The 1,114,254-nt window shown below is 51.3% G+C and overlaps 8 protein-coding genes, 2 long non-coding RNA genes and 1 other non-coding gene across 40 annotated transcripts; 5 read left to right on the top strand and 6 right to left on the bottom strand.

The window, feature by feature from the left end:
- Positions 1-117,602: 117,602 nt before the first annotated feature.
- Positions 117,603-160,441, bottom strand: C7H1orf94 (chromosome 7 C1orf94 homolog). Its single transcript, XM_002720699.6, has 7 exons — positions 160,113-160,441; positions 138,060-138,748; positions 134,161-134,421; positions 132,815-132,990; positions 128,278-128,355; positions 123,626-123,822; positions 117,603-117,979 (listed from the first exon to the last, which is right to left on the bottom strand). The coding sequence occupies exons 1-7, from the start codon at positions 160,439-160,441 to the stop codon at positions 117,904-117,906; spliced, it is 1,806 nt and encodes a 601-aa protein (XP_002720745.1). The 3' UTR covers positions 117,603-117,903.
- Positions 160,442-176,182: 15,741 nt separating this feature from the next.
- Positions 176,183-800,961, top strand: CSMD2 (CUB and Sushi multiple domains 2). 7 transcript variants are annotated; one of them, XM_051832047.3, is made up of 72 exons: positions 176,185-176,577; positions 238,095-238,311; positions 292,034-292,146; positions 391,241-391,435; positions 408,231-408,438; positions 477,531-477,643; positions 491,931-492,008; positions 496,838-496,925; positions 497,601-497,725; positions 507,194-507,315; positions 524,324-524,427; positions 527,455-527,567; positions 541,493-541,618; positions 542,961-543,143; positions 570,138-570,464; positions 574,690-574,884; positions 586,302-586,440; positions 587,425-587,612; positions 588,187-588,375; positions 588,566-588,682; positions 595,902-596,117; positions 597,427-597,615; positions 603,117-603,286; positions 613,351-613,507; positions 615,085-615,276; positions 619,864-619,990; positions 642,333-642,535; positions 647,912-648,103; positions 651,831-651,969; positions 654,736-654,863; positions 664,646-664,840; positions 665,699-665,815; positions 668,567-668,680; positions 676,109-676,204; positions 677,342-677,545; positions 677,973-678,097; positions 678,961-679,057; positions 680,092-680,196; positions 684,669-684,787; positions 685,290-685,359; positions 686,746-686,862; positions 689,642-689,851; positions 692,884-693,072; positions 696,070-696,247; positions 697,826-697,971; positions 709,506-709,586; positions 709,958-710,071; positions 719,304-719,492; positions 721,782-721,928; positions 725,169-725,357; positions 730,037-730,222; positions 730,976-731,170; positions 732,719-732,892; positions 734,137-734,310; positions 743,695-743,868; positions 745,527-745,715; positions 753,122-753,295; positions 758,638-758,820; positions 765,124-765,300; positions 766,375-766,554; positions 766,890-767,063; positions 769,985-770,158; positions 770,460-770,533; positions 773,197-773,308; positions 773,620-773,799; positions 776,094-776,159; positions 783,691-783,852; positions 785,798-785,910; positions 787,865-787,952; positions 788,327-788,465; positions 788,626-788,840; positions 789,530-800,961. In XM_051832047.3, the coding sequence occupies exons 1-71, from the start codon at positions 176,385-176,387 to the stop codon at positions 788,783-788,785; spliced, it is 10,896 nt and encodes a 3,631-aa protein (XP_051688007.3). In that variant the 5' UTR covers positions 176,185-176,384; the 3' UTR covers positions 788,786-788,840; positions 789,530-800,961. The 7 variants fall into 7 exon arrangements, with proteins under 7 accessions (XP_051688012.3, XP_051688007.3, XP_051688005.3 ...); XM_051832045.3 differs by having other exon boundaries at positions 176,186-176,577; positions 654,676-654,863; XM_051832046.3 differs by having other exon boundaries at positions 176,186-176,577; positions 654,676-654,863; positions 776,097-776,159.
- Positions 421,341-428,615, top strand: LOC149125758 (uncharacterized). The gene is made up of 2 exons (XR_016210201.1): positions 421,341-422,506; positions 428,408-428,615. It is a non-coding gene; the product is annotated as an uncharacterized LOC149125758 (long non-coding RNA).
- HMGB4 (high mobility group box 4) lies at positions 458,254-460,062 on the bottom strand. The gene has a single exon (XM_008273717.5). It carries the CDS (start codon positions 458,853-458,855, stop codon positions 458,292-458,294), a length of 564 nt encoding a protein of 187 aa, XP_008271939.1. The 5' UTR covers positions 458,856-460,062; the 3' UTR covers positions 458,254-458,291.
- A 4,193-nt stretch (positions 800,962-805,154) lies between the features above and the next one.
- On the bottom strand, positions 805,155-843,038 carry ZSCAN20 (zinc finger and SCAN domain containing 20). Of its 9 annotated transcripts, none has more exons than XM_008273722.5 (8): positions 842,898-843,038; positions 832,810-833,330; positions 812,229-812,415; positions 811,682-811,758; positions 810,971-811,055; positions 808,983-809,669; positions 807,141-807,536; positions 805,155-806,591 (listed from the first exon to the last, which is right to left on the bottom strand). In XM_008273722.5, the coding sequence occupies exons 2-8, from the start codon at positions 833,224-833,226 to the stop codon at positions 805,336-805,338; spliced, it is 3,105 nt and encodes a 1,034-aa protein (XP_008271944.3). In that variant the 5' UTR covers positions 833,227-833,330; positions 842,898-843,038; the 3' UTR covers positions 805,155-805,335. The 9 variants fall into 9 exon arrangements, with proteins under 9 accessions (XP_008271944.3, XP_008271941.3, XP_051688015.3 ...); XM_008273719.5 differs by having other exon boundaries at positions 807,141-807,539; XM_051832055.3 differs by having other exon boundaries at positions 807,141-807,539; positions 842,914-843,036.
- A 3,054-nt stretch (positions 843,039-846,092) lies between these two features.
- LOC100338778 (toll-like receptor 12) lies at positions 846,093-849,344 on the bottom strand. 2 transcript variants are annotated; one of them, XM_002720664.6, is made up of 2 exons: positions 849,204-849,344; positions 846,093-849,106 (listed from the first exon to the last, which is right to left on the bottom strand). In XM_002720664.6, the coding sequence occupies exon 2, from the start codon at positions 849,091-849,093 to the stop codon at positions 846,358-846,360; it is 2,736 nt and encodes a 911-aa protein (XP_002720710.3). In that variant the 5' UTR covers positions 849,094-849,106; positions 849,204-849,344; the 3' UTR covers positions 846,093-846,357.
- A 1,285-nt stretch (positions 849,345-850,629) lies between these two features.
- Positions 850,630-884,528, bottom strand: LOC149125759 (uncharacterized). The gene is made up of 2 exons (XR_016210202.1): positions 884,211-884,528; positions 850,630-850,855 (listed from the first exon to the last, which is right to left on the bottom strand). It is a non-coding gene; the product is annotated as an uncharacterized LOC149125759 (long non-coding RNA).
- A 170-nt stretch (positions 884,529-884,698) lies between these two features.
- PHC2 (polyhomeotic homolog 2) lies at positions 884,699-1,003,645 on the top strand. Of its 5 annotated transcripts, none has more exons than XR_016210204.1 (15): positions 884,699-884,812; positions 953,706-953,938; positions 956,047-956,205; positions 957,172-957,249; positions 957,902-958,066; positions 959,523-959,675; positions 960,744-961,086; positions 971,924-972,342; positions 972,564-972,729; positions 993,481-993,588; positions 995,136-995,265; positions 995,918-996,032; positions 997,085-997,226; positions 998,965-999,241; positions 1,002,304-1,003,645. XR_016210204.1 is itself a non-coding variant. In XM_017350218.4 (15 exons), the coding sequence occupies exons 2-15, from the start codon at positions 953,756-953,758 to the stop codon at positions 1,002,456-1,002,458; spliced, it is 2,688 nt and encodes an 895-aa protein (XP_017205707.3). In that variant the 5' UTR covers positions 884,699-884,812; positions 953,706-953,755; the 3' UTR covers positions 1,002,459-1,003,645. The 5 variants fall into 5 exon arrangements, 4 of the variants coding, with proteins under 4 accessions (XP_017205707.3, XP_008271946.3, XP_089155258.1 ...); XM_017350218.4 differs by having other exon boundaries at positions 993,481-993,683; XM_008273724.5 differs by having other exon boundaries at positions 959,589-959,675; positions 993,481-993,683.
- Positions 1,003,646-1,007,996: 4,351 nt separating this feature from the next.
- A3GALT2 (alpha 1,3-galactosyltransferase 2) lies at positions 1,007,997-1,015,928 on the top strand. 3 transcript variants are annotated; one of them, XM_070078794.2, is made up of 5 exons: positions 1,007,997-1,008,153; positions 1,013,438-1,013,521; positions 1,013,671-1,013,760; positions 1,013,931-1,014,158; positions 1,014,726-1,015,928. In XM_070078794.2, the coding sequence occupies exons 1-5, from the start codon at positions 1,008,131-1,008,133 to the stop codon at positions 1,015,411-1,015,413; spliced, it is 1,113 nt and encodes a 370-aa protein (XP_069934895.2). In that variant the 5' UTR covers positions 1,007,997-1,008,130; the 3' UTR covers positions 1,015,414-1,015,928. The 3 variants fall into 3 exon arrangements, with proteins under 3 accessions (XP_069934895.2, XP_017205709.4, XP_051688024.3); XM_017350220.4 differs by having other exon boundaries at positions 1,014,021-1,014,158; XM_051832064.3 differs by lacking the exon at positions 1,013,671-1,013,760 and having other exon boundaries at positions 1,014,021-1,014,158.
- Positions 1,015,929-1,018,876: 2,948 nt separating this feature from the next.
- Positions 1,018,877-1,055,166, bottom strand: ZNF362 (zinc finger protein 362). 9 transcript variants are annotated; one of them, XM_051832061.3, is made up of 10 exons: positions 1,054,003-1,054,821; positions 1,043,328-1,043,517; positions 1,039,943-1,040,061; positions 1,035,353-1,035,416; positions 1,034,951-1,035,197; positions 1,031,699-1,032,038; positions 1,030,941-1,031,165; positions 1,023,331-1,023,409; positions 1,023,054-1,023,212; positions 1,018,877-1,020,580 (listed from the first exon to the last, which is right to left on the bottom strand). In XM_051832061.3, the coding sequence occupies exons 3-10, from the start codon at positions 1,039,978-1,039,980 to the stop codon at positions 1,020,464-1,020,466; spliced, it is 1,269 nt and encodes a 422-aa protein (XP_051688021.1). In that variant the 5' UTR covers positions 1,039,981-1,040,061; positions 1,043,328-1,043,517; positions 1,054,003-1,054,821; the 3' UTR covers positions 1,018,877-1,020,463. The 9 variants fall into 9 exon arrangements, with proteins under 9 accessions (XP_051688021.1, XP_089155260.1, XP_051688020.1 ...); XM_089299134.1 differs by lacking the exons at positions 1,043,328-1,043,517; positions 1,054,003-1,054,821 and adding an exon at positions 1,055,119-1,055,166; XM_051832060.3 differs by lacking the exon at positions 1,043,328-1,043,517 and having other exon boundaries at positions 1,054,003-1,054,820.
- A 34,848-nt stretch (positions 1,055,167-1,090,014) lies between these two features.
- LOC127487246 (small nucleolar RNA SNORD30) lies at positions 1,090,015-1,090,083 on the top strand. Its single transcript, XR_007913884.1, has one exon. It is a non-coding gene; the product is annotated as a small nucleolar RNA SNORD30 (small nucleolar RNA).
- The last annotated feature ends 24,171 nt before the right edge of the window (positions 1,090,084-1,114,254 follow it).

A 1,114,254-nucleotide genomic window follows, 5' to 3' on the forward strand; every position in this document is an offset into this window, starting at 1 on the left:
CAAGATGCGAAGTAACCTACAAAAGTCAATTGATTTCTTATATACCAGTAATGAATAATTGGAATTTGAAGTAAAAAGCACAATACCACATAAGTTAGCACAAAAATGAAATACATAGGTACAAATGTCACAGAATACGAATAAGATCTATATGAGGAAAACTGTGAACCCTGAAAAAGAAAAGAAATACATTGAAATCTAAGTAAATGGGGAGACATTCCATGGACATGAATATGAAGACTCAATATTGTGAAGATGTCAGTTCTTCTCCGTTTGATCAATAGATTCAGTGAAATTCCAATCAAGGTCTTAGCAAATTACTTTGTGTATACTGACAAACTAATTCTAAAGATTTTATGGAGAGGTTGTGTGTGGCATAGTGGGTTAAGATACTGCCTGCATCATGTAAGACTAAGGTGATGCCAGCATCCCATATGGCCACTGGTTCAAGACTCGGCTGCTCCACTTCTGATCCACCTCCTTACTAATGTGCCTGGGAAAGCAGTGGAAGATGGCCCAAGTGCTTGGGCCCCTGCACCAACATGGGAAGCCTAGAAGGATTTCCAGGCTCCTGGCTTAGTCCTGGCTCATCCCTGCCCATTGTGGCCATTTGTAGAGTGAACCAGCAGATGGAAGATTGTGTGTGTGTGTCCCTCTCTGTAAGTTTTCTATTCAAATAAATAAAAATAAAGGTTTTTAAAAAAGTTCTTACATAGAGAAAAAAGATCTAGAGCAAGCAACCCAGCCTAGAGGATGAAGAACAAAGTTGGCAGGTTGACATTCCACATTTTCAACACTTACTGTAAAGCTACGATAATCATGACAGTGTACTATTGATGAAAGAATGGAAAAGTAGAACAATGAGACAGATCAGTGAGTCCAAAAATGGACTCACAGAAATAAAATCAACTGCTCTTTGACAAAGGAGCAAAGGCAATAAAGCAAAGATACTCTCTTCAGCAAATGGCTCTGGTGTGATTGAACATCCACATGCAAAAAACTGATCTGGACACTGCCAACGTTGCACCTTTCACAAGAACTGATTCCAGGTGGGTCAGAGGCCTACATGTAAAACTCAGAGCTATAGAATTCCTAGAAAATATCATGGGAGCTTGAGACAAGTAAAAGATGTGTGTTAGAATCCCCAAGGCAACTAAAACACAGGGCAAAGACACATAGATAAAAAGCCACAAAAGGAATCAAAATGGAATAACGTATGTGTCCAGCTAATCCAAGAAAAGACAGAAAAAGTAACAGAGGGACAAAAACAGACCAGTAAGAGACATTTAGCTTAACTTCTGGCATAGTTAAGGTGATGCGTTTCCCCATCCTCCTCTGGAAACACAGTAGAAACCCTGGAAGTGGTATAAGAGACCACCACAGGGGAGCTCTGGTTAGAAGCAGTGAGAGAGCAGTGGGGCAGGAAGAAGCAGGTGATCTGTGCTACCCCAGGACCGGAGGAACAGTGCAGTGACAGCTGCTGTGTGTCCTCCCACCCGACAGAGGAAACCCACCCAGTCTACATTTTCTGACTTCCACTCTGGGAACAGAGGGCAGCCCAGGAGTGCATCTTTTTCCTCCCCTGAACTGAACCCGAATATGTTGAATAAAATGAAGGGAGCACAGCATCTCCAATGAGAGAGACTGGCCAGTGGAGTTATGCACCTTCTCCACTGTGCCCGGGACTCCTCATTTCCGCCACCAGATACCAAGGGCAGAGGGTAGTCTCTGGAGGAGGGACCAAGACCCAGCAAGCTGGAAGCCTGTCTGTCCTTGTGAACTGGATACTTCTCCAGGCAAAGAGGCAATGCTGGAGAAAGAGACATGGGAAGTGGCATGGTCCGGGGAAATTAATTGTCCTCACAGGCCTGAAACTCTTCTTATCTTTTCCAAGAAGACACGTAGTATGGAGACAACTAGTGGGGGACCCACTACAGTGACCCCAGCAAGGGACCTTAGGAAGTCTGCCTTATCCTCAAGCAGCAGGGACAAGTGGGAGCCCCAGTGACACCAAATAAACCAAGAAGAACAAAATACCCCAGAAGGTTCTACAAATTAAATTGACATTGGAACCACTACCCAACTGTATAAGCTCATGTGAATCTAGATTCAGTTTCTGTTTGCTAAAAGAAAAGATTTAAACAGGGTCTAGAGAGTCCTAACATAATAGAAAAAAATCAAGAATACAATGGAAAATCACACATCTAAAAAAACACACAAGAAATTCACAACTTGAATGAAAAAAAATAATCAACCAATGTAACGGAAACAATGGGCTGTAATTTTTGCAGATACCAGCCCTGAGCTTCAGCAATGTTAAGCTGGCCTTTGAGATAGTTCTCAAAGATGAGAGCCCTACCTTCATCAGCACCTCTCTTCCATCCCAATGGTTTCTGTGGACAGTAGCAGGAATGCAGAGCCACAGGCAAAGGATGCCGTCCTGTGATGAGCCAAATGTTGGAATTACATAACAGATATTTTTAAGCATCCATCATGAGAATGCTTTAACAGTGAATTGTAAATTTTCCTAAAAGAAAGAAAGAAACAGAAAATGTCAACAAAGAGACAGAAGTTATAAAAATAGCCACATTAAAACTACAGAACTGAAAGATACAATAACAGGTGAAAAGCTCTCTTGGTGGGCTCAGTAATGAAGTGAAGACGTCAGAATATAGAGTCATCAAACTTGAGGACAGGATAATAGACTTCACACAATCTGAAAAACAGAGAGAAAACAGACTGGAAAAAAAGTAAACATAGCCTTATGAATCTGTGAGATAATAAGATCTAACATCTGTGTCACTATAATTCCAAAAAGAGAGAAGAAAATAGTGTTGAATGAGTGAAGAAATATAGGCTGACAACTTGCCAAATTTGGCTACAGACACAAATCTACAGATTCAACAAGCTGTGCAAACCAAAACCAGAGTAAATTCAAAGAAATCCGTGACAAGACACATTAAAATTAAACTTTTACAAACTAGTCATCTGATAAAGGATTAATATCCAGCATATACAAGGAACTGAAAAAATCTCAACCACAAAATACCAAGTAATCCAGTTAAGAAATCACCAAAGTATCTGAATAGGCCTTTCTTAAAAGAAGAAATACAAATGGCCAACAAATATCTTTAAAAATGTTCAATTTTGGCCAGCGCCGTGGCTCAATAGGCTAATCTCTGCCTGTGGTGCCGGCACCCCGGGTTCTAGTCCCGGTTGGGGCACCGGTTCTGTCCCAGTTGCTCCTCTTCCAGTCCAGCTCTCTGCTGTGGCCCGGGAAGGCAGTGTAGGATGGCCCAAGTCCTTGGGCCCTGCACCCTCATGGGAAACCAGGAGAAGCACCTGGCTCCTGGCTTCGGATCAGCGCGGTGCGCCGGCCACAGTGCGCTGGCCACAGTGGCCATTGTGGGGTGAACCAATGGAAAAGGAAGATCTTTCTCTCTCTCACTGTCCACTCTGACTGTCAAAAAAAAAAAAAAAGCTCAGTTTTTCTAATCATTAAGGAAAAGCAAATCAAAACCACAATAGCATATCATGTCACTCCAGTAAGAATGGCTATCATCGAAAAAGACAAATAGCAAATGCTGGTGAGGATGTAGAAGAAAGGGAACCATTATACTCTGTGAGAGGAAATGCAAATGAGTAAGCCATTGTGGAGAACAGTACTACAGAAGTTCCTCACAAGACCTAAAATATACCTACCATATCATCCAGCTGTCCCACTTCTCGGTACACATCCAAAAGGAATGAAATCACCATGGAGGGAAGACACCTGCACTTCCATGTTCCTTGCAGCACTAATCACAATAGTCAAGCTATGGAATCAACCTAAACATCCACTGATAGGTGACTGCATCAAGAACATGTGGTATATATACACAGTGGAAGGTTGTGCTGCCATGGGAAAGAATGAAACCCTGCCATTTGTGGAAAAGTGGATGGAACTGAAGGTCATTATGTTGAGTGAAATAGGCCAGACACAGAAAATAAAGACCACATGTTCTCTCTCATACATGCAAGTTAGAAAAAATAGTAGATCTAAACTTAGAATAGTAGTTACTAGGGGTTTGGAAGGATGGGTGGGTGGCACTGAGGGGGGTTGGATAACAGGCACCAAAACACAGTAGTCAGGCAGAAATTATCAGTTCCAGCTTGCCACAGCACAGTGGGGTGATTGTAGTGCACAGTGGTGTAATATATGCTAGATAAAGCACTGGAAGAGAGGGTTTGGTAAGGCTCCAAATGCAGAGAAGAGATAAAGAAATAAAAAAGCTAGTTGCCCAGCTTGATCAGCTTATGTGGGGAACATGTGTGAAATATTGCACTGCACTGCGTAAAAATGTACAAGCATTACACATTAATCAAATTCTTTAAATAACAACTAATAAAATATTTTTTAAAAATTCAGCTTTTAAAGACTTTAACAAGTCTTGAAAGAAGACAGAAAGGACCTATTAACTGCAAAGAAATGAATGTTACGAATGACGGCAGATTTTTCACCTGAAATCATGGAGTCCAAGAGGAGGTAGCATGGTATTTTTCATGTGATAAACAAGTGAAACTATCAACTGTGAATTCTATGACTCACAGAGCTATCCTTTGGGAATGAAGGAGAGAAAAGAAATATTTTCAGACTTAAGAAAATGAGAATAATTTGTCACTAACAGGCTTACACTTATAGATTAGAAAAATGAAGTTCATCAGAGTGAATGCACTAACAAAGGAATCTTGGAGTATCAGAAAGGAGGAAGACACAAGGAGAGACCACACACAGTAGACTACACATTTCCTCATCCATTTTTATAAATCAGACTTGATCATTGACATAAAACCCCCAACATTGTCTGATATTCAAGAGAGAGATAACGATGGGCATGGTAAAGGGACCTGAAGGGGAGCTGGTTTTCCAAACTTTGCTCAGCACCAGCAGACTGAGCTACACTTGCACATTAAATTACATAGAGAAATTAGGAAGAAAACTAGAGGGGGACTCACTTAACAGTTCTACAAATGATCAAGAGGGAATCCTAAGAAAAGCTCAAGGGCAAGAAGGAAGGCAAGAATAACAATGGGAATGAGAACTAGAGGAAACAAATAGATAACAAAAAAGAAGATTTGGGCACTAAAATCATCAATATTTACCTTAAATTTGTAAGCTCTAAATATACCTGTTAGCAGAAAGAGATTGGCAGAGTAGGTAAATGGATGACCCAACTATGCGCTGCTTACAAGAAACTCCCTTCAAATTCAATGGCGTGGATAGCTTTAAAGCAAAGCATGGGAATAAAAGATAAATGAAACATTAAATTTTAAAAGTCAGGAATGGCAATATTAATACCTGATGAAGAGGACTTTTCAGAAAAGAAAGCTACTAGAGACAAATACATGTTACATAATGATAAAAATGCTAATCCCCCAAGAAAACATAACTATCCTAAAGGATCTACACTGAACAACAGATCTTCATGGGGGGAAAAATACCCAGTAGATATGAAAGGATAAATAACAAAATCACAATTGTAAGTGGGGACTTCAAGTCTTCAGCAGCAAAGAGAATAACTACAAAGAAAATCATCCAGGACAGATCAGAACAATTGACATAAAAAGATCGCTCCACTGAGGGACAAAACACATGCTTTTCAAGCACCTGTGAAACATTCATCCAGAGGGATCACATCCCAAGCCAATGAGACAAGTCACAGCCAACTGAAAACAGGTGAAATTATACCAAGTGCATCCTGAGACCCAAATGGGATCAAACTGGAGACCTCCACCAGAAAGGTAATAGGAGAAAATTCAGAGGAAACCTCTTAATATGTGGAAATTAAACAGCACTGCTCTAAATTACCCATAGATCAAGAGGAAGTCTCAAAGGAAAACTTTTTTGAAATGAATAGAAATGAATGAAAATTAAAACACAACACATCAAAACATGTGAGATGCAATTAAACCAATGATGAGAATGAAATGTATAGCACTAAATGCTCACAGTAGGCATGAAGAATAACCCAGAAAAAGCAAACCAACATAAGCTGAGAGAGAGAACGAAGGTATTGACAACTGCAGAGAAGGAAGCAACAATATTGAAAGCAAGAAAACCATAGAGAAAAGTAATGAAACTTAAAACAACAACAACAACAAAGTTGACAAAGTTCTAGCAAGAATGAGAAAAATTAAAACAGAGAAGAAGCAATAACCAACACATAAATAAAATAGAAGATGTCACCAAAAATCCTTCAGATAATAAAAAGATAATGGTAGTGGGCAGACGAAAGGCCCGGAATACCAAACGCAATAATGAAGGAGAAAAAATGAATCCAGAAGACCGACACTACCCAAATTTAAGACTTCCTAGAAAGCTACAGTAATCAAGACCATGGTATTTGTGAAATAATGAATGAATAGGTCTATGGAACAGAATAGAGAGACCCAAAATAGAATCATAAAGATATCAACTCATCTTTGACAAAGAAGCAAACTCAATGCCCTGGAGAAAAGATTTTTGTTTTCAACAAATGAACAAAAGAGGGTATCCACATTCCAAAATAGTGTATTTAGACACAGATCTCATAACTCTCACAAAAATTAATTCAAAAGGGATTATAGATCGAAATGTGAAGTGTAAAACTACAAGCCATCCAGAATAAGAAGGAGAATCTAGATAACCAAGTATTTGGCAATGACTTTTTATATACAGCACCAAAGACTTCATCCATGAAAGAAATAATTGATAAGTTAGACTTCATTAAAATTAAAACCCTCTGCTCTACAAAACATACTGTGAAAGGAATAAAAAGAGAAGGCACAGACTGAGAAAAATATTTGCAAAAGACATATCTAATAAAGTACTGTTGTGCAAAATACATAAAGAACTCTTAAAACTCAACAATAAGCATGTAAGTAATCCTATTAAAAGATGACTAAAAGACTTAAAAAGACACTTCTTCAAAGAATATATACAGGTGGCAAACAAACACATAGATAGATACTCCTGATATGGATGTAGTGGCATGGTGGGTGGAGCCACTTGGGACACTGGCATCCCATACAAGAGTGCGGAGGATCAAGTCCCACTCAACACCCAATTTAGCTTCCTGCTAATGCTCCTGGGTGGCAGCAGATGTTGGCCCAAATATTTGGGTTCCATCCAATCCCATGGGAAACCTGGATGGGATTCCTGGCTCAGCCTGGCCATTGCAGGCATTTGGGGAAATAAACCAGCAGATGGAAGCGCTCTCTCTCTCTCTCTCTCTCTCTCTCTGTGTGTGTGTGTGTGTGTGTGTGTATGTCACGCTGCCTTTCAAATAAATAAACTTTTAAAAGAGGTATTCCAAATCATATGTCACCAGGGAAATGCAAATTAAAACAAGAGTGGGATACCACTACACACCGTTGAGAATATCTGCAAGCCAGACATTGGCAACACCAAATGCTAGTGAAGACGTGGAGCAGCAGGAACTCTCAGTAACTGCTGATGGGAATGTAACATGGAACTCTCTGGAAGAGAGTTTGACAGTTCCTTAGAAAACTAAACTCACCCTTAACCCTATGATCCAGAGATCACTCTTCTTATTCTCTATCCAAAGGAATTAAAAGCTTAGGTCCACACATAGATGCTTATAGAAGCTTTATTCATAATTGCTAAAACTTGGAAGCAGCCAAAATGCCTTTCACTGGGTGAGTGGATAACAGTAGTTCGCTCCAACAGGGGAGTTTTCAGTGCTAAAGATCAGTGAGCTATGAACCCATGAAAAGGCATGGGGTAGAATGAAGTGCACATTAAGTGAAAGAAGTTAGTTTGAAAAAGCCTACATACTCTTTGATTCCAATTATATGACATTCAGGGAAAGGCAAAACTATGGAGACAGTAGAAGGCTCGGTGATTGACAGGATTTGGGAGTGGGGCTGGATGAGCAGGTAGAGCACAGAGGATGTTTATGGCAGTGGAATTGCTCTGTGTTATGTCAAATATGGATGCATGCCATAAAGTTTCTCAAACCCACAGAATGCCCAGCACCAGCCATGAAGCCCAATAGCAAGTATGAAATTTGAGTGATAACTATCAATTTAGATTCATCAACTGGAAAATACCTGCTGCTCTGTTTGATGATGCCTGTATTGGAGAGACAATGTGTGTGTGGGGTGGGGACAGGCGCTGTGTGGGAATTCTCTGTACCTTCTGTTCAGTTTTGCTGTGAACCCCAAAATAAAAGTATTTTGTTAACATTACTTGTGCAGATTTATGGGATACAGTGGCATTTCAATACATGAAACAGTGAGTACTGGTCAAATCAAGGTGATTGGCATCTCCCTTTCTTTGACATCACTTTAGGATTGAAGACTTGGAGCTCCTATTCGCTCATAAAATACATACTAGCTTTTCGTGAACCATATTCACCCAGCTGTGCTGTGTAACACTGGGAACTTACTCCTTCCAACTAACTGTGATTTGCTACTTATCCGAACTCCCTCCGTTCACCTCCACCTATCCCAGTCTCTAGTAATTACTATTCTATGTTCAGATTAAGTGTTTTTTAATCTTCCACACATGAGGGAGAACATGTGGTATTTGTCTCTGTCTGGCTTATTTCATTAAACGTGAAGACCTCTAGCTCCATCCATTTTGCTGCAAAAATGACATTTCATTCTTTTTCATGGCTGAATAATAGTCCATCATTTATTCCTTTTATAGGATGAAAATATTACTCCATTTCTCTTGCTGTAACAAATATTTTGAGATGACATCTCAAAAATAAAGGAATCCTGGCTGGCGCCGTGGCTCACTAGGCTAATCCTCTGCCTGTGGCACTGGCACACAGGGTTCTAGTCCCAGCTGGGCACCGGATTCTGTCCCAGTCACTCCTCTTCCAGTCCATCTCTCCGCTATGGCCCAGGAATGCAGTGGAGGATGGCCCAAGTGCTTGGGCCCTGCACCCCATGGGAGACCAGGAGAAGTACCTGGCTCCTGGCTTCGGATCATCGCGGTGCATCAGCCGCAGTGCACCAGCCGCAGCGGCCATTAGGGGGTGAACCAACAGAAAAAGAAGACCTTTCTCGCGCGCTCTCTCTCTCACTGTCCACTCTGCCTGTCAAAAAAATAAAATAAAACAAAATAAAATAAAATAAAAGTAAAGGAATCCTGTACAAAAGAGATCACATGGATCTAATTGCATTCCACTAAGAACCATTCTTGATCTGTCTCTAGAAGGTATCACGCCCTCCCGACACCACCACATTGGGGACCAAGCTTCCATCACGTGGACCTTTGAGAGACAAACCAATAGCTCATTAATTTAGACAAAAATGTTCAAAAATATTAACAAACTGAATTCCCAATGTATAAAAATAATTACGCCACCTATGATATCACCAACATATAACATGACCAAATGAGCCTTATTTCAGGAATACTAGACTGCTTCACTACTCAAAACTCAATCAATGTAATACATCATACAAACTTTAACAAAGAAACCCACGGGAATTTACACATAAAAAGCACTTGACAAAAATCAACATTCACTCATGACAAAAAGTTGAAGAAAAACAGGAATTCAGGGAAATTACTTCAACTCAATTAAATCATCTGCAAAAAACCTACAGTTGGCATCGATTTAATAGTGAAAGACCAACATCAGGAACAACACACAAATGTCCATTTACAACTCTTCTTGAACATAATTGGAAATGCTAGCTACTGCAATTCAGAAAGGGGAAAAAATAAAGGCATGTATACAGATTTGAAAGGAAGAAATAAAATGAAGGTATTTACAGATGACATTTGTGGATGCATTTAAAAAGTCCAGAAAAATCTACAAAGAAACCCTCTATCATTGATTAGTGGGTTCAACAAAGTTGTAGGATACAAGATCAACACCCAAAAAGTAAAAGTATACACACACACACACACACACATACCAGCATATCCAGCTGTAACATGCAGAAACCAATCTTAAAAACACAGTATGGAGGGGTAGGCACTTGATGCAATCTTTAGGATGTTGCTTGAAATGCCCACATACCATATTAGAGTGCCTGATTTCAAGTCTTGTTTCTGCTTTTAAATCCAGCTTCCCACTGGTACACATCCTGGGAGACCACAGGTGATGGCTTTGGTCACTGGATCCTTGCCACCCATTTGGGCTACCTGGGTTGAATTGAGCTCCTGGATTTTACCTGTCACATTCTTAACTGTTGCAGGCACATGGGGAGTGAATTGAGGGATGGAACATCTCTCTCTGTCTCTCTCTGCCTCTCAAACAAAATAAATGAAACATATTAAAAATACAGTCACTTTTGCTTGAATAATTTACACACACACACACTACCTTTTACAATTATTCCAAGGAAAATAAATTCTGAGCTATGAAATCAACAAACTAGATTCTGTATGTTGAAGATTAGAAAATGCTGGCCGGCACCGCGGCTCACTAGGCCAATCCTCCGCCTTGCGGCGCCAGCACACTGGGTTCTAGTCCCGGTCGGGGCGCCGGATTCTGTCCCGGTTGCCCCTCTTCCAGGCCAGCTCTCTGCTGTGGCCAGGGAGTTCAGTGGAGGATGGCCCAAGTGCTTGGGCCCTGCACCCCATGGGAGGCCAGGATAAGTACCTGGCTCCTGCCATCAGATCAGCGCGGTGCGCTGCCTGCAGCGCACCAGCCGCGGCGGCCATTGGAAGGTGAACCAATGGCAAAAGGAAGACCTTTCTCTCTGTCTCTCTCTCTCTCACTGTCCACTCTGCCTGTCAAAAAATAAAAAAATAAAATAAAAGAGTAGAAAAGCTGATGAAAGAAATAGAAAGCCTAGGCCAGCGCTGTGGCTCAATAGGCTAATCCTCCACCTGCAGCTCTGGCACACCGGGTTCTAGTCCAAGTTGGGGCACCGGATTCTGTCCCGGTTGCCCCTCTTCCAGGCCACCTCTCTGCTGTGGCCCGGGAATGCAGTGTAGGATGGCCCAAGTGCTTGGGCCCTGCACCCGCATGGGAGACCAGGAGAAGCACCTGGCTCTTGGCTTCAGATCAATGTGTTACACCAGCTGCAGCACGCTGGCTGCAGTGGCCATTGGAGGGTGAACCAACGGTAAAGGAAGACCTTTCTCTCTGTCTCTCTCTCTCTCTCTCACTGTCCACTCTGCCTGTCAAAAGAAAGAAAGAAAGAAAGAAAGAAAGAAAGAAAGAAAGAAAGAAAGAAAGAAAGAAAAAGAAATAGAGAGCCTAAATAAATGAAGAGAAAGACCATGTTCATGGATTGCAAGATTCAGAACAATAGATATAAATTCTTCCAAAATGGATGTATAGGTTTAATGGAATACCTATAAAAATTCCTACAAGGTGTTTTAGAAACTAAAACAGGCCTATTTGAAATTTATATGGACACAGGCATCAGAATAGCTAAACAATCTAGAATATGAAGAACGAAGTGGGAGAAATTACCCAAAATCAAATGCTTGTTATATAGCCACGACAGTGAAAACAGTGTAGTACTGGTGAAAAAATAGACAATTAGGTCAATGGAAAAGAATAAAGAGCACAGAATTAGACTTACACAAATATGACCAACTAGTTTTTGACCAAGAGGCTAAAGCAATTCAATGGAAGAGAATAAGCTTTTAAACAAATAGTGCTGGAACTATTGAATATTCATGGGCAAAAAAAAAAAAAGAACGTAAACTTAAGCCTCACATCTTAAAAAAAAATCCACTTGAAGATGAACCATGGACATAATTTTAAAATACAAAATTTTAGTAAAAATATATGAGAAAATATTCAGCATCTAAGGCTAAGCAGAGTTCTTACACTGAATGCCAAAAGCATGATCCATAAAAGAAAAATTTGATGCTTTGAATCTCTTTTATCTTTGAAATAAAAATTTAAAATTTTTGCTGTGTGAGAGATCATGTCAAAAAATGAAAATATAATACTCAAAGAAAATATTTGCCAACCACATATCCAGCACATGAAAAATATAAAGAATAGGCATATAAAAGAACTTTTCAAACTCAACAGTAGAAAGATAATCCACTTAGCAAAAAAATATGAACTGATATATCACCATAAAAGATGTAAGATGGAACATAAACAGGTGAAAAATAATCACCACTTGCCATTTGGAAAATGCAAATTAAAATCCCGGGAGACATTACTAGACACTTACCAGAATGGCTGCTAGTGGCAAGAAAATTCTGGCAAGGAAGCAGAGAAACTGGAGCACACACATATTGCTATGAGGAATGTAAAATGGTGTAGCCACTCTGAAAAGCAGTCTGGCAGATTCTTTGGAAATTAAACATGCAATTATCACAGAATCCAGCGATTGCACTGTTGGGCATCTATCCCAGAGAAATGAAAATTTATGTTCACACAAATACATAAACATGCATGTTCCTAGAACCTTTATTTGTAGTAGCCAGAAATTGGAATCAGCTCAGAGATTCTTCAGCAAATGCTTGGTTCAGCACCTGTGGTCCATACATTCCATGGACTACACATGGTGCTCGAATCAGAGCAATGGAAGATCAAGTTTCTTGTACTTTCAGGCACTTGGATGAAGTTCCAGAGAACTGTGATGCGTGAAGAAAGCCTTTCACTAAGTTACACACTGGACGATTCCACTTACAGAACAGTTCTGAAATGACAAACTTTTAGAAATGCTGGCGTTTGGAGAGTGAACCAAGGGATGGCAGATTTCTCTCCCTCTGTCTCTATAAGCCCCCTCCCATCTCTCTCTCTCTCTCTCTCTCTCTCTCTCTCTCTTCCTTTTAAGTAAATAAATAAAAACATACACAAAGAAACAGAGAAGGGATCAATGATGTCCAGGGGTGAGAAGGGTGAGAGGGAGGCAAGTGTGGACATAAAAGGGCAACGGAGGGGCTTGTGGTGTTGAAAGGATTCCGTGTCTGCACCGTGATTATGGACGCGGGAACTTACACATGGGCAGACTTCCACAGAAGTTATGCAAACACACACACAAATGAGTACAAGCAAAAATGGGGAAAGGATTGATGGCTTGCATCAGTGTCACAATCCTGGTTGTGATACTATAGTATAGTTTTTGCAAAATATCACTGGGAAAAATTGGGCAAAACATATAAGGTTTCATCCTTTTAGTATTGTAAAACAAATTACTTAAGTCTGATTGAATTGAGCATATTTAATGGATACAAATTCAGTCTGAAGAGTATACACCCATGAAATCATCAACACCATCAAGGCCATGACATAGCCATCACCTTCTGAAGTTGCTTCCTACCTTCTGATCACTTTTTAAAAAATTTTATTTAAGGAATGATGCAAGTTTCAGATAGATAGATAGATGATAGATAGATGATAGATAGATAGATAGATACAGGAACATAGTGGTACTTCCTACCTTACCCTCCCTGCAGCCATGCCCCAATTCTTCCTCTTCCCTCTCCTATTCCCAAAGAAATTATGATACATATGCACTATGAAGTACCACTCAACTGTAAAAAAAAAAAAAAAAAGAAAGAAATCTGTCTTTTGCAACAAAATGGATGCAACTAAAAACCATTGTACTTAGTGAAATAAGCCAGTCCCTAAAAAACAGTTTTCTCTGATCTGGGGTAACTAATAGAGTACCTAAATTGTAATGTATTGGGGTATCACATTTAATTTTGAGTGGTAAGAGTACTTAACACAGGGGCTGGCGCTGTAACATAGTAGGTTAAGCCTCTGCCTGCAACACCAGCATCTCTTATAGCTGCTGGTTTGTATCCCAGCTGCCTCTCTTCCAACCCAGCATATACTAATGGCCTGGGAAAGCAGTAGAAGATGTCCCAAGTGCTTGGGCCCCTGCACCAGCATGGGAGATCCGGAGGAAGCTCTTGGCTCCCAGCTTCGGATCAGTGCAGCTCTGGCTGTTGCAGCCAGTTGGGGAGTGAACCAACGGACAGAAGACCTCTCTCTCCTTTTCTCTCTCTCCCTCTCCCTCTTTCTCTGTCTTTTCTGTATCTCCATCTCTCTCTGTCACTCTGTCTTTAAATAAATAAATAATTTTTAAAATATCAGTTAACAAAAAGCAAAACCAAAGCCAATTCTTTCAAAAATTATGTTAAATGTATCTATGGATGTCAGTTAAAAAACAGATACGTTCAGAATAGAAAAACAATCTTTGAGGTGAGCGATGTGGTGCAATGGGTTACGGTGCCCTTGGGATGTCAGCCTCCCATGTCAGAGTACCTGGGCTGGAGTTCCCACTTCTGTTTCTGATTCAGCTTCCTGCCAAGGTGTACCCCGGGAGGCAGCACACGGTGACTAAAGTACTTAGGTTCGTGTCAACCATATGGGAGACCTCAGTGGGATTCCTGGCTCCTGGCTTCAGACTGCTGCAGTCCCTGCTGTTGCCAATCTTTGGAGAGAGAACCAGCAGATGAAAGATGCCCCCCACCTCCAGGTGCTGTCACTCAAATAAAAAATTAGAACCTGGTTATGTGCTAGCTATAAGATTATGTATGTACATATGTACTGTATTTTTTAAAAGATTTATTTATGTACTTGAAAGACAGAGATATGGAGAAAAAGGAGAGAGAGAGAGGAAAATCTTGCACCTGCTGGTTCACTCCCCTAATGGCTGCAATGGCTGGGGCTGGGCCAAAGACAGGAGCCAGGAGCTTGTCTCCCACGTGGGTGGCAGGGGCCCAAGGACTTGGAACATCTGCTGCTTTTTCAGGCAGGTTAACAGGGAGCTGGATCAGAAATGGAGTAGCCAGGACTTGAACCAGTGCCCATATGAGATGCCAGCACCACAGGCAGTGGCTTAATCTTCTACACCGCAGTGCCAGCTCCAATATATATACTTTAAATACAAAAAAATAGCAATTTTAAAGTATTTTTCAAAAGAAAAAATATTTCTCATGCATAAACATTTTCATCAAGTGAAATGACAGTATAAATCTCAGACAAGATAGACTGTCAAACAAAGCGCATTATCAGAGATTAAGAAGTATTATGGGATTAAGGTGCCATTGCTTTAGGAAAACATAATAAACAGGAATTGCTATGGTTTGCATGTGCTCCCAGTGTGTTGGAGTCTTAATCCTCCAAAAAACACTGACTGGGAGGTGGGACCAGGTAAGAGGCTCTGCCTTCACAACCAAGCTAATGCTATCATGCAGGAATGTGTTAGAAGTCGCGAGCGTGGGTTTGCTGTGAAAGCTTCTGACTCTCACGCAGGCCTGCACGCCCTTCAACCTTGTCAGCACCCAGAGTGCAGGTCTTCACCAGATGCTGAGCTCTTGACCTTCCCAGCCTTCAGAACTGGGAACTAAATAAACTTCCATCGTTTACAAATTGCCCAGTCGGTGGTATTCTGTTATAGCCGCAGAAGATGGATTAAAACACGCACACACATATGCACCCCATAATAGAGCTTCCCCAGGGTGACAGGCACCCAACCATTTGAACCACTGTCACTATCTCCCAGAGTCGGCACTAGCAGAAAGTGAGAATTAAGAGCTGGAGCCAGGGTTCAAACTCCAGTACTGAGAGACATGGGCATTGTAACCATTGGTCGAATGCCCACCCCAAGCATTCTTGAAACAAATGGAAAAATAAAACTTCACAGTAAATAATGGCTGAAAACTTAAAAAATTTATTTAAAGACATCTCTGTTGATCTGAGAAATTCTGTGAATCTTAACTACAATCAACTTCAAAAATTCATGCTTTTTATACATCTTAATCAAAATTTCTGGAAAATAAAACAAGGAAGAAATATTGGAAGCACCTAGAGAAATTATTATAAAGAAACAATGAATTGAATGACTGCATATTTCTCACCAGAAACTATGGAGGACAGAAGGAAATCTCACAACATATTTTAAATTCTGGGGGAAGGGGCCGGTACTGTGGCGTAGCAGTTAAAGCCGCCGCCTGCAGTGCCAGCATCTTATATGAGCACCAGTTTGAGACCCGCCTGCTCCACTTCTGATCCAGTGCTGTGCTGTGGCCTGGGAAAGCAGTAGAAGGTCACCCAAGTCCTTGGGCCCTTACACCCACGGGAGAGACCTGGAGGAAGCTCCAGGCTCCTGGCTTTGGATCGGCACAGCTCTGACCATTGTGACCAATTGGGGAGTGAACCAGTGGACGGAAGACCTCTCCTGCTCTCTCTGCTTCTCCTTCTCACTCTGTGTAACTCTGACTTTCAAATAAATAAATAAATCTTTAAAAAAAAATTCTGGGGGAAAAAAGTCAACCCAGGGAGCCGCTACTATGGCATAGTAGGCTAAGCCTCCCCCTGCAGTGCCAGCATCTCATACGTGTGCTGGTTGGAAACCAGCTGCTCTTCTTCTGATCCAGTTCTCTGCTATGGCATGGGAAAGCAGTAGAAGATGGCCCAAGTCCTTGGGCCCCTGCACCTGCATGGGAGACCTGGAAGAAGTTCCTGGCTCCTGGCCTTGAATGGGCCCAGCTCTGGTGGCTGTTGCAGCCATTTGGGGAGCCCTATCTCTCTCTCTCTCTCTCTCTCTCTCTGTAATTCTACCTCTCAAATAAATAAATAAAATCTTTTTAAAAATGTTGACCCAGAAACCTCCTCAAATGCACACCACAGCCAGGACTAAGCCAGGCTGAAGCCAGGAGCCTGGAGCTCTGTCTGGGTCTCCCACATGAGTGGCAGGGATCCAAGTAACTGAGTCATAATATGCTGCTTTCCCAGGCTCATTAGCAGGAAGCTGGTTCTGAAGTGGAATAGGCAAGACTTGAACCCACACTCCAATAAGCGCTGCAACACCAGACCAGGTTGCTTGATTTATTTTTTCAGAGAAGTGGAATAAGCAAAACAGCAAAGTAGGCATTTCCTAGCTCTCATACCTCCTACAGAAATGTTGAAAAATAAGCAGTATACTTGAATTTTCTGAGGAACAGAAAAAAAAGTTAGACCCTGAGGAATGCATGGGACCCCATCAAGTAAACCATATGCATACGTCATTAGAGTTTGAGACAGACGAGAGAGAGAAAGTTTGAAGAAATAATAGCTGCAAACTTCCCAAATTTGATGAAAGACATGAATGTACAAATCTAAGAAGACTTCAAGTACCATAAAATATGAAAGGCCCACATGAGCCGTATTGTGATCAATCTGTAAAAATCTAATGAAAGAACCTTGAAAGCAACAAGAGAGAAGCTACTCAAAAAAGATGCTCAACATGATTAATAGCTAATTTCTTATCAGAAACTATGTAGGTCATAAAAGAGTGGAAAGGCATATTTAAATTGCTGAATGGAAAATCCATCAATCAAGAACTCTATACCTGAAAACAGCATCCTTCAAAAATGAAGAAGAAATGAAGCTAATCCCAAACATTAAGATCCCTCTTTCAATAATGGGTGTTATGTCTAGACAGAAGATTAATAAGGAAGTAGAGGACTTGAACAAAATTATTAACAGTTCAATTTAACAGGTACATTAGAACATCTCACAATAGTAAAATACATCTTCTTATGTGCACACAGAACATTCTCCAGGATATGTCATACATCAAGCCATAAAACAAGTCTCAGTAAACTTAAAAATACTGAAGTCAAATAAAATATATTCTCTGTCTACAATGGAAGGAAGCTCAAATCAATAACAAAGAAAATTGGAACATTCACAAATATACAGAAATAAAACAGCACATTTTAAAATGAGCAATGGTTCAAAGAGAAATTAGAAAGTACTGAATGATAAATGGAAATAAGAACAAAATATGCCAAAACTTATGAAATGTGGCAAAGGCAGTGCTTAGCCAGAAATGTGCAGCTATGAATGGCTACATTAAGAAAGAGGAAAGAGCTCTAACCAACAACATGAAGAACAAATGAACTCTAAAGCTAGCAGGGGAAAGAAAATGATAAAGACTAAAGCAGAGATAAATAAAGCAGAGGATAGGAAAACAGCAGAACGAATCACTGAAACCACAAGTTGGCTTTTAAAAAGAGCACTTTACATTTTTATTTATTTATTTTCATTTTATTTGAAGGCAGAGAGAGAGACAGAGAGATTTTCTACCCCCTGGTTCACTCCCCAAATGTCAACAACAGGGGCTGATGTTGTTGTGCAAGGGCTTAAGCCACTGCCTCCAACTCTGGCATCCTATATGGGAGATGGTTCACTTCTTGGCTACTCCACTTCCATCCAGCTCCCTGCTAATGTGCCTGGGAAGGCAGGGGAAAATGACCGAAGTGCATGAGTCTCTGCCACCTTTGTGGGAGACCCAGATGGAATTCCAGGTTCCAGGATTCAGCCTGGCCCAGCCCTGGCCATTGAGGTCATTTGGAGAAAGTGAACAAGCAGATAGAAGATCTCTGTTTCTGTCTATCCTTCTCTCTGTGTAACTCTGCTTTTCAAATTAAAAAAAAAAAAAAGGTGCTTGGACCTCCAAGTACCAGCAACAGCCAGGCCTGGGAAGTTGAAACCAAGACCCTGGAACTCAATCTGGGTCTCTCACATGGTCAGCAGGGATCTAAGTACATGAGCCATCATCTGCTGCTCCCCGGAGTATGTATTAACAGGAGGCTGGATTGCAAGTGGAGCTCAAACACAAACCCAGGTATTACAATATGGGATATGTGCATGTTGAGAGGAAACTTCACCTCTGTGCCACAGTCTTGCCCCTATAAGATGATTTTTTGAAAAAAGATCAATGAAAATGGACAAACCTTTCGTTAGACTGAAAAGAAAAAAAAAACACACAGAGAAGTCAGACATGAAAGTGAGATGATTGCTTCCAATCTTACACAGAGAAGAAAGATTATAAGAGAACACAGATGCTTGCACATCCATCAGTATTCATGGCAGCATTATTCACAATAGCCAAGAGGTGGAAACAGCTCAAGTGTCTATCGACAGAAAAATGGATAGACAGACATGGGACAGATGTGCAATGGAATATTATGCAGCTACAGAAAGAAAATTCTGATACATATTAAGTGAAATAAGCCCGGCACAAAAGATAAATTGTGTATGATTTCACTTTTACAAGACATCTGGAATGGGCTAATTCATAGACACAGAACATAGATTATAAGTTACATGGGTCTGGGCAGGGGGAGGGCAGGTAATTGGGAGTTATTGCTCAATGGTTGTAGAGTTTCTGTTTGGGGTGATGAAAAAGTTTTGGAATTAGCAGTGATGGCTGCACAGCACAGTAAATGTAGTTAATGCCACTGAATTGTGCACTTAAAATGGCAAATTTTATGTCATATATATTTTGCCACAATAAAAAAGCCAGTTTGTTCAACAACTGGATATCCACATAGAAAAAGCAAAATTCAAGCCTGTCTATCACTGTATACAAAAATCAATTCAAGATGTAGAGACAGACCTAAGTGTAAAACCTGAAACTATGAAACTTTTAGGGAAAAAAAATCATAAAATGCTATTGTGATATTAGGGTCATTAAAGATCTCTTAAGCATGGCATAGAAAGTAATAACTATAAAATAAGAGATTGGTAAATTAGACTTCATCAAGATTTAAATGATCTGCTCATGAAAGACACTCTTAAGAAAATGAACAGAAAATCCAGTCTATTGGAAAACACCCATAAACACATTTCTTACAAAGGACTTGCATCCAGAAAAAATAAAGAACTACAATCCAAAAATAAAAAGAACAAACAATGTAATAAGTACATGGATGGCCTTTGTATACACAGACAATGCCATGGCTGAGAAAGAACTTCTGAGATCAGCCCCTCTCACAATAGCTACGGAAAATTTAAATACCTTGGAATAAATTTAACCAAGGATGTGAAAGATCTCTACAATGAAAATTACAAAACATTAGAGAAACAAGTAGAAGAACACACACAAAAAAGGAAGAATTAATATAGTCAAAATGTCCATACTACTGAAAAAAATTTACAGATTCAATGCAACCCCACTCAATATACCAACAACATTCTTCTCTGATCTAGAAAAAACAATGCTAAAATTTATTTGGTAACACAAGAGACCCCAAATAGCTACAGCAATTTTAAATAGCAAAAACAAAGCTAAAAGCATCATGATACCAGACTTCAAGATATGTTACAGGGGAGTTACAATCAAAATATCCTAATACTGGCACAAAAATAGACATGTAGACCAAAGGAACAGAATAGAAATCCCAGAAATTAACCCACACATCTACAACCAACTAATCTTTGACAAATAAACCGAAATATATCCCTGAAGAAAGGACCGTTGCTCCAACAAATATGCTGGGAAAATTGGATCTACCCACGCAGAAGTATGAAACAAGACTCCTACCTTACACCTTATGCAAAAACCAACTCAGAATGGATCAAGTACCCAATCTATGACCTGATACCATCAAATTACTACAGGAAAGCATCAGGAAAACTCGGAAAGACATTGGCATAGGCAAATACTTCTTGGAAAAGACCCCAGAAGCACAGGCAATAAAGACAAAAATAGACAAACAGAACTACACCAAGCTAAGGAACTGCTGCACTGCAAAAGAAACTCTCAAGAAACAGAAGAAGCAACCAACAGAACGGGAGAAAATATTTGCCAACTAGGCAACTGATAAAGGATTAATATCAAGGATTCATAAAGAGCTCAAGAAACTCAACAATAGCAAAACAATGAATCCAGTTAAGAAATGGGCAAAGGACATAAACAGGCAATTTTCAAAGGAGGAAATAAAAATGGCCAACAGATGCATGAAAAAATGTTTGGGATCACTAGCTATCAGAGAAAGATAAATAAAAACACAGTGAGCTATCACCTCACCCCAGTTATGATGATTATCATCCAAAAATCAAAAAACAATAAATGCTGGCAAGGATGGAGGGAATAGTACCCTAATCCATTGTTGGTGGGAATGTAAACTAGTACAACCATTACGGAAGACAGTATGGAGATTACTCAGAGATCTGAAAATAGATCTACAGTATGACTCAGCCACCCCACTCCTGGGAATTTACCCAAACAAAATGAAATCAGCATATGAAAGAGTTGTTTGTCCACCCATGTTTACTGCAGTTCAATTCACAATAGCAAGATATGGAATCAACCCAAATTTTCATCAACTGATATCTAGATAAAGAAAATGTGGTATATATACACTACGGAATATTACTAAGCCATAAAAAAGAATGGAGTCCTGTCTTTTGCAACAAAATGGATGCAACTGGCAATAATTATGATTAATGGAATAAGCCAGTCTCAAACAGACAAATATATGTTTTCTATGATATATGGTGGTTAATACAGAATACCAAAACACGTATAGGAATGAAATGGCCATTTTGAGATGTGATTGTTGTTTTTATCCCTTGTTTGTACTCCTGTAGTACTGTGTTCTTCCTACCTTTTACTTGTTGAGTATTATGATTATGATTAGTGGCAAAGTAAGCCCATAAATATAGAAAGGATTAAAATTATGGCTTTGCAAAAACTGCTTGGGCCCCTGTACTCACGTTGGAGACTCAGATGAAGCTCTTGGCTCCTGGTTTTGACCTGGCCCCGCTGCAGCTGTTGTGGCCATTTGAGGAGCAAACCAGTGGATGGAAGATTCTCTCCCCACCCACCGTCTCTTCCTCTCTATGTGTAACTCTGACTTTCGAATAAATAACTACATCTTTTAAAAAAAAGAAGCCAACACACAAAAGTTTTCATACTATATTAACCTATGTCTAGGAAATTCTAAAATGGATAAAAACAACAAGAAAAATCAAAACTGGAGTTTGTGGGCTGGGGATGAAGAAACATAAAGGAAATCTCATGATGTGGATGCGGGCTACATAGATGTGTTCGTTTGTCAAAATTGTACAGCTTGCATTTCTTCATTCACACATGTAAATTTCATTTTAAAATTTTCTTCATTCACACATGTAAATTTCATTTTAAAATTAAGAACTATTTTTAAGAATATAAAATAAGAGAGAGCCAGACATATATAGTGGGGAAAGAGGATCAGAGTCAGAGTCTGTGAAGCCTGATGATAGAGAAAAGCTTGTTCTGTGTGAGAAGCTTGAAGAGCAGTAGGGCTGGAATAGAGTCGATGAATGGAATGAGAAAAGCAAGGCGTTAGACATGGTCCACATCACAGAGGCCCAGTAAAGACAGGATAAGCACTGTGTATTTTTTTTTCCAAAAAGTGCAATGGAAAACCTTTGGAGGGTTTTAAGCAAGGACACACCATGGTCCAATTCATGTTCTTAAAAGATCGCTGAAGCCTCTGTATGAGGAATACATTGGAGAAGCCAGGAGCCAAATGAGGGAAGCAAGAGAAGAGGTGGGTGCACTTGTCTTGGTGAGAACTGGAAGTCGGACTTGTGGTAAGGCCACAGCATCAGCAAGAAGAGAGTCCATCATTTCCAGACACATTCAGGAGGAGGTGGAGAGAATTGGACTTGACGATTTATGTGGGAGGAGGGAATGGAAGAGAGGCAGAACCAGGCTTCTGAGCTGAGAAACTGAAGAGAGGGTGCTGCCATTTGCAAAGGGGAAAGACACTGGGAGAATTTGGATGTGAAGGAAAGATGTCCCTAAGACGCTTGGGCGTGGTAAGTCCAAGAACCAAGTGCTGAGGTCAGCAGTGGAGTCAGGTATCCATACGTGGAAATTGGAGGAGAGTCTGGTCTGCAGGTGGGAAGCAGTGAGTCACCAGTGTCTCATGCTAGGGAGAGAATGGGAGAGGAGGAGAGTGCAGAGAGCCACAGTCCCCAGGGGAGTCTCAGGAAATGCGCGGAAGACACAGAAAAGACGGTGGGGGGGGGGGCATAAGAAGACGGAGGTGTAGCGTCAGAGGGGAAGAGGCAAGCAGAAAAGAGGGTCCCCTGGAGAGTGCTGGAGGAAGGAGGGAAAATCCTCTGTGTTAAATGAAGCTGAGAGGTTGAGAAAGAGCAGAATGAGCCCATAAAGTGTCCACAGGATTTAGCAACAGGGAAGTTGCCGGTCATGAAACTGAGCCCCTGTACAGTGCCTGGGCTGCAGACGCTAGAGCACGTCAGGTCCTGGTCTCCCACAGTCTCCCACAGTCTCCCAGCCTCCCTCCCTTGGCTTCAAGTTACCTTGACTTGCTTTTATGATTGCCAATTGACATCTTACTAAAATTACCTCACTGCGATACCACTGACCCCACACAACACTCCTGAGTCATTTATGTCCCGTACAGATAACCTACACTGATGTCACCTACACTCAGTTATGTCACCTACAGATAATATCTTTTTTTTTTTTTTTTTGACAGGCAGAGTGGACAGTGAAAGAGAGAGACAGAGAGAAAGGTCTTCCTTTGCCGTTGGTTCACCCTCCAATGGCCGCCGCGGCTGGCGCGCTGCGGCCGGCGCACCGCGCTGATCCGATGGCAGGAGCCAGGAGCCAGGTGCTTTTCCTGGTCTCCCATGGGGTGCAGGGCCCAAGCACCTGGGCCATCCTCCACTGCACTCCCTGGCCACAGCAGAGGGCTGGCCTGGAAGAGGGGCAACCGGGACAGAATCCGGCGCCCCGACCGGGACTAGAACCCGGTGTGCCGGCGCCGCAAGGCGGAGGATTAGCCTAGTGAGCCGCGGCGCCGGCCCAGATAACATCTTGATGTTCCTTCTTGTTTTGAGAGGTTTCTTTTCCAGGAACCCCAGGCCCTGAGCAAAAAGTAACCACCACCTTATATGTAGCCTCCAGAGAGACTGACGTCCACTTGGCCATCATCAAAATTCCCTAAAGAACATCCTGTGGTTGACCAACAAAGGAAAGCCCAGGGACAATGCCAACCAACCAGGGACCTGGACATGCAGAGAGCACCCACCTCTCCACCTGCCAGAACCTTCACCCCAACCCCCTCAGCAAGCCGGAAACTAAGCAAAAGCTTCCCAGCTACTTGCTCTGTTTTGCAATTGACATCCAGTTTCTTCCACCACCCAGGTGTTAGTCATTGGCTTACTGCACATGAACAAGCAGACTCAGGTTGGGGCTTCTATAGTAATTCCTCCAACCTGTTTTGGTGGCATCCCATAACAGTTATCTTGACCAAAACAGTCATAGTTGGCATACTGGTAGCTGAATCCAGGTTGCCCCAAGAAAAGGAGTAACTGGGAGATGAGAAAGTATGGAGTGTATAGGGCCAGCTCTGTCCAGAGCCTTCATTACAAAGGGATCCCAGGAAATAGGAGCTTTGCAGCAGGGAAAGCCTGAAGCAGGAGAGTAAGGAATGAGATACCTGGACAACTGTGAGATTTTTTGGTTTTTTTTGCCAATGAGTGCTCATAAATGTAACCCTCACTAAAGTGAATGCATTTTTAATTTCTCCTTTCACATTCTATTAACAAAAGCTAATTGCTGACTTTGTGACTAATCAGACCGACATTTAACTCAACAGAGAAAAATGCTTGCTTAAGAAGTCCAGGGACCAACTTCAGGGAAATAGGTAGAATTTCCAGCTGCCAGAGAAGGAATGAATTTGCAGCCACCAGGCCCAGCCCAAGGGGACCACCACCTAACCGGTTCCCAGCTGATCTCCTTGAACAATCGACCATGCCCCTTATCCTCCCTAACCTTCTCCAACTTCCAGTTCTCCTTTAAACGCATTTGAGACCGAAATGTCTGCTTTCTCCCCTCAGATTGCTAGCCTCTTGGAGAAACCTGATTCCCTGCATTAGCTCTCGCCTCTGGGATACGGGCCTCCGAGCCACCAGCAGCAGAAGCCTTTGCTTTTTCCACATTGTGAAGACAAGCTGATGTTCATGGGAGGAGCGGGATAGTGTTTCCTGAGGAAAGTCTCGGTGAAGGAAGGGGTCAAATGAAAACTTACAGAGGCCAGTCTTCTTGGATCTGTGAGGGGTTTAACCCCCTTGGATGAAGGCATGGAGAGAAGTGTTTGTCCATAGTTGGAGTTCTTCTGAAGACTGTGCTAAATAAACGGATGAGCTAGGAGCTGAGGTTCTTGGTAAGGGGCTGGGTTACAGCAACGGTCACCAAATCTGTGTGGTAAAAGCGAACCCAGGCCGGCGCTGCAGCTCAGTAGGCTAATCCTCCACCTGTGGCACCAGCACACCAGGTTCTAGTCCCGGTTGGGGCACCGGATTCTGTCCTGGCTGCCCCTCTTCCAGTCCAACTCTCTGCTGTAGCCCGGGAGTGCAGTGGAGGATGGCCCAAGTCCTTGGGCCCTGCACCCGCATGGGAGAGCAGGAGAAGCACCTGGCTCCTGGCTTTGGATCAGTGTGGTGCGCCGGCCGCAGTGTACCAGCCGCAGCAGCCATTGGAGGGTGAACCAACGAAAAAAGGAAGACCTTTCTCTCTGTCTCTCTCTCTCACTGTCCACTCTGCCTGTCCAAAAAAAAAAAAAAAAAAAAAATGAACACAAGGATGGACCACGGCAGGAGGGCAGAGCATTGGAACAATCATTTGGGTGGAATGTTGAGAGTCAAGAGGGAAGCATTGCATATCAGTAACAGAAGAAAGTGTCTTGGGAGGATGAGGAGCTGTACAAACCCACAGGACAGCATGCTGGCTTGCTGGAGGTGCCAAAATACAGCCGAATACATGCCTGAACAGCAGAAAGGTGTTTTCTCCACACTCTGGAGGCGTGAGGTCCAAGATCAAAGTTCCAGTAGATTTTCTTTCTTCTGAGACCTCTCTCCTCGGCTTTCAGATGGCTTCTCCCTGTGCCCACGCGTGGCCATCCCTCGGCCCATGTATCCTAATCTAGTCTTCTTATAAACACAGCAGTCGTGTTGGACTGGGATCACTTATATGACTTCATTTCCCCTTAGTGGCCTCTTTTAAAGACCTTATTTCCAAACGTAGCCACATTCTGAGGTACAGTGGGTAGGTCAACACCATATGAACTGTTATCAGTCCATAACAGGGGATATTAGATGGGCCCTTCATGGGGACTTTCGGGTACTCAGTAGCTAGAACCTACGAGGAGACAAAGAACCAGACTATGTGTGCATCTGTGAAGGGGCCTGGCAAACAACTGAGAAGTGCAGTGGTTGTGTGTCATGATGTATGGTGTGTCTCGATGCACAAGTCTTAAAGGAATGGTGCCTTTTACAAAGAGAGCAGGGATGAATCGGAAACAGGCATGAGAGTAAGGAGAACAACCAGTCCCCCTCCCTACTCCTGAGGAACTGGGATATACAATCTTGAACATGCAGGCTTCTGCTTTTTGACTTTTTTTTTTTTTTTTTTTTGACAGGCAGAGTGGACAGTGAGAGAGAGAGACAGAGAGAAAGGTCTTCTTTTTGCCGTTGGTTCACCCTCCAATGGCCGCCATGGCTGGCGCGCTGCAGCCGGTGCACCGTGCTGATCCGAAGCCAGGATCCAGGTGCTTCTCCTGGTCTCCCATGGGGTGCAGGGCCCAAGTACTTGGGCCATCCTCCACTGCACTCCCTGGCCACAGCAGAGAGCTGGCCTGGAAGGGGGGCAACCGGGACAGAATCCGGCGCCCCGACCAGGACTAGAACCTGGTGTGCTGGCGCCGCAAGGCGGAGGATTAGCCTAGTGAGCCGCGGCACCAGCAGGCTTCTGCTTTTTGTGTGCTGATTTTGTGTCCTAAAACTTTAATGTATTTTCATTTATCCTAACAGTTTGCTGGTGGACGTTTTAGGGTTCTGTTTACACAAGATGATGTCATTAGCAAACAGCAACAATTTCACTCCTTCCTTTTCTATTTGGATGTGTATTTTTTTTTTTCCTTTTTCTGGTTTTATTGCTCTGGTAAGGACTTCCAATACTATGTTGAATAGAAGCAGTGAGAGTGGCCATCTTTGTCTTGATCCAGTTCTTAGAGGAAGGTGTTTCAATTTTTCACCATTGAGTATAATGCCAGTTGTGGGTTTATCTATGTGGCTTCTGTTGTGTTGAGGTACATTCTCCTATAACCAATTTATTGAATGTTTTATCATGACATTTTAATTTTCTATATGGTGTGAAATAAGTGCCCAATTTTGCGTGGTAAAGGTTGGATTTTGTCAAATGCTTTGTCTGCATGTAATTAGGTATCAAATGGTGTGTGTCTTCTATTCTATTAATGTGATTTATCACATTTATTGACTTGTATATGTTGATCACAGGAATAAGTCCCACGTGATCATAGTGAATGATTCTTCAAATGTGTAGTTGAATTTGGCCTGCTAGGATTTTACTGATGATTTTTGCTTCTATGTTCATCAAGGATATTGAAACCAAGCCCCTGCCCTACTGCCTTCATCTACTTTATCAGGCCCAAGTGCCTCTTCCTCAGTTTGCAGTTCCCCCATCTTCTCTTTGATGACTACAAATCAACTCCTTGTTAAAGATGAACTCATTAAATTAAGGGAGCGGCCCAAGGGTAAGGCCAGGCACCAAGACCCTGAATCACAAAGACTCGGAATTCAATTTTCATCTCTATAGCAACATCTCAATGCCAGGCAAAAACTCACAGACCCTGATCAGATAAATACCCAATCTACCCATCGACCCTGGACAGCCTGAAGTCCACTTTCCTGTTGGAAAAGAAACACATTGGCTCCCATGACTAAGCAATCAAAGGAAGGCCAGGGACCCATTCACAAGCTGACTGTGATTATTCAACCCTGGGTTGTTGTTTTTTGTTTTTTGTTTGTTTGTTTGTTTGTTTTGACAGGTAGAGTTGTAGACAGACAGAGAGAGACAGAGAGAAAGGTCTTCCCTCCGTTGGTTCACCCCCAAATTGGCCACTACAGCCAGAGCTATGCCGATTCGAAGCCAGGAGCCAGGAGCTTCTTCCTGGTCTCCCATGAGGGTGCAGGGGTCCAAGCACTTGGGCCATCCTCCACAGCCCTCCCGGGCCACAGCAGAGAGCTGGGCTGGAAGAGGAGCAACCAGGACTAGAATCCGGCGCCCATATGGGATGCCGGTGCCACAGAGGATTAACCAAGTGAACCACGGTGCCAGCCCCCAACCCTGATTTTAATGTACAGGATTCACCCCCTTAATCCCTTGGAAGTTGAGTAACTGAGGGATAGCTCCCTGACTCCTTGAACTACATCTTGCAAAATAAACTACTTTCTTACACACCAATGTCGGGGATTGGCTCATCACACTTTAAGTGAGCACAGATAGGTTTGGGAGTTCTATAAAATAAAATCCCCCAACTGGCTTAGGGCTATTCTGTAACAATATTGGCCATAGAGTTCTCTGCTTGTAAGAGTGTTGCCTAGCTTAAAGATCAGGGGATTGCTGGCCTCATAAAAAGAGTTTAGAAGTATGCCCTCCTCTATAATTTTTGGAAAAGCTTGTGAAGGCTTGGTATCGATTCTTCCAACGTGAGGTAGAATTCAGCAGTGAAGCCATCAGGTCCCGGGTTTTCTTTGATGGCAGACTCTTTATTACTGATCCAATTTCCTTACTGGCTATGGGTCTGTTCAGATTTTCTGTTTCTTCATGATTCAGTCTTGGTAGGTTGTATGTGTCTAGGAATTTATCCGTTTCTTCTAGGCTATCCAATTTCTTGGTATATAACAGTCCCTAACAGTCTCTCAGAGTCCATTGTGCTGCTGTGGGTTCAGTCGTAATGTCTCCTCTTTCATTTCTGATTTTATTTATTTGATTCTTCTCATTTTTTTCTTAGTCTAGCAAAAGGTTTATCTATTTTATCGTTTCAAAAAACCAACTCTAATTTCATTGGTCTTTTGTGTTGCTTTTCTGGTCTCAATTTCATTTCTTTCTGCTTTGATGTTTGTTATTCTTTCCTTCTGCTGACATTGGGCTTAGTTTTTTGTTTTTTTTTTTCTAGTTCCTTGAGGCACAGCGATAAGTTGTTTATTTGAGATCCTTCTTTTTTGATGTAGATGTTTGCTGCTATAAACTTTTCTCTTAGAATGCCTTTTGCTGCATCATGTACATTTTAGGATGTTATATTTCCACTTTTGTTGGCCTCTGATATTTTTAGCTTCTTCAACATTCTGAAAAAGAAATGGAGTGAATAACCCGACTCATAATAGCTACAAGAATGTTAAAGTACTTAGGAATAAATTTAACCAGGGAGATAAAATACCTGTACAATGAAAAGTAGAAAATGTTGGTGAAAGAAATTGAAGAAGACACAAATAAATGGAAAGATATGCTACATTCATGAATTGCAAGAATTAATATGGTTAAAATGTCTGTACCACTCAGAGATCTACAGAGTCAATGTAATTCCTATCAAAGTTCCAAAGCTCTTTGTCTTAGAAATAGAAAAAGCAAGCCAAAAATTCATAGGAACTACACAAAACCCTGGATAGCCAAGGAAATCATGAGCAAAAAGAATAAAACTGGAGGCACCACACTACCTGATTTCAAACTATACTACAAAGCTATAGTAATTAAAACAGTATAATACTGGCATAAAAATAAATTCACTGACCAATGTAACAGAATACAGAGCCCAGAAATGAACCCATGCATGCAAATAAGGTCAACAGATTTTTCAACAAAGGTGCTGAGTATACGCACTGGGAAAAGGACAGTCTCCTCAATAAACGGAGTTGGAAAAACTGGATACATGAATGTAGAAGAATGAAATTGGTTCCCTATCACATGTCATATATAAAGATCAACTCAAAATAGACTAACCTAAACACAAGACATGAAGCTGTAAAACTACCAGAAGAAAACGTAGGGGTAAAACTGCATGACCTCCATTATCACTGTTTTTTTAGATTTGACCTCCAAAACACAGAAAAAATAGGTAGATGGGTTACCTCAAAATAAAAAGCATATGCACAACAAAGGAAACAAATAACAGTGAAGAGGCAACCTATGTTGGGAGACAAACTTTGTAAGCAGTTTATCTGATCAGGGGTTAATATCCAAATTATAAAAGAAAAGCAAACCTGGAATCAACCCAAATGCCCAACAACAGTAGACTGGATAAAGAAATTATGGGACATGTACTCTATAGAATACTATATAGCAGTAAAAAAAAATTAAATCCGGTCATTTGCAACAAAATGGAGGAATCTGGAAAATATCCTGCTGAGTGAAATAAGCCAGTCCCAAAGGGACAAATATCATATGTTCTCCCTGATTGATGACAACTAACCGAGCACAAAAAGGAAACCTGTTGAAATGAAATGGACACTATAGGAAAGAGTGACTTGATTGGCCCTTCTCCTGACTTTTGATGTACAACTTAATACCTTATCCCTTTTAGTATTTTTTTTGTTCTACTTAATACTATTGATTGAACTCTGTAATTAACACACAATTATTCTTAGGTGTTTAAATTTAACTGAAAAGTGATCCCTGTTAAATATAAGAATTGGAATAAGAGAGGGAGGAGATGTACAATTGGGGACATGCTCAATCAGACTTGCCCCAAATGGTAGAGTTAGAAACATGCCAGGGGATTCTAATTCAATCCCATCTAGATGGCATGTACCAGTGCCATCTCACTAGTCAAAGTGATCAGTTTCAGTTCACAATTGATCATACTGATAGATCTAAGAGTCAAAGGGATCACATAAACAAGACTAGTGTCTGATAATACTAACTGATAGAATAAAAAAGGGAGAGAACAATCCAACATGGGAAGCAGGATACACAGCAGACTCATGGAATGGCAGATGTCCTAAACAGCAGGCTGACCTCAGAATCAGCCCTTAAGGCATTTGGATCTGGCTGAAGAGCCCATGAGAGTATTTTAGGCATGGAAAGCCAAGACACTCTGGCAAAACAAAACAAAACAAAAACAAAAAAAAACCAAAAAACAAAACCTAATTGAAAGATCTCTGCAAGTGAGATCCCAGTAGAAAGAACGGCCATCAAAGAAGGAGGTACCTTTCTCTGAAGGGAGGAGTGAACCTCCACTTTGACTGTGACCTTGTCTAAATAAGATCAAAGTTAACAAACTCAAAAGGCTTCCATAGCCTTGGCAACTCATGACAAGAGCCTAGGGAGGCCGGTGCCACGGCTCAATAGGCTAATTCTCCGCCTGTGGCACCGGCAAACCGGGTTCTGGTCCTAGTCGGGGAGCCAGATTCTGTCCTGGTTGCCCCTCTTCCAGGCCAGCTCTCTGCTGTGGCCAGGGAGTGCAGTGGAGGATGGCCCAAGTCCTTGGGCCCTGCACCCCATGGGAGACCAGGATAAGTACCTGGCTCCTGGCTTCAGATCAGCATGGTGCGCTGGCCGCAGCATGCTGGCCGTGGCGCCCATTGGAGGGTGAACCAATGGCAAAGGAAGACCTTTCTCTCTGTCTCTCTCTCTAGCACTGTCTACTCTGCCTGTCAGAAAAAAAAAAAGAGCCTAGGGAGGTTACTGACACCAGAAAACAAGAGTGTCAATTTGTTAAGTCAACAACAGGAGTTACTGTACACTTACTCCTCATATAGGATCTCTGTCCTTAATGTGTTGTTCAATGTGAATTAATTATACAACTAGTAATCAAACAGTATTTTACACTTTATGTTCTGTGTGGGTGCAAACTGTTGAATTTTTACTTAATGTATACTAAATTGATCTTCTGTATATAAAGATAATTGAAAATGAATCTTGATGTGAATGGAATGGGAGAGGGAGCGGGAGTTTGGAGGATTGCGGGCGGGAGAGAAGTTATGGGGGAGAAAAAAGCCATTGTAATCCATAAGCTGTACTTTGGAAATTTATATTTGCTAAATAAAAGGTAAAAAAAAAAAAAAGAAAATTGGGCAGGGGACATGAATAGACATTTTTCCAAAGAAGACTTACAAGTGTCCAACAGGTAAATGAAAAAATGTTTAGCATCACTGATCATTAGTGAAATGCAAATTAAAACTATAATGTGCTATCACCTCACACCTGTCATAATGGCTATTGTCAAAAAATCATAATAAAAGATAAATTTTGGCAAGAAAGTGGAGAAAAGGAAACCTTTGTGTTATAAACCTTATATGTTCTTGGTGGGAATGTAAACTAGTACAGACACTATCAAAATCTGTATGATTTAAAAAAAAACACCATTATAATATGATGCAGCAGCTCCACTCCTGGGACTCATCAGGAGTCAGAAAGTACAAGAGACGTCTGCACTCCCACGGTCATTGCAGCACTATTTGCAAGAGCCAAGTTACAGAATCGACCAAGGGTCCAAATGAATAAAGAAAATGTACTATATATACACACAACAGAAGACTTATTTTTTCTAAAGATGTATTTATTTCTTTGAAAGGCAGAGTTTCAGAGAGGCAGAGGCAGAAATAGATAGAGAGAAAGGTTTTCCATCCACTGGTTTACTCCCCAAACAGCCACAATGGCCAGAGTTGAGCTGATCCGAAGCCAGGAGCCAGGAGCTTCTTCCAGGTCTCCCACACTGGTGCAGGAGCCCAAGGACTTGAGCCATCTTCTACTGCCTTCCCAGGCCATAGCAGAGAGCTGGAGCAGCCGGGACTCAAACTGGCTCCCCTATGGGTCTCAGGCACTGCAGGTAGCAGCTTTACCTGTTACACCATAGCACTGGCCCCCAGAAGACTTATTTAGCCCCCAAGAAAGAAAAGAGTTGGGGCCAGCATTGTGACGAAGCAGGTAAAGCTTCTGGCTGCAATGCCAGCATCTCATGTGGGTGCCAGCTTGAGACCTGGCTGCTCCACTTCTAATCCAGCTCCCTGCTGGTGCACCTGAGAGGGCAGCAGAGGGTGGTCCAAGTGCTTAGGCCCCCGCACCCATGTGGGAGACCCAGAAGAAGCTCCTGGCTCCTGCCTTAAACCTGGCCCATTCCCAGCTGTTGGGGACATTTGGGGAATGAACCAGCAGATTTAGGATCTCTCTCTCTCCCTCTCTCTCTCTCTCTCTCTGTCTCCCCTCCTGTCTCTGTAACTCTGCCTTTCAAATGAATAAAAAAATAAATCTTTTTAAAAAAAAAGAGTTGTAATTTGTGAACATGGATGACATTGAAGGGCATTATGCTAAGTGAAATAAACCAGACACACACAGACAAATGTGCAGGCTTAGACATAAACTCTGCAGCAAATGAACTCCATGAAGGAGAGGGCAGAACAGTGGCTCCCAAGGCCAGGGGGTGGAGAGAATGGGAAATGGGGCACAAGGTCTCTGTTTGACCGGAGGGATCAGGGTTTTTCTATGAGATGTTTTGCACAGCATGGTGAATATAGTCAGTAGTAATGTGTTTTATGTTTTTCAAAATCACTAGGAGAATACATTTCAAATGCTCTTACCACAACAAATGAGAAGTATTTGAGGTAACGGGTATATTAATGAGCTTGATTCAATTATTCCACATTTTATTCATAAATCATGACATAAAATTTTATCCTATAAATAAATGCAACCATATTTTGTCAATTTACAATGAAAAAGTAAAAAAATTATTAAGAAATTAAAATGAAAACACAAGTTTTGCTTGAGAGGGCTTCCAGCAGGGGTGGTCTCACGCCAGCAGCCATGTTTCAAAAAAGGTCGCAGGTGCATGGGACGCTGAGAGGAGAGGTAGAGGGTGGAGGGCAGTTTGTGATCAGAGCAGGAGGCCACATATGCCACATCTGGGCCCCCGCCCTACAGCACTGTGTGTGTCTACATATCTATTTCAAGGCCATTCTTCATCCTGTCCCGTAACTCCTATTGTCTACTGCCTACCACTTGAAATTGGTGTCCGGAAGAACCACACTTACTCAATGGTGAGATTGAGCCACCTGTGAAACGGCAGCTGACTCCCCTGCTGCACTTTCAAATCCGCTTGTCAATGTGTTCCTGGTGCATCGTGCCACTAAGAGCTCACAGCCAGGTCTCTGCATTATTCCAAGGATGGCCTGAAGTTAAAGAATCACACCCTGGGATTTGGTGTCTCCATTGGCCTTTCCCATCAAAAAGCTCCAATTCAAGTTCCACGGGCAGAAACGACTCTTTATTTCATTCATGAAGGCCAGGTGGTTCCTCCCTTCAGATTTGCACATTGATGTTCAAAATAAAAAGTCGGCTGTGTGCAGTGGCTTAAACTAATCCTACAAGCCACATTTAGCCAAATAAGCATGTGCAAATGCAGAGACTTGTGTCTGGAGCCGAGGCTTCCAAAGGACAGGATGTGCTTGCACATTCAGTACATTTTACTGGGTGGAATGAGCCAGCCACTTTGCTAAGATGATGCATTGCGAAAGACTGTCTAGAAACAGGAAAATGAACCTGCGCCAGGGCAGGCTCCCTCGGCTTCAATAGATAAGCACCTTGAGAGAAATGAGTTGAAGTGGAATTATCCTAATCACTAGGAGGAAGGAAAGCCAGAAATTTTGTTTTAAGATACTGACTCTGCGTGACTATCTGGACATTGCAAGTTAAGTAATAATAAAATGATCGTGTAAACCATTCTGTGTTCTTTCACTGTACCAGAATGTTTATAAACCTGTTTTGTCTGGTGCCCCACACTGAGTGCTGTAGATATGAGAAAGGCACAGCTCATCTCCCTAAAGATCTCCAGTCTCCGAGAAAGCAGACTTTCCCAGATGGGATCAATTCCTATTAGAAGTTGGGACGGACTCTGTACTGACTCCCAACCTAGACGCTCAGGAGCCTGGAGCAGAGGGCACCCAGATTTGCAAAGTTTAACTGCAAGAGACATTTTCCAGGGTAAAACATTCCCCATATGCATGTTCTATTTTAAATGAGACTGGATAGAAGTGTGATTAACAAAAAGGAAATTCATTTCAAACTTGTTCAGAATTCATAAGCTTCTCACCACAGTGTATTTTCTCCATTGAGGGATAGCAAAGGTCTAGCTACATTCGGGTGTCCAGGAAATATTTTGAAGCTCTAAAAGAGTTCCATACTAGCAACCATTGGTCACCAGCGTGAGATCACTGCTCTAGGTGCAACCCTGGTGCAGGACATGATGATCCTCTGACCCAAGGCCAGCCCCTCCACCGGCGCTCCAGACGCCTGCCCCTGGCCTCTTTGGGAAGCTCAGCCCAGCAATTCCTTCGTCTTTCAGATATCTTCAACCTCTCCTTTTGACCAGAGCTTTCCCCCTTAGTCCACAGGTGAGAGGTCTTCAAAAAGTTCATGGAAAATGTACTTTATGAAAAAGCTATGCATGAGTCTAAAAAAAATTGTACCACAATAAACTTATCTTTTAATTTCATCCCCCCCCCCCAAATGTTGAACTGCCTGCTAATGCACACCTTGGGAGGCACCCAGTGATGACTCAAGTACTCATGTACATATGGGAGGCTTGGACTGAGCTCCATGCTCCCGGTTTCAGCCGGCCCTGCCTGTTTCAGGCATTTCAGGAGTGAGAGTGAGTCAGCAGATGAAATTCTCTCTCTCTCTCTCTCTCTCCCTCTCTCTCTCTCTCTCTCTGCCTTTCAAACAAAATAACACATTTTTTAAAATTAAGGATGCCCTTGAACATGATCAATTATCTTCCATCTTTCCAAGATGGAAGATACCATGTCAGTTTACTCGGCTTCTGTGTAACCCAGTCTGAAATGTCAGGAAAAGACTTCCGGGGAAGGAAGAGGTTGACCTCAGAGTAGTAAGGGCGTTATCAAGAAAATACTGGAGGAGGGCTAGAGATGTCTTCCAAACCTTCCATTTTATGAGAATATCTTGCAAGTTCTTTGCTTCCCTCCACCTCCAACACCAACAAGTCCAAGCTGCCACCCACTCCTGCTTAAACCATTACCGTGTCCTAGTCACTCCTGCTTCCTCTCTGGGTGGTATCCACACTGCAGTTAGAGGGGTCTTTGCAAAATGTGGCTCTCCCTGACCCCTTGCCGTGACCTCCTCCGAGGCCCCATGGTCCAGGCCAGGACTGACTGCTCCGCCTCACCGGTCACCCCCATGCCCCCTCACACGTTCCCACTCTGGTCTTTCACTCTCTTTCTTGTGCTGGTCCCTCCTACCAAGCCATCATTTTATATGATTCCTTGGCCTGAACTCAATGGTATGAAATGAGATTTTATATTAAAAGCAATGGAAACTCTGAAGTATTTTAAGCAGAAGGGTGACTATATGTGGTCTGAGTTATATGCCTACAGAGCACCTGATTCCCAGGTGAAGGGTAAATTGTAGGCATAGGGGGTGAAGCAGGGACAGCATAAGGTCTCTCCACATTTGGTACCAGATTTGGTGAGAATGGGGAGGCTGAGGAAGGCTATCAAGATCTGGGCTTGAGCAATTGAGAAGGGTGCTGGTTTTCATTTACTGAATGTCTGTGGAAGGGACGGATTTGGGGGCTTGCTGTCTTAGCTCTGTGATTACCTGGCCCTTCCAACTCCTTAGAGGCCATGCGTTGTGAAGACAATGGAGTGTGGAGTGCTGTATAGGAAGTAAACTGTGGAAGATAACAAACATGCAAAAGCTTAAGGAGCATTCGCTATGCGAACCTTTATGCAAGTTCACACCTTGGAGATGAACTTGAGAAGCTGCCTTGCTGGTCCCTGACACCAGCACTCACTTCTCCCTGTCAGCCTCTCTTGTCTTGTCTTTCTTCCCAATCCAGGTCAAATCCCGTTTCTTATCATTTCAAGCTCACTCTTTGCCCCAGTTCGATTTCTGGCAAAACACCAACTTTGGATGAAACCAATTATCACTCATCTCTGGTTGCTAAGCACTGCTGGGAATTCACACCGATTGGTGTCACTATAAATCATTGGTGCCACTCTAAATTTATGATTTCCAACTTCAAATGGACCCTCAGTGCTGCCCAGCAATCCTCCTCTCTTTCCCTCATCTGCTCTCTCCTTCTCTGCAGTGGGTACTGTAGATGTTTAACCCTCTCTTAAACCTCCCTTCCCCTTTCTAGGAGTAGACGAATTCAATCCTATTTCACAGAGAACACAGAAGCCACCAGGAAGAGGAACTAGCTCAGCCCTTCCTCCATCAGCCTATAAACTTATTCAAGTCTGAAGCTACCTGTCTTACCTATGTCCAGTTACCTGTCTCCTTCTGTGTAGACACAATGCTTTGTGTGGGCAGAAAGTTAGTCTAGTGATTAGGACATGGGTTAAGATGCCTGAAACCCACATTGGAGAGCTTGGGTTGGACCCCTGGCTCTGGCTCCTGACTGCAGCTTCCTGTTAACCTAGACCCTGGGAGACAGTGATGAGAGCCCAAGTAATTGGGTTCTTACCGCCCACGTGAGAGATCAGGACTGTGATCCCAGCTCCCGGCTTCAGCCTGGCTACGTCCTAACTGTTACAGTGGCCGGGCAGAGAGGAGCAATCTGTCTCTCTCAAACAAACAAACAGAAAGATGCTACAGCCTGCATCCCGTTCCTTCCGACGTTTTGCAATATTTTACTTATTCCTTCTCTTCCCTCAGCCACTCGATAACTACAAGATCTATCTCCTTTCTTCTTATCAAAACTTTCTGAAAACAGTGTTAACCCTATTTCTGTCTCCAATTTTTAGTGCTTGCTGTCTCTGCACACCACTGTAGCCTTGCTTTCTCCATGAATCTGCCCTCACCATTGTCACCAACAGCCTTCAACTGGAATTCAGTGGTCACCCGTTCACCCCTGAGTCAGCAGCCTGGATGCTGTTCCCACTTTTCTTTTCCAGAATTTATCCTTTCCCCTTGACATCTGTGACATGACACCTTCCTGGTTTTCCCATCATCTTTTAGACTACCACTCAGTCTTCCCTTTCGTGACCTTGAATGACAAGAGTTGTATGCTGGGCTTTCCTTTCTTTCCTTTCTATACCCTGATCTTGGATAGATTCTATAGTAGGTTATTTACAAAAATGGTCCCGATTCTCTACCTCTCCCCATTTCTGTGTTCTTTGTCATGTAAATTTGCAACTCTTCTATCAAGAGTTGGAGTCTATTTATCTACTTCTTGAACCTGAACTGGCTTTGACTTACTGTGGCCAATAGGATATGGCATAGAAGCATTGAGGCAGCTCCCACTGCCATGTGAGCAAGCCTGGCCTAGCCTTCTGGGTGATCAGAGTCTATGGCCCAGTCACTCCAGTCAATAACCAACCAAGCGGCTGGAGAGTAAGGCCATTTGAGACCAGCAAGCCTCAGCTAACCTACCCGCTGACCACAGACACATGAGCAAGCCCATCTAATATCAGTAAAGCCTGGCCCAGATCATGAAATTTACCAGCTCATGGATAATAATATGTGGCCGGTTTTAGCCATTAAGTTTTGGGATGATTTACTGTGTAGCAAAAGCTGACTGCTTTAGTTTTGTTCCCTCTCGTGCCTTTAGTGGTTATCTTCACACTGATGACTTCTCAACCTTTCTAGCACTGCCTTCTTCAGGCCAGACCCACCCTTGTGCTTGCCTACTGGACAATGGCATTTATTCATCCTTACCTGGGGTCTGGATGCATGCTTCTCTTCATCTTCACAACCACCCTGCGTGGTGGGCTTTTTCCATTACTCCAGCTTACTCCTGAGGGACTGGGGCAGAGAGAGCTTAATGGCTTAAAGATGTGACTGCAATCACACAGCTGAAACTGGTGGATCTGGGATTTCAACCAGGTCTGTCGAACCCCAAGGCCAGCTTTGTCTCCACTAAGTTGTCCTTCCTGACTTTCTGTTATTCTCAGTATGTGTTATGTTCTTTTGTCTCTCACTTCACTCACACTGACTTTTCTTCCCTCACTACCACTATGGGATCTCCTAAACATTATACTCTATGCCCAATGCCTTGTGTGGAGATCCTGTCTCCATGCTACATGGTGAGCCTCTTGAAGAAAAGGAGTCTGGGGGCTGGCTCTGTGGCATAGCAGGTCAGGTCACCACCTGTAGCACTGGTGTCCCATATGGGCACAGGTTCAAGTCCTGGCTTCTCCACTTCCTAACCAGCTCCCTGCTAATGCACCTGGGAAAGCAGCAGAAGATGGCTCAAGTCCTTGGGCTCCTGAAGCCACTTGGGAGACCCGGAAGAAGCTCCTGGATCCTGGCTTCAGACCATTGTGGCCATTTTGGGAATGCACCAGAGGATAGACATTCTCTGTCTCGGCCTCTTCCTCCCTCTTTTGTAACTCCATCTTACAAATAAAGAAATAACTATTAAGAGAAAGGAGTGTGGTCACCCAGAGTTGGGTCACACATCCATATCTATATATCTATATATATGTTGGCCTAACATATACCTAAGAATGGGGTCTAGGCTATGACTTTGGCACAGTCCATAGTCAAACAAGTAGAGTCTGAGGACCCAGAATGCTCACAACACCAGCTCCTCATGCAGGAATAAAAATTTCAGTCCATTTGATAACTTCCAAGGCAGCAGGTCTTCAAATGACCTTTTCACAGACGGAGAATTTGCAGAGGAACTCGCCCTCAACTCAAATACGCGGATGTGAAGAGAAACTGCAAGAGGTCATGGGTTCCTACTCCTTCTTCTTTGTTGCCTCTACAGACACTTTCTCATGAAAACAGACTCTAAAACGTGTTAGAAATGAGAGATTTAAGGATCGGCGCTGGTCACCCTGGCCATATCTCAGGCAATGTAGGATTCAAATGGCCCCCAAAGGGCACCTGCCTTAGACAATGAAAGCCAGCCCTGTCTGGGAGGGCGGGGTTTCCCCAGAGCCCCCGTCTCAGAAGTTGCTGTCATCCAAATGGGAAGAGAAGATGTCACCTCGTGCAGAGCCTTCAATTCCACTTCAGCCATCTTTGATGTGATGAGACAGTGATGCAGGAAGCAGACTCTGGGGAGGCAGAGTCTTTAAAGAAGAAAATCCCGGGTTCTAGCAAGTGCCTCAAGCGATTTTAGGAAATTGTCGCAAAGCACACAGGGAGCAAACCCCATATTGTTATTTGGACACGTGTCACACCCAGCATACATTTTGCAAAGCTTCTCAGAGAAGCATCAGGGAATCTTTAGTCCTCTCCCATCCATGAGATTAGTATTTTACTCTAAGATTAAAATCACACCAGCGAGGCAATGTGGAGTCAGCGTAGTCGTGGTAGACTCTTTTGTCCCTTGAGTTATCAGTGTTTTCATTGATAAAATGGTTTACTATTGTTTTGGAATGTAGATATAGCAGTACATATGCATGACAAAGAATAATAGCTTTGCAATAAACATTCGTCTTTTCCTCTTCTTGTTGGGTACATAGCTAAACAATATTTCCCAGTCTTCCTCACGGTTAGGTGTGACTATAAGACTAAGTTTTAGCCTCTGAGATATGAGAGGAAGTAACACTGAACACTTCCAGCCTCGGCCCTTAATAATTCCCATATATCAGTTTTGCAAGATGAGAAAAGTGCTTGAGACAGATGGCAGTGTTGGTTGTCTGCCCATGTGAAGGTACCGGATGCCACTGAACTGTGCACCTAAAAATGGTCAGGAGAGCGAATTTTATGTTGCGTATATTTTACCTCAATCTTAAACACTGTAAAGAATCATTAAGAACTTCTCAGATCTATTCAATCTTACTTCTGTTCCCTTCCAATGGATTGAAATGGAAGCAACTTTAGGGCCATCCAAAAAGCCTTGGAAAGGTTAAAAAGCAAAGTCTCTGTAAATGTGGTTAGAAGCACAACAAATAAGTTTTTAATTGTATCTGAGTCTTAACATGTATTGAAATCTGTATTAATGATCTATGGCTATGTAATAAATTGCCTCAAATTTGAGTAGTCTCAACAACATTTATTATCTCATGGTTTCTGTGGGTCAGGAGTCCATGTGCAAATCCAATCAAGTGTCAGCCAGGGCTACAATCACCCAAGGCTTGGCTGGGGCAGCTAGTGTCTTCTTCCAAGCTCAATCATGGGATTGTTGGCAGGATTTGGTTTCTCATGGGCTGTTGGCCACTGGCAGCCCTCAGTTCCTGGCTCTGCAAGACCTTTCCCACAGCGCAGCTTGCAACATGGCCACTGCTTCACCATGGCAAGCAAGCGCCGGAGTGAGTGAGCAGGAAGTTGGAACTCGTGGTCTTTGCTCGCCTGTCTCAGAAGAGACATCCCCTCTTTTTGCCACAGTCTATTCAATGGAGACAAGTCAGTAGGTTGAGCCTATGCCTAACAGAGGGTAGTGAAAGAGAATTGGACAAGAGTATGGAAGCAGGAGGAGGGTCTATTTGCTACAGCATTGAGCCCACCCTAACCCTGGCAATAGGTCTGATGGAGCAGTTTTCAGCTTTGCTATGATCAGAGTTTTTGAAGGCTGTTTTAACGTTTTCCCCATGCATCCTTCCTAGTCTGGGGAACAGAGATACAAGTGCCCAGTTTCAGGTTCCTCATAACTGAAGAGAAGAGTGACGTCATCTCATAGAGGACTGAATGTTTTCTGCATGATCCTTTTTAGCACCATGACCTCAGCTGACCACATCCAAGACCAAATGGAGATTTCATTTCCTCTTTGCCACCAATGCTCCTGCTCCTCTTCCCCAGTACCTGAAAACCGTGATGCAGTGGAAGCTTGGCTTCTCTGTTCTCTGCCGGGTCTGACCAGTTCCTGGTATCACGGAAGGTACAGACAGATGCATATTGCTCTGGCTTCCAGAAAGCCTGAATGAGGGAGAGGCTGGCCAGACAGCTGTCAGATGCAAATACCTTTTCTATGTGTGGAATTCAACTTAATTGTTCATCTGGCTGAGCCCTATTCCTCTCCAGATGTTGTACCATGGCACTGCTGGAATTGCTGCTTTCAGTCCCCCTCTCATCACCCTAATTAAGCCAAAATAATAAGGCAACATGTTAGACATGATGATCAAGTTTTAATTAGACTTTGATAAACCCAGTGTGAGTTTGGTCTCATCAGGTGCAACACATTTGATGAGCAGCAAGGCTGGTGAATCACGAGATGGTTTGGGTATAAATAGTAACCACGGTCTCCATTTAATCTGTGTGTACAAAGGCCAGAGATGGAGTGTGTGAGTAACCAAATAACCCTTTAGATTTGAGGATCACTTTATAGCTTGCACAGTTCTTGCAGGCCCTGTGACTGTGTAAGCTCAGGCTCATTTGGCACAAAGCATATAAGCCCAGATGGGAAAAAGAGAGAGAAGCTAACATTGAGTGAATTCTAAGACATGCAGGCACTGTGCTAAGTGCTTCCTATATGGGATAGAAGTCAAATGCTTCACCAGAAGTTGCAATACTCAAGCGTCAGAGCGGGAACTCCCAGGCAGGTCTGGTCATTTCCATTGTTGGGCCTTCTTCACCACCTCCTGAAAGCCACTCTCAGAGATGACTGCTCAGAGCCACAGAACCAAAGTGCAAAGTGCCCTTAGAGATAGAGCCAGGCTGCTCACTGTACACTGGGGAAGCTGAGTCACAGAAAGGTGAAGGCACATACCCAGGTCACACAAGGATTGGTCTGAAGACTCACACGGTCACTCTCTGCACTTCGTTCCCGCAAACTTGTGTAACTGTCCGTTAGGCACCCATCATGGGTTCAGCACAGTGGTAGGGATGTATCAGTGGATTAAAACAGACAAAGACGCTTGCTCTAGTGGATTTTCTTTCTGAGGGGCTGAGAAGAGATAGTGCACAGTGAATAGGAGAATTGTATAATATGTTAAGAGAGAACGCATGCTAGGGCAGAGGGGATAGGATTGAGAGCAGCAGAAAGGACTGAGATTACCTCTAAAGCAGGATAATCAGAGCATGTCTTACTGTGACAGAGAAAACTCCCTAAAGGCAAAGGTCCCCATCCACTCCTTCACAATCCACTCCTTGGGAGTTTGCCAAACATTCACTGGGTCCAGATTTTGAAGAAGGTGGGTGGTGAGGTCAGCAGAACCCAGCCACCGTGGCTCTCCAGGGTCTCTGTTGCATTCCCCAGAACACTGGGGGCTGAGCTACTTTTCCCTAACCCATGGCATTCCTCATGTGTTACACGACCAACCTAATGGCTCCAAAGCTGGCTGACAATGCCCACAGGGCACAGCCCTGAGATGCCCCAGTCCCACGGGGAGCAGGCAGTTGATCTGCAGGAACTTCCCTCTCTCCTCCTCCCATTCATTCATCGCCCCTGGGAAACACCCATCAAATTTTTACCCACCTTTCCCCTTGGTAAATTCCCCAGGCTGGAGCTGACCCCACGATCAAAGCCCCTGTTTGAATCCCCCAGGCATCAGCCAGTTACTCCTGTAAGCTAAATGACTCTGTGGATTCCCGTGTCTATGCCAGTGTGCTAATTGGAGTCTGCTGACCCCAGACCATTCATTTTCTCCCTCCTAATTTGTTGAAGTGGCATTCTAGAGAGAAGAGGTCTCTGTCAGAGGGCTTCGTACTGCGCTGTGAGGAGCACTAATTCTTTGCATTTGGGTAGAATTTTACAATTGACAAGGCTCTTTCACATCCATCATGTCATCATTTGAACCCCACAAAAGTGCCGGGCCATTATTCCTTTTGTCTCCCCCTCAATTAGAAACCTGCTCTAGAAGGAGTGAAAGATTTGTCCAATATTGCATGGCCACTGAAGCACCACTGAGTGCCCATGGCTCTTTCTAGAAGCCTAGGGTGGCTGGCCCTGTGCATATTTGGTGACAGGCCACATGGACGAAGTAGAGGTGGCCCAATCTCACACTGAGCTGCAAAGTAATAAAGATGACAGTGTGAAGGGCTAGCTAGCATGATGGTACAGCAGGATAAACCACCACCTGTGACACCAGCATCCCATGTGATCGACAGTTCAAGTCCTGGCTGCTCCACTTCTGATCCAGTTCCCTGCTGATGTGCCTGGGAAAGCAGTGGAGGATGACTTAACACGGGTTCCTGCTACCCATGTGGGAGACCCCAATGGAGTTCTGGGCTCCTTGCCTCAGCCTGGCCCATCCCTGGTAGCTTGTGGCTGTTAGGGGAGTGAACCAGAAGATGGATGATCTCTCTCTCTCTCTCCCTCTCTCCCTCTCTCCCCCTCTCCCTCTCTCCCCCTCTCCCTCTCTCCCTCTCTCTCCCTCTCTCCCTCTCTCTCTCTCCCACTCTCTCTTTCCCCCTCTCTCTCTCCCCTCTCTTTCTCCCCCCCTCTGCATTTCAAATAAGTAAATCAATCTCTTTTTAATTTTTTTAAAATAAAGGACAACATGAAAGCCAGCAACAGTAGAGTGCAGTATTTCTGAAATGTCATCGTGCATTGGGGACCTCACCAAATTGCAAACTCTAAGTAAGTAGTTCTGGGTCACAGACTGAAATTCTGCCTTTCAGGAAACTCCAAGGTGGCGCCGACACAGCTGACCCCAGGCTGCACGCTGAATAGCAAGCAGGATGCAAGTGTGAGAGCAGAGGTGCCCATGAGATGGAGCTCAGATCCCAGCTCTGCCTTTCGATAGCCTCAGCTCTTCACCCAGCTGAAGGTCAGCGCGATCATCACGTGTTATCCTAAACTGGGCCACAGAGAGATGTCATGGTAGACACTTAGATCTGCCCCAACAAGGCCTTGATCAAGCTATCCCCTGAGACTGTCACATAGGAACATGCAAGGTTTGCCCTGCACAAAGGCAGCCACTCACCCGCCCACCACGGATAGCAGCTGACATGCATCTCCCTATCCACTCAGCAAGCCAGGCTCCCTGCACATGGCTGTTACAGTAACCACTTTGGCAAAATTAACAGAAGGAGATGCTCAGGAAGAAAGAGTTTATTTCAGCTTGCAATTTGGAGGTTCTCAGTCTAAGATCAGGCGGCCACATGGGTCCAGCATGTGACGGAGGCTGGTGACAACAGAGCATTGATTGAGCACATGGCAAGTCAGCAAGCAGAGCCAGGCTTAGGAAGCCCCCTCCTCCTCCATGCCCCGTGCCCTTCCTTACAAAGCCAACCAGGTTCAATCATGGGACTCCACCCAATCATGTCCCACAGGCCCCACCATCAGATGCCATCACGGGATCAAGCCTCCACCCTTATCCATCTACTATCGGCATTAATCCAATAACCATCGACATAGACATTGGGGTTTAAACACCTGCATGAGTTTGGGGACCAATCCCTGGTTAACCCACAATACCTTGTCCACTTAGAGAAGAGCACCATTTTTCTCCTTCACACACCAGGAACCTGCACCGGCCAGCAAAGGTCCTTCTTCCTTCCTCTCGTCCCCGATGACCACTCGCGGTCAGATTGATCTGCCTCTCTCAGGCTCGCTCTAGCTGCTGATCCCCAACCTCTGCTGCATCTCCTCCCTGATGACACTTGTTTCCCAGAGCTGTTTTGCTGATGACCTCTGCCCCTGGGGCCTCTGCACTGCCACAACCCCACCGAGAACCTTGTGGTAGATCCATCATCACTCATTCCCATTCATTCATTCAACAGCCAATATTGATGAGATGGTCTCTGTGTGCCAGGCATGCTTCCAGGCTTGGGAAATACCATAGTGGGCTGAGAAGGCAAAGCCCCTGCTCTGGGGAGTTCCATGCTCCAAGGGAAGGCACACAATGGTATGACAAGGGCAGATCCTGTTCTCCGGGGAGAAAAGGAAACGGGATGGCAGGCTTGTATTTGGCTTGTACTTGGCTTGTACTTCTCATGCACGTCCATGAACCCCTGCCCAAATTGTGCCTTCCCTTCAGGACCCAGCTCCCAAAGTGGCTCCTTTGCACCATCACCCCTAAAAGTCTTGATCACCCCTTTCTTTCACCAGATGTCTGACCCTGCCCCTGGCTTGGGGCTTCCTGTGTCTGTCACGGAACGGGGCTCTCAGCAGGCACTCTGTCAGAAGACATTTGCTGGGTGAGTTGGATGGCTGTGTGGATGAGGTGACGCCCATCTGGGTACCGGTTCATCTTGCACTGGCCGGGAAAGGTGGGGATGGGGAAGCCCGTGAGAAAAATCCACACCTGATTAATTGATCTCTTTTTTCCCTCTTACAGCACCTAGATCATGGTCTTGTACATAATAACAATTCAATAAATGTGTGCTGAATGAGAGAGGATAAGCTTCGGCCAGAAATATGAGTCCACGGGTTCGGTTTTTCCCATGAAACTTTAATGCCAGAAAGGGCTCCTGCATATGAAATTCACCCTCCTCTGCTCACCTTTGCATAATTCAAGCAGCGTGTGGTTCTTTGGGGACTTCTTGGACATTAAGTTCTCTCTCAACAGTCTGAGGATTGAACAGCTGCACTTAAGCAATTACCATCGATTTGTCATTACGAGGGGCGACGGGCCTCAGTGGGAGGCAGGGCACAGAGACAAGTGACAGAGGTTCAGAGAACCCCAGGGACAGAGGGGCCCCGGGACCAATAGGGGCAGGGTTTGCCTGGAGCTTGGAGAAGTCAGCATGTGGGGTGCAGCCATTAATGCACCCCAGAGGCCGAGGAGGGTGGGGGCCGGCCGGCAGAGCTATGTCCTGGTGTGCTCCTTCCTCTCACCGTGAGCAGCATCTAGCTCTCGCGACCCTGCACATCAGCCTGACAAGCGCATCTCAACAGGGAAAGCTGGAAAGGGAAGAGGTCGGAGAGGCTGGCTTTGTTTGCAGAGAAAACCCCGGAGATGATGAGGAAAAGCATCGCGGTGCTCTTGGAAGACGGGGCTCCCTCAGGAGCTGTCAGAGGGGTGTGAAATGGCTCAGGCAAGACAGGCTGCACCCTCCTCCACCCTGCATGCACGTACACACACACACACACACACACACACAGTTATCTCCAGAAACATCCGGGCTGATGACTTGGGAAAGATGCATCTAGGTTCCAGAGGACCAAGGCTGCAGAGGGGCAGCTGGCAAAGACCCCTTAGGGGAAAAAGAACAAATGTAGGGACCCAGAGCTTGGAAGGAGGAAGAGGATGGACAATGGGCAATGTCCCTTCCTGTGTCCTTTTTATTTGAAAGGGGTAGGGAGAGAGAGAGAGAGAGCGAGAGAGGTATCCCATCTGCTGGTTCCTGCCCAAACTCCATTTGGATCTCCCATGTGAGCAGCAGGGACCCTCCCAGGCTGCACATTTGCAGGAAGCTGGAATTAGGAACCAGAATCAAGACTTGAACCTGGGTACCCTTACCCAGGGATGCAGGCATCTCAAGTGGTGTCTTAATTGCCATGCGAAAGCCCACCTCTGGATTCCTTCTTTCAAATGGAACTCTCTCCTGGGGAGGTAGGGTGGGAGAAGAACTGATTCAGCCCCTTTCACTTCATTGTGGATTAGAGCTAAACCCTGCAGAGGATGGAGATACCTGGGGAGAGATACAGGTGCAGAAGCCAGCACTCACCCACTGGCTTAGAAGCAGGTGGCCTCACACACCTTGCTTCACCAAACCCACACAGGAACTTTCTTACTCAAGTTCCCATCTGCAGTGGGTTCAATCGTTGCTCCCCTCCACACCTGCAAAAGATAATGTCCCAGCAGCTGTCAAGGCATTGCTATTTGGAGAAAGGGTCTTTGCAGATGTATTAAATTGTTGTGGGATAGATTGGGCCAAAATTAATATCCCAGGCTTTTGTATTTTACTTAGAGAAAAGTGAGAGGGGTCGATGCTGTGGCTCATTAGGCTAATCCTCCGCCTGCAGCACCGGCACCCCGGGGTTCTAGTCCCGGTTGCTCCTCTTCCAGTCCGGCTCTCTGCTGTGGCCCGGGAGGGCAGCTGAGGATGGCCCAAGTGCTTGGGTCCCTGCACCTGCATGGAAGACCAGGAGAAAGCACCCGGCTCCTGGCTTCAGATCGGCGCAGCGCTGGCCATAGCAGCCATTAGGGGAGTGAGCCAATGGAAGGAAGACCTTTCTCTCTGTCTTTCTCTCTCTCTCTCTCTCTCTCTCACTGTCTAACTCTGCCTGGCAAAAATAATAATAATAAGAAGAAGAATGTGAGAGGAACACACAGGCACAGGAGGGCTTCATTTAGGGAGAGTGAGCCAGGCAAGGTAAAGGGGGAATTTCATATCCCTCTCTGCTTCTCCTGAGTCCACGAGGTGGAGAGAGAGGAAAAGGGATCCCCTTCCCTTCCCGGGTTTGTTATTAGCTCTGAAAAGGGGAGTGTTTACACAGTACCACCCCCAGGTCCCCAGTAAGGGGAGATGCCTCTTGGGGAGGGGTCATCTGATTGATGATAGGATTACCAGGGTGGGGAGGTGTGGCCTCCATCTCCCTAACTTTTCCCACATCAAAGTGAAGGATCTCTCATGCTCCTCAATCAGATGACAAATGTCAAGTGTCCTTGTAAAAGACAGAAGAGGAAGGGAAGAGGAGGAGGGAGGGAAGAGGAGGAGGCCATAGGAGGAGAGAGCCAGAGATTGGGGTGACGCGGCCGCAAGCCCAGGGATGGCTGTGCCCTTAGAAGCTGGAAGAAAGGGAAGAGTTCTTCCCTGCACTCTGCAGTGGGAGTGTGGCCCTGCTGGCACTTTGACTTTGGACCTCTGGTTCAAGTTTATTGTGACCTGCTACAAAAACTCTTGAAACCAGTACCCTTGGCCGGTGCTGCAACTCACTAGGCTAATCCTCCGCCTGTGGTGCTGGCACCCTGGGTACTAGTCCCAGTTGGGGCACCAGATTCTGTCCCAGTTGCTCCTCTTCCAGTCCAGCTGTCTGCTGTGGCCCAGGAAGGCAGTGGAGGATGGCCCAAGTGCTTGGGCCCTGCACCCACATGGGAGACCAGGAGGAAGCACCTGGCTCCTGGCTTCGGATCTGCACAGCACTGGGCCATAACGGCCATTAGGGGAGTGAACCAATGGAAGGAAGACCTTTCTCTCTGTCTCTCTCTCTCACACACTGTCTACATCTGCCTGTCAAAAACAAACAAACAAACAAACAAAAAACACAGTACCCTGTCTCACAGATTCAGAGCATGAGCTCAGAGAGGTCTAGCATCTTCTCTGAAGACAGCTGAGGGGCTGGCATTGCAGGGCAGTGGGTTCAGCCACCCCTCGGGATGCCACGTTCTCCATCAGAGTGCCTGGGATTAAGCGCCACCTCCACTTGTGATCCAGCTGTCTGCTGATGTGCCTGGGAGGTGATGACCCAAGATCCTGGGTCCCTGCCACCTATGCGAGAGACCCAGATAGAGTTCCAGGTTCCCGCCGTGGGTCTAGTCCTAGCTACTGCAGGCATTTGGGGGAGTAAATCAGTAAGTGGAAGACCTCTCCCTCTCTTGTCCCCCTCTCTGTCTCCCTCTCCTTCTCTTTCTCTGTCACTCTGCTTTTCAAGTAAATAAATTAAAAAGTAAGTAAATAAATCAACAAAAATCACATAGATAACATTCTTTCACAAAAGAAGCAAAGACAGTGGAATTGTTTGAGACAGAGCCAGGTTACACAGCCTCAGGTGGGAGCAAAATGTTAACATTTTCTAAAGAGCATAAAGGAGGCTGGAACAATTCTGCAGCCCCAAAGCTCAGGAAGTGCAGTGCCTTGAGGGGTGGGCTGGGCGTGTACCTGTCGGAGTTCATTGGCTCAGCCAGTCCTTCCCTCACCCTACAGAAGACGAGGGCTTTATCCCAGCTCTTCCTTCCCATCGCACCTTCCCTGAGCGTGTCTCCTTGGCACTGAGAGTCACAAGCCCAAGTCGATGCACACTGGGATTTGGTTTCATATCTTCCTGATTAGACCAAGTGCCCCATGAGAGCCAGGGCCACAGCTGATATCCTCCCAAGGAATTCCTGGTGCTGTACACAATACTTGGTACATGGCAGGAACCTGTTACTATCTGCTGAGTGGATGATCAAGAAAAATTTGACTTTTTTGAACTCAAAATTTTCCAAACTTGCTTCACTGTCAAGCCCTTTCCCCATCACACCGTAGAACATCAGACTTGAGGGGATCCTGGGGTGTCTCTGCCAAGAAGTTAGGCTAACCACACTGTTTTCCAAACTGGAGCGCCTATCTCTAACCAGAGGGCTTTATTGCCTGAGGAGACTCTGCTTTCTTTCTCTTTGGAAAGAGAGATGTTCATGGGGACAATGAAATCCCGGCAGACGAACCTGCAGGATTGAGGCCGGGGAGGAACAGACGGAACAGCAAACGTGCAACCCTAGCTGGAAAATCCTGCAACTACATAAGCAAACAGTAAGGAAAAGGCTCAAGCCTTGTCAGAGAACAGTACCCAACAAACATCCACGTTTCTGAAAACTGCTGGGTACTGGGCCAGCAGCGTGGCGCCACTGGTTAAGCCATCCCTTGCATACTGGCAACCCATATCAGGGCACTAGTTTGAGTCCTGGCTTCCCTGCTAATGTGCCTGGGAAAGCAGCAGAAGATGGTCCAGATGGAACTCCAGGTCCCTTGGGCCAGTCTAGAACATCCCCAGCCTTTGCAGTCATTCAGTGGAGTGAACCAGTAGGTGGAAATTTATCTCTCTTTCTCTCTCTCTCCCTCTCCCCCCTCCATCTGTCTCTCCCTCTCTTTGTCACTCTGCCTTTCAAATAAATAAAACAAATATTTTTTTTTTTAAAAAAAGGGAGCCCTGCTGGGTACTGAGATAGACCCAAATGAATAAAGGAAACCAGAATCCCGGGAGGGAGGCAGGAGCTCAGGGGGATAGTGCAGCTCATGGCTGTGGTCTTTCACATCAGTCAGGCACAAAGGATTCTTCGAGAGCGGGCTCGAGACAGCCAGCTTGCCATCTGGAAGCGTGAATCTGGACTTAGTCTTCACTCCTCACACCAAAGCAAGTTCCAGATGGAGCAAGGATTTCACGTAAAAAATTGAGCCATAAAAGTACTAGAACGAAACGTGGACCAGTTCTTTTTATGACCACGGAGTGGAGGCAGCCTTTCTAAAAATGACCCAAACTCAGAATGGAAAAACTAAAGAATTGATTCATTTGAGCTGAAAAATTAAGTTTTCTGAAATTTAGAAAGTGCTATAAATAAACTCAAAAGTTAACAAACACACTGGGAAAAATATCTGTAACTCATGTGACCAAGGCCTGGATTGCTTAATGTAGAAAAAGCTCTCATAGATGGGTAAGGAAGTAACAAATCACCCAACAGAAAAAAGAATGAGGCAAAAAACAAAAACATTTACAGACAACTCAGAGGATGAGATTTACAAATAGTTACTAATATATGTGAAAAACATCTAAACCACTCTCCATAATTAAAGAAACACACATTTCAAGTGAGATATTTTTGTCTGAGATTGGCAGAATTCACAACTTAGAGAAGACACAGCAATAGCAGGGGGCTTGGGGATTGTCACTCATGTGTATTCTTGCTAGTAGGAGCAAAAATTGGGGCAGGCTCTTTGCTGGGGAATTTGGTGACATCTGTCAAAATGAAGAGCGGGCCAGGTGCTCAGAAGGTGCAGTTCCTGCTCAGCCAGGCCAGGCCCTCATGGTCCCGAGTACACCCCTCAGCCACATGCCAGGACCCCACAGATCCCTTGAACAACTTCCAGCCCCAGAGACCTCCCTCAATTCCAGGTCAGCCCGGAGCTCTGTGCCACACTCTACCCACTGTTTCCTTCTCAAATGCCATCAAGAGGGGACATCAGCACAACCTAGGGAAAGCTGTGGAACCTACAAGGTGGCCGATCTCCTGTGGCAAATGAGAAGGGAGTGACATGGTGCAGCACGCACTGTGCTTGGACAAGAGCGAGACCCAGTCGTAACAGACAGCACACAGACTGGCGGCCCACACAAGTGGCGCCCAATTTGTGAATTCACCAAGACCCATCACCTGAATAAGCAGATGCAGTCTGTCAAAGAATGGGGTGACCAAGCAAGGGATGTGGGCCCAGGAGTGTGGCCTGGTGGACTACCTTTTTTGACAAGCACATCCTGGGAAGACGGCAGTGAGAGCTAAGCCCCAGACTGGCTTTTTTGTCCTGTTGGGAGTGGTTTCTCAATGCTGCACATGCACCCTTGGGTTTCCATGTCAAAATGTTTATCACAATTTCTTTGTCTATATTCAACCATTTCTACCATCGAGGAAAGCCCCTCTCCAAATATTAAAACAGCAATCTATCTCTTAGGAATGTGTCTTTCAGACACATGCATCCACATGCCAAAGACATGTACAATTATGGGATTGGTAGGGACATAATAAAGCAGGAAACAATTTATATGTCAATCAATCAAGAACTAGTTAGGTAAATTATAAGGCATCATGCAATGGAAAGATACGAGGCTATGAAAAAGGATGTGGCAGCTGCATTACTTTTTTCAAAGGCAAGGTATTGAATATTTTATCCTTTGTGAAACAGGGAATTACAAATGCAGAGAATATTTTAGAAGGAAAACCATCAACACAGAAGGCACACTGTGATGATGACATCTCCATCCCATGGCAGATCTTCTCCACTCTGACTCTGAAGGAGACGAGATGCACACCCTGAGGACGAGGCTCATCAGGTGTGGCCCTCCTCCCTGCCCAGTGACCCGGAGCAGAGATTCAGGTTCTTGTCCAAGATCTGTCTGACCAACCAGGCTCCCAGCAAGGATGGGGTGGAGCTGCTCTGTTTTGGCTGGGGTCTTGATGGTTATCTGCAGACTCACAGCCCGGAGGGCCAGAAACCCACTCCTGAGGTGCACATCTCCATTAGCAGTCACCCATCGGAGGGTGGTGTCCAACCTGTAGGGAATACCCAGCACCCTCTCCTGGAGCCCTAACTCATTCCCACACGAGCACTGCTCCCAAGAGTGCTTTGGATCACACGTGGAGTGGTGGGCATTGCCTCCCGAGTCCTGGGCTCAGGGCTCTTGATTTGGAGTTCACAGCACTACTTGCCTGCAGTTCAGAACACTCCAATCCTGAGCACTTGCTGCCTGCCAGAGAACCCAGCAGGACTGTGAGAGCTGAAGACCACACACGCAGACGGTGGGGTTGAGCACATGGAGGATTTTCAACCCTGTCTCTTGAAACTATGACCCTGTGCCTGGCTGACTGGGAGGGACCCCACTACCACCACACCGGTGCCACCTCCTCGTGACCCCTCTAGCTTACTGTCTCAGTACATTTGGTTCTCTCTGGTATCAGACCAGGAGCAGATGTATTTACTGAATACCTACTATATGCTGGGCACAGTGCTAACTTTGATACCTACTGTGTGCTGAGCATGGTGGTAACATTGATACCTACTATGTGCTGAGCTTGGCAGCAGTCTTGGCTCCTACTATGTGTTGAGTCTGGTGACAGCCTTACTGTCTGACAAGGATATAGTGGTGTCACAGGACCGACGGTAACAGCAGGGTAGTAACAGATGATATTCTCATAGGACTGGTAGTAATAACGACAGACAGAACCTGCTCCCTTGACCCAGGTCTTGCTTTGACACACGCAAGGTGGTCTGGCAGTTTTCTGAGCTATTCGGAGTGAGCTGAGCAGTCAGCAGATAGATCTTGGTTGGCCAAGCTCCCAGAAAGCTGAGGGCTGGAAAGATGGATTGACTTCATTTCAGGGGAGGCCAGAGACCTGAGATTGCTTGTGAATGCTGATGGATTGAAGCCTGAGTTACCTTGAGTCAGTCTCCTTGTGGATCAGGGAAACCCACAAGATTCTTATGGGTCAAAGGCTAGGCCAGAGGGACTCAGGCTATGGCATGGTGTCCAAGACCCTGTCTTCCTCCTATCTTGGCCCCTGTACCACCTACCTCTCCCCTGAACACCGATCTAGTACGCCATTACAGTGAAACCACTCCAAGTCCTGACAGCATGTTCCCTGCAGGTGCTGCCCGGGCGACAAGGTCAGCAGGTGTTTGTTCCTGGGTTGCAAACCCGGTCATGTGGTCAGTGGTTAGACTGTGGTCAGTGGTTAGGGTGTGGTTGGTGGTTAGAGTGTGGTCAGTGGTTAGGGAATATGGTCAGTGGTTAGAATGTGGTTAGTGGTTAGGGTGTGGTCAGTGGTCAGAGTGTGGTCAGTGGTTACAGTGTAGTCAGTGGTTAGAGTGTGGTCAGAGGTTAGGGTGTGGTTGGTGGTTAGGGTGAGGTCAGTGGTTAGGCTGTGGTCAGTGGTCAGAGTGTGGTCAGTGGTTACAGTATGGTCAGTGGTTAGGGTATAGTCAGTAGTTAGAGTGTGGTCAGAGGTTAGGGTGTGGTTGGTGGTTAGGGTGAGGTCAGTGGTTAGGCTATGGTCAGTGGTCAGAGTGTGGTCAGTTTTGTTACAGTGTGGTTGGTGGTTAGAGGGTGGTCAGTGGTCAGTGGTTAGGCTGTGGTCAGTGGTTAGGGTGTGGTCAGTGGTTACAGTGTGTTCGGTGGTTACAGTGTGGTCAGTGGTTAGGGTGTGGTCAGTGATTACAGTGTGGTCAATGGTTAGGGTGTGGTCAGTGGTTAGGGTGTGGTCGGTGGTTACAGTGTGTTCGGTGGTTACAGTGTGGTCGGTGGTTAGAGTGTGGTCAGTGATTACGGTGTGGTCAATGGTTGGGTGTGGTCAGTGGTCAGTGGCTAGGGTGAGGTCAGTGGTTAAGGTGTGGTTAGTGGCTAGAGCATGAACAGGGGTTAGGGTGTAGTCAATTTAGCAGCATGTTCTGCCAGGGGCACTCCTGCTCTGGCCTGGTGCTAACCTGGATCTTCAGTGTGGGCAGCCTCATGCCTGCTTGAGAGCCAATGAGAAAGCTTCTGCGGCCACCAGGAAGGTGTGACGCCCCCACAGAGTCCGAGGGTGAATAACGTGAGCACCAGGCTGCAAATCTCAGCCTCTATCAAGTGGCTTCACTCCTCCCGGCCTCAGCTTTTTCACTGGCAAAAGAAGATAAAAATGGTATTCTTTCCTAAGGTTGCTGTGAAGATTAAATGAATTAATATATCTCAGAGCACTTGAAACAGTGCCTGGCACACATGGAGTGCTCAGTAAATATTAACTAACAGCTCTCCTAACAATGATACACTGAGCGTCAGACGCCATCTTTCACTTGTGTTATTTAATTCTCACACAGCGCCCAGGTGCGCTCAGCTCCTCTGCTGAGAAGGAAGGAAGTCTAGGAGAGGCAAAGGAGTTCAACGTCTCCCAAGTGGCTGAGCTGAGATGTGAATCCCGGGAGTCTGGCCCCGAGACCACCGTGACTATAACCATTGCACCACCCTGCCCAGCAGGAGCAAGCTTCCCGGATGGGTCTGTTTCAAGTATGGTTGGACACTGAGTTTCCTCAGAAGCAGGGAACTCTGCTAAGCCCCCCTCACATACCCTAGGGGCCATCCTACAGCACGGATTTTCCCGTGGGGGTGGTCCTCAGTGCAGGTGAGCTGCCTTCAGCTGGTGAAGAGAAACTCGGATGGGAGTGGGCAGTCACTGTGGCTGGCACTCACCTAGCACTGAGTGACCCCCCTGCACCTTCACTGAAGCTCCAGGCATCCCCAAGACCTCTGGACGATTTTACCTCGTTTTATAGATTGTGACACTGAGGGACAGACAAGTAATTTGCCCCAATTCCCCCAGCACAGAAGTGGCAAAACCAGGATTTCAACCACAGGTAGTCTGACTCCAGGCCCCAGGCCCTAAATGACATGAGAAGTCAGCACATCTGACACACCGCCAGCCCAGAGACAGCGCCCTGGCCTCCGGGCGGGAGGAGCCCCCATCACTGGGAGGTGTGGGGAAGGCTGACACTGAGGGGCATGTCTGTTGGGATCCCGACAGCAGGTGCAGGAGCTCGGCCCCACAGGAGGACCACGGGGCTGAGAGCCCAGGAGCTGGGTTCTGTTCCAGATGTGGACCTGCAGAGCACCATCTCCCCGCTCTGGACGTAGGCACACTGAGGCACTCAGCAGGCTCAAAAGCTCTCTGTGGTTCTGATCCCCTTCATTTTGTCAAGACAAGTATGGTCCATTCTGGGAACAGAGAGCACGTCATGGCTGGGTCCATCCCAGGCATGAGGGTACTGCCCCCTAACCTGCTTTGGGAGGGACCTGGCCGGGCACAGCAAACGTCTCTGATGTTGGCAGATGCTGAGAAGGTGATCCCTGCGTCTGATGTGAGCAGTCCATCCAAGGGCCCAACAGTTGGAGTGAATCGTGGGCAGAGGGTAGAGACCGCAGGACAGACCTCAGCTCTGTGTGGGAGGATGGGCACAGTGATTCGTGGAGAGAAACAAGAGCCTCCCCCATTGGCTGTCTATGTGCACGGATGTATGTCCGTGTCTCAGGGGACATGGAGGGGCAGTTGCTTCCTTCCCGTTGGATTCAGGATGCATCACCTCTTAGTCTATTCGTTCATAGGTCATCTATTCACCCAATGCATATTTAATGAGCACCTACTGTGTGTCAGACACTGGACTACGAATAATTGATACAAATATGAACAAGGGGACAGGCATTTGGTGCAGTGGTTAAGACATTGCTTGGGGCACTGGCGCTGTGGTGTAGTGGATAAAGCCGCCGCCTGCAGTGCTGCCATCCCATTTGGGAGCCAGTTTGAGACCTGGCTGCTCCATTTCTGATCCAGCTCTCTGCTATGGCCAGGGAAAGCAGCAGAAGATGGTCCAAGTGCTTGGGCCCCTGCATCCACGTGGGAGACCTGGAGGAAGCTCCAGGCTCCTGGCTTCAGATCAGCCCAGCTCCAGCCATTGTCTCCATCTGGGGAGTGAACCAGCGGATGGAAGACACCTATCTCTCTCTCTCTCTCTCTCTCTCTCTCTCTCTCTCTCTCTGCCTCTCTGTAACTCTCCCTTTCAAATAAATAAGTAAGTCTGAAAAAAAAAATTGTGCGGGATTCCCACATCCCCTGTAGAGGGTGCCTGGTTCACGTTCTGCCTCCAATGCTGATCCAGCTTCCTGCTGATGTACACTCTGGGAGGCAGAAGGGGGTAATTTAAGTAGTTGGGCCCCTGATAACCAGGTGGGAGACTCGGATGGAGTCTGGATTCCCTGATGCAGCCTGGTCTGGCACTGACTGTTTTAGGCATTTGGAGAATGCCTTTCTCTCTACCTTCCAAAGCAAGTGAAAAATAAATAAACATTTTAAAAAATTTAAAACCAGTGACCAAGACAATGACCAAAAGCCACAAAGCGCATGTATCATCAGTGATGTTGAGAAGCTGTCTCATCCTCTGGGAAGTTGCATTTTGATGGGTTTGTGCAACTGAAAGAAAGCTTTGGACATGCACATTTATGCAATATTTTATATCCGAACTCAGAGTCCTCATGGAGGAGAGGCGATGTCCCTGCTTCCAATCTGTGAGCGCCCATGCCCGAAGCTGAACAGAGATTGGCTGGTTGCCGGCTATGCTCGGGAAAGAGGGGACATATCCAGGGCCGTGGAGGTGGAGCTAGCAGGGCTGTGGGGAGACTGCACCCAGAACTAGTAGTGTCAGGGGAAGCCAGCCACGGCGACAGAATCCAAGCTCTACGCGGGCTTGGACAGAGCCAGCCCATCGGTTCCTGGCCCAAGAGCCATCTGCGTCGCTGGCTGGGGCAGCAGGGAAAGAAGTTTCTACAGTGCAGGGGAGGGAGGTGGTGGATGCTGGGAGACCCAGAGCCAGGAATTTCCTGGAGATCCAGGAGGAAATCAAAACTGAGTCCACTTGGGAGGAGGGCCCAGAAAACAGCACACCCCAGCCCCTTGGAGGATTGCACGGAGCTGGTGGGTAAGAAAACACCACGGAGCAGGGGCGCCAGCCAGCACAGAGCCAGGCAGCTCCCCCATGTCCAACAGGGCGTTCTCCATGCTGGCTCTTCCAAGAGCGATCCAGATCGTTCCAGCCCACCGCTGTCTGCAGGAATCAGCCTTTTGCTCTGGAGCTCTGGGCAAGGTCAGGTACGACAAGAGGGGCCGCCAAGACCTTTTGGAGACCTCACTGGAATCCAAGGCCCAGAGTCAGCACAGGGCATGTGGGCAGCAGGAGCAGGGCCTCACAGCGCCCCTCTGTGGGGTGAGTCTGGGAACCAGGGGCCACGTGTTGCCCAAAGAGGCCCAGCAGACGGCGGAGAACTGGATGAAGAAGATTCGGGATGAGAGGGCTGGGCTCCAAGACTAAGCTGCCGGTTGAAGCATCCGCCATCAAGGAGGGCTTCAAAGCCCTTCTCCCAGGGCAGGTGCCTCCCAGCGCCGGGCTTTCATCACAAAGGCCCCGGGGGAGGGCCTGTGGGACAGAGGCAGCTGTCTGCATCCCCTCTCTGGTGAAGGCTCTCCCTCCTGCGCTGTGCAGACCGCTTGGGCCCTCGGCACGGACATCTGTAATCCTTGACCAGCGGCCTTGTTTTCGGTAACCATGCCGGGAAACAAACAAGATCCTCATGCAGGCACTGTCCAAGGTCACTTGTTAGTCGCGGTGGGGCTGCGTCATGGGGTCACCCCGCCCCCTCGCCGCTTGTCCTGAGGCAGCTCCTCCAGGTGACATCACAGGGTCGTCTTCTCGATGGCCTTGCACGTGGCGCTTCCACAATGGCCACAGCCACCACCCCCTCCTTGGTGAGGACTGGACTGCACCCCCGGTGGTGCTTGTACTGGCTTTCTCCCTCCGGTGGCAGCATGAGCTCCGGGCACCTGCCACACATTCCCACCTCCACTCTGGCTTCCGCCACAAGCTAACTGGTGAATCCAGGCTGCTGGGTTTTTGTTTCTTAATATTTATTTATTTGAAAGTCAGAATTACAGAGAGAGGGAAAGAGAGAAAGAAAGATAGAGATCTCTGGTTCATTTCCCAATTGGCTGCTGGTTCACTCCCCAGATGGCCACAACAGCCATTGGTGGACCAGGAGCCAGAAGCTTCATCCGGTTCTCCCATGTGGGCGCAGGGGCCCAAGCACTTGGGCCATCTTCTGCTGCTTTCCCAGGCTATGCCAGAGAGCTAGATTGGAAGAGGAACAGCCGGGACTCAAACCAGTGCCCATATGGGATGCCAGTGTCGCAGGCGGAGGCTCAGCCTACTCAGCCACAATGCCAGCCTCAGGCCATTGGTTATTCATGCCAGCGCGCCTCCTTTGCTCATAGTTTTCCAGCTTTGCAAGTTATCTTTCTGCTCAGTTCTCACTTGGGTACCAGCCCACCCATCGCTTTGCCAGCTGAGACACTGGAGGCCGCCGGACCAGACAGCACACACTTGCTCTCTCCTCACCACCCTCTCTCCTTAAATATCTTCTGATGAGGCCCAGGGCTGAATCCTGAGCCACATCCACATCGACTCCAGCTCTCCCCGGCCGCAGCAAATCGTCTCGCTCCAAAATTGCCTCTGCCAGCTGAGGTTTTTCTGTCCTCAAATGGTCTAGGCCAGGATGTCCAAAAACCTGTCTCCTAGCTAACGGGAATCTGCTCGCCTGCATCTCAGCCCGGGATGGATGTGGAAGTTCAGCAGATTGGCCGTCATGATCGACAGGAGAAGCTGGCCCCGCTGCTCCATCTGGCACCTCTCTGAACAAGCCCAGGCACTTGGCCCTTAGACAAATGCCACTGTGAGTCGTGACTTAACTCCTTCATATCTTCTCTCCCCAACTAGTGTCTTAAGGTTACTCTCAAACCAGAGTAAACCAACTGAATCAATCACCGTGGGAAGAGGAGAGGGGGACTCTCACATACCAGGCACCTGCTTTGCACCAGGCACGGCACCCGGGGGCTGGGTGACTGACCTGTGACACCCTCCCCATGCAAATGGAGCTGCTCTAAGTCCCAATGAGGTGGTGTCTGGGGGCGGGTCCTTTGGGAGGTGATTAGGGTTAGGTGAGGTCCCTGATGGTGGGGTTAGTGCCTTTATAAGAAGAGATTTAGGGAGTTGAGTTTGGGTTCAACTTCCCTCTCTCCCCTCCCTCTTTACAAAGAAGAGGTGACATAAGCGCACTGAGCGATGTCAGCCACCTACGAGCCGAGAACATGATTCCCTCCGAATGACTCCCACCTTGCCAGAACCTTGGTCCTGGGCTTCCAGGCTCCAGAGCTATGGGACACACATTTCTGCCGTCTGGCTCAGCTGGTCTTTGGCATCCTGTTAAGCAGCCTTACAGCAACCGTGTGCAGTAAGGGGGCAGTCACCAGACTGCACGTCAAGCCGCTCCCTCTTCTCCGGCTACAGAATCCCAATTTGGCTCCTGTATTAGGAAGTCTAATGTACTTAGGAAGGCAAGCCGCTGCTCCAGCCGGGCTCAGCTGTCACCAGCCATGGTCCAAGCCTGGGCATGTGAGCGCGACCATTGCTCAAATTCCAGTTCTCAAACTATGCTACCTGGCTGCAGATCTCAGCTCTGAAAGTGACGCGGTGACCAGCTTGGGCAGGACTTGTTAAAGTGCTCTGCATCTCAGCAACAACACCTGTTTCCTAAGGATTGCTCTCTCCCCTTAACCCATTAACCCCCAAAAGGTAATACAGAAAGATGCCTGTCATGTAGAACGTGCTCATTAAACATTGTGGTTGCTGGGAAGGCACAGTCTCTCTCTGGTTGCTGTTTGACATGATGATGCTCCTTGGTAAACAGAGTGGGACCAGGAAATCCACCTTCTTTTCTTGGCCTTGAGGTTGGTCGTGCTGTGATTTGATGCCCAGAGCTGCCACTTGGAGATCTTGAACTGGTAACCTAAGGACAAAACAGCACTTAGATGAAAACTCGAAGCAGCCCGCCTGGATTCCTCTCCTCGTGTGTGATAATGACGAGCCATCAGAGGCTATTATTAGCCTCACTCTGCCATTGAGGAGACTGAGGCTGCTGGGGGTGGGAGGGAGTGGTGAAGTCATTAGCTCAGGATGACGCAGGGAAATAGGCAGAGCTTGGATTCAAACCCACAGCCCCGGCTCTTTCCTTGGAGCCCCGGGGGCTGGAGGCTCGGCGAGAAGAGCCTGTCTCTCCAGGAGGCGGTGCGGGAAGGCCGCGCATCGCCCGACTGCGCGCTGCCTTGGGAAGCGGTGCACCCGAGCAGGTGCCTCTGCCTGCCTCCAGCGCCTCAGCTGTCAATAAAACCCCCAGCCTGGCTGTGGCAAGCTGCAGATTCATGCAAATTCGGGGCCTATATTTAGCAGTAATTTAGCTGTCATCAGTCAGGAGGAGAAGAAAAAGCCCTCCCCGATGTAATGGTTATTCATATCGACTACCTACTCCTCCTGTGCCTTGTAAATCCAGCGGAATCTCACACCAAGAAGCGGTGGCACACAGGGGGCTGGCGTGGACTACTGGACGCCCCCCCAGAGCAGAGGTGATGGGGCCATGGCCTGAGTACAAAGAGAAGGGGGGTGCACGTTCCATGGAGGGCGACAATAAGGGAGAGAGATGGAGACGGATGAGTCAGTTGTGGAAATCTAATAAAAAAACCCAAACAAGAAGGAGGCTAATGAGTCAGAGGATGTTGGAGCGGCAAGGGCCCTCGGAAATCAAGCAATCCAACCCCGAGGAAAACCGAGGCCCGCAAGGGGAGGAATCCGAACAAGAGGATCATAATTACCATTAATTGAATTTGAGCTCTCTGGGCCAGGAATCGTGCTAAGTGCTTTCCTGGCTCATAGTCATCTGGTTCTCCCGGCTACCCCGGAAGATCAGAATCAGGTCCCCGTTTCACAGGTCAAGGACCAGAAATACAAAGCAGATCGTGTCCCTTGCCTAGGTCCCAAAGTGGCCGTGCCAGGATTTGAGCCCTAGTCTGCGTGATGCCCCCGCCATCGTTCACAGCCACTAATGATACTGCAGGTTTTGTCAACAGCTTTCTGTTTAATAAATGTCAGAACTGGGCCAGACCTCAGCTCCACCAACTCCTGGCCCATTTGTTTTGCCTCCTGCATCCCCCAGTGGAGAAGTGGGAGAGGAAGGGGAGAGTGCTGGGCAGAGGGGGAGGAGGCTTGTGCCTGCAGCAGCTGGAGGAGCCGGAAAAACAAACAGAAGTGTGGTTTCCTCGCGATGGGGAGGCAGGAACTCGAATCCTTAGAGGGTGGTTGCGGGGCACCCGTGGCTGCTCTAGGAATGAGCATGATGACATAGGGGGAGCTGTGGCCACCCGTGAGGGCTCCCAGAGAGTGGAGACCGGGGCACAGGAAGGAAGACCCTAAAGGTAACTCTGCCTATACTGCAAGAGCTGCCCTCTTGCCCAAGAGAGAGAACAGGTCCCACTTTGCAGAAGTTTTGGGTCAGAAACAACCCCAGAAGGAGTGAGTGGTATTCGGACAACACCCTTGACCTATAACGGCTGGGCCAGAGGCAAACCATGCCCACCTCTCAGCCCACAGAACCTCTCCGCAGACCAGGAGAAACTCCATGTGCCGAGCTGGTGCCAGAATCCTCCAAGAGCTGCCCCTCCAGCACTCAGCATGTGGACTCTGGGCACAATCAAAGTGCCTGGTGCATTCTTAGCCATGTGACCTTGAGCAAGTCCTTTAACCTACCGGGGCCTCACTTTACCCAACTGTACAATGGGAATAATAATAGCTGCACAGGGTTGATGTAAGGATGAGAGTTAGCACAGGCGAGGTGCTTAGTCCTGTGCCTGCACAGACTCACGCTGTGTGGGAGCCACCACTATGCTTTTGTTGTTCATTCTGAGACACTTTTGTCCCCGTAGCAGAAGCTCTGTGGGACCAAGCATTCCCCTCCGCGAACTCACAGTGACTCTATCGCACCCTTGCTACATCCCAGACTGCACTCGCCAATCGTTTGGATGAGATGCAAATGCATCATCTCTCCATCCCATCCTTTCCCCGGCCCTTCCTCAGAACCACAGTTACCTGGGAGATCACCCAGGAAAGAATGTGCTCCTCTGGCCTCCCATTGCCCAGGTATCTCAAGGCAACTCTGGCCAGCTCTCTCTGCCCAGACAACCAGCCCCCACCGCCGGCTGCCCCCCAACCCCCACACACCCCCTGCAGCCTCCTACAGCTCTGCTCGCCTGAGTCAGAGAGCGTCAAAGCCCTCCTTTCTGTTCTGGAAGTTTTGGACATCACGTGCACACTTCACAGTCAGCACTCTGGAGCCTGAACAGCCGGGAAGAGGAATGGCCACAAATAACTGCACTAATGGAGGTAATGGAAGGAGGGAGACTAATGTCTCCCGCTCACTCTCGGGAGGGCTGGTGCACGGGCTCGCTGAGCCAAGCCGAGCCCAGGATGGGAGCGCCAGCCGGCCGCCGGCTCCTAAAAGGAAAAGAGTGAGCAAGGCTGTAGCCCAGCCTGTCCTGGGAGGCGCAGCCTGGAGCGAGAGCATGTCCAGAGAGACTCCGGCCGTCTCCAGGCCAGCGGCAGAGCGGAGCAGAAGGCACAACCCTTCTCCTGCCTCCGAAAGGTCTGCTCCTCTTCCCCACTTGGAAAACCGACCCAGGAGGGCAGGCGAGGTCACCCCTCCTCCGCGTGAGAGCTCTGGGCCAGCAGCAGTGGCAGCAGCACCAGGGGGTATGCTAGAAATGCAAATTCCCAGGCCCCACCCAGCATCTGCTGAGCACTAAATCAGCAGCTCCGGGGGTGGCTCCTGCAGTGGGGAGCAGGCAGCAGGCCCTCCAAGCCCTCCAGGGCAGGGGGCCTGCAGCACAATCAGGTTTGAGAACCGCTGGGATCCCCAACAGTTCTTAAACTCTGCTGAAGATGAGAATCATTTGGGGAGCTCCAGAGCCCCCACCGGCCAGCCCAATTAAATCAGGGCCCCTTGGGCCGAGAGTCTGGCTTCCATATGGTTAAGTGCCCCCAGGAGATTCTAATACACGCCAAGGGTTGTAAACCACTGATCTAAATATTTTATAGTCAAATCCACAAACATCCTCTTCTCCGATATGACCACACTTAGCGAAAGCCTCACTGCAAGAGGAGAGACTTCAGGCTTACACTGCAGGTATTAGATGCCAACATTAGATCCTGTGCTCAAGAAATCAATTGAAAGCATGAAAGTGTTGAGTAGCTGTCCAAAGTCAGAAGCAACACTACTGGAAGGCAAACCGCACACTTAGACCATGAGACCACATGCCACCTGAGATAGCTTTCAGAGGTGGTGCTGTGGCACAGTAGGTTAAGCCATTGCCAGCAATGCTGGCATCTCCCATGAGCGCAGGTTCGAGTCCCGGTTGCTCCATTTCTGATCCAGCTCCCTGATAATCCACCTGAGAAAGCAGCGGAAGATGGCCAAAGTTCTCCGGCCCCTGCCACCCAGATAGAGTTCCAGGAACCTGGCTCCAGTTTTGCCTGGTCTTGGCTGTTGCAGCCATTTGGGATGGATGATCTCCTCTCTCTCTCTCTCTCTCTCTCTCTCTCTCTGTAACTCCACCTTTCAAATAAATAAATAAATCTTCAGCATGGAAAGAAATGTGCACACCACTACTGCTGCAGACAAAGCAGCTGTTGGACTTTGCCTCAGCTGTTGGGGCTGAGGACGTCACCAGCTGACAGACCTCCAGTGCACGCAGCCCACGGAAACACAGCAAGGCCAAGATCACATCCTCGCCAGACATAGAGAGTGGTCTGTCCAAGTCAGCATTGGAGGAGATGAAACGTGGTTGTCAAGGACATGGCACACTAAGAGAAACTTTAACAATTTGCTACCCGGGGGCGGAGCTGTGACGCACTGGGTTAAAACCCCAAGCTGCAGCGCCAGCATCCCAAATGGGCACTGATTTGAATCCAGCCACTCCACTTCTGATCCAGTTCCCTGCTAATGTGCCTGGGAAAACAGTGGAAAATGGCCCAAGTCCTTGGGTCCCACACCCGCATGGGAGACCCTGAAGAAGCTCCTGGCTCCTGATTTCAGATCAACCCAGCTCCAGCCATTACAGCCATTTGGGGAGTGAACCAGTAGGTGGAAGACTTCTCTCTCTCTACCTCTCTCTGTAACTCTGTCTTTCAAATAAATAAAATGATTCTTAAAAAAAAAAAAAAAGTTGCAGGGCCAGTGCTGTGGTATAGCAGGTAAAGCCACAGCCTACAGTGCAGGCATCCCATGGGGGCACCAGTTTGGGTCCTGGCTGTTCCACTTCAGATCTAGCTCTTTGCTATGGCCTGGGAAAGCAGTACAAGATGGCCCAAGTGCTTGGGCCCCTGTACCTGTGTGGGAGACCTGGAAGAGGCTCCTGCTCCTGGCTCCTGGCTCCAGCCGTTTTGGCCATTTGGGGAGTGAACCAGCAGATGGAAGACCTCTATGCCTCTACCTCTGCCTCTTTGTAACTCTATCTTTCAAATAACTAAAATAAATCTTAAAAAAAATCGCTACCTCTGGTTAGTGCCTATAATTATCAATTAGACGTTTTAATCACTGCAAATATACCCTCGGGCCCTGGCTCCTTATCCAGTAAGTTTGTTTTTTCCAATGAGCAAGACTGTGAGTCCTCCTGTGTCTGAACCCAAAGCTTGGGCGTTTAATTCTACCCTTGAAGATTAATCCTTAGGAAACTGTAGAAGCAAAAATTTCCATACAACTTCATGCATGAACACACTGCCTATTATAGCCAAAAAAGAACTCAGTAACAGAAGTACTAGGAGTGACTTGATACTTTCTGCCTTTTGCTGTGTGCTCCCTGTGTTCCTGGGGCATGGCGCTAAGAACGTTATGCGGTACTATGTACCTTGAACACATTGAGAATATTACACGGTGCTGTGCCATAGCGGCTTAAACTGTCACTCGCGATGCTGGCATCCCACATTGTATCACTGGGTCCAATCCTGGTTGCTCCACTTCCCATCCAGCTTCCTACTAATCTGCCTGGGAAGATGGCAGAGGATGGCCCCAGTGCTTAGGCAACTGCCACCCGTGTGGGAGACCTGGATGGGGTTCCTGGCTCCTGGCTCCTGGCTTTGAACTGGCCCAGCCTTAGCTATTGCAGCTATTGGGAAGTGACGCAGAGGATGGGAGTCTGTCTGTCTGTCTCTTCCTCATCTATCTGTCCATCTCTGTCATTCTGCCTTTCAACTAAATAAGTAACTCTTTTTAAAAAACATCTCTATGTGGATGATTGCATTTTGATCACTGCAAGCCTTCTGGGTGTCTGGATTTCACATCTGCAGAGTCAATCAATCTAGGCTGGAAAAAAAATTGCCTCTGTACTGAGCATGCACAGACTTCCTTCCTGGTCATTATCCCCTAAACAAAATAGCCTAACAGCTATGTCCACCGATTTACATTGTGTCGGGCGTTATAATAAACCAGGGATGATGTAAAGGACATAGGGGACGGTACATGGGTTGTGTGGAAATAACACCCCAGTTTATAGGAAGGAATTGAGAATCCACCAGGGTCCTGGCGCCCAGGGACAACTGTATGATGTGGGGAAATACTGATAATGATATGCAGCTCCACGCGTCTAGGCTGCGGAGATCATCAGATGTCTCTGGTTGCCCCTCCTCAGGATAGCAGGTGGATCTGTACTTTGGTCCCTCCTGTGGCTTGGTGGAGCCATGTAATTCTTCCAAGTGAGCTGCAAACAGAAGGTGACACATGGTTGCTTTGCCAGCCTAAGACCCTGAGCAACTACAAGGAGAAGGGTTACACACACACCCTGTCAACCTATGGTGCACACACTACACAAGCAAGAACCCAACCTGGGTTTTATAAACCACTGAGACCAGGACTTATTCTCATCACATCGCAGCCTATCCTGACTGAGTCACAGGTAGCATCATCTCATTTTAATCCTGACGGTAACACAGTGCGTGACTATTATTGATTCCACTGGATAGATGCTTGAACTAAGGCTCAGGGGGACTTAATTACTCCCTTGTCTGAGTTCGCAGAGCTGTGAGGTTTTGAATGAGGCCAATCAAAACGAAGCACAGCACTCCTGGTCCTGCACAGGAAGTGGCAGACCCCTGTCCCCAGACAATGAGAAGTCAGCAAGGACAGAAAGTTCAATGACAATGTGGGAACAGAGAGTGAATTTGCTGCTGAAATGATACATGAAAGCAGATGGCGAAGTGGTGGAGACACAGTGTTTGCAGATATTTGCTGTGGTTCAGATGTGGCTTGACCTCTCCTAAGCTCGGGTTACAATTTGGTCCCTGAGTAACCATGTTCCAAGGTGGCTGGACCTTAAACATGACTGGGGGACAAGTGTTTGCAACAGTGATTAACCTGCCAGTTGGGGATCCCTCATCCCATTTCTGGACAAGTGGGTGCGAGTTCCAGCTTGCTCCTGATTCCAGCTTCTCGCTCACATCCACCCTGGGAAGCACGGTGGTTGGATTCTTGCCACCAAGTGGGAGACTTGGGTTGAGTTCCCATCTCCTGGCTTAAGCCCCAGCTGGGGACCATTGCAGGCATTTGTGGATGAAACATCTCTCTCTCTGTCTCTCTCTCAAAATAAAAATGAATAAAATGATTTTTTAAAAAAACAGAGAGGTAACTGGACTGTTATGATTGACTCAAGGCAGTTCCTGTGGGCCTGGATCAGTTACTCTGAGCGCAGGTTGTTATCCAGCAAGTCCGCCCTGGTGTCTTTCTCTTCCACACGCACCCGCCTGACCTTCCCCCTTCTGCACGGTGTGACTCCACAGAGGCCTTCATCCGGGACCAAGCACACACCAGCACTGCGCTCTCGGACTTCCAACCGCCAGAACTCCACGTCAAAATAAGCTCGTTTTCTTAATAAATTACCCAGTCTCAGGGATCCATGTAGAGCAACAGAAAATGGAATGAGACAGTGCCTAGGATGAACAAAATCAGGCAGGAAATATGCAAACGCGGAAACGGCTGTTCTATTAGAACAGTGGCTCGTGTGGGACCTGTCAGATGTTTCTCCAGTGTTATTTCATCACTTTTTCATTAATAAAACAGATCTATCTTCCTTCCCGAATGCCTGCATCCGCACAATGGGAGGCGCGTGAGTGGAAGGTAAAGCAGCGCCATCGGCCGCAGCGTGCCTCTCTCGCCCGGCGTCAGGCACCTGCGCCGTCTGAATGAGCCCGACGAGTGAATTTTTCATGCTTCGCTGAAGACTCTGAGGAGTGGGGAAGGCAGAAGACTCGGCATAGCGGTGAACTTGGTGGAGAAGCCGAGGTAGGTGAGATGCCGTGCAGCGCGATGACCCGCGGAGCAAGAGGCAGGGAGGCAGCAGACGCATCTCGCAGACAGAGCGGCGGGAAAGACGCTCCCTGGGTGTTGCAGCCGCCTCCACCCAGGCCCTGGTAGGAACCGTGGGCGCCGGGGAGTCGTCAGTTAGCTGATGACGGAAGTTGGAGCTCAGGGGGTGGGCAGGTGCTGTCTAGCAAGCCCTAGTGACCCCAACGTCTGAATATGGAAAGCACTGAGAAATGTTTCAGCCAACCCAAAGGGAACCGTGTCCGCGTCAGTGTCCACCCAGCCAGGGCAGAGACCCAGCCTCAGAACACGGGCAGCCCCCTCCTCCCTCACTGTCACACCCTTCCGCGGACGGCGCCCTGCTGGTGTCCCCGGCCACCGGCACCAAGATCCAGGCCGACGCACCCCAGGAGAGCACCGGAGCTGAGGGCTGCGCAAGCCGCACCTTTGCCTGTAACTCTGACCTGCTCTAGCCAGCAAGTTCTACTCAGAAGGACCATGCACTCTCCCACAGACCAAGCACTCTCTCTCTCTTGTCCGGGCATGAACATGAGATAGAGGGCGGGCAGCCGAGGACAGCAGTAGAAGCAAAAGGGTACCAGGGGAGGAACCAAGGTGAGACGGGCACTCTTGCTTCTGGGGGTGGTGGGCACCACTGAAATGACTCTGTGGGGATGGTCCAAGTGCTTGGGCACCTGCACCCACGTGGGAGATCAGGAGGAAGCACCTGGCTCCTAGCTCCAGCCATAGCTGCCATTTGGGGGGTGAACAGACGGAAGGAAGACCTTTCTCTCTGTCTTTCTCTCTCTCTCTCTCTCACTGTCTAACTCTACCTGTCAAATAAATTTAAAAAAAAAGAAATGACTTTGTGGCTAAACAGTGCTGCATTTTGGGGGTGGGGCGGACTTCCAGTTTCCAAACCATCTTCCAGTCTCAAGGTCATCTGACCACGGGGTTGTCCCTAGGATACATTTCTCAGGGTTTTTCCTTGTTCAGGGTTTGTCCCTACAGCCTGGGGTCTGCAGAAAGGACAAGTGGCTTTGCCCAGGGAGCTGGTCTGGGACACGGATGCCAAAGTGACCATAGACAGAGGTGACCACAGAATCCTGCAGGCAAATCCCTAACTGCTTGGGCCAGGGGACAGCGAACTGCTGCTAGGAAGGCCCACACAACCCCTTCCTCGTGGGAGAGCCAAACAGCCCAGCTCTGCTATCGTGACTTACAAGCAGTCATAGATGACAGGTAAACAAACAGGCCTGGCTGCATGTAAGAAAGGTTTGCTGAGAGAATAGACAGACAGCAGGTGGATCTGGCCCTTCCGTGAGCTGCAGTCTGCTGGCCCCTTGGCTTGGCCACCAGGTCCCTCAACCTCACCAGGTCCCCCTTGCTGCCCACCTGTCCCTTGCTGCCCACTGCTGGCCCAGTGTTCTTCCTACACATGCAGGGCCGAGAACAGCAGTGGATTGAGCTCCCGGAAGCCACAGCTTTAGTCTCCAGCTAATGCATTTCTCCTACTCCGGGGTCTGGAAGTCTCGCCCATCCTGGACTCCAGGGCCAGCCTGAGGAGGAGGAGATGTAGGGATGCCAGAGGGTCTGGCTCCAGAGCCTGACTCCCCTCCTAACCCCTCTGCCCTCTGGGGAAAAGCAGGTTCCAAAGGTGTGGGAAGACGGCGACTATTTCATGCCAACACTATCTGCAACAATAATAACGTAGTTCTTTCCCCACCCATCCTTATACAAATCCTCCTGCCCATGGAAGAGTAGGTTCCTAGTGACCATTTCTGTACCCATGAATCACCCAAACTGCCACGCCAATCCCGAAGCCTCCACACTGAGCTCCAGGTGCAGGCAGACAACTGTCCCCACTCGGAGTCTGGTGGACGTCTCGTGCTTCCCACTGCCCGTGGGCCCCCTCTCTGGTCGTCCCCTGACTCGTCCGTGTCATCACAGCATCACCTTCAGTTCCTCGGTTGCTCAGGTCTGAGGCCGGGCCATCCTCGCTCTCCCTACCTATCACACGCTCCTATCGGTCCCACCTCCAAACAGACCCCAGGCCTTTCCTCCTGCCTTTACCTCCATGGCCACTTCCTCCCTGTGAGCCCAGTCACCATCCAACCAACAACTCCCTAAGTGGGCTTTGTGCCTCTCGCTAGGGTCCCTTCTCCATCCTCCTGCTGGAATGTCGGTTTTGAAAACGAAAGTCGGTGGGTGCATGTTTTATCCTTGCTCCCTGCTTACAATCCCTGCTTACAATCCCTGCTTACAGCACTCCCCATCGCTCTCAGGATAAAGTGCAAAGTGCTTCTGTGACAAGATCTGGAGTTAGCGGACCCCTGGGCAGCCCCCAGCCCCATCCTCCAGCACTCTCCTCGCTCACTGGGCTCCCACTACCCTGGGCTCCTCTCTGCTCTCTGAATACAAGGCCTCTGTTACCTGCAAGCTTTTGTGCTCACCCCCCCCTCCCCATCTCTGCATGGTGTATTCTCACCCCTCATGTCTCAGTTCAAATTCATTCTCTCCTAGAGGCCGCCACACATAAAGCCCAGCCCCAAGGGGTGATCTCAGGCCATGTATTTTCTTTAGAGCTGTTGTTTAGTCCCAAGTGACTTTTTGGATGTCCGTTGTTTACTGATGCCTGCCTCTCCCCAGAATCCGTTCTGCACAAGGGCATCAATCATGTCTGTTTTCATTGCTGTTGCCTATTTATTTGAGAGGTAGAGTTGCAAGCAGAGAGAGACAGAGGCAAAGAGGGAGGTCTTCCATCCACTGGTTCACTCCCCAAATGGCTGCAACAGCTGGAGCTGGCTCAATCTAAAGCCAAGAGCCAGGAGTTTCTTCCAGGTCTTCCACGCAGGTGCAGGGGCCCAAGCACTTGGGCCATCAGCAGGGAGCTGGATCGAAAGTGGAGCAGCCTGGACTTGAACCAGCATCCATGTGGGATGCTGGCACCACTGGCAGAGGCTTAACCTACTGTGCCACAGCACCAGCCCAGGAAGTACTTCTTGACTAAACATGGACAATCTTACCCCCGCAAGACCTGGGGGGAGAATCCCAGGTGGTCCCTCCTTCTCCTCCTTCTCCCCACTCGCTCACTTGGCCCAATCCCCAGCTCCTAGGAGAAAAGAAGGAACTGACTTTTATTATTCTAACATAGATCTGCCCTCCTGACAACTTTGCGAGTACTGATCCTGTAGCACAGAACTGTTCTGATCTCACGGATGTTCTGCACAGCATTTGTGCTCCTGTGATGGGCTGATTTCATTTGGCAACAGGTTCTCCAAGTTCATGCATGCTGCTGCATTAGCAAGGTTTAAGAAGGACCCACACAGACTCTGCCTCTCAGCCGAGGGAGTTAGACATGTGTGAGGGGCAAGGGCTTGGGGTGGCAGTGCCCCACCACTGGCCTCAGCCCCTTTGCTCCAAGGAGTTCCCTGGACTCTGTGTCTCAGTGTCCTTGCTGTAAGATGCATTCAGCCACGTTGGCACACGGGGTTATTGACAGGGTCCACTGAGGGGATGCACACATGCACACTTGGTACAGAGGTACCCCGGAAACCCTGGGCAGGGTAGGACTTTGGGGTCCTGTCTTGGGTGTGTTGGGTATATTTTAGAAGGGCATGGGCACTGGTGCTGTGGCATAGCGTTAAGCTGCTGTCTGCAGTACCTGCATCCCATATGGGCGCCGGTTCAGGTCCTGGCTGCTCCACTTCCAATCCAGCTCCCTGCTAATGCGCCAGGGAAAGCAGCAAAAGATGGCCCAAGTGCTTGGGCCTCTGCATCCATGTGAGAGACCCAGAAGAACTCCTGGATCCTGGCTTCAGATCGGCTCGGTTCTAGCCATTGCAGTCATTTGGGGAGTGAACCAGCAGATGGAAGATCACTCTGTCTCTTTCTCTGTAACTTTTCCTTCTGAATAAATAAATAAATATTTTTTAAAGAATAAAGATATAAGCCCTCTAAAGCAGGAACTTTGCTTTATCTATTACTGGTGCCTCCCCAGAGCTGGAACAGTAACCTGGTGCCCATTTGCAGCAAGGACTCAAGACTCAAGGTGAAAACTTCAGTGGAAGCTTCGTGTTCTTACTTGTGGTTAGTCAAGGCCGAGAGAGACAGGAATTAGGCAAATTGGTTTGGGTTAACACAGCTGAAATCCTTTGCTCTTAATTTATAGCCAAGAGATAGAGATAGAGAGATAGAGAGAGATAGAGACAGAGAGATGGAGAAGTGAAACTGGGTATGATCAGGACTGTAATGAAATGTACTTTATTTTTTATTTATTAGTTTTCAGGTGAATAAATTTCCTGTGTTTCACATATACAGATTTAGGAGCACAGTGATAACTCCCACCCTACTCTCCCTCCTGCCCATGCACCCACCCTCCCTCCTCCTTCCTTTCTTATTCTTTTAATTTTTACAATGATGCACTTTCATTGTATTTGATACTCCTAAGTTTAACAGCACTCTAAGTAAAGAGCACAGCAAATGGTAGGATGAAAAGAACACTGTTCCTCGACAGCAGAGACAAGGGCTGTACACAATCATCGAATCTCGAAACGTCAGTCAGGTACTGAAGCCTCACGAACGAGTTTGGGGCTTAACCACGGGGTTTAGCACCTGGGCACCTTGCTCTTTGGGGCTGTTTCACCCCTTTCTCATCTCTTCCCTCTTTGGACTTAATAGATTCCCCCGTCGCAAGCTTCCATATTACTTTTCCATCATGCTTCACTTACCCCAGATACACTCTGGGATTAACTCGGGCAATCCATTCTGTTCAGATGAGGGAACTCTTCATTTGGTCTGATGAATGTGGAAACACAAGTCAATTATTCACTCAGAATCAGTCCGTTTCTGTAGCAGCAGCCTGGGCTGGAGCTTCTCCTGGCCCCTGCAGAACCGTCCAGTCCCAAGGGCTGCTGATTTCCTGCTAGGTCAGTTCATTCCCAAGACAAAGCTATTCACCGAAGTCATCTGGGAGTCTAGACAGAGCCTTAGACACAAAGCCAGTGACTCCTGCTGACTTGGGGTGGGCAGTCTAAGCTTTCTTCACCAGGTGCCGGGTATGGACGGAGTTGAGCAGGGAGGCAGCTAGATCTCAGAGGCCATTGGGTGTCAGTGCTGTCCTATGCAGCCATCAGTTGGAATGCCATCTGAACTTCTACCCATGCAATGTCCTCTGCAAGAAAAACTATTCCCTTCCCCCTTTCTCTGGCTTATATATCCCTCAGGATTCAGCATGAAAGGAGTCATGCTAAAGATCTCCGGGCAGTCTTCCTCAGTCCCACTGACTGAGCCACGGTCCTGCTCCTTGACCCATGTGCTGTCCGCTATTGGCACAGTCACTATGTCCCCCACTGTGCTGAGAGGTCCCCTACAGCACGACACAGTCTTTGCCCTCTTTGGTCACCTGTTTCTAGACAGCACCTGTCACACGGTAAACATCAGTGAATGTTGGTGTTCAGTCAATGAAACAAATTTCTTTGAAGCTGACTCAGCTCAGCCCAGAACGGGTAAAGCCAGGTAGATTAATCTGTGTTGAAATATAACAACTCCCCAATCCCAAGACTTCAAACAACGTGCGTGTACTTTGTGCACAGCTGACCTGTGTCTTCTCCACGGAGCTTCTAAGTCTAGGACCCACTTGGCAGGAGCCTCCTTTGCCCAGTCTTGGAGAAGAGGTGAAGAACAAGAGATGGACACAAATCATGCATTGACCGCTCTTGGCTCAGATGTAGTGCATATCAAGCCCACTCACCTTCCATTGGCCATAGCAAGTAACATGGCCAAGTCGAAAGCCAGTGGTCTGGGGAGGTACTCTCTTCCTACAGGGGCTGTTGTGCGGTGGGATTGTCTCCTTCTGAAGCTGCCTATCTTTCCTTCACATCTGTCATCCATCTTGGAAGCTCCCTCTTTAGAGCTGGAAGTTCAGGAGCTAAGAAAAGAGGAAGGGGCGGGTGCCGCGGCTCAATAGGCTAATCCTCCGCCTAGCGGCGCCGGCACACCAGGTTCTAGTCCCGGTTGGGGCGCCAGATTCTGTCCCGGTTGCCCCTCTTCCAGGCCAGCTCTCTGCTGTGGCCCGGGAAGGCAGTGGAGGATGGCCCAAGTGCTTGGGCCCTGCACCCCATGGGATACCAAGAGAAGCACCTGGCTCCTGGCTTCAGATTGGCGCAGCGCACCGGCCACAGCGCACCAGCCACGGTGGCCATTGGAGGGTGAACCAACGGCAAAAGGAAGACCTTTCTCTCTGTCTCTCTCTCTCACTATCTACTCTGCCTGTCAAAAAAAAAAAAAAAAAGAAAAGAAAAGAAAGAAAGAAAGAAAAGAGGAAGGATCCAGATGTAGAGAGGGAGTCTGATGGTGAAGACTCACTGGGCCACCTTCCTGAAAAAGCTGTGTTTATTTTCCATCTTGATGAAAAATTTGCAATGTTTACCCTCTCGCAGCACAAGCAGAGCCAGGACTTAAGTTTTACAACTTTGGTGACTGATTTCAAGCATTTTTGGCAGTCCTATCACGTTTCAAAGAATCATAAATTTTTCTCTCCGCTCTGGGAACCGTGCCTTCAAAATACAATGCCTTTAGACAGAACCATGGGAAATGTGCACAACATCAGCTCAATCTTCTTCCCAAGTCTACACTGGGGACCCAAAAATAACAGGTGACATCAGAAAGAACTGCACTGAGCCAGCACCTGCAGCTGAGGCACAGAGCACAGTCAACTCCCCTGGGAGAGAGATGACATTGTCCCCCCAGGAACAGAGGTCTCGGTATGGGCCCTCCTCAATTCCCAGAGCAGAGGTCAGTAAAGCCTCAGGGGGAGTATCTACAGTAGGGTCCCCCATGTGGCCTCACGTTCCCAGCAGCAGGACAAGAACCTCAGACTCCAGGAGAACATCCTAACCTTGGCCATGAGTCAGCTCTGAGTTCAAAGGACATGGGGTAGAGTCAGGTGGTGGTCACAGCAACTATTACAAGTCAAGTCATCAGAGAGGAGAGATGAGGCCATGAGACTGGTATTGTGGTTTGAATATATTCCCCAAAAAGCTTGTGTTGGAAACATCATGCCTAGTGCCACACTAACACTGGGAGGTGACACTGGGAGGTGATCAGGTTCGAGGGTTCTGCCCTCCTGAACAGGCTGAGGTTGTTCTCATGGGAGTGGGCAAGTCATGGCAACAGTGGGCTTGTTATGGAAGTGACTTCAGTCTCTCTTGTTCATTTTGTGCTCTCTCACTCTTGTCCTTCTCTCCTGAGATAAGGAAGCAGGGAGGCCCTTGCTAAATGTAAGCTCCTCGATCCTGAACTTGTAAGCCTCCAGAGCTATTAAGAAATCAATCTCTGTTCCTCATAAAGTACCCAGTCTCAGGTGTTCTGTTATAGCAGCACAAGGCAGAGACGGCTGCTGAGAGCAGAAGCAGTGTGGGCACCCAACCTGCCATCTTCTTTCCGCGTGAGGCTCAGGTGTATCTGGTGCCAACCTTGTACGTTCATTGGGTTGCCCAACCAGAGGTAGCCCAAGGGGCTTTCAGTGGCAGCCTAGTGTCCTGACCTGCATATCTGAGCTCTACTTTCTGTATAAGTAAGATGGGACATTTAGCCAAATTCATGAAGCAAAGTGCAACGGTGAGAACCCAAAATACAAACAATCCATAAATATGAAAACACATTCCCAGCCTCAGACAGAACTTAGCCCATCCACAGGAAGTCATGTCATAGGGTTTGGTGCTTGTGGACAATAACAGATTGCTTTTTTTAAAGAAATTCACTTTAGTACTCACTTCTCCACTACACCTTTGGGATATTTACCTTCTTTCCCACTCACGTTGCTCTGAGGGAAGGCCATTGAACAAGGAGGACAGGTGGCTTCGCAAACATAGCAGGCGGCTGAAAATGACAGGTGTGCACAAGCGCTAATGGTACCCTCAGTGGGGAACCAGTCCAGATGCAAGTGCATTGTCTACGTAGGGTGGTTGTGAGAGCCCAGGCCCAGTTCGCAGGAGCAACCGTGTCTCAGCTGTGGAACTCAGCTCTCCACCAACTGTTGTCATGTGGGGGAAGCAGGCTAACCTTGCTTCATCTTCCAGTCTCTCCAGGGTCCTGAACTCTGGACTGGGGAGTGCTATCTCCAGGTCGTTTTTCTCATGGCCTGTCAGTAGGCACAAGGCCAGTTTGTAAAAGGCATTCCTTCCACTCTTACCACCATCTGCTCTCTAGCTCCTCAGGGAGCCAAAATGGGGCTCAGATGCCACATAGGCTACACACAGATTGAGAAAATTCTAAGAGTTGGTAGCATAATATTTTTCTTTCTTTTTTTATTTTTTGACAGGCAGAGTGGACAGTGAGAGAGAGAGACAGAGAGAAAGGTCTTCCTTTGCCGTTGGTTCACCCTCCAATGGCCGCCGTGGCCGGCGCGCTGCGGCCGGCGCACCATGCTGATCCGATGGCAGGAGCCAGGAGCCAGGTGCTTTTCCTGGTCTCCCATGGGGTGCAGGGCCCAAGCACCTGGGCCATCCTCCACTGCACTCCCTGGCCACAGCAGAGAGCTGGCCTGGAAGAGGGGCAATCGGGACAGAATCCAGCGCCCCAACCGGGACTAGAACCCGGTGTGCTGGCGCCGCTAGGTGGAGGATTAGCCTAGTGAGCCGCGGCGCCGGCCAGCATAATATTTTTCATAATTGATAAAGGAAGCTAGTTATATGTGGATAAATTCAAATATATGTAGCCTGTACAAATAGCAATAATAATGTCTAATCTGGGATATTAAAAATACTGAATGATAAATAGACTTTGGAAGAGGATAAGTGTAGTTAAAGTCCTAAATTCCTTGAATTGCTTGGGAGAAAAGTGTATTTATTTTATTTATTCTGTTAAATATACATAATAGGAGTGTGCATTTAGCCTAGCAGTTAACACCATTTAAAGTGCCACATCCTGTATCAGAGAACCTCGGATTGACACCTGATTCCGGCTCCTGACTCCCGCTTCCTGTCAGTGCAGATCCTGGGAGGCAGTGTTGATGGCTCAAGTAATTGAGTTCCTGCCACCCACATGGGAACTTGGACTGAGTTCCTGACTCCTGGCTTCAGCCCTAGTTAGGGATTGTTGTGGGCATTCGGGGAGTGAACCAGAAGATGGAATTTTTCTCTCTCTCTCTCTCTCTCTTTCTCTCTGTGTGTATGTATGTGTGTGTGTCTTTCACTGTCTCTCTGCCTCATAAATAAATAAGAAGAATTTTTAAAAATGCATAGGAAGATTTCTAGGGTAACACTAAAAGAACTAAAATAGGATGCATACTGTTCATACTATTTAGGCATACGGAATAAGCATGGAGAAGAAATTCAAAAGAAAGCAAAAATATAACAAAGTGAAGAGCAATAAAATCAATGGCAAGACCAATAGAAGCACAAAGTCAAATGGTAGAATAAAGTCCAGTAAATGCAAAGCGACCAAATTCTCCTGTTAAAATAAAAAGGTTTTCAGAATACAAAATTTGATTCCATGACAAAGTAATCATAAGTGAACAGAAAGATTAAAGCATAAAAATGAAAAATGATCTGTCAGATATTAAACAAAAGAAAGCTGACGCATCTCTGTCATTATTATCTGATCAAATAAACCGCAAAGCTAAAAGCATTCCCAGAGATAAGAGTCACTACTTACTGATAGAAGTTCAACTCACTAGGAAGACTTAACAACTCAAAATTTGGGCAGGCGCTGTGGCACAGTGAGTAAAGCCGCTGCCTGCATATGGGCGCCAGTTCGAGTCCTGGCTGCTCTGTTTCCAACCCAGCTCCCTACTATTACAACCTAAGAAAGCAGCAGAAGACAGCCCAAGTGCTTGGGCCCTTCACCTACATGGGAGACCTGGAAGAAGCTCCTGGCTCCTGACTTCGTACTGGGCCAGCTCTGGCCGTTGTGGCCATCTGGGGAGTGAACCAGCAGATGGAAGATCTCTCTCTCTCTCTCTCTCTCTCTGCCTTTCAAATAAATAAATTAATCTTTAAAAAAATTTAAAACTTTCATGCACATAAAGCTACTTCATTGAAAGAAATAAAATAAGAACAGATAGAACCTCAAGGAGAAACTGATACATCTGCCCTCATAATGAGAAGTTTTAAGACATTCTCAGAGTGCAATGATAGATACATAAGCAAGAAACCAGTCAGTGTGCATATAGAAGATGTAAACACAAACCTAAAATGCTTGACTAATTGTGCTCTGTTGCAGGAGTTGGAAAACAACTATTTTTTTCCTCATACAAATAAGGAGCATTAAACAAATCGCAAATCCTTTGCCTTAACTACACTGTATTTAATGACTGGAATGCAATTAAGTTAGATAATAATGAATGAATAACTAGATAAATCTTCATTTAAAAATAATATGTAGAGCACCAAAATACCAAAAAACCTAATATATACGGAGCTCGACTGACATCTCTTGATTTGCTTGCTGTGTCCAACCCTTGCCAACACCCCAGCCCTTCAGTGGTCTCTCTACCTTTGACTTGGACAGCTCTTTGTTTAAAGGAGCATTGAGCCTGTGATTAGAAAGTACATTGAAAATATGTTATCACAGGAGTCCAGCAAGATGGCAGAATAGGAAGGGAGCACACTGATAGTCTGGGAAGAGACAGTTTAATAAAAGTGGAGATACTGCAGGTCCAAGGAAGAGTTGGGGAAGAAACAGCAGAGGAAACTTCTGGAACTAGTGATTCATGGTGGACCTGCGTGGAGGGCACGGGCGCCCATGGCTCGGGACACCAGCCGTGGAATCTACGCACCAGAGCCAGAACGTGAGGTGAGCCAAACCTCAGTAGCCCGAGACACCGGCGGGAAAGTGGAAGGAGGAGCCTAGAGGGAACAAGGCTTGAAGCCCCGCGGGGGAGAGTTCACCAGGCTAACTAGAGGAGAGAGGAAAAAAAAGGGACCAGTACAGACACGACTCTCTCTCTCTCTGCTCACCTCTCAAAGGCGAGCAAGACAAAGAGCAGGTGCTATTTTGGACATACATAAAAGCTATGCAACCTCAGGGCTGTGCCCGCCCTCAGCCAAGCAGAAAAACCTGACTCTGGGGAGGGGAGGTGAAATAACAGGAGGTCAGGACCTAGTGAATGTGTGGAGCTAATGAACTGAAACTGTGAAAAAAGAGACAGTGGGGGAGAGGACTCACAGAATTCACGTAAGGACTCTCCAGAGATGTTACAATTCGGTAACCTTGGCAATCCGGTGGAGACTGCAGGGGAATTTGAGCCCACACTGAGGGCAGAACAGATTCTTTGTGTGGTCCTTGGGAAAGAGCAGATGAATGTTATACCCACAGGAGCCAGAGATTGGAAGCTGACTACCTTCAATTCCGCTCAGCTATGCGGAATTACTTCCCTTCTGAATCAAAGAGAGAGAGAGAGAGAGAGCGTGCGATTGATTTACCATGCCTAACCTGGGTGTATCACCTTTGGCACACCCTTAATCCTGAAGAACCAAACAGTGCTCTCTGGCCACACCCATCTCAAGCCTCTAAGGCTCCATCAAAAGCAGACAGTCCACTTAATACAGTCGTAGTGTAACAAGAAAAAACACCACAGCGAGGGAAGAAGAATCCAAAGAATATCTCCACAATGCCAAAAAACAAACACAGAAACCGAGGAAATAAGAACAAGGAAGACATTATGACACCCCCAAATGAACAAGACACCCCAAGCCAAGATTATGAAGATGATGAGATAGAAGAAATGCAAGATATGGATTTCAAAAAAATTATGATAAGAACATTTAGAAGTTTTCAAAAACAAGTGCTTGAACTACAGAAATCCTAACTGGATGGGATAGAAAATCTCTCTCATGAAAATGAAATCTTAAGGAGGAATCAAAATGAAATGCAGAAACTAGTAGAACAGGAAAGTGTGATAGTGAAGAGAAATCAAAATGAAATGAAGAACTCAATAGATCAAATGACAAACACATTAGAGAGCCTTAAAAACAGAATCAGTGAAGCAGAAGAGAGAATATCGGACTTAGAAGACAGAGCACAGGAAAGTATACAATCAAACCAAAGAAAGAAGAGGAAATTAGAAATCTAAAAAATATTGTTGGGAATCTACAGGATGCTATTAAAAAAAAACCCAACACCCGGGTTCTAGGAGTTCCTGAAGGCATGGAGAGAAAGAAAGGATTAGAAAGCCTTTTTAGTGAGATACTAGCAGAGAACTTCCCGGGTTTGGAGAAGGACAGAGACATCCTAGTACAGGAAGCTCATAGAACCCCCAGTAACCAGGACCAAAAGAGATCCTCACCACGACACGTTGTAATCAAACTCACCACAGTGAAACATAAAGAAAAGATTCTAAAATGTGCAAGAGAGAAACGTGATTACTCTCAGAGGATCTCCAATTAGACTCACAGAGACTTCTCATCAGAAACCCTACAGGCTAGGAGGGAATGACAAGACATAGCCCAGGTACTAAGAGAGAAAAACTGCCAGCCCAGAATATTATATCCTGCAAAGCTCTCATTTGTGAATGAAGGTGAAATAAAGACCTTTCATAGCAAACAGAAATTGAAAGAATTTGTCGCCACTCATCCAGCCCTGCAAAAGATGCTTAAAGATGTGCTACACACAGAAACACGGTCATCAATATGAAAGAAGGTAAAGGAAGGAAACCTCACAGCAAAAGGTCACAGGAAGTTCAAAGCATATATTAGAAAATATCTTTGGCAAATGGCAGGGCAAAGTTACTGCTTATCAATGCTCACCTTGAACATTAATGGCCTCAACTCTCCAGTTAAAAGACACAGATTGGCTGAATGGGTTAAGGAACAAAACCCATCTATTTGCTGCTTACAAGAAACACATCTTTCCAACAAAGATGCATGCAGACTGAAAGTGAAAGGCTGGAAAAAGATACACCATGCCAACAGAAATGAAAAAAGAGTGGGTGTAGCCATCTTAATATCAGACGAAATAAACTTTAACACAAAAACTGTTAAGAGATACAAAGAGGGGCACTATATAATGATTAAGGGATCAATTCAACAAGAAGATATAATGATTATCAATGTATATGCACCTAATTACAGGGCACCAGTTTCTTTAGAAGATATGTTAAGGAACTTAAAGGGAGACTTAGACTCCAATACAATAGTACTGGGGGACTTCAATACTCCACTCTCAGAAATAGACAGATCAACTGGACAGAAGATCAACAAGGAAACAGTAGATTTAAACAACACTATAGCCCAAATGGATCTAACAGATATCTACAGAACTTTTCATCCTACACTTAAAGAATTTACATTCTTCTCAGCAATGCATGGAACCTACTCTAGGATTGACCACATACTAGGCCATAAAGCAAGTCTCAGCAAATTCAAAAGAATTAGAATCATACGATGCAGCTACTCAGACCATAGTGGAATGAAGTTGGAAATTAGCAATTCAGGAATCCCTAGAGCATATGCAAACACATGGAGATTGAACAACATGCTCCTGAATGAACACTGGGTCATAGAAGAAATCAAAAGAGAAATCAAAAACTTTCTAGAAGTAAATGAGGATAATAGCACAACATATCAAAACTTATGGGATACAGCAAAAGCAGTGTTAAGAGGAAAGTTTATAGCAATAGGTGCCTACATCAAAAAATTAGAAAGGCACCAAATAATGAGCTTTCAATGCATCTCAAGGATCTAGAAAACCTACAGCAAACCAGACCCAAATCTAGTAGGAGAAGAGAAATAATTAAAATCAGAGAAGAAATCAATAGGATTGAATAAAAAAATTACAAAAAATCAGCCAAATGAGGAGCTGGTTTTTTGAAAAAATAAACAAAATTGACACCCCATTGGCCCAACTAACTAAAAAAAGAAGAGAAAAGACCCAAATCAATAAAATCAGAGATGAAAAAGGAAACGTAACAACAGACACCACAGAAATAAAAAGAATCATCAGAAAATACTACAAGGACTTGTATGCCAGCAAACAGGGAAATCTATCAGAAATGGATAGATTCCTAGACACATGCAACCTACCTAAGTTGAATCAGGAAGACATAGAAAACCTAAACAGATCCATAACTGAGACAGACATTGAAACAGTAATAAAAGCCCTCCCAACAAAGAAAAGCCCAGGACCAGATGGATTCACTGCTGAATTCTACCAGACATTTAAAGAAGAACTAACTCCAATTCTTCTCAAACTATTCAGAACATTGAAAAAGAGGGAATCCTCCCAAATTTTTCCTATGAAGCCAGCATCACCTTAACTCCTAAGCCAGAAAAAGATGCAGCATTGAAAGAAAATTACAGACCAATATCCCTGATGAACATAGATGCAAAAATCCTCAATAAAATTCTGGCCAATAGAATGCAACAACACATCAGAAAGATCATCCACCCAGACCAAGCCCTGGTATGCAGGGTTGGTTCAGTGTTCACAAATCAATCAATGTGATGCACCACATTAACAGACTGCAGAAGAAAAACCATATGATTATCTCAATAGACGCAGAGAAAGCATTTGATAAAATAAAACACCCTTTCATGATGAAAACACTAAGCAAGCTGGGTATAGAAGGAACACTCCTCAATACAATCAAAGCAATTTATGAAAAACCAATGGCCAGCATCCTATTGAATGGGGAAAAGTTGGAAGCATTTCCATTGAGATCTGGTACCAGACAGGGATGCCTACTCTCACGACTGCTATTCAATATAGTTCTGGAAGTTTTAGCCAGAGCCATCAGGCAAGAAAGGGATACAAATTGGGAAGGAAGAACTCAAACTATCCCTCTTTGCAGATGATATGATTCTTTACTTAGGGGATCCAAAGATCTCTACTAAGAGACTGTTGGAACTCATAGAAGAGTTTGGCAAAGTAGCAGGATATAAAATCAATGCACAAAAATCAACAGCCTTTGTATACACAGGCAATGCCATGGCTGAGAAAGAACTTCTAAGATCAATCCCATTCACAATAGCCACAAAAACAATCAAATACCTTGGAATAAACTTAAGCAAGGACGTTAAAGATCTCTACGATGAGAATTACAAAATCTTAAAAAAGAAATAGAAGAGGATACCAAAAAATGGAAAAATCTTCCATGCTCACAGATTGGAAGAATCAGTATCATCAAAATGTCCAGTCTCCCAAAAGCAATTTATAGATTCAGTGTGATACCAATCAAAATACCAAAGACATTCCTCTCAGATATGGAAAAAATGGTGCTGAAATTCATGTGGAGACACAGGAGACCTCAAATAGCTAAAGCAATCTTGTACAACAAAAACAAAGCCGGAGGCATCACAATACCAGATTTCAGGACATACTACAGGGCAGTTGTAATCAAAACAGCATGGCACTGGTACAGAAACAGATTGATAGACCAATGGAACAGAATAGAAACACCAGAAATCAATCCAAACATCTACAGCCAACTTATATTTGATCAAGAATCCAAAACCAATCCCTGGAATAAGGACAGTCTATTCAATAGATGGTGCTAAGAAAATTGGATTTCCATGTGCAGAAGCATGAAGCAAGACCCATACCTTTCACCTTACACAAAAATCCACACAACATGGATTAAAGACCTAAATCTATGACCCGACACCATCAAATTATTAGAGAACATTGGAGAAACACTACAAGATATAGGTACCGGCAAAGAATTATTGGAAAAGACCCCGGAAGTACAGGCAGTCAAAGGCAAAATTAACATTTGGGATTGCATCAAATTGAGAAGTTTCTGTACTATAAAAGAAACAGTCAGGTAAGTGAAGAGGCAACCGACAGAATGGGAGAAAATATTTGCAAACTATGCAACAGATAAAGGATTAATAACCAGAATCTACAAAGAGATCAAGAAACTCCACAACATCAAAACAAACAACCCACTTAAGAGATGGGCCAAGGACCTCAACAGACATTTTTCAAAAGAGGAAATCCAAATGGCCAACATACACATGAAAAAAATGTTCAGGATCACTAGCCATCAGGGAAATGCAAATCAAAACCACAGGGAGGTTTCACCTCACCCCAGTTAGAATGGCTCACATTCAGAAATCTACCAACAACAGATGCTGGCAAGGATGTGGGGAAAAAGGGACACTAACCCACTGTTGGTGGAAATGCAAACTGGTTAAGCCTCTATGGAAGTCAGTCTGGAGATTCCTCAGAAACCTGAATATAACCCTACCATACAACCCAGCCATCCCACTCCTTGAAATTTACCCAAAGGAAATTAAATTGGCAAACAAAAAGCTGTCTGCACCTTAATGTTTATTGCAACTCAATTCACAATAGCTAAAACCTGGAATGAACCCAAATGCCCATCAACAGTAGACTGGATAAAGAAATTATGGGACATGTACTCTATAGAATACTATACAGCAGTAAAAAAAAAACAATGAAATCCAGTCATTTGCAACAAAATGGAGGAATATGGAAAACATCATACTGAGTGAATTAAGCCAGTCCCAAAGGGACAAATATCATATGTTCTCCCTGATCTGTGACAACTAACCGAGCACTAAAAAGGAAACCTGTTGAAGTGAAAAGGACACTATGAGAAACAGTGACTTGATTAGCCCTTATCCCGAATGTTGATGTACAATTTAATACTTTATCCCTTTTAGTATTTTTTGTTCTACTTAATACTATTGGTTGAACTATGTAATTAACACACAATTATTCTTAGGTGTTTAAATTTAACTGAACAGTGATCTCTGTTAAATATAAGAGTGGGAATAAGAGAGGGAGGAGATGTACAATTGGGGATATGCTCAATCAGACTTGCCCCAAATGGTGGAGTTAGAAATGTGACAGAGGATTCCAATACAATCCCATCAAGGTGGCATGTACCAATGCCATCTCACTAATCAAAGTAATCAATTTCAGTTCACAATTGATCATACTGATAAGTCTAAGAGTCAAAGGAATCACATAAACAAGACTATTGTCTGCTAATACTAACTGATAGAATAAAAAAGGGAGAGAACAATCCAACATGGGAAGCGGGATACACAGCAGACTCATGGAATGGCAGATGTCGTAAATAGCACTCTGACCTCAGAATCAGCCCTTAAGGCATTCGGATCTGGCTGAAGAGCCCATGAGAGTATTTTAGGCATGGAAATCCAAGACACGCTGGCAAAAAAAAAAAAAAAAAAAAAAAAAAAAAAAAAAAAAAAAAAAAAAAAAAAAACGCCTAAATGAAAGATCTCTGTGAGTGACATCCCAGTAGAAAGAACAGGGTCATCAAAGAAGGAGGTACCTTTCTCTGAAGGCAGGAGAGAACTTGCACTTTGACTATGGCCTTGTCTAAATAAGATCGAAGTTGGCGAACTCAAAAGGCTTCCATAGCCTTGGCAACTCATGACTAGAGCCTAGGGAGATTACTGATGCCATAAACAAGAGCGTCAATTTGTTAAGTCAACAACAGGAGTCACTGTGCACTTACTCCTCATATAGGATCTCTGTCCTTAATGTGTTGTTCAATGTGAATTAACGCTATAACTAGTACTCAAACAGTATTTTACACTTTATGTTCTATGTGGGTGAAAACTGATGAAATCTTTACTTAATATATACTAAATTGATCTTCTGTATATAAAGATAATTGAAAATGAATCTTGATGTGAATGGAATGGGAGAGGGAGTGGGAGATGGGAGGGTTGCAGGTGGGAGGGAAGTTATGGGGGGAAAAAGCCATTATAATTGATAAACTGTACTTTGGAAATTTATATTTACAAAATAAAAGTTAAAAAAAAGGAAAACATGTTATAACAAAATTTTTTATTTCATTTTATTTAAGTTATAAAAGTTTCATACATTTCATATATACAGATTTAAAGAACATAATGGGATTCTCCACTTCCCTCCCTCTCTCCCCACACTCCAACTCTTCCTCCCCCTCCCTCTTGGGTTCCCATTCTTAATTTTTTTTTTTTGACAGGCAGAGTTAGACAGTGAGAGAGAGAGAGAGAGAGAGAGAGAAAGGTCTTCCTTTTTCCGTTGGTTCACCCCCTAAATGGTTGCTACAGCTGGCTCACTGCACCAATCTGAAACCAGGAGCCAGGCGCTTCTTTTTGGTCTCCCATGCGGCTGCAGGGCCCAAGCACTTGGGCCATCCTCCACTGCTTTCCCGGTCCACAGCAGAGAGCTGGACTGGAAGAGGAGCAACCGGGACAGAATCCGGCGCCCAAACCAGGACTAGAACCTGGGGTGCCGACACTGCAGGCGGAGGACTAGCCAAGTAAGCTGTGGCGCCAGCCCCCATTCTTAATTTTTATCATGATCTATTTTCTTTATACTTAATGATTGTATAGTTAACCCTACTCTAAGTAAGGGAGTTCAACAAATAGCATGAAGAGAAAGAAAACAAAACATATTCCTCAATGGAAGAGACAAGAGCGACACACATCATCAAATCTCAAAATGTCTGTTTCGGTCCAACACATTCCATGTCAGGAATCCAATGAGTTAAGGAAAGAAAGGAAGGAGGAGTGAGGGAGGAAAGTATCATTGCATTCAGAATAGCATCTATGAAATTCATGAAATCTGTTCTCACTATACTAATAAATGTAAAATGTTTAAAAAAGACATCACTCATGTGTCAAAAAGGAGACTACATTGGAAATTAGGAAATACTGAAAACTAAACAATATTGAAAAGACTGTAAGTGTATATCAAACTGTGGAAGGTAGCTAAAATATACTTGTAGGGAAATTTATAGGCTGAAATGTTTATACTTATAAAGATTATAAATTAATAAACTAAGCTCATTCCAACACTAATTAGAAACATGAAACAATGAGTAAACCAATGACAACAAAAGGAAGGAGATGAGAATAAGAACAAAGTTATTAAAATTAGAACTATGTACATTAAAATTAGCAAAGTCACAAGCGAGTGCTTCAAACAGGCCAGAATAACTGCCATCTCCGGTAAGACTGTGAAGAAATTTTCAAATGTTATATAGACAGGTCCTTCAAAAAGTCCTTGGTGAAGTGAAATTAAAAGATAAGCTTGGTGCTGAAGCTGTGGCATAGCAGGTAAAACCTCTGCCTGCAGTGATGGCATCCCATACGGGCATCGGTTCTAGTCCTGGCTGCTCCACTTCTGATCCAGCTCTCTGCTATGGCCTGGGAAAGCAGTAGAAGATGGCCCAAGTGCTTGAGCCCCTGCACCCACGTGGGAGACCCAGAAGAATCTCCTGGCTCCTGGCTTCTGATCAGCCCATCTCCAGCCACTGCGGCAATTTGGGGAGTGAACCAGTGGATGAAAGATTTCTCTCTCTCTCTCTCTCTCTCTCTCTGCCCCTGACTCTACTTCTCTGTAACTCTTTCAGATAAATAAATAAATATTAAAAAGAAAAAGATAAGCTTTTTTTTTTATTTTTTAAGATTTAATTATTTATTTGAAAGAGAGTTATGGAGAAAGAGAGAGAGAGAAAGAAAGAGAGAGAGAGAGAGAGAAAGAAAGAGAGAGAGAGAGAGAGAGAGAGAGAAGGAGAAATCTCACATTCACTGATTCCTTCCCCAAATGGCTGCAACAGCCAGGGCTGGGTCAGGTCAAATCCAGGAGCCTGGAATTTTTTACTGGTCTCCCACATGGGTGCAGGTACATGGGTTCAGGGGCCGAAGCACTTGGGCCATCCTCTGCTGCTTTCCCAGGTGCGTCAGCAAGGAGCTGGATTGGAAGTGGAGCAGCCAGGACTCAAACCAACATCTCTATGGGATGCTGGCATCAAAGGTGCTTCTTCACCTGCTGCTCCACAACCCTGACCCAAAGATAAGTTTATTTTGGTGACAACAAATTTTGGGATATATGCATAGTTTTTCATAACACACATGTTCATAAACATGTTCATGAAGATTCTTGGATGCATGGATTTCAGGCTTTTTTATAGCAAAATAAACTCACTTCCAAATTCCATTTTCTAGAATTTTTTCAAGTGCCCTGGTAGATAAAATGAGAGACAATACAGATATAACAGAATAAAAATATAGTAAGAAATGATCAATCAGTTTAAGGCAGACTTTAAAAATTCCTAGAGAAATAACGGTTCTATAATACTTAAACTGAATCAAAAGTTTAAAAATCATCCATACCAAAAATAAAGGGTCCAAAAGATTGTGCTTATAGGTTCCACCAACATTAAATAAACAGGTCATTCCGATATTACACAAATTCTTTTATGAGACTAGGAAATATTAATACTTAAACCTAATAGAGAACAAAATAAAAGAAAATCACAGTCCAATCTCATTCATAAACATTGATATAAAAAGTTGAATAAAATATTATCAAACGACTATTGAAATATTACATCAATCAGTGTAATTTATCTCAATAACAGATTGAAAGGGATACAGCATATGATGATCCAGAAAAGCACTCAGTAAAACTTAGCATCTATTGATGATTTTACTTAAAATATAGTACAAGCCAAGACTAGAAGGAAACTTCCTTAAAATGACATAGGGCCTCTCTGTCATAGCAAACAACATAGTGAAGAGTTTAAAATTCTCTTTATTATTAGAGAATTTTAAATCAAGGATGGTTGCTGCCATTGCTAATATTCAATGTTATACTCTAATCTTAACTGATTGAGTAATACAAGAAAAATGTTGGAAGTCATAACAATTCCAGAAGAACCCTTAACATAATTATTATATATTATTAAATATTATTTATGAGTATTATGATTATCTATGAGGAACATTCAAATAGACTTACAGATAACTTGAATTAGGATAACAATAAAGTTTCTGGATATAAAATCAATGTACATTGACAATTTTGAATCTATACATCAGAGAATCAAAACCAAGGAGAAGGTCAACCAAACCTAACGAAAGATACACAAGGCATGGAAGAAATCACACAATTGTATTAAAAGATACGAAAGAAGACCTAAACAAATGGAGAAATGCATATACCTTATTCATGGATAGGAGTCAAAACTATAACAATATCAACGCAATTCTGATGGCAGTCCCTGCCGGATTGTTAGTGGAACTTGACAGGTTGACTATAAAATTCAAGTGGAAAATCAAAGGACACCCCTAAGAAGAATATTAATGTGGGAACTTACACCAGACTTAAGGAAAATTATTACAGAATTGTAACGATTTTGATGGTATTCTTTTGTCACAGAAGCATATAAATGGAACAGTCCAATGGAACAAATTGGAGAAGCCAGAAACAGACCCACAACTATTTTGAAACTTGACATATAGGAGTTATTTTTGCCAATGAGTAGGGGAAATGATCACCTTCTTTAATATTCCTTGGAGAATGAGTAGTCTTACAAAGAAATAGTCAGTTGTAATCTCATCTCAAATCATATGCAAAAGTAATTCCAGACATATTAAATATTTCATGTGAAAGGAGAAACTATAAAACTATTAGAAAAAATAGAAAATCATATCTGTAAGACCTCAGGGTTGGAAAGGACTTCTTGAATAAAATTCCAAAGTGCAAATCACAAAGAAAAATAATAGTGTCGGCATCTCATATGGGCATCTCATATGGGCGCTGGTTCAAGACCCAGCTGCTCCTCTTCTGCTATGGCCTGGGAAAGCAGTAGAACATGGCCCAAGTCCTTGGGCCCCTGCACCCACATGGGAGACTCTGAAGAAGCTTCTGGCTCCTGGCTTTGGATCAGCGCAGCTCCAGCCGTTGCAGCCAACTGGGGAATGAACCATCAGATGGAAGACCTCTCTCTCCTCTCTCTGCTTCTCCTCTCTCTGTGTAACTCTGACTTTCAAACAAATAAATATATAAATCTTTTTTAAAAAAAAAAAAGAAAAACAAATGCACAGCTTCATAAGGAATCAGAAAAAATGCTTGTTAAAGCCATGATGAGCATGATGAGATATCTTGCATCTACAAGACTGTCAAAAATTGAAGCTCAGTTCATTAAAAGATAACTAGCAATGTAAAGCAAAATTGATAAAATATGTTGAGTTTTTAAGATATGTAGACATCAAATGTACAAGAAAAGTGGCACAAGGATGGGAGAGGATAAGTAAAAGCATTGGGCTGCTATCAGTGTGCCAGGGCTGGCAGGACAGAGTACCCCAAACTGAGTGGCTTCCACAACAGCATTGCACTGTCTGGTAGTTCTGGAGGAGGGATCCCAGTTAGGGGCCAAGTGCTGGCAGGTTTCCTCCCTCCCCAGGGCTCTGAGCAAAAAGCCATTCCATTCTCTTCTCCCAGCTTCCGGGGCTTCACTGGTGATCTGTGGCTTTCTTTGACTTCTGCAACAGCAGCCCATCTTCATCATCATCTTCACATGCTGCTCTCCCCGTGTGCAGGCTTGTGTCCAAATTTGCCATGCTTATAGGGACAAGAGTCTGTTGTATTAGAGTACGCCCCTCATCCAGTGGAACTTAACTAATTACATCCTCAAACTCTCAATTTCCAAGTCAGTTCACAAGCTAAGGAATCAGAGTGTAGGATCTCAACACATGAAAGGGAAGGCGAGGGTACAATTTAAGTCATGGCGGTCCATCCTCTTACTCTCCAAAAATCATGTCTTTCTCACACGCAAATCCTAACCTCTCCAAGACACTTAATCAATTCTGCATCTGCTCTAAATCCAAAAATCCCATCTAAACCAGATACAGCTGAGACTTGGGCTATAATTTATCCTGGGGAATGTTTCCTCTCCATTTATGAGCCAACTACCAAAATCCAATGGTAGGAAAGGCATAAGCAAGCTATTCCATTCCAAATCAGAGAAATTGGAAAGAAAAAAGAAGTCACAGATTTCAAACAAATCCAAAACCCAGAAGGGAAAATCCTACTCTGTGGGGATAACTCAAGAATAGCCCTCTTTGGTTGGGTCTTTGTCTTTGATGACCCCTGCAGTTAAGGTCTGTTTCCCTTCATTCTGCACAGGAATCAGTTGCCTTGGGTCTCTCTCATCTGGGTTTGTGGAAATGGCAATCCTACTGGTCTCTGTACCTGTGGCTCTGCCCTCAATATCATTCTTCCTTATTTATTTACTTATTTACTTATTTATTTGAAAGTCAGGGCAAGAGAGAGAGAGACAGAGAGACAGAGAGAGAGAATCTTCCATCTGCTGGTTCACTCCCCAGATAAGCACAACAGCCAAGAGTGAATCAGCCTAAAGCCAGGAGCATAGGCATCAGGGACCCAGGTACTTGGGCCATAATCTGCTGCCCTCCCAGGCACTTTAGTAGGAAGCTGGGTTAGAAGCAGAGGAGCTGAGAATTCATCTGGCTCTCCAGTAGGATGCAGGTAGGCTAAAGTAGAATAAGAGGAAAAGATGTAACATAAAAACACTAGTGATGGGGTCAGCACTGTGGCTAAGCCTCTGCCTGTGGTGCTGGCATCCCATTTGGGTACCCATTCGTGTCCCGGCTGCTGCATTTCTGATCTAGCTCCCCACTAATGGCCTGGGAAGGCAGTGGAAGATGACCCAAGTTCTTGGGCCCCTGTACCCGTGTGAGAAACCCTGAAGAAGCTCCTGGCTCCTGGCTTAGGATCAGTTCAGTTCGAGCAATTGCAGCCATCTGGGGAGTGGACCAGTGAATGGAAGACCTTTTTTCTCTCGCTCTATGCCTCTCAAATAAATAAATAAATAAATCTTAAAAAAAAGTACTAGTCATAGGAAATTTGATATAATTATCTTGTACTAACAAGATAACAAAAAAGGCCTACACACACACACACACACACCCCTAAAGAATAAAGAAAATAAAGAAAAACCTCATTAGTCAAAGAGATACGACAATCTTAAATGTGTACAAGAATTTGAAAATACCTGTATGGGGCCGGTGCCATGGCACTAGATTAATCCTCCGCCTGCGGCACCGGCATCCCATATAGGTGCCGGTTCTAGTCCTGGTTGCTCCTCTTTCAGTCCAGCTCTCTGCTGTGGCCTGGGATAGCAGTAGAAGATGGCCCAAGTGCTTGGGCCCCTGCACCCACACGGGAGACCAGGAAGAAGCACCTGGCTCCCAGCTTTGGATTGGCGCAACTCCAGCCGTAGAGGCCATTTGGGGAGTGAACCAACAGAAGGAAGACCTTTCTCTCTGTCTCTCTCTCTCTCACTGTCTGTAACTCTACCTGTCAAATAAATAAATAAAATCTTTTTAAAAAATTTGAAAAAAAGAAAATATCTGGAAAATAAATCAGATAGAACAGTGAAGGGGAATAGACAAATTGACTATTAAGAGGTTGAATCTGTCCTATCTTAGTCATCAATGCAAGTGGAAAGCCAGTGGGGATATAGAATATTTGAACTACCACAAAGCTTTAAATAACTGTGATTTATGGGACAATATTCCCACAATGGCAGGCATCACTGTCTTTTTCAAAAGAGTCTACAACATTGATTCAATTGAGAGACAGAGAGAGTTAGACAGAGAGCAAGTGGGAGACAAATAGTTCCCACTCATTGGTTCCCTGGCCGAATGCCCACTATGGCCTGGGAAGAGGGGCAAAGCTGAGAGCTGGGAACTCAAACCAGGTCTCTCACAAGGGTGGCAATGGTGCAGTCACTTAACTGAGCCGTTGCCACTGGGTCCCACCATCCACATTAGCAAGAAGCTTGAGTCGGGAGCCAGAGCCTGGCATCAGATATAGGCACTCTGCTGTAGGATATAGCACCCTCACTTGCAGCTCACCCACTTGGACAAATGTCACCCCACACAAATTCTTTTAATTTGAGTGTTCAACATTCACTCAAATAAACCATAAGCTGAGTCATGAAACAAATCTTCACAAACTGAATACAAGTGAAATCATGCAGAATATGTTTCCTGAATACAAAAGGATTAAATTAGAAATTAGTAACCAAAAATCACCTGGAAAATCCCTAGACATATGGAGGCTGTCTAACTCAGACAGGAAATTGGACAGAAAATTAGAAAACATTTTTTGAATGAAATGGAAACAGAAACAGAACAAATCGAAATCTTTCTCAAGTGCTTTGAGGAAAATGTAGACTTCAGAAGCTTCTGTTAAAAGATGAAAAATATCTAAAGTCAGTTATCTAAGCTTCCACCTTAAAAAGATATGAAAAAGGATGGCCATTTAGCCTGGCAGTTAAGAGTCTTCTGGAGATGCCCTGGTCCCATGGCCAAATGCCAGGGTTCCTGCTGAGGCACACCCTGGGAGGCAGCAGGTGATGGCTCAAGTGTTTGGGTTCCTGCCACCCAGGGGGAAGACCTGGATGGAGTTCTCAGCTCCCAAGTCAGCCTGGCCCATTGTGTGCATCGCAGAGTGAACCAGTGAATGGGAGCTCTCTCTCTCTCAAATAGATATGAAAAGAAGATTATGTAAGACCAAAGGAAGTAGAAGGCAACAAAAAGGAATTAACAAAATAAATAAAAATAAAACCATGGATAAAACTTTAAAATTCTAATTTAAAAACATAACTTTTTTGATAACTCTATGGTGAGTGAGCTAGAGCAAGAAATAGAGAAGCCTCAAAATCAATAACATAATGAAAGAGGGACCATTACTTCGTATTGGGTGGGGTTTATTATGAGCAACTTTGTGCAATAAATTCAAAACCTCAGATAAAATGGGAAAATTTCTTGAAAGATAAAATCTACAATTGCTCACTTAAAAAGAAAGAATCTGAGTAGCCCTATATCACAGTGAGATGGAACTCTTACTTTAAAAGCTTCCCTAACCATGTGGTCCCAATGACTTTGCTCATTATTTTTATAAAACATTTAAGAAAAAAATAATGGCAAATAGCACCAGTTTTACACAAAATATTTCAGGGTGAACATTTGATGTAACAGTTAAGATGCCACTTGGAATATTTGCGTCCCATATCAGAGAGCCTGTGTCCAAATCCTGACTCTGCTCCCAATTCTAGCTTCCAGCTAATGTGCACCCTGGGAGGCAGCAGGGAATGGCTCAAGGAATTGTGTCTCTGCCTTAATGTGGAAGATCTGAACTGTGCTCCCAGCTTCTGGCTCCAGCCTGACACAGCCCTGGCTATTGTAGGCATTCGGAGAGTGAATCAGTAGATGGGATTTCAAATTCTCCCTCTCCCTCTGTGTCTTTCTCTCCCTCTCCTTCTTCCTCTTCTTCTCCCTCTCCCTCTTCCCTTCCCCCTAACTCTCCCTCTCCCTTTCAAAAAATAAATAAATACATAAATAATTTTTTAAATCTTTCAGAGAATTTAGGGGGAAAACAGTCTCTAAATAATTGCATGAGACCAGAAAACCCTTGATGATGAAACTGAACAAAATTCAAGAAAAGCAAAAACTAGGTTAACATCCTTTGTGAACATGGGCACAAAATAGTTAACAAAATATTAACAAGTTGAACCCCACAATATATAAAAAGATAGTGCATCTTGACTAATTGGGATGGCGATATTAGTTTAACATTCAAAAAATCAATGTAACTCAGCATGTTAACAGAATAAAAGAGAAAACCCTTAAGATCATTTCAAAAGATACTAAAAGAGCATTTGAAAATTTCAAAACCTATTCATGATATAATCTCTCAGCAAACTAAGAATAAAATGGAACTTGCTCCACCTGATAATGGGCATGTATGAAAGAAATCTCACTGTCAAGAGACTAGATGCTTTGCTCCTTAAATTCAGGGCAAGACAAAAATACATCTACGCTCCCCCCTTCTTTTCAACATTTTGCTGTTGGTTCCAGGCAGTACCAAACAACACAAAAATATTATGAAAGGCAGAAGTTGACACCATCTCTAAGTAGAAAATCCTAAGCAATCTACCAAAAAAAAAAAAAAGCCACTAGTAGTACTAAAGGGGTTTAGGAAGGTCAGAATAAAAAATAGATTAGTATTACTTGTTTTTTTAAAAAAAGATTTATTAATTTATTTGGAAGCCAGAGTTACACACAGAGAGAAGGAGAGGCAGAGAGAGAGAGAGGTCTTCCATCCAACGGCTCACTCCCCAGCTGGCCGCAACGGCCGGAGCGGCACCAATCCAAAACCAGGAACCAGGAGCTTCTTCCAGGTCTCCCATACAGGTGCAGGGGCCCAAGGACTTGGGCCTTCTTCTACTGCTTTCCCAGGCCACAGCACAGTGCTAGATCAGAAGTGGGGAAGCCAGGACTTGAACTGGTGCCCATATAGGTTGCTGGCTCCACAGGTAGAATTTTACACACTATGCCACAGCACTGGCCCCTAGTACTACTTCTATAAACTGCCTATATTTAGTTAAAATAAGAAAAGCATACAATTTACAACAGTACAATAAGCAAACTACTTAAGGATAGATTTAATAAACTATGTTACAGAATTGCAAGCTAAAAACTGCAAAATAGAAAGTGAAGAACTAAAAAATGGAGAGATACACAAAAGAAACAACTATGAAAGAAGAAACTAGTCCATATCAACATTAAAAATCATTGAAACACTATTAAAGAAATGAAAAAGTATTAGACTGGGAGAAAACATTTGCATGCTGTATCTAATAAAGGATTTGCATCCAGAATATAGGAGGACTTCTTATAACTCAATAATAAGACAAAAACTCAGTAAAAATGTTGGATGCTTTCTCAAAGACAGATAATGGACAACAGAGATGAAAGGATGCTGGCATTATTATTTACAATGAAAACATAAATCACAAGGAGACACCTCTGCATATCCACAAGAATAGCTAAAATTATCAAGACCGATAACACCAAGTGTTGACAAGGATATGGAAGAATTGCAGCTTTATAGATTATATGAGAAGGTACAACTACTGTGAAAAATACTTTGGTCTCGTGGTTGAGAGGCTAGTTGGGACGCTGTGCCCCATCTCAGAGCACCTGGGTTCCATGTCTGCCTTTGGCTCCTGACTCCAGTTTCTGCCAGTGCAGCTGCTGGGAGGCATCAGTGATGGTGCAATAGTTGAATCCTACCACGTGCATACATGGAGACCTGAGTTGAGTTGCCAGCTCCTGGCTCCAGTCCTGGCTATTGTGGGCATTTGGGGAATAAATCAACAGAGTAGTTCATTCTCTCTTTCTCTCTCTCCCCCCTCCCCATTAATTAATTAATGTATTTTAAAAGAAAATAGTTTGGAAATTCCTTATAATGTAAAACCTCTCGTACCATATGACTTAGCAACTCCACTTCTAGGTGTTTACCTAAGAGACATGAGTGCATTTGTCCATTCAAAGACTTGTACTTAAATGTTCATAACAGCTTTATTCATATGAGCCATTAATTAGAAACAACCCAAATATCCAATTTCAGGAAAATTGCATACTCATACAGTTATGAAAATGATTGAATGACTACTAAACACAGTATGAATGAATATTGATTGAAACTTCTCACAGAAGAATGCACACAGATTGGAGTGATTTCAGTCCACATAAAAAGTGTATGAACATATACATCGTTTATGTATCCATGGGTGTGGGAGAACGATAAAGAAAATCATGAGAACACAGCACAGTGGTTCCCTGCGAGAGGGTAAGGAGGGAATATGGCCCTGTAGTGAGGCACACAGGAGGAGTCAAAATATTGGCACTAGTTATTTCCTTTGTATGAATATGATATGTACATTTAAACATTTTTAATTATATAACACTTCCATGATGGACCTGGAACTTGAACCGATCCTCTTGGCCTCTGAGACCCTTGAGTTTATAGATCCTGGGCACAGAGAGAGAAACAGGCTTTACCACTCTGCCTCCAGGTGGGAGCTGAATGGGGATGCAGAGAGTGCAGCAGGCTGGGGAGACCTCACCCTCCTATCTCCCTTATCTGTGCATATGGTTGACGTCCTCTGTCTCTCCTCTCCATACCAGGACATCAGACTGCAGATTAGAGTCTACACCAGTTTACAAAAAGGTTTTTTCTCTCTTGTAGCAAAAGTAAGAGATAGTGAGGGTTGTGACTATTCCAGATCATGATCAAACTACATGGCTGGATGTAGGCAGTGGGAATCTATTAGTCAGCTTACTGTTACTACAATGAAATACCTATGGCCAGCTGCTTGTGAAGGAAAGAGGTTGGTTTCAGTGTGTGGTTTTGGAGAGTCACAGTCCAAGGTCAGGGGCCCCACTGGTTTGGCATCTGGTGATGGTGTTCTTGCTGGAACAATCTGAAAACAGCACAGAACATTGCATGGCAAGAGGGAGCACACAGAGGAGCAACCACATAGAAAGCCAGGAAGCAGACACAGCGGCCAGGTCCAGCTCAGCTTCTGCAGCCAGTGCTCTCAAGAGAGCTGCCTTGGGAGGGCACGCCCCCAGTGACCCAAGGACCTCCCACAAAGCTCACCTCTTAAACACCACAATGCTTTTCCACTCTCTGAGTACTGTTTGTACTCAGAGAGGGACTAAACTTCTACATGAGTTTGGGAGCCAGATTCCTTTCAAACCATAGCAGGATCTCAAGGGTAATCAGTCTGTGATATGAACAGTATTTTGGGGCCCCTTCCCTAAACTCGGGCAGGTGGAAAACCACTCTGAAACGAAGTGAGGTCTTGAAATTTTCCATGGAAAAGATAATTTCCATGCCACTAGCCTTCCTGGTTGGCATGAGGGGTCTGTCATTTATTTCTCCCCCAGGACTGTATTAAAATGCATATTCTGTGCCTTGAACAACCTAGTGGTCCTCTCCTATTAGCACATCTGTAAGGACATCTATAAGGATGACCTCCAATCTCTTTTAGAGACTCTTCTGTTATCCATTTGTTAGTCCTACAAACTGCAGGATCTGTCTCAGTGGATGAGGAACAAAGATGATCAGAGTATCTTGGCATAATGATCTTTTAAAGAGGAAAAAAAAAACCAGATGGACATGTAATGGCGACACATTGACTTTTTTGCAAAGTGAATTTTGTAGCAAAATTGGACCTAGCAAACTGTTGAACTCCTGGGGAGTGAGGAGGTGACATTTGAGACGGGACTCAAAAGCAGGGTAGAAATTTGCCAGTGAGAGAGGTGGAGGCAGAGAAGGTGTGGGGTGTTCTGGTGTTCTCTACAAAACAAAAAGATACCCGCAATGGGAGCCTAGATCCATGTGGGAAGATTGTGCGCACAGAGAGCCATTAAGAGTGTTTGAAGGGGCATGAAGTTCAGAGTTTAAGTATCAGGCACTTATTCCCAGCCCAAGAATCCCTAGAGACTTTCTCAGAGCCATGAAGTTATCTGAAAGTACACCTCAAATTCTGTGCGTTGAGCATTTCCCCTTGAATAGACAAATACTGAAAATACCTCCACAACTATTTTTAAATTTAAATAAATATTGCAGTGCTTTTTAGAGCTTGGATGCATTTACAAGTCATAGGGGATGGCCATTCAGCCTAGTGGTTAAAATGCATATAAAGATGTCTGTGTCCCAAACTGAAGTACCGGGGTTCAGTACTGATGCAGCTCCTGACTGCAGCTCCCCACTCTTGCAGACCCTAGGAGGCAGAGCTGATGGCTCAAATCATTGTCTTCCTACCACTTCCGTGGGAGATTTGCACTGAGTTCTCAGCTCCCACCTTTAACTTGGACCAGCTCTGGTTGTTGCAGACATTTGGGGAATGAACCAACACATGGAGAGTTCACTCTCTGCCTCTCTTTCTCTGTGTCTCTTTCTTCCTCTCTCTAATGAATAAATAAATAAAATCATTGGTTTTTTGGGGCACCATGTGTTTTCCCAACTGATAGTCGCTAAGAGCACTTGTCCTGCTGCCATCTTGGACTGAGACGTGGGGAGATGTCTAGGAACATTTTCAATCTCAAAGGTCAGGGGGGATTGTCTTCCTAATTGAAGTCTGGGCATTCTCTAAAGCAATGAGGAAAAATGAGACAATTTTGGGCAGGGTCAGGACATAATCATGTTTCTGTTTCAGAAAGGTCACATTAGCCGCCAGGGAGGCAAGATGGATCACAGTGCAGGAACCACCAGTCTGTGGACTTGTGCGGTGACGGGGAAGGGAGGGGCGGGGCCCCGAGTCAGACAGATGGCAGCAAGGGTGAAGAGAGAGAGGCGGAGAAAGGTACAGTCGGTGGAGCCTAATGACGGACTGGATTCAGGAGGGGGAAAGCGAGGGCTCAGCCTTTTGACTCCAAGGTTCTCACTGACAGTGCGGATGCCACCCATCAAGGCTGCCTGCACTGCCTCCTGTCACCCTCGCAGACCCCCGGTACAGGGGTCCCATCGTCAACCCATTCTTAGCTGCTAAGTTCTCAATTTAAAAAAAGAAAAAAAGCCTTGGAAGTTTGACTAAACATTTGAGACATACAGAGGCATAGGGAGTAGAGTGTGAAGGTGTGGCTGTGGGTGGGTCTCTAAGGAGGAGTGCAGGTTCCCCAGTGCAGGTGAGTGGGGCTGAGCCATTGCCCAATGGGCACATACCTGCAGGTCCCCTGGCTTCTCTGTTGACTGTTCCCATTGGTCAGCTGCAGGCTGACCGAGGGTTCTGAAGCCAGGGCTTTGACTGGAGAACTTGCACACGGCTTCACAGCTTGCAAATGGCAGGGAAAGGATTCTAATACCATTACTACTAATAAGAAACACTTACGGTGTGCCTACGAAGTGTCAAAAACTGTTCTCAGGGCCGGCGCCGCGGCTCACTAGGCTAATCCTCCGCCTAGCGGCGCCGGCACACTGGGTTCTAGTCCCGGTCGGGGTGCCGGATTCTGTCCCGGTTGCCCCTCTTCCAGGCCAGCCCTCTGCTGTGGCCAGGGAGTGCAGTGGAGGATGGCCCAGGTGCTTGGGCCCTGCACCCCATGGGAGACCAGGAAAAGCACCTGGCTCCTGGCTCCTGCCATCGGATCAGCGCGGTGCACCGGCCGCAGCGCGCCAGCCGCGGCGGCCATTGGAGGGTAAAACAACGGCAAAGGAAGACCTTTCTCTCTGTCTCTCTCTCTCACTGTCCACACTGCCTGTCAAAAAAAAAAAAAAAAAACTGTTCTCAGTTCATAGCATGCATGAATTCATTTAGTAAACCTCCTAGCCCAATGAGGTAGGTGGTATCACCATACCCTTTTTGCAGATGTGAAAACTGAGGCCCACGGAGGTTAAATACCTTATCCAAGATGCACCATGGCAAGTGAGGAAACCAGGAGTTAGATTCCAGCCATCGGGCACTAAAGCCTGCTTGCTCAGCCACTGCTCAAGTACCCCTGCATGTCCAGGTCTGGAGACTGAGCGTGTTTAACTCCTGAACCATCCTCCCCCGACCCAGGAGGGAGCCCAGGCATACCGGGAGATGCTGAAGCCATGCAAGTTCAAGGCGCTGGGCAGGTGCCTGTGGGCTGGGTGGGCCTCTGGATGCAGGGGCCCTGGCAGGGGGAGGGGTGGCTCCACTGGCTCTGGATGGAGGCAGACAAGGGGTGGAGAGATTGCAAAATTCCACAGGGGCTGGAGCAAAGGCGCGGTGGTGGGAGGGGCTCAGAGACTGCAACGGTGGTGGGATGGGGAGCACGAAACTTGTTGGGATTCTGTGGGGACACTTCACAGGAAGAGTCAGACTTTCTGGTTCTTGTGAAATTGATTTCATTCCTATGTCTTAAGTTTGTGCCAGGATGTTATTTCTCAGTTGAATTCCTTTGACTACTTCTATCTCCAAATTACACTCTCATCTTCCTCCTGTAGCTGCACATTCATTCCCACTGCAAACAGGGACTGTAAGCAGCCGAGCCTTGTTTCCTGTAGGCTAAACACGCTGTCTGCCTGTTGCCTGTGACCCAGAAAAGGCGCCTCCTCTGACACCGGCAACCCGTGTTAAGTCAGACCTGCTCCCTCCACCAGGCACCGGCTGTGCTCTCTTTAAAATTTCCATTTGCCTTATTAACTCTTCACTCTAGAGTCCTGGGTTTTTGTTGAGTGGTAGGAATCCAGGGATACTAAAGTTTAGAAGTTCTGGCAGCACTAACCTGTGCTTTCTGCCTTTGCCCTCAGCCACCAGCCCTGGGGCAAGGCTGCGTCCTACTTCAGCCTACTTTCCCCAGAGGCTCCGAGAAGCAACTTCTGATAGAATCAGCCTCTGGAAGGAGCAGAAGGGAAGGGTAGAGGGGGTGCATGCTTCGGGAGCCCCAGTCTGTAGCTTGCAAATAATCAGTGTTCTCCCATTTAATATTCACTTTACTACCAGATTCTGGACTCCATGCCAGGGTCTTTCTATACCATAGCAGACTTTTTTTTTTTAAGATTTATTTATTTATTTGAAAGTCAGAGTTATACAGAGAGTGGAGAGGCAGAGAGAGAGAGAGAGGAGAGAGGTCTTCCATCAGCTGGCTCACCCCCCCCCCCCAATTGGCAGCAATGGCCGGAGCTGTGCCGATCCGAAGCCAGGAGCTTCTTCCAGGTCTCCCACATGGGTGCAGAGGCCCAAGGACTTGGGCCATCTTCTTACTGTTTTCCCAGGCCATAGCAGAGAGCTGGATCAGAAGTGAAGCAGCCGGGTCTCGAACGGGCGCCCATATGAGATGCTGGCACTTCAGGCCAGGGCATTAACCTGCTGCACCACAGTGTCAGCCCCCCGACCATAGAGGTCTTTAAAAATACAAGTCTGGGCCACTCACTGCCCTGCTGAAAACCAGGCAAGAGTTTCCAGTTGTTCTTGGGATGAAGTTCCAATTAGGGTTCTTAGCATGGTTTATAAGCCTAAAGGTGGTGCGGTCCCTGACTACGAATATAGCCTCATTGCAGCCCTTCCTCCTTCTAACTTCCCTCTGATGTTCGACCTTCAGATCTCAGTTAAGGATCCACAGCACGTGGGAGGACAGAGAGTGCAGTGATTTCCCTTGTGACCTCCAAGGACAAACTGCGTGCACATCCCAGCTCAGAACTTCATTGGCCCAGCGTGGAGCAGGTGCCTATTCATAAACCAATCACTAGTCGGGGTGATGGGGTATGCTAATTGGCTAAGCCAAGCTCCCAGTGCTGCCTTCTAGGGTCCAGGAGAGAAATCAAGTTTATTCTGGCAGCACTCTGGCCTCAGAATCAGCCCTTAAGGCATGTGGATCCGGCTGAAAAGCCCATGAGAGTATTTCAGGCATGGAAATCCAAGACACTCTGGCAAAAACAAACAAACAAACAAACACCTAAATGAAAGATCTCTGCGATGAGATCCCAGTGGAAAGAACAGGCCATCAAAGAAGGAGGTACCTTTTTCTGAAGGGAGGAGAGAACTTCCATTCTGACTACGACCTTGTCTAAATATGATCAGAGTCGGTGAACTCAAAAGGCTTCCATAGCCTTGGCAACTCATGACTAGAGCCTAGGGTGATTACTGATGCCATAAACAAGAGTGTCAATTTGTTAAGTCAACAACAGGAGTCACTGTGCACTTATCCCTCATGTAGGATCTCTGACCTTAATGTGCTGTACATTGTGATTTAATGCTATAACTAGTACTCAAACAGTATTTTTCACTTTGTGCTTCTATGTGGGTGCAAACTGTTGAAATCTTTACTTAATATATGCTAAACTGATCTTCTGTATATAAAGAGAATTGAAAATGAATCTTGATGTGAATGGCAGGGGAGAGGGAGTGGGAAAGGGGAGGGTTGCGGGTAGGAGGGAAGTTATGGGGGGAAAGCCATTGTAATCCATAAGCTGTACTTTGGAAATTTATATTCATTAAATAAAAGTTAAAAAAAAAAAGGAAATCAAGTTTATTCTGGGCTAAGCAGGTGGGAGAGGTGGTTCACCCAAGCAGATCAGGGAATGCTGCCCCAAGAAGGGAGAGCACCTGCGGGAGTCACAAATGACCACTTCAGTGTCACGCTGTGTCTTCCAGACTCTGACCTTCCGTTTTCCCTCGTCCACGGTGCTTGCCTGTTCATGTACCAAGTGCACTATTATTTAATCAGCATTTTTCACAGTTCCTTCCTTACTTAGAACTTCATTTTTAAGTAAATTTATTTCCATCACTGCTGTAAATGGGAAGGCAGTATCACTTGCCATAAATAGGAGATAATCTTACTTTTTTTTTTTTACAGAGAAAACAAAACCACGTTATTAAATTCCTGCTGGAGGCTGTGGCCTGCTAAAAACACCCGGAGCCTGTGGCCTTGTTCTTTGTTAAGAAGAGAGATTATCAAGTGTTAGAGAGGTGTAAAGACATACTAACACCAAACTGAGCCTTTCTCCCTGATGTAATCAGAAGGCCTAAGAAAGAATTGAAAAGGAAATTACTTTCTCACCGTGTGATTCGATGTGACGTGATGCCATACCCACATAGCATCCAGGAGTCATTTTCCGTGCCACTCGCAATCATCCGGTCTCCCCTCCTGCTACCTGCTCAGCACTTTAAACAGCACTGTCCTGGAGCGCTGGAACCCGCTCGCAATTTCTGAATGAACGGCTGAAGGCAGTGACACTGAGGACCACTTGGTCACTAGCAAGGATGGGGTATAGCTGCCTCTCCACTTGATCACCAAAACGAGCCCTCTTTGTCCCAAGTCACCGTGGGACCCTCCCTGCCTTCTTCCTCTACGCCAGGGGCTGTTCTACCAAGCTGGCCCCTGCACACTCCCGCCCATGAATGACCCCTCCTTCTACCCAGCCAGCAGCCTTCCCTCCATCCCTGACACTGTCCATGTCATGGCAATCTCCCCAGCGGAGGCAGCCATGCCCACTTCCTGGATGTTTTCTCTGATCTGCGCGTTTCTGTTCCTCTCCCCTGTAATTGCTGTACATCCCTCCACCACCATCTCCAGCCTGACCCATGCACCTGCCTCTGCACTGTCATCCTGCCTCCCCTTCACCCTGATTTCCCAGGTCACCTTCACCTACCACTCAGAGATCTTCCAGAAAGCACGTTGGAACTCTGTCTCCCCCGCACTAAGACTTCAGTGGTGGCCGGCACCACCGTAGCTTCCTAGGCTAATCCTCCGCCTTGCGGTGCCAGCAACACCGGATTCTAGTCCCAGTCGGGGCACCGGATTCTGTCCCGGTTGCCCCTCTTCCAGGCCAGCTCTCTGCTATGGCCCAGGAGTGCAGTGGAGGATGGCCCAAGTGCTTGGGCCTTGCACCCGCATGGGAGACCAGGAGAAGCACCTGGCCCCTGGCTTCAGATCAGTGCGATGCGCCAGCCACAGCGGCCATTGGAGGGTGAACCAACGAAAAAGGAAGACCTTTCTGTCTCTCTCACTGTTCACTCTGCCTGTCAAAAAAATAAATAAAAATAAAAAGACTTCAGTGGTACACTGAGGTTAGAATAAAAGCTATGGCAAGGCCTACCTGTCTATGCCATCCGGACCTACCCCAGTTTCACACCTAGCCTCATGGCACCTACATCCTCTGTCCCTATTGTAGAGAGAGCTCTCTACGTAGTCCTAGGCTGGAGCATAGTGGCTCTCCAGTCCCTGGAGCCCTCTTGCCTACACTCTGATTCTGCTCCTTTTCTGGTTTGTTCCATCTCAACCCTCAGTAATGCCTTTCCTGGCCCCCAATTACGAGGTAAACCCATTCATCATAGGACTCACCGATTCTGTTCCATTATTGTGCTTTTCGTCATTTTAAATATATGTATTTGTACATTTGCTTAATGCCATTCTCCCCAATCACAGAAAGTTTTTTGTGTGTGTGTGAGAAGGGAACATATCTTTTATTCACTGACACATCCACAACCGTTAGCCCAGAGCTGGTACTCACTCATGTTTGTTGAAAAGCATAAATACATATTTTCTATAAAGCAAAGAATGGCCTTAATGTCTGAAACAGGCTTAGCGGGAAATGTGTCGCATCAGAAGAGAATTTGTGGGTGAAGCACTACCTGCACTCAGTAAATGTGTTGGTCGTGGCAAGGTTTAATTACGTGACTTACACATGTTTAAGGATGACTCGTGCTTTAGGCTCACTTGGTGGAAATAAAATCAATAAAATCTGTTCAGTTGGGGAATTCAAGGAAACACGAAGAGTTCATTCAGACTTTGAGAGAAACGGGCAGGCTAACTCCGAGGATGCAGGGCGTCCGCCTGCTTGAGACCACAGGAGTGAGGTGGGCATAGGGAATGGCCAGAGTCCACTCGGTGGTGCAGAGGGCCCTGCACAGCCGAAACCACGGGGCCCTGCCTCTTGCTAATCACACCATCCCTTACCAGCACGCGGGGCTGGCTGCGCCAAAATGGACTCCCCCTGCCTCCAACTCAACAGGGGATTGCCTGGAGGCAGGGGTTGCTGAGGAAACTAAAACCTGCCATCAAACGGGGAGGTACTGGGGTGAGCGGTGCACGCATACACTAAGCCTGCACACCGAGAATGCCTGGAGCGCCTTGCCTGCTTCTCCCTCCTGCAAGCATGTGACAATCAGCGGATTTCAAGTAAGGATTCATGAGTCCATACATCCTCCGCCAACCAGCCCACCAGCGCCCCACCCCTGCTACCAGGGAGAGAACCACAGGGAGCAGGGCGAGGAAAAGGCATTCGTCTCCAGCAGATTGGGAAAAGCAGGCGTCTTCTTCCCTTTAGACTAATAAGGCCCATAGGATCAGGAGACGTGTGTAGACAGAAGGCGCTGGATCAGTACATGAGCACGCCGCGGGTGTAGGCAGTTCAGAGTCCCTGGAAGATCCAGGTGGAATAACTCCGTGACTGCATCTGTGACAAGGGTCACCGAGGAGTCAGCGTGCCCCCCAGCACAAGGGTCCCTCGTGGGCAAACCCACGGCGTGCTGGAGCCGGCTCCCCCTGGCTTGCAAGAATCAGCTGTTAAACTTTCCTGAGTTCCGTGAACTGCTTGTTAAGCAGAGACATTATTACAAGTCAAATTCTCTAAACCTAGAATTAAATAAATTTTATTAAAAATGAAGGTACTGCTAAGAACTCATCACCTCCTAATTGTTTTACAGTTGACCACGATCCATGCTGTTGACAAGGTTTATATCTGTTCTATCCACGTGGGAGAAATACTACATCACGGTGTGTCTCCCCAGCTCAGGGTTCAATGGCATCTTGTTGCTAGCCTGCAATCGGCCAGACTGGGAGTGTTCATATCATGGAATCAGACATGGAAATGCTACAAACCAGGGCTTGTTTTATTGTGTTGTTGATTGTCTAGACCTAATAAGGGGATGGAGGAATGTTAATCATGTGCATTAAATTGAAAAGCCTGTCGTGTCTCTAAATGGGACAGAAATTGAGGAAATATCCTTCCTGTATTTGAAAAGCATTATCTAGTCCAGCAAAGCAGTTACTCACATCGTTGATGAACGGGTGGCGTTCTGGCTGGCCTTCATGCCTTCCCTCTCATCTCACTCATCACTGTATCAGCCAATGTTCCTGGCAGAACCACACGCAGCCCCCAGATGCTTCACACGTTGGCCATACGTACCAGAACTCAGCAAAAATCAAGGGAAGTGTTCTATGAGAACCAACCGGCTGGGTGGGACTGACAGTCAACAGTGTGGTGTACTTTATCATGTAAAAATTACATGCTGTACACCTCTATACCAGTGACAACTTCATCAACTTGTATGCACAGGTGCCTTATATGTGCATCTTGTTGAGAGCCAGTTTTTAACTACTGACCCACACACTTCTTGGTACCTCCCACACCCAAACCAGGAACTTAGTGTAAGAGGTCACTGGGTTCAGATTGGTGACCTTGATAATTTTACAGGAAAAAGTGCCAATGAAAGAAAACAGGAATTCATGAAACCCTAAGAGGATCTGGCAGAGAGGAAGTCACTGTTGATCTAGCCCGGCCCAGGTGCTGCAAGCATCAACCAGTTGTTCTGTGTGGGCCAGAAGAGCGGTGTCATTGGGTCTCACCATTGTCGAGATCATCATTTCTCCATTGGTGCTGCTCTGGACCAGGAGCCCCTTTGCTGGGAGGCACTGCCCTGCACACTGCAGGATGTATGCCAGCATCCCAGGCCTCTGCCCACCCGATACCGGGAGCACCTCCCCAGTCGTGGCTACCAAAACCGTCTGAAGGCGTTGCCCCTGGGAGTGGTTGAAAAAAATCACAGGCTCAGATGAAACGTCACTTTAATTCCATTCAGCTCGAACAGCGCTGTCACCTGCCACGTGGAGGGACTCCCCCCACCCCCAGCCAGAGCCCCATTGCTTTCGCGGGAGTAGCTTTCTCCAGGCCTTCATTTATCCACTGAGTTGATTCTTCCCCCTACAGGGCGTAAGCGTCTTCAGTGCAGAGATTGGATCTTATCTATCTATGGGCCTGGCCCCAGGACCTCAGTAAATGCATTCAGCTGGATCCACCTGCCCACCCTGCCTGGGCGAACGCTGCCTGCTCCACACGCCTCCCGCTCACCCCTGTGCTTCAGCCCGGCTGAACAGCCTCACGCCTGCTCTCACTCCGGCACCTTTCTGAATGCTGTTCCCTGGTGGGTGTTCACTCTACCGATGCCTGATGAAGTACAACAGACGCAGCAGCTTCAGACAACACCCATGTATTATCTCACAACTTGCAGAAATCACAAGCCTAGCGTGCGGGGACAGGATCTCAGAGTCTGAAATCAAGGTGTCAGCAGATTCGGCTAGGAGCTAGGGGTCCTCTTCCAAGCTCATTCAGGCCGGCAGAATTCAGCTCCTCACTGACTGTCCACTGGGGATTGTGTTCAACTCCAAGAGGCCGCCTTCCCACTCTTGTCACAAGAGCAACTCTGTGCAAAGCCGGCAACAGAGAAATTCCCATGCATGGAACCCTCCTGGCGCACCAGCTCTCTGCCTTGGAATCACAGGAAGGGCCGTTTCCCTTGTAAGGGCTCCTGTGATGAGGTGAGAAGCCACATGAATAACTTCTAAGGTTTGTCTCCTCCCAAATTTCTTTCCCACCATGAACCATCAGGAACTGGGACCAGGTGGGACCTTCCAATCCAGCTCCCTGCTAATGGCCTAGGAAAAGCAGTGGAAGATGGCCCAAGTGCTTAGGCCTCTGTCACCCACATGGAAGACCCAATAAAGCTACTGGCTCCTGGCTTTGGCCTGGCTGTTTTGGCCACCTAGGGAGTGAAACTGCAGATGTCTCTCTCCCTCTCTCTCTCTCTCTCTCTCTCTCTCAGTAACTTCCAAATAAATGAATTCTTTAAAAAAGGAGGGAGTTAGGTCTCTTCTCTCATGAATGAATCCATTCATACAATTAACGGATTAATGAACTATTAGGTCATCTCAAGAGGGAGGCTACCAGTGGCAGCTTCGTTAGCGTGCTCGCTGTCTTTCAGCGTGAGATGTCCTGTGCCACCTCAAGACTCTGCCAGCAAGAAGCCGTAGCCAGGTGCAGCTCCACGACTTTGGGCCAGAACTGTGAGCCAGGATGAACCTCTCTTCTTTATGACTCATGCTGTCTATGGCATTGTGTTGTTAGCAACTGACAATGGACTCAAACTAACTGAATCACACAGTGAGCTTTGTGTCATATTCAGGGTCCTCCCCTCTGAAGGAGAGGATCATGCAAGGATGTGGGCTTAGGGGACCCTCTTGGAATTATGCTTCCTACACCTGGACTCCCCTTCAAGTTCACTGCCCTGTTCTCTTGCCTTGTAGACCTCAGCTTAGACTCCCTTATTTAACAACCGCTGCAACTGAGGGCTTTGTAAAAACTTGCAGGATGTTTTGCACAGAGTATCATATTCACTCTCTTCCAAGCACCGTATAAAGTGGACATTAATTTTACTCTCTACACTCCAAGTTGCTAATCCCTAGCTCTCTTCCCCCAGATAATCTCCATGTTAATTCTCATTCCTTTCTACTCTCCATCCAAATGTCACTTCCTCTGAGAAACCTTCCTTGATGGCCTTGGGTAAAAATAGCTCATAGTAGAATATCAACCAATAAATGCAGCAAGGATGATGATGATGGAATTAGAAAATTACTATTGAGCAACCACTGTAATAGTAATTGATTCACGAATCATCAGTGATTGCTGAAACTAGTGGGTAAAATTGGATAAGGAACAGGATAATTACATAAGTTCAAAGTATCTCTCACTCCTCAAATAATTATTACTTATAATGGAAGAAGTGATGCTTTCTGTTGGAGAAAGCTGGCAACCAGCACCTTGACGAGGTGAGCAGCAGTGGGATAGAGCTACGTCGTGTGCCTCCTGACACAGGGTACTGAGGACACATCACCTTCAGCAGTTTTCCTGTTGTATCAGATAAGCCCAAATTGAGGGGTCACGTGAAAAAACTAACTAGTCTTACTTTCAAAAATTTCAAGGTTATGAAAGCAAAGAAGAGCTACGGTGCTCTTCTAGATTATAGGAGATTAAAGAGATATGACAACTCAATCGAATGTACGATCCTGAGTCCTGGACCAGAGAAAAGGGGGGGGAGGGGCTTTCTTACAGCTGTCAAAATTTTAATCACGTCTATAAATGAGATAATGCTATCATTGTTCATTTCCTGAGTTTCATAACCATATGTGGTTATATAAAGAAAACGTCCTTGATCTTAGAAAATACACATGAAAGTGTCTAAGCAGGGGGGTGGCGGATCGGGTCAGCAACCCACTGTTGTATCGGCAAGAAAATAAGACGACACCACAGCCAAATGGTAACGGTTAGGGACCTTGAGTGGGAGGAGGGGTGGCTCTTTATAACTTATGTATATTTGAGAATATTTCAAAATAAAATTTACCAAAAGCAGCAAAGAATATCTGAGAGTAGCTCCCATCCCGCTCTTCATCCCTAAGTGTGTTTTACTTTTCTGCGTGGTTTCTTATCATCACTGGCTACTGCATGTACTGTGTTTTGCATTCACAACCACCACAGAAAGCAGGCACTGCGATCCTCCCCTGCCTCCCAGTTCTTCCTGCCCGGAATATGTGGCTGTGACTCCCTCACATCTTTCTGCTCTACGCTGACACCCCTGGTACCAGCAGCAGTGTTCGTGCCTTCCTTGACTGGGCCTCACCCGCTGTGAGACGGGGACTTTGCTGGGTTCGCTGCTGATTCCTCAGCATCTTCCACAGTACCTGGGATGTAGTAGATACGAAATAATATGTGTTGAATGAAGCATCTTCACTTTAGAGAGGTAGTATGACTAGGATTTGCATGCAGGCAGGATGATTTTAGAACCAGGAACGGCTGTGCTCTATTGGCCCTGCTTTTTCAGAAAGCCCCTTGACTCGCCTTCGATTACAACAAGACTACTGGGATAGCTTCTGAATTGGCCCCTAATACCCTCACCTTTGGGGATTTATGCCTTTAGGTGCTCCCCTCCCCTTGAGCATGGGCTAGATCCTAGATCCTGCAATTCACCTTTAATAAATGCACTATGGCAGAAGTGTGGGTTGTTGCTTCCACGAGCAGCCTGGTCCCAAGAAGACTGTGACTTCCCTGGCACAGCAAACTCTCACTGGCACTGCTTCTTGCCTTTTGCTTGTTGACTGCTATGTCCTAAGATGCTCTATGGAGAGGCCCATGTGACAAGAATCCAAGCACGGCCTCCGTTCAGTGGTGTGAAGGAATCTGGTCCTGCCAACAAATACAGGGGCAGTCACTTTGGAAGAAGATCCTCCCCAACCAAGCCTTCTGATAAGACAACAACCATGCTAAAACCATGAAACAGCTGGCACCACGACTCACTTGGCTAATCCTCCACCTGCGGTGCCAGCACCCCGGGTTCTAGTCCCAGTTGGGGCACCAGATTCTGTCCTGGTTGCTCCTCTTCCAGTCCAGCTCTCTGCTGTGGCCCGGGAAGGCAGAGGAGGATGGCCCAAGTGCTTGGGCCCCTGCACCCGCATGGGAGACCAGGAGGAAGTACCTGGCTCCTGGCTTCAGATCAGCGGAGCGCGCCAATCGCAGTGCACAAGCCATGGCGGCCATTTGGGGGAGCTGAACCAACGGAAAAAGGAAGACCTTTATCTCTGTCTCTCTCTCACACTGTCTAACTCTGCCTGTCAAAACAAAAACAAAAACAAAAACAAAAACAAAACACCCTGAAACAGAGGACCCAGCTAAGCCATGCCCAAGTTCCTGACCCACGGAAGCCTTAAGACCACAAATGCTGCTGTCTTGAGCCACTATGTGTCGCAATAATTTGTTACATAACAAGAAGTCACTTCTATTCCAACCCTCTGTGCCTGTACTACTACACAATTTTGTGTGGTATTTGCCTATGTCTCACTCCTCCTCATTGACTGTAATGTAGATTCTAATGGGCACAGAGTATCATTTGTTTACCATTTTATCCGTGGGTCTTAGCACAGTCCCTATCTTGTAGCTGAAGCTCATTAAGTGTTTAATGAGTCTGTCATTAGAAATAAATCATAGGGGCTGGTGTTCTGGTGCAGTGGGTTAAGCTGCTGCTCAGGGTGCTGATGTCCCTTATAGGTGCTGGTTTGGGTGCCAGCTGCTCCATTTATGATCCAGCTCCCTGCTGACGTGTCTGAGAAGGCAACAGAAGATGGCCTAAGTGCCTGGGCCCTTGACACCCATGTGGGAGACCCAGAGGAAGCTCCTGGCTCGGGGCTCACAGCCATTTGGGGAATGAACCAGCAGATGGAAGATCTTTGTCTTTCCTCGCTCTCTTTCTCTCTGTAACTCTTTCAAATAAATGAATAAATCTTTAAAAAAGAAAGAAATTATAGAAGAGTTTATACATTAACCCATGAATTTGGTCAATTCTAAGGTCCTGGTGAAGTTCTTGGATTTGCAAAGTTCAGAGCTCCCTTCCCCACGGCTGTGCCCTCTGTGAACCCCACCTGGGTGGCGAGCTGGTCCCTAGACAAGAACTCAGCTTCTCGAATGCCATGATTCGGGAAACTAGCGCTTGTAACATGAAACCACATGAGAGGGCAAAGTGACCTGTCTATCACCTGTTCTAATTGATAGACCTCTAAACCTTTCAAGGAAAACCAGTTCTTCTCCTTCCTTTAAACTACGCAAAGATTCAGCCATAAAATGTTGGCTTAGAGTAATCACACCCTGGATCAATGACTTCTTTTTTGAGTTTTTTTTTTTTTTTAAATCCCCTCTAACATGTTCATTTTAATTTTAAAAATGCTATTTTAAATGGTAGGGAGCCTTTTAATTCTCCACTCTGGGTTATAAAAAAATAATAGATAGGCAGAAATGTGTTATTAAAGCTATTTTTCTTGGTGTTCTGGTAATTTAATAAACTGCTGAAGCTGAGCCTCGCGACTTTATGATGCAGCAAGTGGAGGGCTTGTCCGTTGATGAATAGTTTCTGACCGTCTCCCACCCAGCCCCCTGCTCGCTGGAGGGAGTTTTGAAGGACGACGGGTGCTGTCTGAAGATTGAGGATAATCTGGAGCAGCATCCAGCGGCAGTGCCTTGTCCGAGAACATGAACATCCAGGAGTGCACACGTTCTCCTCTCTAAGGCTGAGGGTGCCCGTGTGCTGGTTGAGGTGAGTCTCAGAAGGCAGCTTTCAAAGTGGCCGCTTCCACATTTGACAACCTCATAGCATTTCACCAGCCCCAAGAAGTTTCTTTATCAAGGTTGCTGGGCTGCCACAGCAGAGTACCAGAGACTGGGTGGCTCCAACAACAGACATCCTTTTCCAGTAGTTCTAAGGGCTGGGAAAATCAAGAACCAGAGGCTAGCAAACGGCTCCACTGAGGCCTCTGCTCAGCGTGTTGGTGACCACCATCCACTCTTTGTGTACACACCCTTTTAGAGAGAGCAAGCTCTCTGGCAATTCCTCATATAAAGACGCTAACACAATCTTGAGAGCCCCACCTTCTTGACCTCACACAATCCTAATTATCTCCCAAGGAATCCATCTGCAGATAACAGCACGCTGAGATGCAGGACCTCACCAGACGGGGAAGGACACAGATGTGCAGCCCCCAACAGAGGTGTGCCCAACAGCAGCAGCTGCCTCGAGTTTTCCATTTTCCCAACACTTGCAAAACCCAGCCTCACGGTGCCTCCATAGCACACCAACCCCAGTAGGCTGGTGCCACTCCCTGCCTCAGAGACGTGGGTCCCTACCCCCACAGCACCTCCTCTGAGTCCAGAGACTCTAGCACCAGTCAGACAGCCCCTGCTCCCAGGATCCACACATCCAAGTTTGGGCCCCTCAACACACCTCCTCGGGCTTCCTAAGTGTGCAGGAGTCTGCATTCTTCCCTCTGAGAGCTAGCTGCTTCTGGAAGTTGCCACTTCTATGCTACTCAAATTTTTATGCTTTCAGTTCTCCAGTGAAAAATTAGCATTTATCATAAATTCTTTCTGTTAAAATAACTGAAGTCACTTCTGTCTTCAGCCTACATGGTTGGTAGTGGGGACTTGCCCCTATTCATTTGACAGACAGATACAATCCTGGAAATATATACACAGGCCACTTTTAGCCCTGTCTGGGACCTTTTCCCCCCTGGGGAAGTGAAGCAAACAGTAAATATGCTTTATTTATGCGACTGACCCCATTAAGCCAATTCTCTCCTTCTCCTTTTGTAAACATCTGGGCAGTATGGTTGTGGAAAGAAAAATCTTCCTTGTTGAGAAGTCTTTCTTCTTTCTTGTTAATTAGCTCTGTGAGGGCAGAGAATCTGATGGCCCATCTGTGTAACTCAGCACTTAGCCAACGCCTGGTGCAAGGGAGGCATTCAATTAATGTCTATTAAGTAATTGAATGAATAAACAGAAGGATGAATGGAGGACTAGACAAATGTGTGGGTGGGTGGATGGATGGATGGATGGATGGATGATATTACCTGATCTCAAGAACAACTAGTACTAGAAAGAAGAAAGCCTTCTTGACAGAATGGTCTTTTCTTTTTTGGATATGTTAATTTGGATTAGGATTGGATATGTATAAAAAAATCCGAAATAACAATGGCATTTTAAAGAAGTTCACTTTCCACTCATGTAAACAAAGCCCAGGGACAGGCAGTCCTGGCTTTGTCTGGGCACCTCCACACTCCGCAAGGCTTGGCTCCTCCTTCTCATCACTCTATCAAACTTAGAATCACATATAACAGTTCTGCCTACAGCCAGTTTGACCAGAACTAAGTGACACATTCTGCATCATCATGGGTTGATGTGAGAGCAGTTTCTATTGCTAAGGAGAAAAGGGGTACTGCATATTTGGTACTTGCTGGCATCCCCTACCATACCCATGAGCCAGTGGCACAGAGCTGAAGATGCCCTCGCAGGGGGCGGAGCCATGCTGGAGGACCTGAGGTTCCCAGAGGAGGAGCACAAAGGCTGCGCGTGCACCAACTTCTGCACTTCCACCCTGCCTCTCTGCCTGCGGAAGGATCCAGTGCTGTCCCTCCCAGCCTCAGCCTCTGCTTCTCAACTCTCTTGACAGTGGCTTAATACTGGAAAATGTCATATAAGTCTTAGCTGTCTGAAAACTTAATAGCCATTAACCATAAGATAAAATTTCAATAAAGTTCATTCACTCTGGGCTGTGTCACTAGAGACAGAAACAGGAGGTCAAGAGAATGAAAATGTGTGCTTGAGTCACTCACCACGCGACCTTCAATAAGAAGCTTAATCCTTTCAAGCCTCAGTTTCTGCATAGGTAATAAATTCATATATATCTTGTAGGGTTATTATCAACACTAGATAAGAAAGGTGACATTAAGCATCCATCCCTGGAATGTTGATTGGAAGCTTAGTCCATCTTGTTGCCATAGCGAAATACCCAACAGCGGGTCATGTGTCAACAAAAGAGGTGTATGTAGTTTATGATTCTGGTGGATAGAAAGTTCAGATAGCATGACACCACCATCTGATTGTGTCCCAACTTGGTAAAGAAGCAGGAATGGAACTGGCTGCAGGCAGAAGGGGTCCAAGTGCAAGCAAGGACGCAGAAGACCTGAGAGGAGCCAGCTCACCCTTGGACAGCAACCCACTCTCTCAGCAACTAATCCTGTACCATGAGACCCAAGCCACTCCAGCAGACAGCATTTTTCATCCACGATGGGGGAGCCCCCAAAGCCTAGTCACCTTCCACTGGGCCCCATCTCTAATAGGTCTTATGGCCTCAACCCTATCATATTGGGGACCAAGCTTCCAGCACATAAATCCTTCTGGAGCATCCAAACCATAGCAGCAGTCTTGTAAGAGGGCACTCATCAGGGGCAGGCACTTAGTGCAATGGTTAAAGTCATCACTTTGGACACCTGTATCCTGTATCAGAGTGCATGGTTTGCAGCACAGCTCCCTCTGCTTCCAATTCAGCTTCCTGCCAATGCACATCTGGGAAGGCAGCAGCTGATGGCTCAAGGACTTGAGCTCCTGTCACCTACATGGGAGACCCTTATGGAGTTTCAAGCTCCTGGCTTGGGCCTTGCCAAGCCCTAGAGGTTGTGGGTATTTGGGGGAGTGAGCCAATAGACACTCTCTCCCTTCCAGGAAAAAGAAAAGAGAGAAATGAATACAATTTTAAAGGAGGGTATTAATTATGCAGTAATTTTCATTGGTATCTCAAAATGCCTTTGGGGCAATTCATTTTCTTCAGAGGAGCCTCCAAACTCATCCCTCTTGGGTAAAGTCTCTGCTGGCATTGGGTGTGTGTGTGCACTTCACTTAGACCCTCTGTGCTAGCTAGGCCCTCTTCTCCACACTCCTTAGACATGGCCCATAAAATTCTCTAAAAAAAGAAAAAAGAAAAAAAAAAAAGTCCCCTGGCTCCTACTGAACTGTCCATGGTCCTTGGCTTTGTGGGGCTGGGAATAGGAGCTCATTCTTACATCGACCTCATGTTTCCGTTTCTCTCCAGCCCAGGTTCCATGGTGTCCAGCACCTGCCCTGCACCTCAAGTTCCTAAAACTTTCAGGGCTCTTTGGAGAAAGCAACTCTCTTGTTTGTATGTCCTGCAGCAGGCATTTCAATGTGATCTTCCCCTCTACGTGAAGGCAGTGACCTTTCCTCCCTGCATTCTCTGCCTTGGTTTATAGGATGGTTTTGAGGACATCCAGTTTCACTGAGAATGCAGCGTATGGAAGACCATACGCCTACATTAATCCTCACTGCCATTAACAGCCTGAAGTTGGGGGAAGTTTGCTTCTTCTTCAAACATCAAGTTGGAAAATGGCCAAGGAACCAGATTTGGCCAAGAAAAAACCTAGGATCTTTCTTCTTTTTTAGAGATTTATTTATTTTGAAAGAGTTACAGAGAGAGAAGGAAGAGACAAGAGAAAGATGGAGATCTCCTATCCACTGGTTTACTCCCCAAATGACTGCAATGGCCAGTGCTGGGCCAGATCTAAGCCAGAAGCCAGGAGCTTCATTTGCGTCTCCCATATAGGTGACAGGGGCCAAACATTTGCACCATCTTCTGCTGCTTTTCCTGGGTATGTTAGCAGGGAGCTGGATCAGAAGTGGAGTAACTGGGATACAAACCAGTGTCCACATGGGATGTCAGCATTGCAAGTGGCAGCTTTACCCGCTATGCCACAGCACCAGCCCCTAGGTTCTTTGTGTTATCCTCTGCTGCCTCAAACATGTTAAGACTAAGGGAGAGTGTCCAACTATAATGCAACCTGGATCAAAAGCTAGAAGTACAGCTTGAGGAAGCAGCAAAGGATTCTTGCATTTGTGAGGACTTCTAGGTGCCCATTGTCTCTCAAAGTCCATGGAGAATCTAGGCAATTAGCCCAATGCACTGAGCAGAAATAAACCCTGAACCAGGGCCCGGCACTGGGGTGAGGAGCTGAAGAATTCAGGGGGAGTCCCAGACTCAGGCTATGGAGAAAGGGAGATGGCAGTCAGTCTTAAGGGCACTCGAGAGAGAAATTGGTTTCCAAGGACCTAGAAGGAAAGGTCAGTGAGGCCAAAGGTTTCCCAGAGTGAGGGCAAGAGAAAGGCTCTTGTGGGCACTGGGCTTCTGCCCTTCCTGACACACTGCTGATTCTAGGCCCCACGCCTCTCACTGCTGCAGTCAGGGCTCCTCATGCTCCCCCAGACCCAGCTTTCACTGGCCTCATCCAGGTGGGGTTCTGGTTCTAAGTGTCTAATAGTGTTGGTAAGGAGCAGGTTAGAACTGACCATGGTGGCTGGCGTTGTGGTGTAGCTGGTAAAGCCACAGCCTATGACACTGGCATCCCATATGGGCTCCAGTTTGAGTTGCCTATTCTACTTCAGATCCAGCTACCTGCTAATGTGCCTGTGAAAGCAGTGGAGGATGGCCCAAGTGCTTAGGCTCCTGCACCCATGTAAGAGACCTGGAACAAACTCCTGGCTCCTGGCTTCAGCTTGGCCCAGCTCAGGCCATTGTGACCATTTGGGGAATGAAATGATAGATGTAAGATTCTCTCTCTCTCTCTCTCTCTCTCTCTCTCTCCCTCTCCCAATCTCCCAATCTTCCAATCTCCCTCTCTGTAACTCTGCCTTTCTAATAAATAAAACAAACCTCTTTAAAAAATAGAACTGATTGCGTTGATCTAGCCTGTATGTGGATAGTTCATTGGTTTTTGTTTTGCTTTGTTTAAGACTGAAAAGTGTGCCCTCATATGAACCCCTGCTTGACCTCCTCTTGTTGGAGTTTTCCAGAGGGTGGCACATAGGTTTCATTTCACAGAGTAACTCCCATCAGTGATGACTGCCTGGGGCACCAGAGAGAGAATGACTCTGTAGCCATGTCTAGGCTCAGGGGAATAGAGTGCTGTTGTCGACTAGTGATGCCTGCCATGAATGTAGAGTGGAATTGAAGGATGTTTGCTGTCATGGATTCAGGCTCTCCCTTCTTCCTAGATTCATGTCCCCCAGAAATATGATGAGGATGCCCTCCTTATTCAAGCCATGGATAAAAGTTGAACAGGCTAGATCCCAGGACAGTGGCACTGGTGCAGCTCTGAGAGTGATCTTATTGGACACAGTCGACCACGTTGGGGATCAGTTTTGAAGCTGTTTCTATACCGCATCCTCCCATGCTCTGTCCCAGAGGAATTTTTTTTTCTGCAAAACTTCCACTTGGGATAAAACAGAGGAGGATGCATTCCTTCCAGTGTCCCCTCCTAAGATGTGCAAGCTGGGACATTGAGCAGTGGCTAGACTGCAGGAGAAAAGACAGGCCCTTGTGCTTAGAGCAGCTCTCTGAGGACTCTGGCCCATGGTCTCTTCTAACATCCTGAGTAAACCTCAAGTCCCAGGGGGCAAACAAGCTGCAAAGATGACACAGAGCATAGCAAGAATAAACAGGCACACACCGTGTCAAACAGCTCATACTTTTATCATAAGATACAAACTTTCTAAAATTAAATATCTTACCTCTATGTTTACCAACAACAAAAACAAAAATCACTCATGTTAGCTAAATACAGGAGCACATGTGGTTGAACAAGCGAGTATGAGAACAAGGGTGCATGCGTGTGGTCTGTGCTGTGTCAGAGAGGCTGTGTGTGGTGTGTGTATGTGTGTTGGTGCATCGATGGATCTGGTCTTGCTGTTTTCTGTCTGTCACCTGGTCAGAACCTTGGCATTCCAAACTTCGTACCAAGCTGTTGCAGAATCCAGAATTCCAGAGCCCTTAGCCCTGATCCAAGGGCTAAGGGAGGAGGAGGGGAAAAGAAGGAGAGCTAAAAATTTATGCCATTTCCACTGGACGAGAAATAAGGGCTGTTCATCAGGGGCCCACCAGACGTTGAGCCAAACCTGAAAGAAAGGAGGGAGGCCAGGATGAAATTCCCGATATCATCAGGGAGATTAGAAAAGAATAATATATTAATTTTGTGGCTGTCAAGGACTGCAACGACCATGACAGGCTTGGAGCCTGCAAGCTTTAGCATAATCAAAGAGCTCTGGCTCTGGGAAAATAAAATATTAAAATGGTGCAATTAGAGGACCATAAAGAGCTTCTTCTGCCACTAACTTGGATCAGGAAGGTCCAGGAAGCCTTTGAGGATTATGTCCATGTCCACAGGACTGTGGAGCAGGGAATTTCTCGGAATCTGAGCACCTTACCTGCACACCTCTGACCTTACCATACCTGTTTGCCTGTGACCTTACTACACACCTGACCTTACCTGTACACCTGTGACCTTATGTTACCTGCATGCCTATGACCACTCTACCTGCCTTGGAGGACCAGGTGTGCTTCTCAGCAAAGTTCACGGCATCAGAGAATCCAGCATCCAGAGAGTGGCAGGGCTCATTCCCCCTTCGTCAGCACCAGGCTATCTCAGACCCTTTGTTTCAACACCAGTCCGTGGAGTAAGCCCTGAGACATCACGGATTGCCTGCAGCTCAGCTAGATCCCCAGGGAAGGAAGAGCTGGGATGGTGTGAGCTTCACCCACTAAGCCACAAATGCACACACTTCTGCTCTTTCTCTCTGGTACTCTTCTTCACACTTTAGAGTTGAAAAGCCACCTCCTCGGAGGAGCCTTCCTGGACCTCTCCAGATGGGATGATTTGTTTATCCTCCTGGATCTTATTGCAATTTCTTCATCCGTCTGCTAGGGCACATTGACTGAATGGGAACAGGGCTCCATACAAATCACAGCAGAGCAACTGGCTGGATTTCATCTAATCCAGGGTTTCTCAGTTGTTTTTCAGCCAGGCAGAGGAGCTTCATCTTCCTGGGAGTTTAACGGGACAACGAGGAGGGGGGAGGGGAAGGAAGCCACTGTGGCAGCAGGCACTGCATCCACCCGCGGCGCCTCAGCTGGCCAAGGTCCCCATGCTCCCTGTGGGCCTCAGCGGGTCAGCAGGGCCCCGGGGTTTCTGTCCTCCCCTTCTCGCTAACACGAGTGCAGTGAGAGCTGGGACACCATCGGGCTGCTCCCTGCTTTTGTTTGTTTGTATGTTTGGATTTTTTTATTATTTGTTTTTATTGACACACAATTGTACGTATTTATGGGGTACGATGTAATATTTCAATACATGCATACATTTTAATGATCAAATTAGGATAATTAGCATCCGTTACTTTATATATTCAAGATTTCTTTGTAGCGTGAACATTAAAAGTCTTTCTTCTGGCTCTTTAGAAATATACACTATGTTATTGTTAACTATTGTCACCCTACTGTGCAATAGAACACCATAAGGGTTATTTTTACAGTAAGGAAAAAATACTTTTTAATTCAGTAAAAGTAAGCCTTTCTGAGGTTTAATTTATATTTTTTTATTTTTAAGCTTTTTTTTGAGAAACTTAATCAATCCCTGGAGTAAGGACCATCTCTTCAACAAATGGTGCTGGGAAAACTAGATTTCCACATGCAGAAGTATGAAGCAAGACCCCTACCTTAAACCTTACACAAAAATCCACTCAAAATGGATTAAAGACCTGACTCTATGACCTGATACCATCAAATTATTAGAGAACATTGGGAAAACCCTGTAAAGCATTGGCATTGGCAAAGAGTTCTTGGAAAAGACCCCAGAGGCAGGGCACTCAAAGCCAAAATTGACAAATGGGATTACATCAAATTGAGAAGCTTCTGTGCTGCAAAAGCAACACTCAGGAAAGTGAAGAAGCAACTGACAGAACAGGAGAAACTATTTGCAAACTCTGTAACTGATAAAGGATTAATAACCAGAATATATAAAGAGATCAAGAAACTCAACAACAACAAGACAAACTACCCAGCTATTAAATGGGCAAAGGTCTTAAAAGGCATTTTTCAAAAGAGGAAATCCAAATGGCTGCTCCCTGTTTTACCAGGAGCAGGTGGGCGCCGAACGAGCAATGTACACCAGTGGAAACCCTGCTTCTTTTTCTTTCAAAAATCATCTTGGAATATGAGTGATTGGAAGTGATTATATCATTATAGGATAATCTGGATCCCACTCTGATGAATCACATTAAGGCTGCAACCCATGCTTCAGTATTTAACAATTCTCAATACCCAATCACTCATGACACACCTTGAATCTGCCTGCCACACCCACACATCTAGAACCTCTGGGGTGAGAATGTCTGATCAGATCCACTGGGCAGGACGTGTTCTAGATGGCCATCAGGAGAAGCAATCCTTGGGGACTCGAGTGATCAAAGAGTGCTTCATGGAGGAGGAAGGGGAGGAGGGGTTTGAGCTGCCTGAGCGTGGGGAGCACACCAGCCGGTCCTCCAGGTGTGGTCTCTCTGCTGATATCACCTTGTGCTCCTTTCAACTCTCAGACTTATTATTGCTTGGCAGGTGAGTTGTGTGGCTCTGTCTCCCTGCTGCATGGATGCACATGGACATGGCAGAGGGAAGGAAGGGCTGTCTTCCTCCTCCTCCCCTGAGAGCACGGCACCTGCCCAGCTCCTTCCTCGCCTCGCCTCTCCTCTCCTCTCCTCTCCTCTCCTCTCCTCTCCTCTCCTCTCCTCTCCACGCAGCTCGGTCCTTGAGGCCTCCTTTGTTCCCTTGTGCCTTCCCAGCCTCTCCACCTGCGGGGTGTCCCAGACCTCAGTCCTGAGCCTCCCATCCCCCAACCCCCCACACCTTTCACTGTCATCTGAGTGCTCATGACACCCAGATTTGTCTCCAGCCCTGCCCTTCCTCTGAGCTCCAAACCCCAGCCTATCCACAGCACCACTCACCTAACATGCATCTCAAATATCATGTGTGCAGCACTCAGCTCTGGAGACACAGAGCCTTGGCCTTGGTATTTGGGCATTGCCACTCATCCAGTTGCAAGAAGTCAAAACCCTCAGAATTGTGCTTTTTGTCAACTGATTCTTCTTCCACATCCAAGCATTGTCAAGTCCCATCAGTTCTACCAGGAAAACGAGCACCCCGGGCTTTCTACATGTCTGCCTCCCCCATGGCCACCGCCCTTGTCCACGCCACCAGCATCTCTTGTTCACACAGCACCAAAGGTCCCTGCCTGGCTGCCTGCACCAGCCCTTGCCTCCAGGGTTCATTCTTCTTACTTTGGCCAACACAATCTATTTCCTTCAGAAAATTACAGCCCATCCTCACCAGCTGCAACACCTCAGTGTCTTGTGTTCAGCTCATCAAAGAAAACTCCTCCCTAGGCCTCCCAGGCCCCACCTCACCTGCCCAGCCCTGGCTAGCTCTCCAAGGTCACCTCCACCCACCCTGGCCCTCACTCGGTGCCTCAGCCACATGCTCCCCAGGTCTGAGCCCTTTGCCCAGAGTGCCAGAGACGGGGCAGGGCCTCAAGTACTTGAGCCGTCTCTACTGCCTCCCAGAGGCTGCATTAGCAAGAAGCTGGGGTCCGGAATTGGACCTGGGAACTGAACCCAGGAACTCAAACATGAACGTGGGCTTCTCAGTTGGTACCTTAAATGCTGAGTAAAGCCCACCCCAGGATTCTTTGAATGAATCCACCTTCCCCTCTGGGCCACCAGCCTGCAGCCCTGACCCTCTGGCCCTGGTCTCCTCAGTCCTGCCTGTCCCCCACAACTGCACTCCCCTCTCCTCTGCCTCGAGGGTGCTGCTCTAACCAGGCTCCCGCCTGTTCTCATGTTGCTGCCTCCTTGGTCTCCTGCCTGTCTTCCTCCCCTCCCTGCAGGTGTGCAGAGCCCAGGTCTCACCCCTGCTGCTACAGCTCCCAGTCAGTGTGTGCCAGCTGAGCAGGGAGGCTGTGGGCACACCTGCATCCCAAGGCCACTCATCTCCAGTCCTGACAGCGGGGTCCCCTGATTCCAGCGTCTCTGTCTCTGCACAGCACAAGGACGCCCACCGCAAGCAGAGAGGTACCCAGATCGCTCTGCAGCCGCACCCACTCTCATACCTCCAAGAAGACGAAAGGCTCACCTCCAGACCCCCTCCAACCACCTGCAGGCCACTCTCCGCTGCTCCCTGTTCCTCTCCATTCCAGTCCCTTGGGTCACTCTCCTGGGCACCAGTCTTCACTGGATCCCCAGGCCTAGCAGTCTAGAGTGTTTACCAAGCCAACCCCAGCCTCGCTTTTCCACTTCTGCTTTGCTGCCTGTGCAGGGACGAACCTCATCCTCTAAGCAGACACCCCCCGCTCACTGGCGCTCCAGCGTGATGCTCACCTTCCCACCCAAGGGCCTCACTGCTCCTGCCTGGGTGCCCCGTCCAGCACCCCCTCCAGCCGCTGCTCACTGGGACTGGGTGGGTCCCACCCTGCAGGGCACTCACATGGCTGTGCCCACACTCATCTGCCTTCTGCTCACAGAGGGAGGGAGTCCCAGTCATCTGCGGTAACCACATGAACCAGCACAGCGCTCCCCAGGGTGTGTTGGAGGATATGCTCCACAAGGGGTGGGGAGCAGGCAGAGAAGAGAGACCGAAAGACATCAAAGGGGTTACAGTTGCATGTTCAGCTAAGGCTATTGGCTGCCTTCTGGAGCATTCTCCGTGCACTCTGGATTACAAGATCTGAGAATTCCAATAGTTAAGTGATCTGTTTATCTTTGTTTCTGGGCTTGCTCTATGCAGATGTCACTGCAGACACCTCCCTCCAGCATGGAGCACTTTAAAGGAGGTATTCGGGGAAACCCTGGTGCAGGGACACAGGGTTGGCTCCATGTGAAGGGGCTGTGATGGGAAGGGGGCAGGCGTGAAGCCAGGTCAGGTTGCGGAGTTTGGCCCTTGTCCTATTCACCAAATTTCTCAACCTGGGGTGCACATTGGCCAGAGTGCTGCAACCCTCAGATCCACAGGGCGGCACAGCACCACCTATCTCTTGAAGCATCCGTTGAAGGTTGGGTGCGTGGGAAGGAGAGGCCATTTACTGTCTTGTTAAGAGAAACATGATCTCATTACTCCACAGCATGCAAAATCTGGGTGAAATTCTCCAGCCCAAGTGTTGCCTTTACATCCGCTGCTGGCCGCTAAGCCCTCAGACCATCCCAGGAAGCGGTCCCTCTCCTCTGCTCACTGGGGTCCCTCGGTGGAGGATGTGAGCAGCTCTGATAAGCAGGTGGAAGCCCTTCCACAGGGCCCGCTGCACAGGCAATGGGGTGTTGGGGAGATTAGCCTGGCGAGGAGCTCAGGGTGCCGTGCGTGGGGACAGAGCCATAAGAAGATTACCCGGCCAGGTCCCATCGGAAACCAGGCAGCGGGTGAAGGCAGCGCAATGTCATGCTCTGCCACTTGCCACTGCCAACTGAGTGGGGCGTCCATCGGCCCCTGACTGCTTTTGCCATTCTGCCACCAGCCTGGAGCACTCCAGCCCCTGAACAGACCCAGCAGAGGGGTCCCCAGCCACCAGACCCTGCTCACTCCTACTGCAGCTCTCTCTCGGACTGACACAGCCACTGGCCACTGGCACAGGACCCTCCGTTCCCCATGGCCAGGACACAACCGCAGCCTGGGAAGCCCACTGGCCCAGCCCTCCCCTCTCCCCTCCAGCAGCTCCGTGGCTGCAGACTCACCCGTATGCCTGGGGGAGGAGGTACTGTGGCCCGTCTCCCGCCATGGGGGAAGGGTCTCGGGGATTGGTGGACAGCTTGGGAGGTGTCCTCTGCGAGTATGGATAGTTGGGCTGGACGAAGGGGATGTAGCTCAGCAGCGGGGTGTAGGAAGAGCGGAAAATCTGCTGTCCCATCTGCTGTGGGTTGTACGGGGTCACCTGAGAGGCAGAGAGGAGAAAGGGGTGAGGTCACTGCTCCCAGCCTAACCCTGAGCCCAGCCACTACCCCAGGGCCCCTGTGTCTCTCTTCACTGAAGGCAACATTTGGAATGGAAAAAGCTCAGGGATCAACCATGAGCCTGGCAGTCTTCTTCATTTATCTGAGACTCACTTTCCACATCTGTAAAATGGGCAAACGCTATGTACATGGAGTGGTGATGGAGTCCGTGGCTATGAAGAGATAGGCCATAATAGGAAGCAAGTGCATCTTCTTTCTGTTCTCTTGCCTGCCTCACTACTTGTAACCATCTGGGTAACCATTCCCAAAGCGCCCTGTCTGCTGTCACAGGTTTTATCAGCCCCAGGCAGCAGTCGTCATTGACAAATCTCTAGCTTCTGTCTCGGGGATCTCCACGGGTTCCACAGCCCAGGGGGAGCTCCTGTGCTGGGGGCAGTGGTCTCTGCACTGCTCCCCTTGGCAGCCACCAGTGCCCCACGACCCCGGAACACAGCTTCTGTGAACAGCCAACGGCATTTCCAACGCTCCTTCCTCTTTATTAATTTAAATGCACGTAGCCGCGAATGGCTAGTGAGCAGCACAGCCCCCTGTGCAATGGGGCAAAGGGGCTCCAAGGCTCAGCTCCAACCCCAGAGAAACACAGCAGGGCCAGGTTTTGGGGAGGGGTGTCCTCAGAACAAAGTCCCATTGGGGCCGGGGCTCCCTCCTTGCTCCAGACAGGGCAGGGACCTTTCGTCTTGTTCACTGATACGGCCCCAGTGCTAACTCACAGCAACTGTCAACAAGCACGTGTTAAATGAATGCAGCAATAAAGAGGCATGCATTACATGAATGAATGCCAGAAGGAAAGAGAGGGGAAGGGGAAGAAGCAAAGAGGCGGGGAACCGCCACTAAGCGTCTGCTTGAATACCTAAAACGATGGGGAGCTCATTACATCACAAGCACCATGTTCCACTACCGACAGCTCCAAACATCAGGGAACTGTTTTTGGCACAGAGCTGATTGCTCTCCCATGTGTGCAGAGGGGAGAAAGTGGGGAGCTTCCGGATTCCTGCTTTGCAGCCAGAGAAGTGTCTGGATCTCTGCTTTGTAGCCGGTGTCTGGAAGCCATGAGCTCAGCGATTCAGCACTCTGCATCCCTCTCTGGCCCTGCTCGCTGTACCTGATAAAGCCCCCACAAGGCCGGCGTCTGAGTGCCTTGCTATGCCCCGCCCTTCCTATGTGGAACTCCACACAGCCCTGTTATTCCCATCTCAGAGATGAGAAAACTGAGGTTCAGAGACGTTGAGAGGCTCGCTTATGCTCCCAGGGTCTGCACTGTGTTAGAATCCCCAGAAGCGGGTGCTAAGAGCCTGTGCCCCTGCTTCAGCGTCTCTCCATTGTGCCTTCTGGGAGCCTGAGCCCCACCTCAGGTCCTTCCCACCAGCCGCCCAGTGGGGATGCAAGACCTGGAGATACTGCACAAGGAAACCAAAGGCATGAGACTAGCTGGTGGGGAAGACCAGGAAGGCAGCTCCCAGAGCCGGGCCCTGTAGGCAGCAAGGCACACATAGTGGGAGGAAGCGCTGGGATGCAAGAGGCAGGTGTTTGGGCTCATACAAGCCCTGTTCAAAAACCTGCTGTTGGGGGTGGGCGCTTCACCCGTGGGTAAGATGCCGGTTAAGACACTGCGTCTCCTATCTGAGTATGTGGTTATGGCTCTGGATTCCAGCTTCCTGCTGGGAGGCAGCAGGGGACAGTTTAAGAAGCTGGGTCTCTGCTACCCACATGGGAGACCTGGATTGAGTTTGCAGCTCCTGGCTTCAGCCTGGTCTAGCCTCAGTCTTTGCAGACATCAGGGGAGTGAGCCAATGGATGGGGGCTTTCTTTATCTGTCGCTCTTTCACTCTTCCTGTCTCTCACATAAGAAATGCAAACATATCCTTGAGTCTATGGAATTCATAAAAGCCATGAAATAGAGCTTAGTATACTGCTCAAAGCATCTCCAAATTTCCTCTTCCCTGACAAGCAGCGTAACAGCATGCTTGGAGTGCTACGTTTGTATGAAAACAACAACAACACGCTTCTATAAACCAGGGTGGACAGCGTCCAGCCCACGGGCCGTACATAAGGCTTGCAAAATCATTTGGTCTGCTCCTGCTAGGGCAACCTCAGGCAGGACTCAAAATTCAAAAAGTCTGTAGATGGTTATTTTATAAATCTCCACGTGACCTTTAGCAGAAAAGCACTTCCCATCCCAACAGATATCATTAGAAGGGTACGTAAGAAACCAGGAAACAGTGACTGCCTTTAAGTTTTTAAACTTGTTTCTTACCATACCTTCCTCAAACACACACACATGACCCTCTGGGCCAGGACCCTACCACTGGTTGCCTGGTGGAGGGGACGTGACCAAGCCCCATGAGCCAGATGCTTCATCTCAGGGTGCAAGGGGCTCAGACCTGGCCCACACAATCGAGTAACCTTCACTCTTGCGTTCTTCCTCTGCCTCCGGGACGTTCTGATATGTTTCAGATCGGAGTGATGTTGGCGGAGGAGAGTTGGGGCTCCCAGTGCTGTCTATGGGTTGGGGCACCGGGGTGCACACCTGTTGGGGGCCATGCACAGCCATCCTGGGAGTGAGGCAACTCAGTCTCTGGTGCCTCTGTGCTCCTGTTTCTAGCTCCTTTCCTCACCCCCCAGCTGTGCCCTGAGACTCGATGCCTCTGCCCAGGCTTCTAGGCCCATTCGTGGCTGGGCGTGGCTGTGTGCTTGGGCCGCTTGGTGGCTAACTGTACCCATATTTCTATCCACCTCTGTGTGTGTGTGTGTTTCTGTCTCCTCAGCTTTATTTTTATCCTGCATTTTGCACTTTTGTGTCTCCATGTCCCAGAGGCAATAAAGCATGGGTTGAGAGTGCCAGGCCACCCAAGGCCAGAACCCAGCTCTGCCACTTTGCCTTTGTGTTGCTGTTCAGCAAAGAGTCATCCCCAACCACGCTATAGAAGTAACTTAGCAGGCTGGCGCCGTGGCTCACTAGGCTAATTCTCTGCCTGCGGCGCCGGTACTCCGGGTTCGTGTCCCAGTTGGGGTACCAGTTCTTTCCCGGTTGCTCCTCTTCCAGTCCAGCTCTCTGCTGTGGCCCGGGAGTACAGTGTAGGATGGCCCAAGTGCTTGGGCCCTGCACTCGCATGGGGGACCAGGAGGAAGCACCTGGCTCCTGGCTTTGGATCAGCGCAGCACACTGGCCGTAATGGCCATTTGGGGGGTGAACGAACAGAAGGAAGACCTTTCTCTCTGTCTCTCTCTCTCTCACTGTCTAACTCTGCCTGTCCAAAAAAAAAAAAAAAAAGAAGAAGAAGAAGAAGAAAAAGAAGAAGAAGTAACTCAGCAAGTAAAAATACAGAAGTGTGGGGTCGGCATCCTGGTATAGTGGGTAAAGCCACCAGCTGCAATGCCAGTATCCTGTGGCACCAGTTCGAGCCCTGACTGCTCCATTTCCCTATCCAGCTCCCTGCTAATGCATCTGGGAAAGCAGCGGAGGATGGCCTAGGTGCCTGGGCCCCTGCACCCACATGGGAGACCTGGATGAAGCGACTGACTCCTGGCTTCAGCCTGGCCCAGCCTTGGCCTTTGTGGCCATTTGGAGAAAGAACCAGAAGATAGAAGATTTCTCTTTCTCTCCTTCTCTCTCTCTCTCTGTAACTCTGCCTTTCAAACAAATAAATAAATCTAGAAAGACGCCACTTAGTTAAATTGGAATTTCAGATAAATAACGGTTATTTTTTAGCCTAAGTATTTCCCAGGCCTCAGTTTCCTAACTTGTCACCTGACTCATGTCAGGTGGTTACAAAGGTTAGGTTAGGGGCTGGCGCTGTGGCTCAGAAGGTTAATCCTCTGCCTGCAGTGCCAGCATCCCACATGGGCACCGGTTCTAGTCCCGGCTGCTCCTCTTCCAATCCAGCTCTCTGCTATGGCATGGGAAAGCAGTAGAAGCACTTGGGCCCCTGCATCTACATGGGAGACCTGGAAGAAGTTCCTGGCTCCTGGCTTCAGATCGGCACAGCTCCAGCTGTTGCAGCCGTTTGGGGAGTGAACTGACGAAAGGAAGATCTTTCTCTCTGTCTCTCCCTCTCACTGTCTGTAACTCCACCACTTAAATAAATAAATAAATAAAATTTTTTTAAAAAAAAAAAAGGTTAGGTTAGTGCAGGTGACCCTCAGAGAAGGCCCTGGCACCCAGGCAGGGCTCCGCTAAGTGCCAGTGGCTATTGTCGCATGGGGACACTGGTTTGTTTCTACCCTCTTATCGGGATGTGTGTGTGTCCCCCGGAGACAACAGCAAGCCAGAAAGCATAGCAGGTCACCAGCAGGGCAGCACCACAGGAGCTGATGGCCTCAGACCCAGAGACCTCGGTGGAGTTGGGGCGGGGGCGAGGGGTGGGTGGGCTACTCACCGGCCGGGAGTAACAGCCCAGCTGGGGGTGCACAGCCTGCTGGTACGGCATCCTCGCAGCCCGCTGCGGGTACAGGCCCTGTGGAGAGAGGAAGAGGGTGGGCGTTGCTGGACAAGGCCTCCCAGCAGCTGCAGCAGCAGCCGCTCAGCTCAGCCTGAGGCTCCCACGCCTGGGTCTCCAGGCAGGGCCGAGCTTGGGCCGCGTGGGAGCAGGCCAGGGCAAGCAGAATGCATGCCTCCCGGGAAGCCCATGGTTAGCAGACTTCACAGTCTTTTTGGTGAGCGTTTAAGATGAAAGCTCCAAGAATCTGACTGCTGCTTGAATCCTAGATCTGCCCCTCACTGGCCCTGTGGCCTTGGGACAGGGACTCCAGCTCTCTGGGCTCCCCCTGAATGTGTGCTCACGCCTGCAAAGCTTGTGAGGGAAACTGTGCTGTCTTTGTCACTGTCCACACATCTTTTCCAAAGGTCTTTCCCTGAACCCCAGTCCTGCCCTTGAACTTGAAGTATCTGTGTGTGTTGGGGGGTTTGCACCCATGTATACTTGAGTACATCTGCACGTGTGTTTGCATCGGCATCCATGGGCTATGTACCCGTGTGCTACTGGGAATCCAGATATGTGAGTTTGAATGTCTGCTGCACACGCACGCGCCTGTGTCTCTCAGCGGAACACGAGTGTTGGTATGAGGATGAGTGAGTTAATTATCTAAAGCGTTCACTGGTGTCCGGCACATGTTCAGAGTCTGCAGTGGCCAGGGCTGCGGCTCATCTCTCACGCCTCCCCCTTTGCAATGGCTCTCTGGCAACTCAGCCAAATGGAGAATGGAAATGTTGTCCACAACTCTCTGTGGGGCCACACTGGGGGTGTCCATGTGTCCACGCAGAGACACATCACACACACACACACACACATACACACACACACATGCAGGGGCCCCTCCAGCCTCTGACTATGCCCCCAGCTGCCAATCCAGAGCTACCCCCTAGGTAAAGGTCAAATGTCAAAGCCAAAGCTCCTCTCAGCCAAGGACGTCAGCCCAGAGGCCCCAAACCGGCCTCCACTCTGGGCATAGCTTGTGCCAATTCTCAAAGTGTTAACGGCTAACGCCATGCTCTTGATGTCCTCACAGCCCACAAGCTCCTCGTAAAAGGCTCTGGAACCCTGAGGTATGGGAAAATCTCCCAGAAATCCTGCTGCCCCACTTTCCAGGCCCCTAGGAGTGCACATCTCCCAAGTGCTCCTCCCTGCTCTCTGTTCCCAAGCATGGGGCCTCAGGGCATCCTACACCCAGGCACCTCCCACTTCCACCTGACACCAGCTCCCAGCCCTGTAGCCCAAGGCAGCCTGACTCACCATTCTGACCACAATGTGCTCCCTGCAAACACAGCCTTGGCCTGATCTTGGACAGAAAAGTCAGAGAAGCAGGGCAGCCTTGCCCATGGCCAGCCCTCAGGGAGCTCCAGGGCCACTAAGCTGTTTATTAAATGCACCTCCTCCATTCCCCACCCCCTTCCCCTTTCAGCCTCGGCAGGAGTTAACACCACCAACTTCTTCAGACCCGAGGATGCGAACAGCAGGCCTCCACCATCCCCACCCTGCCCGCACTAGGCCACCTTGGGATCCATGCAGCTGCCCTGGCTTGGTTCCACCCTGGGGCGGGGTTTGAGGAGATGGCGCCACATTCATCAGTACAAGCCAGGCCATGTGACTTTAAGGACATCACTGGTTGTTAGAATTGCAATTTCGTAAAATCACAAGTGAGGGTAAATAAACACTCCTTCTTTGCTTGAGGTCAAGGCCTTTCCCCATCCACCTCCCCCCTCCTTAATTGGGAGCAGAGTTCCTTTATGCCAAGTGGCCCAGGAACCTCTGAAGCTGCTCGGGGTCGGGGACCCTGTCTCCCATGCCTCCGAGTCCCTCCACTGCCGAGCTCTGGGTAAATTGGATCTGGGACCTCATGTCTACTCCCAGTGCCAAGCAGGGGAGAGACCAGGATAAGCCAGTCCCCATTTCCCCTCTCTGTCCTCTCAGGGCCTGCAGAGCTCCTGACCCCATTCCCTCGGACGACCAGGGCTGCATAATAATAAAAGCCAACATCTGCATCACACGTGAGATTTGCAGCGCCCTTCGCCAGCCACGGACTCCAGGACTCCGTGCACCCATATCCGTGCTGTGCTGGTGCTGCTGTTACTGCCGTGATGATGATGATGATGAACCCATTTCACAAGCAGGGAAACCCGGACTCAGAGTGGCCAACCAGCTTGTCCAAGGCCACAGAGCTTAGATGCAGCAGAACCTTGAATCTCAAGGTTACTGATTTCCAAACCTGCCTTCTTGCTATTATTTCAGGCCCTGAGCAGCTGTCTCGCAGCTAGATAAGCATGACGAGACCGTGAGAAGCTGGGAGGAGGTAAATGATGCTGCCTTTTGTTCCCTCCTGGAAGGGTCACCTCCTTCTCCCATGACTTCAGCTGGGCCTGCTCAGCCCCAGCAGGCCCTTCCACCACCTTGCCCAGAAGTGGGGGAACCTCAGGGGAACTGGCCCTGCCCTATGAACGCCAGTATCTCTGAAGACAGAGGAAATCTCAGGCACTCAAAAAGTCAAGTGCAATGAAATTAACATAACAAAGAGACACTACCCCACTTAATAAAGCAAACCGTGGCAAATTAGCTTTACGTGGTGAGCTCTGGGAGTGCATTTTAGAGCGAATTCGTTTACACTAAATAAAATTATGGGATTGTCTGTCTAGTGGAAGCAGAGGGGCCCGGCTGCTCTGCGGTGGAGCCCCAAACTTGGGTTAGACTCTGAGCCTCATAGCCCTCTCTGCATCCTCTCCCCTAGCCCCACAGCCGGCCCATAGGGACTGTGGAAGGAAGGCTTTCAAAATCAGTGAAATGAATGAGGAAATGAAGAAAGAGGAATGAGCAGGTCAGGGAGTAGGGGAGTGAGTGACCAGGGAGTGAACAAGCCCCAGGATGCAAGGGGAGAAGTGGCAAGAGTGAAGGAGTCGCTGCACTAAGGACCGGAACCCGAGTGCTATTTAGTCCCCAGACCTATGTGGGCAGACTGCATTAGCAACATGAAACGGATACTTAGTTTCCCCTGAGATTGCTTTTATCTACAACCTCTCCTTCCCATGGTGGGCCTGAGGCTTTTCCCAAGGGCAAAAGTGGGCACTTGTTTCCTTCAGCAAACAAATAAATGAAAGGCTTGGAAGGGAGGGAAGAGAAGGAGAGAGATAGAGATAGAGATAGAGATAGAGAGAGAGAGAGAGAGAGAGAGAGGCTTTGCTAAATTCTTGAATATTCCATGGCTAAGCCTGGTAGACCAGCTCCGAGCATCATGATGGAGTAGACGGTCCCCTTCTGCCTAGCACATGGAAGCCATAGGCTCATCTGCTCTGTGACAGAGGAGGAGGAAATGACACTGGGCTCGGGGAGGGGTTCAGATGGGACCCAGAGGAAGGCAGGCAGCTGCAGGTGTATTTCCTTCTCCCCTTGCCCTTTCCAGGCTTTGCCGGACCAGACTGGGGCTGCAGATGGCCAAGGTCATGGACCGTGGACATACAAACTAAGGTCCTGGATGCATTGGGCAAGCAGCCAGGCTGGGGAAGGGGGATGGGACAGAAGGTTGAGAAATCTTAGATGCTGAGCAGCTTTCCTGAAAAAAAAAAACACGGAGCACTACCTAAAGGGACTGCTTAAGTTATTGGATTGGACAAAGGTTGAAACCAGAGTGGACGTTTATTTGATTTTTCCCTCCTTCTACCAAGTGGGCGGCAGCTCTTAAGGGATATTAAGTTAAATGGACAAAATAAAGAAACTACATTTTCCCTGCATAAATGAGTTCTGTGAGTAGAATTTCCAATGCTGCTACAAGTGTTTCACCACCTCTGTGTGTCTGGCCACTAATTCTCTTCTTGCTATGAGCCCAAGATCGAGAGTGTGTGCCAAGCCACCTCAGCTGGTACAAAGTTCAGACAGCTTGCATGTGGTCAAATAGTTTGTCATCCAAACCAGAGCATGTGAGAGTGAAAGGGGATGGCTTTAATCACTATTCTCTGGCCAAAGACCCAGACTGTCCCAAATAATCCAGGCTGCCCCTTACCTAACTTTAAAGAAAGTCACAGAAGCTGATGGACAGGACTATGACACCATCTTACCCTGGGGACCCAAGCACTTACCCAGCCACGACCAGCAAAGCACCTCTGGAACAAATGGCACAGTGAAGCAGATTCCAGGCAGTGGAAAAGAACTCTGTGTGTATGTGTGTGTGCGTGTGCGTGTGTGTGTGTTTACCAAGCGGTAGGTCTGATGCAGCCATAAAAAGCAAATATAACTAATAAGTTGACAAGTTGATAGTGCCCTGCTGTAGACCCCATGGAGTCTCACGATTGGAGGGATGGCCTTTAAGGGAAGTCCAAGGGCTCTTTGTGAAACAGGGTCCCAGCAAGCCCTACCCACCCACTCCCCCGCCCCTGGCATGGCCAGAGCCACTGTGGATGGCCACAGTGAGTGTCACGGCCTGCCCACTCACCTGGTACTGTGAGAAGGTAGAGTGATTGGGGAACACTGGTGGAGGTGGGTAGTTCAGGTTGAGCCAGAGTGGCTGGTTCAGGGTGGCTGAGGTCAAGGCTGTGGCGAAGCGTGGGTTGAAAACGTTCCCTGTGTACTTGATGTTGTTCTTGTCGGCAGCCGTGACAGGTGGGTTCACTGTAAGTCACAGGAAGGGGAGAGCATGTCAGTGGTGGAGGCAGAGGCCTGCAGCACCAGGACGGCCCCAGGGCCAGGCCTGTGAAGCCTGGAGAGGGCTCTTCAAAGCCCTGCTGAGTTTCCAACTCTAGGAAGACTCCCCTGGGTCATGCCTTACGCATTTGGAAGAGAGAGAAATCCCGGAAGGTCTAGATTGGAGTTTCCATCATTCATTAGTGAAGGAGAAAGTTTAGCAAGGGAATAAAATGGATGTCATTTCTAGAGCTATGTTTCACTTACAAAACCAAATCCTTTCAAAAGCTTCAGAAAAAGCCAGCATTTTATAAACAACTGCTACGCCATTGGAATTCATTCTTATCGCATCATGAAAGCAGCCCCTCCATGGGACATATACTTTGTAAAACTGAGAATCTTGCACACATTGTTATCCATAGGGGAATAATTTTTAAAATATTTTAAGACACTAATTTAGGGCAGAGTGACTCAAAGTCAGTCTAGATGAATGGGATAAGGTTGAGTTGTTTCAGGATGTGAATCCAGAATTCTCCCTCTCTAAAAGCTATTCTGCAGGCTGATCGGATCAGAAAAGGATCTTTGGTTTCCCCAGTCTTGGCATCACTTTTGGGAAGGGAAATTTGACTGAAATAGTTGGACAAAGGCTAGGAAGAAGGAGAGATATGAATAATCTGATTACATAGAAATAATATAAAGCATGGGTTTTTTTCATCTTGGGCAATTTGAGAGTGTATGGTCTATGTTGAGTTGGGGCTATATTTAAAATTCATCACTACTAATGTTCATGTGACCCCTGAAAGCCAACTATAGTCATCTGGTCGCTGGGGTAGGGAACAGGCAGCCCAGGGGCTGTATAAGATCTGGCTCTGCCAAGGCAACCACAGTCGGAACTCAACATTCAACAAATCTACAACAGGTTAGTTTTTAAGTTGATACTTTTTATGGCCCACAAATGATGTTATACATATCGAAATGGCTCTTGGCAGTAAACAGGTTCCCACTCCTGCTAGTGGTCACGTTTCTGATAAGGATATGAAGAGCAGTGACTTGCCCATGGATAGCATAGCCTCTTGGTGACCCAACCACTCTCCAGAGCCTAAGCAGGGTGTCTGGAATCCCTTCCTTCCTCTGCAGCCCCACCGTAGGCCAGCTTACATTTCAGCTCCAGCCCATCCACATCCACTTTGTTGCGAAGCTTCAACTGCCCACTTGGGTTTTTGGTGGCTCCGAGGAACTCATACAGCAGATTCTTCTCGGCTGGCCATGCAGGCTTCTTGGGCGGCAGGGCCATGGACGGGGTGCCCACTGGGTCGTTGCAACCCTCCTCACCACAGGTATCCTTCCGACTCTGGGGCCACTGGCTAACAAAGAGGCTGTCTTGACACTTGGTTGAGTCTTTGTTGCTAGGGTTTTGTTCTACAGTAGGAGGGAAATTAAGTCAGAGTCAGGGAAGGCACCATCCTGTGGCTGCATGATGGATCCTCCACAGCACACATCTGAGGCCCAGACCACTCAAGAGGACACTCTCAGATACATACAGCCCCAGTCTGTCCCTCGGCACTCCCCTGACCACTGTCCAGTCTAGTCTTCCTGCCTCAAGCATCTACCTATTTATGCACCCATCCTTCCTTCTTTCTCTCCCTCCATCCATCTACTCATGCATCCATTAACTCACACACCCATCCACCCATATATGCTTCCATGCACACATCCATCACTCAGCCATCCACCCATCCATTCATCCATCTACCCACCCATTCACCCACACATCCATTCATACATCCACCCATGTGTCTCTCCACCCATCCATCTATAGACACATCCATCCACCCATGTGTCTCTCCATCCGCCCATCCATCTATAGACACATCCATCCACACATGTGTCTCTCCATCCACCCATGTATCCATTTACCCATCCACCCATGTGTCTCTCCATCCACCCAACCACCCATGTATCCATCCATCCATCCACCCTTCTACCCATCCATTGTTAGTTTCCCTTTCCCCTTTCACCCATTCACTCATCCTTCCTTACATTATTCCTTTCTTCAACTACTTTTCTTTTCTCTGCTCCTCTCTCCCTCTTCCTTTCCTTCCTTCCACATTTCGACTTCCTTCCCTTCTTTTCTTCTCTCCTAACTCCCTCCTTTCTTCCTTCCAGCCATCCATAGTGCCAGGAAGATGACTTGGACACAGTCTTCCTTGAAGGAGCGTGCAACTGAGAGCTAAGGGTGGTCTCGCATTTCCACGGAACACAGCCTGGACCCCACAGTTTGGCACCATATCACGCCTCTACTTCTGTCTGTGGCTCACAGGTGATTCAGCTGGCTTGTCAGCTCCAGACCCTGCCCTGAGCACTGGGGACACAGTGATGAGTCAGAGCCATTCTGCCCTGCAGTAGCTCATCACATGGAAGGCGAGAGAGACATGCTCAGAAATAGCTCTGGGACAAGGCAGGTGGGACCCAGGAGGTGACAGGGGACACAATGGGAGAAGAAGATGGCTGAGACTGCTCTCTGTCTGAATGGGGCTTTGTGTTCCAAAACGAGGTGGGGTTTCAGCAAGGCAAGACATGCTGGGATGTCTGGGAGGAAGGCAAGACAGGCGTGGGAACTGGGCCAGAGGCTGCAAGCTCAGAGCTGTGGGGATTCAACAGAGACGGCTGGGATGTGGGGTGGGGGCCCAGCCATTGCCAACTTTGGCCCGGCAGTCACCCCAGAACAAGGACAGTGTCTGCACCACCATGGGGTCCTCCACAGCAGTGGCTCTCACTCACCTGAGTGCCAAAATTTTCCTGGAAAAGGTGTATTACCAACAACAAATGCATGGGTTTCCATTTTTTTTTTCCCCACCAAAACAAGCATATGTTTTAACTCCACTTTTCCAGGAACTTGTTAAGGGACTCTTGCTTGTGATTAAGCATGGGGAGGAAATCTATTGGCAGAAAGAACTCCATACACACAGTTGGTTTGTTCCTTTCCTTTTTTTAAGGCATTGTCCTGGTTGAAGGAGGGAAGAGAGCTTTGTGCACCCGCCCGGCCCCATCCACTCCTCTTCTGGGCCTGGGATCTCAAAACTTCTCCCTGGAGCTTGGCTAGGAGACCCGGTCACCTGCTGGATGACTGCCCCCATGCTGGACATAATACAGGCCTCTGGGCTCCCTCTGGGAGTGGCCCCATCTGAAGACCTGTGCCTCATCTGCCCATTAGGAGTGTACCCCATCCTCCCAGCTCTTTGACCCCAGCACTGCAGGCTCAGTGGCTACGATGGGACTAGGCCTGCCCTCCTAACACCATCCTAGCACAGGAAAGAGCTGTGCTAGCCTGAGCCGATTTAGGAGAAAGCAACATTTTTAGCAAAAACACATCCCTAGAGTCTCTTCCAAGAGTTCATCTGGTTGCTGAGTTTAGCCCCCAGCCAGCGTGCGGAAATACCAGCACTCACTAATAATATCCCTCTCCCCAGAGACCTCAGTACCTGCAGCCTCGCGCGCACACCTACAGTTGCCTGAAACATCTACAGAGCTCCTTCCTCCAAGAGCTGGGCCCACACTTTCCTGCCTGCCATTCCTTTGTCTGCACTGACACGTGTGCAAGCACACACCTGCCACACATGCACAAGAATGTACAGAGACTCACTCAACTGCACCACAGCTGCATTTTCTCTGACACACACACACATTCATATCTGCAAAGCTCCCTTTAGAACCTCTTGGCTCATGCATCTGTACACACACACACACACACACACACACAGTGGGACCAGTGATTGGGGCTTAGCACCCCTATCTAACAGGGAGGTTTCCTGGGCGGGACTCAATCCTCTCACAACCCCATTCCATGGTCCCAAAGCCCTTGGGCTGCTCCAACCTGTCCAACACCCAGATTCTAGCTCTCTGGCCACAGCTCGATTCCCTGGCCTGTCCACAATGCCACACAACACACAGTGTTCTCATGGGGGACCTTGCTCCTGTTTTCTCAGGGAGATGGGTTCAGGCCCTCTTGATACCCCCCACCCGCAGTGGTCCACCCCTGTTCCTCACAGCCTGGGGTCCTTTTCCCCTCTGGGTGACATGAGTATGACCTGCTCTCCAAGTGACTGCTGACTGTGCATAAATGCCACTGCAATCGGTCTGAGCGGCTAGATCAGGGGGAAAAAAAGGCCAAATCACTGGAGAGGAGGTGGGGGTAATTTAGGAGGTGGCTGGGTTTCCTTGGAAAGGAAATCCCCCATTAGCTAATGGGAGTGCTCTTTTGTGAACCCCTAGAGCCCAGGGAACAAACCCAGGGCCAACAGCCTCAACTGTCCCCTGGGGAAATGTGCACATCTGCTCACTGCCCAAGGAGGATCAGGCCTTGTGGCCAGAAGAGGCACCTCCTTTGGAAGCCACATCCCTGAAGCTGCCAGTCAAACTCCTTCCTAAGCACTTCCTTCCATGTGCCTGGATTCCTGCAGGTGTTGATACATGGCACCAGCGGCAGGCTATTAGGACAGCACTTGGGAAGCCCAATCCCATCTGGAGTTCTAGCACTGGACTCCTGGCTCCTCCACTTGTGATCCAGCTTCTCCTAATGCCCACCCTGGGAGGGAGCAGGGGATGACACAGGCACTACGGTCCCTGTCACTCATGTGGGACACCCACACTGAGTTCCAGGCTCCTGGCTTCAGCCTTGCCCAGCCCCAGGTGTTGTGGGCATTTGGGAGAGGGGACCAGCAACTGGAAGCTCTCTTTCTTTCTTCTGAATACAAAGAAAATGAAATTTTAGAAATAAAACTAAAAACATGGGCCAGTTACTCCTGGAACCTATCTCTTTTCTTAAAGCATGCTGGGACTAGGGCCTCTGGGTTTGCTTGCACATGCTGTGCTCTGCCCAGGGGCATCAGCAGGGCAGGGCTGCCCCTGGAGGCTGTGCTCACCAGAGGCTGCTTTGCCCTGTTTTGCACAAGGAGGCTTCTTGTGCGTGCTGTAGTAACAACTGGCTCCCCAGAAAAGCTCTCTTTCCTCCATGCAGGCCCCCTCCTGCCACTGCACAGAGCCCCAGCCCCACTCACCCTGCAGCAAAGGGTGCCCTTCGGAGTCAGGCTCAGGCTTGGAGCAGATCTTTGCAAACACAGGGAGCTGCCTCTTCTGAGCAGGGAGCTCGGGGAGCTTGCCGGGGGCTGTGAGAGGAGGTGCAGGTGGCAGCAGCAGGAAGGGACCCAGCCCCGGGGGCTCACTGGGTCCAGAGCTGCTGAACATGCTGTTCTGCAGGAAGTCCTTGATGACCCTGGTCTCCTCCAGGACCATCTTGTTGTCGGGGGCCTTGGACGTCTCCGTGGACTTCAGCGGGAACTGGGCCAGCAGCTTGCTGATTTCTGAGTTGCAGGCGCCTGGGCTGTGGCCCCCGTTCTCCATGCCCGTGGCACTCTTGCCCTTGGCGGCACGCAGGATGCCGGTGACCGTAGACACAGCAGAATCGCAGTCCTGTCGGCTGCCGATGGCAGACCCGGCCACCTTCTGCTCCAGAAGCTCATCTCCAGCAGTGACAGAGACTCCTGGCTGCTCAGAGCCACCTGCCACTGGAGGAGGTGCAGATGTGCAGGGAGCTGGCTGGTCCCTGGCCTCCTCAGGGGAGCTACCTGGGGCCTCTGGTTTCCCCGAGTTCTCTTTGACCAGGATGAGGTGCTCTTTGGTGAGGCTGAGGAACTCCTGCTCCACCAACAGGGAGATCTCATCTTTGCCACTGCTGATCTCCAGAGTTCTGCAAAGAGGTCAGAGAGACAGCCGGGGTTAGTGCCAGCTCACCGACTGCGGCTGTGCAGGACCCAGGGAGAGACCTAATGCTTTCTTGAGAGAGAAAAGGTTGTCACTGCTTACAACTCCGGCATCCCATATGGAAGTACAGTTTCAAGTCCAGGCTACTCCACCTCCGATCCAGTTTCTTGCTAATGCACCTGGGAAAGCAGTGGATGATGGCCCAAGCGCTTGGGCCCCTGCACCCACGTGGAAGAGCTGGATGAAGTTCCAGGCTCCTGGCTTCAGCCTGGCCCAGCCCTGGACATTGCAGCCATTTGGAGAGTAAACCAGTGGATGGAAGGTCTCTGTCTCTGTATCTCTCTATCACTCTGCCTTTCAAATAGATAAATAAATCTTTAGAAGAAAGAGAAGAGAAATAAAGAGCAAAAACAGACATGCAGTGGATCCCCAAGAAGGTTCTACATGACCCTAAGGGATGCAGTACCAAGAGCATGGAGCTGAAGTTCAGCCCCTCTCTCCCATTCATGGTGCCTAAGACCTGAGCCAACAAAAGACCAGAGACATGGTTCACAGGGGAGTTCTGCCCAGCAGCAGAGGGACAAAGGCGGGGGGGGGGGGGAGGGCAACAGCTCTAAGTGTGGGGTCCAGAGAAGCACTGTGCAGGTCCTGTCCCCTCACTGCAGAGTGGTGCAGTGGGTGGCCCAAGCTCACCCTGACTGTCATTTTCCCTCCATGCGACCCTGGGCAAGCTGATCAGCATCTGGGTGCACTGGCCTCTTTGTCTGATTAATAGTGACATCACAGAGATTCCAAGCACTGTCAGGCAGTGTCTGGCATGGAGTCTTAGGGCAGTACCAGTGCCAGCTATTCTTGTTCACAGCCTGTTAGCCTGGCCAGACCTCCGGACCCTGCACTGGGGGCCCATGTACATCTGTGTCGACCTGCCTGGAATGGCACCTGACCAGGTCACAGCCTCTGGGCTGGGCCTCATTTGATGGTGGCACCCACAGTTAGCTGATCCCTGCACCACCTCAGAGGGATCCCCCTGTGCTCAAACACTGGCCTCTGCTGAACCTCAGAGCCTACACACCCAGCTAGACCCTGGCTGGCTGGCACATGCTTGCTGGGATCTGATGGTTCTATGGACGCTAAGCTGGCTTTCTCCAGTGGTGATCCTGGGCCGGCTGATGGCCCCGCCTACCTACCAGCATTCCCGGCAAGGGGTAGGAGGGGGGACTTCCTCTTGGTGCTCCCAGGGGAACCAGGGCCACCCAGCTTAGCACCCACTGCTTCCTGTCCTTGGTGAGCTCCTGTGAGGGCCAGACAAGGTGGCCTACACCTCGAGCATTCTGGAAACTGCCCAGCACCCTGCTCCTGGCAGCTCAGAAGGAGAAACCAGTATAGAGGGACTGAGGGGGAAGAACAGAGCCCCATGAGCAGAGCTCAGCTGCCAAAGCTTGGGCTTTTCCAGTCGGGAGACCCAGCACCCACTCTGGGGACACACTGACATGCCGCAGCCAGCTAACGCCGCAGCAGGGACCAGGCCTTCCCCATATTATTCTTTGGGTATGCACACACATGCATGTGCACATGGACATCTACACACATGTCTTTGATGCACACACACACACACATAGAGGAATAAGAGGTACATAACTCACACATCACCACACACATATCCCTAGCAGGCCGCCCTGTGCACCACAACCCAGAACTTCCAGCTGTGCCGGGCATGAACACATTAGCAGCTGGGTCCTCCTGAGGCCCAGAGGTCCTGGAGCAGCAGCTGGGTGGCCAGGGTACTGGGGGAGCTCGGGAGAGAGATGTGTGCCAAAGACATGGGGGTTTGTCGGTATTCTAACAGCCACAACAAGAGCCCCAGATGAACACCAGCCCTGCATGTAATGAGATGCTGGGAGTGACACCAGGAATAAGCAGACTCCCCCCAAATGCACCTGGTGTGAATCTACTCCCGTCAGCCCTGGGTCTCTGGGCCCTCCCTGTAAGGTGATCCTGAACGCGCAGCTGCCTTGGGTGAAAGCTGGCTGTGCATATCCGCCAGCTATGTGGGAGCTCCTTCTCAGGACGTCCCTTTTCCTCCAGTCCTCTCCTCTCCTTCTTCCCTGCTCTCCCACCCATTCCTGTCTTCTCACCTCCCTCCTGTGTCTAGACTTAGGGCTATAAATAGGCCCCTCTGGGAACAAGCAGAATAAAGAGGTTGCCAATCTCTGGCCCCAAGTTTCAGATCTGCCTCCTCTTCCTCCCCACCACCTACTACCAAGGAGCAAGTCCCAGGAATCAGAGGCCAGCGGGACAAGTTTTTGCCTCCCCTCCCCGCCCTCTAACCCCTTGCAGAGCGAGCTGTGTACCGAGAGTGGTTCTGAATAAGAAAGGTTCACTAGGGTTATGATAATGTTTAAAATTAGGATAGTGGTATTGTGGCTATACCTAAACAACAACAAAGAAAGAGTCCTTATCCCTGAGAGACACAGACTGAAGTATTTACAAATAAAATTACACAGGGATTCTCTTTAAAGTGAACCCTGTGTCAGGGGAAGGGAAGGAGGGCATAAGATAACAGACGTGTTAGCCATTGCTAAAGCCGGGGGGAATGTTTCCTGCGGTCATCACACACTGCTCACTCTGTTCTTGTCTGTATTTCACTTCTGCTTTGTTTCTTAATAATCATACACACACACACACACACACATACACACAGCTCATCATTGAATCCTGCAAAGCACCAGCTCCGAGGATCACTCACAACAGTTTCCAAAAGACCCACAGCACCCTGAGGTCCCTGGGCCAAAAATAAAGCCCAGAGAAGATCCCTTCTGAACACTCCTACCCCACCCCCACCCCTAGCACCCCAGGAGGCTGACTGGTGGACAGGAAAGAGCAGGCAACCAGAGCACAAGTCTCTGGACTGCCCCTCGCTGGCTGCCTGCTAAGCCTTGCAATTCCCATCTGTCAAGTGGGATAACACCTACCCTTCAAGGTCAGACTGCGGCTGTTAGGAGATAAATTGTGCAAAATGCTGACCACAAACTGGTGCCTAGCAACCCCATCACAATCCCAAAGTGATCTGTTACGATGCAAGCCTATGGGACAGGTGCATGGCATTGAGATCCCAACGTGATCAGTGGTCAGAACTCAGCAATGATGGAGACACATGCATGGTGTCCTGATCATTATGTGGTGGTCACAGGTTATGGTCAGCAATGATGCAAGACCATGCAACAGGTGCACGACATCATGATTGCCCCATGGCGGCCAGTGGCTAGGTTTTGGTTATGGCACACCAAAATATGTTCTCTGCACTGCTTCCTCTCTCAAGCTTTGCTGTTGACATCTGGAGCAATGGGGAGCAACTGTTGCCATTCCCACCCTGCAGCCTTTGTGGGAGCAGAGGCACAAACACTCACGTCCCTCCCAGGTGTGATCCCTCCTTCTCTCTACTCCAGATTCATGGTGGCTCTTGGCAGATGCAGCTTCCCTAGTACTCCTGGTCATTCTCCTCTGGAAATACAGCAGGGGCTAATGGGGCCCTTGGAATGCTGGCAAGCACAGAAAGGATGCTACTGTGTCCCCTCCCCTGGCTATGAGCCCTCCATCTGCCCCTGAGAGCTGCCTCAAAGTGTTGTCATGTGCCACGAATCCACCATGGGCTGGATGGAAAGCCAGGCTCCCACACACAACCCTTGTCAACAGCAACACAGGCCCCACCCGACAGATGGCAAGAGGGACCCTGAAGAGCTAAGAACCTCGTCACGGAGAAGAGGAGGAGGCCCCTGTGGGGACGTGGCTGAGCCGGCGGCCTGCACTGTCCCCTGCCCACCCCAGCTGGGGCTTGGTGAGCCAGCGAGGCTCCCCTGGCTCCGGAGCTGGGCTTTGTTCCCCAGACTGAATGCAATCAGGGATCTTGCTGGTCTCCTCCCGTCACTCCCGCCTGTGCAGGATCATCACCGTGAATCTTGAGCCTGTCATCCGTGGCATTAGCTGTCCCTGACAGCTCTGTGCCAGCCGCATGTCTGATGAGCGTGTCTTCTGTGTCTTCCGCCAACGTACGGAAAGAAGTGGTGAAGGGAGGAGAGTCCAGGGCAGAGTCTTGGGGACACTGCCAGAGACCCTCCCCCCAGCCTGACAGTAATCCCGGATCAACACTTGGGGGGAACAAATCCATCCAGTTGCTATCATCTCATCTCCTCTCCTCCACAAGTGCCTTTATCAGGCCCCTCGATGCAATCTGAAGTCCCGTGTAGCCAGGAGTCTCTGATCCGGCACCTTTCCCACCCTGTCCCCTCCACCCCTGAGCAAACAAGATTTGCTTGTGTTTATTTGGTCTGCAGACTGCACGCCAGGCAGGTAGCACTTTCTCAGAACTCAGATCAAACCGTTCCTTGCTTAAAACCCTCGCGTGGATTCTCATTACACACAGAGTAAAATCCAAGCTCCTTTGCAATGTGGCCAGAACCACACAGATTGGCCCCGGCTCCCTCTTCTTTCAGCCACTGTGGCCCTGCATCTATTCCTAGGAATGCCAAGTTCATTCCAGACCCAGGGCCTTTGCATTTCCTACAGAATGCTTTCTCCCCACAGGGGGTCCCTTGCCTGTGCCCTCATCATCCAGGTGGGCTCAGGAGTCATTTCCCACAGTGGCCTTTCTTTCCCTTTAAAAACCAAGTCCTTTTTCCTCTTACCAGGCACCTGCTCTCCATCCATCTGGCTGTTCCTAGGACGTGTCACTACCATACAGCGTCAGTCTCGGCTCCAGGGAAGGGACTCCCTTGTTCACCACATAGAGGCCTCCGAGCCTAGAACCCCAGCTCCATAAGTGTTTGTTGAGTGAATGAATGAATAAACATGCTCCCCCTGCCTTTACCCTATCCAGTCTCTCAGAGCTCTTGAATTCCAGGGTGCACACTCCTGTTCCTCCCCCAGGCCAAGGACGGCCCAGCTCCTCCCTTGGGTCGCAGCCTGTCTGGCTTTGGTTCCATTGCCCTGCCTTCCCTCTCACATGGCACCTCCAGCCCGGCATCCCGGGAGCTCTCAGAACCACAATGATAACAGTAACCACCCTGCTTGGCCAGGGCCTTAAGGTAGCCCTGTGGCAGATTCCACCTAGGGGGAACCTGCCCTGACTCCAAGCCATCACCATGGGGCTCCCAGACAGATATTTCACACACACCACGACTGTGCTGGGTTCAATGTCCAGCTGCACTCCTCTGCATTTCCTGGAATCTACCTTAATTTTTTTCCCCCTGAGAATTTTTGCCAGTCCTGGCACCTCTCCCATGTTGTTTGCTTTCTCCTGCGGGTTGAGAAAAACCATAAAATCCACCCCAGACTCAGTCTCTGTGAATCACTTGGGAAGGTAATGCAACCTCCAGGAGGCTGGCAGGGGAGGCAGTTAGAAGCCGGGCTGCGGCTTCAAGGGCTGCCTGTGCCTCGCCCTCTCCCAGAAATGACAGGTGTCTGACGGTGTCTCTACCCTCGGCCGCTACGCGTGATTTCCACATTTGCAGAGCATGCAGTCGTGTAAAAATCAAGGCTATTGAGTGGCTGGCACCCCTTCCCAGAATAATGACTAAGCAAGCATGTTGTTAGCTCCCAACAGCAGCTCTGTGTACACCATAACCCAGAGCAAAGACGAAAACTGCTATTCATCCGAGCCAAACAACAGAAAAATGCAAGCAGAAAATTGTTGGTGCTAGAGGAGGACACCAAAACAAATATTTCCTCCCAGCTATGGTGCTTCAGGCTGACAGCAAACACCGTGCCCAGGGCCGGCTCCCTGGCTGCCAGGCTGAGCCAAGAAGGCAGCAAGTCGTACAACTGGGCTCCAACTGGGCTCCAACTGCTGTCCATCCGAAGGCCGACCTCCAAACTCAGAGTGCGATTCAGCCTGTGTGTGTGCGTGGGTGGAGCAGCACAGCCAAGTAGTTGAGACAAGCAGGCAGACACCAGATTCAAATCCCCACCATTTATCAGAGGTCAGACCTTCAGCAAGTGGCCTAATCTGTCTAAGCCCCAAGTCCTATTTCACAAAACAATCGGAGAAGCTGGCACATATCGCTGGCTAACTGGCAGGCCAGGCACTATGCCAAACACTTTCCATTTTAATTCCCACTACAACCCCAGTGACATGTTAGGGTAGACTGGCTCTTGCAACGGCCCCCATTTCATCACACTTTCCTGAATCCACACCCTTGGATAACTCCCTCTCATCTGGATTCAGTAAGAAGCAGAAATTTGGAAGTGCTTGGGCATGACAACTCAACCCCCATTGGGACCAGGTAACTTCCAGGTGAACTAGGCTAGGCTAGCCTGCTGCAGGATAGCACATCACAACTCCACATCCCCAAGGCACCTCCATCCGCAATTGGCCAGACCCAGATAACAATGGCATGTGTCAGAGTGAGCAGGAGCCAAGCTCCACCAAGCCCCACCCATGCCAGAAGAACCACCCAGCTGAACTCAGCCGAAATTGCTAAACTGTAGACATAGGAGCTCAGTAAATAGTTGCTTTGAGTCACTAAGCTTTAGGGTAGTTTGTTGCATTTAAAGGTAACAGACACAAATATATACAAATACCCCAGTTTTTAAAAATGACAAAGCCAAGGGACAGAGAAATGAGGTAATTTTTCCCAAGCATGCATAATTACGATGGCACTGTCTTAAGCACCAGGCTACATTGCTCTGGAACTCAAAAATGAAAGGCTAGGTGTGAGAACACCAGGGATCTAGGGATAAACACCTAACACAGGACAGCAAGAAAGGTTTAAAAGAGAATAGGTGTTTAGCCAGGTAGCTAATGCAAGGAAGGGCTTTCCAGATGCAAGGTCCAGCATGTGCAAAGATCACCAGACAGACAAGAGCTGAGTACACTGGTGGGAATAATGCTCAACTGGATGAGGACATAAAATCAGAAATAAAGGGGAGAGTCAGGATCTTCCAGGCCTTGGAGGTGCTGGATGTTAGCATAAAGGCACAGAGGAGCATAGGAGAGAGTTTAGCAAGGAGGTGTCCAGCACTGGGTCCCTTGGGTGAGGAGAGTTTGTTCCCAGGAAGCAGGAAGAGGAGAGACAGCACAGGCCTAAGGCCTGAACCATTGTCTAGAATGAGCCTAGTAGGTGGCTAGTATTATACTTGCCAGCTGTCCCCACAGCAACCATGAGAGATAGATAGTGTCCTCATTCCCAATTCAGATGGGGCTGGTGCTATCGCACAGCAGGCTAAGCTGCTGCCTGAGACACTGGCATCCCATATGGGCACCAGTTCAAGGCTCAGTTGCTCTACTTCTGATCCAGTTCTCTGATAATGAACCTCAGAAGGCAGCAGAAGATGGCCCAAGTACTGCCACCTGTGTGGGAAACCCAGATTGAGTTCCAGGATCCTGGCTTCAGCCTGGCCCAGACCCAGCTGTTGTGGCCATTTGGGGAGTGGACAGTACATAGAAGGTATCTCTGTGTGTAACTTTGCCTTTAAAATAAATATATCTTGAAGAAGGATGAGGAGGAGGAAGAAGAAGAAGAAAGAGGAGGAGGAGGAAGAAGAGGAGGAAGGGGAGGGGAGGGGAAGGTAAGGAGGAAGAAGAAGGAGAAGAAAGGGGAAAGGGGCTCAGGAGGGGTAAAGGTTTGTAAAAGTTCACTCAAGAGAGGAAGTGTTGGAAGAGGATCAGATTCCAGCTCCACGTGGTTCCCAAACCCCTACTGCTGACCAAAGCAGAAGAGGGAGAAAGCGCAGGGCTTTGCTCACAGAAGAGCAGGAGTCCTTCCTGATGGATGACCACCTGCATTCCCTTCCCTTCCCTGAGACCCAGGGGCAAGGAGAGCAGAGGTCTCTCAGGGCCCAGAAGGAAGAGGCAGCAGAAGGCAGAACTCAGGAGACAGGCAGGAGCCTTGGCAGCTTGTGGGGGAGGGGGCACCAGGGCTGCAGACAAGGAAGAGACCCTCCTCAAAGGAGTCCAGCCCGGCGTCTTCCTGGCTACTCTGGCTCCTGGACACTGCTGTGCACACATAGCCCACATGCACACACATGTATACACCTGTGCATACTCACCCATGCACACACAGCCCACATGCACACACATGTATACACCTGTGCATACTCACCCATGCATACACAGCCCACATGCACACACATGTATACACCTGTGCACACTCCTGCATGGGGGGTAGGGGCTCAGCATCCTCAGTATGCATGGGATGGCCTTGCCCAGTGTGGAGGGAAGGCAGGCGGTGCCCCCATCAGAGCTGCCTGTGTCTTCACATCTCCTCTCCTCCAGACCTGGAGTTCAATGAGCTGCCCAGGGCCTCTCTCCCTTATACAATCATGTGCATATACACACATGTGCACGCACACAGGGACTTCCACAAGGCTGTGCAAATAGAAAATTAAAAGTATGAGTTTATTTTAGTGCAAAAACATTTTTCCATAATTTGTAGGAAATGCACAGATTTAAAAAACTGTTTGCACTCAAATAAACTCACACTTTTTTTAAAAAAGATTTATTTTTATTTATTTGAAAGACAGAGTTACAGAGAGAGGTAGACACAGAGAGAGGTGTCTTCCATGTGCTTGTTCACTCCCCAGATGGCCTCAATGGCCAGAGCTGAGCCTATCTGAAGCCAGGAGCTTCTTCAGAGTCTCCCACGTGGGTGCAGGGGCCCAAGGACTTGGGCTATCTTCTATTGCTTTCCCAGGCCATAACAGAGAGCTGGATCAGAAGAGGAGCAGCTGGGACTAGAATCAGCACCCATATGGGATGCCGGTGCTTCAGGCTGGGGCTTTAACCTGCTGCGCCACAGCATTGACCCCTAAATTCACACTTTTAAATTCCACTTTTCCACATTTTGAAGTATTCCACACATACTGCAGACACACACCAACCACAATAATGCTTGCACGTGCTACATACATGTGCACATGCACACACTCCACAATCATGCATGTACACTCACATGTATGCACACACACCACAGCCATACATACACCACAGCTATCACTCACACTCAAACACCTATGCACATTAAACCCACATGCACACATTTATACACCAATGCACACTCACACACCTATGCACACGCAATTCACATGCACACACATGTATACACCAGTGCATACTCACATGACCATGCACACACAGCACACATGCACCTACATGTACACACCTATGCACACTCTTACCCATGCGCACACACACACACACACACACCACCACCACCACCACAGCCTTCTTTCCTGGACAACCAGCAATAAGGAATGAAACCAGGGAAGGAAGGTAGAGCCCCACCGTCTGTTTGGGGCTGGCGGGGACAGGTGAGAAAAGCTGGAAACTCAGTTGCCACCCCACGGCCTGTGCGCTTGGGTCCCAAAGGTTTCTGGGAACCTGCAGAGCTCCGTCCCCTGGGACCTCCCTGGCTGGGGCTGGGGGTGATCAGAGGGCATCGGGAAAGCTCTCGACGCCCCACTCCCAGCCCTCCCGCACTCCCCCGTTGCAGTGAGGATTAAGCAAGATGATGAATGCGAAAGCGCTGGGTAAATTGTACAAAGCGCTATGCAAATGTTAGCAGCTCTGACCCAGAGGCAGTGAGGGCAGGAGAGCCACGCTCGGCCCAGGCTTTGAGGTCCCACTGGCCCCATTCACAGCCCAGAGCCCTGCTCACTAGAGGTGTAAAGTCAGGCAGGTGGCTGAGACCTGGGTCCCTCCACCTGCAAAGTGAGGCTGGGACGGTGATGCCCAGCCAGGGTGAAAGCAGGCAACACAGTGCAAGCTCTCCGCTCCCCGAGCGCCACACCTGGACCTCATGTTCACCTCCTTTCCTAGCAAAGGAATTCACACACGGTAGCTGCAATGTTGTGAACTGCCCGTGACTTACACTCCGAGAACTCAGTGAGAGTGGGTCGCCCTCCTTCCTCCCACACTCCTTTCAGACATCTCCCTCTCAAAGCCATGCCCCAACTTGCACTTGAAACCTCAGGTTCAGGGGTCTTTGACCCTCAGAGTATCAGAGAGCATGCAATGCAGACTCTTGAGTCCCTGTGCGCTTGTTGCACGCGCAGATCCTGGGCATCCTGGGAGAAACGATAATTTAGCTGGTCTCGGATGGAGCCCAAGTATCTGCATTTTAAGCAGGCATCTATCTCTATTCCCTCCCCCTGACCCTGTTTCCCATCTCCTTGTGGTTTTGAAGCAATACTGCCCTTGGAGACACCCACCCAGGTATGGAAATCCCTGTGGGTGCTTGGCAGCCATCCCTTGCCTTCAGCAGGGCACCCCAGAACATGGAAGGGAAACACCCGCATCCCTATCATGTCCCTGTGACGGTCCCTCCAGGGAGCAGGCGTCAGCTGGGTCAAGGACTGGAGGATCTGGGCGTAGATGAGGGATTCAGTGAGCTGGGGAATGAGACAGGAAATACTGGGGAATAAATACAGCAATAAAGGGAGCTTCGGCTGGAAGCTACCGAGTGATTCTTATTGTTCAAATTATCTCTAAAACTTTTCATTTGAATCTGTTTAATAAGGGAAGGCTTACCCTAAGGAAGAGGTATTTTTTTAATGTGACTTGGGAGCTGAATTGGAAAGAACGTTGCAACAAAGATATTAAAAAGGGGATTAAACCAAACCACTGGTGGCCCATCTCTGCAGGCTCCCACAACCTGCGACACAGCTCCCGAAACCATAAAATTAAATTACAAAGGGGGACACGGGAAGCGGCATGTTAATCAGGGCTCATCTTCCTTCACAGCGCGTGGTTCCTGGTGCCAAGCAGACACCAAAGGGCTCTGCTGAGGGCTTCTGGTGTCCAGGCGGAGCTCAGGTGGCAAAGCCCCCTGGGACTCTCATCCTCGCTCTGCTCCCTTTGAGCCAGATGATTCTGGTCAAGCTGCCTCACCAACCTCATCTATACAATGGGAGCAATATTGGCCGTCTACTGGGAAGAGTTGCTGAGATAATGAAATAAAACACAAAATTAAAAGACAAGGCCTATCAAAGGAGGTACCTTTCTCTGAAGGGACGAGAGAACTTCCACTTTGATTATGGCCCTGTCTAAATAATGTCAGAGTTTGTGGACTCAAAAGGCTTCCATAGCCTTGGCAGGTCATGACAAGAGCCTCGGGTGATCACTGACATCATAAATAAGAGTGTCAATTGTTAAATCAACAATAGGAGTCACTGTGCACTTGCTCCCCATGTAGGACCTCTGTCCTTAATGTGTTGTACTATGAGAATTAACAGTAAAACTAGTCTTCAAACTGTACTTTATACTTTGTGTGTCTGAGTGGGTGCAAACTGTTGAAATTTTTACTTAGTATAGAGTTGATCTGTATATGAAGATAATTAAAAATGAATCTTAATGAAGAACGGGATAGGAGAGGGAGTAGGAGGTGGGACAGTTTGGGGGTGGGAGGGCAGGTATGGGAGGAAGAACTGCTAAAATCCAAAAGTTATACCTATGAAATTTATATTTATTAAATAAAAGCTTTCTACAATAAAAAAAAAAAGCAAAGGAAAAAAAGACAGGGCCTGGCACATACAAGGTGCTCCAAAAAGCATTTGCACCTCTCTCTGCAGGAGAATACAGCCTGCAACGTCTTGACGTATTCATAGCCTGTCTCCATGTCCTCCAAGGCTTCCTGAGGACTGTGACTCCATGCTTGGATCTCAGCCACCCCTGGGCCTTGCCTTCCTTGAGCTGGCACTTTTACGGCTCATCTGTCTTTCACTTCCTCCTTCATTCAATCACCTGGCAGTCACCGAGTGCCAGGAACTTGTCTGGGCACTGGGGAGACAAAGCTGAGTAAGGCCCAGCTCCTGCCCTTACCCAGACCCCGCTCAAGTCAGGGAGGAGGAGGTTATGTGCCTGCTGACCATCCTCGCATCAGAAACGCCACCCCAGCACTGCACTATCAGATCCAGTTGGACTCGCCACTGACCAATGCTACAAGGACTGGTTGTAAACTGACTCCCATCCCATTGCCCTCACATAAACTCCTGTACCATGCATTGCTCAGAACTGGGGAAATATGTCTCTGTTGTCTTCTGCTTTCTCTTATGGGATGAGTTTGGAAAACCAACCCTGATCTTGTCCCTTTTTGCCATGGCTGCCAAGAATCTCAAAGCAAAACGTGGTCGTGAGCAGAGTATTTTTCCTTAACCTGACTCATTCCCCAGTTCACTGAATCCCTCATCTACGCCCAGATCCTCCAGTCCTTGACCCAGCTGACGCCTGCTCCCTGGAGGGACCGTCACAGGGACATGGTAGGGAAGGGGGTGTCTCCCTTCCACGTTCTGGGTGCCCCTGCTGACAGGCAAGGGATGGCTGCCAAGCACCCACAGGGATTTCTGCACCTGGTTGGGCATCTCCAGGAGCAGTATTGCTTCAAAACCTCAAGGAGATGGGAAACAGGGTTTGTGGGGTGGGGGGTGGAGTGGATGGAGACAGATGTCTGCTCAGAATGCATGTCCTCTGGCATGCAAGTCTCCTGTCCCCATGCCCTGCCTGTCCTGTCATTTTACCCTTGAAAACCGCAACACGAATGATGGTGATGAGGACGACAGTGATAAGCACGGATTCCTTAACTCATTGCAGGTGCTGCGAGAGTGAGCATGCGTTGTTTCATTAGCCTCCACTTTTTTTTTTTTTTTTTTTTAGGATAGTTGCTGTAACTTCTCATTTTGCAGACGAGGAAATTAGGGCACAGAAAATTGGAGGAACTTGGGAGGAACTTAGTTACAGTTAGGAAGGATTTGAATCGACTTGTGGTGGGATTCGAATCGACTTGTTTCCTTGTTTTATGTTATCTGAACAACCTTAAAAACCTTAGGGTGGCAGGATGTAATTGTTTATTTAAATTAAAAAGAGGGGGGCTGGCACTGTGGCTTAGTGGGTAAAGCCACCGCCTGCAGTGCCGGCATCCCATATGGGCACCAGTTTGAGTCCTGGCTGCTCCACTTCCAATCCAGCTCTCTGCTATGGCCTGATAAGGCAGTAGAAGATGGCCCAAGTCCTTAGGCTCCATCACCCACGTGGGAGACCTGGAAGAAGCTCCTGGCTTCGGATCGGCGCAGCTCCGGCCATTATGGCATCACCTGGGGAGTGAACCAGCAGATGGAAGATCTTTCTCGGCCAGCACTGTGGCTCAATAGGCTAATCCTCCACCTGCAGCACCGGCACCCTGGGTTCTAGTCCCGGTTGGGGCGCCAGATTCTGTCCCAGTCGCTCCTCTTCCTCTCTGGCTCTCTGCTGTGGCCCGGGAAGACAGTGGAGGATGGCCCAAGTCCTTGGGCCCTGCACCTGCATGGGAGACCAGGAGAAGCACCTGGCTCCTGGCTTCGGATAAGCATGGCACGCCAGCCACAGCACGCCTGCCGCAGCAGCCATTGCGGGGTGAACCAACGGAAAAGGAAGACCTTTCTCTCTGTCTCTCTCTCTCACTGTCCACTCTGCCTGTAAAAAAAAAAAAAAAAAAAAAAAAAAAAAAGACCTTTCTCTCTCACTCTCTCTGCCTCTCAAATAAATAAATATTAAAAAATAAAATAAAAAGAGGAAAATGGAGGCTGGTGTTTGGTCTAGCTGCAAAACCACTGTTCACCTGGGTTTGAGTCCCAGCTCTACTCCTAATTCCAGCTTCCTGCTAATGCAAACCTGGGGAGGCAGAGGATGATAGCTCAAGTAGTGGGGTCCCCTCCACACCTGCAGGAGACCCAAGCTGAATTCCCAGCACCCAGCTTTAGCCTGGCCTAGCCCTGTTGTGGACGTCTGGGGAGTAAACTAGCAAATGGAAGTGCTCTCTCTTTCTCTCCTCTCTCTCCCTTTCAAATAAATACATAATTTTTAAGAGAAGAGGAAGTGGAAGAAGGAGAGAAAAATGGTAGAGTTAAAAACATACCAGGGGATTCCAATTCAATCCCATCAAGGTGGCATGTACCAATGCCATCTCACTAGTCCAAGTGATCAATTTCAGTTCACAATTGATCATAATGAAAGGACTAAGAGTCAAAGGGAGCACATAAACAAGTCTAGTACCTGCTAACACTAACCGATGGAATAAATAAAGGGGAGAGTGATCCAACATGGGAAGTGAGATACTCAGCAGACTCATAGAATGGCAGATGTCCTAAATAGCACTCTGGCCTCAGAATCAGCCCTAAAGGCATTCGGATCTGGCTGAAAAGCCCATGAGAGTATTTCAGGCATGGAAAGCCAAGACACTCTGGCAAAAGATCTCTGCAAGTGAGATCCCAGTGGAAAGAACAGGTCTTTAAAGAAGGAGGTACCTTTCTCTGAAGGGAGGAGAGAACCTCCACTTTGACTATGACCTTGTCTAAACAAGATAAGAGTCGGAGAACTCAGAGGGCTTCCATAGCCTTGGAAACTCATGACTGGAGCATAGGGAGACTACTGATGCCATAGACAGGAGTGTCAATTGGTAAAGTCAACAACAGGAGTCACTGTGCACTTACTCCTCATGTAGGATCTCTGTCCTTAATGTGCTGTGTATTGAGATTTAATGCTATAACGAGTACCCAAACAATATATTTCACTTTGTGTTTCTATGGGGGTGCAAACTGTTGAAATCTTTACTTAATGTATACTAAACTGATCCTCTGTAAAAAAAAAAAAAATTATCAACTCCCAACTTAACTCTCACTGGGATTAAACATGACAATAGGTCTGATCTGATTTCATCATCATTTAAAAAAAATCATCTATTATTTTTCACTTTATGTTTCTGTGTGGGAGCAAACTGTTGAAATCCTTACTTAATGTATACTAAGCTGATCTTCTGTATATTGAGATAATCGAAAATGAATCTTGATGTGAATGGAAGGGGAGAGGGAGTGGGAAAGGGGAGGGTAGTGGGTGGGAGGGACGGTATGTGGGGCAAGCCATTGTAATCCATAAATCGTACTTTGGAAATTTATATTCATTAAATAAAAGTTAAAAAAAATTCTTGAATTGAATGAGCAGTGAAAAATTCAGAGGATGACACACTTGTTCTAGGTCTTAAAGGATGGCTTGATAGGATTTTGATAACAATAAGCAAGAAAAGCATCCCCAGTAGCGGAGAAACCAGAGCAGTGGCACCTGCCAGGAGTTCATCCTGGCTTACAGAGCATGTACAGGAGAACAGCAAGACGTGCATTGAGGGATACAGAAGTGACCACTACAGAGACCCTTGAGGCCAGGCCAAGGGGCCAGAGGACCATGGGGAGCCATGAAAGATGCCTGAGCAGAGCCATTGATGTGGTTCAGGAAGATGAAGCTGGCAAAGGATGGAGGACATCCTGGAAGGAAAGGAACCAAATGCAATGAGACGAGATGTCATAAAAGTGGCAGAGAAGAGATGAGCAGTAGGCTAGAGGCAAAGGCCACCAGGAAGGCGGACTGACAGGACGTGTGCCAAGAATGGAGGAGGGGAGGCCAGGGCATCCTCAAGCCCCAGCCATCACTGGCCCACACACAGGTTCACCTGACCAACCAGGATGGGAGTGCACTGATGCCAGGGAGTGCCTGCAGAGACCCCAGGGCTGCACCTTGGAAATCTTTGCCCTGAGACCAGCACTTAGGCAAGTGTCTCCCTCCTTGGAACTCCCCTTGCTGTGTTTCAGCATTGTGATCCCATTGACAGCAATGTACCCACAGCACAATGTACAGTGTGCTGTGTTCTGCCTTCTCCAAGATACTGATGTCCCACAAGGGTCAGAGACTGTTCCTATCTTGACCACCATGGAGGGTTTCTCAGATATCGCCTGGAACATAGCAGGTGCACAACAAATATTCATTGAAAGTCTTCATTGTCTGATGCACCTGCATCTGTCACACGGCATGGGCTGGAGCTCTTTGAGAGGAAGGTTTTTGCCCTGCTTGTCTCTAACCTTGGGACCCGGCACAGGGCCCAGCACTGAGAAGGCAGTCAGTGTGCATTGAGTGAATCCTTACATGCAGGTCAGGGCAATGGAGTTGACAGCAAATCCAAGGCCCCCATCCTGAGGCTGCAAAGTTTCAGCAACGCAAGGAACGAATGAGTAAGTAATCCTTGAATATGAGTCAGTAAGTGGCATGCCACAATTCTCTGAACCCAAATTTAAGACTAATTAAAAGATAACTGAACAAGATGCTTGAGTTTAATCGACTCTAGACAGAACTATTGATTTCTCCCCAAAAGCCCATTTCTCCCCATTTCTTCCCCACTTAGCAAATGGCACCACTGTCCAACCATACGCTCCAGCCAGAAACCTCTATTCAGGTTTGGTGTCCTTGTGTGCCCTAAACCATCAGCCGCTCTGTTGGCACCTCTCAGAATACACACAGAATGTCCTGCTTCCTCCCTCTCCACAGCAATGCCCTGGTTCAGCCGCCAGCACCACCAGGCTCCCCGGGACTGTGGCAGCATCTTCCCAACACCCTCCCTCACACATCTACAAACCACCTCCACACACAAGAAGGGTAGATCTTCAGACAACAGTAAGTCTGGTCATGTTATGTTCCTTCCTCCAAAGGTGTCACATGGAAGGGCAACTCTGAGGCCCTGGAGTGATGACCCAGGTCTTCTGCAACCTTGCCTGGCCCCCTGCAACATCACTTGGTACCATGGGCCGTGCTTCATGCATGCCAGCTGAGCTCACTCCTGCCTCAGATCTTTACACTGGCACTTCCTTGTGCCTGGATAGCCTCCCCCAATCTTCACCCAGCTGACTCCTTCTTGGCATCCAGCACTCAGCTCAGGTGATTGGTCTTCCCTGACACTCATCCGAAGGTTCCTTTACTCCCTTTTGTTTCCATCACTGCATTTGTTACCATCTGAAATTATCTTGTTTACCTTTTTGCATTTGTTATTGGTCTCCTCCAACTAGAAGACCAATTCTTTTCACATTGAGAAGGTATCATAGCTTTCTCATTTTTAGAGATCCCTTGGTATCCAGGGGGAATTGGTTCCAGGACCCCTTAGGAGACCAAAACCCACAGAAGTCCAAGTCTTTTACATAAAATGGCAGAATATTTGCATAGAATCTAGGCACAACTTTCATTATCCTTTAAGTTTTAGAAAAAATTTGAGAGGCACAGAGAGAGAGAGAGACAGAGAGATCCCATCTATTGGTTCACTCTCCAAATGCCCACAAATGACTGGAGCCAGGATAGAAACCAGAAGCTGGGAATGTTATCCAGGTCTCCCACATGGATGGCAGGAACCCAATTACTTGAGCCATTATTGCTGCATTAGTAGGGTTTGCATTAGCAGGAAGCTGAAGTCAGGGGCTGGAGATGGGCATCACACCAAGCACCTGGATATGGGACACAGACTGCTAGGCCAAATACCTGCCTCACTTCCACCATATACTTTTAATCACCTCTAGATTACATATAATGCCTAAACCTATATAAATGCTACATAAATAATTGTTATATTGTATTGCTTAGAGAAGAATTACAAGAAACAAAAGTCTACATGTTCTGTCCAGATGCATTTTTTCCCAAGATATTTTCAATCCATGGTTGTTTGAATCCAAGGATATGGAAGCTATAGATGCACAGCCCATGGATAAGGAAGGAAAACTTTTTCCCTTTCTCTCCCTCCCCTATTAGAATGTGAACTCCAGGAAGATAGTACTTTGAACTGGTTCACAGCTCTATCTGATTTTTAGCACGATGCCTGGCACATAGCAGATGCTTAATAATTTGATGAGTGAATGAATAAATGAACTCAATAAGTGTCAACAGTGCAGGGTTTGTTTGGAGATGAAAGTGAATATGATATTAGTTTCCATTAACAGGAATACAAGGTGTAGATAGAGAGGAACATATCTACATTAACTGGATCATGCCTGGATTAATGTTCTTGTTCTTGGCCACAAGGACCTGTGGTGTGGACAAGAAACAAACCAGGTAGACACAGAGGAGAATCTTAGAAAGCCACAGCAGTTTTGCTTGTGGAGACAAAAAAATCCCAGGAGGAGTATTGCTGCTGTATTTTATTACCTAGACAAAGGGCTGTTGAGCAAAAGAGATGGTAGACTTGGTGTGGAACCCTAAGGGTAGAATCCAGATAAGTGGGTGTTGATTTTGTAGTCAGATTTCAGTTACAGGAAGCCAATGGTGTTTTGAAAGAGTTGATTGCAGAGGAAGGAGCTGCTTAGCAAGTAGTTAGCTCCCCATCTAAGACAGCACACAAGCAGGTGATCACTCAGCGAAGACACTGAGTGAGGAAGGGGCTCCTGCGCAGAAATGGCTTCTAAATCAAACTGGAGAAGTCTGAGTTTCTGTGATGTGTACAGATGGAATCAAGGGGGAAAAATCTGGCTTAGAGTTCTAGAACTTACCTAGCTAACCCAGTAGAAGAAACACTGGCAAAACCAGGTCGACAAATTAAGCAGTGGAAAGGCTAAGCAGCATGGTGTCTCTCCCAGAAACAGTACAAACACCCTCCTAGACTTCAGGCCTATGTGTGATCAGTCATGCAGAACACGAAACTCCCAAATATGTTGATTACCCAAGGGTGCCTCGCATTCCAGGGGAAGACAGCCACTGCTTTTTTTTTTCCTAAGAGCTAAGGTAGTGCCTTGTTTCACTTCTAAAACTCTGGCACTTCCTAAGTAGAGGGAATTGGGCAATGAAATTAACCCCTCCTTAGAGCTGATGCTGTAGTGTAATATGCTAAGCCTCCACCTGCAGCCTGGCATCCCATATGGGTGCTGCTTAGAGTCCCAGCTGCTCCACTTCTGATCCAGTTCTCTGATCCAGTTCTCTGATGATGGCTTGGGAAGGCAGTGGAGGATGGCCCCTGCACCCACATGGGAGACCTGAAAGAAGCTCCTGGCTCCTGGCTTCAGAGGGGTCAGCCCAGCTCCAGCCGTTGCTGCCATTTGTGCTGCTAGTCACAGTCTGTGCTTGTGACTCTGCCTCGCAAATAAACAAATTTTTAAAAATAAAAAAGAAGAAATTAACCCCTCCAAACCTCTGTGGCCCTATCTGTACAAAAATAATTTATTTCAAAATGGAGATGGGAGCAATTGAAACCAGAACCACACCATTTGATAATCACTAGAACACAATGATACACATATAGTGATAAGCATATGCATTATATTATTCTATTTTCTACATTTGAAATTTTGCATAATAAAATGTGAAAAATGTGGGGAGTTTAAACTAGTATCAACCTCATGAAATAATTATAGGCCTTAAAGAAATGGTGATCATCATTACAAGGAATTCTTGCAAGTCCTATTTATTAGCTGGCATATTTAAATATCTCACTGAATCTTCTCAACAACCCTGTGAAATGCACATAACCCACCTTCACGTGGCAGATGAGGAAACCAAAGCTCAGATAAATTAAACAGTAACAAACCCTGCTGCTGGCACAGGGTGGAAGTGCAATCTGAAACTGGAGTTATCTGACTCTGCCAGAACAGCTGCCTTTATTTCAAGAACAGCTCATCGTGTTCCACTTGGTTGATATCTACACGATTGCTGTATCGTTTGTTCATCTAAGTCAGTGGTTTCCTAGCTCTTTTTCTCAGTAGCAGAACTCTTTCAAACATAGCCTTAGAACTCCAGTAAGTAAAACTGATAAAAGCTCAACAGCTCTGGCTGAAGTGGGGAAGGGGCCCTAGAAACCAGCCCACTTTACCCAGGGTGGCTGCTGAGGCATCCTGGGCTGCACAGAGCACAGCATGCAAACCCCAGACAGAAGCCAACAGCGACTACAGAGCCAGAACCCCAGGAATGACACCTTGAGGGTAGTCTCATTTGTGTAATGCATCTTTCACTTCCCTGCTTACCATCACATTCCATTCTCGTGATCAGCTCTGAGGTGGACAAGGCAGGGCAAATCATCCTCAATTTGCAGATGAGGAAATCAAGGCCAAAGGGAGTTAAGCAACTGGCCAAAGGTGTGCCAGTTCAATTTGCAGCCAAGTGCAGGCTGGAAGTAGAGTCTGTCTCCATTAACTCAGTGTGACCTGGCAGAGAGGGTGCCATCTACTGGAAATTGCTACTGACCCTTGGTCCACAAAGTGGACAATCAGCTCTTTGGCCATGAGGACTGACCGTGGCCCCAAGGGACCCTGCCAAGGCCCGGTCCCAAAGCAGATGGCAATGGGCAGAGGAAAAGGGCTCTGTGCCTCCGAAGGGCCTGACAGCAAGGTTTTGGCTGTAGCCACACTATTCCTGTCTGAGCCATCCTGTGCTGAGCATAGGGAAGTGGAGGCAGGAACAGCCAAAGTGCCTTCTACCTTCATCTGCAGCAAGCAGAGAGGCCTGCAAAGCGACAGCAGAGAGTGCACACTTGGGTATCCCTCCATTGACTATGGCTTTCGTCCTCAGCTCTTGCTTAGACATCCCTGAAACCAGAGGCGGCTGATAAATGCCTGAGTATTCTCCCACTTCAGAGCAATCTCTGAACTGAACGTGAGCATGTGTTGGAGCAGGCAACACTTAATTATCACTTAGTATTTAATTAGCACTTAATTATTAACACTTAATCCATCTGTAAAATGGGGACACTAATACCTGCCTCATAGGAACTCTGGGAGGATTAATTAATGTTTGCAGCACACTTTGAAGATGCAAAGCATTGAAGAAGTGATTGACAGTGACATTAATAACCACAGCAGATTTACTTCCTTTCCCTAATGAGGTCTCTTCCTCCTGTCTGCTTCTCCTGCTCCTCGTGAATATCCATGCCCAACAATCTCTGCCCAACGTTGCCCTGGTAGAGAAACACTTAGCTCTGTGTCTCCCAGGCACAGGATTCCCCATCCAGAAAGCTGGCTATTTACAGCCATCTTCCCGCACTTTAATTTTCTATTATGTCCTCTGAATATGTCAATGCCTTCCCAGTAAATATTTTGATATGCGCTCTTGCAGCAGCCTCTGTGTAGGCTGAATGGGACAGCTGCTCCCTGTATTAGGGAATTCCAGATGTGGCTTGAAACCACCAGGCTCATCTGTGCAAATGCCTGGCCTTTGCATGGGAAGGGGAAGCTTCTTCAAGTTGCCTCTGGGGAAGGACATGAATCACCTAACCCTTGGCCTTTGCTGTGATGGAGGGGCTTTCAAGGACCCCAGAGCCACATCTGGGTTGCCTGCACCTTCAGGATGAGAAATGTCCCCCTTGGAGGGCCAATGAAGGGGAGCCTGGAAGGCAGCTCTGGCCTGGCCTTTCAACCAGGTGATTTCAGCACCTTGGTCAGCTCTTTCTCCAGCTTGCCAATGAAGGGCGCACGGTGGAGAGAATGTCTGCAGAATGCAGGGTTTAACCAGACCGAACACGGCCCGAACAGTCCCCTAGAAGTTCAGACTGCACTGGACCTTGCCACAGCCCTTGCTGCCCACCAAGCGAGGGGATACTCACTCGTCTATGAAGCTGAGCCTGTGGTCCCTTGGCATTCCTGCCCCGGTGGCAGAGAGCTGCTCTGTGGAGGTTCTGGACTGCAAGTCCTCGGGCAGGCCCTGAACTCTCTTCCAGATTTCATGGCAAGCCTTATCCAGGCTGTCTTGGGGCGTGTCCTGGTGGATCCAGATGTATCGGGGGAATGGGCCCAGGGCCGAGGGGCGCTTGGCCACCAGGGCCAAGGACGAAGGCAGCCCGTTTCCACTGGCCATCTTCCTCCTCTCTCTCCAGAAGCCCCTTTGTCCACCCAGGGCTCGGAGACAGGGGGACCGTGCACCCCCACCTCTCATTCACCAGTGAGGAGGTGGAGGGCGGGGCCTGGCAGAAGCTGCTCAGTCCGGTCCAGCTGCTGCTCCAGGGAAGGGCCTGGGCTTAGAGGCCTCTGGCTTGCGTGTGGGCAGTGGGTTGGGGGCTGCTCTCTTTGGGGGAGGAGGAGCTTGTTTCGATTCGTTCTTATTTGCTCTCGCCTGACCTTTGTCCCCCTCCCCGTCTCCCTTAGAAGAAAATATTTAAAAGTCAACAAAAACCAGTAGCTTAGTAACCGTGGAATCCCCCGGAGCTCAGCAACCAGGCGCCTGGGCGGGCAGAATGACATCTGGGAACCGCTGGAGGGGGAGGCTGGCTCTCCCCAGAGACCTGGCAGTCACCCCTTGGTACACCCCGCGACGCCCTGGCCCGGCTCAGCCCATTCTCGCCCTCCTAGCTGCGTGGACGACAGAGTAGGGGCCTGGCACCTCGCAAGGCGCTGCGGGCAGCGGCTAGCCCGCGGGGCTCTGGGCTAGGGTGTTCCTGGGAGCCCCGCTCAGGCCAGGCTAACGTCCAGCCTAGGCTCCGCTCCGCCCGCTCCGGTTCCCCTGGCCAGCAGGGTCAGGGGCCGCACCCGCCGGCCTAGCGTCGCAGCAAGACACCTGCCGCGCCCGTGCTGGGTTGTGGGGCCACCCCCAGGGGAGAGTCTCAACCGCGAGAAGGGCGTGGTCTGGGCAGGGCCGGGCAGGCTGGCCGCCTGGGCCAATGTGCGAGTCGGTGGCTCCCACACCCTTGCCGTCGAGCGCTGGAGTTCTTTCCGGGAGTTCAAACGCAACGGCTCGGTGCGCGGGGCTCCTGGCTTGGCGCCCAAGGCCCTCCGCGATGCAGGTGCGGGTGCGGGTGCGGGTGCGGGTGCGGGTGGGGGTGGGGTGGGCGTGCACCGCAAACCCCGGGCGCTGTCGCCGCTCAGGAGGCGGAGCCGGCAGCCCGGCTGCCGGGCTCTGCAGGGCTCGCATGCCTTGGCGGACCTGCCCCATCTCTGCCTGGCTTTGGCCAGCACAGCAAGGATCCTGCAGACCCTGCGCTGGGCTCAGTAGGTCCCAGGCCTGGTTGGGGGTGGGGTGGGAGATACAGAAAGGGTCAAGGTAGGCTATTGGCCAATTCATAGAATCCTGCCCTCCCTGCAGCGGCTTTCTTAAACCTGGGACTGACGCGGCACCTTTGGCCCCAGGAATTCAAGGTGGTGACTGGAGGGCTCCCCTGGAAAGGAAGCACAAGAGGCAGAGGAAGAAGACGGAAGGGAAGCCAGGAAAACAGCAGCCTAGAGAAGGGGGACTCGGGTAATGGTTGCCACTGCTGTGTGACCTCAACCACCCCTTCCTTCTCTCTGCCTCTTCCCTCCCTCCCCCTAGGAGGGATGGAGCCCTTCCTGTGTGCCAAGGGAGCTGCTGGACACAGAGGGAGCATCGGGATGATCCTCCTGGACACGGTCCCTGCTCCTGTGGAGGCCTCAGTTCTGCTGGGGGGAGCTGGATTGCAACCCCCCAGAGCACGTGAAGGAGCGATAATTACAGAGAAGGCGAGGGCTCAGGTGGAAAATAACAACAGGAGGAGGTGGTCCAGGAAGGTCTGTTGGTGGAGGTGACATTTGAGAAGTGGAAGGATGAGAGGGAATCTTTTCTGTAGAACATTCCTGGCACACAGTAAGCACTCAATAAATGTGTTGGATGAATTAATGATGTACTGTATGTAAAGTGCCTGGCATACAGTAGGTGCCAAATATACAACCTTGCTCTTTACAGAAGTTCCTGGAAATGTTGACTCTAAATTTTGAAATCTGAGCTTCATTCCCTTTTGATTTTCATTATAAAATTGAAGATGTGTTCCTTTGGGGAAAATTCCAAGGACCCAGACTGAATAAAATTATAGTTAAGAATGTAGAAAACCTTTTAAGATAGTGTATTTAAAGGGAAAGTGATCATTTGTGATGAAATATTAATACTTCCGAAAATGTCACTCAGTGTTTGTGCTGCTTGGCATTTGGTTGGCTAACACCTCTGTGTAGAGCAGACTACTGGGGACCTGGTACTGCCCAGGCCATGGGGTTCCAGAAGGATACCCAGTTCACTCATCCTTTCAGCTCTCCCTTCTTCTCCACAGGGGACCAGGCAACAGGGGTTATATAGAAAGGATTGCAAAAAAAATAAGTAAGTAAGTAAAACACAGTGGGACTTGGGAACAAAGATGGAGCACAAATGGGAGTTCTAGAGGATTCTACAGAAAACTTAAATGATGCACTTAGAAAAAGCATAAAGCCCACTCTTATATTTAACAGAGATCACTTCTCAGTTAAATTTAAACACCTAAGAATAATTGTGTGTTAATTACAGAGTTCAACCAATAGTACTCAGTAGGACAAGAAAAAAATACTAAAAGGGATAAAGTATTAAGTTGTTCATCAACAGTCAGGACAAGGGCTGATCAAGTCACTGTTTCTCATAGTGTTTGCTAAATATGACTGGGAATAAGAGAGGGAAGAGATGTACAATTTGGGACATGCTCAATTGGACTTGCCCCAAATGGTAGAGTTAGAAATGTGCCAGGGGATTCCAATTCAATCCCATCAAGGTGGCATGTACCAATGCCATCTCTCTAGTCCAAGTGATCAGTTTCAGTTCACGATTGATCATAATAAACAAGACTAGTGTCTGCTAACACTATCTGATAGAATTAAGAAGGAGAGAATGATCCAACATGGGAAGCAGGATACACAGACTCATAGAATGGCAGATGTCCTAAACAGCACTCTGGCCTCAGAATTAGCCCTTAAGGCATTCGGATCTGGCTGAAGAGCCCATGAGAGTATTTTAGGCATGGAAAGCCAAGACATGCTGGCAAAACAACAACAACAACAACAACAACAACAAAAACCACCTAAATGAAAGATCTCTGCAAGTGAGATCAATCCCAGTGGAAAGAACGGGCCATCAAAGAAGGAGGTACCTTTCTCTGAAGGGAGGAGAGAACTTCCACTTTGACTATGACCTTGTCTAAATAAGATCAGTGTCAAAGAACTCAAAATGCTTTCATAGCCTTGGCAGCTCATGACAAGAGCCTAGGGTGATTACTGACGCCATAAACAAGAGTGTCAATTTGTTAACTCAACAACAGGAGTCACTGTGCACTTACGCCTCATGTAGGATCACTGTCCTTAATGTGTTGTACATTGTGATTTAATGCTATAACTAGTACTCAAACAATATTTTACATTTTGTGTTTCGGTATGGGTGAAAACTGTTGAAATCTTTACTTAATTTATACTAAATTGATCTTCTGTATATAAAGATAATTGAAAATGAATCTTGATGTGAATGGAATGGGAGAGGGAGCGGGAGATGGGAGGGTTGTGGGTGGGAGAGAAGTTATGGTGGGGGGGAGCCATTGTAATCCAAAAGCTGTATTTTGGAAATTTATATTTGCTAAATAAAAGTTAAAAAAAGAAAAAGCATAAAGCTATGTCCAATATGGCAGTCAATAGCCACCAGGGGTGATTTTAATTTTAGTGTAAATTAAATTAAAAATTCGGTTGCTCAGTTGTGCTAGCCACATCTCAAGTGCTCAGCACACATGGTTGGTGGCTACCTTCTTGGACAGCACTGAAAACACTCCCATTGGGGCCATAATTGCGTTACAGTGGGTTAAGGCACCATCCCATATCAGAGCTCTTTTTCCTGTCCTGGCTGCCCTGCTTCTAGTCCAGGTGCCTCATAGTGTGCCTGGGAAGGCAGCAGAAGATGGTCCAAGTACTTAGTCCCTACTGCCCACATGGAGACCAGGATAGAGTTGTAGGCTCCTGGCTTTCACTTGGCCTAGCCCTGGCTGTTGCAGTCATCTGGGGAGTGAACCAATGAATAGAAGATTCTCATTCTCCCTCTCCTTCTCTCTGTCTCTCTCTCTGTCTCTGTTTCTGTCTCTCTCTCTATCTCTCTTTCTCATATTCTGCTTTCCAAATACATGAATAATAAATCTTTTCTAAAAAAAAAAAAAAAAAAAACAGAAAACATTTCCATGACCACAAAACTCATTGACTCACTGGACAAGCCTCCTGGGCCACAATGCTTGTTTGCTGGGGCTGCCCTAAAAAAGTACCACCAACGGCAGGACTTACGTACCAGACATTGACATTGCCACAGTTCTACAGACTGAAGGATGCAGTTCCAATGTCAGCAGGGTTGGTTTCATTCCCTTTGGCTGTCTTCTCCCTGTGTCCTCACCTGGTATTCCATCTGTACATCCCCAAGTCCACTTTGCTTCTTGTAAAGAAGAGGGCCTGTCTTAATGGTCATACCTCCAAGTGTAGCCCCATTCTGAAGTCCTAGGGGTAGGATTTCAACATGGGAATCTGGAGAGGACACAATTTGTCCTATTAGCTGTGATTCCTCTTCTGTAAAGGAGGGTGATCATAAAGAACATTGGCTTTGTAGAATCGCTGTAGATGTTCTATTACTAAGCAATTTCTTAACACATGGAAAGTCCCTGGAACCACACCTGGCAGATAAGAGGCACATTAACGTGTGGTACATTAGCTTGCTGTTGATTACATTGAAATGGATGTCTTTGGAGTCTCTGAATACCAGTGTTTGTGCTATGTGTGGGAAGGGAGAACTGTAGCTAGACTGGAGACATTGTTCTGCGAAGGGCTCAGATGATCACCTAAGCCTTTCCAGGCATGGTTTGCTTTTGAGCACCTTTTTTTTTTTTTTTTTTTTTGACAGGCAGAGTGGACAGTGAGAGAGAGAGACAGAGAGAAAGGTCTTCCTTTGCCGTTGGTTCACCCTCCAATGGCCGCCGCGGCCGGCGCGCTGCGACCCGCGCACCGCGCTGATCCGATGGCAGGAGCCAGGAGCCAGGTGCTTTTCCTGGTCTCCCATGGGGTGCAGGGCCCAAGCACCTGGGCCATCCTCCACTGCACTCCCTGGCCACAGCAGAGAGCTGGCCTGGAAGAGGGGCAACCGGGACAGAATCCGGCGCCCCAACCGGGACTATTGAGCACCTTTTATGGGCCATGATTATACAAGTCACAGGGGTCAGTAAGACCTCTATCCTAGGCTGAGCCACAGCCTAGAGAAAGCAGCATCATATTTCATGAATGCTTGTGTTAGAGCAGGGGTGGCATAAACTGAGTTTGTCCCAGTCTCTATGCAACATGTAGCTATGTTCATCTAGCACATGAAGGTGGGTGCCCAGGCAGAACAGTTAAGACAATGGGCCCGGGTCTTGCTTTTTTGTCATTTCATCTGTAATTCCCTTTAGCTTGGAAAAATTCTTAAATTCCCCTTATTAGCCATATTAGTCAAAGCAGGTTATGCCTTGTTTTGCTTGTCTATGAGATAGACAAAATATAATGCTGACTTCACAGAGTTTTCTGCGACAGTTGAGATGATATGTGCCAAACGTGTAGAAGTTAGTTTGGCAATACTCTATACCCAGTGAATGTTAGCTATCCTCACTCTATGATTCTGAGATGCATGCTTTCCTGCTGTTCGCCTGGCTGCCATCTCTGGTACAACATGGCCAGGTGGAAAACTCAAGGAAGGTGGGTGTGGCCAGGGCTCTTTACGATCATCGTAAGACCCGATACTTTCCTTCTCTTGCAGGCGCTATCCCCCCTCTGACATTTTCAAGCACACCCACCTCCCACACCCAGTATCACTTTTTGGCTATAAAAGAAAATCGAAAGGATTTTTGACATTTTACTTGGTTTTTGGTCATGAGGAATTTATTTAATATGCTTGACTGTGATTTCTCACCAATCTTGGGAAATATGGAACAGAGAAAAGACTCCAACCTACAAATTGTTATCAGAATGAAATGAAATTTTTATGGCTACTAAATTCCACAGTTAATGAAGTTGACATAATGTTAGACTTTGCATTTAATAAAATATTTACTGATTTCAATGCTGCTGGTGACTCTCTGTTGTGCAGCTAATACAGCAATAAACATTTGCAAGCCTCAAAATAATTTTTGTGGGTCCCTAAACACCCTAGAGACCTTTGTTGCCATGCTGATAATCTCTAACGGGTCAGAATGCCCAGTGGTGAGGTTCAGGTATAAGGATATCCCAGGGGCTGGCACTGTGGTGCAGTAGGTTAATCCTCTGCCTGTGGCACCGGCATCCCATTTGGCTGCCTGTTCTAGTCCTGGCTGCTACTCTTCCAATCCAGCTCTCTGCTATGGCCTGGGAAAGCAGTGGAGGATGGCTCAAGTCCTTGGGCCCCTGCACCCGTGTGGGAGACTGGAGGAAGCTCCTGGCTCCTGGCTTCAGATCAGCGCAGCTCCGGCCGTTTCAGCCATTTGGGGAGTGAACCAATAGACAGAAGACCTTTCTCTCTGTCTCTGCTTCTCACTGTCTGTAATTCTAACTCTCTAATGAATAAATAAAAATCTTTAAAAAAAGGATATCCCATACAATTTTATTATTTAATTGAAACATAAAAACTATACCTATTTATAGGGTACTATGTAATATCTTGATCCATGTAGACATCGTATAATGTTCAAATCAGGGTCAACATGCAAGGGTACTTTTCAAAGTTTGCAGAAAATTGAATTACAAGGTAAGTTTATTTTGGTGCAAAAATTTTGAAATCCACGTGTACAATGAGTCTTCAAAAAGCTCATGAAAATGCATACCATGAAGAAACAATGCTCAATTTTCAAACTTTTTTTGGCACTAAAATATTTTAATTCCATTTTCCAAGAACTTTCTGTAGTACCCTTGTATCAATCTCCTCAAACACTGATGATTTCTCTATCCTGAAAACATTCAAAATCACCCCTGCTAGCTTTATAATAAAGCATGTATACATCCCCGTTGTGTATACTCCCTCCCTCTGCCCTGGGACATCAGCACTTCTTTCTACCTATAACTGAGGGCCCACAATCAAACCTTTCCCACTCCTCTCTACTCCTATCCTGTCCTGCCTTTGTACTAGTGAGTCTTCCACTCTCAACTCCCATGAAATCAACTTTTTAAAGATTCCAGATATGAGAGAGATCATTTTCCTGTGTCTGGCATGTTTCACTTAACATAAAGATTTCTGGCTCCATCCTGTTGTCACCTTTTTCTGGCTGAATTGTATTCCACTGTGCACAAAAGTACTTCCAGAAGTTCATGGAACATGGACTTTAAAGATGAGTTTATCTTGGTGCAGACTTTTTTTTGGAAACCCATGCATGGTCTCTTCAAAATACACATTTTTCCATGAACATTTTGAGGTACTCTCATTTTTGTACCATGTCTTCTCTCTCCACTCATCAGTTGATGGACACATGCTTTTATTTCTTGGTTATGGTGACTGGTGCCACATTAGGCAAAGTCATTGAGGGACAAACCATCAGAGCTGGAGGAAGAGGAAACGGTAGCCATGTTTCATGGAAATGGGCCTCCTCTGGGTATTGTCTTAGCAACAGAACAGGACTGCCAAACACTAAGACATTTCCAGGACTTTGAAAAGGCAACTGCAGTGTTCTGGACCCAAATATGAGACACTGGCTTCTCTCTCCTGGCAACACCATCAGCAATCTTTGCAATTTTCCAAGGGGTTTTATCCCTTATCATTGCCTCCTTCCTTGCCTACACAGAAGGAGATGGTGAGGAGCTGGGGCAATGGCAGTCTACCCACTCGAATTTGAATTCCTGCTCTGCTACTTGCTAAAGTGTGGCTTTGCACCTGCTTAAATGTCTCTGGCATTTCTTCATTTGTGAGTGGTAGAAGCTATAGACATGGAACAGACACTTAGTCTAGTGGATTAGATGCTCAAGTCCCACAGCAGAGTGCCTGGGTTTGATTCCTGGCCCAGGCTCCTGATTCTAGCTTCCTGCTTATGCAGATTCTGGAAGACTGTGGCACTTCTCAAGTAATATCGATGCTGATGCAGATTCTTGGAGGCTGTGGGATGGCTCAAGTAATAGGGTTCCTGCTGCATAGGTGGGAGACATAGATGGAGTTCCCAGCCCTTGGCTCCTGGCCCTGACCCAGCCTTAGTCGTTGCCAGCATTTGGAAAGTGAACCAGCAGAAAGGAGCTTTGTCTGTCTGTCTGTCTTTCTGCTTCTCAAATAAATGGAGAGTAATTTGAAATTAAACAGAAGCAAAGGTTTGGAGAGTGGTGCAAGTTTCAAATAAGGAAATGAATATAAAGCTCTTAGCACAGTACACGGCTCCTGTGTCTCCAATAAAAGAAATTGTTATTATTGTCAACTGTTACTTTAAAAATGTATTTGTTTATTTGGAAGGCAGAGAGACAGAGATACAGGAGACAGAAAGAAAGCTCCCAGCTGCTGGTTCACTCTCTCAAGTGCCTGTAACAGCTGCGGTTGGGCCTGGGTGAAGCCAGGAGCTAGGAATTCAATCTAGGTCTCCCACACATGGATGGCCAACTACTTAGCCCAGGAAGATGGGATCAGTCATGGAGTCGAGACACAAACGCAGGTGCTCCCACAGAAAAAGTGAGTGTCCCTGGCAGCATCTTAACTGCTATGTTAAACACCTGCCCTTGTTAGCTATCATTATTAATATCCTTGTAATGTCAACATGGCAGCCTATGCAATCTCCTTCTAAAATTAGGAAAAAGGCAGGCCACAGCTGACAGAGGAAGAGAATATGACTTGGCAGTGGTGGCCCTGAAAGGTGGCACCAAAGCCAGAATGCAGGTGCCCTTCTGTCTCTGGCTTTGGTCTTTGTGCCAGCCCCTGGTCTGGATGAATGCTCCGAGGATTCCTGGAGAGCCCCTTCACGTAATCCCACTCCCCTGGAAGCTTGGGGCTCTGCCTTTCCGTCCATGGTTTCCACACCAGGTCATTGATCATTAATACACATTCATTGAGGTATTCTACTAGCTTACTGCTGAGATGATTTGAGGCAACTCTCAGATTAAAAAGTACAAAATATGGCACTGAAGAATAGTGCAAGAACTGACTTCATCTTAAGAAAGCAGAAAGAGTTGCTACTTTCAGGCCCCGGAATCGGTCAGCCCGCAGAGAGGTAATAAGGTAATAAAACTGGGTATTCATATTTGTCAGCTAAAGCAAAAATGGAAACACGTCGCGTGGCAGAGTTTTTATTTTCTGACAGCAGAAAATACACATCTTCATCTGCAGAGACAAAATGTTTCCTGGAAATAACCCCAAGCATGAATTTATCATGAATCCTTGTATAAAGGACACTGAGTGACATAGTGGGCAATATATTCAATTCTGTTTTCATGAAAGTCAGCAATGCCATTAAGTTGGTCAGTTTCTCACATCAGGGTTCTCTGAAGACTGAGAATACAACATTAAATCATAAGTCAGTAAAGGCATTTCTTTAAGGAACTCAGATAAGGAAGTCTAGGACAGGTGCTTTTGAGTCTGTTCACAAATATTACTGAGCACCACCTCAGATGTCCATCCATCCATCCATCCATCCATCCATCCATCCATCCATCCATCCTACAATGATCCACTGAATGTCCACCAGGTACCAGGCACTTTAAATGGCACTGGTGAAGACTGCTTGTAAGAGCTAACACCTGAACTGAATTTTGAAGGGCAAAAAGGAGAGCAGGGGGAGGAGAACATTGCAGGCAGAAGAAGCAACACACACAAGGGTCCCGAGAGAGGAACAGAGAAACCACGGGTCATTGTAGGGGTCCCCGGGGTCTCAGAATGGCTGAAGCCGAGGGGCTCGAGAGAAGGAAACTCCAGGCTAGACAGGCAGGCAGGGCATGATAATGGGGTCTCTTGCATGAGGATCTGGAAGGGAGCTTGGATGTCACTCTGGAAGCCATGGGGAAAAGGCCAGGCAAGGCAGTGAGCTGTGAAATCAGCTTAGTGTTTTCAAAAGAGATCTGGGCACAAAGAGGAAGCTATGTGGGGTGGGATGGGGCAAGAGCAGCTTCTCAGCTGCTGTAACTGAGCTGACACACACACAGGGGGACCCTGGCTAGGACATGGGATGCATTCAGGAGGCAGAGTCTGAAAGGCTTGGGGTCACTGCCTGAGTGTGGGGGCTGAGCAGAAAGGGCTCCAAGCTTCATGGGGCTCAGGAACTGCATGGATGTGGTAAGCAGGCAGAGATGACAAGTGGGCTGGTTGCATTCCGAGCATGTGGGATGGAGTGGCTGTGGGTCACCCAAGGGGAGAGGACTGCAGACACAAAACTACTGGGGACTCAGGAGGCAAGAGGGTTTTGCTGTAAGGAGCTGCCAGCCCACAGGGGAGGGGACAAATGACAGAGCCCTCAACATGAGACTGGAGAGCCAGCGACAGAGGTCTCATTCCCCTCATGCACCCTGGGCCACTAAGAGCGCTGCAGATTCTCTGCGCGTGTCCTGCTCCGCATTGGCCCACTCCATTTGCTTCCTGGAAAGTGTCACTTCTCACCTGCCCCTCCCTGGGCTGAGCTGCCAGCTCTGCACCTTGTTTCTAGCACACGCTGTATCTCACCTGGAGTAATTAATCCTGCCTTGGTGCCTAACTCACTTCTCCATAAACCATCAGCACCCTGAGAGCAGGGACCCCCGGGTAATGCCTCCTTTTTCTTTCCATTTGTTTCCTCAGCACCCAGCACACAGACTGGCATGCAGATCATTATTTTTGCCATGGACAGATGCATGAATGAGTGAGGAGTAAGAGAATGACTTTGCAGGATACCACAGGAAAACCAGGGAAGGACGCATGAGGGCATTGCCAGCTGCTGTAACAAATCCCAATATTCCAACAGCTCAACGCTGTGCAAGGTCACTGCTCCTGTAATGCAGGTATTCTTGGGTAGTGGATGACTTCCTGCCGTGTGGTGACTTCGAAGCCCAGGCTTCCTCCATCTTGTGACTCTTCCATCCCCTAGGGACCCTAATGCACTGCACCCTGTCAGCAGACGGACTCACAGTGGGAAGATGTCACAGGGTACACCCTGAAGTGACACACATGCTTTTGCTTGTAGTCCTTTGGCTGGCTGGAATCCCATCTCACGAAGGCACCCAGCTTCAATGGGGGCTACAGCGGGGCTCTGGTGGGGCAGCCACTCCTCCGTGAGAATGTGGTACTGCTGACATTTTGAGTGTTTGGCCTCATCTCTGGCCTCTGCCCCCTAGATGCCAGCACCACCCTCCAGCTTGGACGGCTGAAAATGTGTGCCCCATTGCTGAGTGTCCCCTGGTGGACAATCACTCTCAATTGCGTGTCCTGTTCTGGGGACAGGAAGAAGAAATTGTTGGGGTCCCCTAGCTGTCCATGCTGAGAGAGGCGTCCAGCTCATTAGGAGGAGCCAGCGGGGGAATTTAAGAAAGGCGCCCCTGGGAACCTGATGCTCGAGGCGAGTGCCTATAGGGAATTAGATGAGAGAGGGAACGGCACTGCAGGCAGAGGGAACAGCATGAGTACAGGAATGGAGGCACGACGGCACAGCTGAGTGGAGGAGCTGTCAGTACAGCCGATGGCCTGCCACAGCTCCTGTCCTGCAGGTATGGCCTCCAGCGCCCCAAGGGGAGCCCTGACCTGTGCTTTGCCTGCTCTGTCCCCTTCTTTGCTTCCAGAGAGGTTTCTGCAAAGAGGTCAGACTCCAGTGGCCCCAGCATTTGGAAGCCCTGGAAAAACGGCCCAAATGGGAAGGGTGCGGGTGGGGGGAGTCCCTTACCCCCTCTGCCTCCTGGTTGTGCAGGCCCCACAGCCCCACTGCAGATCCTCCTGGTTTTCCTTTCTGAGTGTCTCCTGCCACCTTTCCTTGGGAGGCAGATCTCTGCCATCTCTACAGCGACAGCCTCGCCCCGGGGAAATCCTCCCTTCTGTCTGATCATGCGTGGGAGTGCAGAGTCTCTGCCCCCAGCCCAGGACTCCAGCTTTCCCTCCAAGCCCCCCACCTTGCCTTCACCCTGGAGCTCTGCGCTGCAGACCAACTCGCCCATCCGCTTCCATTTCCGCTCGCACAGTGCTGGAGTACCCCCATTTGTGTGCGTGCTCCCTCTCTCTCTCCCTCTTTCAGCTTTAGAAAGCTCTTTGATTTTCTTCTTGGGTCAGAATGAAAATTTCAGGGCATCAAGTCTGCAGTTCCTCCTCCAAGCAGGCTGAGTTCTTCAGAGCATCAGGCCTTGTTTTCTTTCTAAAACGAACTCTGATCTTATCTGGATATTAGGCTTATCTGGGCAAGTCACTACACTGCATTGGGCTTTTTATTTATTTTTTTGCAATGTGATATGGTAAAGAGACCTCGACCCGAGGCTGCCTATTGCTCATCAAGAGGACTGAACGGGGCAGGGAGCTCACTCTGGGGGCTGGGCTGAGATCCACACTCTCTCAGGCTGGACAGGGAGGGCCATCAGCACGCTTCCTGCCTATTGCCTTGCTAGTGTTTCCATGCCTGCGTCTCTGCCTCTGTCCGCATCACTCAGACTACTCCAGTAGCCCCCTAAGTGACCACTCTTTTCCCACCCACCCCTTCCTTCCCATTCCCCATAGAGAAGCAAGTACCCGCCAGGCTGTGCCAATTGGCTCCCATTTCCTAGAAATGGAAACCCACCTCTGGCATCTGGAGCTGTCCATCATTTCCAGAGTGTGTGTTGCCGGAGCAGCACGCTGCACACAGTCGGGCTGGCCATCCCCTTCCTGTCATGCACCTGGCTCTCACGTATCTGCTCCCTGTCTCCTACCTCCCGCTCCTTAAGGGCTGAATTGTGCCTCCTCCCCAACTCATATATGGAAGCCCTGACCCCCTGTGCCTCGGAAGGAGACTTTATTTTATTTGTGAGAGGTAACTAAGTGAAGCTATGGGCATTTAGGCTGTACTCCGATAGAGGTGGTGTCCCTGTCGGAGGCACCTGCAGCCGAGCAGAGAGGCCTCAGAAGGAACCCTCCCTGCTAACACTCCAATTTTGGACTTGTAGCACCCAGACCTGCTAGGAGAACATACTCTGCTGCTGTTTAAGTTACCCAGTCTGCACAGGCCCAGCTGACGAGCACCCCACCTGGGAATAAAACCCCAAGTCCTCGCCACCCCCTCGGAGACCCCACATGATCTGGTTCCTGCCTTTGGCCTTGACCTCACCTCCCCTTGACCCAGTCCCCTCCCCTGCTCTCTGGACCAAAACCCCTTCTTCCAACTCTGCATGGCTGCGTAGCTTAATTTTAGACCCTGCCTTCATGTTCATCGGGTCCACCAGTTTAGAGCAAGCCTCCCTGTTCATTCTCACAGTGCTGTGAACTTTTCCTTCATAGCGTCCTTAATTAGAAACTTTCTGCATATTTGTTTATTTATGGCCTGCCTTCAAGTCAGGGACTGTTCACTCTGGGCTGGATTCATTATCTAGCACAGAGCTCGGACACATAATGATGCTCAGTAGATATCTGTTGAGTGAATAAATTTTCACCTTGTTAGTCTTGGTCCAGGCCTCCAAGTCCAGCCAATATCCTCCCCCTGCCCCCTTAAATTAGCCTTCTGACCCCCCAGGCCTGAGAAAAGCTGTCTGGATGTGGCTCTCCGCCCTCGGGCAGCCATGGTGATGATAGTGGCCCAGCTCTGTACTGCCCACAGCACAGGAGGCCCTCAGTACACACATGTGGACCCAAATAGATCAGAGAGCACCGACACCGATGACAGAGGATGTTAGAAACTGGGCCATTTGCAGGGGTGGAAAGGGTGTCCCTGCCCTCCCCGGCCCCCAGAGAGAAGGATGACACACGCTGTTTTGGCCAGGGGGATTTGGTGATAAACCTTACCAGCCAGGCACAGCCACACAGCAAAGTTGGGGGGCTGGGAAGGAGCTGGGCACAAGTCCACTGGCTAGGGCCCCAGAAATAGGGGCTGCCTGGACACTGTTTCTCTTCTGCCCAGCTGTGGGCTGCAGAAGAGGCCTGGACAACTCTGCCAGTTCCTCTCTCCGAGGAGAATGCTGCCCCCAAGAGAAGGCCCAAGGTCAAGAGCTGAGAGCCCATTCCAGGCCAGGCCCAGTGAACAGCCCCGAAGGCCTCGGCCCACTCAGCTCCCAGCCAGCGCCTCCCTCCTCCGCAGGGCTGGCGGCAGGGCCTGGGCATTCGTTGCTGGTTGGGCTCTCGCTTTCAGGGGCAGGGTCTGGACAATGGGAAGCTAGAAGCCCCCTCCCTGCTGCCCAGGGACATAAAGCAGGCCTTTCACTGAGGAGTTCTGGCTGCTTCGGCTGGTTCTTGGCACTCAGAGCCGCGGTGGGCGGCTTGGGGAGGGGCGGCAAAGCCGGCGTGTTGGGGGCGGGGATGTGCTGCGATCCTGAGGAGGAGGAGGAGATGGAGGAGGAGGAGGCTGGCCCGCCCAGGGCCACCGGGCAGGGCCCCCAGCTGCGGGATGAGCTCATGCAGGGAAACCGGAATAACTTGGGCTGCGGGTATGGGGGTGGGGAAGAAGACCCGCACCAAGGAGGCTGTGAAAGTATGCTGGGCAGCAAGTTTTTTCCTGGGGAGTAAGGACAAGCACCCACCCCCTAGCCCTGCCCCCCCGTCCCCCACCCCCAAACTCCCTGGTAACTCCGCATCCGCTTTCCCGGAAATCCATCCTCAGGCTCGGCGGGCGGCCTGCAGACCAACCTGGGTCGCCAAACCCCAAATCCCTCTCTAGGCCCCTTCCCCTGAAAGCCAAAGGCCTCGCCGCTGGCCAGCCCATGGATGCCGCCTGGGCCACGCAAAAGATGCCAGAGTCGCCGGCCGCCTGGCCAAATCGCTAGGGTCTCCCAAACCGGGAGCACAACCCCTCGGCAGGTGCCTCTGGGCTGCGTGCGCGTCGGCCGCGGCCTCCTACTTCCTCCCCCGGCCGGGCCTTGCCCGGTCCGCTCCGGCTGCCCCCGCCCCCGGCGTCTCTTCCTTCTCGCGGAGAGTTTGGCGTAGACAGCTGGGGAGCCATCGTGACTGGCGGAGGAGCTTCGGGTAGACGGCGCCCGAGTCGGCGTGGGGGGATGGGGTGGGGACCGACGCCGAGCCCTTGGGGCTGTCGGCAGCGGTTACCGGGGAGAGGTGTGGAGCGGCTCACGCCATTGGGAGAAACTCGTCTCGTCTGAGGCCGAGGTGGGGAGGAGGAGGAGGAGGAAGGGTCGGGTTATTGGAATGGGAGGATAAATTGTACAAGTAACTCTGGCCCCGTCCATCCACCAACCTCACTCCCCCCTCTTTTCCCCCTTCCCCGCAAGGCACTCCCTCTTCGGTGCCGGGACCGCACGGGTGGAAGAACAGGTTACCCCCCCAACACACACTGCACTCCCTCCCCCCAGTTCTTAACCCGGCCTCTGTTTACGTACACGGCGCCCCCCGCCCCCCGTGTGGGATGGACCGTGTGGGTAGAGGGCCGTGGCGGAAGGGGCGCGTCAGCATCGCCCCCCGGCCCCAGCTTGCAAGTTCAAAGCCACCACCCAAGAGCATCAGCTCTCCAGAGCCAGGACTTGGGCAGCCGGGTCCTGCTTGGGTTACCTTTGCCCATTTCCGAACGCGGAAGAGGCGTGTGTGCGCGCGCGGGAGGTGTGTTCATGCGGGATCTTATAAATGAGAACGGCTGGACCGAACTTAAAAAGAAAACTGGTCAATTGTAAAACAAACAGGAATAAACAGCCCTTTGGACGCGTTCTGTGGTTTATCTGGAGGTGGAGGTGGCGCTGACGAGGAGCCCCCACCCCCCCAATATTCTTCCCTGGGCTGAGCCTCCACCCCCAGCGCTGGAGCGGCGGGGAAGCGGCTCCGGAGTGATTAATCCGGGGATAATTCACCCCCCGCCCCCCGGCGCGAACCCCGCGAAGCGGGATTGGAGCGAGTCATTTCCGAGAGCGCAGCGCGCCTCTCCCCGGCCGGGCGGACACTTGGTTCATTCCAGCCGCAGAAGCTCAGGGCTCCCGCGTACCGGGATTTTTTCCGAGCAGAAAAAAGCTCCAGAGCTCCCCTGACCTCCTTTCTCCTCGGCGGCGAGCGGAGCCTCTCCCTCGGCGCTGCCGGCCGCGCCATGCCGCGCTCGCGGGCACGGGAGCTGGGGCGCTGCGGCTGCCCCGCGGGGAGGGCTCGCGGCGAAGCCGGGATCTCGGCGCTCGTACCGGGCGCGAGGAGCCGCTGGGGCCGCCCGCCGCCGCCGCCGCTGTCGCCGCCGCCGCTGCTGCTGCTGCTGGGCTGGGGGCTGCTCAGCGCCTCGGCCGCCGCGGGTAAGTCCTGCCACGCCGGGGAGCCGGCGGCCGCCGCGCGCCTCGCCCCAGCCCGGAGCCCACCCCTCGCCACCCGGGTCGCGGTCCGGGTCCCTCCCCCGCCCCCACCTCTGCCTTCACCTCCCACCCTCGCCCCTTTCGGCCCCCCAGTCCTCCGCCCCACCCTCCACCACGTCCTCACCTCCGCCCTCACCCTCGCCGCTACCCCCAGCCCCAGCCGCAACTTGGCCAGATCCGGCTGGCGTGGGGGCCTGAGAGACAGACATCCCCGCCCCGGGTTGCGGGGTGCCTGGACCCGGGCTCCAGTTTCTCCAGCCTCCCAGCCCCCAGGGTACCAGGGCTTCTCCCGGATAAACTTTCCCGGAGCCCTACTCCCCCCGCTCCCGATTCCGCCTGGCACGCGGGTCCTGGGGCTGGAGGAGAGCCGCGCGCGCCCCCTCCCCATTTCCGCGTTGGCAGGGTCTGCCCTTCCCCGCCCCCGCCCATGTTCTCGGTCGGAAGCTCCAGCTAGCCCCCGCCGGAGCCGCCCGGAGCCTGCGGCCGCCCCCCCACCCCACCCCGCACTCGGACCTAGGAAGTGGAGGGTGGGGGTGTCCAGGTGGACGCGCTTCCCGGGCAGGGGGTCCCGCGCCTTCACTGCCAGAGGACTAAGGTGGGGGCTGGGGGTGTCCTATGGCGGGGAGGCGGGGGCGGGGACTATGCCCGGGGCGGGGGAGGGAGTGTCGCCGCCAGGCCGCGCGCCGCCACGTTCCCCTCGGCTCCCACTCCGCGCCAAAGTGCCCTTTCCCGCGCCCTGCTGCAGCCGAGCGAGCGCCCGGGCTGCGGCAGCGGCGGCGCAGGCGGCGGGACCCGCTCCCCGGGACCGCGGCCGGGAGGGAGGCAGACCCGGCGGGCGCCGAGAGTCCCGGAACTTCGGCGGGTGCGCGTGGCTGCAGTTAGCAGCTCGCAGGGGGCGGCACGCGGATCTTCCAGGGAACCCTGTCCCCTATGGACGCCACTGGCCTCGACTGGCCCCCTCCCTAATCTCCTACTGCACGCCGCCGAAGCACAGCTCCAGCCGCCACCTGCTAAGTTCCTTGTGCTCGGTGGGGACGGGTCCAGACGCCGACGCCTGGAGCCGCATTTTTCTTGAGCCCGCAGGCTGACCCAAACCCGAAACACCTGCTGCCCAGGCCTGAACTCGACACACCTGCAGCCCGGAGCCATGCCTGTTAGTGTCGATTTTTTATTTTTATGTTTGTAAGCTATGGATTGGACCTCCAAAGGCCTGGCCTCGGCCACCCCAACACCCTGGGGCCCCCTACTGCTGACCCGGTACGCGCCCATGAGTGGGGAGCGCGAGCGCCCAAGGCGGCTTCCAGCATCTTGGAAGCTTACACCCGCAGGCGGCGTCGCCCACCCCTTAGCCGCCGGATGTTGGGGCTCTTGGTCTGGAAGGGCGCCTGCAGCCAACCCTGGCTCGCTCTCCTCCCTACTTGACCGGACTTTGTCGGCTTCTCCTAAGAGTCATAGCCGCCGACACCCAGAGAGGGGCGCCCGCGGCGCGCGCGCCTGGGAGCTCTGGCCTGGCGCACACCCACACCCACCCTGAGGCCGTTCACACCGGCGCCGCCGGTCACCCAGACTTGCCACAGCGGCGGGTGCCGGCCAGGCCTCTCGGAGGACACTTGTCGGTGCGAGACCCCCGCTGTGACGTAGCCAACTGGAGAATTGCTCTGGGTCTGAACCGTTTTTTCTGGCTGGGTTTGTCCCTGCCCCTGGGGCATGCCATGTCGCTGGGGAAATAAAAAGGCCGACCCAGACCCAGGGGAGCTTGCGCGCTGCTCCTCCGTGATGGATTCCTGCCTCGCCGAGATGCGTGTACTCGGAGGGCTTGGGTCAGCAGAGAAGTTGGGGGTGGTGGCTGCGGTAGGCAGACCCTGCTCTGCCTTCCGGAGCTCCCAGTGCCTTTCCTCTCAAACCCCGCCTGCCCCGAGCTGCCTCATTTGGCCTTTACGGGGGCGGCAGTAATTTGCAAATGGACTTGGTGACCGAAGATCCCAGGACCCGGCCCGCTCCAGGGGGAAGCACTTAGGTTTTGTGTTCCCTGCAGGCTGTTGACTTTCAAAGATGCTTAGGACTGAACCGGCGCCCTTTCTTGGTTCAGTGATCACTGGATACGGAGAAGATAAGGATTTGAAAAGGGGACCCCTCCTCATCTACCTCTCCTTTCTTCCCTCACCCCCTTCCCAGGTGCCCCTGCCTCACTGCCATCCTCAGCCTCCTTAGGGACCCCTGCCAGTCACCTCCTCTCCTCGCAGTCCCTCGGTCACTCTCCCTTCTTCGAATACCTTTCCCTTTGGCCTATAAACAGGTGCATCTGTAATGGGAAACAAGCCCAGTCCTGTCTTTGTTTTTCACAATCAGTCCCATCTACACCACCAGGCACCCACTGAGGTCTGACCTCTGTCCCCAGGACTCCGCTGGAACATGCTAGGAGGGACCCATGATGCCCCCCTGAATTGCCAGACCCACTATACTCTCTCCGGCAGGTCTTCCTTTACCTCTCTGTGGCTTCAGGCACTTTGGGCCCCTTCTTTCTCTATTTCTCTTCCTTGGGCTTCTGGAGTGCCATGTTTTGCTGAGTTTTCTCCTGCCTCTGGGTGTTCCCAGTCTCTGATGTTAGCATTCACTTCCTAAAGTCTGGTTTCTTGTTTGATTCCCCTTTTGCCACTCCCTAGGTGAGCTCACCCATGCCCACGACATCCACCATCACACCCTGAAGCTTCCAGACGGATCTGTCCTGCCAAGACATCTCTCGTGATGTATGTCTTTTGGCTTCCTAGTCCATGGAGACTCTGGGTCGAGACAGCCCATATATCCCTACATGGTTCCCTTCCAAAGCAAACTCATTTGCTTCTCTCCCATGCTCCCTGTGTAGCCTGCTGGCACCTGTCGCCCCCCAGTTACCCACCCTGGAAACCTTAGATCACCCTCAGCTCCTTTCTGATCTGGGGCCGTCAGGTTTGTCAGTTTTATGCCTGCAGTGTAGCAATTCTCACACCTGGCTACTTTTCTCTGGAGCAAGGCTTTCTGAGCATGGAAACAGTGTAATGCTCCCATGCCCCTTAATAAGTAATGAAGAATAAACACAACATTAAACTCACAACACTTACAACACTCGGATTTTTTCCCTATGCTATCTACTTCATGGCTTACAAAACATCAAATACTCTGTTATTATTATTTTTTTTTTAATTCCTCCTGCTTTGCTTTATGACCCGAGTGCCTGCCTTTAGCCTGCCTCTTGCAGACGGGAGCGTGGACTGCACCCAGCATTCTGTCATGGCAGTTTGGGTTGCGTGAAAAGTGCACGTCAGCCTTATGGGCTGCGGATACCATGAGCTTCCTGAAGGCAGAAACAGTGCTTGCTTTGGGTGTCCACTTTGGGTAGCGTAGAATTGGTACTTGAGAGATGTCTGAAATCAACAAATGATTTTTTATGATTGTTTTTTCAGACGGTCCTCCAGGGACTGATGAGGCTAAATCATGAGTTCTAGGGGTCAAGGCTACCAGCTGGTTTGCAGAGGTAGTGAGATGACAAAGCCACCTGGACCTCAGTTGCTTCTCTTACCACCCCCCCAAAAGTAAACATCACAGGTTGGTGAACCAGCTCCCTAGATTCTAGAACCAGTGCAGCAACAGGTCCTTGGCATCCCTCCCTCCTCTCCTCCCCTTCCCCAGTGCACCAAGGAAAGACACTTAACTGCTTAGTCACCAATGTGTGTATGGATTTGAATTTCCATTTGCAATCGAGCTGTGGATTTATGCTGTATAAAAAAGCTGACTACAGTACAGCAAACAGGGCTGGTCAGATCTCGGGCTGGTGAGTGTGTGGCTTTGCTGAAGGTAAGGCCAGCTTCGACTGCAACGGGACCCGTGGACCAGGTTGCAGGGCCTTGCGTTTGTCCAGAAGAGTCCAGCAGGTGGCTTCAGCAGCCTGGCCTTGACTCCTGGTCCCCGGCCTGCCTGCTTCAGCCTCACTGTCACACCAGCAGCGCAAAGAAATCTCAGTGCTCAGGGGACCCAGATGTCCTCAGACCTCTCAAAGGCTCAGGTTCCCCACCTGCAGACGGCACCAGAAATCCCTGTGGGACAGGAAGGAGTAGAGATCAGAGATGCAACAGGCCAGTGCTGTTCCTGCCTCAGCCAGTGTGAGCATTCAGTGGAAGCTGGGGCCAGGAAGTCCCTGTGCCTTCACCACATCCTTCCCCGCCCCTGGGGCTCAGAAAGCTGTCTGGGCATCTAGGGGGGTCAAGGCAATAGCTGAAGCTCACTGATGGCTCACCAGCTCTGTCTGTGGCACTCGCGTGTGTTAAGTTGTTCCTAACCCATGAGGCCGGCGCTGCTCTCATCCCCATTTTACACGTGGAGGAGCAGGTGCAGAGAGTTCACGGAAGTCTTCCACACAGGAAGTGAATGTCCAAGCTGGGCTTTGCACCTCGGTGTCCCTGACTCCAGATCCCTTGCTGGTAACCTCACTGCTCTTCAGCTTAGACTCGGCTGGTGCCACACTCTCGAGCCTCCTGTCCAGGCTGACCTCCCTGGCCTCCCCCGGGCCACTAGGTAGCACCCATCCGTTAAGCTCTGCTGCTTTTGGCATTTGATGGATGCCTGGGCCCCACAATTCCATCATCAAGCAGCCATCATCTGTCGGTCCCCACCATCAGCTCCCTGGGGCTTACTGCAAAGTCATCATGGCTTCCTAGCCCCAAAGCCCATGTGGATGGGGCTCTGCTCTTACAGGACTTACTGGGAGTTCTTGCTCAATGAGTCCTGTAAAGGAGCGTAAGCCCAGCTCACAGTGCACGGTAGAGGCTACGGGGCCATTGGGACAGATTATCTGGAGCCCAGGGCCGTCTTTCCTTCACACCATCTTCTTGGACGTCCCAAAGTAGTTGGGGGCTGGGGGGAGGGGGGAGAGGCAGGAGGAAGGGGGCAGTTCCAAGTAGGAGGCAGCCCTGGAGCCACCTGCATGGCGATTGTAGCTCTCCTCCATCAGTGCTGGTTACCATTCAGTTCTCACAGCTGCCCAGGTGTTGTAACATCAGAGATTAAACAAATTGGCTACAGTTATAGAGCGGATTGGTGAAGGAGGCAGGGTTGAGTCTCAGGGCTGCCTGACTGTAGGGCCAGATCCAATGGTGGCGTTCAATTCTCAGGTACGTTAGATGCTGTTACTACAGCTACATTCAGCTTACTTTCTGCAGCAACCCCTTAGGCTTGTCAGGGAAGCAATGCATGCCCCGTACCACTGTAAGGTGCCACTCTGAGCACCCAGGAGAGTCTTGCCTTTGCTGCTCCCCCTGGAGCCCTGCTCTTCAACCCCGGGGCCAGCGCTCCTCTTCTGCAGGGATAGAGAGGAAGGACTCTCCTGCTCCCCCTCAGGCTTGGAGAACGCCACTGTGCTGCCCTCCCTGGCTTTCTCTCCTGGTGAGATCCGGCCTCCCCACCCCCACCCCCCGCCACACCATCTGAGGGGTTTGTCAACAACAGGGGAACATCCAGGTGAATGTGCAGATGAGGATTATTTTAGAATCTCTCTAGGGTTCCCTACTTTTAAATCGAACTGATTCTCCCTTTGACCCACAGAAAGCAGAGCAGTGGGGTATGTAGCGTGAGAGTTTCTCAGCATGACAATGATGGTGAGGTTCTTAGGGCTCTTTCCTTACTCTGGTGAGTTACGAGAAAAAAGAAAACTGATTTTCTGGGTGGACCATGCATCTTTTTTTTCTGCCTTTCAAGTGGAGACTCTCTATCTTCTCTCTCACCCGAAGAACACTCAGTTTTTACATCTGTGGGGGAAGGGGAGACCCTTTTCCTTCTCAGGTAGCTTAGTGCAGCTTGAAGGATGGCCCTGACCCCATACATTCACAGATGAGAACTTTGATCCAGCCCCAGGGATGAGAGGGGAGGGGGTGGAGTGGAGCAGGCCAGGGAGGGAGGGTGAGCTTGGAGAGGTAAGAGGTGTGGAGTGGTCTGAGGCCGAGGAGGAAGGAGTGAGTGGGGTGGAATCGAGAGCGGATCTTGAGGTTTAAGGGAATGTGATGGAAAGAGTGATACAGGTGGCAGAGTGGAATAGGATAAGGTTGAGGCATGCGGTTAGGGATGGGCTTGAAAAGGAAGGATATGGCGGCTGCAGGGGGATGACCAGGGTTCGGGGAGGTGGGTGGAAGTGTGTTAGAATAGATTGGCACAGGATGGGGTACATGGACTTGGGATAGGTGGAATGGAGTGAGATGGAGCTGAGTAGGGACGTATGGCAATGTGTTGGGCTGGTTTGGGTCGGCTGTGTTGGGATAGAGAACTGGGAGATGTGCTGGGGTTGTGTACTTGTAGCCGATGGGAAGTGGGCAAAGGTAGCAGAAGCAGCTTAACCCACTTTACATTTTTGTGGCATCTTCAGCTTCCTCTCCAGAACTCCTTGAACGTTGGTCTGTTTCTTTCTGCCTGAACTGGGAGATTTCCAGCCAATAGAAAGCCCCTACCAGCCCTTGCTCCCACATGGCACAAATCCTCCAATACTGGAGGCTCCACTCTCCTGCTGCTAGAGCTCATCTCTGCAGGGAGAAGCTGGGCACCCATGTGGCCTCCACCAGGCACCCTATCCGAGAAACATGCCCGGCACCAGCCAGGAGCACCAGGATGGCTCGTGTGGAATCCAACATTAGAGAACAGTGCCGAGCTTCCCTCGGACTCCTGCGTGGCTGCACCCGTAGACAGCGAAGCCCTTGCTGGAGAGGTCTTCACCTCCATGCCCCCCTAATTCTGCAGAGTCTCCCCCACTGGGATCTTCCTTTTACTTTTTACTTATTTATTTCTGTGTCAGAAAACTTTATACTAAGTGTGACTCCAGGGGCTGGCGGTCCTATCCTTGTTATAAGGGACTTTCGTGATGCAGAAAATAATGTCAGTCTCCCTAAATTAGTGCCAGCGCCGAATAACCCTGAGAAATGCATTTGAGACTCTCCTGTGTGGTCTGGAGCAGAAAACAAGGGCTCCTATCGCAGCACAAAGTCGCCTCCCTCCCTGCCAACGACTCATCTATTCTCAATTAAGGGCAGTTGTCATCCAGAAACCTCAAAACGTGATGTGTCCATCCTCAGGTTTTCCCAGGGAAAGCGGAGTAAGTTGTTATTAAACAGCTACATCTGTGTATTGATTGAGAGTAAGTGAGTGTGATGGTTGTAACTTTTAAGGCAGAAAGCAGAGACTTTGAAATGGAGACCGTTTGAGATACAGGTATCGGAAAGGAGACTGCGCAGGCGTTCTGTGTGTAATGATTGATGGCCTGCCCCAAGACGAGCCAGTGTGGCAGCTCCTACTCAGGCCCCATCAGGTTCCACTTCCGGTGGCTGCCCCACTCCCACTCCTCCCCTGCACCAGCCTTTAGCTCGCTTCCCACCCACTCACCATTCCAGAGGGCAGGGGTGGAGGGTGAGGGGAAGCGCCAGGAAGGAGTGGGGCTGGGCGATGGTGTGTGGGTGTCTGGCACAGTACTTGGCAGAAAGCTGGAGGTGAAAGTTTAATGGTTTATTTTCAGTGTGTGTTGAGGCGTTCCTCGTGTGGGAAACAGCCCTCTGCACGATGGCATCCCTTCCTCCTGGGGACCTCAGCGCTCCTGCCCTTCTGGCTCTCGTCACGTGTGCAGGCCCGGGGGGTTGACCCCCAGCACAGGGGCCAGGAGGAAGGTGCCATTCTGTTCAGGAGTCAGGAAGCCCAGGTCAAGCCCCTGACAACCTGGGACCACGATTGAATCATTTCAGCTTCCGGGGCCTCTGCTTCTTGATCTGTAAAATGGGAACAATAATATTCACCTTGTCTGGGTAACCGTGGCCTTGGAAACTGTTTAATCCACAAAACATAAAGGACACAGAGTCACTAGAACAGGCCTGGAGAGGTGACTTCTGCCAAGCCCTGCCCTGTGGGAGGCAGGCCGGCTGCACTTCCCCCAGGTGGGGAGCTCCCTGCCTCTGCCCGCAGCTGCCTGGCTGTACTCTAGGGACTGGGGTGGTGGCAGAAGGAGGGCCCCTGCCATGGCTGTGTGGTTGCTCCTGAGAACTGGATAAGGAGGAACCGTGCCATTCCCATTTTCGGCTTATCAGACATCCTGGCCACCACCTCCCTCCTGCACCCCCAGCCCTGGGCCAGAGCGCGATGGGCTCAGTCTGGGCCCAGTGGCTGCTTGGGATTTCCTAAGAGCCATCCAGGGGATAGGATCTGATTTTAGACCTTTGTCTTTAGCAGAATGGAAATTCCTTACATTCCTCTTTTAAAATATTTATTTATTTATTTGAAAGGCAGAGTTAGAGAGAGAGAGAGAGACAGAGAGATGGGGTTGGGGGGAGAGTGAGTGAGCTTCCATCTGCTGGTTCACTCCTCAGAAGGCTACCATGACCAGGACTGGGCCAGGCTGAAGCCAGGAGCCAGGAGCTTCTTCCGGGTCTCAGGGTGGCAGGGGCCCAAACACCTGGGCCATCTTCTACTGCTTTCCCAGGCCATCAGCAAGACGGGAAGTGGAGCAGCCAGGATGTATTCTAGGACCACTGGGACTCGTGTGGAAAGAGGAAAACGTTCCCGGGGTGGTTTTTCTGAGTCACACGGGAGGCACTGATGCCCCTTCCCTCCTTCCTTCCTCCCTTCCTCCCTCCCTCCCTTCCTTCCTTCCTTTCTCTCTCTCTCTCTCTCTTTCTCTCTCTCTCTTTCTTAAGATTTATTTCATTTATTTGAAAGATAGATTTACAGAGAGAGGTTGAGCCAGAGAGAGAGAGAGAGAGGTTTTCCATCTGCTGGTTCACTTCCTGATTGTCCACAATGACTGGAGCTGTGCCGATCCAAGGCCAGGAGCCAGGAGCTTCTTCTAGGTCTCCCATGTGGGTGCACGGGCCCAAGAACTAGGGCCATCCTCTACTGCTTTCCCAGGCTATAACAGAGAGCTGGATTGGGAGTGGAGCAGCCGGAACTTGAACCGGCGCCCATATGGGATGCTGGCACTGCAGACCAGGGCGTTAACCTGCTACACCACCGCACCTGCCCCAGGTGCGGCTTTCTGTTTTCTGCTGCTCCCTGTCACTCCCACACCAGTCTCAGGTGGATAACGCAAGTGCCTCTGCCTTCAGTCCGCAGGGCTCTAAGGTGCTTTCCTGTGCAGGACCCTCTTTATTCAAAATGTTTCCTTGCCTTTATGCCCACACTCAAGGCTGCTGTTGCTTTCCCCTAATAGACACCCATTTTGAGATATCTGATCTATGGCTTGAAGGGTGCATGCAGCCTTATAGAACATGGAGGGCTGCGCACATGTGTGTATATGCACTTTTAGTTTCCACAAATGCTGTGGAGCTATGCATTCATCTGGTTTCTTATGCAGTCTGCAATGTGTTTTAAAGATCTAGCCTTTAATCTTCTGCCTTGCGGCGCTGGCACACCGGGTTCTAGTCCCAGTCGGGGCGCCGGATTCTGTCCCGGTTGCCCCTCTTCCAGGCCAGCTCTCTGCTGTGGCCCGGGAGTGCAGTGGAGGATGGCCCAAGTGCTTGGGCCCTGCACCCCATGGGAGACCAGGAGAAGCACCTGGCTCCTGCCTTTGGATCAGCACGATGCACTGGCCATAGCGCACCGGCCGTGGCGGCCATTGGAGGGTGAACCAACGGCAAAAAGGAAGACCTTTCTCTCTGTCTCTCTCTCTCACTGTCCACTCTGCCTGTCAAAAAAAAAAAAAAAAAAAAAAAGAAAAAAAGATCTAGCCTTACTCCTTAGATAGATCTAATGTGTTGTCTCCAACTGCTGTGTTACATTCTGAGTTACATGTCAGTTTACAAACACACACACACACACACACACACACACACATCATAGAGAAAGACACCTGGCTCTCCTGCAGCTCCTACCCAGAGTGCACTAAGTTCTGAAGGACATCCTTGGACCTGCCGCCTTGGGGCTCGGTGTCCTTGGGGCTCTGGACGGTACACATGGGGAATTGGGACCCCTGACTTAGTATGTGGATTTTCTGCTTTCTGCCAGTGCATTTTCCAGTCCCATTTTCTGTGTTCCTGTGTCCTCTCTGATACCTGACATCATCTACCTTTCTACTTTTGCCATTCTTGTGAGTTTAATGCAACATTTCTTTGTTTTAATTTGCATTTCTGCTATTACAACTAAGGTTGGATATCTTACTTGTTTGCTATCTGTTTGGTCTTCTCTCTGTGAATTAGCTCTTCCTGTTCTTTGTCCATATTTACATTAGATTGCTCTTCTTAATAGGTGTGCATATAGAAATTCCTTTTATATTTCGGATACTGCCCAATATTAATTTTAGAGGCTAGCAATGTCTTCCATTGCACAGAAATGCTTTGTTTTGATGTGGGCAGCTCCATCGGTGTTGTGGGGCAGGGGGCAGAAGTTGAGACATTTGAGGTCTCTGAGGAGCTAGGGAGCAGGGCAGGCTCCCAGGCCCCCTACCTACTGCTGCCCAGGCCTTCTCTCCTGCAAGATCTGCTCTGTGAATGGAGGGCTTTGCAGAGAGCCACAGCCTTCCTGTCCATACTGGCTCCCAGCTCTGCAGGTTCAGTGCAGGTGCCAAGCTGACACCCGTGCTCACCTTCTGGTGCACGCGCATCCAGGCTCTGCCTGCACCTGTCAGCTCACTCCCCTCACCCTGCCCCATCCGTGATTTTCAGCTCCAGCACTGGCAGCACCAGGGCTGTGTCCAGAGGCTATAGCACTGCAGAGGTGGTCACCGGGGGCCCCGATGTGCCTTGATGAGTTGGACAGCCCACAGAGGAGCCTGGGAAAGCCAGAGTCCTGTGGACCTGGCATTAGCAATCCTAAAATGCTTGGCTCTGCAGGAAAGAGGCCCGTTGGTGAGGCTTGGTCCGAAGCAAGTGGGGCTCCTGAACTACCAGGTCCATCCTCCAGCCCCGGATTTGTTAGGTGGGAAATCAGGACACTCAGGGGAGTCTTATCCTCAACTTCCTCTGTGTACTGACTTCCATTACTGTAGATTTAACACTCACTGAGGAGCAGGCACTAAGCACCGCCATGCCATTTTCCAGGGGCCTGCTGGTGGGAGGCAGCTAGCATTTTGGGACTGAGGCATGCTGGGCAGCTAGGACACGGTCAGCTGGGGAGGGAGGCTGAGGGGAGACTGGGGTGGCAGCTCGGGAGGGTGGGGCTGAGGTCTCCAGGTTCAAAGTTTGATTTTGCTCTAGGCTGCAGCAGAACCCAGGCCCCAGAGGAGGGAGCCACCGGGGGGGGGGGGGGGCAGGCAGCCAGCCAGGTGGGAAGAGTCTGCAGTCCCAGTGAGGAGCCAATGGCTCATCAGGGAAACTGAGGCACGTGGCCAGTTATACAAACAAGGAAGCTAAGGCGGGAAGTACAGAAACACTGGGAGGCACCGTGTTTGGTGCATAATTAGTTTATCAACTCATTCACCCATTCTTGGGTTTCATTCATTCCTCAAGTTTTAGGTGACAAGACAGGAACTTTTAAATGAGCACCCTTGGGGAGAAGGGTTTGTTTAATGAACAGAGGAGTTTGGGAAACCCTAGACTCTTGGTTTCCAGTGAGTGGTCCAAGCCCTAGCCATGAGCTTTATAGAAAAACAAGCTCACTCCCACCTATGGAATCAACCACTCTCTCTATCTATCTATCTATCTATCTATCTATCTATCTATCTTTTTTATTTATGTGAAAGGCAGAGTTTTAGAGAGGGAGACACACACACAGAGGGAGAGAGAGATAGAAAGATATTCCATCCCTGGTTCATTCCCCAAATGGTCGCTACAGGTTAGTAAAGGCTGAAGCCAGGAGCCTTGAACTTCATCCAGATCTCCTATGTGGGTGCAGGGCCCAAGCACTTGGCCATCTTCCGCTGCTTTCCCAGGCCCATTAGCAGGGACCTGGATCAGAAGTGGAACAGCTGGGTCTTGAACCAATCCTGATATTTTAACAAGGCCCCTGGGGATTCTGAGATGCCTCAGATGATGCATGCTCTGAGCACAAGCTTTGGGCCAGTAAAGCCAACGGGTGGCAAGTTTCAGCGCAAGTCCATCGTGGGCCTCAGTTGTTGCGTTCATCAGATGGGGCCAACGTCCTGACCCCGCAGCAATGCCTGCAAAGTGCCTGGCTCACTACGCATGTTCCCACGCCTTGGTTGCATCAGGCTCCTGCCCCAGTAAGGGCAGGGCTTTGCCTTCTGGTTCATAGCTGTGTCCCCAGCACCTGGGACAGTGCTGGCAGCCTGGGAGACTCTGAATAATGAGGTGGAGGAATGCTCCCCAGCTGGCTGCCAGGTGAGAGGGAGCTCCTGGGGGCTGCTTTCTGGAGGTGCACAGACACAGAGAGCTTTTCCTGTCCAGTTGTGGCAGGTGTCCCAAGACAAAGGACTGCTGAGAGGCCAGCCCAGGGTGTGACAGAAGCAGCGAGATGTCTGCTTTTTGTCAGCCTGTGCTTCAGGAAGATTCGCTTAGTGCTGAAGGCCTTGGTTTGCAAGACACAATGACAAATGGGATGGGAGATGTTAGCCATTAACACCTTAGTAAGAATGAGCTCATGGGGCTGGCGCTGTGGCATAGTGGGTAAAGCCACTGCCTGCAGTGCTGGCATCCCATGTAGGCACGGGTTCGAGTTCTGGCTGCTCCACTTCCGATCAAGCTCTCTGCTATGGCCTGGGAAGGCAGTAGAAGATGGCCTAAGTCCTTGAGCCCCTACACATGTGTGGGAGACCCAGAAGAAGGTCCTGGCTCTTGGCTTCAGATCAGCACAGCTCCAGCCATTGCGGCCATTTGGGGAGTGAACCAGCAGATGGAAGACCTCTCTCTCTCTCTCTCTCTCTCTGCCTCTCTGTAACTCTGCCTTTCAAATAAATAAATAAATAAATCTCTCTTTTTTTAAAGAATGAACTAATTGGTCCAGAAAGAATAGGGTCAGACAGAGTGGATAAAAGGTAGATGTGGTTGATCTGAACCCAGGCAGTGTCTCTGGGTCTGAGAAATGAATCTGACCCAACTGACTCTGTGCACCTGTTCCCTTATGTGCACCCCTTGTGGGCCCCTCTGTTCCAGCTCAGACCACTGTGTGTCCTGCCCTGCCTCTTGACCCACCTGGGGCCACTCTTGTCTCTGGAGCAGCCTCGCTCACGCAACTCTCCTGGACAACCCTGTCCCCTGCTTCACAGAAAAGTGGACACTCAATAAAACACTGCGTAGACTCTGCTGCAGGGTTTGTGTAGGCCAGTGCTGAGGTCCCCGTTCCCTGGCTGCCTCAGGGGCCTCACTCCTGTCCCTGACATCCTTGCCCTGTTCCTCTGGCCCTCTCTCCCCTCTGCTTTGTCCTCATGAGCCCATGCACAGGCCCAGCTTGCCTCCAAAACACCCTGAACCCACTGCTTCCTTCCCCGACTGCATTAGCTGAGAGTGTGTCTGCAAAGTCAGATCTCAGCACCTGTCATCTGCCTCCCACCCCCACCCCGCTCCACGCTAGGGAGGTTCCCCAGCTTCTAGACCTTCCACAGTCTGGCCACAGCCTGCCCCTTGACCTTCCTCCGACTGTCTTCTCGCCTCCCCTCTTTGGCGTCTGACATTGCCGCCCACTCCTCCCCGCCTGAAAACTGGCCTGAATGCTGATGGTTCCAGTCTCTATTGCTCCTTCCCGTCCCTCCTCTGAGTTTCACAGTGGTGCTGTCCAAATGCTCCCGAACTCCAGGCCTGCCTACCACACGATGTTCCACGGGCCATCACTCTGCGTGCCATAGGCAGAGCTCTTCTTCTGCGCCTCTCTTGCACTCCCAGCAAGTGTGGTCTCCCTAAGTTTCCCCCCACCCCCGATTCACTTTGGCTACTGTGTACCTTCCTGAGCTGGGAATCATTCTGGAATATTCCACCCCTAGCCAAATCCTGTGGCTTCCGCCTCCCAACTCTTTGCCAATCCTCCTTCTGCGTCCTTGTGGTTGCTGCTGTGGCTCAGAGCCCGTCTCTCTCCTCCTGGCCAGCAGAGCCCACACTCCTGCCTCTGCAGTGGCACCAGTGTGGTCTCTCAGGTCTCCTTTGGCTGCCACACATCAGTCAGAGAAACGCGGGGATGGAAGATGAGGAGCAAGACACGAGAGCCGAGAGGAAATGAGGAAGTGGCAGAGAACCTGAAGCTGTTGGGATGGGAGTGTCCTTGGCAGGTGTGAACACTGCTGGCCTTAGAGGTACCCCCCACCCCTGCCCCGCCGGTGGGGGCCAGGACAAGGAACAGGAGCCAGGACGTTGGGAAGACACCGGTTCTGTGATTAGTAACCAGGCACAGGCCTGACCCGCCTCAGCTCATGGGTCTTCTCTTGTATCCTTCTCTGACTCTGCACCCTGGAACCGAAAGCTGGGAGCACCTGCAGGATTTTACCTGGGACCGAGTGTCCAGGGCACACTCAGCACCCACTTCCCCGGCCAGCTCTGGACATGAGAAGGATGGGCTTGGTCTGCCCACCAGTTTCAGGTAGAACACGGGTTGTCTGGTGGGAGAAAGACACTGAGCTGCCTTCTGGACCCCTCTCCCAAGCTGGGTCAGAATAGAGGTTGCCCTGTCCTCTGCATCAGAGACTGCCTTGGGGACACTGTGTCCCCATGCTGGACATAGCCCAGCTCTGTGACGTGGTGGGGACCCTGCACTTGGAGGCACTCTTTCCAGCAGACTGCGTGTGTTAAAGGGTGTTGGGGTCTGACTTGATGCAGAGACCTTTTTGCTTTCCTAAGCTGCGTGGGGCTCTGTTCTTTGGCAATGGGAAAAGGCCTGTTCTTGGAACCTCATTCTTCTTCCTTTTATCTAAGACCGAGAAGCCCCCCAGCACCCCCCCCAGTGTACCCCCATTTCAGTTTCCCTTCAGATCAGCAGGCAGCCTTGCCAAGGGTTTAGATTTCTCATTGTAGTCGAGCAGATGGGCCTGAGACCCCAGCAGCTCCTCCTTGTCAAGTCTCTGAGGTCCCTGATGGGCCAGGGAAGGGTCCTTATCACTCACAGTGGACAAAGGGCAGTGTGACCTCATGGATGAGGAAGCGTTCCAGCCCCAGGCAGACTCTTGGTGTTTATCTCGTCTGTGCATCTTGATTGCGGGTACATGCAGTTTCTGTGAAGCTCTTTGAAATCTCGGCAAACCCTCCTGACTGCCTTTGAAGAGCCAGCCGTAGGGGGCTGGGAACCTCAGGCAGGGAGCGTCGATCACGTCTCCTTGCTCCTGTGCACCCTCTCAAGTTTGGAATGGGGTGAGTGAAAAACACGAGTCAATGGAGAAATCAAAATGCCAGCCTTGTTACAATAAGGTTGATTGGACAGTGTGGCTTCGGATTTGCAGCCTGATTGGCTTGCTGACACATCACTCTGAAGTTGGAGACATTGGCCAGCCCTCTCTGTAGCCAAGGGGACAACCTCAGGCTTCTGGAACTCACAGGGACAAGGACTGCAGGATGAGTTAGGGAGCTGCAAGGCAGGTGGGGGTTGAGCTAAACATGCCAGGTTTTTTGTTTCTTTTTTTCCACTCAAAATATTTGCATAAAAAGTCACTCCTTTTCCAGGATGGGGAGAGGGTGAGGGCTCAAGTGTGTGCCATTGGTATTTATTTCCTCTCTGGGACCTGGAGTGGGAATTCTGTCCTCTGTATGGAGGCAGGAGCTGGGTGAGAGTTCTCCCTAATGTTGCACAGTGGATCTGGGCCTGAGCAGGTGTGCACCACCTGCAGCTGAGGGTGGCTAGGGCAGGCAGGACCTGGCCCCCTGCATGGTAGAGGCCCCACCAACCCTGGGCTCGGCCACAGGTGCCAGGAAGCCTTGGGGGTTTCTCCAAGCCCTTCTGTAGACTGAGAGGAGGTGCGAGATGTTGACTGAGACATTGATCATCTGGCTCGCGTATCTTGGTGACATATTTCAATAAGAGAATAAATTGTTTATTTTTCTCTCCCCTTCACTGTCCCCTGGAAGAGTGGATGGAGGATGTGCCGCCTCCCTGTGAATTGTTAGGAAATGGGATCACTCTTTAAAATGCATCTACTCTGGAGTCAGACCCGATTCTCCTTGGTTAACTCCTTGATAGAAACTGATGTTGGAGGAGAGGTAGGCATCACACGTTTGCTTTGCAGATGATGGAGCAAAATTGAGTGGAAAATAGGAGGAGGCCCAAGGCCAGAGGAACCTGCTAGGGATGGCAGAGGAGCTTTGCGGCACGTGGCACAGCAGTGCCAAGATGCTTTCCTCCTGCCTCCCTCCTTCCCTCCTTCCATCCTTCCTTCTGTCCATGTAGCCAGCCTTCCATGTTCCCACTGAACCAAGTTGTACCAAGTTCCCACTCGGTGCCGGGTTCTGGAATATGAGCCAGTGAGTGACATGCCTGGTAGCTGTCCCTGGCACCTCTACCCTCCTCAGTTTCTCTTCCTCCCAATGGGCCACCTCTGGGGTGTTTCTTTCTTTTTTTTTTTTTAAGATTTATTTGTTTACATGAGAAGCAGATTTACAGAGAGAAAGGGAGAGAGACAGAGAGATCTTCCATCCACTGATTCACCCCCCAAATGGCCACAATGGCCGGAGGTGGGACAGTCTGAAGTCAGGAGCCCAGAGTTTCTAGGAGCCAGGAGCTTCTTCCGGTTCTCTCTTGTGGGTGCAGGGGCCCAAGCACTTGGCCATATTTTGTTGCTTTTCTATGCCATAGCAGAGAGCTGAATTGGAAGTGGAACAGCTGGGACTTGAGCCAGTGCCCATATGGGATTCCAGCACTGCAGACTGAGGCTTAACCTACTAGGCCACAGTGCTGGCCCCACCCCGGTGTTTCTCAGTCACAAAACACACTGGGCAAGCTCCCAGATGGGCTTGGGTGCGGGGTGCCTACCGTCCCCCAGGGAGTCCCAGGGCTCGAGTTCTGCTTTGTGAGGCCACCCCACCTCCCTTGCCCCAGTAAGGCCCTCCTTGTGCCCCTGCACCAGGTTTCTCATAGTCATTGTAACCGCCTGGCCTATCATGCATGCGTTCTCTTCTGCCACTGGGCTCCTCAAGTCAGGCCCAGGAGGCCAAGGATCTGCTCTGTGCTATCTCTGTGGTACCCAGCTCCCATCCTGCACCTGGCAGAAGCTCAGCACCTCCTTTGGGCCTTGTGAATGAACAAATGAATAACAAGACGATAGGAACCCAGAAGATGTGGCTGAGAGCTCCCAAGTGTGCGTGGGTGGGCGTTGGAGGGGGGACATAGAGAGGAGCGGCAGGTACCCTGGAAGGAGCTGCCACACCTTGGAGGGCTCACGATAGACGGAATAGGCCAGGAGTCCCTTGTGTGCCCTGTGGCTGGACTGCAGGGAGAGCGGTTGAAGTGGGAGGCAGACAGAAGAGCAGGGAGAGTGGGGTGCTCACTGAGAAGGGAGTATGAGCCTGGACTCCTGGCCTGGCCCTGCATGGAAGCTGGAGCCACTGTTTGAAGAGGCAGCGAAGTCATTGCTTAGGATCTCAGAACGGTATTGGGTCCGAGAGTCAGAGAGAAAGACCCTGGTGTACATCCTGGCCCTGCCCGGCATCAGCCTGTGGAAAAGACATAATCCTTTCTCCAGGTCTTGGTCCCACCCACCTACCCCCCCCCCCAAACCGTAATCCCACACTCAGAGTCTTTATAGTGACACAAGGGAAGATGCACATGAAGTGCTTGTCTGGGCCTGGCCTGGTACTTGGTCGTGGTTGCCAAGGTGACCGAGCCTGCTGAATCCAATGGCATCAGTGACACGGGAGAAAACTTGCTGTTTAAGCTCCTGGAGGGGTCGCAGGTGCTCTTGGTCCTTGCCTGGGAGGGGCTGTGCCTTTGCTCAGAAAGCCTGCACTCCAGGCTGCTACCTTCTCACAGGCCCCCAGAGGGTCGTGAGCCTTGCTGCCTCCAGGCCTTTGCACATGTCCCATGGCTCTGTTTTGCCTTCTTCATGAACCATGACTCCAGTGTCAGGTCTCAAAGCAGCCTTCCTGGACCCCCACTCCCAACCCCCAGTCTAGAACCTTCTTGGAGAATTGTGTTCCTTACCCTCTGATGGTTATCTCGGTAGAAGATTGTGCGTTGTTCAGAATCGTTCCTTTATTGTTATCCATCTCCCTCCCTAGACTACAGTCTTCAGGAGGGCAGGGCCTGTGTCTGGCTTTGCCTGTCGCCCTATATCTTGACCATGGCCAGTGCCTTGAAAACTAGTAGTTCCTTGGTGACCATGAAGAGTGACTCAGGGAAGATGGGTGTGACACACGATTGTGGTGACCTTGCCTTGTCCTGGTCCCTCCTGGAGATGGGAGGGACTGAGGGAGCCTCCGTAAACCTTCCAGCTGTAGCAGAGACACCAGGGTTTTTTTGTTGTTGTTGTTACAATAACAACACCAACAATAAATAACAGGTACTCAGCGCTCCGGTCGCTATGCTAAGTACTCTTTAGACAGACATGACTTCATTGAATTGGAACATCATTGAGTAAGCAAGATGCCCAGATGTAGGTGTCATATGATCCAATTTTGCAAAGACCAACAATGCCAGCCTCTGCTATACACATCAGTGTGTATATGATGATATATAACTTTATGTTCCCATATGCTCTTTTATTTTTAAAGATTTATTTATTTATTTGAGAGGTAGGATTACAGAGAGGAAAGGAGAGACAGAAAGATCTGCCATCTGCTGGTTCACTCCCCAGATGGCTGCAACGGCTGGAGCTGAGCCGATCTGAAGCCAGGAGCCAGGAGCTTCTTCCAGGTCTCCCACATGGCTACAGGGGCCCAAGGACTTGGGCCATCTTCTACTGCTTTCCCAGACCATCTGCAGGGAGCTGGATTGGAAGTGGAGAAGCTGGGACTTGAACCAGTGACCATATGGGATGCCAGAGCTTCAGGTGGGAGGCTTAGCCTACTACGCCACAGTGCCGGGCCCTCCTATATGGTGTTATAGCAAGAATTAAGCAAAGATAAAGAGGCAAACAAGATTTTCCTGTGAGTTGTCTAGGGTGCAGGTTAGCGTGATGTGGATAGTAAGGGGAGCAGTGAGGGGAGGAAGCCTAGTGTGAACAGGAAAAGTAAAAAGCAAAATTGCACTAAAATCCCAGTGCACACAAGGTCATACTTATGCATTCAGTGCACACAAGATCATACTTATGTATTCATACAAGATGGTGGATGTGTCTGTGTGCAAATCCATGCAGATCATTCCAGAAAGTACTGTATGCTGGCCAGCATGTAGTGTGATGAGCACTTTCATAAACTGCCTGCAGGAGCGTAAATTGTTCCAGACTTTCTGGAAAGCAACTTGGCAATGTGTTATCAACAACCTTTGGAATATTCATGTATTTGGACTCAGTATTCCATTTCAAAGAATTTACCCTCAAGAAATAACCAGAGGTGCAGGCAACAATTTATGGGTGAGATGCATACTATTATGTATAATAGAGGGAAAAATGGAAATCAACGAAGTAGCCAACCGTAAGAGAAAGGTGAAGCAAACTGTTACATCAAACAGTGACTGGAAGTCTCATGATGGTGCTGTGAATTGGAGTACTCTTATGGTGTCCATTTCACAGATAGAGGGAACAGAATCAGAGAGGTGAGGGAAGTTGGTCCAGTAACAGAACAAGTAAGTGCAGCAGAGTTTGATACATTTGCAAAGACATGAGAGAATCCCTACCTTACTGATAAGCTTGTGTTATGGCTTAATCAGACTTCCAAACTCACGGAGATGCTTAAACTCCAAAGTCATCAGTTGGTAGTGCTAGGAGGATGGAGGCTTGAGCCAATGATGGTGTTCAGGAGGTGGGCCTGCTAGAAGTTCCTTGGGTCTCCTGGCAGGTGGGCTTGGGAGGTGGTTCTTACAAAAGGGTTTGTTGCAAAAGCCAAGTTGGTCCTAGCCACTCTCTGCTTCCTGGCTTGCCATGTGATCCTCCTCCACGTACATCCTGCCCTTGCCATCCTGTGGCCTCACCAGACAGCCAAACTTGTGGGGGCTACATGCTCTTGGACTGTGAACCTCCAAAACTGTAAGCCGAAATCGACCTCCTTTCTCCATCAGTGTCAGATAGTTGTGTGGATGAAAAGCTGACGGATGCCCTGTATGGTCAAGGTAGAATTTGCTGTTCAACTGTGTCTCTTGCAAGACGTTTCTGTACAGTCCCAAACCTGTGCCCCAAACCCTCACAACCTTCACCTGGGGCCTGCTCTACTGTAGTTTTCAGAGAAATCCCCCCCCCCCAAGGCCATCAGAGTGACTTCACCTCCTTTTAAGTGAAATAATATGAAGAGCCTTGAGCCAGCACCTGGCACAGACATAGAATTCGTTCACTATTATAATTCATATGACAAGTTTTCCTTGGTTAGAGAATCAGTCAGGAAATAAGACTTCTTCTTGCTTATCATTCTGAGTTCTCCTTCCTGAGTTGGCTTAGAAATTGTTCTTTCGATGGCAGCTTTTGGAGTGGGAAGAGCCAGATCTTTGGCATCAGAGCTGGTGTGAATTTTGTACTGACTGTCTGCAGCTGTGTGATTCTAGACAAACTACTTACCCTCTCTGAGCCTCAGCATCTCCTCTGAGCTTCCTTGCCCGATGCAGAGACTTGCAGTGAAGACAACATTGTGAAAGAGGAAGCACTTAAAATAGTCCCTGCGTTATAGCAGGTGTTTATTACGTGTTGGGTGGCTTTGCTTCCCAGTGGAAGAAGCATTCTTCAGTGGAAGGCTTGCTGAGTGGCACTGGATTGAGAGTAGTTGTAGGCCAAAGCCTGGATGTTACCTGGGCTGGGGGCAGAGACACCATGGCTGGAACTTAACTCCAGACTGGCATTCAAAGTGAGAGGAGGGTCCGGGGAGCAGTCGGGTAACTGGGCTCAGGGTGCACTCTGGAGGTTACTAGTTTTGAGCCTGAATTTTTTTCTCTTGTGAAATATGAAGCTTGTTTCTCTTCTTGAGAGACATGAAACTTGGATAAAGACTTACTGGTTTTTTTTTTAAGATTTATTTATTTGAAAGAGTTACACACAGAAAGAAGGATATTGAGAGCGAGAGGGAGAGGGAGAGGGAGAGAGAGAGGGAGAGGGAAAGAGAGAGAGAGAGAGAGAGAGAGAGAGGTCTTCCATCTGTTGGTTCATTCCCCAATTGGCTGCAATGGCTGGAGCTACGCTGATCCGAAAGCCAGGAGCTTCTTCCAGGTCTCCCATGCAGGTGCAGAGGCCCAAGAACTTGGGCCATTTTCCACTGCTTTCTCAGGCCATAGCAGAGAGCTGGATTGGAAGTGGAGCAGCCGGGACTCAAACCGGTGCCCATATGGGATGCTGGCACTGCAGGCAGTGGCTTTACCTGTTAAGCAACAGCGCCGGCCCCAAGACTTACTGTTGAGGTGTTCAGATACATCCTGGGTGAAAAGAGCTTAGTGGGCCTTTAGGAAAGTGCTAGTTTCAATCACTTTTGTTTTTCTTATAAAATCATATGACCTTGGCTGTTCCAGTCTCTTCATCTGCAGATGCACTGTCAGGTGCAGATCATGGGGTGGGGTGAAGTGATGCACTATTGAATGGTTGGTTAGATGGATGATGGATGGATGGATGGATAGGATGGATGGTTGGATAGGATGGTTAGTCAGTGATAGAAGAGTGGCTAGTGGATGTGATGGACAGCTGGACAGGATTGATAGATATTTGGGTTGGATGAATGGATGGCTGGACTGTTATATGTGGGGATGGATACATGCATGGATGACATAGTGGGAGATGTGGTTGATGAGTTGGTAATGGGGAAGAATGGATAGGACAGACAGACAGAGTGGATGGAATGAGTGAGTGGAGTGGTGACTCTGTAGACGGAAGGATTGTCTTGATAGAGGTTATAGGGATGAAATGGAGTGGCTGGGTGAAAGGATTGATGTTATGAACAATGAAAAGATTCATGGGATGGATAGATTTATGAATGTTTGGACAGATAAATGGATAAAAAAAGGACTGGTGAGTGGGTGAATGGATGGATGATTGAATAATGATTGACCAAGCTTTTTATAATTTATTACTCAAGTAAACCCACTTGGGGACTGACTGGCCAAAAGTGGTGATAAAAGCTGAACAGGAGAATACAATATCTCACCGTCTTAGAGGGACTGCCTGGAGACGGGAAGCTGGGCTCCTCTGTATCATTTTCTTATCCAGTCCCGTGAACTCCGGAATGAAAACTCATGGCCCATCAGACCTGGAACAGCCACCGCAGACCATGTTCAGTGCTCTGTGCAGACCGACTGTGTCTGCTGAAGCACAACACAGCCTTTAGGACGCAGACTTGCAAATACGGTAGTGCCACTCACGTGTGATACGCACAGCCGGCCACCTGTGGGTATGGTGCTTGGAAGCCAGTGAGACCCAGCCTTTAGGACGCAGACTTGCAAATACGGTAGTGCCACTCACGTATGATACGCACAGCCGGCCACCTGTAGGTATGCTGCTTGGAAGCCAGTGAGATCCAGCGGCTTAGTGCTTACAGCATACTCAGCCGGCTGGGAAGAACCACTGGGGAGCCGAAGCAGGTGACTCAGGAGCCCTGGCCTTGCTTACTGGGTGTGCCGTGTTTCCCTTTGCTAGGCGCACCACGGAGTTTGAATGCCACCGGTTCAGGGAAGCAGAGTTTGCAGTTTTCCTTTACCAAAGCAACCTGTGTGACTGAAGATAAGCACAGAGCAATCTCCTTGGTTCTCTGCCTGGGCCCGAATCCTCTGCAGGCTCCTGCTTCCCGGATGACCTGATTTCCCTGTCCTCCCTGCCAGCCCCACTTCTCTCCCGCGCTCACTCACTCACTCGCTTTCCCTTACGTTTAATTAGTTATAACTTCCTTTTAATTACTCTAACAGGAATGCATGCCTGGGGCAAAAATTCAGACCTCATAGAAGAGCATCTGGTGACAAACAGCCCTTCTCTTTCTACCCGCCCTCGGCCCCATATATTAACAGGCTCCTCTGAATCCTTCCAGAAGACTCCACAGCGTGTAAGAACATTAGAATGTAACACAGTTTCTTTACGGTGCACAACAGAAACGGATCCTATTCTGTAATGTGTGTGTGTGTTTTGCTAGTCATGTCTTTCCTACATTTCTCTGGGGAGGCATTTATAATTCATCTCATTCTTCCTAGTGGCTACAAAATAGTCCATGAATTAGTCAATCAGCTACTAATTGCCTTGGCTTTTTTCAGTTTGGGGCTACCCCAAACCATGCCGTGACAAAATAGTTGTGCATATGTGTGTGCATGAGTGTGTGTGAGTGTGTGAAAGTGTGTGTTTATGGGTGTATGTTTATGAAGGTATATGTGTGTGCACGAGTGATTTCAGCATGAGCAAATGTGCCTAGAGAATGCAGGGCGCATGCGTTTAGCTGATAAAATGCCAATCCCACTAATTTGAATGCTGCCAGTAGTGTTTGAGAGTTCTTGATTACTGCATGCTTCAAGTGATATCTTTATTTTTTATATCTATTTATTGATTCAAGGATTTATTTTATTTATTTGAAAGGCTGAATGACACAGAGAGATCTTTTGTTCTTTGGTTCACTTCTCAAATGACCACAATGATCAAGGCTGAGCCAGGTCGAAGCCAGGAGCCTGGAATTCCATCCTGGTCTCCCACGCGGCTTCGGGGGCCTAAGCATTTGGACCATCTTCCCCTACTTTCCCAGGTGCATTAGAGGGAGCCGGATCAGAAGCAGAGCAGCTGGGACTTGAACTCGCACTTTGATGTGGATGCTGGTGTTGCAGGTGGCGGCCTAACGCACTATGTCCCAGTACTGGCCCCTGTCTTTATCTTTTTACAGTGTAGCTTCTACCTGTTTGTTTCTACATACAGTCAAACTTGCCAGTGTTTAGGATTTCCAGTTTTGTGTCCTACTCAGAGAAAGCTCTTTGTCACTTTACCATTCTTTAAAAGTTCACAAGGGCTGTGTCTTCATGCTGCCTTTGTGTTTCTAATCTACAACAGGGCAGCAAATGTTGCTAGGGTGATATCGTAATTACTTAATTGAAAATGAAAACGTGAAGTTTTCCCAGTTCTGAATTAACCCGAAGGGATCTTTGCAGCCTCTTTCTCCTGTGGGCCTGCAAGAGAGAAAGGAAACTCCCATTTGATGATTTCCCCTCTTCAGGCAATGGCTGTGATGAGCTGAGATGAAAAAGAGTTTGAAGTTTGAGGTTTGAGGGCAAAGTGTGTGGCTGTATTCAGGCAAGCCCATTTCTAAGGGGAGGGAGACACAGAACCGTGGCGGCTACGAGCGCAAGGCAGTGTGTGGACGAGAGCGGGTTCCCCTTTCTGCTGGCTTCTTCACCGCACCTGCGCCTGTGCACGCCCGCCTTCACCACACTGGGAAAACGCGGGACCCTAGGAGAGGAGGACCGGGCGTGGAAAATCACCACACTTCTTCCTGCAGAACCCATACCGATGGCTGACAACGAGTGCGATCTTCGTAGTTTCACAAGGCTTGGTTGACAGTTACTGCCACAGCTCAGGTACTGAGCCCTTGACAAGCCACTGCACTGGCAGCCTAGTGGACCACTCCACAGGCAACTGCCAATCTTGACTTTTCTTTGAAAAGATTCATTTCCTTGAAAGGCAGTTACAGAGAGAGAGAGAGAGAGAGAGAGAGAGAGAGAGAGAAAGGGGATATCTTCCATCTGCTGGTTTACTCCTCAAATGGCTACAATAGTTGGGGCTGGGCCAGCCTGAAGCTAGGAGCCTAGAACTCCATCCGGGTCTCCCATATGGGTACAGAGGCCCAAGTACTTGGGCCATCTTCTGCTGCTTTGTCAGGTGCTTTAGCAGCGTGTTGGGTTAGAAGTAGAGCAGCTGGGACTTGAACAGGCACTCACATGGGATGCTGGCATTGTAGGTGGTAGCTTCAAGTGGCCACAGTGCCACCCCTCCAGGTGGCATTTTAAAAAAAGGGAGAGAGGTGCTTGTAGAAGGTCCTAGACTGACAAGGGTAGAGCCGGGTCTCGTCCTTTGTCAGGTCTTGGGACCTCACTCAGGGACTGACATGGAGTGCCCAGCTAGCATTTATGGTTGAATGAATGAACTTAAGAACTGAGCTGGTCCAGGTCCCACCGACAAACAGACCCAATCGGTTCTACAGTGTAGACATGTCCATAAGAGGAGTTTTATTATGGGAACTGGCTCATGAGAGTATGAAGCCTGAGAAGTGCGCCACCTGCCGTCTGTGAGCTAGAGACCCAGGACAGCTGATGGGGGTTCTCTGGAAGTGTGAGGGGGAGGGGGGGGAGTGGGTGTGGGGAGCTTGGTGTAAGTGCCGGCATCTGAGGGCTCAACAACTAGGAGCCGTGATGCCCAATATGTGGGGGCAGGAGACTGTCCCTGTTCCAAGACAGGGAGAGGGGATGAGAAGGAGTGGACTGGATGAAGCCCGCAGGGGTGAGTGTGCACCTGGTTGCTCAGGCTGCTGATTCAGAGGCTAGTGCCTTCTGAAGCAGACACACACACGTGTGCACACACACATGCACACACACCAATGCTCTTTGACCAGCTGTGGGACATCCTGGACCCCGGTCAGGTTGGTTTATAAAATTAACCATGGCCAGAGCCCAGAGTAGGGAGCACATAGCTCTGTGTGGGGAGGGAGGGCAGCAGGGGATGTCCCAGTCGAGTCCTAATGGGAAGAGGAACATGGTCGCTAGCAGGTGGTGCTAAGTGGAGAGGGGGAGGGGAGGTCTCTGTGGCTTCCCAGGGCTCAGATGAATTCTGCTTCTGCAAGAGTGAAGGGAACACCCACAGTCATACTATCTGCCAGCGAAGCCTGGGTTAGGCCTGTGTGTGTGGATGGGTGGGGAGGGAGTCTGTGGCTTCTACCTGCCCCCACTACTTCCCATGATTCCTAGTGGTAGGCAAACTCCGTCAAGCTGGGTGCCTGGAGAGGAGTGGAGGAAGAAGGGGCAGGATGTTGGAATTGAGCCAAATGAACACCAGGGTCTAGTCTGTGCACTTCTTAGAGGGTGCAGGACAGAGTCACACACACACCCCCTCCCCCAGGCCAGCCTGCACAAATAAGTTGCAAGATACATTCACTTACTTGTTTATTGGATAAACAAATTTTATTTATTTATTTGAAAGGCAAAGCTACAGAGAGGCAGAGGCGGGGTGGGGGTGGGGAGAGAGAGAGAGAGAGGGAGAGGTCGTCCATCCTCTGGTTCACTCACCAGATGGCTTCAGCAGTCAGAGCTGAGCCTATCTGAAGCCAGGAGCCAGGAGCTTCTTCTGGGTCTCCTATGTTGGTGCAGGGGCCCAAGAACTTGGGCCATCTTCCACTGCTTTCCTAGGCCATAGCAGAGAGCTGGATCAGAAGTAGAGCAGCCGGGACTTGAACTAGCACCCATACGGGATGCTGGCACTGCAGGTGGCGGCTTTACCTGCTACACCACAGCACCAGCCCCAGGATAAAAAATTGACACAAATCCACCCCACCTTCCAACAGGGCAGACAAAGAGCTTTGACTTGGGGTCATTGTCCCCTAAACCAGGGAGCTGAGTGTGTGCAGAGGGGTGGCAGGGAGGGTCTCGGGGAGAGGCAGCCTTTGAGGATGTGCTCTGGTGTAGGGAAGTGGCCTCTGTTCTCTGTAGCCCTCAGCGAGGGGCTCAGGAGGGCTGTGGGCAGGAGTGGGGCCTGCAGGACAGCTGGCCCCTGGCTGGTTCGCCTGCTTTCCTTGGCCTCACCTGCAGTGCAGTCTTCACCCGGCAGGCGGGAGAGCCTCAAGCATACGGTTCTGGCTCAGTCAGCCCCTCTTGGTCCCACCTCTGCCTCTGCCTACCATGAAAACCATCCAGGTTGGACCTGCAGAATCTGCCCGGATTCTTTCTCTCTCACCATCCCTGCCCGGTCTCTGCAAGGGTGCTGACTTTGGTCTTGTTCCCTCGCTCTGCCTCCAGCCCTTTCTGCCCGCCTGCCGGTGGCTCTGCCTGGAATGCTCTCCCTGCAGATCCTGACGTGGCTCACGCATGCTCACCCTGCAGGTCCGTGCTTACCTGAGACTTCCTCAGAGGTGACTGCCCCAGGGAAGCAGGTGCCTCCTCATCCCTGTAGCTGGGATTCTCATCACTGTGTTGTTTGCTGGTTGCTTCCTGTCTGTCTCCCCCACTGGCTGACAAACAGCGTGAGGAGGAGGATGGGGACTTTGCATGCCCAGTGCCCGTGGCACCCACGACTCACAGCATTTGATAAATATTCATCAGTTGCATGAATGAAAAGCGTGGGGATGGGCAAAGGGGAGAGAGTGAGTGGTGATTCATGTTTAGTGAGCCTCCCCGGGCCTGGGGCTTCCCATCTATAATCTTATTTAATCTTCCCAGTATGCCTGTGAGGGAAGCATTATGCTTTCCTTATAGCTGAGGGAGCCGAGGCTCAGACAGGGCGAGCACAGTGCCCAAGGCCACACAGCTCACAAGCGGCTGAGTGGCATTGTGAATTCAGCTCTGCCCAAGTCTGTAGGCTGTGCCTAAGTTTCCCTGCGTGCTGCTCCCTTTGGCGTATGTGAGTTTGCAGTAGGGAGCTGGCCAGGACGGTTGATGCCCTGGGGCACGTGTGTGCCCGTGGTAGCAGGAGGTGCTGATGTGAAACCCCAGCTGCCATGGGTTCTTCCTGATTTCCCCATACTTACACGGGGCCTTCCCTGTATCATGAACTGTTCTCGCAAGCACACATATGCACGCATTCATGCTTCTGTGAGGGCACTTGAAGGTGTGCATGGAAAAATGGAATTAAGAGACAAGCTTATTTTGGGGCAGAAAACTTGGAAGTCATGCATACTAGAAATCTTCAAAAAGTTCATGGAGAATGCATATTGTGAAAAAACTATGGATCTCTAGACTTTTTGCACCAAAATAAACATGTATTTTAATTCCATTTTCCCACACACCTTTGGAAGTCCCTTTGTATATACAAGGTGTGTTCGTTCACACACTTACGATCTGCTATACCACTCACAAACACAGTTCCCATGGGGCACCCAGAGCTTTGCATAGATCCTTCCAGAAGGTCTCTGAGGTCTTGAAGGAGGAAGGAAATCAGCCCCATGAAGCCTTCCAGCCGGCCTGGAGGTGTGGGGTGTGCAGCTGTGTCCTGAGGATGTGCCCGGGTAGAGCTGTGTGTGCAAGGTGTATGTGTGTCTGGATGTGTGTGTGTGCGTGTAGGCGGTACACACAGACTTCCATGTCTGCAGCTGGTGATGCACGCATATGCGTGTGAATCCTGTCCACTGGCAGTTGGCTTCGTGAACATCTTGCTCAGCCAGGTCCCTGCCCCCAGCTCCTAGCTCTCCAGTCCTATTGGCAGGTCTGACCGTGACTTGGGGCCTATCCTGCCCCCAGTCACTGACCTGAGCTGGCAGTTTAGGGGCCAGGCCCTCCCAGACCTCACTCTGAAATCTGTGTGGAGTCCAGGGCGTGGCTTTCCTGGGAACAAGAGCCTGGGCAACCTGCTCCCCTCTGCTCCTCCACCAGGGGCTGTTTTGCCTGTCTCCAGGCAGCTTTCTGATGCCCCAGAATGTGAGTCTGTGTTTGGCAGCCATGCCTGGCAACAGCCAGGGCCCGGAAATACCAGGGTTGAGTCTGGAGGAGAGAAGCCCCTCAGAGCAGGTCTAGACTGAACGCGGAGATTAAGAGGAAGGGGGGAGGGGGTGCCTGCGGCCCTAGGTATGGAGCAGAAGCGAACTGGGGAGCAGCAGAGACCCACTGCTGGGGAATGCCTCTTCCCAAGAGCAATGAGCCAGGAATCATAGCTAACAAAAGTGGAGGTCATTGCCGGCCCTAATTCCTGGGCAGAAAGGGGCTGGCCTGATGGGCTGGACAGCGCTCAGTGTGCAAGGCCTATCCAGAGGCCAGACGCCCCCTTGTTAACAGCTCTTCTCCAGAGCAGCCCCTCCCAGCTCCCTTCCTTTCCCCAGGCTGCCCTCCACAGTCCACCCCCCAGCGGCGGTCCCACTGTGGCCTCCAGCCCCGGGTCCTTCTGCTGCCCCTCCCTGTGCACTGCGGACTGGGTCAGTCCCATAGCTCAGAGCTGGGCCTGCCCCCTAGGCTGCGAATCGTGCCACAGGCACTGCCTGCCCACCTCCCTGACCTAAGCCCCACACAGCTTAGCTGTCTTGTTGTCGGCTTGCTGGTCAGCTTCCCGTCTGAATCCTCGGCTGTGGCCATTCCAAGATACAAACGCCTAGCACCTCACCCACACCTCTCTGAGGACGTCCCAACCATCAGGAATGGAGTCTCCCACATCCTGTCCTCACCGCAGCCACCTGCACCTGTGGCCACTCCCTTTTCTCCCACCACCACTAGAGGAAGAGCGGGGGTCTTTCCTGTGCCTCTGTTCCCCGTCCCTCCTTGTCTCCCTCCCTACCTTCTTTCTTTCTCCCTTCTCTGAGACTTGCCTTTTCTCTCCCTCCACCCTGGCATTTTATTTGTCTTCTTCACCAACTTGATTCCTAGAATTTAGAACAAGTTCAGGATGGGGGGCCTCTCTCTGGCTTTGGCTCTGTTCCGCTGTTGGAGCCAGCGTCCCCTGTCTAGATGCCATCTCCGCTTCTTCACAGGTGACCCGCGTGGGGCTCGGGGTGTCACCTCTGCCATGAGGCTGTGCAGGAGATTGGGGCTTCTCTCGTCTCATGCGGCGGGCCTCTCACTGTTGACCGGCTCTTGTGCACATCTGCCTCCTTCCTGAGTCTCTGTGGCTTTTCTGTGTCTCCCAGTCTCTTCTGCCTTGCAGTATCCCTCTTCTCTGTCCTCGTGTCTGTCTCTCTACACATCTCACTGCGTGGCTTTTCCTGAGTCTCCGATTTCTCTGCTTGCCTGTCTCCACATGTCCTTGTTTTTCTGTCTCCTTCCTCTGTCCACCTTCTTCCACAGCCTCCATTCTTCCCCTGTATCTTTCTCCTGCAGCCCTGGCTAGAGCTTTCTACCTTTTGCCTGGCCATGAGGACAGCAGTCTTGTGGCTGTGATGCCTGGCACAGCCGGGACCGTCATCCTTCTCCGCTGTCTTTGCCTCCAAGCCTCCCCCTCTGCCTTGTCTGGTGTCTGGCTGCTGCTACAAGGGAGGGAGGGCTCAGGGCTCTCAGGAACCCCACAGGGTGTCAACTTGGAAGCAGGGTGGGAGTTTAGCACTTCCGAGTCCCAGAGATGATACGTGGCGAATGGGCAGTGGCTTCACGCTGCGCTCCTGCGCGACTCCCAGTGCCACCCTCAAGTAACCGTGGCCTTAGAGGGTCCCAGAGGCTGCGTTTGTAGCCCAGGATCCTGGGGTTCTGCCTACCCCAGTTTATGACATGTAGTTCGGTTCAGGGCTCAACCAACAGCAGGAAGCCTGCACTGTGTAGACCCAGCCTGAGCTGCCTGGGTCATGGTCATTTCTAATGCTGCATTCACCCCTCTCCCTTGCTGGAAGGCTGTGTGGGATGAGCTCCCTTTAGCTGCTGGAAGCTGCTGGAAGACTCTAAGCAGAGGAAATGTCTTAGGTTGGGCTCCCCTGTGCCAAATCTCAGAGCAGGGTGCTGGTGGGCGTAGCTAGTTTGGAGGTAGTTCAGCCAGCAGGAGTTGCGGGCTGGGGAAGGAGGAAGTGTCTAAGAAGTGTTTGTTGCCACTCTGGCTACCTCTGTGGACCCTGGAGTAAGTCAGAGCCAGGGCACAGGTGGAGTGGCCTCTTGGCCTTCCCGGGCCTCTGCAGTGGTGACTGCTGGTGTAACATGGAGTGAGAGAAGGGGGCTGGTGGGGGCCTTAAGCCGTCTCCTCTCTGACCATCACTGTGCTGTTAGCCATGGGTCATGACATCAACGAGTCCTGGAGGTCCCCTCTTGAAGGCCCCTCCTGGGGCCGGGCACAGGGCCCCCTCCCCTGCCCTCCAGGTGCCCGTGGGGCTGGGGCAGAATCCACCTTTGCACGGCTCTGCCGAGGTGTGCGGGCGGCAGGGGCCCGGCTTGCCTGCAGTTTGTGTAATTACATTCCTCCTGCTGACAATTCCCACCACGGTCTCAATTGGATGTGACATTCTTATTAAATAACTTCACCAGTAACTAGTAATAATAACACAGTCCTTGCTTCCTGACCCAAATTGCTCGATGCTATTTTGGGGAGCAGCCGTAGCGCCGCAGGGCTTTCGCAGGAGGGCCAGCACATGTACGACTCAGGCTGATAGGAAACGTGTCCGCCATGTCTGTGCACAGCCTACTGTGTGCAGCCCGGCGCACACGTGAGGCCTGCACCTGCTCCCCACCTCGGGCAGTGCTGCCTGCCTGCCTTCCTGCCTGATGGCAATCAAGCCCTGGAAGCTGCCCTAGCCGGGACTGGCCTGCTGCTTGCTTGCTGCCTGGAGTGGAGGCTTCGCTTCCAAAGTCCCTTCCTCTTCCCGGCGCAGCTTTTCTGCCTGTGCCTCCGCCTTCCCCTGTCTCCAGAGCTTCCTTCTTTTCTGTTTCGAGGGGTGAAATTTAGTTCCTCCTCCATGGCCCAGTGCAGGTGTTCCTTCTGCCAAGTGTCCGCCTCTCATTCTGCCCTGGTGGGGCCCCTCGATTCCTGGGTCGGCCTCCTGCTTCTTTTGGTCTGGTCTCGCTCCAGGTTCTGATTTTGTTAGCTGGGTAAAGGATGGTCAAGGGCAGGGATCAGGTGCCTGCCGTATGACTCCCTGGCTCCTTGGGTGTTCACCATGTGGGGAAGCAGGTGTAGATTTGTGGGGAGAGGTCACTACTCGAGAAGGAGACCTGGTGGTGCCGTGGTGGTGGTGCTGAGTGGGGAGGGGTCTCTGCAGAGAGACGCAGCACTTGCGAGGCCCCTGCACTGGCTTTGTTTTTCTTTTCCGTCTTGACAAAAAAAAAAAAAAAAAAAAATGTGCGATGCTCACTCTCGCGGAACAAATAGAACTGTGACTTCGGTTTCACAATTTACGTGGCTGATTTTGTCTGCTTTTGACAGTTCTGTCGTGTTCCTGACAGTTACAATTTGGTTTGTCTCTGGGACCTTGGGATGATAAGTTGGGATGCCAAGCTGGCATTGATCTGCTGGGGGAGCACACGGCCCCTTCTGCTTTCTCCCCACACTGTGCTTATGAACGGGGACCTCTGAACCAGCCGGGAGAAGACAGATGGGGACGAAACGAGGCGGCACGAGGGTGTGCAGGTGAGTGTGTGCCAGGGGGATGGGCAGCGGATTTCCATCTGCCAAGCCGAGATCAGAATCCAGGGCTGCCTGGGTTGCTGTCGGCGTGAGTTACACGAGGGACACCTGGTGGAACTGTTTGTCTCATCGCCGCTGGACCCAGACTGCCTGGGTTCTTGGCCTCACTTGGACAGCTGGTTCATCTCTGTGCCTCAGTCTGCTCATCTGTGTATGGGGGAAATGGAGGTGCTTACGTCACAGGGCTGTCAGGAGTGTTCCGTGAGGATAAACCAGGACACGTGTGGCAGGGCGTCTTGGCTGAGGCCCTGCTGAGATTCAGACACAAAGATCTTTATGAATCAGGCTACAGGCGCTCTGTCCGCTCGTCAGATGTCTTCTTACCTCTCACAAACCAGGGCAACTGGCCTCACCCACGGTTGGCATAGGAATTGGGAATTTCATGAGGAAGTGTGGGAATCCTGAACACAGAGTAGTTTGGAAATACGCAGACCTGTCTCATGGGCGGGTGGCATCTCCCTGATAATTGCAATGTCCATGACATAAAGCCTGGTCAGGGAGGAGATGCACCTGCTCTGGGGGTTGGGGCCCTGCCCCAGGGTCACATGAAGGCAGAGGCTCTGGACGCAGCGGAAGCTGCTCTTGGACCCACTGCAACCCGTTCAGTCCCCTGGACCTGCATAACCTCATGGCCTAAAGAAGCAGAGGGCAGCTTGGTAAAATGAGAAAGAGACCCAGATCCCGCAGCTGTGGGACTCTCTTCTGTTGCGGTGTTTCTCGGCCTTGGCCATTTGGAGTTGGACTCTTCATCTTCCAGTGCTGCCCTGGGCACTGTGGAACGTGTGGCAGCCACTTCCGCCTCTGTCCATGAGATGCTTGGAGCACATGCCATCCTGTCTCAAGTCGTGGCCATCCTCAAAGATTCTAGTCATTGCCAGTTACTCCCCCCCAACCCCCACTGCAACTGGGAACTGTCATGCTACTAGACTGGGAGAGGCTGACTTCGTCCCTGGTGGGCTGAGACGTGAGAAGTGGAAATCAGGAGGTGGATAAAACAGCAAAGTTCCTTCTAGCTGCCTAAGGGTTAACCTAACTCTTGGGTATCTGAGGTCGAGGGGGGCATCCTCAGCAGGAGCAGTGACATTTTGGCAGCACTGGGCTGTTGAGGAAGGATGTGGCAGCTGGACAAGAAGAACTACAAAGTGGAAAACAGGGAGTTAGCGCCCTCTGTGAGAGCCCCTGGGACGCCGGTTCTCAACCTTAGTTACAACACTGCCAGGGTCTCCCTTGAAGAGGCTCTGCTTAAAGGGGTCTGGGGTGGGAACCTTGGGTGCAATGATTTTACAGAACCTTCTGGGTGCCACCAGGTGGAGGACTCGCCACAATAGGCCAGGATTTGTACCAGTGTCACCTGGAAGCTCCATGCTCAGGTGACTTGTATCCACGCTACACTGAAAAGCGGGAGAACTGAACCGTGGCATCTGCTGACTGGGTAACCTGAAGGAAATGTGGTGGGAACACACTGGCAACATCTGCTGGACCCCATCCCCCTTCTGCCACTGAACCGGAAGGGGCCGGGGACAGAGGCTGAATGGTCGATGGGGCCTCTGCATCCTTGGCACTTGAGAAGAGGCATCTGCTCTTGGTCGTGTGTGTGTCCTGGAGACTTCCGATTCCCCACCAGCTCTCCCACGTCCGCTTTCATTCATTCATTATCAAATATTCAGTGTGTACCTGCTGGAGGCCACACACTGTTGTGATTCAGGAATAAATAAGAAAGGAATAAAGCAAATTCTTGTCCTCAGGGATTTTGTGTATCTGGTTATTTGCAGACAATAAACAGATAAAGAAGGAAATATATAATATAATGTTTGGTAGTGATAAGTGCTCTGAAAAGAGTATAAAGCAGAGAAAACATAGTTGGAAAGGCTCCCTGAGTGTGTGGAAGGAACATGATGTGTTTTTATTGCTTCTCATTGGAACTGGGGAAAGTAGAATTACCAATCGATTTTTGTCCTATTTTTGCTCCTTGTAGGCTGTTTGTATAAATCCTAGGCAAATTCATAAGCCCCTTCCCGATTTTCCTTATTGTGGTTAAAAAAATTAACATGCAGTTTGCTATCTTAGCCGTTAAGTATGCCAGGCAGCAGTGTCCGTCACCTATGCCCTATTGCACAACAGATCTCTAGAACTTTTTCATCTTGTAAGACTGAAATGCTGTGCCCATTGAACAACTTCTCTGAGTCATTTTAAGCATTCATATAAGTGGAATCATGCAAAATGGTCTTTTGTGGTTGGTTTGGCACACTTAGTAGAATGTTCTCAAGGCATATTCATGTGGAAGCAAGTGGCAGGATGTCCTTTTTAAAAGACTGATTTGTAGCCCATTGAACATACATACCACATCTCCTCTGTCCATTCGTCCATCCGTGGACATTTAGGTTGCTTCCACTTCTTGGCTCTTGTGACTAAAACTGCAGCGAACATTGATGTGCAAATATCTTTTACAGATCCTACTTTAAATTCTTTTTATCCAGAAATAGGATCACTGAATCCTAAGACATTTCTATCTTTAATTCCTTCAGGGAAGTCCCTGCTGTTGCCCAGAGCAGGTACACCATAAAACACCCCACCGACAGTCTCTACGGTTTCTACTTTCTCCACACCCTCACCGACACTTGTTATTTTCCACGTTTTGGGTGCTGGCCATCCTATAGGAGTGAGGTGATATCTCACTGAGATTTGGACTGGTAGTCCCTTGATCATTAGTGATGTTGAATTTATTTTCATTAACTTATTGGCCACTTTTGTGTCTTCTTTGGAGAAATGTCTATTCAAGTCCTTCGTCTACTTTTAATCAGGTTATTTTTGCTGTTGTTGGCTTATAGGAACTCTTTATATATAATGGATATTAGCCCCTTTCTTTTTTTTTTTTTCTTTTTTTTTTTGACAGGCAGAGTGGACAGTGAGAGAGAGAGACAGAGAGAAAGGTCTTCCTTTGCCGTTGGTTCACCCTCCAATGGCCGCCGCGGCCAGCGCGCTGCGGCCGGCGCACTGCGCTGATCCGATGGCAGGAGCCAGGAGCCAGCTGCTTTTCCTGGTCTCCCATGGGGTGCAGGGCCCAAGCACCTGGGCCATCCTCCACTGCACTCCCTGGCCACAGCAGAGAGCTGGCCTGGAAGAGGGGCAACCGGGACAGAATCCAGCGCCCCGACCGGGACTAGAACCCGGTGTGCCGGCGCCGCTAGGTGGAGGATTAGCCTAGTGAGCCGCGGCGCCGGCGATATTAGCCCCTTTCAAAAGCAGCACCTCCCATTCTGTAGGTTGGTTCTTCATTCTGTCGATTATTTCCTTTGTGGTGCAGGAGTTTGATATAATCCCATTTGTCTCTTTTTGACTTTGTTACCTCTGCTTGTGTTGTCCCATCCATGAAATCATTGCTAAATCCAATGTGGTCAGAATTCCCCCCTGATTTTCTTCTAGGAATTTTATTGTGTCAGGTCTTATATACACTGATTTTATAGTGACTTGCTTGGCAAATGTCGTTTGTCTGTCTAGGCAGGGGTTTATTTCTGGGCTCTCTGTTCTGTTCCGGTGGTCTAAATATCTAGTATCATGATTATTTTAGTTTTAGTATCTATTTATTCTAGTATCTTGATTAATTTAGTTTTTGGAATCAGTTTTGAAATCAGGAGTGGGAGGCCTACAGTTTTATATTTATTTCTCAAAATTATTTTGGCTATTTGGGGTCCTTTGAGAGTTAATTGCATTATTAGGACTTTTCTTTCTATTTCTGCAAAATATAGCATTGGGATTTTGGTAGGTATTTCTGTGAATCTGTAGATTGCCTTGGGCAGTATGGATGCTATCACAATGCTAAGCCTTCCATGCCACGAGTATGGGATGTCTTTCCATGTGGTTGGGTTTTCTTTCATTTCTTTCAGCATGTCATGCAGTTTTCAGTGTATAAATCTTATGCCTTCTTGGTTAAGTTTATTTCTATGTTTTACTCCTCATGATGCCTTTGTAAATGAGATTGTTTTCTAACTCCCTTTTCAGATGTTCGTTATTAGTATGTATAGACATTCAGTTGATCGTTGTATGTTGATTTTATATCCAGGCTTTGCTGAATTTTCTAATTAGTTTTTTTTTCTTTTTTTTAATTAATTTTTTTTTGACAGGCAGAATGGACAGTGAGAGAGAGAGAGACAGAGAGAAAGGTCTTCCTTTTGCCATTGGTTCACCCTCCAATGGCCAGCGCGGCCGGCACGCTGCGGATGGCAGGAGCCAGGTACCTAGCCTGGTCTCCCATGGGGTGCGGGGCCCAAGGACTTGGGCCATCCTCCACTGCACTCCCGGGCCACAGCAGAGAGCTGGCCTGGAAGGGGGGCAACCTGGACAGAATCTGGTGCCCCGACCGGGACTAGAACCTGGTGTGCCGGCGCTGCAAGGCAGAGGATTAGCCTAATGAGCCGCGGCGCCTGCCTCTAATTAGTTTTAACGTGTGTGTATGTGTGTATAATCTTTAGGGTTTTCTACATATAAGATCATGTTGTCTTTGAACAGAAATAAGGCTGCTTTTTCCTTTTCCCAGTTTCTTTTTCTTGTCCTCTTACTAGGACTTCCTGTATTATATAGAATAGAAGTGAGAGAGGGCATATATGTCTTATTCTTGATCTCAGAGGGGACTTTAAGGATTTATTTATTTATTTATTTGAAAGGTAAAATTGCAGAGAGAGGGCAAGACTGGGAGAATTTTTCTCTTCATTTCCTCCCTAAATGGCTGCAATAGCCAGTGCTGAGCCAATCCAGGGCCAGGAGGAGCCAGAAGCTTCTTCCGGGTGCAGATGAGTGCATGCAGATGCAGGGGCCCAAGCACTCAGGCCATATGGGGTGCCCGCACTGTGGGTGGAGGTTTAACCCACCACAACACAACACCAGCCCCAAGTTTTTAGTTTAGTTTTTTTTTTTTTTAAACCATAGAGTATAATGTTAGCTGTAGGCCTTTTGTAGGTGGTCTTTATTATATTGACTGATATATTATGGTGTAATTGATTTTTCATATGTCAAACCATCCTTGCATTCAGATTTGCTAGTATTTTGTTGAAGATTTTGACATCAGTATTCATTAGGAATATTGGTCTGCAGTTTCTTGCAGTAACTTTGTCTGCTTTTGGTATCAGGAAAATGCTGGCCTCAGAAAATGATTTTGGAAGTGTTCCATCCTCTCCACTTTTTTGGCAGAGTTTGAAAAGCATTAGTGTTAATTCTTCTTTAAATGTTTGGTATAATTCTCCAGTGAAGCCATCTGGTCCTGGGCCTCTCTTTGTTGAGAGGTTTAAGATTGCTGATTCAATCTCCTTACTAGTTATAAGTCTGTTCAGACTTTTTATTTCTTCATAATTCAGTCTTGGCAGATTTTGTGTTTCTAGAAATTTATTCAATTCTTCTAGGTTATCCAGTTTATTAGCTTACACTTATTCACAGTGATCTCTTAATTTTTTTAAATTTATTTTTAAAAAAGGTTATATTTATTTATTTGGAAGAATTAGGGAGGGAGGAAGGAGAGAGAGAGAGTGAGAGCGAGAGACAGAGAGAGAGAGAGAGAGAGATCTTCTGTCTGTTGGTTCACTCTCCAGATGGTCCCAATGGCTGAGTCTTCTAGGCTAAGGCTAGGAGGCTGGAGCTCCATCCATGTGGGTGTCTGGGGTCCAAACACTTAGTCCATCTTCTGCTTTCCCAGGCACATTATCAGGGAGCTAGATTGACAGTGGAGTGTTTGGAACTCCATCCACCGCTCCTATGGGAAGCTGGCAACATAGGCAGCAGCTTAACTAACCCACTGTGCCACAACATGGGTCCCCATAGTGGTCTCTTAAGATCCTTTTTATTTATGTGGCTTCAGTCCTAATGTCTCTTCTTTTAATTCTGGCTTTATTTGAGTCTTCACTTTTTATTAGCTAATCTAGCTAAGACTTTGTCAATTTTAATTTTGTTTTAAATTGAATTTTGTTATTCTTTTTCTGTATTCTTTTTCCTATTCTCTATTGGCTTGTTTCTGTTCTAATCCTTGTTAGATTCTTTATTATGCTAACTTTGGGTTTTGTTTGTTCTTCCTTTTCTAGTTCTATGAGATGTAAAGGTAGGTGGTTGATTTGAAATCTTTCATTGATCAGTCAGTCTTATCTATTGATTTCTTTGAAAGGCAGAGAGAGAGTGTGAGTCCATCTTCTGCTTCTCCCTCCAGATGCCCACAATGGCTGAGGCTGGGCCAGGCCAAAGCCAGGAGCTGGGAACTAAATCCAGGTCTTGGGTGTGAGTGGCAGGTGACTAACTTGAGCCATCAGCTGATGTCTCCCAGGGTGCATATTAGCAGAAAGCTGGGATGAGGAGCTGAACTGACCTCAAACCCAGGCACTCTAATATGGGCATCCCATGTGGCATCTTAACCACAGCGCCAAGTGCCTACCTCTATTTCTCCTTTTTTAATATGTGTGTAATATACTACTATAAACTTCTTGGTCACATTTTTGTTGCATACCATATTTTTGCTCTGTTGTATTTTCATTTATCTTAACATATTTTCTAATTTCCCTTGCAGTTTCTTCTTCGAACTATTGATTCTTTAAGAGTAGAATGTTCAATTTCCATATATTTTTTAATTTTCCAGTTTTCCATTTACTGTTGGTTTCTCGTTTCGTTTCGTTTCGTTTCTTTTCTTTTCCTTTTCTTTTTTCTTTTCTTTTTTTTTTTTGACAGAGTGGATAGTGAGAGAGAGACAAAGGTCTTCCTTTTGCCGTTGATTCACCCTCCAATGGCCGCCGCGGCTGGTGTGTTGCAGCCGGCGCACCGCGCTGATCCGAAGGCAGGAGCCAGGTGCTTCTCCTGGTCTCCCATGGGGTGCAGGGCCCTAGCACTTGGGCCATCCTCCACTGCCTTCCTGGGCCACAGCAGAGAGCTGGCCTGGAAGGGGGGCAACTGGGAAAGAATCCGGTGCCCCGACCGGGACTAGAACCCGGTGTGCCGGCGCCACTAGGTGGAGGATTAGCCTATTGAGCCGTGACACCAGCCAGTTTCTGGTTTCTTTTCATTACAGTTGGAAAAGATATAAATCCAGTCTTCTTTAAGACATAGTTTGTGGCCTAACACGTGACATGTTCACTTGAAAAAAATACATACTCTGCTGTTGTTGAGTGGAGGGTCTGGTGTAGGTCTCTATGGCTAATTGGTTTGTAGTGTTGTTCAGGTTCTTGGTTTCCTTATTGATCTTCTGTCTGGTTGATCGATCCATTATTGAAAGTTGCCATTCAAATTTCCTCTCACTATTATGTTACTGTCTGTTTATCCGTTCAATTTTGCTGATGCTTGCTTCATATATTTGAGTGCTCTGCTGTTAGGTGCATATATATTTGTAATTGTTATACCTTCCTGGTTGAATTGATCCTTTTTTCATTATTCAATTCTCTCTTTGTCCCTTATGACAGTTTTTGACTTACTATCTGTTTTGTCCAATATAGGCATGGCCACCCTGCTCTCCTGGTTACCATTGGCATGGAATGTCATTTTCTGTCCTTTACTCTCAGCCTATCTATGAACATTTATCTAAAGTGATTATAGTCAGTAAATAGTTGGACTTTGTTTTATCTTATCCACTTAACTACTTTATGTCTTTTGATTGCTGAGTTTAATCCATTTACATTGAAAGTAATTACTGATAACAAAGGGCTCAATGTTCCCATTATGTGTGTTGTCTTCTGTGTCCTGCAGTGATCCTGTCCCTCTCTCCCTCTCTTGCTGCCTTCCTTTCTGTTTTGTTGTGACACGCTTTGATTCCTGTCTTAGTTTCTTTCATGCATCTTCTATAGGTATTTACTTTGTGGTTGCAATGGGGATTACATAAAACATCCAATAATTATCACAACACGATAACAACTAAATGTCAGTTGCATATAAAAACACTACTCCTTCACACCCCCTCCACTTTGCTATTGATGTTATTATTTATATGCTCTTTTATTTGTATTGTTTTATTTTACTTATTTATTTGAGAGTCAGAGACAGAGATAGACAGACAGTGCTTATCTGCTGGTTCATATCCCCAGATGCCTGAAGTGGCTGGGATTGGGCCAAGGCCAAAACTGGGAGCCAGGAACACCATCCAGGTTTCCTACAAGGGTGGCAGGAACTCAGTTATTTGTGCCATCACTGCTGTCTCCCAGGATCTGCATTGACAGGAAGCTGGAGCCAAGAGCTGGAGTGGGAATCAAACTAAAGCTCTCTTACATGAAACACAGCCATCGTAACTGCCAGGCTAAATGCCCACTCCTATGTTCTGATCTTTTAAATTCCACACCAGAATTAAAAGTGATTTATGCACCATCCTTACAGCATTACAGGATTCTGTATCTTTCTATATTTATCTTTGCCAGAGAGCTCTCTATTTTTGTATTTTTTCATGCTGCTGTCTGATGTGTTCTTTCATTTTAACTTGAAGGACTCTTCCATGATTCTTGTAAGGCAGGTCTAGTAGTGATGAACTCCCTCAGCTTTTATTTATTGATGAAGGTCTTTATCTCTTCTTCCTTTTTTGAAGGACAGCTTTGCCAGAAAACTGTATTCTGGAGTGTCAATTTTTTTTTGTTTATAGCACTTTAAATATATCATGTGCTTTCCTTAGTACCTGTAACATATTTTCTGAGAAATCTGTTAATATTATAGGCGCTCCCTTGTACATGATGAGTTAGTCCTTGTCTTTGACATTTAGTTATTTAGTTAGTTAATTAACTAATTATTTTCATTTGAAAGGGCAAGAGAGAAATAAAGAGGTGAGTTGGGGGCCGGCGCCGCGGCTCACTAGGCTAATCCTCCGCCTAGCGGCGCTGGCACACCGGGTTCTAGTCCCGGTCGGGGCGCTGGATTCTGTCCCGGTTGTCCCTCTTCCAGGCCAGCCCTCTGCTGTGGCCAGGGAGTGCAGTGGAGGATGGCCCAGGTGCTTGGGCCCTGCACCCCGTGGGAGACCAGGAAAAGCAGCTGGCTCCTGGCTCCTGCCATCGGATCAGCGCGGTGCGCCGGCCGCAGCGCGCTGGCCGCGGCGGCCATTGGAGGGTGAACCAATGGCAAAGGAAGACCTTTCTCTCTGTCTCTCTCTCTCACTGTCCACTCTGCCTGTCAAAAAAAAAAAAAAAAAAAAAAAAGAGGTGAGTTGGGGCAGAGAGTGTGCTTCCATTGGCTGGTTCACTCCTAATGCACACAATAGCTAGGGCTGGCCAAGCTGAAGCCAGGAGTCAGGAGCTGAATTTGGGTCTCCTACGTGGGAGGCAGGGCCTCAATTACCTGGGCTGTCACCTGCTGCCTCCCAAGGTGTGCACTGGCAGGAAGCTGGAATCAAAATCAGAGCTGAAACTCAAACCCAGGCACACTGACGCAAGCATTCCATGGGGCATCTCATCCACTATACTCCATCTCTGACTTTTGATTATTGTGTGTCTTAGTGCAGACCTCATTGGCTTTAGCTTACTTAGAGTCTTTTCAGCTGCATGAATTTGAATTTTGATTTCCCCCTTTAGGTTTGGAAAGTTTTCAGCCATTATTTCTTCAAATAAGCTCTGTAGCTCTTCTGTTCTCTCTTTTCCTTCTAAGACTTTCATAATATTTGTGTTAGTTCATTTGATGGTGTCTTTAAGTACATAGACTCTATTCACTTTTATTCATTCTTTTTTAATTTGCTCCTCTGACTTGATAATTGCCAGTGACCTATCTTGGGGTTCACTGATTCTTCATCTCCAGAATTTCTGTAAGTTCCTTTTTCATAGTTCAGTTTTATTTTTTATGAAATACTTTCATTGTACACTTTTATGGGGCACGGTATAATAATTCAATATACATACTTAATGGAGTAAATCAGATTAGTTAGTATTTACATCTCTGTAAACATTTTTGATTAACAATAACAATTGCGTCTTTTGTGGGGTGCAGTGTGACACAACGGAAGTGCACAACATGTACCTATCAGATCAAGACAATTGGCATTTCCTCTTCCCATGACCACTGTGTGGTTGGAGCCTTGCATCTCCTCTCCTATCCACTCATCAGTCGAATAATAGCTCATTGTGCACTTTGCATAGTGTCTATGTTTTGTGGATGTTCTCCATTTGTTCACACATCATTTTCCTGATGTCATTCAGGTATGTTGCTGCCGCCTTGTAGCACCTGAGCCTCTTTAGCAATGCAATTGTTCTGAATTCTTTGTCAGGTAATTCATGCATCTCTGTTTCTCTGGGGGCCAGTTTCTGGGGATTTATTTCCTTCCTTTAATTGAGTCATGTTGCCTTATTTTTTTGTGTCTTCTTATTTTTGGTGTGATTTGTTCATTAGAGAAACCAGCCATCTCTCACAGTCCTTACAGATTGATTTTATGCAAGAGAAGGTAGTGCCCAGGCAGCCTGGCTGGAAGTTCTGGTGGCTTCTCAGGCCTTCCCTGGTGCCGCATCTTCTCTGTGCTTGAGTGTTTATAATTTCCCAATCAGAGGGACTTGCTGTGGGTTGGGTTTTTTTTCCCTTTGCATTTTTTCTCCCCAGGAGTTTATAATCTCTTGCTCCCTCTGGTGTTTGACTGTGGTACTCAGGTTCTCTGGTGTGGCCACAGACCACTGAGCTCTCTTGTTTTCTGTGATCCCCAGGCTGGTTCCCTGTCAGCACTCTGAGTTAGGAGAAACAGAAACCAGACCCTTGTCCATCCTGGAAAAGCTGGAACCTGGGACATCCATACATGCTTCTCTTTCCTTCCCAGGGGAAGAGTTGCAAGTTGCGTCCCAGGCTTGTTGAGCTGAGCCAGCTTGGGGGAAGGGTCATCACAGTTGACAGGAAATAGCTTTCCTGACGCAGTCCATGTGGCTGTGGTTGACTTCGAGGTTGCCTGGGCCACCATGACTTCTTCACCGATTTCTGGAGTTCTCATGAAGGCTTTTGTGAGCCGTGCATTGTTCGTAAGTCAGTGTCTGTGCAGGGAGAGGCTGGCGCTTCCTTTCTGCCATCTTGCTGAAGTCACTCCCAAGTCCCTTTTGAATGGCAGCCTCTCCAGGTGCCTTTCTCCACTACCCCTCAGCAGGGGTCACTGGACTTCAGGGGTGTGAGGGCAACAGGGCCTTACACTTGTGAAGTAGACCGTACTGAACTCCCTGTGGCTCACCACCTGTGGGCTGGGGCTGTGATGGTTGCAACGGCCCAAGTATGTTCCTGCCCTGCGCATCCAGGTACAGTCTGCACTGCATCCATGCTGCAGGTGGCCTTGTGCTCCTGGACACTTCTGGGACAGAGGTGCTTTGAAATGATGATGCATCAGTGGGAGCTGGCAGGAGCCAAGGTCATGGGTTCTGGCTTTTCCCCCCACACCTGTGTGGCACTTCTGGCTCTCCCAATGCCTTGTGCATAACGAGACCCATACTTCCCCTTTGGGGGTTGAAAGGAGATGTGTTCTTCTTAACCCCATAAGTTCAGATGGGAACTGTCACTGGGGGCTTTGGGGACACTCAGGGACAGAAGATATTTCCTAGCCTACGTTAAAGGGTCTGAGCCATGAGGTGTCTCAGGCAGGAGCAGAGCTTAACTCACAGTGAGAGGGGTGAAGCTGGGTCCCACTACCTTCATGCCATTCTGGTTCTGCTTTCTGTAAATTCCTTGTTCTTCCCTGCCTTGCACCTGCCCACCAGCTGTCCCTCAGGCCTGAGGACTGTCAGGACAGCAGCCTGCCCTGTGAGGGGCCCTGGAAACATCACTGGCTTGGTTGCACTCTCTTCTTTCCATAGCCCAGTGAGTTTCTTGCCAGAGCTTTCCAGCAATGGAACCAGCTGGCTCTCAGAGGCTCTCCTAGATTTCTTCCTGACAGTCTCCAGCAGGAAGGCCCATTCATTTATACCATGTGTGTTTTGATTTTTTCCAAGGCCAGTGGGTGGTCCCAGGAATCCCTGCCCCAGTCTGCGAATGGTGGCGCCATTATTGGAAGGACTTCTGGAGGCCTTGAAGGGTCTTTGGTACCCTCCTCCATAGAACTTTGTAGAGAAGTCCACTGGGAACCCCGTGTATTACCTCATGCCTGGAGTACCTGCAGGTGGAGCTCTTTGCTGGTGCCAGGGCCCTGCTGGGGTAGCAGGTGGGTGTACAGCTGGAGCTGCATTGACCACACTGATTGAGGTCCAGGGCCTGTCTGGTCACTAAGGGCAACTGGGCATCTGGACAAATGATCATGGAGATGTCTTCTAGGAAGAAGCCTGGGGTCCCTGAGGTAGGTTCTGAATCAGATGTGCCTCCCATGCCCAGCTGTGGTCCATGGCTCTATGGGCAAGGGGCAAGGATGGTGCTCTTGGGATTTCCTTTTATAGAGATTTTATGAGGAAGTGAATTGTTCAACTTCTCTATGACACAACTTTTAGATTATCTATCCAGCCACTCAGAAGTATTTTTTCTTCATTCAAACTGTGTGTGTGTGTGTGTGTGTGTGTGTGTATTGAGGGGGGGTTTCAAAATAATTAATTAAACTGGAGTCTCCTCCAGGCCAAGAAGCACTGCCTGTGTCCTTCCTCTGGGGGAATGGATGAGGGGTAGTGCTGTTGTGGAGCCTTGTCCAGCCAACAGGAAAGTCTTCTTAACTCTGGTCAGCTCTTTTCATTTTTATGTATTATTTCATGTCAGGTATTATTTAAAAGACAGTGAGAGAATGAGAGAGAGAGAGATCTCATCCATTGATTTACTCCCCAAATGCCCGCAACAGCCAGGGCTGTGCTGGGCCGAAGCCAGGATCCAAGAACTCAATCCTGGTCTCCCACATGGGTGGCAGGGACCCAACTTTTTAAGCCAGTCACCATCCCCCCTTTTTCTTCCTCCCCTTCTCCCTGTTCCTCCCTCTCTCCCTCCCTCCCTCCCTCCCTCCCTTCCTTCCTTCCTTCCTTCCTCTCTCTTTCTCTCTCTCTCTCTCTCTCTCTCTTTCTTTCTATTTGACAGGTAGAGTTATAGACAGTGAGAGAGAGAGAGAGAGAGAGAGAGAGAAAGGTCTTCCTTCTGTTGGTTCATTCCCCAAATGGCCGCTACAGCCAGTGCTGCACCAATCCAAAGCCAGGAGCCAGGTGCTTCTTCCTGGTCTCCCATGGGGGTGCAGGGGCTCAAGCACTTGGGCCATCCTCCACTTCCCCCACCCTGGCCACAGCAGAGAGCTGGAGTGGAAGAGGAGCAACCGGGACTAGAACTCAGCGCTCATGTGGGATGCCGGCGCCGCAGGCAGAGGATTAACCACGTGAGCCATGATGCCGGCCCCTCCCTGTTTCTTTCTCTTCCTCCTTACCTTCCTCCCCTTCTCCCTCCCAGCTTAAGGCAGTGGCAGAGCATCCGTGTTAAGATCTCAATCTCTAGACTCAGACAAGCCCATGTTTGAACCTCAGCTTTGCCAGCTGTTACTGTATGTCTGAACGTGTGTGAGTTGCTTACCCTAAACCTCATTTGTTAAACAAGGTCAGAGATAATCCCTACCTCTGGGACATTGTTAGCTTTGAAGGAAATAATGCAAGACAGGAGCTCGGCATTGTATGGGGCTGGTATTCAGTGCTTGAAAAATGATGGTTGAGATTCCTTCCCCCTCTTGCTTGCTTGCTGAGATGTGCATCCAGTGGAAACCCTGTGCTGGGCCCTCAAAGACGTAGTGGTGAGAAAGGCAGGCAGTGCTCACTGACCTCAAGGAGCTCAGTCTGATGGGGAGCAGTGGGCAAGTGGCATCCAGTACCTCTTATTTCCAGCTCTGATTCCACTGTGGACAGATTCCATTGCAAGCAGAGCCACACCAACCAGTTTGGCTCCCTAGGCCTTTAGGGAGTTGAGTTCCCTTGAGTTCTACTTTTGTAAGTATACTGGGTTGTAGTTTGTTCATCCATTAGATAAATATTTATTGAGTACCTTCTATGTGTCAGGCACTATTCCAGGCACTATTCTAGGTACTTGGGATGCATTACTGAATAAAGCAAAGACTTCTGCTCTTGTGAAGCGCATGTTCCAGCAGGAGGAGATAAGCATTGATAAAACATGTAAGTCAATTACATAGGGTGCTATGGGGATGATGATACCTGCTATTGAAGAAAGAAAGACTGGAGCAAATAGGGGAGATTGAAGGTGCCAGGGATGGAAGGGGGAGGGTTGGTATTCTATAGAGGAGAGTCACAGTAGACCTCACTGGGAAGACAGTGCTGAGCAAAGACTTAAAGGAAAAGAAAGAGATAGCCTCATGAGGAGGAGATAACTTTGAGAGAAGAAAGGAAAGCAGGTGCAGAGACCCTGAGGAAAGAGCATGGCCAATATGTTGGAGGAACGAGAAGGAGGCAGACATGGCTCAGGAGGGATAGGCAAAGAGAAGGAAGTCCTGGAAGAGCAGAGTGTTCTGTCTTTGCCTGGCATGTGGTGGAAGTGTGGTGAATGTCAGTGGAATGGTGATGAAGCTTTGCTGGCATCCAGGTTGGGCTGAGCTGAGCTGGGCCAGGGCTGACCCCATCACTAATTTGCTAGAGCTCTTCCTTTTGATAGGAACAATTTTCAGATCACCAACGGAGCTCATATAAAATTCAAATGTGCAGTTGGGGGCATGGAGACACAAAGCCCTTTCTTTTGCATGTAAAAAGAGCAACACATCTGCTGAAGATTGGGAAAAACAAAGTGAAATTGCAAACGACCTTTGAATGCCTTCATTTAAAGAAAGGTCTGGACTGAGCCTGCCCTGCAGCCGCTAAGAGCATCTCCGTGAGTGGACTCCTGCAGGCATCCAGTCCGAAGCTGCTGGACAGCTGAGGGGGTGAGGCTGCTGTGGAGGTGGAATGGACTGTACCCAACAGTTGGTGACCACACGTCGTGCCCTTCTTGATGCTGGCCTTCATGCTGCCTAATTTTTTCCCACTGTCATCTCTAGACTGTAGCCTTCTGCTTATCGTCCCCCTCAATGACTGCTAAGGAATAAGTGCCAGGGACATCTCAAGTACACCTCTGAGGGATCCCCCTCAACCACAGGCCTCCTGTGGCAAACCATCAGAAGCCTCTGATTCTGTCTGCCCTGAGGCTGGAGGACGTTGTCCCAGGCACTCAGGATCCTGAGGGGAGCTCCACGCTCTCTGCCTCCTCCTCCATCTCATCAGCCTCTTTCTCTGCCCACTTCATATCCCTTTCTGATTCTTTCTCTCCCTGTTTCTTTTTAATTTCTCACTTGCTGCACAAATCCTAGCAGAGATGGGACAGGCATCCTCAGAAGCCAAGAGTCAGGAGAAATTAACACCCCCAAAGACGGCCATAGTTGAGTTCAGCACCATGGACAGAGTTCTTGCTCTAGGCAGGCCTGGAGCCAACCGCTCACAAGGGTGAGCTATCTCAGAGCAGCTGTGTGAAGGTGGCTTTGAAACTGCACCTCATAGGTGGAGGGGCAGGGTCCCTAAATGACTAAGGGACTTGATGGTGTCCCTTACTATTAAATGGCAGAGCAGGGTTGAGAACCCAGGCTTTCTGATTCTTTAAGGTTTTTATTTCGCCTTTTTTCCCTGCATTTTTGTTGTTCTTTTTTGAACTATTAATTTTCAAATGTGTTTCTTATGAGGACAAAGCTTTTGAAGATGCCCATTTTCCTTAAAGATGAGGCCAATTCCACTATGTGTGTATCAGGCAAAACAACAATCATGAATTTTTCATGGATAAAGAATTGAAAAGCAACAATAAATAAATAAAGTAAAGGCACAGGTTTCAACTGCACATAGGAATTTATTTACTCAGCAAATATTGATTGAGTGTCTATGAAATGCGAACCCAGAGGTGGGGACTCCATAGGGAATTGGGTGTGGGCTTTGCCACCATGAGTTGCTAAGACTGGTGAGAGAGACAGACATAGCTTGCTTTCGCACACTTTTGACAATCCACTCCTGCTTCCCAAGTTATTCTTGTTATGATTATGTTCTCCTGCGACACTCAGTGTGCACAGCTTCCCCTTCTGATGCTGTGCTGTGCCTCACTGTGTGGGCTCCTCCCACTATGACCAGGCAGCCAGGTACAAACCTAGACATTTGACTCAAGATGTTTGCCACTGCGGAAAGGACTCCCTTAGGCAGAGGTTTATTTTTGCCTCTTGAGAGTGTTCTAGAAACAGATAAGGCTTACTACATTGGCCAAAATAAGCATTCGCGCATTTATCTACTTGTCTGCCCGGCCATGAACACTGGTTAAGAATACAGAATTTGGCACCAAATTGCCTGTAGTTGATTCCTGTTTCCACCATTATCAGCTTTCGACCTTTAGCAGATTAATTAACCTTCCTGGACCTCAGTTGCCTTGTCTGTAAAATGGGAAGAATAATACAATTGTAAGGATGGACTGGATTACTGACAGTGGCACTTGGCACAGAAAACTCCTTTAATTATATATTCTTATTATTAGACTGTGTGTAAACTTCATGAAGGCAGGGTTATTGCCTGGGACACAGGGGTGATTCATACCATTTTTCAAATGAGTAAATGAATGGAGCAAGCTTTTGTTAAACTACTGTCTCCTGGGCCAAAGCCACAGCTCCAGCGTCTTCTCAGCTGGGGACACCTGAATGACAGTTGCCCGTTTTTGCTCTGAAAGACCCAGCCAGGAACAGCACCAGCCTGGCAGACACACTGGGGCCCTTCTCTTGGTGCCGGTCCAGGGACGTGGCGCAACTTGATGAATGAGAGTCCCGTCTTTAGTAAAGCAAGATACCTCTGCTGGTCCAGGTTTCCCCAACAACATAATAAACAACCTCTGGCTGGTGTGGGCTTGAGAGGATGAAAAATGAGCTGCATCTGTATTGCTAGGCAGGGAAAATCATATTTGGTCCACAGTGGTGGCCTCTGTGTTAAGCATGTCCAGGAGAATCAGGGAGCCTGGAGTTAGAATTAGAAAGCTGAGTGGCATGGGATTATTCCCATGGAGCAGTTGGATGAGGTACAGCGCCAGGCTCCATGCCTCACTCACCCCACCTGCCATGCTTTGCTTTGTATCTTTGTTGTATGCATCCCCCAACTTGCGAGCAGGAGGGAGTCCCTGTTTTGTTTCTACATCCCTGAGGCACAGCAACTGTGGCAAGCTCTTTCCAGTAAATCCCAGGCTCTGGCCCCCTGGCACTAGGAGCACAATGGAACCAGGACTGTAGTTTTGGGAGTGTGTCCCCAGATGGGGTACGGAGTCCTTGCAGCCTGGTGGAGGGAGGTGTGATGGGATTTTAGAGAGCCTGAGCTTAGCTTTTGCACAGCTCTGAGTCTGAATCCCAGTTCTTCCACTGCTACATGCTTGTCCTTGAATGTATTTTATTTTTTTAAGATTTATTGATTTATTTGAGAGCCAAAATTACATAGAAAGAGAGGGAGAAACAGGGAGAGGTCTTCCACTCCCTGGTTCACTCCCTAAATGGCCACAATGGCTGGAGCTGGGCCAATCTGAAGTTAGGAGCCAGGAGTTTCTTCTGAGTCTCCTACATGGGTGCAGTGGCCCAAGCACTTGGGCCATCTTCTACTCCTTTCTCAGGCCACAGCAGAGAGCTGGATTGGAAGTGGAGCAGCTGGGACTAGAACCAGCACCCATAAGGGAAGCCGGTGCCACAGGCAGAGGCTTACATAACCTACTAGGCACAGCACCTGCCTTGGAAACTTAGCATTTGTTGCCATCATAAATATGAGCAACAAAGCGCAGCTGTGTGAGCAGGTCCTGTGCATTCATCACTGATGAGATCATGGGTTGTTTCTGAAGCACATCACTGTTATTACAGCCATCTCGAAGTCAAGTTCATGCCTTGTACTGTGATATTTATCGGACCCACTACTAGGTCTGGTTAGTAATGTAATGCAGTAATAGAGGAGTACCTATATTGCTGAATGATACAATTTCAAAATGTTTTGAATACTGCATTTTAATATAATCGATTTCCTTTGCAATTCTGTGTATTTGTTTTACACATTGAATGATGTCCTTGGATGAGGCAGCACCAAGCTGTCAAAGGGACCCTCGGTGTAACAAAGATGAAGAGCCTCTTGTCTAGGGGGTTCATGGATAGGCCTCTTGGGCTCAAATCCCCAGAATGGAATGAAATGATGGGAAGGTCAGTCAATCCTATGGATGTTATTACAGAGAACAAGCCCATCCACTCATTAGGGACTCCAAACTGGCTAAGAGTTAGATCAGTAGTGCTCAGCTAAGGGTGATTCACCTACACCTCCCAGAGTAGTTAGCAGTGGCTACAAAGAATTCTGGTTGTCAAAACTGGGAGGTACCATCGGCATCCGGTGTGTCCAAGCCCAAGACACTACCAAGCATCCTATGTGTATTAGATGGCACCACACAACAAGGAACCACTCCACCAAATGCCAATAGTCTGAGGTTGAGAAACCTTGTACTAGACTGTTACACATTCATGGAAATCTTACTGATTGTTAAGAACTCCAGGGAAAACAAACTAGTGCCTGGTTTCATAGAAACTCCCATGGAAATTCTCCCACTCGACACCTGCCTTACACCTCCAGTCTATTCCAGGCCTTGGGCTTGGGGCCAGGATTGCACGCTGGTGTAGGGCTCTTGAGTAGCTCTGGTTCTGCATATGTGACCTAATGGAGTTACCTGCAAGGTACAGTGATGACTCCACCTCTAATGTGCCTGGTGCTGGCTGTGGTATTTTCCTCTGGTTTGGTCTGGAGGTCTTGCTTAGGAGGGTGGCTGTCACCTCTAGGCCTGCCTGGTCAGGACTCCAGGGCATGTGGTTGTGGGTGTGTCCAGTGTGCCTTTCACAGCATACTCCCTATCCTGGTGGAGGCTAATGCCCAAGCATCTGACCTGTGTCCAGGTGTCCCTCCCAGAGGAAGATTTGTTGATGCTGGCCTCTGTGCTGTGGCTCTTGTCTGAACTGTGTCCAGTGCTTTCCTATCAAGACACCTGTGACCAGGAGGACAGGCAGTTTCTGGTGTGTTGGTCAGAGGAGACACACAGGAGGCCGCTCAATGAAACCCATGAAGTACTGGAAGGGGTCTTTATTGCTTACAGATCCCACAGAGAAGAGAGCAGCACATCTTGCAGGCCCAGTGGGAAGGGGGTTACCGTTGAGAGAGAGAGCGCCAGCCCTTGGTGTTTTCTAGGGTCTAGGCTGTCACTCAGGAAGGCTTCCCAAGGGGAGCTCTCCCTGGAGACTGCAGAGCAAGAGGACATGCATTCTGTGGTCACACTGTCGTGACTGAGAGCGGATTGCCGTGGCTTGTCTGTGTGTCCGCTCAGGGTGTGGGTGTCAGTGGGACAAGTCCAGCAGGCTGTGTCTAGCTGTCCCATAGGGAGGTGGTCACCAGGAGCTGGGTTACAGAAGGCAGATTCCTGGAAGGGTCAATTGAGAACTGGGCGAAGAATTGGAGATTGTGTCAATGGTGACTGAGCCCTGCTTCTGCTGTGAGAGTCACCCCAATATCCTGTATTCAAATGGAAGCAAAGGCAACACAAACTGGGACAGCACTGGCCTTCATGTGAACTTGGCAGAGCATGGTCTCCACCTCCCTGGTCCCCACGTCTCTCAGCGAAGGCAGCCCTGGAACAGTGCTATGATGTGTGTCCCATGTGACAGGGGAGGTGCAGGACTGCGTGTGAACATGCAGCAAGGTGCGTGTTGGGAGGAGGGGAACACAGCTCAGTGCAGGGGTCATCGAGTCCAGTGGGGCAGTGCACTGTGGGCTAACGAATGAGTAGGGTTGACCAGGGCAGGCCGTGTGGAAAGCATGCTTCAGCCAGAGGCATCTGAGACTCAAGACTGAGCCACAGGATGTGGAGAGGCAGGGGAACCGAAGGGTGTGGCCTGGGTTGGGGTCTAAGGAGAGGCAGCAGGACAGGGAGCCTGGGGGAGAATCAGAGGCTGGCTCATGGGGAGACTTCACATCATATTTAGGATTTGAGGCTTCATTCAGAGTGTCACCAAAGAGTTTTAAAGATTTATTATTTGAAAAGCAGAGTGTCAGAGAGGGGAGACGGGGATGGGAGAGAGATCTTTTATCTACTGGTTCACTCCCCAGATATCTGCAACAGCCAGGTCTAGGACTCCAGGATCCAGGAACTCCATCCGGGTCTCCCACGAGGGTGGCAGGGGCCCCAATGCTTGAGCGCCATCATCTGCTGCTGCCTCCCCAGGCACGTCAGCAGGAAGCTGAATGAGCGTCAGAGCAGCCAGGACTTGAATTGGTGCTCTGATGCAGGATGTTAGCATCACAAGCGGTGGCTTAGCCCTCTGTGCCACAACGCACCCTTCATTGGTGAGTTTTAAGCAGGCATGGTCCCTCATCTCTGTTTTTGAAGGGCCTATGCCTCGGAAAGTGTTCTTGGGTTGGGGAGATTGGAGTTGCAGTGGAGAGGGAGGAGGAAGAGTGAGTCTACCTGGGAACCGAAGGAGGCTCCTTTGAGAAGGTGCCATGCACACTGAATCTGGACAGCGAGTTCCACTTGCTAGGCAGGGATAGCAGGAGAGGGGTGTTCCAGGCACAGGACCAAGTGCTGTCAAGGCCACGAAGGGCCTGGGGTGTGTGTAGATGATGAGCCACTTGGTATGACGGAAGCACACGCTGTGCAGGGAAGAGGGGCTGAGATGGTGCCTGACGCCAGCGTCTGCAATGACAGAAGTCTTGTGTCGCTCCCCCTCTTCATGGAGGAACGACACTAAACCCTGCCTAGGCTTCATATCCGAGTCACGGCACCATTATGTCGCTCCCCCTCTTCGTGGAGGAACGACACAGGACCCTGCGCTGTTCTTTTGTCTGCTCGGCCCTTCCCGGGTTTGCTGCTGGTTCTTCCCGGGTTGGCTACCATCCCTTCCACCTCCGTGGAAGGGCGGTTCCCCCTAGCCACTTTCCCCACTTCCACGGGGGAGCGGCACACCGCCGGCCGGCTCTCTCGGGGGCTGCACAGGTGTTCCTTCAGATAGATGTTCCCCTTAGATGTTCCTGATGCATGTTGTCTCTCTCCTCCTTTATAGTCCTCTTCCGCCAATCCCAACTCTGCTACCCACACGCCGAGTACGCTGCTCTCCTCCAATCAGGAGTAGGTCCTACAGTTTATTGGTTGAACTGGAGGCAGCTGTGTAGAAGCTGTTTCTCCCTTCTCAGCGCCATATTGTGGGAGAGCAGGTGCATAGAATAAGTCTTAATTCCAGTAACTTAGTCTAGTCCGAGTTGCTCCCCACAGTCTTGGTCCTCCTCTAAAGGGTTAGTGGGGGGGCAGAGATGCTGTTTGACCCTTGTATCCCCTGTCTTCAGACAAGGTGTCCCTGCTCGGGGGGGCACATATAGTGATGGGCCAGAGGCTGTCCGTAGCCTTGAGGTGTCCAGGTGGCTCTCCCTGCCACAGGTGAGACTCGTCCATGAGTGTGGTGATTTCTCCTGCCTCCATAGCTTCCTCTAGGTTCCCTCTTAGGGCAGTTTCATTAATTGCATCACTTCCACAAATCCATATCTCCAGCCCAGATTGCTCTCCCAAATACTGTTGTACAGCCCTAATTGCCTTCTGGCCATTCCTGCCTGGATGTCCCACTGGCATCTCCAACTAAATTTGTCCAAAATTGACCTTATCAGTCAATAAATATTTGCAGAATTGAATTGAATTTTCCTGCCAAACTTCTCAAAAGAGTTATCTGCTCAAAATTATCATTATTTATAGACAACATGATTGTATACTTAAAACACCTAAGGGAATCACCCGAGAAATCTTTAGAATTAATAAGAGTTCAGAAACCCAGTTGGATGCAAGTTGAATATATAAAAATCAATAGGTTTTCTGCATAGCAGTAATAACTAGTTAGAAAAAAGTAATGGGGGAAAAATGCCATTCATTGGAGCAACAAAAAGTGCATAAAATGTCTGGGAATAGCATTAACTTGATGTGACTGGGGCACATAAGGAAAATAGAGCTCTTTACTGAAAGATTAGCTGGTATTTATTGATCATTTATAGTGTGCCAGGTACTGTCCTAGCATTTAGTAATTTAGCAGATGTTATCGCATTCACCATACAGCTATCTCAGAAGCGGTGTTAATTTTGAAAATGTTGAAACTCAAGTTTAAAGAGTTTCAGCAAATAGACCACAAGGTATTAAGTGGGAAATCTGAAATTCGAACGCAAGCCTTTTGCTTCTAAAACCCATGCTTTTAATCTTTTTACTAATTAAGCCACTTCCAGAGTAATCCATAAATACACAGGCCAATGAAGTTAGTGAGTGTTGTCTGGATGTTGTAAAAAGATTAATATGTTTCACTCAACCATGCCTTCAAAAAATACATACAGAGTGTCAGAGTGTCGACAGTGGGCAAGTACTGAGTTGCTGGAGAAGAAATGTGAGTAAAATCTCAAGGAGTCTGCTGGTAGAAGCAGCCACATAAACATATCATTATCACCACTGGTGAAGGCAATGATATTCATAGTGAATGATGAACCAGCAATGGAAGAATACTTGATGTTGTCTTGAGAATTCTGATAAGACTTTCTGGAGGAGGTAATGAGTCTTAAAGTGCCTGGTGTTAGCTGGATGGAGGAGCAATCCATGCACAGACAGCGGAGTGGGTATCTAATATTCATTCATGCATGCATGCATTCATGCAACCAGCCACGATTCAGGGACTATCTACCATGTGCCAGGTCCAGGCTTGTGAGCTGGGCTCTGCTCTCATGGAGACTGCATTCTCCTGGGGTAGAGGGGCAGAAGGCAAACAAGAAGAAAATGTAGGTCAGAGGTGCTAGTGCTGTGGACTAAAAGCAGGCACTTGGAGCACCTGGGTTGAGAGGAGGGAAACCTGAACTGTATTTAGGGACCCTCTGAGGTTGATACTTGCCTCGACACCTGAAAGGAGTGGAGGATTGGGTCACACAGGTGTTGAAGGACCGGTACGTTCAGAGGTCCCCAGGTCAGCGTGCAAGGTCTGAGGGGATATCTGGGATGCAGGGTGGCCAGAGCACAAGGATTTTGGGTGAGAGGCGGGGGAGGAAGATGAGGGGCAGTGGGGCGCCTTCTCATGTAGGGCTTTGGGCCCATAGTGAGGACTTTGGATTTCATGTTGAGCGAGATAGAAGGGCAAATGACCTTTAGTTGAAAGAAGCCTTTCTCTAGGTAAATACAGGACAAATATTACCAAGAAAAAGAGAAATGTGACTGCCTATAAAATCCAAACATGTGAATCTCTCTAAGAAATCTAAAAACAGAAAGCCTGATTCTATAATGAGTAAAAATTGACAAAAAAACTAGCAATATTTAAAGAGTTAAATGTATGAAATTTAGAAACTTTCGTATGTTAAACACAATACAAGTAAAAAGCCAAAATGACCATAAACCATACATGTAGCACATATGATACATAGATGGCTTAGATATTGTATATGATTGCACATAAAATATAAAGATATGTCAGTCAACGAGAAAAAGCAAACACTACAATGAAAAACAAGCCAAAGATTTCACGGGATAGTTCGCAAAAGGAGGAACTAAACTTGTAGGAAAAATTGAAAAGATGTTGAATCTGTGATAGAGAAATGCTAATTAAGACACAATAGCACTTTTGGCACCTGTGAAGCAGGCACAAACTTCCCATGAAGGTGATACACAGCGTTGTTGCAGAGATACTTTGAGATGGGCATTCCCAGACTGGCTGTTGAGAATGAAATTGGTGCATGTATTCAAGAAAGCACTTTGGCCGTGCAGAGCCAAAGCCTCAGAGATGTTTGCACCCTTTGACCCAGCAACCTGCACTTTTGGGGGCCTGTTTTACAGGGACGTCTCCCAGACAGTGAATGACTAGCAACTGAAAGGTCAAGTTCTCCGAGATTGCTCTTGAGCCTTGGCCTTGTTGGGTAGCTTCACTGACCAGGTTGACCAAGGCAAGAGTGTGGGAAGGACCATCCTGGCTCCTGGGACAAAAATGCAAGGTGCTGTGGGGGATGAAAGCCAGTAGCAGTGTTTGTATGTACAAGGCAGAATGCTGGTCCAGAGAAGTGAAGAACAGGTAGCCTTTGTCTTGAAAGAAATTCACAGTTCATGGGCATGTGAGGACACTTAGCCATTTGGGCGTGGGCTCCTACTCCATTAGTGTTTCAGCCTGGAGTGGCTGCTCTGGGCTACAACTTCCTCACCTTACTACCATCCATCCGATTTCAGGGGCATTCCGAACAAGTCGGGCCTCTAGCCCTTCCCAGTCATCCCAACAGTGCCTGCTGCAGGGGTCAGCCACCCTGATGTGCACCATACCTCCCAGGAGCCAGAGCTGGAAGCCGTGCTCCACTGCAGAAGAGAGCATTCCTCCTGGGAGTCTGGCCGTGGAAATGCTTTTTCTACTGCACCCACCACGTCCTGCCCTCAACCCTTACTGAGGACCCAGGTCTTATTTATAACTGGGTGGAGGAAGATCTAGAAAGAAATTTAAATATTTAACAACAGGAGAATAGCTGAGTCAATTCCAGTGTAGCTGTATATTGGAATGTTGGGCTTCCACTTAAAATGCTGTTTATGAGCAGATTCAATATGCTGGGGAAAGCTCATGGTATAGCTAATGTTTACTGAATTGTTACAAAAGAAAACCAAGAGAAATGACCCGAACAGCTACCAACAGGGGGTGGTTGAGTAAGTGGAGACATATCCATGCTGTGGAATATTGTACATTTATGTAAAAAATAAGTTAGATCTGTATCTGCTGACCCAGAAGGTGTCCCTAATGGATTGTTAAGGGAGAAAGCAAGTTGCAGAGAAATGAGCTCAACTGCGATCTCATTTTTAAAACAAAGCAATACAAATCCTCCCTGAATGTGTCCATATGTTTGCACGAGCAAGGGGAAGGCAGGGAAGGGCCGCGGACCTGTCTGTCACCTTCCATAACTTTGCACTGGGGGAAGGGGAGGGAGCTGGAATAAATCTTTCTGCTTGCCTTGTGCACATGCATATCTGTGGATATTACAAGTGTGTGTTGCCTTTTGCAATTTAGGACTGAAGCATAGCTGAGAAAAGAGCACACACAAAATTTATACAGGGTGCGTTATTATTTCTACAGTGGGAAATGCGCATGGAAAAATCAAGAAAAAATAAATGAAAATATTAACAGCCGTTGCCTCTGGAAGCAAAGGGAGATGAACACAGCATCCTCTCTCTAAATCTTGCCTGTCTTTTCTATGTTGTCTGCAATGTGTCAGATGTGCGTTATTACTGTGCAAACCACAGCGGCCTTCCACCTTCTCACCAGCCAAGCCTGCATCTCCCTTGCCCCTCCCCACCTGCCCATGCTCAAATTGATGTGTCCGCTCAGCAAATACTTATTGAATTCTAGATGCTGGGGATGTGGCCAGGCCAGGACGAAGCTCTCGTTCTCCACCTTCTTGCTTCAAGAGAGAACAGTTAGACACTACACCGAGTGACCTCATCTACGACCCCTATCTGAGGCTCTCTCTTGTGTCAGCTTCTCTTGTGTGCACTGTTTTCTGGGTCTCCTCCCACCACTGGGCCTGGCCTCCTGCTCCTTACTCTCTCACCTTTACTGTCTGTTTAGTGAAAAATCTTCCCTGGGGCTCTCTTCTGAGACCCCTTCACTTCTCTCTGTAGAGCGAGAGGTACTGTTCATGACCAGACTGTGAATCACAATCCCAGATAGCAGAGGCCAGAATCTGGGAAGCTGGGGATGGTGGCAATGTTGGGGTCTATGACTGTCCAGAATGTGAACGAAGGTGGCCATTGAGATGTAGCCCCAGAACGTCTGTGTGTACCCCTTTAGCACAACACTGCCCCCAGGATGTGTTTACTTAAGGCTGGTCTATGATCCGAGCCCCACGCCTTACCATAGTGTCTGAGAGGACTGAATTGTTGGGTGACGTGATGCAGTAGTGCCACCAGGCAAGTTTGTAGGGATGTGAACCCAGTAGACCTGGCGCCTGTGCCACTGTGGAGTAATAGCCCTTTCTATATAGAAGCCATTACTTTTGTAACATTTTTGTATGCATTTTGATTTTGTTTGTAATTTTGGTGTACATATGGTTTTTATTTAAAAACCATCAGTCTTGTAGTATCTCCCATAGGCTTTATATTCACAAAGTCATAGATACTTGCTTACCTATATTTTCTTCTAATTGTTTTATGTCTTGATTTTTTTAACATTCAACTCTTGACTGCATTTGGAATTTATTTTAGCCTGTGGTGTGAGTTGAGACGATAACTTAATTTCTTTCCCACACAGTTAATTAGTTGACCTGTAAAAATCTTTTTTCTTCTCTCATTGATTTTTTAAAAAATGTTCCCTTATGTATGTTTTAATTTTTAGTGAAATAAGGCCATTGCAATACCTGCCAACTCCCAGGCCTCTCCCACGCTGTTTTCGTGGGTGTCATTTGTGTCTCGTAGGAGGAGACTATTCACTTCACTGCTTTTTCCTTTTGAATGCATTGTCTGAGCTAATCTATTTCTCCAGTTCAACTTAGGTATCATTTTACCAACTTTAAAACAGGTTCATTGGGCTTCTGATCAGAATTGCATTAAACTTATAAATTAACTTTTCAATGACTTTCCAAGAGGTTAATATTATAAATTAACCTTCCGGTAGTTAGTCTTCCTGCTCAAGATGGTGCTGTGTCTATCCAGTTATTCAGAATTCTTAATCCCCCTGTAAAATTCATCTTCATGTAATGCCTGCAGATTTCTTAATAAGTTTACTTCTGTGTGTTATGTGCATTTTGTAGTGACTGTAAACAAGACTTTTTTCTTTTATGTTTTATCTGTTATAGGCACACAGGAATGTTACTGGTTTTTGTAAATTATTTTACATTTGACTACTTGGCTGAAATTTCTTATTAGTGCTAATAGCTTTATAATGGATTCTCCTGGGTTTACTAGATACATTAATATATCATCTGCAAATCATATTTTTGTTTCCTACTTTCTCACTTCTTTTTTCTGTGTCATAGGGTCTAGCCTTTGCAGTAAGACTTGGAATCTCAGAGGTGATGGGGCCTCTCTGTCTTGGTTTTGATCTTAATCAGGTTTTTTTGCCAAAAGGACGATGTTGGATATTGTCCTAAATCTATGCTTTATTATGACTAGGGAATATTCTTTTTCTCTAGCACTGAATGCTTATTTTAATCAGCATTGCATGGCTAATTTTATTAAATACTTATTTAGCAATTCGAAAGATTTTAACTTTTTTTTTCTCCTTTAAGGGGATACTTTGTTAAGAGATTTCTTAATATTAAAATCATTTCCGGGCTTAACTGTCTTTTGTTAGTTAATCCCTACAGTGGCTTTTTCAAACATTAGTGTCAAGTCCATTTCTCAGCATCGTGGGGGAAGAGAATGGGTCCAAAATGGACTGTGCCTGTTTAAATTCCACCTCTGAGTGATGGTGCCTTGGACCTCGTTCCTTAGTTTCTCTTCACCTTCATGCTTTGTCTATGAAACAGAAATGAGATTGATGGTGTCAGCAGGGCTGTTGTGAGGATAAAACCAGGCAACATAGGCAAAGTGGCCAGAAGCGTGTCTGAACAAAGATCAGATAAATACAGGAACTAGATTATTGAGAACTTGCCCTGTGCCTGGTACAGAGCTTGGGGCTTGGGTTTAAACTTGGGGGGACTCACCATGGTCTCTGTGCTCCAGGAGATAACGCTGTGAAAAGACACCCCTGAAACAACTGTGAAGAACTCTTCAAGTTGCTTCTGTACTAAGTGCTACCAGCAAGAGGTCTGGGGTTGCAACAGCGCATGGCAGAGGGCTTGGCCCAGTCCAAGAGGTGACTGGTGTGGGTCTGAGGGACAGGAAGGACAAGGGTTTTAGGCAGAGAGAACCAAGAGGTGTTGAGGTGTAGGACTGATGACAGCAGGGTTTTGCTGGAAAGTGCAGAGTCCCTTGTAGACCTTACTTCCCCCCCACTCTTTATTGAAGGTCAATGAGGAGCCATTGAGGGTTTGAGGGAGATGGGAGGTGGGGTGATCTGATAAGATTTCAGTCTTGCAAGGATACACCTAGCTGAAGTGTGAAGAATGGGTTTGCAAAGGCCAGAAAGAGCTTGGAGTGTGTGTGTGTGTGTGTGTGTGTGTGTGTGTGTGTGGTGGGGATGTGACAGAGGTGTCTTGTCAGCATCTATCTGGGCCTCACTCAGACACAGAGGTGGAGAGAGGGAACAGCGGAAGGGGCACAGTAGGTGGAGGACATCGGGAGCCTGTGAGTCCCAAGGAGAGGCTGGACCTGGCCTTTGCCATTGCAGGTCATCAGGGCACACAGGGAGAGGGTGGGGAGACACTGACCCCAAGCCAGAAGAGGAGACAGAAGAAGAGCAAAGGGAAGGAAGGAGAGTGTGAGGGTGTGGTTGCTCAGAGGGTGGTTCCCAGACATCAGCTGCATTGCAGGCTCCTCTCCTCCTCCATACACACCTGTCTCCCAGAATCTCCTGTGAGCATGGTTCCACACCCCTACCCCTACCCCTACTCCGGGAGATAGAGTGCAGTGAGGCCTGGGGTGCTGTGGCTACTCTGGGGGATAGAGCGCAGTGAGGCCTGGGGTGCTGTGGCTACTCTGGGGGATAGAGCGCAGTGAGCCCTGGGGTGCTGTGGCTACTCCGGGGGATACAGTGCAGTGAGGCCTGGGGTGCTGTGGCTACTACGGGGGATACAGTGCAGTGAGGCCTGGGGTGCTGTGGCTGGGGCATTTCTGGGGTGTGGGAGCCTCATCATCGAAGGCAGTGGGCAGGTGGTCAGTTAACACCAAGACAAACACATCCCTTTGGTGGCCTTCCCAGACCTGTGGTTGATCCGCAGGACCCGTGGCAGAGCTGATGGTGGGAGAGCTCCTGGAAAGTAAGGGGATGGAGACAAAGTGTGGACAGCTTGTGTTCGCAGCACATTTGGCTGTGAAGCAGAGGACAGGGCAGAGACTGGAGGCAGGGGGGGAGTAGAGTAGGGAGCTGGTTTCTTAGTAAGGGAGTCTGGAGTGTGGAAGGGGCGGTTCCTCTGTGGGAGGCTGGAGACAGCATGGGGCCAGCTGCGAGGGCTTGGAACTAGGAACACATGGGGATCCCTGTACTTGGAGAGTGGAGGGAGGGACCATGGTGGGAAGCAGGGGGCTGCAGGGAGTTTGAAACGCTCATTCTGGCATTTCATGCCACAAAGGGGAAGTCCACGTTCAGCCTGGTTTGGGTTGCCTTTGAGTTCACAGTCGCTGAGCCTCTACGAGGGCTGACCCCAGGGGAGCAGGTGGAACTTGGGTTAATGAGTCCCTAACACGGTGCTCCCATCCTTCTGTAAGCTTCTAGGAGTTCTTGTGGCCTACACTGAAGTCCGCCCTTTCTCTCTCCCAGGCCAGAACTGCACGTTCCAGCTGCAAGGTCCCAACGGGACGGTGGAGAGCCCAGGATTCCCGTATGGCTACCCCAACTATGCCAACTGCACATGGACCATCACCGCACAGGCCCAGCACAGGATCCAGCTCGTGTTCCAGTCCTTTGCCCTGGAAGAGGACTTCGATGTTCTGTCAGTGTTTGATGGCCCGCCCCAGCCGGAGAACCTGCGGACAAGGTACCCCCTCCCTAGTGCACACCCGGGGCCCCGAGAAGAGAAGCTTGCTTGGGAGGAAGGTTTATGGTCCCCGAGAAGACCACCTTCTTTTAATTTCCCCATTCCTTTTGATGTGCATAAGTATCTAATAAGTAGGATTGATGAGTAGGGCATTTGGGGGAACTAGATGGAAAACCTCCATATGGAAATGCTTGTGTGTTGTGGTGGATTCGTTCTGAGAGGAGGAGCGTGGTGGAGGCAAGAGGTCCGGAGTCACCACACAGACCCTGGGAGTCAGGTGAAAGCGAGCCAGAAGCGAGCAGCCCGCAGATAATTTATTTCAGTTGGTATAACAGCTTATATAGCCAAGGCTGCCAATCTGGTCAAGGGGCGGTCTATGCCCTAACCAATCATAGCCTGTTGCCAGGCAGTATCCGAAGCCATCCCATCATAGCCTGTTGCCAGGCAGGCTCCGTTGCCAGGTAGGTTTCAAAGCCATTCCTGAGTAACTGATGCTCGCTTGCCAGCGACCATCTTGGCATGGCCTTCTCATTCCACCATGTTTCCCCCTTTTCATTTATTTTTGAGCAATGGGAGGCATAATTCTTGGCCATACCATTGTTGACCCCATTTCCTTGTGGTCTCTGTACGCAGCTATGCCTGTCTTAGGTTGTCCCCCAGGGGATCTTACCCGTCGTTGACTAACCAGAGCTCAAAACAGGAGACCACAGGAGTGCTTGCTCAGATGGGGGTAGGAATGAGGAACAGTGGTAATCAGGAATGGCATGACCACACGCAGGCTGTGGGCCGTTCGAGTGGCTGACCAAAGCTAGTGGAGTATAAAACAGTTGTGGATGTGGCTATGGGTAGATTCTCAGGGTAGGATGATAGGGCAGGTGCATCTGCTAACAAGGCAGACTCTCACTCTTGTTCAGCTGGTTCTGGTTGGCTGTCAGTTGCAGGCTTGACGTTTCTGGCTGGTACCCAAATGGGCTGTCCTGCATTCTCTGGAAAGACACAAGCATATCCTCAACCCTTGGTTAGCAGAAGCCTTTCTAAGGGCGTTGGAATCCAGGGCCTGAATTCTGTGTCCACTCCTATATTAACGGCAAACATGCAGGTGGGATGGGGTCTAGCGGCTGCCCTGAGAGCCTGGGGTGCCTGGGGGCTGCCACAAATGTGGGGATCCTCACTGGGTGCAGATGGAATGACCTCACATGAGTTATTGTCTGGAGGTCCTCTAAGTTCATCCCTCGGGTATGTGGGGGATGGTTGACTAGGCATTGCTACATTGTTTGCTGCCTTGTTTGCTACCTTGTTTGCTACATTGTCATTTTCACTGTTGGAGGTCTCTCTCCCTAAGTCATCAACTGTTGTCTGTGAGGCAGACACCTGGAGTGACAGGCTCTTATCACTCACAGATTCACTGTGTTTGGTAATCTGCGTGGGATTCTGAGAGGGGGGTGTTTTTCCCATGTTTGAGTGTTTAAGAGCGGTGCGCCACACCAACTCTAGCCAAAGGAAAGATACCCACAGTACTGCTGCCATAACAAAACAAATTCCTAGCACCTCAGCAGCTAATGGCATTCTGCCGGGGGTTCCCTACGTTAGACAAACAGACAATGGTGCATCAGATCGTACGTATGTCCTCTGCTTAGTGGGGCACTTCCTTGATTAGTTAGGTCAAGGCCATATGCCCACACGGTGTCTCCGGAGCGTCACCTCTCTTGAGTGAGGGAAGATGACTTGGTTCTGAATTCTAGGATGATCAGTCCCTTATGTGAATTCGCCAGGTGAACTGAAAGTAAAAGGAAGAGCCAAGAAGCGGTGTATGCTTCTGGGCGGTGTGTGCCTAACCTGGGGTCACTTAGACCGAGGACAAGGACAAGGAAAGGGGCGTAGGAGGGGGTTCTGTGCTCATCCTCACAGAACCGAACAGCACACAAAACACCGAGGGGCCTACTTGCCGAAATCCAGGGGGGACCTTGCTGAGTCCCACATGCTATCTCTTTCTCAGTCACGTTGGCGCGCCAGATGTTGAGGTTGACTTGTTCTGAGAGGAGGAGCGTGGTGGGGGCAAGAGGCACAGAGTCACCACACAGACCCCAGGAGTCGGGTAAAAGTGGGCCAGAGGTGAGCAGCCCGCAGACTCATTTATTTCAGTTGGTACAACAGCTTATATAGTCAAGACCAGTCAATCTGGTCAAGGGGCGGTCTATGCCCCAACGGATCATAACCTGTTGCCAGGCGGTATCAGAAGCCATCCAATCACAGCCTGTTGCCAGGCAGGCTCCGGTTTTTTTTTTTTTTTTTTTTTTTTTTTTTTTTTTTACAGGCAGAGTGGACAGGGGGAGAGAGAGAGAGAGAGAGAGAGAGAGAGAGAGAGAGAGAAAGGTCTTCCTTTTGCTGTTGGTTCACCCTCCAATGGCCGCCGCGGCCGGCGCGCTGCGGCGGGCGCACTGCGCTGATCCAAAGGCAGGAGCCAGGTGCTTCTCCTGGTCTCCCATGGGGTGCAGGGCCCAAGCACTTGGGCCAACCTCCACTGCACTCCCGGGCCACAGCAGAGAGCTGGCCTGGAAGAGGGGCAACCGGTACAGAATCTGGTGCCCTGACCGGGACTAGAACCCGGTGTGCCGGCGCCGCAAGGCAGAGGATTAGCCTAGTGAGCCGCGGCGCCGGCCATCAGATGGGTTTCAAAGCCATTCCTGAGTAACTGATGCTCACTTGCCAGCGGCCATCTTGGCATGGCCTTCTCATTCCACCATACTCATGTCTTTCTATTGATCCTGCATGCCGGGGTGTGTACATGTGTCTGTCTGTTGGTGTGTATTTGCACATGCAGCCATAGTCATTTTTCTCCTTGAACCCAGCAGATCAGAGGTTGAAGGATGGTGGTGATCAGAACGCATATGCCTTGCAACGTGGATTTTAAACTGTCTTTACTCTGCTGGGATTTGCCTGGCACTTGGGTGGCCTTTCACCATGGCTGTAGAATCTGGAGTTTGGGGAAGTTCCCATGCTCCCAAACCTGTACCCCGGAGTGTCCCCCAAGGGGGAGTGTCCACATGTGAGGAAGAAGACAGGAAGGCTTGCTTCACGTTTCTGGGTTATGGGGCAAAGAGTGAAGGCCACAATATCATAGCTCCTTGGGTTTTGATGACTCTGAGGCCTGCATCCGCCCACACAAGCCTTGTTCCTGTCCCTGTCCCCTCCGCCCAGGCTTCTGGGTGCCTCAGGAAGCCAAAGGGTTAATGGTGTGGCCAAGCTCCAGGGAGTCCCAGTGCTAATTGCTTCTGAAGATCTGGTACACTCTGAGCATCCCCTGCCTGGTGCTTAACCTCAAGGCTTTGTTTAAGAAGCACTGGTGCTCTCTGCTTCCCAGTTCCTGGAGCAGGGTCACCCCATGTTTATAGGAGCCCAGGGTTCCTAGGCCATGTCTCTTTTCTCTCCCCTCTACCTGTCCTCTGCAGGCAATGAAGTCTGGGAAAGCTGCAACCCCTAGGCCATGTCAGGACTTGGTGTCCAAGGAACCAGGAAATCTTTGGAGGGCTTTGAGCCAGGGAGACCCATTCTTTGATCTACCTTTGACTGCCATGGGGAGAGCAGAGTGACAGGGGTGAGGCAGGAGCTGGTCAGCCAGAGGCTGCTGTGATGGGGAGGAACGGTCAGGCTGGGCCCTCTTCCAAACCCAGCGTGGACAGGATTTGCTGCTGGATTGGGGATGAGGTATGAGACTCAGAAGAAGGGCTAGGATGATTCCATTCTTTTTGGCCAGCATGCGTGGCAGCAAGAGGTAGCTGTCTCCTGACATGGGGACGGCTTCGAGGCCCACAGCCCTCTGAATCCATGGGAGCTGTGGCAAAAATGTCAGGAGAAAAAAAAATGCCTCTGTGCTTGCTGTTTTCCATCATTGTTCCCTAAACAATAGCCACACAGTGTACTGACTATTTTTGCATAGCTCTTCCCTTGCATTAGGTATGATAAGTTATCCAGAGATGGTTTAAAGGGTATGGGAGGATGTATGTAGGTTGCTATTTTTTTTTTCCTGCAAAAAGCCGTATTTCCGTTTGGTCCATTGGCTCTGGGGTGGTTACAAAGCTGCAAAATGGCTGGAAAGGGAGGCCTGTGGAGAAGCCATTATACAGGAGCTGCTGAGGCGCCTCTAGGCTCTGAGGGTGAAGCGCCTAGGCATCCTGGAGGGGGAGCTTTTCTGAGAGATGCTGGGGTTGGTACGTGATCGCCCATCTGCTTGACGAATCTCACTTCCTTATCTTCTGGGAAGTGGCTTCCCAGGACATCACAGATATGGGGGCTGGTGAGGGCAGAACTGAAGGCATGGCAATCCAATGGCCTGGCTCAGCTTCTCCAGGGCCAAGGTGGCTCCTGTGGCATCTGGGGCTCATCCTGGGTGTCTAGAGTAGGCTCCTGGGTGGCCTGGAAAAGGGCATGACCCCAGGTGTAGGTTTTGCATGTGAAAGAGGTGCTGGGCAGCTTTGTGCTTCTCAGCCAGTGAGCAGAAGAAGCAGCCTGACCCTTCCCACCCTTGTGGTTGGGTGGAAATAGAAGCCCAGAGAGAGGAAGGTGTAGGAGGCCTGAGGATGCAAATGGACCAGGTGCTGGACAGCAGCCTTTTCCCCGGAGGAATAATTTTGGCCAACGTGGGAGCCCATGTTTGGATGGAAACAGGGAAAAACACACAAAAGTATTGGCTGGTCCTGGAAGCAGAAGATGGCTGGGAAGTGGCCCTGGAGGTTGTGAATGCAGAGGAGACTGTGGGGTGGTGGATGCTGGAAGAGGGGGAGTCCCCGCTCTGTTTCGACAAACACAGCTGAAGCCAGGGACAGGTCTGCAGGCCCCGGGGCATGCTGCCCGTGAGAAGGCTGCATGCAAACGCAGCGCCGCTGTACATGGGAGACTTGAGCATCATTGGACGTTGGTGCCCACTGGGGGGTCCTGGCACTGATCCCCTGTGGATACCGAGGGAGGACTGCTTTTCCAAGAGGAGTGGTTTTTTTTTGGGGGGGGGGGGGAGGAAGTGAAGGCTTTAGTTTTGCAGTCTACAGTGTGAGGTGCCTCGTGGATACCCAGACGGAGCTGTGAACACGCACGGAGGATGTGAGTTTAGCATTCAAGGACATGGAGCTGGAGACGTAAACTTGGGATACCGGGACCACGTGGTGCTTAAAAGCCGTGAGACTGGGTGAGTTCCAGGGGAGCTGGTCCTGGCCTTCAGACTTTGAAGCTCAGGTGACACCACCCTTGGGGCACCTGCAAAGACTTTGGGTGAATGTCTAGTAAAAGTTGGGTGGGGCCAGCCAGGCACTTGGCTGAGGTGTGGCCGCAGGCAGCCAGATTTACAATTCTGTGCCCTGGCGTTCTTCAGGCTTCCCTGGATCTCCAGGCTGGGACCTACAGGGTGTGGTCGAGCCTGTGTTTCTGATGCTTAGTTTTTTTGGATTCTGAGGGAAAGAAGACTCACCAGAGTGGGAGCTGCTTTGGCCCATGTTCCAAGGTATGGAGGGCTGGGCTTTCCATTATCTAGGGAAATAAGTGGTCCTGGCCAGGGCAGCTGCCAGTCATCCTAGGAGGCACACAGGAACCTGATGGGTTCCCAGCTGCAGCACAGCAGTCTGGCCTCCAGCTCTGTGGGAGGAGGCGGCACTGGGTGTGGTGCCTTCGGTTGGGTGCCCCTGCTTGGGCTCCTCGTCTCTGTCTTCCTGGTCTGCTCATTTCACAAGTAGCCAAGGGCTGCAGCCTCAGCCCGGGGAAGGGCTGGAAGGATCTCATGCCTCTTAGCACACATGGAACCAGAGGAGCTCGCTCACACTAGAAAGGGAACTGACCCCAGAGGCCATCTGGTGACATTGGAACGTGATGTCCTCGGAGGTATTGAAGTAGGTATGGAAGAGGGGCCCCAAGGATGTGTTTGGTGGGGACCTTGAGTCTTTGTGAACTGTTTTCATGTTCTTCCAAGATTGTTAGTATACACAGGTTTTCTTCAAATGCCCATAACAGCTGGGGATTGGCCAGGCTGAAACAAGGAGCCCAAACTCAATCTGTGTCTCCCATGTGAGTGGCAGGGACTCAAGTCCTGGAGCCGCCATTACTGCATCCCAGGGTACAAATTAGCAGGAAGCTGGATTCAGAAGCAGAGTAGGGACTCAAATCAAGACACTCAGTTATGGGAGGTGGGCGTCTCAGTTATGGGAGGTGGGCGTCTCAGTTATGGGAGGTGGGCATCTCAGTTATGGGAGGCAGGCGTCTCAGTTATGGGAGGCAGGCGTCTCAGTTTTGGGAGGTGGGTGTCTCAGTTATAGGAAATGAGTGTCTCAGTTATGGGAGGTAGGTGTCCCAAGTGCTTCTTCATTGCTGCCAGGTTTTCTTCTGTGTGTTTGTCTAGGAAATCACGTCTTGTCTTGAGGTTTTCAAGTGTGTTAGCCTAGGACTCTGTAACTTTCCCACTCCATCTTCCGACCCCCGCAGTAGGGGTACTACGTCCCACTTCTGGCATCTGCCCTGGTGCATTTGCACTCTCTCTCTCTCTTTTTTTTTTTTTTTTTTTTTACTTGTTGAGTCCTGCCAGAAGTTTGCCTGTTTTATTGGTCTTTTTAAGGTTCCAATGCGAGGGCTATCAATTTTATTCTTTCTCTGTTATCTAACCTATTGATTTCTGCTTTTATCTGTATCCATTCTTTTCCCCCCACTTACCTTAGGTTGATGTTGCTCTTTTGCTGATTTTGTGAATTGAATCAGTTCCATTATTTCTTGTTTGATAATAAAAACATTAAGAGACATTTTCCCCTAAGTACAACTTTGACCATTTCCCATAAATTTTGATGGGTAGTTGTTAGTTTAGAGAGAGTTCCTAATTGCAGTTTTGTTTTTTCTTTGGCTCTAGGGCTTTTTCCTCAAAATTTCAAATAATATTTGTTTGTACTTAAGAAATTATTATCCCATTTTATTGCATTATGATCAGATTATGATTTCTGCTTTGGAGAATTTGTTGACATTTTCCCTCTGCATGAGATCAATTTTTATAAACGTTCTATAAGTATTTGAAAAGAACAGATATTCTGTCATCGAAGGGTGAAAAAATCCCATTATTCATATAAGTGAATTTTTTCTAATTTCTTATTTATTGCCTAATTAATATTTTTCAAGAAAGAGTGTTTTGGTCTCACATTTTCACTGTGGCTTTTGCTAGTTCTCCTTTTATTTCTGTTTTAATTTTGTGTATTTGTTGCTGTATGCTTCAGCATGCAATATTCTTCAACATTTTTAAACATTAAATCTTCAAAAGGAATGTTATGCTTTTCTAATATAAATTATTTTTATCTCCCACATTTTTAGGGGCCCTTAAATTCTGCTTTGGCACCAATATTGCCACTGTCTTCTCTTTTTAGGTCTGCATTTATTGGGTCCGTCTTTGTTAGTCCCTCATTTTTGATACATCTACATGATTGTATCTATGTAATCATTTTAGGGGGATTTCTTAGTAAAGCATTTCCTTGGTTATTTTTATTAAGTCCTGGTGGTCTGTATTCTTTAATAAGAGAGTTTAGTCCACTCTCATTTTTTGGTGATAACTAGTATGTCTGCTCCTCTTTGGTATTTAATGCTTTCTATTTCTTTTTAAGATTGATTTATTTATTCTTTTGAAAGCCAGGGTGACAGAGAGAGGGAGAGAAAGGGAGTGGGAGAGGAAGAGAGAGAGAGAGAGAGAGAGATCTTCCATGTGTGGTTTCACTTCCCAAATGGCCACAAGTGAGGTCTGGGCTAGGCAGAAGCCAGGAGCCAGGAACTCTATCCTGGACTCCCATATTGGTGACAGGGACCCAAGCACTTGGGTCATCTGCTGCCTTTTGAGACATCATCAGGGAGCTGGATGGGAAGTGGAGCAGCTGGGACTCAAACTGGCACCAATGTGGGAAGTTGACACTACAGCAGTGGCTTTTTCCACTACACCACAGCACCGGCCCCCATCTGCTGCCTTTCAAGACATTATCAGGGGCCGGCGCTGTGGCTCAGTAGGCTAATCCTCCGCCTTGCGGCGCCGGCACACCGGGTTCTAGTCCCGGTCGGGGCGCCGGATTCTGTCCCAGTTGCCCCTCTTCCAGGCCAGCTCTCTGCTGTGGCCTGGGAGTGCAGTGGAGGTTGGCCCAAGTCCTTGGGCCCTGCACCCCACGGGAGACCAGGATAAGTACGTGGCTCCTGCCATCGGATCAGCACGGTGCGCTGGCCATAGCGCACCGGCCGCGGCGGCCATTGGAGGGTGAACCAACGGCAAAGGAAGACCTTTCTCTCTGCTCTCTCTCTCACTGTCGTCTCTGCCTGTCCAAAAAAAGATATCATCAGGGAGCTGGATAGGAAGCTGAGCAGCTGGACTTGAGCAGGAGCTTGGAGATGTGGGATTCTGGTATTACAGTCGGCAGCTCAACCTGCTGTGCCACAACACTGGCTCCAGTGCTTTCTGTTTTTAAGCCTCTTTACTGTCACTTCTTTTTCTGTCTACAAATGCATGTTTGCTTTGCTTCCTCTCTGATTTTTGTTCTACTCCTGGTAAAATTTCCTTCTTTAGAGCACATTTTAAGCTGTTCCTCTCTGTCAACATCCCGCCTGGCTAACCTTTTCCCTAATCAGGTCTGGTTGGCTCTGCATCTTGGAAACCTTCCTCAGTTTTTTTTTTTTTTTTTTTTTTTTTTTTTTTTTTTTTGACAGGCAGAGTGGACAGTGAGAGAGAGAGACAGAGAGAAAGGTCTTCCTTTGCCATTGGTTCACCCCCTACCAAATGGCCGCCGCGGCTGGCGCGCTGCGGCCGGCGCACCACGCTGATCTGAAGGTAGGAGCCAGGTGCTTCTCCTGGTCTCCCATGGGGGCAGGGCCCAAGCACTTGGGCCATCCTCCACTGCACTCCTGGGCCATAGCAAAGAGCTGGTCTGGAAGAAGGGCAACTGGGACAGAATCCGGTGCCCTGACCAGGACTAGAACCTGGTGTGCCGGCGCCGCTAGGCGGAGGATTAGCCTATTGAGCCATGGCGCCAGCCCCTTCCTCAGTTTTGGTAGAAAGTGGCAGCTGTCTGGTTTTCCCAGCCACCAATGCAGGTATTCCATCTATTCTCGGACCTCAGATAACTTCCTTGAGAGTTCCTGGGCGTTTAACATGGCATCCTGGCTCTGCATCTTGAACTGGGAATTCCTCTCATAAACGTTGTTAATCTTGCTCATGCCAGTGTGACTCAAATTGGGTTTTTAATTTTTATGTTTATCTTTGGACAGGTTGTTGCTAATTCATGGAAATTCAGTGATATCCATACATAGGTCTTATAGGCGGGACCTTGCTGAGTTCAAATAGTTTTGTTGCTATCTGTGAATCAAAACATTTTGTTTCTCCCTTCCCAATCTGGATGCCTTTTATTTCTTTTCTTGCTTGATTGCATTGGCTAGAAGTGCCAGTGTAATGCTGAAAGGACGGGATGAGTATGGACATCCTGATCTGATGGGGATGGGGGAAGCCACTGTTCAGTATGATGTTCACAGTAGGTGCTCTGTAGACACCTTTTTTTTTTTTTTTAAAGATTTATCTATTTATTTGAAAGGCAGAGTGATAGAAGGAGAGGGAGAAAGATTTCTGTCCACTGGTTCACTCCTCAAATGGCTGTAATGGCTGGAGCTGGTCCAGACCAAAGCCAGAAGCCAGGGTGGCAGGGACCCAACTACTGAAGTCATCATCTGCTGCTTTCCCAGTTGCATTAGCAGGAAGGGGGTCTGAAGCAGAGCAGCTGGGACTTGAACTGCCTCTGGGATATGGGGTGCTGGGATTGTAAGTGGTGGCCTCTTCTGCTGCGCCCGGGCACCGACCCTGTCTGCAGAGGATTCGGCACGATCTGGCTGCAATGTGGAAATACTCTGGGATAGGGGTCAGACTGGCGACTGTGGTGGCCTGCATGGGAACGATGAGCAGAGAAGGTGATGTGGATTTGGATGCTGTTGGGAAGGAGTTGTCCTGAGAGTTGTTGGTGGATTTATAGGGACTCTGCAGTGGGAACAAGAGAAAGAAAGGAGTGGGGGATGACCCTGCAGTATCTGGCTTGGAAACAGAAAGCAAACCAGATGGGCCTGCAATGGATTCCAGTCTCCACTCGTCTGATAGAGCAGGGGACTCCCTGCACGCAGGGTTGTCCTGGGATGCTCAGGTGCTGCAGGTGCAGACCAGGATCTACAGCTCACTGGGCTCTGCGGCTCTGCGTTGATGAACACCACGACCTCATACAAGGCCTGGCTTCTCTGAGCCTCCTTCATGAAGTGGGTGTGGGGGACCCGCCTTCCATGGCTGTTGTCTTGGAAGGGAGCCCCCCTGCTGCAGATCCTTAAGCAGTCTGTAAACACGGTTGGCATCTGCGTCCTTTCCTGTTCTTTGGGCTTAGTAACTTAGACCTGTCTCGGGGGCTTTGCTGCCTGTCCTGACTTCATCCCAGCCTACCCATTGGACTTTTTAGATTGGGGGAATGGCTGATGTGGAGGAAAGATGCTGAAAAAGGCATTGGGCTGAGGGAGTGCCCATTGTGTATGTGCTATGTTATGTGTCTGTGTGTAGTGTGCATGCATGCAATGTATCGTGTGTCCATATGCATGTCATATATTGGGTACGTGCACATATTATATCATGGACATCATGTGACATGTATGTGAGTAATGCAGCATTTGTAATTACATAATGTCGCTCCCCGTCTTCGTGGAGGAACGACACAGGACCCTGCGCTGTTCTTTTGTCTGCTCGGCCCTCCCCGGGTTTGCTGCTGGTTCTTCCCGGGTTGGCTACCGACCCTTCCACCTCCGTGGAAGGGCGGTTCCCCCTGGCCACTTTCCCCACTTCCGCGGGGGAGCAGCACACCGCCGGCCGGCTCTCTCGGGGGCTGCACAGGTGTTCCTTCAGATAGATGTTCCTCTTAGATGTTCCTGGTGCATGTTGTCTCTCTCCTCCTTTATAGTCCTCTTCCACCAATCCCAACTCTGCTACCCACACGCCGAGTACGCTGCTCTCCTCCAATCAGGAGCAGGTCCTACAGTTTATTGGTTGAACTGGAGGCAGCTGTGTAGAAGCTGTTACCTCCTCTCCCAGCTCCATATTGTGGGAGAGCAGATGCATAGAATAAGTCTTAATTCCAGTAACTTAGTCTAGTCCGAGTTGCTCCCCACAACATAATGTGTATGTGTGTTATGTATTGTGTATGCATGCAATGCGTATGCATATTATGCGTCATATCTTTGCTGATCCCATAGTAATCCTCTCTCCCACCCCATTCCCAATGCAGACAGTGTGGAGAGGGGCAGACAGCAGGTCTCTCTCTACTTGCCCCACCTGGGGGCTTGCTGTGTTTATTGTCTGAAGCTTGATGGGCACAAGTCTTGCAGTGCGTGGCATTGCTGCCTTTTGAATGCAGCTCCCTGTTCTCTCCTTCCACCCCTTTCGTATTATGGATATGCGCCAACAAAAGGCTGAAGGGTCCCCTTCCCACCCAAGGCCCCAGGTCCCTTTAAAATCAGCTTTATCCACCTTGTCCTGGGTTTTGCCATGGCAGTGAGCTTCCCTCATGGTAGATTCCGGTTCCTTGAGCCTGAGAGCCATGCCTTCTACCACATTTTTGCTGAGGGAGAGCCCAGCAGTGAAACATGCCCTAGTCTTATGAGTGATTGATGTGAGCCTGAGTTCCAGCTCCTCCCTCACTGTGTGGCACTGGCAAACTGGACCCTTACCCTTAGTATCCTTATCTATGAAGTAGGTATATCAAGATATGCCACCCAGGTTGGTCAGTGAGGATTAAATCAAATGAGGTACATAAACTACTTTGGATTGTGACACAAAAGGATTGCTTGTATACATGTCGAAAAATGAGAAAACACCATTAAACAAAAAGATGAAGCAATTCAATAAATGTTTTTTTAGGTCTCAACCGAAGGCAGTTTGCCCCACCCTGACCCCAGCTTCCTCCCAGGCCACTTGGCAATGTCTGGAGACATTTTGATTGCCACAGCAAAAAGCGTGCTCCTGGCATCTAGCAGGTCAAGGCCAGGAATGTTGCTGAACATCTGTCAAAGCACAGGACGGCTGCTCTCAACAGAGAATCACCTGGCTCCAAATGCCAGTGGTGCCGAGGCTGAGAGGCCCAGAGGCACCAGATAGTGAGTTACGGCCCTTTGGCACCAGATAGACTTGGGTCTGAGCCTCTTGCTATGCCAGTGACCTGAGGGCAAGTGAGTCAGCCCAGCTGAGCCTCGGTTTGCTCCTCTCCGCTATGCTGCGACAGCTGCACCTGGCTTTGCTCAGGAGACGGTGCCAGCGGGCACCTTGCACATAGCTGGTTCCATGTGCAGACGCCATGCCTCTCCCAGCCATTCCCTTTCTCCACCAGGAGCTCCGAGCCATCTCCCCGAAAACATCTCACATTTCATCTGGAGCTATTCACATGCAGCAGCAGCCTGGGGTGCCAGAAGGCAGCTTCTGGCTGCTCGAAATTAAATTTACAATGGAAGCTGATCAGAGCCTTCTCATAATGGGTCAGGGTGGGAAACTGGAGTCGGAGCCCATCCTGAGGCCGGGGAGGCTGTAGGAGTTTGGAAATTAGCGAGAGAAGAACAAAGAGCCTTCCAGAGAATGCAGTGTCAGCCCTGGCTGGATGAATTATTGAAACAATTCCCATGTCTCTGCTCCTGCACAATTAGGGTTGCCTCTCCGTGCTGGCACACAGCCCCATGGCTTTGCAGTTGCACGTGGAATGAAGTTTTGCAGTAGGACACAAACGGACATCATCCATGGAGTCGCTGGTAATCAGTGGCCTCCCTCTGTAGGGTAGGGCTTATAGGGAGCTGGTGGCCACTGCATCAGTTAAGCACTGGGAAGCCACCCTCAGTGCAGACATCTGGGCTCGAGTGAGGGGTCGTGCCACAGCTTGACCCCCCACCCCCGCACTTACTGGCAATGCGCATTCTGTCTTGATCCCAAGGTGGATGCAGTTGGAGATCTCTGGTGTGAGTTCCAGATGTCACTTGACTGCTATCGGACATCTGTTTGGAAGCTGTAAAACCCCACATGTTTGCCAGGTTTATTGTCTTCTTATAAATAAATGTCACAGCAGAGGCCCTCAAAGGACTTGTCTGTTGGATTAAAAAATGTGCCTTGCATATCAGTAGGGTGTCCTGGGAGGGTCCTCTCCCCGGAGTCCTTCTGGAGGGTGCTCTAGTGGGTAGGGGGTGGTTGGTTGTGGGGGGAGGATCCAATGGGATGAAGGAAAAAGCTTTGTTTAGGATGGGACCAGTGAGGGTGCTGAACAGGGGACAGAAGAAACGAACACAGAATGCCTGCTGTGTGCCAGCCAACATGCTAGACCTATTTGTTCACTTACAACACGTTTATGGAAAGTCTACAGGAACACCAAGTGTTGGAGGTGCAGTGGTTCACAAGGCAGCTCCGGCCTGCAAGGACCTTGCTCTATCACGAGGAAGGCAGAAAACTGAGCAGCAGGGGGTCCAGGATGCTACAGGGATGGGGAGCCTGACCGGGTCTTGGAGGATGCTCATCTGCAAGCTTGGGGACCCTCGCTTCCTCTGCCCCTTGGCTCAGTTCTCTCTTCACATCACGACCCAGTGGTCGCTTCCTCACCCAGGCGTGTGACATCCCTACTGCCCATCCTGGTCAACCCTTTCTGCGGTACTTGCTCAGATCACTGTGCAGCCATGCTGCATAATTTTTCGTGTGTGTGTGTGTGAGAGAGAGAGAGAGAGAGAGAAGAGAGGAGAGAGGAGAGAGGAGAGAGGAGAGGCAACTTCTTTGATTTATCCCATTTTCACAAGACTGTAAGCTCCACAATTAGCCACTTTCATTACATTCTGTTGTAGTTCCAAGACCCCACACAGTGCCTGGCATATAGAAAATGCTCAACAAGTATTTCTGAAGTGAATGAGTGGATGCTGTCTGGAGGAAGGGCTCCCTGACAGAGATGGAGGGAGGAGATGGGGAGGGTCTTTTAAGCCAAGAGAAAAATGTGCGTAGGTCCAGGCCAGGGTGAGGGGAGACAAGGCACAGACTGTCACCAGTTTTGTTCGTCATGGCTGCAGTGTCAGGGAGAGCGAGAATGGCTGTGGCCAGATCGTCAGGGGCCTGTGTACTTTGCTGGGAAGCTTAACACATGTCCCTAGGGAAGTGGGGACGCAGGGAAATGTTCTAAACAGGCATTAGAAACACAAGCCAATAATTCAGAAACCATCCGCACCACCCCCACCGCCAGCACCCAGAGGCGGGCAGGAGCCATTCTGCTTGTAGGGGTGAAGTAAGCAGCCAAGCCCTCTGAGCTGCCCAGTGGCTACAGGAGGAGTGGACGGGAGAAGCCCAGAGCCAGAAGCCAGGCTTTCCTCTGACCTGAGATGCTGTGTCCCTTTGCACGCACTCCATAGCCTTTAAAAAAACTATTTCATTTCCTTTTTAAGCAGTTTCTCCAAAAAAAGTGAAAGCATCAGGTGTGCACTGTTTACAAAGTCAAGCAGTGCAGCACAGAGAGTGAAGTCCCAGTGCCTCCTTCCCCAGGCGCTCGTCCCGGCCATGTTCCCTGGGGGTACGCGCTGTTAACAGTTTGGTGTGTGGCCAATTTATTTTTAAATAAAGATTCATTAAACTGCCCATGAGGCTTATTGGGACATCCATCAGCCCTTTAAAAATTGTTCTGATGAATTAAGTGTAAACTAATTAGAAACATGGATTCAATTACCCTTGAAACACACAAGGGTTTAATAATTAATAGGAAGAGGGCTTGAGGCCAAAGGCATTATGGATTTTATCAAACCCCTAATATCTGAAAAGTAAATATGTTTGATTCACCCTAAATGCTGGCAAATTTGCATCCCGCAGCAAACCTGTTGGTGGGAGCCATGTGTTTAATTGGGGAAGTTATTCTGTGATGAATGAGTCAGCAGAAGTCAGGTGGAGAGGCCAGAGCCCACTGGGAGTTGCCGGTCAGAGCTGCCTGGGACAGCAGTCCTGGCTGACTGTACTCAGTGTTCTATGCAGTCCTTGAACAGACAGTCCTGAGGGGGATGGATACTGCTGAGGTCCCCGGTGTGACCACCAACCCCGGCTTTGGGCCCCGAGCATCTAGGGCTCAGAGTTGGGCCAAGGAAATGCTGTAGGACTTTTGGAGGAAAATACTCAGTTTATCGCCTTGAACTATGAACTATATGAACTGTGATGATGTAGATGGCTGTAGGGAGGGTCCAGGGGTGGAATCCTATTTACCTGCTGTGTGCAAGATGCTGGATGTGCTCAAATGCACGCATCTCAACTTTTTTGTGCCCCTCTCTCCAATTTATCTTTTGGTTCCATTTCCCATTAACTTTCTTGTGTCCTTGAACCTTATCTCACTTCATCTTTGCAGGCTTCTGACGCCTAAGAATCGGTGTCTCAGAGGCGACATGCCTCGGGAAGCCGTTCCCAGACTTGTAGCTCTCTGACACCCAAGTTCACATCAGGGCCAAAGTGGGCTTTGAAATGGGAGGCATGGAGGTCCTCCAGGACTGGGGCTCTGGAAACCAATGGCAGTGACCCTTGGGGCAAGCAGCCACGTGCGCATCGCCCAGTGCCAAAGGGAAGATCTGGGCAGCAGTGGGAAGAGGGTTTGGCAGCAGGTGGTGCACAAAGCCAGGTGGGCCGCAGTGTCAGAGTCCTGGGCAATCACTCCGTGCACAGCAGAACCCTGCGGCTCAAGGTCAAAATCATTTTTTGTGACAAAGTCTCACCTTGCATATTTGCCAAGTCTGCCGTGTAATAGCGGCCAAAATTGAAGGCCCTGCAGAGACTGAGGCTTGAGCCAAAAGGCTGTGCTGGCTACTGCCTCTCCTCACCCTCGGTCCTGCCCGCCGTGCCCTGAGATGTGGGTCCAAGAGTCAACAGGACCCCAGAATGGAGCTGGCCACCCCTTGACTGTCATCTGCCTCTTGGTTGCAAGTGGCTGCCGACAGGGCTGTTGCCAAGATGCGAACGTGGCCCTTCTTCATCCTCGATTCTTAGTCCCCAAGTCTATGGGTGCAGGCATTCTCGTCCTCCTTCTGATAGCAGAAATGGGACACAAATCACCACCTCCCAGATACAGTTTCCCATTCTGCTGGAATTAAAACAAATATAAAAACAAACCTATGTGTCGGTTTTTAAGGGGACAAACAGCTGAATTGTTGAACCAGCAGGTGAGTCTGAACTGCCACCAAGTGCAGTGTGGCACCCAGCGCCAGGACTGGGGTGGGTTCCATCCCACCCCGGCCATTGGTTTGCTTGCATCTTTACCCAGTCCTGTCCCTGCTCAGGGCCCGCTCTGTTTTCCTAACTTACAACATGCAGACTGAAGTCTAGAGGAAATCCAGCATTCCCTCCAGCTCTGAAATTGCCTTCCACTGATGCTGGGGATGCACGTAGGACTCAGAGATAACCCGGATCTTGTGAGATTATTTCTGCCCTAGCCGGGTATTGCTCTTGGCTCTTTTAACAAGTCCAGCATTTGTCTTTGGCATAAGGGTTTTTTTCCAATCTGTGTTAAGCAGTGTGGCAGAGAAGGCCGACTGTCTACCAGAGGCCCTGTGCCTCTTCCCATGGCAGGGAGCTGCCAGCAGAAAGCAGTGCGCAGCCAGGGCTGATGTGTCCCAGCCCCCGTGCATCTAGGTGGGGCCATGGGACTCAGTGGTGAGCACACAGAGCACAGGAGTGATGTGCGTGCCTTGCAGGCCTGCCCCACAGACGCTCCCTGCAACCCTCTACTCTCTCGTTCCCTGGGCACAGGAGCTGGAGGAAGCCTGGGTGACTCACATAGAATAGAAGCTGCCCTTCCCAGATGCATTTTACCCAAGTAAATAAGCTTGTAAGTAAATTTAGATTTCTGCGAGTCTAGGACTAATTATTACTGCGACTAGCATTCCCTTTGTCATTGAAGGCTCTGAGTCTTGGCATTTAAGAACTTATTTTAGAGCCCAGAGGTAGGCAAGGATTCAGCCCAGCAGAGGCCATTTGTTTTCTGGAACTGCTTGCCTCTGGGCAGATACAGTTTCTGGATGGTCGGGCCACCAGTTAGGCCACTGGACCACAAGATGTGATCATCTTAAAGCAATTGCTGGTGCTACTGACTTTGGGTGGATTCTCGGCCCCCAGCTGTGACTCTTATTGTAGTCACTGCCTCCCGCCCCATCCCTTGCAGCCCTGGCAGAGCACCCACTGGGTGTGTGATTAAGAGAGAGGGTTTATCTGGGTCCATGTCCTTGCACAGCCTCCTACTTGCTGTGTGACTTTGAGAAAGCCACTCCTTGCTGAGTCTCTGTTTCCAAACCACAGAACCGGGATTCCAGTAGAATCTACATCATGGAGCGGTTTTAAAGAGTTGCCTACCCGAACAAGTGTAAAATACAGTGCTGGACACATGGCAGGAGCCCACCCAGCAAGGGCTGGTCTTGTTATTTTCCAGTCCACAAGTTCATCACTTCCAGCAGCCTCCCCTGCCACCATGGGTGAAGTTCCACATCACCATCGTCTTCTACCTCGATGATCACAATAGCCTTCCACCTGGTCTCCCTGCTGTTGCTTTGCTCCCTTCAGTCCATCTGTAATACCAGCCTTAGGGAACTCTTCTATAAAAAAGAGAAAAATAAAAAAGAGTAAAGATCTATTAATTAAAACAAATAAAATCGATTTAGCTTTACAGAAGAGTTGTGAAGTCAGTGTGGGGAGTTCTCGTGTACCCCCACACCATTTCCCGTCTTCAGCATCTCACATTCGTATGGTATATTTGTTGCCGTCCATCAACCCATACTGATCTGATGTAAGATTATTTACGGCATTCAGATCCCCTCCGTTTTTATGGGGTTTCCTTTTCAGTTCCCGAACCCTGTCCAGCATTCCATGTTACATCTGTCAGGTTGTCTTGTGGCTGTGACGGTTTCCCAGGCTTTCCTCTATAGAGCGTTCTTCAGTTGGGATATTTCTGATTTCTTCTGGTTGTGTTTGGAAGGAAGGCCTCATTCTCATCACATCACATCAAACGCACGTGCTATCCACGACTTACCTCTGTTGGCCCTGACCACCTGGCTAGGGTGGGGTGTGTCAAGTTGCTCTGTGGCAGAGTCGCTCCCTTGGCCCCACTGCGGTAGCCTTTGTAAGGAAGCTGTAAGTGCAGCCCCCACTTGAGGAGTGGAGTGTTCATCTCCTTGAATGCAGAGCGTCTATGTAAGTTATTTGGGATTCTTCTGGTTGAGAGAGCTATCTGTTCTCCTCCATATATTATTTTTTTTTTATTTTTTTTTATTTTTTTATTTTTTGACAGGCAGAGTGGACAGTGAGAGAGAGAGACAGAGAGAAAGGTCTTCCTTTGCCGTTGGTTCACCCTCCAATGGCCGCCGCGGCCGGCGCGCTGCGGCCGGCGCACTGCGCTGATCCGATGGCAGGAGCCAGGAGCCAGGTGCTTTTCCTGGTCTCCCATGGGGTGCAGGGCCCAAGCACCTGGGCCATCCTCCACTGCACTCCCGGGCCACAGCAGAGGGCTGGCCTGGAAGAGGGGCAACCGGGACAGAATCCGGCGCCCCAACCGGGACTAGAACCCGGTGTGCCGGCGCCGCTAGGCGGAGGATTAGCCTAGTGAGCTGCGGCGCCGGCCTCCATATATTAATTTATTCAATTACTTATTTATATCAGTAGGCTCTCATGCATGTTTGATTCTTGTGTTGTAATCCAACGCTACTTTATTTTGTTGCTTGACTTGTTGGATGCTGGTTCAGTTGGCAGTTGGCTCCTCTGTCCTTTGATGTTTCCCATCACTGTGAGTTTTTGTCATGAAGTTGTCACCACTTAGTGCTTTGCTGCTTTTATTTCTGGGACTACAAGACCCTCCACATTTGTCTTATGTATTTTTCACCCCAGTCCTAGAATCAACCATGGATCCCAAGAGCTCAATTTCTTTGATCAGAGAAGGGTATTAGAAACCAAGATCTGGGTGCTGGGTGTGTTGGCTGCTGTTGTGGTATTGTCACATTGATACCTTCTCAGCTGTCAAAGCAAAGGCACTTAGACACATGTGTATCATGCACATCTATAAATGTTTCTGTATGCATCCATCTGTGGCTCTATGTTCAGTTAAGCCTTAGTTCACAGTGGAATCTTTCACTCCAGCCCATTACCACATACATCACTCTAACCTCTCCCCAGCTTTGTCTGCAACCTTCCATTGCAACGAGAAGAAACCTGGCTCCCACCATCAGCCATCCGTGTGCTTAATTGTTCAGTTGCAGTATTCTTGTAGAGTTGCTTGAGAATTGCCAACTGGTGCTCCCATGGGAAACCATTTTCTCAGCCAGATGCAGTACTGAGGTCTGGTTCTTTCCCCTCTCGTCCTATAGACTCCACTGATTTCCAAAGCCACCTTTGCCCCTACTGCCTCTTACATCCAGAACCTGGGACAAGCCATGAAGGAAGTTGTTGCTTGTGAAATTGGTTGTGGAATGAGTGAACACAAGGCTGTTTCTCACGCATTCCAAAAACATGATCACCACCCCTTGTGCTGGCTGTGGAGGCCACAGATGCAGGTCTTCCCTCCAGTTGCTTGTGGGCAGCAGCAGCCACTGCCACTGCCCAGGACACTCCCAGCACCCCAGCCTCTCCGGTGCCTTTCAGAATACTCAGAAACTCCCTGTCTCAGGGCCGCACAGCAGGGGATTCTGCAGAGTGTGAACCCTTGGCTGCCTCAAGCATCTCACTGAGCTTCAGTGCCCACTTTCCATGGCCCTCACGCTCTGCCTGCATGGACTGTGTGCCCTTCAGCTTCTCAGCCACTGCCAGCCCTTGCCTGGTCTTTGCCCTGTTGCCTTCCCTCCCTTCCTCCTTCTTCTCCTGGATGAAATGTCATTGTCCCCTAGGGACCTCCTGGAACTCCTGATCTGAATCAGAATCTCTTTTTATTCTCCCCTGCATCACCATATTCATTTCTTTCAGGGTACAGTTACCTCTCCTCTCTCTCTCTCCCCCCTTATATGTTTAATGTATCTGATGGTTTCCTGTCTTTCCCAGTTAGAGCAGAAACATTAGGAGGCAGGCACCCACATCTGTGGGTTTGGCACTGTGTCTCTAGCACGAGGCACATGCCTGGCACACACAGGGCCTCAGGTACTCACTGGGTTTGCCTGAGCTGTTTTGGAGATGAGGAGGGGGCAGAGTGGGTTCCTCCCCTCCTCATACCCTTTACCTCCTTTCCTTCCTGCCTGGCCCTTCCTCTGCTCCCAGACCTGGGGACCTGAGTCTCAGGCCTTACCCACCACTCCTGGCCCCTCTGTCTCAGTCACTGAGCAGATTTCACCCCATGGAGAGTGACTCAGCCTCCACCATGCACAAAGCTCTTTCCTAGGCAGGGAGAATAGGGAAGGGAAGAAAAGACAGCCGTGTGCGCCCTTGCTTACATTCTAGTATGTGGAGGACAGAGCAGAAAATGTGAGGTCAGCCCTGTGCGGAGATTGACATGTGGGCCTTCTCACCAAGGCAGCCCAAGGCCAAGAAGGAAGCTCCCGCCCCTCCCAAAGACAAAGGCTAAGAACTGGCTTTAAAGACCAAGAAGGCAGTGCTGAAGGAGTCCACGGCCACACATCACCCACCTTCCTGGGCCCAAGACACTGCTTCTCTGGGGGCAGCCCAAATACCCCTGAAAGACCACCCCCAGGAGAAACCAGCTTGACCAATGTGCCAGCATCAGCTTCCCCCGACCAGTGAGTCTGCCGTGAAGAGGATAGAAGACAACACTCGCTTGTGCCCAGTGTGGCTGTTGAGGCCAAGGAGCAGCAGATCAGACAGGCTGTGAAGAAGCTCTGTGACACTGACGTGTCACCCTGAGCTCATCACCCCGAGCACGCCTGTTGGCTCACAGGAGGGCTGTGCTGCATTGGCTCCTGGTTATGACGCTTTCTTTGGATGCTGCTCACAAAATCAGGATCACTTACGCTGAGTCCAGCTGGCTAATTCTACATATATGGTTTTTTTTTTTCACTATGAAAAAAACTGAAAATTTTTACCTGGGAGAAGGTGTGAAGTTACAAAGGGCGAGATCTTAATGAGTGACCAAGGAAGCTGCCACCAGGAAGGAGACTCTTGAATAAACGACCTGAGTAGGGTGTTCTCACCTACCTTCAGGTGTCCAGAGGCACCTGTGTTTCCTTTCTCAGGAGGGCCCAGCAGGTTTTATGAGGGACATTTAAGAGGGAAGTAACTATATTCATCTGGAAACATGAGGGACACACAGGTGCACCTTGCACGCCAGGACTGCCAGCAGCTGCAGGTGACTGGAGTTTCCAGGGTGATGTGGTGAAGGCAGTGTAGACAGTGTAGACTAGTCTGGCTGCTAGCGAAATCCTCAAAGCGATTTCTGACCCCCTGACATCTTAGGGACCGGCAGTGTCTTCAGTCTTTCTCCCAAGGAGAAAGTGTGTTCACGAGGTTAGTATTGGGAAGCTCTTCACATCTAACAACACTGTTCATTGTACCCTGTTGGCTCAAGGTCCCCCATCATCCTGGTCACCTTTGTCCCTTAGTAAGCAGCCTTACCAAGCATCAGATAGAAGGAAGCCTGGACCTGTGCCACCACCTGTCCTAGCTGATTCTTTTTTTTTTTTTTTTCCCCAGAGGGCTCTCAGTTAGTGAACTGGGGATTTTCATGAAGCCTTGGCCAGTTGGTTAGAAGCACAGCCAGCCTCTCCCATCTGCAACAGACAGGGTGGACCTTAGATATCCACTGACCCTACAAAGCAGAGGGGAACAGTCACAGGTCCCAGCTCCCTCAGTCCAGCTGGGTTTCATTCCTGAGCAGCAGAAGTCAGCACTGTCCAGAGATGAAAACAACTAGAATACCGTCAACTGGGTACTCAGGGAATAAGAGCCAAGGAGTTAAAGGCAGGGGCCCGTGGTTCAAGTCCTGGCTGCTGCACTTCCAATCAACCTCCCTGCTAAGGCACCTGGGAAAGCGGTGAAGATAGCCCAAGTCCTTGGACCCCTGCACCCACATGGGAGACCTGGAAGAAGCTCCTGGTTCCTGGCTTCAGATTGGCCCAGCTCCGATTGTTGTGACCCTTTGGGGAGTGAACCAGCAGATGGAAGATTCTTTCTCTGTCTGCTTCTGCCTCTGTCTCTGTCTCTGTCTCTTTCTCTGTAACTCTGCCTTTCAAATAAATAAATCTTTAGGGAATGAAAAGCAGTTAAAGGCAGCTTAGAAAACAGCCACTAACAAACTTCAAGACTGTACCCTTTAAGTGCCTGCTCTTGCTTCTCCCACTTGTGCCTGATTGTTGCTTCCCAGATGGGTTGGTTGATTTCCATCTCTCAGCAAGCCAGGAAGAGCTGTACTCATTCCACCTTTCAGAGGAGAAAGCTGGGGGTCAGAATGGTCATAAACCCAATGCTAATTAGGCATAGCTGAGTTCTCAGCATTTTCCTGCTTGCTCTGAATTGGTGCCCAACAGCAGGTAGGCACCTGGTCTTGCACTGGGCAGGAGAAAGGCCCATGGGAGCTGGCAGCCCAAACACCTGTGTACCTGTAGGGTGGCAGCGGGTCAGTGAGAAGCTACCCGAGATGGGGCTCTCCCTCACCGCTCATCCCTGCCCATGTTGGAACGTGTCTGCACGTGGACAAGAGGAATAGAATTGCGGTCTTTGTCTTCTGTGCTCCTCCTGCGATGGAAGCACGTGAAGGTGAGGTCCCGACATGGCAGATTACTTGTAGAACCCCGAAGGAGTGGGCTCCTTCTATTTTGGAGTATGTAGAAGAGTAAAGATTTTCTTTAATTAGATAGTGCCGGATAGATTTAATTAAAGCTTCAAACCTGCAATTTTCTTTGTTTGATTGATCAGTTGGTGCTGATTGCCTGGAGTAATTATGAGGAGGGAGGTGGCGTTTTCAGGTCTGCTGGCGATAAGAAGCGCGGCTGCGTCGACGTGTGGATACTCAGTTGTCACCGTGATTCTGAAACGGCTTAAATTGCGCACACGTCTGTTCGCTGGCCACAGGAAAGCCAAGGTGTCTAAATTACACTTCTGTCTAAATCACGCTCCCGGCTGATGCGCTTCCGTAGAAAAAGTCCCCCTTTCTCTCCTTTCTCCAACTCTAATCACGCCCAGGAGACCAAGCGGTCTTCTGTTATTTTTGTCTTTCTTTTATGAAATAATTGAAGCGCATTGCTGGGAGTGTCTCATAAGATGGCCTTTTGAAATTGCTGGAGCCTCCTGAAGGGTCAGAAAGCAAGCCTCTCGTAATCTCGGTGTGAATTTAGGGAACTCAATAGGCAGAATGTGAAGTCAGGAGGTGCTGGGTTGAGTTCCCTCCCTGTCCTGCACCGGCTCTTTGAACTTAGGTAAACATCCTGGAGCTGCTTCCTCTGCAAAGCAGGGGGTCTGTGGGTTTGATAAGCTGAGGCACAAGTGCATGGAATTCATTATTTTTTGCACCAAAATAAGCATCTTTTTGAAATTCCAGTTTCCCATGAACATTCTGAAGCACCCATGTTTGTACGTCAGCCACCCCTGCTGAGCCTATCCCTTCCCTGTCCTGTTGGCCAAGATCACCACCACCATGACGGCTCCATGGGACCAGCGCCCTTGCACACCGCTGGGTACACAGTGGTCCCTGCAGAGACTCTCCAGTGAGTGAATGAATGCGTGAGTGCCTTGTGCTTTCAGGCCTCCCCAAGAGTGGATGATGCCAGTCTGGGGTGGAAACCTTGCTGCTTTCCTGGAGCCCTGAGGGCTTTGGCCTGAACAGTGTGGCGAGGGCTGTCCTTTGGGAGCACTGGGGGAGAAACTGTCCTCGTCTTCTCGGCTGATCAGACCCTGTCAGGGCGTGAAGTCAGCTCTCTCACACACGCTGGGGGAGGCGGCCGAGGATGATGACCAAGACTTCTGTAACACGGGAAATATTTCTGTTAAATAAAAAAGACTGCAGAATGATCTGTCTATAAGTGATACACGGGGGACTCCCCAAAACTTTGTGAAATGTGGAATGAAAAGGTTAGTTTGGAGGCGGCTGGGATACCTGCCTCCCACATCAGAGTACCTGGGTTCTAGTTCTGGCTTTGGCTCTCGATTCCTGCTTCCTGTTAATGCACACCCCAGGAGGTAGCAGGTGAAGGCTCAAGTAGTTCAGAGCTGGCCACCCTTGTGGGAGACCGCAACTGAATGAGTTCCTGGCTCTTGGCTTTGACCTAGCCTAGTCCCAGCTGCTGTAAGGCATTTGGGGGAGTGACCCAGTGGATGGGGGTGCTCTCTCTCTCTCTATCTCTCCAAATAATAAATAAAAACTTTAAAAACTAATATATTTCGATGCAAAAAATTTTTGAAATTCACACATAGATTTTTCACATGCGCCTTCCATGAGCTTGTTGATGACCCGTGGTCTGTGTAAAAAGATACACACAGCAAGAGTGCAAAGAAACCCAGCCATGTGTTAAAAATATGGGTATGAGGGTGGCTCAGTTATAAATGACTTGTCTTACATGTTGAAAGTTTTGTTGTAACGTAGACATGTTCCTTTTAAAATAAGAACGCACTTGCAGTTAGTACAAAGTTAAGTGTCAAAGGGGGGGGGTAATTCAGTGTATTCCTGGCCACCTGTACCCAAAGAGGGACATCAGTAGACTCAGTGGGTCCAGAGGAGAATGGCCGGGGCTGGGAAGGGTCTGCAGTCAGAGAGGAATGGTGTAGGAAGGCAGCGCCCCTGACCCAGGTGCGGCTCAGGAGCTGCCTCTCAGCAGTGGCAGACCCAGGCGTTCCTTCTCAGATTTACATCTTCCGTGCGGGTTTGGATTTGTGCCCTTGTCTGTTTATCACTGGCAAATCACGCTCTGCTGTCTGCATCTTCCTCTTGCGGCTAATGATGTGCACTTTATACCCATCAAGCGTGGAATTGGAGCAAGCATCTACTTCTCCGCATGTCTCCCTCTCATCACGACTCAGGGCTGTGAGAACTGAAAGAAACCACACGGGGTGGAGGAGCAGGGCTGTTCTCAGGGCCCAGCCTCTCATGCCAGCCCAGGCACAGGCCGTGTGTTCAGCCATCAGGGTGCTGGCCCTGCAGAGGCCTGGCTGGGGCCCTGGAGCTGGGCCTGAGTGGAGGAAGAGAAGCATTTTGAGGAATGGTTTCTAATGGATGCTGCTGGACTTGTTTATTGCCCAACCGTTTGAAGATTTGGACCCCAGCCCGGGCCCGATGGAGTCCTTGTTTAACATCATGGATTCTAAGCAGTTCCAGCAGCTGGGCCCGTTTTGAGGGCAGGAAGACAGAGATGCGCGAAGAGGCAGGGCTTCGTGGACCTGCAGGCAGAACTACGCACGAGAGGGCAGGGAGGGTGTGGTGTGAGCTGGGCAATCTGGAAGACACTCTCAGAGCAAAGAGACCACCACAGTGAAGGAGAGAGGGGGCCCCGGGAGAAGGAGGGGCCTTGGGGAGGCTCCTGTAGCAGACAAGGGTTTGGGCATTGGGTTCCATTGTCAGTGTTTGGACTTTGCTTCTCTGGGGATGGTCAGGTCTTTGGGGGTGGGGGAGGGGTGTCAGAAAGCAGAGGCTTATTAAAGTGTAGCAGAAACACAATGGGGTAGGGGGGCTGCCGAGCAGGCCAGGCCGGAGGGGAGCAGGCCCAGAGGCAGACCTCACAGGCTTCCCTTGGTGTCTGCCTGGCTGCCTGCCCACAGGGATGGGCCCTCCCGCTCCTGGCGCTGCCTCCCCCACCCCCACCCCTGCTCTACTCCCTCTGCCTTCTCCCTGTCCCCCAGGCTGCAGTTCAGCCAGCTCAAATGCATGACCTGAAATGTGGCCACAGCGGGACTTCCTGGCTGGGCCCCTTTAAAGCACCCACATGAAAGTGACTGTCAGAATGTACAGCTTCTCTTTTGTTACCAGATGTGTGTGCCGTGGACACCCTTGATGGATGTCAACGACATGGGTTGCTTGGCAATAAAAATAGCTGCTGAAGGCTTAAGGGTTATTTTTAGCCTGGGTCCAAATGTTCTTGCCTCAAAATACTCACTGCAGAGCCCCCGAGGGCCTGGCGGGAGCTTGCTCAGCCCCTCTCCGAGCTCTTGCCCATGTCTGGGTCAACTTCGAGGTCAAGGGCTGTGGTAGGATGCGCTCTTATTGAGTTCAGATTCATCCCAGCCAGGAGGGTGAGGGTGCAAGCAGACACTTCCACCCTGCTGGAGGGGAAGCCAGCAGGTGCCCTGCCCTGGGGTCTATTCTGTCGCAGCATCCTGCACTGCCCCACGCATGGACCTGGAGAGTCAGAGAGCCGAGTACTTCTATCTTCTTGGGCTGAGTGCATCAATGACAATCGCAGTAGCAGGTGGTAGGCCTCCTCCAGGTCTTGTGGGAGCCAGAACTGAATGTGTGTGTGTGTGTGTGTTTTAGGGGACAGGCCTTGTTTGCAGTGGTGGCCACAGTATTGCTGACTACTGTTTATTGAGCATGTACTGTGTGCCAAAACTGCTTCAAGCACTGTGCCTGTGTTAACGCTTGTAAGTCTCACTGGAACCCTGTGAAATAGGTTGCCCCCATTTTATACACAAGTTAAGCTGAGGCTCGGTGAGATGAAGTGCCATGTAAGTGGTGGTGCTGGGATTTGAACTCAGGCAGCTGAGCCCTTGACTCCTGCTTTCCACACAGAGATGGCGTGCTGCAGGAGCAGTAAGTAGTGGCCCTGATGGCTTCTGTGGTGAGGCAGCTTGCTGAGTGTTTGGGTGACCCATGATGGGCAGCTGTCAATGCCATGGGCCCTTGGCTGTCGGAGCAAGCTTGTGCCTGTCAACAGGCCTGGCCCCGGCCAGGCACACTGCCAGCAGGGTTTTCCCCATGCTGGTGGGGCTGTCCTCTGCATTGTAGGACCGTGCACAGTGTCCCTGGCCTGCCTCGGGCACCCCTTCTCCCACTGTGAAGGCTTAAAACGTCTCCAGGCATTGGCAGATGTCTCAGGGCATTGAGGGGCCAAACGGCTTCAGGGGTGAGGCTGCCCGAGCTTCCCTCTGTCCCAGGGTCTCTGGCTCACCCACAGGTACCTCCAGAGCCACCGGCTGCCTGCAGTTGAGGCCAGAAGCTGACTTTCTCAGCTCCTGGGATGCAGGTGGGTGGGCCCTATGCGCATCTCAGCTTCAGGGTAGAAGTGAGGAGGGGTCAGACTGGGGGCGGCCGAAGGGAGGCCTGGCTGAGAGGGGACTGGACGCTGACCACTTTCCAAGCCTTCACTGCCTTTTTATCCTTTTTCCGTGAAACCGATGCACGGCGCGTCTGTTACTCCATTTCCGCAGAGAATCAATTGAAAAGCTCAAAAACGTGGCATCTGGAGGGTTTAAAATTAGATCCATACGAAACACAAAGTGGGAACGAGAGAGGGGGAAAAAAAATAGAAACAGGGAGCCCCATGACTTGCACAAATCCCACATTTGCTGCCTGGGAGTGAGCAGTGTGGCTCCAGCTGAGGAGGAATTCCAGGATGCAGGGGCTGGGCGTGGGGGCGGGGCCCAGCATCCTCCTGGCCTGCCCGGCCAGCGCTCCTCATCCCTGGGCCCCTCAGCTTTCTCCTTGCCTTCCTGTGGCACTGAGGTTTCCATTGTGTAAATATTCCCCGATTGCAGAAAACTTGGAAAACACAGACTGGGACTGTGGAGAATTTTTAAGAATCAGCAGCAGGGTTGCCACCCCACTGATGACACCTCTCCCTCTTCCCTTTCCACCCCTCAATCCTTATACCAGGGGACTTCAAAAAGTCCATGGAAAAAATGGAATGCAAAGATGAGTTTGTTTCTGGTGCAAAAATTTGTGAAAGCCATGCATACCAGGGGGCCTCCAAGAGTTCATGGAAAATGTGTGTTGTGAAAAAAATGGTGCACGGATTTCAAAACGTTTTTTGTACCAAAATGAACCTAGCTTTGAATACCATTTTCCATGAACTTTTTTTTTTTTCATTTTATTTTGAAAGGCAGAGAGACAGAACGAGACAGAGAGACAGACCATCTGCTGCCTTATGCCCCAAATGCCAACAACAGCTGAGGTTGGGCCAAGTGAAAGCCAGGAGCCAGCAGCTGAATCCAGGTCTGCCATGTGGGTGGCAGGGACCCAAGCACTTGAGCCGTTGCCCGTTGCCTCCCAGGGTGCCCATCAGCAGGAGGCTGGACCTGAACCCAGAACTCCCATATAGGACATGGACTCCTAAGGGCCATCCCAAATGCCCACTCCTCCATGAACTTTTTGAAGTGCCCCGGCACACTGATTTTACCAAAGTGGGATGAGCCCCTGAATCTAGTCAGAGCCCCCTCGCCTGCAGATCCTCGTCCCAGGGTAGTCACTCCCCGACCCCTCCTGTCCCAGTCCTCACCCTCAGCCCCTGGATTTCTTGTGCTGTCCTGGCTTTCTTCTACCCTACTTTCCTGGATCTCATCAGTGTGGGAGCTCCAAAGGGTAAATTTATTTATTTATGTTTTTTAAAGATTTATGTGAAAGGCAGAGTTACAGAGAGAGAGGGAGAGACAGATAGAGAGATCATCCATCTGCTAGTTTATGCCCCACATGGCCGCAACCGCCAGGGCTGGGCCAGGCCAAAGCCAGGAGCCAGGAGCTTCTTCCAGGTCTCGCATGTGGGTGCAGGGGCCCAGGGGCTTGGGCCATCTTCTACTGCTTTCCCAGGCTATTAGCAGGGAGCTGGACCAGAAGTGGAGCCGCCAGGACTTGAACTGGTGTCCATATGGGATGCCAGTACTGCAGGCAGAAGCTTACCCTTCTGTGTCCCCCAAAGAGACAGTTTCAGGCACAGCTGAGCCTGTGGCAGCACCAAGGTGAGGTGGCCCAGCACACAGGAGGGCTGGATGGGTGGGCGTTTGACTAGTGGTGAGATGGGAGCAGCCTGGTGGATGGATTCCAGGGTATGGCTGATGAGGACTCTGACCAGGGGATGTGGAGTGGGGGACAGGAAAGCAGGAGGGACCCACCCACTGGATCGCAGGCCTGCTGCTGTGTTCGCTGCTGGAGCGTAGTCACCTGTTCTCCAGTCACTGCGCACCTCTCGCGAGGGCCTGGCCCTGAAAGTAGCCACGTCATGTGTTGGTTACACTGGGCTGGGATGTCACCCCACAGGGGTGCTGGGAAACAGAACACTTGGCTCTTCCACCATCCCAGACTCAGCCTCCAGCAAGAGACTCAGAAGCACACACACAAAGACCCAGACAGAATGGCTGCAGCTCTAGGTGAGCTTTCTGCAGGAAATGAGAGGAGCTAAGGAGAGCCGGCCTGGGGCCCGACTGAGAGGCAGAGGGACAGGTAGGGGAGTGGGCCAAGGGCCCAGGGAAGCAGATGCCAGGCAGAAGCACCCCTGGCAAGAAGCAGTGAGCCAGGGAGGTGGTGACTTTCCCATGAGTCCCCCCACCCCAGCCACTGGGGTCACTGGAGACACCTTGACTCCTGGGGACACCGACAGTTCCAACCTTTTTCAAGGCAGCAGTGATCTGGTGGTCACAATGTCACCAAGTACCCGGGGCCATGATTTGGGGAACCCTTGAGCCCAGAAGGGCCCCGTCAGGCACATATCTGAGGCTCCTGCTCCTTGCTTGTGTCCTTCGTGCTTCCGTCCCGTGGGATGGAGCAAGTAGCTCAGCCCCCAGGCTGGCAGGGGCCTGCTGCGTGGGAAGGGAAGGGGTTGAGTAGCTGGGGCTCACCGCCTGGGTGTTCCCTGGCCAGTGCCCCAGAGGCAGGGCTCGAAGCCTTGCTTTAGGCTGAGATGCCACTCAAGGCTGGAGGCAGCCAGGGCAGCAGAGACCAGAGCACCCAGGGTTTCCAGATTGTCAGAAGGCTTCCCAGCCCATGGGACACGAGTGCAACTCAGGGCTGAGGCGTGGAGAGCAGAGTCCAGGGGTGTGGGGGAGGGAGGTGCTGTCCACTGAGGCTGGGAGAGCAGGGGCCCAGTCCAGGGCTGTGCTGGGGGCCAGGCGGGCAGCCCAGCAGACCCTGGACCCTCAGAGCTGATGTCCACTTCAACGCCTCCTGACCCCTGACGGACCCAGCCTGGCTCTCCATCTTGGGGGCTGTAGATTTCCCATGCTCCTGTGGGTCTTTCATGCCAAGGGGTCTTCAGAAAGTTCATGGAAAATGCATGTAATGAAAAAGCAGATTTCAAAATTGTTTGCACTGAAATAATCTTATCTTTTGGTTCCGTTTTGTGTGAACGTTTTGAAGTCCCCTCGTATTTCTATTCCGATGCGCCAGCCTGGCACTCTGGCCTGTTGGCTTCTCTTTCTCTACAGTAGGCCTTGGTCTATTTTTCTTCAGGAATTTTGCTTGACAGCTATAGGAATGTGGGTTTTTTTTCCTTTTTCATATCCTCCTCACCACTGCCATCCTCCTCCTCCTCCTCCTCCTCTCTCCCCCTTGCTATATGCCAGGTAGTGTGCTAAGCATGGCCTGAGGTCAGTGCTTCCATTAGCTACATTCTGTGCTTAAGGAAGCAGGCATCAGAGAGGGCAAATGATCTGCCCAGGGTCACACAGCGAGAAACTAACAGAGCTGGGGTCTGAATGAAGTGTGCGAGTGCTGTGCTCTGGCCAGCTCCTAGGTGATGCAGGAGCCTGGAGAAGGGTGCCCACCTGTAGTCCCATCTCAGAAGCCATCCTCTGCAAAGGGACAACCAGGAGTTATCATGCCCCCCTCCATGGCTGTGCCCACTTGTGCCCTGAACAGGTGACTATGTGTGGCTTTCCCTCGGCCCATACCCCCACCCAGCCCTGGTTCCCTCTCTGTTTTCAGGGCTGGGGAAGTCACGCCTGCTGGGCACCAGCTTCAAGGAAGTGGGAAGCAGCTCTGGCCCAGGGCACCGCTCACCTCCCTGCCCCAGCGCCCAAGCACTGCCTGCCAGTGCTCAGATGTGTGGTGCTGTAAAAAGCCCAATAGTAATATGCAAATCGCCGGGATTATTTATGGCCAAGTTAGTAAATAAGCCCGAGAGACAAGGTGGGTTGCTGTGTTTACGATCTCTGCAGTTCTCGCTGGGAAATCTATGGGAAGCAGAATCTGAGTGAGCAGAGCCGGAGCCCAGGGTTTAATAAACACAGCCTAATTATCAGGCTCTGAGGACAAGCTAGCGAGGGGGTGTGGAAGGGAGTGATGATTAGCGGGTGGCGGCTGGGAGGAGGCGGCAGAAGGGGCAGAGGGCAGGAATCGGCGGCTGGATCCTGTCTCTGCCCTGCTCTGTCTGGCACAGCCTCTGAGCTGCCTGCAGAGAGGGAGCTGGAGTGGGAGCGGGCGGCACGTGGCTGTAGTGGGCTGTCCTTGCTGCTGTGGGTCCTGCCGGTGTGCCAGGGCACCGCTCCACCAGGAGCCTCCCACCGTGAGAGCTGCCGAAACCGACGTCGCAGAGGCAGTGGGGGAGACGGGCTCAAGTTGGGGGTGCCTGAGAATGAGCACAGGACACTTGCTGCCGGCCGTCAGCCTGCTGCTCAGGACAGAGTGGCCCCCGTGCTTGGCACCTGCAGTCCATTTTCAGCTCGGTGGAGTCTTTATCATGCCAGCCTTGGGGAGGAGGTGATCAGGATGGAGTCAGTGGTGGGGAGAGCAGGGCCGGAGTAGGATGACTTGTTGGCCATTTGCCCCTGACCATCTCCTGCACTGAGGAATGAAATGGGAGTGCAGTACCCGGCAGATGCCTTGGTTCATCCGTGTCTCACGCCCGTCCGTGGCTCCCTGATTGGAGCTGATACTCTGAGGAGCCATCAGCAGCCAGCCAGGGACGGGAGATGAAGGTCGACCACTGTAGCCCCCTCTCCTTTTGCTCAGGTGACTCTGAGCTGCGCATGCTGCCCTTACCGTACCCTGCTTTGCCCAATAGGCCTCAGCCCCGTTTACTCCCAACGGTGCCCAGTGTGACGGGGGCCCCTTTGCTAGCTGCCTCCTCTTTCCTGTTTCATCTCCTCCTCTCTCTGTGCCTTGTGGAGTCAATTCCCAAACAGTCTCACTTGCACCCAGACCCTCAGCCCAGGTCCTGTTGGGGGCCCAGCCCTGGTGACTGTAGCTACTGATTGCAAACGCTTTGGGAGAGCTGAATCGTAGCAGCTCTTGAGCACTTGCCCTCTGCCAGGAACTGTTCTAAATATCTTATTTCTACTGAGTCCTGGAAGGAGCTCAGCACTTCAAGTTGGAATGCTGTTATTAATCCCCCATTTGATAAAGGGGAAAGTGGGCACAGAGGTGTTAGGGAACTTGCCCGAGATCACACAGCTGAGCCAGGAGGCCAACCCAAGCACTGTGAGTTTTTGAGACAATTTGCTCAGCCAATGCTCTCACCTGCTGGTGTCGCAAATATGCCTCCAACACCTCTTCATTCCAGGCCTCGTGCTTGGCCCTTGGGATCCAGAGATGAAGCCGACTTGACCCCTGACCTCAGTGAGCTGGAGGTCTGGGCAGAAGCCTGGCAGGTGCACAGGTGTGCCCAGAGCAAGGCGAGCTCAGAAGCAGCAGCTGGAGGAATCAAGGGAGGTCCTGCTAAGGGGATGCTGCTTGAGGAGCCTAAAAGGGCGAGTCAGAGGTGGGGAGACACAGTCCAGGCAGAGGGAAGGGTGGTATGACGAGGCTGGAGAGGGTGCACCGTGGTGACGTTCGGGGACTTGCACAGCCTTCTCTGAGGCGGGCTGGCTTTCTGCTTATTTGTTTTGTTGTTATTGTTGTTGGAGGTGAGAGCCTATGAGTGCTGGGAGAAGTAGAGGCCAGGTTAGGGAGGGGCTGGCTGGGAACTCTGTGTCTGCAGTGTTTCACTTTCTGTCTGATGTCACAGACACGGGTGATCATTATATTGCCCTTGATCCTTTCTGGTGTTTCTGGGAGATTTTCACGAAAAAAAATCCACAACAATTTGGAAAAGTGAAAGCATTCAGGAGGTAAACAAATGCACAAGGAGAGCTAGAGTCATCACCCTGTCCTTTTGGACATGCTGGACCTGGGAAAGTCCTCTGAGGTCGTGTGGGCTTTCTTAGGGCACAGGTCACACTCAGGGTCTACCACAAGCCCCAAGAATGTTTAACAACAGCAGCTTGGAAACTGCTTTTCCATTTGTGTCTAGAACCCACAGACAAAAGTTTTGTCTGTCTCTTCAGGGCAAGTCCACTACATTAAGCCTGGGAGGATCTTTGGAGCTGGGCCTGGGTCATGCAGGCTATTGCCAGCCATAAGCTGACCAAGGTGCTTCCTCTGGTCCCAGACAAGACAGACACACGGATGACACTGCAACACCGAATCTGGGATTGGGTCTTGGAACAGAAAAAGAACGTTTGGGGAAAAAAACCTGGTGAAATCCAGATAAAATATTTAGTGAATAGTAAAATACCAATATTAATCTCTTAGTTTTGAAATACCAGTAGTAAGCTGTTTGTGCCATGGTTATGTAAGTTGTTAACGTCAGGAGAAATTGGATGAAGAGTGTGTTCAAACTCTCTGCATTGTCTTTACAGGTTTTCTGTGAATCTAAAATTATCCCAAAATTCAGATTTTATTTATAAATTATAATGCATGTGGCAGGTGTTATGACACAGCAGGTTAACCCCCTTGGTGTGCTATGCTAGCATCTTCCATCAGAGATAGAAGCTGGTTCAAGTCCCAGCTACTCCACTTCCATTCTAGCTTCCTGCTGATGCTCCTGGGCAGGAAGCGGAGGGTGGCCCAAGTGTTTAGCCCTTGTCACCCATGTGGGAGACTGGGATGGAGTTCTTGGCTCCTGGCTTTGACCTGGCCCAGATTTGCCTGGTGCAGGCGTTTTGGGAGTGAACCAGTAGCTGTGGATTCTCACTTGCTCTCTCATTTCTTTTTTCTTTTTCTTTTTCTTTTTTTTTTTTTTTTTTTTTGACAGGCAGAGTGGACAGTGAGAGAGAGAGACAGAGAGAAAGGTCTTCCTTTTTGCCGTTGGTTCATCCTCCAGTGGCCGCCGCAGCCAGCACACCATGCTGATCCGATGGCAGGAGCCAGGTACTTATCCTGGTCTCCCATGGGGTGCAGGGCCCAAGGACTTGGGCCATCCTCCACTGCACTCCCGGGCCACAGCAGAGAGCTGGACTGGAAGAGGGGCAACCGGGACAGAATCCGGCCCCCCGACCGGGACTAGAACCCAGTGTGCTGGTGCCGCAAGGTGGAGGATTAGCCTAGTGAGCCGCGGTGCCAGCCTGCTCTCTCATTTCACACCAAGCTCCCCAGCCCCCACCACCATGCTCTACTTTTCAAATAAATAAACAAATGTTTTACAACTTATAATGAGCAGGGCAGGACTGAGCACTTAGCTCTGTTGCATGGCACTTTTTAGAACCCTATTCCTGGGACCAGCACTGTGGCATAGCAGGTAATACTGCCACCTGCAGTGCTGGCATCCCATATGGGCCCCGGTTCTAGTCCCAGCTGCTCCACTTCCAATCCCGCTCTCTACTATGGCCTGGGAAAGCAGGCGAAGATGGCCTAAGTCCTTGGGCCCCTGCACCCACATGGGAGACCTGGAAGAAGCTCCTGTCTTCGGATTGTTACAGCTCTGGCCGTTGTGGCCAACTGGGGAGTGAACCAGCAGATGGAAGACCTCTCTCTCTCTCTCTCTCTGCCTCTGCCTCTCTGTAACTCTGCTGTTCAAATAAATAAAATCAATCTTTAATAATAAAAAAAGAACTCTATAGACAGTTATTGAGCCAGGAACAAATCTGTCTTAGAGTGATCCGGCTCACTGGCCCCTCCTCTTTATAAATGTCTTGTTGAAGCCAGGCTATTGCATACCTGTCGCGTTTTCCAAGTTTTCCACCAAGTAACTCTTTTCAAGGGAATGCAGGTGATGATAATGCGCTCTGCAGAGAGCATGCCACTTGATCAAATGATTTATCAGAGGTTGCCTTGAAACAGCGTGCCTGCTCACCACGCTTTCAGAAGTTCATCTGCTAATGCTGGGTTTCCATTGGCCTTTTCCGAAGTCTGCAGAGCGAGGCAGGCCTGGTTTCCCCAAGGAGTGAAGGCAGAAAGAGGGTGTCAGGGGTGGCAGAGCCTTGTAACAAAAATGAACCTGCACTGAGCCTCTGTGTGCCACTAAATTTCCACTTTTCCTTGGAGCGTTTTTGTCTCCAGTTTGCTTGGGGGACCCACACAGGTGGACTAATGAGGAGTTGGTGACCCATGCACGTGTCCTGTCTTGACCCAGAGAGGTGGTGACCTTTCAGTCTTTCCCAATTGGCTCTGCGGCCGGTTGTCCTCCACTCCCGTCCTCCTAATTGTCCCTGCTGATTAATGAGGTCACTCATAGTATCAATTATTATCCTGCCAGGAGAATGAATATCAAACTGGAATCAACACCCGTGAACTTGCTTGTTCTATTAAAAAATAAAGTAACAAGAGGTGATTAATGGCGTGTACCCTGGGAGAAGCCACAGGAAGGGACGAGCAGGGGAGGAAGGTAGAACCGAGCGTGTGCTGGGCAGGGGGCGGAAGGGCTTCTGTTCGGAAGGAGTTCGCCGTTGACTGTCCTCTTCCAAGGCACACCTGCGAGGTGCCTAAGCTCAGTGTCTGCCTGCCCAGTTCAGTCCCACGGCCCCCTGACCCTGCTGCAGAGGAGAGCTCTCCATCCTGCCTTACTTGTCCCCACTGAGTATTGGCTGTGGCTGATCTCACTCTTCTTAGATGCTTTCTTCTTTCTGGGATCTCTGATATCATCAATTCCCCATTCATTCATTCATTCACTCACTCATTCATTCAACTTCAGTGTGTAGATTATCTGCTGTGCACCAGTGACTGTGCTAAGCATTGAGCATGCCAGGGTCAACAAGATGGACAGTTCCTGTTCTAGATGGAGTTTGCATTCAGAGCTGTCTGAGTTCTCCAGAGAAATGAAGCCAATAGGATAAATAGACACCACCCCCACACCCACACACACATATACGAACACACACAGAGTACTTCAAATAGTACATGTAAAAATGGGATGAGAAGATAATGCACATTTGCATGCACCTTTTTAAAAATGTTTAAAAGATGTTATTTATTTGTTTGAGAGGCAGAGTTACAAACAGAGAGGTCTTCCACCCGCTGGTTCACTCTCCAAATTGCTGCAATGGCTGGAGGCGGGCTGATTCAAAGCCAGGAGCTGGATAGGAAGAGGAGCAGCCAGGACATGAACCAGCACTCATATGAGGTGCTGGTGCCACAGGCAGAGGGTTAGCCTGCTACGCCACAGTGTCCGCCCCTCCATAAACCTTTTTAAGACCCTTTCTGTGTTTATCATGTATCTAAAGACAAATGTGCAGGCATAGATGAGCATGCACATACTTGTGCGATTTATGATGCATAATTGGCTCCCATGGTTGTGGAGGATGAGAACTGCTGAGACCTGCAACTGCAGGCTGGAGGCCAGGAGGGCTGTTCCCGAGTCCAGACCGGAAGACAGCAGAGAAGAGTGATGTCCAGGCTGGAGCGCAGTCAGAGGGAGAGAACAAACTCTTCCTATCCTAGCCCTTTGTTCCATGGGGGCCTTTAGTGGAGTGCATGAGGCGTACCCCCTTTTGAAAGGCGAACTGCTTTGCTCTGCACCCTGGCTGCAGGCTGTGCATCCTTCCAGACTCAGAATCACTGTTAGCCAAGTGGCTGGGCACTCCAGGCCCCGCAGAGTTAGTGCCCACAACCAACCATCCTGAGTCCACTCCTTGTCAGTGTGGCACGCAAACACTTCTCCTTAAAACACACTAAATAGCCAAATGGAGACCATGGGCGGTTTACAATTCCACCTAACATGATTTAGCCATTCTGTGCACAACCAAAAATGCACCAGTCCCTTCCTTATCCTTGGGTCAAGTTCACTCCTCACTTTGGTGTCCATACCTGAAGTGTTGTCATGTGAAATCAACAGTACATCTGCACTTCATGGTAAGAGAATAAGAGAGAGAACTAAACAAGTATATTTACTCACTAGACTTGTACACGTGTGTGTCTCTGTGTATATCCATGTACATATATATAGATATGTACATGTTTATATACAAAGTAGGAAGGGATGCAGATAACAACTATGGTCATCATTTCTGGAACCACTCTGTGGTCATAACAGGTGCTGATAACTCCTTCTGCTTCCCACTCTATAGTTCCTTTGCCTTCAGGCAGCATCTCAGCTGCTCATGGTTCTAACTGGCAGGGACCCAGACCTTAATTCCTAAAGGATCGGTGCCCGTAGCAGTTCTCCCTGGATGGGGCTCTCATGGTTTTCTGTGGACCTCAACTGCAGGGTGTGGTGACGCTAAGCGAGGCCCTAGGGGTCTCCTTTACATTAGACATGCGTGTCTTTATCTCCACCAGGGAGTAGCTGTCCCTCTGGTCATCAGGACCAGTCACCCTGACCACTCTTCTTTGCCTGTTGGTTGATTCAGAGGCAGAGGGAGTGCAGAGTGGCTGTGTGGCAGCCTTAGCTTCCATTTCCAGGGAATCCTCCTCCAGGCCAGCATCGCCCGAGGTTGTGGGGACAGGAAACAAAAATGTTTGCTAGTAGATCACCAGAAGTAGCCAGGGTGAGTGGAACACTCCTATCCTTGACTTGACTCCTGACTATGGGTGAAATAGCACCTTATATTGGGCACTATACAGTCTTCTGGAGCACCTCCTGCCAGCCCTGCACAATATCACCACCTATTTGGCACAGTGATGGAGTCTTTAAAAGGCTGTTCCATTATTCTACCAAGCCTTCTGCTTCAGGTTGGCAGAGAGCATGGCAAGACCAGTGATTCCATGAGTACAGGCCCATCGCCTCATGGTTTAGGCTGTGAACTGTGTTCCTTGGTCAGAGCAGTGCACCATGATGATGGATGATGTGTTCAAGTCCATGGACGGCAGTGTTGGTAGAAGCATTGCATTTTGGGAATACGAATTCCTATCCAGAATAAGTGTCCATTTCATTAAGAGCAAAATGTTACCCCTTCCATGATGGAAGTGGGCGTAGGTAATCAGAGTGCCCTGAGATAGCTGGCTGATCCTACTGACCAGTGGGGCCATGTTGGAGACCCCGACCCTGACATCAAATACTGTCTTGGTCTGCTTGGGTTGCTATAACCAAATACCATAGACAGGGTGTCTTAAATATTATAATATCATCTCACAGTTCTGGACTCTGGAAGTCAAGATCAACGTGTCAGCACAGTTGAGTCCTGGTGAGGCCTTGCTTGCTGCTTACAAGTAAGCCTTCTGCTAGTGTGCTCACACAGGAGAAAGAGAGCCAGAAAGATCTCTAGTGTCTCTTCTTTTTTATTTGTTAAGAAAGTTTATCTATTTATTTGAAAGGTAGAGTTACAGATAGAGAGAAATCCTCCATCTGCAAGTTCACTTCCCAAATGGCCACCATGGCTGGAGCCGGACAGATCTGAAGCCAGGGGCCAGGAGCTGCTTCTGTGTTTCCCATGTGGGTTCAGGGACCCAAGCATGTGGGCCATCTTCCACTGCTTTTCCAGGCCATCAGCAAAGATGCTGAGCCCGAAGTGGATCAGCTGAGACGTGGACCAGTGCCCATATGGGATGTCGGCACTGCAGGCGGAAGCTTGGCCCACTGCGCCACAGCACCAGTTCCTGGTATCTCTTCCTGGAAAGAAACTAATCCCATCATGAGGGCTCTACCTTTGTGATTTTTTCTAGCCCTAATTACACCACCAAGATCTGCCCTCTAAATGCCATCAGGAGTTGGGGCTATGACACATACATTTTGGGGGCACAGAAATACTCAGTCCATAACTCAAGCCATTCAGAAGGGGCAAGCATTAGGAGAAAAATCAAAGAGAGGAACGAATGTGGTTCGACCAAGGGCAGCATTAGGAGGTCTGATCAGTGGGCCCTCTCTGCAGAAGTGTTGCCCTGTTGCTCTCTCGTGCCAGCCCCTTAAATCTTGCCACAGTCTCCAGGGTTTCATGTCTTCCATTGTGGCTTCTTTCTCTCGACTTGGGCATGTTTTTGGGAACTGGCCAAGTCCCTGCTTTGCAGATAGTGGCCTCCAAAATGATCCCAAAAGATGGCAATGAGGGAGTGAAACCCAGTTCCAACTTCCATTTGGCAGTTACTTTATCCTAAGAGCCCAGGCAGAAAGGCAGAATTCAGGGCTAGGCCAATAGTTCAGACTCTGTGGCCATGTGCTGTAATATGAAAGGCGCCCGTTGGAGTTGTGCAACGTGGTGGCCCTAGAAATCAGATAGAAAATCAGAGCGGACACTGGGCAGCAGAGCCTGAGAGAGGCCCTGGAACACCTGCAGAAACTGAGTGACCAGAGTCTCTCCCTGCCCCTGTGGTCCCTCCTTCTCATGTCTACAGGTAAGGCCCACAGGTAAAGCCTCTTCATGATAAGCTCAAATGTCTTTGGTTTGGATATAATTCATCTTGAACCTCTGCGGTCGGGAGCCGTGGTCTCCTGAGACCTTGCCATCCTCACACCTCCCAGCTCTTCGCTCAGCCTATCCTGGAAACCCAGCCTGAGCAGCCCCCCAGGAACCCCTACCACTCAGGGGAGGGGGGTCTCCGCAGTAGGCCCTAAGGCTGGTGTTTGGAAACCTGTTTTTCCTGGCTCCCTGGAGTGTGGGAAAGGAGCAGACCTGGTGCCCTGAGTATCCTGGGGCCTGGCTCCACCTTCTCAGCATGTCCAAGAGTCATTTCTGTCCTGTTCACGGAGATAGGACCTGGGCTTCTCCTCCTGGGGGTGGCCGTGTGGCACCTGGAAGTAGTGATGTGTGGCTCGAAGCTGGACATAGCTGCCGCACGCAGCACACCACATAGTGCCGTCTCTAACTTGAGAGCCAACCTTTTCAGACCAGGCTGTAGTGGCCAATGGGCAGAACACCGAGGTGACAGGAGCAGGTAAGGGGTAGCCCACCCATTCTCTGTCCCCGCCCTCTTGCAGATATGTCAACATCTTGCGTCTCCCTCCCTAGGATTCTCAGAGGCTCCACCTGCTGCCTCCCTGGGTGGCCTCAGCATCCTTCAGAGGGGCTCAGTGGCACCAGCTGCTCAGCATGGATAACCCATGGAGACAGACACCACTGTCTGTTCATTGACATTTGGGCAGTGCTTGCTGTTTTTGTCTCCCTGGCACACGAGGCACAAAAATGCAGAATTCTGCATGGCACCAACCACAGACTAGCAGCAGCATGTGAGGGTCTTCGTGGTCTCAGCTGTTCTGTGGATCCCCAGAGCTGGTGCAAGCCTTACGGGCGGTCTCAACTGACCACAGCTCCCATTCCCAGTGGCTGGTATCCGGGAGCCAGGACTGAGGGAGGCTGCTACAGCAGCAGCTCCTGGAACAGGACAGCCATTCTTCCTCGAAATCCCTTCCCCACTCCCACCCTCCCGAGCTACGGTGCTGGAAGCTTCCGTCTCCCCCGTGGAAGACCAACCTGGGTCAGGTTTTCCAGGCTCCTATGGAAGAAAACAACATCTGTGCTTGCTGCAAGGCTGAGCAGACTCCAGATTCTTCCCCCACCCTATCCCTCGGGGAGATTGGTAATTAAGCAGTCACGGCAAACAAGTGGAGGATGAACAGCTGGTTATATCCATTTGTTCTCCTGTCATTGGCTTGGGAACAGTTTTATAAATTACATGTAAGGTTGGGTTGTGTCTTTCCTCCACTCACGCCACCCCCTTTACTTGAAATGACCCTCCTGTCCTATCACAGCGCTCCATGTCCTATGGGTGACCAGCTAACAATGCATCCTTTGGATCAGCTCAGGCTGGTGATGTCAGAGTCCGTGGGTACATTGCTATCCTTGCACTAACTGGGTTGCATTATAATTGTGTCTTCAACAATAAAAAAATAATTGCTGACTCCAACGGTGCACCTGGCACTGTTCTCCATGTTGGGGTCAGATCCATAATCCCTGTCCTTGTAGATCGGGTGTGCTTGATGGGGAAGGATGGACTTAGAAATGAGGGTGAACGAAGTATAGAGTACATTGCATGGTGATAAGTGTCTGAAGAAAGTGCGGCCCAGAATGGTGGTGGGAGTGGGGAGAAGGGCTGCCACTTTAAATAAGAGTGACCATCAAAGACCTCGATATCATGACTGGTGCATAGGGAGATTACTGATGCCATAAGCAGGGTGTCAATTTGTAAAGTCAACAACAGGAGTCACTGTGCACTTACTCCTCATGTAGGATCTCTGTCCTTAATGTGCTGTACACTGAGGCTTAATGCTATAACGAGTACTCAAACAGTATATTTCACTTTGTGTTTCTATGGGGGTGCAAACTGTTGAAATCTTTACTTAATGTACACTAAACTGATCTTCTGTTAAAAAAAAAAAAAAAAAAAAAAAAGAAAAGAAACTATCAATTCCCAACTTGACTCTCACTGGGATTAAACATGACAATAGGTCTGATCTGATTTCATCATCATTTAAAAAAAAATCATCTATTATTTTTCACTTTATGTTTCTGTGTGGGAAGAAACTGTTGAAATCCTTACTTAAGGTATACTAAGCTGATCTTCTGTATACTAAGATAATCGAAAATGAATCTTGATGTGAATGGAAGGGGAGAGGGAGTGGGAAAGGGGAGGGTGGTGGGTGGGAGGGACGGTATGGGGGGGAAAGCCATTGTAACCCATGAGACGTACTTTGGAAATTTATATTCATTAAATAAAAGATAAAAAAAAAAAAAAAAAGGACATGTAAACACAGGCCAGAAAAAAAGCAGACATTCATGGGGATATTATCTATTTAAATATTAATTTTCCCACAAATATTCCTAGCGACGACACAACCAGCCATATACACATGGGAGAAGAGATGAGGTAGCTGGAGACGGGGGAATAGCAGGTACAAAGTCCCAGAGGCGGAAACTTGCCAGAGATGTTTGAGGAACAGCAAGGGACTGTCGTGGCGAGAGCAAGTGAGCAGGGAAGACTTGTTGGTGGCCAGGAGAGAGGTGGTGGAGCGGGTGGCAGGGGCAGAAGACGGTCCAGGGACTTCCAGCCTTTGTAATGACTTTGGTTTTTATTTCATTCCTGTGCGATGCGTGGGAGGAGTCTGAGGAGTCTGAGCTGGTCGTAAACTGATCGCACCGGCTGCTGTGCTGAGGGTGGTCTGTGAGTGGACGCGGGAGCGAGGAGGGAGACCGGTTGGGAGATTGTTACTGGAATCATCAAGGCAGGAGCTAGAGGCAGCCTGGTGCGGGGGAGAGGGGTAGGCACAAAGGTGATAAGAAGTTTCTGGGCTTTGGGATAAATCCATGTAAATGCCTCCTTTTGAGGATGAATCCTTGCGGCTAAATCCATGTCTTGTGAATTTCTATCCTCAGAACAAAGTGCAGTATGTGACATTTAAGCCGGCACACAATTAATATTTGTTGCATGAATGATTGGTGAGAGAAACTGGCTAAATGTTACCCATGGGAGAAAACCAGCCTCTGGTCTCTTTTTTGAACCTATCAGAGCATAGAGCAAGTCATGGGAAGCATCCACCTGATTTCCCAAGCTGATGTCCTAAGTGGGGCTGTACCAAGGCGTGCTGAACTCAGGGGTGGTAGGGAGCGTGCTGGCTTCTGCTGGGCTGGTCTCTTCGTCTTGCTGCAGGACTTCTCAGAGCCATTTGCACACTGCTGCCTAGATTCCTGGTTTCTTAATTTAAGGTGCCATGAATGTCTCAGTCATTTTCCTATGGTGCTGAGTGGGTTTAAAAGAATGCCTTTCAACTCCCTTAATTAAGTAGTTGGGTCCAAATAACTCAATCAAAAGGTATATCCTGACAATGCCGTAGCTGTTTGGAAAAAAAAAATCACAAATTTAATTTTTCTGAAGATTTATTTATTTATTTGAAAGGCAGAGTTACAGAGAGGCAGAGGCAGAGAGAGGTCTTCCACTCGCTGGTTCACTCCCTAAATGGCCACAACGGCCAGAGCTGAGCTGATCTGAAGCCAGGAGCCAGGAGCTTCTTCAGGGTCTCCCACGTCGGTGCAGGGGACCAAGGACTTTGGCCATCTTCTGCTGCTTTCCCAGGCTCATTAGCAGTGAGCTGGATCAGAAGTGGAAGACATATGGGATGCCAGTACTGTAGGTGGCAGCTTTACCTGCTAGGCCACAGCACCAATTCCCACAAATCTAATTCTAAAGAAAAAAATATTTATGCTTCATCCTTAAATAGCCACAATTACTTACTCTTGCTGTGTGTGTACTTACTGGGCACTCTGCAGATTCTCAAAGCCTGGAATCAGATTGGACACTGGCACGCTCACATCCTGTTCCACGCTGGTTTTCATATGCACCTGCTTCTTATCACACCAACCACCCATGCCCCAGCTTTGCAAAGATACAGTGTCATTGAATGCAATGTTGCCTTAGGTTGAGCTACTAGTTTCTGTGTCCAGCGGATAGTGTCATCGTGTCCTTGATCACTTAGATCAGTCCACAGTGTCCGTCTGAGTCCAATGACGCACCCTGGGACATCTTAGCACACAGTTTGGGAGTTTTGTTTGTAGCATTTCCCAAAAGCATGTGTCCATTCTCCCCAGCCAGGCTGCTTACATCCATCAGATGGGTTTTGGTGCTACACGGTCTGGGGGCTGGGGGGCAGAGTGTGTGGAGGGGACGCCCAGGACTCTGAGCTGCTGCAAAGTGAGAAGCTGCAGTCCGTGGGAAGTGCCCCCAGGCAGAGTGGGTGTGCTTAGAGGATTTGCATTCTGCACCTACAGTGCTGCTCTCCTATTTTTAGACCACAACGGGGGGTGCTCCTATGTTAACCAAGGACACATCCTAGGAGGTGGTGTAGAGATTTGGGAAGCAGGCCTTGGCCCCATCCCACCACAGTTACGGACAGGTCCCCTGGCCTCCAGCCATCGATGTATGCCTGCAGCTGAAAGCAGGGGTTAGTGGAGCCTGCAGGTGTCTTCTGGACACATTGGGATGGAAGTTGGATGTAACTGGATATCTGCTGGGGTCTGGATGATGCCAGATGACCTCCGAAAGGAGGCTTCTTTATTGCAAGACCTCCAGTTCTGGGCGCAGGACAAGGGTGCTCTCTTCATTCTTTCAGTCGCTCTGGTTTCCAAGGTTTCCAAGACTGAGGGTGTCCGTGGTCTCTTGGCCGACTCAGCAGCAGCCTGAGCCTGTGACGTGCCTTCTCTGAGTGTGCCATTTCCCTGAGAGGGTTCCTCAGAACCCCAGCGCCCAGGATGCTCTCACAATAAAAGGATCTATGAAACATAATGAGGTTACTCCACAAAGTCTGTGCAAAGTAGATGAAGAGGTAGCTTTATTTTGGTGCAAAAATGTTTTGAAATCCATGCATAGTTTTTTTTTTTCATCATTTGCCATATCCTTGAGCTTTTGGTGGTACTCCTATGTACCAACAGGCAGAGAAAGCCCAATTTTTCTAAGTTCCCCAGTTTTAGAAGCTCGTGATGAAATACAGATGAGACTCACAAGAGAGGGCATGTATCTCGAGGGTGTGTGTGTGTGTGTGTGTGTGTTTGTGTATTGTGTGTGATTATGACTAATGTCCATCAATTATTTGCAAATTACTAGATGATGCCTATAATGATAGTTCTGTTTTTAGCTTAATGGTTTATGTACCTAACTAGTGGCTGCTGCCTGGAGGAAGGTTGCTGGCAAATCAAAACACTATTTGCCTAGCCTGTCAGTGTGACGAATGTTGCCTACCGTTACTCTTTTCTTTCTTTCCAAGGTCAATTGATGTGGCTTTTTTTTATATCCCTGCTTGATGTGCTAAGAGCCATAAATGACAACCATTCAATAAAAGCCCCATTTACTCTATTACTGTTGATTCCAGGATTATGTTATATTAGTAGGGTTCTTTAAGATGTGAAGAAGTGACATCCGTGGCTCACCCTCAGAAATGGGGCTTTATCACCAGGATCTGCAGGCCTTAGGGCAGTACTAGAACCATCAGTTGCTCTGGGTTCTGGGACTTCTGGGATCTGGAGCATGGACAGCCCCACGGCCAAGGAAGCAACAGCCCGTGCTCCAGGACCTGCCTTCCCGGGGCCTTTCATCTCCCAGAGAGGGTTCCACGCTGTCTCAGCCCCAGAACACACTAAGAATAGGAGGGGCCATGGCCATGTGGGTTTGAGAGCCAGCTGTCAGTCAGGATGGGTCAGGTTGTGCTGTGTGTATGAGTCATGCATTTATTTTCTGTATTTTCTGATGCTTTGACATCTTGGGACTTTGCTGACCCGAGATAGCAAACAACCCATCCAGCTGTGTGCCCAGCCAATCCAGAGCCCACATAGTTCCTGTGCTGGGTGATCATGTGTTCTTCTACCAATCCCTGTAGAGCCAGGTGCCAGAGAGCTATGGGCAGGCCCTGCACCCTGGAGCCCTCTGACATCATCTGAACTTTGCCATTCTGTAACTAAGCTGTATCCCCTGCCTCTTCCATTTCTTCCCTGGAAAAACATAACAAAGGCTTTTCCCACCCTTGCTCCTTCTGCCCCCCTACTCACCCTGCTGCTTCCCCGTGTGGCCCTGCCTGTCTTGGTGTGCTTCTCCTCTTGGGAACTGTGAGTGATGAGCTCTCTTTTCAGTGGCCAGCATCTCCTGCGTGTTCAGAGAGGGTTTGCAGGGGCTCTCTGCCTAGAGAAGTCCCTCAGGGACCCTTCTTGGTAGAGGCCCAGGGTCATTGCGTTATGGGGAAGGGAAGGAATTGGATTTCAGCAACAGGTGCACACCTGGTTCCCTCCCTGGAACAGCATGCTTTAGTCCTACCCACACCTCCCCAGCTAGAGCAGGTGTCATGGCCAGGCCTGACCTCAGCAAGGGTAGGGAGGTGCCACTTACCCCATATCCAGAAGGAAGACTGGACACCAGAGAACAGTGCCCGAGGCTTCCACGAGGACCTGTGAGACTGTAGGATACGCTGGTCTGGGAGGTCAGGAATGCATCTTTCCAGAAATAGCAGGAGACATTTGCAGTGAGGTCTGGGTGCAGGGAAGGAGTTAACAGATAACTCCTGAGAGTTATGGAGGAGACGTGAGAACGTATTCTGGAGTGGAAACAGCATGTGCTGAGATCCTGAGGGTGGGGCATGGAAAATTGGAGGAGCTGAAACCAGCAGTGCACCAAGGACAGGGGCAGGGAGAGAGGAGGGGAAGAGTTTTTATCACTGACAATATCTGGAGTGTACATGCATTGTGATAGTAACAACTCTTTTTTTAAAAAAATAATGTTTATCAGGGCGGCATTGTAGCCGGTTAAGCCACTGCTTGTGACACCAGCATCCTATATGGGCACCTGTTTTGAGTCCCGGCTGCTCCACTTCCTATCCAGATCCTTGCTAATGGTCTGGGAAAAGCAGCAGAAGATGGCCCAAGTGCTTGGTCCCTAATACCTGTGTTAGAGACCGGAAGAAGCTCCTTGTTCCTGGCTTTGGCCTGGCCAGGCACTGGCTGTTGCAGCCATCTGGGGAGTGAACCAATGGATGGAAAATTCTCTCTCTGTCTTTCCCTCTCTCTATGAATCTTTCAAAAATAAATAAATCTTTAAAAATTAGGTTTATTTATTTGAGAGAGAGAGAGAGAGAGAGAGAGAGAGAGAGAGAGGAATCTCCCATCTGCTGATTCTCTTCTCAAATGCCCACAACAGAACTGCTGGTCCAGAACTTAATCCCACGTGGGTGGCAGGGACCCAGGTATTTATGTCATCACCTGCTGTCTTCCAGGATGCTCATTAGCAGGAAGTAGCTGGATATATAACCCAGACACTTCAGCATGGATGTGGGCATTCCAAGTGGTGGCTTAACTGCTGTGCCATGTACACACCCCAGGAAGAAGTGAAAATCAGTTGTATTGTCTTCAAAGCTGCAGCAGGAAATGTGCCCCATTATTGCCTGCACTCTGGGCTGACCTCTCTCCCTGCCTGTGGGATGCTCCTGACCAAAGGAGACTTGGAGGGGCCGGAGCCAGGCAGGAGACAGAGCAGAGCATCCTTCAGGACTGAGTTACATGGGCTTCGTGGGCCTCCTTAGGGATTCTGGCCTTGATCCTGACAACAATGGTAGGCTATTGCTGGGTTCTGAACTGAGAGTGAGGGCTTGGGGCTGTGGGCATCCCCAGTTTTCAAGACTAGATTTTTTTGTTAACTCCTACCAGCAGTGTATGAGAGACCCAGTTGTTCTGCATTGTCACCAGCATGTGGTGTTGTCACTTTTATTTTAGCTGTGCTCCTGGGGTGGGGGGTGCTAGTCTCTCACTTAAACTGTGCACGCCAAACAGGAAGGCAGAGGCAGAGCGGGGTGGGGGGGTGGGTGTTTTCCTGCACGTGGATGGCCACACTGCGTGATTGCAAGATGCACTTCTCAGGCAAACGTTTGGAGGCAACAGGGGAGATAGCCAGGGGCAGTGCAGCCTCTCGCCTTCCTTGCCATGACTTCACCCTGCTTCTCTTCTAAGTCTGCATTGCGCTATCGAAAGGCAGGGCGCCCCTCCCATGGTGGCATTCAGAGTTGTCAGATAAAAGATGGGCACGTCTGAGTGTCATCTGCTAATCTGACAAGCAGCGTGGTCATCCCTGCAGGCTGCAGCTTCACCAGCCAAAGTCAACCTCAGAGAGCAGGAGTGGGTGGGGAGAGTGGGAAGGATGGTCCGAGGATCCAGATGGGGAGATTCCAGCTTTCACACACACCCGCCCCCTGGCGCTAGTGCCTGTCTCCTCCGTGCCAGAATTTACCTAAAGAGCCTGGGAAACAGCAGAGCAGCGGTAAATATCAGATTGGAGAAAACGCCTCAGCAGCTGCAATCCCATATATTGCGAGTGATAAAACTGTAATTGTTTGTTGACAGTGTATATTAGCTATTCACAGCTTGTGTCAATAGAGCACCAAGAAACTAGGATCTAGGAATCTTTAATGGCGGTGCAAAAAATATCGTGGAGCTAACTTGGGGAATCAAAGCAACAGTTTCTACTCGGTGGGAGACATGCTGTTCCCAGAGCCAACTTCATGGGAGGTTCTTTGAGATTCTTCTGTGATGCCGTACGTTGCTGAAGGAAAAGGCTCTCCCCAGCTGAGGATACTGGAAGTGCACCCAGGAGCACAGTTCTGGTGGGCATGGGGTGAGGCACGTTTCAGCTGCTCTGTGTTGGGTCCAGGAGGAGGTAGAACCTCTGGGGATGGGACCTGGGGGATCAGATCCTTGTGGAGGTCTGGCCTGACTGGAGACAACTTGGTATTTTAATGCCTAGGATCCAAAGGGAGGCAGTGATCCATCATCCACAGACAGGAATATTTAAGGGGCAGATGGGCGCCTGGTGCATGGACGAATCAAGCCATAGGTAGCTGGTGGCCTGGGGGCCTAGCTTATGGTTCTTATGGTCAATCCATTTCCAGCAAGGCCCTGGCTGGTTCTGTAGATGGCCATGGGGAAGGAGTGGGATGGACAGAAAGCAGCTACAGTAAGAGGACCCAGCAAGGACCAGATAGGAGGTGGAGACCCAACCCGGGGTGTCCGAGTATAGTTCAGATCTAACAGTGAACTGGTACACGGTCTGGTGGAAATACAACATGACTGACATACGGAATTCTTTGAACTTTTTATTTTGAAGTCATTACAGAGTCACAGGAAATTGCAAAAATAGTACAGAGAGGTCCCCTGTGCCCTTCATCCAGTTTCCCCCTGTGGCTACATCTTCTGTGACCTTAGCACCATGTGACAACCAGGAAGTTGATGTCACTGCCATGTATGTGTATCCTTATATGTCATTTTGTTACCTGTACAGGTTCAGGTAGCTGCTACTGCAGTCTGCAGGTAGGACTGTTGCCTCCCTACAAGACCTCCTTGGGCTACCCCTGTGTAGCCACATCTACTTCCCTGCCTCTTACCACCCCAACCCCTGACCAGCACAAATCTACTTCCAATCTCTTTACTTTTTTTTAAACTTATTTTTGATTCACACCCATATGTGTTTTAAAGTATCTGATAGGCAGAGATAGAACACAAACACCCCTATTGAATGGTTCACTTCCCAACTGCCCACAATGGCTAGGACTGGGCAGGGGCTGAAGCCAGGAGTTTTGAATGGTATCCAGGTGTCCCACACGGGTGACAGGAACTGAATTATTTGAAGCATAACTACTGCTTCCTAGGGTCTGCATTAGCAGGAAGAGGAAGTCAGGAGCTGGGTATCCAACCAGGTATTCTGGTGGTGGATGTAGGTACCTTCACCAGCATCTTAACCACTAGCCCAGTGGCCTGCCCCTGTCTCTTTAATTTTGTCGTTTCAAAAATGTTGTATAGACAGACTCACACAGCTTGTGATCAGCTCCTCACCACCCCCCACCGCCCCTCTGTGTGATGGCCTTGATGTCCACCCAATGTCCTTTGATCAGTTGTCCATCTCTTCTTATTGCTGAGTGGAGTCCCTCGTGTGGATACACCACAGTTTATTGAATCAGTCACCTCTTGTGGTTGTTTCCAGTTGGGGCCTATTATGAATAGAGCTGCCATGAACAACACACACAGGTTTTTGTGCAGTTGTAAATTCTCTTTTCTCTGGGATGAATGTACAGGGGGTAGTTGCTAAGTGTTATCCTTTGCATGTGTGTGTGTCTGTGTGTGTGTGATGTGTGTAAGAAGCTACCAAACTGTCTCCAGAAGGACTAGATTTTTTGTTAACTCCTACCAGCAGTGTATGAGAGACCCAGTTGTTCTGTATTGTCACCAGCATGTGATATTGTCACTTTTATTTTAGCTGTGCTCCTGGGGTGGGGGGTGCTAGTCTCTCACTTAAACTGTGCACGCCTGATGGCAGTGATGTTGAACATTTTTTCTTGTGCACATTCGCCACACATCTGTTCTCCTCTTTGGTAAGAGGCTTCTTCATGTGCTTTGCTGGTTTTCTAATGGGGTGGTTGGGTTGTTCTCCACCTTAGGGGAAGAGCACTCAGCCTTTCACCCTGAAGTGTGGTGCTGGATGTAGGTTTCTCTAGATGTTCTCTATCAAATTGAGAAAGCCGCCCTTCGTTCTGAGTTTCCTGAAAGTCTTTGGTTATGACTAAGTGTTAAATGTCATCAAGTACTCTTTCTGCATCAGTTAATCTGGCCATGCAATTTTTCTACTTTTAGCCTCTTCATATGGTGGATTATACTGATTGGTTTTCAAATATTGAACCAGTTTTGCATCTTCAGAATCAACCTCCACTCAATCAGAGGGTACAATTACCTTTGTAGATTGCAGAATTATCTTTGCCAATATTGTGTTAAGGATTTTTGTGTTTCAGGTAGGATATTGGTCTTTAGTTTTCTTTATTTGTCTTATCTCTGGCTTCAGTATCGGTGTATACCTGGCCTCCTATGAGTTTGGAAGTGTTCTTTCCCTATCTTTCCTGGATGAGGTTCTGTAGTGTTGATGTTAATTTTGGTTTATACATTTGACAGAATTCTACAGTGAAACCATCTGAGCCTGGATATTTCTTACTGGGAAGTTTTTAAATTACAAATTCAATTTCCATTATTGGTATAAGACAATACATATAATCTGTTTCACATGGGAATGTTAGGATAGTTTGTGCTTTGCAAGTCTCTGGACATCTCATTGGATTTAATGTATATGTCTAACCTGTAGCATTTTCCTGTTATGCTGTTGATGACTATAGGCTCTGTTTTCCTTAACTCTGGCCAACTCACAGTGTTTGCCAATCTATAGGTGAGGGATGAATCTTGCAGGTTAGTTTTCACATTTTGGTGTCAGCTAAATGGAGCACCTTTCTGTTTCTGTTCGCTCATGCCTTTTCCCTTCTCCTGTTTGGCTGTTTATTTTTGTTATTGATTTGTCAGGGCTTGTTCTGGTTATAAATACTAACCCTCTTCCTGTCATATATATTATAAATAATCTGGGTCTCATTTTTCTCTTTATCTTTTTTACTGATTCTTTTGTCACGCATGCATACTTTTAATTTTCATGTAGTTAAATCAATCAATATTTTTGTTAGGCCTCTGGGGCTTCATGTTGCATTCATCAGTACTGAATCAAGTTCACCAAATAGAAACCCACATCAGACTAGCTCGGGAAGAACTAAAAGAAAGGAAAGAAAGAATATTGGCTATGGCACTGGGCATTGCAGAGAGGGGTCTGTGTGCGTGGCCAGATCAGCAATCTCAGAAATAGCATCATCAGAGCTTTGCTTCTCTTCTCTTTCACTGCTGAGCTTTCAAAACATGTCTATGTGGTGTTAAGGACCCCAAATAACAGACTTTCAGCATGTGTTTATCCCATGGAAAGACTCAGAATGACCTTGCTCAGGTGGTGTGCCCTCTTCCCTCGTTTCCATACCTTGAACAGGTTGTCAGAAGGAGGCACAGTGTGCACAATTGGCCGTTGGAGCCACTGCAGTGGGAAGTGGGCTGCCTTTCAGAACCCATGCTGTGGACAGCTCCCTTGAAGCATGAGGGTAGGTGGACGCCAGAGCAGTCCTGTCCACATGTCACACTTGGGAAGGCCGAGCCCATTCCCAGCAGAGGACTGTCTTTTTAAAGTCAGTGTTCTTGTAATTTGTATGGATTCGTGATTTTACATATAGGTTTTAGACGAGAGAGAGAGAAAGGGACAGGAGAATCAATAGATATGGGGAGAGGTAGGGATCCTTTTGCTGGATGTTTTTATATTTGAAGACAAGTTGACCTTGAAAATTATTTGCTCAGATTCACCATAATTTGATCATCTTTTCTTCTTTCTGAGCTGAATTTGAGTCGCTGTGAATCCCACAAAGTTAGGATGGTGGTGAAGACAAGTCCGCAGGGCTAAAAAAATCAGTACTAACATCTAACAGATATTTTAGATATCAACTTTATTCACTTTAACTTGTCTGAGCCCAATATCCACTCTCCTCAGGGACATTCTAGGCATCAAGATGTCATATAGCAGTGGGAGGTAGACAATGGGTTCTAGAAGCACCACACTCAGTCAAAAACACCTAAAAATTGTAGTAAATGTAAACCTGGATTCCCTTCCAGGGCCTGGGGATAAAGGACAAAGTTGAGCAGGAGACTGGCTGCTTCCCTGCCACTTGTGTGTGCACAGGAATCCCTCGGGCCACCCTATATGGACCCCAGTGGTGGGCAAGTCTTCACTAAACGTGTCCCTGAGTGCCCATTGTTGTCTTTTGTTAAAGATTTTATTGATTTATTTGAGAGGTAGAGTTACGGAAAGAGAGAGGAAGGGAGGGAGGGAGGGAGGGAAAGAGAGGGAGAGGGAGAGGGAGAGGGAGAGGGAGAGGGAGGGAGGGAGGGAGGGAGAGAGAGAAAGAGAAAGAGAAAGAGAAAGAGAAAGAGAAAGAGAAAGAGAAAGAGAAAGAGAAAGAGAAAGAGAAAGAGAAAGAGAAAGAGAAAGAGAAAGAGATCTTCCATCTGTTGGTTCACTTTCCAGATGGCCACAACAGCCAGAGCTGGGCTGATCTGAAGCCAGGAGCTTCTTCACCCATGTGGGTGCAGGGACTCAAGTACTTGGGCTGTCTTCTTTCCCAGGCCATAGCAGAGAGCTGCATAGAAGTAGAGCAGCCAGGACACGAACCAGTGCCCATATGGAATATCAGCACCGCAGAATGAGGCTTAGCCTACTGTGCCACAGCGCTGGCCTCCAGTGTTGTCTTTTTAACCTTAGAAGACTTACAAATGACTCTCCTGGGGCAAGCATTGAGCCTAGCAGTTAAGATGCCATCATTGCACATCATTACCCAGGCTTGGTGCTGGGCTCCTGACTCCAGCTTCCTGGAATGCAGACCCTAGGATGCAGTGGTGATAGCTCAGGTAGTTGAGTTCCTACCACCCTTTGCAGAGTCCTGGATAGTGTTCTTGGCTCCCAATTTCTGCCCTGGCCCAGCCCCAGCCATTGTAGGCGTTTGGAAAGTAAATCAGTGGTTTAGAGCTGTCTCTCTGGCTCGCAAATAAACACTTTTTTAAATGACTGTCTTGTACAAAAAACTTATTACCATAAGTTCAGCAGTTCCTTTAGATTCACCCATTTCTTTTTCCTCACTTGAATTCCAGAAAGAAAATTTAAGCATTTTAATTTTAAAAGCATGCACAGCGTGATCCCATTTGTATGAAATTATTTGGTTGAATATGATCCCACCTATTGATCTGTTCATTTTGGTGCGTGTCAGCTGTCAGCAGTGAGTGTTTCTGGATTGTATTGGGGTTTTGTTTTTTGCATTCTTCTTTTCAACTAATAAGCACTTATTTCTATAAAAAGCGGTAGACATCCCTTTTAAAGAATAGAGTCTGTGATAAGAAGCACTCACACATTGTTACTTAGATTTTGAATTTTTTTCTCAATATGTGAATAAATATTGTCTGATAGCAATTATTACCTGTCAATTTCTGGTGAATTCTACCCAAAGCCTCAAAGAACCTTGGCCAGAGAGGAAAGAGATAAGAGGGAAAAGAAAAAAAAAAAAAAAAACAGAAGAGGGAACAAAGGATGAAAGGCAAAGGAACAGGCTGGCCTCTGGGTCGGGCATCGGGCCATGGCTTTGGGGCAGGCAACCCTCATATTTCTGGGGCAGAAGACTGCTGATTTTCATCCTCTCTGTCGTTTGTCTTTGAACGTCTTCCAAATGTCCTCTCTATGCCTTTAGTTATGCTGTCTTCCTGTTTCTCCCTAGCTTTGATCAGTACTGTGCATCCAACAGGTGCTCAATAAATGCCTCAAGGATGTGTAGATTCCCAGGAGGGTCCTCTCCCTAATTGCATCTCTTTGTCTTTCAGACTCACCGGCTTCCAGCTGCCTGCCACCATCGTTAGTGCGGCCACCACCCTTACTCTGCGCCTCATCAGTGACTATGCAGTCAGCGCCCAGGGCTTCCACGCCAGCTATGAAGGTAGGTGCTCCCGCTCACCCCCAGAGCCTGGGATGTGAGGGCTGCGTGCTCTCAGCTCTGCAGGGCAGGTTTCTTCAGCCTCAGAGCTTGCACCTGTCTTAACCCAGCTGCTTGGTAACCTAACTCAGTTACCTGCACGGTTCCTTCCACCTGCTCAGGAAGCTGAACATTGAAACCAGAGCTTAGCTGCAGTAGTTCATCCTTAGGGCCTGGCGATGGTACTTCTCCACCTTTAACTGGATTGTGTTGTGTTTTTATTTTGTGGATTCTGTTTCCTATGAAGCTTAATTGCATAAGGTACCTCAGGTTGTTTTTGAAAGTAAAAGCGATATAAGCTCTCGGAGAAACAAACAGCTGAAAACTCCATACAGGGACTACAAAGAGTTAGTTTATATCATTCAGAAAAGAACAATCGGCGTTTGCTTAATAGCAGGGATCAGGGTTTTCTGGTTTGAGCTATGCAGGTAATTTCACTTCTCTTAGTCTGTTTAAGTATGGAGTTAGAATTCAAATTAACACTAATGTCTTAAGATTATACACTATTATTATTAACTTTATTATGTTAGTTCAGAAGGTGGTACTTCTAGATCTCTGTCATTTCCCTAGGAAATTTACATCTCATTAATAGGTAATTATGCTGTTCTTGGCTAAGACCTGCACTGCTATTTTGTGTTGAGATCATTAATAGGCACGTTTTAAGACTGTTAATGATAATTAATAACATCCCTGTAAAGCAGTTATTTGAAAGCTTTCTTTCCCTTGCCTTTGTTTGAGAACTTGAAGGCTAAATGATGCTTTCTTGAATGAACTTATAGCAATTTAGAAATAGATAAGCATCTTCGTCCAGGCTGGGAGTCTCCCATGTGAAGAGGATCATTCTACCTCCTTGGCAGAATGGGCAGGCAGTTGGAGACTTGAACCTGAGCAACTGAGTGCTCCTTCAAAAATCTCAGTTGTTAAAGATTGCTGAGAAGGCCCCAAGAAAGTTGTGCATGCCTTTAACTGAGGGCTGCTGACATGACTGCTCTTCACTTCAACTGGGGCTCCTGACAACTCTGCTTTACTTTAACTGAGGGCTCCTGATGTAAGCCTGCTTCATTTTAACTGAGGGCTCCTGACATGGCTCCACTTCACTTTAACTGAGGGCTCCTGACAAAAGCCCAGTTGTCTTTAAAGTAAGGACTACTGAGATGGCCTGGCTTCTTTTTTTAAATGATCAGCTCTTCCCAATATCAAGTCTCTGGTCTTAAGTCATCCTGTTTCTGCCTTCACTCCAGCCCTGAATCCAAACTCATTCTCTTCAAGTTTTAGCTACAAGCTCCTTAGTAAGAGAGACCTCTTCGGAAGCATGTGAAAGTCTCCATGGCCATTAGCTCCTTCTACAGTGTATTTCCCTCAGGGAGAGTCTCTGTGTTTGGGGGTGGGGGATCTGAGCCAGGGACTGTACAGGAAGTACCCCCTGGAGATTCTAGAAGTGACTGGCATGTATGGGGCCCAGCTGTGTGTGCTGGGCCTTCTTAGTGTCCTCATTCAACCATCCTCATGGATCTCTCTTTGTCTGAGGCCCGAGGTTTCAGAAGACTTGAGGAGAAAAGTGTCCTGTGGCTCCCTGGCCACACCTTGTTGTCTGTAGGACAAGGTCAAGTACTTCTCCATCGGACTCAGCAGGTCTGAGTGTTCACGGAGCCTTTGGAAACCAAGGTCCTAGCCCAGAGTTTAAGGGCAAAGTCTGTAGTCACAGAGGTCTCTGAACCTCTGCGTTGCAGACAGAATTCTGAGAGCTTGTGTGCAGCAGAGGTTGGCCAGCCAAGGCCCGCTGACCAGATTGTCCAGCTGGCAGGGGGGTTGTGCTGCAGCAGTATTCACCATAGCCTGGTTGTGGAATCAGTCTAAGTATGCACCAGTGGATGAGTGGATAAAGAAGACATGCAATGCACACCGAGCATACTATTTGGCTTTAAAAAGGAGGGAAATTCTGCCATGTGTGACAACATGGATGAATCTGGAGGACACATGCTATGTGACTAAGCCAGGCACAGAAAGCAAACATGGCCATGCCCCATAGAGTGCCCTTTTTGTTCAACGACGGATCCTGTACAGTGGTCTGCACCACACAGCTTGGGTGTGCAGTGGACCAGACCTCTAGGTTTGTGTAAGCACACTTTATATGGTGGCACAAAGATGAGATGGTCAAACAGCATGTTTCTCAGAGCAATGCAGGATTGCTACGGATATATGCATTTACTGTGTGTCAATAAAGTTTTATCGGGATATGGCCATGCCCATTTGTTTATAGGTAGAGTAAGGGTGCTTGTGTGCTCTACAGCCACAAAGGGGAGCTCTTGCAGCGGAGCCTTTGTGACCTGCAAGCCCTATAAAATACTCTCTCGCCCTTTGGAACGGAAGTGTGCTAAGCCTCAGTCTAGAGCTGTGCTGTCCACCGTGAGGCTCTTGTGTCTGTCTACATCCAAGTTCGTTGACCTTAAATGTAATTTAAAATTCAGGGTCCCAGTTGCCCTGGCCTCAGGTCAAGTGCTCAGTTACCACATGCAGCTTTTAGCTGCGAAGACAGAGAACGTTTCCATCATGGCAGGAAGTTCTATGGGACAAAGCTGAGCTACAGCTTCTGCAAGGTTCACGAAAGGGCCTGTGATTCCAAAGAGGTTACAGAACATTCGGGATGACTTAGGAAGCCAGGAGTGGCAGCCCAGCTCGGGGGTCAGGGGGCTGCTCAGCATTCACAGCAGGGACACCAGAGTGAGGAACCTGAGCCAGGTGATGGTGTTGGGTCTCTAAGTCACTGGCACCAGGACCACAAAGCCTCCCAGGGGAGCCCTAGCAAGCCTACGTCCAGTGCACACAGCTGCTGTGGCAGAGTGAGGGCCTAAGCAGTCACGGGTGCAGGGATTATGCAGACTTCCCAGGTCATGTGGTTAGCTGTCCCTGCAGCGGGTCACGGAGGCCTGTGCTAACAGGGGCATCAGGCTCCGATGAGCCAAGGCTGTGGTTGTCACCACACTGTTGAGCTTGGGACTGGACCATGGGGTAATTTGTGCGTCTGGACCGAGTGAGTTGCACCCACTTGTGAAATACCCCAAGTGGCAGGGCGAGGAGGGAAGTTGGGGGGAATAGACAAGGGCAGCTCCTGCTGTGAATATACCCCTGGGTTCAATTTCTCCCTGGGACTATTCATCAACAGTCCTGGTAATTCCATATCTGGGGATTTGCTGATAAATAATTGCTTCTCGGGCGTAAAACCTGGCTGATTGGCAGATTTTTAAACTTTCTGAAGCTCACTGGGATGGAGGAAGGGAAGTTTCTATAGCCACAAGGGCTGTGTGTCAATCTGGCATGCAGGGGTGGGGCTCAACCCCTCCCTGTGTGGCAGAGCCCATCTTAGGGTTTGTGCTGTGTAGCAGGCAGAGGAGCAGAACCTGCGGCCAGCCTGGGCTGTCCCGAGGCAGAACAGCCACCTGCATTCTTTGTTCACCACATCGCCCTCTCCATTTCCATATGGCACCCAGGCCCTGCCCTTGGTGGCCACCCTTGACCCGAGTCCCCGACTGTCTGCCCTGCAAGCGAGTTTGGTCCTCATGCACCCACACCCCGAGTGTGAGAAGTGCAGATAAGGGCCTGAGCCGCTGTGAGGGCTTCAGTGGGAGCTGAAGCCAGGGGCAGGGTGTCAGCCCGCCCTGCACAGAGGGGAAGATCAGAAAAGCCAGGGGTCAAGCACTGAGATGACACAGGATGCTTAGTTTGTGATCCCTTGGGGGAAAGAGTGTGGGCCGCAGCCGCTGGACTAGAGGGAAGGGGATCGGCTTGTATGCCAGGCACTTTACGAACCTTATCTCATTTAGTCCCCCTCGGCTCACCCGTGCACCGATGTTGCTATCTCTACCTTACAGACGTAGCAGCTGGGCCTCGTGGGAGGTTTGTGTGCCACGCAATGGCTACTTGCTGGCCAGGAGCCCGAGTGTGGCTTTTTCTGGCACAAAAGACTGTGCTGTAATCCTGCGAGAGGCTCCCTGCAAAACCCCTTCGGTAAGGCCGAGGCTGGAGACTTCACAACACAGGCAGGTCAGAAGCAAGGGTGGGCGCAGGAAGTCTGCGTGGCCTCCGTGTCCCTCCAGGCTGGCGTGCGTCATCCCATGGAGACAACCAGAAATGCATTCCTGAGCTTCGCGGCTAGGAGTTGCAGATAAAGGAGTGGATGCCCAGTTGATCTGAATTCACTCAAATTTCTCATATGTCCCAAATATTGCATGGCATACGTCCATACTGAAAAGCTTCTCTAGGGGCTGGCGTTGTGGTGCGGTGGGTGAAGCCGCCACTTGCGACTCTGGCATCCCACATCGAAATGGTACTCTGCTGCCGATCCGGCTCCCTTCTGATGCACCTGGGAAAGCGGCAGAAAACCGCCCAGGTGCTTGGGCTGCTGCACCCATGTGGAAGATGTGGATGGAATTCCTGGCTCCTGGCTCCTGGCTTCAGCTTGGCCCAGCCCCAGCTGTTTCGGCCATTTGGGGAGTGAACCACTAGATGGAAGATACCTCTCTCTCTCTCTCTCTCGCTCTCTCTCTCTCCACCTCCCTCACCCCCACCCTGCTTTTCTCTCAGATGTTCTGCCTTTCAAATAAATAAGTCTTTAAAAAATAACATTTGTTCTTCTAGAGTTCAAATTTAACTAATCAACCTGGCTTTTTATTTGCTGAATTCAGCAACCCAGCTTTCAACACCGAGTCTGAAAGTAGGCCCAGGAGCCCTCCCCTCACTCACTTTCTCCTCCTGCTCACAGGCCTGCCCCCATCCTGTTCTGCGTGGGGAAGGCCAGCTATCCAGCTGCGTCCTAGCAAGTGCACATTTCAACAGCTCTCTGCGCACTCCCAGTGCGTGCACAGCCGCAGACCCACCCTGTGGGCAGCCGGGATTACTCCATCTTGCGACTCTATCATCTGTGTTGATGAGGTCAGTGGTTTTCTGTGTTAACAGGAGAAGCCCCGGTTTGTTCTCTGGAATGGATACCAGTGAAGCAGTGCCGTGGTCTGAACATCTTCTGATTATTTAACAGTCATCTTCTGTAGACGTTTGGTGGAGAACATTCTTGTAAATACAGCATGAGCCCTCATCTAATTAGCTGCTTAGAACAAATTCTTGGCAGTGCAGTGGCTGGGTCAAAGACCATATAGATTTTACATTTGGATACAGAATCCCAGAGTGTCTTTAGAAAGGTTATGCTAATGCACACATCTGTCTTCAGCCTGTGAGCAGGCCAGGCCTCCCCCACCCTCACCTTCCTCCCCTGCATGTTGGTGAGTTTTAATTCAGTTTCGCTGATTAAAACGAGTGAACAGTAAAAACCTCATTTGTTGTGATAATTTGCATCTCTTTGATTATAGGTGAGGCTGAGCACCTGTCATCACTTGCCGGCCATTTGTAGATCTTTTGTAAATTGCCTCTCCCCAGCCTCTGTCTAGTGTTCCACTGGGGCATTAGTACTTCCCTTATCTTCTTTGGACGTGGCTTTTGCATATTAAGGATATTAATATGATCAGTTTCCTTTTGATGTTCTGCAGTTTTAATTTCTACGCCACTAATTTTAAATTTAAATGTTTGTAATTTTTCTTTTTATGAGATCTACTTCAGGTGCCCTGCTTGGAAAGGCCCTTTTCCATGCCAGAATCAGATAAATATTCCTTTGAAGGTTCATCTCGTTTTTTGAGTTTGATTTGTACCTTGCTGTTTCAAGTCCCTTTGGAATCCGGTGGCATTTGCGTTGGTGTCTGTGAATCCCGTTCTGTCCCTGGCTCCCGCATGGTTGCTCACTGTGGGTCACTCTGGGTGGGTGGGGAAGGTCTGCCTCTTTTCCACTTGCCCCTGGTGCCATTTGGGTGTCATCTGTCCCACCCTCGCCGTCCGACTTCCCACCCCCCACCCCCCCCAGCTCTCACGGGTTGCATGGCATTGTTTCTGTCTACTCCAGAATGAGATCATCACGTGAACCAGAATCCCGAGCAGACCAGAAGTGCCCACGAGGCGAGAGTCTCTGCAGCCTTTTAACACCTGATCCTGGCCACACCTTTGGGTTTTAGCAGTGTGAATCTTAAGTGGGTCTCGGTCTATTCGGTCTACCTAACAGTCTCCAGCTCAGGTATTTCTGTGTTTGGCCAAGTCTAAGTATGACCTTGTTAGCTCACCATCAGAATACAAGAGGCTTCCTTAAGAGTCAGGCCCGTTCTGCCCACTGATTACATCTGCATAGGATCTGTAAGGATGGGGCGCCTTTACTTTGGCAAACTCCCTGATAACCTTCAGTTGAGAGGTAGCACAGTACAAGGATTAAGACCTCAGCTTCAGGGCCTGTGATGTGGCCTAGTGGGTAAAGCCACCACCTGTAGTCAGCATCCCATATGAGCACCAGTTCGATTCCTGGCTTCACCTCAGAGCCAGCTTCCTGCTAATGTGCCTGGGAAATCAGGAGAAGATGGCCCAAATTCTTGAGCTGCTGCACCCAGGTGGGAGATCTGGAGGAAGCTCCTGGCTTCATAATGGCCCAGCTGGGCCCTGGCTGTTGTAGCCATTTGGGAAGTGAACCAGTGGATAGAAGATCGATCTCTCTCTCTCTCTCTCTCTTTCTCTATCTCTCTCTCTCTCTCTCCCCCTCTCCCTCTCTCCCTCTCCCTCTCCCTCCCTCCTTCCCTGCCTCCCTCCCTCTTTGCCTCTGCCTTCTGCTTTTCAAATAAATAAGTAAATATTTCAAAAATATAACCTCAGCCTCTGGGGTCGGTCATCTGGAACCAAACCCCGTCTTGCTGCTCTACCGCCATGTGACCTTGGACAAGTTGTTTCCTTTCTCTGAGCCCCAGCCTCTGTGCCTGTGCAACCAGAATACTGATAGCACAGGTTAAGCATCCCTGGTCCAAAATTTTCTCAGAGCCAATGTGCTGCCATGAGTAGAAAATTCCACACCTGACCTTTATGAGGGGTCACAGTCCAAACACAGAGGTGCTTAACTCATTGCATGAAAGCGCCTTCATCTATGAATTTTGTGTTCAGACTTGTGACCCATCCCCAAGAGATTGTCTATACAAATATTCCCCAATCCCGAACATTCCCTGGAACACTTGAAGTCTCAGGCAGTGCAAATAAGAGACACCCAGGCTGCACTTAGTGCATGGAGCTGTTGTAGGATTAGGGAAGAGGGCACACAGGTCACGTGATGTGCTCAGCACGGGCCCTGGCGGATCCTCAGCTCAGTATTTAGTTCTCATCCTAACCTGACTTGACTGGGAATCTTTCAAGAGACCAGAGAAATATGTAAAATCCATAGGCCACAGTCCCAGCCCTATTCCAATTCCCTGGCTCCTGAGTTTGCACAAAATCCTCAGGGCTGCTGTTCTTAGTGTGGCTTGTCGTGCAACCAGTCTGTTGCTTCTTGGCAAAAGGATCTGAGAGTTTTTTGCGTCTGTGAGCTTCCAGCTGATGGGGAACCTGCCCCATCAGCTCCCGGTGAGGGCTCAGGCCCTGTCACCTGGGGCATTCACGCTAATGAGGCCAAGGCCAAGGCCTCTTCTCTTTGTATTGGAGATGCTGGCATTAGAACTGAGGGTCTTGTTATAAGCCCAGTAAGTAGGCTTTAGACTTTTGAAGTTGTGAACTTGAAAGTGCTCTCTCTGTCTGTCTCTCTCAAACACACATACACATACACACACAAGCCACTTTTCTGTGTAATTCAGGGATTTCACAGGTACCCTGGAACCTATCCAGTTGCCCCCAGTCTCCCTGAAAAACAACCCAGAGAGGCTAACAGCACCTGTGAAGTTGGTGGTAGGGATTCTGTCATCCATCCTGGTACTATTTATTGAGCGCTGACTGTGTACAGCCCCTGATTTTTTAAATCCTCACTTTCACAGTCTTCAGATGTGTCCTTGCAACCCTTCTCCATGACCCCTCAAAAACGGGAACTGGGAAGAAGAAACAGTGCTCAATTTAGTGTCACTTCTGGAAAAAAAAAGGGCTTGGATGGGCCTTGGCTACCACGAGGAGGTCAGCCGTGTCATCGCTGCCTGTGGACCACAAAGCATTGCAACATGGGTAGACAGACATGTCTGTGGGTGGGGGATGGACAGATGAGCGTGGCGCTCCTTGTCTTCTTGCGCCTGGAGAGGTAGATTATGAGATGGTTTTGGGACAGAGTGTGCGCTTGGGGCTCTTGGAAGATTTGGTTGGGTTACAGGTGACCGTGTTACCATGCACACTGGGAAATTGATGCCCAGAGATGGAGTTGGAGCCGTGGGTGCTGGCCACCCGGCCCCTCCTGGTTTTCTGCCTCACTGTAATTACATCTGATTCTCCTCTCCTGGCCTCGGCCTCTCAGACCATTTCCTCATTCTGACAAAGTTCCCCCATTCAGGGACGTTATGCAGACATCTCAAAATTGGGCTAATGGAAGCTATTTGAACATCTGTGTGTGCATACTCACAGGCAATTTTCAGCACTCAGGCCACTCCGGGCCGGAAGTGCAGGCCTGCCCAGGCCTCCTCTGGGATGGGAGGGGGTTGTGGGTGTCCACCCCCTCGACTCGGGAGGCCCAGCGTGGCCTTCCTGAGTGCTCCTGCTCCTCTCCTCCGGGCCCTGCCTCGGGAGCTGGAGAACATCCGTTCTAATCAATACCGTGGAGTCACAAATTAATACACAGAGATGTGGCATTTGAGACAAATTGGGCAGCGCTTCTCATTACATGAAGAACGAGGATGATTTTCCTAGCACATCCTCCATAATCCCACAGAGTTCACTGCGCATGGTGCTGTTCCCCCGCCCCGCCCCCACTTTAGGAGGAGTGTTACCATGGCTCTAGGATGCTATCATGCAAGCTGTGGTGTCCAGGGCGCCCTCCAGGGAGGGTGCAGGAAGAAGCAGTGACAAGGGGGAAAAGGGCGTTTGCAGGCGGCTGGGTTGGTCGCCTACATAAAAGGTGCACCTCGGCTGTACTTCTGTGTCCCTGTTCATTCATTCAGCAACAGGTACCTGCTGTCCGCAGGCCCCAGGGGAGGCCTGGAGGAGACTAAGATGACTAAGCCATGTCCTCCAGCTTCAACGAGCTCTGAGGCTTCAGCACGCTCAGAGAGGAGCAAGAGCACAGGCCTCAGAGTCAGAGGTGTGGGTTCAAAGCTTGGCTTCTCTTCCCATGAGCTATGGGACCCTGGGTGAGTGTCTCCCAGCTTCCCGGAACTGAAATTTTGCAACGCAGGAACCGTAGCGCCCAGTGAGTTCCCCCATAGGAAAGAGGATGACCCTTTCATCCCCTCAAGGGTATGGTGAGATGTGATATGGTAGAGAAAGCATCTAAGGTGATGCTTGGTGCATAGTAGGCACTCCATAAAAGAAAGCTATTTTAACAGATCATGGTGTGTTTTGTGGGAGCCAAGACATGTTTCTTTCACCTGACAAAACCTTTGGTCAAGGTTTATGGGTCTTCAAGGGCAATGACTGTCACCTGTTTTTTGTTTGTTCTGCCATCGCAGCACCTTAGTCCAGGGCTGGCATGCAGCGGGACCCAGGAGTAGTAGCTAGTGCTTGCCTCTCTTGGTCTGAGTCTTTGCTTGTCTGGACAGCTTTTGTGCAAACTAGCACTACTGGCCATCCTTAGAGGTCACAGTCCCTGAACTCAAGGCCTAGTGGCACTAGTGGCCACCCTTGGAGGCCACATCCCCGTGAACTCCTGGCTTAGTGGATAAATGGTAGCCTTCATTGTAGTCATCATCTCTCCTCTGTCTGGGCACACTTTTTTGGTGCTCAACCTGTACAACTGTGCATGGCAGGTTTCCTTCAGAGCCACTCTTGCCCTCCGTAGGACTCCACAGTCACTCGCTGTCCAAACAGAGATTCAGGGAATCACTAGATATTTTGGAGCTTTCGCGTCAAGCCCCAGGGTGGAGTCTGAAGTCCTTGCTCAGCCATCAAAGCCCTGGACATCAGCCCTGCCTGCACACCCTTCCTCCTCCAGGCACACTGGACTTGGTCCAGCCCTGAGACACACACAGCCTCCCTGCTCGTCCCTCCAGCACTCCAAGTCCCTCTCCGGAACCTCCCTGCTACCCAACCTTGGCTCTTCCAGTCTCTTCTTCAGTTCAACCCAGGAGGCCGCCCCAGCGCACCATGCCTCATTTGGTTCTTTCTTGGCTCCCTATACTTCTCTGCATCATGTGTGTTACTGTGGTATTCCTGTCCTGCTTCCCTTCTCGGCTCCTATGTGCTTCCAGAGAGTAGACGCCTGGCTGCAGCTCAGGGCAGGGGGAGGATCAACTCCCACGCTGCCGGTGAGTGGCCAGCCTGTGACTTTGAGCAAGTCACTTAACCACCTCTGACCACGCTTGTCACGGAGGACAAGGATAATAATACACACCACTCCACCGGATGGCTGCAGAGGAGAAATGAGACAACATGTGTCATGTGTTCTAACCTCTAACCGTGCCCAGCAGAGAATCAAGATGCAGAAGCAGATGCGAGAGCTGTTGTCTTCACGGCTCATGGCTTTGTCCAGCCATGGGCTCTGACACGGCAGATATCTAGTAAATACTGATGGGGGCTGGCATTGGTGGCACAGTGGGCTGAACTGATGCTTGCAATGCCTGCATCCCATATTGGCATGCTGGCTCCAGTCCTAGCTGTTACACTTCCGATGCAGCGTCCTGCTAATGCACCTGGGAGGCAGTGAATGATAGCCAAAGTGCTTTGGCTCCAGCCGCCCATGTGGGAGACCTGGATGGAGTTCTGAGCTCCTGGCTTCAGCCTGGCTCAGCCCTGGCCATGGTAACCATTTGGGGAGTGAACCAGCAGATGAAAAATCTACCTACCTGCCTATCTACCTCTCTCTCTCTCTTCCTCCCTCCCTCTCTCCCTCCCTCTCTCTTTCTTTCTCTCTGTCTGCCTTTCCCTCTGTCTCTGTTGCTCTGCCTTTCAAATAAATGAATCCATAAATCTTAAAAAAAAAAAAAAGCTCAGTAAATAAATGCAAGAGTAAATGATTGTCTGGTCCCCTGTGGATGACCCAGACCAGGGAAGCGATTTGCTCATTGTGGCTGGTTCTATCTTTCACTGACCCCGGGATGCCCTCAGTTAGAAGGTGCAGCTTTAATTGCTGTACTGCTAAGGAAGAGAAACTGCTGCAAATTAAAGAATGCCATGCTGTCATTTATGAGATGCATGCCCCAGTGCAGGAGACGAGGGAGTCTGGAAGAGCAGGTGCCCTAGAGCCATTGAAATATGGTAACTGCTTGATTGTGTGAGCCCCATGGCCTCCGTCTGGGGCAGGTGCATCCTGCTCGCCTCCCCTCTGACCCACCACACTCTTGATGCTCAGGCCGCCTGCTTTTCAGCATTCAGGTAGGGACTTCTGGCCACGTGACCACCTCTGAATGTATTCTCTTGGTTCCAAGTCTCATTACTTCTCAATTTTCTGCGTTGAACTCTATTTAACACCTATTAGCACGAGTCTTCTGTTGATAAACGCCCTTTTCATGGGAGGCAGTGGGCTGCTCCGGCCCAGATCCCCCTCTCCTAATCTGCCTGAGACATGGGGGTCTTGGGAACCCCAAACATGACATGCTCAGGACCCCTCCGGCTTGATCCCTGTTCCTCCCATAATGGCCCCTGTGGCTCTGAGAGATCGCTGGGCTTGGCTGTGATGACAGGTGCAACGTCAGCTGCAGGACACACACATGTGCCTCCCTCTTGTGGACTTGGGTCAGGTGACCCAGTCGGAGCTTCCTCCAGGAATGCTGGCCCTGGAGGCTCAGGGCCACACATGCCTTTCTACCACTTCTTCCTTGTCTCCCAAGCCATGAGCCTCGCACTGGTGAGGAGAGCATTCTCAACAGAAGTGTCCAACCAAGTATTTTAATCCCACTCCTCCCATTAATTGGCAGTTCAGGGATGATTAGCCGCTGTGTTGTGTTCTTCTTCCCGACCCTTGTCTGCATTAGTGTGGGTAATGGAGGGTTGAACTCATTGACATTTCATTCTAACAGCAGGAGAGGAGAGAGTACTTAGTGTGTTAGGTGGGGGCTTTGGATTTGGAGATTTGGCGGTGGACAGATGCCATCTCAGTCCTTCCCCCTTGAGCAGCAATAGCCATGGTTTCCCAGTCCTCATACAAGCCCAGGGCCTCTGAGATGAGGAAAACCGAGCCCAGGGAGCTTGTTGGCTGCCTCTTGCATGCCCAGCGATGCAGGAGGGCCTTGCAAACATGGGCACGCCCCCACCTGGTGTGCAAAGTCGTAGGAGCCCCAATTCACAGCTCAGAAAGTCAGGGCACAGAGAAGCTTTGTCAACAGCTCACAGGGCCATGCGTCGTTGGAAATCCATCAGGATCTGAAGCCCACACTCTCCCCACCACGTGTTGCCTCTCAGACTCGCCCCATGCAGCTGTCAGGCCTGTGCATGCCACGTGTCCTGACCTCGCAGAAGGATGGGGGTAGGAGCAGCAGGGGGGCCAGCAGCACGATGCCACACCCCTCTTGGGGCCTGAGGACCCCAGTCCTGGCCTTGCTGCCTGAGACTTTGTTCTTCTGGACAACATCTCTGCTTCCCTGTCCCACAACGCTTACTCCAAGCTCTCCATTCATGCTTCTCCCTGGTATCCAGCCGTATCGTAGGAGTAACACACATTAGGCTTGGTAATGAATGCTTTCACTGGGAGTTACTCTGTTTTTAAATATATTTACATAAATATGTAAGTATTATATATATTTAAAGATTTATTTTTATATTTGAAAGGCAGAGTTACAGAGAGGCAGAGGCCGAGTTACAGAGAGAGAGGTCTTCTATCCGCTGGTTCACTCCCTAAATGGCCACAATGGCCGGAGCCAGGAGCCAGGAGCTTCTTCTGGGTCTCCCACATGGGTTCAGGGGCCCAAATACTTGGGCCATCTTCCACTGCTTTCCCAGGCCACAGCAGAGAGCTAGATGGGAAGTGGAGCAGCCAGGACTTGAACCAGTGCCCATATGGGATGCCTGCACTGCAGGCAGTGGCTTTACCTGCTAAGCCACAGCCACTGTCCCCAGGAGTTACATTTGAAAATTGGAGGTCACAGAGGAATGAGCCAGATAGGCAGGTGTCAGCTTCAGAGCCTCTGCACATTCTGTTCCTTTTGTCCATCCTGCTTTGCCCAGTAGCCCCATAGCTTTATTTCTCCTCTCACTCATGTTTCTGGCCAAACATCTCCTAGCTGAGTGGTCTTTCCTGTCCATACTATGGCCCCCCCACCTCATCACTCCCTATGGCCCTGTAGGTTTGATGCAACAATTTCTTTGCCTGTTGTCTATATCCTTGGTCAGAAGGGAGCCTTCCTGGAGTCAAGGGCTTTTGTGCTTTTTGCATTGTTATTGTTGTTCTCTACTGAATCCACAGCTCCCAGGTCAGGTCCTGGTGTGTGGCAAGGTTCCCAGCCACTATTTGGTGAATGGATGAAGTCAAAGGGTGGAGAAAGCAGGCACAGGTATTCTAGCAGCTGGAAGAAGTCCCATTGGGCAGAGGTGTGGTGTGGGAGAAAGGAACATGGCAGGGGCTGAGCTGGAGTGAGGGGCAGGGCCTGGGAGGCCACGGGAGGGATTTGGGCTCTATTCTCCCTGGTGGGGAGTGGGGGAGGGGCAGGGTAGTCACCCATGGGTCTTGCTTGGGCAGGGAGGTGGCACTGTGAGATCTGTGCTTTAGGGACCATGAGGAGGGCAAGGGCAGACTGGAGGCAGTGGGACCTGCGCAGGGATGGGGCCGGGGAGTGCTGTCCAGCCCACCATGTGCCTGGCCCTGCACCTGCATTGTGAGCCAGGCTAGACCAAGGGACCATCTATCCCAGGGCGCGCTCCCCAGGTTCCTTTTGTGGCTGGGTGGAGCAGAGGCAAAGGCCGATGACCTGCGGCAGCGTCGCTTTCACCGTCGCTTAGCCCAGACGTTTATGTATTCTCGCCTGTTCGTGGGGTGCCTGCAGCTGATTGAGCAGACTCACCTGGAGGGTCCTGATGCATGCAGGGGTCTCAGTTCCAAGTGGTGTGGGTGGAGCCCTGAAGACAATCCTTGGGAAGCGTGCTGAGCACTCGAAACGAGGAGGAAGAAAGCCGCACGAGACAGTGGTGACTGTGAGGACGGTGATGAAAGCTGGTGTTGCTTAAATTCTTCCCAAGCACCAGGCGCTCTCCTAAGCACGCGACTATTTAACATCGAATCCTCACAACAGCTTGGTGAGGTAGGCACTGTTATTATCTCTGCTTTTTAGACAAGGCTCACCCAGCGAGGTTAAGTCACTTGCCAGAGGACACACAGCTGGAGACAGAGTGTGGGACTGCGAGGCTGGCGTTGTGTAGAGGGTAGAGTCTGCAATACCAGCATCCCACACAGGAGCCAGTTCAAGTCCCAGCTGGTCCACTTCCAATCCAGCTCCCTGCCAATGGCCTGGGAAAAGCAGCGGAAAGTGGCCCAAGTATTTGGGCCCCTGCTACCCACATGGGAGACCCAGATGAAGCTCCTGGCTCCTGGCTTTGGCCTGGCTCAGCACTGGCCATTGCAGCCATCTGGGAAGTGAACTAGTAGATAGAAGATGTCTCTCCCTCTCCCTCTCCCTCTCCCTCTCCCTGTCCCTCTCCCTCTCCCTCTCCCTCTCCCTCTCCCCTCGCTCTCTCTGTAACTCTTTGAAAATAAATAAATAAGTCTTTTTTTAAAAAAAAAAAAGAAGCATGTGGGTTTGAACCCAGGCTTTGTTAGAGAAAAGGATACAGTCATTCCATGCAGCTGGACCAAATGATAAAAAGAACATATTCAGCTATCATAGGGAGCAATGTCAGGCTTTGTACTTTCTAGAAGGTCACAAAAGGAAAGATGTCGTAATCTGGCCGTATTCAGATGTAGAAGTCCTGTACCAGGGAAGCCATTTGAAATGGATAGGGAGACACCTGACAGTTGAGCATGGTGTACCAGGGGTGGCAGCGACAGGTGCGTCCCTGCGTTAGATAATAGGCAGCAACACGGTGAGAAGAAAGCTCCAGGAGTTCATCCTGGAGGAAATAGAGGCACCGAGCAAACACGCAGGGAAGCCAGAGTAATCCGGAGTAGCACAGCCACATGGCACTCATCCCTACTCGGTTAGCCTGGAGGACTTCGCTGACGGTGCACGGTACTGGGGCAGTTGTGGGGGATGGACACACTGACACATTGCTGGTGGCAACGTTAATTAGTCCTCTGGGAATCCGACGTGACAGCATGTATCAAGAGTCATAAATGTTCCTGTCGTTTGACCCAGTAATGCCCCTCCTGGGAATCCATCCTGCGGAAATAACTCAACAGAAGAAGAAAGTTATATGCGGGAAAGTGTTGATTTCAGCATTATTTATAATGATGAAAAATTGGAAACTGTAAAAATGTCCAACAATAGGGGGATGGCTGGGAAAATTATAGTACATCTAACTAATGGATTTATGCAGTCATTTAAAATTATAATGGCCTTACTTAGTAATAGAGAGAGATGCTTGTATTATTTTCAAGAGGAAAGAACAGAAAGCAAAATTGTTTCCTAATATTTGTTGCATCCATGGAAAAAGTAGGTCTTCTGTGGACTGAGACTGGATAGAAAGAGAAGCAGTTGACAAGGGAGGGCAGCGAGATTGGGAGTTTTTTTTTTTTTTTTTTAAGGATTCCTCTTTAATGATTACTCTGGTGTATGTGTGATAAGTAGCCAAGGGGCAGGAATCCAAAATCAAAGACTGAACGAATATCGAAACCAACAGCGATGACATTCTGGCTTGCGTGGAAACTCCGTGGAAGTGTCAGTCGGCTCTGAACTTCAACGTGTGTCAGGTGCACAGAGCTCTGGCCCCAGGAGGTTGCGTTCTGGATCTTGGGAGGTGGGTGCACGCAGAGGAAGGACATCACAGAATAAAGCGTTCCGCAGCAGCACACAACCCCGATCCCATAGTGAGGCGCACGGCCCCAGCCCCAGAGTGCTGGGAAGGAATGAATGAGAGAAGTGGCAAAGGACAGTTAAAGAGAAGACACAGGGGTGACGTGAGGGTTTGTCATGGACAAGAGAAATCAGTCCATTGGAGGTTGCCCAGAGAGCGCAGCCCTGTCCAGGGGGAAGATGTTAGGGGTGGGTGGATTACAGCGAGGAATCAAAAGTCTGCCTGGCCAGGTAATGAGTTTCCACCCTTGGAGGTTCCCCAGTAGGGCTTGGATCGACCCAGGTCTGCCAGGACTGCTGTGACCAGTCTTTCCCCAGTCTGCAGGGTGCACTGGCTCCATCAAAGACAATGTTGTATTGAAGGATGTGCCATTATGTTGTGCACCACCAAAAAGAAAAACTCTGCCAACTGAGCTATGTATGACATACACTTAAATGGCAGACTCATCTCAAAGTCTAAGCTATTTAGATTTTGGAAAGAAACCAATGAAATACTATGCAGCCCTGGGGGATACAAGGTGAGTGTACAGACTGAACATGGCTCATCTTGCAAGAAGCAAATATACTCTCTCTGTCTCTGTCTCTCTCTCTTACACAGACAGCACATGCACACACTCACCGGGTCTTCAACAAGTTCATGCAAAATATACGTTATCTTTTTCTTTCGTCTTCTATGAATTTTGGAAGTGCCCTCTGTATGTTTGTATGTATGTGTAAAGTCTCTCTCTTTCTGTCTGTATACATAAATTAAATATTTTAGCAAAATACATATTCATAAATATATATTTAAAAATGCATTTATATCTGATGAGGAGTAAACTGCATATATCTATTTTAACTAAATAAATATACATTTTAACTAAATTTATAGCTAAATATTTTAACTAATATGCATTTTTACTAAATATGAAATGTTAACACTACATATATTTACAAATATATGCTTAAAATGTATTTTTAAAGGTCAAAAAGTAAACTAAATATGTATATTTAGCTAAATGTGAAATATTTTAACTGATTATTAACTAAATATTTTAACATTTAGGAATCAAATATTAACTATTGAACCTATTTTACTTAAACCTTAGTTCAATATTTTAGCTAATTTTTAACTAAACATTTTAATTATTGAACCTCTTTTACCTACATGTTCAATATTTTAGCTCAATATATACTTGTATATTTGTAAAACACACTTATATACATCCATTAATATATGAATGTGTTACATAAATAAATACTACATCACATTCCATTAAGTGTACATGGACAGAGAAAGGTGTGGAATGTGAGTGGGCAGCCAGGCAGGCGTCCATGGAGCCATGCCCTGCCCTCCCACCAAGAATCTCTTCTTGTGAGAAGCTTGCCTGAGCCGGGTAGGGGGTTGCTGTAGATGCCTTCTAAAATCCATGGCAAATTAAGAGTCACTAATTAGAAGAATCTGTGAGACTCTTAACACTGCTTTACATCATCAACTCCCCATTCATTAGTTGATTGCCTTTGATTCCAGCACACTTTCTAATCTCTAGAATTGGTCCAGGCCCTGCCAATCAGTCCTCATCAACAATAAGACTGCAGGGGTGCAGGCACATGGCCAGTTCCCCACCCACGACCCTCCTCCTGTCCTGTGTTCCCGGCGTCTTCTGTAACCTCTGCAGTCCTTGGCAATCCAGGGAGCTGCGAGGGCCTGGGAAGGCCTGGCAGCCTCCCCTGGGGCACCAGGTCTCAATGCCCATGGTGCCCCTTCATGCCTTTCCCTGAGCTGGTCTCCCACCTGCTCCTGGAGGCAGCAGGAAAGCAGGGAGCACCTAGGACAGTTGGATGACCTTGCAGTTGTTGGATTAGCCTACCACTCACTGAGTGTTACCCTAGGAATGCTCTAGAATACTTTGGAGACTTGTTTCAGCTGTGAAATAGGGCGTGGTGTGTGCACAGTGAGCCGACAGCAGGGATCATCCACAGCTGTGTCCAAAGAGGCTGAGTGTGTTTCCTTCGCCAAGATACCTTCTTGCCCCAGGGCCACATGGGACTCTCCTCTCCTTGTCCATCTCCAAGGGAGGTGGACGTGTGGCTTGATTTGCCTCCCTTCTTGGGAAATGTGTCTGCAAGGCTCTCCACCCTTCACAAGGGAGAGGATTCTCCCGTGCTGCACACCCAGCTGCCTTGGAGAACAGCACAAGCCCTGCTGAGAGGCAGCACTTGCACCAGTTGGCTTCTGGCTGGGGCTTCTTGAGACACAAAGTATCTTTCAGAGAAAAATGTCCCCAACACAGTAAAGGTTATGAAAATTTAGTACTTTGGTCATTCTCCCCATCATCCATCATCCCTCCCTCCCTCCATCCACATGCCTTGAATACCTACTCTGTACAGAGTCTGGGAAAACTCAGGGCTGGGATAATCCGTTGGTCCTTGCCCTTGGATAATCGTGGTCTGTCTGGTTGGGCAGGCAGATAAGGCATCAGATAGCTGAAATGCAGAGCAACAACTACTTGAGAGAGGAGGGCGTGTGACACAGCGGTCCCTGCTTAGGTCCCAGGAAACGAGCTCCCCAGAAGGGCTGGATTGCACGCCACCACCTCCTGGGAATCCCCAGGCTCTGTGTGAGCATTAGCCTGGCACTGTTGGAGGATGGAGATGCAGCTGTCCCGTGCAGCTGGAGCAGAATGAATGAGGGGAGATTGGGAGGCTGTGATGAAGTCAGAGAAGGGGCCAGCTCATACACAGCCTCTGTGCTACAGGGAAAGACTTGGTCTCTGCTCTAAGCAGGAGGGATGCATTGTTGGGTTCTGAGCAGAGGGTGACTTGCTCGGACCAACCTGTGAGCAGGTGCTGTGTAGAGGATATGCTTACGGAGAGCAGGGTGGGGGCAGGGAGGCTGCAGGGGTGCAGGTGAGAGACAAGGGGGCCCAGGCAAGAGCAGCAGTGGAGGGGTGAGAAGTGGGTGCATTCCAGGTGGACCTTGAAGGTGGAGGGAGCAGAACTAGCTGCCTTAATGGGTGTGAGTGTGAGGCTGAGTGTTGCTCTGCAGTAATCTGGAGGTTGAATGTCCATCAAAGCCCGATGCATCAAAGGCTTGGTCTCCAGCATGACAGTTCTCTGGTGAGGTGAGGCCCAGGGGGAGGTCCCTAGGTCGCTGGGGGCGTGCCCTCAGGAGAGGCTTGCTATAAAAGCCTGAGTTTGCACCCAGCCTCTCTCCTTGCTTCCTGGCTCACCATGGAACTACACCTGCTCCAACTTTGCCACCCACCACCCTCACCAAAGCCCAAGCCAATGGGATGGCTCAATCTTGGACTTGAACGTCAGCATTATGTGAGCCAGCATAAACCTTTTTTCTTTGTAAAGCTAAGCTGCCTCTGATATCTCCTTATAGTAACAAGCTGACTAATGTTGTCTCCAAGGCTTTGGGCCAGAGCAATTGATGGCATAAAGTTGTTATTAACAGAGATGGAGGAGCTCGTGGACTGAAGTGGGCTTGGAGCATAGAGATGGGGTGCTCCATTGAGAGACCTCCTGGGGACCCAGGAGGGGCTGGTGGGCAACCGAAGGAGGGGGAAGGCATGTCCATAGGTTCATGTTGAAGCAGCCTCAACGTGTGGATAGTCCTCACAGCCATGCAGTCAGCTGTGATGTCCTCAAGAGGGAGGAGAGAGAGAAGAGAGATTCTCTTTACTCCTCAAAGCTGCCTTTGCCTGTGGCATTCACAACCCACCCCCTGCTCTATGTCCTAGGTTTGTATGTTGCAGGGGGTGGTAGAGACCATTGTGTCTCCTTCCTCATTCTTGCAGCGGCTGTAGCTTCAGTTCCTCCCAGGGGTCTAAGAAAGGGCAGGTCAGCCTGCAGGGAGGCAGGGAGCTGACCCCTGCCCTGAGAGGCCTCCCTACTCCCTTCTCATCCTCCCACAGCCGTCACCCTGCCCCTAGCAGGAGCTCAGCCAATGTTGACAGGGTCAGGGTGAGGTGGGGGGATGCAGGGTCTTAGGGGAGCTCCTGGGTTCCCAATAGAAGCAAGAGAAGGGCCTTGTTGCTAAGGGGGTTCCCCACTGAGCAGAGCCAGGCCTCTGGGGTGTGTGGAGGTTGTTGGGGAGCTGGGATGGCACAGACCCAGGATGGCCTGCAGCATGGGGTGCTGGGCTGCGTCTCTGCCTGGCGGGCACCTGTGGCCCTGGGGATGATGGGTTGAAAGCTCCACGACGAGAACAACAGTGAGTGATGATACTTGAAAGGAAATCACCGCATGTGTTTTCAAAGCCACACTCCCGAAGGCCAGTGGGCGCACGGTTCCCTTCGCTGTACCTTTGGACACTGCCAGAAGGCTGAGGCAGCTTGTTGCTGCTAGCACGCAGAGAATGACAAGTGGATCCATGGCTTGAGCTTGGCATTGGACTTCTTTGTAAAGGCTGGGGACGCCTCCCAGGTGGAGGCCTCTGGACTGGTTATGGCTACATGCAGACGAGCTCTGAGGAGGGAAATGGGTCCCCTCTGTCCCTGAGCCCAGGCAGCTGTAATGAAAGGAGCTGGGATTTGGCAATACTTCACTGGCTTCATCTGCATAGCTGTGTTCTCAGAGAATCATTCATTCACCCAACCGATATTTACTGAGCACTTACTCGTAAATGCCGGGTCCCCAGTTTGAAATTCCAGGCTTAAAGCAGTGAACACAGCAGGTGCCGATGGGGAGCCTGCATTTGGGGATATGGAGAGACACTAGAGCAGCTCAGTGAGTGAAATCCACAGTCTCGAGATGTGGAAGAGTTCAGAGCAAATTAGAAAGCAGAAAGGATGCTTGGAGCTGCGGTGGGGAGATCACCGTTTTGCATTGCCCAGCCAGGGAAGGCCTCTTGGAGAAGCATCTGTGGGAGAATGTTGCAGGCAGCAGACACAGCAAATGCAAAGGCCTTGAGGCAGGGCTGGCAGGGCTCAGGAGCGGAAAGGAGTCCAGGATGAGTGGAAGGGAGACTCCCAAAGGGATTGTTCGGTGTTGGGGTTGGGGCCAGTGCCGTGGTGCGATGCTGACATCCCTTATCAGAGCACTGGTTTGAGCTCTGGCTGCTCTGCTTCCAATCCAGCTTCCTGCTGTTGTGCCTAGAAAGGCACAGGATGATGGCCCAAGTACTTAGGCCCCTGCCACTCATGTCAGAGACCAGGATGGAGTTTCTGGACTCCTAGCTTTGGTCTGGTCTACCCCTGGCTATTGCGGCCATTTGAGGATGAACCAATGGATAGAAGACCTCTCTCTCTCTCTCTCTCTCTCTCTGTCTCTCACATTTCAAATAAATGAAATAAGTCTGGGGGAAAATAGAGTCAAGGTGGCAGCCCTGGCAAATACCAACCTGGGTTCTGACTCCAGCTGTCTGGGCCGTGACCTTGGGGAGGCTGTCAAACCTCTCTTAGTCCCTGTCTCCTCGTGTAGAGAACAGAGCTAACAGCAGACCTGGGCCCAGCGAGTTCTTCTCGGGACAAAACAGGAGACTGCAGGGAAACTACTGAGCACCTTCCAAATGCTCTGTAGGGGGTGTAGACCATCAGTGTAGACCGATGTGGCAGAGTGGTATGGACCAAGACTCCCAGCCAAGGCTGTGCCTCCTGGAGGTGCTTCTGAGTCCAAAGGAAGATGGACAGTGCCCGAGGGAAGGGGAAGAAGTGGAGGGGATCTCCAGGAAAAAGCAGCAGCCTGAGCAAGACTTGGAGGCCAAGAGCAGCAGGCTGAGTGCAGAAGTCTGCATGTGGCTCAGTATTAGGAGGTGACACTCCGAGGCAGGAAAGGGGCAAGATGGCGCTGTACAAACAGGCAGGGTCTGAGTGCACAGGTGCGACTTTTGCAAGTGAAGGACCTGTACTGTGTCCTGCGGACGGACAAGAGCACCATGCCATGGAAGGGCTCTTTGAGCAAGTGAGTGGCGGCAGAAGACATTCAAGAGATCGTTCTGGCTGCTGCGGGGAGGGTGGATGGCAAAGGTTTAAGGCAAGGGTTCAAGGTGAGAGGCTGGGAAGCATCGCCTTGGTCCAGGTGCGAGGAGCTGAGGCCTGGGCCAGGGTGATGGCGGTGAGGATGGCGAGCTGTTCCACTGAAGCAGAAGCCGTAGGGCTGAATACTGTATTTTATATGGGGGAGGGGTGAGGAAGGCAAAGTTGGGTCCAGGAGGTCCCGGGAGGTCCAGCGGGTTCAGGAGTGAAAGCCCTGTATGCCTCTTGACACTGGGAAAAGGGAAAAGGCTTGGGAGCCCCCAGGGAGCCCTGGCCAAGGTCCTGGAAGCTGACGCTGGGCTATGCAGATACCGGGTGTCAGAGCTACTGGGAGAACAGGGGTCAGCCATGGACAATGAAGCACAGGCCTCCAGAAAGACCAAGACTGCACAGTGGCTACCACATTCCACTCTCCATGCCACCCCAGGGCTGCCCCATCACCAGGAAAGGGAGCTGAGGCCTGAATTGGAGTCCAGTGTGAAGCAAGGCCTAGACCTTTTACTGGGAGATGTTTGCAGAGTAAGGGGAGGGGAGGGGCCAAGTGTCTTTCCAGGTTCCTTTGGCTGTGTTTCTGAGAGGCAAGGGTGGGTTTTAAAACTGAGGAGGATGGGGCCAGAGCTGTGGAGTAGTGGGTAAAGCCACCACTTGCAGATGCCGGCATCCCACACAGTTCAAGTCTGGGCTGCTCCACTTCTGAGTGGAAGATGGTCCAAGTCCTTGGGCCCCTGCACCTTCGTGGGAGACATGGAAGAAGTTCCTGGCTCCTGGCTTCAGATCAGTGTAGCTCTGGCCATTGTAGCCATCTAGGGAGTGAACCAGCGTGTAGAAGACCTCTCTCTCTCTCTCTCTGCCTGTCCTTCTCTCTCTGCCTTTCTAAATAAATAAATAAATCTTAAAAAAAAAAAAAAACTGAAGAGGAGGAGCTTGCTGGGAAGGAGAGAGAGAGAGAGATGACAGAGTCCTGGGGCAGGGACAGAGGAGGAGCCCTAGGTCTCTGAAACCATCCCTGAGTTGGGCAAGATGGGGACAGATGCTGCCACATATAAAAGTGTGTGTCATGTGAGTGTTGGGGGCAGGTGGGGAAGCCAGGGAGACCCCAGGAACCCCACACCCCAGAGCCTCAGCTTCCTCAGTAGCAGGCTACCAAGGATAGTGAGGTCTTCGGATCATTCCTTCATTCGTTCACTCATTCATTAATACAGCAAATAGTTATGCAGCCACTGTATGCAGGGCCTTTTGAACAGCACAGAGCCTGTTCTTGTGAAACTTCGAATCCACACTAAATAAATGTGTTGACAGATAAATGGACATCTTCATCGCCAGCTATCTGAAGACCTCACGAGTATGCCTGTGAAACTCCGACTGCCTTGGGAGCTGCCCACCTGTGTACAGAGGTGGGAGAGTTTCTGAACAGAGCAGGAGATAATAGCACACTGTGGCAGAGCACTAGGGACTGCCTCGAGGTGGACAGCAGCCCAGTGACCTAACCCAGGCCATTTTCTTAGCACTCAGGCCTTGCGTTGGTCCATCTCCACTCACAGTTGCTCCTGCCTGTCCTCAGGGATCCAGAAGGTGAGGGACAATAGGGGGCTTTCAAGAGCTGGGCTTTAGAATCCAGAAAGCTGCATTCAGGTCCCATCCAGTTCCCCACGGGGCAGGGGCCGGGGGAGACAACATGAGGGTTAACACTGATGCCCACTCTGCCTTCTTCCAGAGGTGTCTGGGGAATGGGTAGTGCAGGCCAAAGTACCAAGCGCAGCCGTGGTGGTCACTCCCACCTGTACCCACCTGGAGCTGGAGCCATGGGTGGACGAGTGCAGAGACCTGGCAGCATGTGTTAGGGTCCCGGTTTGGGGGGGGGGGGTTTGCCTGCTTTATAAAGCATCATCAGGTGTTGCTTTAAGTGAGATCTCCAAGCTGTTCCAGAGAGCCAAACAATTTCTACTCCCACTGCAGGCTGACAGCCCGGCTCAGATATGCCCTTCTGGTTGCCAGAGCACATGTCTCACTGTTACAGATCATGCTACGTGTTCATGGGAGAGAATGGGGGACTCCAGCACAAAGGAGAGATGAAAATCCACTGCTGCTCGACTCCCTTGACATAACCACAATGGATATGTTGTTTCTTCTTCCAGCCATATGTGTGTATTTGTGTGCATAGAATTGGGAAAAAATATGTAACCTACATTCATGTATTTGTATTATTTATATTGGTGTAATCATTACACCAGTCCCTTGTGTTTAAAATTTAGATTGTTTCCACTTTTCCCCTATGGTACATAATGCTGCAGTGAGAATCCCCGTGCGTAAATCACTGGGTTGCATCTGATTATTTCCTGAGAATAAATCCATAAGGGTATGGCCATTTCAGAGATGGTGCTGTGTGGTTGCAAATCGCCTTCCCCCAAGATTTATGTTGCTACCAGCAATGCAGCTCCCTCTCCTCACCCCTTCCCCCAACACTGAATATTAGCATCTTTTTAAAAAGATTTATCTGTTTATTTGAAAGGCAGAGTGACAGAGAGAGAGAGAATCTTTTACTTGCTGGTTCATTACCCAAATGGCTGCAATAGCCAGAGCTAGAACAAGCTGAAGCCAGGAGCCAGTAGCCAGGAGCCAGGAGCTTCTTCTGGGTCTTCCACGTGGTTGGCAGGGGTCAAAACACTTGTGCCATCTTCCACTTCTTTTCCAGGTGCATCAACAGGGAACTGGATGGGAAGTGGAGCAGCCTGGACTCAAACTAGCATCCATATGGATGCTGGTGCTATAGGCGTGGCTTAATGCATTACACCACAATGCTGGCCCAAACACCTTAAACAGTGGTTCACCAGTCTAACAGGTAAAAGAGGGTTCACCAGTGGCGGTCAGGGAAGGCCGACTGCAAGTGCCTCCACATCCCAGCAGCCATAGGAACCTCAGGAGAACCCCAGTTTCTCAGAAGCCTGGTGTTCCATGGCTGGGCCCTGGTCTGCCCCTCCTTCCCTGAGGCCGGGTGCAGGCTCCTTGGCTGCTTGCTCATGGAGGCTGAGGTCTATTTGATGCTCAGGAGCTGTAAGCCCTGGAGCAAGGCTTCAGCTGCAGGCCCCACCCATCACTGGGAACGTGCTTCTGGCCTAGACTTGGGGGTGCTGTGTTAGACTCCTCCAGAACGGGGTTGTTCCTGGGACCTGCCTGTATCCAGGAGATGCACACGCTCCGGGGGCCTCAACCCAGGGAGAGGACATTTTATGTCTTCCCCGCCAGCACTTGCCTGTCCTTGGGCACTTTCCATCTGCAGACCAGGTGCACCTCAGGGCAGTGAGGATTCTGCCCTGGACGTGGCAGCAGGCCGCAAGTGCCAGCTTTCTGAGTTGGTGTCCAGAATGGACTATGGCTCCTCCATTGATTCATCCGCTCTTTTACGAGGCCAGATATTAGGAGAAGGATGAAGGTAAACAGGACCAGGCCCTTGGGTGCCCTCTAGAAGCTTACGAGTAAGATGGACAAGCCCATAAGCCAGTACTTTCAAAATGAGGGGGTGAATGACAAGCTCAGGAGAGTTTTTCCTGAGGCTTTGCAAGCCCAGCTTGCTCACCTGTCATCATATGTTATTGACAGTTTAGGAAAGAATTCCTGGGCTGGCATTTGGCCTCGTGGTTACCACATGGGTTCAGTTGCCTGCATCCCACGTTGGAGTACTTTGGTTCAATGCCAGGCTCTGGCTCCTGACCCCAGCTTCCTGACAACGCAGCAGTGATGGCTCAAGTTATTGGGCTCCTGCCGCCCTCCTGGGAGACCTAGTTCCTGGCTCCTGGCTTTAGCCCAATCCAGCACTGGCCATTACAGGTATATGGGTAGTAGATGAGCGTATGGTAGAGTGTCTGTCTGTCTGTCTGTCTGTCTTTCTCTCTCATAGTATATAAAAATACCGTAATTCCTCTGGAAACAGTGTGAGAATGTGAGCTGGAGGTGAGAGGAGCAGGTAATGAGCTCTGGGGTAGGGTAGAGTGGGATTGGAGCCAGGGCTCTATTGGCAGTCCTTGGTTGAAGCTACTGGGATAATCAGAGCAGGTGTGGGTGGAGTCTAGAGACCACCGGATTCTCCAGGAGTAATATGCAGTGTCGCCCTGCTATGAGGCAGGATCTAAGCCTCTGAATTAGGGACCCAGGGGCTCAGGTGAAACCTGGGAGAACTGTTCCTAAGGCAATCCTGGACTGAGACATCTGTGGGATCTGATTTGGCTGGGAATCAGGGTGGGACTAGTGATAAACCGAGATGGGTTGGAGTCCTGGAAGGCAGGGGCCAGGTGTGTACTGACAGAAGGATCTGGAGGATAGGGCCGAAGGATTTCGTGCTCAGCATCCATCAATTGGTTGTGACTGACAAAAGCCATGCATTGAGTCTACAGGTAGATTCACTGAGAAGAATGCAGAGATCAGTTAGTGATGTCTGCCTGGGAGTGGATGAGAGGGGTGGTGACATGTGTGCCATTTTTATCAGCCCTGGTCTCAGGGATCACAGAAGTTGTTGCAGGAGGACAGAGAAGAGAGTGCCGGATGGTGTGCATGACTTGGGTGCATCTCTGTGGGTGGGGGTGGGGAGGCTCCCCTGGGTTACAAGCCAGATGTGCCATAGGGATAGGAGCCGTCATGGTGCAAACCTTGGTGAGCAGTTCCAGATAACATTCCAGTGCTAGGGGATCTGCAACACCAGTTAGGGAAACTGAGGCAGGACCTAAGTCATATATATGAGGGTACTTTAAAAATTCATGGGAAAATGAAATTAAGAGAGACTTTTTAAGGTGCAAAACATGTTGAAATCCATAGTTTTTTTTCTTTTTTTTTAACTTTTATTTAATGAACATAAACTTCCAAAGTACAGCTTATGGATTACAATGGCTTTTCCCCCCCATAACTTCCCTCCCACCCGCAACCCTCCCATCTCCCGATCCCTCTCCCATTCCAGTCACATCAAGATTCATTTTCAATTATCTTTATATACAGAAGATCAATTTAGTATATATTAAGTAAAGATTTCAACAGTTTTTTTCATAATGTGCATTTTCTATGAACTTTTTGAAGTTTTCAGCTCAGTGTGTCTTCCAGCTCAGGGTTTTGGAACTGTGGCCACATCACTAATTTGGAGTACAGCTTCTAATGACCTGTTTGTCTTGGCTGGGACCACACCAGGGCCTGGGCATGATAGGACATGCAAAGTATGCATGGGTCCCACCTATTCATGAGAACGTTGTGGATAAGCCAGAGATAGGGGAGCAGGAGGGCCCCTGGCCAGTGAAGTGTCAGGAACATTTATAATCTCCATTCTTCCTCCCAACCAAATCCTCTCCCATAGCCCAGGCTCTGCCTGTATTTCCATCATCAAAGGTGGTGCCATATAATGTCTTAGCCAGAAAGAGCACCTGACCCGTCGCTGTGCAGGAGGTGGATCTGTCACCCTCCACCTGCCTCTTGGCCAAAGCAGAGAAGGCCTCTCCTTGCTGAGCTGCTTAGACTTGGGCTGGTTCTTCTCTGGGAAGATTTCTCCATCACAGATCTAATTAGCCTCCCAATTGAGAGATGGTTTTCCCCCAAACGGGGACTCTGTTCATGGCTTTCCCATGCCAGAGTGAAGAGCCATTGACTGCAAGTGACTGGGCCCCTGCTGCAGCCTTCCCACATCCACCATCATCAGTGGTAGTTGGCAAAGGACCAATAGCAGCAGACAGGATCTGGACTGCCTGACCGGGCCAAGCCCAGAGAGGACGGTGGAGAGGTGATTGCTTGGGCAGAGAGAGAGAGAGAGAGAGAGTGAGGAGAGCCAGACAGAGGACCCTCTCTTGGAAAAACGTTAAACTCCCAGTTGCAGGAGGGAGCTGCCAGCAACAGACTGAGTGAAATTGAGAGGGTATTTGGCCAGGTGCAGCAGGAGCTCCTGGACCCTGCCTCAGACCATTGCCTTCTGAGACACCCCCAGGTCAGACTCCAGGGGTTTCTGTCATCCTGCACCTCTCTAGTAGTTTACCCATTTTAAAAGTAAAACAGATCTTACAATAAACCAATACAATTTGCTGCATTTTTTCTCTCATTGAATTGGCAGCAGGTATCATTATTGATGGCTTGTGGAATCCTGGAAATATGGTATCTACACATGGCACCTATGCAGAAAATGAGGCTGGCAAAGGATCCTTGGGTACAGGATAAAGCTGTGGCTCCAAATGCTCGTAGAAGCTGGCTGGAGTCCAAAGAAAATGTCTTAGCCTACTTCAATGTCTTCTATATATATATATATATTTTTTTTTTGGTGCTACCTGCAAGAAAGTCAGCTCAAACTTGAACTTGAAAGGCCTCTGTTGGCCTAGTTCAAAGGAAGTGAGCGGATGGAGACAGCAGAATTCAGTATTCCTGGGATCTTGTTCATTTCTCAGATCAACTGAATTGTTTATGTGGCAGAAAGTGGCTTCTGGGAGTTGTGGGCTTATGTGATATGAGAGAGAGAGAGAATGAATATGTCAATTTCTCCCGACACCCTTGTATCAGAAATCATAGGAAAGCTGTCAGTGTCCATCACAGTGGGCTTGGGGATGGAATCTCGGCAAAGCTGGTCACACGTGACTACCAGGCAGCTCGCGCATCATGACTGACAGACTGCCCAGAACCGCATGGGGTTGGGGCAGGGAGACTTTGCCCTGGGAAGAGACGTGCTTGGAAAGCAAATCCGTTCTGCCGTGAACGTCCGCTCTGAGACTCGCTCTTAGGACCCCTGTTTGAGGAAAGGCCAGTGTGGAATAGACCACTGGAGTGACAGAGGACGGGGAGAGGAGGCAGCAGAGTGTGGCGCTGCACCAGTGCCCAGGTGGCACCGGGGAATGCCGTCCAGGGCAAAGGAGCGAAAGAGCTGGAGATGCTCAGGGCAGCCTAAGCCACTCCGGCAAGCAAGGAGGAGGCAGAGGAGAAGATGCGTGGGGGTTCTGAGCTCATGCCTGGTGCTCAGTGCCTGACCAGTGACCTGTTGCCCACTAGGGAGCATCCTTCCATGCCTGCAGCCTGGGCCTGATGGCTGCTGACTGCTTCTCTGTGCTGGGGGTTAGTTATTAGTCATCTTGGAAAAAGCAATGAGAGCAAGACACAGAACAAAGTTGGCGCAGAGGGAGCTCAGCTCATGAAATCACAAGTTGCTGTTCTCCACCAGGAAACAAGAGCACACAGGGCAGGGGTTCATCCAGCCGCTGGGAAGACCTCCAGGGGAAGGAGGACCTGTGATTTGCACGATCCCAGCCGGACTTCAGGGTCTTTTTTCCTTCCGTCATTAAGTGCCCTGGCCCGGGATGTTGGGGAGGGGTGTGGGAATCGGACGAGGCAGGGGGAGTTGGTGTGGAGAGGTAGGGGTGTCCTCATGGAGGCCTTGCCCCAACTCCTGCACCTTCACTGACTTCAGGCCAAGCCCCAGCAGTGACGTTCATGCACATCAGCTTCTAGGAGGGTACTCCTGAAGGTGCTGCAAACATGGAATTAAAAGGTAAATTTACTTTCATGCAAAAAAAATTGAAATCCATTTTATTCATGATATGCATTTTTCATCCACTCTTTGAAGACTCCTTTTATTATATGCATGGATTTCACAGTACTGCACCACAATAAACTTATCTTTTAATTCCATTTTCCATGATCTTTTAAAAAACATTATTTTTAAAATTTATGAGAGAGAGAGAGAGAGAGAGAGAGAGACCACTCCTATTTGCGGGTTCCCTCCCTGAATACATGCAGTGGTTAAGGCTGGGCCAGGGCCATCACTGCACCTGGGAACTCAGGCCAGGTCTCTGATGTGGGTGGTAGGAATCCAATTACTTGAACCATCACTGCTGCCTTCCAGAGCCTAACAGGAAGCTGGAGTCAGGAGCTAGGAATTGAACCTGGGTCCTCTGATGTGAGGCTCAGCTGTCTTAACCATTAGGCTAAATACCTGCCTGTGTTTGTGAAGAGCCTTTGTATTGTGTGGGGGAGGCAGGTCCTCCCTGACCACCCCTCCCCCCATACCCACTTCCAGCTTCCTCACCTTGCCGGCTCCCAGTGTATACACCTGCCGAATCACTGAATTCTTTAGCATTTCATTGTTCGAGTTAACAGGTGTAGCAGGAGTATATTCACGTGACAAAACTCAGACAGCAATTGAGAGTGGCCACAGTTGCTGCAGACATGAGGTTAGGTCTTTTGTTAATTATTTGTTTAGTAACAGCTCTGCCTAACAACAGTTGAAGACCCAAAGACAAAATCAGCAAGAGTTCCCCTAAGAACATGGGGAATTTAAAATGTGTGTGTTGACCAGAAGGCAGCATACAAATCACTTATCATCAGCATGCTCTGAGACTTTGTGGCCACTCCTAATATTAACATTTATTTCGTCTCCTCCTATCGCCAGAACTATTTGACTTCCTCTCACAACAAATCTCAGACACAGGTGCTATAAACAATTTGTGTTCCCATTTTGCAGGCGGGACAGCTGAGGCACAGAGTGCTGAACAGACCAGGCGAGTGTTGAACCCCAAACTTCAGAACTGGTGCCTGCTGTTAGCACCAGAGGAGGCCTCCTGGGAAGGAGCCACCTCCTGAGCATGTAAAAAGGAACCCTTTTAGTCTTTGTAAACATTCAAGCAACACAGAAAGAAAATGTAAATACAAGATGTTCTGTAATCACACACACAAAATTCCAGCAGTCCAAAAAGAAAGCCTTGTTAACACTTAGAGAGCATCACGCTGCCCTCCCAGCTACCAGGGAGATTCTGAGCTCATGAGCGAGCTGAGGAGGATTTTAGGAAGAAAGTGGGGTTGCTGCCTGGTCTCCATTTTATTTTTACTTTTGACTAAATTCAACAGGTGGTGAAAAAGTAGAGAAAAGTGAAGATTTCATTAAACGTTGCTAAATAGACATTGGTTTCTGAAATAGTGCTTCCAAAGCTAAGGACACTGTTGAAAGAACTTGTGAAGGTACAGCCCTTCTTAATCTTTGAATTATCATTATTTTTGTAACATTTATTAACCCTTGGGATCGGCATTGTGGTGCAGTGGGTTAAGCCATGGCCTATGACTTTGGCATTCCATATGAGCGCTGGTTCAAGTCCTGGCTGCTCCACTTCTCAAACAGGTCCCTACTAATGCACCTGGGAAAGCAGCAAAAGATGACCTGAGTGCTTGGGCCCCTGCTACCCATGTGAGAGACCCTGATGGAGTTCTAGGCTCCTGGCTTCCATCTGGCCCAGCCCTGGCTACTGCAGCCATTTGGGAACAAAACAGCAGATGGAAGATTTCTCCTTCTCTCTCTCCTTCTCTCTCTCTCTGCCTTTCAAATAAATAAATAAATCTTAAAAACATTATTAACCCTCTGCCTTGAAAGGTGGAGGTTAGCACATGTATACTTATCATTTTCTTGACCTCTTTTGCATTTTTTCAAGTTGTCATGATGCATAACATTCCCAGTCATGTATTTCCAGCTCCATATTTGGTAGGAGTTAACGCTTACCTCTGACCTACCTGCTGCAGACTTTACGTTCCAGAGTTCTGTATTTTGATAGACTTTTCTCTCTGCTGAAGTCCACTGTCAAGTTATTGTAGGAGAAGGGCTCGTGGGTGCTGCATTCTCTGAATTCTGACACACTCCAGTACGTCTGTCTGTTGTCTGAATACTTCAATGACAACTTTGCAGGTGTTCGATTCATAAGCCGTGGTTCTCTTCAGTGCTTGGACGCATTGGTTGGGAGCCAACCAGACTCACTGTCTCTGCTTGGCTTGCTTTTCTGCCTGGCTGCCCGCGTGATGCGTGCTTCTCCCCTGAGGTTGAGTAACCTCACCGTAGCAGGTCTTGAAGATGATTGTTACGTAGACCATTTGGGAGGCCTCCTGTGCCCTTGGGTCTTGAGATTCAGCTTTCTCTATTTCAGGGCTGTTTTCATCAAACATATCTTTATGTATTTTTCTCTGTGCATATGTTGTCAATATTCCATGACTATGATCTCTACAATTGTGTTTATAGAGTTGATCTTTTCCGTTTGTTTAGTGTTCTCGTTTGGGTTTTCAGGTATGGTTTGTTTTTGTTTTTGTTTTTGACAGGCAGAGTGGACAGTGAGAGAGAGAGACAGAGAGAAAGGTATTCCTTTGTTGTAGGTTCACCCTCCAATGGCCGCCACGGCTGGTGCGCTGCAGCTGGCACACCGCGCTGATCCAATGGCAGGAGCCAGGTGCTTCTCCTGGTCTCCCATGGGGTGCAGGGCCCAAGCACCTGGGCCATCCTCCACTGCACTCCCTGGCCACAGCAGAGAGCTGGCCTGGAAGAGGGGCAACAGGATAGAATCCGGTGCCCCGACCGGGACTAGAACCCGGTGTGCCGGCGCCGCAAGGTGGAGGATTAGCCTAGTGAGCCGCGGCACCGGCCCAGGTATGTTTAATTTATCCCTCCTCCCCCTCTGTACCCCTGTTTTTCCTCCTTCATCTTCTGTCTCCTCCTCACATGACTTTGCTGCCATCAACACAATTGTTTCTCCCCTTCTACCAGCTCGCCCTTCACACCTCTTGTGTATCTTCTAATTTCTCTATTAGATCCTTGGCACTCTTTTCATTCCTTTAAAATGGAAACCCTCTCATTTCTTTGACACTAGAGAATGATGTGTTTTCTTTATTTTTTTAAGATTTATTTATTTGAAAGACAGAGTTATACAGAGAGAGAAGGAGAGGCTGAGAGAGAGAGAGAGAGAGAGAGGTCTTCCATCCCGCTGGTTCACTCTCCAGTTGGCCACAACAGTTGGAGTTGTGCCTATCTGAAGCCAGGAGCCAGGAGCTTCTTCCAGGTCTCCCACGTGGGTGCAGGGGCCCAAGGACTTGGGCCATCTTCTACTGCTTTCCCAGGCCACAGCAGAGAGCTGGATGGGAAGTGGAGCAGCTGGGACTCGAATTGGCACCCACATGGGATGCTGGCACTGCAGGTGGCAGCTTTATCTGCTATGCCACAGCACCTGCCCCACCATGTTTTCTGAATTCATCTTGCTTCCTTTGCATAGGCCATTCTGAGGTCGATGTGTTCTGTAGCTCTTTCTTTTACTCACAGGTTCCTGATTTTGTTTATTTTTGTCATTGCTACTGGCCCTTCTCTAACTATTTCCTTATTAATGATCTTAAAAAAAAAAAAGATTTAGGGGCTAGCACTGTGGTACAGCAGGTTAAAGCCCCAGTCTGCAGTGCCAGCTTCCCATATGGGTACTGTATTGAGTCCTGGCTGCTCCACTTCTGATCCAGCTCTCTGCTATGGCTGGGGAAAGCAGTGGAAGGTGACCCAAATGCTTGGGCCCTGTACCTGCATAGGAGATCTAGAAGAAGCTCCTGGCTCCTGGTTTTGGATCAGCTCAGCTATGGCCATTGTGGTCATTTGGGAGTGAACCAGTGGATAGAAGACCTCTTTCTCTGCCTCTGCCTCTCTGTAACTCTGCCTTTCAAATAAATAAATATTTAAAATTATTTATTTATTTATTTGAAAGGCAGAGTTACAGAAAGAGAGAAAGAGAAATCCTCTATTCGCTGGTTTACTCCCCAAATGACCACAACAGCCAGGGCTGGGCCAGACTGAAACTAGAAGCTTCAACTTGGTCTCCCATGTGGACACAAAGGCTTCTGCTGCATTCCTGGCTGCATTAGCAGGGAGCTGGATCAAAGGTTGTGCCGCTGAGACTTGAACCGGCACCCAATATGGGATGCTGGCATTGCAGGCATCGTCTGAACCCACGATGCCACCATGCCAGCCCCTGACGTCTTTGTTTCAAATGAAGCCCAATATTTCCTAAAGGATGATGCACAGGCCAGCGCCGCGGCTCAATAGGCTAATCCTCCACCTGTGGCGCTGGCACACCGGGTTCTAGTCCTGGTTGGGGCGCCAAATTCTGTCCTGGTTGCTCCTCTTCCAGGCCAGCTCTCTGCTGTGGCCCAGGAGTGCAGTGGAGGATGGCCCAAGTGCTTGGGCCCTGCACCCCATGGGAGACCAGGATAAGCACCTGGCTCCTGGCTTCGGATCAGCGCGATGCGCCAGCCGCAGCACGCTAGCCACGGTGGCCATTGGAGGGTGAACCAAGAGCAAAAGGAAGACCTTTCTCTCTGTGTGTGTCTCTCTCTCACTATCCACTCTGCCTGTCAAAAAAAAAAAAAAAATGATGTGCAAAACTCTGGGGCCTGGGAAGGCAGGGATCATGAGCAGTGCAGGTGTGAGTGTGAGCCAGGCCTACGCCCAGGAGATCCTATCACTCCAGCCGGTATTGGTCTTTGCTCGGTGCCAAAGCTGCGCTGTGTGGTGCCTCTCCTGTCCACTGCTCCCCTTACAGCTTCCCTAGGACAGAGGCGGGGCCACAGCGAGGCCTCTCCTGCTTCCTCCCCCCTTGCCTGCCTTCGTGCTGATCTTTTTCTGCCGGACCTCCTCTGTTCTCCCCAGGCTGCTCCACGTCCCTGTATCTTGTCCTTCTTATGAGACAGAGACCTGAGATGCTTTGTCTTAGGGGAAGCTGCTTCCTGGTGGACGCTCACCAAGGAGCACATTGTGTGCTGTTGGACAGATGTCCCTGATGGTTTGTGGTTGGGGCCATTTCCTTCTCTCACTTTTACTCCCTATAGGTTTGTTCTGATTGTTGTTGTTGGCTTTAGGCTTTAGAAAAAACAGAGCATATTTGTCTTGCTTTGACATCTTTAAAAAGAAATCTCCCACATGATCCTTGGTTATGTAGGATCCCACTGTGCAAATGTGGCGACGTTTCATTTACTACAAATCTTTCTTGGAGGACGTTGGTCTTGTCCCCTTGTCCTCCTCCTCCTCCTCCTCCACTTCCTCCTTCTCTCCTTCCCTTTGGCTTTCTTCTCCTTTGGTGACAGTCTCTGCTGGGCTGGCAGCCGTTGGTTTTTGCCCAGATGCCCTCCTAGGAGATGCTCAGGAAGGTTGAGGGATTAGCCCCGGGTCGGGCGTCCAGCATGCCATAGACCTGGGAGTGCCAGCCCAGCCTCGAGGTGCCCGTTTCGTGGCTGCCCAGCCTGCCGCCCGTCTGCTTCTCTGTCCCTCCCAGGAAAGCCCCTTCCCAATGCCTGCCCTCTCCCGTCCGACTGCTGCCTCCTCTGGCTCCACATTCTTGTAGAGTTAGCCCCTGTTCTCCGAGGGATTAGCTGTAAGAGGATTTCTGTGCAGCTTTGCTCCTGGATTCACACAAAAGGACTTAGATAAGTCTTGGCTTATGGTGCCTTAATGGGCCATTAGGGGCAAGAGGAACATCTGGGGCCAGCTCTGGCCAGAGGGAGGTGTTGGGGAGGCTGGTCCTGCCCAGAGAAGGCCTTTCAGAAGCTCATCTCCAAAGTCCTCATTAAAGGCAGAGTCTGGACGTCTGGCTATCTCTGTAACTCAGATATCTGGCTCTCCTTAAATTGAGGATCAGTCCTTTGGAAGTATTCACACATAAAGGACAAACCATTGAGTACCTAGCATGTACCGGGGCTGGCAGTCATGTAAGGCCTTGCACTTGACTTAATGCTCTCCTGCTGCCCTCTGGAAAACCGACTCATGTCTGGACACAGGGCCTTGTGTTTTTGCTTTTACTGGATGCCCACTCTGCAGCTGGTCTTCCATGTGTCAGCCACCATCCTGAGCTCTTTTGCCCGGCTGCCACAGGGAGAAGCAGAGAGCTGAATCCCAGGGCTGCAGCTCTGGAGCCCACAGCTCCATGGTCTGTAGGCTGGGCAGGTTGGGGTGGGCAACAGCAGCAAGGCTGGTGCGGCTGTGCAGATGGAGAGACTCCCTTGGATAAGGTGACTGCCTTCCAGGCTCATAGCTACAGCTGGTTGCCTGGCCACCTGCTCATTCTGCATGCCAGTGACCTGGAGATCCCCAGCCTGCACCTCAGGGTAGACAAGATGCCCAGCTTTCCTACCTGTTCTGATGATGGAGGTTGCTAGAAAGAGGGCGTGCCTTCGCTCTCCCTCCACGTCTCTCCCGTCACTGATGTGAAGGAGCCTAGTACACATCCCTTTGCAGCTGGAGCCCAGCGTTCCGTTGTCACCATGGCTGGGAGACAGCCTCTTTCTCCCCCTCCAATTTCTCCCTTTCTCTTGTTTCTTTCTCCTGTTTTATTATCTGCACAAAAAAGATTTTTATTACTCAAATGAGCTCTCAGCACGTCTGCTAATACACTTCTAATGGGTTTTAAGACTTAAAAGCAACAGCACGGATCACCATTTGCCTGCTCAGCAAGAATTTGCCTGGTGGGAAGGCAGGATGGAGGGAGGAGAGGAAGGCAGGGAGCAGGAGGTACCTTGTTGGCCAGACCCGCCATGCAAATGAGCTGGGATGTGGTCCCAACATATTAAATGGATCAGAGCAGCTTCTCGTTCACATGTGCAGATTAGATTAATCAGATCAGACGTGGCAAGAGGAGAATAATAATGCCATGACTGAGGACATCTGGGCACCCGTGGGGACACATGGGAGCCACATCTGTACTGGGAGCCATCTTGGGGCCACAGGTCATCGCCTGGCTTCTCTCATCCAACTGTGCCTCTGTGCCCAAGGCTGCCTGCTGATCTCTACCTCTGCAGCCTCTAGGCCCTTCCTGTCAGGCCCTGCCAGCCTGGGCAGCTTCCACGACATTGATGAGAAAGAAAACCAGCTCTGGTCTCATCACTGCCCCGTTGCAAAAGGCTGAACTTGGCAGTGTGATCTGAGCATAGAACCCAGCGTCTGATGAACTGTCACGGTCACTCATCCACTGTATGGCCTTGGGAAAATGACTTGAACTTCAGTTTCTGCAGGTACTAGTGATAACTCTAACAAAGGGGTGTTCTGTGGATTGAGATGACAAGATACAGTGCTGACGCAATAAATAGTACCTGTTGATCCCTCACTCCTCTCAGCCGCCCACCTGCCTGCCTTCCTCTCCCCATCCCCATCTATTCCTCCCTTCTGTTCCTCCTTCCCTCACTCCCTTCCTTTAATCTCTTCTGGAATCAGTTCCAGTTCCCCATAAGCTGATGCACAGATGAGATCCCATTTCTCTAGTTTGATCTTGGAGGAGAGGCACACCAACCCATCCCATGCAGACCTGGTGCCCTGTGCACACTCCTGGAGGAGTGGGCCCCGTGCGTGGGCAGCCCTTTCCTCTTACCTTTCCTTTGCAAGCCAGGCTCAGCCCTCTGGGACCTGCTGCCAGGACGTTCTGTCTGTTCCCTGCACGTTGTGTCCTGAGAGCTGAGCAGCACGGAGTCTGCACACCTGTGCCAGGACCTTCAGGCAAAGGAGTTTCCATGGTGAAGCCTGGACAGAGGGACCCAAAGCTTGCCAGAGTGTGGCTTCTCGTCCCCTTTCACGGCTTGTTCATCCCTCTGAGTTTTATCTTGGCAGGCCATGTGTGTCCTGCTATGGGGAAGGTGGAAGGGGTGGCAGAGACAGCCAGAGGGTGTGGTCATTGCATCCTGCTCTGAAGACCAGTGAGACTGGCCATGTTTTGGTGTTTATTGATCCTTGCATTTCCCTTCCTTTAAATTGCCTGTTGATATCCTTTGCCTGTTTCCTCGGGTCATTCACATTTCTTTTCCTTCTTCTGTAATTTGCAGGGGCTCTGAATGATGGCCAGGCATCCCTCCTCTGTTTACTATGTCTCTTGTGCATGTTTCCCTCCGGTTGGCTGCTTGTCAGTGTGGTTTTCACCATGCCTGCCAGCTGACCTCAGGGAGACAGGCACCAGCCTCAGGGTGTGCACATCTGTAACCGTGGCCGACCTCACACCTGGGCTGAATACCTGGCAGATGTGCTCCCAGCCACCGAATATGACCGTATCTGGATTTGGGAAAATTTTAAAGAGTATTTATTTATTTATTTGTGTATTTGAAAGGGAGGAGGGGGAGAGAGAGGGAGAGAGAGAGAGAGAGAGAGAGAGAGAGAGAGAGAGAGAGAGAAATCTTCCATCTGCTGCTTTGTTCTCAAATGACTACAACAGCCAGGGCTGGGCTAAGACCAGAGGCAGGAGCCTGGAACTCCATCAGGGTCTCCCACATGAGTGGCAGGGACCCAGGTACTTCGGCCGTGTTGTGCTGCCTTCTAACTTGGGAATTTCTAAAGCAATACTTTTCTATTTACAATAAGGTTTCTGGCAAAAGAGAAAGCGGACGTGATAAACTCTTACAGCCCTGCTGTAGCTAGGAACTGAAAATGAACAAAATCTTCAGAGAATGATCCAGGAGTGGCGACTGGTGAGGCAACCATTATGTTTTTCTGTTTCCTGGAGGCCTTGAAGGTTCTGCACAGGCTCTTGGTCTTAGTCTTGTTCTGGGGTCAGTAAGGGAATCCCACAGGCAGGAGCCCAGGCAAGGCTTTGGTCCTAGATCCCTAGGCTGTTAGGAAGTTGGAAGGGTCTGGGTCTGAGGTTCCTGAGCAGTGCCCTGGGCAGCCTCACATGGGGACCTTAGCATTTCTGCCATTGAGATCTCAAGTGGATGAGTCCAACCTGGGTAAAGCCGGAGTTCCACAAGTAGATGTGACTTGGGGCGGTCACTCTGCGGGAAACCCACACAGCACAGAGGGTCCACAGCTGAACTTGTGGGCGTCCACCTGGAACCACCCCTGGAGACTTTACACTCTGGTGGTCCTTTTCTTCCTCTTCATCACTGAGAAGCACAGCTTCCCCATGTCTCTTGTGTTGGGGACCGATGGGGGCTCGTGGACATATTTCTTAGCTGCAAAACCCAGCTGTTCAATGGCGAGGCAGCTGAGGTCAGATCCCTGGGCCCACCAGAGTTTTGAGAGGTGAAAGTGGCATCGGGGAGGGACTCCAGGGTGGAGGGCACTTTAACTACCAAGTCACTGAATCCCTTCCTTCCGACGACTATTCATGGCATAGCGGCCATGTGTTGGGCACTGGGTTGGGCTCTAGAAATAAAATGAAAAACAAGAACAGGTGCAGTCCTTCCCTTCATGGATATTAAAGGAGAGAGCAGGAAACAGACACTAATCCAGGAAGCTAGAAACCTGTGTAAATCACGATGATGAGACGGCCCCACATAGGGGCAGCCCACAGTGCTGTGAACGTAACTCATGGTTGGCGGTGGTGACTGAGCCCGGCTCTTCAGGGACAAGGACTTCACAAGGGAGCAAGATGAGCATCCCCAGCTCAGTGACGTGCACCCTCGCATCACTCATTCTCCTTCCGTCCATCTGCAGGCTCACCTGCCCCACTCCCTTAACCAAAGGCAGCACTCAGGTCCAGTTCTTCACTGTGCCCTATTTATTCTACTCCAGAAAAGCCCTTTGACACCAACCCTGCTTCTCAGATTCCCCCACTGTCTCAGTCCTCTAAGTCTCCTCCAGGGCATCCCTTCATTAATTCACACATCCTGGTGTCAGAAAATTGCCGCTATCCCTTGAAGAAAGCCTTGCAAGCAGAACTTGATCCTATCCGTTTGCCCATCCTGCCAGTGACAGGCAGTTAGGAGCTAGACACTGAAGAGGACCCGGGGCTTAGTAGGGAGAGGGTGTTGGGGTTCTGGGAGGGGGAAGCCTAGAAGCTGCACGTGGAAGAGTGGATAGAACTTGGATACAAGTGAAAGAGTTAAAGATTGCCAGGGGGCTCCAGAAGCAAGGAGCTTAGGAGGAGGAGATGGGCTGTGGCCGACAGGAGGGGAGCAATAAGAGATGCGTTTATTTCACGTGGCAGCAGTGGGTACAAACCAGATGGCATGGATATGTGGGTCGCGAGAGGCACAGGTAAGGGGATGGAATGTCTTTGGAGATGTTTGGGCAGTCAGAAGTATGAAGTGAGATGGTGGTGGCTGGCGGAAGCAGAAGTAGGGAAGGAAAGAAGAAATGAAGAGAGAGGGGCTGGCTGGGTTTGCGGGAAGGCGTGGGCTAATGTGGGGACCAGACAGGAGAGAGCATGAACATGGTGACAGGGAGGGGGTAGAGGGCGCAAGCCCAGGGGTTCACATGCTTTCTGAGCGAGCAGGCCAGCAAAGTCAGCGCCACTCCAGGAGGCAGTAAGAGATGCAGAAGGGGAGTGGAGGAGCCAGCGTGGCCCCATCACAGTTCTGTAAGCTGACCTCCACGGTGCTAATGTGTCAGTGTTATACTTCGCTCTATCATTGTCAAACAATGCAGATGTCTTCATGGTGCAACCTGACCGTGTCCCATCGCTAGCCCTCTCCCCCATGCACTCCTCAGAGACTTGCAGAGTTCTTTGGGTCCTTCTGCATATCTTAGTGCCATTATACCTGCATTTGGAGAGAGTTGTGTACACCAATACACAGACACAGGTGCACACAGTATACAGACGCTTGCACACACCCACGAACGCAGATGCAAGTGCAATGTTTTACATAAATGGGATCATACAAAATGGACTCTTCCGGAACTTGCTTTTCTTATTCACGTCATATGCCTTTGGAGCACTCTGCATTTTTGTCTTCATTCTTTGTGGCACTATAGATTTCCGTGCTGCGAGTTATCTAACTGTGTTATTGATGGCTTCTGGTGGTTTCTGTTAAAAGCCATTTGTCGGCCAGTGCCGTGGCTCAATAGGCTAATCCTCTGCCTGCAGCGCCGGCACCCCAGGTTCTAGTCCCGGTTGGGGCGCCAGATTCTGTCCCGGTTGCCCCTCTTCCAGTCCAGCTCTCTGCTGTGGCCTGGGAGTGCAGCGGAGGATGGCCCAAGTGCTTGGGCCCTGCACCCCATGGGAGACCAGGAAAAGCACCTGGCTCCTGGCTTCGATCAGCATGGTGCGCCAGCTGCAGCGGCCACTGGGGGGTGAACCAACGGCAAAGGAAGACCTTTCTCTCTCTCTCACTGTCTAACTCTGCCTGTCAAAAAAAAAAAAAAAAAAAAAAAAAGGCATTTGTCACAGGTGCCGCTGTCCATGCATGTTTTTGAGCTTCTGTAAGGAGGTCTGTCAGATGACAAGCAAGGAGCAGAATGCTTGGGCCACGGTACACTCGGCTCTAACTTTGACATTGTAGAATTGTCATCCTCCAAAGCCATCATTGCTTACATTTCCACCAGCGACCTAGATTGATGCCCAACTCAGTCCCAATGCTAGATTTTATCATTCTCCTTCACTGCTGCCAATTTGATTGTCAAATAATGTTCTCTCATGGTTGTTTGATTTTCATGTTCTTGATTATTAATGAAGTGCCTCTTTTCATATCCTTATCTTTTTTTTTTTCAAGTGAATTACTTGTTCATATCCCCTGAGTACTTTTTTTTTCTGTTGGACTATTTGCCTGTTTCTTATTGACTTGGAGCTGTTAATGTGTCGTAAGCATTGCAACAATGTGTATTTTACATACATATGTGGCTCTGTTCTCTGGCTTGTACTTTTTACTTTCTTTGAGGCCCATTTTAGAGATAAAGGAACGAAGTCAGAAGTTTTAAGCTTTTATTTATGTTTATTTGAGGGGGAGAGAAACAGAGACAGATGCCATGGTTATATATAGAGAGATCTTCCAGCTGCTGCTTCACTCCCCAAGTGCCCACAATAGACAGTGCGAGACCAGGTCAAAACCAGGAATCAGGAAACCAATCTTGGTCTCCCACATGGTGGCAGGGACCCAAGTACTTCAGTCATCACCTTCTGTTTCCCGGGGTGCATTAGCAGGAAGCTGGAATGGCAAGGGGATCCAGGACTCAAACCCAGGGACTGGAATATGGGATGTGGCATGTATCACTGTCCACTTGGCAGGTGAATATGGCAGGTGGGATCCAGACAGCCCAAAGTAACAGAGTAGCAGGTGGTGGAGCCAGGATCCTAACCCATGCTATGTAGATACACAGCCCTGTTTGTAATATAACCCATAGAACCCTAACCCCTAATCGGGCCTAATGCCCCTTATAATATCCTGGTATTTCCAACCTGCCCCACATCCTAGTTACTTCGGGAATCTTTACCCGTGTTTGAATGTGGGATGGAGGAATCCCAAGTGGCAGCTTAACTGTTACACCAAATGCTCACCCCAGAGAGAGATTTTAGATGACTTTCCCGGAGTCCCTCTGGCTAGAGCTGTTGCCTGGCCCCAGTGTTCCTGTGCAGGACAGAAAGCCCTGCTCCCGCACCCCCATCGCCCCCTGTGGCTGTTACTCAGGGAGGTCTGTAACATTGCACACTTAGCTAGGTGTGAGTTCTCTCAGGCTGCACAGCTGGCCAAGGCAGAGAAACCTACCGCAGTGGCCCCTGCTAGGTCCCAGTCCACAGTCCGTGCTCTCTTCTATGGTCCAGTGGGTGAATTTCAAGTTTTTTCCAGTCCAGAGTCCCAGTTCCTTTAGGACATGCTGCTGTAAACGTAAGAGTCTCAAATTGCATGTTCTCTGAGATCTTACTGGTTCAAGGAAGGCCTGTAGGGGCTGTCTGGGTTAGCATTGCCAGATTTTGCAACCAGAAATATAGGACCCCAGTGAAGTTTGAATTTCTTGTAAATAAGTAAGCCCAATACAATATTCTAGGATGCAACTCTTACTGATACTGGAAAATCATTCTTTGAGGTTAGCTTTAACTGGGATCAGGGTTTTTTCCCCTCACTTTCCTAAGCTAGAGATGATGGAAAAAGACACAGGTCAACCATGTGGGCTCAGATGGGCCCACCCTTGGCCTCACCCACTGGGTGACACTTTGCAGTGCCTTGGATTTTTAGATAAGAATTTAAGCCGCAGAGCGACCCAGTGGTTCGGCAGAGCTAGGATGTGGATCACAATGTTTCTGGTAGAAGAGCTCATGATTTTTCCCAAGTGTCCTGAATTTAGGGAGGCCAATTCTCCTCTTTCTTTAAATGATTTTGTTTTTAACAGTTTTGGGATTCATACGTAGCACTTGTACCTTTTTTATAGAGCACAGTGCAGTATCTCAACACAGAGACAGATGCACAGCTTTAGCCCGTGAAGCCAGGCAAGCCGTCTTCCCGTTGCCTCACCTTTTCCTTGTCTCTGGAGCCTTGCAGCTCCTCTCTTGCCAGCCCTGCCCCACTGGGGAGGAGGTGGCAGAGCTGCAGCAAAGGGTGTGGGCAGCCAGCCCTCCTCACCTGGGCTCACCCTGTGGAGAAAGCTTCAGGAGAGAGGACCAGCGGAGAGAGTAATGTCTGTTTCCTGCAAGACTCTCATCACCTTAAATGGAGTGAATCCACATTAATTCAAATTAAATAACTATTTAATTGGCTCCAACTCCATTTCCAGGAGTGAGTCACAGTTCATGAGTGGTTCTCTAGGCCTCTGATTGCTACATATCTGATATTACTGCATATCTTGTCTTTTTCTCTGATACCTCTGATGTTTTATGTACAATCAAATGCACCCATCTTATGGTGTACAAGTGAATGTTTTGACAAGTCCATGCACCTGTTCCACCACTTCCACAATGAAGACCAACATTTTCTTCACCTCCAAAACTTCCTTTGTGTCCCTTCTTAGCTCATCCCTTCTCACTCAGAACCCTGGTAACTTTGGGTTAGATCTGTCTTTCCCAGGGGTTCACGTAATGGGATAGCGCAGGGTATATTCTCTTTGGTATCTGGCTTTTTTGCAATAGAACTATTTTGAGATTCTTCTGCGTTGTTATTTGTATCAGTCGTTCATTCCTCTTTTCTGGTATGGAATTCAGCAATGTGGACATACCATAACCTGTTTATCCCTTCACCCAGGAATTGGGTTATTTCAAGTTCGGGATCATTATAAATAATGCTGCCAAGAATAAACATGAATATATAAGCTTCTGTAAGGTCATAGTTTTTCATTTCTCTTGGGTAAATACCTGGAAGTGAAATTACTGAAGCCTGTGGAATGTCACAAAGCACTGCTCGGCTGCCTCCCACTGTGCTTAGATCACCTGACCTTCCTGTCAGCACCCTTTGTACCTTGCTGGCCCTAGGTGGCGCTGGTCTTCTGAGCGTTCATCCATTCTCACGGGTGTGTTGCGGTAAGTCCTGGTGCCTTTCATTTGCATTTCCCTGATGACCAGTGATGAGGGACATCTTTTCATGTGTGTTTTGCCTATTTCAATATTGTCCAAGTTTTGGGATCATTTTTAAAATATTTGTCTTCTTAGTTGGGGACCATAAAATCGTGTGTGTGTGTGTGTGTGTGAGAGAGAGAGAGAGAGAGAGAGGGAGAGGGAGATGTGAACTTTTCCCAGTCCCACCACCATGACGGTTTTTTCCTACTTGTGTCTAGAAGTGCTGCAGCGGTAGCTGTGCGTGCACTTAGGCGCATGCTCCAGTTTGTTACACTCTTGGTGGGCTGAAGGTTCATTCTTCCACACGTTTTGTGAGCTGCTCCAGCAGCATTGCTTGTGAAGATCCTTTTTATCTGAATTAAGATGCAACAGGCTTGATTTTCAATCAGCCCTTCCCCTCGCCCCCAGCTTCTAAAACTAATCAACAGGTATTTATTTGTTGAGTTTGTACTACAAGTCAGGTGTTGTTTTTCATGAAATGAACCAGGCACAGAGAGACAAATACTGCATGATCTGACTCATATGTGGAATCTAAAACAGGTTGAGCTTGTAGAAGCAAGAGTAGAATGGTGGTTACCTGGGGGTAGGAAGGGATTTAAAACAACAACAATTAAAAAAAAACAATCTTATAAAAAAGGAACCAGACATTTGGAAGAAAAATAAGATAGAGTTAGGAAACAGAAAGTGCTGGGGTGCGCTGGAGTGAGATGGGGCGACGACAGTTCTGAGAAGGCAGCGTCTCAGCAGAGACCTTCAGGGTAGGACAGCAGGGACTTGCTGTCTGCAGGTGGGCGTCCAGGGGAAAAGCCTCATGTCCAGCACCTCTCGTTGCCTGCCCAGCTTCTCAGAAACACCCTCGGGGCCTCTGCAGAGCCCACGTCCCGTCAGATGTCAAGTCAGGTCTCTCCCCTGCCTTCCCTGGCCATTGCTCACAAATCTATGGATTTTACAGCAGAGATTGTGCCACAAGTTGTTGGGAACGACCTTAGCACATTTGAGTCCATTCATTCCCTCCATCAAAGGCCGTGTATTAAGCACACTGAGTGTGCTCCGTGCTGCGCTAGACCCTGGGGAGACAGAAATGAATGAATGAATGAATGGGCCTGACTTACTGCTGCAGCAGGAGCCAGAACAAGATGAGTCCTAAATGCACTGAGCACACGAGGCCTTTGCTCCGCAGGCCGGGAGCTCCAGGAAATGACCGAGGCAATGACTGCCCTTGCTGTTGTACGGTCACTGGGTTGTGGTTTATTCTAGAGCGTGGGGGGGGCGGGGCAGAGTAGATGGAAGACAGTGGGGTTGAGCCTATGGGAGTCTTGCAATAGGCCAGCCAAGATGGGATGCAGGAATGAAGGCAAGCAGCAGAGATAGAGGGAGTGGGAGACTCAAGGCTGTGGACCTGAACACAGGCTGGTGGTGGTGTCCTTGATTGTCGTGGGGGCCACCTGAGGAAGAGCAGGCTTAGGGTAGGTGGGTGGCTGAGTAGGAGGACGAGGAGTTCATTTAGGGGTATATTAGGGGTGGAGTGCTCCTGGCCAGGGCTTAATTGCACTTGGAGGTCTGGAGCTCATGTGGAGGCCTGCTGGAGGCCAGGCCTTGGGAGCCATCTCGAGAGAGATCTCAGATAACACTGCAGGTGGATGAGGCACTCCTGGGTGGTATCCAGGCAGTTCTTTCTCTGTGTCTGGTTTTGTGCCCTCCTTGTTGCTAAGTGCACGGTGTACTGGTTAGGACACTGGGTTGTGACACCCCATTTCCTGGGTGCTGACCTCAGCACTGCCGCTTACTGGCAGGGTACCCTTGGGGGAGTCCCTTTGCCCTTCTGTGCCTCCACTTCTCACCAGTGGCACAATGATGCCAACCTACCTTGTGGGAGGATTATGAGGAATAAGTAGTTGTACATACACAGAACGTAGAAGAATATTCTGTGTAATCCATGAAGGCCAGTTAATTAAAATGTCCTTTAGTTCTCATAACACATCCAGCAAGCCAGGGATCATCATCACCCGTTCTGCAAATAAGGGAATTGCTCAAGGTCTTGGAATTAGCTAGTAAAAGAACGAGGTTTTGAATTCAGGCCTGTGTGTCCCCAGAATTTACCACGCAAGACTATCCCCATTGGAGCAAAAGGCCTGGGCACTCACTGGCAACTTGAGTAAATTTGTCCCCCTGGGCAGGTGGGTTCCGATGCTTGGCTGAGCCCTCGTCACAGCTGTGCCATCAGCCATGCCCAGCTTCTTCCGGCTTCTAGCTTGGGGCTGGCAGAGCCAGCAGACCAGCCTGTAGGCCTGAAGCATGTGTGAACAGGACACTGCCTGTCTGCCTTCTCCACATGCCCCTGGTCTTTAGGATCCAGATCCTTCCCCACCTCCCAGGAAGCCTGCTCTGGAGCCCCACTCTATCCTCCTTGCAGTGACCTTACTCTGATGCCCATGCGCTGTCATGAGATCACCGTGTGGTGTTTCATGGCACTGTGTTCTTTCTGTACCTTCTGTGCCACATCAGAATCAGGCATGTGCTGTGTGCCCCCTGCCTCGGTGTCAGGGCAGAGGGAGAAGGAGCGTGGGCCTCGTTCAGCTGGGAGCCGAGAGAGGCCGTCACCATGCCTGGCGCCTTGCGGCATGCTCCAGGCTCCCCACTGGGAGGAGAGCTGGTCAGCAGCCCTGGCTGAGAGCACATGGCAGCTTGAGGCTAAAGCCAGGGGAGCAGTAGGCTGGCAAGGACTTAGGGCTATTAGCAAAGGATGCCCAGACTGAGGCCGGGCACTCTGACAGAAGCTGTGGTTAAGGAGCTCGGTGAATCACAGCCCAGCGGGGAAGCAGGAAGGCAGCCAGCCCTGGGGAGGGCAGTGAAAGCAAGTTTGCCTCTACTCACCTGCCACGCTCCAGCCTCAGTGTCCTCACCTGTCAAATGGGTATGACGGTAATGCATGCCTGACAAGGTAGAGGGATGACAGTGCTGGGCCAAGGACATTGCACATTAGCTCCCCTGCCCTTGCGCCTGCCCCACACGGAGGGCGGCTTCCCTGCCAAGGACAGGCCTTCACAGTATTTGGGGATTAGGGAGGGTGTGGATTGAGAGAGTAGGGGTGTGAGCCTTGTAGCCCCAGACATTGTGGCTGCGAGGAGGGCTCTAGGGCAGAAGGACTCATGGGCACCGGAAGATGAAGATTTCCAATGTTCTGGAAACACTGGCCACAGCCAGCTTTGCACCAGGCTCTGGGCTGGACTTGGGTGTGGCCACAGCAGGTGAGATGCTGCCTCTACCCACAAGGAGCTGTTCTGGGTGAGGGCAGTCAGACTCATTAATAGAGCATTTCTGTTGGTGGCGTCAAGTGATGCTCAAGGGATGAACCAGGGACACAGTTCAGATGAGAAAGAGACTGCTTTTGCCTGGTCCTCCTACAGCCGCATCCACTGCTTTGCCTCGGCAACCTGTGTGGGTCCCTCTTGGGATGCAGGGATCAGAGAGGCTCCAGGTCTCCATGGTATGGACTGGACGCCTGATGGGAAGCGAAGGTTTGAACCCACAGGACTAAGCCGAGCAGTGCCCGGAGAACACTGACCTCCAGCTAGCGAAAAAGCAGCAGATGTATAGGGGAGCAGGGACTTCTACGTACATGATCGCACTCAAACCCCCTTCAAGTGCAGACTATACCTTTTTTATAAAAGCCCAGAGTGGTCAGTCAAAGCACAGAGAGCCACACAGCGAGCGAGGGGTACCCCTTGGTCCTGCTCGCTCCACTGGCCTTGTCTGCCCTGCACGCCCCCCCCCCCTGCTAGCCCCCTCTCTGACTTCCCAACAGCCTGGCCACTCGCCCCTGTCCACCAAGCCCTGCAGCTGCAGCTGCGTCCTGCCTCCTCCGGCTGAGCCTGGGCAGCCCTGGGCCCTGGAGTGCTGCAGTTCCTGCCACCCCTCCTGCTGGCAATCCTCTAATTAGTGTGCCTGGCAGCGTGGGCTCCAGTGTGCACAAGCAATTGTTCCTCACAGCTTCCCTCTCGCTCTTGCATCCCCTAGAAAGCTTTGGCTCCAGGCTATATTTAGCTGTGGCTACTTCCCAGGGAGGAGCCGGGTAGATGGGGAAGGCAGGCTAAGTCTGGAGCTTTGAGTCTGCACCATGAGAGGGAGGCAAGTGGGGCGCCGGCCCTCCTGCCTGGGTGCCTGTAGGGCAGCCTCTCCTGCACGTGCCACCCCAGGAAGCCTTGATCCTGTGGCACTGGGGCTGCTGCACGGATGTGGTTTGAACACGATGGATTCTGAGGCCCGTGTCCACCGACAGCAATAGAAATCTTGAACCTCAGACTCTGGCCTTCATCAGAGCAGCCTTGTTTCTACTGATGGCTTTTATAATAGGCAGAAAATACACGTTGGGATGAGTACGATGCTTTTATATCGATGCCATCTGTTGTACACACTGGGGCTCTGTGCAGGGTTTCTTTGAGAGTAGTTTATTTCCTTCAAGTCTGTGGGGTTGGCCTTGTGGCACAGTGGGTTAAAGCTGCAGCTTGGGACTCTGGCATCCCACAACGGAGTGCCTGGAATTGAGTCCCACCCTACCTCTGCTTCCATTCCAGCCTCCTTCTGATGTGCCCGGGAGGCAGCAGATGATGGTCAAGTACTTGGCTCCCTGCCTCTCGCATGGGAGACCCAGATGGAATTGCAAGCTCCTGGCTTTGGCCTGGTCCAGCCCTGGCCATCGCAGCCATTTGGGGAGAATGTCACTGTATCTCTCTCTTTGTTCCTCTGTCAAATAATTAAAATGAATAAATAAATACAAAAAAATAAAATTTGGAAATCAGAACTTCACATTCTCATGCCCAGCTGGCACCATGGCTCACTATGATAATCCTCTGCCTGCGGCACCAGCACCCTGGGTTCTAGTCCCAGTTGGGGCACCAGATTCTGTCCCGGTTGCTCCTCTTCTAGTCCAGCTCTGTGCTGTGGCCCGGGAAGGCAGTGGAGGATGGCCCAAGTGCTTGGGCCCTGTACCCGCATGGGAGACCAGGAGGAAGCACCTGGCTCCTGGCTTCAGATTGGCTCAGCATGCTGGCTGCAGCGCACCAGCCGCAGCAGCCATTTGGGGGGTGAACCAACGGAAGGAAGACCTTTCTCTCTGTCTCTCTCTCACTGTCTAACTCTGCCTGTGAAAAAAATTTTTTTTCATGCCCTGTTACTCCTCAGAGTGTGGCCCAAGGACCAGCACCATGGGTCTCTCCAGGAGCTGGTGAGAAGCACGGAGCCTACATCGTACAAGAGCCACAGTGGTCCCCAAGCACTGCCTTAGTCTAAGCACATTCCCTGGCCATGCTCCATGGGCTCCCCTGAGACAACGTGATGTCTGGGGACTTGGGGGTGCCACCCCCACATGGGCCTCGCTGCCTGTGCACCTGCCCTGCCCTCTGCCTGGGATACTCTTCATCTCCACCCACAGGCAGGTCTCCTAGAACCCGCCCCCAGGAGCCATGCCATCCGTCCATCATTCATCCAATTATTCCGCAAGAATTCAGTGAGCCAGAGTCTGGGGCTGTAAGCTGTGGTGGTCCATACGGTCAAGGCTGGGAAGTACTTAGACTCACCAGCTCCCAGATCACCTCTCCCCCCTACCCCCACCCCCATCCCTCCACCCCTGCCTTTGCTAATGAGGGAATCCAGGCACAGTAGAGCTAAGTGACCAGCACAAGGACAAACAGCTGGAGAAGGTGGGGCGGCCAGGATTCGAAGGTACCATCAAGGATCACACTCTGGGCCACGCCATCAACAGCCTGATTGCAAAGTCTCCTTCTCAGTGTCACCCAGTGCTTCCCACCCTCCAGCCCCGGCCCCTGCCTCCCGCAGCCCCAGCCCGCCTGCCTGCTCCCATCGAGAGAAGTCCCCTGGTCCCTGCTGTCTGAATTCCCGGGTCCTGTTGCCTCCCACTTTCTCTCCTGATAGCCTTCTGCCTGCACTGTCCCCAGCCACCTCCTGCAGGATCCTCTTCGTGTGGTCACTGCTTTCCCTCTTGCCCCCGACCACTGGTCCTTCACAGAAGCTGACAGATGTGTAGCCTGCCTCACCAGGTCACCCTGCCATGGCCCCTGTTGGCCTCACGTGCTGCCCTCACTGCCCCTCTGCCTGCCTCTTGGCCATTCCCAGCCCTCCCTTCGAGGCATCTGCACAGCAGGCCCCCTCTGCCTGGACACACCCTGACCTCAGCCAAACCTAACTCGCCCCTTCCTCACCCTCAGCTCAGGTTCCTCAGCCCAGGGCTGCCGCTCTGCTCCCCTGTCCAGCTCAGATACCTCCGTCTCTACAAAGCCGCCTCATGGTATGATTGTATGCTTAGTTATGTCATTCTTTTACCAGTACTTGTCTCGTGCACGAGAACAGAGCAGCCAGGAGAGCAGGAACATGTCTCCTTCTGGTCTTTACTGTCAACCCAGCTCCTGGCCTGGGGCTTGATGGAGAGCAGGCAGGCTAGAATTATGATAGACAAATGAGAGAGTTTGCGGAAAAGCACTTAGTACAGTCTCCGGCCTACAACAGACACTTGATGATTAGCTGATAGAATCAATCTTTTTTTTTTAAGATTTATTTATTTATTTGAAAGGCAGAGTTACAGAGAGGCAGAGGCAGAGAGGTGTCTTCCATCTGCTGGTTCACTCCCCAGTTGGCTGCAACTGCACTGATCTTAAGCCAGGAGCCAGGAGCTTCTTCTTGGTCTCCCACATGGGTGCAGTGGCCCAAGGACTTGGGCCATCTTCTACTGCTTTCCCAGGCCATAGCAGAGAGCTGGATCGGAAGTGGAACAGCTGGGACTCAAACCAGCACCCATATGGGATGCTGGCACTGCAGGTGGCAGCTTTGCCTGCTATGCCACAGTGCCAGCCCCAGTCTTTTAATTTTGACACAGATTTTTCAAGATTTATTTATTTATTTGAAAATCAGAGTTACACAGAGGGAAGGAGAGTCAGAGAGAGAGAGAGAGAGAGAGAGAGAGAGACATCGACATCTTCCATCGATGGTTCATTCCCCAATTGACTACAATAGCCGGAGCTGTGCTGATCCAGAGCTAGAAGCTTCTTCCATGTCTCCCAGGCTGGTGCAGGGGCCCAAGGACTTGGGCCATCTTCTACAGCTTTCCCGGGCCATAGGAAAGAGCTGGATGGAAATTGAGCAGCCGGGACTTGAACTGGCACCCACAATGGGATGCTGGCACTGCAGGCGGTGGTTTTACTCACTATGCCACAGTGCTGGCCCCGAGTTACGTTTTTTTTTTTTTTTTTTGAAGATTTTATTTATTTATTTGAGAGGTAGAGTTACAGACAGTGAGAGGGGGAGACAGAGAGAAAGGTCTTCTGTCTGCTGGTTCACTTCCCAAATGGCCACAACAGCCGGAGTTGCACCGATCCAAATCCAGGAGCCAGGAACCAGGTGCCTCCTCCGGTCTCCCATGTGGATGCAGGGGCCCAAGGACTTGGGCCATCTTCTACTGCTTTCTCAGGACACAGCAAAGAGCTGGATTGGAAGAGGAGCAGTTGGGACTAGAACCGGCACCCATAAGGGATGTCGGTGCCACAGGCGGAGGATTAACCTACTGCGCCATGATGCCAGCCCCGAGTTACAGTTTTTATTAAAAAAAAAATGCTTATTTTTGTCTACTTGAAAGGGAGAAAGAGGGAGGGAGGGAGGGAGGATCTTCCTGCTGGATCACTTCCTAAAAATTCCTGCAGCAGCCAGTTTTGGGCCGGGCCTAAGCCAGGACCCCAGAACTCCATCTGGGTCTCACGTGGGTGGCAGGGGCCCAAGCACTTGAACCATCATCATCTTTGGTCTCCCAGGGTGTGTTACCAGGAAAATGGATGGGCAGTGGAGTAGCCAGGACTCCAACCTGCACTCTGATACAGGATGTGGGCATCCCAATTGGCAGCTTCACCCATTATGCCATATGGGATGCTGACACTTAGGCAGTGCTTTACCCGCTCCGCCACAGCGCCGACTCCTGGAATCAATCTTGAGCAAGCCTCACCTGATGCCCAGAGGGGTAGGGGGTGGAAATTGCCCATAACTGGGGTGGTAACTGCAGGCAGCTGGAGGGGGACTGTGCAGAGCACAAGGTGGCAGCTGCCAGCATTTGGGAAGGTGACGGAACAGCTGGGGTGGTGACTGCAGTTATCTGCGGGACGGCTGGAACAGCTGGGGTGGTGATGGCGCATTCCCGAGGACAAGGCTTGCAAATAACGGGTGCTGAACTGCAGGCAGCAGCAGAGGAGACTGCAAGCTGCTGGAGACACAGGCACCCTCAGCACTCACACAGGCTGTGGATGCGGCCGCTCCCACGCCAGCCCCGGAAGCCACCAGCTACCGAGGTACCCTGGTCCCTGCACTTCCTCCTCCCTCCTGACGGTGCCATGGGACCCCGGAGGCTGTCTTGCGAGCCCTCACGCAAGCCCCACCTGTGTCTGAGTCTGACCCCCTCCAGCCTTGCCACCTTCTCTCAGTCCCTCAGATGGGCTGGGCTTCCTCCCGCTGCCAGCCCCTCCCTTCACCCTCCTGTCTTCCTGTCTCCGTCCTCAGCCGGGACGGTTATTGCCCGTCCCATGTTTACACTGTGCTTGTCAGGTGTTCCTGTGAACGCCCACCTCCCCTAGCCCCTGTGAGCTTCTAGGGCCGTGACCCCATCACCTCTGTGTGCTCCGCACCCAGGCTCAGACCTGCTGTGTGGCAGGCGCTCCGAAGCATGCAATGGACACAGGGATGGATGGGGGAACCAAAGCAATGGGGCTGAGGCAGCCATCACTTATTGAGTGCCTGCTGTGTACCTGGTCCTGTGATCTGTTACCCCTCTTGTTCACACCCAGGGTGCACAAGCTGGAAGCCTTCTTCCCACAGTCAGATTTCCATGCTCACCCTTGTTCACTATCAGGAAACTTCTAGAGAAAAAAATAGAATATTTCTGCCAGTGCTCCTGCCCCCTGCTGGAAACAACAGCCATGGGGCATCCCAAGGCCTGCAGGCCTCAGTTTACCCATATTTAAGAGGAAGACTTGGGCTCTCAGATGGCTCCTGAGGTCTAACTTTGCTGGGCTTGGCGTCTCAGGGAGCTCCCCACCTGCTCACTCCTCCCCAAGGGTCCTAGCCCCCAGCCCGATGAAGATTTGGGCAGGACAGCGTCCATTTCCTGAGTGGCCTACAATTGTCTCACAAATCCAAAAAGCAAGCACAGAAGAAAGACTACAGGCCCGTGAGCCATAGAGAGACCCCAAGTGATAAGAAGCATCAGCCTTGTATAAGCTCTGGCTTGACGCCATGCCTGACACCATGACCCCATGACACCATGCCTGGCTCAGAGGGAAAGTCCCACAGTGCCACGGTGGCAGAGCTGAGACTAACTCCAGAGTCCCTGCTCTTAACCCCTGCGGCATGGTCTGAGACCCCCGGGCACAGCCACCACAGGCATGTGGATGCGGATGTGCGCGCACACACACACACAGGGATGCCGATGGCACGGCTCCCTGCCTCTTCCTCTCCCCTCTCCTGACGTGCTCTCGGGCTGGGCTGGCCGAAAGCCCCATGCAAAACCAGGAAAGATCTCTTGTTTCTCTCTCCTGTGGTTGGGCAGTGCCAGCCTCTCGCCAGCCAGGCTGGAGATGAGGCTCTAGAAACCCGTGAACCGGCAGTTCCCTTGGAGACAGGGACCCGTGGTGGGGGCGGGGTTCTCTCCAGGCAGGCCCCAGGCCTGGCTTCACAGCTGCTGTGGCTGATAGGCCAAGTGCCTCCTTTATCGCTGTCCTATTAATTCAGAGATTCCATAGGAGCCTGTTAGCACAAAGTGTTATAGGCTGGCTGGCCCTCTGCACTGACACCTGCCCCTCCCCTACCTGCTCAGCAGTGGCAGGGAAGGACCCAGGGCGTCTCTCCAGCAGGACCGGGCGCATGGGTGGATGAGGGGAGCCCCAGGAGATCCAAGCAGGGAAACAGGCAACAAGCAGGAGAGATGGAGGCATATGGGGTGGGTGCAAAGAGCAACCCGAGTGTGGGTGGAGTCTCGGAGATGCTGGACAGCACTGGGAGGGAGGGTGGAGATGGCTGAGGCAGGCCCTGGCTCTGGGACTCCCCAGCTGTGTGGCTTTGGGCAGCTGATTTAATGCTCCATGTTTGAGTTCCTTCTTCTGTAAGAGGCTTCTTTGCAAAAGTTCGTGGGCCATGGAATAGAGAAGGTACATTTATTTTTGGTGCAAGAGATCTTTGAAATCCATGCATATAAATTTTTCTTGAAATCCATAAACTTCAAAAAGTTCATGAAAAATGCATGTTAGGAAAAAGAAGGCGAAATTTGTTTGCACCAAAATAGATTTATCTTTTAATTCCGTTCTCCACGAACCTTTGGAAATGCTGTCTTGGAGATGGCAATGGTTCTTACTTCCTGGGGATGATCAGAAAACCTAATGACATAGTCTTGCCAAGACCTCAGGACAGTGCCAGAAATGTTAGAAGCGTGTGATGCATATTGGCTCATCGTATTGGTAATACAGAGGATGATGAGGACTTAGTTAGAGGAGGAGAGGTGGAAGGGCCTATGCCAGGGGCAAGGCGGGGGACCTCAGGAGACCCAAGGGGCAAGGCTGGCTCCCCCCTTGCCTCCCTCCAGCCACCCCAGGTTTCTTCTGTTTCCTGCAGGTCTGTCCTCCTGCCTTCGCATCAGCTGCTCCCTCTGCCTGGAGCACCCTCCCCGGCTTCTCTGGTTCAACCCTTCCTTCGCCTCCTGCTGCATACCTGGGCCTCACTGTTTGGAGACATGTCCTGATCGCTTGGCTCAGATGCCACTTGGTGGGACCCACAGAGCCACCTACAGGAGGGTACTCTCAAAAGTTCTTGGAAAATGATATTTAAAGATAAGGTTATGTTGGTATACAATATTTTTTAAATCCATGCATGGTTTTTTCATATGTGTTTTCCATGAACTTTTTGAAAAGATCACATATGCATTGGTTCCAAAATTTTTTCCATCAACATAAATTTATCTTCTAATTCCATTTTTCATGAACTTTTAAAAGTGCCCTTCTATCAGTGCCCTGTCCTGATATTTCTGCTTGGGTGTGTGTGTGGTCTCCCCGTCCACCCCCTGTGGAGGCAGGAGCCACACGTGTCTTGCATGGCACAGAATCCCCAGACACTCATAGCGCGTGAGACACCAAGGGGTGCAGGCAAGAAGCCCTCCCACGGCAGATGTTAGAATATGCCCCATCACCTCTGGGTGCTTCTTTCATTTTTGCTTTTTTATTTGCAAGAGAAAAACACAGACAGATCTTCCATTTGCTGGGCTACTTCCCAAATGCCCACAACAGCCAGTGCCGGACCAGCTCAAGGCCAGGGACCCAAGCACTTGAGCCATCATCTGCTGCCTCCCCAGATGCACGTTAGTAGGAAGCTGGATTGGGAGCAGAGTAGCTGGGACTGACACCAGACACTTCAAGGTGCTGACTTAACCGCTGCACAGATGTCTGTCTCCCAGGTGCAACTTGAAGACTGAACTTGGTGCCTATGTCAGCACCTTGAAGACCACGGTGCTGATGGCACTGTGGCCAAGAGCGGCGGCTGTGGAGTCAGACTTCCTGGTTCTGTGAGATCTTGGAAAAGTCTCCTGACACTTCCCTTCCTGAATTTCCTCATCCGTAAAATGGGAGTAAAGTCTCCAGTTCGCACAGTGCTCTTGAAGTCCTTAGAACGGGGTGCCCAGACCGAGTGCTCAGCACCCCTCAGCTGTCGCGAGGGGAGATGTTGCCCCAGTGCCTGCCCTCTCCTGTTGTGGATCACGTTGGCCCCTTCTGGGCCTTTTTGCTCTCCTGTTGACTTTTTTTTGACAGGCAGAGTGGACAGTGAGAGAGAGAGAGACAGAGAGAAAGGTCTTCCTTTGCCATTGGTTCACCCTCCAGTGGCCGCCACGGCCGGCGCGCTGCAGCCGGTGCACTTGCGCTGATCCGGTGGCAGGAGCCAGGTACTTATCCTGGTCTCCCATGGGGTGTAGGGCCCAAACACTTGGGCCATCTTCCACTGCACTCCCGGGCCACAGCAGAGAGCTGGCCTGGAATAGGGGCAACAGGGACAGAATCCGGCACCCCGACCGGGACTAGAACCCGGTGTGCCGGCGCCGCAAGGTGGAAGATTAGCCTAGTGAGCTGCGGCGCCAGCCTCCTGTTGACTCTTGTAGCGAATTGGGGAACTGAGTTTTCCTAATTTAGTGTTGATATCCTTTATATCAAGTACTATATATGATGCAAAAAGAGGAGACAGGGAAGCCGTCTCAGTTAGGATGGGGTCAGGGTCTCAGACTGAAGTCCTTGTCAGTAGGGCGAGGCTTGCCATTGTTCATCTGGTCGCTAGGTTTGCAGCGTCTGGTGAAGCCCCCAGCACCCCTGGTCAGCTGTGTAGGCCCATGGTCAACAGATCCCAGACTGGCCGGAGTGCTCTCAGCCAGATGCCCTGTGAAAGAATGCTGTTGTGCTTTTAGGTGTGTGCATATGTGCATGTATGCATATGTGTGTGAATGTATGTATGCGTACATGTGTGAGAATGTGCATGTGTGTGCACGTATGTGTGTGTCTTTTGGGGAGCCAGGCCATCCGTTGCCCGATTTCATAGCTCTCCATCCCAGTCTCTTTGGACTTCCTGATTGGTCTTTTGTCTAGACTCAGCTTTCCTTGTTTCAGGGCCAGAGCCAGCCAATGCTCCTTAGCATTTCACTTGGGCACCCACTGGGTGCCAGGCATCGTATTGGATATAGCAGGCTCAGTGGCAAGTGAGAAGTGGCCTGGGCGTGTGGCCCACAGCACGATAAGTGAGGTGATTTGGGGTGCTTTGGGGGGCACAGCAGAGGGAGAAGCCCCGGCCCAGTCTGATGAAGGCTCGGAGAGGAGGGATGTATGCGCTGGGACTTCCCGCCCTGCAGGCAGCAGTTCTGCCTCCTGAGCTCTGAATCCACAGGGGCAGGTGCAAGGGAGGGGCTGGGGAAGGGTCTCTGGGGCAGGGCTGGGCAAGGCTGAGCAGGACACTCTGGAGCGCCAGGGCCCAGGTCTTGTCTCACGGAGGAGAGGCAGGTGCAGCTGTTGGCTCAGCCATGGGTGGGGATGGTGGTCCCAGGGAGTGCTTTGGAATCTAGCCTGAAAGCAGGGAGGTGACACTGCCAGTTCTGAGCAGGGGAGACTTGAGACCACCCTGGTGGAGGACTGGAAACAGGAGTATTGCTGGGTGATGGATATGGGGGGCTGTCTTTGAACATTCCCTGGGATCGAGTCTCCCGTTTCCACAGGGTCCTGTTCTTACTCAGCCACTGGGCACTCCCACCCACCCGAGCTGGCACCTGGGACTTCTGTGGGCAGCATCGTCCCTGGTTATCTCTTGCTCCCCCAGCACCTGCACAGGCCCCGGCCCAATGTGTGTGGAAGTTCGTCCCATCTTGCCTCCTTTCTACCTTTCCTACTTCCCAGCTCACCTCCATTTTTTTTAAAAAAATGATTTATTTATTTATTTGAAAATCAGAATTACAGAGAGAGAGGGAGAGGCAAAGAGAGAGCTCTTGCTTCCAATGCCAGGGGCTGGGCAAGGCCAAAGCCAGGAGCCAGGAGTTCTTCCGGGTCTCCCACGTGGGTGCAGGGGCCCAAGGACTTGGGCCATCTTCCACTGCTTTCCCAGGTGCATTAGCAGGGAGCTGCATTGGAAGTGGAGTAGCTGGGATTCAAATCCTATGGGATGCCGAGGCTGCAGGCGGAGGCTTAACCTGTGCCATAGCACTGGCCCCACAACTTACCTCCTCCTAACTAACTTCCTTAGCTACTGTCCTCCCTGTCTACCTCTTCCCTGGAATAAACGTTCAGATTATGAATCAGCCTCCCTTGTCCATTTCCCCTGGCCTTGCCACCACCTTCCACCATCTGCCTCTTCTTTGCTGCAAGGGCTGTGAACTTGGTGCTGGGAAGAGGGAGGAGACCCAATTCCAAATGAACACATTGGATATGCCCCGAACTACACCAGGAACTTCCCATGGTTCCTATGTTTAATTCTCTCTTTCTTTTAGTGTGTGTGTGTGTTATTTTTAAAAAAGATTTATTTATTTATTTGAAAGTTGGAGTTACACAGAGAGAGAAGGAGAGGCAGAGAGAGGTCTTCCATCTATTGGTTTACTCCCCAAATGCTGCAATGGCCGGTGCTGTGTTATCTGAAGCCAGGAGCCAGGAGCTTCCTCCAGGTCTCCCACACAGGTGCAGGTGCCCAAGGACTTGGGCCATCCTCTACTGCTTTCCCAGGCCATAGCAGAGAGCTGGATCAGAAATGGAGCAGCTGGGACTCGAACCAATGCCCATATGGGATGCCAGCACTGCAGACGGTGGCTTTACCTGCTATGCCACAGCACTGGCCCCAATTCTTTCTCTTTTTAAAGATGACTTACATATGTATTTGAAAGGCAGAGTGAATGAATGAGTGAGTGAGATCTTCCATTCACTGGTTCACTCCCTAAATGGCTGCAATGGCTAGGGCTGGTCCAGGCTGAAGCCAAGAGCCAGGAACTCCATCCTGGTCTCCCACATGGGTGGCAGAGGTGCAAGCACTTGGGCCATCTTCCACTGCTTTCCCAGGCACATTAGCAGGGAGGTAGATCAGAAGTAGAGCACCTAGAACCTGAACTAGCACTCCAACGTGGGAGGCCGGCATTGCAGGGGGCAGCTTAGCTCACTGCTCCACAATGCTGGCCCATTTGTTTACTCTTAAATCTGCCCCAGGAGGTAGGTGTTTGTGTCCTGACCCTATAAATAAGAGCCGTAGCCTTTCAGTGGCTGGAGAAGAGGCTCATCTGGAGAGTGAAATCACAGGGACTCTGAGGGGCAGCGGGAGCCCTGCCCAGCCCAGCCACAGCACTGCCCAGTGGTGATGCCTCGGCCACTGCAGCCTTGGGTCAGGGATGATCAATCTGCAGCCTTCGTCTGAGCCTGGTGTAGACCCCACGAGCTCCCCTGAGTCAGACGGGGTCCCAGGGGCAGCGAGAGCATTGGCTTCCTTGGGGCTGGGAGGGCAGTAGAGCCAGGGTGAAGAGGAGGCCAGAGGCCAGATCCTCAGGGCTGTGCTGAAGGCCAAGGGGAGTCCCAGGTGGGTCCTTGATTGCTTCACCAGCCCCTACGCTGGGCTCCATCAGCCTCGGCTCATGTCCCCACATCCTCAGCTGTCTCCTGCCCCTGCCGCTGTGTGCGAGTCTGTACCCGAGTCACAGCCCTTGGCCAAGTCAGAGAAGCATCTGCTCTGGGCCTCATCACAGCTCGCAGAGACTCTGAGCTGGTTGCATCGTATGCTTCCTCTGCAGGTGGAGCCCGCACACTCTGCTCGGGTACAGCGGTGCCCCCCGGTCCCTCGGATCAGCATCAGAGGGCCCAGAATTACCAGCCAATTGCTTTAGAAAGAGTAGAGAAACGAAACGTGTGGGGCCGTAGCTTTTAATTGAAAACGTGGTGCCCTGTGTATTTGGGTGTCAGGAGGGATCTTGAGTGACATTTGTGGAGCTGCGGGGGTGAGTGTGTGAGGTCAGGTTCGCTCATCAGCCGTGCTCAGAGGCCACCGAGGGGCAGTGGAGAAGATACCCCACCCGTTGGCTGCGATTCTCCCTGGGGAGGGGGCGTGGAGCTCAAATTGAGCTTGGCAGCCCCAGGCAGGACCACAGCCAAGCGTGGGGACAGCATCCGCTGGCACCTCAACTGGAGGTCCAAAGGGGCCCTGCTGACTTTCAGATGTCCCATCTCCCTGGCCAGATCTCACAGGTGGCAGCTGTGTGGCACTGGCCCTGTTAGAGAAAGGCGGGTTTCAGCTGCCAGAAATTTCATCACGGAAGGAATCTAGATGGCCACGGTGTGGAGTTCCGTAACCTGTGTACCTCACAAATCTGTGCAGTAGAGTGTGTGTGTGTGTGCATGTGTGTGTATGAATATGTGTGCATGTGTGCCTGAATGTGTGCATAGGCATGCATGAATGTGTGTGTGCACGAACATATGTGTGAATGTGTGCATGCTTAAATGTGTGTGCACAAATGTGCATGTATGTATGAATGTGTGTGCACGTGAATGTGTCATGGATGTTTGTGTGCATGGATGTGTATGTATGCATGTGTGTGCATGAATGTGTATGTGTGTGTGTGTACATGAGTGTGTATGTGTGTACATGGGAGCTTGCCCACCTGGGGCCATCCTTATCTCTTCCCGGGGATGCTGAGCCCTTGTTCCCAGGACGCTTGCCATCCCGTGGAGGATACAACGGCAGCAGAGAGGCACCGCCACTTGCCAGTGCTGGGACAGACATGAAGACACTTGTCGCTCCCCCTCTTCGTGGAGGAACGACACAAGACCCTGCGCTGTTCTTTTGTCTGCTCGGCCCTCCCCGGGTTTGCTGCTGGTTCTTCCCGGGTTGGCTACTATCCCTTCCACCTCCGTGGAAGGGCAGTTCCCCCTGGCCACATTCCCCACTTCCGCAGGGGAGCGGCACACCGCCGGCCGGCTCTCTCGGGGGCTGCACGGGTTCCCTTAGATGTTCCCCATAGATGTTCCTGGTGCATGCCGTCTCTCTCCTCCTTTATAGTCCTCCTCCGCCAATCCCAACTCGGCTGAGTACGCTGCTCTCCAATCAGGAGCAAGTCCTACAGTTAATTGGTTGAACTGGAGGCAGCTGTGCGGAAGCTGTTTACTTCTCTCCCAGCGCCATATTGTGGGAGAGCAGATGCATAGAATAAGTCCTAATTCGAGCAACTCAGTCTAGTCCGGATTGCTCCCCACAGACACTGACATTTCTCAGGGTCTCAGTTTCTTTGCCTGTGAAAGGGGGCCAGTCAGAGTCCCGCCCAGGGCTTCTGCCAGGATTAAAGGAATTACAGTGTGCAACACTCACCAAGGGTACATGCTGCCCGCCTTGCTCACCACAGTCACAGTGGTCCTAAGGCAGCCCGGAGGCTGGCTGGGGAGATGTCCCGGGAGGAAGGCAGAGGGGACAGCGGGTGGGAGGCAGCTCTTCCTGCGTGCTGGGTGACCAGTCTCCGGGGCCACGGGAGACTTGTGTGAGCCACGTGACCACAGACTGTTCTCACTGGCGGCTGCAGTGCTTGTGCCAACACCTGTCCCTGTGAGCTCCTGCTTGTGTGCTGGAGCCTTTGATATACAAGGATGTTTGCCAAGGGAGAGAAATGTTATTGGACACTTTTCGTGGTTGTAAAGATTACTTCTTGATGGAAACACACACAAAGAAAGACTTACAAGCTGCCCTTAAGGTAGGCAAATGAATGAAGTGTGTTTACCGATTCTGAGCCATCGCTCAGGGCTGTCAGCTCAGTGGACTGCTTGCGGGGGCTGAGACCGACACGGGGAGCAGCAGGTGCCACATGCCCAAGCACAGGGCAGGTGCACACACAGCCCAGTATTTTGCTGCCTTCTTCCTACTCTGCTCAGCTTGCCTGTGCTGATCTGATGAGAGCCGGCCTGTTCCCTGTAGTCTGCCCTGGTTCCTTTCCCCAAACTATTGTTCTATCTGCCTGGACACTGCACCTCCACAGGCACCCTGAGGGCTCAGGCCCTTCCCATGTGGGAGTCTTGTTTCCCAGCCAGTCCTTAGACCTGAAGGGTGGGATGCACGGCCGGCCATTCTACTCAGCTCCTGCCGCCCAGCCCAGCCGCTGGCTCCAAGCAGAATGCCTTGCCTGTAACAGGTGGGCAGCCTCAGAAGCGAAGCGGAGACTCAACTTCTGGCAGCCACACGTGCTTCACTTCCCCATTGCACTCATCACACCTGCCGCCTCCTCCACAGGTGTGGGAGCCCCTGGGTGGGACCCTTGCCTGATCCCGCCCGGGACCCCTCCTCTGTGCCTGCAGAGCCTGGGGTGGTTCTGAGAGAATAAGTTCCTGCCTGGGTGGGGGAATCAGGGAACACAGCTTTTTGTTTTTTGTGTTTTGTGTGTGTGTGTGTGGTTTTTTTTTTTTTTTTTTTTTTTTTCAGAGTTAGACAGTGAGAAAGAGAGAGACAGAGTGAAAGGTCTTCACTCCCCAAATGGCCGCTACGGCCACCGTATTATGCTGATCCGAAGCCAGGAGCCAGGTGCTTCCTCCTGGTCTCCCATGCGGGTGCAGGGCCCAAGCACTTGGGCCATCCTCCACTGCCCTCCTGGGCCACAGCAGAAAGCTGGACTGGAAGAGGAGCAACCAGGACAGAATCCAGCACCCCAGCTGGGACTAGAACCTGGGGTGCTGGTGCCACAGACGGAGGATTAGCCTAGTGAGCTGCAGCACCGGCCATGGGAACACAGTTTTGACCTTGTGGGCCTTCCTCCCTGAGCCCCATCAGAGTCCAGCTCCTGCCTGGCTGTGCTGCTCCCTACTCGGGTCTTTCCACTGGCATCGCAGGTTCTTCCTGCAGCAGAGGCACTGGGGGGCCGTGTCAGGGCCAGGCAAGGGGCCCAGGGTATCCCAGGGCCAACGGTGTGGGCAGGGCTGGATGCTGCAGGACCGTGCCGAGGCAGGCAGAGCCTGGGTCAGAAGGGGCAGCTGGGGGCTGAGACTCAGTGTCCGAGGCTGAGACTGCCATCCTGCTGTGCAACCTTGTACCGTGGCTTGCCCTCTCTGAACCTCAGCTTTCTCTCTGTCTGCAAAGGAGAAGCCTGAATGCTGACTCCTGGTCTTCTCGTGGTGGGTCTTATCCTGCTGCCCCCGGTCCTGAGCCAGGCCATGGACCAAAATCCCAGACAAGTCAGCAGCCCCTGTGCAGTGCAGGCCGTGTGTGTGGCTGTCCCATCGCTGCTGTCACAAATCTCTGCAGCCTCAATGGCTTCGGCACCACAGATGAATCCTGCTATAGCTGTGGAGGCCCTTAAGTCAAGTCCAAAATCAGGTTCCTGAGCTGAGGTCAGGGAGGTGGTGGGGCTGAGTCTTAAGGGAGCTGGGGGGAACCCATTTCCCTCCCTTCTGCAGCTTCCAAAATGGCCTGCATTCCTGGATTTCTGGCCCCTCCTCCCGTTGTTTGACCTCCTCCTCCTCCTGTGGTCACATCTCCCACTACCGTCTCCAACCCTCCTGCTCCCTGTGACAAGGACCCTTGCGATGACATTGGGCCCACACCGATATTCCAAGATCCTTAACTTAATCAAACCTGCAAAATCTATTTTGCCAGGTAAGGTAACCTCTTTAGAGCTCCTGGGAATTAGGGCATGGGTGTCTTGGTGGGGTGGTTTGGAGGGAGGGGGATATTATTAAACATACCAGTGTAGTAAAACATAAAAGTGTTAATATAATAATCACCAAATAAGTGTCTGACTCTGAGCTGCAGTGGCAGTAGCCACAGCACAGCACCGCATGATGACAACTTTGCCAGGTGCCTGGCTTAGTTGGGAGCAGCCAGGACTGGACCACGTTCCCCCATTGTCTCCCACCCTGTGCATCCACCTCACCTGCTGTCCAGATGTCCCCAGGGAGTCCCTCTCTATAGCCACCTGCTGTTCTTGGGAGGTCACCAAACACACAGGTGGCTGTTGGGACCTTGAACCTGCTTTTCTTTCTTTCTTTCTTTTTCTTTTCTTTTTTTTTTTTTTTTTTTTTTTTTTTGACAGGCAGAGTGGGCAGTGAGAGAGAGAGAGAGACAGAGAGAAAGGTCTTCCTTTTGCCGTTGGTTCACCCTCCAGTGGCCGCCGTGGCCAGCGCGCTGTGGCTGGCGCACCGCGCTGATCCGATGGCAGGAGCCAGGTACTCATCCTGGTCTCCCATGGGGTGCAGGGCCCAAGTACTTGGGCCATCCTCCACTGCACTCCCAGGCCACAGCAGAGAGCTGGCCTGGAAGAGGGGCAACCAGGACAAAATCTGGCGCCCTGACCGGGACTAGAACCCGGTGTGCCGGTGCCGCAAGGTGGAGGATTAGCCTAGTGAGCCACAGTGCAGGCCTGAACTTGCTTTTCTATCCCATGCAGGGGGCTTTGAGGACTGACTGCCCTAGGAGCATCTGGAGGCAGAAATGTCAATGTGGACTGGACACAAGTCTCTCGGGCAGATGAAGGCTCAGGCTGAGGTTCACTTAGCTGCTTCCCCAGCCCACCCAGAGCCTCCTGTGCCTCCTGGGACTCTTACAGGAATAGACCTTCCCTCCTGAAACTCCCAGGGACCCTCATAGGAGCCGAGCAGGAAGGAGAGGACAGGTGGAGTGCCAGGGAACCCCCTTCCTCACCCACCTTCTCAAAGACATGCCCACCACTTGCATCAGTCCCGTTGTGACATCCAAAGCTTCTAATAAAGACAAGAGAGCCATCAGCCTCCTTGGCACTGGGATCTGTAGGCCACACGGATTGTACTGGGGTGTGACTCCTGGAGCCACTGACTGGAAGCTGGTGGCTTTTCACCTGCCCACACATAACACAGAAAAGACATGGGGCTGCATCCGGCTTCACACAGGGCTGAAGTGCTGGGCATCAGGAGAAAGGCCCAGGATAGGCCCCGCAGATCCTCCAGCCTCTGTGCTGGGCTGGCCTGGAGGAAGATGGGCGGTGGCCGTCTATTTCCCCAGGGCCACCTGGGCTGACTGCCCGACCTGCACAGGTGCTGGAGATCACCAGCAGCGTGGCGTGGATGGGGCCTCCATGGAGGATAAGAGCCGCTGTGCATCTCCTACACATTAGTCATGAGTCCTGCACTCTGGGAGGGTGTCCTTGAGATGGCCTGGGTGCCAGAGACTTCGGAACTGTCCCCTCAGATGCCACAAGGGCCGCCGGAAGAACCACGGTGATCACTCTGATAGCAGTCCCTGGAGGGTGTGTCTGTGCAGGGCTGGGCCCCACGCTGAGCCTTGCACGTGTGTGCTTTGCGCTGATCCATCCTCCCAGCAGCCCCGGTGTCACTGAGGAAAACAAATGAATGATGTGCCCAGCTGGTGCAGGGCGGGGGGAGCACGGGTTCTGGTAAACAGAGTATGTGTCTGGGCGTTCCACAGGTCTGATTTGGAATCCTGAGTTTGTCCCTTAACACGTAAGTGACCTGGGGAGTTACTCCCCTGCTCTCAGTCTCAAGGAAGCTGGAGAGAGTCGGCAGGCACAGGTGGAGACATTGACACCTGCACATGTGGGCTCCGACAGTCCCTGCAAGCCGGGGAAGGGCCTCCGAAGCCACCTTCCATCTTTCTGTGGAAGGCCCAAGACGGCAGGCAGAGCTGCTCTGTCCAGTGGGTATCTCTCCTTCCCCTCTGGGAAGGGCAGCAGGTAGGGATGTGCTGGGTGAGCTCCTGTGTGCCCAGGCCTGAGCTCAGTCTAGAAGCCTTTGGACTTGGCCTTGTGGTTCTGCAAAGTTGGCCTCACCTTAGGGGAGCAGGGGCCATGGGCAAGATCTGAAATGATGGGGACCTCTGTGATTGTGAACACAAGGGTTCCCAGGGGAGGGCGTGGCAGCCTCCCAAGGGGCAGGACACGGCAGGGAGAGGGATGACCCCAGATACTGCCCCACAACCACAGTGCCTTTGCCTGGAGCTGAAATCATTCCAACTTCCATCTGCATCTGACACACACACACATAGTCACTACAGGACCCGGCACTGCCTAGTGGTTATGAGCGCAAGCTCTGGGCTCAGACCTGGCTTTGAATGCCTGCCTTTACCTGAGGTCATAGTGTGATTTGGGGAAGGGTACTTGCCTCTTAGACCCTCAACTTTCTTGGGGATAAAATGGAAATTATAGCAGGGCTATGAGGAAGATCAGCTGAGGGAGTGTTACAAGTCAGCCCACTGTGCCTGGGACCAGTGAATGCCCAACAAGGAACTTCAGATCTCTGTCATCTATCTGCTTACCTGTGTCTCTATGTGTCTTTCTGTCTACCTACCATCCATCTAACTATCTATCTATACCTACCATCTATCCAACCTTAGCTAACATTATCTACTTGTGCATCTACCTATCTATATCATCTAACATTATCTAGCCACCTGTATATCAATCTATGTATCTAGTAGAAATATGATATAACCTCAAATGTAGGCCATAGATGAAATTTTAAATTTCTAGTAAAAAAGTAAGAAGAAATAGGTGGATTAAATTGAATAATATGCTTTCACCCAATATACTTTAAACATGAATCGATATAAAACATACCACTGAGACTTCTTTATTTCTTTCCATCTATATTTGTCTACCTACCTGTCTAGTGCTTATTGGTGTCTACACTAAGTCTTCGAGATTGGGTGCACCTGTTCCTCCCAGCACTTCTCAGTCTGGAGCAGCCACCCATATGTGTGACAATATCCCAATATCCCCTGAGTTTCTTCCTGTCCTGTTGTCCTCTCGCCATGCTCTTTCTCCTGTGGTCTTATTGGCTTCCACAGTTTCAGTCATTACCTCTGAGTGGACAATGTTGGGATGACTTACAGGACTTGGTCCAGGGAGCTGGGAGCCGAGAGGCCGTGCAGAGAACGTGCCAGGAGGGGGCGTGACTAAGAAGGCCAGGGCAGTTACAGCCTCAGACAGTGGCATCAGGATGGTCAAGCCCCAGAAGCTGGCTCTATTAGTTCCCTATTGTTCCATAGTAAATTGTCACAATTATCAATGGTCACAATTATAGATGATCACAATTATAAAATTATCCTGAAACAACACACACTCATTATCTCAGCTTCTGTGGTCAGCAATCTGTGGGCATAGTCTGGCTAGATCCTCTGTTTAGGGTCTCACAAGGCTGCAGTCAAGTGCTTATGGGGGCTGTGTTCTCATCTGGAGAAGGCACAGCCTCCAAGCTCAACCAGGTTGCTGCAAAGTGGGTGCAACCTTCAGGCTCTGGAGGAAGTCCTTGGGTCACTGGGGCTTCTCCCTTGTGGCCACTTAGCTCCTGAAGCCTGCAAGGAGGGTGTCTGACTGCAGTCTGCTGAGCTGGAGTCTTATTTAAGTTGTCCTGATGGTGAGAGTGACAGCCCATCAGCTCGGCCATATTCTGTTGGTTAGAAGCAATTCCGAGTCCACTCACACTTCAAGGCATGTGATTACACAGAGGAACGAAGACCAGCAAGCAGAGAATTGCTGAGGGCCACCTCTGCCACCTGGGGGTTGTCTGTGAAGATGAACACCAAGAAGTCAGCAGGTTTACCCACCCCCACTTCCCACCCCTGCCAGTGAGTTCTCAGTCAAGGGAAGAAGGGATGCAAAGATTACTCACCAAAGAGGAATCACAGAACCAACCTGACTCATTTCTAGCTATGTTTCCCACAGTGTGGGGCCCACGATAGGCTGGAAGGAAGATGAGTGACACTCCCTCCCAAAGACAAGACAGCAGGTGCGTGGGCAATGATTAGATTTGCTCACCTGGACAAGGAGGGCTAGGAGAGAATGGGCGCATTGCCTCTGAAAGGTAGACTCAATCAGAGCAAAAAGGACGGCTCCTTTTGTTGCATGTGCAGTGACCTTGCTCCTAGTAAAATATGGCCCATGATTCTCAGGCTCCAAGTAGGTCATCATTAACACAAAGGTAGGGGATTGTTGGGGGTTACCTTGGGGTCCATCTGCCACCTGGGGTTTGTGCTCTGTGAGTCACTCCTCTTTTCTTGAGGAAGAACAAAGAAGGGTAGCAGAGGGGGCAAAGAATCCAGGAATGTCTTCTCCTCTATGGAGGGGAGGTAAGGATCCTCTGTTCAACCCACATAAAAGCAATGCTTGATTCTGCTGGAGAAGGAAGAAGTGACAGGCCCACTGTGGGGTACTAAGTAACCACATGCATGTGTTCTGGAATGTGTAGACTCACCTCCCTGTCCACTGACCCATTGGGTCTTCCTACCAGCAGCGCACAGGACAGGGAGTGGCAGACGAGAAGGCTGAGACTCCAAGCCAGCGAGTGACCTTGCTGCCTTAGCCGCACGGCTGCATGCTGCATCCAGGGGCCCATCATGTTCTTCTTTCTCTCTGTATCTTGCTGGCTCCAGAAGGAAGAGAAAATGTACAACTACTGACCCTTGCCCTCACTTCTCTCTGCTCTTCTCCTGTCAGGGAAAGCAGCAAAGACTGTTCAGTTAACAGCTGGAGGGAGGCTAGGGATGGAGTCAGCCTGGGCACTCCAAGCATGAGTTCTCCCAGGTTGCCCTTGCTTGATTTACTGGGGTGTTGAAGTCATACTCAACCTATGTGGGTGGTTCCCATGTGAGAGCATCAAAGAGTGCTCCAACAAGGACGGTCTCTGACCTCCGTGCACAGAACTCTCCCAGGAAGATTCTCTCCTTTGTGGGAATCCCGGACCCTAGAAGAGGGAGCTCAACCAAAGCAGCCCTTCTTCTTCCATGTTAAGGTCTGTGTAACTCCATGTAGATCCTTCTTCTCAGACCAGCATCTGTGAAACAGGGGTGAGGCAGAGTGTGCACTGGGTCTTCTCAGGGACCCTTTGTCCCAAGGAAGGCATTGACACTGGGGGAGCCCCAGTCCCATCAGCCTGATCTCACTGGCATTTCTTCCCATCATGGAAGCCCCAATGCACTGGTTAGTACCTGAACAGTCACGAAGAGTTCATTTGTTTTCCTCATGGTCCTTCCAGAACCTCCGCTGAGTGGCTCTTAGGGATGTTTGATGGGAATTTGACCTGGGGAGTTCAGAGAGCAGGAAGCAGGGTGGCCATGAAAAGACACAGAAGCTAGCAAGGATCACTGTGTCCACATTTGAACCTCAGTTCACCTGTGGAAGCAGGTGTCTGGGTGATTAAGCAGGATCGTGTATGTGTGTGTTCACACCAGGCAATGTGTGTCTACCTATGCATGCCAAGCCTTAAAATTCAAGCAGGACATACCTTGGCAACTTGACATTCCCCAATTCTCAGGTATCTTTCTGGGCTGTTTCCCCTATTAAGAAGTCAGTCAGGTGTGTACTTGAGAAGCGACATCCCCATGACCTCTTCAAACCTTTAATGATTCCATAACTGGAAGTCCAAAGCCACTTATAAGCTATTAAAATCCATCCTCCGCTCAGCTAACTGCCCTTCTGTGTGCCCCACGCCATTATGATGCCGTTCCCATGGAGTTTAAGTAGGACTTCAGCACTGAAATGGGATTCAGAATCAAGACGCCGTGCCCTTGTGACCTACCATGGCCAGGAAGAGCGCTTGGCCAAATGCAGTCTTTGCTGGTGCCCGAAGGTGAGTCGGCTGCCTCGGGGCTGTCTCCACCACCTGCTGCTTTCTGAGCCTGTTCCTGTAGCTCCCAGCTGTACCCCAAAGCATCTCCACAGACAGTCATAGGCTCCTTGGACAAATTCTCGCAACACTCTCAACCGGCTTTTTAGCTGTCACCCACGGATTCATTCCCACTCAATGAGCAATTTTTGCCCTGGCTGAAGCACTTGCTGAAATGATTTCATAAATCATCTTTTTCTTGTTTTCAAACACTCGCAAATCAGTGCCACCATCCAACTCGACATCCACTCCTTAATTTACCCACAGCTTCTATTTTCCAGCTAAAAACCTTTACTTTCTTAGACTCCCGCATTTACTTTTCACTTCCATTACCACTCCAGGCAGTTGGTTCTATTGGGGGAAATGATTTTTCACAATAAAATAAAGATATTCATCCTTTTACAGAAATTGCCACATAAGCCCAAGAACAAAACCCCCAAGAACCAGAGAAGCCAGGATTTCAGCTAGATTTACTCCGTAGCCTGGTGTCCCCCTCTCATATCAACCTCCTGCACAGGGGACTCACATGTAAGCCTCAGCATAACTGGAAATTGTGGCCCAAGCCCAAGGTTCACTCCATGTGGAATGCACCTGCAAGGATTTGCCACGGTAGGGTCAGGAGGTTTCTGTGGCTACTACTCAGGATGTGACTCAGGATGTGCAGGTGTGGCCTAGGATGGTTGAGAATCATGGTCAAGAAGATGTCACAGCTAGATGGCTGCCTGGAATCTGGGGTCAAGGCATGGAGCAAGGAACCCCCTAGAAGTCCAGGAAGCCCCATCAGTTTCCTGTCCCAGAAAATTCAGATCTTGGACCATTTCTTCCTGGAAACCATCTCTGACCTTCCCAGAGCAGGTGTGTGACTTGTACTAAGTTCACGTTGCTCCCTGTCATGCCTTGGCCGTTCTGTTTGCTATCCTGCACTCAGCTTACCTGCTGACCTCTCTCCTCTCTGCGTCCACCAGGAGACTCGGGCAGGCACTCTCCACCCTGTCCCATTTGTTCATTCTGTTGCCACGTGGTTGTGGGGCAGGATGTGCCCTCATGTTGCCATCTGCATTTGGGGCCAGCATCACAGGGCACCAAGGCCCCCATGCGTGGTTTTCTGACCTGCTGCTGCCCTCTTGAAATTTGTAACTGTTCTTTGAATGAGGAGCCCTGCTTTTTTTTTTTTTTTTTTTTTTTTTGGACAGGCAGAGTTAGTGAGAAAGAGAGAGACAGAGATAAAGGTCTTCCTTCCTTTTTCCCGTTGGTTCATCCCCCAAGTGGCCACTACGGCTGGTGCGTTGCGGCCAGTGCACTCTGCCAATCCGAAGCCAGGAGCCAGGTGCTTCCTCCTGGTCTCCCATGTGGGTGCAGGGCCCAAGCACTTGGGCCATCCTCCACTGCACTCCCAGGCCACAGCAGAGAGCTGGACTGGAAGAGGAAGAACCGGGACAGAATCCGGTGCCCCAACTGGGACTAGGACCCGGGGTGCCGGCGCCAGAGGCAGAGGATTAGCCTAGTGAGCTGCAGTGCTGGCCATGGAGCCCTGCATTTTCAACTCAGCACTGGGTCCTATAGATTATGTAGGCACTGGGACCTGTGTGTAATGAATCTGGAGACGGGAGGTGTTTGGGAGGCGTTGTGATTCTGCGTCTGTTGTGGGTGTAGTAGGAGACGATGAGAATCCCTGCAGGTAAGAACTACAGGTGTGTGGCCTCTTCTGACCATGTCCAGCAGCAGCTCAGGTGCTCAGGTGCAAGGGCATCCTTCCCCATCACTCTCTCACCCCTGGGCCTTGGCTGGTGCACATCGGAAACATCGAGAGAGTTGCCTACCCCTAAGAGGCCCCTTCAACAAGAGCCATGAGCCTGCATCTGGAGGTTGTGTGCTGATGGCGTTGTGTTTGTCACCTTTTCATTGCCACCATGAAACACCTGAGGCAACTCAATATAGAGAAGAGGTTTACATAGCCCACAGTTTTGGAGTTCTAAGTCCAAGATCAAGTGGCCCCAACGTTCTGGCCTCTGATGAGGGAAGCAGATGGCACTGGTGGAACATGTGTAGAGGAGGGGTCACGAGGTGAGCCGAGAAGTACAGAGACAGGTGGGGCCCAGCTCGGGCTCCCAACAGCAATCCCAGTGTGAGAACCACCTTCCAAGGGCACACACTCCCCCGTGACCCAAGGACTTCCCCCCAAAGCCTGCCTCTCACACACCCCGATTGGATTAAATGTCCATCCTCTTTGTGCACAAAGGCACAGTAGCCCCATCACACCCAAGCCTCAGAAGGCACAAAGCATGCTTGCTGTTGGCTTCTGGCATAATTTCAGAGCCATACAGAGAGAAGGCCAGGAAATGCCAGGCTCTGATGAGACTTCACACATCAGGAGGACATGGCTTCACGAGCCATGCTGTGCCTCATCCCACGTGGGCCTCCGTGGGAAGCAGGAAGCAGGAGGGCCTTTGCTCCATAGCCAAGGGGGAGGCAGTGAGTGCCAGCACTTCTCCCTCCATCCTAGTGTCCTTGAACCAAGCGCATGAGTTTTACCAAGGGGAGCTTGCTGAATAAAGGCAGCAGAGAGGGACAGAGGCGGCACGGGGTCCTCTGCCTCTTGTCTTCTAGGTATGAAGAATCATCCTGAGCGTCTTCCGGGTGCTGCTTGTCCCAGTGCAAAATGGTGTCTGTGCAAGTTCTGGTTGGGTGCTCAGTCCTGTGGGGGAGGTGCCCTCCGTGTCCCCGAGCACTGAGATGCTCTGAAGCCTGGGTCCTGTCACCAGCGTCTCTGGGGCCACCCGAGGATGTGAGCCCAGATATACCTGGTGCAGAACCCTGCATCCACAGTGCCGCAGCCCACCCTGCCCCTCTCCCTTTGTGGCCAGGAAGCCCCCTGCGACTGAGGGTCTGGGATCTGGGAAGAGGAGCTTTCCTATGGAGGAAGTGGTCTTGCCTCCATCCCACTGCGGAGGCCATAAGGAGAGGAGGTTCGCGGTCTCCATCCTCAGGAATAAAAGCAGAAAAGCAGAAGGCTCGGTAGGACTGGGAAGGTGGGTCCTGGAATTACCCCAGAGGCTGTCAGGAGGCTGGGATGTAGGATCCTTCGGGATTCTGGGACACTGACCAGGCTCCACTTGACCTGCTTATTTCTTATACCACAGTTGCTCCCGGGGAGCCCCCATGTGCTAGGCAGATTTTCCTGCATCCTGGGGTTGCAGAGGTTAGAAGGTAATTACAAACATAGGTGAGAAGCTGGCCATGCCCCAGGGCCTGTTTTAAGCACCTGGCATGCCCTTCTTTCCAGGAGCCCCAGGAGAGGCAGGTGCGTTTTGGAAGTTTACTTACTGTATCATCATCCCCATGCAGCTGAGCAGGCTGGGGCAGAGGGGGTCGTCCCACACCCAGTGAGTGGCAGATCGGGGATCTGAGCTAAGACAGGCAGTCCTGTTACTGTCACTCCAGGGCTCTACCTCTGTTAGGATCTTAAGCCTGAGGCTAGCCCCTGACCAGCAGGGGCAGTGCAAACACTCCCCGACAAGGAGAACGGGAAAGGTAAGGTCGACGGGTCAAGAACACAGCAAGCACCCGTGAGTCTGTCAAAGCAGAAACTACTTTATTGAGGAAGTGTACAGGCTTATAAAGCTTACAAAAAGACATACACAGCAGGGGAGCCAATCAGCGAAAAGGTCATGCAGGTGTGGGTGGACCACGCACAGGGGGCATATAGGGATCACACAGTGTCCACGTGTCTGGAACTTAAGCAGACCTATCTCTGCAGGTGGTCCGATCTCGCGTGGCTTAACCGCAGCAGCTGCAGACACGCCCCTCGAACATCCGCCAGATGCCATGTTGTAATGGAGGTTTTAGGCAATGCCCAACACACCTCCGTCTCAGACACCTTGCCCTTCAGGGCATTGCTCTAAACCCCGACTGCCCGCTGAATCACCTGGGGAGTTGTGGCCGACCGTGTGCTTGCTGAGATTCACACGATGCTGGTGAGAAGTCAAGGTGGTGCAGTCCTCTTGGAGAAAGAGTCTGATAAGTTCTTTAAAAGTTATCCACACATCTGCTGGATGGCCCAGGCATTCCACGCCCAAGAAAAATAAACAGCCATAGCCACACAAAGGCTTGTACCCAAGTCGTTATCACAAATGGATATAACTTGACTTGTAAGAACCAACCTCTGGAAATTATGCAGCTGTCTACAGACCACAGGTGGAGGCATCAACAGATGGGTTTGCATCCTACGGGGTCTTCGTGGGCTACACACACGAACCATGGACACGGGTAACAACGCACACTGGATGAGCCTCTGATGAAATACCCAGGGTGAAAGCCAGCCAGGAGCGAGTGCATGCTGCGTGAGCCTAGGTGGGAACAATCTAGAAATTGTGAGACTAAGGGGAAGCAAAGTCCATCAGTGGTTACCTGGAGCAGGGAAGGGGGTGGTAGTGGTGAAGGGAATGGGGACAGAGGCTGCAGGTTCTCGGCGCGGCCGGCACCTTCATTGTGATCATGGCTTGAGAGAGGTATTTTTGTGTTATAATTTATCAGTGTATACTTTACATATATACTATGTAAGTACACTCAAGTGTGTATAGTCCACAGTGCCAATGACAAAGCCAACAAAGCTGTCAAACAAAAATTCTCCATGCGTATCACAAGCTACATCTGGCAGTCTCTGGGCATAGCACCCAGACACCAGGATTTTTCAGCCTCCTCAGAGATTCTAGAAGGCTGCCATGGAGTAGAAGCACCTGAGCTGTGTGGAGGCTGAGGCATAAATGGGTGGTGGGTTTTTGGATTGGGTGAGGGGCTCCCTAAGGAGGGAGCCTAAGGAGGAGCTGTAAGGAGGAGAATGGCATGGCCGGTGCTGTGACGTAGCAGGTAAAGCCGCTGCCTGCAGCGCTGGCATCCCATATGGGCGCTGATTCGAGTCCCAGCTGCTCCTCTTCCGATCCATCTCTCTGCTATGGCCTGGAGATGGCCCAAGTCCTTGGGTCCCTGCACCCACAAGGGTGACCCAGAAGGGGCTCCTGGCTCCTGGCTTTGGCCTGGCCCAGCCCTGGCTCTTGAAGCCATTCGGGAAGTGAACCAGCAGATGGAAAGATATTTTCTCTCCCCCCACCCCACTCTGCCTTTGAATTAAAAAATAAGAGCCAGGGTGAGGAAAGCAGGTTTTCAGCTCTCTGCTTTCTGTCAGCAGCATCTGTGTTCTTAGGGTTGGTCTTCAGTCTCCATTCCTTCCTCCCTTATCCATGCCATCAACAGGTAGTGACTGAGGGCCTACTATGTGCCTGCTCTAAGCTCTAAGGGTGGGGATGAACAAAACCTACAGAAACGTCTTCCCTCCTGGAAAAGTCTAGAGAACCATTCTAGAAATTTCCCTAGAAAATTCTAGAGAAAACAAGCCTGTGATTCCACGCACTGTAGGATACAGTGGATGCTTATAGAGACTCTGAAGGTAAAAAGAAAGCAAGAAGAGAGCTGGTGAGAGGTGGGGCTGGGGCTGGACTTGGTGATTTTAAGAAGGGCAGTCAGGAGCCATCTCACCACAAAGCTAACATTGGAAGAAATACCTGAAGGAAGGAAGGTTGTCCCAGGCAGAGGAACCCACAAGTGCAAAGGCCCGGAGGCAGGAGCCAGGGGAAGAGGGGAAGAGGAAAGGGCGGAGGGAGACCTCCGGTAGCCACTGACGGGCCCTGAGCTAGAAGGGAAGCTGTGGGATCGTCAGTGCAGAGAAGCGGGGCTGCATCTAGTCCACAGGGCTGTTTGCAGATCTGTTGCTGAGCGAATGTTACTTAAAATATTCCCGATCCGAGGCTGACCTGGTGGCTCTTGCATGGATCCCACTGGAGGGCAGGTGCATGTGCACAGATGCTGCACACTCGTGCCCCAAATTAAGTCTTCCTGTGACCCCTGAACCCCAAGTTCTCTAGGCAAAAGAGCAAGCCCCTCAAGTAGCAGCACCGTCCATGCCCAGAGCTCATGCCCACACCTGGGGCTGCTTCCACTTGGATCCCCTCCCCCTCATGAAAAGTGGGTGAAGCCAGCTGGGACGGACGGAGACACACAAAGAACCAGGCAGGCTGCCCAGCCCCGCAGGCGGGGTCCCGCACCGAGGAGTCTGTGCCACCCAGCCAGGTAGAGAGCCTCCTCCAGGCACCAGGCTGTGGTAAGCGGACAGGCGTCTTCTTCGGGATCTGTCTCCCGGAATCCTCCCAGCTCCCATTTCCCAGAGGCAGCACCTGAGGATCGGAGAGGTGCTCTGTGTCCCGAGGTCACAGCAGGTCTGTCCAACCCGAGCTGTGCTGCGTGACTCTGCCAGCCTCTCCCAGCTGTCGCTGAGACACTGACATCTGCTGTCTTCCAAGCAGGACAGGGGGTGCTGGGCCAGGAGACCCCATTCTGAGTGAGCACCGCTGTCCGACAGTACAGGGCACGATGGGGCATGGGTGGTGGGCTGCGTGTAGGCGGTGGGGTTTGGGGCCAGGTTGGATTTGAGGACGGTGCCTCCGCTGCAGATCCAAGGAGGATGCCCCCAGCTCTAGCTACAGTGCCCCACACATCCCCTGATAGTGCTGCGGGGCTCCAATGCCAGGGGCGAGACCAGGAGGGGCTTCTGGAGCTGAGGTTGTGGGTGCCGTGTCTGTGAGAGCAGGATCCTGGCTGGTGAGTGAGGGGCCGCAGGGCGTGCTGTGCAGGGCAGCACACGGCTAGGTCTAACCTGGGCTAGGAATAGGAGAAGAGAGGAGTCAGAAACCCTAACCCAGGCTTGTGCGGCCAACACAGGGATCCCGACAAGGACTCGAGACCTGGGCTACATCAGGCCCCACCCAGCGTGGGCACACTCCCCAGGCTGCCCTCAAACCCGATGCATCCCCACTCACGGGGCACAGAGGGGAGCGCTGGTCCTCTCTGCGTGCTGGGGGTGGGGCGGCTGGCAAGGGGGAGTTTCTGTTTCCAGGGGGAGGCCTGCCCCCGCCCCGCCCCAGCCCCTGCCCTTGTTCCCTCTGCTTGCTCACTTAGCTGCGTCCCCCACAAGACCGGGAGCCCCTTGAAGGCAGAGCCTGTGTCTGACCCGCGGCCCTGTTTCCATGCTTGGCTCTGGCCGCTCCATAGAATTATAGAATAAATGAATGACTGATGAGGAGAAGCCGCTTCTGGGGAGCGTGGCGATGCCCAGCCAGTGGTCTGACGCTGTCTTCCTGAGTGACTCCGGCTCCCGTGGATATTTTTATTGTGTTGAATAATTGAGTGAGAGCACACGGGCCGTCTCCCTGACCTCTGACAAATGAAAGAGGTTCCCAACACAGAGCAGGGGGCCGTGGGCGTGGCTTCTGTGGATCCCCGAGTTCCCAGGAGGCCAGCCTATGGCAGGGGACTGGAGAGAGGGGCGAGGTGCACAGCTGAGGTGGGGGAAGGCGGCAGCTCTGCCCACTGGGCTGGAGGTGTGGAGCTGGCAGGGCCACCTCTGAGTTCCCTGGAGCTTCTCTCCTGTGGGGACCAGGAGTTGGAAAGGGAGTGTATGTCAGCTTAAAAGATGAGGCTTCATTTATTCATTTGACCGGTATAAGACCACCGGGGTGTATCCGTGAGCGAGAGACAGCGCTGCTGCCCTGGCATGGGTTGAATTCTCCTGTGGGACGGCCAGCAGTCAAGTTAACCAAAAATCAATCTGACTTCAGGTGGGCCTCAGTGGAATGCAAGGAGCCCCAGGAGAAGCCAGGGAGATGAACGATGTGGGACAGGGCAATCCAGGAGGGCTTCCTAGTGGAGCTGGCCCTTGAGTGGGGCAGACAAAGGTACTACAGAGGTGGCTCTGAGTTTGCCATGTGTGAGCAGCCACCTGAAGGCATGAACAGAAGGTGGCAAGGACACAGGAGGGAGAGAGCAGAGGAACCAAGCACACTGCTTTGGTCTCCTGGCACATGAGACTTTCAGTGCAAAACCTAGCCATGTCCCAGGCTGACAGGTACAGTGTTGTTCACTCAGGAGTAGGGCATGAGGACAGGGAGAGCGCGGGGCAGACACGCAGGGTCACCTCTGAAGTCACGGGAGGACTTTGGGTCTTGCTCAGCATTTGATGGCAATGGAAAATAGTAGCTCAGTTTTTTTGAAAAAGACTTCTGGATTTGAAACACAGTGACAGAAAGAAGGAGAAGCAACGAAAGTGGGAGAGAGAGAGAGAGAGATCGTCCATCCAGCTGGATCCAGCCACTCTTCAGATGGCCACAGTGGCCTGGGCGGAGCCAGGTGGAAGTCAGGAGCCTGGAACCCCATCCAGGTCTCCCATGTGGGTGCAGGGGCCCAAGCACTGGGGCCATCTTCCGCTGCTTTCCTAGGCGCATTAGCAGGGAGCTGGGTTGGAAGTAGAGCCGCTGCGACACAAACCGGTGCTTTGATATGGGATGCTGGATTCCAAGCAGAGGCTTTACCTGCTGCGCCACCGCACGGCCCCCGATGGCTCATTTTTGACTTAACAAGTACCTGTGAGTGTCCACATGGGGCCCTGCACTAGGCGGGAGAGCAGAGACAAGGTGCATGCAATCCTACCTTCACAGAGTTCAGGGCTTCTGTGTTCTCGCCCGCTGGCAGTTAGGCTGGCAGTGGCCACGCCTTCTCTGTGGCGTCTCCCACCCAGGCTCAGGGCACACAGAGAAGAGCGTCCACAGCCATCACAGCAGATGCTTCGCTTTTGCATTCGCTCCCCAGGATGCTCTTCCTAGACATCACTTCTGTGCCGCCACCTGCCGTGAGGACGCACACATTCTCTCCTCTGATGTCACCCTGCCATCCGCACCGACCACGCACACGCGTGTGCTGATCGGAACAGTCCTATGCGATAGGCGCTGTTGTCATCCTCATTTTGCAAGCAAGGAAACTGAGGCAGAGAGCAGGCGTGTGATGAGCCCCTGGGACCCAGCGCTTTGTCGAAGCACCGTCTCGTGGAGCCAGGTTCCTGTGGCAGTCGGGGAGGGAAGCCCACCAGAGTTCTCACTGCTGTTTCATAAGGCGTTGCCATGGAAACCCTGCATGAAGCATCACTTAAAAAGCTGTTTGATTATGTTTTCAGGGTGGCTTCTGCGGGCACAGAGCAGCAGCGCAGTGTGGCTGAGTTGGTGGGTCTCGCGGAGGGTGCGTGGCGGGGGTCCGGAAGCTCTGTGGATGAAAGAGAATGTGCTGTGAGGGGCACCGCCTCTGGCCCGAGTCCTTGCTTCAGGGAATGGAGGCCCAGGAAGCGTTCAGGTCCTGATGTTCACGGTGGTGCTGTCAGCGTTCTGCTGCTGTGGGTCCAGGAGGCGTGGTCTGCCTCCTCCGCCTGGCCTGCACTCCTGCCCTGGCCCTGCCTTGGGCCTTCTCCCATCAGCCATCTTGGTGCCTTTGCCTATCCAGGCTGTGATATAGGACGGGGCAGGATTCAGAGAAGTGTGAGGCCCCACAGCTGCTCTCTCCCAGCCTCTCTGATGAGTTCCGGTTCCCATGGCGACACAGAAACTCCTGGACACGCAGGGATCTTGCCCCAAGTCTTAAAGTGGGGCTGCTGTCCTTGCTGATCAAAGAGGCAGGAGGGGCAGGGCAGTGCTGAGGACCGCAGTGGTTGGGTGCAACTTCTCGTCCGGCCCTCACAAAGGGCGCTGAGTACATGGCGTGCGATTGCCGCTCTGTCAGCTCACTTGGCAGATTTTGTTTAAGGTTTATGTACTTATTTTAAAGAGTTACAGAGACAGGGAGAGACAGAGAGAGAAAGAAAGAAAGAGAGAGAGGTCGGTTTTCCATCTGCTGGCTCACTCCCCAGATGGCCGCAAAGCCGGGGCTGTGCCAGGCTGGAACCAGGAGCTTCAGCCGGATCTTCCACATGGGTGGCAGGGGCCCAAACACCTGGGCCATCTTCTGCTGCTTTTCCCAGGCCATCAGCAGGAAGCCAGACCAGAAGTGGAGTAGCCGGGACTCAAACCGCTGCCCATGTGGGATACCAGCATCACAGGTGGCGGCTTAACCCACTACGCCGCGACCCTGGCCCCACTCAACAGGAGTGTATTGAGCAATGACTCTGCGCCAGGTTCTGGGCAGATGCTAATGAATGGCTCAGACGGGGCCCCTGCTCTTGGGGGGATCCCATTTTAGGGAGGTGGGGCAGAAAAGGCAGGGTGGGGCAGTGGCCAATTACATCCCACAAGAGAATTCAAATAAAATGGCCTAGTAGAGGAGGCCTGTGGGGCTTCCTTGGTTTATGTGTTGAGGGGAGGCCTCCCTGATAGGAAAGTGGACATTTGAATAAAAGCTGTGCCAGGCACCGGGTCCTGGGGCAGGAACTGGCTTGGTGAGGCTGAGGCATGGACAGGAAGAGCACAGAGCACTGGAATGTGGCGAGGAAGGAATTGAAGGCGCTGGCACAGGTTGTCCAGGGAGACCCAGGCTAGAGGTGAAGGCAGAGGAGAGGCCTTTCAGGGAAGAGGGTCATGCTCTCACACGCTTGCTGGGGTGAGAATAGGCTCAGGGAGCCCCGTTAACAGAGTCTTGTAGATAGCAGGTGGAGGACATAGGAGCCTGCGACCACGAGGTGGCGTGGGAGTGAGGAGGGGTGCACGAGTTCAGATAGGGCCCAAAAGGCGGGCTGATGGAGTGGACATGGGAGTAGAGGAAAGTGGATGCTGGAGTGTTCCTAGGTTCCTGCTCTGAGTAGCAGGGTAGACAGAGCTTGTACCCTGCCAGCAACCCTAGGGTATGTTGTGGTCGGCATTGTGCAGCCCATGATGGCGTGACACCTGCTACCACATGGACGGACCTCAGAGACACTGTGCCAGATGGAAGAAGCAGTCACAAGACACGTACTGTGTGATCACACACTTACATGAGGGACTTAAAGCAGTCAGATCCAAACAGGCAGAAAGCTGATTGGTGGTTGGCAGGGGTGGGAGGGGCAGAGGGCGGGGCGTTCTGGCCTAGTGGGTGCGCAGTTTCAGTTCTGCAGGTTGAGCACAGTTTTGTGGGTGGATGATGGTGCTGGTGGAATGGGTGTGATGCCACTGAATGGCACCCTCAACAGTGGCTGGGAAGCCAAGTTCTACTTTTCATCCATTTTACCACAGTGAAAACCAGGAGGCCCGGGCTCCCCTGGGGATAGCAGGCCACGCCAGTCTGAACTGGGCCCAGCCATGCCAGTCTGAACCGGGCTCAGACAACTGAGCTCTGGAGCCTTTGTTTCCAAGAACACAGGGCCCACCCGAGTGTGAGCTCACCTGGGTACCAGTGCTGGGGAGTGGGGATCAGAACACAGCCACCAGGCCCAGGCATGGCTGCTTTGACACCTGCAAGGGACATGGTTGAGTAGAGCAAGAAACAATGAACGTAGGCTGGCGCCGCGGCTCAATAAGCTAATCCTCTGCCTAGCGGCGCCGGCACACCAGGTTCTAGTCCCGGTCAGGGCGCCGGATTCTGTCCCGATTGCCCCTCTTCCAGGCCAGCTCTCTGCTGTGGCCCAGGAGTGCAGTGGAGGATGGCCCAAGTGCTTGGGCCCTGCACCCCATGGGAGACCAGGAGAAGCACCTGGCTCCTGCCTTCAGATCAGTGTGGTGCACCGGCCACGGTGGCCATTGGAGGGTGAACCAACGGCAAAAAGGAAGACCTTTCTCTCTCTCACTGTCCACGCTGCCTGTCAAAAAAAAAAAAAAAATGAACGTAGTCGGAGAGGCCTCCCCTCTCCACACAAACCAAGGAAGCCCCACAGGTGTCCTCTACTAGGATGTTTTATGAATTCTCTTGTGGGATGTAATTGACCACTGCCCCACCCCTTTAGAGAAACAAAGGATGTTCACCTTGCCTAGTGGTGCCCTCCTAGGCACAGCCACCCTTTTAGAAAGCATAGTGATGATGATGATGATGACAATGACAGCACTGTGATGGCAGTGTCTCCTCCCACACTGGCACGTGTGTGCCAAGCCCTGTACCCATAGCCTTTCATCAGCCCTCCAAGGTAGGCATGTCCATCATCTCCATTCTGCAGATGGGAAGACTGAGGCCCTGTAGCTGAGTCACAGGTAAGCAGGAGTGAAGACACAGAGCTTCATTTGTTTGCCTCCAGCGTCTCGGTGCCTGGCTGGCCAAGGCTGCGGGTCAGTGTGGAGACGGATTAAGAGGGTCTAACGGCACCTGCTCCTCGGGCTAACTTGAAGGGATGTCATACAATGATTTCCTGGAGGGAGCACGCCATGTGCAGGCCCCAGGGTGCTGCGCACTCAGCCTCTGCGTGGGGGCTGGTACCACCTTTGCCTGGCAACAAGTCGCCCCACCCGCTCAGGCAGCAGCCCCTCCCCCTGGAGGGGAGGGGATGAGATAAAATCAGGCTGCTCTCCTCATTCACATTCCATCTCCTGCAGCTCCTTGATGAGAAGTCATTCTGGAACAGGAAATGAGGCCGGAAGGCAGGTGGAAGTGCCAGGGGCCTGGCAGCCCCGTTTTTCTGGTCCTCTCTTGGGCGAGTGAATTGGGCCCTGGAGTTGTGAGCGAGCACCTCGGCCACCCTCACTGCCCCTGCTCACATCCTGGTGAGATGTGCACCACATAGGGGACTGCCTCAGCCGTGTCTCAGGGTCGAGCGGCACCCAGAGCCTTCACCCTGCGGGGCCACCCTCAGCACCGTCCATCCCTGGGACTTCCCACCTTGCCTGGCTGCAGCCTGTGCCCACTGAGTGCCCTCGCTCCCTCGCCCAGTCGTGGCATGGATCAGAATCCCCTTCCTCTTTAAGGCCGTGTCTTGTACCCCTGTCCACCGGTCCATGACACCTGTGGCAGCTGGGCGTCACGCTGCTCGTGCACACTCCCCTCTGCTTGTCTTGACCCTGATGGCGTAGCCTGGGGCGTTCAGGGGGCCGGGGGCAAGTCAGCACCCCCCCCACAGGACTGCACCTGCACCCTGCCCTCAGTCCCCCTCTCCTGACCTCGCCACATCTTACCATGGCCTCTGCATGTTTCCATAGCAACTTTGTATCAATCAGCTGTGAAAGGCAGCCAAGGGCAGTGGTCTGGGTTATGTTCCGGCTGTATCAATTATGAGGCCTAAGACTGGGACAAGCTAATTCCAGTCTCTGGTCCCAGTCTCCTCGTTTGTAGAACCGGGATCACTGTAGTCTCTACTGCAGAGCTCAGGAGGGTTTGCAGCACCAGCACGTGCCCTTGGTCTGAGCTGGGTATCCTGCCTGCCGGGAGCCATGTCTGGCTAATCTAACTCGGTCCTCACATCTGCCCTAAGAGGTGGCTAGATCATCGCCCTCCTGATAGACAAGTAACTGGGTTTCAGGGACTTGCCTGAGGTTCCACACCGGGAAGCAGTGATGCTGGGACTCTGAGCCCTGGGCTTGTGCACTTACCTGAGGGTGAACCCTGCAAACAAGGCCCGGTCCCAGACATTTTGGACAGGGTCATAGCTGGCTCCTGGGGTTGAGAAAATCAACCCTTTTCCCTTGGGGAGCACTGTCAGCTTTAGCAGCCAAGGCCCTCGTTTGGCCTGGACATTTGGGTCTTGGCATGGGGCTGACAGCTTTGCTACTCTGGGCAAAAGCCCCAGGGAGGTGTTCCTGGCCTTGGCAGTCTGCACGCCATATCATCGTGGGATGAGGATCCACGTGTTTTATTTTTTTTAAAAGATCCTGGACTCCAAAATGATGAAGATGTACTTGGATCCCAGAATGATCCACCGTCTTGCTAAGACCTCTGAGCAGCCGAGCAGTGCTGTGCAGAGGCTCACAGGCAGCCAAGCCCCTGGGCACCTGCCAGTCCACACAGGCTGTGGCTGCAGCACCAGCAGACCCAGTGAGGACTCGGGGGCAGTGGAGGCATGCTGGTCCTGCCGGGGGGGGGTGCAGACAGTGGTAGGCTAGGCCTTCATAACCATAAGACCCCATGTGCCCGTGGCTTAGTGAGTATGAACTCGTTTCTAGCTCCTATGTCTCGTGAGCAGGTGCAGCTCTGGGGCAGCTCCTCCACAAGGCGATTCTTGATTCTTGATTCTTGGGTGAAGCCTCTGTACACCTTGGAGACCACACTTCCTTGGGTCTGGTCACCCATATCCTGCCATTGTAGAAAGAATGTGGGGGACTCTGCATGGAGGTTTTCTCTTTCTTTAAAAAAGTAGATTTATTTATTTATTTGAAAGAATTGCAGAGAGAGAGGGAAAGATAGAGCAAGAGAAGGGTCTTTCTGGTTCACTACCAAGATGGCCCTGATGGCCAGGGCTAGGCCAAGCTGAAACCAGGAGCCAGGAGCTTCATCCAGGTCTCCCACATGGGTGGCAGGAGCCCAAGCACTTGGCCCATCTTCTGTTGCTTTCCCAGGCTCATTAGAAGGAAGCTAGAATGGAAGTGGGGCAGCTGGGACTTGAACCAGTGCCCAAATGGGATGCCAGGGTTGCAGGCAGCAGCCGCCCGTGGAACACAAGCCAGCTCCCCACGAGTCCATTCTTCCCTTTTTGGGTCTGTGGTCACAGTTGGTATTTCCCAGACTTCCTTGAGCTTTGGTTCTGTCCAGTAGAATGTGGGCAACAGTGACATAGGCCACTGTCAGGTGTGGCCTCTAAAAACTTCCATACAGAGGCTGGCACTGTGGCATAGCAAGAATAATGCCAGAACACACGCCCAGTGTGGCAAGGCCAGTGGAGGGGCTGGTAATAAATAAACCATGGGCAGTCTCACCGCAATCCTGTCCCCTCTTCTATTCATCCACTCAGTGACATGGTCCTTCATTCAACAGATAGGTCGCCAAGGCCTCCTGTGGGTTGGCCGCTGGGTTGTAAGCTGGTGTGCAAAGGTGCAGAAAGTCAGACTAGATCTGTGCTGTAACAGAGTTTAAATGTGTGGGAGAGAGAGCGAGAGAACCACAAAAATAATTCATGAAGTGAATGACACATGAAGTGATTACACATTGCCAGAAATGCTCCAAGGTAAAACAGAATGGTGACACAGGAGATAAGGGAAACTTGACTAGGTCTCAGGATGGGCTTCTCTGAGGAGATGACATCTGGGCTGAGCTGAAGGAGGAGCATGAGTATCCCATGCAAAGCATAGAGGCCAGAAAATGCTTCTGGGTCAAGGAAAGTCATGCAAAGGCCCTGGGGCAGAGAAGAGCTTGATGCTCTTATGGATTGGTCACTATCATGACCACCATCCTTACTCAGATCTCAAACCACTTCCGCTCTGTCTCATGCCACTGGTTCCATAACTGGACCACCAAGCTCAATGGCTCTGTTTGATCCTCTCCCGTTACTTCCCAAAGCATGTCCCACTCTGGGAGAAAGAAAAAACTGTGTGTTGGGGAGTGGGAGCTTCTACACATGTGAGCGCCCAGTGGTATTTCCCGCCTTGCTGGCCCGGCTGTCCTCTCCTAGATCCTTGTGAGCACTGTGGCCCCTTGGTCCACCCATTCCTGTTCTGCAGTTTCCTGGGCCTCAGCGCTTGCCTCTGCTTTTCCTGTTGTCTCTGCCTTTGCCAGTGTGGCCTCTGCTGCAGCTTCGGGTGCTAGGGTGTGTGTGCAGTACCAGGAGGGTTTGACTCACTGCGGGGAAAGGAGTACAGCTGCCTAGAAGGGCATTTGAGCAGAAGTTGCGGTGGGATAGTCCCTGGCTAGGTTTGGTCCAGGTTCATGTCTCCAGGTGAGAGAGGATTTAAGGAGATGTAGCTAAGGATGAGCAGAGAAGTGGTTTATTTACAATGAAATGTACACACTCAGGAATGAGCATGGGCCAGCTCCAGAGAGAATGAACTGCAAGCGACAAGGCTTGGGGCTGCCCTTTTATAGGATCTGGAGGTGTAGGGGGTGGGGTCTGGCTTAATTGAATATTCAAAGAGGGTGGAGTTTGGGACAGGGCTTGAGTACCGCCCATTTCTGTGTCATACTTTGGAACTCTTGGAAGTGTCATGACGTCAGTTGCATGATGGCAGTGGGAGTGCCGGCCGTGGTCATTGCCGGGACACGGCCTGCAGCCACATTGGAGATCTCTAGCCGACGCTGATTTTAAGTTGCAGCATCGCAGAGGTTGGGGTTACCCCTGCACTGAGGTCAGGGAGTGCTGGGCGGTGCCTGGAAGGGAGGTTTGGCATTGCACAGAGGAGGGTTTGCATGGTGCGGGCCGGGCTGTTGGGCAGGTTGGCCTGGGCAGTCTCACCGCAGGCTGTGCAGGACTCAGCCCCTCCTCCCTCACTGCCTCCTCGCCTACGGCAAAGTGACGTGGGAACCGCGTCTTGCAAGGTTGAGTAGGACGTGGCCTGACATGGAGGAGCAGATGGGCCTTGCAGAGAGAGGGGACGGCGAGTGCCCACAGACAGAGGCCAAGGAGCACGCACGGAGCTGGGGAGAGGCCAGCGAAGGAGCCTGGGCAGTGCCACGGGAGTGGGAGCACGCATGGCTGAGGGAAGGGGAAGGACATGGGTCCACGGGAAAGCCTGGACAGATGATGGAGTCCAGACTGTGAAGATCTCGGACGCCTTGTGCAGGGAGCCCCGGGGCCCACAGGAAGCTGGGATGGTTTTATGGGCAGCGGAGTATGGGGTACAGTGTAGAGGAGGGAGGAAGGGCGGCAGGGAAGCTGAGGGGTGGCTGAGAGGATAGGTGGGAGAAGGCTGGGCCGCGATCTGGTTTTTCTCAGCAGGCGGCTGTGCACGTGGCTGGCATCAGGCCTGGCCCAGAGCAGGCCCTCGGCCACCGCTGCCTCCCCTCCTCGTGGGGGTGGGCTCGGCTAGGTTCTTCTCTGGAGTAAAGGTGACGAGAGCAGAGAGGGTGCTCACAGTAGGACCCCAGCACGCTGTGGTGTGAGAGGGGACGAGCACCTGGGACACGGGACGCTGCAGCAGGGAACTGTGCCAGCCCCTGTACCTGGAATGTCCTCCCTTCTCCACCAAGCCCATACCAAGCGCCAGTGCCAGGAAACCTCTCTGAATCCTTCCTTCCCACCCCGAGACTGTGAGCCACAGGCACTGAGCAGAGAGGCAGAGAGCAGCAGGTGTGGGCCCGGGACCCCCGGGTCACCTCCTGGCCGCTGTGGTCCTGCTTGGGGCCAGGTGGGACCATTCACAGATGAGTCTTGTTAGGGTCTCAAGGGAGCTTTTCAGACTCGAAGCAGCAGGTTCCTGCCTGGCTCCAGGAAGGTAGCGCAGGTCCAAGTGATGCCAGCTGCCTGGCAGAGCCGGACACGGCTTCCGGCACTCAGCTCCTGGGCCGTGTGCTCTCCCCGGCTCCTGTCCAGGCGTCACTCTGTTTTCTGCCCAGCCTTGCTCACACAGCCCTGGTGTCTGGCTCTGGGATGCACCCTTTGCCTGGCTTCCCTATCTTCGTCCTTTCAACAACTCTGAGCTGGGCTGAGCGACTCCTGCCTCCCTTCATCTTACTGGGGGGAAAACCAGCAAGCAGGGATGGGGTGCAGGGCCTCAGTTGTTAGCAGAGTGGCTATTTGTGTAACAGAGGTGGGATTTGGGCAGCTGCGCTGCCTGCAGGGACAGTGTCCTCACGTGGACACTCTGCTGCCTGTGTCCAGGAACCAGCAACCCACAGCAAGGAGGGGCAGACGAATTCAGGCCCAGGTCTGTGGGCCAGCAGGGCCATTCTTGCAAACATAACCCTGATGTTCCAGGCCTTCCTGCCCTGCCCTCGTAGCCCTCGCTGCTCACTCCAGGTATCACAGACTGGGCCCTCAGCTTCCCAGGGCATCTCCAAGGTCAGGCGTGTACCGCACCCCTATTCCGGCAGTCCCACAGAGCCTGGGTGACCAGATCTTACATCCCAGTGCCTGCCAGGCCCTGTGAGTGTGGACACCAGGACACTGGCCTGCAGGGGAGAAAGGGCTGTTAACCCCTAGGGGCCACACAGAAAAGCACCTGCGCTTTGCGTGGTACACACAGGGTGTAGCTTCCATGCATGGGGGCATGTGTGTGCTGTTTGTGTGGTCATGAGTGTACACACAAGGGCTGCGGGCGATGCATTGTGCACTTGCCCATTTCTCCCACGTGTGTGAGGATGGATGGGAGTGTGTGGGGGGGTGAGGGGTAGGGTCTGGGTTCTGCACATGGAGCGTGACAGGGGTCAGCAGGCTATGTAAGATGTTGTTGGGTCTCTCTAGTCTCGAGTCAGGAGCTTCTGCAGGGCTCAGCTTCTACCTCCTGCTTCTGTGACCCTGCAATCCCCAAATAGGCAGCGTCCACCTGCGTGGGAGGGGCCCCCGAGCATACCGAGAAGGAGCGGGACTCCAGAGATGAGTGACAGCAAAAAGACAACCCGAAGACAGGGCTTTTCCTTCCCCCACTGCCCCGATTCTCAAGCCACCAGCTGTTCCTCAGGCACCACCCTTAACCCAGCAGGGAAATGGTGCCTCCACACAGACTTCTAAACGGGCAGCCCTGCCTGCTCCAGCCCTGTGATGCTGTGGCTTAGAAAGGAGGTGTGGATGCCGGGCCAACGGGGCTTGCCCCCAGCTCCCCCAGTTCCCAGCTGACTGAGGTGCACAGGCCAACCTCTCTGACCTTCACTGTCCTCCCTGTAGGATGGGCGTCATACCCGCCCCGGTGCTGCGCGGAGCATTAAATGAGGTGGGGCGAAGTGGCAGGGTCCTCTGTGTTAGGGGTCAGAGGGCGATGGCGCTGATGACAAAGAGGAAAGTGAGGACAATGAGGATACGCAGGCGCTCCGTGGGGCCACAGATGCATCCAGTGTTTTACTGTTGTCTTCGCCATTGCTGTGTCTGCTCTCATTTGCAGAAGGTACAGGAAGGAGTGCCTGGTGGTGGTGGGCAGCCTCGCTCTTCCATTCCCTTGGGGCCCTCCTGTCTGCCTCTTCATGAAGCCAAGGGTCCCAGTGCCTTTGGGATGTTGGGAGTCTTGCAGTGGGCTGTGAGGCTGGCTGGCTGTGGTCCTAAGAATAGAGATAGCTTGGGAGCCTAAGGGGAAGAAACAGGGACTCTGGGTTCTGTTGTCCAAGGGATTGGCACTGGCAGGTGGGGTACAGCTTTGGGCAACCCAGATGGTCTGGTCGCAGAGGCAGTACCTCCCAGTTAGGCAGCAGGATTTGTGGGACCAGGACCCAGCCCCGGGAAGGAGCTGCATGGCCTGGGCCAGAGCGGGGCTGGCAGTGTGGGAGGTTAATGAGCCTGGATTCAGCGTGGCAAGGCCCAGATGGCCTCCCATGTGGGCAGCCACCCTGACCGTCACAAGTCCCAGCCTCAAGGCAAGACCCTCCTGCTACACCAGGTCCACAGCCTCCTCCTCTTCTAGCTCCTTTGCCGGGACTGTTTCAGAACGCAGGCTGCAGGTGATGGCATCCAGGCAGGGTGAGGGCCATTGGTGACTGGCCCTGGCCTTACCTCTAGGCTCACCAGGCCTGGGGGTCATCTTGTCCCAGCCTAACAGGTGAAATGAAAGACCCTTCCCACCTGCCCTCCTGTAACATGCTCCGCATTCAGCCACAAGTGCTGAGTGTGCCTCTTCGGCTAGAACTGGCCCTGCCACCAGCAGTCACTGGCCAGTGAGGTGGGCCTCCCTGCCCCCAGGGAAACACAGTCCTGCATGTCCAGAGAGGGAGCATATTTGTAAAATATGTTCATCTGGAAAGGTTCACATGGATGGACATCACTGCTCTTGTTACTTTAGGATGAGGATGGTCAATCAGGAAAACAAAACAACTCAGGTCTATCTTATCCCAGGTTCCTGCACTTCCCAAAGTATGTCCCACATTGGAAGGAAAAAAAAAGTGTGCACGTTGGGGAGTGCAGGCTTCTGCAGGCACAGTCTGAGAAATTCTGGCTCAGGCCAGGTGGGCAGATGTGTCCCGTGCAGAGACTCTCAGCTCAAGCTGTGAGCGCTGATTGCTTTTGGGGTGTTGGTGGGGGGATTTCTGCAGGCGTTCGGATCCACTGGATGTTTTTCTCTTGAAACAATGTGGAGTGCACCTTGGGAAGCATCCCTAGGCTCTGCTGGCTGTTAGTCTGCTCTAACCCCAGATTGCAGATTCTGCTATTCCAAGCTTGACTTGAGCAGTACTTTGTGTTGTCTCCCCCTAGGGTCCCACTGGTTTCCCCTGTGGCTTTCTGTCTAGACAGGATGGAGACTCCCTGTGCATGGGCAGGGAGGGCTGAGCTTGGGGCTGTGGAGCAGGGACAGGAGATACTAACCAGTGCTGCCTGGGGAAGCCCCTGGCCCTGGCCCTGGCCCCAAGCTCCTCATCCAGCGGCCAAGGGCTTGCCGCAGTCTCCTGAAACGTGCTGTCAGTCTAGAAAATCTGAGCTCCTGACCAAGTGCCAGGAGGGAGAAGGAGGCCGCCTAGCTGATGGCTGCCCTGGAATCCAGCTGTAGCCCAGATTGCCCAGCCCCTGCCCCAGGAGGCTCTGTGGCTTCCCCGTGTGCTCCCACTCGTCCAACTCAAGGTCAGTTCCTTCCAGGCTACCTCTTCTCCTAATCCCTGTGTCCCCAGCTTCTTAAAGCCTGAAATCTTTGATGCCTAGGAGATGTGTCTGAGGCAGGGTTGCCAATATTGGCCACTTAAAATTTAGGATGCCTGGTTAACGTCAGGTTTGAACAACAAATAATTTTTTTGCATTTGCATAAGTATATCCCAATTATTCCAAGAGATATACTTATCTTTAATATGTGTTTCTCCTAAATCCAAATGTAACGGGGCAGCCTGTAGTTTGTATGGCGACTCTGTTCTGGAGCCCATGGTGTTTCCTTTTCTGGCATTGGTTCTGAAGAATGGCAGGTGACAAGGAGGAAGTCGTGGGGCGCTGGGGTTAGGAAACATGGAGAATTCTCAGGCAGCTTCTCCGTGGTCCCACTAGGGGGAGGATGGGTGCCTTCGCAGCCCGGGCTAGTCCCAGGTCCGTGCCAAGGGGCCAAGGGGATTACGTGTGGGCTGGGTGTGCTCTCAGCCTGGATGGAAGATGGACTCCAGAGGTACCCAGAGTGCTGACTTCATACCCAGAGAGCGGTGAAGCCAACAGTGGCCCTGAATCCTGGGAGTTCAAGGTTAGCCCTGGTAAAGGACACAGTCAGCCCCTGTTCTGATCGCAGCCTGCTGTATAGCTGTGGGTTCAAGCCAGGCTCACGTCCCTCAGTCCTCACCCCTGTGCAGAGGGGCTGGGCTGTCCCTGTGCAGTGCAACAGAGGTGTCCATGTCGTGGGCTGAGCAAAAAGCCCGGTTCAGCTTGGACCCTCACGGTGGTCGTTGTTGTGACTCTTCTTGTTCCTACCACTGCCGCTGACAGGCAGTCCTCTGCCTGCTGGCTGGTAAAACTGGCAGGAAGAACAGCTCCCTGGGGTCTCGCATGAGTCCTATTCTAGTGGAAAAGCATTGGGGCTAAAAACACACAAGCCCTTCCCTCCAGCCAGCCCTGTATTCCCCAGGGCCACACTAGGCTGGGAGTGGGGGCGGAGAAATTGGATTTGGGGCTCAATCCTCAGGCACCGCTGCCTGGGCCAGCCCCCCTCCAGGCCCCTCCCCTGTGCAGCCCCTCCAGGGCCCTCCCCTGTGCAGCCCCCCACTACAGGCCCCTCACCTGTGTAGCTCCCCCGCCCCTCCCCTGTGCAGCCCCCCAGGCCCCTCCCCTGTGTAGCCCCCCACTCCAGGCCCCTCCGCTGTGCAGCCCCCCACTCCAGGCCCCTCACCTGTGCAACCCCCCCCCGCCCCTCCCCTGTGCAGCCCTCCTCCAGGCCCCTCACCTTTGCAGCCCGGCCTCCCTCCCATACTTGGCCTGCACTGGAATTGACCTTCCCTTGCTTGTCTTTCTCCATTGTGGGAGGGGCAGATCTGGAGATATAAACCACAACGGAGATAAGGACATAACCCAGTGGTGTAACACCGCTCAGCAGTCTGTGGCTTGAGGACCCCTGCCTGGTGTCATAGATAAAGTCTGATGGGAGCCTGTGTGGCCTGTGGCTGCTTTTCTACTCTAAGCAAAGATTGAGTCATTGCGGCAAAGACCACATGGCGCACAAGGGCACAAACAGAAAGTTAGTGGTGTGTTGCTCTGTGTGTGTGTACATACAAACACGTATGTGTCTATATATGTCTTTATTAGATAAATACACGTACAGTTGGTGCTCTTTATCCACAGGTTCTGCATCCATGAATGCAACTGATCATGGATTGAAAATATTTGTTTAAAAATAATTGCCTGTATACTAAGCATTTCTTGCCATTGTTCCCCAAATGATACAATGTAACAACTATTTACATAGAATTTACATTGTATTAGGTATTTTAAGTGCTCTAGAGATGGTTTAAGTCTAAGGCAGAATGTGTGTAGGTTATCTGCAAATATTTACACCATTATCTATAAGGGATTGAAGCGTCTGCAGGTTTGGGGGTCCATGGGGAAGCTGGAACCCCTCCCCCATGGCTACTGGGGGACAACTATCTATATTTAATTCACTCACCACATTGCAGCTGCAAGTAGTCACTTTCCTCCTGCCAGGCATTAAATCAAACACTGGATATATAAAAACTACAACACCGTTCCCGCCCCTTGAGGAGGCCAGAGACGAAAATAAACACCTAAGGAAGCAATTACAGGCAGGCTCAGCTGCTGTGGAGAAGCCAGCGCGTTACGAATGAGTGAATGCATGAATGAATGAATTACAAGGTTGTATGACCAGTGTGGACGCTAAAGTGCAAGGGAAGCCCCACATAGCTCCATAAATGGGGTCCACAATGTCCACTTGCATAAGCCGAGGGATTGAGAGGGAGCTTGTGGAATTAACAGCATGGCCACAGCGAGCCGCCTGGCGACCAGGCAGGGACCGCACTCCAGGATTCTGGGAGGCACCTGCCCATGCCACCGCAACCTTGTTTGTATTCTGCCCAGGTACGCTCTTGCGAGTTATTACGGTATATAAAGACACCCAGGGTGTGCAGGGAGCAGCCTTGCCAAAGCAGCTGACGCTGAAGTGTGGCCTTGGAGGGTCGTGGGAGTTTACCTGATGGGGAATTTGTGACACCAGCAAGGTGTGCTTGGGGAACCTGAGGATTAAAGCAACAGTGGGGGTGGGGACACGGAAAGGGGAGGGAAGAAGGCAGGGTCTGGGCTGCCTGCGCCAAAGCTTTGATTTGTCCTCGCAACAATGCAGAAGAGCCCGGGGTTTTCTCTCCACTTCCTTTGCTTGATTTTTTTTCAATTAATATTTCAAACTCTTAAACACGGGGCTCCTGGGAGTCACCCAAAAGGCCAGAACCCTAGATTTGCCTGTGTCCCCTCTGTTTTCAGGGGGGCACCTGCTGGGGTCCCGAGGGAAGGGCCGTGCTGGTGATGCTCACCCCGGCATGAGGGGGGACAATGCCATAACGGATCGCAAAGCCCGCAGTGGGGACATCAGAGTCCCAGAGAGCAGTGACAAGGGTGTTTGCATGTGACAAAGAAGAACAGAGCCAGGGTGGCTTCTGGAAGACAGGGAACTTCAAGGGCCAGGCCAGCGTGCTGCTTTCAGAAGTCAAAGCTATGACAAGAAAAGCCCCAGAGATTGAACAGTCTGGAGCTGAGAGAGACAGACTGGCACAATGGATTAGCTGACATGAATAGGTTACTGTGGGTTGGTCTCCAGCCCAGCCCGGCTTTGCAGTCTCATGAAGCAACCAGCTTCTTTGCCATTCTGATTCAGTAGATTTAGCACAGGCTCTAGGCATTGGTGTCTTTAGAAAACTCCCCACGTGCCCCAGATGCTAAAGCTTGCAGAATCACAAACACAAGCCAGGGAATAGGGTTAGGGTTAGGGTTAGGGTTAGGGTTAGGGTTAGGGTTAGGGTTAGGGAATAGGCTCAGGCTGGAAGGCTCAAGCCTGGCCTGAAGCCTGGCACCCTTGCCTTGGAGTGATGGACAGGTCACCAGAAGTGTGCAGGACCAAGCTGGAGGTTAGCTTGCCTAATTGTCACTCCAAATCCCCCTATGGAGAGGATGAGCGACTCTTGTGAGTTTGTTTCAAGATACAAGAGTCACTGCAAGGTGCGATGATCCATGCAAGCACAGCTTAGTACAGGTGCAAAGGCCATGGACCCAGCAGTTGGGCACTGATGGGGAGACCCAGCTCTGTACCTGACCCCCTCTGCCTCCTCAAGGAGCTGTATGCCCTGGGTCAATGTCCCCAGCTCTCTTATGTCCACGCCCACTTCCACAGCAGTAGATGATAATAGCACCTCACTCAATAGGCTGTTGGGAGAGTAAAATAAGGTCATTAAGTCCTTCATATTAACTTTAAAATATTGCATTAATTTGAAAGGCACTATGACATAGTGGGGGGCATCTAGAAAGAGATCTTCCATCCACTGGTTCACTCCCCAAATGCCAGGTCAAAGCCAGAAGCCAGGAATTCCATCTGTGTCTTGCATGTGAGTAGAATGGGGCCAAACACGTGGGCCATCCTCTGCTGCTTTCCCAGGTGCATCAGCAGGGAGCTGGATGGGAAGTGGAGCAGCTGGGACTTGAACTGCTAACTCCAACATAGGATGCCGGCCGTCACAGCAGATAGCCTAACCCACAGCACCACAACCAGTCCCTTCGATGAACTTTTATTAAGGAATTATTATACACCCTGGGAACTGAGACACAACAGTGAACAAAACAGATCAAAAGTTGCCTGTTCTCATGGAGTTTGCCGTGTAACAGTGTGAGACAAACAATAAACAAATAAATGTCTCAAACCCATAATATATCATATACTGTATATGATCCCTGTTCATTACATATAATACATGGGATATTAAAATTTAAATACATGATGTGCACACTTAAGATATAGAATATAAATGCATGTAATATATGAATATATCATAGGTGTTACATAGATGTACATAATACATATTACCTATAACTGTATAGATATAGATTATCATAGATCAAACATATTATAGAATGTAAATGTATGTCAGCAGAGTGCAGAAGTGGAAACAGCCAGGACAAGGAACACTTTGGGGATGGAAATAAATGCAAAGCACTTGACACTGAGGATGGCCCAGAGTAAGTATGCAATAAATTATGTTTAAAAGGCCAAACAGCTAAAGAGAAAGAAGCCATAAAGAGGGAGTGAGATAGTGTGTGATGCCTTAGTGCCTCTCCCGGAGCTGGCAATCAGAAGACGATGGATATTATTCCTCCCTCCCCTGACCCTGCCCACTGCCCCCAGGCACACCCACAGGTGCACACCTTTCCCTGGTGAGGGCTGAATCCTCCCCCACCCCACCCCCCGGCTCTCCTGCCACTTAGTGTCAACGGTATGGCCACAGAGATGGAATGAGGAACTTGAGGGAAGATAAGAAATCAAAACATACGGAGGGTGCTTGTCCAGAGAGCATAAACGACTCTTCATGATAATACGGGAACCAAAGTCTCAAATTAAAAATAGAGAAAGGCATGATGTGGCTCTTACTGCACTCCCACCGCAGAGGAGAGTCATTGTCATACAATCACGGAGAACATTATGCTGATTGGCAAGAGCCGGGCTTTGTGGAAGGGACCAACTTCCCCACAGCTAATCTGCAGTGGAATTGTTCAGTGTCAGGCACAGCTTTAATAATATTGTTCTGGGCTGCGCTGGATGTAAATATCGCCCTCTTCATTTTGTAAGCAATCAAAGAGAAGCTTTATGGACAGGAGAACATGAATGGTTATAATATCTGTGCGGGAAAAACACATGAACAAAATCGGGGAGATCAAAGACGGCTGAGCTTTAAAAACCCTTTGCTTTCTGGCTTATCTCCAATCTGTGTCTTTCCAGCATTGCACATTAGACATGTAACAAAAGACCACACTCTAAAAGTGGCCCTTGACATTGTTAAAAAGTGTAGGATTTGCAATCAGACTCAGGGGGAAAAACTCAAAATATTAAATCTAGACAGTTGGACTTTTGTCATGGTCCCTTCTCAGTTAGGAAGCACCTACTGTGTGTTTGGGTGCTGTGTTTCCTTCAGAAGCTATATCCAGTGCTGATTCAGAGTACTAATAGGTGGAGCCACAGGAGCCACGTGCAGGGCCTGTGTGGCTCTACCAGTTTTGAGCTGTGTGGCCTTGGATAGCAAGTTCTGTAAGCTCTCTCTGTTTCCGTTTTGTTTTGTTTCGTTTTGACCTGTTGGACAAGGACAATGCATATCCCCCAGCATTGTTTTGAGAATTAGATCTTTGCAGCCCCAAAGTCCAAGCAGACCTCCCTAATCTGCGCAGGAGCCCTGTGACGGGTGCAGCTGTGTCCCCTAAAATGATAGGCGGATGCCCCTTCGCGTCTATGAGCGTGGTCTTCTTTTGAAAACAGGGCCTTTGCAGATGATCAGGTGGGGACGAGATGACCAGGCCATGGCGACAGTGACTGGTGTCCTTTGGAGAAGCGGGGCATTTGGGCCCAGAGACATGGTCGGAGAGCGTCATGTGGGCATGGAAGCTTGGGGTGCTGCATCTACAAGGCAAGGAGTGCCAGCAACCTCGAGAAGCTAGGACGACAAGAGCAGAGCTTCCTCTGGGTTTCAGAGGGCCCTCAGCTCTGCCACCCTTGGTTTTGGGCTTCTCGCTTGCGTAATTGTGATCAAGGGGTTCGGGTTGCCTTCAGTTACCCAGTTTGTAGAGCGGTCCTGACAAACTAATACAGGAAGAAAAGTATGCCCATTTTCAAAAGAAAAATTCAAGCTCAGAGGTGCAATTTTCTGGCTCAAGACTTGGGTGAGCTGGGATTTGAACCTAGGCCCTTCTGAACCCAAGGTCTGCCTGCTTCCCGTTCACTGCGTGGCCTCTCAGGATCAGAACTGGGGGTGTCAAGGCCAGTGGGGGTGGCCGGCAGTGCCCTCTGATTAGCCTGCGTCTCATGGGGACACCAGGTCCGAGTCCTCTGATTGTGAACAGCTCATTAAGTAAAGAGCAGCGAGCATTTGAGAGTGACTTTTTAAAAAGAATCGACTTTTATTTATAGTGACGTTCCAGTCATTAATTTCAAAGGAAGAAAGCCCAAAGCAGAAGCAGGTTCATTAAAAATTTGACATTAGTAATTTAATTAAATTGGGTCTTTGCGTCTCATTGCGGAAAATGAGCGTTAGTTCTACACCGGTTCTCAGCCCATTTCCCCTGGTTGGCTCCCTCCCCTCACCTTAGCTTGCTTTCCTCTCCAAATGTTTACCTGGCCCACACCTCCCACCCGCAACACTAAAACACACGTGCACACACTCATGCACACACACAGTCACTGCCTCCACTCTAAGCCAGCACCACAGGATCCTGGGGAACTCCAGGAAAGCCAGTCACAGGGGGCCATGGGAAACACCAAGTGAGCCAGCAGCAGGGGACCATGGGAAACACCAAGTGAACCAGCAGCAGAGGATCATGGGAAACACCAAGTGAGCCAGCAGCAGGGGACCATGGGAAACACCAAGTGAGCCAGCAGCAGAGGATCATGAGAAATACCAACTGAACCAGCAGCAGAGGATCATGGGAAATGCCAACTAAACCAGCAGCAGAGGATCATGGGAAATGCCAACTGAACCAGCAGCAGGGGATCATGGGAAACATCAAATGAGCCAGCAGCGGAGGATTATGGGAAATACCAAGTGAGCCAGCAGCAGGAGATTCTGGGAAACTAAGTGATCTGGCAACACAGGATCCTGGGAAACTCGACGGGCTTATGGGGAATGTCAAGCTGGTTCAGCAGAGTGAGGGAGATGATTCTCATCTCTTGAGTCATCTCGCTTGTCGAAGGTAAAGACTGGATGAGGAAGAGAGGTGCTCTCAATCCTCAATAGTAGCTGTCCCACATGGGCCCCGAGGGCCGGGGCCACCCTCCCTGGGCCTCTGCTGCGTCCCCACTGCTAAGCACGGTCGGCCCCTAGTAGATGCTCGTTGCACAGAGGACTCTTTAAACAGCTAGTTAATGAGCACACAAATACGGGTCTCCAAAAAGTTCAGGGAAAAGGCATATCATCTTTTAATTCCATTTCCCATGACCTTTTTGATCTGCCCTTATAGACCCCTACATGTCCTGGTGGCTGTGTTCATCTCCCAGGATGCACCTGTGAAATGTCCGAGGGGCCTGCCCTCGTGGCCCCGTGGCCCTGTGGCCCTGTGGATGGAGAGCAGCTGTGTATTTTCCGTAATGACAACTATATCTGAGCAGCAGAGGTCTTCCACCTGCTAGTTTACTCTCCAGCTGCCCGCGATGGCTAGGTGTGGGCAGACGGGACCCAGGAGCCAGGAACTCGACCTGGGTCTCCCGTGTGGATGGCGCGGACCCAACTGCTTGAGCTGCCACCTGCTGCTGCGTTAGCAGGAAGCTGCAGTGAGACATGGGACACGGGTGACCCCACTGGCACCTTAACTGCCAGGCCGGAAGCCCGCCCCAGCCTGCCTGTGCTGGGCACCTGCTCTGTGCTGGGTACTGGGCTGCCCTGAAGCCTGGGTTTTCAGCGTCTGTGCAGCTGTGGCACACTGTTGTCCTCCACAGCTGATGCTCTCTGAGTTTGCTTGACTCAAGGTTATGCAGAGTGAGGCAGGGATGGCGACTGGTCTTAGACCAGATCAGGCTGGTTCCGAAGTCTGTCGTTTCCCTCCTCAGCGACCTGTTTCCTCCCAGAAAGGGGGGAGGAGGGGAGTGGAAAGGGAAAGCCTTCTTCAGGAGGGTTTGGAGATGATCAGAGCTGATGGAAAGAGACCAGGAGGGCAGGCACCAGCAGGAACATGGGCAGTGAGAGGGTATCGTACGGGCCTGGGCAGCCTGTGGAGTCCACTCTGCCCTTGTCCACGTCTTCATCATTGCCACCCTGCCCTCTCACTGCAGGCTCCCTGAGATTCTTGTGTGTGTGTGTGTGAGATGTGGAACAAATTTCTTGAGTTTCATATATACAATTTTAAGAGCATAATGATACTTCCCACCCTCCCTCACTTCTACTCGCCCTGAAATTCTTGATTGTCTCTGACCCCAGGGCCTTTGCACATGTTCTTTTCACTGCCTGAAACATCTTTCTGTCCTTGCTGACCCTTACTAATGTCTCAGCGTACTGCAGAGATGTCACCTCCTCTGTGAAGGCATCTCTGATCTCTCCCCTACCCCCAGGACATGGTTTGGTCCCCTGCCTGGTCCCTGCCCAACCATAATGCAAAACATAGCTTTAATCGTGCCTGCCTCCTTCATAGTCCCTCGGGAAGTTAAATTCATGGCATTGTGCTCACCATACTCCAGGCCCTATGCTAAGCACTTTGACCACCTTACTTTATTTAGTTCTCATTATAACCCCACGGGAATAGTGCTGTTGCGATCCGTATCTTACAAATGTGCCTCATTACCGAGGGAGGGAGAGGTTAATTAAGAGATGCCCGAGGGCCCAGGGCTGCTCGGTAAGGCTTCAGGCTGGGAGGTGGGGCAGCAGCGTGGCGCCTGGGGTCTGCACTGCCAACCCTGCTGCCTGGCCTTGCAGAGATGGCTGAGAGCCCAGTGCTTGCCTGGAATGGCCGGGACGGGTAGCCTGTGGGGCTTGGACAGCCCCAAGGCAGGGGAGCTGGGTCAGGTGGAACAGGTGGCTCGTGGGCCCCGAGCAGCCGCATACTGCCTCCCTCCTGGCGGGCGGGCTGTGGGGCTCTGGCACCCTCACCAGGGCTGTTTCTTCTGGATAATGAGGCGCTCCTGCTGTGGCCATGGTTGCCTTGGCTCTGGCCACGTGTGGAGCACCGTGCTCCCACGTTCCCCCTGGTAAACAGGTCAGGCTGATGAGGACCCCCCTTCTTCTCCCACCACCTCACTGCTTCATCCAGCGTGAACCTTCAACCCGTGACCCCTTGGGTCAGAAAACCAGGTGTGATGGACAGGACACAGGATTTAGCAAGTATCTGCTCTCTGCCGTGTTCTGTGTCCACATGGAGAAGGAGCGTGGACTCCATGACCATGCTCCAGACACAAGAGTGAGCTCCAGGGCCACAACTCACAGGCAGGGCTATGCACTAGAAGAAACGGGGACCCTGGATGCCACATGTGGCTCCCCTTGCAGGTCACCTATTCTTGGGGACCTGGCGGCTGTAAGAGGTGGACCAGGGAGGTGTTGCTGGGGACCGGGAGTGGGGCAGAACCAGGCTCACTGGCTGTGCATCTCTGTCCTCACAGTGCTGCCCAGCCACACGTGCGGGAACCCGGGGAGGCTGCCCAACGGCGTCCAGCAAGGCTCCACCTTCACCCTCGGTGACAAAGTCCGCTACAGCTGCAACCCAGGCTTCTTCCTGGAGGGCCACGCGGTGCTCACCTGCCAGGCGGGCTCGGAGAACAGCGCCACGTGGGACTTCCCCCTGCCCTCCTGCAGAGGTAGGTGGCCACAGGGGGTCCCAGGGAGCCAGTGGGCAGCAGCCGGAGAGGAGGCGGAGCTTCCAGTGGGATCCTGTCTTGGGTTGGGGAGGGGAGGGGCTGCACCACAGCCTGGTGTGGGGTTCCCACCAGGGGGAGCCACGTCTGGGGCCCAGAGGGTCCTCCAGGCTGTGGGTTTTGCAGGCGCCTCGGGAGCACAGGCGTCTCCTGCTCTGGCCTGTCCCTCTGCCCCGGGAGAGCCGCGGTGTCACTTTCTGCCCCCAGTCACTCCTGCACGCCTTACCTGGTGATGCTGCTTCTCTCTCCTACCCACTCTGCCTCCCACCTTACCTCATGGTTCCTTCCAAACATGCCAGAGACTTGTGTACCCCAAAAACTCCACGCCCACCTCTCCCCAAACCCCACTATTCCGTGCCAGGTCGACCTCAGCCCCCAGCAAGGGCAACCACCTCATCTGCCTTCTCCCAAGACAGCCCCAGCTTCAGTCCTGGAAGCCTGTGCCCTAGAAACCAGCACCTGGGGCCCAAGCAAAGCCGAACCTTGGTGCCCTCCTCCCAGCCTGTTCCTTTCTGCTGCCCCTACTCCTAACAGCCCAGCTGAGTTCTAAAATGATGTCCAGTGGGAGTATCTGGCACAATACTTCAGACATATGGCTTGGGACACCCGGATCCCATGTCTGAGTCCCCAGGTTCGAGTCCCGGATCCATTCACAATTCCAGCTTCCTACTGCCGCAGACCCTGGGAGGCAGCAGTGATGTCTCAAGTAATCAGGTCCCTGCCACCCTCATGGGAGACCTGGATTGAGTGCCAGGCTCCTGGCTTCAACCAGACCCAGCCCTGACTGTTCCAGGCATTTGGGAAGCAAACCAGTGTGTAGGCAATCTTTCTCCCCCCTCCTTCTCTCTCTCTCTCTTCCTACTCCTAGCCCTTTCCTCTGCCTTTCATATAAAGTAAATAAATAAAAATAATAATTTTGAATGACTTCTCTCTCATAGCAAAAATAATGTATGATCAATTTTAGAGTTAGCACACAGAGAAAATATAAATGGAGGAACAAAATGACTCTATCTTAGGCAAAATCTTCATGTACAGGTTGAGCATCCCTAATGTGAAAATTCAAAATCTGAAATGCTCCAAGTCCTGAAACTTTTCAAGGGTCAAGATGATATCACAAGTGAAAAATTCCACACCATGAACCCTTGTTTTGTGTGCGAAGTTAGTATGAATATTGTATGGAGTTATCCTCAGGCTACGTGTCTAAGATGCGCATTCGACGTAAGTGAGGTTCGTGTTTAGAATCAGGTCCCATGCCAAGGATAACTAGTTATGCATCTGCAAATATTCCCAAGCCTGGGAAACTCTGAAATCCCAAAAACTGCGGTCCCAGACCTTCCGGAGATGGAATCCTGAGTTCATATTTCCCGCCCATCTTTGCCAGTTCTGCACAGTTGTGTGTGTGACAAATCGCTGGGATTGCGTTGTGGATGGAGCACATTTAACCACCCTGGAGAAACTCCCCAGCACATGTGGATGTCCCCACACTGCCCTCGTGGCCCAGCGTCCTGGAGGTGCCCTTCAGCCTGGTGCCCCTCCCTCCTCTCCTTTACCCCTGGGTCCCCAGTGTTCTGCCTCACATCACCAATTCCCATGGCGACTGTCTTGGACTTTGCGTGCCGGACCTTTCTGCAGCCTGTTGCGCTATTGGCGTCCTGAAGCTCTCATGGTCCCTATCATGTGCCCTGGATCCCAGGACAGCCAGCTGTGGGCCTGGGAAGAGCATTCCAAGGCCCTGAGGAATAACTGGAACAGGTACCTCCGCCTCGCGCGCAGGCTTTGCTTTTCTCTTGGAGTGTGTTTTTCTGTAACGACTATCGGAAGACTAATTCCCGGGATACGTCACCCCTCCTCCTGCCATATGCCCTCACTTTCTGGAATCGACAGCAGGGATGGAAATTACTTGGCACGTGCATCTAAGCTCCTTCCCACTCCTGTGGCAGACATAATTAATTGATCATAGCACCCTTTCTGCTGGAGCCCAGACATTGCTGTGAATTCTCTCCCAACAGGCAAGCCACCGCCAATCGATCCCTTTGAGTTGCCACTTGACTTCCCCTTGCTTTATCCTCCTCAGCCAACAGAGTTGGCTTCGGCCGTGTTGCTCCTTCTTGGTGGTGCCCAAGGAGATGAGAGGCCCACCCCCCCCCCCCCGGTCTCATTTCTAGCTCAGGGTTTGCCTCTCGGGGGAGACCACAGCCAGAAGCTGCTGCACCTGCCATCACTCACAGCATCCCTCCCCACTTGCCTGGGGATGTCACTGGTAATATTCTGACCCTGCCGGGAGGGTGTCCCAGGTTGTGACGTGGCAGCAGAACAGGAACTAGGACAGCGAACGAAATCACAACTTTAAATGGGGAAATATAAGAGCACTATTTATAGCACGTCCTTTTGTTCTAGACAGAAACCAAACTTAAATATCCTCCAAGTGTCAGAGGCAGAGGGGTGCAGCTCACCTCGGGTCCTGGGCTAACGCAGTGAGCCGCATTCCCCGGGGTCTTTGGCAGCCCGTCAGCTTTTGCCCCCTCTGAACCCTGAACTCACCACCTTGCCTCGCTTCCCCCAGGTCTGCTCTGCCAACTGAGGTAGGGAATTTGGCCCATTTTTCTTGGCCACTTCTCTCCAGAAGCCAAACACAGAACCTGAGAAAGGTGTCTCCCCCCGCCAAGGCTCAGTGGCCATGCAGGGAGCTCACATCTCAACAGCGCCAGAGGCTGCAGGCAAAGGCTGAGCCATCAGCCCTTCTCCCAGGAAGCTGCTCCCAGGCGTCTGTCTCGGAGGCTCCTGCACCCCCGTGGCGAGCGCTGGGTCCTCTCTTCTGCCACCTGGAGGCTTCCTGCGCCTTGGTCCCACGTCAGGATTTGCAGCCCCTTCTCAGAGGCTGCTTTCTGCTGGTGTGGCCGCCTCCAGAGGTGGGGCGGGGCAGGGAAGGCCTGCATGAGCCCCTGCCAAGGTGACTACAGGCGGGAGTGGAAATGCAGTGGATCCAGGTTGCAAATGATGTTCTAAGTCTCCAGGGTCTCAGGTGCCCGCGCCACCAGGCAGAGCTGAGGCACGAGGCTGCCTCCTCAGCCAGGTCAGATCCTGGCTGTGTGTCCAGCCCTGGGGGCCACTGGGAGGGGCGAGGCTGCTCCGCCTGCCTCAGGTCCCACACCAGGGCCCGGGGTCGCGGGTGTAGGGGGCCCTGAGTGCCCTCTGAGGTGTCCCCGGTTCCCACGTGGCCTCCCCATTGGAGACAGTGCCACCCCCACTCGTCTCCCACTTCTCACCCCACTCCTCCCCCTGCTCAGCCTCCCGGCCACTTCTAGGACCTCGGGGTGTTTTTACCTCCTGTTCTCCTGATGGTTGCCTGCCTGGGCTCCCTGCCTCCTGCCCCACCTCTGCCTGAGCTCCAGGCCCCTGTGGGTATGGAGCAAACTGCTTTGCACTGAAACACCACTGTTGTGTTTGCCTCTACAATGTCCCTTTCGTCACCTGCCCCTGTTCGGTGGAAAGTGTCCCCACCCAGAGGGACACCGGTCACACAGCAGGGACGTCATTCATGCACCCTGCCCCTCAGCAGCAGCCCACCCCTTGGAGGGCCCTGGGGACACCCCCTCCCCTTCTTGCTCTTGCTAGTACTACCCCACCCCCTGCAAACGTGAGCTTTCTAAGTTGCAGATCTGACAAAACCCACCCGTGGCTTAACATCTCGGCAGCGGGCCCTCGTCACTGATGGGGTCAGGGACAGATTCCTCAGCGTGGAGCATGAGGCCCTTCCAGACTTCCCTAGTCTGTCTGTTCAGCTTCTCTTAAGTGGCTTCTAACAGAGCGCTGTCTTCAGAACACCCCAGGGGAGCCTGCCAGGGCAGTCAGACCTGGGGGCTCCCTGCAGATGCTTCTTTGTCTCTGAGTCTGGGGGAGAGCAGCATGGCTTTGCCAGAGCCCCCCAAGGCCTTGGCCTGCCTCCCACACTCCAGGCCCACGGCCCCCTTCTCATTCTCCATGAGCCGCCTGACTTTCCCGAGAAGCGTCCCCAGGATGGCCAGTGCTGTTTTGAAGGTGATTTTCTGGACTGTTCTTCCTTGGGATGCCAAGCTAAACAGGAGTGAAGGGCACTCACGGAGCGCACACCCGCCGTGCCAGGAGCTGCAGTCATGCCCAAGTTAAGGGCTCTGGGCTCAGCAAGGACTAAAAGGCTTTTGGCCTGTCTTCCTCTCGTGTGGAGCTCTCGAGCGCTGGCATCTGTGACCGAATAAACCTCATCCACTGGGCAGTGGTCTGGAAATATTGGTTGAATGAGCGGCTGGCTGGCGGCAGCTGACTTGCCCCCAGGATCATGCAGCCATTGGACCCGGAAGGGAAGCCTGGCCATGACACCTGCCCATCAGCTCTGGGAGACAGGATCACTTCCAGCCCAGAGCTTCTCAGAGCAGACTAGAGAGTCGTGTGCCTCTGCTCCTTCCAGGAAACGCATGTGCTTGGCTGGAAGGTAGGTCTACTCTGGGAGCATGGCACAGCCTAAGGACCAACTGGGAGCCACCAGGATTGGAAGCAGAACAGGTGGGAGGCTGCACTGCAGGGAGACCCGTCCCAAGGCTCCAGGCCCCCACCCCCCGGAAGGTCAGTGCAGCTGACAGCTGGCAGGAGACAAAGCCTGTGACCCCCCGTCCCTTTGTGTCACTCCGGGCACCTTTTCAAAGGCAGAGGTCCCTGGGAAGAGCTGACTTCGTGGCGTCTCTTTGATGCACAGGAAAGCAGATGGTGTGGATGGTGTGGATTTCCACAGCTGGCCTCTGACTTGCGAGGGGCACTGGCCCTGGGACAAGGAAGGAAAGCAGCAAGCAGACTCGCTGGGGGCCGAGAGGCAGGTGGCAGAGAGAGTGAGCTGGCCTGAGTGCCGACTGCTTGGCCGTGGCCGGCCACTGCAGCCCCCTGCAGCCTCCACCAGGCAAGGGGAAAGGGGCATTTGGCCGGCAGAGAGGCTCAACCTGCACCTGCCAAGTTGCATCCAGTTTTGCTGCAGAACGGGAAACAGAGGCAGCGGTGTGGAGCATGGGCAATGCGTAGTCACCCGGGTCTGCTTTCGGCCTCAGCTGGGCCAGCTCTGTGCCGTGTGGTTGCCAGCACGCGGGTAGACTTCTGCGAGCTTTAAAGTGGAAACAGAGCCGATTGCTCACTCGTCGATTCCCTCAGCAACCCAGCAGCTTGCTGCTGAGCGCCTACCATGCGCCAGTCAGTCATGGATCCAATCGTTATTTATTGACGGCCTGGCAAGTGCCAGCTGCTGTTCCAAATACGGAAACTCGCGATGCCAACCGAGTCAGGCCCAGTGCCGGGATCTCACGGAGCTCACATTCCAGCGGCTGGGAGACAGCACAGCAACAATAACGGAATGACCGCTTGGCCGGTGGTGACAGGAGCCAGTGATGAGGAAGGCTGTGTGACAAGGGCCGGTCAGGGGAATCTCTGAAGAGGTGAATTGGAATGGAGCCCTAGGTGGTAAGAAGCAACCTGTTATGTGAAGACCTAGGGGACTCCTCTCCTGGCAAAAGGAGCAAGTGCAAAGGCCCTGGGGTGGGAAAGAGTCTGCTAAGTTAGAGCAATGGAGAATGGGCCTATGTGGCGGATATGGAATGAGGGGGAGGAGAACCCAGGGCTATAGGGAAGTGGGAAACTTGCCAAGAAGTTTAGGTTTGCTTTTTTTTTTTTTTACTGAAAAGGTTTTCTTCATAATTTTATTTCTAAAGATTTATTTATTTATTTGAAACGCAGAGTTATAGAGGTGCAGAGAGAGAGGTCTTCTATCTGCTGGTTCACTCCCCAGATGGCCACAATGGCCAGAGGTGGGCCAATTCAAAACCAGGAGCCAGGAGCTTCTTCCAGGTCTCCCACGTGGGTGCAGGGGCTCAAGGACTTGGGCCATCTTCTACTGCTTTCCCAGGCCATTAGCAGAGAGCTCGATGGGAAGTGGAGCAGCTGTGACTCAAACTGGCATCCATACGGGATGCCGGTGCTGCAGGCGATGGCCTTACCTGCTATGCCACAGCACTAGCCCCTGTAATTTTATTTTATTTAACATTTTTGATTACCAGGTATTGCTTGTTACTTTTTATGGGGAACGATGCAGTATCTCAGTTCTCTCTCTCTCTCTCTCTCTCTCTCTCTCACTCACACACACACACACACACACACACACACGATGCAGTATTTCAGTGCACACACACACACAGGAGCCCTCCCTTCTCCTCTCCCAGTGTTTAGAGTCTGCCGGCTCCTCCTCCAGTTCTTTATGCCGCATGGAATACAGCGCTGTGGACCCTCATCACCCCCTGGGCCGCGGAGCCCCAGAAACCATTACTGTGTCTGATTGTGTTTTAGAGCCCATAATCTGACCTCCCTCTGCCCCCTGTCCCCACCCTTCCCGGCCTGTAGTACTCACTATTCCAAATTCAGATCTGCTGTATTTTAACTTCCACATGTACGGGAAAAAACCTGATTTTCGTCTGTCTGTGTCTGGCTTCTTTCACTCAATATAATGCTTTCCAGCTCCATCCATTTCACTGCGAGTCAGGATTTCGTTCTTTTTTATGGCTGAATAATACCCGTGTGTGTGTGTGTGTGTGTGTGTGTGTGTGTGTGTGTGTCTGTGATGTTTTCTTTATGTGTTCATCGCCGATGGAAGTCTGGGTTGCTTCCACATTGTGGCTACTGTGACTCGTGCTGCAGTAAGCATGGGAGTACAGCTACGTCTTGGAGAGGCTGACTTCAATTCCTCTGGATATTTTCCCAGAAGTGGGACAGCTGGGTCAAGGGTAGACTCCGTGTCCAAGTTCAGGAGGCATATGGGGGAGAGGTTTAAAGCAGAGGTTTGGTTCCACTGAACTTGATGTTTCAGGAAGATGGCTCTAGGTGCGGTGAGGGAGAGGGATTGTAGCTGGGCAAGAGGCTCAAGGGGAGGCCATCGGGAGGCAGCTCCTGCAGGTGCCCAGGCTGGAGACGATGCGTGTCGGCCATGGTGGTGGCCGTAGCAGAGACAGAGGCACGTGGGCGGATCGGGGCTGGGGTTAAGAGGTGTGGCTGACAGGTCTTTGCCATGGATTGGATGTGGGTGCTGATGGAGCCAGGGCTCAAGGCGATGCCCAGGTGTGAGGTGCTGGCTGGGTAGGGATGCTGACGGGCAAGATGGTGGAGGCAGGATGGGGGCAGGAAGTGTGCATCCTAAAGAGAATCCAGAGTTTTCCAGGTAAAGTTTGAGGTGCTTGGGAGACTCCAAGCCGAGAGAAGAGTTCACCAGCTGGGAGGAGCCCTGAGGGGGAAATGGTCTGGGAGAGTGACAAGGGACAGCAGGCAGCCACCAGACAGCAAAGAGACAGAAGGCACCAGACATGGTGCCGGGCACAGCGTGGACCCTGAGTGACTCTGAGCACAGAGGCCTCGGCACAGGCCCTGGCTGCCAAAGCCACTCCTATGGCAAGGCTCCTCTGCTACTCCTGGGGTCACTGATGCTACTCCTCCCCTCCCCCCATTACCACAGCAGAATGATTGACAGCAGAGGGTGTGCAGTCCCATCTCACATCCACTGGCTGAGTGGCTTTGGGCCACGTACTCAATCTCTCTGTGCCTGGGTTTTCCTACCTCTAAATAGGAACCACAGCCCAACTTCATCCTTGTTCCTAGCACCCACCAGAAGAGAGTTCACTCTCAGTGTGTCTTCCTGCCATGGCTACTGCTGGCCAGCATGTACTCAGCCCTGATTGTGCTCCAGGCCCTGTTGTCTAACGTGATCCTCACCAGCACCTTGGGAGGGTAAGGTATTGTCATTGCCTGTGATGGTCTAGGGCACCAGGGCCTGGAGGGGCTGCAGCCAGAAGGAGGAGCCAGGATTCAGCCCTCATGTGTGTGCATACCTGCCATGATTTTTCTTAAATATATTATTTATTTGAAAGTCAGAATAACAGAGAGTGAGAAAGCTTCCATTTGCTGGTTCACTCCCCAGATGGCTGCAACAGCCAGGGCTGGGCCAGGCCGAAGCCAGGAGCTTCCTCCAGGTCTCCCACGTGGGTGCAGGGGCCCAAGCACTTGATGCATCTTCTGCTTTTTCTGAGGCCATTAGCAGGGATCTGGGTGGGAAGTGGAGCAGCCACATGGGATGCTGGCACCGTAGGAGACCACTTAATCCACTATGCCCCAGCGCTGGCCCCAGCCATGATCTGAACATCACTGTTTACTGCAGGCAGGGACGGTGGCCTGTGATCTGTAGCAGGAACCTGACTCACAATGGCCCTGTGACTCCCAGAGCCTGTCCACGTGGTCCAGGATACAGGAGCTCAATCCGCAGGTGCACACAGGGGCTTCTCGGTCTCCTGTGGTTCACCTTGACCTTCCTCTTTCACTTGCTCCTTGAAAGGGCCTGAAGTGACTCTGATGGGCAGAGGCTGCTGTGCCTCCTCACCCAAGGAGCCTAAGTGGAGGCCCAACCCCTCCCTTTCCCCCTCGGTCGAGTGGTGCCTGGGTCAGGCATTGCATTGGCCAAAACCTGAAGAGCAGGCAAGCACCAGAGAGCTGCAAAAGGCTCATGAGAAATGGAGTTAAAAGATAAGCATATGTTGTTGGTGAAAAATACTGTGAAATCTGTACATAGCTTTCTTATTAAAAAGTTCATGATAAATGTACCTTACAGGGAAAAAAAGCTATTCATGGATTTAGAAATTGTTCTGCATGAAAATAAGCTTTATCTTTTATTGACATTTTTATGGTTATTTCATTTTTCTTATTTAAGGTAAACAAATTTCATGTAATTCATATATACAGATTTAGGAACATAGCAATACTTCCCACTCTACCTCCTCCTTCTTCTCTTATTCCCTCTCTTAATTTTTACATTGATCTACTCTTAGTTTACTTTATACTCATAAGATCAGCTCTTTAGTAAGTAAAGAGTTCAGCAAGTAGTAAGAAGGAAAAAACACTGCTCCTCAACAGTAGAGACAGGGCTGTAAACAATCATCCAGTCTCAAAAATTCCACCCCTATGCATTACGTTTTAGATACTCTTACCAGTTACCACAGACCAGGGAAAAGACACAGTATTTGTCTTTTGGGGACTGGCTTGTTTCACTCAGTATCATGATGAACAACTCCCTCGTAGGTGGGCTGTGGCACGAGTGTCCTGGCTGGAATCCTGGCGCCAGCATTGCATAGCTTTGTGGTCATGGGACAGTTCTGGAAGCTCCCTGAGCTCCTCTGTCCTCCTCTGTAGAGTGCGAGTGACCCTACCTTCCCACCCAAGTGGGTGCAGAGGTGCAGGTGCAGCAGGTGCATCACCTGGGCCAGGAGGACAGCTCCACAAAGGAGCGCTATGTAATTGTATGCCTCCCCTCAGTAGGAGACCCTGGGGGGGCCGTATCCAGGAAAGGCTTCTGGGGGCAGAGGTGCTGCTGTCTAGAGCTAGGATCTCCTACATGGGAGAAGGAAGGTCCTTGATAAAGCCAAGGATCCAGGGGCAGAGTCCAGAGCCCCCTAGAAAGGGCCCCCAGTAGGGACAGAGACGCTGAGCTACGCAGGGCCAGAAAAGGGGTGGGGGGACTACAGCTTTGGGCACCCATAGCCCAGCTCTCCCAGGCCTGGCCTTGCATGGCAAGATGGTGACTTCTCCCCCAGGGTGAGGGGGCCTGTTGGCATTTTCATCTTCTTGGCAGCTGAGGGACCTGGGGGAGGGAAGGCCATGGACAGATGCCCAACGCCGAGAATCCTCAGGGTCCCAGGCCTCCGAGATGGTGCACAGGAGTTGGCCTTAAGCAGCCCCGCCATCCTTAGTGGACATCTGGGAGTGACCGTAGAGTTCACAGCCATCATGGAGGATTGCAGGATCGTTCTCCAAAACGATCGTTAATTGAAGCAATTTCAGGAGCACTTAAAGCCAGTCGTAAATAAAGCCATAAGCTTGGGAAGGCACCGTCAGCACCACGCACCCCGCCTCGGAACATGCGTGACTTCGCGGTGGGCCACACTCACTGCCAGGGAAGGGGAGAGAATAAATGAATATCTCAGGCCTGCGGTGGCGGCTGAAGGTTGTATTTTATGACTCTGAAGTTGTAACCATGAAATATGGTGCCTTGTTTAAAGGGGGAGAGAATCTCCAAACAGCTTTTATCGCATCTTCAATCACAGCAGCACGGGGCGAGAGCCCCGGTGGCAGAGGCGCCCCCGGGACGAGCCGCAGCTTCGGAGTCCATTGCTGGCCCCAGCCGGAGGGTCTCAGGCTCCCGAGTCTTCGCTTCTGAGCATAGCACAGAGGTCCTGGGGTGAAGTTGGGGAGTTTGAAACTCCCAGGATAGCCCACTAACCTGCCTTTGAACAGTGTGTTAGAGGGCAGGAGACTCCCGTAGAATCCTGACCCAGCCTCTTCCTGGGCGATCTGGGGAAAGTTAACCTCTTGAAGCTTCAGTTCCTCGTTTCATTTAGATGCTCAGCAGATGTTGATGGAGCGCCTGATTTATGCCAGGAAATGGGCTAGGTGCTAGCAACAGAACCAACACACACCCAGCCTCCGTGCAGTTTCCTGTCTAGACAGGGAGTCAGGACGAAACCAATCAGAGAACAGTGGTACGCCAGACAGCGTCTGGTGAGGAGAGGGGTGCCCTGTCCCTGTAAAGATTCATAAAAAAAATGACACTTAGACGGAGGAGGGATTAGCCAGATCTAATGAAGTCGAGAAGAAGGTTCGATGATGGGCAAACAGAACTTTGCACAGTTCGGAGCCCCTCTTTCTGATCTGTAGAGTGTGGGTGAGGTGAGGACTGGGTGAGGAGGTGCAGGTGCAGCAGGTACCACACCTGGCCCAGAACCACAGCTCCACAAAGGAGTGCCATGTAATTGCCTATCTACATTCATCCCCTCAGTAGGAGACCCTGGGGGGCCGTGTCCAAGTGCATTGACGCACTTGTGGAGGTCCTTCACGAGGAAGATGCTTGGTGCATGAGCAGAGCTGGGCAGAGGGCAGTTGGGAGGGTAAGGCTCCTGTAAGCCCCCATGTGGCCTCCTGTATCCTATGTGACAGTGGGAGCTGTGGAAAGTTCTCAGAGAGAGTGGCATCACCAGGTCTGTGCTTCCCAGTGGTACCCTGGCCTGGACCAGGAGGCTTCACAGCTGTAGGTGACTTGAAGCTCAGCATGGCTCACAGTCCCCCAGGAGCAGGGACCAGGGCCAGGATGGAGAGCACTGGGCAGGAGGGACAGGATGCGGTCACCTGCTGGGTGTGAAGAGGTGGGAGGGGCTGAGGATGTCCCCAGAGCAGGAGGCACCAGACCCATGGTGCTGCTGCTGTCCAGGATAGGGAACTCCAGGAGAGGAACAGGAGAGGATGAGGATGGTCTGGGTTGGGTTGCGCTGCTTCTCTCCAGGGCTCCCTGGGTCCCCTCCTCCTGGCCAGCCCTCTGCCTGTTGGAGCCCACCCCCATTCGCTCCTCCCTGGCTGTTCCCCCAGTCCCTCCCTGGGCCACTGCCTGCTCCGTGCTTTGATGATTCAAACACCCTTTCGCTGTTCTCCACGTCTCCAATCTCCCCACCCCCAGCCCTCCAAGCCCCCTACACCGCAGAAGAAGGATCTGCCTGCATAGACAGGACTGGTGACAGGGCTGTTGGGGACTGGTGGACTAGGGCCTGCTGGGGATGCCGGTGACAAATCTCCCACTCACGGAGTGGCTCCTGTAACTTACCTCCCTGGTAATGTTTACGGTGAATTTATTTACATCAGAAGAAGACAGACTTGGCCTCAGATGTCAGACTTCGTAGTCTCCTGCCAGAGAGATACCCAGGGTGGAAATAGCATCAACCTGATGAAACAAACAAACAGCACCACTAAGCCGAGCACCATTGGCCTTGCCCGTCTTCCCTCCCTGCCTCTCTCCCGAGGCCTGGGCACCTGCACTTGGGGTAGCACAGGAAGAAGAGAGGAGAACAGAGCTTCAGCTCCTCCACGTGGCACCAAAGGTCCTCCCAGGACACCCTCACCTTCCCGCCCAGTCCAGCGCTGTCACCTCTTCCTGCCCCACAGTCCCGGCCTGACACAATACACTCACTACCGTCAGCCTCCAGGCTGCTACCCTCGCCTTGTGCTGCGGCCGCCCAGGCAAACAGACCTCATATCCTGCCATCTCAGCTCCATACGCAGTCCTGCTCCAACCACATCTCCCTGTTACCGCGGGGTCCCAGCCACCCACTTCTCCGCCCTGGATTATCCTGGTTCCGTGCTCTGTGGTCCGTATGGCAGCCCAGAAGTCCTGTGTATTCCCGGCTCAGGTCACGTCACCTGCTGTGCTCAGAGTCTTCCACTGCTTCTCACCTCACCCGGGGTCGAACCTGCGTCCTGACGGTAGCCTCCCTGCTGACTTGGGCCCCTCTGCTCTCCTTGTTCTATTGCTCCAGTGCCTTTGGGCCCTTGACGCTCCTCCTGTCTTTAAAAAAGATTTATTCGGCCGGCGCCGCGGCTCACTAGGCTAATCCTCTGCCTTGCGGCGCCGGCACACTGGGTTCTAGTCCCGGTCGGGGCGCCGGATTCTGTCCCAGTTGCTCGTCTTCCAGGCCAGCTGTCTGCTGTGGCCAGGGAGTACAGTGGAGGAAGGCCCAAGTGCTTGGGCCCTGCACCCCATGGGAGACCAGGAGAAGTACCTGGCTCCTGCCATCGGATCAGCGCGGTGCGCCGGTCACAACGTGCTGGCCGCGGCGGCCATTGGAGGGTGAACCAACGGCAAAGGAAGACCTTTCTCTCTGTCTCTCTCTCTCACTGTCCACTCTGCCTGTCACACACACAAAAAAAGATTTATTTATTGTATATTTGAAAGGCAGAGTTAGAGAGAGAGAGACTCTTCCATCCTCTGGTTCACTCCTCAATGGCCGCAACAGCCGGGGCTAGGCCAGGCCAAAGCAGGAGCCAAGGGTTTCTTCTGAGTCTCCCACATGGGGGCAGGAGCCCAAGGACTTGGGCCATCTTCTACTGCTTTCCCAGGCCACAGCAGAAAGCTGGATTGAAAATGGAGCAGTTGGGACTCGAGCTGATGCATAGGGGGTTGCTGGCATCCCAGGAGGCTTCTTAACCCTCTTTGCCACAATGCTGCCTCCCTCTGACGCCCTTCAAAGATGCCAGACCCCTGCACACCCTCGCACTTGCTGTTCCATCTGCCCAGAATGCTCTTCCCACAGATAACCACGTGGCTCCCTCTCATCCTCCCCAGGCCTTGGCTGAAGGGTCACCATGCCAATGAGGCTTGCTCTGAGCCCCCTTTCTGGAATGTGCATGCCTCACACCCCACCTGAGATACCCCAGGCCTCTCTGCACCTCGTTTTCCATCTCTTCGTTGCTCGCGGAGTCATCTTTATCCCTCTGAGCAGAAGGCAAGCTCCATGGGGGTACCAATCATTTCTGTATTCACAGCTGAATTGCCCAATGCCTAGAACCATGCCTGACAAATGGCAGCATTCATAAAGCATTTTGTCAGGTGAGTTCTGTGGTGTAGTGGGCTAAGTCTCTGCCTGCATTGCCAGCATCCCATATAGATACCAGTTCATGTCCTGGCCGCTCCTCTTCTGATCCAGCTCTCTGCTGTGGCCTGGGAAGGCAATGGAAGATGGCCCAAGTGCTTGGGTCTCTACACCCATGTGGGAGACTCACAAGAAATTCCTGGCTTTGGTTCTGCCCAGCTCTGGCCATTAACAGCCATTTGAGGAGTGAACCAGAAGATGGAAGACCTTTCTCTCTGTCTCTCCTTCTCTCTGTCAATTTGTCTCTCAAATAAATACATGAATTTTGTTTTTTGACAGGCAGAGTGGACAGTGAGAGAGAGACAGAGAGAAAGGTCTTCCTTTGCCGTTGGTTCACCCTCCAATGGCCGCCGCGGCCAGCGCGCTGCGGCCGGCGTACCGCGCTGATCCGATGGCAGGAGCCAGGTGCTTCTCCTGGTCTTCCATGAGGTGCAGGGTCCAAGGACTTGGGCCATCCTCCACTGCACTCCCTGGCCACAGCAGAGAGCTGGCCTGGAAGAGGGGCAACCGGGACAGAATCTGGCGCCCCGACCGGGACTAGAACCTGGTGTGCCGGCGCCGCAAGGCGGAGACATGAATTTTTTTTTAAAGATTTTAGTTACTTATTTGAGAGGTAGAGTTACAGACAGTGAGAAAGAGAAACAGAGAAAAAGGTCTTCCATCCAATGGTTCACTCCCCAAATGGCTGGAACAGCCGAAGCTGGGCCTATCCGAAACCAGGAGTCAGGAGCTTATTCCAGGTCTCTCATGCAGGTGCAGGGGGCCCAAGGACTTGGGCCATCTTCTGCTGCTTTCCCAGACCACAGCAGAGAGCTGGATCAGAAAGAGGAGCAACCAGGACTAGAACCAGCACCCATATGGGATGCCAGTGCTGCAAGTGAACAATTAACCTATCGCACCACTGTACCAGCCCCTAAATACATAAATCTTAAGAGAGAGAGAGAGAAAGCAAGCGAGCATTTGCCAAATGCACCCATGAACCATCTACCAAGCCACATCCTCCCCAGACCCTCTGACCCCTGAGCCTCGGGGCCTCAGCCAGGACAAGTCTGTGCTGCCCTTGCCCTTCCGCTGAGTCAAGCCCCGGGGTTGGGCTCACAGAAGGGGCTCAGTTCACATGCACAGGAACAGAACGCTCATGTGCACCCACTGTAGGGAAGGTCCTTTCATTTGTGTATCCACAGCACCCTGAGGAATGGCCCCTTTCTCTTGACCCTGGACAGTGACAGTACCCAGGATACTCCACAGCCACTAAACAGAATCCCTTCTCTCTCCAGCCCAGATTGCACCTGTACGTCCAGTGGTCATCCTTTTCTGTCCACCAGATGCCCCACAGACATGCTCAGCTCTGTGTCTCCAACACTGAACTCTAGTGGCAGACACTGTGATACATCAGGTTAGGCCACCTCTTGGCAACACCCACATCCTATATCAGGGTCTTGGGTACTCCACTTCCGATCCGGATTCATGCCAATGCACACCCTGGGAGGCAGCAGTGATGGCTCAAGTGCTTGGGACCCTGCCTCCCATGTGGGAGACCCAGATGCAATTCTTGGCTCCTGGCTTTGAGCCGGCCTAGCTCTGACTGTTGCAAGTGTTGGAGGAATGAGCCAGCGGATGGAAACACTCCGTCTCTCTGTCTTTCTCTGTATCTCTGTCCCTCCCCTCCCCTCTCCTGGCCTCTCTCCCTTCCCTTCCCTCCCCTGCCACCTCTCTGCCATTCAAGTATATTAAAAATAGACAACATGAAAACAAACCTGAACTCTCAGTTGACCTGCACACCACAAGGCGCTGTGTGCCTGGGCTCCCCGCCCTAGGAAATGGCACCTTTTTGTCTGCCTAGGTGCTCATGCCAGAGACCCAGATTCCATCCCTCCTGGGTCCAAGTGCTGTAGACTCTCTAAATATCTCAGTAATTCCCCTGCCCCCAAATCTGGGCTCCCCTGGACTTCGGCGCCTGTGCCTTGCCTGGAGTGTTCTGCTTGCTTCCTCAACTCAAACCCCCTCCATGCCACAGCCTGAGTGATCTATCGCAGGTGCGAGCAGACTCACTCCTTCACTGCCTCTGATCCTCAAGATGAAGTGGAAGGAAAAGAAGCTCTTGGTTTTAGTTGGGCATCTACTGCGGTCAGTCACTAGTGTGTGCCAGGAACCGTGACATTAATGATCCCCTTTGGTTATCACAGTAAACCATTGTAGAAAGAAGTCAATTGAGACCTAGAAAGATAAATTGCCTGAGGTTGCACACGTGGCTGGGGAGTTGTGGAGACCTTCCTGAAGTTTTCTTTCTAGCACACTTGGCTGCCTGCTGATCTGTGGACCCCATCCTGTGTGCCCCCTTCTGCGTCTCCATTGCCATCACCCATCATCAGCCACTCTACTCTCTGAGAAGTCATCTGTTTATCTTAGACATGCCTTGCACTTCCAGACGTCTGTGTGCATAGCCATTTGGGTATTTGGGCCCCTCTTCCTTGAAATACTCCTATCCGTCCTTCAAAACCTGGCTCCAGTGGCCCTTCTCCTGTTCAGCCTTCCCAAACTGACCCCCTCCCCGTAATGATGGTTACTTGCTGCTTTGTGTATCTCCACAACGTGTGAGCCATGCTCTCAGAAGACAGAAGAGCACGCCAGTCAATGGAGGAGGGTTGTAGGGCTTTAGAATTTAGAATTAAGTCTCAGTGAGCTGTGTCACCTTCGGCCAGTGACTGATCTCTTTGTGCTTTGGCTTCCTACCTATGAAACGGGAACGGCACTCCCTAGAAGGGACTAAATGAATGTGGCAGGGGCTGGAGAATAGTACCTGGAGTATCCTAAGTACTCAACAAATATGACTGTTCGTTATTAGCACCTGACGCCTCTGAGACTCAGACAGACACTGGTTGCATGGTTCCTTTCTTTACACTAAGACAACGTGTGCCCCGGTGCAGTATAATTACTTGCCTACCGGGCCCAGGGTGGGCAGGCTTTGAAGGTCTGGGTAGCTGGCTCTGGGTCACCAGGCGCATGGCTTGGCCGCCTTGAGCCTTAGTTTTCTGGACGCACTAAGCAAGCATAGCAATATCTAAAATGCTCAGCGCGGTGGTTGGCGCATGGCAGGGGCTACACGGATGCACGAGACCAGGTTCTTGTCAGACTGTGGTGCAGGTGTCATAGTCCAGGGCTCTTTCTGCCTCTCCTGGGTGAGAGCCACTCACGCGAGTCCCTCGTCTCTGTGCCCACAGCGGATGACGCCTGCGGTGGAACCCTGCGGGGCCAGAGTGGCATCATCTCCAGCCCCCACTTCCCCTCCGAGTACCACAACAACGCCGACTGCACATGGACCATCCTGGCCGAGCTGGGGGACACCATCGCCCTGGTCTTCAGTGACTTCCAGCTGGAGGACGGTTACGACTTCCTGGAGGTCACGGGCACCGAGGGCTCCTCTCTGTGGTAAGTGCGCGCTCCAGCCCCCCTGCCCTCTGCCCATGCAGCTGTGAATTCCCGGTGTACACACACATTGTCTCCTTAGCGCCTGGGGCTGCTTCCTTCCCCCTGCCATTGGAGCCCTTGGTCCAATCACAGTGAGAATCCATGGGCTCTTTCCAACACCATGGTAAACAGTGATGGTCATTTTGCTCTCTGATTCAATGCGTGTCTCTGCTGAAGACTGCCCTGGGGGGTCTCGGTTGAGTGACTGGCATTGGGACTAAAAACCTTTTGGTCTCAACGTGGATGTGGTCATGGTAAAACCATCTGTACAGGTGTTCTGCTTCTGGAAGACACAAGGCGTCCAACAAAGGGATTGAGCGTTTGGGGGGATCTGGCCCTGTGATCCCAGCCAGGCACTGTGCAAAGGGCAAGGCCGACCTCTTGCCTTGTGGCCTCGTCAGAAAGTGCCAGCTCTCTGGTGGTGTGTTCCATACCCATTCTCCTACTGTGGATGGGATAGGGAGTGATGGAGGACTTGGCAACTTTCCTCTCTTGTTGTCTGCAGACCTTGGGAAGTGGCCAGCTTCCTGTGTGCCCGGTGGTGTGCGGCATGTGGAACCCTCTCGTGTGTTGCACTGTAGCTGCGTGAGCAGGCTGCGAGCCTCAAGGGGACCTTGGGGAGCGCATCGGGGGCCAGTAGGAGGGTGTGTCCAGATGTGCTTCAGGAGAGGAGGGGCAGGGCTGCAGCGCTCGCTGCTGTGTGCCCGGGAGCAGCAGGGCTCCGTGTGTGGGGGTGGAGGGTGCAGGTGGTGTCGCCGAGGGCTCTGAGTGCAGCAGAAAGTGGAGGCTGCGAGAGTCACACAAGCCAGAGACAGGGAGCTGTGGGAGGAAGGGAGGCGCCATGGTCAGGCTGGAGAGGAAGAGAGCAGGGCGAGCGGTACATTTATTGCATGCCTGCTGCATGCAAGGCTTGATGGTGGCAGAAACGGCAGGTGAGAAAGACATGCACCTTGGAAGAGCTCCCCGTCTGCTGGGTGGTGAAATCGGACAAGCTCCTGGTAGGAGCCACGTGTGGCCACTGCAGAGGCAGGAGGGGGAATGGACTCTGCCCAGATACGGGCTCAGATCTGGGGGCCAGCATAACAGTGAGAATGCAGGCTTGCTGGTGCCATGGCTGTTGCCAGCGTGCCTTGTGGGTGTGGCTGGGGTCATTCCCCATCCTGCACAGAACACAGAGGAGTCCAGGGCAGCCCAGGGCTGGAACTGCTCTGCGGAGGTGGAGGCCATGTGAGTGAGTCTGGGACCACGGCTGCAGTTTCCCACTGGGAGTGGGGTTGAGCATCTAGATGAGCCCTCCCTGGCCTGGAAGCCCCAGAGGCTGCCCAGCCCTCACACCCTCAGACCCCTGTCTCTCTCTCTCTCTCTCTCTCTCTCTCTCTCTCTTTAAAGATTTATTTTATTTATTTGAAAGAGTTACAGAGAGAGGTAGAGACAGAGAGAGAGGCCTTCCATCCGCTGGTTCACTCCCCAGATGAATGCAACAGCTGGAGCTGCGCCGATCCGAAGCCAGGAGTCAGGAGCTTCTTCTGGGTCTCTCATGTGGGTGCAGGGGCCCAGGCACTTGGGCCGTCCTCCACTGCTTTCTCAGGCCACAGCAGAGAGCCAGATCGGAAGAGGAACAGCGGGGACTAGAACCAGCGCCCATATGTGATGCCGGCGCCTCAGGCCAGGGCTTTAACCTGCTGCGCCACAGCGCCAGCCCTAACCCCTGTCTCTTTTTGTAAAAGACCTCTTCCTCTGACTGTAAACCTAACACACTTGCTCCTTGTAGAAAATATACAAAGTTATATAGAAATGAACAACAATGGTTATCATTTTTTCTATCTTCCCCTTCGGCCTTTTTTCCCTGGCCTAGATCCAGTTAGCTAGTTCCTTAGCTGTATTTTAATATGAGAGTTAGGATCATAAGATGCCTGTAGTCATTTTTTCACTTAACATCGTATCATGGAAATTGTTCTATCACCGCAGAGGTCTCCACAATAGAATAGGCGTGGTAATAGTATTATTTATTGAGCATTTACTCCCAATATATGCCAACCAGTGCCAGACTCTTTAAGCTAACATTTCATTTCATCTCTCTAAAAACTCTAGGAAGGCCATAACTCCTGGAAGAGGGCAATGAGGCCCAGGGAGATTAGGCTACTTGCTTGATATCACACAGCAAGGAGCAGTGCTGGGATCCAACCCTGAAGTCTGTCTTCTTAGCCATAGTGCCACATCCGGGGCAGGGCGGGGGTGGATTCATGGCTGCCTGGCTTCTCCTTGTAAGCCTGTGGCCCAGTTACTCACCAGCTCTCTGCCTAGGATGTCCCCCAGTTTTCACTGCCATAACCAGATGCCAGGATGAAAGATCTTTCCGGTTCTGTCTCTCTCAGCACCCCCGTCTCTCACTCACTTGTTTGGGAGCCACAAGGCCTCCTCCAGCTTCTGCCCACCAAGGGTGAGTCAATGCCTTGCTGTCCGAACTTCTGGAGGGAAACGAATCGGAGTGAGGATCCCTTTTCCTATTAATTCCCTCAGTGGGGAAGGAATGAAGCAGAGGAAAAGGGTAGGGGAGTCATTCTCACTTGTTGCTGTAAGATTAAATTATACTTATTTACAAGGCGAGGGTCCCCATTGTGCTCTAATTTATACCTGCATAGCAGTTACGGATAAACACACTCCGAGGCTCGGGACGGATGTGTGCGAAGAATCCCCGCTCTCCCTTGCCCCTCGCCTTGATGCATCCCGGGATTCCTGTGAAAATCCGCTGCTGCGGGTTTATGAGGATCCTGCTTTTATTAGCATCCATTAAGATTTCAGGCTGTTCTCCTGGTTCTGTGCCAAGGCGTCGAAAGACAACAGATCCTGTTAGAAAAGATGGATTGGACTAGCTGGGCATTGGTTTACCTGCAGAGAAGACAGGGACTCCCATCGGAGGGAAAAACAAACAGCCACCTCCATGGTGGGGATCAGGTGCCCACTGCTTCCCAAGGGAGCGTGGCCCTCGGCACCCCTGCCTCAGTTTCCACACTCTTCTCCCCGAGGGGGACACTGGCAGGAGGGTTTTAATCAGGGCCTTCGCTTGTTCGGGATTTGTGGACTGGTACTAAAACAACTCCAGCAACATAGGATTGATCTTTTTTTTTTTTTTTATTTCTCTAAGTCAGGCTATTAGAAGAAAACCTGCCAAGTCCTCAGCCCATTATTTCATAAAACAAAGGACACGTCAAAGCCAAGAATGTGGCAGGGAATAATCATGTGGTAACCTTGCACTGACATCATGCAGGCTGGGGTGGGGACAGCCACGGTCGGTGGCAGAGTGTGCCCGTCACTGAGGGGTCCAGCGGCACTGACACGTCCGTCAGTGGCCTTCTCCTCCCTGTGGTGCTGGCCCACGGCCAGCCTTGGGAGTCCAGCAGGCACTGTTTTGTGCAGCAAAGGGCTGTTACTATGGTGAGCGTTGAACCCTGTAGCTCTGACATGCTGCAAGAATTCCCTAGCATGTTAGACTCACTCTCCCTAAAGTTAATTGCTTTTTTTGTGTGGGTGATTGTCCGTGAGCAAAAACTAGGCTTGAACCAGCTGAGAGTTACAGTCCAGATAGTGGATTTGGTATTGCTCTTCAACTATGCACACACACATGCTCTACCCCACATCCCCCCCGCCCAACACCTCCAAGTCACCACCATATGCTCATCACCAAGTCCAGCCCCATGACCATCACTCACATACACACACTCACATATATGCATGCACACACATATACTCACGCATACTCACACATGAAAACACACACGCTTGCACACACACATTCACACATATACTTGCACTCTCACACATGAAAACATGCACAAATACTCGCACGCACATTCTTGCGCACACATACATACTCACACATGAAAACACACATGTACACTCACACATACATTCACTCTCAGGCACACTTATGCACATGCACACTCACACTCAGATGCACACACACACTTACATGCACACTGTGATCTCCAGGTCCCCAAGCTCAATTTGGGAGCCATATCTTTTACACAGAGAGAAGGAGAGGCAGAGGCAGAGAGAGAGAGAGAGAAAGAGAGAGGTCTTCCATCCACTGGTTCACTCCCCAGTTGGCCGCAATGGCTGGAGCTGTGCCAATCTGGAGCCAGGAGCTTCTTCTGGGTATCCCACGTGGGTGCAGGAGCCCAAGGACTCAGCCATCTTCTGCTGCTTTCCCAGGCCACAGCAGAGAGCCAGATTGGAAGAGGAGCAGCCGGGACTAGAACCAACACCCATATGGGATGCCGGCGCCTCAGGCCAGGGCTTTAACCCACTGTGCCACAGTGCTGGCCCCAGCCATGCCTTCTTCACTGACCCTTCTTGGGGTGGAGGATCTCTCTTTGCCTTGCTCTGATCCCATCCATTGGCTGTGACCATGGCAGGGCCCTGCCTCCCCCCCAGATTCTAGGAAAATACTCTGGCCATTGCCCAAGTTCCTCTGGTGGTCCTGGACTTTTGCAGAAGGCAAGGAATGGAGGATGCAGAAGATCCTTTGCATCCACAGGGACCCGGGTTCCTGGAGGCTATCAGGCTCAGGTTGCAAGGAGCACAGTGATCATCGGCGTCTTACAGAGCCAGCCTCACTATTGGAGAACATGAGCAAGGTGAAGACCACTGGGAAGCCCTAGGCATGGACCCTCCCCTTCCTCTGTGCCTCATGGTCAGCACCCTCCCCCCGAGTCTCTGGAACCCTGCCCCAGGATGCAAGAAAGGAGAGAAAGCTTACCTCCTCCTGGGGGCTTTGTAGAGCCCTCTGGAATCCGGCATGGAGCCTGCATCTGTGATATCTGGCTGGGGAGAAGGCAGGCTTGGGAGTCACAGAGACTCGGGCGCAAAACCCAGATCTGCCTCTCAGTAGCGGTGTCATCTTAGAGTGTTTCCTTACCTCTCTGAGCCTCAGTCTCCACATCCGGAAAATGGGGTTTGTATGCCAATTTACAGAGCATGTTGAGAGGGCGAACATGTCAGCCACTGCTGGCTGTGGAGGTACAGTCCTCATGGGACAGAGACCACAGTCAGGGGCCCACTCTTTGAGGGTAGAAGGAGAGCAGCTCAGAGCCTCATGGGCCCAATGCTTGGTGGCCCCACTGAGGCCATCAGCCACACCTTCCCCTGCAGTGACATCTCACCAGGCACAAAGGCGGAGCTCAGCTTCCCTGGCTGATCCAGTCCCCAGGCAGATGCCTGAGAGCCAAGCGGTGACAGTGCTGGGGAGGCCCTGGGCCAGACTGCTGGGGGCCCTGCAAAGGTCAGATGGGGGGCAGTAGTTCTGCCGCAGATGTCTCCCCTGGCACATTGTCGTCCCTGGCAGCGTGGTCATCTCTGTGTGGGCTCAGCCCCTGACTGGTCTGTTAGGAAAGCAGAAGAGAGGGCCCCTAGGTCAGCTTCCACCTCTGCTCTGTGCAGGCCCAGCCCAAGCAGGAGGAGGGGACAGGGACAGAGGCATGGAGGCACTAACTTCAATAGACAGAGGGGGGCGTGGCACCTCTGCCAGGTTCCCTGGGGCGGGGCCTAGGTCTGTGAGCCTGCAGGGCTCCTTTGACCTTCCTCCCACTCCCACCTGCATCTCCCCCCACTTCCTACCCCCAGCGGCACCGTCTTCCTCCTCTGCCGGTCAGGGCCTGACCTGCACTCAGAATTGCAGCCACTCGTGTCCTGAGGGCAGTGCCCGTCTCCAGAGTGTGCTTGTGGGGTGCGGGCAGTGGGGGCTCCAAAACTCCGGCCCACACGTGGGGGTCCTGGGTGGACCCCAACTCCAGCCCCGCCTCTGCCTGTCCCCGCCTGTGACTCAGTGGACCCGTCGGGGCCAGTGATTTCCTGGCCGCCTTCAGGAGACTCCGATTCTCCTTCTTCCTTTGCTTTGCCCTGATCATCCCGGTTCTGGTATCGGATCTCTACGGCCCCACGCCTTTCAACCCCACAGAGCTGGGGGGTGGGGGGGCCACCTACCTCAAGCAACCATTCCCAGTCGGCAAAGAAAGGAGAGCCCATTCCAGGGTCTCAGGCGAGGACGTTGTCCAGTGGTGGGGACCACAGCCTCAAGTGGAGGCTATGTGTGCCCCGGGTCTCCTGCAGCAGCACCTGGGAGTGCGAATGTGAACTCCACGTGGAGACCAGGGGACCGGGAAGGCAGCTTCTGGGGCTGCTGTGGACCCTCCTGGCCAAGCCGTCCCGCCCCACCAAGGGATGTGGCCAGAGCAGATGGCCTCAGTGTTTTCTAGGGAGTGTGTTCCTCGCTGTGCCCCCAGCAGGACTCTGGGAGTCTGGCAGCTGGCTGCACCTGGGAACAGAGCCCAGTCTACTGCGACCGTGAGGACCGCCCTGCCCTGCTCCTGCAGCTTCTGGGGAGACTTGGGCTGCTTCAAGACGTGTTCCAGAAAGTTCAGTCGCCCTGCACTCGGAGTCCAGAGGCCGGCCCTCCGCGTTTCATCCCTGAAGGTCCCCATCCCGCACGCATCAGAGGTTGGAGGCAGTGTGTTCGACCTTGCCTGGCTGCGTCTGTTCACCTTGATTGTGGCAGGTGGGGGACACAGTGGGTCTCCCCAGCCTCCAGGATCTTCAGTCTGCAGGTTTTGCTGGCAACACTGTCTGTCCTGGGGGAAGACCTTAGTGCAGGTATCCGTGAATCTGAGCCAACTAGAACCTGTTGATCACAGCAACTTCCTTTTTTAAAAAAGGGATTTCTTTCTTTTTTTCTTTTAAGATTTTATTTATTTATTTGAGAGGTAGAGTTACAGACAGTGAGAGGGAGAGGCAGAGAGAGAGGTCTTCCATCCATTGGTTCACTCCCTAGTGGCTGCAACAGTCAGAGCTTTACCAATCCAAAGCCAGGAGCCAGGTGCTTCTTCTTGGTCTCCCATGTGGGTGCAGGGGCCCAAGGACTTGGGCCATCTTCTACTGCTTTCCTGGGCCACAGCAGAGAGCTGGATTGGAAGAGGAGCAGCCAGGACTAGAACCAGCGCCCATAAGAGATGCCAGCACCGCAGGCAGAGGATTAACCTACTGCGCCATGGGGCTGGCCCCGGGATTTCTTTCTTTCTTTTGAAAGTCAGAGAGAGGAGGAGATAGGGAGAAAGGGGTGGGGGAAGAGCAAGAGAGAATGTCTTCCATCCACTGGGCCAGTCCCCAAATGGCTGCAACAACTAGCACTGGGCCAGGCTGAAGCCAGGAGCCTGGATCTTCATCTGGGTCTCCCATGTGGGTGCAGGGGCCCAAGCACTTGGGCCATCCTCCACTGCTTTGCCCAGGCAGGGAGCTGGGTCAGAAGTCAGGCAGCCGGGATGTGGACCGGCGCCCGTAGGGGTTGCCACATCAGAGGCTGCAGCTTTATCCACTATGCCACAGCGCCAGCCCCAATCTGGGCACCAGCTCACGAGGTGTTTTATCCAGGAACCCTGAGATTGATGTGTGCTGGGGATGAGGGCAGCCCACCAGATGCATTGGTTGGTAGAAGCTTCACGCACTGGCTCGTTCACACATGCGTGACCTAGCCATCAGGTTGGCCTCTCTGCTTGTCCACCTTTCCCCTGTTTGTTTTCAGTAATCATTTCTTGAGATGCTTCCCAAGCCCCACTTGGTGTTGGAGGGACAGAGGCTCAGGCTAGGTTCCCAGGGAGTCATTTCTTCACTACACAGATGTTTCTGTAATAGCTACACACCATGTGGGACCCTTTGATCAGTGAGGCAGTCTTCGGGGCACTGGCGAGGGTGGCTGGATACCATGGTTGGCTGCACCTGGGAAGTTTGGTGTTAGTGTTAACTGCTGGCAGGAGCCGGGGGAATCATCTCCATGCTGAGCACCGTCCTCTCGGACAGCCTCTCTGCTTCATTCTCACGGCAGCCTTGCCAGCCCCATCACTGAGACCAATCTCTTCCCATCACCCAGCAGACTACTTAGGTCTGTCTCTTGTGCAGGATGAAGCCAGGAGCTTCTTCCGGGTCTCCCACATGGGTGCAGGGTCCCAGGCACTTGAGGCATCTTCTGTTGCTTTCTTTGGCACATTAGCAGGAAGCTGGATGGAAAGTGGAGCAACCGGGTCTAGAAGTGCCCATATGAAATGCTGCAGTTCCAGGCGTAGGCTTAACCCGCTGCTCCAGGGTGCCAGCACCACCCCTAATGCCCTATTTGCCCTTAAACTTGAGACATGGAAGTGGCAGAGGACTGGTACCTGTCCTCTGGGCTTCTGTCCTGTTTTACTATCAGGAGCAAGGCAGAGCCAAGATCTAAAGCTGGCGGGTGTGTCAGAAAACAGCTGAGATGGTGCGTGCTGGAGGATGCCACGGAGCTGGTGAGCAAGCAGGCTGGTGCTCACAACCTGCTGACTTGCTGGGGGCTGGGATGCCCTTGCTTTCCTTCCCATCTCAGCCACCTCCCAGTGCTTTACGCCACACCAGGAAACTGTTCTCTTCTGATGGAGCCCATGAAATTGCATCTGTTGGATCCATCAGGAGCCTGGCCATAAATAACCAGCCTTTTAAAATCCCATCTTCGTATCTCTCCGAGTTGGAAATAGCATCACACACTCCGCAGCCCAGCCACAGGAAGGGATCCGTGCCCTTGCGTGCTGCTGTCAGGATCACGTCTGATGGGGCGAGGGCCGGCCTCCTGCACTCTCCGCAGAGTGTCAGCGTGACTCCCTTGCTCCCGTGCGTGAGAACTTGCTCTCGGAAACAGAACAAAAGCCGCAGCTGGGAGGAGCAGGACTCGAGCTGGTAGTGGCCACGATGGGCACCACAGCTCTGCTAAAGCTTGTGACTTGGCAAAGTTCTGTGCGTGGGAAGCTGGGGTTGGGCAGCTGGCCTGCCCCCTGGAGGCCAGATTGCAGGCAACAGGTTGGCACTAACTATCTCGCCTAAGTGGCTACATGGCCAAGGGCACCAGACAAGACGCTGTCCTCCACTCCCTGGAAGGGCGGCCAGGCACCTGCTGGTGCTGCTAAGACAGATGGAAGGAGTTGTTCTGGGTGCTTTTACAGGCCCCTCGTGCTGGCAAGACCTGTCTCCCAAAATGGTGTCGTTCATTCAGAATGTTCAAGGGTGCCCTCTTGGTCTCTGTTTTCATGTTTGGCTATAAGCATTGGCCTCATTCACTCTTGGCAACATACCGGTATTGCTCCTCTCTTTTGCTCCAGCACAAAGTGGACTGGGACAGGGGAGGGAAGGCCGAGTGAGGAAGATGCAGCAGGGACTTTGCTGTCTTCAATGGCTGATGCCCAGCCTCTGGGAGCACCCAGGGCAGTCCCAGGGGTGCAGTCCCAGGACACCAACAGCGACACCTGGGAATCTCCATGCTCACCCTCTTCCCAGATTCCTAAGACTGACCCCCTGTGGGGAGCAACTCGGACTAGACTGTTACTGGAATTAAGACTTATTCTATGCATCTGCTCTCCCACAATATGGCGCTGAGAAGGGAGAAACAGCTTCTACACAGCTGCCTCCAGTTCAACCAATAAACTGTAGGACTTACTCCTGATTGGAGGAGAGCAGCGTACTCGGCGTGTGGGTAGCAGAGTTGGGATTGGTGGAAGAGGACTATAAAGGAGGAGAGAGACAACATGCACCAGGAACATCTAAGGGGAACATCTATCTGAAGGAACACCTGTGCAGCCCCCGAGAGAGCCGGCCGGCGGTGTGCCACTCTCCTGCGGAAGTGGGGAAAGTGGCTAGGGGGAACCGCCCTTCCACGGAGGTGGAAGGGACGGTAGCCAACCCGGGAAGAACCAGCAGCAAACCTGGGAGGGCCGAGCAGACAAAAGAACAGCGCAGGGTCCTGTGTCGTTCCTCCACAAAGACGGGGAGCGACAACCCCCGTCCTTGGTTCTCTCCAAGCTTCTCCTCTTCCAGGGGCTGGCGTGTGATGCCCACAGTCTCAGCAGGGAAGCTAGTGTTTCACACCAAGCATGAGCACTGGACAATCTGATGAAACAGTAGAAATGATCCCTTTGCACTCAACCATTGGGCAGGGTTGATCTGAACGCACAGGGAGACTTCACCAGGGAGGTGGACCCCTACTGTGTCTGGAGACTTTCTCCCCCTCTCTTGGAAGGTGGTCTGTACTGCCTGCTCCTATCTTTGCATTCACTCCTTGCCTACCCCACCCTTCTGTCTTCTCCTTCCCAGCCATCAGCCTGAACTCGTTGTCAGAGAGACACTGCCACACCCCAAACACTGCCCCTTCCAGTTGCCAAGTCCTGAAGATGCCGTTCAGGTCTCGTCTTCCTAGAAGCATCTACATTGCTTTATGCTGCAGATCTCTCCTCTCTCCCTGCCTTTGTGCTACCTGTCCCGATTCCTCTTCAGCCTCTCTGGCCATTCTTTCTCTGTCTCCTTGGATGCCCCCATGGCCCTCTCTGCTCACGCCACATAGTCTCCCTGGGTAACTTTTCCTGACATCATGGTTTCGGGTGCCACCTGCTGGGTGTGACTCCCCAGTCTGGCTCAGCCTCACCACTGAGCATCCAACCATAAAGCCAGCCACATCTTGAGCATCTCCACCTCGATGCACCTGCAATATCACCAGCTCAGCTTGTCCCATCTTTGCTCATAACCGACTCTTCAAATTTACACAGTTTATTTCTTTTCTCAATTTATGGCACCACCCTCTACCCAGTTTTCCCAGATGCCGGGAATTATCCTGTTTGACTAATTGCTCAGTTAATTGCTAAGTTCTCCCAATGTATCTCCTCTGACATATCTTCCCATCCTTGCTACCATTTCCTGAATTCTGCCATCGTTGCTTCTTTGCGGGTTGCAAGGGCCTCCTTCCAATCTCCCAGCATCTTGGCATTCTCCAGTTCACCCTCACCACTGCTGCCAGAATGGCTTAATTAAAATGCAGGTCTAACATGCTAAGCCCCAGGCAAAAGCTTTCAATCATCTGCTGCTGCCTACAGAGTACGATTCAAGCACTTGACAAGACACGAAAGGCCTTTCTGGATCTACCTCAGCTTCAGCTCTCGCCACCTCTTCCTCTGATATCCATAAACCCTAAAACTTGGCAGGGTGACACCACAAAGGTTTATTTCTTGCTCATGTTCCCTGTCTCGTAGGTCAGTGGGTGTGGCTCTGAGCCACCTGCTCACACAGGTGGCTGTCCAGGCTCACGGGGGCCGGGGCGGGGGGGGGGGTGAGATTGGTGGGTGTCCCAGCATCTGGAATGCATGGCTTTCTCCAGTGACATGGCAGGGAAAGTGAGTGGAGAATCCAACATGGGCTTTCCACTGCCCTGGCCCAGGTATGATACATGTCACTGCTAACTCATATTCCATTGGCCAGAAACAGTGACATGGTCCAGCCTAGCTGCAAAGGAGCCGGGAACTGTGGATGAGCAGATGAAGTGCTTGGTGAGCCAACCTCTTGTGGCACTTCATTCTTCAGCAGACAAGGTGGCTAGGACCCTTTGAGAGGCGGGCCTCTCCCCTCTGCTCCAGACCTCATCTTCCCCAAAACTTCCCCACTAAATTCCTCTCTTCGTTCTCGTTCTTGAACTTTTCCCTCTCTATTGAACACTCTCAGAAGCCCAGAGGCATGTTCTAAAATCTGCCATCTAAAACCAAAACCGTAACAGCACTCAGCCAAACCCTGGTCACTCCAGCCCATCCAGCTACTGACCCATTGCTCAGCCACCAAGTACGGAGACAGTTATCGGTTTCTGCTCCACCTTGCCTCTGAAACTGACCTTGCTAAGACCTCCAGTGACCTCCTGGTCACCAAATCCAAAGTCGCACCTCCATCCTCATCTGACTTGGTCCCTTGGCAATGCATGCCACTGGCCATCTGTTGGTCTCTCAGCTAACCTGCCATTGCACAGCGGCCACCATGGCCATTCCTTCTCAGTTCCCTTTGCTCCTCCGCTGTCCTCCTCTGTCCAGTCTTTATATCTGCGATGCCCCAAGGCATCCTGGGACCCTCCCCTTCTCCATTGGTAACCTCATCCATTCACAGGTTGCCTCTTGTCATGTATATGCCAATAGCTCTCAACTTAAATATTCAGCACTAATGAATCTTCCATGTATATGAATGGGAATCTCAAAATGAACATGTCGAAAGCAAACTTTTTTGTAATATGGTAAAATATATATAACCTAAAATTCATCATTTAACCATTTTTAAGTATACAATTTTGTGCATTAAGGATATTGGACACTTACTGGTAAATAACACCGCTATCCATCTGTTCATCTCTAAGTACTTTTTTCACTTCCAAACTGCAACTCTCTACCCACTAAATAATAACTCCCACCCCACTCCCACTCCACTGTTTCTCTGTGAATCTGACTGCTATGGGTATCTCATATGAGTGAGATCATTCAGTTTGTGCCTTTGTGTTTGGCTTATTTCACTTAGCATATGTTTCTAGGGTCATAGCATGTGTTGGAATTTTACTCCTGTTTTGGTTTTTTTTTTTTTTGTTTTTTTTGTTTTTTTTGACAGGCAGAGTGGACAGTGAGAGAGAGAGAGACAGAGAGAAAGGTCTTCCTTTGCCGTTGGTTCACCCTCCAATGGCCGCCGCGGCCAGCGCGCTGATCCGATGGCAGGAGCCAGGAGCCAGGTGCTTTTCCTGGTTTCCCATGGGGTGCAGGGCCCAAGCACCTGGGCCATCCTCCACTGCACTCCCTGGCCACAGCAGAGAGCTGGCCTGGAAGAGGGGCAACCGGGACAGAATCCGGCGCCCCAACCGGGACTAGAACCCGGTGTGCCGGCGCCGCTAGGCGGAGGATTAGCCTAGTGAGCCGCGGCGCCGGCCTGGAATTTTACTCCTTTTTAAGGCTGAATAATATTCCATCAGCTGTGTACACCACATTTTGCTTATCCACTTGGGTTGTCTCCAGTTAGCCTTCTCCATACTCCCCACATGGACCTTCTCCCTAGAGGAAGCTGTTCCTGTGCTGCCAGCAGCTTTGGGGTGCTCAGTGTCTGCCTGCCCTATGTCTTCTCACATCCCTTCTCCATACAGCAACCAGAGCGACTGGTGTAATAAATCAAACCGTGTCTCTGCCCTGCCGAAGGCTTCCCCTCAGATTGAGAACAAACTCCTGCAATAAGACCACCTTGTCCAGCCACTGGGTCCCTCCCAGACCCTCCTCCTGTCACCAGCCTGCACCCACCCGCTCTGCCCCAGCCTCACGTGCCTCCCTCCTGCTCCTTGGATGGCTGAAGCAGGCTGCCTCTTAAGGCATCCACAGTGGCCTAAGATCTTCCTCCTTCAAAGTCTTCACATCTGCTTCCTTCAAAGTTAGAAAAAAAGAAAGAAAAGAAAAGAAAAGGGAAGAAAGAGAGCTGGCTTTTGTGAAATATAGAGTTCAGTTTGAATTTGCCCTCTTCTAGCAAGGCCTCCCCACCCTGTTGTCTCACAGAACCCTTCGCTGTCCGTCACACTGTCTTGCTTTATTTTAGGCATTTGGTCAGTACTTTATCTTTTCTTGCTTCCTTCTATAGTGTCTTCTAGATGTTCGTAGAAAAATGTATATTCTGGGGGAAAAAAACAACTATGCATGACTTTCAAAAATGTCTGCCCCAAAATAAGAACTTGCCTTTGCATTCCATTTTCCACAGACTTTTTGAAGTCTTCTCTTGTTAGTCCTTTTTCTGTGCCCCTCCCCTCCCCCACCAGTGCCAGAAGAAGGCTGACAAGCCCCGGTTGGAGGTCTTGGTGCAGGTTTGTGTGCAGGGAAGAGACCTGCTGCTAGCTCGCCAGCGCTGGCCGTGTCCTGTGGCTGGTCACAGAAGCCTCTCCCCCAAGTATTTTAAGTAATAACCTTCCTGGGGGACACTTGCAAATTAGCCCTGCCTCATGCTGATTACTCATCTGAAACTCAGTCTGATTAATAATTAATCAGCAAACGGCATAGCCAGAGCGGCTGATCTGTGCTGGAAAAGATCTTAAATTATGCAAGTCACTTGGCCAGTCTGGAAAAAAAAAAAAAGAAAAGAAAAGAAACCCGCAGGAGCCCAGCAGTCGGCAGACCTGGAGAGGGTTGATTGCACCATGAGTGAGGTGAGGCTTCTCAGCTGTTTGTTTTTCTTTTCTGTCTTTTTTTTTTTTTTTTTGCTCTGCTTTTGACTAAGAAATCAATTAGGCTCAAACTCACTACCGCAGAGACAGACCGTGTAGCCCAGAAATGGGAATGTGTTAAACATCACTCTCCTTTTCATTCTTTCCCGTAAGAGGGGTTTGGGTCTGGGAGGCAGAGGTTAAAATTAACCAGTTTGCTTAGCAAATGCCTATCTGGCTCCTCTGGTCAATGTCTATAGCCACGTGGATTTCAGCTCTGCACTCACTTCCTCCGCTCCCTGTGCCTGCCAATAAGGGCAGGGGAGATGTGGGGGGCTCCCCTCCCGCCATCTGCCCTGGGGTTGGAGCAGAATCAATTTGCCAACAATTCCCATTGGGAATCCTGATAGTGCTGCTTGCCTCCTGCCTACAAACCCCAGGGAGACAGGAGAAAAGGCAATCAGAGGGTGATGAACAGCCTCCCCACCCCCAGAAGCCGTGAACTTGGTGGTTGCATCTTTGAACCCTCAGTCTGCAGCCACCATCTTCAAAGTCAGGCCTGCGTGTGGCTTTATCTTTTTCCTCTAGATTCTTCTTTTCACTGGAGATAAAGCAGAGAGGGGCAGACACAGAGAAGCCAGCCTCCCTCGGAGGGCTCTGTGGATGCTGAGCTCGGGGCCGGAGGAGAGGGTTGGGTGTGGGCAGCACTGCCCTGAGCCCCTCCGAAAGCTGCCGGGTGACAGAGCAGCTCCCCAGGCCACTGACGATGCCCTGGCAGGGACCCCCAGCCTCAGTCTTTTTTTTTTTTTTTTTTTTTTTGACAGGCAGAGTGGACAGTGAGAGAGAGAGAGAGACAGAGAGAAAGGTCTTCCTTTTGCCGTTGGTTCACCCTCCAATGGCCGCTGCGGCCGGCGCGCTGCAGCCGGCGCACCACGCTGATCCGAAGGCAAGAGCCAGGTGCTTCTCCTGGTCTCCCATGGGGTGCAGGGCCCAAGCACTTGGGCCATCCTCCACTGCACTCCCTGGTCATAGCAGAGAGCTGGCCTGGAAGAGGGGCAACTGGGAAAGAATCCGGCGCCCCGACCGGGACTAGAACCCGGTGTGCCGGCGCCACAAGGCGGAGGATTAGCCTAGTGAGCCGCGGCACCGGCCTTAGTCTTTCTTAAAGCTGCCCCTGGAATCCCAGCGTGCATCAGATTGGGGAACATGCAGGAGGCCATGGGCAAGAGATCATGAAAAACACCCAAGGGTGGAGCAGCAAACAGGCTTTTCAGGAACCAAGGGCCATCTGTCTGTCTTGTGACCTGTGGTCCCAGGGCTCCTGTTCCGTCTCTGTCCTCCTTCCTGGGTGATACCCTCTAGGGGCTGGCATGGGGCACAGCGGGTTAAGCAGCTATTTGCGATGCCCTCATCCCATGTGGGTGCAGAGTCCAGTTCCAGCTGCTCCACTTCTGATCCAGCTCCCTGCACTTGGGAAAGCTGTGGAAGATGGCCCAAACGCTTGGGCCCCTGTACCCACGTGGGGGACCCAGATGGAAATCCGAGCTTCTGGCTTTTGCCTAGCCTAGCCTGCACCATTACGCTATCTGGGGAGTGATCCAGTAGATGGAAAGTCTCTTTCTCTCTCTGTCATTCTGTCTTTCAAATAAATATGCAAAATCGATCTTTAAAAAAAATCCCTTCTAGAACTTACCCAATGTTTCTCACTTGGGGATGCCAGACCAGCTCTCTGCTCAGAAGACTGGCAGGAAGGGTGTTTCCGAATGCAGACTCCTGGGTCCTGCCTGAAGCCCCAAGGATAGCTTAGTCTCTTCAGCCATTCTCCTGGGCGTGCTGAAGCGGATGGACAACTGAGTGGCATACACGGTGCCTAAACAGAACTCATGCCACTGCAGTGACTTAGAAGCTGGGTCCCCCCAGTTACAAAGTGATCTGGCTTCTGGTGCATGAATTCTTTATAGTATTTCTCAGCGTGGAAAGCCCCTAGTTGCCTTTAACACACATGGAGTTAGGGTTCATGTACAGGTTTGGGTGAGCACTCTTATTACATAAAACAAAGCCCACCATTCTAATGCACATGACTTCTTTCACTAATATGGGTGGCTGCTTGTGCTTTGTTGCTGTCTGTGACAGGCCCTGAGACTGTGACCAGAAACTAGAAATTCTTAGTGTTCCAGAAGCCATGGGAGCCTGCACAGCCTCACCTGCTCACGTGGTCTGCTTAGGCCCATGCAAAGGAATGCTCCCTCCTGAGATCTGCAGACCTGCAGACCAGGGCTTGGCTCATCATCTCTGAACACCCAGTGCTCAGTCCAAGTACTGGCAGAGACGGATACAAAGATTTGCTGACACTTCATTGAATAAAAATAGTCTCCGCAATCTTAGAGTCTCAGTGTCCCTCCTCGCAGCCTCATCTGACTGCCACCAGACTCCTCTCCCCTTCCTGGTCTCAGAGCCCTTTGGCAACAGGACTGACATCAGAATAAACAGTGTTGTTAATTACAGTCCTGCAGGGCTATAGATCTTCCCACCTGCTCAGCCTACAGAACTGCTACTTTGTATCCTTTGACATACAATTCTCCACTCCCACCACCCCAAACCTGGCCACCACTGCTGTATTCTCTGTCTCTAAGTATTTGACCTCTAAAAAGAATCCAATCGACATATAAACGAGATTATGCAATATTTCTCTTCCTGAGTTCGATTTGTGCTGTGGGGCTGGGGGCTGGGGAATACAATAAATAACAATATGAGGTGATGGATATATTAATTTGTTCTTCTGTAATAACCACTTTCCTGTATATGCAGGTGCTTTTAAAAATGGGATTAAAAGATAAGAAAAGATATTAAAAAGATAGAAAAAGGTATAAAAAAGATATTAAAAGAAAATGGGATTAAAAGATAAGTCAATTTTGGTGCAAAAATTTTTTAAATCTATGAATACTGAGAGAGATCTTCAAAAAATTGCTACAAAATACATATTATGAAAAAGTTGCATGGATTTTAAAGGTTTTGCACCAAAAAAAACCTCACCTTTTCATTTCGGTGTTTCATACCTTTGTATGTGTCTTAACAACATCATGTTGTGTGCCCTAAGTATGTACACCAGAAAGTATTTTCTAGAAAGAGCCATACAAAGGCAAGTATGTGTTGGTTGCTATTGGATAGAGGCCGTCACCCAGCTGGCCACATGGCTTCCCCACCGTGTGAGTCGGGGGTTGCTGTACCCACCCTGCTGGAAAGACACTGAACCTTGGACACTTAGCTCCCTCCTCACACACACCCTGCTCTCGTACTGGGTTTTGCCAGGGTCTTCCCTCAGCAGATGCTGGCCCAGCCCCTCCTAGGCCACTCTTTGCCCTTAGAGCAGGTTGGTGTGGCCTGTCAGGCCCCTGGGAGTCTCAGGTCCCTGCCTTCCTCCTGCTTCCAATAGCCTCAAGAGTATGATCGTCTTGCTTTGAGCATTTCATGTGCAGCGTCTCACTGGTTCCTTACCAACGTTTCTGGAAGACTATCAGTGTCCCTATTTCTCACGTGCGCAAGCTAAAACTCCCAGGCAATTCAGAAACCTGCGCCAGGCGTGCAGCCTGCACGTGTCTGAGCCGGGTGTTGGTCCCCTGTCCTCTGGCCTCTGCATCCTGCTCTTCCCCAGCCCCTCTTCTGAGCCCCCGCCCGGCCCTGACGCGTCTTCTGGCCTGACACCGTGGAAGGAGATGTGGAGTCTGGCTTTCCGTGTCTTTGTCAGGTTCAAGTGCTGATTCTGCTGCCCTCTGTTTACTTATGCTCCCAGGGCCTGTCAGAGAGTTACAGGAAGTAACACTGAACAGGCCCAGCTCCCTACCTTTTACAGCCTGCGTATGTCCTTCCTCTGTCCTTGCATGGCTACAGCAGGAGGAAGGGGCTGTCCCCCGCCACCCTCCCACAGCACGCCAGAGCCTACCAGCATGTGCTCGGCACATGCGGCTACATACCACTCAGCTCCCTCCTGCGGGTCCTGGCCTCCACGGCTGCTGAGGCATGGAGGCAGCTTCTGGCTGGCCCAGGGGGAGAGGCCACAGCAGGAGGTTGTCATGCCCTGCTGGGCCAGACAGCTCTGAAATCCCAGGGCCACTGGACAGACCCCTGGAGAAAGTCGGGGGCGAGCAGTCGTGGCTGTGTCTCTTCCCTCTGTGTAAGTCACTCAGCTTTCGGAACTTCAGCTGCCCTAGTTTACTCAGGCAGGGGCTGGGTCCTCCCCACTGGAGCCCCACCTGTCGGGAACTTGAGGCTTAGTGCCCAGAGACGCCGAACCTTTTTCCTTCAAAGCACAGCACAGTGGGGTCCCTTCCCACAGAAACTGCCCCCTCCACTGACTTTTTTGGAACCAGGAGGAGGGTTTGAGGAAGAAAAGACCCCATGTATAGAGAACCAACTGCACGCCAGACATCCACACTGATGGCTCTCTTTGCATCTTCAAGCAACTGTAAGAAACGGAGTCTCAGCCAAGTCACGTGCCCAAGGTCACGCTCACAGCAGCTGCAAGCTGAAGCCAGGGCCGTTTGCTTCCCAGCCTCTTGCTCTTTCTGCCCCTCTGGCTCTTGGAGGTGGGAGGAGCCTGGGCATATTGCGGGGGTGCTCCGGGGCCTGGACCCTGGGCATCCGCTGCTTCCCCTTGCTGCTGCTTTTGGCCCTTGAGGTTGCTTGCAGCTTCAAGCTGGTTTCATAAACACCCGGGCTGCCGGAGGCCTCGTCTGCCACATGCTGCCAGCCCCCTAAAGCTGGCAGGGCCTGGTGAGCATGGGACGGACTGCCGCCAGCCATCCTCTTCCATGACAGCTCTGTCACTGCAGACAAATGGCCCGGGTCATCCAGCCATGAGCCCCGCATCCTCCTCATTGCTGCTGGTGTCCTGAGTGCTCCAGATAAGCCTTTGCATTTAGTGTTGCTGTTGGCGGTGCCCCCAGAGTCCCCAGGCACCGACAGCCCGGCCTTTGCCCAACCAAGATGAGCTATAGGCAAGGCTCACTCCTAGCTTCTGTTTGCTGCCCCCTCTGCTCGCAGCAGTTACTGGACTCCATCAGACCCCGCCAAGTGATGTTCCTCACAGGAGGGCAGGTGTCTCCTAGGCCTCACTCTGGGCTGGATGTGACATCCCAGATGCTGCCGCAGCTTCTGTCCTTCCAACAGTCATGGCTGCTTCTAACCCTGGCCCAACAGTGGCCTCCCAAGCTCCCCCCAGCCCCGAGGGCTGCCCTGTCCCACTGCTTGATGTTGCCCCTGCCCCAAGCCCCTTCCCCATCTCCACCTCCCCCGCGGTGCCCTGGCAGAGTGAGTCCCTTCCCAGGGAAGTTGACAAGTGTCTGGCGATGGCTAGCCCAGCTGGGAAAGATTTAGTATTCTGTATCTGGAAATACTCAGCCGCATCAGCTCAGGGCCTGCGATAACACCAGTGTAAAAGTTCTCCATTCAGGGGAATTAATTAGGATTCCTTATTAAAGATCCAATTAGGCAAAAGGGCATTTTTATCTGTGATAGTCAGCTGCTCCTCCTTTTTCCAAAGCTATAACTCCAAGTTATTTTTTTTTTAAGGGAGAAAAGCAGGGGCTGTGTTTTTCTAGAACAATTCACTCTTTCAGTGTCAGTTATGTCTTCATCAGGATGTGAAAATAGATTTTCTCTTTCAATTTGCAATGCTTTATCTCTTCGGAGTGCGGTAATGACTATGCTGTGTTCCCCCAGGGAGAGCCGCAGCCCAGATGGGGTGTTTGGGCGGTGGGCCGTTGGGTTAGGACGAATGCAGTCAGACATGGTGCATTTTGAGCAACCTGATTGCACATGCAAGCTCTGCCGCGTGCTGTCCGTGTGACCTTGGGCTAGTCCTTCACCTCTCGGACCTTCCACTTCTTCTCTGCTGTTCTCTCCCAGAGTCGAGCTTGGGTAAGAGCAAGCTGGTGCAATGACGGAAGCAAGAGACTCAGAACGCAGGACACCAGCACCTGCAAGCCGTGTGGCCAAGTTCACTTCTGAGCCTTAGCTACCTCATCTGCAAGATGGAAGGGAAACCCCCACTCTGTAGCGCCCCCTGGGAGGTGGTGGTGGGGTGGGGATTTCCAATGAAACCACTAATGTGAAAGAACCAGGCGTCCATGGCCCTCACTCCCTCACCTCCTGCAGGTGCCCCTCTGAGGTCGCAGCCTCAACAAGGCCTTCCCTCCTCACCGAGTCAGCATCATGGGAGTGGCTGTGCCCACATCATCTTAGAATGACCGGAAGGGAGGTTGTCCTCATGGGATTGCTCGTGTCTCTCTTTGCCTTGGGCCTCCCGGTGGGACCCTACTAAGCTTCGCCGAGGCCTGCAGGATGTGGCCATGTGCAGGACCCACATCACAGACAAACTGCTTTAATAGAAAAGCCATTGCTGGAAGAGAACAACACAGCCTGGGCCAAGAACCAAGAAATCTTCCCCACCCCACCCCCGCCTCTCCTCACCCCGGTTACCCCCCTGCCAATTCCCCCATCAAATAATTCCTGATAATGAAGTTAGGATGATTCATTGGTTTTCTGATGAGTGTGAACTCATCATCAAAATCTACATATTTCAATCCCCTGATATGTGGTCTCAGATTCCTAACCTGATTAATATGTAAAGTGCTTCATCCTGTGACTTAACAAGGGAAAACCCAGCTTGGTTTTTGGGACCTGCGGGGCTCCCAGCCTCTGGGGTTCTGGGCAGTGCAGGAGATGCTGCTGCCTCTGTATCAGGGGTTAGAAAGAGCCCACTGCGGGTGGTCACGGTGCCAGCAGGTGCCACAGCCCAGAGGGGACTTGGTTCTCAGAGTCAGGCTTTCGTTCGCCCAAGCACTGCAGCTACAGACCCTCCACCTCCAAACCCAGGAAGACGTGGCTGCAAAGATGTCCAATCTGCTCCATCCCACAGACCCTGGGGCTCGGAACAGCCCCTTCCGTGCTCTGGGTGGAGACCTCTAGACTCGGAAGCCCCTTTGTATTAATCAGCAGTCCATAGCTATAACGAAACAGCAGAGCAGGCTGGTAAAGAAGACAAGGGAGTTGGTTATCTCACAGTCCTAGAAGTTCAAGGACATGGTGCTGACGTGGGCTCAGCACTGCCGAGGGCCCTCTGGAATCAACTGTGTGACGTCATAGCAGGTAGCAATTGCAGAGCTGAAGTCAGAGTAAGGGGGTCACATCTCAAACTGGAAGCCAGAGCAACTGAGTAGGGGCCAGACTCAGGCTTCTGTTGCAGTCAGTCCTCTCCGGAAAACTCAATACCCGAACCCATCTGAGGGCATGCCTCCCACGGGTCCATCCCACCTCCCATACTGCCATCCTTGGAACAAGCTCCTGCCACCTGGACCCTGGCAGGGACACAGACTACATCTGGACCATGGCATCCCCTCTGAGCCTGTCTGGAGGGGCCGCCCGCAAGGCTGCTTACTGCTATGGCCATTGAAGCCCGATGCCTGCATCCCTATCCCCAACCCTCAGACCTGGCCCTGACACTGCTAACCTCGTGTTGGATCGAAGATCCCCTCAACTTCAGATCCAGCCCCCCAAAGCTCTTGTCACCACCATACAAGCCCACTCCCTCCATCCAGAAGTCTGCTGTTCTCCCAGAAGGGACCAATTTCTTCTTCTTCTTCTTCTTTTTTTTTTTTTTTTGAAGACAAATATCACATTTGTCACTGATAAAAGTATTAGATAACATAGGGTACGTGTGGGAGCCAAATGAGCTTGCTAGCAATTCTTGCCTTCCTCTCCTGGAGATTTTGAGACAGAAATTCCAGGTTAAGTCTCGCTGGAATAATTGCCAGGCTGGGCAGAGAAGAGACTGAATTACCTTGCTCATAGTGTTTCTTTTTGTTTTGTTTTTGTAGAAAGCTTTTATTTGATAAATATAAATTTCTTAATTACAACTTTTGGATTATAGTGGTTCTTCCCCCTATACCTGCCCTTTCACCCCTAAACTGCCCCACCTCCTGCTCCCTCTCCAATCCCATTCTTCATTAAGTTTCATTTTTAATTATCTTTATATATAGAAGATCAACTCTATACTAAGTAAAGATTTCAACAGTTTGCACACACTCAGACACACAAAGTATAAAGTACAGTTTGAAGACTAGTTTTACCGTTAATTCTCATAGTACAATACATTAAGGATAGAGATCCTACATGGGGAGCAAGTGCACAGTGACTCCTGTTGTTAACAATTGCCACTCTTATTTATGATGTCAGTAATCACCCGAGGCTCTTGTCATGAGCTTCCAAGGCTATGGAAGCCTCTTGAGTCCACAAACTCCGACATTATTTAGACAAGGCCATAATCAAAGTGGAAGTTCTCTCTTCCCTTCAGAGAAAGGTACCTCCTTCTTTGATGGCCCCTTCTTTCCACCGGGATCTCACTCACAGAGATCTTTTTTTTAAGTGATCATTTTCATTCTTTAAAAAAGATTTATTTATTTATTGAAAGTCAGAGTTACACAGAGAGAGGAGAGGCAGAGAGAGAGGTCTTCCATCTGATGGTTTACTCACCAATTGGCCGCAACAGCCAAAGCTGTGCCGATTCAAAGCCAGGAGCCAGGAACTTCTTCCAGGTCTCCCACTCAGGTGCAGGGCCCCAAGGACTTGGGCCATCCTCTACTGCTTTCCCAGGCCATAGCAGAGAGCTGGATTGGAAGTAGAGCAGCTGGGTCTCGAACCAGCGCCCATATAGGATACTGGTGCTTCAGGCCAGGGCGTTAACCCGCTGAGCCACAGTGCCAGCCCCCAGAGATCTTTCCTGTAGGTCATTTTTTGCCACAATGTCTTGGCTTTCCATGGACGGGACCAATTCAACCCATACCTGCTTGAACTCAGACTGTTGCCCAGGACCCCTATGCTGGGCCAATCCCTGCCTCTCTCATCCTCAACCCACAAACCCATCCACACAGCCACACCCCCTGCAGGCACTGCCTCCAACTGCTGTGGCTGCCAGCAACACAAGAGGCTACAGCCAGGGGCCTACAGTCAGACATGGGCTCAGAACTCAGCTCCAGGGTTTGCACCAAATAGTTCACCCCTCTGGGTCTCTCTTTCGTTAGGTCTAATATCAGGAATAATTGTTGATATGGGTTAGGGCTGTTGTGAATTTAACATTTTCACCAAGCAGAGATTCTAGCATATAGGGGTCTAGCTTAACGCCATAGCCATTTATTGTAGCTACTGGTTGAAACGGACAGGTATTGTTCCCATTTTTCTGAAGTTCAAAGATGCTGGGATTGGGATATGGTGGACGAGTCCAGCAGCACCTCCTTTCTGCAGAAGTACCTGAGAGAAAAGGACTTGGCACCTGCAGAAGACAGGGGTGGCTAAGAGGAGACTTCCCACAGGGAAGGACCTGCAGGTCCCAGGGGAGGGCTGCTTCTTGGCACTCACTGTCTGCTGCTGGAGCACTTGCCCCCAGCACCAGGTGGTACCCTGGCTCAGGTTTCCCAAAGCACACCTGAGACAAGGGTTCAAGGACAAGCAGTTTGTTGGGAGGTGCAGGTCAGGCCGGTAGAGAAAGGAGGACCTGATAGGGGAGGAGCAGCAGCCGAGGCAGCGTGTGTGGGATCACCCAGGTGCCACAGTGAGGGCCTGGGACAGCATCCCACGTGCAGAACTCAGGTGTCAGAATTATCCCACTCAGGGAGGGAGGGAGCTGGGATATTCACACACAGCAGTTCCTGAAGGCCACTGGATAAGGGCTGCTTCTGGGGTGGGCTGTAGTAATTCCTCAGCCCTTCCAGTCTGCTGCATGCATGGACAAAGTGGCCTGCAACGGGGTTAGATCGCCCTCAGGCACAGAGACGGGGACCCTGGCAGCTGGCAGTCACTGGGCCCACTCGGGAAGATCCAGGGTTCCAAGCATGGCACTAGTAGCACCTGCTACAGGCATGAATCTGAAAGGGCAGCGTGCAGGTGCACTGGCAGGTGTAACACGGGCGCTCAGTAGACATGACCCTGCAAAGCAGCATCTTTGCTTCAGCCCTGGGGAAACGCTGAGACTGGGGCAAATCCAAAGACTCCTGCACAGGGGGGAAGGTGGCTCTGGGAAGCAGGTGCAGAGGACAAGAATCAGTTATTCAGGCTGCCCCAGGACTGTGGTGCCACGGGCCCCTTCCCCATCACCATTGTAAGGCTACAGCCCTGGAGATAGCCCAGGGCAGGAGGAGGAGTGGCCCCCTGCCCTTCCAGCAGGCCGCAGTGGCCAGCAAGCAGCAGGGCTGCTTCAAGGACCAGGACCCCCTGTCCCTGTAGTCCTGGGAAAAGGCCGTGCTGCTTGCTAACTCGGCCACCAGCCATTGAGATTCAGAAAATCAGGGCTGTGGTATGTTTTCTGGATTTAGGTCACACACACACACACACACACACACACACACCAATTATCCACCGAAATACAAGACAGACTGCTGTCAACATTCACATATTTTTGGAAGGTTGGTGTCTCTGAGCGTTGAGTGCGGTCGTGCTATTTCTCTGAGTCGCAGGCACTGGGGGTACAGTCAGCAAGAGCCCCTGCAGGGTTGAGCAGGGACGCCCACGGGGGTGCTGTATTTAGACATCCCCACGTTCCCTTCATCGCTTTCTGAAGCCGCCCAGAGAAGTTTCAGACCTCGGCCTGGGGAGGAGGAACGGGCTCGGCGATCAGACTCATTCTCTCGAAAGCTGCGTGGGTGCAAGCTCCCCAAGGCGTCACTTCCTCTTCCTCCCTCTTCTCTCGCCCTCTTTGGGAGGCTCCTGGAAAGGGCCAGAGAAACCCATCCAGCTGGGCGACTCACCCCTCACGGTGCCCCTCAAGTGGTGCCCGAGAGCCCAGCGGCACCCGGCCAGTGCTGGCTCCGAGCCACTCGCCCTTGCTTTCTTCCGAGCCCTTTTCATTCTCTGTCTTCATGCCGTCCCCATCCTCAGCCGTCCGGCTCGTACCAGGCAGAGATGTGCCCGGGGTGTTGATCCTGGTGTGAGGATTGGATGGATGGACAGCGTGATGATCCATTCACAGTCATCATAAAGCATCGTCAATTTTTTACACACATGCTATTATGCTGGGAACATCCCATTAATCACTTTTAATGAGTTATCGTGGGCCCTTTCACCAAACCCATTTGCTCTCACTCCCATCCGCACTGGGTCATTCACCTACTACTAATGTATTCTTATCAGTGCTTTGGGCCCACAAATGCCCACCCCCCACTTTCTGCTGCAGAATCATCCAACCAGCCCCAGTGGAGAAGGGAGGAAGAGTGCCTGTTTTACAGAATTGGTTTCCAGCAAAAAAGCAAGCAGAACTTATGAAGAAAAAAGGGCATGCATTTTTTATTTCCATTATAAATGAAAAGCGTGGTCATCAAAGACAATTTAAAAAATAGAGGAAAATGTAGATAAACTCTCACAGGGGAAAGTTCTTATGCATTTCCTTCTGTGTTGTTTTAAAGCATGGCTTTGTTTGGTTTTTAATAAAGAACTTTGTTCGTACAGTATTTATGAATGTGTGTGTATATATAGTGTATGTGTGTGTATATACATATGAATGTGTGTGTGTATATATAGTGTATTGTGTGTATATGTAGACATACATATCTCCATCTACGTTTGTTATTTACAAAAGCAATTCAAGCTCATGGTGAAAAATTCTGAACACACCCAAGAACATGGAGTTAAATGTTAGAGTCTTCTGTGTGTCTGCCCCATCCTAATCGCACTGTCTCCCCAGAGGCACACATCATTAATGAGCTGATAAATAGCCTTGTAGACCTGCATCTCCAGGTGTTCTCACACTCACAGGACAAGAGCTTGAACATAAACATAATATCCTGCAGCTTGTTTTTGGTATCTTATTAGAGATTTTTCTTTTTTGTCAGTGTGTGTGTGTGTGCGTGTGTGTGTGCGTCATCACTTTTTAACACTTGTTTAATATTACATTTTTTCGGCCGGTGCTGTGGCTCACTAGGCTACTCCTCTGCCTGCGGCACCAGCACGCCGGGTTCTAGTCCCGGTTGGGGCGCCGGATTCTGTCCCGGTTGCTCCTCTTCCAGTCCAGCTCTCTGCTGTGGCCTGGGAAGGCAGTGGAGGATGGCCCAGGTCCTGGGGCCCTGCACCTGCATGGGAGACCAGGAGGAAGCACCTGGTTCCTGACTTCGGATCGGCGCAGCGCACCGGCCGGTAGCAGCCACTTGTGGGGTAAACCAACGGAAAAAGGAAGACCTTTCTCTCTGTCTCTCTCTCTCTCTCTCACTGTCTAACTCTGCCTGTCAAAAAAAAATTACATTTTTTCACTCTTTCAAACAGTGTAAGGTTGACGTCACCGTGGGTCTATCTTTATGCACGCTTGTGCATTCATAGGCTGGCTTCCGTAGGCTTCCTCAAAGTGGGATTTCTGGGTCAGAGTATACATTATTTTTAAATTTAGATCCTGCCAAAGTGTCATGCAAAAAGGCTGCCAATTCAACGCCACCATCAATCTTGTATGAAACCGGATGCTTCCCTATGTCCTTCCTGAGTTAAAGTTCTGTTGGTTTATCCATTGAAATGGGTGAAAAATAGCACCTTGTTCTTTTGATTACCCTTCCTGCAGTTATCAGTGTCGTTGATCATCTCGTGGTGTGTTCGTGATCTCTCTGATGTTGTTCTCTGAATTGCCTATTTTAACTCCTCCCCTGTTCTTCTGTTGGGTTATAAGGGTTTTCCTATTGACTTGTGGGAGCTCTTTGTATATTGCAAACATTAATATGTGTGCTGTAAAAAGAATTCTATCAATCAGTGACTTCTTGCTTTGCTTTATTCTCCTTCATAGCCGAAACTTAGACTTCGATGTGATCAAATCGGCTGATCTCATGATTCGATCGCATAAAATGCCTGACTATTGTGTCATAGCTGCAAATACCTCCTCACTTGGAGATGATAAAAATAGTTTTCTCTATTTCTTCTAGAACTCTGAGTTTTATATTTCGCACTTAGCTTTTTAATCTGAGTTATGCTTTTGTACCAAGTTTGAGCTCTAGGTCTAGCTTTATTTTAGCTCCCAATGAATAATGAATTTTCCCCCAAATCTGTCGTTTCTGATTTGAAATAGTCCTTTTCTCATAAACTCAAGCTTATGTCGATGCATGGTCTGTGTCTGGACATTGTCCTCTTCTCAATCTGCCTGTTCTATTTCTGTATCAATTGTAGCAACTCAACTTACCCACAGTTTTATACGAATTTTTGTCTTTGAGTGGGAGAAACTTCCCTCATTATTTTCACTTTTAAACCATTTTTTTTGGTGATTCTAAGTTTGTTTGAAAAGATTTATTTATTTATTTGAAAAGCAGAGTAACAGAGAGAGATGTGGGGAGAGAGGAGAGAGAGATCTTCCATCTGCTAGTTCACTCCCCAAATGCCTGCAACAGCCAGGGCTGGGCCAGGCCAAAGCCAGGAGCCAGGAACTTCATCCACATCTCCCGTGAGGGTGGCAAGAAACCAAGTATTTGGGCGTGATTTGGTGCCTCCCAGGCACACTAGCAGCAAGCTGCATCCCACGCAGTGACTTACCCTGTTCCAGACTGCCTACCCCAGTATTGTCAATTCTTTTTTTTTTTTCTTTTATGATTTACTGATCTATTTGAAAGGCAAAGCCACAGAGAGACAGAGACAGAATGAGGCAGAGAGAGACACAGAAAGAGAAATCTTCCATCCGCTGGTTCATTCTCCAAGTGGCCACAATGGCCAGGGCTGTATCAGGCCGAAGCCGGGAGCCGGGAGCTTCTTCTGGGTCTCCCATGTAAGTGGCAGGGGCCCAGACATTTGGGCCATCTTCTGGTGCTTTCCCAGGAGCATTGGCAGGGAGCTGGTGTGGAAGTGGAGCAGGCAGGACTTGAACTGGTGCTCATGTGGGATGCTGGTGTCATGGGCAGCAAGTTAACCCGCTGTGTGTTGGCAGTCCTTGTGCACTTAACTTTTCCAGATGAAAATTAGAGGAAGTTCCTCAGAGTTGCTTCCCAGAGAGAGCCCACTGTGACTTTGTCTGCCATTTCTCTGACTTTGTAGCTGAATTCTGAGCGCTCGTGTTTCTCCAGCAGTGCTTCTTCCTCTGCAGGACTGTGCCAGGCCTGCATTTTTCAGGTCCTGTTTATGGTGTTTAATAGATTGTTAGAGTCTTCATCCTGGGGGCCTGGTAAGTTCCTTGTGAAGTTTATTCGTAGGTATCTTGACAGTTTTGTTTTTTCCCTTGCATTTATGAATAGGGTCATTTTCCCATTGTATTTTCTTTTTTTTTAATATATTTATTTATTTATTTATTTTTTAATCTTTTATTTAATGAATATAAATTTCCAAAGTACGACTCATGGGTTACAATGGCTTCCCCCCCCATACCGTCCCTCCCACCCACAACCCTCCCCTTTCCCACTCCCTCTCCCCTTCCATTCACATCGATTCATTTTCGATTATCTTAATATACAGAAGATCAGCTTAGTATACCTTAAGTAAGGATTTCAACAGTTTGCTCCCACACAGAAACATAAAGTGAAAAATAATAGATGATTTTTTTTAAAATGATGATGAAATCAGATCAGACCTATTGTCATGTTTAATCCCAGTGAGAGTCAAGTTGGGAATTGATAATTTCTTTTTTTTTTTTTTTTTTTTTTTTTTTTACAGAAGATCAGTATAGTGTACATTAAGTAAGGATTTCAATCGTTTGCACCCCCATAGAAACACAAAGTGAAATATACTGTTTGAGTACTCGTTATAGCATTAAGCCTCAGTGTTGAGAATGCAAACTGGTCAAGCCACTATGGAAATCAGTCTGGAGATTCCTCAGAAACCTGAATATAACCCTACCATTCGACCCAGCCATCCCACTCCTTGGAATTTACCCAAAGGAGTTTAAATTGATAAAGAAAAAAGTGGTCTGCACCCTAATGTTTATTGCAGCACAATTCACAATAGCCAAGACCTGGAACCAACCTAAATGCCCATCAATGGTAGACTGGATAAAGAAATTATGGGATATGTATTCTTTAGAATACTATACCGCAGTAAGAAACAACGAAATCCAGTCATTTGCAACAAAATGGAGGAATCTGGAACACATCATGCTGAGTGAAGTAAGCCAGTCCCAAAGGGACAAATACCATATGTTCTCCCTGATCGGTGACAACTGACTGAACACCAAAAAGGAAACCTCCTGAAATGAAATGGACACTATGAGAAATGGTGACTTGATCAGCATAGCCCTGACTGCTAATGGACAACTTAATACATTATCCCTCATAGTATTTTTTTTTTGTCTGTTCTACTTAATATGACTGGTTTAATTCTGTAATTATCACACAGTTATTCTTAAGTGTTGAAAATTAACTGAAATGTGATCCCTGTTAAACATAAGAGTGGGAATAAGAGAGGGAAGAGATGTATAATTTGGGGCATGCTCGGGCTGACTTGCCCCAATTGGTAGAGTTGGAAACATACCAGGGGATTCCAATTCAATCCCATCAAGGTGGCATGTGCCAATGCCATCTCACTATTCCAAGTGATCAATTTCAGTTCACAATTGATCATAATGAAAGGACTAAGAGTCAAAGGGAGCACATAAACAAGTCTAGTATCTGCTAACACTAACCGATAGAATAAATAAAGGGGAGAGTGATCCAACATGGGAAGTGAGATACTCAGCAGACTCATAGAATGGCGGATGTCCGAAATAGCACTCTGGCCTCAGAATCAGCCCTAAAGGCACTCGGATCTGGCTGAAAAGCCCATGAGAGTATTTCAGGCATGGAAAGCCAAGACACTCTGGCAAAAAGATCTCTGTGAGTGAGATCCCAGTGGAAAGAACAGGTCTTCAAAGAGGGAGGTGCCTTTCTCTGAAGGGAGGAGAGAACCTCCACTTTGACTATGACCGTGTCTAAACAAGATAAGAGTCGGAGAACTCAAGGGGCTTCCATAGCCTTGGAAACTCATGATTGGTGCATAGGGAGATTACTGATGCCATAAACAGGAGTGTCAATTTGTAAAGTCAACAACAGGAGTCACTGTGCACTTACTCCTCATGTAGGATCTCTGTCCCATTGTATTTTCTATTGCTTATTGTTGGTAAATAAGAAACTTGATTTTTGGGGGCTGGTGCTGTGGTGCAGCAGGTTAACGCCCTGGCCTGAAGCACCAGCATCCCATATGGGTGCCGATTCTAGTCCTGGCTGCTCCTCTTCCAATCCAGCTCTCTGCTGTAGCCTGGGAAAGCAGTAGAAGATGGCCCAAGTCTTTGGGCCCCTGCACCCACATGGGAGACCCAGAAGAAGCACCTGGCTCCTGGCTTTGTATTGGCACAGCTCCGAACATTGCGGCCAACTGGGGAGTGAACCATCAGATGGAAGACCTTTCTCTCTCTGTGTGTGTAACTCTTTCAAATAAATAAATAAATCTGTAAAAAAAAAAAAAGAAACTTGATTTTTGTACATTTCTTTTGTAACCAGACATCTGACTGGATGAACTCTCTCTTTAGCTCTAATAGTTTTAAAGTTGATTATTTTAGATTTTCTGGGGTAGACAATCAGATTAGCTACAAGTAAAATAATTCTCTTTCTTCCTTTCCAATATATATAGGATTTTTTTTTCTTTTCTTTTTTTAAGCTTCTTATAAGGCAAGTGCCTGCAGGGCTGTATTAAAGAGAAGTGGCAGGGGCCAGCATTGTGGCTCATTGGGCTAAGCTACTACCTGCAACACCAGCATCCCCTGTCAGAGCACTGGCTTAAGTCGCAGCTGCCCTGCTTCCAGTCCAGCCCCTACTAATGTGCCTTGGAAAGCAGTGGAAGATGGCTCAAGTGCTCGGGCCCCTGCACTCACGTGGGAGGTCCAGAAGAAGCTCCTGGCTCCTGGTTTCGGATTGGCCCAGTTCTGGCCGTTGCAGCAATTTGGGGAGTGAACCAGTAGATTGAAGATCTTTCTCTCTGTCTCTCCCTCTCACTGTCTAATTCTACCTCTCAAATAAATAAAATCTTTAAACAAAAAAGATTTATTTATTTATTTATCTGAAAAGCAGACATACACAGAGAGAGAGGGAATCCATCGTCTATCTACTGACTTACTCTGCTGCACCACAACACATGCCCCAAATAATGCTATTTTTAAAAATCGGGAGTGACCAGAAAGGGGCAGATGGAGATTGGAAGGGCAGTGCCCCAGTGGACCCCTAGTGGCTCTGGGGCACCACCACCAGGTGGCGCTGTGTACACCTCTGTCCTGATGAACTTGAGTGTATGCCATTGGGGTATCTTCTATTTGACACCCTTGGCCTCACGATATTCCATTATATGGATGTATCACAATTTACTTAACCATTCCTGTTTCTTCTCTGGTTGTCCATGTTATAAATCTCACTGCGAGGAACACATAACAGTGTAAAGCATTTTTTCCCCTGAATTTATGATTATTTCTTTAGGAGCAATTCCCAGAATGAATTTTTTTTAAGACTCTGGATTCATATTGCCAAATTACTTTCTAAAAGCATTACATCATTTTACACCGCCACTGGCTGTGTGTGTGTGTCTGGAGCACTGAGACTTAAAAATGAAAGATTGTGAAATATGCTGTAGCGAAAAGAGCATGGACGTTGGAGCTGGGGGAGGGATGGGTTTGAATCCTCCACTGAAGAGCTGGGTGGTAGTCAACATAAAAGAGCCAGCCCAGCCTCAGTTTGCTTATCTGTAAAATGTGCAGCTACTTCTCTGCAGTCATGTTGAAGGCTGTATGAGAGTGAATGGATGATGGCATTCGGCACAAAGTAGCTCTGAACCAGTAGGTGTCGTTGACCTGGCTGGTGGCTCGAGGGAATTTTCCCGAACCAACTCTGGAGGTGTCCTTACAAGGAGCGACCTTCGAAGAAACCCATCCGCCAAGGGGGAAACGCTTTCTCGTAGCTGCCGACTGGCCCCAGCTATAGTCCCTGAGGCCGGTTGCGTGGCTGCCCACCATGCCCTGCTCTGTCTGCAGTCAGGGCTGAGGGAGGAGCAGCAAGCCCAGCCTCCATGGAGGCCACCACCTCCCCCTAGCCAGGCCCTCAGCTGGAGCCTCTCCTGCGTGGACACGTCCCCAGGCTGGCACTTATCACCTGCTGCCTGCCCTTGCTTGCCCAGCCCTGCCAGTTTGACCTGAGCATCTTTCCAGCTTGTTTCTCTGCACCACCAGGGCCCCAGCCTTGTGCAGGTGCTGTCATGCCCACAACATGGATGTGGCCTCCTGCAGGTCTCCAGAATTTCTCCCTGCCGCCCACACTCCATCCTGGCTCCTGGGATCCTTCCCAATGTCTCCCTTCCTGGCCACTCCCCCCATGGGGTAGAGTCCAGGCCCTTGGCTAAGCACCCAGGGACTTGCACTGGGCTGTCACTGCTGCACTGTGCCTTGCTCTTCTACATTTCCTTATTCAATTTGGGATTGGAATTCTGAAGGTGATTTTTTTTTCCAAAGTTCAGAATAAGAAGGGTATTAGCAGACTCTCTCTCTCTCTCTCTCTCTCTCTCTCTCTCTCTCTGCCCTTGGGCTGTACTGAACACTGATATGCCTGTTCTGTGTGCACCCTTTCAGTAACTCTGAGATGGGCGTTGGTTTCATTCCCCTTTTATAGATGAGAACACTGAGGCTCATAAAGTCAACATAGCCTATTCAGTGAGCTCTGCTGGGGCGCAGCAAAGCCATCTTCTCTGTTGCTAGAGTCCCTGCCCTCAATCACATATCAAATCCCAATTCCTGTCATACGTTTCGTGCCAGAGAACCCCTACTAAACCGATGGTATCTTCCTCTGTCTGCATAGCTTATGAGAAACACAGGCATGGAATGCACACTTCTAATTAGCCACTAATTACAAAACTTGCTGCCGGCCGGGGACCAGTGTAGGAACTCAGCAAATTCTCCTCCTACATACTCCAGGGCCACGCACAAGACTCCCACCCTGAACCCCAGTTCCCAGCACCCCCATTCTTACATGGGTTCATGATGAATTCCCCAAAGAGCCCTGTGCATCTCCCTGGGCCTTCTGCAGCCGGTCATTACGTGGCACACGGTGGACACCCGATAACCGCACTGACTTAAATTGGATTGAATTGAGCCAAATTGAATTCAGAAGCAGATACTCTCCAGCAGCGGCTGAGATTTAAGTTCATTGTTGTCCTAATCATCTTGGGGCAGATAACACTGCTTCCTTCCTCCATAAGCCAGGATAAGCACTCGGGGTTTGGAGGACAGATGTCTTAAGGGGCGTCTGTCTGGGCAGGGCAGCTTTTTCTGCCTGGACCACTGGCAGCAAATCTGCTCTGTGCATGTTCTTTGATGTCGTTCCCTGATATGTCTTAGAAGTCAAGCAATCTGATCCACTTATGTCACTGTACAACCTTGGGCAAGTTGCTTAACCTCCCTGGGCCTCCAGGGCTTCATCTGTCTTTGTCCCAAGGGGCCGCCGAGTTGCGAGATTGAATGTCAAGGTCTTACTATGTGCGTTGCAGAGGAAGAGTGCACGTGTCTGGGCAGTGATTACAACACATAGCTCAGTGGGGACACATCCCAATTCTCTCCTGGGAGTGAGCCTAAGAGTGAGATGTCTCAGAAAGGGGGCACCTGCTGTCCAGGTTAGGGCTGTGGGTCCCAGAGATGAGGGGGTGTCCCGGATGGTGGACCCCTTCCCCGCGACCTGGGAGAGTTCTGCCTGTTCGAGGTCTGCCGACTCCTTGGTGCCATGGATGCTCCCTGAACTTGACCAGAGAACGTTTCCGGATCCCATTCTTCCCTGGAGTGGGGCGGGGGCGGTGCCTGAGTAGATGAAGCCAGGACCCAGTCACCATTTCCGATACTGAGCCCAGGTCATCTAGAAGTCGTGGATCAAAGACCACCTTTGAGAAAGACTGACCGAGATAGGACAAGTGTGAGGCACCTGCATCTCACAGTGCTCCACCATTGGCCGCACTGTTGGCATTTGCTTTGTCCTCTTCACCCTCCACTTATGGTCCAGGAAACCATCCAGGCCTTGGAGATTCTGAGAAACTTGCCTAAGGACACACAGCTGGGCGCCAGCAGTCAGCACTGAGTCCCCAGGTCTGCCTGGCACTTACAGGCTAGCACGGCACCTGCCGAGCAGAACTTGGCACCTGCTTCGGGGCCAGGGAAGGGCCCGTCCTATGGAAGAAGGCCCAGGTAATTGGCGGAAGCTGACTCACTGGGTAGCTGCAGGAATCAAACCTTGACTCTGTACCAGGTAGAATCTAATTGAATAGGACAGCTTCGGGGCGGGGGATCCCCATGACGGTGTTAGGTGGGGGCAGGGCAGTGCCAGAGGGAGCATTGCAGAGGGGTTGATGAAGTGGGCTGGTGTGCCTGGGCCTGTGGTGCCTGAGATAGGGAGCATTGATGGGTCTCCTCCCCTACTGGGGGCCTCATGTTCCACCCAGGTGTCCGTCACTGCGTTGTGGCCATGGAGAGAAGGGAGGTGGGGGAGGGAGTAGTTGGGTCGCCGTTCAGGGTGAGGATTGACAGGGCCACACATCTTGAGGCTTCTCTCCTTCACTGTCTTAATCATGAGGCGACAGAAGGCACGGGCGACCCCCGGAGGGGCAAGAGCCCCCGGGCTCCTGTATGGCTGATCACACCAAGTGCTGACTCTGCAGGGAACCCACGCTTTAGTGGGGAGTCCCCCTCAAACTGACTTCCAGAAGAACTGGTGAGTTTTCACATGTGGCCCGCCCATGAAGGCCAGCCCCGTGCCGGGAAAAGCCATGCCCCGAGCAGAGGGTATGAAATCACATGGGGTGTGCAGGGTGACCAGTCCTTCCATGCCCACTCAACCACCCGTCTTCCCAGAGTCCGTCTCACCCTGCAGACTGGGTCACCTCGGGCCACGCCCCCATCGCCAGCCAAGTTCTCCAGCAGCCGGTGGTTGAGTCGCAGCCTCCGCCCACAGGCTGTCTCATCTGAGGCTGCTTGTTTCGCCTGCTTGCCTTGGGCTTATAATTGGCATCATCTTTGTGGAAGGTTATTTCACAGCCATGACTACGATAGAACATGTGCATATGGCTTCTAGGAACATGTATTGAGGAAAGAGAGACATCAGATATGTAAAGGATGTTCACTGCAGTGTTATTTATCATAGTCAGGAAGAGGAAACAGTTTATGTCCAACATAAATGGTTCCATAAACTGAGGTGCCTGGGGCTAATAAAACATGTGGCAATTAAAATTACAATCTTGCAGAATTTCAAAGAAACTGGAAAATGCTTAATCTGTGATATTAAATGGAAAAATCAACACACAAAACTAAATGTACACTATAAACTAAAAATTTTGCACACACACATATTTACTCGCCATTAAAGCAAAACATGTTAACACCCTCAGCTCGGAATGGGGTATTAATGTACTTTTTTTTTACGTTCTTGTGTATTTTCTGAAAATTTTACGACTAGCATAAATTACCTCCTGGGTACAACAGAGAGCACTCAGTACCAGTTAAAATATTTTCACAGCTCCCACCGCCACCTCCACGGCGCAGAGCATTCGTCCTCGTGGAGACTGCTAGAGTCGGACACATCCTACCCCAGGCTCTTCTCCCCACCCTCCCCACACCTGGCCTGTGCACCAGGCTGCAGCTGCCACCCGCCCGCCTCTCCACGTCACAGCCACCCGTGCTGCCGTGTCTCGGTCCCTCCTGCTCTGCCCGCCTGCCAGGACCTTCAATTCAGGCATCTCCGCCCCTTGCTGATGCCTAGTTGCTTCCTGCCCTCTTCCACTGCAGAACATTCGTTAGAGATCCATACCATCACCTGGTGTGGTGCTCGGCATTCCCGCCTGATGTTTCTCTAAGGTTTTTGGGGGAACCCCTAGGAAGGAAGATTAACTCTGTCTTGGAGAGGCAGGAAGGATTGAGGAGGAGAGTTCTTGAGGACCGGGTAAGAGTTTATCAGGCAGACAGTTGTAGAACGTGTTCCCAGCTAGCAGGCTCTTGTACCTACTTCTCTCTTAGCCCTTATCTCACTGCGTAGTGCATTGCATGTGGGTCTGCATCTCTCCCCCACCAGCCAGGGAGGGGGCCACCAAGGGCAGAGCAAGCGCTTGTGTGCCTTGCAGCGTTCAGTTCGTGCCGGGCATCAAAAAGGCAGTTTTTTTCCCCAAGCGTGCAGGTCTGAAAGGACCAATAAAGTAGTTACCTTCCTCCTTGTCCTGGTGTGAATGGGGGAAAGAGCGCATGCTTATTATCAGCTATCAGGTTTCAAGTATGCACGCAGAGATACCGAGAATGCTTTATCAAGAGCCTGTTGATGTGAACCAAATGGAAGAAGTTGTTCACCTGGCAGACATTAAGGGTATATTCTGCTGCATTTGGGCTTTATTGGAATACAGGAATTCCACCAATATGAGCTTTGCTTCCCCTTTAAACAACAAACGCCAGCTTCAGAGCGATTCCTTTGAAATAAATCCAGTTTGAGGAATGTTTCTCTTGGAGTCATAAAATCTTTATGGCAAACTTTCTCATCACACAGACTATATGAGAAGGGAGAGAGAGCCAGAACCGCTGAGCTGGAAGTGGAGACTGCAATATTTTCTCATATACGGGCCACACATTTAATGTAAATAGTGTTTAAATGCAAATCCAATACTGCCTGCGCATTAGCTCCGAAATCCTAGCTCTGTCCAAAGTTCTGAATCTGTGAGTTAAGACGGCTAAATCTTTGGTTAAAGAATAGGCTGTATGGAAAGATATCCATTTGAGAGAAAATGTCTGAATGTATTAAAAGATCCAGTAATAGATCTTAGATATTAGAGATAAGAACACAACTGGCAGAAATAAAACAACTAGTGCTCTTGTCCTCTTAAAAACACACACACACACACACACAGAGAAAGAGAAACAATAATTTGATAGAGCTGAGCTCTCCACCCAGTTATGCAAAGGGTCACTGACTTTGGAGCCACGTAAGCATTCAGCACACATCATCGAACGCCTCCCATAGATTGAGCACTGTACTAAGACATCAAATTAGATAAAGCATAATCGCTGGTGTCTGTGAGGTCGTAATCAGTGCTGCCTCCAGCACTAAGCAGCTGTTGATCCTGCGCAATTCACTTACCCTTTTAAGCCTCAGATTTCTCATTTAAAAATCCAGGATCATAGGAGCTCACAAGATTATTGTGCAGATTAAATAACGTAATACTGGCACAAAGTGCTGTGCACAGAACTTAAAATATGGTAAGCTCTCGGTGACTCTACCGTATTAGCACTGGGTAGGATGCACTGTGCTAAGTTCTTTTTATCCATCATCTCATTCGTTCTCTCATTTGTTCTACACCAGTCATGTCAAATACATTTGAATAACTCCTTTACATGGGAGAGGAAAATGCATCTCAGAAGAATGGGGTTGGATACCTTGCCCAGGTTTATCATTTGCTAGTCGTTGTGAGCCGACTACATAGCCAGTCCTCTCCTCCTCTAACGCCAGTGCCCACGGTCATGGTGTTAGAGGGAGTGAGGTGAACTCCACTGCCATCGGGGCTGGCATTTTTCAAAAGGCAAAAGTCTAAAGGAATGACATGAGCACAGGTCTCAGGTGCTAGTGTGAATTTCAGGTCAGGAATGCCTGTGAGTTACTAGCAATGAGGAGGATAAATCTGAATTCTTAGGGGGATGATCTCCATACCCAGACTCCCAGGAGGTGTTCCACCAAGGTCCCCAGCCCACAGCAGAGCAAGAAGGGGGACCCGAGCCTGGAGAAGAGCAGCCAGGCAGATGGGCCACGCTTGGGTGAGTGGTTAACCAACCAGGCTCCAGGGACTCAAATTCCATGCCCCATGGCATCGGAGATAGAGGAAGTGGAGTCCAGAATCGGTTTGACGAGAGGGAGTGGTATTCATGATGAATTGCTTGCTGGAGACTCTGGCCCCAGCTGTGTGATTAAACCAAGGCTGAACCAAAGCTAGCATCTGCAAAGCCACCCCAGTCCCACACGGTCCTTTCGGGGGAGCCCCCACCGAGCTGGCTCTGCATGGTTCCGGTCCGCATCCACTGGAACAAGGACAGTGGGGGCTCTGAACCCGAGACAGCGCCTTGCTACCTTGGTAGTGAGAATGACCCTTTCCTTGCAGCCCAAGAACTTGTGTTTCAGCCCTGCAGACTTGCGGGAAGATCTTTGCTTTCCTCCCTGTGGGGATCAAAGGGCTGCAAAACACAGCAAGACCCCTTTCCCTCCCCGCGGCTGCCCTGCAAGCAGTGGGAGCTCCTTGGAGTCCTGGGATGGAAATTGGAAGGGTGAGCCTTCAGGACTGTGTTGGAGGCTTGCTTTTCTCGTTTGTGGCAATCCTGTTCTGTCCTGGGGCCTCCCTGAGGTGCCCCTTCCAGGCCTGCCCTTCCATGGGTGTCTTTCTCACGCAGACTGGGGCCAGCGCTGGGGCAGGCAGACAGATCAGCATGGGTTGTTCATGGAGCCGTGCTCCCTGTCCGTGGCCTTGATCAACGCGGGGAGCAGGTGGCTGTGCTGTGTCACCACAATGACTCCTCGGCAGGGCCTTTGGTCCCTGTTTCTCCTTCCAGCTGCAGAGGTCAGGGCAGCTGGCCCCACGCCGCAGCAGCTCCAGGGAGGCCCATGTTGGCGTCTGATGAAAGTCAGCAGGGGTCTCCGGAATGGACCAGGCACTCGCTGGTCCCTTGCTCACCTGTGATGCTGGCTGTCCCCGTTAGATGGCCAGGGTGGTTGATCCCATTTCGTGTACAAGGATCCCCAGGAGCTGCTGGCCTTGTGTTCTACCGAAGCTGAAGGGAAGTTGTGACATATCTGAGAAGACAAAGCAGGAGTCTCAGGCGATTTCCAGTGCTTCAGTTGCATGCGGTAATGGCCTCATGGGATGACTCCTGGCTTTACTCCTCTTCTCTCTGTTCGTCAAAATGCATGGCCCCCCCAGGGGGAGGGGGGGCACTCCAGCCCCAGGAGTCTACCTGACCTTGCGGTTCCAGAGGCCCAACTGACTGCCTCTTTTCCTACATCTCTTAAGTCCAGTTGTCAAGGAGCGATTCTCATTGGCTCTGCTCATTAGTCACGTGTTCTCTCCTTGTCCAATCAGCTGCTGCTCAGAAGGGGCACATTCAGGGGGGGTGTCCAAGCACAGTGCGGGGAGCCCACCCCTTCAGCAGCCAGGCCAGAGGGGCAGAGTGCAGGGCAGGCCCCGAGAAGGGAGCGCGGATGAGCGAGCTCACCCAGGCCTCCCCTCCACTTGGAGCCTCGCTGTCTTCTCTCTGGCCTCGCTCAGGAGGTAATGGAAAAAGCAGCTCTTTACGTTCCTGTCCTCGAGCCCGGCAAAATCCTAGGGAGGAAGGGCCCGAGAGTTCGGGAGCAGTCTCAGGCCGTTCTCACCCCTGCGGTGTTGTGTCCCCGGCGCTCCCCGTCTGCCAAGGGGAGCTCTGTAAACACCAGGGCTTGTGGAGACTGCTGGGAAGCCCCTGAGCAGCTCCGTCTCCCAGAGTCGCCAAGTCATAAGGCCCTGGGATTTAGAGGTATAATTAAGAACAGATGAGCCTCAGCCACGTGGATGGCGAGGATCGAGACCGGACCCAAACAGCAGGGAGAGGCTGGATGTGCGTGCCAGGCCTCCGCCTCCCCCAAGTACAGCAGGGGCACTGACTGGCCGGATCAGCAGCGTAGGGACCTTGGTCACTGGTGTCGCCGGAGCTGGGAATCCCAGCCTCCCATTCTCCCAAAACGTGTGACGCGGCCTGTAAACCCACTCCGCAGGAGCGGGAGAGGCGAAGTGAACGCTTAGGCTTGCACCATGCATCAGTCTTCTGCTGTGATGGATCGGGGGACCTAGAGTGGCCTGTCCCCTCCCTCCCGGGCAGCCATTTGCCTTCAGCCCACGCGTCCATCTTGCCCAGAGGGCGCTGGTGCTACAGCCCTGGGTTGGTGCTCCCAGCCTCTTCCGTTTTGACTCCTTTCGCAGCGTTTTGTCTGACTTCGGTTCTTCCTGGAAGGTGTGGAAATACCAATAAGGCAATACTCTATTTTATTTGATCTATTGACTACGGCGACCTGAATCTGTGTTTCCGTCATGCCAAGAATGTTCTGACCTTCTACAGGAAAATGAATGCTGTCTGAACCAGAGCCAAAGCGAGTAACTTAGAGGGAAGCAAGCAGAAGCCGGGGGCCTGGGGACTTTCCTGGCCTTCCATCGCCGGGGAAACGCGGCCAGGGTCTTGCAGGTCTGGACTTGGCGCAGCACGGGAAGGGGTGGCACCTGCAGCTGCTATGGGAGAGGCTATGGGGTGAGGGAGCTGCAGCCAGAGTGAGTGCCTGAGTTGCACGAGCTGATGGCTGTGTGACCTCAGACATGCGGTTTAAGCTCTCTGTGCCTCCATCTTCTCCCCTGCAAGCCAGTGGTTAGAAAAGAATCTGCCTGCTGGGGTTGCCATGAGCACAGAAGAGTTAGTCCACGGGAGGAGCCACACCTGGCATGCAGTAAGGGCTCGGAGTGGTCCCGGTTTCCTGGGCATCGCCTTGCTTTCTGCTCCATGTCTTCTGGGATTATTCTCACGCTAACCCCAGGAAATAGATTTTTGTGTTCCTATCGAGCCATCAGTGCAATGTCTGAGGCTCAGCAAATTGCCGAGGCCACATAGCTAAGTAGCAGGGACAGATTCGGCCTCCACGCCCTGTGTTCGTTCTGTCTCACCCTGCGGTCAGCCTGGCTTCCTGTCATCTCAGACTCTCCTGTCCCATCTCACTGTCGAGTGTCTGGGTTCCCCCCAAGTGTCAATGACCCTGGAACCCGGGCACTACTTCCTAGCTGTGACAACCTGGACCAGTTACTCAACCCCTCTGAGCCTGTTGCTGGGAATTGGAACTGGAAACTGAAAAAGAGAACAGTAGCCCCTGGTGATCCCAAACAAGCCTGGCCTCTGCACCCAGGCCTTGGGGCTTTCCTTTGTCCATAAATAATCTTACAAAATGTCAACAGCAGACAAGGCCACTCTGTGCACTTGATGGATGAAGTTGAAAAGAAGACGACTTCAAAATCATGTCTGACCTCAGACAAAAATAAGAACATTGCCCACTATCCAAAACGACCTCATGGCGCCCTCGCTCCCCATCTTGCCGAATTGCAACGCTAGTCTTGCTTCTTGCCTCCAACCTTCCAGGTAAAACGTTGGGAGTAGCCAGCCTGAACATGACAGCTCCTTCTTAGCAGCAACCAATGGGGCCAAAGCTCTACTCCCTTGAACCCTCCCCCTACATGGTCACCTAACACAGCACAAAATCCTGCCATGAGTTCCTTCCAGTACCTTCTTACAGAGGCACCCTGCGGTTCTTGGAGGCACTCGTTCTCCCCCATTGCCACTGGTCCACAAACCCAACTTTGGGCAGCTGTGAGTGGATTCCTGGCTGAAGTCAGCCTGGGGGGTGGGGCGGGGGAACAACGTTGACACTGCCTTTGCAATTCAGCATGATGAGGCCTGGAAGGAGAGTCTGGTGCCTAGCTCGTGTGCAATGTATGCTGGTTGGTCGATTCCATTTCTTGCAGACAAGAGCCAAGGGGCACCCAGAGTTCTCCCTACCCAGCCACTTCTTTTTATATTTTAAAAGATTTATTTATTTACTTGAAAGGCAGAGCTACAGACAGAAAGAGGGAGAGGGAGGCTGGCGCTGTGGTGCAGCGGATTAAAGCCCTGGCCTGAGGCACTGGCATCCCATATGGGTGCGGGTTCTAGTCCTCACTGCTCCTCACCTGATCCAGCTCTCTGCTATGGCCTGGGAAAGCAGTGGAAGATGGCACAAGTCCTTGGGCCCCTGCACCCACATGGGAGACCCGGAAGAAGCACCTGGCTCCTGGCTTCGGATCAGCGCAGCTCTGGCTGTTGTGGCTATCTGGGGAGTAAACCAGAGGATGGAAGACCTCTCTATCTGTCTCTACCTCTCTCTGTAGCTCTTTCAAATAAATAAAAATAAACCTAGAAAGAAAGAAAGAAAGAAAGAAAGAAAGAAAGAAAGAAAGAAAGAAAGAAAGAAAGAAAGAAAGAAAGAAACAGAGAGAGATATCTCCACCTGCTGATTCATTCCCCAGTTGATTGCAATGGCTGGAGCTGTGCTGCTCCGAAACCAGGAGCCAGAAACTTCTTCTGGGTCTCCCACTTGGGTCATCTTCCAAGCACTTGGGCCATCTTCCATTGCTTTCCCAGGCCTTTAGCAGGGAGCTGGATCGAAAGTGGAGCAGCTGGGACATGAACTGGCACCTTTATAGGATGCCAGGGCCACGTGCAGATGCTTAACCTACTGTGGCACAGCACTGGCCCCAAGCAGCTTCTTTTCTAAAAAGTCCACATAAACCCCTGCCATGGTGGCCCTGGGCACTGAACCTCCCCTTTCTGCATCTCACACCTCTTCCTTCTGCACTGCAAACCTCAACCCCATGATAACCGTGTCTGCCTCTGACATTCGGCCCTGTGGTCTGCCTCCCCACCCCCCACCATGGGGCATCCTCGAGGTGTTCCATACAGCACAGAGAGGAGGCAGGGGTGCCAGGTGACCCGTGGAGTAACCATCAGGCCTCTGCGGTCCCCTTCCTGCCCCCTGGCAGAGTGGGTCCTCTGCAGGTGGGAGTTCCCTCTTGCACACCGGTCAGGGCAGAGGGGATCAGAGGAGCCTGTCCAGCTTCCCTGAGCCCAGAGATTTCCCGAGGCCACGGAGATCTTCTGTTCCCGCTGCTGCTGATTGCAGATGATGCTTTAGAACACAGGGCTGCACCTGCTCGTTTCAGCGTGGGCTTCGAGGAATCTGGTGGTTCCTGACCACAGGGTGTGGAGGGTGGGAAATGCTCGTTCAGCCTGCAAGCCCAACTGTGAGCCTGGCATGTTGGGGTGGGGTGGGAGGGGAGTGGCTACGGGTGCCCATCCAAGTCTGGGCACCAGCCAGGCCCTTCCTCAGAGGGGAGATCCAGGTGTTTCTCTGTGTGAACAGCCGAGCACAAGCACAGGGTGTGTGTGTGTGTGTGTGTGTGTGTGTTTATGTGTCCAGTTCTGTCAACTCTGGTATTTGCAGAGTTCCTAAGAGGAGCGGGATGGGCCACCGACAGGCACAGGACCAGAGGGACTGTGTGCCCCTCCTGAGTCAATCCCTCATTTCCCCACCAGCCTGCACTGAGCTTCTCACTGTGTGCAGGTTCCTGGTGTATAAAATGAGGCGTGGCAATTACCTACCTCACTGGAATTGGTTTAAGTGAGATAATTACATGGAATCGTTTCAAGGCGTCCCAGGCATGGCAGATGCATTCAATGAAAGTTGGCTATGATGGCTTTGCTCCGTGGGAAACTTGGTGCTCTGTTTTAGGGCTCTGTGATGCTACAGCAAGGTCCCTGCCCTCCTCGGTCAGTTACAAAGACAAGCAATAGCCAGAAGGAACTGTGCGTGGTGGTGGTGATGTGTGAACTTACGCAAGCTGTTATGGGAACACAGAGGAGGGTGGGAGAGTCAAGGAGGGCTTCCTGAAGGAAGGGGCACCTGACCTGGGTCCTGCAGCATGGGTCCAAGTTCTGCAGACCTAAAGGTGGGAAAGATGACCCCAGCCTGGAGTAGCATGTGAAGAGGTCCTGGGGACACAGAGTAGTGTTTCTGGGGAAATCCAGTGTAGCAGGACTTTGGAGTGGGTGTGTTAGGAATCTATTGCTGTGTCACAGGTAGCCCACAAATTTAGTGGCTTAAAACATTTATTGTCTCATAGCTTCTGTGTGTGGTGGCTGTTGGTGGTGTGCAGCCAGTTAAGCTGCCCCAGGCCCACGTCAGAGAGCCAGTCCGGTCCTAGCTGCTCTGCTTCCAGTCCAGCTCCCTGCTTTTGTTCTGTTTTTTTAAAGACATATTTGAAAGGCAGAGTTACAGAGAGGCAGAGGCTGAGCACCAGCCCCTCCAGCTTCCTGCTAATGTGCAGCAGGTGATGGCCCAAGTACCTGGGCGCCGACACCCATGTGGGAGAGGAGGAAAGAGTTCTGGGCTAACAGCTGTCGCAGGCATTTGTGGAGTGAACCAGTGAACGGAAAATCTCTCACTTGCTCTCTTCTGCCTCATTTCCCTGCCCTCTTCTTGGCTCTCTGTCACTCTGCCTTTTAAATAAATACATAAGTATTTAAGAAATAAGGGCCTCACGTGTGGCTGGGCTCGGTTCTCTGGCTTAGGGTTTCCAGGTGTTCACAAGGCTGCTTGCAGGGCTCAGTTCTCCGGTGATGTGAGCCAGGGACAGCCCTCACTCCTTTCCATAGGGCTGCTGTCTCATGGCCACTGTCTTCATCAGAGCAAGCCAGAGAGAGAGTGAGTGAGAGAGAGAAAGCCAGAAGTCACCGTGTTTTGTAACCCAGTGTCAGAAGTGCCGTCCCCATCACTCCCTCTGCATTCTCTTCATCAGTATCCAGTCACTAGGCTCAGCCCCCCCACAGGGGTGGGGGTCGCACCAGGGGTCATTTCCGTAGTTGCCCACCACAGTCTGCCCTTTGACCCGCAACGATTCACCTTCCTTCCACATGCGAGAGACAGCGTGTGCCCTGCTGTATTCATTTCAAGCAAGTCACTAAGGCCAGACACATTCAAGGGGATGGGCTGGCACAAGGGTGTGGATCTCAGGAGGTGGGGCTCACAGGGAGCATTTCTGAAGCTGCCACCATCATGAATGTCAGGGACAATGCCACTGGTGAGGCCCCATTGCCCTGATTATGCTGTGCCAGCCTCCCTCCCATAGGCGATGGGCAACGCCACTCAGCAGAGACAGGATTGGAAATGGAGCAATGCATGGGGGTGCAGTGACAAGGTGACTGCAGCAAAGGGATGGCCTCAAAACAGGGTGCTCATTGTGCCCTTGGCAATCTAACCCAGAGGTCAAGGCCAGCCCCGAGAGGCACCTGGCCCTCTGGGGGCTCTGGTCAGTTGCCTCTCCCACGTGGAACTGTTTCTAATGCTGCTCCTGCATCCTTTAAACTGAACTTCAGAGACCGGGACCGGAGGTGCTTCTTACACACCTGCCTCTGTTTGCAGCAGTGGCCCAGGCATTCCATCTCTTCCCCAGGATACTGCGGACAGCTGTCATTTGGGATAAGAGGTCATGGGACAGGACAGAGTGGGCACCAATGCCTTTGTGACCTCATCCTGTTGACCCCAGCCTGTCCACAGACCTGACCTCCAGCCTTTCAGGCCTAGGACCTGGACGCTTCTGCCCCGAGATGTCAGTGTCTCCATGGAGGCTGAACGCAGGCCCAAGATCCCTGTGCTGCCTGTGGGCCCGGATGCCAAGTCATTGTTTTGCCACTGGGCTCAGCTTCTCTGATTCACTGGATTTGAGGGAAAGCCAGTAAATAAATATAGCTCTTCCCCTCTCAAGAGTGGAATCAGTGGGCAGATGCGAGAGAAAGACAAGGATCAGAATGGCACCTGTGTTGCTGGTGAACTGATCAGAGAGTGGAGAGTGAGGCAGAGGAGCAGAAGAGAGGATGGAGAGGAGAGGGAGGGAGGCTGCAGTGAGCGTGGTCCACTCCTCCCAGACCCACCGGTCAAATGTGTCTGGCCCCTCTGCAGAGTGAATTAGAGGCTGCAAGAAGGAGAATTCTGTGGTTCTGGGGTCCCAGAATCAGTGCCACCTGGGGGTTTTCAGAAATGCAATTTGTGGGTCCAAGGTCCAGAAATACCGAGTCGTACCCTGGGGTTGTGGTGAGCCCCGCAGGTGGTCTCAGACAGGCCCTGATTGCCCTATTGGAAGTTGTTCCAGTGGAAACTTGAGACCCAGGAAGAAGTGTGTCCCTGGAATATTCTGCCATCCATGCCCAGGCACTGCCCCCACGCTGGGAGAGTGAATCACAGAGAGAGATGTCGCCACAGTTGGAGTTGAGCTTGCAGCTGCCCCAAGGGATACCAACTGGAAGCTTCTTGTCCTCCCAGATCCAGAAGGGAAAGCATTATGGGTCTGGGGTTTTCCAGCCTTGCCTGCTTCTCTTACAGTCCTCGGAGGGGCTGGCATACCCTCGTCGGCACGTCCTAGCCTCTGAAGACCCTGTGATGACCGATAACTAGGCATCAAGCACACGGCTCCCCACTGTTGAAAACTTCCTGTGGCTGCTTGTATTGATCAGCTTTTCGCCGCTATAATGAAAGACCTCTTCGTTCTATGAACAAGACTTTGGGGACTAACTTCCTGAGTTCAGCTGGACGAATGTTCCAAACGTAGCACTCCCACTACACTTTGGTTTCAAAACAAACTCCTTGCCAAGGCTCACACTCCAACTGCATCTCCCCCGCTTGCTCTCACTTCTGCCACTCTCGTCTTGCTTCTGTCCCACTAACATTCTAAGCTCTCTCCTGCCTCAGGCCTTGTACCTGCTGCCTGGCAAGCTGAACTCTCCCCTTAAACCTCAGCATGCCTGGCCCCCTCCTGCCCTTTAAACCTGACCTCAAATCTGATCTCTCCAGAGAGCCTCTAACCACCCGGGTCCGTGTCCTCATTTGTCTCACACCCCTGCCTCATTTCCTCTGCCACATTTGACAGTAGTGCAAAGTGATCTGGCTTTATGTGCTGACTTCCTTGTGGTCTGTCTCCTCCTCACTGGAATGTAGCTGTGTGTCCCAGTACCAGAACCATTCCTGGGATGGGGCAGGCACTGGATTTACATGAATATGTGTTGAATGAATGAATGAATAAATAAGTGACTTGGTGAGCACAGGAGAAAGGGTCAGGGTGGAGCCATTCCTTCACCAAGACGTGTTCCCCAAGGACAGAGCACCAGAGCCCAGTGGAGCAGGCCTGGGATACTGGCAGCACAAGGGGTTTCCCTCTCACCTGTTAGCTTAGGTCCAGGCTCCCCCCGCTTCTCGCCACCCCCACCATCATTGTGTTCCAGTCCTTAGCAGTCACATGCACCTATTGTCTTTGTCATAAAGGGCTGTCAGGGAAGTTTGTGATTGGCAGGGGCACAGCAGACTGTTGTCTAAACTTGGATTTGGCCACCCACATTCATGAAATTGATCACTTGGGAAACCAGAAAGGGGTGGCGTGAGGGCCCAGGGCCAGCTCTGTGGGCTACCTGTTCCCAGGGAGTGGTATGGTTCATCACACGGCTGCTCCCACCATGAGCCCACCATCCACACTGGAAACCAGGCAGCACAGCCTTCCAGAGCCTGGTCTCAAAGGAAGGGAAATTAACCGGGTAGAGGGTAGAGGCTGGAGGCAGACACCAGGAGAAGAAATAGCCTCTTCCAAAATTAGGAGGAAGCCGGCAGTCAGGGAGTAACACGCTAGGTTATCTGTTTTGGTGGAACAGATGACCACAAATGAAAAGCATTTCAATGGTTCACTGGTTCTGTTGAGACATGCATTTATACGCTTAGGGGCCAGGAGCCCAGTAACAGCTTAGTAGGATCCATAGCTTGAGGTCTCACAATCTGGGTGGCGGCCAGGGCTGCATCCTCATCTGGTGGCTTATCACTTCCTGCGGCGGTGACACTGCAAGCTCCCGCGTTTGGGGGCTGTGGGCCTGAGGGCTCCCTCAGTGGCCAGAGGTTTCCTCCAGGTCCTGGCCACATGGGCTTCCCAAACGTGCTTGCGTAGCTCATCAGTCAGTAAGGGAATCTCCAGAGCAAACCAGCCAACAAAGGGGAGTGTGACATCTCGTTTCTTAACCACAGAAACGAAGCCCGCCCCCTCTGCCATTGTCCACCTGTTAGATGCTAGTCAGGGGCCCTGCTCCCACTTACCGGGAAGGCATTACCTGAGGGTGTGAGCACTGGGAACAGCTGTCCAAGAGGGGGTGTACCTCTAGGTACCCATCGGTGTCCAGGTGTGTGCCAGACGCTGTTGCATGTGCCACCCCCATTGAAAGCAACCAAGAACACAGCAGCACCCCCATTGTGCAGGTGAGAAGTCTGAAGCTCAGAGGGACAAGATTGGAGCCACCGTATCCTGGCATCATGTTAACCTGCGCAGGTGCAGACACTGAAGGGGCCAAGTCCTTACAGTGAGAAGCAAGGGGTGGGGGGAGGCAGGGGTGGGGGTAGCCAGAGGAGCAGGGGTGCAGCTCCCTAGGAGATGCGCAGCCAGGAGGAAAGGCTAGGCTGAGCATTACACTACGAAAACTGAGAGCACTTAGGTCTGGTGATCTCTACTGTCTCAATGAAGCAGCAAATGAGGGCGTCTCCGGAGAGGGTGGGGGGTGGGCCGGAGGGAAGCAGAGCCAGGCTGGTGGAGAATGCGGGCCAGGACTTTTGCCAACACTAGGATGAGTTTGTTGAGTTGAATATGGCTTTTTCCTCTATGGAGACCTGAGATTGTCTTGGTAGGGCCCCCTCTCTGCTCCCCCATCATCATTGCCTGTGATTCGTGCCCAAGTCCGCCTGTCTCATCAGAAGGGGAGCACTGGCAGGACGAGAGCCTAACGGTGTTCTGTGTTGTGTCCCCCGTGTCCAGCCCAGGGGACCCCGTCCTTAGCAGCCTGCCTGAGTCTATGTGGCCTCTGGCCTCCGAAGACTCAGGCGGGTCTTGAAGACTTTTCAAAACTGTGTTTTGGCTTTTGTTCTGCAAAATTTCAATGGCGCAGTAGAGCAGAGCGGGGGTGGACTGGAGTTAGGGAAGCGCGTCGCACGAGTAAGGTCACCGGAAAGGCGGGCTGGGCCCAGTCGTTCTGAGATCCACAGAACCACAAGAGATCCACAGCACCATTCGCCAAGTGTCCCCTCCCGGTCTCGGCCAGCTGGCATGCAGCACTGCCTGCGGTACTTGGTGCCTGGAAGACTCCAGCTATACACAGACAGCCCAGTCCGTGTGTGTGAAGCGACCTGCACATGGCAGGAAACCCAGCCCAAACCATCTTAGGCAGAAGGCGAAGAAGTGTGTAAGCTCATTGTCACGACACGTCCTAGAGATCACCCTGGTATCAAGGGGCCTGGTCCTCAGGCCCTGAGAGACTGTCAGCAGCCCCCAGCTGCACCCACCCCCCCACCCACCCACAAGGCCTGAGATCCACTCTGATTGGGCCAGCATGGGTCACATGCCCATCATTCAACCAATCGCTCTGTCCAGGGAGGTTCTGTCCTCTGAGCAAGCCTTGACCACAAACGAGAGTCAGATGTGCTTTATGGCCGAGAGGAAGAGGCAGGGACGCCAGGTGGTCATTTGTTCCATTGTGTATGTCCCAGAACGAGCGGCTGGGTGCTCCAGGCCTCGTTTTGTTCCTTTTGGGAAAATAGCTCCTGGCCTCATCCTGACTAGGGTACAGCACTGCGGTGTCACACAGCCCAACAAGGTGTCCTACAGGGGACTCGGGATCTGGAATGGCTGAGGGAGCATGCCCCCCACCGCCTCCCAGGCCCACCCACACGCAGCTTCCCAGCCTCCCCTGGCTTGATCCCACACTTGAGTGGGGTCCAACCTGGGGCCATGGGATAGTTCCCACATGGGGGCCTGACGTGGAAGCCTGCATTGAGCTCTAGGCACCTCTGACCCTGGCAGCCACCCAGTCCTCACCAACACTGGGCCTGCAATTCCTGAACCTGACCCTGAGTGAGGGTCCTCCACCCAGGATGCACCTCCTGTGTGACTTCCGGCTTCTTTATCCATGGAATCTGCCCCGCCCCCCCTGCCCAAGCCCCACTCCGTCGGATGTGGCTGCCCTCCCTTCTCAATGCCCAGGGTTCCGTCTCCCAGCCCCATCCTCTTCTCCTCCACCCAGCCCCTCCCTTCCGCGGCTGTTCCCATGCCACACACAAGACCAGGGATGGTTGAATGGCATTTTTATTTTCTCATATCGGATCCATCATCTCTGCCTGCCTGTTCGCCCTCGGCGCCGTTTCTTGGCCATCACCCGGAGGCTCTTCTTCCTGGCGTGGCGCTGCTTCTGGTAGTCTTCCAGTTCCTCAAAATACTTAGCTCTCAGGTAAGCTGCTCTCTCTTCATACGGCTGCTTCTCCGCGTCCGACTTCGCGGCCCACATCTTCCCCGTGGCCTTGGCCACCTGCACCACTGACCACTTGGGGTTCTCCCGCTTCAGGTGGGCATAGTGGTCTTGGCAGAAAAGGACGAAGGACGAGGGAGGTCTTCGGGGCGCCTGGGGGTCCCGCTTTCTCCGTTTCTTCCTCTTGCCAACATAATTCATCATTTCTTCCTGGTACCTGGCTTTGTCGAGCTTAGCCAGGGCTTCGTATTTGGCCTTTTCGTGCTTCGAGATGGACCTCCATTTTTCTGAACACTTCCTAGAGAACTCTTTAAACCCAAGGTAGGTGTTTGGCTGTTGCTCCTTGCACTTGTTTCGATAATTCAGCAAAAAGTGGATGTAAGAAGAGACATTTGCCTTTGGCCTCGGCTGGACTTCTTTTCCCATAATTCATAAGATCATTTTTTTTCTGGGCTCAATAACTTGGACAGCAGAGACCACTGCCCTTGCACTCCAGGAGCAACTGAGAAGGTTCTCTGCTTGTGGTGAATTTTCCTCTCTGCAAGAGCTGGAGGAGGTGTCCGCCTTTTCAGTGCTGCTGACATTGTTGGGTCAGAGGAGGGAGATTGTGACGTCACCCACAAGCTAGCCAATCCCAGCCGACACCTGTGGCTATTTGCATCTGGCACTCTCATTGGCTGGCTACCGGAGGGTCCATTTTTTTGCCACTCACACAGGATGATGGTTCTTGTGAGCAAAACTCCTGAACAGCTAACTGCTCCTGGAGATATTTCTCCTTGACTCAGCTCTGGGGGCGTCCAGTCCCTGAGACGTAGGAACAAGCCACAGGGCCCGCCTTCCTCGCGGTGGGAGTGTCAGGACGCTACACCGTCCGGGGAGGCAGATGGCTGCAGAGCTGTCACGATGAAACAGAGCAGCTTTCTGTCCGCCCTGAACGGTGGCAGCTCATCCCCGTGCGAAGGCTGTAGTAGTAACTCTAAAAATAATCAGCTCTGACAGCTGTGACTCGGTTCCTGTCAGGACAAAGTTGGCTAATTTAAACCCTGAGCACTTGGGTGACGAGTCTCAGCTCTTCGTGTGTCTGAAGAGATGGGAGGCGAAGGAGGGAGGGGGAACTTGAGTGATGCTGGAGCCCATGAACTTGAGAGAAAGCTGAGCGCTCCAGGAGGCCTCACACTCTCAGGCGAGGAGGGGGTCCCCGTCCTTAGGGTCGCAGCATAAAGGGTGAGCTTCACTCAAACTCATGGGCCCCTGTCTTTATGAAAAAGTGTTTGCAAAGATGTCCCTGGCCTTCCACTGGAGAATGAAGAAAAGGAAAGCGTTGTGTGTTGGCCACTGCAGGGCATTTGCTAGTGTGGTGTTGGGGTTCATACAACTCAGAGCCTGATGGCAGCACCAGACAAAGAGGACTAGAAAACTGAGCTTCACTGACGCGTGCTGAATGTCCAATGGCCACTGGAGGGTGGGTGTGGCATTTCAGGGCCTGTGCCCTCACCCAGCCCACACAGAACTGTTTTCTGGAGCTAGGCAAACATCCAGGGGCTGGTCTAGACACAGAAACGTGCCTAAGACTAGACCACACTTTGCATTTTTGCCAAGTCTGTTCCCAGGGCTGCAAGATTGACTTCAACTTTTATCTTCTGTAAGAGAGAGGGAAACCCCTGATAATCCCCGGTCCTGAATTCCAGCCCCAGCTCTGCTGCAAGGCGGCTGGCCTGCCTCACCCATGCCTTCCTCTCTGTGAGTTCTCACCAGCTGAGCCTTTGGAACTAGCCACAGTAGCCCCTCTGGGTAAGGTGCTACAGTTTTCTGGCTGCGTTTAGAGCTTATGAGATATCAGATGGCAGCTAAGGAAGTCTGGGCCAGCAGAGGGGATCTGGCCACTGGAGTGGATTACTCTGGGGACACCCTTCAGCTCTTCACGCTGGCTCTTACTCCCAGAGGGCCAGAGGTGGGCTCACCTGTTTGTGGACTTGAGCTGCACCGCAGAGATGAATGGGACATGGCTCCTTCCTGAGATCAAAAGACAGGACATAGAGAAGTGTAAGAATCTACAGCCTGTGACTCATGCTTTGCTCAGGCTCACCAAAGCCCACAAAACAGCAGCTTATCTCTGTTTCTCCTAACCTTCCACCCCCTGATGATGATAAGAGCCAGGAAGATTAACCCCATGATAGCCATCTGGAGGCCAGCAGGTACAGGAAGAAGAAAGGCGAAAGTTGTGGCCACCTTTCAGTGTTCAGGTGAAACTCCCGACCTGCAGGGGTGAAGGGGGGTGGAAGTGGGGGGGGGCATGTGAAGGGGGCTTGGGGATGGATGGTGAATCAGCCTGGCCCTTTAAATCAGTGCACTGAATACTGGGGCGGGGGCTTTGCCCTTCAGGTGCCCTTTCCAGCCTCTCTACCTGGCTCTCTGCCCTGGGACACTGGGCCCCACTGGGCCCCTAGACCTTAGAGCCTCCTGCCTCTGGCTTCCGTTGCAGTTGGGCCGGTGGGGAACCCTCCACAGGAGATCAAGGCATTTGGTGTCCTGGCTCCCACTCTGGGGGTTCCCTGGAGCTGGCTCCCCACTGTTCCTAAACAAGGGGTCCCCCTTCTATGTGACCCTGTCCTTCCAAGTTCAGGAATAGCTCTCTGCCCTGTCTGCTCGCTCAGCCTACGGTGCCAACAGCTGTCGCTCCCCCTCTTCGTGGAGGAACGACACTAAACCCTGCCTAGGCTTCATATCCGAGTCACGGCACCATTATGTCGCTCCCCCACTTCACGGAGGAACGACACAGGACCCTGCGCTGTTCTTTTGTCTGCTCGGCCCTTCCCGGGTTTGCTGCTGGTTCTTCCCGGGTTGGCTACCATCCCTTCCACCTCCGTGGAAGGGCGGTTCCCCCTGTCACTTTCCCCACTTTCCGCGGGGGAGCGGCACACCGCCGGCCGGCTCTCTCGGGGGCTGCTCAGGTGTTCCTTCAGATAAATGTTCCCGGTGCATGTTGTCTCTCTCCTCCTTTATAGTCCTCTTCCACCAATCCCAACTCTGCTACCCACACGCCGAGTACGCTGCTCTCCTCCAATCAGGAGCAGGATCAGCTCCTGCAGGTCATCACTCAAGTTGGTGAGAGGCAGCTGCGTAGAAGTTGTTACTCCCTTCTCAGCGCCATATTGTGGGAGAGCAGATGCATAGAATAAGTCTTAATTCCAGTAACTTAGTCTAGTCCGAGTTGCTCCCCACAAACAGCTCTGTTTTTCCCAGCCTGAGTGCTCTGCTTCCTGCCTACCACTTGGGACTTCCCTACCCTTGGCCCTCACCTGTGTAGACTGTCTCCTTATTAAACACTCCTTGGATTATTCTAATGTGAGTCACCATCTGTTTCCTGCTGGCATCTTGACCAGAGTCCCAGGTCTCCAGCCCTGCACTAGGCAGACACCAGTGCAAAGTGTTTGGGTATGGAGCTTCTGGACCCCCAGGGGCCTGGCCGCCTCACAGGCCCAGAGCAGTTGGCTGAGGCAGTGCCTGCGCGGGTGGGGTGCCACTCTGTAGGAGGGCCTAAGGTGAGGCCTCAATATCCCTTGTGTGATGGGATGAACTCCAGGCAGGGACATTGGTCTAGAGAGACAGATAGTACATAGTGTAGTTTCTATGGGCCACCAAGGTCCTGCCACAATTTCTCAGCCATGCCGTTATCGCCCAGCATCACCACAGACGATGTATGAATGAAGGATCATGGTTATGTCCTTTAAAGATTTATTTATTTGAAAGTCAGAGTTATACAGAGAGAAAAGAGAGACACAGAGAGAGAGAGGTCTTCCATCTGATGGTTCACACCCCAATCAGCTGCAGTGGCCGGAGCTGCACTGATCCGAAGTCAGGAGCCAGGAGCTTCCTGCAGGTCTCCCACGCGGGTGCAGGGGTCCAAGGGCCCGGGCCATCTTCGACTGCTTTCCCAGGCCACAGCAGAGAGGTGGATCGGAAGAGGAGCAGGCAGGACTAGAACCGGCGCCCATATGGGATGCCGGCGCTTCAGGCCAGGGTGTTAACCCACTGCTCCACAGCACTGGCCCCATGGCTATGTTCTAATAAAACTTTATTTACAAAAGTAGGCTGCGGGCTGGGAGCTCTGAATGCTGCCAGCCCCTGCTCTAGAGATGTGAATTCAGTCTTTTTGAGATTCTGATTGCAGTTTGCAGTAAGAAGTGCATTGTACATCACACTCATTTACACAGGTGCATCCTGAATATTCGTGTAAGTCTCAGTATGCGCCAGCCTTTGCATCCGTCATCCCCTTCCCTCACAGCAACCCCGTGGGGAAGGAGCGGTCATTTTCGTCCCTCTTGTATGGACAAAGGTGGCTCTGCACAGAGGGCTCTCGGAAACAAGAGTCTGAGAAAACTCTGCTTCCTCCTGTGATGTACTCCTTATGTCCTGGGCTGTTACAGCCCTGCCTTTAATGTGACCCACAGACCGAGCTCATGATCCACGCGAGGCTGGGGCACCTTGGTCCCGCCAGGGACCGGGCCATACAAAATGATTGACTTAAAAATGAGCCTGCTCATGGAAAGCCAAGACACTGTGGGAAAAAAAAAAAAAAGCCTACATGAAAGATCTCTGTGAGTGAGATCCCAGTGGAAAGAACAGGCCATCAAAGAAGGAGGTACCTTTCTCTGAAGGGAGGAGAGAACTTCCACTTAGATTATGGCCTTGTCTAAATAAGGTTGGAGTTTGTGAACTCAAGAGGCTTCCATAGCCTTGGCAGCTCATGACAAGAGCCTCAGGTGATTACTGATGTCATAAATAAGAGTGTCAATTGTTACATCAACCACAGGAGTCACTGTGCACTTGCTCCCCATGTAGGACCTCTGTCCTCAACGTGCTGTACTATGTGAATTAGTGGTAAAACTAGTCTTCAAACAGTACTTTATACTTTGTGTGTCTGTGTGGGTGCAAACTGTTGAAATCTTTACTTAGTATATACTAAGTTGATCTCCTGTATATAAAGATAATTAAAAATTAATGAAGAATTATATGGGAGAGGGAGTGGGAGATGGGATGGTTGCGGGTGGAGGGAGGTTATAGGGGGGAAAGCTGCTATAATCCAAAAGTTGTATTTTCAAAATTAATATTAAATAAAAGTTTTAAAAAAATCTATAAATGAAATACATGAAACTTGTATAACCTAAGTAAAGTTTAAAAACTACTAAAAATCATTCTAAAAAAGAAAAAAATAAAACAAGCCTGCTGTAGATGTTTTGAATGCTGAGTCTCATCTGTGGTGGCCCTGGCAGGGCCAGACCACATGGTTTCATGGCCCTGTGCGGCCTGCGGGCTGGACGTTCCCCACCCCAACACCCAGGGTCACACTCCATGGGCTGATGTGGAAAGCAGCGTCCAGGCCAGCTGGCAAGAGCGTGAGGTGGGACTAAGTTGGTCTTTGGGACCAAGCAGGTGTGAGTTTTGTCTGCTACTGAGTAACGGTGGGCTTGTCTAGCTCATGGCAACTATGTAAAAAGTGGGGAGGGGATGATGAGGCCAGGAGGATCCATCAAAGGAGAGGACGGGGGTGAAAGCAGCTGCCGCTCCCCTGCCCTGCTGTGGGGACTGGACATGGGGACTCCGCCTCCACGAACAGAGCGTGGACAAGGACACGCAGTACCTTTACGGTGGAGGGAGCTGACCGACCCCACCTCAACCAAGCAATCAGCACAGGCATCCCTTTGGTGATGTCATAAAAACAGCATCCAAACCCAGACAAAGGGACAGTCTACAAAGAGTTTATTGGGGGCAGGTGCTGTGGTATAATCGGTTAAGCCACTGCTTAGGAAACGTGCATTCGGTATCAGAGTGCCTGGGATCAAGTCCCGCCTCTGTTTCAATCCAGCTTCCTGCTAATGCACACCTGGGAGGCAGCAGACGATGGCCCAAGTACCTGGGCTCTTGCCACCCTATTAGAGACCCAAATGGAGTTCCTGGCTCCTGGCTTCGGCTGGCCCAGCCCTGGTTCTTGTGGCCTTTTGGGGAGTGAAGCAGCAGATGGAAGATCTGGCTCTCACTGTTGTTCTGCCTTTTAAATAAATAAAAACTAATCAAAACAAACAAAAAAAAAGGAAAAGCCTACTTTGATCAGTACTCTTGCAAAGTATCAGTATCTTGGGCAAACGAGAAGAGCCTGGGAATATGACACAGCCCAGACTGCAGGAGACAAGGGAAGTAACAGCAAAGCAGTGGGGGACGCTGGGACGGGCCCTAGAACATCAACAACAAAGGGGCACCGTGGAGAGCTGGGGGCATCTGAGCAAAGCGCTCCGTGCAGGCAGTAGTACTGCAGCAAGGTTGGTTTCTTAGTTTTGATGTGGATAGCCTGGTTACATAAGAGGCTAACACCAGAGAAACTGGGTGAGGGGAACACAGGACATTTCTGTGCTGCCTTTGCAACTCTATTCTTGTTTCTGAACAAAACACTTTTTCAGAATCTCCCCAGCTGATATTAATGCGCATCCAGGGTTGAGACACCTGGCTCCCAGTCCATCACCTCCTGGAAGCCTAGGGCCACAGTTCGCAAGGATTGTGGCACCAGATGCTCTCAGCATGTCTCTGTCGCAGTGTTTCTCAAATCCGTGGGCATGCTTAAGACTCGCCTAAGCTCTGAGCAACCTCAGGGCTCGGGCCACAGCAACAGCAAGAGAGGAAGCAGCTGGCACGGGCGTGTGAGGTGTGCCTTGAAGCTTCCTCGTCCCCCTCCTGCCCCTCCCTCTGGGGAGGGGGTGTTGTTGGTTGCATCACCTTCTCAGCCAGGTGTCTGCCGCTGGCAGGCTGGTGGCTTTCCAGTGATGCTTCCTTTCCAAGCCCGAAACCTGTGAACGTTAGCTCACCTGGCAAAGGTGAGTTACAGAGGAGGGTGCCCGGAAGATTTTTGAGATGGAATAATTGTCCTGGGATATCCAGGTGGGCCTTCCATAATCACATGGTCCTCACGAGAGGAAGGCGTAGTCTTGGATGTGATGACAGAAGCAGAGGGTGAGAGCCAGACATCTGAGGATGCAGAGATCCTAAGCCAAGAAATGCCGGCGGCCACTCGAAGCTGGGAAAGGCTGGCCAAAGATTCCCCCCAGGGCCAGCAGAGGGGGTGCTGCCCTGCCCACACCTTGACCCAGGCCCACTGAAAGCTGTGTTGGACTTCTAACCTCCAGGATTGTAAGACAATAGTCTTGTGTTGTTTAAGCCACTATATCTGCAGCAATTGGCGTAGCAGCAATGGGAAAGTAACACAGTATCCTTCTCACCCAGCTGGTGGTCTGTGATTTTTTTTTCTCCAGTGCTATTCTTTAAGCCCTGCTTGTGTTCTTAAAGATTAAAAATTTACAAAGCCACAGCTGATTGGATTAGTTGAGGGGCCAAGAGCCTGGTCTATTCGATTTTACACACTCTTTTCCCCTCACTTGCTGACTCATTAAGTCACTAATTCACTCATTCTCTTACTAATTAATTCACTCTTGCATTCTTTCTGTTCATCCAGTCACTCATGGACGTACACACTCGCATCCCAGTAAATAGCAGGCAAGCTGCCACAGCACTGCGGTTGCTGCTTTGATGGCCAGTGCTGAGCGGGGTTGGAGGAACGGATGTGTCTCAGGAAAGAGGGTGGGAGCAGAGGCAAGCATTGAGTGCTTCCGGAAATCTGCACCTAGGAAGCCAGGCTGGTGAGGAGAGGCAAGGCCAGCAGCAGCCAGATCTGGGCTCCGGGGCACTGGCCTCATGCCAGGAACTGATGCGCCATCAGAAGACACCATGATACTTCAAACAAAAGTGATGATCACAGTTGAGGTTCATCTTCTCTGCAAGCCAGGGCAGAGATGAATGTGTCCAAGGCCACACGCTACCTAGCCGCACGTGTAGCCTTGGTTAGTCATGTAGGAACTCCCTCGGCTGAGACCTGGGAGAGAACAAGGCCGGGCGATTCAGGAGAAGAGAAGTGGGTGAAGGAGAGCGAGTTGTCTGCGTCTCATCCCTTACCTGGATTCAGGTGCGTCTCATCTCCTCTGCGCTCATTCTCATTCCGCGTGGATCCAGTCGAGTTCTCTGCAGGCTGTGGGAGGCTCTGTGTGCAGCAGGCAGACTGGCTGGGGCAACCCACAGAACTTCACCAGCACCTGCAGGTTCACAAGGAGCCTGGGTCCACTGCCAAGGGCAAAGGCTACCAGAAGCTGAGCTGGGTGTCAGCACTTAGCACCCAGTGCAGCAGTCTTGTGGACAGGGGCAAGATGTGGAACAGTCTAGAAGCAGGTGGACTCTGGGATGACACCCCCCACAGTGACCTGTGGATACCCCTTACAGGCTTTGGCAAACTCACACCTTAAGCCACAGAGTAGGGCAGACAGTGGCCCTGGCCTTGCAGTCCAGCTGCAGCGGACATCTGTGAGCTGCCTAGCACCCTCCCTTCTTGTGAGTGTGTTCCTCTTTGTGGACAGCTGTCTGCAAACCAGTGCTGGGGTTCTCCCAAGGAACATGCCCTTGGTCCCAGGAGTGGGCACATCATCCCGCTGAACCCGTCAGAAGCCTGGGAGGTGGTCTTCAGTGATGAAGGGAGGGGCTGAGTACAGGAGCTGGGCACAACGGCCACGGCCCCGGGCTCCACCAGCCGCCATTTGCAATGTGGCAGATGGAGCACAGCACAGACGGGGGCCTGGAAAGAGGCGTCTGGTAGTGTTGGAGTTCCTGACTCTGGGCATCTCTGGACCAGCTACAGCCCGGCTCTCCCATGCATTACAGCAGGTGCTCATTCCTCCTCTGTTCCAGGTGGACTTGATGTGGATTTCTGCCATTGGAGAGTGAGAATGTAAAATATTAACCAGATATGAGGGGAGCGAGGGCTGTGAGAAGGCAGGAACTCCCGTCCCCTGGTTCCCTGTTTCCTCCTTCCCCTCCCTCTGCTTGACTTAGCCGCACCATACTGAGACCTGGCCCCCCAGGTTTCTTGTCGTGGACCCTTGATACTGAATGTTTGGCAGGGGATGGGCTGGGTGGTTCCAGGCACCACACCGAAGGCTTTTCTGTGCATCCTCTCACCTAAAGCTCTGAACAGCTCCAGGAACTGGGGGCCTTGTTGTCTTAGTAGATAGGTGGAGAAATGGGGCCCCCGCAGGTCACTTCCTTGCCCAAAGTGAGACAGTAGTAAGTGGGAGCTGAGACTTCAACGTGGGCAGAGTCCCTCCAGGCTCTCTACCCTAGGCTGTTCTCCACTCAGCACATGGCCATGCCGTTGCCCGCCTGTCTTCCTGGCTGCAAAGACGTGGCAGGACCTAGAACTGTCACTGCTGTGCTCCAGGGGCCTCAGGGGCAGCTCCGTGAGCTCCCCTGCTCTCCTGCAGTCCTCACAGCGACGCTGTGAGATGTGAAGTGCTCAGCCCTCTCTGCACCAGGAAACCACTTTTCTGATAGAGACTCCGGCAGTGGATTGGCCACAGCTTGGGTCACACAGCCACCCCCATCCAATCAGCTGTGGCCATATATGCACATAGTAGGCCACTTTTAGGAGCTGTGGGCTGAGGCAGGGAACCCTCAGAGGCTTTTAGTGCTCAGGGGACAGTGGCACTGACTGTTTTAGACCTGGACACAGAACAGGAGAAGTTGGGTAAACCCTGGAGGGCTGTTGGGGATCCACCCAAGCCCCTTTGCCCAAAGTGTGGTACCTGACACCAGTTCTCACCTTCAGACCTTACCGTGTCCTGTCCCTGCGGCATCAAGTGTGCACCTGCACGGAGGCAGGAAGGTCCTCACCCCTCAGCCAAGTGCAGCAGCTGCTCTGGGTGCTGTGCAGGCATCCCTACTTCCTCGGGGGAACCTAGGGCAGGGCTGCTGTCGGGTCATGCCCAGATTTTCCCAGTATGTCCCTGCCCAGCACACGCGACCCAGGAGGCTGGCGATGCAGCCTCATCCCAGCAGCAAACATGGCCAGGAGCCTTGTCCGTCATCACGCCCAGACTCAGACGCCTCCTCCAGAGAGCTGGGCATCTGGAGGAAAAACATTTACCTGACGTGGTTTGTGTGGCTTCCCTGGAGCTAGCAATTAGGGAACAGGAAAGAGCTCTGATAATTGGAATTTATTGAATTGCTTCTGAGGAAGGAGGAGTATTCACCCACACTGTTCACCACCCTCCATGGCGGCTGCTCTGCATAATAAGAGGACTTCAGGAAGGTTCCAGCAGCTGCTGAGTGAACGGGGGTGCAGCCAGGGCTTGGGGACTAGAGGACGTGTGATGCCAGGAAACCAAGATGAGCTCAGCATAGTATTCAAGGCTCTCTGAGCTGTCCCCTGGCTCACTTGCTCCATGCTCTGTGTTTTCTCCAGCAGGGAGTCATTCACTCGTTCAATCATTCCTTCTTCCACTGAGTAGTACTAACCAAGCCTTCTTCCAGCATCAGACACTCTGCAGGTACCGAGGAAAGAACTGGGAACATAAAGGGAAACTTGGGGCCAGTGCTGTGGTGCAGCACGTTAAGCTGCCACCTGCAACACTGGCGTCCCATATAGGAGCACCAGTTCCACTCCTGGCTATTCTACTTCTCATCCAGCTCCCTGCTAATGAACCTGGAAAGGCACTGGAAGGTGGTCCAAGTGCTTGAGGCCCTGCCATCCACGTGGGAGTCACAGCTGGAGTTCCAGGCTCCTGATCCAGCCCTAGGGAGTAAATCAGCAGATGTCCTCTCTCTCTCTCTCTCTCTCTCTCTCTCTCTCTCTCTCTCTGTGTGTGTGTGTGTGTGTGTGAGAGAGAGAGACCCCCCCCTTTTTTTTTGAAAGAGTAGACAGTGAGAGAGAGAGAGAGACAGAGAGAAAGATCTTCCTTTTCCGTTGGTTCACCCCTCAATGGCCGCTGCCGCCGGTGCACTGATCCAAAGCCAGGAGCCAGGTGCTTCCTCCTGGTCTCCCATGTGGGTGCAGGGCCCAAGGACTTGAGCCATCCTCCACTGCACTCCCCGGCCACAGCAGAGAGCTGGGCTGGAAGAGGAGCAACTGGGACAGAATCCGGCGCCCTAACCAGGACTAGAACATGGTGTGCCGGCGCCGCAGGCTGAGGATTAGCTTATTGAGCTGTGGTGCCTGCCTCTGACCCTTTGAAATAAATAAGTAATCTTTTTTTTAAAAAAGGAAAAACTCTAGTCTTCAGGAAGCTCACAGTGCCGTGGGTAGGGCAGACCCCAGAACAATGCATGGTGAGACAAGAACTGAGGCAGAGAGAATGCACAGATCCCAGGGTCCATGGCAGAAGCAAAGCAGAATGAGCAGTTAAGGACAGGTGTCCTGGAGCCAGTGGCTGGACATCTGGCATATGAGAAGGAAGGAGCTAGAAAAAGGGTGGGGAAGGATCCAGGTGGCCAGGAGGTGAGTTTTTGATTGTGGACAGTGGTCAAAACAGATTGTGATTGACCAACATCAAGATTGCTGTGGTGGAGGCTGGCATTGTGGTACAGTAGGTTAAGCCATCACCTGCAACACTGGCATCCTGTATGGTTGGTTTTTGTGTCCTGGCTGCTCCACTTCTGATCCAGCTCCCTACTAATCCACCCAAGAAAGTAGAAGTGTGGCCCCTGCACCCATGTGGGAGACCCTGATGGAGTTCCAGGCTCCTGGCTTCAATCTGGCCCGGTCTGCTGCCTTTGTAGCCATGAGGGGAGTGAACCAGTAGATAGAAAACTCTCTCTCTCCTCTATTCCTCCCTCCCTGCCTCCTCCCTTTCTCTCCAACTCTGCCTTTCAAGTAATCATAAAAAAAAGAGTGCTGTGGCTGAGGTTAGACCTAGATGATGTCTGGAGTCCTTTTCAGTGATTCTGAGATGGGCTGGCCGGCTGGACCCCACTCCTGATAGCGGAAGGGACGTAACTGACAAAGCTGCCTCATCACTGAAAGCCAGTGGCGCCATTGGTTTTTTCATTCATTTATTCATTCGTTCCCAAACACATATGATAAAAGTGTGTGAGCCCATCTCCTGCCAAGCGACCTCTTGGGTTCACTGGGGCTCCCATGGCATCAGCAGATCTCCCTGTCTGGTGCCCACGGCACCCTGAGTACCCGCTGCCAGCAAGCTGTCTCCCACCCCCATCCTCTACGCCTATGCGCTCCTGCTCCCCCCAGCTGAGTCTTGCACTTTCTGAGAATCAATTGGGTTTGTTGCCAGCTCTCTCAGTGCCAGTCATACTTGTTATTGTAATTATGTGATTTAAATTAAACATCACATAAACTGATGAAATATGAGTGTGAAAGGAAATATAGTCTCAGCTATGGCAACGAAATTGAATGCTTTGGAATGACTCCATAAAGGAGAGTCTCTTCAAAAGAACTGCTTCCTAAAGAGGAGGTGTGTATGTGAGTGAGACCACTGTACCCACCCACTGGGCAATTCCATGGAGGTGGGAGTAGGGCAGAAGCATCTCCAGTGCCCCGCACAAAGACGGGCGCACAGTGGGTGCCTCATATGTATCTTTTGGCTGGATGAGCTGCAGACAACAATGATGCATTGGGGTTGTAGTTTATCTGAGACAGACCATGTGGCCACCAGACCTATGGTCCAAGGAAGGGCCCTGGCCTGGTTTTGCCTTAAATTGAGCGGCAAACAAATGGTCACTGATGTATTTTACATTCTACTGCAATGTTTAACCTATGCATATGCCCTTTCATGATTCGGTACTTGGAAATTAAATTTTAATTTCCAATCTAACTGCATCATCTGTGAGGTTTCTATGGTAGAGGGTCAACCAACTTTTTTTTTTTTTTGTAAAAGGCCAGGAAATAAATATTTTTAGCTTTGCAAGCTGTTATTCCCTGGCACCACTACTCAGCTGTGCTAGTGTAGTGTGGAAGCAGTCGCGGACAGTTGGAAATGGATGGATGGGGATGGCTGTGACTCAGTGAGCTGTTATCGGCACCACAGGCAGGCTTGTGCTATGGAGCTTTGAGTGCTCGGCACTGTGCTGTGTCATTGGAGACACCGAGACAGAGCCCTGGTCGGGCTCTCGTGGGGCTTGCTTTCCATGAGATGGGAAGATGGTCAAGTCCATCTTGATATGTCCATCATGGTGGAAGGAGACAGGAAGAGTGGGAGGAAAGGGGACACTGAGTTGGACTTCTGGCCTCAGTGATACTTCCCCTGGCAGCCAGGTGGGGCAACAGTGAAGGGCACTCCAGATAGAGGGGACAGCCTATGCAAAAGCATGGACACGTGTGAATGCTTGTGAGGCTCCGGTAGGCATCAGCCACTCTGTTGCTGGTGTTCAAAGTCAATGTCACCGGAGTGGGAAGGCATTAAAAAGTTTGAACTTGATTTTGGGGTCACTGGACTCACCCTTGGCTGCTGGGTTTCCAGCATGGCAGGAACTTAATCAATACCCATGCTGAGTACGGGAGATAGATTGGAGGCAGAGGGCAGGTCAGGGGCTGTGGCTGCAGTTCACATGGAAGATGATGAGGTCTTGGCCAAAACTGGCCATGGGGGCCCAGGGAGGATGTGAGCTGAGATGTGACAGATTGTGAGGAGAAGGTGCCTTAAGGTACAGGAATGATTAGGGAGAAGCATAGTTTGTTCAGAGCCCCAGTAAGCAACCCCAACACATGGCAGGTGACCGAGAGTGGAATCTGTGTAGTGTGGCTCACAGCTGCCTGCACGAATGGAGTGGACAGACACCTCCATGAGACAGAGCTGGGGAAGGCCAGGGGGCCACTTTGCAAAGACAAAGTGGGGATGGCAGGGGTGCCCATGTCCAGCAGAGACTTGCATTTTCCAGGCACGTACCCAGTTCCTGGAAAATGTGTAACTCATGGAATTGTCTTCAGAAAAGGGTTTATCTTAATATAACAAGAGTCCTAGGAATTTGACTAATGAGAAACAGATTATGGGAAGCATCTGTGATGAGACTGGGCATCAGGGCTGTCAGTAAAGTTTCACTTCTAAGATAGCAGGAGCTTGGGTAGGGCTGGAGCACCCAACAGTGGCCTTGGTACCCTTAGCCAGCCGCTGGCCAAGACATCTCCAAAAGTGGATTCCCTGGTCACATTCTAGTATCCTCTTTGCCAGGAGGGAGAGCAGGTGGCAGGTGACAAGGGAAGAGAGCTTGGGAGGGGATAAGACAGTGGACCCCACCCCTACTCCACATTCTCCCAGGCCAGCCTTGGTGGTGGTGGGATGCTTTATGTTGGGAACTGGGATTCAGAAGGGCTTCACCCCTGGATCAGACCTGGGCCATGGACACGGCTTTGTTAAGAGAGAACCCTCTGGGGCTGGTGCTGTGGTGTAGTGGACTAAGCCTCCATGTGCAGTGCTGGCATACCACATGGGTGTCGGTTCAAGTCCCGGCTGCTCCTCTTCCAATCCAGCTCTCTGCTATGGCCTGGGAAATCAGCAGCAGAAGGCCCAAGTGCTTAGGCCCCTGCCACCCATGTGGGAGACCAGGAAGAAGCTCCTGGCTTCTGGCTTCAGATTGACCCAGCTCCTGCCGTTGCGGCCATCTGGGGAGTGAACCAGCAGATGGAAGACCTCTCTGTCTGAGACTCTGCCTCTCAAATAAATAAGTAAAAATTTTCTAAAAATATAGCACCCTCTCAGGAGGTGCTCTGAGAGCTTGGGAGCCAGATGCTGTTAACCGAGAAGGAGCGGGGGCTACGTGGAGGAGACGGTGCAGCAGCATGGGACAGTTTACAGGCTGTGTGGGACTGCCCACTTTGGGGACACCACAGTGGGAGCGGCCCCCGCAGTGCTTTGTAAACACCATGAGCTTGGTGAGCAGATGAATGAAAATTCTCCTGAGGACGTCGGATTTTAGGGACTCTGGGATTTACTAACCAAGCTCTCCTGACACTCCTCCCCCTCCTCGGCTTACCATTGGGGAGATCCCTCAAGAGTCACTACTGTCCAGTTGTGGGGGCTGCCTGTGGACGCCCCAGTGTCCTGACCACACAAGCAACCTCTAGGAAGCAGTGCTCTCCGCGAAGTCTGCCCCGAGCTCTCCTGTGACCAAGGGCAGGCTCCAGAGCCTGCTGCAGAGGACCTCAAAGCCACTTTTTCCATCATCAGCCACATGCATTAAAGGCAGTGATGTTTTTATTCTAAGTCAGATTCCATTAATGAAGCCCCATTTAACGGAAGTCAATTTACCAAAAAGAAGGAGGAAAAAAGAGTAATTGCTTAAACACATTTTATGTTGTACTGCAATAGCAATTTACCGGGCGAACTTGGAATTCCCCAAGCCCCCCAGAGTGAAGTTAATGTGGACAGAAAGGTTCAGAGGGGAGCCTCTCTCTTTGTGTTTCTCTCCTTTAATTATGATTGTAAGAGGAAGCAAAATTAAAGAGGATGCTGGGGGGTGGAAGCAGGGGGAGGGAGACGAGCAGGATCAGAATGGGAGCCGGCCGCAGCTGCTGCCTTCCTTCAGCCTGCATGTTCAGTGCAGTGGCTCAGAGCATGGGCTGTGAACGGGGTGGACCGGGTTTGAATCCCACCTCTGCCCTTCAAGTGCTGTGTGACCCTGAGCGAGGTTCTTTGCTTCTCTGTGCAGCCTCAGGGTGCGACCACAAAGGGCATAAAGAGCGGAAGTGAAATAGGCAGGGAGCCACCGAAGAGCTGTGTTCCAGGACACGGTTGCTCTCCTGTTTGACAGAACATCAGTGTGTATGTGTGTGTGTGTACTGGGGGCCAGCGGGGGTACACTCAGGATGGACAGGCAGCAGACTCAGACTAGGAAGGTTTTGATGAGCAAGTGACAGTTGATCAAAGGGGCGAGCCAGGCAGAGGTCTGGGAGAAGAGCCAGCCTAGCAGGCAGTGGGAGTGTCATGTGCAAAGGCCCTGAGGCAGGAGCAGACCTGGCCAGCTTTGAACAAGGAGACCCATGTGGCTGGAGTGCGAAGCACCTGGAGGTGAGAAGAGGAGGGGGTGGAGCAGGCGACGTGCACTGTTTCTGAAGGCGTCCTAGGTCACAATGAAGTCTTGCCCTCTAAGGGCCGGGACCATTGGGGGTCGGGTTTTGTAAGGCATAATGTAGATAAAATGAGAATCTGTGTTTCACATGGACAGTTCGTTGCTTTGACAAAGGAACCCATCCCACGTGGTCAACAGTTCGTGCGAGACCCAGAGCACGTCCACCAGCCCCAAGGTCCCCGCGTTCGCCTGGGACCCTGCCGCCTCAGAGCCCCCCACCTGCTCTGCAGTGCGCATGCCCACAGGGGCAGGGCCGGAGCCCCGCAGAGAAGCCCAGAGACCCAGCAACTGGGCGTTGAGCAAAGCTCGAAGCTCCTGCCGCTGGAAGCCTTGGGCGCAGGGTGGTGACGCGCCCCCCAGAGGCCTCGGCGGCAAGGCCAACCCGGAAGTCCCGCCCAGGGGCTCTCAGCGACTTCCGGGCTCAGCCCTGAGCCCTCACCCCGTCCTGCTCCTGGGACTTCGAGCCCTTCGGTCCATCCATGTTGGGATGGAGAGCCCTAGTTCTGAATTATTCAGGTAAATTCTCCCGGTGTCCACTTCTCTTATGTAAATAGCCTCCAGGTTTTGTCAATGAGATAGAATTGAATTTGGCCTGGGGGATAAGAAGTCCACAATACAATTTGTGGCTCCTTGGAACACTTAAATGACTCACCTTATAATAAACTATTTTAAATGGGACCTGGCGAAATACAGTAATTGGTTTTTATAATAGTTTTTACCATACGAGTATGGCTTATATTCCTGGAGTTTGGTGTGTGTCAGCATTTTTATTATAGGAAAAATTCAGTTTCCTAGGGTGTGACTCCTCCTCGGCTGCTTCCCGTGTTTAATGCATATTTATGGAGACGTTTTCTGCCTGGTCTCCTCCGTGGGGGCCTCCAGGTCTCCCTGCCCCGGCCTGGGGAGACTCACCCTTCGGGGCAGCACCAGGATGCTCCCATGCCTTCTGGCTCAGAGTGGGGCTGGATCAGCGGGAGCATGGGCAGGAGACTGGAGGAGGGGAGCGAGGGGAGTGAGTTCTGGATCGTCATTGCTCGTTCCCTGCCTTGGGATTCTCACAGACGGCTACAGACCCTGGAGGCTGGCCGTCTGTTTACAGATAACCACTGCCTCGCCTTGCCACCCCACAGTGGAGCATGGCAGTGAGCTAAGGAGCCCCACCCCCATTCCCCAGTCCCAGGCTGCTGCCCCCTCCCTGGAGTTCTCCCTACAGCCTGCCTTGCCGTTGCTTGATGTCACACACAACACTGGGGTTCCTCCTGTTATGGCTGTGCCTGCTGTCTCCTGCTGGAACCCTGACACGCCCACTCTGCATGAGTGTTGGGGGTTGGGAGCCAGGATCCGGAATAAAGCAGCGGCTGCCATTGCCCGGGATGCGGCTGAGGGCTTCTGGGTGGATTATCTCACCTAGCCCTTGCAGCCCTCTACGGGAGCCGTTAGCATCGTCCCCATTTCACAGACAGGGTCACCTGCATGGCGCAGGCTTCCTTACCACTGGCCTCCCTTGCCCACTCTAGGGAGACACACACCAGGAGAAATGATTCATAATCTGAATAAAATGCTATAGCATCACTGTGAAAGAGGAAGGGAAACTATGTTTGCTGAGCTAGTAGGGGTCAGTATTGGGCTGGAGCTGTGCCCACCGGGGTTCCCATTGACTCCCACAGACTCTCAGGAACAGTATTGTTCTCTGGTAAGTCTGGGTCTGACCCCAGATCTGTGTGGCTTCAAAGCCAAGAAGGGGGGCCGGTGTCGTGACTCAGCAGGTCAAGCCGCCATCTGCAATGCCAGCATCCGGTATGAGTGCCGGTCCGAGTCCCTGCTGTTCCTCTTCCAATCAGCTCCCTGCAAATGTGCCTGGGAAGGCAGCAGAAAAGGCACAAGTGCTTGGGCTCCTTGTTACCCACGTGGGAGGCCCAGATGGAGTACCAGGCTCTTGGCTTTAGCCTGGCCCCGGTCTGGCTGTTGGGCCATTTGGGGAGTGAACCAGCAGATGGAAGACCTCTCTCTGTCTCTGTCTCTCCTTGTCCCTGTCTCTAAGAGTAGGAAGGGCTTTCACAGTGATGTGATATCATAGGGGTCTCTTAGTCCATTTTCTGTTGCAGTTAATATATAGATGAGATGAGTCATAGGAAAAGTTTCTTTTGGCTTACGGTCCTGCTCAAGGGACCACCTTCTTGCTGGCACAATCCAGGTGGGGTGTGTGAATGTGAGAGAGAGAGAGGTATGTGTGTGTGTGTGTCCTCTGGTCTCTGTCTCTCCCTTCTTATAAAGCCATCAACATCCAATCACGGCGGCCCCACCCCAACAACCTAATTCTCTAAGCCGAATCACAGCCCTAAGGCTCCACCTCCAAAGCCAAGAGTCTCCTTACCGTTCCACCCTCTTCATACCTTGTAGTGGAAATTAAACTCTAGGGTGAGTGCTAAGGGGGACACATCACAGTGTAATCCTAGAAAGGAGCTTCCAGAAGATGTCTTAGGTGGCATGGATGGTGCAGGAGAAGGGGTGCAGGTGGATCTCTTCTGAACAGAAAAGGCGAAGACCAGGGCTGGCATTGTGGCACAGTGGGTTAAGCCACCACTTGCCATGCCAGCGTTGGTTTGAGTCCCGGCTGCTCTACTTCCATTCCAGCTCCCTGCTGATGTACCTGGGAAAGCAGCGGAAGATTGCCCAAGTGATTGGGCTCCTGCCACCCATATAGCAGGCGGTGGGCATTTCTGGCTTCAGCCTGGCCCTGACCCAGACCCAGCCATTACAGCCATTTGGGGAATGCAAATGGAAGCTCTCTCTCTGTGTCTCCCTTTTTCTGTTACTCTGCTCTTTAAATAAATCTTAATTAAAAAAAAAAAAAAAGCCAAAGACCTAGGAAGTAGAAAAGGAGCGTAATGAGTAGGGGGTGTTTCACCTCTGCTCCAGGCTAAAGACTCAGACCCCTCCTCACAGCATCTCAGAGAAACCCAGCAGTGGGATGAGGCCCTGGGTGTGCATCCAGGCAGCTCAGACCCCAGACCACTGGAGGTGGCAGGAGCAGCAGAGCCCTCCCACCCTGCTCCAGGGCTGAACTGGGTGGGAGGTGGAGAGCCTTCTGGGTGCCTGGGCCCCTTCTTCCCTGGCTCTGGGCCCTGACTCCACTGTTTTCTGTCCCCACAGGTTCACTGGAGCCAGCCTCCCAGCCCCAGTCATCAGCAGCAAGAACTGGCTGCGGCTGCATTTCACATCGGATGGCAACCACCGGCAGCGCGGCTTCAGCGCCCAGTACCAAGGTAGGTGGCACCCTGGACTGCTGGGCTGCCTCGGGGGACGGCAGACACAACCCTGGAGCATGCATCCTGGCCCAGGCTGGCTCTGGTGCAGTTCACGGCTCCCTTGCCTTTGTTGTCTGTTCCTCTCTGCTTCTCTGCATCTGCCTTTTGTGGACTTTTGCACCAGTAAATGACTTCTTAACAAGATTTACTTATTTATTTGAAAGGCAGAGTGACAGAGAAGAAGAGAGAGAAAGACAGAGAGAAAGAGCAATCTTCCATCTTCTGGTTCACTCTTCAAATGGCCACAATGGCTGGAGCTGAGCCAGGTGGAAGCCAGGAGCCTGGAACTCCATCTGGGTCTCCCACGTGGGTGGCAGAAGCACAGCATTTGAGTCATCTGCCACCTTCTCAGTTGCATTAGGGAGGTGGATCAGAAGCAGAGCAGCTGGGACTCAAACCGTTACTCCAGTATAGGGTGCTGGTGTTGCTGGCAGTGGCTTAACCCACTGCACCACAATGCCGGCCTCGGGAAGTGACATTTCTTGGGTCATGCATCCTGCACTGCCTTCTGAGAGCCAGGAACAGTGCGAGGCGCTGGATGAGCATCATCTCATTTGATCTTCACTGTCACCTTGCAAGGTCAATAGTGTCACCACCCCCATTTTATGGACAAGGAAGCTGAGGCTCAGAGAAATGAGGCCAGTTTCCCAAGGCCATCCAGACTACTGTCCTTTTTTTTTTTTTTAATTATTTATTTATTTGAAAGGCAGAGTTACAGAGAGGCAGAAGGGGAGAGAGAGAGAGAGAGACAGAGACAGAGATCAATCTTCCATCTGCTAGTTTACTCCCCAAATGGCTGCAACATCTGGAGCTGGACCTATCCGAAGCCAGGAGCCAGGAGCTTCCTCCGGGTCTCCCACGTGGATGCAGGGGCCCAAACACTTAGGCCATCTTCCACTGCTTTCCTAGGCCATAGCAGGGAGCTGGGTCAGAAGTGGAGCATCCAGGACTCAAATTGGTGCCCATATGGGATGTTGGCACTGCAGGCAGCGGCTTTACCAGCTATACCACAACGCCAGTCCCCCAGGCTGCCTTTTGAAGCCAGAGCCCACCATTCTTTTTTTTTTTTTTTTTTTTTTTGACAGGCAGAGTTAGACAATGAGAGAGAGAGAAGAGAGAAAGGTCTTCCTTCTGTTGGTTCACCCCCCAAATGACTGCTACGGCCGGCGCGCTGCGCCCATCCGAAGCCAGGAGCCAGGTGCTTTTTCCTGGTCTCCCATGCAGGTGCAGGGCCCAAGCACTTGGGCCATCCTCCACTGCACTCCCAGGCTACAGCAGAGAGCTTGACTGGAAGAGGAGCAACCGGGACAGAACCAGCACCCCAACTGGGACTAGAACCTGGAGTGCCAGCGCCACAGGCGGAGGATTAGCCTAGTGAGCCGCGGCGCTGGCCAAGAGCCCACCTTCTTAACTGCACAAAGTGGAAGAGCAGCCCACACGTCAGCTCTTTCCATTTCATCTGGACCCCAAAGGCATTACAGACATAGGCAGAGGCACTTCAGGGTGCCTCAGAGCTTAGATGCTGCAGTGGGGGAGAGCTGGCTGGTGGGAAGGGTGCAGACCAGGCGTGGCAGGTGGGACTCGCAGGTGAGCAATTTCTGCTCCTGTGATGAACGCTTGCCTCAGCAGGGAGCCATCCGTTACTGGGAGTGGGCTCGCCATAAGGGCGGAGCTGTCTGCAGCTGGAGGAGATCCCCAAAATCCAGGGATGCGTGGGAGTGGAGGAGGATGTTCCTTCTCAACCTGGAGCTCATTCAAAGTACTCAACATTTACCAACACCAAGGATTGCCTCCTAATGTGCTCATTAAGCCTTTGACCATTACAGAGCTCAGATCCGTGTGGGTTTTAAGGGACTGACCATGAACTTGTGTTGTGCACTTAATAAGTCTAAGACTCTATGTATATGAGGCACTGGGCTCTGAGGCCAAGCGTCAGCTGGTCAAAGAGTCCCCTCTTTGAGTTGCCTGGGCCAGGCTCTCTGGGTGGAGCCCGGGGTGAAAGCAGTTCTAGGGGCAGAGGCAGTAACCTCCTAGGTCTGAACCGTCTATAAACAGCCTCAGTTACTTAGCCTTGGGTAGCAGCAAACGTGCGGAATGTCTACGAAATAAACAAAGAGACCGACTTGCCCAAGGTTCTCACGCTGAGAACTTTCCTGGAGATGGTTTCTGGTCATTGAGGTTGGGCCTCCTTCGTGTGAGTGAAGCACCTGTCTGTTGTGTTTTCCGAAATAGAAGTGCACAGCTGAGTGTGTCAGTCTCACCTGATTAAATAAGTGCTGGGTGTTTCGAGCCCAGTTGTTCCCACCCTAGGTTGAGGTATGGAGCCAAACAGGAGGTAGCAGCTCACGCAGTCCTTAAATCACACATGGACTGCATGCCTGCTGTGCACCAGGCCCTAGGCTGGGTGTGTCTACTGCTCCATGCATCCCTCTCCGTAGTGCAGTGCGTGCATATGTGTTCCTGTTTTTTCCATCTGCAGCTCAGAAAGGTTGTGTACTAGCCCAAGATCACACAGCCTGTAAATGTTGATGCCAGAACTGCCTCACAGGCTAGCGTGAGATCTGCAGTATCGCAGGCCTCCTGTTACTGGGCTTTGAGTATCTGCCTTTCCCTGCTTGACCAGTGGCTTATACACTTTGTTTTGTTCATCTCAGCCCAGTGTGGAGAGAAGACTTACATTTTCCATCAGAACCCCATACACACCTGCATCTATAGAATGAAAACGAAATGTCACCAAGTGGTGTCAGCCCTGACTCACTCAGCGATGCACCCTGAAAACATCTTTTTCCTTTTGCTTTAACGCCAGTTTCCACCTTTACATTAATTTCACAGACCCGTAGCAGGGAACAGCCTGCAGTCACGGGTTTGGTTGTGTGCACCGGTCTCCTTTCGCACAGCCTGGGCAGGCTTCTATGGGTCAGTGCGTGCCAGCGTTTCAGGGGGCCTTTCTGAGGGGCAGACACTCAGCCCTGGTGGCTTTGTTCAATCCTGACTGTGATTGTGTGAAGCGAGTACAGTTAGGAGCCCATTTCGCAGATGGGAGAAGGGAGTCAGAGTTCCGAGCAGGCTCGCAGTCTCGTTCAGAGCATGATGAAGCCAGGATTTGAATCTCAGAAGCGTTCATCTGGGCAGCTTCATTACCGTGATGGTGTTAATAAGTGATTCTCCCCACCCCACCCCCCGGAACCTCCTTTTTCTAGTGTTTTCCAGATAAAGGGCGCGTGGGCAAGGATAGAATGTGGGTCATTTAGTGACTTGGTTGGTGGCCGCATGAAATGGGGGTCCTCAGCCCCAGCACTATGGACCTGGTGGCCTGGATGCCTCATGGCTTGAACCAAAGGGGCTTTAGTGAAGGGACCGTTTACGGAGGTGAGGCTGGGCTTCAAGGAACCCACGGGGATGGCCAGGGCCACAGGCGCGAAAGGGCAGCTTGGTCTTTACCAGCACGAGGCTTTAAATCTCCAGGGGTGGAGGAGCAAGAGCTGAGCCATGGAAGAGGGGCACCCAGGCAGTCCTAAAGGGCTCCTGCCAACCCACAGAGCAGGAGAAAGGGGCTAAGGAGGCAGCAGCCAGAGCAGGAGGAGGAGGCCCCGAGGGTCAGAAGCTGGGCTCTCCCTCTAGTCCCTGTGTGCCTGCCCAGCCAGAAGCGGGGCGGGGGGGGAAGAGAGGCCCTGCTTTGCTGTTCTGTGCTCAGCAAGGCTGCCTGGCGTTACCCACAGGTCTCCTCACTCTTGAGCAACCCACAGAGGTCAGCCTTCTGGGGCACAGAGTAGGGCACAGAAGCTCGGAGCATGACCTGGAAGGGCAGGTGGGGAATCATCCCCGTGGCATCTGTTTCACGCATGCTCAGGTTGGAGGCCTTCGGGACTTGAGTGATTTATGTGGCTTCAGAGCTAATAATTGCCAGTGCCTCATTGCATTGATGGGCGTTTTTCCCCAGGGGAACAGAAAAACAAATTAAAAAAGAAAGAACAACATGCAACATAGCACATTCTACCCTGTCTCATTCCAGTTGGAATTTAGGGGTGTTCTTGGCCAGACACGGTTTGATGGACAGGAAGTCAGCGCTCTGGCCGGGCTCCGCCTCCAACTTAAGCTGGAAGGCCAGCATTTGAATTCCATCGAAAGAGCATCTTTGGTGTGGCGTTACTGTGGGACAGCATAGAAGGGTGAACACTCCCAGGCCAATCTCTGCTGTCAGGGAGAACCAGTTAAAGAGGCACACACATAAATTTATAACTTCTATACAGCATGAGAAGAGCTGTAGTTGGGGCCTGAGTAAGAGTTCTAGGACTAGAGATAAAGGAGCCATTAGTTTTGCTGGAAGGACTTAAGGAAAGCCAAAGAGGGAAAGAACTAGCGTGGGAGAAGCTGTGACTCGAGTGTGGGTCTCAGAGGTGCCAGACAGATAACAGGACCAAGCCTCCCGGGCCGAGCAAAGTCAAGAAAGTGTGAAATGATTAAGTCTAAGGAACCACAAATATTTACGCGCATCAAGAGCACGACTCCCAGGCCAGTTCCAGCCCTCCCCCTCCCAAACGAAGGATGGGTTTTCCTCTTAAAAGGCTTGAAGAAAAAGAAATCTAGCAATAATATTTCGCGACACAGGAAAATTGTATGAAATTCACCTTTCAGTGTCCATAAATAAAGGTTTATTAGAACACACGCATGCTCATTCACCTGTGCCTCATCTACGGCAGCGTTAGCACTGCCGGGACAGGGTTGAGTCCCTTGATAGCTCAGTGAGGACAGGCCTGGTTCTGTGGGTCACCCATGGGCAGTGACCAGCAGTGTTGAGCAAGAGGAGAGACACGACCACATTTTATTTCAGAAAGGGCTGTGCTCAAGAATGACAATAGGGTGCTCAGTTAGGAAGCTTTGAGAATTCAGTGGCCATCACCAGGGAGGAGAACTAGAGAAGAGGAGACAGCCAAGAGGAGAGACTTGCAAGGTGAACCCCACCAGACTCAGGATTGCTTAGATGTGGTGGGAGTGGGAGGGGCTTGGGGTGAGGAGAGGGAGGAGTCCAGGAGGAAGTTTAGACTTCTAGCTTGACTGAGAAGAAGAGGGATACTATGGACATACTAGCCAGGATGGACTGGGCACAGAGCGAGATGGACTCTGGGGCACTGGGGGGCCCCTCCAGCAGGCAGTTGACTACTCTGTGGGCCTGTAGCTCAGGGCAGAAGAGTCTAGGCTAGAGACAGGTGTCAAAGGTTCAGGCCAGAGTAGAAGCTGAAACCACCATTCCCCCCTCCCATGTTTAGCATGAGATGATGGAACCAAAGAGTGGTTTTCCAAGTGAGTTCCTTGGAGACCAGGTGATTCCGGGGCTGAGTGATTTATGTGGCTTCAGAGCTAATAATTGCCAGTGCCTCATTGTATTGATGGGCATTTTCCCCAGGGGAACAGAAAAACAAATTAAAAAAGAAAAAACAACATGCAGCATAGCACATTCTACCCTGTCTCATTCCAGTTGGAATTTAGGGGTTTTAGTTGGAATTATGGCAAACAGCCTCCAGTTTCCACCTCCACGTGTGCCGGAGCAGTCCCTCTTTGCCTGAATTTGTGCAGTGGGTATTGACCTAAGAGTTGGTTGAAATGTGAGATTCCTGAAGCTGAAGTGTTTGTCTGACACAGGCCTGAAGTTTCTTAAGCTAGACCTTTTTTTCTGCCAAGCGCCATTTGGATACTTACGACACGATTCGCAGACCACACAACATGATCACTTAGCAAATGAGCTGCGGTTGTCTCACTGAGTTTCCAGTCCCACCTGCCATTGCCAAATGAGTCTGTGGTCCTTAAATGGCCTGCGGGCTGGCTGTTCCCTAACCCTGAGCTACAGCCATGGAGGTTGTATAATCCGTCCCTTTGCCTCTAGTCGAGGAATATCTTCATCCTTCTCAGGGTGTTACTTGCTTTTTGGGGTTGTCAAGCCTACCAGGAATGATGGGCAGAAGCGCCTCCCTGATGCACCCAATGGTTAACAATCATCACAGCTGCTGAGGGGCCTTCTGGGCGGGGAGGACAGCCCCCACCCACTGTTAACCTTCTCATCATCATTGTTGGAAAGTCACGGAGATCCTGATAAAAATACCTGGTGCAAGGTCGGTGCTCGGGAAATGGAACCCTCGACCCTGTAGCCCACCAATGTCCGTGACTCCCTGTTAAATGGTGAAACCTTAAGCAATGAGAGGGAGAGGGCTGTGACTCTGGCTCCTGCTCGGACACCTGCCTTTGCCCCCTGCTCAAATCTCATGATCATCATCTGGTGGCTGCCTGCCCTTCAGCCAAATCCCAGCAAGGCCCTGCTGTTCCTCTCACTGCCTGTCTTGCCAAGTCAGTCCTAGGGCCTGAGATCTGGAAGCTACACCACCGTGAAAAGCACAGTCTTCCCTGGCTCTCTAGACGTCCTGCTCTGAGTCTCGATGTTCTGCTGAATGACTTACCCATTTGAAGACACTTTGCATGTACACTATGCTCAAGGCTTTTTATAGCATCAACAGAGGCTTCTGTTTTCTGCAGGAACATGTTGTGTTCTTTCTTGCTTGTGCCTTCCCCACCAGCACAGGCCACAGTGAAAATGCCTCTGGCGTCCCATGGCCCAAGCTCTGACTCTTTTGTCCTATTCTTGTTGGCCTGCTGAGCTGCCAAGCTCTTTCCAGCCTCATTTACAGGTTCCAGGCCTCCAGGGGCCTTTGCACCAATTACAGGGTTGCTGCTACCTGGCTCAGGAGCCCAGGGCCAGGTGCCCACAAAGCTGAGCTCTTACCGATGCCTGACACAAAATACAACATCCCTTCCCCAACAAGGTCTCCAGTGTAACTCACTCCTTTTGCCAGGAAGCAGATTTAAAGCGTGCATTCTTCTGATGGTTGGCCATTCACTCATTCAGTCATCAGACTGTTGTTAAGAACCCTCGGGCTGTATGACTCTGTCTGTCCCAGGATGCACGTGGAGGAGATCACAGAGCGATAGCTGGGAGAACAGAATTGCAGAGTAATAAGGGTAGCAGCAGCAGAGGTCCAAGTCTTGAGAGAGCCGTGAATTCTTCCTGAGAGATGCAGAGACAGCCAGAGAGAGGCAGTGACATTCGAGTGAGGCCCTAGCTAGCTGTTATCACCAGTTAGCAAGGCAGAGAAGCGGGGGGGGGGGGGGGGGGGGATTTCCAGGAAGAGAAAACAGCACTGCACAGGCACCTGAAACCAATAAGTGACGGATGTAGCGCTCCCTTAAGCATCTTCCGCCAGGCATTTCCTGCAGCTGAACTCTCTGAAACCATTAAGGAAGCCGTTCATTAGCAAGGGCCACACACCATTCTGGGATACAGAACACGCCCCCACTCCCCCTACCACACACACACACTCCCTCCCCTCCACCATGCAAGAGCCTGGTGGAGAGGCCACCAGTTCTGCTAGGGTTGACCAGGAAGCCACACCAACACCAGCAGCCAACAAAGTACTTTTGACTGTTAGGCTGATTTTTTTTTTTTTTTTTTTTTTTGGCCTGCCATATTCAAAAACTCCCTGGGCTTGGTGCATAACCAGCTCTGCATAATTTTCTCAACCCTCAGTGATCCTTCAGTACCTGCACCCTTAGCAGTGACTATTGCCAGAATTTTGAGTATGCTTTTAATTACTTCTGTGCCGATTGTTAGCTCTCCAGGAGCTGGGGCTGTGAATCCGAGGCTGAGAGGGGCCAAAGCAGAGCACGCGGGTGCTATCTGTGTTCCCCAGCAGATCCCACGGCTCTCAGCCCAGCAGTGACGGTTTCTCTGCTTTCCCTTCTCTGTCGCTTGCCCCATCAGTCTCCAGCACAGCTACTCTATCTGAAGTTTGGCCAGATGTTTGCTTTGCTTTTTCCTAGACACTAGCAGTAGGACCTAACTGCTCAAAGGATTCCTTGCATGTGTTGAAGTCTTTCACCTATTCCTTGAAAGAACATGATGTCATCTTTAGTCCCAGTGACCTCTCCACCTTGTCCTAAGGAATAAAGTGGAATATCTTCAGGATTTAGGGCCCAGCTCTCTTTTCCAGATGTCTGATCGACCGTCAGCAGCAGTAGGTTTTGTTGCTTCTTTCTATGTCACTGAAACCTGGGGCTTTGACTGCTGTAATCTGAATACCAGCTCTTATCCTACTCAAAATGAGCACAGTGAGAGCGTCTTCAGCAATTATGACCACACACCTGTGGGTACTGGTGGTTTCAAGAGTGGGTGCAATAGAGTGGACACCAGAAATCCTATGCATCCTACATACTATACATACAGAAATCCTATGCATCCTTCTGAACTTGATGTGTTCAAGTAGTGAGAGACCTAAGCCCGGTCAGTCGCTGTGCCTTCCAGTTCTAATTCATCATTCAGTGTCTCTCTGTCCTTGACTGTGATGCTGCCTTCCAGCCTCAGTGATTACATCAGAAATGATGTTGCTGATTTCTGTCTCCGTTTGCAGGTGTGTGGCAAATTGAGCCATCTCTTCAGGGATTGTCATGGATTTAGGCTGCTTCCTGAGTTCAGTGATTATAGCAGCAACATGCAACATTGCACCTTTCCTGGTTTCCCTGGATTAACATCTTGGTTAATCCTCACTAAGCCTTCCATGCTGATTGAGCATTGCCAGTCCTGGAGCAGTGGTGGTGCCACCCCATCCTCTTCATTTCTGTATTGGCAACATCCTGACCGAGTCTGGTGCCAATACTTTTATATTATCCTGTAAGTCTCTTGAGCATGCAACACACACATCATCTGCTGTTACTCTGAGGCTCCCCCCATCTGTCCAGGAGTCGCTGTTCTTCCCTTTGACTGCAGAGACCTGACTGTAGTATTTACAAGAAGCATTAGGCCTTAGGCATCTGCACCAAACTTTATATCTTTGTCACAAATCTGAGTGAGGTTAGGAGCCAGTGTGCCTGCCACACACCAGCCTCGTCGGGCAAAGGACTGTGGATAGTTGAAGCAAGCCTGCAAAGTAGGTGACCAGGTGGTCTGGGAGGGGCAGAATATAAGATGCACACCCAAGAATTTGTCAAGTAGGAAAGAGGGGAGGTCAGTTTCAGTTTTAAAACATGACCCAATGTAACTTTTTAAAGGATGGACTGGAGTAGGATGGATCCATGAACAAAATCCAAACAAGAGGCAGAGCTGAGGCAGCAGTGGCCTCTGACATTGAAAGGAGGAGCAGACTGGAGAAAACTTCTGAGACTGGACGCTTTGGATCTGGTGAAGGAGTGGGTGTCGTGTGGTTCAGCCAGCAGGACAGCCAGTTTGGCAGGGAGAGAGAAGGGAGAGACCGAAATTAACGGAAGAGCTCACCCTTCAGGAGGGAAGTCTGCATCTATTGGGGTGGAAAGAATCTGCGTAACCCATCCCCTTTTTGACTCCTGGAGCCTTCAAGACACTGCCCTAACAGGTCCTTGTCTCCCGCTAGCTCAGTCCCATAACTCATGCTGCAGTCTAGAGAACCATTTGTATTGCCAGATTCTTCTAGCTAAATGCGTACCATGTGTCCCGCTAACCTTTACAACAGCGGGGAAATGTCTTGTAATTAACCAGAATATAAAGGATGAATGGAGCAGACTGGCAGTCTCCTGTAGTCATTATCATTTGGAGGAGATGAATGTACCTAGTAAGATTTTCATCAGCCAGTTAGAGGCAGCACTTGTCTCTTGGGAATCTTGCCTTTGTTCTTATAAGTAAAAAAAAAAAAAAAAAAAAAGGCATGTGCATGTGTGTGACATGTACGTGACTGGCTGTGTGTTCACATGTGCATGAATGTGCACGTGCACCTGGATGGGTGCACATGTGTGTGCACTGGGGTAGGAGCAAGCACTCATATGTGGCAGGAACCACGGGGTCAGCCCCAGGCACTGTTTATCTCTACTGTATTGATTACTACAGTCTCCTCTGTTTAAAAGCGCGTCAGTGTAGTATTATTGGCACAAGTCTAGCAGACACTCCATAGATGAATGAGTATACAAACAACACAAACAAACATCGAAGTTCTCTAGGTTCTTGTGATTCCATCCATCTGCTTCGTGTGACCGTCCTTTCTGACGGGGGCTGTTGCTGGTACACTCTGGGGATGCACTGGGAGCACTGCCCTTGTTCTCTGAGCCTTCATGCCCAGGTCTGTCCAAGTCTATCATGCTAGCTCCTCCATGAGCTCATTTGCTGGCTGGTGTCCCATAGTGTGCCCTAGTTCATGGTCCCTCTCCACCTCCCTGGACAGACTGTTTAAAAACCCAGTTAGGTTGTGTCCACCTCCCTGGGGTTGCCCAAAAGCTGAGGCCCTAGCATCTGCAGGTGGTTTCTGGAAGCTGACATGTGGCTCTGGCCTAGAACTTAGCCCCATCCAAGGAAGTCTCATGACCCGTTTATCAGCTTCTGCTCGTTGTGGGCCAAGCACAGGCTCCACCTTCCCCAGGCCTGAGTCAGGGTCAGACGGATCAAGATGTGCCAAAAGATCTCAAAAAAAACTCATGGAAAGCAGAATTAAAAAAGAAGTTTATTTGGGTGCAAAAATTTGGAAATTTTTGCATCTGAGGGGTCTTCAGAAAGTTTAGGGGAAATGTATATTATAGAAAAATTATAATATTGTATGGGGATTTTCATCTTTTTTTTTTTTTTTTTTTTTTGCACCACAATAAACTCTTTTATGCATGTTCTATGGACTTTGGAAGAAGTCCCCTCCCACATCTTTTAAAGACTGTGTTGTTGGTAGGAGGACCCCCGTCCCAACAGCTGCGAGCCCTGTATTTCTCAGCCTGGGGACATCATTTCTGTGTGGATTCCATTGTGCAGCTGATGGCCATGTGGTGCCTTCGTGGGTGATGCAGCCTCTCAGAGACAGCTCGAAGGAGCCAGCAGTCACAAGGGCTACATGTAAATTAAGGGGCCCCAGGAGTTTTGCAGGCTGCTTCTCATTCCATTCCCATCACCGTGATCAGCCGCTGCCCGTGTCAGTTGCAGAAAGTGGAAGAGGAAGAAGGGAAGTTAGTTCTGCTTGGGAAGAGCAAGGACACATCCCCTGCTGAAAGCATCCCCGTGAGTACTGAGTGCTGCCCCATCAGTGAGACCTTTCTTCCCAGGAGGAAGGAGTGAAAGGCTGGACAGAGAAGCCAGGGGCTTCCTTCTGAGGCCATGAGGGGAGAGAAGCCAGAAGACGTTTTTCCAATGCCTCCTGCAGAAGAGGAAGCAGGGCTCCCTCTTAATAACCCTCCTTATGCCCAGGGGCATCTCACTGTCCCCCAACAGCAGCTACAGAGCAAACCCCAGCAGCAGGTGCCCCTGGCAGTGGCATTGGTGCTCTGGTCCCCATCTACATCCCCTTCCTCCGACCTCTGAAGACTCTGGCTTCACCGCTACAGCTTGGCCAGTTGCCCTGAGCCATTTCTGCAGAGCCAACCTCAAAAGAGTGGTCACAGATAGCCCTCCCCTGCCCCCTACTCCAGTACTGGGACCCCAGGAGGAAGAGTTCAGTGAGGGATGGCTGAATCTGAAGGATGAAGCAATGGATAAACACCTCAGCCTCCCTAGAGCTCGCATTACATGGGTGGGGGTGGCAAAAATCAGGAAATATTGGGAAGTTGGGAGATGAAGGAGGGAAAGGGGCAGGGAGAGTGGGGCTAGGGGTGTGGACTTAACAGAGTAGTCAGGGGAGGCCTCAGTGAGGAAGTGACACAGATACTTCGAGAGAAAAATGGGTGAGATGTCTGGGCACGGCATTCCTGGTTGCTTGCAGGCTGAAGCAATATGCCTGGCACATTGTAGGAGCATCAGGAGGTGTATGAGGCTGGAGAGGATGATGGAGGTCAAAGACAGGGCCAGAGGGGTCGTGGACAAGGCAGGCTGCTCCTTGCGGGCCCTTTAAAGACGGCTGTTACAACAGGAGAACCTGGCTACCGCTAAGAGCTCTGAGCAGAGGTGGAGCACGGTGCGGTTTATGTCCTAATGGCACCCCTCCGGCTCTCGCACTGAGAACAATCTACACCAGAGCATGGGGTGCAGGCCAGAGGTCACAGCAACAAGGGCAGATGTACTGGAGGTGTAGACCAGATCGTGGACCACATGGACGCTGTGGGAAGAGACTGCCCTGGAGATATATTTGGGAGGATTTGTTAATGGGTTGTGTGTGGATGTGACAGAGAGGAGTCAAGGGTGCTGGCTGAATAAAGAGCTCGCCAAGCACCCGGGCCTGGCACACGGGAAGTGCCTGGTCACGCTTGTGATTGCTACTGCTGGGTGTCACTCTGACTAGGGGTCAGCTGGAAGATAGCATAGCACATCTGGAATTGCACAGACACACCAAGGCATAGACCCTGAGATGGGGTGAAGTCTCCGGAATCCAGGAGCATGGTTTGGGGAACAGAGGAAGTCAGACCAAAGGACATTGACAGGTAGGGAGGGAAGGCCATGGAGATTGTACAGTTCTGGCACTGGCACATTTTTGTGCTTTTGGGTGAACTGATGAATTACGGACACAGTAAACATTGTCTTTAATCCCCCAGGGTCCCACTTGAGACAGGCACCGGCCCACCTGGTGACCCTTAAGACTCAGCTTCCCCGCCCATACAGTAGGTTGGCAGACATGGGCTGTGTTCGCTGGGCCAACTGGCTTGGCCCCACATGTGTTTCCTCCTCCCGGGACCGAGTGAATCTTCTCACTTGTGAAGCTGGGGATGCAAGAGGGCAAGCCCCATCCAGAAGGTGTTTTTCAAGCCTTTGGCATGACAGGGCCTGTGTGTTTTCAAAGACACATGGCCAAATCCAAATGTTCCAGGTCTGTAATGGGAGGTGTGGGGAGCAACCCGGACTAGACTAAGTTACTGGAATTAAGACTTATTCTATGCATCTGCTCTCCCACAATATGGCGCTGGGAGAGAAGAAAACAGCTTCTACACAGCTGCCTCCAGTTCAGCCAATAAGCTGTAGGACTTGCTCCTGATTGGAGGAGAGCAGCGTACTCGGCGTATGGGCAGCCGAGTTGGGATTGGCAGAGGAGGACTATAAAGGAGGAGAGAGACGGCATGCACCAGGAACATCTAAGGGGAACACCTGTGCAGCCCCCGAGAGAGCCGGCCGGCGGTGTGCCGCTCCCCTGCGGAAGTGGGGAATGTGGCCGGGGGGAACTGCCCTTCCACGGAGGTGGAAGGGACAGTAGCCAACCCGGGAAGAACCAGCAGCAAACCCGGGGAGGGCCGAGCAGATGAAAGAACAGCGCAGGGTCCAGTGTCGTTCCTCCACGAAGAGGGGGAGCGACATAATGGTGCCGTGACTCGGATATGAAGCCTAGGCAGGGTTTAGTGTCGTTCCTCCACGAAGAGGGGGAGCGACATAATGGTGCCGTGACTCGGATATGAAGCCTAGGCAGGGTTTAGTGTCGTTCCTCCACGAAGAGGGGGAGCGACAGGAGGAACTACCCGATCACGTTTTGTAAGGTGTGGCTAGTGGAAAGTGTGACAGCTTGGGCCCATAACCCAATCTACCCTCCCCGGTCATGGCTGGTTCAGAAACTGGGCAGGGCATGGAGTGAGCTTTCGGCCTAGTGGCTAAGATGTACCTGGTTTTGATCCCAAGCTCCAGCTCCCGATTCCAGTGTACCTGGTGATGCAAACCCTGGGAGGCAGCAGGTGACTGCTCAAGTAGTTATGTTCCCATGTCCCACACGGGAGACCTGGGTTGGGTCCCTGGCTCCTGGTTCTAGCCCCTCACAAAGCCACCCAAGCATTTGGGAAGTTCAAGTAGGAAAATGGGAATGGCCTTTCTCTCTCTCTCTTTCTCTCTGTCCCTCAAATAAATGTTTCTGTTTAAAAAAAAGAAATGAGGGATGGGTCAGGCAAGAACCCATAAAAAGGCAGGTGGAAAGGGCAGTACACAGCTTCGTGCATAGATGCTCGTGAGGTCAGCTGGGAGCTGACTGAAGTCGGTCCTAGTGATGAATCTCAGACATCTGGAGAAGCCACTCGGAGAATCGCAGACCCCTTCAGCAGCCACCGGGCGGGAGACCTGCCACTTTTTCTGCCTCCCCCCTGGTGGCCAGCCCTGATAGCAGCTTTCTCCATGTCTGAGACCCTCTTGTACTTGAACACTATGCCTCGTGTGTCCCTGTCCCTGAGCAGAGGAGCTCCTGGCTTTGACCCACCTTGCAGTGTCCCAAGCTTCTGTTAAGAGGGGGGTCCTTCTGGAGGGACTCCTGTCCCTGCCCACAGCAGACAGCTTACACCATTGTCCTTCCTTCCTCTGTAGTCAAGAAGCAGATCGAGCTGAAGTCCCGAGGCGTGAAGCTGATGCCGAGCAAAGACAACAACCAGAAGACATCTGTGTGTAAGTGTCCGCCCGCGCGGGCCCCTTGCTCGTGGTCACACTGCAAAGCAGTGACAGCGGGAAGCCAGACGGTGCTGGAGTGACTTCCCTGCACCCCAGCCTCTGCACGTGGATGCACGGTGGCAGCCAGCCAGCAGCCCGGGACCTGCCCTTCCCCTCTCCTCCGCCCATCTCCCTGCCGTTTCCTCTTCCTCCCTCACTTCCCATTCGAACTGCACTCCAGGGAGTCATTACTGCTACATTTCTCTCTTTATTTTTCCTTTTGAGTCACTTCCACCTGCTAAGTCGGGCCTCTTTCTGGCTCCTCTCCTTGGAGTCAATAACCTCGGCCTGGGATCTGACGGGCTCTTGGGCCCAGTTCCGGCTCCCAAGGCCAGATTGGGAAGGGGAGGGTGGGGAATGCCTAGAACCTGCTCCAGGGGTCCCTTTCCTGTCTCTCGGGCTGGTGGGGACGTGCCGGGTGGCTCCTGCTCGGGCACTGGGAAGACGGCGCCTTTGAGAACGTTGCTCCTGCCGTGTGTGTTTGGAAGATGACAAGGGGTCTGATGCGGGGGTGTGGCTGCGGAGTGTCACCTGAGGAGCACCTGATCATGGCTGTGCTGGGGGGCTTTTGAGTAAGAGCGTGGGAAGGGCCTGGGAAGGTCCTGGGTCACCCTTGGAAGCTGGACTGGCAAGCAGGGAGCCTTTTCCATCCCCCACCTGCAGGCGAATGAGGGAGGCTGCCCCTGTGCCCAGGGACCGACCCTGCGGTCTTCCTTCTCCCCTTCCTTTGCCCTGGCTCCCTCTCTGGCCCTCTCTCCGCCTCCACGTTGTCTCCTTTCTTTCCCTTTCCTCCCCGTCTCGTACTCTGCCCCCCAACCCCTGTCAGTGCCTGCCTCGCCCCTCACCCTTTCACTCTCCCTCCGCATGCTCACTTGCCTTGAGATGCCAAAAGCACTTGTTGAGGGGAGATCCCTTGTAGTCCCAGAGCTCCGTGCTGGTGGCTGTGGCCAGGAGAAGGGAGGGTGTGAGGCTGTTGGATCCTGGGCCCCAGGTGAACAGAGCCTGGGTGTGGGGATTTGCACCAGCCTCATGAGTCTTCCAAGTGGAGAGGGGACCACAGACAGGCTCTTGGGTGCAGCTGGAGACCTGCATCTCTGATGGTCCAGCCTGAGGAACTGGATGGCAGGGGTGGCCAGGAGGCCCTGCTTCTGTGCTTGACCACGAGGTCAAGGGAAGGGGCAGCACCCTGGAGAGTCCAGAGTCAGGCTAGGAATCTGCTGAGAAGGCTCAAGCTCTGACCAGGACCCTCACAGACTCTTGCTGTAGCCACAGGAAACCAGGTGACCCAAGGCAGGCATGACTTCATTTCTGATTTTATCCTGGAGGCACCAGTAAACTTAAGGAGATAGCCTGGATTTACGAGTGCAAGTGTTTATCTCAGATGCATCCCCAGGTAGTTGTGTTGTCCCAGTGGCTACATCTGGAGACTAGGAAGGCAAAATCTTACCCTGCCTTCTTCCCAAGGGTGGGTTGGATCTCAGCTGGGTCTTTGTAACCTAGGACTTCAACAACCCATGAACCAGCTGTTGCACATGGATTTTTCTGGCGAATCCATGGTTTTCATTCGCTATGTAGAGATGCCCATGCTCCCTCGAAAAGATGAAAAAACCCAATTCTAATGAAATAATGCAAATACTCTTTGCAAAAAAAATGTGCGTCTCTCCACTAAAAAGGCATTAGTTTTCCTTCCTAAGATTCCTGTGAAGGGCCAGGGATGGGATTCCAACAGCTTGGAGGCAGGGAGCAAATGTGTGCAGGTGGTGTCTGGCCATTGTGTTCTGCCTGGATTCCCCAAGGACAACTGCTCTGGACTTCGGCGGAGCAGTGGGCCCCACTTACTACCCTTACCAGACAGTGGGCACCACAGACCCTGGCCACTGGTCCTGGCCACCCAGCTGTCTATGGCTCTCTTCACTTTGGGCAGAAACCATGGCCTTTCCCACACCATAGGGACCCTGCTGGGGCCTAATGCTGGAAGCACACGGGCTGGTTTTGAATAGGCAGTGAAGGCTGGGATTAAACAGAGAATCGGGGGGTGGGGGAATGTAATTCATACAAGAAACCATTCACTGGGGTTTGAGGTTGCTTGTTTCCTAGGGGCCTTGAACTTCCTCTTGGGACTGCCATCGCCTGCTCAGCCCTCTGCAGAGGGGGGTACCGGCCGGGTGTGAGCTGCGTCACCGCTGGGTCTGTAACTCCGTGGCTGGTTCCTGAGCCTCACGACTGAAGGGGAGGCCGTGGGGTCTGCTGTGTAGGTCAAGGGCTGTTGTCCAAGAGGGTTTTGCAGTAGTCTCTCCTCACTGGTCCAGCCCCATTCTTGTCTCTCAGCCTGCTGCTCTGTCTGCCTCCCAGGGCAGGAGCTGGGGGCTGAGTCGCCCAGGCATTCTTACCATGCTCCGAGGGGGCTGGGTGATTCCCTGTGGTGGTCAACGGGGACTTCGGGATGGGTGTGGTCTGTGGGCAGGGTTGAGCAGGCAGCAACTCAAGAAGGTGGGCAGTTAGTCTGGAAGCCCACGGTAGGGACTGATCCTGCGAGGCTGTAGGGGGTGGCTGGTGGTAAACCAGGTAGAGCAGCAAGTGTGTCTTCCTCACCTTCTGAAAACAGAGCCTCCTCTCTCCTTCCTACCCACTGGGGTTCTCTGGCCCCAGTTATCTTCTTCCTTCTATCCATCACTTGGGTTCCCAAGAGGCAGGAGCTTGCCCTGCCTCGGCACCGGTGCTTCAGTCTTCCTCTCCCGGCCTGAGGTTTCTGCACTGGTGGGGACAAGAGCTTTGTTAAGTTGAGGATGTGAAATCTGTAGAGGTAGAGGCTTGGCAAGGAAAGGGAGGGGGTTGGGAACAAGGGCCCAGGTCCCATGGGAACGACTGGCACTCACCTGGCGAGGTGGAAAGTTGGAGAAACGCAGCGTGGGGGGACTCGCGCTCATTGCCTGGCCTGAGCCACCTGCTCTGCCTGGGGCCTGCATCTCCCTGGGCTGGCCCCACCCGGGGCTCGCCCGCAGGTTTGAACTCGGTGTTCAGGAGGCCTCTGTCTGCAGAAACGAGTTCTGGACTGAGCAAGTGGGGGATGGGACTCCCCCGGCCCTGCTGCCTTCTGCCACCTGCATCCTCATGTGTCTCCAGGCCTGGGAACCCATTTCCCGCATCGTGCCCTGGTCCTTCGTGGAGCCTGCTGATTCTTTCTTTGCCAGCCAACTCCACCATCTCTTTCTACCCCACGGTTGGCCTCTCATTGTCCTTGACTTGGACAATCATGGGCCTCTCTAACTCGTCTCGAGATATCCAGCCTATGCCTGAGCAATCCGCGCCTCCCGGGGTGTTGACCCCACTCAGGATTCTTCCGTGGGTCCCCTTCTTTAAAAGTCTGACCTCTAGACCCCGTCACCCCGTTGTTCACCACTGTCTCTCGTTCGGTCACACTGAGAGACCCCCAGCTCTGTGTCCATGTGCCTCTGCCTGCCGCAGTCACCTCTGTCACCACCATTCCAAATCCTACCTCCTCGGAAGTGTGTGCAAGACACAGTCCCAGACAGGCATCCGCACTTCTCCCAGCAGTGAGGTTGGGCCTCCCCTCTGGCACTCCTGTACTTGCTGTCTCTCCCCATCGTGACCCTGTGGTTTGTTTCTATGTGTCGTGTCTTCACCCGACTGGCTGTTCCTAGAGGACAGTGGTCATATCTCGTGGTATCCAGAAGGCCTTGTGCACAGTAGGTGCTTTATGAATGCTTGTTGTGTACCCATATGGGGGAATGACTGAGTGGGTGGTCGGGTGATGGGGTGCTTGCTCTGAGACATGGAAGGGGAGGGGAAGGGATTGGGCAAACTTGGGAAGGGGCTTGCTCCAGTCACCCCATACTCCCTTGACCAGATGTTACTGTTGGAATTGGGGCTGGGGGTTGGCGAGTCCTTGAATGGGGCTGCTCTGGCCAGAGCTCCTGGTCAGCCTCAAAGCCAGGAATGCAGAGGTGTGAGGGCTTCCAGCCTCAGCAGTCTGACCATAGCGTTGGAGAAAAACCAAAAGGCAGGGCCGGGGCCTCTCGCCCTCCCCTCCGCGTCTGTGTCCGCCGCCCCTGGACCGCGTTCCTTCTCTAGCCCAGACGGCTGTGCATATGGTTCTTGTAAACAGGACTCTGGCGTCGGCAGGTGTCAGAGCATCTCACCGCCTGCCAGAAGCGTCACAGGTGCTATCTCTGCTCAGTGCCCTTGGCCGTGGCGTTGGAATAGCTGGGGGAGGGTACTCTGGTGACTGCTTACTGTGGTTTGAGAAGTGTCTGATGGGAAGAAAATACCTGTATTTGAGCTCAAGTCCTTGCTTTGAACTCCAGACTGCAGCTTTCTCTTACATTCTTTACCGTTTCTGACCATGCATCCACCTTTTATTTCACTTTCTTTGAGTCATTTCTCCATTTGGGGCTGGGGTCGGGGGGCTCATCCCATGTAGAGTCTCCACTCCCGGGGTCTGAAGCACAGAGTGGGGAGGTCACCAGGAGCTGGCCACTGGGATGAACAAAGGAACGGAGTGGCTGTTGGTATGGGGGCGGGGCCTGTCTCTGAGCCACAAGCTCCTGGATGAATTTCACTTGGACTTGCAAAGGCATTTGTCAAAGCAGCTCCCCACCTTACACACTCAGGAAACCCCAGTCCGATAGACCTCAGCCACCCAACATGGTCCCCGCAGAGCAGGGCCTCATTCTGTCTCTGCCTCCACCACCCACCCTGAGACGTTGCCCCGACGGGTGCCTCCCTGTGACTCTGCATCTCTGTATGTGCTGTTTTTTGCCTTGTAGTAACTCAGGTTGGTGTTTCCCAAGGACATAATATGTGTCCAGACCCTGGCATACCCGAAAGGGGCAAAAGACTAGGCTCAGATTTCAGGTAAGATCGATTGGGGAACCTTCTGGTCACAAGCGTGTGCTGGCCTGGGGGTGGGGGGTGCAAGATGAGGGCCTTCCTGGGGGAGAGGGAGGGAGTGGAGGTGATGGCATGGAGACAGAGACCTTTCTGGAGTAGACTGTGGCCTTGGGTGTTCTGTCCTGGTCCAGCCCTTGGTACGGAGTCCATGTCTTATGGGGGGCGGGGAAGGGATAGACTGCCTGTGTAGCCAGCATATAGAGGCTGTCATTCTCAGTAATGACACGCTAGCAGACCCGTGATCATCTAGAAGATTCCAGGTCCCTGAGGTGGCGCATTTTGCAGAGTTTCTGACTCTCAAGGCATTTTTCCATAACCCTCCATTTTCAATAGAGTTATGGGCATTATCCGCCCACTCTTAGCTGCCCTAATTGATACTTATCTCAGAGGATCCCCATTTTGCTCACAAAGTCACCTTTTAACTCAATCCTAAAACCATTAAATGGTCCAAAAAAGGAAGTGGAAGAGCAGATGTTCCTTCAAATGGAGATTTTTAAGTAATTGAGCAGTGGAGGAGAGGTTAAGGTCGGGAGCAGTGAGAGTGGTCCATCCATGTGGATTTCCTCATGGAACAGGAAGGACTCGGGGCAGGACTGGCAGGCCTGGGGATCGAGCTCACGGACACATCTTGTCTCCCAGGTTAGGATCCAGTGTCCAGTTCACCTGCAACGAGGGCTATGACCTGCAAGGGTCCAAGCGGATCACCTGCATGAGAGTGAGCGACATGTTTGCAGCCTGGAGCGACCACAGGCCAGTGTGCCGAGGTGAGGGTGCCCCGGGGAAGGGCGTGGACCAGAAAGCCAGACTGGGCATGGAAAGTGGAGCTTAGATCCCGGGACCCAGGCTGCCACCCAGACCACCTCACCTGACTCCCTTGCTGCTCCCTGGGCCTGGAGTCCTGTGTTTGTTTACTAATCATCATACTCACTTAGCATCTTCTTTGTGTCAAAGCCCATACTGGGATCAAGAGATACAGGGGTGAGAAAGAGAGGAGTCCCTTCCCTGTCTGGACCTCACAGTCTAATGGAGGATGTTGCTAGCTCACTACACAAAGATAGCCCGGCCCTACCTTGGTAGGAAAGGGAGTCACCTTCTCTGCCATCACCTCGATTCCTCCATTGTCACACATGTGCATCCCGACCCCTCTCCCCAGTGCCCTTGTTTCTTTTCCCACACTGCAGACCATGGAGCTGTCACTTCTGAAGAAATGCTCCTAGCTGTGCAGTGACATAGACCAAAGCATCACAAGGCTTCTCTGCAAGATTCTTCTCACCCCACCCCGGGCATCTTGTCCTCAAGGTCCTGTCACGCGCACTCCCCGATGTCACATGGCTGGGCTGGCCCAGCCCCCACCCCTCTCCCCACCAAAAACCTGGAAATACCAGACCTGGGAGTGTGCCTTCACTGGGGCAAGGACAACAGGTGCTTCTCCTGCGCTCGCTCTGGACACCAGCAAGGAGAGCCCTTGGGCACGGGGCTCTCGGGTGTCCTTTCAAAAGCCCCCAGATGCTCTTTTGAGTGCCCTTTTGGAAGAGAAGGCCCATTTCCCCCTAAAGTTTCATTCTGGATTCTTCTGATCTAAGAATTTCACCTCTCACTAGGCATAGGCATCTGGCTGAGATCCATGCAGTATGAGAGGGGCCCAGGATAAAGAACCTAGATCATTATCACACATAAGATGGCAAAGTTAGAAACGAAGCCCACTCCTTGTTCATTAATGTGTCCATAAATAACCTGGAAGAAGGTCATGGAAATATCTTTCAAATAAGCCTACAATTTATTCATCTCTATTCAACCTTGAGGTGGCCGTGATCCACGGTTCATAATGCACTTTGCATTTTTACTGATTTTCACTTAATTATTTCAAGAATTCGACATAGCTGCTTTTTTTTTATCATTCCCTTAAAAGGTGAGGTCTTGGTACAACTCACGATTGGCAGTTGGGCAAACTGCCTGTTTTTCCTGGGCCTCTTCTCTTACCTGTTAAACATAGCTAATAGTGTCCACTACCCATGTGTCTAATGTGAGGATGAAATGGAATTCTGGATGTGTGAACATTTCATGAACTGGGAAGCGCTAGCAAGGGCACAGTGGAAGAGCAGCCCTTTAGGACGAGAACTTTGTTGTGTTCACCACCTAGAACTGGGCCTGGCACCTGGAAGGTGTCAAGTAACGTGTGTTGAATGAGAGAGTCAAGACACCAGCTGTGTGGAAAGGCCTGGTTTATCCAGCCTGAGGACCGAGGGTGCCCTGGCCGATCTGTCCTTCCAGGATTCCTTTCTAGAAGCCTACACAGCAATGCCTGTAGGCGGTGGTGGGATCTGATTTTTGTCCAAGACTTGCCATTGCTTTCTAGTGGTGGTGATTGTTTTCATGAACACCTGCGGGGGGGGGGGGGGGGGGGGGAGCTCTGGTGCTTTGAAAGGAAGTCCACAGTTGAATAATGGACTCTTCTTTTCCCCAAATGTGTTGTGGGCCTCGTTTGAGCACTTGCAGTGATTCTGGCCCACTGGGCTCTGCATTTGCTGCTGCACCCTCACTGAGCACTGGGCTCAGCTTTCTCCATCCGCTGCCACTGAGGAGGAAGAGGAAGGGGACCACGGTTCAAGTCCAGCCATCATTACAGTTTAGCTGTGTGCCCTTGGGCCAGTTTCTTCACCCCTCTAAATTTCTTTTATCTTTTTCCTGCTAAAAAGAGGTAATAATAGAACATTGCTTCATGGCATGACTTTGAAGAAGAGGTGAGGCAGTGACCTTGAACGTGCTTGTTGAGAAGTGATGCTGGGGGTCTTTGAGATTTCTTTGCACACATGTGTGGGCTGAGCACTGTGCATATACAGCTTCCTCAAGTCCCAGAGCAAGCCTCGGCCTCTGGCGGCCCTGGAGGCCTGCAGAGTTGGTTTCCTCACCATCCTCACCAGTCACATGGCAGGGCTACTGCTTGGGAGCCCTACAAACTTTGATCTAGATCACAGTCCTGCCACCTGGTCACTTACTAACCCTGCACAGGACCAATAAAACCTGCCCTGCCCCCTGATTATCAGACTGAATTAGGTCATTGTGTGGACAGCCACCAGCCCCAAGTGTGGCGGGGCATGGATTTCCAACAGAGGTGCACCCTCATGCCATTCTGTCTCCCTCTAAATTTTTTGTTTATTTATTTTATTTTGAGAGGCAGAGAGAGAGAGAGATTTCCCATCCACTGGTTCACTCTCCAAGTGCTCATGGTAGCCAGGGCTGGCCACACCAAGTAAGGAGCCTAGAATTCCATCCAGGTCTTCCACAGGGGTGGCAAGGACCCAAGTTTTTGGGTCATCAGCTGCAGCCCCCCAGGATATGAATTAGCCAGAGGCTGGAAATAGGATGGGACCTGGGACTGAAGCCCAGGGACTCCATGAGGGATGCAGGCATCTCAGCTGCTGAGTCACACACCCAGCCCCAGTCTCTCTCTCTCTGGCTCCCCTCACAAAGACCACTGTGAGGGAGAGAGGGAGAGGCGGAAGGCTCCTGGTTTGGAGTTTGGACTTCATGATTTGTCCTGGGCTTATCTGAAGGCCCAGGGCTGAGACGGATATTAGATTCAAGGGTCTCTTTATGTTGGCAGTTTTCAAGGTTTTTCTTTTAAAATCTTTTGGTTTTAATTAATTGGAGTTCCTATTATAATTGTGATTCTTTTAGTTTAAGTGAACCCCACTCTAAGAACAAAAAGAGACAAAATTCTTTGAATTCTAAGAAGCTCTAACTCCGAAACAAGTTCCTAAAAAATTACATTCTAGAAAGGACTGCCATCATCCACACTGGTATTATTTTTCCTCTAATGCATTTAAAATATGATTTGATTTTAAATACTCATTTTTCCACACAATTGATTCCACTAAAACACAGAGCCTGGCACATGCAAGGGTCTCAACAGGCGTTTGAGGACCACCTGAGTGCGTCAGGGATTGAAGCAGATGAACCGGCTGGGGCTGTGCCCTCACTTTGGAATTTGAGATCAGACCTATTCAGGGGATTTCTTTCCTTTGCCTCCCACCAGAGGACCAGAAGACGTGCTTCAAATTGGATTCCTAGAGACGGTGGTCAGTGTGAAAGAAACACTCTTAAACCAAGGGTGCACAGACCCAGGGAGAGGCAGAGTGGTATAATATGGGGCTTGCCATGATGGAGCCCAACATTTAAAAATAAGGTTTTGCAGAAAGTAAGTAAGACAGGTGCAAGAGGAGCTTCTCTGATGAGAGCAGGGGCAGGAGGTTTGCACTCACCTCTCCCTCGGCCGCTCTCAGTAGCCTCTAAGCAGAGATATCGGGGCTCCAGAGAATGCTGTTCATACACCACTAGCATAGCAAGAGGACCCACTGACATCTGGGAGACCTGGTCTGTTGTGACCACAGGTTGGTGTTGGTGGAGGGCAGGGACTGTCCAGCCCCAAGTAAATCATTAACAGAAAACCATGTATTTTTTCCTTTTGGGCTAAATCTGCACACACACATACACACACACCTCATGAAGTTTGTATAAAAATGGAATTAAGAGAGAACTCTATTTTGGTGATTTCAAATACATACAGGTTTTCGTAATGCACACGTCCCATGAACTTTTCAGATATTTATACACACAAATATAAGCATAATTCTTTGGTGGGGATAGAATTTCAGATTTGGAACTCAGAGACCTAAATTCAAGTTCTTATTTTACTACTGATCAACCATGTGGCACAGGAGAAAACCACCCTGAAATGCTATGAATCTTTCCCCTCATCTGTGAAATGGGAGAGAAACATGGCAAATACAGCACCAGCCAGGCTGAAGTCAAGGCCGTGATACTCAGAGGCGGCTGTTTTCCTTCTTGGTGCCCTGCATGGGATCAGTTTCCTGGCCCACCCTTTAAACAGTATGGTTGCCCAGAGTTCTATTTTCATCTCTCTCCCCTGCTCTCCTTTCTCTCCTCACTCCTCTCCGTTGGTGTCCCTAGGTGATGCACACTGACTGCGCTAGACTACATGCCCCATTGCTCCAACCCTGAGAATGTCCCTGAATCCCTTATCTATGTGTACTAATGATAACACTCCCATTGGTTAAGCTCTTTATACTTGTCGAAAGCATTGCACCAGGCATTTTTCATAATTTCTGGATAGAGGAGCATGGTAATAACCATATTTTATGTTTAGCTAAAGCTTAGAATGACCAACTTCCCCAAGGGCACAAAGCCAATCAGTGGAGCCGAGCTTCAGACGCTGACTCCAAGGCTCAGTCCTTGCGCCTGCACATCCTTGAGTCTGCATGTTGGATGGATCCGTGCAGAACAACTCCCCCTCCACCCTTTCTGTTCTTTGGTAACTCTTTATTTTGATATAATTCAAAATTTACAGGAGGGTTGCAATAATGTGCAAAGAACATATAACCTTTATCTAGATTTTTAAAACTACTTGTAAGGCATTAGTATAGAAGAAAGACACTGAAGAGGGCCAGAGAGAAAATCCAACAGGCTCACTGAAGCCAAAGAAAGTGAGTTTCACAAAGGGAGAAGGGTCAGCAGGGTCAGATCTCCAGAGAAGTTCAAGGATAATAATGACTCAAAAGTAATTATTGAGGTTACACGGCTCAGCCCAGGGCCCAAGATTTGAAGTTGTCTCTGCAAAGAATCAGTGAGGGAGCTGAAGGAAGAGAGGACTGACTTGGGCTGAGACTTCCATCATGATGACAGACCGTCAATCAATCTGTGGCTCTCCTGGCGGCCCCTAGGCACCAAGGATGAAGAATAGAAAAGGTGGACGGTACAGCCGCTCAAAGGCGGCCGTTTTGCCAAGCAGATATGAAGGTGTGGAGAGAGCGAATGGTTTCAGTGAGGAGCCCTGAGGTCCAGGCAGAGGGATGAGAGAGGAAGGGTCAGGAGATCAAGAGACGGGAAGAGATGCAGGAGCCAGAGGACTGGAGGGACAATGACGCCAGACTCACTCTGCTGGAGGCACAGGTGGTAGGGAAGGAATGGAAGGAATGGAATGATCAGTTTAAGACCTGAGAGTCGGACCTCCCAGGGTCTCAGGACAGCAGGGCCCCGGGGCCAGCTGTGAACAGGGCTGATCTTGGGATGGAAAGAAGGCAGGGGTGCCAGATCTCGTGAGAAGAGGTTGGGCTCCAAAAAGAGAGGATGTGCTGTGTTGCTACAGGAGGAAGACAAAGAGCACGTAAGCAGGCAGGATTGCACACTTAGGGAGGGGAAGGAAGGATGTGCCTGCCAGATGGCTTCTCAGATCACCAGCCCAGAGGAAGGGAGGTGAGAAGAAGCGGGGGAGGTCCGAGAGAGGCGTGCGGAAGGTGTGAGAATGCAGGAGAGCGAGAGCTGGCAGGGCGAGATGGTAGGGTCGCCAGGCAGTGTCTAGGATTCTTCTGAGATAGGTCATTGTGATCTTGCAGGGTCATCAGTCTTCCTATTCCTATGAGTGGTCTTTCTCCCAGCTAAGCTCATCTGTGTGGGAGCAGGGATGGAGAATGGAGGCGAAGAGCTTCCTCCATAATTGATGTTGTCCAGGGAGCAAAGGAAACAAGGGTTTGTGGAGGATTTGCAGGAGAAAACTCGTAACGGTGGCCAAGGATGTGTCAGTTGGGCACTGCGAGGAGAAAAGGCAGCAGGGGGCTGATGAGCAGAGGGAAAATGTGTCCTCAGAATGGAGGTCTGGAGCGGGCAAGAATGAGTTTTTCTCGAGGCCCAGCAAACATCTGTAGAAAGAAATACAGAAGGCGGGGCATGGGCACTGGGCTTCAGTCATGGTAGGAATTGGAGCAGGAGGTCTGAAAGCCATTGCAGCTCTAAGTAGGGCTTAGGGCACCTTAGAATTGGTCGGCGGGGTGGTGGGTCCAGAGGACTGAGGACAGGGCGAGAGGGGAGGTCTGTAGTAGGAGAAGCCAGGAGGATAGCACAGAACGGAGAGGGGGAGGAGATTTGGGGAGAAGCTAGAAGAGCACAGGTGTTTACGTGAGGAGCACTTGGCTTGTTGTTTTAGTGCCACACCTGGCAGTGGATCCGGGTTGGGGGGTATCTCCTCACAGTGCCCTGGACTGTGATACGTCCCTCATCAGGTCAGTGGTGCTCAGAGGAAGACTCAGGCTTAGAAGGTCTCAGTCACCTTAGACACCTTAGAAGTGTCACTGTCACCTGTCTAGAGGAGCCCTGGGTGGGAAGAGGCAAGTGGAGGCACTGCAAGATCCACTCATTCATTTATTCAGTGGACACCAACGGTGAGCTCCCTGTCTGGTGGTGGGTCCCAGGGGGACATCTGTCTGCCCACAGAACCCCTGGTCTTGCCCAGATATTGGAGGCAAAAAGGAGCTGATGCTGTATTCAGAGTGTATTTTAAGGTGCTCCATGCTATCTGCAGATCGTAATATTTTAATTAAACCCCTCTGTACTGTAAGTGGGAAATGCCTTTTTGCCCTGTCTCTCTAATTACCTTCAGCATGTGTCAACAGACTGCAAATACCGTCTGATTCTTGGAAACAAGTGCAGGATAAATGGAGTCAGAAGCTAAGGGTTCTGGCAGCAGACTCTGACTTTCCAGAAAAGGTGGAGGAGGTGTGTGGGCTTCTTGGCTGGCCTGCAGTTCTGAAGGCACGGGTCCCCTGGCAAAGGTGGGCTGGTTTGTGGCCGCGGTTTTGATGATCTTGTTCTAATTTGTTTAGTGATTCTGTGAGTCTCAAGCATGACCAGAAAGAAACCAGGGAAGGCAGAAAACAGATCCTCAGCCTTGGGCACAATTTTGGGCATAGAGAAAGGAATGGATGTGGCAGGTAGAGTCCCGGGCCGCTTTGTTGAATATTGACCACATCCAGGCCTGGCTGGATGCACATGCCTCGTCTCATATCATTTCAACCTCCCTGGGGCTCCATGAAGTGATATCTTGGCCACATTTAAAATGAATAATTAGTTATTTGTAGGGGAGAGTGATGGGGGTAGGGGAGATCTTCCATCTGCTGGTTCACTGCTCAAATGGCGATGGCTGGTCCAGGTCTCCCATGTAGGTAGCAGGGCCCACGCCCTTGGGCCATCTTCCACTGCTTTAGCCGGGAGCTGGATCAGACTCAAACTGGCACTCTGAAATGGGGTGCTGGTGTCACAAGTGGCAGCTTAGCTCATTGCTGCACAATGCTGTCTTTTTTTTTTTTTTTTTTTTTTTTTTTTTTTTTTTTGACAGGCAGAGTGGACAGTGAGAGAGAGACAGAGAGAAAGGTCTTCCTTTGCCATTGGTTCACTCTCCAATGGCCGCTGCGGCCGGTGCACCGCGGCTGGGCGCCACACTGATCCGATGGCAGGAGCCAGGTCTCCCATGGGGTGCAGGGCCCAAGGACTTGGGCCATCCTCCACTGCACTCCTGGGCCACAGCAGAGAGCTGGCCTGGAAGAGGGGCAACAGGGACAGAATCCGGCGCCCTGACCGGGACTAGAACCCCGTGTGCCGGCGCCGTAAGGCGGAGGATTAGCCTAGTGAGCCGCGGTGCCGGCCTACAATGCTGTCTTATCACCTCCACCACATTGTAAAGACAAGGAAGCAGAACCAGAGAGGTTTTCTAATGTACTCAGACTTCAACACCCAGTAAAGGGATTTAGATGCGGGAGGCTGAGATGGCACACCTGGCAGCCTGCCCGCTGTTCAACCAGCGCCCCCCTTAGGGCCCACCTGTATCCAATGCAAAAATCTGTGCATTTAAGTGGTTCTCAGCATAGAGCTAAAGGCACACGTGAGGGGAGGAGCTTCCTCTTGAGACGTGTCCAAACTCATTTTGGGAGGGGGAGACGCAGCCAGATGCAGAGAGGAGGGAGCAATCCTGACCCAAAAGCCCCTTGCAGAGACCCCTCTAACCACACCTGCTCTGCTGGATCATAATCGTTTTCCCACCTGCTGCCTACACTGGCCAGGACCCTTCAGGGAGGAGCATCGGGTCAGATGTTTCTCCCTGCCCGCCACCTGGGCAGCAACAGGCACTTAATGAACTCTGGAATGAATGGGCACAGGATGAGTTCATGAAATGGGAAGAGTTTCATTATGTTCGGGAGCACAGAGCTTACTTTCTAGACCCTCCTAGGTAGGCTGTCCACAGAAGGTTTGTCATGATGCTGGCCCCATGTGGACAGGTGCACTAGTATACTCGTGCCCATCAGCAGAAACCAGGTTTGATATGACTTTGATTTTATATACTCGGGCGTGTTGCGTTTGCTCACAGCTCCGTACTGTTAGGCGCTTTGCCTACAATTAGGATGAACTGCCGAGTGGGCAGTCCTGGAATGGGCTCATAGAATCCTTGATGAAAATAGCTGAGCGCTAACATTGAAGAATGAAGTGGCCTGGACTGCAGCAGGCGTCTGGAAGGAAAGCAAACAGCTAGGTACAAGGTGGTACCTTAACCGTTATCAATCACTGCTTAATCTAATTAGTTTAGAAGCTATTTTAAAGAGCTTAATTAGATTAAGCTGTGATTGATACCACTTTATATCTACTTGAGTAGAGCACTTCTTCTAATTCACCTTGAATCTTTATGCTTCCAGTTGGAAGCCCTGATGCAGGCAGGAGCTGAGTGCGGGGAACAGTGAGGGAAGGGCTTGATGGGACTGAGCTTGCCCTGTGTGCCTGGCACCTGAGACCTGCTGGGGTGGCCTGGACAAGGACATCCTGAGATGCCACTCTGGGAGGCCAGTGAGGTGGACAAGGGAGAAAGGGGTGGCTGGCAGGACCTGGAATGAGATCAGCCTCCTGACTGAGCAGATTTGGGTTAAGAGCAGCATTGGCTGGTTTGGAGAATTGGAGAGAAATAGGCAAACACAGGCAGATCTGCGGAGTGAGGACTGGGCTGCTTAGCAGGCCCATAGGTACCGGGGGTCCACCTAGCTTTAGGGCAACAGGTTTTTAGCCCATTCCCACGGTGGAGTCAGGGTGATGGGTGTGGGCAGGGGCTGCAGGGAGGTTCCCGGCTTGCCTTGGAAGCCCACCGTGGCCTGCATTGCAGCAGGACAGGACAAGGCACACGAAGACTGCCCCTACACCAAGGCTCCAGGCCTTGTGACCTCCCGGTGAACCTGCTGAGGACTGTGCAAGAAGGATGCCAGAGGCCAAAGGTTATGTCTGGGGTCTGGGTCTCTCCAGAGTCCATCTGTTCTGTGCAGGCAGGACGTGGGAGGCAGGAAGGGGGACTGGACCGAGTCTAATCTGAAAGGCCTGTTTCTCCTCTCCTCTCCTCTTGGCAGCCCGCATGTGCGATGCCCACCTCCGAGGTCCCTCGGGCATCATCACCTCCCCAAATTTCCCCATTCAGTACGACAACAATGCACACTGCGTGTGGATCATCACAGCGCTCAATCCTGCCAAGGTAAGGCTCTGGGGGCGGGGGGCAGTGTGCCCTGAGTAGGGCCAGGTCGGGGCAGTTGGTATGCAAGGGTTTTACAAACCCACAACTTGGTTGGTGGTGGAGTCTCTGCAGATAATTCTTTGACATGGCTTTGATTAAGTGCTGCATAGATAAAAAATATATTTATTACGTATAAGTAAGATAGAAAGAACACCAACTACAACAAACACCTGTGTAGCCATCATCCAACCTAAGGAAAAGTCATCACAGCTGCATTAGTGATGTGTGTCCCTCATCCACCCCATTTCATTGCCTTAACCCTCAGAGATGACTGTTAACTTCTGTGTGTTTAGTACATTTTCAGCTCTGTTGGCCTTCGGACTTCATGTCAATGTAAGCATGTCATATGTGCAGGTGTTCTTAATTGATGTCAGAATTAAGTCCCTAACATTGATCTATGTTATTGAGATTAGTTTTGCATTGCTAAGACATCTTTTTCATGTTTATCTTTCATTTAGTTTTTTTTTTTCTTTGCCATGCCCTTTATTCTCTGTCATGAGTTGTATAAGTATCTTGCCCAGATCCACAGATTATCCTGTTGGAATCAGGATATTCTGCTGCAGATCAACTGCAGCAGAACTGGTGTCTTTTGATTCCAAATCTTTGAGTCCATGAACATTGTAAATCTCTGTTTGCATAGGCTTCTTTTTTTAAAAAAAATTTTTTTTCTTTATTTATTTGAAAAGTAGAGTTACAGACAATGAGAGGGAGAGACAGAGAAAAAGGGCTTTCTTCTGTTGGTTCATTCCCCAAATGGCCGCAACGGCCAGGGCTGCACCCATCCGAAGCCAGGAGCCAGGTGCTTCTTCCCGGTCTCCCATGTGGGTGCAGGGGCCCAAGAATTTGGGCTATCTTCTGCTTTTCCAGGCCACAGCAGAAAGCTGGATTGGAAGGGGAGCAGCTGGGACTCGAACCGGCGCCCATATGGGATGCCGGTGCTGCAGGCAGAGGATTAACTGGCTGTGCCACGGCACTGGCCCCTCGCAGGCTCTTTTAAGGCTTTCCATAAACTTGTGTAATGTTTCCATGGCAGATCTTAAACATGTGTTAATATCTGAAAAAGTTCATGGAAAATGCATATTGTGAAACAATGCTGCATGATTTCAGAACTTTTTTTGCACCAAACTAAACTTACCTTTTAATACATTTTGCCACATACTTTTTGGAGTACTCTCATAATTACTCTTAAATGTCTTGTATTTTGTCACTGTAAATCACATCTTTTAAAATTGCATTTTTCTACCTGTCTCTCAGCTGGTGTTTAGAAAGGCAACCAATTTTTAAACTTTGGTTTTTGTATAAAGCAACTACCTTATAATAGTCGACCTGTGAATTCTGTGAAGTTTTCTGCATGGACAGCATGCCTCTGCAAGGAGGGACTTGTTTTGTTTCTTCCTTTCTGATCCTTATACCTTTTCTTTCTTCAGCTTCCCTCACTGTCTGGCCAGAACCTCCCATATGAGGTCACTCTGTTGTGATGGTCGGGGGGAGGGGGTGCTCTTGTCACTGCTGTTTGATGGAATGTGTTCTATTTCTTCACCGCTAAATCTGGTGTTTGCTGAAGTCTGTTTAAAATTTCAATATACTCCTTTGTGGGTTAGGGAAGTTTCTTTCTAATCCTAGTTTGTTCGTAGCTTTTATCAAGAATGGATGTTGAATTTTATCTAGCACTTTTCTGCATCTGTTGATATGCTCATATTATTTTTCTCATTGATTCTTAGTGTAGTGAATTAAATTGTTTGACTTTTATAATCTTAAAACCACCTTGCACTGGATAAAGCTGATTTGTTATTTAGCATTGTTATTTTCATACATGCCTATATTTGATTCGCTAACATTTTGTTGGATCATTCACTCTTATGTCCTCGGTTAGATCAGTCTGTTCTTTGGGGTTTGGGTTTTTGTGTGTTTGTTGTTGTTTACATATTTCCCTTGCCAAGTGTTTTGTATCAAGATAATGCTAGCATCACAGAGTGATTTGAGGATGTTTTCTCTCTTTCTGTCTTTTAGGGTTATTAATGGAAGGTGAAATAACATTTGCTTTCAGTGTTCAGTGAAGTTTTTCAGCAAAACTCTCTGGATCTGGCATTTCCTTTGTTGAAAGATTTTAGACTTATAGATTTAATGTCTATGATGACTGAATGATTATTTAGGCCATCCGTTTTTTCTGGAGTCCATTTTGTTAAGTTTTCAAATTTGTTGCATATGAAGTTGTGCATACTGCCTCTTACATTTATAGTTCTTGCTATTATTGTTTCTGTTTTCTTTTGCATATTTATTGACATATTGTAGTCAGTATGGTCAGAAGTTTCACATTTATTTGTCTTTTCAAAGAACAAATTTTGGTTTTGTTAATACTCCTGCTAATATATTTATGTTCTATTTCAACTGTTTCTGCTCTCATCTTTATAATCTCCTTTCTTCTATGGTATCTGGGCTTATTCTGTTGTTCTCTTTCTAGCATCTAATTTTCGTCCTTAGTCCATTATTTTCAATCTTACGCATCCAAGACTATAAATTTCCCTCCATGGACCACTTTGGCTGTATTCCTATTCCTACTGATTTTTATACGCAGTTTTTCTGTTATAGCTGAGTTCTGAATATTTCCTAATTCCATTATTGTTGTTGAACAACAGCAGTGCTTCTAATAACCCTGATTTATTCCCAAGTATTTCTAAATTTCCAAATAAAGGATTTTCTAGCTGTCTTTTGGTTACTGTTTCTTAAGCTTTTGGTTAGAGAACATTGTCTGTTTTGAAGCATTTGAAATTTGTTGTAGTACTTTCTGGACTAATGTTGTCAGTTTCACATCTATTCCATTTGTGTTCGAAAAAAATAGAGGCAGCTTTTACAATTTTTGTCTTCTAATATGCCCATTACATCAAGCTTGTTAATTGTATTTATATCTTCATTGATTTTTTTTTTGTTTTCTTGATCAATCAACTGAAGAGGGAGGAATATTAAAATTTCCCACTCTGATGATCAGTTTGTCTATTACTCTTTAAATGTTCTGTCAATTTTTTTGCTTTATATATTTGGAAGCTGTTTTATTACAACATTCAAACTGCATGTTATACATCTTCCTAGTGAATTGAGCTGTTTGTTTCAAAACCAATTATGGACCAATTATGAGACTGTCTTTATCTGTAGTAATATCTTTGACCTTAAAGCTTTTTTTCCCCACTAGCTATTATATCAGCTTTCTTTGGGTCTTTGTCTAATCTTTTCTGTTCTCTTACTATTAACTTTTCTACTTCCTTATGCTTTATATGTGTTTTGTGTATTGCTGGATTTTTAAAAATCCAGTCTGACAGTCTACCTTTGACAAGAGATTTTAAATCATTTAAATTACGCAACCATTTCTATTCTTCTAGGATTACCCCAAAGTACCCCAGCAATATTAATATGGTTACCTAATGATGTCTCACATTAAATAGTAATTTCATGTTCCTCTTGAAAAGCCAGTAATCTTAGAGGACAACGGTGCTAATTACCCCCTCCTGATTCATGCTCTGTGGTGTGTGTACTTTCATGGTATCTTACTTTTTCTCCTGAGCCACTCTTAGTTATTGTTGCATAGAGTCAGTATCCATTAAGAGTGCATTGCGTAGCTACTGCTTTTCCCTTCTTGCACATCAGTCCTTCTCTTTGGAATCACTTTCTTTCTGTCCAGAGTGCCTGCTTTGGAATTTGTTTTCCAGTTGATGGCAGACTTTCCCACTTCTCGTTTGTCTTTAAATGGCTGTCTCCTCTGAGTTTTGAAAGAGCACTGCTATGCACCGGACATTTGATTCTCAGTTGACAGTGACATTCTCTGTGCCCATGGAGGTGTTTCCCAGTGTCTTCTACACGCCACACTGTTGCTGTCAGCTTCTCGCCGCTCCTTCCTGCGACACGTGTCCAGCTCCCTGTGTGGTCTTGTCCTTGCCTCCGGTCTCTGGCAGGTTCACCATCACGTGCCTAGGTGTGATATGGCTGTTGCCTTCTTCATAAGCTTCTTGGATCCATGGAGCACGTCTCTCCTCAGCTCTGGAGGCTGTGTAGCCGCTACCCCTCCTTTCTTCTTCCCTCCTTCCAGAAGTCTGACAGGACGTGTCTGTCTTCCTCACTGTCGCGTCTTGATTCCTAAGCCGTCTCCTGTGGTGTCCCTCTCAGCCTGCTAACTTAATCTTTGTTCAGTGATTTCTAGCCTCTGTTAGAGTCATTTATTGAAGATTTTTTGTAACTTTAAATACTAATCATTTTTTATTTTATAAGGCCCTGGTTGGTTCTGTGTCAAATGTTGTTGGTCATATTTTACGGTCTCTTACTCCTTGCTCATGTGTGGGATCCTATGATCCTGCTCAAGTTCTTTCACTGTGTTTAACATGCCGTTTTATATTCTGTGTCTGATACGGCTAGCATCTGAAGTCTCAGCAAACTGGGGTCAGTCTTTGGTTGTTTCTCACTTCCTGCTCCCAGAGCCAGGTTTCCTTCTTTGTTGTATAATTTTTGGCTACGCCACCAGAATCCTAAACGTTGTTTCTGAGAGTTCTTTGAGACCTAGGTAGAAGGTGGTGTCCTCCAGGAAGGGTTTGCATCCGCTGCTGCCGGTGCTGAGGGCATTGCCTGCCAGAAACCTCTGCAGACAAAAGCTCAGCGTGCAAGTTTCACAGCACCCGCGCCGTGGAGGCTGCAGGTCCACGGGAAGGCGCACTTAGAGCTGTGCATCCTCGCGGGCCTTTCTGTTTCCTGGGCACACAGGACTAAGGTCGGAGAGAAGCAGTCAGCCCCGAGGTCTACCCAGAGGCTGGCGGGACAGGGGGAGGAAGCCCAACTTCTGGTTCATCTCCGTGCCACAGGTCCAGCTGTCACGAGCCCAGCTCTGTGCAGGGTGTTGTATCAAGGGCTCCACCACAGGGGGCCCAGACCTTGGTCTCCTGTCCCCACTTCACGAGGTCCTGACAGCTGGAGCTGTTCTCGACCAGATCCTTTCTGTGCACCGAAGTTCTGTGGTTTGGGCTCTGAGAATTCCTTGTTACGTGGTCCGCTCAGGCTGCTGCAGCAAAATACTGTGACCTGTGCGGGTACTTTAGACAACAGACATTTGTTCTCTAATGGGTCTGGAGGCTGGGAGTTCACGGCGAGCATGGTGCGGGCAGATCTGGTGTCTGGTGAGGACTCTTTTCCAGGCTCATGGGCAGCCACCTCCTCACTGTGTCCTCACGTGACCTCACCGCGGTGCAGGTGCAGGAGCAGGAGCAGGAGCAGGAGAGAGCCCTGAAGATTCCTGCTCCCCTCCAGGGACAGCAGTGCCCTCTGATTAGAGCCAGGCCCCCGTGACCTTGTTTAACTTAATGGCCCCCATAAAGGAGTCCTTTCCTCTCCAGATGCAGTCCCATTGAGGATTAGACTCCCCACATATGAATTTTAGGAGAATATAATTTAGTCCTTAATACTTCCTAATTTGTAAAAAGCTTTTTCGTCTTAAATTTCATCCAACACTTGAGAACTCTTGGGTCCAAGTGCCTGGGGCTGCAGCACTGGGACCGGTGGAAGCAGGCTTTGCACAGCATTTCACAAAAAGAGATTCCCATTTTCTTTTTTTTTATTTTTATTTATTTTATTTATTTTTTTGACAGGCACAGTGGACAGTGAGAGAGAGAGAGACAGAGAGAAAGGTCCTCCCTTACTGTTGGTTCACCCTCCAATGGCCGCTGTGGCCGGCACACTGCGCTGATCCGAAGCCAGGAGCCAGGTGCCTCTCCTGGTCTCCCATGGGGTGCAGGGCCCAAGCACTTGGGCCATCCTCCACTACCTTCCCGGGCCACAGCAGAGAGCTGGCCTGGAAGAGGGGCAACCGGGACAGAATCCGGCGCCCCGACCGGGACTAGAACCCAGTGTGCCGGCGCCGCAGGCGGAGGACCAGCCTATTGAGCCATGGCACCAGCCTCCCATTTTCTTTACCTGGTCAAGGGAGGAGGGTGCTCAGCCCCTTGGGGCGAGGACAGAGGCTAGACCGGCAGAGGGACCTGATAGCACGATGGTATGAAGTGAGGGGTTGAGGGTTCTGCCTTGGGCTTTGTTAGAGTTACTTACATTTTCTTTTGAACTTGAAAATAGGGTATGGAGGAAAGTCTAGGTGAGGCCTGGGGATTTTCTGAGAAGCGATTGGATGTGCCCCCAGAAGGCCTAGTCCTGGCCAGTGTGGCAGCTCAGTGGCCAGTACTGGTCACTCTCCCGTGTGTCCTGCCAGAGGCCACTGAAGGACACTCCCATGGGTTGTGCCTTCCTGGCATCTCTATGCACTCTTGCTGGGCTTCCCAGCCTGACACCTGGTAGGAGGAAAGCCAGGGACATACAGCGCAATGCAGGCTTAAGTGTGGACACTCAAGGCCTAAGACTGAGAATAGACGTTGCTTTCATGCCAACACCAGGGAATTTGGTGCCGTGTTGCTAACCCTATTCATGGGTCTGGTACACAGGTGAGGTATAGGTGTCCAAGAACTTCCTGTCCACTCACCTCTGGGTGTCCCCTTCAGCCAGAATTGCAGAACTCTCTTAAGTTCATGGTGTTTTATGAGGTGAGCATTCATCCATTCAAGGACTCTAGGTACAACCTCTGCCCTTGAAGGACATGATCATGGCAATCAGGACAGACATAGAAATATAAAACTACAGTAGAGACAGAAAAGTGCTGATGGAGATGACTCCAGGGTGCTACAAAAACCCCAGGATGGAGCTGCTAGCCAGAAGTTCTGGGAAGTTCTCACAGAGAAAGCAACATAGTGACATTTAAGAGGGTCTGGAAGGCTGGGTGGGCTTGGAAATCAGTATTCCGAGTGGATGTATGTGCAAAGGCACTGAGGTCTGGTATAGTCTATTAGAACTGAAAGTAACCCAGTGTACCTAGGTCAACGTGAGGATGGGAAGGTAAGCAGGTTCTAGATCATAGCCAAGAGGTCTGGGTCTTATTCTGAAACAGAGCTCTGCAAGGCTAGCAGTGTAGATTGTTGTTAATAACAACGGTACTGGCCGGCGCCACGGCTCACAAGGCTAATCCTCTGCCTGTGGCGCCAGCACCCCAGGTTCTAGTCCTATTTGGGGAACCAGATTCTGTCCCGGTTGCTCCTCTTCCAGTCCAGCTCTCTGCTGTGGCCCGGGAAGGTAGTGGAGGATGGCCCAATTGTTTGGGCCCTGCACCCGCATGGGAGACCAGGAGGAAGCATCTGGCTCCTGGCTTTGGATTGGTACAGCACACCAGCCGTGGTGGCCATTTGGGGGGTGAACCAACGGAAGGAAGACCTTTCTCTGTGTCTCTCTCTCTCTCACTGTCTAACTCTGCCTGTCAAAAAATAAATAAATAACAATGGTAATTCTTACTGCTGGGGTGCCTACATTGTACCAAACAGTGAGCTGATCCCTCTGAATTTATGATTTTATATGATTCTCTGAACAGCACAGTGAACTAAGTTTTAATAGACCCATCTGATGGACAAAGAAACTGAGCCATGTGCAGATTAAAGGGTAGGAAATAGCTAGTAAATAGCTGTCGCCCGTAGCTTGGAAGTGGCAGAGCTGGGATTTAAACCCAGTCTTTGTGGTTCCAGCATCCATGCACTTCTCTAGCTGTGCTGAGCTGCTGGGTGAAACACGGTCTCAGTGTGGGTGTGAGGGCCTGGGATGGCTCCAGGGAAGATGAGGTCCACACGTCCTTCAGGGTCAGAGCAATAGCGGGAATGCCTGAGGTTTTGAAAGATGGCCCTGGTAGCAGTGAGAGTCCTGGAGGGGGCCAGTGGAGGGAGAGAGACCAGTCAGGAGGTTGAATCCATTACCTACATAGGGAAAAGGAGGCATCAACCAAGGCTTTGGAGGGGAAATGGATGAGAGAGTGTTGGGAGATGGAACAGGACTTGGCGGCTGGTTGGATTGGGGGATCCAAGTAGAGTTTATTCAACATTTTATCCCAAGTGGCATCAAGGGTACTCATGAGGTATTCATGTATTTATTTGCTTTCTGACTTGGGCCAATGTGAGCTGTAAAAATAAAATGCATGAGGGATAACAGGCCTTGCGGGGTCTCACAGGGAAATACGATACATGTGAAGTGCCTGTGGTTCATCTGATGTCATTTGGATGCACTGGGTGGGAACTCTGCACAGATCTGGCTCAAGGGAGAGATTTGGGTGTTACCACCACCAGGGCAGGAACAGACGCCTGAGGAAAGGGCCCTCTTTCTTGAAAAGGGAGCAGAGAATGAGATTTGGAGCGGATCTGAGAACACCATCCTTGCAGGAGGAAGAATGGGATCCAGTGAAAGAGACAAAGGAGGAACAGTCTGAGAGGCAGGAGCAGGCTCCTGGCGCCAGGGCAGGGAGACTTCCAACTCGGACATGTCTGGGGGTGTGAATGCTGGGAAAGTCTTGTCGGGAAAGAACTGGATGAGCCCTTGGCTTTGCCTTTGGAGGAAGACCTTGCAGAGGAGCTCTGGGGGAGCAGCAGAGAGCAGAGTGGGATGAGAAGTGAGTGGATGGAAGTGAGACTGGAGGCCGGTGGTGTAGACAGCCCTCGTGGTAAGTTTGATGGTGCAGAGAAGAAAGGAGAATGGGCAGTAGCATGTGAGGGAGGCAGGATGGAGAGCAAGCTGGAGTATTTGCTTATTTAGAATATTGAGAACTGGAATCTGTTTATAGGCTGAGAGCAGAGCTAACAAAGGGAAGGAGAGTGAAGATACAGGAGAAAGATGATGGTGAGACAAGAAAGCTCCGGGAATGGGATTGGGAATGCCACGCCCCTCTTGCAAGGAGCCAATGGAGGAAGCTGCTGTTACTCGAAGGGGCTGAGAGGTTTCCCTGCAGGAGTGTGGAATGGGGTGCTTGCCTCTTGGTCTTCTCCTAACTGTGGAACGATGGCACCTGCCAGGCGCTTCTTGCCTGGAGTTCCACACCCGCCATGAGAGGACTTCCGCCCGCTGAGCTGAGGGAGCTAGAAATGTCCCAGCAGCCAGGGCCCTCCACGGCAATCACAAGGTCCAAAATGCTCTCCTGTGGGAACAGCCAAGAACTTGCATAAAGGTTCGTTCCAGTATGAACCGAGCACCTACAGGCTCCGCAGCTCTGTGCTGTGGGAACCATGAAGACTCACTGTCTTAACTGACGCACGAGGGCCTTGAAAGCAGCAATGGCATTTTGTTGATTTCCTCTGCCGTTAGCACAGCACTTGGCAGCAGGTGAAGCTCAGCAGGTGTTTCAGCATGAGCGCACCTGATGGGGAAGACCCCGTCTCTGGATCAGGCAGCTGCTTGCATTTGGCCAGGCCCAGGTTGGGCTTCAGCTTCGGGCCACTGTCCCAGACCCACCTCTTGTCAGGACCGTTGGGTGTTGGGTTCAGCCTGGTGGAAGGAAACATGGCTGATGAAATTTCCATGGCCAGGGCTGCAACCCAGACCTGCCTAGGTGCCCCCTACCTGCGCACATCTGCCTCTCCTCTGCAGCCTCCCAGTGTGAGCGGAGACATCTGACCCAATTTGCATATGAGCATTGCTGGATTGGATTAGGAAAGTCAGTCCACCTTCAGTGGAGAAGCAGCAGAAGTGGGTCAAAGTGGGAGAGAGAGAATGAGGGTGGGAGGGGCAATGAGAGGAAGAAGGAAAGGGCGGCTGATCTCATGAGCTGCAGAGCCAAAGATAAGAGCGCTCTGATTCGACGACGGCCACTGCCGCTGCTCCCTTTGTCAAGCTGGAGAGTGGAGAAATGACTGGCAGCAAGTGAGCCCGGCCAGTGCCAATGGCAGGAGCACGTCTGTTCACTCACTTACTCACTCAGCAAACACTGACTCGCACCCCCTCTCTGAGCTGGCCCTGGGGGAGATGCCATGGTCAGAGAGCTGGCCCCTGCCCCTCGTGGCTGCACAGGGACCCTCTAATAGCCTCCTGTATACCCAAAGCCCAACTCCTGTCTTCCTTACAGCTGTCTCCCTGCTCTGCACACATACCCCTCCCAGTCCCTCCCCATGCACCCCTGGCTTCAGCAGCAGCATCCCATTGTGTAGTTTCCTTTGTACTCCTGACCTCTGGCGGCCCCTCCTACCAGACTGCAAGCTCTCTGAAGGTGGCCACGTGTCTCTTGCCTGCAGGTGCCTTTCCAAACCCCAGCACTGGGCAGGCGCGTGGTGACAGCTGAGTGAATGGGGAATGTTTGCATCCACGAAGCAGGAGGGGAATGAGTCAGTGAGGGGCCAAAAGATTCCCTGTTCTCAGAACCACCAAAGTTAAACCCAAGGCAGTGACCAGAGCTCCAGGACCTCTGAGAGGTCCCCAGTGGCTTGCTTTACCTAAATCATCAAGTGCCTTCTTCCAAGGTCCTGGGGCCCCTTTCAGGAAGCCCCAGGGGGCTCAGGTCTTCAGCCTTCCCATTGGCCTCCCCCTCCCTGCCGCCCCCAGGAGCTCATGCTGCAGCCCTGCCCTTGGCCCTCAGCATGACCCCAGCAGGAATCACTGTCCAGGCTGCGTGCAGGGAAAGTGAGTGCCCTCCTTCCATGGAGCTAAGAGCCACTTTGGCAGCAGCATTGGTAAACTGAGGCTCTCTCAGCCTGGAGAGCTCAGAGAAGTGTTCCGAGGAGGACAGGGGAAGCCGAGAAAGGCCAAGGACAGGCTCTCGGTTTCCGTGCCAGGATAATGGATCCATCCAGAGTGTCGGAACCTTAAAGAGTCATCTGTGGTGACGAAAGCCTTTCTTCAGAACCTGCTAGCCTGGCATTGGCTGTGCGGTGCATGTAGCTTGCAGCTGCTAGGTTGGCGTTGGCTGTGGGGTGCAGGAAACTCCTCCAGTGTCTTGGGCACCTTGTATTTTCCATGTACCATTCTCTGCATGTGCCTCTCGTCCTCCTGACTACAAGAAGCAAAGGATGGGAAGATGCCTCGGCTCACAACTCCTCAGCTCACATCTCATCCCTCAGAATTCTGTCCCATGGTCATCCTTAACTCTGAGGCCAGCTAAGGACAATGCCACACTCCCAGCAAGGCAGGGCTGTGCTCAGAAGGGCTGAGTGAAGGAAGGGGCGTGGAGTAAACCACTACCCATGCCTGTCACAGAATCCCCAAAAGGGATCTGGATCAGAGCAGATTCTGCTGAGTTGAAGCAGGCTCTTTTTCCACCTTTGTGGATGACCCCCAAAATACTTTATGGAACCCTGGGGTGCCTGGGAACCCAGTTTGAAAACCATCTCTCTAGGTCAGCGATCAGCAAACTTGTCTGTAAAGCACCAAGTAATAGTTAAGTCTTTGACGGCCATGTAATGTCTTTCTTGCATTGTTCTTCTTCATTGCAAGTTTTTGCTTTTTTAATCTTTAAAAATGTGAAGCCCCTTCTTAACTCCAGGAACCATGTACACACACAGTGGAGGGGGCAGAGTTTCCCACCCCGTTCTTTAGGGGACAGTGAGGCACTGGGAGGGTGGAGGGCGGGCAGCAGGGGCGGAGAACCCAGTTTTTTACAGGAAAGCAACCATGAGCCCTTGGGAGACTGCTGCTCCCCAGACATGCCCCTTAACCATGGATGCTCTGCGGCCGCCCCCAGATCCTAGGCACTGGCTGGCAGGACCAGAGTCCCATCCTTTGGCTGGTCCTGGACAGCAGCCAGGATGTAACAAGTGTCCCCCAGGGCTGCAGGTGGGCATCCTCCGTGGTCCCACCCCACCCCCACTAATCCCAGGGCAGGTGCTGTGCCCTGCGGGGTCTCATCGCTGGGACTCCGCCCCCACCAGCCCTCTGTCCCGAGCTCAGGCTCAGGGTCCTCCTGAGCCCTCCTACTGCCTTTGGGCCCTGCCTGAACCCCTGGCTCATCTCTGCGTCTCGTTCTCCCTTCATGCTGAGTCATACCTTCCCATCAATTTGACCGTGGTGTCCAGACAGCTTTTGATGGCTGCCGGGCAGACTGTCAGGCCATCTTCCCGGCTCCTGCCCTGCCTCCGCTGTCGCCCCTGCTCGCTCTTTCCCTTCCTTGCTCGCAGCATTGTCCGGGCCATGCCTACACCTTGCTGCACCCAGCCAGGCCAAGTGCACCCGCCTCCTTCGCGCTCTCCTTCCTTCTCCCTGTTTGCCGTCTTCCAGCACTCACCATCTGCACGGCGTCCTTGGCATTTAGATTCTGCACTAGATCATCAGGCAAGTGAGGTAGCTCATGGCAGGCAGCTCACTCGGTGCTTGGCACAAAGCAGGTGCTTGGTAATTAGGTCCTAGATGATGGGTTTGTTTATTCATTTATCTAATGGGCCTAAATGGGGTGTCTGAGCTGTATACAAATGTGCCTATCTGATCACGTCTGTTTCATGTGCTGCCGTCCCCCTGCCTCAGCAAGGGGCTGTGTGAGCCTGATTGAGCTGCATGTCAGTTCCTGAGTCGTTATAGGATTCTGTCTTTAAACAATGGCCAGAGCAGTGGAGGGGGAAAAAAAAAAAACAGCTTCAGTGCCTTGTACACAGGCTGCCCCACCGCCCTGTGCTGTGTGTGTGCAGCACTGTTCTTGATATAATTAGCTCCCCCAGAGGGTCAGCGCCCTGAAATGTGGTTCACGTCCACGGCAGCTCTAACTAGTGATGTGAATCCTCTTATGACTCTGGGTTCTGGCCTTCCAGGCAATAGTTCCCTGTTATAGCGGCAATAATCATCAACTCCCGTCTTTGGCTCAGGCTTGGGTAGCAGGGTCGTCTGCCCCCAGGCTGCTGGAAGGGCTGAGGCAGTGGCTGTGTGCAGCCAGGACCCCTTACTCCTGCAGAGCCTGGCCTCTCCTGCAGAAAGCACTGCCTGGCCTGTGCAACTGTGGCCAGCGGGGTTTGCTGGGCACCTGCTGGAGTCCAGGAAAAAAAAAGTCAGGATGGTCTAAGGGGTTCCATGGCGGACCTGAGGCCTGGCAGGGATGGTAGAAGGTGCCAGAGCAGAGTGACGAAGAGCCTGGCCTGTGGCTGGCTGGGGCGAGTCTCGGCCCTGTCTCAGGCAAGTCTCTCAGACCCTGCCTGCTGTCGTTGCTGCAGTCCCTGCACTGTCACAGAAGCAGGACACTGCGGTAAAGTGTCCCAGAGCACCTCCCAGGCCGAGTGTCAGCCAACTGTGGCCTGTGGCCTAATCTAGTTCATTACTTGTTTTGTCAGTAAAATTATATTGGAACAGCCACACCCACTCATGGATGAAGATACTTCCAGAAGTTTGTGGAACCTGGAATGAAAAGATAGGTTGATTTTGTTGCAAAAAAAAGTTTGAAATGCATGCATAGTTTTTTTTTCCATGTATGCATTTTCCACAAACTTTTTGAAGATACCTCGCATGCATGAATTTCAAAATGCTGTGTCCCAGAATAAACTTATCTTTTGACTCCATTTCCTGTGAAATTTAAAAAAAAATTATTGAAGGGACCAGCACTGTGGCATAGTAGGTTAAGTCTCTGCAGTGCAGGCATCCCATATGTGTGCTAGTTCATGTCCCAGCTACTCCTCTTATGATCCAGCTCCCTGCTAATGCACCTTGGAGAGCAGTGGAAGATGGCCCAAGTGCTTGGGCCCCTGCAGCCATGTAAGAGACCTGGAAGAAGCTCCTGACTTCTGGCTTTGGATGGGCACAGTTCCAGCTGTTGTGGCCATTTGGGGAGTGAACTTGCTGATAGAAGACTTTCTCTCTCTCTCTCTCTCTCTCTCTCTCTTTCTTTCTGCCTCTGCCTGTCAAATAAATAAATAAATCTTTAAAAACATTAATTTGAAAAGCAGAAAGAGAGACTCCCCAAATGCCCACAGTGAAGCCAGGAGCTTGGGACTCAGGCCAGGTCTCTCACGTGGGTGGCGGGAACCCAGCCACTTGAGCCACCACTGGCTCCTGGGGTCTCCACTAGCAGGAACTTGGAGCACAGAGCAGAGCTGGGTTTCAGACCCAGACACTCTGATGTGGGACACTGATGTCCTAACCACTAGACTGAACACCCAGCCCTGTGAGCTGTTCAGTGTTCCCTCATTCGTGCTGTGTGTGGCTGTGTAATTCTGCAATAACAGAGATGAGAAATTCTGACAGTGACCGTATTCCCACAAAGGGGAAAACCTTTACTGTCTGGCCCATCACAGAAGATGTTGGCCCACCTCGTCCAAGGTGGGAATTGCTGGAAAGCTGAGAGCCCAGCAGTGCATCAACCTGGAGGAGCAGGGAAGCTTCGGGAAGCAGGCTCCCGGTCCGTATTTTCCAAGCTCCTAGCATGTGCCTGGCACACTCATGGGTACTGCTGGTGCAGAGGCACTGAGACCTGACCTCACCCTCCTGGACTCTGTGGCATAGTGGAGGAACAGGTCAACAGACCAATCACAGAGCAGTAGGCAGTTCTGAGACAGAGGTGGGAGGAAGGTGCTAGGTGACCCCCACACACACACCCCGTGCCCCCTTGTCAGGGTTAGGCAGAGAGAACTGAGACAAGGGGGAGCTCGCGGATGAGGGGACGCTTCCCAGGGAAGTGACATGAAGAGGGAAGACTGTACAGATTGGAGTTGTGAACAGGCCACCATGATGGGAGCACCCAGCTGCTTGCGTGGCCTCAGAGTCCGTGTGGCAGCCAAGGCAGAGGCCCCTCCTTGTGTGCCAGGCCGGGGAGTCTTCGGAGTGGCAGGACTGTGGAAGGCAAGGGATGGGGAGAAGACTCCATTCGGTGCAGATGATCCCACGATGGTGCCAGGAGCCAACAGGGAGCATTCTGCCTGGGAAAATGCAGAAAGGCCAAGGAACTGCCCTTTCTGTGGACAGTTAAGGTCCAGCCCATCCTTCTCAACCCAGCCCAGCCACTGCCTGCTGCAGGCCCACACGCCTTCGCCTAAACCACTGCTGTGGCCCCGGAAATGTCTCCTGGTTCTCACCCCCTCCCCCACAATGCTGTTGCCCTAAACAGTCATGCCTTTGCTCACATCAGTTCATGGTTCTCTGCTGTCCACAGGACAGAACCCAAAGCCATAGCATGGTGGGCAGCCTTTCCTGATCTGGCCCTCCTGTTTCTCGTCCTCATCCTCCACTTCTCCCTCACTTCAGCAAGTCCAGGTTAATTAGGAGACCCTGGACAAGTCACGTCATTCCATGTCCCTGTTTACCCCTCTGCCCGAAGGCTTTTCCTTCTCCGTCAGTCAGTTGAACTCTATCAATTCATCTTCCAAACTCAGCAGGGCCCCGTGGCCCCAGGAAGCTTCCTTGACCTTTCTTCTGGCCAATGGCGATCACCCCCTCCCTCCCCTGTGTCCACCTGCAGACCCACTGGTGTGCTCACAGATGGCCTTGTCCAGAGATGCTCCCCACTGTGAGTCCCACCCATGTGCAGAGGAGCCCTGCTCACGCATGAGGACAGAGACACTGCGGTGTGACTTGGGGTTGGCTCTGCTGGCAGCCTAGCAGCACACTGGTGCTGGATGGAGGAAGCCTACAGAAGGCACCAGTCACAACTAGGGAAGACTTTCCTTGGGAATTCTGTACTCATTGGGTTGTGAGATAGAACACAGAGGAGCAACGTCGGCATCCCTTTTGGAAGGGTAAGGATGGTCATAAGATTGACACAGCCAAGAGACCCAGATTAGACATGAGGAGTGGGTTCCTCTGTGTGTTGTCTTCGTGAATGGAGCCACCACCCACCCTCCAAATGTTTTAAGCCAGAAACCTGCAAGTCACCCTAGATGTCCCCTCTCCGCAGTCCCCAGGCCCATCCAATCACAAAGCCTGAGATTTCACTCAGACCCAGACTTGTCTCCACCTGCGTGGATGCCGCTTCATCACTGACCTGCACTACTGCAAACCTAGAGCCCGCCTCACCCACATACCACAGGCCTCACCTGCCATGGCATTCCTGCCTCATTCCTGTTCAGTGTGAGCCAGCAGGCTGATGTCTTCCCAAATACATGTGTCCCCGTCACCCAGGGCTTGAAAAGGCCCTTCTACCACTCCCTCAACCTAAAACCCAATGCTGTGTGTATATGTGTGTGTTTAGGGTGGGAGAGTGGAACATGATACCTTCAGGACCAAGCTCCAGACAAACTTCCCACATTCTGGGCTCTCCTGAGTCATCTCCCCGCACTGGAGTCCCAGCCACGTCCCCCAGAGCAAGGCAGCCAGCAGAAATGCTCAGTGTAAAACTGCCATCAACAGACATGGAGCAGCTTGTTCCAGAATGTTCTATCCTTGCCGTAACTCAGGCCCTGTGCACCTGGCTCCTTCCCTCTCCCGGGATTCTTACCTTTGGACTTCAGAATACCCTCAGATGCCCCCTCTGCAAGTGGCCTCCCTGTCACCCCATTCGTCAGGCCAGCCACTGCCTCCTCTTCGCTCCATGGCCCCTGCCAGAGGTAGCATCTGGTGCCTGCTGTCACGATTCTCCGTTTCCTTTTCTGTCTCCCCTTCTCACCAAAGGCAGGGACTGTGAGTGCTCACTGTTGAGTCCCACCCCTACCCTGGCATATGGTGCCTGCTCAGTAAATATTTGTGGAAGGCAGGATTCAGGCCGGGAGGAAGTGGGGAATGGGGGACTTGTGGAAGTCTCCTTCGGAGAGCATTCATTTATTCCACAAATAAACAGACAACAGGGATGGAGGACAGCAGGCAGGGAGAAGCTGAGAGAAACTTCTGCAGATCCCTGGAGGCAAGAGAGATGAGACTCCACATGTGGCTTGCAAAATCGCCCCCAAGCCCGCAGGGACTTCTGTGCGATAAAGCGTGAAGGGAGAGTCTGATCAGCTCCTGGCCGGCCAGATGTGTGTGTGGGGGGGTGCTGTAAGGCCTCCAGAACGGGCCAGATGGGCCTCAATCATCTTCAGGAATGGTGGAGGCCTCAGAGACCCTGTGGCCAGGAGAGATGTGGCTCAGGCTCAGAAAGGTGGCCCAGAAGTGGCCAGTCTGTGCAGGATGGAGTCACAGGGACTCTGGGACACAAGGGGGAAAGCCGCCACCTTCCTCACAGCCCCGCCCACGCTAACTCTGTGTCCCTCCCTAGGTGATCAAGCTGGCCTTTGAGGAGTTTGACTTGGAGAGGGGCTATGACACCCTGACAGTTGGGGACGGAGGGCAGGACGGGGACCAGAAGACGGTTCTCTACATGTAAGTGAAGCGCTGTGTGGGGGCTGTGGGTGGGGCTGCCTGGGGACCTTGGCTGGGGGAGGGGGCTGAGCCCATCTGGGTCATAAGACCACATGTGGCAAGGACAGCACCCACAGTGTCCCTACTTTCAGCAGCAGCCCTCCCTGCCTCTCTCAGTGCCAACCCAGGGGGACAGAGCACACACTCAGGGTCTCCCTGGGAAGTCACCCGAAGCATGTTAAGAATGAGCGATCTCCCTGGGGACAGGGGGCATGGCAGTGCTCTGTGGGAGCCTGGTGCACCCCCTTCACTGCCTGCTTCTGTGCAGAGCCAGCTTCTGCCCCTGGCAGTGTCTATCCCAGGCCCTGGCAGTTTGTCTTTGGACAGTGACCATGAACATGCCTGGCCTGCCTGCCCCCATGCTCAGAACTGCCTGGGAGACGGCTGGTTTTGGAGAATCGGGATCACTTAGATGCAGTGACCACACTTCGTGAACCAGAAAAGGCCAGCTCAATGGTCTAGTCCAGGGAGACGGCGATATCTGACTGGCCTGAGAGTCTAGTACATTGGGTCTTTGCTCTTGGGGCCATTTATCTCCTGCCTTCCCAGCACCAGGAGCCTGGTGTGAAAGCCGGGAAAAGCCGTGTGCCTGACTGTGTCCATCTCCCTTTCCAGGAAGGGGAGGTCCCCTGTGCGGAGCACCTCCTGGGCAGCCAGGCACTGGATGGGATGTTTCGCATTAGTTGTCTTGCTTAATCCCCACTACAGTCTCGCGAGAAAGGTGTTCTCCGCCAGGTTTAGCAGGTGGGGAGACTGAGGCCCGGCAGTTGCAGAGATGGTTGGCATCAGAACCAGCGCTGGGTTCATGTCTTTTTATTTCAGTCGAGGACAGTGCCCCATACCACACCCTATACCACCAGGCTTGCTCCACCCAGTTACCATCTGGCCCTACTACTAGATGTTAAACGGCCAATGGGTGATGGCTGGTTTGTCCAGGGATGGTTCTGTGCTGGGTGTTTCTCACACCTTCCCCAAACCCACCAGGAAATGATGCTGTCAGAGCAGCTCAGTGACTCTTCTCATCCAGTGACACCTGCTGAGTCAGGTGACATGGCTGGGACATGGCACGGAGTAGTGAGTGCAGGGGGTAGCCTCCCCCTGCCCTTCTGTGGTACAGTTCTCCAGGGGAACAGACCAACAGAAGACAATTGGCAGGGCCACACAGGCAGGCAGGTGGAGACGGATTTGTTACCATTGGCTCTTAGGATTTGGGAAGCTCACAGGTCCCCAGGTCTGCCGGGAGAGTTAGCAGACAAGGCACCCAGGAGGGCACATGGTGTCCTTCTAGACAAAAGGCCAGCAGGCTTGAAACTCAGGAAAAGCCAGCATTTCAGTTCAAGTCTGAGGTCCCAGTTCAAAGGCAGGCAGGCAGGCATCAAGAATTCTCTTATTCGGGGCAGGCCTTCTGCTAAGGTGAGGGTCACCCATTTGCTTGACTCCTTTAGTGATGTAGATATTATCCTCACCCAAACACGCTCTCGGAACAATGTCGGTCCAAATGTCCGAGCCTGATGAGGGTGACGTGTAGCATCTTCCGTCACGGCCACTCTTCTCCTCTGCCTGATGAGTGCCCATCTCTCGTCTCCCACCCTAGTTTGCCGGCTTGCATGGTGCATCCATGCCAGGTCCCCAAGAGCCCAGGATCCCAGCCTCCACTCCTCTCCATACTCCTCTGTGCTTCTTCAGAGAGAGAGAGAACCTTGGAACAAGAGCTGAAAAGGCCTTGGTGATCAGACAGCGCATTCCCCTCGTGTAACGTGGAGTGAAAAAGGCCAGAGAGGCTCAAGCACTTGCCTGAGTTCCTGCACCAACTGTGTGGCAGAGCCAGGGCTTGGTCCCAGGTCCCCCATCAGTGCTGACTGAGGGAGCCCCCAACCCCGCGCCCACCAAGTGTTGTAGCCCGGGGGCTCTCTCACCACCTCTAGATCTTTTTCAGCCAACATGGGTCTCAGACCTTCAGGAAAACACGCAGAACACCTGGGCTCCTTTGTCGTCATGAGTGGGTCAAAGACGAGAAGCAGAGGTCTCCAACTTAGCCCGAGTCAGGGACCAGCACCCGTGAGGCCTCGTCTTTACCCACTGCAGAATGTCAGCACCTCGGGCCCAGGAGCTCTAGAGCCCGGGAGGTCGCTCCCAGCTCCACCCACATGGAGCTCGTGGAGCAGTGGTGACCTCTGCAGCCAGTTCAGCAGCCCCCACACTTCGAGACCCTGGGCTGAGCAGAGATGAGGACCATCGGTTCTGTCTCCCTGTGTGCAATCCTCTGCCCCACCTGGGCCTGCGATTGCTCTCAGCGGAAGGGTGCAGCCAGGTTTCTTCCAGAAGCCCCACCTGCACAGTGGGCTCCCAGCTCTGCCACTGCCCCCTTTCTGCCCTTTCTGCCCCTCTGTCTTCTCTGGGTGTTGACGGTGGGGGACGACAACTCTGCCTTGCCCCAGAGTCGTTCAGAGAGATAAGGGCTGGGAATCTGCGCGCTGTCTGCCTGAGCTCAGTGCTCAGTAGATTGAGTTGCATCAGTATCCTTCTTCAGAAAGAGTGTCCCTCGGTGGTGGCTGCGCTTGAAGCCTTGCTTTTCATCCTGCAGCAGAAGGAAATGCCTCATTAAAGGGAGTGAGATGGGATCCGACGGGGGAAGCCTGTGCCTTTCCTGTGAAACCGTTCACACGAGAGATCAGAGGTTGCGAGAATGTGGACACCCCTTGATTAGATCTGGCTGTGGCTGTCCCTGTCCCCTGAGCAAGCATGAGTGCAGAGTCTGGGCTGGAAAAGCAAAGCTGAGAGTCCAGCTGTACCCAGGGTCCAGGAGGAAAAGGACATGAGTCTTCCACCCAGCAGGGCGCATGCTGCTGGGCTCCAAGCTCAGGAACACTGTGGGGCCCAGAATCTGCTCCAGAGGGGACCTGACTCCTAGATGGGCCTTCCATGTCACCAGCTGGGTGGTCATTTCCTGTGGGACGCACCCCCCTGAAGACCTCTCTCTCCCAACAGCCTGACGGGTACATCGGTCCCAGATCTCATTGTCAGCACTCACCATCAAATGTGGCTCCTCTTCCAGACCGATGGCAGCGGCAGCTCCCTGGGATTCAAGGCTTCTTACGAAGGTAACTGCTTTCGGGGAGCCAGATGACTCCCCCCACCCCTGAGAACCAGAGACTAGGTGTCTGCCTTTGGAGTCAGAAAGCCCTGGGTTTGAATCTTGGTCCTGCCCTCCACCCGCTTCCTCTCCTTAGGCACATTCTTTGACTTCTGCAGCCCCCTTTGCTCTGAGAGCCCTCCTGGGTTATTCTGAGCATTATCTGAGATAAATCACATACGATTCTGGTCTCCCCACCCCAGGCACATTAATCAATTTCATCCCCAATTCATGCCTGGCTCTTGTAGGCTTTAAAAGTCCCTCCAAGCCTTCTTAGCCTTGCTTATTGATGAAATCCTTACCCTGGTACAGTAGTCTGCCAAGCTACCCTATTTGAGTGTCTTAGTGATAAGTAAGTGACTCTGTGCATCAAGCTAGGGACAGACACCCAGCATCATTGGTAGCCTAATGAGCAGGATGCAGACCAAGTTCTTTGTGTGTTACTGGGCACAAGCCCAAAAGGAGTGCCCCGTGTTGGGTCGATGAAACACCAACACCATTGCCCTTCCGCATGCTTCCAAAGCTCTGGTTGGCCAATGACTGCTGCTCCTGCTGCCCAGAACAAGAGAAGGACGGAGAAGCCATTCTGGAAGTGATCATTAGGGCACCTGTTAGGTGCCAGGCTCGAGACCAGCTCCAGGGGAACAGGTTTGGCAGAGCCAGGCCTCACCTCAAGGGGCTTGTGTGCTGCAGGTGGGACAGAGGAGAGAACAAATGGGATGTTGAAAGTAAGGTGGCTGCTCGGCTGGTGCAGGGCCGCAGAGAGCGAGGGTGAGCCTTGATTTCTCCAAGGGACGGGATGCTGCTAGGGAGGCAGGATGCACCTGCTGCACAGGGTTCTCCCTGTGCCAGGACACAGGAGGCATGTCAGCCTCCACGAGCTGCTCCAACAAAGTACCACAAACTGGGGGCTTACAGCCTGAGTCTGAAGTCCAGGGTGCAAGAGCCATGAGCCCCGGGGACTCTGGGAAGATGCCTGCCTTGCCTCACAGCTGTCAGGCCTTGGCACTCATCGGCTGGCAGCTGCATGCCTGCAGCCTCCGCCTCTGCCGTCACTCACGTTCCCGGTGCCTCTGCTCCTCCTCGCGTGAGGACACCAGCATTTAGGAGGGAGTGCCCCCTCCTCCGAAACAGCCTCATCTTTTTCGATTGCATCAGTCAAGGGTCTGTTTCCAAACAAGGTCACATGTACAGGTGACAGGTGTTGGAACTGCAGCATTCTTTGGAGGGAGGGGACCCAATTCAGCCCCCACCACAGAGCTTAGTCCGTATTTCATGTGCGGACGTGTCCCCTGGGGCCAAGGTCCCCTGGGGCGGAGATGAGGGTTGCTCTGTTGTATGAGTGGGAAGCCCTGGGAATAGACAAGGCAGAGCAGCAGACACAGGGGCTTGGCGGTGACAGATGCCGGTGCTGTCACTTCCTAGCCCCATGAGAGGTCCTGAAAGCTGTTCAAGGCTCTCTTTCTCCATCTGTGAAATGGAGATAAAGATGCAGCCAGGCTCACCATGGTCCCGTGAAGATGGTCAGATTAAAAACTGTGAAAACAAGAAGTGTAGGGCATCGCAAGGTGGCTAGTGAGTGAGCAGTGTGTAAGGGCACAGGAGTGAAATGAATGGGCTCTTCTGGAGTGTGAAATTACACACAAGCAGCCATGGGCAGTGGGAAACGCTCCAGAGGAGAAACCGGAGTCCTTGGTTCAGGTCTGGGCTCTCTGCCCCTCACCACTTTCAGATGGAAATAGATTCGGATGCAAAGTGTCTGAAGTTCCCGCCTCCCCCCTTTCCTAAATGCTGTGACTGTTCCAGCAGAGGATGTCCCCAGAAGGGGGGAGGAGGGATCCCAAGCGATCCGCGTGCCCCTATTCTGTCTGCATGCTGCCCGTGGTTTGCATCTGACACACAGTCGGGCGCCTGGGAGGGGCGGGCGGTGCCCAGCAGCAGGCAGGGCACGAGGATGCTGATGGGGCCAAGCTGTCGGCTGAGTTGGTAGGACAAGGTGAAGTGTGGATAGATAGCAAGTCCTGTTTTAAGATTCAAAAAAAGTAGCTCCCAGGTTTTACCCACCTGGAGCTTAGTCATGCTTTCTTCTGCCCCATCAGGCATCAGAGAGGGGAGCTTAGCTGTGTGGATCTCAACCTGAGATACATACGGGGAGGATTTAGGCCAATCCCTGAGAGAAATGTTTATGACCCTAAGTGTTTGTTGGAGGGGAAAGTGGCCTCTGGAGACTAGAGAGCCGCATGGAGATGTTTGAAGAGTTGTCAGGTGCGAGAGAGGGATCACATCACGTCTGTTTGCTGTGATTTCTTTGGGAAAGGGCCGGGACTTTTGTTGAGCCTGCTTGTGGTAAGAGCTTTAGGTTCCTTGTCGCCTCTGGGTTTTCAAACAGTGGCATGCCGAGACTCAAAATCCCCACGAGCCCCCGAGGGAGGGAGGGAAGGCCAGCAGGGAGGGCTGTGACCCTGCCCGGCCCCCATTTCTTTTTCTTTCCTTTTACGTGAGTGATCTCATTCAGTGCTCACAACAGTACACAGGCTGCTGTTTCTTTTTATTTTATTTTGTTATGATTTTCCACTTCATGATTATTAATCTCTTATCATGCCTAATGTACAAATTAAACTTTATCACAGATCTTTATATAGAGAAAGATGTAGTATTGGGGTACTTTATTTTTTCATTTATTTATTTTAAGTTTTACTTAAGGCACACAAACATCACGCACTCTGCATGACAGGCTGCTCTTTCGTGGCCAAGGCCTCAGAGCCAGAGGCTGGAGTCACCTGCTGAGGCCACGCAGAGTGGTGTGGAATCCAAGCCCCTGCGTCTCTAGCTTCAAAGCCCATGATTGGCCAGCCTGCACTGGGAGAATGTCTATTCCACGTGAGATCTCTAGCAGCCAAAGCCTTGCCCCAGCCACGTAGCCCATACACCTATCATGAGCCTGGACTCTGTGACACTAGCAGTTAGGTTTTTGTTCATGAGTCCATGTCACTCAATCGGTACTGATTAACTTCCTGTTATGTGCCCAGTGCTGTTCTGGGTGCCGTGAGTATAATAGCAAGCTAGATGTGGTCTAAGAACATGCACTGTGTGAGTGCTGATCACGGGCTGGGTGTCGGCGTGACTTCTCCTTGGACCCATGGAAAACTGGGAAGGAGAGGCGGGGTGTTTCCATCCGTCGCTGACGAGCAGAGTGACATGAGGTTCTGCACAAAGTGACAGCAGGTCCTATGAAGATGGAATAGACCCTGGAATTGGACCTGGCATGGTCATAGCCGTGTGACCTTGGAACAGTCATGTGGTTCTCGTTGAGCCTTGTTTTCCCCAGTAATAAAATGGAGAATAATGCCAACCCTATAGCATCATCACGACGGTGAAATGGGACCACAGAAAGCTCCCTGGGCACTGCCTGGCCCAGAGAGCACTCACCCCAGGGGGAAACCAAAGTGCCTCTCCACCTAAACTTTCCAGGCGCTGTCTCCAGGCCGGGCCTGGTTCTGCCCCCATGGGGCCTGTGCTGGCTTTTGTAGGCTCCCGTTTTAGATCCCTGCCTCACAACAGCACCCCTCTAGGGATCTCCCTCCCCAGACTGGCTGAGAAACGAGGTGGCTCACTGTGGCCACAGTGTAGGGGTAGAGGCAGAATCTGGGGCACACACAGCCTAGAGGCCTCCAAAAACATTAGAACTTGGTCAGAGAAGCCAGCCTAGGAGGGTTCATCCAAGTGAACCCACTTCCTCCTGGTCCTTGCCAGCTTTGCCTTCATTTGCTGAGGGATGCAGCCAGTCCGTGTCACACTTCATGGCCAGGAGCCCCGTGAATACAAGGGTGGTGGGCTGAGATCCTGAGCCCACAGTAACTCTGTCCCTGCCCATCCCATTCTCTGGGCTTCTCTCATCTGCACCTCCTGGTCCTCCTCTACCTCTCGGCTGCCCCTTCACAGCTCCTGTGTGGCTCCTTACTGCCCTTCCTCGGGGTCCATCCTCAGCCTTCAGTCCTGTTGTTCTAGAACTTTCTGCAGTTAGTCTCACCTACCCCCATGACATCAACTTCCACAACTGTTCCCATTTGCATTTCAGTCAACTTGTTACACGTTTAGTTTTAATTTCTATCTTTTGAAAGAGAAAAGTTCATTGATCTTCCATCTACTGGTTCATTCTGTAAGTGCCCAAGTGCCTTCAACAGTTGAGGTTGGGCCAGGGTGAAGCCAGGAGCCCAAAACTCCATCCAGGTCTCCCACATGGGTGGCAGGAACCCAGTACTTGGCACATCACCTGCTGCCCTCGAAGCATGCATATTAGCCGGAAGCTAGAACCAGAAGCAAAGCTGGGATTTGAACCCAGGCACTGTGATATGGGATGTAGGCATCCTGGGTGGCATCCTAACCCCTGTGCCAAATGCCCATGCCTGCCTTTTGCATGTCTTTACAATTCCCCTTCAAGCATCTCAAACCCAGCCCATCTGCATGGGTCTACTCAGGCTGCTGTACAAAATGCCTCCAATGGGGTGCTTTAAGCAACAGAAATTTCTTTTATCATAGTTCCGGGGGCTGGAAGTCCAGTGTTGGCCAGTTTTTTTGGTGAGGGCTCTCTGCCTGGCTGCAGGCGGCCACTTTCTCACCCTGTCCATGCACGGCCTTTTCTCAGTGTACGTACACAGAGCATGCCTCCCCATGAAGAGAGATTATTTTATGAAGCAGTAGTTAGTCCTGTTGGATCAGGCCCCACCTTTATGACCTCATTGAACTTGAATTACTTCCTTAGAGGCCACCTCTCAAAATACACGCACAGCAGGATTAAGGGCCTCTGCCTATGAACTTGAAGAAATACAAAGATTCACTCCACAACACTATCCACAGCCAAGCTCCCTGTCTCCACTCCCACGCCCACATCCCTGCACCTGTGCCCCGCTTCTGGACCGTCAGCACAGCCATCCAGCCCATCTCTGGGTCTCCTCCCCACATATTCCTTTCCCTCTCCCCCTCCGCCCCTGGTTGCTGTGAGTGAGCCCCTCCCTTGACCTCTCTCACTTCAGTGGCAGCGCAGTCCTCCTACCCAGCATCCCTCATGCCAGCCCTCTCCCTCCCTTCCCCCACCTGCCATTGGAGTGCAGTGATTTTCCCAGAATCCAAATCTGGCACAGTTCACTTCTACTTTACACCAAACACTGGAATGAGAACTTTCTGTTGATGTTAGGACAACGTACAGATTCTTTCACATGCACTCCAAGTTCTCCATGAGAGTAACTGCAAACCAAATTCCTGCTCCTGTGATTCCATTCAAGACAGAGGTTACAGTTTATTCGCCTCTCAGTGGTCCAGGGCTTTGCTGGGCAAAGCTCTGTAGCACTAAGCCACCATGACTTCTCACACGGGCCCCCTCTCAGCTCTGTTTTGCCCACGTTACCATCTCTTGGCGTTTGGGTGCCCGGAGCCCATGCATATGGTCCCTGTAGGCTTTGGGGTTGGAGAAACCCAGTTTAAAATTAGGCTTTTCTGTGGACTCCCTGCTGGCCAGTCCCTCCCGTGCCTTCTGGTCAGTGAGTCCAGTGAAGAGTTGGCTGATGACTCATTAGCTCTCCAGGGTCTTACGAGGGCTCAATGTGGAAAAGAGCCCAGTGGAGGGCGTGGCATTTCAGAGATGCTCCAGCGCAAGCTTGTTCCCTGCCCTTCCTTCCCAGGCCTGCGGCTCTTCTCCCAAGCTGCGCCATTGCCCAAAGCTTCAGCCTGGACCCTGCCTGCCCTGAGCCCCCTGGATCTGTGAGAGACTCCGCGCAGGAGAGACATCAGGGTTCAAGATTACCAGGTGGCTGGGATGGATGGTGTGACATTTGAGGGCAGGAACCTCCTGATCCGTTTTCCCACCCCTCCCCCAGGCATTCCTACCTTAGGGCAGGCAGGTGGCACTGCAGTTTCTGCCCTGTCACCTCTCCCATCCCCCTGCCTCATTAAAAGTATGAGCCCCGATGGGAAAATTGGGGCATGTGCTTCCCAGAAATGCTTCTAGTTCCGCCTGTCACAATCCCAGGCCAGGCGGGGGAGGGAACTCAGGATCTGTCACTATCTGAGCGCTCTGCGCTTAGAAACTCGGTCCCCCTCCATGGGGGCGGCCAGCTGTGGGAAACGCATTCATAGTTGCAATTGCTCTGCCTCCCAGTAGAACAAGAAATATTTAAGGAACAGGCAATTAGCACTTACCAGAAACATTATAAAATTACACACAACTTGCTAACAAGTTTTAGCATCAATCTGGAAGTCTCCTTCCCTTCTGACTGGAGCCTAGAATCCGCCAGCCTCCTGCTAAATCTGGGAGGCTGGCCCTGGGGGAGGAAGGAGCTGGGACTTGACCCTGGAGGCAGGGAGGAGGTGGAGGGAGGTGGAGATGAGTGATTATGCAGATGGATACCCAGCAGCCCAGGGCTCCTGTTAGGACTGAGTTCATCCCATTGCTCAGCCTTTCCTAAGGCCCTGAGATGTGTCTCGGACACTGTTCAGGACACTGGGGTGACAGCCTTGGCCTTCACCTAATGCTAGCATACAGCAAGTGCCATAGGATGGGTACATAGGGAGGAGCAGCCACTGACCTGCTGGAGGGCCTCCGGGAAGGCTGCCTGGAAGAGCTGAAGTCAGAGATTTGCTGGAAAGATGAAAGGGGCGTGGGCAGACACTGCTGCAAGGGGCGGCCTGGCTGGGGTCAAGGTGGAACCTCCATGGGAACCAAGTTGAGGGCAGAGCCCACATCCCCGTGGGCATGGCTGGGCCTCCTCAAAGGGCGGTGGTGGAGCCAGGTGTGGAAGGAAGCCGAGGGCTACAGATCAGTGCATGGTTCCGCTCCCTTGGTGCCACTTCTGTCTGGTGGGGGGGGGCGGCGGAGGATGTCCGACATGGAACCATTCTCAGCCTCCCCTCCCCTGTTTTCCAGACCCCTGCCCTTCTTGTCTGGGCCCTATAAACTAGGAGGCCAGAACACTGCAACTTTGGCCTGGGAAATCCACAGGCCTATCCCTCCTTAGCTACTTGAGGGCTTTCTACCATACCTTTCAAGATTTCTCGGCCGCTGAGAACCAAAGCTGCCTCCCCTTGGCGGAGCCCGTCAGGACCCAGTCTGAACCAGCCCCTGGTGGCTGAAAGCTGGGGAGCGGCAGAGGACACTGCCACATTCAGAGCTGGCAGGACGGCATTTGTCCAGGGTAGAGTCCCTCCATGCATGGATTTCTGCAAATGGAAGCTCTGGTTTGGGGCTGCTGCAGACAGCATGGAGGCAACCTAAGAGCTCCACATGGCTGTGTTCACCCGTTTCCCGACCTTCTTCAGCCTGTGCAGCCCCATTGGCCGTGTTGTAGGGGACGCAGGCCGGAAGAATGCTGCCCACCTCTGTCCTCTGTACCCGCGTGCTGCTCATGAAGGTCAAGTGCAGAGAGATGCACTGAGCCCCAGAGGGACACAGGGAGATGCACGCTGTCACCACTGCTGCTTCTCCGTCATCAGAAGCGGAAACTCTGGGTGGGGTCTGGTTCTAAGGAGCAGCCCAGGACCTGAGCCCGCCCCCTCCCCTGTGGTGTGATAGCCACATTGCATGTGCCTCAGCTGGCCTGGGCACCGGACGAGGAGCTTGTGCTCATGGATCTGGAGGACTTAGCCTGTGTGAGGCACTGGGATGGGACTGGCTGACACCCTCCAGGATGCAGCTTAACCACGGGTCCCTCAGTGAGCCAGGCCCTTCACCATCTCCCTGGGCCACCTCCCTGCCCCATCCCCTGCCTCTTCACTTCCTGCCACAGTGAGCATCTAGCTGCTTTCCAGTCTACACACACATCCTCCATGCCCCACTGCCTGCTGGCCCTCCCATGCTCTCCTCCTGCCTCCCCTCCTTCCTGCAGCCTCTACTCCGTGCCCCCCCCACCCCGCCCCGTGTGTCCTGGGCCCTGTCCTCTGTCAGAAGCTAGGGGAGCGACATTCCAGAAGCACCACCATCTCAGTCCTCAGAGCGCTTAGCACAGAACAGGGAGCAACCGACCCTGCATGGCAGCTTCAACCCCAACACTAACAATGCCGTCCATGGGGCTGGCAGCGAGAAAGGGTTCCTGGGCTACCTGGGAGATCCCAGATGGGCAGAAGAGGACAGCAGGTGCCAGATGAGGGACCCAGGCTCTGCAAACAGCAGCGATGGTGATACCAGCAAGGGGACGCCAGCTAGTTACTGGTCACGTGCCATGTGCTGGGCAGTTTGGCAGGCGCTGTATCTGTGAGAGCTCGTGGAATCCTCACAGTAGCCCTGGAAGATAGTGCTGAGGTTACAGTTCCCATTTCACAGATGAGAGAACCAAGGCTCAGAGAGACTAAGTGATGTGACCCAGGTCTGTTCCTTAGTATCAGGGCCAGGATTTGGAACCAGGACTTCCCGACCTCAGAGCCCTCACTCAGAGCCCTTCCTGTGGGCGGGTGGCTCCATTTTGTGTTGTAGAACTGTCAAGGTCAGTGACGGTCAAACACGAGGCTGGGCTGGGAGGGGCTTTCAGGGGTCCTGTCATACTAAGGAGATAGGGTCTTTTTTTTATAAAGATTTATTTACTTATTTGAAAGAGTTACACAGAGAGGAGAGGCAGACCGAGAGAGGTCTTCCATCCGCTGGCTCAGCTTTGGGAAAGAAGGGGGAGGGCGGGATCCAGGCTGATTCCCAGGCTTCTGGTTGGGACAGTCTCTGAAGCCTGCCCCATGTCCCTCCCAGCGACCAGAGCTGTCGTCTCTGCTTCCCACAGGCCCTGTGGCCACATGCACACCACCATTGCCCATATCATCTGCTGTGGAATCATTTGTATCTCCAAGGGCAGCAGCCATGGATCAGGTGGCTCCATATCTTTGGTGCTTGGGGTGGCTGTTGGCAGAGTGTCCCTGTAGTAGATATGAGCTGAACACATGCATTCAGCAGTGTTACCTGTGGTCCAGGCACTGTGCAGAGTGCCAGGGTACACGGTGGTCATAAGTACGTAATTAGCGTCCCCCTTCATAAGGCTCACATTCGAGGGGTAGGGAAGGCCAACCTAGGAGCGAGGGGCTGGGCTGGGCTGGGGAATGCCTGGCCAGATGGCAAACTGCGGACAGGCTATCATCCCTCAGCCCTGCCTGCCATGTCTAGATCAGTAGCCAATAGAACACCTGTCAAATGAATTGACGAATAGTTACGAGGGGCAGTCAGTGTGATGACGAGAGAGAAGGGGATGCCACGAGAGCAAAGAAATGGGGCACCATCAGGTGTGTGGTCAGGGAGCACATCTTGGAGGAGGTGACGTTTTATGCAGAACCCTGTTAGCGTTAGGCATTGGGCCTGTGAAAGGGGAGGAAGCCATCACCCCAGTTGAGGAACAGTGACAAATGAAGGGGCAAACGAAACCCCACCCACGTGGACAGGCAGCAGATGGCAGCCCCAACCTGGCTCCCATCTTCCTCCCGACCCTGCCTCTCTTCTTGGAGCACATGGAATAGGCAATGGATTTCTTTCCTTTTCTTTTTTCTTTTAAGACAGTTGTTTATTTGAAAGGCAGAGTCACACAGAGAGAGAGACAGAGAGATTTCCAACTGCTGCTTCCCTACCCAAATGGCCTCAATGGCCAGGGCTGGGCCAGGCCAAAACCAAGATCTAGGAGCTTCATCCAGGTCTCCTACATGGGTGTCAGAGGCCCAAACACTTGTGCCATCTTCCACTGTCCCAGAGCAGCTGGGACATGAATGGGTACCCGTATGGGATGGGAAGCTGCTGGTGTCACAGGCGGTGGCTTTACCCACTACACCACAACACCGGCCCCAGTCAGTGATGCAGTCAGAGACAGGTGATGCATCCATTCTGCACAAATTTTGTCCCAAAGGAGGATTCTGATTTGGTAGCAGAAATTGAAAACCCTGGGGAGAAGCCAGGGCAGCTGATCACAAATGATAGGGATCACACAGGTCAGGGGAGGGGAAGGAACTATGCTGCGTGGCAGAGCCCGGGTGTGGTGGAGTTCTAAGGCGTCCTAGAAGCCATGATCCTGTTTCCCAGCTTGCTGTTGCTAGTAAAAGGAGAGAGAGAGACACTTACAGAATTAGCTTAAACCAGGTAACAGGAAGTTGCATGCATGATTTTTCTCCGAGTCAGAATTCCATTATCTATTTGCAGTGCTGCTTCCTAGCATCAGACTGCTCAGCCCCTGACCAGGAGGGCCCAGGTCAGCCCCTTGCAGGCAGGGCAGTGGAGCCCAAGATAGCTTTGCAGGAAGACAGGGCCCTGATCCCTTCCCCCATCCCTGTTAGTGATGATGCTGGGCGTGAGGGAAGGTCCTGACCAGGACACAAGGCAGCCACTGGCCGTGTGTCCCTTTCCAGAAGGATCCTCCACGCTCGCGCCACACCGTGCTCTGTTCTTCCCAGTCCTGGTTCTCCAGTCACCTCATCTCACTGTGTCATGGACCACTTTGCCAGATGCTGCTTTGAGCCTGACTTCCGCTTGAGGTCACTGCAACCCGGCAGCCCTCCCCACCCCTGACGAATGCTGCACTGGAGAGGTGGCTCCTGTGCTCGCTCTCCAGTGCCGCTCTGCCTCCCTCTTTAACTGCGCGCTGTTTCCAGCCCACCCCCTCCTTCCCCTCCTTCCTCTCACGGTCACTGGTCTCTTGCTCTCCCCTCCAGGCCTCGCCACTGCCTTGTCTCTCAGTCCTTGTTCTCACTGCCTCTCTGTGCACTCATCTCTGGCTGCAGCCACGCCTTGTCACCCCTCCGCGTCACACATGCTGCTCTGGGGGCCTCTGTCCCTTCCGCTCCTGCACTCCCCCTTGCCACCCCTTCGTCACCCTTTGCTTGGCTCTCTTATCCCCCAGCCCCTTCTGCTGATTGCACTTCCTTCCTTCTTTAGCCTAAGCCCTCTGGATGACAACTGGATCCCATTTCTCCAAACTCATCCTGCACCACCCCCCATCCCGCCAGTCATCCTGCCGTCCCTTTCTCTACTCCTATGTGAACTGAGTTACTACAGGCTGCTGGGACAAGCAGGCCATGCCTCTTGGTGGGGCACCAGAAGTTCGTGGCTATCTGTCTGGCCTGGGCTTCCTCTTCTTCAGTGTAGCTGCTTGTCAACCCACACCTGCTAGCTTTACCTTCAGCAAAGACCATGACCTCTTCCTCCAGGTAGAAAACAGAGCCTGCATCATCACAGGGTCTTCCTCAACTTCCTGTCTCGTGACCTGAAAACTCACTGCCACCACTTCTCCCTTCTGCCCTGCTGTCACAAGGGAAGGCGGTCCCTCCTGGTCTCCAAGGCTGACCCTCCCATCTGCTCCAGGTCCCCTGGCTCCCGCCTTCCTGGAGCTTCCTGCCATCATTCCCTGTTTCTTCCCCCATGCCTACAGTTAACTGCTCGCTCTGTCTTCCTCCCCACCCCTCCCCTTGTTCTTCCCCAGCATTTAAACATGGTCATGTCTCCCCCATCTCAAGTACATTTCTATTTGTATATATGTTCACACAAGGCCCTGGCCCTTATCAGTTGATACCTAATTTCTCTCGATTCCTTCACTGCCTTTGAAAGTCCTCTCCTTCTCCTGTAGCATCTGCCTCTCCTCCCATCCTTGCACTGATCCACTCCTGCCAGCATCAGCAACGGCCTCCTTTTCATGGCAAACTGCTCGTCAACGCTTTGTAAACGTCCCAGCTGCACGTGAGGCTGTAGATCTCTTGGGAACTCCTCCTTCTCTAAGCTTCTGGGACCCTGCTCTGCCCAGCACTTCAGGCTCCCATTCTGCTTGTGCCTCTGATATCCCTACCTGGGCACCTCTTCTCACCCCCGACCCCCCCAGCCCCCCCAACCTTGGGTGGTCTCACGCACTTCAAGATGTCTCTTCCCATCTACGAGCGGAATCCCAAATTCCCTATTTCCAGACCAGACTTTTCTCCTGAACCTAAGTGGAATAGATCATTCCACTGGAGAGTCTCATGGAGGCCCTGATGATGACCCTCCATCCAGACCTCGTGTTCCAGTGAGAGCACCCAGTGCCCAGGCCAAGCCCACCGAGCGTTAGGCCCCTGCCCTTCCTCTATAGCCTGTATCCTCAGTGCCTGTGTGGTCTGTGGCTTCTTCCTGCTGTAGACCCCTCTCCATCCCCTCTGCCTGTGCCCAGTCCAGGACACCATCAAACACTTCCCACTAGGATGGAGGCTCTGTGGATCCAGGGCTTGCATCTGCCTTGGTCCCCACCATGCCCTCGGTGCCCAGCACTGTGGCTCAGATGTTTGTTGAGTGAATGCATGGTGTTCCTGCATCCAGTTGTTTGCCCCAAGCTAGTCTCCATGGAGTGGTCAGAGAGGTCTTTCTCAAAAGCTAGATGGACTATAAACTATATAGATCAAAACTCTGATCGACTCCCTATCACCTACACGCTGAAGTCCAGCCTCCTTAGCAGACTTCCCATGGGTGCCTTGTCCCTGGTTTCTTTCCCATCATGCTGTAGAGAGCACCCGTGCCTGCAGAAAGCAGCCTCGGGTGGAGAGCCCGAGCGCCACACAGCCCGAGTTGAGATCTGAGATCTTCCACCAGTTCTGTGCCTTGCGTAGTTACCTGATGTCTCTCTCTGGGTCTCGGTTTTCTTACTTTTAAAATGGGGGCACTAATACCTAGTCATTATGTGGGAAGTCACACAGGTGCACACCTGCATAATCAGCGGTAGAGTCGCTGGTCATAGACTAGAAGTCGCTTCTGGTCACAACTGCTGGGCAGTTGCTGTCACACCTACGCTGCAGTCTGTGGCCTGCCCCGCAGAACTTGGCTGGGAGTCTTCCCACCCCGCGGAGGTTCCGTTCTCCCATATTGCTTTCACCCTGCTGACTCCCCCACGCCCTGGAACCTTCCTGGAGACCTCACCTCCTCCAAGAAGCCATCCCTAACCCAGGACTGAGACTAGGGTAAGGTGCATGAGACACTCACCTCAGGCACAAAATATAAGGGAGCAAAAAAAAAAAAAAAAAAAAAAACCTCAGGAATTAAGACAAATAACAGTTTAATGCAGTATTTTTAAATGAAGATAAATGCAAAACATTTGTAATAGGAAATAACAACATTTTAAGTAGAAACAGGCTGTGACAGAGCCAGGACTAGGGAGAGGGGACTGATATCAGTCATCTAAGGCCAGCTCTAATCCAGTCTTGAATTTAAATGTTGGTATCTGTCTTCATTGTGGGTTGGATGGATATGCACGAATTGTGATTTTATTACAAATACATTGTGCTAAGGTATCTCTCGTGATTGTTGAGTTTTTGGTGCCTCCTGGAATTCAGCACATGAGGTTAGTGGCTCACTCCCTGCATCCTATTTGAGTCAGGGGCTTCTGTGCCGAGCACGAATCAGCAGTGCCTTGAATACCTGGCTCCTTGTTGAATCGCTCCTTAAGAGCAGAGACCGCATCCAGATCTCGAGTGCACAGCACAGGTGCTGGCACACAGGGTTCAGCACGTGCTTCTGATTGCACTGACAACCGGTGAGATTGGCTGGGTGAGAGCAGCGGGGAAGGGCTGTCTTACACAGTGCGGGGTGCTGGGCAGCTTCCTTCCCCTCCCCCCAGGATGCTTGTTCTCTGGAAGCATCACAGCCTCAGTTAGGGGCCGTGGACAGGGACGCGGACTGACACACCCCACTCATGCATCCTCTACAGCACAGGGACGCCTTGCTCAGACCTCGTCTCTGAGCCCCACCCTGCAGTGAGCGGGGTCCGGCTGTCTTCAGACCCTGGTCACTTTCACCAGGCCTGGGAATGCCTGCAGTGACAGTCCTTGCATCCCAGGGACTTGGAGCCCAGCGAGCACTTTGGGAGGATGAGGGACAGCTGCTTGCTCCTCCAGGCCTGCTAGTCACAGGGGCCCCTTCTCCCTTTCCTTCAGATGGCTGGAGCTCTGAGACCCGGAGCAAAAGGGCCGCCTCCCCCAGAATGCCTCGGGGTATCCCCTCTTCCGGCCCTGAGCGTGGGCAAAGCCAGCTTCAGAGGAGAGCTCAGATGGTTTCTGCAGGTGTGTGTGTGCAGAGGGGAGGCCACGGGCTGGGGGGCGGACAGCTATTTCGTTGACTCGCCCTTGAGGTTCCTCCAACCTGGTTCCTGATTACAGAGACCCCCACGCACAGAGCCCTAGGTGTTTGACTTACACACACCAACCCCCACCCCACCCCCCAAAGAATCCCGGTCCTGCCAGCCCTCAGCAGGCAGCTGGAGGCCAGGGCTCTCAGGCTGCCACAGACTGGACAGCCAAGAAGAGCCGGACCCTAGGAGGCAGTGCCTGGGGCTGGCGCAGCAGCCCCACTGTGCCCACAGAAGCCCCATGCTGGGTTGAGAGAGTTTTTGCAGACTCATTTTTGTCAGGGTCACACACAGCAACTTTCAGGACCACAGATTCCAAATGCCCTTAATGGCATCTGCAAAAAAAGCCAAGGTCCCTTAGGCTGAGAATCCTGGGAAGAGGTCCAAAAAATCTGCCCCCCATGACTCCAGGCTCCTCTCTGCCCAGTCGCAGGACCGATAGTCCACACCGCACCATCTGGCACCTCCCGCATGACCTCCTATCTTCCTGCAGGACACTGCCCTCCCTGGTCCTGAGCTGCCGCTGCTGCTGCTCCTCCTCCATCCCCCAGCACCAGGCACAGCACCATGCAAGTGGGGGGTGACTCAGGGGGAGTCCAGGGACTTGACCAGGACAGACTCCTTCCAGAAGCATCCAGGCCCTTCCTGGCTCTCCAGCAAGGCGGCCAGCCTATCACACCACCAAGTCCAGGCCCCCAGAACTATCTTGGGGAGCCCACTCTATGCCTGCCTCACTGCCATGGGCTCAAAAGTGTCCGCGTATTTAATGAGTCATTTGTTTCATTTTACCTGCTGCCATTTCAAATTGCAGCAAAACCTGTCTTCAGGAGAGCGTGTCCATATCAGGAGCAGAGACGATTGATTTTCACTCAAGCTCTGGTTAGTGACCAAGGCCAGCAGCCCAGCGCCAGCGACCTTCTCCTCTTGGGCTTGCCTTTGCTGCTCAGGAATGCACTGTGCTTAAGATCGATAAAGGGACATCGGTAGATGCAGGGTCAAGTTCCATAAGGAAGTCTGCAGACGTGGGGGCTCTGGGGAGGTAACCCATGGAGAATGTAGAGTCCAGGAAAATATCTGGGCTGCCAGCATAGGAGAGGGGGCCCCTCATCCCAGGACGCTGCAGGATTTCCCAGGGATGCCATCCCTCGTGACACCTGTGTCGCTCTGAGCACTGACTCCTGGTAGAACAGCAGCAGACTGGGGCATGTGGACCTCGCGCGCCACAAGAGGGGCGAAGTCACCGTTTGTCTCTGTTTGTTCCTCTTCCTGTCTTTCAGAGATCGAGCAGGGCAGTTGCGGTGACCCTGGAATCCCTGCCTATGGCCGGAGGGAAGGCTCCCGGTTTCGCCACGGTGACACGCTCACGTTTGAGTGCCAGCCTGCCTTTGAGCTGGTGGGGCAGAAGGCAATCACGTGCCAAAAGAATAACCAGTGGTCGGCTAAGAAGCCAGGCTGTGTGTGTAAGTGAGCCGGGAGGGGTCGCTGCTGCCCAGCCGTCCTGGGGCCGCGTCCTTGGGAGCCTTGCAGGGCCTACCACGCGGGCTTCACTCCCGTGGCTTCCTTCAATTCTGTGGAAGCTTGCTGCGGGTGTCCTCGTGGCTGGCAGTGGTGTAGACTGTGGCCCTGAGGCCAGGTGCTCTTGACACTTGGGGATCTTCTTCATTGCCATCTCGCCCTCCCTGGTGACCCTTTGGAGTAAGATAGAGACCCCCCTGGGGAATGTGGTCCACCAGGCTCAGACCCTGCCAGTTCCTCCCCTCCCTGGATGCCGCCACTCCTACCCTACAGCCCAGCAACACGGGAGGGGGCATTAGAGTCTGCACCTGCCTCTGGCTACTGCGGGAGACCTGCCAGGGAGTGCCAAGTGTCCTGGAATCGCCTCCTCCTGTGTGGCACTGAGGGAGGGGTGCGGGGTCATGCTGTCTTGCCTCGTTGGTGGCTGGGGAAGGGGCCGGAGTCCAGTGCTCCATGCTGCAGCGTTAACCTGGAAGCTCTTCTCCCTTCCGCTCGGGCCATCGGCCATACTTGGCGACACAAATCGTCTCTGTCTTTAGCCACAGTGGGACTGGCGAATGTGAGGGGCCATGTGCAGTAGCGAGAGGTCAGACACTGCCTCTGTGGGAAAGCCCGGGGTCCCAACTTCTCCAGGCTGTCGCCGCCTCTTCTCCCAACCCTCGCCACCCCACCTCCTCCACCTCTTTCCATTTCATCCTCTCAGGGAAGGGCAGAGAGCCTGACCCTGTGATCCTTCACCCCCCACAGTGGGCTGCCTGGGACCTGGAAGGTCTGAGTAGCAGAGCTCGGTGGCCCCTGGGGATGGGGAGTGGTAACCTAGGGGGAACGATCCCATCTCCGCCGTGATGCAGGGCTTGCTGTATGAGTCGGGTTGTACCAAAGCAATTCTATTCATCACATGCAAACAAACAAACAAACAAAAGCCACTTTGTCTGACCGAGTATCTTTGATGACTCAGGAGTTTATGTGCAAATTCACAGAGGCTTAAAGATCAAGTCACCCTTAGATACACATTGGACAGATCACCCTTACTGAAAAGGGAAAATAAAGCTGCTACCTGCTCATCTCTGCTCCCTTTGCGTGGTGGGGATCCAGTGCCCACCAGTGTCAGTCTTGGAGCCCCGTGGGAGCCATGGGGACAGAAGGTTCAGGAAAGACTTGCAGGGAGCATCTTGGGTCTTTGAAAGTGACCGGTGATGGAAGACCCTGACATTGTGGAGCGACCACAGCGGACAGAGGCAGGTGGCAGGCAGGGCCTGGAAGGTGAAGGTGTAGGCTGTGAGGGTCCCAGGTACCAGGGAGGCTCAAGCTGTGACATCCATCAGATGAAACAAGGCAAGGAGCACTGGGAGATGGTCAGGTCTCTGGGGCAGAGAGCTGTGGGGGTGAAGTGGGAAGCAAAGCAGACAGCTGCCCCACAAGCCCAGGCGTGCAGGTGGCAGGAAGCTGCCTGGGGGGTGGGGTGGGGGCTGTCACTCAGGTCCACCAAGAATCCCCTTGGCCCTTGGGCTCTCAGGAGTAGTCTTAGCACCTCCTTCTAAAAGCTGCAGTGAGGGCGGGATCTTGCAGTGCCACTCAGCAGGCCCCGCATTTGCGGGAGCAGGGCTGGCAGCCTCCCGAGAGCCGACCATGCTCGCCGAAGGCTAAGAAAAGAGGACAGAGCTGGTGCTGCCAGGATGGGCCGGTGCAGTGTGGGGTTGAAACAAAGACGGGGTGCCTGAGGCTTGTTGATGAGAACTGTGGAGCAGGGACTCAGTGAGGGTAGTGTGGCGTTTTTTTCTTCTGGACTATTCTGGGATAGAGGAGGATGATATCCCAGGCACGTCCATCACTTGAAGTCAGTGTCTGGACATCGAGGTCTAACAGAACACAGCTTGAGTCCCAGGGATGCTGGCTTCCATGCAGGAGGCCAGGGAGAGCCAACTGGCTACCTGCCTGTGCACCACGTGGCAGCGTCACATTTGCACCCCGTGAAGGCGAGGGAATGCCATCTGTCCGCCCTATGCTGAGTACCCCACCCCTAGGCTGATGCTTCCAGAATATTGGGCTTTGCCTCTGGGAGCTCAGAGTCTAATTGGGAGCAGAATGATGTTGATAAGAAAGGCCTGGTGTCCTAAGATACCTCTGGATTCAGAATCTACAGACCTGGCTCTTAGTTCTCGCTCAGCTTCGTGCTGGCGGCCAGGATGCCCCCGCCTGGCTGTGAGTTTCCTGATCTATCTTGGGTAGCACTCCCTTCAGGTTCCACTGATCTTACTTAGAGCAAAGGGTGACAATGACATGGGCGGCCTCCACATTTTCCACAGTGAATTCTTGGAAGCTCCCGCTAAAGGGGATCATTCCAGGGCCCAGTCATGCTTTGATTGAGGGACGGTGTTAAGCTCTGGTATTCTGCTCCTGACTCCAGATCAAACATCTTAGTGTGTAATCAATAGAAGCTTCTATATATGCCATAAAAATATAAACTAGCACATGCATTTCTGTATTGCATGAACTTTCATAAATTAGTGTCCTAAATCTTGCCATATGTTAGTCACAATAAATATTAACACAGCGCTTAGCAAACAGTGCTGCTCTTTCCTTCTTAGTTAGAGGGGAATGGGGAAACGATCTTGATGGCTCCGATGTCTTTGAATAATCGTGCAAAGAGCTGCAAAGCAGTGCCTTGTTCAAAACAAGTCCTGGCTGGGGAAGCACCATGGCGAGACTGCACAGATGCGCTCCTCCTTCATGTTACGGCACATTGTCTGCAGCAAACAGGGACTTCAGAATGATGTCATTGGCCTCCGAGCTGCCCGCACAGCTGTAGATGCTCCATAGATGGTCTTTTTCCATCTCTGTTCTCCGTATCATGCTGTCACTCGCCATGAAAAGCGTTTTGAGAGAAAAGATGGCTCCGGCTTCTTTCCTCTCATTCTGTCGCGTCTTCTTGGTGAATCCTCATCTCCTGGGACCACTGCTCAGAACCATGAGAAGCAGCACCAGTTCCCGTCCACTCTGCTGTATTTCCTGAGCGGGTGCTGGGCACCAGGTGTTGCATTCTGAGCCGTGTAGTCTCTGCTTAGGAAATTTGCTTGTCCTGACGGTGCTGATGAGAAAGCTTGGGCCAGGTTGCACATATTCTGTGCCTTCCCAAAGCTCTGCCCGTTTTACCCGCTTCCTTCCAGAAGGATGGAGAGCCTTTCCCACACAGCCCCGTCCAGTCATCCCTCCACCAGGAGCAATAGCATGGGAGGGAAAGACAGATAACTGAAGTGGTGGTGGTGATGCGCACTGGACTTGATGCTTTGTTGACAAGCAAGTGAAACACTTCACACTTCCATAAGGAAGCCAGGAAACCAATTAACAGCCCATTAGCAGCCACTTTCAACAGAAGTTTTAAAACAGCCTTCACCAGAGATATGCCAGGACTGGGCACACCACACTCCCCTGCACCATTCTGTAAAGTGCAGTGAGAGGTGTGGATCCTAATCGCTCTTGCTCAGTTCTTAATGCCTCATGAGTGCATGAGAAACGGGAAGACAGGGGCTCCCAGGGTGAACACAGTCGCAGCTACAGACCAGCAGCTGAACCTGGAGTGGGCAAGCGAGGGAGAATCGGGACCTCAGGGGGCAGAGGACTGGAGCTGGGCTTTGACAGATGGGAGATAAAGGGATACAGGCATGGCCAGTAGCCCCTTGCTCTGAATCCCTTCCCACCTTCTCCACCTCCTGCTCTGGACACACACACACACACACACACACACACGTGTTTCTGGACTAAGGAGTGCTTTATGTCAGAGAATCATCAGAAGGCTGTTTTCTCCAGTGGACCATTTCCTCTGGGGAAAGGCTTCTCAACCTCGGCCCTGGTGATTTTTGGCCCAGATCTTTGTTTGTACAGGGTACAGTCTTCTGCATTTTAGGGTGTTTTCGCAACATCTCTATCCTCTGCCCACCCCACACAACAGCTATGATGACCAAAATGCCTCTAGACGTCACCAAATATTCCCTGGGGAGAAAACCATCCCACGGAGGAGCCCCTGGTCTAGGAGAGCTTACTCTTATTAAATTACAAATACGAAGCATGCTGTGGGTTTGCATTTTTAAATGAGGGGGCTACAGTTAAAGTCTGTTGCAGATTGTGACAGTGAGAAAGCATGGGACAAGGAGGGAAATGATATTTATTAAACATTCTTATGGCCAGCGCCGCAGCTCACTTGGCTAATCCTCCACCTGTGGTGCCAGCACCCTGGGATCTAGTCCCGGTTGGGGTGCTGGATTCTGTCCTGGTTGCTCCTCTTCTAGTCCAGCTCTCTGCTGTGGCTCGGGAAGGCAGTGGAGGATGGCCCAAGTGCTTGGGCCCTGCACCCCCATGGGAAACCAGGAGGAAGCACCTGGCTCCTGGCTTCGGATCGGCGCAGCGCATTGGCCATAGTGGCCATCTGGGGGGTGAACCAATGGAAGGAAGACCTTTCTCTCTGTCTCTCTCTCTCTCTCACTGTCTAACTCTGCCTGTCAAAAAAAAATTTATGCTATTGAGAAGATGTAGGTCTTTTCTGCATCTTTATAGACTGTTTATTCTCTCAGTTCATAGATGAAAACAAAGTTCAAGGAGATACTGTAACTAACATACAGGCTAAATGGGACCATTCAGTGATGGGCTGGAATTTGATCCACTTACAACAGTAGTTTGAACCCATGCTCCCATTCCAGTTCGTGCACTCTGTTGCCTGGATGTCCAGAATTCTCTCAGGATCACCTGCAGAAGTAAGGACAAGGAATCCTTAGCACAAGTGTCCTAGGCCAGGGTAGTAACCAAAGCAAGGTGGTGGCAGAGTCTCCCACTATGTAACAGCTTAAAGGAAGCTGAAAGAGTTCATGAAGAATAGATCCATGACCCGTATTTGAACTTTACCAATATCATGCACCAATATGTAATATACTCAGATTGAAACATTTCCCCAGTCGTTAGCTTCCTCTCCTTCTATCCATCCATCTGTGTATCTTGATTTACTGAGCTCCGGTCATACACAAAGTGAGCAGCTTGTGATGATGTGAGCATTCCTGAGTGAATTTTCAGCTGGAGGACCTCAGGCCATGATCATGTCAGGTTGAAAGGGGAAGTCTTGGCGCCGTGCCCTGTGTCGTGTGCTGTCCCTGTGTTCCAAGAAGTAGCTGGAACTCAAGGGCTAATATACGGGCTTTTGGTATTATGTTAGTATTTTGTAAGTTAAATAATAATTTGAATAAGTAAATTTCTCTGTCTCCCAACAAGCAAAACCAGTTTCAAATTTAGCCATTCTTTCTAGATTCTTCAAGGTGAGATACCATTTTGCATCCTTTGCTTTAAAGTCTGGATTATGTTGACTGTCCCGCCACATTGCCATGTGTCATTCATCGTTCTTATTCTTAAGATCTCTGGAGTATTCTGTCTCATGAATACACCATGACTTATCCAACTAATTATGTTCAATTATTTTATAGAAGGCTGCAGTGAACAGCCTTGTGTATATGGGGTGGGTTTTCTTCGTCTCGTAAGTTATTTCCTTTGGATAAATTTCTAGGAGGGAGGTCATTGGGCCAGGATGTTTTTATAACTCTGGATACATACTGTGAACATCTCTCTCCTGAAATGCTGCACCGTTTCATGCCACCCACCGATAGCAAAAGCTCTAAGATTAAGAACAAGAGTCATGGGGTGGGCATTTGGCACAGGGTTAAGTTGCCACTTGGGGTGCCCACATCTCATAGTGAGTTCCGGCTCTGCTTCCAATCCAGCTTCCTCTTCTAATGTGCATTCTGGGAGGCATCAGGCGATGGCCCAGGTCCTTGGGTCCCTGCCAGCCTCCGTGAGAGACCCAGATCATGTTCCAGGCTCCTGACTTTTGAGAGCATTCAAGGAATGAACCAGTGGATTGAAGATATTCTCTCCCCGCACCCCAGCCCCACCGTATGTGTGTGTGTGTGTGTGTGTGTGTGTGTGTCTTTCTCTATTTCAAATGGGTTCATTATTACTTTAAGAACAAGGCTCATTTAATGCAGAGCTCCCCCATGTAGAAGCGCGGCCCCTGGCGTCTCTCTTTAACGTCCATCTCCTTTGCTCTCGGAAGATAACTCGGTGCTTTTCTCCCGCTGAGTCTCGTGTTTCGCCTGTAACCTTTGTGAGCCTCTCCTCGAGTGTTCGCCTGGCCTCTCAGAACTTGCTGATTTAATAAGCCTGAGTTGAACGCATCCCTGCGGCACGCCCTTGACGACTGCCGTAAAGTGCCAAGCATCAGGATAAGTGCCGCGGATGCTGAGATGAATCGGGCGCATCCTTGACCTCAAGGATGTGGAAATAGATGCAATTATGTAAATCAAAGCAGTCCCTTGTGTTCTAAAGTTTAGTTTTTCAGTGAGAAAGCATCGGTGGTGCAGATGCCTGTCATTTACTTCACATGTGTCTGTGGAGCGCCTGAGTCGGAGCAAGATCACGGCAGGTGCCAGGCATGGGCGCCACAGCCCTTCTCCCCTGGAGCACAGACATGACGTCATCTCTGCTAGGACGGTGGGGCCTGACACGTGGGAGGGCAGAGGTCCCCGTCAGACAAGGAGGCAGCCACGTGGCAGCACTGGGTTCTGGGAGGAGCCATAGCATTTGGGCCTTGCAAAAGAGAGGTGCCCACGTGGGCACATGTGTATGCATGGATTGCCAGTCTGCGACTGAAGGTTGGTGGTGGCTCCTAAAGAGCTAGGCTGCAGGGGCTGGTGTTGTGGCATAGCAGGTTACCATCTGCAGTGCCGTCATCCCATGTGGGCACCCGTTCAAGTCCCAGCTGCTCCACTTCCAATCCAGCTCTCTGCTATGGCTTAGGAAAGTAGTGGAGGATGGCCCATCCCTACACCCACATGGAAGACCTAGAAGAACCTCCTGGTTCCTGACCTCAGCCTGTCCAGCCCTGGCAATTGTGACCATTTAGGGAGTGAACCGGCAGATGGAAGATCTCTCTCTGTTCTTCTTCTTTCTCTGTATTTCTTACTTTCAATTAATAAATCAATATTAAAAAAAAAAAAAAAAAGGTAAGTTACAGCCAAAGGCGTGTGAGTGAAGCAGGAAGGCAGGGTCTGTGGGAGCAGAATCTAGAGAGACAGCGGGGGATCCCCAGGCTAGAGGCAGGTCCCTGTTAGGGCACAAGGTGCAAAGGAGGTGTCAGGCGGAGCCCAGCACCCCAGGATTTCCACGCAGGACACTGCATAGGAGCTTCCGTTCTGGCCTTTCTTCCGACGGCCTGGGCCCACCCTGTCCAGCACGGACGTGGGACAGTGGCTGCATTCCCTGTGCCATAACCAACTGTCCCTGTATGTGGCTATCCAGTGGGTATTTTCCCTTCTGATTTGAAAGTACTTTTCGTATGTTGTGGGTAGAACTCTTTGTGGTATGTGATGTATAAATTTTCCCATTCTCCTTTTCCTCTTCTTGTCGTTCTGTTTTTCTCTTTTGTGCCGTGCAGCATTTTAGGCTTTTATCTAGACAAATCCTTCAGTGTTTGTGATTTCTTTTCAAAGCTGACAAAGTTATCATTCTGCCACAGATCCAAGAAGCAGTTCATTCTATTTTTGGTTATTTGTCAGTAATGTGATTTTTAAAAATATAATTTGTTAATGCATCTGGAGTTTATTTAGATGCATGCATAACATTGTCCAAACTCTTATGCAGTTTTCCAACATAATTTAATAAGTAATTCATTTCCCTTTTGATTTGAGGGAAATGAATTGTTTTACCACACATTGAATCCTCAAATGTAGTTAAGTCTGCTTTTTGAGTCACCCCTTTGTTCTGCTGCTCTCTTTCTCTCCTAGCCTCGGTGTTGAATAATTTTAATTGTTGTTTTATAATATGTTCTAATATCTGGCAAAGCGAGAAACAATTCCTTCCCCCCTTAATTATTTTCTCCTTCAGAATATTCATTGTTATTCCCATCTGTTTGTTGTTCAAGATTAATTTTAGAATCATTTTGCCAGAGTAAAAATAAAAATCCTATTGGGATTTTTGTGTGTGCACTCCTGTTAAATTATAAATTAACTGGAAGAAAATAGACATTTCTATAATGTGCAGCCTTCCCACCCAGATCCACGGCGATGCCTCTCTTTGTGTCCATCTGCTTTCATGTTTCTAAATATAACAGCTCTGTGGTCCTTTTCTCTTAGGTCACATATGTGGCCCATCACCTTTCTTCAATAGACAGTCCCTCCTCCTCCCCCCAGGCCTTGGTGCCCCTGCACAAGGGAAGCCTGCCCCTACTTTTCCTCTTTTCCATGCCTGAAACCTGGTATTGCCTGTAATCATATAATCGCAGATTTTCCAGGACCAGTGTAATCTCAAACACCCTTTCCTTTGGCCCTGAAAATATCACAATCACCAGGAATGACCTTTTTCAAATGCTTGGAGCCAGAGTTGGGATTCGCTAAGATGTGAAAGCATCAGCCCCCAGGTTGGGGACTTTATGAGGGGTTTTCCAAAGTTTCATGGAAAATGCCTAATATGGGAGAACAAACTATGGATTTTTAAAAATGGCACCAAAATAAACATCTTTTAATTCTGTTCTCCATGACTTTCTTTTAAATTGAAATTATTATTATTATTTTTACTTCAGAGGCAGTTATAAACAGAGAGAGGGAGGAACAGAAAGAAAGATCTTCCATCCGCTGGTTCACTCTGAAAATGGCCACAATGGCCAGAGCTGGGACAATCCAAAGCCAGGAGCCAGGAGCTTCTGGGTCTCCCATGCAGGTGCAGAGGCTGTAGCACTTGGGCCATCTTCTCTGTTTTCCAGGGCCATAGGCAGAGAGTTGGATGGAAAGTGAACCAGCCAGGACACAAACCAGCACCCATATGGGATGCTAATGCCGCAGGCAGAGGCTTAGCCCACTACGCCACAGCGCCAGCCCCTCTATGACCTTTTCGATATCTCTTTGGATCCCTTGGACCTGTTGTATTGGGGGCAAGGGCTAAGAGAAGGAATGTGCACGCTTCCTCCACTCGCTGTAGCATTCTCCTTTCTTCTCTTTCAAGGTCTCATGGACCCCAGATGGGCCAAGGAAATAAGCAGGAATTTGGGAAGTCCTGCAGTGCCCTCCGTCTCTTACCACCTCCCCAAAACTCTGGACACCAAAGACCTGTGGCCTCCCTTGGCTAGTGCCTTGCAGAACAAAGTTCCAGTGGCCACTGGGGCTCCTTGCCTTGAGCAGAGTCTGTGGTGGTAGCAGGAGGAGGGCGGGGTCTGAACTTGCTCCTGCCCTGGAGAACGCGCTCCACACCCATGGCTGTGAAGCATCCCAGGGCCTCAGGAGCAGCCTGGGAAGGGGAAACCGGAATCGAGAGAGTCCAGGCTTGGGCAAACTGCTGCCTGGGTGACGGCATGCCTCGCAGAGGCGTCTCTGCCTGGCCCAGGAACTGGAGTTAATTCTTGTCCCACCAGCCCAGTCAGGGCTGCTTCTGTTTTCAATATTGGCAGACACTTGGAAGGGGAAGGAGGCAATTGTGTGCAAAGAGGACCTCAGCAGGGGAACAGGGCCACCCCGGAAAGGTGTACCCCTGCCCAGCCGAGGCAACCGTTCCTCCAAGAGCTTTACCCATAGTGAGGACGAGAAAGGAAACCAAAAGCCAGAGGAAGGACAGCAGGAGGGGAAGGCCCTGTGGGTGTGCTGGGCTCCATTGAGCCACGTCACGTCACACCCCACAGCCTCATGAGGATGGATCTTCCCATCAGCCTTAGCTGGACGTGGCTTGGGATCTGGCGCTAAGAATTATGCCCACGGAATGAAGGTCTGCAGAGCACCTGCCCAGAGTCCCTTCGGGGATGGCTTCCCAAGGAGACATCACGGTTCCTACCAGAGCATCCAGGGAAGTGGAGTCGCAGCTGCCAGGCCAGCATGAGTGCCGTGCAGCAGCTGTCACCTTTGAGTTTAAAGGGGCAGATGTGCTGTGGGGGAAGGAGGAATCTTTCATGGTCCTGCCCGCTCTAAGTTGGGCCCAAACCCAGACAATTGCTAGAGTCACTCAGAGGTCTTGTAAAAATGCAGCAGCCATGGTCTGGTTGCCAGAAATCCCCCTTCAGTAGGTCCAGCAGGGGGCCCAGGAATTGCGGCTTGAAAACATTCTTGGATTAGGCTGTGCTCGTAGTTTGGGTCTGGGGAGACTTCCCAAACGATGTAGGAGTTGGTTCCAATCTATTTTATTTTATTTATTATTTATTCTTTTGAGATGCAATACTTTTAATTTACATTACAGCCAAAGGCTTCACGGCTCCACTACATAAAGTGTTCAGCAAACCAAAAGTAAAAAGACCCTAGACCAGAGGGCAAATAGGCAAGAGCTATGAGCAGTAATCAAATGAAAAGATTGTTCAGCTTCATTCATATGAAGTCCATTTTAAGATAGTCACAGAATCATTAAAACTGTAATAGTGTATAATTCTTAACAATTTGTTTCACAAAGACTCAAAGTTCAACAAAACACCACATTTGCAGCAGCACTGATAAACATAGGCATTTCCCTCTCTCTCTCTTTCTTTCTCCCTTCCTCCCTCCCTCTTCTCATCTCTCCTTTCTTCCCTTCCCCCTTCCCTCCCCTCTTCCTTCCCTCCCTCCCTTTCTTAATTTTAGTTCCCACATTTAAGGGGGAACACTCAGTATTTGTGTTCGTGTGTCCGGCTTATTTCACTCAACATGCTGTCCTCTAATTCCAACCATTTGGCTGCAAATGATAGAATTTCATTGTTTTTAATAGCCAAATAATATTCCACTGTGTGTGTGTGTGTGTGTGCACACGCGCGTGCACATATGTGTCCATTCTTCTGATGATGGACACCTGAACCCTTGGCAATGAACATCTGCCATGAATTGGATGCCTGGGGAAAGTTGTGAGTCACTCCCGAGGGGCAGAGTCCCCCGAGTAGTTGGCAGCTGGTGAGGCCTGGGGCTGTCACTCACATGGTGATGTGCCGTGGTCCTGTGCTGCTTCCCTGAGGCTGCAGCAACGCAGTGGTTGTGATCATTGGCTGAGGTCTACTGGGGTCCATGGAACGTGGACCTCCATGTTGATACTGCAGCAAGGAGTGGGATGCCTGCTCTAATACTCTGACATTAGCTCTTGATGTTACCAGTGATTGCCGTTCCTCTGACTTTGCACACTGCTAAATGCAAGGGGAGGGGCTGCTGTGTATGGGCACTGTGCTCGCCACTGGCCGAGTGCTGGGAGCGAGTCTCACGTGGTGCCTTCCCTCTAAGAGCACACTGTCGAGTGAGTGAGACAAGCACAGACGTTGGTGATGAAGCAGCCTCTGGACTGCTGTTGTAACAGGTGTGGTCACAGGGTCTACCAGAATGCAGAGGAAGAACAGTGGCTGCGACTGGCAGGTTCTCAGGACTCTTCCTGGAGGGCTGCAGCGCAGGCTGCGTTTGGGAAGTCTCCCCAGACCCAAACTACGAGCACAGCCTAATCCAAGGCCAAGACCAAAGACTCTATGAGTCTTGGGCCAAGGTCTGTCAGGACCACAGCTACCTGAGTGGGATAGGGCCTGGGAAAACCAACCACGCTTTAGGAGTCTAGTCCTGGGCTGTGACAGCTCTCTGGGGCAGAATGGGATGTCTCTGCGAGTCTCACTGCAGTTTTCACCTTTGGGATGGAGCCGACACCCACTTTCTTCTTTGCGGTGTGTGTGTGCCTTCTCTGCTGCGCAGTGCCGTATCCAACTCAGAATTCTGGGGGCAGATGCAAAGCTTTACCCACCAGGGTCTGTTTCATAGTGTCGGGCTCAGGAGCTAGAGCTTGAAGTTCTGCCCAGAGGCCACCCCACCCTCCTGCCCTGTTCTTTGAACCTCTTGGCAGGTCTGTCATTGCACATGGACATGAGTGAACCACCCCCGACCCTGGATGCTGGGGGTGTCCTTGGGTGCTGTGGCTCTTGGAGGAGACACTGCTCCCCTTGTCTGTGGCTTGGCTTTCTAGGAGGGCCTTGTGTCACCCTCTCAGGTTTATTGGTTCTTCGTCCAGCCCTTATGGGGGACAGGGCTGCTGGCCCTAGGCTCTCTGGTTAAGTCACCTCTTGTTCTGGGATCCAGATAAGGCTCCCCCCCGGTCTCAAGGTATCTCTGCCAGGAAAACTGTGAACGTTAAACTGCCCCTGATAAACCCAAATATACTGCCCTATGAGTGCAGTGAGCAGCCACTAAGTGTTCTTTTCTAGTGTTTAGTGGGTGATGGTTTGAGGCGTGGCTGGAGTGGAGCTGATTCTTGAACCCCTGAGTGAAGATGTTCTCATGCAGCTGCAGAAAGTGGAGCCCCCTGACTGGGTTCCGGGGCTCACAGGAGAGGCACAGGTCCTGAGGGCCTCAAAGGCCTGAGTTGCAGCCCTGGGAGCAGCTTCTGGGCCACTGAAGGCAGAGTCCATGTCCATGGCCGTTCTAGAATTCCACTGCTTAGGCTTAGCCTCTTGGGTTCCACCAGGCCCAGGTACCTTCTCCCCAGCTAACGCCTGTGTCTGGTTGAACACATCAGTGAAAGTGGCTGAAACTAACCCTAGCTAGGCATTCAAGTTGACCAGGAGCTTCTCCTGTGGCAAGCCCAGAACCTTCTGAGTATCACTCAGAGGTCCTGTGGGTACCAACAGCCATGGGAGTTCACAGGAGTGAGAGGGACTTTAGAGGGAAGTGGGCAGCCTGAGTCATCAGGGCAACCATCCTTTTTTTTAATTTATTCATTTGTTTAAAGGCAGAGTTGCTGGAGAGAGGGGGGAGAAAGGGGAGGAGGGAGGGAGAGAGAGAGAGAGAGAGAGAGAGGGAGAGAGAGAGGGAGAGAGATTGAGAGAAAGAAACCATCTGCTGGTTCACTCCCCAAATGACCACAGTTGCTGGGGCTGGGCCAGGTTGAAGCCAGGAGTCAGAAATTCCATCCAGGTCTCCCACATGAGTGCAGGGCCCCAAGTTCTTGGGCCATCTTCCCCTGCTTTCCCAGGTGCATTAGCAGGGAGCTGGATCAGAAGTGGAGCATCCGGGACTCGAACTGGCACCCATATGGGATGCTGCCACTGCAAGTGACAGCTTAACTCTCTGTGCCACAGCACTGGCCCCAAGGTGACCGTCCTTGACCCCATATGTCCCAGGCCATCCAGTTCCCACAAGAGTACGCAGGACTGGCAGAATAGCCAACCCTCAAGTGTGCAGCTGTTCAGCACGGGTGCCCCCTTGCAGCTGACAGTGTCCCTCCCTTGGTAAGTTGGTCTTTCCAGTGAAGGTGGCACTGCAAGTCTCTGTGGGCAGCCGAGCAGCCAGTCATCCCTGCAGGAGAGGAATTTACATTGGAGTCTTCCAGGTGTGGAGCTGCCTTAAGGAGAGGGACTGAGACCCAAAGAGCAAATCTTTTGACCTAGAGTCTTGCTTGGTAGAGGCTGTGCCAGGTGAGGAATGAGAGATGCCTCTCTGGCTCCCCCAGCCGTCTGGCTGATACTGGGCCATATGCAGAGCAGAAGCCAGTGCCCGAACCTGAAAGTGTCCAAGAGTAAGTGCAAAGTGACCTGTGAACACCGAGGCTTTACAAGGGTTCAGTTTTTATCTGTTTTCAGGGTAAAAGCTGAGTTCTCAAAAGTGTGGGCTCAGCTGCTTCCCAGGAGGGCAGGTCAAGGGGTCTTCTTCATGCTTTGTCCTGCTAAGGGCTCCAACCCTGTCCTGTGAGCTGGGGATATGGAGCCTCCACTGAGGAATCCATGAACATGCCAGTCAGGAGCCTGGCCTTGGCAGGGACCTCTGAGAATCTGAGGCTTGGGGTGAGCCCTATGAATGGCTTGGGGGCTGCACCATCCCAGAGATGTGGCAGGAATCAGTCATGGCTGCAGGATAAGTCTGGGCAGAGGGTACGGTCCCCAGAAGTTGTGTTGATAAGCAGCCAGGTGGTTTATGCCAGGAGCCCAGCCAACTTCTGAGGGTTGTGGGGCGCAGAGTCTAACCATGTGGGTAAACCAAACAGCACCAGGGAGCTTTAGTTCAAGACCCCAGTTCCAAAGTGGGCTGGGTTGTTAATGAAGACCTTGAAACAGAAGCAAGGTAAAGGCTGCTTCTGTGGGAGGGAACTAGAAAGGCCATGGCTGGGGTGACCATATATCCCCTTGGCTGGGGACCATCTGGTTTATACCTTCTGTTCTAGGTAACTATTAATAATGCCACCTTCCATTCTCAAAAGTGTCCCAGCTTGAGCAATATATTATGTGACCACTCTGACCACAACCCAGTAGACTTCATGCCAAGAAAGGAATCAGGTCTCAGCTGAGTGAGTTGGATGCTGAGGGAGATCCCTGACCACCTGGTCTACAAGGACAAGTCTGGTGAATCCCTGCTTGCCTCTCTCCCCTCATCCCATACCACTGTACCCACCTCAAAACCCTTTCCTACCTCAGTGCCTTTGCATTTACAGTCCGCCATGTTGGAATGTTCCCCACAAAGCTGGCCCCTTCTTATCATCCCTTGACCATCACCTGCCCAAAGAAGCCTTCTCTCTGCAGAAGAGTACTCCTTCACTTTTTATTTTCTTCATACCCCATTTTATGAGTGTATTCATCAACTTCTGCATAGCATCAGCAGCCCCCAAAATCTCAATGGATTGCAACCATGCATGTTTATTTCTCATATTCCATGAGGGCTGGAAGTCCACTATGGCCCCACAGGGCTAAGCTGAGCTCCAGGGGGCATCTCATTCTGAAACCATAGATAAGGGACCAGTTTGTCCCTAGGGCACGCTGTTCTCCTGGCAGAAGGAACGTGGACCAGGAGATAGAGCCAAACCCCCAAGTGCATTTAAAGCCTCTGCTTGCAAATGCCTGTGGCAGGTCCACTCTCACTCCAGGGGCCCACACCAATCCCAAGACCAAGCCCCAAGTCAGTGAAAGTAGCGAAGAGGGCTCTACCAGAAGGGATGCTTGGAAAAGAGAAGGAAGGAACAAGTGATTGTGAGTGGATAATGCGACCACACGTAGTAAACGATGCTTATTTTAGTCTTTGATTGTCTGGCACCCTTGCTGGACTGTAAAATCCCTGAGGACAGAGCTGTGCATGTGGTGTTTGTTATTGTAGCTCCAGTGCTGATCACATAGTGAATTCTTAGTAAGTGTGGGTTTCCTATATTTGTGATAGTTCCTAGCAGTGTTAGTGTAGATGTAATTATAAATAGACAAAGCCAACAAGCTAGGGTGGGAGAGAATTTGGTTTGGAAAATGCTTGGCTACCCCAGGCCTGTTAGCAGGGGAATATTATTCCATGGCCATCACCCTGATGGGCACTGGGTGGACTGAGGCTGCTATTCTTGACAGTGGCTCAGAAGGAAAAGTGGAGGCGGGGAGTGACCCATAGCACTCACTAGAAATGATGCTTAACCAGGTCTTGCAGGTGGACCAGGGAGGAAGACATTCTAGAAAAAGAAAATAGCCCAGACAGAAGGGTAGACAAGAGGTTGGCCTTGCACATTCGTAGAGCTGCAAGGGATCTAAGCCGGCTGAGATGTAGGGCGCAGCAGGGCAGGAGTGGGAAAATAACGATAAAAGCACTTGGCAAAGGCCTCAGGTCATCGAGAGTCTTTTGTGCCCCTTTGATCGGTCTAGACTGTATCCTGTGTACAGTGGGGAGTCTGAAAAAGAGTTCCAAGCAAAAATATTAACAGCGCAGGAATTTGTGATTCACAAAACTGACCCTGGTGCCAACGTGGAGGGTAGAAGAACAGAGGTCTAGACTCTGGCAGTAGGAGAAGGGCCTCCACTCAATAGGCTGTGATGAGGATTTGACAGCTACAAGAGATGCTGAAGAGATAGAATCAACAGGAGTTAGTTACTAATGGGATGTGGGATTCAGGGAGAAGGAGTTGATATGTTTTGCTTAGGCAATGGGGTGTTGTCATTCATGGAGATAAGGAATGAAGGGGGCTTAGGCAAACAGATTTAGAGTTCAATTCTGGACATGCGTTGAAGGTGCTGGGGAATCTCCAGTGGAGATGTGCATCAGACAGGTTGGTATCGGTTCTGGCGTGTGGCAGGCGGGAGGCATGGTGGTGATAAGAAGGGGGCTGAGGGAAGGCCCTCATCTGGGTGATGGATCAATTGCTGACACCGGACAAGCTCCTCGGTCCTGCAGTCTAGGAGAACCACATTTGGGGAAGAAGGCCAAGAGTTTAGTTGTATGTATATTTAGTTTAATGCACTGTAATAAAATCCAAACTCCTCCCTGATAAAGACACTTTGCCTTCCTATCCATCTCCTTCCGTGTTCCTCACTTCATCAGTCACAGTGTTTCTGCCCCCTGCCCCCCCGCTCACATGCATCACAATCATTTCCACCTCAGGGCCTTTGCACTTGCAATTCTTTCTCCCCTTAGGATGACTGGCTGCTGCTCATCAGACCACAGGGCAGAGGCACCTGCTCACACAGCTCATCACTGACCCCCTGAGCGAAAGTTGCCCACCCCTCCTCTCCGCACTCTTTTCTCTCTTGCCCAATCTTTTCCTTCTCACTTATTAGAAGGTGAACCTCACGGGGGCTGAGGACTTGCTTATCCATCTTCCTGACTACTAATCCCACACGCCTGGAGCAGTGCCAGGCACACAGAAGGTGCTCCATCCCTCCATCAATACTCAAGCTAGGAGGAGACATGTCAGAGCTCTAAAGTCCTGTGTGCAGTGGGTGCCCTACACAGAACGAATATAGTGAGAACTTGACCCTGAGACACACCCTTTCATATCCATCATGCAGAAGGGGAGAGCTGTCAAGTGACTGTGCTTGTGCATCCAAAACAAAAGCTCAGGGCTGGGGTGGGTGTCCTAGAAGACAGAAGAACGTGTTTCAGGAAGGAGGGAGGCGTCAGCTCTGTTGAATGCCCTGCTATTTTTGTCTTAAGACACCAGTGCCCAAATTCTGTCTGCCCAAGAGCTGGGGATTGGACAGAAAAAAAGCAAACAAAGGCTCGAGCACAGTGCATGGCTTGGGGTCAGATTTTATCAAATGTGCATTGAAGAGATCATACTAGGAGCTTAAAAAGTACAAATCCTGTTGTCCCCTAACCTTGATGCTCATTTTGGAATGCACCTGCATCTCTGGAAGACGCCCTCAGTATTCCAGAGAGAACGGAGACTAGAGTTAATCCTGTTTGTGCTAAGGATGAGCCCCACCAGGTGACCAGTTCCACCCCTGATGCGTGTGACCTTGAGAGCCTGGTGGAGCTTCTGCAGGACCGAGGAACTGAAATGCTAACTTCTACCAAGACCCAGTGCCAAAAGTGACACTCAAGTAACTGAGCTACAAGTTAACATGCACGGACCTTCAGAGCAGAAAGAGCTGTGAGGATGGCTTTGTAAAGCCTCTGCCTGCAGCTCAGCTGTGGCTGTCATCCGCAGAGCTACCTGTGTACTGCTCCAGTCTCAGGAAAGCCTGCAGAGGCTGGAAACCACCCCAAGTAGTCTCCACCCCAGTAGTCATCCACAGCCTCTCCTCTTGACCTTGACCTGGAGAATGACCTTGCCCCCTCACTTCACAGGCAACACCCTCACCTCCAAGCACTGAGGACGGCAGGCCTGCAGATCCATATCCAGCCTCACCCTTCACCTGTCCTCTCTGCTTTTGTAAGAGATGCTCAGTTCTTTCTCCCATCAAAAGCTAATCCCCCTGCGGATCATACAGCAAGAAGCAGACTTAACATATCCCCATTCAGGCTTGAAATCAGGGACCTTGGAACACGGTTAAGATCACGGTGAGACGTGCATGTTTACGTTGCAGCTCAGCACACACTTGCAGAGAATTGAAATACACCTTTCGCAAACAATACGTAACTTTAGCACCAGTCACAGACTCAGCTGTGTTCCATTTGTTTTCTGTGCGCTTTGTTTTTAAAGATTTATTTTATTTGAACAGTGAAGCTACAGAGAGAGAGGGAAAGAGATCTTCCATCCGCTGGTTCACGCCCCAGATGGCCACAACAGCCAGGGCTGAGCCAGGCCAATGCCAGGAGCCAGGAGTTTCATCTGGGTCTCCCACATGGGTGCAGGGGCCCAAGGAGTTGGGCCATCCTCTGCTGCTTAGCCACGTGCATTAGAAGGACGCTGAATGAGAAGTGGAGCAGCCGGGACGCTAACTGGCATGCACATGGGATGCCGGCACTGCAGGCGGCGGCCTAACCCATTACACCAAGACTCCGGCCCCTGTTTTGTTTTTTAGTGTCTGGCTCAGTACCAGCCGTATCCATTGGTCATCAGTGGGCTGCAGTCCACTGAGTCATTCATTTTGCTGTCAGTTTCCCTTGCTTGTCGCTTGCTCAGGACCTCTGCTCATGGGATTCATCTTCCTCCTCTTGCCAGCTCCTTCCCAGCAGCATTTACATCTTCTCAGTTCCCTTATAAGAACAGAAACACCTCTCTTCACACCTGCTTCTCCTTGCAGATTCTTGGGCACCCCCCTCCCCCCACTTCTCATCCAGACGTCTTAGACAGGTGCCTGTCCTGGCCATGTCCATCCCCACCTCTCAGTTACCTGTTGCCTGCTCCACTCTGATTTCCGAGTCTTCCACACTTCCGCAGGTGCTGTCACCGAGGTCATCCGTGAGCCTCTTGGGGCTGACACCCAGTAGAGGCTTTTCCAGCCCAGATGACGCATGAAGCACAGCGGCCTTCCTCCCCTGGGGACTCCTTCCCGCACCTGTGTGGCACCTGCTCCGCCTTCCACACCTGCTTCCCAACTGCTCTCTGGCTGCCCTGCCAGCCTCTCTTTTTTCTCAGAAAGTTTCATGTTAATTTTTTTTCTTTACCAATTCAAAAGCTCAGTTGTTTTAAGGCTTTGTTTTCTAATAATGGTGGACTTCTTTTAAAAAAAAAAAAACTCTTATATTTATTTTATTTGAAAAGCAGAGAGACAGAGATAGAGAGAGAGGGAGATGTTCCATCCAAATGCCCACAACGCCAGAGTTAGGCCCAACCAAAGCCAGGAGCCTGGAACTCAATCCAGGTCTCCCATGTGAGTGGCAGAGACCCAACTACTTGAGCCATCACTGGCTGCCTCCACGGGGACACGAGAGAAGGAGGCCAGTCAGTAGCAGAGCTAGAACTTGAATCCAGGCACTGATACGGCAAGCGGGCATCCCAAGCACCTGCACCTGACTCCTGCCCCGGTGGTGTACATTTTTTCCATATCAATCAACTTTATTCCTTTGCTTGTTACCTCTTACTTTCCTCAGCCAGTGTTTCCATTTTGAGTGCTTATACTGAATAACTTGTACTGAATGACAATTCTACGTATGTTAAGTATAGTGAAAACTTAACTCTAGGAACTTGGAAATTTTTTTCTCCATTTGTTCCTCACTGTTTAGTTTTTATTTATGGTGACATTTAAAATCCTGAAGTTTTCTATTGCTTTGGTTTAAAATATCATTTTCCTTATGATTTCTAAGGTAGATATCCCTTCTACACCTCTGGGATTATACAGATATTCTGTACATTTTTCTTCTTGTACTTTTGTGGTGCATGGAGTGGAGTGTAGATCTAATTTTTTCAATGACTCATTATTCACTGGGGCTAGCATTATGTCTTGATGAATTAGCTCTTTCCATACTGATTTGAAAAAAAAACCCTTTATCATATACTACATTGGTTGTTATCTTCCTACATCTGTTCTTGACTTTCTTTTTCAGTTTCATTGATGTCTCATTTGAAACTAATACAGTATACATTATTATGTTTTGATATTTGATATCTAAATTAGCAAGTCCTTCCTCCACTGAGGGGAAGTAGGTGTTAGAACCAGCCTGACTGGGGGCCAGCATTATGGTGTAGTGGGTAAAGTTCCTGCCTGCTATGCTGGCATCCAGTATGGGCACCAGGTTCCTGTTCCAGCTGCTCCACTTCCGAACCAGCTCCCTGCTAATGTGCCTGGGAAAGCAGTGGAAGATGGCTCAAATGCTTAGCCCCTACAGCCATGTGGGAGACCTGGATAAAACTCGTGTATCCAGGGCCAGCACTGTGGTTCACTTGGTTAATCCTCGGCCGGCGGCACCGGCATCCCATATGGGCACTGGGTTCTAGACCCGATTGCTCCTCTTCCAGATCAGCTCTCTGTTGTGGCCCGGGGAGGCAGTGGAGGATGCCCCAAGTGCTTGGGCCCCTGCAGGAAGACCAGAAGGAAGCACCTGGCTACTGGCTTGGGATTGTAGCGGCCATTTGGGGGGTGAACCAATGGAAGGAAGACCTTTCTCTCTGTCTCTCTCTCTCTCACTAACACTATCTGTAAAAAAAAAAAAAAAAAAAAAAAAAAAAAAAAAAAAAAACTCGTGGATCCTGACCTTAGTCTAGCCCAGCCCTGGCTGTTGCATCTACTTCTGAGAACTTAGGAAGTGAACCAGCAGATGGAAGATCTCTTTCTCTCTGTAACTCTGCTTTCAAATAAATAAATAAATCTTAAAAAAAAACAAAAAAAAAAAAAAAAAAAAAAAAAAAAACCAGCCTGCCTGGGTCCATTTTCTCAGCCCCATCACTTACAGGCTCTATGGCCACAGGCCAGCTACTGGAGCCCACATCAGAGGGTCACTGTGAGGATTGATGAGTTAAGTCACATGGCCCTCTTGGAGAGCCAACTAGCACTTCGTATATGCTCATCTATCACATGAAAGAGCTGGGCTGTTTTCAACAGCTGCATCTTAAAAGCTGTTTTAGGCTCCAGAACAAAATTGGCATAGATCTTGCCTGGAATTGTGTTAAAATTATACAGTGATTTGAGAATAATTGTGATCTCCTCAATATGAACTCTTTTCATCCAACAATGTAGTTTATTTCTCCACTTTAAATTTTACTTTTTTTTCTGCCTCCAAAGTTTTGTTGTTTTTGTTAAAGAGGCCTTGTTTGGTTATTATCTCAGACCTGGCTTTGGCTTGCTAGCACTTTGTGTATAAGACTGCTGTGTACAGTGTAGGTGTGTCTTGTGCGGGCAGGTAGATATGAGAATGTATGTCATATATACTGTCATTATAGGAGTGCTTGCATCATGACTAATTTAAATTGCTTGGCTGTCACAAGTTTGCTTAAGATTTTAAAGCATGGGTCATGAAACCAGTTATCCCCTAAGTATTTTCCATTTTCCTCTGGTTTTCCCTTTCACATTAAGTTTAGGTAATTCACATTTGCCTGGGATATTCTCCATTTGGTTAGGATTCCAATTTTATTAGTATGCTATATTTGCTATGGTTTTGTAATTGGATTATCAACTTTATTATAACTTCTCATTTCTATGGCTATCTCTCTTTTTCTTTTTTTTTTTTTTAAGATTTTTTTTTATTTACTTGAGAGGCAAAGTTACAGACAGAGAGGGAGAGACAGAGAGAAAGGTCTTCCACCCACTCCCTAAATGGCCACAATGGCTGGAGCAGGTCTTATCCAAAGCAGCCAGGAGCTTCTTCCAGATCTCCCACGTGGGTACAGGGGTCCAAACACTTGGGCCATCTTCTGCTGCTTTTCCAGGCCATCAGCAGGGAGCTGGATCAGAAGTCAAGCAGCTGGGACTTGAATCAGTGCCCGTATGGGCTGCCAGTGCCACAGATGCTTAATCTACTGTGCCATTGTGCTGGCACCCCGTCTTTATTTTTTGAGTACACCACTCAGCACTCTCTCTTTTATTGGTCTCTTCAGAAGCCAGTTGTTTTTTTTACTTTGATCTTTCCTAAAGTTATTTTCCCTTAGCTTCCTGATCTGGTTTAGTCTTTCTCTTTGTCACTTTTTGAGTTTTAGCACTCATTGCACTTATTTTTTTCTTTAATTATTTAACAATGAATAAGGCTATGAATTTTCTCCTTGCTGCAGCCTTGGCTTACCATCCTTATAAACAGTCTACATTGACAGCAGTTGTTTCCTCTTTGAAATCAAGAACTAATTTTAGGAGAGGGTTTTATGAATTTTCAATGAGTATAAATTGTTCTCTATTCTCTTGTTACTGAATTCTAATTATTTGTACTGTGAACAGAAAATGTGAACCACTAGTTTTTGCTTTGTGGCAGAATTTATGGAGATTTCTGTGTAGCCTACTGTGAGGTCAATTTTTATGATATTCTGCGGCCACTTGTTAAGAAGTTTGTGGTTCTTGTTGAAAGGCTACAAAATTTCATCTAACACATACACTCTCAAAATATTTTTCCAATCTTATGTCTTTAATTACTTTTTAACTCCAGTTTAATATATTTTGTCTGTTTTAGTGCCTTGGTATAACGTAGCAAAACTGTCATATATTCATTTTGAAATGTTCCCATCATTCATGTTTTAAGTATCATCTTTTGGATTTTGTTTCAGGTCTTTGTCAGAATTAATGAATACTCTCAAGCAATCGAGTTATCATTTTGAAAGCACTGAAGCTAACAGTGACAACACCTGAAGAAAAACATAGTAAAAGAGGGTTTTTCAACAAACCCCTATTATTTTCTACTCAAGATCATATTAAATAATAATCTGGTATTATGCACAGCAATTATGCATCCAGCTGGTAATGAGCTTTCAGAAGTCTGAGCCTGAGTTGTGCGCGAGCTCTCTGACTCAGCACTTTCCCCAAGGTCAAGATCCACGAGCACAGCCTGTAACTATTTCTGGAAGGGGAAGGCACCTGTTCTCCCTCTTCAAGCCTGGATGATGGATGGTGATGAGACCCAGTTCCAGCTCTCTTTGTGCTCCTCACTTGCGACATCGAGAAACAGCTCTTCCTATTCCCTGTTAGACACACTGCAGTGTGACATGCATACGCAATCTTCCTGGGACAGAAAGCTTTGTCCTTTGGAGGACAAAGCATGACTTCCTTTACCTGCCCCTGTTGTAACGGGTCTGAGCTATGTCTTGAGATAGAAGCCAGCTTTGCAGAGCTCCTGTCTTGTTCTAGTAGTGTCCATTTGTCAGCCCATCTTGCATCCAGATGCGAGAGGATATATCTCTGGGCAGCTGTCCAGAAGACTAGGATCATCCAAGAGTCTACTGTTAATATTAAAACACTTTTTTAATGTCACTCACCTTTGCTTCTGCCACTTATTCTCAAACCCTAACTACAGTTTAGGGTCACCTGGGGAGTTTTAAAATCTTTGAAGCCCTGGGTCCACTCCACCAGTTAACTAGGAACCATTGTAACCCTGGTATTGGTGTATTTTATGGTCTTCCAGTGTGGAGCCTGAGCTGTGCTGGTCCATTCCTTCCTTTTGACTTTTCAGAGCGACTTTGCTTGAACTCCGTGTGTTGTCTCATAGAGAGGGCTGTGTTTTAGATTAACCTGTGTACACTGGTTCTCACGATGACATTCTGTCTTTTTTCTTTCAGCACTTTACAGTTCCCCTCTTTATGCCTCTTTGATTTTTTCCCTTTGAATTCAATTTTCTCCCTAAATTGACTGCTTTACTTTTTTCCCTTTGGTAATTTTGAAGATAAGCTATTTCATATTCTATTACTAATTACACTTAACATCTTTAAAAACATGCGCTAACCTATATTTCTCTAATTAACCACAGAAACTATAAAACAGAATTTCTTGCAAGATGAGGAAATTAGCATATCTCCTTGCTCCAACTTTACTCTTTATATCAGCATAATCTAGAATATTTTACCCTGGGGTTTGGATGGGAGTGATATCTTACATGTTCTCTTCCAAAGAATATTTGTTATACTTGCATTTAATTTCCTAACTCTGTTTATAGTAATTATTTAGATTAATTGCTATATTTATTTATTTACTCATTGCAAATCTTTGTTTTTTTATAAACCACAACTTTCCCGTACTTTAATTCTTCATTTTGGTTTATCTCTTGGCTGGAAAGAAAAATCTTCAAGTAGTGTTTTATGAACATTGTCTGAATATTATTTTCAGGTCTTTGCTATTTGCGAGCAATTTTCTGTTGTCTCTTTGGTTTAACAACTTGACTGGGGGACACTCTTGTCTACTGCAAATTGTTTAAGGGCACATCTCTGCTGTGTCTAAGACACATGTGTTAAGGGTCCCACAACAATATTTTTCCCTCATTTACAGAATGGATGCACATTGGCACCTATGTTTATAGACTTGGGTGAGTTCCATTGGTTGAGGCTTGATGTGGGATGGGTTGTGAGACCCACTTGTTCATGGCATCATATTTTCAAGTAATATCAATTCTTAAACATTCATTGCTTCAGTGACCAGATATTGATTGAGTGCCTACAGTGTGCCAGGCATCATGGGAGCTGTTAGGGATTCAACAGAATCAAGCACACAAGACTGAAATACCTGTGTGTGTGTGTGTCAGGGAGAGGGAAGGCCAGGCCATGATCAAGTAAGCAGGTGAACAAGATTATGATGGGAAATGATAAGCGAGCCACCCTGTCTAGCTGCTCCAATTCCCAAACGTGCTCCCTGTAAGGGGCAGTATGATGGGGTCGGGGATGGGAACTCAGGTGTTGTTGACTCACTTCTCTCTGCTGCAGATGCATTTGTCCATGGTTGCCGTGCCCCGATCGTCTTCCCTCTGAAAGCACAGGGCCTTTCCTGTCTTTGTGCTGCCTTGGTCTTGTTTGGCAGGCCACATGACTTGCCCCCTTCTGTCTTCAAGGTCGTTGGCTTGGGGTTATCATTTGTATTATGCTCTCATCTGAACTACCACAGAATGAATATGTGGTGGGCCTCCCAGTTCAATACTGAGAGAAGGCTTGGGATTGACAGGCGGGTCTCCCAACAGACTGGAGGAACGCCCTCAGGGGCATTGGGCAGCACTGTTGATAGTGGTGGATGCTGTAGAGGAGGTGGCTAAGAGCTTACTCCCTGGTATCAGCTTGCATGCACTGAATCCAATGCTCCCATTTTTCTGCCCATGTGACTTTGGCAAGTAACTTAGCTTCTCTGTGCTTCAGCTTTAAGTGGGGTTAATAACAGAACCTACGTTGCAGTGTTACGATGACAGTCAAATTGAGTAATTGATGAAAGTACTTAGAATGATGCCTACACTTCCTAAATCTTCAATAATATGTAATGATCATTGCTATTAACTATATCTTGCATTGCCTAAAAGCTTTGTCATCGTCTTCTCTCCCCTTTGTTCAAATTCCTGCCATACTTAACAATTACAGGGATGAGCCTGAGTGTGGCTTAGGGCCCAAGCTTACTTTGCTGGGTTTAATGGGAGGACTTTCAGGCTCAAATTGGAAAGGAAACACCTTGTGCAGAAAACAGAAGATGGGTGGGGTGGCGAGAATCAGCACAAAGCTCACCATGAGCCATAACCAAGGCCTTTGTTTTCTGCGTGCTTTTCTTTGACAAATATGATTTTATTATTTTCCATCTGAGCTTCATTATAGTAAGTCAAATATACTCACTGAAGTACCGATATTATTAATACCAAACACCAAGTGGAATATTACAAAGGGATTTAAATGTTTATTATTAATTTATTTTCAGACTTCTTCATGCTTTTGTATTTTTTTAATATTTAGAATGAACCTATAGTGTTTTTTGCAATCACCCAGATACCTACTACCCTAAAGCAGTTTTTGTTTGGGGGCTCATGTGTAGTATTTGTCCATATATAAACAAGCATTTAATAGCTATAATCAAAAGTACACATATAATTTTATGATCCACTGTTTTACTTAAAATGATGTTTAACACTCTTTCGACGGGGTCATATTTATCACTTTAATGACTGCGTTCGAACTGCATCACATTAAAAGCTATAATTTAGCTCACATTATTGGGCTGACATAGAGGTTGCTCGCATTTCTTTTCTGTAATAAAATCATGTCACTATGAACATCTTTGTCCATGTGGCACTTTTTCTTTTGAATTAATTCCCAGAGATTGCTGAATCCTACTACTCACAGAGTCCAGTGACTCTTCATGAGAGTTCATAGACTCCCTTCCTTTACTCCATCTGCAACTCGCACTCAAGGCATGCGTGTGTGAGTTTCCACGAAGACTTGACGATACTGGGTTTTAGCTTTCCGTCTTCATTTTTTCCCTAGGGAAATGAATGATCCTTTCTTATTCATTCTGTTTTCTCTCTTATGGATCCTCTGAGGATATGCTTGGCTTGCCTTGGTGATGATCTTATGTAATTTTAAGAGTTTTAATTCAGTATTTCCCCAGTGTCATAATTGTTGCCATCTTTTTCATTCTATTATTTTCTTTTGTAATGTTGCTTAGTGTGTGTTCGTTTTCCCATTTAGAGCGCTTTCCTTGCCTCATCCTTGTTCCAGGGATATTCTGTTAATTGGCATGAAAAGGGTTTAAAACAAGGCCTTTTCAGAGGAGTGGGCCATTAGGGTGAAGTGGGGGAGAGGTAACAGGAAGTAGGCAAGGCACCATCACCTCCCTGTCCCCATTCTTCCACGGCTTGGATCTCTGAACAAGGTTGCTCACCTGGCACCTTCTGAGATGAGTGCTGTCACTTGGGGTTCTCAGAGTTCCCAAGGCTAACCTTTCATTTCCCAGTCAAAAACATTAGAAGGAGAGAAATGAATTTGGACTATTCTGCCCTTGTTACCACCTGGTGGGGGGGGGGGGTCCACCCTCTGTGTCACTGAGCAATGTCCTTTCCAACTACTGCCAACCAAACTGAGAGGGATCCGGGCCTGGCGGTCTACACTTGAGCTTGAGGGACAGGTTTTCCCAGACACACAGGACCAGAAGCATGCAGACCCCAGCTGGGGTGAGCTTGCTGAAAGGGGGAGAGGGGCCAAGAGACAGCCGACTCCGCCATGCCTACCCTTTGCCAAAGGGATCCTTCCAGTGCTGTGGCCAGCATGGAACCCAGCATGGCTCCAGCCTAAAGCCCAGAGCCCAGCCAGTCCAGCCCAACCCTGGTGCCACCCTTCCTCTCCGATACTCTTTAGAGTAAGCAAATGCTGCCTGTGCCAGTCCTCGGTGGCCCTGGGCACAGCGTTGGGGACACCTGCTGACCTCCACTGCTCTTCTCTTGCAGTTTCCTGCTTCTTCAACTTCACCAGCCCCTCTGGGATCGTGCTGTCTCCCAACTACCCCGACGACTATGGCAACCACCTCCACTGTGTCTGGCTCATCCTGGCCAGGCCCGAGAGCCGCATCCACCTGGCCTTCAACGACATCGACGTGGAACCTCAGTTTGACTTCCTGGTCATCAAGGATGGTGCCACCGCCGAGGCCCCAGTGTTGGGCACCTTCTCAGGAAACCAGCTCCCCTCCTCCATCACCAGCAGTGGCCACGTGGCCCGTCTCGAGTTCCAGACCGACCACTCCACGGGGAAGCGGGGTTTCAATATCACCTTTACCAGTGAGTTTTCCCCCTGAGCTCTGAGCAGGCTCCCATGGAAGTGGGTGGGCCAGTTCTGAGGGTGTTGCTGGGCTGCAGAGCCCAGGCATGGAGTTCTCAATAGGACCAGGAAAAGGCACACAGTCCTGGCTATGGGGCAGGGGCTTTCTTCTATGGAGTTACTCTAGCTGGAGTGTTCATTCCGTATGTGTGGTTTATAATGTAAAAGGAGCCTTTAGCCCTTTCCCCATATTCTTTCCCCTTGTCGAAGGCCCAGCTGCAACCAGCAAGGGCCCAAGCAAAATGAAACTTCTGCCATTTTCTCCTTTGCTTCCTGTCCCCTCCCTCATGTGCCCCAGCCCAAACCCCTGATGCCTCACTGTTGACCTCTGGTGGCTGCCCCAGCCCTGCTGACCTGTGGTAGTGCTCCCCCCATGCTGGGCTGCTCCCTCTTAGCTTTGCCCAGTTCCCGTTCCATACTCAGTTGGGAAACAGAGGCTTGGAGCAGAGTTTCTCCTTGGCTTCAAACCACTGCACACTCCTCTTGGTCACCTCCCATTTCAGTCCTGAGGCCTTCCCTAGAAGCAACTTGAAACTCAGCCATGAGTATTTTCATTTTTGTGTCCCATGGTTACTTTGGGGGTGGAATAGGGGTAGGAGCCTGGAGACTGGAAATAGCAAGCACCCAAAGATATTTAAAAAGTGAGTATCAGGTCATAAGAAGCTGTACATCTGATGAATTTGGCCAATGACCAATAGTCAAGAAAGGCTCAAGCTGGGTATACCTGATCCTTTTCTGAAGGCAGCTTGCAAAATGCAAGACCCAAGTCAAGCCCTTCCCCAAACACATATGTAGAGCTCACCCCTCTGGTGCTTTTTGACATAACTTGTCTCCCCAAGCCCCACACCCACCTTTGGCATAGCAGCCTTATCCCCCTGGGCCCAGTTGAGCTGTAGACATTAGGTATTACATGGTGGGCCATCTGGGACCCCCAGTTCCAAGGGATCATCCAGGAAAAGGACTTGATCCCTTCAACACCCATCTTCCAGACACCAGAGCTACTGGAAGCAACCAGCCTTCCCTGGGGGTGTCTCTTCCAGAGGATTTCCAGCCTCATCCTCTGTGGGCTGGAGGAAGTAGAGCCCAGTTCTGTCTTTCCTGACCTTTCAGTCTAACATGGACAGTTCTGGCTGTTAGCATGTCTGTGCTCATACGTGTTCTCCCCATGAGACCATGAAAGGATCATGAAAGTTCTAGGAAGGAGCAGGTAGAGACCCCCTGTTTTACCATCTGCTCTGCCCAGCTCAGGGCTTGCGCGTGGTGGAGATGAGTAAGTGCCTTTGAATTGGAGGATCCACAGGTGACTCTGTGCTTTCTCAGCGTGCAGAGAGTGAGAAGAACAGGGGTAGAGACACCCCAGAGAAGCTTCCCCAACGTGGTGAGGGCTGAGAACTCTGCAGGTTTGGAGTCGGTGTGGACCCCAAGGAGGGACTTGGGGCAGAAACAGATAACTGGCAGTCTCCCAGGAAAGTTGAATTCTAACAAGTCCAGTTTTCTAGGAAAGGAACGCATGCCAAGTCCGTGGGAGGAAACAGAAGGCAGCCCAGGCCCAGGCAGCACACTGACCTATGGGTTTCTCTCCAGGATTTCTCCACAATTGTCAACACGATAGGCATATAATCTGTAAATACTCGAAACATGGCACAGGTCAAAGCAGAAATGGTAACTGCCCCCCAAGACCCCCAGCCGGAAATGTTCCTACAGCACAACTACATGTCTTATGTGCTTCTCGGTGCATTCATACTATTGGACAGTGGGATGCATAGCTAGAAATATATTTTAGAATCTGGGCCCCATCCCAGGCCTGCTGAGTCAGTCTCTAAGGGGATGAGGGCCCAGAATCTACATTGTACAGACTTCCCAGATAATTTGGGTGCATTCCATAAAACACGAGTCCAAGGACAAGTGTTGAGAATGAAGGTAGTCTCCCCAGGGGGCATTCATCTCCTCCCTTGTGACTGGGGAGCTCATCTCCCAGCAGCTGTCCCCATAGCTGGTGAGCTCTGACTGCTTTCCCTCTGTTGACTTGAAACCTGTATCGAGGACCAGCGATTCCCTGGCTCTGCTGGAGCTCCTGGGAATAAATCTAATGCTCCTCCATGTGGAGAAGGTGGACAAAGATGAGGTGCTGTTTATGGAGCAGCTACTGCATGCAGGACCTGCACTGAGCACTGTGGCATCATCACTGATAGCCTGGTGACAAAAACTCTGTCAGCCAAGATCTGTCCCTTTGTACACACCAGGAAAACGGGGCCTTGAAAAATAAAAAGAAGTGGGCCATATTTAAATCTTTGACATAGAGCTTTTGCTCTCAGACATTGGAAATGGTCTGTCCCCCTGCTTTGTGCACGTGTGCATACATGTTTGCATGCCTGTGTATGCATGGATGTGTGGTGTCTGTGTGTATGTATTCATACATATGTGCATGTGTGTATGTGGACATTCCTGGGTTTGCATGTGGGCTTACACATGCATGTGTGTGTGCATCCATGTATGTGTGCATGGATGTAAGCCTACATGTGTGTGTAATGCCTGGATTGTGTGTACACATATATGTGTTCCTGCCAAGATTGTATGTGAAGGCATGTGTGTGCATGTGTTGAATAAGTATGTGTATGTGTGTTTAGGGATGTGTGTTGGTATGTGTCTGCATGTGTGTTGCCTGAGTGTATGCATGCACTATATGTGGGCCTATATGCATACATGTATATGTATGTACATGGATGTGTGCATGGATATATGGTACATGTGTGCAGGGATGTGTGTATGTGCATACGTGTGTGTGTGTGTGTGTGTGTGTGTGTGACTGATAGGGTTTGGTATAGCAGATGCTTGGATTCTGGGTCCCAGGCACCAGTCTATGTCTCTAAATTTCAGGGCAACTCCATGGTTGTAGTTCCTAATGAAGAAAGCTTGAGAGACTGAAGTCTGGGCTGACCTAGCCTTTGCACTTCCGAAGGAGGGATGTAGGGACTCAGCCACGGCCCAGCGTGGGAGCACCGCAGCCTCTCTCTGTCGGCCCCTGCAGCTCCTCTGCAGTGGGAAAGGCAGCCACGTTTATAAGCAAGATCCAGCAGCCTCCAGGGCCACTCCTGTCTCAGAGCATGTGTGTGTGCACGTTTCCTTCCTAGTGGCACGTGCCCATGCCTCCATGGAGCCTGTCTCCCCCAGAAAGGGGGCATCCTTAAAAATGGCAGGAATGCCAACGGGGCCTGGTGCCAGGGACACCAGTGCAGGCACTGCGGCACTGCCGATGGAGGAAGGCTGGGGACGCGCCTGGTGTAGTTGGAGCAGGAGAGGGTGTCTTTCCATGCCGGGATGGGAAGGGGGAGGAGAACTCATACTTAATTGCACCAAACTCTGGCCATTTTCATTTTCCTACCAACTTTCATTCTATTCCTGTCTCAGAAGCAGCCTGCTAGAGAAGTGTGATCTCCCGTCTGATGGCTCAGGAAACCGAGCCCCCACCAGATTACATAAGCTACCCAGAGCCGTGTAACTGACGGAGGAGAGGCAGAGCGGATGAAAGCCGCAGCGCTCGCCTCTTTCCTGTCCCCACTCCCTGCGTTATCAGTTTGCCTACAGAGTGAGAGGCAGCCCTGACAAGAGGCAAGGAAATAAAGGCAATGGCTTCAGACAGGGTTAATTCCAGGGCTCCTGCTCTATGGTGCTTAGTACCTGTTAGTGTCACAAGATTCCTAGCCCAGCTCCCCTGCAGCGGGGACGATCCCGTGACTGTCGGAAGTTAGGGAAGCATGGAGTGGATTTGACATTGAGGATCCAGATCTGCCCCTTCACCACCCTGAGCCTCCACTTCCTCATTTGTCAACTGAGGCAGTAAGAGGCACGTGCTAGAATCATGACACAGTGGGAACGAGCTCACGTGAGAACCCCCTAGCTCACCCGCCTCGCCTGTACATGTCCAGTGGGCAGAAGTTGAGTTAGGTGCTCAGAAAAGCTGGAGATGAGTGGAAGCAGCACCTGCCCTGTGCCCGAGGTGGCCTGTCGGTGGTGACCCTGGGCTCCTGGGTTCCAGGGTGTCTAGCTGTCCCTGCCACGTGGCAGGTTCTGGAGGAAGTGGCACAGAGGTGGCATTCCCCATCCTAACGATGTTTACTTCCTGTGGGGGGGGCCCATCTGCACACCAGCTCTGTCTGATCATGCCTGTGACCCCTACCTCCACAGCCTTCCGACACAACGAGTGCCCCGACCCTGGCGTCCCGGTCAACGGCAAGCGATTTGGGGACAGTCTCCAGCTGGGCAGCTCCATCTCCTTCCTGTGTGACGAAGGCTTCCTCGGGACGCAGGGCTCGGAGACCATCACCTGCGTCCTGAAGGAGGGCAGCGTGGTCTGGAACAGCGCTGTGCTGCGGTGTGAAGGTACTGGGCCTGTGGGCCGGGGCTGGCAGCTGCCTGCAGGGGTGGGGGTGGGGGGCAGGGCGACAGGGACCAAGCAGCCCTCACAGCAGCGATCTGGTTTGTTTTTGCATTCTTTTTCTACTCGCACATCTATGCATTACTTCCTTGAAAACCAGCGAGACAGACAGAGCTCTCATCTGCTGGGTCACTCCCGAAATGCCTGCAACAACCAGGGCTGGACCAGACCAAAGCCAGGAGAATGGAACTCAGTCCAGGTCTCCCACGTGGGTGACAGGCACCCAAGTGCTGAGCCATTACCTGCTCTCTCCCAGGGTGAGCAGTAGTTGGAAGCTGGATTAGAGAGTGGAATCAAGACTCAAACCCAAGCACTCCGATGTGGGGCACAGGTGTCCCAACCAGCATCTTAACTGCTACACCAAGCACCCACCTCACCTTCTGTACCCATCCTTGCTCTTCTTCCAGGACCCAGGGCCACTGTTTACCTTCAGCCGAGCTAACAGGAGTCTTGGAGGACTGCCTGGCATAGGACTTTGAGTTGCAGCCAGAGATTCAGCTGGAGAATTGCTGACTCTGAATGGTCAGGCATCATGAACACCTATTCTTTGGCCTGGGCTCGCTCTCACTGTCACAGCCCTTAGGGAGCTCCGTTTCCAGCTCCTGCCCCAGGGATCTCTGACAGCGCTGTGAGTTCTCAAGTCTGGCAAGCTGTCCACCACTCTTCCCTTCTCCACACGCTAATCTCCCCCAGTTCCCTGGGGTGGCTCCCAGCCCCCAGCCTTTGTGCCCCTGGTAAATGCTGCCTTGCTATCCTTGCCGTCTGCAATCTTGGGAGGACCCCACTTGCAGCAAGTGCTAGGCTCACTATGGCAGCCCCTAAACCCCTGCCTCCCCAAACAGGGCAGCTTTTGACTCGATTTCAGAGCCCAGTCATCTGTCCCACCAGATGGAGCTTCTTGAGGGCAGGAATCCTGTCAGATTTGCACACCCAGCAAGGGGCCTGGCACAGAATAAGTGTGTATGGACTTGGATGAGCAGTGAGTATCCGCAGGCCCTCGAGGAGGCAGGGACAACGTCCTGGAAGGAGAGAACCTTCTGGGAGCTTCCCCTCCCTGCCTGTGACGGACATGGAGGAAGGAGACCTAGGAGACTTCTCCACATACCAACTCCCCACATGCCAATCTGAGCACGCTGGCCACAGGAGGCTGGACAGGAGAGTGCAGAGGGAGGCGTGCCTTAGAGCACCACCCCAAGCCGACAGGTGGATGGAGGAGGGCAGGGGGAGAGAACACACCACCCAGAACACGCTGCGTGGAGCAGACTGTCCACACAAGCTCTCGTGTAACTGCAGGCCTGGCGCATCGCTTTCCCTCTGAACCTGTTTCTTTTCTGCTGAGGAAAAGCAGGGACAAATATGAACCATGTTGGTAAAGAGCCGTCCCTGGCATCAAGTTAAACTCACGTGAGGGCGCTTCCAAGAGTTCATGGGACATGGAATGAAGAGATGAGTTTATCTGTGCAAAATGTTTTTGAAAGCGTGCATAGTTTTTTTCATTCCATGCATTTTTTTTTCTTCACCAACTTTTGGGAAATTCTATGAATCTTGGGTGTGTTCTCTTGGACGTGTAGGTTCTGTGAGGTTAGGTGAGCTTTGCGGCCTTGCATTCCACTCGTGGCATGTTGTTTGGGACATGGCAGATGCTGCTTGATGAATAACTGAATGAATGAATGAATGATGCGTGGGTAAAAGCCCTCCAGAGCCCCTACTCTGCTGTCTGCCCTCTGCAACCTACCAGCGGCATCACCCAGGCAGGCAGCTTGGACCCTCTGTGTCCCCTTTGCCCCATCTGTAGTGACCTCCTCACGGCGCAGCTCCTGGAGCAGTGCCCAGCACAGAGGTGCCACCCAGGAACCCAGTAACCATTGGCTGTTAGCCCTGTTCAAACATGGTGGCCACCATTTTGTCATCAGGACTGGCTCCACTTTGTGGGACGAGAGGTTTCCATCCTTCGAGGCCCCTGCCCCATCCCGGACTTGAATGGATGTTTCTTTCTGACATCCAAGGTCCCCACAGTGTGGTCCCCACAGGCCCATCTGCTGCTCCGCCCCAGGGCAGCCAGTACTTGTAGAAGGGACTCACGCTTTGCAGTGGGAGAAACAACGTGAAACTCCCAGCCCTTCCCTGCCGGGTTAGGTAGCTCCCTCAGCCTTGGTTCCCCTCACCAGCACCGTGGAGCTGATCCTGCTCACTTAGTGCAGCTGTTTGTGGGTGCAACATATGACAGTGACCATGGGCCGCACCCACACACAGCCCAGCATGGAGGATGGGCAGGCAGTAGGCATTTGCCCTCCCTTCTAATCCTCTCCAGCACTCTTCAGTCTCCTGTGAGTTCTTTGGTCTTCTTGTGTTGGTCCTGCTTGCCTGAACATCGCCCTGCTGTGTCTTGCTCACCTGATCTCCCCTTCTCCTCATTCCCATTACTCGCCATGGTCCATTGGGCCACTCTCTCAGACACTATCTGCCACTATTCTATTTTTCTTTACCAGTTTCCATGAGACTTGGTCCTATCTCCCCACCAAGATCATAGGCTGTCCCAGGCCAGAAATACAGAACCCCAGGGTCCCTGAACTCACAGGGACCCTGTCCCCAGTGAGGTGACCCTGCTGGAGAAGCTTCGGAAGTTGGTAACTGTGGAATCCTTCTCTGCTGTTTATTCCCCACACTCTGAATCAGGAACTCTGAGAGCCCAGTTCTGCAGGTGCAAGGAGACCCTGGAGACCAAGGGTGGACCGTGAGAGAACTCCACCCTGGTACTGGGTCTTCATACAACTCACTATTGCACAGGCAGAGGCCCTGTGTTGAAATTCAAACCGTCTGTCTTATTGTGTCTATGGATGGGGGAAATGGTGAAGGTTTGGGGACAGTGGGCATCAGAACAAAGCTGCGGCCTGTTGGATGCCCTGAACTTGGTTTCCTCAGAGGGATGGGTCTTTGGTGCCAGCCTGGTTTTCAGGGATCTGGGGAGCAGCCTATCAGAGAAGCAGAGGGAGAGCCAGACACCACCAAGGGCAGCTGAACCCCAGTATTAAAACTTCAGGGGATGGAGCCGCAGCTTAATAGGCTAATCCTCCACCTAGCGGCGCCAGCGCATGGGGTTCTAGTCCCGGTAGGGGCGCCGGATTCTGTCCCAGTTGCTCCTCTTCCAGGCCAGCTCTCTGCTGTGGCCAGGGAGTGCAGTGGAGGATGGCCCAAGTGCTTGGGCCCTGCACCCCATGGGAGACCAGGAGAAGCACCTGGCCCTGCCTTCGGATCAGCGCGGTGCGCCGGCCGCAGCGCGCCAGCCGTGGCAGCCATTGGAGGGTGAACCAACGGCAAAGGAAGACCTTTCTCTCTGTCTCTCTCTCCCTGTCCACTCTGCCTGTCAAAAAAAAAAAAAAAAAAAAAAAACACTTCAGGGCAGGTGGGCTGGAGAAACCCCAGGCAGCTGCCCCTCCTTGGCCTCTTCCTCCTCTGCCCAAGCCTCAGGAGAACCCTGCTTGGCAATCAGCAACTTCGTCTTTTCAGTGTTTTCCAGTTTTGTTTTTGATTAAGTATCCCCACCTTGTGGACAATTAGATGCAGATGCTAATGGTCTTCTGGAAAATCTTTTAATATATGCTAAGAGCCACTTAGTATTTGAGAGGCTGTAATAGGACAAGGGAGAAAATGGCTTCTCCTAAATTTAGAAGGAAGGATGAGCACCTGCCAGAGCTAGAGCGGGGTCAGCAAACTTCCCCTTAAAGGGCCAGACAGGACGCGTTTTGGGCTTGGCGGATCCTACGGCCTCTGCTCAACTCTGCCGATGCCAAGACAGCCGTAGATGAGGTTGGGCCAGCTTTGGCCTGCAGACTATAAGTTCACTGACCTCTGACCTGCAGTGCCAAGGACATGGGGCACCCATAGGTTTAAAATCAGAAATTTCCTAGGCAAGCCTTCCAGGGAAGGTAGCTGCATGGGAGTGCCTGGCTGTCTCTCGCCCATGCTCACTTGACTCTTCGAAGGACCAGATAATCATACTCACTCAACCCCTGCCCCCAGGCTAAGGGCTTTTCAAGAGCCACCTCGTCTTAAACTTCAACAGCTCTGGGAAACTGGTGAAGTTACCATCCACTGGGGTCTAGAGAGGTGAAGCCACTTGCCCAGGATCCTCCCTGTATGGATGGGATGGAGCCAGGATTCACACCCAGGCTCTTGCCTGCCCTGTCACTGCGTTCTGCATGGATTCCATTGCTAGGGAGAATATGGTATCCGACATGTTTATAAAAGCATCCAGGAGTGGCGTGAGAAGCAGCTTTTCCTCCTGGTAGAAAACTGAAACACAAGGAAACATACTGCCTTTGCGAAACTCAAAGAAGACAAGATGGCCCATGGAAGCCTCAGCGATCAACAGCATAAAACAAGATGACAGTGGTCAGACAAATGTAACAGTAATTAAGCCCCCTATTGAGAGGCAAAGACTCTCAGACTATATTGAAAAAAAAAAAAATCTGCTTACAAGAAATACACGGGAAAAAAAGGAGATAATTTATCGACGGTGAATGTGTATTCAGCTCCGTGGCTTTTGACCAGATGAGGTCTGAGTGCAAATTCACTCTATATTCGTTCTGCTTCAGAGTGCTGCAGGATGGCGGGTGGTGAGGGGCACGGGTGGGTAGCGGGGAAGTGGGCTGAAGACAGTAGAAGCCACACGTGCAGCCGCAGGGCTGAGGCACTCCAGGGTGAGAGCAACGGGCCGTCCCTGCTTCAGGTCACTCTCAACAGACAACCCAAGCCCTCGGAAGGCAGGTCACGTCCATTGCAGAAGCAGCAGTCAGGGAAGGTGTCCCTGAGCCCACCTGCAGTGGTTAGAACCACAGGACCTGGAGTCAGACCACCCAGGCTTCAGTCCTAACTCTGCTGTGTCCTGGACCAGGGACCTCACCTCTTTGCACATCAGTCGTCTTTGCTCAACTATGCAATGAGGCTTAGAGCTGTCCCCACCTTATAGGCTGTTGTGAGGAGGAATAGGTAAAGGCTCCACGGGTAGTGCTTCTGGCTTTATTCTCTCCCTTGTCCTGATTCCTCCTTGCCATGCACAGCCTTAGCATCAGGGATCAGGAGTGGTGGTGGCTCATCTCGGTCAGGGACCACCAGCCCTGCATGGGAGTCCCGGTGCCGTAGTCAGCCTGGGCTGCCATTACAAAATGCCACAGGCTGGCCAGCTTCAACACTGCAGGCTATTTTCTTGCAGCTCATGAGGCTGCAAGGCCAAGATCAAGGTGCCAGCAGGGTTGGTTTCTCTGGAGGCCTCTCCCCTGCACCTGCAGATGGCCACTGTGTGTGTGTGTGTGTGTGTGTGTGTTCTCAGCTGGGCTTTTCCTCTGGGCGTGTGCACCCTGACCGTCTCTTCTAACAAGGGCACCACTGTGGGATCAGGCTTCCACCCTTATTCACCTCTTCAAAGTTTCCATCTCCAAATGCAGTCACATGGAGGGTTAGCACCAGCCTATCAAGTGGGGGAGGGCACAATTCAGTCCCTAACACCCAATCTTCTTACCTTCCCACTGGTGTTTCATTCCTTCCACAGATGTGGAGTGAGCACCTGCTGTGTGTCAGGCACGGGTTAGGCACAAGACCCCCTCCGTCTCCTGCTAAAGCTCCTCTCCCTGCTCAAGGCAGGACCCTTTTCTGTCTTTTCCTCGTGTGTGTGCACTTCTTGTGCGCCTTTTTGTGCCCTACCACTTTTTGAGTAGAGAATTTCAGACCGGTACCGACACAGAGAGAAAAGCATGCTGAGCCCCTCTGTATCCATCCCTCAGCGTTGTTTTGTTGAAACCCCACTCCTGCCCTGCTTTTCTGGGATCATTTGGAAGCAAATTTCAGGTATAACATTTCATCCATAACATTTGAGCATGTATCTCTAACTGATAAAAAGAACTCTCTAAGGCATAACCACAACACTGATGTCTTACAAATGAAAAATAGTTCCTGCAATCAAATTTCCATGATTGACTAAGATGTTCTTTCATTATTTTTTAAAAATCAGACTTCTAAATAGGTTCATACATTCTAATAGGCTGATATGTCTCAAGTCTTTGTAAATCTGTAGCTGTCAACTCCCGCATCTTGCTGTGTTTTTTTGTTGTTGTTGTTAAAGAAGTGAGGACATTTATTCTGCAAAGTCTCCTGCCTGCTGAACATAGCTGGTTGCTTCCCTGGGAGGCTGTTTCACATGATCTCTTCTCTCTTATATTCCCTTTAATTGGCAGTAAGATCTATAAACGTAATCAGATTTGGGTTCCATTTTTTGGCCAGAATATTTTATAGGCAGGGCCCTTTGTCTCTGTCAGAGGCACATGATGTCTGGCTGTCTCTCTTGGGGATGGTAGGAGCCACTGATGATTACAGCCTAGAAACTGCAAAGTGGTAAGATTCCATCATCTCTTCTCCTTTTATACACTGGAATACTTAAAGAAACCTTGTCCTCATCAACTGTTTGGTCATTCTGAAATAGAGTACATAAATACTTTAAAATACCTAGTTATTTTGCTTGGTTTGCCAGTTTTGTATTAGCAGGATGACATCTGAACATCTTCCAAAGTTGAACTTTTTTTTTAAGATTTATTTTATTTATTTGAAAGAGTTACAGAGAGAGGGAGAGACAGAGAGGGAGGTCTTCCATCCGCTGGTTTACTCCCCAAATGGCTGCAATGGCCAGAGCTGAGCTGATCTGAAGCCAGGAGCCAGGAGCTTCTTCCACGTCTCCCACGCGGGTGCAGGGGCCCAAGGACTTTGGCCATCCTCTGCTGCTCTCTCAGTTGCATTAGCAAGGAGCTAGATCAGAAGTGGAACAGCCGGGACTCGAACCAGTACCCATCTGGGATGTCTGCATTGCAGGCCAGGGCATTAACCTGCTGTACCACAGTACAGGCCCCCAAAGTTGAACGTTTTCAAATGCCATTTCAGTCCAGTGGATTGGAGCAGATTTCATGTGTTTGAGTCCCTTGACATTGCCATTTTGATAACTAGACTGTCCCGTTGAATAGTGTGAGCCTTATTGAAGGCGGTGGGGCCTGTCCCTTTTCTATCCCTGACCTAGAACCAGTTTCTTCAATCCCTTTAGTGATTTAGTGACCCAGTGACTCCTTCCTTGGAAACTGATGTTTAGAAACTGAATGCTTGGGGGTGATTATTACGATCGAGTTAATCCTCCTTTCTAAGCCTTTTCAAGGAGCACAGCTAAGAAATACATTTTTTTGGCCAGCGCCGCAGCTCAATAGGCTAATCCTCCACCTGCGGCGCTGGCACACCAGGTTCTAGTCCCGGTTGGGGTGCTGGATTCTGTCCTGGTTGCTCCTCTTCCAGTCCAGCTCTCTGCTGTGGCCCAGGAAGGCAGTGGAGGATGGCCCAAGGGCTTGGGCCCTGCACCCGCATGGGAGACCAGGAGAAGCACCTGGCTCCTGGCTTCAGATCAGCATGGTGCACTGGCAGCAGTGGCCATTGGGGGTGAACCAATGGAAAAAAAAAAAAAGAGATACGTTTTTTAAGGAAATGCAGCATTGCAAGTGTTAGAAGACTTTTATCTTCCTGACATAGTTTCCTCACCACCTTGTCTATATCTCCTTTTGCTCTTGCTAAAAGTCCTAGCTCCCCACATGCCACCATAACTCCCCATTTTGTAAGAAAAGAAAGGTTCAGAAAGTCCATGGGAATGCGTATTATGAAAAACCTGTGCACAGATTTTTTTTCTCACCAAAATAGACTAAACGTTTAATTTCAGTTTCCCACGAGCCGCTGAAGTACTCTAGTACATAGCCAAGAATGCACGAATTCTAACACCAGTGCCTTCAACAGCAGTGTGATTGCTGGAAGTCATTTGTGGTTTTTCTTTCCAGTTCTTTTTGTCCTTATCTCCTACAAGAGGTGGTCAGTCGGATGACTGCGTTTTAAAATCTCTTTAACTAGTTGCTTCATGTGTGATTTTATCATCACCCATAGAGCATGGTATTCATTTATTTCATTCTGCTTTTGAGTTTTTAGAAATTATTTACCCAAAATTCATCTTTCTTTCAATTATGTAAAATGTGATGCTGAATATTAAAGTTAAATCTATATGACAGGGTATAGTCTGAGCAAGTATAGCTTTTCTCCCTCCCCTCTCTACCCTGTCCCTCCCCGGTCTCCATGAGTAATTCTGTTTTTCTGTGTCTGGTTTCCCCTTACATTGGTTGTTAATATGAGTGAATGCAGTGGCTGTTGGTGTCTGTCACCTCAGCTTCTGAGATAAATAGGATCACACCGTAACCACTGTTCTCTGCCTCGCCTTTGCTCACGGAGCAGTGTTTTCTGGGACCGCCCCATGATATTCTATAGCATGTTCCTCTTACTGCGTTACAGCTGCGTAAATAGTCTCTTGTTGGTTCCCCGAGTTTGTTCAGTCAGAGCCCTATTGCTGAACGTTTGGCCTCTTTCCATTCTTTTGCCATTATAAGTAATGATGCCTCATAGAGCCTGTACATATCTCTATTTTTTCTCATTTTTGCCTGTGTATCTCTGGAATGGAGTTCTGGAAATAGAATTTCTGGGCCAGAGAGCAAACACATACGAATTTTGCTGGACATTATCAAATCCCTCTCCACGGGGGGCTGTGCTGTTCTGCATCTCCACCAGCAAGGTGCTAAAGCTCCTGGTTCCTCACGACTTCACGTGTCGTCAGACTTCACATTTGCCGACCTGATGGGCGAGAAATGCCGTCTCATGGTTGTTTTAAATGTATTTTTCTTAGTAAGCGTGAGGTTGGGCATCCTTAAAGCATCTAACAGGTATTGCCCTTGGAGCCTGCCCTCCGAGTCCTGCCCGCTGATTACCCCTCTGGAATGTGTGGGTGAGTGGGAGAGACAGTGGACAGAGTGGTGAGTGGAGGGGTCATTTGGGCATCACCTGAGCACAGGGAGAAATCAGTGAAATGGGGGAGCAGAGAAAGCCAGCAGAAAGGTGCCCACCTCTTCAAGAATGAGGTTGAATTTCCCTTCCTGGAGCTTTCAGGCGGGGTTTCGTTGACGTCATGCACCAAGCAGAGATAAGGCTGGGCGGGCAATAGTGGCTGTGTGGTCTGTAACGTATCACAGTCCAACAACCAGAGACTGGGCCTCAGCTGAACTGGAGCTAAGAAAGAGTCCCCACTCACTGCTGAGACTCGGTACCCATGCAGGAACCCTAGGACGAAGCCAGAGGCACACACGTCCATCCAAGAAGCAGAGAGCAGGGTTAGTGGTTGCAGTGAGCTGGACTGGACGGATGGAGTGTGAAAGTGGAGGCTTCCCAGGATGTGAGAATATGCACGTGCAATTGACTTCCTGGGTGTTTGACACAGGCACTGTGTAATTACTTCATTTCTCTAAGCCTCCACTCACTGAGAATGAGGTAAGAATTCCTGACTGTAAAGTGAGCATAATAGTAGTATATGCCTTATCCTGTTGCTACTGTTCCGAGAATAGTCCACGCCCAGCCCTGATAGGTTGTGCGCACTCAGTACCCTGAGCTCACTACTGTCCAGCACGGTCGTAGCTCTGTTGTATGCTGCAGGAGGTCTGCAGGCAGAGGTCTTGAGGTTCGATCTCAGCTCTAACTTTGTTGGCTCTTGCCTTGGATCTAGTTCCTCAACCTACCCAGCCTTTGGTTTCTCCTCTATAAAATGGGGATAATATTTCATAAAGTGTGCCTTTAGAGGCAATAATGCATCTAATGTTCTCTTCTTTGATAAACTTCCTCGTGTAATTTTCTATTAGGAATGCTTGTGTCTAAGATAATTCCAGAAGGTTAGGAAGTGAAAAGAAGAAGGGTGGGATATATTTGGCTGTAGCATATGAAACTGATTCGCTGGAGAAGTCTCCAGAACTCTGCAGAGAGAGAAGTGCTATGCAGTTCTCTGTCCCTAGTCCTGATCAGGGCGTTTGGGGCATCCAGTAACTCTGTGGTGGGGATCTGAAGGAAGCAGAAGGATTTCCAGGCAGCTGCTTAGCTTAGGATTTGTGGATTTGTGCTGTCTTGTCCAGAGCTGCATCCGGCTCCGTGACTTGCTAATCCAGAGCCAATTACTTAACCTCCACCGCCTCGTGTTCTTAGGGGATGCTAACAACATCTCTCTTGCATGAACATGGTTACGTCCCGGGAAGCTGAGTGCCTGAGCCGGACGAGCGCTCAGACAGTGACGTTGGTGCTGACTGTGGCAGCAGCATTGCAGGGGTGAGGCCGGTGGGCATCAAGAGTCTTGGGGAGGTAGGTGTGTAGGGTGGGCTGGGGTAAACCATATTAACAAACAGCCCCAGAAGCTCAGTGGCTTAGAAGTGGGGTTTAAATCCCATGCAGACCACTCAGGATGTGTGCTTGTCATCTTGTCGTGGGTCATTAGGATCAGAGTTGGGGTGTCTGCTCCATCGACACACTTGGCTTCCCCAATCCCAGAGGCAAGAATAGGAAATTCTGCCCATCACACACTGGCTCTTCGGCTCACACATGGACATGACACACATGACTTCAGCTCTCATTTTCTTGATCAGAGCAGCCCTGTGACATATACACCTTCAAGGAGGTGGGCAGTGATGTTTGCTGCAGACCCTGAACGAGGAGTGCTGGGGCAGCTGTCACAGCCACCACAGGGGCCAGGGGCTGTTTGCAGGAAGAAGCAGGAGGAGATGCAGGTGAGAATGAGGAGCTGAGAGAAGAGAGGAGTGGGCAGAGGGTGGCCTGGGCACTTCAATGAGGCTCTGCAAGGTTGGTGACAGCAGGAGACATGCCTCCACCACCCTGGGGCTCGGGGGGTTCGCTGGCCATGGCTGCCAGCCGTCCACCCTTCCCTTCAGTCATCCGTGTGTCCAACAACAAGCATTGAGAAACAGGCGCATGCCTAGCGCCATGCTAAAGGCAGGCGGGAGGGGGTGGTGCTGTGTAAGACACGTTAGGGAGCTGCCAGTGGAGCAGGGAGCGGCGAGCTCTGTGCTGAGAGCCCTGGAGTCGTGACCACTGGGTCTCCAGAGCTGGATGCGAGGAGGTGGGCTGGGCCTAGGCCTCTGCCTCAGGCCTGACAATTGAGTGAGGAACAAAGGATGGAGCCAGTGTGACCCACATACTAGCTGTGCACCAGCCCTTCTCCGACGACAGAAGGACCTTGTTCAAAGGATTCTTTTCATTCCTCCCCCTCTGGCCTTTAATAAAAATTTCCAAGGATGTAGCTGGCTGTGTCCCCTAAAGGCCCTAGTAGACGAAACACACAGTTTGCGTTTTATGCCATTTTCCGTGAGAACAGAAGAAATACATTTCGTAGAGAGGCTCTGCTGTTTGTTCATTTGGCCCTGCCCCCACCCCACTGAGAAAACAACTTCTCTCTTTTCTGTCTCCCCAGCTCCCTGTGGTGGCCATCTGACTGCGCCCAGCGGGACCATCCTGTCTCCGGGCTGGCCTGGCTTCTACAAGGATGCCTTGAGCTGTGCCTGGGTGATCGAAGCCCAGCCAGGCTACCCCATCAAAATCACCTTCGACAGGTGCCTGTAGCCACAGCCTTGGGGGAGAGGGAGGAGGGGGCTATGCCTGTGGAGCCATGTTGGAAGGAATGCAGGGTGGGTAGGGGGCCAGCCCCGAGGTGGAAATGTCACAAGAGCAGAGGATTCTGGAGCAGACTGCCCCGGGTAGGGGGCAGGCCGGACCTTACCCACTTGGCCTCTGTGCTTGGCTTGTACTGGGTGGGGACCATGCCTGGGGTAGGCTGGGGTGTCACTTGGGATGTCAGGGTCCTTCTCTCCCAGTCCAACAGAAGAGCAGGCAGACAGACACCATCAGGTGTCGAAGCATTCAAGGGTTCATGAGCCAGAAATTGATGTCCCATGTGGAAAGGTGGCCGCGCTGACCTCTGACCCAAATTCTGCTCATAGGCGCCACTTGTAGCTTCCGCCTTGCTGGTGCCCCTTGAGAGGGGAAAGCAGCCCCCAAGATGTGCACACATACTTTTTCCCAGCAAAGCGTTCGTGGCCTGGAGTAGCTTGCACACTTATTTGCAAGAGTGCAGATGGTCAATATTGGGGGTTTTATGGATGATTTACCCTCTTGCAAGTTGCATCATCTTCCTTGCTTCTGTTTTTTTAACACCCCTTGAGCATTTGTAAAAACCATTCTTACCTCTCAGGCAGTAAACCAGATCTGGCCTCAGGCTTTAGTTTGTTGACCTCTGGGCACAAACATTCTCACTTCCATGTGGTGAGTCTTGGTGCCTCCAGGAGTTAAGGTGGGGCACAGTCAGTCCAGGCCTGGGAGAGGGTAGGGAGTTCTCTGTCCAACCCTGGAAAGAAGAGGGGTCAGAGCCAGTGGAGAAGGTCCTTCCACATGGCTAATGAACGCGTGTAAATCGGGTTCAGAGATCCCAGCCTGCCCAGACGTGGTCGTGGAGCCCTGGGTCCCGCAGCACCTTTGGTAATTTGTAAATTAGTAAACTATGGGTGTCTTGAGACATCTTCCTTTCCACCATTTGGCAGATTCAAAACGGAAGTCAACTACGATACCCTGGAAGTGCGGGATGGACGGACGTACTCGGCGCCTTTGATCGGGGTTTACCACGGAACCCAGGTCCCCCAGTTCCTTATCAGCACCAGCAACTTCCTCTACCTCCTCTTCTCTACTGACAAGAGTCACTCAGACATCGGCTTCCAGCTCCGCTACGAGAGTGAGTCTCAGGGGGCGGGCAGCGGGAGGTGACGGAGAGCTTGGCCTTTGAGGGTGAGAGGACCCAGGACAGCTCGGCACTGTCCCATGGGTTCTGTGTCAGCCTGTGCTCCTCCCGGAATGCTCCCTGGTTGTCAGCATCGTGAGCCTGTGGAGTTGCCCGTGACCTTCACTGGGGTCTCGTGTGCTCACCCCACATCCACCCTGTGTGTGCAGGCAATGGGGTGCCCTCTTCTCTCTGGGCACTCTGGAGACAGAGTATCTGACCAAGTGTGAACGTGAAGTGAGACGCCGTCTCCCATCACCCTCACCCTCTCTCATCAGCTTCTACATTCACCCCCTGAATGGGAAGAACCAATGTTACTTCCGGTCTTTGAAGAACAATCTGGAAAGTTAGGGCTGAGAGCACCATAACCACCGGGCCATTTTCTTACTTGTGTTTTTCTCCCTCAATCGATAGTGGGCATCCTCTGTCTATTATGAGCCAGGGCTCTCTGTGCCCTCTCTTTGTGAGTAGCTGGGGTCCCTGTGTGGTGGCGGTGAGCTCTTTCCCAGCTCTGGCCTCTACTTTCCAGCTATAACCCTGCAGTCAGACCACTGCCTGGACCCAGGGATCCCTGTAAACGGGCAGCGTCACGGGAATGACTTCTACGTTGGCGCACTGGTGACCTTCAGCTGCGACTCGGGCTACACACTGAGTGATGGGGAGCCCCTGGAATGTGAACCCAACTTCCAGTGGAGTCGAGCTCTGCCCAGCTGTGAAGGTGAGGGACAGCCCTAGGGACCCTGAAACTGCAGATTCCTTCCCTGCCTTCCAGGGGCCCCTGGCTCTTCCACCCCATCAACAAGACACAGGGGGTCTGGGAGGAGATTGGGGAAGGGGTCTCGGGAGTTATCATGGGGGGAGCACCCTGAGCCGTGTGGGTCTTCACTTCTTCTTCACTCCTCCTGTAGCTCTCTGTGGGGGCTTCATTCAAGGCTCCAGTGGGACCATCTTGTCACCAGGCTTCCCTGACTTCTACCCCAACAACTTGAACTGCACCTGGGTCATTGAAACATCGCATGGCAAGGGTGAGTGTTCAGGTCCACGGCGGGTCTGTGACCGGGTCAGGGCAGCAAGTTCCCCAGGGTGCTGGCAGTGGGGATCTCCCCTCAGCCTGACCTTGAGCTGTGACTCAGGTGACGCACAAAGGCTGAGTTTGAACTTTTCTTACCGACCAGAGCCTTCTTATCTCTTCGAATCACAGAGCTCACTCAATAAACATTCCAAATCGAAAATCGTTATGCTGAGTGAGATGTTACTGGTTCCCGCCTGTCAAATCTCGAAATCACTCCCCACAGGAGGATGGCACAGCCTCTACCTAAACATCTCACTGATAGGGAAGTCACCAACTCATTGCACACATCATTTTTCCGGTAGACCTGTCCCCTCTTGCAGTCTGTTGGGTGTCTCTTAAACAGTCTTCCTTGTCCTGTCCTGGAGGACCATTACACCTGCCCTGGCTTCCTCCCATCTTCCCTTCAGATGCTGAACAGAGCAGTCCCCTCTCGCAGCACTCAGCTCTTCCTCTGCTTTCATATTCTTCCCGAGCTCTGCTCTTGCCTCAGCTTCCCTAACATAAGTGATCTTTGAGAGTCCAAGTTCAAAGCAAGGATGACGGTTACAAATCAGCATTCTTCAATCTACTTTTTCATTCAGCAAATATTTATTAAATGACACAGGTGTGGGTGATGCAAGGGCTGGACATCAGGAGTGAGCAGGCAGATACAGCCTCTACCCTCAGGTGCTCGCTGCAAAGTTTATTGAGTCATGGAGAGAAGTTTACTGAGTCTTGGCAAGTAGCTTCTGGTTCGGCAACTGCGCTCATGCTGAGCTCCCACCCTGGGGGTTTGGGTTGGCCATGTTGGAAGTAAAGATGAGGCAGCTGCATTTTCTGGACACTTCACCAGTCATTCTGTTGCATGTCTTTAATTAAGAATCTCTGACAGAGAAGAATTACCATGTGCAAGAGCCAAGAAAAAAAAATTCAAGAACATTGTTATTAGCTAAAATAACATTAGCAATGTGGTGTGAGGACAGGACACAAGGGGATAAACATATCAACATGGGAGACTAGAGGTCCAGAAATAGGTTCCTGTGAATGCATGGGTCACATGTGCCCATGTATGCACGTGTGTGCATGTGTGTATTGCATGTGTGCATGAACACACCTGCCTGTGGACAGATGAGAGAGACAGACCGTAGTATGTGGTTCAAGTGATATATTTAGATCCATTTAAGAGAGGATGGGTTACTTATTGAACGACGTTAAAATAGTGGGCTTACACATTTGGGAAAATAGCCCAATGCTTACCTCGTACATTTAACTGGTAATTCCAGCAGCGGAAGAACACAGCCATCTGACCTCAGGTGGGGATGTACTCTAAGAGTAACATCAAAAGCAGGATGCATCAGGGCCATGACTGTTAGGCTCAATTAATTACAACTTGGAAAGGATTTCTGTCTAAGAAAAACTCCATAAAAAGCTCAAAGTCAAATAGTAGACAAAATTATTTGCAGTGTTTGTGATTGACTAAGGATCCCCAACCTAACACATACAGAACCCTTTAAAATCTTTAATAAGAGTCACAGCCCTGGCATGGACCTGCAAGACAAGCAGAGCTGTAACCCCAGGCTTTGTGGTAGAGGAAATGCAAATGAAAAACCATCAACCCCCCTCTAATAATTAAAGAAGTGCAATTGTCCCAGTAATGAAATGCCATTTCCCTTTGAGTCACAGCAGCACTCACTGCTGAAGCCCCAGGAAATGGGTGACCTCCCAGAGAGCCCCTGCAGGTGGCTGTCCACAGCCTTCCCGAGAAACAACAGAACTTCAGACCCTTCCTGGGAGAACGGAATGCAAATCTCTGTTTCATTTGGTGCCATAGTTGTGAAATCCGTGCCTAGTGTTTCCCTAAGTCACATTTTCCATGAACTTTTCGAAGATTCCACAGACATGCCTTTGGACACGGCGATTCCAATCTACTGGATTTCTCTGAAGATAAAGAAAACTACACAGCAAGATTTAGCTGCAAGGCTGTCTCCTAAAGTATTTATTTATTATATTGAAAATTAGGAACTCCTCAGATGCCCATCAGTAAGAAAATAACGAATAATGCCATGTTACGGTACAACCATGACGTGAACTCCTAGGCAGCTACTGAACGGAATAATGTGGAAAAATACGTAAAGACCAGAGGTGATTGTAGTCCATTGGTACAGAACAAATGAAGTTTGCCGAAAGAATATGTTCAGTACCGGAGCAAGAATGTGCAGAGAAAAGTCTGGATGCCTCTCATTTGCACTTTTTGGCTTTTTTTTTTTCTACTTTTGAGCAATAGAGGTATCTGTTACATATAAAACACATTATTTATGTAAACAAAGAAGATATGTAATTAAAGTCACTGATGACCCCACCACATGAACTCAGGGGATGCACTTTGGCCCCCTGGCCAACACTAGGATGGCCAGAGGCTTTTCTGAGCAAAAAGTCCTGAGGCTGCCCCTTTGTCCCACAGTATTGTTCCTGGGCTGGGGGAAGACTTGGGGCGACGTCTTTGATCAGCCCCAGAGGCCTTTCCACCAGGGCTGCTCAGACGCGCCTACTGTAGGAGCTGGAAGCTACTCTGTGGCACCACGTGGAAAAGTCGGGCATCTCCGTGTGACCCCAGGGGACGGGCCCTTCAGTCTGCACCTGGGTGTCTGCTGTTGGAGGGATACACAACTCTCTACCTGTGCCCAGGCCTAGAAGTCAGCACAGGTCATCAGCCATTTACCTAAGGTGTGTGTTTTTTTTTTTTTTAAACTTTTTTTTTTTATTTTTTTGACAGGCAGAGTGGACAGTGAGAGAGAGAGACAGAGAGAAAGGTCTTCCTTTACCGTTGGTTCACCCTCCAATGGCCGCTGCGGCCGGCGCACCGCGCTGATCCGATGGCAGGAGCCAGGAGCCAGGTGCTTTTCCTGGTCTCCCATGGGGTGCAGGGCCCAAGCACCTGGGCCATCCTCCACTGCACTCCCTGGCCACAGCAGAGAGCTGGCCTGGAAGAGGGGCAACCGGGACAGAATCCGGCACCCCGACCAGGACTAGAACCCGGTGTGCCGGCACCGCTAGGCGGAGGATTAGCCTAGTGAACCGCGGCGCCGGCCTAAGGTGTGTTTTGTACACATGCTGCTGGCAAGGTGCGCCTGAGCAAGCCACTGTGCGGGCCTGTCCTGGAGAACTCTGATCTAACACAGGAGAGAGAGGGCCCCAAACTGAGAGCTCCGTGTTGTGCGGCCAGCCTGTGACCGAGCGGACAGAGCTGGGGAAAGGCCTCTGAGGCAGGGGCGTAAGCTGGTAGGGAGTAGCCTGGATGAAAGGTGCTAGGAGACTGGACAAGAGGTCATGGGTGGATGGCCGGGCCCCTCTTCCTAAGAACCTTCTGAAGGCTTCCCTGAAGCCTCCGCATAGAGCTCCAAAGGGTGAACTAGGCAGCACGGCCCTGCCACCCCGGCTCGCTTTCTCAGCCGCTTCCCGAGCCCTCTAAACAAGTGCTGGCTGCGCCGACCCTGCAGTTCTTGAAATCCGCTAGAGCTGTGCGCGTTGTGGGATCACGTCCCTCAGTGGTGCGCGCACTCCTCAGCAGGGGTTAGGGATTCCCAGCGGTCCCCTTGCTTTGCCAGCTCTTCTCCCTGCACTCGGTCCTCCAGTGAGTGGGCCTCCCTGACGCCCTGGCCCCAGTCCTGCGTCCGGGTTGGGCTCCTTCCTGTGGAGCATCGTGCGTCTGCCCGGTCCCAGCCTGCACCCACTGCCCAGGCCTTGCATTTTTGTCTTCTGTATCCGTGACGGGCTACGAGCTGCTTGAGAGACAGCTGTGTCTCACTTCCCCAGCTCTGGCTCCGGGCCTGGCACTCGAGCTTGGAGAAGTCTTTCGTGCTACTTTGCTTGAGCTCTGCTCGTAGGAGTGTCTCGGGGCCACTGACCACTAGTGCTGCTGGCTCTGCTGGCTCCCAAACAGGCTGGAAAAACAAAAAGCTTTATATGAAATTTGGAATTGCCCAGCTTGCCACATGCCCAGCCTGAGGGAATGGCCAGCTCAGGAGCTCAGAGACTGTGTCCTTGCCAAGGCCCAGGGCGGGCATCTTTCAACCCGCCAGGCTGTCCGAGAATGACTCTTGCACACCTCACGTGTGCCAGGTGCCCTGCTGCGTGCTTTATGCTTGTGCGGTTGTTCCTCCCTTGGGGCATTAGCTGCCACCTGTGAGTGAGAGATTATCCACGCGTAGAGCTGAGGAAGCCAGTACTCGATGGTGCCAAGCTCATTGGCCAAGGCCTCCAGCGAGTGCGTAGGCTTTGGATCCAAGCCTGTCTCACTGCCACCCGCGGGTGCCTTGTCCAGGGCCCTGCTCCTGATGCCCCTGCATGAATTCATTGGTGCAATTCTACATGGCTTACTCCAGCAAAACACTCGTTTGTGTGTGCATCTGTCACTCCAAATGTGGATTCAGACTCCAACATGGGGCCTCTCCATTTCCCTGACAATGTCTTCATTTTCTCACAGTGGCCCAAAGAGCCCTAAGCAATCAGCACAGCTGGGAAACCCAGGGGTTGGTTTCATCTCAGTTGTTTGCTCATCCTTCGACTCCCAGCCGAATGTTGACTCCGCGGGAGGGGCTGTGTTTGCGTGCCAGGAGAATACAGTGCAAAGCCTGGTGTTTAATCAACTTGTTGCCACCTGCTACTGTGTCTGCCCCACCCCCTACCCAACATGGTGCACCCAGAGGAGGGGAGGGAGATGCATTTCCCCAGTTCTCTAGACTAAAAACAGTTTTCTCAGCTGCACGTGAGTTTACATGTCAGGAGAGCAGCATAGCTCCAGGCACACATGTCCGTGTGCCTGCTCCATGGATGCGCACTCCCTCCGGCCAAGGATCACACCTGCTGTGAAATGTTCCCAACCCTGGGGGCTGAGTCACCCACCCTTCCTCTGTGCCTCACCCCAGATTCTCACTATGGGTGCTTCTGTCTCCTCTACAACACTGGGCTTAGCACAAGGCCTGGCACTCAGTAGATGCTTCAGAGCCATGTCTGTGAGCAAATAAACTCATGGATCCTCACAGTTGCCGGGGTCCAACCATTGGCGAGCCACATACCCAGTCTCACCACCTCCGCTTGGTTCTGTCTTCCCCATCTCCACCCACAGAAGCCTCAAACGTAGGGATCTACAGCTCCTACCAATAGGGAGGCAAGAGTAGGAAAGCTTTATAAAAGGGTTAGGATTAAGAGCTTGGGTCCAACCATTACTTATCAAAAATGTATTAGTAATTATCTAGAGAGGTATTTCTCCAACTTTATGTACCTACCAATCTCTCAGGGACCTAGTTGGCATGCAGATTCTGATTTAGCACGTCTGCAATAAAGGCCAAGCTTCTGCATTTCCAACAAGCTCTCAGGTGATGCCCGCACTGCTGATCCATGGACCACACTTTGAGTAGCAAGTGGGTCTGGCACTCAATTCTGCCCATGCACCTGCCTTGGCATGGTCCACACACAATTCCCATGGCCACACTCACTTGTGGGTTCATGCATGTTGACAAGTACACCCCCACCACTTCCCAAACACAAGAGCCATCTGGACAGATTCAGGAACTTGCTTTGAGTGCTGAGATCCCGCTACTTGCTCCACAACCCTCCTTGCTACCTAGTCCTGTCACGGTGTGGCCTGCCCACCACCTGCTCTATTTGTGAGTCCAGGGAGCAGCGTCCTGGAGCGGTCCAGAGCACAGCTTCTGCAGCCTCATTTCCCATCCAAGCCCTTCCACCTGCTAGTTGGACACCCTTGGAAAAAAGACTTTAATCTCCCTGTGCCTGTTTCCTCGGCTGCGATCTGGAGATGATACCCATCATAGCCATGTTGTGGGGCTGCTGGCAGGATCAGAGGATTTGTTATATGTTTCCTCTCTGTTGCCAGGGGTTGTCTGCAGAGCTGATGAGACAGGACAGGGGCACCAAATGTGCAGCTCTAGGATTAGGAGGTTGGGTCTAACCAACGTGCCAACCAGTGTGGTTGTTTTATGCTTGACTGAGCACAGTGCTCCGCTCCCTCTTGCCACCTCCCTGACGACTCCTTGCCCGTCTCCCCTGTCTCCTGTTTCTTGTCCCTTCTGTCCAGGCGTCCCCTCACCCCTCATCTGACTCTGCCTCTGCCTACTCTCCCTCTTCTCCCTGCTTGTGGCTTCCAGGAGCACCCGCTCAGTGGCCACTCTCAGATCTACCTCTGAACTCCCACCTTAGTCCTGAGCTTCCAGCTCCACACGTTGAGTACAAGTCCCTGCTGTGTTCCGGGCTCAGTCCATTACCTCTCCCTCGCATCCTTCCCCAAATAACAAAGAACACCTGGGTCCTTCCAGGCAAGGCCCTCCCAGGCATCTTTTCACATCTGTGCCCACTGGCTGCTGTCCACCCCACCCCCTGAGGTCCTATGTCCGTCCACTGAGCCCCATCCTTGCTCGCACAGGGCACATCATTCCAGCTGACCTCCCTGTCCACCTTGTCTTCCTCATCACCACCAAAGTCTGGCTAAAACTCAAACCTGTTCCCTGAGCGTGGCTTCTGGTTGCTTCCAGAAAAAGATGGGGTGTGTCGCCAGCCCTCTACAGCCTCAGCTGCAGGTGTTTCTGCTGAGCACGTGCGGCCCCCAGCGCCCTGCCCACCGAGCCTCCCCGAGCCCCACAGTCAGCACCACCTCTGTCCCTCTACACAAGCTCTTTCTCCTCTTACCTCGTTAATTCCCGTGCACTTTTGAGACCTGAACCCAGTGTTTACTCCTTAGAGAAGTCATCTACACTCTCCACCTCCCGCTGTAAACCGCTCCCCGTTTGACCTCATGGTATCCGGATCTGCATTCTTACTAGCATCCGTCAGTCCACCTGGGAGCCACATCTTGTAGCTCCCTTGCACCGCCCCTGGCTCCTAGCCCGTAGGGAACACTCAGCACACACACACACAGATGCCCGTTGAATGAATGAGGGAGTGGCTGCGCAGCCTTCTCGCTGCCCTAGCCAGACACCTGCCTTTCGAATGTTCCTACTGCATAAAGGTGCCCTTCTCCCCAACTGGATCTTTGGGTAATGGCAAGTCCAGGTGCCTTCACTGAGACTCTCCATGCATGCTTAGTGTGACACCCCCTAGTGGACGCAGATCCTGTCCTGCAGCCGGGCTCCCCATGCCCTCTGGCTGTGGCCAGCCTGACCCCTCTGGTCTCCCGGCAGGTGTGTTCTTCACATTCCACACCTTCCACCTGGAGAGCGGCCATGACTACCTCCTCATCACCGAGAACGGCAGCTTCACGCAGCCCCTGCGGCAGCTGACGGGCTCGCGGCTGCCAGCGCCCATCAGCGCTGGCCTCTACGGCAACTTCACCGCCCAAGTGCGCTTCATTTCCGACTTCTCCATGTCCTACGAAGGATTCAACATCACCTTCTCAGGTAAAGAGCCCGAGGGTCCTGGGAGGGAGGAGGCCACAGAGCTGCTCCCTCTCACCCAGTGCTGCCAGCCTCTGGCCTTCCCAGCAGATGGGTATCAACATACTCCCTAGTCTCTGGGAGTCACTGCAGCATTGCAGCAAAAGATAGATACGTGGGTTAGGCACAAGGACGAGCTCCCTGTCATGGTCTGGGAGTGAGATGACAGGTGCGTTAGGGAATCTCCATCTCTTAGGTACTGCTCACCCAGCTGGTGAGACCAGAGGACTGCCCACAAGCCCCCTCCTGCCCTGCTAATCCCAAATGTTTCTCCTGGTTCTACTCTTTCACAACCCCAGACATTTAGAAACAAACAGAAGGGAGCCAAGGGAGTCTGAGATTAGTGTATCAGAGTGTTTTAATCTCATTTGAGATCTTCCTTGTCCGTGCTGATGTAGTAATGGACGGTTATCCTGGGGTGTAGGAATCCGGACAAGAAAGTCCCTTCATTGGCTTCCCTTCCCTCCTCTAGTGCCGACTTGCCCTCCGCTCGTGTCCCCTGGGCAACAGTCTCCTGCCTGCCCCGGCTGTCAGCCAGGAGCAGAGTTGCCAGACAGATTCCCCCTGGGAGGCCAGAGGCATCTGGCCTCTAGGAAGTTGGATGTGGCCTAGCTTAGCCCCCAGCCACTGCCCGGGCCCCGCCACTGCCCGGGCTGGCCTAGCCGATAAGAGAGATCCAACCAGTGTCTGTCCTGTCTTTAGAGGCACAGGCAAGTCCTCAGGCTGTAAACGCCACCCATCCTGCCGACCAGCTGCTTCAAGTGCCGTGCTGAGACATGGCCTCGGGCCGGGTGCTTGGAGTCTTCCCGGCTGTGAAAGTTGCCCGAGGCTGGGTCATCCAGGGTGACCCTCTAGAACTGGTGATTGCATGGATCTGGGCTCAATGCCCAGAGAGGAAGAATCTGCAAGCCGCCTGGGCTCAGGGTTCAAATGCAGATGAAAGGACCAAGCAGGGAAGGGTCAAGTCCTGGGGCGCCTCCTGAGCCCTCCTGGGCAGCGATTCTCCTAAGCGGGCGCCCTGTCCCACCACTCACAGCAGTCGGGCCTCCGACCGCCCCAGCTCGTCCTCCCTGCCTCTCAGCCACGTGCTTCTTTCCACTCTACCGTCTGTGGACCGTCACGCATGCGCGTGTGTCCGGCTCCTGTCTGTGTCTCTGACCCTGCTCCCCTGGCAGGGGAGTGTCCTGTGTTCTGTGTGTCCTGTCATCATTCCCTGCATCACCTGCACGTGCCCCTGAGCATGGCCCTCATGGCCCTCCTGCTGCCTTTGCAGAGTATGACCTGGAGCCCTGCGAGGAGCCGGAGGTCCCAGCCTACAGTATCCGCAAGGGCCTGCAGTTCGGCGTGGGTGACACCTTGACCTTCTCCTGCTTCCCCGGGTACCGTCTGGAGGGCACCGCCCGCATCACGTGCCTGGGGGGCAGACGGCGCCTCTGGAGCTCGCCTCTGCCAAGGTGTGTTGGTAGGTGGTCACGTGCTTTCATTTTGCTTCACTAATGGGGTGGGCCCAATGTTAGTCTATTGACACGAGGAGGCGGTGGATGCACCTGGGCCTGGGCTTGAGGATGGTGGAGCCTTTGAAGACCTGGGCGGGTGGCCTAACCTCCTTCTGCAGCCTCCTTGTCTGTGGAGGAGGATGGCAGCACCTGCTCCATGGGGCTGTTCTGTAGGCGACGCTGGCTAGTGGCAAGAAGATGTACAGTGTGCATGCAAATGAAATTGACATCAACTGTCTCATCCCCTCACCTCTGTGCCTCACCCCCGTGCCCCCTTTACACAAGGCCCAAGGCTTCAGGAGGCCTATTTTTAAAATTCTTTTAAAAATTCATTTATTTTATTTGAAAGGCAGAATTACAGAGAGGGAGAGGCAGAGAAAGAGAGAGAGAGATTGGTCTTCAATCCGCTGGTTTACTCCCCAAATCGCTGCAACAGCTGGAGCTGGGCCAGACCAGAGTCAGGAGCCAGGAGCTTCTTCTAGGTCTCCCACATGGGTGCAGGGACCCAAGATCTGCTTTCCCAGGCGCATTAGCAGGGAGCCGGGTCAGAAGTGGAGCAGCAGGGAATTGAACCAGAGCCCATATGGGATGCCAGCACTGCAGACGGCGGCTTAACCGACTGTGCTACAGCACCGGCCCGCAGGATGCCTCTTGCAGAGAACAAGTCTGGCTGGGTCCATAGGAAGGAGGTGGAGCCTCGCCCAAGAGGAGTCCCAGTCTTGCAGAGCAGGTGATGCTCTTGCCAGCCAACTGGGGTGCTTGTTCTTGGAGAATCCCTAGAGAAACCCCTTGCATTCAGCAGGGGAAGAAAGAGGGGAGCAGGAGTTGGGCTTATTACCAAGCACCCCTTGCATGCTTCTAGGTCCTAGAAATACAATGGCAGACAAAACAGGGGAGTCTCCCCTCCAGTGGGCTCACTTCAGTGAGGGACACAGCCGTGAACACGTGGGAGTGCAAGGTGCCGGGCAGGCCGAGGAGTTCGGGGGATTCTGCTTAGGAAGTGCTGGAGGGACAGCTCATCTCCGAGAGAGAGCACTCAGGAGAGGCCTTTCTGATGGGTGTGTGCTTCAGGGAGGCGGGAAGGGATTCAAGACTCCAAAGTGCAAGTATCTGGGAGGAGAGAGAAGGAAGTGCCCGGAGGCACGGCCTGGAAGCAGCGGTGGGGAGAACAGGGTTGCAGGTGGAGGGGGAGCTGGCTGGTACTGGACCCAGGCCCCTGCCTGTCTCCTTGCCAGGGCTCTACAGAATGCTGTCCAGAGTCCAAGCTGGGGGCAGGGGAGGGTGTGTGTGTGTGAGGGGATAGTCTAGGGAGCAGGGCCAATGGCTGCTGTCCCTGAGCTGTGAGGTCAGCAGCTCTGTTTGCTCCATGCTCGTGATGTAGGGCCAGATGAGATACAGAATGACTTAACGGGGTGCTCACCGGCCTCGCTGTTGGCTACGGAACCCACGTCAAGTGAAATATGGTGTAAAACTCCATAAAATATTCCAAACAGATCAAGGCAGCACTGCCCTGCCTAAAATCAAGAGCAGCATCTCCAAGCCGAGGAGGTCAGCCTTACCTGACACCACTCCCTAGAGGCAGAGTCAGCTCATGCAGGCTGACACGTGGACTTGGCTCCAGCACCAGTCTCTCTGCTGGGCCCCGTACCGGCAGGTGAGCTGGGTCAGACCTCTGAGCCTCCCAGCCCCATCTCCCTCACTTGCAAAGCAGCGATAACACCACCCAATGCCGGTACCGGCTCAATTCCAGATTAGATGATCACTACTAATTCCTAATCATTATTTTCCCAGTAGCCTTCTTATCGTTTTCCATTGATAACTAAGTATCGCTATTTTGCCAATAGCCTTTTACAATCTCAGAGAGAAAACGTTGAGATAGAGTTGCAGGATTCCATCCTTGACCCGTGAAATAACCTCAGAGTTTATCCTTTCCCTTGTGACCATCCCCCACCCCCCGCCCTATCTAGACATGCAGGGAGCTCTTCCCCTCCCCCCTCGACTCCCCAGGGAGGGTCCCTTTGTATCTGCACCCACCCTCCAGCAGCTCCTGTCTCTGGAGAGCATCCCCACCTAAGTGGTTCCAGGGATGGTAAAGGTTTGTTGTATGGGATTTTCCAGGACTGTGAATGCACACCCGGCGTAAGCTCTCGCCTCATTGATCTCATTACATAAACTCATTCTTTAACTTATTATTCCAATTACTGTTTGTCCATGACACCTCCCAGTATTTTCATTATTACATTTGTCTTCTGTTTCACATGTTATTAATAACGCACAGCAATTACAATCACCTCTAATTACCACCAGCCCTGCTACAGAGTCTGGGGCCAGAGGCATCATGGGAGCACCTGCCCAGGGGACAATCCCAGCCACAGTACACACCCACGCACACACCGTGGGTATAAATGGGATGACCTAGCCCACACAGTGTGACCAGCACCATTCCCAGCTGAGTGGGAGAGGGACAGCCATGGGCTCTAATTCATGATGTGACTGAGAGGGGGGTATGGGGAGTGACACAGCCTCTGACCTCAGGGGCCCCTGAATTTTACATGGAAGAGACAGCCCTGACCCCAGAAGACCCCCCTGTCTGCCGCACAAAAGACATGGTCTTGTCCTTGGAAGTCCCCGCGTGATAGAGAAGACCTGGCCCTCGGCCCCAGGAGCCCCAGACTGATGGCTGAGACGCGGCCCCTGCCCTTAGCGAGCCCGTGTCCGACAGGGACGACAGAAGTCGCAGCTGTCTGAATCAGCGGCAAGCAATTTCTGGGGCCCGTGACTGTTTGTTTCCCTGGAACACGGATTTGTTTCCATTTACGCTGGTGTTTGACTTCTCGGTGCATCTGCTCCTCTCTCCTGTTCATTTGGAAGTTCTCCCAGAAGTGAGTGCCGTGTCCCTCCACCCTCTGTGCCCCTCCTGGTACCCAGGACAGAGGCCCTGGCAGGGAGTCAGGACCTGGGGACTGGCCAGGAGCTGGCCGCATCTGACGCTGTTGGCCCTGCTTCGTCCCTTATCAAGCTGCTGAGCGCGTGGGAAAGATGAGGAGGTGACGCTGGGGCAGAGGTCGGGCATTCAGCTATGATGCGGGATGCCAGGGCCGGGAGGGAGGGCCAGAAATATGCCAAGGCTGTGCTCAGGAGAGGCTGACTGACAGGGACTGGGCAGAGGGCAAGAGCCATCAGGAGTGAAGAGGAGGCTGCAGACCACAGGCAGCTAAGGCAGGATTCGCATCAGCGCCCTGGGATTCCTGCCAGTTCCCAGAATGCTGGCAGTTATGGCCCCATACAGAAGCAGGTGAACCACAAAGATTCCCCTAGGGTAGGTGAAGAGACGGAGGAAGAGTAACACTGGTTAGAGACGTCGTAATTACTAACCACTCCCATGTGTTCAGCTGTCTTACACCTAAAGCCATGTGCATTTATTCTCTGTGGTCCTATGAGGATGATGATGATGTCCAGATGAAGGCAGATGGAAGAGACTGAGGTCAGAGAGGTGAGATAACTCCTCTGTCTGACGCCAAAGTCCACACCTATCCCGCTGCCCCATGCTCTTCCTGGACAGGGGAAAGGTGTGTTAGCCCAGAGACAGTGGAGAGATGCCCCCAAGTGTTGCCCAGGGGCCCCCGAGTAACAGGTGTTTAAATGTGCACAGCCCCCAGCTACCCCTCCAAGTCCCACCCTCATCTGAGGGCCCCCAGGAAACACACACCATGGCCCCAGTAGTGTCTGGTCCCAGCCCAGTGCATTCATCGTGATATTTGGTGGGCTTGCAAACAGAATGAGTTTAAAGGATCACAAAGCTGATGTCTCCTCCAAGATAAGTAAGTGAGGGCTTGTGTAAAGCCTTAGGAAACTGAAGCTGGGCCTGAGCTGGACAGGCCAGGGAGCAGGACATGCCAAAACGCAGGGTCTTGCAGGAGGCATGGGGTTGCCGTCTTGGAAGGACTGAGAGCAGCCGTGAGGGAGAGAGAACCTGAGCAGACAGCCCGCCAGAGGCGTGGTCCCCAGCTTCCACGTGCTCCTCTACCTGGACCTAGAACGCCATGGCTTAGGGCAGTTAGGATGGACTGTGTGGCCAAAGCCGTGGTTCCTTTATCAGTCTCAGTGTTCTTCTCAGATGGTGCCTAGCATGAAAAACATTTCAGAGAAAGCAGACTTTCCGCCATTAACCCCAGAGATTGAAGGCGTGCTCCAGACTCCCCACGGGGCCAGACAAATCACAGGCCTGCCATCTGGACCTGTATTTCCATCCTCTCGGAACCTAATTATTTTTAGGACTGTACATCTTCTGAGGTCACTGTATGCCGCCGTCATTCATTCGTTCATTTGGCAAATATTTATTTTACAGACCATCTGGGCTAAGCCTTGGAAATTCAGTGATTCATCAGACATGACCCTGGCCCTCCACTCCCAGTGCGGGTGGGGGATCCAGGCAAGAACAAGCAATCCGGGTGCATGATGGTAGGCGCTCTGAGAGGGGCTTCATGATGACAGATCCTAGAGATCCCGCTGTGGGCTCCCCAGATTTAACCCTGCCCCTTAGCTGCCCCCCATTTCATCCACTGGGCCTGCCTTGTCCAGGCACTGAGTGAATGTTGGCGAGGTGGAAATGTGCCCAAGCCCCAGGGCTCCACAGTGCAGCAGAGAAAATAGGAGTGTTACAGACAAGTCAGGCAGGACGTGGTGCCTACCGTAAATGAAGGCTTGGGGACTCTGGGAAGAGGGTCACTAATTCTGCACAAGGAGAAACATGTCCCTCGGAGGGTGTGCCCTCATTCACCGCTGACTGAATCAAGTTCCACTGGGACTGTCCTAGAACCTTCACCAGAGCCCCAGGGACACCCTCAGCTTCAGGACCAAGGAGAGGGCGTTCCCAGCCCCCTGCGCTTCATGAAATCAGAGGCTTGGTCTGAAGGTCTAAGCGCCAAGCTCCTCATCTTTAAACCAGGAATGAGCATGGTGCCAGCTCCCACAGGGACCCCTATGCTTACTGAAGTTTGTGTGATGTTTTACCTGCGGGGGCTGGTGATTATTGTTCCATCCGGACCCCTCGTGGCTTCTTCTCCTCCCCTGGCTGTCCCCTCCTCCCCTGACACCCTCCCAGGTCATTTCTGTTGCTATGAGACTACCTGAACAGGTGTGAGGAAGGGCTGCTTGATATCACAAGGAAAGCGAAGGGTCTCTGGGGGTTATTTCTATTTCTGAAGAAGAGAGATGGATAAGTAGGAAGGAGAGAGAGAGAGAGCACAAGACCAGGCAACACAGTAAGCAGGCAGGTTTTATTTTATTTATTTGTTTATGTATTTATTTATTTTTAAGTTTGGCAGACAGATGGACAGGTACACAGACTTTGGCCAGTGGGCAGGCAAAGAACTCGCCGCTTTCCTGAGGTTCGCCAGCACTGTGAGCTGTGTTCTGGGTGCAGCTGCTGGGGGCTAATCTGTGATTATTGTGATTCTCTTTCCAGCTGAGTGTGGGAACTCAGTGACGGGCACCCAGGGCACTCTGCTGTCCCCCAACTTCCCCGTGAACTACAGCAACAATCACGAGTGCATCTACTCCATCCAGACCCAGCCAGGGAAGGGGATTCAGCTGAAAGCCAGGGCGTTCGAACTCTCGGAAGGAGATGTGCTCAAGGTAAAACGGTAGACTTGGCAGAGTGTGCATGTTAGCGGTGAGGTGGGGTCAGCACGCACTCGCTTATCGCTGTGTGAACGGCCCGAACTTCCTCCTTCCCGCCTGAGTCCCAAGATACTGCCCTCACTCCTCTGGAGAAAGCGGGGGCCGAAGGAGAATGGTATGTGAGTGCCTATTACGGCTCTAGAGTTTGCTTAGGAGCTGCCTGTGGCAATGCATGTGTGACTGAGAGTCGAGTGACTGCATAATAAGGAGTAATAGTGGCTTCACTTGGAGCAGCCAGTGGATCAGATTTCTCACTGTGAACTTGGACCATCGACACAGACAGTGAAGAGCTCCTTCGATGTGTGCATGTGTGCAGCCATGTGTCGATACGGGCTCTTTCATATGTGCAGTTCCACATGCGTGTGAATGCCTGGCTGCACTTTTTGGTTTGGGGAATCTTGTCTCCCTGTGTACTGAGTCAGCAGGTCTCATGCCTGTGCACTTTCGCCTATTTTGAGTCTTTGTTGGAGTCTGTGTTAAAGAAAACAAATTCGAAGATACGTGTATGAGGAAGAATCACAGAACTTGGATTAGACAGAGGGTTATGGAGAGACAGTTGTTAAGACACTGTGTATGCATATGTCTTGTATTTCCTTGTGTGTGATTAAGTGGATCTCTCCAATAGTGTGTGTGTGTGTGTGAGAGAGAGAGAGAGAGAGAGATCAAAGAGCTGACTTTAGAGAATTTGTTACAGAGCTGCCTTAATCACATGGGTTCTTAGGGAAACCTCATCTAGAATATGTCCATCTTCATCCTAGACCAAAGAGCTTTTAACTTACTCTAATATAGTTTTGTTCCCTGTAACCAAAGAAGTCGTGACATTAGGCAAAGGTTTATTTAAAAGAAAAAATAAGAAACTTGAAACAACCGGCTGCTGCTCTGGAAAATCCGAAAAGAAACCATCAGTCCTCATCCACTAGGATGCTCTCTGGCTGCGGTGACAACACTGCCCTTTTCTTTTAGAGATGATAAATTTGACCCACTCCCTGGGGCCTGAGTCCTCTGGAAGTGTGTTTAAAGGTGTCTCTCCCCCTCCCTGAGAGGATGCCCTCATTAGATGACTGGATGGTTCTGGGTGAAATAGCATAGCAGAGCCCAGTTGGGATTGGGGCCCTCTCTGTGGCTTCCTGGGCCCTGCTTGTCAACCCCGCATAAAACACTGTGCACATCCCAGCTAAAGAGCACAAGACAAGGGCCCTTCTGAGGACCATGTCTGCAGGCATAGCTGTGGACTCTCACTCCTTCATCCACTTGTCATCAGCAACAGCAGAACTTGGGACCATAGGGTCAGAGGGACCCCCTTCTCCACAGAGGGGCAGATGGAAGGAGTGTGAGCTGACAGTCACAGGCCTTCTTGGGTGAAGGCCATTAGAAACAAAAGGCAGCTTTGTGGCATAGGATAATTGGGGGATGAGAGGGGAGTTCTGTGCACATGGTCTGATAGGAGAGGCAAAAATGGCTGCCAGGTTGCTGGAGGTCACAAGGAGCACACCAGCACCAAGATTCCTCTCCAGGGTGGTCTAGATTCAGAATAGCACCTAAGACAGAGACAGCAGGTGCGCACACACAGCTGCACTGTCAAGGGCCTGGCCTCCTAGCTAAGTGGGAAGCTATGTAGACAGACACAACAGAGACTTTCCAAGGCAATCAGGCTGGGGAAAAAAAACCTAGGTCAGAGACCAAAAAGGCTCACATGGGGTGCAGCACCCAGGCAGTCCTGCACGTTGGGGAAAAGGGGGCCCATCCCCGCCTTTCCTGGGGAGGACCGTCTCAGAATGCAGACTTTGTCTCTGCAGCCGTGCACCCAGCTGGCCCTGGGGAGCAGCCTTCCAGTATGGGGCCTGACCTTGTTGGCAAAGTCCTCCTCCTGCTTCTAGGTTCCTTAGCATCCTCAGAAGGTCAGACAGTGGTTTCTGAGCTGAATGAAAGGCCACGCAAGGGACCCTGTGATCCCAGAGCATCTGGAACGAGGTCCCAAGGCAGTGGTGGGGAAGGAGGCAAGGAGCAGAGGGCGAGAGGGGTGATGTCACACATCCCCTGCTGTTCTGGCCCCCGCTCAGGACCCCTGGCCCTCCTGAGAAGGAGCTTGGCTGTGAATGGGGATGAGAACTGCTCCACAGCTGGGGTTTCCCAAATGGGCTCCAGAACCCCTCTGTACCTCCAGTTGGTTGTCGAGGCTCTGATGTGGAAGGCTGTCACTGGGGTCCACCTCAACACAGAAACGTGCAGAAGGAGCCCGGTGCATCCTGCTGTTGCCCTGGTGCTGCTGGCCTACGTCCCAGACCCTGGCACATCCCTACTCCCAAGGATTTGCCCGTTCTACCAAAGCAGCCCTGATACACACCTGAACCAGGGAAACTTGTGCCCTCCTCCACACCTCACTTCTCTTCCAAGACACAGTACTTAATGGTCTGACTAACCCACCAAACCTTCTCCAGTGTTGCATTTCTGACTCTTGAAACACCTGTTTTGTCACATTTGTAACCCTCAATGTCGTCCTTACCACCCCACAATCCAGCCGGCTTCCAGAACCACCTGATTTTTATTTGCCTCCTCGCCGTGTGGTCCTTGCTGCTTCTGCGTCTATGACGTGATCAAAAGAGGAAGGGCCTTTACCTGCCATAGTGTGGAAAGATGACTTCTAGCTCGGACGGCAAGGGAAGGTATATAACACCTCCTCTCCAGGTTCCCTTCAGAATGGCCGAAGGGACATAAAGATGGGAAATTAAGCAAGGGTGCTTTTCATGAACAGCTTAAAGAAATTTCTGACAGATTGGATACCCAAGAAAAAAAAAGAGAAAAGGCCTAATCAAGGTACGGTTGCCACAAATGAAGTAAGATCCTACCTGCTTCCCAGGTGGTAATGAGCAGGAAACTGGAATCAAGTGCCGGAAATCAAGTGCCAGAAACCTTCAGGAAAAAAAAACAAGATCAAAGACAACCTCATTCAGTGCAGCAGAGTCTGGGGCCTGTGGACTACGGACAGGGAACAGGTGCCAGTCGTACCAGCTCCTCTGGAAGTACACTAGGTCTGAGAGACCACAGAACCAGATTGGCCCTGGACACGGACCCAGGCCTTCCTTTGGCTTCTGTTGGCGAGCCAGGAAAACAGCATCCTGCTGTGCACGGGCCACACATACTCACACACAGACACACACACACCCCCTCCAGCCCGGGAACAGGAAACGTGCACACACACACAGACACACACACACACTCTCCAGCCCGGGAACAGGAAATGCTCCTGCCGGGACCTCTGTGGGCCTTGCTCTTCTGGCCTCCCTCAGAGACTGGGAATGTCTCCCTTCTCCGTTTCTCCTCTCCCCCCATGATGCTGTGCCAACAAGGAATTAGCTGGACTCGGGTAGACTATGCAGCAGGTCAGAAGAAAGGGACTCTCTGAGAAAGCGGCGCTAATTGCCCCTCTGGAAGCAGCAGGGAAAAGAACCATGTTTTTAAAAGCTCCTGATTTGTATTCTTAACAGGATTGGAGAGAATATTATATTTATGGCGCAAAACAGGCAATAATGCAAACAGAGCTATCTGAGATGAGGAAAGATTGAATAGAGATGAAAAACATGATCACCCAATTAAAACAGGGAGCAGAGGCAACGAGCGGAAGACAGAAAAGCACAGAAATGGAATCAGTTTATTGTAAGATAAATTTGAGAATTTCTCCCACATCTCACAAGGAAATGAAAGAGGATTCTTTTATATTAATAAAATGCACAATCAATCCACAGTAAAATTTTATGTGCCAAATAACATAGTATGAATAAATTAAATAAAAAGTGCCAGAAACGTAAAAAATTTTAATAAAGTTACAGTCGTTGTAGAAGATTTTAATATACTTCTGTTAGTCTTTGACATATCATCTAGGTTGAAAATAAATAAGAATTTGGGTAGTTCGAGTAATATAACAGAGTAAATCCAAAGAAAGTAGGAAAAAGATTCTTTTAAAGACAAAAGGAAAAGGAAACCAATAAACAACAAATTATTAACAAAAACCGTCTCATTCAACAAATTATCAACAATAAATTATCAACAAAACCGTCTCTGATCAGGCAGGCCCAATCAGAAAGTAAAGATGTCACACAAGTGAAACATTAAGAATGAAAAAAGGAAGATATTTATAGTTGAAATTATGAAAATAAAAAAATGAGTATCTATCAGCCAATGCATCTGAAAGATCAAATAAAATGAAAGTTTTGTTTGTTATATTGGAGGCACAGATGGCCAGAGAGCCCCTACCTACCAGTCGACCCCCCAGATACCTGCACTGGCCAGGGCTGGGCCAGGCCGAAATCAGGAGCGAGGGCCTCGGTCGAGGTCTCCCCATGGCTGTCAGGAGCATACCTGAGCCCTCTCCTGCTGCTTCCCGGGTGGTGATGAGCAGGAAACTGGAATTGGGAGCAGAGCCAGGACCTGGACCCAAGTACTCACATGGGAAACAGGCACTCCAACCAGTGTCTCACATGGGCGGGCAGCCTTTCTGCTGCCAAGGGCCATTTGGATATTATCACATCATCCACGGGCCATACAAAATTACCATCTTAAAAATTAGCCTGCGTTAGGCTTATTGAGTTATGAGTCCCACCTGCAATTGCCTTGGCAGAGCCAGATCCAGTCAGTGATTCCGTGGGCCTTTTACAGCCCATGGGCCAGATGGTCCCGACCCCTGTAAAATGCCCAACCCAAAATGCAAGTTTTTACAGATGAAAGGTACTAATGTTTAAAAACGGAAATCTGAATAAACCCGTAGCCATTAAAGTATTGGAATTCCCCAGTAGCCTCTCCCAAAAGCCCCAGGCCTAAACTATTTTACAGGTAAGCTGTAACCGATCTCCAAGAAATACTGAATACTGCAATAATCAAACAGTTTCAGAACAGAGAAGATCCATCCTCAACTGATTTTCTTAAATGAGGCAGAGTAGAAACCTTGACATCAAAGGACAGAGCAGAGGTTGCCAGAGGCTGGGGAATGGAGAGGCAATGGCCAAAGGGTCCTGAGGTTCAATTGGCGGGGAGGAGCGAGCTTTTTTCTTAAGATCTATTGCACAACCTGGTGGGTATAGTAAATAATAATTTTTTGTACATTTCAAGATCACTAGGAGAGTAAATTTCAAATGTTACCACCCCAAAAGGTGATATGATAGAAGATGATGATATGTTAACTAATTTGATTAATTATTTCACATTACATTCATAAACCATAATGTCACTTTGTACACCCAAAATATATGCAACTATAATTTGACAATTTATAATTAAAATAAAAATTTAAATGGTGGCAGAAAGTAGTTGGCCAGTCCTACGTATGTGCGTCCTTCATCAATCGGATCATCGATCCCAGATGCAGTATCAGCTGGAATCTGGCTGTGTATGAAAACAGAGAGGACCAAGTAGGCCTGATTCCAGGAAGGTAAGGACGTGTCAGCAGCAGGAAAAGCTGACTTTGTGGTGGCTGCTGGTTCAGGCCGCCCCTGGGATGCCTGCCTTCCACATCAGAGTGCCTGGTTTGATCCCAGCTTTGCTATTTCTGATCCAGCTTCCTGCTAATGTACCTGGGAAAGCCGAGGATGATGGCCCAAGTATTTGAGTCCCTGCCACCCATGTGGGGGACCCATGATTAAGTTCCTGGCTCCTAGCTTCATGCTGGTCTAACCTCTGCTGATGTGGGCTATGAAGCAGCAAATGAAACCTCTCTCTCTCTCTCTTTCTCTCTTTTCATTTCTCTCTGTCACTCTGCCTTTTGAATAATAAACTAATATTTTAAAAAAAGAATAAGCGATAATGTTGTTAGACAACCCATATGAAATTGTCATTTTTGTAGGAGAAAGCTCCTCAAATATTGACAACTTCTTCATGTGGTTCAAATTCATATCAGGGTTGGAAGAGATCACATGACCCTGCTAACACAACAAAAGCATCGTATGATGAAACACAGTGCTCATTCGTGACTTCTTTAAATCTCACCAAATTATGATTGTGGCATTCTGAATTTGATTAAATGTTTCTACAAACGGCTTATGGCAATTCTCATACTTAACAAAACTTCCTGAGGATGCCCAGGAAAGTCAAACAGTTCCATCTCCAGTGCTATTCGGAGTTTTCCATATGGTGTTGAAGATCCAAGCCATTGCAATTATCCCTCTCTCAAGCCCTATAAAAATCAGAAAGCATTATAGAAAAATCACCTGTTTTATTTAGAAAATCCATAAGAATGTGCTAATCAACTATCAGAACCAGTAAGAATCCAGCAAAGCTGCTTGTATTTCTACAACCAATTAAAACAAGTAATCAGGGGGAAAATTCTCATTCATAATAGAACAAACTTTAAGACACCTAAAAATAAACTCCCCCAAAATGTGTGTAATCCTTACTGAGAAAATTACACAACTCGGTTTTGAAGCTGCTATCAATAAAGTAAGTGCCGGGAGACTCCATGCACATGGATGCCGAGAGGATATGAACAGGCAATTCACAGAAGAGAAAGGAGGCTTGCTGATAAATATAGCAAATGATGCTCAACCTCGCCGGTAATCAAGGAAATGTGGATTCAAATGAGGTACCATTTCACACCCATCAGATCGGAAAACACCATAATGCCTGTACGCACCAATGTTGACAAGGACATAAAGCAGTGAAAGCCGTCGCTCGTTGCTAGCGAGAGTATTCGGTGTTTCTCGTTGTAGAGCAGGCTGGTTCTGTCTAACCACCCCTGCACCCAGCCTCTCCAGCCACATGCATGCCCTGGAGCACACGTGTGCCAGCAGACCTGCAGGAACATGATAGAAACACTGCGCACGCTGAAAGGGCTGCACTCGCCATGCTGGCTGGGAGACCAGTGCCTTGCAGGCCCGCCTCGTTCCATGTAACGCCTGTGCCTAGGGGCCCGTGGATTTCTCCTGGAGGCCTTCCCATCACCTGCAGAGAGTGAGGAAGTAGACCTCCAAGCAGTATCCTGTTGGTAAATAAATGTATGCAAAGGCCTACTTCCCAACAGCAACCAAAACTATAGCAATACCCAGGAACACATACAGAGTTTTACCAAGACATACTCGTAAAAAGACAACTCGATTAAATGCACAGAGAATGTGCCTGGGTAAGAAGACTGCATGTCACACAGAGACCTTCCTTTCTCATATCAATCCATACATTTCATGTAACTCAGAACTGTACAGGCTGTGTTTTCTTAGGAGTGTTTTTTTTTTTTTTGACCTAGAAAGTTTTTTCTCAAGTTTATCTGGAAGAATAAATATGGGAGAATATTTTTAAAGTTAAAAGACAAACAAGGACTTTTCCTACTAAATATTTAAATATGTGGTGAAGTTACAATAGCTAAAACATTGTGGGCTGTGTGCAGGAACAGATAAATGTGACAGAATAGAAAACTGACAAAACCAAATTTATGTAATTATATCTAAGTGATGTATGTGGGGCGGGTGTTTGCCACTGGAAACCCCTGCATCCCGTGTTGCAGTGCCTAGGTTTGCGTCCTGTCACCACGCCCCCTTCCAGGTTCTCAAGATGACCCCAGGAGGCAGCAGCTGATGGTTGTTAGGTTAGGTTCCTGGCTTACCCTGGCCCAGGCCTGGTTGTTGTAGGCATTTAGAGAGTAAAACAGTGGATGGTAGTGTTTCTCTCTCTCTCTCACTCGCTTTCTCTCTCTTTTCTTCTCTCCTCTCTCCCTCCTTCCCTCCCTCCCTCCTTCCCTCCCTCCCTCTCCTTCTCAAATAAGTAAAATAAATAAATAAGTACTTTAAATTAGGTTTATAATGAAAATGGATTTAAATTGGTGGTAGGTGAAATATGTTACAGAAAGGGTTTGGATAAATGACTTATCGACCAAGGAGAACCAATAGAATTTTTTATATCATATACCAAAATAAATTCCAGGTGGGTTTAAGGATAAAAATATGAGAAGAAACCTTTGGTTTATTTGTTAATCCCACGTTTCCTGAGTGCCTCTTATATGCTGGAGCACATACACTGAACACTGATATGTGGGCAGTTATATTATGGATTGGGTTAATTGTATGGTAGAAATCCCTGGAGCTGTTTAAATACTGTTATGTAAAACAATTACTTGAAAAAAATATGCACATTCTATTAAGTGAAAGAATAGATTGCCACACAGTATCTATAGTTAATCTTTTTTTTTTTTTTTTTTAATCTAAGATCTCTGTGCAAGGAAAGACAGAGAAGGACAGTGATGATTGCCGAGAGCTGTTCTCCTTTCTTTGGCCGTTTATATTTGATAAGTTCTTCTGCAATAAAAATTTTACTGTAATGACAAATACAAATAACATTTTTGTTCTTAAGGAATTAAAATGAATTATGTTTCAGAATTAAGGAAGAAATTCTGTTCCCATTATAGTTTTTATTAATTAACAATAATTTCTAAGTACCCCTGTATATCCAGTGACTCTTTGAATTTCCAATTAGCCTATAAACATCATGGTGTTTTTAAAATCAGGATCCAAATGCCCACACGTTGGATCCATGGTATCAGATTTTTTTTTAACTCTAAAGATCTTTCCCTCCATCTCTTTTCTTTTCCTCGTTGTTATTTATTTCTTGAGGAAATCTAGCCATTTGCTCAGTGGATTTTTCCACATTCTGTAGCTTGCTCTCTTCCAGGATATCACTTCATTTGTTCCTCTGCCCTTGGTGTATCCTGTGGGCCGGAAATTAGATCCAGTGTCTTGATCTGATCGGGTGTGAGTTTTTTGGCACGATAACTCCTATGTGACGGTCTGTCTCCCATTAAGAAGCACACGTGGCATCTGGTTGTCTTTCTTATTGGAATGTTAGCAAGCCCTGATGATTAATGCCAAGATTGATTAATTCCAGCACATGTTTCAATTGGTAAGAATGCTTTTGTAGCAACGTGGATGCAGCAGTGGGCTAAGCTCCTTGAACTGATGTCACGGCAGTGTCAGCTGGAACCCCAGAATTCTCGCAGTCTATCGGTGACATACAGCAATTGCACATGGAATCTGGAAACAGATTTGAGGTGCCCAGGAGCCTCAACAAATCTCTGTAATATACAGCGCTGTTAGCTTGAAGGATGTCTTCTTTTAGAAAGCTGTGCTTCATAAGTAGTGGAATGGAAATATTATTCCAATTTGCTGGCAGCTGGCACCACATCGTGTGTCATGCACAAATATTCATCACCCACCCATAGATCCCATCTTTGATATTTACCAAAGCACCAGGGGGTCTTTCACTCAGTCACAACTTCTGTTGTTATTTGTACAATTATCCAGAAAGGAGCAGCAACCTCGAAACCTGGGGAGCCAGTTCATTATTCTGATGATTGTTGTGTTTCCTGGCACTCAGAAGTTCAGAGGGACAGATGGGAATCGGGGAAGCCAGCTGCCTGTGCCATTCCACCCTTGGCAAGCCCAGCAGGCCCTCACCAGGGACCTCATTTTAGGAGGGAAGTGGCAGAGGCTGGGCTCCTCTGGGAAGGGGATGTGCTGGTCATTTTAACCCCATCCTGCCTGGATCCCAGGATGGCCAACACAGGCCACTGCCAGTGGGATGGGTTCAGGCGGGAGCATGATTGTCTCCCCTCCTGGAAAGATGGGACTGAGTGTTTAGCCATGAGCATTGCTGAATTCTCTCAGCCTGCCCGTCTGCAGAAACAGATGGTTTGGGGCATCAGGCAACCCCCACCAGGCTGCTGAAGAGTAAGCTGGTGCCATATGGGGGTTGAGGGAACAAGCACAGATCTCCACTGGAAAGGTTAGGATAGCAACCAGCTCCCAAGACTAGATTCACACGAGCTGTGGACTGGGCGCAGATTGCGCACCAAGGGGAAACCATGTCACTTGCTCAGTAGTGGCTTCACTCTGCCATTCTGCTCGCATCTGGTGACTCACAGCCCCTCTGACAGTTGCTGTCAGCACTAGGCTCTGGGGATGTGGGCTGCGGGGGAAGAAGTTTTTCCAAACAAACAAGGCCATGCTGATGACAGTTTGTTGGGGGGGGCGGGTCTCTCCTGTGTCCAGGTTTATGATGGCAACAACAACTCCGCCCGTTTGCTGGGGGTCTTCAGCCGCTCAGAGATGATGGGGGTGACTCTGAACAGCACATCCAGCAGTCTATGGCTTGATTTCATCACGGATGCTGAAAATACCAGCAAGGGCTTTGAACTTCAGTTTTCCAGTAAGTCTTCCTTGCATCCAAGGAGGCCATGAAGTCCAGCTCTTCCATTTCATTCATTCATTTGAACTTCTACATTTCCACTATGCCCAAAGAAGGAGCTCTTATGACTTTTTTTTTAAGGTTTATTTATTTTATTCAAAAGATAGAGGGAGAGACAGAGACTGAGAGATCTTCCATCTGCTGTTCACTCTCCAAGTGGCTGCAACAGCTGGAGCTGAGCTGATATGAAGCCAGGAGCCAGGAGCTTCCTTGGGGACATCCATGTAGGTGCAGGGGCCCAAGCACTTGGGCCATCTTCTACTGCTTTCCCAAGCCATTAGCAGGGAGCTGGATTAGAAGTAGAGCAGCCAGGACTTGAACTGGCACCCATATGGGATGCCAGCACTGCAGGTGGAGGTTTAACCAACTACACCACAGCACCAGCCCCGCTGTTATGACTGTTTTCAAATCCAATAAGTCTCCGTCAGCTGCTGAATGGCAGTAAAATGTGCTGCCTCCATATGGTGGAATACTGTTTGCCCGCGGGAAGGAAGGAAGTGCTGATACTTGCAGACGTTACAGTAACGGAGAGACCCAACCACGAAGGCCACATTTTATGTGATTCCATTTGCACGAGCTGTCCAGAATAGGCACATCAAGGAGACAGAAAGCAAATGAGCACTTGCCAGGACAGAGGTAGAAAATACATATGGTGCTTCCACCCATGGTGATGGGAAGGCCCTAAAACCGACAGTGATCGCAGTCCCACAACTCCGTGAATCAACGGAATGACATTGAATGCATTGTACACGCTAAGTGAGTGAATTAGATCTCAGTAAATCTGCCAGGGAAAACAGCCCAAGGAGCTAACTCAAGATCCCCTCGCTTGGCCTTGATGCTGCTGACAGAGGGGTCTTTGCCTGTTACAGAGCTGGTTCCGTGGAAGAGGATTAAATAGCGTCTCACTTGAATTCCATCTCCATTATCTGAAAACTGTGTGAGTTTGGAACAATTTATTTAACCTTCCCTGAGCCCATGCTCTCAGATGTAAAATGCAGATAATTAGACCTCTCCGTAAGACTCCTATGAATAACAAATACGAGAGGACACACGCAAGGCACCATGGAGCAGGAGCTCCAGATGAGTCTGCTTGTCTTTCTCCAGCCTCTTTCAACAGAGCATGTTTAAGCAGGATGTAATTGAGCCTTTAAACACGCATTGAAAGTGACTTTTCCATATTACCCTACCCCATCAGTGAGCAAAATGGAAGGAACAGCTCCCGCTAGCAGAATGCTCTGGGGTCAACGAAAGAAATAGAAAATGCAGCCCCTAGACCTGAAAAACTATTAAACGCTGAAGTCATTTACATCTATCAACAGGGGACCACAGCCTCCCCAGCACTCTCTCAACCTAGTCTAGGAACGTGGGGGGGAATCCCCTGAGAAATATGGAGGGACCCCTAAGTGGCGAGGCCATCAACGCTTCAAGACAACACAGTGGTGACGTCTTCCTGGAAGACGTGGCCTCCAAGGGAGGCGAGGACGCTGGCTTTCTGCCTCCTTCCATCTTGTTCATTCGGCCTCTCTTCTCATTCCCAGGTTTTGAGCTCATCAAATGCGAGGATCCAGGAACGCCCCAGTTTGGCTACAAGGTTCAGGATGGCGGTCATTTTGCAGGGAGCTCTGTGTCCTTCAGCTGTGACCCTGGCTACAGCCTGCGGGGCAGTGAGGAGCTGCTGTGTCTGAGTGGGGAGCGCAGGACCTGGGACCGGCCTCTGCCCACCTGTGTCGGTAGGAGGCTTCTTGTTCTTCTAGGCACCCCTGGGGCTCCTCTAGCCCCGAGCTCCAGCCCCGGTCTCCTTAAGGATCTTTAGGGTCCGGGGCCATCTCCCTGGACTGAATCCTCCTGGTAACAGGCATCATGGCTCACCTGCCCCGTTTCTCCATTTCCTCATTTTCACACCTCATTACACCGCATGGCAGCACAGTCAGGAGGTGGCTTGCCATTGTCACGCAGTTAGCCAGTGGGACCACAGCCAAGCCACACCCTCAGAACTATCATGCGGGTGATGGAGAAGAAGTGGGGGAGTCCGTGCCTGGATTCCAGGTCTGCTGCGACACCGAGACTCCCCAAGTCCCTGGCTCATTCTGGGTCCCAGTCTCCCTGTAGGCAGGGTGGGCTCGTGTTCCCCTTTCTGGAGGGGCATTAGAACAAAGCAGAAGATAGCGAACAGGACTTGGTCTCACGTTTTAAAGGGAATGCAATGATGAACTCTCCTTGAAGCCTGTGGCTCTTCTGGAATGTCAGCAGAGGCCATCCAGGGGCTTCGTGCATTTGTCACAGGACAAGAGGCAGTGGGCCAAGGCAGAAGTGGGGAATAGGCAACAGCAGTCATTCCGTTTTCCGGACTTCATACCTCCCTGCAGGTTAGGACTCACACCAGCCTGCTCCATCCTGCTGCCTCTTTCCATCCCCTTCTCCACCTCGCACAGCCTCAGTGGGTCCATGAAGCACTGGCTCACCTTAGACGAGCAGAAGCTCTGGGAAACCACTGAAGTGCCTACCAAGCCCTGGCTGCCAGAACAGGCACAGGTGCATGTCTGGGTGTGCGGGGGGCAAATAAATGAGACGAGAAAGAGCAAAGCCTGTTGCATGCCCTTGGAGAGCCCATACTCCAGCAAGGGGAACGGACAGGGCAGCAGATGATTCTCATGGCAGATAAGCCCTACGAAAGGGGCTATGTGGACGGGGGGGGGGGGGGGGTATGAGAAAGTTTGGTACAGGAAGTGGTATTTCAACGGGTAAGGATTCACCAACGGGGGAGGAGGTGGGGAGGTGGACGCTCCAGCCTGAGCACAGGCAAGGATGCATCCGCGCGGTGGGAAGTGCCCATGGCCGTCGTTGTCCTTTTCCCCCAGAGGCCTGTGTTTGATCAGAACTCCCAGTGCTGATTTTCAGCAGAGGGTCTCAGGGCAAGGATCTTCAGCCTGAGAGTGAACAGACCGGAGTAGGGGCCTCTCAGTAGCCCCCACGCTCTTCCTCTGCCCTTGCCCTTGAGGTTCACCCAGGCTGCAGGCACATCCCTTCCCTTTCTCCCTCTGTTGCTCCTTGTCCCCTTCTCTCCTGCATGTGCCAGGCTCCCTGCGAGGCCCTGGGAACACAGAGGAGGAGCAGCCAGGCAGGTTCCTGCGTCGCCAGACCACAGTGTAGTGCCACAGGCACCCCCGCCAGAGCACGATGAGGCTTCGCGTGATAAGATAGCAGTGTGCCCTGCAGAAGGACTCACTGTGCGCTCGCTTTGCAAAGCAAATGTGCCAGCTGGCCTGGACTTAGAGGACCCGCTCAAGCGGTGTCTGTGAGAATATTTATACTCTGAATCTTGGAGGCCTTCCCCATTGAAACTCCCTCTGGCCCCACGGCTGTTTGGGGAGTAATGTGTGTATTTTTACGTAACGCCATGTGGTGGTGGATTTCACCGTGGGCTACCAGGAGTGACTGCCATGGCCAAAACAGGCAAACGCTGCCAAGCAGACTCTGCCACCCACACAGAGCAGCCGAGGCTCCAGGATGGGAAGAAGGGAGAAGACCGGAAAGAGTAGAGTCCTCCAGTCCTGCCTGCCCACCTGCCAGACAGGACTCCATGGGGAAAGAAGCAGAGGTGTCCTTGTCAAAGGGCCCCCAGTGCTGCTGCTTCCAAACACATGCTGGGGAGAGGAGGTGCCGCTCCTTCTAGAATCTGCAAGGAAGCCGTAACCAGGGACAGGCCCCCTCAGCAGCCCCCTCCCCTGTTCCTGGGGCCAGAACGGCATCGTCCTCAAAGTTGTAGCTCATCGTGTCTCACTCACCCTGCTCTCTACTGTAGGCCCGTTCAGCCTGCTGCCTTTCTGTCCGATTGGCATCCACCTGCCCAGGAGCACCAGGCGGGAGGGCTCACGGCCAGGCTTGAGCAAAGAATCCGATCTCCTGAGTACCCTCACTGGTAGGGGGCTCGCTCCCCTGCCCCTGCTTGTGGCCCCTGTGTGAAGCCATGGGGCCCGTGAAATTCTCGATGGGTCTTCCTGTGACTTTAATCTCGTCCTGTCTAATTTCTTTGAGAACCTTGCTTAATCAATTACGCCCTCTCCCAAACAGCTTTGCAGCACCTCTCCTCTTCACTCGCACTCAAGCTCCCAACAAACTTCCCTCATTCATTCGTTCATCCACCCACACATTCATTCCAGAAGAGGTAACTAAGCTTCAGCAGCGTGCCGAACACGGTGCTCGGCACTCGACGTGCAGCATGGGAAACGCAAGGTCCAGTTTGGGTCAGCCAGTGCCCAGGAAGTGGTATATGTCCTGTGGAGGAGACAGCATGATTTTAACAACGTGGCACACATGATATGATAAAAATCTGTCCGTGTTATAATGGAAGAGCAACAACAGCAACGAAAGGACAGTGTCAGCTCCCCCTGGAGGGGAAGGAGTGTCACAACAGCTTTCACAGGCAGGATGTCAGGCAGGTGCATGAAAGGGCAGCCTGGGCTTGTGGGGTTTATGAGACATGGCTGGATGAGGGGCTCAGGGAAGGAGCCAGGGAGGACAGCGGGAGCCCTTCTGGAGGGTTCCATGAGCACTGTGTAGTTTGGACTGCACTTGCTCCAGCAGGCAGTGGCACTTCTGCATTTGCTGTGTATCTCTCTGGTGGCGCTGCTGAGGGTGAGGGCCAAAGCCAGGACTACAGAGCGGAAGTGGGAGAAGGGGCCGAGGGCAGGAGGAGCCACCAGCTTCCCTCACAGGGTAGCTGTTCTGATGGGGCATAGAGATCTCAGCTCTGGTCTCCCTGTACCCTTCAGATGCTGCTGTTCACTGTGTCCACTAACGACTCACAGGTGTGAGCATGCAGGTCCCACCCGTAACAGTGAATGGCCAGCAAGCTTACAGACGATGCCGCCTCAACGTGTACTGCTTGCCCGACTTGCTGGCCCTGGCCGCCACCTCTCCACAGTTCATACCCTGTCCCCTAGCCTGCCACACTGTCCCACACCTCCAGGACTTTTGTGCATTCTGTCCTCTCTGTCGGCAATGCCCTCTGCCCCCTACCCCCCATCCCACCCCAGCTACCCAACCAGCCTAATCAACTTTTGCTCCTACCTTGAGGTCCATTTGAAACCAGGTCCTCCTGCACTCTCCATGCTCCATGCTGGGGGAGATTTGTCACTTCATCCTCTGGCCGCCACTTGTCACGATTGTGCCCGTGGAGGCACACGGCATCCACTGGATGGTGAACGCTTGTAGAAAAGGGGGTATCTCCTTGACTTCTGTTCTTCTGGCTCCTGCCATCTATGAGCGAGTCCAAGTTACCCACATGATCTTTCCTGGGAGGTTGTGAGGCATTTGGCCATAGAACAGGAAGTCAGACCCTCACTCAGCAACCTTCATTTTGTTACATCATTCACCTGCCATACAGTCCACTCATTTAATGTGTACAACTCAGGACCTTTAGCTGTCACTCCCAATGTCCCCTCCCCACATGTCCTGGCAACCACTACTTTCCTTTCTATCTCCATGGATTTGCCTGTCCTGGCCATTTCATATAGATGAAATCCCACCATGGGTGGTCTTTTGTGGACACACACAGGATAGCCTGATTTCCCGCACTTCCGACAATGTTTTCAAAACCCATCTGTGTTGTATCAGCACCTCATTCCTTCCTCTGGCTGATTAACATTCTGTGGTGTAGGTAGACCTCATTCTTCACTTGATGGGCATCTGGGTTGCTGCCACTTGCCGGTTATTCTCAATAACGGTGCTCTGAACGTGCACATTCCAGTTTTGGCATGGACATATGTTTTCATCTCTCTTTGATATAGACCCAGGAGAGGAATTGCTGGTCATATGGTAGCTATGCTTAATGCTTCCAGGAGCTACCAAATCATTTTCCAAGGCAGCTGCATCATTTTGCATTTCCATCAGTGATGTAAAAGTTTCTGCTTTCTCCACATCCTCACCTGCACCTGTTACTGTCTTTTTTCACCATAGCCCTCCGAGTGACCATCATGCGGCATCTCATTGTGGTTTTGATGCAATTTCCATAATAACTGATGATATGAAGCACCTTCTCATGTGCCTGTTGGCCATTCATGTATCTTCTTTTCAGAAATGTCTGTTCAGGTCCTCTGCCCGTGTTTTAATTGGGTCATTTATCTTTTTATTGTCAAGTTGTAAAAGCTCTTCATAGGTTCTGGATACGAGCCTCATCCAGGCACCCCTGCACATGCTAAGCTCTGTCCTGTGGGATGGACAAGATGGACTCGGGCACGCAGGCAAGAGGAGACACTGACGGACTGCTGGCAGCGCAGGTCACCCCATGCAGCTCACTCTTTTGGGATTTCTTTCAGCTGAGTGTGGAGGGACAGTGAAAGGAGAGGTGTCGGGGCAGGTGCTGTCACCCGGGTATCCAGCTCCCTATGAACACAATCTCAACTGCATCTGGATCATCGAAGCAGATGCTGGCTGCACCATTGGGTAAGTGTCACCAGGCCTTGCTGCTAACACCCTGCCCTGCCCTGCTGACCTCCCATGGAAGCTCTTAGGGTCATGTGGGCTGGTCCCATGGGGAACCTAGAAAGGTCAGTCTCAACTTCCAATGGCTACTTCCCCAATCCAGACAATTCGCAGTCTACACAGCACTGTTACAGCAGAGTCACTGGTGGCCTGGGTTAGAACACCAGCCCTTCCATTGACTGTGGGCAGGATTTGGGGCAAGGCCCTAGCCTCTCTGCGCCTCACTGTCTTCTTGCACAGAGTGTGAGTCTCGGATAAAGCGTGGAAATGTGGCACTGCATGCAGTGTACCCAGTGTAGTGCTTGGAACATATTAAATAGTGGTCACTGCACGTTTCTCTGATGGTAAGAATCCTGGGCTGACGGCTTCCCTTTCTCAGTGTGAGTTTGCTCGTCTGTAAAAATGAGAATGAAAATGCTTGTGTTTTTGGCTGATGGAGGGATTGAAAACGAAAACCCTGCAGTGTCTGCAACTTGATTGTTTATTCCTTCAGAAATACCACTTCTTTCCCACGTGAGCACCTGCCTAACAGGAACTTCTTCCTGGAGTCAGAGGAGAAAGGAATGTCACCACCTGCTGAGCACAGGGCCTGCCTTCATAACTTCACAATAGCCCTGTTGATGGGCAGCGGTATTCATGAGCCCTAGTATCGAATGGACGTTGTTATTATTTTCCCCATCTTATAGATGAGAGCAGCGAGATTCCATGAGGACGCATACACAGCATGTCTGAGCTTGCACAGGGAATCAGAAAGCTGGGACACGAGCCCAGTGTTGCTACTCTGCTTGGTGTTGGCCAACAGCAGGGCCTGGAGCTGTGGTTGAGGTGACTGATAAGAAAAGAACAGCAGGTTGGACTAGCAGTGTGAGTAGAGGCGGGAAAAGAGGATCCGACAAGGGACCTGGGGAGGAAACAGTCTGACTGGAGAAGATGTGTGTGGATCAGAGTGAGAGAGATGGGGTTAGAGTGTAGCCTGGTTATGGGAGATCTTAAATGCCAGTAAGTAAGAAGGAGCCAGGGGAGGTTCTTGAACAGGGTTGGTCCGCCATGGGAAGGCAACTGTCAGAAGTCTGTGCAGTGATCCCAGAAGGAAGTGTTGCGGGGCTGCAACAGCGGGGAGCCAAGGAAAGGCAGAGCGTAGCTGGGAGTGCAGCTGCAATTGTAGCTGTGCCCTCGAGAGTTTGCAGTTAGGAGGACCTAGCCGACCGGACCTGCTGCTGCAGGGACGTAGATGTGCATGTATTCACTGGTGTGTGATGTCCTGAGACTCAGTTCAGTTAAAGAAATGCAGTGTGTGTTTGCCGAGTGTATTTTTTGAGCTAAACCATGTGCAGAATGACGTTAGCAGTTTCATAGGGGCCTTGCACGGTTATGGGGATGAGTTCCTAGGTACACATTTCTCCTGTACCCCACTGCTGGGGTGACCTTCTGGAAGCATATCTGTCCCTTCACTGTCCTGGTAGAGGCCACCTGTGGCACCTGTAGCGAAACCTCACATCCCAACTGTCAGGGCCATCGTGACCTTAACCTGTGTCCCTAACTGAATTCATCTTTGCAAGTCTCCCCGTTCCTAGCACAGGTGTTTGAGGAGCTAATGAATGAATGAAGCAGGGCCCGGGTATAAAGGTAGTTACATGACCAGTGGGTCAATAACTTTGGCATGAACACCAGGAACGGTGAACCTCGAGCCAAGCCCTGAGGGACAGTGACAGTGTGTCACCAAGGAGGGACACTGGCAGGAACAAGAGGCTTCCTGGGAGAGGAGGCCTGAGCTGGCAGTGGCTCCATGGCACCACGTGGCTACACGGTCACCAGCGATGGGTGGAGTTGGCAGTGGCCAGGGCATGGAGGGCCAGGGATGAGATGCAGTGCCTGGATATTACCTGGCTGCTTTGTGGAAAAAGGGGCAGCCCAATGAGGAGTTGGCTCCCACATGCGGCTGGCTGAATCCAGCAGTGATGGTGCGGATGGACAAGAGGGGACCAATGGGGCATGAGCAGTCACACCGGCTGACCTCCCTCTCCTCGGTGAGTGCAGAAGTTGAGTTTTCTTCTCTTCCTCCCTGCTGTGTGGGGCAATGATGCATAAACCATACGGGATAGGTGCAAGACATGCACACCGGGCACCTGCAGCTGCCACCTGCACGCAGCCATTGCTAGCGTTTTGCCATTCCTGCCTTCTCCCTCTTCCTTCTCTGTCTTTCCGTTGTCCTTTTTTGCTGAATCACTCACAAGTCATGATGCCTCAGCCTTGAATGCTTTGCCGAGAGAAGACCACGCTGCCCAGGGTGCAGCCGCATGAGCACCTCTAAGGGGTGTGGCGCTGCTTCTCACAGGGTTCAGGTCTCGGACCCGAGGTGGAGGCCGGCAGAGCAGAGTGGGGAGCCGTGGATACGGGGAAGGCAGAGAGAGAAGCAAGGAGATTTCTGGGCAGGGGCAAGCCGCATTTCCACTGTGAGAATGATAGACGTGCCGGTGAAGGGACAGGAGGCCCCGCCCTCCCTCACCTTCAGAAGAAAAGGGCAAAATAGACACAGGAAATACCTACTCCAGACTAGCAGAGCCAGAAACGTGAAATCATGGGGCACAGGAGTGTATGTGAGGAACCCTCAGCCACAGCCGCCGCTATGGAGGTGATAATGCCAAGGCAGCAGAGGTGCCCCTCCAGCTGCCTGAGAGCTGCTGGCAGACAGCCTGGTGGGGCAAGACCCACCCCCAGCCGGCCATCCCCGCCAGGGGGCGCAGCCTGCACCTGCACACATGCCCTCATGTTGGGCCAGCTCCCTCTCCTCCTTCCCTTTCCTCTCCCTCTCTCTCTCTCTCTGCCCCCCACCCTCACTCTTTCCTTCCTGCCCACGTGCCATGGGGACAACCAGCCGCAAAGTTGCAAGACTCCGAATTCAATAAACATGAACAGCTCCACCCCTTGCTTTTTGCTTGAATCCTCAGGACTATCTTTATAGAGTTTTCAGTATGAAAATACTCATTTTCAAAACTTCAACAAAATGTTATCAAGTAGCTGTGGGGAGCCCCTGCAGACTCACTCTGTATTCTTCCACCTCCCCGCGTGAGGTCACCACCAACAGCCACCTGTCCTCCTTGTTCTTCGAGAAATTGCTTGCGCTGAAATATGCATAAATCAAATGCAATGAGTGTGACTTCTAAAACAAGGGCATCTCTCTGCGTGGCTCAGGCACTTGCGCTTTGTTTTACCACTTAATCATCTATCATCATCTTACTTTGTCAATATGTATAGATCCGCCCTCTCCTCTCGGATGGCAACAGAGAACTCCGCGGTACACACAGCCGTGGCTGATTTAACCACCTCCTGGTGAGAAAGTGGCTCCCTTCCGTTCTGCACTCCAGTGAACAGCCTTCGGATCGTTGTGAAATTCCTTCCTTGGGAAATTTTCTTAAGAGGAAACTTTGGTTTATAAAATGGCCATCCAGATATTATGGCAGTGACCACGCCCACCAAAAGGCTGTGCCAAGGCCTGTGGCCCCACGTGCAGCTTCACCAGATACTGTTGGCCCTCCTAGTCTTTACCGCTTAGACCGACAGGAGAACACGGAGCTGTCTCTGTGGCTTCCAGACCACTTGGGTTGGGGGAGTCTGTCTCTGATAGGAGGGCTCAGCTGCGTTCATTTCTAACCTCGCAGTTTGGTTTACGCAGAATGACCCATGCCTGAGAATTTGCACAAGTTGCTATGTGGTCACAGATTGTGTATGTTCTTTTGTTTGTGACTTTCATTTTTATTGCTTTGTGCTTTTTTTTTTTTAACTTTGTGGAGCTGTTTTGTTTTATGCGGGCTCTGTGGATATTTAAAAATCTGAAGGGTGCAGGGTTCTATACTCCCCTTGCGTGATGCACACGGCGCCTCCCTTCAGCAACGTATTTACGCTTCTCTATTGCCTGCTCTGATTTTTAGCGTTTCCTGTTGTCGGCGCATCTGATTATTGGCTTTGTTTTGCTTCTTGTGATTTGAAAACTCTCTATTCTCTTTTCATCATGCCAGTGAACTTGTGTTTTCATTAATTCCGTGCTCAACAGTAATTATCCTGTTAGGGACTCCCTCTTTATTGTGCAAATCTCGCTTTCGCTTTTTATTGCAAGGAAGCTGCATGTTTGGTCTCCAGACTGCGCCATTTGCGTTGTTATCAATATCTGAGCATCCTACCTCTCTCTGAGAATACTGTTTACGGCACTTGTGTCTCTCTGAAGTGGTTCGATTCTTCAGCTTGGATTCTTTTAAGTTCACCCAGCTCCAGTATTCCTTCAGCACCAAGCCATGGCTGAGAGCACTACCGGCCATCCTTCCTGGCTGAGTTGCTTGGCCAACTCTTTAGGCCCTCTGCCGGCATTCCCTGATCTGTACAAAGGTGACAGGAGCCGGCTGCGATGAGGAGTGACTTAGCGTATACAAGGGGACTTCCAAAGTTCATGGGACATGAAATGGGAAGCTGTAAGTTGACTTTTGAAATAGTGGGGTTTTCTTTATAATCTGCGTGTTCCATGAACATGCAGAGTGCTTTCAACAGTGACTGGCTGGCCATTCCCAAATGCTAAGAGCTCCCACCTGGAGCTGGGAGCTCCATGTAGCTGGTGATACCCAGGCAGGGCGTGCCTGAGTGCAGCAGGCTGGAGGTCTCCCCTCAAGGGTCCTAGGTGGTGGTGCTGTGCTGTGGCTGGAAGCAGGTGCACCAGGCGGGACAGGACGTGGAGTGGCCCCCAGGACGGCCAAGGGACTGTTTCCAGGGGCACAGGCAGAAGACTTTCAGGTCCCTGTGCACCTTGCCCCGGGCCTGAACAGGCAAGCATGAGGGATGGCCACAGAGTCCACGGACATGGTCACCCCAGAAAGCTGGGCGAGGGTAGTTCTTTTCCAGGAGTGCCAAGGAGGGGCAGTGTAGACTATAGGGATCTGTGGTCAGGCCCACCCCTGAGCGTGCTCCAAGCTGGACAGTGGCCATCCCTGGGAGTGCCTGACACCAGTGGACCTGACACCAGACAGGCCCTTCCCGGAACTCAGGTGGTGTCTTAGCATCTAAGAGCTGTGTCTTCCCGAGTGCCAAGAATGGGGTGGGTGGCATGGTGGGCCCCACCCAGGCCCAGCAGCTCACAGCAGGAGAACAGAGCCGTGAGCTGTACCCTCCAGGCCCTCTCTCCCGTGCTGGAGTGCATGGAGCATAGTAGGTCCATCCCACGTGGTAGGAACTCCGCAATGTCCAGCTTGGGGTCCGAGTTTCCCGCTTAGCCATGAATAGAGCAGCTCAGCTGAGAACTGGAAGAGAAAAGGGCGGCCAAACCACTTGCTCTTGACCCTGCCCGTCCACCTAAGAGTCACCAAATAGCTCCAGGTTCTGGGTCTGTGAGTATCATCCCCATTTTATAGATGAAATAATCAAGTCCCAGAAAGGCCCAGTGACCTTGTTGAGATCTCCCTGTTCCCAGTGATGTGGCTTGGGAGTGCGATCTGATGAGCTCCAGGCTCTGCTTTTTCTACTGTGTCCCCTGGCCTGGTCCTGACCCATTCATCCAGACCTGCACCAAGCACCTTCCCTGTGCCCGAGTCGTGCGGAGCTGTGCAGTGGGAAACACACAGAGCGGGTATGGGCCGGGCCTTTCCTGCTAGACTTTGGCGTTCTAGGGGGGAAAGAGTCAGACAAGCAGGGGCCCCCAAGACAAGGCCGATGCTGACACCAGGAAAGGGGGTCAGCGGCTGAGAGGGCAGGGCCGAGTTCTGGCTGCCCGCAGGGGTGGAGTTGATGGTTCCAGCCGTGGGCAGGAACGCGGGGGAAGCTGAGCGCCTGTCCATGAAAGAGCATTCCCTTGATGTGTGGGGGCTGGGCACGGGGACAAGGCCGCCTGTGTAGAGGGGCCTGGAGCACCCGGAGTGGGCTCTCCGTGCCACGAGGAGCCGCTGGAACATCTGAAGACAGCAATGACATTCAGTTCAGTTCAGAAACTCAGGGCATGTGCTCCGTGCCAGGCATTCTGCCAGGCCCGAGAGTAGAGATATAAATAAGAAACAAGCTTTTCCCTTGAAGCGCCGGCATCATAGAAATTCTATTAGTTAGTGATGGAAATAGAAACACTGAGTGCAGCTGGCGCCAACAGGTGAGGCTGCGCTGTTCCCTGGTGCAGCTGCTCGGGATGCCGCAACCTTCCTTCTGGCTCTGCCATCCTCGGGCTTTCATCCGCATGTCACCTGTTGGCTGCTGCAGCTCCAGGCATTGTGTCTGTGTTCCAGTCTAAAAGAAAAGGGACGAGGAGAGGGTACAGAGCCCTGTCCTCACAAAGGCTCTTTGTGTTTATTTGGGAAGCACCACGATCCTTAGAGGCGTCGCTCTCTGTCTCATTAGTAGAACTTGCCACGCGTGGCTGGGGGCAAGTGGGGAAGCAGTTTCACTTCGCTCTCACACACTCAAGAGCAGAGACAGATAAGAGGTTCGGCTGTGGAGCGCAGTGTCGGCTACAGATGCTAATCAGAGGTGATAAATGCTGTAGTCATAAAGTGCACACAGAACACGGTAGAAAAGCCCCTTGGTGGAGAGTTCAGGATTCTGGGTGTCACCGAGCACGAGCTCTGTTCTAGCTGCAGGTCAGGGAGCAGCGGGAGTTCAGCGTGCAGGGCCGAGAGCGGGACCTCCCAGGCTTGGGAAAGGCAGGAGGGACTGGGTGCGCACAACTGCTTCCGGGAGAGCTCCCTGGGCAGCCGAAGTGGCTGTGCTACAGCAAGACTGGTGGTGGCTGGGAAACCAAGAAGGAGCCCAACGTAACGGCTCGAGGCGTCCGGGTTTCACTCAGGACTGAGTTCTGCCCCTTGCCTACAAATGTGGTTGGAATTGAGAGAGCCCTGGACGGCTGCTGTGTGGAGGGGAGGGGGCAAGGGGAAGGGAGGTGCAGGTGGGCTTTCCCTCCAGAGATCGGGGACCCACGGGGGTGATGAACTTCTTGCGCGTGGACACCTGGATTTCCGCTTCTCAGGTCCAGAGCCATGCAGCTCATGTTCAGCGAGCAGCCTTTGTTTGCTGGCTTTGACCGTGGGCATGCTTCTCCATGATTAACGCACAGGGCAGTCTAGAGACACCATGCAGCAGGGGCCTGAGAGGAAAGGCCCAGTGTTGACAAAGCCGTGCCCAGTAGGGCTTGTCCTCCTGCGAGGACGTGGGACCAGATGCGACACCTGGCTGTGCCCGAGGCCCAGATCCCCTGCCGCCATTCAGCTCCCTCACAGGGCAGCAGTGTCCCACTGTGGCCAGCGTCGCCTCCCTCCAAGCAGCCAGGGGGCAGCTGCTCCGGGGGAGGCAGACGGCACGGCAGGTCTGGCGGGAAGCCTGGCCGCAGGTCCAGCAGCTCCCCTTTGAGCAGCCACAGCGAGTTACACTTGAAACAGGGCAAGGCCGTGTACTTGGCCCTGCAGGCGCCGACCTCCCGAAGGGAAGGAACAGATAAACACAGGCCGTGGGGGAAGTCCTTTGTCGCAGGCAGGAGTTCAACAAATCAAGAAATAGCCCAGGGGAGCTGGTGGTTGTGTGGAAGGAAAGGCTGTGGCCAGCCCCGTGGGTGGACATGTAGCCTCAAGAGCGGCAGTGCTCGCCGGCAGTGGACTTGGTCATGGATCACATCCAGACCGAGAAACAAACTGCTGCAAAGGACCCCAGCCTGCCAGTCCAGCTGAGCCGCCCCTCGCAGGTGCAGGGTCTGGAGCGCATCGTCGGCCTGATGCCCAGTGCAGTCCCAGAACCAAGTTCTGATGTCTCTGAGGGGAAGAGGAAACCTTTCAAGCAGAGAAGTGCCTGATCACGCTAGCCCAGGGCAGGCCTCGCCTTTCACATACGGGTTCCGGTAAATCAGTGCTTTCCAGTGCTCGCCTACTGTCTGCTGGACCACGGTCTCGGGACTCTTTACTTGTTAAACTCTTTATTTAGTAGATCCATAGAGCCTTTGATTGTCACATCAATTAAAAATGTTAGCTCAAAAAATAAATACCATATTAAGTTGAAAACAAAATAAACAGGGGCCAGCTCTTTGGAGCAATAGGCTAAGCCTCTGCCTGTGGTGCCAGCATCCCATATGGGCACCGAATCGAGTCCCAGCTATTTCTCTTCTTTGTTTTTTAAATAAAGATGTATTTATTTATTTATTTGAAAGTCAGAGTTACACAGAGTAAAAAGGAGAGGTGCAGAGAGAGAGAGAGAGAGGTCTTCCATCCACTGGTTCACTCCCCAATTGGCTGCATCTGCCAGAGCTGTGCTGCTCCGAAGCCAGGAGCCAGGAGCTTCTTCTGGGTCTCCCACATGGGTGCAGGGGCCCAAGGACTTGGGCCATCTGCTACTGCTTTCCCAGGCCATAGCAGAGAGCTGGACAGGAAGTGGAGCAGCTGGGACTCGAACCGGCATACACATGGGATGCCAGCACTGTAGGCAGCGGCTTTACTCACCACACCACAGCACCGGCCCTGGCTATTCCTCTTCTGATCTTGCTCTTTGCTATGGCCTAGGAAAGCAGCAGAACATTCCCAAGAGCTTGGACCCCTGCACCTGCGCTGGAGAACTGGAGGAAACTCCTGACTTTTGGCCTTGGCCGTTGCAGCCATTTGGGAAGTGAACTAGCGGATGAAAGGCTTTTCTCTCTGTCTTTCCCCCTCTCTCTGTGGTTCCACCTCTCAAATAAATAAAATCCAAAATAAAATAAAATAAACATAAGGGATGCCAGGTAAGACATACTATTCTTTTAAAATGAGTGCCATTTTCCTAAAAAAGATCATATTTTTTTCTGGAAAATTTTTGCTATCATAAAAGAAAATGTCAGTATATATAATGTTCCCCTTTAAATATACAGTGTGGGTGATAAGTAGATGAGTGATGGTGTGGGGGAGGGGAGCTCCTGAGCTACAAAGACAGTGCTGGAGACAGGTGAGGGATGGAGGGAACTGGCTACGTTATAACCGGCAAAATCCCCGGGGGCAGCATTTGCCTCCTAAGAAAGCTTTGGATTTGGAGACCAGCCGGGCTACAGGATCTTGCTAAGACCGCAGAGAAAAAGCACGAAGATGTCAAAGTAATGAAAGAAAAGTCACCGAGCGTGGAAGACAGAGTTCCAGTCAGGCAGCAGAAATGAAGAGCCGTGAGGAAATGGAGCAGAGGGACTCCTAAGACCCAAACTGCTAGCAGAGTCCCCTGGGCCTGGGGGTGGAGCGAGGGAGTGACCGGTGCTAAAGCATCCTCTGTGGATTGCAGGGGTTCACTGAATTCCAAGCAAAATGAATTCAGTGCAACTTGATGAAAAATGAAACCATTCCAAGGATGCTAATAATGAAAATCCCTCCAAGAGTCTGACAAAACATACTCACAGGACCGAATCCACCCTCAGCCCTAAGCAGATTCTTGCAATCATTTGCCAGAGGACAACCTCCAAGTCTAATCCAACCTGCCTCAGATTCCCCTCCCACGTTCCAAGGCCAAAGTCAGTGCTGTGGTGAGATCCCACAGTTGTCGATTCAGCCAGAAAATATGATTCACACAAAATTCACACATTTCCCTCAGATAGACACACAAAACAGCCACTGGCAGGCTTCTTAGGCACTTGTGAAACATTGCAATAGGCCGAATGATCACATCCCAACACCTGGAGCCTGTCAGTGTCGCCTTCTTGGGAGAAGGATCTTTGTAGATGATACTGAATGAAGGATCTCGAAATGGAAGGATTATCCTGGATGATCTGGCTGGGTGCAGTCACGTGTGTCCCGAGAAGAGGAAAGCAGAGGCAGAAATGGGGGGGATGCAGCCAGGCGCCCCGGAGGCTGAAAGAGGCGAGGCCTGGATTGTCGCCGGAGCCTCGGAGGGAAGCACAGCTGAGGTCACCTCGTCGTGAGGGCAGCAGTGCTGGTTTCAGACTTCGGCCCCCAGGCCTGTGAAGGAGTGACCCTCCAGAGGTGTGAGGCGCCAGGTCTGGGGGAACGTGGTGCAGCAGCCATAGGACTAAAACCGACACTGAGATGTTTAGGGATAACCACGAGAACTGACAGCCTTGCGAGGTTGTGTTTAAGTTGACTCTGCAGTCCCTGGCTGTATTGTCAGTGGTCTAATAGTAGGGGGAAGGTGTCAAGGAAAGTCAGACCATTTTTACATTGGCCATCATGTGCAGGAGGGGTGAAGCCAATGTGAGTATTTTTGAAAATGCTCAAAAAGACGGCCACTAGTAGAATTGAAAACACAGTGGATATGTCACAGATCCCTGAAGAATTTTGGAAACTAAGAAATGCTACAAAAAGTGAAAAATAAAGGAACTAAGAAGAAAATATCCTAAACAAAAATGCATAAAACAGGATGATAGAAATAAACTTGTATTAGCCCACAGTAGAGGCCAATTGATGTAATAAGTAATCCACACATCTCAGTGGTTTAACACAAGAAAAGTTAACTTTGCACTCAGTTCACAGTCTGATGCTGGTCAGCAGTGGGGAGTGATGTGGCTGTCCCACAAAAATCACCCAGAGCTCCAGGTTCCTGCCACGTGTGGAGCCACAGAATCCTCCAGTGCCTCCTCCTGAACAGCAGTGAGGCTAAAGGAGAGACCGCATCAAAGATGGAAACACAATGACTTCTTTTGAGAGGCAGAGCGATGGAGAGAGACAGAGATCTCCCATCCACTGGTCCACTCACTCCCCAAATTCCCACAGCAGCTGGGACTAGGTCAAGCCCACACTGGGAGGTTTGCATTAGCAGGAAGCCAGAATCAGAAGTGGAGAAGGGACTTGAACCCAGGAACTCCAACGTGGGATGTGGGCATTCCAAGTGGCTTCCTAACAACTGCATCAAACACTTGCCCCTGGAACAGAATTCTTAAAGTGTCAGGCTGCCTTAGCTCACTCAGGCTGCTGTAACAAAATATTCGGATGGGGTGACTTGGATACAGCAAACATTTGCTTCTCACAGCCTGGAGACTAGGAAGTCCAGATTGAAGCACCTGCAGATGTGGTGTCTGGCGAGGGACCCTTCCCGAGTGTCTCACCTGGTAGAAGGACACACGGGCTCCCTGGAGCCTCTTCTAAGAGCACTAAGCTCGTTTGCAATCTAATCACCTCCCAGGCCCCACCTCCTGATCCATGCAGCTGTCAGTCTGGGGAGGACGGAAGCATTCAGACCGCAGCACTGGCCTCCCTCCCACATCCAGCAACCAGCACGTTTCCCAGCTCCGTCTGATGGTAAGGGGGGGGATGCCTAGGAGGAAGAGGAAGCAAGCATTTACTCTTCCACCCAGAGCAAACATATCAGCTTCGATGAGTATAAATCACCTTTGGCTGGCCACCCAAAAGGGAGGGAGGGGAGCAGAGGCAGCCCCTGGAGGAGGCCAAGGTAACAGAAGTTCAGGATGGGCAGGGAAATGGAGGGCCCACAGACACAGAGCCCAGAGCAGAGAAGGGCTGTAATCTGAGTCCTGGTCTGGTGGTGAGCATGATGCAAGACACTGATGCTGAGCAAACAGCGTGCAAAACGTGCAGGCAGAGTGGTGTGTAGGATTCCCAGAGAGAGGCCCTGGATGATGACACACAGGGAAAGGAAGCCTGGACAGTTCTGTGTGGAGCAGCCACAGGTGGACCTGTGAGCAGGAGGGAGCTGTGTGGTGCCTGCAGGTTAGACATCCATGGTGCAAGACACAGACTCTCAGATTGGCCATGAGACAAAGAAACAGTGCTAATCAGAACAGCAAAATGCTAAAACTTAAAGTTTGGGACAAAATAGCCTGAGTGAATACCTATGTAGACAGCTAGTGTCACAATAATGCTTTACTCAACAGTGATAGAAAGCAAAGTTTAAGAAAAAGTGTTAGAATGGGCAGAGGAATTCTTACATGTGATAAAATGCACAGTCCACAATGATGCTAACAGTCATGAATCCCTGTGCACCAGATAACCAAGGGGGAAAACATAAAGCAAAATCTATCAGAAATATAAAGAGAGGTTGGTAGCCATTGTGGGAGACTTTAACAATCTCTCTTAGTCAAGTAAAAGAATAAATAAATAGAATGAAACTGGACTTTAATTCAGGTGATTTTTACCATTGGCTGGTTTTATCTGATGCACCAGGTGCTCTACGTGTGATTTCATTTGTAACACTACAGGAATCCTCTTATGGACACTGCTAGATAAATGATATTACTGCCACTTTACAGGAGGGTAAACTGAGGCTCCGCAAGGCCACAAAACTCATACTGAACCCATTGTTTTGTTTTTAGTGAAAAACATTTCTTCCAAGGACAAAGATGCACCTGCCCCTGGACACAGAGAGGGCAGGCTCTGTCTAACCAAATGCAACCTTGAGCCTCCAGTGCCAGGGTGGTGCAGAGAACGCAGTGGCCCAAGGTCACCCCCATGTCAGAATGAAATACAAGGCGACAGCTGAGCCCAAAGCACCCGTTGCCACCCAGGGTGTCATGCAGCAGTTTCAGGGACCTGAAGATAGTTTTTCTCTTTCACTTTTGAAAATAACCAAAGATCATTTTGTTTTGTTTTGTTTGTTTTGTTTTGTTTTTCTTTTGAACACCAGCTGGCCCTAGGAGAGGCTCTTGACGCCAACGCCGGCTTTGGGCTTTGGGCTGTCATCTTGGGTTTTGCTCTGTGGATAACATGATGCTTTAATTATTATGTCTGCCATTATGATCCTGATTTAATTGTTGGTTTGCCACTTGGGTGGCTCGGGGTGGGGGACATTTGATAAAATGAGTGTTATTTTCTTATTGTCATTTCCAGTGTGACAGGGCAGTTTGGGCTGCATTCTCACCAGGGGACAGCAGTGACTTCTGGGCCATCCCTGCCCCGCTGCAGTAGCTGTTCCCTCCGGTGTCGGTTCCCCTGAAGCAGGAGTCTGCCGTCATGGCTCCTGGGGTGTCCCTGCCATGGTGACATTGCGTGGGAGCACTCAGGGCCCTTTCATGTTCTGGGACTCCAGTCCCAAGGCCGGTGAAATCGACTTGTCAAGGTGTCCTAGACTCCTTTCCCCGTGATCATTTTTGCACAGCTCTCCTGTGTGGAGTGGATTCAGACGGGCCACCTGTAAGCAATGGCAGGGCCCGTATCCCAAAAGTGCTCAAGGTGTTGCTGTTTCCTTCAGACTCAGAGAACTGAGGACCCCAATCCCAGAAGCAAGGGTTCTTTGTGGACAGCACTTAGGGGACCAGCTCCTGCAGTCAGAAGCCAGCGCCCCCCCAGGCTCTCAGATGTAGGCTTTGGTGGAAAAACGTCTTCCTGGTATTGCAGCTGAGTGTCAGGAACCTCCTCAGCACCACCAGCAAAGCATGGGGGACTCAGTGGCCTGCTGGCGGGCGGGGCAGCATCAGCAGAAGCCCAGAGAACCTGCAGGGCTGGATTCAGAGAGCACAAGCCCAGGGTTGCAGTCTCCTTAGACTCTGCTGGGTTTCGACCCAGCAGCCAGCTCTGGCCCCCAGTCGTGTGCCTGGAGCCTCGATCTTTGCTAGCAATGGAGGAAATCAAAGGTGGGATTGTGAGATCCAGGAGGCTGGATGGGCAGTGAAGGGAGATGTCGGAACCTCCAGAGAAGGGGAGATCTCTGCCTTAACACCTGGGGTTTGCTCAGATCACCTCTTGTGGACAGGCGCATGCCTAACAAGTACAGTGGGTGGGTTGGGAAATCTGAAAGCAGGTAGGGCATTGATTCATTCATCCATTTGATCAGACTGCATTCATTCAGGGGTTTAGTGGGGATCAGGCCTGGTGCTGGGCACCAGAGACAGAGATGAATGAGATCCAGGTGCACGAGTGGAGCGTCTCAGCAAGACGGAGAGGCCAGTGGAGGGCTGTGACACGGGAGCACCTGGAAGGAGCATCTCACCTGATGGGGGAGGTGGAGAGCCTTGGGAAAGCTCCTGTCTGGGGCACTCAAGTGTGTGTTAGTTTACCAGGTATATTACCAGTTTACCAGGACTGCCATGATGGACCAAGGGACTTACAACACCAGATATGAGTTTTCCCGCTGTTCTAGAGGCTGCAGGTCCCAAATCAAGGCATCAGGAGCTGAGCTCCCTCTGAAGACCCCAGGGAATAATCTCTGTGTCCTTCTGCAGCTCCCAGAGGTTGCCCACCATCCTCGGCCTTTGTGGGCTGGTAGACCCGTCGCTCGCATCTCTGCCTCTGTCTTTGCGTGATCTGCCTCCCTTTTCTCCTCTGTGTCTCTGTATGCACTGCTCCCTCTTCTTGTAAAGCTGTCACTCACCGGATCCAGGCTGACCTTGTTGTCGTAACTCAACGACATCTGAAAAGATCCTGTTTCAGATAAGGTCGTAGTCATAGGACCCAGGGGTTAGGATGTGAGCATGCTCATAACTTGTATGAGACACAGTGCAACCCCCTACAGGTGGTGGTGGTGGGGACATTGCAGGGGTGGAGCCCTCCAGGCAGAGGGGAGGCCCCAAAGCAAGAGACTAAGAAGGAAATGGGTAAAGGAGGAGGGGAATAGGAGCCACCACCTGCAGAAGTTCACGCAGGACTTGGCGCGCCCCTAGGAAGTCTGACTATTCTGTAGGAATGAAGAGTGACCGGGTCAGATGTGTGGTTCAGAAAGAGCTCCCAGCCCTGGTGCAAGGGGTGGCTTCAAAGGAGGGTAGGGAGAAGAGGCTGTGTGTGTGTGTGTGTCTATGCATCTGCTTAGAGCACAAGGTCAGAGAGAGAGAGCAGGAGACAGAGATTCCCTCTAGTGGTTCACTCCCCCAGATGCCAGCAATAACCAGGGCTGGACCAGGCCAAAGCCAGGAACCCAGAACTCCATCCAGGGCTCCCATTTGAGTAGCAGAGAGCCAAGCACTTAAGCCACCATCTACTGTCTCCCAGGATGCATTAGCAGGAAGCTGGATGGGAAGGAAAGTAGCCAGGACTCAAACCAGCATTCCCATAAGAGATGCAGTTTTCCCAAGTGGCGTCTTACCCCACTGCGCTACAGCATCCAGCCCCAGTTACCTGTTGATGCCTCTGTACCAACTCCCCCCTCTCTTGGCATCTTCTTCCTCTCTCTCAATTTCTCCGTGCTTTTCTGTCTCCAAGACTGCTCCAAAACAACTCCTCTTCGAAGCTTTCCTTGCCTTCCTGAATTAGAAGCAGAAGCAGTTGGTGTAAAGGAAAGACTTTGACCCCAAGCACACGTGGTCTGAAGTCTGGCTGTGATGCTTCCAAGCTGTTTAATCCTGCAGGTGCCTATGTTCACCCCTCAGAACTCTACCCCCTCAGCAAAGTGGTGAGGAGAGACTCCAAAATGCAAGGATTTTAGGAGGGTAGCAGGCAGTGTACCTAAAGGAGTTGGCACGTGGGAGATGGTCTACAAGTCTTTCTCTTTTTCCCACAGTTATTTGCACAGCATCTCATTTATCCTCCTTTCACGCCTGTTGGACACATTGCTGAATTGTGTGCATCTCCTTCAGTCAGCAGCAGCAGCCTGCAGGGCTTCCTCCAGCTCTAAGCGCGGAGCTGGGCACCCGGCACACTTCAGCCCTCTGCCCTGGGAGTGGCCTGGTCGACATCTGTGGTCCAAAGCAATGCATACACATGCATACATGCACATTTAGACACAGGAGCGCACACACACACACACACACATACACAGGTATGAGCACAGCACCATCACCTCTCCCCTCCCATTCTATGTCTCCCCACCAGGGGCTGGGGAAGGACAAGGAGGAGTGACGGGTGGGTCCTCAAATGGTTTTCAGTTTTTCAAAAGCCAGACACTGCAGGGAGCTGTCCAGACAAATGCTGAGTCTGCTGTGGCCTGGAATCATCTCTGTGGATCAGAGCCTCAGCTTCACACGTGTAGACTTTGATGTCTGTAAGTTGCAAACAATATTCAAGAGTAGCTGCAGTTGGTTTAGAAACCGAGTCCTTCCTGGCTGTCGTCAAAGGTGTTAATAAAAGGGGTCACTGTGCCCCCTTGGCAGCCCCGCCAGCGCATCTCCCCACACCACTCTTACCTTTGCCACGCTGACCTCAGCCAGGGAGCAGGAGTCCCCTCCAAATGTCCATTGGCCCCTATTGGGCCTCGGTGTAAAATCCTTCAGTGGTGTCCTCTCATTCCCCAAAGAAAATCCAGATGACTTCCCCATCCCATGGAGTCCCACCAGGCCCGACCTCTGCCTGCCTCTCTTGGCTCCAGCTTTTCTGATGCTCAAATGCTCCAGGCCAGTTCCCTTCCAGGGCCTCTGCTCTGGAAGGCTTCATCCCACCCCGCCTGTTCTTCCTGTGGCCGCCTCCCTTTGAGCCCATCCTTTTCTGTTAATTTTTTTAAATCAAATCATGTATAGTTGTTTCATAATAACACTTTTTTAAAGATTTTATTTATTTATTTGAAAGGCATAGTTAGAGAAGGAGAGAGAGACAGACAAAGAGAGAGAGAGGTCTTCCATCCACTGGTTTACTCCTCAAATGGCTGCAATGGCTGGGGCTGGGCCAGAGTGAAGCCAGGAGCCAGGAGCTTCTTCAGGTCTCCCATGTGGGTACAGGGACCCATCTTCCACTGCTTTCCCAGGTGCATTAGCAGGGGGCTGGATCAGAAGTGGAGCAGCTGGGACTCGAACGAGTGCCCATATGGGATCCCAGTGCCGCAGGACAGCAGCTTAACCTGCTGTGCCACAGCACCAGCCCCAAGCCTGTCATTTTGTTTAAATGTCACCTCCTGCAAGAGGCTTTTTTCAGTCCCTCTACCTGAAGTGGTGAGCCTGTCCCAGCACTGCTGCTCGCTCCCTCACGGGGTCTGCCATGGCTGATAATCTTTTAACGAATTTGTGTACATGTGGAGCTCACCCATCTCCAGAAACTCCCAGAAAACGGTACCCTGGCTGTCACTGGCACCCTTCTGTTCCTGCACCCAGCACCTGGGATGTGTTTCAGTGAGTACGGGAAGCAGTTTGGGACTTGAGCCCCTGTCCTTTTGACTACCAAGTTGTATTGTTTCTGCATGCAGAAGACCCCAGCTCCTTCCTCTCCCGTCCCCCTGCCCCTCCTCCACACCAACACCGAGAGCTCTGTTTTGTCTGATAATCCAGTCAGCCAAGCTCTGTACCGAGAGCTAGCACTTTTAATTGACGGTGTTGACTGTCAGCCCTGGAGCCTCGTATGTGATTCATGTGTGAACAGCTCCCACCCACAGCCTCTTCCTCCTGCGGGTGTGGCCGGCATTGTCTGGGGACAGGATGGAAGCACTGAAGTCTGACCCAGACTGTGATTATGTAACAGTCATTCCCGCTTGCTGTCAATAACAGCCCTTGACCTTGGGCAAGTTACTCGACCTCTCAGCCTCAGTATTTCGGTTTCTAAAGAGACTGATGCAGCCTACACAATGGAGATACTTATGTGGACTCAGTGGGATAATGTGAAAATGCTGGACTCGCAGTGGTTGTTATAGAAACACATCTTGCATTGCTAGTTAGTCTCCACATTCTCACATTTTTGAAAGATTTGTTTATTTATTTGAAAGGCAGAGAGACAGAGATCTTCCATCTGCTGGTTCACTCCCCAAATGGCCACAATGGTCAGAGGCTGGGCCAGGCCGAAGCCAGGAGCCTGGAACTCTATTTGGGTCTCCCACATAGGTGGTAGGGTCCCAAAGACTCGGGTACTCTGCTGCCTTCCCAGGCACATTAGCAGGGAGCTCGATCAGAAGTGGAGTAGCCAGGACTCAAACCGGTGCCCAGATGGGACGCCTGCTGCTTAATCCACAATACCAGCCCCACATGATATCACTTTTGGAACTTCTGTAGACTGGTTGTCCTGGTAGTTCATTCACTCACTCACTCATTCAGTTGGTTACGTTCTGGGACATCAGCCAGCCCCCAGAGCTGAGCTGTCACTGGAAGAGAACAAAGACATTCTCTCTCTACTTGTGAGGCTGTCAGCCACTTCCCTCTCTGTCCTGCTCTGTCCCCTGTGACATCGGAACAGCAGCTGAACTCTAGCGTGGTTTCCTCCCAGACAGCCTTCCCGCCTCTCTGCCTCCGGGTTGGGTCTTGACTTGTGTTCTTGAATCCAATGAATACACACTCCCTTTCCCGCCACCTGAACTTACAGCCTCACCTCCTCTGCCTGTTCCTGGCAAGTGCAGCCCACGCCAGCCTCTCTGCTGAGAGTAGGTGCAGCTGCTCCCCTCTTGGCCAGCGGGGCTGCTCCTGTGGAGGCAGCCACATTGTTCAGTGCATTGAGTGACAGGGAGGAAGCAGCAGAGAAAGGGGGCAGCTTGACTCCAGGGAGAGGGCGCTTGTTGGCTCCGCCTCCTGGGGAGCTCCTTTTCAGCCTTCTCAATCAAGCAGGGGGCGCAGGGTGGGGGCAGGGGACGGGGCAGCCTCACAGCTCCTGGCCTCCAGGTATCTCCCCTGTATCTAAAGAAGGTCTACCCAGGAGATCCAAGAGAGTCGCTCCGATTGCGTTAGTGCCCATTGTTGACCAAAAATAAGATGCACACACATGTATAAACCCAACAGTGGCTAACTAGAAAGTGTAATTACACATTCAATCTCCTTCTCAGTGGAACCAAAACTTGTAACCGCACAGACGGCCCAAGAACAAGCTTAATAGTTCCTAGAAGTTTCTTCAAAGAAGAAACCAGAGCACAGAAGAAAACCGTAAAATGTTTCAACTGCGTAAGCTGAGTGATGTCCAGTGTGCCTCACAGGGAACCATTAGTAACAGGAAGGTGTCTGTTCTCCCCAAGTTCATCCATAAGGTGTGTGGTTCCCGTCAGTCTCAGCAGAATTCTTTTGGAACTTGGTAACCATAAAGTTCATCTGAAACCGTAAATTTAGGAAATGAGCTAAGAAGCTTATAGGAGTGGGGGTGGGGTGGGGGGGAAACCGTGAAGGGGAACTTGCCCTTTCAGAATGTCAGAACACGAGACCACAGAAACTGGTTAACTGAAGGGCTGTGTTCCCACTCCCATAAATGGCGTCTAGGATGGGCAAGGGAGGGGACACCAGAAAGGAGTCTGGAAACAGACAACCACAGGGGCATTCCACGCCCATGGAGAGAACCTGGAGTCCTCCCTCCACAGGTATTCGTGAGCCCAGTCCACGTGCCAGGTGCATCCTACAGTAAGCACAGCCTGTGCCTGCACTTGGGAGAACTTTGTTCTCACTGGGGAGAGGGAGAGTAAACAAACGTGCAGAAAGTCTGGGCCATTGAATGCTCAGGGAAGAGGCCACATCAGGTAGGGGCTGGGACAACTGTCCACTTGGAAGAACAGTGACCCTGTCGACCCTTAAAAATGAAAGTATGCCAGTTCTGGGAAAATCCTAGAGTTAATCATTTGGAGTTAGGGGAGGGTTTGTCTAAGCATAACGTGACACCTGTTATCCTTAAAGGAAAACAGTGACGTATTTGATTACATAAAATGAATGACTTTTGGCTGGCGCCGCGGCTCAATAGGCTAATCCTCCACCTAGCGGCGCCAGCACACCGGGTTCTAGTCCTGGTCGGGGCGCCAGATTCTGTCCTGGTTGCCCCTCTTCCAGGCCAGCCCTCTGCTATGGCCCGGGAGTGCAGTGGAGGATGGCCCAAGTCCTTGAGCCCTGCACCCGCATGGGAGACCAGGAGAAGCACCTGGCTCCTGGCTTTGGATCAGCGCGATGCGCATGCTGCAGCGGCCACTGGAGGGTGAACCAACGGCAAAGGAAGACCTTTCTCTCTCTCTCTCTCTCTCTCTCTCACTGTCCACTCTACCTGTCAAAAAAAAAAGAAGAAGAAGAAGAAGAAGAAGAATGACTTCTACACCAAAATAACAGCCCGAAGGGAGTGAGCATTTAACCTGGAAGTGAAGGCCCCTGGGGCCGGTGTTGTGGCATAGCGGTAAAGCTGCTGCCTGTGACGCCACATCCCATATGGGGGCTGGCTCAAGTCCCAGCTGCTCCACTTGCAATCCAGCTCCTTGCTAATGCACCTGGGAAAGCAACTGAAGATGGCGTACATGGGAGACCCAGATGAAGGTCCTGATTCATTGCAGCCCTGGCCATTGCAACCATTTAGGGAGTGGGGAATGAACCAGCAGGTAGAAGATTCATTCTCTCTCTGTCTCTCTCTCTCTCTCTCCCTCCCTCTCCCTCTCTCCCCCCGCCCCGCCCTCTCTCCAAAACGCTGACTTTCAAATCAATAAATACATCTTTCAAAAAAACTGTGAAGGCGCTTCCATTCCAGATCCAAGTGACTGAGTTGGGTTCTTGGTCCAGCTTCACCGTCTGGGAGGCAGCAGTGATGGCTCAAGTTACAGGGTTCCTGCTGCCCTGCGGGAGACCTGGACTGAGTGCCAGCCCCAGCTCAGCACTGACCGTTGTGGGCCTTGTGGGGAAGGAACCAGCATTCGGAAGTGCTCTCTCTTCGTGTCTTTCACATAAACCAAAAAATATTTTTTTAAAGGAGGAATGAAAGATGCCAGAGACTGGGGGAAACGTTGCAATACCTGTGTCTTATAAAAGACAAGTTAAAATATGTACAGATACCAGAAATCATGATGTGTGGATAGAACTGTAAAAGACTAAGACGGATAAAGGATAAGAAGAGATATCAAGGCCCAGTAAATCTGTGCGGAAATACCCAACCTTACTACATTATCTGGATTGAAAACACCAGTGATCTTCCATTTTGTTCTAGCAGTTGGTAGTGTGTTCTAACAAAGCACGTGTTTGCACATCATATTGTCCGATGTTGGTGAGGTGAAGTTCAGAGAGATGTCGCTTTAATACCAGTTAGTGGTAATATGCATGGATCCAATTACCTGGGAGGACAACTTAGCAGTCTTGAGCAAAAAAAAAAAAAAAAAAATATTATGCACCCTTCCCTGAAAAAAAAAAAAAGTATTCCTACAAATGAACTGAAATGGTGACCGAAACACACCAAGCCACGACAAGGTGGGAGTGTTTCTCACAATTTAATGTTCGTGTCTGCAGGATACAAATTGAAGTGCATGTGCAGGTGCATGATGTCATGAAGTGAAAAGTGAGGTTTCCTGAAACTGCAGAAAATGCACTCACACTTGGGCAGATTCATATGTATGAGGGATCTTGAAAATTTTGTGGAAAATGTGTATTAAGAAAAAGCTACGTGCATGAATTACAAAAAATGCACCAAAAGAAACTTCTCTTTTAATTCCATTTTCCATGAATGTTTTGAAGTCCCCTTTTCATTGCATGTGTGTTGGAAAACGCTAGTAGGAAATGCAGCACCCCCGCCCCGTATTCACTGAAAATCTCTGAGTAGCAAAGAGAGGATTCTTGAGAATTCAGCACATCTGTGTATTGTTTGCCTTTTTTTCCACCTTGCTCCTGTGTCATTTCTATAATTTACAAAGAGATTTTTTAAAAAGAGATAGTGATACATAGACTGCATCCTGGAACAGAAAAAAAAAAGAGACATCAGTGGAACTGGTGAAACCCAAATAAAGTCTGGCGTTTAGTTCACAGGAATCTACCAATGTGGCTTTCTTAGTTGTGACAGATGCGCCATGGAAATGCACATGGCTAACAGTGGGAGAAGCAGTAAAGGAGCTAGGGGAATTCTCTGTGTTGTCTTTGCCACTTCTCTGTGCATCTAAAATTATTCCAGAGTAAAAAAAAAAAAAAAAAAAAAAGGTTAGCAGAGTGTCGATCACACAGGCTTTGGCTGCTGGAAGTGTTCTGTCCTGGAAGAATCCAGGTTCCTCCTGAGCTCCCTTGCTCTGAGAGCCCTGGATGTGGCCTGCAGCCCCCCACCCCCCTCCACTCCCTGCCCCCTGCACCCAGGGGGACCCCCCCCCCCTTCCTGGCCTCATCGGGATGCAGGAATCCCTTCAGTCAAGCCTGTGAATAGCCCCAGGCCCAGAATTCTGCTCTAGAATAGCAAGATATAGGCTCACCGCCCCCTGACCCCCACCTGGCTGCAGCCCGGCCAGCCCCTCAGCGACCCTGCAGCTTCCTCTGCCCCATGCCTTTCTGTAACCTGCAGCCTTCATGCAACCCAGACCCTGCCTCTCAGCACCCCCTCCCCATCCAGGAGGAAAAGGATCGGGGCTCTGAGTGAAGTCTGGGGCTGTGTAGGGTCCAGGAGAGGGGCAGTTGGCAGTGGCCACAGCAGGCTCCTAATAGTCAACAAGATTCACTCAACCCACACCCATTGCTCCAGGGTGGCCCCTGTGGGAGGGGCTGGCCCAAGGGAACCACGAGTGAAGACGCTGCCCTCCCTCCCTCCCTCCCTCTGCTGCCCTGCCTGGGCCCCAGGAGCGAAGGAGAAGCCCCTGGGAGCAGCCCACACCGTGACCACTGCCTTTCGTCTCTGCTCAGGCTCCACTTCCTGGTGTTCGACACAGAGGAGGTGCACGACGTCCTGCGCATCTGGGACGGGCCCGTGGAGAGCGGGGTCCTGCTGAAGGAGCTGAGCGGCCCCACGCTGCCCAAGGACCTGCACAGCACCTTCAACTCAGTCGTCCTGCAGTTCAGCACTGACTTCTTCACCAGCAAGCAGGGCTTCGCCATCCAGTTCTCAGGTCTGTGCCTGCCCACGCCGGCCCCTTGGTCGCCCCGTGTCAGCCCACATGCCACCAGCCCCCTCGCGGCCTCCTCCCTCCGTCTGTGCAGAGATGTAACTGAGTACCCCTGGGCCTGGTACACAGGGAGTGTGTGTTCTGATATCCGTGAAGAGGGTGGGTTAATAGCCACTGATTTACCCGTCGGTGATAAGTCTCTGGCTGGAGAACCACAGGCTGTCGTGGCCACCTCAGGTTCCCCATCTTTTGGGTTCCCCAAAAGATGATGCCATGCTCGTGTCTGGGTGGAGGATAAGGAGCAGTTACTCAGAACGGCGTTCCGAGGAGGGCTCAGTTAGTTGTCTGTGCCACTGGCAGGGGCCCCCGAGTGGAACTTCAGGGGATTTGTGGGGCCCGAAAGAGAGGAGTAAGAGAGAAAAGGCGTCCTAGGTGCTGAGAACACCCGGGCAAGTGCAGGAGCAGGGAAGGTTCTGGAACGGAGGTTGTTCCTTGTGGCCGAAACTCCGGGAGCATGGTGGGATGCAGGGAAGACCGGGGGGACGGGGTTGTGGGGGCACGGCTGGCAGCACAGGCATAAGCTACTTCGAGTGTGGTGCAGGTCTTGGGGAGGACTGGAAGCACTCATGAGCACTCTGCATTCTGTCATGGAGGGGTGTGACGAGGAGCGCCCACACCCCGGGACTGGACGGCTGGGAGGACTGGGCCTGCCTCTCCACGGGATGCATCGTGTCATCTCCCTGAAAAGCAGCCTCAGCCTCAGCTTCTGCCCGTGTTTGTTACACTTCTGCCCGTGTTTGTTATACTTCTGCCTGTGTTTGTCCCCCTGGGTGCAGCCATCCCCCTCACCATCCCCTTCCTGTGCTGCGTGTTGGGGGCTGGGAGGGAGCTTCCATGGTGACTCCAGAGCAAGCCCGTGTGGCACCTGTACCGTGGCCTTGCCCCACACTCTCTCCCAGGTGGTGTGGCCGGTGGGGGTGGTCAGCATCTACCCCGAGGTTGCAGATCTCACTTTGATCTATTTTACCCATCCGTGGATTCAATCAACCATGGATAAAGTGTAGTCAGGAAAAAAAAATGGCATCTGTACTGAACGTATACAGACTTTTTTCTTATCCGTACTCCCTAGACAGTAGATTGTAGCAACTATTTACATTGCCTTTCCATGGTATCATAAGTAATCTAGAGATGATTAGGAGTATGTGGGAGGGTGTGCTGGGTTCTATGCAAACACCACACCACTTTACAGAAGGGCCTGGTGCAGCTGCAGATCCTGCTCTCCGCAGGGGCCCTGGAGCCCATCTCCTGTGGGTTGTAGGGGACGATTGTCCCATTAACCTGTCCACTTAACACTCAGGCGGGCTTCCAGCCTAGCCTTGCCGCTGTATTCTCGGGAGTGCTGCGGAAACTCATTGGTGTTGCAGGAAGAGGAAGTTTGCACGATAAAGCCATGTTGGGAAGGCACACCTCGCAGTCTGGTCTGTGGCGCAGGACCCCCGAGAACGCTGGCTTTGCAGATGTGCGTGGATTCAAAAGGTGTCTGGTCGGCCACGGCTTCCAGACATGCATGGCCCTGGATGGCCTTTTTCAAGGCCTGTGTTATGTGGCACAGACTTTGGAAATCGCTGGGATAAGCAGCAGAAGGCTCTCCCCGCAGACAGGAGGGTAGAATGCCAAGGAGGCTGTTCGGTCCACTCTCTAGGGAAAGGACTATTATGAATAATTAAAGGCCATGTATTTTCTCCGACTGCGCCCAAGCTGATGGGTATGGCTTTTACACAAAAAAAAAAGGAAAAAAAGAAAGCGAAGCTCCTAATTGTACTGATAAATTCCCTTGAAGATTTGCACAATCTGACCTCCACTGCGTCCTCAGGGTGGCCACAAGGGACAGAGTCGCTGGTCGCTCTCCTGTGGCCGTGCCTCACGCAGCTGCTTCCTCGTGCGTGACCCAGCTCTTGGGAGTCCTGTTCATCCTTCAAGGTTCATCTCAGATGCCACTGCCGCCTGATGTCCTCGGCTGCCCCAGCACTTGCCTTCCATTTCTTTAGCACAGTGTCAATACCGTACATTCTGCCTCGCCTTAGCCCTGGCCACCTGCTTGCCATCCCACCCAAGGCCATGCCGTGCCTCCAACTGCCCCATAGTGTATGTGTGAAGCAGGTGTTCACTCACTGCTTACTGACCACATGGCCACATGAATGGACGAGTTTCCCCTATCACCAGTGTATCCTTGTCCAAGCTGCCCTGAGCACCACGTGGGCCAACAGAGCATGGAGTGGTCAAAGCTGCCCAGCCCAGGCTCCAGAAAGGCTGGGGCACCCTGGCCCAGTGCTCTGGGTGGGCCGGAGGTTTGGGAAAGGTCACCTTCCCTGTTGCTGTCGTCGGGCAGCAAATACCAGGACTCCTCTAGGGAGAAGAGAATGGCTTAGCCCATGTTAACTTTATAGTGTGTGTTTGACAGGGGATTGTGCAGAAATGCCAGAGACGATTAGCACAGGCTTGGCTTTATTAAGTAAACACGGCTGTGTAACATCCAACATCCTGTCTGTACCACGTGGATCAGCCCTTCCCCCGGGGGCTTTGCCAAGCAGCTCGAATTCAGGAGCATTAAAGAGAGAAAATGAGAACAAAAAAAAAAAAAAAAAGATAAGCATGAAATGTAACTGCTGCCAGCTATGGTGTGGGCGCCACACTAAGCCCGTGCCGTATCACCTCCCGGAATTGTCACAAAGACCCTAAGCTAGGGGCATTATTATTAGTCTGTGTTGCAGATGCGAGCACTGAGGCTTCTCCTACAAGGTCATGCAGTTAATAAGGAGCAGAGGCTGGCTCAGAACTCACGAGTCTGACTCCCAAACCTGGGCTCTTCATCACCGCACTCCGCTGCCTCCCATATAAATGACCCTTGTGAGGACGGGGAGAACAGCGGGCTGTTTTTCTTCGAGGGCATCATTTACATGTGTACAGTGCACTGTGAAGTCAGAGATGAAAGCTAAGTCTGTTTGTAATTGGGACGGAAGAAGATTGATTCTTACTTGACTTTATAAATAAATTCCGTAAGTGTCAGACGGTGACGATTTGTTCATTCATTCATTTATTCGACAAATATTTACTGAGTACTGTTGTGTGCTGAGCCCTGTTCTAAGCCCAGGGGATGCAGTTGGAAGCCAACAGCCAAAAGCCTCTGTTCTCCTGGAGATACACAAGTGATGTACAATCAAGAGGCAAACAAATAAATGAGCAAGATCATTACAGATTGTGTTGTGAAAAGAACAAAATAGGCTAATACGGTAAAATTTGATGGGAAAGATAGATCCAGAAGAGGGTGATCAGAAAGGCCTGTGGTAGGAGGTAACGCTGGAGCTGATAACTGAATGGCAAGGCCATCCCAGGCAGAAGGGCGAGCAGGTGCAAAGGCCCTGGGGGGAGGAAGGAGGGGGACCTGAGCTTGCTGTGTTGGAAGAGGATTTTATAAATGTGGCTGGCACATGATGACAGCACATCGCTGATGGTGTCAGTGATTAAAGCTAGATGAAAAAAAAGGGCTGGCCTTAAAATGCGATCTCCAAAGAAGAGAGTCTGAAATAGAACTCCAGGGACCAGAGGCTGGCAAACGGTTCCTGTACATGGCTACATAGTAGTAGATCCTTCATGCTGTGTGGACCGTGTCTCTGCCATCAGAACTCGGCTCTCCCCTGGTAGATAAATACCCATAGGCAACACGTGAAAAAGCGGGAGACAGCGTGGAGCTCGAGTGGGCGGGGGGCCCTGGTTTGTTGCATGGTGCCCTGCGAGTATTTCCTATAAGGTGTAGCTACGAGTGCTATCGTTCCGGACCCAGACATACTCCTAGCTCTACAGGGAGTGATGCAGTGTGCACCTTGGCCCCAGGCAGGTGTTTCTTATCAGACCCGTACTCGCAGCAGAAGTGAGTGGGTTCCTCTCCCCAGGAGGCCTGGGGTGCAGCAAGCATCAGAGCTTTGGGCAGCTTCCTGCTTTTCCTTCAGAACTAACATGAATTGTACATTCTACTCCAAAATAGATACTTTTGTTTTAATACAAATAATATTTCTCCCAAACATGTTTGAGAATAAAAAAAAAAAAAAAACTGAGCCTCCAAGCAAATGAGCATTATTTATATCCCATGGCCTCCCAAACCTCCTGCCCCAGGGGACCAGGCTCTATGGACAGCTCTGGGCCCTGGAGGCAGCTGGGGCTGTAGCAGCTGCCTCAGAGCGCGCCCCTCAACTGCCTCCTACACATCTCTTCAGTGTGTTTTCCCATGCCTCGTTTGTTCATTCATTCACTCACTCATGCTTTGATTCATTTGTTCCTCCCTTTCACCTTTCATACGAGTATTCTCTTTTAAAACATCTGCTGTCTGTGAGGGGCTGGTTTTCTGGCACAGAGATTAAGCCACTGCCTGTGACACTGGCATATCGAGTCCCGGCTGCTCCACTTCCTATCCAGCTCCCTGCTGATGCACCTGGGAGGCAGCAAATAATGGCCCAAGTACATGGGTCCCTGCACCCACATGAGAGACCCAAATGGAGTTCCTGGCTCCTGGCTTTGGGCTGGCCCAGCCTCTGGAAATTGTGGCCTTTTGAGGAGTAACCAGCACAAAGAAGATCTGTCTGTGTCACTTCTTCCCCTCTACCCAGCCCTCGTACTCTGTTAAACTAGGTTAGGTACAAGACCAGAAACATCTCCCAAATCCCGAGTTTTTGTGATTGTCAATGACTCAACTATTTGTCTCTGTTTTGAACTCTGCTCCATCACTTGCTACAATTTTCTGATTTTTCTTTGAAGATGGTTTCAGTCTACTGAGTCTTCGATTGTTTGCCATGTTCAGCCGGCTTCAGTGAACTGCCTGGAATTTCACCAGCCTGCTCAGCTTGCAGGCCTGCTGACTCCCAAACCCCCTTGCAAATCCTTCTAATGAAATACAGGGAGCTCATACTTCATCGTGTCACTCATTCGGGTAGCATTAGTTGCATCCTACAGAAGCGCAGTGCTGCTTCTGGGTTACGTTGCTTGTTTTTGGAAATCGAACTGATCTCAATTCCGCAGTCACCACCACGCAGTCCAGCTTAACTGAGTATCTCATGACAGCGAAGGGAGGGTAAAGGTACGGGGAGAATGGGTGGTGGTGATGTCGGTGAGGGTGACGGTGTGTGATGACAGTCCCTGGCGGACGCAGTGACAAGAGTTGGGGGTGAGAGTGGTGACACTGTCGCCACAGCCGCCAGGATGGTAGGAAGGTGACTAGGCACGGCAGTTGGCACTGGTGACAGTCATCAGGCAGAGTGATGAGCTGGGAGCCACGCTGGCTGCAGACGCCTGGGCAACCCCACCCCCTCTTGTGTTTTCCTGTCCCAGTGTCCACAGCAACGTCCTGTAATGACCCTGGGGTCCCACAGAATGGGAGCCGGAGCGGCGACAGTTGGGAGGCCGGCGACTCCACGGTGTTCCAGTGCGACCCTGGCTACGTGCTGCAGGGAAGTGCTTCCATCAGCTGCGTGAGGATCGAGAACCGGTTCTTCTGGCAGCCCAGCCCACCCACGTGCATAGGTAGGAGGCGTGTGGTCTTCCTTGGTTCTCCCAGCTTGCACTCAGCCCCTTCCCCACACAGGGGCAGCTGCCTCTTGGGCCTGGGTGGGGGTGGAATTGACACTGAAAGCCACAGAAAACCCAGAATTCACTCTGCTTTGCATTGGTGTGTGTGCGCACACATCACAGTCCCTACACACAGCAAATGCTTCACTTGGTAAGATGGCTCCAACACGTTTCAAGCCAGGCAGGTGTGTCTCCTTCTCCCTGGGCAGGGCTGTCTTGATGGCAAGGGGGACAATGAGTGGCCTGGGGCAACTGGTACCAAAATGGCCCTTCTATGGCCTGAGGCACCAGAAGGGCAGCCCCAGGTGCGGGGTACAAAGGAAGAATTTTGCTCTTCCCTTCTTGGGCAGGTCATTGGTCACCTGGATTTGGGCTCACGGAGATCTGCCCTCGGGTTCCCCACCTGAGCGGTGACAAAACCCTGACTCAGGCTTGTCCATAGCCATGCAGCGTCCAGGAAGTGACGCCAGAGTCCTCGCGCCTCCTAAGCTGCTTGAGACCAGGAGGAGGGGTCAACTTGAAGGGAGAAGGAGACAGGAAAGGGAAATGGATGCCAGTGCTCACCTCCACGGGGCTCTGCTTCGCAGCCAGATGACCAGTGTGTTTCCTCCCGTGTCAGCCATGGGTGCAGGAGCTGGCAGCACCCATGGTCACTGGCTCCTCGCTGCGTGCAGGCCCCACCTGAGACACTGACTCAGAAAACCTCATTGAACTCAGAGAGCCCTGCAGCTCTCTGAAATGCCCCCCATTCCCCGGTTCACAGGTGCAGAAGCTGACCCTTAGACAAGTGTGGCTGTCCTGCCCCCAGTGGCAGGGCTAGGCGACAGCAGAGCCGGGATTCACCCCCCTTCACCAGTCTGAATTTCCCTTCCTCCCAGGCCCCCTCCCCTGCCTGAGATGGGGTCCAGAGACTTCCTGAGCCTCTCTCCTCCCTGGCGGTGCCCGCCCTGCCCGTGCCCTGGCCTTGCTGCAAGCGGGCTCCGTGGGAAGCGGGGGCCGTGGCTCTGAGGCCTGGCCCTGACAGCGAGACACTGACAGGGAAGGGGTTGCCAAGCTCAGTGGGAAGTGAATGCCGGGGCTCATAGGGGCAGGAGCTGGGTGAATGGACAAGGCCAGGAAGCTGAAGCATGTGTCAGCGAGAGTGTGGGACAGGAAGCAGGTCCAGGCGGCCTTGGAAAACTACTCCGACTCGGAGCCTCGGCTTCCTCCTCCGCGAGGGGGAGCATGGTGCACGATGGCTCGGAGGGGCGACACACGTGGCCCGCATCTCCAGCAGCGCCGGCTTCCTTCCCTCCTGTCTTCCTCCTTCTGTCCCTCCGCTGTTTCCTGCCTTCCCTGCGCCTCCCTGAGCCAGGACCCACCTGGTCCAGGGGCCTGGGAGAGACTCAGTCGGCCTCTGCAGTCTTCTCCAAATTCAACACGCACAGCTCTGGTTCTCCACACTCAGTTTCCAGAGCAGCCCCGAGCAAGGCTGCCCCCATGGAGGAAGAGGAGGGGGGAGGGTGCGCTGTTCCGTTGATGGGAGCAGCTTGCAGGTGGTGAGCAGGGCGGCCAGCTTCACTCGATTCTCACAGGCCGGTCAGTCTTCTGCACTGGGTCCTGGCATGTGTTCCTCGGGCAACAAAATAAAAAAAAAAATGCCTTTGCCTCTTCTCCCAAGGGGGCTGGAAATCCCTGTGACAAGCCCATCATGTCCAACCCCGCCCCCCCCCCCCAACATGGCCGGTGGTCGGTGATGGCCTGGCACCATCGGGGACTACAGGAAGAAAGCAGATCCCCTACCGAGCAAGTGTGGGCCCCACGGCAGGCCCAGCACCGGGCATGTTAGCCACGTCCTCCCATGGAGGTTGGTGTGCAGCAGCCGTGGAGTGCAAGCTCTAGATTCAGACCTGACTCTGGCTCGCTCTATGGCCTCAGACAAGTGACCTAACCTCTGCCTTAGTTTCCCTGTCTGTTGTCTGTCTGTCTGTCTCTCCATCTACCTACCTCCCTTTCAGATAAAAATGAAAATAAATAGAAATGTAAGAAAGGTACTCACATCTATGTCTTAGGGTTGTTTTGGGGATTAAAGAAGCTACTCCTGGCAAGCACTCGGGACCGCTGTGTGTATTACAAGCCGCCATGCTCCTTCCTCTTGTTTTATTGGGCAGATGCGGAAGTGGAGGCTCAGGGAGGTGGGGGAACGTGCGCACACTCACACAGCTGGTGGGTGGCATGGCCAGAGCTGGAGGCCAGGACCGGGGGATTTCCAAGCCGATGCCCTTTTCATCACCTACTCCCCTCAGCCCGCCCACTTCCTATCTTCTAGAATCATCAGCAGCCTCTGCCCACTCCTAACTTGGCATCTGTGGTTGGGTGAACTGAGTTGTACCCCTTACCTAACCCTGTAACCATCAGGAGGTGAAGTTGTTGAAGCCCAGGGGGTCCGTCCGGGGCTCGGAGTGTACCTGGTAGAGGAGTGGGGAGTGTCTGATTCCAGGGGCCAGGTGGAAGAGAGCTGTGCTGGGGCAGAGGCCGGGAACCCAGACAAACCACAAGCCCTTGTGGGGCATGTGAGGGGAGCCATGGGAGCCTTACCCCGAGCTGGCAGAGGGAGGCAGAGCCCGCTAAGCCTTGCCCAGAGTGGAGGTCTCACCATGCCCCTGGGGAAGAGTCCCTGGGCCTCTGGGACTTCTGCTGGAATGCAGGTTTCTACCCTCACTGGCTGCATCACCTCTGTTTCCAAGGTGGCCGGGACAGGGTCACTGGACTGGCCATTGCGTGGTCGTTGGTCTGATCATGCGGGTCCCAGTCTGCACCGTTTATCTCCCCCTCAAGAGGGTTTAACAGAGGAGGGGTGAGGGGATCCAAGCAGCCCCGATGCACGCAAGGCCCTGTCCTCACTCATGGAAGTCCTGTGCCCCAGCGTCCCCAACTCTAGGGCCAGAGCAGCATGGATTCGAATCCCAGAGTGACTTCGGGCAAGTTGCTTGGCTACTCTGTGCTTCAGTTCCCTCTCTCTCAGTCAGCAAGCAGGATCCTCAGCTTGTGGAGCTGTGGATGAGACAGCAACAGAGTGATATATCTCAAATGCCGCATGTCATGAGATGTGTCTTCCCACGGAAGAAAGTCACATGACGCCTAAGCGGGACGCCAGCCGGGCTTGGCAGGTGGATATGCGCATGGTTCCCACGGCTCCTGACACGGAGGGTGCTAGAGCTCATGGGAAGCACACACCAGAAGCCTGCCTGGAACCCGGATGGGAGGCAGGGATGAGCACCACGTGCTTTGCGTGTCTGGGAGACAGCAGCAGCTGTGTTGTGACTCCCACCTGCCCCACGCCCAGTGCTGTAACACAGTCTGTATGGCCACCCCACAGGGCAGATGATAGCTCCTGAGACCCAGAGAGGTTTAGGTACATTCCCTAAAGTCACACAGCCGGGAAGTGCCAGAGCCACCTGTGTATTATTGTTTTTAATAGTGCATTGAAGCAAAAAGCACACAACATAAAGTCACACATTTCAAAACCAGCAGCCTACCCCATGTCACCCAGTACCTTCACAGGGATGTGCGCCACTGCCGCTGTCTGGTTCCAGAACCTTCCCACCTCTTCGGAGTGGACCCCTGCCAGCCCTGTCCCTTTAGCCCCCGTCTTCTGCCCATCACCACGACCTGTGGGCCTCACCTTTCTTCCTGTCCTCAGCGCCCTGCGGGGGAGACCTGACGGGGCCATCAGGAGTCATCCTCTCACCCAACTATCCGGAGCCCTACCCACCAGGCAAGGAGTGTGACTGGAAGGTGACCGTCTCGCCAGACTACGTGATCGCCCTGGTGTTTAACATGTAGGTACCCGACACACCCCGGGTCGGGGGCAAGGGGTCCACAGCACGGGGCCGCGGGACCAGCTCTCCCATGAGCACACACAGGCCCATGGGCCGGATCCTGGGTTCCACGCAAGGGAGGGAGCCCAAGAGGAGAGAGACAGGCACTTCCTAGTGTCTCCTGCCTGCCATGCACCCTGCTCACTGCTTAGCACTTGCCAAGGGACTAAGAGAGCCGTTGTTTGCAGAGATTTCAGCTTTTTCTGCCCCAAAATAAGCGTGGGTTTTAATGCCATTTTTTCCACGAACTTTTTGAAGTCCCTCCTCATTATCTTATTTCATCCTTGTAATAATTTATGGGGTAGCTCTTATTATCTGTTTTTACCTCCAAAGCTGCGGAGATTCAGAAAAACAGAGAAACAAATAGGCCTATCCTGGCTCACTCTCTCACCTAGAGGTAGAAGTCCCAGCTCCTGACATGGGGTGCAGGCACCACCACGCCCTCCCCCCAATTGTGTGTGGAGTTCCTCTCTCCTGGTAGCAGCCTCTTCTGTGACTTCCATGCCCCTCCTCCCTGGCCAGGCTCCAGCTCGGGCGTCCTCTCTCCTCCACTCACCCCTCCTACCTGTCTATGGATCCAACCTCTTCTTGTAAACGGGGTACCCCCTCGGCGACCTGCCCTGCAGGCTCCCATATCCAACTGTCAAGCATCTCTGCTGGCTGCAAGCACCCAGCTGAAGTGCATACAAGCCTCAGCCTGTTGCTTCTGCCCTCACGAGCTGTGTTCTGAACACCAGGGCGTGGCTCCATCACTCACCCTCACTGCTCTCACGGAAGCCTGCTCCTCCTTGACCTCCCTCGTGCATCCCCGTCCTCTCCAGCCTCCCAGCTTCTGTCCTGGTCTGAGCCCTGATCACTCTACCGAATGACTGCCGTGGTCTGCCGACTGCCTCCTCTGCCCCCATCATGTCTTCTGTGCCAGTCTCTGCCTTAGCCAGCTGTCAGAGTGATCGTGTCACTCCAGGACGCTGGAGTCACCACCCCATTTCCCATTGTAACATCCTGTCACGGTCACGCCCAGCAGTCAGAGAGAATGAACTACTGATACGTGCAACACTGTGAGGGAGCCCCAAGATATCACCCTATAGGAAAAGAGGACCCCCAAAAGGGGTTTGATGTATGAGTCAATATAGGTGGAACTTTAGGATCAGCTAACGTAGTCTATGGTGAGCAGATCCGATGAGTTGTGGCTTCTAGGTGTTGGCAGGGTGCAGGGAGGGGGCAGTGGGACTTTCTGGACCGGTGGGCGTGTCCTGGGTGGGGCTGTGTGTGTTAACACTGACAGAGCAGATGCTTCAGAGCTGGTCGCTTCGTGGTGCATAATTTATACCTCGACTTAAAAACCGAGAAGCAAGTAGATCTTTTAAGACCCTATCATGGCTGTCTCTTACCTGGAAATAAAAGTCCCCACTTCTGAGTTTCAGCACAAACAATCTGGCCCCCCTGCCTGCCTCTCCAGTCAGCCTCTGCCCCTTCCCGTCCTAGAGCCCGGGCTCCTGCCAGACAGCACCCTATGTGATTGCCAGGTCTCTCTGACTGTCTCACACCTCTGTGCCTTTACCTCTGCCTTCCCAGCAACTTCTTTTTCCCTCCCTGTCCAACCCCCGAGGGGCTTCTCATCCCCTGGGACCCAGCTCAAGCTTGACCCCCTCCACAGAAGCCGTGATTCTCACCGGCCCTGAGAAGTGCAGTGCCCCCCGCCACCTTACGCAGATTTTGTGCTTGCTCGTCTACACAGCCGTCAGCACTCCGTGTAGACTTTGTACTTGCTCGTCTGTGCAGCCCTCACTTCCACAGCACCATCACCTTCTGGGTGGCAGGGGTGGTGTCTGACACGTCCCGTGGCCATGGTGCCTTTCACAGCGCTCGGCGTATCGAGGGTGCTCGGATACAATGCAACAGTGAGGGAAGGGCAGGACGGAAGGCAGGTAGTTCAGAAGGGGCAGCCTCCTGCTTTGTGACCAGGCCTGGGTCACTGCAGAGCCCTTCCCCCAAGCCTTCTGAAAGACCACAGAGGTAGAGCAGAATTGGGAGGCAAGGAAACCTCATCACCCAGCATTAGTGGAGGCCAGTGCGCATCGAGCTGACGCCCCCCACCCTGTCCCTCTGCCAGCCCCACCCTCTCTGTCCTGTGATGTTGGGGCCCCCTCTCTGTGCCATATGTCTTTGCTAAAGAGCATAACAGCCATTTCATTCTCAGCCCAGTGGAGCCTCAGAGCATCCCAGCCTAGGGCTGGGCATGAACAAATTTGCATCAGAAATCTGTTCTCTGCAAGCTTGTTTACTGTTCTGTTTTTCTCATCTTTGCACACTTGACTGGTAGCAGTTGCCTTTGCTGGATACACACACAAGACTGGAAAGGCTGCGGCAGCCATGGTCGACTTAGTAGATACAGCTCAGCAGTTCTCCAAACATGGTTGAATCAGTTCAGCTCCAGATTTTTGGATGCTAACTGTGGCATCTTTCTCCTCTGCCTCTGAGCCTGCCCGGGACATCCCTGGGGCTCCATCCCCTCATTCCCCACCAGTCAGTCTTTAGGGGTTGGGGACCAGTGGCGGGGGGTGGCTTGCCCTCCGGGAGGCCCCATCCTTGGGTTGAGCCAAAGGCCCCAGCACGAGCTTGTATTTGACTTTAGTGGGGTGGGGGTGGGATGTTTTTGTTCCCCAGCTTTAACTTGGAGCCTGGCTATGACTTCCTCCATATCTACGATGGACGGGACTCTCTCAGCCCTCTCATAGGAAGCTTCTACGGCTCCCAGCTCCCAGGCCGCATTGAAAGCAGCAGCAACAGCCTCTTCCTCGCCTTCCGCAGCGATGCATCCGTGAGCAACGCTGGCTTCGTCATCGACTACACAGGTGAGGGCCCAGGTGCCAGAGATCCCTGAGGGCAGGGCCGCCAGACCTGGCAGAGCGGGCAGCATGGTACACTGAGCAGAGCCTTAGGCTGGGCCACGGGGAGCCCACAACAACCCCGGCCCGGTGGCCCTGCAGGTGCCTTGTCTTTCACACTGTGTGAACGGGGCTGGGAGTGGTGGGGACAGCACTCCAGCTGTGGTCTGTTTCTGTTTCCAGACTATTGCGCCTCTCCTCTGCATTCCTCTGAGGACCCTCCTCCTAGCTCTACTTCACTCTCACAGCTTCCTGCTCACTCCCCTGCAGTAATGAGAGTTCTAACATGAGGCTCAACCTTCCTATCCACCGCAAAGCCTCCTGCCATCCTGAGTACCATCGCTGTCACATAGACACCCCACCCAACCCTAGTACACTGCACTTGGACCTCTCTCCCAAGGACACTCTTTGGCCATGCTTGGACATCATGTGGTATACTGGTCATTTCTTAAAAAAAAAAAAAAAAAACCTCATTTATTTATTATTTGAAAGGCAGAGGTATGAGGCAGAGGTGGAGGGAGAGAGAGATATCTTGAGAGATCTTCCATCTGCTGGTTTACTTCCTAAATGGCTTAACCAGCTGCATCACAATGCTTTTTTAAAAAAAAAAAAAAAAAGAAGGGGCTGGCACTGTGGCACAGTAGGTAGGTTAAGCCTCCACTTTCAGTGCCAGCATCCCATATGGATGTTGGTTCCAGTGCCAGCTGCTCCACTTCTGATCCAGCTACCTGCTGATGGCCTGGGAAAGCAGTGGAAGATGGCCCAAGTGCTTAGGCCCCTGTACCCATATGGGAGACCCAGAAGAAGCTCCTGGTTTCTGGCCTCAGATTGGTCCAGGTCTGGCCATTGTGGCTATTTGTGGAGTGAACTAACAGATAATAGATCTTTCTCTGTCTCTCCCTCTTTCTGTCTGTAACTCTGCCTCTCAAATGAATGATCTTTTTTTTAATGTATGTTTATTTATTTATTTATTTGGAAACCAGAGTTACAGAGGGGGAAAGGAGTGAGAGATTTATCATCTGCTGGTTCACTCCCCAAATGACCATAACAGCCAGGGCTGGTGCAGGCCAGAGCCAATAGACAAGAACTCCACCTGAGTCTCCCATGTGGGTTGCAGGGGCCCAAGCACTTGGGCCATCTTCTGCCGCTTTGCCAGGCACACTAGCAGGGAACTGGATCAAAAGCTGAGCCCCAAACCAGTGCCCTGATATGGTTGCCAGCATCACAAGTGGTGGCTTGAACCGCTGTGCCACCACACGGGTCATTTCTGATGCTTCCTGATCATATTTCCTTACCTTTCTTGCTATCTCATTCTCTCACTCCATTACATCTTTGAATTTATTAAGGCAAACTGAACAGTGGAGGGGTCAAAAGCGGGAGTCCACAGCCTTTTTCTTAAAGATAGTAAGGATTTTGGGTTTGCCTATCACAGCCACCCATCTGTGCCATAGTAGTGCCAAAGCAGCTATGGATGACAGCTACGGGAATGGGCTGTGTTCCAAGAAAAATCTGCTTGCAAAACAGATCATGGTTGCTGCCTGGTCGGGAGCATAGCCTGTCAGATTAACTGGATTGAGAGTTCATGTTTATTGTTGAGAAGCTGTGTGACCTTGAACAAGTTATTTAACCTCTCAAAACCTCCATTTCTTCATCTTATCAATGGTGATCGAAAATTTTCTGCCTCAAAGGAACAGAGGTAAAGATCAATGAATGCATGCATCCAAGTCATTGGTACAGTGCTTGGCACAAAGCAGGCATTCTCCAAAGTTCAAATTTTATGAATGGAAGTGAGCAGGTCCAGACTGTGAGCACGCCGCTTTCTTGCTTCTACTCAGTTATTCTCTCTTTGACCTTTTCTTCATCCCTAATTATCCCAGACCCCATTATCCAAATCTTAGCTCCATTTCTTGCTTGATTTGTGGCCCTGGCAAGTTATTATCTCTTCAAACACCATCTACAAAATAGTGGTAATAAAAATTATATTGCAGAAGGTTACATTAAAAGATATTATTTTATAGATATCTAATGCCCACTGAGTATTAAACACTCTACAAACACTCTTGGGGTGATAGATTGTGGTACGGTTACCAAAACCCAAGTTCAGCCAGGCCTTAGCCACCTCTGTACGTGCAGGGGGTTATACTCCCAGTTAAAATTAGCAATTTTCTGGTTTTTGCCCCCCCCCTTGCATAATGTAGGGCCTCAGTGACCCCTGGTACTATCTCACAGGAGTCCTAAATAATCTCAATCATAGGGGCCTGCATTGTGGTATAGTGGGTAAAGCCACCACTTTGCAGTGCCAGCATCCCATATGGGCACCGGTTCGAGTCCCTGCTGCTCCACTTCAGATCCAGCTCTCTGTTATGGCCTGGGAAGGCAGTGAAAAATGGCCCAAGTCCTTGGGCCTCTGCACCCACACAGGAGACCTGGAAGAGGCTCCTGGTTTCTGGATTTGGACTGGTGCAGCTCCGGCCATTGTGGCCACTTGGGGAGGGAACCAGCAGATGGTTCTCAATCTCTCTCTCCCTCCCTCCCTCCCACTCTCTCTGCCTCTGCCTCTCTGTAACTCTGCCTTTCAAATAAATAAATAAATCTTTTTTTAAAAAATCCCAATCATAATAGTAGCAAACTCAGGGTTTGCCCACTGCCCCAAGCATTCTGTTCCCATCCGCCCGTTGAGCTCCCCAGAACTGTCGGTTATCTGCTGTTTCCCAGGCACAGTTCTAGAAGACACTTGGTGCACAAGATAGAGAATGTCATCCTCATGCTTTTCTCACCTCTGGGGTTGACCTGCAGAAGGGATATTCACTCTTCAGTTCCTCAGATACCTGCCATGCAGCCAGCCTCTTACACCCAAACCCTTTCCCACCATGCCTGCGTCAGAACTAATAATGACATGCAGGATCCTGTCTGAGGGCATGACGGAGCAAAGCCTGGGGCCTCCATTGCTCCCCTCACCACCTCCCCTGCTGTGTGCCATCATCACCATTTCTCTTAGCATTCACAGTCGCTTCAGTACCCCCAGGACCCCTGCCCCCAGTGTCTTTCCACTGCACCAACCTTGCACCCCATGTTGAAGCCACACCCAGTAACTGAGGCCAGGTTTCCTAAGTTCTCTGAGCATCAGTGATCTCATCGGGGCAGTGTCTGGGAGGGGTAGTGAGTGGGCACAGTAGCTGGCAGGGTGCCCAGTGTTGGGGGCTTCCTGGCACATATGTCGGCCCACCCTCCTCCATCACATCGCCTTTGTCCTGTGGTTGGTATTGTGTTAGCTGCACGCTTGTTCAGAAGTGAGATAGGTGTGGACCCTCCTGGAGGGGCCAGCCTAGTGGAGTGTTGTGCGTTGTCTTCTCTGTTGATGGAAGATATGACGTGAGAACATAATGTTTTTATGTACACATGTGTGAGTGTGGAGGACCGTGAATGTCTGTGATGTGTGTGTGTCCTGTATGCTTCTCCCATCCATAGCCAGGAATTCAGATGCTCCCACAGGTGGAGACGGGGTCTAATGAGGCCGCACACCCAGAGCGGTCTGCAAACTCAGGATGCGGGCTGGCCTTGTCCCCCCAAAGCCATCCATGCCCATGTCTTCAGAGAAACCCAGGGTGCTGCTAGCACCGAGGGTTTGTGCCTCTGGGGAGCTGTGCCTTTCAGGGTGCTGCTTTGGGCTGTGAGGAGAGCCTTGGAGAGCGCCATCTAGAGAGATGTTTCAGACTCAGGTGAGCCCCGCACAGTGACCACCCTCTGAGGTCAACCCTTCCTCTGACCCGAGGCACTGACAACAGAAGCCTTTCCCACTCCCTGCCAGAGCAGTTTTGTTTCATCTCAGGGAATATTTTCGTTTCAGACCAAAAAACTTACTCTGGTCACCCTCAACATAGAAAGGGGAGAAGGGTAATTATTATAATTTTTTTTAGATTTAATTTATTTGAAAGGCTAAGTCACATATTGAGGGAGAGAGATCTTCTACCTGCTGGTTCACTCCCCAAATGGCCACAATAGCCAGGGCTGGGCCAGGCCGAAGCTGGGAGCCTAGACCTGCATCTGGGTCTCCCAGGTGGGTGCAGGGCCCCAGCACTTGGGCCGTCCTCTGCTGCCTCTCCAAGTGCACTAGCTGCATTGGAAGCAGAGCAACCAGATGCCTGCATCCCAAGTGGCGGCTTAACCCACAGAGTCACAGTGCCGGCCCTGGGAAGGGTAATTGCTTAGAATACTGTAAGAAAAAGAAACCCATTCAAAACAAGCCGAGACCAAAGGAGCACTTGATTATAAGAAGACAACTAACAATCAAACTAACTGGAGCTTAGTAGGGTTCTGTATTTGAACAGTACAGGCCAACATATTCTCTCTAACCTAACACAAAAAGTAAAAAACTCCTAGAATACAAGAGCCCAGGACTGGAGGCCTACACTCCAAGGAGACTGAAGGCTGGGTGGAGGCAGGATTACCTCTCCACTTCGGGACCGCCCCATCCCCTCCTGTTCCTTTCAAGTGTGTGTTGCATCCTGCACTCTGCAGATCAGGTCACCCGCCCAGGACCAGGATGGCTGCCTCACACTTGACTGTGAGTCACTTCCCAGTTTATATTCCAAATCGGAATCCCAAAGGGATCATCAGAGAGGCCAGGCTTCATTCTGGGTCCCCGAGCAGCTCCGCGGAGCTTGGCTTTTGCGTGAGGATTGGAGGCAACATGGGCGTTTTTATCCAGGTGTCCGTTTGGTCACTACAAGCATTGCCCAGTTCTGGGCACTGTTGTGGGGGCTGAGACCCCAGCCTCTGCCTCCGTGGAAGTTCTGTCCTGTGGCAGCCAGACTGGAAGGCGTTTCTCCTCCTACAGGTGTTGGAGACACACCTGATTCTGAGGCAAAGAGAGGTGGGGTTTTAGGTGTCTCTGCTCGGGTGCTCCTGCAAGACAGCTGGGTGTCTTTGTCATTTCCAGGCGGGCCATCTAGGGGAGGGCTCTGAGTGCAGTCCTGTCCCTGTGGACTACTGCTAGACCACTGCCCCGAGGTGCTTTTCACCTGCATGCATCCTTCTGGCCAGCTATGCATTGGAAGGAAACGACAGTGGCAGAGAGGATCCTATTGGCTAAAAATGAGTCCCAGAGATTGATTGTCTTCCTCTGGCTGTGAAGTCAGCAAAGTGAGTGCAGCAGGGGACCCCGTGTTCCTGACTCCCAGCAGGTGTCCTAGGAAGGGGCAGGCTGGATGTCCATGCACCTGTGGGAGAACATTCATTTATTCATTCACTTGCTCACTCCCTCAACAAATGCTTGGGGTTCCTACTCTGTTCTGTACCCTATGCTGGACACCAGGGATATAGCGGTGAACGAGGGGGGCCATATCTCTCCCTTAATGTTCTGAAAGGTGAGTGAGGGAAACAGATCACAGATAAGGGGGCAAACAAGAAGTAGGACAGGTAGGAAGTTAGGAAAGAACAGGGCAGGTTACTGCGAGAAAGAAAATCAGGGTGCTCGCCACAGAATGGTGGCTGGTGATGGCCTCGCCAGGCAGGGGCTGTTTGGACAGGACCCTGAAGGTTGACCAGAAAGCCCTCTGTGCTGGAGTGGGGGTCATGGGGGTTATCAGGGGGAAGAGTCTGAAATAACTCCAGAAAGGCCAAGGCGAATCCACAGTCTTTCAGGCCCTTGGAAGTGTGACGGAAAACTCCAACCAGATTCCCATCCTTGCTCCTACCTCTACCCCACCTCTGGCCACTGCTGTTCAAAATGAGAATATATTCACTTCTGTCCACTTAAAAAGTCACCCGTGTTTGCTGGAAAGATTCAAACGATACAGAAGTACGTCAGATGTACTCTAAAAACTTAACCATTCTGCCCATGTTACCACGCCTGATGCGCTGCTCTCAATGATTTGTTCTCTTGTTCCAGAGATGTGGCATAAATACAAAGGCATGGAAATTCCATGCCAGGGTCAGCAAACGTCTTCTGAGGAGGGCAGAGAGTAAATCTCCCGCTCCAGATGCTGTGGGTTGCCCTGCTCAGCCACAGATAAGGTGCAGGCAAATGGGCGTGGCTACCGCCCAATAAAGCTTTATTTATGAAACCTGGGGGCTGCAGCTGGCTGGTGATCTGCACGAGATCACAACATAGAGACTAATCTGTGTTCTGATTGATTTTTACTCAACAACAAATCTTCCCATATCGGTATTCACAAACCCTAGTGCTCCCATCTGTGCTGGCTCCCGAAATGCCTGCAACAGTCAACAGCTGGGAGCCAGGTCTCCCACGTGGGTGGCCAAGACCCACCACGTGAGCTACCATCTGCTGCCTTCCAGGGTGTGCATCAGCAGGAAGATGAAATCAGGAGCCAGAGCCAGGACTTGAACCTCCGGGGCCTCCAATATGGGACCCCTCAACCGCCGAGCCAAATGCCTGCCCTATGGCCTGTCCTTCTTAAAAGCTGCCTGTATTTCAGGGGACAGCTCTCCTCCCAACTTTTCAACCAGTTCCTTGGCTTGTTGTTTCCAGTTTTCTCTATTACAAGACTAGGAAACGGGCCTCATCTGTTAGGAGCTGGTTCTTTTCGTTTCCCCTGTTGGAGGCCTGGGTTGTAGTTATTATTACCATCGTGATGCTTTGGTCATTTAGCTTTATCATGCACAGGCGAGCTCTGGTTTGGCAGCCATAGGGCCCGATTTTGGTCTTAATGCTACCTCTTAATAGCTGGATGTCTTGGAAAAGTCATTTAGCATCTCTGATCACCACGTTTCTCATCTATCTCCTGAGCGTGAGCAGCCTCGGCCCTGCCTGCTGAAGAGCTATTGTGAGACGCAAGCGAGGTAACAAATGGGAAAGTGCTTTGAAAATTACGAAACGATATTCCTGTGCAAGGGGCCACCCTCGTTACCATTATCCTTGTCATTATTATGAACGTGACAGGTAATGTCTGGAGTGAGGTGCTGTCATCCTCTGAGAGGGGAGTAAATACACAATGGAGTCGGTGGCTGGAATCCTGGATGCCCTTGTTGATTTTCCAAGCCTCGTAGTGTTCAGCCAAACGATTCAGCAGCCGTTTATTAAACCTCTATTCTGCGCCAGATGAGACCAGCCCTGTGCTGTGCTGCTTGCTGGCGCTCTTGAAGAGTGCATGATAGGCTGTGAACTCCAGGAGCTCAGAACCCACTGGAAAGAAACATGCACCCAGTGACTGGGAAAAGGAAAAGAGAATCTTGACAGAGAAAAGGCAAAATTCAAGAAACCTGCCCCAAGAGGGCCTGGAGTTGGTCAGGGAAGGGGAGAGAGGAGATTCTGACGTCAGGAAAGGTGCAGGGCAGCCATGGCCAGTTAGTGTCCGCTGCCACTGCAAGTTACCCCAAGACTTGGCTGCTCGAGCAAGGTAGGAGTGGGTTCTACCTCCAGTGAAAGAAATCTAGAGATTGGCACACGCTGCTTGCTGATGGAGTGCCAGCACCCGGGTGCCTTTTTGTCTCTCTGTCCTACTGTGCTGCCCCTCAGATCCCATCCTCAAGGTTACCCTCAATCCATGGTGGTGACCGGGGTGTGGCCATCAGGTCCTAGACTGCAGGGAGGGGGCAGGGAGGGGGCAGGGCCGGCCAGCATTCCCTCTGCTGGGTCACCTTTAATACTACTTATAGAATGGCTGCCAGGCACTGGCATACAGAAGTGAGCAAAGCTGAAAAGCTGCACTCCTGGCGCCTACATTCCAGTGAAGGGAGATAGAAAGACATAAGGTATATAGGTGGTAGGTGGGAGTACGAATCGCAATGGGGAGAAATAAAGCAGGGAGTGGTGGCGGGCAGCCTTGGGGAACTGGGAATATCTGCTGCAATGGAGCATTGAGCTAAGAGAGGAAGCCGTGCACAGGAGGTGGGGACGCTGCATGCATGGAGGCCCATGTGGTTGGAGCACGGGCGGCAAGGGGACCCCAGGAGTCGAGGCCACAGAGGGGATGCTTGGGCCACGCTGCAGGGCCTTGTGTGCCTGTAAGGATGCGGTCCTTTCCTTTGAGACAGGAGGCTGTTGGATTGCTTCCAGCAGACCTGATCTAACTTGTGCATGCTGCTCTTTGGCCAGACCTGGCCACCCAAGAGGTTGGGAAATGTAGAATTTAGCTGACACTTTGAAGCTCTAAATTGAATCTGGGTTCCGTTATTTAAGGGTGGCGGGGGCGTGGGGGATGAATATGGAGCACCACAACTAGCTGTGTGAACTTGGCCCCACATGACTGAATTGCTATGAAATTCAGATAAGATTGGGTTCACTTTAATTGATGAAAAGGACAGATAAATGTCAGACATGGTGACAGGTCCTTGAATCTCTGAGATTCACCTCTAGGTCACCCAACGGCCATTTGTATTCTGGCCAGAGCCACAAGGCTTAGGTAGAGGACGGAGCTGATGCAGGGGTCAGGGAGATGCACCCCAGGGCACCTGGAGAAAGTCTTGAGAGGTCCTCTACTGGGAGAGGGCCCACGTCTACACTCTCCTGGGTCTCAGGGCCATCGTGCACCCACGACCCCTCCCCTCAGCTGTGGCTGAACACTTGGGGAGCAGGACAGACTTGATGCGCTCGTGGACTCTGAGTCCCATCCTGTCAGTCAATAAGTTGATTGACAGCTGAGTGACAGCCTCAAGCAGCAGCTGCCTCCCGTATAAAGAATCTGAAAGTGTACCTAGGTGACAGCAAGAGCCCTCAACAGAGTACCTTCCACACCAATCATCCCTGAGCTCTGATCCCTTCTGTTCCGGCCTCTTCTTGCCTTGCTCTGCCCTTTGAATTTTTGAGTCCTTCTGAAGAGCTCTCTACACCTCTGCAGGAGCCCCCATCTCTGGGCCTCTCTGGGGCACCCCAGAATGTAGCCTCAAGCATTCTGATCAAAAACCAGTACTCAGTTGCCCCTCCCTGGGACTGACTGGCCTCAACCGTGTTGGCCTCTGCCCAGCCCTGATGTCAGGCCTCTTGACCATCCATGGTCTGAGCACAGGGGACCAAGGAAAGGTGGTGATGGATAGAAGGGAACAGCAGCTGACAAGGGGGCTGTGGTGGAACCCCCCGAGTCTCAGGCCTCCTGTCCTCCATCAAGTTCAGGTCTAATTGTGAAGACATAAGGCGGGGGTCATTATCTCAGTGGGAAAATGCTGCTGGTGAAATAAACTCGCAATCACCCAATTCCCTATGCAGAGCCCTGGGGATCTGTCCTGGGGACCTCAACTCCAGCTGAGAGTGGGGTTTCCTAACTTCAGGTGTGGGTTCCCATGCACTCAGAAGTACCTGTGAGGGGTGGACAGGATGGACATGATGGGGCCTGCCCAGCAGGTGCAGCCTCCCCTCCCCAGCCTGCAGCATGGTGGAAGCAGAACAAAAGAGAAAGACTGTTCTCCAAAAGCCAGCTGCAGACACAGAGCCCGGGCAGCCTGCCATGCAGGGTTAGGGGAGGCCTCGGTGGAGCACAGGGTGGACTGTGCCTGCCTGGCCTTGACCGTGGTAACCTGCCCGTGGCTGGGATGTGGTCCAGAGACCATGGGCTCCTAGCAGGTAGAACAGCACCTGTTCCTCAGTGGGGCGATGAGAGAGGAGAATTTGACCTCTCCAATGTGATTCCTGACTCTGGATTTCCAACCCAGCGTAGAGATGCTCTTGGGCCCGAGTCCCCACACCCTCTGTGGCCAATTAAAATCAGGGTCTCCTCCTGGGTGCTGAAACACAGGCGGAGGCCACGCACGAGCCTCCCACGTTCACAAATGGGCTTGTTGTTCTTGTTTTCCAGAAAACCCGCGAGAATCATGTTTTGATCCTGGTTCCATCAAGAACGGCACACGAGTGGGGTCTGACCTGAAGCTGGGCTCCTCCATCACCTACTACTGCCATGGGGGCTATGAAGTCGAGGGCTCCTCCACGCTGAGCTGTGTCCTGGGGCCCGACGGGAAGCCTGTGTGGAACAATCCCCGGCCAGTGTGCACAGGTGGCGTGAGCCCAGCCAGGGCTAGGGAAAGGGAAAACAGGGCACCATCCGCAGAGGAAGGCCTGGCAAGCCTGGGTTTGCTGTGCCTGAGGGTGGCTGAGGTACCTTTCGGCATCCTTACCCCCATGGGTCAGAGTCTCATGTCCTCAGCAGAGCCTCCCCCCGATGCCACACCTGGGACAAGGGAGCATCAAGGGAGCCCCCAGGCTTATTCTTGGGCCCCGGGGAGAATTACTGAAAGCTCAGACATGGACAGGTAAGGGCAGAGGAATGGGCTGGCTGCAGGTAGGTTAAGCTTAGGATGAGAACATAGAGAAGCCGAAAGGCCCCGTGGACAAGGTGAGAGGCTGGCTACTGGGGCCTACCCATTGTGGAAATTGGGTGGCAGGAAAGGAACAGAAGGTGGCAGGAACAGCAGCTGACAAGGGGGCTGTGGTATGGGCTGGCAGCTCCCCCAGGGCGTGGTCTGGGGAAGGAAGCTGGAACTTCCTGCTCATGCAGACACCACTCGCCTGGGTGCACATGCCCACCACAGGGGCACAGCCTCTTCCTCAGCCCACAGGCTCCCCCAGATCACCTTCAAGGAGTGATGCCAGTGTTGACGGACAGAGGGCAAGGGCTGGTGCTTGCCCAGGGGGCTCTGGATGGCATGGGGTGGATTTCAGGCCATGTGCCAGGGCCAGCGAGGATGTCCTTGGACAGGGCAGGGCAGTGTCCTCAGCACCACCCCCTCCTCCATGCCGGCAGCCGCCCACCTCAGGGCAACCCCACCAGAGCCAGAAGCTAGGGACAGAAGACAGGATGGACAGCTGCTGAGGCCCATGAGGTCACGTGGGCTTTCTCTGGTTTCTCTTTCAGCCCCCTGTGGGGGACAGTATGTGGGCTCGGATGGAGTGGTCCTGTCCCCCAACTATCCCCAGAACTACACCAGCGGACAGATCTGCTTGTATTTTGTCACTGTGCCCAAGGACTATGGTACGGCTTGGTTGGTTTGGTTTGGTTTGTATGTTTTATGAATCCTTCCACCTCATTCCAAAATGGGAAACACCTGAGGCCCTTCTCAGTTCTCCAGTTGCCCAGTGTGAACAAACAGACAGGACACCTGAGTCTGGATGCCCTGGCATGGGCTGACACAGAGCAAAGAAGGCACCCGTGAGACCAGCTGCACCCCAGAGCTGATGGGGGGAGCTGGCTGGGACTGGAGGAGGCAGGGGGCACCGGAGGGCCACCCAGCACAGCCCAAGTCTCTTGGGAACCCTGGTGGGTATCCAAGGAGCAGGCAAGAAGAAGGGAATGGGAGGGACGTGCAGGTGACGGAGAGCAGGAGCCCCTCCAAGAACTGAGCCTGGCCCAGCAGCTACAGGTGGAACAAGCAGGAAAGGGGTGAGGAGCGGGTCATGGCCCTGGGCAGACAGAAACCTCCAGTTTCCAAGAGATGCAGGCAGAAAGTCGCAGGCATGTCACCAGGTGGTGGTGGGACCCTGCCAACCAGGGGATGCTCAGGAAGATCCTGAAGAACAAGCAGGCAATGGGCCTGGCCGCCATCCCTGGGTCTCCTCCATGTGGGAAGACTCGCAGGTATTTCTCAACACCGGTGACAGTGGCTTTGGCAGAGTCCTGACCGTCCAGGAGAGCTGCCTAAGATGGGATGGTGCAAGCTATTCACTAAGCATTAGGTCAGCGCCTCCCAGTGCCATCACTATGCAGGGGCTTGGGACCACAGAAGGGAGAGACATGTTCCTTGCCCTCTGTGAACTCAGCCATGGCCCCAGGCGTCCCAGCACAGGCTCCTGCCCAGCCCCTGCACACTTACTTGCAGGTGCACATGCTCCCAGCAGCCACTGGGGCAGGAGCGTAGACCTGCAGGACCATGGACAGGAGAGCCCTAGACAATTGTCCAATCTAGTCTGCTTCCCAGAGCACAGTCCTCACTTAGCAGGCATGCTGGAATTCCCCCAGTGATGAGGAGCTCAGGCCTTCGCAAGCAGCCAATGCCAAAGCTGCTCAGTGTCGTTGGCCTGGCATCCACCTGTGTAGAGCTGGGTCTGAGAATGGCAATGATCTGGCACAAGACTCCCCCAGGCCCGGGCCCAGGGGCAGCTGTATCCTCACCTTCCCAGGGGTCTTCCTTGGATTCCTAACCTAAAGTCTCCTGCCCTGTCCTACTTCCCCATTACCACCAAAACTTCACACTAAAATTACATTGTTTCTCTATTTGCTGAAGTGTCTGTTTGGGTTTGGATTTTTGTTTTGTTTTTCCTGTCTCCTCCCCCTGGAATGGACACTGCCTGTTCATCACTACAGGGGAGAGCAGAGAGAGGCCCCTGCTACCAGCCCTAACTCAGTGCCCATTTTCAGGATACAGCAAGGTACCCTTCCTCCTGCTCCATGATCTGACAGCCAAGATCCTCCTACTCTACTCCCATTGCTTCTCTCAACATTGCACACACTTTGTAGCCTGAGTCCCTCTCTGCCCCAACACACATGTGTGTACCCAGGCAGAACCCACACAACATACACACGACACTGTGCATGCACACGGCACTCATGTGCACAGTACATAAGCAGACACAATGCGTACAACACATACAATATGCACAACAGATGAGAGACACAGCATACAACACACAGACAACAGATACAGTATACATGTGGAACACAGGTACATGCACGCACAGATGACACACGTGCATACAACACACACATAGCACATGGAATGCACACACGTGCACATGTAGGCAACACACACAACATGTACGATGCGCAAATCTGACTTCCTGCTTGCTCAAAGCTCTGAGTCCCAATTGAGAGTCCTCCACCCTGGCTCCTGTCCTTGAGGCATCAGGTTGCCTGGGAGTGAAGCAGGGGCTGGCGGGCAGCTGTGACAGCTGTGCCGCTGGTGGCCCAGCAGCAACCCAGGCCCCTCCAGCAGTGAAGAGCAGGGAGGGGAGGGCTGAGGACAGCCCCTGAAGTCCACAGCTGCTGGCCTGAATGCCCAGCAAGCAGCAAGGCGCACAGGCCTTATCTGATGAGGACCTCGGAGGGTTCCGGCCACCAGCTCTGCAGCCCCCTTCACACTAGCAGGTTGCCCTTGGGTAACACTGCTGACCTGTGAGCCTCCATCTCTTTGTCTCCAAAATAGGGATAAAAATCTGGAAGACTCATGGTCTGAGATGATGGCCCTGGTAGACATGATACCTGCCCCGTGGGCTCTGGCAGAGGGCACTGGGGTGGAGCGGTTGCCTGTCCCATGGACAGCTGCTGCTTGCCTGGGAGCAGGATGCTACTCTTCACCCTCCTGCCTTTCAGTTGTGGGGGGTCTTGTGCTGAGGGGCTGCCCTGGTCTGCTGGATCTTTGAAGAACAGTAAGGGAGAATGGGGGTCCTGAGATGGTATGGAAAAAGGGGGTGTCCCCAAAAGCCCCTCCACTGCCCAGACAGCTGTTGTGGCTGCTGTCTGGGAGAGGACAAGGTTAGCTCCATGCCTTCCTCACCGGCCTGACCTTGGGGAGCATCCTTGACCTTGTCTTGCCCTTGGTGAAGAAGGCCAGCCTGTGGCCTAATCCAGCTCCCTAGGCACCTGTGCCCCAGGTCTGGCAGTTGTGCCGGTCAGCCAGGCAAAAGGGCACCTGTGAGCCAACAAGCTCCTCCGGGTTGCCCTCCTCCGGGCCTGGGGCCCCGACCCGGGCCCTGTCCTCGAGGTCTGCACACTGTGTCTCCTCCGCAGTGGTGTTCGGCCAGTTTGCCTTCTTCCACACCGCCCTCAACGACGTAGTGGAGGTGCACGACGGCCACAGCCAGCACGCCCGGCTCCTCAGCTCGCTCTCCGGCTCCCACACAGGTACCAGGGCCCAGCCAGTGGTGAGGGTGGAGGGCTGAGGCTGTCACGGGCAGGCTGCAAAGGCCAGGGGCCCCGTGAGCACTACATGGCCACAGGCAGAACTACACGGCTTCCCGCCCTGCTCTCTGGACTGCAGGAGCTGCCCACCCCGGAGTGTCTAGACTGCCTTCAGTCTCCTGTGGGTTTGTATTCAGACCACACAGCTTTTTCCTAATTACCACCATATTGCATTTTCATTGTAGACATCTCGGGGCACAACAGAATACTCGTACAGAGAGTTAAAATAAAAACCGCCCTGGAAGAGCCGCTGATAAGATGTAGTGTCATTCCTTCCAGTCTTTACATCTACTCGACTTAATCTTTCATGTATTTTATTGCATAAAACAATATACATATTTGTATTGAAATATTTGCTGTGAGCTTTTCTCTGCTGTATTTTCCCTCTATAATAGGATTTTTAAATGCTGCATAGTAGTCTCTCAGTTATTTAAGATTTATGCAATGAATTCCTCATTATGGAGCATTTTTATTCTTTCTAATTTTTCCCTCTTATGCATAGTAATTCAGTGCATGATACATATATCTTTATGTGCAATCTCTGACCTTAGACTAACTAGAAGTAGAATTACCAAGTTAGAGGATTTGTGAGATCATTAGGACTTTTTATACAGATTGCCAAACCCCCCTGAGAAAGATCTTGCTACTGTGTTCACCCACGATGAGTCAGAGGGCCTGCTTTTTCTCACAAAAGCAGGTAATTAAAAAAAACAAAGGCATCATCAGTTTGAAAGTGCAAATGGCATCTCATTTTCCAATTTGCCTTTTTTATTACGAGTTAGGGGGTAACCTTTTTGTAATGTGTTTATTGGCCCACGCGTTTCTTGTTTGTGAATTGGTGTTGATTTTTCTATTAGCACTTATTTTCTTATTTATGGAGTGGAGCGCCGTATAATTATAAGCTGTATATATTATACATGCTGAAAACCTTTTATCAAGATTATATGCTATAAAAAGCCTGCCCCTCCACTTTGGCACTTGCCATTTAATTTTCTTCAGGGCATGTTTTAATGTTAGAAAATTTAAATTTCCCATGATATCAAATCTATCTCTGTTTTCTTTTATAGTTTTCTCCTTTGCTTTTAGTATAGATCAAATAAATATTCCTCTGTGCTTTCTTTTACTTTTTTTTTCACTTCATTGTTTTGTTTTAATACCTTTGGTATTTATTTGGATGTGTTATTTGATATAGAGAATTGAACCATATTCTTTCAAATTCATCAGTGGTCCAATGAGAATGCCAGCATACGTGAATGGCAGATTGACATATACAAGGGTGCTTCAAAAAGTTGGTGGAAATGGAATTAAAAGAGAAGCTTATTGTGGTGCAAAAAAAATTAGAAATCCATATACATGAGGGATATTCAACAACATCATGGAAAATGTGTATGATGGGGAAAAATGCATGGATTTCAAAATTCTTTTTTTTTTTTTTTTTATTTGACAGGTAGAGTTAGACAGTGAGAGAGAGAGACAGAGAGAAAGGTCTTCCTTACATTGGTTCACCACCCCCAAATGGCCACTATGGCCGGCGCTACGCCGATCCAAAGGCAGGAGCCAGGTGCTTCTCCTGGTCTCCCATGAGGGTGCAGGGCCCAAGCACTTGGGCCATCCTCCACTGCCTTCCCAGGCCACAGCAGAGAGCTGGCCTGGAAGAGGAGCAGCCGGGACTAGAATCCGGAGCCCATATGGGATGCCGACGCTGCAGGCAGAGGATTAGCCAAGTGAGCCACAGCGCCAGCCCCAGGATTTCAAAATTCGTAACAGCAAAATAAACTCCATTTTCCATGAATATTTTGAAGTCTCCTTAAACCTGCCTTTTGCGAAGTTAAGCGTTGGTGTGTCTGCTTTGTACCCATTTCCTCTGAGTGCCTGCTTCGCCTTGTATCATCTTTAATCACTGCACCTCTATTGAGGTGTTCACTTTTGTAACCCTTTCAATGCATGGCACCATCAGTGCCCATAACAGCCCTTCCCTTTTTTTCCTGAATGTTTTATTTGCTGTTCCCATTTACTTTAGCCTCCTAATAAAATTTAAAAGTACCTTGTCAAGTTTTAAAACATTGCATCAAAATGTTGACTTCAATTTTGTAAAACTTACAAATTAAACTGGGGAGAGCTCACATCTTTATGATGTCATCCCTTCTTCTATCCAGGAACATAATGCATCTCTCTATTTATTGATCATTGTAACGTTTGGAAAGTTGCTATAATTTTCATTTAAACAGTGTTTTGTTGTTTTTGTTGTTGTTCATTTTAACCCTAGATATTTCCTGGAGATTTTGGTTGTTTTTGTAGCTGCTGCCGATGGGCCTTTTATAGCCCCTGTTGTCTTTTCTGTTTTTATTGTCGTGTGGTTGCAGAATGGGTTCTGTGGCATCTCTCTGCCTTGGGAACTGCATGTGGTCCTACTAGTGACCAAGGACTGTTTTTTTAAATCTCTGACTATCTGGGGAGAGCTTGTGTCCTCTGTGGGTAGAGAGGTGAAAAGGGTCGGACTCCGGCTCTGCCATCACGCCAGCTGGGCTGGACTCTCCATCTCAGCTCGCCCACTGCTGAGTGACTCCTGGCACAGCGCCCACTCTCTCGGAGCTACAGAGTCCTCCTCTGAAATGCACAGAGTGAAAGTTCTGCCTCCCAGAGTTCTCTTTAGGAGTAAAGGAGCTTACAATAACTAGTATCTCGGACTTAATTTCATTTTTCAAATCCACTCTATCAGTGATCTAAACCAAATGATTTTTCAATGCCACCACCCCATACATTCCCAATCAAGATGTGTAGGATCAGAATGTCCCAAGTTCTCAAAAATCTCTCAGTAGACAGGTGCATGAAGTGGTATATGTATAGAGATATATAAGTGTAAGTATATGTATAGGTAGACAGGTGTAAATACAGAGCTTACAAATTTGGATATTGACATAGATACAGGTATAGATATATACAAGCAGAAATACAAGATGGATGGATGGGTGGGTGGATGGAAGGATGGACAGATAGATAGCCATAAGTATAGATACAGATGTGTAAGTATAGATACAGGACCCACAGGTAAAAAGAGAGAGAGAGAGATGTATGCACAATGTTCATAGAAAATGCATAGTATAAAGAAAAAAAACTAACCATGGGCTTTAATTTTCTTGAACTAAAACAAATTTATCTTTTAACTCCATTTTTGACAAGCTTTTGGAGGTACCTTCATATATTTAGGACCTATAGATAAAAATATAGGTATCAATATAGACGTACAAGACCTATAGAAATAGAGAAAAGGAGAGAAAGAGAGAGTGAGAGTTGCAAGTACAGGGTACTTCTAAAGCATTACAGAAAATGGAAAGAAAAGATAAGTTTATTTTTGTGCAAAAAAAGTTTGAAATCCATGCATACAAGGTGTCTTCAAGAAGTTCTTAAAAATATGTATTATGAAAGGATTCCCAGGTTTTTTGATACCAAAAGAAGCTTATCTTTTAGTTCCATCACCCACGAATCTTTGGAAGGCCCCACAAAGGAAACATTTGGTGATTGAGGGCAATGGACTCAGGTTCCCTCATTCTGCCTTTGGAGAAGCTCTGCCGTGGGCCAGGCTGCTGCTGGGGGCACTGTCCCTGTCCCTGTCCCTGAGCTGTGCTGGGCTTTAAACAAAACTGAGGACCACGACCCACCAGTCTCCACTTCATCTTCCATGTTCCAGTTCTGCTCGGGAATGTCGTGTCCAAGCAGCTCACCGGACAACTGAGCTACTCTGTCGTCTTCTCTTGTTACTGACGGTTTTCCTGCCTGCACTGGCCTGACCTGTCTTCCCTCATTTTCCCCCAGACCTTTTCTGTTGAGAGGAGGCTTACTTGTTTTACTCGTCTGATATCGGTCACCTCGTTTCGGTCTGTGCCTGCCTTGCCCTTGTTTTGATTTTGCTTTCTCACATCCCCATTCACGCCTGACCCGTCTCTAAAGCTCCAGGTTTTCCTTGGTGTCTCTGGACTTTGTTCTGCTAGTATTGCTAGCGATTACTGCTAAGTTATGGACTTCTTCTCCGAGAACAAGTTTTGACATTTCCAGCTCACGTGTTCCCTCACTGATAAGAGCTGTCACATGAACCGCTCTCCTGATTGTGTGGGTCCCCGCCAGTTCTTGATTTCCTCCTGTCCCCACTTCTCTTTCGGCAGGGCTGATGGCTGCAGTGCTCCCTGTCATCTTGCATGTATGGGATGTGTTCCTTGTGCTGTATCACGTGAATGACAACTTGACTGCACACCAGGTTGGGGGCCACACACTCCATGGGTCAGTGCCCCAGCGATGGCTCCATTCTATTCCAATCTTCAGTATTACAAATCAGGGTCCAGCCTGATTCACTGACCTTGCATGGGAGCCGTGCTTCTCTGTGCATGGGGCCTTCTTACTTTTTCTTCCTTTTCAAACTTGAGACACATGCTTGGGTGTGTTATGATGGAAGGAGGCCCCTTTGCACTAACTGGATCTGGCATGTGGCACACTCCTTCCATCTGAATCTCAAGACTTAGCAAAGGAAGCTCCTCTCTTAGGGGCAGCTCCTCTCTTAAGTTGTTTTTCTTCTTCAGTTTCTCTGTCTTTGCTCTCTGCCATTTCTTTTTTTTTTAACTTTTATTTAATGAACATAAATTTCCAAAGTACAGCTTATGGGTTACAATGGCTTCTCCCCCATAACGTCCCTCCCACCCGCAACCCTCCCCTTTCCCACTCCCTCTCCGCTTCCATTCACATCATGATTCATTTTCGATTCTCTTTATATACAGAAGATCAGTTTAGCATACGTTAAGTAAAGATTTCAACAGTTTGCTCCCACACAGAAACATAAAGTGAAAAATACTGTTTGAGTACTAGTTATAGCATTAAATCTCAATGTACAGCACACTAAGGACAGAGATCCTACATGAGGAGTAAGTGCACAGTGACTCCTGTTGTTGACTTAACAAATTGACACTCCTGTTTATGGCATCAGTAATCACCTCAGGCTCTTGTCATGAGCTGCCAAGGCTATGGAAGTCCCCTGAGTTCACTGACTCTGATCATATCTAGACAAGGCCATGGTCAAAGTGGAAGTTCTCTCCTCCCTTCAGAGAAAGGTACCTCCTTCTTTGATGACCTGTTCTTTCCACTGGGATCTCACTCGCGGAGATCTTTCATTTAGTTTTTTTTTTTTTTTTTCCCGGAGTGTCTTGGTGTCTTGGCTTTCCATGCCTGAAATACTCTCATGGGCTTTTCAGCTGGATCCGCATGCCTTAAGGGCTGATTCTGAGGCCAGAGTGCTGTTTAGGATATCTGCCATTCTACGGGTCTGCTGTGTATCTCACTTCCCATGTTGGATCATTCTCTCCCTTTTTTATTCTATCAGCTAGTATTTGCAGACACTATTCTTGATTATGTGACCCCTTTGGTTATTAGTCCTATCATTATGATCAATTGTGAACAGAACTTGATCACTAGGACTAGTGAGATGGCATTGGTACATGCCACCTTGATGGGATTGAATTGGAATCCCCTGGTATGTTTCTAACTCTACCGTTTGAGGTAAGTCAGCTTGAGCATGTCCCGAATTGCACATCTCTTCCCTCTCTTATTCCCACTCTTACATTTAACAGTGATCACTTTTCAGTTAAGCTTCAGCACTTAAGAAGAATTGTGTATTGATTATAGTATTCAACCAAAAGTATTAAGTAGAACAAACAAAAAAAAATACTAAGAGGGATAACATATTAAGCTGCTCATCAACAGTCAGGGTGAGGGCCGATCAAGTCACCGTTTCTCATAGTCTGCCATTTCTGACATATGGCTTTTGGATTTTTTTCCGTCTCTCCTCCATGTCTCCTGTCATTTCTCTGATAATTTTCATCTCTTCATTCTTTCCCTGTGGATTCTGGGAGAATGGCCCCCAAATTCCTCTTCCTGTCACTGTTCAGTTCCTGCGGACTCCAGCTGCTGGTGCCAGCATCTCACCTCCTTGTGCCTTCACCGGCCACCGGTCCTGCCTCCGGCACGTCTCCTCCTGTCACCTCACCGATGCAATGCTCGGCTTAACCTTGTGACAACCATGGCTGAGGATCTTCTGAGATTTTTGCCTGTTCTTTGTTGTACCTCCCATAAAAACGTTTGCTTTGACTTCTCAGAGAAGTCTCCCCTTAAAGTCCAGAAATCTTCCCTTGAGTCCAGCGATTTTCCTCTGTGCTTTCCTGTGCTTGTGTCCAGGACCGAAGCCTCTGCGGGCTCTGTGACCAGTCCCTGGGGCACTGACCCACTTCTCTGAGGACGGAGGAGGGGAGGTTGGGAGGGCTGAGCTCTGCTCTGCTCATGTCCATCTCCAGAAGGAGCTGAGATGGCGGTGATGAAGACAAGTGGTCTTCATGACTTCTTGTTTTGAGTCGGGAGCCAGAGGTTAGCTGGGGCAACAACTCCTGGCTGGGCCCAGTCATCTGGGCCACGTGTAATGTTAGCTTGCCATGCAGCAGTCTCTCTGCTCCTCGTGGGCATTCTGGAGGCACTGCTGGGCCTCCCTGTGGTGCCCACTCTGCTGCAGCCCGGTTCCCGGTTATCACTGCTTCCCCTCTCCAGGCGTGGTCAGCAGCCATTCTCAGGGGTCCCTGTGTGTGCAGAGGGGCAGCATGATGACAAGCAGCCCTGAGCATCAGGGCTTCACCAGCTCGGTTGGGCGCTGTCTTTCCCCTCAGCCACCCTCACCCATGGCATGCAGCAGCCACACCTCCGCCTTGTGCTGCAGAGGCCGGCAGCTTCCACGGCTCCCCGTGCCACTGTGTGTCATCAGTTGGGTGACAGCACATCCTGGCTTGCCTGGGACAGCCCCCCCCCCCAGGTCCACTTGATTGTCCCAACATAGCTATTATGCCCTTTCACTCTCAATAATGTCCTAATATAAACGTCCTTCAAGAAGCTTGCGGAAAATGCAATTACAAGATAAAAAACATGTATATTGATGTGAGAAATTTTGGACACCCACGCACAGCATCATCTTTTTTTCTAAGATGTATTCATTTGTTTGAAAAAAGGAGTTTCAGAGAAGCAGAGAGAGAGAGAGAGAGAGAGAGAGAGATCTTCCATCCACTGGTTTATTCCCCAAATGGCTACAACAGCTGGGACTTGAACTGGCACCCCTGTGGGATGCTGTCACTACAGGCGGTGGCTTTATCCGCTATGCCACAGCCCCAGCCCCACACAGTATCTTCTAACACACATTGTCCGTGAATTTTGTGTGTGCAGTAAAACTGTGAGGTCTTGTTTCCGGAAGGCCTGGATGTGGGAGGAGCTGCTGTGTGGGGTGTGGCAGCCCCTCCTTCGTGGCCAGGACCGTGACTGTCCTCCTCTCCTCCTTGTCCCTTACCTCGGCAGGTGAGTCGCTGCCCTTGGCTACCTCCAATCAAGTGCTCATCAAGTTCAGTGCCAAAGGCCAAGTACCAGCCAGAGGCTTCCACTTTGTCTACCAAGGTATGTGGCACGTTGGGTCCCAAAGTAGTCATGGAGGGAACAGGTGCCTTTGACCCTAGTCTGAGCCTCTTCCTCTGTGTTTGGGGACAATTGCTGGTTTGTGAGGCGCATCCCTGAAATTCAGTTGAATTTAGTCTGTTCCCTTAGCCAATAGACATTTCTTAGACCAAGCTCTGTGGAATGAGCAAGGAAACCAGACCCAGGGAATCAGTCTCCGCCCCCACACCCACCCTTCCATGTTCCAGTGGAGCCCAGATGGCCTTGGAGTGAGCAGCCCAGGCCTCTTACCGGGACTGTCTCCCCTGGAAGCTTTGTTTGGTCTACGAGGTGCAGAAAAAGTGTAGGTCAAGGAAGGGGTCCAGCATCCGATGGGCGTGGATTTGAACTCCAGCCCCACCACTTTCCAGCTGGGCCCTGCTGCTCCACGTCCTGGAGCCCCAGTTTTCCCACCTGTAAGATGGGGGATGGGGAGTAATAGCACCACACCGACAGGATTAAAAGAGAATGCGCAGAGTACCTGGTAGCAAGCAGGTCATGAGCCTGTGTTGCCATCCTTACTGGCCCAGAAAGGCGATGTCTTAGTGCTCCTGGTGTCCAGGTGCAGGCCCCAACCTCCAGGGGTCCAGAGGACATCCATCTTCATGGAGCCCAGGTTCCAAGCACAGTCCTGTTCATTCTACTCTGCCCAGGGTGGACTTCCCTGTGGGGCACCATCTCTGAGCCTGGGTGACAGGGTCCCCTCAGCCACTGCAGGGGTCAGGGAGGGCACGGGAGATTCAGAGAGAGCAGAGCCCAGGACATGGTGTTAAGATCCACAGGGAGGAGAGGCCAGAGGCAGGGTGGAGGTGCTGGGAGCCGAGAAGAAAGCCCATCCTCCTGTTAGGGAATGGGGTCCCTGATGGACCAGGTGCGTCACACTACCACAGCAACCACTCCCTGGCTCCAGAAGCTGTGCATCCAAGCTGAGTTCCAGTACAGTGGGCCCCATCCAGAGAGCCCCGCCCCCTGCCCCAAGGGAAGTGCCCAGAGTCTCCCAGGCTCCCTGCAGACTGTCTTTGCTCCAGTCCCATCGTCTGCATCCCTGGGCCAGCTTCTAGAGGGATGCGGCCCACCCCTCAGTGCCCTTGTCCCCTGCAGCCGTGCCCCGGACCAGCGCCACACAGTGCAGCTCTGTGCCGGAACCCCGCTACGGCAAGAGGCTGGGCAGTGACTTCTCCGTGGGCGCCGTCGTCCGCTTCGAATGCAATTCCGGTTATGCCCTGCAGGGATCCCAAGAAATCGAGTGCCTCCCTGTGCCAGGGGCCTTGGCCCAGTGGAATGTCTCAGCACCCACGTGTGTGGGTGAGTACCGGGACAGCCAGGGCCAGGTGAGGGAAGGCAGTGAGTGGGGGCACTGACAGCCCCTTCTCCCTGGGGGAGGCGGCAGGCCCAGCAGATGCCTACAGGCGCATGGCAGCCCCTTGCCAGCTGTGGGGCATAGGCAGGCTGTCCCGTAGTCCTGAGGCTGGGTGTGAGAGCAGCAAGGAGGTGTAACTAGGGGGTATTGGGGCAGGCATGCCTGGGGCCTGGTCCCTGAGGCGGGGTATAGGGGGACCAGTCCTTGGTGGAAGCCAGAGCCAGAACAAAAAAGTGTTCCTGGGGACACGAAGAAGCAAACCAGCATGGAGAAGTCCCAGGCAGAGGCTGGGGGCCCTGAGGGAGGAGCCTGTGTGGGGAGCCCTGGGGTCCAGTGGGAGGAGCCTCTGATCATGGCTGCATCCCCTCCCAGTGCCGTGCGGAGGCAACCTCACAGAGCGCAGGGGCACCATCCTGTCCCCCGGCTTCCCGGAGCCCTACCTCAACAGCCTCAACTGTGTGTGGAAGATCATGGTCCCTGAAGGTGCTGGCATCCAGGTAGGGGCACGCGGGCACCTCAGGCTGGCAGGTGCTAGGCTAGGCCCTGCCCCTGTGGCCCGCACACAGGGGCACGGGGAGGGGCCAGGCAGCTTGGGAAGTAGGACAAGTGGGCACTGGCTGGGCCGCTGGGAAGGCAGAGAGAAGACAGTAGCCTGCACCTGGGATAGGAAGTGGGAGGACTCAGATGTTCTCCAAATGGCTGAGGGCTTTTCCTTAGGACTGAAGAGGGTAGAGAGGGAGACCGCAGATGAAGGCTTGGAGGAGAAGGAACAAAGTGCCCGGCACACCCAGCCAGAGCCCAGATGCTGAATGGGAGGCATGACCAGCACCCAGGGCCAAGGGCCAAGCGAAGGGGGCGCCAACTTGGGGCAGAGGCTTGGAGGAGGGGCGGGAGCCTGCAGGCCAGCAGAGGCAGCAGGCTGGGGCTGGGGCTGGGGCTGTGGCTGCGGCTGGGGCTGCACTGGCCTGGCTGGGGGTGGGCGGCTGGCTCCATGCTGCAAGACATCTCCTGCAACCAAGTCAGGAAAGGGAGGAGCCCACAGAATGTTCCAGAGAGGAGGGGGAAGTCAGACCACAGTAATCCCAGTGCCTGAGTTTAGCCATTTATTTCACACCTGGACAGAGCGCTCCTCAGAGGTAGGGACTACATCTTACATTGTCTAAGAGGCATAGCTCAGTGTCAGGCCGGAGTGGCTGCAGAGTAAAATTAAACTCACAGTGGGGATGGAAGGAGCGGGGGGAGGAGGAGGGAGGAGGAGGGAGGAGGAAAAAAACAGGGGAGAAGAGGGGATGGAGACAGGCAGAGAAAGGCCGGTGACTCGGGCTGCATAACCCACACTTCAGTCCTTCTGCCTTCCCAGATCCAAGTCATCAGTTTTGTCACAGAGCAGAACTGGGACTCCCTGGAAGTGTTTGATGGTGCGGACAACACGGTCACCATGCTGGGGAGTTTCTCAGGTAAGGCGGGGCTTCCAGGGCCGTCAGAGGTGGATATGAGCATCCTTATTATGATCAAGATAGAACTCATGTATCATGAAACTTGCTGTTGTAACGTACATATGCCATTGGTGGTTAGTACAGTCACAGGGTCCCACAAGTGTCACTGCTGTCTAATCCCAGGACATTTTGATCACCCCAAAAAAAACTAGGGACCCATTTGCACTCAGCTCCCATTCTCACCCCCCCACCCCCCACCCAGTCCTTGACAGCCACTCCTTTACCTTCTAGCCCCATGGGCTGGCCTGGCCTGGGCATTTGACGTGAAAGGATTCATACTTTATGTGGCCTTCTGTGTCTGCCTTCTTGCACTTGGCACGTGTTCAAGGTCGACCACTTTGTCAGGTGGACTAGCCCTTGTTTGGATGGGGACTCAGTATTTTGTTTATCCACTCAGTGTGTGGGCACATGGGTTGTTCCACTTTGGGCAGATTATGAACAATGCTGGCATGAACACTGAGAGGTTTTGTGGGGTGTACGCTGTCCGTTATCTTGGGTGTCCACCTAGGAAGGGGTCGCTGAGTCCTGCAGTAGCTGTGTTTAGCTGTCTGGGGCATGGCCAGTCTGCTTTCCAAAGTGGGCACAGCTCTGTCTGTTCCAGTGGGGGCTTCCCACAGAGTGTGGGGCCCAGAATCCTATGTTACCAAGACATCAGAAGTGGGATCCATGCTCCCCCCAAGTAATCTGTCTGTCATGCTGACTTGCCCAGATGACTGGACGTGTCAGGGCCATTTTGACGATGCCTTGGCAGGGCCACCGAGGAACTCCCCACCTGCGGATCTGCAGCTATGGCCCTGCTCATCCTGCAGGAAGTGGTTTGGAGTCCACCTTCCCTGAAACCCAGCGCTCTAAGGGGTGCTAATTTACTGTTCAGTGTCTTCAACCATGGGGCCCCCCTGGGGGTCTCAGTGGGAGGACATCGGCAAAAGCAGTAGGACTTCAGGGTTGGGGGCTGTGGGGAGACTCAGCCTAAATGACCCTGGTTTCTTTGCCAGGGACAACCGTGCCTGCCCTTCTGAACAGCACCTCCAACCAGCTCTACCTTCACTTCTACTCCGACATCAGCGTATCTGCGGCCGGCTTCCACCTGGAGTACAAAAGTGAGAATCCAGAGTCTTGGCTGTGTGGGGGGGGATCTGGGTGGGTACCCACAGCTGCTGGGTAGCCCCTGGGGCTGCATACTCTCCACCCCACATAAGCCTTGCACAGACCTGCACAGCCAAGACGCATGGCAGAGCCGAGCTTTGCCAAGTGGAACCTGTGTGTTTCCTGTGTATCCCCATCGGCACAGGGCAGGAGGCTGGGTCACAGACCAGGGCCCCAGGACATATCCTGGGATGTAAGTAAGTGGCAGGGTTTTCGTCTTCCGGTTCTGGAGATGGGTCTCTAACCCCTGGCTCTGTGATGCAGTTGTCTTTGAAAGTGCTCACCCCCCACCCCAGAAACTTCATTCCCTGTCTACCAGATCGCTCCCTTCCAGACTCAAACCCTTACACCCCGGCCTCCAGCATCCTTACGAGGTCATGGTTAAAGCTCTCAGCAAGAAACGCATGGTGGGCGTGCCTCCTGAGGAGCAAAGAACGAGGTTCTTGGGGAGACTGCTGGAGTCCTGGGACCCCCCCCCCCCCCCGTCCCTACTGGGCATAGGAGAGAGTAGGTAGGCAGCAGCATCTGTGACACCTTCGTGCAGCAAACACAGAGCATTTGCAACCTGCCAGGTGCTATGCTGGTTTTTGCTAGGATTGGGTAAGATCAGGATGGTTGGTATCCCCGGAGCCCACTGGAGAGAGGCAGACACGTGGACAGGGCAGTGCAGGGTAGCGCAGAAGATGCTCTCGTGGATGTCTCTAGAAGACGGAGCTGCGGCTCTACGGAGCCAGGTGGAGAAGTGAATGTGGAGGAGAAACTTGGAGTGCCTGCGAGTGGCGAGCCCTAATAGGTCCCTACAGAACCAAGATGAATAAGACACGGTCCCTGCCTTCAAAAGCACACAGCGTAGGGAGAGAGGTGGATCTGCAAACGGGCACTTCAGTGAAGCCAGATATGCTAGGGAGGTACAGAGCTAAACCCGGCCAGGCAGGCCTTGTGGAAGGGGAAGGCCTGAGTCAGGCTTGCAAAGAGCAGTCAGAAACGCAGGAAGGCAAAGAGCAGTCAGAAACGGAGGAAGGCATGGGCATGTGGGACAATATGGGCATATGTGACATGGGCATGTGGGACAACATGGCCTGTGCAGAGATAGCCCCAGGGGGTGGCTAGAAGCCTGGTGGGGTCAGCCCCAGATCCTACACAGGTGCCCACCTGGCTCACCCACGTAAGTGGACTTCATCTAGGTGGTTGGGCAAGGCTTACCTGGATCCTAGGATGCTCCTCTCTGAAAGAACTAAAAAACTTAGCTTGAAGCAAAGACCCAGAGGGGCGCTGGACAGGGCTGGGACCCCAGACCTTCCCCTCTGCAGACAGCCGAGGCGTCACTCACCTGGAGGAGGAGTAGCCAGGTTTCTTGAATAATTCACACTGTCCCTTTTACCCTCTTCTCTCTTCTCCCAAGTTGTGTGTCTTCATCTAGTATTTTGAGTCTGTAAGTGGTCCCTGGAGTCACCTTTGTTCTTTCTTCTTCAGAGATTCATTTCTTCCCTAAATCACTCACTCACTGTGCTTCGTGCCCAGCAAAACGCCCCTGTCTGTGTGCAAGGGAGCTGGCCGTTGTCTCAGGAGCAGATGCTGCTCATCGCTGTCCTCTCGTGCTGGGACCTGGGAGGGAAGACAGCCCCCATGGTCTTTGCAGACTGGAATTCCTGGGAGCCAGGCCCCTGCACTCGTAGTCTGTCTTGCAGCTAATCTGCCAAGGGGGTGAGGAAGATGAAGAATTAGCTGCTTCGGTAGAGGGCAGTGGCTTCGCGGAGTGCTGTAAAGTCACATCCACAGCCATGACTCACGCTTAATTTCCATTTAATTGAAATGGAAATGGAACAATATGCTTTCAAAAGTAATAAATTACATATGATAAAAAATCATTGTCCCTCTGTTGAAGCATGGCTTAAATAAAATCAGGCCGTGCGGTGTTAGAGAAATTGCAGTGGCCCTTCCGCCTCCCTCCTGCTTTGTTCTGGTTCTCTCTGCCCATCCCTCCCTTCCCAGTAAGAGGTCTCAAGTTCTGAAGCTGTGAGCAGCCCGTGGGGGCTGGGCCACATTCTTCTTGAAGCATGGGGAGGGACAGGGAGAAAGAGACAGGAGGCCCCTCAGGACGAGGCCCTGCAAATGCACTCTGGTGATCTTTCTGTCCTTGGCCTTGGCCTTTGTCTCAGCTGCTGGGATATTAGGACATGGGCCCCCAGATGGCCTGCATTTCCAAGCTTCCCCTTCACATGCAGGTCGGGAATTGCCTGCACTGGGAAGGGTGTGAGGGGGTTTTCTGGAGCGACTGCAATGCTCTGTAGTTTTGACAGGGGTTTGGGTGACACAGGTGCCAGCTTGTGTCAACACTCAGCACAGGTGCACGCTTCCAGTCATGACAGCGTAAACGCGGACAATTCGTGCGTTTCATTGTATGTAAGTTCCTCTCTGAAGAAACAGAAAGCCCAGGTAGTTATCAGAGCCTCCTGAATGGACGACCGCCCAGCTGCTGCATGGAAGAGGGGCTGGGGCTGGGAGCTGAGGCTCACGGGTCCTTCCTCACTCCTTTCCACAAGCACTCGGCTCCCTGCAGGTGCATGGGGTCCCAGGCAGCCTGGATCTCCGAAGGCAGCCACCCGGAGGGCGGAGTCTGAACTGACCCAGACTCCTTGGGCCATCCCCAAGTGCCTAGAGTGAGACCTGGCTACAGTTAGCTCCCTGCCCTCCTCTCCCTTCTGCTGTCCTTGCTCTTGGTGGGGAAGGCAGGGTACAGCCACACCTTGAGCCCTCCAGCCCTCGCCAAGTCCACTCCGACACACGGAGATTTACTTGGTGTCTTTTAAGGGCCTGCACCTGCAGATGCACTCCCTCGGGGCGTGGGAGAAGCACAGAGGCTGCCCGTCAGGAGATGCCACACTTCTACCTGCTGCCTGGGAGTCAGCCAGGACAGGGTTCAAAGCAGGGCGAGGACAATCTCAGGAGAGGAGGCGAGAGCCACAGTGGACAGGGGCGAGCATGAGCTCATGTGGCCTCAGCCCTTGTCCTCCTGTTGGGCAGAGCTGGGGTCAAATTAGGCGTGGTCTGAATCTTGGCTCTGTGGCTTACGTAGTTCTCAGGCTGGTCCTCCCCTATGGTATGGAGTGACATGGCCCGCGGCAAGGGGAGGAGGGTACGTGTGGCCCCACAGGCCCCATCCTGCTCATGGGACGTGCCAGGCATGTGCTGTGCCCGTGTGGAAGGCCTGAGCAGAAAGGAGGAGGAGGAGGAGGAGGAAGGCCGAGGTAGATGCCGAGGTAGATGCCGAGGAAATCGTGTGCGATGCTGGGTGTATAAGGAGAGCAGGGTCAGCACCGTTTGGAATGCAAAAACCAAGAAGAAGTAGGAGCCCACGGAGGTGAGGCTGGAAGGGCCCCTGCTAGGGTCGTGAAGGCTCTGGACGAGCAGGGTGGACTCCCTGTGATGGCCGAGTGGTGGCCTAGGGAGTGCTCTGGCGCAGGGGGACAGGCTCAGCAGGCCCAGCTGCCAGTGAGGGTGGGGTGGTTGGAGCAGCCCGGGGGGTGGGTAGGGAATGAGAGGGGGCAGTGCTGATCGTGGGAGGCAGAGCTCAAGGAGCCACTGGCTGCTCCCTGACCGGAGCTGGCCTGACCTTGAAAACACAGCAGGAGAAATTTGGCAAACTGCCTCGGGACCACTTGCACTGGCCTGTGGGCTCAGCCTGAGCCCCTGAGCATCGCTGAGGCACATCTGGGAGAGGTGCCCTCCTCCTGCCTCTCCCCCTGTGTCTTCACTCTTGGGATCTGTCCGCAGGGTGCAGGAGAGGGAGGGTGCTGGGAGGGGCTCATGGAGACAGTGCTGAGGTGTTTGGCCTGGGGCTGGGGTGCCTCCTGGCCCCGAGCTCAGCAGGTGGACCGGGCAGCCAGAGGCCCCTGGAGGACGCCTTCCTGCCCCAGGGATCTCGAGTCTGCAGAGCCTCGGTGCTGTCTGTGTGTGTGTGCATTAGTCCTTTCCTTCTTTACTATAATGGAGTGCCCGGGGCAGGCTGCTCACAAAGAAAAAGTCGTATGTTGTTCACAGTTTGGAAGGTTCAAGGGCATGACGCTAGCATCAGCCCAGCTCTAGTAAGGGTCCTCCTGGCTGTGTCATGTCAAGGTGACGCCAAGGGTGGAAGTGAGAGGGGCAGGGCGGGCTCAGGGTTTTAGAACAGTGACAGGAGAAACACCTTCATCTCTTTCCAGGGCACACCCCCAGCTGACCCAGGACCTCTCACTAGGCTCCGCCTCCCAGTGCCACCACCCTGGGGCCCACGGTCCCAACACACGGACCCCTGGGGGACAAACACAGCCAACCGTAGCAGTGTTGTGCCATGGGCAGCCCCAGCCCCGGGGCCGGGAGCTTCTCCCCACTGCCTCGGCCTCGGGGCATTGCCATTCTCCCTTCACTCTCTCTCTGCCTTGTCTAGCCGTGGGCCTGAGCAGCTGTCCAGAACCCGCTGTGCCCAGTAACGGGGTGAAGAGCGGCGAGCGCTACCTGGTGAATGACGTGGTCTCTTTCCAGTGCGAGCCGGGCTATGCCCTCCAGGTACCTCCCCCTCCAGACACCCCCAGGGCAGGAAGCAGGTGTCCCCTGGGATGCAGTTGGCCAGCCTTGCACCAGCAAATCCTCAAAGACCAGGGAACAGACCCCAGCCTTCCAGGGACCCACCATCCCCTCCTGGAGCTGTTCATGCAAAAGAGAAACTTGGCTGGCCTCGAAGAGTTGGCAGAAGCCCACCTCAGAAGGGCTCCTGCAGAGTTGGATGTGATTGGACCCTAGGAAAATTTAATTTTCTTTGAAGGTCATGAGGGAATTTCGTAATTAAAGAAATCTCACAAGGAAACCTTCAGTAATGAGAATTCCTTGGTAATGGTTGTGAGTGATTGTCCTGCCCAGCCCTCTCCCTCTGCTTTAGCTCCCAGTGTGTCCGGGTGCCTTTGTGTCTCTTGTTCCTCAACACGAAGTCCCGAGCAAGGCCCTGGTCCAGGCTGTATGTGGGGTTGTGCCGGTGGGCAGCTTAGCTCATCCCTGTTCCTGACGCCCCCAGGGCCACGCGCACATCTCCTGCATGCCGGGGACCGTTCGGCGCTGGAACTACCCTCCTCCGCTCTGCATTGGTAAGACAGCCGGGACCCGCATCCACTCAAACCCACGCCCCCAGGACTTTGAGCTCAGTAGCCTATGTGGAGTTCAAGTCCAAGTCGATCTGTTGCAAGTCAGTCCTTGGAGACCCCTGTTTTTGTTGTCACTCAAGGCTGTCGTGACTTGGAGACCTCTGCCCACAGGCTTGCCCAGTGGAAAACATCCTAGTGACTGTTCTGGTTCCAGATAATGCCCAGGTCCCAAGTGGGGTTACCAGGGACTTGGGGCTTCTGACTTTCTGTGAGACTGAAAAGATGCAGCAGCAACAGTAAAAGGCTGAGGGTTCTGGGTGAACTTGGCTTGGCTTTGTGTCCTAGCCTTGCTGAGCAGTGATGATGAGATCAGTGGAAACAGGAGAAGACTGGGCGTCCACTCCAGAAGCTTCTGGTCAGGTCAGGCAAGGAGGAAGCGAGCGTTGACTGAGTGTCTATTGCGTGCAAGGCTTGGTGCTCCTGCTTCCTCCCCGTGGCTCTGTGGAGGAGGAATCGGCATCCTCTATATACAAGTAGGAAGTTGAAGGTGTTCAGGGGTGGAAAAGAAAGTGGCAGAGTCACAAAAGGAAACCCAGGTGCTCAGATGCCCAGCAGGTAGGAAAGAGCCCCTCAGAGCAGGCCTGGGGTGGGAAGCGAAGTGATCTCCCCAGGGGCCAGGGCTCGGTCCTCTGCAGAGCAGGGCAGCAAGGTGACTGGGCTCCCCGCGGTGTCCTGTAGAGGCCCTGCCAAGCCATCGCATCGACAGTGGCTGCTGTCTGTTGAGGTTTGCTGGGTGTGGCAGCCCTGTCGCAAGTAACATGCAGTGCTTTCCTAGACGCACACACACAGACAGAAAGAGCCCCCATCTGCCGGTTCACTGCCCAGAGGTTGGCAAAGGCCAGGACTGAGCCAAGCCAAAGCCAGGAACCTGAAGCTCAATCCAGGTCTCCTGCATGGGTAGCAGGGGCTCAGCGACTTGAGCCGACATGCAGTAGGCGTGCAATGCCCACCACCTCCTTCTTTCACTGTTTGTCTCCATCTTGGAAGAGTGGCTCAGGCAGTGAGGCGAGGGAGACCTGAGGGACTGTGTGCCAAGTGCTAGGACCTGGAGCAGCCCCACCCCGCTTTTCCTGCAGGTCCTGGGGGCAGGGACTCGCGAGGGCCATCGTCAAGCCCGAGAGCCCCGCTCCCGGATCTGTGGTCTCCTAGCGCCCTTCCCTGAATGCACTCACTCGGCTTGATCTGGGTAGGCAAAGGTTTTGCAGGGTGAGCCCTCTGGATTCTGCAACAGCTTTGTGACTCAGGAAAGTCAAAACTCGCTGCTGTAAGGGAGCCTCGGACGACCGGCACGGCCCGGTCCTAACCCTCGGTCTCGCCTCCTTGTCACAGCGCAGTGTGGGGGAGCAGTGGAGGAGATGGAGGGGGTCATCCTGAGCCCTGGCTTCCCAGGCAACTACCCCAGTAACATGGACTGCTCTTGGAAGATCGCACTGCCCGTGGGCTTTGGTAAGTCTCAGCCTGCTCGGGGAGATGGGCGCTCATGCCACGCCCCAGGCTGCAGCAGCTGTGTACTGCTGTCCGCACCGTAACCCCGGCCAAGTCTGCAGGGATTCTCCTCTGTGTCCTCGCCCACTGCCCCCTGTGCCATCGTGAGACTCCGTGGAGAACTGCAGATGAAAGTATGGGGGAGGAGAGAAATCTTAGGGACTTCTGTTATTATCCCTCGAGCAGGGAACTAAAATCCAAGAATGTGGAATGAGGAGTTACTCAGGGATGGTTAAAAAAGAAAAGAAATAATAATCTATGTTACAGAGACCAAACCTCAAGTTTTGCTTTGAACTCCCCATCCGATTTATCATCCTAATTAAATTGAGCCAAGGTCAATATGAAATTGAGTTTGCATTCTTCATGCACACATTCCAGCTGGCTGGAGATGGAGAGGTGGTTTTGAAGGGGGCAGGAAGGAAAGGGAGGAAGTGTGCCAGGCACGGGGGATGGTCCAGTAGGGAGGGCACTGAGCCGGTACAAAATCTGATGGCTGGCGATGCACGTATTCCCTGGGAATGTAATGCAACCCCAGACATATCTGTTTGGAGGAGTAAAGGCTTTGCACTGGCATGGATCCAAAGGGCTGCACATGGAGACCACCCTGCCCATACCATGGAGCTTCTGCATGGGCCCTGGTCTCCCAGCCCGCATCCCAGGAGGCTGAGGCATGAAGAGGGCCCCTTTTGTCCTTTGCTCTACAGTGTGGAGTGGGAGTGTGTTTTCAGGTTCCAGAATGGAGAAGCAGCCTGACTGGGCTTCTCTAAATCTGGTTGGCAGGGCAGTGAAGGTTGGGGTCTTAACGACCAGGTCCCATCTGCCAAAGGACACCGGGCACACCGTGATGACAGCTTTGGCAGCCCTGGGAGACTCCAGATCCTGAGACACTGAAAAAGGGGGTGTCTGGGAGACCCTGTAGACCTGCATGCAGGCTGGGGGCAGTGGAGCCTCCAATGATGGAGGGCGAGGAGAAGGCCGTATCTTGAGGCCAGTGAGTTCAGAAGGGAGGGCTGCTCTGGGTAAGCCGTTGTGTTCAGCCACCAGCGCGCTGCATCTGTAAGTCCTGGGGCCTTAAGCAAGCTCTGGGGAAGGCACTACTGTGGGCTCCAGTCGCAGCTGCCAGAATCCCTTGACTTCAAGCGAGTGTTGGACCACTCACCAGGCCTAGAATTATAGCCCCTGGTTTCCTTGTGTAAAGGGCCCCTGCACTTACAAGCTGCTGCCACTAGGTGGAGGTCGCAGGCCAGTCCTTTTCACACATTTCACAAATTCAGCCTTCAGTAGCCTCTTGGATGGCCCTCAGGGCCGCAGGGATCCTAGTGTGGGGATGGAAAGCACAGGCTCCGTGGGTGATAGGTTGTAAAGAGGCTCACTGCAAAACTACCTGCCATCTGTAACAGGGTCTGCTAAGAGCGACTTGTACCATCAGACACTCACAAGATGGAGTTAAAACGAATGAGTGCTAGTTTTTGTATATTAATACAGTGCCACGCATGTACGTGTTTAAAACCCAGAAACCCCAGTACATATTTCAGAATCTACACCCAGGAGCTGGAAGGATGCTTTCCAGACTCATGCAAGGGATAGTGTCTGTGGAGGGACGCAGTGGGGTGGGACAGGGCAGGAGACAGAGGGTCGTCAGCCTTGTACAGCAGGTACAACAGAGACTGGTACAGACTGTGGTTAATGTTGCAGTGATCTTCACACCTATCACGCACGCAGCCTGCGCTTTCCAGTCCCACACTGGGATCCGTACTTAATCAGAGACCAAAAAAAAAAAAAAAAAGCCCACGCATGTGTTCATTCTGAACCAGATAGAAAGCAACAGATGAGCACATTTTAAGCATGACAGTTCCCCTGCGTGGGCACCCTGTGGATCCTCAGCGATCTCATGCTGGTCCCCGGCGTTGGAGAGTCCTCCCGTGGAGGCGGTCCCTCCTGATCTCATTCACACACTCCGAAGCCTCGCACGGCCGGAAGGCCTGGCAGGGGCCTGGGAGCTGCTGTGAGCAAGCGGGTGAAGATTTTTTTCTAGGTTTTTGCATAAACATCCTAGTGGTATTCCGTATGTTACTTTGCAGCCAATTTTCACAATTAATGTATTATAGGTATCTTCCCATGCTCAGTAAATGGATCTCTTGAATAACGTGTTCCACGTAGTCTAATTTAGAAAAATCTCATCAGTAAACACAGTATAATATTCCTACCTCCAAAGAGTACATTCATTTGTACTTTAAGGGTCTAATTGGATCCATGTAAGCTGTCAGGTTGCTAAGTCTAGATTAACCCACTGAGACCCTGGGAGCACCTGCCTGGGACTTGGAAGGGAGTAGTTGGGGTAATGCATGTGCTGCTAAGCCTTATGCTTCTGGGTTGCCTTAAGCAGCCTAGAAAATGTGACTGTTGGATGTATGTCTTCTGCCCTGGGGTGGGTGTTATTTTTAAGTAAAAAGTTTATTTAGGTGAAACTATCTTTCTACTGATATTAGATGAAGTCTAATCAGAGCAGGCGTTAACCCTGAGCTTTGTTCTCAAAACACAATGCACTCGGGGCGGAGTCTCTGAAATGACCAGTGGCTTTCCTTTCGAATGAATAATGGACTCTCCAGTCGTGCCTGAAGACAGGATCCAGAGCGGGGAGTGAGGAGCGGGGATGCAGGCTGTGGCGGGAGAGGCCAGGCCAGGCGGCGGAGCGGGGCTGGGCTGCTCTGGGCACTGGCTGCCTTTGTCTTGCTCCCAGGAGCTCACATCCAGTTCCTGAACTTCTCCACCGAGCCCAACCACGACTTCATCGAAATCCGCAATGGCCCGTACGAGACCAGCCGGATGATGGGCCGGTTCAGCGGCAGCGAGCTGCCCAGCGCGCTGCTCTCCACGTCCCACGAGACCACGGTGTACTTCCACAGCGACCACTCCCAGAACCGGCCGGGGTTCAAGCTGGAGTACCAGGGTAAGGACGGACGTGCTGCGGGCTCCTTCCCAGCCCGCCTTCACGTGGGCAGGGGAGGTGGCAGGGAGGGGGCGGCAGGCCCCATGGTGGCTGCATGCCATGCCCTTGACCGCTTGTGCTCCCTGCAGCCTCTTCCAGAGGGGCAGCCTCCAGGGCTCCACCCCGCGGCCAGCAGCTGTCCCCGGGCAAGCGGCCGGCCTGCCCTTCTCGCCACCTGTGCCATCAACCACTCCCCCCAGGTCCAGTGGTGGAATCTGTCCCTCTGGGTCCTCCCGTGGCAGCGTCAGGGGCTCTGTGAGAGTCTTGGGTGAGGCTCAGCCACCCTCACTGTGACTCTGCCTTGCCTGAGGGGAAACCCTTACAGGCCACTCCCCTCCCCCAACCCGGCCTCCACGTCCTCGTCTCCCTTGATGCACCCCTGGTGCTGCTGACTGATGAGCCCTCTGTGCTAAGCCCTTCCCAGATTGTCCCACTGCCTCTCCGTCTTGTTTGTAGACATCTTTTCTGATACTAAACACGTCCTTGTTAAAAAGGAGAGCACTGCAGATGGGTTCTGAGTGCATCGTGAGTCGGCTCGGGCTGTCGTAGCAGAACTCCACGGGCTGGGGAGCTGACAGCTGTGCTTCTCCCCGCCCTGGGAGCTGGGAAACCTGCGGTCAGGCAGGGTCCTTGCGGGGGGAGCAGCGCTTGGTTCACAGGTGGCCCCTTCTTGCTGTGTCCTCTCTGACGGAAGGAGTAGAGCAGCTCTCTCTGGCCTTTATTGTTATTATTATTATTATTATTAATTTGAAAGAGAGCGAGACAGAGGCAAAGAGAGAACTCCTGCCCACTGGCTCACTCCCTAAATGCCCCCACCAGCTGAGCCTGCGCCAGGCTGAAGCCAGGAGCTCTGTGTGGGGTTCGCACATGGGTGGCAGGGACCCAGGCACCTGAGCCATCACTGCAGCCCCCAGGGTGCACATGAGCAGGAAACGGCTCAGAAGCAGAGCCTGGACGCAAACCCAGGCACCCAGGATGGAACATGGGTGCCCCAAGTGGTGGCCCAGCCACTTCCCCCAGCACCCACACCCAGGCCTCTTGTTTAAGGAAGCCAGTGCCACCCACCCCTCAAGGGCCCCTCCTCTAGACACCTCCATGTGAACGAGGAGGCCGCAGTTACAGATTCTGATGGGACAGAAATGTTCAGGCCATAGTGACGTCACGGGAAGACAGAAGCCTGTGCGGAGATGCTGATTTTCAATGATGCAATATTTATTTTATTTGAAAGAGTTACAAAGAGGCAGAGAGGAGAGAGTGAGAAAGAGAGAGAGACAGACAGAGAGAGAGAGAGAGGTCTTCTATCCACTGGTTCACCCCCCAGCTGGCCACAACAGCCAGAGGTATGCCAATCCAAAGCCAGGAGCCTCTTCTGGGTCTCCCACGCGGGTGCAGGGGCCCAAGCACTTGAGCCATCTTCCACTGCTTTCCCAGGCCATAGCAGAGAGCTGGACCAGAAGTAGAGCAGCCGAGTCTCACAATGGTGCCCATATGGGATGCCGGCACTGCAGGCAGCAACTTTACCTGCTACACCACAGCGCCGGCCCCCCCACAGTGTTTTAAAGTGTGCACTGTGTTTGAAATCCTCTCCATGCCCACCGCAGCGTCTCCCTGTAGTACAAACCCACCTCATCCCCGCAGGAGTCTCCCTTTGGGAAAGTTAAGGAGCCGCTGTCCTCAGGGTCATTTCTGTCCCCATAGGCCCCGCCTTTCCCTTGGAACCCAGGCACCACCATCACTGACGTCACTGACACTGTCCCCTCTCTCTCAAAAGCCTGGCCCCTCTCCTTAAGGCCACACCTGGCTGTGGCAGGGGTCTGCCCGTGCTGCTGTGTACCACCCTGGGGCCACATGTTCCTGGGGAGGCGTCCTTTAAAGGCCCAGGCCGTCCTGTTGCAGCCATTCCTCGAGCAACAGGCTCCCTGCTTCCACTGGGGTGCCCACCACCCACAGCCCTAACCCCCGACAGAGCATGGCTCCCCTCGGGCCCTGTTCTTCAACACGCCCAGCCAGCTGGGTGACTTCAGAGTGACACCTGCTGGGTTCTTGCCATACAGCCTGCCCTGGGCCACAGCGAGTGGAAGCAGCCCAGCTGCCTAGAGATGCGATCGTGTCTTTTAGTGGTGTCACTGCCTCTGATAGAGGCATCCCCTGCTGGGGGCCGCCATGTGGTCTCAGCTACATCCATGGAGAACCCTTACGGTGGGAGTGTCCCAGCTCCTTCTGCTGCTGGTGTTCTGTGCCCGATGCCTGCCGTGAAGGCTGCTCCTTGTCCTGTGGGCCCCGCTCTGCAGCTCTGTTGGTGGCGTCCCCAATAGGGGTGGCCTCGGCCATTTCACATCCTGGCGTCTCCTTTTGAGTCAGGGCTGCACATTCTCATGGTAACAGATCTCGGGCTCCTCCGAGGGGCTGGCTGGAATGACAGGTGCACACCCCTGGTGGCCCAGCCGCCCCCTCTGACAACTGTCTCCTTGTCCCAGGTTCCCCTGCTTTCCTCCCTGAGAGCTTCTGAGTTCTCGGAGTCCAAAAGCCCTGTTCGCCCCACTGCTGCCTTTGCCTGTGGCCTTGGCCCTTGTTGTAAAGGTTAAATGCAGTGACCAACACGGAAGCCCCCAGGCCACTGCCTGGCCCCAGGAACTGCTCCGGAAGCAGCAGTGGAATCTCGGTGGCTTCCCGAAGCGGAGCCTCCTTTCCCCGTGGAAATGCCGATGGTGGGGCACCTCAACGGAGCCCTCCCCATGAGCAGCTGCCGTGCCAAGAGCTGTGCAAGTGTTGCCCTGCGTATCCCCACAATAACCACTTTATAAGTAAGGAAACGGGGGCACAGCAGTTGAATGACTCAGCCAGCGTCCACAGCTTTTAGTAAATGACCAAGGTCCTCCCGAGTCCAAGTCTCAGTGCTTCCCCACTGTGCCAAGTCTCCGCAGCTCCTGCATACTGGCTGCAGGAAGATACTAGGGGAGGATAAAGCCACATTTTCTCCTGTACTCTCCTAGCCTATGAGCTTCAGGAGTGTCCAGACCCAGAGCCCTTCGCCAATGGCATCGTGAGGGGAGCCGGCTACAACGTGGGACAGTCCGTGACCTTCGAGTGCCTCCCGGGATATCAGCTGATGGGCCACCCCGTCCTCACGTGTCAGCATGGCACCAACCGGAACTGGGACCATCCCCTGCCCAGGTGTGAAGGTATGTCCCTCGCTCACCCTTGGCCACTCTCCCTGGGTGGTCACACCGTGTACCTGCCTGCTCCGGGGGTTCTCCAGTAGGTCCCATTCTCACGTGAGGGTAACCCAGGCTGGCCGAGGAGGGCGTCCTGGTGACAGAGCACTGGGCCAGCACCGGCAAAGACCTAGAGGGGGTGTAAGCTGGGGGCCCACTGAGGTAGCCCTTGGGAAGACCCGCCTGGACAGGCTAGATGTCCCCAGTTGGAAGGGAAGGCTCTATGTGAGAGTGAAGGAGGCGAGTGCTGTGCTGAGTCCTGGGGAGGTTGAGAGAATCCTGGCACCTTCCCAAGGGAAGAGGAGAACGTAGCCTTTTCCTAACAACTTTCTTGCTCCTCTAGTCACTGTCCTGTGTCCCGCATGGGTCTGGAGCCAGCTGGTGGATTCCAGGGAGCTGTTGGCACTCTCTTGAGTTTTCTTCCTTAACCAGAACCTAGATGGAAGATGACACAGGGTCATGCCGCCTCTGCCCCGACCTGCACACCCCAGCCCCGTAGGCCCAGTGTTTTCCTAGAGGGGAGGCTGGGCAGGGCCAATACCCGAAAAGGGAGAGCTCAACCCTGGAATCAGATCACGGGCCTCCCCCTGCACATCCCTGAACGCCCTGAACAACTGGGACCTCTCTGACGGCTCCCTCACCCTGGGGAGCGCTCAGCAGGAACTCTCCGTGGGAAGGAAGCTCTGCGTGCAGCTCTGGTTCTGGTGCTGGTGCCGGTACTAGAGGTGAAACGTCCGCTGAGTTCCGGACTGCCAGAACCACCCTGTGCTTGCGCAGTGGATCGCTCCCGAGTTGCTGGTGGGTGGCGTGTCACGCCCTTCTCGCTCCTTGCGTGCCGTCTTCCGACACAGCTGTGAGAGAAGGGAGCAGTCTGCCCTCTTCCTTCTAGAGGCTTCTTCCCCTGGTTTCTTTGACACCAAAGTTGCTTCTCCAACCACCGTTCCGCCTCTGCCGCCTCTTGTGGTCATCTCATCCTTTGCCCCTTAAGTGTTGTTCTGGACTTTCTTCCCTTCTCTTCTTTGCTCTCACCCACTTCCACGTCCCCCAGATGCCATCTCGAGCTACAGTCCCTGGGCTGAGACTCCCCCTGCGTGAGGGGACTGCAGAAAGTTCAAAGTGCACGCAGTCAAGGGACCTTCTAAACGTTCTCAGAAAATACATCTCATGGAAACACCGGGCGTGCCTCTCAGAATCTCTTTCCGCCGAAGTCAGCTTACCTTTCAATGCCACTTTCCATGAACTTTTCCAAGTGCCCTCGTCTGTGCAACGCTTCCTAAATACTTCCACTCCCTTCAGAGGCGTCTAGCGTCCCCGCATATTCAGAACGGACCTTCTCATCCTGGCCTCCACTAAGCTGAAATGCCTGCCTAGTGATGAGGACTCCGGCCGCTCGCCCCTTCGTTTGCTCACTCCCACATTCACCAAGTGCTGCCTCTGCATCCTAAGTGTCTGGCGAGTGCATCCGCTTCTTTCTCTCCACTGCCTCTACCTGAACCCAGGCCACCAAGGGTCTGACTTATCTCTGCTGGCTTCCTCCGTGGGCCAGCTTCACCCAACCCAGTCTTAGGTTCCTCAGTGCTGGCTTCTCAATGCAGGGAGAGCAAGCCTTCAAAACTGCCGGTGTGGACTCCATTCCCTCACTCAGAGGTCAGCCTGGGCAGCTCCTTACTGCTTGGGGTAAATTCTAGAACCTGGGGCAGCACACTGTGGGTCTCAGGACCTGGTGCCTGCCTACCTCTCGTCTCCGCTCTCACGGAGCCTGTTCCCTACCTGAGCTGAGATGCCCTCCATTTCCCCAGTACACTGGGGCATCCTGCCTCTGGTTCTTGGCACCTGCTGCTCCTTCCTCTTATAAAAACCCACTCTGCCACCTTGCCACTTAGCCCTTGTCATCCCTCGGGGCTGCGTCTAGATGTGAGCGCTCCCAGGGACCCTTCCCTACACTCACACACAGAGGAGAACCCCTCCAGAAGCTCTGGGACATTGCGCACCCATGACCTGCCTCACCTTGCCTTTGCCTATTGCTGGGTGCATGGCTGGGTGGCAGTGAGCTGTGAGTGCCCTGGGACAAAACCAGAGCCTCCTGCTCCCCCCTGTCCCTCCAGGCCATGCCTGGCCCCATGTGGGTACTCGGCACATGTGTGTGTTGGGGGGGTCCATGGCACCACTCTCAGGAACCCTGTCCTCTGCACTTTGCATGGAGGCAGCTGGGGTTCTTTCTGCCCAGTCCCATCTGCCCGCCCTGGGTGTCTGCTTCACGCCCCGTCAGCCAAAGGCGCTCCTGACTCTGGACCAGGGAACTTGGTGGTTTTCTTGCCCAGCATCCCTGCTTATCCTCTCCCTGGTGACTGCGTCCCAACACTGTGGGGCATTCAAGGCCTCTGCATCCCCCCACCTAAAGCTCCATCAGAGTGAGCCCCAAAGTGGGTGTTGCTTTGGGAGAACAGGAAGATAAGGAGAGGCGGCCATGTCTATGTGGCAGGTGCAGGGCTGGGCATCCCGCGCCCGTCCCTCGCCTCACAGCCACCACGGTCCTCTCGGGCCCATTTTCCAGGCGAGGAAACAGAAACTCAGACTGAAGCACTTGTGGGCGTCCCCGGGTGAATAGACGGCTCTGCTCTAATTTGGCCCTGACTCTCGCCTCTCAGAAGCCTCAGCTCGAAGTCAAATCCACCCGGGAAAGAGCAGATCAAAGAGAAATTTTCCTTTCCCAAATCGCTTCCTGACCTCTGCTTGTTCCCATCCTGGAAGGCAGAGGGGAAAGCTTGAGCAGGGTGCTTCCTGCTTAGGTCTCTTCCATGCCAGAGAGAGAGGGAGGTGGAGGGAGGGGTAGGCCCACAGGGCACCTGACAGGTGGGGTCTCCCCACCTCCCCAGCAGGGTGCTTTGTGCTGGGAGCTGGGATTTCGTGGGAAAGTCCAGTGTGTTCTGGGTGCTCAACGCATGCTGTGCTGTCCCTCCACAGTTCCCTGCGGCGGGAACGTCACCTCCTTCAACGGCACTGTGTACTCCCCGGGGTACCCCCAGCCGTACGCCAGCTCCCAGGACTGCGTCTGGCTGATCACCGTGCCCATCGGTCATGGCGTCCGCCTCAACCTCAGCCTGCTGCAGACTGAGCCTTCCGGAGACTTCATCACCGTCTGGTAAGGCCAGGTGCCATGCGGCCAGCCCCTGCGAGAGGAGCATCTCGGGAGCTGTAAGCCGGGCTGCCCCTCCAAGCCAGAGCAGAACAGTTTCCGAGGGGGGCAGCCCCTGGGCTCCAAACAAACATTCACAGCCGGGACTCCTCACGGGGAGGGGCAGGGGAGGAGCGGCTCCCAGCTGGGCCACCTGCTGGGGCCAGGGAAAGCCCAGTGGGTGTGTGGATGGAGCGGGCATGGGTGTCTCCCATGGGTGTCTCCCCATGGTGCCTGTGCCCAGGAGAAGCTGCCCGGAATGATGGGGGCGGATTTGGTGGAACCTGGGGAAGGCCCATTGGTCATCTCATGCTGATGCAGCCTTGCCCGGCACAAGTCCCGTTCACCATGCAGAGGTGCTCTATATGCGCCGCCCAGCGTGGCAGCCACGAGCCACAGGCAGCGATGGCGCACTTGGTTGTAACCGGAGTGACTCGCGAGCTCATGGTTAAGCTTTACTTAAGTTTAATTCCCATGTGGCTGGTGGAGACTAAACTGGCCAGCCCACTGAGCAACAGTGATGTATCATGTGAGTTAACTTTATAGTGAGGATATGAAATATTGGCTGATAAGTGCAACTTCTTAGGTTTCTTCAAACCGCTAGATCTTTGAACATACATGTAATTTTTTTATTAAGATTTATTTATTTATTTGAAAGGCAGAGTTAGAGAGGGAGGGAGGGAGAGGTGGAGAGAGAGAGAGAGAGAGATCTTCCATCCACTGGTTCACTCCCCAGATGGCTGAAGCGTCCGGAGCTGGGCTAGACTGAAGCCAGGAGCCAGGAGCTTCTTCTGGGTGCAGAGGCCCAAGCACTTGGGCCACCTTCCACTGCTTTCCCAGGTGCATTAGCAGGGAGATGAATTGGAAGTGGAGCAGCTGGGGCTCAACTGGTGCACATACGGGATGCTGGCATTGCAGGCGGCCGTTTTACCCACTACACCACGGCACTGGCCCCTACAGATGTAATTTTTAAATGTGTTTGTGTGGAAGTGACTGCCGCTAAGGAATTATCAGGGGATAGTGGGGTTCTCCCCTAGAAATCCCCAGGGCTGAGTAACTGTAACGGGACTGCCCTGAGTTGATTTCTAGCTTGGATTCCAAGCAATGGCTACAGATGGTTGGGAGGCACTCAATGAGGTTCCAGGAAGCAGGTCATTTGCTCAGAAAGGCACCGTGGGTTTATATTGGGGGACAAGGAAATGGGGCTGCCGTGGAGAGCAGCAGAAGGGTCTCACAGCCATTCATGGCCCCGCCCTACCACTGCCTCAGACCACAGGCACCTGCGGCCCTGCCCACTGGCACCTGCCTTGTCCCAGGAGCCCCCTGGGAGGCAGGGCTGCTGGAGACCAGGTGAACAGGAATCAACCTTAGGTTCTCCAATTCTGCCAACTCTGCTGGGAAACTGAGTCAGGAGAGTTTGTAGAAAGGTGTTTGGAAATAGCATTGGGTGCAAAAGGAGTCGAGCTCTGTCGCAAGGCCACCGATGGATGGGGCGGGGGCTGGGCACAAGCAGCAACGTGCCACTACCTTCTGTCCTCCACATAGGGATGGGCCACAGCAGACAGCGCCCCAGCTCGGAGTCTTCACCAGGACCTTGGCCAAGAAAATGATGCACAGCTCATCCAACCAGGTCCTGCTCAAGTTCCGCCATGAAGCGGCCACGGGCGGGATCTTCGCCATCGCCTTCTCGGGTCAGTATGGGCACCCGGCCTGGAGGGAAGGGCTCGACCCTCAAGTGGAGCCTAGGCAGGACTCCTGGCTCCACCTCCCACAGGCTGTGTGACTTGGAGGCTCTCAGAGCCACCGTGTATCCCAGAGTTAGGAGAAGAGAACATGTGGGTCCATGTGAGCCCTCCCCACACAGGGCTCCAACAGTGCAAGCTCCCCTCAAGCTCCCTTCCTCCTCACGCAACTGGGGCCGGGGGGCACAGGAGGCTGACCCTTGGTGCCAAGCCCTGGCTTTCCTGGATCCAGGCTGTGCTGCCTACTTCCCTGTGTCCCAGCTTGTCCCTGCGCACCTTCCAGAGGGCTGTCCAGGGCCTTTGCTGACCTCACAAGGAGAGAGTTTTTTTGGTTTTGGATCTTTGCACAAGTGAAGGTGTGGTGATTTCCAGAAGGAAGAGCATGAACTACTCATGGTGGGTTTGCCTTTGTTGGAAGCCTGTCTGCTTCTTAGAGTCCAGAGTTCTGGACCGGGACATTTCCCTGTTTTCTATCATAGCAGATAGTATAGGAGGTTCTCTGCAGGAGTGTGCCCGTCCATGGGGTGACGTACGTGCTTTGCAGTGGACAGAGCCTTGTGTATATTTGGTGTGGCCGTCAAGAAAGCTGGATTATTTTCCAGCCTCCACCGCAGCCCAGGCCTGTATGACTTTGTGTGACCTTCTCCCACTCGAGCCCCTTGGCTCTTCATCTGTGGGGTGAAAGGCTTGGAGTTTTCAACCTCTCAGAGTACAGTGAGTTAGTGAGGTGCAAATCATCACCTCCATTTCACAGAGGAGGAAAGCGGGGCAGAGGAAGGTTCCGGAAGGTGACCTGAATGGTTGTGGATAGAATTAGGAAGCGCGCTCCACCCTCTCGGTTCTGCAGTGGCTGCTCTGGTGTGACCTACAGTGTTAGTGCCTTTTGCATGCATCTGTTGGAACTCGAATGCATTCAGCCCTAAGCCCATGGAAGAGGTAGCAATAGCGCAACACAGGAAGAGAGGATCAACAATGTGAAGACCATGGGTGGCTCTGGCCGCCACTCCCAGGAGCTGTGGCCCAGGGCAAGTGCAGCATGGAGCTGGAACCCGGCCTCAGCTTCCCTGCCCCTCCTCCTGGGCACCCCCGTCACCCTCATGATGGAACCTGGGCTTTGGAACAATTCCTTTTGGCTTCCTGTGACTTTCCCGCAGAGTGGACGGGTGGATTCAGACCTTGACTCTGCCACACGTGAGATCTTGCCTTTAAGTCTTTCCTTTCATGTTTCTGAGTCTCAGTTTCATTATCTACATATCTGTGTTTTTAAGTATTTTTTATTTTATTTGAAATCCAGAAGGAGAGACAGGCAGACAATAGACAGAGACTAAGCTCTTGGCCTCTAGTTCTCTCCTGAAATGCCCACAATGTGGCCCAGGAACCAGGAACTCCGTCTGGGTCTCCACTGTTAGTGGCAGGGACCCAAGCACTTGGGCCCTCACCTGCTGCCTCCCAGGGTGCACATTAGCAGGAAGCTGGAGTCAGGAGCAGAGCTGAGACTTGATGCAAGCATTCCATACAATACGGGGTGTGGCTGCCCCAAGCGGCATCTTCACCACCAGCCCAAACTCCCACCCCAGGGTCAGTGTTTAACCTCACACAGTTACGTAAATAACGCATGGGCACCCTTAGCTCCAGGCACAGAGTGTAAAAGGCACTAAGTAAATGACAGCTTCAGCAGCCACCACCATCACAAATAGTATTCTGCTGATGCAGCGACAGGCTCAGTGTGAAGTTGCCTTGGTGCTAGCCAGTGTTCTTCCCGCACCTGAGCCCTCACCTATGCCGGGACCTGGTTAAGGAGGCTCCACACAGCTGTGGCCATCCTTGTCCACACTCCCCTACGTAAGTGTCTCCATCAGACCAGCCTGTCTCTGGACATGACCTGGGCACAGTGCCCCTTCTGCCTCTCCAGTAGGTGTGAGGCCTTTGCTATGGCCTGAAAGTGCGTGTCCTCCTCCACCCAAAAAAAAAAAAAAAAAACCATGTGTTAAATTCCTGACCCCCATAATGCTAGTGTTAGGAGGTGGGGCCCTGGCAGGGTGGCGGATGGGACTAGTGCTCTTCCAAAAGAGAACCAGGAAGCTAACTCAATGTGACAAGACAGCTGTCCGTGAACTAATAAGTGGGCCCTGACCCGAATTGGCTAACGCTCAGTTTTTGGACTTGACTTCACAGCCCCCAGAATTGTGGAAGTACACTCAATTGTCCGTGGGTCACCTGGTGTCTGGAAAGCTTTTATAGCAACCCTAAGAGATGAAGCCCTTAAGTGACAGCTCAAGCCACAGTCCAACAGCTCAGTGGTTGAGGGAGCAGGCAAGGGCCTGGGGCAAGAGAGAAGCTACTACTGTGCCCAGCCAGGCCAGCAGGCTCCACAGGGAGAGGCCAATGAGAGGCCAAGAGAAGCCCATTCCGTGGCTCAGCTGTGGAATGTCTCATGCATATAGAAAGCGCAGGTCACATGGATGTTAATGGAAGGGACACCCTCACCAAGCCCAGTGTTAAGACCACCTGGGGCCTGGAAGCTCTTGTCCCTTCCTCCCCTGCCCCAGAGCTAACCGTGAACTTGAGCTCTGATTATCACTCACTACTTGTGTTTCTAATTTTAGGCCACATGTGTCTCATGACACACATGCTCTTCATGTTTCATGTCATTCCTGTTCTTCTATGACCTGACTTCATCACCCAGAGTTGGGTTTTGAAACTTCTGCTGATACCTGTCACCATCCGGGGTTCATTTGTCGAGGCTGTGTCGTATTCCATGGCGCAGAAACACAGCAGGTTATCCCGTCTGCTGTCACCGAGCACTCAGTTAGCGAGGTCCACACGGTACGGATGTGGTTGTAGGTCCCTCCCGGTGAGCGTACATGGGAGCCTCACTAGCTCCAGGCCTGTGCAGAACTGTGAGGCCGTGCCCGTCCACGCAGTCGGGTCTCTGGGAAATGCCCAGTCTGTCCGACGACAGTGGATGCTCTTTCCAGAACCTGAGGACGAGCTCTCGGCGCTCGACATCCTTGCAACCGCAGGGTCTTATTGAACATCCGGCGGATTGACGAAACCGCCTTCCACTGTGTGCTAAAGAGGAGGAGCATCTTTTCATGTCCTTGTTTTTTTTTTTTTTTTTTTTTTTTTGTTTTTGTTTTTTGACAGGCAGAGTGGACAGTGAGAGAAAGAGACAGAGAGAAAGGTCTTCCTTTTGCCGTTGGTTCACCCTCCAATGGCTGCCGCAGCCGGCACGCCACAGCCGGCGCACCGCGCTGATCCGATGGCAGGAGCCAGGTGCTTCTCCTGGTCTCCCATGGGGTGCAGGGCCCAAGCACCTGGGCCATCCTCCACTGCACTCCCGGGCCACAGCAGAGGGCTGGCCTGGAAGAGGTGCAACCGGGACAGAATCCGGCGCCCCGACCAGGACTAGAACCCGGTGTGCCGGCGCCGCTAGGCGGAGGATTAGCCTAGTGAGCTGCGGCACAGCCATCTTTTCATGTCCTTGTTAACTGCTCCTCACTTCCTGCCTAGCAGCGCACCTGCTCCCCATACTGCTCTCTTCCTCTGTGGACAGAGAGATGAAAAACAAGAAAGCAGACAAATACGATCTTTGTAATTTATAATAAGGGCCAAGAAAGAAACAGATAAGAGGCGAGGATAGTGAACTGAAAGGTGGAGAATGCTGTTTTGTGGAGAATCCTTGTGGAAAACATAAGCAGTGGTATTTGAGGCAAGAACTAAAAACAAGAAGTAGGCTTGCAAAAGTGCAGAGGAGGAGTAGGGTGGGAGGCCAGCGTGTCTGCCCATCTGCAGGCAAACATTAGCCCTAAGTGACTTCATTTCCTGTCAGGATCACTAAGCAGAGGAGAAGTACCTGAAGGAAACCTCTGAAAAGATCCTGTGATTTTTTTTAGTGGGAAAATAAGACCTGACCTGCAGAGAAAAGCTCTTGAAGACATATATAGAGTTTCGGAACTAGAAGTAGACTTTGGAAGGCACCTTCTAGCCTAAGAGTGTAGATCACGTGAATTCAAACAAAAGGGGAGATGTTAAGACAACAGGCAGCGATGCAGAGAGAGGCATGCCAGAGAAACTTCCCTTCCCTTCCTGCGCACTCCAGTCCTGACGCCGTCATATCGGAGACAGCAAAGTCAAATGAGAGTCAGGAGCCGCTGTGGCCCAGGCCGCGGTGCCGGAAGGAAGCAGAGGGTCCGTGCTGAGGGGCTGCCTGGCCTGGGGGGTTGGTGCCCATGAGGACTGAGAAGCTGAATGTACAGGGAGGGGGCTTGTGTGTGGTGCAGAGCTCTGAGCAAAGGGGGCAGACCTTCGCACTGGAGCCCACCGGAGTGGGGAGGGCACCCCCACAGTGGGATGGCTGGCGGGGGAGTCACAGTGCAGGCAGGGTGAGGAGGGAAGGGGGAGGGAGAGATGGGAACTTGGTTCCACAGCAGTGAGTGAGAAATGAAGTTACCAAGGCAAGGGCCACAGAGGGCAGCTTTCTGCTGTCAGAGAGCAGGGGGACAGGCAGGGAGGGGACAACAGGGTTCTCCAGTCATGCTGGCTTTGAACGGGACTCATGGTGTGAACACTTGGTTTTCACTGTGTAAACAGTGCACATGTGCATACACGTGTGTGTGTGAGTGTGAGTGTGAGTGTGTGTGCATCCATGCATTCCTAGCTCTTCCCAGTGAATGGGTCTCAGAGCAGTGACTCAACACCAGTGTGCACATCCAGACCAGATTTTGGAGTCTAAATTGCATTTTCCACAAAAATCAACCAGGGCCCTTTGAAGAAGTGGCTGATCTCAAGGCTGGGGCACAGGAAAGTTCAAGACAAGACAGAAGCATCTTTTGGTAGAAAGTAGGGAAATGGGGGCTGGCATTGTGGCATAGCAGGTTAGGCACCTGCCTGCAATGCCAGCATCCCAAATGGACATCAATTCAAGTCCCAGCTGCTGCACTTCAGATCCAGCTCCCTGCTAATGAGTCTGGTAAAGCAGCAGAGGATGGCCCAAGTACGTGGGCCCCTGCATCCACAGGAGACCCAGAAGAAGCTCCTGGCTCCTGGCTTCTGCCTGGCCCAGCTCTGGCTTTTGCGGCTATCTGGGTAGTGAGCCAACGGCTGAAAGATCTCTCTCTCCCTCTCTCCTTCTCTGGTCCTCTGTCTGTAACTATGACTTTCAAAATAAATGAATAAAAATCTTTTAAAAATGAGTGAAACTATTGTTTTTAAAAAAAAGGAAAAGAAAGTAGGGAAATGCCCAAGGAATGATGGGGGTCAAAAGAACAGACGCTGGCGTGAAGAGGCTTCAGTTGACCATACAGAGGTCACTGAGCACCAAAGGCATTAATGACCGTGGCAGACGGTAACCTGTTGGGTAAAACAGGACACCATGTATATCCAAACAGGTACAGTAAGTGAGTAAGTGGACGGGTGGATGAGTTCCTATGAAGAATGGGTATTTATGTGGTTTCCAGTGACCTCCTCACACTCTAATTACAAAAGGAACGAACGAGAGTAGCTTTCCAACGGGGAAGCCTGGAAGACGCCCCCTTAAGCAAGTGCTGTAGATGAGCAGCAGAGCGGACTGCACCCTGCCCCATCTGAGAGCTGCAGGGAGAGGAGCCAGCGTCCCGCTGCCACGGTCCCAGCAGCACTGCACAGCCTGCCTCTTGTCGCCGGGAGCCGTCACACGCTGAATCCACGGCTGCGTAGGTAACCTTCAACGCGTAACCGTCAGGAAGGCCCAGGAAAGACGCTGGAACTGTTCCAGACTGCAGGAGACCAGAGAGACGTGAAGCGACACGCGACCCGGGGCTGCGCACCGGATCCTGCTTCCCCGGAGCAGGTGGTGAAGCTTCTCGACGGGGGTGAGGCCCGCACGGCAGGAAGGGCGCCGTGTGGGTTCCCTGGCTTTGACAGTTGTTTCACGGTGATGAAGGGGATGTGCGTGCTCACAGGAAATCCGTGCTGAAGTGTGCAGGGGTTGGAGAGCAACGTGTTGGCAAATGTACTTTCAAATGGTTCATGGTGGGGACAAGCTCTTGTACGGTGCTTCAGACAGTTCATGCAACGCAGAAGTAAAATAAATTTATTCTGGTGCAAAAGATTTTTGAAATCCACATGTAGTTTTTTCCATAATGTGCATTTTCCATTGATGTTTTGGAAAACCACTTGTGTGCATGGGTTTCAAGGTTTTTACACCAAAATAAATGTCTTCAATCCCACTTTTCCGTGAACTTTATGAAGCACCTCATACTTCCAACTTTTCCTATACCTTTGTGGTCATTTCAAATTAAAAATGTTGCTTACAAGGAGAGCTACATAATAAAATAAATAAGGTTGGAAAGAATACAGTAGCACAATTGGAATCAGCACACAAATCAGCAAAGAGCAGACCAACACTGTAGAAGGGCAGTTGGAAGATGTGGAAGACAAACCTGGCCATGGAAACCAAGAGGGAGAGGGACACCACTTGGAGGTGGTGTCCAGAAGATGGGAAATAGGAGATCCAGCGAACAAGAGCCAAGCAAGAGGTAGGAAGCATTGACAAAGGAAAGAACAGACCGCGTGGAACAGAAGGGGAAAAATAAAAGACTCCGAGAAGATGGAAAACCTGTACCTACAGAATGAGTGAGCTCACTGTTCACTGTACCTACAGCTCACTCTTCACTGGGGAAGATGAGAAACAGCCTGGCAAGGTTTTCCGATTGAAAGGATGAAGGATAGGGAGGTCGACTAGACCCCAGCCCGAGGAAGTTTCCGTTGGGCATTAGATTACAGAAAACAGGAGACTTCTCGGTAGATGTTAAAGAGGAGAAAGAAGAGTGCAGGGCAAGAAGCAGTCATTGCAGGAATTCCAGTGCTTAAAATGAGAGTCTGGATCTGACCTGTCCACCCAAGTTGTGATCAGCCACCGAGGCATGGATGGGCAGTGACACAAAATAGAGAAGGTGCATAAAGGAGAAGGTAAGCACAGGAAACACTGCTGCTCGCTAAGCCCAGCTTGGAGTCTGAATAATTGAAAATAAAAATTCAAGCAGAATGCAAATACAGTAAACACTCTTAAAGTATTAAAAATTATGGATTTGTATTAATAAGTGTCCAAGTTGATGGAAGAGGGACAGGAGACTGTCCTTACTGGCTACACATGTGTAACCAATAGATATTATTCACTGGTTGGCTTTGATCATTAGAGAAATCAGTGTGTTGGAGATACACTGTAGGAGGTAATCAGTTTAAAATAGAGTACAATACTTCTAAATCACTAAAAGAAAAAGCAAGCAAAATATAGTCCTGACATAAAGGATAGAAAAGCAAATGAACTATTTAGAAACAAAGATCCAGAAAGCACAAAATAAAATCATCCCATGAAATAATGCAAATGGGGTAAAGTTCAATTCACAATTACCATAACAAAGACTCTTAGATTCAGCTGAATAATACTCAGCTGAATTTTTATTACCAGAACTTAACTAAGACAGAGTGACATAGCTCAAAAATAAAAGGGTGACCAGTAACATACTGGACAAAGAATGGTAATGAAAGAGAAAAGTAGAGTTCAAAGCAAAGAGTATTAAGTGGACAAAGTGAATTATTTTAGATTGGAGAACGCCATAATCTGTAATGATGATTTTTCTCTTTATGATAAAATGCATGTAGCATAAAATCTGCCATCCTGACTATTTTTAGGTGAACAGTTGAGTGGCATTAAGGACGTTCACACTGTTGGGCAACCATCACCACCATCCACCACCAGAACTCTTTCCATCTTGTAAAACTGAGATTCTGTATCCAGGAAACACTGATTCTCCGTCCCTCTGTTTCCGCAGCCCCTGACAGCCAACATTCCATTTCTGTGTCTAGATTTGACTTCCCTGGGCACCTTGTATGGGTGGAATCATACACAGTTTGCCTTTCTGTCCCTGGCTTTCACATAGCGTGATGTCTTCAAGGATCACCCACACAGGAGAATGTACCAGTGCCTCCTTCCTTATTAAGGCTGAAAGACGCACTGTTGCGTGGACACGCCATATTGCCACATTTTCCATATCCATTGATCTGCAGATGGACCCTCGGATTGCCTTTGGTCCACTGTGAGTGATGCTGCCCTTCACATGAGTGTGCCAGTCTGTGGTGGTAATTTCCAGAGTGATAAGCCTGCTGGTCAGGTTGCAGGAAGTTGTCCACTGGGTAGTGGGCAGTTTGAGCATACCCAGCAATCCTTTAACACAGTGTGGTTGGTTAACCACAGTCAGGCTGTTTCCTTCCTTCTGGCTCCTGGCTTCATCCTGGTTCAGCCCTGGCTGTGGGGCTTCTTGGGGAGTGAACCAGTGGAAGGAAGATCTCTCTCTTCCTGTCTCTCACTCTCTCGCTCTCTGTAACTGTGACTTTCAAATAGATAAATAAATCTTTTTTTAAAAAAAATGTTAAGGAACATGACAGTTGGCAGAGTAAGTGCCCCCATTTTTGTTCGTCAGGCTGACAAAGGTGAAGGTGAGTGACTCGCTCCCAGGGGTTCTGAGTTCTCGGAGAGCAGCGGCTGCCTGTTTGTTTATTCCTTCAGCCTCAGCACCTGGCCCAGGTGAGCCTGCAATAGAGAACCATTAAATGGTCGGGATGGAGAACGATGCACTCAGGGTAGGAGAAGCCGAGTGCCGTCAGCTGACAGCACCGATCGGAGCCAGCTTCCTGGATAGTGAGGCGGAAGCATGAGTCGAGTGCAGGCACGGTGCTCCCTGGTTCTTGTAAAGTCAAGGTTAAGTCTGCTTGGTAGCTTCAAGCATCCCTCTTAGTTTTAATAGAAACATATCATAAAGCTTAGGTATCTCTCAATGCGACATTTGCCAGCCAACATGCCTAAAAAGTTCGAAGGTAAAGCCCCAACACAACTGTTAAATAAAACTGTGCAAAGGAAAAATCTCAAGCTGCATGCCAGCTACACCTGGTGAAGTACCAGAATCCCACGTGAACATGGGGAAGATAGCCCCAGTCCCACGCTGAGGACGTGTGGCTGTGAGCCGTGGCATGGTGGTGGTGTGAACGGTAGCACCACCTACTGCCTGTTCTGAACACATCGCCACCCGTGACTTTCCTATGTAGCCCTTATTTCTGCCTGGAGTTTGCAGTGTTGCAAGCTGAGAAGTTTCCCACAATGCACTGGTTGTTTGTGGTTCAGCTCTGTTCACAAAGTGTGCGTGCTCCAAGGCACAGAGCCCCTGTGTTGTTAACCACGGTGACCATTGTTGGGTGATCATGAAATGATGTTTTCAGTATTTAACTTCTAGCATAAGATTTGCTGCATAAGCATAGGTATTTATTGCACGCCTTTCTTTTTCAATTTGTGGTTGATGTATAACACACTATAACTTTTTCCCACTTAAAATGATGCAGAAAGGGGGTCCTAGTTAACATCTTATAGAGAACATCTTATTTCCAGGAGTGGATTACTGACATTCAATAGGAGATGCCTGCATTTTTAAAAGGTCATTAGCTATAATATTTCCCAATTTAAAAAGAAAAACTTGAAAATCACAAAGTACACATATGTAGGGTTTTATCACAGTTATTTAAATTTTAAAATGTTGGAAATCTAAATGTTTAATAACAGTATCTGTGAAATAAATTCTAGGAAGTGTATATTATTAAATCCTATGAAGATGTTCCAGTCATATTTTGGAAGAAATTCATTATTATGAAAAATTTCTGCAATATAATAGTAAACATGCAAAGATCAGTGCAAAGTTTGTAACTTATGGTGCAGGTCGTGCGAGGGGAAAATGTTAACACATGCAGAGTGTGAGTTCTCCATAGACGCACAGTAAAGGGTTAACGGTGGTTCTCTCTGAGAGGATAATGGATGAGTTTAATTTTCTTCCTGCTGTTCTCATAGCAAAGCTCAGATTTTCTTTAATCACAATGTATTCCACTTGTACTTTTTTTTAAAAGAATGCTGTTTTTAAAAAGCACAGTGGGGTAGGGGTTGAGGGACTTTTGAAGATAACAAGAGGGGACTTCAAAGAGTTCATGGAAATGGAATTGAAATGTAAGTTCATCTTGGTACAAAAATGTCTTGAAATCCAGTCGGAGAGAGAATCTTCCAGAAGCTCACAGGGTGGGCATTTGGACTAGCAAGCAAGCCAGTTCACAGGACACCACACCCCACATCTGAGTGCCTGGTTTGAGTCTTGGCTCTGCCCCATTCCAGCTCCCTGCTAATGCGCATGCCGGGAGGCAGCAGGTGATACTCAAGCTGTAGGGTCCCTGCCACAAGGGAGCCTCACACTGAGTTCTCAGCTCCCAGCTTTGGCCTGGCCCAGCCTGGGCCACTGCAGTCATTTGAGGGGTGAACCTGAAGATGGGAGATCTCTCTCTATCTGACTTCCATCTGTCTCTCTGGTTCTCAAATAAATAAAAATAATTCATTAAAAATTTTAAGAAAAAGTGTGCTCATGAAAAATACATGGTATGAAAACACTATGCATGGATTTCACACCTGTATGCAGGAAACGAAAGCCAAAGTATAAACCCACACTGAGCTTTGTCTTAGTAACAATATTCTGCTTCCAAAGGGATGGATCCTAGTTGAGAAGACCCTGAGAAGCCCGAGGGGAAACAAGCTGACTTCAGGGGATGCTTCAGCGTCCACAGACAGAACACAAAGGTGGAGCAGTGGGAAGAACACGGGATTTGGGACAGACAGGCTGGATTCAGATCCTGCCTGCGCCCCTCAGGTCCTGAAGGACTGTGGGAAAGTAGAGGCACCTTTCTGAATCCCACCTGCTCACAGACAGAGTGAGAACGCCCCCCGGGGTGAGCAGGGCTCCGAGGTCACGGCCTGTGCAAGGGCCCAGCATCTGGGAGGCACTCAGCAAGGGCTGCTGTCGCACCTGCAGGGCTGGTGACGTCACTCGCCCCTCGCCTTTATCATTAGCTTTTAAATACAGTCCCTGGGCTTTGCACCAAAAACAAACTGAAAGGGATAACCAAAGAGAAGCAAGACCATTTAGCCTAGGCAGGCCCACACCCCACACTGGAGTGCCTCGATTGGATTCCCAGCTCCAGCTCCTGACTCCAGCTTCCTGCTAACGCAGACACCCTGGAAGGCAGCAGTGCTGGCTCAAGTACTTGGTGTTGTCCCACCTACATGGGAGCCCTGGGGGGAGTCCCCAGCCTGTGGCTCCGGCCCAGCCCAGTCATGGCCATGGTGGGCATTTGGGGAGTGAACCAGCAGATGTGAGCTGTCTCTCTTTCTCGGCCTCTCAAATAAATTTGAAGCTTTGTTTTTGTTTTGTTTTGTTTTGTTTTTTCCCCAAAAGAAGATAAAGCAAAATAGCACGTGGCTAAACTTCCCCTGTGTCAGATGCATAGTCCTTAAAGTTGGTGGTGTAAATAAACAAGGAATGAGAAGGTGAAGAACTGAGAGAATGAGTGATGGCAGCACCCCCAGCCCCCCAACAAACACGCACACTGACGTCTTCCTTGTCTGCGTTCACTTTCAGCTTATCCACTCACCAAATGCCCTCCTCCCACCATCCTCCCCAACGCCGAAGTCGTCACCGAGAATGAGGAGTTCAACATAGGTACTACCTGCAAGCCAGCGAGGACCCTGGGGGGCAGGCACAGAGGGTGGGGCAGTGGTGGGGGCTGGCCAGCAGGGCTCACCCCTCCCTCCTGCCCATGCACGGAAAAATCTAGACCTGTGAACAGAGTTTGAGCCCCAAGTGCAGCCCCCTTCTTTGTGGCCCCACCCTGGGAGAGGAGCTGGGAAGGCCCTGTCACGCAGGCAGTGTGGGTTTCAGAAGTGAAGGTGCACGTGACAGGTGTGTGCATAGTCCCTGGGGGAGGGAAGCAACAGCCCAGCTGCTGACTGTCCTACCTGGAAGTGGGCTCGAGGTGCCCAGGGGCGCACAGCAGCCCCACCCAGACTTCTCCAGTCTGTCTCTCTCCTCAGGTGACATCGTACGCTACAGGTGCCTGCCTGGCTTCACCTTGGTGGGGAATGAAATCCTGACCTGCAAACTTGGGACGTCCCTGCAATTCGAAGGCCCACCCCCACTCTGTGAAGGTAATCGTCCGAGCTGCGTCTCCCTGCAGCCGGCTCCTCCCAGACCAAGTCCTGGCATAGTTCCTCTTCCTGGTCTGAGTTCTTAGTTATCCCCGCTTCTCAGCCACTGCCCATGAAGTCAGAGGCCACGCGGTGAACGCCTTGTGCTGAGTCCCCGCATGCTCTCTACAGGGTCTCTGCCCTGATCTGAGGTCTGGAGCGGTGGCACGCTGGTTTCTGTCCTCCTCTTTGCTGCCTGGGCTTTCCTGGAAGTACATCCTGAGTGTTGGCTGGAGGACGTTCTGGGGCCTCAGGGAGGGGTGGGCACAGGCATGGGCCCTCCCCGACAATGGCGTGCCTGTGCTCCAGGTCCTGGGGCCTGAACTGGCCTTCATTGCTGGGCAGTGAAATCGGCAGAAGGTGAATTCGCCTCCCTTTTTCTCCCAGCTGACACCAGAAACCATAGCTTTCACTCAAGAGGCAGGTGGCCTAGGGCAGGCCATCTGATCGTCCTGGGAGGCTGTGATGAACGAGAGAAGTTAATACGTAATACTGCAAGGCACTCTAAACTGTCCCTGCACGGATGAACTGCTCCGTGGTGGCAGTTATGGTTACGATAGCCAGTCCTTGGACTGTTTCTAGTGTCGTTATTCCCAACAAATATTCAGTAGCCCCTGGATGAAGAGGTCCACCTCCCCTCCAGTGGTTAGAAGGCATGGACAGGAAGAATCTACAGTGAGAACCATTAAGGAGGAAGTCAGGATCCATGAGCTACAGAACTGGGTTGCCCCGATGCAACCAGAATCTCACCATCTGTTTCGGTTGAGCTCTGTGTGCACCCTCAAGCCAGCCAGCCAGGCTCCTGTTCCAGGGCTGCCTGCATTGCTCCATGCCGGGTTTCTCACCTCTGGTGCTGTGCCTGTGTCTCTGTGGCCCCCGTCAGGCCTTCCTCCCCAGTGTCAGTCTCACAGTTCCCTCTGGGACTTGGTGCCAGTCTTGCTCCCTCAGACATGACCGTTGTGGTCTGTCTGTGTCCAGAGGGCTTGATTACTGGGATGTGATTCACATGCCATGCAGTTCACCCCCTTCAGGTGTGGTTCAGTAGTTTTCAGCATCTTTGCAGTTTTGAAACCATCACCACAATCAAGTTTATACCCTTTCATCGCTCCAAAAGAAATAGCATACCCAGTAGTAGTGACTCCTCACTTCTTTCCAACCCCCTTAGCCCTACACAGCCACCACTCTGGTTTCTGTCCATATGGCTGTGCCCTGTCTGGCTGTTTCAGATTGGTGGAATCCTGCTAGGTGGCGGCCTCCTTCTAGTTAGCACAGCATTGCCAAGGGTCATCCATATGGCAGCATGTTGTTGGTGCTTCCTGCTTTTTGCTGTTGGATAATAGTCCATTGTGTGGATACACCACATTCTGTTGACTCGACCCTCACTTGGTGAACATCTGGGCCATTCCTCCTGTGGAGTATGAGGTGTGATGCAGCTTTGAACATGCTAGCACTTGTTTTTATGTGGACACATGTTCCCATCTCTCTTAGATGTGTAACCTGGAGTGGAATTGCTGGGTCGGGTGGTAAGTGTGTATCTAACCTTTTGAGAAACTGCCAGGCTGTTTTCCAAAGCAGCTGAATTTTACCCTCCAGCAGTGTTTCAGTGATCTAGCTCCTCCATATCCTCTTACTGTTATCTGTCTTTTAAATTGTAGCCATCCTGCTGGGTGCAAAGTGGTGTCTGATTGTGGTTTTAATTTGCATTCCCTGATAGCTAATGGTTTTTTGAGTACCTACTCATGTCCTTATTGTACATCTTCTTTGGAGAAACGTCTATTCAAATCCTTTACCCATTTCATTTATATTTAATTAAAAATAATACCTGTATGTACTTATGGGGTACACTGTGATCTCAGTGCCTGTATAACTGTATACCTTGTATAATGATTAATATTGTATAAGTCAAAATAGCTAGAACATTGGATTTTTAATATTGTCATCATAAAGAAGTGATAAATGTTTGAGATGATGGATACTAATTTTAAAAACTAGATTATTTGTCTTTTTATTATTGAGTTGTATGAGTTCTTTATAGACCCTAGACACCACTCCCTTATAAGACAGGGATTTGAAAATATTTTTCTTCCATTTCACGGGTTATTTTTTCGCTCTCTTGACGATATTCTTTGAAGCACAGAAGTTCTTACTTTGATTATGTCCAGTTTATGATTTTTTTCTTTGGTCACTTGTACTTTTGATGTCATATCTAAGTTTAAAAGATTTTTATTTATGTATTCTTCCTAAAATTTATAGATTCAGCTTTTACATTTAGGTCTTTGATCTATTTTGAGCAGTTTTGTATGTGGTGTGAGGGAGGGGTCCAGCTTCCTTCATTTGCTTGTAGAAATCCAGTTGTCCTGGTACCATTTATTGAAAATGATATGAGGCCAGCGCCACGGCTCACTAGGCTAATCCTCCACCTTGCGGCGCCAGCACACCGGGTTTTAGTCCCGGTCAGGGCATCGGATTCTGTCCCGGTTGCCCCTCTTCCAGGCCAGCTCTCTGCTGTGGCCAGGGAGTGCAGTGGAGGATGGCCCAGGTGCTTGGGCCCTGCACCCCATGGGAGACCAGGAGAAGCACCTGGCTCCTGCCTTGGGATCAGCCCGGTGCGCTGGCCGCAGCGTGGCAGCCATTGGAGGGTGAACCAACGGCAAAGGAAGACCTTTCTCTCTGTCTCTCTCTCTCACTGTCCACTCTGCCTGTCAAAAAAAAAAAATAATAATAATAATAGCTAGAAAGGTGTCACTCATTCCTGGTATGAAAACAAAAATTTATATGTATGCCACTTCTTCTAAAAGCCAGTGTCGGGGTTGACACTGTGGCACAGCAGGCTAAGCCACCACTTGGGAGACCACATTCCATTTCAGAGTCCTTGAGAATGATTTCCACTTCTGCTATCAATCCAGCTGCCTACTAATGTGCCTGGAAAGCAGCAGATGGTGGCCCAAGGATTGGGTCCCTGCCACCTCTGTTGGAGACCCAGACTGAGTTTCAGGCTACTGGCTTTGGCCTGGCACAGTCCCAGCCATTGTGACAATTTGGAGAGTGAACCAGCAGAGGGATGATACCTCTCTCTTTCTCTCTCCCTCTCTCCCTCCCTCTCTGTAACTCTGCCTTTCAAATAAATAAATCTTTTTTCAAAAACAGAATATTTGAATAACACATTTACATCCATAAGCTTTTACTGCATAAAAACCATTTTCAACATTTAGAAGCTCTAAACAATAGCTATTTATTTTCTATGAAAGATTTACTTCAAATATATATATACTTCAAATATATATATACTTATATATATTTAGATTATATATTCATTTATATATAAATTTATATTTATATATAATATTTACTTCAAATATATACATACTATATGAATTCCAAATAAAAGGAGAAAAATACATTCCATGAATATGATTAACATAAGAAATATAAAAAGAAATTTCTGCTAGTACTACAGAGAAGGATAATTACCAAAAATAGATATTTTATAATGATGAAAGGGTCCTTCAGTTTTTTTGGGTTTTTGTGTGTGTGTGTGTGTGTTGTTGTTGTTTTTTTTGTTTTTTTTTTTTTTGACAGGCAGAGTGGACAGTGAGAGAGAGAGACAGAGAGAAAGGTCTTCCTTTGCCTTTGGTTCACCCTCCAATGGCCGCCGCGGCCGGTGCACCGCGCTGATCCGATGGCAGGAGCCAGGTACTTCTCCTGGTCTCTCATGGGGTGCAGGGCCCAAGGACTTGGGCCATCCTCCACTGCACTCCCTGGCCACAGCAGAGGGCTGGCCTGGAAGAGGGGCAACCGGGACAGAATCCGGCGCCCCAACCGGGACTAGAACCCGGTGTGCTGGCGCCGCAAGGCGGAGGATTAGCCTAGTGAGCCGCGGTGCCGGCCACAGTTTTAAAGGATATATCAGTGTATATGCATTTAGTAAAAGCTCTTCAAAATACATGAGGCAAAAACTAACAGAACTGAATGTGGAAAAAGAAAAGATATCAACGGTACATACTAAAGACCATTTGTAATTCAGCAGTAAGACAGCCTGATAAAAGCATGGACAGCCGACTAGAGCAGACACTTTGCAAGAAAGATACATGAGTGGCCCATAGCAATGGAAAGATGCTCAGCACCGGTCATCAGGGAAATGTGAGTCCAACCACAGTGAAATATAGCTGCACACCCACTAGAATGGCCAAAGTGTAAAGACAGAAGATTGTAAATGTTGACAAGGATGTAGAACAAGTGCAGTTTTTCATAAATTACTGGTTATAACATCAATCATACAGCCAGTTTGGAAAATTGGTTGGCAGTTTCCTTTAAAGTTAAACGTATACCTACCGTCTCCTCAGTAATTCTGCTTTTGCTTTTTTATCCAAGAGAAATGAAAACCTATGCCACAAAAAGACTTTTACATGATTCCATCCATAATAAGCCACAACTAGAAACCACAACCCAGATGTCTGTGCATCAGTGAGAGAATGCATAGTCGAAGTGTGCTATAATCATACAGTGGAGTACCACTGAACAGCAGAAATAAATGAAGCCATGGTGCACAAGGCAGTATGGGCTGAATCTCATGGACATGTTATTTAGCAAGAGGCCAAACAGCTGGTGTCATGGTGTGGTGGGTAAAGCCGCTGTCTGCAGGGCTGGCAACCATATGGATGCTTGTTCGTGTCCCAGCTGCTCCACTTCCAATCTAGCTCCCTGCTAATGGCCTGGGAAAGCAGGAGGTGACTCAAGTGCTTGGGCCTCTGCCACCCATATGCTCCTGGGTCCTTGCTTTGGCCTGGCCCAGCATTGGCCATTGCAACCATTTGGGGAGTGAACCAATGGGTAGGAAATCTCTCTATATCTGTCTCTTCACTCTCTTTGCAACTCTGACTTTCAAATACATAAATAAGGCCGGCGCCGCGGCTCAATAGGCTAATCCTCCGCCTTGCGGCGCCAGCACACGGGGTTCTAATCCCAGTTGGGGCACCGGATTCTGTGCTGGTCACTCCTCTTCCAGTCCAGCTCTCTGCTGTGGCCTGGGAAGGCAGTGGAGGATGGCCCAAGTCCTTGGGCCCTGCACCCGCGTGGGAGACCAGGAGAGGCACCTGGCTCCTGGCTTTGGATCAGTGCGGTGCGCCGGCCACAGCGGCCATTGAGGGGTAAACCAATGGAAAAGGAAGACCTTTCTCTCTGTCTCTCTCTCTCACTGTCCATTCTGTCTGATATATATATATATATATATATATATATATAAATCTTGAAAAAAAAAGAAGAAGCCAAACACAAAAATAACCCATGTATGGTTCCAGTGCTGTCAGGCTCTGGTACAGGCAAACTAACCCACTGTTCTAGAAATAACATCAGTGATTTCCTGGAGCAGGGCAGATCACATCAACTGCAAAGGAATGTGAGAGAGCGTTCCGTGGTGATGTAGATACGTGTCTTAACTGTGGGAGTGTTTATACAGATAGGATGGATAGCAACAGTTCATGAAGCATGCATATTATGAAAAAATGTCACATGGATTTCAACATTTTGCAGTAAATAAACTTATCTTTTCAAGTTTATTTATTTGAAAGAGTAGGGGTGAGGGGGACAGATGAACAGACAGATGGACAGAGCAAGAAAACAAGCTCCCATCAGCTGCTTCACTCTTCAGATGCCTGTAAGAGCCAAGATGGGGCTGGGCTGAAGCAGGGAACTCAATCCAGGTCTCCCACGTAGGAGGCAGGAATCCAGTTACTCGAGCCATCGCTGCCGTCCCCCAGGGTTCACCTAGGCAGGAAGCTGGAGTCGGGAGCCAGAGGCAAGCGCTGAGCTCAGGCACTCTGAAGGGGGGCACAGAATCCTAACTGCTGTTTAATTGCTAGGCCTAACACCCACCCCTAAACTTACCTTTTTTTTAAAAAAAATATTTCTTTATTTATTTCAAAGTCAACTTACACAGAGAGAGAAGGAGAGTCAGAGAAAGAGAGAGAGAGAGAGGTCTTCCATCTGCTGGTTCATTCCTCAATTGGCCACAATGGCCGGAGCTGTGCTGATCCAAAGCCAGGAGCCAGGAGCTTCTTCCGAGTCTCCCATGCGGGTGCAGGGTCCCAAGGACCTGGGCCATCTTCTTCTGCTTTCCCAGGCCATAGCAGAGAGCTGGATTCGAAGTGGAGCAGCTGGGACTCGAACCGGCGCCCATTTGGGATGCCAGCACTGCAGGCAGCAGCCTTACCCGGTACACCGCAGTGCCGGCCCCTAAACTTACCTTTTAATTCCATTTTTCTGTGAGTTCTTTGAAGCCCCATAATATATACATTTGCCAGAATTTATTGAACCATGCACTTGACATCTGTGCATTTTATTGTACATAAGTTCTATCTCAAACATGCACAACTGCGTAAGTTGCTACCCAGGACACCCACATCCATATCAAGAGTGCCTGGATTAAGTCCTGGCTACTCCACTTATGACCCAACTTTCTACTGATGTGCATGCTGGGAGGCAGCAGAAGATGGTTCAAGGACTTGGGCCTCTGCCACCCACCTGGGAGATCTACGTGGAGTTTCAGACTCCTGGCTTTGGCCTGCCCCAGCCCTGGCTATTGGTGGTATTTGGGGAGTGAATCAGTGGGTGAAATACTTCTCTCTGTTTCCTTCTCTCTCTCCCTCTATCTCTTTCTCCCTCTCTCTCTCTCTCCCTCTCTCCCTCTCCCTCTCTCACCAACCCCTCTTTCAAATAAGATGAAAATGGATTTAAGTATTTAGGCCCCTGCCACCCATGTGGGAGACCTGGATGAAACGCCTGGCTCCTGGCTTAGGCCTGGCCCAACCCTGGCCATTGTGGCTGTCTGGGGAGTAAACCAGTGGATGGAAGATGTCTCTCTCTCTCTCTCTCTCTCTCTCTCTCTCTCTTTCAAAATAAAGAAAGAAATCTTTAAACATAAGTAAATAAAAAATAAATAAAATGAAAATGAATGAACTTTTAAGTGCATTTTTAAAGAAATTAATGTTATAAAACAGAAACTAAGTAAATAAAACAGTAACCAAGTAAAAAGATGGACTTGAAACAAAGAGCAGCAAAGTAGTCAAGCTGTTAGATAAGCTAATAAACAATAAAGAACAAAAGCAGGAAGACAGAAAATGAGAAATAAAAATGGGATATAACCACTGAAGTCAAATAACTGTGTTAAATTACAAAACTCTTCTGCACAAATCTGTGCCAATAAATTTGAAAACCAAAATGATATGAATGATTTTTCCAGGAAGGCATAGGAAGTTTATGCTGTCCAAATTCTCCAAAAAACATAAGGAATGTCAACAGAGGAACTGCCTCCCCAGAGATCTCAAGACAAGACGGTTGGGGGCGGGTGCTGGGCCTGGGTTCCATGCCTGACTGCGGCTCCTGACTCCAGCTTCCTGCTGACGCACACCCTGGGAGGCAGTGGTCATGGCTCAGGCGCTTGAGTTCCTGCCACCCACGTGGGAGACCTGGGTTCAGTTCCAGGCTCCTGACTTTGGCCTGGCCCAGCCCCAGCCACTGGGGACACTTGGAGAATGAACCAGTGGTTGGAAGCTATGTCTGTCTGTCTGTCTGTCTGTCTCTCAAAAGAAAATTTTTAGAAGGACTAGATGGTGTCATAGGAGAATACCAGTAAGCCTTCCAAGGCCAGAGCAACTTGAGCATAGAGGAAAGAGAAGCACGGGAACGCGACTGCCCTGGTCTGGTGAAGCTGCACATAGAAAGGAAAATGGGTGAAGCCGTCCCCTTTGAGAGCAGGCCTGTGCTCGGCAGACGCTCAAGTAGAAAGGAGAACCTGGGGAGCAGACCCCAGCGAGGAACCCCAAAAGTCCCCACACCTCAGTGCCCTGCGCAAGTCATCAGGTTAGTAGTCAGGAGCATTTAAGCAGCCTGGCAGGTTTTCTTACGGATGCCCCTCATCCTCCTCTTCCTGCTACACGCTAAGGAGGAAGCTGTCCTGGGACGAGCCAGCAGGTGCTTTTCAAAGCCACTCAGGAGGACCTGGATGAGTCGCCTGCTGAGTAGCAAGCCCTGCTCCTGTGATGGTGAGGGCGGAAGGAAACGGGAAAGATGGGGGAAGCCAGTAGTGAGGTCTCCTCCCCAGCACAGCGCTTCCTTGGCCTTGCGCTCCCAGATACCCCCTGTACCAGGGGCCCAGAAGCCAGCACTCACAGGAAGCCTGTCCAGAGGCACATTGACTGATCCATTGCAGCAAGTGGAGTGCTTGCAGCTACCGCACAGAGCACGCCTCGTTCAAGCGACTGAACGAGTCGGCTTGGTCCTCAGAATTATGCTTATGAGTCTCCAACCCAAGTGGCTGTAGGCGGGTAGTCCTGAAATGGGTTTCATGCAGGCTGTTCTGGATGCATCCTTGTGCCCCTGTAACACTGATCACACACACACACACAAACACACAGTGCCTGGGGTGCACAAATCCTGGGAACCAGGATCCCCACTCCTTTTAATGGTGATGGACAGAACCCAGCCCTGCCCCTGCAGCTCCCTCTTTCTAAATCCCATACTGACGGTTCTCCTTAGGATGCCATTGTTTCCTTCAGCTATGTTACGGGTTCCCTAGGCCATGCCCAAGCTCTGCTGAGTCTGTCTGCACCAGAATGGCCATCCTCAGCTCTGCAGTTCATTGAGGGACTATGTTGCAGGTTCACATTTATTATTTCATGTAGTATAGTGGGAGGTGCTGTAGATAGAGAAATCAGCACACAGAGAAAATAATTTGGTCGAGATCACACAGGTAGAGCTGGGCTACAAATCCAGGTGTGTTTATCAGAATCCCCTGTGCTTCCTTCTGTCCCACCCTATCTTTCATACAAGTACAAGTCGAACCCATTTTATGGATTAGCTCTGTGGGTTTGAGCACGTGTTTCCGTTTTCTCTCTGTGTGTGGCCTCTTCACTGACTACAAACTCAGGCAGTAGGGCCCACACCTGAGCTCAGGGAAGTGATTGCAACCACCTGGCCGTGTATGAGCACCAGCAATCCTGCAAAACTCTCCCAGGATCTGAGGTCGCCTCATGCCATAGAACACTGGAATGATGGGCATGGGGTCCTGCGTGAATGCACTCAACCACTAGTTTCCCACGGTTGTCTTTTGCACCAGGGAGAAGCAGACGTGTTGGCTCTCGTCCCCTCTCCACCCCCATGTACCTGGTATTTCTCTCTCTCTCTCTCTCTCTCCAAGTGCACTGCCCAACGAATGAGCTTCTGACAGACTCCACAGGCGTGATCCTGAGTCAGAGCTACCCCGGAAGCTACCCTCAGTTCCAGACCTGCTCTTGGCTCGTTAGAGTGGAGCCCGATTACAACATCTCCATCACAGTGGAGTACTTCCTCAGCGAGAAGCAGTACGATGAGTTTGAGATCTTCGACGGTAGGTCGACCACGTGCTGCCGCGACCGCGGCTGCGCAGGGGCTGGGCTTGCTCCGGAACCCTGGGGTTTCTGCTGCACTTCTCTTGGGGCTTGCCAGAGGCTCCCTGTGCTGTCTGTCTCCACCATGGAATCTCAGGACGAGGGGATCTGACACGTTGTATGGCCCGAACAGCAGGGCTGCTGGTGTTGCAGCTTGGACCTGTCGTAGAACCAAGTAGCTCCCACCCAGAGGCAGCACCCTTCAAGGTCAACAGCTGTATTCCCCAGTGAAGGGTACACGGCCTCCAGAACCCAAACACCGGGTGCCTCTTCTGTGGTAGCAGGAAGTCAACAATGCGGTCATCTCCTCTCTCATTTGGAGGCAACGTCTCAGTGTGCCCCAGACCACTCGGCCCTAACAACTGCACTGCAGACTTTGTAGGGTTTATCTCTTGCCTTCTGAAGCCCATGAGCCTGCAAAACCATCTCCACTGCCTGTCGCTTCTGGCTCATCAGATCCCATGAACGTGAGTGAGCCAACACGGTCCGTTCTGCAGGAGTGTCCAGGTGTCCGAATCCCTTCAGACAACACCATGACTGGGGGCAGGGGAAGGAACACAGCTCCGGGGCAAAACCGAGGCGGTATACTGCCTTCCACCCCTGCGGACACAAGCTGCTTCTCATCCGCCTAGAAAGGCGGATAAGGGAAAGCATGCATCAGCTGATCCGCGGTGCACCCCCTGTCACCAGCCTGTCAGTCCTGCTCTAATAAACACGCTACGTCAGGCACGTCTCGTGCAGTTGAGGCCACGGCTTGGCTACGTTTACCTTGTGGGGTGGGCCTGAGCCAGGATTCCATTTATTACCAACTATTACTCATGGCCCCTCTGATGGACAGCCAGGATGGTGCTCTGCATCCCAGGGTGTCAGGGTCACTTCACACCCTGCATCCAGAAGCCTTTGTTACACCTGGTCATGCCCTCACCTGTGGTGTACACTTACCTGAGGGAACAGTGGTGGGTCTTTGGGGAGACAAACAGGAGGAGTTGCCTCTGTATACACTGGTGTCCTTCTGCATGGGGCCTTCTTCATGGGGACTCAGCCTCTGCTTCAGCCACAGCGCTCTGGGATGGGAAATGAAACCGGAGCCTGCAAACCCGGCAAGGGACTACGACTCCAGCAGGGGCAGCTCCTCTTGCCCTGGTGTCTGCTGTCTTCCCACAGTCACACTTGGCCTTGACCGCTTTGTTTGGTTGCCAGTCTGTCTTGCCCTCAGGAAAATGAGGTTCTACAAGCCATCTCCAAAGATGCTGGGGGGGTCACACCTTCCCCGCTGCCACTCCAGCCTTTCTGTGTCAATACTCGTAGCAGCCTAGCTTCTGACTCTTACATGCGTCTACCTGGCCTGCATCTTCCAGGATCTCCTCAAGCCCCTGGCCCCGGGGAGCCTGGTTCCACGATGCTTCCCCTCCCCTCAGTTGCAGCCTAGAACACAGCCACTCCCCAGGTTTTCAGTGGCGCTAGTACTCACGTCTCATCAGTGCATTCTTGGTTGCTTTAGGAAGTGGACTGTGGTCCGGGCACAGCCAGCTGGTGGACATCCTGGTCTGCATGGCAGACCTCTCTCCCAGGCCCCCTCTCTGTGTCTGTAGACCCCTCCTCCACTCGTGGTCACAGCAGTTCCCAGGGCTCTGCCTGTTTAAGGAGTCCATGAATTTTTCCAAGCTTCCAAGAGCTGTCCCAGCAGCTTCCCTCGGGGCTTTTCCCAGAGTGATAATCCCGTGTTAGAGATTATCAGCTTTATGTTCTGCCCACCGTGAACCAGTCCCCCGAAGAATACAGTCCCAGACACTAGAGGCTGGGAAAAGGAAGGCCTTTCTCCGGGAGCCCTGGGGAGCTCCTTTTGATCCTGAGATGTGAGATGTTTTCCTCCAGCGGTATATTCTTTCAATAAGTGGTGTTTTTTTCCCAACGTGGTAGGCACGGAGCTGTATTTGGTGTGCACAAGAGAGGTAGGGTGCCCAGCTTTCTCATTACCCATCAGCTTGGCCTTGGGCAAGGCCCAAATGGCAATTAGGCTCCATCGCACCTGCCACCTCTGGAGGTAGGCAGGGACTTCCCAGGGCGCTGTTTCAGGACACGGCTCAGGAGAGGAGGGTGTCCCTGGAGCAGTAGCTCTGGGCACCAAAAGGAGCTGGGTACAAGTGAGGCTGCTGACTTTCAGCAAATGGCAACGTGAGCCCCAGCCTGCGCTTGAGGGTCTCCGGGAGAGCGTGATGGTCTGTAATCCCCTGTCCCTCTCTCCCCAGGGCCCTCTGGACAAAGTCCTCTGCTGAAAGCCCTCAGTGGGAATTACTCGGCTCCCCTGATCGTCACCAGCTCAAGCAACTCTGTGTACCTGCGCTGGTCGTCTGACCACGCCTACAACCGGAAGGGCTTCAAGATCCGGTATTCGGGTGAGTAGGTCTCCAGGACTGGAGAAGGGCCCCTTACCTTGCTCACCCACAACCCCCAGATGCGCCCCGCGCTGTCTCCTCATCAGGATAGCTAGCTCTGTGTGGGGCTCAGGCAACCTGTCTCCTCCAGTCCCTCACCAGAGGGTCCCTGTGCTGTCTGTCTCCACCACTGAAGCTCAGGACCAGGGAAGCTGCATAAGGGTCCTTGGCTCTTTCCTACCTCCTCTGCCCCTCCCCCTTTCCCCACTTTCCCCTCTGCCCACTCTTTTTGCCATCCTATAGCCTGGGTCTGTAACTGTTCTGTAGGAAAGGCTAGCAGTCTACAGGGAATTCCATTGCTACATGAAATGTTGACAACAGGTCCTTAAAACTGCAAAACCTGAAGTTGTGTGTCTCTAACTGGCCAGTGTTGGGCAGGCAGCAAAGGACAGGCTGCATTTCAAGTCCAGGAGCCTCCCTCTCTACGTACAGGCAGAGTCAGATCAAAGGCCAGGCCTGCTAGGTGCCGACCCACGCAACAAATCTTTAATGAGCCAAGAGTCACCCAGGGGGTGCAACGAAATGGACAAAGTTGAATTTATCTGAACTCCATCATAAATGCCGCTGTCTAGGTTGAAAGAACACTGGATACGCTGCCTGATGACTGGCTGCCTTGGAGGCAGGCAGGTGCCTTGCACCTTGCCTTGGCTCAGCAAGGCCAGAGGCAGTGTGGGAGGGGTCTCACTGTGTTCCGGCCCCTACAGGAGTTTTTCTCTGGCTGTGTTTGGCCTGAATTCCAAAAAATGCTGGACTAATTTTTTTTAAAGATATATTTATTTATTTAAAAGGCAGAGTTACAGAGAGAGAGAAGGAGATAGAGGGACAGAGAGATCTTCCATCCCCAAGTGGCTACAACTGCCCAGGGCTGGGCCAGGCAGAAGCCAGGATCCTCCAGGTCTCCCATGCAGGCACAGCGGCCCAAGCACTTGGGCCATCTTCTACTGCTTTCTCAGGCCAAAAACAGAGAGCTGGATCGGAAGAGGAGCAGCCAGGACAAGAACTGGTGCCCATATAGGATGCCGGTGCCACAGGTGGAGGCTTAGCCTACTATGCCACAGTGCCAGCCCCCAACCAAGCATATCTTATAACTAAGACTCTTGTTCCTGGGTGAGGTGGGCACATAGATGCAGTGTACATAGTACATGGGACAGAAGGACACACATCTGACATGGTAAGGGGGAATTTAAGACACCCAGTTGGGGCTGATGTTTGTCCTAGCGCTTTAGTGCCTGCATCCCATATAAATGTCTGGGTTCAGTCCTCAGCTCCAGCTCCCAATTCCGGCTTCCTTTCACTGCAGATCCTGGGAGGCAGCCGTGATGGCTCCCATTGAGTTCCTGCCACTCATGTGGAACATTTGGATTGAGTTCCCCGCTTCTGACTTTGGCCTGCCCAACCCCAGCTTTTTTAGGCTTTTGGGGGAGTGAACCAGCAGACAGGAGCTCTGTCTGTCTCTCTCTCTCTCTCTTCTTTTTTTCTCAAATAAGTATTATTTTAATTAAAAAAAGAGCCAGTGTTGTGGCTCACTTGGCTAATCCTCTGCCTGTGGCACCGGCATCCCAGGTTCTAGTCCTGGTTGGGGCAGCACCGGGTACTAGTCCTGGTTGCTCTTCTTCTAGTCCAGCTCTCTGCTGTGGCCAGAGAGGGCAGCGGAGGGTGGCCCAGGTGCTTGGGTCCCTGCACCCGCGTGGGAGACCAGGAGGAAGCACCAGGCTCCTGGCTTCAGATCGGTGCAGCACGCTGGCCGTAGAGGCCATTAGGGGAGTGAACCAACAGAAGGAAGACCTTTCTCTCTGTCTCTCTCTCACTGTCTATAACTCTACCTGTCAAATAAAAAAAAATTAAAAAAAAAAAAGGTCAAGTGTTTGGCATAGAAATTAAGACACCACTTGAGATACCCATGTCTAAGTGCCTGGTTTGAGTCCTGGCTCCTTGCTTCCAGTCCAGTTTCCTGCTAATGCACACCGTGGGAGCCAACAAATTATGACTCAAGTTCTTGAGTCCCTCTACCCGTGTAGAACAGATGATGTCCCTGGCTCCTGGCTTTGCCCTGGTCCAGCCCTGGCTGCTGTGGGCATTTGGAGAGTGAACCAGCAGATGGAAGATCTTTCTCCATCATTCATTCATTGTCTGTCTGTCTGTCTCTCTCTCCCCCCCTACTGTCTCCCTCTCTCTCCCCATCCCCTTCTCTCTCTCTCTCCCCCATCTTTCTCTCTCCACTTTTCAAATAAAGTGATAATAAATACATATTTTAAATAGATAAATTTTAAATATATTTTAGAAATAAACACCAAGTTTGGCAGCAGAGGCCTTTACTGTGGAGAGACTGTGAAGGCCCTGATGTCCTGGTACCACCTTGACCCTGTGTGCCTTGGAGACCCAGCCAAGGACACCAGGGACAAGTGGCAGGCAGAGTGGTCCTTTGGTTATCCTCTTCCCAGACTCATGTACTCCCCACCCCAGACCCCTGGCAGGGTTGATAATGCCAGCTCTCCAGGCTAGGTTTTCCCCTGCTGTCTTCATGGTGCTGTCCCAGTGCTGAGAACAGCACCTGACACATAACAGACTTGAGATGGATGTGTTGAACCGATGAATGATCTATACTGAAGCCATGACCTTCCCCTGCAGGGAAGTTCACAGTCGAGGTTACCCCAGGTCCACCCTGGTCCCATTCCCTAAGAGCAGACAGCAGGGGGATGGCCCTTTGCTGAGCTCTGTGTGTCCTGCACTCTGCTGTGCTGGGCTATTGACAAGCACAAAAACCTGCGGGGCAGGTACGGTCCCGATGTCCAGCCGAGGAACCTGGAGCTACACAAGCCTCACCGATTCGTCCTAAGCTGCAGAGCTGGTGAGGTCAGAAAGGGGACGCTCTTACAGTCACACCTTTCCTGAACCAGCGCCATGGGGTGTGGCACTCCAGGCCTGGGAGCCGCAGGGATTTGAGAGCTGAGCCTGGCCCTACAACCAGTGCTGCCTTCAGAACACAGTGGGGACCCATGCTTCGTGGGTTGTTTTCCATCTTCCTGTGTTGTGTTGTGTTGTTGTGTTTTGGTTTGTCTAAATGACTCACACCTTCCTCTGTAGCGGAGGACCTGGTAGTGGGAAGACAGGAGATGGGGAGAGGAGAAAGGGGCGGGGCAGGCATGAAAGACCACGTCCCTCTGGCAGAGTCCAGTTCCCTGAGCCCTGTCTTGTGTGCAGCCCCTTACTGCAGCCTGCCTCGGGCCCCACTGCACGGCTTCATCCTGGGCCAGACGAGCACCCAGCCCGGCGGCTCCATCCACTTCGGCTGCAATGCTGGATACCGCCTGGTGGGACACAGCATGGCCATTTGTACCCGGCACCCCCAGGGCTACCACCTGTGGAGCGAAGCCATCCCTCTCTGCCAAGGTGAGGAGCAGGCAGGAAGTGGGGTGTGTACACCATGGCTCAGATCCAACTCACATCTTGGGCTTGTCCCAGGACAAGTCATTGCCAAATGTGGGTTTCTCCGTGGGTCATTTTTGAGGCTCTGTCATTTCCAGCCCTGGGGATGGCATATGCACAGTAGTCTCTGTATTCAGGGCAGGGGAGAGATGGGTATGTGAGCACAGAAATGCCAGGTGACAGAGTGCGGAAGCTCTGGTTCAGAGGTATAAGCTGGGTGGTGGGAGACCCAAGGTAAGCAGGACCCAACCTCCTGCTGGACAACCAGAGAGGGCTCCCAGAGACAGGGTGTTTGGGCATGGGCTCCCAAACAAAGTGGACTGATAAACACTGGAAATGCACCAGGCAGCTTGCATGCATTGCTTTTTATAATTTATGTCATATTCTTGGAAAAAATTATATAGTGAAAAAAAGTGAAAAATTGACCTATAATCCTATCACTTGATGATCATACCCCTATTAACATTTGCATATTTTCTTTGTTCTTGTATATACTGATCACAAAAATAGAATCCTGAGTGTACAAAATTCTTAATATCTCATTAACTCTTTGTGTATCATTAAATGCACTTCCTTACCAGTGTTTTCTATTGGTGCATAGCATTATGGGAAAGCTCATTTATTCAAATCTCATCCTTTTTTTTGGTCATTTAGATTTCTGTAAACCTGTAAACCCATCTTATGAACATCCATACTTATTTCCTTAAAATAAATTCCCACCAATGGCCTTGCTGAATCATAACTGGTGCTAAATTTTCTGCTGATTGTTATTGCCCTGCAGAAAGTTAGTTCTCATTTAAACGTCCACCAGCAGCAGGTAAAAGCTGTTGTTTTTCTCAGTCTCCTCATCCTGCGTTAAAAAAAGAAAACACCTTTGCCCATTGCATGGACGATGACAGGACCTTGCTTTGCTGTTTGGTTTGACTTTCCTTTGCTGCCCAGCGTGGTGAAGGGCTGTTAACAGCACCTGCCAGCTCTGATCCTCACAATCTTCTCGTCTGTGCCTGCTTTTTCTCAGTGGAGGAAAACAGTGTTATTCGTATTCTAGTCTAAGCCCTAAGCAAAGGTCCCAGAGAACTGACTGTCGTCCACACAGGGCAGCTGTCAGGGCTCCTGGGTCTGCATCTCTAACTGCATCTGTGTTTTCCAGAGCTCCTGTTGGAGCTACCAAGCCTCTCGTCTGTTATCGTGCATCACCACCCAAATGCAGCCCACCCAGGCTCCTGCCCACTCGCTCCAATACTGCTCTGTTTTCTCCCAACCCCACCCTGCACCTCCCCCAACGCCTCTGCATTCTCTGGAACCCTGGTTCCATGGCCAACCGTGCATACCCTCGCTCGTAATCCAGAAGGTTCCATGGAGACTGCAGCCCCCTCAAGTGCAGTGTGTGAACCTCCCCCCACCCCAACCATTTCCCACATAACTCAGGGCCAGGAAGAGCCTGGCCTTCTCCCAGTTCTCGGAGACTTCCCCAAAGACAGCTTCCTTCTCTCCATTAGAGAGTCTGTGCCTGCTCTCTTCTCTCCTTCCCCCAGCCCCATTCTCTCAGCATAGTGTCTGTCTGTCTGTCTGTCTCTCAGACCACAGGTTTCAAACACTTTGGGCTTGTGTCCTCTCCTGCCTCCACCCCAGGATGTGTCCCTCTCCCTTCTGGGCCTGAGAGCCTCCATCACGAGATCCAAGCTCCCAGTCTCTCAGACGGGGAAGTTATCTCTGCTCAGTTATTCTCGGGCCTGCCGCCCACCTGCTTCACCTGCTTTGACTCCCCATGCAACACATCAGGGAGGAGCTAAGTATCTCCTCGCCAGGGTCTGGGAGGCAGGGCAGCTAGGCGACGTGATGTGACAGTTGGCTAATCTAGTATTGCTGAGGAAGCTCAAGGTCTTGGCAGGTGGGCATTAGGGGATTCCCAGGTGCAGGTGCTCCCCTGTTCCCTCATTGCTCTGTCGCCCCTCTTTCGGTGTCAGGTGCAGCCTTTGGATCTGTTCTCCATCTTGATGTCGAAGCCCCTCTCCCTGCAGCCTGCTCTATAGTGCAGCGTAATGGGACCCCCCCGAAGCTTCTTCTTGGTTCTGGAAATTCTAGTTGCATCAGGCACCATTGTTTGCCCTTATCAGTGGGACTTTTCTCTGCTTGAGCTCATTCTGGCTGTGAGTGGAGGAAGTCTGAGGTTTAAACCAGTTGCATGGCGAGTGGGGATGGGGGACAGTAGGGGGCACTTGGACACTGTAGCTCCTAAACCATCCCAAGGCAATGGTTGGAGACTGTTAATTTCTTTCAAGGACCACAAGATCTACTCTGCACATTTCTCTCCAGAGCTGTCACTTTGAGATTTCACTATACTCCTGACTTAGTACTATTACTTAATATCCCACATATTGCCCTGTCTTGGATTCCTCCTTCTTCTCCCTGCTCCAGAAACCTTTTATTTAAGGAATACAAAGTTCATGCGTTTCATAAGTACAACTTTAGTAACATAGTAATTCTTCCTACCCACACTCCCACTCCTCTTCTTCCTCCCTCTCCTATTCCCATTCTTAATTTTTACTAAGATCTATTTTAATTAACTTTATACACAGTGATTAACTCTATACTAAATAAAGAGTTCAACAAATAGTATGAAAACAAAAAAACTGTTCAACAGTCAAGACAAGGGCTGTTCAAAGTCATTGCATCTCAGAGTGTCAGTTCCTCCTTATTTGATGGAATACACACACACACACACACACACACACATTCCTCAGAGAGGGTTCATGACAAGTAAATCTTCTGAGTCTCTCTGTGTCTGAAAATATTTTAGCCTTCACACATGCTTGTGAATAGGAAAAATTCTAGACTGAAAACCATTTCCTCCGTAGTTTAAAGGCTCCGTTCCATTACCTTTGAAGATCTGGTGTTGCTGCTAAGAAGTCTGATTCTCATTCCTTCATGGTTATGTCACATATTCTCCCTCTCTCCCTCCCTCCCTCTCTCCCTCTCCCTCCCTCCCTCCCTCCCTCTCCCTCTCTCGCTCCCTCCCCCTCTCTCCCTCCCTCCCTCTCTCTCTCTCTCTTTCCCTCCCTCCCTCTCTCTCTCTCAAAACTTGTGAGTGTGTGATTCTTTGGGATTGTTTACATGTGTCTTTGGATTTTGAAATTCCACAACAATGTATCCAAGAAGGGTTCCCTTTACATCCCTTATGCTTCCTTTCTATATGAAGATCTACCTGTCTGTCTCCCAGCTCTGGGAGAATTTTTTTTTATCTAAGATGATTGCAACCCATCTACTCTGTTCTCTATCTGGAGCTATGAACAATTATATTGAACTTCTAGGTTGATCCTCTATTTTGAGTCTTTTATTCTTATTTTCAGTCCTATGGGGGATTTTTTGTCTATATTATGAGAAATTTTCTTAATTTGTAATCTTCAACCCTTCTATTTCATGCTTATTTAGGCAATCACAGTTTTAATTTACAAGAGCTCTTCCTGTTCTCTTTTTATTGTTCTTTTTTCAAAGAACTCTGTTCTCATTTTATGATTACCGTATGTCACCATGACTTTCTCGAGATCTTACTAATCAGAAGTTTAAAGATGGTGCATCTTGCTTCCTAAATGAGCTCTGATTCCTAAGGAGTTTTTTTCTTCAATTTTTTCAATTTTATTTTTCAGTGTTATCTTTGTTCCTCTCGTTCACGCTGCTGGCTTTCCTCACACGTGCCTGATCCAGACAGATGAAGTTGTATTCATATTTACAGAGTAGAGGTGAGACAGGCATCCGGCCTGGTGGCTGAGATGGCCATGACCCACGTCGGAGTCCCTGAGTTAGACTCCCAGCTCCAGCTGCTGACCCCAGCTTCCTCCTAATGCAACCCTGGGTGGCAGCGGTGCTGGTTGAAGTAATTGGACTTCTGCCACTTGCACGGGAAACCTGGATTGTGCTCCTGGCTCCCGGCCTCAGCCCAGACCCAGCCATTTCTGGCATCTGGGGAGTGAACCAGCAGATGGAGTGCTCATTCTGGCTCTCTCTGCTCCCCCCACCCCACCACCACCAACACAGCGTCTGCTTCTCTCCCTCTGAAACAGATGGACAGTGAAGACTAGATGGGTTTTTTCAGGAGCCAGAGGCGGGCGGTCTTTGTTGTTATTGTATTCAGATGTGTCGGCCCACTAGGTCTGTTGCAGGAGTGAGCTGTTGAGGATGTGATACAGATGAACGGTTTATTTAGGCTGAGAAACCCTGACTCCTTGAATCAGAAGAGCTTTCCTCTGGGGTGCAACACCCACCAGCAACCCTGGCTCTCTCGAGGAGGTTCTTATTCCTCCCCTTCACTGGAAACTAAAGCTCTCTCCACTCTGCAGGGCAGGATTTATGGGACAGGAAGGAGAGGAGCTGCTCTCCCCCTAAGCCTCCCACCCATGTATCTTGGGCTGCGATTTCTTGGCTTCACTTACTCCATCAGCAGACTTCTACCTGCATTCTATTTTCCACATATTAAAACAGTCGCCCCTGGCAATGACCTCCCATTTCCTTCTTTACTATGAGACTTTTCCCTCTTCTTAGTTTTGGCTGTTATCTTCATAGGGCTGTCTGCGGTGAGGAAAGATAAAAACACGTTCTGGTTCTCTGAGCCAGAAGTGCTCATGACGTCTCCTTTCCTCCGCCAGCTCTTTCCTGCGGCCTTCCCGAGGCTCCCAAGAATGGAATGGTGTTTGGCAAGGAGTACACGGTGGGGACCAAGGCTGTGTACAGCTGCGGCGAAGGCTACCACCTGCAGGCAGGCGCCGAGGCCACTGCGGAGTGCCTGGATACAGGCCGATGGAGCAACCACAACGTGCCCCCGCAGTGTGTCCGTGAGTCCTCGGGGAGTGCGGGCAGCAGGCAGGAGGGGCTGGGGAAGCTGCTGAAGAGATGTGATGGGGGGAAAATGTGCACCTGCAGGCTGGGGGGCTCGGGGGCGGGAGGCGGTGGGCAGTGCCATCCCAGCCTACGGTCCCTTTCGAAGTTGCTCTCAAGGCGTCCTTAGACGGTTTTGCCCTGAGATGTTTCCATAAAATACCCGGAATCTAGTAATAAATAACCTGGTCCACTGCCTTTTAAGTGGAGAAGCTGTCAGAAAGTGTGCGTGGATGTCCCTGACCACAAAACTCTAAAATGACAACACCATTGGCCAACTACAGTGTCATGTCCAATTGAAAGATACGGGTTTTGTTTTTTTTTTTTTTTTTCTTCGTTTTGCTTGGTTTGGCCTTCACTGCTTACAAAAAAGTTTTGAATTGCTTCCCACCATTTTAAAATGAGGAAATTTTCCATCAAAACTCCAGATTTCTGGCTTCCCTTGAAAACTGAAGGTCTGATCAGATGAGACATTTCCCCAGTCTCACACCCGACAGTCGCGGTGATGGCACCATCGTTCCTATTTTTGGTGGATCCGCACCCCCGGGGTTCCTGTATCCTCCACCCAGCCTACTTCGTTACTTCCCACGCCGCCTGGGGACTGATTCTTGGACTCATCGTGACTGCGTGGAGACCCCCTCCCCCGTAAAGCTGGACTCCTGCAGCCTCTTCCATGAGTAATGAATGCCCCTTGCCCCTTGTGTCCCCAGCCGTGACCTGTCCCGAAGTCAGCAGCATCGGCGTGGAGCATGGCCGCTGGAGGCTCATCTTTGAGACGCAGTACCAGTTCCAAGCCCAGCTCATGCTCATCTGTGACCCTGGCTACTACTACACTGGCCAGAGGGTCATCCGCTGTCAGGCCAACGGCAGATGGAGCCTCGGTGACTCCATGCCCACCTGCCAGAGTAAGCCCAGGAGGGGGGTGGGCAAGTTTGGCACAGCAGCCTCCTCCCTGAGCTGTCGGCATCACCGGGGACTGCCGTGGTCCTCTTCCCGGACACTCACCTGGAGTCAGGAGCTGGGGAAAAGCCTACCCCCTCCTTTCCAGCACTCATTAGTCTCTTGTCATCTCATCAACAGCTGCCTTTCTCCAGGTGACCCTGCACAAAGTCATTTACTCCGCATTCCCCAGGCCCCTGCCATTTATCAAGCGAAGCAAGCTGTGAAGATATAGCATTGTGGTTCCTGCCTGCGAGGGGCATATAGTCCACTGGACAGGTAGACGAATAAAGAAGCAGTGCACCTGCTAAGTGGTCATGAAGCAGTGGTCATGGTAACACCTGTAGTGGAAGGGTGTATAGGAAGCATGAGGTTCCCATAGGGGTCAGGCCACCTAAGCCTGCCTGCCTGTCCTTCACCATGAACTGTTTTTCCTCTGGCTCTTTAATATAAATGCAAAAGTCTGTGTCCCTGAGAAGAAACTGTGAGGCTGAGGTTTGTTAAGGAGAGGTCTCAGGGTCACCACCTGCAGAAGGCGGGGGAGGGGTCAGGGCAGGGCCACGGGGAAGCGGAGCTGGCGCAGTCTCTGGCAGCCTCCGCCAACACCCCGGCAAGCGCTGCAGGTGGGCTCGCCTTTCAGAATTGTCACAGACGACCATCTCCACGCTGCCCCTCGATTGCCTGCAGGCCGGCCGGGCAGAGAGTGTGACCTCAGGTGGGAGGGCCTTCCACCCAGGCTCTCTGAGAAGGGCCCACAGCCAAGGCTTGTCTCCCACCACTTGGGGAAATCAGAGCTTCCGTCGCCCAGGAAGCTCTGACTGGCTCACCACAGCACCGCCGCCATAGAGCTCTGCCTGTCACACGTGTGTGGTCAACGAGGCCATCATAGAGGAGGAGCCCGCCGTGGGCTAGAGGGAGCAGTTTGTCACTGAGAGGGGGCGTGAGTCCGGGTGGGATGAGGAGTGATCTTCCCATGCCTCAGGTCTGTGCACGGTGGTGCGGACTCCATGGCGGAGCGGAACCACGTGTGGGTCCATGAGCAGACCTCACAGGCCGGGAACAGCCTCACTCCAGGGCAGCCGCTCACATCTCATACAGCCTTGGCAAAGAGGCCCCACCTCCTGTGCCAGCCAGAGGCCAGCAGCGGTGCTGGGATGAGGAGCCCGAGGCTGCCTGCCACTGGCCCCAGCAGCAAAGCACACTGAGACTGATTGGCAGCGTCCCCCTGGGCGCCGGGGAGCACCCCACAGGGTCACACCAGGGTGCACCGCGAACCACCCCAGGAGTTTTTAAATACACTTGCCTGGGTGTCCTTCATATCCAGAGATGGTGGTGCATGAAACCCAGGGGCACTGGAACTCCTCAGCTCTGGGGACGCCACCAGCAGCGGTGTCACCCCCCGCACGCTGGCCATGAGTTCCCGCGGAGCAGGCTCAAGCAGCTCTGGTTTTTGTCGTCGTCCTTGCTAAGCTGCAGCAGGGCGTCCTGCTCACTGAGTGTTCTGGTCCCTGCAGTCATCTCCTGTGGCGAGCTGCCCATCCCTCCCAGCGGGCACCGCATCGGGACGCTGTCCGTCTACGGGGCGACGGCCATCTTCTCCTGCAATTCCGGGTACACGCTGGTGGGCTCCAGGGTGCGGGAGTGCATGGCCAACGGGCTCTGGAGCGGCTCTGAGGTCCGCTGCCTTGGTAAGTGGCCTCCCCAGGACAAGTCAGATCTCTCCGAAACTAGGGGCCAGCCTTGGAACCTATCATTGGCCTACTTCCATAAAATGTTGAATCCACAGACTATGGCTCCTCTACCATGAGCAAAACCCTGAACTAGGGGCAGGTACTTGGTGCACCTGTTATAAGATGCCTGCGTCCCATATTGGAGTGCCAGGGTTTGAGTCCTGGCCCCAGGCCCCATTCCCATTTCCTGCTGATGCAGACCCTGGGAGGCTGCAAGTGATGACTTGAGCAGGTGAGTCCCTGCCATCTACGTGGGAGACCTGAATGGGGTTCCCAGCTCCCAAGCATTTGAGGAGTGACCCTGTAGGTGAGAGACCTCCCTCTCTCTCCAAATAAAAAATAAATAAGACCCTGGGCTGGCTTCTTTCGGGGGCACCCAGAGAATGAGAAGAGCTTTCAGTCTCCTGAGGCAAGATTTTGAGGGTTCTCATCCTGATTGGAAAGGTACCCCTTATTCACCCTTTCATAAGGGACAGAGCCCCGTCTCCACCGCTGGACAACTGTAACACCCCGAGAGTACCTTGCATATTGCAAGTTAGCGGTTTTACATCTCTACTAAGCAAATGACAGAAGCCATAAAACAACCTGGCTTACAGAGGACAAAGAGAGCTTTTCCCCCACAGTTAATCCATTCTGTGCCTGAGCTGTGCTGCTAAGGTTTTCTCCCTTCTTGGATCACTCAAGTCCAGAAGAGAGACCCGGCCACACAAAGCTAACAAGAATAGATGGCATGGCTGTCTCGCTGTCTCAGGCCCCTGGCAGGGACACAGTCACAGGTTATTTCCACAAGGGGCCCAAGGAAGCTGGTGGGAATGCCAGAAATACACTCTACCCAACCCCATTTATAAACATGACTCACCTGGGTGCCTCTCAAGAAGGAAGCGTGAATGTAGCCAAACCCCATGTTTTTACGGGGTTATCACCAACACAACCCGCCTTGGACTGCCTGGTTGTAGACCCGGGTGTCCTCTGCGTTCCAGATCAGTAAATCCTCAGTAGCATTTCCATCATGCCTAGGACCCCTGAGGTCACTCTTGGAGAGCTACCCACGGGAGGAGGCTGGGGAAGCAAGGGTGGCTGGATCATTAGCCACCATTCCTGTGTCTGGGTCCGTCCCTGTGTCTCGTCCCCCTGCCCAGGCTCCACTTCACTTTCTGTGACCTCCTCTTGGGTTTTCTCTCTGTCCCCATGCTGCCCTCAAGCCGGACACTGTGGAACTCCCGACCCCATTGTCAACGGGCACATCAATGGCGAGAACTACAACTACAGGGGCAGCGTGGTGTACCAGTGCAACGCCGGCTTCCGCCTCATCGGCATGTCTGTGCGCATCTGCCAGCAGGATCACCGCTGGTCTGGCAAGACCCCTTTCTGTGTGCGTAAGTATGTCGCCCGCGCTCCCTCGCCGTGGGGCTCGGTTCTGCAAGCGCTCTCCCCCTTTATCTCGTGATCCAGTTACGAGGGGCTTTTGTAGATGGATTCGTTTTTTTTCCAAAGACATAATCATTCCGTGTATCATTTTCAGGTGTCGGCATCGTTAATTACGTCTTTTACTTTATTTCCTCCTTGTGCATTCTTTCAGACGACTTTTAAGTTCATTTTCTAGTTTTTGAGTTAAGAATTTAAGTCGTTCGTTCTCATTCTTTCAAGTTTGTATTGATTTTCATCGATGAAAGTGTTAAGACCATCACATTTTTTCTGATTGTTGCTTTAATTGTATCCCATGGATCCTAATAATGAATATTTATTATTTATTAGAAATTCTGTAATTTTACTACTAATGTCCCTTTTTGCCCAGAAGATCTTTAATAGACAATTTCTTTTTTAATCTCTAGGTCGAAGGGCCTTTTTGTTTTTATTTTGTTTTTAATTTCTGATTTTACTGCTTGTATATTTCTAGTTGTTGGAATTTATTGATGCTTTCTTTCTGACTCTGGTCGATGATTATGAATGCTCTGTACACTGGAGAAGAAAGGGAGCACAGCTAGCTCTCTATGAATATTCATAAGGTAGACCTGATGGATTGCGTTGTTTGAGTCCTCTGCATTTTTACTTGTTTTTCATCCACTTGACCTGTTTCATTCTGAGACGTGTGTGTAATGTTTCCAATTACTAGTGTTTCTCTCTTTCCCCTGCATTTCCTGTTGTTCTGCTACACTAGAGTCATTGCTGTGTTAATGGTTCATAGATACTCTTAACCATTATATCTCCATTATACGTTGTGATTCTGAACCTTTAAAATACCTTCATCGTAACTGTTAGCAGTTTTCAGCGTGAATGTTGCTTTGCTTGGCTTTGGGCTCACAACCCCTTCCAGCCCTTCTCCAGGCAGACCTTTGGCCATGCACTTATTTCAGCCTATCTGGATGGCTCCGTACACAGCATTGAGCTTACCCTTGTCTTATGAGCCCATTTGAAAATCTTTCTTTTAGTAGATTAGTTAAAGTAATTCACATATATTGAATTATTTGATGTGTTTGGTCTTAATTTTATAGTTTTTATTTATCTTTTATATATAGAATGGTATTTAATGGTATATCTTTGTGTAATGTGTTATTTGTGTATTTAGGAATGCTTATATCTCTGTTATTTCATTTACTGCTGTACCATTTTAGTACCATTAGTCCCCATTTTCTTATATAGCTTTTTATCATTCTGTTTACTGATATATACTTATTTATTTATCATTCTGTTTACTGATATATACTTATTTATGTATTTCCATTTTATTTGAAAAGCAGAGAGACACAGAGGAATTTTCCATCTTCTCATTTACTCCCCAGTGATTACAGCAGCCAGGGCTGGGCCAGGCTAAAGCCAGGAGCCCGGAGCCCAGAACTCAATCCAGAGCTCGCATGTGGGTGGCAGGGATCCAAGTGCTTGAGCTGTCACCTGCTGCCTCACAGGGTGTGCATTAGTGTGAGGCTGGCTCAGCAGCGGAGGGGCCAGATGGATCCAGGCTCTGACGTGAGGCTGGATCAGCAGTGGAGGGGCCGGATGGATCCAGGCTCTGATATGAAGCTGGATCAGCAGTGATGGGCCGGGATGGATCCAGGCTCTGATGTGAGGCTGGATCAGCAGTGGAGGGGCCAGATGGACCCAGGCTCTCTGATATGAAGCTGGATCAGCAGGGGAGGGGCCGGGATGGATCCAGGCTCTGATATGATCCTGGATCAGCAGTGATGGGCTGGGATGGATCCAGGATCTCTGATGTGAGGCTGGATCAGCAGCAGAGGGGCCAGATGGATCCAGGCTCTGATGTGAGGCTGGATCAGCAGTGGAGGGACTGGATGGATCCAGAATCTGATATGAGGCTGGATAAGCAGTAGAGGGGCCGGATGGATCCAGAATCTGATATGAGGCTGGATCAGCAGCGGAAGGGCCAGATGGATCCAGGCTCTGATATGAGGCTGGATAAGCAGTAGAGGGGCCGGGATGGATCCAGGCTCTCTGACAGGGGACGTGGGCATCCCAGGTGGCAGCCTAACCACCCTGCTGTGTGCCTGTTCAGCTCATCAGTTTTTCATCATCCCTCGGCTTTCATGTATTAGCTGTACTACCGTCAGTGAGTTTATTCCAGGTTCCTTTCCACACTTCTTCTGCTCCATTTTAGGTTGTATTATTTCTACTTTGTCAAAACATACAATGTTTATTTATCTGTAGTTTATATAGAATCCTACCTTTTTCCCTCCCTTTTATTTTACTCCTAGATCTGCAGTTAAATCTCTTAGAAGGTCACCAGTGCTCTGGACTTTTGCTCCTCGTCTGCTGGCAGGGACAAGCTCGGTCTCTAGTGCACTCCTCAGTAAGATCCTTGGGTAATACTGCCCAGGTTCTTGCCTTTTTAAAGCTGCTTCTCTGTACCGCAAAGCTGGAACGACAGCTAGTCTAGATATAAAATTCTCACCACCATTTATTTCTGTGACCTTCCTAAAAATGCTCCTCCATCATTATTTTGCTCTGCATCACACTCTTTTTTCTCTGGCACCTTGATTTTTTTTTGTATATATTTAAGATGGACAACATGATGCTTTGATATACATGTACACAGTGAAATGATTACTAAGGTCAAGCCAGTTAGCATATCCAACTCCTTACATAGTACCCTTTGTGTGTGTGTCTGTGTATGTGGCGAGAGAAGTCGACTCTTGTGTATAGCACAGTATTATGAATTACAGTCATCCCGCAGGCCATTGCATCTCTCCACTTCATCCATGTAATTGCAACTTTGTTCACTTTGACCGACCTCTCCCTCTTCATCCTGCTCCCTTCCTGGTAACCTTCTGCTTCTGGTAACCTCTATTCTACTCCATTTGTATGCATTCAACCTATAGAATTATAATAGTCATTTAATTCTATTGTTCTTATAGGTTCTTTAATGATTTTTCTAGCTGTGCTGTGTTTACTAAGCTAGACCTCAGAGTTGAATCTTCCCAGAGAATCAGCCCAGGGATTCTGTGGGTTTTTGAATATGTGGCTTCAGCTCTGCTTGTATTTCTGAAATATTTTCTTTAGCTATAGTTTTCCACACTAGTTCCGGACAGCTGTTTTGTTCTTCCTCATCATCAGATCCAGCTGTGTGTGTGTTCAGTCTTCTTTACGTATCTTGTATCTCAGCCTCTCGCTCACCCATGACTTCACTTCTTACTTTATCTTGCTTCCATTCTCTTGGTTGGTTGCCTGAGTTTTCCGCAATACCTCTTTTTTTTCCAAGATTTTTTTCTTTTATTTATTTGAGAGGTAGAGTTACAGACAGAGAGGGGGAGAGAAAGTCTTCCATTTGCTGGTTCACTCCCCAAATGACCTCAGCGACCAGAGCTGCACCGATCCAAAGCCAGGAGCCAGGAGCTTCTTCCAGGTCTCCCACGTGGGTGCAGGGGCCCAAACACCTGGGCCAGCTTCCACTGTTTTCCCAGGCCATAGGCAGGGAGCTAGATTGGAAGAGGAGCACCCATGAGAGATGCTGGCACCGCGGCCACAGCCCCCGCCCAATACCTCCTTTTAACTTGTCGTTTCAGAATAGTTTATGATTTAGTCCTCATCTCTGAGACAACTTTGTTATCTTCTCTTATTTCTTCCTGAATGTAATAATTTATCTTTTATTTCCCTTCACCTTTTTCTCCATTCAGCTTTCAGTTTTTGGATTTTCCAATCCTCAAGGTTATTTTTCACATATTTAATTCAGATTAGAATATTGCTGCAGGTTTCTTGTGTTTCATGCGTCTGTGTCTGGTGGGAGATTTTCATGGCTGAAAGATTGCAACTTTTTCTGTTCTCTCGGAGAAGCTGTGTGTACCTTCAGGCTGGCATTTTCTGTTCGTTTGGAGACTTTCTGGTGGTTTGCAAAAGTGCCCTTTTCTGCCTCTGTGACAACTTCTCGCAGGCTTTTGCTTCTTTCTCTATCTCATTTTAATTCTCTAGGTTGTTTGCCTGAGTTTGCTTTGATTGTGGTTTTATGTTTTTTAATATATGGGCTTTTCTTGGGTTTGGTAAGGGAGAGAGTGTGTGTCCTGCACTTTTGTTTTTGGTTTTGCTTGTCTGTCTTGCTGAAGCCCCTCTGCCTGTCTCTGCTTCTGTTTGCTCTGCCGGCAGAGGCAAGCTCTTCCTTCTCTCCCGGGACAAGGGGCGGGGGGAGTCACGCTGCTGTGCCCCTCCCCGAGCCGAGCTCTGCCACGCCAGCACTCCCTCTCGGAGTGCTAACCGGCACGTGAAGTCACTTTTCCTAGCAGAGGTTGGAGGTCCGCACGGGCCCCTCACCGGCTCCTCCCCTCCCTTTTCCGTTCAGTCCTGCCCGTCACAGAAGCTTACCACAGGAGCGTGAGGAGCAGCTCGGCCTGGCTTGTGTTTATGTCTCCGCTTACAGAATTTACAGCTCGCGGCCTTCTCTCTCTCTCTCTCTCTCTCTGATTCATGCGGTCGGCCTGAGCTTTCTCTCCTTTCATTTGTTCTGCTTGTGCATCTGCATTGTTTGAGATTGAAGTGGCCCCTCTTGTCCTCAGAAGTCATTTGGAAAATTCATCACTTTCTAAAATTCCCCAGAGTGAGCCTTTATGTAAAGTGCAGATTTTTTTTCTTAAATTTGTAAGGCAAATTTTTTTTTTAATTCTCTTCATCTGGCTTTTCATATAGGGGATAGGACAGTAAAGTGAGACTTGCTCAATAAGCCATGCATGAAAATTAATCTTATAGGAAATTTTTGTATTTATTTTGAGAGTCAGAGACAGACAGAGCTTCCATGCACTGATTCGCTCCCCCAAATGCCCGTAAAGTCTAGGACTAACCCGGGTCAAAGCCGGAAGCCAGGAATTCCACCCAGGTTTCTCACGTGGGTGGTAGGAACCCAGCTATTTGAGTCAACACCTGCCGCCTCCCGGAGTGTGCATTAGCAGGAGGCTGGAATCAGGAATGGAGCTGGCGCTCAAACCCAGGCGCTCTGAAACAGGATGTGGACTTCCAGACCAGAAGCTTAACCACTGGGCCGCATGCCCACCCCCCAGATAACCATGAGTGGTTTCTAAAGTGCTAGGCTAACGGGAATCACGACTCGCCCGTAATCAGTCATCCCCTCAGGTCTGAGCAGAATATATTTGGGTTCATCCAGAAGATGCAAATGCAGAAGCTCCAAGAAAATTGGCACACAATGTGGGAAGAGATTTAAACTCTAAAAATAGCAAGCGTGGGGCTCTGGCCGGAGACTGCCTGCCCAGCCCAAAGACATTCTAGGTTAGGCCTGGGCTGTATTTGTTAATGCTTACGTTAGTACTTCATTTATTTGAAAGGCAGATAAAGACAGAGGTCTCCCATCTGCTAGTTCACTCCCCCAGATGCCTGCAACAGGTGAAGCTGGAGCAGCCAGGAGCCCAAAACTCAATTCTTTTCTCTCGTTTCTCCTACTTGGGTGGCAGGGACTCCACTAGTTGAGCTGTCACCTGCTAAGTCCTCCTGTGTGCAGGCGCAGGAAGACGGAATTAGGAGCAGAGCCAGGAATCAAATCCGGGCACTCCAATATGGGACGCAGGTGTGCTGTGCGGTGTTTTAACCGCTGCACCAAACACCTGCCCGTGGGCCATGGGGTAAAGTAAGCAGGCACTCGCTGTGGGCCACGACTGCCCACATCCAGACACCATGGAGCCACAGAACTCTGGACAGGTCAGCCATCCTCACCGGGTCTCAGGCTCCTCTGTGAAGAGGAAGTAGTCGAAAGCGCCTAGGGCAGTGCCTGAGCCAGATGGGCAGGGTTGGCTGCCGCCACTGTCGTGGTCATTATTGCCATGACGATTGGTGATGACGGTGCGGTCCTGTCCGTCACAGAATCCGGTCCTCTACTCCCGAGCCCTGGTCACTCCGGGAGCACAGAGACTTTCCCGGAGTCTGGAGGAGGAAGGCAAGGGTGAAACAGTAACCATCTCTGAGTGTCTCCCCTGAGCCAGGCCTTGTGGTAGCCGCCATGGCGCGCAGATCCGTGGTCTCCAGGATCGGCCCGACTCCCCACCCATCTCCTGCCTGCCGCTTTGCGGTGGCAGTGCTTCTGTGGGGACCCCTGCTCCCCGCCTTTGCCTCTCCTCTCAGCACACAGCTCCAAGATGGCCTGGAGTCAGGAGACCTGGGTTCAGAACTTGGAGGAGCCACTTAGGAGCCCGAGCGTGTCCCTTGGCGCCCCGACCTTCTCTTTCCCTAAGGAGATACACACGATGCCTACCTCACAGGCTTGCAAGAATGACACGAGCCCATGCGTCCAGACCCCAGCGAGCATCGGGAGACAGCCAGGTAGCCTCGCCAGCCGTAGACGTTGAGAAAGACGACAGAAGCCGCCAGACCAGCATTCCTCCCACTTCCTGCGTCCCCGCCACACACCTGTCCTGTCTGCGTCTGTCTTGCCTTCTTCCCTCCCACCTCAATAGCAGAATCTTTCCCTGGATCCCCTTCCACTGCCTCTGCAGTGAGCTTGTTCTATTCCTAACTTTCTTCTCCGTTCCCCCTGCCCTTCCGTCTGCTACTTCCGGCACTTCCTTAGCACCTGCTGTATAGCAGGCTCTGTGTTAGATGTTGCGGGTAAACACGAATCAAGCATGCTGGGGTCTCTGCCCTAGGAAAATCCAGGGCAAGGAATGTGCCTGTGCCCATGCTCGCATCTCGGCAGCACCCCCGCTTTCCTCTGAGTGGTGCCTCCTCCCTCCTCTCCCCTTGTCAGCCTACATTAGGTCAGGGCTCTCAGAGAAACAAAAACAGTGGACCTGCAGGTATTGTCTACAGAAAGATGTATAGGGGAGGCCAGAAAGTCTAAAATCTGCGGCCCAGGCCCAGGTCGGAGACCGAGGCAGAACTCCCTCTTCTGTCCCGGAAGCAGACTTTCTGTATCAAAGCCTTCCACTCGTCAGAGGAGGCCCACACCCAGTGTGGAGGGCCACACGCTGCTCTCACATTCTCCTGCCTTAAATGGGAGCTCATCTAAAAAATACCTTCTCAGAAACTTCTAGAATAATGTTTGGCCAATTATCTGGGTACCATGGACTGGCCAAATTCATAACTTAAATTTAACCGCCACTGGGCAGGCAGTGGTCTAGCGGTTAAGGCACTGGGTAAGATTCCCATCTCCTAGTGCCACTCCCAATTCCAGTTTCTTGTTAATGCAGACCCTGGAAGGCAGTGGCAAGGCTTAAGTTGTTGGGTCCCTGCCACCCATGCAGGACGCCTGGATTGAGCCCCTCCAAACTTTGGCCCCAGTCTGGTCCCAGCTCACCCCCAACCATTGCAGGCATTTGGAAGTGGACTGGTGCATGGGAGTCTCTCTCTCTCTCTCTCTCTCTCTCTCTCTTCTCTCCCCTCCCTTCCCTCCCTCCTCCTCTATCTCTCCCTCTCCCTCACCTTCCCTTCCTCTGTATCTCTCTAATAAATTAAAACTTTTAAAAATAAAAAGAAAGAAACCATCACTCCTCCATGCTACTCAGAGGAGTTGCCAACTCTGCTGCCCTCCTGCCTCCTCAAGAGCCGCAAAGCCGCTGCACTCTGTGTCCTGTCCCCGCAGTCGGGGTTCTGTCCCCGCTAATCCCAGTCCCTAGCAGCTCTGCTCCTAGGCCCTGAGGAAGCGTCCCCGGATCTGGGCAGTGCCATCTGGAGATCTGACGCTGGCAGCAAGCCCAGGCCCAAGAGAGGAACAGGAGCTCACAGGGGTGCGGGAGGCAGCACTGCTCCTGCCCCTCTGCTCCCTACACAGGACCTGGGGCTGGGCATGTGCGCGAGAGCCCGGGCCAGGCAGGGCCCGACCATTGCAAGGCAGCAGTGGTCCTGCATGTGAGTCTGATGCCCAGTGTCTGGCTTAGGGGGAGGCTCTCCTGGATCCGAGGCTTGGGCCCCGAGAGCATCCCTCGGGGTTGCTCATCCTCTCACAGCTGAAACCCAGAGCAAAGGGAGAGGTCTGGCCAACACATCCGGGAGGAGTTCCATCGCGGCAGACCCAGGCCAGGCAGGGCCTATGTAGAGCTGAGGACTAAGGAGCCAGGCAGAAGCAACCACTCATTTGCTGCACCCACTCATTTGCTCCTTCGCTCAGCACACGCTTCTCCAGCTCCTGCTGAGAGTCAGATGCTGGTACAGACACCAAGGATCCAGCGATCCACCAGCGTCCCTGCCGCCCTGGGCTCACGTGCAGGGGAAGGGAGACCGGCAGGAAACAAGTTTCTGAGTGTGTTTATGGTGGCTGGCTTGATGATGGCGCTGCAGAGAACGGCAGAGCAGGGCGCGGGGCCTGGCTGTGCTGGGGGTGTGGTTCACTGGGGAGGGCAAGGCCTCACTCGTCAGGTGACATTTAAGGGGAAACCTGAGGCTATGAGGGCAGGCAGCCTGGCATATCGGAGGGCACAGCGCTCCAGGCAGACATGGAAGCAAGCGCAAAGGCCCTGGGGTAGGACTTTGCTTGGTGTGTTTGAGAAACCTCACAGAGGCCAGTGTAGCTGGGTGGAGTCAACTGCACCCCTGCAGGGAGGCAGAGAGAGCTGAGGGCTCAGCAGGGGCTCGGAGGCCAGACCTGCGCGCACAGGGTCCTCGAGCCCTTCCCTGCCCACGTCTGAACAAGTTGTGACCCAAGCAGTTGGGGGTGGGGGAGGAGGCCCAAATATCACCTCTGTTACCAATAAGGGCAAAGTAGGAGACCACTGGGGCTTGCAAGGGCCGGATGGGAGGATTCACTCGCCCAGGCATGAGCAGCCCCGGGCTGGGGAGAGGCGGCTTCCAGGGGAGCCGCTGAGGGCATCGCTCCCTGAGGGCAGCTGGGCCCTGAGCGGAGGAAGGCAGAGCCAGCCAGGAAAGTGGGCGCCCTCCTCCCTGGACAGGCAGGCAGGCTACTCTGATTCCTGGGCAGAGGAAGTGACGGGGCCCAGCGAGGGCTGCGGGAGGCAGGGACAGGAAGGAGTCTGCACTCGGCAGCTCCTGTCCCTGACGCCTCTCATCACTGTGTCCACCTATGAAGGGTGGGGATGGGGAGCCGGGGCCATCAGGGCCAGAGACAGTAAGGTGGAACTGTCGACCCCAGCCACAGAGAGCTGCCCAGGGCCCTGTGGGAAGTCGGGCAAAGCTTTTTCTTGAGTTGTCCAATCTGCGGGGGAGGGGGCCTGTGCCCGTGGCAGTTTCTGGAAACAGAGTTTTTACGGCAAAGGAGACTAAGTTGTGCTTAGCGCTGAACCACACTGAGGTGCCTGAAGAAGGCCCCGTGAAAGGAGGTGTGGCCTCCCAGGAGGGCTTACTGCCTGTCGTTGTTTCGGTTACAGCCATCACCTGTGGACACCCAGGCAACCCCATCAACGGCCTCACTCAGGGCAACCAGTTCAACCTCAACGACGTGGTCAAGTTTGTTTGCAACCCTGGGTACGTGGCGGAGGGGGCTGCCAGGTCGCAGTGCCTGGCCAGCGGCCAGTGGAGCGACGCGCTGCCCACCTGCAGAAGTGAGTCGCCCTGCCCGCCCCCTGCACTCCCCACCAACTCTGCTCGCTGGGGCGCTGCAGCCCAGGAGCAGGTGCCAGTGAATTCCGTCCCCACATCACATTGACTCAGATGGGCCAGCAAGACTTGGGGCAGAGAAGGGTCACAAACAGGAACTTTCTCAGCCCCTGGACACAGCCGTGGGTTCTCCTCGGAAGTAAGACTTAGTGTCTTCTTTCAAGTCTCCTTGGTTACAATCCATAGGAAAACAAGTGATCAACACCATATAGAAGCACATTCCCCCCCCCCCTTTTTTTTTAGCAAGAAGAGGCTTGTTTTTCTGACATCAACAAGAAATCCAGAGGTTCTGTTATTTCCGCAGCTTCTCAGGGAGGACAAGAGCCACATCCTGGCCTTTCCTCATGGGTGCAGAATGGCTGCTGCAGCTCCTTCGTAACCACATTCACTAGAGCTGCATTCTTGACAGAAATTATGTTAAAGCAGCAGGGTTGGGATGGAAACCTAAAGGCAGAGACGAAGGGTAAGGGTGCGTAGGAAAAGAGAAAAGGAAGGAAGCAAGGTGACTGAGCATGTCTCGGCCCCGTGCAGACTAAGAGACAGCCGGGCTTCCCACGGCAGTGAAGCAGTGAGGCCTCGGGAGAGGTGCCGCTGCCTTACAGACCTCGAAGGCGTAGCAAAACTTCTGTACACAGCTCGTCCCTCTCCGTTTGCTGTGATGACTGTGAGACTCCTGTGAGCTGATGGGAAGACGTTGCAAGAGCAAAAGCGCCAGTCATGGGCGACAAACAATGTTGTCATTATTGTAACATCTCAGTCTGAGTCTGAGTTAAGATGCTTCACAAATCCTTTGTCTCTTAAAAAAAAAAAAAAAGATTATTTATTTGAAAGGCAGAGTTACAGGATGGGGGGAAGGAGAGATCTTCCATCTACTGCTTCACTCCCCACGTGGCCACAACAGCCAGGGCTGGACTAAGCGAAAGCCAGGAGCCTGGCACTCCATCCAGGTCTCCCACATGGGTGGCAGAAGCCCGAGTACTTGGACCACCTCCTGCTGCTTCCAGGGAGCAGGGAGCTGGATCAGAAGTAGAGCAACCTGGAACAAAACCAGTGCTCAGATGGGATGCCGGCATTGCAGACAGCGGCTTAACCTGCTGTGCCACAGGGCCAGCCCCACCCTTTAACATTCTAAAGGCAGATTCTGCCCCCGGGATATTACCGTCTTCCCGAAATACTCCTAGAAGTAAGGCTAAAACAGTTTCCAAAGAAGCCCTCCCCCGTCCAGGTGAGCTCAGGGCCTCAATTCTACCACGAATGAGCTCTGTGCCAGTGACCCGGGGCACACAGAGACAAGCGACGTGTAAATTCGAATAAATCCCAGTCCAGGCCAGCAAAGTCAGCAGTAGGGTTTGTGCCAGGAGCACTGAAGAGGGAGGGGGAGGGGGAGGCTCTGTAAGGAGCTGCTGCCCAGCTGGTCGGGAAAGGACGATTTCCTGACCAGTGATGGCGGTGCCGGAGGAGGACCGGCAGCTCAGGACCAGCACCCACTGTGCCGCCCCCGCCCCCTCCAGGCAGGGCCTCCCTGTCCGAACTTCTGAGCTCTCACTCCAGGGCTTCGGAAGACCCTCTCCTCCAGCTTTCTAATTGTCCTGTTTGATTGCAGTCATCAACTGTACAGATCCGGGGCACCAAGAGAACAGCATCCGCCAGGTGCACGCCAGCGGCCCGCACAGGTTCAGCTACGGCACCACCGTGTCTTACCAGTGCAGCCACGGCTTCTACTTGCTGGGCACCCCTGTGCTCAGCTGCCAGGGCGATGGCACATGGGACCGCCCCCGCCCCCAGTGTCTCTGTAAGTACCTGTCGTCTGCCCCAAGGGACTGTTGGCATGGTCCCTGGGAGAGGACAGTGCTCCCTCTGGGGGCGTGCCTGTGCGCGCGCGTGCGTGTGTGTGTGTGTGCACGCGCGCATTTGTACGTGTGTTGCGTCACCATGGCAGTCAGTCTGGCTGCTCCTTGGATACCAGAGCCCTTCTCTTTCTTCCTGGCCACGGGCCTGTTCTCCTTCCTCCCGCACCCGCCACTGACCTCTGCCGCCTTCAGGGTCCCCTGCCTGTAGAGCTGGCTGCCTAGAGGACACCATCTCCCCTTTTCATCCCTTGCTGGCTCTTCCAGAAAGATGACACGGGAGCCCCTTACGTTTGAAGGACTGAAGCGGAAATAGTCCAGACCCACCGGCACTGGAATCCTGGCTTTGCCACTTGGCAAGCTTGAGTGGTTCTGGTGAAGTCTTCTCCCACAGCCTGCATTCCTTCACCCATCAAAATGACGCTGATACTTAGCTCACGGGATGGTTGGTGGACTAAATGGGAGAAGCCACTCACAGCGCCCAACCTAGTGCCTGGTACACAGAAGCTGCTCCATAAACCGTGAACCGGAATGGCTTGAATTGGTCTTAGGAGAGGCTGTGGGGGCGACATGTAAAATGGGAGGGGAGGAGGGGATGTGCTTGGGCTCCTGAGATCCGGTTGCTGGCCTCACACTCCACATGCGAGAAAAGCAGCCCCCTTGGTCTCCTGCTCCTCTTGCCCCTAAATGCACATCCCTCCCACATCCCCCTAGTAGTCCAGGTGGAGGTGCACACAGTCCCCCGTCCCTGGTGGGCATTTCACAGGCCCTGCAGTCCAGGAGCCTCCACCTCCTTGTGCCCTTGTGCCTGGAGGTGTAGTGGCGGCTGCTACAGCAACTCAGGACCCCACCCTGGCCATCCAGCTAGGTGCTGGGGGTTGGAGGTGAACGCTCACCTGTGTGCAGGAGGCCGGCTGAGATTCAGGGCCCTGGGGTTCAAAGTGTCACACCTTCTGATGAGATGAAGCTTTTACTATCTATATTAACCTCTATTCCAACGCTTATCTTACCAGATGTTAATGTTAACATCTGTATGATGTTTTATGTCATCATATTAATATCATGTACAAGCAATACATAATGTGCTTTTATCATGTCACTTTTGCCTGTTGTTTGTAAAAAGCACATAACTGTGAGGTTTTTAAAACCTATCTGATAACATTTTCTTTCCCCTGGAAGGTTCCATCCATTTGTGTTTTTTCTCTTTTTCTGCGGTGAGATGTGATTCACTATTCACAGACCGTGAAATTCAATCTTTTAAGGAATCCAGCTCAGTGATTTTAATCCACTCACACGGTTGCACAGCATCAGCGCCCTCTACCTGCAGAGCATTCTCAGCAACGCAAAAGGAAACCTGTAGCTGTCATTCCTTAGTCCTCGCTCCTTCCCCCCCCCCCCACCCGTAACCACTGATCTACTTCCTGTCTCCATGGACGTGCCTGTTCTGCACGTTTCATATCAGTGGACGCATACGCGGCTTTTTGTGTCGGTTTCTTCCACTCAGCGTAATTCTCAGCACCCACCCATGTTCTGGCAGGTGTCAGCACTTCATTCCTCTTATGGCCCAAAACCGTCCTGTTAGATGGCCACAGCAGCCTGCGTATCCATCCATCAGCTGACGGATGTGTCAACCTCCGGGCTATCGTAGGCTCCCTTAGGCTGCTGACAACATCTGTGTGCAAGTTTTTGTGTGAACATGAGTTGAAGATTCTCTTGGGTGTATACTCAGGAATGAAATCGCTGAGTCACGTGGTAACTCTGCATTAATTTTTTGATGGACTGCCTAAATGTTTTCCAAAGTGGCTGCACAGTTTTCCAAAGTGGCCGCACATGTCAACAGTGTGTAAGGGCGCCACCTTCTTTGTAGCCTCACACAGACATGTTGTTATCCATCTCTTTCCACCATGTGACGGTGGATATGACTGTGGATCCTAGTAGATGTGTATTGGTAGCTCCTTGTGGTTTTATGTTGCATTTCCCAAATGGCCAGTGACATAGAGCACCTTTGATACGCTTATTGGTTGTCCTTGTATCTCCTTTGAAGAAATGTATATTCAAGTCCATTTTTAAATGAGGTCATTTGTCTTGATATTGTTCCATTGTAACAGTTCTGTATTCTGGATACCTCACTCCAATCAAATACAGGGTTGGCAAATATTATCTCCCATTTGGGGGATTGTCTTTTTATCTTCTTGATTGCATCCTTTGCTGCATGCTGGTTTTTAATTTTAGCAAAGTCCAATTTGTCTATTTTTTCCTCTGGCTCCCAGTAAGGAACATTTTCAGTAATGTTTGGTGGTTACCATGGCCTTGCTTCAGTGGACTAACTGCATTTCTGCATCTAGAAGATGCAAGTACCTGTGACCAGGGCTGTGGGGAACTACAGATGACTTTACACTCCCAGAGTGAAGCCACTCGGTGAAAATCACCTGTTCCTTCCAGGTGAAAGCAAACTGCTTTAATTTGTATGGATGTGCAGGGACCAAAGCGTGTGTGTGTGTGTATAATTCATGTGGATCATTTTAATTCTGCTTTTTAATATTATTTTATTAGAAATTTCTGGCAGGAAATACTTTTGCATTTTATAGGATGCAGTGCAATATTTCAGGACATACACGGAGGAAACTGATAAAGCCAGGCAGCCGGCTTTTCATTTCCTTATCTTTTCTCTGTGTTTGGAGCCTACCAAATCCTCTCTTCCAGGTCTTGATAGAGAATATAATACATCATTGTGAACCACAGTCACCCCACTGTGCTACGTAACACGGGGACTTAATTCTTCAGTGTGGCTCCGTTTGGTAGCCGTGACCCAGCCTCTATCTCCCTGTACCCTCCCCTCCAGCCCCCAGTAGTCACTGTTCTAAGGTCAGATAAACCATCCTTCCTGTTAAATTATTTTTTTAATGAGGAGGAAGAAGAATGTGGATCAGAGACTGTACATGGCCCTCGGAGATTAACACGGTCACTCTCTTGCCCCTGACAGAAAGCTTGCCAACCCTACTATCCTGGAACAGTGATGGGTGAACTATTGCTACACACAGCATAGGTGAATTCCATAAACAGATGTTGAGGGAAAGAAGCCAAATACAAATTGTGTAGTATATGATCCCATTTATAAAAAGTACAAAAGCAAGGCTGGCAGACCTAATCGCTGGTAGTACAGAATCAAGACAGTGGCTGCCATTGGGGAGGTGGAGAGGGGGTAAGAATAAAGGAGGTGGTGGGGAGGGGTGATGGGGGAGAAGGGGTGAGAGGAGAGGGGGTGAGAGGTGGAGAGGGGGTAAGAGTAGAGGAGGTGGTGGGGAGGGGTGATGGGGGAGAAGGGGTGAGAGGAGAGGGTTGAGAGGTGGAGAGGGGCTGAGAGTAGAGGAGGTGGTGGGGAGGGGTGATGGGGGAGAAGGGGTGAGAGGTGGAGAGGGGCTGAGAGTAGAGGAGGTGGGGAGGGGTGATGGTGGAGAAGGGGTGAGGAGGGGGGTAAGAGGTGGAGAGGGGCTGAGAGTAGAGGAGGTGGGGGAGGGGTGATGGGGGAGAAGGGGTAAGAGGTGGAGAGGGGCTGAGAGTAGAGGAGGTGGGGGGAGGGGTGATGGGGGAGAAGGGGTGAGAGGAGAGGGGGTGAGAGGTGGAGAGGGGCTGAGAGTAGAGGAGGTGGTGGGGAGGGGTGATGGGGAGAAGGGGTGAGAGGAGAGGGGGTGAGAGGTGGAGAGGGGCTGAGAGTAGAGGAGGTGGGGGGAGGGGTGATGGGGAGAAGGGGTGGGAGGTGGGGGCACGAGGAGCTTCTGGAGAGCCTGTCGTGTTTGCTGACCGGAGGGTTGTGGTTACCTGCATGTGATCTGCGTGTTCACTTCGTGACGATTCATGAAGCTGCACACATGCAACGGTTGTGTTTTCTGCAGGTGTGTTGACTTCCACTAGAAAGTAATATATTTGGGAAACTGTTAGCGCGTTAAGATAGGATGATTTCTAGGAGCCCACAAACCTTTAATAAACCATGGGCTTATTTACATGGTGACTGGAGACTCCACTCCTTTCAGAAGAAGGGACATCGGTGGGCACGCGAAAGCCGTGCTGCAGAGGGGATCTGTTAGCACACGTGAGCGTGTGGACTCTCAGTCCAACTGTGGTCTCCCAGCTGACTCTTCCAGTGCGTGGGTCCACAGCAGGTTTCTTAGCCTTGCCATGCCTCGTTCTCCTCCTCAGTAAGTGGAGATTAAAAGGGTGCCTGCCTCACAGGGTTGTGCTAAGGAATAAACCGCATAACCCTTGGCACCTCCTGTTTGAGTTATCAGTTGCTGAGTAGTAAAGCTAAGTGGCTTTAAATAGCAACCACTGTTGTTTCCTCACAGTTCTCTGGGCCAGAAACTCAGATACAGCTTTGTGGGTGTGTTAGTCTGGGTTCTCCAGAGAAACAGAGCCAAGAGGAGACAGATCTAGACCTAGATCCAGATATCTAATCTATATCTCTATACACAGATCTCTGTCTCTATCTATAGAGATGGAGACATGGATGAGAGATAATTACGCACTATATATAGTGTATATATATATATAGTGTATATAGTGTGTGTATATATTGTATATATAGTGTATATAGTGTGTGTGTATATATATATATATATATATATATGCCAAAAGGAACTGGTTCACATGGCTGTAGAAGCTGAGAATCCCAAGAGCTCCACTCGGCAAGCCGGAGGCCCAGGTGAGCTAAGGGTCCAAGTTCCAGTCTGAGTCTGAAGGTGGCAGAGAAGACTGACGTCCCAGCTGAAAGACAGGCAGACAGAGAGAAGTCCCTTCTCCACCTTTGTGTCCAGTTCAGGTTTTCAAGGATCGGATGAGGTCCTCTCTCATTAGGAAGGGCAATGTGCTTAGTCTGACCCAGAAACACCCACAGGGAAACACCTAGAATAATGTTGGACTAAATATCTGGACACCTTGTGGCCCAGTCAAATTCACACATAAAACTAACATCCCGGCCCCATATCTCTCCAGGAGGACCAAGAATGCCAGACAGCCGTGCGTACCTGTTGGGGGCCTTGCTGGTGGCGGTTGGCTGAGAAGGAGGTTGATCTCTCTGTGTGGCTGATCTCTCTGTGTGGCTGACCTCTCCACGTGGAGTGGCTTCTTGATTTTTGGAGGCTAGAGCAAAATAGGATCTCTCAAGTCCAGAACTCAGAAATTCTCAAGGCCCCTTTTCCACCCCAAGTTGTTGATGAAGGCAAGTCACAAGGCCAGCCCAGATGCAGGAGGACAGGAAATACCTGTTTGCAGCTCTTGGAATGGGAGGAGTGGCATGTGCACAGGGATGGGGAACATTAGTGGCCATTCTTGTAGACAGTAGCCTCTGAGCACCGAAGGTCACATCCCCCTCATGCACAGGACACTGCCCCTGGCCCTCAGGATCCCCAGCGACTTACCCATTCTGTTTCCCTTCTCTCTTGTGCGGCAAATTACTCAAACAGTAGGTGGCAACAAACATTTCATTGTCTGTGATTGGCCACTTGGGTAGGGTTTAGTAGAGACAGCTCATCATTGTTGATTGTTGTAGGTCAGCTGAACCTAGCAGAGCCAAGATGCCTGCAGGCAAATGTCAAGACCTCGGTGCTGGCTGCTGCTGAGAGAACTGTGCGTGTTCTGTCCGTGGGCGCTCTCCGCACGTGATGTCCTCTTGTTCAGGAGTTCAGGCCAGACTGCCTTACACAGCGGCAATAGTATTCCAAGAAAGGAAGGCAGAGGTATCTGGACCCCATAGGCTGCAGCTGGCCCAGTGACGCTTCCAGTGCTGTCCATCATTCAAAGCCAGTCACAGGTCTAGGTCAGATCCAAGAGGGAGGGAAACTGGCTCCACCCCTGATGGCAGGAATCCTCAGCAGTAGTGTTTGCAGATCCGTCTGCCACAGGCACTTAAAAGAGACCTGGGTGCCTACCGAGACCACCGTGAGAAGTGAGGACGTACTCACACTGGAGACCTGCGAGCCATCCCTGCACTCTGCCACAGTGACATCATCAGGGACACGATCAGTGTGGGCCCAACCCTTGGTCACCTCTCCTGGCCAGTACCCAGGCCGTCCTGTCCGCACAGAAGTGCTGACTAGAAGAACCTCCCACCAGACCCCAAGACTTAGTCCAGGTCTTCTTCATCTCCTCTTGACCCACTGCCCCTTCTCTCTTGCCGCAGCCTGGCCTCTCTCCCCTCAGCAGCCAGACGGAGCCTGATCAAGTGGAAATCGGACCTTGCCCCCAGCGCCTCCGCACTGTGCTCACAGTGGAACCCGAATTCCCCGCCGTGCCGTGCCCTGGCTCCCAGTGCCCCGCCCCCACCATGTCTTCATTCTTCCCCTGCTCGTTCTGTCCAGCATCCCGGCTTCCCTGCTGGCCCTCATTCTGGCCGCTGGGCTTCTGTGCCTGGCACTCCTGTCCTCTGGGCGCTCTTCCTCCAGATTCTGCCCAAGTGGCCTCTTCACATCATTCCAGCCACCGGTCAGACGTCACCCCGTGGAGAGAGCTTCCCAACCTCCCTGTTCAAACACAGCGCCCTCACCTCACCCCAGAATGCTCTTTTCCTGGGGCAGCTCTCTTTTTCTTCCCAGAACCCCCTGGAATGACCCATTTTCTTCTTTGCAGTCTCTCCTCCTCACTGGAAGATAATCTCAGTGAGCACATGGGCTTCGTTCTCCCAAACACATAGAACAGTGCACATAATAGATGCTCAATAAAATGAGCTGAGTCAGTGAACCTTGGGATCAGCCAACCTGTGTCAAGAGTGATGGGAAGGCCAAGCCCAGTGATGCAACAGCCCCATCCCGCCCCGGCCAGTCCATCTCAGTTCTCGTGTTCTTACCCGACCACTGGCTTTCATATTTATACTTGGTGATTCAGGAAAGGGAATTTGCAGACTTAAATGGATGAGCTGGGGATAATTTAAGATGTACCTGTAAGACAGAGTTGGAAAAGAACCATCGCTGGCCCTCATTTTGGACCCCAAGACCACTTAAGATGATCCTTGGATGCCAGGTCTGCCAGTGTCCCCAGGGCACCATGTGGATCGTCTGTCTGCCCAGGGACATCTGCAGTGTTCCTGTGGCAGTGAGGGGTTGCGGGGAGGTGAGCCCAGAGACGAGACAGAAAGGAGACAGATACTGTGGACCTACCACCTACTGAGTCAGCACTACTCTCCCTGCTCCCCAGGCGTGGGGACTGTACGGTGAGGTGGCTGAGCATTGCAGGTGGGCCTCCGTGCGTACCCCCGGGCCTCTCTTCTTCCCTGCCTCCTGCTACAAGAAGCCTGGGGCGGGTTCTGTGATGATGACCCAGCCCTGAGCAGAGGTGCTTAAACGTATGCTCTTCCCCGCAGTGGTGTCCTGTGGCCACCCGGGCGCCCCGCCTCATGCCCAGATGTCAGGAGACAGCTATACCGTGGGGTCGGTCGTGCGTTACAGCTGCACTGGCAAGCGGACTCTGGTGGGAAACGCCACGCGCATGTGTGGGCTGGATGGACACTGGACTGGCTCCCTCCCCCACTGCTCAGGTACGGAGCATGGCGCTGCGGAGGGTCCCATGGAACGGAAGTGGATGGGCTCCCAAGGTGTGAGTGTGATTGATGATGGGAGGGAATCAGACCCTTCGCTTGCAGGTGGAGAGCACAGCTAGAAGATGGCCCAGCTGGACGTGAGCCCTTGGTGGCCTCATCCCAGCTTCATTCTCGTGGTCAGCCCTGCTCGGCCCCATAGAACCGAGAGATTCCAAAAGTAGGAGGGGCACAGCTTTGTGAGTCAGCTACGGCCAGGCCTGTCTAGATATTTAATTCCACAAGCTCCCAGGAACAGCCAAACCTTTCTGTTAGTCCACAGCCAAGCCCACTCCTGAGATTTATTTTTAAGATTTACTTTATTTACTTAAAAACCAGAGTCACAGAAAGAGAGGACAAGACAGAGAGAGAGAGAGAGAGAGAGAGAGATCTTCTATGCTGGTTCACTCCCCCAGATGGCTGCAATAGCCTGGGCTGGACCAGCCAAAGCCAGGAGCCAAGAACCCAACCATGTGGGCCGTCTTCTACTATTTTTTCCCAGACCATTAGTAGGGAGCTGGATCAAAGTGGAGCATCCAGGACACAAACCAGTGCCTATATGGGATGCTGGCATCACAGGCGGCAGCTTTACTGGCTGCACTGCAATGCTGGTCCCCCCCGACCCGGGTTCTTTGCTTCCCTGTTTCAAACTCCTGGGCCCCAGCTTGCTTCCTCCCCCTGCTTGTCCCATTGCCCTAGCTGCTTAGTGGGGGCCAGTCCTCTTTCCTGCTGCCCTGAGACACTATTCAGTCCCCAGACTTCTCTGAACAAATTCATCTTCCTGCTAACCTATGAGCATAGTGGCTTGCTATCAAAATAGCAAAGGTAGAGATGGCCAGGCCCCCACACCCGTGTTCTCCAAACCAGCAATTCCTCTGTAAGACGCTGTCTCACAGAACCAAAGAGCAAAGTGCCCCACGGGTAGCAGGAACCACCAAACTAAAGAATGAGCTCCTTGCAGCTTTGTCTTTTTGAAGTGAGCCTGCCCAGCCTGGCAAGGGGTCCTCTACAGTCTGTTGCCCTCAAGAGGATAGCTGAGGGGCCAGCGCTGTGGCTCAGCTGGTTAAGCAGCCCTGCAACACGGGCATCTCATATGAGCACCAGTTCAAGTCTTGGCTGCTCCACTTCCTATCCAGCTCCCTGCTGATGTGCCTGGGAAAGCAATGGAAGGTGACCCAAGAACCTGGCCCCTGCACCCACGTGGGAGACCAAGATGAAGCTCCTGGCTCCTGGCTTCGGCCTGGCCCAGCCCTGGCCTTTGTGGCCATCTGGGGAGTGAACCAGCAGATGGAAGACCTTTCTGTCTGTTTCTCCTTCTTTCTCTGTAATTGTGCCTTGAAAATAAATAAAAAAAATATTAAAAAACAAAAAAAATAGAGGCAGCTGCTCAGAGCTCAGGTTCTGCAGGAATCCCATTTTGGCGTTGACATTAACCCTCCAGCTCTGCCCATGCCTGTTCCCTGCTAGAAGCGGGGATCCCCCACCTCCTGATTCAGCAGGCTGCTCTGGTGTGGGCCCTCCTCGTAAGATGGGCAGCTGTCCTTGCGGCCGAGGCTCCAGATAAACCTGTCTGCCAAAATTGGGGTCACCGCCAGAATACTGGGCCAGATGTTTGGTAGGTCCCCCTGAAAGCCCAAAGCACTCTGAGACCCAGCACTCTGTGGGACCACCCAGGACACTGGCCTCTGGCCCCTATAAATCTCCCTCGTCACAGGGCTAGAGAACTGGGCAGGTCTGCCTGGGTGCCCTGGGGACTTCTCTGCGTGAGCTCGTGGAAGGCCTGCCGACTGGGCCTGCGGCTTCTCTGTGTTTGGAGGGAGTCACTTGGGAGGGTGGCACAGGGGCCAGGGTCATGCACTGTGAGGCCTCCTGGGTGGGCCCAGAGTGAGTTCCAGGGGGAAAGGACACTCCCAGCAGGAAGGGGAGCCAAGCATATGTCTGCCCCCATGCCCTCGGAGACAGTTCCTTCGCCCAGACCTCCTCCTGCAGACACTGCTCTAGGGCACGCGGCTGATGGTGCTTTAAGGTCTGTTTGTTTGGGGGCTCTTTGCTCCCGGTGGATAAGGGGTGGACAGGGTAGAGGAGAAAGAAAGCTAACGGAAAGCCTTGAGCGCTTCCTACCCATTAGCACGTGTGACCCAGTCACGTGTTCACACTCCTGTCCCGTGGCAAGGAATCCAAAGTGTCCTCTGTCCCAGGCTATAACTTGCCTGCCGTGGAGTTGTGCTAGCCGAGGCTGGAAGAGGCCCCCGTGGGAACATCAGGTGGTGCTCGTGTGGCATCGGAGCTAAGCTAGAGATCCTCCAAAGCCCTCTGGGCCTCGATGTCCCTGTTCTGAGGCTTCCTGAGTCGTGGTCCTGTATGCAGAGCAAGGAGCTCTTCCTTGGCAGTGTTAGGAGAGACTGGAGACGGGCTGACGCCTCGGGGACGTGGGAAGTAAGAAACAAGAAAGGCGCTTCCAGAGGGCATGGACCCCGGCCATCGGGGGATGTGTGTTCGGCTGCTTCATGCCTGATGCTGCGTATTCTGAGGAGCAGGGCGCAGCCTTGTCTCCCCTGTGTGTCCGGCATAGGTGACAGATGGCTGGGCAGCGCCTGCCTGGAGACCGCTAGGGACAGGATTAGAAGGGAGTCTGTAAATGCTGAAGCTGGGGAATGAGTGAACCTTAAATGCCTCAGGTAAGGAAGAGGGAGACAAGTCAAATAGGCCATCAGGAAACAGCACCAGGTAGATACCACTGCATACAAGAGAAGTAGTTCCTGCCTTCCCGAAATACATTCAAACATTTCCCGTCCCACTTTGAGCCTCATTCCCTGCACCCAGTAGGCCCAGATGCTGTGGAGCAAGGTCTCCTGAGTCCCTGAGCACCGAGGACATGCAGAGACTTCTAGACATGGAGCCCCACACGGAGGGGTTCACGGCCCACCTCCTCTGTCTCACCCTCCCTGCTGACAGACTTGGGCCTGCTGTGTGCTCTGCCCCAATGTGCAATTTTCCATCCCAGACTTCCTTGAAGCCCCTAACACTGCAGTGGGCAGTGTTATATCTTAATGTTAGCCATCACAAAGCACACTGGACACTGGAGTAAGGGAAAGGGCTTATTGGGGAACACCCTACAGACCGGAGTGAAGGGGCGGCGAAGGAAAAAGAGAGGGAGACTGTAAGAGAGATAGAGAGGAGAGGAGCTAGCAAGGAGAGAAGATAGAGCAGAGAGGAGAGAGGAGAGCAGAGCCAAGAGAGAAGAACCAAGAACCAAGAGACCAGAGGAAGAGGCTAGAGAGAGGAACTGAGAGAGAAGAGTCAAGCGTGTTCAGGAACAGGCCCTTTTAAAACGTCACCCGAGGGCGGGCAGGGAAGCAGGAGCAGCAAATCCCATTAGGATGGGGGTGGAGCCTGGCTCAGGTAGCTGGGCCTTGTGGCCACCTGGCTAAAACTGTGCCAGTTTCCTAACAGGCGGCACTGTTGCTGTTGCAGAACAAGCCCCCAGGACAGGAGAACCCCATCCCGTGCCTGTTTCCCAGCAGGACCGGCTGCAGCTGAGGTCAGGTAGCCAGTGTGGGAGTGAGAACTGCTCACCATCCAGGCTGCCTTGGAGGGGACCCAGCCCTGCCTAGTGCCTGAGCCGCAGCTGGGGAACTTGAAAAACAAGAGGACCCCAGGCAAAGTCAGTGGGCCCCCTTCTTCTGAAGGTCCCCACGAAGGTTAGGTGAGGGTCCCTTCTGTGAGGGGAGGAGAACGGGGAACGCAGGGGTAGGTGGCCCTCTCCCCAGGCCGAGGACACGAAGCAGAAGTGAGCCCGGGGCTGGGAGACTGGCAGGGATCTAGTGGCACAGGTGGGTGTGGCTGAGATGTGGGGCAACCCCAATAAACTGAACTGAGTGACGCACAGGGCACTGGTGGATGCCCACGTGGGTCCACAAGGGGAGAGGTCCCATCACAGCCAGAAGCTCTGTCCCCTCGGGCGGTGGCCATGTGTCCTACATTCTCCCTCTCCGCTTGCCGTGGCCTGGTTTGATGGGACGATGCCGCCTCTCCACCCCTGAGCTGGGAAGCATTGCAGGGGCTGCAGCTCACTCCTGCTGTCCCGAGGGCATTTGCTCCTTTCCGAGGCCAGATAGAGGCAGGAATGCAGCTAGAGGCCAGGAACAAGTCACAGACAAGACACGTCACCTAGAGCTCACTCACCGCAGGGTGTGTGAGTAGAGGGTACGCTAAAGGCCCAGCACCAGTCACCTCGAATCTTTACCATTTGTGTACAGTGAGAATACATAAAATCCGCTCTGTTAACTATTTTGAAATAAATAATAAATGTATCAAAACACAACCTTGTACCTCATGAGTGCATACAGTTATTGTTTGTTGGTTAAAGTGAGTCCGTGGGTGGGCGTTTAGCCTAGGTGTGAAGACCCCACTTGAGACACTCGCGTCCCATGTTGGAGTGTCCGGGATCGATCCCTGACGCTGGCCCCTGGCTCCAGCTTCCTAATACTGGAAACCCTGACGCACAGCAGTGACGTCTCAAGGAGTTGGGTTCCCGCCACCCACATGGGAGCCTGGGTTGAGTTCCTGGCTCCTGGCCTTGACCCAGGCCAGCCCCAGCTGCTGCAGGCATTTGGAGAGTGAATCAGCAGATACATGAGATCCCTCCCTCTCAAATAAAAATTAAAAATTAAACTTAAATAAATAAAAATAAGTGAACAAGCCCAGGGTGGGGATTAGGGTGAGCGCTTGAGAAGGTGAAGCTTTACTAGGGAGCAGGTGCTGGGAAGCCGGAGGGACATGGCTGCAGGAAGACGGGGTCTATGGCTGGTGGCTGTTCACCGTCCAGATCCGAGGATGAAGTGGAAGGCGGGTGAGAGAGACTTCAAGCCTGGAGGATCCTGCCAGAGTCCAGGCAACACAATGTTGAGCGTCTAGGCCGAGGCAGCGGCACTGGGCACAGAGCAGGGCCGCAGACTCAGCGGCTGTCAGTGGGCAAAGGTAAATGGGAGAAGGGGGCGCTGTGTCCGTTCTGGGCCGTGGCGGCTCCCCTCCGGTACGGGCCGAAGAACAAATGTGGGCTTTCCACAGCACGCCTTTCCTTGCCTTCCTGTTTCTGTTCCCGTGTGGTTCCCAGGAACTCACCCAGGACCTCAGGTCTTTGTGGTCCTTGCTGTTGCGTAATGAGGTGGGAGCCTGTCCGGGTCCCACTCTGGGGCTCACTGCCTCCCGGTGGTGACTGCTCAATCTCGTTCTCTCTCCCAGGACCACCCCCCTTTTCTTCCTTGCGGAGACAATGGGCTTTGTTTGGTTTTCACGCACAGGAACCAGCGTGGGGGTTTGCGGCGACCCCGGCATCCCGGCCCATGGCATCCGGCTGGGGGATAGCTTCGCTCCGGGCAGCCTGATGCGCTTCAGCTGCGAAGCCGGATACGCGCTCCGGGGATCATCGGAGCGAACCTGCCAGGCCAACGGCTCGTGGAGCGGCTCCCAGCCTGAGTGTGGAGGTAATGTATGTGACCGTTCTGCTGCCCCCTTTGCCCAGCCCCAGCGCCCTCCCCCTGCTCCCGCTCCCTCCCCCACACACCTGCCCTCAGAGAGAGCCCATGGATGGCCCCACAGGGGTTGGCGGAAGGTGGAGATGAACAGATCACACTCATTTTCCTTGGGAATCCAGAGCCAAACATACACCCAAGAGGAAACCAAAACAGACTAAACCTAGCCCACTGCTGAGTTCACTTTCCATTTGGCTTCACTCAGCAATGTGGCGGCATGAGCTGGGGACACGGCAGGACCAGGCAGACACGCTGCTGGGGGCTGCACGCTTGTGTCCCTGCAAAGTCCCTACGTGGAACCCTGGTCAACAACGTGATAGGGACAGAAAGTGGGGTCCCTGGAGATCAGATCATGAGGGGAGCCCTCCTGCAGGGACTCCGGAGAGCTCCCTTTCCCTTCTGGCGTGTGAAGAGACAGCAGGAAGCTGCCACCTTTGAACCAGAAAGGGCCATCGCCAGAAGCTGAATCAGCCACGGCCTTGACCCTGGACGTCCCAGTCTCGGGAACTGTGAGAAATCCATCCCTGCTGTTCTCGAGCCACTGGCTCTGGGGTTTTGTTACGGCAGCTGGGGTGCACTGAGACACACGTCCCCTTGCTCCCTGGGAGCTCACTAGGAGAAGAGCCTGTGTGAAACAGACACTCAGAGTGCCCAAACACAGACCCGTCAGTGGAAACGCTGTCCAAGCACCCTGACCTCGGTCTCTCCTGAGGTAGCACCCATGGAGGGGTCCCTGTTCTGCACGCTCCTCAACATGGGAGGAAAAATCATTTTAAAACTTTCTCAGGGTGGGCATTTGGCACACAGTTGCTTAAATCACTGCTTGGGACACGTGTGTCCCATGTCAGAGTCCCCAGTTTGAGTCCCAGCTACTCCACTTGTGATCCAGCTTCCTGCTAATGCGCCTGAAAGGCAGCAGGTCATGACCCAAGCACCTGGGTCCCTGCCACCCACGTGGGAGGCCTGGGTTGAGTTCTGGGCTCCTGGCTTCAGCCTGGCCCAGCTGCAGTTGTTGTAGGCATTTAGGGAGTGAACCAATGGATGGAAGACCTCTCTCTCTCTCTCAAATAAAATGAAAATAATATTTTTTTTGACAGGCAGAGTGGACAGTGAGAGAGAGACAGAGAGAAAGGTCTTCCTTTGCCGTTGGTTCACCCTCCAATGGCCGCCGCGGCCGGCGCACCGCGCTGATCCAATGGCAGGAGCCAGGTGCTTCTCCTGGTCTCCCATGGGGTGCAGGGCCCAAGCACTTGGGCCATCCTCCACTGCACTCCCGGGCCACAGCAGAGAGCTGGCCTGGAAGAGGGGCAACCGGGACAGAATCCGGCGCCCTGACCGGGACTAGAACCCGGTGTGCCGGCGCCACAAGGCGGAGGATTAGCCTAGTGAGCCGCGGCGCTGGCCAAAAATAATATTTTTAAGATGAAAAGAATCATGTTCTTCTCCAGACCTTTTACAGCTGCTCCCAGGAATTTCTGTCTTTCTCTTTTGAAGCACAGCCTGCACAGCACTCTCGCAGTTAGGAAGCACATCCAACAGTTGAGCGTCAGGCTGCGCGAGGAGACGCAGAACGGTGCTCACAGGACACCGTCATCCAGCAGGTGGCAGTGGGGACAGGACAGGGCAGAGTGCAATTTCCAGGCAGCAGCCCCATCGGGCTATTTTTGCTCAACTCCATTCTGCCATATAGGTGCAGACACAGAGTGAGATGTCGTGTTGCGTTTGAAGGTGGGGCTTCGCCAGGCGACTTAAGACAGGGGCAGTAAGTGGTGTGGGGAGAGGGTTGGGGTGCAAGTCACAGTTATTGAGGGAGCTTGGTGTCTAAGCTGGGCACGGAGGAGCAACTTCCTTCGTGGAGTAAGAGGCAGTGAGAAAAGGGGTAGAGCTGATGGATTGGTGGTCCCCGTAGGACCAAAAGCAGTCACAGGAGAACGAGTCCCTGGGTGTGGGAGATGAAGGTAAGAGGCAGTGTTGGGAAGCAGCCTGCTGGAAACTGAGGCTGTCGTGTTGCCCTGCAGAGCAAGGGATGTGTTCTGGCCTCTGATCAGACGATTCCTGGCCGGGAGATGAGAACAGTGTCTGCCCAGAATCGGGCCTTACTGGGGGTGCTGTTTGCAGAGTTTTGGAGGTGCAGCCCAGGAGGTTTGTGGTAGTGAGAAAGTGTAATACACACGATCTGTGTCGCTTTCCTGCCCCGTACCAGGATGGGGTCAGGTAACCACGTCAGGTGCGTTCAGAGCCAGAGGTGGGTAGTGAAGACTGTGTGCCTCGAAGTGAATTTTGTTAAGGGGGAGAGGTGGCACGCGCACATGCACACACACACACACACACACACACACTCAGCTCTTAGGGCTCTTCTGGACAAACTCCTACTTACACTTACTGGTTCTAGCACATTCCAAATATTTACTCATTTTTTTACTTATTGGAAAGGTGGAGTGACAGACAGAGATCTTCCATTCACTAGTTCACTTCCCAAATGCCCACAACAGCCAGGACTGGACCAAGTTGAAGCCAGGAGGCAGGCACTCCATCCAGGTTTCCCACATGGGTAGCAGGGACCAGAGCACCTGTGCATCACCTGTTGCCTCCCAGGCACACTAGCAAGAAGTTGGACCGCAAGTGGAGGTGGACTCAGTCCCAGGCACTCTGATATGGGGTGTGGTCTATTCAGATTTTCATTCTCCAGTCCCGGTAGGCTGATCTCTTCTCACTACCCTTATTCCGTGTCAAGTTTTCATTCATCTGTGGGTAGGTTCCTCACAATACATTAAGCTCCTCCGGAGCAGGGCACGTAACTGGGTGACTGCTGTTCTCTGCACACCTAGGCAACACAAAGAGCTGTGGAATGAATGGATGTTAGAGCTCATCTGTTGTGCTAATCAGTAGGAATTGTTTTGTAGGTTTTCTTGTAGCACCGTGTGAATGTTATATATGCTGTAAAATTAGGCTAAATCAAATCACATATTAGAAGCATACAAGCTCTAAATATCAAAGCCCCAAAGGACCATGATTTAAGTTGGTGATTTAATAACCCAGAGAATTATTACAGCAGACTTGAAAAAATGGAATTTGTCTGTGACATGTATCCTGAGGACAAAGAGGGCCGCAAAGAAATCTTCCGCTGCTTTCAGCAATCATATTATTAGTAATAACATTATGTTACCATTCTGAAACTAGTGCTATTTTGAAATGATATATTGTATAGCATATACGGGTAAAACAAATGTGAATTATTTACTATCACTAAGAGCCAATATTTTCAACATAAAAAAATTTTTAAAGAAAAAAAGTTACGGAAAACCCTTAGTCCTAAATTTGGATTGGCAGTATCGGTATACATTCATAATGTATTTTCCATTTAAAAAGTTATTTTCCTAGGGACTGGTGTTGTGGCACAGTAGGTTAAACTGTAGCTTACAATGCTGGCATCCCTTATTGAAGTACTGGTTTGAATCTTGGCTGCTCTGCTTCCCATCCAGTGCCCTGCTAATGTTCCTAGGAAGGCAATGGATGATGCCCAAGCATGTGTGGGGTCCCATTACCAACATGGGAGACCCGGATGGAGTTCCTGGCTCCTGGCTTCAGCCTGCCCAGTCCTGACTGTTGCATCCATTTAGGGAGTAAACCAAAAAATAGAAGATCTCTCTGTCTCTCTGTTTCTCTCTCCCCTCCTCCTCCTCTCCCTCCTTCTGTCTCTCCCTCTTCTCCTGTCATTTGGATTTTCAAATACATAAACCAAGAAATAAATATTTTTTTAAAAAAAGTTATTTCTCCAGCTCTACCTACTCTAGAAGTCTAGAGTCAACAGCTACTGACCACTTAGCAGTGAGCACCATTAGTGCCCAGGCTGTAGTCTCTAAATCCGCTCTCTGTCAGAAGAACCAGGTTCTTTGGGAAAATTTCCCGAATCAGGGCAGGGACTATACAAAAACACCTCTTCTCGCACCAGCACGGAATCCACCAGGGATGACTGGGGTCATAGGAAAAGGACTCAGGCGCCGACTTGAAGAGATGCCCATTGACAAAAGATGGGATAATTTGAGCCTCCATAAGATGGATAAAGGCAATGGGTGGCAACATAGTAAATCATTTCAAATCCCTAAGTTCTGAAAGATCCTTAAATAAACCAGGAATCGCCTTTAGATCTTGCTAAGGAACTCATTCACTATTCTGACATCTGATTTGGAAAGAGCCATTATCTGATTTCAGCATTAACAAATATTCAAATTTCTTCATTAACAAACTCAAATGCTTCTTTCTAGAATATAGAATTAAAATATCACCGCTATCTAACCCCTAGTGAAATAATGGATCTGGTTGATGATCATCCATTGCTGCGAAACCATTAAGTGAAAAGCTCATGGGAATTTTATGAATTCTGAGTAGGCGGGAAGACCAGAAATCATTCATCCGCTTCAACCTCATGAGCAAGAAAGCAACCAAATCATCTGTGACTGCTGGTCAGTCATCTAGGAAGCATCCTAGCCAAAGAGGAAAGCCTGATCACGGGTTCCACAGGGAGCAGGGGCAACATGGTAAACAATACCATCCTGATGCAGTTAGTACAGTTCAGACTGGGAACTTGCACAGCATAGGTGTCTGGTTTCTGCTAACAAGCTACAGAAGAGAGAACGCTAACCTCTGCATTCAGTCTTAGAGACCTGCCAACCACACGTCATGCACGAACCTTATGTGGATTTTGATTCAGATCAGTCACTGTTTAAAAAAAGGGGGGGAGGCCGGGGCCGCGGCTCACTAGGCTAATCCTCCGCCTTGCGGCGCCGGCACACCAGGTTCTAGTCCCAGTCGGGGCGCCAGATTCTGTCCCGGTTGCCCCTCTTCCAGGCCAGCTCTCTGCTGTGGCCCGGGAAGGCAGTAGAGGATGGCCCAAGTGCTTGGGCCCTGCATCCGCATGGGAGACCAGGAGAAGCACCTGGCTCCTGGCTTCGGATCAGCGCGGTGCGCTGGCCACAGTGTGCTGGCCACGGTGGCCATTTTGGGGGTGAACCAATGGCAAAGGAAGACCTTTCTCTCTGTCTCTCTTTCTCACTGTCCACTCTGCCTGTTAAATAAATAAATAAATAAATACAAGTAAAAATAAAAGGGGGCGGGGCCGCGGCTCACTAGGCTATTCCTCCGCCTGCGGCGCCGGCACCCCAGGTTCTAGTCCCAGTCGGGGCGCCGGATTCTGTCCCGGTTGCTCCTCTTCCAGTCCAGCTCTCTGCTGTGGCCCAGGAAGGCAGTGAAGGATGGCCCAAGTGCTTGGGCCCTGCACCCCATTGGAGACCGGGAGGAAGCACCTGGCTCCTGGCTTTGGGTCGGCGCATCGTGCCAACCGTAGAGGCCATTTGAGGGGGTGAACCAATGGAAGGAAGACCTTTCTCTCTGTCCCTCTCTCTCACTGTCTGACTCTGCCTGTCAAAAAAGGGGGGGGGTATGTTTAGCCTAGTGATGGTTAAGATGCTGTGTCACACACGGAAGCACCTGGGTTCAACACCCGGCTCCCACTCCTGGCCCCGGCTTCTCGCTGATGTGGATGCTGGAAGGCGGCAGCCTCACGTAGCTGACCTCTTTCCACCCACACTGGAGGCCTGGGTTGAGTTCTCGGTGCCCAGCTTCAGGTCAGCTCAGCACAAGCCATCGCAGGCACAGGGGCAGTGAACCACGGACAGGAGCTCTCTTTTTTCTTCTCTCTTTCCCCTGCCACCCATGTGGGAGCCCAGGATGGAATTCTTGGCTTTGGCCTGGCCCAGACCTGCCTATTGTTGGCAGTTGGGGAGTGAACCAGCAGATAGTAGATACCTCTCTCTGTCTCTCTCTCTCTCTCTCTCTCTCACTCTCTTTCCCTTCCTCCTTCTCTCCCTCTCTCTCTCCCTGTCTTACTCCCCATCTCCCTCTATTTGTAATTCTTCCATTCAAATAAATAAATATTTAAAATAAATAAAGAGAGGAAATCGAGGAAGATTGGATATTTGTTGGTATTAGGAATTGCTGCTTAAAATTCTAGGTGTGATAATAAAACAAATAGCCTTGTAGCCTTTTTTACTTAAAAATAATTTTTTTGAAAACTTCATCCAGGTCTCTGCTCCCTGCCTGGGGTGAGATAGATGGTCAGGAGGCAGAGGCAGCAGGAGAGTTGTCCACGCCCTCCGCAGGGTCCCTGTAGCCAGAGCCCTCCACTCTAGGCAGCTCACAGCCCCCAGTGCCACCTGCTGTGGGTCTGGTGGATAATGTGCCCCTCTGGCTTCCTAGTGATCTCCTGTGGGAACCCCGGGACGCCAAGCAATGCCCGAGTCACGTTCAGCGACGGACTAGTCTTCTCCAGCTCCATCGTCTACGAGTGTCGGGAAGGCTACTACGCCACGGGCCTGCTCAGCCGACACTGCTCCGTCAATGGCACCTGGACGGGCAGTGACCCCGAGTGCACAGGTGAGAGCCGAGGCAACCTGGCTACTGCATGCCAAAGGAGAAGGGAGTCCCCGTGAGACCAGGAGCCTGCGTGAGTCGTGTGTGAGTAGGTGGGGCAGCCCCTTCATGGAAGGCTTTCTGTTGCACACACGCGCCACTGGATCCTCCCTCAGTCCACAGAACAGCTACGATCCACCCCTGCTTTCTGAATGAGATGACAAGGCTCAGGGAGGCTGAGAAAATGTTGGCCAGTTCTTGGGCTCCAGCCAGTGCCTTCGGCCTTTTAATCTTTGAAGGCAAAACCCTAAGGCTCCACCAGATTCCCTGAGCACTTTACAGCTCCCCCTGGCCACTATCTCTGTCCCTTCCTTCTCCCTCTGTGGACCCTCCCCAACCTGAGCCTGGAGCAGCTTCATGGCTGCCCTTTCTTGCTTCCTTCCAGGGTGGCCCCAGCCCCCTTCCCTGCGAAAGCAGCCAGTGCGGCACCCAGCTAGGGAGAGATCAGGCGAGGGAATCAGACCACATCCTCCATGGAAAAGTCTCAGTCTACTGCTGCAGGCTGCCTCTGAAATCCCATGTCAGGTCCACTTTTGATCAGAGACCCTACCTTTACTCCTTACCATAACAAGACTCTGTTTCCAGGCTGTGCAGCCCACAGCGACCTGGGCAGAACAGCAGGTGCTAAGACCCACCCTGGGGCAAATTGTCTCAGGTGCTCCATTAGCGCATTAGGCTGTTCAGCCTGGAGATCCTCCCCCTCTTCCTGAGCCCCTGCTTTGTTCAGGAACAGAGCACCCTCTGGGTGCTTCCTCTCAGGGGCCTGCTTTGATTAGAAGACAGGTCTCCACAGCCCAAGGAGCTGGCCACACAAGGATGGCGTGGGCAAGGGCAGTAGGGAGGTGGGAGGGCCAATGCAGAGAGTTTTAACCAAATGAACTTGAGAATGGACCCTGGGAGCCTGTGAGGAGGGAGGGTGTGGCTGATCTGCCCTTGCCTTCTCAGACCTGGGCAGGGAGTGGAGGCATGGTATCAGGGTGCTAAGGAGAAATGGGGTCTGAACCAGGAGTGGCCAATGCTGCGTCACTCTTCTCCTAGTCATAAACTGTGGTGACCCTGGGATTCCAGCCAACGGCCTCCGACTGGGCAATGACTTCAGGTATAACAAGACCGTGACGTACCAGTGCGTCCCTGGATACATGATGGAGTCACATCGGGTGTCCGTGCTGAGCTGCACCAAGGACCGGACATGGAATGGCACCAAGCCTGTCTGCAAAGGTGCGTCAGAAGGCCGCAGATGTGGACGGAGGGCCTTGAGCCCCGGGGCAGGGCATGGGGGTGGTAAGACAGAGCCCTAGCATTTTTCCAAGGAGAGAACTGTCCCATAGCCATCTGCCAGGAGGGAGTGGGAAGGGACCTGACCCTCAGACATCAACAGAGGGCACTGGGCAATGCAGAAAGTCAGAGCTGCCACACCCAGACGGCTCCTCTCTGGCTCCTCCTGCCGGGCCACGCTCCCAGGAGGTGCGGGGCAGCCACAGATACCGGTGATGACAACTGGGCTGGTTCTCCCAGGGCAGCACCAGAACTCAGCCTCCCTGGTCTCCCCCCAGCTATCATGTGCAAGCCGCCTCAGCTCATCCCCAACGGGAAGGTGGTGGGATCCGACTTCATGTGGGGCTCGAGCGTGACTTACGCCTGCCTGGAGGGCTACCAGCTCTCGCTGCCCGCGGTGCTCACCTGCGAGGGGAATGGGTCCTGGACCGGAGAGCTGCCGCAGTGCTTCCGTAAGTGGCTCAGCGGGGCCCCTGGAGCCCCCCATCTGCTGGCCCCTTCCCTTTCCTTCCTCGTTGCTCTGTGCTGGGAGGCCTGGGGTAGATCGTCCCCTCCTGAAAACCAGGGCAGAGCTCTGTGAAAGAGGGAAGGAGTTTATGGCCATACCACCCTGAACACTGCCAGGAGTCAGAGTGGGGGGCAATAAGCCACAGGCCAGGCGTTGTTTTCCTGGCATGAAAGATTGTTAAGGCCGGACGATCTGGGGATGCCCTGTGCTAGCAACGTGCCTGTCTTCCTGGAAAACGTTCCAAAAGTGTCCTAAAGAGCCCCAAGTCCATTCCAGGATGAACTACTCATTGAGGACCCCAGAGTTGCTTGTCACCCCCCACACCTGGGCATGCTTTGTATAAAAACAGGACCTGTTTTTTTTATTATTATTATTTGTATGTCTGAGAGAGAGCTCCCACCAGCTGGTTCACGCCCCAGATACCCACAGGAAGGCTGAACCAGGGCTGGACCCAGGAGCTGGAAACACAACCCAAGCCTCCCATGTGGACGGCAGGGGCCCAGTCACTTGAGTCAGCCTCGTTGCCTTTCCAGGTGTGCAGAAAGAAAGCTGGAGCCGGGAGCAGAACCCGGGCACTCTGATGCGGGCTGTGATGTCTGCATTGCCAAGCCAAATGCCCAGACCCGCTTTTTCTTTCTACTCGACATTTCTCTAACTATTCACATGCTCATGAGACTTTCTGGGTACCTCTACCTCTGAACATCTGCTTCTTTCTGGGAATTTCCACAGAAGTTCAGGCCAGCAGCTCAAAAGTGGACACGGGTGCTCGGTACATAATTAACTTCTCAGCAGCAAGTCACAGGGCAGAGTCTGGACTCAGCCACCTCACTTTGCCCCTTGAGGAATAGCCAAGTTACTTTTTAACAATGAATAAGGTCAAAGTCCTAGGGGGAAAATTGTACATACAAGAAAATACAAAGAAGAAGCTAAAAATCACCTGAACTGTCACTTCCCGAAGATAACTACATCTAAGCTTTGGATTGTGCCTCCACGTGGACCAGTTTTTGCACATGTAGTAACCTGTGTGTTGCAATGTGTATGAGTAGAATCTCCTATAAATGCTATTAGGCCATGCTGTACACACTGTTTCATAACTCATACCCATTGATAGGCCACCAAAAGCTGTCCATCAGCACCTTTGGCTATCAATGCTGATCCACCTATCATAGATGCTGATGGCTTTGAAGAATGTCCTTGTTGTAGATCCCTCAGTCTTCTAGTGGGTGACCAAGTCAGGTGGTCTCCGACTTCATGGTAGAGCAGTTCTGTAACCAACAGCCCTGAAAATAGCACTTCTTGACGCTTGTGGTGAAAGCCTAGGAGTGAGAGGGCTGGGCCAAGCAGCAGGCACGCTGTGCTCCTTGACGCGTGTCACCCAGCCGTCTTCCAGAAAGAAGGCCCCGGGGGACATCCCCGCAGCAGTCTCTCACTCACACCTCTCCGGCAGTGGAGGTTGCTTGTCAGACATCTGCATGTCTTCCTTGCGCTGTCTCGTCGTGGGCCTGCGAGCTTCTGAGCAGCGTGGCTTTGCGTTGCCTTCTCACCGGCCAGCCTGGGCGCCCCGCCTGCCAGGCACCAGCCGCAGGCCCAGCGTCCACTTTATTTTGCATGAGGTTGTGAACCTCCTGACTCCACGAGGATGCTTCCAGAAGTTCGTGGGAAACTCACATAACCTTTAATTCTGTCTTCCTGAGGACCTTTAGAAGCCCCCTCACCTACACACACACACTCATATCACAGCACGGAGTGACACTTGAGGGGCTGTCAGAGAGAGCTTTGCAGCCCACAGCTAATGATATGCTCTGACAATAACATGACCTGAATGAAATGGGCACGCTAGGCCAGCGCCACGGCTCACTTGACTACTCCTCCGCCTGCGGCACCGGCACCCCGGGTTCTAGTCCTGGTTGGGGTGCCGGATTCTGTCCCGGTTGCTCCTCTTCCAGTCCAGCTCTCTGCTGTGGCTGGGGAAGGCAGTGGAGGATGGCCCAAGTGCTTGGGCCCTATACCCGCATGGGAGACCAGGAGGAAGCACCTGGCTCCCAGCTTCGGATCAGCGCGGTGCGCCGGCCATAGAAGCCATTTGGGGAGTGAACCAATGGAAGGAAGACCTTTATCTCTGTCTCTCTCTCTCTCTCACTGTCTAACTCTGCCTGTCAAAAATAAATAAATAAATAATAAATAAATAAATAAAAAAGAAATGGGCACACTCACATACTCCCAGCACAGTGTAAGTGGGCACCCTTGGAAAAGGAATGTGGCAGTACACATCTAGAGCTGGCAGCATGCTCCAACCTTCAAAGTAACATGCCATGCCTAAATTGTAAACCATGTGAAAGAAAAGTTGTACATAACTTTACAATAGGAGATGTCTGGTCGGAGGATTATGATAAAGTACAATTATGATACTGCCCCCATTGCAGAACTGTGGGGCCAGTACTGGTAACGTCACACATGTGGAAAATGTTTCCAGGATGCCATTAGGTGAACCAAGCCACAGCCACAATCACACCAGCCTTGGATTTGCAGCTGTGCACAAGTTCACACGCATCCAAGTGAGAGCTAGCAGGGAAGGTGCACGAGAATGAAGGGAAAATTCTGGGTGGGTTATTTTTTCTCATTGCTCCAACCCTACTGAAGTGTCCCCCATGACTGGGATGGTGGAGCATAAGCATTAGGGTGTGGGCAGGAGAGGAAGCACGTGGCAGCGGCAGCCCCAAGGCGGTTGTAAGTACTAAGCTCTTACCCGGGACTGAACCCGGGTTTCCCGAGTTCAGGTGGAACCTGCAGGAAGACAGGACACAGGCAGACGAAGACCAGGTTCTGGAAAGTAGCTCGAGCCTGCCTTTCTCCTTTGCTTCCCAGCGGTGTTCTGCGGAGACCCAGGCGTCCCGCCCCGCGGGAGGAGAGAAGACCGAGGCTTCTCCTACAGGTCGTCCGTCTCCTACTCCTGCCAGCCCCCTCTGCTGCTGGTGGGCTCTCCACGAAGGTTTTGCCAGTCGGACGGGACGTGGAGTGGTACCCAGCCCAGCTGCGTAGGTGAGAGGTGCTCCGGGCAGAGGGTGGCCGGGCTGGTGGCAGGTGAGGCCTTCCGTCCCTAGTCTTGGGCGGTCTTATCTGCACGAGGGCACAGGTGCTGTCTGGGATGCTTGGAGCAGGATATGAAGTAGCCCGAGCGAGTGTGCACCGGGGGTGGACTGGCCAGCGGGAGGCGTGAGGCAGGTGCAGATCTGGGAAGGCGGGAGGTGGCCCGTTTTCTTCCCTGCACCTGTTTCTCAGGGCGCACCAAGGCAGAGAAAGTTCAGTGACCACAGGGCCTTGTCTTTGTTTTGCGATTCAGATCCGACGCTGACTGTGTGTGCAGACCCCGGCAAGCCACAGTTTGGGATGCAGAACAGTTCCCAGGGCTATCAGGTAAGGAGAGCACCAAGCCTGGGCCTTCCTGCCTCCTGTCCCTGCCCATCAGCGACCCCAGGGACCTCCCTCCTGACAGCACCCAGCGAGGCCGAGACCCTGGAAACCAGAGAAGGGAAGCGCCCTGCCTCTTTGGTTCGTGCTCCACAGGAGTGCCTCTCAGCATCCTGCTTCCTTCAGAGAAGCCAGGGAGGAAGAGGGCGTGCCGGTGTCGTTCTAAGACACTTCCCAGCTGCTGGCAGCTGGGGCACACGCAGACCTTGGGTCCTCAAGGTTCCTGCAGCCCCACCGTGGAGCCGAGCTCGACCGGCCAGCAGGGGCGAGCAAGGGCCACTGTGAGGCAGGCCAGGCACCCGAGAACGAGCACTGGGAGGAGGAAAGGGCTGGGACAGCCTGGGCTGGGACACTCAACAGAGGGGGAGGCAGGAAGGCACAGCCTGAGGCAGACAATGAACTGGAGCCAAGAGACACCCAGGAGAAAATTGGGGACTGCGGTCTAATCGGGTGATGTAGTTCCTGCTGTCAGCACTCATTCAGCCACTGCTGATGACCTAAGACGGTCCTCGGAACGAGGAACACAAGGAGGGGAGTGGGACCAGGGCAGCCGGCCCCTGCTCCAGTGAGACCGCACGGCTGGTGAGGACAAGCACACAAGCAAGGTCACTGCTGAGACCTCCCCTAAGCACCAGCCAGGGCCAAGCGAGGGGGCGTGAACAGCGCTGAGGTGCTACCTTAGGGACGGCAGTGAGGAAAGAGCCCTGCTGAGGGCAACACGTTACATGGGGAGGGTCAGCCGCATGCGCAGCCGGTGGCCTTCCCAGGGAGCATGGTGGGGACCAACGGGCAGGCCTGCCATTGAGTCTACAGTGTGGTGAGAGAGGCAGGTGACGACATCAGACGGCTGGGTGAGGCTTGCAAGCACACTTCACCAGCTCCTGGGAACACACCCCGGATGCTTGTTTGCATGTGACCAGGAGACAGGAGAATTATGGTGTGGTCACACGGTAGGTTGTTCTACTGCAGCGAGAGTGAATGATGCGGCTCCCTGCGGCACAGGTCTGTCTAGAAACACACTAGTGAGTGAAACCTACCAAGTGTTTGGAGATGCGTGCGCGCATATGGGATAGGCTCATCACCACAAAGCTCACGATAGCAGGTGCCGTCCAGGGCGCTAAGGAGCAGCTTGGGGTAAGAGCATCCTTGCTCCAAGCATCAGGCTCCACTGTGGCATCCATTTCATTCTCACACTTCATCTCTGTACAAGGGGTCTTCAGAAAGCCCACAGGACATGCACACTATGAAACAAGCTAGGCACGGATTCAAAGCATTTGCACCAAAATAAGCTTCGCTTTAAATTCCTTTTTTTTTTCCCATGAATTTTTGAAGTCCCCTTTTATGTGTTCCCTGCATTGATCAGGTGTCACACAATAGTTTTTTGCCAAGAAGGCGGCCTGGGTCAGGTCACATGGCATTTTAGGGCTGGGACCAGCATTTTGGTTTTTATGCTGAAAGTCATTTGAAAGCAACGCTATCGGATTCGTCGTTTGACATATCACTCGGGCTGCTGAGTAGACGATGAATAACAAGAGATCACAAATAGAAACACTCAGACAAGGAGGGCACTGTTGTCACGGCTCAGGAGAGGGACAGGGGCGGCATTGTGTGACAGGAGTGACAGGGAGGCAGAGAGGTGTTCAGAACGCACCGTGCAGGTAGAACAAAGAGGACTTCTCGGTGTGTTGGACGGAGGGTTCTGTGGAATCAAACGTGACCTGAGGTTTTGATGTGTTCCGCTAGGCAGATAAAGATGCCGTATTTGCTGAAACAAATGATGGAATCCAAGAAGCACCTAGGTTAGGCGTGGATGGCAAGAATGGAGAACGAAAGGGTCACCTTGCCTTTGAATTTGCTCCCGGACGTAATGGGGACAGTGGGAGTGGTTGAGCTGGGGAGCAGTGAAATCAAACTGCAGTGTGGGAATCTGGTCCCACCCCCAAAATTCTGCCAGATGGGTGTGGAGTGGGAGAGACAGAGCCGGCAGTTACAGGAGTCAGGAATCCATGGGGGGATGGAAGTGGGGGACAGCTGATGAGAGGGCAGGATAGTGTGGGGGTGGCACTTCTGCTCAGGGGTTCTTTGCAAACAGGGCGCCCACAGGTGTCTGTGCAAGGTAAAAAAGCCTCTCTCAGCTTTAAGGAACTTATGGTTCATAGGAGAAAGGGACACACACACACACACAGACACAAGCCATCACTTAATTTTGCATAGTTCTTCATCCAAGTGTCACGGTGCTCCCGTGCAGCTGGGGCAGGATGGAAGAGTAAAGTTCAGGGAGTGCCGTCCAGTGAGCCAGCGCAGAAGCCAGGGCTCAGATCCAGCGTCTTCTGACCCCGAGTTGGGCACTCTGTCTACTGCAGCGTGCCGTGTGCACAGGGGAGCCCTGATCTGGCTCCTGGGATTGGAGGAGGCCGGGGGGAAGAGGCGTGGTGTCAGCTGCCCCAAAGGATAAATAGATTTCACCCAGCAGAGAAGGGGAGGGTATCATTGCCGGCAGAGGCAGCAGCCTGGGCAGCAGGTGGGCCACAGAAGCGTCTGTAACTCGGGGGGAGGCGTATGAGGCGTTGCTGGATGGAAGGCGATGGAACCTTCCGTCCATGCCACAGGTCGGAAGCACCGTGCTCTTCCGCTGTCAGAAAGGCTACCTGCTCCAGGGTTCCACCACCAGGACCTGCCTCCCGAACCTGACGTGGAGCGGCACCCCGCCCGACTGTGTCCGTGAGTGCACTCACCCGCATCCCGACATGCTTGCATGCTGTCAGTGACAGGGAGCTCACTACTCGTCGTTTGGGCCAATATTCGTTTCTCTGTAGTCCTTACCCCTTGGGCCCTCATAGACATCCACGTGAACGTTCACCTAGGCCTAGTGATGCCAGCCTGGGGCCGGGGAGAGGAGCCGGGAGGGCTGTGAAAGGGCCCAGAAGGGGCAGGAAGAGGATGCCCCACCTGGGAACAGGGGCGTGAATGGCCCAAGAGGCCCCTGGAGACCCTCAGCCCCTCGGGCTCAGCACTCCCTCCCTCTCGCCCAGCCCACCACTGCAGGCAGCCAGAGACGCCCACCCACGCCAACGTCGGGGCCCTGGACCTGCCCTCCATGGGCTACACGCTCATCTACTCCTGCCAGGAGGGCTTCACTCTGAAGGGCGGCTCCGAGCACCGCACCTGCAAAGCAGATGGCAGCTGGACAGGCAAGCCGCCCATCTGCCTGGGTGAGTGTGCTGGCTCTGTGAACCTCCCCCCCACCCCCCACCCCCGGGGTGGGAGGCCAAAGTGAGGACTGACCTTGAGCTGAAAGGCGACAAGAGAGAAGGCAGAATTGGACTTCCAGAAGCTACCTCCTGCCTCTGGTTGTCTGAGGGGTAGAGTCTGTAGGAGACTCAACCAGAGCAGTAAAAACAATTTAAAAGACCAGAGGAGTTACGGGGCAGGTGTTTGGCCTGGAGGTTAAAACACCCATATCCCATTCTGAAGGGCCTGGGTATGAATCCCAGCTCTGCTGCCAGTCCCAGCTTCCTGTTAGCCACGATGGCTCAAGGAGCTGGGTCCTTACCACCCACATGGGAGACGTGGATGGAGTTCCTGAACCCTGCTGCAGCCTGGCCCAGCCCCTGGACTGGCTGTTGTAGGCATTTGGGGAAGTCAGTCTCTCTCTCTCTCTCTCTCTCTCTCTCTCCCCCCCTCCTCCCCCCCCCCCCACAAATAAATAAGCAAATAATTTTTAAAAACACTAGCACAAATTTTTAAAATGAAGAAATTTTAAGGGGATCAGTTTGCTACTGGAATCGCATTGAGCTCCTACAGGTGCTGATCTCGCCGTAGGCCAGGCACATTTCTGTGGGTTAATGCCAATCCTCACAGCCACCCTCCGAGGTCCCCATGGAGTCGATGAGGAAACTGAGGCACAGAGAAGCCCAGGCCACCTGCTGCCGAGGGGGCAGAGCAGGAGACCCGGCTGATGCTCTGACCAGGATCCGTGCTCTGAGCCCTCTTCCTCCCTGCCCCGTGAGGACCTCAGGGCAGCACCTCTGTCAGGGCCAGCGTTCTGTAGCATTGTTTTAGTTTCACCGCATTAATTTTTATAAGGTTCTTGTATTTATGGAAAGTATCATTTGTTTTACTCTTTAGTTTTTTAGTTTTTAATTGACATATAATATTTGTACATAGTTACAAGGTACAGGAGGACAATGAATAATGATTAAATCAGGGTAATTAGCATTTGCATCTATTCAAACACTTATCATTATGTTTTTCCATATATGGGGGTAGTATCGGTTTCTTTTTTAAAATTCATTTATTATTCAGGCTGGCGCCGCGGCTCACTAGGCTAATCCTCCGCCTTGCAGCGCCGGCACACCGGGTTCTAGTCCCGGTCGGGGCGCCGGATTCTGTCCCGGTTGCCCCTCTTCCAGGCCAGCTCTCTGCTGTGGCCCGGGAGTGCAGTGGAGGATGGCCCAAGTGCTTGGGCCCTGCACCCCATGGGAGACCAGGAGAAGCACCTGGCTCCTGCCATCGGATCGGCGCGGTGCGCTGGTTGCAGCGCGCCGGCCGCGGCGGCCATTGGAGGGTGAACCAACGGCAAAGGAAGACCTTTCTCTCTGTCTCTGTCTCTCTCACTGTCCACTCCTGCCTGTCAAAAAAAAATCATTTATTATTCATTTTTTATTGTGTAAAAATGTACATAAAACAAAAGGTAAGGTGTACAATTCAGTGGCATTAGTTACCTGCATGACATGGTATAACCATTACCACTGTCTGTTTCTAGAATTTCTTCCTCACCCCAAACAGAAGCTCTGCACCTGTTGAACAGTAGTTTCCATCTCCCCGTCCCCTAGCCCGGGGAAACCTTGCTTGTGTTTTCTGTCTCTCTGAATCCACCTGTGAGCCAGGAGCCTCTTCCAGGTCTCCTATGCGGGTGCAGGGCCCAAAGCGTGTGGGCCATCTTCTGCTGCTTCCCCAGGCCATGGCAGAGAGCTGGATTGGAAAAGGAGCAGCCAGGGTTCAAACTGGTGCCCATATGGGATGCCAGCACCACAGGCAGAAGCATAGCCTACCATGCCACAGCACCAGACCCTTAACACCTGCTTTTTTGTGTCTGGTTCATTTCACATAGCAGAGTGTTTTCCAGGCTCATCCATGTTGCAAGAGCTATCAGAAGTTCATGCTTTTTTATGGCCGAATGGAATTGGGTTTGCTGGATCATGCGGAAATTCTATTTTGAGTTTTTCTCCTGACTACTTCAAGATTATGATTACAAGACTCTACAGCTAAATCACATATACATCTCTATCCTCATGCCTAAATATTTCAGTAACTGATTTCCTCGATATTTTATTCTTCTGCGATAAATCTATGGCTTCACAAATCCATCAGAGCAGCCCCTTATGTCTAAACAGATAAACCCAAAGCAAGATCTCAGAGTAACACGCTGACCTGGTGGCCATTGTTTTCCAAGTAGAGTGTGAACTAGAGGCTGAACCTGTTGTCTTCCATTCTTTCTCCCCAGCAGAGGTCCGGCCCAGTGGGAGACCCATCAACACAGCCCGAGAGCCGCCACTCACCCAAGCCTCAGGTACGTACGTCCCCATCACTGGCTCCAGACACTGGTGGTGCTTCCGTCACCTAGTTGGCCAGAAACGTGCATGTGAGCTGCTGAGTGGCCAGGGGAAGAAGTGAACAACAGCTGCCGACCCAAGCAGGAGTCCCCACCTGACTCCTGGGCCCAGGCAGGCTCCCGGAGGAAGGAGAAGCCCCATCCAGGAGAGACCAAGGGCAAGGGGCCAGGGCCTTCCAGACACATGTCCAGGGCTTCAAGCTCTGGAACTATCTAGAACCATAGCCCCTCCTGGCACAGGACCACCAGTGTGTGGTCATCCAGACACACAGGCCCAAGTCCTGTCCAGGGAGCTTCCTGGACAGGTGACCTTTCTAAAACAGGATTGGTGTCTTTGCAAGTACCACGTGCAGAACTGAACTCAGAACAGTAGCCGTGACCTGACCACTGCAGAATCCTCATAGCCTTTCTCCCTGCGTCCATCATGTCAGCATGTGTAGTACATGGGAAACTAGACCAGGTTGGGCGTGCTAAGTTCAGTTCAGGTGCCGCTTTGGCCTCTAATGAGCTGAGTTCTTGGGCGGATGGGCTCTACCTCTGAGGTCCAGTCTTCCTGTGGTGAAGCAGGGATCAGCATTCCCACCTAAGAGATTTGCTGCAAGGGTACGTGACAGTTTTACTCGCTATCACCCCTTCCATGCTTTTATGTGTGTGATATCCTGTAATACACAGTGACAACATTAGATCATCTTTAAGAAAACTTTTATTTAATAAATATAAATTTCAAAAGTACAACTTTTGGAGTATAGCGGTTTTTCCCCCCATAACTACCCCCACACCCACAAACCATCCCATCTCCTACTCCCTCTCCTATCCCATTCTTCATTAAGATTCATTTTTAATTATCTTTATATACAGAAGATCAACTTAGTATCTACTAAGTAAAGATTTCAACAGTTTGCACCCACACAGACACACAAAGTATAAAGTACTGTTTGAAGACTAGTTTTACCATTAATTTGCATAGTACAACTCATTAAGGACAGAGATCCTACATTGGGAGTAAGTGCACAGTGACTCCTGTTGATTTAACAATTGACACTCTTATTTATGATGTCAGTAATCACCCGAGGGTCTTGTCATGAGCTGCCAAGGCTATGGAAGCCTCTTGAGTTCACAAACTCCTACCTTATTTAGACAAGGCCATTTAGACAAGGTACCTTCAGAGCAAGGTACCTCCTTCTTTGATGGCACGTTCTTTCCACTGGGATCTCACTCACAGAGATCTTTCATTTAGGTAATTTTTTGCCACAGTGCCTTGGCTGTCCATGTCTGAGAAACCCTCATGGGCTTTTTAGCCATATCCAAATGCCTTAAGGGCTGATTCTGAGGCCAAAGTGCTTTTTAGGGCATTTGCCATTCCCTGAGTCTGCTATGTGCCCCGCTTCCAGTGTTGGGTCGTTCTATCCTTCTTAATTCTATCAGTTATTATTAGCAGACACTAGTCTTATTTATGTGATTCCTTTGACACTTAATCCTGTCTTTATGATCATTTATGAACTTAAACTGATCACCTTAACTAGTAAGATGGCATTGGTACCTGCCACCTTAATGGGATCTGGAGTCCCATGGCACATTTCTAGCTCTACCATTAGGGGTAAGTCCGAGTGAGCATGTGCTGAACTGTACATCTCCTCCCTCTCTTATTCCTACTCTTATTTTTAACAGGGATCAATTTTCAGTTAAATTTAAACACCTAGGAATAATTGTGTGTTAATTAAGAGAAAATACTGAAAAAAATAAAATAGTAAGTTGTTCCTCGACAGGACAAGGGCTGTTCAAGTCATTGTTTCTCATAATGTCAGTTTTACTTCTATAGGTTTCCTTTTAGGTGCTCAGTTAGTTGTCACAGATCTGGGAGAACATATGATATTTGTCCCTTTGGGACTGGCTTATTTCACTCAGCATGATGTTTTCCAGATTCCTCCATTTTGTTGCAAATGACTGGATTTCATTTTTTTTAGCGCTGTGTAGTATTCTATAGAGTACATATCCCATAATTTCTTTATCCAGTCTTCTGTTGATGGGCATTTAGGTTGATTCCATGTCTTAGCTATTGTGAATCGAGCTGCAATAAACATTGAGATGCAGATAGCTCTTTTATTTGCCAATTTAATTTCCCTTGGGTAGATTCCGAGGAGTGGGATGGCTGGGTTGTGTGGTAGGGCTATAGTCAGGTTTCTGAGGAATCTCCAAACTGTCTTCCATAGTGGCTTTACCAGTTTGCATTCCCACTAACAGTGGATTAATGTGCCTTTTCCCCCACATCCTTGCCAGCATCTGTTGTTAGTTGACTTCTGTATGTAAGCCATTCTAACCAGGGTAAAGTGAAACCTCATTGTGGTTTTGATTTGCATTTCCCTGATTGCTAGTGATCCTGAACATTTTTTCATGTGTTTGTTGGCCGTTTGGATTTCCTCTTTTGAAAAATGTCTATTGAGGTCCTCGGCCCATCTCTTAAGTGGGTTGTTTGTTTTGTTGTGGAGTTTCTTGATCTCTTTGTAGATTCTGGTTATTAATCCTTTATCAGTTCCATAATTTGCAAATATTTTCTCCCATTCTGTCAGTTGCCTCTTCACTTTCCTGACTGTTTCTTTTGCAGAACAGAAACTTCTCAATTTGATGGAATCCAATTGTTAATTTTTGCTTTGACTGCCTGTACCTCTGGGGTCTTTTCCAAGAAGTCTTTGCCTGTGCCAATATCTTACAGGGTTTCTCTGATGTTCTCTAATAACGTGATGGTGTCGGGTCATAGATTTATGTCTTTAATCCATGTTGAGTAGATTTTTGTGTAAGGCAGGGGTCTTCATACTTCTGCATGTGGAAATCCAGTTTTCCGAGCACCATTTGTTGAAGAGACTGTCCTTGCTCCAGGAATTGATTTTAGATCCTTGATCAAATATTAGTTGGTTTTAGATGTGTGGATTGGTTTCTGCTGTTTCTTTTCTGTTCCATTGGTTTATCCATCTGTTTTTGTACCAGTACCATGCTGTTTTGATTTTAATTGTCGTGTAGTATGTCTTGAAATTTGGTATTGTGATGCTTCCTGCTCTGTTTGTGTTGTGTAATATTGCTTTAACTATTTGAGGTCTCCCGTGTCTCCATATGAATTTCAGCATCATTTTTCCAGATCTGAGAAGAATGTCTTTGTTATTTTGATTGGTATCACATTGAATCTATAAATTGCTTTTGGGAGAATGGACACTTTGATGATATTGATTCTTCCAATCCATGAACATGGAAGATTTTTCCATTTTTTTTTTTTGTATCCTCTTTATTTCTTTCTTTAAAGTTTTGTAATTCTCATCGTAGAGATCTTTGACATCCTTGGTTAAGTTTATTCCAAGGTATTTGATTTTTTTGTAGCTATTGTGAATGGGATTGATCTTAGAAGTTCTTTCTCTGCCATGGCTGCTGATTTTTGTGCACTGATTTTATATCCTGCTATTTTGATAAACTCTTCTATGAGTTCCAGTAGTCTCTCACTGGAATTCTTTTGATCCCCTAAATAAAGAATCATATCGTCTGCAAAGAGAGATAGTTTGACTTCTTCCTTCCCAATTTGTATCCCTTTACTTTCTTTTTCTTGCCTAATGACTCTGGCTAAAACTTCCAGTACTATACTGAATAGCAATGGTGAGAGTGGGCATCCCTGTCTTGTACCAGATCTCAGTGGAAATGCTTCCAACTTTTCCCCATTCTATATGATGCTGGCTGTGGGTTTTTCATAAATTGCCTTGATTGTGTAGAGGAATATTCCTTCTATACCCAATTTGCTTAGAGTTTTCATCATGAAAGGGTGTTGTATTCTATCAAATGCTTGCTCTGCATCTATTGAGATAATCATATGGTTTTTTTCTGCAGTCTGTTAATGTGGTGTATCACACTGATTGATTTGCGAACGTTGAACCATCCCTGCATACCAGGGATAAATCCACTTGGTCTGGGTGGATGATCTTTCTGATGTGTTGTTGAATTCTATTGGCCAGAATTTTATTGAAGATTTTTGCATCTATGTTCATCAGAGAAATTGGTCTGTTCTTTCAATGCTGCATCTTTTTCAGGTTTAGAAATTAAGGTGATGCTGGCTTCGTAGAAAGAAGTTGGGAGGATTCCTTCTCTTTCAATTGTTTTGAATAGTTTGAGAAAAATTGGAGTTAGTTCTTCTTTAAATGTCTGGTAGCATTCAGCAGTGAATATATCCAGTCCTGGGTCTTTCTTTGTTGGGAGGGCCTTTATTACTGATTCAATTTCTGACTTGTTTATAGGTCTGTTTAGGTTTTCTGTGTCTTCATAGTTCCATTTAGGTAGGTTGTATGTGTCCAGGAATCTATCCATTTCTGATAGATTTCCCAGTTTGTTGGCATACAACTCTTTGTAGTAATTTCTGATGACTCTTTTTATTTCTGTGGTGTCTGTTGTTACATTCCCTTTTTCATCTCTGATTTTATTGATTTGTGTCTTTTCTCTTCTTTTTTTAGTTAGTTGGACCAGTGATATGTCATGCTGTAGTTTGTCTGGATCCTTGAGATGCACTGAAAGCTCATTTATTTGGTGCCTTTCCAATTTCTTGATGTAGGCACCTATTGCTATAATCTTTCCTCTTCACACTGCTTTTGCTGTATCCCATAAGTTTTGATATGTTGTGTTGTTATCTTCATTTGCTTCCAGAAAGTTTTTGATTTCTCTTTTGATTTCTTCTATGACCCAGTGTTCATTCAGGAGCATGTTATTGAGTCTCCATGTGTTTGCATATGCTCTAGGGATTCCTGAGTTGCTGATTTCCAGCTTCATTCCACTGTGGCCTGAGAAGATACATGGTATGATTTTGATTCTTTTGAATTTGCTGAGACTTGCTTTATAGCCTAGTGTGTGGTCAATACTAAAGAAAGTTTCATGCACTGCTGAGAAGAATATGTATTCTTCAACTTTAGGATGAAGAGTTCAGTAGATACCTTTTAGATCCATTTGATCCATAGTGTTGATTAAATCTGCTGTTTCCTGCTGATTTTCTTTCTGGTTGATCTGTCTATTTCTGAAAGTGGAGTATTGAAGTCCCCCCAGTACTATTGTATTAGAGTCTAAGTCTCCCTTTAAGTCCCTTAGCATATCTTTTAAGTAGCGCAGTGCCCTGTAATTAGGTGCATATGTTTATAATATTTACATCTTCCTGTTGAATTGATCCCTTAATCATCATATAGTGCCTTTCTTTGTCTCTTTTAACAATCTTTGTGTTAAAATCTATTTTGTCTGATATTAAGATGGCTACGCCAACTCTTTTTTTGTTTTTGTTGGTATGGAATATCTTTTTCCAACCTTTCACTTTCAGTATGCATGCACCTTTGTTGGAAAGATGTGTTTCTTGTAATCAGCAAATAGATGGGTTTTGTTTTTTAATCCATTCTGCCAGTCTGTGTCTTTTAACTGAAGAGTCAATGCCATTTATATTCAATGTGATTATTGATAAGTAGTGACTTTGCCCTGTTTTTCCAAAGATATTTCTAATTTATAGTTTGAACTTCCTGTGATCTTTTACTGAGAGATTTTCTTCCTTTACCTACTTTCATATTGATGACCGTGTTTCTGTGTTTATGTAACACATCTTTAAGCATCTTTTGCAGGGTTGGCCTTTGGTTACAAATTCTTTCAATTTCTGTTTGCTATGAAAGGCCTTTATTTCACCTTTATTCACAAATGAGAGCTTTGCAGGATATAATATTCTGGGATTGCAGTTTTTTTCTCTTAGTACTTGGGCTGTGTCTCGCCATTCCCTCCTAGCCTGTAGGGTTTCTGATGAGAAGTCTGCTGTGAGTCTAATTGGAGATCCTCTAAGAGTAATCTGGCGTTTCTCTCTTGTACATTTTAGATTCTTTTCTTTATGTTTCACTGTGGTGAGTTTGATTATAATGTGTCGTGGCGAGGATCTTTTCTGGTCATGTCTATTGGGAGTTCTGTGTGCTTCCTATACTTGGACGTCTCTTTGTTTCTCCAAACCCGGTCTCCAAATCTGGTCTGGAGTTCCTGACTTCTGGCTTCCACCCAGGCCAAACTCCAACCAGACCACTGCAGGCGTTAGGGGAGTGAACCAGAAGAAGTGTGCTCACTCACTCTCATGCTTGCACGCTCTCACTCTCGCTCTCTCTCTCTTTCTCACTCTCACTCTCAAAAAAACAATTAAATAAACCAAGAACCCAGCTCCATCTGACTCCTTGGCTGTGTTCCTGTCCATCAAACTGAACTGCCATATCACTCCTTTCTCTTCTCTTTTCTTTTCTCCTCCTTTTAAGCCCTTCCTTTTTTCTCTTTATTCCTCTCTCTTTCTAGTTTTCTCTGTATCTCTCCTTTTCCTTTATTATGTTTCATTTCTTATTAACAAATAATTACATGTATTTATGGGCAACACTATGATATTCTGATACACGTTTACATGGTGGGATGAAAAATCACGCTGGTTGACATATCTGTTGCCTCACCTAGTTGTGTGTGTGTGTGTGTGTGTGTGTGTGTGTGTGGTGAGAACACTGGAAATGCATTCTTTTTGCAATTTCCCAATATGCAACACATTGTTATTCACCAGTGTCCATGACTGAGCAACAGATACTCAAGCATTCCTCTGCCCAGCTCAACTTCTGTATCCTTCACCACCACCTCCCCCTCCCTCCCATCCCAGCCCCAGCAACCACCCTTCCACTCTGCACTCCGTGAGTTCCAGAGTCTCAGCTCCCACATCTAAGTGGCCATATGGGATTTGTCTTTCTGTGAACGTCTCACTCCACTCAGCACAGTGTCCTCCAGGTTCAGCCATGTGGTCACAAGTGACAGGATTCCCTTCTTTCTAAAGGCTCAATAGTATTCCATTGTGTGTATGTGCCACCTTTTCTTTTTTCTTTAAAATAAGGCAGAGAGAAAGGAGAGAGAGAGAGAGAGAGAGAGAGAGAGAGAACTTTGATCCACTGCTTTGCTCTCCAGGGGCTGCAACAGCCAGGTCTGGGCCAGGCCAAAGCCGGGAGCCAGAAACTCCTTTCTGGTCTCGCATGTGGTGGCAGGAACCAAAGCACTTGGGCATCTTCTGCTGCCTTCCCAGTTGCATTAGCAGGGAGCTGGATTGGAAGAGGAGCAGCCGGGACTCAAACAAGCCCTCCAAGATGGGCTGCTGGCACTGCAAGCTGCAGCTTAACTTGCTGCTCCACAGCATCAGCCCCATGCTACAGTTCCTACCCGGTCATCTGTTGGTGGTCAGGCTGATTGCGTCCCTTGGCCACTAGGAACAGTGCTGCGGAGAACATGCAAGTGCAGACATCTCTTCAACAGGCTCATTCAATTCCCACCTGCCCTGAAACACAGAGAGCCAGAGCACTGTACCGCCTCCCCATGTGTTGGGTACAGGAAACAGCTGAGTCAGTAGATTGGGATCAGGTCTAAGTATAAATCGGGTGGCCCAGTTCTGCCACACAAAGTCCCTGTTACATCTGCTGCTCAATTCCTCTAGTTCCTGGGGACGTTTTTGCCAAGAATTCTCTGTGGAAAGGGGCCTATGAGTACCAAGGGAAGAAGCAGCCGGCCATGCTCAAAGTCACTGGCCTCCAGGTGGCCAACAGCAAGGTCAACGCCACCATGATTGACCACAGTGGTGTGGAGCTGCACTTGGCTGGTAAGAAGCAAGCCGTGTCCTGAGTGTAAGGCGGGCGGTGAGGGTGGTGGGCAGTGCCCGTTCCAAGGCTGAGTGTGGTATCATGGCATCGCGCTGTCATGCAAGGCTCTGCCTTGCCTCTTGGGAAGAGGAGGGGACTGTTTGCGTGACGAAAGCACCTTGGACTAAAGAGAAATGGTCAGATGACAACACTAGTACCTTGAATGTGGAAAGCACTTTTTTTTTTTTTTGACAGGCAGAGTGGATGTGAGAGAGAGAGACAGAGAGAAAGGTCTTCCTTTGCTATTGGTTCACCCTCCAATGGCTGCCATGGCCGGCGCACCGCGCTGATCTGAAGGCAGGAGCCAGGTACTTATCCTGGTCGCCCATGGGGTGCAAGGCCCAAGCACTTGGGCCATCCTCCACTGCACTCCCTGGCCACAGCAGAGAGCTGGCCTGGAAGAGGGGCAACTAGGACAGAATCCGGTGCCCCGACCGGGACTAGAACCCGGTGTGCCAGCGCTGCTAGGTGAGGATTAGCCTATTGAGCCACAGCGCCGGTGGAAAGCACTTTTTTAAGCAAAGAGAAGAGAGGTCGAAAATAGGAGGCAGGGAATTCCCAAAAGCCAAAACACAGCCAGCCAGTGAACAAAGGCAAGAATATTGTTCAGCACTGATCAAAAAACAAGTCAACACAAATGTCATGTTCCACTTCATCCCCTCAGCTCAAGAGTTTTGGAATCAGTAAACCTGAGTGCTGGTGAGAGGATTAAACAGTACCATTCTAAAAAACAAGTCAGCAGTTTGTATCCAGATCTTGGAAACTGATTGGATCCATTAATTACACTTCTACCACTGTCTGTCCCAAGACACGGATACAGAGGGAGCCTAACACATAGGAATAAAGGATGTTCACTTTACAGGGCTTTTCCCCATTGCATACAAATTGGAAATAGGTAATTTCCCAGAAATAAAGAAATAGAATTTTTAGTATTTCCACTAAGTACAATATTTCATCAATTTTAGGGGATGTGCAGCCACCCTGATGCATTTAAAATAAGACCTCAGTCTCTTTTTTGTTGTTTGTTAAAGATTTATTTTACTTATTTGAAAGACAGAGTTACAGAGAGAGGTAGAAACAGAGAGGTCTTCCATCCACTAGTTCATTCCCCAAATGGCTGCAATGGCTGGAGCTGAGCCAAGAGCTTCTTCCGAGTCTCCCACGTGGGTGCAGGGGCCAAGCACTTGGGCCATCTTCTACTGCTTTCCCAGGCCGCAGCAGAGAGCTGGATCAGAAGAGGAGCAGCCAGGACTAGAACCAACACCCATATGGGATGTGGGTGCTTCAGGCCAGGTCTTTGACCCGCTGCCCCAGTCCCAGACCTCAGTCTCTTAAAGGCAAAGTTTATCTTCATAAGAAATCAGGAAATATTTACACCAAAATGTCAATAGTAGTAGTTTCTTAGTGTTAGATTCTTTAGGGATTTCTGCATTTTCCAAAATTTCCCCAATATTCAATGTTTCCATAATCAGAAAAACTACATCTCTTAGAAACCAACTATTCATTGTATAGATTAACACACCACCCATGTGCACACACAGCACAATTCCACAGTCACATTCTTCACTCATTTGTTCCAGCACACAGTCATAAACACCTTGGCCCTCTCCCATGCACCTGCCATCCTGTACTGTGGCACCCACCGAGTTGTAAACATGAATGTGTATTAAGGGCAAGTGGAAACAGTCATCTTCTCAGCGGGGCGTGTGTGACCAGGACCCCAGTCTGCTCCCAGCAGCCCAGCTGTGAACACATGTGTGCACAAGCTTGCCAATACTCACATTCAGCCCACAGAGCGTCCCCCACCCAACACTGTACATAACTGTCACTTATCTCAACGTACGGGTGAAACTCCACTCACTCGCAGCCACATGTGTGGGCACTCCCTGGTCTCTCTCTCCCCAGGAACTTACAAGAAAGAAGATTTCCACCTCCTGCTCCACGTTTACCAGATCATGGGGCCTGCAGAGATCTTCGTGAACAAGTTCAGAGACGACCACTGGGCTCTGGACGGGCACGTAAGTTTGGCTCACTGACTCTTCGTCCCCACCCCAGCCCCGATTCCCCGATTGCGGGCAGAGGAGGACAGAGTGTGGGAACGCCAGGGGCCCCATGGAAACTCACCTGGAGGGTTCGTGGGGCCAGGACTGGGGACAGGCGTCCCCCTCTGCAAGGGAGGAGGCCAGAGGGGGACTAGGAGTCCGGGGGCAGCAGGGCGGAGGGAGATGGAACAGGAAGCACGGGGCCAAGGGCCTGTGGGACGGGAGCGAACTCCAGGCATAGAGCCCGACCCTCAGCCCAGGGGAGTGTGTTCCCGGGCCCCCAGTGGGTACTAGAAGCTGTGCGCAGTCCTGAACCTGTTTCTCCCTGTGAGAAAGTTTAGTTTGTCAATTAGGCACAGTAAAAAGACCAACAAAACCTAATAGTACGGTTGAACAATTACAATATAACATAAACGTGATTTAAAACTTATGAAATGTTTATTTCTGGAATTTTCCATGTGGTATTTTGGGACCACAACTGACCAGGAGTAACAGAAACTCCAGAAAGGGAAGCGGCGGTGAGGGGAGGGAGTGCAGTGGGGATGTGGTGGTGGTGGGGACCGGGAGAGGTGCCAAGTCCCAGAGGAGCACCTGTGGCGTCCACTCTCTCTTGAGGGTGTGCACACAGTGTGACTTAGCACAGCTTGAGAGACCAGGACATGGGGGCGGGAGGAGCCTTGCATTCTGCGGTGGAAAAGACATTGCGTTCTAGGGCATTCTGGAGGTGGAAGGAGGGTGCCCCAGCCATGCACCCCTGCCTCCCAGGTGGCAGCCCTGAGTACCCTGGCCTTGGGTTTTTGGCACTAGAAGAGGAGGGTGGGAAGGAGGGTGATGTCATAGTGGGCCCGAGTGGCAGAGAGCTGAGGGGTCACAGTGCATCCTCCCCAACGGGACCAGCTGGTAGCGCACTGTGACTCGAGTGACATTGCCTTATTTATACAGAGAACCATCTGGCTTCCCCAGGGGCTGGCACACACAGGCCTTTTGTATGCCCGGAGGTAGCCGCCAGCTCCGACAGTGGCAGTGCAAACTCTGCAAAGGAACAAGAGATTCTGCCATCCACCATGCTGGGAGGGGCGCTGGACGTGCGAGAACAAGGGTCAAAGTTGGGACGTGGAGCTGGGTGTGTAGGCCAGGGACAAGATGAGAGTGGGCTCTGGAGGGCCAGCAGCAGCTGCAGCCAGTGCCTAGGACGACCACTGGCCATCAGGGCCCCCTCCACAGCCAGCCATGTGTTGGAGGAACAAGATGGGGAAGTCTGCTTAGGGCATGGTAGACAGAAGGCAGCCCTCGGGCACTGGAGCAGGGGGAAGCCTCCTGGAGTATCCTCAAAGCTCAGGCCACAGGCCACGTGTCACACGAGCATCATGGAGGCACAGCAGCACTGGGGGGCAGGGAGCCATTGTGTCGGCCATTGTGAGCCAAATAGCGGCCATTGGAATGGTGGCTCATGTCCCACATGCGCTCAATGCACTTGGCACAGTTTAGTCAAGGTTCTGTTTGGTCTGTCACGCTCCAAAGGCTGTTCATTCATGTCAGGAATATCAGCACCCATGGGTGTGCCTGGTTGTTCCGAGTTGAGTGCTTTCTCTGTGTGAGCTCATTTAACCCTCACAACAACCCCATGACACAGGTGTGGCTCTTATTCCCCACCTGACAATGAGAAACAGGCAGGGACAGATTCTGTGATCTGAGCAATAAAAACTAAGGTTTTCACCCCACCTCATCCAAGTGGAAGTGCCCCTGGCCCAACTCAGTGGGTCGCTCAGGCCGGCCAGGGCCGGGGGGTGGGCAAGTTGTCACCCGTCTGCCGCGCCGGGTCAGTGGTGACCCTGGCCTGTCTGGCAGCCTTTACCTTTGAACGTGTCAGCAGCAGTTCTAGATCCTTCCACAGCCTCCCCTCTCGCTCTCTGTGCTCCTCACTTCCCAGGTCTCCTCCGAGTCCTCTGGAGGTACCTTCATCTACCAAGGCTCCGTCAAGGGCCAAGGCTTCGGGCATTTCGGCTTTCAGAGACTCGGTAACTGGTGTCTGTCCCGAGCAGGGGGCTGGGGTGGGTGGGGCGGGGGGGCGGTGCTGAAGGCCCCACTGGGGTTCTCATCCTCTCTGGGGCCAGGCAGGTGCTTGAGGGTCTAATACAAGCTCTGGGATAGTGCCAAGGATAAGGACAGCTGGGCGTGGCAGCCTCGGAAGACGGTTCTGAGACCCTGTCTCCCGCACGTTGCGTTCCCAGGGCCTGAGCACCGGCCTCCGGGGCGTGGCAGCCATTAGCACCCTTCCCCAGGGGCGGGCAGGCTCCAGGTGGCGTCCCCGGCCACAGCCACGCGTGCCGGGGTGCGTGGGCCTCGGGCTGTGGCGCTGTGACTTGAGTTCTAATGCTCTGGGCCTTTGCAGACCTCAGGCTGTGGGAGTCAGACCCCGAGTCCATCGGCCGCCACTTTGCTTCCAACAGCAGCTCGGTGGCCGCTGCCATCCTGGTGCCTTTCATCGCCCTCATCATCGCGGGCTTCGTGCTGTATCTCTACAAACACAGGTACCCACGAGGGAGGCGGCCGGGTGGGCAGGGTGATGCCCCGGCCCAAAGCCACCCGGAGCCTTGGCAGCTCAGGAGAGCTGTGAGGACTAAAAGGCCCCAAGGAGCCCGCTGTGCCTCCCCCTCTTCACGGCCCCACCCCATGCTGTCTCCCTCCCAGGAGAAGACCCAAGGTTCCCTTCAACGGCTACGCAGGCCACGAGAACACGAACGTTCGAGCCACATTTGAGAACCCAATGTACGATCGCAACATCCAGCCCACGGACATCATGGCCAGCGAGGCGGAGTTCACGGTCAGCACGGTGTGTACTGCAGTATAGCCCCCAGGCCTGGCTGCCGCCCCACCGCCACCGAGAGCCCCGCCTCCAGCAGCCGGTGAGTGGGAGGTGCCTGAGATGGGATGGCAGAGATTGGTGCCTGGGTGGGTGTGGGGGCGCTGACACACACCCACATACACACACACACGCACAAGGGCTGTGCACCAGGCACTTCCCAGATACGTGGCGGCGCAGGCTCAATGATTCCCTACACCACCTGGGAGTAAGATACTCTTAGCATCCCCGTTACAGATGAGAAAATGCAAAACAGGTGCCTAACGGTGACCCTGACCAAGTTCATGAGGCTAATAAGGGGGGGTGTTGGCCTCCAGCCCCTGGGTCAACAAGGACGGGGAGGAGCCTCAGGCCTCTGGTCAGGCACAGTTAAGGTTAAGGCGTCCCCATTCACTCCGCAACCTCTAGCCATCATTTTTGTTTACATGTATTGAAATATCACACTGTCCCCCTTAAATACGTCCAATTGCGAAGTTTCAGTCAGGTCTTTGAAGTGTTGATGGAGATGGAAGTGCAAGCCAAGCCTGTGTGCCCTCCACGCCCCGCCCTGCCCCCATTGGCGGAGACCGAAAAGCAGAGCTGAGGAGAGAGACAGCCGATGTTTGCCTGTTCTTCCCCCCCCACCACCACCATCTCCTTGGCCCTGCCTCCTTGCTCTTGCCTTCTGCTCCCCAGCTCCTCCTCCACCCCGCTCTCCTTGTGCAAACCTTGCTGTGGTCTTTTTGTCCCCAGCTCCCCGGGGGGCAGGAAGGAGCCCCCTGAGCACAGCGCCCAGTCCCCCATCTCCGTCCGTCTCTCCACCTGTGTCTGCCACTGCTGGGACTCGGGCCCTCGCCCTGCCACCTTCTGCGTCTGCCACCCTGGAGAGGGGCTCCCGCCGTGCCCTGGCTGCGGACAGTCAAGGAAGCCGGGCTGCAGACAGAGGAAGGGAGTTTATGGGTTGAAAACAAGCAAAGCAGTTTGTGGATGTGCGTGTGTGTGTGTGTGTGTGTGGGACTGAGCACACACACACGCTCCTCCCCTTGACTTGCATCGCATGGAAGAGGCCATAAAAGATAAAAAGAGATGTGTGTGGCAAGGATGCCCATCCCTGCTCCCAGAGACACAGAGAAGAGGCGGGGGCTGGGGGGAGGGGCACGATCAGCTTCTGACCCAACGTGGCCTCCGGCGTCCCACATGTGAGAACCTGGTGAATGCAGTACCGAGATCCATCCCTTGCTGGCCGGCACTCGGCAGCCAGGGTCTGTGGGCGGACAGGGACAGCAAGATGGCCCCGGGGGCAAGGGGGGAATCTTCAGAAGCAGCTTGGAAAGGAATTTATTTTTTTCCAAACATCATTGCCTTGAGTTCTGAACCCAAGGAATTAAAAAGTCATTTGGGTCCTGGGCAGCATGGGAGAAGGGGGAGCCTGGGGGAGACAGGGCAGGAATCTGCCAAGATCCCAAGCTCAGATCTGTCAGCCGACGGAAGAGGAGACTGTAGTCTAGACGGGGACGCCAGGTCCGGAGGCAGCCGGGAGGCCCCGGGCAGGACAGAGGAGCCAGCCTGCCGCAGGACCCAGCGAATGACGGCTCCTCTGCTCTGCCTGATGCTTCTCAGCGGTTACTTCCGGTCCACCAGCAGGTACAGGCGAGGAAAGGTCAGGAAGTGAGGAGTCAGTACAAATGCTGATGGGTCTGACCCCGCTACACCAGCTGCCCGACACCCAGGTCTAGAGCAAACACAGGGAGGAGTGGATGAATCCCCACAGGAGCACTCTGCCAGCTCTGGCAGGCCGGGCCGGGGACCCGTGTGTCCTATCTGGGTTCTGCTGTCGGCACGTGGGCAGCATCAGGACAAGGACCCAGGACCCCAGGCCTCCTGGAGCCGGTGCTGGTCCCTTGGCTCCCAGCAGCCCCTGCCCACAGCCAACCAAGGACACGGGAGCTCCTGAATCAAAAGATTGGGAGGAGGGAAGTCACCTCTGTGCCGCCGCTTGCAAGTGGCTTTGCTTGATTCTCACAGTTTTGTGTGCATGGCTCAGCCATGAATTCCCCACGAGGACTGCCGGGAAGCCACCTGCTCTGTCCTTGGGAAGGTCCCGGTAGGCGTCCACACCTGTGCCTGTGTGACGTGCCTGGCCTCGGGTCCTGTGGGACTGGAGAGGTGGGGACACGGGCTCTGCTGTTGAGACGGCCCTAGTGAAGTGACACATTAGCTTCCAGCAGATACAGTGGAGACAGACAAGGGCGGGAGCCCCCTTCCTGCCCGCACCCACGCTGGGATGCAGCATCTCTGGGTCGGTGGGAGAGGACCAAGCCAGGCACCCACACTCTCGCCTCTCTCCTTCCCTGGACACACGCGCAGGAAGCTCTCCGGCTGCTGCCCTCCAGCTTCGTACTCTCACTCAGACCACCTGTGGACTCCCTCTCCGCCCCCCGCCCCCCACCTCTCGATCCTTGTGTCTCCTTGTCAAGTCCAAGAGATGCCCAAGGAGCACTTGCTGCTGGGGCCCCGCACTCTGCTGTGCGCCCCCCCCCCCCCCGGCATTTCTCGCCACCTGCAGAGGCTGGGAAAGGAGCAGGGCAGAACAAGCCCCTCCCCTGCCGATCACGCCATAGGCCCACCACCGCCATCCCATGAGAAAAAAAAAGTAAAACAAAAATGAACAAAAAAATCTTTTGTACAGAGATATATTTTTATTATACAAAGTTTGTACAGTACCAAAAAAGAAAAAAAAGGTGTACATTTTTTTTCATTATTGTAGGTAAACGGTAGTGGAAGCCTTTTTTTGTAAATGTAATAAAATGTATAAATATGGTTTTCAGAAAACATCAAGTGCTGTAAATATGTAATCTACACCTCCCCCGGCTTGTCTGCAGTATATGCATTTAATTTATCTGTCTCTGTCTGTGAGGCTTCCCCCTGGGGTCCTGCATTATGGTACTTTCCTGAATTTGAAAGCAATTTTAAATTTTTTGAATTCAAATAAAATATAAATTTTTGCATTGGTTTTCTTACATTCTTTATGGCTTCTTTCATGGCTAAGGGTGAGTGTTGGGGAAGGTGAAGAGGAAAGAGAACGTTTCGGGCCACAGTCCAAGAGTGGAGAAGTGCGAGTCGCTTTTAGCTGTGTCGTGTTGCCAATGCCACCTGCTGAGAATTCCCACCACCCACAAAACTCAGCTCGGAATGAATCAAGGACCCTAGTGTAACACCTAAAACTATAAAAGCCTTGCCAGAAGACACAGGGGACCTCTTCATGACATTAGATTTCATAATGAACTCCTGGCTATGACACCAAACATACCAGCAGCAAAAGAAAACAAGTGCATCGATTAGACTATATCAAAATGTAAAACTTCTGTGTGCACCAAAAGACAACAGAGTGAAAAGGGCCACCTGTGGAATGGGAGAAAATATTTCCAATCGTGTCTCTGCTAAGGGGTTAATGTCCAAGATCAGGAAGGACTATGAACCCTCCAAAACATACAGAACTCCTACAAAAGAAGTCATTTTCCCAATAAAATACACCAGTAGCCAACAGGGGTGTGTAAAGATCGTCATCATCACTAATTACGAGGGAAATGCCAATCAACACCACAATGAGATACCACTTCACAGCCATTAGAATGGCTGCTATCAAAAAAAAAAAACAGAAAATAACAAATGCTGGCAAGGAGGTAGGGAAATTGGAAGTCTTGTGTCCTGGCTGTGGGAATGTAAAATGGTGCAGCAGGTGTGGAAAACCATATGGTTGTGCCTCAAAAAATTAAAAATGAAATTACCATATTATCCAACAATTCTGTGCTCCAGAGTATGTCCGAAGGAATTAAAGTTAGGGTCATGAAGAGAGCTGTGTAGACATGGCAGTATTACTGAAAACATCCAAAAGGTAGAAGGAGCCATCCATGTCCATCCGTGGATGAGTGGCTATATAAAATGTGGTCTAAACATACTGTGTAATAGTACATAGCCATAAAAAGGGAATTCTGACACATGTTGTCACATGGATGAAACCTGAGGATGTTATGCTAAACAGAATAAACAAGTCAGAAAAGGACAACCCTGCCGGACCTCATGTATATAAGGTACCTAGAACAGTCCATAAAAACAGAAAATAGAATGGTGGTTTCCAAGGGCTGAGGAGAGGACGTAAAAGGGAGGTATAGAGTTTGGAGGCCAGCATTTGGCACAGTTGTTAATATGCTAATTGGGACACCTGCATCCCATATCTGAGAGCCTGGGTTCAAATCCTGCAGCCCTGCATAGTAACTTGATCCCCTTACCTGCCTTCTTTCCCATGATGCACCTGTGTCCTATCTGGGACCAGGAAGGAGGAAATGCCATGATGGCCGCATGGGAATTAAACTCCATGTGGAGGCACCGTGACAATCCCAGAAGGCTCTGCGCTCACTGAACCCCACCCAGGCTCCATCCCCTACTGACAGATGGGCAACATCTCTGATAGTCCTATTACTGTAGTCCTAGAAGGAGCATGGATCAAGGGGGTTGGGATTGCCTTTGTACGAAGCATGAGCATGTTGGAACTTAACAGAGGGGAAGCCTGGGGCACATGGGTTCCATGGAAGGCGCTAGCTACCCAGAGCTTGTAAGGAAGACCAGCAGTGCTCAGCACAAACACTAAGAAATAAGCAAGGACTAATAGACTGCGACGAGTGTTCTGTGGGAACCAGTGGGAGCAGGCGATACCCGAGGTTGAGGCAGGAGTGACTGCATTTTGGTGACTTGAAGTGAGACCTGAAGGATGAGTGTGAGTGGTGAATGCGGGGAAGAGCTCTGGAAGTAATGAGAACTACTTGTGCGAAGTTTGTTGGAGGAACTGAAGGGAGGTCAAGGTGGCTGGTGTGTGAACAGTGCATGACCCAAGGCAAGTGCAAAATCATGCACCTGTCACAAGAAGCCGAATGGCATGACTCGGTTTTCTTTGGAGCTTCGGTTGAAGATAGCCAAGAGTAGCTGCAGGAGCACGAGTAAGAGGACCAACAGCAGCCAGGTGGGGGCGATGGCAGCCAGGATGAAGGCGGTAATTATTAGGAATGGCGAGAAACGGAAGGATTTATGATAGATATCTCAGAGACCGATTTCACATGATTTGGTGACGGGCTGAATGTAGAAGGAGAAAGAAGGCTCGGGTGACTCCTGGATGTCTGCCTTGAGTAACCAGGTGGATGATGGCGAATGATGGAAAAGAAGGGGTGGGTGGCTGGAGAGCAGGCTTGGAGAAATTAAATGGATATGTCATCCCCCAGAAGGGATACCAGTAGTTGTTTATGCAAATATTCAGCTCAGGAGAGAGATGGGTGTCTAAATTAGTTGAATTCATGCTGTCACAGGTGGAGTCAAGAACAAGATATGTTCGAGCTGGAGTGGTAGAGACAACCATGAAATCAAAGATGGCCTTCCACATAGCCCTTCTGCAGGATGCAGAGTCAGCCAGGGTGACAGCAAGAGCTGGGGGGTAGAGGAAGACTGCCAACAGGGGAGGAAGTCTTGGATGACTGCAGAACATGCAGGAAGTGAGAGCTGACCCAGACACGGGGGGAATACTATTGTTTTTAAGATTTTATTTATTTATTTGAAATACTTACAGAGAGAGAGGGAGACAGAGAGAGAGACAGAGACAGAGAGAACTTCCATCCACTGGTTCACTCCCCAGATAGTCACAATGGCCAGGGCTGGGCCAAACCAGGAGCCAAGAGCTGCTTCTAGGTCTCCCATGTGGGTGGCAGGGGCCCAAACACTTGGACCATCTTCTGCTGCTTTTCCCTGGCCATTAGCAGGGAGCTGGGTTGGAAGAGGAGCAGTTGGGACACGAACTGGCACCAATATGGGATGCTGGCACTGCAGGCGGTAGCTTTACCTGCTACACCACAGTGCCAGTCCCCCAGCGGAAGACTCTTTATGATACAGATGAATGGCATAGGCATTGAAAGAACAGGGACTTCCAAAGGGCCTTATGGTAGAGTGGTATTAAGAGTTCAGGCCTTGGACCCAAACTAGCTGAGTTGGAATCTGGGCTTTCCTACTCAAGCAACTTGTCCTGAATCTCCACAGCCCCACTGTAAAATGGGGATGCTAACGAAACTATCTCACTGAGTTGGGGGAGGCTGAAATTACGGTCAGCTACCTAAAGTCCCAAATCGTGCCTGGCCCTCAGACCCTTTATAGCTATTGGATCCTTTTTTAATTATTGTTTGAAAGAGTTATAGAAAGAGAGGGAGAGGGAGAGAGCGCTCTTCCATCTGCTGGTTCACTCTCCAGATGGCTGCAATGGCCATGGATGGGCCAGGCGAAAGCCAGAAGCCAGTAGCCAGGAGCCCACATGGGTCGCCTACATGGGTCTCCCACATGGGTGTGGGGGCCCAAGCCCTTGGTGCATTAGTAGGGAGCCAGATAAGAAGTAGAACAGCCAGAACTCGAACCAGCTAGAGGATTCTGGCAGTGCAGGCCGTAGCTTACCCCACTCTGTGCCACAACGCCAGCCCCATGGTCAAATGCATAGGAAGGAACAGAAGCAACGCTCTGCAGGCAGCAGCAGGCACTGAGGACAGCAACCCTGCCTCCATGCCAAGAGGCACCTGAGCTGGGAGCCAGGGGCAGCTTCCTTTCGGAAAGGCCAGCAAAGATACAGGATCCGCCAGAAAAAGCTAGGCTTCAGTAAGGTCAAATGGTACAGAAGCGGGTAAGAGACAGACTATGGGGGGTGAGGGGTGTGTTGGTCAACATGGAGCATGATTTCAGAAGGGCTGGATGGACAGGTTTGGAGGAGCGGGCAGGAACCTGAAGAGGTGGGAAGAGGCAGCAGCCAAGGCGTTAGGAGGGGATGATGGGTAAAACCAGCCACGTGAGGGAGGCCCGGGAGAGGCAGGCAGTCCTGACCCTGGGTGCTTCGGTCTCATGGAGTTCATCTGTAGGAACTCTGCTTGCCATGGACTGAAGACAAGGTCCGGGAGAGGGCTGTGGAGCCCGAGCCCTCGCAGAAGCACACGCAGCACCGGCAAGGACCAAGAGGACTGAGTTGGGAGATTCAGCACTCTTGGGTGGGCAGTGCTGGGGGCAGACTTCGGCCCTGACATAGGGCGTTCTTATGGATGAGACGTGCTAGGCCCGTATCAAAGTCCATCTCCCACACCCTAGGATCCTACAGAAACCGGGGGTGAATCAGCATCACAAAGTCCTGGGTGCGGAAGAGTGCCTGATGGCAGTGTGACCCGCCTCCGGATCCCGCAGGAGAAAGAGCAGCAGACCAACGGCCAGCAAGCCCGGGCGAGAGGCCTCTGCTCTTCCGGCTCCAAGTTCATCAGACCGCAGGCTCCGGGACAAGTTCCCCTCCTTAGCAGGCCCAGCATCTTCACTCAAAAGCTTCCCTGTAGGTGTCAATGAGATAAGCTCTGAAAAGGTTCTGAAAACTAGGATGATAGGAGATAAAGACTGCGACTCCTCTGCTTCACCCCACGCCAAAGGCAGGTATTTCCTTCCGGGTCCCGGCTCGTGGATCAACTACAGGCTGCTAGGGGTCAAGTTTGCTCACACTTTCACCTGGTGGCCCATCGTGAAGGAGCCTCCCTACAAGAGCAACAGCGAGGCCCCTGAAGGCAGGCAGGCGTGGGGCAGCAGGTCCACCTCTCGTACTCCTCGCGTGGTTACAGGAGGGTGACCGCCCTCGTAGCTGTGCGCAGCACAGGCTGTGTCCGGCCAGCTCGAGCTCACGGAGGAAACTGCACTGACGGGATCGACAGTCCCGGGTCCTGGTCCAGGGGTTGCTACATTCGCCGGGTGCTCTTGAACAGGCCCCTGGGATTTAACTGCCTGATCTACAAAATGAGGCTTTCGGGGGTCTTTCTACTTCAAACGTCCTAGAACAGTGCCAAGAAGAGGAACAGCCTGTGAGCTGCAAATGCAAGTGGAGTGCATGATTTACATTTTCCCAGTAGCCACATTCTAAAAGGAAAAAGCCGCAGGTGAAATTCACTTCAATAAATATTTTATTGTGCCTAATATATCCAAAATATTATTTCAAGATATTCCAAGATGAAACCTATATAAAAAATATGGAGATCTTTTCCTTCTTTTCTCATACCAGTCCACAAAATCTGGTGTCTATTTCACGTGCACAACACATCTCAATGCAGATTCATCACATGTGGAGGGCTCAGTCGGCACACGTAGCTGGTGGCTCGCATCTTGGACACTGCAGCCTGAGAATCCTGGACCGTGGTTACTACGGAGTCCGGGTCACAGAATGGAACAGAGGGCGGATACAGAAGGTTGAGCCAAGCAGTGCAGCCCGCCCTCCACGTCTCACTTGGAAACCACAGCAGCTGCCTCCTGTTCTTCCAGCTTCACCTGCCCCTCCAACCTGCTCCAGTTCCTGCTCTTGCCTCTCCAGTTCTGCCTGCCCCATTCCCACCTCGCCTGGCTGTCTGCCTCCCTCACTCATTGGACGACAGCTGGTCCCTCTCTACCTCTTAGCTTTTCCCACCTTCTTATCTTGGTGACCTCTTCCCCGCCTGCTCCTTTGCTCCTTCTCATTTCTGTTCCTCTTCCCTCCTCACCCACCCCCTCGCTTTCTGAGTTGCTCTCCTTTCTTCCCTCGGCCCTTCCTCTGCCCCCAAGCTAGCTCCCTCCTATCAGGTAACTACCAGGTCCCGCCCCACCCCGCCCCTCCCTAGACCTCAACCCCAGGATACCCCACTCTCACCTGACGGTTCCTGCTACCTAAGAGCAAGTTGGCCCCGCAAGTCAGATTCCTGCTTCATACTGCCATGGGGGCTGCCGGGGGGTGAGCGCCAGTCCATGAGGCATCTCTCTCACACAGGATTTTTTCCTAGTATCACATTTTCAGTCCCACTGGCCCTGGCCAGCTTTCAGCTATCCAGATTGAACCCTCTTGGACAACAAAGTTCTTCATGCCTGGACTGGCTGGTCAGCTTTTGTAGACCCCATATTTCATAACTGACCTCTATGCCTGCTCTACCTGTGGTCAAACCATGGCTAACAGCAAGAGCATGGACAAGTCGTCTGTGGCCTCTGTCCCATCTCCCAGGAAGGCAAGTCCCGTGGGTCTGGTCAGTATCGGAGCCACTGCTGGGGAGAAGTTCCACGCAAACATGTGAACACGACTTGGGGCTTCCTCCTCCTCGTTCCCTCCCAGGTCTCATCTTTGTCCCCAACACACGAAGTATGAGTGCATCCCAATCACTGCTACAGTATGTGCTGTACTCTGGAACTTCAGGGAGAAACAGGTTTCCCAAGGATTCTGGACAAAGCAAGTCAAATTCGGAAATAGTGCACTCAGTCAACTCCTGCTCAGATTTCAAGGACAGTAGGGTCTAAAGGCGAAGAGCTGCCTACCCTGTCCCACTCAGTGAGGAGAAGGGAGGGAACGTGGATGAGCAAACTTCAACTGCGAGCTACTACAGCGGCCTCACTGTGCCTCCACCATTTATTGCCATTCCTCCCGTCTCCATTCTGTGGGTGATGCCAGAAGAATCCAAAACAAGTTCCTTTTTTTATTGTCTGGCAGTAGTTTAATATAACTTACTAACTTATCAGACCACCCCATCCCAAAACAGGATCCAACTAGCTTTAAGAGATGCTCAGAGTACCACAGGAAAAAGACAGACAGGATGGGCCAGCACTGTGCACTGCAAGTCAACCTGACTTGTCCAGCGCTGGCATCCCACATGAGCACCAGCTCGAGCCCCGACTGCTCCACTTCCAACCCAACTTCCTGCTAGTGTGCCTGGGAAGGCAGAAGTACTGGGGCCACTGTCACCCATATGGGAAACCAGATCGGAGTTCTAGGCTCCCGGTTTTAGCCTGACCAGACCTAAGCTGATGTGGCCAACTGGGGAGTGAGCCCAGCAGATGGAAGATATCCCACCCACCCATTACTCTCTCGAACAAATCTTTAATCTTAGAAGGAGGAGGAGGAGGAGGAAGTGGAGAAGGTGGTGGTGGAGGTGGAGGAGGAGGAGGAGGCAGAGGAAGAAGAGAAAGAAGAATAAAGGACAAAATGAAGCCAGGGGCTTGGGCTAGGACAGGCCAAAGCCAGGAGCCAGGAATTCCATCTGGGTCTCCCACATAGGTACAGGGGCCCAAGTACTTGAGCCGTCTTCCACTGCTGTCCCGGGTGCATTAGCAGGGAGCTGGATCAGAGGCAGAGCAGCAGGGACTCCAATGGGCACTCACATGGGATGCTAGTGTTGCAGGTGGCACAATGCCGGCCCCAAGAATGGGGCTTTCTAAGCAGCCTCTCTCCACCACCTTCAGGGCACACCCTCTAACCTCCCCTGGAGGTCTCCACTGCCTATAAATCCCAAAGCACTGAAGCCAAGGCGTGGTCTGTGTGGAAGGAGGAAGACTTTCTTCCTCTGTGTCACTTTTGTCGCCTGCCACCAAACTAGGGTTTCCTGACCCAGTGACTCTCAAGATTTTAGGGACAGGGCTGGCACTGTGGTGTAGCAGGTAAAGCTACCACCTGCAGTGCCAGCATCCCATCTAGGTGCCGGTTCTAGTCCCAGCTGCTCCTCTTCTGATCCAGCTCTCTGCTAATGGCCAGGGACAGCAGTGGAAGATGGCCCAAGTCCTCTGGCCCTTGCACATGCAGGGGAGGCCCAGAGGAGGCTCCTGGCTTTGGATCGGCTCAGCTCCGGCAATTGCAGCCATTTGAGGACTGAACCAACGGATGGAAGAACTTTGTCTCTCTCTCTCACTGTAACTCTCTCAAATCTTTAAAAAATAAAAATAAAAAAATTGAAAAAAGACTTTGGTGACAACAGCTCTGGCAGCCCCAACCAGTGGCTCCTCTCCTGCTTGGGCTCAGTGCTCCAAGACCAGCCTTAGACCCAATTCTTATTTTTCTTTTTTTGTTTTATTTTGTTTTTGACAGGCAGAGTGGACAGTGAGAGAGACAGAGAGAAAGGTCTTCCTTTTTCCGTTAGTTCACCCCACAATGGCCGCTGTGGCCAGCGCACTGCGGCCAGTGCACCGTGCTAATCCGAAGCCAGGAGCTAGGTGCTTCTCCTGGTCTCCCATGCGGGTGCAGGACCCAAGGACTTGGGCCATCCTCCACTGCACTCCCGGGCCACAGCAGAGAGCTGGACTGGAAGAGGAACAACCGGGACAGAATCCGGTGCCCAGACCGGGACTAGAACCTGGGGTGCCGGCGCCGCAGGGGGAGGATTAGCCTATTGAGTCGTGACGCCAGCCCCAAATTCTTATTTTCCTAGTCTCCCTTCTGCTGGCCCTAACCCTCCAGATGGCACAAAAATAAATGCCACTTTAGGAGTAAGGATCGGGTAAGAGCAGACAGGCTCAGAAGCATCATCTACACACAAGACAATCACCAACCGTGCCCTGACTGGAAAAGCAATGTCTATGTGACGCCCCTGTCTGCATGTCCAGTGTTTAGACAAAATTTCATTTACTTGGAATCTGCCATCTACCACCCTTTACTTAACCAAGTGGTTTTTTTTTTTTTTTTTTTTTTTTGACAGGTAGAGTCATAGACAGTGAGAGAGAGACAAAGATCTTCCTTCCGTTGGTTCACTCCCCAAATGGCCGCTATGGCCAGCACTGCGCCGATCCAAAGTTGGGAGCCAGGTGCTTCTTCCTGGTCTCCCATACGGGTGCAGGGGCCCAAACACTTAGGCCGTCCTCCATTGCCTTCCCAGGCCACAGCAGAGAGCTGGACTGGAAGAGGAGCAACCAGCACTAGAACCCGGCGCCCATATGGGATGCCGGCGCTGCAGGCGGAGGATTAACCAAGTGAGCCACGGCGCTGGCCCCTACCCAAGTGGTTCCTAAAGGGGCTCCCAGCTTTCAGAAGTGGGTGAACTGACCACACACTGAGAAGAGCCAGGACTTCTTGGGCTCCCTGCCTCTTCCTCCAAGCAGCATGGGAGGGGGCTGCTGGGGTTGCCAACAGGGACCAGATGAGAGACACAACAGAGGGAAAGGCGGGACAGAGGCTGGCTCAAATGTGCACTAGAGGCGACTCCAGGTTTGCTGCAATCCAGAGAGGCAAAGAATGATGGTGCGAATGTGCGAGTGGTAATGCCGAAGCCGGGAGGTGAAGAGATGAAGAGGAAGAGCCCAGAGCTGTGCAAGAGAAAAGAGGACCAAGTCGAGCACCCAGCCCAGGACCAGCCCCTCCCCTCCTGCAGCAGCAGACTGTGGCAGGGGCTTAAGACTGGCGTTTGCTGCCAACATGAAAGGGGCTGAGGGATGTCCAAAGGGAGGAAGCAAGGCTGCAGGAAAGGGAAGCTGTTGCTTTAGGCAGGGACTCCATCCAGAGACTTCCCAGGCGAGAAGCCCAACTGGAATGCCCTTGGGAGGGAGATGGAGCTGCAGACGGGCCCGGGATGGGGCTGAAGTTCTAAGTTCCCGGGCACGTGAAGGCGGCTTGTCTGGGAGCCACTGTGTGCTGAGCTGGTGGGGTGGACGGACCGACAACAGATGCAGGTGGACTTGGGGTTTCCGGGGCCTGGGAGTCACCAGGCAGGGCTGGCCTGCTGGCAGCTGGGCTCCCACGAGAAGAGGCTAGAGCAGGAGACAGATCTGAAGTCATCAGCATCCACATAATGGCTTTTAAAAAATGCAAAAATGATGGGAGCTCGGATGGAACTCTGGCGCACAAAGTCTCAGGCAGCCTGGGTAGAGGGAGCCCACCCACCATACTCCCTTCCACTCTAGACATCACTGCGCTCACTACCTCAACACTCTCCACAGCCCGGGCCCAAAGCTGTTTATCCCCCTCCACTCTCCTCTGTGGCCCAAGGGAAAGGTGCTACCCAGGGGTCCTACCTTTCAGCAGGGGGACCTCGGTTACTTCACACTGCTACATATGGGAGGGGCAAGGCAGAAGGCCATAACCATGAGTTCAGTGATGACGCCAAGGCCCAAGAACAATCTAGGCATCCAGTGCCGCCCTGCGCCGCCTTCCCTGCCCCTGCCTTTGGATCCATTGCCTCCTGAGGGGTCTGTGGAGTCAGAGACGCCTGGAGGAGCCTTGGGGTCACTTCAGAGGAGCCAAAGCCCTTCTTGGAGTGGAAAGGACAGAAATTAGGGAAGGGGCTGCAGCCACCTGGAGAGGCGGCCCTGCTTGTGGCAGCTCACACAGAACACCCTCCCAGGACAGCACGCACAGCCTTGGCTTCTGGAACCAGAGTCTGACCTTGTGGCTGTGTGAGTTGAGGAACTGGGCTCTGCTTCTGCAGTGTGAATCTCCTTCCCACAGACTTGCATGAGCAATGCCCAGGGTGTGTGACACGAGATGCCCGGCTGGAGCAGCACGGATCTGCTGGAGGAGGCCTGGGTGACCCAGCAAGGTGAAGGCCCAGGCCCCGAACACTGACACTCCCTGACGGAGTCCTTGCAAAGGAAGAGTCAGGTGGCTGGGGAGGGACCACTGGTCTCAGCTTTCCCTCTTGGCCCACACTGCCCTTGCCTTCATGGCTGACCCTATGGCTAAGAGTTAGGAGAAAGGAACAGTAGACAATACAAACACCAAAAGTGTTCACTGAAAACATGAGACTGGCACCAAGAGCAGGGGGAAGGGTGACACTCAAGGGGGAGAAGGCTACCAACTCACTTCCACCCACAGCTCAGCTTGCCTTCTACAGTGAACATTCCAGAAAATTCATGGAGAATTCAGGAGTCAGCAGAAAGCGGGGCAGTGTCCCCAGAATGGCAGGAGTTGGAAGGATGTGGTAGGTGTGGGGAGTATACTTTGAGGGGTACCTTCCTCCCATCAAGTTCTGTCTCAGGCCCAACACTTCTTTGATGTGGAACATAATCCCCCTTTCCTGGGTTTAACTACCATTATCATAAGAAACTCTCTAGTCCTATCCTCCCCCCTTACTTTAGGCCCAGACAGCCACATGCACAGCATCACCAATTGTCCCCTGGTCACCTGACATTCCAAATGGCCCAAACTAGATGTATGGCCTCCTGCCCACCTGCCCCATCTGCACCTCGCACACTCAGTTCTGAATGACACAGGTTCTCCAGTCACCCAAGGCATCTGCCTTCACTGTTGCTACTCCAGGCCAGATCCTCACTCCTAACTGGAATATTCCTAAGTATCCCAACAGGCCACCCTAACAGTAAGTTCCATTAGGCTGACGGCTTTTTTTTTTTTTTTTTTTTTACAGGCAGAGTTAGACACTGAGAGAGAGAAAGGTCTTTCTTTCGTTGGTTCACTCCCCAGATGGCTGCTACGGCCAGCGCGCTGCGCCGATCCGAAGTCAGGAGCCAGGTGCTTCCTCCTGGTCTCCCATGTGGGTGCAGGGCCCAACCACTTGGGCCATCCTCCACTGCACTCCCGGGCCACAGCAGAGAGCTGGACTGGAAGAGGAGCAACCGGGACAGAATCCAGCACCTCAACCAGGACTAGAACCTGGGGTGCTGGCGCCGTAGGCAGAGGATTAGCCTAGTGAGCCATGGCGCCGGCTGGCTGATGGCTTTTGACAATGCATACCAGAACATGTCAGCCTGAGCCTGGAGCCCAAGCTCCACTCATACACAAGGTCCTACAAGACCCTGTCCCAAGAACTCCTCCAATGGCAGCTCCCACTACACCCCACCCCCATTTTACATATCAATAGTGCTCATCTCATGGCCCCAAGCCCCACCCTGAATCCTTGCTTTCACACCATGACACCTGCCCACTGCAGGGACCCTTCCTCTCTGATCTCACCTACTCTTGCAGTTCCTGACACTTCCTCTCTCACTACCACTTCCTTGTAGGTACTTATCCCATGACCCCTGCCCGTGAGATAACGTGAACCAGGAAGGGTGTGTTGGGAAGCAGCTGACAGATGGTGGTCCCAGATGGGCTGGACCTCGGGAAGGCAGGTCCTGAAGCACAGGAAGGAGTTACGGAGTGACCTGTGGAGTGCCCTGCCACTCCTCTGACTTCCTCACATGTGAACACAAAGCCCCAACCTTCCAGTCATCCATTTTCAGTAAGGACTTCCCAAGACCATAAAATAACCCAGGCGTGAAGGGCACCTCAAGGTCATGGGGGATGTCAGGAGGGCGATTTTCCTTTACAACCCAATGAAACCCCTTGCAAGGAGAATCTCTGGAGCCCAAAGCCTTTCTGACTTAGCCTGTCCACGTGGGAGGTAGGTCTGAATGATCAATATGCAGAAAGCACTGGGTAGACCTGGGACAAGCAGACTCAGGATAAAATGGTACCAGAACCTGGAACGTGGACAGTGTTCAAAGTCCTCTGCCCGTCGAGAACCACACTCACCGACTCCTTCTACCCCAGTCTTGGCATGGGGGTCAGGAATAGAGCTCCCGCCACACCAAAGAGAAGCAAAAGCACAGGGCTGTGAGGAGTGGTGAAAGGCCCCAGGACTCCGGAAGTGTAACCTTGGTCTCACAAGAAGCACGACTGATCCCTGAGAAAGGGCAAACTCTAAGCCCCACTGGCTCAGCCAACGTAGAATCCCACTGCAACATCACTTGGGCTACGTGGTGTTCCCAACCTCGGCCACCTGTATCTCTCTCTCGCCCATGGCACCGCAGAGGTGGAAACTCGCAAGTGCTCTGGTAAGAGCTCAGCTTTCTCATCCCACCTCCCTAGTGCTGAAGAGCCCACGTCTTTCATCGTTAGAGGATCTCCACATTTGTTCAAAGGAGAATCCAGGGAGTAACAGGTGTGATCCACCAAGCATTGGAGGCCCTGGCACCCGAGTCCCCCGCCCTACACAAACAGCTTGTCACTCTAGAGACAGCCAGGCCTGCCGGACTCCTGCTGCGCCCCCGCTCAGATGAGTGACCTTCGCAAGTTTCTTAGCTCCCCCTGGCCTCAGTTTTCTCTCTTGGGGAATGGGGAAAACATCAGGAGCTAGCCTGGGGCTGCTGTGGGGACTAAATGAGATGATGTATATAAAGTGCTTAGCCAGAACCTGCCAAAAAGCAGATGCTTAGTAAACACTGGCTGTTTTCACTGTTCTTAATGGTTTTGTAACAGGGTCACGATTGTTCCTACACTTTGCCGAGCTCACGGTGGACTGTTCTCAGCCATCGATGTGCAATTGTGCCCCTTTCTCCCCAGCAGGTCTCAAAGTTCTCTGGGAGGACATGCCCCAAATGCAAACCACCACGTATGAAAGCCACTGTGGATGAGGGGTGTTGCACAGGGACACTCACGGCAAAGCAAGAGTTGGTAATCCCTGCCTAACTCAGTGCTGGGGTCACTGTTTAACCCTGATCCTCTACTTGAGCAGTTAGGCTCAAATACTGCTAAAGCTCTCACAGCAAATACAAGGACAGCCTGAGGATTGTGTGGTGTGGCGCTTTTCACAGGAGGAAAACAAACGACACTTGAGGAAAGTGCCTTCAAATATGGATCCTTAGTGTTTGAATTCGCTGCCAAATTACCTGGATTACACCAAGAGAACCTCCCTGGGCATACACCAAGCTTACAAACAGGAAGGGTTCTTTCTAGCATGTGTCTTATGCTCTTGGGAGACGTAAACAGACGCTGATGGCCTTCGGAGCTGGGGGAGGGCCTCCTAGGACTCCTTCCTCCCTGTGTGGGTTCTGCGGTGGGCGCTGAAGTGAGAGCTGTTGTTGAAGTCTTTGCCGCACTCCGTACACTTGTAGGGCTTCTCCCCAGTGTGGATTCTCTGGTGGATGATCAGGCTGGAGCTCTGGTTGAAGCATTTCCCACACTCACGACACTGATAGGGCTTCTCTCCCGTGTGGATCCGCTGGTGGGTAATGAGGTTAGAACGGTCGCGGAAGAACTTCCCACACTCGGGGCACTTGTAGGGCTTCTCCCCCGTGTGCACTCGCTGGTGTGTGATGAGCTTGGAGCGCTCGCTGAAGCACTTGCCGCAGTCCGCACACTGGTACGGCTTCTCCCCAGTGTGGGTCCGCTGGTGGTTGGCCAGAGTGGAGCTCTTACTGAAGCTTTTCCCACACTCGCCACATTCGAAGGGCTTCTCCCCTGTGTGGATTCTTTGGTGACTGATGAGGGCAGAACTCTTGGAGAAGCTTCTTCCGCATTCCGGACACTGATAGAGTTTCTCCCCTGAGTTGGCGCCGTGCAGCCCGGAAGCACGCAGGTTCTTCCTGACACGCGGAGGCTCTTCGGGGGCCGTCTCCCCCGTGGCTCTCCTCCGGCGGGGGCTACAAGATGGATTTCCGCCCAAGTTCTCCCCAGGCTCACCACGTGGGTCCAGGTTCCCTCCCCCGTGGATCCTCTGATGTTTCAGAAGGTTCGAGCTCTTGTTAAAGCTTTCCCAGCATTCCCCACACTTATAGGGCTTTTCTCCTATGTGCGTTTTCTGATGGGCAATGAGACTGGAGTAGTCACTGAAGCTTTTCTCACATTCAAGGCATCTGTAGGGCTGCTCCCCAGCGCGGAGTCTCGGATGGGCACTGCAGTGGGAGCCGTGACGAAAGCCTTTCCCACACTCCCCGCATGCATAGGCCTTCTCTGTGTGCTTCTGCTGGTGAGCCAGGAAGGGGGAGCTCTGGCTGAAGCTCCGCACGCAGGAGTCGCACTTGTAGGGTTTCTCTGCAAGGTACAGACCCTGATGGTCGATGAGTTTTTCTAAGTCCTCTTCAGAAGAACACTCCTCCCACTGTTCCTCTGGGGGGTCTTCCCACGCCCCTTCGCCATTGTTTTCATTGTCACTGTCATCCCCCCAGTCACCAGCTTGGCAAATCGCGTCTGGAGTCCATTCTGATAAATGTCCAGGCAGCTCCTCCACAGCGTCCTGCTCTGAAGTCTGATCTCCGTCCTCACACCTCATCTCAAAGCCTGAAAGAACGGACGGAAAGGCAGCGTTTGTTCACTCACTCGTTAGCATTTACTTATCCGTCCGGATCCTGTATATGGTAAATGTATTTAACTTTTATCTTGTATCGCACATCTTATAAATGTCACTAACATGAAATTGATCAAGTTCTGATATATACAATCACTGCTCACCTCAAAAGCTGAGGGACACAGCCTGGGATGTGGTAACTCCACCCAGAGAGCCAGGAAGCCCAGCCCAAGGCACCCGCCAGCCAGTCTCCCCAGTCTTACTACTCAATAACGAACACTTCCTTCTTCTAGTACATTCAGTACATATCCTGTGTCATATCAAACTGAAAAGCTCTGTAATTGACGGGCTGAACCCCTGGAAGCTAGAGTAACTTCTCATACAGGGGATCACACTAAGTCAGAGACTGGACAACTTAAGCAAAATACAATCCTTTTCCCTACTCAATCCCATTCTCTTAGTTCAGAAACAAGACAACGAACCTGGCTCCCCCACTCTTTCCACATGCCTGCACAGTGTGCAGACAGTGACTCCGGGCTTACCTGTGTCTGGAGTTCCGGGTTTGATGGCATCTTCGCCTGCCGTCTCAGCCCAGGTCTCTGTACTGCTCTGCCCAGACCACGGGAGCCCTGGGGCCTCCCTGACAGTGGTCAGGGCCCTGACTGCAGTCCGAGCCCTCATCAGTGAGTCCAGCTCTTCATAGAAGGCGCAGGTCCCCGGGGGATGGGTGCTCTTGGCTTTCCGGTAGCTTCGAAGGAGGTTTTTGAACCTGTAGCGACACTGCTCCAGTGTCCGCAGGAAGCCCAGCGCACACAGCCGCTCTGCGATGGCCCGGTACACCTGGCTGTTCTGGTGGCAGGTGCGGAGCTTCTCAGAGAAAGGCGACTCACTGAGAATTGCCAGGAAGGTCTTGGTCTCCTCGTAGCCCCAGTGCACACCTGCTGTCAGGAGTGAAGAGTTCAGAAGTGTGAGACTTACTGAGATTATCTAGGTCATCAGTGGTCAGGGTCACCTCTCCTTCTAAATACCCAGAACCCAGGCATCCAGAAATCTCCAGGGTGGCTCGGGAGAATGCTCCCATGGGTGCGGGGGGGAAGTCAGCTACAGCATCTCACCCCACCCCCTTTTAAGTGATTCTATTGACACCTGTGAGTCTTGGCTGTTTGGGAGAACACGAAGGACCATACTGTATCAATTCTATCCGGTGACCCCACGCCTATGGCTTCAGCTGACTGGTTCAGGGAAAGGCCCATAGGATTCTCCCTCTATCTTCTGAATAAAATATCCTCTATTTACCTGATGAATTTGTCTTTTAAAAAACATGGCAGCTGAGAATCTCTAATGATTGAAGACAACAACTGCCTTCAAAGAACCCTACAGTAGAACCTGACTAAAGATGGCCTAATGGGCGCTAAAGAGCCCTAAAGAGCTGTCCAATATCAGCTCCTCGGGGGACATGATGTGGCCCAGGATGCAGTAGGGTACAGAAAAACCCACCTCACATGGGCAGGCAGGGGCTATGGGTTCCACTCCTACCTCTGTGTCTTCAGATCAGATGCTCCATCTCATGGGCGTCAGTGTTTCCATCTTTCTTTCTTTCTCTCTCTCTTTTTTTTTTTTTTTTTATTAGACAGGCAGAGTTACAGACAGTGAGAGAGAGAGAGAGAAAGGTCTTCCTTCTGTTGATTCACTCCCCAAATGGCCACTACGGCTGGTGCTGCACTGATCCGAAGCCAGGAGCCAGGTGCTTCTTCCTGGTCTCCCACGCAGGTGCAGGGCCCAAGCACTTGGGCCATCCTCCACTGCCTTCCCGGGTCACAGCAGAGAGCTGGACTGGAAGAGGAGCAACCGGGACTAGAACCCAGCACCCATATGGGATGCTGGCACCGCAGGCAGAGGATTAGCCAAGTGAGCCACGGCGCCGGCCCCAGCGTTTCCATCTTTCAACGACTGGACACTCCCCACACATCGTCTGTTCTATTCTGCACTGTCCTGATTTCTGCTCTACCTGTTCAGTACTTCACTATCTTTCTTTAGCTAAGTAATGTGTTCAGACACATTAAGAGAAATATAGAATTAGTAGAATTCCAAGTTCACTCACCTAACACCTGTGATCATCCCCAGTCACATACACTACCAGTGACACACTTTGGGAAATACTGAGTTCCCTCTTTTACTCCCCCTTAACACTTTAGAAGTGCTTGCATCTTTAACCAAGAAAACCCAGCCAAGAGACTTGGTCCCAGAACAAGAGAGGAGGAGTAGGAGTGCCTTATTCTACCACCAACCCAGCCTTGCAGTCTGCACCCTGACCTCAGGGAACAGCAGTCTGACTGGCAGGAGGGCTGGAATCTGGATCCAATCAAGCTGTCCCATGTCCTTACCAATTCGACTCTGGAGCAGATTTGAGCCCCCTGCAATCTTGTGTCCCTGGGTAGACTCCTCGGTGGCCAGGCCGGCACCGTTACAGCATTCTGCTGTTTCCTCAGGCTCCCAGCCCCCTTCCTCCTGCTCATCCATCTCGGCGTCACTGTCCCCCAACCTGGGGAGTGCCATGGCCTCTCCTGGGCTGTCTGTGGCTCTGACGGTCATCCGAGACCTCATCAAGGCCTCCAGCTCCTCATAGAAGGGGCAGGTCCCTGGGGGTTGGCTGCTCTTGGCTTTCCGGTAGTTCCGTAGGAGGTTTTTGACCCTGTAGCGACACTGCTCCAGTGTCCGCAGGAAGCCCCGAGCCCTTAGCCGCTCTGCGATGGCCCGGTACACCTGGCGGTTCTGGTGGCAGGTGCGGAGCTTCTCAGAGAAAGGAGACTCACTGAGAATTGCCAGGAAGGTCTTGGTCTCCTCGTAGCCCCAGTGCACACCTGACACCTTCGTGTCCTCCACATCCCACTGGCATTGTTCCTCCCATGCCCTAGCGTCCTTCCAGGACAATGCTGGGGCTGCTTCTGTTTGCTCATTATCCAGGCTATAATCTGTAGCGTTCCTTTCCCTAGAATTTACAGGGCTTAAGCCCCAAAACTCTGGTCCTTGCTCTTGCTGAGAGGTGACACTTGGTTTTGCAACTGGAACTCCTATACAAACAAAAGAAGAGCAACGACTGAGTAGAAATGATTTGTTGAACAGCATTTGTTCAAAATGTCCCTAAAACATACATTCTTTCCTGGAAAGAGGCTGACGAGAAATCCCAATACCAATCCCTTACAGTGTCTGGAGGGATGGGGAGAGGTAACTGGAAGTACCAGGAAGTGTGCAGTTTGCTTTGTTCACTGGCTTTTCTGTTGTTGTTATGGAATGCATCACATACAGGAGTGACTGCTTTGGTCCACAGATGGGCACATGACCTACAGGGGCCCGATCAGACTGAATTCTGTGGCTGGAATAGAGAGCAGTGTATGTGGCAGGTGCGGGGGGCGTGGGGGAGGTCCTAGTCTCCTGCTAGGAGATGTGCGGCCTCCATCACCACTGGCATCCATCTTCTGACTGTGACAGTGTCCTGAGGCCAGCGGGGAAGGAAAGGACCATGCCCACTAGAATGCAGCTGAGCTCATGTGTATCATGCTTGGAGCATGTCCTCCTCTAGACGTCTAATAATGTGACAAAGTAAATTTCCTCATTTTGTAAAACAGTCAGCTAAGCTTAAAAAATTGCTGTCCCAACAGCCCCCAGCCCGAACAAAATAGGAAGCCTTCAATGAAAGTAAGTCCTTGAGGAGAACCAGATGAAAAGCATCCAGCGCCATAACAGGCTTCAATCTAGTTCAGCCAAAGTTGGGAGTATCGAGCACTATTTCCCCTTGTGTGAACCACAGTCAAGCAAGTGGCCAGCGAGCTTCTCACATCTAACCTTGCCAAGAGTCACACCTGTCACAGTCCCTCTACTGTATCCCAGCCATGAGTCCAACTCCCCTCTCAGTGATCCCAAACCCCACAGGAAATTCTCATTATTCTGCAGCTCTCCATGTGGGGGCCTACAGAGAAAGGAGCCTGAGCTGACCAGCAGGCCGTCAAGTATTTGAGTCCTGTGACATTTCTTTCTCATCACGGCTTAATGCATCCATCTCATGAACTTAGTTCACTTGTGCCTGCCCTGATAGACAGAACCCACCTGGTGCCAGAAGTTTGGATTTCTGAGAAAGCAGACAAGGCAACCCCTGAAGGAAGGAAGGTAATGAGCCCCAAGAGGGCAGGCTCTTGGAAGCCACCCTGCAGCCTCCATCAGGGAAGATTCCATCCCTGCCATTACAGCGTAAGCTACAAAGGGCAAATCTCCCTGTCTCTGAAAGTCCAGAGATGTCAGAGCCATGATTCACAAGGGAATGGACCAAGCATTCCTTGGGAACTGAGAGCAGAAGAAACCAGCACTGCTTCCTTACCCAGGCACACACGGTCCCCGCAGTCATCTCCCAGGGGGTCATTGCAGAACTCCTTCTCTGCTGGTTTGCCAGGGCCCAGGGCTTCCTGTGAGGGTGCAAGAAAAGGAGCCCAAACGTCACTGACCCTTTTTTTTTTTTTTTTTTTGACAGGCAGAGTGGACAGTGAGAGAGAGAGACAGAGAGAGACAGAGAGAAAGGTCTTCCTTTGCCGTTGGTTCACCCTCCAATGGCCGCCGCGGCCGGCGCGCTGCGGCCGGCGCACCGCGCTGATCCGATGGCAGGAGCCAGGAGCCAGGTGCTTTTCCTGGTCTCCCATGGGGTGCAGGGCCCAAGCACCTGGGCCATCCTCCACTGCACTCCCTGGCCACAGCAGAGAGCTGGCCTGGAAGAGGGGCAACCGGGACAGAATCCGGCGCCCCGACCGGGACTAGAACCCGGTGTGCCGGCGCCGCAAGGCGGAGGATTAGCCTAGTGAGCCGCGGCGCCGGCCCGTCACTGACCCTTGAATACCCTCCCAGGCCCAAGGAAAGATAACAGGGAACCATATGTAAGGAGCAGCACAACCAAAGGGAGGCTGGGAGACAGGGACAAGGCTAACACCATGTGCATTGTGGCCTTTTGTTGAGGGTAGGCCATGGACTGAGAGGAGGACCAGTGGGGGGCAAGAGAACAAGAGTAGTAATGACAGGAAAGAAAGAGCAAATGACTTACCTGCGACTCAACTGCCACCTCCCAATCTCCAACACTCCCCATCTTGGGGACAGCAGGGACTCGGGGAGTGAGGACAGCTGAGGGGGAAAATGGATTAGAAATCTAAGCTCTAGTTCCCCCAAAACCACCTCCCTCTAAGAGTCAGCTTTCCAAAAGCCATACTTGGACCAAACCATCTCCATGGCCATGCAGCTCTCCCCCTCTTACGTCCCTTCTGGAATGTGTAGTTCCTAAGCTATCCTGAGTGGTGTGCCATGCATGAGATGGCAGCCCTGACCTCCTGTGACTACTGCTCAGCACAGCCCCGGCCTGTACCTGCTACCTGCCTGCAGATACAGTACAGTGTGCCAGCATCACTGAGAGCTGCATCCTCTCTCACAATGCCACTGACCCTACTTCTCAGGAACCGGGTCCATCAGACACCATTCCCACCCATTCCTTGAATTCTACACATCCTTCTTCTCCATGCACCCTTCCTTACCCCCCACCCCTCTCCCTGAGCAAGACAGGCTGCCTTCTCTGATGTTCCCAGATTCTTGGTACTTACCACTCTCTTTCAAGGGCTGTGGTGCCACCTTAGCATCTAGATGCTTGGGAAGATCAGAACATGGATCCTTCACCCACTGCTTCTGGGACTGTTCCTCAGGCCAGTGATCTACTGCTTGTAGCTGGAAGCACTGAGATTCTTCCACTGCCTTTAAGGACTTGGCCTCTTTTGCACACAGTTCCACTTCCTACACACAGATGGTCAAAATTCCTAATTGTCAGTTCAATTAAGGCCCACTTTCACAGGGCCAGGAACGTTATTTGGATTACAAATATGTTCCAGGGATTAACAGACTCTTTAAAGATTCAAAGATGGCTGCAGGTATGGTGAGAAAGCCATCAGACAGATATCAACACACAGACCAGCATTTATAGCACCAAATGAACACTCTTCTGATTAACACAGGCAGACTATATAAACGTTTCATTGTTCATTTTTTATTCATAAATGAATAAATTATGTGTAATTTTTGTGACATCAAAAAATAATCCATATGCATTAAGAATAGGGGCAGCATCTTACACGATAAAGTGATATTAAGTGTGGTATTGATCATACAGATAAGATTAAGTGTCAAATGGATCACATAAATAAGACCAAGTGTCTGGTAATAACGATAGGATTAAAAAGGAGAGAAAGTTCCAACAAGGGAAGCAGTCCACACAGCAGACTCATGGAATGAAAAATGCCCTAAACAGCACTCTGACCTCAGAATCAGCCCCTAAGGCATTTGGATCTGGCTGAAAAGCCCATGAGAGCATTTCAGGCATGGAAAGCCAAGACACAGTGGTAAAAAATGTTCTGTATGAAGGATCTCTGTGAGATCCCAGTGGAAAGAATGGGTCATAGGGATCACGCCATGGTGCAGTAAGTTAATCCTCTGCCTGCGGCACCAGCATCCCATATGGGCACCAGTTCCAGTCCTGGCTGCTCCTCTTCCAGTCCAGCTCTCTGCCATGGCCTGGGAAAGCAGTAGAAGATGGCCCAAGTGCTTGGGCCCCTGCACCAGCATGGGAGACCAGGAAGAAGCTCCTGGCTCCTGGCTTCGGGTAGCACAGCTCCGGCTGTTGTGGCCATTTGGGGAGTGAACCAACGGAAAGGAAGACCTTTCTCTCTGTCTCTTCCTCTTACTGTTTGTAACTCTACCTCTCACATAAATAAATAAAATCTTAAAAAAAAAAAAGAAAAAGAAAGAAGGGGCCATCAAAAAAGGATGTACTTTTCTCTGAAGGGAGGAGAGAATTTCCACTTTGCATATGGCCCTGTCTAAATACTGTCAGAGTTTGTGGACTCAAAAGACTTCCATAGCCTTGGCAGCTCATGTCAAGAGCCTTGGGTGGTCACTGATCACAAAAATAAGAGTGTTAACTGTTAAATCAACAACAGGAGTCACTGTGCACTTACTCCCCATGTGTCCTTAATGAGCTGTACTATGAGAAATAACTAAAAAATTGCTCTAAATCTGTACTTTATACCTGATGGTGTAGGTGGGTGCAAACTGTTGAAATCTTTACTTAGTATACTGAGTTGGTCTTCTGTATATTCTAGAGAAATAATTTAATAAATTTTGATACAGCATGTCAAAAAAAAAAAAATAGGGGCGAGTGCTGGGCCTATTAGTTAAGATGGCAGCTGCGACACCTGCATCCCATATTGGAATGACACGGTTTGAGTCCCAGCCCCACTCCTAATTCTAGCTTCCTGCTAATGGGCACCCTGGGAGGCAGGAGGGATGGCTCAAGTAGCTGGTCATCCACATCATAACCTACACTGAGTTTCTGGCTCCCAGCTTTAGCTTGACACAGCTTCAGCCACTGTAGGTATCTGGGGAGTGAATCAATGGATGGGAGCACTCTGTTTATTATCTATCTCTGAGTGTCTCTGTCTTTCAAATAAAAATGAAAAAGTAGGTTGTTTGCCTTTTAAGTTACAGAAAAAGTAAGATAAAGTTAACAATAGATACATTAAAAGGCAAAGGGAGGTATAAAAGGGGTAGAAAGATACAATTATAACACTAAATGTATTTGCTCTGAGTATCTGTGCTAAAAGCAAAAATATTTTTGACATAAAAAATTCTGAGGAATGAAGAATTACAGATGGAATTTTAAAATAAAATAAAAGTATGTGTTGTTTAGAAAGGCACACCTTACCTTAAAACAGAAGCATAAGCAAAGCTAACACACACAGCTCAAAAGGAAAGCAGTACAGCAGCAACTTTAATGTCAATGTAGAATTCCAAGCAAAAAAGTACTGAGATAGAGAATATTATATTTACACATATATATGCTTATATATATATATATATATGTATAAAACAAAAGGGAATGATCAACCTCGGGATAACATTATCCAATCAACTCTATCAATCATAACACTAGGTTCTCAGTAGGTTCCAAAGTCAGAGACAGACCAAGGCATTACTTCTGGCTCTAAAACCCCAATAATGTAACAATGCCTTTGCTTTATAGAAACACTTAACTTTAAAAAACATATCTCAATTTTTGGCTCAAAAACAGACATACACAAAGCTGTAGTCAATGAAAATACCCCACCCCCACCCGTCTCCAGCCCTCTGCCCAACTCCATGACCCCTCCTTATCACAGGGAAACAGGTTCTCTGCATTCGATCAGAGTTTCTCTCCATACACAGCAAAATGTAAATATATTCTTGAAGTCTTGTTCTCCCCCATTTTTCCGAAAAGATGGGAACTAGACATATTTCTCTGCACCTTCATTTTAAACACCCCAAAATAATATCCATCTTCATCAACTTACTGGGTTTGTCAAACATAGCTCCAAAATCCTTCAGTTAGTCTGAGAACTCAAATCCACCCTCAAAGAACGGGATTGTTACCATTAAGGAGATAGCTAGGAATGGCCATGAGCATCAAAGATCAACCCCACTGAGAAGATCCATCAAAGTCCTGCGTGACCTCATAGGAAGACAACATCTGTTTACCAAGATTCTTTAAAAAAAAATTTTCGGGGGCGGTGTGTGGCATAGTGGGTAAATCTGTTGCCTATGATGTTTCAAGACCTGGCTGCTCCACTTCCAATCCAGACTCCTTGCTAATGTGCCTGGAAAGCAGCAGCAGATGGCCCAAGTGCTTGGACCAAGTGGGAGACCCAGAAGAAGCTCCTGGCTCCTGGCTTTGGACTTGCCCAGCTCAAGCCATTGGGGCCATTTGGGGAAGATCTCTCTCTCTCTGTCTCTCCCTCTCTCTCTCTCTCTGTAAATTCTGCCTTTCAAGTAAACAAATCTTTAAAAAAAAGTTTTTTTTTTTTAAAAGCCTCATTTTGTTACAGTTATTCAACAATAATCTCTACTCCCAGCCCAAGCTCTCTAACTACTGTCATTACCAAACAAAGATTCAGATTCTTTTTTTTTTTAGACTTGTTTATTTATTTGAAAGACTGAGTTATAGGGAGGGAGGGTGGGAGGAAGGAGAGAAAGAGAGAGAGAGTGAGAGAGAGAGGGAAACATATGTTCATTCTGTTTGTTCATTCACAAATGGCTGTAATGGTCAGAGCTGGGTTAAGCCGAAGCCAGGAGCCAGGAGCTTCATCCAGGTCTCCCACTGTGTGCAGGGGCCCAAGGACTTGGACCATCCTCTGCTGCTTTCTCAGACCACAGCAGAGAGCTGGATCAGAAGTGGAGATGCTGGGGCTCGAGCCAGCACCCACATGGGATGCCACTATACCCTGACAAGGAAAAAGGTAATGGGCATACTGCTGCCCCCAAAACTGCACAAATAGGGGGATTCAGAGAATCATAACTGACCAGAGGAGAAACCTCTGCAGGAACCAGTGCCAGGGGAGGAATCTAAACCTCAGAAACAAATGCTGAAGGCTCAGTACAGACAACTCCGAGGGCTAAAAACTCCATGCAGAGAGAGGGGCACACACACTTTTCTGAGCTCCACCTCCAAGAGCTCCACTAGATCTTCACAGCGGACACTGAGGGAAAAAATCCCTTATGATTCCAGCAAGGAACAAGGTAAAGGAACCATTCTGAAACATGACGGAGCCCTGTGTTCTTCTTAACAAGGCCCACCTTCAGGAGAAACTTCCACCAGCCTCACCCAACGGGCAGCAGGGATGATGAGACTGGCACGTGAGGAGTGGTTAATATCCAACTACCCCCCTTCCCGGCATCCCATCCCACCCAAGGGTTGTGGGCGAAGCTGAGAAGCACTGGTGAAGTTCAGAGTCCAGGCTAACCAAAAGATGGAGACGTAATCACAGGCCCCCACACTTCATCACAACATTACTAACAGCCTACTTACCACAGTTAATTTTGCCCTCTGCATAACTGCCCATTTTTCAACAAAAAATTACAAGGTACACTAAAAGGGAAAAAACACTACAGAGAATAAGCATCAGAGTCAGAGTCAGACATGGGGGAAACATTGGAATTGTCAGACCAAGAATTTCGGAAAATATTATAATATTCAACTACATAATTACCTTAAATGTCAATGGTCTAAATGCACCAAGTAAAAGGCAGAGACTGAGTGCCACGGTGGATCGAAAAAACAAGACCCAACAATATGTTGTCATAAATATACTTTAAATTTTTAAAATCTAGTTGATAGAGAAAGCTTCCACCCCCTGGTTTACTTCCCAAATGCCTACAACAGCCTGTACTGGAGGGCAAAGCCTGTATTGGAGGCCAAAGCCAGGAACCAGGAAGTTAATCCAGGTCTCCCACATGAGTGGCAGGAGCCCAATTACCCAGGCCATCACCATTGCCTTCCAGGGTCTACATTATCAAGAAGCTGGAATCTGAAGCCAGAGCCAAGTATCAAACCTAGGCACTCCAAAATAGAACATGGGCATCTTAACCAGTGTCTTAACTGCTAGACCAAATGGTCCCCACAGAAATCCATTTTAAATATAAAGCTATATACAAATTAAAAGGGAGGGAGAAAGATACCGAGCTAACACTTATCAAAAGAAAGTGAGAGAAGCTATATTCATTTCCGACACAGCAGACTTTAGACCAAAGGAAATTATCAGAGGTAAGAGACATTACATAATGATACAGGAAACAGTATTCCAGTAAGACATAGCAATTCTTTTTTTTTTTTTTTTTTTTTTTTTTGGACAGGCAGAGTTAGTGAGAGAGACAGAGAGAAAGGTCTTCCTTTTTCCATTGGTTCACCCCCCAAGTGGCCGCTACGGCCAGCACGTTGTGGCAGGCGCGCTGTGCAGCTCCAAAGCCAGGAGCCAGGTGTTTCCTCCTGGTCTCCCATGCGGGTGCAGGGCCCAACCACTTGGGCCATCCTCCACTGCCTTCCCGGGCCACAGCAGAGAGCTGGACTGGAAGAAGAGCAACCGGGACAGAATCCGGCACCCCAACCGGGACTAGAACCCGGGGTGCCGGTGCTATAGGCGGAGGATTAGCCTAGTGAGCCGCGGCGCCGGCCCAAGACATAGTAATTCTTAATAACACACCTAAGGATTACACACTTAACCCTTACTGCTTCTAACTACAGATCATCAAAATATGTGAGAAAAATATTGATAGAACTATAGAGAACTTGATTAATCCACTATTATACTTGTAGATCTTAATATGCCTCTGTTAGAAATGGAAGATCTAGTAGGCAAAAACAATCTGTAAAAAAAAAAAATTCAGTAAAGTAAAGTAGACAGAGAGTTACCCAGCAAGAGAAATACCATAATCACAAATATACATCAGATGCACCATCGATCAACTGGATATAATTGACATCTATAGAGTATTTTATCCAACAACAGCAGAATATACATCCTTCTCAAGCTCAGATACATTCCCCAAAAGACAGACCACATTCTAAATTACAAAACACACCTTAACAAATTTAAAAGAATAAAGTCAAACCGTATCTGCTGTCAGAACATAGTAGAATTAAACTAGAAATCAGTAACAGAGAAAGCTGGAACATCCCAAAAGCTTGAAACTAAGCAACATACTGAGTCAAAAAAGAAACCTCAAGTGAAAAATTTTAAACATTTTTAATTAAATAAAAAATAAAACATTAAAATTTGTGGAATATAGTGATAACAATGCTTAAAGGAAAATTATAGCACTGAATGGATTTATTAGAAAAGAAGAAAGATCTAACATCAAGAATCTAAATTTCTACCTCAGGAAACTAAAACAAGAGCAAATTAAACCCCAAGTAGGCAGAAAAAAGTAATAAAAATCAGAGCAGAAATCAATGAAACTGAAAACAGGAAAGTAATAGAGAAAAAGTGCAAAACCAAAGGTCAGCTCTTTGAAAAAATGAATAAAACCAACAAGTTTCTATTTGGAGTAAATAGGAAAATAAAGAGAGAAGACATGAGATGTTAATATTAGAAATAGAAGAGGGGGCCAGCACTGTGGCACAGTGGGTAAAGCAGCCACCTGCAGTGCCAGCATCCTATATGGGTGCCAGTTCGAGTCCTGGCTGTTCCATTTCTAATCCAGCTCCCAGTTATGGCCTGGGAAAGCAGCAGAAGATTGCTCAAGTCCTTGGGCCCATGCATACCCGTGAGAGACTCAGAAGAAGCTCCTGACTCCTGGCATTGGATCGGTGCAGCACCAGCCACTGTGGCCAATTGGGGAATGCACCAGCAGATGGAAGACCACTCTCTCTCTCTGCCTCTCCTTTTCTCTCTATGTAAATCTGACTTTCAAATAAAATAAATAAATCTTAAAAAAAAAAGAAATAAAAGAGGATATCACTACAGAACCCATGGATATTAAGAGGATAATAAAGGAACATTAAAAACAACTCTATGCCCACATATTTGATTACCTAGATGAAAAGGATTAGCTCCTTGAAAATCACAATCTGCCTAAATACATGCAAAAGAAAGAGACTATCTGAACAGGCCCACATCTATTTTTAAAATTGAATCAATAATTAACAACCTTCCAAAACAAAAGGCCCTAAGCTCAGAGAGGTTCATTTGTGAATTCTACCAAACATTTAAGGAAGAAATAATGCCAATTCTTAAAGATTCTTCCGGAAGACAGAAGCAGAGGGAATACTTTCTTACATACTCTACCAGAACAGCCCTAATATTAAAACCAGAGAAAGACATTGCAAGAAAACTAGAAACGAATGTCTCATGAACATAGAAGCAAAAATTCTCACCAAACTCTTAGCAAATCAAACCCAATGATGTATAAAAATAACTTATATACCAGAATCAAGTGAGATTTTCCCAAATATGCAAGGTTGGTCCAATATTTGAAAATCAATTAATGTAATTCATTACATCTGTAGACTAAAGAAGAAAGATCACATGGTCACATCTACAGATAAAAAAAAGCATTTGCAAAATCCAACACCCATTCATTATAAAAATTCTCAGCAGAGTGGGCATCTGTACAGCAGTTAAGATGCCACTTGAGATGCCTGCGTCCCACACAGAGTGCCTGAGTGTGAGTCCCAGCTCTGCTCTTGCTCCCAGCTTCCTAGTAATGCACACCCTGGGAGGCAGCAGGTAATAGCCCAAGTAGTTGGGTTCCTGCCACGGTGTAGAAGACCAGACTGAGTTCCAGCTTCTGGCTTCAGCCTGGCCCAACACCAGCTGGGGACCCTACTTGTAGGGCATCTGAGGAGTGAACCAGCTCATACGATCTCTCTTAATTCTCTTTCTCCTTTCAAAAATAACATTTTTTCTCCAAAATTCCCAGCAAACTAGTAATACAAGGAAACTCCCTCAACCCTACAAAGAATATATACAAACACCTACAGCCAACAACTACATGATGGTGAGCAGCTCAGAGCTTTCACACTAACACCAGGAAGAAAGCAAGGATATTCCCTCACTACTCTTTTTCAATATCATATTAGAACTCATAGCCAATGCAATAAAACAAGAAAAGGAAATAAAAGGCATGCAGACTGGGAGGAAGAAATACAACTGTCATTGCTCATAGATGACATGTTCATCTAAAGAGAAAATCTGAAAGAATCAACAAAAAACTCTTGAAACTAATAAGCAAGGTTAATATACAAAAGTCACTTTCTTTTATACCAGCAATGAACAAGTCGAACTTGAAATTAAAATCATAACACCATTCCTATCCTAAAAAACTAAAATATTTAGGTACAACTCTAACAAAATATTTACAATATGAGGAAAAACTACAAAAGTCTGATGAAAGATATCAAAGAAGAACTATGTAAATCTTCCATAGTCATGGACAGAGACTCATTATTGTCAAGTTCTTCCCAATTTGATCTAGCTATTCAATGCAGTCCCAATCAAAATTCCAGCAAGTTATTCTGAGGTAGTCAAACTAAATTTAAAGTTTATATGGAAAAGCAAAAAGATACTGAACAGCCAATACAATATTGAAGAATAAAGTTGCAGGACTGATACTATTTGATTTCAACACTTATTATAAAGCTACAGTGATCAAGACTGTGTGGTACTGGCAAAATAGGAGACAAAGATAAAAAGAAAAAAAAAACAGAGAACTCAGAAATAGATCCACATAAATACGGTCAACTAAACTTTAACAAAAGAGCAAAGGCAATACAAGGAAGCACAATAGTATTCAACAAATGGTGCTGGAATTGGATAACCACATTGAAAAAAAAAAATGAATCCAGACACAGACTTTTTGCCTTTTATAAAAATCAACTGAAAATGGATCATACACCTAAATATAAAATGCCAAAATTATAAAACTTCTGAAAGATAATATAAGAGGCCATCTAAATGACTTTAAGTATAGTGATAAATTTTTAGATGCAAAACTAAAGGCATGCAGGATCCATGAAAAAACAATAGTTTAAATGCTAGACTTAATTAAAATTAAACATTTATGTACTATGAGAAACACCATCTAGAGAATGAGAAGACAAGCCAAAGACTGAGAGAAAATATTTGCAGACACACATCTGACAAAGGGCCTCTATCCAAAATATACTAAACAAATAGCCCAAAATATACTAAAATAACTAACTTAATTAAAAGTAAGCAAAAGAGCTGAACAGACAATTCACCAAAGAAGATATATGAGAGGGCTTTAAAGGTTGGTGGAAGATTAAGATGGTAGAGCAGTGAGGGAGCTTATTGCTCTTAGTCTAGGAGAAAATAGTTTAAAAAAATAGAAAGAGTACAGCCCTGCAAAAAAATGCTTAAGGATATGCTGCACACAGGAATACAGAAACATGGTCCTCACTGCAAAAGAAGGTAAAGGAAGAAAATCTCCCAGTAAAAGTATAAAGGAAATCCAAAGTAAAAACTAGGAATATTTATGGAAAAATTGCAGGGCAAAGTTGTTACTTAGCAATAGTCACCTTGAATGTAAATGGCCTCAACTCTCCAGTTAAAAGACACAGACTGGCTGAATGGATTAAAAAATAAAACCCATCTATTTGCTGCCTACAAGAAACACATCTCACAAAAATGCAGGCAGACTGAAAGTGAAAGGATGGAAAAAGATATTCTATGCTAACAGAAACGAAAAAAGAGCTGGTATAGCAATCCTAATATCAGACAAAATAGACTTTACCACAAAAACTGTTAAAAGAGACAAAGAAAGGCACTATGTAATGATTAAGGGATCAATTCAATAGGTAGATGTAATTATTATAAACGTATATGCAACTAATTATAAGGTACCTGACTAGTTACATGTTAAGGGACCTAAGGGAGACATAGACTGAAATACTATAGTAATAGGGGATTTCAAGACCCCACTTTCAGCAATGGACATATCAACCAGACAGAAAATCAGCAAGGAAACAGCAGAGCTAATCGACACTATAGGCCAAATGGACCTAACATCTACAGAACATTTCATCCTACAATTGCAGAATACACTGAACTTTTTTTAGGATTGACCAAATGCTAGGCCATAAAGCAAGTCTCAGCAAATTTAAAAAAAAAAATCAAAATCATGCATTTTCTCAGACAACAATGCAATGAAGCTGGAAATCAACAACTCAGGAACATATGAAAACACACGGAGACTGAACAACATGCTCCTGAATGAATAGTGGGTCAGAAAATAAATAAAAAGAGAAATAAAACAATTTCTGGAAACAAATGATGATAACAATACAACATATCAAAACTTATGGGATATAGCAAAAGCAGTGTTAAGAGGAAAGTTTATAGCGATCAGTGCCTACATCAAGAAATTGGAAGGCACCAAATAAATGAGCTATGAATCCATCTCAAGGATGTAGAGAAACAACAGCAAACCAAACTCAAAACTAGTAAGAGAATAAGAGAAAAGAAATAAATAAAATTAAGAAGAAATCAACAAAATTGAAACAAAAAAATACAAAAGATCAGCAAAACAAAGAGCTCATTTTTTGAAAAAATAAACAAAATTGACACACCACTGGCCCAACTAAGCAAAAAAAAAAGGAGAGAAGACCCAAATCAATAAAATTAGAGATAAAAAAGGAAATGTAACAACAAACACCAGAGAAATAAAAAGAATCATCAAAAACAATTACAAAGAGCTATATGCTAACAAACTGGGAAACCTAGAAGAAATGGATAGATTCTCGGACATATACAACCTTTCTAAATTGAGCCATGAAAACACAGAAAACCTAAACAGACCCATTACCAAGATGGAAATTGAATCAGTAATAAAGACTCTCCAACAAGAAAAGCCCAAGACTGGACAACTTCACTGCTGAATTCTACCAGACATTTAAAGAAGAATTACCTCCAATTCTTCTCAAGTTATCCAAAACAACTGAAAGGGAGGGAATCCTTCCAAATTCTTTCTATGAAGCCAGCATCGCCTTAATTCATAAACCCGAAAAAGATGCAACAGAGAAACAGAACTATAGACCAATAGACACAAAAATCCTCAACAAAATTCTAGGCAATTGAATCCAACAATATAACAGAAAGATCATTCACCCAGACAAAGTGTATTTATCCCTGGTATGCAGGAATGGTTCAATATCACAAATCAATCAATGTGATACATCACATTAACAAACTGCAGAAGAAAAACCATATGATTATCTCAACAGATGCAGAGAAAGCATTTGATAAAATACAATACCCTTTCATGATGAAAACTCCAAGCAAACTAGGTATAGAATGAACATTCCTCTACACAATCAAGGCAATTTATGACAAACCCAGGGCCAGCATCCTATTGACTGGGAAAAGTTGGAAGCATTCCCACTGAGATCCGGAACCAGAGAAGGATGCCCATTCTCATTACTGTTATTCAATATAGTCCTGGAAGTTTTAGCCAGAGCCATCAGGCAAGAAAAAGCAATCAAGGGATACAAATTGGGAAAGAAGAAGTCAAACTATCTCTGTTTGCAGATGATATGATTCTATATATAGGAGATCCAAAAGACTCCACCAAGAGACTACTGGAACTCACAGAAGAGTTTGGTAAAGTAGCAAGATATAAAATCAATACACAAAAATCAACAGCCTTTTATACACAATGCCTTGGCTGAGAAAGAACTTCTAAGATCAATCCCATTCACAATAGCTACAAAAAAAATCAAATACTTTGAAATATATTTAACCAAGGATATCAAAGATCTCTATGATGAGAATTATAAAACATTAAATAAAGAAATAGAAGAACATACCAACAAAATGGAAGAATCATCCATGTTCGTGGATTGGAAAAATCAGTATCATCAACATGTCCATTCTTCTGAAAGCAATTTACAGATTCAATGCGATACCAATTAAAATATCAAAGACATTCTTCCCAGATCTAGAAAAAAATGATGCTGAAATTCATATGGAAACACAAGAGACCCTGAACAGCGAAACCAATCTTATACAACAAAAACAAAGCTGGAGACATCATAATACCAGGTTGAAAGACATACTACAAGGCAGTTACAATCAAAACAGCTTGGTACTGGTACAAAAACAGATGGATAGACCAACAGAACAGAATAGAAATGCCAGAAGTCAATCCAAGCATCTACAACCAACTTATATTTGACCAAGGATCTAACACCAATCCCTGGAGCAAGTACAGTCTCTTCACAAATGGTGCTGGAAAACTGGATTCCCACTTGCAGAAGAATGAAGCAGTACCCCAATCTTACATCTTAAACAAATATCCATTCAAAATGGATTAGAGATCTAACCAACCCTACAACTTGATACTATCAAATTAAGAGAAAATTGAGGCTGGCGCCGCGGCTCAGTAGGCTAATCCTCTGCCTTGCGGCGCCGGCACACCGGGTTCTAGTCCCGGTCGGGGCGCCGGATTCTGTCCCGGTTGCTCCTCTTCCAGGCCAGCTCTCTGCTGTGGCCTGGGAGTGCAGTGGAGGATGGCCCAAGTACTTGGGCCCTGCACCCCATGGGAGACCAGGATAAGTACCTGGCTCCTGCCATCAGATCAGCGTGGTGCGCCCGCCGCAGTGCCCTGGCTGCAGCAGCCATTGGAGGGTGAACCAATGGCAAAGGAAGACCTTTCTCTCTGTCTCTCTCTCTCACTGTCCACTCTGTCAAGAAAAAAAAAAAAAAAGAGAGAGAGAGAGAGAGAACATTGAGGAAATCCTCCAAAACATCGGCACAGGCAAAGAGTTCTTGGAAAAGACTCCAGAGGCACAGGCAATCAAAGTCAAAATTAACAAATGGGATTACATCAAATTGAGAAGCTTCTGTACTGCAATAGAAACATTCAGGAAAGTGAAGAGGCAACTGACAGAATGGGAGAAATTATCTGCAAACTATGCAACTGATAAAGGATTAATAACCAGAATATATAAAGAGATCAAAAACTCCATAACAACGAAACAACCAAGTTTAGAAATGGGCAAAGGATTTAAACAGACATTTTTCAAAAGAAGAAATCCAAATGGCCAACAGACACAGGAATAAATATTCCAGATCACTAGCCATCAGGGAAATGCAAATCAAAACCACAATGAGGTTTCACCTCACCCCAGTTAGAAAGGCTTTCATACAGAAATCAACAACAAATGCTGGTAAGGATGTGGGGGAAAGGTACCCTAATCCACTGTTGGTAGGAATGTAAACTGGTAAACCTACTATGGAAGACAGTATGGAGACACCTCAGAAATATGAATATAGACCTACCATATGATCCAGCCATCCCACTCCTGGGAATTTACCCAAAGGAAATGAAATAAGCAAATAAAAGAGTTAGCTGCACCCCCATATTTATTGCAGCTCAAATCACAATAGCTAAAACATGGAACAACCTAAATGTCCATCAACTTAAGATTGGATAAAGGAACTATGGGATATGTATACTATGGAATACTACAAAGCGGTAAAAAAAAAAAAAAAAGAAAGAAAGAAAGAAATCTGGTCATTTGCAACAAAATAGATGAATCTGGAAACATTGTACTTATTGAAATAAGCCAGTCCGAAAGGAACAAATATCACATGTTCTCCCTGATCTGTGATAATAGAGCACCTAAAAGAAAATCTGTAGAAAACTGATGCTTCAAGAAGCAATGACTTGAACAGCCCATCTCAACTGTCAAAAAACAGCTTTTTTTCTTCTTCATACTATTTGTTGAACTCTTTACTTAACATAGAGCTAATCATATTTGTATTAAGTCAATTGAAATAGATCTCAGTAAAAAAGTAAGAGTGGGAATAAGAGAGGGAGGAGGAAGTTTGTAACTGTAAAGCTGTATAGTTCTGCATACATTCACACAGACTTCTAAGGGTACAGTTTCAAAATCTGCCATGGGACTCCAAATCTCATTAACCTGGGTGGTAAAAATGCCATCTTAAGTGTTAAAGAGATCATATAAATAGAATTAAGTGTTAAATAAGATCTAGTGTCTTGCAATAATAACAGAATGAAAAAGGAGAGAATGTTCCAACATGGGAAGCATCCACACAGCAGAGTCATAGAATGACAATCACTTTAAATAGCACTCTGACCTCAGAGTCAGCCCTTAAGGCATTCTGGTCTGGCTGAAAAGCCCATGAGAGCATTTCAGACATGGAAAGCCAAAACACTGTGGCAAAAAATGTCCTACATGAAGGATCTCTGTGAGTGAGACCCCAGTGGAAAGAAGGGGCCATCAAAGACGGATGTACTTTTCTCTAAAGGGAGGAGAGAACTTCTACTTTGCTTATGGCCTTTAAATATTAATGGAGATTGTGGATTCAAAAGGCTTCCATAGCTTTGGCAGCTCATGTCAAGAGCCTCAGGTGATCACTGATGTCATACATAAGAGTGTTAATTGTTAAATTAACAGAAGTCACTATGCAGTAACTTCCCATGCAAGACCTCTGTGCTCAAAGAGCTGTATTATGAGAAATAACTATAAAACTTGTTCTCAGTTCTGTGTGTATATGTGTATGTGTTTGTGTGTGCAAATTGTTGAAATCTTTACTTAGTACAGAGTTGGTCTTCTGTGTATAAAGTTAATTGAAAATGAATCTTAATGGAGAATGGGACTGGAACTGGGAGGGAAAGGGAGGAGGAGGTGGGGTGGGAGTTGGGGTGGGAGAGTGGGTATAGTGGGAAGAATCACTATATTCCTAAAGTTGTACTTATGAAATTTGTACTCATTAAATAAAAGGTTTCTTTGGGGAAAAAATAATAAAGTATATGGAAGCAGGAGTATATGGGGAAAAAAGATTAAACTGCTTACTTTGCAAAAAAAATAAAAATAAAAGGTCGGTGGAAAAATGGAATAAAAATTTAAAATATAAACTTTCTCAAAGTAAGTTCCATCAAGTTCAAGATACTTTTTTAAAAAAGATTTTATTTATTTATTTGAGAGGTAGAATTACAGACAGTGAGAGGGAGAGACAGAGAAAGGTCTTCTTTCTGTTGGTTCACTCCACAGATGGCCACAATGGCCAGAGCTGTGCCGATCTGAAGCCAGAGCCAGGTGCTTCTTCCCGGCCTCCTGTGCAGGTGCAAGGGCCCAAGCACTTGGAACATCTGCTTTCCCTAGCTACAGCAGAGAGCTGGATTGGAAGAGGGGCAGCCAGGACTAGAACTGGCGACCATATGGGATGCCGGCGCTGCAGGCAGATGATTAACCTACTGCGCCACGGAGCCGGCCCCAAGTTCAAGATACTTTTTTTTTTTAAGCAGTTATTCAAGTCAATTAGTTCATCTCTAAAGAACTGAGGGTCCTGGGAATTTATCCATATCAATGTAGCCCTTTCTTTAAAAAATTATTTATTTATTTGAGAGGTAGAGTTACAGACAGTGAGAGGGAGAGACAGAGAGAAAGGTCTTCATTCCGTTGGTTCACTCCCCAGATGGCCACTCGGCCAGAACTGCACCGATCCAAAGCCAGGAGCCAGGTACTTCCTCCCGGTCTCCCACATGGGTGTAGGGGCCCAACACTTGGGCCATCTTCTACTGCTTTCCCAGGTCATAGCAGAGAGCTGGATTGGAAGTGGAGCAGCTGGGACTAGATCCGGTGTCCATATGGGATGCTGGCGCCGTAGGCGGAGGATTAGCCTACTGCGCCATGGAGCTGGCCCCACCCTTTTTACATTATCAACTGAAGAAAGATATGTGTCTTTTGAGAGTTTTTGAAGATTAGGAAAAAGAGTCAGAAGGAGTCAACTCAGGCCTGTGAGTTAGATACCTAATGACTTCACATCAAATTTCCACAAAATTGTCCTTGCTCAATGAGAGGAATACACAGAAGCACCATCACAGAGGACAAGAGCTCTGCTGAAGCTTCCCAGGCACTCTCTGCTAAAGCACTGGAGAATTTCTCAGAACACTTGGATGAAAAGCAGATATTATCATTCTCTGGCCCTCTAGAAAATTAACAAGCAAAATGCCTTGGGCATCCCCAAAAAACTGTTGCCATGACCTTTGCCCTTCACTGGTCCACTTTTGCTTTGATTGGACCACTTCTACCTCTTGGAAGCCAATGTTTTGTGCTTTGTCTTAAGAACCGTACTGGAAAAATGTTTCATCTCCTGCTATAATTCTTTAATCCTTCAGGGACTTGATCCCACTGGTTTGAAACTTCCATTGAAAGCTCTGCTCTCATCTGAAGCTGATCTGGGCACAAGTATGGGCACTCTTATGAAGCACAGAGTTTGCTCCCCTTCAATTTATCAGTCAGAACTGTATACACTGAGCCAACTGAGATGTCTATGATGTAGGCTACTGTTTCTGCCATTAATCACTGCTCTCCAACCAGGGCACAAACAAAAGCAATTTTTTCTGCACAACTTGATGTGGATGATCTGTTGCAGCAGGCTTCACATTCAACATCATCTGGTCCCTTCCTAAAGCAAGTTATTCATTTGTAAACTGCTGATTTCTCTGGGCCACAGTCCCCATAAACATTACATAAAACTCCAATGCTTCCACTCAAGCTTCACCACAAATTTTCAGTTTGTTCTTATTTCAATATTTGCAGAATTCATATTGTTCTGAGGGGTTCTTTACAAACCAATGTCTTACCCATCTTAGTGCCTCAAACTAGATCCTGTTCAGACATGTTATAACAAGCTGATTTAAGTTTTCTTTGATGCAAAAAAGTCTATGCATAGTTTCATAATATGCATTTCCATGAACTTGCTGAAATCTTCTCATAGCAATGGTAAGTAAGCATATCAACATCATATGTCATTCAGGAACTGCAAATTATAAAACAATGAGACACACTAGACAACTATTAGAATGGCTAAAATCCAAAATACAACACCAAATGCTAGCAAGCATGTGAGGCAACAGGAACTCTCATTCAATGTTGGTAGAAATACAAAATGGCACAGCCACTTTGGAAGACAGTTTGGCAGATTTGTACAAAACTAAACATACTCTTACCATATGATGGAGCAATCATGCTCCTTGGTATTTACCCAACTGAAATGAAACTTATGTCCATACAAAAACCTGCACACAGACATTTATAGCAGCCTTATACATAGCTACCAAACAGACACAACCAAGACGTCCATCAGTAGGGGAGTGGATAAATAACCTGCAGTAAACATTGAGACCATGAGTATTACTTAGCATTAAAAAGAAATGAGCTAAAAAAGCATTTTTCAAAATGCATTAAAGTTAAGTGTATACTATTGAGTGAAGGAAGCCAATCTGAAAAGGCTGCAATACCATATGATTCCAAGTATATAATATTCTGGAAAGGCACCATGGTACAGTAGGTTAACCCTCCACCTGCAGCACTGGCATCTCATATGGGCGCCGGTTCTAGTCCCAACTGCTCCTCTTCCAATCCAGCTCTCTGCTGAGGCCTGGGAAAGCAGTAGAAGACGGCCCAAGTGCTTGGGCCCTGCACCTGCATAAGAGACCAGGAAGAAGCACCTGGCTCCCGGCTTCGGATCAGTGCAGCTCCAGCCGTTGCAGCCATTTGGGAAGTGAACCAACAGAATGAAGACCTTTCTCTCTGTCTCTCCCTCTCACTGTCTATAACTCTACCTCTCAAATAAATAAATAAAATCTTAAAAAAAAAAAAAAACAAACTATGGAGCCAAAAAAAAGGCTAGTGTTTTCCACAGTCGAGAGACGCAGGAGGGATAATTAAGCTGATATGCAGAGTCCAGAGGACCTTCAGGGCAGCTGAAACTCTCCTGATACTATAACGGTGGGTACCACACATTACATATTTGTCAAAACCCATAGGATGCACAACACCAAGAGTGAGCCTCAGTGTAAACTAAGGACTTTGGGTGATAATGATTGTCAAGGTAGGTGCAACATTCACAACAGATCTTCAATTCAGTGCAGGATGTTGACAGAGGGAGAGCTGTGCTTATCTTGCATTAGGAGGAATATGGGAACTCTATTTTTCTCTTAATTTTGCTGTGACCCTCAGAATTCACTAGACACACTATTCACAAAAAAGATTAATTTTCTTAAAATCAGTAGAATACTGGGGGGGGGGGCAGTGAACAACAAATCCATCAAAAATGCCTGTGTACTACACAAAAGCCGGAACAAACCTGGAAGCAGCCAGGATGTCCTTCAGTAGGTGAACGGCTAACTACACTGTGATATATCCACACCATGGAATACTGCATAGCACTAAAAAGAAATGAGCTAACAAGCCACAGAAACACACGGAAGAACCCAAAACGCATATTACTAAGTCAAAAAAGGCAATCTGCAAATGCTACATATCATATGATTATAACCATATGACATTCCAGAAAAGGCAAAACAGAGACGGTAGAAAAATCAGTGGTTGCCAGTGGTTAGAAGAAAGATGAATAGGTAGAATGAACAGGATTTTTAGAGCAGTGAAACTATTTTGTATGACACTCCTGGTGGGCATTACTACACATCTGTCAAAACTCATAGAATGTATAACTCCAAGAGTCCTGATTCTACTGTGGACTTTGATAATGATGTATCAATATAGGCTCATCAAAGGGAACCTATGTTGGGAGGGAGGCAGGGGCCAGAACTCTACTTTTTTGCTCAATTTTGCCTTGGATATAAAACTTTCTAAAAAGTAAAGTCCGTTTTTTAAAAACACCTGTGTTTCTGGCAGCAAGCGGGTCCTGAAAAATTGGCGATAATAGATGGAAAGAAACTAAAAATAACAAAATAACATAACTGAAAATGCCCTTTAGGAAAATATCTTATGAGCGATTTAGTCTACAGACATAGACTTTTTTCAGGTGGCAGTTCACTTTGAGGAATATAGTTGATATAATTCATCTCACTACAAATAAATTTCTCTTGCACAGGAGGTAACTAAGTCACACACCTTGCAATGCAAGAGCATAAACTATACCACATTTACCTGAAAAGTAGTGCCTTTGCTACTTACCTAATGGTTTTGAAATTTGTGAGCACTCTGAAGTAGCCAGAAAAGTTAAAGCCAAAACTCAAAAGTCCCAGGAGCATTTGAATGCCAGCTCTGCATTCGATTCCAGCTTTCTGCTAACATGCACTCTGAGAGGCAGCAGGTGACGGCTCAAGTAGTTGGATTCCTGCCACCCATTTTGGAGACCTGGATTAAGTTCCCAGTTCCCAACTTCAGCCTGGCCCAGCCATGGCTGTTGTAGACATTTGGGAAGCAACTCCAGCAGATGGAAGATGTGTGTGTGTGTATGTGTGTGTGTGTCTGCCTTTCAAATAAATAAAGACAGAAAAATAAACATAATAGAGAAGATTCCATTCCTTTATTTTATTTTATTTTATTTTCTATTTTAGAAGCAGTTCAAGCCTCAGTCAGCTCACAAGGACATACTTCGACAGCCTCTGGTCTAGTCCAACACTCTCACTTTACAGATGAGGAATCATAAAGACTGTTCTCATCTCTGGGTCTCAAGATCATCCTCTTCCAGCTCTGAAGCCCTAAGACTTCCATTGTTTATTCACTGCCCAAATACCCAAAGAAATTATATGGGGGGTGGTGGCAATTAAAATGAGGCACACTCTCTTATACATAGTTCTGTAACTTTAAATATTACTCTTACCATACGTTTAATCAGCTGGTAATCAGAAGCAAAGCCACAGCTCTTAAACCTTCTTCCCCCAACCTCACAGCAGTATAGAGCATTCCATTTTAAAGCTGCAGAAAAACCCTGCCATTTGCATCAGGTAGGTTCCCAATCCTCTAATTTCCCAAAACAAAACGTGGTTAGGCATAATATCCTAAGAATTTCTGACTATAACAAGCGGAAAGTGACAGGGTTATGTTGAGGTGAAGACTCTGGCTGGCTAGCCCAGCTCATGGCCAGGTGAAGGACCTGTTCCACACAGGATGCCAGCTCGAAGCAGGACAAGAGCTGTGTAACAGCATGATTATGAATTGTATCACAGACCTTCAGTCACTTGCAAATTAAAACAACTGTGAATGTGAAATCTGCGACATGATACATCCGCTTCCCTTATTTCAGCTCTACCACTTAGTTATCTAAATTCAAACAACAGACTTTGTCTAGTTACCCATTTGAAAAATGGCAATGATCACAGTACCTGCCTTACTGGGTTGCTGGGCTGACTGGATGAAGGATACGTATAACAAGCTCAGAACAGTGTGTGGCACACAGTGAATGTTACAGAATGTCAGTTAATATCTTATTTGAGCTTCATGACTTAGAGGTATTTTAATTCCCATACTTTGCAGAAGAGGCATCTGTTGTGTAGTGGAAAGAACAATGACCTCAGAAGCTAAGGATCTAGGTTCAGCCTCTGGTTCACTTACTGAGTGACCCCTCTGAACACCTGGCTTGCAGGGCCTAGTTTCATCTATAAAATGAGGACGGCAATACCATTTCTGTCCACCCACATTACTGCTAAAAGCATCCAAGATCACATATGTGAAAACATTTTGCTAATTTTGCTAAACAAAAGACGTTTCAGATGAGCCACAGTGTGAGTCCTGTTGTAGGAGGCAGTACAGGCTTTAGAGATACACTGAGTTCAAATTCGGGTTCCATCATCCTAGAAGCCGTGTGACTTGGACAGATCACCTTTCTCTGCCTCACTGACAACAGTACTTATCTCACTAATACACATAAAGCACTTGAAACAGTACCTGCTACACAGTAAGGCTCGGAAAATGTCAGTTGCCCATCAATTACTGCTATCATTACAGTGGTCTGGGCTATTATTAACCCAGTCCCAGCCCCCCACCTTGGCCGACAGACTCCTTAGAGAACAGAGCATTTGCCTCACCTGTTGTCCCGCGGCCTGGGCCTCGCGGTGCCAATCCTCCACCAGGGCTACTGCTTCCTCCCCACTCTCAGGGTGGCGCGCCTGCACCCAGGTCTGGACCTCCTTGGGCAGGATAGTCAGGAACTGCTCCAGCACCAGCAGCTCCAGGATCTGTTCTTTGAGGCGGATCTCCGGCCTCAGCCAATGACAGCAGAGAGCCCAGAGCTGGCTGAAGGCCTCGTGCGGTCCAGCCGCATCCCTGTACTGAAACTGCCTGAAACGCTGGCGGGAGGCCTCGGGCCCAGGGACAGGGTCATGGTGGTTCTCCAGGGGTTTGGATTCTGATCCCCATGAGTCCTCCTCCAGTTTTACAATCAGGAAGTCTTCAGGTTCTGGAGGGGGAGAGGCTTGGGCCCAAGAGTCCAAGACCACAGCCATGGTCTAGCCTGGACGCCTCACTTCAGCTGGGCTGTCTTTGGCTTCCTGCATCTATAGGGCGTCCTCCATGGGGTTCCTGAGGCAAGGACTGCTCCCCCAAGGCTCTGAAGGAAGAAAGACAAAGGACAGAGTGAGCAAGAGGATCCAGGAGCCTCACTTTCCTCATCCCCCTACACCTTCCTTCACCTTTGCAAGGCACAGAGGTGTTAAGAGATGCAGAAATGACACCACAATCTGACGCCAGCAGCCAGCACATTTTAGAGGAAGACAGCACATGGTTAAATCCTCTGGGACATACCCAAATACCTTAACCTGGTGCCTCTAACCTCCTAGAACTTGCCCAGTGTAGCCTTCTTCCCTTCTACACATGTCCAAGGTCGAACCTTCTCTCAAGTTGGGTTCCAAATGTCACCCCCTCCTTAAGGCCTTTCTTTTTGAACTCTAAAACCTGGCATTCTTCTAATGATGCCCTCCTTGCAAAATCCTTCTCCCCCTCTACACTCCCCATCAGCCATCGTACCCATTTGGCATTACTCATCAACGTCTGTGGGGAGCAACTCAGACTAGACTAAGTTACTTGAATTAAGACTTATTCTATGCATCTGCTCTCCCACAATATGGCGCTGGGAGAGGAGTAAACAACTTCTACGCAGCTGCCTCTCGCCAACTTGGGTGATGACCTGCAGGAGCTGATCCTGCTCCTGATTGGAGGAGAGCAGCGTGCTCGGCGTGTGGGTAGCAGAGTTGGGATTGGTGGAAGAGGACTATAAAGGAGGAGAGAGACAACATGCACCAGGAACATCTAAGGGGAACACCTGAGGAACATCTGAGCAGCCCCCGAGAGAGCCGGCCGGCGGTGTGCCGCTCCCCCGCGGAAGTGGGGAAAGTGGCAGGGGGAACCGCCCTTCCACGGAGGTGGAAGGGTCGGTAGCCAACCCGGGAAGAACCAGCAGCAAACCCGGGGAGGGCCGAGCAGACAAAAGAACAGCGCAGGGTCCTGTGTCGTTCCTCCACGAAGAGGGGGAGCGACATAATGGTGCCGTGACTCGGATAGGAAGCCTAGGCAGGGTTTAGTGTCGTTCCTCCATGAAGAGGGGAGCGACAAACGTCCAATCAGATTATTCCCAAAACTCCAGTCATGACTGTCTCCAAATCTCTAGACCCCAAGATTCAAACACTTACATGATGTTTCCACTGGACGCTCCCCTTAGCACCTCAAACTCATGTGTCAAAATCGAATTTATCACATTCTCCTGCAAACCTGTCTGGTGCCCCCTCCTCCCCTTTATCAGTGAAGGCATCACCTGCCATCAAGCTACACACACCAGACACTTGGTCATCTTCCTCCAAGATCCCTCACATCCAACTCATCACCAAGCCATGTTCCCTAGGTCCCCACATCCCCAGGGCCACCTCCTCAGTCCAGACATCATTGTGTCTTTCACTTGATCAGCTGCCCAACTCACAGCTCTGCCTCCACTCCCCTCCCCCAACCCCGGTCCATCCTTTGCACTGCTGCCTAGACTAGATCAAATTTGACTCCGTCATTTCCCTACTAAACGCCCATCAGCACTCTCCCATTTCCCTGAGCATAAAGCACAAACCGTGCCCATGTCTCCAACCTCATCTCTTCCTCAAGTTTCCACGCATCAGGGTGTTCTAGCTGCACAGCTTGCAAGCAGTCCCTATACTGTGTTGCCCTCTGAACCCTTCCCTGTGCTGCAGCCTCCTCCTCCCTTTCTTCGCATCACTGGGTCTTGGCTTAGATTACATTTTTTCCACAAGGCCTTTGTTTCCTGAAACAAGATCCAGTCCTAAACAGCAAGCTTCCACAGTATCTTCTGTTTTCCCAGTCCTAACCCTTTATTGTAATCATCTCACCCACTAGATCATAAGCTTCCAGAGGGATCTAGCCTAGGGCTCAGTGCACACAGGCAAACAGGGAGCCCTCAGTAAACAGCAAAGGAACAACCCATCAACTAATGACGTTGGTGTGTCACGAAGCAAGGATTACTACTAATCCCCTTCTGTGCACACTCGATAAAACAAGAATAAACGACCTTCCTGTTCATGCCAGAGGAACTCCTTTCTCCTCTCCATTGCCATCACTCTGTGATACATTTTCTACGTTAATATTAGAGGGATATGTATATGTGTCCCCAAGGGGATGACTGCTTCCTTGATGACACTCATGCTGGGTTATCTGAAAAAATGCTCTCTTTGTGACATTTCAAACAAGTGTAGATGATATAAAAAAAAAAAATTCTGGCTCAAAGGAGGCCATTAGCTGCTTCCAAGTGGCTATGACACAGCTAAACTGAGAATGAAGGGAGGGTGGCATTTTGCATTTTAGGTCATCTGACTGGACTGTATGGAAACAAGGCAAGGGCGATGAAAAATGAAGGCTTGTCCTAAAAACCTCCATACACTAAGGAAAAGGCGGGGAGTAGAATGCATGGCTACCTGGCAACATCCTGCCCATTCTTCAGCTACCAGCTCAAATGGTGCCTCCTCTGATAAGACTTCATCAACACGCCCTCATGTCATGTCCTGCTCCCAGCCCTGATTTCCAAGCACTGCCTCCCTAGTCCCAGGTTCCCAAAGCAAACCCCAAAGTATCTCTAAAAGATGTGGTAGCCTACACTCACAGAGTTGCCTGTTTCCACATCTGACAGCCCCACTAAACTCAGTTCTTGGGGCCAATACTGAAACTTACCTAAATCTGTGTTCAGTGTCCAATCCAGTACCTGACAAATAGTGGGACCATCAAAAAGGTTTTTTGTCTTTTATTCAAATGGTAAATCTGGTAGATCAAGAGCCCAGTGGGCATGAAAGGTCCAAAACTTATATTAAACTAAATAATTAACCATTCAGGAGACTTTTCTCTCTAACCACAACCTTACAGATGGACTATACAAACACATTTCTGTCACTCTCATGTGCAAGCGCTAATTCACCAGTCATTCACACTGTATACAGTCATACACACTAGGTACACTGTACTGGGAGCTAGAGATTCAACAGCAGCACAACAGACAGTCCCTACCTTCAAGGAAGTTGAAGTCTAGTAAAAGACACAAGCAAGGATGTGTGTGCTCCAACACAAAGAAGCCACTACAACATAACAGCCGAAAATGGGTGGAGGGAAGAGACCAAGATGGCGGAACAGGGAGGGGACTTACTGCTCTAGTCTAGGGGAGGATAGTTTTTAAAAAATGGAGAGAGTGCAATCTCAGGGAAGAGTTAGGGAGAAAATGGCAGAGGAAACTCCACACAAATTAGAGGGACACTGTGGATCTACGTGGAGGGTGTGGATGCACACAACTCAGGACCCCAGCAGTTGAGAGCCTCAGAACCAGCTTTGAAGAGTGAAGCGAGACCAGACTGCAACAGCCTAAGCCTCTGGTGATAAAGCTGAGGGAAGAGACTGGTAAGAGTCCGGCTTGGAGCCCTATGGGGAACAGTATACCTGCCAACCTAGAGGCTAAAAAGGGGGGCACATTTCTCTCCCCGACCACCCAGCACCTGCATCCAGTAACTAGCTGAGAGGGAGTAGGTGCCATTTTTGACATCTGTAACAGCTGCAACATCTCATGTCTGTACACCCAGTATCCAGCTGAGAGAAGACCCCTGAGTCCGGCTGGGAGAATTGACAGGGGTTAAGGGCTCGTGACTGTGGAGGTCTTTGTGCTGGGACTGTGAAAACACTGTGGCTGCATGTGAGGGCGCAGGGTGTGGCTGGGTCTTTGGGCAGTCACTATGGATGTCTCCACACACTTGGGGCTCTCAGATTCCCTGGTCAGGGTCATTGCTGCAGGATCCATGCTCACACAGACAACTGCACAGATCCTTTGTATGGTTCTTGTGGCAGTGCAAATGAATATTACACCCACTGGGGCTAGCAACCAGGCACTAGGGTCTCCTTGGAGGAGAGGGGGTGAGCATAAGACTATGCCAACAGAGCAGATTAAATCTCTCCTCTGATTAAAAGAGAGAGAGAGAGAGAGAGAGAGAGATTTACCACACCCAATTTGGGTATCACCTTGGACACTCCTTTCACCCTGTAGCACTGAACAGAGCTCCCTGGCCACACCCAGTACACCCCTCAGGGTATTCACTGAAAAAACAGACACTCCACTAATCCACAGAGGCATAGCCAAAAGATAAAAGCCATCACAGGGAAAAACAAACAAACTAAAAAACAACAAGTATCTCCACAAATGCCTAAAAGTAAATGCAGCAATTTAAGAAACAAGAATAAGGCAGACAAAGTGACACCTCCAAAGGAACACAGCAACATTTCAATACTAGAATGTGAAAATGAAGAGACCAAAGAAATGCTGGAAACGAAATTCAAAAAATGGATCATAGGATTACTTAAAAGTAATCAAAAGCAAATCCATGAATTAAAGAAGTCCATACATGACATGAATGAAAATTTCTCACATGAAATTGAGATTTTAAAGAGAAATCAAAATGAAATATTGGAAATGAAGAATTCAATAGATCAAATAAAAAATGTGGTGGAAAGCCTTAACAACACACTCAGTGAGGCAGAAAAAATAATATCCAAGTTACAAGACAAATCTTGGGAAATTTTACAGACAGACCAAAATCAAGAAGAAGAAATTTAAAAAGCTAAAAAACAGTGTTGGAGATTTATGGGACACTATCAAATGACCCAACATACAGGTCTTAGAATTTCCTGAAGGTGTAGAAAGAGAAAACGGAGTAGAAGGCCTTTTTAGTGAAATAATTACAGAAAACTTCCCTAATTTGGAGAAAGAAAGGGACATCCAACTATAGGAAGCACATAAAATTCCTAATAGACATGACCAGGAAAGATCCTTACCACAACACATTGTAGTCAAACTCTCCACAGTAAATCATTAAGAAAATTCTAAAATGTACATGAGAGAAACACCAGATTACTTTCAGACAATCTCCAATTAGACTCACAGCAGACTTCTCATCAGAAACTCTACAGGCAAGATATATTCCAATCTTAAGAGAAAATATTGTCAACTCAGAATACGTACCTTGCAAAGCTCTCATTTATGAATGAAGGTGAAATAACAACCTTCCATAACAAACAGAAATTGAAAGAATTTGTCACCACTCATCCAACCTTACAAAATACGCTTAAGGATGTGCTTCACACAGAATCACAGAAACATGGTCATCACTATGAAAGAAGGTGAAGGCAGAAAATCTCAGTAACAGCATAAAGGAAATCCATAGTAAGCAACAGAAATCTTTATGGGAAAATGGCAGGACCAAGTTGTTACTTATCAACAGTCACCTTGAATGTAAATGGCCTCAGCTCTCCAGTTAAAAGATACAGACTGGCTAAATGGATTCAAAAACAAAAGCCATCTTTGTGTTGCCTACAAAAAACACATCTCACCAACAAAGATACAAACAGACTGAAAGTGAAAGGATGGAAAAAGATATTCCATGTTAACAGAAACCAAAAAAGAGCTGGTGCAGCCATCCTAGTATCACACAAATAGATTTTAACACAAAAACTGTTAAAAGACACAAAGAATGGCATTATGCAATGATTAAGGGATCAATTCAACAGGAAGATGTGACTATAATAAATGTATATCCACCTAATTACAGGACACCTGGCTATTTAAAAGAAATGTTAATGGATCTAAAGGGAGACATGGACTCCCATACAAGAGTAATGGACTTCCATACCCTGCTTTCAGCAATGGACAGATCAAACAGACAGAAAATCAGCAAGGAAACAACAGTTAACTGACACTACAGACCAAATGGACCTAATGGATATCTACAGAACTTTTCATCCTGAAGTTGTAGAATACACATTCTTCTCACCAGTGAATGGAACCTTCTCTAGGATAGATCACAGGTCTCAGCAAATTCAAGAAAATCAAAATCATACCATGCTTCTTCTCTGACCACAATGGAATGAAGTTGAAAATCAACAACTCAAGAAGCTCTAGAACATATGCAAACACATGGAGACTGAACAACATGTTCCTGAATGAACAGTGGGTCACAGAAGAAATCAAAAGAGAAATAAAAAAAACTGTTGAGGAACAGTATTTTTTTTTTCATACTATTTGTTGAACTCTTAGTATGGAATTAATCTGTGTATAAAGTTAATTGAAAGTGGATTTTAGTAAAAAAATAAGAATGGAATTAGGAGAGGGAGGAGGAAGAAAGGTAGGAAAACAGGTGGGAGGGCAGGTACAGTGGAAAGAATCATTGTGTTGTTAAAGTTGTATTTATGAAATGCATGAAGTTTGTACACCTTAAATAAAAGGTTTCTGGGGGGAAAAACAGCAATTAAAAGTTCTTCCTGGCCCAAAGCCTTGAGTCTCACATAATAGGTATTTTCTTCTGGGAAACCTTAAAAACCCAAAGGTTAATGTCAAATAGAAATAAGAAAGCCCCAGGGACTATATGCAACCACAACCTTTTCCACTCCTTCCTTAAGACTAATGTGGACAGTAACCTACTGTGGAGAGAGGGAGATCAACACCATCAGCCAACACCAGGGTGACTTCTATGAGAGGTGACCAAGAGAAAATGGACAAGGGTATTCCTCAGCCCTGACACTACTAGGAATGTCTGGGCTTCCAAGAGTATCTGCTTATTGAGTGCCCACAAAGTGCAGGCATAGTGCTAAGTGCCCTTCATTCATAATCTCACTGAGTCCTCCAGACAAGCAGGTAGTATCATTAGTATCGAGTTGCACTTCACAGACCTGTAACCCACACTACATACAAAGACCAGAAAGCGAAAGAGAATAATATAAGTAGTGCAAGCAGTTCTACTTACTATGTGTCTGATGCAGAGCGAGCATGTGGTGGTGACAGCCATGGCTGCACTGCTCCCTCTCTTTTCACTGAGTCTGAGCGGAGCATCTTTCATACAGCCTGGTCTCTAACACAAGCCAACTCTCTGATCTAGTGTTCAAACAAGAAAACTCAGCTGTGCTGGTTAACTTACTGAAAGATTGTGTGTTGACTTCAGAAATGGCTCCTTGCCAAAGGATTTTCCAAGCCAACTGTGATTTTTGGCTGAATGTGATTTTCACCTTCTGTGCTGACTTTAGGATGTAATTAGCGAGTAGTAAAGTATGACTCCACTGTATCCTCACTTACATTTGAAGAAACTGAGCTTCATGATTCACTTAAGGTGACACAACTGGTAGAGTGAGCATCTAAGCCCAGATCCCTTTTCTCCAATCATTTTCTTTAACCACATCACATACCTTCTATGTACTGCTAGTCATCAAACTCCTGGGAAGATGGGATGGGACAGCAGCAAGAACATTAAGGCAGGAGTGCGCAGACGGGGGTTCTAGTTCCCTTCCTGCCATTTCCTAGCTGTGTGACTTTAGACTGGTCAGGTAGCCCTTGCAGCTACCTTATCTGGGCCACAATCTACCACTGACCCTACTTAGCAGTTACCCCAGGGGCCCCAATCAGCATGATGGGGGCAGAGCAAAGGGAAAGGAAAATGAGAATTCGGGGCTACAAGTCTACAGGAGCCTTGCTATGGAAAAGAAGTCAATGAACGATGTTAATTGGATGGGAACACTGGCTATCTATGGAGGGCTGGGGGAAACAAAAGGCTTGTGTGTTCTCAGGTCTTCCAATTTTTCCAAGAGTTGCTAGAAGTCTGGATTTTTAAACACTGGCAACAAACCGTTGTTTCAAAAGCAACAAAAAACATGAAGATTAAATAAAGCATGAGGTGAGCTTCATTCAGCAGAGGCTATTACTTTGTACCCTTTCAGCTAAGTGACCTCAGAAGTCTCTTCTACCACCCAGGAAGACCTAAAAGGTACAGAGGTGAGGGCCAGGTGTTGACTGCTGTTAACATCAGGATCCTTTTTCACACACAAGGAAGCTAACAGGCATCTTGGGTGTTGGGGTAGAGAGGATGGATGTAGACAAGAAAAGCTCACCCAATGAATGAAGAGTAGGAAGATCTTCCCCAGTCCCACGGGAAAGACCTAGACTGGTTCTTGACCTCCAAAGAGAAAGAAAAGAAAGAAAGCAAGCTCCTAAGCTCCCAACAGCTGTTAGGTCCACTTGGCTGATGGTCCAAATATTGGTTTAGGAGCAGGCTGACTTCACACTTCAGGACTTAAACCAGGGAAAGCAAATAGGTTTTGTTTAAAACACAAGTTTCAATCAACTGGAAGTGGCTGCCTAGAGTGTGTCCCAAGGACCCTGAGTCCCAGGTGAATCCACGTTCTGACCAATCAGCCAGGACTGCCAGAGACGCAGTGAAGGGAAGTGGCAGCACTATTCCATGTATTTGCCATCCCAGGCTGAACCCTCCTCTGGCAATGAACCAGCCTCAGCTTCCTGCAGTCCCGTCAAAGACTGGAGCCCCTGTCCCTGGACAGCTCGCCAGGCTAAGACTGCAGCTCACACATTCCCGGTATATTCACCGAATGACCTGGTTTACAGCAGTGTCAATGCTCTGAGCTGAGCAGTGGGGAATCGAAGGTGACGCAGATGCTGTTCCTCTCCTGGAGGTACTCAGATTTCAGAGAAGGAGCCAAAAAAAAAAAAAAAATCACAGATAACTGTCATCTAAGGAGAAGTCATAGGAAGTCATGGGGGTTAGCCGGTCACTTAATCTGCTTCCGAGAACCTAACAAAGTGACAGCTGAGTTGCTTCTTGAAGGAAGAGTGGCTCTCTTGGCAGAGAATGGGACAGGGCAGGAGGTGCATCCTCTGAGCACAGAGAACAGCATACAAAATGGTAGAAAGCCAAACGGCCTGCTCAGGAAATGGGGAAAGCCTCGACAGCCCTGGAGTGTGGAATGCACGAGGCAGGCTGCAAAGGAAGTTTAGCAAGGGTCTAGAATAGCAGGCTAGGGTGGTTGGACTTAATTCAACAGGCAGCTGGAGCCCAAGAAGGCCTTCAAGCGGGCGAAAGAGACCGCTCAAGTGGGTTAAACGGACCACACTGGCTACCGTGCGTTTGTCCACGCTGAAGAGAAGGGGAAAGGCAGGTGCCTTCGGCAAAAAACACTGCCAAGAAAGGGGTGGATTCGAGACACATCGAAGAAGCAGAAAGATGTGGTGACCCTCAGATGCGGGAAAATGGGAGAGCAATCCGTGGGTCAGCAGGTGGGCAGGCATGTTGGGAGACTGCCATTCACTTCCCTCGGGCACAAGGAAGTTCGGGACAGAACGCGCAGCCGGTCCCTCCCACTGGGCTCCCGAGGCGACATCCCTGAGGGCGGAGCCCGGGGTGGGCCCCCTTGTTCTAGGCCGGCAGGCAGAGACGGAAACGCTATTCCTTCAGGTCGGGCTCCAGCTGAGGCCCTCGGACTTGACTTCTGGCCAGGGCCCCAGAGCTCGCGACCCTTCCTTGTGTGGGCTCCAGACTCTCCGAGAACGCTCCCACCTCCCAAACCTCTCTGAGCCTCCTTCCGAGGACCCTCCTCCCCCCCCCAGGGCCCTTTCTCTCCCTCCTCCTCCCCGACCCCTCTTTGACCCGTCCCAGCGCCGGGCGTTCATCCTCTGACCGCCCCTCTCCCTCCAGCCGCACAGTTCAGCCGCTTCCTCCCCTCTCACCTGCCCCGGCCCCCTCTGACACCGCCTACTCCTAAACCTCCAGCCCAGAGCCTGAGTCCCGGCTGCCCCCGCCCCGCCACCCGGACTCACCCACCGAGACACCCACTTCACAACAGGGCGGAAGTGCTCCTGAGTTCGCGCAGAGGATGCTGGGACGCGGAGTCCGAACGGCGCCACCCCAGGAACGGGGCGTCTGAGACTACAACTCCCAGAAGGCAAGGCGCGAGCGCCAGTGGACGTCCCCCTCCGTTCGCTGCCTTTCAGATGTCGTCAGCTAATAGATGTGCAACCTTCTCAAGGTCCTGGCACGGGGACAAATCAACCCGTGGGGGCGGGGCCTGTTGCGATGCCAACCCTTTCTCGTAGGCTCTGGGAGAACAGCACCGCCCGGTGGGCGGGGCCTGGACCGGGAAGGGGCGGAGCCTATTGAAGGGTGGGAGGGAGCCGTGGACCCGGAGAGATCAAAGGAGAAATAAGGGGAGGGGTGGCTGGAGGTGTCCAGACCGGTGGGCAGGAGGGGTCGGGCAGTTGAGGGTTCGGTTTCCAGCTCACAACTAAGCAGCGTGGCTTTAGACGAATTCTCGCCTGTGACGTGAAGATAATAATTACATCCATGTCACTGGGGTTTGACAGGCCCCCATGAGATAACACACCTAGCCGATTAGCTCCGGGTCGGGGTCCTGACCGGCGAATGCTGGCTGTCAGTATGCACTGACAGTATGTTGGCTGTGTGTCCTTAAACGCACTTTTTTGGGGGGTGGGGGGAGTCTGTAAAGTGCAGGTGGAATAGCACCTACGTTGCAGGGTGTTGTGAAGGTTGAGATGCCCTGGGTAAAGCAAAGCGCTTGTGTCTGAAGTTTCTTGCTTTCAAATGCAGGATGCAGAGCTCGCCCAAGCTCACCGGTGGTGGTGAAACTTTGGGCAGGTTTCACCTAACCCCTTTAAGCCTCGGTTTGTTCATTTGTAAAATGGAAACCCTAATAATGACATCTTCCTGATAGAGTCATTGAGAGGAATCAGCAGGAGAAAGTGTGTAAGGAGCTTGGCACATAGAAGTCGGTTCGTAACCATTGGCTGCTGTTACTTTTACTAATGGTTTTGAGACTTCGGGCAAATTGACAGTACCTAGCACTGGCAAGGACATAGTGACTATGTTAAAACTAAGGGATTTCCTAGTTTTGATGACCTAGTTCAAATTCCTTCTCTGTGAACCATTTTTCAACTTATTTATAGTAATAACTTGGGTCATTCAATACTCAGTGGACATAACAGCGACCTATAAACACTGCGTGTGGTTGAATTCTCACAGCAGTCCTGTGAGACTGAGTGCTTAGAAAGAAGTGACCTGCACAAGGTCACACGGACAATACGAGCCATACCTGAAACGAAAGCTTAAAACTATGTGTGTGACTCCACGTGGGTATGTGGGGCTCATCTGGGCTCCACTTCTATGGGGAAGAGACCACTGGGCACCATGGTGGAGGGAACAGTGTGGTATGGGATTCGGGGGGCGGGGCAGTCTGGAGACTTTTGAGAGTGTGGCGGGGTCTGAAGCTGGCCAGGCAGCTTCGCAGGGTCAGGCAAGGGTCTACTTCCCTTGTTCTGCCCTGAAGAGGAAGGAGGCAAGAGGAGAAGGAAGGGCGCCATTAGGACACTAGAGGGCGCGCTTCACCACAAATCCAGCCTGGACTCGCCCGTGGATTCCTAAACCTTTGTCTAGGAATGCCCTAGCATTTTCAGAAGAGGAAAACTAAGAAAGGTCCCAAGAGATCAAATGCCCTGCAGAGCTTAACTGGGCCTGGGTGCTCTGTGATGTGCATCAGGGTTGGGTTTGCAAGCATGCTGCCCACGGTTGTCAGTGCCACCTTGACCTGCCCCAACACTAGGCTCTCAGTCACAATCCAAACCTGGTCCCTGCCTCCAGGGCCTTATCTGCAAACTTTTCTGGATCCAGCATTCCTATGAGCAAAACTTATGACCAGGGCCGGCGCCGTGGCGTAGCGGGTAAAGCCGCCGCCTGCAGTGCCGGCATCCCACATGGGGGCCGTTTCGAGTCCCAACTGCTCCAATTTCAATCCAGCTCTCTGCTATGGCCTAGGAAAGCAGTAGAAGATGGCCCAAGTCCTTGGGCCTCTACACTCACATGGGAGATCTAGAAGCAGCTCCTGGCTCCTGGCTTCAGCCTGGTCCCAACCCCCACTGTTGTGGCCATTCAGGGGATGAACCAGCAGATGGAAGACCTCTGTGTCTCTCCCTCTCTTTGTAACTCTGCCTTTCAAATAAACAAATAAATATTTTTTAAAAATTTGTCAATGATATACATGTAATAATAGCTCATTTTCCTGAACATTTGCAATGTACAATTAGGTCCTGCTCTCAGTGCCTTAAATGTATTAACTCAATTAATTGTCTCAAAGCCCTGTAAGGGAGAGTCTGAGGCTAGCCCATTTTACAAAGGGGGAAACTGGGATACAAGGAAGTTAACAGGCCAAAGTCAGCTGGCTAAAAAGCAGGCAGTCTAGCTTCAGAATAAGATGAGTTTAAAATTTTAAAAATACATAGAGATGTTTCAACATTTTCTTACCCAGGGGAGTCATCTTCCATGCCCCATTTTGGGTGCCACGGTTCCAGGCCCCCAGATCTGTGACCAGTTCTTGGAGAAAAGGGGGTGAAGGGTGTTGTGGGAACCCAGCGACAACAGCTTACCCAGACCCAGAAGTCAGGAGAGGTTTCCCGAGAAAGTGACAGCTGAGCTGGATCTCAGAGGACATGGAGGCAAGTGCCCGAGTGTGCAGGGACAGAGACTCCGGCAGTGGAGGGGCAGCACGTTCCAAGGCCCAGGGGCAGGAGCGCACGGTGTTCTGGGAGCTACCCGTGGTTTATCAGGGCTGCGGCACACAGCAGCAAGGGGGCAGCTTCCTCCCCCCAGGGTTGCTGTGAGGCTCAGAGGTCGATCGATGAGAACGCCCCCTCGTGTTTTTACCGCGGGAGCAGGCAATCTGCTGCCTCCTGGGCAGCATCCCAGCTTTGCAGTGCTCGGCTGCCAATCCCTCTCTAACCCAGATGGCAGAGGGGGCCCTCTTGTCCCTTGAAGATCTGGTCGGACTTGGCCTGGACCCCATCGCACAGTCTCGGGCGGCTCAGAGCCCCTTCCCCCACCCTGCCCCGTGCATTCCCAGGCTCATTTCCTCTGGGCTGCAGTTTGTGGCTGCTGCCCCTTCACCTTCTGCCTTCCGTTCAAAACGTCATCGTCATCATCATAATAAAGTTCCAGCAAGCCAAGCATTTTGTGGATTTAGTAAATTTACTGAGGGTTTGCAGGTTGTCGGAATGTGTCTCATGCTGCATGGCCACCTGCCAGCTCCCGGATCCTCCCATCCGGCCTCCAGAGCCTGTGCTCCTCACAAGTGACCCTCCGCACACAGGCAGTGCCCCCCACCTCCTACAGGAAGCTGGGTTCTGTCTCCCGCCCCGGCACACATACCCGCTGGCTCCCTGCCAGGCTGCCTTGCTTTTCTTAAGCCCAGCCCCCAGCACACAAGCACCCACCCTACCCTAACCCAGACTGCCGCAGCCTGCACCCCAGCCAAGCCCAAAAGCCCTCCTTTTTTTCCTCTTCCTCGGGCCACAGGCAGTAGTCGCCCCTGCGGAGCAGCCAGGCCAGTCTGTGGTAGCGGGGCAGCTGGTGGCGGGAGATGCGCTCCAGGAAGACCAGCAGCAGCACGGGGGGCCGAGGGGCAGCCAACACCAGGGAGGTGGCCAGGCGGAGCTCCAGGCGGCAGCGGGCCGTGTGCAGGGCCCGGTGACTCATCACGCACAGGGTCACCCGGCTGCCCGCCATGCTGTCGGCCACATTGTCAACCACGTCTTTGCCCAGCTCAAAGTCCCTCTCGGGGAGGCAGAGGCGCAGTCCGCGGCCAGCTGGAGGACAGCCCTCCAGAACAGGCAGCAGCTCCTGCACCACCCAGCCCTGGTCTTCGCTGCAGTGGGACACGAACACATCGTAGAGGAATCTCCTGCCCTCGCCCCTCTGACCCCACAGACCCTGGAGCCAAGCCCTGAGCCAGGCCTGGAGATAAAGGACCCAAGAGTTGCGGGCTTCCTGGAGGAGGGGCAAGGCGATCAACAGAAGCAGCAGGCAGGAGGAGCCCACAAAAAGCGCCAGCTCCAAGGTCTGGAAGCAGTGGCTCTGGAGAAAGGGGAAGAGAGGGCTCTTGGGACGGCCCTCAGCTTCTGCCGGGCACATCTGGTACGCTCTGATGTGCCAGTAGGTTCTAGGGGACCTCTCCAGCCAGGGTGCCACCCAGGCATTGGCGCAGAGACAGGCCAAGGACGAAGAGAGAATGTACATGTACTGGGGCATCCGGGGACTGTGGTCCTGGAGGCTGTCGTCCAGCACCAGGTTGTCCTCCCCCATCAGCACCAAGACCTGGAGACTGCCGAGGCCCTGGAACGCAGCAGCGGACAGGGTCTGCAGCCCCGTGTGGTACAGCTGCAGCACCTCCAGCCGGGGCAGCTCCCCCACCAGCTCTGCCAGCTGCAGGGGCCGGGGCTGGGCTCTGGACTTCAAGGACTCCAGCTTCAGCTCCTGGAGGCTGGGCAGCCCCGTGATGCGGCAGGGTCTGGAGATGTGTCCCAGCGCCTGGACCTTCAGGGACTGCAGCGTGGGGAGCTGCCACAGGAAGAAGCTAGAGTCGTCCTGGGAGCAGAGGGCCTCCAAGCTCCGGCCAATCAGAAAGAGCTGGCGAAGAGCGGGGAGGATTTTGGAGATATTCTGGGGCCCCAGCTGCAGGCCCCAGTCTTTTAAAGTCATTGTCTGCAACACTGGAAAGACATTAGAAGCCAGTTCCCAGGGCTTCCTGCCTGGGACAGCGTGCAGCTCCAGGCTGGTCAGCCTGGTGGGCAGGGACAACGCCACCCCAGGAGGGCCACGGGGGAGCTGCAGCTTCAAGTCTTGCAGACTCTCTGCTCCCCAGAAGGCCCCGGCTGAGCTCAGCTCCACATGGGTGTTGAGCAGGTTCAGACTGGTCAGAGCACGCAGAGGAGCCAGCCAGCCCTCACCCAGGGATACCAAAGGATTGCTGTGCAAGTTCAAGGTCATTAGCTTCTGCAGGCCTTGGAACATCTGGCCCTCCAGGTGAGTCAGCTGGTTTATCTGAAGTTCCAGCTCCTGTAGCTGTGGCAGGCAGGAGAAGGTGGCTGGAGGCAGGATGCGCAATCCATTGCCAGACATGTCCAGGGCCCACAGGCCTGACACAGGCCCTGTCTCGTTTGCACACAGCATGACAGCCTGCAGCTGGTTTTGGGCCAGATTCAGTCTCTGAAGCCTGGGCATGGTGGCCAGGAAACTTGGTGGCAGCTCCGTCAGGCCAGTGTTTCCAAGATCCAAGGTCTTCAGGCTGTGGCAGGAAGCCAAGGCCTCCGGCGCTATGCGCTTTATCCGATTGCCCCCCAAATGCAGCTGCTGCAGCTCCAAGGAGGCAACCAGCTCGGCAGGCAGCGCCACCGTGTCAGAGGATGACGCGAACAGCGTGTCCAGACTCTGCAACCCCAGTCCCAGCACTGCAGCTGCTTTTATCTTGGTGCGGTCCAGACGCAGGGTCCCCAGTCTCAGGCCCTGGAGAGCCCCAGAACTGATATTCTGCAGCTTCGCGTTGAAGGACAGATCCAGCCTGTCCAGGGTCCAGGCATCCTCAGAGGAAGCGCCTTGCACCAGATCTGGGAAGATGTTGGCCAGCGTCCCCATATCCTGAAGGCAACCGTGTGTGACAGACAGCTGCCGTAGCGCAGGAGGCAGTCGGACACCCAAGCTTTCGTCCAGGCAGGGGCCCGAGAAACTGAGCTGTTGGAGGGCACTGAGGCCGCTAAAGGCATCAGGGGGTAGGAAAAGTGGCGTCTTTTTCATTGGGGGAGCCGTGAAACAGAGATACTGCAGCTGTTCCAGGCCCCGCAGAGCTCCTGGCAGGAGCCGGCTGAGACGGAGATTCAGTTCCAGGACCTTGAGTCCCAGAAAGTTGGAGAAGGCATCCTGGGGCAGAACAGAAACAGTACCAGAGAGACAGAGCCCCTGCACCCTCTGCGGCACAGCCTCCAAGGCCTGGGTCAGGTTGGTCACCGAGAAGCATGTGGCAAGGAGGGGCAGGCTAGAGTACAGCCGGAAGCTTATGAAGTAGCGAGACAGCAGAGGCAGCCGGGAGCCTTCGGTCACTAGGCAGTTAGAAGCCGTCCAGCCTGCAGCCGGAGGAAGACACAGGAGCAGACCAGGCAGCAGCACACGCCTGCCCATCGCAGCTCCAAGCCTGGGCCACAGAGAAGTGGAATCAGAACCCCACTAGCTCCCCTCCTTTTCCCAGCCCCCACCCCCTCCCTCTGCACGCGTATGTACACAATACTCACAGCAGGGACCCGAAGGGATCCAGAAGCAGGGTCAGAGGGTCCCAGCGCTTCCAATCTGCAGAACGGCTGGGGAACTGAATGTCAGGGTGGGATGAGGGCTCCGAGGGTCAGGGGGAAGGGGAAGAATGCTAGTGGTGAAATGGGGCCAGGGTTCACTTCTCCACCACGAGGAAGGAAGTAGCATCCTAAGCACGAGTTCTGGCGCCAGGGATTCGGGATCCCTCTCTGCCACAGTAGTGGGAGATGCTGGGGACCACCGGTCCGAGCTCCAGTTTCTTTACAAGCATCCTAATACCTGCTTCGGAGGATTGTTGCAAATTACAAATGGGGTCTTCTCCTCATCACCCCCTTGACTGCTCCCTCTCCTTACTCTTAACAGAAACGAGAAGTAAATCAGGAATTTTGAAAAAGCAGATGCTGTGTAAGAATAATAAAACATGAAAACATTGCCCTGTGGACGTCCTGTTCTGCCTGGAAGAGACCAAGAGCCCAGGTGCAGCTGGGAGCACCGGCCAGCTCTGCTCCCGCCCTTCCAAGCAGGCACAGGGAGGGAAGGTCCCCTGGGCGTGGACCCTGACGTGCAGGGTCTGAGGGAGGGCAGGAGGTGACCATCGCCAGCAATGCAGCGAACCACGATCTGCTCAGAAGACAAACTCCTTGACTTGGGAGATGTCGCTCCCCCTCTCGCGGAGGAACGACACTGGACCCTGCGCTGTTCTCTTTGCCCGGCCCTTCCCAGGTTAGCTGCCGTTCCCTCACTCGCGGAGGAACGACGCCGTCCTGGGTTAGCTGCCGCACCCCCACCCACCCCCCCCCCGCCTCCATGGAGGGGCGGCGGCACCCCCACCGCTTTCCCTGCTTCCGCAGAGGAGCGGCACACCGCCGGCCGGCTCTCTCGGGGGCTGCACAGATGTTCCCTTTAGATGTTCCTGGTGCATGTTGTCTCTCTCCTCCTTTATAGTCCTCTTCCACCAATCCCAACTCTGCTGCCCACACGCCGAGCACACTGCTCTCCTCCAATCAGGAGCAGGATCAGCTCCTGCAGCTTATCAGTCGAATTGGTGAGGCAGCTGTGTAGAAGTTGTTTACTCTCTCTCAGCTCCAGGTTGTGGGAGATCAGATGCATAGAATTCGTCTTAGCAATTCCAGTAATTTAGTCCAGTCTCGGTTGCTCTCCACAGGGAGAGGCTGTCTACCCAACTCTACAAGAAATGTAAGAACCATCTACTGCATTCCATCTAAAGCTGGAAATGAGACACCTCTATTTCTGTTCAACATTACGATGGAATCCTCAGCAAGGAGAATGAGAAAGAAAGAAAAGGCTCAGAAATGAACATTATGTGGACTTTAAAGGAGAAGCCCCAGGGTCACCATTTGTAAGACGCCCTGGTTACATTAGGGTCCCAAGAATTTCTGGAAACAGACCTTTTTTTTTAGAAAAAAGATTTTATTTACTTACTTAAGAGGTAGAGTTATAGACAGAGAGAAGGAGAGACAGAGAAAGGTCATCCATCTACTGGTTCACTCCCCAAATGGCTGCAACAGCCAGAGCGAAGCCAATCCGAAGCCAGGAACCAGGAGCTTCTTCTGCGTCTCCCATGAGGGTTGCAGGGGCCCAAGCCCTTGGCCATCTTCCACTGCTTGGAAACAGACTTTTAAAATTGAAGAATGGTTAGCAAAGATGCTGAATACTAGATAGTTTAAAAAGAAACTTTCTAATTCACCAGTGCTTTAGTTAGGATCTTTATAGGGAAAAGCACATTCAAATTAGATTTTTTAAAGATTTATTTTATTTATTTGAAAGAGTTACAGAGAGAGGTAGAACCAGAGAGAGAGAGAGAGATCTTCCATCCACTGGTTCATTTCCCAAATGGCCACAACAGCCAGAGCTGAGCTGATCTAAAGCCAGGAGCTTCCTCCAGGTCTCCCACCCGGGTGCAGGGACCCAAGCACTTGGGCCATCTTCCGCTGCTTTCCCAGGCCATAGCAGAGACTGGATCGGAAGTGGAGCAGCTGGGACTTGAACTGGTGCCCATATGGGATGCCGGCACTTCAGGCCAGGGCTTTAATCCACTGTGCCACAGCACTGGCCCCTCAAATTAGAATTTTAAATACATTTTGAGAGACAGACAGATGGATGAACAGAGAGTCCCCTCTAAGAGGTTCTTGTGCAAAGGGACTAATCACAAAAGTGTTAGCAGGACTCAGGGGGATCACGGGCTACTTCAGGAAGCCAGGAAGAGCTAGCGATATAGGCACTGTCAGCTCTCCTTGAAGGAAAGGGATAACGTCTGGGAGATGTTGCCAGAGCCTGGAAAGAGAGAGTTTGGAAGGACCAGCTGCCTTGAGAGCAGCAATGACTTCGGTCCAATTATGAAACCAACCTGGGAGGACCTCGCAGGAAGGGAAACAGGGGCATGAATGTTCTGGTCTCTCCCCTCCTCTCTCCCTCTGAGCTGTCACCAGACTTCTGCACTGGCTTCAGAATCAGAAGGGGTGGGGGAGGAGGCCCTAGTGCAATCCAAATGGGGGAGGGGACCCTAGTGTAATCCGGGGTGGGGGAGGGGTCCCTAGTGCAATCCAGGGTGGGGGAGGGGACCTAGTGCAATCCAAATGGGGGAGGGGGCCCTAGTGTAATCTGGGGTGGGGGAGGGGGCCCTAGTGTATCCAGGGTGGGGGAGGGGGCCTTCGTGCAATCCAGGGTTGGGGAAGGAACTCTAGCATGATCAGTTCAGGGCGGCCTCCCTGGGCAAAGAGCAAGACAGAGAAGGACAAGAAGCTGTGCAGGGGCCAGCTGTGGCTATCCGCCCACATGTAACCATGTGCCCTGAAAGCAAACCCGAGGAACACTTGTAAGTCCCAAGGACACATAGACAGGTGGAACAGAACAGAGTCCAGAAACAGACCTCAGCATAGGCAGCCCCCTGGTTTACCAAAAGATACCTGGTTTGTTCCGTTTATCTCCTCAGAAACCTAAATACAAAAAATAAAGCAATAAATCTTTTTGGGGAAACATGGACTATTTTCATGGTGTTAAGATAGGCAAAAATTTTACTAAGTAGGCCACAAAAATTCTAACTATAACTTTTTTTTTTTTTTTTTTTTTTTTTTTTTTTTTTTTTTTTTCAGAAATGCCTTCATTAAAGTTCAGAAATTGCACTCACGGAAGGATACAATTGAAAAAGGAGGAAGATAAGGCATCTGTAGTACACCTCTCAGCCCAGGGCTCTTAGGTCTGGAACATGACAGATACACTGGTGGAGGGCCCATGGGCCAAGAGGGAAGCCTAAGGAAAAGCAGGAAGCGTCTTAGCTGAACAAAGACAAAAATGCTACCCAGCAACACTAAAACATGAACCCTAAAGCAGCATCCGTGGAGAAACGCCCAGCTTCGGATGTCAGGGTCCAAAGAGGAAGAGCAAGAACCGAAAGTCGGTGAACCAGGCAGCAGCTGCTAAAACTCAGAAAAGGAACAATTAAAAGGTATGTAAAAAGACTCTCACTTCCCTCAATGTGCAGATTGGTAGCAAAATAGCCCAGCTTTGGCCTGTAGCCTGGTGCAGCCCCAGCTGTTGTGGGATATTTGGGGGAGTGAACCAGTCGATGGGAAATCTCTCTCTCTTTCTCTCTCTCTCTCACTCTCGGTGTGTCTATCTACCTATCTCTGCTCTCTCGTCTGACTTGCAAAATAAATAAATAAATAAGTATTTTATTCTAAAGTGAGAAGCGCTAAAGTGAGAGATTAAGGCCCGTTTTAGGAGGCCTGGGTACCACATGGGAGTACCTAGGTTCCATTCCTCACTCCAACTTTCTGCTAATACAGATCCTGGGAGACATCAGAAGATGGCTCAAGTAGTTGGGTTCCTGGCACCTCCCCAGGAGACCTGGACTGAGTTCCAGCTTCCAGCTTTAACCCCCTCAGCCATAATGGGCATTTGGGAAGTAAACGGAAGAGAGGAACCCTCTGTCTCTCTCTCTCCATCTGTTTTCTCCCGCTTGGTTTTTGTGTCTCTGAATCTTTTTTTTTAAGCAAGAAGAGTGGAATTTAAAATATGTAGAAAGTCAGCAAATACTAGAATATGACTGCCTCAGTTTCCCCTTGTCGCGTGAGCCAGATTAGCTTACTTTATCGCAATTCCCCAACTGTGGGCTGCACGGGAAAATCTGGGTCTGCTTCCTTTCCCCAGTCCTCCCCCAGGAGTCCTGGAGGCTTACAGAGCTACAGGCTGCCTGAGCCAGAAAGGGGCTGTGTTCACCTGGGCCAACCCCTTCCTTCTCAGATGGAGAGACTGAGACAAGAAGGGGATTTTCCAGGGCCAAAGAGAGGTGGGTTCAAAACCCAGGGTTGTGGTCAGGATGGGTGGGGATGGAGTATGGGGGGCAAGGAGCAGCCTCCACCCCCAACCATGGGAAATAAAATGAAGCTCCTGAGGCCCAGAAGTCTCCCCCCCTCTACCCCCTTGAATCTCCAGCCCCTCTGGGGGCTATGGGGTAAGGAGTTCCTAGAAGGAGGCTGAAGCCTGACAAGTTCTCACGCCAGAGTTTGGCCAGGGCTGCCCAGAGAACTGCTGTGGGAAGAAAGAGAACCGAGAGACCAGCTTTGCAAACAAATAAACCAATAAATCAAATGGAAATAGATGTCCACTTTCTGGAGGGCCCACTTTCCTTCCGCCCCCACCCACCCGTCTCACTTCCTTTCCCACGCAGTCCCTTGGTCCCTGGACCCCATCACCTCCTTTTCTTCACACTCAGTGTGCTCCCCAACCCCACCTTGGCCTTCTTGCCCTCCTGGGAGACACACTTCCTACAAGCCCAAGCACTGGCCTCTCGGGAAGCAGTCAGCTGGCCAGCCGGTGGCATCCTTGCTCAGCCACGTCATTGCAAAGCATAGTCGATTCTAAATCAAAGGAAGAAACAGCTCAGCTGCAACTCTGCCATCCTCCATTCAAGCAGGTCCTGCTTGCCCGAGTTCAATTCTCATCCCAACACTGAACGCTGTAAGACTACCGCTGTCGGCACCTTGCTCTGTCGGACATCCTGGTAAGCATCTCTCAACGATACGGCTGGATGTGTGTGGGTTCCCAGGACCCCTTTTATTTGGTCACCCAGGATGCCTTTTAGGAATAGAAACAACTCACATTTGTGGAGAACACAGGCCCCACTGCACTACCCTCTCTTCATCCTAACGGCATGGTTCTTGTTTCTGCACCCCACCCCCCATTCCCTAGAAGAAACATTGCAGGGGAGACATCCTGGGGCCTGCCAAGGCGCCTTCCTCTGCCCACAGCGAGAAAGCCGCCATCGCTACCTCCCCACGTGGGTCTCCAGGCGACAGTTGGGCTTCGGTGGCAAGTCTTTGTGGCTCTGGGGTGGTCAGGGGCGATTCCCGGGCAGGCCCTTGCTTCCTGCTCTTTCGGACATCACAAGGACAGACGGGAGACTGACCGAGGGCCATGGAACGAGGAGCTGTCTCTCACTGAGTCCCAGAACAAATGGGGACGCCAGCAGGGCAGCGGGGCAGGGTTTGCAGAGCAGAGCGGCTGGGTGGGCCTGCGGGGAGGTCTGGGGAAGTGAAAGAGTCCCGGGCTTGCCTGTGGTCTCAGTTGTGGTTCCTCTTGTGTCCAGAAACTGAAAGAAAGTCTGAGGACCCCAGCCAGGTTCCTTGGCCAGATGTGTGTGTGTTGGGGGGGGGTCTCTCTGGGAACCTATATCAGCTGCACCTGGGGGCCCACTGAGTCCAACACAGGAGTCTGCCGGTAGCTTCTACCTTCTCACCGCCAGCAACGGCCGCCTCCGCCCAAGCAAACACCAGGCTCCACTAAAACCCAGGGCCGGCTTTGGAGGGCGCAGAACTCACCCCTCCCTGATCTCCTCACCCACCACCACCACCGACCACATCTCTTCCTTGTAGGTGCTGAACTTGCCCCCTCCCCACCCCAGGGATCCTTTGTGGGAATCCAGAGGGAAGCAGAAACCAGCAGCTTGCTTTTCTTGGGGTCCTCCATCAACCCCCTCTGCGTGAGACTCTCTACTTGGGGACCACGGGGTTCTCGGCGGGCTCTAGGGGGAGAAGCAAAACGATCTGTTGCTAAGGGGAACAACGAAGCTCCCCAGGGCCGATAGCGGGGGTGGGGGGCAATGCTTGGGAATCAACTGTCCTGGTTTTTCAGTCTTTTCACTTTTGGCCTGCAGATTTCACGATTTAGATAATCTCCTTTTTTATCCAGTGTACAAGGGCTCTTAGCTGCCGACTCCATTCCCTCTTTCAAGCCACCGCTACTCTGAGAGGGCTGCTGCGGTCCGGGGATAAAAGGGGTAGGGCCTCCCATCCTCAGCAACACCCCAGATACCGTCTCGGAGTCTCCCGCCAACAGCATGCCACGCTCCCCGGGAACGTGTGAGCAGCGGCCACCAGAGCCCTGGGCCTGCAAGACTCCTGGAAATCAGGTCCCTTGCCAGCTTCTGGGAATGCTTACAAGTCAGGCCAGTTCTCTGTGGTTGTCACTTGTCACCTCTGCTTCGCTGCACCCCTGGTCTGGACTCTAGCCGGGCCCGCCCTCTGCACCTTCTCTGCTCTTCCCACTCAGCTTTGCCCAACCATGAGCTTCTTTCCAGGGGACCGCAAGGCCCCTTCTCACCTCTGCATCCTCTCCCTCTGGGACCATATGCAGTCGCGTGGTTTTTAAACACCATCTGTTTGCCCGTGACTTAACAAAGCCGCATCGGTAGCACTGACTTTTTCCTGAACTCCGGAATTGTAGATCCGATCGCCTATTTGCAATCTTCACTTCAGGGTCAGGCAAGCAGTTCAAACTCAGCCAGAACAAACCCCTGACTTCCCAGCCTGCACGCTCATCCCAACCTGCCTCCCACCAGTGTCCCCATGTTAGGGGAAGTCTCAGCGCATAACGAGACACCGTCACGTAGATGCTCCAGCTCCAAACCTGATTCCTCTCTTCGCTCATGCCCTGAGGTCAGCCCTGTGGCTCTGCATCAGCACCCAGCCTGCGTCTGCCCGCTTCTTCCTGTCTCAGTCCCTAGGCACCCCCAAGTTACATGGCCATCGTCTCTGCTTTCATTCTTACCTCCTTGAAACCCACCACCATACAGAATCCAGAGAAGACTTTAAAAACATAAACCAGGGGCGGGACAGTGCTGTGGCCTGGTGAGTAAAGCTGCTGCCTGTGATGCCAGCGTCCCGTATGGGCACCTGTTAGAACCCAGTGCTTCACTTCCCAGCCAGCTCCCTGCTAATGTGCCCGGGAAAGCAGCAGAAGATGGCCCAAAGCATTGGGCTGCTGCACCCATGCGGGAGACCTGGAAGAACCCTGGCACAGGCCCGGACTGTGGCAGCTCTTTGGAGAGTGAACAAACCAGCAGATGGGATATCTCTCTCTCCCTGTGTTTCTCCCTCTCCCTCTTTAACTCGGACTTTCAAATAAATGAATGTTAATTATAGATCTATAAGCCCAGGGGCAGATGTTTGGCACAGCATGTTAAGATGCTGCTCGGGATGCCTGCATCCCCTGTCATAGGGCCTAGGTTTGGGTCTTGGTTCTGTTTCCATTGCCAGCTTCCTACTAATGCACTCCTGGGAGACAACAGGTAGGGACTCCAGTATCAGATCCCCGCCACCCACCTAGGAAACCTGGATTTAGTTCCAGGATCCTGGCTTCAGCCTGGGCCATCCCTGGCTGTTGAGGGCATTTAAAGAGTACAGCAGCAGGCCAGCATCATGGCTCACTAGGCTAATCCTCCGCCTGTGGCACCAGCACACCGGATTCTAGTCCCGGTCGGGGCACCGAATTCTGTCCCAGTTCCTCCTCTTCCAGTCCAGCTCTCTGCTGTGGCCTGGGAGTGCAGTGGAGGATGGTCCAAGTGCTTGGGCCCTGTACTCACATAAGAGACCAGGAGAAGCACCTGGCTCCTGCCTTCAGATCAGCGTGGTGCAACGGCCATTGGAAGGTGAACCAACAGAAGGAAGACCTTTCTCTCTGTCTCTCTCTCTCACTGTCCACTCTGACTGTCAAAAAAAAAAAAAAAAGAGTGAAGCAGCAGCTGGAAGATCTTGCTCTGTCTCCCTGCCTTTTTAATAAAATTAAAATTATATAGGGGCTGTCATCGTGGCTCACTTGGCTAATCCTCCGCCTGCGGCGCCGGCATCCCATATGGGCTCCGGGTTCTAGTCCCGGTTGTTCCTCTTCCAGTCCAGCTCTCTGCTGTGGACCAGGAAGGCAGTGGAGGATGGCCCAAGTGCTTGGGCCCTGACCCGCATGGGAGACCAGGAGAAGCACCTGGCTCCTGGCTTCGGATCGGTGCAACGCCAGCCATGGCAGCCATTTGGGGAGTGAACCAACAGAAGGAAGACCCTTCTCTCTGTCTCTTTCTCTCACTGTCTATAACTCTACCTGTCAAAAAAATTAAAATTATATATATATATATAAGTGTACACACACACACACCAGGTCCTCTCACTCCCCTGCTTCAGCACCTCAATGACTTCTCATCACATTTAGAATAAAAAGTGATTCCCATCTATGACCTAGCATGCTCTACCTGAGTGGCCCACCTCTCTTACATTACTGAGCCCCCCCAACCCCAGACTCTTCCTCAGAATGGCCAGGCCCATTGCCAAGAAGGGCTTTTACAATAGCTGTTCCCTTCCCTGGTAAGTTTGCCCACCTGTGAAAGCCTTTGTCTTCGTGTTTTGGGAAGTTGGTAGTCCTGTGAATGTGTCTGCGTGTGTGTGTATGTGCGTGTGTGCGTGCTTGTGTGTGTCTGTTTTTACTAACCGCAAAACTGACAACTTTGCATGTGGGTCACCACTTGAGGAATGTTCTGCCTGAGACAAAACAATTCTCCCAAGCCGTTAGAAGATTCTGTTCTCCTATTATATTTTCTTAGCAGATAACATGGCTTTGAACTTAAAACACTTTGAAGTCATTCCAACAATGAAGAGAAAAGAATATAACTTGGTAACAATAACAATATGAAAACAAAATAGAATTTAAGCCCAAATCACTAAGTGATCCAGCTCCCTGCTAATGTGCCTGGGAAAGCAGCAGAAGATGGCCCAAGGACCATGCTGAAATGATAAAGGCTGCACCATATGCAAGAAAGGAACACATACCCCACTGCTTTTAGAAACACCAGGAGAACTTGGGTGCTTGGGTGAAGTCATCATCGTTTTCATTTGTTTTTGAAACACATAATAGCCTGCCATGTGCCAGGCACTGCTCTAAGTAGTAAAAAAAAAAAAAAAAAAAGCAATGAGCAAAACACAAAATCCCTGAGATTGCAGAACTTAGCTCTAGTGGGAGAAAGCACACAACTTTTAAAAACCAAATGTGTAACATGTAATGTAATCACGAGTTCTGTGGAGAAAAATAAATCAATGGAGAGAGTTAGAGAGAAACAGGGGTGGAGTTGGAGTTGCCACTTTAAATAGCATGTTCCAGAAAGACCTTGCCAATGGGGTGACACTGCAGCAGATGCCTGGAGGAGGGACAGGAAGTCGTGTAGCCGTCTGGCAGAGGAAACAGCAAGTGCAAAGGCCCTGAAGCGGGGTGCACCTGGCCCACTTGAACAAAAGCCAGGAGGCAAAAGCGGTTGACATGAATCAAACCAGGAAAGTGGCAGGAAATGAGGTCAGCCAGGTCTGGGGCCAACAGACAGCTTAAGGTGGGGCCTGTAGACTGTGGTGTTGACTTTGGCTTTTATGCTGCAGGAGATATAGGGTCATTATAGAGTTTGTTAGTTTTAAGAATTATTTATTTGAAAGGCAGTTACAGAGAGAAGGAGAGAGAGAGAGAGAGAAAGAGAGAGAGAGAGAGATCTTCCATTTGCTGGTTCACTCCCCAATGGCCGCATTGCCAAAGGCCGAGCCAGGCCAAAGCCAGAAACCAGGAATTTCATCCTGGTCACACACATGAGTTCAGGGGCCCAAGTCCTTGGATCATCGGCTGCTTTCCCAGATGCATTAGCAGTGAGCTGGATCAGAAGTGGAGCAGCCTGGACTTGAAGTACCACCCATGTGGAATAAATTGCGGGTGCAGCTTAGCCTATGATGCCACAGGGTTTTAAGCAGAGTGACAGGATCTGATTCGTGCTATGACACAAGAACTGTTCAGGCTGCTGTGATGAGAGCAGAATGGCTGGGGAAGGGAATGAGAAGGACAGAAGCGAGATGTAAGTGGAGATCTATTGCGACAGCACTCATAGACATGACATGGAACCCTGGTGATAGACGTGGGTTAGTTAAGAGGTTAAGACATGGGTAGGGGGGCCAGTGCCGTGGCTCACTTTGTTAATCCTCCACCTGCAGCACCGGCATCCCATATGGGTGCCAGGTTCTGTCCCGGTTGCTCCTCTTCCAGTCCAGCTCTCTGCTGTGGCCCGGGAAGGAAGTGAAGGATGGCCCAGGTGCTTGGGCCCTGCACCTGCATGGGAGACCAGGAGAAAGTACCTGGCTCCTGGCTTCGGATCAGCACAGCGCCAGCTGTATCGGCCATTTGGGGGGTGAACCAACGGAAAAAGGAAGACCTCTCTCTCTCTCTCACAGTCTGGCTCTATCTGTCAAATAAATAAATAAATAGTCCATTAGCATTCAGCTGAGAGTTTATAATCATGCCTACTTAAAATAAATAAAAACAAATATAAAGTAAATATGTGTAGAAAGTTAAAACAAAAAGGACATGGTTAGGGTCTGAATGCATTTTGAAGATAGAACTGGCAACATCGGCTGATGAATTTGATATGGATGTGAGAAGAAATCAAAGATGATCTCAAGACCATGGGACAATCAGTTTAGGAAAATTAGGAGTCCAACTTTTGAAGTTTTTTTTTTTTTTAAGATTTATTTATTTGAAAGCGTTACACAGAGAGAAGGAGAGGCAGAGAGAAAGAGGTCTTCCATCCACTGGTTCACCTGGCCCCAATTGGTAGAGCTGTGCCCATCCGAAGCCAGGAGCCAGGAGCGTCTTCTGAGTGTTTCACACAGATGCAGGGCCCAAGGACTTGGGCCATCTTCTAGTGCTTTCCCAGGCCATAGCAGAGAGTTGGATTGGAAGTGGAGCAGCCAGGATTCGAACCAGCACCCACATGGGATGCTGGCACTGCAGGTGGCAGTTTTACCTGCTACGCCACAGCACCGGCCCCAAAGTGTTAAGCTTGAAAAGACCATCATCTACACAGTGACACAGGGCTAGGCACCAGAGGCACTTGCTATGTGCGCCTGTATGTGTCTGTGTGTTTGTGCATGTACTCGTGTGTGTGTTGTCCTGCTGGGGTTCGACCTTGGTGCTTATGTGATCTAGGCAAGTCACTGTTTCTCTGGAATATTATCAGGCCTACCGCACGGCGGCGGTGTTAAAGCATAGCCACCATTTTCTGACAGTTCTGCGGACAAAAGGTGGCATTGTGATCCACTTAACAAGGGTTTGAAGAGCTCCTCCCTTTAGGTAGCTAGGCAGAAGAGGAACATTGCATTAAATTGTCTTTCAGGCCCAGACAATAGAAACAGATGACTTCGCCAGAGCAAGCAGGTGGCTTCAACTGATGGGAGAAATTAGCTGGAACCAGTCCTGATCACAGCCAGGGCAACTGCGTGTGCACCGATGTCTGGGGGTGCGCCTTTCCCTGGCTTGAATGGTAAGGTCTCCACACCAGGAGGCACTTAAGCCTTCTGAACACGGCATGCATATGTCTAAGCATGTTTCTCACCTGTGCCTGCATGAGCCCGTGCCCACCCCGACATGTGAGGACAAGTACTTCCCCTCTTGCCTACTCTTCTCCCCTAAGATAGAAGATGCCCTCTTCCTTTTGCCCAGGGAGCCATAGCTTTAGATTTTTTTTTTTTTTTTTGACAGGCAGAGTGGACAGTGAGAGAGAGAGAGAGAGAGAAAGGTCTTCCTTTTCCATTGGTTCACCCCCCAAGTGGCCGCTACAGCCAGCGCGCTGCAGCCAGCCCACCACGCTGATCTGAAGCCAGGAGCCAGGTGCTTCCCCTGGTCTCCCATTCGGGTGCAGGGCCCAAGGACTTGGGCCATCCTCCACTGCACTCCCGGGCCACAGCAGAGAGCTGGACTGGAAGAGGAGGAACTGGGACAGAATCCGGCACCCCAACCAGGACTAGAACCCGGTGTGCCGGCGCCGCAGGCAGAGGATTAGCCTATTGAGCCGTGGCGCTGGCCAATGGCTTTAGATTTTATCTCCCACAGTCTCTAGATTTGCTGCAAATACATGACTTTGTGTGGCGACGATGTCTCATGGAGGTTCTCATTTCTCCTTCCTGAGAAGCAGACCCACAAGTAGGGTAGCAGCATCTAATTCTGTCGCATTTGCATGTGGCAGTCCTTAGTGAGCGGCCGCTAATGAGTAGCCTGTAGAGGAAATGGCTCAGACTTGCAAGGTTAAATTGGGAAAACTTCCACCTGGCCCTCACTCTGAGGACACTCACCCTTGGAACCTAGCCACGAGGTTGTAAAAAAAGGCCAGGCCACAGGGAGAGGCCAAATGTGGGCTCCAATCATAGCCCCGGCAGAGGGCCCAGTGTCTACTGCTGGACTGTGGGTGACAGAGCTTTCAGAGGGTCCCAGATGCCCCAGCTAAGGCAGAATGGAGCCTGGATGTGCCTGCCCAAATGGTAGGTCTGTGAGCACAGTGAATGTTGTTTGGGGCTGGTGTGCTATGCAGCCACAGGTAACTGGAAATTGTGAAAGCGTGTTGTACACTGGAAAGTCACCGACAGGAATGGCTCATCAGCCAGTAGGCATCCCAAGCTGCTCGGCCGGAGGCTGCAGTCACAGGTCTTCCTGAGGAGGGTGACATCCCAGGCCAGGCCAGGACTCCATCCAGCACCAGGGAGCACCATGGGACACCTCATTGTCATAATCTGGCCCCTGTCTGCTTGCAAGCCCCACCTCCCATCAGGTCCCCATGTGCACGCCTTGCTGCCACCCCACAGAACTTCAACATGCTGCACCCAGCCACGTCTCTGCTTTCTCTCCACTTCCTCCCTTGTCTCAACCACCTTTCCCTCTCTGGGTCCCAGGGTGCTCCACCCAGGGGCTCACCTCACCCAAGCTGATCTAAGGCAACACCCAAAGCCTCCCTGTGGGGCGAGCTTCTTCCCACTTCCCTAAAGCCTTAACAGCTGGGGGACCACTTCCCGAGACCACACAGTGCACCGTGACTTGGAGCAGCGTCATCTCCGAATGCAGGAGAGGAAGCTGGGGAGCGGCCACCGCCAGCTGCTGAAACGGCAGTTGCTGGTGGAGAGGGTGGATCTGCGTGTGTTTGTGAAGGTGACGGTAAGCAAGCGAGCGTCTGCAACCTCCTCTGCACTGTCTCCCGGGGTTTATGGTTCACAGGACACGTCTCACTCATGCCACGACACGAGTGTGTTCCCACTGCAGCCCCGCTGTGCTGCTGACCCCAGGGACTCCCCACGCTCCTCCGTGGGGCTTCTCCAGCCTTCTGAGCCTGATTTCCCACAGCTGCTCCTGCCAGGCACCGTTGATATCTGCAGACGCCGGCAACCACTCTGCCCAGGAGGCAGGATGGTACCTGCTCCCTTGATCCACCGCTGGGTGTGACAGTGGTGCTGACCCATTGGTCCCCAGCCCTTCACACACACACACACACACACACACGCACTCACACACACACGCACTCACACACACACTCATGCATACAGAGAGGCCAGCAGCTGAGGCCCTAGATGATGCAGAATGGAGGAGGCAAGATGAGACAATGGCTCTGTATTAGTTTGCTAGAGCTGCCGTAACACAGGAACACAACGCTGGTCACTTACTTTATGGTTGCACTATCTTATGGTTGCAGAGGCGTAAAGTGTGAGGTTGAGGTATCAGCAGGGCTGATTCGTTCCAGGGCTGTGAAGGAAGCCTCTGCCTTGGGCCTCTCTCCTAGATGGCAGATGCCGACTTCTCTCTGTCTCTTTCCACTGTCTTTCCTTTGTGTTGTCTGAGCACAAATTTCTGCTTTTTGTAAGGACATTTGTCATATTGGATGGGGACCTGCCCTCGTGACCTTGTTACTTCTGCAAAAAGACCCTACCTTTTTAAAAGTTTTTGTTTATGTCATTTTTATCTACTTGACAGGCAGAGAAATAGAGAATTCCCATCCACTAGTTCACTCTCCAAATGCCTGCAGTGCTCAGGGGTTGGGAGACAGGCAGGAGCCGAGAACGCAATCCAGGTTTCTCACATGGGCAGCAGGGACCCAGCCACCTGAGCCATCACTGCAGCCTCCGAGAATCTGCATTGCCAGGAAACTGGAGTTAGGAGCTGGAGCCAGGAATCAACCGCAGGTTCTCTAATGTGGGTCACAGATGTCTTAACTGCTGCTTCAATGCCTTCCTCAAGACCCTGTCTTTGAAGGTCATATTCTGAGGAGCTGAGCACTGGGACCCTAACATGTCTTTTTAGGGAGTCACAAATCAGTCCATAAGAGATCCCTTCTCTTTGTGTTACCGAAGTGATCAGGAGGCCACAGAGCTATGTTCGTGTGATGAGGCTGCAGTAGCACCTGTACGTCCCCTTTGCTAGCTCAGTCCCTCCCCATCTCTGACCCAGATAACTGCGGGGCTCCGAGCCATCCCCAGGCCGCCATGCCCTTGGTGTCCGCAGGAGTTCCGGCCCTGCCCGGGGCTGGTCCTGCACTCTGCCTTAGACGCCCTCCAGTGCTCAGCTTGGGCAGATGCTAGCATTGTGCTGCTTGCTGCGTGGTGTTCTGCTGGGCTGCCACGGCCACCCCTCTCAGACCAGTGCTGTGCCCCTGACCCTGGGCTTTGCAGAGGAACTGACCCCCCGCCACTGGGCTCTGCTCCCCGTGTGGAGAACCACAGCGGGACTGCAAGTCCTGGGCTTGCATGTTATTTAGAGAGTTGCCTTTATCTTCCCCTGCACACATACAGATACACACAGATGCTGAACCCAGAGCCACAAACCACCTGCACTTCTCAGGCCGGAATCGGGTCTCATTCTTTACCACAGGCTCCTTCATCCATTCGGCTCCCACTGACCAGTCCCTAACGTGTTTAAGAGACAATTATGGCCGGCACCGCGGCTCACTGGGCTAATCCTCCGCCTTGCAGCGCCGGCACACTGGGTTTTAGTCCCGGTTGGGGCGCCGGATTCTGCCCCAGCTCTCTGCTGTGGCCAGGGAGTGCAGTGGAGGATGGCCCAAGTGCTTGGGCCCTGCACCCCATGGGAGACCAGGAGAAGCACCTGGCTCCTGACATCGGATCAGCGCGGTGCGCCGGCCGCAGCGCGCCGGCCGTGGTGGCCATTGGAGGGTGAACCAACGGCAAAGGAAGACCTTTCTCTCTGTCTCTCTCTCTCTCACTATCCACTCTGCCTGTCAAAAAAAAAAAAAAAAAGAGAGAGAGAGACAATTATAAGGTGAACATCACTGATACAAAGATGAAGTGGGTCTGACAAGAGCTAAAAAGTTCAGAGCATGGAGGAGAGGAGCTCGTGTTCTGCCCCTCTGAGACCAGAACTGGCTCAAAAAGGTCCTTCGTGAACCCCATGCTTTGCATGCTAGGTGTGTACAGACAGACTTCTGTATCCGCATCTACTTAAAAAAAAAAAAACTTTTTATTCATTTCTTAGAAGATGGACAGCAAGATAGGGGTGGGATGGGAGAGAGGGTCTATCTGCTGGTTGACTCCTCAAATGCTTTCAATGGTGAGGCAAAGCCAGAAGCCTGAACTCCATTCGGGTCTCCCACAGGGGTAGCAGGAACCTAACCTCTTAAGCCATCACCACTGCCTTCCAGGGTCTGCATTAGCAGGAAGCCAGGGGTGGGCATCAAGCCCAGGCCCTCCAATATAGCAGGTGGATATCCTAACCAACAACTTAACTGCTAGGTCAGATGCCTACCCCACATTTATCCCTAACACTCTTAAAGACAGCACCAATTCAAACAAGACGCCCTTCCAACAAGGACAGCTGCACCATTGAGCTGCCACCGACTCCTGCCGCAGGTCTCCAAGACCACTGGACTGTGTATTCAAGCAGCGTATACGAATGTCTCCCATTTTGCTAACAAAGCTTCCCCCACACTTCCCTCTCTGGGGGTACCTGTGTTTTGCCATAGCCCCTTTCCTAGGTTACAGTCCTTCGGCTCATTCCCAAAGTGGTTCTTTTTACTTGCGTATATATTTTTCTGTTGTTTCTTTTCAGTTTAAACAATCATAATTGAGTCTATTAGGTTCCGGTTGCTGCCATAACAAAAGTCACACAAATCGAGTGAGTGGCTGAAGATAATATGATATATTATTTTGCAGCCCTGAAGGCCAAAAATCTAAAATGGGTCAGCCTGCTGCATGACTTCCAGGGGAGAACGCATCCCTAGCTTTCCCAGCCTCTAGATGCCTCCTGCATGCCTTAGCTTTTGGCCCCCATCACTGTTTCCTCCACTTCTGTCCTCACATTGCCTTCTTGGACTCTGATTTGTCTGCCTCCTTCTGGTAAGAATGCTGTGAACACACTGGACCCATCTGAATAATCCAAGATCATCTAAAAGAAAAAAAAATCCTTAACTTAATCCCATTCTGCAAAGCTCCTTTTGCTGTGTAAGGCGGCAAATACACAGGCTTCAGGGATGGGAACACAGACATTTGTGGGAGGCCACTGCTCTGCCTACCGCGCTGGGCACCAGCTAAATGGATTCTTCCTCATGGTTGGTGCCCGTAACTTGCCTTCTGTAATTGCCCCCTTCTCTCCCGATTTGCCAAACATACCTGTTCACACCTAAACTGCGATCACGGAGCTCCCTTAAAAATCAGGATGGGCACATTTCCCTCCCGCCAGCAGAAGCGAGGCCTCCGGCTGTCCTGTTAGTGTCACGGTGGTCGTCAGCTACTCAGCGGGGCTGAGTCCATCATGCATGTGTGTAAGGCAGAGCCCGGGACGAGCCCCCCGTAGTCTTCCACTTGCCCCGCCACACCCACCCGGCTTTGGGCACAGGAAATTGACCTCTAGGAACCGCCTCAGTGAGGACTCTTGCCCTCAGACTTCATGTTGGGTTCAGTCAATGGGAGCCCTAGCAGGAGAGTGGTGGGTAGGAGAAAGACAGGGTCCTAGTCCCCATGACTCTCCCAGCGTGAGGCTGCAGATCTCAGCCTCTGCTGGGGGGCCTCTCCACGAAGACCCCCTGAACTCAGGCAACCACTCTTTCCTCTCAGACCTCGGGATGACAAGAGCTTTGCTGTCACTGTCTCTTATGGTTTCCCTAAACCTTGCCAGCACCTTTATAAAGACACTTAATTTAACTTTTCTCAAATTACCCACTGGGAGCACACCTACTGTTTTCACCGTTGCATTCCTAACTCAGGGGGCCCCCAGTGTGTCACCGACTTACAAATACACATTAAATCACAATATATTTTAGACCCAGAGTTCGTGTTTCAACCTCCAACCTGAGCCAGCAGGAACTCAATTCCCCTTCCAGGTTCTAGATTTCCTGACTCCTCTCACTCCTTCCATACCTCCCACGCCTGTGCTATGGACCACGGCACAGTGAGAGAATGGAGCCGTCCACATCCTTGGATCCGGGTTCTCTCTGAAGCCCCCAGGCCCTCCCTGCCTCTGGATCTACAAGCCACCTCCTACTTTGTCTCTAAACTAGACTGAGCTGCTTTGGTGGACTTTGGATACGTGAGTCAAAGTCATGTGAATCTATTCATGGGTGCACAGATTCCTTCACTCCTTGCTCAACCACCTGCTTATTCTCTGCCAGGAATCCCCTCTCTCTGGTTCACTCGGAGAGCGGTGCTATCAGGCAGGAAGTGCTGCCTCCCATGCCCCCCACCCACCCCGCTGCCTTCCTCTTGTCTCAGGAGAAAGGTCTCTGCTCCAGGCTGCTCTCTGCGTCCTTGATCCCCTCCTGTCTGCACTGACAGCTGCCTGTTTCCCACATCTGCAAATTCTCTGCTGAGGTTTCCTCTGCCTGAAGACGTTCTCAAAGCTCTCCCAACTTCTTAAAAAAGCCCTCCTTTTTTTTTTTTTTTTTTGTTCTCGATTTGTCTATTTCTGCCTCTCTCCTCTTCTCCCTGTTACTCCAAAGCATTGCCTGTACTGCTAGCTCCATCCCCACTTCTCGTGCTGAACCCAGTGCCCGTGAGCTCCTGCCTCGGGGGCCGCAGAAATGTCTCCCATGCCAAGTCCCTTTCTTCCTAGGCTCCCCTACTGCGTTTACCTACTTATTGTGCCGTTGGTCTTTCACCTCCTGTTCAAGGGCAGGGTGCCCACAGCGGAGACTGGGGATAGCTTTCAGGGGCTCTCTTCCCTCTTCCTTTGCTATACCCCCCGGGGCTCTGACGGACGGCCTGGATGCCGCTCTGGATTGGACCCTCCAGTCCGCCCCTGCAGTGAGATGTGGCTCTGTGAGTTCTTGCCACTAGGATGTGGGCACCCTTGTTGCCCTGCACCCAGAAATAGGAGCTTTACATGAATGGCATCGCCTCCCCAACCTGGGTCCCAGCCCACCCCCTGGAACACAGCCAGCCCTGCCCACCCTGAGTAGATGGACTACTCATCTCTGAACTATTCACATGAGGAAGGTAGACATCTCTCGTTTAGGCTGCTGTATTTGGGGACTTTGGTTGTGGCAGCGTAGCCTGCACTAAGCAGTACAACATCGTCTCAGAGCAGACACTCACAGTCCTTTTGAAGCCTCCCCTCCCCACACTGTTTCAATGATGTCCCCCTGTAGCATCCTCTACCTCTTCAAGCATTTATCACGGTCGGAGATTGCATAACGACTTGTGGTCACTATAGTGGTCACTACTGATCGCCTTCCCAGAAACTATCCCTCTCCATTTTTTTGCTCATAGAATACTGATTTTAATCAGGTATGAATGCCTCTCTCACTAAGATCCACACTGCATGAACAGGTGAGCTTAGGCCCATTTGATTCTCTCATAGATTCTGAACTAAAAAGACAAATCATGAGCCTAAACACTCAAAAGAACCCAAGACAGGGGTCAGCATTGTGGCACAGTGGATTAAGTCACCAATTATGATGCTGGCATCTCATATGAACATCGGTTCGAGTCCCGGCTGCTCCACTTCCCATCCAGCTCCCTGCTAATGCACCTGGGAAGGCAATAGAAGATGACCAAAGTACTTGGGCCCCTGCTACCCATGTGGGAGAGTCTGATGGCGTTCCAGACTTCTGACTTCAGCCTGATCCAGTCCCTGGCCTTCGCAGCCACCTGGGGAGTGAACCATCAGATGGAGGATCTTTCTCTCTCCTGAAGTTCTTCCTTTCAAATAAATTAATTTTTAAAAAACCCATGACTGCAAGTTCATCATGTAGAGGGAGCCAGTGAAAACTCAAGGACCTCATGCAACCAAAGTGCTAGGGAAACTAAAACTAAGAATAGAGAGGCCCATGGGTAGGGAAGAAGCAGGATGTGACTGCAGACACACTGTGTCTGTGCAACCCATGCATCCTGTTCGCAAAGCACCTGAAGCCTCCTTGGACCCAGGATTATCTGTGTTCTTGGCTCTCGTAGATAGCATGATAGCATCCACAGCCATCCCTGGGCTAGCAAGACTGTATACCTGATCTTCATAAACAAGGAAACCTGGGAGAAGCAGCAGCTGCGGGCAAATCTGGTCAATGAATAGTTGTTGAACACCTACTGTGTCCTAGACATCGACGAACGGCCTTCTCTCTGAGAAGCAGAATCAACCACATTACTCCTCTACCTGTTTACAATTCTTCAGTGCTGCACCTGACCTCAGGATCAAGCCCAGAGTCCTCATCATGGTTTACAAAGCAACCTTTCGTGACCCAGCCTCTGCTTGCTTTTTGCCCTCAATTCTCAGTTACTTTTCCTTTCCCTTCACTTGCAGCCACAGCAAATCACCTGCCTCACTGATGCTGGCTTTTTGGAAAGCAAGGGTACGTGGCAGTGAGGAGGGGACAGAGGAGGGTGATAACACTGCCTCTTATGTGTTATATTTTATTAATATCATCCTTTTACATTTTTTAAGATTTATTTATTTATTTGAAAGTCAGAGTTACATAGTGAGGAGAGGCAGAGAGAGAGAGAGAGAGAGAGAGAGAGAGAGAGAGAGAGAGGTCCTCCATCTGACAGTTCACTCCCCAGATGGCCACAATGGCCGGAACTGCACTGATCCGAAGCCAGGAGCCAGGAGCTTCTTCTAGGTCTCCCACGCAGGTGCAGGGGCCCAAGGACCTGGGCCATCTTCTACTGCTTTCCAAGACCATAGCAGAGAGCTGGATAGGAAGAGGAGCAGCCGGGACTAGAACCGGTGCCCATATGGGATGCAGGCACTTCAGGTCAGGGCACCAACCTGCTGCGCCACAGCACCGGCCCCATCCTTTTACATTTTTAATTTATTTCTACTTTATTTGAGAGACAGAGAGATCTTCATCCACTGATTTTTTTTTTTTAATCCAACTGCCCACAGTAACCAGGGCTAGGCCAGGCCAAAGTCAGGAGCCCAGAACTCCATCAGGGACTCAAGAACCTGAGCCATCATCTGCTGCTTGCCAGGGTGAGCAACAGCAAGAAGATGGAACAGAAGCGGAGGAGCTGGCATTCAAACCAGGCACTTCGATCTGAGAGGCAGGCATCCCAAGCAGTGGCTTAACCACTGAGCCACACGCCCGCCCCATTTATTATTCTCAGTCTTCATAGCCATGTCCCAAGGTAGGTTCTGTTTTCCCCACTTTGCAGATAAGGAAACTGAGGTTTCCAAAGTTCAGCGCTTGCTTCAGATCATTGGAAGTAGCTAAAGCCAGCATTTGAATCCAAACCTATTTGACTCCCCCAGATAGGTGCTGTCAGCCAGTTTTTAAACCCAGCCTCTGGAGGCAGACAGACCTGGATTGGAACTTGGACTGCCACTACCTCCTAAGTGGGTGGCCCCAGGGCGAGCCACTGGGCCTCGCTGAGTCTCAGCAGAACCTCGATCAAAAGGCCACCGTGAGGTTAGGATTAAGTCAGGGAAGCAAAGGGCCTGGCATCTGGCCCTCTGCAGTCAACGACAGCCGATGCTGTTGTTTCATTGCCATTACTCTTACCCTCTTCTCTCAGGGGGAACAGCTCTGGCTGCTTTGCCCTGTCCGGGTTCAAGCTCTGCACCTTGTCACAGACACTGTGTGGGAGCTGCCTCCCCGCAGGGGCTTCTCAGGGCCAGGCCCGCACAAGCCCAGGGAAGCGACTCCGGCAGGCAGAGCAGTGGCCTGTAATTGATCCCGGTCAGGGCTGGGTAGGTCCTGGCTTCTTGGCTGGGGCCTCAGGAAGCAGAGTGCTGTCTGATTGATGTCGCTGCTGCCTGGGGGATGACCTGGTGCCCTCTCTCCGTGTTCCAGAGTCAGACAAGGCCATAAAACGCGACTGGGGCTGTTTCTTCAGGGCCAGCTCGGATGCTGTTGCACCCCGCTCAGGTCAGTCCCCGGCAGGGCCCTCTCTGGGAAGCACTGCTGTGTGCGGCCACCCTGTGCAGCTGAAGTTCAGGACACTGATCTTGACCCAGCATCCAGAAGCAATGGACGGATGGAAAAATCCCAATCTCGGGTGCTTCGTGGCTTCAGTGACCATCTGTTTGTAAATGACCACTGCCCCCTCCAATCTACATCCTGAACCTACACTTCCTTCTGGCTTCGGTTTCAGCCATCCCCAGGCCTGCTAGAACGCCTCCTGCATGTCCCATAATTCCAAGCCTGAAGGCAGCATCTTCACCCCTCTGCCTGCTCCTCTCTCCTTATCCTCCTCCTGGCTAGCACCATAGCCGGGTCAGATTCAGTGTCTCTGTGCACGTTCCTTACAGCTCTGACCGCCCTGCCTTGTATGTAGGATGTTCAACATAGGCTTCCCATGATCCTTATCTCTATCTGTCCCCTCCAAAGGGCTGTGAACTCCTGGAAGCAAAAGCCTGGATGTGACTCATCCTTGCACCCCCAGTGCCTGGAGCAGACCGGGGACAAAGGTCGCACCGTCCACTCCTGACTGAATGGTTGAGTGACTGCACAAATGAACAGGCAGGAGCAATTTATCAAGACTGTCTTTTAAATAAAAAACAGGGCTTCTCATGTTCCTCTGGGAATAGTGAAATTAGATATTAGCTTCTTAGAGCCTGCCATGGTTTGAACCTGTTCCCCAAAGTTCATAGAATGGGAACTTAATCCTCAGACTCATATGCTGATGGTATTTGGGGGTGGGGCTTTGGGGAGGCAATCAGGACGAGATGAGGTCATGAGGGCGGGATCCCCAGGGACTCCAGCTGGCAGGCCTGCTCTGCCTCTCCAAGCGATGTCCTCTGCCGTGTGAGGGTGCAGCCTGAAGGTCCTCACCAGATGCCGAGCAGGTGCTGGCCCCATGCCCTGAGATGCTCGTCAGCCAAATGAACTTCTGGTCTATATAAACGACCTAGTCTGAGCTACTTCATTATAGCAACAGAAAACAGACCGAGATGGAGCCAGAATAGGTTTGCATGCCCCGGGCCTGTCCGTGTGCAGACAGCCGATATCCAGAGAGCGACGTTCTGAGTCTGAACAGGGATGTGTTGGCAGAGCCCCTGGATCAGAACCCAACCTCCTTCCTTCCTGGCCTGCAGGTGCCTTTTTCTTTCTACAAGCTAAGCCTAAGTGAGCTTTCCACTGACTCCTGAGTTTGGCTTCCAAAAATAGACTACAGAAGGCAAAGGGTATTCCCGATCGACAAGGTTTGGTTAACAACTGTATTGTCTATAGCAGACAAGTCAAGGTGAGATTCCCAGAAAGTTCTCGTTCTAAGAGCAAGTAGAAGACCATATGACTGTGTGGCCTTTACCATCTCTAAGCCTCAGTGCTCTTATCTGTAAAATGGCAATCATAGTAGCACCTTCCCTCCCATGATGCATCATGTTCACTTTGGGCTCTTGGGGGAGGTCCTATTATTCCCATCAGTTTACTGGGTTCTCAGGAAGAGGATTCCCCATCTCTGCCACTGCAATGAGACTTGCAGCATGACCTGGGCCGGTGGAAGGGACAGAAATGATGCATGCCAGGGGCGGGTATCACTGTGCAGCTGGTTCAGCCACTGGGTGGGATTCCCGCATCCCATACGGGAGTGCCTGGATTTCTGTCACATCACGGCTTCTGATCTAGCTTCCTGTGTATATGCATGCTGGGAGGCAGCAGGTGAAGGCTCAAGTAGATGGGTACCTCTCACCCACGTGGGAGACTTGGAAGAAATTCCTAGCTCCTGGCTTCAGCCTGGCCAAGCCCAGGCTGTTGAAGCCATCTGGGAAGTGAATAAGTGAATGGAAGCTCTCTCTCTCTCTCTCTCCTGCCTTTCAAATAAATGATCTTAAAAAAAAAAAAAAAAAAGAAAAGAAACGGCACATGCCACACTCTAGCAGAAGCATTAAGAGACTTTGCAAAGTTTCACCATTGCATTTGTCCTCTGTCTTCAGACAGACACAGGGGCTGCTCCTTCAGTCCTAGACCTAGACTGTGAAGACATATGGGGCAGAAGCTTAAGGGACCACTGCTGGGAACATAAGTGAGAAAGAAATTTGTTGTTGTCAGCCACTGAGATCTGGGGGCAACTTCTGCGGCACATCCCACCAAAGGCTGACAAATAATCTTTGGATTATAATAGAATCATTTGACATAAAAAAATGGAGGGCAGAGTTTGAGGTAAAGAGAGCCAAAAATGCTCCCAGTCCCAGGTGGCTCTGGGGCAGGTGTGAGTGTTCAAGGGAGGCTGCCTTAATAAACAGATGGCGAAACTCAAGGTTTCAATGAGGTACATGTTGGCTTCTTCCTCACAGACTAGTGCAGAGGTGAGCAGGTGGCCCAGGCTTGTCGGGCAGCCCTGCTCCTGGGCAGGGCTCAAAGACCCAGGTTGTTTCTAATCCACTGCTCCTGCCATCCCCTGTGGTATTATCCTCATCTACACCATGACTGCATTGCAGCCTGTAGGAAAGGGAGAGGGGGAGAGAGAGAGAGAGAGAGAGAGAGCAAGAGAGAGAGAGAGAGAATCAACCAGTGACCCTTTTAAGGATTTGATTGAGAAGTTCCCAAATCACTTCCATTCACAGGCCATTGACTAGATCTTTCTTACGAGTATACGGTCATTTCTCATCTAGGGAAGCTGGGAAATGTAGTTTCTAGCAGGTGACTAAATTCCTTGATAAAAGTCAGAGGGGGAGTTCCTATCAGCTGAACAAGGAAAAGGAAGAGATAGTCAGTGGTGTCCCAAAACCAGCTCCCGTGGGCTCATGAGAGCCGACTGAACACATTTTCTCCCCAGCTCTGCATTGACTGACATGACTTGAAATCAACTTTGGTGGGAGCATTTGCGCTGCAGAAATCAGCAGACGATACAGATCTGGACTCTGCCTGTCCCTTAGTCTAGACCTACCAAAAGCCAGCGGGAAACCTCTGACCTCACTGAGGACAATGGGTGTCGGGAGGCAGTGAGCCGTGTCCCCCCCCCCCCCCGTCAGGCTGGGTCTTCCTGGTGCCTCTGCTGCCTCCTCTCCCCACTGCTGACGGGACTCCTCGCTCTCTGCCGTGCAAGCACACCCTGTGACACATGTTCACAAGGGCAGCGCCTCTGTTCTCCTCTCTCCCTTGCCTTCAGGTTCCCTGCCCTGGGCTCCTTGGCTGTGCCCAGGACTGCAGCTGCAGGATGGGGTCGTGAGGAACGTGACTTCAGAGGAGCCGTGGGCACTGTGTGCAGCCCGGGAGTGGGAGCTCCTTTCCTCACTGTACTGCGGTGGGAGACTCCTCAGGTAGATTTTCTAATATTCCTTTACATTCTTGAGCTCAGGTGGCTCTGTTTAGGGAAAGACAGACTCTTTGAGGAGGCAGGAGGCCTCTCCATAAGGCACAGCTGTGCCCATATTACCAGGATAGCATTTTTTTTATGGTATAGACCAAACAGCAGTGATTTGGAGAATATCTGAGGCCCACACCCAGGGATCTAGGAAGGACGGCTGAATGGGCAGGGGCAAAACCTGGAGGAAAGAAAGAACACGGACTTCAGAGTCAGGGAGCCTGTGCCCAGAACCCAGCCCTGTCCCATGCCAGCTGGGTAACCTTGGGCAAGGTCACCTAACGTGGTATTCTTCAAACATGCAGTCCCCGCACCCCCCCCCCCATAAAAAAAAATTCTTCCTTTCATTATCTGGTTAATTCCAAAAGTCTTCAGAGGCTCCCCATCTAAAATAAATCTGCATGATTCTCTTTCTTGGCACCCTTGTCTTTCTCTCTGCAGCACCAATCAGAGTTTGACACCATATACATACATACATATATGATTTTTCATGTCTGTGCACCAATCTGGACTCTTCACGCTAGTTTTGTTCAGCATTGCATTCTTGGTGCTTAGCCCAGGCCTGGCACAAAGCTGCTACTCAATAAAAATTTGCCAACTGAATGAATGAATTGCCAGCCAGAAGAATCAATCAGGTGCCGTAAATTAAGCCACCGCTGGGGACACTGCACCCATATCATAGTACCCAGGTTCATGTACTGCCTCTGCTTCCAATCCAGCTTTCTGCTAATGCACACCATGGGTGCAGGGGCCAGTACTTGGGTCCCTGCCACCCACATGGGAGACCCAGATTGAGTCCCAGGCTCCTGGCTTCTGTCTGTCCCAGTCCCAGCTGTTACAGGCATTTGGAGAGTGAACTAGTGAGCAGAAGATTGTCTCTCTCCCCTTTTCTCTCTTCCTTTCAAATAAATAAATAAACTTCCAAAATATTAACACTTAAGTTAGTTAGCTTCTCTAAACCTCACCTGTAAGCAAGGAGGATGTTTAAATATCTGAAGAGTAAGGCAGGGGCAGGAATGAACAGGAAAACCAGTCAAATGTTCCAGCCAGCGTTCTGTGCTGTGCCAGCGACTGGTCCTGCTATGGTTTGAACACTGTTTCCTCAAAACTCAGAAGTTGAGTCCCCAAAGTCTTACACGAATTGTCCTAGGAGCGTGGAAACTTGATCCATTATGGTGTTTAGAGGTGGATCCTTTGGGAAGTGATTCAGCTGGATTAGGCCACTGAGGTGGAGCCCCCACGATTGATTCCTTGTGGCTTTAAGAGGACTGCGCTGTGGTGTAGTAGGTTAAATCTCCACACAGGGGCTCTGGTTCCAGTCCCAGCTTCTCCTCTTCCAATCCAGCTTTCTGCTATGGCCTGGGAAGGCAGTGGAAGATGGTGCAAGTGCTTGGGCCCCTGCACCCGTGTGGGAGATCTGGAAGAAGCTCCTGATTCCTGGCTTCGTATCTGCCCAGCTCCGGCTGTTGCAGTCATTTGGGGAATAAACCAATGGATGGCAGGCCTCTCTCTCTGTCTCTCCCTCTCTCTCTGTCTCTCCCTCTCTCTGTCTATAACTCTACCTCTCAAATGAATAAATAAATGTTTTTTCCATAGAAACCTTTTATTTAAGGAATACAAATTTTGTAAGTACAACTTTAGGAATATAATGATTCTTCCCACCATACCCGCCCTCCTACCCACACTCCTACCCCCCCTCCCTCTCCCATTCCCAGTCCCACTTTCCATGAAGATTCATTTTCAATTAACTTTATACACAGAAGACCAACTCTATACTAAATAAAGATTTCAGAAATTTGCACACACACACACAAAACTCTTTGAGAACAAGTTTTACAGTTAACTCTCATAATACAACTCGCTGAGGATAGAGGTCCTGCATGGGGAGTTAGTGCACAGTGACTTCTGTTGTTAAATTAACAATTAACACTCTTATGCATGATGTCAGTGACCACATGAGGCTCTTGACATGCACAGCCTAGGCTATGGAAGCCTTCTGAATCCATGAACTCTGTCAATATTTAGACAGGGATACAAACATAGTGGAAGTTCTCTCTTCCCTTCAGAGAAAAGTACACCCTTCTTTGATGGCCCCTTCTTTCCACTGGGGTCTCACTCACAGAGATCCTTTATGTAGAACATTTTTTTGCCACAATGTCTTGGCTTTCCATGACTGAAATACTGTCATGGGCTTTTCAGCCAAACCAAGAAGCCTTACGGGCTGATTCTGAGGTCAGAGTGTTACTTAAAGCAATTGTCATTCTATGAGTCTACTGTGTGGACTGCTTCCCATGTTGGAACATTCTCTCTTTTTTAAATTATATCCATTATTATTATCAGATACTTGTTCCTGTTTATATGATCACTTTAACACTTAATATGACCACTTTAACACTTAAGATACCATTTTTACCACTCAGCTTAATGGGATTTGGGGTCCCATGGCAAGTTTTTAAACTATACACTTAGAAGTTAAGTCCATAGGAATAATGCAAAACTATACAGCTTGACAGTTATAAATTTCCTGCTCCCTCTCTTATTCCATTCTTATTCTTTACTGAGCTCTATATTCAATTGACTTTATACACATATTATTAACTCTATATTAAGTAAAGAGTTCAACAAATAGAAGGGAAAAAAAGCTTTTCCTTGACAGTCAAGACAAGGGCTGTTCAAGTCATTGCTTCTTGAAGTGTCAATTTCACTTCTACAGATTTCCTTTTAGGTGCTCTATTAGTTATCACAGATCAGGGAGAACATATGGTATTTGTCCCTTTGGGACTGGCTTATTTCACTAAGTAGGATGTTTTCCAGATACATCCATTTTGTTGCAAATGACCAGATTTCATTTTTTGTAACTACTGTGTAGTACTCCAAAGAGTGCATATCCTGTAATTTCTTTATCCAGTCTTCAGTTGATGGACATTTAGGTTGATTCCATGTTTTAGCTATTGTGAATTGAGCTGCAATAAACATGGGAGTGTAGATAACGCTTTTATTCACTGATTTCATTTCCCTTAAGTAAATTTCCAGAAGTGGGAGGGCTGGGTCATTGGTAGGTCTATATTCATATTTCTGAGGTATCTCCATACTGTCTTCCATAGTGGCTTTGCCAGTTTACATTCCCACCAACAATGGATTAAGGTACCTTTTTCCCCACATCCTCGCCAGCATTTATTTTTTGTTGATTTCTGTATGAATACCTTTCTAACTGGGGTGAGGTGAAACCTCATTGTGGTTTTGATTTACATTTCTCTGACGGCTAGTGATCCTGAGCATTTTTTCATGTGTCTGTTGCCATTTGGTTTTCCTCTTTTGAAAAACATCTGTTTAAAAAAAATAAAAAAGAGGGTAGGTATAGACAGAGGCTCACACTCCCTCTCTCTTGCTGTGTGATGCTCTGTGCTGGACCCTGCCGACAAGAAGGCTATCACCAGATCAAGCCTTGAGACCTGGCACCTCCAGAAGTATAAGCCAAAATAAACCTCTTTGTAAAGTTAGACTGGTTCAGGCATTTTGTTATAGGAATGAAAAGGCAATAGAAGCCTTCGAGGTCTGACGGATCATGGGGGAGAAGCTGGGGGTGTCAGGGAGCATGGGGAGAGGGCACTATCGGGGCTTAAACAGCGATCACGGGAAAACAGTTCACTAAATTAGCAGCACTTGAGGCTGTCCTGGAGCAAACCAGTTCAAAGTGAGCCCTGTCTATCAAGCAGAGGAATGGATGCACACACAGCTGAGCAGAAGAGGCACTGGAGGAGGTCACGCCAGTCAGCCCCATGGCATGCCAGGAGAGGCAGGCCTAAAGGAAGCCATACTAGGACAGAAACCGCTGCACCTCACCTTCCTGCTGCAAGAGAGACAGATGAGTCCTAATCACCAAGGGGAGGTGGAGGGGGGACTCCAGGTGTCAGTCCCTGAGCAATTATCAACATGAAGGAAGAGAACGGCACCCATGGGTGCGACAGGTGGCTGTCTAGAGAAACCTCTTTAGCCAAGCAAAGTCAGAAACAGGGGTCCCTCCCATGAACGCCTGGCCCAGCACCCAACTGGTGTACAAAAGCCAGGTCTCTTCTGCTCTCTGAGCCCTTGAAGTTCCCTGATGCAGAAACTCATTCAAAGCAGGGGCAGAGGCTCTGGAGCTGGGCTAGGGCTTTTTGGTCTCAAGACTCCACACCGAGACCCCGACTTTGCTTTTTCTCGGGGGTGAAGCCTGACTGCCTGGCACCAAATAAAAACAGAGAATGCCAGCTGCATCTGCCTTGAACACTTGGAAGGATTACTGTGATGAAAAAGGATGTGTTGTGGGATCAGAGGCTGGAGACGGTGCGGGGCCCCTGGGCTAGGGAAGCAGCGGGAGCCTTAGCACCCTGGGAGAGCCAAGTGCTGGAGGTAGTTTTACCTTCTCACTGCAGCCTGGAGTGACCCTTTTTCCCCCTGGTTTGCATGGTGGGAAATGGCCACTGCTAGCAGCTCCCATGTTTATATCCCCTCCATTCAAGAGAACATCCAAGGCCTGGGGGAGAGGCTTCAGGCAGCTGGAGATGGGATATGATTGGCTCAGCTTGGGTCAGGTGCTCACCCTGGCCAGTTATCTGTGGTCTGGGGTGAAGGGCAGAATCTCAGGGGTGTTTGGCCGTTCTTCTCCCAGCCCTGTAGGTGCGGGAGGTTCTAGGAGAATCCTAGAACAGGGATACTGGACAGGCGATGATGGATGGAAGGTAGCCTCTGCGTGGGCTCTGTGCGATGTCACTCTACCAGAAAGTGGAGCCCCCGGTCCAGATGACTCCTGTGTTCTGTTTTGCTTCATTTCAGGGTCACAAAATGAAGGTCACTGTGCCTAACAGACATCAGTCTCGGGTTGGTGCCAGAACAATTAGAAGACTACACTGCCTGTCCCTCGAGTCTCCACATGCAACCACCGCGGTCACACCGCCTCTCAGGATGTCAGCAGCCCGCCCCAGACCTGGGGAGCCGGGATCTCTGTGGTGGGACCTGAGGATGGGTACTTTAATGGATTGTCGGCTAATTCTGCTGTAGAGCCAGGACCAGGACTCCAAGTGCAAATCTAAACATTAGCAGTAAGCCCAGGGCCGTGTGGCTGGAACAAATAAGGTTGTTTCCAGGATTTTGAAGTTTATCTGATTATGTGAACACAAGGCCTGCTGAATAGCGTTGACTGATTGTATCCTCTTTGTGAAAGGGGACCTCAAACCCAGATGGATGACAAAGAATAGTCTGGGGACCTTCGGGCAGAAGGCCTGGCCTGCTCCAAGGACCTACCCAGGAGCTAGCTTCCCCAGAGTCCGCACAGAGGGTACCTGCCCTAGTTCCTGGACTTTGATCTCCCATCTGACCTCCTCCTCACCCCTGCTCTGATCTGACAACTCCTGCTGGGCTGACCCCATCTCTGACCCCAGCCTGCCCAGTTTTCAGGCTCACTGCTCTAGGCTGATAGCTCACATCGTGACAGGATGGGGGGGGACAATATTCCTATCAGCCACCAATATTGCGATCAAAGCCTCTTCTCTTCTGATAGTGACAAGTGGCATTTCATGCTAAAGCAACTATGACTTTGAGAGGGGAATTCAGGGATCTTAAACCAGCTCGGTACTGTCACTGAGCATGGGATGTAGGACACTAAGATATAAATAGCCCTTGGTACTAATTGGAGCAATGTTCTCTCATTCATTGAACAAATGGTTATTGAGAGCCAAGTTCATGATGGTTTCTGTATTAGCACCACAGGCAGAAGAAAAATGAATAAGACATTATCTCTGTCCAATTTTTCTGTTCCATCCAGAGATGATGTTTCAAATATCAGGCAATTAATTGGACCAAACAGAAGACAGGTGACTAGATATACTTTTGGAGAGACCCAAAGACCCTCCAACATGGGCCCGGCTCACGGAAGCTTGGGAAGCTGGATTTAATGAGCCTAAGACACAAACAACTTTTGACAACTTAGATCTGGGAATGTACCAGAGGGTCAGGCCCAGGGACAGGGTGGCCTTCTGAGCAGTCACCCAGGGGGCCCCTGAGTGGGGTTCCTGATGCCCCTGGCTGTGCTTGGCTGGACTAGAACTTGATGCGTGATGTTAGACGCCTCCCACCCAGTCTCAGGGCCACAGCTTCTTCAGTCCATGTCTTGTCTCTCCAAATGCCCTGTCCCTCATGGACAGCTGGACACACATTATTGAGTGAAGGAACCCATCTGCAAAGTCCCTTCCAGCTCTGATCTTGCAAACGTTCGAGCAGATCTCTTTGGGGAAGAATGGAATTGGCCAAGAAACAAAAGGCGGTCCCCTACTTAAGTGGGACTTTGGCTCCCGCTCTCTTCCGCCAGGGGACTGCTCCCCTCTCCCTTCATCCCCTCCTTTCATTTTCCATCTCCCCTCTGCTCTCCTCTACCCTGAACACATTGTTGTGGTTGACTTGTGTTCCCCAAAAAGATACATTCAAGTTCCACCCCCCAATACCTGCAAACGTGACCTTATTTGGAAATGAGATCCTAACAAACATCATCAAGTTTAGATAGTCACGCTGGATTAATGCGGACCCTCAACCAATGACTAGTGTCCTTATAAAGAGTAGAGAAATCTGGACACAGACACACAGGGAGAATACCCCGGGACAACGGAGGCAGAGGATGGAGCTACCCCACCGGCCGGCAAACCAAGGAATACCAAGCACTGCCGGCAGACACTACGAGTTGGAGCCAGGAAAACCCCAGACTCTTCCTTGGAGCCCCGAAGAAGAACCCAACCCCGATAGCACCTCGATTTCAGGCTGCTGGCCTCCTGAAACGTGAGAGTAAGTCTGTGATAGTTTAAGGCACCCAGCACGTGGTATTTGGACACAGAGGCCCTAGGAAATGAACTCACCTGTGGAGGCCAGTGTGAAAAGAGCCCCAAGAAGTTCCGGCGGCCCTGCCGTCCTCGCCAAACAGACATCGACGATGAGTCACCACTGCCTCTGTTGTGGCTCTCAGAACCCAAGAAGCCCGACTCCCCCGCCATGAGGAAAGGAGGAAGCCCTCCCACGCGACCACTTAGCGGGAAGAGGGTGTTATGGGGTGGGGGGGAGGGCTGCCAGCTACTTGTCCTCCCACCAGGGACAGCCCAGGAGAAAAGGGGCCTTCGTCACTAAAAGAAGACATCACAGTCATTTATCTTTGCTCATTCGGTAGATTTAGATGGAGTACTTACTCAGCACGGCACTGGTGGGTAACTGAAGGGGGTGTCTCTGGATAGGACAAGAATGTTAAATAAATTCAACACGTTCCCTGGGCTCTGCGAGCCGGAAGGCGTGTGTGTATCCTGGTGTGGTATTAGCTCCGGCTTGAGTATCAGTCCTATCTGGAATCCTGGCTCTGCCAGCTGCCTTCCACCATGATCTTGGACAAGTTACTGCATCTCTCTGGGTTAAATAAAATGATACACAAAGTTTCAAAAAGTTCACAGAAAATGCATATTATGAAAAAACTACATGGCCGGTGCTGTGGCATAGTGAGCTAAACCTTTGCCTGTGGCGCCGGCATCTCATGTGGGTGCTGGTTCTAGTCCCAGCTGCTCCTGTTCTGATCCAGCTCTCTGCTGATGGCCTGAGAAAGCAGTAGAGGATGGCCCAAGTGCTTGGGCCCCTGGATCCACGAGGGAGACCTGAAAGAAACTCCTGGCACCTGGCTTCGGATCTTCCCAGCTCTGGCTTGTTGCAGCCATCTGGGAAGTGAACCAACGGATGGAAGATCTTTCTCTCTGCCTCTCCCTCTCTCTGTAACTCTAACACTCAAATAAATAAAATATTTTTAAAAAAGAAAAAACTACCCATGGATTAAAAAAAAATCTTGTACCAAAATAAACTTCTCTTTTAATTCTATTTTCCCACGAACTCTTCGAAGTTTATAGCACAAAGCCAAGGTAAGTGCTTGAAAAATTAGCTGTTCTCATTATGGGAGAGCAAAGGTGTTTACCAGAAACAGCCAGATAATGAAGAGGAAGGTGATTTTGATAAACAGGACCTCTGTCCAGCCCAGATCCCCGTCACTTCTCAGCAGAGACTATCTGATTGAACACTGAGGACAACGCCGTAATGAAACAGCAGCTGCTGTAAAATGACTTGGCCGGGTTAGCCCAGGTTCTTGCTGGTCCCGGGCAGCATTTATAAACATCAGGCGAGCAGAGGGCAGCACATGGTTGGGAGAGGGCCCAGGGCACTTTACTGAAGGCTGCTGTTGTCTCTAGAGCAAGGACCTTGTTTGCATGGGACTTAACGTATTTATTCTGTTTAATTAGCAAACAGGTCCCCAGCGCTGTCTCTAGGATGCGCTAAGCCCTCTGAGTTAGTAACTCACTGAATCCTCCCAAGAGTCTACTACGTGGACACTGGTCCTAGTTCTGTCTCTAGATGTGAACAGGGAGAGGCAAAGGGGTTAAGCGAGTTGTCTAACCTCCCACGCAGAGTGCTGCAGGCAGCACCGCCCCCTTGTCCCTGTGCCTGCCTTAACCGCGGTCCCATGCTGTAGGGCTGGCTGTTGGAGGGCACACACAGTGGACCTCCACGCACAGGCCACCCTTTGGCACTATTGCTGCAATAAGGCCATGAGTAATTTGACCCTTTAGGGTGAATGGCAGGATGGCGGCTGTTTAGCCCTGGGATTCTCTGGGCCACCAGCTTCTCAACCCTACCCCACTTCCTGAAGCCTCTTTGCGCCTCCGCTTCGGAAACCCTTTGAGCACAAAGAGCTCATTTCCTGTGGCCGGGAAGGACGGGCAAGTTCCTGATGACAGCTCATCTCCCTCATTAAGGCGCTCATAAAAGTGTTTCAAGGAGCCTGACTTATGGCTCCACTGTTCGGCAAGATCTCCTTCTGCAAGGAGCCACTCCAGTAATTTGGTGCTAGGAGACGTGTGTGGGAAACCAGCTCCTTTGAGCCCAGGAATTATTTATGGTCCCCAGACGACAGAGTGTCATTCGGAGCTGTAACCAGACTCACCAGCACAACAGGCTGTTCATGCACCACGAGGGCTGGGAGGCAGCTTTGAAACCCTGAAGCCAGCGAGGGAGCCCTGAGCGATCCTGTCCGGTCGGCTTGTCTGCTCAGGGGACAGCTGCAGGGATTATAACGGGAATGGCAACAGCTAATGATCAAGGAGGGTTTACCTGTGCTCAGTGCTTTCTATACCTTAACTCACTGGCTTCTCATCTCACATGGGAGGAATCTGAGGAACAGGGAGGTTGAGTAACTTGTCCAAGGTCACACAGTGAGTCAGAGTTTTCACTCAAGGAGCTCTGTCTCTCCATTTGTGCTCTGACGCACCCAACAGTCCCGGTTTAGGAGTGCGTTGGCTTTTCATTCAGTCTGGTAAGGTGAAATGTACGGACACTCACAAGGACCTTCCAGAATCTCCTGAAATGCCTATGACGCGAAGTGTGTTCAGCTCGTGGTGTCGGGCTCTGTCCAGGAGCTCCTACACAGCACCTTCAAGGTGCAGAGCCACTGAGCTAAGCCCGTCTGCGTGTAGATGGGCTGTGCTTTCACATTTGTCTGCCTTGAGGTGAACAATCGAATCCCCAGGGGTAAAAACAGAGGCACGGAGAATTGAATACCCCTCCCCACCTGGTGACTCCAGTTTCTCTTCCTGTTTAGCTTCTGTGGCCCTAATACACTGTCCACTGTCACAGACCATACTCACTGTAGGAGTTAGAGACAACCCAGTCCTGTCTTGAGAGAAAAGAAGCTTCCAGGACAGAGGGGGTTCGAAAAGCCAAGCTTAAATTAAATGAACCTGGCGCAAGGACAGTGGCTTTGGAGCTGGATCCACCCAGCTACCAACCCTAAATCCCATACTTCCCTCCACGGCAAACTTAGGCAATGCCCTTCACGGCCCACAGCCTCAGTTTCCTAATCTGTAAAGTGGCCACAGCAATAACTGCCATTTAATTTTGAACTCAAAATTCAAAACATGGTATTCAAAGTGTCTGAAGCAGTGAACTCGAGCAAATACAAATCGTAGTAACTGAGCACAGCCCTTTACAAAAGCTGTGTGACCTAGGCAGGCCCCGGCACCTCCGGGAGAGTCCCCTGTGCCCTCGGCGGTTCTGATGGCTGCCCGCACTGTGAGAAACAGAAAACGCACCACACAAATTCTGAGTGTTCTCGACAGCTTGGACTACCTGGAATGGTGAGGTGATGCTGGGAGACCCTCGCTGGAGACGGGCTCGGAGCTCCACTCCTGCCCTGTGGCGAGGTGGTGTGGCTCTAGACGTGCCTCCGTTTCCCCTGCGGTCCTGCGGGTTGACACAGTGCCCACAGCACAGGACGACCCCGAGAACCGTATTCTGCGGAAGTGTTGGCTTGTGCCGAATCGGAGTCTCTCTCCGGCTGGGCCCAATGCAGGCCCCCCTCCATGGTCCGGACTGGGAAAGCGCGGCGCTCAGAGCTCAGGTAGCCCAGAAGCTCCCGGGAGGCCGCGGGGGCTGCAGCGCCCCCCCACTCCCCCGCCCGCCCAGCCGTTGCCATGGCCACCGGTTCAGGCCGGGAGCAGTACAGAGGCGTGTTCAGCCCAATCCCCGCCTTTCCGCGGTGACCATTGGCTGCGGCGACCACGTGACGCGCGCCGGTATGCTAATATATGGTAATCGCCCCCACGCCCCTCCTCCCCGGGCCGCGTCCGAGTAGGCAGCAGGGTGCGCGGCGCCGAGCCGAGGGGGCGGGCTGAGGGGCGGCCCCCGGGAGAGAGCGGCCAGGTGGAGGAGGAGCGCGGAGGCGACCGCAGGTAACGGGCGGGCGCGTGCGCGCTGGGGCCGGCTTGCGGCGGACCGGCGGCGCGCGCGGGGGGATACCGGCCGCCGCGCTGCCGGCTTAACCCTTTGGGCTCTCAGCTGTCACCGCCGGGCAGCGGCGCGGTGGCCGGGCCGCGCGGGGCGGGGCATTGCCGTGGGCACCGGCAGCAGACGGCGGGCGGTCAGACCCGGGCTCCACGGCGTGGGGCCCGCTCGGGGAGCGAGCGGTCCGGGGCCGGTGACCGACTGACCGTGGTGCGCCGGGGCCGACGGGCCAGGGGCTGCGTCCGGGACTCCGCCGCGACGAGGGCTATGGGGAGCGAGCTCCGGGACTGGGGCTTGCGGGAGACGGCGGCGAGTCGGCTCCAGTCCCGGCACTCGCGCGCGCCGTGCGGGGCGAGCCGAGCGGCTCGGAGGCCTGGCCCCGCAGCCCGTGGCCTCGAGCGGCCTTCGCTGTCTCCTCCGCAGGTCCCGCACAGTGCAGGGAGCCCCGAGGGTCGGGCCGCACCGCGGGCGCCCCCTCCTAGCGGCCGCCTGACAGCCCAGCCGCAGGCACTTTTGACCCGGAGTCGGTCTAGCTTGGGGGGCCCCCTGTGGGACGCGGGCGAGATTGGTGCGGGGATCTGGGAGGGGGGCACCGGCACAGGGACCTGGGTGGCCGCCGGCGCTGCCGGGAGACCACAGTTCCCCGAAGGAAAAGCAGGCCGCAAGGTTGGAGACCGAAGGATGCCCGAGAAAGGCGCTGGCCGCTGGTTTTCCGTGCCGGGTGATGACCCGGCGTCCAGGGGGAGAGGCCACTGTCGGACACCTGGATCGGGGCTGTTGGGAACAGAGGAAGCGACTGTTTTCTGTGTGTCGCCAGCACATTTCTTAGGAAGCAAGGCTTGCATTCGTCTTCCTCCGCCACCCCCTCCTGGGTCTGCTGCAGAAGTGTCTTTTAATTATTCCCCCTCCGCCAGTTCAATGAGCCTGGTGGCAGCTTCGGGCTCGCAGTGTAATTTAGCTTGCACTACAATAGAAATGGAAGCCTGGGAGATGGGTCACTAATATTGAGCTAGCCCTGGGAGTTTTAGTGTGCGTAAGGGGAATGTTTCTGTGGCCAGTGGGTATGAAAAACCGACGGAGGCAAGAGCTAGAGCAGTAGTGTTTGCCTTGTGAGTCTAAAGGCGTTTCTTCAAAATTAAGGGAAGATGACTGCGCATGGAAAGCACTGGGAACCCATTTGATTTTTGCAAGTGAAGTGCACATTGCACTTGCTGTGTTGTTCCTGATGTCTTTTATCACACAACAAGAAGCCCTAGGGACATGTTGGCCACTCAGCTGTGTCCTTGGGGATGCAGAGCAGAATGAGAGAAATTGATTCTCGTCCTCAAAGAAGTAATGGGAGAGACAGAATTGTTGTAAAAGTGGTAATAGCATTATAGCTGGCTTTTTCAAAAGAGCAGTGGAAACACAGAGGAGGGAACAGTTAGCTGTCTGGGAAGACGGGAGATTTTCCAGAGCAGAACACACAGAAGCCAAGGTGTTGACGGATGAATAGGAGTTTGCCATGCGGGGACGATTGGAAGGGCAGGATGGATGGCTGAAGCAGAGGGAACAGTGAGTGCCGTCACTCTGAGTCTGGTGTCTCTGGGCGATACTTCCTCTTGCAACCCTGGCGTCTGAGTTTCTCTACAACAGAGCTTTGCAGAGGTAGCCTGGACTTTCCCATTCCTACCACAGTTTCACAGCGGTGTCTTCCTTCTTACTGTTTCTCTGCCCCACAGTTCCCTCCCAGCAGTGTTTCTGAGCCTCTCTCCTGCCTTTGTCATCAAAGTTTCCAAGTAAGGGTCTGACATTTGCAAGTAGAAAGGGAGTCGTTGACAGCTGCTCCGAGGTCCAGAGCTCAGGACCTGGGCATCGTGTTCAGCGCTGGGGACATCTTCCCGAGGGAGTTAAGTCTGAACCACACAAGGGAAAGGACAGTCAGACCCAGGGAGCAGTGTTGATGTCACATCTGTGACACCCAAGGAGATGAGTCATGAGATCAGAGCTAGAAGGATCTGGATTAAGAGAGGGCAGGACTGTGGTAGGGGTCAGGACAAGGAGTCCACAGCTCATGCAAAGAGGACAGAGCCCACAGAGACAGGGCTGGATGGGACAGACTCCTCCTGGGCGACTTCCTGTGCCGCCTGCTTCCTGCTCCCTCTCCCTCCTGAGTGTGATTCTCCCATCTCCGCCCCAGCTCCTACCCCCCCCCCACCATTCACCTGGGCTGGGCTTCCCTGACCGAGGTCCCAGCTGCCACAGCAGAGAAAATCCCACTCTGCTGCCTTCACGTCTATCTCTGGAACTATAAATAGACCCATTTTACCTCAACCAGCTCGCCTATTTTTAGTGCTTAACCATTTAGAAGAAGAGCACGGTGGGCTCGGGAGTAATGAGGTGAACCTCATCCCCAAACCTCACCTCGCGTCTGAGTCAGCTCGGCCTTTCCTCTTTCCTTCCGTCGTGGTTCACGTTCACAGTGCATCCTGGTGTGTTTTTGGCAAAGCTCCCATTTCCATCATAAATCAAGCCATGTATAAAGGTAACGTTGGGGTGATACGTCTAATGCACTTTGCTAAGACCGACAATTCTGTAAGTGCTAGAAAATCATGGGTGATATTTAAGCAATCTTCTCAATCAGCATATTTACCGAACACCTGCCTGTGTGCAAATACTGAGCTGTATTTGTGCTCCGAAGGAGACGGGGAAATGAGAGAGGTGGTGTAGCATGGGGTTATTCTCAGCTAACCAAGGACTCGGGTCCCAGGTCCCCCAGTTGTCTGCTGTGTGGTTGGGGGCAAGTTATTTGACATCAGCTTCTTGTGGGTGGTAATCCCATGTACTTCCTAGAGTTGTGAAGAGAGAGTGAAGTCACTCATGCAAAGCAGTAATTTAGTACATTTTTGAGGTGCTTGAACCTGTGATGTTGTAGGAGTTGAGAAAGAAAAAGATGGTGATGGAGTACACTGATTAAGGAAGGCTCCGGCCGGCACTGCGGCTCACTAGGCTAATCCTCCGCCTGCGGTGCCGGCACACCGGGTTCTAGTCCTGTTGGGGCGCCAGATTCTGTCCCAGCTGCCCCTCTTCCAGGCCAGCTCTCTGCTGTGGCCAGGGAGTGCAGTGGAGGATGGCCCAAGTGCTTGGGCCCTGCACCTGCATGGGAGACCAGGAGAAGCATCTGGCTCCTGGCTTCGGGTCAGCGCGGTGCGCCGGCTGCAGCAGCCATTGGGGGGTGAACCAACAGAAAAAAGGAAGACCTTTCTCTCTGTCTCTCTCACTGTCCACTCTGCCTGTCAAAAAAAAAAAAAAAAAAAAAAAAAAAAAAAAAAAGGAAGACTCCTTCAGAGACATGGCCACAGTAGAAGGGACTTCCAGAGAAGAGAAATGATGTTCGCACAGCACAGGGCCAGGGTGGGTTCTGTGGTGCAGCTGGGTGAGCCGCCACTTGGGTTGCCCACAGCCCATTATCATATGTCTTGTCTAGTTCAAGTCCCAGCCTTCTGCTTTTCTGATCCAGCTTCCTGCTGATGTACCTGGGGGCCAGCAGATGATGGTCCCAAGTACTTGGGTTCCTGCCTCTCACATGGAAGACCCTCACATGGGAGATGGAGTTCCTGGCTGCTGGCCCAGCCTGGCTGTTGCAGGCAGCTGGGGAGGGAACTAGTACATAAAAGATCTCGACTCTCTCCCCTTCTCTTTCTCCCCGTCCCTGTAACTCCAATTTTCAAATAAATGAATACGTCTTTTTGAAAAGCAGGGCTAGAATATAGTAGAAAGTTTTCAAAGGTCAGTCAATGTGGTTGACCAGTCTGGCAAAATGAGGTTAAAGTGGGAGACGTCATAAGATTGCAAGTATTGGTTGAAGCCAGATGGTAGCAACATTAAATGCCCAAGAAGTCAGGATTTTATCCTGTAGGTGATGGAGAGTCTATGGGGGCATCTGTGTGAATGTTTGGAAGTTAAGGTGCTGGCTGAGACACATCCCACATTGTAGTGCCTGGGTTCAGTATCTGGCTCTGACTGCTGACTCCAGCCTCCTGTTTAATACAGAAATAGCAGGCAGCAGAGACGGTTCAAGTAACTGGGTCCAGCCACCCATGTGGGAGATTTGGATTGAGTTTTCAGTTCCTGATTTCAGCCACAGTCATTGCAGACATTTGTTGAGTGGCCCAGCTAATGGGAGTGCACTTGCTTGCTCTCTCTCTCTCTTTTTTTTTTTTTTTTTTTTGACAGGCAGAGTGGGCAGTGAGAGAGAGAGACAGAGAGAAAGGTCTTCCTTTTGCCGTTGGTTCACCCTCCAATGGCCGCCACGGCCAGCGCGCTGCGGCTGGCGCACGTGCTGATCCGATGGCAGGAGCCAAGTACTTCTCCTGGTCTCCCATGGGGTGCAGGGCCCAAGTACTTGGGCCATCCTCCACTGCACTCCCGGGCCACAGCAGAGAGCTGGCCTGGAAGAGGGGCAACTGGGACAGAATCCGGCGCCCTGACCGGGACTAGAACCCGGTGTGCTGGCGCCGCAAGGCGGAGGATTAGCCCAGTGAGCCACGGTGCCGGCTTCTCTCTCTCTGTCTTAAAAACATTTTTAAGTGCAGGGTCATGAAAGTAGTATGTTCAGATGGTTCTGAACGACACTATGGATAATAAACTATCATATGGAAAGAGAACTCTGCAACCAGTTAGCGGGACCCATGTGTAGGGACCCAAGCACTTGGGCCATCCTCCACTGCCTTCCTGGGCCACAGCAGAGAGCTGGATTGAAAGAGGAGCAACCAGGACAGAATCCGGCACCCCAACTGGCATTAGAACCCGGGGTGCCAGCGCTGCTGGCAGAGGATTAGCCAAGTGAGCTGCAGCGCCAGCCCAAATATAGTCTTCTTAAAGAAAGATTTATTTTATGTATTTGAAAGGCATAGTTATAAGGAGAGCGGGAGGGAGAGAGGGGGAGAGGGAGAGAAATCTTCCATCCACTGGTTTATTCCCCAAACTGCCACAGTAGCAAGGGCTGGGCCAGGCCAAAACCAGGAGCCTGGAACTCCCATCTGGGTCTCCCACGTGGGTGGCAGGGGTCCAGGCACTTGGGCCATCTTTCCAGGCACACTGGTAGGAACCTTGAATCGGAAGTGGAGCAGCTGGGATTCAAACAGTTGCTTACATGAGATGTCAGTGTCACAGGTGGCAGGTCAATCTGCTGAGCCACAAATATAGTCTTAACCATGGGTGAAGAATTAGCAAAAATAGTACAGACAGAAAGGAAAGACAGTTTTGGAGGGGTCGGGGGGAGGAGCAGCTCAGTGCTAGATATCCTGGGGTGATCCTGGAGCTTTGCAGTAAACATGCCCCACGACTGATTGGAAGTAGAAGGATAGGGTTTGAGAGAAGTCACAGAGTCTTCTGTAAAGAAGCTAATAGTTGAGCCCATATGATTAGTTGGATTTGCTGGTAGTAAAAGCACAGAAGAGAAGAGAGGACCGAGGACTGAAGCTTGGAGACTGCCTACGTTTAGGGAGGTAGGGACAAGAAATGAAGTCGGTATGGTAGTGTCCGATACGAGGAGGATCTCTGATACAAGGAGGATCAAAGAAGCAGAAGAACCATTCACTTTATTCACCTAACAGATGTTCTGTTCACCACCACTGGCTGTATACCTGATGGCTGCATGGCCAGTTAGATATGCAATGACCCACGAGAGGCTAGAATCACAAAAGTCCAGAAAAGACAAGGTTGCAAGCTGGAGAAATTGGTCGGCAGTATGAAATAGTACAGAAAGTAGCAAATGCCCATTATGTGTGTGTAGTGAAAAGAAGGTCAATAGTAACTTTTTAAAAGTGGTAGCTTCAATTTAGTGTTGTGTGTGTGTGTATGTGTGTGTGTGGCCATAGGGGTATTAAAAGCCAGATAAAAGAGGATTGTAGCATAGGATGCAGACATGCAGTGGAAGCAACATGTAGACTGCCCTTTGTTGGTTTGGCAATGAAAGGAAGAAAAAAAATAGAAAAGTGGTTAGAGAAAGCAGCAGAGCCAAGCCAAAGGTTTAATCTTCCCTGTCCATCTTGTGATTTTAGTTGCTCTAAAATCTTGTTTTATTCGTATTCTTATCAGCGATACAGCACTTCATTTCTTAAACTTACTGCTTTAATTTCTACCTGTACATTTTCATTGAACAATAGCAGCATAGCCACCATTTATTGAGTACTTACTATGTGATGGGCATTGTGCTAAATGCTTTGTATACATTCTCTTCATTATCCCATTTAATTCTCACAATGCTGGATTGCGCACAACCTCTCAAAGACGTGGAGCAGCTTAATAAATTGCCCAGGATCACGTAACTAACGAGTGGCACAGATGGGTTTTGCATTCTGCTCTGGCTCTGAAGCTCTTTTCAAGGGCCGTGCTTGTCTGCCTCTGAAGGCAAGCCAGCTTCGTGGGTGTGCAACCCCCACAGCGCCCCAGGAAACTCCACTGCCAAGGGCCTGATGCTGTGTCATCGCTGTCCTGACATTCTTCACAAGGTTTTGTAACAAAGGGCTCTGCACTTTCATTTCTCACTGGGGCCCGCAAATTATGCAACCAGTCGTACCCGAACATGTCACTAGTACCTCCTGGAACCACAAAGGGTGCTCCTGTCATGCCGTCACCTTTATTTTGGCCGGGCAGCTTTGAGGCCTTGCTGTGTTGTAGGTACAGTTGTGTTTTCCTGTGATCCTCAGTGTGGACTCCCTGGGCCTGCTGAAATGAAGAGCGCAAGGAAGCCCTTCTGAACTTCACATAGATGCCCAGGCACTAGGAGAAGAAGAGAATCGAGAGCCAAGGCATTCTTCATGCAGAATGACTTCTGGGCACGCGTCCATCATCCTGTGAGGGTGTTATGAGATAGGCTTGCGGTGTCGGTGCCGTTACTCCCAAGTCAAACAAGACCCGAGCTCATTTCTGTTCCTTTTGTAGTCACTTGTACCTGTCTGCTAATGGGAAGGTGTGGAGAGCGCTCTCTCCTGGAGGCAGAAGTTGGAGCTGGGCAGGTAGGCTGCACTTGTCTGCTGCGATACGGTACCTGTGTAGCCACGATGTGGCCAGGCCACACTTGTCCCTCAAACCGTGAACTGCCCAGCAGCTTTGAACCACACTGGCCCTGTGTACACCACTGTCCAGAATGTTCCTGTTCCACTCCTGCCTTTGATGCTGGCTTGGCTGCTTTGTCTACCTGCTTGAATCATGAAAAGCAGAAACACTTAAAAATTTTAAAAGATTTCCTCATTTTTGGTTTTAAAGCCATTACCTGGTACTGGCAACAAATGAAGGTTTTCTGGTTTTCATAGTTCTTGCTCTCCCCCAAACAACTTTTACTCCCTGTCTTGCTCCTCCCTCTCCTGGTCTCTCTGAGCAGTGATTGGACCAAGCCCTGGCACCACTTGACACTAACCAACACTTGACCAACTCCTGCACCGACCAACCTGGATCCTTGATGGGAGAAAGCAGATGATGAGATTGTATTACTTCCCCCGGTTACCTCGCTCTTTCCCATTCAGACTGCTTGTTCTTGTTTTTCACTTCCGGCAGGGACCAGGTAAACCTAAGATATGTGAGCTTTCTTAAATATATGCAGAGATTTCTGCCATAACCTACGACACGCACCCTGAAACAAAGTTTAGATGGTAGGCGTTCTCCATAGTCTCCCGTTTGTGTTGGTGGTATAGTCTCCACAGGGCACTGCAGTAATCTGCTGATGTATAGCAAATCACCCCAAAATTCACCTGTTAGAACAACGAATTTCTCCATTTGGCTTGTGAGACTCAGTTTAAGAATTATCTCTCAGAAGCATTTCTGAACTTTATTTTTATGAATTGGTATCCTTCTTTGGTATTTTAGTATCTCATTATAATACTTTGTACATTGTCACTACTAGGGACTAGATCTTTTTCATACACATAACTTCAGTTACTAAATCTATTCCTTGAACGTAGTCATCGTTCAGTAAATGGCTGTTTAGCTTCTGAATAACTCATACATTTATGCGTTTTCACACTATTTTTAGAAAGCTCGGGTGTACTGCTAAGGACCCAGCCTTATGCCCTGTGGTAAATAAACCCCTTCCATCTGTGGACCCTTGTGCGATTGCTGCATCAGTCTGCGTCAAAATGTAAGGAAGCCGTTTTATGTGAAAGACTGTTTGGCCAGCTCGTCCCCTCCACTGAGGACTTCTCGAACTTTCTCCAAGTCCCCAGTTCTAGCCCTGACAGGAACTCATATAGTGAGCCTTAGTCCAATAGCAAACTCAGTATTACTTCACTATTCAGACATTTGAGTGTGCACTGTGAAGTCAGGGTCCATGTCTGGCTTGTTTACCGAGTAATAACAGATGCTTCGGAAGTGCTTGGTGATAAAGTAGTGAGTGGCCATTGGTAACTCATGGCCATTCCCGTAACCCAGGTCGCAATCTCTGGTCACCCAGAATCTGAGGCCGGAGTCGTTCTGCGTGGTGCAGGCTGTCTTCCCGGCTCCTGGGGGAGCGTGACCTCTGACTTACTCAGAACTCAGTGTCCCGTGGTAGGCTCCGGATCCTGCTAACTGATAATACTGACTGGGTGCCCTTTCAAGAATCTCCTTTACTCTACCTACAGCCAGAAGCATCTGGTATACGTATTAGATAGGCTTAGAAATATTTGAGCTGAAAGAGAATTACATTCAGACTTTTAAAGAAAGTGAGCAGACTGTTTAGGAAGGAAGTTTTGGGAAGTCTATTAGACTGATTAACTTGTCAACTTCAGCAATTCAATGCAAATTAATTTCTATACCAACTGGGGAGTGAAAGGAGGCATGTGTAAATATGGTTGCCAGGGAGACTTTTCCTGACAGAAGAGAGAACCTCGCAGGAATTTATACGGGCCCAGAGGAGCAGTGTAACCTGATCTTTCTCTGGTTTCCTTTCTGATGGGGGAAGAAAGACATAAGAAACCACAGTTCCCGATAAAGGTGGTCTCAGACTTTTTGGAAGACTTGAGTAAGTTCTCCCTGTTAGAGGGAGACCACGTGGCAAAGTTCTCCAGGGCAAATGATGACTACTGCAAAGCACCCATTCCTTTTTAGGAACCATCTGGAAATGCAAGCTTCTACAATTCTGACTCTGCAATAATAGTAATTTAACCAACAAATATTTATCCAGCACTTTCTAAATGGTCTATTGTCCAGAAGGGAATGTAATGATAACCAGACTAACAACAATTGAAAGGTATCCTGGGGCCAGCACTGTGGCATAGTGGGTAAAGCTGCCACCTGCAGTGCCAGCATCCCATACGGGCACTGGTTCGAGTCCCGGCTACTCCACTTCTGATCCAGCTCTCTGCTATGGCCTGGGAAAGCAGTAGAGGATGGCTCAAGTGCTTGGGCCCCTGAACCCGTGTTGGAGACGTGGAAGAAGCTCCTGGCTCCTGGCTTCGGATCAGCTCAGCTCTGGCCATTGCAGCCATCTGGACAGAGAACTAGCAGGTGGAAGACCTCTCTTTCTCTCTCTATCTCTCTCTCTCTACACCTCTCTCTCGACCTCTCTGCCTCTGCCTCTCTGTAACTCTGCCTTTTAAATAAATAGATAAATAAATATTGTTTTTTTAAAAAAAGAAAGGTATCCCTAGTGGATATTCCTTCAAATTGACCCTAATTAGTTTCCATGAGTAGAGAGTGATAGGATGTAATTAAGTATTTAACGCATTTACTAAAAATAAAGTTTTTTCTGTAGAAAATATATAACCCAAGTGTAGTTACTCCTGCAAAAAGCCTATTTTGCTGATCCATAAAGCCATATCCCAGGGTAGATGTTCCCGTAGCAGCAGCATCAGAGCTGTGGGAATAGTACCAGTGACGAGCCATGCATCTCCTTGAGGGCTGGCATCACAGGAGAACTTTCTTATTTTAGCTGTAAGTGTTGGGTGGTTGAGGTCTTACAATCTTGGCTGTAAAATGTGTTTGGATTGAAGTCTGCCATTCAGTGTCTCCTTTCTTGGCCTTCTCATATCTCAGTTACAAATAAGATGTGCCTTTGGGGCGTCTGTTGTAACGCAGTGGGTTAAGCTGCCCCCTTCGGAAACCCACGTCCCATTTCAGAGCTCTGGCTCAAGTCCTTGCTTCCAACCCAGCTTCCTGCTGATGTGCCAGGAGAGCCCAGGTGCGTGGGCCCCTTCCACACACAGGGGGACCTGCATCATTCCAGGCTCCTGGCTTCAGCCTGGCTCAGCCCCAGCTGTTACAGCCATTTGAGGAGTGAACCAATGGCTGGACAATCTCTTTCAAGTAAATAAATAAATCTTTAAAAAGATAAGGTATGCATTTGTTTGAGAAAAATTATAATTTTAAAGCCTTTTTGTGCTTGAACATCCTGGAATTTTGTTCTAAGTTTCATTCTATGGTAGGGGCAGGGAACCTTTTTTCAGCCAAGGACCACTGGATATTTATAATATTGTTCATAGGCCATACAAAATTACCAACTTAAAATGTATCCTGCAAAATTGATTGAATTTTGAATTACACCTGCAGTTGCCTCGGCAGGGCCAGACCAAATGATTTCACAAACCTTACACGGCCTGTGGACCAGACGCTCCCCACTCCTGTTCTGTGGCCTGCAGAGGGCAAGGGGAGACCATGGATAACAGCAGGAGCACCGGAGTCACAGTACTTGGGTTCCAGCCTTGCCTGTAGCACTTACCAATTGCAACTCTCACAGTCTTCTTCAAGAATCCCCTCTGTGTGTTCCAGGCTTCTGGTGCAGCATGGAAATGACCAGAGGCCCTGTCTCCAAGAGTTATAGAATTAAGCAGGTTAATACATGTGAGCTGCATAGTATGCACTATGTAAATTTTACTATTTTTATTTCTTCCTGTGACCTCCTAAATAGTAGACTTGATTCTGTTTGAAGGGAGAGAAAGTTGAGACGTATAGGGGTGTCATAACTTTCCCAAAGTTGCACAGTAAATCTGCACTGAGATTATTCTCATCCTTGATCTGCACTGGAAGTTTTCCATTCTACTTAAGGAGAGAGAAAATGAAAAATCAGAGTAAGAGGCAAGAACCTGGTTTTCGGAGCATTTGAAACAGAGATTATTTCACAAAAGATGGTATATGTGAAGCACATGAAAATGAAATTGCTTTTTCAGAGACAAGTGAATATGAGAAATGGTTAAAAATAATATAAGGGGCTGGTGCTGTGGTGTAGTAGGCTAAGCCTCTACCTGCAGTACCAGCTTCCCATATGGATGCTGGTTTGTGTCCTGGCTGCTCCTCTTTCCGTCCAGCTCCCTGCTGTGGCCTGGGAAACCAGTGGAAGATGGCCCAAGTGCTTGGGCCCCTGCATCTGCGTAGGTGACCCAGGAAAAGCTCCTGACTCCTGATCAGCCACGCTCCAGCTGTTGCATCCATTTAGGGAGTGAACCAGTGCATGGAAGACCTCTCTCTGTGTCTCTCCCTCTTTCTGTCTGTAACTCTGCCTCTCAAATAAATAAAATCTTTTTTTAAAGAAGAATAATATAAGATAGAAAATGTTATACTGGATCAGGCCTCTCCTGATCAGTTTCTGATTATGATGGCAAGGGACAATTGGGAATATTGGAGGTGGCTGCCAACCATGGCATGTCTAATTATAGATGTGACCTACCCCTCCCTGTCATCTAGTAACCTCCTGTGTCTGGTTCACCCAAACATTTAAGCTTTATTTCTGTTTGGTCTTCACAACTTGTGCCTTTCTTCCACAGACATGTTCAAGCTTCTCTCCCCCATTCTAGTGGCTGGGATGCAAGGGTAAACAGATCTGCATCCTGAAACCCCAGAGATTTCCAAAGGAAGACAGACATGGGGCGGTACTTTCAGTACTATAGTTAGCGCCCTAACAGAAGGACGGACAAGGTGTTGGGGAAGCTTGGGGCCGGGGTCACTGAACCCTGCTTAGCAGCTCTGGGGACAATTTCTGGAGGAAGTGACAGCAGAGATGACAATCAAAGGACAAGGAGCTCCTGAATGACAGGAAGCAGGATGGGTAAAGTGTGTGTGTGTGTGTGTGTGTGTGTGAGCAGGTGCAGGGGCTCCACACAGCCTGACCGGGCTGCAGCGCGCCCTGGAGGAAGGTGAGTGCAGGAACAAGGCCGAGGAGGAGACTGGTGTCCAACCCCAAGGGCCTGGCCCACTGACGAGGGATCCGGAGCTCACAGAGGGGCCACCAGGAGCTCTTAGGGCCCCTAGGAGGAACCTGCTTGGAGCTGCCTTTCCAGATGCCGTCAGCAATGTGATGGGTGCTCTGGACAGGGTGAGACCAGTGGCAGAGCCACTCAGTCAGAAGGGTCCTCTGAGTGGACTTCTCATTGGCTGCCGGGGCTTGTCCTAGCTCAGTGCATCGATGATGTGGGGTACTGGGCTAACTGCTGGAGCTACTGAGAGAAGCAGCACACCGTGTTCTTGGAGTTTTATTCACCTTAAATATAAACTTTGCTGCATTGTCGGTGGTCCTTGTCTGCCCTCAGCTTTATCCCAGGCCCAGGCCCAGGCCCAGTTCTGTGCTCACGGGGAAGGGAGCTGGCCTAGGTTGGCCCAGCCTGGTTGCTTCCTGATTTTATTGTCCCTGTTATAACTCCATCCTCTCAGCCCTCATCTCTCCTAAGGGCAAGGCAAGGCCCTAACGTTGAATTCCTACAGAGAACGAATCTGTTGTAGCACTTTAGACTTCTGCTATTTAAATTCTTAACTTTTTCTCTTGCTTTTCCCAAGCCTCGAGGCCTGCCTGGTACCCCTCTCAGTCACACTTTAAACTCTTGGGGCCCTTCTTCCTGTCCTTGGCTGGCTTACAAAGTCCTTCCTTCCTTCTTCTTTTCCTGTTGCCCCAAGGATATGCATACCAGAAAGGCAGGCTGCAGAATTTCCTATGCGTTTTTCTATGTGACCCCCATGAGGTCAGTCCCAAAGGAGTAACTCCCCTGCCCCTGAAAATGGACAGGTTAAGGATTTCTACTGAAATGGACTAGAAGATGGAGCTGTGTTATAAATAGTAGCATTTTTTACATAATAATAACTGAGATTCCAGCTTACTGAACATTTGTGTACAGGCTAATTGTCATAGACTTGGCATTACACGGATTCTTTTTAAAATCTTCCCAGCAACTCTGCAGCACTTCACCAGTGCGGAAGCAAGCTGAGAGTGGTGAAGTAATTTCTCCCACAGCAAGCTGCTAGTAATTCAGAGAGCCAGATTTTCTTTTTTTTTAAGATTTATACATTTACTTGAAAGGCAGAGTGACAGAGAGAGATTTCCCATCTACTCAAATGGCTGCAGTGCCCAGGGCTGGGACAGGTAAGGCCAGGAGCCTGGAACTCCATCCAGGTTTGTCACATGACTGGCAGGATCCAAGCGCCTGGACTGTCACCCACTACATTCCAGGCACAGCAGCAGAAAGCTGGGTCAGAAGTGGGGCAGCTGGCACTGACATGGGATGTTGGTGCTGTAAGCAGAGGCTCAACCCACTGTGCTACAGCACCAGCCCCACGAGAGCCAGATTTTCAAGTAGAGAATCGAAGGCTTTCACTACTGTCTATTGTAGCGGAGATACACAGGGTCCAAGCCCAGGCACCCATACACGTTAAGATGGAGTCAGTTTTTTTCAGCCTTCCTTTAGTCATAATTCCTGACATCAAATCCAGTTTCTCCCAATTTTATTGATTCTAACTAGTGATCTTAGTAAAATATTTTTTTGAATCACCAGAAATCCCAAGCTGTGATGAGTGTCATAATTTTATAGATTTGTGTTTGCATGCCAGCACCACAGAGGTGTTAGAATCCGTTGTGGACACTGCTCCCGGTTTTGGGACCTGCATCCAGATGAATGGACTGTGCCTTGGAATGTAGTGTGTGTGCCAATAGATAGTTGTAGCGAGCCTTAAACGTCCTTTAAAAACTAATGCTATTGATGTTGTGATCCCCACACTGTATCCATCCATCCACCCCAACTGGTGAGTGTGGTGGGTCCTAATCCCTGGAACCTGTACTTGTTACCTTACAAGGAAAAGGGATCTCTGCAGACATGGTTAAGGATTTGACACGGGGAGGTTATCCTGGGCATAGGGCGGGCCCTAAACCCATTCACAACGTGTCCTTAGCAAGAGAGAGGCAGAGATGAGGAGGAAGCTTCATAACCATCGAGGCAAAGATTAGAGCGACACGGCCGCTAGCGCAGGAGTGCTGGCAGCCCCTGAACCTGGGAGCCCCGAGGAATGGGTTATTCCTGAGAACGTCCAGAGAGAGCACAACACTGCAGAGCCCAGTGAAACTCATGAGTGTGACAGAACACGCTGCTGTCGTTTAAAGCCCCTGTGGGTGGTAATTTGGTATGGTAGCAACAGGGAGCTAATACAATGAGGAATGTCTCTAATTGTACTGCTTAACGTTCACTTTGAGGGCAAATATTATGACCTAATGAAACCACAACCCACTAAAGTAGTCAGTATAGCAATAAGCTGAGCAAACAAGTAGGTAGTGCTTACCATGCGCCAGGACTGGAGTAAGCATTTGAAATGTATTCATCTAATCTTCACCACACGAGGGAGGTTCTCTGTTATCATGTCCCTGTATGGCTAGAAAGTTTGAAGCTCAGAGAAGTTAGGTGACTCGGCCCAAGTCACACAGCTATAGTAAGCAGTGGGGCCTGGCCCTGAACCCGAGCTGTCTAGCTCCGTAAGCCTGTGCTGTTAAATGTTATGTCAGTTAGGGCTTCGTGCTTGAGGGACGCTCCACAAAGGACAGTGTGACACTATCTGAAGTCCCTCCCATCCTCTGGCCTCTTTCTCGTCCCCATGTTTCTGCTGCATAGGCTGTTTGTCTTCTTCCGCTAGGTACCCTTCAACGTATTTTATTTTTTTAATGCCCTCGTGTGGCTGTGGCATCAGGGTAATCCTTGCTTTATGGAATGAGTAGGTAAGAGTGTTCCTCTCTTTCTACTTTCTGAAAGTGTTTATATAGTATTGGTATTATTGCTTTCTTGAATATTTAGTAGAATTCACCAGTAAAGTCATCTGTGCCTAGAGCTGTCTCTGTGGAAAGGTTAGAAATGAAGAATTGTGGTTCTTAAGTAGTTATTCTGCTATTCAAGCTACCTATTTCTTTGAGTAAGTGCCAATAGTTTGTGTCTTTAAAGGAATTTTCCCATTTTACATAAGTTGTTTAATTTGTCAGCATAAATTATTTGATAATATTGACTTATCCTTTTTTTAAAAGATTTATTTATTTTACTTGAAAGTCACAGTTACACAGAGAGAGGAGAGGCAGAGAGAGAGGTCTCCCATCCACTGGTTCACTCCCCAGATGGCTGCAATGGCCAGAGCTGCACCGATCCTAAGCTAGGAGCCAGGAGCTTCTTCTGGGTCTCCCACATGGGTGCAGGGGCCCAAGGACTTGGGCCATCTTCTACTGCTTTCCCAGGCCATAGCAGAGAGCTGGATCAAGTAGAGCAGCCAGATCTCAAACCAGCGCCCATATGGGATGACAGCACTGCAGGTGGCAGCTTTACCCACTATGCCACAGCACCAGCCCCTTGGCTTATCCTTTTTTTTTTTTTAATTTTTTGACAGGCAGAGTGGACAGTGAGAGAGAGAGACAGAGAGAAAGGTCTTCCTTTGCAGTTGGATTTCTTTAATTGCTACTATTGGTAATTTGTATCTTTTGTCTCTTTTTGATCACTTTGTCTAAAGATTTGTCAGTTGTATTGGTCTGCCTGAAGAACCAGCTTTTCATTTCATCGATCTTTCTCTAGTTTCTCTGCCTTTTTTGTTGTTGTTGTTGTTGTTATTTATTTATTTATTTATTTATTTTTGATAGGCAGAGTGGACAGTGAGAGAGAGAGAAAAGTCTTCCTTTTTTCTGTTGGTTCACCCCCCCAGTGGCTGCTACAGCCGGTGCACGGCGCTGATCTGAAGCCAGGAGCCAGGTGCTTCTCCTGGTCTCCCATGGGGTGCAAGGCCCAAGCACTTGGGCCATCCTCCACTGCACTCCCTGGCCACAGCAGAGGGCTGGCCTGGAAGAGGGGCAATTGGGACAGAATCCGGCGCCCCGACTGGGACTAGAACCTGGTGTGCTGGCGCCGCAGGCAGAGGATTAGCCTAGTGAGCCGCGGCGCCGGCTTCTCTGCCTTTATTTCATTGTTTGCCATTCTCATCCTTATTACTTCCTTCTTTATTCTTTCTTTGCATCTCATTTGTTCTTTTTTTTTTTTTTCATTTTTTTAAGATTTATCTTATGTTTTTGAAAGATAGCTGCAATAGCCAGGACTGGGCCAGGCCAAAGCCAGGAGCCAGGAGCTTCTTTTGGGTCTCCCACGCAGGTGCAGAGACCCAAGCACTTGGGCCATGCTCTGCTGCCCTCTCAGGCACATTAACAGGGAGCTGGATCAGAAGTGGAGCAATTGGGACTTGAACCAGTGCCCAAATGGAATGCGGCACTGCAGGTGGTGGCTTAACCCACTGCCCCCTTGCTCTTCTTTTTATAGTTTCTTAAGAGAGGTATAGTTCCTTAAGAGTGGCACAACACTGCCCCCTTGCTCTTCTTTTTACAGTTTCTTAAGAGAGGAGCTGAGATTCATGATTTGAAGCCTTTCTTCTTTTCTAATATGGATGTTTTAATACCATAAAAGTTCCTCAAAGTACTGCTTTAGCTATACAAATGAATTTTGATATTTCATGTTTTTGTTTTCATTAGATTCAAAATATTTTTAATTTTTCCTTACGATTTCTTCTTTGACCTTTGAGTTATTCTGAAGTACATTGGTTGTTTTCTAAACATTAGAGATTTCATAATGGCTTTCTGTTACTGATAATTATGTTAGGCTCAGACACTATATTGTGTGTGATTTCAATTCTCTTAAATTTATTGAGACTTATTATGGTCTAGAATGTATGTTCTCTTGTTATTGAACAAAATGTTATATTATTCATCTAGATAAGGTTGGTAGGGAGCCAGCATTGTGCATCTGGATAAATAATTTTGTTTTTCTAGCACTTCAATTATTTCCATCCATTGTCTACTGGATTGCATAGTTAATGATAAGAAATCTGCTACAATTCTTATCTTTAGTCCACTATAAGTATGTAGTTTTCTCTAGCTGTTTTTAAGATTATCTTTTTATAACTTCAGCAATTTGATTGTGATGTGCCTTGGATTCATTTTCTTTATAGTTGTACTACTTGGGTTTGGGCTTCTTGAACCTGTAGATTATAATTATAATCAAATTTGGAAAATTTGTAGCCATTATTCCTTCCCTGTTCCCCTCCTCCTCAGGTTTCTTACTTACAGAGCTTCAGTTTCATGGATATTAGATTCCTTGATATTATCCTACAGCTGGCTGATGCTTTGTTCATTTTTATGCAAAATCCTGTCTTTCTGTGCTTTACTTTGGATAATTTCTAGTACTGTGTCTTCAAGTTCATGGATCTTTCCTTCTGGAGTTTCTAATCTTTTGTTAATCTCATCCCATCCATTTTTCAGATGTTATGTTTCTATGTCTCTAAAAATTTGATTTAAACCTTTCTTACAGTTCCCCCTTTCTTCTCCTGTCCTCGTGTTCGTGTTTTCCTGCACTTCTTGGACATCTATGCTACATATCTGTTGAGGTGTTTTAATATCCTTGCCAGCTGGTTTTTGCATCCCTTTCATATGTGTTTTTTTTTTTTATTATTCTGGTTAAGGGTCTTGTCTTCCAGTTTGTTCTAGGCATGGTAAATTTTATATTCTTTGTAACTAAATTTTGTTATAATTAGTTTTGGCCTCTGTTTTGGATTTCCATTAAGTTTCCTGGAATCACTTTAGTCCTTTTAAAGACTGATCCTGATGGTAGGTCCAGAAGCCTTTAGTCTAGGACTAATTTAGCCCCACTATTTTGGCAGTGTCCTTCTGGGGAGTCTGTTGGATTCCTTGCCTATTACAAGAGCCTTGCAATCTGACTGATAGGAACACAAATTATTTCCAACTATGTGAGCCCTGGGAGTTGCTCTTCCTACTCCTTTCCAGTGGTCTTGAGTGGTTTCCTCTCACGTGTTTGCAGATCAGTATTTACCCAAAGCCTCAGGGAGGTGTGTCTGTAGCATTCTAGAGGGTTCTTTCTCCCATCACCACCACCACCACCACCCTCATTTCTCTCTAGTTGTCCGCTCTGCAATTCTGGCCACTTTGCCTCCCTGGATCTCTGTGCTTAGTCCCCTCACCATGGAGTCCCCTTCACTGCGCAGCACCTAGAACAGGCAGGGGACCAGCACACCCACAGGGCGCATGCTGTTTGTAGCCCTTTTCTTAGATGTCACAGGCCCATGTTGTCTGCGAGATAATGTCAGAAAACCATTGACTTCTATCTTTTGTCCAGATTTTTAGTAGTTTAAGGCAGGAGGGTAAATCTGGTCGCTATTTCTCTCACCTAGAGAAATCTCTCACGTATTGTCTAGGTACCTTACATACTGACAGTAGATTTCTTTCTTTAGAGAAAATGTCACTTTTGAATAGTAAGAATAAAATAGATCTATATTTAAAGTAAGAATCATCCATTTAGATAAATCTAAATAAGATTTAGACTTCCAAACGTGACTGTCTTAACATATGATTCAAGACTAATTCATTAGAATGGCAGGGAGTTGAAAAGGATTTTCCCAATATGGCTAAGGCAGATCAGATTGTCACTTGCTGACATCCATGATTACACAGAGCTATAATCAGTTACTGAGTCTTGGCTATAAACCCTTTAACTGCCATACCTTCTATTTAAATTCTTTGTCAGGGGTCTTCAGTGTTTACATGCTTATTTTGATGCTTCATTCCAATATTCAAACAAAGAGTAAAACATTCAGAACAAGTGAATGGAAGATCAAAACAGTAGTAAAAGTCAGAAAAATTGGGGCTGACATTGTGGCACAGAGGGTTAAGCTGCTGCCAGAAATGCCAACCAGCATCTCATATCTCAGTGCTGGTTTGGTCCTGGCTGCTCTGCTTCCATTCTAGCTCCTTAATAATGCACCTGGGAAATCAGCAAAAGATGGCTCAAGTGCTTGGGCCCCTGCCACCCATTGTGGGAGATCTGGATGGAGTCCCAGTCTCCTGGCTTTGGGCTGGACCAGCCTGGACCATTGTGGCCATTTGGAGAGTGGACCAGTCTTTCCCTGTCTCTCGCTCTCACTATTGCGCGCTCTCTCTCTCTCTCTCTCTCTGTCATTCTGCCCTTCAAATAAATAAATCTTTTTTAAAAGTCAAATTAAATTCTAGCAGTGTTGAACCTGTGGAACGCTCTACTAACTGCAGACTATCCAATCCCAGAATTAATACTTTGTTCTCTATGTCCTTGCTGACCATGCTGAAAATGAGTGAGTCCAATTACAACAATCTGTTCTTGGGCCAAGTTATATGGGGCAATAAATCAACCTCAACTATTAATCTTTCTATGGTGGAGGAGGGGAAGGAAGGATGAGGAGAGAGAGAGAGAGAGAGAGAGAGAGAGAGATGTGCAAGTTTGCATGCTCACTTATTTAGCTTTATATACCAGGCATTTCAATCATCACAGTAACACTAGGTGCTGAATGGAAAAGCTGGGGTCCAGTGATATTAGATGGCCTGCTCACGTTTGTACCATACCATGCTCTCTCTTAGAAAGCCATGCTGCATCACCCTCAGTGGCTCCACAGTGCAACTGTCATTAGACCACAAACACAGCCTTGGATATTCATGTTACAATCATGTGTTCTGGGCCACAGGAGGCATTGCAAGATGGAATTGGATGAGCGCAGTTTTTTTTAATTAGAAAAATAATTTCATTTTTGTCATTTATGTCTACAGTGGATCAAAACAACAATAAAGCAGTGAAGACAGTTCATTATATTATCGATATTAACTGAAAAAGATGGATACATCCCCAATGTCATATTGTCTGTTGTTCACAGTCGGGCCTTGCCATTGATATCATAGTCGGTATAACCTAAGTGTGACTGTATTTGTAACACTGTCTTTTAAACTTAGGATTTCCATAAAGAGCCTTCACATACATGCTCCATGAAATGACTTTTCTGTGGCTGATTTCCAGCTGTGCTATTCTTTATAATGTCCTATAACAACTACAGGTTGAGTGTCCCTTTTCCAAAATGCTTGGAACCAGAAGAGCTCTGGATTTTTCTTTATTTTAGACTCTTTGCATATACATTATGAGATATCTTGGGAATGAGACTGAAGTCTAAACACATAATTTTTTATGGTTCATATATAGCTCATACAGATAGCTGAGGGTATTTTTTTTTTTACACAGCGTTTTTAACAAGTTTTTGCATGAAGCAGTTTTTATAGTGTAGAATTTTTCACTGTCATATCATGTTGGCACTCAAAACATTTTGGACTTTGAAGAGCATGTGATTTCAGGTTTTTGGATTAGGGATGTTCAGCCTGCACTTTTTATAGCTGTAGTTTCTTCTCACCTTTGTGTTGCTGCCTGGTGTCCACTGGCTGGCTGTATTTTGACTTCTCTAACGATAGTAGGCTCCATAAATACTTGTTAACTTTACAACACTAGTTATCCTGTTAGTTTTTGTTATTAATGGCACAGGCAGTCTTGAGTATAACTATTTAAAGATCCATAAATAATATCCCTGATGTTAACTCTGACTTTCTCCTGTGAAGACATAAATGCTACCAGCTTTTACTTTGGCTTATGGCTAATGGGGCCGTAGCATTAGTGCCTTATCTTTGTAGTCCACACCAGGCTTTTGGTAACCGTTTCTGAGCTTATCAATGAGCCATACTATGTTTCATAAACAGGAGTGATGTTTCTGATGCGTCATTAATACTCTCCAAGTTGGGTCCCGTGTTGTGGCCCAACGAGCTAAGCTACTGAGGCAATGCCAGCATCCCATAGTGGAAAGCCTGTTTGTGTTGCGTCTGCTCTGCTTCCAATCCAGCTCCCTGCTAACGTGCCTAGGAAAGCCCAAGTGCTTGGGCCCCTGCCTCCCATGTGGGAGACCTGGATGAAGCTCCAGGCTCCTGGCTTCAGCCTGGACTAGCCCCAGCCATTGCAGCCATTGAGGAATTAGCCAACAGATGGAAGATTCTGTCTGTCTGTCTGTCTCTCTCCCTCCCTCCCTCTCTGTCTCTCTCCAGCTCCCTTCCCAATAAATAAATCTTTCTTAAAATTACTCTTTTAAGTTTTCAAATATTAGAGATAAGTTGAATGAACCTGAGTATTTGCCATTTACTGGGGTAGGAGCTAGGTAAGGTATATATGTCTGGCTTGGTGTTAGGGAGGGATTTTCTTTTTAGTGTGAAATATACTGCCCTGTATAAGGATTAAATCTACAGTTTTTATTTTTTTTAAAGATTTATTTCTTTATTTGAAAGGCAGAGTTACAGAGAGAGAGAGAGAGAGAGATTCCATCTGCTGGTTGCTGGTTTGCTCCCAAATGGCCGCAACAGCCAGAGCTAGGCTGATCTGAAACCGGGAGCCAGGCGTCAGGAGCTTCTTCTGGGCAGGGGCCCAAGTACTTGGGCCATCTTCCACTGTTCTCCCTGGCACATTAGCAGGGAGCTGAATTGGAAGTGGAGCAGCCAGGACTTGAACTGGGGCCCATATGGGATGTCGGTGCTGCAGGTGGTGGCCTTACCTTTTATGCCATAGTACTGGTCCCCAGTTTTTATTTTTTTATGCTTTTTTTATGTAGAATGAGAATTCAAATTCACAACTCATTTTTTTAAATTCCTCTTCACCAAAATTTAGGATGAAGTTAGTAGTAGTTGAATAGAAGAGAAAAAATGATGTTCATGTTTGCCTTTACAAAGGATTTTTAAGAAGTTCATGGAAAATTCACATTATGGGGAAAAATGTGCATGGATTTTAATTTTTTGCAACAAAATAAACTTACCTTTTAATTCTGTTTTCCATGAACTTTTGGAAGTGCCCTTGTATATCTGCAGTAGCACTTTGATTTCTGTTACCATGGAAGTAATAGTTAAGAGGGCTGCTCCAGGGCCAAACTCCCTGGACTTGAATTCTGGCTCTATTAATTACTAACTACAATTGCAACTTTGGTAAAATTAATTCCCTTCTCTGTGTCACTGAAGCATGGGACCTTGATAAATTTAATTTAGTTAGAATAGTTTTTTTTGTAGATTCCTTAGGATTTTCTATAATTGAAATAATGTTGCCTGCAACTAAAGACAGTTTTACTTCTTTAGTGTTCTAATCTTTATGCCTTTTTTGACCTGCCTTATAGCACCGTCTAGCACCTTCAGTATAATAGTCAATCGACCATTAATTGCCATTCCCAATCTTAGGAGAAAAGCATTAAGCATTTCACTAAGTAAACATAATATTAGCTGTAGGCTTTTGTCACATGTCCTTTGTGATATCTAGGACTTTTCTGTTTATTCCTAGTTTACTCAGAGTTGTTATGACAATTGGGTATTGAATTTTGTCGAATGGCTTACTTTTGTCTGTAGGGATGATCTTATGATCTTTTTTTTTTTTAAGATTTATTTTATTTGAAAGAGTTATAGAGAGAGGTAGAGACAGAGAGAAGGTCTTCTATCCGCTGGTTCACTCCCCAGATGGCCGTAATGACCAGAGCTGTGCCAATCCAAGCCAGGAGCCAGGAGCCTCTTCTGGGTCTCCCTCAGGGGTGCTGAGAGTATGAATACTCCTAACAGTGGCTATTTTTCTATTTATTATCTGTTGATTTCTTAGGGGAGGGTTAAATTTGTGATTACTGACTGAGTGCTCCAAGATGGCAGAACAGCGACAGGACAGTCCAAATCATGTGGGGCAAGGACTTGGGCCATCTTCTACTGCTATCCAGGCCATAGCAGACAGCTGGATTGGAGGAGGAGCAGCTGGGACTAGAACCGACGCCCATATGGGATGCCGGTGCTTCAGGCCAGAGCTTTAACCTGCTGAGCCATAGCACCAGCCCCTCTATGATCTTCATTCTATTAATATGGTGTTTACATCAGTTGATTTTTTTGCATGTTAAACTTTCTTGTATAAGGAAACGGAAAGGCAGGTATTCCAGTGCGTTGTTCTGTGCCTTGCTGGGAAACTGGCAGAATCTTCAGGTAGTTTTAAATCTCTGGGCTTATTCTCTTGTCTCTCAATTATAAAGACATAATAATCAACAGTAATATACCTTTTGGGGGTGACAAGTGACTACATTGAGACTTCCTGATGAGTGATTCAAATCTATTTTAGTAAAGTGTAGACCACTACAAGGAGAATGTAGTATTTACACCAACTTCCTGATCAATTTACTTCTCCCGTAGTTCACAGAAAAATAATTTCAATTCTTTGAGATCTTCCTTTTTAAAGAAAGGAATATACTAGATAATGAAGCCGGCTAGGTAAAGTGTGGTTGTTGGGATGTGATCCACTCCGTATCCAGCAGTTATTTTGGAGCAGCAACCATAAGCAGAGTGTCTGGCTCTGCAGAAAGGCTTGGTTCTTCATTAGGAAATAAAGGGACTGAGGGCTGGCATAGCCGGTGTCCTCATTTCTCAAGCTTGCTGTTCAGCTGTGACCGTGATGTGATATTTGTTCTCTTTATAGGCAGATATTTTTGTTGTTTTGTTACTAGGTATTATCAGGCCTGTTTTATTATAGTGACTGCTATTTTTGTAAAGGAGGCCTTTTAAAATCTGTGTTTAAATATAGCAAGAATGATTCAATCCTCCTATTGACAGCTCCAGCCTCACAAAGGGAAATAGCAGTGAAGGGGGGGAGAGGGGGTGGGCATCAGCTAATTTAGTTCCATTAAGGTTTTATTTGCATAGCCCTTGATCCCTGAAGGCTTAGTCTGCCATTGCCTCAACAAACCCTTTGTACAAATAAAATTGAATCAAGCAAATGAGTGAGTAAGTGTGTCTGGATGGCAGCCCTGGCGTCTCGCTACTCTTCTCCCGTGCAAAGCTGCAATTCCCAGCCCTCCGCACACCCGGCCTGTGAGGTCAAACCCGATTAGGTGCTCTCATCAACTCTTTTACAGGATCAGCCTTTTCAGCTTCAGGAACGGCATGACCTGCTCCATTCAGCTGCTGTGTTTAGCCCATTCTTTAGCTCTGTCTCTCGGGTTCCCATGGAGTGAGCCTCTGGGCTTCTGCACATGCTCCCTGCGAGAGTCATTCACAAAGACAATCTGCTCCGGCAGGGGAAGCAGCAGCGCCAGCGGAGGAAGGAGCCGAGGAGTCGTGCCAAGCGGAGGGGAAGAGCGAGGCATATTAAAAATGACATCAGTGCAGTGATCCCACGGGGATGCCTACAAATTGAGCTGGTGTGTTTTTTCCTGGAAATTCCAGCTCGTTGCAGGCATGTGTTTTTTCTATGAAGGGGTATGGGTAGGTTTGCTTCTCTCCATGAGACAGGCAATTCAGCAGCAGAGGTGATTAAGCCCCATTGAGCAGCAAGACACAGAACTGCTAAATGAACAGCAAGCAGGCCTTCCCCTATGCACTTCCCGGCTGATGGCGTGAAGTCATCATAGTAATAGTTTCCCATTGGGTTTTCTTTCAAAACCATTTTTATTCAGCTTGAGTGTGACAGTGATATGCTGCCGTAAGGATGGTTTTAAATGGAGACTGTATGGTGGGGAACGAGCATCACGTTTTAAGGATGTGCCATTCTGTTTCCATTGTGTGTGTGAATTTCTGGCTCTTAGCCATCGGTATGGTTCAGCAAATACACACTGTGAACTACCTACCGCCCGGTGGGTGAGTGCCACCCCATTCCAGGTGGCTGAAAAGCAGCAAATGGCCCTGGTGGGACAGAGGGTGGCGACAGCAGAGGGGACACTTTCCCGCTGATCAGCAGTGGGCAGATGGATCTACCCAAAAGGGCTGGTCTGAGGTGGCCAATTAGAGATGAAAAGGACTCCTACTTTGATTTTAATAATCAAGGTTATTTTTTCTTATTATAGGAAAAGTAAGTTTTCACTCTCGAATATGCAGGGGTTGGGAAGGATATAAGCAAAGCCAGGGAACAAAATCTGTTACCGCAGCATCCCAAAGTCATGTTTTTGTTTTATATCCTTCTAGTTTTTTAAGTTTATGAGTACATTTTTTATCAAAGAGAAAAGATCTTGCCTTTTTTCATAACTTTTTCATATCTTTTTAATAAACTGTTTTTGCCATCTTATTGCAAACATTTATGTGTCGTTAAATATCATATTATCTGTGTTGGAAGGTATCATCACTAAATCCCCAATGATGAGATTTAAAATTTTTAATTTCTCCTCTTGTAATTACCATTTGGTGGCTAAATCTGTGTGAACTCCCATGATTATCTTTTAAGAAAAATTCATAAACATAGGATTAGTGAGTCAAAAGTTGTATAAAATACAGTGGCTCTTGATAGACGTCTTTTGAATTTCTAATTCATACGTCTGTCAGCAGAGGGAAAGTCTGGCTTCCGGGGGGCCATAATTGGGTGGTCCCATACCCTGCATTTGTAGTCACCCAGTTGGATCCTTGCACTCTGACCAGATACTCAGCTGTCATATAAAGTAGTTTTCATTGCCCTTAGCATTCAGCTGATGTTCTACTACAAGTAAGCGGGAGAGGGGGAAAGAGGTGAATCCCTGAGAACTGAATTCTCCTCTGGGTTCTGAAGCCCCAGGACAGTGACAGAGCAAGCGGCCGGCTCGCATTTTATCTTTCTGTGCTAGGTCATAAAGAGTGGACACTCATCAGAACCCAAGGGCTTCCTGTCTACCCAGGAGCAAGCGAGAACACGGATCTATGTGAAGCAAAGTGGTAAATCCACATGATGCAGCTACTCTGTGGTCTTCTCAGTTAATGGTTTACACACGTTGGTCTGTTGCCTATAAACAGAGTGTGACAGGACGTGACCACAAGTGAGCAGGTGACTGCCTCTGTCCCCGTTCAGAAATTACCCATTGGCTTCGCACCACACTTAACCTGGGAACTCTCACTTCTGGGAGTGGTAAGCTAGGTGATGAGGACCACTGAGGACAGCTATGAAAACTGAGAGACATATTCTTTACATTTTCCTGCATGCATTGAGGTGCTAACAAAAGAGTCAGATAGCTCCTGGCCAAAACAGAGGGTAAAGCAAGGATCCAGAGCGGCCGGCTTGGCACTCACACCTCTGCCTGTCTCGAGGACGTCGCTAGCCTGGAGGAATACCTGGCACATCAAGCTGAGAGGTTCCAGTCGTCTCGTAGGGGGAGGAAGGCAGGAATGAAGGCTGGGAGCCTATTCAAGGTAAGAAAGTCGATGGGCCTCTCCCTTGGCTCTGGAGCCCGAAGGCGCTGCGCCTCAGAGCGGGGGAGCTGGAAGCGCACCACGCCCAGGACGCTCAGGTGCCAGCCTCTGGCTTTTGACTTAGACCAGCGTGGTTCCATACCCGCAGTGTCCCTGGCACCTGACAGAGCAAAGAAAAAGCCTCTTCTGCAGGAGGTTGCATCTTCCTGGGACTCAGTTCACCTCTGCCAACTTTTTAATGTAGCCTAATGCCCAGCAGTCGAAGATAACCAGCTCTACCGAATAACAAGATACACTGAGTAACAGCCAACAGAAATGACAGGCGACACTAAGAGAACCACAGAAACGCTGGATATTGCAGCCATTAGACAGGCTGAAGGAACTACGCTGACCACGTGTGAAGAGACTTTTTAAACTGAGCATAAAGAGATCTGTAAGAAGAGGAGTCCGGGGGTGGGCGTGGTGGCTCAGTGGGTTAAACCACTGCTTACGGTGCCCACATTCCATACTGGAGCACTGCTCTGAGGCCCAGCTACTCTGTTTCTGACCCAATTTCCTGCCCATGTGCCCAGGAGGCAGGGACGAGGGCTCAAGGATTTGAGTTTCTGATACCGTGATGGGGTTCCTGGCTCCTGACTTCAGTCTAGCCAGCCCAGCCTTGGTTGTTGCGAGCATTTGGAGGGTGAACAGCAGATGGAAGATCTTTCTGTCTCTGTCTGTCTGCTTCTCTCTGCCTTTCAAATGAATAAATACATAAATATCTTTTGAAAAATAATAGGAATCTATAAGAAGTGTTTTAACGGGTTTTATTCGTGGCCACAAGGGATGCTTGGGAGGTACCAGGTAATCAACCTCCAGCAAGAATTGCTCAGAGGAAAGCTTTATTTACTTGTGGCAAGCAAAGGAGACAGTGGGAGATGCAGTCCCCCAAGTCCCTGAGAAGCGTTTGCCGGGGCAAAGGTTGGGAGGGTGTCCAGGGCGTAGGAAAGGGGAGCAGGAGGGCTCTTCCTGCACAAGCAGCCTGCACTTCATGCGCTGTATATTCAGAAAGCTGCCTCAGCCCGGCGCCTCACACCTTGTCCTGTCCCCGCTGGCCTGGCCCCCTGAGTACGCCGTTGCCCTGAGGAGTGCACTGTGCCAGATGCTCTGCTCCTGTCCCTTTGCCCTCCTCTGGCCTAAATCCTGCATTCTTGTTTACAGTCTGAGAAGAACTGAATAGAAGTTCCAGATCTGAAAAGCACAACAGCCCACATTAAGAACTCAGCATATTTACCAGTCAATCATACAGGACTGAATGAGGTCTGTAGGACAGGACTAGAAGATGGCTCTGAAGAAATAATGCAGAATTCTGCAGAGAAGATAAAAAGAACTTGTACAAGCTAGGGTCAGAGACATCGACACAGAGCAAGAGCACGTTCTAACATGCCTTTGATGAAGGGTGCAGAGGCCAGAAAAATGAGTTTTGGAACCCAGACGTATTTGAGGAGGTGATGGCAGGCTGAGAATGTTCCCTAACATATAAAGACCAATCCATGGACTCAAGAAGCCTAATGAATCCCTAGCTGGTAAATGAAAAGAAATCCACACTGAAACATGTCATAGGGAAACTGCAGACAACCAAAGACATGCCTTTAAAACACAATCATAATAAATGAACAGACTCCCTTCAAAGAAGCAGCCGATAAATAGAAGCGGGAAGACCAAGGCTTCCGTAATACTTTCTGCAGATTGTTTGTGGAATGAAAGTTTCCTGCCAAGAGCATGCGTGGAGCCAAAATCAAGTCCTCACCCCAGATGCCAAAACGTGCCTGGCTCTGGGTGACTTCTGCCCAGAGAAGGAGCTGGCTTTTTCTGATCTCCATGAAGATCCCTTCCACTTTCCAAGGCACGTGTGAGCGGGGCAGCATCTGCCTAGAGCAGGTGCCCTGATTTAATTTGCATGAAATCACCAAATGAGCTAGCAGCAACTTCAGAGTGTCTCCATCCGTGGTGAAGTTGGGCATCCTTTCTGTTCTTTCCATAAGTAGGCCCAGGCAGGAGGAAAGTTGATCTTAGGTGAGTGGCCCAGAAAGGCATTTTGAGGCAAATAAAAACTGAGCTTTCTGTGTTACATTCACTGTAAGTGGATTAAATGATCCTGTTAAAAACCTGATTGCTGGGACCAGCATTGTGGTACAATGGGTTAAGCCCTGCCTGTGATGCCAGCATCCCATATGAGTGCCAGTTCAAGTCCTGGCTGCTCCACTTGTGGTCCAGCTAATGCCCCTGGGAAAGCAGTGGAAGATGGCCCTACTGCTTGAACACCTGCCATCCATTGTGTGGATGGAGTTCATGGTTCCTGGCTTTGGCCTGTTCCAGCCCATGGCCATTAGGGGCATTTGGGGAATGAACCAGCAGATAGAAGATCTCTATGTCCCTCCTTACCTCCCTCCCTTTCTCTGTAACTCTGCCTTTCAAATAAATAAATAAATCCTAAAAATAAAAAAGATTATCATGCTGTATAAAAAGAGAATAATTCAATATCCACTATTTACAGAAGACACACCTGAAACACAGGTCGGTAGCTTTCAGCTGAGGGTCCTTTTCCCCCCCAAGGGGATATTTACAAGTGTTTGGAGTTGTTTTTGTTCATCATAACCTGGGGGAAGGGATGCTGTTGTAAACTGCAATGCACAGGACCCCCCTCACACAACAGTTATCGCCCAATGTCAGTAGTGTCAAAGATGAGAAAACCTGGCAAAAATAAGCAGAAAGGCTTAAAATAAAAAGATAGGAAAGAAGATATGCCATGAAAATATGCAAAAAAAAAAAAAAAGCAAGCAAAGGGGTGGGTAGTTAGTCTAGTGATTAAGATGGTGATTAGGATGCCTGCATCCTGCATCAAAGTACCTGGTTCAATACCCGTCTCTGGCTCCTGATTCTAGCTTCCTGCTAATGGCGAGGCCCTAGGATGTCTCAGGTGATTGGGTTCCTGCTACCCATGTGAGAGACCTGAATTGAGTTCACAGTCCAGGCATTAGCCTAGCACAGTCCTGACCGTGGGGTGAGCCAGTAGATGCGATCTCTCTCTCTCTCTCTCTCATCTCAATAAGTAAATTAAATAAAATTTTAAAAATAGACTGATATAGCCATATGTGCATTAAAGATAGAATTACATTAGTCAGAAAGCATTCATATAAACAAAAGGAATTACGTTAAAATGATCAGTTCATATTTACTAGGAAGCTGTACCAATTTTATTTATTTATTTATTTATTTATTTTTTATTTTTGACAGGCAGAGTGGACAGTGAGAGAGAGAGACAGAGAGAAAGGTCTTCCTTTGCCGTTGGTTCACCCTCCAATGGCCGCCGCTGCAGCCGGCGCACCGCGCTGATCCGATGGCGGGAGCCAGGATCCAGGTGCTTTTCCTGGTCTCCCATGGGGTGCAGGGCCCAAGCACCTGGGCCATCCTCCACTGCACTCCCTGGCCATAGCAGAGAGCTGGCCTGGAAGAGGGGCAACCGGGACAGAATCCGGCGCCCTGACCGGGACTAGAACCCGGTGTGCCGGCGCCGCAAGGTGGAGGATTAGCCTATTGAGCCACGGCGCCGGCCACCTGTACCAATTTTAAATTTTTACATATCTAATAAAATGGCCTCAAAATATATAAAGCAAAATTTCAGAACTCCAAGAAAAAAGACAAATTCACTATCAGGGTATTTTATATTCACATTCTCCTCTCAGCATTCAGTCTAACAAGTAGTAAAACCAAGCAAACAAACAACAACCCAATAAGAATATGTAAGATTTGACTACCACAACGATCAGATTTCACCAACGGATGGATGTAGAATACTGTGTGTAGCCACTGCAGAATATACTTTTCACGTGCACACGGGTCATTTATGAAAGTCAGCCATGTAGTGGTCCATAGAACCCTCCTCACCAAATTTCACAAGGCTAAAATCACACATGACTCTTCTCTCTGACCACAACGTACTTACATTAGCACTCAATAAGAACAGGTTGATTAGAAACACCCCCACACCATATATTTGGAAATTAAGCAGTGTACTCGTATATAACCCAGCACAGCAAAAATTAAGAAATATTCCTGAGTAAGAATAAGAAACACTCTGTATAAAGTCTTCTTCAGGGGACGGCATTATGGCATGCTGGCTCAGGCTACCCCGTGTGATGGATGCCAGCATCCCATAGGAGCACCGGTTCAAGTCCCTCAGCTGTACTTACCCAGCTCCCTGATCATATGCCTGGGAAAGCAGAGGAAGGTGGTCCAAGTGCTTGAGCCCCCGCCACTCACGTGGGACATCCAGTTGGAGTTCCTGTTCCTGGTTTTGGCCTGACCCAGCCCCTGGCTGTTGCAGACATCTGGGGAGTGAACCAATGGATGGAAAATCTCTGTCTCTATCACTGTGCCTTTCAAATAAATGAATAAGTCTTTTTAAAAAAAAATCATCTGCAGTATAAATGAAATTGAGCTTAGAGGGAACTTTATACCCTTAAATTCCCCCATTTCAGGAAGTTACCAAAATCCAGCAAACTGAATCCTGAGAAAGTAGAAAGAAGGAAACAATAAAGATGGCAGAAATTAGTGAAAGAGAAAACACTGAGACAGGGGCTGCAGAGCCAAAAACTAGTTCTTTTTAAGGATTAATTAGATTATAAATCCTTACAAAGACTTGTCAAGGAAAAGGGAAAAAGAAGACACAGACAACCAACACCTGGAAGGGAAACAGAGAAGACATCCCTGCACCTCCCGCAGACACTAGAAAGAAGACATCCCTAAAGCATGAGTTCCGTCTTCTGAGTGCACCAAGCCTCGTGTCTCCTAGTCCCTGCGTCCCTCTCGCCCCACACCACTCGCTCTCACCCACTGTGCACGTCCAGCAGACTGAGTTTGTTTCTCTGTTAGTCTTTTTGCCAAGCCATGCATATCCCAAGTGCAAAGGGATGCATGCGATCGCTGACTTCTTGTGACTCGATCTTGTTTTTAAATGGAGCCTCCCCAGAAAGGCCTTTCCTGACCAACCCAGTCTGACGGAACCACCTCATTGTTCTCTATTACCGCCTTTAATTCTAATTCCTAATTAGCTAATATTACCATCTGACTTTGTTGGCTCCCCACCCCAGATATAAGACACACCACAGTAGGAACCTTGCCTTGCTCATCCCTCTACACCAGGGTGCACGCAGTAGCTGTCAATGGAAACACCGTGTTCTGATTTAGTCATGGGGAGGCGGGCTGAGGGAAGGCAGGAAAAAAGTAGAAGCAGAAAGTGAGGAAAAATCAGAAACTAAGAACCTCTTGTGTACAAAAATATAAAGGAAAGAAGGAGATGTGCACCAAAGGGGTTAAGTGCAGGAGAACGGAAAGTGCTTTAATTGTACGGTGGTGGTGTTGTGTTTTGGAAAAACCCTTGATTAGAGGGAAAGGAACTGGCTTATTGAGCTCTCTGTGTATGGAACCAAAATTGCCAGATGATGCTGTTTGTTGAAAGGCTTTATTCCAACTTAAAATCATCACAAAAATAACTTTCCTCATTTTCAGCCCTTTCCGCGGAAGAAAAGAGAGTGAGTTCTTTGGTTTTATAGAAAGAAAAGCAGAAGACTTCAGGATCAAAATTGTCAAGGATGACTGGTAGGGCCATCCACTGGGAAAGAACACCAGAAAAACTATTTTGAAGGGAAGTCATGAGTTTTGAATTTAACAGATTAAAGTTTAGTTTCTTTTAAATATCTGAGTTGATCCATTGACAAGAAGATGGATTAGCTGGAGCTCCAAGGACAAATCTGAGCTGGAGACCTAAATCTTCGATGTACAGGTGGTAATTGAAACCATGGGCATGGATGTGAGTGTCTAGAGAGAATAGAATATGAACAAAGGAGGTTCCAGGAGTGGTCCTTGGGGGACTCTAGGGTACAGTGGATCTGTGATGGGTTACAAGGCTTTGAAAGAGACTGAGGACTGATCCGAGAACTAGGGCTTCGTGGAAGTCAAGGTAAGATGCTGTTCAAGAAGAATGGTCAGCAGGCTGAATGCTGCCAGTCACAAAGGGAAAGGTTTGAAAATGTTTATTAGCTTCAGTGACTTGGGAGTGGAGTCAGCCCTTTCTTAGCATCCACAGGACCTTGGAATAGGCTAGACACCTGGTACATTTCTAATTTTCTTTTGCTATAAAATATACAATTTTGCAGAGGTGGAGCAGCTGGGACTCAAAATGACACTCCTATGGGATGCCAGCGTTGCAGATGGCAGCTTAACTCACTGCACCACAACACCAACCCCAAGAAGTGTTTACTTTTAATGTAGGCAGATTTTTTATCACTTGTCTCTTGTCCAAATTATTTCCTGCTCTGAAGTCATTAAGATTTTCTCCCACATTCGCTTTTGAAAATCTTGTATTTTTTGTCTTTTCCACATAAATACTTCATTTACTAAAATGTTATTTGAGGGTTTGTTGTGAGATGGGAGACCCATTTCATTTTTCCGTGTGGACCCCTGGCTTGCTCATACCACGTAATGAAATGACCATGCCTTCCTTCCTGATCCCACCTGCCATGGAATAGGCAGAGTGGGGGTCAGCTTTGGGATTCTGTCTGATTCTGTCCAGTGGTGAGCTGGTGAGCAATTCACCACCAGCTCTCCCCAGCCCTGTCCCATGCACAGACAGCCCTGGTTGTAGTATTTGTTGATTTCTGTGGTATAAATACTCCCACCGTGACTAGTTTCAAGCTACCAATATGAGGTCACTTAATGTGTAGCCAGGAAGAGGTGTTAATAATGATTGGAGGTCAAGGACAAGGTCTGTCCCAGAACTAATACCAAACCTTCCTCATTAGTGGAGCTTAAAATATGATAAGGCACAGTTCTCCTCACATTGTTCTCCTCAAGAGTGATTCGCATATAATTTGAGCATTTTGCATTTCCACATAGAATCAGCTTGTCAGAGTTCCTTTGGAATATTTATATTGAAATTACATTTAATCTATAGATTGATTTAAGAAAAAGTGACAGCCAGCACCGTGGCTCACCAGGCTAATCCTCCGCCTTACAGCGCCAGCACACCGGGTTCTAGTCCCGGTCAGGGTGCCGGATTCTGTCCCGGTTTCCCCCTCTTCCAGGCCAGCTCTCTGCTGTGGCCAGGGAGTGCAGTGGAGGATGGCCCAAGTGCTTGGGCCCTGTACCCCATGGGAGACCAGGAGAAGTACCTGGCTCCTGCCATCGGATCAGCGCGGTGCGCTGGCCGCAGTGCGCCAGCCGCGGCGGCCATTGGAGGGTGAACCAACGGCAAAAAAGGAAGACCTTTCTCTCTGTCTCTCTCTCTCACTGTCCACTCTGCCTGTCAAAAAAGAAAAAAGAAAAAAAAAGAAAAAGTGACATTATGACAATATGGAGTTTTCCAAACTATGAACATAATGTCTCTCTCCAATTATTTAAGTCTTAATAAATGTCTTTCACTAAGTTTTTATAATTTTCCCCATGAGCATCATATGCGTCTTTTTTTAGTTCTTTTTTTTTTTAAACTTTTATTTAATGAATATAAATTTCCAAAGTACGACTTATGGATTACAATGGCTTCCCCCCCATACCGTCCTTCCCACCCACAACCCTCCCCTTTCCCACTCCCTCTCCCCTTCCATTCACATCAAGATTCATTTTCGATTATCTTAATATACAGAAGATCAGCTTAGTATACATCAAGTATGGATTTCAACAGTTTGCTCCCACACAGAAACATAAAGTGAAAAATAATAGATGATTATTTTTTAAATGATGATGAAATCAGAGCAGACCTATTGTCATGTTTAATCCCAGTGAGAGTCAAGTTGGGAATTGATAATTTCTTTTTTTTTTTTTTTTACAGAGGATCAGTTTAGTATGCATTAAGTAAGGATTTCAACAGTTTGCACCCCCATAGAAACACAAAGTGAAATATATTGTTTGAGTACTCGTTATAGCATTAAATCTCAATGTACAGCACATTAAGGATAGAGATCCTACATGAGGAGTAAGTGCACAGTGACTCCTGTTGTTGACTTTACCAGTTGACACTCCTGTCTATGGCATCAGTAATCTCCCTATGCTCCAGTCATGAGTTTCCAAGGCTATGGAAGCCCTCTGAGTTCTCCGACTCTTATCTTGTTTAGACAAGGTCATAGTCAAAGTGGAGGTTCTCTCCTCCCTTCAGAGAAAGGTACCTCCTTCTTTGATGACCTGTTCTTTCCACTGGGATCTCACTCGCAGAGATCTTTTGCCAGAGTGTCTTGGCTTTCCATGCCTGAAATACTCTCATGAGCTTTTTTTTAGTTCTATTCCTGGATACTTTATCCTTTCTAATGATATTATAAATAATGGAGTTTAAAAATTTGTATTTTAATTATTTAATTCAAGGTATGGAAATATGCTTGATTTCCACATATTGATTTTTCTAGCCAGAAATTCACAAAACTCTTACAGTTTTAATGTGTAACTAGATTCAATCAGATGTTCTAAACACACATCTTATAATCTGCAAATATTGGCAATTTGATTTCTTCCTCTACTACAGTTTTACTTTGTTTATTTGAGTTCTTTTTCTTGCCCTAATGTTGTGTCTGGGACTTCCATGACAATACTAAGTGGTAACTTTAGGCACTTGCTCAGTTTTCCCATAAAATGTGGTACCTCTTTATATATTCACGAAGAATATGGAAGGTTAAATAAAGAAGTACAGACTAGAAGAGTTACAGGTACGTCCTAGTGTTAAGAAAGACTCTGGGTTGAAATCCTGAAATACAGACAAACAGAGTTTAACCAAGTGAGAAAGGCAAGCCAGGGCAGGAGGAGGGGTAGCAGTAACCAGGTGGAGAGGGAGCCTGGTGTGCAGGTGCTGGAGTGAGACTGCTGCGTGAAATCCTGTCAGCTCCTCTTTCAAAATGTGTCTGGATGGAAGCACTTCTTTCTGCCTTTATCCACCCTAGTTCAAACTACTGCTAGCTCCTGCGTCGATGGTTCCAGAAGCCTCCTGTCAGGCTCTGCTTCAACCCCTTCCGCCCGCAGTCTGATCCCCACCTGGCAGCCGGGGTAATACTTCCAAAACCAAAGCTCTGTGGTGTCACCCCTTCACTCTAACAGCGTTCCGTCCCACGTGGAGTAAAAGCCCGAGTGCCCGCAGTGGCCTACGAGTCCCACATCAGGGTTTCTCAACCTTGACACTGTTGGAGAATTCTTTGTTGTGGGGTGGGTGGGGCTGTTGTGCACTGTGGGGCTGTTTAGCAGAACCCCTGACTGCTATCTGTTGGGCACCAGTGGCTCCACAACCAAATGTCCCTGAGCAGGTGAGACCGTCTGAAGTTGAGAGCCACTGCCCGGGGGATGCAGTGTGCACTCTGCCACACCCAGCTCCCGGACCCCAGCTCAGCCACACCAGGGGTCTTTCCTACTCCTTGGACATGTGATGCGTGCTCCTGCCTTGCGGCCTTGGCAGCTGTTATTCTCCTCGCCTGGGAGGAGCTTCCCCAGAGAGCTGTGTGACTCACTCCCGCGTGCCCTTCAGGTCTCTGCTCAAATGTCCTTTATTGGAGAGTCATTCTGGGACTCCTCTCTGTAATAGCATCCTGCCCGCGTGCCCTTGACCCTGCTTTACTTTCCTCCAAAGCCTTTACCGATGCCTAATGCTCATTTGCTCTCTGCCCGCCGGAACGTGGACGCCGCAGCGAGGGGACTTTGTTCTGTTTGCTGCTTTGTCCCTAGTATCAGGAGCGGTGCCTTGCACAGGGTTCATGCTCAGTGCTCTGTTGAATGCGTGAGCAGAGACGCTGGGTCGGTGGGGCCGGTTGGAGGGCAGTGACTCGCACTGAATTGTCCAGATCCTTTTCTAAAGGTTGGCTGTGGCGGTCTTTCCAGGAAAGAACCAGTGCTATATGAAGATTCAACTTCTGGGGCTGAGCACAATGAATTAGAGAAGTGACACTAGAAAGAGGGAACATGTTAGAAGGCTTTTGCAGTACCTCAACCATATTTTGCTAAGAGCCTAGACTAAGGGGATCTATCAGAATGCAAAAGAATGGAGAGAAGAGAGACTGGACAATCAGCCGCCAGATGCACAAAGAGCCACGCTATGACTTGGATTTCATTCAGATACGTGGCAGCCATGCTGCCTCTCCTGCAGCGGGGTCCCGACTTCGGTGACCTTGTGCTCACCTTGCTGCTGTAAGCTCTGACATGTTCTTCTTAGGTCTCTGCAGCTTTATTCTACCCCACCCTGGCCACTGGAATCATCTCTCTCCAGAAATGTAATGCTATCAATCACTTCTTTTTTAAACAAACATCTAAAATGCCCTATGTTGTGCTTTAAATCTGTACCTGTGTTGGGCCTTCAACATTCATACCAGTTCTCTTATCCCCTCCCCTCATTCTTTCAATTTCCATCCTCTCACTGTATAACAAAATAATTTAGTTTAGGAAGACCTATGATTGAAATGGACATTCATGTGGCCGATATTGTGGCATAGCAGGTTAAGCTACTGCCTGCAACACCGGCATCCCATGTGAACGCTGGTTCAAGTCCCAGCTGCTCCATTTCTGATCAAGCTCCCTGTTATTGTGCCTAGGAAAGCAGCAGAGGATGACCCAAGTAATCAGACCCCTCTCATCCACATGGGAGACCAGGATGGAGTTCTAGGCTCCTGGCTTCAGCCTGGCCCAGCCTTGGACATTGCAGATATTTGGGGAGTGAACCAGAAGATGGAGGATTGTGTGTGTGTGTATCTCTTTCTCTGTAACTCTACCTTTCAAATAAACAAATAAATCTTTAAAAACAAAAAGAAATGCACACTCAGCACCCCTTACCCTTCCCACCCAAACTAAATTGATGTCATTTTTATGTTTCAAAAGGATTTATATTTGGACTGGTGTCCTTTACTCTTCAGACAATTCCCCTAAAGCGTTGATCAGTTTATTGTTCAGTGCAGAGAAGAATGATATGATGGCCCATTGACACATTTCCTTTCGTGTTAACACGAAAGGACAGTCATCTGAGGCACATTATTCCAACCTGGATCTTTTCAATTAATAATTAATTATGATTTTTCCATATCATCATGTATAGTTATAACTAATTATTTTTAATTGATAACAGAGTATTTAATTATGTGTATAGGTGTATGAGGCTACTTCAAAAATCTCATGAGAAAATGGAATGAAAAGATAATGCACATTTTCCATGAGCTTTTTAAATCAGCCTATAGGGTGTGTGTGTGTGTGTGAGAGAGAGAGAGAGAGAGAGAGAGAGAGAGAGAGAGAGAGATAGTGGCTAAGAGCATAAACTCTGGAACCAGACTGCCATCTCACAATCCTCCTGTGTTGCCCACAAGGTGAGGGAAATTTCCGCGTCTCTGTGAGTCTCGTTTTCCTCATTTACAAGATGGGCAGAGTAACTGTGCCTATGTTGTAGACTTGGTGTGAATATGAAATAAGGTAATCCATGTGGAGCCTCAGCACCTGTCTACCACATAGTATGTGCTCAGTAAACGTTAGGCAGTTATTTCCGTTCCTATTATTGCTAACATTGGTATTCCTGCTGCTACACAGCTGATGAATATGTGGCTGCTTCCTAGGTTTTTGCTTTGACAGTGCAATGCTGAACACCCTCGCCCATGCATCTTAAAATACTGTAGGAGATGGATATCAGAGAATCTACATTTCTACCAACAGAGTTGTTATGGCAAGGGGATGGCCCTTAAAAATGCTGTCTATTGCCAAATTGCCTGCTAAAAAGGATATCCCAAATTACATTCCTACCGGTAGTATAAGATGATACCTTATGTCAACCCTAGGTATCACCAAATTTCTAAAAGTTTTGACTTGCATCTATTTAAATTTGCATAAGATGAAGTATACTCTTGTAGGTTTATCACATAAATTTTTTACAAATAACAGTAAACAGCTGGCTCATAAAGCTTGCCTATTTTCCTACATCTCTTTTATATACTTCTGAGTCCCCAGTGCCTTATGGAAAAGAATATTGACACATCAATTTTCAGAATCCTAGTTCCTGTGAAAATTAGATATAAATGAATTATTTATTCACTTGTTATTGTTTTGTAAATATTTTAAAGCTTCCTTCCCCCTTTCCTCCCCACTATATCCTGAGAGTTCCCGCCTAAGACATCCTGGGGTCAAGGACTGTGATTTCCGTTTCTTTGTTCCTTCCTGTCCCCCATGCCCCAGTGGCTTCTTTGCCAGATTCATGGCAGGTAGACTGAGTCACAGTCCTAAGACATAAACCGTCCCTTGGCTCATGCAGTGGCCATACAGGCTGGCTGCTGGTGTCCAGAGGCCAGCGTGCTGGAGTCTCCCACTGCAGCTGGGCGGACGGCCCCGATTGTGTGTCATCCACCAGGCCCAAAACTCTGAGTTTCTAGGAAGCCATTCAGCTCTCATTGTATGGCTCCTTGGAACTTTTTCTGAATGGGGACAGTGATGATGATAATGTGGCCCCTGTGAGCTCACTGCCCCAAGTAATAATGATCATTTTGAGGGGCCTGTTGTGTGTGAACACTGTTATAGAAGTTTTGCATGCATCCCCTTTATTCTTCTGCGTGATTGTTCCTTCAAGGGTTGTGATTTGCATTTTACAGATGAGGAAATAGTGACCGAGTGTGGCAGGGAAGGACAGTGGCTGTGTCCGCGCTACGCTGTTGACTCTGTATGGCAGCGCCAGTTTTCCACATTTTGCCTTGCATGTTTCCGTAGTCCTTAGCACACCGTCCAAGTCCTTGACTGCAGAAACTGCGTGCTTTTCACCTGCCTAGCATGTGGCTCCATGTGAGGCTTTCAGGATCAACTGGCCTTGCCTCAAGGACACCTCATGGTCAGCCTCTAGGTCGGGAGCTGTCCTGAGCCACTTGTACTCCGTTAGGGGACAAGCCAAGGAAGCCGATGCTTCCCCTCTGAGTGTGACTTCTGGCTCTGAAACATGCATGTAGTCCCTGAATCCATGGAGTACGGATTTAGGAAGCCAGGAGTGCCGGTGAGCTCACACAGGGCAGAGCTGCGGCACCAGCTTCGGAGTGACCCATTGTCCAGGTGGAGAAGGCACATCCTTCCCCCAGCTTCCACCTAGGTTTTGTGCTAAGGACACTGTGGTGTTTGGGCTCCGATACTATTAAGGGTACAGGCAATTTGGAAAATAAAGGAAAGCACAAATGAGAAAAATAAAAACCAGCAGTAACCCAAAGCAACCATTATTAACACTTCGGAATGTATTCTCCCGGCTAAGCTATAGTATTGAGCCATGCGTGCTTAAGAAAAATGGGATTATATTATGCAAATAAGGTTGGTAACAAGCTCAGTGCCCTTCCTTTTTTACTGGTTATTCCAAGTCGAGTGACAGCCCCCAAGGGCAGAAGGTCCTCTCCTTCCTCTCCCTGTGACTTGAGTGGGGTGGGGGCAGGACTGAAATTGCATTTACCAGGATTGAAAACCTTACAGAGCCTCTCTCGCGTCCCAGAGAGAAGAAAACCGAGTCTGGCTCATAGTGCCGAGGCAGGACTAGAATCTATGTCAGCACCTGGCCTCAGGATCTTTCCACAATGTTTTTTAAGTTTCAGGTTTCAGAGGAAGGGGGTGGCAGGGTAAAGATGCAGTCCCAAGTAGAACAAGATGATCTACGGGCAGGCAAGGATCGGGTATCACTTTCAATTGCAATCTATCTGAGGCCTTCTTAGAAGTTAAAATTATTATTGACTAATTTTTGAATATGCTTTACATGCATGGGAACAAAAAATTAAAAGATGCAAAAGGGTTTGCAATAGAAAATATGCCTCCCTCCCAGCTGTCTCCCAGCCGCCTGGTTGCCCCGCCTTCTGAGTTCAAAGAATAGGCGTTCACAGGGGCCCTCAGCTGTGTGTTCCTCCACTGCGCCGGCATCCTCTGGGGCCCCCGGGGAACCAGGCCTCATGTCCCAAAGGGGTGGTTAGAAGCCGAGGCAGGCTCCAGACCAGCACCCCAAGGCCTTCCCAAAGGAGCAGGTGGGCTGGAGTAGGAGGCTGGGAAGGGCCACGGCGGGACCCGGACTGGCTCAGAGGCAGGAGGTGGAAGCTTGATGCGGCTCCCCAGGGCCTGTTGCAGGCAAACGTTCTGGCCTTGCCGAGCCTTGGCTTTGACTAGGCAACCTCCAAAGCCCCTTCTTTCCCCTACAGTGTATGATTTTTTTCAAATTTTTCCTTTTATATTAAAGAAATCTGAGGTGATGTGAGCAAGATTTTTAAAAAATATATTTATTTAGCGTCTGGTGCTGTGGTGTAGTGGGTAAAGCCACCGCTTGCAGTGCCAGCATCCCATTTGGGTGCCAGTTCGAGTCCTGGCTACTCCACCTCAGATCCAGCTCTCTGCTGTGGCCTGGGAAGGCAGTGGAAGATGGCCCAAGTGCTTGGGCCCCTGTACCTGCATGGGAGACCTGGACAAAGCTCCAGGCTCCTGGCTTCAGATCGGCGCAGCTCCAGCCATTGAGGCCATTTTTGAGTAAAGCAGCAGATGGAAGACCTCTCTCTCTCTCTCTCTCTCTCTCTCTCTGCTTCTGTAACCCTGACTTTCAAATAAATAAATGTTTGAAAAATATATATTTATTTATTTATTTCAAAGGGTTACACACACACACGCACAGAGGGGGAGGGGGAGGAGGAGGGGGAGGGAGACCAAGAGATATCTTCCATCCACTGGTTCACTCCCCAAATGGCAACAATGGCCAGGGCTGGGCCAGGCCAAAGCCAGGAGCCAGGAGCTTCATGCAAGTCTCCAAAGAGAGTGCAGGGGCCTAAGTACTTGGGGCCATTTTCCACTGCTTTCCTGGCACGTTAGCAGGAAGCTGGATAGGAAGTGGAGCAGCTGGGTCCAGTTATGCCACAATGCCAGCCTCACAGTATGATTTTAACTCAGAGGGTTGCTCAAAACAGTGCTTCCCAAGTTGTAGTCCGCATGTGAGTCACCTGGGGAATATTGTTACAGCAGATTCTGATCCAGCGGTCCAGGCAGGGGCCGGAGATTCTGCATTTTCGGCACACTCCCAGGTTATGAGACCCTCCTGCTCCAGGGGCCACATCCTGAGTACCAAGGACGCAGGATGCAGCCCTGCATGGTTGACCTGGGCTGACCTGACTTCTAGCCTGGGACCTGTTCCAAGGACTAAGCGCCTTGGATTTCAGCCTTTATATCAAAGTAGTGCAGCTCCCTCTGCAGAACCCTGGCATTTGGTTTCCTAAGATTCTGATTTGGGGGCCGAGGCTGTGACATGGAAGATAAAACCAGTTCCGGCATCCCATATGGGTATTGGTTCAAGTCCCGGCTGCTCCACTTCCAATCCAGCTCTCTGCTATGGCCTGGGAAAGCAGTAGAAGATGGCCCTAGTCCTTGATCCCCTGCACCTGTGTGGAAAGCCAGGTAGAGGCTCCTGGCTCCTGGCTCCTGGCTTTGGGTTGGCCAGCTTTGGCTGTTGCAGCCATTTGGGGGAGTGAACAAGCATATGGAAGACCTCTCTCTGTCTCTCTCTGTCTGTAACTCTGACTTTCAAATAAATAAATAAATCTTTAAAAACAAAATTCTGATTTGGCCTCTCTGTGCCTGGGGGTGGTGCTGCAGGAAACTAATGTGCCGTGCGTGTGCCAGACCCCGTGCTGAGTGCACTGAGTACCTTTCTTGCTCTCTCAGGGAGTAGGTGCTGTGATGATCCCCAGTTTACAGATCAGGAAACTAAGGCTTGGAGAGGTTAATGTGTCCGAGATTATACAGCTGGTAAGAGACAGAGCAGGCCCTGCAACCCAGAGCCTCTGACAGTCAACTCCCCATCTTGACAGCAAGCCAAAGAACAGAGTGGGGTTCCCCACCCTAGCCGTGGAGGGGGGCCAGCTGTATGGTGGGGGGGGGGGCAGCTCTAGTGTCTGTGTGGGAGGGGACACTGCTGTCCATCAGTTGGGCCATGCATCTAGGCTTGCAGCTCCATCTTCTGCCTTACCTGTTTGTGGGAGGTCTTCAGGGGCTGTGCCCCCACTACGTGTGTCCCAGAGTAGGAAGGCCTCAGTGCACGATTGTCCTGGCTGTGAACAGCACGTAGATTGTGTCAGAGGAAGGCCACATCCATTTTCATTTACCTTCTGAAAGAAGATTAAGGAGAAAATTCAATTTTGCCTAATGCCTCCCCCAAATGGCTAATTTATATGCTAATTAGCAAGATAGGGATCGATGAAACTGGTAATCAATATGATATCCAAGGCACCAGTAATGAAATCCATGTGGGGATGCACTGCCAGTGGAAATGAAGCAATTATGCAGAATAAATGGGCAGCTCAGGGAACAGGGGCTCCATACTGCACTTGGCTGCATCACTCCCCCTACTCCTCCCTCACCCTCTCCCACCCCATTAAAACCCACTGTCCATTCAGATCCTCTGAGGCGCCACACGCCTGCGTCTTCCTCTCCAAGTGCTCCATCAGCACCGTCCCTGTGGATCTGTGGCCCAGCAGGGGAAGTGGAGAGCTCAGTGACTGCACACTGCACCCCCGCCCTGCCGGCCACGGTGAGGGTTTCTTACCTCGAGCATGGGTGTGGTTACCATACTGCCCGAATCTTCCAGGACTGCACACACTTCAGACATGTAGACCCATGAGGCGTGATGTGTCTTTTGTAAGCCCAGTGTGAAGTGGGCCATTGTGGCTCCAGAGGACTTAGCCTAACTCTAGAAGGTCTTGTTTCAGTTTGGACATTCATTCCATGGTTTCAGGGTTTTGTCCTTTGGTTGGGGAGGGAGGTGATTGCATTCATCTCTGTAGATCTGGGGACACAATATTATTCATTTCACACAGAGTTAGACAGAGAGAGAGAGAGACAGAGAGAAAGGTCTTCCTTTGCTGTTGGTTCACCCCCCAAATGGCCACTACGGCCGGTGTGCTGCGGCCAATGCACGGCGCCTGATCTGAAGCCAGGAGCCAGGTGCTTCTCCTGGTCTCCCATGCGGGTGCAGGGCCCAAGCACTTGGGCCATCCTCCACTGCACTGCCGGGCCACAGCAGAGAGCTGGCCTGGAAGAGGAGCAACCGGGACAGAATCCGACACCCTGACCGGGATGGACTAGAACCTGGTGTGCTGGTGCCACAGGCAGAGGATTAGCCTAGTGAACCGCGGCGCTGGCCCCATTTCACACTTTCAACTAAGGTCATTGATATTTGTCCTTTATCCCAAAGTCTGCTCCTAAGAATTACCTGGTGAGTTTTTCACCAAATTTTCTTATGAAAAAAAAATTTTAACATACCAGAAATATTGAAAGAATTATACAGTGAATATTATATCATCCTATCTAGATTCTACAATGAGCATTTTACCATAGTTGCCTTACCACAGACCCAAGTCTGCCCAACTACCCATCCCTCTGGCCAGTCATCAGTCCATCTTTTTCAAATTATTTTTTTATTTTTTAAAGATTAATTTATTTGCTTTGGAAGTTGAAGTTACAGAGAGAGGGAGAGACAAAGAGAAAGAAAGATCTTCCATCTGCTGGTTCACTCCGCATGTGGCTGCAGCAGCCAGCACTGGGCCAGGCTGAAGCCAGGAACCAGAAACTTCATTAGGGTCTCCCACACAGGCAGCAAGGGCCTAAACTCTTGGGCATTTTCGGTTGCTTTTTCCCAGGCCATTAACAGGGAGTTAGATTGGAGGTAGAATAGCCAGAATTCAAACTGGCGCCCATATGGGATGCTGGTGTCACTGGGGGCAGCTTTACCAGCTACATGGCAATGCCAGCCCCAGTCGCCTTAAAAAAAAAAAAAGATGTATTTTATTCATTTGAAAGGCAGAGTTACAGAGAAACACAGAGAGATTTTCCATCCACTGGTTCACTTCCCAAATGAGTGCAAGGAGCCAGAAACTCCATCTAGGCCTTCCACGTGGGTGGCAGGGGCCAAGCACTTGCATCATCTTCTGCTGTTTCCCAGGTGCATTGGCTGGGAACTGGGTCAGAAGCAGAGCCGTTGGGATGCCAGTACTGCAGGAGGCAGTGGCTTAACCCACTGCACTGCAATGCCCAGCCCTTGTCTTTTTTTTAAAAATTGCATTTCTGGCCGACGCCGCAGCTCACTAGGCTAATCCTCCACCTGTGGCGCTGGCACCCCGGGTTCTAGTCCTGGTTGGGGCGCTGGATTCTGTCCCAGTTGCTCCTCTTCCAGTCCAGCTCTCTGCTGTGGCCCGGGAAGGCAGTGGAGGATGGCCCTAGTGCTTGGGCCCTGCACCCGTATGGGAGACCAGGAGGAAGCACCTGGCTCCTGGCTTTGGATCAGCGCAGCACACTGGCCGTAGCAGCCATTTTAGGGGTGAACCAACAGAAAAAGGAAGACCTTTCTCTCTGTCTCTTTCTCTCTCTGTGTAACTCTGCCTGTCCAAAAAAAATTGCATTTCCTTCTTTTTTAAGATTTATTTTTTTATTTGAAAGACAGAATTACTGAGAGAGGTAGAGGGAGGGAGGGGGGTAGAGAAAGAAAGAGAGAGAGATCTTCCATCTGCTGGTTCACACCCCAGCAACGGCCACTCCAAAGCCAGGAGCCAGGAGCCAGGAGATTGTTCCTGGTCTCCCAAGTGGGTGCAGGAGTCCAAGCACTTGGGCCATCTTCCACTGACTTCCCAGGCCACCAGCAGAGAGCTGGACCAGAAAAGCAGCAACCAGGACACAAACTGGCACCCGTATGGGATGCCAGCGCCACAGGCGGATGCTTAGCCTACTATACCACAGTGCTGGCCCTAAAAATTGTACTTCAAAGCAAGTTGCAGGCATCAGTATACTTCACCCCTGAACACTTCAGAATGCATAATATTTTACTAGAGTTCAGATGTGCTTATTGGATTTTCTGTTTTGAGATAAAACTTGCCTACCATAAAATAGAGAAATGTGAAGAACATCATTCTGTACATCTTGACAGATGCCTGCGCTGGTAGAGTGCAAAGCCATAGCAGCATTGCACGGGTTCACTCGTGTCCCTCCCAGCCCCTCCCGGCTCCTCCCAGCTCCAGAGGCAGCCGCTGCATTCTTTTGTTGGTTTATAGAGATTTATGTATTTATTTGAAGGAGTTACAGAGAGAGGGAAAGACAGAAAGAGAGGCCTTCCATCCGCTGGTTCACTCCCCAAATGTCTGCAACAGCCTGAGCTGGGCCAACCCAAAGCCAGGGGTTTCTTCTGGGTCTCCCACAAGGGTGCAGGGGCCCAAGTCTTCCACTGTGCTCCCAGGAGCATTAGCAGGGAGCTGGGTCTGAAGTGGGGCAGCCAGGACTTGATCTGGTGCACCTATGAGATGCTGGCAGCTATACGTGCTATGTCACAGCGCCAGCCCCACTGCTGAATTTTCCCACGTAGGAAACTTTCCTGTCCTTGGCACTCCACAGACACGGAGCCAGTCCGTGGGTGCTGCTGTGCACGGCTTCCTGTGCTCAGTCTGCTGTTACACGGGGAGAGCTGGTTCCTTGTTTGATGAGTAGTATTCTGTCATTTTGGGGTACCATGAGGTTTTTGAAGATTATGAATGAAGCAGCCAAAAGCATATTTTTACAAGACGTTTTGGGACATATGTTTTCACTTTGAGTAAATTCCTAGGGATGGAATTTCTGGGTTATAGGGAAGGTGAATGTTTACTTTTATAAAAAGAATTGCCAGATCATTTTTCCAAAGTGGTTAAGCTATTCCTAGGAAGCTTTTAAAAAACACTGCCTCTTCCCCCTGCTGCCGACATTCTTTTGTTTTTAAAGAGCTTCTTTATTATTGGAAAGGCAGAACAACAGAGCTCTTCCATTTGCTGGTCTTCTCCCCAGAGGCCCTCATTTTGGGCAGGCCAAACTCCATTTAGGTCTCTCGGGAATTCCATGTGGGTCTCCATGTGGGTGGCAGGGACCCAAGTACTTGAGCCATCCACATGCTGCCTTCCAGGGTACACATTAGTGGGAAGCTGGATCAAAATGAGAAGTGAGGAGCTGGCGCTGTGGCACAGTGGATTAAAGCCCCGGCCTGCAGCACCCGCTCCCTATATGGGCACCGGTTCAAGTCCCAGCTGCTTCACACCCAATCCAGCTCCCTGCTAATGCACCTGAGAAAGCAGCGGAGGACGGCCCAAGTCCTTGGGCCCTTGCACCCACGTGGGAGACCCAAAGAAGTCCTGGCTCCTGGCTTCAGATTGGCTCAGCTCTGACCATTGTGGCCATTTGGGGAGTGAATCAGCAGATGGAAGATCTCTCTGTCTCTCCTTCTCTCTCTCTCTCTCTCTGTCTCTGTCTCTGTCTCTGCCTCTCTCTGGAACTCTGTCTTTCAAATAAGTAAAATACCATCTTTTTTAAATTTTGTTTATTTGACAGGTAGAGTTATAGATAGTGAGAGACAGAGAGAAAGGTCTTCCTTCCGTTGGTTCACCTCCAAAATGGCTGCTACGGCCGGCACTGCGCCGATCTGAAGCCAGGAGTCAGGTGCTTCTTCCTGGTCTCCCATGCCGGTGCAGGGCCCAAGCACTTGGGCCATCCTCCACTGCCTTCCTGGGCCACAGCAGAGAGCTGGACTGGAAGAGGAGACACCGGGACTAGAAACCGGTGCCCATATGGGATGCTGGCGCCTCAGGAGGAGGATTAACCAAATGAGCCCTGGCACCGGCCCCTAAAATACATCTTTTTAAAGAAGAGTAGAGGTGGAACTCAAGCCCAGGCACTCTGGTAAGGGATATGGGTACCCCAGGCAGAAGCTTCACCCACTGTACCACAATCCCTACTCCTGCTGAGATTCTTAATTAATTCGTCAGGAGTGAGGCCCAGGTATTGACATTTCTGACAGGCTCACCTGGTGGTTCTAGTGTACGATTCTGGTGAAAGCTTAACATCCAACTCCAGATGAAAGATCTTTGGATACTTAGGAGAAATGCAAAACACGAATCTTTATTTTCCTTTTTTTTTTTTTTAAACTTTTATTTAATAAATATAAATTTCAAAATTACAACTTTTGGATCATAGCGGCTTTTCCCCCATAACTTCCCTCCCACCTGCAACCATCCCATCTCCCATTCCCTCTACCATCCCGTTCTTCATCAAGATTCATTTTCAACTATCCCCATAAACAGAAGATCAACTTAGTATATACTAAGATTTCAACAGTTTGCACCCACACAGATACACAAAGTATAAAGTACTGTTTGAGTAGTAGTTTTACTGTTAATTCACATATTACAACACATTAAGCATAGAGGTACTACATGGGGAGCAGGTACACAGTGACTCCTGTTGTTGATTTAACAATTGACACTGTTATTTATGACATCAGTAAAGACCTGAGGCTCGAGCTGCCAAGGCTATGGAGGGTGCTATGAACTTTTTGAGGACTCTTCATATTTAGATGAGAAGGAGGGAATGCAAAGTGCCATATCATGTTCAAGAAATAATATACAATGATTAACGTAAGATATTCAGTGGGTGGAATTGTGGCATAGCAGAATACCTACATCCAACATCAGAGTGCATGGCGAATCTTGGGAAGCAGCAGATGATGGCTAAAGTTCTTGAGTACCTGCTACCCATGTGGTTCCTGGCTCAGCCCAGCTTTTGTGGGCCTTTGGGGAGAAAACTAGGAGATACAAGCACTCTCGCTGTCTCCTGCCCCCCTTTCTTGCTATTTATTTTCCTTTGAAACATGACTTCCTGTTGTCATTCCTCTTTTCCCTTTACTTTTACCGCTATAATGACTTGGGGGTGTTGTAGGGTTCTTTCGACTGTGGAGTCCTGCTTTTTTAATCCAAGTGTCACCACTTTATAAGCATACAACTTTGAGGACATTGGCCATCAGCTTCCCCCCTGCAAAACAGGGTTTCTACTATGTAGTCCAAGGTTATGAGGATAGAAGTGCCCGAGTCAAAGAGCTTTCTGAAATTTCCTCTAGGCCCAGAGTAGAAATAGAGTTCTCCAACGTCCCCAGCCCCCCAGTGGTTCCCGAGCTCGCCCTTCTGCACAAAGGCAGATTGACAGTCCTTTTCTTTGGTTCCATAATATGGTTCTGGGTGGTAAGACTGCAAATGTCAGAGGTTGAAGAGCTGTCACCACCTTCCTACAATGATTGAGGTATAATTCTCTCTGCTCTTACCAATGTGCATAAGCTATGAATTAATGGGACAGGCATTTTGGACTGGTTTTCCATTCCTGATGATGGCCCGGGCTGATGTCTGTGCTCACTCCCATGTAAGTAACACCATGCCTTTGCCAGGCTGTTGAACACAGTGAGTAGTAACAGCAGGGAAGAGCCGTCCGGCAGGGACGACTGGGTGTGTTCTGCCTTCAAGAGAAAATGCCCTGCTTGCTGAGCAGTCGACAACAATGACGACAAGCCAACTGACAGCAGTCTGGTCCATACCGACTAAAGCCCAGCCTGCCACCCCTAGGAGGCAGGTGTGGGGACTGCCTTCTGGGTGCACTTTGCCCAGTGCTGTCCAGATCTGACCAAACCAGTCCCCAGGACTTTACAGAGAATCAGTGTGTGTGGCTCCTGCAGTGTTGTCTAGCAAATGCTCAGTGATTATTGGAAGAAAAAAAAAATCTCAGCAGGAGTAGGGATTGTGGTACAGTGGATCAAGCTTCTGCCTGGGATACCCATACCCCTTACCAGAGTGTCTGGGCTTGAGTTCCGCCTCTACTTTTTTTTAAGGGGTCTAAGAAGTAATGTGGCTTCTTTCCTAGTTCAGTCATTTGAATGGGGATTTTGCCAGCTAGCACCAGGAAGAGTACAGTGGCCAATAAAGACTTTCCCATAGCTGATTGGCCAGCAAGGGTGCGAGGGACGCCCTACGTGACAAGCACCAGGCTTTTGCGCTCTCTGAGGGTTCTCCTCCTTGTGCTCCCCAGACAGCTGCCAGGCATGCAGCGTTCTCTGCTGCCCCCGGGAGGCAGGGTTTCCAGAGTGCCAGAGGCTGCCCTAATCAGCACAGGGGTCCAGGGTGAAAGATGGCTGCCAGTGAGCCCCTTTGTGCATTTCAGGACACCCCCAGTGTCTGCCTGAGGAACCACATGCTTTTGGAAGGAGGTGCAGGGCAGAGAGGGGAGGGCGGGAGATGGGGGGACCTGCGGTCAGGAGCATGTGCCTGGCCTCGCCAGCCCCCTTTTGGGTTGGTTTTATTTTGTAATGTGTCCCCTGAGAAAACAGACTAAGCAGCCTGGGCTACCCTGCAATTTCTCCAAACTATTTGCATGAAATACTGCAGGCAAAAAGCCCAGCCCCTGATTGGCTGTTGCTAGGTAACAACATAATCATCAGGAAATTAGGCCGTCCCTTTTTTTTTTTCCAACCCAGAGTATGTGTGTGATTGCAGCGTTGTGCAAGAAGAGAGAGGGAGTGGAACAAAGAGAGATAAATGGGATGGTCTTGAAGGCGGGGACACCACAGCCACAAGCCTGCATCCCACGGTAGGACAATCTGCTCGGGGTTGGGCTCTTCCCTCAGTCAAGCCAGTGCTCATGCGTTTTCCTTTTCTGTAAGAGTGACAGAGCGAGCAGGGCCCTGCAGGCAGCAGGAACAGAAGCTACGGAAGCAACTCTGACACTGGAAGTGATTTGTAGAAGCAGGAGGTGGCGTTTGACGCATGGCAGCGGCAGAGCGCGGGCGAATGAATGAGTGTGTCTGGAAAATGAGCACAGGCAGGGACCAGGATCCTGTGGCGTGGCCAGGGAGTGCCTGCAAGGGCTGAACGTGGGAATGCGGATGCGAGTGTGAGTGAGGCGCAGGACGGAAAGGATGAGCCTGCTCCAGAGCGTTGGAAAGCAGCACCGCGAACTGGAGTTGAGCGCTGTGTCTGTCTCAACTCCGTCAGAGCTGTGGCATGTGGTTCCCCATGACGCCGCCAGGCAGTCTTCCCTCAGCTGCCCAGCTGCCTGGGTAGATGGGCAGGTAGATGGAAAGGCAGAAATAGGAAGAGAACATGTGTGCGTGCTTGCATGTGTGTGCCTGCATGCATGCGCTAGCGTGGCTATGCACACACACCCAAAGCACCAAGTTCATTTTCAAGGTTGTGTCCTAGGATAACAGTGCGTCGAGGCCTGGCAAGTGTGCGGCCACACCTGGCCACTTCCTCTGGGTAATGAATACCCATGGAGACCCCCCCACCCCCAGCATTTTCCTTTTCCTTCCTGCTAGCCCCAGGTGGCTTCCCCAGCCTCCCTTATCTTGTCCCTTTGAGTTCCCTAGCAATGGCCCTGCCCTTACACCAGACCCTCAGTTGCCATCCTGCAGACTTCAATGGCTTGCTACAACCCCAGGCAAGCTAATTGCCTTTTGCTATTCACTGTCTGCCAGATTAATGACTCCTCGTGTGTCTGGTTGCCCGTGGCCTCCTCTGAGATTTCTCTCTCTCTCTGGCTTGTCTTTCCCTTCTCCCCACCCCCACCCCCGTCCCTCCCTCATCTCAGCTTTTGAGCCCCACATCTGAGTTTTCAGAAGGCATTTCTCAAATTGCTGAGATAGAAACACTGCCACTGGGCCCGATCAAAGGAGACCGTGCTAAGCACAGTGCAGAGGAGCCCGTCTGCTAAGAGTGGTAAAAACATGCACGCGTCTCAGGAACAAGGAGTGTGTGCCCACGACCGGGGAGCCGCCCAGGAGCCTCCCGCGGTGACCTGCTGTCTGCCTCAGCAGCCTCGAAGCTCCTGCCCTCGCAGTGGCTCAAAGCCGCTTTCCAAGGCCTTGGACTAAGCGGAATGACCCCGGGCTCTGCGAGGCCTCTGGGCCCTTTGGCAGGGGTCCTGCTCCTCCTGTCTCCAGTGATGGCTGCCATTGCCTTTCCATTCTCAGGCCCTGATCACAGCTTTAGAATTGAAAACAATCTCCGTCCCAGCTCTGCCCCACTGTGTTCCACCTGTGGTCCTCCAACTGTGGTCCCTGGAGCCGCAGCACTGGAGATCGGGGGTGGGGCTCAGCAGTCACCCTCCAGGTGATTCTGTGAATGCTGAAGCCTGAGACCCACTGTGGGCCTGAGAATTGCATTTTAATATGCTCCCCGCTGATACCGACCCCTCTTCTCAATCTCCACTCTAAGAATAGAAAACAGGGAACAGTGTGTAATGGAAATGGTCTTCTTCCACCTAGACTGTCCCTCTCTCCATTTCCAAAGTCCCAATCAAAGCCGTCATTAAAGACCCTTCCCAAATGGAACTTGAGCTGATTCAGCAGAAATGACCATTTTACACCTTGCACGTGTTGGGGCTGATCCAAGGCCACATCAGCCCACACCTATTCATGTAAAGCTCTCAAGCCAAGAACAGTGTTATTTTAAATGGGGAGGGGGGGTAGAATCAAAGAAGAGTATGTAACCATATGTGGTCTGTATAGCCTGAACTTGGTGTTGTCTGGTTCTTTACAGAAAATGTTTGCTAACTCATTTATTTATGCATTTTTCCACTTTTGTTGTTTTTCCTCTTATACTGTTAGCTCCTTGAGAACAGTCAACATTTGAATCATTTTTTATTCTCTTCAGTACCAATCCTGTGTTAAGTGTATGATGAATATGGAAAAGATAGATGAACAGTGGTTGTGTGAACCAGCTGGGGAGTTGACACGTGTTCCAGTAATCCAGGAGACCAGCTTTTTTGTTTAGCTGTTTCATGGTCGCCCCATCCATGACATAAGAACAAGGTCTCTTCTACCTTAAGCAGAAGATGAGTATCAGGAAGTTCATAGGATGGAATTTACTCTTTTTTGTTAGTAACTAGAATAATGAAACCAATTCAGAGATGCCTTGCAAGTCTGAAAGACAAGATTGGCTTCAAACATTCATAAACAAAAGAGCTAAACATGCAAGAAGCTTAACATTTCAGTGGATTTATGGTGCTCAGACAGAAGTTTTGAATCTATTTCCTTATCATATCCTTTGTAGTCCTAGTTCTGCCTACTTTAGCTACCAAAATTAGCTGCCTAAATTTTATAAATATGAGAGAAGTAGAGATCAATTATACTTGAGTCCAGGTATAGAGGGTTAAGAGGATCTGTTTTCTCCTGCAAATATCAAAGAATGAGTTAGAAAGACAAGCAGCTATAATCTCACGGGGATGCTAAGAGAGGGAAAGCGAACCTACAGGTGTAAAGTGGAATAGGACATTCCAAATATGACTGGAAGCCAAAGGCTGTGGTCACAGCAGCTCAGAGACCCACTGCAGAGGTGCTGTTATGTTTCTGTGGGAAACATGATGTTGATGGCAATCAGCGGCTCTTATTTGGGATAAGTGAGAGAAAGGAGGCCCCGGAGCTGGGACTGGGGGGCTCTGGAGTCGCTTTGCAAGGCCAAAGCTGTGAACAGCTGCCATGACTAGTTGGGGGAAGCAGAAGCAGGGTGGGAAGAAGCCTCTTAGGAATGGCTGAGTCCTCCAAATGGTGGCTGGGCCAAAGTGGTGAGGGCCTAAGGAGGGAACTTCCCCAAAGAAGATGTAGGGGGTAGAGAAAGGAAGCTAGACACCTGTGCACAGAGTATTGTGGTCCTGGTCCCAGCACCGAGAGCACTGAAAAGCTGATCATTGCAGGAAAAGTAGCTTCAGGAAGGATGTTCCTGGGACATTCACTTAACTCTGGCATTGCTGCACAGAGCTTGGAGCTGTGTGGGGAGGGTAACAGAGTCACAGCAGCTGCTACAAAGCTTCTAGTCTCTCACTGTCCCCCTCTCCCCAGCACACATATGGGGGGCTTCAGAAAGTTCATAGACAATTGGCACTTTTCCTTCCACTGGGCCATGAGCTGTCTGAAGGCCCACACTGTGCATGAGTGCACATGTGCTCGCTCGCTCTCTCTCTCTCTCTCTCTCACACACACACACACACACTCTTATGTCTCTTTTGGTTATCACTTCCAATTTCACCTGTCTTTCTGTTTTGCTTTCTTAGGAAGAAAAATTCCTAGAGTTTGAGAATAGGGGTTTCTGGAGTCCAGTGGAAAGCTCGCGTCCAGGCGGGGCTAAGGATGAGAAGTGCAGGTGTCTGAGGGTCTTCCCCTTGCCACACTCTGTATTACAACTCCAACATGGGCTCAAGATTCAGACTGTCCCTGTCTGTGTCACTTGCTGGCCTGATCGTCCTGGAAGGGTCACTTTACCTCTTTTTCACTGCAGCCCCTGCTCTAAAGCAACGCTGAGAAGATCAAGCAGGCAAAGCAAGGCCTTGTGCCTGTTCTGTGCTGCACGTGGCGCTGGGTGTTTGGCTTGCATTTCCTTATTTTCCCATTACCTTTTTTTTTTTTTTTTTTTTTTTTGACAGGCAGAGTGGACAGTGAGAGAGAGAGAGAGACAGAGAGAAAGGTCTTCCTTTGCCGTTCGTTCACCCTCCAATGGCCGCTGCGGCCAGCGCGCCGCGCTGATCCGATAGCAGTAGCCAGGTACTTATCCTGGTCTCCCATGGGGTGCAGGGTCCAAGCACTTGGGCCATCCTCCACTGCACTCCCGGGCCACAGCAGAGAGCTGGCCTGGAAGAGGAGCAACCGGGACAGAATCTGGCGCCCCGACCGGGACTAGAACCTGGTGTGCCGGCGCCGCAAGGCAGAGGATTAGCCTAGTGAGCTGCGGCGCCAGCATTTTCCCATTACCTCTTAATATCATTAGCACTGGCTGGCAGATGGAGAAGCTGAGATCCAAGGAGGCTAAGTAACCTGCCCAAGGTCAACTAGCTGGGGCAGGCGCAGGAACCTAAACAGCTTTTGCTGGGCACAAAGCATCTCCCCTTTCTTTCCAATCACACTGACCCCCTGAGACTGCACCTGGCACATGTGGGCATCCAAACAGGTTGCCTTCCTCTGTCCTTTCTCTCCAGAGCACTGTGGGGCAGCTGCGTTTGTTTTGTATCACTTATGAATTAGGTGATATAAAAATGGCTGGGCCAGCACTGCAGATAAGACCCGGCTTCTGTGTAGATAGTGTGTATGGAAGTACTCAGCAGCGGGGGAGCCTGCAAAGGTTAGCCGTGCACCAGTTATTGCTTCCACCATGATTCCTGGGATTCGGGCAGGACCAGGAGAGCTACAGGTGACAGGTCTGCCCTGGACTGACCCCGGTGCTTTAGACGCCTAGAGACGGGCTGTGAGGCAAAGGCTAGAGGAGCCAAGGTCAACCTGACAGGAGTGATTCGCCCACAGCGGCCTAGACTCGAGTGAGAACAGGTGATCCTGCCTCTTGTGCATGGACCTACAGCTGCCGACTGCTAGCTCCATGGCCTCTACAAGCCTATAGGTTTCCTTTTGGGGAAAACGAGGACCTCATCCCTGTATCATAGGTTGTTATGAGGAAAACATGAGAGCTTGCTTCTAAAGCTCTTGTCCCCGAGCAGGTACAGAATCAGCAGTAAGGACAGTTCTCATTCACCAGTACCAGGTCCCAGGACATGGTCTACCAGTGGAGAAAAGGTCATTTCTAGGGCCAGTGCCGTGGCACAGCAGGTTAAGCCTCCGCCTACAACACCGGCATCCAGTATGGGCACCGGTTGAAGTCCTGGCTGCTGCTCTCCCAATCCAGCTCCCTGCTAATGGCCTGGGAAAGCAGTGGAAGATGGCCTAAGTGTTTGGGCCCCTGCACCCACATGGGAGACCCGGAGGAAGCTCCTGGCTCCTGCCTTCGAATTGGCCCAGCCCTGGTCGCTGTGGCCATTTGGGGAGTGAACCAGATTCTCTCTCTGTCTCTCTCTGTGTCTTCCCCTCTCTCTCTGTGACTCTGCCTTTCAATTAAATACATAAATCTTAAAAACACACACACACACACACACACACACACACACAGCTCATTTCCGTGCCAGATGGGAGTCTTCAGGACAGGAGCTGCCCTATCCCCCCAGCGCTCTGTCTCTTTAGAACACATCACATGTCTCAACTCTGCTCCTTTCCTCTGCTTGTGGCGGGTAAGAGAACCTCAGAGGGAGGAAGGAGCTAAGGTGGTGGCAGGAAAACAGCTCCCACACAGCCCCTGCTTCTCCATGGCACCTGCAATGCTAGTGTTTAGCAAGTCAGCAAATTCCTAGCCCCCGTGCTTGGGCCCCATGCCTGCAGGGCCACTGGTAGGTTTGGGGTACAACTCAGTTTGGAGGGGTGGCAAGAGGAAGAAGAGAAAGAAGGCTGAGTATAAAATTTCTAGCTAAAGTCTAGGCCCTTGAGCAGCCCCTCTGAAAGCCTGCTAGTCAGCTGTTCCCCTGCTCCCTGTCCTGGTCTAGTTAGGACTGTCGGGAAGTCAGCAGTGGCAGCAAGGCTGGCCCGCCACGCTTAGCCCAGCCTTGAGAATGAGTTGGAGGGGCAGAAAATGGCCAGCTCTAGGTATGGCAGTGGTGCGCATGTGTGGTGCCAAGATTTCGTGTGGAGAGATTTTTGGGATAAATCTTTTTTGTAATTTTTTTTGTAGTTCTGGCTGCTGATGTTTCTATAACAAATCCCCAAAATGTAGAGGTCTACCATGACTAAACAAGGAACAATTGACTGAGGTCACAGTGCAAAGAATTTACACTCTCGCCCAAGGAGGATTTCTCTAATTTTGAAGCAAGTGAAGGAAATTATAGTATCTTTTCTTCTAAGGAAAAAAAGGTCATATCCTACTCTAACCTCCTCTTTTTTAAAAAAAGATGTATATATTTATTTGAAAGTCAGAGAGAGAGAGAGAGAGAGAGAGATTGATTGAGATCTTCCATCCACTGGTTCATTCCCCCATCCATTAGTTCATTCCCCCAATGGCAGCAACAGCCAGGGCTGGGCCAGGCTAAAGCCAGGAGCCAGGAAATTCATCCCAATCTCCCATGTGGGTGGCAGAGTCCCAAACACTTGAACCAAACCTTCTGCTGCTTTTCTCAGGCCATTAACAGAGAACTGGATCGGAAGTGAAGCAGCAGGGACACCAGCCAACACCTGTATTTGATGCCAGTGTCACAGGTGGAGACTTGACCTGCTGTACCACACTGCCGGCCGAACCTCTTCTCTTCCAGTCTGTGCCTGAGCTGCGTCTGATGCTTTAAGTGCATTTTCTCACCTATTCTTGAAAATAAACCAATGAAACCTGTACTACTATTTTGTCCATTTTACAGAAGAGGAAAACGAGGCACAGAGAGGTGCAGTCACTTGGCCAGGGTCATAGCCATTTATACTATGCTCTAGCAGTGTTTGTTCATTTTCGTAGTCCCGAGCTCTCTCCCTGCCTCCGAACTCTCTCTCACGACACTTTGCATTTGTGGAGTTTCTGTTTCCAAAGCGCTCTCCCATATCTATTATGTTCCGCTTTTGCACAGCTTCTGTAAGGGAGAAGCGTGATGCTGCTGCATTGGTGCTGGCTAGTGAATGGCCCAGCTAGGTCCAGAGCCCGGGCTTTCTGAGCAGGGCGCTCGTCATCTCCCATTCACGCCCATCACTTGGTGCCTCTTGTCTTTCATTGTCCCTGTCTCTCCACCTCCAAGTCCAGGAGTGTGCGTGCTATTGAGAGCAGTGATCTGGACCAACACGTCTGAGTAGAGGTGTTACTGTCTGCTAACAGCTTTAGAGGTTCCTGCTCAGACAACTTTGCATTTTCCCTGGGGTGCTTCAGCACCTTACCCTGGGGCTCTTCATCAGGAGACTGAGATCCACCAGTAGAGCTTCAAGGTTTGTTCTTCCCTCACTTAGCAAATAATGACTATGGCTGGCCAGGCACCATGTTAAGCATCAGATCTCTAAAAATAATAGAATTGCTGCCTGGTGAAGAAAACCAGCTGTCTTACTGTGTTATCCAAGTGTACAATAAGGCACCGAATCCAGGCTGGGTTCAGCAGGGAGGCCTGTAAGGGGAGTGGGCGTGAAGGCTTGAATGGCAATGGATGAATGGGTTCTGGCCAGGGAGGTAGAGAGGGAGGGGCCAAAGCAGAGGGAAGGTCTGGGCAAAGGCATAGACGGAGTGTGACTGACGGTCCTGGAACCTGCTGTAAGTGGGCACTGACTGTGGGCACATGGCAGATGCTGGATGTGGACGTGTGGGAGGCAGGCCCTGTGAGTGGGCAGGGGCTGGGTGCTGCATGGAAGTGTGTGGCAGGCACTCTATGTGGGTGTGTGGTAGTGTGTGGCAGGCAGGTGCTGTACATGGATGCATGGCAGGCGGACGCGGAATCTGGGCCTGTGGTGGACATGGTAAGTGGGCATATGGTAGGCAGACGCTGTATGTGGGCACGTGGCAGGCAGGTGCTAGGAGTGGGCACCTGGAAGGCAGGCCCGGAGGCTGGAGAGAAGTAGGAAGACGCTAAACTGAGCATGCCATCATTCTCCCCTGCCGGCTCAGAGAGGCTTGGGGGTTCTGACTCTCCGCAGGGGACTGCCCCCCAGCTTCTAGCCCCCTCTTTTAGGAGCCTCAGCAGGCCATCTTATATCGTAAGCAGAGCTGCTACTTCATAATCTCCCACAAGGTTGACAGTGGGGCCCCTTGGAGCAGGGCTTTCAGAGTTTATGGGCACCAGAATCCCCCAGCAGGCCTGGGAAGACAGGGGCTGCAGAACCCCACTCCCAGAGTTTCTGCAATCTTGCATTTTTGGAGAGCTGCCAGGGAACCACGTTTGAAAAGCCCTGCCTTGACACCTGTAAGCAGTCACGTTGACGAGGCTGTTGCCTGCACCTCCTCTTTACCCGCAGGTTCACTGACCATCTGGGGCTGTCAGGCTGCATACTGGCCGGTCAGTAATGTCTCAGGGCTGCCGCGACAGCTCCGCAGGTCTGTGGAAGCAGGGGGGCTGCGGGCCAGGCCCCCTCTGAAGTCTCTCCTTGCCTCCTCCCGGTTTCCGGCAGCACCAGGTGTTCTTGGCTCGGGGCAGCCTCACTCCTGTCTCCACCTCCACCTTCTCCTGGCTCTCTTCTCCCTGTGTGTGTGCCTCTCCTCACGTGGCACTCGAGAGTAAGGTCACGACTCCTCCTGGGTCAGGGGCCCGTGCAAGATGCAGGCTGTGGATCACCTGGCCTTAGCAGGCGTGGGCAACCTCTCTGCCAAGGGCCAATCTGGATATTTATGCCATCATTTCCTGGCCATTTGAAACCACCAGGTTAAAAATGAGCCTGCTACAGATGTAGTGACTCTCAAAAGTCCTTCCGAGGTTGCCTTGGCAGGGCCACACCTGATGATCTTGAGGGCCTTATAGGCCCGCGGGCCAGACGTTCCCCACCCCCCACCCCCCACCCCCGCCTTAGAGCAAGGAGGCTAAGGCTGCCTGCATCTGGACAGACTCACCCTTGGGCCTCAGTCCCCAGACCCTCAGCTCCCGCATGATATGCGGCTTGGACTGCTCGCCCCTCCCAAAGGACTGGGTCCTTCTTCCTCACATGCTCCAATGAGCCAGCGCCGGTGTGTAGTGTAAATATGGGAATACTTGCAGTCTGCCTCTGATAACTGATAAGGAAACAGTAAGGCATACATTGGTGGTGTTTGTTGCACAGTGCAATTCTCTAGTGATGACGAGGATGACATGACTGGCTTTTACTTCTCATCCTGCCTTCCAGCCTTGTTGGCCTTCATTGAGGTACTTCGGTTTCTAGAGACATGGACTGGCGACAGGGAGGGAGAGTGGTGCCAGGTTTGAGCTCAGGCATCAATGACTTCCAGCACCATTGCCAGGCCCCTAGGTGTCATCAGGACCCTTGGGCTCGGGCAGCAGCATAGAGGTGAGGCAGTCTCCCCTAAGGCACCAAGGTCTAGGGTCTGCACCCTCTGCTCTTACAGCCTTAGGCCTGGGACAGAGAGGAACCAAAGAGCCATAGCAAAGGACCCCTTCCCCCACCTCTGCAAACTCCCTGCGCAAACCACTACAGGCGTGATGATCCCAGCAGCCCTTGTGGGGGTGCCTGGACCTCTCACTTCCCGTCAGGCTCTGATTCTATTAGAGAAAACCTCACCCCGCCTCACCCCAGGGACTCAGGCTAGGTCTGGAGAGCTCTGCTCTCAGTGTCTTTCCCCTCTGCTTCCCTGAAACCTTGGTCACAGCTGTAATCCACAGCAAATGGCTTTCCCTGACCCTGGGGACAAAGGCCTAGTGTTCCCGAGACTCGGCGGCTCCTAGGAGGGCAGAGCCATCGGTGTTTCTCCAGCTGCTGGTCTCGGCCTGCGGGCAGCAGGGACCTGTAATAAGATCACCATCCACGCCAGTTACAGTCAGCACATCGCTCAAAGTGGTCCCTTGCGGCTGGGAGGGGAGGATGACTGAAGTAGGAATCGCAGCCCGGCAGAGCCTGGGCTCACACAAAACCACACAGTGCACTGGAACCCAGCGCTGGATGTCAGCCATTAATGAGATCTGGCTGTGGTTCACAGTGGGAGTCCACAGGGCCGGGAAGCCTCGAGGAAGAAATAAGGAACAAGTTAGAGAAAGAGAAGGCAGAAATAAGAGTAGGGATGAAAAGGAAATTGGGTAGAGGTGGGTAAATTGCTGGACACCCAGACATAGTGGAAGTGTAAGGAATTCAGACTTCCCAGTGGGGAGCACAGAGGGCAAGGCATAAAGAAAACCCACGGATACCCCCGGATCCCTCCAGGAACGCCTCCTCCAGGAATGCCTCCTTGACTTCCCAAGTCCAGGGCTTGGAGGCAGAAAGCTACTCTATTGATCCATCCTTCCTGGTTGATTCTGCTTTTTCTAACTCAAGTTCTCTTCTTTTTTTTTTTTAAGATTTTATTTATTTATCTGAGAGGCAGGATTATAGACAGAGAGAGGGAGAGACAGAGAGAAAGATCTCTATCCACTGGTTCGCTCTCCAGATGGCCGCAACAACAGCAGGAACAGGGCCAGTTCAAAGCCAGAAACCAGGAGCCAGGAGCTTCTTTTGGGTCTCCCAAGGGTGCAGGGGCTCAAGCACTTGAGCCATCTTCCACTGCTTCTCTAGGCCATTATCAGAGAGCTGGATCAGAAGAGGAGCAGCTGGGACATGAACTGGCACCCATTCAGGATGCTGGTGCCGCAGGCAGAGGCTTAGCCTGCTAGGCCACAGTGCCAGCCCTCAGGTTTCCTTCTACTTGGAAAACAATGAGCGTGACATATGGAGGAGCTAACTTCTAAGGTAGTGTAAGTCCTCAACAGCTCAAAACTACTGGGTTTTCTGGGGGTGCCTTCCCTGGTCCTGGATGGGGATTTAAGGGGCCATATCACCTCCAGTAAGTCACTTAATCACTCAGAAGTGGGCCTCACTTTTTGCTTAGGAAAAATAAGGGAGATTATGGTAGTAGTGTTCAGTTTCTTAACCTGGTTGATAGGTACATAATCAGATTATTACCTTTACCTATACATTATATTGAGAGATCATTTTATAAGTATAAAATATTTAGGGGACATTCGTTAATAACTGGCAGATTCAATTCAGTGATCTCAGTTCTTTCCAGTTCTGGAAATCTAGTATGTTCTGATGTGGATTTTGCCTAGTGTCACTGAAATAGGGGCTCAAGGTGTGATTTTTCGGTGAAATTACAGAAAGGGTAATGGGAAGAGCACTGACTTTGGAGCTGGGCCTGGTTTTGAATCCCAGTTCTATAATGACCTTAGATAAATTACTTAGGTAAGTTTCTCATTGGCAAGACTTGGATATTCATACCTACCCCATAAGGGCGATCTTGAGTATATATTAATAAAGTGCCTACTATATAGTGCTTGACAAACAGTAGGCACTAAGTAAGTAATCATTTTACTAATATAGATACCATTGATGGGTGTTACTAGAATTAAATAATAGGTGGTTGATGCTTTATACTAATTTGGGAAAATTCTTCAGTTGAGGTGTAATTCAGCTTTCAGATGAAGAGGATGGAAGATGGTACATTTCAAGGAATCCTGATTAACAACCGCTTATGGAAGGAAGCACCAGGTATATATGGAAAAATATGACATGATCCCTATTTTCCAAGAGCTCAGATCCAGTGGCAAAGGTAGACAGAGCCCCAGGCACAAAGTGTTGTAGGAGCGGTCGTCCAAATGGATGACTGTAAGCAAGAATGTAGGACCTAATTTGAAGGGCATAAGAGGAAAAGAGTTAAATAAGGTGCCATTCAGTACATGGTTCACAGCAGAGACTCATGTTCTTTGAAGATCTAAGGAGTAAGTTAAGTGAAAAATGGAAGGAAGGCATTTCAGGGGATGGGAACAGCAGGAGTAAAGTCACAACTATGAGCCACAGAGGTGGGGATAGCAAGGTGTCCACAGATTCAGGTGGTGTGCAGCAGTGCTGATCCCAGTGAGAATACGGTGTGGATGACATTGGGGAGGCAGAATAAGACCAAGGTGGGCTTCACATACCCCAGTGGGTAGCTCAGCAGGGAGTTGTGTCAGTGCAAGAACAGAAGTAATTCAACAGATGATCCAGGATAGTAATCCAAACTGCATGGTGCTGGCATAAGAACAGACACACTGGGGCCGGCGCTGTGGTGTAGCAGGTTAATGCCCTGGCCTGCAGTGCCAGCATCCCGTATGGACGCCGGTTCGAGTCCCGGCTGCTCCACTTCTAATCTAGCTCTCTGCTATGGCCTGGGAAAGCAGTAGAAGATGGCCCAAGTCCTTGGGACCCTGCACCTGCATGGGAGACACGGAAGAAGCTCCTGGCTCCTGGCTTCGGGCTGGTGCAGCTGCAGCCATTGCAGCCAATTGGAGATTGATGGAAGACCTCTCTCTCTCTCTCTCTCTCTTTTTACTCTCTTTATCTCTACTTCTCTCTGTAACACCTCTTTCAAATAAATAATAAAATAATTCTTTAAAAAAAAAAAAGAACAGACACACTGACCAATGAAACAGGATACAGAGCCAACAAATGAACCCATGTGTATGGCCAATTGAATTTTGTATAAGGTACAAAACACACAATGGACAAAGGTCAGTCTCTTTATTAAATGCTATTGGAAACACTGGGTATCCACAAGCAGAAAAGTGCAATTCTTTTTTAAAAAAATGATTTGTTTTATTTATTTCAAAGGCAGAGTTACAGAGGAAGAGAAAGGGAGAGATCGTCCATCCACTGGTTCAGTCTCCAAATGGCTTCCAAAGCTGGGGGCTGGGTGAGTCCGAAGAAAGGAGCCAGGAGCTTCACTAGGTCTCTCTCATGGGTGCAGGGGCCCAAGTGGTTGGGCCATCCTCCACTGCTTTCCCAGGCTCATTAACAGGGAGCTGGATCGGAAGTGGAGCAGCTGGGACTCTAACTGGTGCCCATATGGGATGCCGGAGTTGGAGGTGGCAGCTTAACCTGCTACACCACAACACCAGGCCCTGCAACTGAATTATTATCTCATGCCATATATAAAAATCAACTCAAAATAGATGAAAGACTTAAGTATAAGACCCGACACTGTGAGCTACAAGAAGGAAACAAGGAAATATTCACAAAATAACACTTCAGAGATATACAAGGGTACTTCAGGAAGTTTGTGAGTAAATTGGATTAAAAGATGAGTTCATCTTGATACAAAAAGAAATTTGAGGGGTGGGCTCTGTGGTGCAGTAGGTTAAGCTACCGCATGTCACATCACAGTGCTGGTCAGGTCCCGTCTCCACTTCCCGTCCAGCTTCCACTGATGGGCGTCCTGGGAGGCAAGAGATACTTTGGTCCCTGCCACCCCCATGGAGGACCCAGATGGAGATCCTGACTCCTGGCTTTGGCCTGGCCCAGCCCTGGCTGTTGCAAGGGAATTAGCTGAGAGAAGGTATCTGTCTCTCACTCTGCCTTTCAAATAAATACAATAAACTTTAAATAATAATTTTTAAAATGAAATCCACGCAGCTTTCCATAATATACATTTTCCATAGACTTCTTGAAGTGGAATCTAAAAAGAAGAAGAGGAAGTCGTAGAAGTCAAGAGGAGACTGACAGCTGCCCAAGGCGAGTGTGGGGGCATCAGGGGAACAGTGAGGCTGGTCAAAGGGGTACAGTTTCAGTTAGGCAGAGGCATAGATTCCAGGGACCTGTCCTTCAGGAGGGTGACTGTGACAAATAGCAATGCACATATCTCTCAGAATTGCCAAAAGTAGAGTTTAAATGCTTTCACCACAAAATATAAGTACATGAATGGATGGATTCAATCAGCCTGACTTAATCATTCCACCTTGTAATGCTGTATATATCAAATACCACATTGCATACCCTAAGCACATATAACTGTTGTTTGTCAATTAAAAATAAAACTCAGACAAAAGCTTAATATATGTGAGATACTTTTTTAATATAAAAGCTTAATAAAATAAAAGCTTAATATATGGGAGATATTTTCTAATATATGTGAGATACATTTTTTAAAATGACATGACGACAACTAGAGTGAGCAAGCCCAGCAGCCTCCCTGCCAGCATTTACCCAGCAAAGAGCACAGACTCAAACGTGGCTGTCCATCGGAATCCACCGCAGCCGAAAGGCAGAAGCAACCCACATGTCCCTTGGCAGATGAACGGATAAACAGATGCCGTGTGTGTGGCCATTCAGCCATAAAGAGCAAGGAAATTCTGATCCATGCCACCCTGTGGCTGAACCTTGGAAACTAAGCTGAGCGAAATCAGCCAGACCCAGAGGACAAATACTTCATGGGTGGACTCTGATGATAGATCTAGAACACGTGAGTTCACAGAGACAGGGAGATGAGAGGTCACCAGGGGCCAGGCAGGGGGCAGGATGAGCCGAATGGGCAGTGATTGCCCAAGAGTTAATAGCGTTTCTGTTTCAGATGATGACAAAGTTCTGGGAATCCATAGCAGGGATGGTTGCACAACATTGTGAGTGCGGTTAATGTTACTGAATTGCAGATTTTAGTCCAGCGGTGGGTGTTTGCCTCGTGACTAAAATGCCTGCATCCTGTGGCAGCCTGGATTCCATTCCCAGCTCTGGCTCCTGACTCTGCTAATGCAGACCTTGGCTAAGGCAGCAGGCGATGACTCAAGTAATTGGGTTCCCGCCACCCACATGGGAGACCTGAATTGAGTTCCTGATTTCCGGCTTCAGCGCTGGCCCAGCCCCAGCTATTGCAGGCATTTGGGGAGTGAACCCAGTATGTGGGAAGCTTGCTGTCCCTCTGCCTCTCTGATGCCTCTAATCAGAGTCTGTGCCTCCTTCCTTCCCCTGTCTTTTGCATGAGTGATTGCGAGAGAGCAGGCAAGAGAGTGAGGGAGCACACACTTGACAGTTGTGGCTATCAAAAGCATGAGATGGAAGAGAGGGTGCCAGCCTGCTGGAGAGGAGAGCAAGTGGCAAGTTCATGTGCTGTCTAGGTCCAGGGGAGGAGGAGCAAGCTCAAGCAAGGGAGTCCACAGCAAGTGAGGGAGAACTGGAGCATGTGACAAGGGAGGGAGGCACAGACAGAACCGGACAGAGCCAGATGCAGGGAGAGGCGGTCAAGGGCAAGCGAGTGGGGCCAGGAGCGAGCAGCGAGGTCAAGAATAGAGGGAGCTCATTAGAGTGAGCCAGAGCAGCCAGGCACGATCAATCGCAGGAGGCCAAGAGGGCAAAAGCAGAACGGGAGTGCCAGGAGCCCACAGGGGAACAGCGAGCGAGCGTGCTGAGTGTGCCGGAGGGGGAGGGCCGCCCAAGGAGCAGCCAGCAAAGACCCATGGAGACCGGGAACCCAGGGAGACCCAAAAGGCAAAGCGAGGAGGAGCAGCAGAAGCCGAGAAGGACACAGTGGAGAGGGAAGGGCGAGGCATGCTTGTGGTAGCAAGAAGGAGGCAGGTGGGCAGAGTCCAAGCGGTGTCTCCCGCCTGGGTCCCCAGGAGGCTAGGGTAAGGCTGGCCCCTGCGGGAGAGCGGTGGCTGTCCTCACCAGGGCAGGGACGGTGTTTGTTCCGTAAAGGAATGCTGTGCCGTCCTTAGATTGTGTCTTGCTTTATTTCTCAGCAAGGATCCAGGTACACTGTCCACCACATCTGCATTAGACAGAAAAAGAAAGTTAAGGTTGAGGCTTGCTCACTGGGATGTGGCTTATCCTAGCCTCTGATTTACTGTGGCTACTACCCTATTTTCCCATTTTATTTTTATTTTACTCTATTTTTTTTAAGATTTATTTATGTGAAAGACATAGTTACAGAGAGAGAAGAGACACACAGAGAGAGCTCTTCCATCTACTGGTTCACTCCCCAAGGAGCCACAAAAGCCAGGACCGAGCCAGACTGAAGCCAGGAGCCAGGAACCAGGAGCTTCTTCCGGGTCTCCCACGTGGGTGCAGGGACCCAGGGCCTTGGGCCATCTTCTGCTGCTTTCCCAGGCCATAGCAGAGAGCTGGATCAGAAGTGGAACAGCCGGGACTAGAACCAGAGCCCTTATGGGGTGCCAGTGTCGGCGTCACAGGTAGCGCTTTCCCTGCTACACCACACCACCAGCCCCTTCCGTTGTATTTTCTCTGTGAATACTTCCATTGGGAATTCCCAGAGTGGCTCAGTGCTTTGGGAAGGGAGGAGAGGAGCTCTGTGGGGGTTCCTTGTTTGAACAGAGCTGCCACTTGGTGGCTTGTTGCACGATGATCCTTAAATTTCAGTTGAGGGGGCTGGTGCCGTGGCTCACTTGGTTGATCCTCCGCCTGTGGTGCCAGCATCCCATATTGGCACCAGGTTCTAGTCCTGGTTGCTCCTCTTCCAGTCCAGCTCTCTGCTGTGGCCTGGGAGGGCAGTGGAGGATGGCCCAAGTGCTTGGGCCCCTGCACCCGCATGGGAGACAAGGAGGAAGCACCTGGCTCCTGGCTTCAGATCGGCGTAATTCCGGCTGTGGCAGCCATTTGGGGGGTGAACCAACGGAAGGAAGAACTTTCTCTCTGTCTCTCTCTCTCACTGTCTAACTATATCTGTCAAATAAAAAAAAAATCAGTTGAGTCTCATCTACTCAGTTTTTTCAGTTTCTGCAAGATCGGGAGCTACACGTCCCTAGAACAGAAGAGAAGGTGGATTTCCACAGAGCAGGGCTGGGCCACACTTATTGACTTTGCCGTCTCACTGACTCCTGCATCAGCAACTTTGTGAGCAAGCTGAACAAGCCAGTGGCCGGAACGAGCCCCAGAACAGAGTGGGGCGCAGGACGAAGGGAATGGGGGACTAGGGGCCTTGGACTGTGCAGGAAGAGCAGGTGTACAGCACCCGGGGTGGGGGAATCACTGCCTGAGGCCCAGGTCACGAGTGCCGACTCAGACTGCTTTGGCAGCTGTAAGCAAGTCGCTGCTGGCCGCCTGGGAGTGGCTCGGGCTTCCCAATGCCCAGCACTGCGGTTTATGAGTCTCTGCCCGCACCTTTTGCAGCCCCCAGTGAAACCCACCTGGACTGAAGAAGGCAGCCTGGGGGGAGGCCAACAGGACGCCAACGCCGACTTCTGTCCTTGGCACTAGTCAGTGCTTTCGTGGATGCAGAAAATCACATTTGTTTCACTCCTGAAATTAGTATAAGCAGCAAGCACGGGGTTGACTGATGGAGTGATGGAGAAATGCTATTTTTACAGCTAGGAAAGAATGGCAGAAGGAAAGGCTTCTGCGTAGAAATGAGATTGTGCGGAACAGCCGGAAAGAAGCACAAGGAACCTGACCTCAGATCTGGGTGTGCCTCTCCCACCGCCCGTCCCCTCTTTCCAGCCCCTCTCTGTCCCCAGCATGGAGCCTCAAGGGGAAATGGAATTTCCAGTTCTGTTTGGAGGCCCCAGGATGCTCCCTGCAGGAACGGGAGGTTTCCAGAGGCTCTGCCAAGTCCGTCTTGGAGCGGCCCCATCCCCTGGAGCCAGTCTGCGAGAGCCAGGCTGGGCACGGTGCTGATAAACCACACGCAGCAGCACGTGGGTGCCTGACACTCTGCTGTGCACCCGTCACATGTTGCTCTACGCTCCCGACCGGGACAGATGAAGAGTTAGAAGGTCAGGCAGGTGCCACTCGCAAAGCTTTGCGGCTAGAAAGTTTGAGAGCCAGGTCTCAAAGCCAGGTCTTTCTGACTCCAAAACATGAGGATTTTTTTTTTTTAAGATTGATTTCATTGGGGCCAGCGCTGTGGCATAGCAGGTAAAGCCGCTGCCTGCAGTGCCAGCATCCCTTATGGGCACTGGTTTGAGTCCCGGCTGCTCCACTTCTGATCCAGCTCTCTGCTATGGCCTGGGAAAGCAGTAAAAGATGGCCCAAGTCCTTGAGCTCCTGTACCCATGTGGGAGACTCAGAAGAGGCTCCTGGCTCCTGGTTTCAGATTGGCTCAGCTCCGGCTGTTGTGGCCATGTCGAGAATGAACAAACATATGGAAGACTTCATCTCTCTCTCTCTCTCTCTCTCTTTTTTTCTCTCTCTCTGCCTTTCAAATAAATAAATAAATCTTTTTTAAAAAACGGGTTACCTCTTTGTGGCTTTGTGAAAATGATTAAAAATAGATTTATTTTATTTATTTGAAAGGCAGAGTGACAAAGAGAGACCCTCCAACTATCTGTTGTTCACACAACAGCCAGGGCTGAGCCAGGCCGGAAATCCATCCTGGTCTCCCTGGTCTCTCCATCCACTGCCCCACAACACAGGCCCCATCAAAACCCTAAGGTTTGAACCCATTGCTCCACTTAGCACCCTGCTCAGCGTTCGATCAGACAGCACTCAGTATGGACTTTGTAAAGAAAACAGAAACTTCTAACCTAAGTGAAGCTCCTCTGGCTTTGAGCACAACACAAAACAAACACTTCCGTTTATTTTGTTACCTCCTTCTCTGCCTCTTTCTCTCCTGTTCTCAGCAGATCTGTAATCCTGCCCCTTGTGAGTTCTCTGAAGTTCAGTTCCTTCATCCCAGAGAGAAAGAGGTCGAAGGGGTGAGAGGTCCTAGCTGAGGTCACTGCCAGGGAGAACGTGATAGGAAATCTGCCCCGCTGTGCCGGCTTGACCACGTCCCCGCAGCACGACCGGATCGTGGACTCCGGAACCAGGCAGAGCTGATTCAGGTCTCACCTGATGAAGGCAGCCTGGCCCCATCCTGGTCACCAGTGTGTCTCAGTACTTCACGCCACAAGCCGTGTGGGAAGTCGTGTACGCATACGCAGTCACTCCTCTGTGTTCCTGGGGGGGGGGGTGCCTCCGGGATCCCTCACAGACGCCAAGATCTGCAGGTGCCCCAGCTCCTCGCCTGGAACAGCGCTGTGAATGCACAGCCTCACAGACGTCACCTGTGCACACTCCCCGTGCTTTACGTCTTCTCCACACCTCAAACACCTCACGCACGAATTGTTGAAATCTTCACTCTATAAAGTTGGTCCTCTGTGTATAAAGTTATCTGAAAATGAATCTGAATGGAGAATGGGACTGGGAATGGGAGAGGGAGGAGGCGGGGGGATGGTGGGAGTTGGGGTGGGAGGGCAGGTATGGTGGGAAGAATCACTACATTCCTAAAGTTGTACTTATGACGCTTGTACTCATTAAATTAAAAAAAAAAAGAGTAAAAAAAATACCTAATTCACAGTGAATGCCAAGTACATAGTTTGTTGTATTGAGTTGTATAAGGAATGGTGTCAAGAAAAAGCCGTCTGCGTGTATCTAGTACGTATGCAGATTTTTCCCCACTTATTTTCCACTCTCAGTTGGTGGAATCCACAGATGCCGACCACACAGATACGGAGGGCACGTGCTAGGAGGGCTGACGAGGGCACGTGCTAGCATGCGTTTGCCGCACATCGCCCCTCTGCCTCTTCTTTTCTGGCAGCCGCCTGCTCTTCTGCCATCTGAGCACCCTGACTGTGCCACCCATAGGCCATGGAGAATGAGCCACCAGCCCCGCACACCTCCGGCAGCGCCAGTGTCACCAGCAGCACCAGTGGCTCCAGTAGCAGCAATGGCGGCAGCGGCAGCAGCAGCGGCAGCAGCGGAGGAAGCGGCCGTGCCACGGGGCCCCAGATTTCTGTGTACAGTGGCATCCCTGACCGGCAGACTGTGCAGGTAAGATTCTAACTGATCCAGGAACTGTCATCCTTAATGATCTACAGGGCTGGCCCAGAGCGGGTTGTGGCATGGTCTGATGGATAACGTACATGAGTGGGTTGGGGGACATAGATTTGTGCGTCATTAGAATAGGAGAGTGAAGCAAGAGGGGCCGACCACGGAAGCTTGGCGAGGGGGAGGATTCTCAGCAGGTGGAAAAGCTGCTGTCTCCTGAGGTGAGGACTCAGACCCAGAGCGCCATTTTGGGAGAGTGGGCGGGTTAAGAGAGTAAAGGGCAGATGGGAACAAGATGACTCAGCCGTGGCCCAAGCCCACCGCGCCCATGGCCATGTCCCTGTGAAGAGCAAGCTGCAGTTTTCCAGACAGAGGACCAGAAAGGAGCAGCCAACGAACCCTTGTTTGAAGCTTTTTACCCCCACCTCCCTGAAGTCTGCCGAGCGGCATCACCAGGGCCTTCCAGGTGCTGCACGCTGCTGCAAACACAGCGTGACCGTGCACTGCCAGCTGCTGCTTGCCCAGCAGTGCGCTCAGCATTTTGCAGACTTGTCCTCCTCCTGCGGCCGTGCGATTGCTTGTTATCAGGGACAGTTCTAGAGCTGAGAAAACAGAGGCTCGGAGAAGGTAGCAACTTGTCCGAGGTCGTTCAGATAAAGACCAGATGAAAGAACCTCTCTCCCACCCCAAGCTCCTGTTCTTACTCCCTGCCGTGTCTGTTAGAGGCTCCCAGGCCTCCTGTCCTGTTAGAGGGCAGGAAGGAGAGGCTGTGGCTGAGACACGCGTTCTCAGAGTGGCTTTGCTGTTGTGCTCCGGATCCACTGGAAAAGTGACCTCACCCTGCTTGGCTTGAGGCCCGGAGATAGACAGGAAAGGGAGGAATCCACAGCAGACAGCAAGCGGGCCTGAGAAACCTGATCTAAGAAGACAACAGACACTCTAACCTGCACCCCCACCCCAACACACACACACCGGTGCCTCTGCCTGCTGCTTAATAAACCCGAGTTACCTGCTCCTGCCCCCCCTGCCCTGCCCACAGTCCCCTCCCAGCCCCTGGCGCATGCACATCTCAGCTGCTGGACATCAGGACGTGCCTTTCCTATCCCAGCTCAAGACAGAGGAGGGGAGTTGATATAAAAGGGGTTCCAGAGAGGCACGCACTCTGGAAAAAACAGGAATGTGAGGGGAAGGCGGATGAGCTGGGTGCAGTGGGGGTGTCGGCAGAGACCCCAGAGCCCACGGGGGAGCGACAGTCTCAGCCTCTTCACGGAAGCCTCAGTCTGGGCCCAGATGCTGTTTGGTCCTGGAAGTCCTGCTGGCCTGTCCCAGGCAGGGCCCAGCGTCGGGAGTGTCCCTGTGGCTGGGATTCAGAGGAAGCAGGCATGGCTGGGGTCAGTCCAGGACGTCCCCAGGAAGAGAAGGCAGGAGGGCAGTGGGGGGAGGAGGAGGAGGGGGTCTCTGGGGCTTGGGAGAAGACCGAGGGTCTCAGGGCTGCCAGGAAGGCCTTCGCTCTTCATTCTCCCGGGGGCCAGTGGGGATCAGAGCAGCCTGTCCTCCCCTCCTGCAGAAGGCTGCTCAGCCACCCTGGGCAGTAAGGCCCGAGAAGGGGAGACAGCAACCGGAAAGAGGAAGTGGGAGGCAGAGAAGAAGAGCTGGGGGTGCTCTGCAGAGCCCAGGAACCTTCTTCTAGGGCTTTCTGCTCAGCTGTGGCTGAGCTAGGGAGCCGCACTGCGCAAGTCTTGGAGCTGCAGCCCCCACCCCCACCCCAGGGGACTGTGTCACCTGTGCAGGGAGTTCAAGTTTGGCAGCCATTGTTGATGCTGGAATAGCACCCCCCGCCCCTGGCGTGGCACTTCTGTCCCGAGAGCTGCTCAGGGCCCGGTGCTGCTTTCCCTCATGTCCCGAGGCAGTGGCGCGGGAGCAGACTGTGCTGGGGAGAGGTGCAGGGGAGAGGTGCAGGGGAGGCAGGGTGGGCGTTTGTAAAGCTGTGCACGTAGCCGTCTGCCCCATCCCGCTGCAGAGCCAGCCTTCGTCACGGTCGGGGCACGAGCGGCTGCGGAGAGCCGGGCCTGCCAGGCCACTGAGGCTCCCCGCCTCTCCCACCTTCCCAGGTGATCCAGCAGGCACTGCACAGGCAGCCCAGCACGGCGGCTCAGTACCTGCAGCAGATGTACGCCGCCCAGCAGCAGCACCTCATGCTGCAGACCGCAGCCCTGCAGCAGCAGCACCTGAGCAGCGCCCAGCTCCAGAGCCTGGCGGCCGTGCAGCAGGTGAGAGCCACAGGCGCACCACGCACTGCCAGGGGTCGCGGCGCGGAAGCCAGGCGGGCCCTGCGCGGGGGCTTCCCGTGCCCGCTCTCTCTGAGGCCACACAACTGTCGTCATCGCCTCTGACAGTGACGAGCTGAGCCCAAAGCCGCCCGCCAGCCAGGGCAGAAGTACAGGGAGAGCCCCTTCTCCCCACTTCCCTGCCCCCGGGAGAAGGACCGTGGACTCCGCAGGGGCATCCGTGGGGAAGGGCTTGTCCGTCTGATGTTCTCCTCCTACTGGCTGAGAAGAAGAGTTCATCCATTCATTCATTCATTCACTCAGCAAAATACTTTGCACACCTACTGCATGCAAAGTCCACGTCAGACTCTGGGTACCCTGGACTCTGTCTTCTTAGAGTTTATAGTGGGGATGCAGAAAAAAAAAAAAAAAAAAAAAAAAAAAAAAACAGGAAGCCATAGAAACAAACAGACTTCAGTGTCTCAGCTGTGATAGGCACTATGAGAGGGCAGAACAGCTCCTTCCCCTTGATGACAAGTCACAAAGATTTGTGACAAAGAGGGCACCTCCCACTGGGTGGCAGGCGGCAGGGAAGCTGGCCAAGGGGAGGGGGCAGGCTGGGCAGTCCACATAGAGCACACTGAGGCCTCAGCCCGGGGGACGCGGGTCGCGGGCGAGGGACCGGCCAGAGCAGGGGCTGGAGAGAGCTGGAGATGCCCACGCTGGGAGTGGCCAGCAGTCCCAGGGCTGTGCCTCGGCGCTCGGTCTCGTTCAGTGCCCTCAGCAAGCCAGCGGCAGCGTGGGACCACGGTAGCCCTGCCCTGTGCAAGAGGAAACTAGGAAGCTGCATGATGGGGCAGGCGGGCGGGGGGCTCCGGGGCTGCCTTTCCCACCACGGGATCCGGCGCAAGAGAGGCTGGGGGAGGCGTGTCGCTGGAGCCCAGTGACTGGAGCTGCTTCTTCTTCCAGGCGAGCCTGGTGGCCAGCAGACAGGGGAGCGCTTCCGGCAGCAGTGTGTCCGCGCAGGCCCCGGCGCAGCCGTCCTCGGTGAGCAGCGTCGGGGAGCCACGGCTGAGGGCCCAGCTCTGGCCAGCCCCTTCCTCCTTGCCTGAGACGCTCTGGCTGTGGTGAATCCTCACCCACGCAGAACTGGGGCTGTTCTCCCGCCAGAAAAAAGAAGGCGGCGGTGGGGGGTGGGGGCAGACTTTGGCAGGGGTTAGCACACCACTTGGGGTTCCTGCATCCCAGGAGTGCCTGGTTTGAATCCCAGCTCCTCCACTTCTGATCCAGCTTCCTGCTAATGCGCACCCTGGGAGGCAGCAGATGATGGCTCACGTGCTGCGTCTTTGCCACCCACATGGGAGACCCAGATGACGTTCTGGGCTGCTGGCTTTTGCCTGGCCCAGCCCTGGCTATTGTGGGCATTTGACTCTCTCTCTCTCTCTCTCTCTATCATCTCTCTCTATCTCTATCTCTATATCTCTCCGCTCAGGCATCTCTGTGCCTAGGCCAGAGACAGGGCAGCATGGGGGGACAGGGAGCCTGGTGGGGGTAGCTCCAAAGCCCAAGGGCCAGAGAGGGTCGCAAAGGAGGCCGAACAAACCAAGGGACAGAAGAAGGGGAGAGGAAGTGGCTGAGGGATCGCCGCTCACAGCAGAACCTCCCGTTTCCCGTCACTCCTGTCTGTCTGTCCCAGCAGATCAACCTGGCAGCCTCCCCAGCCGCAGCCCAGCTCATCAACCGGGCTCAGAGCGTGAACTCGGCGACAGCCTCAGGCATCGCGCAGCAGGCTGTGCTGCTGGGCAACACATCTGCTCCAGCCCTGACGGCCAGCCAAGCGCAGATGTACCTGAGAGCACAGATGGTGAGTCCCAGCCAGCCAGGCCGGGGGCCCCACGAGCCTGGGGGGACAGGGGACAGAGAGGCCGGGAGCCGGGAGCCCAGGAGGCTGTGGGGGTGGGGCAGAGAGGTTGGGCCCGGGGAGGGGGTGGGGGGGAGCTGAGTGACAGCTTTGGTGCAGGCTCAAGACTCAAGCAAGGGTGGGGTTCCAGGCTGAAAGAGGGAAGTTACCTGTGACGGCTCCTTTCTCTCTCCTCCCAAAGCGAGGCAAAAGTGTCCCCTTCTTATCAGAAAGCACTCCTCAAAATTCACGAGGGTAGGTGATGCAGGAGTCCGTGCCCATGTGGCCCTGCCCACTTGGGCATCCACATGCCCTACAGAAGCAGGGTCTTGCACGGACTGGCTGCCTCCAGCTGCAGGGCCCTTGTCCCAGGCGGGTCAGGGGATCACCAGCACACCTGCAGTCCCCCCTTGCACCTGTCCTGAAGGTGCCCTTTAGAAGCGTAGCAGGCTCTGAAAGAAGCCTGTCCGGGGAAGACAGCAGCCGAGACCCTGGGAGGCAGGAGGAGCGCTGCGTTGGGTCAGGTGTGTGTGAGGTGCGAGGCTCCCCCTCGGGCCTGGGACTCGCCAGCCTAAAGACAGTGCCATCACACATACCCTGCTGTGCTTCTGGGGCCAGAACCTGGCACCCAGGGCCTTTCTGGGCCCACTGCCGCACTTCTGTCCTTAGCCCTGAGCTCCTGGCCCGAGGCCCGTCTCCATCCCCAGGGATGTCAGACACCCAGTGTGAAATGCACTTCTGTCTCTATAGAGACCTGCACAGCCACATACTGCCACCACCCAAGCTTCATCTCCATGTCCCACTCAACTGCCCTGGCGGGGTCCCTCCCCCGAGCAGGGCACACGGTCACAGAATGCATCCTCCCAAGGTTCCAGGGACAGCACCGCCACCCCACCCAGGCATAAAGGGTGAGGTGTCACAGAGAATGGCACACGAGTGCACCCTTGTGGGTGACAGTCACACACCACCACAGCTCCAGGCCGTCTGCTGGTATAGCGCCGCCCCCCCCCGCCCCGCCCCGCCCCGCCCCATCACATCCGAATTTGACTAGAAAATCACCAAAAGGATGCATCGAATGTGATCCCTTCTGGGGGAGAGTCTTGTTCTGACCCAGCCCCAAGGGCAGGAGTGGTCAGACCTAGAACGTGGTCCTCCAGCCAGTGTCCCTGCCCTAGGTCCCCGCTCGCCAGGAGGCTGAGCAGATGGTGACTTGGAGGTGTGCTGGGAAGGCACGAGCCCCTCACAGAGGGTGCTGAGGGGGCTGCAAACTTTGCCAGGCATTCAGCTGTCCCCTTGCCCTCCTGGCCTGCCCTGCTGTGTCCCTAGCCTGCCCCATGCCTGCTCCCTGGCTAACCTGTTCTGTCCTGTGGCTGAGCCCACCTTGGGCAGGTAAACGGCGCCTCGTTTCCTGTGATTCCAGGCCCAGCCAGGTAACCTGGTGCAGGTAGCTAGGAGCCTAGGCGGCACTGTTCCTTTGTCCCCTCAGCTCATCTTCACGCCCACGGCCACCGTCGCTACTGTGCAGCCTGAGCTCGGCACTGGCGCCCCCGCCCGGCCCCCCACCCCCGCCCAGGTGAGGACTCCACACTACGGGAGGGCCGGGGGTGGGCAGCTGCAGAGGGGGACTGAGGCCGGGGAGGGGCACCCGCCCTGGAGGAGCTCTGAGTCTTTGCTAAGGCTTGGGGAGGGGGGGTTCTTCCAGGAAAGCAGGTGGGAGAGAGGGCTGCCCAGGACTCCCAGACTCAGGCGGCCTCGGGCCCTCTCGACTCTGTTCTGTTTCCTCTGACATGGGTTAGGAGTCAGAAGACAGCATGCTGAGGCTTTCGCGCCTCCCACCCTTCCAAGATGACTTGTTTTGTTGTCACTGCTTCCTAACTGGGACCTTCCATCCAAGTCATGCCCGCTGGCACTGCTAGGATCCGGGCAAACAGCATGGGAGAGGGTGTGAGGGTGCATCCCAGGCCCCTGCCTTCCGCTGAGATGCCTGTGGACGTGAGGTTCCGTGGGTGGTGGAGAAGGGTGTTCTCCCACTAGCGTCTCCAACCCGGTCTACGAAAGGGCCTGGGCAGAGGGTTTGCAAGCAAGGCGTCCGGCACAGCCTCCATGTGTCCAGCAGAGGGCGCCAGGGACCGAGTTGAATAAGTGTGCTGGCCGCCTGGAAAAGGGCCGAGTTCACCTTAGGCTGAGGACAGGACGGTCCTTTGCCTGGTGGTGGCCCTGCTCATTTAACTTTCACCTGTGCCCCGGCCTTCTGCACCGCGGGAAGCCCCCTGCTCTGCCGTGTCTGGGAATTGTTTCTGGGTCGTGTGCCTCCAATCCTGGTGGTCTGGGGGAGGAGGGAGGGTGACAGAAGGGAGTCCCTGGCCTCCAGCCCCAGCCTGGGCAGTGGCCCCTTCTCCGAATCCAGTTCCTTCTGCTGATGGATCCAGTCACTAACACAACCTTGCTTGTGCTCTAACCCATTCTCATGTTCATCCTCTCTCTCTCTCTCTCTCTCTCTCTCTCTCTCTCTCTCTCATTTTCCAACCCACTGTCCTGTTGAGCCACTGCTGGGCCCACCCGAGCTCCTCTGATCTCCCAGGCCTGTATGGCTTTGTTTTTGCCCACATTGTCTGGACTCCCATGGACCCCTGTTTTCCAGGTGCAGAACCTGACCCTCCGAACACAGCAGACTCCAGCTGCAGCCAGCTCGGGCCCTACCCCCACTCAGCCTGTGCTGCCCAACTTGGCCCTGAAACCCTCGCCTGGGGGCAGCCAGCCCGTGCCTACCCCTTCACAGGGCAGAAACACTGCCCAGGGGTCCCCTGCAGGTGCCAAGCCTGGTGTCATGGACAGTGTGACAGAGCCGCTCAAGAAGGGAGATGGCAGCAGCAGCACCAGCAGCAGCAGCAGCAGCAGCAGCAGTGTGCCCGGGAGCACCGAGGGCCGGGCTGGGCCGGGCCGGGCAGTGCCCGCTGTGGCCGCCCACCCCCTCATTGCACCAGGTAAGAGCTCCAGGAAGAAGGCATCCCAGAGCACAGGTGGGGGAAAGCTTTCTGACATCCTATGGGCGTTGGTGTGCAGCGTCCGCCCTTCTCTCTCCCGGTCCGGAGGTATTCGCCAGCCCCTGATCCCACTTCATGCTTCTGCCTGACTTTAAGGAAGGGAAGCCACACCTTGGCATAAGCCAGTGCTCCCTTGCTATGATTCTTGGGTGCACACTCATGGCTCTGAGCCTGGAGTGCGTGGAGGCTGGCGGTAGACCATTCTGAAATTCCTATGGCTCAGGGAAAAGGACACAGGACGGGGCCAGCCAGAAGTAGGTGAGAGCCACTCTGGGAGGTGAGAAAGGGTGACCTTCATCTTCTCATTGTACTGCAGACATTCATCCTCCAATATCGTGATGCAGGGACCAGTGGGCCCCGGGCCCCGGGCCCCGCCCCTGGCCAGCTCTGGAGATGCAGGGACCTTTGGGCCCTGGGCCCCGCCCCCTGCCAGCTCTGGAGATGCAGGGACCAGTGAGCCCCGGGCCCCGCCCCCGGCCAGCTCTGGAGATGCAGGGACCAGTAAGCCCCGGGCCCCGCCCCTGGCCAGCTCTGCAGATGCAGGGACCTTTGGGCCCCGGGCCCCGCCCCCGGCCAGCTCTGGAGATGCAGGGACCAGTGAGCCCCAGGCCCCGCCCCTGGCCAGCTCTGCAGATGCAGGGACCTTTGGGCCCCGGGCCCCGGGCCCCGCCCCCGGCCAGCTCTGGAGATGCAGGGACCTGTGAGCCCCGGGCCCCACCCCCGGCCAGCTCTGCAGATGCAGGGACCTGTGAGCCCCAGGCCCCGCCCCTGGCCAGCTCTGGAGATGCAGGGACCTTTGGGCCCTGGGCCCCGCCCCCTGCCAGCTCTGGAGATGCAGGGACCAGTGAGCCCCGGGCCCCGCCCCCGGCCAGCTCTGGAGATGCAGGGACCTTTGGGCCCCAGGCCCCGCCCCCAGCCAGCTCTGGAGATGCAGGGACCAGTGAGCCCCGGGCCCCGCCCCCGGCCAGCTCTGGAGATGCAGGGACCTTTGGGCCCCGGGCCCCGCCCCCGGCCAGCTCTGGAGATGCAGGGACCAGTGGGCCCCAGGCCCCGCCCCTGGCCAGCTCTGGAGATGCAGGGACCAGTGAGCCCCGGGCCCCTCCCCCGGCCAGCTCTGGAGATGCAGGGACCTTTGGGCCCTGGGCCCCGCCCCTGGCCAGCTCTGGAGATGCAGGGACCAGTGATCAGTGGTCCAGGACCACCTGCTGTGAGCTAGGCCTCAGTGAGAAGGCAGCCAGCTGGTAGGGTGTTATTGGTGCTGTGCTGCGCTGTGCTGCGAGTGCTAGAGGAGCATGATGGAGCCCCTGGCCTGGGGGCCAGCAGAGCGTGGGAGGCAAGTTCTATGTCGGGACCAATCAGTGTTCCTTGGCCAGCTTCCCTTCTCTGCCTGCAGAAATCCTCCCAGCACTGCCTATTATAGGAAACCTGTGATGGAAAAATCTGGCAAGAGCCCTAGAAGCCAGCCTTATCAGCCTGGAGAACACGAGCAAGCTGTCAGAGCACAGAACTAAGCACCACAGGGAGCCGAGGCTTTGCTCCCCAGGCGGCCGCCAACCCCGTGTCCGCAGCCAGGCTGTGTGCAGCCAGTCTAACCTGCACTCTTGCCCTTGAGAACCTGCTGCGTCCTTGTCCCTGGATTAAAACGAAGATGATCAAAATAGGGCTGCTTTCTCTCTTTTTAGGATTTATTGCTGCTGTGGTGCACTAAGTTAATCCTTGGCCTGCAGTGCCAGCATCCCATATGGGCGCCGGTTCTAGTCCCGGCTGCTCCATTTCCGATCCAGCTCTCTGCTGTGGCCTGGGAAAGCAGTGGAACATGGCCCAAGTGCTTGGGCCCCTGCACCCCCATGAGAGGCCAGGAGGAAGCACCTGGCTTCAGATAGGCGTGGCTCTGGCCATTGCGGCCATCTGAGAGTGAACCAACGGAAAGAAGACTTTTCTCTCTGTCTCTCCCTCTCACTGTCTGTAACTCTACCTCTCAAATAAATAAAATCCTTTTTTTTAAATTTATTTACTTATTTAAAAGGCAGAGCAACAGAGAGGAAGAGACATAGACAGAGATCTTCTATCTGCTGGTTCACTCCTTAATGGCTAGACCAGGTTGAAGCCAGGAGCTTGGAACCCCATCCAGGTCTCCCATGTGGGTTCAGGGGCCTAAGCACTGGGGCTGTCTTCCTCTGCTTTCCTAGGGGCATTAGCAGGGAGTTAGATGGGAAGCAGAGCAGCTAGGACTCAAATTCACTCAGATAACAAGATGCCGGTGTGCAGGCAGCAGTTTTACTGTCTGTACCACCACGCCGGCCCCCGAATATTATCTCTTACCTAAAGGAGTGCACAGTCAGAAGGAAGGGGCAGATGTTTAAGCCAGTCCCATCAACGCCAGCATCTGAGGAGTAAGCACAGGGTGGACACAGAGGGTCAGAGGGATGGCACGTGTGTCTCACACAGACGGCCGGAGGAAAGCACAGGGAGAGCAAGCGGCACTGAGTTGGGGAAACTGAGCCGAGGCTCTCTGTTCGCCTTTTTGAGATTTCCAAAGCCACCCAGGGCTGAAGGTCAGCCGCCACCTTCCGGTGGCCCCTGCAGAGTGGAGGAAGGCGCCTCCCTGCCGAGGCTCCCTGCACTGTGGTTCTAGATGTTTCCCCAGAGACGGGGCTAGGCTTTCCTCTCGTGGATAAAGAAACCATTGACAGCAGTTTGGACTAGAGCTAGGGCGTAAGGCAGTGTTTCTCGAATGTTCTCATTCAGCCCACAAGCCTTGGAGAAACCCTGGGGCCTCAGGACTTCCCGAGAGCCTTGGGCCATGCAGCCTCTCTCCAAACCTCAGACAGACCCTGAAATCCTAAGGGCAGTTCTGGAGTGAGTGCGGGCTCCTCCTGAGGCTGTGTGGTAGCACTGAGGCCCCGGGCGGGCGCCAGCGCTAACCAACTCCACCTCGTACCAGCCGATGTGCTGGGTGGTCCTGTGCACACCACTTCCCCCACCTTCAAAAGAACTCTGTGTGCTAGGAACGTTTATCCATTTCACAGATGAGAAAACTGAGGCTCAGAGAAGTCTCCCAGGAACGCGCTCGAGGTCACCTAGTCGGAGTGGCAGAACTGGGGTCCAGCTCCGTGTCTGCCTGGGTCAGGGCTAGATGGCCAGGTCAGCTCTCACAGGCACTTCCCGGGCCTCCTTGGCCTTAGGGCTCTAAGAGCCTGGGGGGTGTCAGGCTGGTTGAGGCTTGTGGAGTGGACAGAGGCTGTCTGCTCTTGCACTGGGCAAAGATAAACACCAGTGAGGTCCAGGCCGTTGTGGCCTGAGGGTATGGCTGTCTTGCAGGGCAGAGACAAGCAGCTCCCAGAACATTCTGAGGGAGCAGCTGTGCCCTGCAGGACTGCGAGGACGCTCTGCCCAGAGACACAGGTCAGCCGGCTTCATTGTCCCTGCCTCCCAGTCCCTCCTGCTCTTCCCTTCTCGCCAACCCCCCTTCCTTGCCCCCACTCTCGCCCCCACCCCCACAAAGGAAAGGCAGCTGGGAGAGGTTTAGGAGGGGCAGATCCTCTCTGGGAGCAAGTCCTTACGCCCTGAGTAGGGGCAGCGGGGCGCTGGGCACCGCACCTGTCTTGGTCTGCGCAGCTCCCAGAGGTGACTTCCGGCCTCCTGCCCAGCCAACCCACTGGGAGACCTGGGATCTGGAGGCAGCATGCTTGAGCCTGTGCCAGCAAAAGGGAGAGAGGGAGAGAGAGAGAGAGAGAGAGAGAGAGAGAGAGAGAGAGAGTTTTGTTTGTTATTAGAGGCTTTAAAATGGGCAGGCTGCTGCCCCCAGGGAAAGTAACTAGGGGAGAGCTGCTGCAGTTGGGGGGGGGGGGCACAGAGCAGAGGGGAGCCTCTCTGGGGGTGTTTCCTCGGGAGCAGCAAACCCTCCAGTCCCAGCTGGGGCCGCTCCCACTGACAGCTGTTTGGGGGCAAAACCCCTCCCGCAGTGGCCAGCTCCCTGCTGTTCCTGCTCTGTCACCTTGGCAACCAGTTTCTTTAGGCTCTGCAAATAGAAAAGGTCCCTTAAGCCCTGGAAGGGGGGAGGGGGAGGATGCAGGGGAGGGAGCAGGGCCTAGGAGGTTGGGCTTTGGTGGGGAAGGGGGAAGGTCTGGCGGTACCCTGCTCGCTTGGGGAGGACTGAATCACCGAGGGCAGCCAGGGGCCCAGGGCCTGACCTCAGGCCTCAGGGAGGCCAAGTCCCAAGGGAGCTGCCCCCATCTCGCCCCAGCTTTCCGTTCTAGACAGGAGGCCTGGTTCATGGAGTCCTCATTTTGGAGGATAAGGTTAGGACTTGGGGTGCATGCCGGGGCCCAGAGGTGAGGAGAAAGTGACTCATCAAGTTGGGGGGGGTGTGGCGTGGCACTGAGAGTTCCTTGGAAATCCTGGCCCTGTCCCACCAGTTATGCCCCCAGATGCTGGCGAGCACCCAGCCACATCATGGCTGCTGTGTGTCTTCCCAGAAGGGTTTGTATCCAAGAACAGTGGTGTCTGAGATGGGCCAGATCCTGTGCTGCGGGCCGACTCGGGATTCGTAGGTGCCAGATTTCCCTCTGAAAGCAGCCACCGAGCTGTGGGGTGGCCACACTTGCCAGCTTAGGAAACCCAGTAGAAACCCAAGCAGACAGGTGGGTACGTGACCCCGCTGAACTCAGCGCTGACGGGCAGAGCGTGGAGCCAGCCACGAAGGCCACCTCAGCTACCCACTGTACGAGCAAGCCGAGATCACCACAGGGCTACAGTGGAGGAGCTGTGTATTTCACTTAGCGTGTGCGTGTGTGCATGTGTGCATGTGTGCCTGAGAGCGTGCAAGCCGACTGTGCGCTGTGGACATTCCTTCTTTTCTGAAATCCTTCACCCCAAGCTTTTTTTTTTGACAGGCAGAGTGGACAGTGAGAGAGAGAGACAGAGAGAAAGGTCTTCCTTTCGCCGTTGGTTCACCCCCCAAGTGGCTACTATGGCAGGTGCATTGCGGCTGGCGCATTGTACCGATCCAAAGCCAGGAGCCAGGTGCTTCTCCTGGTCTCCCATGGGGTGCAGGGCCTAAGCACTTGGGCCATCCTCCACTGCCTTCCAGGGCCACAGCAGAGAGCTGGACTGGAAGAGGGGCAACCGGGACAGAATCCAGTGCCCCAACTGGGACTAGAACCTGGGTGCTGGCACCGCAGGCGGATGATTAGCCTAGTGAGCCACGGTGCCAGCCATCCAAGCTTCTCTTATACTGCTTCCCAGGCTGCTACCAGCTAATAATTAATGATAATAATAGTAATTAATAGTAATAATTCCCAGTAAACCACATTCCCCTGATGTCCTAAAGGCTTTACCTCCACTTCTTGTATCATCCTGACAACCATGATTCCATTTCACAAATGAAGAAGATACGTTAACTGCCATCCACAGTTTTTCTGCTTAATTATTCAGCTCAGTTCCCCAAATGCTGTTAGCATCTACTATGCTAAGCACCTCAGCTGCTACAGAGGTGAGCAAGGGTTTGCACTCTGCTAGGAGTTACAGCCCAGCAAGCATGCTCTTGTCTCCTCTTCCTTACTCCTCCCCTCTGGGACTTCCTTGTCATCTACCTGTGACCTCCCTGCCTTGTGGCATAACACACCCTGTCCCTTGTCCATCTCTCCAAGATGACCCAGAAAGTTCTTGGCAACCACAGCGGCTACCAGGCCTGCCGTGCTAAGTTGTGCTTGCAGGCGTGCTGTTCACTCAACTGTGGGCAGTCTCTGAGCGTTTGCCACGTGTGGGGCCCCACGCCTCATCTGTCACATGTCGCACATGAAGTCAGCTCTCCCTTCACCGTCTACACTGTGGGAATCACTTTGGAAATGACTCCCGGTTCCTACTTGTAAGATGGGAATGGTGTTCCCTGGCTTCTCCTTAGGAGGTGAAGCTGTTTCTCTAAGGCTGCACACCTCTACGTGGCAAAACCAAAATCCAAACCCAGAGCTGTTGCATTCGCAAACCTTTGCCTTTGGCCACTGAGGCTGTGCCACCAGAGGTGCGGGCACCAGTTTCTTTGTTACTGTCCCAAGCTACAGGGCGAGGGATCCTGCACATAGAGGGCACTGGATGGTTTTGCCAGGTGGCCAAGAGTAGGCCTAAGACATCCAGGCACGTCAAAGCCACCACAGAGTGGCCCTGCAACGACACTTCCCTTAGCTCTCCTTCCCCTCTCAAGTGCCTCCTGCCCCTAACCTCCAGGGAATGCATCATGGAAAATGTGCGTGGCTGCCTTTCCAAAAAGGGCTTCCTTGTCTATCCACATGCATGTGAGGCCCTGACCTGCGGCGTCCACCAGTCCTGGTTGCTCCCTAAAGCCCAATCACGTGACACCGCTGGAGATGAGCGGCCTCTCGATGGTGTGACCCTAATTCAGACCCCACCTAAAGTCCGGCCCCTCCTGTGCTGGCTTGGGCAGCACACATACTATCAAGCTGCATTCTCTTCTGGCTCCTCACCTGCAGACACCCTGGGCCTCCGCTGCGCAGGCTGCCGTGCAGGGCCCTGGCTGTACCACGGGACCTTCTGCTTCTGCCCCTCCCCACGAGAGGCGCGTTTTGTCACCTTCCTACCTCTGAATCCTGTTAAACACCCACTTCCTCTGGGAAGCCTTCCCTGCTCTGCTTCCAAACCCAACCACTGTTTCTTTGTTCTTGATATCCTGTGCTTATCTCCTAGCATAACATTGACCAAATTATGCCGAGGGTGTCTGTCTACCATCTGTCTCTTTCACTAGACTGTGATCCGTTCTATGAACTGGGTTTTAGCCAGCACCACGCATAGTACTCAGTCTAGAGTAGATGCTTAGTAAAAAATTTTAAAAGGATTTTATTTATTCATTTATTTATTTGAAAGGCAGAGTTAGAGAAAGAGAGAGAGAGAGATCTACCATCCACTGGTTCACTCTCCAAATGGCTGCCAGCCAGGGCTGGCCTGAGCCAGGCCAAAGCCAAGATCTTCTTCCAGGTCTTGTAGCATTCCAGATCTCTACAACATAAACTTTCATCACTTCTTTGACCCACACAGTCTCGACTGCTTGCTGCTCCCTGTACATTTCGTGCCTGGGCTCCTTCTGTCTGGGGTGCCACAGATCAACTCCGAGTCTCCCTTCGGGGACCCTTACAGCCGACAGGCAGAGGCTTACCCACTATTCCACCACACTGGCCCCAGGAAATGTTTGTTGAGTGTGTGAATGGTGGAAAGTATGAAAGTATATCTTCACTTAACTTTCTAAATCTTAAAGTGATATGCCCTTCCTCTCCCTAGGCACCCTCCCTCATACTCACAGGCCAAGTAATTCGAGTCAATTGTAGTGGACTCCTAGAAAACTAAGAGCATAAAGGTACCCTGTGACCTATGCTCGCAGCTCCCTTCTACCTGGGGCAAGAGTCGTAGCATTTCTGGGATGGTGAGGTATTTCCTACAAGCTGGAAGCCTTGAGAGCAATAGATCCGCTATTGATCCATCCTAGCAGTGGATGCAGGGCCCTGGGGCTGGGGAGGGAGTGCATCAGGGAGCCTTCAGTCAGCCCTCCTGCAGGGGACGAAGGGCAGGGAGACCTCATCCTCTTGTTGCTAACCAACAACTGTTTTGGAAACAGCCAAGTTGCTTCTTCAGATTCTAAGGAGGTGACTCAAGGTTAGAGCACCAGCCAGGAAGCTGCCTTGCCTGGAGTCTCTGAAGGAGGCCTTAATCCATAGCGGCCCTGGGCCCTGCCCTTCCCTGCTGTGTAACAGAAAGCGTTGATCAGATTCTCCGGAAGCTGCCACTGAGGTCCCATGGAACCAACCCATTCCCTTCATTTCTTAGAAGCAGCTGGGGAGCCAAATGAGTGCAGGGGAGAGATGAAGCTACGGGACCTTAGGAAGAAGTGAGAAGAAAGTTCTAGAGAGGTTTCTGTGCCTTGACATTTCACAAACTGACATGCCCCCCGTCCTGGCTCCACTGAGGAACGCCCTCCTCCACTACCCCGAGACTGTTTGGAGGGCCCGGGAGAGGCAGAGGCACCAATCGATCTGACAGCGGTTGGCAGCAGGTGTGGCCATGCACCTGCACACGTGGAGTGTTACGTAGGGCGGTGCGGAGAGTGAAACAGTACACACTCCTGCCAGCTAAAGCGTGTCCTTTAAATGAAGAGGAATAACAGTCAGATGCACATTTAACTCAGAAGGATCCAGCCTAGAGAGAAAGGCAGGACGTAGACACACAAAAGAATAAAAGCAGCCCCCTTTCACTTCGTCTAAGTCACTTCTGATTGTAAGCAGTGCCGTTATTTATTTTGCTAAATCTAAGAAAGAAGTTAAGCTGACTTAACCACCAGTTCAGCTGACTGTCCCCTGGCTGTAATAGCGCCCAGTTCCAAAGATGCTGCCGTGTGGGGAATAACCGGTGTTCGTGACTCACGGCAGTACGTCTGTAGGAGATGCTAAGTCACCAATGAATCAAAAAGAGCACGCCAGAACCCTGAGCAAAACCGGTAATGGAGGGTTAACGCACACCGAGAGAAAACAGGAACTGAACCCCGGCCAAAGGATTAAACTCGAAATCATCGAAGCGAAAGGAGGACATTCCTGAAAGTGGAAGCCCTGAACCTGAAGCCAAAAAGGCACACAGACACATGAGGTCGAGCAGAACAGCAGGGAGATCAGCAAGGCGGGGCTGACACCAGTGCGGGGAGGGGTGGTGGTGGTGAGCAGGGCTTGGCCAGGTGCAGGGTCTTCAGCAATCCAGAATGTTAGCGAGATCATCGCGGCCTGTGGGATGACCCCCATCTCACCCGTGGGACCAATGAATCCCCCGAGGGGAATCCCACTGCATGGTCGTCCATTCGTTGAGCAACACTGGTACCTTGGAGGGAACAAATGACAAAACTTGCTTCCTAAAGAAAACAAGTGATTTTCTGAAATAATGGTGAGATAGGGATCATCCCTACCCTCACCCTAAAGATGATGACACAGGAGCAGAGACGTCAAGTCCCTTCCCCAGGCCACACAGCCAGCAAGCGACAATACTAGGGTTCGGATTGAAGCATTGCGACCCCCAGGCCCCAGCTCTGCTGCTGGGAGCATTTCGCATCCAAGGGCAGGGAAGTGCAGGGCAGGGCAGCTTGGGACAAGGACAAGTCCTGTTGGCTGTAAGGGTCCCAGAAGGGAGACTCGGAGTTGATCTGTGGCACCCCAGACAGAAGGAGCCCAGGCACGAACTGTACAGAGCTCTGCAAGCAATCAAGACTGTGTAGGTCAAAGAAGCGATGAAAGTGAAAAGGGAGTTTATGCTGTAAAGAGATCTGGAATGCCAGCGGCTGTGGGCTGCGCTAAGCAAAGGAGAGGCCCTGAGCGTTCCTGGTCAGAGGTCCGATCTGTGCACTGCATCTGTAGGATGGATTACAGCGAGAAGTTAGGGAGCCCAGACAGAAAGTTACCGCAGTACTTGGAGCAAGTGGATTATGTGGCCCCCAAACAATACTGCAATTGAATCATACTCTTTCCTTTTTATTAACCTCAAATGGTTAATGGGGTACATTCCCCAACATGTCTTGAGGTTTTGATCTATGGACTTTCTGTTCCCCTGGCTCTGCAGTGGCCAGAGGTTCTGCAGGGGCAGCTGCAGGCAGGAAAGATTGTGCAGCGCTGGCCTCATCCTCAGCTGACCTGCATGCCGCCGGACACGGTGACCTGCCTGAGGACAAGCGATGGCTGAGCTGAACGCCCTGCATCTTTACTGTATTCAGGATGCAAGCCAGAGGCTGAAGGGATGCCTAAAAATATATACGAATCCTCACCTCAGGGAGTCAACTGGGTTAGAAATGGAAGAACAAACCAGCAGCACATGACAGCAAATAAATTCCAGATCAGGACAGTTTGCCATGAGTAAAAGCATTTGCTAGCAGGCAGTGAAGTAGGCTCTGGGAAGAGAGATCCATGGTCATTTTTGACTGTGAGGACTCATGGGCTGGAAAAGGGGACTGATAAGAAAGTATCCCCCAGTGTGATGAACACTCACAAAACAGGTACACCCAGGAGACTTTGGGCAGCTAAGCGAAGACTGAAATAATGGTTGTAATTCTAGCTGGAAATGACTAAGCGTGGTGTGCTGTGCACGGTGTATCAGTGCCTCTCGTTTCATCCTCACAGTTTGGCCTCCTTTCATCTCTACAGCAGCTTTCTAGGCAGAAACTCTCTTTCTTTTCAGTGTTCAGTTTCCGGAAGCTGAGGCCCAGAGAGGTTAAATAGCAAGGACCTGGTTCCACCGTTTGTAGCAAAAAGAAAACAGTAGTGCAGCTCTAGTCTGCCTGATGCCGGGGCCTGGGGGCTGCTGTGTCTGCTGGCTCTGCCCGCAGGAGCCCAGCCTGAGCAGAGCCAGAAGGTGGACAGGGACCAGCCGCACAGCACTGGCGGGAAGCATCAGAGTCTGCAGGCACAGGGACAGCAAGTGAAAGCTGGGCGGGGGTGGGGGGAGTGGGGACACTCCCCAGTGTGTCCCACATAGCCAGAACGGTCCAAAGTGGCTTCTGGGGAGGTGGGCTTTGAGCTGGGTTTTGAGGAGCAGCCCAGAGAGCCCAGTGCTTCGGCAGGGGTGAAACGCAAGAAGAGAGCAGGCCCAGCTCGTGGTGCAAGAGGAAGGGGACGAGAGTTGACACAATGGGTTCGGGAGGTCGCTTTTAGTTTTTAATCTGGTTGTGGGAGGGGGAAAGCTGGGGCACAGCGGAGCAGGGGTCCCGCCGCGTTGTCTAACCCCGTCTTTCTCCTTTCAGCTTATGCCCAACTCCAGCCCCACCAGATCCTCCCACAGTCATCTTCCAAGCACCTCCAGCCCCAGTTTGTGACGCAGCAGCAGCAGCCGTCCCCGCCACAGCAGCCACAGCACAGCCAGCAAGCACGGCCTGTGCTCCAAGCCCAGGCCCAACCCCAGCTCGCCTCGGTCCCACCAAGCTTGGCCCTGCAGCCCAGCTCTGAAGCCCATGCTGTGCCGCTAGGGCCCGTGACCCCTACCCTGCCCCTCCAGTGCCCCACTGCCAACCTGCACAAGGCCGGCAGCAGTCAGCAATGCCACCCTCCCACAGCAGATGCCGGGCCTCAGAATGGACATCCTGAGGGCGTGTCACACACTCCTCAGCGCAGGTTCCAGCACGCGTCAGCTGTCATCCTGCAACTACAGCCCGCTTCACCAGTGGTGAGTAAGCAGGCCCAGGGGTCCAGGAGCAGACGGGGAGGCCCTGGTTCAGGCAGTCCCACAGCCCCTGTCCGCAGGAGTGCCTGGGCAGGCTGAGTGGGGGAAGTCATCCCTGGACATTCTAAGAAAGACGAGAAGTGCTCCCCTTTCCTGGACTTCCACCCAAGCTCCAAGGGCATCGAGGCAGTGTGTGGGAAGACCATCTCTCTCTGTCCCCACAGCCCCAGCAGTGTGCCCCTGATGCCTGGAAAGACGCGGCGCCTGGGGAGAAGAGTGGGCCTGAGTCGCGGCCTGGCCTCTCCCCGCATCAGCAAGCCATTGTCACTGCCGTGCCTGGCGGCCTGCCTGTACCCAAGAGCCCTAACGTCCAGCAGTCCCCAGTTCACGGTAGGAAGCAGAGCGGGGCCCTGGGGAGAGGGGAGGAAGTCGGCCTTCCTTGCCAACCCCTGGCACGTTTTCTTGGGGTATCTAGAATGGGAGGGTCAGCCATTGCAAGCCCAAGGAAGCCAGAAGGAAGCCTGGAACGGATGGGAATGAGGTGAGCAGGGGTGAGCAGGGGTGAGCAGGGAGGACCCAAAGACGCACGAGTCAAAGAGCAGAGCAAGAACAGTAGAGATGATGGCAGAGGCGGACTCGGAGGCCCACGGTCATTGGCATCAGATGGGTATCCACTGGGCACTCGGGGAGTGGAGGCGGGCATGCGGTTGCTGTGATGCCCTGCCTCATTCACTGTCAGCGGGAGTCCTAGCCGTGGGAAATACAACAAGATGGCTCCCAAATCTCAAGGATAAGGGAATGCCCAGGGGAAGCCAGAAGAGGATTCAGAGCAAGTTCAGCTCACAGAAGGCACCTTTGATGGGACTGTGTTCCACCCTGGGATGCCAGGTCACCTGCCTGGGAGGGCCCGGTCCAGGGCCCGAGACTCTGCTGCCTCCCTCCACCCTGCTGGGAGAGTCACAGTGGTAGCCCCGCCTTCTGCAGCCACCCATTTGCCTTCCTTCCCCTCTCTGCCAGTGTGCACAGCGGTCCTGGCCCAGATCTCGGTGACATTCTGCGCCGTGGATGGCCGGCAGCTCTGGGGGGAGGAAGGGGGGGAGGAAGAGCCAAGACAGAAACAGTGTGGAAACTGAAGATGGAAAAATGCGTAGAAAATACTTTGGAAAATGGTAGGGCAACAAGGGTAGACAGGTCCGATAAAGAGGAGGGGGTGGGATCAAGAAAAAGGAAAGCAAACAAATATGGAGAAAATATGCTCGAAAAATTAAAGGACGGGCTGAAGGCCATCCGTGGCCTCTGCATGCTGGCAGTGACACGCGGGCCCAGCTTGGGAAGCAGCCTTCTGTGCTGGGCGCTGCCCTGGTTGTCAGAAAGTCGCTCTTGGGATTTCACCGAAACCTACTCTCCTGGAACTTGCCACCGCTGGTCGTGATTCTGTCCTTCCAGTTAGTTGTAGCAGTGTGTGCCTCAGAGTGCTTACACACAGTTAGGAGGTCTCTTGCTCACCCATTCAGAGAGGGAGGGAGAGGGGTAGAGGGAGAGAGAGACAGACAGACAGACAGACAGGCATCAAGCTAAAGATCCTCCAGTTTTCCTTTTTTACCAACATCCGTCAGGACCACCATCCTGGTCATGATTGGCTGTTCATTAATTCTCTCAAAATGTGATCCCCAAATTAAGCAAACCGGTATCAAATATAAAAAGCCACTTGTCTTTATTGCCTATTTAAGGCATAGGCAGGACTGTTTCTGAAATCCCTCTGGTACAGCAGGAAGGAATTAGACTTTGTTGAACACCTACTATGTACTGGGCACCACCCTGAGACGTGGGCTCACTCGTAATGCCCCTGAGAGGCAAATGTTCTAGTGCCCACTCCTCAGAGGACAAAACAAAACCGCGAAGAGGCTCTGGGCCACCCCGTGTGAAAGGGCAGCACTTCCCCTCCCTTGCCCAAGCGCTGCCCCAGTGGCTCCACATCAACTCCTCTGACCCCATAGGGGTGACACCGGGTCGGGTGCTGTGTCATCTGAATTCCAGCGGCCTGGGTTCAGTTTGTTTTTGAGGTTTCCTTTTATATGAACTCTTATGCCAGGTCTCCTCAGTCTCAGATTTATGCTTAGAACCAAACTATAATTAATTATAATCTGTTAAATGTTATCTTCTGAATTTAGCCCAAAGTTCTAGCCCAGAAAATAGAATAACTAACAGTTACTGAGCCCTCTCTGCCAGGATTTACATACTTTTCCCCCCCATGTTTTAAATATCTTATTTATTTATTTGAGAGGCAGAGTTACAGACAGAGAGAGGGAGCAATAGAGAGAGAGGTCTGCCATCTGATGGTTCACTCCCCAAATGGCCGCAATGGCTGGGAGTCCCACCATTTAAAAAAAATTTTAGATTTATTCACTTGAAAGGCAGAGTTAGAGAGGGAGAGACCATCCGTTGGTGCACTCCCCAAGTGGCCACCCAGGTCTCCTACAAGCACTTGGGCCATCTCCCCTGCTTTCCCGGGAGCATCAGCAGGGAGTTGGATCAGAAGTGAAGTAGCCGGAACTCTTGGTACTCATTTGGAATGCCAGCATACCACGTGATGGCTTAACCGGCTGCACCAGAACTCCAGCCCCTTTTTATTCGCATCTTAAAGATAAGAAAGTGGTGAGGCAGGGATCTTCCATATCTGGATACTGTTCTCCGGACTCCTCTGCTTAACTCTGCCCTCTCCAACTTCCCTCCTCCACCGATTTGGTGACAGACGTTTCCTCCAGGACCCACGCGAGGACACACGTCGTGTCCACGCTGGTGGGGAGCAGCACTTAGGGTTGAAGTATCTGTCACCCAACAAGCCCTGAGTTGCTGCCAGCCGCCTGCCTCTCTCCATCGTGTCCGGGAGGCCATCAGCCCCTCTTTCTCTGAAATCAGTTGCGCTCCCAAGGGCCCAGCTCTTGGACCGGTCAGCGCCTGGCAGCAGAGGCCGCTGCAAAGGGCTCTGCGGCCCACCCTGCGCACGTGCAATCGCCCACCGCAGACAAAGCGCCGTGGACGCCAGGCGGTTCCCCAGGAAGCGGGGTCTGTCCCCTGCCTGCCTCCACGCACAGGGGCAAGGGACCACCCAAACTGAAATGTGGGGCGTCCCGGAAGGGCTCGAGGTACGCGCGTTGGAGGACGAAAAGCAAGAGCCGCGGCCGACAGCTGACGTTAGTCTACTGCCGGGAGGAAGTGGCGGGCCGCGGCTGCATCCATCGCTTGGCCGGGTCTGCACCGTCCACAGCCGAGAAGGGTCGCTGAAACATCTTTCCCAAGTTATAAGAACACAGTTTCGTGAGCTGTGAAAAGTAGGTGAAATTCCAGCTGTCCACAAAGTTCCACTGGGCCACGGCCACACTCGCACACGTCCACACCGCGTGCGGCGGCTCAGCCGAGCGCCTGTGTGGCATGCAGAGGCCACAGCGCTTCCTGTCTGTCCCAATCTGGGCAACGCTGCCCGCTGCTCTTGTGAGTCTGGACCTTGAGGTGGGGGGGGAGCTTTCCCAGAAGGGCTGGGGAAAGCGAGGCAGGCAGAGGATGTGCACATTAATGAAAAAGGGGCTTGCAAAACAGTGGAGGGGAAAGAAAGGCATGGGAAAAAGAGAGAGAAATAAGCAGTCTGAGAGTATCAAGTAGTGTGGGGCAGGCATCTGGCCTCGAGTTTAAGGGACTGGTTAGGATGCCTGCATCCCGCCTAGCCGTGCTCGGGTTAGGTTCCCAGGTTAGGATGCCTGCATCCAGCCTAGCATGCCCGGGTTAGGATCCCAGGTTAGGATGCCTGCATCCAGCCTAGCATGCCTGGGTTAGGCTCCCAGGTTAAGGACACCTGCATCCCACCTAGCAGTGCCTGGGTTAGGTTCCCAGGTTAGGATGCCTGCGTCCAGCCTAGCATGCCCGGGTTAGGCTCCCAGGTTAGGATGCCTGCATCCAGCCTAGCAGTGCCTGGGTTAGGTTCCCAGGCTAGGACACCTTCGAGTGCCCGGGTTAGGTTCCCAGGTTAGGATGCCGCATAGCAGCGCCTGGCTTAGGTTTCCATCCCTGGCTCTTGGCTCCACCTTCCTTTAGTGTGGACCTTGGAAGGTGGCCCTGACAGCTAGCAGGTGCGTTCCTGCCACCCCCGTAGGCGACCCTGGATTGTCTTCCCAGCTCCTGCCTTTTGTGCATGCATTTGTGGAGCAGTCGAGAGCTGTCTCTCAAATAAATAAATGTCAAAAACATTTTTTAAAGTAATGTAAAGCCGGGAAACAAGAGGAAGGGGACGAGGCCTTGCAAAGGAAAAGGAGCGACAGAGAAGGAAGTTGGGACGGTAGAAAAGTCCAGAGAACAGGGACGCTGGGAAAGGAGAGGTCAAGAAGGGCCAGCGAGCCCTGTGTGCCAGCCGGCCCCGTGTGCGTGCAGCCCCGCGCAGCACGCCCTGGCGTCCACAGCCCAGCGCGCTCCCTGACGAGCCCTGAGCCCGGTGCGTTCCGGGACGAGCGCTGATGCTTCCCGGGCTCGGGCTGCGTTTTGCGGGCAGCAACTTCCTCGGGTAACCTTCGCGGCGGGCCGCGGGGCCGACCAGCTGTCTGGAGCTGTGGCCGGAGCCCTTAGTCCCTGGTGGGGAGAATTACGGTGAACAGCCAGGGAGGCTGCGTGCGCACAGCACAGGCCGTGCCGCACCTCGGCCCTTCATGCCTGGTGGTCTCTATCACCATTACCCCCCACCCAGGCCCTACACACTCGACGGTCGTAGCGGGACTCGCAGGCCGCCCCGCCACTGGGGCGCTTCGCAGACCGGTCACGGCGGCCGTGCTCGCGGCCCACCGCCTGCCTCCCTGAAACCGAAACTCCGGCTGTCGCGCCCCGGGCCCGGCAGAGCCCCGGCGACGGCGCGGGCGGGGCTCGGCGGCACAAAGGAAGCGCGCGGACCCGCGTCCACGCCGGCCCCGCCCCGCGCCCTGGCCCCGCCCCGCGCGCCAGCCCCGCCCCGCGCGCCGGCCCCGCCCCCGGCGGAGGCGGCCGCGGGAGCCGTCCCGGACGCGTCGCATTGTCTCCGCGGCGGCTGCAGCCCTCGAGCGCCCGCCGCGCGCGCGCAATCCCAGCCGCCGCCCGCGCCCCCGCCCCGGCCTCGCGTCCCCGCCGCCCTTTGTTGACGCCGGCCCGGCCGGTGCGTTCGGATGCGCCGCGGCAGCCCCTGGCCCCGGCTCGGAGGCTCCCGGCGGAGAGGAGGCGGCCCGCCCGGGCCCGGGACCCCGCGCGAGGCGGCGCCCGGCCGAGGGGCTGCGTAGGCCCCGCCCGGCCAGGCCCAGCCGGGCCCTGGACAGGTCAGTGTCGGGGCGGGGGAGGGTTCTCGGCAGGAGGGCATCGGGGCCCGCGCTGGGCGTCGGGCACCGCCCTCCCGTGCCACTCGCGGCCGGGCCTACTCGGCCACCAGGCCGTGCCAGCCGCGCCGCTCGCCCTCCCGGCGCCTGGGAGGTGCCCGCGCGTCGCCGGCTTCGCCTGCGGGGCCGCGCGAGGCGCCGGCTGCCCCTTTGCGCGCCAGAGCTTCCGCGTGTCCCAGGCCCGCACACCCCCGCCTCGCACGTCGCGGCCTCCGGGGAGAGCGACTTCCCGGGCCCCCCGGCTGGGGAGGGCGGGCTGGGCTTCGCTGCGGGGTCTGGTGCTTCGTCTCGCCGCGTCTCCAGGGTTTTTATTGGCTGGAGAAGGACAAGCCTTGCCTTGCCGTCCGCTTCCATGTTCATTTGCTGTGTGCCACTTGTCGTCGTCGGTTCTCTCCGTTAACCTCGGCGCCCACCGAGGTCAGGCTGCAGACCGGCGGGGCAGCTGCCGTGTCCCCCGGGGGCGGCCGGACGCCGGTTGGTGCCAGCGCCACCCCAGCCCAGCCCCGCTGCACAGGCGGAGCGGATTTGGCTAACTTGCTTTCACTTCTGGTCAACTTTCCTTTGCTTCGGACTTCGCACCTAGTGGGTGACAGCTCTACCCCCAGACACTGCCCAACGCCTCATCCTTATCCCTCTTCCCCATTAGCATTGCGGGCCCCAAGGATCCCCTGGTGGGAAAGCCACCGACCTACATCCACCCCGTGGCCCCAATTTTTCTAGGACAGCTCCAGTTCAAGCTGTCCCATCCCATTGTCTAACAGCCTGCGGGTCTGGATTAGTAGTTTGGAAGAGTGTCACTTTCGCTGTACCAGACCCTGATGTCCTGGCCTTTCCCAGCCATTTGGCTCTGGGGCATAACTGGGTAATCCAATTAGCACTCACCTAGGAGCTTTCCTTCCCCTCCTGAGTCAACCCAAATGTTGTCACTGCCGGGATTTCTAGGTCAGCATGAATGTTACAGGCTAATGAGGAAGTTCCACCTCCCGCCCCCTCCCCACCCCAGCCTTCCATTCTGGCACAGGTCAGGAGATTGGGGTTCAAGCTTGGGTCGGAAGGGATGTAGGGATTCCCATCGTTTTGACTCTAGAACACATAAAGAAAGGGTCTTGCTGGCTTAGGTTTTAGAAGGGAAGCAAAGTAGTTTTGGTTTCATTGTGTCAGACTTGACACAGGGCTTGCTTAGGCTCCTGCCTGCTGTGCCATGCTGCCCCAGGCACTGGAGAGAACACACAGGTGATCTTAGCACACAACCCACACCCAGCACGGGCATCTGTGCTGGGGGAGATGGGGGGGGTGTTCACACTTTTGAGTCAGCACCTAAGTCGCAGCCCCTGCCAGGGAACCAGAGCTTCTGGGCCTGGCGCGATCACAAGGGCGGGCTTGTTTCGCAGAGGGTCTGGCAGCTGGGGAGTGGTGCTCTTTGGGAACCTGCCCCTTCCAGGCCCTCTGGGTCACGTGAGGCCTGCCTCTCAGCCCACCCGAAGTCTGTTTCCAGGCCTGACCATGCCCCCTGGGAAGAATAGATGCCTGTTTGCTCTCCAGCCTTGGTCCTGAGAAAGTGGGTCGTTCCTCGGTCCGCTTTTCTGCGTCCCGGGCTGGCTTCTCCGCTGTCCTGCCGCGTTGTCAGGAGCAGTCTCTCCGCCGGCCCCGGGCCCTGCGGGGCCTGGCCCGTGTGTGTGGGTGTTAGATCACACCCCTCCCAGTCCTGTCTGCCTCTCTTCCAGGTCTCGGCTTAATTTTTAATTTTCCTTTGTGGAGCCCAAGTAAAGAGGAAACCCCAGCGCCTCTCCTCTTCCCCAGTGACGGCTCCGGCCATTGTCTGGGCTCGCTGAGCCCGGCTGCGGAGGATTCCTCTGAGGAGGGTGGTGTTTCGCTGCTCCAGACGGAGACTCTGCCAGTCCCGGCTGACGGCCCCTGAGATTCCTCTTCCTGCCACCGGGACCCCTTCCCCCAGCTGTGACCCTGCTGCTGTTACTCGCTCTGGCTCAGCCCCAGAATCCACTCCTTTTCAGACCACATCCTTTTTCCTGCCTTACTCATTTCCTGTCTCAGATACTTTGGATCCCTTGGTTCTGATCTTCCAGAGGGAAAGGGAGTGGCGAGATGATGGTGTAAAACCAGCTGGTCTCCCCCAGGTCGTGGTCGTGCCCTTCCTTGGTGGTCTCATGTAAGGACGCACACAGATAACTAGGAGCTTCTCCCCGTGTGCTGGGGTCCGTCTGTCCTGGGACGTGGCTGCCTGGGACTCCTCCTCTCTGACCATGGGCCTCACTCCCGCAACCATTTGCCTAATAAAGATCACCCTCCTCCCGGCAGAGTCCACTTTGATCTGGTATTGGGACAGCAGCCAAAACAAAACGAAAAACTAGGCTCTAGGATGGTGGTTCCAGCGCTGGTGCTGCCGCCGCGTGTTTGGTAATTACCAAGTATGAGCTGACCGTGGGTTTGTTCCCGCTTCTTGAGTCATTCTGAGTTTACGGTCCAAGTTCTCTTCAGCTGTTCCATATTTAATCTTCCGACGTTTGGTCCCACCCACATAAAGATTCCCTTCTGAACAGAGACCACGTGGAGAGATGAGAGTAAGCAGTCTTCCTAAGTGGTGCTTTCTCTTTTATTTCCTTTGTTTTGTGCCAATTTGCAACTGGAAGAAGAGGATGTTTTTCTGTGGTCAGGAGGAATCTCACAGAAGGGGATGTAGAGGGACTTTGTACACCCTTGGGAGACTGTCTCACAGTGAGGTCCTGTGCCGGAGCCTGCCCGCCCTGACTGCCTTATGCAACCTGCTGTGACGGGGCCTCCGTGCTGACCACAGGCGGCTCTTTCCGGGGATCGCACACCTTCCTGGGGAGCGCAGAGCTGCATTAAGGGTCTCAGCATATAGGAACCTGTGCTTGAACGTCTTTATGGCCTGGTTTATTTTTTTAAAAAAGTTTATTTATTACTTTGAAAGGCAGAGTTAGAGAAGGAGAGACACAGAGCGATCTTGGATCCACTGGTTCACTCTCCCATATGGCTGCAATGGCCAGGACTGAAGCCAGGAACTTCATCCAGGTCTTCCTCATGGCTGGGGCCCAAACACTTGAGCCACCTTCCACTGCTTTTCTTAGGCCATTAGCAGGGAGCTGGATCAGAAGTGGAGCAGCCGGGACTCAAACCAATACCCGTGTGGGATGCCCGCATCACAGGTGGCAGATTTACCTGCTATGCCACAATACTGGCGCCATATGGCATGGTTTAAACTACAACATGACTCACTAGTTAAAAGGACTTTGAATAAGTGTAAGATAGTTTGTTTTAAGTTTTATTTATCTATTTTAAAGATTTATTTTTTATTTATTTGAAAGGCAGAGGAACATGGTGGGGAGAGACAGAGAGAGAGGGAAAGAGAAAGGGAGGTGCACTCCCCAAATGGCCAGGCTGAAGCCAGGAGCCTGGAGCTTTTTCCAGGTTTCCCATGTGGATACAAGGGCCCAGGTACCTGAACCATCTTTTGCTGCTTTCCCAGGCCATTAGCAGGGAGCTGGATGGGAAATGGAGCTGCTGCTCGGTCTCAAACAGGCGTCCACGTGGGGTACCAGCATCACAGGCAGCAGCCTGCTAAGCCACAGTGGAGGCCCTTTATTTATTTGAGAGCCAGATAGAGAGTGTTCCCATCTACTTGTTCACTCCCCAAATGCCTGCAACAACCAGAACTGGCCTGGACCAAAACTGGGACTGGAAACAAGCCGGATCCCCTGGGCCAGTGCTGTGGCATATCAGCTAAACCGCTGTCTGCAGTGTCGGCATCCCATATGGGTGCCAGTTCGAGTCCTGACTGCTCCACTTCCAATCCAGCTCTCTGCTAATGCACTTGGGAAAGCAGTAGAAGGTGGCCCAAGTCCTTGGGCACCTGCACCCACGTGGGAGACCTAGAAGAAGCTCCAGGCTCCTGGCTTCAGATCGGCCCAGCTCTGGCCATTGTGGCCATTTGGGGAGTGAACCAGCAGATGAAGAGCTCTCTCTCTGCTTCTGCCTCTCAGTAACTCTGCCTTTCAAATAAATCAATCAATCTTTTTTAAAAAAAAATTTAGAAATCTGAATCTCCCATGGGAGTGACAGAAACCCAATGACTTGAGGCATTAACGTTGCCTGTTGGGGTCTGCATTAGCAGGAGGCCGGAGTCAGCAGCCTGAGCCAGGAACAAACCCAGATACTCTGATGTGGGACATGGGTGTCCTGACTGCTTTCCTTCTTCTTCTTTTTTTTTTTTTTTTTTTTTTTAATTTATTTGACAGGTAGAGTTATAGACAGTGAGAGAGAGGCAGAGAGAAAAGTCTTCCTTCCATTGGTTCACTCCCCAAATGGATGGCGCTGTGCCGATCCGAAGCCAGGAGCCAGGTGCTTCCTCCTGGTCTCCCATGTGGGTGCAGGGCCCAAGCACTTGGGCCATCCTCCACTGCACTCCTGGGCCACAGCAGAGAGCTGGACTGGAAGAGCAGCAACTGGGACTAGAACCGGCACCCATATGGGGTGCCAGCGCCGCAGGCAGAGGATTAACCTAGTGCACCATGGCGCCGGCCCCCTGACTGCTTTCTTAACCACTAAGCCAAATGCCTTCCCGTGAGATAACTATAATTATTCACAACTAAGATGGATCTGGGTTTATTTTATGCATTACTTTATTTAAATTTTAAATTTTTAATTTCTAGCCACATCAGGACACTGATTTGATATTTGTAAAGACATTCAGAAACACTATGTTTAATTCTACTTTATATCATGGGCATTTGTGAATTTGCTAGGAAAATAACCTCATGCTTGTCAACCACAGCATTCTTACAAATTCTAGAGTTTTTCCCTCATTGGTAACAGAAGTAGAATGCAATTGGGCTATGTTAGAGTCATTCCAGAGTTGTACAGTTAAGAATAATTAGTTCTGGAGCTGGCACTGTGGCATAGCAGATAAAGCAGCCACCTGTGATGCCAGCATCCCATATGGGCACTGGTTCGAGTCCTGGCTACTCCACTTTCAGTCAAACTCCTTACCAATGGCTTGGGAAAAGCAACAGAAAATGGCCCAACTGTTTGGGGTCGTGCTACTCACATAGGAGACCTGGATGAAACTCCTGCCTTGTGCCTTCAGCCTGGCTTAGCCTTGGCCTTTGCAGCCATTTACAGGGTAAACCAGTGGGTAGAAAACCTCTCTATAACTATGACTTTCAAAATAAATAAATAATATTTTAAGTTTTTAGTTTTGAAGAAAAGAGCATAATCAGAGCACAGCATATCATTTAAAGAATAGACAAAAATAAGCCAGTCCCAGAAAGACAAATATCATGTTTTCCCTGATATGTGGTAGTTAATATAGAATGCAAAAAAAAAATCTAAGAGTGAAACTGACATCTTATGATTTGCTTACTGGTTTTAGCCCTTGTCTATACCCCTGTGGAATACTGGTCTTTCTACTTTTTAGTTGTTGAACTTTATGGCTAGTGGTGCATTAAGCATGTGATTATACAGTAAATTGAAAGTATGTTACTGTAAAAATTAAAGGAACAATAGAAGGAAAGAAGGAGGGGGATTGAGGAAGGGAAGAAAGTATAGTTATCTTAGAATTGCACCAAAAAATACATGAAATCTCTATGTTAATAAATTTTTTAAAAAAGGGGGAAGAAAAAAGAATAGTTACTGGGGTCCTTGAAGACCATCCAGGCTGGCAGAGTAAACGTCTTTGTTCTCTCCCTCCCCTTCCCAGTTATGTGTAGTTGGTGAGAAAGGACGGGCTTCCCTGTGCTTTGTTTCCGAGAGGTATTTTAGTTCCATAAGTCCAGAAGAAAGGAGCCTGCCTTCTACATCTGCTAAAGAGATGGCTGCCGGCAGCCCGGATGCCAGAGAGCCAGGGTGATCCAGGGGTTGCAGAGCCCCAGTTCCCTATTGTGACTTTCCTTTTTCCTTTTCAAAGATTATTTATTTATTTGAAAGGCATAGTAACAGAGAAAGAAAGGCAGGGCAGGGGTGAGGGGAGACATCTTTCATCTGCAGGTTCACTCCCCAAATGTCTACAACAGTCAGGGCCGGGCTGGGCTGGAGCCAGGAGCCTGGAACTCCATCCTGGTCTCCCACGTGGGTGGCAGGGCACCGAGTACTTGGGCCATCTTCTGCTGCCGCCCCAAGCGCATGAGCAGGGAGCTGGATCAGAAGCAGAGCAGCTAGGACTGGATCAAGCAGCAGCTCAACCCGCTGCACCACAAAGCCAGCCCCGTTACGACTTTCTTTAAAGCATAAGCAAACGTCTGCTTCATGTATGCTTTTCTTCTTGGCAATGAAATGTATTATTTCTGTTAAGAAGAGGTGGCATTCTTGCCCTTTCAAAGCCAGCTCTTTAGGAGATGTGGAGGACCACTCCTGATAGTGAACACTGAAACTGTTGGCAAGAAATGGAAGTTCATGACTGCTGCGAGCTATTTTTAAAATTCTACTTGCATGGCTCTTACGACACAAAGGCTGTATAATTATCCCTCGTCACTGATATCTTTAGAATATTCAAAACCATACATATGTGGCCTGCAGCCACACAGCTATATTAAGACATTTTTGTAGAAAACAAATGACACTTTAAAAGAAAACAGTCAATATGAAACAAACACATTTTTTAAAGTATTTTGATTAAATCTATATTTCTAGGCTTCCCATGATCATTATCTGTTCTGTGCGTTGACAGTGGCAGAGGAGGGTGATTGAAAACTTAGTGGTTACCAGAAGATGATAATGTTTTCCAAGAGCAGAAGTTAGCAGTAGGATTGATTTCCAAAATTACTGTTAATTATGTATTGCATTATACAAGGGCACTTCAGCACGTGCATGGAAAAATGAAATTAAAGTATGAGATTTTTGATGCAGAACAGTTCTTTCTCATAATATGTGGGAACAGTTGTGCTTGGATTTCATAATTGTTTCTGTAGCAAAATAAGCTCACATTTTAAAAAGTTTTCATTTATTTTATTACTGGAAAGGCAGAGGGAGATGCACTGCGCAAATGCGCACAACAGCCAGAGCTGGGCCAGGGCACACCCAGGAGCCTGGAAGTCTCTGGATCTCCCACAAGAGTGGCAGCCATCAACTGTTGTCTCCCAGGGTGTGCATTAGCAAGAAGCTGGAATCAGGAGTGGAGCCGGGACTTAAACTCAGACGTTGCAGTTTGCAGTGCAGCCGACTGAAGCTGTGCCAAATGTCTGCCCCTAAACTCAAACTTTAATTCCATTTTTCCATGAACTTTTTGAAGTACCCCATATAGTCAAGAAAAGTGAGGCTTAGCACTCCTCCTACACTCTCCTCCCACCCCTACGTATATGAGAATATTAGTGGTCCTGCAGTTAGTAACCAAAAATTAGTTACCAAGTTAGGGAAAGTGGTTACGTGCCCTTGTTACCAGCCTGAAAATAGTGAGATGGCTGCCTACAGGTTTCTAGATTTCTTTTGTAAACCCATAGAAATCTTTGTTCCTTGCGATTGTCTTCAGCCTTTTATATGGATTCTCTTTCATAGGCCAAGGCATCGCAGGCTTCTTCAATTTACTGTTTTCCGGATGTAGCAGTTCTTCTGTTTGTCTCAAAGTTAACCTCTGGTTTCTGAGGTTCTTCTGCACTGTCTGCACAGTGCTCTGGGACTCTGAACTGTGTGGAGAGGAGTCTGGTGTTCTCTCTTCCTGTTCTGTGGATTAGTGGCCGTTGGTCTGCCCCGAAGGGCACAAGCAATTGTTCTGTTCTGTCATCATCAGAGTGGAGGTAATGGGGGGTGGAGTCTGGCCTCGCAGCTGAGCGGTTGGTTAGGAGTGGCCAGCCCCCCATCAGAGTACCTGGCTTCTGACTCCGGCCTCCTGCTAGTGCAGACCCTGGGAGGCTCAAGCAGTTAGGTCTTGCCACCCACTAGGAGGCCTGGATCGAGCTCCCAGCTCCCTGCTTGGGCCCGGCCTAGTTGTGGCCATTGCAGGTATTTGGGTGTGAACCAGCAGAAGGGAGCTCTCCCTCTCTCTCATCTCTCAATAAATAAATAAAAATTAAGAAGAAGAGGGAGAAACATGAAGCCTGACTTCAGGAACGTCAGGACGAGAAGCCCGAGTAGATCGGACGTCTGTGGAACATGAGTGTTGCCTCAGTTCGGGCCAAGGAAAGACCAGCTCTGCTGCCAGTGTGCAAAAGGCCAGGCTTGGGGAGAGAGGGATTCGGATGGTTCCCTGCTTCTCTGAGGTCTCGCTGACGTGGGTGCTCCTGTGGCCAGGCCAGGCCTGTCCCGCTGAGTGATACCTGCATCACCTCCTGTAATCCCCACCCCTCCATGGAAGGCAAACGAAATGCCCCATGCCGTGGATGAGAAGACTGAGGTCTACAACCTGCTGGGCGTCACAAGCTAGGATTTAATCCAGATCTTTCATTCTGAAGTTTTCATTGCGGTGCAGCACAGCTTCGCCCTCCATTCAGTGCCAAGTGTGTTCCACGTAGAAACTGATACTGTACCTTGCACACCAGGCAGCGTGATCCTCCCTTGCGGTAGGAGAAACCCGGTCTCAGAGCAGACAGCAAATGCTTGAAGCCCCGCAGAGAGTGAGAGATGCAGCTGGAACATGAGCCTGGGTCTGAGCCCAGGCCAGGGCTGCTGCTGCTCTTGCTGCCATCTCCCGTGATCTGAATGGGGACTGCAGAGCCTCTCCCAGTAGTTCCGGACGTTTTGCCTTTTGAAATTGTAACGTGTCAGAGCCTGGGATGTGACACTGTGGGAGCCCCTGGCCTTGCCAGTGGGTGTCACCGGACCCACCCTGCTTGTCAGTGTTCAGGAGGATGCGGAGTCTCCCTGGCTGCTTGTGGTCCTGCAGGTGCGGCTGTGTGTGATCCAGCCCCTCCCGTGTCCTCAGTCGTGGGCCGGGAGTAGGTGCCGCAGCTGTTTGGAAATCCCCTTTGGCTCCCAGTGTCCTGACCGCATGGGGGAGGGGTGGCTGTTGTGCCATTGATTCCTTCCTTCTTAGCTGGGGGTGGCAGCTTGGAAAACATTCAGCTGTTGACAATTCAGCTTATGTACACTTTAGCCGGGGCTTGTGGGTGAGTCAGAAGGGCCCGCTCCCCGCCTGTGTCCTGGGAGACAGCAGGGAAGTCAGCTGTATGGTAATGGCTGCCAGCGCGGGAGGAGCCACCCTCCCAACAGATGCCCGAGCCCAGATGCTGAGGACCCGGGGCGCAGGCCTGCCCTCCAGTCCTGTATCCCAGGCTCCACCAGGTCACCGGGCAGCGACACCGCAGCCTCTGCAGGGACCCCCGGTGGACTCGGCCTCACCCTCCAGTGACAACAGAGCTCACCGCTCTCCCAGCAACGTGGGCCCCAAGGGATCCTCTGCACTGCTGTTTGCTCCTGAGGAGGCTGGGCTGCGGGGCAGGGGCGATGGCGTCCCCAGGAGAGCCACAGCCTGCCGCGCGTCCTCCGGGCCAGGTGCGTGTCCGAGCCGTGTCCTTGCAGGACTGGAAAATTACAAGCATTTGGCACTGGTTGGCCCTGCCTTCTGGTGCACAGAGGCCTCCCGGGGCGGGAAGCTCGCCCACCCTCAAGAGTGCCCTTTGTGCATGTGGTAGAGGCTCTTGCCTGGCTTCCAAAGTGCACATGCGTGTGGGAACTGTCAGATTCAGGCGCGATCGATGTGTGACTTCAGTGTCAAAGTCCTGTGGGGGAAACGAGCCACATTAAAAGTGGAAGCATTTCAGAACTGGGGAAACGTGGTGTTAGCTGCATGTTAGCACTGCCGGGGAAGTGCGCCCAGGTTCTGATGAGCCAGATGCAGGGGCCTCTCCCGAATAGCTCAGCAGTCCCATTTTTGAAACCAGTCCCTGGGATCATCTCACCTTTCTCACCTCAACCGCTCCCACCACATGTGCCGTCCGGCCTCTGGTTTCAAACGTCCCAGGATGCGGTTTCCGTTCCCTGTCCTCTGTCCTGTGACGGATCCCAGCACGGCCCTTCCTCCCCTGAGCAGCCCACCCAGGGGACCTGAGGCACTGAGTTCTGCCACAGTGTGACCTTGGGTGAGTCACCAGGTTGCTTCATCTGGAAAATTGAGCTGTTCACGGTCCTCTGTGAACTGTGAGTGCCACCCCACCGCCCAGCACACTTGACCTCCCGAAATCTGGGAGGAAAGCAGTGCTTATCTGAGGCAGGTGATTCACAGGAAGGTGTGAATGACTGCAAGTGTGTTTTAAAGAGGGTTGTTAACCAAATGAGCCTCTAATTAGTGGGCTCAGTCAGTCCCAGGGTAGAGCTGGAGCTGGCCAGCCCCCTTCCTCCCCTCCCCTGCGGAGCCAGTGGGGGAAGGTGTCAACAGTTGGCACTCATGATGTCTCATGCCCACCCCTCAGTTTTCAGGTGGCCCTAATTTCTTTGGGGTCCCAAGTGGCCCCCAGACCTTCCACAGGGGCTGGGCATTCTGCCCTCAGTCCAGCCTGCTGCTTCCACTAGGTGCGCTCTGCCACCTGGGCGTGCTGCTGTTGGCGTCCTGGATACGGTTTCACCGGCATCACTTGCAGGTGCTCGCTCAGGCTGTCTTCAGAGCAAGCAGTTCTTCACCCTCCCTGCCCACAAGGCGGGGCCTGCTCAGTGGAGGCACCGTGAGGTGACCAGCACCACAGGGCCTAGAGACAGGGCTCTGTGTTCTTTTTTTTTTTAGGATCTATTTATTTATTTGAAAGAGTTACAAAGAGGCGGCGGTGTGGGGGTGGTACTCCATCTGCCAGCTCACTCCTCTAATGGCCACAACAGCCAGAGCTGGGCTGATCTGAAGCCTGGAGGCGGGAGCCTCTTCCGAGTCTCCCATGTGGGCTTGGGCCATCCTCTGCTGCCTTCCCAGGTCATAGCAGAGCTGGGCTGGAAGTGGAGCAGCCAGGACTCGAAACGGTGTCCACATGGAGTGTTGGCACTGTAGGCAGTGGCTTTACCCGCTACACCACAGTGCTGGCCCCTGCTCTGTTCTTTAGGTGGCCTCGTTTGCCCATTTGTTGAGCGGAAGTTGCCACAAGAGAATGATCCATGGTGGCGATTCACTGCCTTCACCAGCTCTGCTTTGCTTCCACTGCCGTCTGCGGAGCTGGGTAGAAGATTCCTGTCCAGAGAACACAGCAGCAGTGACCCGCCCAGGGCTGGAAGGAGGCGCCCGTCCGACCCAGGTCTTCAGGGCTTTGTCAAGGGTGGATGGGAGTGAGTGCCACGCCATCAGAAATGGCCATTTCAGATGTGGTGAGAAACCGTGTCCCAGCAAACCTGGTGGTTTTTGTCCTCAGACATGGTTCCAGAGTGGCCAGATTTTGCATTGCCAGGACCAGCGTACCCCCTGACTTCAGTGCTGCTCACTCACGTTCCACCTGCTCCTGAGGGCAGGACTGTTCTTCTAGAAGCCTTTTTGCTTCTGCCCTGCCACGTTGTCTGGTTCTAGCATAGCTGTTTGAGAGGGCACAGGGCATCTGCTCAGCTCCAGTCTTCCATGGCAGACTTAGTGCTGTGTGTCCGCTCTGTTAAGGAAATCCCCACTGAAACAGGGAGCGGTGGCCTAAGAGTATCTTATTCCTTTTTTATAGACAGGTATCCAGAAGCGTCCCTCCTGTAGGCAGGCACCAGCCTGGCTGCTCTCAAATCATCGTAGCCTTAGAAAGCAATTTGCGAATCTCGGCTGGTGCCAAGTTGCTTGTTTTGATACCAGGGAGACGTGCAGTTTTTCTGTTGACAGGGAAGGCTGAGACCATGGTTCCCGTACACTCCAGCTGAACAGACCTCAGGCATCAATGTCACCATGTCTTGGATATTGGATTAGTTCCTAAAAATACAGAACCGGGGGCAGGCGTCTGGCACAGCAGTGGAGCTGCCACTGGGGATGCTGACATCCTATATCAGAGTGCCTTGGTTCAATCTTGGCTCCACTTTACACTCCAGCTTGCTGCTAGTGTGCTCCCTGGGAGGCAGCAGAGGGATGGCTCAAGTACCTGGGTCCCTGTCACCCATGTGGGAGACCCAGATTGAGTTCCAGGCTCCTGGCTTCGGCCTGGCCCAGCCCAGCCCTGGCTGTTGCAGATATCTGGGGAGTGAACCGGCAGATAGGAGATCTCTGCCTTTCAGGTAAATGAAATACACTGTCTAAAAATCAGAAAGGTACAGAGGTGAGTTATAGCCTCCCTGCCCAGAGGAATCTGCTGTGCTCATCAGAGTGACCAGTCCCAAAGCAGATAATTTCACGAACAGGAGCTTGTAGAGGGGCCACTGGCCGGTCTTTTCAGTTTGTTCTGAGTAAAGGAAGTTTGCCGGAGGCTGTGAATAAGCCTGGACTGAGAAGCCTGGAGGAGGACACGTGGATGCCGTGCGACGCCCCGGCACACGCTGGCTTGTTCACTCGGATCCGAATGCTTGGCCCTTGCAGCTTCGGTTAAAGGCAAGATCCTGCTCCCCACCCTCAGAAACTCGGCCTCAGTTCCCTCCCCCAGTCTGCACTCCCAGCACCCAGCCTGTGAGCCTCTGGTTCAGGTAATGACTGTCTGACTGTCTGGAGGCATTTGAGACCTGTGGGAATCCCTGGCAGCACTCAGAGCCTGCAGACTGGTGGAGGGAACTGAGCAAAGAACTGAATTCCGAAGATAGGGGCTTTCTTTGTCTCTTTGATCTGGCCTCAACCAGCAGGGCAGGTTTCTGCAAGTTCACTGTTAAGCTGCTTTCCCCCAAGCAGGCCGCAAAGCAGTCTGGGAGAGCGGGAAGCAGATTAAATTAATCTCAGCGTGCTGAGCGTGGCAGGGGGTGGGATTGTGTTTGGTTGCTCCAGAAATAGCCCAAACTCCTTTGTTACTAAAGCAGATGATGAGTGCAAAGCAGAAAAGCTGCGAACGCGCTAGTCACCAGACAGACACCCTCCTCGCCCTTCCCGCATGCTGTCTCCTGAGGTTACGGAAAGCGACTGTTTCCAGTGTCGTGGCGAAAGGTTTATTTGTGTTCTCTCTATCTGATCCTTTTTGAAAAACTCTGCCTCTGAAGGCTTTGCTCCCCAGTGTCAGGCATTGGCTCTGGAGCCTCTGGCCGGTGAATCTGTGCGTCCTCTCGAGTGTTTGGCACAAGGAAGGAATCCGTCCTCAAGAGTGACCCCCGTCTGGCAGTGTGCGTTAATAGGCACCGATCTGAGAGGGGGAAGGAAGAGGCGGGGAGCCAGCACAGAGCCCATAAAAGGCCACGAGGTATCTGCAGCTGGTGGGTGATGAGTGCTGGTGGCAGGTGGCAGGTGGGGGTGGGCCCAGAGTTTCATGGAGGAATTAGGACCTGAGGACAGAGCTCACTTCCCTCTGCCTATGTTTTCAGGGGTGTTTGAATAAAAGTCTTCCAACCAGATCTCTTAAAACAACAACAACAACAACAACTATATTTGGTATTTTTTTTATTATTGTCTGGGTACCTGATGTTAAAAGATGCAGGTGAAGAAGACCTAGGATAACGATGAACTTGCAACTTTGTATATAACACATAGTTGAAAGAGCAAGAGGGGGTTTGGCTGAAGGAGAGAGCTGGTATGAGGTCATGAGTGGCTTTCCTGCTGTTCCTCATCTCACTTGGTGCCCGCAGTGTTGCTGTGAGGTAGGTACTAGCATCCTTATTTTATAGCCCGTGACGCTGTGGCTCAGTGAGAGACGATGACTTGCCCATAATTCACTCAGTGACGGAGACCAGTGTCTAAGCCAGGTCTAAGCCTGTGTTTTTGCCCATTATACAAATCCAGTTGGCCTTGTTCTCTATGATCTTAAGGAACAGAACCAAGATAATTGGGTAGAAATTAACAGGAAGACAGATTTTTGGCTCAAAGGAAGAACTTTCTAATTGGGTTGCCCAAGGTGGGAGCAAACTACTAAAGACGCAGTGGGTTCCTTTGTCACTCGGAGGTATTCAAACAGATGCCAGAAAATCGCTGGATGGGTTCAGTGCACCCGGCTTTCCAGTCCCGTGGTCCCGCTGTCTGTAGTTCATTAAATTATCAGGGCACGTTTCCACTCGGTCCTAATGAGAAGGATATAGCCACCATCTAAAAATAAAATTTTAGCTTTCATACTATACTAAGATTTGTATTTTAATGACAGTTATTCATGTACATAAACTATATTTGTCTTTGCATATTTAAAATATTTTAGGTAACAGAGGAAAATATAATTATGCAAATGCATACTTAAAAATTTTAAATATTAAAATAGAGAAATCTGATTTAATTGTGTGATTAACTCAGTCCTCCTAGCTATTTATAGATTATAAAGGAAAGATTTCCCTTTTTCAGTTTTGAAACACCTTTGCAGTTTAGAAAGACTGATTCCAAAAAAAGGAGAACTTTTTCCATCTCTGCAGAAAAGATGAAACTGTTAAATAATTGTTTTTTCAAGGGAATATAGACATCTCAGCTTTCCTAACTTGCTGGTGTGACAAGCAAACACAAAACACCTCATCAGTGCCATCTCTTGGTTGGTGGCTGCTTAGCTCAGAGGCATTATTGTGCTGATGGCCTGCTGGAGCAGCCCTTTATCTCATTAGACAGAGTTTATTCCAATTTACTGAGCCCCAGCACTTCTGGTGAGAAAATGAGCCTAAGGGACTGAGACCTGTTGCGACCCAGTCATGAACCTTCCCTGTTTTGATTTCTCCCTACTATACAACCAGGCACTGTGGATTCTTGTTCCCTGGTGGTAGTTCCAATCTTTAATATGAAATAAGAGCATCTTCATAGAAAGCTTTGTGCAAAAATTACTTCAGTTGTCAATGTACTGAAATCAAAGTGCATATTCCACACACACACACACACACACACACACACACGCTGGGTTAGGCTTAGTAACAAGGCTTGTTGCAGCACAAACATGGCTACTGCTTTGTTTGCTCCCTCCTCCTTCCTGCCTTCCTGAATTGGCACCCTGGCCACAGGCAGGCAGCTCTCGCCATGTTGGGGAGCTGTGCGAGGCCGGGGCTGTGTCCAGGCGGCTCACCATACCTCCTGGAGCGTGCTGTCCGGTCTTGCAGGGGAAAGCTAGCATACTCCTAGGGGAGAGCTCAGGAAAGGGCCACAGAGAAGTGAGGGGGAGAGGGTCTGTGATGTGTGTGGGGCTGAGAACAGCGGGCAGCAGGAGCAGCATGGAAACTCGCAGTCCTGCCTGGCAGCTCCCCGTGGAGAACTGGGATATGCCCAGGTGCAGGTCTGGATGAGTGACCCCAGGTAATCAGCCCCTGGACAGTCAGATCTACACACCAAGTTCCCTTGAATCGACGTCTGGGATTCAGTGCTTTGATAATGCCCAGGGCTCTGAAGTCTGATCCTCCTCCCAGGAGCCTCCCAGGATGCCCTAGGCCCTAAGCAGAGGTCAGCCCCTTGTCCTGGTTGTATGGACATCGCCTTGAGTGCTTGCTTCTCCCTGTAGCTGACCATTACCTTATTTGTCCAAGTTGATGCTGCCCAGGGTTTGAACTCCTCAGAGACACGGCTCTGGCTGCCTGTGCCACGGCCCTCAGCACAGACTGCTGGCTGCCTGGCTGCACCGTGGCAGGAAGGGCGACACTCGCACTTCGTGGTGCAGCCGTGGAACGGTGCCGCCTGCAGATGGGTCGTTGGGGGAGGGGCCCGCCTGGTTGGCATTGCCGTGTGGCGGCACACAAAAAGCCAGGCCCGCCTGCAGTGTGGGCGCTCCTGCCAGGGCCTGGCCCCTGGTCCTGACGGCGCATGCTTTGTTCTGCTCTCCTCCTGCAGAGACAGGGCAGGGCATTGTTCATGCACTGACCGACCTCAGCAGCCCCGGCATGACCTCAGGGAACGGAAACTCTGCCTCCAGCATCGCCGGCACTGCCCCCCAGAATGGTGAGAATAAACCACCACAGGCCATTGTGAAACCCCAAATCCTGACGCATGTTATCGAAGGGTTTGTGATCCAGGAGGGGGCGGAGCCTTTCCCGGTACGGACTACTTCTTTTCCCCTCTTTTTTTTTTTTAAAGTATATTTTGGATGTGTATTAGAATATTTTTACATTTCCATGTAACATTTCTGAAAATGTAGACAATTTGCTCTTTCTTTGCTAATTCCCTCCCCCCCAAAAGAATGTCAGAGCCGTTTCTTTCTAGAATTGTGTATGTTTGCAAGGTCGTGAAGGGGTCAGGGATCAGTAATAACTGGCAGGGTCCCCAGGTGAGGGGTTTCACACTCAGCTGTGTCCCTGGCTAGTGACCTGTGACTCCTCGGTTAGAAGGAGTTCACTTTGGGTATCTGATGAGAGATGAGAGACTCTGAAATTAGGCCACACTGAGTTGTGAGTGCCAGAGCTTTGGCCAGTTAGGGAGCAGAAAGCCCCTGCACAGAACAGACTTCTTAGGGAAACCAGGAATGGGGTGGGGCTCGGGGTCCCCGCCTGGAGTTCATTTCCTGCAGGCACAGCCTTGCAAGGGGAGTCAGTGTGCTCAGGGAGCGCTCTGGCCAGGGCGTAGTCCACTGTCTGCAGTAGAAACCTAAGCCTGCAGGGAAGCAAGGAGAACCCGGGGTGGCTGGGGACAGCGGGAGCTGGAGGCCAGGCGGTCCCGCCCTGCAGGTGTTGCGAGCCCAGAGGCAGGTGTACAGGAGCTCTCTTCTGACAATTACTTGGCTGCCAGAGTCGCTGCCTTCCTGCGATGCCATCTGCCCTGTGCCCATTCTTGGATCCGTGAGAGGCTTGATGAGTCAGCAGAAGGCTATGAGCATGCGGCTGAACCGCCCCTCTAAATGCCAACGACAAGTCGCCTCTTGTCTGCTTTCCCCCCGGAAGCTGTGCGCCATAGCTGTGCATAGCTCCAGCTCCTGCTTCGGCCCTGCTCTCCTGCAGTAAGGCTGAGGCACCAGCATATTGAAGAGCACCCCAGAGAGGCTGCCTGGACAGAGATCACAAAGGGAGCGCAAAAATGAGGATGCGTGGGGCCGCATTTCCCCAGGGGGCTCAGAGTCAGCTCTCCTAGCTGCCTGTGCCCCTGGCCTGGGCAGGGCAGCGGTGATGTGGGCAAGAGTAGGAAGCCAGCAGAGGGTGTTCATTTCCCTTGTGCACCCCAGCCCCAGCTTTGGGCCCACCTGGCCGGTGTGTGAGCACAAGGCCTGGCGCTTGCTCTGTGCTGTGGCACACCTGATCTGTGCCCTCAGACACCTGGAGGAATAGGTAACTTCCTAGCCTGCCGAGCCCTCGTGGCCCGGGGCGGAAGCCTTGCCTGTACTTGGGTGCCTCGTGAGCTAGACAGCAGAGCAGGGTACGCTGGGATGGTGATGTGGGGGCGGCAGGAGGGGGGCTGGCATCTGCCTGGGTACTTGGTTCATGTGATTGTGATGCGGCTGCGCGGTGAGGGAGCCTCTCCCCCTGACCCTCACGGCCCCTGTGTCGCCTGTCCTCTAGGTGGGACGCTCGTCCCTGCTGGTGGGGAATCTCAAGAAGAAGTATGCCCAGGGGTTCTTGCCTGAGAAGCTTCCCCAGCAGGATCACACCACCACCACGGACTCGGAGATGGAGGAGCCCTATCTGCAAGGTACGCGTCTGACCCGGAGCTGGTGCCGTGCGAACCTTTCCCTCTGTCCCTAGGCAGCAGGGACAGGAGACGTCCAGGGAACACTTTGTCCCCTGCTCCCCAGCCCTGCTGCAGCCACAGGAGTTCAGGAGCCGCACTCCCTAGGGAAGTCACCGGCGAGTTGTGGGAGTGACTGGAGGCAGCACCAGGCACGAGTGCTCTCCTCCTCTTGCCCCAGGAGCCTGCACCAGGAACTGGGGCACCATGGTGGCCAGGCAAGGGCCTGGGCTGTGCAGGGCCCAGCAGCGTAGGCCCTGGGGTCTGCAACCCTGGCCAGCAGCCAGTGAGGTGGGTCACAGTCGTGGGCACAGTTCTAGAAGGTGCGCTGGGACAGCCCACAGAGCAGTCCCTGTGAGCCCCTGCTTCCTCCCAAGGTCAGAAAGGGAAGTCCTTGCACTCACTGTGCGAGGGGCATCACTGCATATGCTTGGGCACTTTGAGAGACAGACAGCCCTTCCGAAACAGGGAGGAAAACACTTTGGCCTCGCCCAGGCTGGACCACTCCTGCCTATCATGTGGAAGGGAACACAGTGAGAGGCAGGATAGAGCAGGGGGCCCTGCGGAGCTGTCACAGACCTCATTCTCCACGCTCACCCGTCTCCATCCTTTTCAGAATCCAAAGAGGAGGGTACTCCCCTCAAGCTCAAGTGTGAGCTCTGTGGCCGGGTGGACTTTGCCTACAAATTCAAGCGTTCCAAGCGCTTCTGCTCCATGGCTTGTGCAAAGAGGTGAGTGACCTCGGCCTCGCTGCCACCCCTCCCTTCCCTTCCCTACTGGGTCTGTGTCCTGCCTTTACAGCCTACCTCCTTCCAGCAGTCACTTCCTGCAGGAGGCCAGAGACAGGACCCAGCCAGCCCCCTGTTTCCTTTTGCAGCCTGGAGCGGCAGCAAGCCAGAGAAACCTGAACCCCTGAGTGCGAGTCAGAGAGAGGCAGAGGGTCCAGGGAAGGACATGTGCTGGCCTCCACGGTCCCTGTGGCACCCATTCTCTGTCCTGCCCTTGGCAGTGTCACCCCTTGGGGTGGGCCTTCCTCTGGAAGCTTAGCCCAAAACCCTGCAGCCCAGTGTTCCGTTGTAAGCTTTCCCACCACTTAGCAGACTGGTGATCAGAGTAAAACCTCTGTCATGTACTGGGGCGTGCCAGGTGCTCTGCACTGCCTCAAAGGCGATCTGCCAGGCAGCTGTCACTGCTGTCCCCTCTGCCCAGGCCAGGACACTAGGGTACAAGGAGACCAGCTAGTCAGTCACAGACTGGGGGTTGGGGCCATCCAACTCTGAAGCCCCGCATGGTTTTTGTGCAATGGCAGAGACCCCGGGCGCCCAGGCGAGAAGGGTGGCCCAGGACTAGGCAGAAGCACTCACCGTGTGCGCTAGAGCTCAGCTGCGCACATGCCTTGTACCCCTCTGGCTGTGCTGGAGGTGGCCAGGGCGCTTCTGTCGGGCTTTGCCAAGCCGCCGTCCGGCAGGACAAGGGACAGCAGTGTTGTGGCACGGGCCTTGTTTGCAGTAGAATGTGTCAGCCCCGAGTGCTCACTGTGATCCAGGCCGGGTCAGGCATTTTCCAGGTGTTCCCTTGTGTTGTGAGACCAGTGGGAGAAAGGGACTGGTTTTCACCCCCAGGTCCTGAGTAGCATGCTGTGCTTCTGCCTGTGACCTGCCCAGAGGCACGCAGCCCATAGTACCTGTGGAGCCAGGTCAGACGGTGCTAGACAGGGTGACTGCTCTCATCCTGCCTGGGACAGCACCTCCTGGGACTGTGCTCACTGCCTCGTCTCCCACAGGTACAACGTGGGGTGCACCAAACGCGTGGGGCTTTTCCACTCCGACCGAAGCAAGCTGCAGAAGGCTGGGACCACGGCCCACAGCCGCCGTCGAGCCAGCAAGGCCAGTCTGCCCACACTCACCAAGGACACCAAGAAGCAGGTGCGCACCCTGTTCCAGCAGTCCCCACCACCTTCCCCTCTGGCCGACTCCTATACACTCTGCTGGGGTCGCTTCTCACGGCCTAGCAGCCAGGCCTCCCCTGGGCCCCTTAATGGGTCCCTGCATTTACACCCAGTTCTGAGGAGGTGCCTCACTCTGCAGTGGCCTTGCCCTGGCGTCACCTTGACTCGTTGAGCCATGGAAGTGGGGTCTCCCCTGTCTGGCCATGTGTAAGACACCCCAAGGTTCTGGGCTCTCTTAGCTGCAAGGCTAGGGGTAGAAGGCAGCTGCCATCCTTCACCTTGTCAGCTTTCTGCCTCCTTGAACATCAGGGCATTGAGTTCTTGAAAGTCTCTGTTGGATCAAGCATGCTCACTCACGAAGCTCGATGTGGCACCAGCCATTTGCCAGGAACTCTTGTATGCCGAGGACAGCAATGCCCTGCAGGAACTCATGGCCTTGGTGAGGCTTCACAGCCGTGTATGCACCAGGCTTCTTGTTGGGATTGATGTTTCCTCCTAAATGTTTTTAAAAATCTGATGAAAACTCTGGCTCAGAACATGTATGCACACACAGTTTTACTTACATGCTGTTCCAAGGGGTTCACAGACCCCTCCTGAAACACATGGAGCCCTGACTCAAAGCCCCCACATGTGGGGTGGCACCGCAGGTTAAGCTGCCTGTGTCTCACATCAGGGTTCCTGGCATCCAGTCCCACCACTGCTTCCAGTCCAGCTTCCTGCTAGTGCTCCTGGGAGGCAGCAGATGATGGCTCCAGTCCTTGGGTTCCTGCCATCCACAAGGGAGATCTGTATGGAGTTGCAGGCTTCTGGCTTTGGCCTAGGCCGGCCCAGGCTGTTGTGGACATTTGGGAAGTAAACCTGTGAATGGAAGATAATCTCCTCCCCTTCAACTCTGCCTTTCAAACACATGAAAATGCATTTTAAAGCTTAAAAAAAAAAAAAAAAAAAAAAAACCCTCACTCTAGGACACATGCTTGGTTAAAAGGTAGGTGTTGTGGCACTGCAGGTTAGGTCACAGCTTGGGGCGCCTGCAGCCCGTATCAGAGTGCTGCCAGTGTCCTTGGGAAGGCAGATGATGGCCCAAGCACTTGGGTCTCTGTGGCTCACACAGGAGACCGGATGGATTTCCAGGCATTTGGGGAGTGAACCAATGAATAGAAGATTGCTGTGTCTCTCTCCCTCTCTCCGTGTTACTGTGTATTTCTAATTTATAAGTGAATCTGAAAGGGAAAGCAAAAGACACTGGTTAAGATACTTGTTTCCCCTACCAGAGGTCCTGGGTTCAATACTTGCCTCTGGCTCCTGACTCCAGCTTCCTGCCAGTGCATGGTGATGGCTCAGATAATTGGAGTTCCTGCCACCCATCTGAGAGACCTAGATTGCACTCGTTTCCCACCTGGCCTAGCCCCAGCCATTGCAGGCATTTAGGGAGTCAGTGGGAGCAAACTGTCTCTCTCTCTCAAATAATTAAAAATTTAAAAAAAAAACTTAAAAATACATCTACAAGAATAGTAACTGCAGCACAGTGTGGTAGATCCTGCAGGGCTGGGAGGGAGTACCTCTGCTTAGGGTCTGAGAGGACGGCACAGAGACGCGATTGTCTAGGAACTCACAGGTAGCAGTCAGCTGGGCCAGAAGGGGGCAGCCACCTGCCTTAGCCCCTCATGCTGCTAGAGACGCTGTGCCCTTCTTGAAGCCACTGTTTCTGCTCCCAGCCAACAGGCACCGTACCCCTCTCCGTCACTGCCGCTTTGCAGCTAACACACAGCCAGGAGGACTCCAGCCGTTGCTCAGATAACTCAAGCTATGAGGAACCCTTGTCGCCCATCTCAGCCAGCTCCTCCACCTCCCGCCGGCGACAAGGCCAGCGGGACCTGGAGCTCCCTGACATGCACATGCGGGACCTGGTAGGCATGGGACACCACTTCCTTCCCAGCGAGCCCACCAAATGGAACGTAGAAGATGTCTACGAATTCATCCGCTCTCTGCCAGGTAAGGCCCTGGGCGTTCCCTGATGGCCTGCCACCACAAAGGAGGAGAAGGGGTGAGGGACCTGAGCCCCACACCAGGAAGGATTCGGGTTGTGAGCTGGGGTGCAGAGAAGAGTAAGCTGAGATTCCGACCTGGGAGACCCTCAGGCGTCTCAGCACAGACGCAGACGGTGGAGAGCGTTCCTTAGCTGTTGGCATGCTGCCCAACGGGAGAAAGCGGAGCTGAGGTCGCCACTAACCCGTCTCCCTCCTGGCGCAGGCTGGGGGCCGAGTTTGGCGGGAACATGGGAAATCTGCCCTGGAGAACATCAAAATGAAGAAAGTTAGAAGCGAATGACACTCGGGCCTGTGCCAGCTGGGGAGACTGCCGCTTGCGCAGAGGCGGGAGACCCAGAAGGTCGGGGTGCAGCTGGGCACCGCGCTAAGCCCTGTGCAGCAAACGCAGTGGCTTGGAGGGCTGGAGTCTTGAGCTGAAGCGGGAAAGGCACACCTCATGTCATTCCCGATACTTCCAGGGGGACCCAAAGCCTGCACATGGTTGGCCTGCTGGTCTCACCCACCCGGTGAGCAGGCCAGGTGTGGGTGGCGCCCGCCAGCCTGAGTTCCTCCCACTCTGGAGAGTGGTGTTGTGGTTGACAGCACGGACTTGGGAGTTGAACGGAACTGGGTTTAGCTGCTGACTGTCACTGAAGCCACTGTATTGGTTACTGCTTTTTTCCAACTTGTGACAGTGTAGTCTCGGAGAGGGAGGGATTTGGGAGAGGCAGCTCTGCCTCGAAGTCTCTTGTGAGGTTGTAGCTGAGGTGTTGGCCAAGGTTGAGGCCACCCGATGGCTTTCCTGCGGTTGTAGGGTCTTCTCCCAAGGCGCCTCCCTCGTGTGGTTCCAAGTAGGGGCCGGATGTTGGAGGCCTCAGTGGTCTCAGCAAGCATGGCAGGAGCCGTGTGCCCTCTGTGATCCAGCCTAAAGCCACATGCCGTTACCTCTGCACAGGTCACCCTGGGGCCGTGGCTTGAGGACACTCACGAGGTCACGACCACCAGGAGCTGGGTGGGAGGTGGGCTGCCCTAGTACCACTGGCCCCCAGTGATTAGCGTGCCTCCCCTCGCCTATCACAGTGTCAGTTCCAAGCCCAGGACCGCATCCTCTCCCTGAGGCCTGGGCAGAGGTGGACTCCATGAGGCCAGCTCCCCAGGCATGGCTCCTTTCAGTCTGAAGCCCTGAGAACTGGTGCCCTCCCAGGCCCAGAGCATAGCGGGGAGACACAGGATAACCCTTGTAGCTGCACCCACTGAGAAAGGGAAGACCTCGGGAGCACCTGAGAGGCCCCGACCCACACCGGTCTGACGCTGTCCGGGAGGGCACACGTCAGCCTTTGCAGGACTCAATGCTGGGGACGAGCCCGAGTGGTCGGTCCTTTGCTGTGACAGGTGTGCCTGGTCTTCAGGGCCACCGTCTTCTCAGCCTGCGTCGCGTAGTTCCGTCCCCTCTGCCCCCCGCTCCCAGCTCGGGCTGTTTCTGCCAGCGCTGCTCCTGTACATCTCGCACATCCAGTCACGTACTGGCTCCACTCATTAGCCAGAGGCCCACCCCGAGTTGGCTGTACGATGAGCCTTTCTCTCCCTGGGCTGCTGCTCACGCCGAGGACCGTGCTCTCGTTGCTCTTGGGGCTCTTGACCACCGCTCCAGAGAGACGGCCCGTGAGCCTCGGCCGCAAGCCAAGGGGCGGCATTGTGTGCAGCTGGGATGCCTGGGTCGAGTCCTGGCCTCTGCTCCCCCGCTTCCCCGTCCAGCTTCCTGCCAATGTGCACCCTGGGAGCAGTGGGTCCCTGCCACTCATGTGGGAGACCTGGATTGAGTTCCCAGTTCCTAGCTTTGACTTGGCCCAGCCCTAGCTATTGAAGGCATTTGGTAAGTGAACCAACAGATGGAAGATCTCCCTCTCAAAAAAAAAAATTTTTTTTTTTTTAAAAGGAGCAGTTCTCCAAGGTGTCCCCTGAGATCTTTCTGAGGCTCCAGCAGGTTTAAGTCACCCCCTCGGTTTCATCTACAACCTGATTTCCTGACTCTGCCTTGGACTTGCTCTTTGGTTAGAACCCTCCCTTGCTGGTAGCAGCATGTGCCATCTGGAGAGGCTGGGATTTTCCAGACTCCTTGATGTTGGACAAGTTTCCTGTTACCTTCCCTTTCTCCTCTCTCATTTTGCTTCCAAGTAGCCACAAGCAGCCAGGCAACACCTTCAGCATCCTGCCTGGAAACCTCCCAGGCTGGCTCACTGCACTCAGCAGGTGTATTAACCTTGGCACATAACCTGCAGCAGGGTTACTGGATCTCGCTGTCTCGTGAGAACGTCTTCCCACCTCCAGTGGCAGTTCCCTCACCTCCCTCACCTCCTCCGAGCCTCCCGGTGGCATCCTGGTCCTGGGCTGTGAGGCCGCTCAGAGCACCGGGGATGCTCACAGCCTCCTCCAGTGCTGTGCCCTTGTATGTAGGTTTTTGCTTTTTTTTTTTTTTTAAACAGTAGCGCCCCTCTTTGAGGTACCAGAACCTGGGTTAGTTGCCTATTGCTCTGATAGAAATTACTCCAGAACCTTGTGGCTTTAAATGGCCATCACTTGCCACCGCAAGAGTTCTGTGCAACAGGAATTTGGTGGCTGAGCTGAGCTGCTCTGGCCTGGGGCCCCTGTGGGTCTCAGCCAAGACAGCAGCCAGGGCTGTGTGGTGTGAGGTTGGGAGCTGGAGGGCCCACTTCAAGGGGCTCGCTCACATGGCGAGGTGGCCTCTCCAGAGGGCTCAATGTCCTCAAGCCCACGCGGCCAGCCGACTCCAACATAACCTTGGAAACCCCGTGCTGTCACCTCCTCAGCCCCTGTGTGGTCCCCTGGGCCTGCCCTGGTCATGGAGGGGGCTCCGCACCAGAGCATCACGGCCACGCTGGGTCACTCAGGCCCTCTCGCGCTGCAGCCCAACTACAGCAGTGCTGTCCTCCAGGGGCGGGTCCAGGACTGAACTGGATGAGCTCTCTGCCCACGCTAATGGCCCCGTCTTTGGTGCTGCCCGCTCAGGCTGCCAGGAGATAGCGGAGGAGTTCCGGGCCCAGGAGATCGACGGGCAGGCGCTGCTGCTGCTCAAGGAGGACCACCTGATGAGCGCCATGAACATCAAGCTGGGGCCCGCGCTCAAGATCTACGCGCGCATCAGCATGCTCAAGGACTCGTAGGGCGCGGCCCACTCGGCCAGGGCTCCTCCTCCCGCCCGAGCCCAGCCCAGCCAGCCAGCCAGCCAGACATTCCTGAGGGGCCCAGGAAGGGGGCCAGGTGGAGGAAGGGCTCTCCCTAGGGGCGTGGCTGGTGAGGGGGTCTGGGCACCCCCTCCGTGGCTCTCAGGGGCCTTCATTTCTGTGGGAGGGGCAGAGAGGTAGGTGGCGCAGAAGACGGGGCTTACGCTTGTAAATACTGATGGCACTGGCTTCCTCCAAAGTCCCAGTACTCTAGCCCCGCCCTCTTCCCCTCTCCCTGTCCCCATTTTCCAGGGGGCATATGGTCAGGGCTCCCAACCTGAGTTGGGTTACTTCCAAGGGCAGCCAGCAGGCCTGGACAGAGGCCTTGAAAGCCCTTGCCTTTCTTACCCCACTCCCTTCTCCATTGCCAGCTTCTCCCCTTCAGCCTGCTGCCAAGGCGGCCGGGGGTTCTCCCTCACGCCCTCTGCAGGGGGACAGGGAGCAGCGGGCCCAGTTTGGCCACGCCTGCTGGCACAGACGCCTTAACGCTGTGTGTGTGACTGTGTGACTGTGGGAGCCTGGACTGAGAGAGAGGCCAGAGCCGCCCTCTGGCGCCTCCAGGTGTTTTGTAGCAAACAGCCGCTTAGTGCTTTGTCCTGGACTCCACCCAGCCTCAGGATGGGGACAGAGGAGGAGGGCAGCCCTGCTGCGGAGCCCAGAGCAGGAGATGGAGGCTAGACTCGCGCGGGGCCCCCGGAGCCCCTCCCCACACTGTGACGTCCCTGCACTGCCCTGCTGTCACAAACAGCATTAAGGAGGCTGCCGGTGGCCTGGCCTCGTGCCCAGAGGCTGAGCCTCCCAGGCTGCCCGCTGCCCACCCGCGAGTGAGGGGAGGGCGAGCTGCAGCCACTGCTGACGGGAAGCAGGCGGCCTCTGCCCTCCCGCTCCCACACGTCTTCGCTTGGAAACTTCTAGCAGCAGTTTGAGCTACCTAAGGAGGAGGCGGGCGGGAAGGGCATGTCCCATCCCCACGGAAGGCTCCTGGGGGCAGAGGGGGCCTCTCCCAGCAGGGGTGGGCGCCCTCCTCAGCCTGTTCTCTTCCCACCCACACCCCCAGGCAGGGTTGGAAATGAAGGACTTTTTTAACCTTTTGTTTTTGTTTTTTAAAAATAAATCTGTAAAATCTCGTCTCTCTCTGCCTTTCGCCTGTCAGGGCTGAGGGGCGGGTCCCTGGGTTGGGGGTGTCCTACCCGACTGCCTGACCAGATGGCGGCTCCGGTGCTCTCTGCTGGGGCCCAGGTTCCACGGGGGAGCCCACGCCGCCTCTGCTTGTCACACTGCTTCTCAGAGGGAGCATCCAGGAGCCCGCTCCGTGCCATTCCCACCTGGAAGGCATGCTGGGCCAGGCTCTCCCACCCGCCCTCGAGCACCCAGCTCCAGCACCCGTGGGCCTGCGCTGCTTCATTCAGCACTTCCCACGCGTGTTTCAGGTGCTGCCACAGAAAGTGACTACAACCGAGAAGGTGGCCGCTAGCATTGAATAAAGGAGAAAGGACATTCCAGGCCAAAGCTAAGACATCTGTGAGGTACACAGGGCACAGCAGGCCAGCAGGGCTGGTGCTGACCGTGTGCCTCTATGAGCCAAGGCCTGGCTAGAACCCAGCAGGTGTGCCCACCCTGCACCTGCCACGGGGAAGGGCCTCAGTGTTCCTTCCCTTCCCCTAGGTTTTTTCCTCCAGGCACTGTTCAGAACCCCAGGCCCCACCCCTATGGATTCAGAATCTCCAAAGGAATATTTGGCATGGCAACTTCAGAACCACAATGCCTGTGTCTTGTAGCTCCTCTCTGAAAAGCCTGGTAAAATGGAGCTACAGGCCAGAGGAGAGAGCTTGACTTCATGTGCACAGTGGAAAAGAAACAAAAACACAGAGAATCAAGAGACCTGGCTTGCACAGATGGGAGGCCGTCTTTATGTGCAGTGAATGATAGGCCTCAGCCCCTGCACGTTTGAGGACTGCTTCCTTAAATCTGTACTTGCTCCTGTTGCTTACATTTCACACAGAATTTTGCAAGTTCAGTCGTGGCCCACAGTTTTAAAAAATATTTCCCGGGGGCCAGCACCGTGGCCAGTAGGTAAGCATCCACCTGTGGCGTCAACATCCCACATGGGTGCCAGGAAGCAGGCAGCCTCTGCCGTCCCACACTTCCTCGCTGTCCCGGCTGCTCCTCTTCCCATCCAGCTCTCTGCGATGGCCTGGCAAAGCAGTACAAGATGGCCCAAGTCCTTGGGCCCTGGCACCCATATGGGAGACCCGGATGAAGTTCCTGGCTCCTAGCTTCAGATTGGCCGAGCTCAGGCCCTTGCAGCCATTTGAGGAGTGAACCAGTGGATGGAAGACCTTTCGCTCTGTCTGTAACTCTGCCTTTCAAATAAGTAAGTCTCAAAAAGTACTTTGGTGCCACAAAAAATTAAAAAATCTAGAAATCCACGCATAGCTTTGATGATACACATGTTTCATGAAACAGTACCCTTGACATGCAGTCCATTCCTAGCCTGTCTCCCTTTCTCTTGGTGCTTTTAAAGTCGTGATCGTCATCCACTGAACTGGTATCACAGCTCCCAGATGGTTTATAGCGAGCACTTTTTTAGTTAGCATTTCCATCTCTAAACATAAACTTTTTTCCTTTTTATTAACACTAATTGTACATGCTGCAAGAAGCATCTGACTGAACAGTGTCACGGGTGGTGAGAGCGCTCACCAGAGCAGTGAGCAATGCCCTACCAGGACAGCAAGAGGCTGCGCGTTTAAACAGCTGCAAACTAGGAGGCATACATTTATCTGCAGTGTCTTCCCAGTCAGGGTGAGTTTTCCCATGATCCAACAGGTTTTCCCAGCTAGGTGATTTGCATATCTGGGCAGAGCAGGGGAGCTGGGGCAACCCTCTGCATTCCCAGCGGGCCAGCAGTGACAAGTCTGTGGCACTCGGAAGGTCTCCTGTAACTGCTTCGTGCTGAACCGGGGTGTTGTGTCCCGCCCTGGAACTGTGCCAGGGTTTCAGGGTGTCCCAGTGTCCCAGCTGCGGGGCTCCCGCAGTGGCAGAGCCTCGAGGAGGAGGAGGTGATGCCCTAGAAATGTCCTGTTACCCAGGGGCCTGTAGGTGGCCCCACCTGGAGGAGAGTTGTGTTTGCGTGTTCTGGAGGAGACACGCTGAGTTACTCTCAGGCAGTCACACCTAAGAACCCTTCCTTTGCAACCTGTTGGCTTTTTCTGATTTTGTTTAGGATCGACACCAGGATTCCATCTTGATTTTTATCCCCTCCATGTGATAACAGAATTTTTCGGCGCACACCACTGATCAGTCAGTCGCCCTGTAGCCAGGGTCTGTTTGTCCCTCCTAGCCAGGCTGGCTGTGAGCTGGTTGTTGGTCCCGTCCCACGCTGGGAGGGAATATCTGACCCCTAGGAGACAGTGTCAGAAACACTTTCAGCCACATCTGAGCACCCAAGAGGTTTCAGGAGTGGCTCTTAGACTAACTTTACCTGGGGTCCATTGCTAAGCTTTAGGCTGAGCTGTTTCGTAGGCGTGAGACCCGAATGGAGTTCCTGGTCCTGGCTTCAGCCTGGCCCAGCCTCCCAGCCGTTGTGGCCATCTAGGGAGTGAACCAGTGGATGGAAGATGGATCTCTGTCTCTCTCTGCCTCTCCCAAACTGACTTTCAAAATAAATGAACAAATCTTTTTTTTTTTTTTTTTTTTGACAGGCAGAGTGGATAGTGAGAGAGACAGAGAGAAAGGTCTTCCTTTTGCCGTTGGTTCACCCCCCAATGGCCGCCACGACTGGCTAGTGTGCTGCGACCGGCGCACCGTGCCGATCCGAAGGCAGGAGCCAGGTGCTTCTCCTGGTCTCCCATAGGGTGCAGGGCCCAAGGACTTTGGCCATCCTCCACTGCCTTCCCGGGCCACAGCAGAGAGCTGGCCTGGAAGAGGGGCAACCGGGAAAGAATCTGGCGCCCCGACCGGGACTAGAACCTCTTGTGCCGGTGCCGATAGGTGGAGGATTAACCTATTGAGCCGCAGCGCCGGCCTGAACAAATCTTTAAACATAAATAAGTTAAGGACAGCTTTCCTAAGCAGTCAGGCTCACAAAGACAACAGATGATCTTACTGACAGCGACGAGAGATCACGCTGAGGACAGCATCGTAACTCAGAGTTCCGCTCAAGGACTGGCCGCCCGTTCTGGAAGTCTGCTGGGTCCAGGCAACATTACAAAAGAAAATGTGACGCCTGTTTTTGGGGTCAGGGGGCCAAGCTGATCCCAGTTAAGGAGATCGTCCCATTCTTCAGAACCACCACACATCGGGACAAGAGGAGAAAATGCCCCACCCAAGAGACAACCCTGCAAAGCTTTGCCAGGGCGTCTGTAAGGGAGAGCCCGGTTCCAATGGGAGTCGGCTTCAGCAGAGTGCCCCGCCCACTGGAGGGCCCGACAACACCTTCTCAGCAAGGAGAGTGGCACCACAAGTCTTTCAGGCCAGCGTGGTCCCAAGAGGGGTGGTCAGTTGAGAAGCAGGGAGAGAGGGAGCCCCCCAAGATGGAATGGAAGGGGTCCTCCGCTCCCAGGGCGAGCACGGGGCCTCCCCATGCCACCAGAGTGACCCACACATGGGCAAGCTCCCGGGCCAGAGACGGGGGCGGGGAAGGGCTGGGAGTGACCAGGAGGCCAACAGCAGGCATGGATTCTCCCGGAGGAGCTGCTGCCGCCTATGGCGCCACATGTGGGAGGTTGGTTCCTGGCGATCAGAGAAGCTACCAAAACGTCTCGGGACACGAGCAGCCAAGGCCAGTGGCCCCAGTGAGGAAAAAAATTCAGCAGGGCAGTCGGCGAGCAGAGTTAGGCTTACTGAGCACGCTGCAGGGGAGCGGTGGGCAGCCCGGCCAGAGGCTGGCCGCGGCATCACGGACGACCATCTAAGGCGCGAACCTGTGACAGCACTATCTTCACGATCCAGTGGCTGTCCCAGGCAAGGGAGTGGCGGTTTGAAGTGGAGCTGGGGAGCGGGCACCGCCCTTAGCTTCGGGATTTGCCCTGTGCCCCCGGGGGAGCCTCCACACTATGTACCTATGGGGTAGAGTGTGACCCGCAACGGGGTCATCACAGAGCTGACACTACCCAGCGTCCACTTCGACAGAACCGTCACTGCCAGTTACCTTGGTTCCCACGCCGTCCTGGGTGCCTGGTGCACGCGCCCCCTTCACTGGGGAGCTACAAGCGCTCCACGGAGTGAACTGAATGGCCTGGCGTCACAAGAGCCTCCAGCTGAGGCTCCGTGCAGAACAGGCAAACACCAGCCCCTGGCCCCCATTCCCAGGAACGGAACAGTCCTGGGGGAGGGGCTCGAGGGCCCCTGGGGAGGGAACAGGAGTCAGAGCAAAATGGCTCAGAGTCTCCACTGACCAGGGCTGGCCTTCCTCGGAGCCACTTTCTTCCAGGTGACTGGCTCCACCCAACGCCGGGGCCAACTTCCTCCAGCAGGCCCCACCCCCAAGCAGGTCCCTCTCAGGCAGTACACCGGAGACTGCCCCTGTGAGTGTGGCTCCTGAGGCAGAGGGGCAGGAGCCACTTGGGCTCCGAGCTGAGAGCTCTGGCAGTCTGTCCCTCCAGCTTCCACGCATGGCTTTCAAGGAAGGACTCAGGTGAGTGGGGACACTGTCACGGGGGAGGAGGAGGGACAGCTGACCTGAGAGGGGTCCAGGCTGGCTGCCAGCAGCCAAAGGAGCCTAGGAGAGGTGCCCGAGCCAGCCAGCTGGTACCGGCTGAGCCCCAGATCCTGGGCAAAGGCAACTCAGACACCATCCGCAGAGGACAGCAGGGCAGGGGGCTGCATCCAGGGGCCCTCATGGCCTGTGAATGGTTGGGCAGCCCCTCTTGCTTCCTTCAACTCTGAGCCCCTGGTGAGCCAGAGAGCCCAGGCCAGGGGAACCATCACCTCAAGCCAGGCAAGCGCCCCATCCCCCGGGACTCCGCGGATTAGGAAGTCTTCTCCCCAGAGGAGAGAATGGCTGAGCTGTGGTTCTCTTCTGGAAGCAGGGAGTGGGGAGCAGGGCTGGGGTGGGGCTTATGGGACACCTTCTACAGGCAGGGCCTGGGTGGTTGGTCCCTTTGTAAACACGGAACCAAGGGTGAGACGCGCGGCTCAGGCAGGGCACCCAGGACCCAGGGCTCCCAGACTGGAGTAAGGGAGAGGGCAGGAGGAGCCGATGGGTCCCAGCACCCCCCTAGATCTGACTGTGAATTCAACTAGTCCACTTGGGCTGACTCTGTCTGGCTGCCCTGGCCGAGATCCAGTGTCCTAGATAAGCACTGGCTTGTCCTACCCCGATGGGGGAGTTGGGGCCGGCTGAGGCCTGGGAGGCCGGCTGCCGCCTTTTCCTGTCCCTGCCGCAGGCTGTTACCTCCCAGAGCGGGTGGCTGCCTGGACAGCATCTGCCCCAGGCTCCTGGTAGCCAGAGTGGCCCAGCCGCAGCCAGTTCTGCCCGGGCTGCTTTAGACAGAGTGAGGGAGGCACAGCTTCGTGCACCAGACACTGACTTGGGAGGAGCCCAACCTACAGGGAGAGTAACAGGGTCCAGGACGCTGGGGAGAGGAGCATCAGGGTTGAGCTGCAGCCAGAAGGTGAGCCCAAAGCCATGCTGGAGGTCAGACAGACCAGAAGTCCAAGCTCGGCCCCACTACCCGCCAGCTGTGGGCCCCTGAGCCAGTGGCCTAGCCTTCCAGAGCTCAGTCGCTGTCCCCTCTAAGGGCCCCCTGGCAGAGTGCTGGCTCAGTGAAGTGTCACGATTATGAACAAGGAGTGCAGCCTTAATCCTGGAGAAAACAGGGGGAGTGCTAAAAAGCAAAGGAGTAACAGTTTGGGGAAGAGAATGAGGACAAAGAACCCATTCATCACTTCATCTATTGACTGAACAAATCGGTGTTAATACCACCAATTAGGAGGCAGGCTCTGGGAGCTGGCACCAAGAACACAAAGTCTAATGAAGGGAGGCTCAGCGCTGAGTGGGGCAGGCAGCACCTCGTGGCATGCTGTCGGGGCAGCATCAACCCAAGCTCAAGTCTTCCTGTGTAAGACACAGCACCTCTAGCAATCCCTACCCTCATTCCCTTCTGGTTGCCATCCTGTGTGGCCCTGGCCTCCTCTCCCTTGGTGCTCTCTCCCGTGACACCGCTATCCTCCAGGTCAATCCCAGAACTGAGTCTGCCTTCTGGGCGCTGGCCCCTGGCCCCAGCCAGGCCACTGTTCCATTTCCTGGCCCCCAGCCCCGACCCTCTAATCAACGGCCGAGTCGTGCCCTTCACCACCCACTGCTCCTTTGCCCACCACCAACACGCTGGCTCACACCCCCAAGTAGCTCCCCTGGCTGCACCCTGGCCCCTGGCTCTTCTGCCTCTGGCCAGGCCCTCTTTCCTAGCCATCGATGTCCAAGTATAACAGATCAGCCTGAGAATTTGTTTTTTCTTCTCAAGTGTGAAAATATGTGCCACACCCTGGAGAAAATACTTACCAGGGCTCGCCCAAGGCCCTCAGGTGAAGTTCAAAGGCCTGGGCCTGGAGCGCAGGTGCTGCGTCACCAGCCTTGCCTGTCTGTACGTGCTCGGCTCTCACGCTCTCTGCACAACGACCTGCAGGTCCATGCACATTCTACGCTCTCATTGCTCCCTTGGCCACACTGGTGCTTCCTCTGTACGGGCCACTGCCATCTTTGGATAACTTGGGATTCTTCGGGTCCTGGCTTAGAGGTCACCTCCCTCCTCCAGGAAGGCTCCCGACTTCCTATCCGCCAGGGCTGGGTGACACCCTCCAATTCGCCCTCGGAACAGCCTGTACTGACCCTACTCACAACATGGGCTGTGCTGGGTTCCGCTCACCTGCTCTGCGTCAGTCACATGACCCATACCCCCTTGCCAATCACACTCCTGCCTTCATGGCTCAACCCTGCCAAGCCAGGGGCTGTGTATCACTCCCCTCTACTCCTTGACCTACCACCGTGCTTGATGCTGAGTGTGTGTGCAAGAAACAATATGCTGCACGCTTGGCTGATCGGACCCCGACCAACCTCTTGGGGCACAAACTTTCTCCATACTGAAAATTCTCTTTGGACACACTGCCAGAAGCAGGGGTTTCTGAATCAAAGGGGAGGGATGCTGAGAGCTTTGCATTCCCACAGCTGAGCAGCCTTCGAAGATTAAAGGCTGTGGCATTTTACACAAGCGCCCGTCTCTCCACATTCTTGCAGCTTGGCTATTTTCATTGGTTTTCTTAAAGTGCTTATTTTATAGGCAAAACATATCACCTTGTTCTGATTTGTGTGTCTTTGATTACCAGTGAGGGTAAGCGCATTTCCATATGTTTGCCTTCTAAATGCGTTTCTTCTTTGAGGATCCCTCTGTGTGATCCGGGAACAGTTAAGGCAGGTGGGCTTTCTACAAGATGACCCTCGTGGGTGAGAGGGGAGGGAGCTGCTGCCACGGTCTCGGCGACAGAAGGGTAGGCCAGGGTCACCATGGGGAGAACGGAAAGGGCAGAGATCAAGGAGGCCCAAGTCAACCCAACCTGGGGGCCGAGAGCAGACGGACAGTGGTGCAGGAGAGGGAGCGGTCAGGTGCACCCGGTTTCTGGCTCGGCCAGCTGAGCAGGAGGAGGTGCTCTGTGCGGACTGAAATGGCACCAGGTGGACACACACATGCACAAAGCTGCAAGTGGTTCCCAGAGCCACGTCCCAGATACACCTGCTGAGGAAGCAGGAGAGGCAGGCGCAGGGTGCAGGCAACCTTCTTGAAAGAGACCAGGGAAGCCATGTTTGGGAAGGACGTGTAAGGCAGGAAGAGGGGGCAGGAGGTTGCCTAGGGGGTATGCAGGGGGAAGGCACCCCCACTGTCCGCAGCAGCTAACATCAGAGCTACTGCGGGGTGCGAGGCCTCACTCTGGTAGCCCAGCTCCCGTTAACCCCATGATGACTGCTCTCAGCTAGCTGTCCTTCTCATCCCCTTTCACTCACGAAGACTGACATGCAGAGGGCCACACCTGGTTCGAGGCCATGCAGTTACTAAGTGATGTGTGGGACCGGGACTCAAATCTGGGCATCGGGCCCCGGCGTCTGTGTCTGACCATACAGCCGAAGTCTCCCTGGAAAGCAGGGGAAGGCGGAGTGGGACAAGCTCCCCAGGAGGGGCTTATTAAGATTCTCAACATTTGGGGCCCTTCCTGAGAAACAGCTAACCAGGGACATGTCCCAAGGCCTCACCTCCTCTAAGCCAGGGCTGGGGCCACTGAGCTGAGCGGCAGGAACCCGCCCAGCCAGGTGGCTAGAGACACCACAGACTGATGCTGTACATTTCTCTCTCTCTCCAACTTATTAATTTTTAAAGATGTATCTATTTATTTTGAAAGAGTTACAGAGAGAGAGGGAGAGACAGAGAGATTTTCCATCCATTGACTCACTCCCCAAATGACTGCGATGGCCAGTGCTGGGCAAACAAAGCCAGGAACAGGAACTTCAGCCAGGTCTCCCATGTGAGCAGAAGGGACCCAAGTACTTGGGCCATCTTCTGCTGCTTTTCCAAGGCCATTAGTAGAGCGCTGGATTGGAAGTGGAACAGCTAGGGCACAAACAGGCACCCATACGGGATGGGGTTGCTTTATCCACTATACCACTACCCTCTAATTTATTCATTTGAAATGCATGGGGACAGAGACAGACAGGTCTTCCATCTACTGGTTCACTCTCCAAATCTCTCCAAATGCCCACAACAGTCAGGGCTGGGCCACACTGAAGCCAGGCACTCAGAACCCAATCCAGGTCTCCCACATGGGACACAGAGACACAACCACCCAAACCATCACCCGCTGTCTTCCAGGATGGCACACTAGCAGGAAGCTGGGACTGGAGGCGGAACTGGGACTAGAATCAGGCACTCCCGTGTGGGATGCCAATATCCCAAGTGGCATCTTAACCCCTACACCAAATGCCTGCCCCAGCACATTGTCTCTGATCAAAGCCAGCCCAGCAACTCATCCGTCCCAGACAGCTCTCAACTCCCAGCCACCAAGCCATAAGCCCCCTTCATCCTCTCCCAGCCTTCTCAGGTCCAAGATCAGCCCCACCCACCCCACAGGCTATGAACACAACCCTAATGTCACAGTCCGCAGGCATGTCCAAGGTCAGACTGTTGGGGACAGCAAAGGATTAGACATCTAAACGCTCAGAGGTGCCCTGGTTCGGTAAATCATATTATCCACAGTCAGTGCGGGGGGAAACCAGACAAAAGGGTGAGGTCCTTAAGCTGTGAGATGGAACAGCCTCAAAGAGATATAACGGTCAATGGGGAATGCAAGGTGCCGACCAGCTGGGCCCCTCCACGGCCACTAGTGGGGCAGCAGGGCAGACATCTGGCCTGGGAGTAAAGACACCCAGATCCCACACTGGAGTGCCTGAGCTCCGTCCCTGGCTCCAGCTCTGGCCCCTGATTCCAGCTTCCTAACAATGCAGTCCCCGGGAGGCTGCGGCAATGGCTCAAGTAACTGGGTTCCTGCCACCCATGCAAACCTGGAGCGCATTCCTGCTTCCCGGCTGCTCCCAGCTCGGAGCCATTTGGGAGGGAACCACAGCTCTCTGTCCCTAGTCTCTCTGCCTCTCAAAAATAATTAAAAAGAAAGAAGAGAATATTAGACTGGCTGCCCCATACACAGGAGCAGAGTGGCTGGGAGAGGGGAAGACTATGCATGGCATATGTATATATACACATACACACTCATTTATCCCCGCGAGTGCCTGCACCATGTGCACAGTGAATACTCTCATTCAGAAGAGGAAATAAACTGAAACACTGGAAGCGCACAGTGGATCCCGCACACGCACACATACACGCGCATATCTGAATGAATTGCTGATGCTCCTCTCCATCCTCACCCCTCACCCCCAGGGCCAGGAAGAAAACCCTCTGGCGGCTGATCCTACTTGCACTTGGCCTCTTGGGCTTGCTCCTGTATGGGCTCCCAGTCGTCAGGTACAAGCCCCTTCCCAAGCACCCGAGGTGGGCACTCCGGGGTCAGGGTTAGGGTGGACCTCTGCAAGAGCCCTCTCCAGGGATGGGAGGTGGTGGCGAGCTCAGCCCCAGGCAGGTGCCCACGCCCCTTAGCTGTCCCCATCTTACAGGCACCTGGAAGTCCTCATCCCCATGGGTTTCTGCCCTTCAGCCACAATGTCCCAGCTGGGAGACAACTTCACAGGTGTCTTACATCCCTGGTAAGGAGTGGCCATCCCTCTGTCCTGGTGTCCCTGTCCTTCCCCCACCCCAGTAGAGCCAGGAGCTCAGCCCACAACCCTAGGGTCACATGTCTCACAGTCCTCTAGCCGCCTTCACTGCTTATGGCCAGGGGTTTGGGGGGGCAAGGACTGGTCTGATGCATCTGCAGGTCCCTAGGGCCCAGCACTGGGGAGACAGCAGAGAGCAGGCTCCAGCAGGCAGCTGAATGGAGCTGTCTCCCCACCCCTGCCCTGGCCAGGGCCCGGCCTGAAGTCCTGACCTGCACCTCCTGGGGGGCTCCCATTATTTGGGACGGCACCTTTGACCCAGATGTGGCCCAGCAAGCGGCAGGAGAGCGGAACCTCACCATTGGGCTGACTGTCTTTGCTGTGGGCAGGTAAGGCCTGGGTATGGGGGTGCTGTCTAGGCAGGGAGGTTGAGGGCTGTGCCTGTGTATAGGGCACGGGGCATCCTGCTCCCCTTGGCTGAGATTCCACAGTGGAGCGAGAGGCAAAGGCAGCACCCTTGCCCCAGACTCCCAGGCCGAGTCCAGGGCCATCCCCTTCTTCCCCCTCCTCCCTGGACACCAGCGTCACAGGGCCCGGCAGCCAGGGGCTCAGGACCTCTGAGAAGGAGCCAGCCTAGAGACCAGGGCTGACCCACCGGGGGCTCTCCAGGCACAAACGATGCCAGTCCCCCAAGGGTCCAGCCCAGCCTCACTCCCTAGGTGTCCTGCTGGCCAAAGCAGTCCCAGGTGTGCCCCGCCCTTCCAGGCAAGTGGGGCACACCACCTGCAAGCTTCTTTAATCTGCCACTCCAAGATTCTAGAATTGGAAGGTTCTGGAGTTCAGGACACTGGTTTGGGTAGGTCTAGGAAACAAGACCAGAGTGGAGGATGCGCCCGTGGGCGGGCCGTGCAGGGAGCCGCTTTGGGGTTGACCCGGGCGCCCCGGCCGGCCTGTAGGTACCTGGAGAAGTACCTGGCGCGCTTCCTGGAGACGGCAGAGCAGCACTTCATGGTGGGCCAGCGCGTGCTGTACTACGTGTTCACCGAGCGCCCCACCGCCATGCCACGCCTGGCGCTGGGCCCCGGACGCCGGCTGCACGTACAGCGCGTGGTGCGCGAGCAGCGCTGGCAGGACGTGTCCATGGCTCGCATGTCCACGCTGCGCGCCGCGCTGGCCGGGCGGCTGGGCCGCGAGGCGCACTTCGTGCTGTGCATGGACGTGGACCAGCACTTCAGCGGCGCCTTCGGGCCCGAGGCGCTGGCCGAGTCGGTGGCGCAGCTGCACGCCTGGCACTACCACTGGCCGCGGCGCCTGCTGCCCTTCGAGCGCGACGCGCGCTCGGCCGCCGCGCTGGCTCCGGGCGAGGGCGACTTCTACTACCACGCGGCCGTGTTCGGGGGCAGCGTGGCGGCGCTGCGCGGACTGACGACGCACTGTGCGCGGGGCCTGCGGCAGGACCGCGCGCGCGGCCTCGAGGCGCGCTGGCACGACGAGAGCCACCTCAACAAGTTCTTCTGGCTGCACAAGCCCGCCAAGGTGCTGTCGCCCGAGTTCTGCTGGAGCCCGGATATTGGCCCGCGGGCCGAGATCCGCCGCCCGCGCCTGCTCTGGGCGCGCAAGGAGTACGCGCTGCTGCGCACCTAGCGCCACCGCCAGAGCCCGGGCGTAGCCCGCCTGCCTGCCGGGGTTCTGCTGGCCCCGCGTGGCTCCTGTAGCTCCAGGAGGGTGTGGAGTGGGACCTGGGAGGAGGATAGGCCCGCTAGCCGGGGTCCCGCGCAGAAGCCGCGTATGAGCCTGGCCCCAGCCCTGTCTCCTTCCCGCACTTTCCTGCTGGGCTGAGCCACTGCTGGCCGCAGACCAGCAGTCTAGAGACCGGGCACCACTGACCTTGCCACCATCAGCGAGCAGATGCCACCTGTAAGGATGTTTTCGCCTGACCCTCTTTTGTAAAATAAAGAAACTGAGGCACGAAGAAAGAACGAACTGCCCGAGAATCCTGGTGGGTCCCTGTGCTGTCCGCAGCGGAGAGCCGGGTTGGTCCCTGTGCCCAAACACGCTGCTGCAAATCAGGAAGGCAGGCGGCCGGGTGGTGGCTGGTGCCCCGCAGGTGTCGTTTGTGTGCCTTAAGTACTATCGGAATAAAGTGTCCCAGAAGTGGCCGTGTGGCCTTTTCTAAGTCCACGAAAATGATATTTCCTGGCCGCAAGGCTGGTGGGGCTTGGCGGGGGGTGGGGGTGGGGTGGGGGGGTGGAGCACAGTGCCTGGGAGGTGAGTGTGTCCATCCGTGGACTTCCTAGAACACAGGCTCTGAGTTGGGGGACCATGGTCATCAGGCCTCAGGCAGAACCAAGGCTGGGGCCGGCGCTGTGCCGCAGCGGGTTGTGGCCCTGGCCTGAAGCGCCGACATCCCATGTGGGCGCTGGTTCGAGACCCGACTGCTGCACTTCCGATCCAGCTCTCTGCTATGGCCTGGGAAAGCAGCAGATGGTCCAAGCCCTTGTGGGAAACCTGGAGGAAGCTCCTGGCTCCTGGCTTCTGATCCACACAGCTCCAGCCATTGCGGCCATCTGGGGAGTGAACCATTGTGTGGAAGACCTCTCCCTGCCTCTGCCTCTCTGTAACTCTGACTTTCAAATAAATAAAGAGAGAGAGAGAGAGAGAGAGAAAACTTGCACTCTGCTATGCCTAACCTGCTGTGCCACAACACTGTCCTTTCTCTGCAGTGTTGTCACAGACCTCGCATTGCAGAGAGCAGTTCCAGCTGTTTACCTGGCCCGAGCCTGATGATGTTTATACATTTCCATGAGCAGGTTCAGGTACTGATGGCATGACACAGGGGATTTCTTTCCTCCAAAACGCAGTCTCGAGTGCCCAGGGGCCTCCTGCCTGAGCTACAGGAGCAAAACCCAGAAGGCTTTTTGGACTATGGAACAGCCAGGCACACCTAAGACCAGGTGGTCATGCTCTGGCTGCACTGGTGGGAAAATGTCCTCTGATTTACCCAGTGATGGCCACCGAGGGTGACATGCACCAACCCTAATGACCCTGGGCCACTCAGAGACCTGACCGAAAGCCAGTAAGATCCTGGCGTGAATCCACTCTTCCTCTACCTCTGTGTGGGACGTGGGCATGTTCCTGACCTTTGCTGGGTCTGTTCTGTTTCTCACCTGTCCGACGGGGATGCCAGTCCCCTCCTTGCAGGGGTTGCTCTAGAGCTCCGGAAAACACAACTTGCCCTCCCTCTCCCTGCCTGCCCCTTCCCCAGCAAGTTCTCAGAGTGCAAGGACTTTGCCCAAGAACAGCCATTTCCTGTTTGAAAGAAGTGTCCAGGCCCTGGGCTAGGAGCAGCCTTGTGTGCTATTGATGGAGACCTCCCCAGGGGAGCTGCTGGGTGGGCAACATCTTGGAAATGGCTCCCTCCTAGTGAGCCCTGGGACCTAAGAAGGGAGGGGGCAGGGGATGCAGGGACCTGAGTCTGAAGCAGGAATGCCAAGGAACGGAAGCTCCTTCTCCAGCTACCTCCACGGACGTAGCCGCAGGCCACAGCACGAATCCCAGGCCCACAGGGGCGATCAGGTGAAATCAGACTCCCGGTCCCCGGGGTGTCGCTGCTGCCTGTGCAGCCTCTACCTGCCCTGCCACGCCAGCTCACCTGGCACCCCCAGAAACTCAGGAGTGTCTTCGGGATCACCGATGGCGAGGAACACAGATGCACCAGGGCTACTACGCCAAGGCACAGCAAGGACAACACCTGCATTTACTGTTACCCTGCAGGTGCCAGGCACAGCCCTGAGCCTCAGTACCAACTCCTTTCATCTTGTTACTTGCCTCACGTGACCCTCATGGGCGCAGACTAGAACGGACTTCACACCACCAGCAGCTTTCACTCACCAATGTGAGAGCAAACAGGAAACAAAACACAGCCGAAGAATGAAGCCGGACGGGAACCCAAGCTACCACCGGCTCTGGGTCTCCTGTGTCCACTTGTGCCCAGCACGGCCACCCCCGCCCCCAGTCTGCAGGTGCCCGCTGGCTCCTGACTAACTTGTTCCTAGGAGTGGAGAGCCTGGGTAGAATCCGCAGCACAGGTGCTGGGTAAACACGCAGCACCTGGCTCTCGGGGGTGGGGTGTGGGGGAGGGGGAAGCCAGCCCGGAATCGCCATGTCTGCCACTCTCCATGGTGGAAACGCCACTGTGGTCGATCTCAATGGCATCACTCACTGCAGGGGTGTGCACCTGTTTTCATGAGCCAGGACAACCTGTGGGATCCCCGGCAAGCACGCCGGTCCTTGGGGTCCCACACCCATTCTGCCTCCTGACGCTGACACACGCTGGGTCCCCCTCGCGGAGACACAGTGGAGATGAGGGCTTCACCCCGTGCTCTGGGTGAAGAACGTGGGTCCCACAGCCCGCGCCATGTCCCAGTCAGAGCCAGATGACCTGACAATGCTGCAGTCTGGGGCTGCTCACCCCGCAGGAAGCGGATGCTGAGAGCCCCAAGTGGGCAGCTGCCCCACCACTGCCCCGTTACGCCAGCCCATAAATCCTCCCTGGGACCCTCCATCCCTTGCAGCAGAGTTTCAACCCACAGGGCCAGGAGGGCTCCCTGGTGACGCGGGGCTAAGCCACGTCCAGGTCCCCGGGGGCAGCCCTGATCGATTTGGGGGGCCGTAATTCCCGCGCTCTTCTCCTGGAGAAGTGACTCACGGGCCTCCATGGGGTGAACCAGACGTGAAGGCGACTCCCTGGGCCTGTCTCCAGACACCTAACGTGACCTCCGCACATCAGGCCCTCAGCCCAGAGAGGCGTGGGGTGCCTCTGCCCCCGAAGCAGGGGCAAGCGAGAGCCGCGGATGGGCCCAACACTGACTGTGGACGCTCTAGAACGCGACGAGCCTGGTCAACCGAGCCCCCTGCCACCTACGCACCGCCTCCACCTGCTGCCGGCTTCCCGGCGCAGGAGCCATGTGCCCACGGGGAGAGGGTAAGGGGCCGCTCCCTTCCCCAAGTCGGGGGGGGGGGGGGGGCTGAGGTGGGCGGGGCAAGGCACAGAGTGGGGGGCGCCCCGCCCCGCCCCCGCACAGAGCACGCCACACACGGCTGCCGCCCGGGTGCAGGTACAGTTTATTCTTCACAACAGAGAAATACAGAGAGCAGAGGGCTCATCATTCCTTCGCTTCTTGCCCCCTTTAGTGCTTTTCCCCCCACACTTGATTTTCCTCCTTGCTCCCCACCCCTTTCCTTCCCCAGACGCGAACTTCCTTCCTGAACAGCCTGAGGGGCGCCTGCCCTCACCTCCCTGCCACCAAGATGCAGACGGAGAAGCCAACAGACGGTTTCTTTTTTTTAATAAGGTAACTAGTCTCTAAGTACGGTGGCCTGGAGGTCCCATATTAAAAAGCAAAGGGGTGTTAACAGCATGGATCACAGCGTATTTACAGGGCAGTAACATGCGGACGAGAAGCTACAATACTGAGATTCGGACGACGCAAGTCAAACAAGGGGTGGGGTGGAGGCAGAGACCCCCGCGGGAGGAGAAACCCCAGGAATCGTCAAACTGGGAAATCAATGGCGAGTTAAGGCTTAAAAAGTGTATAAAAATAACACAGTTAATATTCAAAACGGAACTCCAGATACAGAATATATAGATGAGTTTCTGTCTAGCTTTCTTTTATTCCCCGGGGGAACGTGGGGGGCTTCTCCGGGCTCTGTACATGGTTCCTATATACAGGGACACGCATGGCTTTCAGATCGGGGTGTGTCTGTGGGGGCTGGGGGCACGGCCTGCTCCTGGGACCCTCTTCCCCTGGGCTCGGGGTGGGGGGCTGGGGAGCCCCCCCACCCCGACAGCAGGGAAGGCAACCAACCCCCTCCCTGGGCACTGTCCCCATCTGGAGGAAACCCTACAGGGGTCCTGGTCCCAGGCGCGCTCCCTGCCCAGGCCCACAGCCTGGGGTGGCAGGAGAGGTAGCCCATAGGTTTCCCGGCCAGCACCGAGGTAGACTGGGGTGGTCTTCAGGGCAACAGGGGAGGGGCCGGGTCTCACCCAGCCCACCCCGGCCCCACAGCCCATCACTGCACCCTTTGGTCCTGCGGATCTCCCCGGCCCCTCTCTCGTCTCCGCCTGCTGAAGCCTGGCCAGTCCCGGCCGCCGCTGCAGCCCTCGGAGGGCTGGGCCAGGCAGCCAGGGGCAAGGGGCTCGCTCCGGCGGCTTCTTGCCCGCTCCCACCTGGGGTCCCCTTTGCAGACCCAGGCCTGATCCTTCCTTCAAGGCCCGGTTAGAGGAGGTCCCATGTTGCCCTCTGCTTCTCTGCATCCATCCGTCCAGTTCTTTTCATGTCTCGGTCTTAGCAGCACCAACTTCCTGACCAATAAATATCTTCTTTTTTTTCTGTTATTTCCAAAACAAACTTAAAAAAAAAATCAGTGAAGCAAGTGAAGGGCGGGAAACAGAAAGAAAATCCAGCAGAGGTTCAAAGTGCTCTGAGATCGTCTTTGGATGCCACCGGACACTGCAGAACCTCGCAGCTGGCCTGGCCGTCCTCGGAGCTGGACCGGGCAGGGCTTCTGTGGACCACGCTTTCTGGAAGGTCGGGAAGGTCGTGAGAGCGCCTGGTGGTTCCCGGAGGGCCCCTGGAGGGCGTCGGGGCCTGGTGCAGCCTGGGTCGGTGCAGGCCGGCGGGCCGGGCGGGGCTCAGATGAGGGAGATTCGCACCGGGATGCCTGGGGACTCGGTCCTCTGGGGAGAGTGATGGCTCACCAGGTGCTCCACCACCGTGTGTTTGGACATGTGCTTCATCAGGTAGGTCTCCTGTGGACAGGAAGGAGACTGTAAGCACTGGCAAGAAAGGCCAGGAGGGGTGGGCACTGTGGCGCCGGCATCCCATATTGGTACCAGTTCGAGTCCCAGCTGCTCCACTTCTGATCCAGCTCCCTGCTAATGCGCCTGGGAAAGCAGTGGAAGATGACCAAGTCCTTGGGCCCTTGCACCTGCATGGGAGACCCAGAAGAAGCTCCTGGCCTGGCTTCAGCCTGGAACAGCTCTGGCTGTGGCGGTCACTTGGGGAGTGAATCAGTGGATGGAAGATCTCTATCTTCCCCTCTTTCTTTGTCTCTCCTCTCTCTCTCTCTCTCTGTAACCTTGCCTTTCAAATAAATAAATACATCTTTTAAAAAAGATAATCCTGATTTATTAAAAAAAAAAAAGAGGCAAGGAGGCTGCAGTTCCCCAAGTGGCCACTGGAGGGCTCCTTGGAAGATGGGCCAGCTGCTGGTTGGTGGTGGCCACAGCCTTAGGGACATCCAGCACTGGTTTAGAGCCACGGCATGGACTGCACTGCTGCCAGGGCAGGAGAGTTCTGGCTCACCTGCTGGAGTGCAAGCCAGTGCCCTGGCACCAGGCTCACCCCTCGACAGCGCCTACTTTACTGCCTGTCCTGTTGTCCCAGGGCAGGGGGCCTGCAGGATTCCCTGCACCTACCTGCTGTTCCCAGTAGGCCCGGGTCTGCCCAGGGCTCTGCCATTTCTCAGAGTAGTGGGACCCTGGACAAGGCATTTCACCCTCCCAAGCCTCAGTTTCCCCCCTCTGTAAGCAGGGAGGGGGAGGGAAGATCCTCAAGGGGTTGCTGATGTGATGTGGATAAAGGCCCCAGCAGGCAGGATGGGGTGTGGCACCCACTCCTTCCGCAGGCCCAGTGGTTCATTCCAGAAGGCCCAAGGCACCTGGAACTCGGCACTTGCTCAATGGGTCCTCTCAGGGGGAAGCCAAGCCCCCAAGTCTGCTCTGAGACACATGATCAACTCTGCTCTGACCTTGAACTCCAGGACAGGGGAGATGTCGAATTCCCAGCACTTGGCAAGCAGCAGCCCTGGCTGGCATGGGACAGCTTGCTGAGCACCCCGCCTTCAGCCACGCTGGCTGCCCCCAGCCAGAGGCACCGCCCAAGAACACCGTCCTCGGGGCGGGCACTCGGCGCATCAGGTGGGACGCCTGCATCCCACGTGGCAGTGCGAGGCTTCGGTTCCGGCTCCACTTCTGATCCAGCTTCCTGCCCACGCACACCCTGCGAGGCGGCAGGTGACGGCTCACGTGCCTGGGCCCCTGGCACCCATGTGGGCGCCCTGGTGAGGCTCCTGGCTGCTGGCTTCAGCCTGGCCCAGCATGATGACCATTGCGGACATTTGGGGAGTGAACCAGCAGAAGGAAAAAATGTGCCTGTCTCACTCTGCCTTTCAAAAAAATTAAAAATAAATAAAATTTTAAAAAAATCTTCCCTGCTGGTCTCCTGCTGGCCTCCCATTCCACCTGGGAAAAAATGCAAACTTCCACACAGGGGCCCTGCGTGAGCTGAATCTGTTTTTGGTCCCTGCACCACACCAACCGTGCCTGCGCTCACAACCCCATGGGCGACGCTCGGCCAAACAGTCAGCGCCTCTCTCCTCCTCACCTACCCGTCCTCCAGGCTCCGTGGAAATGTCCCTGCCCCGGATGGCCTCTCTGTCCTGCCCCTCCCGGGGCACGCGCCTCCTTTGGAGCACTGCTGTCAATCACAGGTGACGTCCCAACCTAGGACACCCTCCAGGCTGTCACAGCTTACAGAGAGGTGGCTAATGGCATTGGCGGGGAGAGGCCAGGGACGCCGCTGACCGTGCGCAGGGAAGCCCCCAGGTATCCTGCCCGACGTCTGGGATCAGGGCTGGGAACCTGTTGCCATGCAGGGCTGAGGACGGACGGCCATTGCACGTTTGCACACGCGGTGCCCTGTCCCGTGCCTGTCTCTAGCAGAAGCTCCTAGCCGTTCCCGGGGGCAGCACCGTGTTTGGTTCATCCTGACTCCTAAGGGCCCGGCCCAAGCCTCCATCGCTGCACCGGCAAACGTTCATCAGACTGCAGTGCGCAGCCGACCGCTCTGCTGGCGCCTCCATCGCAGACGAGGAAACAGAGGCTCAGCGGTCCCTACGTGGGGTCTAGGAGGTCTGTTAGGCAGAATATCCGACCAAGCCGCTGGGTGTGGAATTCCCATCCAGGGCTGTTCTGGGCCGTGTCACGGGGCCACCTTGTGGCCACGGTGGGGGTTGCAGCTTTCCCTGCCACCAGGAAGGCGCTTGTCTCTCCCGCACCCCTCACCCCACCTCCACCCACCTAGGGTGTCCCAGGGCCCCGGGAACCAGACTGGGGGCCCTGCCCGGGCAGCTACAGACGAAGGCGGGAAGCACAAAGCCGGCTCTGCCCTTCCCTGTGACCCTGGGGTGTTGGAGGGTGGGGACAGTGAGCGAGGACTCACCGAGGTGTAGGCCCGCCCGCACATGCTGCAGCAGTAGGCCTTGGCGTGCTTGATGGCGTGGGCCGAGAGGTGGATCTGCAGGGAGGCGGAGTCTGAGTAGGCCCGGTAGCAGTTGGGACACTTGTAGGGCTTGTCCTTGTTGTGCTGGCGCTGGTGAGACTGCAGGGAGCACAGTGGGGTGGGGGGTGGGGGTCACAAGGCAGCCGGGTCCCCCAGCCCAGGGGTCCTGGGTCCGCACAGGCTCCCGGCCCGGGGAGGGGGAGCAGGCAGCACTCACCTGGAGGTTGGAGAGCTGAGTGAAAGCTTTTTCGCAGCCAGGATGTGGGCACTTGTAGGGTCTGTCGCCTGTGTGGATTCTGCAACGGGCAGTCCAGTGAGGCAGGGCCCCCCCACCGCCGCCGCCGCCACGGCCTCGGGAGCCCCACGCCACCCACTCTCCCCGGTGGCCGTGGCAGGAGCTGGGGACCTCGCTGACCAGGTCTCCCGACCCAGCCCCCCAAGGTCCCCGCTCCGCCCAACCCCAAGCCAGTGCCCACACGGAGACCCGGCCCGGCTTCTCCAGAGCACACACGGAGCACGCAGACTCCTGGCTCCGGGAGACCTTCCCCGCTCCTCTGCCTCCCTCCCCACTTCCTGTCCGCTTTCCGTGTCAGGTGCCTGCTGTCCCCCCCACCCCCCCGCCCCCACTCCCCGTTCTGGAGGTCTCATCCAGGCTCCACCACTGACTCCCTGGGCAAATCCCTGCACCTGTTTCCTCATCTGTAAAAAGCGTATAAAAATGCAGCTCTCTCCCCGCCACCTTCCTGAGCTTTGTGAACAACACCCGTCAGGGGCTTAGCCTGGCACTGGCACACAGTTGGCCCTCAATAAACAGTGGCCACTATTACTTTCATTCATTCATTCATTCAACATTTATCACATCAGACTCCTGTGCACCCGGCACCATGCTGGGTGCTTGCCAGACATCCGTGAACAAAACAGACACAAACCACCGCCTGAACAAGCAGCAAGAGGCAGCACGCGGGTGGACCACCACAGAAGGTAACAGGTGCCACGGAAACACGGCAACTGAGGCGAGGGACCACGTTCCGGCCTCAAATTCGGACGCTCCCCTCCCCCAACACCCATGCAGGTGGGTCCCCCTCCAGGCCTCTGAGCCTTCGCTCCTGCTGTTCCTCTCCCCAGGAATGCCCTTTGCCCTCAGGCTGGGGGTGGGGGTGGGGGTGGGGGTGGGGGCACAGCCCCCTCCACGCTCAGCTCAGGGCTCCTCCGCAACCTCTGCATCTCTCCCTCCCTCCCACGGGTGTTCCACACCCACCAGCCAGCCCAGCTCCCCGTGGGAGTCCTGGGGGCCAGGCCTGCCTCTCACCACCGCAGGCGCTGGGCTGGTGGGGAAGCCGGATGCACCGAGGACCAGGCTGCCTGTTCCCACTGAACACAGTGCGCTCGCCTGCAGTCCCGACTTTCAGGTCAGGTCCAAGCCCCCAACGCTCAGGTCAGAATCTTCTCCTTGTAGGGCATCTTCCCTGGCACCCCCGCCCCTGACGGTCACACCTCCTCAGGCAGCAGTGAGCTCAAGATGGCACCAGGGATGGCTCCTGCACTCCCGTGGGCCAGGCCCAGCCCAGGGGCTCCGCGGGCTCCTGCTGCTCTCTCGCCTGGCAGCCCAGCCCCCGTGAGCCCCTCCTTCAGCCTGGCAGCCCAGCCCCTTGCCTCCCCCCAGCAGCACGCGCATGCCTGGGGCACTCACTCCAATTCCCCTTCTGCCGCCTCCTAGCTGGGTGATCCTGGGCGAGTGACTCTGCCCCCACGAACCCAGCTCCCTCAGCTCTAAAGTGAGTGTAACAACCCAGCTGATGACAGCTGAGGGACGAAATGACTTATGCGACAGGTGTTCATAGGCTATTGTTGCGACGCCCACTTTCAGTGTGGTAAAACAAATTCTGGCATTAGCGCATTAGTGAAGAGGAAATGTACTCAATATTTAGATAAGATTACTAAGGACTCGTCAGCTTTCACTTTTCTTTCCCAGGTATTAAACTCACATGAGACTGAATGGCTTCAGCCATCTTGGACTTTGCAACTGAAACAATGGCAGATACAATGAAAGCAACATCCCTTGGGATGTCTCCCTCTCCATGACATTTTTCAAATTCATTATCTCTAGTGCAGAAAAACAAACTCAAGCCAGCGCCATGGCTCACTAGGCTAATCCTCTGCCTTGCGGCGCTGGCACACCGGGTTCTAGTCCCGGTCGGAGCGCCGGATTCTGTCCCGGTTGCCCCTCTTCCAGGCCAGCTCTCTGCTGTGGCCCGGGAGTGCAGTGGAGGATGGCCCAAGTGCTTGGGCCCTGCACCCGCATGGGAGACCAGGAGAAGCACCTGGCTCCTGGCTTCAGATCAGCACGGTGCACCAGCTGCAGCGCGCCGGCCGCGGCGGCCATTGGAGGGTGAACCAATGGCAAAAGAAAGACCTTTCTCTCTGTCTCTCTCTCTCACTGTCCACTCTGCCTGTCCAAAAAATAAAAAATTAAAAAAAAAAACAAACTCAAGATGTATAGGACTTTCCGGCTATCTCGTCCGCAGGCCGGACACACAGGAGCTCTTGGCCGGGGGACCGTTGTTCAGCTGCTGCTACGTTATTACCATCAGAGCCGAGGACACCAAACGACACCTTCCCCACTATCATCACCATTAGGCGGCTACAGGACATTGCAGTCAGGGAAAGCAAAACAAAAACCAAACACACTTTGCTCCCTGCATAAACAAACAAACAAACCCAGACTCCCTCTGTCTCATGCTGGGTCTGCAGACAGACAGAACTGGGGGCCGTTCCTGTGGTTTACCAACCCCCTCCCGAAGCCACGAAGCCACTTGGTCACATCTGCCGCCACGCGATGACCCAGGCACGTCTGCTCACTGCACGAGACACCGCTGCTGTCTCTCCTGCGGGACGAGCGTCCTGCTTGCCTGCTGTCAGGACACGCTCAGAGGGCTGGTCCTTCTGAAGTCCGCACGGAGGCGGAGGCGATGCTCTGAAAGTCACCTGCTCTCCCTTCCTCCTCCCCGCCCGTCACACCACTCCCCTGGAGACCCTCCGTGCTGTCACGGCGACACGCGCTCGCGGCTCCCTCTCTGCTGGGTGGGGCTGCTTTCGGCCCCTTCCCTAGTGGCAGGAACGCTGGGAGGGTGGGTCTGACTCCAGGAGCCGGTCGTCTGGTCCCTATAAGGGACGGGGAACGACACAGGGCTTCTGTGGAGGAGCAGACGACGAGGCGTGGGGACCCTGCTTCTTCTTTGCATTTGGCTTTTTGTTGTTTGTTTGTTCGATGACTCGGGGGCTTTGGGGCAGCTGGGACACCCACCTCTTGCCTGTTAGGGCACCTCGTTAATCTTGGTGACTTACAAATCGACAGAATCCTCTTAACTTGTTGGTTTGGTTTCCTGCACTTAGGAACTCGAATCATGCCAAAGGGGAGAAAAAGAGAGCGAAAAAAGTGTGCCCTCAGAACAGAGAACAATGCCTGGGCCAAGGAACATTCTAGAAAATCCTCTCCTGCCAGGGCCTGTTCATTTCTTGTTGGTTTTGGGGGTCACATTCTTAAATGATATTTTTAAGGCCAAGTCTACCTGTGGAAAAGAGAGTTCTTCGCACTCATCTCAACCTGCTCCTGGGCTGAGGTTCTGGACGAGCGAGCGTTCTGCGCCTTGCCTATCCTGCCAACCCGTGCCGTCCTGCAGTCCCGTCCTCAGACCCCGGCCCCTCACTCAGAATAATAACACTGGCAGGTTGTCTGTTACATGCAGTGTTCTCAGAGCTTCCTGATGGCCACTGGGCAATACCAAAGATCGGATCCCTCGCTTTACAGAGGGGTGCGCTCGGGCCTGCTTCGTCATAGTCTCTGTATTTTTTAATTAGCCAAATATCAGCGCAGCCACAAAAGTTGCAACTCAACACAAGACAGGTGCAGGCTCCCTGGGTTAATTTTAAACATATGGAAATATGGGAATATATATGTAATACACAATAAATATACACATTTTGTATACTTTTTTAAGATGGGCAGGGGCTGGCACTGTGGTGTATCGGGTAAAGCCAGTGCCTGCAGTGCCAGCATCCCATATGGACACTGGTTTGAGTCCTGGCTGCTCCACTTTCCATTCAACTCTCTGCTACGGCCTGGGAAAGCAGTAGAAAATGGCCCAAGTCCTTGGGCCCCTGCACCCCCATGAGAGACCTGGAAGAAGCTCTTGGTTCCTGGCTTTGAATCAATGCAGCTCCAGCCATTACGGCCAACTAGGGAGTGAACCAGAGGATGGAAGACCTCTCTCTCTCTGCCTCTCCTTCTTTCTGTATGTAACTGTCAAATAAATAAATCTAAAAAAAATAAATCTTTAAAAAATGTTCATGTACAGAGACCAACACAATCATCTTTGCTGATGCCTCTTTAAGAAGATTTTGTCCCAGGGTCAGCGCTGTGGCACAGAGGTGAAGCTGCCTGCCACGAGAGCATCCCGTAAGGGTGCCAGTGAGCGTCCCGGCTGCTCCACCTCCAACCCAGCTCTCTGCTGTGGCCTGGGAAAGCAGCAGAAGATGGCCCAAGTGCTTGGGCCCCGGTACCCACATGGGAGACCCGGAAGAAGCTCCTGGTTCCGGGCTTCAGCCTGGCTCAGCCCTGGCCATTGTGGCCATCTGAGGAGTGAACCAGTGGATGGAAGACCTCTCTCTCTCTCTCTCTCTCTCTCTCTCTCTCTAGCTCTGACTTCCAAATAAATAAAAGATCTTTTAAAAAAAATAATAAATAAATACAAATGAAAAGATTTAGTCTTTAGACACCGACCAGTAACCATCTGTGTAACTCCTGCTGTGGGACATAAGTGAAAAGACCCCAAAGGCTGCTGATCCCAGGTTCTTTAAAAAAAAGATTTATTTATTTATTTGAAAGTCAGAGTCACAGAGAGGCAGAGGGCCAATCTGAATCGATGCCCACGTGGGATGTGATGCTGCAGGTGGATGTTTAACCTACAACGCTGCAGCGCCGGCCCCATCCCAGGTTCTTAACCCCAACTTCAGGTCATGCATGGCCCCTTTCGGGACGACTCCCTCCGCCTCCACGCCTGCAAACCCTCTGGACTGATGCACAGGTCTGAGGCTCCCCCTTATCAAGCCTAAAGGCATCTGCCCTGAGCTGCAAGTCAGAAACTGAGTGTTCAGGGACAGACAGCAAGAGAAGGAGTGACGCTGGGCTCCTCCTGCAGGAGCAGACAAACGGGCGCAGGCTTGCAGCTGACATCCAGGAGCAGACAGCGCCAGAGGCCACGGCGGGATCCCGGGATCCGCGAGTCCCGCGTCCGGAAGTAGACAGCTGTGCAGAGTGGACGCCCTGAGCCCAGACCCCGGGAACAGGACTGGCTCCAGCTGACTTCACTGTGGGTAACCATCCACGGTCTACACCCTGCCCTTGCCTTGGATCTGGCTCTAACCCTCAATTCTGCAGGATCTCGTTAGCTAACTGTAATCGAACACTCCCTAAGCCTCCTTCTCACTAAGTCTTAAGAATGCTGGGGGCGAGGGTGGCAGAACTATAAAAATTGAGCATATAAACTAATACGTTATCAAGGAAATTTTAAAATAAGAATCCCATTGAAAAACAACATCGGCAATTAGCCTTGTGTACAAAATGGCTCGAAATAATTGCCAGAAAAAAAATCTGCAGCGCCTCCACGGAGAGCCTTTTCTTTCTCCGATCATTAGTTCTGTCAATAGGCTCAGTAAGAATCTGTCCTCCTTCCAGCAGGATTTAATTGGGTAAATCAAATCTGCAACCACCACCGTGCCAGAAATGCCACACTTGAAGACAAATCTCATTGAATTAGGCTTGACAAGCCCGAGAGAAAGCTAGTGCTTCAAATGGGGGAAGGAGGCCTCCTTGCCCCTCCAGGAAACTGGCTGGAACCCGTTCCAGGGTGTGTGGAATCCCAGGCCTTACGATCGGGGAAAAAAAAAAAATACTGTCAATTCCTTTGAGTCTAGAAATGTCGATAAACGCGAGGATTCTCCAAAAGCAGGGTTGTGCTGGGCTGTGTGGGCACAGTCTGGCAGTCTGGCTGGACGGGTCTCGGTTCCAGTCCCTGATAGGGCAGCATGAATTGTTTTTCTGCTACACACACACACACACACACACACGATTAAAATTCTGACTCGAGGTTTTATAAAGTCTCCTGCCAGAAGTTAAGCTCTCAAGCCTTTGTATCACATGCTCTTGTTTTAAGGGCCATACAACTAGGATGATTTTTTAAATCAATCAACAACTTGTTACGCACCCCTACGCAAACAAAACTGGCCACATTCAAATAAATGATAAAAGCAGTGGCAAACTCAAAAAATTGCTGCAACAAACTTCTGTGGTCAGATCAGTGCTGCAAGTTCTTTTCTTTATTTTATTATTTATTTATTATGTATCTATGTACTTATTTTGAGATCAGCGCCTTAGGAGCCTTGGAAAGCCGCTCGCTTCTCCTGAGGAGCCTAAGACACAGCAGCCCCAAGTCAGAGAGGCAGAGCAGGTGAGGCATCCTGCACCCTCGGGCGCACAGGTTCAACAGCAATGGAGGCCGGCGCCGTGGCTCAGTAGGCTAATCCTCTGCCTTGCGGCGCTGGCACACCGGGTTCTAGTCCCGGTCGGGGCACCGGATTCTGTCTCGGTTGCCCCTCTTCCAGGCCAGCTCTCTGCTGTGGCCTGGGAGTGCAGTGGAGGATGGCCCAAGTGCTTGGGCCCTGCACCCCATGGGAGACCAGGATAAGCACCTGGCTCCTGCCTTCGGATCAGCGCGGTGCACCGGCCTCAGCATGCCGGCCGCGGCGGCCATTGGAGGGTGAACCAACGGCAAAGGAAGACCTTTCTCTGTCTCTCTCTGTCTCTCTCACTGTCCACTCTGCCTATCAATAATAATAATAATAATAATAATAATAATAATAAAAACAGCAATGGCGATACACACATAACTAAGCCCCCACAGCCAGCAACACAAACACCGGCCTCTCTATTAATCCCTCTGACAGACACAGCCGTGAGCTCTTTCTGGATGTGACAAACTCCACGGCAATGACTGCCTGGGCCCCGGCATCAGAGCTACTCAAACCGGGGCTCCCGCCCTCCGGACGGAGGAACGGTGATCTTGGGGAACCTTCGGCTCGTCTCTTGGGACACCCAGCGTGTTTTCCTTTGGGGGCCAGACTTTCTGATGTCTGTACCTCCCTCCTGAAAGCAAACGTGCACCTTTGCCTCTGCCTTTCACACACTTGTCTGGAAGCCCCCAGAGGGCAGGGGTTGTTGTCTGTTTCCTTCCTTGCTGGACCCTCGGCCCGGTCTGCAGGGGCTCTGCCACTATTTGTTCAACATGAAACGCGAACTCTGCAGAAACTGGCTGCGTTTACTGCACAAGGACTCAGCACGCCTGTCACGTGCCACATGCTGGGGAGGCAGAGATGATGGAGACCGAGCCCTTGCCTTCGAGAGCCCCAGTGTGCTGAGAAAGGGGGGCAGACAGACAGGTAAGGACGTGACCGGGGCAGCGGTGCCGTGATGGGGATGCACAGTGCCCGAGGGGAGAGGCCAGGCCCCGCCCACAGCTGGAGACACCTTGGGAGGACTTCCTGGAGAAAGCTGGGCTAAGAGATGGGAAATGGGGGAGGGTATCCCAGGTGAAGGGCACAGCAGGTGCAAGAACTGGAAGTGAGGAACTGGGGGGGAGGGGACAACAGTCAGAGGTCCAAGGAGCCACACAGCCAACGGCCTGGAATGCCAAGTAAATGGTGCCCCTCCTTGCACCCGCTCCACGTACCAGGCCCAGGCACTGAGCTGGAAGCCCCGGGCACGCCACCTACCTGGTGTGCTGCTGGAGGTGGGAGAGCTGTCGGAAGGACTTATCACAGTAGGAGCAGTGGTAGGGCTTGACGCCCAGGTGGATGCGCAGGTGCTGGGCCAGGTAGGAGGCGTTGGCAAAGGACTTGGAGCAGTGCGGGCACTTGTGGGGCTTGGCCTCTGTGTGCGACTTGGAGTGGATCTGCATCTCAGACTTGGTGAAAAAGGTCAGCGGGCAAACCTTACACCTGTCGGGCAAGAGGCAGGTTCACACCTGGGAGATCCCCGCCCCCCAGCTCCCAACCCGTACATCTACCCAGGGCAGATCTGGCCAGTGAGGAGGTCGGGGGACACAGACCCACCTGGCAGGGACAGGGGGTGGCCGCCAACCTGGGCATTTGCTGACCTGGAGTAGGATGTGCTTACATCTCGGGGTGGGGGACCTGTGTAGCAGCCGGGGGAGCACCTCACGGTGCTGCACCTCACGGGAAGACGGGAGGCCTGAGCCTGGCCAGGGCCACAGCCTGGAGGTCCCAGCGCTCCAAGTGGTTCTCAAACCTGGCTGCACCTGCGGCACCCCGGCCTCCAACAGTAACTCCGGACTTGCTGGAGGGGCAGCCATGGCACTGGCATTCTGGGAGAGCTCCTAGAGCAGGCCACTGCTTAAGGAGAGGAGGGGCGGGGCCTTGGGTGTGGGCGGGGCTGGCCGGGAGCCTCGCCCCTCTGGGTCCCCTCTTATCCAGCCCCCGGGGTGTGATGCTCGGTCCACCAAGACCCCCACCTGTACGTCTTGCCCTCCTTTGCAGTCTCGCCCGAGGCCAGGATGGGGTAGGGGACGACGAGGACCGGCGGGCCACCTGGGTTCTCCGCCTTGATCTTTTTGCGGCCGCGCTCAGACTTGGGGGGGCCGAGCAGGCCGTGGCCCTGGATTGTCTTGATGGAGTCCAGGAGGGGGGGGCTGGTGATCCCTGAGATGAGGGTGGGGGACGAGGCGATGAGGCGGCTCTGGCTGGTGGTGGTGGGCGTGGACGGGGTGCTGGTGCCCGTGCCGGTGCCCGTGCCCGTGCCCGTGCTCGACTCGGACGTGCTCACAGCCGGAGTCCGGGAGGACAGCCCCAGACCTGCAAAGAAGACACAAGGGCTGGGCCTGGGGCTGCAGGGCCTCCGGGACCCCGGGGTCCCCCACCTGGCTGAGCCTCCCCTTCCCACAATGCTGTGGATGCCTGAAGACCAGGCTGCCCTGGAAATCCCAGAAGACTGGGTGCAGCAGGCTCACTGCCAGGACGCACTGAGACAGGCACCTGGGTGCAGGGCGCAGCAGCAGTCACCCGAGTCCTCTGACCAACTGCCCCCCAAAAGGACACTATGTTTTAAACTCTGCATGTGCAGGGACAGAAAGATCAGCAGGCTAAGCTGTATCCGTGTACGAGACACGGATGGTAGAATTAGCAGTAATTTAAAAAAACTATTAACTTGGGGCCTGTAGTGCCAGCATTTCATATGGGCACCTGTTCAAGTCCAGCTGCTCCACTTCCGTTCCAGCTCCCTACTGATCCCCTGGGAAAGCAGTAGAAGATGAAGGCCCAAGTGCTTGGGCCCCTGCACTCACATGAGAGACCCAGAAGAAGCTCCTGGTTCCTGGCTTCTCTCCCAGCCCCAGCCGTTATGGCCATTTGGGGAGTGAACCAGCAGATGAAAGACTTTCTCTCTCTCTCTCTCTTTCCCTCCCTCCCTCCTTTTCCCTCTCTTCTTCTCTCTGGCTGTAACTCTACCTCTCAAAAAATAAATAAATCTTTTTTTTAAAAAAGGACTTAACTGCATCCTCTGATTCTTTTAACAGTGAACTGTTTTTTTAAACTTCTGTAATTATTCTTTTAAAACTGAGGGGCCTAGAAATAGTCATATTGTTAAGTAGACAAAAGGTCAAAAACTAGATCTATCATGAGATTTGAATTCCTTTTCTGAAAAATCAATAATTTGTGTGTGGGAAAGGGACTCCCGGGTGGCGAGTTCTGCTCGCTTTCACACGGGGTGGGGCACAGGCATGGGGTGTGGCCCTCGGCAGGCAGCGGAAGACACAACTTTTGAGCAAGCAGTTCTATTTCTAGAAATCTACCTTAAAGGCATATTTGCATAGGAGCCCAAAGATCTGTGTGCACGGGGCCTGTCCTGTGCAACTGTGAGCAGCCCAGACGAGACACAGCCTGCTTGTCCCCAGCCCGGCCCGAGGAAGTGCACACAGAGGACTGCTCGGCCCCGGAAACCACACAGCTACAGAGCAGGGACACAGCCCGACCGCCAACACGGGCCGCCCGTGGCAAAGGGAAGCTCAGATTTGCATCCGTCTATTTAAAAAAAAACACACAGTAAAACCACATCCATCTGTGTGGACGACACATGTGTGAGTGTGTGTGCGCGTGTGCGCACGTGTGTAGGGGAATCGACACAGCCAGCAGCTAACTGGGGATCTCTCCAGCACGGGAGAAGAATTTCGGGGAAACAGGAGACTGTCAGACTCTGTCTATCTGCTTCTATATTATTTGAATCTTTTACCTGGTGAATTCATCCATCTCTTACATCTGTGATTAAAGAATAAAATAAAATAAATTTTAGAGATAACATATGAAAACTTGTCTGCGATCTACGCTTTCCATAGTAACTATGCATTACCTTCATAACAGAAAGTGCGATAAATGTGTTTATGATAAAGTGGCCGTAAGACCAGCTCAGCAAAACACACGCGCAGATGAAAATAAAAAAAAAAACAAGCCCGGATATGAAAAAGGAAGGAAATGGACCAAACGGCTCTCTAAGCTTCTGGGTTTAGGAGCTGGAGATTATGAGTGGTTATTTTTTTCTTTAGTTTCTCTTTTTTTCCAAATTTCCCTTAATATGCTTACATTACTTTTTTAATATTACTTTCATAATGAAAAAAACAAGTTTAATGAAATCATAATAACAGGAGATGTGTACAGTGCGGCTGGGGCCCATATGAGGATCACCAGACCCCTAGAATTCTTGGGTATCTCCAAGGAAAGGAGGAGGGGGGAGAGAGAGAGGGAGGGGGAGGGGAGGGAGAGGGGAAGAGAGAAGGAAAGGAGTAGGGGGAGGGGAGAGGGCGAGGGAGAGGGATAGGGTGACGGCGAGGGAGAGGGAGAGGGAGAGGGAGAGGGAGAGGGAGAGGGAGAGGGAGAGGGAGAGGGAGAGGGCCCGGCTGGTGGCAGGGGCAAGCCAGGCCAGGAACACAGGTCCTGCTGCAGTGACCCTCTGCAGAAGGCTTCCCACCAGGCTTTCCAGAGGCCACTGGGGGCTCCAAGCCCTCGACACTGACCCACGATGTCCCCTTCAGTGGATAAAGTCCACTGAAAAGGCCGGATGGAGTTCCTGGCTTCTGGCATCAGCGTGGCCCAGACCTGGCTTTTGCAGCCACTGGAGGAGTGAACCAGCAGATGGAAGATTTCTCTTTCTCTCTCTCTCCCTCCCTCTCTCTATCGCTCTTTCAAATAAATAACTCCTTTAATAATCCATTGTGTACCGCAATACTAACAGCACCCAACTCACAGGGCAGCAGAGGGCAGAAAACTGAATACTGGCAAACACATGGGTGCTCAACAGGTGGGGAGGACTTTAGCGGCAGCATCACATTGTCTTCCCCAGGCACAGAGGCTCCTGCGCCCAAGCTCTCTCCGCCCGCATCCCCTTCAAAGCCACATCTTCTCTTCGGCTGCGTTGTCGGGGGTTGCGGATAACCCCTCCCTGCATTTCAGTTCCTCCAGCAAAGTCTCCCCTCACTTACTACACCGGCCAGGGTCTTCTCTGTTGCCTTGGCTTTCCCAGTGAGCCTCTGGCCCCAGCTGGGCCACTGGGGGAAGGCAGTCCTCCCAGGACAGGGTGGGGGTCAGTATGGGGGCTGTGGCTGGCCCATCAACCTGGCCTCTCCAAGGTTCTACCTCCACCACCACCCCCCTCCCCAGCGCTGTCTGTCCCACCCTCTGTTCACCCGTTGCGCTCCACCCAGGTCCACCCACTGCACCTGTGACCGTGCTGGTGGCTGGCCGCGCGTGCAACGCCACGTCAGGCTGTGGCACGGCCTGCGGGTGCAGCCCTGGCACCTGCTGCAACTTGGGCAGTGACATCACGGCCTGGCTGCTCTCGGCGGGCGCCGGCGGCACGAGCAGTGGCTGCTGTGACGAGGCTGATGTGGGTGGCAGGTGAGGCGGCCGGATCTTCTCGGCCATCAGCTGCTCCTTGATCTTGTTAATCAGGACCAGGTTGTCCAGCTGTGGGTGGGAGCCGAGAGGGGCTGAGGGGGGCTAGGGGCACGCCCTGCCCCTCTCCCAGCCCCCTGCCGCCAGACCCCACCAGCCCCCTGGACCCGCCCCACAGGCCACAGCCAAAATCCAGGGCACAGCCGCAGGGGTGACTTTGAGCTTACCTGGCTGGGCATGGTGGGAGGAGGGGGCCAGAAGTAGGGGTTGTTAAATCGAGGCTCGGCCATCCTGCGGAGGGGAGAGAGCAACCGTCAGTTACGCCCACCAAGCCGGGGCTAGTGTCTACCATCCCTGTGCCCATGGGATCCTCAGCCCCCAAACAGGGCAGCCTGGGGAACCACACCTCCAGGCTGCCTTCTCCCTCAGGGGGCACAGGTCATGTGCAGACCTCAGCACCCACCCAGAGCCCCCTCCCTGCACCCTGCTGCAGGGCCCCCAGGCTGCAGAGCCAACCCCACAGACCCATCCGCAGACGGGGGTGGGGCGGTAAATGGCCCCAGAGCACCTGCCCCCCACCCTCCCCACCCACTTGGGCACATGTGCTCCTCAGGACACGGGGCAGTTGGGCAAGACCCGGGGCTTCTTGCTCCATGACCCAAACCACACTGCTGGAAAGCTGGCCACAGGAAACAGGCACAGCCCCGGGTGGCGCTTGATCCCCGGGGATGTGCACTGTGGAGGGCTCTGGGGCTGAGGCTAGGGGGGTCTGGGGCTCCTGCCTACGAGTGTGCCACAGTGGACATGTGTGTGGCCGCCCTCACCTGTGGCGAGTCTGTGGCAGGCCTGTGCGGTTAGAAGGCCTTTTTTACTCAACCAGGGCAGGGTGAAGGGGGGGGGGCTAGCTTGTCTTCCAGAGGACCCGAGTCTTCCCGTGACGCAGAGTAGGTCAAGCAGGAACCTTACAGGGCCCCTGCTGCACAGGGGTGGGTCCCAGTCACTCCTGCTCCTACCAAGGCTCTCATAAGACCGACCGGCCTAACTGGGACTGCGGCTTGAATGAAGCTGTTTGAGAGGCAAAACCAGAACCAAGTGCCTTCAGCCTTTTTTCCTGGCCCCGGAGGTGGGAAGCCTGCTGCAACTGCGGGAGAAAGCCCTCACTAGGGATACAATCTCATCTCTAGCTCTAAGAAACTCCCATGCCAATTCTCTCCTCTGATCGTTCCTCGAAAAGCAAGCGCAAGAGGTACTGCCAGCCCCCTGTGGAGGCGAAGGCACTGAGGCTCTGCAGAGAGAGGAAGGAAGAGACCTGCCCAAGACCACTGCCGGGGAGCCAGCCTACCAATCAGACTTGCTTGAGCCCTGGGGAATTTGCTTTGCAAACCCTAGTCCTTGGGAGAGCAAATATCCACAGGCCAACAGCTCAGTATCTATATGCAAAAGTCCTCACCTCTCACCCCCAGCCTGGGAGCCAGTGTTCTGAGCCTGACCAGGCTGGGGCTCAAACACCCTCCTCCAGTAGGCTGTGGCAGGCACAAGATGGCCTTCTCTCTGCCCGCCCAAACCGCACGCAGCCCCGCACAGGAAGCACTTCCTGCCTGGAGCTCTCCCTGACTGCTCCCGATCCCTGGGGCTGGAGGAGGCTGCGTATGAGCGAACACCTGCCTTGTGCCAGGCACACGGACACTGAAAGACAGGTGCTCTCAGCCCCATTTACAACACAGGAAATGGAAGTTCAGAGAGGTGAAGTGACTTGCTCAAGATCACACAGCAAAGAAGCAGGGAGCTGAGGTTCCCAGTAGAATCGACCAGATTCCGGCTCATCAGTCCCTTAGCTGTTCAGGGAAGGACAAAGCATGCTGACTGCAGGCTTGGGAATAAGCCCTGCCCAGGGTGGCCTGGCTGCAAGCCCAGGGGTGCACCTGCTCGGCCAGCAGCCTCAGTAGCTGCCTCAGCCCTGCCACTGTCCACAGTGGGGTGAGGAGTAGGGGGCGGAACAGAGCTCTAAGGCCAGGTAGGGGGGCCCCTCCAAGGCTTGGGGGGACAGGGAGCTGGGGAGCTTCCCTGAGGGAGCCTGGGAGTTGGCTGCAGCTGTCTTGTTCACCTGGGCCTCCCCAGCACCCAGGCCAGAGGCTAGGAGTGCGGTGAGTTGTATGACGGAATGGAGGATACAGCGATAATTTAAGGACAGGTCATCACAGTTCTCTGGTTCAGCTTGGTTTACGGAGCACTTCTGTGCCCCCCGGCATCGTCATTGGAGCCGGTAAGCAAGGAAGAATGCTCAACCCCACTGTCCAGAGGGACAGACCCAGGCTCCAGGACAGGGGCACCTTGCTCCAGGTCACACAGCAGGAGACAGGGGGCAGCACTGTGCTCTGAGGTCCCGTGTCGGCTCTCTAAGCCTCAGTTTTCCTCATCTGCAGAGTGGGGTGAAACAGGCTGCCCCACTTCATTCCTAGCCCAGGATTCCACCCGCTGTGCTGGGCTACTTCTCAGACAATTCTGGGGGAGCCATCCTCTCCTCTTCCTCCCCCCTACAGTTCATTGCCAAGTTCACACTTCTCAGAACCTCCACCCTGGTCAGGGAGCTGGTGGGGGAGGGGGTGACTTTCCCAGGGTGGCCACACTAGGAGCACCCTCTCTGTCACTTATCAGGCCCCTGGTCAGGCAGGGGGACCAGGCCCGCAGAGGGGAGGGGTCTGCCGTGGACCACAGCCTCTGTTTCTCTGCGTCCTTGTCTGGCTGCTGCTGAGTAACTTGATGATGTCACCGATGACCCTGGCTCCTGCGTTCACCGACTGTGCACCAGTAGCAGGGAAGCCGGGGTGGGGGCTGGCCATTCGCTGGGTTCTCACTGAGCAGCTGACAACAGGGCAAGGTGCTCACCACCAGTCTCGGGGAGCCCCTAGCCTGCAACCCTGGGTGGGTCTCGGGCAGAGGTGGGGAGGAAGGGGGCCAGGGCCAGGCCATGCTACTTAGACCTGTTTCCTAGCGAGGGTGGGAAGCGGCAGAGGGGCGTGGTCAGATGTAGATTGAGGATGGATGGACAAGGCAGATGGGCACGCCAGGCACAGGGGCAGCTTGGGCACGGGCAGGGGGAGCGGCTACCCTCAGACAGCAGGGAGGGGTGGAGAGCGGGCAGGTGGGGACGGACAAAGAGGCCACCCGGCAGGGCCTTGAAGGCAGAGCTGAGCAGGGAGGAGGCACCGGGGAGCAGTGAAGCAGCGGGGACCAAGAGGCCCCAGAGAAGCCAGGGGAGGGGAGATGGAGGAGCCAGGCTGGTGGGGATTGATTCCCTGGGCTCAGAGAGGCAGGGAAGACACACAGCACAGGCACACTGTGTGCCAGACATCAGCCAAGGCTCTGCCGTGACCCCGCAACCCAGGCTGACCCCTGCCGGGCTCGAGGGGAACAGCGGTCACTTGTTCTGCTTGTTCTAAAAGCGAATTGAGCTAGGTGGCGGGTGAGGGCAGCCCCTGCTGGCAGCTGCTCCGTCTGTCCTGCTGCCCCCCACACACACACTCTGGGCCAAACCGGCGCCTGGTGGCCGGCGGAAAGCAGCCTGCACCCTGGAGCCCTGGTAAAGCAGAGGAGGAGGCCCGGCTTCCGCAGAAGGGAGGGCCGGCCTGAGACCTCCGCCGCCCCCCAGTGACCGCCACGCCCTCCGCACAGCCCATGGACCACCCGCCACTCCCGTCCTCCATGCCCCCTCACCCAGGCCCTGGGGGAAGACCCCCCACGCAGAGACTGCAGGTCCCACACCTTCTCAGTCTCCTTCCCAGCTTCCCACCGCCTACCCACACGGGGGGGCGGGGCAGGAGTCCCTAGTGTCACCCCCCAGCACCTTAACCAGCCGGGGGCCTCCCAGGAGCCCCCAGCTCGCTCTCCAGCTGCATTCCTGACACCTGCCTCCGTGTCTCATGGCTGCACCTCCCCTGGCCACTGCCAGCTCCGAGTGGGACTTCCCCACTGCCCAGACGAACTGACCCACAACACCACGCCTCCCGCCTCAGCCCACACCCCCCGACTAAGCCCGCGGTTCCAGGATCACCCCCAGACCCAGCCACCCCGCTCCACTCCCTGCACCAGCCCTGGGCCCAGGGAACAGCCCGCTGTGTGTGCAGCCCGAGTTCAGACTGGGCCCCGGCTCACCTGCCATGTGGTCTCAGGCAAGTCACATCCCCCTGCCCCTTGGAGAAGCAGCCCAGGGCCCTGACTCACCAGGAGGACTTCCCAGGGGAGGTGAGGCCTGCCTTGGGTCTTAAAGGATGAGTGGGAGTCAGCAAAGGAGGAATGGGGGGGCAAGCCTGAGGAGAGGGGGAGCAAGAGCTTACACGAAGGCCCCGGGGAGAGGCGCACGCAGGGTGAGCTGCGAGCCTGCCAGGCTTCCCCGGGAGCTGGGAGGCGAGGCTGGAGCCGGGGGGCTGACCCTGCTTCTTAGGCAGGACCCCGAGTGCTGGGCACAGAAGGGACTGGAGAGGCCGGCGAGGAGGCCCCTGAGGGCTGCAGGTGAGAGGCAGGGGCTGTCCCCGGGCCCCAGGGGGGCCGTGCCCAGAGGTTAGGGCTAGAGGCCAAGGCAGCCCCACCCCCACCTCAGCCCCCGCAGTGTGGCCCGTATGCGCTGGTTCAGATGCAGACAAACACTACCACAGGAACATGCAGACAGACAGCACCAGACAGAGACACGGACGGGAGACGCGGCAGCCACCGGGGGCAGGAGGCTGCGGACCCCAGGGCGGCAGCGAGGGCACTCCGGGCCGTCCCCAAAGCACGAACCCCTCGATGACAGGTGCAAGCTGGGATCGCAGGCTCCTTACCTAGAGTGTGCTTTCCCACTTGGTGAACTTCTACTCATCCTTCAAGACCCAGTGTTCCCTCTTCTACGGAGCCTTCCCCGACCCCCAGCCAGTCACTTCCTGTGTGTTCCCAACAGCACCTTGTACATGGGAATAACAATAACAACAACAATAAGTGGCAGCTACCATCGACTCCGATACCTATGTGCTGAGTGTGTCAGCAGCCAGGTCCCGGATCTGCCCAGGGACTCGAGGTGTGCGTTTCACAGCAGACACGGGGGCTCAGAGAGGTTGACCCACAAGTGAGAGCCACACAGCCAGGACATAACAGAGTTAGAAAGCTAGAACACCCGCCCCACCCCGCCCCCTCAGATCTGATCCAGCACCACACACAAAGCCAACCACACTCCAGGCTGGGAGCACGTCTCCCTGGGCGTCTCTCCCTTAGCCTGCCGGCTCTTCACGGGCAGGGTCCCACTTGCCCAGCGGTGGGCTTCACTTGTCACCTGTGCCAGCCTCTGGCCCAAGGTGGTCACCCATAACTGGCCAGAAACTCTGTTGGGATAGTTCACAGCCATTAATTTACTGTTACTATAGACCCATTGTACAGATGGAGAAACTGAGGTCCAGAATGGTTAAGCAACTTGCCTGAGTTCACAGAGTTGAGTCTGGGTTCGAAACCAAATCTGTCCATCACCTGTTCCTGAGAGGGCAGCCTCTGAGGCCAGCCCAGGAAGTTCTGCTAAAGTGGCCCTGGGGGAGGTGGAACCAAGGGAGGGGCACACCAGATGCCAGGCCCTGCCACCTGGGGGACTTTCAGCCCTGGACAGATGGACACAAAGAGGACAGGCAGCCCAGGATGGCCTGTGCTGTGCTCTGCCCCTGTGACACACAGTCCTGCCCCCGCACCCCCAGCCTATCCCGCAGACATGCCCAGACCCCCTTGGCCACATGGGAACCAGCTCCCCGACCACGCGAGTGGGAAAGAGCAGGACCCAAAATTTCCCGGACACTATGATTACCAGGAGGCAAAAATAAAAACGTGCGTCAGCAAAGGAAAGCCGCATGCAGCCACGCCCGGAGGGAGGCGCGGGCCCTTCTGTTTCTTGTCTTTGTTTCTCCGATTTCCAAACTCAGTAATGTCATTCGGTTGCTTTTATAATGAAAACAATAAATTTATTCCTAAAAGAAAAATCAAAGAAAGTGGCTGGAAGCCCAAGGTGGGGGCACAGATGGAAGGGGAAGGGCAGGGTTAGCTGGAGGTGGGCACCCACGCCAGGCCCTGCAGAGCGCCTGTCCTCAAGGCACAAGTGAGCTGTCAGGAAGGCTGCCTGGAAGAGGTGGCATGCAATTAGCCCTCGAAGTTCCATGGGATTGCATGGCACGAGTGGGTACCCTGCCACCTCTCCTGCCCCGGTCTCCAGCTCTGGCCAAGAGCCCCCTCCCTGGCTGCCCCACCTGCACCCTGGCTACCATCACCCACCACAGCCTCCTGCTGCAGCCCCGCCCCCCAGGGCTGCCCTCCCTGCCTCTCTGCCTGCTCCACCATACCATGGCCGGCTGAGTCAGACCCATGGCTCCCTGTACCCTGAGGCTCCACTCCCCTTCTCGCACCTCACACCCAGCCAGGCTGCATCCTCTCCCTGGTGCCTCTGCCCTCCTTCCTCACTGCCTCCCGGAAGCCTTCGGGGACTGCTCCAGCTCCACCCGGGGCTGTGCGGGCTGCCTCTCCTCTCTGCCCTTCTATACCCTGCATTTTCATCATCAGGGCCCTGTTACTCCATTGTCATCCTTTCTACATTTTATTTATTTATTATATGTGAAAGGAGGAAGGAGGGAGGGAGGGAGGGACGGAGGGAGGGAGGGGCTCCCATCCACTGGGTCACTCCCCGGATGCCTGCGGCAGCCGGCACTGGAGCCATCAGCTGCTGCCCCAGGAAGCTGGCACTGTGCGAGGAGCTGGGACTGGGACCCAGGCACCATGGTGTCTCTGTTCTCATCCATCTCTGCGGCTGGACACACAGTCAGGGAGGCATCATGGCTGGGTCGGTCACTTCTGAATCTCTGCACAGCCTCTGCTAGACGCTTGAACGAATGAATGAATGAATGAATGAGTGCTTAGGTGGAGGGAAGTCACTGACAGGGTCCCTGGACAGAAAAAGGCCTCCGTCCACTCCTGAGCCAGCCCCCGGGTTCCCGGATCTCCGCCCTGCTTCCCTAACTGCTCTGAGAAGGGGTGACCCCAGAAGGGATGCCAGCAGCTGACACGCCAGCAAGGGGTCCCGCCTGCCTGGCAGGGAGCAGCAGGTGAGGCTCACCTGTCAGAAGAGCAGAGAAAGCAGAAAGTGCCGACAGCCAGCACTGGGGCGGGCAGGGGGACCTGGCCCCCGCGGCTGAGCTGGCGCAGTCACTTCCGAAAACAACCTGGCAACAAGGTGTCAAGAGCTCTAAAAAGGTTCAGATTCCCTGGCCCAGTGATCCTGTTCTTGGTCACCCATCCCGAAAAAAATGACCCGCAGGGCTGGCACTGTGGCGTAGCGGGTTAGGCCATCACCTACAATGCTGCCATCCACACGGGCACGGGTTCAAGTCCAGGCTGCTCTACTTCCGATCCAGCTCCCTGTTAATAGCCTGGGAAAGCAGCAGAGGACGGCCCAAATGCTTGGGCCCCTGCACCTGTGTGGGAGGCCTGGATAAAGTTCCTGGCTCCTGCTTTGGCTGGCCCAGCCCTGACCATTGAGGCCATTTGGGGGAGAGAACCAGCAAATGGAAGATCTCTCTCTCTCTCTCTCTCTCTCTCTCTCTCTCTCTCTCTGTCTCTCCCTCTCTTTCTGTAACTCTGCCTTTCAAATGAATAAAAATAAATCCTTAAAAAAATGACCTGCAGACAAAGTTATACGCTCAAAGCTGTTTCCTTCAGTGGTGTTTTATGATAGCCAAAACCTAGAAAAGACAAAAACTTGAAACACGGAGGGAGATGGCTCTGGCAAGCTCGCTACCCAGTAACACAGTGTATGGGCATCCAGGCATCAGAGCCCCTGCTCCTGGCATTGGCTGGACTCAGGTGACAACGCGCCACCCCTCAGGAACTGAGGCCCAGAGAGATGAGGTCTCGTGACCCAGGTCTTGCAGGAAGCGCAGGACCTGAATCCACACCCCCAGCTCTGGACCCGGCCCTCTTCCCTGAGGCTGGGTCCCCAGGGTGGATCAAAAGCACCCCCACAAGACCGAGCCAGGGGACGGGCCATCTCGCTGCCCTTCAAATAACACGAAAATAAAAAATCCGGGTGAGGGTTCGGTGTGGTGGCCTAGCAGGTTAAATCTCTGCCTGTGACATCAGCACGCATATGGGCACCGGTTCAACACCCATCTGCTCCACTTCCACTCAAGCTCCTTGCTAGTGCACCTGGGAAGGCAGTGGCAGACGGTCCAAGTGCTTGGGCCCCTGTGCCCACATAGAAGACCCGGAGGCCCCAGACTCCTGGCTTCAGCAGAGATTGCTTGTGGCTGTTTGGAGAATGAACCAGCGGATGGAAGACCTCTCTCTCTCTTTCTCTCTCTCTTTCTCTCTCTCTCCTCCTCTTCTGTAACTCTGCCTTTCAAAAAAAAAAAAAAAAAAACACATCTTAAGAAAAAAATCTGAACAAAACAGCCCCCTACAGTCATGATAAAACAGTCAGAGAAGAAATTTTAAAAATTAAGAGACAGAAAGAAAGCAACATGGTTATAAAAAATGGCATGGGAAGAAGACACCAAATGCTGGGCAGTGCTGGTATTCTGGGCTTGGGGCAGATGCAAAGATGGGACTGGATTTTTATTTATTTATTTGAGAGGCAGAGTTACAGACAGAGAGGGAGACAGGGAGGTCTTCCATCTGCTGGTTCACTCCTCAAATGGCTGTAACGGCCAGAGCTGGGCTGATCCAAAGCCAGGAACCTGGAGCTTCTTCTGGGTCTCCCACGTGGGTGCAGGAGCCCAAGCACTGGGCCATCCCCCGCTGCTTTCTAGGCCATCAGTAGAGAGCTGGATGGGAAGAGGAGCAGCTGGGACCTGGGACAGGAGCCGGAGCCCATATGGGATGCCGGCACTGCAGGCAGAGGCTTAGCCTACTGTGCCACAGCTCCACCCCCGGTTATGTGACTTCTTAAGGGAATATTGTTATAAAACTCAAAGTGCACAGGGCAGGCCTTTGGTGCAGGGGTTAAGGCACCAGGTCGGGATGCCCTCAGCTGACACAGGAGTGCCTGGGTGAGTCCCGGCTCTGCTCTCGGTTCCAGCTTCCCGCTAATGCGCACCCTGGGACACAGTCAGTGATGGCTCAAGGCCTTGGCCAGGTCCCTGCCACCCATGCAGGAGTCGTGGTTTGGGTTCCCCGGCCCTGGCTTTGGTTTGGCTAGCCATTGCGGACATTAGGGAGTGAAGCAGCAGACATGAGTGTCTGTCTGTCTCTGCCTCTCGCACGAATACATAAAGCTTGAGCAAGCTTTGGCAAGGCAAGAGGCCCCAGTTCCCCAGCCAGGGCCGGACTGAGGAGTCTGCACTGGGAGCTGCATGTCTGCTGCGGAGAGAGGAGCTCGGGCAGGGGCGGGGCTCGCTCACAGTCCCACAGCTCTGACCCCGGCAAGGACAGCTCTGACCCGCCGCAGGGGACAGAGGCCCCAGCAGGACTCCCCATCCCATTGCAGGGCCCTGGTGGGGAGGCGCAGGCCCTGTCACTCCTTCTCCCACTTAAAATCCCTCTTGGGTTCTCATCACTTTGGGGCAGAGCTCTAACCCACAGCCGGGCCGCAGGGGCTACTCTGAGAACCAGCAGTCCTACCAGCCCCATTCACCCGGCTCGCCCAGCACACCCATCCCTCCAGCGCCTGCAGGGCCCCCAGCACGAGGAGCGCTCAGCACACGGCCTTTGCACAGGCCGAGACCTCCCATCAGTTCAGCTCAGGGAACGGGCATTTGGGGCAGCGGTCAGACACTGCCAGGGCCACCCAAGACCCACACTGGGGGGCCTGGGTTCGAGTGCTGGCTCTGCTTCCAATTCCAGCTTCCTGCTGGTGCACACGTTTGGGGGGCAGTAGGGAAGCCTCAATTGCTTGGGTCCCTGCCACCCCTGTGGGAGACCCTGACGGAGCTTCTGGCTCCTGCCTTTGACCTGGCCCAGGCCTCGCTGTTGCAGGCATCTGGGGAGTGAAACAGCAGACGGAAATCTCTCAATCTCTCTCTGCCTTTCAGATAAACCGAAAATCAAATAAACACAATTCTTAAGTACAAGCTCAGCTCAGGCGCCATTGTCTCGAGTGAACGGCCCGGCGACCTGCCCCACACGTCAGCGCACACTCCCCCAAGGCAGGGCTGCGACCCCATACCTCACTCGGCTCCTGCTTCTGCTCTCAGCGTGGGGGTCACTGTCTCACCTCGCCCTGACAGAACTGGGCCCCCCATTCTACACTCCCACGCCCCCCACATTCTCCCATTGCCTCCTGTGTGTCACACCTCTAAGCATTCCTCCAGGCCCAGCTCCCATCAGCTGTGAGCCAGCCCCAGAGCCGAGCACGGGCCACACGACGACAGGTGCCCGTCTGCCTGATGCACCCTCCATGCTCCATAAATGTTCCCTGAACCAGGGCAAGGCGGGCTCTTCCCTGCAGGCCTCGGAGGGGAAGAAGCTTACCAGGACAGCAAGGGGGTGGGGAAAGAGCATTCCCAGCGAGGGGCAGCACGTGCAAAAGCAAGGAAAACTGCTAGCCTCCCAGGAAAGCACGCGAAAAGGCCCAGAGGCAAGACAGCACACGGCAAGGCGTTTGTTCCGGTGCGGGTACAGTGCAGGAACTCACAAGGGAACCGGCCCGGGTTGCAGGCTACAGTGCTTGACAAAAGTTCAGGGGGGGGTCATGGGCTGTCCCTGAGCTGGGGAAGGCTGCTGTGGTCCAAGTTTCCAAGGGACATGTCCTCAAGGGGCCGGAAGGAAGCCACCAGCAGGAGACGATTTAAGAGGGAGAAGCCGAGGTCTCCCATTCTCCCCGCTCCTTGAGATGCCCACGTGCTCGGGGGCTGCCTGCCACGGCCCCTCTGCCCTCCACACACCCCCACCCTCCACACGCCCCCACCCTGCGCAGCCTGGAGCCCCGGGCCCCCCTGCTGTGCCCCACTCGGCCAGCAAGTCTCAGGTCGCTCATGGGAACTTCCTTGAGGAGTGAGGCTCCCAAGGGCCCTGCATCCAATTAGGCTGGGACTCCGAAGCCCCGCGGGGCTGGGAAGGGTTGTCGCTGTGGTGACAGTGGCAGATCCCAGCCAGCCAGAGGGCAAGGGGAGCTGGGAGGCCGCCCTTGGCCCTCGGGGGCTCCCACTCCCCGCTCCCCTCACCCTCTGGGCTCCCTACCCCCGCTCCGGCAACCAGGGCACCCGCTTGGGGAGCCTGGCGCCCTCATCTCGGGAGTGCGCCCACAGAAGGCTCTGCGGGCAGGGAGCACAGGCCCTTCTCTGGCTCCGGCTCTGGCTCCCAGGGAGATGCCCCTACCGGCCTGCCAGGCAGAGGCTGGGGACACCACACACATTCAGAAAGGGGCCCCGGGGGGCTGTGACAAAGCACCTGGCACTGTTGGTTAAGCTACAGCCACAGGAGCACTGCTGCTCCGCTTCCCATCCAGCTCTCTGCTTACGCGCCTGGGAGGGAGCAGACCAGGGCCCAAGTCCCTCACCCCTGCCACCAGGTGGGCGACCCAGAGTTCCGGGCTCCTGGCTTCAGCCTGGCCCAGCCCCAGCCATTGGGACCATCTGGGGAGTAAAACAGCAGGTCAAGCTCTGTCTCTCTGTCACTCTGCCTTTCAAAGAAATAAGTCAATCTTAATAAATAAATAAATGAGCACACATGCAGGACCTAAGGAGCCTCCCCAAGTCCTGCTCAAATACGGCCCCCGCCTGGCCCCCCAGGTCTCCCCCGGGGCTTCTGCAGTAATCGCATGCCTGTCGGGGGCCAGAAATGAGGCCCAGAGAGGTGCCTGGCCTGCAGCTGGTCCGGGCGGAGGCAGCAGGACCCTGTGGCAAGCCTTGTCCCCGCTGGGTCTCCGTCCCGTCCTCTATAAAACGGAACATCTTAGACTCCATCACAGAGGGTCACAGGGTCACTCGGGGGTTCAAAGTATGCATTCTGGTTCCTTGGGACGGTGCCTAAACCCCCAAGCCTCAGTTTTCTCATCTGTGAACTGGGGTTGCTGTGAAGGATAAGTGAGTTAGTCCGAGTGATAGCTTTAGAACAGGGCTGGTGCGCAGCAAGGACCCCGTAGGTGCTGTCACCAGTTAGGTTCCCTAGGGCACACGAAGGGTCTTCTCCACATTCCAAGGACCTGCATGGACACCTGGCCCACCAGGGGCACTCCTGGGTGGCAGAGGTGTGCTGGCTCTGGGAGCAGGCAGGACCCCGCGGGCTGCTCTGCCCACTGGTGGGGACCCAGGACTGGGATCCACTCAAAGCAGAAGCCGTGCTGACCAGCAGCCCTGGCCTGACCCCCAGCAGCTCCCCAGACGGACCTCGGGGCGGGGCGGGGCGGGTAGGTGGTCACGGACCCCTCCAGCACTGCTGTACCTCGGCTCCAAGGCAGGCAGCCTGTGGGGCTGCTCAGACAGGGCTCAGGCCCAGGTGGGAGCCAGCAGCAAGGCTGGGCCCTAAGTAGGGCAAGGCAGCCACAGGAGGGCCAGGCTGGCGCAAGCGGAGAGTAGGGAGGGCCGCCGGCAGGGCTGCCACCTCCCCGTGGCCTCCACCTCCCCCGGCTCTCACTGCCTGCACCTTCTTCATGCTCCTTGCTTTCCTGCCTCAGGGCCTTTGCCCAGGCTGTTTCCGCCACCTGGAGGGCGCCTCCCCTGGCAGGCTTCAGATCCCAGCGGAGATGTCACTTCTTTTCAGCCCCTCCTCCCCCACCCCCATCACAGCCAATCTCAAAGCACAAAACGCTGGGGAAGCCCTTCTAGAAAAGCAGTTCCTCCCCGGCACTGACCAGAACCCAGACTCCGAGGCGGCTCTCGCGGGATCTTCTGTGTAACAGCTGTCTCCCCTCTCGGGCAGGGACCACACCCGCCTTCCTCACCTCTACCTGAAGCCTCCAGCACAGGGCTGGAATGGAGGTGCGCAATGCAAATGAGCCACCTGGCCACCCTTTCAGGCAGGTGCCAGCAGGGTGCAGGCCCACGCAGGAGCGCGAGGGTGTGCGAGGCCCAGAAGGGGAGGCTACAGACTCACAGGTGTCCCTGGGCATGCGCGTGCAAGAGGCACCTGCGTGTGAAGACACCCCCGTGCACGCGGAGACCTGGGTGAGGAGAGCAGAGGAGCAGGGTGGGTGCCACGAGTGTGAGAGCACGCAGGGGTGCAGGGGTGCGGCCGCGTTGTTTCTTGGGAGGCACACGTGGGGGTCTGCATGGGTGAGCTCTCATAGGACACCTGTGTGTCCTGGGTGTGGATGCACGCTCCTGTGGGCACGCCTCCTCAACACCTGGCTCCTGGGGGCCCCGTTTAGAGCATGTGTGGGGGCGTTCCTGAACAGCTGGGAAGCACCCCAAACCGACAAAGAAGAGGCAGGGGGAGGGCGAGCGGTGATGGAGGAGTGGCTCCCGACGCGAACACGGATGAATGTGTGTGTTTGTGTTGGGGTGGGGCCCAGCCAGGTGTCCCCTTCGCAGAACCCCAGGACCTGGGATGGCTGGCTGGGCCGTCCCCACATGGAGCCTGAATCCTCTGCCTAAAGCTTATGAAAGGACCCAGATGGGACATCCTGGTGGCCACACACGTAAGGCAGGACCCCCTCCAGCCGCAAAGCCAAATCCCCAGGCAGGCCATCTCCACGCAGTGTACCCACTAAGCACACTGTCCAGCCACCACCCACATCCTCTGCAGCCCCACCATCCCCACTCCCATAGTCCTCAGCCCCTCCCCCACGGTAGCTTCCTCAATACCACCTACCTAAGGGCAAGACGCAGCCCCGCACATCCAGGAAAGCTGCCCCCAGTGGCGATTACTACACCAGTGAGGACCCGCTGCTACCTTGGGAGGCCCAGGCAGGTGCCATGGCAGCCCCACTGGCACCTGAGGAAGGGAACACCCACCAGGCGTGGCCTTGGGCAGGGTCTGCTCCTCCCTCTCACTTCGGTTTCGGTAAAATGAGGCTTGACCGGATGACCGGTGAAGGCCACCTCTCTCCTAACGACGCAGGACTTCGGATTGCAGACGACGCTCCAAGGTCGTGTGCATAAACACCGTCAGCTACAGGCTGCAGGGGACAGAGAATGCTGCTTGCTTTCCCCAGCACCCCAAGGCTGGCCAAGCGCCGGGGCGGTGCGAGCCTGGAGCTGCAGAGCCGTGGCTGGCTGCCGGGGATGGACACGGTGCAGTGTTTGCTCATTCATGGGTTAGTGTCTTCATCTCCATGCACCCAGGCCACCTGCCCTCAAGGCGCTCACAACCCAGTGGGGAGGAAGCGATTCCCGTGAGCCAGGAGAGGGCAGGGCAGGGCAGTGGCCACACGGATACCGCCTCCCAGGCGCTCACCCTTGCTAACTTCCTGGCCCAACAAGGGGAGGCCCGGGAGGCTGGAAGGCCAGGCCAGGAGGGACGTGAGGCGGGTTCCGAACGCGGTCAGAAGCCCTTCGTCAGGGCTGCAGGAGGGGATGCCTGCTCCATGCAGGGGCAGGGTGAGGTTGGACTTCCCCTTGACAGCTGACAGCCATGGGAGTCTAAGTCCCAGAGTGCTGGGTTCAAATTCCAGCAACACCCTGAGGAGCTGTGGGAACTCACACAAGTGACTTAACCTTCTTGTGCCTCGGTTTCTTCATCTGTAAAATGGGGGCAATAACAATGAGGATGAAACACACTACTATTCACGGAGCCACAGAGACTGTGGGCTGCACAAGCCGGGCTGCCAGGGTGCCTTGCCCTCATTCTAAGGCCAAGAGAGGACCAGGCAAGCGTCAGAGGCTGTGAGCTCAGAAGATACTCATGTGCAAAGATCAGAGGCCACCGGGAGACCGAGAGCCCACGATTTAATCATCTCATTGTGTCCTAGCAACTGCCCTGAGGCCCCGAGGAAGGGCGAGAGAGAGACCAGGCCCTGCCCGGCCACGAGGGCTGCAGCCACCCGGCCTCCCCAGCCTCTCACCTCCACCACGCCCCAGCCCTGCCACACCGCGACCACCCGCTCACTCGTGGGCACGGGGCTTAAGCCAGTCTGAGGGACGCAGACAGACCAGAAGTGCAAAGAAGCAAATAAGGGAGAAAGTTTTTGATGCCGCCAAGAGCCACAGAGACCACGAAAGGAGGCTGATGTGACAGAGTGACAGTGGGAAGCTCTTTGAGAACAAGTGGCCAGGGAGGCCCCCCGGAAGGAGGACGCCCCTGGAACAAGAAGGTGTCGGCCACGTGAACATCTAGGGGTGGGCATTCCTGGAGGGAGAATGTGCAAAGGCCCTGCACATGGAAAAGCGGCTGCCAATGTAGCTGGGGCAGGGGTGGGAGAGACCGGGAGGTGGGGGTGGGGCAGCTGAGGCTGAGAGGTGACCAGGAAGGGCCTTTCAGGCCCAGAGAAGACTTTTTTTTTTTTCCCTCCAAAACACCCAGGAACATTTGAAGAGTTTCCGCAAGGGAATGGCAAACAGAGCAGGGTTCTTGGGGGTCCCCAGATCATCTGGCTCAGTGTGAAGCCACCACCATGGTCCTCAAAGTCAAGGTCAGGCCTACACAACAGTGGACACCCCACCACACCTCTGGTCAGGTTGGGAGATACCAGACACGGGCTCAGGGTCGCTCCCAGTGGCAGAGAGGACTCTCCATCTTAGGGAAGGGGGGACCGAGGCTCGCAGAGAGAAAGAATGTGCTCAGAGTCGCACGAGCCATGGGACACGATGGGACTCGGCATGCCATGGTGACCGCTGTCAACTCCCGAGACCCCATCCCCCACCACTCACAGAGGCACCCAGCGAGCACCGCCCTGGCGAGTGCTCCCTGCACCTGCAGCCTCGCCTCTCAGTCCTCGCGGGCTCTGCAGCCCTGGGGGCTACATCTGTACCCCACACGTCTGCCCAGCCTGGGCCGGGTGGACGGAAGGGCGACAGAGGGACCGCTGCAATGAGAAGCCAACAGAGTGATGAATGGACCTCAGTCATCTCAGCCAGCTCCCGAAACAGAGACAAAAACCAAAACTTGTCACAACTGCGAAAAAATACAGAATCGACCTTAAACTGATGCATGACAAGGAAGGGACAGAGGAATGAGCTCGCAAACAAAGCAAGGGAAAACTGACCAATGGCAGAAGCATGAATGCATGGAGAGAGAAAGGAATGAATCCCTGCTGGACAGACAGGCAGGGCAGGGAAGCACCTGCCCAGAGGTGAGCTGGGGGCCAGGTGAGCTCCAGGTCCGGTCCGCAGCCCACCTACACCCCGATGCCTCCTTCTCACCCAGACAGCCTGTCTCCACTCCCCAAGACCACAGATGGCTGGGTCCTCCACCCCTGGGACAAACCCAACGACTCCCCCAAGCGCTGGCCATTATTCCGCGGCCCCACCCACAGCAACCGCTGCTCCCCTGGGCCCGGTGGAGCCAGTGGTGGGCAGAATGGTCCGCTCCCCCTCTGAGTGTGTCACACAGACAGGAGGCCAGAGCTCTGGGCCTTCCAGGCGGTGGCTTCCCCTCTCCGAGCCTTCCCCTCTCCGAGCCCCCATGGCCTCCAGGGCCTTTCCACTCCCTGGCTTTTCCCACAGTCACAGGGGTTAGCAGAAAGATCTGAGCGACAAAGCCCAGAAGGCAGGCATGAGTCCTGGCCCGGAGCACCGAAGCCCGCCGGGGCAGGGTCCAGATGAGCAGTCCGCAGGCCTGCGTAGACGCTCCCTCTGCCCCTGTGCACCCTGGCTTCGGTTTCCTAAATTTGCAATAGGGGTAAGCATCCCACCCAGACCAACCCATGCCAGCTGAGCTGGTGGCAGGGCCCGGGGTGAGAGCGGTCACACCCCACACTTGCAAGCGACAAAGTCGGACTCTCGGGAAGGATCCTGATCTGGGCAGTGAAGGGGCTGTGCCTGTCCCGCTCTGCCCAACGCAAGTCTTCCAGAAGTCAGGGCCCCCACTGGAGAACAGGGCTGAGTACCACAGTGGTGGCCTGAACATCCGGGTCCCGGCACAGCTCTCCTCCTACCTGGCAGTGTGACTTCGGGCAACTCACTCCCCCTCTCTGGACCTCAGTTTGTCTGTCTAAAAATGCCTGGCATGGCACCCTCCAGCCCAGAGCCTGCCAAGCTCTGTATCCCGGAGCTGCTGAACCCCAGGCTCCAACCCCTGCCTCTGCCCTCAGCGAACTGCCACTCCCCAGTGAAAACAGCTCAGAGCCAGGGGAGGCCAGAGGGTCCCCCTCCAGGGAGTGCTGGAGCAGGGGCTACATGGGCTCAGGGCAGAGCGTAGGCCTCCCAGGACCATCAGACTTTCCCAACAGGGGAAAGGCCAGGCCCAGCCCTGCCCTGGTGCCCTGGACAGCGCCAGCCACCCTAGGTCCTGGGGCCTGGCCTTCGGACCCCATGTGCAGACCGCAGAGCCAGCGGCCCTGACCCATCCAGCAAGAGACTTCAGGAACTAAATGGAAGTCCGAACTGCCTCTGACCCGGAGCCTGCAGGGTGTCCGCAGGGGTGGCACAAAGCTCAAGAGGGTGCCACGCGGGATGGGCTCCCCCACAGGGGACCAGCAAACCAGCTGCCTCTCTCACCAGACAAGACCCAGCAGGGCTGCAGGCCTGCTCCAGCCGAAAGCCCACAGCCACATCGGGGGTCTTCTCTGCCCTCCCTCCCCCAGCAGATGCCCCCTCTGGGGGCTAGGAGGGCCACCAGGTTGGGGAAGGGGCTAAATGCAAACAGTCAAGCACATTTGTCCAAAGCGTCCAGGGCCACCCCAGTGCCTGGGCCAGGACCCCCACCTGCTAGGCAGTCCTGACCACCCATGAAGGAGACAGGCCCACCTCCTCCACACAGCTCCTGAAGGGCCCACCTGGCTGGCGGCTGGAGGGCGGTGAGACAGCAGGATTATATCCCAAGACAGGGGACCTGGCTGGACATCCTGGGCCCACCCAGAGCCTTGCTGCCCGCCCTCTCCCCAAACCTGAGGACAGAGTTCCTTACAATGCCTCCCAACACATGACCCCTGTCCCCCCCGCCCCCAAAACTCCCCTCCCTGGCCCTCCACCTCAACCCGCAGTTAACTTTTCCCCCAGATCCTGCAAAGGCAGCTGGCTGGGGGGAGCAGTCCGGCCGAGACCCCTTGGCGGCATTTCAGGGCCTTCCAAAAAAAAACAAGAAAGAAAAAGAAAGGGAAGCTTTGAAAAAAGGAGAAACAGAAAAAGAAAGAACGGGGGAAAAAAAAGAGAAAACTTTCGGAGTTAACTTTAAATTCCCAGCCCTCCCCCCTAAAACCACCCGACAGCTTCCCTTTTTTTTTTCTTTAAAGTGCAATTGCATTGTGTCTCACCTCCCGGCAAGGCTCGGCTCTCGCCAAAGAAAAGGAAAAAAACCAACCCTTTGCGTGCCCCTCCGCTTCCAGCCGCCTCTCCCACATTCTCAGACAGTTTTATTAAAATTTTCAGACAAAAGAAAAACAAAAATGGCAGCCTGGCTTATTTTTAAAACAGGACAGGGACGCCATATTCTGCAGATCTGCAAAAAAAGGGAGAAATCCGGCACTGGCCGCTCCACCCGGCCGGCTGCAAAGTGCGCGAACCGCGCCGTTTGCGACCCGTTTATTTGCATTAAGCCCCATGAATCATTGTTTACCGGAGAATTGCGGCAGGTTTGAATAGCCCGGCTCAGGGAGACACACGCGCGCGCGCCCACTCGGAGCCCGGCCCCAGACACGCCGCCCGAGACACTTCCGACCCCGCGCGCCGCCGCCCCGGGCCGGGCCCCGGGCGCTGGCGGCCCCCGGTCCTCGGAGCGCCCCGGCCCGCGCTGACAGCGCCCGCGCCCCGGCCCGGCCCCCGCCCGCAACTCCGCGCAACTTTCCCGCGGGCGGGCGCCCGCCGCCACCGCCGGGCCCGCTCCCCGCGCGCCCCGGGCCCGCACGGACCTGGCTGTGCTGGCGGCGCCTCCGGGACGCGGCCGCAGCCCCGCGCCCGGCGGCCCGAGCAGGGCCCGGCTGGGGCTCCGGCGCCGGCTCCGGCTCGGGCTCCGGCTCGGTGCAGAGCGGCGCGCAAACCTTCCGGGTCGCCTGCTGTTCACTTCTGGGTTCTGCAAGCGCCGAGGCGGCGGCGGCGGCGGCGGCGGCGGCGGCGGCGGCGGCGGGAGGCTGGGTCTGCAGCGCCGCGCGGCCCCCCGTGCGCTCGGCGAGCCCCCGCGCCAGGCGCCGGGCTCGGGGGGGCCGCGTCGGGCCCCCGCCTCTCCGGCTGCGCAGCCCGCCCGCCCCGGGGGCTCCCGCGAGTGGGCAGCGCCGGGCGCGGGCGCGGGCGCCGGCGCGCAGGGGAGGGGGCCGGCGGGGGGCGGGGGTGCGCGCGCGCGCGCGCGGGGGCCCCCGTCCGGGCCCCGGGGCCTCGTCTCGCGCTCGCCGCCGCCGCCGCTGCCGCCGCCTCGCAAAGTTGCGCGGCGCCCCCAGCTCGCGCCGCGCCGGAGGCACAGCCACAAAGGAACTCCTCGGCCCCCTCCGCCCGCCCGAGCCGCGCGCGGGGAGGGCACCGGCGCCCGGCCCTAGGACAGCCCCTTCCCCAGCGCGGGGGCTCCCGGGGCCCCGGCGGCCGCGGCCATTGTCCCGCCCAGGCCGGGCGGCCGCCGCCGCCGCCTCGCCACCCCCCTTCCCGGGGACGGCGGCCCGAGGACCTGGGCCTGGCGCGCCAGGGCCCTGACCAGGCCGGAGCCCGGGCGGTGCCAGGCTGCCCCTGGGGGTCTCCCTGGAAGACCCCCAGAATGGACCCTCACACCTGATGACAAACGACCGGGCTCAAAATCCAGGCTGAGATTTGATTTTTAAGAGACGAGCACATGGAGGGGGCGGGGGGCAGAAGTCTGCGCAGGCCGGGCCACCCCTCCCTGGCCCTAGGCCTCGGAGCCTGGCGGTCGGGGCGACCCGCGGCTGGCAGCGGCTTCTCTCGCGGACTCTATCAGAGGTGGCACCGGCTGTCCCCAGCTCCAGACCTCAGAGCCATCCGTGTGACTCCTCCTCCCGCCTCACCCTCCCCAGCCAATCAGTCACCAAGTCCTCCTGATTCGGCCTCCCGGCTGTGGCAGCTTCCAAACTTCACTTCCACCTGGGGAGGCTGCCAGGTCCCAGCTTCCTGTGCTCGCTGCCACCCAGCCTGAAGACCAGGAGGAGGCAGGGGCTGGCCTTGACCTCAGGGGAGGGACACACACACACAAGCACTCACCTGGCTGCATTTGCCTGTCCCAGGGGAAAGTGTACCCCGACTCAGCAAATGTTCCTTGAGGACCTACTGAGCATCAGTGGGCTGGGAGCTGGGCAGGGCCGTGAAATGGGCCAAGTCCCCACCCCCAGGGACACTGCAGTCTACATAGGGTGACAAACACTGAGCAATCAAGGGCAGGCTCCACAGGGGCTGTTCTCCAGCCCCCAGCCCCAAGCTGGGTGTCTGACACAGAGCAGGCTACCCTGAGTGTGTGCAGCTTGGCCGAGCTGGGATCACAAAGCAGGTGCGACAGCACACAGGTGACCACTCCTTTTCCCAGCCAGGTGGAGAAAGTCCAGAAATCGGATGGGAGGTGAGCCAGGTGGGCAGGAGAGGTAGGCCTCGATGATAAAGGTGCCAACGCATGTCGAGAAGTTCAATGAGAAAATTGACTTATACCTGGGGAGAAGAGACCAGTGGTCTGTGCGGAATTCCGAATACTTTGTGCCAAAGGAGGGGAGCATCCTCCCGCTGCTTGGGCGTGGGCTGTGCCCCCTGCAAGATGTGCCTTTGCAGCGAGAACAGCTCAAAACCTCCGCCTCTGCTACGTGGTCCAGACCACCAGCCTCAGCCACAGAGGGTGTGGATAAGACTAGGCATGTTAGGACGGGATGGAGATGACACCTGACCTCCGTGGCATTCCTCTCGGTTGTCATGAGAGGGACAGGGCATTCCACAAAACACCTGACCAGCACTCCTCAAAATGGTCACGGCTGGGGAACAGCTTCGGTCGCCGCTGGGGACGGCCACATCCTATACCCTAGTGCCCGGATGAAGTCCTGTCCAGCTTCCTGCTAAGAATGAGCACCCTGCAAGCAGTAGATGACGGCTGAAGGGTTAGAGTCCCTGCCACCCACATGGGAGATGCAGATGGAGCTCCAGGCTTCCACCTAGCCCAGCCCACGTTTGTGGAGGGCGTTTGGGGAGTGAAGAGGCAGATGCTGATCTCTCTGCATTTCAAATAAAATGAAAATAAATTTTTAAAATCCCAATATATACAAAAAATGTCAAGGTCATTGGAAATATCAAGTCTGAAAATCTTTAAAAAAAAAAGGGGGTGGGGGGAGCCGGCGCCGTGGCTCACTAGGCTAATCCTCCGCCTTGCGGCGCTGACACACCAGGTTCTAGTCCCGGTCGGGGCGCCGGATTCTGTCCCGGTTGCCCCTCTTCCAGGCCAGCTCTCTGCTGTGGCCAGGGAGTGCAGTGGAGGATGGCCCAAGTGCTTGGGCCCTGCACCCCATGGGAGACCAGGAGAAGTACCTGGCTCCTGCCATCGGATTGGCGCGGTGTGCCGACCGCAGCATGCCGGCCGTGGCGGCCATTGGAGGGTGAACCAACGGCAAAAGGAAGACCTTTCTCTCTGTCTCTCTCTCTCTCTCTCTCTCTCTCTCACTCTCACTATCCACTCTGCCTGTAAAAAAAAAAATGCAAAAAAAAAAAAAAAAGAGGGGGGAGAAAAGAAAAAGAGAGGGGCCAGCACTGTGGCGTAGCGGGTAAAGTCACCGACTGCAATGCCAACATCTTGTATGGGCGTCTGTTCGAGTCCCAGCTGCTCCACCTCTGATCCAGCTCTCTGCTGTGGCCTGGAAAGGCAGTAGAGGATGGCCCAAGTCTTTGGGCCCCTGCACCCGCGTGGGAAACCAGGAGGAAGCTCCTGGCTTTAGATCAGCACAGCTCTGGCTGTTGTGGCCAGCTGGAGAGTGAACCAGTAGATGGAAGACTTTCTCTCTCTCTCTCCCTCTCTCTGTCTCTCCTTTATCTGTGTAACTCTGACTTTCAAATAAATAAATAAATCTTGAAAAAAAAAAAAAAGTCAAGGAAGTCGTCACAGCCATGGCCACTGAATGTGACCTGGAATCCTGCTGGGACAGGGGGACAGAAGTCAGTTGTCGGGTAAAACCCAGGACTTCTGAATAAGGAGTAGACTCTTATTAGTAATACTGTGTCAATAGGTGTCCATCCACAGCTGTGACAAATCATAACAAATAGTAGTGCAACGTGTTCCTCGTATGGAAAACAAGGGCAGGGTATGGGAATTCTTCTGTAACAGCCTCCAAGTTTTCTATAAATCTACAAATGCTCTGTATGAGAAAATCCACTCAAAATACAAAAAATTTAAAATGTACCAACCATGGCATGGCTGGGAGGGTCAATGAGATATGCTTGTCACAGCATTAGCACACTCTAAAGACCCTCAGCTATTATGTCATTGTCATTGTCATCGTCATCGTCATCATCCTGAGCATGTGGACAAACATATGCAAAGAAAGGCACAGGGAGGTGGGAGACTGGATCCTGAAGGCCTTCGCTGCTGGGTGGGAGGGGCTTCGGGGGCGTGGCCCAGCCATCTCTGCTCACCAGCCACAGTGACCCTGTCACACACACAGCCACAGTAATCCCTGTCACACACACAGCCACAGTGACCCTGTCACACACACAGCCACAGTGAGCCCTGTCACACACACAGCCACAGTGAGCCCTGACACATACCGCAGCCACAGTGACCCTGTCTCACACACAGCCACAGTGAGCCTGTCACACACATAGCCACAGTGACCCTGTCTCACACACAGCCACAGTAATCCCTGTCACACACATAGCCACAGTGACCCTGTCTCACACACAGCCACAGTGAGCACTGTCACACACGACCACAGTGACCCTGTCATACACATAGCCACAGTGAGTCCTGTCACACACAGCCACAGTGACCCTGTCTCACACACAGCCACAGTAATCCCTGTCTCACACATAGCCACAGTGACCCTGTCTCACACACAGCCACAGTGAACCCTGACACACACCGCAGCCACAGTGACCCTGTCTCACACACAGCCACAGTAATCCCTGTCTCACACACAGCCACAGTGACCCTGTCTCACACACAGCCACAGTAATCCCTGTCTCACACACAGCCACAGTGACCCTGTCTCACACACAGCCACAGTAATCCCTGTCACACACACAGCCACAGTGAGCCCTGTCACACACACAGCCACAGTGACCCTGTCACACACACAGCCACAGTGACCCTGTCTCACACACAGCCACAGTGAGCCCTGTCTCACACACAGCCACAGTGACCCTGTCACACACACAGCCACAGTGACCCTGTCACACACACAGCCACAGTGACCCTGTCTCACACACAGCCACAGTAATCCCTGTCACACACACAGCCACAGTAATCCCTGTCACACACACAGCCACAGTGACCCTGTCACACACACAGCCACAGTGACCCTGTCTCACACACAGCCACAGTGAGCCCTGTCACACACACAGCCACAGTGACCCTGTCACACACACAACCACAGTGACCCTGTCACACACACAGCCACAGTGACCCTGTCACACACACAACCACAGTGACCCTGTCACACACACAGCTACATGCAGTGAGTCCTGTCACACATGTTGCTCGCTTCCATCTGCAAGGCCTTTGCACGTGCCGTTCCTTCTGCCTTCCACGCTGTCTTTCCTGGCCACCTTGAGCTCATCCTTGAGGGCTCAGCTTACACATTCTCTAAAAAGCCTTCTAGAACTTCCAAGATGCTATGTTTTTTTTCGCTTTTTAATTTATATTTGTTATAGAAAGCTTTTATTTAATAAATAAGTTTAACTTTTGGATTATAGTGGTTCTTCCTCCCATACCTGCCCTCCCATCCCCAAACCATCCCATCTCCTACTCCCTCTCCCATCCCATTCTTCATTAAGATTCCTTATAAGGGGGCCGGCGCCATGGCTCACTTGGTTAGTCCTCCACCTGCGGTGCCAGCATCCCATATGAGTGCTGGGTTCTAGTCTCGGTTGCTCCTCTTCCAGTCTAGCTCTCTGCTGTGGCCCGGGAGGGCAGTGGAAAATGGCCCAAGTGCTTGGGCCCCTGCACCCGCATGGGAGACCAGGAGAAGCACCTGGCTCCTGGCTTTGGATCGGCGCAGCACTGGCCGTAGCGGCCACTTGGGGGGTGAACCAACGGAAGGAAGTGTGGGGAGCAATCCGGACTGGACTGAGTTACTGGAATTAAGACTTATTCTATGCATCTGCTCTCCCACAACATGGCGTTGGGAGAGAAGTAAACAGCTTCCGCACAGCTGCCTCCAGTTCAACTAATAAACTGTAGGACTTGCTCCTGATTGGAGAGCAGCGTACTCGGCGTGTGGGCAGCCGAGTTGGGATTGGCGGAGGAGGACTATAAAGGAGGAGAGAGACGGCATGCACCAGGAACATCTATGGGGAACATCTAGCTGAAGGAACACCCGTGCAGCCCCCGAGAAAGCCGGCCGGCGGTGTGCCGCTCCCCTGCGGAAGTGGGGAATGTGGCCAGGGGGAACTGCCCTTCCACGGAGGTGGAAGGGATAGTAGCCAACCCGGGAAGAACCAGCAGCAAACCCGGGGAGGGCCGAGCAGACAAAAAGAACAGCGCAGGGTCCTGTGTCGTTCCTCCACGAAGAGGGGGAGCGACATAATGGTGCCGTGACTCGGATATGAAGCCTAGGCAGGGCTTAGTGTCGTTCCTCCACGAAGACGGGGAGCGACAGGAAGACCTTTCTCTCTGTCCATAACTCTACCTGTCAAATAAAAAAAGATTCCTTTTAATTATCTTTAAACACAGAAGACCAACTCTATACTAAGTAAAGATTTCAACAGTTTGCACCCACACAGACACACAAAGTATAAAGTACTATTTGAAGACAAGTTTTACCGTGAATTCTCATAGTACAACACATTAAGGACAGAGGTCCTACATGGGGAGCAAGTGCACAGTGACTCCTGTTGTTGATTTAACAATTGACACTCTTATTTATGACGTCAGTAATCACCTGAGGCTCTTGTCATGAGCCGCGAGGCTATGGAAGCCTCTTGAGTCCACAAATTCCGACTTTAGACAGGGCCATAATCAAAGTGGAAGCTCTCTCCCTTCAGAGAAAGGTACCTCCCACGGCCCTGTTACTGTGGTCTGGGAGGGGCAGTGTGTGCGGTGCAGGAAGCTGAGCTGGGCTCTTTGCCTCTGACCCCTGCAGCTGCAGCCACGCGAGATGCTGCCCGGCGCCTGAACACACCGTGCACCTGTGTGCCGCCCAGCCTCTGTCCACGCCGAGCTCCCCGTGGCTTCTCGCTCTCTGGCAAACACTTAGTTATGAAGGCCCAGCTCAACGATCACCTCCTCCGTGAAGCCACACTGGATCCTCCGCGTGGAAAGACAGACTTCCTCTGGTTCCCAAGGTCCTCTGATTGTATTGCTGACACAGCATTTATCTATATTGATGCATCAGAAAATGTTTGTTGAGTGAATGCACAAACAATGGTGTGGCCAGTGAGGCCCCTTGCATCCTCTCCGATCCTGCCAGTCTTTTTCATTCTCCTGCAGGAAGCCCTCTGTGCCTGCTCCAACCCGCTGCTGGCCCTCTCTAGTCCTCAGCATTGCACCCTAACTCTTGTGTGCATAAGGGTCTGTCCGGTGGATTAGAATGAGGGGGGGAATGGTCACAGTGAGCCCTGAAAACACATTTTCTGTGTTTTTCACTCATTCATTCACCCAACAGGTATCCATCTGCCACACCTATTCCGATGTCTTGGGCAGGGTCTCAGGTTCTGAGGACGTAGCAACGGACACGGCCCAGGCCCTGCTAGGAGACAGCATGGTATCCTCCAGCTGTGGTGCAGCAACTCCACGGCCGCGGGGACCCAGCCCACCAGTCCGTGCACCCACCCTGGTCCTCTGTGCGCTCTCTCTCTCTCTCTCTCTCTCGTCGCTCAGAACCCAGGGCTGAGGAGTCCCTACCATCTTGGAGATGCAGCCACCAAGACTCATGGCCTCCCCAGTTTCCTGCAGGGAGCTTTGTGCTGCCTGGAAGGGACACCCACCACTCCTGGCCAGCCACTGGCCAAGGCTGGTCACAAGGCCCTGCCCTCCTGCAAGGAAGCCTGGGAAGCCACGTGTTCCCCAGAAGGAGAGAACCGGATGTGGGGAGCTCAGTCTGCGCCAGGAGACAGCGGTCCACAAAGGACCACTTAGAGCTTCACTTCCTAGGAGAGGCTGCCGGGCTTGGGGAGGGGCCGAGAGGGGCACGGGGGCTGGCAGGCCTGGGAGGGGTGAGAGAGGGGCATGGGGGCTGGCAGGCCTGGGGAGGGGCCGAGAGAGGGGCACGGGGGCTGGCAGACCTGGGGAGGGGCCGAGAGAGGGGCACGGGGGCTGGCAGGCCTGGGAGGGGTGAGAGAGGGGCATGGGGGCTGGCAGGCCTGGGAGGGGTGAGAGAGGGGCATGGGGGCTGGCAGGCCTGGGGAGGGGCTGAGAGAGGGGCACGGGGGCTGGTGGGCCTGCGGAGGGGCTAAGAGAGGGGCATGGGGGCTGGCGGGCCTGGGGAGGGGCCGAGAGAGGGGCGCGAGGTCAAGGCTAGGGAAGAGCTGAGGGCAGAGAGCTCCCAGCAGGACACCTAGGCCGCTGGGCTCTGGGACAAGGAGGAGACAGGGCAGGGAGGGGCACCTAGCCGGGCAGAAGCAGGTGAGAGTCTGACTTCAGCTTCAGAGGAGGGAAGGCACGAGCGCGAGGAGGTGAGCGGAGCCCTGGTAGTCAGAGTTCTCCTCACAGGGCCCGTGTGGTCACACAGCAGCAGGGCCCCGTGGAGACCCTCTTCCCCGCCAGGGGCTGTAGAGTTAACAGCTTAGGGTTAAGCCTCCAACCCAGCTGGCTTTGAATCCTAGCTTTGCCACTCCGGGCTGGTGATTTTTAGACAAGTTTCTTCCCCCTCTCCGGGCCTGTTTTCCCACATGCAAACTGATAATACCTGCAGGGCCGGGGTTGCGAGAGGGCGCGTGCGTTAGGCCATGGCCACGTTGGCTACTTGTCCCTGGGAATTCCAGCCCACCTTGCCTGGAAACGGTTCTCCAAGAACACCGGTCCCCACTTCCCAACCAACAGGAACCCCTGAAGCCCTTCTCATCGGCTTCCCAAATTATGGCCTGGAGGACACCCCCACGTGGCTGCTCTGCCTTGACAAGGCCGTGGCCTGGTTCCTATCGTGGATCTCTCTGTGGCCTCTGCTTTCTTGGGGAGTGGGACAGAGAGGAAAATGCTGCCACCTTCTCTAGAGAACCCCCGGGCGCTGGCTCTCTGTTGAGCGGAGATATCAGGGGAGCTTTGGCTGCACCAGAGCGGTGCTGGTCTGAGCAGGAGAAGTGGTCTAAATTGCCCAACATAAAAATTGCTGGAGCTTATGGCCCCCAAGTCTGCACTGCCTGACCCCTGCCGACCTCTGCATCCTCAGCCAGAGACATCTTCTTCCTTGGCCTCTGTGTTCTGGCCACACACAGCCACCTGTGAGATCACAGGAGGCGTGCTGACTCCTTTGGCCACAGGGCCTTGGCACAGGCGGTCCCCTCACTTTGGAATATGCTGTCCTGCTTGACCACACCCCCTGCCCTGCTCACAGACACCTGCTAAATGCAGCCTTCTGCTACCTTCAGGACTCTTTTCAGTTCACTTATCCCAGCTGCAATTCCTTTTTTTTTTTTTTAATGTATTTTAAAAAATTTATTTGAAAGGCAGAGGGACAGAGAGAGGAATAAGAAGACAGAGAGAAAAAAAGAGACAGACAGAAAGACTTTCCATCCACTGATTTATTCCTCAAATAGCCGGGCTAGGCCAGGCAGAAACCAGGAGCCTGGGACTCCATCCGGGTCTCCCACGTGGGTGGCAGGGACCCAGCCCTTGGGCCATCTGCTGCTGCTTTCCCAGGTGCATTCGCAGGCAGCTGGATCAACAGCGGAGCAGCCAGGACTTGAACTGGTGCTCAGACGTAGGACGCTGGTGTCGCAGAGGGTGGCTTAGCCTGCTGTGTCACAAGGCCAGCTGTGCCCAGCTGTAATTCTGCATTCAAACATCTAATGGCTTTATTTGACATCAGACTGTGAAATCCCATATGTATCTGTTCATTTATCCAACGAAAAATGCTGGGGATTCAATTTTGGAAAGTGAAAGGCTCAGGAAATGGTCACGTGGGAATACGTGAGCGTTGTCTTGGAGTGCAGGGGAGATGGGTGGAACGGAGAGCCTGAGAGGCCAGCTGACCCGTGGCTGAAGGACTTCCAGGAGCTGGGGTGCTTACTATCCAGCTCCCTGCCCTGGTGTGGCTGTGACACAACCCCCACCCTGCAGTAAGAGCTGGACACTGGGTGCAGCTTGGCCCTTGGGTGTACAAAGTAGAGTTGAGCAGAGGGGAGGTGGGAAGGGCTGGCAGGGAGGAGACAGTGGGAGCCAGAAGTGGTCAGGACTTTGGCAATCACTGGTGTTTGAAGAGGTCTTAGGGACACCATTGGTGTGAGCTAGGACCTAAGGTGCGAGCTAGGACAGCCCAGCCTATGTTAATCTAAATCTCTAAGGACTGGGTGTCCGAGCTCCAAGCAGGAGGCGCTCTGAGTCTGGTCTGCACTGGCCACCATGGTTATTTGAGGACGCCCGTCTGCGGTGTAGCCTCCTGTTTTCCCAGCCAGAGGGTCACGCTACGTCTTAGTCATCATTGGCGGCTCTACCATCAGTGGGGAGCTGGGAGTTGTGGCACGGAGGGAGGGGCAGGGGGAAGAGCAGGGAGCAGAGCAGAACCCAGTGCAAGCCAGGGCCTCGGCCAGGCAGGGCAGCGCACGTGACCCCGTTCAACCCCGAGTGAGCTTCAGTGAGCCTTGATGCATCTCTGGCCTCAGCTGCTCCAGCTATGAAATGGGCCAGTAAGATTCTGCAGTAAGTTGTGAGCCAAGGTCAGGCACACAGAGTTCAATTTCTGGTTCCCAGTAGCTTTAGAACCTGGGGGATGTCAGTCTTCCCAGGCACCCAGTGAGCCTAATAATCCTTGCTTCACAGGGCAGCCAAGATGAGAACTAGCGCGTGCCAGCATTTGTCACGTGCCCGCTATAAGCAAGGCACCTTGCTGGACTTTCAATGTTCAGATCTTGCCCAGAGAAGGGAGACTGCCCAGGGTAGTTGTCCAGGAAATGACCAGTCCTCAACCGGTGCAAATTCCCCTTCTCCTATAGGCTCCAAGCAGTTCATGGGTGTGGAAGGGCCACTTGGTCCACCCATCGCCTGCGGACAGTGAGGCTGATGGCCATAATTGGCCCCGCTCCCCGCTGGACTGACAGTCATCCCATGTGGGGTCTCCCTGCTGATCTGTACCCAGGTTCCTTTGATGCCTGGCCAGGGGCTGCCAAAGGGGAGAAGAAGCCCACACGAGGAGTCGATGCTGTGGTGCAGCGGGTTAGGCTCCCACCCACAGTGCTGTGCTGGCATTCCATGTGGATACTTGTTCCAGTCCTGGCTGCTCCACTTCTGATCCAACTCCCTGCAAATGCACCTGGGAAAGCAGCAGAAGATGGCCCAAGTCCCTGCGCCCCTGCACCAATATAGGAGACCCCGAGGGAGCTCCTGGCTCCTGACTTCAGCCTGGCAACAGCCCCAGTCCAGCCATTGGGGCCATTTGGGGAGTGAACCAACAGATGGAAGGTCTCTCTCTCTCTCTCTTTAAAGATTTATTTATTTATTTATTTGAGAAGTAGAGTTACAGACAGTTAGAGGGAGAGACAGAAAGGAAGGTCTTCATTCCATTGGTTCACTCCCCAGATGGCCGCAATGGCTGGAGCTGCGCCGATCCAAAGCCAGGAGCCAGGTGCTTCCTCTGGGTCTCCCATGTGGGTGCAGGGGCCCAAGCACTTGGGCCATCTTCCACTGCTTTCCCAGGCCACAGCAGGGAGCTGGATTGGAAGAGGAGCAGCCAGGACTAGAACCAGCACCCATATGGGATGCTGGCACCGCAGGCGAAGATGAACCTACTTCACCATGACACCAGCCCCCCTCTCTTTCTCGTTCTCTCTCTCTCTCTCGCTCGCTTGCTCACTCTGTAACTCTACCTTTCAAATAAATAAATAAATCTTTAAAAAAAAAAGAACTTGAGGGCAGCCCTTGACTTTACGACTGCCATCTGCAGTAGTGAAATGCCAACAGCCCTTTGCAGGAAGGCAAAGCAGCCCACGTCTGACATCTACTTCCCCTCCCTTCTGCAAGGACTCGAATGCCCATGGAGACAGGTTGGGGAAACTGAGGCAGAGGAGAATAAAGTCACCCCATGTTGAACACAAACCAGGGCACCAGAACTAGGGGAAAAGTCTTTGGAGAAGTGTCGCAGTGCCAGATAACAGGGGGCCTGTGCCTGGGGTGCCGGCTTGCAGTCTGGGCGACCCACTCTTCTCTCTCGGCCTCGGTTTCCCCATCTGTAAAATGACATGGAGTCAGCAAGTCTGTAGTTGCAGGCTTTCATTCGTTCAGGCATAAAAATGGGCAGCTCCCTTGCACACCTTGGCTACAAGAGGCACAATTCGGTCTTTTGCTAGCAAATAAGCAGGAAAGGCAGGTGTGACCAGCTCACAGGAGCCAAGAAAGGTTTGAGCAGCCAAGAGGTGAGACCAGCAGAGGTCCAGGAGCCATCCCCTCTGCCTTCCTCAAGCCTCTGTCAACTCTGCGCATCTCCAGCTTTCTCCCGAGGATCAGACTCCTGGGCACCAGCAGCTACCCTCCCCTGCAGGGGCCTGGTCCCGGGCAGGTGGCCAGCCCTGGGCCAGTGAACTGCAGCCACAGGGGCAGGGTCTACAACGCCCTATGACTACCCTAGGGGACAAGACAGGGGCCAGGCCCACAGCAAGTAGGGCCCACAAGGCAGGCAACCTAACAGTCATTCCCTGAGATGAGATTCTGCATGTGGCTTACAGAACAGGGAGGGGGAGGGACGAGAGCCATTAGAGCAAAGCCTGCGCACGTACCAGAGGCTGGGGCGGGCACGTGGCCCAGAGCTAAGGTGCTGGCTACCAGAGTCCCTGGGTTCCATGTCTGGCTCTGCCTCGCGACTCCAGCTTCCTGCTGACGCAGACCCTGGCAGGCAGTGGTGATGGTGTGAGTGATCGGGTTCCTGCCACCCACGTGGGAGACTAGACTGGGTTTGTGGTTCCTGGCTTTGGCCCCAGCTGAGATGACAGGCATTTGGGGAGCAAACCTATGGATAGGCTCTCTCTCTGTCTCTCTCTGTACCTGCCTCTCAAATAAATAATAATAAAAAAAATACATTACTTAGGAGCAGGCATTGTGGCGCAGTGTGGTAAGCCACCATCTGGGACACCCACATCCCATATCAGAGTGCGAGTTTGAGCCCCAGTCACTCCCACTTCAGATCCGGCTTCCTGTTAATGCACCTGGGAAGGCACTGGAAGGTGGTCCAAGTTCTTGGGTCCCACGTGGGAGCCTGAGGTTGAATTCCAGGCCCTGGTTTTGGCCTGGCCCAGCCCCTGCTATTGTGGCCATCAGGAGGGTGAACCAGCAGGTGGAAGATCTCCTCTCTGTGTCCCTCTGTCTCTCTCTGTCACTCTGTCTTCCTAAGAAATAAACACTCCAGAAAACCTTTACTTTAAATAAGCAAATAAAAGGAATACCAGAGGCTCCTGGGGCTGGGATAGAGACAGCTGCCCTGACCTATGTAACTTAGCTGGGCACCGTTCCTATCTAGCACATCAGCCACTCAGCAGCCCTGGAGACAGATGGCGTCAGCCCCATGGTTACAGGTGACAAACAAGGCCCAAGGCTCAGAGGAGGACTGCATTCCTAGAAAGAACTCAGGGGTAGTTACGAAAATGTTGCTTCAGGGCAGGTGTTTGGCCCAGGGGTATGATGCCAGCTGAGCTACCCACACCCACATCCCATGCTGGAGCCATGGCCAAGGTCAGACAGAGACGCACGCTGCAGATGAACATGCCCTGGGAGTGGACACGGAGCGAGCCGCCTGCCCTCCAGGCTCTTCCTCTATGGGCTGCCCACGTCCCCCTTCTGGAGCAGTGGTTCTCGTGGGGGACTGGGGGGTCACAGAACCCAAGCCAGGCCGATCAGAACCCTTCTCCTGGCCCTTCCTTGGTGGGGGGCACCTGAAGCCATGGCCCCAGAGACCTGAAACCCCATGCCGAGAGGGGCAGCCCTGCCCTTGCTTTTTATACAGCGAGCCAGCAAATTCCCCTTTGAGCCAGCGTATGAGTTCCTAGGGCTGTCATCATAAATTACCACAAACTCGATGGCTTAAAACAACAGGAATTGGTTCTCGCACAGCTGTGGAGGCGGGATGCCTGAAACTGAGCTTCCCCACGGAGGCTCCAGGCGAGAGTCCTGCCGCCACCCCTCCAGCTTCTGGGGGTGCCTCACACTGACCTTGGCCTTCATCCTCACATCTTCTCCTTCCTTTGCTATTGGGAGCTTGTCTTGGATTTAGAGCCCCCCTGGGTAATCCAGAATGGTCTCATTTTGAGATCCTTAGCTTGATTACATTTGCAAAGATCCTTCTACTAAATAAGGTCATGTATACACATTCCAGGAGGTAGGACATGGACGTACTCCATGGGAGTCACCGTGTAGCCCACAGCAAGCCCATGTTCCTCACATGGTGGGGGGGGGGGTAGACATGGGTCAGTCCCCTACCCTTGTTCTGGTTCCAGAGGCCAAAGCAACCTTTTATTATTATTATTATTTGAAATATAAAGTTGGGGAGGGGTGTTTCCTCCACTGCTTTGAGTCCCCAAATGCTTACAATGGCAGGGCAGGGCTGGGCTCGACCAAAGCTGGGAGCTAGACACTCAGTCCAGGGCTCCCATGACCTGAGATACCGCTGCTGCCTCCTAGGGTCTGCATTAACAGGAAACCGTAGTCAGGAGTGGAGCAGGGACTTGAGCCCATGTGATACACACGAAGGTGTTCCGAGTGGCTTCTTAACCACTGGGCCGAATGCCTGCCTCCCTCTCGATAGAGCTTCCTTGAAAAAAAAAAAAAAAGTACTTGAAAGGCGTCGTGAGAGAGAGAGAGAGAGAGGGAATTTTCCATGGCTGGCTCACTCCTGCCAATGCCTGCAATAGCCCGGGCCAGGCTGAAGTTCGGGGGCTGGGAACTCAATGCAGGTTTCCCTGAGACCTTGTTGCAGCCTCCAAGGGTGCTGGAGCTGGAGCCAGGAGCCAAACCCAGGCACTCCGGCATGGGATGGGGAAGGGGAGTCTCAACCGGCATCACAGCCCCCTGGGCCAAACACCTACCCTGAAGCAACCTTTCGTAACCACCTCCGAGTCCTTTCTAGGAATGGATCCTCCTCCGAGCCTTGGGTCTTGTTTACCATCTGTAACAATGGGGCCGCCGCCATCTGTCCACAGGGCTGCGGAGGGGCTGGCGTGAGGGGTCCCAGGTAGGATTCAGTGCCACAGTCTACACTCCAGATGAGCTCCTCTTCCCAGGCTTGAGGGTGGACATGAGTGTCCAGGTCCCTGTGAAGGGTCGGCTCCATGTGTGTATGATCTACCACACCTGGTTCATTCAGCAGCTTCCTGAGAGTATCGTTCACCCAAGTTCATCCAAGTTCACCAAGTTCACCCCGACTAGACTCTCTGCACCTGACAAAATGAAATTTCTGCTCTCGCAGAGCTGAGGGCTGCAGCTTCTGGCCATGGAGGTTTGAACTGCATGAAGGAAATCCTGGAGTCAAATTAAAAAAAAAAAAGGTTTGGGCGTTTAGTCTAGTGGCTAAGATGCCAGTCAGGACACCCACGGCCCTCTCCGGAGTCCCTGGGATTCATTCTTGGCTCCAGGACTTAATTCCAGCTTCCTGCTGATGCACACCTGGGAGGCAGCAGGTGATGGCTTAAGGAGGTAGGTTTCTGCCACGCAGGTGGGAGTCCTGAACTAAATTCCAGCTCCTGGCTCTGCCCAGCCCAGCCCAGCCCCAGCCTGCAAAGGCTGGGGTTGCAAGCATTTGAGGAGTGAAACAGAGGTTGGGAGCTCTCTCTGTCTTCCCATCTCTTTGTCTTAAAAAAATAAAAGGAAGGGAGGAGGGAAGGAATGAAGGGAAGGAGGAAGGAAGGAGAGAGAGATATAGACAGACCGACAGAAAGAATCTTGCTTTGGTCATTTCTGCAGACTTCACTCTCTTATGAAGATGCCACAGGTACATGCAAATGTAGTACAACTTTAAAAGGAACTATAGTGGGGCTGGCGCTGTGGCATAGCCTCCACCTGCGCCGCCGGCTTCTGATACCCTTCCTCCCTAACAGGAGCTGCAGGATGCTACCGTGCCAAATGCCACCAAGTGGTCCTACGCCAGGCAGGTGAGTGACACTCTCAAGAATGGCTCACGCCGGGCCCCATCGCGTGCCAGACCTGGATAAAGGAGCATGCAGCTGGCAGACACCCAAGCTCCCAAGGACCCAACAAGCGCTGAGTGCTCACAGCAAACCCTGACGAAGCGGGGAACAGCAAGTTGGTTCAAATCCCCGCTGCTCCACTTCCGACCCAGCTCCCTGCTAACAGCTTGGGAAAGCAGTGGAGGCTGGCCCACAAATGTGGAAGACCCGGTAGCAGCTCCTACTCTGGGCTTGGATCGGCGCAGCGCTGGCTATTTCAGCCATCTGGGGAGTGAACCAGCAGATGGAAGACCTCTCTCCCTCTCTCTGCCTCTGCCTCTCTGTAACTCTGCCTCTCAAATAAATAAATAAATCTTAAAAAATAATAAATAAAAGGAACCATAGTAGTAGCCGCTCCTTACTGGGTGCCCCCTCTAAGCAAAGCCCCACCCTCAGGCCCTTGCTCCGCCCCCCATCCTCTCCACAATCCTGTGAGGCAGCTCTTGGGATCCGTGTTATATAAACAAGGTCTCTGAGGCCCAGAGAGATGAAGTCAGGGTCTGAGGCCACACAGCCACTGAGCCTGGTCCGACCCCTTCGTGTCTGCCACCGTGTGGTCTTTGGAGAGAGTCTGCGTGGCAAGTGGCATGGGCGTGGCTAGGAGCAGAGCGAGGCGGAGTTCTGAGATACCCACTAGGGCGTTCCCCGTGCAGGCTGCCTCCTGTGTCCATCAGCTGCCTCGCTCCCAGTTCCATGCCCAGGGACTACACAGGGCCTGGCACCTCGCTGGTACTCAGTGAACACCTGGTAGATGAGTGGAGGGAGGCAGCTAGGGCCTCTGGTGGCAGCACCGCATGGAAGGGGGGACACCGTGACACCCACAGCGAAGGGTCACATCCTGGGTCAAGACCCTAGGCCCAGACATAGAACCAAAGAGACGGGGGTGGGGGGGTGAGCCTGGGATCTGTAAGAAAACGCTCATCCCTGAAGGAGAAGCAAGACATCTCCGGATGCTCCACTTGCCCCCTCCGGGAACTAGGGCAGGAGGGAGGAAACCCAGGGCGAGCAAAAGTAAAACTCTCTGCTTGGTGAAAGTGCTTTGAAAGCCAGGGGTGTTCTAGAAACCCCAGTGATCAATTACAGGAACCCCGGTCCTGTTTGTTTCCCCACTCACCCCTCAGTGGCACTACTTTTTTTTTTTTTTTTTTTGGACAGGCAGAGTGGACAGTGAGAGAGAGAGACAGAGAGAAAGGTCTTCCTTTGCCATTGGTTCTCCCTCCAATGGCCGCCACAGCTGGCGCGCTGTGGCCAGCACACCACGCTGATCTGAAGCCAGGAGCCAGGTGCTTCTCCTGGTCTCCCATGGGGTGCAGGGCCCAAGCACTTGGGCCATCCTCCACTGCCTTCCCGGGCCACAGCAGAGAGCTGGCCTGGAAGAGGGGCAGCCGGGACAGAATCCGGCGCCCCGACCGGGACTAGAACCCGGTGTGCCGGCACCGCAGGCGGAGGATTAGCCTAGTGAGCTGCAGCGCTGGCCCCGGCACTACTTCTACCACCCTGCAAATGCACGGGCAGCTTTGAATCTTTCTTTTTTTTTTTTTAAAATTACATTTACTTTTTATTTTCCCAAAACAATGCGATGCTAATTATAGAAACATTTGGAAAGACATAAAAGTCCAAGGAAGAGCAGAAAAATCTCTTCTGGACTCAGCGCCTGGTGACAGCTAATATTCTTATGCTTTGCTCCTCCAGGCTTTTTTTTTTTTTTTTTTTTTTTGGCCAGGAATTTTCAGAAGTCGTGAGTGGTAGTATACAAGCGTAAAGAGGAAGACAAAGAAAAAATAAATATTACCCAGAATCCCCCAATCCAAGCTGCAATCCAAGTCCCTCCCTCCCTCCACCTCCTGCTTGTTTTTCTAGGGCTTGTGGGGGTTTTCCCAGCTAAGGACTGATGTGGAGGAGGGGAGACGACACTCCAGCTCCCCAGAGCAGCACCGAGCCCTAGACACGCTGCTGTCTGGTTTCCTGAGTGCAATGAAGCTTCCATTTCAGAGCCAGGAGCAGAGAGGGAGGGAGGAATGAGGCAGTCACACCCTGCACTTCTCAGCGACTGTCACAGGGGCTCCCCCATTCAGCCGGTCAGGCCACCTCCGACACTCTCTAGTGGCTGGGAGGTTTTGATTCTGACCCGAGGTTGACTTTCGACACTGGTGTTCGGGTCTTCATGAGTTGTTGTCTTTTTCAGGGTCTTCTCGGGTATATTCGTGGGTCCATCATACACTGCTGGCTAGAATGCACCTTTTAATGGACAAATTACCTAGGTTTATGGGGTATGAGGCGCTGCTCTGACCCACGAGGGCAGCATGGAACGGGCAATCTGCTCTATAAGTTCGTCCCGTATCCTGCTTGGCCCCTCAGCGCCTTTGTCTCCAGGGGCCGCTCCCTCCCCAGTTTCTGTGACACCACTGTCCTTTAGTTGCTCCGTTGCCTCTCTGATTCTCCCTTTCTGTTGATTTCCGGGCTCCTCCCCCCGGGCTGGCTCTTACACACTGTTTTCCCTGGGGTCAACTGTGGCTCTCCCTCTCTCCCATCCCTCCCACGATGGACACAAGGTTAATCCCCCAACCTGATCAGTCTCCACCTTTCTGGAGCCTCCTGTCATCTTCCTCCAAATGCCTTCTTGCTGGGTTGATATTCTCTCAATTCTCTCTCTCTCCCCCAACCCCCACACCCCAGTCACCCCGAGTAAGTGGCTCAGGTCACCTTTAGCTCTCCTCCTTGCTTTACCCCACGTCACTGGGTCCTTCTGAATGCATTTGGGGGTTTTGTTAAGGGGATCTTTTTTGGAAAATTTCAGAGACGCTGCAAGAATAGCACAAGAGAAGGCCAAATGTCTTCTACTTAGGTTCACCAACAGTTTACGTTTCGCCTCACTCCCTCTGTCATTCTCTGTAGCTCTACCTAACACACACACACACACACACACACACACACACTCATAGGGAGGGTCTCGGTCCAGTTTCTGCTTCTGTAGCAGAATGCTAAGTCTGGGTCCTTTGTAGAGAAAAGAGATTTCCTTTGGCTGGCAGATCTGGAAGGTCCGCGGTGGTGCCTGGGGAGGTTCTCGGGCCACCTCAGCTCTGGTGGGAAGCAGAGGGCAAGCAAACAGGTGCACGCAGACGTGAGGGGCAGGAGGGGCGACCTGCTTGTGACAACCCACTCTCCTGATAACTAAACCAGCTCCGCATTCACAGAAGAGGCACGAAAGGCACTAATGCTTTTCTGAGGGCCCCCCTCTGTGCCCCAGACGCCCCCTCTGAGCTCCACCTCCCCACGCTGCCACGCAAGGAATTACGTTCCCAACACACGAACTTCCGGGGGACACATCAGACTACAGCACGGAGACCTCATGACCTTTCCCACTAAAAATTTCTTTCTTTTTTTAAAGATTTATCTATTTTACTTGAAAGGCAGAGTTAGAGAGGCAGAGAGAGAGAGAGAGAGAGAGGGAGGGAGGTCTTCCATCTGCTGGTTCACTCCCCAGTTGACCACAACAGCCAGAGCTGTGCAGATCCAAAGCCAGGAGCCAGGAGCTTCTTCCGGGTCTCCCACACAGGTGCAAGGGCCCGAGCACTTGGGCCATCTTCTACTGCTTTCCCAGGCCATAGCAGAGAGCTGGATCTACACCACGGCACCTGCCCCTCCACTAACCATTTCAAAGCCCTGATAACAACAGCATTCTCTTTAAAGCAGCAATACAACTGAGAAAAACAGGACATTGATCCTATTCTGTTGTTGAACCTAGAGTCGCTGTTCAACTTTTATCACTCATTCCAAGCAAGCCGTTTGGGAGGAGGGTCGCAGCGCAGGCGGCAGCCAGGACGGCGTCTGCCTCTCCAGGCTCCTTTCGTCGGCGGAGCTGCCCGGGCCTTTCCCCGTCACTCGTGGCCCTGGCAGGTTTGCAGATCCCACAGAACAGCTCTTTGGCGAGACGTCCTTCAGTGTGGGTTATCTGAAGTTTCCTTGTGATCAGCATCTGATCAGACATTTGTGACAGGAATATCACTGGGAATTACACGTTCTCTGCGGCTTAGGACGTTCAGCTCCCAGAGAGGGTCTTTTTATTAATACTTGTGTCTCGGTGCCGGCGCTGCGGCCTAGTGGGCTGAGCCTACACCTGCGGCACTGGCATCCCATATGGGCACCGGTTCAAGTCCTGGCTGCTCCTCTTCCGATACAGCTCTCTGCTCGGCCTGGGAAAGCAGTAGAAGATGGCCCTGCACTCGCGTGGGAGACCCAGAAGAAACTCGGCTCCTGGCTTTGGATCAGCCCAGCTCTGGCTGTTGAGGCCATTTGGAGTGTGAACCAGTGGATGGAAGACTCTCTCTCTCTCTCTCTCTCTTTCTCTCTCTTTCTCTCTCTCTTTCTCTCTTTCTGCCTGTTGCTTTGCCTCTCAAATAAATCAATAACTTATTTGAAAAAATAATTGTGTCTCGTGTGTGACACAGTTCTTTGCAAAAAAGTCATGAAATTCTGTGAGTGATAAAAAAAGATCTTCCAAGAAACACAGATACGCCAGGGAAATATCCAGAAAATAAAATATTAAAAATCCTGAAAGACAAAAAAGGAAACGTTAATGATGGGTGATTTTAATTACATTAGTACAGTTGTCAGAAGGGTAGGGGTAGGCTTGGCACAACGGCTAGGGTGCTGCTTGGGAGATCCACGCCCCACACCTGAGTACCTGGGTTCGAGTCCCAGCTGCACTTTGAATTTCAGTTCCCTGCTAATGTGCACCCTGGGAGGCAGCAGATGGTAGCCCAAGTCTTGGGTCCCTGCCACCCACCTGGAAGACCTGAATGGGGTCCCTGGTTCCCGGCTTTGGCCTGCCTCACCCTGACTGTTGGGGGCATTTGGAGAACGAATCAACAAATGGAGGTCTGTCTTTCTGTATCTGTTTCTCTCTATCTCTCCACCTTCAAATACATGAATATCTTTAAAAGAAGGAAGGAAAACAGCACCTATGTGTTAATCTGCCACAGAAGTACATAATAACCTCATAGTTTCTGATTTCCTTTCTTAACTTCTGTAAGCTTTTTGTGATTCCAAAACAGTGTGGAGGCACCTCAAAAACTAAAAACAGGACCTAACATCTGATCCTGCAATCCCACTCCTGGTTATAATCCTAGGAAAATGAAGTCCACCTGTGAAGAGACACCTGCCATGTCTGTTGCAGCACAATTCACAATAGCTAAGGAATGGAAACCACCTCAATGTCTGGTCACTGACGAATGGATAAAGAAAATGTGACACATACTGCACATGCTATGTGCAGTGGAGTATTATGCAGCCATGAAAAAGGATGAAGACTTTGCCTTTTGCAGCATGTGGATGGAACTGGAGGTCGTTATGTTAAATGAAATAAAGCCAAGCACAGGAAGACAAATATCACACAATCTGTCTCACGTGTGGAATCTAAAAGATAGATGATCCTGCAGAAGCTAAAAGTATAATGGTGGTTATCAGAGGCTGCAGAGGGAACGGGGGAGGAGCAGACGGGAAAGGGCTAATTGACAGGTACTAAGTTATAACCAGAAGGGGAAGGAAGTTCTGGGGTTCTATTTCACAGTAGGGTGACTATAGATAATGTTAATGTACTGTATTTCTCTATTTAAAAACACCTAGAGGATAGGATTGTGCATGTTTTCCCTCTAAAGAAAAGTTAAGTGTTTCCAAGGCTAAATATGTTTACCCTAATTACATACTAATCAATGTACACACATAATGTATTCTATCAATATGCAAATTTTAGATGTCCGTTAACATATTTTTTTTATTTATTTTTTTATTTTTTTTTTATTTTTATTTTTTTTTTGACAGGCAGAGTGGACAGTGAGAGAGAGAGACAGAGAGAAAGGTCTTCCTTTGCCGTTGGTTCACCCTCCAATGGCCGCCGCGGCCGGCGCGCTGCGGCCGGCGCACCGCGCCGATCCGATGGCAGGAGCCAGGAACCAGGTGCTTTTCCTGGTCTCCCATGGGGTGCAGGGCCCAAGCACCTGGGCCATCCTCCACTGCACTCCCGGGCCACAGCAGAGGGCTGGCCTGGAAGAGGGGCAACCGGGACAGAATCCGGCGCCCCAACCGGGACTAGAACCCGGTGTGCCGGCGCCGCTAGGCGGAGGATTAGCCTAGTGAGCCGCGGCGCCGGCCCGTTAACATATTTTAAACAAGAATAATTCCTCGCGGCCTCATCAGCATTGATCTTCTTCATAGGTTCATGTGAATAAACGTGTAACCAAATTTGTAAACCTACCTCCACTATAGTTGAGAAAAAACACCTTTTATTGATTTCAATTGCGAAAAGTTTCTTTAAGAGAAAGTCTTTTTTTTCTTTCTTTTTTTAAATTTTTTGACAGGCAGAATGGACAGTGAGAGAGAGAGACAGAGAGAAAGTTCTTCCTTTTGCCGTTGGTTCACCCTCCAATGGCCGCCACAGCTGGCGCGCTGCGGCCGGCGCACCGTGCTGATCCGAAGCCAGGAGCCAGGTGCTTCTCCTGGTCTCCCATGGGGTGCAGGGCCCAAGCACCTGGGCCATCCTCCACTGTACTCCCGGGCCACAGCAGAGAGCTGGCCTGGAAGAGGGGCAACCAGGACAGAATCCGGTGCCCTGACCGGGACTAGAACCTGGTATGCCGGCGCCGCAAGGCGGAGGATTAGCCTAGTGAGCCGCGGCGCCGGCCAAGAGAAAGTCTTAAACATAGGATAAATTTGGAAATGAGTCACAGAAAGCCCCTCTCATGATAAGTCCAAGCAACCGTGGGGCCGCTCGTGCCTGTGTCACGTGGTGACTGATCCTCAGGCAAACATTTCCACAGTCAAATTCCCACTCAGATGCATTCCCGTGAGCAGTCGTCATGTATTTCTGTTTTACTTGATTCTTCTTGTTGTACAGAAACAAAGTAGCTGAACGTTGGCAGGATTTGATCCATGGGCTCTCAGTTTACTCAGCCAGCGCGGCAGCTCACTAGGCTAATCCTCCGCCTGCAGCGCCGGCACACCGGGTTCTAGTCCTGGTCAGAGCGCCGGATTCTGTCCCGGTTGCCCCTCTTCCAGGCCAGCTCTCTGCTGTGGCCCGGGAGTGCAGTGGAGGATGGCCCAGGTCCTTGGGCCCTGCACCTGCATGGGAAACCAGGTGAGGCACGTGGCTCCTGGCTTCAGATCAGCGACGGCCATTGGAGGGTGAACCAACAGAAAAAGGAAGACCTTTCTCTCTGTCTCTCTCACTGTCCCCTCTGCCTGTCAAAAAAAAAAAAAAAAAAAAAAAAGAGAGAGAGAAAAAGAGTTCACTCATGGTATTCAGACAGCTCCCTTTATTTTGCAACACCAGCCTCTCTGTTTATGTTTTATAATTTTATTAGTTAGAGAGGCAGAGACAGAGAGAGAGAGAACTCTCCCATCTGTTGGTTCCCTCCCCAGATGCCTGCAACAGCCAAGGCTGGGACAGCAGAAGCCAGGAGCCGGGAGCTCCATCCGGGGCTCTCATGTGGGTGGCAGGGACACAGCTACCTGAACCATCATCACTGCCCTCTAGGTTCCCATTAGCACAAAGGTGGGATCAGGAGAGGAGCTGAGACCGAACCCAGCTCTCTGCTGTGGCCTGGGAAAGCAGTGGAGGATGGCTCAAGTTCTTGGGCCCCTGCACCGTCGTGGGAGACCCGGAAGAAGCTTCTGACTCCTGGTTCGGATCGGTCCGGCTCTGGCCATTGCGGCCATTTGGGAAGTGAACCAGCAGATGGAAGACCTCTCTCCATGCCTCTACCTCTGCCTCTCTGTAGCTCTGCCTTTCAAATAAATAAATAAATCTTTTTTTTAAAAAGTAAAAATAAACTAACTCAGGTTCAATTTGTTTGCCATCATTCTGCAACCATTGCCTTTTTTTTAGTCTGCTATAACAGCACAAGGACACATCCAAATCAGACCAAACTTAGCTTGATCAATATGAGACTCATAATGAACTCACTCCGAAAACAAACACATCGCAAGGCATCCACAGAGACCAGAGCTGACTGCATACCCACGATGTCTCCAAATAAACTTTCCCCGTGGAATCCGGCATTTATTAAAAGATAGGTAATTAAAATTTCCCTGGTGCTTAAACACATGCCAGTGCACACACACACACAAGTATTCAGGTGCACATCGGCGCACACCAGAAAGTATGGAAGTGTGCAGGAGATTGATGGCTCAAAAGGACCCAGGAGCCAACTCGAGAGGCTTCCGTTGGCCAAGTCCGGAACAATCTGAAAATTGAAATAAAGGATGATAGCAGTCGATTGGAACCCACTGGGGAAAAACGGGACTATATGAGTCCATACAGATACAAATAAGTAAGTCAACTGGGGAGGAGAAAATACCTTTTCCTTACAGGGGATGCAAAATACTAAATAGAGAAAGAATGAGAGACACTAACCAAAGGCTGGAAGAAGTCACGCGCAGAAGCCTGGGAAGGCACATGTGTGCTCACACGTGTCTCCCACCTTGCTTCTTGGTTACAAAGGCCTCCACCTTCAACCCAGAGGAATCAGGGCCCACGTGTGGGGTGGTAGCGAGAACATGCAAGTGGAGAGAGCAAAGCTGAGAGCTACTCTGGACTTGGCCTGCTACTCCTCACCAGCGTGAGATTGATGCCATTGCTCCGCCTGTGACGTCACTACTTCCAGGTACAAACACCTGTTGTTAACAGGGCCAAACAATAGTGCAGCAGCCACACCCTGGGGATGGAGTTCCTGGTTCGTGATGGTTCTCCCAGTGGTAATCCACCGTGTTGCTAGTCCCCCTGCCCTCAAGCAGCACAGCTGTTTGGGAAACCACTCATCCTGTATGAATCTGCTCAGTGCCACAGCAAAACAGCACGGACCGAGTGGCTTACACAACAGGAATTTCTCATGGTCTGCAGGTGGGAAGGTCAAGATCAAGGTTCCAGCAGGGCTGGTTTCTGATGAGGCTTTTTCACATAGAAGTGAGCGAGCAAGAGAGAGAGAGAAGGAGAGAGAGAGAGCACGTGCAAGCTCTGGCGTCTCTTCCTCTCCTCATACAGACCCAGTCCTGTTGGATTACGGCCCTGCTCTTATAACTTCATTTAATTTCAGTGGCTCCCTTAAAGGCTCTCACTCCAAATGCAGTCACATTGGGGTCAGAGCTTCAGTATACGGACTCAGGGGAGACAGAATGCAGTCCATGGCACCCCTCTTGGCTCTGGATGCATGGCCCTGCCTTCCAGATGCTTTGATTGGCTGAGGGGCAAGCACCTGACCCAAGCTTGGCCAATCGCAGCCTCTCACACCTCTCAGCTCCAGTGATTGGTCCAGCCAAAGGCACAGGATCCAGGTTGACTTTGCAGGGGATTTTGGGCCTGGGCCCCTGTATTCATTCCGCCGGTGAGAATGAGTGGCACGGCCCCATCTGGGAAATGGAGTTGACTGGTGGGCCGGAAGAGGCCCTGGGTCCAAGGAGTTCCCAGCCATTCCCTGCCACGGACCCTGGGAGACGGAGTGCGAGAATACTGGGAAGACTTAGAGCAGCCTGGCTTCCCTCACGCACTATGCATGTGTACCACGTTTTACGACTGAGGCTGGAGCCGGACAGGGACAGCTCCTGTTTCCTTTCCGGCGGGAGAGCCATTCGGACGCCATCAGAGCCGCCTGCACGCTGGCTCCTACGGAGTGGAGAAACCAGAGTGAGAAGAGATGTGGATTCACAGGAGGAAGAGCTGGGGTGAGAGACAGCGCCCAGCGAGAGTCCCGATGATCCTGAATTGCCCGCTGCCCTTGACTCCACCTTGGTGACAAGCACAGTGAGCGCAGCAAAGGCTCAGTGGGCCTAGGCATGCGCTGGGGCTTGGTGACGCTCTTAATAGATACTAATACTTTGCTAACTCAAGCCACACTCCACAGCAGGGAGGGGAGCTAGGAAACCATTTTAGAGACTAGTAAGTCCATGACTTCCCCTTCAGCTGAAGCACCTTTAAGTTGGATTTCTGTGCTGTGCCACCCGTTGACCAAGGGGATGAGGGAGGAGAGTGGGGACCAGGCTGGCAGAGTCTCTGCCTGATCAGACGTTAGCCGACTCCTGACCCTTCTCCTAGGTCCATTGGGCATTTCCTTGTAAATCCAGTTCAGCAAGAACCCTCCCTCTGTATCTGATCACCTCAATATCCAATCAGGTTCCTCATCTCCCACCCCCAACCCCCAGCCCCTCACCGGGGTGATGCCTGGTCACTCTGGCCTTTAGCGAGAGTCCTGTTGGGCCCCTGACCCGGGGATGGCCCTTAGTCATTTTCCACCCACCGGCTTCTCCATCTTTCTTGATTCTTGCCCATGCTGTGTAAGGAGCCTTCAAAAAGTTCACAGAAAATGCACAAGATGCAAGAATAGTGCCTGAATTTTACATCTTTGCACCTAAATAGCTTTATCCTTTCATTCTAGTTTCCATGAATTTTTGAAGTACACTTGTATTTGGAGTCGGACCCTGTCTCCCTCCCCCACTGCAAAATCCCACAGCAGTGGTCCCTACACCTGGCCCCGGGCCTGGACACAGCATGCCCTCCCATGCTCCAACAAGCGTCTCGGAACAAGGTTCTGCTGTGTTTTCACCAGGGTGCTGGGGTGGCGAGAAGAGGCAGCTCCTGGGGCGGGCTCAGCCTGGAGGGTGCAGAGACCTGGCCTTTCCCAGGCTTCTTGGAGAGGGAAGACAGCAATCCATCTCCCTCCCTTGGTGACAACCTGGGCAAGTGCCGCTCCTCAATCCTCCTGGTACTGAGCCCCTGAGAGGCCGAGGGGACAGGGACCAAGCTCTTAGGCGTGCGGAGGAAGCTCCGAGCAGGGCAGGGAGAGAGCAGCCAGCTTTGGCCCGAGCAGAAAGCAGCAGCCGGGGCCTCAAAGGCCAGCCGAGGAGGGTGGCCAGGGCCCGTCAGCCGTGCAGAGTCCCAGGAGGTTCCGGAAGGGTGAACAGGGAAGCTCCCCGGTGTCCTAGGCTACAGACAGGCATTTCCTGTGCGCTCAGCTTGAAGAACACCCAGTGTGGTGCCTCCATCACAGGTGGCTCGCCGAGGAAGTGAGGAAGCGAGGAAGCCCAGTGGCTGACCCTGGCCAAGGCCACGGCCGTTCCCAGGGCCGCCCAGCAGGCTCCGTGCGGAGCAGGAAGCCGGGAGCTGCTCAGGGCCAAGCAGCTGTGAGGTCTCCTCTGTGAAGACACCCTTTGATCTCCCTGGCAGCCGCGGGGTCCCCCTTCCTGCCTCCCAGAATGCCTGCTCCGGAAGCGGCCTCGCAAGTTGTGAAGGGAACCCCGGTGCCCAGACGGGGCCAGTGAGATGGGAGAGGCACAGGCCTTCGTCGTCGGGGTGGCACAGGGAGCCAGCAGATGAGGAGGGGCCAGCATCCGGGCAGAGTGCGTCCAGCCCAGGAGCTCCCCGGTCCGTCCTGCAGCTGCCCCCAGCCCTGCGCCCAGCAGGAAGCCAGCTGGGAGGGCGCCTCACTCCCTTCGCTCTGCAGCGGGGAGTCCGTTTCCTGCCAAAGCTGGGTGAGTTCAAAGGGGCCCAGGACGGTCGGGGATCTGGACAGCATGAGCTGGGGAGAGAGTCTTTCACTCACAAAGACAACTTTATCCCCTAAGATTGTAAGTGGACCAAAGCCACTTCCCTGCCCATCTTTCTTCTGCTGTGGCCCTTGGAGGGGGCTGGGTGGAAGGAAATGACATCCGAGCACACGCCGGGCCCTGGGCCAAGGGCACGGCCACAGACACAGCCGAGTCCCCGTGGTAGGCGTGGGTTTCATCCTCCTCTGGAAGAGGAGGAGGTGGAGGCGGCTTGCTCAGGGCTGTGCGTCTGGGATCTGAGCCCACGTTTGTCTGCTTCGAGAGCCCTCGCTGGGCTCGACTCTGCCCCGGGGACTGTGTTCTCTGTGTCGTCGGCCTCGTGCCGCTCCGTGCATCCACACCACGCTCACTTGGCACAGAGACCAGAAAGGAAACGCACAGCACTTCATGAGGACGTGCCAGGCTCTGTCCTGAGTCTTCCACACGCATGGACTCACTGCATCCCCGCAACGAGCCTTCGAGGCGGGCAGTGACAGGGACAGGCAGGGGCGAGGACACGTCATGGCTGCACAGCCAGCAGGCGACCACTGCGCCTCACTGCCCTCCAGCTCCTCTGGAAGCCCAGGGCCCCACGGGAAGACAAACTTGACGCCAGGCCATGAGAACACCGTGTGGGAGGTGATGGGGGCATTGCATGTGCATGGGCAAGGGCCAGCCAGAGCCAGTCTGGGGGGTCAGGGAAGCCTTGTGAGGGGCAGTGACAGTGCCACCAATGTCTCAGGAGTGAACGCCCGTCAGGCAAAAGGAAACAAACTGTCCCCGGCAGAGGGGGCGACCCGTGCAAGGGGCACAGCAGGCAAACTGCACCAGGCTACAGAGGGCAGTGAGGTGGGGGGTGTAGGCCGGGGACAGCTGAAGCTGACGAGGACTGTGTAGACCTGAAGGGCACTGAATGCCATGTTAAGAAGCCTGAATCTCGGGGCAGTGCTGTGGCATAGTTGGTAAGGCCGCTGCCTGCTGTGCCGACATCCCACATGGGTGCCGGTTCGAGTCCCATCTGCTCCACTTCTGACCCAGCTCTCTGCTATGGCCTGGGAAAGCAGTAGAAGATGGCCCAAGTCCTTGGGCCCCTGTACCTGTGTGAGAGATCTGGAGGAGGCTCCAGGCTCCTGGCTTCAGATCAGCCAGCTTCAGCCATTGCGACCATTTGGGGAGTGAACCAGCAGATGGAAGATCTCTCTGTGTTTCTGCTTCTGTCTCTGTAATTCTGCCTTTCAAATACATAAATAAATATTAAAAAAAAAAGCATTGAATCTGAAGCCCATGTTGTGGGGCAGTGGGCTCAGTCCTGGGAGTTCTGGCTCCTCCCCTTCTGATCCAGCTTCTTTTATTTTTCTTTAAAGATCCATTTACTGGGGCCGGCGCGGTGGCACAGTGGGTTAAAGCCCTGGCCTGAGGCGCCAGAATTCCATATGGGCACCAGTTCGGGTCCCAGCTGCTCCTCTTCCAATCCAGCTCTCTGCTATAGCCTGGGAAAGCAGTGGAAGATGACCCAAGTCCTTGGGCCCCTGCACCCACGTGGGAGACCCAGAAGAAGCTCCTAGCTCCTGGCTTTGGATTGGTGCAGCTCTGGCGTTGCAGCCATCTGGGGAGTGAACCAGCGGATGGAAGACTTCTCTCTCTGTCTCTACCTCTTTCTGTAACTCTGTCTTTCAAATAAATAAAATAAATCTTAAAAAAATCTCTTTATTTATTTGAAAATCAGAGTTACACAGAGAAAGAAGGAGAAGCAGAGAGAGAGAGAAAGAGGTCTCTATCCACTGATTCACTCCCCAAACCCAACTGGCTGCAACGGTCTGAGTTGTGCCGATCCGAAGCCAGGAGCCAGGAGCTTCCTCTGAATCTTCCACGTGGGTGCAGGGGCCCAGGGACTTGGGCCATCTTTTACTGCTTTCCCAGGCCACAGAGAGCTGGATTGGAAGTAGAGCAGCCAGGACTTGAACCAGCACCCATATGGGATGCCAGCCCTGCAGGCGGTGGCTTTACCTGCTATGCCACAGTACCGGCTCCAACACAGGTACCCTTTTGATATCAGATCAAGTCATTTACTGGCTGGGTGACTTTGCTAAGGCAATTTGTTTGACATCTCTGTGCCTTGGTTTTCATTGATAAAGAACATAAGTAATAGTACCTGTCCCCAAAATTGGTAGAAACTGAACAGTGGCCTGTTCGACTACAGTGCACAAATTGCAGTTCTAAGACACCTCACACTATGTACAACCCAGTAGCATAGCACAGGGGTTGCAGCTTCTAGCTCAAGCTCACTGAACGGGCTCGAGGCCCAGCTCTGCCTGCCTCTCTAATTGTGTCACACTGAGCGATGAGCTCATCTCCCTATGCCTCAGTTTCCCCATCTGTAGAACAGATGTAAAACAAAGATCATGGTTCAAATGATTAAATCAATCATGCATTCAGAGGGCCTTGCATAGAGCCTGACACATAGTAAACCCAACAAACGTGAACACACATTACTATTTTTATTGTTCTTTCTAAATTAATCAAAGATGGGAAAATGGTTGTGATAGAGACTCTCAGTGTAGCAATTACAAAGTCATTTTTCTTGTGGATACCTTAGTAATCAAGGTGTTTGTCGTAGCAATTTGTGGCTTCGATTTCATCCAGGTTTTCTTCCGGGAGAGCTAGTCTTCCTATTTCTATCACCACCAGCACCGTCAGGAACACACCTTGAGAAGCAAGCATTGTTAGGATAAACAAAGCAAAACTCAGCCGGCCGCAGGGCTGCCGCAGCTTCGGGCTGCTCCCAGCTTGCAGGAGCGAACAACCAATCACGAGCTGCCTGATGCAAATTGTGCTCCCTGATTGATCCATCAAGCACTGCACGGCTCAGGTTATGGAAGCTGGCACTGTGGGAAGAATGCCTGCTCGTCCCGGCTCCAGGGCAGGTTAAGTGTTGGGTGAATAGCAGCGATGGTTGTGAGACGCATGTGTCGCACAGGCTCTTGTAAGCTGGCGATGGCCCTGAGCACCTTGGCGCCCCCTCCCCTTGGTTAAGCGGCGGCAGCCTCGCTAGGTAACCATGCTATTCCCACACCTGCTCCATGGGGAGGTTTTGCAGCTTACAGGAGTGCGTGCGTGGAATGTGCTTGGAGTGGTGCTTGGCACAGCGTAAATGCTCAGCCCTGCACAAGTTCACTTTCCAAACTTAATCCCCACCATCTGCCATGAGGTAGGTATGGATGCCACTGTGTTACAGGAGGGAAACTGAGGCATTGCAAGGTCAAAAAGCACGCTTTAAGTTACGCAGCAAGCGTACACGTCAGCTGCTGCACTTACGGGCTTTTTCCAAAGTCAGGCGTTCATCTGGGAGTCAGTGGAAGCACAGCTGTGTGAGGGAGGGCACAGAAAACGCCTCAGAGGTCACCAGTACTTGTCTCTAATCGGGAGGGGTTTGGGTGGGGTTTCCCCTTTTTCATTTATCTGTGCCTTTTTAAGTTTTCCATTAAAACATGCATGACTCTTAGAGCAGAAGACGGCCAAGTACTTGGGCCCCTGCCACCCGCAGGGGAGACCAGGGTGGAGTTCTGCTTCCTGGCTTTGGCCTGGCCCAGACCTGACTATGGTGGCCATTTCAGGAGTGAACCGGCACATGGAAGATCTCTCTCCCTTTCAAATAAATAAATCTTTCTGAAAATGAACATCTTAAGTGGCTGCAGCAAGCCCAGATGGTGGGGGGCAGGGGGAGGGACCTGGGTGAATGGACAAGTGCGATCATCGAGGCGGGAGAAGGTGAGGTCGAACCAGGATGTGGGCTGGGGATGTGTGGAGGAGGCGGCGCAGGCGGACAATGTCAGCGGAACAGAAAGGACCTGGTGACTACAGGGACGTGAGTGAGGGGCCGTCTGCAATCAATCCATTCCGTCCACGGAAGACGGTCAAGATGCCAGCTACTTCCCTAAGCACAATTCCCAGATCCACAGTTGCCCAAAACAGGTGAAATCTCTGAGCTCCATTCAACTGAAGGAAGACAAGGCACTGGAAGACGTGTCGGAGCCCTTGTCACAGGGGGAAGGAAAGCCAGGGCTGGGCTCCCCGGGGACAGCTAGAGCAGACCTCCCTTTGGAAAGGTTTGAGCAGAGATGGAAGGAAACAAGAGGATGAGCCCTGGGGACAGCTTAAGGAAAGCTATTCCTTGCAGAGGGAAAGAGCATGGGGCTGGTGCTGTGGCATAGTGGGTAAAGCCGCCACCTGCAGTGCCTGCCAGCATCCCATATTGGCACCAGTTCGAATCCTGGATGCTCTACTTCCGATCCAGCTCTCTGCTATGGCCTGGAAAGCAGGGAAAAATGGCCCAAGTCCTTGGGCCCCTGCACCCACGTGGGAGACCCGGAAAAAGCTCCTGGCTCTTGGCTTCTGATTGGTGCAGTTCCGGCTATTGTGGCCATCTAGGGAGTGAACCATCGGATGGAAGACCTCTCTCTCTCTCTCTCTCTCTCTCTCTCTCTCTCTCTCTCTGCCTCTCCTTCTCTCTCTGTGTAACTCTGACTTTCAAATAAATAATTTTTTTTAAAAAAAGAGGAAAAGAGCAGTTGCTAAGGCTTTGTAGAAGGAGTACCTGCAGGGAAGAGCAAGGAGGGCCAGGTGGCTCAGGAGAAGGAAGGAGGGAAAGCAGTCAGCCGACATCAGGACTCCTAAAAAAGATTAATTTTACCTATTTGAAAGGCAGAGTTAGAGAGAGAGAAAGGGAGCTCTTCCATCAGCTGCCTCACTCCCAACATGGCTGCAACCTCCAGGGCTGAGCGAGGCCAAGAGCAGGAGCCTGGAACCCCGTCTAGGTCTCCCAGGTGGGTGCATGGGCCCAAGCACTTGAGACATCTTGAGCTGCCTTCCCAGGAGCGTTAGCAGGGAGCTGGATCAGAAGCAGAGCAGCCGGGACTTGAACCAGTGTGCTTATATGGGAAGCCAGCATCACAGGCAACAGCCTAAGCCACTGTGCTATGGTGTGGGCTCCAAGACTCTTATTCCTTGTGTGATGAGAAGCCAGCACAAGTTTCCAGCAGAGGAGTAACAGGCTTGGCCTTTTTTAAAAGGATCACTGAGACACAGGCAAGGTTGGAAGCCTGTGCAGCAATCCTGGAGAGAGATGCTGGTGGCTTCCAGCGCGGCCAAGTCACACTGAGCAGCGACTGGATTCTGAATGTACTCGGAATGGAGCCAACAGCATTTCCGACTTCCTGGATGCGTGATGCAGAGTCCGGAGCAAAGGCAAAACTGGCAGTCAGTGCACCTGGGAGGAGGGAGCGCGTGCTTCCGCAGTAGAGGCAGATGTGGGAGAGGCGAGCCGGGCACCGGTGGTGGGTGTGTTGAGTTGGAGATCCCTTCCAAACGCCCATGTCAGGTGGCCAGGTGGCCAGACGAGTAGACAGGCCAGAAGTTCAGAGCAAAAGTCACGGCTGGAGACAAAATTCAGGAGTTCATCAAAGAACAGATGGTATTTAAAGACCAAGTACTAGATGAGAAAATAGGGACGAGGTCCACGGGGAGTCCTGGGTTACGACTTGGGCAACTGGGAGGCTGCTTTCCTTCCAAGAGGCGGAGGACCCAGGGGAAGGAGCAGGAGCTGAAGGGAAGAGGATATGCTTGTTGTGCGCTGGAGGGGCCAGGGGACCTCAGAGAGGGGCAGGGAGAGACAGAGACTGCGGTCACTCGAGTACCAGCAAGTTTATGTAAAAGACATGCAAATCTATGTGAACCAGAGCCCTGGTCTCATTGCCCAGAGTTAGGGCGCCAGGTGTGGAGGCAGGTGTATCAGGGACTAACCCAGGGACGAGAACCTGCAGGTGAAATATTCATACAGCGTGGGAAGGAAGCACCCTGGGAAGAAGTGGGGAAAGCAGAGACAGAGCGTGGGCCTCCCCTGTTCTGCTTCTCCAAGGCACCTGAAGGGGGGCTCCTGAGAGACTGGGGAGGGGTCAGATGGGACAGAGAAAGGAGCCAGGACTTTCTGCTGTGGCTGCCTGACAAGCCTCACAACTCAGTGAGACACAGCATGGAACAGCTGGTCTCTGCTCCTTCATGGCTCAGGCTCTAACCGGGAACACGCCAGTGGCTGGGGACGGGGACCATAGTGGGGACTCCTTCCCTCACCTGTCTGGCTCCCGGCCCCGGGTGGCTGACGGCAGGGCTCAGCTCGGAGTGTCACCTGGAGGGCTGGTAGGTGACTTGGGCTTCTCAAGGAAAGGCAGTTGGGTCTTGAGAGGGACTGGCTCCAGGGGCAGTGTCTAGAGAAACCTAGAAGCTGTAGAAAAGTCTAAACCCCAAAGTCACCAGGTGTCTCGGCTGCCATCTTCTATTGGTCAAGCAGTCTCGAGTCCACCCAGATTCTAGGGGAGGGGGTATGGATTCTGCTTCTCCACGGGAGGAATTCAAACACTTTGCAGCCAGTTATTTTTTTTCAGAACAGTTTCATGTGGTATAATTCCCATGCTAGATAGTTCACCCATTGAAAGTGTATAACTCGGTGTCTTGGAGCGTATAAATGGAGTTGCACAACCTATGACCACCAGCAGTTTCAGCACATTTTCATCACTCCCTGCTAAGACACCTCGAAGCCTTGGTTATCAATGAGCCCCGTATTCCCTCCCCTTCCTCCAGCCCCTGGCAAGCACTAATCTACTTTATGTCTCTAGAGATTGCCCTTCTCTGGACATTCTGCGTAAGTGGCACAGTACGGGATCTTTTGTGACTGGATTCTTCCAACGAGCACAAGATTCATTTCCTGCTGTTGCCCGCATCCATGCTGTGTTACTTGGCCTGGGTCAGTGATGTTTCAGTGTGCACATTCGCCACGTCGTGGTTACTCATCCACCAGCTGATGGCATCTGGGTTATTTCTGCCTTTGACTCACGCATATTAGCTGTGAGTATTCCTCCTGTACAAGTTTTGTGGCTGGTGTTTGGACCACTGGCAGGACAGTGAGGGCTGGTAGACCCCCAAACAGGATTTTTTATGTGTCTTAGCTCTCTGACCTTCAGTAAGGCACCAAATGTCTCTGAGGTCCATTTGCAACACGAGATGACAAAATATTCCTGGCCAGGTAAGGATCAGTGAGCTCAAGGAGGTGACATGAGTTTTTAAACAGTCAACTGAGAGAAGCTTCGTAAGAGTCCGCGATCGCCCACCTGCTGCCACGCCCTTTCTTGATGGCAGAGCCCTGATTTTGGTCAGGCACCCAGCAGCCATTGCCTCAGAGGCCAGGACCCCTCCCAGCCCAGCAGCGAGCAGCCTAATCCATCTGTCTTCACTGGTAAATGGCTTGGGAATGACCTAGTGGCCAGTGCACTAGTGATCTATGAGATGGAGGAAGTATCTGGGTGAGCACTGCAAAAAATGAATATCTTATCCCATAAAGAGAGCCAGAAGCAACCACCCCTCTCCAGTACGGTGCTTTTGTGTCTGCTCATGAAACTGCACCTCCATCAACCTCCTGGGTGTGACGGAGTGTGAAGATGGACAGCAAAGGCCACCACTGAGGTAGCACTAGACAACTCCTGCCCCTGGATGGTTTCTTACATGAGATAATAAATGTCCTTGTTCTTTACGTCACTTCTAGCTGTGTTCTTTTTTAATTATTTTATTTATTTATTTAGGAGGTAGAGTTACAGACAGTGAGAGGGAAAGATAGAGAGAAAGATCTTCCTTCCCTTGGTTCACTCCCCAAATGGCCGCAACGGCCAGAGCTGCGTCAATCCGAAGCCAGGAGCCAGGTGCTTCCTCCTGGTCTCCCATGTGGGTGCAGGGTCCAAGCACTTGGGCCATCCTCCACTGCCTTCCCAGGCCACGGAGAGAGCTGGACTGGAAGAGGAGCAGCCAGGACTAGAACCGGCGCCCATATGGGATGCCGGCGCTGCAGGCAGAGGATTAACCTACTGCACTATGATGCTGGCCCTGTAGCTGTATTTCTTATAACTTGCAATGGAAAACTTTGATTCTTTTTTTTTAAAGATTTATTTATTTATTTGAAAGTCAGAGAGAGACGGACATGCCCCAGTTGGCTGCAAGGGGTGGAGCTGTGCTGATTCAAAGCTAGGAGCCAGGAGCTTCTTCCAGGTCTCCTACATGGGTACAGGGACCTAAGGAGTTGAGCCATCTTCCACTGCTTTTCCAGGCCATAGCAGAGAACGGGATCAGAAGTGGAGCAGCCAGGACTCAAACTGGCACCCAAATGGGTTGCCGGCACAGCATGCAGCGGCTTTATCTGCTATGCCACAGCGCCAGTCCCAAAACTTGATTCTTGAACACATGTTAGTATCCATTTATTTGTCTTTTATCCCATACACTACAAAAGAAAAATCAAACTTACCTTATAATACAATATGCAGGGAAAAATCAAACCAAGGATAAGCAAGTAAGGAAAAGGGGCTTCTGTTTCTGGCATCATGGCATCCTAAATCCCTGAATGATGCTCCTCATACAAGCACCTGGAATTGTTTTAAATTTGTTTTTTTAAATAAATAAATTTTAGCAATCAGCTTACGTTTAAGTCAAGAGAGCAAAAAGGGCTGGTGCTGTGACAGTGGGTTAAGCCACTACCTGCAGCACTGGATCCCATATCAGAATGCCAGTTCAAGTCTTAGCTGCCCTGTTTCCAATCCAGCTCCTTGATATGTGCCTGGGAAGGCAGTGGAAAATGGCCCAAGTACTTGAACCTCTATCACCCACATGGGAAACCCAGATGGAGTTCCTGGCTCCTGGTTTTGGCCTGGCTCAGCCCTGATCATTGTAGCCATTTGGGAAGTGAACCAGGGGATGGAAGATCTCTCTCTCTCTCTCTCTCTCTCTCTCTCTCTCTCTCTCTCTCTCTCCATCATTCTGCCTTTCAAATGCATAAAATAATGTATGATGACTTAATGAGATCTCCTTAGGCTGATGGCTTGCTGTTGAGACTTGGACATCTGACCTTCTAGGAACGGTGTCTTCTGTGAGAACAAATGTGGGGTGTAAGCAACAGTGACAGGCTCAATCTTTCTTGTTTCAGGTCCAGCACCTTGGAGCCCAGGATGTGATTCCAGGGAAACTAAGCTGAATTCCAGGCTGAAGCTACTGGTAAGAAGCCTTAAATAAAAGTCTGAAGAAAGAACAGGTGCGTGTAAAAGGCCTCCCATTGGAGGACATCAGAAATGAAACTTTCAAATCCTTAAGACAATCATTTTAGTCTTCCTAAAAAAGCTGCTTTCCTTTTTTTAAAAAAATGCATAAAATAAAATTCTTTTAAAAAAAGAGAGATGACAACAAAAATAAACATAGATAAGAAAGACACATAATATATTAGAAATTAATGACATACAGAGAAAATAATTTATGAAAAAGGGATGGGGAATGCCAGATGGAGAAAGTACATCATGGTTTTATAGGGAAGTCACTCGTAGAAATAGTGACATTTGAGAAAAGCCTTGAAAGTGATGAGGAGGGGATAGTGCTATGGTGCAGTGGGTTAAGCTGCTATCTACAGTGCCAGCATCCCATATGGGTGTCAGTTCAAGTCCCAGCTGCTCCACTTCTGATCCAGCTCCCTGCTAATGGCCTGGGAAAGCAGTAGAAGATGGCCCAAGTCCTTGGGTCCCTGCACCTATGTAGGAGACCCAGAAGAAGCTCCTGGCTCCTGGCTTTGGCCTGACCTAGCCCCAGCTGTTGTGGCTAGTTGGGAAGTGAACCAGTGGATGGAAGACCTCTCTCTCTCTCTCTCTCTCTCTCTCTCTCTCCCCCTCTCTTTCAAATAAATAAACAAATAAATCTTACTCCAAAAAAGAAAGTAAGGAGGGCAACAACCTGATGAATATCTGAGAGAAGAGCGAGTCAGATAGAGGAAACTGTACGAAGACCGAATGTTGTACACATGACTGGAATGACAGGACTAACAATCAGCCAGGGCCACTGATGAATGGGTGAAGGGGGAAGTAGAGGAAGATGAGATCACAGCAGTAATGGATATAGAATTCTAGATGGTTAACATTTTCTTTTGGGAATTTCAAGTTAACATGTATTCCATTGTCTTCTGGCATCCATGGTTTCTGTGGAGAAGTCTGTTGTATACCCTATTGTAGACTCTTTTTCCTCTAGTTCTTTCTTTTTTTTTTTTAAGATTTATTTATTTTTTATTTGAGAATCAGAGTTACACATAGAGAAGAGAGGCAGAGAGAGAGAGAGAGAGAGGTCTTCCATCCACTGGTTCACTCCCAATTGGCTGCAACAGCCGGAGCTGCGCTGATCCAAAGCCAGGAGCCAGGAGCTTCTTCTGGGTCTCCCACACGGGTACAGGGGCCCAAGGACTTGGGCAATCTTCTACTGCTATCCCAGGCCACAACAGGGAGATGGATCAGAAGTGGAGCATCCAGGACTAGGACTGGCACCCAGAAGGTGGCTTCAGGCCAGGGCGTTAACCCACTGTGCCACAGTGCTGGGCCCCCTCTAGTTGTTTTTAAGATTTTCTCATAGTCTCTGGTTTTCAGAATTTTCACCATCATGTGCCTGAACATGGTCTTCTTTGTATTAATTCTATCTGGAGTTCATAGTTCTTCATGAATCTCATGTCCTGATATCTTCAGTTTTGGAAATTATCAACCACCATCTCTGAAAATTCCACATCTGCTCTAATCTTTCTTTTCTTTGACTTGAGTCTTTGACTACACACAATTTAGACATTTCCACTCTGTTCCAGTTGTCTCATTCTTTTCTGTATTTCTATTCTCTCATCTCTTCTTTCTCCTGTCTGGACTTTTCTTTTGGCCGATTTCCAGTCCACTAATTCTCTTTCCAGCTGTGTCCAACCTGTTACCACAACCATCTGTTGAGTTCCTAATTTCAATATTTTTTTAGTTCTACAATTTCTTTTACAATTTTTGTAGTTTTGAGTTCCCTGCTGAAATTTCCCATTTTATTTAAATTTTTTGTACTAAGTACTGTTTTTTAAAAGTCTGATAATGTCAATATCTGTGGGTCTGTTTCTATTACACATTTTTCCTCTTGCTATTTTTACCAATTCATGTGTCTTTACATGCTTAGTAATTTTAACTAAATTTTGACACTGTATATAAAGATGTAGAGATAATTTGAAGCTCTGGATCATGTTCCCTTCCTCAACACAGGGCATACATTTTCTTTTGACAAGGAGTATAGGCAGATCATGTTCATGCAATTAGGGCCTGAGCTTAGTCCAAAGCTATTTTCCAATCTTTGTGATGCCTAGTCTATTTCTGATTCACTCAAAATTACAAGCTGTGGAAAGTTCTATGAAGGAAGTAAAGTGAAGGGTGACAGACCAGAGTGATTTGGGAAGGGAGTGATAAATGGATATTAAGGTACTCAAAGAAAGCGTCTAGAAGAGGTGACACCAGAGACCCGATCTGATTGATGAGAAGACAGCCATGTGAAGACACAGATTCTACAGAAAATGTAAGTATCCTGTGGCATACATGAGCTTGGCAGCTTTGTGGAATAGAAAGAAGGCAAGATGACATAACAAGGTAGATAAGAAATGGAAGCCCTGGCAAAAAGCATGGATTTCATTTTAGGTACAGTGGGAAATACTGAAGAAATGTATGTAAAGGAGTGACAAAATTTGATTCCTGTTTTTTGAAAGATGACTTTGGCCTCTGTGTGGAGAAATATCACTATGGAAACAAGACTAAAGCAGAGAGACCCATGATGAGACTACTTGCGGCAATCCAAGTGAGAGAGGGTGACAACACAGACAGGAGTGCAAAGCAAATGAGGAGAAATTGGAGAATTTGAGATAAATTTTGGATACAGGATTTACAGTGCTTGTTGCTAGGTTACATATGGTGTTAGAGGGTAGAAAAAAAAAAGACTTGAGGGGCCAGCGCTCTGGCACAGCATGTAAAGCCACCACCTGCAGAGCCAGCATCCCATACAGGTGCCTGTTTGAGACCCAGCTGCTCCACTTCTGATACAGCTCTCTGCTATGGCCTGGGAAAGCAGTAGAAGATGGCCCAAGTCCTTGGACCACTCACCCAGGTGGAAGACCCACAGGAAGTTCCTGACTTTAGATCAGCGCAGCTCCAGCCATTGCGGCCATCTGGGAAGTGAACCATTAGATGGAAGACCTCTCTCTCTCTTTCTCTCTCTCTGCCTCTCTCTGTGTAAGTGCGACTTTCAAATAAAACTAAATAAATTTTTTAAAAAATGAAAAAAGGCTTGAGAAACTGTGTGGATGGCGGAGCCTAAGATCCAGATGAGGAAGTATGGCTGCTTGGGGCATAAAAGTCAAGAGTTCCATTCTGAAGCTACATCCATGCTATGCAAGTGGCATTTATTTGGTGTCTTTGGATTGCAAATGCCAAACTGGCTTAAGCAAAAATGAGAAGTCATTGGCTGACATAATGATGGACAGCTGGATTCAGGCGCCATGGCCGTCATGAAGACACACACTATCTCACTCTCTCCGTTTCCTTCTCTCGTCCCCCTCATCTTCCTCCTCCGGTTTCCTTTTCTTCTCTGCTGGAATGATTGAATCCTTGAGTGGCTGCAGCCGTGCCCCCACCCACAGAGTAGACTGCAGGGAAAGGGCAGCCACCCCAGGGCCTCTCCACCGCACTCTGCTGCCCCATCCGTGCGCTGAGACTGTCCGTCTGCCACTACCTCTAGGACACGGCTTCAGGGCAAGTCCAGGTCTTATTTCTTCTGAACACCCAGCTGAGTGAACTGAGAACTGAGCCAGCTTTGGAGTCAGCCAGTAAGTACTTGGCCCTAACATCTGGGAGCTACTTGACCTTGGACAAGCTGCTTAACCTCTCTGAGTCCTATTTTTCCTCAAGTTTAAACTAGTGATTAGAAACACAGAGCCAGGTGTGGGCGTTTGGCCAAGTGGTTAAGACACTGGTCAGGATGTCCAGGCCCCACATACAAGTATCGGAGTTTCACGGCCAACTCTGGATCCCGACTCCAGTTTTCTGCTGAAGTGGCAGCTCAAGGAGCAGTGACAGCCAAAGTAATGGGATTCCTGCCACCCACACGGGAAGCCTGGGAAGCCTGACCCCGTCTTGACCATCGTGGGCATTTGGGGAGTGAATCAGCAGATGAGAACTCTCTCTCTCTCTCTCTCTCTCTCCCTCTCAAGTAAATAAATAAAACTTTAAAAATATAGAGAAAAGGGGGGCCAGCGTCATAGCACAGGAGGTTAATCCTCCACCTGCAGCGCCAGCATCCCATATGGGCACCAGTTCTAGTCCCAGCTGTTCCACTTCCAAACCAGCTCTCTACTGTGGCCTGGGAAAGCAGTAGAAGATGGCCCAAGCCCTTGGGCTCCTGCACCTGTGTGGGAGACCTGGAAGAAGCTCCTGGCTCCTGGCTTCAGATCTGCACAGCTCCGGCCATTGCGGCCATTTGGGGAGTGAGCCAACGGAAGAAAGACCTTTCTCTCTGTCTCTCCCTCTCACTGTCTGTAACTCTACCTCCAAATAAATAAATATAGAGAGGAGGGCTGACGCAGTGGCGTAGCAGGTAAAGCTGCTGCCTGCAGTGCTGGCATCCCATAAGGGCACCAGTTTGATTCCTGGCTGCTCTACTTCTGATCCATCTCTCTGCTGTGGCCTGGGAAAGCAGTGGAGGATGGCCCAAGTCCTTGGGCCCCTGCACCCACGTGGGAGACCCAGAAGAAGCTCCTGGCTCCTGGCTTTGGATTGACCCAGCTCCAGCCATTACAGCCATCTGGGGAGTGAACCAGTGGAGGATGGAAGACCTTTCTCTCTCTCTGGCTTGACCTCATTCTGTAACTCTTTCAAATAAATAAAATAAATCATATATATATATATACACACATAAAGAGAGAGAGTGAGAGAGAGAATTGGGGGTGGGCATGAGGATTAAATAACATACTACTGAAAAACATCTGGCGTGGGAGTTTGGCACAGCAGCTAAGACTCTCCTTGGGTGTCTACATCCCGTCTTCCAGGGCCCGGGTTCAAGTTCTAGTTCTGCTCTGGATTCCAGCTTCTTTCTGATACACAGGAAGCCTCCCAGCAGGTGACAGCTCAAGAAGGTGGGCCCCTGACACCCCTGTGGGAGAACCAGATTGAATTCCTGGCTCCTGGCTCCTGGCCCAGCCCCCACTAATGCAGGCATTTGGGGAGAGAACCAGCAAACCAAGATCTCTCGCTCATAAACAAAACTGCCTCGCACCATGTAAGCCCCTGTGCTAACAAAGGTTGTAGCACTCCGATAGGTGTGACCTTGGAGGAAGGTGTGGGGAGCTGGCATCTGGGATCCTGGCAGGAAGGAAAAGCCAACTGGAGTGGGGGGAGGGGCAGGTGTGTCTGATGCCCGCTGTGCCACTTCCTGGCCAGCCCCAGCCCAGGCCTGCCAGGCTCCCCACCCACAGCCAGGACACGCTCTGGCCTGTACCCACTCCTCCGCCAGAGGCTGGGGTTTACTGAAGCTGCCTACATTCCTTTGGGATTGATAAGATTCTGAAAGCCACACCCACCACCCACAGCCTAGCCCAGAACCGGTGTGTGTGTGTGTGTGTGTGTGCAGGGGTGACAGGAGGTCTTCCCGCTCCCTGCCAGTGCCACTCCCATTTACACACAGGCGGGGGTTGTCCCAGCTTCACCGCGCCCCACAGAGCCACAGCTCCTGCAGTCCGTCTGGAGGGGGTTCTCTAACCAGTGTCATTCCTTTCTTCCTCTTGAAACCCCCAGAGGGGACTTGCCCAGACCCCCTCAGCTGCGTGAGAAACGCCCAGGGCCAGAGTGGCTTCATGGTGGGTGGTCCCCCCACTTCTGGCTTCTTCACCTTGACTGTGGCTCCCAGGACTCCGGGTGTGAGACACGGTAGGGGTCGGGGGAAGGCTCAGCCCCGTGGGACCTGCACAGGGGGCTGACCTCTGAGTGTCCATGGAGAGGAGCACGAGGCAGGTCAAGGCCAGAGGAGGCCCCGCTCACGGCCAGCCAGCCCTCTGCCGGGCTGTGCCTCTGACAGTCACAGTCAAAGTCGCCAACCTGACCTCAGCCCTGGGCCCAGGCTGCAGGCCGAGGGAAACTCAGAGACAGGCCCCTGCCTATGGCGGACCCTGGGTTGTCACGACCTCCCACCTGCCTGAGCGGGCCCACCGCTCAGGGGCCTGCTCCCCAGCCTCCAGTTTCCCGCTCCACTGCCCTCACCCTCTGCTGCCTCTGATGAGTCATCCACCCCCAGGCCAGAGTTGTGCCCATCAGAAAGTCATTTTTCCGGTTTGCCCTCCTGAGCTGGGGCCCCTTGGGCTCTGCTCCTCCCCACCCCCACCCCCCATCAGGGAGGGGGAGGGAGCCCCAACGGTGGAAAGGGGCTCCCTTTGTGCCCTAGGATCCAAGGGGAGTTGGGGAGCAAGCGGAGGGCCAAAGAGGAGGGGAGGGGGAGCCAGTACCCTTCCTGAACCTGTGTTGGTGGAGAGCAGCTCCGACCCCTGAGCACACAGCAACCCAGGCTTGCAGGGGGGAGCGGGGAGGGGCAGGAGGTGGGGTGGGGAGGAGAGGTGGTCTGGCTATGATGAGGACATGACTTTCCATTGCTGGAAGGATCTGGACTTCCTTCTAGCACTTCCAACCCAGCCCAATGAAGGCAGAACTCATCTGCTCTATGGCAAAGCGGCACCTCCCCTGCTGTCCACCCTGTCCTTCAGGTAGGAGACAGGAAGCCCCACCCAGGCCTCCCACAGGTCACCAGGTGCCAGCCTGTCCTGCCCAGGAACAGCTTCTCTCCCCCGCCCCCGCCCCCGCCCACCCCCATGACCTGGTTCCGTCCTCACTGGCCTCCTCCTCTGCCATCTCCCCCTATACAACCCAAAGGAAGAGTCTTCCTTGGCAAGAACACCCAGCAGAGACAGCAGGAACCAAAGCTTCTCCAGCTCAGCCAGTGAGTGGACGTGGGGGAGGTCGGGGAGGCGGCTGGGTGGGCTCCAGCTCAGGGTACACACTCACAAAGCACCCCAACTACTTTGCTCAGCACACTCCGCCTCCACCGCACTGGGCCCATTTTACAGACAAAGAAAGAGAGGTGGTAGGACGTGGAGGTCGCAGCCTGCTAGCAACTGGGAGGTGACTGACTTCAGAGGGGTTCTCGGTTACTGGTTGGAATTTCCCCCGGGACTAAGGGGGAGGTAACCCGTACGGGGGCCCTGAAGAGGCAGTGGAGCAACTGGTTCCCCAAGAAGCCCTGTGGAATGTTCTGTGTGCATGTGTCTGCGTGTGCGTGTGTGTGTGTGTGTGCGCGTGTGTCTGCAGGCATATCCAGCTCCCAGGCACCCATCTGGCCTGAAAGTGAACCTTGCCCACTGCTGCCCTCCACTGACCAGAGGCAGAACTGCTCCAGTCTCCTGGGACTTCACAGGGGACCTCATTGCTCGACTCCGGTGACCCTGAGAACGCGTAGCAGCTAAGATCAAACCCTTAACATGCAACAAACTCTCAAAAAGCAATTAGAAATAAGCAAATGTATGCCACATAGCAATAGACAAGAGCATCAACAGGCCGTGTCACTAATGCTCCAACAGCCAAATGGCAGATGATCAATTTCACTACTCACCAAAACGACAACAAAAATGACAAGATGCCGTCTTCACCTGTTAGGTTACAATCCGTCAATGCCTTCTTTTAGAAGAGGTGTTGGGAAATGGGCACTTATGTATCGAGGAAAGTGAGAACTGGTACCAAATTTTGGTGGGGTAGTTGGGCAACATGAAACTTTTCAGAGTTGGTGCTGTGGCATAATGGGTAAAGCTGCCATCCTATAGCGGCACCTGTTTGCATCCCGGCTGCTCCACTTCAGATCCAGCTGCCTGCTAACATGCCTGGGAAAGCAGTGTTAGATGACCCAAGTCCTTGGGCCCCTGCACCCACGTGGGAGATCCGGAAGAAGCTCCTGGCTCCTGGCTTCTGCCTGGCCCAGCTCCAGACATCATGAGCATTTGGGGAGTGAACCAGCAGATTAGCAGATAGATAGACAGATAGATAGATATCTCTCTCGTAACTCTGCCTTTCAAATAAATAAATAAATACATTTTTAAAAATTATTCTAATATTTATATATTAGACCCAACAATTTCAAGTCTAGAAATTTGTCCCCAAAGCACGAAATGATTTATGCTTACAGAAGTTCCACTGAAGCCGTGTTTATGGCCCATCCCTTTAGGGAAGGAAATAGGGAATCAATAATAAAAATAGGATGAAGGGCCAGCATTTTGCCTGCCAGGTAACACGCCTGAGTCCCACAGCAGAGTACCTGGGTTCAGTATCCGGCTTCGGCTCCTGGCTCCCGCTTCCTGCTGGTGCAGACCCTAGGAGGCAGCAATGATGGCTCAAGTACTTGGATCCCTGCCACCCACGTGGGAGTTGAGCTCCCAACCCTCCTGGCTTCTGCCCCAGCCCCAGCTGTTGTAGGCATTCAGGGAGTGAGCCAGCAGACTTGAGCTCTCTCTGTCTGCCTCTCAGATAAATTAATCTATTAAAAACCAAATCATAAAGAAAAAGCTGGGATCTACTCATGTCAATGCTGATGATTTTATATCTTCATGTAAGTTGCATGTAACTATGTAATCAAAATAAATGTTTAGAAATAACACAAGGTACACAGATACTCAGGATATGTTATTGAGTGAAAAACTTAGATTGCACCATAGTCAAAACACTATAATCCAGTTTATATGAACTTGTGTGTAAGGGTATTTGAAGGGGCCGGTGCTGTGTTGTAGTAGGTTAAGCCTCCACCTGCGGCGCCGGCATCCCACATGGGTGAGGGTTCCTGTCCCGGCTGCTCCTCTTCTGATCCAGCTCTCTGTTAATGGCCTGGGAAAGCAGTAGAAGATGGCCCATGTACTTGGGCCCCGGCACCCATGTGGGACACATGGAAGAAACTCCTGGCTCCTGACTTCTGATGGGCCCAGCTCCAGCTGCTGTAGCCAAGTAAACAAGTAGATGGAAGGCCCCTCTGTCTTTCCCTCTCAAATAAATAAATAGATCTTTAAAAAAAGAAGAGTATTTGAAATGTGTGTGTGTGTGCATGTGTGTGTAATGAGTTATCTGGAAGACTTACAAAATCTTAGTGGAGGTTACTGTGTGTAATAGAATTTCATTTGAATTTTACTTTCTCCTTCATATGCATACTTTTCTTATAGTTCACATTTTTTAACATTGAGCCCATATTATTTTTAGTGTGAAAGCAATGAAGCTATATTCCTTTTGGGAAAAGAAAGCAGAGGGCCCTGCTTCCTGGGTTTGTGGAGCCCAGTGGTGGGGATGTGGTGGTCCTACTAGGAAGGCACACTTGTGGCCTGGGCCACTCGGGGGCACAGAGACGTGGGGCTGGGGTTGCCAAGCTGAGGTGACGTTACTGCAGGGAGGCTGGGGCCCCCAGAGAAGGAAGGGCCTGGTCGTCTCACGGGCTCCCTTGGAGGTGAGAGTGGTAGAGCAGACGGTCCAGACGCAGCGAGGGACTTGGCCGAGGTCACACAGCAAGCTCGCACTAGGACACTCGGTGAGCCAGACCCCAAGGCCGGGCTCTTTCCCTGCTACTCTTGCTTGCTAGGGTGGATCCGGAGGTGGGCAGGTGGGTCGCCTCCACGCGGCTGTGTTTCCCCAGACACCTGCTGTGAGACCTCGCGGCTCTCCCTCCACTGCCGCCTCTGCCAAGCCCACCAGTCTCGGCTCCTCGGAGCATCTGTCGCTGACGCTGAGCACGCAGCTGAGTTATCAGGGAGTAATGGCTCCTCTCGCCCCTCTGGGCCTTCCTCACCCCCTCCCTGTTCCACTGTCCACTCCCTACGCTACCCTACAGGGATCTGTGACAACTCTCACCACGTCTCCTCTGCTGGAATGGCTGTCCGTGGCCCTCACTCACGGCCTTCGGTGGTGCAGCCCCAACCTCCATGTGCAGCCTCCTGCCAGCGGCACTGGGGTGGCACCTATGTGCTGATGCCGCCACGTCTGTTTACCTCTCTGCATCGGCTCACGCAGCCCTCATTTATTACTGTAGCCCTGCCTGCTCTGTGTGGGCAACTTCAGCCCGTTTTTCAAAAATATCTTAAACAAATTTTCCCTCCTCCAGGAAGCCTTCCCGGGCTCCCATAGGGATTTCTAAGGGGCTGTGTTAAACCAACCCTACCCGCCTCCCCATGGAGTCCAGGAGCATTCTACTCTGGGTCTTTCCATTTACCGTGCTTTTCCTTGGCTTCCTTTCTCTTATTTCCCAACTTTTGGGTTGACTATTTTCTTAACCCCTTCCCTTTGGTCCCTCAGCCGGCATGGAAGTTAAGTACACACCGGGCACACTTAAACCTAAAATACAGTGAAATCCCCAGACTTGTCCCAAATATACAAAATAAGGTGTTTTCATCGCATCACACTTTAAAACCTCCAAAAATAAAAAGTCTCACTATGACAGCACTAACCCCTTCTCGTTGGAATCCGGTGGTCACTGTGAATTTCCACACCCCACCTTATTTCATACCGGCCACACTCCCTCCCCGTGCAGCTGACAATGAGCCGCACACAATGCAAGCGAACAGCTTTGACAAACACGTGAGGGAGCTTCCAAATCTCACAGAAAATGGAATTGAAAAATAAGATTATTTGGTGCAAAAAAAAATTTGAATTCCATGACCTGCAAGGGGTCTTCACTCATGCAAAAATGCTTATTGTGAAAAATTAAGCCTGGGTATCAATTTTTTTGGCAACAAAATAAACTTTTTTTGAATTCTCTAACTCCATTTTTACTTTCTCTTTGGTGAGTTCAATTTTTTTTTTTTAATTTGAGAGAGAACTTCTGTGCATTGCTTCACTGTCCAAATGCCCTCAACAGCCAGGGCTGGCCTGAGGCCAAATCCGGGAGCCAGGAACTCCCACCAGATCTCCCCCGTGAGTGGCAGGGACCCAGCTGCTCCAACCATCACTGCTGCCCCCTGAGGTCTGCACTGGCAGGGAGCTGGAGTCAGGAGGGGAGCCGGGACTTGAACCCAGGGACTCCCATCTGGGATACGGGCACTTTTTTTTTTTTTAAGATTGTATTTATTTGAGAGGTAGAGTTACAGACAGAGAGGGGAGAGAGAGAGGTCGTCCATTCTCTGGTTCACTCCCCAAGTGGCTGCCAATGGCTGGAACTGGGCTGATCCGAAGCCAGGAACCAGGAGCTTCTTCCAGGTCTCCCACACGTGTGCAGGGGCCAAGCACTTGGACCATCTTCTACTGCTTTCCCAGGCTATTAGCAGGGAGCTGGTGGGACTTGAACTGGTACCCATATACTGGTACCCATACTGGATGGTGGCTCCACAGGTGGAGGCTTAGCCCACCAGACCACAGCGGGGATACGGGCATCTTAACCAGTGGCTTAATTACTAGTCCAAATGCCTGCCCCAATTCCTATTTCCGTGAATATTCTAGAATCCCCTCACTTACACTCTTCTGTAATCATCACCACAGTTAAGACGATGAACACTGGCACCCCCAAGGCTTCCTAGTCACTCTGTAATTTCTCCTTCCCTCCACCCCTTGCTCCATCCACGCCATCCAGAGGGAACCACCAATCTTCCAGTCACTAACTACTAGTTTCATTTTCTAGGATCTTATATGAATATATATGCTACTTTGTTGTTTCTTTCACTCGGTACAATTATTTTGAGATTTCAGCCAAGTTGTGCATATAAATAGCTTGTTCTTTTTATTGCTAAGTAGTAATCTATTGTATGAACATGCCACAGTTTGTCTAGCCGTTCACCTGTTGATTTGGGACATTTGAGTTATTTCTAACTAAATTTCAGTTCTCATAAATAAAGCAGCAAGGAACTTGGTGTGCAGCTCTCTGTATGAACAGACAGTTTCATTCATCCTGGGTAACTAGGAGTAGAATGGCTGAATTATACAGTAGATACATATTTAAATTTTTCTTTTGCAAAATTTATTTATTTATTTGAAAGGTAGAGTAACAGAGAAAGACAAGGAGAGACAGGGGATCTTCCATCCTCTGGTTCACTCCCCAAATATCCTCAATGGCCTGGGCTGGGTCAGACCGAAGCCGTGAGCCCAGTGCTCCATCCAAGCCACCCACAGGGTGGCAGGGGCCCAAGTACCTGGGCCACCTCTGCTTTCCCCGGCACACCAGCAGGGATCCGGATCAGAAGCAGAACCAGCGCTCTCTGTGGGATGCCAGCATCACAAGTGATGACTTAACCCTCTGTGACACAACACTGGCCCCATAAGCTTTTTTAAGAAGCTGTCAAGCTGTTATCCACAAAGAGCTGTGCCCTTGACATTCTCGTCAGCAGGACAGAGAGGTGAAGCGGCCGCGCATCCTCAGTAGCACTGGTGAGGGCTCCGACGTGGCCACAGGGGCAGAGGAGCGCCTCTTCACCGTTTGCACCTGCGTTTCCCCGATGACTGATGATGGCAGACAGCTCTTTGTCCGCGGCTTTGCCATCCACGGTGCTCTGAAGTGAAACGTCTGGGTGGTGTGTGCTCTTTGGGAAGAGTTGTGTGTCCTCTCACACCCAAGTGTTGGAGTTCTCTACAGTAGCCCTCTCTGATCTGGGCTCTCACTGTCCATTGTCCAGCTCTCCGCGGTCAGTCGTGCTCCAAAATGTTCCATGGAATATTCCAGAAATAAACAATTCATAAGCGAAATGGGTTTTTTTGTCTGTTTGTTTGTAAGTTTTAAACTGGGCATTGTCTGAGTAGTGTGGAGTGTTGTGCCTTCCCACTCTGTCTCACCCGGCGCACAGCTCATCCCCTGGCCTACGGTACCCACGCTGCGCATGCGGCCACCCGCCCATTCTTCGCCGGTAACACCTCAGTCATCAGCTCCACTGTCACAGGATTGCACTGCTTGTCTCCAAACAGCTCTCATCTTACTCTACGATGGCCCCGAAGTGTAGACGTGTATTATTACAGCATACGGTATCATGTCCTAGTTTGCTATTTGCTGTTGATGATAAGCTCTTACTGTGTCTAATATATAAATTAAACTTTATCACAGGTAAGTAGCAAAGACACAGTGTGTGCAGGGCTTGGTAATATCCACGGTGCTCACTGGGGGTTGAAATGCACCCTGCGAGAAAGGGAAGACCCCAGGGCGCGTTCTGGGTATAAGACCTTGATCAGATGCGTGATTTGAGATACTTTCTCCCTGTCTGTGCTTGTCTTTTCATTTTTATGAAAGTGTCTTTCAAAGAGAAGATGTTTTTAATTTTGATGAAATCTAATTTATTAATTTTTCTTGTGTGGTGTATACTTTTTTTTAATTTTGGGGTCATATCCAAGAAATCTTTGCCTAACCCAAAGGTTCACAAAGATTTTCTTCTATGATTTTTCCATAAGTTTCATATCTTTACATCACACACTTAAGTTTATGATCCATTTTGAGTTACAGATCAAATTGTATTTATGTATTTGCCTATGGATATCTAATTGTTCTAATACTTTCTGTTGGAAAGATTTTCCTTTCTTTTTTTTTAAAGATTTATTTATTTGAAAGGCAAGTTACAGAGAGGCAAAGGCAGAGACAGACAGAGGTCTTCCATCTGCTGGTTCATGCCCCAAACAGCAGCAATGGCCAGAGCCGGGCCAATCTGAAGCCAGGAGCCAGGAGCCTCTTCCAGGTCTCCCATGTGGGTGCAGGAACTTAAGGACTTGGGCCACCTTCCACTCTTTCCCAGGCCACAGCAGAGAGCTGGATCGGAAGTGGAGAAGCCGGGACTCAAACTGGCATCGATATGGGATACCAGCACTGCAGGTGTCGGCTTAGCTTTACCGGCTACGCCACAGTGCCGGCCCGATTTTCCTTTCTCTACTGAATTATTCTCACATCTTCATCAAAAACTGATTGGCTAGAGCTGGTGCTGTGGCACAGTGGGTTAATCCTCCTCCTGCGGCGCCAGTTGTTTGTGTTCCAGCTGCTCTTCTTCTGATCCAACTCTGCTGATAGACTGGGAAAGCAGTGGAAGATGGCCCGAGTGCTTGGGCCTCTTCCCCTATGTGGGAGACCTGGAAGCAGCTCCTGGCTCCTGGCTTTGGATCTTTTAAAAAAGAAGAAAGAGCCGGCGCCGCGGCTCACTAGGCTAATCCTCTGCCTTGCGGCGCCGGCACACCGGGTTCTAGTCCCGGTCGGGGCGCCGGATTCTGTCCCGGTTGCCCCTCTTGCAGGCCAGCTCTCTGCTGTGGCCCAGGAGTGCAGTGGAGGATGGCCCAAGTGCTTGGGCCCTGCACCCCATGGGAGACCAGGAGAAGCACCTGGCTCCTGCCATCGGATCAGCGTGGTGCACCGGCCGCAGTGCGCTGGCCGCGGCGGTCATTGGAGGGTGAACCAACGGCAAAAGGAAGACCTTTCTCTCTGTCTCTCTCTCACTGTCCACTCTGCCTGTCAAAAAAAAAAAAAAAAAGAAAAGAAAAGAAAGAGGGAGGGAGGGAGGGAGGAATTGACTGTATAGTGGTCTCTATTTCTGGAATCTCTACTCTGTTCCATAGATCCACATCTCTACCTTGATATCAACATCACACTGTCTGGAGGGTTAGAGCTTATAATAGATATTGAAGTTTTAATAGAGCTCCAACTTTCTTATTTTTCAAAGTTGTTTTTAGCTGTCTTAGGTCCTCTGTGTTTTTAATTAAATTTTAATAACTTTATATAAACTTTAGCTTGTAAGTCTCTATACACATAATACTCAAAGACCTTCCAGGGTTTTTAATGGGATCCTGTTGAGTCTTTAGATGAATTTTGGGTGTATAGTCTCTTCTTTAATTTCTTGCAGCAATGCTTGTATTGTTCAGTGTGTGAGAGAACTTCAAAAAGTTCATGGACAACGGAATTAAAAGATAAGTTTATTTGGGTACAAAAGTTTTTGACATCCATGCATGCTTTTGTCATAATGTATGCTTTTTTAAAAAAATATTTTATTTACTTATTTGAGAAGTAGAGCTACAGACAGAGAGAGGGAGAAAAAGAGAGAGAAGTCTTCTATCCACTGGTTCACTCCCCAAATGGCCTCAATGGCTGGAGCTGGGCTGATCCAAAGCCAGGAACCAGGAGCCAGGAGCTTCTTTCAGGTCTCCCACGTGGATTCAGGGCCCCAAGAACTTGGGCCATCTTCTACTGCTTTCCCAGGCCATAGCAGAGAGCTGGATTGGAAGAGGAGCAGCCGGGACTAGAACTGCTGCCTATATGGGATTCCACGCCACAGGAGGAGGCTTAGCCCATTATGCCACAGTGCTGGCCCCAGTATATGCTTTTCATGTACTTTTTAAAAACCCTTCATGTAGGACTTACGTATCCTTCGTCAGATTCATTCTAAGTGTTTCGTATATTTTTGTGCTATTTGAATGATGGCATTACTTTTCATTTCCGACTGGTGCCAGCATATTGAAATAGGATAGGTTCTCACACATTAATCTTGAGTCCTGATACCCTACTTGGTTCCAGCGGCACTGGCCAAGAATCCCCAGGACAATGCTGAGCTCTACGGCTGGGGGCAGACACCTTGCTTCGATTCTGACTACGGGGGACAGGGGGAAGCTCCAATAGTCAGAATGATGTCAACTGGAGGTTCTACATGAATTCCATTTGAAATTGAAGAAACACAAATAGCCAATGCCTTGGCTTACTTGGTTAATCCTCTGCCTGTGGCACCGGCATCCTGTATGGGCACCAGGTTCTAGTCCCGGTTGCTCCTCTTCCAGTCCAACTCTCTGCTGTGGCCCGGGAAGGCAGTGAAGGATGGCCCAAGTGCTTGGGCACCTGCACCCACATGGGAGACCAGGAAGAAGTGCCTGACTCCTGGCTTCGGATCAGCGTAGCTCTTGCCATAGTGGCCATTTGGGGGTGAACCAACAGAGGGAAAACCTTTCTCTCTCTCTCTCTCTCTCTCTCTCTCACTGTCTAACTCTATCTGTCAAATAAAAAAAAAGAAATTGAAGAAACACAAATAAATGGAAAGACATCCCACATTCATGGATTAGAAGAAATAACATTGTTGAAATATCCATACTACCCAAGGCAATATATAGATTCAATGCAATCTCTATGGAAATTCCAATGACACCCTTCACAGAAATAGGAAAAACAATTCTAAAATCTGTATGGAACCAGCAAAGATCCCGAGTAGCCAAAGCAATTCTTGGAAAAAAAAAGACAAAGTTGAAGGTATCATTCCCTGATTTCAAATTATATTAGAGAGAGGTAGTAATCAAAACAGCAGGTATTGGTATAAAAATAGACACGTGGACAAATGGGACAGAATACCAATCCCAGAAATAAACCCAAACATGACACAGACATCAACACGACACATGAGGAAAATCTCATCAATAATGCTGCTGGGAAGACTGGATTTCTACCTGCAAAAGGATGAAGTTGGATCTTTATCTTACATTAGACACAGCAGTTACCTCAAAATGGATTGACAAAAAGATAGGGTAAGTGTCGAAGAAAGTTCACAAATAAGACCAGTGTAAGCAAAGAATGAAGGATAGAATTAAAAGGGAGAGTATGATCCTGCGGGGGAAGCAGGACACCCAGCAGACTCATAGAATGGCAAATGCCCAAAACAGCACTCCTGCCTCAGAATCAACCCTTAGGACATTTGGATCTGGCTAAAAGGTCCATGAGAGTCTCACAGGCATGGGAAGCCATGACACGGTGGCAAAAAACAATCTAAATGAAAGATCCTGGTGAACAAGACCCCAGCAGAAGGAACAGGCCATCAAGGAGAGAGGCGCCTTTCTCTGAAGGGAGAAAGGAACCTCCACTGTGATATGGCCTTGACTAAACAAGTTCAGAGTTGGTGAACTCAAGGGGCTTCCATAGCCTAGACAGCTCATAGCAAGAGTCTCGGGTGATTGCTGACGTCATAAATAAGAGTGCCAATTGTTAAATCAACAACAGGAGTCACTGAGTATAGGCTCCCCACGTAGCATCTCTGTCCTTAATGTGTTTTACTATGAAACTTAAAAACAACACTACTAGTCAAACAATGCCCTATACCTTGTGCGGTTGTGTGAGTGCAGCCTGTTGAAATCCTTGCTTAGTGTATACTAAGTTGATCTTCTGTATATGAAGGTGATTGAAAATGAAACTCGATGAAGGGCAGGATGGGAGAGGGAGAGGGGAGGGCCGCGGGAGGGAGGGAGGTTGGTGGGGGGAGCCACAACAATACAAAAGTTGCACTTTGTAAATTCACATTTATTAAATAAAAAAAAATGGATCGAAGACCTACAGGCAAGATCTAAAACCATAAAACACCTAGAAGAAAGCAGGGAAAGCTCCTTAATGTTGGCTTTGGCAATGTTATCTTGGATGTGATATTCAAAGTTCAGGCCACAAAAGCAATAATAAAGAAATGGGACTATATCAAACTAAAAAGTTACTGTACAGCAAATAACAAGGGGCCTGGTGTTGTGGTGTAGTGGGTGGATACAGCATTCCATATGGGCACTGCTTCAAGTCCTGGCTGCTCTACTTCCGATGCAGCTCCCTGCTAATGTACCTGGGAAACAGCGGAAGATGACTCAAATGCTTGGGCCCCTGCACCCACATGGGAGACATGGAAGAAGCTCCAAGCTCCTGACTTTGGCATGGCACAGCCCTGGCCTTTGCAGCCTTCTGGGAAGCCAAGCAGGGATTGAAAGATATCTCTCCCCACCACCATAACTCTGCCTTTCAAATAAATAAAAAATAACTGCTAAAAAATCAACAAAATGAAAAGATTAGGATAAAGTATTTGCAAGCCATACATCTGATAGAGAGTAACCATCTAAATATATAAAGAACTCACACAACTCAATGAGGAAAAACAAATAATCCCAACTAAAATGAGCCAAAAACTTGAATAAATATCTCTCACAAAAAGACATAAAAATGCCCAAAAGACATGCAACATCACTAAACTATAATGAGATATCACTTCATACCTGTTAGGATGGTTGTCATCAAAAAGACAAGAGCTAACAGGTGTTGGTGAGAGTGCAGAAGTTTTATACACTGTTGACGGAAATGTGTATTGGTGCAGCTATTGTGGGAAAGAAATTTAAAATACAATTTCTGGGGCCAGCACCGTGGCGTCTCAGGTAAAGCCACTATTGGCAGTGCCAGCATCCACATGGGCGCAGGTTTGAGTCCCAGATGCTCCACTTCCCATCCAGCTCTCTGCTAATGGCCTGGGAAAGTAATGGAAGATAGCCCAAGTCCTTGGGCTCCTGTATCCTTGTGGGAGACCTAGAAGAAGCTCCTGGCTCCTGGCTCCTGGCTCCTGGCTTCAGATCTGCCCAACTCCAGCCATTGTAGCCATTTGGAAAGTGAACCAGCAGATGGAAGATCTCTCTCTTTGTCTCCTTCTCTCTCACTCTCGTTAACTCTTTCAAATAAATAAATAAATCTTGAAAATAAAATAGAATACAACTTCCACATGAAGTCACTACTTCATAAAGATATCCTTACACACATGCATGTGTGCACACATGCACACACGTGAGCGGAATATTATTTTTTTTTATAAAAAGGAGATCTTGCCATTTGCCACAAAATGGATGAATGTGGAAGACGTTGTGCTCAGTGAAACAAGCTGAACATGGAAAGAAAAACACCACACGATCACGATCCAGGTGGAATCTGAGAAAGTCGAATGCTCAGATTTAGAGATTGAGGTGGTGGCCAGGGCAGGGGAGGAGACGGGGAGACCTGGGTCAGAGGCCGCAAGTGCAGACATGGAAGCTCTCTATCACGCAGCGGGAGGGTTGCAGTTAGACTACCTTGTTTTCAAGATACTTTTGCTAAAAGAGTAGATTTGAGATGTTCTTTAAAAAAAAAAAAAAGATTTGTTTACTTGAAAGGCAGATTTACAGACAGAGAGAGGAAGAGACACACAGAGAGAGGTCTTCCAACCACTAGTTCACTCCCCAAAATGGCCGCAATGGCTGGAGCTGAGCCGATCTGAAGCCAGGAGCCAGGAGCTTCTTTCAGGTCTCCCAGGTAGATGCAGGGGCCCAAGGACTTGAGCTATCTTCCACTGCTTTCCCAGGCCATTAGCAGGGAGCTGGCTGGGAAGTGGAGCAGCCGGGACTTGAACCAGCGTCCATATGGGATGCAGCAGAAGATGGCTTTACCTGCTACATCACAGTGCCAAATTGGGAAACTTTCTTACTGTTCCTGAGAGTGTAATGAGGAATGGAAGCTGGTTTTTGAGGAACTTTCTTCCTATGTCTGTTAAGACTTTTCTCTCTCAGTCTGTTGATTCGGTGGCATGCAGCGAACACTGTCAGAATCTCACATCGATCTTACTCTCCTGAAATGTGTGACCCTTTCGCCTGCGATGCAGCTTTCTTTTCTTTTCTTTTTTTTAAATTTTTTGACAGGCAGAATGGACAGTGAGAGAGAGAGACAGAGAGAAAGGTCTTCCTTTTGCCGTTGGTTCACCCTCCAATGGCCGCCACGGCCGGCGCACTGCGGCCGGCTGATCCGATGGCAGGAGCCAGGTGCTTCTCCTGGTCTCCCATGGGGTGCAGGGCCCAAGCACTTGGGCCATCCTCCACTGCACTCCCTGGCCACAGCAGAGAGCTGGCCTGGAAGAGGGGCAATCGGGACAGAATCCGACGCCCGGACCGGGACTAGAACCTGGTGTGCCGGCACCACAAGGCAGAGGATTAGCCTAGTGAGCCACAGCGCCGGCCAATGCAGCTTTCTTATACATTGTTGAAGTTACATTGCTGGCTTCACAGAATGAATTGGGAAGTATTCCTTCCTTTTTAATTTTTAGTTTCCTAAAATTGGTATTTCTTCTTTCTTACATATTTGGAAGAATTCCTCAGAGACGCCATCTGCACCTGAAGTTTCCCTTGTGGAAGGTTTTTAAATACAAATACAATGTATTTAATATTTATAGGGCTATGCAGGCTATCTCTTTCTTCAGGGGTGACCTTTGGTAGTTTGTAACTCTCAAGGAATTTATTTATCTCACTTAGGTTATCAAATGTATTGGCATAAATTGCTGTAATTATCTTTTAGCTATGTTTAAAATCTGTAGTGATGGCTGCTTACTCATTCCTGGCACTACTAAATCTCTATCTTCTCTCTTCTTTGATCAGTCTGGATAGAGATTGGTCAGTTTTATTGGTTTCCTTTGTCTATTGTTTTTGCAATTTCATTGAGTGCTACTCTCATCCATATTGCTTCCTCTTTTCTGCTTGCTTACTTTACATTTTATTCTCTCTCTCTCTCTCTCTTTTTCTCTCTCTCTTTCTTTCTCTCCCTCTCTCTTTCTTAAAGTGAAAGTCACTGTTGATACTCTTTTTCCTCATTCAGAACATTGAGTGCTGCAACTTTCAGCCCACATACTATTTCAGCAGCATCCTGCAGGTTTCAATGCCTTGTGTCAGTGTTTCAATTCCATTCAAAATGTTTTTGAACTTATCTTTTGATTTCTTTCTTTTCTCCTGGGTTGCTTGAAAGTCTGCTACTTAGTTTCCAAATATCTGGAGATTGTCTAGACAGCTTCTGGTGATTGACTTTTAACTTCAGTGTGTTGTCAGCAAGCACACTCTACGGGACTTGAGCCCATTGAATTTGCTGATGCTTGCGCCATGGTCTAGAACAAACGCTGGGAAAACTCCTGTGCAGCCTAAGTGATCACACACTCCGCAGACGTTAGGTGCAAGCGCCTTTTCACTATCAGGGCTCATTTTCTTCACTTTCTGAAAGATGTTTACTGTCATTTCTTCAAATTCTGCTTCTCCCCTGTTTCTTCCTTTGGAATTTCTTTTTTTTTCTTCTTTTTTTTTTTTTTTTTTTTTTTTTTTTTATTTGACAGGTAGAGTTTTAGATAGTGAGAGGGAGAAACAAAGAGAAAGGTCTTCCTTCCGTTGGTTCACTCCCCAAATGGCCGCCACAGCTGGAGCTACGCAGATCCACAGCCAGGAGCCAGGTGCTTCCTCCTGGTCTCCCATGTGGGTGCAGGGCCCAAGCACTCCCAGGCCACAGCAGAGAGCTGGACTGGAAGAGGAGCAACCAGGACAGAATCCAGCGCCCCGACCAGGACTAGATCCCGGCGCCCATACAGGATGCCGGCGCCACAGGCAGAGGATTAACCAAGTGAGCCATGGCGCCAGCTGGAATTTCTAATCTACCATAAATGTTGAAGCATTTCACTTTGTCCTCCACACCTTTTAATCTATGTTATCTATTCTCCTTTCCTCTATAAGAGTCGTTACTGTTCACTGAGCACTTACTACGTGCTGAGAACTATAAACTCATTTCAACCTTTCAGCAACACCATGGGGCAGGTACTAGTTATCTCCAGGTATTTATAGATGAGAAAATAGAGACACAAACATGCTTAAACTTATTGCTGGTAAGTAGCAGACTAGGTATTTAATCCCAGATGTGTGGCTTTGGGGGCCTGGACCCCCACTCATTTTGCTGCTCATCACTTGGTGTCATGGCAGACTCATCTGGGCAGTTTCTTCAGATTAATTTCAATTTACTGATTCTCTTTCTAGCTGTTTCGTCTAACCTTGAGAACATCTATTGAGTTCCTAATAGTTCACCCCCCCGCCATGGTTCTTACAATAAATTTATTAGCTGTGTTATAAAATAGTTCATTCCTAGGATTCTATCTGATTCTCTTTCCAGAAGCCCTTCCTCTTGCTCTCATCTTCTATTTCTGATTCCATCTCTTGAGAACGGCCTTATGCTGATTCCTTCCAAGTGCCGTTCCCCTGGGCTGGGGCATGCGCGCCCCAAGGTGTCCCGTCATGGGAGAACTTGCCACGCAGCCACACAGGGAGCGGACGGCCTCACCTCCTTTGGGACTTCAGGATCTGCCTCGGCTTCGAGCTCAGGCCATACTCTCCCTGCACAGGCCCTAAGCAATTAGCGAACATGGGAGAGGGAGCAGTGTCTTGGCATCTCTGCTCAACAGGTGCTTCTCTAAGGGGCAGCTGTTTGTTCTGGAGTGCCCTTTGTCCCATCTGTGTCCTGGCTGTCTTGCTGCCTCCCCACGTTATCTGTTGGCTCTTCCCCCACAACAAGCCCCTTCGAGGGGATCTCAGTGAATACAGCACACACACTCTCCACGTGGTTTTTGTTTTTGTTTTTTGTCTTCTGGCCCTCCCTCCCAGCACTTGTCTTATAGGTCAGGGAGAAAAGTCCATGTGTCCTGTATGGCGCAGGAGTGCTGTGGGTGGTGTCTTAAGAAGCTCCATTGGGTGCCAGCACTGTGACTTACTGGGCTAAGCCTCCATCTGCAGCACCGGCATCCCATAATTGCACCAGTTCGTGTCCCGGCTGCTCTACTTCTTCTTCTTTTTTTTTTTTTTTTTTTTTTTTGACAGGCAGAGTGGACAGTGAGAGAGAGAGAGAGAGAGAGAGAGAAAGGTCTTCTTTTTGCCATTGGTTCACCCTCCAATGGCCGCCGCGGCCGCTGCTGCCGGCACACCGCGCTGATCCGAAGGCAGGAGCCAGGTGCTTCTCCTGGTCTCCCATATGGGTGCAGGGCCCAGGCACTTGGGCCATCCTCCACTGCACTCCCTGGCCACAGCAGAGATCTGGCCTGGAAGAGGGGCAACCGGGACAGAATCTGGTGCCCCGACCGGGACTAGAACTTGGTGTGCTGGCGCCGCAAGGCGGAGGATTAGCCTATTGAGCCACGGTGCCGGCCTTGCTCCGCTTCTGATCCAGCTCTCTGCTATGGGCTGGGAAAGCAGTGGAAGATGGCCCAAGTGCTTGGGCCCCTGCACCCATGTGGGAGACCCAAAAGCTCCTGGCTCCTGGCTTCTGATCAACCCAGCTTCTGGCTGTTGAGACCATTTGGGGAGTGAACCAGCAGATGAAAGATCTTTGTTTTCTGTCTCTCCATCTCTGTCTGTAACTCTGCCTCTCAAATAAATAAATAATATCTTTTCAGAAAATAAAATAGACAATTTTTGAAGATTTATTATTTATTTATTTATTCAAAAGGCAGAGTGACAATGAGGAAGATACAGAAAGACACCTTCCACCGTTTGGTTCACTCTCCAAATTCATGTGAGAGTCTGGGCTGGGCCAGGCCAAAGCCAGGAGCCAGGAACTCCATCTGGGCCCCTCACTTGAGTGGCAGGGGCCCACGCACTTGGGCCATCATCTGCTGCCTTCCCAGACATGTTAGCAGGAAGCTGGATTGGAAGCAAAAGGACTCACTCTGGCACTCTGACACCGGATGCTGCCGTTGCCTCCATAACACCGGCCCTTCAAGACAAATTTTCTATCAATTTCATGGTCAGGGGTTTTCCCAGCCCCCACCATTGGTAGAGAGCTAATGACAAGTTCAGCCTCACACCCCTATTAATGCAGGCTGCAATGACACCTGCTCCCTGGCGGCTCTACCGCCAGCTTTGACACTCAGCAGTATAGCTTTAAATATACAGATTTTAAGCATTTTGCTTTTATTTGAGAGTAGAGAGACACAGGGAGAGATTTTCTGTCTCTTGGTTTTGTTGGGTAGGAAGTTAAAAATTAGCCTGTGAGTGTGTGAGAAGAAACCAGCACCTGCTGTGGAAGCCCCAGAAGCCCAGCATCTTGCACTTCAAAGTCCTGCCCAGACCCTGATAACCTCCCAGGTGGTCCCAGCCCTTCCCCCAGGGAAAGCTCCCGGGAGAATTCTCTCTCCTCAGGGCCAAATGGGTCACCTGACCTGACAACATGGGGCAATGAAACCTTCTCACACCCCTAAGGGAAGCCCCTCTGCTCTGCCCCGTGCCAGCAAATCTGGGGAGCAATTTGCTAATTTTCACCCAACAAACCTTTTCACCAGGGCTCCCCATCTTTTGTCCTGGAGGGAAAGGGCGTGGGGGTAAAAGACTCCCTTAAAAGCCAGAAGTCCAAACACAGACTGCGTGCTCAGCTCCCTGCTCTCTGCTGAGCCGCCCGCCTGGCCTGCCCAGGTGTATTCTCTCCATTCATCCATGTAACCTCGCTTTCCCCCAGTGCGAGCGACTGGGCACCCTCTCTCTGTCCCTTCCATTCTGATGGATGCCCTGTCCCCAATAAAACCGTATGACTTCGCTCTCTGTCTCACGCCTGAATTCTTTCTTGCATGAAGACAAGAACCCTGCGGCTTCCACAGCTCCCATGGCTCTTTC

This window comes from Oryctolagus cuniculus, chromosome 7 (genome assembly GCF_051225735.1).
Source record: "Oryctolagus cuniculus isolate XC-2025 breed Fujian yellow rabbit chromosome 7, ASM5122573v1, whole genome shotgun sequence".
Taxonomy (NCBI): Eukaryota; Metazoa; Chordata; class Mammalia; order Lagomorpha; family Leporidae; genus Oryctolagus; species Oryctolagus cuniculus.

Bases quoted from the DNA above. Each gene is read 5' to 3' on its own strand.
- C7H1orf94 (XM_002720699.6), bottom strand. From the start codon at position 160,441: ATGAGAGGTGGGGGTGCACGGTCCCCCTGTCTCCGAGCCCTGGGTGGA. The intron at 134,422-138,059 runs GTGAGTGGGGCT...CTCCTACTGTAG, and splicing joins AGGGCACCCTTTGCTGCAGG to AACAAAACCCTAGCAACAAA. The intron at 128,356-132,814 runs GTGAGTGGGCAG...CTCTCTCCACAG, and splicing joins CTACCTTCTCACAGTACCAG to GGCCTGTACCCGCAGCGGGC.
- CSMD2 (XM_051832045.3), top strand. From the start codon at position 176,385: ATGCCGCGCTCGCGGGCACGGGAGCTGGGGCGCTGCGGCTGCCCCGCG. The intron at 686,863-689,641 runs GTAAGTCTCAGC...TCTTGCTCCCAG, and splicing joins CGCACTGCCCGTGGGCTTTG to GAGCTCACATCCAGTTCCTG. The intron at 788,466-788,625 runs GTACCCACGAGG...TCTCCCTCCCAG, and splicing joins CTGTATCTCTACAAACACAG to GAGAAGACCCAAGGTTCCCT.
- HMGB4 (XM_008273717.5), bottom strand. From the start codon at position 458,855: ATGGGAAAAGAAGTCCAGCCGAGGCCAAAGGCAAATGTCTCTTCTTAC.
- ZSCAN20 (XM_008273719.5), bottom strand. From the start codon at position 833,226: ATGGCTGTGGTCTTGGACTCTTGGGCCCAAGCCTCTCCCCCTCCAGAA. The intron at 811,759-812,228 runs GTAAGTACCAAG...TTTCCCCCTCAG, and splicing joins ACAGCCCTTGAAAGAGAGTG to CTGTCCTCACTCCCCGAGTC. The intron at 806,592-807,140 runs GTAAGCCCGGAG...CCGTTCTTTCAG, and splicing joins ACCCGGAACTCCAGACACAG to GCTTTGAGATGAGGTGTGAG.
- LOC100338778 (XM_002720664.6), bottom strand. From the start codon at position 849,093: ATGGGCAGGCGTGTGCTGCTGCCTGGTCTGCTCCTGTGTCTTCCTCCG.
- PHC2 (XM_017350218.4), top strand. From the start codon at position 953,756: ATGGAGAATGAGCCACCAGCCCCGCACACCTCCGGCAGCGCCAGTGTC. The intron at 957,250-957,901 runs GTGAGCAGCGTC...CTGTCCCAGCAG, and splicing joins CCCCGGCGCAGCCGTCCTCG to ATCAACCTGGCAGCCTCCCC. The intron at 972,730-993,480 runs GTAGGAAGCAGA...CTCCTCCTGCAG, and splicing joins CCAGCAGTCCCCAGTTCACG to AGACAGGGCAGGGCATTGTT.
- A3GALT2 (XM_070078794.2), top strand. From the start codon at position 1,008,131: ATGGCTTTCAAGGAAGGACTCAG. The intron at 1,008,154-1,013,437 runs GTGAGTGGGGAC...CCTCACCCCCAG, and splicing joins GCTTTCAAGGAAGGACTCAG to GGCCAGGAAGAAAACCCTCT. The intron at 1,013,522-1,013,670 runs GTACAAGCCCCT...CCCATCTTACAG, and splicing joins TATGGGCTCCCAGTCGTCAG to GCACCTGGAAGTCCTCATCC.
- ZNF362 (XM_089299134.1), bottom strand. From the start codon at position 1,039,980: ATGAGTAGAAGTTCACCAAGTGGGAAAGCACACTCTAG. The intron at 1,035,198-1,035,352 runs GTAAGCTCAAAG...TCCCACCCACAG, and splicing joins CTCCCACCATGCCCAGCCAG to CTGGACAACCTGGTCCTGAT. The intron at 1,023,410-1,030,940 runs GTAGGTGGCGTG...TGCCCGTTGCAG, and splicing joins CACCTCCAGCAGCACACCAG to AATCCACACAGGCGACAGAC.